This window comes from Stomoxys calcitrans, chromosome 2, assembly GCF_963082655.1.
Source record: "Stomoxys calcitrans chromosome 2, idStoCalc2.1, whole genome shotgun sequence".
NCBI classification, from domain to species: Eukaryota; Metazoa; Arthropoda; class Insecta; order Diptera; family Muscidae; genus Stomoxys; species Stomoxys calcitrans.
In genome coordinates this window covers 49,822,605-50,976,037 of record NC_081553.1, presented here as the reverse complement: position 1 = coordinate 50,976,037, position 1,153,433 = coordinate 49,822,605, and the positions used below count along the sequence as shown (strand labels likewise).

The window sequence follows — 1,153,433 nt, the reverse complement described above, 5'->3', positions numbered from 1 at the left end:
ATATAAACCGATTTGGGATCTTGACTTCTTGAGCCTCTAGAGGGCGCAATTCTTTTCCGATTGGAATGAAATGATTGCAGGACGCGTTTTGCTATGATATCCAACAACTGTGCCAAGTATGGTTCAAATCGGTTCATAACCTGATATAGCTGTCATATAAACAGATCTGGGGACTTGACTTCTTGAGCTTCTAGAGGGCGCAATTCCTATCCGATTTGGTAGAAATTTTGCATGACGTATTTTATTCTTACTTTCAACAAACAAATGTGTCAAATAAAGTTCAAATCGGTTCATAACCTCATATAGCTGCCATATGAACCGATCTGGGATCTTGACTTCTTGAGCCTCTAAAGGGCGCAATTCTCATCCGGTATGGAAGAAATTTTGTACAACGGCTTCTCTCATGACCATCAACATACGCGTTTATTATGGTCTGAATCGGTCTATAGCCTGATACAGCTCCCAATAGAGCGCGCAATTCTCTTCCGATTTGGCTGAAATTTTGCATGAGGTGTTTTTTCATGATTTCCAATTACTGTGCTAGGTATGGCGCAAATCGGTACATAACCTGATATAGCTGCCATATAAACCGATCTGGGATCTTGACTTCTTGAGCCTCTAGAGGGCGCAATTCTCATCAGATTTGGAAGAAATTTTGTACAACGGCTTCTCTCATGACCTTCAACATACGTGTCTAAAATGGTCGGAATCGATCTATAGCTTGATACAGCTCCCATATAAACCGATCTCCCAATTTTGCTTCTTTAGCCCCTACAAGGCGCAATTCTTATCAGAATGAACTGAAATTTTACACAATGACTTCTACAATGTTCAGCATTCATTTATGGTCTGAATCGGACTATAACTTGAAATAGCTCCAATAGCATAACAGTTCTATTTCAATATTCTTAGTTAACCTAAAAAAAAATACCGCGCATAGAACTCGACAAATGCGATCCATGGTTGTGGGTATATAAGATTCGGCCCGGCCGAACTTAGAACGCTTTTACTTGTCTTTTATCCTTTGTTTATCGAAAAAGAGATACTGTGAAAGAACTCGACAACTGCGATCCATGGTGGTGGGTATATAAGATTCGGCCCAGCCGAACTTAGAACGCTTTTACTTCTTTAGTTTTCCAACTTTGAAAATAGACTCTCTCATTGTAAACCAGAATTACCTCCTCATCAGGTTGTAGCTCACAAAATTCATAAATTAACTCAAATATGAATGAATAAAACACCGGTAATAAGACCAAAAAACAAAAACAACAAAATTATCTATAAAGGTTGTGAAAGCATGAGTTTTTGTTTGCCAAAGGCGAAGAGCATAAAAACTCGAATAAGCAAAACATTTTTGTATGGAAATTTACATCGTGTAATTGACTTTTGAAATTAAGTCACTGTAATGATAACTTCTAAAGAGCTGCTTGGAAAAGGAAACATAGGCAACACACTCACTGAAAAGAAAAACGAAACAACAAAACAACCAAGAAGGAAAGAAACACAAGGAAGTATGAATAAGCCCCCTACTTAAAGAGAGCACAAAACGAAGACGAAGCAGGCAGGAAGGATTTCAGGCAGGTATTAGTACTTGTACTTGTTGTACCACTGCTACTAACCATTCAGTAGTCTCAGAGACAGATTGCTGCAGCTACTCATCTTCATCATTCTAAAGGGTGGTGGGGGGGAGGGGACAGAGAAACCCAAGAACTCGCTTAAGAGATGCTATCTGCAGATATTCCAAGACCAAAGACAACAACAACTACTACACCCACATCTACATAACTCAAGTACTTCATTAAGGTCTTTTAATGGTTCTATAAATAAACAAACGCCCAAGATGATGGAAGCAACAGAAATCCAACAAAAAAAAAAAACGAAAGAAGAAAACAGAAGAAAAAAATATTTAAATAAAAAATCTATTCAAAAGGGCTTGAAATACATCAAGGGTCCGCCGGGTAAAGTAAAAAGGAAGCCATGTATTGATGGACTGACAAATAGAAGGGAATGTTGGGTGAAGAGGAAGTCAGCAAGGGATAGACAGATGGACTTTCAAAAATAAAATCTAAAATATATGAATATACGAATGCCTGAATGAATGCCTTATAAATAAATGTTCATATTTGATTTTTCTGTTGTGTCTTCCTTATGTTTTCCAAGTCCCTACTTTTTTGTTCTCACTTCATCTCAACTAAGGCATTCATGCAGGCAAAATAAAAAGACACCTTTCTTTTGTCTTCTTGTAAAGAATGGAAAATTCTAAAGAACTCATGTCTACGATGGGGTTGCTCCCTTTACCAAAACAAATACACAAACAAAAGGCCAAACATTGCCCCAAAGACAAAATTTTTCTTTGTAGTCATTTCTGTTTACCACTCCCTCAAAATAACCCTGAAATTGAAAATATGTTAACACTTTCCCTTTCAAAAACAAAAAATATTAATTAGCAGAATATGGCTTACACATCATTATCGCTTTACCAAAATCAACATGAATGTCATTAGGAGAAAAAATTTGTTTGCATTATCATCAGCATTTTTATGAGGGTTATAAACTGTATGAAGATTTGAAGCTATCCCAAAATGAATACACTGAAAAAAAATACTTATCAGAATAACAAGTAAAAGCAAGCTAAGTTCGGTCGGGCCGAATCTTATATACTCTCCACCATGGATCGCATTTGCTGAGTTCTTTTTCCGGCATCTCTTCTAAGGCAATAAAAGATAAAAGAAAATATTTGCTCTGCTATTAGAGCGATATCAAGATATGGTCCGGTTCGGACCTGTGTAAAATGTCAGCCAATTGGAATAAGAATTGCGTACTTTGGGGACTCAAGAAGTAAAATAGAGAGATCGATTTATATGGGCGCTGTATCAGGCTATAGACCGATTCAGACCATAATAAACACGTATGTTGATGGTCATGAGAGGATCCGTCTTACAAAATTTCGGGCAAATCGGATGAGAATTGCGACCTCTAGAAGCTCAAGAAGTCATGTCCCCAGATCGGTTTACATGACAGCTATATCAGGTTATGGACCGATTTGACCCATACTTAGCACAGTTGTTAGATATCATAACAAAATACTTGGTGCAAAATTTCATTCAAATCGGATGAGAATTGAGCCCTCTAGAAGCCCAAGAAGTCAAGATCCCAGATCGGTTTATATGACAGCTATATCAGGTTTTGAACCGATTTTAACTTTATTTGGTACAGTGTTAGAAAGTCATAATAAAACACGTCATGCTAAATTTCAGCTAAATCGGATGAGAATTGCGCACTCTAGATGCTCAAGAAGTCAAGTCCCCAGATCGGTTTATATGGTAGCTATATCATGTTATGTACCTATTTGAACCATACTTGGCACAGTTCTTGTATATCATAACAAAACGCGTTGTGCTAAATTTCATTCCAATCGGATAAGAATTGCGCCCTCTAGAAGCTCAAGAAGTCAAGTCCCCAGATCGGTTTATATGACAGCTATATCAGGTTATGGACCGATTTGAACCATACTTGGCACAGTTCTTGAATATCATAACAAAACACATTGTGCAAAATTTCATTCCAATCGGATAAGAATTGTGCCCTCTAGAAGCTCAAGAAGTCAAGACCCATGATCGGTTTATATGGCAGCTTTATCAAAGTATGGACCGACATGGCCCATTTACAATCCCAACCGACCTACACTAATAAAAAGGAATTTCGGAAGATTAGGGCGTAGCTTAAAAAACTCAAGGCACGATACAAAATCAAAGGACCTATTTGTAAATCTGAGCCAATATGGGTCATTTGCACTCCCTTACGACCTACATCAATAAAAAGTATCTGAGGAAAATGTTAGGTGAATTATGTACAGACAGAGGCGATTAGACCGGCATAGAATGGCAAGAAGATTTGGAATATGTCACTTTATAAGTTGGTAGATAAATTTTTTGCTTTGGTTAACAAATTATAACTTAAAGAAAAAATGTGCAGCATTTTTCATCAAAACCAATTGCAAAGAAATGGGAAAATCAACATTTTTCTTCAAAAAGTGTTTTAAAACCAGAATTCAGAATATTTAAGAACTTTTCTATAACGATTTTCATCTATAGGCAACCTTTGTATGTTAACGAACGACTTGTATTGAATAAAAACTTTTGTCCGCAGAAGTTTTTTTATAGATTGGAGACTTTTGTATAGTGGAGAGTTTTATCCATTGGAGAGTTTCTTTCATTGGAGACTTTTGTCGTTCGGTGAAGGTTTGTCTCATGTTAACAATCGACTTGTGTCAAATAAAAACTTTTGTCCGCAGAAGTTCTTTTTTATAGATTGGAGACTTTTGATTGTTGGGAGAATTTCATCCATTGGAGAGTTTATTCCATTGGGTTTATTCTATTGGAGACATTTGTATTTGGGTAACTACTTTATCTCAGGTCTATTCCATTGGAGACTTTTGTCTTTGGGTAAAAGCTTTTTTTCAATTTAGACTTTTTCCACTGTAGGTTTATATCACTTTTTAGGTCTTGAATACTGTTGTTGATTGAGGATTTTAGCTTATTGGAGAGTTTTGTTCATTGGAGAGTTATGTCCATTGAAGACTTTTATCTCTTTAAGATTTTTGTCGATTAGAGACTATTATCTATAAGAGACTGTTTCTATTTGAGTCTTTTGTTCAATGGAGACTTTTTCTATTGGAGAGTTTTCTCTATTGTAGACCTATATCCCTTGGAGACTTCTGGTTTTTAGAAACTTATCAGCATTAGAGACATTTTTTTGAATGAAGATGTCTAATATTGTGAAAGAGCAATTTTGTCTACAAAAACTTCTGTCATTTGGTCACTTGTTAATTGGAGACTTTGGTCGATTAAAAGCTATGATTAATTTTATACTTTTTCGATTTAAAACATTCATTAATTGCACATGTCTGAGGTTTTGTGCCTTTTGTAAGTAGAAATTTTTCGTCGATTGAATTTTTTACCCTATAGAGGCATGGTTAATTGGAGACTTTTATCTATTGGAGAGTTTCCACCACTGAAGACTTTTGCAAATGGGAGAATGTTGTTGATTAAAAGTTTATACTTATTTTGATATTTGTCGACTTATATATATAAAGTTTTTCGCGTCTAAAGATATTTCCATTGAATTCCTTCTTTTATGGGGACTATATCAGTTGGAGAATATTGGTAACTGAAGGGTTTTGGGCATTGAGGCTTTTGGTTCCTTGTTTCCTAACCTATTTAAGACTTTTGTCGATTAGAGACTTTTATCTATACTGAGACTGTTTCTATTTAACTCTTTTTATCAATGGAGACTGTTTCTATTGGAGAGTTTTCTCTATTGTAGACCTACATCACTTGGAGATTTATGTTCTATAGAAATTTTTGTACATTAGAGTCATTTGACCATAGAAAATGTCTACGTTGAGCAATTGAGCATAAATGATTTCTGTCAATTCGCCATTAATAGAGTGGAGACCTTAGTCAAATAAAGACTGTGATTAATTCTACACTTTATCGATTGAAGTCCTTCATCGATTGCAGATTTCTAAAGTTTGGTTTTTTTCTGTAAGTTTTATTGTTGAGTGGATGCTGTTATAAAAAAAAACTTTTACCCATTGGAGACTTCGTATTATTGTCTCTGGTTAGCTGATATTTTTTCCAATGGAGAAATTTTTCTATTGAAGACTATTGTCAATTGGAGAGTTTTGGTTGTTGAAGACTTTTATGCACTTGCAATAGCACAACTTTGTCAACAAACCAGTTCTGTCCTTGGCCGATTAACTCTGGGATATTGGGGACTTTTTCGATGAAACGCTTTTGTTCTTTGCGAATTTTGTTTATTGGACACTTCTTACCCGTTGGAGACTTTTTTACCCATTGGAGACTTTTTTCATTTGGACATATGAGACATTTCTACAATACATTTGAACTTTTTTATTTTGAAAGTGCTTGTAAATTTTTTTCTTTTATAGATGTTTTTCTTGAAGACTTTTACCCATTGGAGACTTTTAATTCATTGAGTTTGACTTCTACCCATTACAGGCATTAAGCAACTGAACAAAGATTTTTTTAAGCTTTCAAATAATTGCTGATCGTCTGGAAATTTTTCCATTGGAGACCATTAAAGTCTGTTGAAGAATTGCTTCCGAAGAAGACTTTTCGACTACGATGAATTTTGTCGTCAAATCTGTCAACGAGTTGATTCAACAATTAACCATTTATTATGTTGAAGGCATTTGCCAACTATCAACTTTGGTCGTTTCGAATTATTTGGACCATTTGTCGATAGAAGACTTTGGTTGGCGAGGTTTTTGTCGAAACGAAGTTTTTGTTGGGGTTTTTTGTAGATGGAAGACTTTGACAACGGGAGACTTTTGCTAATAGGAGAAGTTATTCAGTGGAAACTTCTGTTATTTGGAGAATTTTGTCCATGGGAGACTTATGGTCATGGAAGACTTGTCGAAGACTGTCCAATGGAAAAACCTGTCCATGGGAAAACCTGTTCATGGAGAATTTATGGCTGTGAGACTTGGCGAGATATGGCAGACATATATAATTATGGGAGCTTTGTCGAAAAGGATTTTTTTTTTTGTCATTGGAGGCTTTCGTCAATTGGAAACTATGGTCAAGGGATGATCTTGACTATGGAAAACTTTTGTCAATGCGAGACTTTTGTGGTTTTGAGTCTTTTGTTCACGGAAGAATTTTGATTATGGTAGACTTTGACAATCGGAGACTTTTAGGTATATAAGGATTTGGTTGATTGGAGCGAAACTTTTTTTGGCCATAGAGGACTTTTGCCAATTAGAAACTTTTGTTAATAGGTAACTTTTCGATAGGATACTTGTAGATAGCAGATTTTTTTCTCTGACTTTTGTTCATGGGAGAATTTTGATTAAGGTAGACTTTAACAATCGGAGACTTTTAGGTATAGAAGGATCGTGTGGATTGGAGGGAGACTTTTTGGGATGGGATGTGGGAAAGATTTTTGATGGGAGACTTTTTTCTATAGAGGGCTTTTCCCAATGGGAACTTGTCGATAGCAGACTTTTTTCGACTGAAAACTTTTGCCTCTAGCATAGTCTTAAGTCGAAGGAAAACATATCTCGGTGGACATTATTTGTCGATTGGAGACTTGTGCTTGCCAATGTTTTGGTTACGCATAGTGGGTTTTTTATCACTGAATAGTTTGAAATTGAAATTTAAATAGGATAGAAGAAATGCTATTCCTTTAGGAAGAACATCATAAAGAACCCTCTAAAGCATTTTAAACTCCATAATGGCATACGAAACATTTAATCATGTATTTTTTTAGTTAAAAGACAAACGCCAAACAAAATTGTATTGCTATTGCAAGTCAATGTGACAGTTATTGGCCCCTGCATATCTTGAAACTATAGGGGATACAAACAGTGACCTCTTGTACAGAAGAAAAATTGTCGCCGTGCCGTGCGAGCATCGCTACCATCATTATCTTCTCAAAAATAAATGGGATAACAAAAACTTTGTAGTTGATGGAGAAAAAATGCTCTTGGTCAACAGGATTTCATTTAAATTTTTGAACATTTCAAAAAAGTTAAATATTCTTAAATAATAAGAATTTTAAAAAACCTTAAATTTTACAACTTTTTCCTTAATGGTACAATATGTAAATGCCGGCTAAAACCATGTCAAGCTGTAGCATTTCCCTACCCTCATCACCTCTCTTTCTCTGCGTCTTTCTATATTTGCTCTACATGAAATGTAACATTTTCATTGCCTTTAACTTTCCCCAAAAGTAATTCGATTACCTTGGGAAACTGTAAAGTTTACCAACATCCTGTTTCATTTATGTTGTACATATTTCCAGCCTTCCCCCTAAGTAATTTCTTCTTCGAACGAAGAACGGCACCCTAGCATATTACAGTCACCTAACTGCCTACTTACGACATTTGCATCTCTTATTAGTTTTCTGTGATTGTTGTCGCTCATACTTTTCGTCCTTGTGGTACAGGTTCCCTTTGCCATCTCCATAGCCCCCCCTCCAAAGTCACTGGGGAAATGCAAACGAAATCTTCTTAAAAAGTACCTTCCCAAAAGTAACCACCAAAACAAACCCAACCCAACTAGGATGTTTTTGTTGTTGGTGTGAGTGATACTCCTGCCTCAAGTCATAAGTGTTGTACTTAGTTACCTTCCATTGCTGTTAGTCTGTTTTTCCTTTCCCCCTTTCGGTTTACCTTAGGCATAAAATTTAAGGCCTCCACTGGCTTAGTTGGCATTCCATTGCCTTTTGTATGTTATTGTGTCATAAGAAACGACGCCGACAACGACCGAACGAGCGGAGTAGTACTCGTATCTGTGCAAATCATTAAAAATGCTTATAAAGCATCAACAATTTCCATAAACAGATTTTCTTCTTTAGAACAATTTCAGGATGTTACGCAAAAGTGAACGACAATAAAGCCATCATCAGTCGAGTTGAAATTCATGTCAAATGAATATGCACGGTGAAGAGTATAGAACAACATGGGAGCGTGTTGTTGCTGCCGTCAATGCGCTGGCCTGTGGGCCGTGGCTGAAGAGTGGGTGATGCAGCGCAGGCTTTAAAGTTGAATACAAAAAACCGAAGCAAATAACAAAAAAACAAACAACAAAAAAAGGACGATTGTGAATGGCACACTTGTGTTCCCATGAAAAGCAAAAGTGTTTCTTGACAATGTAATGGTGTAATTTTGAGTATTTTAGACACGGATACGTGTCATCATCAACACAATCACAGTGGCGGAGATGCAAGGTGGGTTTTTGTTCAAACCTTACATCAAAACATAGGAAACTAGGGAGAGGGACTAAAACGCTTGATAAGCCTCAGAGCAAGAATAATTTCGATTATTAAGCAGAACAATGACATTGAGCTTAAACTTTGATCTGTAAATTTTTATTATAGGCAGGCTTAAAATTAAAATAGTGGACATTTTTTTAGAGTCGTTTGTCGATGGGAGACTTTTGTCGATGGGAGACTTTTGTCGATGGGAGACTTTTGTCGATGAGAGATTTTTTGCAATGGGAGACTTTTGGCGACGGAAGACTTTTGTCGATGGGAGACTTTTGTCGATGAGAGATTTTTTGCAATGGGAGACTTTTGGCGACGGGAGGCTTTTGGCGATGGGAGACTTTTGTCGATGGGAGACTTTTGTCGATGGGAGACTATGTCGATGACAGACTTTGGCAAAAGGAGACGTTTGTCAATGGAAAACTTTTGTCTATGATAGACTTTTTACAATGGGAGGCTTTTGACAATGGGAAACTTTTGCAATAGGTGAATTTTGTCAATGGAAGACATTTGTCGATAGAAGACTTGACAATGGGAGACTTATGTAGAAAGGATTAGGACTTTTGTCAATGGGATTGAAATTTTTACTTGATAATTTTTTACCATATGCAGTTTAAAATTAGTAACAGTGGAGACTTTTGTGGATAGGATTCTTTAATGCATGGGATATTATTTTCGATGGGAGCCTTTTTACGATGGAGTCTCTTGTTGATGGCAGATATTAGACGACTCTAATCTATTGTCTATGGGAGACATTCTTCGATGGAAGCCCTATGCTAATGGAAGACTGATGTCGAAGGAAGACTTCTGTCGATGGGAGACTTTTGTCGATGAGAGTCTTTTGTTGCTGGGAGACATTTGTCGATGGGAGACTTTTTTCTTTGGGAGACTTTTGTCGATGGGAGACTTTTGTCGATGGGAGACTTTTGTCGATGGGGGACTTTTGTCGATGGGAGACTTTTGTCGATGGGAGACTTTTGTCGATGGGAGACTTTTGTCGATGGGAGACTTTTGTCGATGGGAGACTTTTGTCGATGGGAGACTTTTGTCGATGGGACACTTATGCCGATGGAAAACTTATGTCCATGAGAGACTTATGTCGATGGGAGAATTTTGTCGACGCATTTATTCTCTGATTTCCACAAAATTTGGAATATTGAATTGTACTAAAATCTTGGCATCCGTGCCGAGTATGGTGCATACCAGACCATATTTCGATAAAGATGCAATTTAAAAACCTAAGGCCATTCGCGATTTCGCTATAGTTTGAAACAGTGAGCTGTGTTAAAGCCCTCGATATACTTGTCGACAAAGATCCAAATTTGGTTGTATATGGACCGATCCCCCTTTTTAAGGTTTTTGACCCCTAAAAGACGCATTATTGATCAAATTTACTTTTTTGTGTTATTTCATTCCACTTCCTTTTTTTATTTTACTTTAATTTATTTATTTTAATTTAATTTATTTTTTTTTACTTCATGTTATGATTTTTTTCTTATTATAACTAAGATAATTAGTTGTTACTCCAAATATTCGTACAAAATTTTCCCAAATCCCCCATTATGGCTGTGACCAACATTTCTCCCATAACCCAGCACATTTGACATGACAATCCTGGCTGAAATAAATGAATGAATGTAATAAATGACAACAAAGACAATCTGTGTCAAAAAAGGTTCTTTTTTTACCAGTGATTTTTATTGCATGTGGTGTCTACGTTTTTTTTTATTCGGGAAATGGAGTATAGAAACATTTCTGCCAATGCAATTTCAACTGCATTACCAACTGTTTTCCGCCAAACGAATAGAAACAGTCAGCATAGCGAGTGGAGACAAAGAGTTGAGGAAAGATAGCATTGTGCCATTAAAACGAGGAAAGCCTTAACGAAATTCTTAAACAATCTGACAATTATTATTACGCTCACAGCAATGTTGAATGTTGAATCTATTCATTTTATAAAGTTTCCACCAGCCAGGCTGTTAACGCCTGCCGACGTCACCGCCTGGGACGTTTTTGGTATGACTCGACTGTTATATAGGATTTCTTGTTTGGTAAGTGTTCTACAGAGGACAATTAAATCACAGCTGGAGTTAGATGGAGAAATGTAGACAAATGCCAACGACGATGAAATGAAATGAAAATACATACATACACATATATGTAGGTATAACCCTGCACACCCATGCAAGCATTTATAGTGTAGCGTGTGCAGGAACGAAGGCAGAAAGATGGCCAGAGTTACCATGAAAACCAAATAAAATAAAAAATAAATTTAAATTAGTTAAAATAAAATATATATAAAAATAAAATAAATTAAAATATAATAAAAATAAAATAAAATAAAATAAAATAAAATAAAATAAAATAAAATAAAATAAAATAAAATAAAATAAAATAAAATAAAATAAAATAAAATAAATTAAAATAAAATAAAATAAAATAAAATAAAATAAAATAAAATAAAATAAAATAAATTAAAATAAAATAAAATACAATAAAATAAAATAAAAAAATAAAATAAAATAAATTAAAATGAAATAAAACAAAATAAAATAAAATAAAATAAAATAAAATAAAATAAAATAAAATAAAATAAAATAAAATAAAATAAAATAAAATAAAATAAAATAAATTAAATTAAATTAAATTAAAATAAAATGAAATGAAATGAAATAAAATAATATAATATAATATAAAATAAAATAATATGAAATAAAATAAAGTAAAATAAAATTAAACAAAATAAAATAAAATAAAATAAAATAAAATAAAATAAATTAAAATAAAATAAAATAAATTAAAATAAAATAAAATAAAATAAAATAAAATAAAATAAAATAAAATAAAATAAAATAAAATAAAATAAAATAAAATAAAAAATAAAATAAAATAAAATAAAATAAAATAAAATAAAATAAAATAAAATAAAATAAAATAAAATAAAATAAAATAAAATAAAATAAAATAAAATAAAATAAAATAAAATAAAATAAAATGAAATGAAATGAAATAGAATGAAATGAAATAGAATGAAATGAAATGATATGAAATAAAATATAATAAAATAAAAAAAAAAATAGAATGAAATGAAATGATATGAAATAAAATATAATAAAATAAAAAAAATAAAATAAAATATAATAAAATAAAATAATATAAAATAAAATAGTCTTCGAACTTACCCTGCCCATGGACAAAAAAAATCTGTGCTAAGTATCAGCTCAAAATCACTATTTTTAAGAAAATGTAGCGTGATTTGAACGGACAGACGTGATTTGAACGGACAGACGATCAAGAATATCTAACTTTACAGACGGAAATGGATATTTCGATGTTTCAAACGGAATGACGAAATGAATATACCTCCGTTCTAAAAATACAACAAAGTTTTAAATTTTAAGGACCAATGTCATTTATTTTTAAAACTTGGTTATATACCTCTGGCAACTCTCTGCCCTACTACTACTAGCATACCAAACCAACAACGACACCAAACCAAAGCAAAGTGGGAGCAACTGCTGCAAAATGAAAGCAATTAAATGCGAACAATTGCTAAATGCGCTAAAATCAAGATAAAACTTAAGCTTTTTGAGGGTAGTAGTGTTGCTTTCAAGGGATATCCTTAAACTGGCACACTAAACCAAGTAATTCAAGGAAGTGATTTTCAGCTAGGAGTAAAATTCGGTTAAAGCCATGAAAAAAAATGCACTAAAATCCAGTGTGAAATGACTTTGGTTTATCAACAAGAATTAAACAACAATAAAGAAGGTAAGAGAGAGCTACCTTTATGCCATAAGGTGTGTGGCAGGTGCCATTGCACTTCAGCGCCAATGGCTAATGCCAAGAAAACCCTTTTCAGTTTTCATTTCTATCTTAACCATAGGTCTAATACCTGCTGCGTGGCCCATAGGCTAATCCTTATTTCGTTCTAAAATAATGAGACCATAAACCACAAAAGGTATTTACACAATTTCAACAATGCTATTCATATTGGCTTTGGATTACAATTTCATACCTGAGGCACGAATTGAGGCTAGTCGTTTCATGTGCATACTGCTACGTAGTGATATGAAAATATTTTTGGACACTGGGCATTTTTCAATGTTGGCACATGGTATTTGCAAACGTATGCCATAGGCAGAGTAGGGCTAAACTAATTTTGCAAATATTTGAAGCATACATAATACAACGGACAAAATAGATGTTTGTTGACCATGACATTTGGTTTGTCAGCCATAATTGTTGTATTCCAAGAAACAGATAAATAAATGGGTACACTTATCAGTAAAAGTTAATCAATGATATTGCTATTAGAATCAGCCTAAGTTGTTGACAGCGTACATGCTGGTGTTAATATATTCACAACGATTTTTAGCACCATTTAGTATTAAATCATTACTAGACGATGAAGACCTTTAAGAATTGACGGTGTCATGTAAAATGGCATTTTCAATAAGAGGTGTTATTTTGGTATTCAAAGAAAAATTCCATTTTTGAGATAAATGATGGGATCGGATAATATAGAGGTAGGTATAAACCAAATGATCACCACGACAACGCTTTAAGGACCATACCGGCTGATTCAAAATAACACCTTATGTTGGAATACCCTATATATTACGAGGGCTGCTATTATAAGATTCTGGGCTAGGCAAAACTATTGTAAGTGTAAGGTGCGATCTGACATTTCCATTCGAAAGTTTGAAAATTTTCATCATTTTTGTTGTATACAATGACTTGAAAATATGAATTTTATAAAAAAAAAAAAAACAAGTAAAAAAGGCATAAAGTTCGGCCGGGCACAACTTTGGATATCCCCTCGCTGTTCCAGATTTTAGCGAAGTCGGTCGATGAATGCGACTTTTATGGTCCCAAAACCTTAAATTGAGAGCTCGGTCTATATGGTAGTTATATCGAAATATAGACCGATCTTAACCATACTCGGTACGAATGTCGAGGGGTCCAAGACAAATCGTTGTGCCTATTTTGTAAAACAAAATATTGGTCTTTCTGGTAGCCATAGCCAAATATAGACGGATCTGAAGCATATTCGACACGGATGTCGAAAAGCCTAAAATATGTCGCCGGGTCCAATTTCAGCGAAATCGGATTATAAATGCTTTTTTTATGCGGCCAAGACTTTAAATCGAGAGATCGGTCTATATGGCAGCTATATCCAAATCTGGACCGATCTGGGCCAAATTGCAGAAAGTTTTCGAAAAGCCAAACGCTACTGACTTTCTCAAATTTTGGCGAATTCAAATAAATGCTCTTTTTATTGGCCCAAAACCTTAAATCGATAGATCGGTCTATAAGGCAGCTATATAGACACCTAAACCGAATTGAGCCAAATTAAAGAGGAATGTTGAAGGGCCTAACACAACTCACTGTCCCAATTTTCGGCGAAATCGGACAATAAATGAGCCATTTATGGGCCCAAAAACCCTTTTATGGGTCCAAAACCTAAAATAGAGTGATCGGTCTATATGGCAGCTATATCCAAATCTGGACCGATCTAGGCCAAATTGAAAAAAGATGTCGAAGTGCCTAACACAGCTCATTGTCGAAAATTTTGGCAAAATCGGTCAATAAATGCGCCTTTTATGGGCCCAAGACCTAAAATCGAGAGATCGGTCTATATGGCAGCTATATCCAAATCTGGATCGATCTGGACTAAATTGAAAAAAATATGTCGAAGTGCCTAACACAACTCACTGTACCCAATTTCTGCAAAATGGGATAATAAATGTAACTTTTATGGACCAGTGTTTCGCGCTTGACTTCAGCTTCATCTCAGGTATCCGATCGGAAACCTCTTCCCTTTCTTCCAGGTTTCCTATCGACGCCTCAATTATACCGCGATGGTATGAGCTGCTCCCATCCTCAATCCATTATCCAATCGCCTTAAGTCTCATAGCCGCAGTGGCTGCCTCATACTTAATCTGTATGTCAATGGGTCGGATATCTGGAATAGTATCCATTGCCCTAGTGGGCGTGGTTCTCATTGATCCGCCTCCGATCCGCACCAAGACAACATGTTCCCTGAACCTGTTGTATGGTCCTTATGTTGCGCTTTTTCTCCATAGCAGTCCACCAAACTACTGAGGCGAAGTAAGTATTGGTCTTATCACGCTCCTGTAGAGCCAGTGGACTATCCTCGGCTGCCTTACACTTAATGTGTATATCAATGGGTCTATTATCTAGAATAGTCTCCAGTGCCCTAGTGGGCGTGGTCCTCATCGCTCCGCCTATGCCAAGATAACATGTTATCTGAATCTGTTGTATGTTGTACTTTTTCTCCAAAGCAGACCACCCAACTACTAAGTAAGTATTGATCTAATCACGCTCCTGTAGAGCCAATGGACTATCCTCGGATTCGGGTCCCATTCCGAGCCGTCTACATAGTGCCCAACACCTGTGAGCCTTCTCAGTACGCTCCTGAATGTGACACTTCCAATTCAGTTTCCTATCCAAGATCACACTTAACTATTTGACCTTGTCAGTTATCGAAATCGTCTTATTGAGGAAACGTGGTGCGTTAAATTGGTCCACCTTCATCTTACTCATGAACAGGCATATTTCAGTCTTCTCTGGGTTAACATTGAGACTTCTGGACCTAGCCCCGTCATATGCCATATGCAAGAAACTTTCGGCTCTTCTGCATAGCTGGTTCGGATTTTTACCCCTTAGAAGTATTACCACATCGGGCTCGAATCGCTCCTCAGTCAGCATCCATAATAGGTCTTTAATGATGGTCACCCACTCCTATGGCCATAAAATGCCCCCTTGTGGCGTGCTCTGTGCCACTTTCTCCCTTATACAATTTATCCACCTGTGTCTTAGCATATGGTTTACCCAGTCTCTAAGGACCGGATCCATTTGGTCTAAGGATTCGATCAGTGTGTCGGTCTGCACATTGTTAAAAGTCCCCTCGATGTCAATGCATACCGCCAGGTGGTACGTTTTGGCTGGCGGTATGCATTGACATAGAGAGGGCAGTACTGGTCTGAGGATTGGATTAGTGTGTCGGTCAATGTCAATGCATACCGCCAAGGTGTACTTTTTGGCTGGCAACGAAGAATTTTTCTATTTTATGCACAACCTCGTGCAGGGCAGTGTCTACCGACCTTCTCTTGACAAAGGCTGCCGTTTGTATTCAAGCAGTTCGCTGGATGTCCTACTCATTTTTATGGTGTCCAAAATACGTTCCATGGTTTTGAGTAGAAGGGACAAAGGCTTATGGGTCTGTAGGCCTTTGGTGTCGCATAACTTGCCTTGCCGGGCTTGGGTATAAAAACCACACTTGCCTCCTGCCAGGCTTTGAGAGTCCCAGGCACGCTCCCAAACAAATTTAGCCAAATTTTACGCCAGATAATCTGCGTCTTCCTGTAGTAACATCGGAAATATTCCATGAGGTCCAGGAGACTTAAATGATGTGAGTCCCCTCAAGGATTCCTTCACCATAAATTTCGTAATTATAAACCTTCGATCTACTTAATTATTCCAAGATTCCGTGTCTCCGTGAGTCCCGTCGTATCCTATGGAAAATGGGTTTTCGTCAAAAGCCTCAATATGTCCTTCATTTCTATCCTTGCTCTCACTCCCATATCGTCTACTTAAGTTTCAGTTTGGATATGGGTTTTTGAGAGAAACTTTTTTATCTTAGCGGAGTCATTAACGCATCGACCTGTTCGCAGAAAAGCTTCCAGGAGGCACGTTTTGCCGCTCTGGTAACCTTTTTGTATTCCTTGAGACGTGTGTAATACACATCCCAATAAACGTCCGCTTCTAATATTTAGTCCTAGAAGAGTTTAGAACGTTCGGGAAATGTCACTAAGTATTCTTTAAACCGAAAAACAATACACCTATCTCTTCACACAATTTCGCCATAATTTCCCAATCACTTTCATTTTTACTCATCATGAGCAAAACAAAAGCATATTTCCTCTTATCACTTTAAAACTTGCAAAAATCCTGCACTAGAGATAACGCTTTGATAGATAGCATTCATTATTTTGCATCCCAGCATTCTAAGATCATATCAGCCGGAGCAAACTTTTCGATGGAAAAGACAAAAGCATCAGCAGCAGCCGCACAAGAATGGCGGAGAGAGGGGAAAAAAGTTGAAAATAAAAACATGTAAAAGTTCTTAATCATTCTGGCTTTTGCGTGTCAAGAATTTAAAGGACTTTTTTCCGACATTCAGCCGTGGCCAAGGAGATGTTCATTCAATTGTTTTACAACCCAACAAAAAAAAACAACAAAGCATTTATTTGACAACAAACACAACTTTTGTTTTTTGGAGGGGACTTTAGGTGTTTTTTTTTTTTTTTTGTTATTTTTACTCTCTCCTCTTTTGCTAGTGCTCTCACTTTGGATGGTTTTTAAAAACCATAGCAAGGAATTGCGGTATTTTCTTGCAAAAATACTTCCTAGTCCTCATTGTTGTTGTTGTTGTATTTTTTTGCCCAATACTTTTCTCATACGAGTTTGATTTGGGTTTGGTTTTTATCATTGTTGTTGCGGCATGGCAGGGCCCGGTGTTGATGTTTGTAATCCACCCTACATGTTTTTGGTTTGTTTTACTGGTATAGATGTTGGTTTGTTTTGTTGTTCCATTACACACATACAACGCACTCTTATTCTGCATTATGAGGACTTTAAACAGGCAGAGGGGTGAGAGGGAGAGAGTGAGAGAAAGAGCGACAAAGGTTAGCTGCCTAGCAAAAAAACAAACTCTAAACATTGACCAAAAAACAACAACATTTATTCTTTGGCCTTTTTTCAAGTTATTGTGTTTGTTGTTGCTGTCGCTGTTGCTGCTGCTGCTGCTGCCTTCATTATTACACAATTCAAACTCGCAAAACATCTCTGGGTAACAAACAAGAAAAAAAAAACAACAACAAAAGGAAGGGAAACAAAAACCATGGCAGCGCCAGCACTCCAACACACACAATTTAAATTCATCTTCTCTGCGCCTTTGCTTTGTTTTGTTTTTGTTATACTCTCAGGTTTAAAATTCCTAAATAACAAGAGGTGTTTACAACTCCTGCCCCTTGGCGGGAGCGCAAGAGGGAAATTCAATTGCCAAGATAAGGCGAGGAAATTGGCTCACATATTTCAAATTCCTGTTTGCATTCATTTTCAATCTTTAATTACCTTTTTTGCAACTTGAAGGGAAATTCAATTAATTATCCATAAATAACTTTGTTTTCGTTTTCCCTCACTTTGGAGTGGTTGGTTGTTTAGCGGAGGGGAGGCTTATTAACTTTGTTTGGAAAATGAATGGATAGGTAAATTCTTTAATTTCCTTTTTCACTCACGAAATTCACTAAAATTCACATTTTTTCAAAACACTTTTTTCTTTGCAGTAGCTTTTTTCACAAAATTAGCACAATAGCAATTTTTGACATTTTTCTTGTTAGGCTTTTAGATTTCACTTGTAAACACTCCTTTATTTTCTATTTCGATTATCAAATCAATTTTGCTTTGCAATAAAATTTCTTTGAGGTTTTATAACTCTTGCCGTTTTATAACATTCACACGCGAAAAATCTCTTTTTAGAAGATAATTTTTTAATTTTCTTATTTGTTGGTTTTTAATTGCATTAAATTTTCCTTCACTTTAGCTTTATATTCTTTTGTGGAAGCCTTTGCTTTTATTTCAATGGTTACCGTTATTTAGCTTTTTTTGTGTTGTTGTTTGCTAATCGAACGTTCGTGGCGTTTTCGTTTGAGAGAAAAAAAAATTCCGCAGATAAGACTAACACACCCGTTGTTTGTGCAAGTCACCATGCAACTGAAACGGAAACTCTAGAACCCGTCCGTCATCTATCCCACACACGCAATTGTGACTTGTTTCACACACTCAGTGGTGAATTTCAAATTCTTCTTCACCGTTGTCACACTTGTTTCCTTGAGCTGCTGTGTTAAGCCCCAACACTTGCTGCTGCTGCTGCTTCTGGCTGCTATGCTTTTTATTGTGGGTGGGGTATTGGGTTGTTTGTTCGACACACACCAAGAGCAAGAGTGCACGTAGCGGAATGAAACTAAATGTTGTGCGTAAATGTTTACATACAACAAAATCGACTATGGTTCGTTTGTTCTGCACTTTCGTACGTTCTTATTGTTGTTTTGTTTTGTTTTAAAATAACCGAGCGCGCCCAAAGGTTTGATTCCTTCAACGTTCACGTAAAGACTGATTGGCCTTCCATTTTCATCATTCCTCTGGAGTTGAGCACACACAGCAGCAGCAGCGGCGGTGTGTGTGCTTGGGTGTGAGCATTGGGCAGAGAGGTGAATTTTCCAGCCAGCCTGCTAAGAGCAGCTGTGTTGTGTCGTGTGTGGCAGCAACTTGTGGTCTTCATTTGCAACGAGTAGTGTTGTGCGTTATCTGCAGGGTTGCCATCCAGTTTTTTTACACTCAAACAAAATGTGTTAACTCAAACTTAAAGATTTTGTGCTTAATTTTAGAATTTGTGGTAAAGATTTCAAAAACGGCTAAACTGATTTTTTTGAAATTTGCACAGATTGTGGGGAGTGGTCCGGAAGGAGCATTAGGCTATATAATTTTTTGATATCGCAAGGGGGGCGGACCCTTCCACTTACCACAAAAGTACCATCCAAAAATAAAAGTGGACCGATCGAGACATTATGGAACTTAAATGAAAGGTATTTAAGAGTAGGGTAAATAGGTTTATTAGACGATAATGACAATATGGGGCTCGAATGAAAAGTATTCGGGAGTAGATTACCAATATGGTCAAGAATAAGGTATAGGCTATAAAATTTATGGATATTGGAAGGGGCGGACCCTCGCCCTTTACCCCAAAAATGCCAACAACAATCAAAAGTGGACCGATAGGGACAATATGGGTATCAAATGAAGGATATTGGAGAGTAGAATATTAAAACTTGGGTTCAAGTATCCAAGGGTTTGTCCAAACCCAAATACTGCTCCAAACAGACATATTGGACGTACATATCAAATGAAAGGTATTTAGGAGTAGACAACGAATATGACATAAAAAATGAGGTCCAATTAATTGTTGGTCGCTCCATCCCCGATAAGCCCCCAAAAGAGGAATATTACTCGATTATAGCTTGAAACTCAAATGAAAGGCATTTGAGAGCAGATTACGAATATGACATTAAACTTTGTGTCCAAAAATCTAGGTGGTGCTTTACCTTCTAAAATCGCTTTCAATAGGTAATTTGAACCATTAAAACAATGTGTAGAGTGCGTCATTCAAATTTGTGCTCAAGCGGCAGATGCGGTATGGCATACAAGCCCCATATAGACGCCCTCCACCAAGCGGCGGTATACACCAATCATGACAATATGGGGTTCAAATGAAAGGTATACCGTTGTAGACTGCGAATCTGATATCTTTATTCTGCTCATATATCTAGCGGACCACCAACCCCAAAACAGTCGATCAATCATAATGAACTAACTGGACACTGTGTGATTTAATTAATGTGTGGAAACACAAATAAATGTAGGCCGCCATACCCCCAAAATTATGACTTTCAGCGTGATAGGAGAAGTTGCAAACCTTACCGTTAGCGTTGCAACCATTTTTAGCTCATCGATAGGCAAGACCAAACGAAGTGCTTTTGGGCAACAATTCTTTCTTCAAAAGCTTTTCATGGATCAATAGTAAGAACTATCGCCACATCATTAAATATATAGACTGGAAAATTAGTTATTTACCACAGAAAATAGTTTAATATGGCAATTTGATTTGGTTTAAAAAAAGACTAAATGATGACTATTTAATAGGTAGTCATAAAGTTATTTATAGACATCCACCACATGATGATCCACTCCAAGCGAGTAAAATTTAAACTAGCGCTATCTACTGGCTGGCTGTAATGTTTAATTTAGTTAATCCAATTGAAAACAGCCAGTAAATTACGCTAATTTTGAGAAGCCAACATGAACGGAGAGAGGGCAGGGAGGTCAAAATTAATCATCTTTGTTATGACAACCTATCGGCCCTTGGAATAGAGAAAAATAAAAGAAAGGAATTTCGTTGCGGTTGTTTGCGGTATTATTTTTCAACATTCCCACCCATAACGGCGTTTCAGGTAGTTTAAGTGCCACTCTTTGTCACAGAAAAAAATAGACATAAATACAAACAATTTCTATAGAAAAAATAATTTTGGAGAAAAATCTTATTAGTTAGAATGTTTTAAAAATTTTAAACTTAGAATAAGAAACGTATTTTTCGCGTGATGGAAAGAAGGCGCTGCGATGCGGGCCGGGTTCAGCTATTTATATATGTAAAAATGAATTTTTGTTTGTTTGTGTGTTCCATATGGGCTCAAAACGGCTTAAACGATTTTCTTTAAATTTTCACAGATGGTGCATTATCGACCCGCTGTACAAAAAGGGTACGTAATTTTTTTGATATGTAAAGGGGGAAACCCTCTCCTTACCCTTATTTTCAAAAACACCTGATCTTGGAGATTGGTAGGGCGATTTAAGCGAATTTTTGCTTGTACACTAACAGTAACCTTAAAATAAAAATTTGCTATTAAATTCTGGTGTGGGATGCCTAGGAGGGCCGTCCACCCCCAAAACCCCTCAAGCGGATTTACAGACCAATCACTACAAATTGAGGGTAGAAAACAAATTTGATATCCAAGTGTGGTACTAAGTGTATCGTGGGTCACCCCACACCCAAAAAAACCCGAAAATCTGACGTATTTACTGATCTTAAATGACAAGTCTTTGGGAGTAGGGCACGAAATTGACTTTAACTATTGGGACCAAGTCTTTGGGGGTCCACCACACCCCAAGAAGAACTTTTACTGGCCATTGTAATGTGGGTTTTAAAAAAGAGGTACTTGAGTGTAGAAAAATCCATAGGTGAAATGAAATACATTTTCAACTACAATTACGCAGAAATGTTCAAATTTAGAGTACTCCTCTTCAACATAGCATTCGCAAACAATTTATAATATAATGGACGTATGGAAATCAAATGTAAATGTAATTTTTTATATCCAACACCGTAAGATAAGGGGTATATTAATTTCTTTTGTAAGTTTCTCTTTCGAGACAAGCTCAATGTTCGAAGATTTTTCTTTCCAATGGATAAGGAAAGCCATATGTATGTCGCTACACACACCAAGCAGTATGGGACGCGTTTCGTAATTTGGTTTAGAATTACACATCAACCATATTTAAGTGTGAAGCTTGAAGGACCGTATATATATTGTATTTATACAAAATTTATTGCGAAAACGATATAAATACCACATTAACCACGCTCGACAACCCTGTCTTTTAGCTGTACTTTTCCCAATGCATATGTTTTTGTGTAATGGCAGAGTTTTTGTCTTCAACAAGTACACTACTCCTATGGTATGCATATGATTCTGTGCATCTATTGGAAGTTGTATTGATGGCTTCGAACGCTAGAGACAACGGCAATAGCTCTCGCTGCTGCTACGTTTTCTCAGATTCGAATATCGGCCGGCCTCTGCCGAAATTTTTTTTCATTTTCAAATTTGCCTGTTAGAATGAAGATCATTAAATTTTACTACTTTTGTTTGTTTTTCTTTGCAAATGGAAAAGGAAAGCTACGAATCGCGTTCCATAATTGTTGGGTTTAGAATTACTCATCAGTCATATTAGGTATGGGGGTTTCAAGGCTTTAAGTTTGATAACCACATCTAGTGTTTGGAACAAAAAATTCAATTTGTTTGATCGACTTTTCTTGACCTTTGACCAATTGTCAATAAAAGCCAACTTCGAACACGTATAATTCCCATTTTTCGATTAGATGCATATATCAGGAGTTATAAGCATTTTAAGTTAAAACAAATAATCTAAATTTTGTTGCATTTTTACTGAACTTATTGAGTTTTGATCCATTCGAAATGATTTTTTTTTAAATTTTTGGGAGATTGCTGATTCTTTTCTTTCTCCCCTAAAAAAGATATGTTTGGAGCTATAAGAATTTCAAATTTGCAATAACCCGTTACTTGATTATACACTCTCTATTAGGGTTGGTATTCTATTCTGCTTTCGGAATGAAATTTTTAATTAATTACTTAATTAATTAACTTTAGGCGTTACAAACATTTTTAAATTAATAAACCTGGAATTATTGAGTTTGAAACAATAAGAAGTAATCATAGTTCTTCTCGGTTAATATAAGTTTAATAAACTTATATTAACCGAGTTGCAAGCATAAATTGTTAAGAAAATCTTTGGAAGTAAAATTTTTCTCTTCAGAGTTAATGCAAGGGTAACCCTAGAGCTCCGCATCACTCGTTACTTTGCCTAAAAATTGTAGCCGTTACTCCTCTCAACTCTCATTTGCTTCGTAGAGCTCTCCCATATATGATTAACTTGGCTCTCTTCAAATTTTCAAACTGTTCCCATTACAAATTGTTGCTTTTCCTATGCAGCAGCGGGGAGCACAGCATAAACAAAACACACAAAAACTGTTCCCACTTAAGTTTGTTGTTTCTTTGGTTGTTTTTTTTTTTTTTCATTTGGTTACTCGTGCTGCACTCATGCACACCCTTCTCGCCATGGCTGCTGTGGCATGCGTTTTGTTTTGGTTTTGTCAATCACATTTTCCTTTCATTTTTCCTCTTTGAGTATCTCTTGAATGATTTTTCATGGGCTTTTTGTTAGACATGGCTATGCGTCTATGTGTATTGGTGTGTGTGTGTGTGGTTGTTATGCTCCTTTATGTTTCTCTTCGTTTGTCGTTTTGCCCACTTTTCAAATGGCAACCAATTTTGATTTCTGTGCTCTGATATGTTTGTAAAAGCATCCGTTCCCATATCCGGTTTCCGCAATTTCCTTATGATGGCAGCATAACAAAGTTGCAGCTTTGTGTTTATGGTATGTAAGTATGTATGAAATATGATTGTTGTCATGTATGATTTATGTGAATGTTAACAATTATTTGTTGCTATGTATGTATTATGTAGAGTTATTTGTTCCAGTGGCTTGCTGCCATTGTGCAAATGATTTTTATAACCCTTTTTGTGTGGGCTATTTGTCGGCCAATTTGAATAAAAGGGCAGAAATGGCAAGTGAATGAGGCAAAAGTATTGCTTTGAAAACAAAGTTTAAATAGAGTCATGCTAAGCGGAATAATAGGAATATCTCTGAACTGTTAATCATAAATCGGGATTTTTATAAAGATTACAGTTATCTTAGGTATTCATTTTATGCTGGAAAAGATTTTACCTAGGCACATGATACCGGTTTATGATGAAACAATCGACTTGGTAGTTCAAAAACGAGAGCAATTAATGCAATAATGCTCTGGAACTACTTCTGGATACTCATTCCCCGACCCTATGGACAATGAATGGTGCATTGGCTGCACCTTATCCAAAGGATAAGGTTGGTTCAAGACGAGATGACCGTGTTCAGTGGCGCTGTTGTTTATAACCGAAATGAGGCTAGGTCCCACCCATATGAGTCTTACTACCACTGAGTATGCTGATATGCGTTTAGATGATGTTGACAGCGCCATCTATTAAGTTGCCCAAAAAGTAATTGCGGATTTTTTAAAAGAAAGTAAATGCATTTTTAATAAAACTTAGAATGAACTTTTATCAAATATACTTTTTTTTCACTTTTTTTCTAAAGCAAGCTAAAAGTAACAGCTGATAACTGACAGAAGAAAGAATGCAATTACAGAGTCACAAGCTGTGAAAAAATTTGTCAACGCCGACTATATGAAAAATCCGCAATTGCTTTTTGGGCAAAACAGGTACAAAACACCGATTTCCCACATTATATAGTATGTCAATTTTATCGATATTTGATCTTTATCATAAAAATTTTCGAAATTTTGTGTTTGCTGCAAAATTTATCAATTTTTGTTTGATTGTTTTATCCTATTTTATCTTCAGAGAAAATTTTATCGTAATTTGGTTTTTAGAGATTAATTTATCAAAATTTTCTACGTGGATAAAAATGTATCGATATTTTGTCTTTGGAGAAAATTTCATCGAAGTTTGTAATAAGAGATAAATTTTGTCTTTGGAGAAAATTTCATTAAAATTTTGTTTTCAGAAAAAATGTCATTCAAATTTAGTTTTTAGAAAAAAATTCATCGGTTTAATCGAAATTTTGTGCTTGGAGAAAAGTGTATCAATATTTTGTATCTTGGGAAAATTTCGTCAAAATTTACTCTTGCTCTAATAAAATTATTGTTTATTTAAAGAAAATTGTCATCATATTAATTATAATAGGAAAAAATTGCTTCGACATTTGCCTTTGTATTTTGAAAAAAATTATCGATATTTTGGTTTTGTAGTACATTTTCGCGGAATTGTGCAGTTAAAATTTTGTGTTTTAAAAAGTTAAAAGTTATTCGAGAAAATATAATCGAAATTTTGTGTTTGCAGACATATTCATCGATATTGCCTTTGAAGAAAATTTCATTGAAATTTTTTCTTAAGAAAATTCGATCAAATTTTGTTTTAAGAGAAAATTTAATCGAAATTTTCGCTTTTGAGAAAAAATTATCGAAATTTTGTTAATTGTTTAGTTGTTAGGACGAAGATAATTTGCCTAATATGTGTTAACTTCTCTTTCGCGATGTGTTCAAAGATCGAAAAATTTTATGTAATGGAATAATCAAAGCCATATGATTTACACGTCGCCCACCAATATTTGAATTTTAAGAAATATGTATCGATATTTTGTCTTTGGACAAAATTTCATCGATGTTTTGTCTTTGGACCATATTTCATCGATTTTAAATTAAAAAAAAAAATTCATCGAAATTTGGGGAGAATTCATAAAAATTTGGTTCCTGGAGAAATTTTTGTCTAAGAGAAAATTTTATCGATTTTTATCATTAGAGAAAATTTCAGCGAATTTTGAAGAGAAATTAATCAATACACTTGGACAAATATATATCTATTTTTTCGTTTGTTCCTCTTTCGAGACGAGTTCAATGATCGGAGATTATTCTTTGCAAATGTAAAAGGAAAGCCAGAGAAGCAACACAAACCAACCACTATGGGACGCGTTTCGTCTATGGTTAGAAGACTTTTCAACCATATTAGGTGTGATAGCTCTTGAAGTATTTAATGCGAAAACGCCTCTATGATGCAAATATCGCAATAAACACGCTCGAAAACCCTGTCTATTAGCTGTACTTTTCCCAGTGCATGTGTTTTTGTGTAATGACAGATTTTTCGTCTACGACAATTAAACTACTTCCATGGTGCACATGATTCTGTACATCTGTTGGAAGTTGTATTGATGGCTTCGAACGGCTCTCGCTGTTGCTCCGTGTTCGAATCCCGGCCGGGCTCTGTCGATTTTTTTACCTGGTAGTGCCAATATTATTAAATTTTACAATTTTTGTTTGTTTCTCTTTCGAGCGAGCTCAATGGTCGGAGATTTTTCTTTGAAGATAATTTTCTTTACGGAGAAATTTTCATCAAAACTGTGTCTTTAGAGAAAATTATATAATTTATTTCTTTAAAGAATATTTATCGAAATTTATGTTTGGAGAAAAGTTCGTCCATATATTGTTAAAAAAAATGTTATCGATTTTTTTCTTTGAAGAAAGTGTAACAAAATTTGGTCTTCAGAGAAATTATATCCAATTTTGTATTTAGGAATAATTTTATAGAATTTTGTCTCTTGACCCAAATTTATCGAAACTTTGTATTGAAGAAAAATATATCGATAATTTGTGTTTGAAGAAAATTGCACCATATTCAAGAAAAGTGTTTTTGTAGAAAAATATTCATCGAAAATTTGTCTTTTGAGAAAAATATTCTAAATTTTGTTTTTGGAGTAATAGGCATATTTTCTTCTTTGTCTTTAGAGAAAATTTTGTGTTTTGTCTTAAGAAGAAATTTGATCGAATTTTGTTTTAAAAAAATTTCATAGAATTTGAGAAAATTTTATAAAAAAATGTATTTAAAAATGTTTTCTTTGGGGAAATATTAATCGTCTTTGAAGAAAATGTAACGAAAGTGAATCCTTAGAGAGCATTGTAACTAATTTTGTCTTTACAAAAAGTTAAGTAGAAATTTTCTCTCTTGGTACTTAATCATCGAAACTTTGTATTGAAGAAAAATGTATTGATAATTTGTCTTTGAAGAAAATGTCATCAAATTGTATATATAAAGAAAATTATTTAAAACTTTGTCTTTATAAAAAATTTTATTGAAATTTTGTTTTTGAGAAAAAATTATCGAAATTTTGGTTTTTTTCTAAAAAATTTTATTGAAATTTTGTTTTTGAGAAAAAATTATCGAAATTTTGGTTTTGGATTAATATATTACAATATTAAGTTTTTGGTGAAATTGTATCGTGTTTTGTCTTTAGAATAAATTTGATCGAATTTAAATTTGATTAAATTCGTTTGAGAAAAAACTATCGAAATTTTTTGTTCGGAGAAATATTAATCGATTATTTGTCTTTGGAAAAAATTGTATCTAAATTTGTCTTTAGCGAAAATTTGATCGAAATTTGGTCTTTGAAGAGAAATATATACAAATTTTGTAAAATAAATCTTATAGAATTTTGCCTTTACATGCTCTTATAAAAAATAAAGCAATATTTTCCTCTTTAAGAGAATGTCATCTTAATTTTTTCTTTAGAAAAATTATATCGAATTGTGTCTTCGAAAAACTTTCATCGATATATTGTCTTTTGCTAAGAATTTATCCATAATTAGTTCTTGGGGAAAATTTTTATCGAAATTTTGTGTTGGAAGAAAATTTTTTCGAAATTTTGTGTTGGTAGAAAAATTCATCGAAATTTTGTGTTGAAAGAAAAATCGAAATTTTATTCTTGAACTAAATGTCATCGAAATTTCGTTTTTGGAGAAAATTTTATACAATTTTGCTCTTTTCAAAAATTGAATAGAATTTTTTTCTTTTGATAAACATTAATCAAAACGACAATTTGCCTTTGAAGAAAATTTTATCAAATTGAACATTTCCAAAAAACTGTTTAGAATTTTGTTTTTAAAAACATTTCATCGAAATTTTATTTTTATAAAAAAAAAAATTATCGATTTTATGTTTGGAAAAATATTTAACGATATTTGGTCTCAGAGAAAGTTTTATTGAAATTTGTCTTTATAAAAAATTTTATCAAATCTTAAAAATACTTATCGATATATTATTTTTCGACCGAAATGGTGTCGGTCAAGATTTTGTCTTTTGAGAAAAATTTATTGAAATATTTCAAAATATCGCAACTTTCAATATTTCTAATAATAAATATCGATGGTATCGATACTATCGAACCTATATTTCAAATGAAAATGAGAATTAAAAATCGATATTTTGCCAGCTCTACTTTGGAGAGAAATTTTATATTAAGAGAAAAACTTTTTTTTGTGTTCAGAGACAAATTTATCGAAATTTTGTCCTTGGAAAAAATCTCATCGAAACTGTGCCATTAGAGAAACTTGTATCAAGTTTTATCTTTAGAAAAATCTTTTATAGAAATTTATCGATACTTTGTATTTAAAGAAAAATTTACAGAAAATTTCATCAAATTGTATATTAAATGAAAACTGTTGAGAATTTTGTCTTAAAAAAAAATCATCGAAATTTTGTGTTTAAAAAATATTTATCGGTATTTTGTCTTTGGAGAAAATTTCACAAAAATTTTGTCTTTGGAGAAAATTTCTTTGAAAATTTGTTTGTTATCAAATTTTGCCTTTAGAGAAAATTTTAGCGAAATTTGGTCTTTAGTGTCAAATTTATCGAAAATTTGTGCTTAGAGAAAATCTTGTAGATATTTTGTGTAGGGGGAAAATTTATCGATATTTAGTCTTTAGAAAAAATGACATCAAAATTTATTTTTTCGATGACATTTTTATAGCAATTTTTCTTTTAACAAAAAATTTTAACGAAAATTTGAGTTCTTCGAAAAATTTACCGACATTTTGTTTTTGAAGAAAATTTCTTTGAAATATTGCCTTAAGAGAAAACTTGATCGAATTTTGTATCTGCAAAAAATTTACCTAAATTTTGCTTTTGGAGAAAACTTATCGTAATTTTCTGATCTTAGAATATTTTATTTATATTTTGTTTATCGTCTTTATCGATAAATGGTCTATACAGGACCCTGTCCAATCCTTACACCAGCACCGGGTGGGGCCTTAGAGACTGGATAAACCATATGCTAAGGAACAGGTGAATAAATTGCGGGTCCCAAGACATAAATATAAAGGAGAAAATGGCACATGGCATGAGGTCATGCGGAGAAGATGATGAGACGTTGGAGCATTTCCTATGTCATTACATGGCTTTCGCGTCTACCAGATACCGGCTCTTAGGTGGGGACACAATATCAGATATGAACCATCTTAGGGGCGTGGCATGGAAAACATTTAAGGATTTTGTAAGTAGCTTGGAATTCCTAACTTAAAATTTCTTGTTCGAGGTTACATTTTTAGTATTTAGAGCGCACAACAAGCCGATTACTGTGATGTCCATAGTGGCAAGGGGCACATTAATATCCGCATCCTCTTTTCAACCCAACCTAACCTAACCTAGACTCTGGAAAAAATGTCATCGAAAAATTTTGTATTGGGGATTTTTGTGTTAGCTATTGTCTTTATAGCAAATTTCATTGAAATTTTGAGTATTCCTAAAAATTTTCCCAAATTCGATAAAAAATTTTTATCGAATTTTGTCTTGGGAAAAAATTTACTTAAATTTTGCTTTTGGAGAAATATTTATCGAAATTTTGTGGTCTGAGAAAATTTTATTTATATTTTCTTTGTCTTTATCTATTTTCTGCTTTTGCAGAAAATTTCTTGGAAATTTTGACTTGTGGAAAAAAATTATCGAAATTTTTTGCTTTAAGAAATATTTATCGATATTTTGTTTTTGGAAAAATGTCTTCGACATTTTGACTCAGAAAACAGTTTAACAAATTTCGTCTTTAGAATTTTGTGGAAAATATTTAATATGTAATCGCAAGTTTTTGTTTGAGAAAGAAGTGTTGGGAAATCTCTTTATGAAACATTTCAAGGAAATTTTGAGTTGTCAGTAAAATTTACCGATATTTTGTTTGTCAATACAATTTCTTTAAAATATTATCATAAGAGAAAATTGTATCTTTAAAGAACATTTTGTAGAAATTTGTTTCTGTAAATTGGAGAAAAATATATCGCTATTTTGTCTTTTCAGAAAATTTCATCCAATTTTTTTGGAGAAAATGTAATCGAATTTCTTTTTGAGAAAAATTTATCGAAATTTTGTGGTCAGAGATAATTTTAGTTATATTTTGTTTGGGGTTATAGATATTCTGTCGTTGCAGAAAATTTTATCGAAATTTTGTCTTTAGAAAAATTTTTAGCGAAATTTTGTTTTTGAAGAAAAATGTCGTTGCAATGTGAGCTTAGAGAAAATTTATCGAAATTCCATGTTTGATTTGTAAAAGCTTCCATGGTTTCTCAATCATGTTACTGCTGTGGTTTATTCAAATATGTTACTGCCATGGCCAATTCCTTGTACATCCTTAATGATAGAAACATATGCTATCACCGGAATTTAAGCCATCATCAATTGGCATCAATCAATTGGAATTTGTTCAAAACTTACACGTGCATATCTTTCACAACATTTCTCTTTAACTATTAATCGATGATACTCTTCCCTCCCTCCCCCCCCCCCTTCTTTCACTTTCCAGCAACATTATACCCTTATACCCTCATAGGCGATCATATCGCTTTATCCTGTTTCAGAATTGACACATATGCGTGTCCATGCTAGAGTGACTTTCCATAACTATGGTCATTATGGATTTGGATACAATTTGTCCTTAAATCGCAATTATTCAAAAGCTAAAGTTGTTCTTCGCCCTTATCCCTCTGAGAAGAGTGGCAAGGAAAAATGAAAATTGCGTTTTAATCTGAGAACAAGACAAAGAATGACATCATTGTGTATGCTTCAATTGCCCATCACTGCCATTTGAATGTTCCTTCATTTCCTTGACGTTATGGCTGTTGTTGTTGTAATGATAAGCCTGTTGTTCCTGTTGTAGTTTCCTTATTGCCATTGGAGTAAAGAAGGCGTTTCTTTATTCATAAAAATCATCAAAATTGTTTCATCCTGAAACTTTGTCTCCCTTTTGAAGTTCTAAAAGAGACTTTTTCAGGGAACAGACTGGTAAGGTAATACACGTGTGTGTGTGTGTGTGCTTTGTGGCAAAAAGTCATTTAATATCTGACAATCTGTTTAATGGTGGCATTTTTTGGTCTCACTTTGTTTATCCTTGATATTTAGATATCCTGCATTGAAAGTGCGCTACAGGGTATTGTAAGTCCCGGAATTTGTTTGTTGCACTTTGAAGGACAGTAGGAAATACAAAGTATTTTTGAATACAACTATCGACTGGCTTAGAATTTTGGCGAGAAACTGAACACCTACATATATTAGCGGTGATGGTTTTAACATGGTACTAGTTTAGGTAATCCTGTTCCTTTTTTTGAAAATATCCTCAGAATTTTTTTAGTCCTTATGCTACCACAGTTGGGCCTAACCTTTGCTTTGTATACTCTGCATCATCATTTTCCTTAAACTACTTGCAAAAATCATGATCCTTATATAATAGGGTGCTTAAATAAGCGCCTTTGCCCTCTCTCAGGTATTTACTGGCTTATTTTGCAATACCTCCATCCATGGCACTGACATCACTACCTTGATTTTGCGTAAATGTTATTTGACGATTTGTTTGTTGTTGCTGTTGTTGTTTTTATCGCTGTTTCACTTGCCAATGTTGTCGTTGCCGACAAACAAATCAAATCAGATTTCTATCAATCATCTGAACTTCCTTTAAGCCGGCTAATCAGCCGACTCACGATTTCATCACCGCCTTGCCTGTTGGGGTGGCACAAAAAGGCGGCGAGGAAGGCTGCGGCAGCAGCATGAACATCATTTGTCATTTCCGTGTTAATCGTTAATTTTCGAAAATTTGTTTTTCTTCAATTCGATTTAGCCATGCTTTTTTTTTGGGGGGCGTAGATTAAAGGAAGAAGTTTAAGTGGATTTTGTTTGTATGGCGGTAGATGTATGCAAACTGTTAAGGATTTTAAAGGGAAACTAATATTTAAATGAGTGTGAAGGCTCATAAGTAAACGTTTTATGGGATTTTTTGTTAAAGTTGATGGCTGGAAAAAATTGATTATGCCTACCACTATAGGATTGACATTGGGGATACTTAACATGTTTTTTTCTTTCCATAAGCATATATGGACCATGATCAAGGCTTTCTAAATAAATTTAGCTTAGCTCATCCAGTCGTTTTTGAAAATCACGCTAGCCTTCTGTAAGAAATTTTGCAAATGACTCACAGAACAGGCATTTGGCATGTGACTCTTCTTAAATGGCAAAATGGTAGAACAAGTAACAAGTGGCATCCAATCAATCCTATCTTTCCTTAGGATTTGCTTTTAAAACTTAAAATGCCTCTACCTCCTTAATAGGAAGCTGTATCGTTTATCTCATTTATAACTTAAAATGCCTGTATCTCCAATAGAATAAAAATTTAGAAAGGCGGGGAAAACTGTGATGACCTACACGAGGAATGAGACTTCTGATCTAAACAACGATGGCCTTGAAGTATTCACAGCCCCAAATATCTAAACATACGTCATTTGTTGCTCTTTGGGTGATATCTCGAACATTTAGCTTAGGTGTTGCTAGATGCACATCCTGGGACTGCATTATCTCTGAAATTTGTGGAGTTGTTTTTAGTTTTGCCTGCTTGTCAGTTTTTTTACCTGCGGCCCTCCAAAATCAACCGGTTAATTGTTAAACCATTGAGTGATCTGGTATACTCGAGATTGACACAATATTCCTTCGCCGGAGCTGCAGCATTGCGTTCAGATGTGCTCTGGCCATTCTTTAGCTCGTCCTAATATGGAATATAAACCCAGGCTATTAGATGCCCCAGTCTTGTGTTACCTTTGTGGCTTTCATCCTGTTGAAAAGTTTTTTGCAACTCTGGCGGGCGGTTTTTGCCCCTTGTTTTGGCTCCAGGACTTAAGCGAGTCATCCAGTTTCCACTTCCTCTCAGGTCTGGAGGGGATAACCGTGCAGAATGTGTGCCGAAACTTATTTCAATCCACCTTTCCATTGTTAAGGCGAGGGATAAATCCTGCAGAATTTTCTTCAAAGCTGAAACTAATGTAACAAAGATCTAAGATGCTGTAGTCATCCAACACTTCCTAGTCACATATTCTTCGGCTGTTATTCTCCGATACATAGGCAATATGTAGTACCTCCTGCCAGTTCCTTGTAATAAAGGAAGGATTATTTCCTTTATTATGTTAACTTCCCAATTTCAGGTTGTTGTTGTAGACACATTGCATATGGAGGTAGCAATCCTCGTCAAACTCCTAAAGATGAGTAAGCTCATTCAGACCCATAGGACCGATCGTTGCCGGAACGTGATGGCCATTCATTATTTAAAGGCGCCCAAAATACTCCTCTTGTCATATCGAGAATCATAGGTATTCATTATTAAAGCAATAGCCGGTGCCGCCCGGCCTCTTTCTTAGGCTCTCCACTCGATACCGTTGATTGTCCGCGACTGCAGTTGCAGATACTCCGTATCATCTCACTATCTGCAACCTGTGGACGCGCCCGGTATCTTTCAGCTGAGTTTCTCGTGATAAATACATATGACCACCACACAGGTCAGAGCTCAAAGTTCCAGCCTGTGTGTCGGGTCCAATTCTGGTGATGTGCATTAGCACCACTTCCCACAACAAGGCTATTTTTCCCTGCAGAAGCGGCTTCCACCAGCAAATTAAGGTTTGAAGGCGGCACCTCTTAATCGTGTGCCATATATAAAGGGAAACCAGCATGTCTCAATACTAAGCGAGATCCTTCCGGAGAAGGAGGAGATTTGGCAAGTTCAGGGGATCAGACCTTGATGTCGTGGAGCTGCCGCTTTCTGCGGAGACTAAATATCTGGGCCTTATTTTTGACCAGAAATTAAACTGGACACTGTTGAAAGAACGTGAAAGATAGAGAAAAACAGATGCTGAATGCGCTCTACTCATATTGCAACTCGGTTGGCAGGAGTTCGGGACTTAGACCGAGTATGGTCCACTGGAGTTCATGAGAAACGAAGTTGCCCTAGGCAAGTCCTTGTGGTGTTTTATGCAGGCACCTCTTTATCCTGCAGGGCTTTTTACCCCGGGTGAATATAATGCGTCTTACAACGCCCTCATACATGACCGAAGCCAGCTGGGTACCAATTCTATCCCAATCTATTTGGACGTGATCTCCCCCTTGGTAAGAAGTGGAACACCATCTAAAACTCCTTCCGATCTATAGATCGCGGCACCCGACTAATTACATGCAACACCACACCGAGCATCGAAATGACCTTACTGCGTTTTTAGGTCTAAACCAAAGCCATCACATTACTCTCAACTTGGACCTCATCATAGTCAGGCTGGAACGGAAGTTTCAGTGGCTTCTGAAAACCGTGGCACCAAATTAAGGTCCAACTACTTTCAATTGAACTCAAACAGTTCCTGACTGGTCACCCTGTGGGATGATGTAAGCAAGAGTGAATATAATGCGTCTTCCAACGCCCCCATAAAAGACCGAAGCCAGCATGAGTACCAATTCAATCCCACGTTGTTTGGAAGTGATCCCCCCTTGGTTAGGAGCGGAGCACTATCTAAAGCTCCTTCCGATCTATGTGTCACGGCACCCGGTTGATTATATTCAATACCACACTGAACATCAAAATGCCCTTCCTGTGGTTTTGGATATAAACCACAGCCACCACGTTGCTCCCAACTGGGGCCTCACCACAGTCAGGCTGAACCCATGATCCAAGGGCTCCTGACCACCGTGGTACCAGATTACAGACTCTAATCCAACTTCTTCTAGTTGAACTCCAAACAGTTTCGACTGGTCAACAAGTGGGATGATGCACCATCAAGTAGCAAAATGTCATTCAGAACCACAACAAATCAGGTACAATAACCCCAAAATGACTCAGAGCAAGGCTAAGCCAAAATAAGAATACCACCGAAACATCCACACAATACGTATACTTTCTAAAATTCGCAAAGAATAGCAGCGACACCGTGTGGAAAACATTAAAACCATCAGAACTTCTACACTCACAAACACAACACCTGCTCCGAAGACTACAACGTTACAGCAAACTTCAACTCACCGACCTTATCGATGCAGTCTACTAACTACTCATCCATCCTACTCCCCATCGCTTCAACCATCCATCACCACCTACCAGTCCATCACCTTCCAACCATCAATACACTTCCCTATCGTCTGCCAATATTCTCCGACTAATAAGCAGAAATTTCCTTATTATCATCATTTATACAGCACTGCCGTATCCAGGAGATCAATTGTTGAGGAAAATTCCAAAACAACACGATACCTGAATAGCATTAATCTTCCACATCAGACCGCGGTGAAGATCTGTTATATACTTTTCACCTAATGGTGATTTATGCAGACACTTGTCATGTTGACTTAATCCTGCAGGAATCTTAGCCACGGGTGAATATAATGCGTCTTCCTACGCCCCCCCATACAAGACCAAAGCCAGCATGAGTACCAATTCGATCCCACGTTGTTTGAAAGTGATCTCCCCCTTGGTTAGGAGCGGAGCACTATCTAAAACTTCTTCCGATCTATGGGTCGCGGCACCCGGTTGATTACATGCAACACCACACCAAGCATCGAAATGCCTTTCCTGCGAATTTAGGTCTAAACCATACCCACCACATTTCTTCCAACTGGGCCCTCACCATAGTCAGGCTGGAAGGGAATTTCCAGGGGCTCCTGACACCCATGGTATCAGGTTAATGACTCTTGGCCGACTAAGTAGTCCAACTACTTCTAGTTGAACTCCAAACAGTTCCGGAATGGTTAATCAGTGGTATGATGCAAGCACCATCCAGTAGCAAAACGTCATTCAGAATTATCAGAAATCAGGTGAAATAACTCAAAATGACTCAGCGCAAGACTGAGCCAAAACAGGTATACCACCGAAACATACACACAATACGGTATAGACTCTGCATTTCGCAAAGAATAGAAGCAACAACGTGTGGAAAACATTCAAACCATCAGAACTTCTGCAATCACACTCACACGAGCTCCGAAGACTTCAACACGGTATAGCAGCCTTCAACTCACAGGCCATTTCGATACAGTCTTCTAACTTCTCATCAGTTCATCATCTCCTCACTGTCCTTTACTTCCATACCGTCATCCATTCCATTCCAACCCGATTCACTTACACATCACTTAAAAAGAACTATGGTATCCAGGAGATCAATCTTTAAGGAAAATCCGCGATACCTTGGCAGCATTAATCTTCCATTCAGACCGTGGAGAAGAGCTTATATATACTTTTCACCGAACGGACCGCATGGGGGAGTTCCCCTAGGCAGATGATCGCAGCACTCTGCAGCAATCATGACGCCACAACATTCTAGACTGACATAAAGTAGTGAGATCAACACGTCCCCAGTAGAATATTAACAGCTCCTTCGGGTTCAAAGAGTTCTTAATATACATCTATAGATTCGTGCTTCTATTTCTATGAAACTGTAATATAATGACAATAAAATTCACAGAATAGGACAATAAAAATAAAGCAAATTCATTGTTCAAAGGGAACAAACCCAATATTAAGAACTCCTGCAGTTGAGGCCATAAAACACTATTATCAACGAACTCAATTTCATCTGGTAGCTACAAAATAAAAAAAAAAGAAATAAAAGAATAAAAAGGATTAAAAAAATTCAATAGTTTCCACAAGAAATTGCAACTAACATTCATATGTAAAATACCTTCAAAAAGTATTGATCTTCTCTAATCAGCACCAGATCTCGCACCTTTTGCTGACTACGGCGACACAAGTAAGACATCAAAATTATAGAATACAACTCCAGCACAACACTAGCTATGGCCACCAGGAACTCCGGGTACATCTTCTGATTGGTCGCATAGTAATCAAGCAGAGTGTAGATGTTGCACAGAATGGTAGTAAATTTCATTAAAATATAGCAAAATATGGCAAACTGCATGGTTTTAACAAAACTGCTCATAAGATGATGTATAGCATCCTGCATTCTAATTAGCTGTATAATTTTCTCATCATTCCATATATTCTGATGATGTGATAATTGCCGCTCCAATTGTTGTGATAATGCCAGTAACACCAAGATCAAAGTGAATATGCCCAGTGCAAATATAGAGGTAAAGATATTCATAAACATCAAAGCCGCATAGGCACAAAAGCCATTCGCATTGAGCCTTGAGGTGGCTGAAGTGATAAATGGTATACTCAGCCATACATTGTAGACGGTCATACCAAACTCCAACATCAAAGTGAAGAATATTTTGAAAGTGACAAAATTCTTTTCAAAATATTGCATTATTTCAATAATCCTGGCATATAAATTTAACAATTCGACCACCCTTTTGCGATTTATGATCTGAGATATCATTATTAGTGTGGTGCATCCTGCATCGACAGCTGTACAAAATTGAGCTATAAGCTGAAAAATCCCCATCTCCTTTTGCCGCGATATATTGTACAGGTCTGGTATGATCAGCACCAGATATGGTATAGCGGCCATAAGAGTTAGAGAAATTACCAAGTTGATGACAGTTACCAAACGATTTGTGCGAAACTCCAATTTGGTCGATATCATTTCCTCCGAGTATTCCGGCGATATCTTCTTCCTTTTTGTGGTGCATATAAATGGAGCCATTAAGGCAAGTTGATTGAGCCAAATCATTATTCGTAACGTTATAAAAAATATTATATTCCAACAACGGCGCATTGTTTTCATGATACGTGATAATGCCTGACATGCTCCCAGACAGTCACATAAATGACGCGACATGGTGTTGATGGTAATGCTTGAAGATGGATTATTTGATGGTGATGGATGTAAAGAATAGTTGTTTGGTGCCTGATGTTAAGTAAGCTTTTAGCAGTGGTTATTGGGGTCTAAGAAGCTGGAATAAAATTAAAATATTAGAATATACAATAAAAAAATGTTATTATACACAGGCAACCTTGTTTTACAAAACTACCACAATAAAACTATTATTTTTCCGGAAGCTTTCTAGTTGCAAGTCTATCTCCTACTTATGATGTAAGTGTAACTCGTCTATTGTCGGTTGATATTTTAGTTAAGGAGCTACAAGCATTTTAAGTTATTTGATTATAAAACGGATAAAGAGATACAGGAAGAGGGCCGGTGGCCTAGTTCCTAGGGCACTCGGATTGTCGGTACGATGGTCATGGGTTCAATTTCTTCGACATTGTAATAACTATGCCATCACAAAACTCTCTGCACGATAATGCTCTCTGAATGAGCCTGTTCAACAGCATATCACTCTTATCTCACATTTGGAGATACAGAAATATTACCCTGTTTATACATTCTCAAGTTTTTCAATCAAGTAAAAAGGCCGGGTCGAACTTTGGTTACCCACTACCTCGGTTATGTATAAAAACCACATTTCGTCATAATCTCAATGCACCGAATTTCAGCGAAATCGGTTGATAAATACGCCTTTAATGGGCCCAAGAACTTTAATCGGTAGATCGGTATATATTTCAGCAATATTCACGGTTGTCAAGGGTCCTATCACGGTGGGGCGATTGGAACAACTTAAGGGGCACTTCGCGTTTCTGTTTCTTGGGATTATACTGAGCAAGTCCACTATACCATGCGTCTACGGTGAAAATCGGGCCAACAAATTTTGACTTGCATTTTTTTTCTCAGACTTTTGTCACGCAAAAGCATTTGAACGCTTCTTCAAGCAGTTTTGGTCTTGTGAAAGTGCACATTTTTCGTGAAAATATTTATAAACAAGTGAAATTGTGATTTATCAATATTTTAACGAAATTTGCACTTTCACAAAGCCAAAACTGACTGAAAAGCGTTTTTCGTGAAAATATTGATAATTTACTATGAACAACTAAAAATTGTTATTTATCAATATTTTCGCGAAAGTTGCACTTTCACAAAGCCAAAACCGCCTGAAAAGCGTTCCAATGATTTTGAGATGTACTGAAGAGTTCTTAACTGTTGTCTTGACTAAAATTTTTTCTTAGTATTGAATCGAGCATCTCATTGATTTGGCTGTTATAAACCAAAATATTTAAAAAAAAAACGTGACAAAAGTCTGAGAAAAAACTCCAAGTCAGAATTTGGAGGCTCGGTTTTTAGCGTATACGTATGGTCTAGTGGACTTTTTTGCTCAGTACAATCACAATAATCAGAAAAGCGAAGGTAACATTAACATTTTTTTCCTTCCATAATAATCGCTCTACTTTAATATACATAAATGCAGTTGAACCTCGACTATCCGGTTCGTTCGGAAATGAGCTTAGCACGGAAAATCTAAAACACGGTGAATAGAGATTTTTTAAAATTTTATTGTTTATGTATTTTTATGTATGTATGTACCTGGGCTGCATATGGCTCTGAAATTTCTAGACTACTTTTATTTTAAAAAATTCAAATAGAACACTATTCTATTCTATTGTATTGCTTGAGCTTCTGATTGTCATTGTCTGATTCTTCGAAATATCCAAATATGGCATTAGATTCTATAGCACAAGAGGTGACATCATCATTGCACTCCTTCAAATTTGAGAGGTCGTTAATTGAACATCCAGGCGTATTTCAATATTGCAGCGGCATAATTCGCCTTTCCGTTATATTGGGAGAGTAGGTTGTTCCAAAATTTACTTTTAACTTGTTGTGTTACAGTGTCGCAAGATACACCAGCTATCTACAACACTTTCTTGATATTCAGAGACTTGATGAAATTATGCCTGCTTTCTAAAGCCAGAAGTATTTAGATGATTAACTTAATTTGTTTGAAGCTGCGGATTGGTCCTTGATTCAAAGGCTGAATTAAGCATGTGGAATTCGGTGGAAGAAATATTACTGTATCCTTTCAGATATCAAAATATTTACACCTGGTTGTGATCGTCTCTAGAAGCAAAAGCACTTATCGTTTCCTATCGAAGTCAATGTTTTGTAGAATTTGGCTTTTTTCAAACCATCCATCACTCGAGGCACATTTTAATATAGTTTTCTTCTATTTTACTAAATTGCGTGAAGTTTGTTGGTCCTACATCATATTTTTTACAAACCAACCGAGTTATGTATTTATTTACTGTGATCTTTAATCAGTTCTTTTTGTTCCTGACTTGAAAGAACTTCACATTCTCTTCTTTCTCTTTTGTTGTTGAAGCCGTTTCTAAACAAACACCTTAACCTGCCATATTTCAATTACAGACTGTCAGGTAGAATTTTAACTTTTAAATAAAATGGGTAGTCCCAGAATTATACATCAATCATGTGTGTGGTGCACGGATAATAGAGGTAAGCGCGGTTAATAGAGATCCAAAATTAAAAGCACAACAAGCCGGTTAACTGGGGTAACCGGTTATTAGAGGCCCGGATAATCGAGGTTCAACTGTACTTTATGGTCGGAAATGGATATTTCGATGTGTTGCAAATGGAATAACATAACGAATATACGCCCATTCTTGGTGGTGGGTATTACAAACATCGTTTTGTTAAGGGCATACAAGCATTTTAAGTTATACGGACTTATACAATCGAGATTTACAGTGATCTTTTATCAGTTCTATTTGTTCCTAAATCGAAAGAACTTCACGTTTTCTTCTTTTCTCTTTTATTGTTGGAGTAATTTTCAAACAAACACCTTGACCTTTAATATTTCAATTACAGATTGTCAGGTAGAATTTTAAATAAAAAGGGTAGTCCCAGTGTTATACATCGAACATGTGTGTGGTGCACGGATAATAGAGGTATGCACGATTAATAGAGGTCCAAAAGTACAGCATGCCGGTCAACTGGGGTAACCTGTTAATAAAGACCCCGAGAATCGAGATTCAACTGTACTTTATACGTCGGAAATGGATATTTTGATGTGTTGCAAACATGAATATAACAAATATCGCTTTGTTATGGGTATACAAGCATTTTAAGTTATAGTTTTTAACAGCAGAATAAGGTGACATTTGTGAAAATCGAGCTGCTGATTATTATTGGTTGGGCGGTTTTTGAAAGGATAAATATAACGGTATGCTGTTAAGGACTTTTTATTTTAAGTAACGCTTTTAAATGGCTATATCTTGCGAAACTCATCTTTGTTTCTCCAGAAGTCCCTGCATCCATTGGACGTGTTTTAATAATCCGCCAGTCCTGCTTCCTCAACCTTAGGATAAGCGAGAACCTGTTTCGCGGAATACTCGACAATAGGGTCTTTGTCACACTGCAATCCAAGTCACCTTCAAACCTCGCGAGATACGTAGCCTCACCTTAATAAACAAATCATGTACTCTCACCCTATAACACATGATAATGCTAGCAACAACGATGTCAGCATAATAATGTGGAAATACTTAAATAAAGGTTACAAGAACGATGCCCGACAAACAGCAACGTAAGTAAATGGCAAAAGAACGATGACCGACAAACTGCAGCGTAAGATTCGATGTTACTTTGGTTACTCTTGAAGGGTCATCAAAATCAGCTACCGATTTGGTGGCAGTTATGAATATCACCAACCAATTAAAGCTTAGTCGTAAGATCAATTTTAAATAACAAAATACATACTACCAATCTAAGTTCGGTGGTTTTACACCCTACCAAGAAACTCGTACAATGAAGGGCTCACTGATTCCATAGCACGATATGCAGAAAAAAGAGATCGACTTCTGACAAGTTCGTCGGCCGCTTCGTTCCCCGCCACAACTTGGTGATCCGAGACCCTGCAGAGCCTGACAACATTATCCATGGTCGAAAAAGCTCATTGTATCTTCCAAACCGTTTCGACCTTACTTAGCAGGACGCTAAAACCTTCATCGCCACATCGTTTCCAGTACCTTCAGGACCACAAAGATCACTGTCTGAAATATGCTCCACCCGCTCAGAAGACAAAAAGAATCTCTGATTCCAAGGAATTCAATGAGGATCTTTGCTTCGATCTCCCATCCAATGTAGACCCATCCTTGTATACAGAGGGTCTAGGGAAGGGCTGAGATCTCTTTTCGGGAAAATTACGCCTAACCTGTCAACAAGGAAGGGCTTTATTGGTATATATTGTAATTAGTCGCTCCACATACAGTTGGCGCCACTTCGCATCTCCCTCCCTCAGTGCAGCAGAGGAATGCCCAAAGTTTGAGGATCATCATGATTCATGAGGTTCACTCTCTTAGTCTTATGACGACCTTTGTTGCCACACACCCAACATACAGGTGCAAAGGTCTAAGATCAAGAATGGAATTCACCATGACGTTCTCTTGGAGCACTCGTTCTTCCCCCGGAGATTAGTACTATCGCGGTAGCATATACCATCTCGATCATCTTGAGGCGAACATAGTTGGTAAGAGCCTTCTTCCACACCAGACATACATAGGTGAGAATTTGCCGAATAACCGTCGTAAACATCCTGTGCACCGTTACCGGGCTAAGCCCCCAACTCCTTCTATCGGTTTGCGACGGGATTAGAGCGTATTCATTCCCCTTGTTTCGATGTCCATCTCTCACTTAGTTTCTGGTCAAAAATCCCGCCAAAAGTACATTGCTTCCGGAGAGAGCTCCACCTCATCCACTACAGGACCCCTGAAAACACCCATTTTTTCCTCCAGGTGAAAAGTGCCAGCTCAATTTTTCTGAGGTTTATGCAATCCAGACAGCCTTCGCCGATCCAGACAGCTTCCTCAGCGCCTCCTGAACTAGAGGAAACGTTCACTCACCATGATAACGATGTCATCCGCGCAGGCAACGATCTTCACCATCCTCCTTACAAAAAACCTGAGAATCAAAAGCCACAATAGAGGGGATAAAATCCGTCCTTACGGAGTTCTTCTGATAACAATTCTTATCGGTCCCTCTGCCAGTGATTAGTTGATAACCGGCCATTTAGCATAGTTTGAATCCAATTTACTAAAAGAGGGTGACCCTCATGTCGACCAGAGTCCAACATGTGTGGACTCCAATTTCACGTTGTTACTTCACATCATTACCACGTTGTATGTCCAAGAAGACCGCCAAGACCAAACCCACCCAAATTTCCATCGATGAACACAGTCAGATCATGAAGGGCACTGTCAATCGACCGAGCCTTGGCATACGCTTAGTGATGTCAGTAAAATGGCGACATGTCATGTAGGTAAAATGGCAAAACGGTTCCTAATATTGAGATTATCTCTGTTTCCCCGCTTGCGGTATAAAAATCAACCTAACCCCCGCCATTAAATCGTTACGAAGTCCAGCAAAACGCAGCTTCTAAAAATCGTCTGAAAGAGTCGTATGGCAAACAGTCCTGCCATTTTCAACATAACAGGCAGTACGCCATTCGGTTCCGTAGACTTGTATGAATCAAACGAATGCATCTCCCACATTATCTTCTCCTCCGTTATAATGTCATCAACCAAGGACAGTCACTGTGGTGTATCAGAGGATATCGATACCATCCGAGTACATCGGCTTTTTTGAAGGAGTGAAACTAGCCGCTTGAAATTTTTGCACAAATACTTCTTATTGGTATAGATCGGTTGGGATTGTAAATGGGCCAAATCGGTTTATGTTTTGATATAGCTGCTATATAAACCGATCTTGGGTCTTGACTTCTTGAGCTTCTAGAGGGCGCAATTCTCGTCCGATTTGACTGCACGTAGTGTTCTGATATCACTTCCAACATTTGTGCGAAGTATGGTCCAAATCGATTCATAACCTGGTATTGGTGCCATATAAACCGATCTTGGATCTTGACTTCTGGAGCTTTTAGAAGACGCAATTCTTATCCGATTTGGCTAAAATTTTGCATGCGGTGTTTTGATATGATTTCCAAAAACGGAGATAAGTATGGCGCAAATCGGTATATAACCTCATATAGCTGCCATATAAACTGATCTGGGATCTTGTCTTGTCTTTAGTCTCTAGGGAGCGCAATTCTCATCCAATTTGGCACAAATTTTGTACAACGGCCTCTCCCATTGCCTTCAACATACGTGTGCAATCGATCGATCTATAGCTTGATACAGCTCCCATATAAACCGATCTCCCGATTTTGCTTCTTGGGCCCCGAATCGGACTATAATCGGTCCTTATTCATAATTTTTTGTTTGCTTTAAAACAGATACTGCAAAAAGAACTCGACAGATGTGAACCTTGTTTTTTAATGCAATGTTCATGGACAAATTTGCATATGCATAGGCTTATGTGTCAGTCTGCTGTCAGACTCATTTAGACTCTTTCATCCATTGTGAGACCAGAGGGACAGAAGAAGGAAGATGTCTTCTAGTCCCTACCATTGAACCATCTAAATCGATGGAAAAGCTCATCAACTTGCGAATATTCACATCCGCCAATTCGGATTAGTTCTCGAAAAAATGAGAACCTAAAGTCGAAATCCTTCAGTCTGCCAGTGCAGCACAGCCAAACATCAGATGTTCTAAAGCCTCCTCTTCTTTGGAATCCTTAAAGTTGCTGGAAGAGTCGTTACCTTCTTTATGCAGTCTATCGGCATGTTTTCCGATTGAACAGTAACATGTCATGACGGACACATTAACTGAGACATTTGTTCTAACTAACGACAGCAAAGCAGTAAACCTCTTCAAGTCTAGATTGGGCCATATATTGGGTTGCCCAAAAAGTAATTGCGGATTTTTCATATAGTCGGCGTTGACAAATTTTTTCACAGCTTGTGACTCTGTAATTGCATTCTTTCTTCTGTCAGTTATCAGCTGTTACTTTTAGCTTGCTTTAGAAAAAAAGTGTAAAAAAAAGTATATTTGATTAAAGTTCATTCTAAGTTTTATTAAAAATGCATTTACTTTCTTTTAAAAAATCCGCAATTACTTTTTGGGCAACCCAATTATTTGGTAGTGTTCACAACACACACTTTGTGACCATCTGCGATGCATTGTCCTTCGTGCCTCTGGCTGATAATTATTATATAGCAGACAATTTTTACGAGTTCTGGAAATCCGCACCCGTATTTCGACACTAAAGTGTTTTTCAGGTGATACAAGCATTTTAAGTTATTCTATTTCTTATTTTCTCGAAAAAAAAAAATAAATATTTTCGCTCTTTAAACCAAAGAAATCACTGTTGCCCACATGACTAACGATGTATTCCTTTGCCTGCTTATGAAGTTTCTGGATGCAGTAATGTGCTCATTTACGATACCATATGGTGGCATTGACCAAAAATGTCACTTCATTCGCAGTTCCTTCCTTTAGCGACAAATTCAAGGATTTGTCATCGCTTCCTTTCGTTTCGCGTGCTGTGCTTCGATTTTACTTAGCCGACACTTGCATGTTCACGCGTCTACTCGTGGCGCATTCCTGCCTTCTTTTTTTATTATTTTAATGGCAAACGGATTTCTGGTTTGGGTTGGTCGTTTGGTATGGTATGGTGTGGCTTGCAACGTACATGTGTATGTCTGCAACTGCCCTGAGATCCGGTGAAAGTGTGACTCTCCACTTATGTCCTGGCACTTTCACACTGTGGTCAGGACAACGGAACTCTACACAATAAAAAAAAACACACACACAGGCTATTATGGCGCTTGAGAATTTTTTGTGATTGAACGAGGCGGGAGTTCGTTTGTATAGCAACTAAAACTTGTCTCGTCTATGTATACGACACTATGCCCGCCGCTGTCATGTGTGATTAATAATTGAAAGTATTTAAATGGATGCAATGTTTCGAATTGAGTTATTATTTATGAGCTATGGGATTTGAGCTGGTCCTTGCAGACACTTTCAGTCAAGGGCTTCAACTCTTTGTTGTTTGGTTTTTTTATATTATTTTGTACGCTACAGCTTTGTATTATTGTGGCAGACGGAAAGTTTAGCAGCTTTGTTTACACTGATTGAGGTTACATGAAAGGCAGACATATTTACACAGCTATTCTGATCCTTTTGGCCGTAAATATTCGCTGGCAAAACATGTCTGTCATTGTACAAACGGATTAGCGAAGTTTTTGTGCTAGTTCATCTCATTTGCTGCTTAGTGTGATTTATTGCACACAGGATCTAAACTTGCTGCAATACGAGAACAAACGAATTTTAGAAACGGAACATAGACGAGGTTATCCTTAGTGACGCCAAATCCAGATGCAATGTTTTAAATGTCATCAGCCCTTCAGGAGCTCAAATAAGCTATTCTTCAACATATATCATACTCTCCAGATCTCGCCCCAAAGAATTACAGTGTTTTCGGCTTGCTGTCCAACCAAATGTGTGGCGTAAGCTTCGACAATGAAAGGACTTCCACAATCTCTTTCAGTCGGTCATCAAGAAACTGCTCGAACTGTGGGAAGTTATATAGACCTCAGACTGCCCATTTTGGGTTCAAGATCTTTAATCGAGAGATCCGTCTATGCTAAGCTACTACTGGCATCTTTAATGCGACAGAAGGTTTCATTTTACACAAAATAATTTCAAAATAAATTCGCGATCACTGCATAGGGAGTTAATGGAAGTCTCTGCGAAAGCCAACTGAGTTGGAAATTCTTCCTAAGATATTTACATTGGTATGTAAATGGGTCTGATTTGGATCATCAGCAAAGAGCTGTTAATGGCATCTGTTGTTCTTTTGCAGTAAATATTTTATGTTTCCATATAGTGGAAAAATCCATGACCAATTGTGTCAGTTTGCAAAGGAATCTACAGCAGTATTGCTGTGAAGGGTATTGTAGAACCAACCAATTAAAAACGTGGGAAGTTCGGCCGGGCCACAGTAGCGCAGAGGTTAGCATGTCCGCCCATGACGCTGAATAACTGGGTTCGAATCCTGGCGAGACCATCAGAACAAATTTTTAGTGGTGGTTTTCTCCTCCTAATGCTGACAAGATTTGTGAGGTATTATGCCATGTAAAAACTTCTCTCCAAAGAGGTGTCGCACTGCGGCACGCCGTTCGGACTCATATCATAGCAGAAATCTTTGTGCCAAATTTGATGAAAATTGAAGTATCTAAGGGCTCAACAATCAAATCCCGGAATACCAGTTAATAGACCGATTCGGATCATACTCGGCACTGATGTTGGAAATAAGAACAGACAGTCATTGCACCAAGTTTCAGCGAAATCGGATGAAAACTGAGGCTTTTATAAGCTCAAGAAATCAAATCCGTGGATCGGTTTGTATGGGAGATATATGGGTTAAAAGAGTTATTCAGATCATACCCAGTACTGATGTTGGAATATACAACGGAATTATTAGTGCCAAGTTTCAGCCAAATCAGATGAAAACTGAGGCTTCTAGGGGCGTAAGAAGTCAAATCCGGCGATCGGTTTGTATGGGGCTACATCAGTTTATAGAGCGATTCGGATCATACCCGGCACTGATATTGAAAACCAGAGCCTAAGCATTTGTGCTAAATTTCAGCCAAATCGGATGAAAATGGAGGTCAATAAGTTAAAATAATATATCGGTTTATATGGGGGATATATCCAAATCCCAACCAATATGACCCATTTGCAATCCTCCACGACCTGAATCGATAAGAAGTATTTGTGCTAAATTACAATCGGATATCTCTATTCGTTTCAACACTATCGTTATTTCGACAGACAGAAGGACTGACATGGCTCTACTTTACAGGCTCTCAGATCAATTCTTCGAGGTGACTAGATTAGTACACCGCCCATCCTATGGTGGCGGGAGACGGAAAATATGTTGAATGTATGTTGTTGTTGTTGTAGCAGTTTGTTGTGTTCTATTTTTCGTCTTCTTGACTCTGTTGAGTGTCAAGATCCAGGAACTCTGCGACTAAGATGGGGTGCGTCCAGAAGGATCTGGGTCTGAGTCGAGTGAGTCTGGCTGGACAGTTAAACTGGTGACGTGTGGTCCCTGGTCACAATTGGGACATACATCTTGCACGTCGGCATCAATCTTTGCTGCATCTGCCGGAACGTAATTGATCCAGAACTACTGTGGTTTGCCAGGGAAGGTTAATTCTTCGGGTGCAATGGGAGGCGGTCGATGGGCCCGAGTTTGGGTGAGTCGTACAGACCGATCTCCCTTCTCTCATGTAGGTACGTGCTGCATATGACCATGGTTGACGCAAATGTCATAAAGGAGGTGACAGTAACAAACTTACTATTGTCATGCCCAATATGCAAAAAGTGTCAGAACAACAACGTCGGTAATTTGAAGGATTACGTCACCATTGTACGCTAGAATAAAGTGTATTGTGTATGCTAAAATTGCATTTAACAAAAGGAGGAAAACTTTGAACAAAATTCATCAATTTAGGATGAGGAAGATATAGAGAAGCAAATACAGTATGGTTTTTCAAACAACTTGGAATAGACCATCATGAATACGAGAACTCAGACGATGGAAACACGCCTAGCATTTTTTTATACCCTCCACCATAGGTATACTAATTTCGACATTCCGTTTGTAACACCTCGCAATATTCGTCTAAGACCCCATAAAGTATATGTCGTCATGACATTTTAAGTCGAGCTAGCCCAAATAGGTCATATCGGTCCATGTTTTGATATATCATCCATATAAATCGATCACTGATTTTGACTTCTTGAGCCTCTGTAGGGCGCAATTCTCATCCGATTTGGCTGAAATTTTGCACGACTTTTCCTTTGACTTTCAACATACGTGCCAAATATGGCCTGATTCGTCCATAAGCTGATACAGCTTCCATATAAACCGATCTCCCGAGTTTAATTTTTTTGAGACCTTATACTGAGCAATCTGTAAAGCTTGAATAGCAGAGATAATCCGTATGAGAAGTTTTTGGACTTTCGACTGTCAAAAAGTTGAAAACGTCAAAATCGTCATATCTTATATATAACCAGTAAGGAAAGGCTAAAGTCAGGCGGTGCCGACTTTATAATGCCCTTCACCTACCCTATAAGCACAAAGTGGGAACTAAATATATCTAGTTTTTAACCAATTTTGATGGACCTCGGCGGATGTTTTCAGATGGGTTATTAAAAATCCGTATCAAATTTGCTCGAAACATGTTCAAACTGTAATAAATACGGTGGACAAATGACAACATCACTCGCATTGCAAATTACCCAAAATCTGACGAACATACATTTGGGAGCTATACCTAAACCTGAACCGATTTCGAGCAAACCGCTCAGTAATAGTGGAAGTCGACGAGGAAAGCATTGTAAAACATTTTGGCAAGTTTGGTCAATAAAAGCGCTTGCAGTGGCCGATCTTGGGTCTTGACTTCTTGAGCCACTAGGGCCGCAATTCTCATTCGATTTGGCTGAAATTTGGCACGAAGTTGTTTGTTATGACTTCCAACAATTGTGCCAAATATGGTTCAAATCGGTCTATAACCAGATATAGCTGCCATATAAATCGATCTTGGGTCTTGACTTCTTGAGCCACCAGGGGGCGCAATTCTCACCTGATTTGGCGAAAACTTCGCAGGAAGTTGTTTGTTATGACTTCCAACAGTTGTGCCAAATATGGTTCAAATCGGTCTATAACCTGATATAGCTGCCATATAAACCGATCTGGAGTCTTGACTTCTTGAGCCACTAGGGGGCGGAATTCTCATCCGATTTGGCTGAAATTTTGCATGAAGTTGTTTGTTATGACTTCCAATAACCGTGCTAGTATGGTTGAAATCGGTTCATAACCTGATATAGCTGCCATAGAAACCGATCTTGGGTCTTGACTTCTTGAGCCACTAGGGGGCGCAAATCTCATCCGATTAGGCTGAAATTTCGCACGAAGTTATTTGTTATGACTTCCAACAACCGTGCTAAATATGGTTAAAATCAATATATAACCTGATATAGCTGCCATATAAACCGATCTTGGGTCTTGACTTCTTGAGCCGCTAGGGGGCGCAAATCTCATGCCATATAAACCGATCTTGGGTCTTGACTTCTTGAGCCACTAGGGGGCGCAATTGTCATGCCATATAAACCGATCTTGGGTCTTGACTTCTTGAGCCACTAGGGGGCGCAATTCTCATGCCATATAAACCGATCTTGGGTCTTGACTTCTTGAGCCGCTAGGGGGCGCAAATCTCATCAGATTAGGCTGAAATTTCGCACAAAGTTATTTGTTATGACTTCCAACAACCGTGCTAAATATGGTTAAAATCGGTATATAACCTGATATAGCTGTCATATAAACCGATATTGGGTCTTGATTCTAGAGCCTTTAGGGGGCGCAATTCTTATCCGATTTGGCTGAAATTATGCATAATGCTGTTTGTTATGACTTTCAACAACTGTGCCAAATATGGTTCCAATCGGTCTATAACCTGATATAGCTGCCATATAAACCGCTTTTGGATCTTGAATTCTTCAGCTGTAAGAGGGCGCAATTCTTATCCGATTTGACTGTAAATTTGCATGAGGTGTTTTGTTATGACTTCCAACAACCGTGCTAAGTATGGTTGAAATTGGTTCATAACCTGATATAGCTGCCATATAAACCGATCTTGGGTCTTGACTTCATGAGCCACTAGGGGGCGCAATTTTCATCCGATTTGGCTGAAATTTAGCACAAAGTTGTTTGTTATGACTTCCAACAATTGTGCCAAATATGGTTCAAATCGGTCTATAACCAGATATAGCTGCCATATAAACCGATCTTGTTTCTTGACTTCTTGAGTCACTAGGGGGCGCAAATCTTATTCGATTTGGCTGAAATTTAGCATGAAGTTGTTTGTTATGACTTCCAACAATTGTGTCAAATATGGTTCAAATCGGTTTATAGCCTGATATAGCTGCAATATAAACCGATTTTTGATCTTGACTTCTGGAGCCACTAGGGGGCGCAATTCTCATCCGATTTGGATGAAATTTGGCATGAAGTATTTTGTTATGACTTCCAACAACTGCGATAAATATGGCTCAAATCGATACATAACCTGATGCAGCTGACATATAAGCCGATCTGGAATCTTGACTACTTAAGCCTTTAGTGGGAGCAATTCTTTTCCGATTTTGCTGAAAGTTTGTACAACGGCTTCTCCCATGACCTTCAACAAACATGTCCAATATGATCTTAATCGATCTATAGCCTGATACAGCTCCATTATAAACCGATCTCCCGAATAAGCTTCTTGAGCCCCTACATAGCGCAATTCTTAATCGGCTGAAATAAAGGGTGATTTTTTTGAGGTTAGGATTTTCATGCATTAGTATTTGACAGATCACGTGGGATTTCAGACATGGTGTCAAAGAGAAAGATGCTCAGTATGCTTTGACATTTCATCATGAATAGACTTACTGACGAGCAACGCTTGCAAATCATTGAATTTTATTACCAAAATCAGTGTTCGGTTCGAAATGTGTTCAAATTTTGACAAATTTTGTTCAGCGATGAGGCTTATTTCTGGTTGAATGGCTACGTAAATAAGCAAAATTGCCGCATTTGGAGTGAAGAGCAACCAGAAGCCGTTCAAGAACTGCCCATGCATCCCGAAAAATGCACTGTTTGGTTTGGTTTGTACGCTGGTGGAATCATTGGACCGTATTTTTTCAAAGATGCTGTTGGACGCAACGTTACGGTGAATGAACACATTTCGAACCGAACACTGATTTTGGTAATAAAATTCAATGATTTGCAAGCGTTGCTCGTTAGTAAGTCTATTCATGATGAAATGTCAAAGCATACTGAGCATCTTTCTCTTTGACACCATGTCTGAAATCCCACGTGATATGTCAAATACTAATGCATGAAAATCCTAACCTCAAAAAAATCACCCTTTATTACCCAATGACATCTACTGTGGACTTGAACATTCAATTTACTTATGATCCGAATCGGACTATAACTTGATATATCTCCAATAGCATAACAATTCTTTTACATTGTTTTTTGTTTGCCTAAAAAGAGATACCGTGCAAAGAACTCGACAAATGCGATCCATGGTAGAGGGTATATAAGATTCGGCCTGGCCGAACTTAGTACTCTGTTACTTATTTTGGCTAGGATTACGATGATGTATATCATATACTTATGCCATATACGTAGACCACCGTATCGCAGGGGTTAGCATGTCCGCCTATGACCCTGATCGCCCGGGTTCGAATCCTGGAGAGACCATCACAAAAAATTTTCAGCGGTGGTTTTCCCCTCCTAGTGCGGGCAACATTTGTGAGGTACTATGCCATGTAAAACTTCTCTCCAAAGAGGTGTCGCACTGCGGCTCGCCGTTCGGACTCGGCTATAAAAAGGAGGCCCCTTATCATTGAGTTTAAGCTTGAATCGGACTGCACTCATTGATACGTGAGAAGTTTCTTAGTGGAATGTTCTTGCCCATGAACATTTGCATTTGTATATTACACACGTCATAGTTTTCTACAGGCCATCTCTGGTCAATAGCATAGCCATTCTTATCCTTTGTTTGCTTATAAAGAGATACTGGGCAAAGGACTTGGCAAATGCGATCCATGGTGGAGTGTATAGAGCCCGGCAAAACTTAAAACGCTTTTGGTTGTCACATATTTTCGATATATCCAAATCAGTACTGGGCATTTGGGCGGAATATGTCCTATATTTGATTACACAGCCCCCCAACTAGACCGATCGATCGGTCGATTTTGATTCTCTACTCATCCAAGAGCACGGAATTTTTTGTCTTGCTAAAATCTCTCGTACGATTTTTTTTAATGGCTTACACTATGTGTAACGCATAAACACATGAGTGAGTTCTGCGAAAGCCCCATAAATCTGTTGATAAACAGATTAATTGAAATTAATTGAATTTCCTTCATTGCCAGTTATCAATGTCTATAAAAGAAAAAACCATCGTAAGGCCCACTGCCAGTGCTCTATAAAGATTCCAGCAATAAAGTTGTGCGTTATTCAACAAAAATTTACCGCGAATCACAATCAAAAGATGAAACTCATCACCGTGCTCATTTTGATAATGGCATTCACTTTGACCACCTTTGTGGCTGAAAGTCAAGCAGATGGAATATTTGATAAAATTAGCGATAGCTTTGTAAGTAAAAACAAGTTTAACTGGTGCAAATGGAAATTTGTAAATTATAAGAGGACATTTTTTTTTTTTAAATGTTCATATTTTGCAGCAACAAATAAAAAATTCTATTGGAAAATTGTTCGATAATTCGGTGGACACTGTTGAGGATGCAGTTAAATCGGCAAAGAATAAACTATCGTAAATAATTCCATTAAGATTATAATTTTTTATACACCATTATCAAAAAAAAAAAACATTGTTATCCTTCATGTCATATATAAAATTTTGAGTGTTTGTTTTAAATAAAAGTTATAGAAATCATTCCGTTTAATTGAAATCAACTATATTTTACATTTCCCAATACCGAATGTTTTCTTTTGAAAGCCTTCCTAATAGCTTTGCCATGAATGATCGAATAGTGATCTGACTGAATTGAAGGACAGAGCTGGCTGTTATAGCTGGTGTCCAGGATATTCTTAAAGGGAGCCCACGTAAACCTGACTCTAGTTAGGTGATAATAATAAAATACCTGTATACACAAATGTTGAAGAAGAGTTGGTTTTTTTTACTTCTGTTCACTTTTGATATTGGGTGCTGTTTTTGGTCTATGTTTCCTTCCAGACCAACCTACACAATCTGTAAAAATTTCAAGGTAATCGGTTCTGCCAAAGAATCAAACAAGTACAAATTGATGTTTATACCCTACTAGCTGACCCGGGCCCGCTCCGCTTTTACTTTACATGGAACAAAAGTTTCCTGGGAATATTTATTTTCGACAATTAAAGATCTTTTAGTGAAATACCATGCTAACTTGACTAACAGTTTACCAATATAAGTGCCTTTATCTGAATCCCATATGATCTTTGTTGGTCTACGAACTTAAGTTTGGATGTAAGGTGTACCCCATTCTTAAAATACTTCACTTCAGCCCGATATTCTCATGATGTCTGATTTAGTGGTGTTTTCGGGGGAGAGGCGGTCCCCCAGGTGGCCCTGAAAAAATATCAGCATTGTGCTTTTCTTTCAAATACCATTTATTTAAACCTCATATTGCCATTGGCCCAAGAGGAGTTTACAGGATGAACCGTCCTCCAAACACATGGCTCCAAAATAGGTTATCAAATTCGTTTTCTAATCTTAAATACCACATATTGGCATGGTCGAAAAATTTTTTCCCTTTAGGGGTGTTTTGGGAAAGGGGTGATGCCCTAAATACATGGTCCTACATTTGGATATCAAATTCGTATTCTACTTCCAAATACCTTTATTTGAGCCCCATATTGCGATGGGGCTCAAATAAAATTGCTGTTTGTGGGGTATTTTGCAAAAGGGCTAGACCCCCAGAAAATTGGCCCCGAAAATGGGTATCAATTCTTGCTCTACCCCCCAATACCTTTTATTTAAGCCCCACATTGTTATGGTCGGTAAATATGCCCTATTTAGGAGTGTTTTGGGGATTGGGGTGGTCCCCCAAACACTAAGCCCGGAAAATATATCAGCAACGTGTCATTTATTTGAACCCCATAATGCCATTGGACTCAAAATTGGATATCAAATTAGTTTTCTAATCTCATTTAAACTCCTTATTGCAAAAGTCAGCAAATATGTCCGGTTTGGGGTATTGGCCCTAAAAACTATAGATATTTAGTTCCAACTCTTTAAGACCTATTGGGGGTTGTTATGGTGGTGGAACAGTTGGCCCCTAATACTGATATCAGATACATGGTCTACTCCCAAATAGCTTTGAATTGAGCTCCATATTTCCAAAGTCGGCGAACATGACCGGCTTGGGGGGTGTTTTGGGGGATGGGCGGCCACTCAGTGAGTTGGCCTTGAAAATATATATCGGAATCGTGTTCTACTCTAAAAACCCTCTTATTTGAGCCTCATATTACAATAGCCAGAAAATACCTACTATTTGGCTGGTGAAATGGGGAGTGGGGTGACCCCATAGACATTTTTCCCGAATATTGATATCAGATTCGTGCTTTACTCCCAAAGACCTTTCATTTGAGCCCCATATTGCTATGGTCGTAAATTTGTCCCCTTTGGGGGATGTTTTTGGTGAGAGGCGTCCCCCCAAACACTTGGTCCCATATTTGGATATCAGATTCGTATTCTACACTCAAATACCTTTTATTTAACCCCCAGGATTCCCATGGTCAGTAAATAAGTCCTGTTTGGGGGGTGTTTTGGGGAAGGGGTGGACCCCCAGAAACTTGGTCCCACATTTGGATATCAGATTCGTAGTCTACTCGCAAATACCTTTCATTTGAGTTCCATATTGCCATGGTCGTTAAATATGTCCGATTTAGGGGTGTTTTGGAGGTTGGGTGGTGTTGTAGGAGTTGGATGTCCTCATAGACATTTTTCCCGAATATTGATATCAGATTCGTGCTTTACTCCCAAAGACCTTTCATTTGAGCCCCATAGGGCTATGGTCATAAATTTGTCCCCTTTGGGGGATGTTTTTGGGGAAAGGCGGCCCCAAACACTTGGTCCCACATTTGGATATCAGATTCGTATTCTACACTCAAATACCTTTTATTTAACCCCCAGGATTCCCATGGTCAGTAAATAAGTCCTGTTTGGGGGATGTTTTGGGGAAGGGGTGGACCCCCAGAAACGTGGTCCCACATTTGGATATCACATTCGTAGTCTACTCGCAAATACCTTTCATTTGAGTTCCATATTGCCATGGTCGGTAAATATGTCCGATTTAAGGGTGTTTTGGGGGTTGGGGTGGTCCCCCTAACACTTGGTCCGACAATTGGATATCAGATACGTTTTCTTATCCTAAATACCTTTTAATTGAGTCCCATATTGTGGTGATTGGTCTAAATATATCTTTGGTAGGTTTAAGGGTGGGGCGGCCCCCCTAGGTACCCCATCCGAAATTTGGATACGAAATTTTTATTTTTAGGGTACTATATGAGAGCACACAAAATTTCGCTTAAATCGCACCATCCATCTCCGGGATCTGGCGTTTCTGGAAATTAGGGTAAGGGGGAGGGTCCGCCCCCCCTTCGGATATCAAAAAATGTACTACCCTTTTTTTCACCACGTGATCATTTTGCACCATTTGTGAAAAATTCAGGAAATTCGTTTCAGCCGTTTCTGAGTCTATAAGGAACACACAAACATATTGGTTGCCCAAAAAGTAATTGCGGATTTTTCATATAGTCGGCGTTGAAAAATTTTTTCACAGCTTGTGACTCTGTAATTGCATTCTTTCTTCTGTCAGTTATCAGCTGTTACTTTTAGCTTGCTTTAGAAAAAAAGTGTAAAAAAAGTATATTTGATTAAAGTTCATTCTAAGTTTTATTAAAAATGCATTTTAAAAAATCCGCAATTACTTTTTGGGCAACCCAATACAAACAAACAAACCTAAAACAAATACAATTTGATTTTTATATATAAGACTAGCTGGACAGGGCCCTTCGCTGCGCCTTCTTTCACTTTTTTATTTTATTTAAACCCTATACTGACACTGGCAGGAAATGATTTATGTTTTGGGGTGCTGGTACGGCTGTCCAGATATTTCGCCCCAATGTGAATATCATTTTCGTGCTCTACTCCCAAATACACTTCATTTGAGTCTTATATTGCTGTGGTCGGTAACTATATCCGGTATGGGGGTATTTTTGGGGGTAAAGTGGACGCCCATATATCGGATTCGTGATCTAGTCTTAAATACCTTTCATTTGAGCCACATGTCATTACTGGTTAATATTTTGATTTGGAGGGTTTTGGTGGTGGCGCGACCCCTAAATAAGGATACCAAATTTCTGTCTCTGAGTTGTCATAAACCAACCAAAATTTCGCTTAAATAGCCCCATTTATCTCAGAGATCTAAAATCGGGTAAAGGGAGGGCGCCTATTAAAGTTTGGATGTTAGATCGATCTCATTCTCTTGGTTCTGGTGGTGGATTAGAGTTGGCAAACCATTTGCCCGCAAAGTGGACATCATCTCCTACAGATCCATGTACTCTACTACCAAAGGCCTTGTATTACTGTTCTATTCTCTCTTGATCGGCTTCATATATTATTTTTAGTTCCCTTTTTATACCCACAACCGTGGGATAGGGGGTATATTCATTTAGTCAATCCGTTTGCAACACATCGAAATATCAATTACCGACCCTACAAAGTATATATATATATCGGATCGTCGTAAAATTCTGAGACGATTTAACGATGTTCGTGTGTCTGTCAGTCTGACCGTCCGTCTGTTGTAATCACTCTTGAGCCTTCAAAAATTGAGATATTGAGCTGAAATTTGGCACAGAGACGTCTTTTTAATGCATGCTGGTTAGGTTCTTGAACAGGCCAAATCCGACCATATTTGGATATAGCTGCTACATAGGCCTATCTGCCGATAAAGGGTCTAAGGCCCATAAATATACCTGCTATATAGACCGATCTCCCGATAAAGGGTCTGATGCACATTAAAGCTTTATTTATAACCCGATTTCGCTGAAATTAAAAACAGTTTTTAGCCTCCCAACATCCGACCCATGGTACAGATCGGACTATATTTAGATATAGCTGTCATTTAGACCGATCTGTCGATAACGGGTCTGAAGCCCATAAAAGCTTTATTTTTTATCCGATTTGGCAGGAATTTGAAAACGTGAGTTGTTTTAAGCCTCCTAATATAGGACCCAAATATGGTTCAGATCGGACTATATTTAGATATAGCTGTCATTTAGACCGATCTGTCGATAAAGGGTCTGAAGCCCATAAAAGCTTTATTTATTGCTTTCGCTGAAATTTGAAACGGTGAGTTATTTTAAGCCTCCCAACATCTGACCTAAATATTCAACAAATCGGACGATATTTAGATATAGATGACATATAGACCAATCTCCAGATGAAGGGTCTTATGCCCATCAAAGCTTTATTTTTTAACCGATTTCGCTGAAATTTGAAACAGTGAGTAGCCTTCTAACATAGGACTCAAATATGGGTCAGATCGGACTATATTTAGTTAAATCAGCCATATAGACCTATCTGCCGATAAAGGGGCGAAACCCATAAAAACTCTATTTACAACCCGATTTCGTTGAAATTTTAAACGGTGGGTAGTTTTAGGTCTCCCACATCTGCCCCAAATATGGTTTGGAGCGGACTATATTTAGATATAGCTGCCATGGTATTGCTATTAACAAAAAGAGAAGTAAGGTTTGAACCAAATTTCTAATACCCTCCACTATAACATGGGGGTTTACTTACTTCGTCATTTCGTTTGTAACACATCGAAATATTAGTATAAGAGTCGAAAACATTTTAAGTCGATCTAGCCATGTCCTTCCGTCTGTCTGTGGAAAGCATGCTGACTTTCGAAGAACATACATACTTTCTGTCAGTGTAGGTCAATTGGCATTTTAAATGGGCCATATCGTTCCATATAATCCGATTTTGGATCTTGACTTCTTAAGCCTCTAGGCGGCGCAATTCTTATCAGCTTCGGCTAAAATTTTGTATGAGGTGTTTTGTCATAACTTCCTATAACTGCGCTGAGTGTGGTTCAAGTCGGTTCATAAGCTGATATAGCTGCCATATAAACCGATCTTGGGTCTTGACTTCTTGAGCCTCTAGAGGGCGCCATTCTCGTCCGATTTGACTGAAATTTTGCAAGTAGTATGATTCAAATCGGTTCATAATCTGGTATAGCTGTCATATAAACCCATCTTGGATCTTGACTTCTTGAGCCTCTAGAGGGCGCAATACATTGCCGATTTCGCTGAAATGTTGCACAATGACTTCTGCTATGGTCAACATCCAAACCAAATATGGTTCGAATCGTTTCATAACCTGAAATGGCTCCCATAGCATGGCAATTTTTATCCATTATCTTTTGTTTGCCTATAAAGAGATACTGGGCAAATAACTTAACAAATGCGATACATGGTAAAGGGTATATAAGATTCGGTCCGACCGAACTAAGCACGCTCGTACTTGTTTAATACAATTTCGCTTTATGTTGGGAACATTCGAATGGGTGTTGAATGTCCCAACCAGTCACTGTGTAGATGTTTAATGTAAAATCGGGAGATCGGTTTATATGGAAGCTATATCCTAACATGACCTGATTTAGTCAATTTTTTAACTCAACCACCTGAATCTATTAAAAGCGTTTGTACAACATTTTTAGGTGGCTAGCTTTTCTCGTTCGAAAGTTACCGCTCTTTGGACAGGTGGACACGGCTAGGCCAATGTGAAAGTCATGCGATTAGGAATATATACACTTTATAGGGTCTTAGACCAATATTTCCTGGTGATACATGCGAAATGTCTATGTTATTATGTGTTCACACTATGGTGGTGGGTAGAAACGAGCAATTATTTCAGAATCAGCTTGCTTTTTCTTTTTGCCCTATTTATTCTGAGCATATTTAGTTTTGTTGAATGGTGTGCCCTCTGGCGGTCTGTAGTATCATCTTGGTAATCTCATTGTTGTAATTTCGTCATTACGTGGATGATGTCGCACATGTATATTTTCATTAGGAATAAGATTAGTGGAATATGGTTTGTGTCTATGCTTACAAACAATGTCGCCATCTGTGTCTCAACTTATGGTAAGAGTTTAAATGAAAGATGTCGCACAGAGATGGGAGATATGTGCAGGACGCATGATTTACCAATTAAACTTGGTCTCCTAAAAATCGTAGTTTTGGATACGTTTTCGTTGATTTTTGAAGAGTGAGTTATAATATCCGTACAGAGTAAAGTTGACATCCGTACAGAGTAAAGTTCACATTATAGTTGGATATAACTGCCATATATTTGATTTCGCTGAAATTTTTAACAATGTGTTGTGTTAAGCAGAGCTGGCAAACTATCGATAATAGCCACATTCGATAATATATATCAATAATAATATATATCAATAATACTGATACTATCGTTGATTTAACATAACCTATTTATGTAGAAGCCAATACCAATCCACATACTGAATAAAACCCAATTTAATCCGTTGCCAGTCATGAGAGAAATCGTTGTACAAAATGTTAATCCAATCAGATGAAAACGCCCTCTTTAGTGGCAATGTGTCTTATTAGATACCTTCAGTGTCGGATTGCTTTTTATACCCTCCACCATAGCATGGGGGTATAATAATTATACCCACCACCGAAGGATGGGGGTATATTCATTTTGTCATTCCGTTTGCAACATATCGAAATATCCATTTCCGACCCTATAAAGTATATATATTCTTGATCAGCGTAAAAATCTAAGACGATCTAGACATGTCCGTCCGTCTGTCCGTCTGTCTGTTGAAATCACGCTATAGTCTTCAAAAATTGAGATATTGAGCTGAAACTTTGCACAGATTCTTTTTTTTGTCCATAATCAGGTTAAGTTTGAAGATGGGCTATATGGGACTATATCTTGATATAGCCCCCATATAGACCGATCCGCCGATTTAGGGTCTAAGGCCCATAAAAGCCACATTTATTATCCGATTTTGCTGAAATTTGGCACAGTGAGATGTGTTAAGCCCTTCGATATCCTTCGTCATTTTGGCCCAGAGCGGTTCAGATTTCAGATATAGCTGCCATATAAACCGATCCTCCGATTTAGGGTCTCAGGCCCATAAAAGGCGCATTTATTGTCCCATGTCGCCGAAATTTGGGACAGTGAGTTAAGTTAAACCCCTTGACATACTTCTGCATTATGGCCCAAATCGGTCCAGATTTGGATATAGCTGCCATATAGACCGACATATCGAATTAAAGTCTTGGCCCCATAAAAGGCGCATTTATAATTCGATGTCACTGAAATCTGTCACAGTGGCTTATATTCGGCTCTTCGACATCCGTGTTGTATATGGTTTAGATAGGTTTATTTTTAGATATAGGTACTAAAAAGATCAAAATTTTGTTATATACAATTGAACAATGACTCGTACTCATTAGTATATGGTCCAAAGGGGAGCATATTTCGATATAACTGCTATGAGACATAAGGTATGCAATTTTCACAGGATTTGGATGAAATGTGGTTTACATATATACCCGGGGTGGTGGGTATCCAAAGTTCGGCCCGGCCAAACTTAACGCCTTTTTACTTGGTTTGTCATTCTGTTTCTAACTCCTCGAAATATTCGTATAAGATCCCATGAAGTATATATATTCTTGATCGTCATGACATTTAAGTCGATCAAACCATGTCCATTCGTCTGTCGGTGCTTCCGTCCGCCCGTCAGTCCGTCCGTCTGTCTGTCGAAAGTACGCTAACTTTCGAAGGAGTAAAGCTGGCCGCTTGAAATTTTGCACAAATACTTTTTATTAGAGTAGGTCGTTCGGGATTGTAAATGGACCAAATAGGTCCATGTTTTGATAAAGCTGCCATATAAACCGATCTTGGATCTTGACTTCTTGAGTCATAGAGGACACAATGCTTATCCGATTTGCAGAAAATTTGGAAGAGGTGTTTTATGACTTTCAACTACTGTGATGAGTATGGTTTAAAAAGTCCATATCCTGATATAGGTGTCATATAAACCGATCTGGGGTCTTGATTTCTTGACCGTCTAGAGGACGCAATTTCTATCCGATTGGGCTGAAATTTTGGACGATGTGTTTTGTTATGACTTCCAACAACTTTGCTAAGTATGGTCTAAATCGGTTAATAACCTGATATAGCTGCCATATAAACCGATCTTGAATCTTGACTTCTTGAGTTACTAGAGGACGCTAATCTTAACCGATTTGGCTGAAATTTCGCATGACGTGTTTTGTTATAACTTTTAATATCTGTGCCAAAAATGGTTCAAATCGATCCATAACCTGATATAGCTGCCATATAAACCGATTTTGGTTCTTGACTTCATGAGCCACTAGAGGGCGCAATTCATATCCGATGTAATTTTCATTTTGATTCCATCCGTGTCCCAAGGGATAATATGTAAATATGGCTGCCATATAGATCGATCATCCGATATAAGGTTTTGGGGCTCATAAAGGGTGAATTTTTTACTAGATACCAACAAACTTTGCAACAGTTAGTTGTTTATGGCCCCTTTATAACCTTGCCCCATAAGGTCCAAATTCTTAACTCAACGACTTTTTAAAATGCCTTTAATTTGGGGGTTCCCCTGGTTCTTTTTCTTTGTGTTATGAGACGTGTGCAGATTTGCATAGAAAATGAAAGACAGAAGCAATGTAAAATAAAGCCCTTCCAGTCGCGGATACTCCAATTTAGACCTTAAAAACAATTTCTCTTTATTTTTCGATCCATTTGCTTACCATAATCAAAGTTTACCCCATTCGCAATGAAAATGACCTGTTTTCCCACATATAACAACTAATTTTCTTTACGAAATAGGCAAACAGACATGATGATGAGTAAGAAAGTGGGTTGGGTCTGTTGTGCCAGAAAATCATCAGCGAGTATTGCTATTAAATTTAGATCATACGTGTTCCAGGTAAACCTCAAAATGAGCAACATGCCCCTTGTTTTACTTTCCACAGTAGTAAAAGCATTCAACAAAATCAACTATTCACAACTAGATTCAAGTGCAGATGGAGGGGATAGAGCTCTGCTAAATGCTGACCTCGCGGTCATTGCTAAACGTTTAAATGGGTCATTGACTGAGTTCAGGCGACCAACCGCCGACCACCGCAACGTGCGATAGCAAAATGTAAAGAATTGCCAGGCCAAGTTAAGCCAAGGAAATAAAACACCTTAAACAGAGTAAATAACAACTAAACGCATATAACAAATCTACATACACTACAAATTAAAAATTTAATTTCTGTGTTTATATTTCATTTTTTTTTTTTATTTTGTTTGGGAGAAATTTGAAAAAAAATTTTGTGTGGTGCTTAGGTCGTAAACGAAAGTTAGTGAGTTTTTTCGTGAATGAATGAAATGGCTGCCACATGTTTTCATTGCCACTTTGGTGTTGGTGTATGCCTCTACTTCATGGGAGTTCATGGTCTCCCCCAAACTCCTTTTCCTCCTACCTCAGGCAAGGCAATCATCACCTTTGCATCTGCATCTGGTAGCTGTATAGAAAAGCGTTGCCTAAAATGCTTGCGGGCTGGAATATGTAAAATTGCCAACAACCAGATTGAACAGTTTCATTGCCAGTTTCATACGGATGATAGGCGGACATATTTATTTTTAACTCCTAGACAAACCTGATGGTTGACTTTGATCTTGACATTCGATAGAAATGATGCGATGCGAAATGTGAAAATGGCTAGCAGAGTAATTATGACTTTCAGACACTCTTTTCTGTATGCAGCAGATGAAGTACTTCCGGATAGTTATTTGAGGTAATTGGCAGAGAAATATGGTTATATGTCACCTTATTATACCCACCACCATAGGGTGGGGGGTATAATAGTCATTCCATTGGTAAAACCTCGAAATATTGATGTGGGACCCAACAGAGTACACATCGATTTAGGCATCTTCCGTCCGTCTGTCTGTCCGTCTGGCGAAATCACGATAGCGTTCAAAGGAATAAAGATATCCGCTTGAAATTCTGCACGTATAATCCTTATTGATGTAGGTCGTTGTGGATTGCAAATGGGCCATATCGGTTCAGACTTGGATATAGTCCCCATAAAAACTGATCTCCGGATTTGACTTTCTGAGCCCCTAGAAGCCTCAATTTTCATACAATGTGGCTGAAATTTATAACAAAGGCTTGTGTTATAACTTCCAACATCCATGCCAAGAATGATCCGAATCGGTCTATAAACAGATATAGCCTCCATATAAACCGATCCCTGGATTTGACTTCTTGAGCCCCCAAAGGTCTCAAATTTCATCCGATTTGGTTCAAATTTGGAACAAAGTCTTAAGTTATGACTTCCAATCATCAATGCCGAGTATGATCAAAATCAGTTTGACTTCATTAGTCTCTAGAAACCTTAGTTTCCACTGAATTTGGTTTAAATTTCGTACTATGACATTCAACAGATGTGCCAAGTATGGTTCGAATCGGTTCAAAGCCTGATATAGCTCCCATACAAACCGATCTCGGATCTTGACTTTTTGAGCCTCTAATGGGCGCAATTCTTAACCGATTTGGCGGAACAGTGCACTGTGACTTCTCCTAAGACCCCCAACATACATGCCATGTATGGCCTGAATAGGTCTTAAACCTGATATAGCTCCCATATAAAACGAACTCCCGATTGCACTTCTTGAGCCCCTTGAAGTCGCAGTTCCTGTCTGATTTGGCTGAAATTTTGAACAAAGACTTTTTCTAAAACATATCTTCAAAATACGGTCTGAATCGATCCATAACTTTATTTAGCTCCCATAAAAACCAATCTCCCGATTTTAATTCTTGAGCTCCTATAGGGCGCAATTCTTATATAAAAATATAAAAAATCCATGGGGATTTCTTATTATCATCCTTTTTTATACCCACCACCATTGGATAGGGGAATACTAATCCAGTCATTCCGTTTCTAACACCTCGCAATATTCGTCTGGGACCCCATAAAGTATATAAATTCTTGATCGTCTCGATGTTCTGAGTTGACCGACCCATATAAACGGATCTCCCGATTTGACTTCTTGATCCCCTGGAAATACCAACTTTTGTCCGATTTGGCTAAAATTTTGCAGATAGTGTTCCGACGACTTCCAACAACTGTGCCAAGCACGGTTCAAATCGGTCTATAACCTGATATAGTTCTCGTATAAACCGATCTCGGATCTTGACGTCTTGAGCCTCTCTAGCGGCTCAAGACGTCAAGATTATCTGATCTGGCTGAAATTTTGCAGTGTGTTTTGTTACAATTAACAGCAACTGTGCCAAGTATGACCGAAATCGGGTCATAACCTGATATAGCTCTTATATAAACCGATCTCGAATCTAGACTTCTTGAGCCGCTATGGGGAGCAATTATTATCCAATTTGGCTGAAATTTTGCATGAAGTGTTTTGGTTTGACCATCAACAACTATGCCAAGTATGGTCCATATCGGTTCCAAACCTGATGTAGCTTTCATAAAAACCGTTATGTATTGTTCAAATCGGTTCTTTGCCTGATATAGTTCCCATATAAACCGATTTCGGATCTTGACTTCTTGAGCCACTAGAGTGCGCAATTATCATCCGAAATTTTGCATGAAGAGTTTTGGTATGATTTCCAACTACTTTGATGAGTATGCCCAAAATCGGTTCATAACCGGATATAGCGCCCAAATAAACCGCTCTCGGATCTTGACTTCTTGACCCTCTAGAGGGCCGAATTCTTTTCCGATTTGGCTCAAAATTTTGCAAGAGGACACTTGTTGTGGTTTGCAACAATTATGGACTTATGGACTTAGTATGGACTTAATCGACTCATAACCTGATATACCTCCCATATAAACCTTTTTCTAGATTATACTTCTTGAGCCACTAGACAGCGGAGTTTTTATCCCATTTGGCTGACATTTTGCTCAATAATTTTTCCTATGACCTTCAACATACGTGCCAATTATGGTTTGAATCGGTCCATTCCCTGATCCCTGATATTCAGATTTTAGTTCATAAGCCCTTGTAGGGCGAAATTTCTATCCGATTTGGTTCAAATTTTGCACCATGACTTCTACTATGGTTTCCAATATCTAAGTCATGTATGGTCTGTTCCGTTCATAGGCTAATATAGCTCCAATAGCAAAACAATCTTCTTTCGCATTTGTCAAATGCAATCCATGGTGGAGGGTATATAACATTCGGCCCGACCAAGCACGCTTTTACATGTTTTATTTATAAATGTACGAACTTACAAAAAATCTTCTAGTCGCCCAATATATACTGCCAAGGAGTATCCGTATCCTAATGTTGAGCGCTTTAGCTCAATCCGTAAAGAGAGTACCTCATTGAACGTTACACTACTAAAATATACGAATTTTAAAAGAATCTTCTAGTTGGCCAATATATGTTATCAATGTGTACTTGTATTCCGAATTTTTTGAGTTTCAGCTCAATCTGTAAAGAAAGTACCAAATAGTATCAATTACACCACTACAAGTACGCTTTTTTTCCAATTCTGGTACGATTATCATATTTCGTATTAGGTACAACGTTTAGCAAGTTTACGATCATATTTATTAAATTGCTTAATTCCAGCTGTTTGCTTTAGACGAACTAGGCTATTTCGTACTATTTAGAACTTTTTGGTACCAAAATATACGAATTTTGAAATAAAAAACATTCAATCATCCCAAGTTTATTTCCTAGTTATGCCAAATTTCAGAGCTCTAGCTTAATCCGTAAAGAATGTACCAAATGGTACTAATTTTAGTACTAAATGTATGTTTTCCCTTGGTTCGGAATTTAGTGTACCTAAGTACCAAAATTCAAAGCTCTAGCCCAATTAACAAAAAAGGTACCGAAAAGTACCAATGCGGTACTAAACGTACTATTTCTCTAGTTATGCCAAATTTCAGTGCTCTTGCTCAATCCGTAAAGAATGTACCAAATGGTACTAATTTTAGTACTAAATGTATGTTTTCTCTCGGTTCGGGAACCATTTTTCAAAATTTTTCCTTTTACTCCCATTTTTACGAAACAGCATCCTCTAGGCTAAATTTGGAAGTTCTAGCTCTATCCGCTCGCCCTGTACAAAGTTCAGCTATTTTATACATTTTTAGCACCTAAATGTCCAAAGTCAAAAACTCATTTACCCTTTCAATTTAGGTTGCTATCGTGTACCTAAGTACCAAAATTCAAAGCTCTAGCTCAATTAACAAATAAGGTACCAAAATGTACCAATGTCGTACTAAACGTACTATTTCTACCACTTCCGGTACGATTATGGGAATTTTTTGTCACCAAATCTTATTTTTTCGAGACGCTTTTTAATTTGTGCGCAAAATCATAATACTAGCGCAATCCGTTCGCACTGGGTAAAAAGCCACCATTTCGTACTATTTGGTACTTTTTAGTACCTAAACATACGTATATCCCAAAATCGTCTTATCACGCTTCCATGACCCGATACCAACATTTGTACCAGTTTCATGGATGTCAAGTTGTTTAGGCCACTTGACATCCTTCTTCAATTTGGTCCCGATCGGTCCCGATTTGGATATAGCTGCCATATAGACCGATCTCTCGATTTAAGGTTTTGCGTCCATAAAAGGCGCATTTATTGTCCAATTTAGCCGAAATTTGGGGCAGTGGGTTAAGTTAAGCTCCTCGGTATACTTCTTTAATTTGGCCTAGATCGGTCCAGATTTGGATATAGCTGCCATATAGACCGATCTCCCGATGTAAGGCCTTGCGCCCATAAAAGACGCATTTATTGTCCAATTTTGCCGAAATTTGGGACAGTGAGTTGTGTTAGGCCACTTGATATCCTTCTTGAATTTTTTCTCGATCAGTCCTGATTTGGATATATCTGTCATATAGACCGATCTCTCTATTTAAGGGTTTGGGTCCATAAAAGGCTCATTTATTGTCCGATTTTGGCGAAATTTGGGACAGTGAATTGTGTTGCGCCCCTCGACATACTTCTGCAATATGGAACACATCGGTCCAGATTTGGATATAGTTGCCATATAGACCGATCTTTCGACTTAAGGTTTTGGGGCCATAAAAGGCGCATTTATTGTCCGATTTTGCCGACATTTGGGACAGTGAATTGTGTTGCGCCCATCAACATACATCTGCAATATGGAACAGATCGGTATAGATTTGGATATAGTTGCCATATAGACCGATCTCTTGATTTAAGGTTTTGAGGCCATAAAAGGCGCATTTATTGTCCGATTTTGCAGAAATTTGGGACAGTGAGTTGTGTTAGGCCATTCGATATCCTTCTTCAATTTGGCCTAGATCGGTCTAGATTTGGATATAGCTGCCATATAGACCGATCTCTCGATTTAGGGGTTTGGGCCCATAAAAGGCGCATTTATTGTCCGATTTTGCCGAAATTTGGGACAGTGAGTTGTGTTAGGCTCTTTGACATTATTCCTAAACGTGTCCCAAATCGGTCCAGATTTGGATATAGCTGCCATATCGACCGATATCTCGGTTTACAGTTTTGACCCCATAAAAGGCTAATTTTTGCCGATTTCACTGAAATTTGACACAGTGATTTGTGTTAGGCTTTTTCGACATCCGTGTCGTATATGGGTCAGATCGGTTTATTTTTAGATATAGCTACTTAAAAGACCAATATTTCTTATACACAACTGAACAATGATTTGGACCAAGTACTTATAAGTATTTGGTCCAAATCGGAACATATTTCGCTATAGATGCTACGGGGAATAAGGTTTGCATCGCCGGATTTTGACGAAATTTGTTTACGAAGTGGTGGGTAGCCAAAGTTCGGTCCGGCCGAACTTAATGCCATTTTACTTGTTTTTTATTTAACTTGTAATTTTTTCAGCTCGCGTTTCTAACTTCCCTATTTGATGGCTTGATTGCCCAATTAAATTGTGGCTAAAATATTTTGCTTATACTACAATAGATTAGCAAACATATTGACAGCTTAATTAGGTGTCAAAAATTTCAACTAAATTAAAAACAATTTTTTTAAAAATTTTAAACTTCCTTCTTTTCTACAAAGCAAAAACAAACCTTAAACTTCCTTTCTTTAAAGTAGGGTACCACTTAAAAAAAAAACGTGTAATTAATGCCACCTGATATATTAATATTGAAGCTTTCTTTGCAATCAACAGAAAATTATTAGTTTGTATGCAAATATTTAAGATGATGTTAATGAAAACCATTTTCCTTTCCAGCAAATTAAGTTTTGCGTTTACTTTGGACCGTAGACCACAAAATGTGTCCATTTCATTGATTACGTCTGAGGAAAAACTTTACTCATACTCAGACACATTGATGGCATTATTTAATCTTAAATAGAAAACCAAAGAAACCAGCTATAGACATTAAAACGTCAAGCTTTGGGTTTTGCTTCACGTTCCTCTAATTGCTCCTCTAATGTCCGTCCATTATTGAATTTGGTGTTTGGGGATTGCGGTGGATAACATGGAATTACTTTGTTATATGTTTCCTTGTAATTCATAAATAATTGCAGCTCAAGCAATTATTGAAAATCAGTCTAATTTTTTTTTGGAATGGAAAATCATTTGAAATGGATTATGTCATGGTGATTATGTTTTAAAAGATTTTTTTTACTATTTTTAATAAAATGGAAAATAGTGAAAGGACAACAATTGGCATTTTAATGTTAATAAATATGAATTAATTTCCTAAGACAATGATACAACATATCAGAACCAATTCATATATTTTTATACCCACCACCATAGGATGGGGGTATACTAATCTTTTCATTCCGTTTGTAACACCTCGAAATATTGACTAAAGATGCTATAAAGTTTATATATTCTTGATCGTCTTGACATTTAAGTCGATCTAGCCATGTCTGTCCGTCTGTCTGTCGCAATCACGATAGCGGTAGGTCGAACGCGAGAAACTAGCCGCTTGAAATTTTGCACAGATACCTCTTATTGATGTAGGTCATTGGGGATTGCAAATGGGATATATCGGTTCAGATTTGGATATGGCTCCCATACAAACTGATCTTACGATTTGATTCCTTGAGCCCCTGGAAGCCGAAATTTTTGTCCGATTTGGCTGAAATTTTGCATGCAGTGTTACGTTACGACTTCCAACTGTGTCATTAACGGTGCAAAACAGTCCATAATCTGGTATAGCACCCACATAAACCGATCTCCAGATTTGGTTTCTTGAGCCCTTACATGCCGCAATTTTATCTTATTTGGCAGAAATTTTGCACATAGTGCTTTTTTATAACTTCCAACCACTATGTTAGGTACGGTTCAGGTTATATACCACCTGATACTCCCATATAAACCTATATCCCGATTTGATTCTTGAGCCCCTGAAAGCCGCAATTTTTGTCCGATTTGGCTGAAATTTTGCGTGTTGTGATTTGTTGTGACTTCCAACCACTGTGCCAAGTACGGTCCAAATCGGTCTATAACCTGATATAGCTCCCATATAAACGGGTCTCTCGATTAGACTTGTTGGGTCCTAGAAGCTTTAATTTTTGCTGGTTTGGCAGAAATTTGATATGTAGAATAAAATTATGCCCTTCTGCTAAATTTATTTTGTACTAGCTGAACCGGGCCCGCTCCACTGCGCCTTTTTATACCCTCCACCATAGGATGGTGGTGCAGCTACTCGAAATATTCGTCTGAGACCCCATAAAGTATATATATTCTTGATCGTCGTGACATATTATGTCGATCTAGCCATGTCCGTCCGTCCGTCCGTCTGTCTGTCGAAAGCACGCAAACTTTCGAAGGAGTAAAGTTAGCCGCTTGAAATTTTGCACCAATACTTCTTATTAGTGTGGGTCGGCTGGTATTGTAAATGGGCCATATTCGTCCATGTTTTGATATAGCTGCTATATAAACCGATCTTGGGTTTTGACTTCTTGAGCCTCTAGAGAGCGCAATTCTTATCCGATTTGAATGAATTTTTGCACGAAGTATTTTGTTATGATATCCAACAACTGTGCCGAGTATGGTTCAAATCGGTTCATAACCATATATAGCTGTCATATAAACAAATCTGGGGACTTGACTTCTTGATCTTCTAGAGGGCGCTATTCCTATCCGATTTGGCTGAAATTTTGCACGAATTATTTTATTCTTACTTTCAACAACTGTGTCAAATAAGGTTCAAATCGGTGCATAACTTGATATAGCTGCCATATAAACCGTTCTGGAATATTGACTTCTTGAGCCTCTAGAGGCCGCAATTATTATTCGATTTGCCTGAAATTTTGTACGACGGATCCTCTCATGACCTTCAACATACGTGTTTATTATGGTCTGAATCGGTCTATTGCCCGATACACCTCCCATATAAATTGATCTCTCTATTTTACCTCTTTACCTACCCCCAAAGGGCGCAATTCTTATTCGAATTTGCTGACATTTTACACAGGTCTCCAACATATAATTTAATTGTGGTTCGAACCGGACCATATCTTGATATCGCTTAAATAGCAGAGCAAATCTTTTCTTATATCCTTTTTTGCCTAAGAAGAGATGTCGGGAAAAAACTCGACAAATGCGATCCATGGTGGAGGGTATATAAGATTCGGCCCGGAATACTTCCTATTGGGTGGTGTTATGGGGGTTGGGGTGGCGCCATAGAAACTTTTTCCCGAATATTGATATCAGATTCGTGCTTAACTCCCAAAGACCTTTCATTTGAGCCCCGTATTGATATGGTCATAAATTTGTCCTCTTTGGGTCATGTTTTTGAGAAGGGGCGGCCCCCTAAACACTTGGTCCAATATTTGAATATCAGATTCCTATTCCAAATAGCTTTTATTTAAGCCCCATATTACCATGGTCAGTAAATAAGTCCTGTTTGGGGGGTGTTTTGGGGAAGGGATGGACCCCCAGAAACTTTGTCTCACATTTGGATATCAGATTTGTATTCTACTTGTATTTGATTCCCATATTGCCATGGTCGGTAAATATGCCCGCTTGAGGGATGTTTAGGGGTTTGGGGTGGGCCCCCAAACACTCGGTCCGACAATTGGATATCAGATACATTTTCTAATTTTTAATACCTTTCATTTGAGTCCCATATTGTCGAGATTGGTCTATATATAAATTTGGTAGACTTGGGGGTGGGGCCGTCCCCCTAGGTACCCTATTCGAAATTTTTGTTTGTTTTTAGGTTACTATTTCGCTTAAATCGCACAACCCATCACCGAGATCTGGCATTTATGAAAATGAGGGTAAGGGGGCGGGTCCGCCCCCTCCACTACACAAAAAATTTGTTACCCTATTTTCAACACGGGATCATTATGCACCATCTGTGAAAATTTCAAGAAAATCGGTTCAGCCGTTTTTGAGTCCATAAGGAGCACACAAACAAAGAAACCGACAAACAAACACAAATTGATTTTTATATATAAGAAAAATTTTTTGCTGAATCCATGGTGGTGGTTTCCCAAGATTCAGCCCGGCCGAATTTAATACGCTTTTACTTGATTTTCTTTTACAGTGAATTATTTCTTGATTATTAAACCTTTCAAATCAATAAAAACAATATCCGATAACTTGATATAGTGTGAATTATCGATTTTAATAAAACTTGACTTTGATTTTGACAAAATTTTACTGAAATATTTTCGACATCTCGAAAAAATATTTAAAAACTTAATTTTTCATATCGCAATTATCATTTGTCTTAATAAATTAATTTTTCCCACCAATCAATGACAACTACAAGTTTTATTGTGATTCTGTGGAATTCATTTTTCATTCATGAAATATGTCTCTTGTTTCCTTTTTCCCCCTCGATAACCTGTCAATGTACGCAATGGAAAATTTTACGCAATATCCAAAATTAGCAATTGAAACATAATACACATCAAAGTTGTTTACAAAAAGGCAAATAAATGTTTATGTGACTGTCATTGCAACGGTGATGTTCACATCCCGTCATAGGCATAATAATGTCGCATGGTCGGTCTTGCTTTAAAATGCATGTTTTATGGTCATTTAACCATAAATATTTGAGAGATTTTAAACCGCTCTGATATGCACATTTAGCTGTTCACATTCATTCGTCCATATGTGTGTTAGTGGAATGCTGTGTATGAATGAATGGTCATTGCACAGTGCAACTATTTTAAACAGGGTGGAACATGTGAAAATATTATCGGAACGTTTTTACACCCACCACCGAAGGATTTTGTCATTCCGTTTGCAACACATCAAAATATCCATTTCCGACCCTATAAAGTATATTCTTGATCAGCGTAAAAATCTAAGACGATCTAGACATGTCCGTCCGTCTGTCTGTTGAAATCACGCTACAGTCCTTAAAAATAGAGATATTGAGCTGAAACTTTGCACATATTCTTTTTTTGTCCATAAGCAGGTTAAGTTCGAAGATGGGCTATATCGGACTATATCTTGATATAGCCCCCATATAGACTGATCCGCCGATTTAGGGTCTTAGGCCCATTAAAGCCACATTTATTGTCCGATTTTGCTGAAATTTAGGACAGTGAGTTGCGTTAGGGCTTTAGACATCCTTCGTCAAATTGGACCAGACCGGTTTAGATGTAGATATAGCTGCCATATAGACCGATCCGCCGATTTAGGGTCTTAGGCCCACAAAAGCCACATGTATTATCCGTTTTTGCTGCAATTTAGGAAAGTGAGTTGCGTTAGGCCTTTCGACATCCTTCGTCAATTTGGCTCAGATCGGATCAGATTTGGATATAGCTGCCATATAGACCGATCCGCCCATTTTGAGTCTTAGGCCCATAAAAGCCACATTTATTATCCGGTTTTGATGAAATTTGGTACAGTGAGTTGTGTTAGGCCCTTCGACATCCTTCGTCAATTTGGCCCAGATCGGTTCAGATTTGGATATAGCTGCCATATAGACCGATCCTCCGATTTAGGGTCTTAGGCCCATAAAAGCCACATATATTTTCCGATTTTGCTGGAATTTGAGATAGTGAGTTGTCTTAAGCCCTTCGACATCCTTCTTCGATTTGGCCCTGCTTGGATCAGATCTGGATACAGCTGCCATATAAACCGATTTCTCGATTTAAGGTTTTGGGCCCATAAAAGGCGCATTTATTGTCCGATTTCGCCGAAATTTGGAACAGTGGGTTAAGTTAAGCCCCTTAACATAATTCAGAAATATCGCACAGATCGGTCCAGACTTGGATATAGGCGCCATATAGACCCATTTCTCGGTTTTAGGTTTAAGGGCCATAAAAGGCGCATTTATTGTCCGATGTCGCCGAAATTAAATTTTCACCGAATTTTGATGAAAGGTGGTTTACATATATACCCGAGGTGGTGGGTATCCAAAGTTCGGTCCGGCCGAACTTAACGCCTTTTGACTTGTTATACCCTCCACCGTAGGTTTCTCATCGAAATAGAAAGAAAGAACTTAAAACTTTTCCAAAGTACTTCTTATTAGTGCAGGTCGTTTTAAATTGCAAATGGGTCAAATCGGTTCATGTTTTGTTGTAACTCCCATACAAACCGATCTCCCAATTTGACTTCTTAAGCTTCTGGATTCAGAATTTTCCACGTAATGTTCTGTTTCGGTTTCCATGTTGATTTGGCCCAGATTATGGATGTAGTTCGTTGGTATCTACAAATTGGGAGGATTGCCAAAGTTGTCACTATCATACACGGGCGTTGTTGGAAATATTGTAAACAGGGGTGAATGATTTTGTGAACACGCGTCATCTCTTCGAAATGTGTATGTATTCCAACCTTAAGTATAAGTGACTCTTAAACCTTGTATGTGTATAGCCGGCCGTGGTGCAATGTGGTAAGGCTTTTGTGAACACAAAGTAGGATTGATGGAACACAGGTTCGATACTCAGCGGTACACAAAATCTATTTGTAATCTTTAAATAAACTGTGCACTAGAGGTTGTCAGAATGTGAACGGCTGTGGACGTTTCGATCAACATAATTGTTGTTGGTTTATAAATATTTGTTGTTGATCTAATAACATCTGTGTGGTGATTCACTTTTATGTACGAATGTGGTCACTTTGTCAACGTCGAGCTTGATTGTTTCTATGAGTGTATGTTTGTGAATATTTGTCGGTCCAGTAGAGGATTACCTTGGGAATATTGTAAGAAAGGAAGACTTAATTTTACCCTACTGTGGTTCAGAGCAGGGATCCGTGGCGGGTAACTTTTTTACTCTCCGCTCCGGCAGAAAATTTTCGGCTCCGCTCCGTCAATTTTTATACCCTCCACCATAGGATTGGGGTAAACTAATTTCGTCATTCTGTTTGTAACACCTTGAAATATGCGTCTAAGACCCCATAAAGTATATATATATTCCTGATCCTCATGACATTTTAGGTCGATCTAGCCATGTCAGTCCGTCCGTCCGTCTGTCGAAAGCACGCTAACTTTCGAAGGAGTAAAGCTAGGCCCTTGAAATTTTGCCCAAATACTTTTTATTAGTGTAGGTCGGTTGGGATTGTAAATAGGTCAAATCGGTCCATGTTTTGATATAGCTGCCATATAAACCGATATAAGATTCGGCCCGGCCGAACTTAGCACGCTTTTACTTGTTGTAATCTTTAAATAAACGGTGCACAGAGGTTGTCAGAATGTAAACGGCTTTGGACGCTTCAACATAACTGTTGTTGGTTTATAAACATTTGTTGTTGATCTAATAACATCTGTGTGTTGAATCACTTTTATGATCGAATGTGGCCACTTTGTCAACGCCGAGTTTGATTTTTTCTATGAGTGCATGTTTGTCCATACTCACTTCGTCACTCTGTTTGTAACACCTCGAAATATGCGTCTAAGACCCAATATTCTTGATCCTCATGACATTTTAAGTCGATCTTGGGTCTTGACTGCTTGAGCCTCTAGGGGCCCAATTTTAATCCGATTTAACTGAATTTGCACGTCGTGTTTTGGCATCACTTCCAACAACTTTGCTAAGTAAGGTTCAAATCGGTACATAATTTGATATAGCTGCCATATAAACCGAACTTGGGTTTTGACTTCTTAAGCTTCTAGAGGGCGCAATTCTTATCCGATAAGGCTGTAATTTTGCATGAGGTGTTTTGCTGTGACCTCAAACAATTGTGCTAAGCATGGTTTAAAACAGTGTATAACCTGGTATAGCTGCCATATAAAGCGATCTTGGATCTTGACTTCTTGAGCCGCTAGAGGACGCAAGTCTCATCCAATTTGGCTGGAATTTTGTTTAGGTGTTTTCAACTGTAATAGTTATGGTTCAACTGGGTTCATAACCTGGTATAGCTGCCATATAAACCTATCTTGGATCTTGATTTCTTGAGTCGCTAGAGGGCGCAAGTTTCATCCAATTTGGCTGAAATTTTGCATGAGGTGTTTTCTATGGCTTCCAACAACTGTGCTAAGTATGGTTCAAATCGTTTCATAACCTCGTGTATCTGCCATATAAACCGATCTGGATTCTTGAGCCGCTAGAAGGCGCAAGTCTCATCCTATTTGGCTGAAATTTTGATTAAGGTAGTTTTGTTACGACTTACAACAACTGTGCTAGGTATGACGCAGATCGTTGTATAACCTGATATAGCTGCCAAATAAAATCGATCTCCCGATTTTGCTTTTTGAGCCCCTACAAGGCGCAATTCTTATCCGAATGGATTGAAATATTACACAATGGCTTCCAATACCCTAACAGTTCTTATTCATTACTCTTTGTTTGCCTGAGATAACGCGCAAAGAACTCGATAAATGGGATCCATGGTGGATGGTATATTAGATTCGGCTCGGCCGAACTTAGCACACTCTTATTTGTTTTTAACTCTGCTCCGCTCCTTAACTTTTAAATTGACCATTTCTTTTTACACATTTGTAAGACAAATGATATACACATTTATGTTGTTATAACGTTTACAACATCAAGCAATATTCTTTTATGACCTGATCTGGGATCTTGACTTCTTGAGCCTCTAGAGGGCGCTATTCTCATCTGATTTGGCAGAAATTTCGTACAACGGCTTCACCCATGACCTTCAATATACGTGTCCAATATAGTCTGAATCGATAGCTTGATACAGCTCCCATATAAACCGATTTCCCGATTATGCGTCTTAAGTCCCTACAAGGCGCGATTCTTATCCGAATGGGCTGAAATATTACCCAATGACTTTTACTACAGTTTTTAACATTCAATTCATTAATGGTCTGAATCGGACTATGACTTGTTTCTTTTTTTATTTAATTTAGTTAGTCCAAGTATACCCACAATTTTTTATTTTTTCAAACTTAACTAAAATTTGTAGTGTGAGTCATAAAGTCCCACTGTGTGTAGTCGGCACATTATATTGACGAATTCATTGGTATGTATTATGTTATTGTTGAAATTGTTGAACGTTGTTTTTATTATCCCCTCTCTCTTAAGCATGTTATAACATATCGAGTGTAGTGTATATGTGTTGTCTTTTGTTTTGATTCCATATTTTATTAAAAGCTTCTTTTTCATCTTTTGTTCGTTGTTTTGTTATTATTCTTAAAAACGGTTTTCTTAGAGCTTATCATTCATATGTTTCTCATATGCATGGCTGAATGACCGGTGAGCTCTTGGCCCATTGCTTTTGGCCATGTAAATCTAGCGAATGAAGATCAATATCATAATTGCTCATAAAAAGGCCAAGAGTGGTCGCTCGCTTGGTTGCCGGTCGTTGTTGGGTTATGTATGGATGAATGGCGGTCAAGCGCAGCTAGAAATGAAAACAAAAATGCATTTTTTCTTTGTTTTGAGGTTTTTCTTTCTAGCCAGGGTTAGTGTTGCAGAACCGTTATTCATAAGAAAACAACAGCATGAAGAATGATGTTACCTTTAGTGAGTTTGTATGCTGGTGGTGGTCGGATGCATTGAAAATGAAAAAGTTCTTTTTCTTTTCATTTTATTGACTTGAGGATTTGTTCAAATTATTTAACACCTTATTCTTGAAGTTGAGGCTATAATAAAAAAAAACAAAACCTAAACGATGGGGGCTCATAGAACCTGTGGAGGAATATTAGATTTTGTGTGGGTAGCATAAAATAGATCATGATAGTTTTTGAAAAAATTATGAAAAATTTTAGAGGAAGGTGGTCTTTTATTCATTCTGCTCTAGAAGTTTTACTTATTCATTCTTTTTTCATTCATGATATGGATATGGAGAAAATGAGAAGAAGTTATTCTAAGCTCCCAATAGAGACAGATTGGCTCATAATAATATTGGCTTTTAGAAAAAACAGATAGATTTTTCGGATTAGATTATTTCGGCAGAAAAGAAAAAAGTTTTATGTATTTAAAAAAAATAATTTCTAAAAAAAAATTGTGTTAAATTTAAAATTTATGAATTGTTATGCCCATTCACCATAAGATGGGGGTGTATTAATCTAGTTATTCTGTTTGTAGCACTTCGAAATATAGATCTACCACCCTGTAAGGTATATGTATTCTTGATCTTTACATTCTGATTTAGTCATGTCCGTCCGTCCATCCACCAACAGCGGTCGAACCTACTTGACCTACTACCTACTTGAAATGTTGCACACTAACTTCTTATTGATGTAGGTTTTTGGAGGATTGCAAATGGGCCATATCGGTTGCGATTTGAATATAAAACGATTCACCGATATGACTTCTTTAGCCCGCAATTATTTTCCGACTTTACACAATGACTTCTACGGTGACCTCCAACATTCGTGCAAATATGGTCTGAATGGTAACCTGATAAAGCTCTCATATAAATCGATCTCCCAAATGTACTTCTTAAGCCCCTAGAAAGCGAAATTCTTAAACGATTTGGCTGAAATTTTGGACAACGACTTCTGCTGTAACCTCCAACATTCGTGGCAAGTATGGTCTAAATTAGTCCATAACCGGATATAGCTCGGATTATATACCGATTTCCTAAATTTACTTCTTAAGCCACTAGAGAAAGCAATTTTAAACCAATATGACTGAAATTTCTCAAAATGATTTCTATTATGACCTCCAACATTCGTACCATGTATAGTCATATAAGATGAAATAGCACTCATTTAAAACGATCTCCCGAATATACTTCTTAAGCCCCTACAGAGCGCAATTCTAAACCGATTTGGCTGAAATTCCCCGCATGGTTCGACCAAGAGTGTCGAGATGCTACTGAAGCCATGAATGCGGCATACAGAGCAACCCTGCAATCATTAGCAACGCGCCACATGAAGGAGAGTTATCGGGAGAAAACGAGAGAGGACAAACGTCTATTTCACAGGAAGAAGAAGGAAATGGAAAGACGTGAGTGTGAGCGAATTGAGATGATCAGGAGTCAGAATGAAGTCCGGAAATTCTACCAAAGAATCAAACTTCACACTGATGGCTTTGGTACAGGCACATCCTCCTGCAGAGACAAAGGAGGAAATCTGGTAACAAAGGAGGAAATCTGGTAACTGACACAGATATCATGCTGAGGATATGTAGAGAACATTTTACCCAACTTCTGGTGTCCGACGATGGCAGCGAAGTGGATACCGCAAAACCAATCTCTGATGATGGTATAGCCTGTTTACCTCCTAGTCAGAATGAGGTCCATGTAGCAATGAACCGACTGAGGAACAACAAGGCAGCAGGTACCGACGGGTTAGCCGCTGAACTATTTAAGATCGGAGGCGACACGTTGATAAGGCGTATGCATTAGCTTGTCTGCGCAATCTGGCTAGAAGAACGCATACCCGATGATTGACACCTCAGCATACTGTGTCCCATACACAAGAAAGGAGACCAGACGGAATTTGCCGACTACAGAGGAATAAGTTTCCTCCTCATCGCATACAAGATACTCTCGCGCGTACTATGTAAAATATTAAAACCTAAAGTCAATGAGATAATTGGTCCCTATCAATGCTTTAGACTTGGTAAATCCACCATAGACCAGATATTCACACTGCGCCAAATCCTGGAAAGGTCCCAAGAAGGACAAATCAACACCTACCCTCTCTTTGTTGACTACAAAGCCGCTTTCGATAGCTCAATACATTCAAAGCTATTTCAAGCCATGTCTGAGTTTGGTATCCCTGCAAAATTAATTATTAATAAGACAAGATGACACCTGCTGATATACGTTCCTCAGTCAGAATAGGAAAGAATCTCTCGGAACCATTTAATACCAAACGAGATTTCAGACAAAGAGACAGCCTATCGTGGGATATCTTTAATATTCTGCTGGAGAAGATTATACGAGATGCAGATGTGAATAGATATGACACACTAATCACAAGAGAACTCATGCTATTTGCCTATGCCGACGACATTGATATCATAGGTCGGTCATCGGAAGTAGTAACTGCAACCTTTGAAAGAATCCAAAGAGGGTCAGTGAAAATAGGTCTGGGAGTACATGGAGATAAAACGAAATAGATGGTATCAACTCCCAAAACGCCTTGTACAACCGATCAGATAAAGAAAATGGAAAAAAGTTGGAAACCACAACTTTGAGATAGTCAGCAACTTTATCTACCTCGACACCGCCGTAACCGAAATGAATGACACCAGTTTTGAAATAAAGTGAAGAATAGTACTGGCAAACAGCTGCCACTTTGGATAAAGTAAGTAAGCAGTTTAGAAACAAGGCCACTTCTCGACAGACGAAGATAACACTATACAGGACATTGATACCACCAGTGTTGTTATATGGTTCCGAGGAATGATCAAACACTCCAAGCACTGCTTTGCGAAAGCAGACTATGCAGTGCTTGGAGTGTTTGAGAGAAAGATTCTTTGTAAAAGATATGGACCAGTTTGCGTTGATGGAGAATATAGGCGTCGTATGACGACGATTGCATAATTATACGTATCGAAATACAACGACTGCGTTGCCTAGGTCATGTTGTCGGAATGGATGAAGAAGTTCAAGCAAAGAAGTCTTTTGAAGGCAAACACGGTGGTACACGCAAACCTGGACCGACGAAAAACTCAATGGAAAGATCAAGTGGTGGGAGACACCTCGAAACTTGGTGTTAGAGATTTTAAAATGAGCACAGAAGATCGAGGCGCTTGGAACGCTATTCAACGTTCGGCTAGTGGAACAAATGTTCTGTCATAGCCAATGAAAGAAAAGTACAATAATAAAACGTCGTTAGCCTCTGGAAGCCCCTATTGTTATTCAATAAGGCTGAAATTTTGCTCGCAGTGATATATTATGACTTCGAATATGCTTGGTAAGTATTGTCCTGATTGGTCTATAACCTAATATAGCTCCCATTAAAAACAGTCTTTCGATTTGTCGTCTACAGCCCTAAGAGACTTAAATTTTTCACTAATTTGGCAGAAATTTGGAACTAAAAATAGACGTATCGCATCAGTTAAGTTAATTAAGGTAAATGTTTTTCATGCTTGGTAAGTATTGTTCAAATTGGTCTATAACCTGATATAGCTCCCATTAAAACCAGTCTTCCGATTAGTCGTCTACAGCTCTAAGAGACTTAAATTTTTCACTAATTTGGCAGAAATTTGGAACTTAAAGTAGACGTATCGCATCAGTTAAGTTAATTAGAGTAGATTTTTTTTTTCAGAATCCGTGATGATGATGATGGGTTCCCAAGATTCTTACCACATTTTTATACCCACCACCATATACTAATACAGTCGCTCCGGTTTTAACACCTCGAAATATTCGCCTAAGACCTTGATCGTCTCGACGCTCTGAGTTGATCTAGCCATGTCCGTCCGTCCGTTCCTCTGTCGAAATCACGATAGAGATCGAAAGCGTAAAGCTAGCCGCTTGAAATTTTGCACAGATGCTTAATATCGATGTAGGTCATTGGGGACTGCAAATGGGCCATATCGATTAAGATTCAGATATAGTTCCCATATAAACCGATCTCCCGATTTGACTTCCTGAGCCCCTGGAAGCCACAATTTTCATCCGATTTGGCTGAAATTTTGCATGTAGTGTTTTGTTATGACTTCCAACAACTGTGTTAAGTACGGTCAGAATCGTCCCACAACCTGATATAGCTCTAATATAAACCGATCTACTGATTTGACTTCTTGAGCCTATGGAAGCCGCAATTTTTGTCCGATTTGGCTGAAATCGGTTGCATGTGGTTTTTCGTTAAAAATTCCAACAACTGTGCTAAGTACGGCCCAAATTGGTCAATAATCTGATGTAGCTCTCATATAAACCGATCTCCCGATTTGACTTCTTGAGCCCTTACAAGCCGCAATTTTTTGTCCGATTTGGCTGAAATTGAGCATGTAGTGTTTTGTTATGACTTTCAACAAATCTGCCAAGTGTGGTCCGAATCGGTCAATAATCTGATATAGCTCCCATATAAACCGATCTCCCGATTTGAATTCTTGAGCCCTTACAAGTCGCAATTTTTGTCTGATTTGGCTTAAATTGAGCATGCAGTGTTTTGCTTTGACTTCCAACAACTGTAACAAGTACGGTCCAAATCAGTCTATAACCTGATATAGCTCCCATGTAAACCGGTCTCTTGATCATCCTTGTGCGGTTCCTAGAATGTTGAATTTTTGCTTGTTTGACAAAAGTTTGGTATTAAGTTATTCTATATTCTAGTTGTGCCCCTCAACTAAATTTATTTTGTATAAATTTTTAGCAGAATCTAAGGTGGCGGATTCCCAAGATTCGGTCCGGCTGAACTTAGCACGCTTTTTCTTGTTACTTGTTAGTATTACACCAAAACGATTATTCTTAGGCTTCTAAGCACGTGAGGCATTTTGCTTGTTATCAGTAAAGCATGATGTTAATGATAATTTTTTCTAGTTTTTTATATATCAACCCTCTTTCCTTGTCTTATAAAAATGAAAGCAACATTTAACTAAATGGGTATGAACTTTTTTGTGAATGATTTTCCAATGAATAGCTAATGTTAAACCTCACAACATAATTCAAAGAAAATTTTAACAAATTCATTTAGTAATGCGTTTGCATTAGTAAAAAGTCATCATTGCGTGCGTAATGCATCCAAATCTCATGCATTGACTTACGCTTGTCAGTAGCCCGTGCTGGAAGGTGAATGCAACCAGTTACATGAGCGGGGTTGGTTTTTTTGATTTGCCTTTCCTTCTCTGAAGTCAACGGAAAACCCATGCTAAAGTGGTTAAAAATTGTTTGCATTTTTAATTTTTGTTGCGTTGTTGGCTGCATTTACTTTGACGCTACAATCTAACAAATTAAACGAAAAAAAAGTTAGTTGCAGACTACTCCAAAATCCGTATTTCAAGTGAAAATATTTTAAATATATGAGGTAGTTTACAGAAAACTTTATGTATGTCTGCTAGGTAGTTTTCTTTTTTGTACATGCATATCTTGTTAAAATGCAAAGTCTAAAAAACATCTCTTTTTTATACGCATGTTGTAAAAATTGCAGTAGTTGAATGACAAGCAGAATGAGTGAAAGTTCTAAACAAAAAGTTGTAACAGAAATCTATATCCAGATATTCATGTTTTTTTGTGATGGTTGCCACCTTTAAATTTCACAAAACTCTTCAGAATCTAACTAAGATACCTTTTTTGTCAAAGAATTCAAAAATCACTAAAATTTTTTTTCCTATACCACTACTGCGGTACGGGGTACAGATTATATACATATATGCCATGTATTGGGTTGCCCAAAAAGTAATTGCGGATTTTTTAAAAGAAAGTAAATGCATTTTTAATAAAACTTAGAATGAACTTTAATCAAATATACTTTTTTACACTTTTTTTCTAAAGCAAGCTAAAAGTAACAGCTGATAACTGACAGAAGAAAGAATGCAATTACAGAGTCACAAGCTGTGAAAAAATTTGTCAACGCCGACTATATGAAAAATCCGCGATTACTTTTTGGGCACCCAATATATGAATCACCCAAATTTTATATCCTCCTCTATAGGATGGGTGTATACTAATCTAGTCATTCCGTTTGTAACACCTCGAAGTATGGATCTGTGACCCTATGGAGTATATATATTCTTGATCGTCTTTACTTCTTGAGTCGATCTAGCCATGTACGTATGACCGTCTGTGAAAATCACAATAGGGGTCGAACGGATGAGGTTAGCTATTTAAAATTTTGCACATTAACTTTTGATTCATGAAGGTAGTTGGGAATGGACCATATCGTTTCCGATTTGGATGTAGCGCCCAAATGTAATTCTTGAGCCACTAGAGAGGGAAATTCTCTCTTCTGAAATATTGAACAATGATTTTTACAAAGACCTCCAACATTCGTGGCAGATATGGTCAGAATAGGTCCTGATATAGCTCCCATATAAACCAATCTACCAAATGTACTTGTTTAGCCCCTAGAGAGCGCAATTCTTTACCGATATGGCACAATGATTTCTTCTATGACCTTCAATATTCGTGTTAGGTATTGTAAGAATCGGTCAATAACCTTATATAGCTCCCATGAAAACTAATCTACCAAATGTACTTCTGGAGCCCCTAAAAAGAACAATTCTTTACCGATTTGGCTGAAATTTTGCTCAATGACTTCCACTATGACCTCCAACATTGGTGTCAATTTCCCAATTTTAATTTGGTTCTTAACTTGACATAGGTCCCATATAAATTGTTGCTCGATTTGACTTCTTGAGCAACTACAGAAAGGAATTCTTATCTATTTATGGCCCACCAGCCTGTTTAAATAAATCGGGTTTACAGGGCTTTGTGGCAGTTGATATCATCCACTTTGTCTTATCTCCATTTCCTGCCAAACCCACTTTCTTTGATTCTCTTTCGATACTTTCAAAGGCTGCAATTGCTTCTTCCAGCGACCAAACTATGATATCGATGTCATCGGTATAGGCGTGTAGCATGTGTTGTCTTGTGATTAGTGTGCCATATATATACACATCTGTATCTCGTATAATCTTCTCCAGCAGAATATTAAAGAGATCACACGATGAGCTGTCTCCTCGTCTGCAACCACGTTTGGTATCAAATGGTTCGAAGAGATTCTTTCCTATTCTTACTGAGGAATGCGTATCAGCAAGTGTCATCCTGCAGAGTCTTATTAATTTTGCAGGGATACCAAACTCAGACATGACTTGAAATACCTTTGAACATAAAGGGGTATAGATAGCGGCTTTGTAGTCAACAAAGAGATGGAAGGTGTTGATTTGTCCTTCTAGAGTCTTTTCCAGGATTTGGCGCAGTGTTAATATCTGGTCTAGAGTGAAATCCACTCCACAGGTCCAAAGCCGCATTGATATGGCCCAATTATCTCATTGACTTTAGGTTTTAATCATTTACACAGTACGCTCGAGAGTATCTTGTATGCGACGGGGAGGGAGACTTATTTCTCTCTAGTTAGCACTTTACGTCTTGTCTCCCTTTTTGTGTACGGCACATAGTAAGCTGAGGTTCCAATCATCGGGTATGCGTTCTTCTAGCCAGATTGCGTAGATAAGCTGATGCATACGCCTTAGCAGAGTGTTGCCTCCGATCTTAAATAGTTCAGCGGGTAACCCGTCGTCTCCTGCTGCCTTGTTGTTCTTTAGTCGGGTCACTGCTACTTGGACCTCATTCTGACCTGGGAGGTAAACATTCTATACCATCATCAGGGATTGGTTCTGCGGTATCCTCTTCGCCGCCAACATCGGCCACTAGCAGTTGGGTAAAATGTTCTTTCCATATCCTCAGCATGTTATTTGTGTCAGTTACCAGATTTCCTTCTTTGGCTCTGCAGGAGGATGTCCCTCCACCAAAGCCATCGGTTTGATGTTTAATTCTTTGGTAGAATTTTTGGACTTCATTCTGACTCGTGTACATCTCAATTCGTTCACACTCACGTCTTTCCATTTCTTTTTTTTTCTACGGAATAGACGTTTCTCTTCTCTCCTTTTCTCGCGATACCTCTCCTTCATCTGGCTCCACGGATCAATCGTACATGCTACGTGCTATCTGTGTCAGTAATCAGATTTCCTTATTTGTCTCCGCAGGGGGATTCTTTGGTAAAATATCCGGACTTCATTCTGACTCCTGTACATCTCAATTCGCTCACACTCATGTCTTTCCATTTCCTTTTTCTTTCTGCGATGTAGACCTTTCTCCTCTCCCCTTTTCTACCGATACCTCTCCTTCATCTGGCGCGTTGCTACTGATTGCAGGGTTGCTCTATATGCCGCATTCTTGACTTCAGTAGCATCTCGACACTCTTGGTCGTACCATGGGTTTCTTGGAGGAGGCTTCCGGTACCCAAGTACGGATTTTTCCATAGAGTGGGCAATAGTTTGCCACTGGAACAAGGAGTGCTTTCATCAAGCAGTTGGGTAAGTCGAATGGAGTATGCCGTTGCCATCTGTTGTGCTTGCAGCTTTTTAATGTCCAGCTTCCGGGAAGTGTCAGATCGTACTTTTCTCGCCATGCTCACACGGGTACAAGCCTTTGTTGCAACAAGGTAATGATCCGAATCTATATTCGCTTCATGGATCGATCGTACATCTAACACGCTGAATGAATGCCTTCCATCCACCATATAGTGATAAATTTGGTTTCTCCTGTTTTGATCGGGCGACAGTCATGTGGGTTTGTGAGTTTTTTATGTTGAAATCTGGTGCTGCTAACTACCATGCTTTCTGATGCGACGAAATCTATTAGCCTCAGCCCATTATTGGACGTTACCTCATGTTGAAAAATTTGGCTTTTATGCGGATTGTGGCTAGCCTATCATTTGCCGTAGTAAGGCTGCCTCCGACTTACCACAAATCCACGATCCACGGCCAAATTCATACCTCGTACCATGGCAACTATAGTATAGTTCGCCACCGTGGGTCGTCAATGTTGGGGGAGTCCGTTCTTACTATTTTTTTGTTACTCATAGTAATTCTAATGATTTTCCGGGGGCGAACTACTGGTTCAGCTGGTATATCTCGATGTCGCAACAGCCGCTGATGTTGACCATTGGTTATTTAAAGGGACCAATCGCTCGCCATGTCATCTCGAGTATCATTGGCACCCAGTATTTAAACAAGAGCCAGTACCTCTTGACCCCTCACTGTGACCCGCCTCTCGAAATCGCTAACTGCCCCGGGGCCGCATTTGCAACTACTTCGCAAAAAAAACGAAGCTTTTCGCTATCCGCAACCTGTAGACGCGCTCGGTAGCTTTCAGCTAAGCTTTCTGTGATAAGGATGAAGACCACACAAGTCGGAGCTCCAGCCTGTGTGGTGCTCATAGTTATCCCGTGTTGATAAAAGGTCCATAAAAAGAACAAATATATTATTATTCGATTTTTGGCCTCTTGATATTATTGCTGAGTATAAACGAATCTCCGGATTAGTATTCTACGGCTCTAGAAGGTTAAATTTAAGCCTGATATTATAGTATCTTGAAGATTCGGCCTAGCTGAACTTAGACCTTTTTTACTAGTTCTTGTTCGCAATGTTCTGCTCTTCTCATCTCTCATTCTCTTTCCAGCTTCCATAAAAGTGCTTGAAATGTCAGTTGTGTCCCTACGAACATCCTGGACTTTCACCCAATTGCCTGGCCGGCACATAGTCCTTAGATTCATTCATCGTGCTCTGGAGGGCATACTCGTATGTGTGCTTTACGTGCCAAATTTCAGCCAAGTTATTGGGTTGCCCAAAAAGTAATTGCGGATTTTTCATATAGTCGGCGTTGACAAATTTTTTCACAGCTTGTGACTCTGTAATTGCATTCTTTCTTCTGTCAGTTATCAGCTGTTACTTTTAGCTTGGTTTAGAAAAAAAGTGTAAAAAAAGTATATTTGATTAAAGTTCATTCTAAGCTTTATTAAAAACGCATTTACTTTCTTTTAAAAAATCCGCAATTACTTTTTGGGCAACCCTAGATTTACCTTACCCAAGTTATATCCAATTTGACTTTGAGGCCGTCGAAAATCAATTTGGAGGTGTAATATTTTAAAAGAAACGCATCTCTTCGGATCAGTCACGGTTATGTCGCCAAAAGGGACAGAGGTCCTGTCATCCCGTCTACCGGGGTTTGAGAGTGGTTTAACAGTAGACCACAGCTTGCCTAAACCGGTGCCTAAGTTACATTGCTCCAAGTGTTCCAGCCACAAATTCCGCCTATGTTTGTTGACTTCAGCTTGCTGATTCTGGGATTAGTCCGTTCAACTAATCCCATCACGCTTGTCTGCGAGGGTATTTGACCGGCTGGTATAAAGCGAGTGGGTGCTGCGTTAATGAGTTAAAGTTGGCTCCCGGCAACTAGCACATTCGACGGGGATGTCAGTTAATTGAAACGGCGATTGGTGTACTCTCTGAAGCCAGCCCAATCGGCCTTCTTCTGATTGATAAACGTCCGGCGTTCAGAGGTTATGAAGTCGATGGGGAGGTGGTCTGATCCCAAAGAAATTACTACTTGACAGGATACGTCACTCAAGAGATCAGGGGATGCAATGGAAACGTCTGGCGAGCTGCTCCTCTTCGTAACCCTAGTGGAGCATCCTCATTCGTCGTGCAAAACGTGGAGCTTTCAATCTGCTCTGCCAAAGCTATGCCCCGCTGGTCGTTACTTAGGGTACCAGTCAGACCTGACTGTTATCCCCATGCACTTCAGGCGCAGGCGAGATGGGTCTATACTGCACGGATTGGTGTATGACGAAGGCCTATCCTCCACCTCCATTCCTTGAGCGATCCTTACGTAGCACATTGTATCCCTGTCAACTGTGCAAGCAGCAGGTGTTGGTTAGCTTTGTCTCTTGGATCGGTCGTTGTATGACGTAGGACGCTTATGCAAACCTATGCCCCAATGTGACCACCAACTTGCAATGGAATAAGACTTTCAAATATTACCAAAGTTGGGTATTTTTCACTGACATTGGCAATCAAGCATATTTGTGAACGTTCGCCAAACAGAAGACTTAAGACACGAACTTTAATTTTTTTTGGGTAATGAACTTGGAACTTTTACAAAGTTCATTTTGAAAGTAATTTACATAAACTATGTTAAAAAAGAGTTGTATTTAAGGAAAGGATGCTTAATAGACTTTCATAAAAGATGGCATGTATTCAAATGCGGCATAAACTATTAACAAGGATGTAAAGACCTAAGACACGAACCAAAGACTAAAGAGATGAACCAAAGACTTAAGACACGAACTTCCATTTGTACATTAGTTTCATAACTTTGCTCAAAATAAAATATTTGATGAAAAGTTCCTTTCCAAGACTTAGTTCGTTTATGTAACCCATATGGTCATTGCCATTTTATTGAATGCAATCTCCTTTAATACAAAAATTAAAATATTGTCATTATGAGCTCTTCTTCCAAAGATCATGTGCACATATGACATTCACTGCTCCCATGCATATCCTTGTGAAAACTCTCACTTTCTTTTAGTCATGCCTTTAATATTGACCAGGCATTTATAAAATGGAAAAGACATCTAGTGAAAGTTTTTATGGTTTTGGAAACAGGCAGCAATTGGATAGGAGATTCACAAAATTTTTTTTGTTGTCATCATAAGGCGCCAAACTAAAATAAGACCATTTTGTGTGTAATTCTTCTGTTGCTAATATATTAACTTTGAGTATATACAGCGTTCTCTTGTCGTTAAATACAATGCGACATGGGTTGTACATTTCCACACTGTCATGACAATTTTCACTTGTCACTGCTGTCAGAGCAGAGATGAATGTTGTCTGATGCTACTATTCCGCAAACAGTATAGGCTATGCCAAAATCTAAAGAGGCATGTCTTATATTGCCATCATCATATTCCTATGCTACAATGGCTGGCTGATCATCACAATCTAATTTTATGTGAGATCTGGTGACGGGGTTTTTCATACAAACACTTCAAATGCAGCATCAAAATGCTAAAGATGCCACATTTTTTTTTTGTTTGCCATGGCTATCAAACTCTTTGGCGTTTTTACTTCTAGGCCTCAATTGAAATAAGAAAATTAATGCAATTTCCCAGCAGAAGTTTGATTGAAAAAAATTCAAACTGCAATAACAATGATAACAATAAGAGCACTAAAAAAAGCCTAGAAACAAGACATCTTTCTAGAGTTTTTCTTACTGCTTTTTTCTGTTTATATTGCATTTCCACATACAACTCTCTGAGTAGTTTGAATGGAAACGAGGGTTGGCTAAAAAGTTTGGTAAAAACCCGTGGGCTGAGTTTGTAGAGAGCTTGGATTAGATTTAATCCAAAGACATTAGTCTAAGTCTACTGTGGTATTGTCCATAAGAAGGTTCAGTTAGAAGATGGGCTATATCGGACTATATCTTGATATAGCCCCCATATAGTGTCAGGCCCTTCGATATCCTTCCTCAATTTGGCCCAGATAGGTTCAGATTTGGATATAGCTGCCATAGTCCGATGTCTCGATTTGAGGTCTTGGGCCCATAAGAGGCGCATTTATTGTCCGATTTTGCCAAAATTTGGAAAAGTGAGTTGTGTTAGACCCCTTGACATCTTCTTGCAAGTCTTGCAAGATCGGTCCAGATTTGGATGTAGCTGCCATATAGACCGATCTCTCGATTTAAGGCTTTGGGCCCATAAAAGGCGCATTTATTGTCCGATGCCGCCGAAATTTGGGACAGTGAGTTATGTTAGGCCCTTCGACATCCTTCGTCAATTTGGTCCAGATAGTTTTAGATTTGGATATAGCTGCCATATAGACTGATCCGCCGATTTAGCGTCTTAGGCCTATGAAAGCCACATCTATTATCCGATTTTGCTGAAATTTGGAACAGTGAGTTGTGTTAGGCCTTTGGACATCTTTTTGCAGTTTGGCCCAGATCGGTTCAGATTTCGATATAGCTGTCAAATAGACTGATCCCTCGATTACAGGCTTTGGGCCTTTGAAAGGCGCATTTATTGCCCAATGTCGCCGAAATTTGGGACAGTGAGTTATGTTAAGTCCCTCGACAATCATCTGCAATATGGCACAGACCGGTCCAGATTTGGATATAGCTGCCATATAGACCGATCTCTCGATTTAAGGTTTTGGGGCTATAAAAGGCGCCAAAATTTCGGACAGTGAGTTTAGTTAAGCAACTCGACATATTTCTGCAATTTGGCCCAGATCGGTTCGGATTTGGATAGAGCTGCCATATGGACCGATATCTCGATTTAAAGTCTTGGTCCCATGAAAGGCGCATTTATAACAAACTAGCTGACCCGGGCCCGCTTTGCTGCGCCTTCTTTTACTTTATATGAAACAAGATTCCTTGGAATATTTATTTTCGACAATTAAAGATCTTTTAATGAAATACCATGCAAACTTGACTAACAGTTTAACAATATAAAAGTGCCTTTATCTGTATCCCACATTATCTTTATTGGTCTACGAATTTAAGTTTGGATGTAAGGTGTACTCCATTCTTAAAATACTTCATTTCAGCCCGATATTCCCATGATGTCTGATTTAGTGGTGTTTCGGGGAAGAGGAGGTCCCCCAGATACTTGGCCCTGAAAAAATATCAGCATCGTGCTCTTCTCTCAAATACCATTTATTTAAACCCCATATTGCCATTGGCTTAAGAGTAGTTTACAGGATGAGGCGTCCCCCAAATACATGGTCCCAAAATAGGCTATTAAATTCGTTTTCTGATCTCAAATACCTTTCTTTTGAGCCACATATTGGCAGGGTCGACAATTTTTTTTTTCTTTGGGGGTGTTTTGGGAAAGGGGTGATGCCCTAAATACATGGTCCTAAATTTGGATATAATATACGTATTCTACTCCCAAATAGCTTTATTTGAACTGTTTGTAGGGTATTTTGGGAAAGGGGTAGACCCCCAGAAAATTGGTCCCGAAAATGGGTATCAATTTTTGCTTTACCCCCCCAATTCCTTTCATTAAAGCTCCACATTGATATGGTCGGTAAGTATGCCCGATTTAGGGGTGTTTTGGAGATTGGGGTCGTCCCCCAAACACTAAGCCCGGAAAATATATCAGCAACGTGCTCTATTCTCATATATCTATATATCATTTATTTGAACCCCATATTGCCATTGCCCTCATAATTGGATATTCAAATATGTTTTCTAATCTCATTTAACCTCCTTATTGCAAAAAGTCAGCAAATATGTCCGGTTTGGGGTATTCGCCCTAAAAATATATATATTTAGACCCACTCTCTTTAAGACCCAAATGGCCTTGGTGAGCAAATATGTCCTATTTGGGGGTTGTTATGGTGGTGGGACGTCCGCTAAACAGTTGGCCCCTAATGTTGATATCAGATACGTGCTCTACTCCTACATACCTTTAATTTGAGCCCCATATTTCCATAGTCGGCAAACATGACCGGCTTGGGGGGTGTTTTGTAAGATGGGCGGCCACTCAGTGAGTTGGCCTTGAAATATATATCGGATAGGTGTTCCACTTTAAAAATCCTCTTATTTGAGCCTCATATTTCAATAGTCAGCAAATACTTACTATTTGGGTGGTGTTCTGGGGGTGGGGTGGCCCCGTAGACACTTTTAGCGAATATTGATATCAAATTCGTGCTTTACTCCCGAAGACCTTTCATTTGAGCCCCATATTGCTATGGTCGTAAGTTTTTCCCCTTTTGGGGAATGTGTTTGATATCAGATTCGTATTCTACATTCAAATATCTTTTATTTAAGCCCCATATTCCCATGGTCACTAAATAAGTCCTATTTGGGATGTGTTTTGGGAAAGGGGCGGACCCCCAGAAACGTGGTCCCACATTTGGATTTCAGATACGTATTCTACTCGCAAATACCTTTCATTTGAGTCGCATATTGCCATGGTCGGTAAATATGTCCGATTTAGGGGTGTTTTGGGGCTTGGGATGGTCCCCCTAGCACTTGGTCCGACAATTGGATACCAGATACGTTTTCTTATCCTAAATACCTTTCATTTGAGTCCCATATTGTCGTGATTGGTCTAAATATATGTTTGGTAGGTTTTAGGGTGAGGCAGTCCCCCTAGGTACCCCATCCGAAATTTGGATACCAAATTTTTACTTTTAGGATACTATGTGAGAGCAGACAAGATTTCGCTTAAATCGCACCACCCATCTCCAAGATCTGGCGTTTCTGAAAATTAGGGTAAGGGGGAAAGGTCCGGTTTTCACCGTGGGGTCAATATTTAACATCTGTGAAAATTTCAAGAAAATCGGTTCAGCCGTTTCTGAGTCTATAAGGAACACACAAACATACAAACAAACAAACAAACACAAATTGATTTTTATATATAAGATATACAAATTTGACACAGTGACTTAAGTTAGGCTTTTCGACATCCGTGTCGTATAAGATTCAGATCGGTTTATTTTTAGATAAAGCTACTAAAAAGACCAATATTTTGTTATACACAATTGAACAATGACTTGTACTTATTAGTATTTGATCCAAATAAGAAAGTATTTCGATGTAGATTTCGGATTTTGATCAAAGGTGGTTTACATATATACCCAAGGTGGTGGGTATCCAAAGTTCGGCCCGGGCGAACGACTTTTTACTTGTTTTTTTTTATACTCACCACCATAGGATAGGGCCTATATTCCTTTATTCCGACCCTACATATATTTCCGATCGTCGTAAAATTCTAATGCGATTTAAAGATGTCCGTGTGTCTCTCCGTCCGTCCGTGTGTCCGTCTGTAGTAATCAAGATACCGTCTTTACAAATTGAGGTACTGAGCTGAAATTTTGCATAGACTTGTATTTATTCCATACGCAGGTTAAGTTCTTGATTGAGTCAAATCGGGTTATACATAGATATATAGCTGTCATGTAGACCGAACTGCCGATTAAGGGTCTTAAGCTCATAGAAGCCGCAATTATTACCCGATTTCGCTGAAATTTGAAATCGTGAGTTGTTCTAAGCCTCCCTACATCCGACCCAAATATGGTTAAGAGTATATTTAGATACAGCTGCCATATAGACCGATCTGCCGATTAGGGGCCTTAAGCCCCTAAAGGCTTCTTATTTCCCGATTTTGCTGAAATTTGAAACTTTGAGTTATGTTATGTTTTTCGTTATCCGACCCAAATATGGTTCAGATCGGACTATATTTAGATTTCACTACCATATAGACCGATCTCTCAATTTAGCGTCTTAAGCCCATAAAAGCCGCAATTATTATCCGATTTCGCTGAAATTTTAAAAGGTGAGTTATTCTAAGCCTACCGAAATCCGATCTAAATATGGGACTATATTTATTGGGTTGCCCAAAAAGTAATTGCGGATTTTTCATATAGTCGGCGTTGACAAATTTTTTCACAGGTTGTGACTCTGTAATTGCATTCTTTCTTCTGTCAGTTATCAGCTGTTAGCTTGCTTTAGAAAAAAAGTGTAAAAAAAGTATATTTGATTAAAGTTCATTCTAAGTTTTATTAAAAATGCATTTACTTTTTTTTTTTTTTGAAAAATCCGCAATTACTTTTTGGGCAACCCAAAGATATAGCTGGCATATAGACCGATCTGCCGATTAAGGGTCTTAAGCCCATAAACGCTTAATTTTTTGCCCGATTTCACTGGAGATTGACACAGTTTCTTGTATTAAGCCTCCCGTCATCCGATTAGAACAAGGTTCACATCAGACTATATTAAGGTATAGCTGCCATATAGACCGATAGGGTCTTAATCCCATAATTTATCCATGGTGGGTACCCACCAAGGCACGGCTGAACGTTTTTACCTGTTTTTATATGGAGTTTGACAGTTGTTCACATGAAAAGACAAAGCCAGGTTCAGAATAATAATTCTAACTTACAAAAAAATCTAAAATTCGAATAGCAAATTTAAAAACTTTATAATGTCGGCATTTGTTAGAGTTAAATTTTTCTTAACTTTTTTGATTGCCCATCGCATTCACACACATGTTGTCTATAGTGTGGTAAACATGCACATCAACAGCGTTAACAATAACTATGCGGACGACAATACTCTATGGCTGGGGCTAAAGCCAGCTACGCTGCTTATGGTCTCATCAGGTTCTTTTTGAGCTCGAGTTTTGGCTTTTGGTCATGATGGTAAGCTGCGAACATCTTTGCCACTGAAACCAGGCGGCAGTTGATGTTTGAGTGCGGTTCGTGTTGCAAGTGTTAAGCGGCAGCTGAAATACAAGCTAAGCGGAAAAACGGATTAAAAGAAAAGAAAAATGCAATTGTGAAAATTTATGGTGCAAAATGGAAAAACAAGAAAACATAACAAAAATTTTTATTTAAAAAGAAATATATAAAAATCCGAAAAAAGATAAAGTTAAAAAAAATTCCAAAATTAAAAAAAATCCAGAATATATAAAAATCTTTAAAGAAGAAAATTTTGAAACACACACAAATTTCAAGTGCATCCGCTTTTCATTGACTAAAAGTCGCTGGTGCCATTATGTCTTTCCAAATGCCTTGACGCTATGGGTCAAGTTTGTTAACCCACTTTACCTTTAAAGGATTACTCCACCTGCAAACCAAGCAACTTTTATTTTATGCTGTCTTTGCTGCATGTTTCCGCGAGTGGCGAGTAGGCTCAACGACCTTAAACAACCATAAACGTGTGCGGGTGTCTATAAAGACTACCATTAGTAGCCGTATAAGGGCAGCAGCAGTGCATGGTTGCAATTATCAAAAAGCCATCATCAACATCATCATCACCATCTTCATTGAGCTGTACAAGTTAACAAAACGGAAAATGCATTTTCACCTTTTCATTGTGGATTTAAAACCTCAAAATTATATTTGCTTTATAAGCATTTCTCTAATTTTGCTGTCACCATTCGCCAAAGGCAAGTCTTTAGATTGTGGATAATTTGTTTTTTTATATTGTCATAAGACTTTGAGTGTTTGTGGTAATTGGATTGGGGTAATTAAAGTCCCAGCAAACTTAATTGGCAATAATAAATTTGAATACTTAAAATGGTTATAGGGAAAAAATTGATAACAATAAAAAAATCAGAGTCGAATATATTTTGAAATCAAAACACAAAATCTTTATAAAAAAAAATACAAATATTTAAAAGTTAAAAAAAAAACATTAAAGGAAGTAAAACAAATCAGCAATTAAAAAGGCGTTAAGTTCGGCCGAGCCGCACTTTGGATACCCATCACCTCGGGTTTATATATAAACCACCATTCGTCAAAATCCAGTGAAAATGCATACCTTAGCCCCATAGCAGCTATATTGAAATATTTTCCGATTTGGACCAAATAAGTACAAGTCATTGTTTAATTGTGTATGACAAAATATTGATCTTTTTAGTAGCTATATCTAAAAATAAACCTATCTCAACGATAAAAGACACTAAAGTGAAACAGTCATTGTGTCAAATTTCAGTTAAATCAGATTATATCGGATTGCCCAAAAAGTAATTGCGGATTTTTCATATAGTCGGCGTTGACAAATTTTTTCACAGCTTGTGACTCTGTAAATGCATTCTTTCTTCTGTCAGTTATCAGCTGTTACTTTTAGCTTGCTTTAGAAAAAAAGTGTTTCAGACCCGCAGGATAATATGGAATATATATTTATTTCAGTCGGAAGAGACAATAAAACGCTTTTGATCGGTAATGTCTATAGGCCGAATAAATTGGTTCGCACGGATGAACTGATGGAGAAAATACATGAGGTTTCTATGTCGTTCAATGAAATTATCATCACAGGTGATTTCAACTCGAATTTGCTTTTAGATAATAACTTGATTAGTGACTTTAATACATATGGCTTACATTCTGTTAATTCGGATACTCCAACTCATTATACAAATACATCTGAGACTCTATTGGATCTTTTTCTTGTTGGGTCAGTGGATAAGGTGCTGCTTTATGACCAACTTTCTGCTAGTTGTTTCTCCAGGCATGACATTATTTTCTTAAATTATAATTTTACTATGGAATACGAGGATAAAACTATTTGGTATAGAGACTTTAGACATGTAGACAACGAGAACTTACTGACGGATCTGCTCTCAGTGGAATGGAGTGCGATATACCACTACGTGGATGTGAACGAGAAAGTAAGATTTCTTGAAGAGAATGTGATCCGCCTCTACGAGAGATACGTGCCTTTGAAACGTAGGGTTGTCAAATCAAGGCAGCAGCCCTGGATAACCGGACGAGTGACTGAATTGATTTCTAAAAGAAATCGGGCTTACAGTAGGTGGAAGAGGTTCAGGACTGAAAGACTCCATGACGAATATAGAACACTCAGGAATCAGGTTGTAAAGGAGATCCGGGAGAACAAGATGTCGTTCTATGGTGAAAGGTACAACTCTGCTGTCACTTGCAGGCAAAAATGGGGCGTGATCAGAGACATTGGTATCGGAATTGGAAAGAAGACTGGCGAAGATGCGAATCTTTCCAAACCCGAACTTGATGATATGAACCGGCAATTTTTGGCCATTAATGTACCGTTTGCGCAAGGTAATGTTTACTTGGGCGGATTGCAGACTGACGTGAATGGCATTGACGAGCAATTCAGATTTCGACTTGTTGATCAATGTGACGTTCTGGAGTCAATTTTGAGGATAAAATCCAATGCCACAGGTGTCGATGGTATTGACCCTAACTTTCTGAAACCAATATTACCGAATCTTTTACCATTTATTACACATATATTTAACTATATACTTCTGTCATCGATCTTTCCCAGTGGCTGGAAGAGGGCAAAGGTTATTCCGGTACCTAAGTCCAATAATGATTTTAGACCAATTGCGATCTTGCCATTCTTGTCTAAGGCATTTGAGAATATTGTGTATGATCAGATAAATACATTTTTAAACAGGAATTTCCTTTTATCAGATAGGCAATCTGGGTTTCGTAAACGCCGTAGTTGTACGACTGCACTTATTGATGTAGTCGAAAATATTAGACGCAATATTAATGATAACCACGTAAGCTTTCTTGTCCTATTAGACCACTCTAAGGCATTCGATTCCGTGGATCACACGATATTGGCATCTAAACTTACAACCTTGTTTAATTTTGACGACACAGCAGTTCGGTTTATTGCATCATATCTGGACAGGCGCACACAGGCTGTTTACTCTAACGGTATGATGTCTGATTTCTTGGAGCTTACTCGTGGTATTCCTCAGGGTTCTGTGCTGGGACCACTATTATTTTCATTATATGTCAATGATATTGCAAGCATACCTGATGGATATGACATGCACATATACGCTGATGATGTGCAATTGTGTTTCTCTTGCAGGACGAGTGATACAAGGTCATATGTGGCGTGGATTAATTTGCAGTTAATTGCCATCAGTGATTGGGCAACCAAGAATGGCTTGAAGTTGAATCCTGACAAGACGAAGTGCATTGTTATCTCGAGAAAGTCTATAGATACATTGTCTTTGCCTAGGCTTGCCTTAGGTGACAAGACCATAGAGTATGTGCAGACTGCAAGGAATTTAGGGGTATTATTTGACAATACTCTGTCCTGGAATAGGCATATTGAGTTGGCTATAGGACAGATTTATGGTATGTTACGGACTCTTTGGTCTATTCACCAATATATTCCATTCAGTGTGCGTCACGCAATTGCTCATGCCTATTTACTACCTAAACTTTTGTATTGTTGTGAGATATACGCAGAATGTGACTACGTCCATAAGCGTAAATTAAAAGTAGTTTCGAATGACATTACACGATTTGTTTATAGTATCAGACGTGCGGATAGTATATCATCGGCTTCTAGACAGTTTTATGGGATGGAATTTGAAAATTTTTTGAAATTTCGTGCACTGACTTTCATGCATCGCTTAATTTATACACATGAACCCAAATATCTTTACGACCGGTTGGAAATCTCACGATCTTCTCGAACCAATTGCATGGTTCCACTGCAAAGTAACTACTTGGTATGTGACAGACAATTTTTTGTTTACACCATTCGTCTCTGGAACGCCCTCCCAATCAATTTAAGAAATAGTCCTAATGAAAAGAACTTTAAACTTAAGCTAAAACATCATCTCACTTAGGAAGTAATTTAATTTTGACCCTTTAAATATTAGCTCACATTTATTAATATATACATCAAATTACACTAATAATTATTTATCTTCTGTATAATTCTTTAATCATTAATTTCTTTGTTTATACTTAAATACCTATGTAATAGTATTATTTTTGTGAAACTATTAGTTATTGACATATATCGGATAGTACTGTAATTTATAAGTAATGCTTGTTGTACTATCATTACATTTTTATCAAATAAATAAAAAAAAAAAATAAAAAAAAGTATATTTGATTAAAGTTCATTCTAAGTTTTATTAAAAATGCATTTACTTTCTTTTAAAAAATCCGCAATTACTTTTTGGGCAACCCAATACACGCGCCTTTTATTGGGCAGAGACTTTAAATCGAGATATCGGTCTATATGGCAGCCATATCCAAATTTGGACCGATTTGGACCAAGTTGCAGAAAAATGTCGAGGAGCCTAACAAAACTCACTGCCCCAAATTTCGGCTACATCGGTCAATAAATGTGCTTTTTTTGGCCCCAACACTTTGAATCGAGAGATCGGTCTATATGGCAGCTACATCCAAATCTTGATCGATCTTTGCCAAATTGCAGAAATGGGTCGAGGGGCTTAACACAACTCACTGTCCCAAATTTCGGCGACAACGGGCCCTTTATTGGGCCCAAAACCTTAAATCGAGAGATCGGTCTATATGGCAGCTATATCCAAATCTGAACCGATCTGGGCCAAATTGAAGAAAGATTTCGAAGGGTTTAAGACAACTCACTGTCCCAAATAAATGTGGCTTTTATGGGCCTAAGACCCAAAATCGGAGGATCGGTCTATATCGCAGCTATATCCAAAACCGGTCCGATCTGGGCCAAATTGAGAAAGGATGTCGAAGGGCCTAACACTACTCACTGTCCCAAATTTTTGCAAAATCGGACAAGTGCGCCTTTAATGAGCCTAAGACCCTCAATTGGCAGATCGGTCTATATGGCAGCTATATCCAAATCTGGACCGATCACTGTCCCAAATAAATGTGGCCTTTATGGGCCTAAAACCTTAAATCGAGAGATCGAGAGCTATATCCAAATTTAGAACGATCTGAGCCAAATTGACAAAAGATGTCGAAGGCTCTAACATAACTCACTATCCCAAATTTTGGCAAAATCGGACGATAAATGCGCCATTTATGGGCCAAGACCTAAAATTGAGAGGACGGTCTATATGGCAGCTATATCCAAATATGGACCAATCTTGGCCAAATTGAAGAAGGAATTCGAGAGCCTAACACAACTCACTCTCCCAAATTTCAGTAAAATTGGATAACAAATATGGCTTTCATGGACCTAAGAACCCGAATCTATGGATCGGTCTATATGAGGGATATATTAAGATATAGGCCGCTATAGTCCGTCTTTGAACTTGACCCGTTTATGGACAAAAAAAGAATCTGTGCATAGTTTCAGCTCAATATCTCTATTTTTATACACACAACCGTAGGATAGGTGATATATTCATTTAGTCATTCCGTTTGCAACACATCGAAATATCAATTTCCGACCCTATAAAGTATATATATTCTTGATCAGCGTAAAAATCTAAGAAAATTTAATGATATCCGTGTGTCTGTCCGTCCGTCTTTTCTTATCGCTCTATAGCCTTAAAAAATCGAGATATTGAGCTGAAATTTGGCACACATACGTCTTTTTGATGCACGCTTGTTAAGTTCCTAATCGGACCATATTTGGATATAGCTGCTATATAGACCGATTTTCCGATAAGCGGTCTAATGCCCATAAATGCGTAATTTTTCATCCGATTTCAATGAAATTTTAAACAGTGGAAGTTTTAAGACTCCCAACATCGGACCTAAATATGGATCAAATCGGACTATCATATAGACCGATCTCCCGATATAGGGTCTGAAGCACATAAAAGCTCCATTTTACAACCGATTGCGCTGAAATTTATAACAGTGAGTAGTTTTAGGCCTCCCGACATCTGACCCAAATACGGTCCATATCGGACTATATTCATATATAGCTGCCGTATATACCGATCTGCCGGAAAAGTGCCTGAAGCCCATAAAAGCTTTATTTATTACCCGATTTCGCTGAAATTTGAAGCAGAGCGTTATCTTCAGCCAACTGATATCAGACCTAAATGTGGACCAAATCGGACTATATTTAGATATAGCTGCCATATAGACCGATCCCCAGATAAAGGGTCTAAAGCCCATAAAAATTTTATTTTTTTACCGATTTCGAACTTTGAGTAGTTTTACCCAAATATGGTTCAGATCGGACTATAGTTAGGTACAGGTGCCATATAGACCGATCTCCCGATTAAGGGTTTGAAGCCCATAAAAGGTTCATTTCACTGAAATTTGAATGAGTAAGTAATGTCTCCTTATATAGGACCTAAATATGCTTCAGATCGGACTATATTTAGATATAGCTGCCATATATAGACCGATCTGCCGATAAAGTGTCTGAAGCCCTTATAAGCTTTATTTATTGTCCGATTTCGCTGAAATTTGAAACAGAGGGTTATCTTAAGCCTCCTGATATCTGACTCAAATTTGGATCTAATCGGACTATATTTAGGTGTAGCTGCCATATAGACCGATCTCCAGATAAAAAGTCTAAGACCCATAAAAGCTCTAATTTTTATCAATTTCGCTGAAATTTGAAACATTGGGTAGTTTTACGCTTCCTAACATGGGACCCAAATGTGGTTCAGATCGGACTATATTTAGATATAGCTGCCGTATAGTTTTAGGCCACCTGCCATTCGACCTAAATATGGTAAAACTGTATTTAGATATAGCTGTCATATAGACCGATAAGTCGGTTAAGGGTCTGAAGCTTATAAAAGCTTTTTTTATAACCCGATTTTGTTGAAATTTGAAATACAAATATATATATTTATAAGACCACTCAGTGCCGTGCCGAATTTAGGTGCATAAGTTATCCAATTTTCTTCGGATTGTAACGAATTCCCAAGGTGGTGGGTATCCAAACTTAATGCCTTTTTACTTGTTTAACCTTTTATGGACCTACGTATGGCAGATACATCCAAATCTAGAGCGATCTTGGCTTTATTGATCTACCATATCGAAGGACCTAATACAACTAACTATCCCAATTTTCACCGAAATCGAACAAAAAATACGCCTATTATATGCCCAGGACCGTAAATTGATGGTATTGGTCTATATGGCAGTTATATCCAAATAAATACCGATCGTGACCATATTGAACAGGGATGTCGAAGGGCCCAACACAACGCCAAATTTCAGCGAAATTGGACAATAAATACGCCTTTTTTGAGCCAAAGACTTTAAATCATGAGAGCGGTCTCTATTTGGCAGCTATATCCAAATTTGGACCGATCTAGTCCAAATTGAACAAATCGAGTGTCCTAACACAATTCACTGTCCCAAATTTTAGAGAAAGCGGATAATAAATGTTCCTTTAATGGGCCCAAGTCCTTAAATCGGCAGATCGGTTCATATGGGGGCTATATCAAGATATCGTCCATATAGTCCATCTTCGAACTTAACCTGTCTATGGAGAAAAAAAAAAAATATGTGCAAAGTTTCATCTCAATATCTCTACTTTTCAAGACTGTATTGTGATTGCAACAGACAAAAAGATGGATGGACAGACGGACGGACATGGCTAAATCTTCTTAGATTTTTAAGACGATAAAGAATATTGGGTTGCAAATAAATATTTCGATGTGTTGAATGACAAAATAAATATACCCCCATCCTTCGGTGGTGTGTATAAAAAAAGTACGCTTGAGGCATACAACTTCTCCATTGGTTCCGGGAATGTTCGACTTTTAATTTGACACACATGCACGGCAATTTTTAATTTTTTTTTTTTTGAAATGTTGGGCAAGATTGGCTTCGAATTTTGAGATCAAATCACGGCCTCCCTAAATCTGAAAATACGAAGCAAATTTCGACCAAAATTAAAAAAAAAAATATATATTCCGGAAACCAGTGACTAGCAGCAGCGTTATCCAGCAAAAAATTAATTTTGGATGAAGATGTGCCCGATTTTAATGCCCTGGCAAGAAGCACTCTGTCCAATTAAAACCTTAAACTTTTGCACATGATCCCGATAACACCTCAGCTTTAATCATATCAATTATCTCTATCCGTTCTCAAATGGCATATTTTTTACTAGTTTTTTTTTTGATACTATTTTATTGTGCGACATACAAAGTTGGAAGTAGTACTTTCTAAAGAATCCAGTTGGGAATAAGTAAACAAAGAAGACATTTATTTTGTATTTGTTATTTAAATATGAACTGTAACCTATACCCTACAGTGTGGAAATGTATGTTGCAACTCAAAAACTTATCCTAATTCAGGTAAGTATTGTCCGACTTTCCGCGTTTTCTTTCCGTATGGCTTGTTCGTCTGCCCTGTATTTGAAATCAAAGAGAATATTGCATTTGTTATTCAACTCTCACCAAATTTTCCACATAAAACTTTTCGTTCAAAGACGAACCCTTTGAATTTTGATAAGAATCGGTTCAGATTTAAATGTAGCTCCCATACATATTTTTTGGTCAATTTCCTTACCACCGTCCTCAGGTAGTGCTTAACGTATTATATACACCATTTGCAACAATGTATATATGTAAAAAAAAAATTAAATAAAACAAAAATATAACACTTTCCTTAGGAATATTGGTGCCATTTGCATTGCAATAATTTTTGTGTGTTTTAAATGCTTTTCGTTTATATAAAAATAACTATACGCCTAAGTCGGCCTTATAAAGTAAACAACTTAAGTATGATATAAAAACAAAATTTGAGAACAAAGGTAGGGCACACCCAAAGCTTAACGAGAAAGTAACTGGATTAGGGCTAACAAATTCTTAAATGTTAAACACATGCTTTGGAAAGATGAAAGCTATAGAAAACAAAGCAAATTTCGGTAAACAAACTACACAGCAAAAAAAAACCAACATTTTTCTGTTAGTCTCAACAAAATAATAAATTAATCATATTTTCGACGCCACTTTTATAGCATATCAAAATCTTTTATCAGATCAAAATTTCTTTCAAGAATCAACAATATTTGAAGATTGAAAATATAAATTTAATTAAAAAAAAAAAAAACAAATAAAAAGTGTAAAAACATGTTAAAAAGCGTTGGATACCCACCACCTCGGGTATATATGTAACCACCTTTCAGCAAAATCCGGTGAAAATTGCATACATTATGTCCTAAGCCTAACATAATTCACTGTGTCAAATTTCAGTGAAATCGGATTATAAATGCGCCTTTTTTGGGGCGCATTGATAATCGGTCTACATGCCAGCTATATCCAAATCTAGAATGATTTGGCCAAGTTGCAGAAAAATGTCGAAGAGCCTTACACAAAGCACGGTCCGAAATTTCGGCAAAACTGACAATAAATGCGCCTTTTATGGGCCCAAAACCTTAAAGCTAGAGATCTGTTTATGTGGCAGCTATATTCAAATCTGGACCGATCTAGGCCAAAATTAAGAAGGACTTCAAAGACCCTAACTAAACTCACTGTCGCAAATTTCAGCGACATTCGCAAATAAATGCGCCTTTTATGGCCCCAAAACCTAAAACCGAGAGATCTGTCTATATGGCAGCTATATCCAAATCTGGACCGATCTGTGCCATATTGCAGAAGTATGTCAAGGGGCTTACCTTAACTCACTGTCCCAAATTTTGGTGACATCGGACAATAAATGCGCCTTTTATGGGCCCAAAACCTTAAATCAAGAAATCGGTCTATATGGCAGCTATATCCAAATCTGAACCGACCTGGGCCAAATTGACGAAGGATATCGATAACACAACTTACTGTCCCAAATTTTATCAAAATCGGATAGTAAGCGTGGCTTTTATGGGGCTAAGACCCTAAATAGGCGGATCGGTCTATATGGGGTCTATATCCAGATATAGTCCAATATAGCCCATCTTCGAACTTAACCTGCTTATGGACAAACAAGTAAGAGTGTGCTAAGTTCGGCCGGGCCGAATCTTATATACCCTCCACCATGGATCGCATCTGTCGAATTCTTTGCGCAGTATCTCTTTTTAGGTAAACAAAGAATAATGAATGTGGACGGAGGAGGAGGTGGAGCTATATTAAGTTATAGTTCGATTCGGGGCTTAAGCAGCAAAATCGGGAGATCGGTTTATATGGGAGCTGCGTCAATCTATAGATCGATTCAGATAATTTTGCACACGTATGTTGAAGGCCATGGGAAAAGCCGTTGTACAAAATCTGTGCCAAATCGGATAAGAATTGCGCTCTCTAGATGCTTAGGAACTCAAGATCCCAGATCGGTTTATATGGGAGCTAAATCAGGGTATAGACCGATCGGGACCATACTTCGCATAAATGTTGGAAGTGATACCAAAACACAACGTGCAAAAAAACAGCCAAATCGGATAGCAATTGCGCCTTATAAAAGCTCAAGAAGTCAAGACCCAAGATCGGTTTATATAGCAGCTATATCAGGTTATGGACCGGTTTGAACCATACTTCGCACAGTTGTTGGAAGTGATATCAAACACAATGTGCGAAATCTCAGTCAAATTGGATGAGAATTGTGTCCTCTTGAGGCTCAAGAAGTCAAGACCCAAGATCGGTTTACATGGCAGCTATATCAAAACATGGACCGATTTGGACCATACTTCGCACAGTTGTTGGAAGTGATATCAAAACACTATGTGCAAATCGGATGAAAATTCCGCCTTCTAAAAGCTCGAGAAGTCAAAACCCAAGATTGGTTTATATGGCAGCTATACCAGGTTATGGATCGATTTGAATCATACTTAAAACAGTTGTTAAAAGCGATATCAAAACACTATGTGCAAAATTTCAGTCAAATCGAAGTCAAAGGCCCAAGATCGGTTTATATGGCAGCATGGACCGATTTGGCCCATTTACAATCCCAACCAACCTACACCAATAAGAAGTATTTGTGCAAAATTTCAAGCGGCTAGCTCTACTCCTTCAAAAGTAGCCTGCTTTCGACAGACAGACGGACAGACGGACATGGCTAGTTGGACTTAAAATGTCACGACGATCAAGAAAATATATACTTTATTTATGGGGTCTTAGACGCATATTTCGAGGTGTTACAAACAGAATGACGAAATTAGTGTACCCTGTGTTAGTATAATCTGTGCAAAGTTTCAGCTCAATATCTCTATTTTTAAAGACAGTAGCGTGATTTCAAGACAGACTAGTCTTAGATCGTCTTCGATTTTTATGCTGATCAAGAATATATATACCTTATGGGGTCGGAGATGGATATTTCGATGTGTAGCAAATGGAATGACAAAATGAATATACCCGCATTCTTCGATGGTGGGTATAAAAAAAAATTTTAAATATTAATTTTTTTTAATAAAAAAGTTGGGCCAGCATTGGTTTGGTAGTTATTCCTGCAGTAACTGCCAACCAAAACAAATGATCTTGAATGCATATAAACGTCGAGCTATGACAAAGTAGATCAACAAAACTAAAAAATTTTTTAAAAATTATTATTAACCAGTAAGGAAGGGCAAAAGTCGGGCGGTGCCGACCTACACCTACACTATAAATACAAAGGGGGGCTATATTTTATTCTGAACCAATTCTGATGGACGTTAGCGGATGTATTCAGATGGGTTACTTAAATTACTGTATCAAATTTCGAGCACAGCAAATATGTTCCAAATGTAATAACAACGGTTGACATATAACAACAAATTACCCAAAATCTGACGAACATATATATGGGAGCTACATAAAAATCTAAATCGATATTGACCAAGCTTCCTCTATATATTGTGGTAGTCATTGAGGAAAGCGTTGTGCACAATTTTGGTAAGATTGGTCAATAAATGCGTCTGCAGTGGCTTTAGAAGTGAAAATAGGGCGATATACGTAAATGATAGTTATATCTAAACCTGATACAATTTCTATGAAATTCACCTGTAATATTAAGAAGAATGAAGCCATATCCAAATCTGAGCCTAGTTCTATGAAATGCACCAATAATATCCAGAATCATAAGAAAATCTATCGTGGCAAATTTTGATAGAATCGTTTAACAAATAACCATTTTATTGCTGTATTACTTATTATTAATGCAAATCGGACGAACATATATATGGGAGCTATATCTAAATCTGAACCAATTTTTTCCAATTTCAAAGGGCTTCGTCTCTAGGCCAAAAAACATGCCGATACCAAATTTCAAGATGATCGGATGAAAATTGCGAGCTGTAGTTTGTACACAGAAATCGCTCTGCGGGCGACCTCATGGCACTTCCGTCGGAACGTTCGAGTCGGCATTTGATAGAGTCCGGCACGGTGCACTACTATCAAAGCTTGTCGCATTTGGTGTCGCTAATGGCTTCGTTCGATTTATTTCGAGCTTTCTCAGAGATCGCACTATTCGAGTCGTTATAGATGGGTTCTCATCCAATGAGCGCATATTGACCGCAGGTGTACCCCAGGACTCTGTTCTATCTTCTTCTCTTTTTCTTTTTTTCGTCAACGATCTGTGGGGCAGAAATTGAATCCGATCTACTCGTTTGCGGATGACAGTAATCTCTGTCATTCGTAATTATTTGACCATAGGCCGAGTCTTCGAGAGTTTGAGTACAAGAGGCGGGTTATGGACGATACACTCAGCCAGGATTCGCTGGCCATTTCTGAGTGGGGTCAAATGAATCGAGTAGATTTTAATGCACGCAAGACGCATTGCCGCTTGTTGTCACACAAACGATTTGCTGACCCATTACGACCATCTTTGTATATCAACGGTGTAGATGTTGAGCAATCAGAAGTTCTTGATGTTCGAGGGGCATGAAAATACAAAGTGATGTCCGTTGGGCTAAACATGTATTCGAAGTGTCGAAAGAAGCATTCAAGGGTTTAGGCTTCCTTAAACGGTGCAAGAATTACTTCCTCCGTCTGATCTTCTTAACATCTTCACCACTTTCATAAGGTCGAAAATGGAGTACAACTCCCATGTATGGGCTGGAGATTCAAAATCATACCTTGAGCTACTGGACCGTGAACAGAGAAGAGCGATGGCATTGATTGGGTAAAGTAGGGTATCCAACTTAATTGCCTCCCTTGAATATCGTCGCAATGTGGTTTGTTTGGCGCTGTTCTATCGGTACTTTCATGGTGTGTGTTCGTCTGATATTCGTCTTCTTATTCCTGATGTAAGGATGTATGTCAGGGATACGAGACATTCCAGAAACTTACACCCGTTTGTAATTGATTGACCAGCGGACCGCACAATGCATTATAGAGAGAATTCTTATTTCGCCCAAACCGTTCGTATGTGCAATCGACTTGCGGCTAATGTTTTTCCCACCCACTTCAACATTCAAACATTTAAGACAAATGGCACTGCATTCATAGGGGACATCCCCTGCGTGTTGGCTGACAAAAAAAAAAACATGGACAGACGGACAGACAGACGGACATAGCTAAATCAAATCAGAAAGTGATTCTGAGCTGATCGGTATACTTATCAATGGGTCTATCTCTCTTCCTTTTGGGTGTTACAAACAAATGCACTCAGTTATAATACCCAGTACCACAGTAGTGGTGTAGGGTACAAAAATCAAAATCTTATGGAAACCCAATTTTTATACCCACCACCATAGGATGGGGGTATACTAATTTCGCCATTCTGTTTGTAACTCTTCGAAATGTTCATCAAAGACCCCATAAAGTATGTATGTTCTTGATCGTTATTTTAAGTCGATCTAGCAATGTCCGTCCGTCCGTCTGTCGAAAGCACGAAGGAGTAAAGCTAGGCGCTTGAAATTTTGCACTAATACTTCTATTAGTGTAGGTCAGTTGGGAAAACATGGAAAACATATCGGTCAATGTTTTGATATAGCTGTCATATAAACCGATCATGAATCTTGACTTCTTGGGCCACTAGAGGGCGCAATTCTTATCCGAGTTGGCTGAAATTTTGTATGAGGTGTTTCGTTATGGTTTTCAACCAATGTGCTGAGAGCGCAAGTATTATCCGATTTGGCTGAAATTTGTTATGACTTCCAATTACTGTGCTAAGTATGGTTTAAATACTGATATAGCTGCCATATAAACCGATCTGGGATCTTGATTTATTGAGCCTCTAGAGGGCGCAATTGTTATCCGATTTGTACAACGGTTTCTCCCATGACCTTCAATATACGTGCCAAATGTGGTCGGAATCGGTCTATAGCCTGGTATAGCTCCCATATATACCGATCTCACTATTTAACTGCTTGAGCCCCTAAAGGGCGCAATTCTTATTCGAATTGGCTGAAATTTTGACTTCTACTATGGTCTCCAATATTCAACTCAATTATGGTTCGAATTAAAACATAACTTGATATAGCTGTAATAGCATAGCATTTCTATTCTTTTATCCTTTGTTTCCCAAAAAAGAGAAATTCCGGGAAAACAACTCGACAAATGCGACCCATGGTGGAGGGTATGTAAGATTCGGCCTGGCCGAACTTAGCACGCTTTTACTTGTTTCTGTTAGTGTCTCTCGGGTATGACAAGTCAATTTGGTTGTTTACGTAAAATTTTTTAAGGGCAGTAAAGTCCGCTATATTAATTCGTATCCAAAAACTGATATGTTGTGTACTTTGGTGGCTTAGGAAATCAAACACAAATTTTGTCCTCAGAGGAAGCTGCTTCATACAATAGACATTATTAACCTTTATTGAAATTCAAAAAGAATTGTATTTATCCTTTAAAATGCTTTGCTGGGTATAATTTCTGCAAAAAAAAAATCAAACTTTTTTTTAATATTTGCAAAATAATCAAAATAAATCGAAGTGAACACATTTTAACAAATCCATTTTACTCATCTTGATCAATAGATAAAATAGACAGACTCCGCAAACTCTACTTTGCAACTCTCTGTTGGCGGGCCAATACCCCTTGCCAAAGGCGCTGAAGCTTTTCAACAAATCCCTGGTTAGTATAAAACAAGTTTGTCGCTTAAGTCTTTTGATTGGGATGCTTAGTAAAACAGCTCAGCACATGTTGGCTCGTCTCTTTGGTTTGGTATGGTTGTGAGCTGGTTTCCAGTGATCCGTTAAGTAACCCCATTTTTATGCGAATCGCATGTACATGCACTCTCTTTTTACAAGCTGGACACAGCTAGACAGGCAGAGTAGTAGTAGCTGCTGCCGGATCTGGTCTAGCTGCCGTTGCTCTTTGCTGTCCACCACCATTCATGTGTCCATCTATGAGCATCTAGGATGATAGATGTAATAAAATGCTTGATTTTCCAGTATTAAATCATAATCAGCAAAGCAGAGGAAAATCAAAGCAGGCAACAGGGGAAAACAAAGAGTGGGCTACAAATTATGGGCGGCCGCTTTCCAAAAACAGATATATGTCTTTATTTTGTAAGGCTAACTAGTAATTTGTGTAGAGGAAGAGGTGGATGATTGGTGGCCCAATCATAGAATTTTCTTCCTGGAAACTCCTGCAAAGTGTTGCCGCAGATGAAGCGCTTTAACACCCCTAGCTAAGACAGATCAATAAACAGTTGGTTTTTAATGTTTGATAAAACTTGTATTTGGTAAAAGGTGTTATACAATAAAATGTTCAGTTTTTTTTTTTTGTTTCTTGAGCCATGTTTACCCAGTGGCAAGTGGAATTTTTAACTGTAACTCAGCTCAGGCTCAACTAGACTTTCATCCATTTACGATGTACTTAACTTAGAACCAACAAAGTATGACATTAAAATGGTTTTTATTGGACTGGTTTTTGGTCAGCTTTATAACTGTGTCCACATAAATTGACGATGCACAGTGGGCCAAATGGCAAAAAAATTGGAAATAAGTCTACAACTTTTTATCTGTTGATTTTAGCCATACAAAATGTTCTAGACATTTGTAGAGGAGGACATAGGCTTTCAGAAAAGTGCTGTTGTTGGTCCATATCTTTAATACAGGGTGAGCTACAGGGTGTCAAAGTTGACCACTTTTGACTTCTCCAAGCTTCTGGGGGCCATAACTTTTGATCTACTCAACCGATTTACATGATTTAGGACTCTAGAGAAAGAGCTTGACAAGATCTAAAAAACTTATGCATAAAGTACCATGCCATCGTGTACTGTTAAGGAGTTATGAATTGTTTAATTTTAAAATATGAAAATTTGGCCTTGGTTTTTTTCAGTGTTTTTTAAATAACTCCGTCAATTTTAAAGCTATAAACTTCATACTTCACACAAATTATGCCAGCATATGTGTGCATAAAATACAAAAGGAATCACGTGAATATCTTTGGCGGTTTAAAAATGGCATCGTTTTCAATATGAAAAATATTTTTTTTGTCAAAAAATTGCAAAATTTTTCAAAAAAGATACTCCCATTTCCTTTAAGTTTTCGCAAACTTTGGCCGTCAAAGCATTATCATTTCTTTCCATTTTCACAAAGTCGAGGTATTAAGAAAAGTTTTAAGTGCTAATTTGGCTAATTTCGATATCAAACAACACCGTTATCTTAAGACCAAAATGGCCAATTTTTTTACTAAACTTCAAAAGTTTCTCACTGGAAAAAAAGTTCCACGGGGATTTTTTCGCTTTTTTTGAACTTAAATGAAAGCTTAAAATGTTCCCAACATTTTAAGGTATGTCTCGCCATATCCTAGCCATAAATGAGATCGTAGCGATCAAAATACTGAAAAAAGTCAATTTTCAAGTAGTGCTATATTCATTGCTAAAAAACAAGTATTACGTCACATTTTATTGCAAAGATGTTAAATAAACTTTTATTTGGTAACACTTCTTCTACAAAACACAAAAAGAATCATGGAAATATCTCTATTCTATTCCATTTTATGGAACCGGCAATAAAAAAGTCAATTTTTCAAAAAAGTCGAATTTCCCAAATTTTGTTTTTGTTGTCCTAATTGCACATGACACACTATAGCCATATTTACGCAACATACCTTATCGTAAAGGAAATTTTCATACCTTTCCAACAATGTATAAAACATTTCTCAACTCGGATTCTATCTACTCTAAAATTCATTTACACTTCATTAAACTCTATATAAAAATGTCTATTTGTGAAATGGAACCTTATATGGGGCCTACACTAAAACATTGATAGATTTGCCCAGGGTTTACAATACAAATGTGTTAGAATAAAAAAAGGTCTCCTGCCAAAGTTTAAAAAAATTGGAATAAAAATATGTGTTTTAGAGCGAAAACACTTCGCATCGGCGTGCGTTTGTATAGTACCTACATCTATTTTTAATGTAAGCTGATGATTTTTGAATAAAAAGTAACCTAGAAATATACCTGCATATATATATATATTTGTGTTAAGATTTGATGCAGACAAATGTTACCTGTTTCGCTATGTCGAATTCCCAGGAAATCCACCGTATCAATGAATGTGAAAAAACCTACCCATAAAAAATTCATTGTCATTTTTTTTAACCAAATTCGAGTCCAGGTAAATAATTATAGAAGAGTAAGTAAAAAGAGGCACTTTGGACCCCTTTTTACGATTGCGTCTGATACCTGAAATGGGTCATTAATTGTGAATATATTGCATAAATATTTGAACAAAATCCAAATTTTCTTCATTATATTTTGTAGAGGCGTAAAGGACATTTATAAGTTATGGAAGTCATACTGAAGTATTCCACTCTTTCGAAAATTGTATGGGACATCAAAAATGATTCCAAATCATACACGGAGTCATTTAAGGAACTTGTTTACACTTTGGACCACATATATGGAATAAGGCTAAATAAAGACGCTTTAGACAAACTTGAAAAATTCTACAAATCATTTGAGAGAAGGTTGCCAGAATGTTCATTCGCAAAAATCAAGTTTTTCAAAATGTATGAGAAGTGGCTGAAATCGGATCTACTTATTGAAATTAAACCGCTGATTCCCGGCCGGCCTAGCAAAGCATACGACGAAGTTACGGAGAAAACCAAAAAGAAAAAACAAGAGGAACTATTGGCGGCACATCCGCCAAATTTAATAAAAGATACGTTCAAAACAGCATTGTTAAAAACACAACCAAAAAATGTTGGACGAATTGTCGATGTTTTACCATTAGCATCTCCGAAAAGGGTAAAGAGAATGGTAGAAAGTATTCCAACTCCAAAATCGACTACAGAATTCACGGAGGAAGATGCACTGGCCCTGATTTTGAACCTAGGCCTCTCAAGAAACAAATACTCAACAATGAGGAAGGCTCTTCGTGAAAAAGGATGGGGTTGTTTACCCTCAAAACATAAATTGTACAACACCAGGACGAAAATGGTGCCATCAAATATATACGTGGACGAATTAAAAGCAAGAGTGAAACTTGCTGATCTTGTTGAAAATACAGCTGTTAGAATTATTTCTAATTTTACTGAAGAACAGTTGAACACATGTAATAATTCCGAAGTGGTTTTGATCAGCAAATGGGGTTGTGATGGATCATCTGGATTTTCCGAATATAAGCAACAAACAGAAATAGATACCAACTTCGCATCAATTTTCATGGCATCATTAGTACCATTGAGAATGAGATTGTACAAGGACCAATCTTCATCATCGAAAGAAAATGCATTTCAAGATATATGGATAAATAGAACACCTGGGTCAAAATATTTATGTCGCCCAATTCGGTTTGAGTATACAAAGGAAGACCGGAACACAACACGATCTTTGGTGAACGAAATAAAGGAAGAAATTGCTGCATTACCCATGATTGTTATAAACCAATTGGGAAGAAATATAAAAGTTTCGTTTCAACTACAACTCACTATGATCGATGGAAAGGTGGCAAACGCATTAACTGGCGTTATGTCCAATTGGAGATGCAATATTTGTGGCAAGAAGAATGGGCAATTCGAGGACAAGTCTGATGAAAATTTTGTAAACGAAAATGCGCTCAATTTCGGTATTTCGCCCCTGCACTGTAGAATTCGATTCATGGAGTATTGTTTGCATTTATCGTATGACCTTAAATATCGGACTAGCCCTGGAAACCGCGATGTCTCTGCTAGAAACAACCAAGATCTTCACAAAATGAGGCAGGAAGAGAAGAATCGAATCCAGTTGGAGTTTAAACAAAAGGGACTTATAATAGATAAACCTCTTTACGGATACGGAAGCACAAATGATGGCAACTCGGCAAGGCGGTTTTTTGAGGACCCCGTATCGACATCTAAAATAACCGGTCTTGATGAACACTTGCTAAGACGATTCAAAGTGATTTTGGCTGTAATCAATAGCAAAAAGATGATAAATTCAACCAAATTTGAAGCTTATAGTAATGACACAAAAAACATTTTATCTGATTTATATTCGTGGAAAGCTTTAACACCGACAGTACATAAAGTCTTACATCATGGCAAGGAAATTGTGGAATACAACATACTTCCGTTAGGAGAACTTACAGAAGAAGCTCAGGAATCCCGTAATAGAGATGTTAAACAGTTCCGGCTTTTCAATACCCGAAAGAGCACCAAATTTAACCAAAATTATGATTTACTTCAATATTTATTGTTATCGTCTGATCCGGTACTATACAGCATCAGAACTAAATGGCTACCAAAAATATGTGACGATATAGATAAGGACGATCCCGATGCCATTCAAATTAAAGAGCTTTTAAATTTTGATACCTTAGATTATTTGGTAGAGAATAAAATCAAATAATACAAAACTAAAATGCTTTTTTATTTTGGGAGTAGCTAATATACATATAAACGCACGCCGATGCGAAGTGTTTTCGCTCTAAAACACATATTTTTATTCCAATTTTTTTAAACTTTGGCAGGAGACCTTTTTTTATTCTAACACATTTGTATTGTAAACCCTGGGCAAATCTATCAATGTTTTAGTGTAGGCCCCATATAAGGTTCCATTTCACAAATAGACATTTTTATATTGAGTTTAATGAAGTGTAAATGAATTTTAGAGTAGATAGAATCCGAGTTGAGAAATGTTTTATACATCGTTGGAAAGGTATGAAAATTTCCTTTACGATAAGGTATGTTGCGTAAATATGGCTATAGTGTGTCATGTGCAATTAGGACAACAAAAACAAAATTTGGGAAATTCGACTTTTTTGAAAAATTGACTTTTTTATTGCCGGTTCCATAAAATGGAATAGAATAGAGATATTTCCATGATTCTTTTTGTGTTTTGTAGAAGAAGTGTTACCAAATAAAAGTTTATTTAACATCTTTGCAATAAAATGTGACGTAATACTTGTTTTTTAGCAATGAATATAGCACTACTTGAAAATTGACTTTTTTCAGTATTTTGATCGCTACGATCTCATTTATGGCTAGGATATGGCGAGACATACCTTAAAATGTTGGGAACATTTTAAGCTTTCATTTAAGTTCAAAAAAAGCGAAAAAATCCCCGTGGAACTTTTTTTCCAGTGAGAAACTTTTGAAGTTTAGTAAAAAAATTGGCCATTTTGGTCTTAAGATAACGGTGTTGTTTGATATCGAAATTAGCCAAATTAGCACTTAAAACTTTTCTTAATACCTCGACTTTGTGAAAATGGAAAGAAATGATAATGCTTTGACGGCCAAAGTTTGCGAAAACTTAAAGGAAATGGGAGTATCTTTTTTGAAAAATTTTGCAATTTTTTGACAAAAAAAATATTTTTCATATTGAAAACGATGCCATTTTTAAACCGCCAAAGATATTCACGTGATTCCTTTTGTATTTTATGCACACATATGCTGGCATAATTTGTGTGAAGTATGAAGTTTATAGCTTTAAAATTGACGGAGTTATTAAAAAAACACTGAAAAAAACCAAGGCCAAATTTTCATATTTTAAAATTAAACAATTCATAACTCCTTAACAGTACACGATGGCATGGTACTTTATGCATAAGTTTTTTAGATCTTGTCAAGCTCTTTCTCTAGAGTCCTAAATCATGTAAATCGGTTGAGTAGATCAAAAGTTATGGCCCCCAGAAGCTTGGAGAAGTCAAAAGTGGTCAACTTTGACACCCTGTAGCTCACCCTGTATTAAAGATATGGACCAACAACAGCACTTTTCTGAAAGCCTATGTCCTCCTCTACAAATGTCTAGAACATTTTGTATGGCTAAAATCAACAGATAAAAAGTTGTAGACTTATTTCCAATTTTTTTGCCATTTGGCCCACTGTGCGATGGCTTTGTGATACTCTCAAAGCATTTGGGCTTCCATACAAAACACAGTAATGTCGGTCATTCTTGATTGCGAAAAGAAACCAGATTTTAAATATTTTATTCCCTGGAATGCTTGTTTCCCCATATTGTGTCACTTGCCATCATGTTGGTATGGTGATATGCTTGCTTACATGCTCTATTGGTTAAGTGTGTCTCTATCAAACCTGCCACTAATGACCATGGCGGTTAATTAAAATTTATGTTTCCTTCGATAATGGGTATTTTGATTTATGATACTCCTTTGTAGGCGTTTTGTAACAGGCATAGTAACGTTTGATTCGATCGATATGGCAGATAAAATGTTGTAAATGTTAAAAATTATGCTGCTTACAGGTGTTGATATGAAGAATGCCAAAGAGTGATTTCAAGTATGGCGACAAAATTAATTTAAGATGTGCTGGATTTATAGAAGATGTTGACATATATGTGATTAAGTGTAAGTGCATATAATTACAGCAGGAATTTTCTCCTGTATGTCTTTATGACGTTGGAATATTTTTCTAATGACGATGGAGCATTTCCTATGTCAATTTGCCCGGCTTTTACTTAGGGATTCTGTAAGTATACCAACCACCATAGGATGGGGGTAAACTAATCAAGTCATTCCGTTTGTAACACCTTGAGATATTGATCTAGGGTCCATAAAGTATACATATTCTTGATCGCCTCGAATTTCTGATTCGAACTAGCCATGTCCGTCCGTCCGTCTTTCGAAATTACGATAGCGGTCGAACGCGTAGAGCCAGCCGCTTGTTAAAAGATACTTAATATTGAAGTAGGTCATTGGATACTTGCAAATGGGCCATATCGCTTCAGATTTGGATATAGTTCCCATATTAATATGAGAACTATTGGGTTGCCCAAAAAGTAATTGCGGATTTTTAAAATAAAGTAAATGCGATTTTTAATAAAACTTAGAATGAACTTTTTTACACTTTTTTTCTAAAGCAAGCTAAAAGGTAAACAGCTGATAACTGACAGAAGAAAGAATGCAGTTACAGAGTTACAAGCTGTGAAAAAAATTTGTCAACGCCGACTATATGAAAAATCCGTAATTACTTTTTGGGCAACCCAATATATTCATATCTTGAGCTGAGCTCATGGAAGCCACAATTTTTTGTCCCATTTGGTTGCAATTTTGCAAAAAGTGTTCTGTTATGACTTCCAACAACTGTGCCAAGTACGGTTCAAATCGGTCAAGAACCTGATATATATAGAATAGCTCCCATATAACCAAAGTCACGATTTAACTTCTTGAGCCCCTGGAATCCTCAATTTTCATCCGATTTGGCTGAAATTTTTGCACATAGTATTCCGTTATGTCTTCCAACAACCGCGATAAGTACGGTTAAAATCGTTCTATAACCTGATATTGCTCCCATATAAACCGATCTCCTGATTTGACTTTCTGAGCCCCTGGAAGCCGTAATTTTTGTCCAATGTGGCTGAAATTTTCCTCATAGGGTTCTATTTAAGTACGGGTTAAAGCTGTGTATAACTTGATATTGATCCCATTTAAACCGAACTCCCGATTTGACATCTTGAGCCCTTACAAGCAGCGATTTTTATCCGATTTGACTGAAATTTTGCATATAGTGTTCGGTTATGACTCTCAATAACTGCGCCAAGTACGGTCCCATTCGGTCCATAGCTAGATATAGCTCCCATATTTTACCAGAATCCATGGTGGTAGGTTCCAAATATTCGCCCTGGCCGAACTTAGCACGCTTTTGCTTGTTTTAGATTAGAGCGCACAACAAGCCGGTACCCTACACCGCACCCTAACCTAATTTATGAACCTTTACGAGAAGTGCTTCATTCTAAGCTGCTACTTTAAGTATGAATGACTTTTTCTACAGAAAAGTTGAAAGAACCATTAAAAAGTTGGAAGGTCGGTCGAGCCGAATCACTTGTATCCCACACCATGGATTACGCTAAAAATTTAGACCAATTATGCTTTTGATGTCTTCAGATCCCATATCGGTTTGTATGTAGGCATTACTGGATGAGATTTGGTATGGTTGTAAGAAGGAAAATGTGTACATTACGTATTTAATTTAAGCCAAATCCGATAGATATTGAGGTGTCTGGAGGGTCAGGTAGTCAAATCTGGTGATTAGTGTCTATGTGGGCTAGATCGAAGTAGGAAACTAGTAAGGTGCCTTTTCAAATGCGTCTGGATGCGTAAGTATACTCATCTAGAAACGATAAAACTAATCCTTTGAGGATATAGTTCTTTCGAAGACATGAGGATTGGGGTGGATCAATTTTTTTATACACAAAGCGGTTATCAAAATCGGAATATACGTCGAATTTTTTCTCAAGAAACCTAAAATTTACAAGTAAAAACCTGCTATGTTCAGCCGGGAGGAATCTTATATACCCTCCACCATGGATAGTAATTTTCAACTTTTATGGCAGATATCTCTTTATAGGCAAACAAAGGATAATGGATAAGAATTGCTCAAATAGCAATATTTGAGTTATACCAAGCTATGAACCGATTGGTGGAATTCATTGTGCAAAATTTCGGCCAAATCGGATAAGAATTACCCTCTAGCAATAAAATCGGGAAATCGGTTTCCTGGGAGCTATATCACGTTGCTAACCGATTTAGACCACACTTGTCAATGTTGTTGACGGTCACACCAAAGCACAAAGCAAATTTCAGCCAAATCGCCTAATAATTGCGACCTCTAGCAGCTCAAGAAGTAAATATCCGAGATCAGTTTATATGGGAGCTATATCGGGTTATCTACCGATTTAGACAAAACTTGGCACAGTTGAAGTCAAAACAAACCACTTTGTGCAAAATTTCAATCAAATCGGATAATTTTTGCGCCCTCTAGCGGCTCAAGAAGTCAAAATCCGATATCGTTTTATTGGGTTTCCCAAAAAGTAATTGCGGATTTTTCATATAGTCGGCGTTGACAAATTTTTTCACAGCTTGTGACTCTGTAATTGCATTCTTTCTTCTGTCAATATATCAGTTTTTGAAGCCATTAAAGCCATACTTGGCACAGTTGGTGATGATCAAACCAAAACAGTTCGTACAAAATTTCAACTAAAACGGAAAATATTTGCGCCCTCTAGCGGCTCAAGAAGTCAAAATCCGATATCGTTTTATATGAGAGCTATATCAGATTGTGAACCCATAAAAGCCATACTTGGCACAGTTGTTGATTGTCAAACCAAAACACTTCATGCAAAATTTCGGCTAAAACGGATAATATTTGCGCCCTCCAGAAGTCAAGATCTGAGATAGTTTTATATGGGAGATATATCAGCTTATGAACCGCTTTAAAACATACAGTTGATGATGGTCAAACCAAAATACTTCATGCAAAATTTCAGCTAAATCGGTTAATAATTGCGACCTCTAGCGCCTTCTATCGGCTCAAGAAGTAAATATCTGAGGTTGGTTTATAAAAGAGCTATATCAGGTAATGAACCGATTTAGACCGTCAACACAGTTGTTGATGGTCAAACCAAAACACTTCGTGCTAAATTTCAGCCAAATAGGTTTATAATTGCCTCTAACGGCTCGAAAAATCTAAATCCGAAATCGCTTTATATGGTAGCTGTTCATTTGTTGGAAGACAAAAAAAAAGAAACCTGATGCAAAATTTCAGCCAAATTCGATGAGAATTGCGCCCTCTAGCGACTCAAGAAGTCAAGATCCAGGATCGGTTTTTTGATGTAGCTGCCAACATCAAAACATGGACCGATGTGGCCCATTTACAATACCAACTGATTCACACTATAATAGGAAGTAGTCGTGCAAAATTTCAAGCACTAACTTTCCTTCGAAAGTTAGCGTGCTTTTGACTGACGCACGGACGGACAGACGGTCGGGCAGAGCTATACCAACATAGAATGTCAAAGCCAAAGAATCTCACAGGACTGACATGGAGGATTGGCTTTTATATTTTGGGATTGGACAACTCTTGTGTAGCAATCTGCCAACTGACAGCTCTATCGTAAAGTCTGAAATTTTTGAGGTTATTCGTACTCAGAACGTTTTGATATACGAGCGCTATTTGTGTTGTTTACAGTAATTTAAAAGATTCATCTCGCCCAAAAAATTTAATTAAATCATGAACATTTTAGTTCGATTTTTTTTTTTATAACTTTCGACGAGGATTAACTCACCAACAGTGCATCGATTAACTTAATTAAATTTATGGCGATGAAGCTCCATCAAGGACCAGTGTTTATCGAGGGTATGGTGACTTCAACCGATGTCGAAGTTCACTCCAAGACGAATTTCGTAAAGGTCGTCCAGAATCAGTTGATGTTCCAAAAACCATTGATGCGGTGCGCCAACTGATATTGCAAGATCGTCATGTGACCTATCGTGAAATTGAGACAAACTTAAGCATTAGTGGCACCAGCTTACATTCAGTATTGCATGAACATTTGACCGTCAAAAAAAATTTGTTCGCTTGGGATCGCACACAATTTGTCAATCGCTCGAAAAAAAGCTCGTGTCGAATGGTCGAAAGAAATGCTCCAAAAATACGAAACAACTGGATTTTTGAGCACTCAAAACATCGATTTGATGAGTCATCCGCCGTATAGTTCTGACTTGGCTCCGAATGAGTTCTTTTTTTGCCCCTACATTAAAAATTAAAAATGAGACTTCAATGTTTTTCGACAACTAAAACTGTGTTTTTCGACAACTGAAACTGTTAGGCCACTCGACATTATTCTTCAATTTGGCCCCGATCGGTTCAGATGTAGATATAGCTGCCATATAGAGCGATTTCTCGATTTAAGGTCTTGAGCACATAAAAGGCGCATTTATTGTCCAATTTCGCCGAAATTTGGGACAGTGAGTTGTGTTAGGCCCCTCGACAACCCTTTTTAATTTGTCCCAGATTTGCAAGTAGCTGCCATTTAGACCGATCTCTCGATTTAAAATCTTGTCCCCATAAAAGGCTCTTTTATAACTCGATTTCGCTGAAATTTGACACAGTGACTTATGCAAGGCAATTTACACAATGACTTGTACTTATTAGACCACTCAATGTCCATGCCGAATTTGTTCCAAATCGGACCATATTTTGCTATAGCTGCTATAGGGGCATAATTTAAGCATGTTTCACCGGACAATGACGAAAGGCGTTTTACATATATACCCGAGGTGGTGGGACATGCCGTTTACCTTGTTTTTTTTTTTTTTTTCAAAAGTGCTGATTTTCTTCCAAATAAATCTGGCAGCCCTGCATTTGCATAAGAATTACTTTCCTTAGATTCTCAAGAATTCAAACTGAGACTAAGGTTTTAAAGCGAGCTATAACAGGTTATAGACCGGTCTAGGCTATACTTGGTTTAGATGTTGGAGGTCGTAGCAGAAATTATCATGGAGTTATGATCGCTAAAGGTTAAGAATTTAATTTTGAAGATTGATTTATATGGCAGATATATTAGGATATGTATATAATATGGTGTTATTACGAGGTGGACTGCACTTCAAAAGCCCACCTACTGTTTAATACTTTGTCGAATCTAAAGAATGATTTATGATCGCTAGAGGTTAAGAATTTAATTTTGAAAAGCGATTTATATGGCATATATATTAGGATATGTATATAATATGGTGTTATTGTGAGGTGGACTGCGCTTCAAAAGTCCACCTAGTGTTTATTACTTTGTCGAATCTAAAGAATGTGTTGTTTCTGCATCATTGCCGCTCTGAGGACGATATTGATGCACTGCATTGGTTGCTATACCTATTACCTCTGGACATTGTGGCATAACAAATTTCTACGACCACTGATATAGGTAAGAGAGTTTAGGAAATTTCTTACACATTGCATGCAACTGTGGGTGTGCCTCTAGGGACATGTAGGTTATCTTCAAAATTGGGCCAGAAGAGCAGCGAGTTAGTTTTTCCCATTATAAGACTTATTTCGTCAATTTCGAGCAAATCTTAAATATTTAGGCAACTTTTCTTCTGTGTAGTTTATCATACTACTCTAGTTTATGTTACCTGTTGAGGCAGAGGATCCCATTCGTATTTAGGCCTTATTTCGAGTCTATGGCCCTTCTACATAGTGCCTTAAGGAAATTCTTAAATTTTCAGGCAACTTTTCTTCTGTGTAGTTTATTATACTACTCTGGCTTATGTTACCTGTTGAGGCAGAGGACTCCATTTGTATTTAGGCCTTATTTCGAGCCTATAGCTCTTCTACATAGTGAATTGTTTGCAAAAGTTCACAGTTGCGTTATCACTGCTATGGATCCAATTATGGTTACCCACGAAATTTCAACCACTCCCCCACTATCCACGCAATATTCATAAGACAAAAAATATTTTCCGAAAATTTTTTCAAAAAAAAAAGAAAATGAATTGGGAGAAATCCGCATTTTTCACAGAAATTAATATGCGTTTTATCACAACTATGCTCACATCAAAACATTACATTCCCCATCAATTGAAATATTTTCTGTATGCGATTTTATGTTTCTCGGAAAGGGAAAGAGTTTCACAAGGTTTTCAGTCGAATTTTTTCCCTTTTCGATTGTGAAAATGGTTAAGTGAAAACAATGAAACGGCAACTGCAACTGCATAGGCGCTATTCACAGTAAGGTTGACATTAGCAGCAGATATCGTGCGAAAATCTTGCGCAAAATAATCGCATTCGTTGCAGAAATTTAACACGAAATTATTTTGTAGTGCATAGAAATTCATAATGAAACCTAAGGCAGAAAAAAAAACAATGGCAAACGCGCCAACTGCATCAACGGCATAGCTAGAGAAGAGGAAAATGACATTAAAATATGAAAACTTTCTTTTAAAGGCTAGATGCAAAAAAGATAAGATAGTGCAACAGCTGCTCAAAAGATGAAGCTGTGTTGATATTTTGTTGTGACTTTTCGACTATGTTGGCTAGTGGTGGAAAAGCATAGCTCTAAACTTGAGGTATTTTTTTTTTATGACAATTGCAACACCCCCAACAAATATCTGGGCCTGCATTTGTTTGACTGTTTTGCGAAACACTACCAACCACCAGCCATATATGTATCTCTTCCTTCCACCCATTACCCATTCATCTTCTTCGCTAAAATATGTGCATATACAACAATTGGGCTTGCATATATCTTTGTTTTGTTGTTGCTTTTTTTAAGATTTTGTTATTTCGTCTGCTTGCATGACATGTCTGAAAAAATTCCCACCCTCATGACATAATTAGCTCTTCAGACACTTAGTTTTCCCCAGCCATCGGCCACATCCGTTTGTAATATTCAATTGCTGCTACCGATTGTTTCTTTCGCACCATGTTTGCATGTTGGTCTGAAGTTTTGGTTTTTTGCTTTAAATACAGGGAGAATTTATGCAACGCCTTTTCATGATATCCCAACGCACTAATTGTCTTAAGGCAATTAATGTTTATAGTTAAAAGAAGATTTTTTTGGTTCTGGGTATATGAAATTATAATGCATTACTTTTTAGCTAACGGTATAGTATTGGGTTGCCCAAAAAGTAATTGCGGATTTTTTAAAAGAAAGTAAATGCATTTTTAATAAAACTTAGAATGAACTTTAATCAAATATACTTTATTTACACTTTTTTTCTAAAGCAAGCTAAAAGTAACAGCTGATAACTGACAGAAGAAAGAAAGCAATTACAGAGTCACAAGCTGTGAAAAAATTTTTCAACGCCGACTATATGAAAAATCCGCAATTACTTTTTGGGCAACCCAATATATTACCAACTGTTCAATAATAAAGATCGAGGCAGAAGTTTAAAATGGATTTGCTAATATTCCCACTGTTCCCACCTACCATCAGGCATGGAAGCTAGAATATATACTAAATACTGTAGACTACTTGGTCTAAAAAGGCTTTTGCAAAATTGTTTTTTTTTTTTCAGTATTTAAGTTTTAAAAGGTGGGATGAGTTTCAAAAGTAAGGGCGGCCCCTAAAGCACATGATCCCAGATTTGACTGTCGTACTCTACTACAGTGGGTCACAACACGCATACATTAAGGGTAGGTCGATGGAGACGGACCTCCACTAGGTGGTACGGGAAGTCGAGACGTCTCTCTAAATGAAAGAGTACTCCATGGCGGTCTTCCTGGATATCAACAAAGTGGAGTTAGAGTTGGTAATCGCCGCCCTAGATCTAAAAGGAGTTCACTTGAATTCTTAATGTTCTTAATGGACGAATAAAATGCTTGCGACAGAGTTATCAATGATTACTTACGAGAGAGTATGGTCACAAGCCGAAAACAACCCCGTCGAAATGGGGGTATTTTTCAACGATTTTCTGGAACCTCTTATTTACACAGTCATTGTGAGATCAAAGCTGGCATAAAAAGGTCTCGTATGGGGAAGGGCTTTAGATTCCAGTCAGAGAGTACGATTTAAATCTGTGTATAACCTGATATGATTTGACTTCTTGAGGCCCTGAAATCCTTGGTTTGACTGAAATTTTGCGTATATTGTTCTGCTATGACTCTCAATAACTGCGCCAAGTACGGTTTAATTCGGTCTATAACTAGTTATTTTAAAAGATCAGCAAATCCTGCTGTGTCCATCCCAATTTGAGGGTAAAATATGTACTCTACTGCCAAAGACCTTTTGTTGCTGTCCTATTCTAGCCTTTATATTTTTTTTCAATTCCTTTTTTTGGTTAGGATAGGGGGAGAAGGATTACCCACGGTCACATACATGCATTTGAGTACAGTATTTTCTCGGTCGTCCTACTTGACAATGTTGTTTGTATTGGGAGATAACTTATTTGAGTCCTTTGTTGTCGCAAGCTATTTATCCTGCTAAACGGCAGTAAGTGATCCACTTACTTCAATCTTTATATCAACATTAGATTCGATCTCTACTATCATAGACCTTTCTTTTAATATCCATATTATCCTGATAGAACTACACGTCCTATGCAGGGTATTTAGTGGGTGGGGCGGTCCCAGACTTTGTCCCAAATGTGTATACCAGATTTGTAGTCAACTCACAATGATCTTTCATTTGATATCCATTTTGTGACGTTGAACATTCACGCCCGTTCTGGCGATTTTGGAGGTTGAGGAGGCCTCGACTTCCAAACATCTTATATTTGACACACACATTGTCGCAATCGGTAAATATGTTTTGCTGGAGGGTTTTGGGAGGTGGGGATGCCCCTCAGACACTTATGTTTAATTTTTTTTTCACATTTGTACTCTGCTTTGAAATACCTTTCATTTGATACCCATATTGCTCAAAGTGGTAAAAGTGTTCGTTTGGGTGGTGTTTTTGGGGGTGGGGGACCCCCCGACAATTAGGGTGACGTTTTAATGCCAAATTCGTACTTTACTCCTAAATACCTTTCATTAGATACCCATATTGTCCCAATCGGCAAACATGACCGTTCGGGTGGGTTTTGGGATGGGGCGTCCCCCCAGGTAATTTGACCTCAAAATTTTATATCAATTTCGTGTTTTTGGGATACCGTAAGGTGGCATGCAAAATTTCGCTTAAATCGGTGCACCCATCTCCGCGTCCTGGCAAAATGCAACAGGGGCAAACTTCTCACATATCAATGAGTGCAGTCCGATTCAAGTTTAAGCTCAATGATAAGGGGCCTCCTTTTTATAGCCAAATCCGAACGGGGAGCCGCAGTGCGACACCTCTCTGGAGAGAAGTTTTACATGGCATAGTACCTCGCAAATGTCGCCAGCATTAGAAGGGGAAAACAACTGCTGAAAATTTATTCTGATGGTTTCGCCAGGATTCGAACCCAGGCATTCAGCGTCATAGGCGGACATGCTAACCTCTGCGTTACGGTGGCCTCCGCGATCTGGGGTTCTTGAAAATACGGGTATGGGGGAGGTACTTTTAATACCCTTTCAAAAGGGAAATATTACTTTTGAAACCCTTTTCAGAGGGAAAGGGTCTTTATATACCATTTCTAAATGGAAAGGGTAATGTTAATACCATTTCCAAAGGAAATGGGAGTGAATTTCAAAGGAAATGGGAGTGAAAAAGGTACTCTTAATAAACTTTCCAATGGTAAAGGGTACTTTTAGAAAGGGAAAGGGTATTTCCAGAGGGAAAGTGCACTATTAATATCCCTTCCAAAGGGAGAGCGTATTTTCGCCCTTTTTAAAGGGAAAGGGTAGTTTTGAAACGCCTTTCTCTAAGAACGAAGTTGGAATGGGTAGTTTTTAAGTACTTTCCCCAAGTTATGTATAGTTCTAACACATTTTCCCCAAGAAATGGATAGTTTTAAAATCTTTTCCCACAGGAAAAGGTAATTTTAAAACCCCAAGAAAAGGGTCTTTTAAAACCCCTTTTCGCTGTGCCCTAACCTCAGGGAAGGAAAATTTTCAGTAGCCTTTCCTCCAGGATGGAACAGGTACAGTACCTTTTCCACAGAGAAGGGTTAGTTACAGTACTTTTCTCCAACGAGAGATTTACATAGTTTTATTACCCTGTTCCCACGAAGCGGATGGTCACAGTACCCTATCCCCAGGAATAGTTACAGCAGTGTTTTCCCACAGAAGGGATAGTTACATTAGTCTTTCCCCAGGAAAAATATCATTACATTACCGTTTCCATAAAAAAGAAGTTGTTTTCATTTTTATACACTCCACCATAGGATGGGGGTATACTAATTTCGTCATTCTGCTTGTAACTCCTCGAAATATTCGTCTAAGACCCCATAAAGTGTATATATTCTTGATCGTCATGACATTTTAAGTCGAACTAGCCATGTCCGTCTGTCCGTCCGTCCGTCCGTCCGTCCGTCTGTCCGTCCGTCCGTCCGTCCGTCCGTCCGTCCGTCCGTCCGCCCGTCTGTCCGTCCGTCTGTCCATCCGTCTGTCCGTCCGTCTGTCCGTCCGTCTGTCTGTCGAAAGCTTTCGAAGGAGTTAAGCTAGCAGCTTGAAATTTTGCACAAATACTTCTTATAAGTGTAGGTTGGTTGGGATTGTAAATGAGCTATATCGGTCCACGTTTTGATATAGCTGCCATATAAACCGATCTCGGGTCTTGACTTCTTAAGCCACTGGAGAGCACAATTCTTATCCGATTTGGCTGAAATTTTGAATGTGGTATTTTGTTATGACTTCCAAAAGTGTGCTCAGTATGGTTTAAATCGGTCCATAACCTGATGTAGCTGCCATATAAACCGATCTCGGGTCTTTATTTCTTAAGCCACCAGAGGGCACAATTCTTATACGATTTAGCTGAAATTTTGCACGAGGTGTTTTATTATGACTTCCAATAACTGTGCCAAATATGCTTCAAATCGGTTGATAACCTGATATAGCTGCCATATAAACCGATCTGGGATCTTGACTTCTTGAGCCTCTAGAGGACGCAATTCTCATCCGATTTGGCAGAAATTTTGTACAACGGCTTCTCTCATGACCTTCAACATACGTGTCTAATATGGTATGAATCGATCAATAGCTTGATACAGCTCCCATACAAACCTATTTCCCGATTTTGCTTCTTGATATTCAATATTCTTTGTTCGCCTAAAAAGAGATATCGCTCGGACTTAGCACGCTCTTACTTGTTTTCTCTCAAACACCTTTCGTTGGAGATCTATGTTGTCGTGATTGGTCTATATACCCATTTGGCGGGATTTGGACCGCCCCCGAGGCACCCAAACCCAACAATAGAAACCATGTATTGTTTTGACTGTGAGAGTGCAAAAAAAATTCGAACGAATCGCATTACCAATCTCTGAGATCTGGTGATTTTGAAAATTAGGGTAATGAGAAGTGCTTTTTAGGTGAGGGATGGCACTCATACATTTCGGCTCAAATATGGATATAAAATTCGTGCTGCACTCCCAAATCCATTTAATATGAGCCCCATATTGTCATGGTCAGTAAATATGAAATGTTTTGAAGGTGTTTTGTGGCTGGAGCGGCCACCGGCCCTTTGCCCTGAAAATAGATATCAAATTCGTTCTTAACTCCCAAATGCCATTGGGTAGTTGTCGTACCTTTTCTCCCTGGAAATGGTAGTTGTCGTACCCTTTTACTTTTCCCAGGATAGTTTTAGTACCCTTTCCCAAGGAAAAGGTTAGTGTTATTACCTTTGTCGTACCCTTTCTCCCTGGAAATGGTAGTTGTCGTACCCTTTTACTTTTCCCAGGATAGTTTTAGTACCCTTTCCCAAGGAAAAGGGTAGTTTTATTACCTTTGTCGTACCCTTTCTCCCTGGAAATGGTAGTTGTCGTACCCTTTTACTTTTCCCAGGATAGTTTTAGTACCCTTTCCCAAGGAAAAGGGTAGTTTTATTACCTTTTCCCAAGGTAAAGGGTTGTTGTAGTACCCTTTCCCAAGGAAAAGGCTTGTTGCAGTATCCTTTCACCACGGAAAGGGTTGTTGTAGTAGCCTTTCCCCAATCAAAGGGTTGATGTAGTACCGTTTACCCAGGGAAAGGGAAGTTTTAGTACTTTTTTTTTGGTAACCCTTTAAGTTCCCTTTCCCCAGGGAAATAATGGTTTTAGTGCTGTTTTCACCAGGGAAAGGGTAGTTTAAGTGCCCTTTCCCCAGGGAAGGGGTAGTTATTGCATCCTTTCCCAAGGAAAATGAAGTTTTAGTACCGTTTCCCAAGGAAAAGGGTGGTTTAAGTACCCCTTCCTCTGCAAAAGGGTAGATGTAGTATCTTTTTCTCTGGAAAGTTTAGTTGTAGAATCCTTTCCCTGTTGAAAGTTAAGTTCTAGTACATTTTCGCCACGGAAAGGGTAGTTTAAGTGCCCTTTCCACAGGGAAGGGGTAGTTGTTGCATACTTTCCAGGGGAAAATTAAGTTTTTATACCCTTTCCCAAGGATAATGGTAGTTTTAGTACCCTTTCCCAAGGAAAATGGTAGTTTTAGTACCTTTTCCCAAGGAAAATGGTAGTTTTAGTATCCTTTCTTCAGGGAAGGGGTAGTTGTCGTACCCTTTCTCCAGGAAAAGGGAAGTTTCAGTACTTTTTCCCTAAGGAAAGGGTAAGTTTTAGGTGAGGAAAGGGTAGTTGTAGTACCCTTTACCTTTTGGATGGGTAATTATAGTACCCTTTCCCTTGGGGAAGGGTAGTTATGGTACCCTTTCCCTTGGAGAAGGGTAGTTATGGTACCCTTCCACATGGGGAAGGGTAGTTATGGTACCCTTCCACATGGGGAAGGGCAGTTGTGGTACCCTTTCACATAGGGAAGGGTAGTTATGGTACCCTTTCCCAAGGATAAGGGTAATTATGGTACCCTTTCCCAAGGATAAGGGTAATTATGGTACCCTTTCCCCAGGGAAGGATACTTGTTACATCCTTTCTCAAGGGAAAGGGAAATTTTTATTATTTTTTCCCCAAGGAGAGGGTAGTTTTAGTACCCTTTCCCAAGGAAAAGGGTAATTGTAGTAGCCTTTCCCCAGGGAGAGGGTTGTTGTAGTGGCCTTTCCCCAGGGAAAGGTGTGTTGTAGTACCCTTTCCCATGGAAAAGGTTTGTTGTAGTTTCCTTTCCCCAGGGAAAGGTTTGTTGTAGTACCCCTTCCCTACGGAAAGTTAAGCTTCAGTACTTTTTCGCCTGGGAAAGGAAAGTTTTAGAACTTTTCCCCAGGGAAGGGGTAGTTTAAGTACCTTTTCCTCAGGGAAAGGATAGTTTTAGTAGTGTTTCCCCACGGACGGGATAGTTACGCTAGTCATTCCCCAGGGAAGGAGTAGCTTTAATTTTTTTGTCATAATGTTTATTGGGTGCATGAAAATTTTGTTTTGCTATAAATTACACATCGAGTTGTATTGCATTGGCGTTATTTATTGCCTAGAATAAATACCAGATAAAAATTAAAAATTGTATGACGGATTAGCGGAAACACAAGTTTGGTATTGGTTTTTGTTTGGATTTCAGTTGTGTCTAATGCAGTTTTTCCATTTATTTATGGTGTGGCAGATTTTTTCCACTTTTTTGAGAAAATTTGCTATACTTGTAATGCAACAAGACTTTGTCATTTTCCATTGCATTTGTTTTTCGTTTTTATTTTAACATGGGGCTTTATTGCGGCTTATAAAAACAATGGCCAATGGCAGCGGCACAAGATCTGAGGGAGGCACAGAGATCAGCTTGTGCCACAAGTCTGTGTTTTGGTAAATTTTTATGTTAAGTAGGTGAAATTTGTTTTGGACGACCATTTATAGCAGAAGGCTGAAAAGAGGAGAAACTTTACCACAAATCGTTGCCATGGATAATGGACTCTTGTCACTTGGCAAAAAAGAAAAACTTTGAAAAAGGAAAATTAAGAGAAAAATAGTTCAACAGTTTCACTTTCTGTTATAATTTAGAGTTAAATATCAAAAAAGTTAATGATCTGATGGAACGTGAATTTGAAAAATGGTTGGTTATAGGTAGTACTTTACTTTTAAAAAGATTTTTAAAGCAATAGCAAAAATTGAGAACAGCCTTTCTAGGATTTCATGTTGTAGCGTTTCTATATCTGGTCCAAAGGGGATTTTCCAGTATTTTTCTGTTTTCAAATATTTGTTCGTAATTAACAACAACTTCCTCTTTTTTCTTTTCCAGCTCATCAAGGATGTGCCTTTCACGATGGTGGTTCTACAGAAAGTGAGGGTGTACGCTTTATACGCCTCCGTGAAGATGCCAATATAGGCAAGGACATACTCACCATAAAAGCCTATCCCCGTTCAAAGATCTCTCTGCAATCGCCTGAGAATACAGGAGATCACAAATATTTTGCCATACATGAGTATAATTTAACCTCAGTGGTTGTGACTCTGACACGATCACTGGAAGATCTCGTGGATCGAGATGTGCCAAGAAATTTACTAAAATTTCGCATAGTTTGTGCTGCAAAAAATGAGAAACTCGAAGAGGGCAGCTATCTGTCTGTGACAGTGTATATTGAAGATGTCAATGATAATAAGCCAGAGTTTCTGAACACTCCCTATATAGTGGATATAAAAGAGAATACCCCACCGGGTACCATAGTCTTTGAGGGTATTCAGGCCTTTGATCGCGATAAACCTAATACACCCAATTCGGAGGTTCATTTTAGTATGTCTACCGTGCCGGAACAATTGTCGGCTGATGGCAGTCCTTATTTTTCCCTTAAATCTCCACATCGTCCTTTGTTGATATTGAAAAAGGAATTGGATTTTGATAATGGCATACGGTTATTTAAATTGCCTTTATTTGCCTGGGATAGGGGAACTCCGGCGAATCAGGTCAACACCACCATAACCATTAATGTGCGAGATGTGGATGATTTGCCGCCAAAATTTACCGAAGGTGTATATCGTTCGAAGATAGATGAATTCTATCCAATGACGGTAAGATTTAGGGAGAATTTTTTTTATCACCAGAATATTTTTATGAACAATTTTCTTTTCTAATTTCAGGGCATGCCCATTAGAATACCTTTGTATTTTAGTCCACCCATTATGGCTTTTGACCAGGATTCTTTGAATGCTTCCTTGGTTTATGACATCATCTCTGGCAATGAGCGTAAGCTATTTCGCGTCAATCCCAACAATGGCATAGTGTATTTGCAAAAGGAAATCGATTTGGAGGAAGAGAGTCTGCCGGGCAATACTTTCGTTTTGCAGATTGAGGCAAGGCAGAAGGATAATCCATTGAAGAAGGCTTTAGCAAGGTAAGCTTGGATTTTGATAATGTTTGGTTATAAGTGTAAAGAACTGATCTCTTTCTAGAAAAGTTGTTAAAACATGTCCAACCCTAACTTGGGAATCTTACACTATGTGGTTATATTGTCTCTTTTGTGGCTTCTGGTTATCAATGAGATTTTGAGATTTTTCGAGAGAGGGAGAGAGAGAGTGGTTTAAGGATGACGTCGTCAGCATCAGTGGTCTGGCATTAACCTAAGATAGTCTGAAGCTGGGTTCTTTCAAGTGAACTCTCCTGGATGGGATGGAGCTGCAGCTCTCTCCGGACGCAAATTTCATGGACGTGATTCTTGACCGGAGACATAGCTGAAGACGAAACGTAGAACAAGGGGTTATAAGGACACTCAATTGGTAGGAGTTGGGGTCATAGGCTGGCATAAACCTAAGATAGTCTGAAGCTGGGTTTTTTCAAGTGAACTGTCCTGGATGGGATGGAGCTGCAGCTCTCTCCGGACGCAAATTTCATGGACGTGATTCTTGACCAGAGACTTAGCTGAAGACGAAACGTAGAATAATGGGTCATAAGGAAACTCATTCCCACATATGAATGTCTGTGGCATTGGGCTCTGGACAACGCACAGTGGGATACGACCAAAAAAAACTTGCAAAGAATATGCCGCTTGAGAATGGGTACAGATATCTCTTTGTAATTTGGAATGGTGTTAGCAAGATCGTGGTTGTCCAGGGCCTGCCCTAGGTTGCGCCTCTGGACAGACCCCTAGAGTTGGGCACCTCGGTATTTCGAAAATATGTTGGGACTGCCAAATCTCCGTTTGTGGTCCGATTTCTATTTGAACACAAACTCGCTATCACCTCAGCTCAAACCATTCCGAATTTCAAAGTGATATCTCTACCCATTCTCATACTGCATATTTTTTACTACTTTTTTTTATGATTTTCTAGTACTACTGTGCGACGTCCAATCCGACAATAATTTAGGAATCCCCTAGTATACAATCAATCGCAAGTCGCTCTATCTCTTTCCCCAGAAGAACGGAAAATTTTCCACAGTTTAAAGTGCACCCGATATCTAGCACCCTAAGTCTGTCAAGGATCTTTGAGAATATCCTAAGATTGAGAATGGTACACAGCACATCTCTCGGAGCAGTCCTTATTGTTCTAGAAATCAGCATCACCGCGTACCCTGAGTCCAGAGCCTGATACCACACCAGACATCCACAGGCAAGAAACTGCCGAATAACCACTGTAAAGATGCAGTGTGCCATCCCCGTCCCATTCGTACATAATCTGTATATGTGTGAGTCGTTAATCTAGAATTTTGTCGGGTGCCCTAGTTGATGGAGTCATCATCGCTCCACCTATGCCAAGACATCACGTATTCTGAACCTGCTGCCATATCCTTATATTGTTCTTCGTCTTCATGGCCGTTCACCATACTACCGCGGCGTAAGTTACGATTGGCCCAATCAAGCTCATATTAAGGCAGTGGTTGAGTTTTCTCTTGATTAGCGTTAAGACTCCTAGGTCTGACGAATCTTGCATAGCCAGTGGACTATTTTCGGCTCCATATCCAGGTTACGACAGCCTATTCTGTAAGCCTACATCAGAAAGCTTTGTCAGTAAGTCTTGGATGGGACAGTACCAGTTCAGTTTCCTATTGAAGATCACTTCCAAATAGTTTGCCTTGTTGGATATCTTCTTCTTCCTCGTAAAAGGCAGATTTCAGTCATCTCTGGACTAAACTTCAGACATAGCCAAGCCGAATGCTATCTCCAAGACTTTTTTTGGCATACCTAATTTCGAATCCTATCACTAAGAGTATTATAACGTGATTCTATACTGCCAGGATTCGTAGTAGGCCACTCATGGTGGCCCAGAGGAGTGGCGATGGCCTGTGTTACACTTCCCCTGATCGTTATGCCATGGGACATGCGACTTATCCACATGTTCTTATACGGTCTTATGGCTTATACTGTCTCTAAGGACTGAGTCGACCTGGGACTGCTTTAAGAATTGGATCCATTTGTTGGTCCTCAGATTATTTAGAGTAAGCTCAAGGATTTTTTGCACAAAATTCGTTGAAGACCGCTCTGCACTAGGTCTGCAACGAATGTCCTATGATTTAGGCATGCCACCTGTATCTGAATAATTCCCCAGATTTCCTACTGCTGCATGGTTTCCTCTATACTCTCCAAGGTTCTAATTAGAAAGGAGATAAGGCTTATAGGTCTATAGGATTTAAGACTTATAGGCCTATAGGACTTTGATGCCGCATAACTTGTCTTGCCGGGATTGGGTATAAAAACCACCCTTCCCTCATGTCAGGCATTAGGAGCATAGACGGGACTTAGGCACACTGTGAACATAGCAGCTAAATGGGGCTCCAGGAGTTTGCATCCTTCTGCAGAAAATATTCAATTATTCAAAATTCAAAATATAATACACGTCCCTGTAAACTGCCATTCTTTTATGACATGTCCTGTTATAAGGTCTGCGGACTTTATTCCCAAGGTTGCGAATTTACCAGGTCTAGGGATGATATCCTAGGTCTAGAGATGATTTGCTTCCTCCAAGCGGACAACTTTCTTCGGTAGACCCCTATATCGCCTTCGCAATCCTGTTGACATTAATTTGGTTTTCCTCATCAGTTATCAGTGGTGCCGAAGAGTCGAACAAAAAATAAAACAAGTAAGAGCGTGCTAAGTTCGGCCGGGCCGAATCTTGTATACCCTCCACCAAGGTTCGCATCTGTCAAGTTCTTTGCGCAGTATCTCTTTTTAGGCAAACAAAAAATAATGTATAAGGTCGGAGGAGGTGCTATATCAAGTTATAGTCCGATGCGGGGCACAAGTAGCAAAATCGGGAGATCGGATTATATGGGAGCTGTATCAAGCTATAGATCGATTCAGACCATATTGCACATGTATATTGAAAACCATGGGAGAAGCCGTTGCACAAAATTTGTGCCAAATCAGATGAGAATTGCGCTCTCTGGAGGCTCAAGAAGTCAAGATCAGTTTATAGACAGCTATATCAGGTTCTATACCGATGTGCGCCATACTTATCACAGTTTTTGAAAGTCATATCAAAACACCTCATGCAAAATTTTAGCCAAATGAGATAAGAATTACGACTTCTAAAAGCTCAAGAAGTCAAGACCCATGATCGGTTTATATGGCACCTATAGCAGGTTATTAACCGATTTGGACCATACTTCGCACAAATATTGGAAGTAATACCAAAACACCACGTGCAAAATTACAGCCAAATCGAATAAGAATTGCGCCTTCTGAAAGCTCAAGAAGTCAACACCCAAGATCGGTTTATATGGCGCCTATACCAGGTTATGAACCGATTTGGACCATACTTCGAACAAATGTTGGAAGCAATATTAGAACACAACGTGAAAAATTTCAGTCAAATCGAACGAGAATTGCGCCATCTAGGGGCTCAAGAAGTCAACACTCAAGTTCGGTTTGTATGGCAGCTATATCGAAACATGGACCGATTTGGCCCATTTGCAATCCCAACCGACCTACACTAATAAGAAGTATTTGTGCAAAATTTTCAAGCGGCTAGCTTTACTCCTTCGAAAATTAGCGTGCTGGGGACAGACAGACGGACGGACATGGCTAGTTCGACTTAAAATGTCACAACGATCAAGAATATATATACATTATGGGGTCTTAGACGCATATTTCGAGGTGTTACAAACAGAATGACGAAATTAGTATACCCTCCATCCTATGGTGGAGGGTATAATGATGCCAGATAAGCGTCACCTTTTTATACCCACCACCATAGGATGGTGGTATACTAATCTAGTCATTCCGTTTGTAATACCTCTAAATATTGATGTAGGACCCTATAAATTATATATATTCTTGATCGTCCGATATTCTGCGTCGAACTAGCCATGTCCGTGGGTCCGTACGTCCGTCTGTCGAAATCACGATAGTGGTCGAACGCGCAGAGCTTACCGCTTGAAATTTTGCACAGATACTTAATATTGATGTAGGTCGGTGGGGACTGCAAATGGGTCATATCGGTTCAGATTTGGAAATAGCTCCCATATTAACCGATCTCCAAATTTGATTTCTTGGGCCCATAGAAGCCGCAATTTTTGTTCGATTTGGCTGAAATTTCGCACATAGCGTTCTGCAACAACTGTGTCAAGTACGGTCCGAATCGGCCTATAACCTGATAAAGCTCCCATATAAACCGATCTCCCGATTTGACTTCTTGGGCACCTGGAAACCGCAATTTTTGTCCGACTTTGCTGAAGTTTTGCACATAGTGTTCTGTTATGACTCCCAACAATTTTTGCAGAATCCATGGTAGTGGGTTCCCAAGATTCGGCCGGCCGAACTTAGTACGCTTTTACTTGTTTCCGCGGCAGCACTGTTGCGTCCGAGGCCCCTTTATTAAGGCAATATGAAACATACGTTTGTTGACCATATCCATCGAAGCGGCGGTTGGCGTCACTTTTCTAATGAAGGTTTATCGGGGTACCTGATTCTGACAATATTTGTGAGATTTCCAGCCGTAAACACATAATTAGGACAATTTCTTTAAAATTTCTCGCTATTTTCTTCCTTTTTTCAGAATCGAAGTAGAAATTCTCGATCTCAATGACAATGTTCCGGAATTCGAAGCTGATTTCTACAATATATCCATTGTGGAAAATCTACCGACTGGCTTTAGTGTCCTGCAAGTGAATGCCGTGGATCGTGATCAAGGCGAAAATGCCGAATTCCTTTACAATCTCAAGGAACATGCCGATGCCAAAGGGGCATTTTGCATAGATTCTCGCTCGGGTTGGATCACAGTGCGTGATGATCGTTTTTTGGATCGTGAAAAACGCAAGGCCATACATTTGGAAGTAGAGGCTTTGGAAAGAATGCCCTCATACATGGATGATGTCAATCTCAAAAAACCTTCACCAAATTCTGTTAAAGTCGAAATTACACTACTCGATCAAAATGATAATACGCCAAAATTTGAACATGGAAATCTCTATGAGTTTAAAGTTCCCCTCACAGCACCTGTGGGCTATATGGTGGGACAAGTGTTGGCTCTGGATCCCGATGAGGGGCCCAATGGTATGCTGATCTACGATATGCAGAGGCCAAAGAAAAGTGGTTACATACCTTTTCGTTTGGATAATAAAAATGGAACGATTTATGTTTCGGGACCTTTGAGGAGAGGAAGAATAGCAGTGTTTGTGGAGGCCAGTGATCAGGTAAGGAGCTCCTTCTAAAATTTTTTATTTGATTATACCTATTTTGTTTTTAGCCCCTTAATCCCTCGGAACGCCGCTTTTCCTTGGCCGTCATAACCATAGAGGTCTTTGCAACTTTGGATGATCAGTCCATAGATTTCATAGGAGCTCCCTATGAATTTTGGATTGGCTCAAATGCTCCCTTGGGCACCTCAGTGGGTCAAGTTAGAACCACCCTTATCTACGAGAGTGATGATGAGATTATGTATGATCTACTGCACACCTATTCTGAGGGTGTACCCTTTGCCATTGAAGAAAGATCCGGTATAATTACCGTCATAAGGGAGTTGCAAGAGTTCAAGAGAAAGGTCTATCATTTTGAGGCGGTGGCAAATTATGTAAGTTTTGTTTTTAAAAAACCTAAAAAAAGAATGTTTTATTAATTTCTTTTAATATTTTCAGCTTTTTGCCAATGCCACTCAACCTTTGGTGATGGCTCGCAGTAATCAGCCCTTGACTACGGTACCAGCTCCGGATTTAACCGACGAAGGTGTTCTTATAACGAATGTCACAATACATGTTATTTCAAAGCCAGAAAATCAAGTGCCATTAAGACCGGTTATAGAGTGAGTATTAATTGCCGAAAACAAGTAACAAGTTAAAAACCAGTAAGGAAGGGCAAAAGTCGGGCGGTGCCGACTGTATTATACCATACACCTACCCTCTATGTATATGTGTGGGACCTATATCCAATTCTGAACCAATTTTGATGAACCTCGGGGAGCAAATATGTTCAAACTGTAAAAACTACGGACAACATTACCCAAAATCTGACGAACGTATATATGGGAGCTATATCTAATTCTGAACCGATTCCCAGCAAACTTCTCAGATAATGTGGTAGTCGTCGAGGAAAGCTTTGTGCAAAATTTTGGCAAAATTGGTCAATAAATACGCTTGCAGTGGCTCTTAAATCGGGCGATATACATCTATGGCATCTAAATCTGAGCCGATTTCTATGAAATTCACCAGTAATTTTGAGAGTCATAAGAAAATCCTTCCTGCAAGATTTCGACAGAATCGGATAACAAATGATCACTTTTTTGCAATATTTCTCAAAATCAGACGAACATGTTTATGATAGCTATGTCTAAATCTGAACCGATTTCGCGGAAACTCTTCAGATACTGTGGCAGTCGTCGAGGAAAGTGTTTTGAAAAATTTTGGCAAGATGGATCAATAAATGCGCTTGCTGTGACTCTAAAAGTTTAAATCGGTCGATATATGAGAGCTATATCTAAATCTGAACCGATTTCCATGAAATTCACCAGTAATATTGAGAGTCAAGAAAAATTCCCTCCTGCCGAATTTCGGGGAGCTATATCTAAATTTGAACCGATTTTGACCAAACTCTATGCATATTGTGGTATTCATCGAGAAAAGCGTTGTGCAATATTTTGGCAAGATTGGTCAATAAATGTGCTTGCAGTGGAGTGAAAATCGGGCGTGGTGTATTGGTGTAGGGTATAAAAACCTAAGTTAGGCCGGGCCGACCACAGCTTCTCCGATCATCGGTTTGGGCCTTGGCGAAAATACTACAGAATAATGGCGGATTGGGATAGATTTCGACACACACATCTTCACGACTATCCTTCTAAATCAGAAAAGGAAGTGGAAACGGCGGAAGATACAGACATAATGATCAAACGAAGGTCCTGAATGACTTGCTTGCATCAGCATGTCCTGGTGGCAAGCTAAGGGGCAAACAGCGACCGCCATTGTGGACCCCAGAACTGGTTGGTCTAGGGAAGGACTGCAGACAACTTTTCAACAGAGAGAAAGCCACAAGGGCACCACACGGTTCGGACGTCTCTAAGGCTAAGATTAGAAGATACAAGAGCGAGCTGAGGAAGGCCCAGATAAATCCTGGGTAGAATTCTGCGGCTCCGTGAAGGATACACCCGGGGCCTCTAGGCTAAGGAAGATTTTATCCTCGAGACCTATTACGATGGGATATATTCAGAAGTCAGAGAATGCATGAACAATGTCTAGTATGGAAACGCTACAACTACTCATTGGCATACATTTCTCGGGAAACTCTATAACGAACAACAAGGTGGCTCTAGAAAAGCTTGTCATCGGAATGCATTCATCGAAGTTTATTTGGGAAATAGTGTCTGGGGCGAAAATCCTTTGGGCGAAAAAATTTTCGACCCCTTAAGTCGCCAGGTGCTGATGATGTATCTCCGATTGAATTACAAACAGTGTGTGACCGACTGGCTTCTTGGCTTATGGAGATATACTCTGCCTGTATTCTTTGGGATGGGGGGACAAAAAGGTCATTTTCATTTAAAAAGCAGGAAATCCGCCCTATTAGTCTGTCATATTTCATGCTGAAGACTCCTGAGAGGTTGATAGAAACATATCTTAGGGCAAAGATCCCTAGAGATCGCCCGTCTCGGCAGCAGCATGCATGTACAATAGTAAAGGCAAATAGCTAAATAGCCCTTCACGACCTAGTCGGCTACATAGAGGGTTCTCTCGCTGTCAAGGAATATACAATGGTAGAATTTCTTGACATTGATAATAATGTAAAACCGACATCAATCATGAAGACCCTGGTTCTGCAGTTCTCAGACCTATAATGCTATATGGTGTTGTGGTCTGGTGGATGGCGCTTCAAAAGTCCACCTACTGTTGAATACTCAATCGGATCCAAAGGATGCACTTGTTTGTGCATCACAAAACGACACAATCTGATGTACTCAATTTATTGCTACACCAAATGCCTCTGGACATTATGGAGAGACAAATTGCTGTGACCACTGCTGTGAGGCTAAGGGGAGATTTGTGTGTTTTCCTTGATACAATCTTCCATGTTCCAGGCAGTGTAGATTACACTCTGCGCCGTTTTTTGATAAAAGTACTGTACCACTATTTCTGATAGAACAGATGGGAACTACAATAGCCCTGGTAATAGAAGGTTCCAAACTAGACACCAGGGCTTTGGTCATATGGAGAAAGTTACCCGACTGCGGTGTGTATCAAGCGGAGATCTTAGCAATTAAAGTAGTGGTGGATTGGCATAAACATCTCAGACAACCAAGCAGCTATTAAATAGCCGAAGAACGTATTTCTGAACACAAAAACCGCCCTCGACTTTCGCAGATATCTCAACGACATAACTGAACTGTTCTGGGTGCCGGGCCATACACATATCTGAGGGAATTGTATAGCAGACGAGCTTGCCAAACTAGAAACATGTATTCTAGGGGAACTGCAATCTATGGATATGCTTCTAGCGATATGTCAGCTAAGTCTTCAGTATCAGGCCCGAAGGACAACGAATGATAGATGGTCACAAAGAGGGAGCTGTAACCATTCCAAAATTATGTGGTCTAATATTGAATTGAAGAGGTCTACCCCTTTACTATCGCTGGCTAGAACAGACATCTCATTCATTGTGTAGTACATGACATGACATGTCACTATCTGATCGGAAAACATGCTGACAGGCTGAAGGTTGCCATTAACGACTTTTGCAGAAGCTGTGAGGACATCGAAGAAGAAAAGTCTATGGAACACCTACCGTGTGTATCCTGCACTAGCAGTCAGAAGGTACTCAACTTTAGGTTCTCATTTCTTTGAGAACTTGTCTGACTTAGCGGGTATGAACATTTGCAAGTTTTTGGGCTTTTTAAAGGGATCTGGATAGGTATTTTCCTTTCCGTGTTCCTGTGGTATCACAATGAACGAAAAAATCTAAGTGAGTCTGATGACAAACTGCCACTTTAACCTAACATAAACCTAATGTTCAGAACTATTATCGCAGCAATCATCCAAATCACCACCTTGGTGGTGGCCCAGACACATCATGTTCGCTCTTCATAGTCTGGAGCGAAAGGGTCAGCTCTACAAGGTTAACCTGCAGGTGTATGTGGCGGACTTAAACAGCATTCAACAGCATACGGCAGCGAAAGTGGTGATAAGCTACAGAGTGAATGCCATTCTTTAAGACCATCTGACGCCCATATCAACTAAAAAAGTAAACCTCCTTCGGCAAACCAAAATTGTTCCGACTCAACTAATACGCAGCTGCCAAATCCCCATTTGAAACGTAACACAGTGGGACCAAATCGGAAAAAAACTAGTAAAAAGTATGCTATGTGAGAACTGTTAGGTAGGAGCTGAGGTTTAAGCGAGATTGTGTGCAAAATTTCAAGGCTCTAGATTGTCCAGGCGCCTTTTGGCAGGAACCTAGATTTGGTCTCCACGGTATTTCGAAAATTTATTGGGGCTGCCAAATCTTCGTTTGTGGTCCGTTTTCAATTTGCTGGATAGTGCTCAAAAATACCAACAAGAAAAGGCCGCTTGAGGTCTACAATATCTCGCCTTGCTTTGGGGATATTCGAGTTTTAATTTTTTTTTTTGCAAGTTTGAGCGAGGCTTGCTTTGTATTTTGCAATTTACGAACGCATTTGTAGTTCGATTTCCATTTGTATGCATGATTTCGATTTCTAACCAAATTTACAACATTTTTGGAGCAAAATGTGGAAACATCTGATAACTCAGTTTAAAGTTATACAGTTTGGAAGTAAAAAAATGTGAAGAAAGTGTATTTTTTGCTTATTTTGGTCAAAAAAAGTAATTTCATAGATAAGTCTTTATTAAAAAAAACTTGCTGAAATACCTTGATTTTTATACCCACCACCATAGGATGGGGATATATTACTAATCTAATCATTCCGTTTGTAACACCTCGAAATATTGATCTGGGACCCCATAATGTATATATATATTCCCGATCGTCTCGACATTCTGATTCGATCTATCCATGTCCGCCCGTCCGTCTGTCGAAATCACGATAGCGGTTGAACGCGTATAGTTAGCCGCACAGAAACTTAATATTGATGAAGGTCGTTGGGGATTACAAATGGGCCATATCGGTTCAGATATAGATCCTCTATAAACCAATCTCCGATTTAACTTCTTTAGCCCCTGGAAGCCGCATTGGCTAATGCCTGAAACATCCATAAAAATTGCTTGGCATGAGCGGAACGATATGCCAATATCATCTGCAATCTCTCTGATATTGATTTGACTATTATTGAAAATCATTTTCTTCATTGCTTCAATGTTTTCATCGGTTGTTGGCGTGTTCGGGCGACCAGGACGAGCATCGTCATTGACATCTTCTCAGCTTTCCTTAAATCGTTTATACCAAAATTGAAATTTTGTTGTGCTCATAGTAGACTCGCAAACGCCGCAGTCAACGCTTCAAACGCCCTTGCGCATTTAATTTTACTTTTTTACACACTCATAGAAACTATATCTAAATATGGTCCGATCTCCACCATAGTCAGGAAGGCTTTGTAAGGTCCTACACAACTAATTGTACCAAATTCATCTGTTAAAATATGCAGCTTTTATGGGCCTAACCTAAACCGGGAGATCGGTATGTGAATATGACAGCTATAACCAAATATAGACCGATCTGAACTATATTGAACAAGAATGTTGGAGAGCCTACCACTGTCCACTGTCTCAAATTTCTGCGAAATTCGAGTAATAAACGTGCTTTTATTGACCCAAGAACGGAAATCGGGAGATCGGTATATATGTCAGCTATACCCAAATATAGTCTGCTCTTGACCATACTCGGGACGAATGTAGAAGGGCCCAACAGAGCTCATGGTGGTAAATCTCAACGAAATCGGTTAATAAATTCACCTTTTATGGGTCTAAAACCTTAAATCGGGAGATCAGTATATATGACAGCTACATCCAAATCTAGACCGATCTGAGACGTGTAAATCAGGAATGTCGGAGAGCCTAACGCAACTAGTTATTTTAAACTTCGGCAACAATTTTCGGACACTATTCTAAATTTCTGCTAAATCGGACAATTATTGCTCCCAAGACCCAAGATCGAGAGATCGGTCTATATGGCAGCTATATACAAATCTGAACCGATCTGGGCCGTATTGAACAAAGATGTCGTGAGGCCTAACACAACTCCATATCCCAAATTTCACCGAAATCGGATAATAAATGAGGCTATATAAAAACACTCATTTGGGCTTTCTGACATTTGGAAAAATGGTTTTTGGGTATTGTTGCATCGTTTGGGTGATATGACATTTGTCGTTTGGAGCGAAAATGTTTTGGGCTATATAACGCTAGGCCCCATATCCGTTCTTAATATGGTTCAGTTCGGTCGATATGTGGAAGTAGCTGTCATATATACCGCTTTTCGATTTAGGGTCTTGGGGCCATAAAAGAAGCATTTATTACCCGATTTTGCTAAAATTTAGTCCAATGAGTTGTGACGGGCCCCTCGACTATCGTATCGAGTATAGTCTAGATCTGACTTTATTTGGATATATGTAGCTACCAATAAGCATTTATTATTCGATTTTCCTGAAATTTAGTACAGGGAGTTGTGTGATTAATATATATATCCGAGGTGATGGGTGTTTGGCCGGTCCGAATTTGATGAAACAATGTGGACCAAAGCTGGGCTATATTCTATTGAAATCATAAAAAAACTTTCATATAATTTTTTATGCATTCTTTGCAGGGAGATCAATATGAACATCATCAAGTTCCACATCGAGGAGAATATCGTAGGAGGCATAATAGGACAACTACTCTACAAGAATGGCATCAACATTGTCAACAACGATTTGGAGTCTTTTAGAAGTTTACCCGCCGCACCCGAAGCAAATGTAACCCTAAACTCCCGATTTCGCAGTAAAACTTCGGCAAGACGGCAAACAAGGAAGCGTTTGCCCCGACGCCTGGCCCAAGAGAATAACATCAAGCTGCGCTATATCATAGCCAATCAGCAAGAGGTGATCAATAAGATCACCATAACTGAAGATGGTACTCTGTTAACTCTTACGGGCTTGGATCGTGAACAAAAGGACACGTACGATCTGACGGTGATAGTGGAATACACCACTGGTTTGGTGAGTGGCGCTGGCATATATCAGGTTGAGATAAAAGTGGATGATGTCAATGATAATGCCCCAGAGTTTAATGATCTAAACTACATGGGCCTTATAAAGGAGAATAGTGTGAAGGGTGTGGAGGTGGCCTTGCACAAGCCCATAGTGATTACGGATAAGGATTTGGGCAAGAATGCCGAATTTAAGGTGATATTACAAGGAGACTATAGTGAATTATTCGATATCACCTGGGTGGAGCAGGAGAATGCATCTATCCTCAATAATTTACCTCGCAAGCCGGAACTGTTCAATGTCTTCAATCTCTCAGATCAATGGAATGATGATTTGAAGTTTCTGGAAATGCAAGCAGATCTGAAACCTTTCAATTTAAGAATGCATAATCAGCCCTTTTTTAAGGTCTCCTATTCGGGATCCAGACCTTTGGATCGTGAAAAAGATCAGATATATAATTTAAAGATATTTGCCATAGACTCGGGCGGCCTGAGTTCCTATGCCAATTTGAATATTCTCATAGCTGATGTCAATGATAATGCCCCCATTTTTGAAAGAATTTCAGTGTTCAAGGATTCACGTGTGGAGATAAGGGAATATACCACCGATATGGAGATATATTTTGTGGAGTCTTCAATGAATGTAATGCCCAATATGGCCTCGCTGAACAGCAACATAGTGCTGCCTCCCTATTTTATACCAGGTTCACCTCGTCTTAGTCCTGCAGAGGGAGGCTTTAATGAGACTAAAACGGCAGCAAGACCACGATCTCTGGCCAGAAGTAGGGGACGTCCCAGAATAGCCAGGGCCATGGGGGGTTTAAGTAAATGCCCCCTATTTGCTGTGTATGAAGATACTCCAGTGCAAAAGAAAATCCTACAAATCACCGCCACTGATGAGGATTATGGTCGGAATGCCCAGGTTCAATATGACATAGTAATGGAGAATGTGGAGAAACTGTATGGAGCTGGCACTCAATTACCCGGCAAACTTAACCAGCACAAATATTTTACTGTAGATAAACTGACAGGAGAGATTATGGTCAATTATCCCCTGGCGGCCAATATTGAGGTGATACTAAACATCACCGCCTCGGATATAGACAATCTGCAAGACTCCACCTGCCTAAGGTTTACCATCATCGATGTGAATAATCATGCTCCAGTGTTTAAGAAGAGCTGGTATAGTTTTGACACTGCCGAGGGAGAATACAAAGATTCAGTTTTGGGTCAAGTTTTGGCGGTGGATTTGGATTTTGGAGAGAATTCCAATGTCTCATATGCCCTAAGTGACTCGGAGTTGCCTTTCAAGATAAAGCCCTTGTCCGGCGTCATAAAGATCACTGGTTCCCTGGACCGGGAGGTAAGGGACACCTATAACTTCCATGTCATAGCCTATGATAATGCTGAGCCCTTGTATCGTCTCTCCTCCTCGGTTGAGGTGGAGGTTAATGTCTTGGATTTGAACGACAATAAACCTGAATTCATAGGCTATGATGATTTGGTCAAGGCAGAGTTGTATATTCCCGACATACCGGACCGCACTATGAAAGTGCCTCTCTATAAATCGTTTTTGGATCGCAATACCAAAATCGGGTCCTTTGTCAAGCAGGTGAATGCCTTGGACAAGGACTATCTGGGTAATGGAAATGGCCTGGTATTGTATTCATTACAGCATCATGATAATCAATTGCTCTTCAACATTGACTCCAGGGAAGGTATCATAACCACCATATCGAATTTCCGGGGCTACAATAACTATGGCCACTTGAATGTCACTGTTATTGCATCCGACTTGGGTAGTCCCTCTCTGTCATCAACAGCCATAGTCTTGATAAACCTGCAGGGTCAGGTTATAGTGGAGACCACTACCACAACCACCACTCCCAAACCTCTGGATATTATGGCCTTGACCAATACTTCCATATTCCAACACCAATACTATGAAATACAAATACTGGAAAATAATGAAGCACCCACCGAGCTGATGAAAGTAAATTTCACCAAAGATTTTCAGCCTGAATCACTGAAATGGTCTCTTTGGCTGGAGGAAGGTCAAGATCCACTGGAAGATGCCTATCCACCCTTTGAGTTTGATCCCAAATTATCCATCCTCTACGCTCTGAAGTCCTTTGATCGTGAACAAATGGAACGCTATCAAGTGCGTTTAAAAGGTGAAAAACCTAATCGTGAGGGTCGAACTTATACCCGCTTAGCCTACCCCGTGGTGGATGAACGTCTCGAGGGCTTGGAGCACAATGAATGTCGTATTTTAATAAAAATTCTGGATGAGAATGATAATGCTCCCGTTTTTAAGACCTCAGGGCAGCCAATTATAGCTGTGGTGCCACGATCGGCAAATTTTGGTTATCCCATAACTCGTGTGGAGGCCAGTGATCCGGATTTTGGCCTTAATGCTGAAATACGCTATCGTTTGCTCAACGATCACTCCCGTCTATTTGCCATTGATGAGATAAGTGGCAAGATTAGACTTATCAGTACTATTGAGTCCACTACTGATCGAGTGTATGGATTTGATGTAAAGGCCATGGATAGGGCGGGGGCAGATGATGGCAAAAGCAATATCATCAATGTCTTTGTCTATGTCATTGATGAAAAGAAACAGGTGCGTGTGGTGGTGGCTGGCAAGCCAGTGGATGTGGAGAAGAAAATCGATGCCTTGATGTTGGCCTTGAGCGATGCCATTGGTATGGAGGTGCGAGTGCGTTTGCTGGAGCCCCATATAGGAGGAAAGGAACCAGCGTAAGTAGAACTTTTTAAGGTTATAAAATTTATATGAAATCTGTAAATTAAAGGGAGGAACAATTTAAGCGAATTTATGTTTTCAAAAACCTGACAAAGTTAAGACCAAATAATCTAGGGCAAGCCCGAAACCCAAAATCTTGTAAACTGAAATATTGCTTATGGTATGATTGACTTTGCTTGAAAAGTATACCCTTGAAGGGCCTGTTAAACATTAGTGACATTGACGTTGCAACTGCAAATTGGCCGACATATACTCCTTACCAATTTAGGCCCCGCTCACGGGATAGCTTTGAGCACTACACAGGTTGGAACTTTGAGGTCCGATCTGTGTGGTGCTCAAAGCTGTCACGAGAAGCTTAGTTACGAGCTACTGGGCGCGTACACAGGTTGCGGATAGTTGAATGCTACATATGGAGTAACTGCAATGACAGTCGTGGACAATCAGCGGTACCAAGCGGAGAGTCTCAGTGAGAGGCCGGGCTGCACCGGCTCTTGCCAAAATACTGAGTGCCTATGATGCTCCATATGACAAGGTGAGTTATTGGCGCCTTTAAACTTCTGCGCTACCAATAACCACCGTAGCGCAGAGGTTAGCATGTCCGCCTATGACGCTGAACGCATGAGTTCGAATCCTGGCGAGAGCATCCCAAAATTTTCGGCGGTGGTTATCCCCTCCTAACTCTGGCCACATTTGTGAGGTATTATGCCATGTAAAAACTTCTCCTCACTCAAAATTCTTCTCCTTGAGCTTAAACTTGAATCGGACTGGACTCATTGATATGTGAGATGTTTACCCCTGCTCCTTAATGGAATGTTCATGGGCAAATATGCATTTTGTATATAACCAATGGCCAACTTTTTCCCGCGGCGATCGGTCCTTTGGATCGGAACGAGCTTTTTTACATACAGAAGCTTGACGAGTATCGCCGCCTTCACATGCAAATGTGGCTGCAACAACAACCAATTTAGATGAAGGGCGTATGAGGAATGGTATTGAGGTACAATCCTATTGAAATTATGGTCATTGCCGGAGAAAGACGAACGAGCGTTACGACAGAACGATCTGGGCGCTGGACGGTTGGAGACGTTAACTGAGACAATAATTCGGAAAGTTGTAAAAAGACTGCATCAGATTTTTTTAAGAAACCTTTGGGGCACTGACGAAAGATTGCCTGGTTGCTATAATAGACTAGTGGATAGGTGTGGTAAGCGACGTTTTTCTTGGTAGAAGTTGAAAGAACAAACCAACTTAGAATAAGTAGTGGACCCATGAGCTGAAAACTACCCGGAGCCAGAAATTCTTATGCGAAGGACCTTGACACACGCCGAAACGACTATTTTTCCAATCTATGAACGTCAAGCGACTGTTGATTAGGAGTAAGGAATAACAGGGATATGTATGAATCGATAAGTTAAGTGGGACGTTTTTCGGAAATTCTCTGGGAGACTGCATCAATATCGTATTTGAAAGCAGATAATCCGATCTCTGAGTAAGGTGAGTGATTGCATGCGGTGAGCTATGTGATCCTTTGTAGACCTCGAAAGATCAAACGAAGTAAGGTCAAGTGGTGAACCCTTTAGATGAAAATAACGCGGCTGAATGTATGTCGTTTATGGAAACGGTTCTAAAGATTCATTCAATAGGGAGGATGGTTGATTGGGAGTAAGGAAGAACTGGGATATGTGTGGATCAAGAAGTTAACTGTAACCTTTATGCAGAAAGTTTTATGGCGACTGCATCGGTATTGTGTTTAGAAGGCTTTAGGATACTGACGATAGATAACCATTTTTCTAAGATAGACTAAGAGTGGAAGAGTGCTGCGAATAATGTGCTTTTCGTTAGCAGCCGAAAGACCAATCCAACTTAGGTTAAGTAGTGGACCCATGAGCTGAAAACGACGTGGCGAAAGGGCAGGCGACTGTGAAAATGATGCCAAAGAGTAAGAAATTCTAATGCGAAGGTTTTTGTCTCACGCCGAAACGACTCTCTTGCCAAACTGCGAGCGTACAAGCGACTGTTGATTAGCAATAAGGAAGATCGATACGTTAAGTGACAACTTTTTCGGAAAGTTTCAGGAAGACTGTAAAAGCTTCATATTTATAAGATTTTAGGTACTGACGATAGATGATCAGGTCACTGAGTTAAGCGGGTGATTGCGTGCGGGAGGACGGTTGATTGGGAATAAGGAAGAACTGAGGTATGAGTGGCTCAAGAGGATAACTGGTAAATTTCAACACAAGTTTAAGAGCGACTGCATCGGTATTCTCTTTAGAAGGCTTTAAGATACTGACTGATTATCAGACAACTACAATAAAATAGACTAAGAGTGGAAGAGTGCTGTGAGCGATGTCCTCCTTAGCAGACGTCGAAAGTCCAAACCAATTTACGTTAAGTAGTGGATCCATAAGCTGAAAACGACGTGGCGAAAGGGCAGGAAGTGATTCCAAACAGCCAGAAATTATAATGCAAACGATTTTGTCTCACCCCACAATGAATATATTGCGCCACAGGCGGATAATCTAACCTCTACGTTACGGTGGCCTCCGACTTTGGAGCCCTGAGGATGTATGTGAGGCTTTCTCAAACAAAGCAGAAATTTCAATGCAGTGTATTTTACAATGAAACGTCTACCAGAACACAAAAGACTAATGATTAGAAGTATGGAGGATCGCTTTAGGAGATTTGTACAATACAATAGTAAAGGTCTATGGGAAAAGGTATACCACTTTTCCGGCTTGGTAGGCAACAGAGTAGTAGCCACGGCAACTTGAGTTGATTTTTGATGATGAGGATTTTCTCTGATACCGTTGAACAGATGATTGGGCCTACTCAAAGTTTGAACAAGTAAAAGCGTGCTAAGCTCGGCCGGGCGGAATCTTGGGTACCCACCACCATGGATTCTGCTATAAATTTTTACAAACCAAATTTAGTTGAAGGGCATAATTTTGAGTTGTTCAAAAAATCACCCGATTGATCGAAGAGCTTGCAAAAGTACTGGAGAAAATAATGGTACCAAGGAGGGTTGCGATGAGTATGCATGCCTGTTCTATTTCGGCTTCCGAGAGGAAAAAGTCATGCGGATGCCTGGAGCAATGTGCACGACTGTGTGAGCGAGACGTGCACGAAATATTGTATGTTCTTGGAATATATGGAAATTTTAATAAAACGTTCTTTTAAGTGTGAAATGAGTTATCGGGAGGTTTTTATCTGGTTATTTCTGCGATGGAAGAGCATGTGTGGTTCGCGGTAGCGTAACTGTTTTGAGAGTTTTTGAACGATGTCGCCAGGGGGTTCTTCTAAGATGCATGTATATGTAACCTTATGGTGGATGCATTGCTGAGCCCCTTAAAATCAGTGCGTACATAAATAACTTTCTCATCTTAGTTAAAGAAGTCTCCAGACTTGAACGAGCTTTCTATGATCTTATGGGCATATGATGACCACGAAAGAGCGCTCTTAGTGTGATTATGATTGTACTATGCTCACCCATTATGTCATTTCCGTAGGTGGAAATGTCTCCGACTAAAGGTTCCTCCAAAAGCGCCAGATCAATTGTGGAGCAATCCAAGATTTAATCGGAGAATCTACCTCCTTCTCGGTGAGAATATATCGGGAGGGCTACGAGGAGGGTACATTTTATCTCAGAGAGTTTTATTAGGTTTCTAGACTTGAGTATGATTCAGCTAGGACCATATTTGGTTATAGAGCCCACATAGGCCAATCTGCAACCCAAAAAGCTCTCATTTATTAGCGTTTACTTTACTTTAATGGGCTATTACAGAAAATTTATTTCTCTAGCCGAACATAGAATAGATTTCCAACCGCCTCGATCTTCTGTGCTTCTTTTTATACCCACCACCGAAGGATGGGGGTATATTAATTTTGTCATTCCGTTTGCAACACATCGAAATATCCATTTCCGACCCTATAATGTATATATATATTATTGATCAGCAGACAAATCGAAGACTATCAGGCCATGTCCGTCTGACTGTTGAAATCGCGCTACAGTCTTTAAATATAGAGATATTGAGCTGAAACTTTGCACAGATTCCTTTTTTTGTCTATAAGCAGGTTAAGTTGGAAGATAAGCTATACCAGACAATATCTTGATATAGCCACCATATAGACCGATCCTCCGTTTTAGGGTCTTAGGCCCAAAAAAGCCACATTTATTATCCGATTTTGCTGAAATTTGGGACAGTGAGTTGTGTTAGACCAATCGATATCCCTCTTTAATTTGGCCCAGATGGGTCCAGATTTAGATATAGCTTTCATATAGACCGATCTCTAGATTTAAGGTCTTGGGCCTATAAAAGGGCGCATTTATTGCCCGATTTTGCCAAAATTTGGGACAGTGAGTTGTATTAGGCCCCACGACATCTGTCTGCACTATGGCACAGATCGGTTCAGATTTGGATATAGCTGCCATATAGACCGATCTCTTGATTTAAGGTTTTAGACCCGTTAAAAGCACATTTATTGTCCGATTTCGTCGAAGTTTAGGACAGTGAGTTGTGTTAGGCTCTTCAACAACTTTCTGCAATTTGGTCAAGATCGGTTCAAATTTGGATATAGCTGCCACATAGACCGATCTGTCGGTTTAAGTTCTTGCGCCCGTTAAAGGCGCATTTATTGTCCGATTTCACCAAAATTTGTGATAGTGAGTTGTGTTAGGCTCCTCAACAACTTTCGGCAATTTGGTCAAGATCGGTCCAGATTTCAATATAGCTGCCATATAGACCGATCTCTCGATTTAAGGTTTTGGGCCCATAAAAGGCGCATTTTTTGTCCGATGTCGCCAAATTTGGGACAGTGAATTGTGTTAGGCCCTTTGAAATTCTTCTTCAATTTGGCTCGGATCGGTCCAGATTTGGATATAGCTGCCATATAGACCGATCTCTCGATTTAAGGTTTTGGGCCCATAAAAGGCGCATTTATTGTCCGATTTCTCCGAAATTTGCGACAGCGAGTTGTGTTAGGCTTTCGACATTCTTCTGCCCAGATCGGTGCAGATTTGGATATAGCTGCCTTATAGACCGATATCTAGATTTAAAGTCTTGGCCCCATAAAGGCGCATTTATAATATGATTTTACTGAAATTTGACACAGTGACTTATGTAAGGCTTTTCGACATCCGTATGGTTCAGATCGGTTTATTTTTAGATATAGCTACTACAATATTGGGTTGCCCAAAAAGTAATTGCGGATTTTTCATATAGTCGGCGTTGACAAATTTTTTCACAGCTTGTGACTCTGTAAATGCATTCTTTCTTTTGTCAGTTATCAGCTGTTACTTTTAGCTTGCTTTAGAAAAAAAGTGTAAAAAAAGTATATTTGATTAAAGTTCATTCTAAGTTTTATTAAAAATGCATTTACTTTCTTTTAAAAAATCCGCAATTACTTCTTGGGCAACCCTATATTTTGTTATACACAATTGAACAATGACTTGTACCTGTTGGTATTTGGTCCAAATCGGAACATATTTCGATATAGTTGCTATGGGGCATAAGGTATGCATATTTCACCGGATTTTGACGAAAGGTTGTTTATATATATACCCGAGGTGGTGGGTGTCTAAAGTTCGGCCCGGCTGAACTTAACACCTTTGTACTTGTTTCTATGTCTGATACGGAGTTTCGAGATGTCGATCTCCCCTTGTTCACTCCATCGGAGTTTTGGTCTTATCCTTTTGCGTATTCTATTATGGCCCCCTTCATAAGCTTCCTTGCTGGAGATTCTTCATCCATTCTGACAACATTATTAGCTAATCTCGCTGAAATGAAACACCGCGAGTTTGGTTAAGCTTCTCGACATCACTTCTAAGTATATCCCAGATCAGACCAAATTTGGGCAAAACTGAAATTTAGACCAATTTACCGCTTTAATTTCTTGTTTTCATAAAACGGACATTTTCTACCTGATTTTCCTGAAATTCGACGAAGTGAGTTGTGTTAAGCACCTCAATATTCATGCTGAGTGTGAGTGAGAACAGACCATATTTGGATATAGATCCCATATAGACCAATTTCCCGATCTAAGGTCCTTGTCCGAAAAAACGCACATTTATTTCACGATTTCGGTGAAAATTGGTGTAGTGAGTTAGGTGTATCGACATCCGTGTTGAGTATGATTCAGATTGGACCTTATTTTGATACAGCCCCCCATTAAGATCGATTTCGTAATTTAAGCTCATTAACCAAACTTTTAGAAGGCACAATTATTATTCGATTTGGCTGAAATTTTACTCGTCTTGTTATACCCTCCACCATAAGATGGGGGGTATACTAATTTCGTCATTCTGTTTGTAACTACTCGAAATATTCGTCTTAGACCCCATAAAGTATATATATTCTTGATCGTCGTGAAATTTTATGTCGATCTAGCCATGTCCGTCCGTCTGTCCGTCCGTCCGTCTGTCTGTCGAAAGCACGCTAACTTCCGAAGGAGTAAAGCTAGCCGCTTGCAATTTTGCACAAATACTTCTTATTAGTGTAGGTCGGTTGGTATTGTAAATGGGCCATATCGGTCCATGTTTTGATATAGCTGCCATATAAACCGATCTTGGGTCTTGATTTCTTGAGCCTCTAGAGTGCGCAATTCTTATCCGATTGGAATGAAATTTTGCACGACGTGTTTTGTTATGATATCCAACCACTGTGCCAAGTATGGTTCAAATCGGTATATAACCTGATATAGCTGCCATATAAACCGATCTTGGGTCTTGACTTCTTGAGCCTCTAGAGAGCGCAATTCTTATCCGATTGGAATGAAATTTTGCACCACGTGTTTTGTTATGATATCCAATAACTGCGCCAAGTATGGTTCAAATCGGTCTATAACCTGATATAGCTGTCATATAAACCGATCTTGGGTCTTGACTTCTTGAGCCTCTAGAGGGCGCAATTCTTATCCGATTGGAATGAAATTTTGCACGACGTGTTTTGTTATGATACCCAACAACTGTGCTACGTATGGTTCAAATCGGTCCATGTTTTGATATAGCTGCCATATAAACCGATCTTGGGTCTTGAATTCTTGAGCCTCTAGAGTGCGCAATTCTTATCCGATTGGAATGAAATTTTTCACGACGTGTTTTGTTATGATATCCAACAATTTTAGCAAGTATGGTTCATATCGGTCCATGTTTTGATATAGCTGCCATATAAACCGATCTTGGGTCTTGAATTCTTGAGCCTCTAGAGTGCGCAATTCTTATCCGATTTGAATGAATTTTGGCACGTAGTATTTTGTTATGACATCCAACAACTGTGCCAAGTATGGTTCAAATCGGTCCATAACCTGATATAGCTGTCATATGAACAGATCTGGGGATTTTACTTCTTGAGCTTCTAGAGGGCCCAATTCCTATCCGATTTGGCTGAAATTTTGCATGACGTATTTTATTCGTACTTTCAACAACTGTGTCAAATAAAGTACAAGTCGGTTCATAACCTGATATAGCTCCCATATAAACCGATCTGGGATCTTGACTTCTTGAGCCTCTAGAGGTCGCAATTATTATCCGATTAGCCTGAAATTTTGTACGACGGATTCTTTCATGACCATCAACATACGTGTTTATTTTGGTCTGAATCGGTCCATAGCCCGATACAGCTCCCATATAAATCGATCTCCATATTTTACTTTTTGAGCTCACAAAGAGCGCATTTCTTATTCTAATTGGCTGACATTTTACACAGGTCTCCAGGTCTCGCTCTAATAGCAGAGCAAATCTTTTCTTATATCCTTTTTTTTGTAAAAGAAGAGATGCCGGGAAAAGAACTCGACAAATGCGACCCATGGTGGAGGGTATAGAAGATTCGGCCCGGCCGAACTTAGCACGCTTTTACTTGTTTTATTTTGTCTTTCAACATCTATGCCAGGTATGACTCATATCGGTTCATAACTTGATATAACTTACCTATCATCAAGCTTAACCTAAAAACGGACAGCACTCATATGATATGAGAGAAGTTTGCCCATGTTCCTTTAACGGAATATTCATGGGCAAATATGAATTTGCATAAACCGATTCCGCGATTTTACTTCTTAAGCCTCTATAGGGTCCTACTATTATTCAGTTTGGCTCAAATTGTTTCGTATATGAGCTCTCAGATAATCTTGTCTCATTACTTGAAAAAGTCATTGAAAAAACCCTTGGATCGGCCGAACTTAAATCGATGTTATTTGTAGTCATGTTTAATTCCTCAAATCTCTGTAATAATATTTGTCTTAAATCCCTAAAAATTTTGTTTTTTTCTTTTGTTAGCACCGATGCCTACATCTATGCCGTGGATCACCGAACAAATGCCATAGTGGAAATGGAGCAACTTCAAGAGTAAGTTATAACCTCTGCATAGAATCGTTACAAGATCAGATTATCATTGTCCATTCCATCACAGATCTTTGTCCACCATTCAATTGGATACATTGCAGTTGCATCAACAACAACAGCTGCAACAAAATGCCCAAAACGGCTATTGGGATATAACCAAGACAATGCCTCGCATCATTGAATTGGCCGAATTGGGTCAAGTGCCACACAAATCAACGCATAGTGCCAACTTTTGGAGCAGTTTGGAAATAGTGGCCATAGTCCTAGTGGCATTTTGTGGCGTGGGATCAGTGCTGACTGCCTTGTGTTTCATGTGCATGCGACAGAAACGGTAATTGGAAGGAGAGAAAATAATTAAGAATTTTATTAGCTTATAAATAAATATTTTTTGCTTTTTTGCACACCTACCATGACCATAAGAGACTGAAAGATAACAAAATATTTTCTTGAGAAAAGAAAAAGAGATAATTTTTTTTTTATTTATATATTTTCTTTGATATACCATAACCATTAGTTAAGCTTTAGTTATTAGTTTTGCCATTGTTTTAAGCTTGAAAAAAAAAAACAGTCAATAAAAACGTTTTAAGAGCATTTTGCCAAGAGTCCATATAGCAACAAAACAAATGTGTGCCAACAACAAAACCAAGAGATTTTTCATTTTGTATCAAATCGATTTGATTGATGGTTAGCTAGCCGGCTTAGCATAGTTGTATGACGGCAATGTTGGGATCCTTTCACTTCGGCTCTACTCTCTAGGCCACTTAGTGGGTCAGACAATTGGATTCTTTGCACTACCACTTAAACTAACGGTACTCTCCCATGTCCCATGTTTATGGCCATTTGACCCATTTCTCTTTCATAATTGTGCGTTTGTGCTCCTAATCGAACAATTCATTGTTTCCCATGTTTATGGATCTCTTGTCATAGGAAAAGCTCTTAGATCATAGAAAATATTTCAATAATTCAAACAATGCCTACACATTTCGCGCGTTGTTAATTAAAACTAGAAACTTGTTCTCTAAGCTCCATCAGAATGCTCTCTTTTGCCATATAAGTATGCCATGAAACAAAATCTAGAATAAGAACTAACATGAGATTGATGTCCCCACACCCTTGTTTAGTTTCCTACTCACCTTCCATTTGCGCATGCGCGCCTTTTCTTGTTATTTATTTTTGCAGTGGTTTATGGTCTCAACAAGAATTTCCTTCATCCGAAACTGGTTTAACGTATACCATAGCACGTGCTGGCTTAGATTCATGCCGCCGCAGACGACATCAAACACAGAAGACAACAGCAGCCAAAGATCAGCATCACCATCATCATCAGCAACAGTTACAGAGGCAAAGTCAGCGTAAGTACATTAGCAAATTATCTAAAGAAAAACCTTAACATTATTAAAGAAAATTTCCTGAAAATTATTTCTTTGTGTGGGAATTTTATTTTAGTTTTTTTTGAGATTTTTTTTTTTTTTTTTGATTTGATAATGAAATTTTTTTTAATGAAAAAAGAATCCAAGAAATTTTTAATGACATTTTTTTAAGAAATAATTAAAAATGTGCTTAAGGCAAGGCTTTTCGTGAAATTTTCTCTCAAGAATAAATTAGCATGTAATTTTCGCTTAAAAAAAAACTTCCAAAAAAATTTTATTTTTACGAAATTTTTTCTGAATCTATTTCTGTGAAATTTTCTCTCAGGAAAATATGTCCATGAAATTCTCTTCAAAAACATTTCCACTAAAGAATTTTCTTAAGGAAACAAATTCTACGAAATTTTGTCCGAATTCTATAAAATTTCTATAAAATTTTCTCTAAAAAACATTTCTGTGAAATTTTGCCCAAAATCTATGAAAGTTTCTCCAAAGAAAATAATTTTTTTTCCATGAAATTTTCCCTAAAGGAAAAATTTCCATGAAATTTTCTCTAAAGGAAAAATTTCCATGAAATTTTCTCACAAAAAAAAAATTTCCATGAAATTGTTTATCAAGAAAAAATTTCCATGACATTTTTCTAAAGGAAACATTTTCATGAAATTTTCTCTAATGAAAAAGTTTCCATGAAATGTTTTTAAAGAAAAAATTTCCTCTAAAGAAAAAATTTCCATGAAGTTTTCCATGAAAAATTTCCATGAAATTTTCTCCAAAAAAAAAAATTTCCATGAAACTTTTCTCCAAAGAAAAAATTTCCATTCAATTTTCTATAAAGACAAAATTTCCATGACATTTTCTCTAATGAAAAAATTTCCATAAAATTTTCTATAAAGAATCATTTTCATTGAAATTTCTCTAAAGAAAAATAGACCAATAAAACTTTCTCTAAAGAAAAATTTTCCATAAAACTTTCTCTAAAGAAAAATTTTCCATAAAATTTTCTCTAAAGAAAATATTTGTATGAAATTTTTTTTAAGAATAATTTCCATGAAATTGTTTATCAAGAAAAAATTTCCACCAAATTTTCTCTAAAGGAAAAATTTTCATTTTTTCTAAACGAAAATTTTTCATGAAATTTTCTTTAATGACAAAAATTTTAAAAAAATTTCTCTAATGAAAAAATTTTCATAAAATTTTCTAAAGAAAAAATTTCCTCTTAAGAAAAAATTTCCATGAAGTTTTCTCCAAAGGAAAAATTTTCATGAAATTTTCTCCAAAGGAAAAATTTTCATGAAATTTTCTCCAAAGTAAAAATTTTCATGAAATTTTCTCCAAAGAAAAAAATTTCATTAAAATTTCTCTAAAGAAAACATTTCATGAAATTTTCTATAAAGACAAAATTTCCATGAAATTTTCTATAAAGAAACATTTTCCATGAAATTCCTCTAAAGAAAAATTTACCATACAATTTTCTCTAAAGAAAATATTTGTATGAAATTTTCTCTAAAGATTTCCATACAATTTTCTCTAAAAAAAATATTTGTATGAAATTGTCTCTAAAGATTTCCATACAATTTTCTCTAAAGAAAATATTTGTATGAAATTTTCTCTAAAAAATTTTAATGAAATTTTCTCTAAAAAAATTTTAATGAAATTTTCTCTAAAAAAAAATTTTAATGAAATTTTCTCTAAAGAAAAAATATTAATGAAATTTTCGGTAAAAAAATTTTGATGAAAATTTCTCGAAAAAAATTCTATGAATTTTTCTCAAAAAAAAAAAATGGATGAAATTTTTATCGGAAGAAAAATTTTCTGTGAAATTTTCCCTTAAAAAAAGATTTCTGTAAAAGTTTCTGTAAAGAAAAAAAATTTTGTAAAAGTGTCTCTTAAGGAAAAAAAAAAGTAAAAATTTCCATTAAAATTGCTCAAAACAAGTAAAAAGGCGTTAAGTTCAGCCGGGCCGAACTTTGGATACCCACCACCTCGGGTATATATGTAAACCACCTTTCTTCATAATCCGGTGAAAAATGCATAATTTATGCCCCCTTAGTAGCTTTATCGAAATATGGTCCGACTTGGACCAAATTCGACACGGATATTGAGTGGTCCAATAAGCACAAGTCACTGTTCAATTTTGTTGAACAAAATATTTGTGCTTTTGGTTGCCATATCCAAATACAGAACGATTTGAACCATATACGACACGGATGTCGAAAAGCTTAACATAAGTCACTGTGTCGAATTTCAGCGAAATAGGATTATAAATGTGCGTAGACTTTAAATGGAGAGATGGCAGCTATATTCAAATCTAGACCAATCTGGGCCAAATTGAAGAGGGCTATCGAAGGGCCTAACTCAACTCACTGTTTCAAATTTCGGCGAAATCGGACAGTAAATGCGCGTTTTATGGGCCCAACACCTTATATCGAGAGATCGGTCTATATGGCAGCTATATCCAAATCTAACCCAACACAACCCACTGTCCAAAATTTCGGCGAAATCGGACAGTAAATGCGCGTTTTATTGGCCCAAAACCTTAAATCCAGCGATGGGTCTATATGTCAGTTATACCTAAATCTGGACCGATCTAGGCCAAATTGCAGAAAGTTGTGGAAGAGCCTAACGCAGCTCACTGACCCAAATTTCGGCGAAATCGGACAATTATTGGCGTTTTATGGGTCCAAAAGCTTATATCGAGAGATCGGTCTATATGGCAGCTATATCCAATCTGGATCTGAATGGAGCTATCAGGATCTAACACAACTCACTATCCCAAATTTCGGCGAAATCGGACAATGAAATCTCCCTTTATGTGCCAAAGACCTTAAATCGAGAGATCGGTCTACATGGCAGCTATTTTAAAATCTGAACCGATCTGTGCCATATTGCAAAAATATATCGAGGGGCCTAACTTAATTCATTGTCCCGAATTTCGGCAACATCGGACTATAAATGCACCGTTTATGGGCCCAAAACCTTAAATCGAGAGATCCGTCTATATGACAGCTATATCCAAATTTGAACCGATCTGGGCCAAATTGAAGAATTAAGTCGACTGGCCTAACACAACTCACAGTCCCAAATTGCAAAATCGGATAATAAATGTCGATTTTATGGGCCTAAGACCCTAAATCGGCAGATCGGTCTATATGGGGCCTATATCAAGATGTATCCCATCTTCGAACTTAACCTGCTTATGGACAAAAAATGAATCTGTGCAAAGTTTCAGCTCAATATCTCTTCCCTTCCTTCCACGTTTTCTATCGTTGTCTCGATTATACCGCGATGGTTTGAGCAGCCCCCATACTCAATCCATTCTCCCATCGCCTTAAGTCTCATAGCCGCAGTAGCTGCCTCATACTAATCTGTATGTCTAAGGATGGAATGACTAGAATGGTCTCCATTGCCGTAGTAGGAGTGGTCCTCATCGCTACGCCCATGCCAAGACAACATGTTCTCTGAACCTGTTGCATGGCCCTTTTTCACCATAGTAGTCCACCAAACTACTGAGGTGTAAGAAGTATTGGTCTAATCACGCTTCGGTAGTGCCAGTTATCTATCCTAGGATTTTTGGCCCCATTTTGTGAAACGTGGTGCGACAAATTGGCCCACCTCCGTCTTCCTCGTCAACAGGCATATTTCTGTCTTCTCTGGGTAAACATTGAGATCCCTGAGTCTAGCCCAGTCATATGCCATATTCAACACCCTTTCGGCCATCAGCAAAGCTGGTTCGGATCTTTACCCCTCTAAGGAGTATGATAACATTGTCTGCATAGCAGTCGGATTTAAATCCCTCCTCAGTCAGCATCCGTAAAAGGTCATTTATGGTGGTCACTCATAGGAGTGGCTATAAAATTCCCCCATGCCTTGGGCCACATTCTCCCTTATATTTATGTCATGGGTCCCGCAATTTATCCATATGTTACTTAGCATATGGTTTATCTAGTCTCTTAGGACTTGATCCACCCGGTACTGGTCTAAGGATTGGATCAATGTGTCGGTCCGCTCATTATTAAATGCTCCTCGATGTCAATGCAAACCGCCAATGTGAACGTGTAGGCATCGAAGGATTCTTCTATTTTATGCACAACCTCGTGCAGGGCAGTCTCCACCGACCTTCCCTTGACAAAGGCATGCTGTTTGTATTTGAGCAGTTCGCTGGATGTCCTACTCTTTATCCAAAACGCGTTCCATGGGTTTGAGCAGAAAGGACGTACGGCTTATAGATCTGAGGCCTTTGGTGCCAGGCTTTCCTAGGCACGTTGTGAAAGTAGTGGCCAGATGAGGGGCCTGATAGTCGGTCTTCTTTTGTAGTAACGCCGGAAATATGCCATCAGTTCCGGTTGACTTAACTGTTTGAAGCTTCTCCAGGCTTTCTCCGTCTGTCCGTCTGTTGTAATCACTCTACAGTCTTAAAAAATTTAGATATTAAGCTGAATTTTGGCACAGATACGTTCTTGAACGGGCCAAATCGGACTATATTTGGATATAGCTGCTATTTAGACCGATCTGCTGATAAAGGGTCTAATGCCCATAAATGCTTTATTTTTTAACCGATTTCGCAGAAATTGGAAACAGTGAGTAGTTTTAGCTTCCCGACATCTGACCAAAATACGGTTCAGATCGGACTATATTTAGATATAGATGCCATATAGACCGATCGTCCGAATAGGGATCTGAAGCCCATAAAAGCTTTATTTATTACACGATTTCACATTTCTCTAAAAATTTCATAAAATTTTTTCTAAAAAAAAAAAAATCTTTTAAATTTTCTCTTAAAAAAATCTATTAAGTTTTCTCTAAAGAAAATAATATGTCCCTTTAATTTTCTCTAAATCTCTAAAGCAAAAAATGTCCATAAAAGAAAAATGTTTATAAAATGTTCTCTTTAGAAAAAAAAATATTTATGAAATTTTCTCTAAAGAAAAAATTCCATAGAAAATTGTCTCAGCCAGTTTCCATGAAATTTACTTTTATTAAAAAAATATTCTAAAATTTCTACAAAATTTTTTCTTAAGAAAAAATTTTCATAGAATGATCTCCAATAAATAAATTTTCATCAGATTTTGTCTAAACATAAAATATCCCTGAGATTTTCTCTTTAAAGAAAAAATTTCTACGAAACTTTCAGTTTAAAGAAAAAATTTCTGTAAAACTATCTCTAATAACACTGTTCTTTGAATACTGAAAGGAATTTGCCTTTGAATCACCCACTTTAATTTTTCTAACAACAATACCTGTTTTATGTAATTGGCAAAACAGAGATTCATTGTCATGTTCTTATCTGTGCCAATCATGAGATTTTTTCTCTTTAATCAAAACTTCTTCTTGTCTAACTTTGCCGCTGTCTCTAGAATCTTTGTGTTCCTCGAAAACTCAATCGACAGCAGTTGCCACACAAAAACTGCAACAACAGCAGCAGCAGCAACAACAACAACAACCGGAATGGCCACCGCAAAAGAGTCAAAGTCTACAGCAAAATCTTGCCCAGTTGGCAGCTAGTAACCCAAATCCACATCAACATTTTCATCATTCGCATTCACATTCTCACATCCATCAGCACCAGCATCAACATCAGCATTTGGCGACACAACAGCAACAGCAGCAGCCACATCAATTTTTACCACAAGTGCAACATCTGCATCAGCACTTAAATAATGAGTAAGTAGAATTTTATGTTGTTGATTTCAATTAATGTTTTGGGGTAAGCTAATGACGATTTTTATGATTATCAAATGTTGGATATGATTAGAACTACAGTTGTTGGAATCCAATGTGGGTAAAGGCCAGAAAACAATTATGATATTTGGGTTCCAGACCGGATCATTTCGTCATTCCGTTTCAAACCCATCGAAATATTTGTGGGAGACCCAACAAACGAACGATCAAGAATATACATGTATACGTATATTCTTGATCGTCATGAAATTCTTTGTGGGTTTAGCCATGTCCGTCCACATGTCTGTCAGTGGAAAGCACTCTAACTTTGGAAGGAGTAAAGCTAGGCACTAGAAATTTTGCACAAATGATTCCTATTAGTGTAGTTTGGTTGGGATTGTAAATGAAACAAATCGCTCTATGTTCCGATATAGATGCCATATAAACCAATCATGGATCTTGATTTCTTGAGCCGCTAGAGGGCGCAAGTCTCATCCGATTTGGCTGAAATTAAGAATGAGGTGTTTTGTTATGACTTAAATAACTCCCATTAGTATGGCGCAAATCGGTACATAAGCTGATATAACCGATTTGGGATCTTGAATTCTTGAGCCTCTAGAGGGCGCAATTCCTATCCGACCTATCAGAAATTTTGTACCAAGTCTTCTCCCATGACCTTCAATATACGTGTCCAATATGCGCTGAATCAACCTGTAGCTTGATACAGCTCCCATATAAACCGATCTTCCGATTTTGCTTCTTGAGCCTCTACAAGGTGCAATTCTTATCCTAATGGAATGAAATATTATACAATGACTTCTATAATGTTCAGAATTCAATTCATTTATGGTCCGAATCGGACTACAACTTGATATAGCTCCAAAAGCATAACAGCTCTTATTTGTTATTCTTTGTTTGCCTAAAAAGAGATACCGCTTAAAGAACTCGACAAATGCTATCCATGGTGGAGGATACATAAGATTATTCTTAACTTAGCACACTCTCATTTGTTTTAATTAAAAATGGCAAAAATTAAACAGAATGTAGAATTATTTCTGAGATTTTTCGATTTTGCAACACTGTGCGTCATTGGCATTTATTCCCATAAGTTTGTGTTCGTCCGTGGCTACTTCTGGGCAGCACGCAGCTCAAGTCCCCTAACTCTTTGGGAGACGCTTTCATCGTCGGTTGCAGAGTCATTCCCTCATGATTTAAGCCGAACTTAATATCTCCTGTTGAGGACTTCAAGAGCGACAAGGATTCTGAACCGACCCTTTTCCGTAGACCCGTGCTCATCCACTCAGGTTTGTTCTTTGCCACCATCTATTAAAGTATGGTTTCGTCTTCTAGTACTGGATTTTTAATCCACACTAGCAACGTTGTCCACCGGCGAATTTTGTCGTTCAGGAGCAACTCTATAAACATGTCAATCCAAAGAAGATAAAGGCTACGAATGCAGCGCGGAAGAATGTTTAATGGCTTCTCATTACAACATCCAATAACTAACCACTTTAAACCTTCGCAAACCGTGAAGGAGTGGTCCTCAGCTTTTCCAATGTCTCCTAATCACTCTTTAATCATCAATTTTATTTCCGTGGATAATCGGCCTTGAGGATTTCTCCAATCTAGAATGGCCAATTGTGACGTTGATGATAAACTTTTCAAGGTCTTAAACTGTTTGCCACCCAGGCGTTTGGGCTACACGAGTTTTACTACTTTGCAATAAGATCAAATCTCCGGAGCCAGGCCATAGGTTAGAAGGCATTGTACTTTCGTTTAAGTTTCGATCCGAGCAGTACAGCGTAGTCATAATTGAACCTTTTTAATACCACTAAGTGGCGAACTTTAAATCACAAAATCATCACCGCACGTTGTCAATATTTTCAACAACGCATGTTTATAGTAATCACACGATTTGAGCATGGTTTTCCAACATCGTTTTTTTATCGTAAGGCCCTAAGGCGACTTATATATCCCAAATATATTTTTTTTTCTTTTAGACAACGTTCTCCCAGAGAGTACATTGATGTTCCTTTACCGAAATCGGTAGTCAAATCAATTGCCTTAAGAAATGTTGAAGATGAAGTCACTCCACCTTCCTCATCATCACCATTCATGCTGAAATACAATGCATGTCAGCCAGTGAACAATATCAATATGTAAGTTTTAGAATTCTTAGTTAGTATTGCATGAAAGTTGTTACTACGAGCATTTGTTCTTTTGTTACAGATCTCCACATTCCTTTGAGACATCCATGTTTTCCCTACACTCGAGTGGTCAAGATTCTGGGGTGGATTTTGTTAGTAGTCGAGAGTTGTATGAAACCTCCCCGGATTCCTTTGATTCGCAGACGCGAAAGACAACACATAAATCCTTATGTCCCCGACATGCCAAAGAACATATGGACTTGAAGCATAACAAGACGGGAGTAAATGGAAATAAATTGGATACAGATTCAAGGTGAGTATCGTAGGTATGTACATTGTAGAGGAAGGCAAAGAAACTGGAATGTTTGTATATATAGAGCAACTGAATTTTAATCTAATTTCTAAAAGGAACATTAATTGATATTAAAAAACCCAAAATAATTCTTTAACGAAAAGTAACAAAGAAAATAATAACATTAATAATTATTGGATAACTAAGCTCCACTAAAAAGCGAAAAGAACATAATATGAAGAAATGAAGAAATGATATTAGCCTAATAAGCAAAAACTTAAAACATTCTTGCATTGAAAAAAGAGAAAATCTGATACAGATCAAATTTTATCTATTGGGTTGCCCAAAAAGTAATTGCGGATTTTTCATATAGTCGGCGTTGACAAATTTTTTCACAGCTTGTGACTCTGTAATTGCGTTCTTTCTTCTGTCAGTTATCAGCTGTTACTTTTAGCTTGCTTTAGAAAAAAGTGTAAAAAAAGTATATTTGATTAAAGTTCATTCTAAGTTTTATTAAAAATGCATTTACTTTCTTTTAAAAAATCCGCAATTACTTTTTGGGCAACCCAATATTTACTAGCTGAACCGGGCCCGCTCCACGTGCGGCTTCTTTTACTTTATATGGAACAAAATTATTTATATTCCACAATTAAAAAGCTTTAAGTGAAATTCCATGGTACTAAAATAGTATTTGTATGCCTTTATCTGAATCTCATATGATCTTTACTGATTTATGAACTCGCTCAAAGGGTTTAAGGTCATTTGAGCTTGGATGTTAGATGTACTCCATTCTTAAGAGGCTTTATTTGAGCCCGATATTCTCATGGGGAGTAGGAAGGCTTCCCTGGTCGCGGCTGGTGTGTGGACCCCAGAAACGTGGTGTCGAAAGTGGGTATGAGTTTCGTGATCTACTCCCAAATACCTTTCATATGAGTCCCATATTGCCTTGACCCGTAAATATGTATGTCCGATTTATGGGGGGTTTTCGGGGAGAGTTGGTCCCCAGACACTTGGCACTAAAAAAAATATCCGTATCGTGCTCTTCTCTCAAATACCATTTATTTTAACCCCATATTGCCATTGGTTCTTCCCTCTAACCAATGGCAATTTATGGGATGAGACATACCCTGGCCCCTAAATGGGTTATCATATTCGTTTTCTAGTCTCAAATACCTTTCATTTGGTCGGTAAATTTCTACTCTTGGAGAAGGGGCGGTCCACAATTGGATATCAGATTCGAATTTTACTCCCAAATTCATTTAATTGAGCCCCATATTAGGGTGGTCAATAAATAATTGCTGTTTGTGGGGTGTTTTTGGGAAGGGTTAGACCCCCAGAAAATTGGTATCGAAAATGGGTATCAATTTCGTGCTCTATTCCCTAATACTTTTCATTTGAGCCCCACATTGACCTTTACTTTAATTGGCTATGACAGAATATTTGTTCCACTAGCCGAACGTACAATGGCGTTCCTAGCGCCTCGCCAAGTTTCGAGGTATCTCCCACCACTCGATCTTTCCATTCCGATCTTGATCGTTTTTAATATTCCTTTGTTTCTCATAGTAGTTCTCATAGTTTTCCGGGGGCGGGTTAATGGCCCAGCGCCCCAACCGCATGGGTTTTGTGGGATTGCACATGTATCCCTCGTTGTGGCGAGCCGCTTGCTACAAGATCCGATGCTCGCCTCCAGCCGCCTCTAACCTGGGAACAGACGCTAATGTTTGCCGTTGGTTATTTGAAGGCGCCAGTATTTTATTAAGAGTCAGTGCCACCTGACTCCTCACTGAGACTCTCCTCTCTCTCGAAAATTGACCTGGTTGGTAAATATTTCCGATTTATATGAGTTTTGGGGAGTAGGGGACACCCAAACATTTAGCCCTGAAAATAAATCAGCATCGTGCTCTACTCCCAAATATCATTTATTTGAACCCCATATTGTCATTGGACTCAAAGTTGGATATCAAATTCGTTTTCTAATCTCAAATAACTTTCCTTTGCAAAATTCAGCATAGAGGTCCGCTTTGTTGAGAGCTTCACTCCCTTTAAGACCCAAATTGCCATAGTGAGCAAATACCTCCTATTTGAGGGTTGTTATGGGTGTGGGACGTTCCCTAGACAGTTGGTCCCGAATGTTGATGTCAGATTCGTGGTCTACTCCAAAATACCTTTCATTTGCGGCCCATATTTGCAAAGTCGGCAAACAGGTTCGGTTTGGGGGGGTCTTTTCGGGGATGGGGCGGCCATTCAGTGACTTTTTCTACTCTAAAGTACCTCTCATTAGAGCCCAATATTGCAATGGTCAGCAAATACTTGGTATTTGGATAGTGTTATGGGGTGGGTTGGCCCGATAAAAACTTTTTCCCGAATATTGATATCAGATTCGTTGAGTACTTCTAAAGGCCTTTCATTTGAACCCCATATTGCTATGCTCGTAAATTTGTGTCCTTTGGGGGTGTTTTTGGGGTGGAGCGGCTCCAAAAACACTTTTTTTCGCGTAACCAATACGCAGGGGGTTGGAGGGGGAAAGAGGGAGTAGTGTTTATTGATATTAGTCTTAAATTTCTGAACGTCAATGTCGGTGGGAAAGACATTACCCAGAAGTCGATTCCACATACGAATGGTTCGGTCGAAAAATGAATTTTCTCAGTAATGCATGATTCGGTCGACTGGCCACAAACGGGTGTGAGTTCCTGGCAAGTACATCCTGGTGAACATCCTAACGTCAGGGATAAGGAGACGAATAGCTCTAGAACACACGCCATGAAAATAACGATAGAGCTATACAACGATACCCACATACCGACGATGTTCAAGAGAAGCAATAGAATTGGATACCCTAATGTCCCCAATCAACACCATCGCTCTCCGTTGAACCCAGTCAAGTAGCTCTAAGGATGATTTTGGAGCTCCTGCCCATATATGAGAGTTATACTCCATCCTCGGCCTAATGTAGGTAGTATAGATATTAAGAAGATCAGAAGAGGTAAAATATTTCTTGCACCGTTTAAGAAAGCCCAAACACTTGAGTGCTTCTTTCGACAGTTCGAATACTTGTTTTGACTAACGGACATTAGATTGTATCTTCATGCCCAGAACATCAAGACCATCTGACTGGTCAATATCTATACCGTCGATAGATATCGACGATTGAAGTGGGTCAGTGAATCGCTTGTGAGACAAAAAACAGCACTGCGTCTTCTGTGGGTTAAAGTCTACTCTGTTCATTCTACCCCACTCGGAAATGGCCAACAGATCCTGGGAGAGCGTCTCATCCATAATGCGCCTCCTGTCCACAATTTCTTGAGGACCGGGCCTATGGTCGAATGAATATGAATGACACAGACTACTGTCATCAGCAAATGAGTAGACTGGATTCGAAGTCTGATCCAATAGATCGTCAATGAAAATAAGAAAAAGTGAAGGGGAAAGGACAGAGCCTGTGGCACACCTGAGGTCAATGTATACTCATCTGATGGGAACCCATCTACAACAACTCGTATAGGGCGATCTCTGAGAAAGCTCGATATAAATCGAACGAAGTTATTGCCGGCACCAAAAGCGACAAGCTTTGATAAAAGTGCACCGTGCCAGACCCTATCAAATGCCTTGGAGATATCCACAGCCACGACCTTACTCTCACCAAACTGGAGGATAGAGCGACTCCATTGTTCCGACAAAAATGCCATTAGGTCTCCTGTAGAGCGATTTCTGCGAAACCCATACTGTCTATCGCTAAGAAGGCCATTGGACTCTAAGTATCTGACAAGATGATGGTTAACCATACTCCCAATAACCTTGGAGAGCGCGGAGCATATCCCAATCGGGCAGTAATTCGCAGAGTTGTGCGCCCCACCCTTCTTGGAGATGGGCCAGCAAGGTTGAAAAGGTTGCGTAGTGGACGAGCAAGCGTCGAAGAACACGTACAGAGAACAAGTGTCCCGGACCCGGAGATTTATTAACGTCGAGATCCGCAAGTCTTGTTTGGGGGTGTTTTTAGGGAGGGGCGGCCCTCCAACTCTTGGTCTCACATTTTGATATCAGATTCGTATTCTACTTGTATACACATTTCAGTTGAGTCCCATAATGCCGTGGTCGGTAAATATGTCAGATTTAGGGGTGTTTCGGGGGTTGGGGTGGTCCCTCAAACACTTGGTCCCATATTTGAGTATCAGATTCGTATTTTACTCTTAAATACGTTTCATTTGAGTTCCATATTATCGTGATTGGTCTTTATATATATTTGGTAGGTTTTTGGGGCGGCCCCTCTAGGTACCCGATCTGAAATTTAGATACCAATTTTTTTGTTTTTAGGTTGCAATAAAAGGCACACAAAATTTCGCTTAAATCGCATCACCCATCTCCGAGATCTGGCGTTTCGGAAGATTATGGTAAGGGGGAGGGTCCGCTCCCCCTTCAGATATCAAAAATTTTGAGTACCCTATTTTCACCACGGGATCATTGTGCACCATCTTTGAAAATTTAAAGAAAATCGATTCCGCCGTATTTGAATCTATACGGAACAAACAAACAAACAAACACAAATTCATTTTTATACCCTCCACCATTGGATGGGGGTATACTAATTTCGTCATTCTGAAAGCACGCTAACTTTCGAAGAAGTTAAGCTAGCCGCTTGAAATTTTGAAATTTTGGTCTTGACTTCTTGAGCCATTAGAGGACGCAATTCCTATCCGATTTGGATGAAATATTGCATGACGTGTTTTGTTTTGACTTCCAACAACTGCATTTAGAATGGTTTAAATCGGTCCATAACCTGATATAGCTGCCTTATAAATCGATCTGGGGTGTTGACTTCTTGAGCCACTAGAGGGCGCAGTTTTTATCCAATTTAGCTGAAATTTTGCATGAAGTGTTTTGTTACAATTTTCAACGACTGTGCTAAGAATAGTTCAAATCGGTCCATACAACTTAAAAAGTTATAATTTACAGAACCTGCCGCAATTAAGTATTAGTTTCAATACCACAAATCATTCATTTTCAATAAATTGAACTTAATCAATAACTTATTAACCATAACACATTCATCATCATCCATTCTTCCATTTTTTTCTCTTTTTTTCTGCGTTCATTTTCTTTTTCCAGTGATAATTATGAAGATTCTTTACAGAATGATGATGCTTTAGTGGTAACCAATTGTCGCTCCCTATGCGATCATCACCTACAACAGCAGCAGCAACAGCAACAACAACAACTTCATCTGGAGCTTTATCAAAATGCGAACTTTGAAAAACGCTCCTGTGTACGCCATTCTTTTTCGGGTGTCAAAGATGATCTGATGCAAAACTCGCCGGGTATATCATTGAGAGCTCGTGGCCATATTTTACGCAATTCCATGAACGATTTGGAACAACGTTTACACAAATTGGAGCAGTCATTTAAGAGGCCGCCCCTGGACTATAAGACGAAAGATAATTCGTTGCAATTTTAAATGGAAAAATCTGAGATTTTTTTTAAAAAAAAAAATTAATAAATAAAGGTAAATAATTTAAATTTAAATTAATTTTAATTTTATTTTTTTAAATGTTGTAATAAAATAATTTGAAAGTTTAGAAATGTTAACTAGTAAATAAAAATTTAATCTAAAGGCACATAAAAATAATTCTAATTTTTAAATTTAAAAATTTGTAAATATATTTTAATTATATATAATATATAAAAACGTGAATTTAGAATTTTATACATTTTTGTTAAATACATAAATTTTTTATAATGGCTTCAAAATTCAATATTTAAAATGTACAAAAAAAAAAAATATAAAAGTAAAATAAATTTTAAACCTTAGAAAAATTCTTAGAATACAGGAATATTAAAATTTTAAAAATCATTTTTTTTAAATTGTTATTTTTGATTATTTTTCATTATTATTTTTTTTAACTTAAAACTTTTAAATTAAAACAAGTAACAAGTAAGTGAATACCAACCACCCCAGGTGTATATATAAACCACCTTTCGTCATAATCCGGCAAAAAATTATAACTTATGGCCCCATATTGGTCTTTTTGGTAGCAACATCCAATAAAAGACCGATCACAGCCATATACAACACGGATGTCTAAAAGACTAACACAACTAACTTTCCCAAATTTCGGCGAAATCACACAATGAATACGCCTTTTATGGGCCCAGGGCCTTAAATCGAGAGATCGGTCTATATAGCAGCTTTATTTAAATCTGGACCGATGTGGGCCAAATTGAAGAAGGATGTTGATGGCCTTAAGGCAACTCACTGTTCCAAATTTTGACGACATTGTACAATAATGGTGCCTTTTATGGGTTCAAAACCTTAAATCCAGAGATCGGTCTTTATGACAGCTATATACAAATCTAGACCGATCTGTGTCACATTGCAGAGAGAAGTCATGGGGCCTATCGCAACTCACTGTCTCAAATTTCCGCGAAATCAGATGATAAATGCGATTTTTATGGGCCCAAGATCTTAAATGTAAGATCGGTTTATATGGCAGCTATATCCAAATCTGAACCGATCTGAGCCAAATTGCAGAAAGATGTCATTGAAAGATGTCCCAAATTTCAGCAAAATCGGATAATAAATGTGGCTTTTATGGTCCCAAAACCTTCAATCGAGAGATCGGTCTATATGACAGCTATATTCAATTCTGAACCGTTCTGGGCCAAATTGCAGAGAGATGTCAAAAAGCCTTACACACCTCACTGTCCCAAATTTCAGCAAAATCGGATAATAAATGTGGTTTTTAGGGGCCAATACCTTAAATAGAGAGATCGGTCTATATGGCAGCTATATCCAAATCTGGACCGATCTGAGCCAAATTGAAGGAGGATGACGAACAGCCCAACACAACTCACTGTCCTAAATCTCGGCGAAATCGGACTATAAATGCGCCTTTTATGGGCCCAAAACCTAAAATCGAGAGATCGGTCTATATGACAGCTATATCCAAATCTGGTCCGATCTGAGCCAAATTGCACAAAAATTTCAAGGGGCCTATCACAACTCACTTTCCCAAATTTTGGCGAAATCGGATAATAAATGCGCCTTTTATGGGCCAAGACCTTAAATCGAGAGATCGGTTTATATAGCAGCTATATCCAAATCTGGACCGATCTAGGCCAAATGGAAGAAGGACGACGAATGGCCTAACACAACTCACTGTCCCAAATTTCAGCAAAATCCGATAATAAATGTTGCTTTTATGGGCCTAAGATCTTACATTGGCGGATCAGCCTATATGGGGGCTATATCAAGATATAGTCCGATATAGCGCATTTTCGAACTAAACCTGCAGATTTAGATATAGCTATAGACCGATCTCTCGATTAAAGGTTTTGGGCCCTTAAAAGGCGCATTTATTGTCCGATATCGTCGAAATTTGGGACAGTGAGTTAAGTTAGGCACCTCGACATTTTTCTGCAATATGGCGCACATCGGTCCAGATTTGGATATAGCTGCCATATAGACCGATCTCTCGAATTAAGTTCTTGGGCCATAAAAGTCGCATTTATTATTCGATTTGGTCAAAATTTGGGACAGTGAGTTGTGATAGGCCCTTCAACATTATGCTTCAATTTGGCTCAGATCTGCCCAGATTTGGATATAGCTGCCATATAGACCAATCTCCCGATTTAAGGTTTTGGGCCCATAAAAGGCACATTTATTGTCCGATTTCGCCGAAATTTGGGACAGTGAATAAAGTTAAGCCTTTCAGCATACTTCTGCAATATGGTACAGATTGGTCCATATTTGGATATAGCTGCCATATAGACCGATCTCTCGATTTAAGGCTTTGGACCCATAAAAGGCACATTTATTGTCCGATTTTGCCAAAATTTGAGGTAGTGAGTTAAGTAAAGCCCCTCGACATACTTCTGCAATATGGGACATATCAATTCAGATTTGGATATAGCTGCCATATAGTACGATCTCTAGATTTAATGTTTTGAGTCCGTAAAAGGCTCATTTATTGTCCGATGTCGCCAAAATTTGAGACAGTGAGTTGTTCTGGGCCCTTCGGCATTCTTCATCAATTTGGCTCAGATCGGTCCAGATTTGGATGTAGCTGCCATATAGACATATCTCTCAATTTAAGGTCTTGGGCTCATAAAAGTCGCATTTATTATCCAATTTTGATGAAATTTGGGAGAGTGAGTTGTGCTTTGCCCTGCGACATTCTTCTTCAATTTGGCTCAGATCGTTTCAGATGTGGATATAGCTGCCATATAGACCGATCTCTCGATTTAGTCTTGGCCCCATAAAAGGCACATTTATAATCCGATTTTTTCGGATTAGGCTTTTCGGCATCCTTGCCGTATATGGTTCAGATCGGTCTATATTTTGATATGGCTTCCAAAAAAGGCCAGTATTTTGTTCTGCAAAATCGAACAATGACTTGTACTTATTAGACCACTCAATATCCATGCCGAATTTGGTGAAATAGGACCATATTTCGATAAAGCTTCTATGGGGGCATAAATTATGCATTTTCACCGGACTAATGGTGGTTCATATATATAGCCGAGGTGGTGGGTATCCAAAATTCGGCCCATACGAACTTAACGCCTATTTACTGTTTTTTTTTTATTATTACAAGTTTTGGGTAAATTTTTTACATATTTCTCAAAACATTTAATTTTTTTAATAATAAAATGGAAAAAATGATTTTTATATGATACATAATGTAATTTTTTTTTTAGTCGGAAAATACTTATCAAATTTTTTAAAATTTTAATATTGAAATTAAAAAAAAAATAATATATATTTAATTGAAATTTATTTACAAATAAATTTTTATCTGATGTTTTTTTTTTAATTTCAAACTTAATTTTCCATAATTTTCAATAACATGATTTTTTACGAATCTTATTTGTTTGCGCCTTAATTTTTCAGTTGGAAATTCTTAACTTATAATATTTTTTTAAGACTAAGGTTATCTAAAGTAGCAAATTAAAATAAAAATATATTTGTTTTTTATTTATTTATTTTAAATATTATTGAAATGGAAATTTTTGGAAGTTTCAAATGAGAATTTTTAATTAAAAATGTTTATATTTTGTTAAGTTATGCCTAAAACATAAAACATTCAAACCACAAAAACAAATTTTTTGTTATATTTTAGTAATTTTTCGAATTTTGTTTGTTGATCCAAAGTATTACAAAAGAGAAAACATGTTGTGCAATATTTATAAATATTTTTATAATATTATTTGATTATACATTGTATGTAGTATAAAAAATATATATGTTTTACTTAGTTTAGTACTGTGTATTTATATAGATTGTTGTCTTTATATATGTATATACGTTTTTAGTGAAGTACCTGTGAATAAAAGTAAAAAAACATGAAACGAAAAACAATTATTTCAAATTTTCATTCAAATGCAGTAATTAAATTGTCTGTCTTTAGATATACAAGTCAGATATTTTAACGCCTTAACATATGCTTCAATTTCTCAAATTTAACACCCATAGCTATAAACACCCTGTGTATGGCTTAGGCTAAGCATATGTTTAGGGTCACACTAACAAAGCGTTAAACACAGTGGAGGAAATTTTATAAATAGAATTATGCAAATGCAAATTTGCCCATAAACACTCCCATTAGGAACAGGCGCAAACTTCTCACATATTGCTGCCCCATATAAGTTTTTAAGCACTATGATAAGGGTTCGCCTTTATAAAGCCGAGTACGAACTGCGTGCCCCTGACAATATTTTCTTTGGTATTTCACTTTTAACACAACTACTTTTTATACCAGAATATTATAAGAACTATTAAATAATATGATTTTAAAAACAAAGGAGGATGTATGACTAAAGCAACAAACCACAAACATTAATAGAATATTCGATAAACAAAATGGCAGCATAATGGCAAATGAGGTTTTAAAATCTTTCCAAAGATAACAAGTTTCATGAGGAACTTGGCGTACGACATTGAAATCGACAATGACATCAAAATGAAATTTTCTCTAAAAGCTAATTTCCAAGATATTTTTTCTAAAGACTAATTATCCATGAAATTTTCTCTAAGACAAAATTTTCATGAAATTTTCTCTTAAGACAAAAATTATGTGAAATTTTCTCAAAAGACGAAATTTCCGAAATTTGTTTTTAGATTTCCATAAAATTTTCTATTAAGACAAAATTTCCATAAAATTTTCTCTTAAGACAAAATTTCCATAAAATTTTCTCTTAAGACAAAATTTCCATAAAATTTTCTCTTAAGACAAAATTTCCATAAAATTTTCTCAAATTTCCATGAAATTATCTCATTCAACATCTTTCTTCAATTTGGCTCAGATCGATCCAGATGTGGATATAGCTGTCATATAGACCGATCCGCCGATTTAACATTCTAGGCCCTTAAAAGCTATATTTATTGTCTGATTTTGCTGAAATTTGGGACAGTGAGTTCGGTTAAGCCCTTCGACATTCCTCTCCAATTTGGCCCAGATCGGTCCAGATTTGGATGTAGCTGCCATATAGACCGATCTCTCGATTTAAGGCTTTGGGCCCATAAAAGGCACATTTATTGTCCAATGTCGCCGAAATTCGGGACAGTGAGTTAAGTTAAGCCCCTCGACATAATTCTGCAATATGGCACAGATAGGTTGAAATTTGGATATAGCTGCCATAGAAACCGATCTCTCGGTTTAAGTTTTTGAGTCCATAAAGGCACATTTATTGTCCGATGTCGCCGAAATTTGGGACAGTGAGTTGTGTTAGACCCTTCAACATTTTTCTTCAATTTGACTCAGATTGGTCCAGGTTTGAATATAGCTGCCAACTAGACCGATCTCTCGATTTAAGGTTTTGAGCACATAAAAAGCGCATTTATTGTCCGATTTCGCCGAAATTTGGGACAGTGAGTTGCGTTAGGCTCTTCGAAATTGTTCTCCAATTTGGCCCAAATCGTTCCGGATTTGCATATAAATGCCATAAAGACCGATATCTCGATTTAAAATATTGGCCCCATAAAAGTTGCATATATAATCCGATTTCACTGAAATTTGGCACAGTGACTTATTTTAGGCTTTTTGACATCCGTGTAGTATATGGTTCAGATCGGTTTATTTTTACTACCAAAAAGATCAATAATTTGTTATACACAATTGAACAATGATTTGTACTTAATAGGATTTGGTCCAAGTCGAAACATATTTCGATAAAGCTGCTATGGGGTATGCATTTTTCAATGGATTTTGGAGAAAGGTGGTTTATATATATATACCCGAGTTGGGGGGTATCCAAAGTTCGGCCCAGCCGAACTTAACGTCTTTTTACTTGTTTCTTTCTGAAACAACAATACAATGTTATTGACATTATTCCAAAGAAGAGAAGAGAGTACTACTTCTTGTGGTGTCCCACTGCCAACCCATCATTGTAGATCTACAGAACTGAAACCTGCCGTAATGCATCTTTAAGTTAGCAAGTTACTTATTAAAATTCTAACGGTAGGATTGATGCCTAGAAACTCGCTCCCCTATGATTGACTTTCGTTGTACATTATTGAAAGCACCCTAAATTGCTAGAAATGCTACCGTGTGTATTCCGTGACGGCGGGGGAACCCTCTATGTAGCCCATTAGGCCGTTAAGCCCTTATATGCATGCAGTTTCCAAGAAGAGTGATCTCCAAGGAACTTTGCTTTTTTTATGTTTTTATCAACCTCTCTAGAGTCTTCAGCATAATGAATGACAGACTAATAGGATGAAAATATTTCCCATTCGTGTGGCAAGGTTTTCCTGCTTTTAAAATGACCTTTGTGTTCCTCCATACCAAAGGAGGACATGCTGATACAAGCAGGTTTATCTTCCTAAGTCAAGGACCCACTCTATCGAACACAGCTTATAATCCAACCGTTGACACATCATCACGGTCTGGACACGAAACTTTTAATCGCCCAAAGGATTTTCGACTCAAGAAACAATTTCCCCATAAAATTTTCCTTAAGCACAAAATGTCCATAAAATGTTCTCTAAAACGAAGCTTTTATGAAATTTCTTTACAGGGAATCTGAAAAAATAACCCTTGAAAAAACATTTCCAAGAGATATTTTTCAACGAAAATTTCCGTTATATTTGGTCTTTAGAGAAAATTTCTCTTAAAATAAAAATATATGGAAAATTTGCATAGAGAAAATTTCGGTTCTCAAACTTTAACACCGCCTTAGCCCATTAGCCCGACCTCTCACTGAGACTCTCCACTCGATACCTGTGATAGTTCGCAACTGCAGTTACAGCTACTCCGTATTCTGCATTCCACAATCCGCAACCTGTAGACGCGCCCGGTAGCTCAAAGCTTAGCTTCTCATGATAGCAATGAACACCACTTGTATTTAAACTCAATGTTCCAGCTTGCGTGGTGCTTACAGCTATCCCGTACCGGTCTCCATTCTATCTTCCCATATTGTTCATAAGTAAAAACTAAAAGTTGTCTTTTATTTGAATTTATTTTCTTTATTTATTTCTAACAATAGAAATTTTCTTCAGCAAGCTGTGTTTGTGCTTTAATTTTAGTTGTTTGCTCAGATCAGAACTTTAGGGGCAAAGTAATACAAAAATTAACTTTTTCACACAATCTAAAGTTACATAAAATTTTTTTTTGTTACATTAACAATGAATAAAATTAATAAAAAATAAATATATAATACAACAGACATTTATGTTAAACTTAAGCGAAGAATTTCTTGAACTCCATGCAACCGGCCCAGTTCTCATCCCAACCGGGGGCAACAGTCTTGGCATTAGCGTACCACTTGGCCACATTGGCATATTTGCTGAAATCGAAACCGGCTACCTCGAAAGTGCTCACCGAAGCCAACAAGGCCAAATCGGCAACAGTCAAGGTATCACCAGCAGCATATTGATGGCCCTCCAAGAAGGTGTTCAAAAAGTCGAAAGCGGTTTCCATTTTCTTGAACATTTCGGGATCGGCGGGAGCCTTGGCAAACACCTGGGGGTAGTAGTAGTCGGCAAAACTCTTGTACAACGTGCCCATGTCGAAGTACAAGCGCTGGTTGATAACGGCACGTTTCTTGGGGCATTTGGGGAAGAGAGAATCGGTTTTGCCATATTTCTCAACCAAATAGACCATAATGGCACGAGACTCCCACAGGGCAAAATCACCATCGACCAATGTGGGAATGGTGTGTTGTGGGTTGATTTTCAAGAATTCCGGTTTCATGTGTTCACCTGCTTGCAAGTTAAGCAATTTCTTGTTGAGCTCAATGCCCAAGGCCTTGGCGGTCATCATGACCGAGCGGCATGGAGCGGAACCGGGCAAGTAGTAGAAATCCATTATGAAGCTAAAAAAAAAACAACAAAAGAACAACAAGAAAATAACAATGAGAAACGTTCATATTAATAAATTCCAAAGTTATTAAGAAACAACAACAAAAATACGAATATTTGTGGCTTGGCATATGGAATAAATTGCTGTGGCTACATCGTTTTCGATTTTGCAACGGATGTTGGTTCAAGCCAAGTGTCAGCAAAGCCAACTGGCAAAATGTTGTGAACAGAGTTGCCATGTTGGCGTTTTTGGGAAATACAATTGTTAGCACAATTAATTGGATTAATGAGAGTTGTAACATAAAAAAACATAAATATTTAGAATATTTAGTGAAAAAAGTTATCAAAATACAAAACAGAATAAATTAAAATAAAATATAACAAAAAAAGGATTTAGTTGAAATTAATATAAAATAAAATAAAAAAATATGAATTTAATAAAATAATAAAAATGAAGTTATACAAAAACTAAAATGAAAATAAAAATTAAAAAAAAATTATATGAAAAAATTTAAGTAAAATAAAAAATATTTTCGCTTTTTGCTAATTATTTTGATGTTTAAAATAGAAATGTAAAAAATCACAAAAATTAAAAAAAATTATATGCATAACAAAGAAAGTAAAAGCGTACGAAGTTCGGCCGGGCAACGCCATGGCCATGAATTCTGCTAAAATATGGGAGCTATATCTGGTTATAAAGGGTGATTTTTTTGAGGTTAGGATTTTCATGCATTAGTATTTGACAGATCACGTGGGATTTCAGACATGGTGTCAAAGAGAAAGATGCTCAGTATGCTTTGACATTTCATCATGAATAGACTTACTAACGAGCAACGCTTGCAAATCATTGAATTTTATTACCAAAATCAGTGTTCGGTTCGAAATTTTGACAAATTTTGTTCAGCATGTCTGAAATCCCTCGTGATCTGTCAAATACTAATGCATGAAAATCCTAACCTCAAAAAAATCACCCTTTAGATCGATTCGGATCGTTCTTATCACAGTTGTGGAGAGCCGTAACAGAAACTTTGTGCAAAATATCAACCAAATCGGACAAAAATGGCGGCTTCCAGGGGCTCAAGAATTCAAATCGGGAGATCGGTTTATAGGAGTGCTATATCAAGTTCTTGACCATTTGAACGGTACGTGGCACAGTTGTTGGAAGAACATAACAGAACACTACGTGCAAAATTTCAGCTAAATCGGACAAAAATAGCGGCTTACAGGGGCTCAGGAAGTAAAATCGGGAGATCGGTTTATATGGGAGCTATACCCATTTGCAACCCCCAACGATCCACAACAATATAAAGTATCTGTGCAAAATTTCAAGCGGTAAGCTTTACACGTTCGATCGCTATCGCGATTTATATATATACTAGCCGAATCGGGCCCGCTCCACTGAGTCTTCTTTACTCTCTTGTCTTTTTAAAGTGAGGACACTTCGGCCGGAATGTGGATATCGCCTATGACGCTGAAAGCCTGAAAAATTTAACTTTCTTATGTCTTTTTAGAGTGGGTAAACTTCGGCCTGAATGTGGATATCGCCTATGACGCTGAACGCCTGAAAAAATTTAAAACAGTTATTATCCCCTCTTAATGCCGGCGAAATTTGTGAAGTACCAAGCCATGCATGGTCATGTAAATTCTTCCCAATAAGGTATCGCACTGCGACACACCATTCGCAATTGACTATAAAAAAGGTCCCTTATCATTGAGTTTAAACTTTAATCGCATAGAACTCATTGATGTGTGCAAAGTTTGCCCCTGCTCGGTTCCTGGGCAAAATTTTACTACACTCCCAAATGCCTTTCTTTTGAGTCCTATATTACCACTTTTGAAATATTTCCTGTTTGCGGGATATTTATTTAGGGGGTGGGATGGTCACTTAAAGTAAATATAAGCTTGGTGCTCCACCTTCAGATACAATTTATATGAGCCGCATATTGGCATGATCAGTAATCAAACCTGTTTGAGCGTTTGAGCTCTCTCTAATGCCTTTCATTTGATACCCATATTGCCTTTTTCGCTCAACTTTTATTTTGGGTGGTGTTTTTGGGGTATGGGGGAGGATCCGCCCCTATCGATATCAAAAAATTATAAAAATGAAGTCTCATTTCAGACCAACCTACACCATCCGTTTGTGAGTCTACGACACACACAAACAAACCGAGTCCCATATAGTCATAATTGGTTAATATGCCCATTTGAGGCGTTTTGGGGGGTTGGTGTGACCCCCTATACTTCAATTTGATTTTGTATGCCAGATTTGTAATATACTCCCGAATACGTTTCATTTGAGCCCCATTAATATGAACGTTCAACTTTTCTGCTTGGAAAAGTTTTGGGGTTAGGGTGACCTCAAGGGAAATTGGACCCAATTTTTAATACCATATACGCATTATATTCTTCAATACCTTGCATTTAATACCCATATTGTCATTATAGGTCCACTTTTGATTTTGGATGGTGTTTTTGGGGTAGTACTTTTGGGATAAAGGGGAAGGTCCGCCCCCCTTCCGATATCAAAAAATTATATCATCTATACCATCTGTGAAAATTTCAAGGTTATCGGTTCAGTCGTTTTTGAGTCTATACGGAACAAAGCAAACAAACCGATAAACAAATATTACAATGAAATATTACACAATGACTTCTATAATGTTCAGCATCCATTTATGGTCCGAATCGGACTATAAGTTGATGTAGCTGCAATAGCATAACTGTTCTTATTCAATATTCTTTGTTTGCCTAAAAAGATATACCGCGCATAGAACTCGACAAATGCTATCCATGGTGGAGGGTTTATAAAATTCGGTCCGGCCGAACTAAGCACGCATTAGACATTCTATTGGAATTTTTATCAAAATTTTTCCCAAAATACGCCTCTAATTATTGAAATGCCCTCATGGCAAACACAGGGTGTAGACTTTGAGGTCTTATTCGAATTCTAGACAAAATTCCTTTTGATTTGAGTACCATCTTCCCTATATTCGGTGCCATTTCTCTTGGGTGGGGCAAGGACCCCCAGGTCCGAGACCCAAAAATGGACTTCATATTCTGGTTCCTTGCGATTTTCCCCATAAATTGCACTTAAGCCTTATGAGCATGAACAGAATAGATACTTCCACAACAACCAATCCCATGGCAACCATGGTTGTACGTACCGGATTGACCCGATAAAGTCCTTCATCGCCAAGGGCTGCTGTCTCAGTGTACAATACACTGCAACAACAATAACACAACAACAGCTGAATACAAATTTTTGATAATTGATTTGACCCCAAGCGGTAAACCTCAGAGTCAGAGATGCTAATCTCGGTGTCACGGCGGTACAAAATCAAAATTTTTTTAAAACAGTTGGTGAAAATTATACCATGAAAGGGTCCGTACCCGGTATTTACATCCATATTTTGTCTTAATGTTTTATGGAATACACAAAAAAACATAATTTCAATTTTATTTGGAAGAAAAATTGTGCCCACAAACCGCCTGGACGATCTACATTTGATGGAGAATATCACAAGAAGGGGTAACCTTCTTATACTTTATGCTCTATAATTTTAAATAAGGGCGTTGCCTTTAAATCACCCGAATTTTGCTCGAATATTTGCTTTTGCCACGTAAAACTTTCAAGAATTTTTCAGCATTTTTTCATGAACATTTTTTCCTTACAACTTTTTGTTCGCGGCAACCCTAGTTGTAAGGTATTTGGGTCGCAAAGGGACATGTTATGGACAATAGCATTGCATGTCAATTGACATTTTAATTTCGGGCTACGATTCTTATCAAATATGTTTTTATGTTTATACAAAGTTTTAATTTTTATGAGTTGGCAAAAATACACAACTGAGATGTATTAAATATTTTTGTTCTAGAAATTGTCATGGAAAATATTTGTAGTCAGTTTCATTTCGACTATGAGTATCAGAGACATTCACCCACTCACACACTTGTTGAGTACTAATCTAAGTACATACAACGTTAATGGCTATTATAAAATTCACTTTAAAATATTTTTCCCTTCAATCACATTTTCTCTTTTTTTTCAATGTTCAAGCGTCTATCTACTGATGTCATTTAATTTTTTGCACTATTTGTAGCTGCATTCCATTAAGGACCGCACTGTACTTTTCCATGTTGCTTTGGACCACAGTTTATTTTCTTTTTTTTCATCAGGTTTTTCTTATGTTAGTAGCTTTAGAGAACTTACTTTGCCTTGATTTTTTACTGCTTTGCGTTGTGCACGTTACAAAATTTACCGAACGACTGCAAATGCGATGCCAAGTTTATGGCTATTTAAACCGTTTGAATATCATGCCGTCTGTATTTTGTTGTTGTTTCCCCACCATCATGCCCAGTATGTGTGTGAGGTACTTATCTTTGAATTGTACAAACAACACCACAACTGTAATTATGTGTTCTCACTCTCTCTCCGTTCTCCATTTTTCTATTGGGGATTTGTTGGGGGTCTGCAAACTAAAAAGAGCGAATGTGAGATAGAGAGACGCAAAAAAGAGATAAACACGAAAAACAAGCCGGCATGTGTTTCGTGTCGTTGGGGATCATACATATACCCATACTTTTGGTCATTTATGAGACGCTTGTATGCTATGTATGTAGAAATGTTTGACACTTATTTATTGTAAGAGTCCGGATTTTTATGCAAATTCAAAATATGGCGATCTAATATTTGGGAAAATGCGTTTGTATTTTGCAACAAAAATTTATTGCGACTTGGGAACTTCGAAATGCTTAGTTTTCATCAAGATTTAACAACAATTGCCGAATAATAGATGGCAAATGGTTGATTCTGCATAAAAATCCGAACTCTATTGTATATACATTTTCTCATATATGTTTGTATGTAGGTATGTAGATATGTATATATTTTATTTTGCCAAATCACTCTATTCTCTGTATGTTCCATCGTGTTCCATTGTGGGGACGGCAAATTTCGTTGGCTGACGCATAGGTAACATTGGGCAACTGATTTGAGACTTTTTGATGGATTGGAATTGTTTTGAAGACAGGAAAATAATCTTTAAGATATAACTCAACTTGAACTTTAAGTGAAAAATGTTTTAAATCTGTCAGTATATGATATGTGTCACATTGTGTCTCTTGCACTTTTAAACCATTGGGGTACATGTTCATTTGATGGTAGATTTTTCAGGTCCAAAGCAGATTTGATAAGGAGCATTTTTTCTTCAATTTATTTGTTTTTTTGAATTTCAAGGCCATGTTTGCACAATAGTATCCAACGCCAACTTAATGCAGCTAGACTGCATGCATTTTTCTTATCTGCGTATCACCTTTGCATAGATCGGAGCTATGATGTCAAACGTCACAGGTCAATCTTTTTAGTTGATGATGATAAAATTTTGCATTTTTTATGAAACATCATTGCTTGCAATATAATAATGGATTTGTATACCCACCGCCTAAGGTTGATAGTCTATTCATTTTATCATTCCGCCTGCAACACATCCCAATATCCATTTCCGGTCCTATAAAGTATAATCTTGATCGTCGTAAACATCTAAGATGATCTATGTCCGTCTGTCCGTATGACAGTCTCTCAGTCTGTCTGTTGAAATCACTCTACAGTCTTTAAACATAAAGATATAGATCTGAAACTTTGCACAGATTCTATTTTATACCCACCACCATAAGATGGAGGTATTCTAATCTAGTCATTCCGTTTGTTATACATCGAAATATTCAATTAAGATCCCATAAATTATATATATACTTAATCGTCTCGACGTTCCGAGTCGATCTAGCCATTTTCGTCCGTTCGTCCATCTGTCGAAACACAATAGCAGTCGAACGCGTAACGCACAGATACCACAGAATATTGAAGTAGGCCGTCGGGGATTTCAAATTGTACTGAAATTTTGCATGCGATATTACGTTATGACTTCCAACAGCTGTGCCAGGTACGGTCCAAATCAGTCTATAACCTGATTTGGCTCCCATATAAACCGATTTCGCGATTTGACTTCTTGAGTCCTTACAAACCGTAATTTTTGTCCGATTTGGTTAAAACTTAGCATGACTTCTTGAGTTTTTGTAAGCCGCAAATTTTTGTACGAAATTTTGCATGTAGTGTTTTGTTATGACTTAACAACTGTACTTAATACGATCCAAATTGGTCTATAGCCCTGTATATGTCTCCCATATAAACCGATCTCCCGATTTGACTTCCTAAGCCCTTACAAGCCGCAATTTATGTCCGATTTGGTTGAAATTTTGCATGTAATGTCCTAATATGACTTCCATATAACCTGACATAGCTCCCATATAAACCGATCTCCCGATTTGTCTTCTTGAGCCCGTGGAAGGCGCAGTTTTCGTCTGATCTGGCTGAAAATTTGCAAAAAGTGTTTTGTTATGACTTCCAGCATCTATACTAAGTACGTCCCAAATCTGTCTATTACCTGATATAGCTCCCATCAAACCGATCTCCGATTTGATTTCTGGAGCATCTGGAAGCCACAATTTTTGTCTGATTTGGAAATTTTGCATGGAGTATTCTGTTATGACTTCCAACAACTGTGCCAAGTACGGTTCAAATCGGTGTATAACCTGATATAGCTCCCGTATAAACCGGTGTCTCGATTGTCCTTGTTCGGTTCCTAGAAGCTTTATATATTTATATATTTCCCCCATATAGGCTACCGATCTCTCGATCGTATCAATTTGGACCAGATTGGTCTAAATTTGTACATGGCTGCCTATAGCCGGATCTCTCGATTGAAGGTCTTGGGTCCGTTAGAGGCGCATTTATTGTCCAATTTTGCTGAAATTCGACTTGAGTTAGGCCATTCAACATCCCTGTTCACTATGGCTCAGATCGGTCCAGATTTGTATATAGCTGCCATACATATCCTTCTCGCCATTTAAGGTTTAAGGCCCATAAATACGCTTCTCGCCCATAAATACCCTTCTCGCAATTTAAGGTTTTGGGCCCATAAAATGTGAATTTGTTAACTGATTCTGATTAAATTAAGCACAATGAGTTATGTTAAGCCCCTTGATGAAATTGCACCGAGTATGGTCAAGATCGATCTTTATTTGGATATACCTGCCATATATACCGAACTCTCAATTTAAGGTCTTGGGCCCAATTATGGCGCATTTATTATCCAAATTAGCTGAAATTTGGGATAGCGAGTTGTGTCAGGCCCTACAATATCTCTGTTCAATATAATCCCGTTTGGATAATATTTAGATTTAGCTGTCATACATACAGCTCCCTAAATTTAAGGTCCTACGCCCCTAAAAACTTGTTATCCGATTTCGCTGAAATTCGGTACAAGTGAGTTGTGTTAGGCCCCTCAACGTTTCTACAGAATATGGTCCAGATTGGGCTATATTTGGTCCCTGTTTGGATATATCTGCTATTTAGATCGATCTAATTATTTAAGGTCTAAGGTCCATAAAAGCCTCATTGATTGCCCGATTTTGCTAAAATTGGGCACAGTGAGTTGCGTCAGGGCCCTCGACATCCGTGTCGAATATGGTTTGTTTTTTTCTATATTTGGATATATGTATGTGGCGTTCCATATTTGGATATATGTATATATAGCTCTATTTTGGGTATTTTTCACCGTTAATGGGTTAACTAAGTACACTTTTGTAAATTTGTAGTAGAATCCATAGTGGTTGGTTTCCGAGATTCGGCTCGGCCAAATCTTATTTTTCCAACTATACAAAACACATAAAAATATATATATTACCAAATTTTAATTCACCATAAATTTAAATTTTATAACTACAAAGATGATTTTAAACTATCATACGATTTCTTCAACTCCATACAGCCAGCCCAATTTTCCGCAGCACCAGGAACCATATCCTTAAGTGTCGTATACCACTTGGCAACATTGGGGAACTTACTAAAATCAAAGTCGATCATGGCATCAAAAGAACTCACTGTCGAAAATAGTGATAAATCGGCCAACGTTAATGAATCACCACCAGCCGCATATTGCTTTCCCTCCAGCATGCTGTTGAAAAATCTCATGGCCACCTCAATGTTTTTGTATAAAACAGGATCAGCTGATTGCTTATCCCTCATGGCATAATAGTAATCGCCCAAAGTTTTGTACATATGTCCCATATCAAAATAAAGTCTTTGATTTATGACGGCTCTCATGCGAGGGCAGGCGGGATATAAGGCATCATTCACTTTGCCATATTTTTCTACCAAATATGTCATTATAGCCCGCGATTCCCATATCACAAAATCACCATCCACTAAGGTGGGCACAGTATGTTGTGGATTAATTTTGATGAACTCTGGCTTTAGATGATCTCCGGCCTGAAGATTCATATGTATTTTGTTGATTTTTAATCCAAGCGCGTCGGCAGTCATGGCAACAGCACGGCATGGAGCTGATGCTGGTAGGTAATATAAATCCATAGTGGTATATCTGTAAAGATAATGACGATGAAAGAAAAATTGAAGTGGATGATATTCGGAAGAAAGTTAGAAGGGTAAACTGTTGATGGTTTTATATATGATTTTTTAGGTTGCTACAAGGCTGAACTGAATATGAAGTAACTATTTAGTGCATATTTATTCCAAAATCCCTGAGATTCCAGCTCAGGAAAAGTTATATTTTTTCAAGGCTAAAAATATTGAATTTAAAAATTGTGACACACTATCACGCTTTTTATAGAATTTTATTATAATCGCATTATTTAGCGTAGCCACTTACTTTTGGAATCAGATTAAAAGTGCTGCTTTGGGCGTGTGTACTGTTTGAGTTGTTTTGTGTCACTAACTTATCTAGACTTCCCTACATTGTAGAGAGTAGTTATATTGAAGAAGCAAACATTTTAGTTTTGTGAACATTTTGATTAAAACTAATTGTACCCTCCACCATAGGATGGTGGCTATACTATTTTCGTCATTCCGTTTGTGACACATCGAAATATTCACGATGGTAAATTAGAGCTGGCAAATTTATGATGGCGCTATCAATACTAGCGATATTTAATTTTTTGATTGAATATCGAGTGATATTTTCCAATGGATACTATCGCAAAAGTTAAAATTTTCACAAAATTAAACAAAGATAAACAATCCGCAATGTATCCTTTAAGATACATTGCGCCTATAGAGGGCGCAGTTTTCATCCGATTAGGCTAATATTTTATACAAAGATTTCTGTCATGACTTCCAACTGAGTCGATTAATCTTGGTTTTATTTGTTTTGTGAATTGCTATTACTTCTATTGTATATAAATCGATCTTCAGATTTTTACTTCCCATTTTCGTTTGAAATATAGGTGATGAATTTAGCGATAGTATCCAATGTTGCGATTATCGATTGTTTGCCAGCTCTATTGGAAATGGGTCATATCGGTCCATGCTTTGATATAGCTACCATATAAACCGATCTTGGATCTTGACTTCTTAATCCTCTAGAGGGCGCAATTCCTATCCGATGTGGTTGAAATTTTGTATGAGGTGTTTTGTTATAACTTATGACTTACAACAACCTTGCTAAGTATGGTCAATTGGTTCATATCGGATCTTGACTTCTTGAGCCTCTAGATATCTCAATAATTTTCCGATTTGGCCAAAATTTGACACGAAGTCTTTTAGCAGATATATCTCCCATATAATATAATCTCCCGATTATACTTCTTGAGCCACTAGAGGGCGCAGTTCTGATCCGAGTTGGCTGAAGTACAACGACTTCTCCAATGACTTTCAACAGGTGTGCCAAACATGGTCTGAATCATTGTATTGTATAACTTGATATAGCTCCCATGTAAACCCATATCCCAGTTTACTTCTTGAGCCCCTCTGAGACGCAATTTTTATCCGACTCAAATCTTACACCACATCCGGCTTAAATCTTACACCATGACACATATTATGATTTTCACCATATGTGCCAATTATTGTCTAAATCGGTCAATAACATATATAGCTGCCATATAAACGGATCTTGAATCCTGTCTTCTTGAGCCACTAAATGTTGTAATTCTTATCTGATTTGGCTGATGTTGTGCATAAAGTGTTGTGTTATGACTTCCAACAAATGTGCTTTGTATGGTTCAAATCGGTAGATAACCTGATATACCTGTCATATAAACCGATCTGGGATCTTGATTCCTTAATTCCTTACCCGATTTTGCTGAATTTTTACAAAATGGCTTCTCCAATGACCTTCAATATACGTGACCAATATGGTCTTAATCGATCTATAGCCTGAAACAGCTCCCATATAAACCGATCTCCCGATTAAGCTTGCTGAGCCCCTACATGGCTCAATTCTTATTGGAATGGACTGTGCTCTTCAACATTCAATTCATGTATGGTCCGAATCGGATTATAACATGATATATCTCCAACAGCACTACAAATCTTATCCAATGTTCTTTGTTTGCCTATAAAGAGATACTGGCCAAAGAACTTGACAAATGCGATCCATGGTGGAGGGTATATAAGATTCGGCCTGGCCGAACTTAGCACACTTGTACTTTTTTTTTTTCAATCTACTCTCAATGCAAGTACCTAGCATAATACATATCGCTGTTATAAATTGTATCAATTTTTTTTGGACATATCTTGTGCAGCTTAAAGGGCCAGTTTCACAAAACATGGTTAAAAGGATGAGAATTAGGTACAGTGACTACCAGGTACAGTGGCTAGCAGGTAGAGTAAATAACTGAAATAAGCACATAGTGTACAAGAAAAAACCTTTTCCACCATGTCTTTCCTTAGATCCTTCATTGCAAAATGATTTGATATAAGAAACAACTCTTTAAAGAAACAAATAAAAGCGTGCTTAGTTTGGCCGGGTCGAATCTTTGCAATCCACGACCATGGAATCTCCTAAAAATTTATACCGGCTAAGTTTAGTTGAAGGAGATAATTTTGTTCAACATACCAAACTTCTGTCAAACCAGCAAAAAATTAAGCTTCTAGGAACCGAACAAGTATAATCGAGAAACCGGTTTATATGACAGCTATATGAGGTTATAGACTGATTTGGACGGTATTCGGCACAGTCACCTCAAGCAAAATTTCAGCCAAATTGAACAAAAACTGCAGCTTGTGAGGACTCAAGAAGTGAAATCGGGAGATTATATGATTTATATGAGAGCTATACCAGGTTATAAACTGATTTGGACATTCCTTAGCACAGTTGTTGAAAGCCATCACAGAGCACTATGTCCAAAATTTCAGCTAAATCGGATTGCGGCTTGTAAGGACTCATAAAGTCAAATCGGGAGATCGGTTTATATGGGAGCTATATCATGTTATTTATCGATTTGGACCGTACTTTGTACAGTTATTGGAAGTTATTATAAAACTAAACATGCAAAATTTTAGCCAAATCGTACAAAAATGAGGCTTGTAAGAGCTCAAGAAGTCAAATCGGGAGATCGGTTTATATGGGAGCTATACCAGGTTATAGACCGCTTTGAACCGTACTTCGCACAGTTGCTGAAAATCATAAAAGAACACTACGTGCAAAAATTGCCGTTTCCAGGGGCTCAAGAAGTCAAATCGGGAGATCGGTTTATATGCGAGCTATATTAGGCTATGGACCGATTTAGACCGTACTTAACACAGTTGTTGGTCATAACAGAAAACTCTGCAAAATTTAAGCCAAAACGGAAAAAATTGCGGCTTCCAGGGGCTCGAGAAGTCAAATCGGGAACTGAGAACTCCACTTCGAAAATTTATTTTACGAAGGTTGCCTTATATATTTCGGGATTGGACAACCCTTGTGTTACAATCTGCCAACTGACTGCTTTATTGTAAAGCTTGACATTTTTGAGGTTATACGTACTCAGAACGTTTTGACATACGAGCGCTATTTGTGTTGTTTACAGTAACTTAAAAGAAATAATAAAATGAGAGATCAACGTTTTGCGATACCTGAAGAAGCGGTTGATGCGTTCAGAATGCATGTTTTGGAGATACCCCCATCAGAGTGGCAAAAGTGCTTCCACAATTGGTTCAAACGCATGCAAAAGTGTTTAGATCTTAATGGGGAATGAAATGAAAACAACAAAGCGATTTTTGATGATTAATATTTGTTTTTGTATTCTCTAAGCCCGAAATATTAAATGCAACCCTCCTATAAGAACATTTTAAATATGCGAAAATGGAATGAATGCGTTTGGCCATATGATTTGACAACAGCTCCATGGAGAAACAACAACAAAACACGTATGCAGACCAAAAGTTAGTTGTCATGTGGATATTCGTAGAGCAGTGATGGGTCTCTCAAATACCTGCATATAACTTCGAAACCTGCGGGCTTATGTTGTATATGCAGAAATATGAACACTATTCATATAAATAATAAAAAATCTTATATCTGTATAAGAAAATAGTTTCTTATACACAATAATGCTGTATAGGAAAAAACGTATACAGAAAACAAGTAAAAATGAGTAAAGTTCGGCCGTGCCGAACTTTGAATACCCACCACCAAGGATATAATAATCATCCTATTTTATTATAACTCCACAAATATATTCAAAGTTATATCTTAATAGAGGCTGGTCTTGATCACATTTAATTTAGGTCCCAAATTAAGGCCGCATATCGGGAGGCTTAAAGCAACTCACTTTTTCAAATTTCAGCGAAATCGGGTAATAAATAAAGCTTTTATGGGCTTCAGACCCTTTATCGGCTATATCTAAATATATATGACAGCTATATCTAAATAAAGTCCAAACTGAAACAAATGTAGGTCGGATGACGGAAGGCTTAAGACAACTCACTGTTTTAAATTTCAGAGAAATCGGGAAATAAATAAAGCTTTCATGGGCTTCAGATCCTTTTATAGGCTTCAGATCCTTTATCGGCAGATCGGTCTATATAGCAGCTATATCCAAATATGGTCCGATTTTACGCGTTCAAGAACTTACCAAGGGTGCATCAAAAAGACGTATCGGGGCCAAATTTCAGCTCAATATCTTAATTTTTGAAGGCTGTAGAGTGATTACAATAGAAAGACACTATGACATTGAATCGTCTTAGAATTGTACGACGATCCGAAATATATATACTTTGTTGGGTCGAAAATTGATATTTCGATATGTTGCAAACGGACTGTCTAAATGAAAATACCCCCGATCCTATGGTGGTGGGTATAAAAAATGGAGTTTTTTGGAATATAACTACACTACAAATTTTAACTAAAGATAGTCAGGTTGGAAGGTTCTTCAAAATATTTAAGCATATAATGGGTGAATTTTTAGCTATTGTCTTTTTGGCAACACTTAAAACAGCTCACGCACGTTTCGTGTTCTGTTTCACTGACGAACATCTGCAGTTTGGTCTATTGGGTTGCCCAAAAAGTAATTGCGGATTTTTTAAAAGAAAGTAAATGCATTTTTAACAAAACTTAGAATGAACTTTAATCAAATATACTTTTTTAAACTTTTTTTCTAAAGCAAGCTAAAAGTAACAGCTGATAACTGACAGAAGAAAGAATGCAATTACAGAGTCACAAGCTGTGAAAAAATTTGTCAACGCCGACTATATACAAAATCCGCAATTTCTTTTTGGGCAACCCAATATAATTTAACCATGAATCGTCTTACAAATGAACGACGCTTTGCAAATTATTGAATTTTATTATCAAAATGTGTGCTCTGTTGAGAAAGTTCATAGCGCGCTTCTTCTACAGTATGTACGAAGCTCATTTTTTGCTCAATGGGTACGTAAATAAGCAGAATTGAAAAATAGTCACAGTTTGGTGCGGTTTATGAGCTGGTGGCATCATTGGAGCGCACTTCTTCAAAGATGATGCGAATCGTAACGTAATTGTGAATGGTGAGCGCTACCGCTTACCATGATGATGTGCCACATGCCACACAGCACGCGTAACAATCGACTTATTGAGAGGCGAATTCTCCATTTTTATTTCGCGTTCGGGACCGGTCAATTGGCCGCCTAAATCGGGCAATTTATAGCCTTTAGACTATTTTTTCTGTGGCTATGTTAAAGTTCATGTCTATACAGACAATCTTTCTTCAATTGACGCATTTAACCATTTATTCGTGAGATACCGGCCGAAATGTTGGAAAGTGGATGCCAAAATTGGACTAAGCGGATGAAGCGGCACAACACCGTTCATTGGTGACTGTTTTTGCTGAACTCGTGAACGCTGAACCCACATGATGTTGGATTTCAAGTCACCCAACAACGGGACACTGAGGACAGAGTAAAATGCACAAGTTGCTGTTGAGTAGTTAATTTTGAAGAACAAACACCATTCAGTGCTGAGCAGTATTTTTATCTCGAATTCATCGCCGCTACAGTGAGAGATAACTTGCTGCACACTGAGTCATATGAAAGCGTCTCGCTGTCATTTTCAAAAGATGAAGTGAGCACACCAATCGATATTCTGTCTGTGTCATATACAAGGTTGCCGGTATTTCTCCATACCTTGTGGCCAAATTTTAAATTCTTTGTTACCAAAAATCTTTAATTTCAAGAGAATATTCCCAATAAAAATCCCAAACAATTTTTAAAAGTTTTTTATTAAGTAAAACTAGAATTAATTTCTTGGAAAAAAAAAAATTTTACTGACGGTCAAGCCGCCTAAGCATGTGACACACATGCTTAGACACGGACATTAAATTTTTGAAGTTCTGTATGTTTCGCATTATACATTCAATGCAAGTCAGGTGTACTGGAAAGATAACCATCGTCAAGTTGGAATGGTTAAATTGTTATCGTTATCATGCAATGACAGTCGATAACACGTGTTTTACACTGTATTGTAACAGGCACATAATATTCCATTGGCACCAGAGATGGCCTGTCGAAAACTCTGACGTATATGACATATGTACATTTCTGACGTAAAATACATGCGTCTTAAACCTAGCCAAAACAAGTAAGAGCGTGATAAGTTCGGCCGGGCCGAATCTTGTATACCCTTCACCATGGATCGCATTTGTCGAGATCTTTGCGCGGTATCTCTTTTTAAGCATACAAAGAATAATGGATACAAATTTATATGCTCTTGGAGATATGTCAAGTTATAGTCCGATTCAGGCCATAAGTGAACCTAATGTTGAAGACCATAGTAGAAGTAATTGGGTAATATTTCAGTCCATTCGGATAATAATTGCGCCTTGTAGGGGCTCAAGAAGCATAATCGGTAGATCGCTTTATATGTGAGTTGTGTCAGGCTATATATCGGATTATGGGGGAACCTGTTGTACAAAATGTCAGCAAAATCGGATAAGAATTGCGCCCTCAAGAGGCTTAAAAGTCAAAATTCTAGATCGGTTTTAATGGCAGCTATATCAGGTTATCTACCGATTTAAACCGTACTAAGCTCATTTGTTGGAAGTCATAACAAAACACCTCATGCAAATTTTCAGCCAAATCGGATAAGAATTGCAACCTCTAGAGGCCTAAGTCAAGATCCCAGATCGGCTTATATGGCGGCTATATCAAGTTATGTACCGACTTTAACCATATTTGGTACAGTTTTTGAAAGTCATAACGAAACAGGTCGTGCAAAATATCAGCCAAACCGAATAGGAATTGCGCCCTTTAGGGGCTCAAGAAGTCAAGACCCCTGATCGGTTTATATGACAGATATGTCGGGCTGTTAACCGATTTCAACCATACTAAGCACAGTTGTTGGGAACCATAACAAAACACCTCATGCAAATTTTCAGCCAAATCGAATAAGAATTGCGTCCTCTAGCGGCTCAAGAAGTCAAGAGCCAAGGTCGTTAGCGTGCTTTCGATAGACAGACGGACGGACGGACAGACGGACGAACATGGCTGGATCGAAGAATATATATACTTTATGGGATCATATACGCATATTTCGAGGAGTTACAAACATAATGACGAAATAAGTATACCCGCATCCTATGGTGGAGGCTAAAAAAAGTATAACTTGATGTAAATTGTACTGATTTATGTTATCTTAAAGTTTATCAAAAATGACAATACACAAGTAAAAAGGCGTTAGGCTTGGCCAGGCCGAACTTTGGAGACCCACCACCTCGGGTATATATGCAATCCACCTTTCGTCATAATCCGGTGAAAATGCATCGAATCCGGTGAAAAAATCTAATAAATACAAATCATTGTTCAATTTTGTAGAACAAAATATTGGTATTTTTGGTAGCTATATTCAAATCATATACGACACAGATGTCGAAAAGCCTAACATAAGGCGATGAATCAAGTTTCAGCGAAATCACATTATAAATGCGCCTTTTATGGGCCCAAGACCTTAAATCGAGAGATCGGTCTATATGGTAGCTACATTCAAATCTAAACGGATCTGGGCCACATTGAAGAAGGTTGTCAAAGGCTTTTACATAACTCACTCTCCCGGTTTATATGGCAGCTATATCGAAGTCTGGACCGATCTGAACGAAATTGCAGAAAAATGACGAAGAGCCTAACACAACCCACTGTCCCAAATTTCGCCGAAATCGTACAATAAATGCGCCTTTTATATATGGTAGCTATATTCAAATCTAAACGGATCTGGGCCACATTGAAGAAGGTTGTCAAAGGCTTTTACATAACTCACTCTCCCAAGTTTCGACGACATCGGAGAATAAATACGACTTATATAAATTCGATCGAGAGATCGGTTTATATGGCAGCTATATCGAAGTCTGGACCGATCTGAACGAAATTGCAGAAAAATGACGAAGAGCCTAACACAACCCACTGTCCCAAATTTCGCCGAAATCGTACAATAAATGCGCCTTTTATGGCCCCAAAACCGTAAATCGAGAGATCGGTCTATATGGTAGCTTTATAAATACATCTTGATCGATATAGACAAAATTTCATATATATATATATCGAGGGGCCTAACAAAACTCACTGCCCAAATTTCGTTGACATCGGACAATAAATGCGCCTTTTATGGACCCAAAACCTTAAATTGAGAGATCGGTCTGTATGGCGGATATATTCAAATCTTGACCGATCTATGTCATATTGCAGAAGTATGTCGAGGGGCCTAACACAACTCACTGTCCCAAATTTTGGCAAAAATGGCAAATTGAAAGAGTATGTCGAAAGGGCTTACACAACTCACTATCCCAAATTTCGGCGACATCGAACAATAAATGCACCTTTTATGGGCCAAAAACCTTTAATCGAGAGATCGGTCTATATGGCAGCTATATCCAAATCTGGACCGATCTGTGCCATATTGCAGAAGTATGTCGAGGGGTCTAACATAACTCACTCACCCCATCCTTCGGTGGCGGGTAAAAAAATAGTAAAAACAAAATTTTGAACAGAAAATTTCTTCCCAAAAAAGTCCTAAATTTTTCTCCGAATCCCCATCAATTATCCAAGTCAAAAATGTAGTCCCCATTTTCGAAAATAAATCCCCAATTCGGGGAGAAATACCCAATACTGGTAACACTGCTTATATAAAAAAACATACATGCGTGTGTTGTATTTAACCACGCTTTTGTCAAATCAATCAAGCAGACGACCAGAAAAATACCTTGTCTGAAGCAAAAAGTACTCGAATACATGCATTGTACAACGTGCACTCACTGAAATCTGAATTAATCTCTCTTTCTACATTCACTCATCTCGTTGTCTTTGTGACTTGCTATCTGTTTAACTCAGTTCTCAATTGTCTCATACAATGTTCTATTTTTAAACGAAGAGTTCAGTTCTTGAAATACTCTATGGTTGTTAGTGTGTCTTGAAAGGAGAATTGAATGGTCTTGTGTAGGCCTTTAAACCCCGTTTACACGAGGGATGGAAAATGAAAAATTTTAAATAGTACTAAAAAGGTACTTTTTGGGCCGAAAGTGTACTCATTTGTTTAGCATTAGAGTTTTAAAAATATTTGAGTGCTGAAATCAAAAATTTCTCTCTGGAAATACACTGCCCTACCGATTAGTGATTACACTGTACAAAAACCCCTTATATATAATCTTAACCGAAAACGAAAGGTCCCCATCTTATACGAAATATACATGAGCTAAGGGTGAACAGATTTATTCGAATTTTTGATTGTACATTGATAGTAATCCAAAAACGGAAAGCAGATATTCAAATTTAGATTCGAGTACCTAGGGGAACGCCCCAACCCAAAACCCCTCAAACCGACATTTAGACCCATAGCTACAATAAGAGACCTAAATGAAAGGTCAAGTCATTAATAGACTAAAGTCATTATAAACTAAAAATTTCAGCCAAATCGGAAAAAATTGTGCCCTCTAGAGGCTCAAGAAGTCAAGATCCCAGATCGGTTTATATGGCAGCTATATCAAAACGTGGACTGATATAGCCCATTTACAATCCCAACCGACCTACACTAATAAGAAGTATTTATGCAAAATTTCAAGCGGCTAGCCTTACTCCTTCGAAAGTTAGCGTGCTTTCGACACACAGAAGGACGGACGGACAGACGGACGGAAATGGCTAGTTCGACTTAAAATGTCATGACGATCAAGAATATATATACTTTATGGGGTCTTAGACGAATATTTCGAGTAGTTACAAACAGAATGAAGAAATTAGTAAACCCCCATCCTATGGTGGAGGGTATAAAAATAAAATCTCGAAAATATCCGTATCTTTAAAAAAACAAACTTCTTAGTGCATCAAAAGGTACTAAAACGGTCGTGGCGGTAGTACGGTACTCTTCGTCAGCACTTAATTACTGAAAAAAGTACTTAAGTACTGTCTTTTCCATCCCTGGTTTACACTGCGCTTTAAATCCGGATTTAATGGCTTGATATTCTGTTTTCCCTTTACGAAATCAGCTGACGAGAGGCTTAGATCCAGATTTAATGAGCAGCGTAAACGGGGTTTTAGTTCAAATAAATTTGTAAATCTTTTCGATAACTTTACCTGTAATCGTTTTTGTCACAAATCACACAAACAAACAAAGAGTTGTATAAAATACCATTTATAAACAAATTAAATCATTTTTTAAGTGTATCCAACATCTCCTTCAATCTCAAACTATTTGCCCAATTCTCATCAGCACCTGGTGCTGAGAATTTAATCATTGAATACCATCTCTGAATATTGGGATATTTGGCGAAATCAAAACCAGCCACCTCATAAGTGGTCATTGTGGCCAGTAAAGACAAATCAGCCACAGTTAATTCATCACCTGCTGCATATTTGTAGCCCTCTAACATGGCATTGAATTTCTCTAAAGCTGCTTCCATTTGCTTGTAATCTTCTGGATTTGGTGGGGTCTTATCCTTTAGCTGATAATGGAAGTAATCGTAGAGATAGCGATATAAGGTTCCCATATCGAAGTGTAGACGTTGATTAATAAGAGCTCTTTTCTTAGGGCAACTTGGATACAGGGGATCATTTTCTTTACCATACTGTTCCACCAGGTAAACCATTATGGCTCGCGACTCCCATATGGAAAAGTCACCATCAACCAGGGTGGGTATGGTATGTTGGGGATTATATTTTAAATATTCAGGGGTCATATGTTCTCCAGCGTATAGATCCAATACTTTTATGTTCAATTCGATACCAAGGGCCTTGGCAGTCATAACAGCGGCATGACATGGGGGTGAGGTCAGATTTACATAAAGATCCATAGCTGTAAGTGAAAGACAATAAAGGAATGTATTAAACATTTATTACAGGGTAGATGTCACGAAGCGGTACCAAGTTCAGATTGGTATATCAGACAAACTACTATTGAGAGCTCGTTATATTGTTTACAACCCAACAAAATCATTACCTTCTGAGTTTATATAAAATGATAGCTATTCGTGATTGAGTGCGGGACACTACTGCCAACACTGCTCAGCCACAGTCATAGATTGATGGAACCCTAGTATTGCCATCTGTAAGTTCGTGCAACACGAATGAATCAGAATGAGCCTGGGGACTATATTCAGGAGCTAGGGACTGAGTTCTGTTTCCGACTGTCTCATCACAAATGTGTAAGAGTAAATATTTTGACCAACGGACAACACATTGTATTGTATCTTTATGCCCAGAACATCGAGAGCATCTGACTGCTCAATATCTATACCGTCGATAGAAATCGACGATGGTAGTGGGTCAGTAAATCGCTTGTGAGACAAGAAACAGCACTGCGTCTTCTGTCTACTCTGTTCATTCATAATGCGCCTCCTGTCCACAATTGATTATAAGGCCAAGGTGGTCTTATAAGGCCAAGGTGGTCTTATAAGGCCAAGGTGGTCTTAGAAGGCCAATGTGGTCTTATAAGGCCAAGGTGGTCTTATAAGGCCAAGGTGGTCTTATAAGGCCAAGGTGGTCTTATAAGGCCAAGGTGGTCTTATAAGGCCAAGGTGGTCTTATAAGGCCAAGGTGGTCTTATAAGGCCAAGGTGGTCTTATAAGGCCAAGGTGGTCTTATAAGGCCAAGGTGGTCTTATAAGGCCAAGGTGGTCTTATAAGGCCAAGGTGGTCTTATAAAGCCAAGGTGGTCTTATAAAGCCAAGGTGGTCTTATAAGGCCAAGGTGGTCTTATAAGGCCAAGGTGGTCTTATAAGGCCAAGGTGGTCTTATAAGGCCAAGGTGGTCTTATAAGGCCAAGGTGGTCTTATAAGGCCAAGGTAGTCTTATAAGGCCAAGGTGGTCTTATAAGGCCAAGGTGGTCTTATAAGGCCAAGGTGGTCTTATAAGGCCAAAGTGGTCTAATAAGGCCAAGGTGGTCTTATAAGGCCAAGGTAGTCTTATAAGGCCAAGGTGGTCTTATAAGGCCAAGGTGGTCTTATAAGGCCAAGGTGGTCTTATAAGGCCAAGGTGGTCTTATAAGGCCAAGGTGGTCTTATAAGGCCACGGTGGTCTTATAAGGCCAATGTGGTCTTATAAGGCCAAGGTGGTCTTATAAGGCCAAGGTGGTCTTATAAGGCCAAGGTGGTCTTATAAAGCCAAGGTGGTCTTATAAGGCCAATGTGGTCTTATAAGGCCAATGTGGTCTTATAAGGCCAAGGTGGTCTTATAAGGCCAAAGTGGTCTAATAAGGCCAAGGTGGTCTTATAAGGCCAAGGTAGTCTTATAAGGCCAAGGTGGTCTTATAAGGCCAAGGTGGCCTTATAAGGCCAAGGTGGTCTTATAAGGCCACGGTGGTCTTTTAAGGCCAAGGTGGGCCTATAAAAGGTGCAGTTATTATCCGATGTCGCCGAAATTTGGGACAGTGAGTTGGGCCTATGGTCGAATGAATATGAATGGCAAACACTACTGTCATCGGCAAATGAGAAGACTGGATTCGAAGTCTGATCCAATAGATCGTCAATGAAAATAAGAAAAAGTGAAGGGGAAAGGACAGAACCTTGTGGCACACCTGCGGTCAATGTATACTTATCGGATGAGAACCCATCTACAACAACTCGTAGTTATTACCGACTCCAAAAGCGACAAGCTTTGATAAAAGTGCACCGTGCCAGACCCTATTAAATGCCTTGGAGATACCCAGAGCCACGACCCTACTCTCACCAAACTGGTGAATAGGGCGACTCCATCGTTCCGACAAAAATGCCATTAAGTCTCTCATAGAGCGATTTCTGCGAGACCCATACTGTCTATTGCTAAGAGGACCATTGGACTCTAAGTATCTCACAAGATTTCGAATAAGTAAGATTCTCTGGCGCAACCTGTAATAATTCGATGGTTAACCATACTCTTAACCCTTGGAGAGAGCGGAGGAAATAGTCCCACCTTTATTGAGGATGGGTTGAACGTTCGCAACCTTTCAACGCGCCGGGAAAACTCCCGCACGGTGAGCAAGGTTGAAAAGGTTGCGTAGTGGACGAGCAAGCGTCGAACAACACTACAAAAAGACAAGCGTTGATATACCGTCTGTGCCCGGAGTTTTGTTAACATCGAGATCCGTATATTTCCATATTCCTCAATTATTACAGGGTGCGCCAGAGAATCTTACTTATTCGAAAGGTCATTCAAAACTAAAGTACTTCAGTTATTGTTTTATTATACCCATCACCGAAGGATGGGGGTATATTCATTTTGTCATTTCGTTTGCAATACATCGAAATATCCATTTCCAACCCTATAAAGTATATATGTTCTTGATTAGCGTAAAAATCTAAGACGATCTAGCCATGTTCGTCCGTCTGTTTGTTGAAATCACGCTACAGTCTTTAAAAATAGAGATATTGAGCTGAAACTTTCGAGATAGGCTATATCGAACTATATCTTCATATAGTCCCCATATAGACCGAACCGACGATTTAGGGTCTAAGGTCCATAAAAGCCACATTTATTATCCGATTTTGCTGAAATTTGGGACAGTGAGTTGTGTTATGCCCTTCTACATCCTTCTTCAATTCGGCCCACATCTGTCCAGATTGGGATATAGCTGCCATATACACCGACCTGCCGATTTAAGGTCTTAGGCCCATAAAAGCCACATTTATTGTCCGATGTCGCCGAAATTTGGGACAGTGATTTGTGCTAGGCTCTTCGACATTCCTCTCCAATTTGGCCCAGATCGGTCCAGATTGGGATATAGCTGTCTTATAGACCAATCTATCGATTTAAGGCTTTGGGCCCATAAATGGTGCATTTATTGTCCGATTTCGTCGAAATTTGAGACAGTGAGATGTGCTAGGCCTTTCGACATCCCTAATCAATTTTGCTCAGATCGGTTCAGATTTGAATATAGCTGCCATCCAGACCGATCTCTCGATGAAAGGTTTTGGGCCCATAAAGGCGCATTTATTTTCCGATGTCACCGAAATTTGGGACAGTGAGTTGTGTTAAATCCCTCGACATACTTCTGCAATATGGCACAGATCGGTCCAGATTTGGATATACCTGCCATATAGATCGGTATCTCGATTTAATAAGGCCAAGGTGGCCTTATTAAATCCTATATATATAAGGCCAAGGTGGTCTTATAAGGCCAAGGTGGTCTTATAGGGCCAAGGTGGTCTTATAAGGCCAAGGTGGTCGTATAAGGCCAAGGTGGTCGTATAAGGCCAAGGTGGTCGTATAAGGCCAAGGTGGTCGTATAAGGCCACGGTGGTCGTATAAGGCCAAGGTGGTCGTATAAGGCCAAGGTGGTCGTATAAGGCCAAGGTGGTCGTATAAGGCCAAGGTGGTCGTATAAGGCCAAGGTGGTCGTATAGTGCCAAAGTGGTCGTATAAGGCCAAAGTGGTCTTATAAGGCCAAGGTGGTCTTATAAGGCCAAGGTGGTCCTATAAGGCCAAGGTGGTCTTATAAGGCCAAGGTGGTCGTAGAAGGCCAAGGTGGTCGTAGAAGGCCAAGGTGGTCGTATAAGGCCAAGGTGGTCGTATAAGGCCAAGGTGGTCGTATAAGGCCAAAGTGGTCGTATAAGGCCAAGGTGGTCGTATAATGCCAAGGTGGTCGTATAAGGCCAAGGTGGTCGTATAAAGCCAAGGTGGTCGTATAAGGCCAAGGTGGTCTTTTAAGGCCAAGGTGGGCCTATAAAAGTGCAGTTATTATCCGATGTCGCCGAAATTTGGGACAGTGAGTTGTGTTAGGCCCTTCGACATTCTTCTTCAATTTGGCCCAGATCTATCTAGATTTAGATATAACTGCCATATAGACCGATCTCTCAATTTAAGATTATGGGGCTGCATTTATTGTCCGATTTTGCCGAAATTTGGGACAGTGAGTTGTGTTAGGCTTTTCGAAATTCATGTGAAACTTGGCCCAAATCGGTCAAAATTTGGATATGGCTGCCATATAGACCGATGTGTTGTGACTCCAACTTTCTGAAACCACATGTTTCTAACGGTTCTTTTCTTCGAGGCTTAGAAGAAAAAATTCCTCGATCATGATCCTGTAACGAACTGCATTCAGGGTAACTGCGCGTTCGTTTTCTTCAAAAACATAATGACCAATTATTTCCATCACCGACTAGGCACACCAGATAGCAACTCGTTCACAATGAAGTGGCTTCTGGTGAAGTTTATGCGTATGTACACCACTTCAATAACCCATGCCAGAATCGAATAACGGCCAGAAACGAGTCTTTGAGAAGGAATTTCAAAAGAAAGATCTCGATGGCGAAGGCCCGCTGCTCCCTAGTCCAGAGCATGATGGCAACTAACTGAAGAGAGAAACAAACTTGGGGACTTCACCCTTCAGATGCGGCCATTCTCGAACCCCTCCTTACCGCTAGGGAGTTTTTTCATATAGGTAAGTTTCTCTCACGCAACCTGTATTAAATCAAATGCGACTAATTTTTTTTATGAAAAAAGCTTTATTATGTGTGCAACATGCTCTATTAACTTATTCGTGAAAACATTAACAAGATGTACATCTTATAAAATAAAACAATTAAATTGCAATGATTCGGCCTTTAACTGCAATTTATGAGAGCCAGACAAACTTTCCACCTATTTCTTTGGGGCATTTAGTTCAATGTACTTCTTCAATAATAGGCATCCTTCCCAATTCTCCTTGGCTCCAGGAGCATGGACTGTAAGATATTCGTACCACTTGCTAACATTTGCAAACTTGCTCACATCAAAATCTACGGCAACCATGGTGCTAACATTGGCAAAAATAGCCAAATCCGCCACAGTCAATTCATCACCTGCCACAAATTTGTGACCCTCCAAAAATGTGTTCAAAAACTCAACGGCTGCCTCCAATTTTTTGTACATTTCGGGATTTGGCGCTTCCTGTTTCAAAAGTTGTGGATAATAGTAGTCGGAAAAAGCTTTATACAAAGTTCCCATATCGAAATACAGTCTTTGATTGATAATGGCCCTCTTCTTGGGACATTTGGGATAAAGGATATCATCATTTTTGCCATATTTCTCTATTAAATAAGTCATAATGGCTCTCGACTCCCATATGGAAAAATCCCCATCGACCAAAGTGGGTATGGTGTGTTGGGGATTTAGTTTGAGGAATTCAGGGGTTCTATTTTCACCGCCACGCACATCTAAGAGTTTCTTGTTGAGTTCAATGCCAAGAGCTGCAGCGGTCATTAAAACACTGCGGCATGGTGCCGAACCGGGTTGATAGTAAAAATCCATCTGTGGAAATTAAAGAAGAGAGTTGCTTCAATGAAAACTATAAGACGATCAATAATTTTTAATAAGAGTTTCAGATCATTACTTCGAAATCTGAAATCTAAACGACAAAAGCAGTACCTCCTTTTCTTTGATGGAGTTTATACTAATCCCAAAAAATCGACCTCTCCCAATTATATTCAAATTCAATTACATTTCTTTTAAGGAATCTTTATTGACAGATGAATCTGTATAAGGAACTTGCATTTCAAATCATTGGTAGGCCATAAGTTTGTTAAATTAAATAAAATAATTTTTAAAACATTTAACTAAGTCTAATACAACAAATACGAGTATATGTCTTTGGTAAATTATGTACGCATTTTTTTATTGTTTTGGCATTCGCTCTTCCACAAACTTCTTTGTAATCAAACAACCTTCCCAATTCTCCTTGGCTCCTGGCGCATTGACGCTTAGATAGTCGTACCACTTGCTAACATTTGCATATTTGCTCACATCGAAACCGATGGCAACCAAAGAACTAACCATGGCAAACATGGCCAAATCGGCCAAAGTTAAATCATTGCCTGCCACAAATTTCTCACCCTCCAAAAATGTGTTCAAAAGCTCAAAGGCTGTTTCAAGTTTCTTGTAGGCTTCGGCATTTGGCGCTTCCTTTTTCATCATTTGCGGAAGATAATACTCGGCAATACTTTTGTACAACGTTCCCATATCGAAGTACAATCTTTGATTGATAATTGCTCGCTTTTTAGGACATTTGGGATAAAGGCTATCATCGTCTTTGCCATATTGCTCTACCAAATAGGTCATAATGGCCCGCGACTCCCATATCGAGAAATCTCCATCAACCAAAGTGGGTATGGTATGTTGGGGATTAAGTTTGAGGAATTCTGGAGTCTTATTTTCACCACCCTGCACATCTAATAGTTTCTTGTTGAGTTCAATGCCTAGAGCCGCTGCTGTCATTAAAACGGCACGGCATGGAGTCGAACCGGGTTGGTAATAGAAATCCATCTGTGGAAATCAAAGAAGAGAATAATTGGCTCAATGAATGGCAATGGGACAAATTTTAAACATTTGTCTGGATTCTATGGCCCCTGAGAATCGGGCTTTACTATTGTAGTATAATGCCGAGAAAACATACATTTAAAATTTAGTTGTATGAGGTTCGTTATGCTGTATTATCATGAACTTAAATCAGCTATGAATCATGAACTCTAACACGCAATGTTAGAAATGTAAGTTCTTATGTAGTTATGAACTCTATGAATCAAAATAGCTATAATTTGAATGTAAGAACTGAATAAACATTCAGTAGCACAGATATGTCCACATACCTCTTCAGAAAAAGCAGTTACATAAACAGACAGTAACATAGTTAAGATAAGATTTTACCTAAAAATTTTAATACTGAGAATCATGGTAAACAATTTTCGGAACAATAAACCTTAATCAAACAAGTTTTTCGCACAGAAAACCCGTTACAGGCTTTTCTGTGCCTCTGTATGTAGTACACATGTGGTTCAAAAAGCCAAAAATAAGTAAAACCGTGTTAAGTTCGTCCGTGCCGAACTTTGGATACCCACCACCAAGGATGTACTAATCATCCTATTTTACTATAACTCCACTTTTATATCCGTAGTTGTATCTAAATAGAGGGGATGGTGTCGATCATATTTTATTCAGGTCCTGCGAACTCATATACAAGTAATAGTTTCAGCGAAATCAGCCAAGAAATCCGCTTTTTATGGGATTTAGTCGGGTAATTAGTCGGATGTCAGGAGGCTTAAAACAACTCAATATTTCAAATTTCAGCGACATCGGGTAATAAGTGCAACTTTTATGGGTTCCAGATCCTTTATCGGCATATCGGTCCGTATGGCAGCTATAACTAAATATAGTCTGATCTGAACAATACTCAGGTCGGATGTCGGTGGGCTTACGACAACTCATTGTTTCAATTTTCAGCGAAATCGGGTAATAAGTGCAATTTTTATGGGTTCCAGACCCTTTATCGGCAGATCGGTCTGTATGGCAGCTATATCTAAATGTAGTCCGATTAGAACCATGTTTAAATCGGATATCGCAAGGCTTAAACCTACTCACTATTTAAAATTTCAGCGAAATCTTGTAATAAATACAGCTTTAATGGCCTTCAGAACCTTTATCGGCAAATCGGTCTATATGACAGCTATATCTAAATCTAGTCGGATATGAACCATATTTGGGTCGGACGTCGGGAGGCTTAAACTAACTCACTGTTTCAAATTGCAGCGAAATCGGGTCACAAATAAAGCTTTTATGGTCTTCAGAACCTTTATAGGCAATTCGGTCTATATGGAAGCTATACCTAAATATAGTCCGATCTGAACCATATTTAAGTCGGATATCGCGAGGCTTAAACTAACTCACTGTTTCGAATTTCAGGGAAATCGGGTCATTAATAAAGCTTTTATGGGCTTCGGTCGGTCTATATGACAGCTGTATCAAAATCTGGCCCGATTTGGCTCGTTCAAGAACTTAACCAGCGTGCAGCAAAAACACATATCTGAGTCAAATTTCAGCGTAATATCTCAATTTTTGAAAGCTGTAGAGTGATTACAACAGACGAACGGACAGACACACGGACATGGTTATATAGTCTTAGAATTTTACGATGATCCGAAATATATAAACTTTGTAGGGACGGAAACCCCCCTATTCTATTGGAAAAACTTTTTAACTGTGGATATAGCGGTAAAAATTTTTCAAGATATTTGTAGAGGAGGACACAGGCTTTCAGACACATGGCGTTGTTTATCTATATCTTTAATACAGGGAGATATACATGGTGTCATAGTTGACTATTTTTGACTACTTCAACTTTCCAGGGGCTTTAACTTTTGATCTACTGAGTCGAACCATTTCCCTGAAAGCCTATGTCCTCCTTTACAGAACTCAAGGACCACTGTCGCTAGTCTTAAAGAAAAAACAAGTAAAAGCGTGCTAAGTTCGGCCGGGCCGAATCTTAGGAACCCACCACCGTGGATTCTGCTAAAACATGGGAGCTATATCTGGTTATAGACCGATTTGGATCGTACGTGGTAAAGTTATTGTCAGTATATTGCACATAACTCCTTTGAGACCTCAATAAGTCAAATCGGGCCTCAATAAGTCAAATCGTGATATCGGTTTATATGGGAGCTATATCAGGTTATACTCAGATTTAAACCGTACTTGGCACAGTTATAAAAAGTCATATCCGAACACTATGTGCGAAATTTCAGCCAAATCGGACAAAAATTGCGGCTTCCAGGGGCTCACGAAGTCAAATCGGGAGATCGGTTTATATGGGAGCTATATCAGCTTATGGATCAATTTGAACCGTACCTGACACAGCTGTTGGAAGTCATAACCGAACACTATGTGCATAATTTCAGCCAAATCGGACAAAAATTGCGGCATCCAGGGGCTCACGAAGTCAAATCGGGAGATCGGTTTATATGGCGGCTATATCAGGATATGGACTGATTTAGCCAATACTTAACACAGTTGTTGGAAGTCAAAATAAAACACTTTATGTAAAATTTCGTCCAAATCGGATAAGAATTGAGCCCTCTAGAAGCTCAAGAAATCAGGATCCAAGATCGGTTTATATGGTAGCTATATCAACACATGGGCCAATTTGGCTTCTAGAGGGCGCAATTCTTATCCTATACGGTTGAAATTGTGCATATGTCGCTTTGGTATGACATCCAACACCAGTTTTTAGTATGGTGTAAATTGGTATATAACCTGATATAGCTGCCATGTAAACCAATCTCCCAGTCTGTCTTTTTGAGCCTCTAGAGGGCGCATTTATTACTCGACTTGCCTGAAATTTTGGAGGTGACGTTTTTCTATGGCTGGTGTTTTTCTAGTCGAAAAAGTCATTCAAAGAACTTGACAAATGCGATCTATTGTGGAGGGTGTATACGATTCGGCCCGGCCGAACTTAGCATGCTTTTACTTGTTTTTACTAGAATTTTTTACCGAAGACGTAAGGTCTAGTTGACTTTCTAGCTCAGTGCAATCCCAAGAATCAGAAACGCGAATTGTTCATTAAGTTTTTTTAGTCCATACTAATCGCCCCACCCTATTATGCATGTATTGCTGTAGCAATTTGAATTTTCTTCTTTGTAAGTCTTCTATGAATTCCGTTTTAGTACCCATTTGAATAAAATAAAATAAAATAAAATAAAATAAAATAAAATAAAATAAAATAAAATAAAATAAAATAAAATAAAATAAAATAAAATAAAATAAAATAAAATAAAATAAAATAAAATAAAATAAAATAAAATAAAATAAAATAAAATAAAATAAAATAAAATAAAATAAAATAAAATAAAATAAAATAAAATAAAATAAAATAAAATAAAATAAAATAAAATAAAATAAAATAAAATAAAATAAAATAAAATAAAACAAAATAAAATATAATAAAATACTATAAAATAAAATAAAAAAATAAATAAAATAAAATGAAATAAAATAAAATAAAATAAAGTAAAGTAAAATAAAATAAAATAAAATAAAATAAAATAAAATAAAATAAAATAAAATAAAATAAAATGAAATGAAATAAAATAAAATAAAATAAAATAAAATAAAATAAAATAAAATAAAATGAAATGAAATGAAATGAAATGAAATGAAACGAAACGAAATGAAATGAAATGGAATAAAATGAAATGAAATAAAATAAATAAAATTAAAATAAAATAAAAAACCCAAAAAAAAGTGATATAATGGAATATTGTACAGATGCAGAGCGAACCCTAAGCTCTATTACAAAATGAAAAACAAAAGCTCTATTTTTTACAGTAAGGCAGAAAACCAGTTTTGTCTTGTAATAGCATTTGACCCCTTTCTTAGATCGCGATTTCGTTTGGCACCACATTAAATTCATCGACACTTTCTTTTATACATTAACACTACACATTATCGATTTGAAGTGATTAGTTTTTAATTTTCGTTTTCGCCAGAATTCAGCCAAGGACATGATGCAACCACATACAAACAAGGCTTCCATTTTAACTTCTTAAGCATCGAAGGGCTTAATTTTCTTCACATTTGGCTGATGTTTTGCACAAGCTGTTCAGTTTTAAATTTGCACCAATTTTAGTTTGGACAAGTTCACAATCTGCTATAGCTCCCATATTATTATTATCAACCTACAATATTTGACTTCTTTAGTTCAGTTCTTAACTGAATACTAACAACAAATTTGATGATCACTAATAAGGGTCAAAGCCGCATAATGGTAATAGGCTTAAGTGCAAAATTCCGCTTAAGTGAAACTTGATGAAAATAACATTTATTTTTCCGTTGTATTTATTGTAATTGAATTTGCAGTAAATTTTGGATTAATTCGAACATTTTTTACACTCCAATATTCGTGTTTATATAAAACTAAAATCGCAACAACCCAAAATCTTTTTTCTTGAAATTATATATTATCGCTTAACTGAAAACGAATTTCACTTATCCGAACTACGCTTAACTGAAAATTCTAACCACAAAATATAACTGATGTTTTATATAATTAAACCACCGTAGCGCTGAGGTTAGCATGTCCGCCAATGACGCTAAACGCTTGGGTTCGAATCCTGGCGAGACCATCAGAAAAAATTTTCAACGGTGGTTTTCGCCTCCTTATGCTGGCGACATTTGTGAGGTACTATTGCATGTACAACTTCTCTCCAAAGAGGCGTCGCATTGCGGCACGCCGTTCGGTCCCGGCTATAAAAAGGAGGCCCCTTTTCATTGAGCTTAAACTTGAATCGGACTGATATGTGAGAAGTTTGCCTCTGTTCCTTAGTGGAATGTTCATGGGCAAAATTTGCATTTGCAAACTCTCTTCACAACGCAAAATGACTAGGCAAATAGAAGAATTTGAAAACTTTAGATGTTTAAATAATTAATAAATAATATTGGGTTGCCAAAAAAGTAATTGCGGATTTTTCACATAGTTGGCGTTGACAAATTTTTTCACAGCTTCTGACTCTGTAATTGCATTCTTTCTTCTGTCAGTTATCAGCTGTTACTTTTAGCTTGCTTTAGAAAAAAAGTGTAAAAAAAGTATATTTGATTAAAGTTCATTCTTAGTTTTATTAAAAATGCATTTACTTTCTTTTAAAAAATCCGCAATTACTTTTTGGGCAACCCAATAAAACACTTAACCGGCTGAATCTATTGAACACTGTCAACATTGTAGTTACTTTTTCAGAACTTCTTCAAATTCAAATCAAAATACTTGAATTTTTAATTTCAATGAAGTCATCCGACAGTCAGAAAACTACTCCAGCTATCTTCCTGACCTTCAAAATTATGGGTTTCTGTGTTTTTAATTGTTCTATTTTGTTTTATGGTGAAATTGCTCTTAAACTTACTTTTCTGAATATGCGAAGCGACAAAAAACTGAGACTGTTCTTTACTGGACAATGGTCTTAATGATACTGAGTGTTTTCCCAAAATATATTTGGGGTTTATTTGCTCAAAAATTGCCGAAAAAAGAGAACATAAGCATGAATAAGCAGCTTTTCGAGTTCTTTTGGCAAAATACTTATTAGAAACCTGTTTGATAGCCAAGCATTGTTGTGTTGTGTTGTATTGCGGCGGACGCCGGTAGATATTGTTGATGATTATTTATTAAAAATACAAATAAATTCTGTTTTATTTTTGCTATTTTCAAATTTGGAGAAATGTTCGTTGATGTGGTGAAATTGATTATCTGTGAGTTGCTTAATTTCCCTAAAAAAGAATTAAATGTAGACAAAATCTTTGGAGTGGGCCTAATTGAAGCTATAATGATAATATGAGGTAGTGGAAGTATCCCCTGTTCCTAAATTGAATGTTCATGGGAAATTTAGCATTAGTATGAGGTAGTGCCATATTATAACTGACATAAATAGGAAGCATAGAAACTGCTATCATAATTGTCATCTATTGATAAGTTAACAAATAAAAAGGCGTTAAGTTCGGCCGGGTCGAACTTTGGATACCCACCATCACAAGTATATATGTAAACCACCTTTCATCAAAATCCGGTGAAAAATGCATACCTTATGCCCTATAGCATCTATATCGAACTATGTTCCGATTTGTACTAAATACTAATAAGTACAAGTCATTGTTCAGTTGTGTATAACAAAATATTGGTCTTTTTAGTGGCTTTATCTAAAAATAAACCGATGTGAACCATATACGACACGGATGTCGAGAAGCCTAACATTAGCCACAGTGTCAAATTTCAGTAAATCGGATTATAAATGCGCCTTTTTATAGGGCCAAGACTTTAAATCGAGATATCGGTCTCCATGGCAGCTATATCCAAATCTGGACCCATTTCTGCCAAGTTTCAGAAAAAAGTTGAAGAGCCTAACACAAGAAATGCGCATTTTATGGGTCCAAAATCTAAATCAAGAGATCGGTCTAGATGGCAGCTATATCCAAATCTGAACCGATCTGAGCCAAATTGAAGCAACATGTCAAAGGGGCCCAAAACTTTAAGTCGAGAGATCAGTCTATATGACAAAATGAAAATTTTGCCCATGAACATTCCCCTAAGGAACAGGGGCAAACTTCTCACATATCAATGAGTGCAGTCCGATTCAAGTTTAAACTCAATACCTTTTTATAGCCGAGTCCGAACGGCGTGCCGCAGTGCGACACCTCTTTGGAGAGAAGTTTTACATGGCATAGTACCTCACAAATGTTGCCAGCATTAGTGGGAGAAAACCATCGGTGACAATCCTGGTCTCGCCAGGATTCGAACCCGGGCGTTCAGCGCCATAAGCGGACATGCCAACCTCTGCGCTACGGTGGCCTCCGGTCTATATGACAACTATATTCAAATCTGAATCGATTTGGGCATCGATTTGTGAAATCTGATCTGTTGCTTTTTATTTCAACAGTTCTCTTTTTCATATCTTACAATTTGGGAGCTTCAATAAAACCTACAGTCCACTTACAGCTACTTGCTAACCAAATTGTACACTCACTGTCCCAAAATTTTTCAAAATCGGACAATAAATGCGGGTTTTATGGGCCCGAAACCATAAATCATGAGATCGGTTTATATGGCAGTCCAAATCTGTACCGATCTGGGCCAAATTGAAGAAAGATGTTGAAGGGCCTAACACGACTCACTGTCTCAAATGTCAGCGAAATCGGCTAATATATGTGGCTTTTATGGGCTTAAGACCCTAAATCGACGGATCGGTCCTTATGGGGCCTATATCAAGATATAGTCCGATATAGCCCATCTTCGAACTTAACCTGCTTATGGACAAAAAAATAATCTGTGCAAAGTTTCAGCTCAATATCTCTATTTTTAAAGACTCTCTCTATTTTAACAGACAGACGGACGGGCATAGTTAGATCGTCTAAGATTTTTACGGGAGCTATATTAGGTTCTGGAACGATTTAAACCATACTTAACACAGTTGTTAAAAGTCATAGCGGAATACTATGTGCAAAAAGTCAGCTATAACGGACAAAAAATGCGGCGTGTAAGGGCTCAAGAAGTCAAATCGGGAGTTCGGTTCATATGGGAGCTATATCAGATTATAGACCGATTCGGACCGTACTAGACACAGTTATTGAAAATTATAACATAACACTATGGGCTAAATTTCAGCCTAATCGTACAAAAATTATGACTTCCAGGGGCTCAAGAAGTCAAATCTAAAGATCGGTTTATATAGGAACAATATACGGTTCTTGATCGGTGTGAACGGTACTTGCCACAATTGTTGGAAGTCATAACAGAAAATGCATGCAAAACTTCAGCCAAATCGGATGAAATTTGAGGCTTGTAAAGGCTCAGGAAGTCAAATAGGGAAATTGGTTTATATGGGAGCTATATCAGGTTATAGATTTAAACCGCACTTAACAAAAGTTGTTGAAAGTCACAAGAGAGTACTGTGTGCAAAATTTCAGCCAAATCGGATGACAATTGAGGCTTCCAGGTGTTCAAGATGTCAAATCGGAAGATCGGTTTATATGGGAGCTATGTCATGTTATAGACTGATTTAGACCGTATTCGACATAGTTGTTGGAAGACATAGCACAACAGTACGTGCAAAATTTCAGCCAAATCGGATGGAAATTGTGACTTCCAGGGGCTCAAAAAATCAAATCGGGAGATCGGTATATATAGGAGCTATATCACGTAATAGACCGATTCGGACCGTACTAGGCGCATTTATTGCAAGTCAGAACTGGACAATACATGCAATATTTCAGCCAAATCTGATGAAATTTGAGGCTTGTAAAGAAGAAGTTAATCATGTTATAGTCCGATTCGGACCGTACTAGGCGCAGTTGTTGGAAGTCATAGCACAACGCTATGGGTAAAATTTCAGCCAAATCGGATGAAAGTTGTGACTTCCAAGGGCTCAAGGAATCAAATCAGGAGATCGGTTTATATAGGAGCTATATCATGTTCTTGCCCGATTTGAATGGTACTTAGCACAGTTGTTGGAAGTTATAAGATAACAATTCATGCAAAATTTCATCCAAATCGGATGAAATTTGAGGCTTCCAGGGGTTCAAGAAATCAAATCGGGAAATCGGTTTATATGGAAGCTATATCAGTTTATAGACCGATTTAGACTATACTGGACACAGTTATTGGAAGTCATAATAGAGTTCTATTTGCAAAATTTCACCCAAATCGCACAACAATGGCGGCTTCCAGGAGCTCAAGAAGTCAAATCGGAAGATCGGTTTATATGGGAGCTATATCTGGTTATAGACCGATTCGGACCGTACCTAGCACAGAGAGATAAAACAGAACTCTGTGCAAAATTTCAGCCAAATCAGACAAAATGGCGGATTCAGGGGCTCAAGAAGTCAAATCGGGAGATCGGTTTATGTGGGAGCTTAATCAGATTCTTGACCGAGTATGACCGTACTTGGCACAGTTGTTGAAAGTCATAATAGAACACCATGTGGAAAACTTCATAAAAATCGGACACAAATTGGGGCTTCCAGAGGTTCACTAAGTCAAATCGGGAGATCGGTTTATATGGGAGCTATATCCAAATCTTAACCGATAAAGCCCATTTGCAATTCCCAACGACTTACATCAATATTATGTATCTATGATTTCAACAGCCGTCGGACATGGCTAGATCGACTCAGGATGTCGAGACGATCAAGATTATTTATACTTTATGGGGTCCTAGATATTTCGAGGTGTTACAAACGGAATGACTAGAAAAGTATACTCCCATCCTGTGATGGTGGGTATAAAAATTCAGCGAATGAGGCCCTAGGGCTCCAAAAATTCAAATAAGGTATAAGCTATATTTTCCTGGATGATGGAAGTCATATGTATGTGTGTTTTACATTCGAATTTAAGCCAAATTGAGGCTTCTAAAGTCAAAAGAAAACAAATTGTTAAATCGGTTTTTACAGTACCTTTGAAATGGGTTTATCTGCAATGAAGTTGGTGGGCATATTGTTAAGAGTCGAACGGACGAGCAGATGTAAGACATGTATAAACATTTTATCAATTTTTCTTCTTATTTCAAAAACAATTTAATAATGCTCTTAATAATTGATTTAGTCTCTTTTTCATGTTAACCGCAATCTAATTAACTGTATTAAATGGGCATGCATTTAAACAATAATTCTTTTATGAATATTTTTTTTTTTGGGGACACCACCCAAATGGGAGTTTTGGCAATATAAAATTGCTATAGAATTGAAACTATTACATCACTTTTAAAGTGCCATATATTTTTTTAAAGTATGAATTTGTAAATATTAATTGTGATATTCATCTTTTTGTATGGCCTTAAACTTGCTCAGCTTTGGTATCACTTTCTTTGGCTCAAGATGATATATTAGTGATTTTGGCAAACATAGCTTAAAATTTTAATATAGCTCTATGTATGCAACATCATGAAAATTTAACAGAAGATTGATTGTTTACTTATCTTAACATCTCTGTAAAATTTCATCGAAGTCGGCTAGGACTTGGTTTTATCGTTCATATAACATATGTATATTAGACTGTTCCACGCTGTAGAGGAAACCAAACAAATAGAGAAATCGAAATATGGCCATTGCTTACCGATAATCCGTGCCGACACAATGTAGGATACGAGAGTAGGATGTAGTACTATCAACGGTATCCAGTAGGATGTAGTACTTTCAACGTAGACATGGTATTCATTTATATACCATTTATGGTTATAATATGAACAGTATCCTATGATGTTCGTCTGTCGTTTCTTTAAAATAAAGGAGATCGCATTTGTTATCCAATCATTACGAAATTTTGGTAGCTCCAAGTCAATGTTATGATTTTTGGTCAAAGTCAATACATGCGAAACCATCCTGTCTTACCCAAATTTCTGAGGAGACTTCTCAGAGACACATCTGCAATATTGGAGAAAAACCGCTTTTCCAACATGGATTTTTTCCCTAATTTTAAAGATTTGAGCCAAAGATTAGCAAACCCAATTTTAAGATGATACATTTTCCAACTTTTCAAGGGAACACTGCCTTTGGTGAAAGAAATTTTCCTTGATTTTAAGGATTTTTTATTTTATATGGTAGGTGAATAAGTCCTTAACTTTTAACTTTTTGTCTTTTTATTAAAGACAAAAACTTCAAGTGAATCGTTGAAGGCTAGGAAATTGACTTTGGGAAAAGACAACAGTGCACCTTAGGTAAAAGCGCAAAATAGCATTTTAAATAGGAGCGTATTTAGGTTAGGTTAGGTTGAAAAGAGGGTGCAGATATTAATCCGCCCCATGCAACTATGGACATATACCTAAGCCAGTAATTGGCTTGTTGTGCGCTCTAATATCTATAAAGTAACCTCTAAAAAGAAAATGTTAAGTTAGGAATTCCGTGCTACTTACAAAATCCTTAATTGTTTTCAATACCACTCCCCTAAGTTGGTTCATGTCTGGTATTGTGTCTCCACCTAAGCGCCGGTATCTGTTAGACGCGAAAGCCGGGCAATGACAAAGGAAATGCGCCAGCGTCTCATCATCTTCCCCGTATGCCCTACACATGCTATCACTTGCCGCACCGATTTTACATAAATGAGCCCGTAGTGCTATGTGTCCCGTTATGATACCAATAGCTATACTGACCTCCTTCTTACTTCCTTTCATTAATAGCCTCGTCTTCTCACGATCTGGATCCCCCCATAGGATTTTCGTATAGATTTATAGCAGAATCCATGGTGGTGGGTTCCCAAAATTCGGCCCGACCGAACGGTTTTACTTGTGTAAGGTTAACGCTTTTACTTGTGTAATGTTAAGATGTTAAGTTTAAACAAGTAAGAGCGTGTTAAGTTCGGCAGGGCCGAATCTTATATACGCTCCACCATGAATCGCATTTGTCGAGTTCTTTGCTCGGTATCTCTTTTTAGGGAAACATAAAATAATGTATAAGAATTATTATGCTATTGGAGATATATCAAGTTATAGTCCGATTCCTTACGCCTTGTAGGAGCTAAAGAAGCATAATCGGGAGATTGGTTTATCAGGCTATAGATCGATGAAGACCATATTGAACACGTATGTTGAAGGTCGTAGAAGAAGCCTTTGTACAAAATTTCAGCAAAATCGGATAGGAATTGCGCCTTCTTGTGGCTCAAGAAGTCAAGATCCAAGATCGGTTTATATGGCAACTATTTCAGGTCATGAACCGATTTAAACCATGCTTAGCACAGTTGGTTGTTATGACAACCAATTTCATGCAAATTTTCAGCCAAATCGGATGAAAATTTCGACCTCTTTTGGCTCCAGGAGCCAATATCCAAGATCGGTATATATGACAGCTTTATCGGGTTATGGACCGATTAAGACCATATTTAGCACAGGTGTTAAAGAAGTCACAACAAAATACTTCATGCAAATTTCAGCCAAATCGAATCAGAATTGCGCCCTCTAGTGGCTCAAGAGGTCAAGACCCAAGATCGGCTTATATGGCAGATATTCTAGACTATGAGCTGATTTGAACCATACTTAGTATAGTTATTGGAAGTGATACTAAAACGCTGCGTGCAAAATTTCAGCCAAATTGGGTAAGAATTGCGCCCTCTGGATGCTCAAGAAGTCAAGATCGAAGATCGGTTTATATTGCAGCTATATCCAAACACGGTCCGATTTTATCATTTACAATCTCAACCGACCTACACTAATAAAAAGTATTTGTGCAAAATTTCAAGCGTCTAGCTTTATTCCATCGAAAGCAAGCTTCCTTTCGACAGACAGTCGGACATGGCTCGATCGACTTAAAATATGACGATCAAGAATACATATACTTTATGGGGTCTCAGACGCATATTTCCTATGGTGGAGGGTATAAAGAAAATTTTTCAATAAATAATAATTTCACAATTGTCAATAAAATAAAACAAGAATCAATCAGCGATTAAAATTTGAAACGTATCGTCATGTCCGTAAGAGAACAGGAAATTTAATATAAATATAGCATTTTTATTTTAAAGTTTTGGTTTTTTGGCTCGTTTTCATTATGTAAATCCTTCAATAAGGAAAATCTTAAATTTCAGCCAACTTTTTTTTGCAGTGCGCGCATGTAAACCCGGACATGTGCAAAGCAATCTCTACTTCATCCTTATAAAGACAGCTACCGCAGAAATCATTATGCGGGAGACCTATGCAAAGGTGGGTAATAAGTTCGTTCACCAGTGGACTATGTGAAGTGTCCTCAAATTTTTGTTTTTGACCTCAAAAAAGCGCTATTTACCCGATCATATCACTGCAGGTAGTTTGGAATAAATTCACTCCTAATAACATAGCATAAATTACCGGAGGCCACCGTAGCGTAGAGGTTAGCATGTCCGCCTAAGACGCTGAACGTCCAGGTTCGATTAGTGGCGAAACCATCAGAAAAAAACATTTTTCAGCGGTGGATTTTCCCTCCTAATGCTGGCAACATTTGTAAGGTACTGTGCCATGTAAGAACTTCTCTCCAAAGAGGTGTCGCACTGCGGCACGCTGCTCGGACTCGGCTATACAAAGAAGGCCCCTTATCATTGAGCTTAAACTTGAATCGGACTGCACTCATTGATATGTGAGAAGTTAGCCTCTATTTCTTAGTGGAATGTTCATGGGAAAAATTTGCATTTTGCAACATAAATTACCAGTCATATCACCAGTAATTTTAGTCCATTGCGCGGCTGTTTTGGCGTATTTTTTTGCAGAATAAACCGGTGAAAACACCGGCATAAACGGACTGTTTTTGTAGTTTTTTCATAAATACGCATTCGTTTTTTTTATGCTTTTAATTTTTTTTACATGCATCGTATTATTAAAAAAGTAAAAACTAAGTTCGGCCGGGTTGAATTTTGTGAACCCACCATTATGGCTTTTCGTAAAAATGTATGCAATTAAATTTTGTTGTAGGGCATAATTTTATTCACCAAATCAGCAAAAATTGAAGCTTCTAGGAACCAAACAAGAATGATCGAGAGACCGGTTTACGTGGGAGCTACAACAGGGAGCTGATTTGGCACAGTTGTTGGAAGTCATAAGAAAACACTACCTGAAAAATATAAGCCAAGTCGGCCAAAAAGTGCAGCTTGCGGTTTATATGGAAGCTATATCAGGTTATAGACCAATTTGGACAGTATTAGGGAGTCATTTGTTGGGAGTCATTACAGAATACCACATGCAAATTTTCCGCCAAATCGGACAAAAAATTGGTGTAGGAACTCAAGAAGTCAAATCGAGAGATCGATTTATATGGGAGCTGTATAGCATGATTGGGACCGTAATTAGCACAGTTGTTGGAAGTCATAAAAGAACACTATGTGCAAAATTTCAGCCAAACCGGGCGCTTCCAGGGGCTCAAAGATTCAATTCTGGAGATCGGTTTATATCGTGATTTCGACAGGTGGACATGGCTAGATCGACCCAGAACGTCGAGACGATCAAGAATATATGTAGTTTGTAGGGTCTATGGCTAATATTTCGTGGTGTTACAAACGGAATGACTAGATAAGTATACCCCCTTCCTATGGTGGTGGGTATGAAAAAATAAAAACAAGTAAGAAGGTGTTAAGTTCGGCCGGGGCAAACTTTGGATACCCACCACCTCGGGTATATATATAAACCACCTTTCGTCAAAATCCGGTGAAAAAAGCATACCTTATGTCTCATAGCAGCTACATCGAAATATGTTCCGATTTGGACCAAATACTAATAAGTTCAAGTTATTGTTCAATTGTGTATAACAAAATATTGGACTTTTTAGTAGCTATATCTAAAAATAAACCGATCTGAACCATATACGACACGGATGTCGAAAAGCCTAACATAAGTCAGTGTGTCAAACTTTAATGAAATCGAATCGAGATAACGGTCTATATGGCAGCTGTATCCAAATGTGGACCGATTTAGGCCAGGTTGTAGAAAAGTGTCCAAGTGCCTAACACAATTCACTGACCCAAATTTCGGTGAAATCGGATAATAAATGAGCCTTTTGTGGGCCCAAAACCTTAAATCGAGAGATCGGTCTATATGACAGATATATCCAAATCTGGACTGAACTCACTGTCCCAAATATCGCCGACATCGGACAATAAATGCGCCTTTTATGGGCCCAAAACCTTAAATCGAAAGATCGGTCTATATGGCAGATATATCCAAATCTGTACCGATCTGGGTCAAATTGATGTCAAAATGACAAACACAACTCACTGTCCTAAATTTGGGCAAAATCGGACAATAAATGCGCCTTTTATGGGCCTAAGACCTTAAATCGAGATATCGGTCTATATGGCAGTTGTATCCAAATCTAGACCGATCTGGGCCAAATCGAAGGAGGATGTCGACTGGCCTCACACAACTCACTGTCTCAAACTTCAGCAAAATCGGATAATAAATGTGGCTTTTATGGGCCTAAGACCCTAAATCGGCGGATCGGTCTATCGGTCTAGACTGTAGCGTGATTTCAACAGACAAACGGACGGACAGACGGACGGACATGGCTAGATCGTCTTTGATGTTTACGCTGATAAGGAATATATATACTTTAGAGGGTCGTTAATGAATATTGCGAAGTGTTGCAAACAAATTGACAAAATGAGTATATCCCCATCCTTCGGTGGTGGGTATAAAAACTGAAAAAACCCAAATCCGACACCCAGTTCAGGACAATACGAAGCTAATAGAAACGCCCCAAACGAGCTGTGATTTGTTTTCAGCGATTTTTTGTTTGGATGCCTATTGTAAGACAAAAACACAAATCTTTCAACCAATTTGGAGTCAGTTATATGGGTCTACCCGCCAAGTCCCATGCATTTTGCTATTAAATATTCTCTCTGGCGAGTTAAACCAGCAAACTCAAGTTCTGAACAAAAAATGGTACATTAATTAACTTCACAAACATTATCTTTATTCATCACACTTTCATTTCAAATACTTTTTCAATTCCAAGCACATCTCCCAATCCTCTGCTGCCCCCGGGGCTTCTTCCTTGATATTTTCATACCACTTGTAGACATTCTCATAACGTTTGATATCAAAATCCACAACTTCCATAGAGCTAACACTAACCAGGAAAGCCAGATCAGCCAAGGTCATGGTATCACCAGCAGCATAATCAGAGTTGGATAAAAATATATCTAAAAATTCCATGGCCTTCTCTAACTTAGGAAGCAGTTCGGGATTTCCAGGTTTCTTTTCCAGCATTTGAGGATAATAGTAATCGATGTAACTACCGAATAAGGTTCCCATATCAAAATAAAGTCGTTGATTAATCAAAGCTCGTTTCTCTGGACATTTGGGATACAAGGGATCATCTTCTTGGCCATACTTTTCGACCAAGTAGATCATTATGGCACGAGATTCCCACAAAATGAAGTCGCCATCAACCAAAGTGGGTACGGTATGCTGGGGATTGATTTGTACAAATTCCGGTTTCAAATGTTCTTCGGCTTCAAAATCCAAAGGTATTTTGTTTAATTCAATGCCAAGGGCTTTGGCTGTTAACAAAACTGCACGACAGGGAGGCGAATCAGAGAGATAGTACAAATCCATAGCTAGCAAAAGAAGAGATAGGAAAAAAATATAACAACTTTTGGAGAAAAACTAATCACTTTCTACTTTTCAAAATTTTGCCAACTCATTTTTTTAAGATTAAATTTATTATCTAAGCTCAAATATCTCATTAACTTTTTTTTGGCGAACTTTTACTTATTTTATTGCGCTTCCTTCCTAATCACCACGAACTGAATGATGTCTAATCATAGACTGACCAAACAAGTTTTTCGTTTTTGATATGACGCCTCTCAATTACAGCCCGGACGCACTGCAAACGAAATCAAGGGGAGCAAAGCGCATCTTTCCATCTGAAAACAAACACATATTGTTTGCCATAGAACCCACCAAATTCATATGACGCAGCGCAATTTCTTTCGGCACTTAACACAATATTGTGTTTTTTTTTCTTTGGGCTTAAAGCTTATGAGCATACAACAGGGATAACAGTCATTAAGTATTCAGGGTGTTTCATTTTTGCTCGCGATACAGAAACCAAAAATTTTGCCAATAAAACTGTGGAACAATTTCAGGGTCATGGTCTTGGGGTTGGCTGATGGTATGGGGTGAGTAGAGTAAAGATAGGCTGATGGTATAAGATCAGCAGAGTGAAACCCCAAAAGCGTTTAGGGTTCCCAGGCCAAGAAATTTTTAGGACTCTTTATATACACCCCATACCGAACACTTTGTTGTATAGCCACAATGTACCAGAGATGGGTGAAACCCAAAAACGCAAGCCAGATATTTAAATATGGGTTCAAGTAAATAGGGGATTAGGTACCTCTCCTTCGAAAACCACTTAAACGGGCATATGAGTCGTTTGGTACAATACTCGATTTTGATGAAATTTTGCACACGGATTGGGATGTCAATTAAACCATGTCATGCGAAATTTTGTAAAGATCGGACCAAAATTGTGGCTTCTACAGCCTTAGAAGGCCATATCGGATGAAAAATATATATGGGAGCTATATCTTAATTTGGACCGATTTTTATAAAACTTTGCACGCATATGAGGACGTTAAAAAAATCGATCCATGCCAAATTTTGTAAAGATCGGACCAAAATTGTGGCTTCTGCAGCCTTAAAAGGCCATATCGGATGGAAAATATATATGGGAGCTATATCTAAATCTGAACCGATTTAGATGAAATTTCGCACACATATTGGGACGACACAAAAAGCACTTCGTGCCAAATTTTGTAAAGATCGGATCAAAATTGTGCCTTCTACAGTCTTAATAGGTCAAATCGGACGAAAGTTATATATGGGAGCTATATCTAAATCTGAACCGATTTAGATGAAATTTTGCACACGTATTGGGACGTCACAAAAAGCACTTTGTGCTTTGGTAGAGATCACACCAAATTGTGGGTCCTACAGCTTTAATAGGTCAAATCGGACGAAAGTTATATATGGGAGCTATATCTAAATCTGATCCGATTTAGATGAAATTTTGCACACGTCACAAAAAGCACTTTGTGCCAAATTTGGTAGAGATCGCACCAAAATTGTGGCGCCTACAGCTTTAAAAGGGCATATCGGATGAAAGATATATGTGGGAGCTATATCTAAATCTGCACCGATTTCAATAAAATTTTGCAAGCTTTTTGGGTCGTTAAAAAAAACACTTCGTGCCAAATTTTGTAACGATCAGAACAAAATTGTGGCTTCTACAGCTTTAAAAGGGCACATCGGATGAAAGATATATATGGGAGCTATATCTAAATCTGGACCGATTTTTTTTCAAAATCAATAGCATTCGTCCTTTGACGAAAAAAGACACTTATGCAAAATTTTGTAAAAATCGGACAACAAATGCGACCAGTACCTTGATTACAAGAATACATGGACAGACTGACAGACGGACATGGCTACCTCGAATCAGGAATTGATTCTAAGCCGATCCGTATACTTATTGATGGGTCTAGCTCTTCTCCTTTTTAGTGTTGCAAACAAATGCACAAATCTATTATACCCTGTACCACAGTAGTGGTGTAGGGTATAATTAAGGGCCAAGCTTCAGGGGCCCACCCTACTCCAAACCCCACAGAAATGTGGATATCAAGGCTAAGTGAAAGGTATTTGTCAGAAGAGTTCGGATCGGTTATTATATTGGGGGCCCAATCGTCCGGGCCCGCCTCATCCCTTAAAATTCCTCCGAAACGGGCATATAGAGGGGAGTATCCCCCATAACCCCATTTTCAAAAACGCTATCGGAGATAGGTGCACCCATTTAAGCGAAATTTCGTATGGCACATAAAAGTATCCCAAAAACACGAAATTGGTATAAAATTTTGGGGTCAAGTAGCTTGGGTGACGCCTCATCCCAAAATCTAACTGAACTGGCATGTTTACCGATTAGGACAATATGGGTATCAAATAAAAGGTATTTAAGAGTAGAGTACGAACATGTCATAAAAATTTCACCATAAGTGTCGGGGAGGCTCCCCACTCCCAAACACATCACCCAACAAGAAAATTTCACCGCTTTGGGCAATATGGGTATCTAATGTAAGGTATTTAAAAGAAAAGTACAAATCTGACATAAAAATTTATTCCTTGGTGTCTGAGGGGCCTTCCCACCTCCCAAAACCCCCAGCAGGACATATTTCCGATTGGGACAGTATGGGCTTAAAATGAAAACTATTTGAGAGTTAAATACGAATATGGTATTAAAAATTGGGTCCAAGTACTAAGAGGCCGCCTCAGGCCCAAAAAGTAGCGCCCAAAATCAAAAGTGGACCGATTGGGATAATATGGAACTCCAATGAAAGGTATTTGGGAGTAGAATATGAATATGATATTTGAAATTGGGTCCAAGTACTTAGAGAGCCGCCCCAAGCCCAAAATCACATCAAATGTACCGGGCAAAATAAAAAGTGGACCGATCGGGATAATATGGGACTACAATGAAATTTTTTCGAGAATAGAATACGAATATGGTGTCAAAAATTGGATTCAAATACCTAGGGCGTAGGACCGATAGTACCGCCCAAAATAGAAAGTGGACCGATCGGGACAACATAGGACTCCAATAAAATGTATTTGGGAGTAGAGTATGAATATGATATTAAAAATTGAATCCAAGTATCTAGAGAGCCGTACAAAGCCAAAAAATGCCCCAAAAGTACCGCCCTAAATCAAAGTGGTCCGATCGGGACAATATTGAACTCAATATGGGACTCAAATGAAAAGTAGAATGCGGAAGTAGAATGCGAATATAATGTCAAAAATATTATCCAAGTACCTAAGGCGGCAACCCAAGTCCAAAATCGCAGCAAAAGTGCTGCCCAAAATAAAAAGTGGAACGATCGGGACAATATGGAACTGCATGACAGATATTCGAGGGTAGTGTATGAAAATAATTATCGAATATTAAAAATTGTGTATAATTAGCAAGGGGGCTGCCCCAAAATCAAACCCGTCGCAAGTGGGCATATTAGACGATCATGACAATATGGGACTCAAATGAAAGGTTTTCGGGAGTAGATTACGAATATGGTATTAAAAATAAGGTTCAAGTAATAGGTTTTCTACCCCTCAAATTACCTCCCAAAATGTGACTATTTGTCAAGCATGGCTATATGTGATTCATTAAAAAATATTTGGTAGTAGATAAACAAATTGTACTGGATGGTAAATCATATGGTACATATGGTGATAAGTCAAAAACTTATTTTTCGAGTGGTGTTAATGCAGGCGCTAGTCTTACATAAAACGAAAATGTTGTACTTTGATTTTTTGTTCCATATAGACTCAAAAACGGCTGAACCGATTTTCATGAAATTTTGACAGATTATAGAGCTGGTCCCCCAGTGAAAATAGGGTACTTCATTTTTTGATATTCGAAGAAATGCGGACCCTCCCCCTTATCTCAATTTGTAAACACGCCAGATCTCGAAGACGGTTGCACCGATATAACCGAAGTTTTTATGCCCTCTTGTGGTAACTCTGAAACACAAAATTGGTAGCGGTCAAATGACCTGGGGAAGCGCCCCTCCCGCAAAACCCACCGAAGTAACAAGCACCACGAAGAGGATAATATGGTTGTTGAATGAAATATACCAAATTTCTTCTCTACTCGATCTATGTCGTCTCGACATTCTGAGTCGATCTTGCCATGTCCGTACGTCCGTCCGTCTGTTGAAATCACGATAGTGATTGAACGCGTAAAGCTGGACGCTTGAAATTTTGCACAGATACTTAATATTGATGTAGGTCGTTGGGGATTGCAAATGCTCCATACCGGTTCAGATTTAGATATAGCTCCCGTATAAGCCGATCTCCCTATTTGAATTCTTGAGCCCCGGGGAGCCGCAATTTTGGTCCGATTTGACTGATATTTTGCACATGGTGTTCTGTTATGACTTTCAACAACTGTGCCTAGTACGGTCCAAATCGGTGAAGAACCTGATATAGTTCCCATATAAACCGATCTCCCGATTTGACTTCATAAGCACCTGGGAGCCGTAATTTTGGTACGATTTGGCTGAAACTTAGCACACTTTAACTTGTTTCTTTTTCACCTGAAATATTTGGGCCAATAGTCATCAAGTCAACTTTGTATTCATTTTATCATTCCGTTTGCAACACATCGAAATATCCATTTCCGACCCTATAAAGAATATATATATTCTTGATCAGCCAAAAATTTAAGACAATCCAGCTATGTCCATCCGTCTGTCCGTTGAAATCACCCTACATGTTTTAAAAGTAGAGATATTAAGTTGAAGCTTTGCACAGATTTTTTTTTTTTTTGTCCATAATCAGGTTAAGTTCGAAGATGGGCTATATTGGACTATATCTTGATATAGTCCCCATATAGACCGATCCACCGATTTAGGGTCTTAGGCCCATAAAAGCCACATTTATTATCCGATTTTGCTGAAATTTGGGACAGTGAGTTATGTTAGGCCCTTCGACATCCTTCTTTAATTTGGCTCATTTCGGTCCAGAGTTGTGTATAGCTGCCATATAGACCGATACGCCGATTTAGGGTCTTAGGCCCATAAAAGCCACATTTATTATCTGATTTTGCTAAAATTTATGACAGTGAGTTAGACTTCGACATATTTCTTCAATTTGGCCCAGATCGCTCCAGATAGGTCCAGATTTGGATATAGCTGTCATATAGACCGATTTCTCGATTTGAGGTTTTAGGCCCATAAAAGGGCGCATTTATTGTCCGATGTCGCCGAAATTTGGGACAGAGAGTTAAGTTAAGCCCCTCGACATACTTCTGCAATATGACACAGATCGGTCCAGATTTGGATATAGCTGCAATATAGACCGATCTCTCTATTTAAGGTTTTGGGCCCATAAAAGGCGCATTTGGGACAGTGACAGTGACATCCGTGTCGTATATGGTCTATTTTTAGATATAGCTACTAAAAAGGCCAGTATTTTGTTATACCCAATTGAACAATGACTTGTACTTATTAGTAGTTGGTCCAAATCGGATCATATATCGATATAGCTGCTATGGGGTGTCCATTTTTCACAGGATTTTGACGAAAGGTGGTTTACATATATGTCCGAGGTGGTGGGTATCCAAAGTTGGGCTCGGCCGATCTTAACGCCTTTTTACTTGTTCAAAGAACAATCACATTGTTGCAATATCACTTGTGGGGATATTTTTTTTTGCTTGTAGAGCAAAACTATAACGCACTCACATTGATGGTTTATTTATGTCGAAGAGAACACTCAAGTGCAAAATAAATAAGCAAGGAATACTCAAATGACCTTCATGTTATTTGACAATGTTTTGCTCTCAAACATTGATTGCGTAGTTTTGGATAAACGAGGTAAGTTCGAAAGGAAGGGAATGCACGTATACAAATCTTATACATGGCAATACTGGCAAAGCAATCAGCCATTTTCTTGAACTCTTGACAATACTCGTCGTTGTGAATGCCAATTTTTCCTTTGTTTCCATTCGTTTTAATTTTTTCATTTTCGGGTAGAATAACTTTCATACCAAACTTTCATTGACATAACTAGCCCAATAAAGAAGCAACGATTTTTTTAACACCAAAATAAAATCCTTGCATATTTATTGATTTGATTAAACATATAACACCCGTATAACATGTACATAGAAATTGTTTTTTTTTTTTAAGGATAAAATTTAAATTTTACATTCAAATACAATCTCAATCATCAACAGCATTTATGAATTGTCCACAAATTTTCTGCACTCCAAGCAGCCAGCCCAATTCTCATCGGCACCAGGGGCTGTATCCTTAATGCCAGCATACCATTTAGACAAATGTTCATATTTGCTAAAATCAATTTGGGCAATCTCAATGGTACTGACAGTGGCCAAAATGGAGAGATCAGCCAAAGTCATGTTATCACCTGCCACATATTTGGAGGTGGATAAGAATAAATCCAAAAACTCCATGGCGGCTTCGAATTTTTTAAACTTTTCGGGATCTGCCGGTTTCTTCTCTTTCACCTGGGGATAGAAGTACTCGGCAAAGCTACTGTACAAACTTCCCATATCAAAATAGAGTCGTTGATTAATCACCGCCCGTTGCTGAGGGCAGCTGGGATACAAGGGGTCATCTTCTTTGCCATATTTCTCCACCAAATAGATCATAATAGGTCGTGACTCCCATATGGCAAAGCCATCATCAACCAAGGTGGGTATGGTGTGTTGAGGATTGATTTTGAGAAATTCTGGCTTTAAATGTTCACCACCATAAAGATCCAAAGTTTTCTTGTTAAGTTCAACGCCCAAAGCTTTGGCGGTCATTATAACCGCCCGGCAAGGTGCCGAAACTGCCAGGTAATAAAAGTCCAATGTCATGTTTAAGGGGAGTTAGGCTACGGAAAAGAGAAGGAGAATAATAGGCAAAAACAACAACAATTAATTGATGGTAATTAGTGGGAAGAAAGAAGTAGAGAATGAGGCATAATTCTAAGACGCACATTGAAATACAGTGTTTCCCGGAAAAGAGAGTGTGAGTAAGAGTCAACTTCAAATGTATACAATGACCGAATATTAACAAAAAACCCCAAATAACCATTTTAAGTTTGTGCCTGAAGGGCAATGGCAGTTTCGTTGAAGGTCAAAGCTAAAGTTCATTTATATGTACTAAGATGAAGGCCACCTCATCACTTACTCTTACCCACTGTATTTGCTCATACCTATTTTTTTTTTTGAGTGCATTAAAGTCTCAATTATGTTTGCCTGTTTTCAATGCTTTGGACTTAATTACCCCCCCTCCCCCCCCCAAAAAAAAAAAAAAAAAAAAAAAAAAGCAATAAAAAAAAATTATTATATTTAATGGTATTTCGAACGATAAAATATACTTCTTCTTTTTTTAAACTCAAAAAAATGTGTGAGCAATAAAGTTCAAAGCAGCATTAAAATAAAAAAAAAAATAATAAAATAAAATAATATAAAATTAAATAAAATAAAAAAAATAAAATAATATAAAATAAAATAAAATAAAATAAAATAAAATAAAATAAAATAAAATAAAATAAAATAAAATAAAATAAAATAAAATAAAATAAAATAAAATAAAGTAAAATAAAATATAATAAAATAAAATAAAATAAAATAAAATAAAATAAAATAAAATAAAATAAAATAAAATAAAATAAAATAAAAAAAAATAAAATAAAATAAAATAAAATAAAATAAAATAAAATAAAATAAAATAAAATAAAATAAAATAAAATAAAATAAAATAAAATAAAATAAAATAAAATAAAATAAAATAAAATAAAATAAAATAAAATAAAACAAAATAAAACAAAATAGAAAAATAAAATAAAACAATATATCACCTCGGGTATATATGTATACCACCTTTTGTCATAGTCAAGTGAAAAGTGCATAATTTATGCCCCCATAGCAGCTTTATCGAAATATGGTCCGATTTGGACCAAATTCGACACGAATGTTGAGAGGTCTAATAAGTACAAGTCATTGTTCAATTTTGTAAATCAAAATAGTGATCTTTTTGGTAGCCATATCCAAACATAGACCGATCTGAACCATATACGACATGAATGTCTAAAACCCTAACATAAGTCACTGTCAAATTTCAGCGATATCGGATTATAAATGTGCCTTTTATGGGGTCAAGACTTTAAATCGAGAGATCGGTCTATCTGGCAGATATATCCAAATCGAAACCGATCTGGGCCAAATTGAAGACGGATGTCGATGGGTCTAACACTACTCACTGTCTCAAATTTCGGCGAAATCGAACAATAAATGCGCCTTTTATGGGCCAAAAACCTTAAATCGAAAGATCGATCTATTGTATATGGCAGCTATATCCAAATCTGGACCAATCTTGGCCAAATTGAAGACGAATGTCGAAGGGTCTAATACAACTCACTGTCTCAAATTTCGGCGAAATCGAACAAGAAATGTGCCTTTTGTGGACAGAAGACCTTAAATAGTGGGATCGATCTATATGGCAGCTATATCCAAATCTGGTACGATTTGCGCCATATTCCAGAAAGATGTCGGTCAGTGTCCCAAATTTCGTCGACATCGGACAATAAATGCGCCTTTTATGGGCCCAAAACCTTAAATCGAGAGATCGGTCTATATGGCAGCTATATCCAAATCTGAACCGATCTAGGCCAAATTGAAGAAGGATATCGACTAGGCTTACACAACTCACTGCCCCAAATTTTGGCAAAATCAGACAATAAATGCGCCTTTTATGGGCCCAAAACCTTAAATCGAGAGATCTGTCTATAAGGTAGCTACATCCAAGTCTGCACCAATCTGGGCCAAATTACAGAAAGTTGCCGAAGAGCCTAACGCAACTCACTATCTCAAATTTCGGCGAAATCGAACAATAAATGCGCCTTTTATGGGCCCAAAACCTTAAATCGAGAGATCGGTCTATATGGCAGCTATATCCAAATCTGAACCGATCTAGGCCAAATTGAACAAGGATATCGACTGGCCTAACAAAATTCTCTGTCCCAAATTTTGGCAAAATCGGACAATGTGGCAGCCAAATCGGGATTGATCTGAGCCAAATTGAACAAGGATGTCGAAGGGCCTAACTGAACTCACTGTCCCATAGTTTAGAAAAATCGGATAATAAATGTGGCTTTTATGGGCCTAAGTCTCTAAAACGTCGGATCGGCCTATATGGGGGTATATCAAGATATAGTCCGATATAGCCCATCTTCGAACTTAACCTGCTTATGGACAAAAAAGAATCTGTGCAAAGTTTCAGCTCAATATCTCTATTTTTAAAGACTGTAGCGTGATTTCAACAGACAGACGGTCAGACGTGCGGACATGACTAGATCGTTTTAGATTTTTATAATATAATTTATCGATAGTCTATGAACTGGACCACACGGCGATTCAACCCATAATCTCCCAAATGGATCAATTATATGCTTTATGACAGGATTATTAATGCGAACCTGGGAGATAGTGTGGCGGGGGGGAGGGGCGTTCTCGGCAATTCTATGGAACCTTGTGATTAATGAAATCCTGATGGATCTAGCTGGGACGGTACGAGGACTATCGCTTATAGGGACGACGTCGTGCTGCTCATCCGAGACAGCTTTCTGTCGGCGATCAGCGAGATCATAGAAGGGTCAGTGAAGGAAGACGGAGCTGGGATGTCGAAGGGGATGAAGTACCCAAGCATAGTGCTCGATTCGAAACTGTTCTGGAAGAGGAACACCGAGGAAAAAAAGCCCTGAAGCACTGTGCACTTTTTACTCCTGCGGGAGAATGTTCCGTAGGAAGTGGGGGGTAACCCCCAAGATGATTTATTGGATGTATACGGCCATCGCGAGACCAATACTGACCTATGGAGCACTGGTATGGTGGAATGCCGTAGAGATGAGAACGCGTGCGAGGGAGTTCGAGAAGATCCAGCGACTGGCCTGAGTCGGGGTCACAGGAGCACTGAGATCAGCACCGCAGGCAGGTCTGTAGGCGATGCTGGATATGCAGCCCATTGAGACCTGCATTCGGAACTGTGCCGCCAAGGTCGCGCTTGGACTGAGGGAGTTCGGCATACTGAAGGAGGATGGTTGCGGCCAAAGTTCGATCTAGGAGGATCTCTGACTACCTGACACCAGTGCCGACTGGAGTGAGGACATTCGCGATTTCTTTTCCTGGGAGGGATGAATGAAGGGCGAATTCTGTCCTTGAAGAGGATGAGACCTCGATCTACACCGACGGCTCCAAGATGAAGTTAGGGACTGGGTTGGGGGTCTATTCTTATGCACTCTATATCAGTATGTCTCTGAGACTAACGGACGGGTGTACGGTCTTTCTGGCGGAGGACTATGTCATTTCAGTGACCGCAAGGGATATTCTGGTAAGGGATTTACCGCCCTCAAAACTTAGAATTTATATGGACAATATGGCGGCGCTCAAGGCCTAGGTCGATTGTCGATAGTCCCTGGATAGGCTCCGGTCCACGATGTGCACTGACATGGGTTCCTGGGCATGAAGGGATTCCAGAGAATTATAGCGCGGGCGAGTGCACCAGGAGGGCTTCGTCTGCACCGGGCGGACCAGTCATCGATCTTGCCTATGTGCCATTTGTCGAATTACTGAACACTGCAGAGGGGTTGGCCAGGGCGGCCTCGGTGGGTAGATGGGACTCGGTGGATGCTTGCCGGACTGCACAGGCGCTTTGGCCTGTGATCGATCGGAGGAGGACGTGGGAGCTGGAGTTCGTTAAGAAGTTGGTGAGCACTATAACAGGGGTCATAACCAGGCACTGTGCTATAGGCCGCATGGCGGCTCGAATTTTTTTTTTTGAAAAATGTTTTATGGCTCTTAGAAAATTCCCTCTTATATCACGTTATAGACCGATTTAGATTTACCACGGTTGTCATTTACTAAAGACAAAATTTCCCATGAACATAGTTTTAACCTAGAAGACATGCCTTTTTGACAAATCCTACCGACGAGTTCGGGTGTATAAAATGTTATCATTACTGTAACGCATAAAGTTTCCATAACATTTTACCCATATATGATTTACTTTTATAATTAAGACTTAATTTGCACTTTACTTACAATTTTTTTAGAAAAATTAATTTTAATTGCTTTGACAAAAGTTATAAAATTTGATATTTATTAAAATATTTTTCATAATTCAAATTCTGGTTTAATTTATTTGTTAAAAAATTATATTGCTTTCTAAGATATACTTGATTTTAATTGCACTGGTTTGTTTAGAAAGTTTCCAACTAACGTTTTTCCTTGAGTGTATTCATTAACGACTCCAAATTGGTTCTGCTTTAATTCTACATGTTTAGTTTTAATTCCATATGATATTCTTGTTATGATTAATTTTTTTATGTGTTATCTATACTTCTATATGCATGTATGTGAATATGTATATTTACCATGTAGTTCCGAAAGAGAATTCTTGCGCTTGCCGTTGTGCACTTTGTGATGTTTAATCACCGACTGAGTGTTAAAGTGAATGCTTTTGTTGGACAAATTTTTTTGTGAAATATCTACGGTGAACTAAACATGTTTTGTATGTCAATTCATGGGGGCAATCCTTATAATATAAATAATTTATATTTTTTACATTCCTACAATTCAAAGATGAGGGAGAAAGAGATACACATATGAGTATTTAGATGATAATAGCTGTCATTAGAAGAGAAAAATAGATTTTATTGATTTTATTTGGTTAATGAATCTTAAAGAAGTCTGCCTAATTATATATATGTTTTAATATTATATAAATAAACCAGTAAAATACGCACAAGTTCGGCCGGGTCGAACTTTGGGTACCCACCACCTCGGATACCCATAATAAACTCTCTACGTCATGTCAGCTATATCGAAATAAGGTCCCATCTGGACAAAACATGATTAGCACGACGAGCGGGCTAATATAATCCTAAACCATAAACAGAAAGATTGGTCTATATCCAAATATAGTTCGTTCTAAACCATATTCAGGATATGTAGGGGTCTACTACAACTCATTGCATCAAAATTCAACGAAATCGGATAACAAATGCATCTTTTATATATGATAATAAATGGGCTTTTTATGGGCCCAAGTCCTCACATCGGCAGATCGATATAAATGGCAGCTATAATCATATATAGGCCGATCTTAACCATATATGATAGGGATGATGTAGAGCCCTAATATCTCACTGTGCTAAATTTCAGCGAAATCGGATAACAAATGTGCCTTTTATGGGCACAAGAACTTAGATCAGTATATATGGCAGCTATATCCAAATTACAGCCAAATCTAGACCATACCACATAAGAACGTCGAAAATTCTAACACAACTCAATATGCCAAATTTCACCAAAATCGCTTCATAAATGCGCATTTGGCTTACGTCGGAATCTCGGTATATGTCCTTAAGTCGGGATCTCGGTATATATGACAGCTATATCCACATAAAAGCCCATTTTAACCATATTTGAATACATACAACTTCTGTCAAACCAACAAAAATTAGAGCTCTAGGAACCGAACAAGGATGACCAAGAGACCGGTAAACATGTGAGCTATATCAGGTTCTTGACCGGTTTGGACCATAATTTGCACAGTTACACAGAATATTATGTGCAAAATTTCAAATCGGCCACATCGGACAAAAACTTCGGCTTCCGGGGGCTCAAAAAGTAAAATCGGGAGATCAGTTTATATGGGAGCTATATCCGGTTACAAACCGATTTGAACCCTACTTGGCACAGTTGTTGGAAGTCATAACAGAATAATACATGCAAAATTTCATCCAAATCGGATAAATTTGAAGCTTCCAGGAGCTCAAGAAGGCAAATCGTGAGATCGGTTTATATGGGAGCTATATCACGTTATAGACCTATTTGAACCGTACTCGGCACAGTTGTTGGATAAATTTGAAGCTTCCAGGGGCACAAGAAGTCAAATCGGTTTATATGGGAGCTATATCAGGTTATACCAATTTTAACCGTACTCGGTATAAATGTTGAAAGTCGTAACGAAATTCGACGTACAAAATTTCAGCCAAATAGGACAAAAATTGCAACTTCCAGGGTATCAAGAAGTCAAATCGGGAGATCCGTTTATATAGGAGCTATATCAGGTTATAGACCGATTTGAACCGTCCTCGGCACAGATGTTGAAAGTCATAACAGAATACTACATACAAAATTTCAGCCAAATCGGACAAAAATTGCGCCTTCCAAAGGCTCAAGAAGTGAAATCGGTTTATATGGAAGCTGTATCTAAATCTGAACCGATATGGTCCATTTGCAATCCCCAATGACCTACATCGATGTTAAGTGTCTGTGCAAAATTTCAAGCAGCTAGCTTTACGCGTTCGACCGCTGTCGTGATTTTGACAGACGGACGGACATGTCTAGATCGACTCAGAATGTCGAGAGATTAAGAATATATATACTTTATGGGGTCCTAGATCAATTTTTCGAGGTGTTACAAACATAATGACTAGATTAGTATACCCCCATAATATGGTGGTGGGTATAAAAAGGCCGCATCTAGACCATACTCAATAAGAACGTCGAGGGGCCTAACAAAACTCAGGGGCCGAAAACATTCTACCAAATTTTTAGCGAAGTCTGATGGACCCAAAACCTTAAATCGGGAGATCGATCTATATGGGCTCTACATCAAGATATAGTCCGATAGATACCATATCTCAATTTTTAAAGAGTGTAGAGCAGTGTCAGGCAAGTACACACACACTATTGCACAAATTTGAGTACGTGCACAAGAAATTAAGCCCATGGCCTTGGAAATATTACGCCGCATACTACCACATGTGCCCAACACTGCTGTATAATGATTTCAACAGAAAGACGGATGGACATGGTTAGATCGTCTTTTAGGGAAGTTTAAGAAGGCGTAGCGTCATTTCGCCCAAAACGACAAATGTCATATCCCCAAACGATTTCACAAAGCCCAAAAATTATTTTTAGGAATGATAGAAATCCCAAATGAATGTCATAAGATCCAATCTTTGGATTTGGATGTAACATTTTAAAATTCCAACATTTCAAAATATCGCGACGTCCTCGGTAAGTTTAACAAGGAGACGAGGAAGGCGAAGAGAAGTTTCTGGGCGAATTGAAAAGCACTAGTGAGGCATTTAGGTTGCTCAAAGTGCTCTCGAAGGATCCCATTACGCCTACCTGAGGAGGGTACACGGGACTTACACCGCGAGTGGGCAGGAGACGGTGGAACTTTGATGGAGGCTCATTTCCCAGGTGGCCAGGAAGAGGTTGGCGATCAGGATATAGCAATATCTGCATATGTGGCCTTAACGTATGACCTTATCAGGGGCATAGTTGACATGCAGAAGATAGTGTGGGCAGTCCGCACTTTTCAGACTGATCTGACGGAATTATGCTGGCACTGCAGCAGGAGTCCCTTGGAGTCAACCTGCCCTGGTTGGAGCGTACTTTTCGAGCGAGCCTGGCATGGTTCTACATATCAAGGGCATGGAGGGAGGTCAAGGTGGTCTTTATCCCCAAGGCGGGAAGAATAAACCGCAGTACGACGAGGATTATAGTTTTTGCTGAAAACGCTGGAAAGACTGATTGACCTGAAGGTGAGAGGGGGATTGAGCGGAGGCTCAAGAAGTCAAGATTCAAGATCAGTTTATATGGGGGTTATATTAGATTATGGATCGATCTAAATCATGCTTAGCCCAGTTATTGGAAGTTACAAGTAAACACGTTGTGCAAAATTCCAGCCAAATTGCGCCCTCTAGACGCTCAAGAAGTCAAGACCCCAGATAGGTTTATATGACGGCTATATCAGGTCATTGACCGATTTGAACCATACTCAACACAGTTGTTGCAAGTCATATTAAAAAACCTCATGCAAAATTTCAGCTAAAACGGATAAGAACTGCGTCCTCTAGTGGCTCAAGAAATGAAGACCCAAGATCGGTTTATATGGCAGCTATATTAAAACATGGACCGATATGACCCATTTACGATCCCAACCGACCTACACTAATAACGCTTTACACCTTCAAAAGTTAGCGTGCTTTCGACAGACAGGCGGACGGACATGGGTAGATCGACTTAAAATGACGATCAAGAATATATATACTTTATGGGGGCTAAGACGAATAATTCGAGGAGTTACAAAGAGAATAACGAAATTAGCATACCCCCATCCTATGGTGGAGGGTGAAAAAAAAAATAAAAAATTCTTAATAGGAAAAAATTATGATATTTTTGGATTTTTCTTTAGAAGAAAAATGCGCCAAATTATATTGGGTTTAATGCCATTTATTCATTTGGGTTTTATGGCATTGGGTTTTATGACATTAATAATTTTTGTTTGGTTGTGTAATATGTCATGTATTTTCATTAAAGGTCCAAAATCATTTTCAAAATTATCTTTGTGCCCAAAAGACGGTCATATCATCCAAAGGTGTAGAAAAACAACTAACATTGGCATCGTTTAGGCGATATGACATTTGACGTTTTGGAAGAAATGGCGATACGCCAATGAAGAATATACAAACGGAATGATAAAATGAATATACCCACATCCTTCAGTGGTGGGTATAAAAAGAGGTAGACCATAAAATTTTGAGAGTTGGAAATTGATATAATAAAAGTTCAGCCGGGTCAAACATTGGATACCAACAGCTATGATACGTACATTTGGCCCAAATTCGTCGAAATACCCCCAACTATTTGGCCTCGAGTATAAAATGAAAATTGTATGCCACTATACTGCAATTTCTTACACATTTTTGAGCACTGAAGCTTCCTATTGATAGGTTCTCTATCACAAAGTTTTATTTTCACGCCAAATGACTTGCAGTTTTTTCCCCACCCTATGAAACAATTAATTACATTGCTGCCCTTATCACTATTTCTCCTGCAATCCAAAATTCTTTTATTAACCATTCCTTATCTTTTTTTAATTATCTATACATTTATTGCCAAATCATTATTAATTTTAATAATTACATAAATTTCTTATACCCCAAACTACCAGCTACATTTTCTTCAGCTGCTGGTGCAGTATCTCTTAGCTCCTTATACCACCTATTGACATGTTCAAATTTACTCAAGTCAATACTAGCAACTTCCATGGTTACAGCAGTGGCCAGAATGGACAAATCAGCCAAGGTCATGGTATCACCAGCAACATATTTCGATTCCGCCAAGAAAATATTTAAAAATTCCAAAGCATTTTCAACTTTTTTCAGCAATTCTGCATCGGCAGGTTTCTTGCCATAGATTTGTGAATAGAAATATGCACCAAATGCCGTATACAAGGTGCCCATATCAAAATAGAGACGTTGATTGACTAAAGCCCTCTTCTTAGGACATTTGGGATATAAAGGATCGTCATCTTTGCCATATTTCTCCACCAAATATACCATAATGGCACGAGATTCCCACAATTTCAAATCGCCATCAACCAAAGTGGGTACGCAGTGTTGGGGATTGATTTGCAAAAATTGGGGCTTAAGGTGCTCCCCAGCATTAAGAAGATCTAGAAATTTTTTATTCAATTCAATGTTTAAAGCTTTAGCGGTCATTATAACTGCACGGCAGGGAGCAGATAGGGGATGGTAATAGAAGTCCATGTTGATGTTCTAAAGAAATGGAAACAAAATTCAAATTGAAATTTTTGATGAAAATGATCAAATTTGAAATTAGTTAAACTTTTATGGTTTATTGAGATAGGTCATGTTCCTAATGTTTATCTTTAACTATTTTTTTTTTTATTTTATCATTTGTGGTGATATTTTATACTTTTTTGATGTATTTTGTTTTTAGGGGAACCCCTAGTGATGCCTGTTTTTATGAGAGCGAGCAAACTTACCGTTCGACGATATTTACTCTAAGCTATCTAATCAACTACTGAGTAGGTAAATAATTTTTTGTAGCTTTTTTTAATGGGATTTGGTGGTTCTGTTTTTTGGGATTCTTTAAAATTGAATTTAATAAACACATACATACATACAGAGACAATTAGAATTTTGTGTATGGTGCATTCCATGACAAATCTAAAAGTTGAAAACAAGTAAAAATTTGCTAAGTTTGGCCGAACTAAATCTTGGGTATCCTCACAGAAAAAAAAATAACTCTTAGAAAAATCATTTACCAAATTTGTATTTGAAGCAGTTAAATCTCAACAAATTTCAGCATTGAATGAAGATATTAGATGTTGAAGTAGGTTTGCAGAGACATCACAAAAATTTTGTAGATTTTAAACAAATTATTTTGTTCAGTTTGTTGTTAAAAAGACACACATGACAATCAATATTTCCAAACCCTGATTCGAATACCCACCACCGAAGGATGGGGGCACATTCATTTTGTCATTCCGTTTACAACACATCGAAATATCCATTTCCGACCCTATAAAGTATATATATTCTTCATCCGAGGATATCCGATCCGAGTTTGCTGAAAATTGGGTCAGTGAGTTGTGTAAAGTCAGTCAGTCAGTCAGCCGAAATTTGGGACAGTGAGTTGTGTTAGGTCCTTCAACATTCTTCTTCAAATTTGCTCAGATCGGACGTAGATGCCATATAGACCTCTCGCTCGATATAATGTTTTGAACCCATAAAAGGCGCATTTATTGTCCGATTTCGACGAAATATGGGACAGTGAGTGGTGTTAGGCCTTTTGACATCCCTCTTCAATTTGGATCGGATCGGTCCAGATTTGGATATAGCAGCCGTATAGACCCATCTCTCGATATAAGGTTTGAGGCCTATAAAAGGCGCATTTATTGTCCGATGTCGCCGAAATTTGGGACAGTGAGTTAAGTTAAGCCCCTCAACATACTTCTGCAATATGACACATATCGGTCAAGATTTGGATATAGCTGCTATAGACCGACCCCTCGATCTAAAGTCTTTGGCCCATAAAAGGTGGATTTATTGTGCGATTTCACCGAAAGTTGGGACAGTGAGTTGTCTTAGGCCTTTTGACATCCCTCTTCAATTTGGCTCAGATTGGTCCAGATTTGGATATAGCTGCCATATAGACCGATCTCTCAATTTAAAGACTTTGCCCCTTAAAAGGCGCATTTATACTACGATTTCGCTGAAATTTGACACAGTGACTTTTGTAAGGCTTTTCGACATCCGTGTCGCATATGGTTTAGTTCCGTCTATATTTGGATATAGCTACCAAAAAGACCAATATTTTGTTCTACGAAATTGAACAATGACGTGTACTTATTAGACCACTCAATGTCCATGCCGAAATTGGTCCAAATCAGACCATATTTCGATATAGCTGCTATGGGGGCATAAATTATGCATTTTCACCGGATTATGACGAAAGGTGGTTTACATATGAAGTTTGTTTGGCATTACAAATGGGCCAAATCGGTCCGGGTTTAGATATGTGTAGCTCCCATATAAACCGATCTGCAGATTGTGCTTCTTGAGCCTTTAAAGTGCCCAGTTCTCATCCGATTTCGTTGAAATTTTGCATCATGACTTTTACTTTGGCATTCAATAGATGTATAAACTATGGTTTGAATCGGTACAAACCCTGATAAAGTTCCCATATAAACAATCTCGCGAATATGCGTCTTAGACCTATGGGGGGCTGAAATTTTGCCCCATGACTTTTCCTATTACCTCCAACAGATAAAATAGGTGAGGTAAGGTTGAAAAGAGGGATAGTAATAATAAAAATTAGCCTCGTAAATGAAAATTTAAATCATGAATTACGAGCCGAAAGGCCTCGGTTTAACCAAGTTTAATGATGGAAATCCTCTGGCCTTCACTGCCATATCGTTTGCCCTTTCATACCCCTTATTTCTTCCTCTAAACTATGCGGTTACCACCATCCTCAGAAAAGGCGTTAATCTCCTTTTTACACTCTAAGACTGCTCGTGACCTTGCCTTTCTATTGTGTTAATCTTTTTCTTTTACTCCAAGACTGTTCGTGACCTTACCGTCCTGCTAATGGGGTACTCAAAGGACACCCCACCTACAAGTGGCGCATCCTGCCGATAGCAAACGGGGCTTTATCAACCGATTCTGGGCGGAAAACCCCTAAACCTTCTGTACACTGAAAAAACGTTTGTCCTCATTTTAAAGATTGGAGCCAAAGAGTGTCAAACTTAAATTAGAGATGATCAATTTTACAACCCAAAAGGTATTTACCTGGTAAATTGGGTAAATACCAGGGTATTTTAAGCCATTTATACCCAAAAGCTGGGTATTTATAATTTTGTAAAAATCTTGGGTATAAAAACATTTTCCAAACCACTTTTAATGATTTCGTCTTCTTTGTATATAAACCTGACCTTCTGATCTCACAAAATCGGATTTTAGTTATATATATCCGCTATATATTGAAGGCCACAGTAGCGCAGAGGTTAGGTTGGTCTCCTGGCGAGACCATCAGAAAAAATATTTCAGCGGTGGTTTTTCCCTCCTAATGCTGGCAACATTTGTGAGATACTATGCCATGTAGAACTTCTCTCCCAAGAGGTGTCGCACTGTGGCACGCCGTTCGGACTCGGCTATAATAAAGAGGCCCCATACCATTGAGAGTAAACTGTAATGGGACTGCTCTCATTGATATGTGAGAAGTTTGCCCCTGTTCCTTAGTGGAATGTTCATTGGCAAAATTTGCAATTTGCATATTAAAGTCTTGAGGCAATAAATTTGTCATTTTTTATCCGATTTCGATGAAATTCGGCACAGTGGTTTCTGGTGGACCTCTTTCCATTTCTGTAAAGTGCTGTTCAGATCGGACTATATTTGGATATAGATGCCCTATACAGCGATCTCCCGATGAAATTTGGCACAGTGTGTTTTAGGACCCCTACCCATTCCTGTCAAATGGGGCCCAGTTCGGGCCATATTTCGATATAGCTGCCATATAGACCGATCTCCCGATATAGTGTAATGAGCCAATAAAAGGAGCATATTTCGTCGTATTTCGATGAAATTTGGCACAGCGAGATTTGGTACCCCTCTAAATCTTTTTGTTGAATATCGTTCAGATATTTGAATAAAGCTGTCATATAGACCGACCTCCCGTTTTTAAGTTTTAAGCTCAATGATAAGGATCCTCCTTTCTATAGCCGAGTCCGAATGGCGTGCCACAGTGCGACACCTCTTTGGAGAGAAATTTTACATGGCATAGTACCTCACATATGTTGCCAGCTGATGGTCTCGTCAGGTTTGGTAACCTCTGCGCTACCGTGGCCTCCTGTGCTAACGGATTCACTCATACAATATGCTCTCAAGGCATTAGAACAAAATGGATAACGATTCATAGAACTATGTCAAACATCTGACATGGTAATTGGTGGTTCAATCTTTCCTCACAAGAACATTCACAAATATCCCCAAACGGTCACACGAGTAACCAAATATACAAAATTTGCATTCGCCGAAAATGAAGGAGGGGCCTAGAAGACGTACGCTCTAAAGCCTAGTACTGACATCGACTTTTCGGTCGAACAACTGTCAAAACGAATTATAAAAAAAAGTGGTGACGAAGAACATGCTAACACATTCCGTAGAAGTTGTACTGAGTCCTATAAGCAAAAAAGTAGCGACATGTTGCTGCGCCAATGTAATTTAATACTCATGAAATGGGTAGCACCAATCAACTCTGTTTCAATGATGTTTTCTTTGTTGTGTGTTGTTGTTTGACTTTTGTTTGTGTTCTGGCAAAGAATAGAGTTCATCCGATTCCACAATAATTTAATAGGCATTTTCGCTGCGAATGAAGTCAGTACAAGGCTTAAAAGAGGAGCCGACATCGACAGTGATCACGGGCTAGTGATTGGCACGACAATAATCATACTTAGAAAAATTTACACAACCAAGGCGAATCAAGCCCAGACACGAATAGATGTATCAAAATTAGGAGATATAAACACGCGCGAAAAAGTAGGGGAATTAATACGGCGAACAAGTCAACCAGCGTTGAGAGTTATTGCAAAAGATGAAGTGCGATTATACAATCTGGCAAAGAAAATATGGATATTGGATCTTATCTGCGACCTAATACAGGAAAGAAATGCTCTAAAATATGATATTAAGGATAATACATATCCCTGGGTAAAGCCGTCATATAAGCAGCAAGAAAGGAAAAACGGAGCTACTTTCAAAATATCGCAAAGGAAGCGGAAACCGCAGTTGAAATGAATAACATGAGGGAACTACACCAACTAATTAATCGCTTAGCAAACTCAAACATGACCCGTAATCAAGAACTCCAATGGTACGCTTATCACAGACCTGGAACAACAGACCGATCGATGGAAACAACAATTTAGGAAATTAGCAATGTCGTCGAAGAAGAACTATGTGGAAGCCAAACTTCCTCCCAACGAACAGCAGCAGAAAATTGTATAAACGTTGAAGCACCCTTTAAAATAAAGATTGCAATACTAAAATTAAATAAGTAAAAGCGTGCTAAGTTCGGCCGGGCCAAATCTTGGGAACACACCACCATGGATTCCGCTAAAATATAGGAACTATATCTAGATATACACCAAGTTGGACCGTACTTGGCGCAGTTGTTGAGATTCATAATAGAACACTATACGCAAAATTTTAGCCAAATGGGATAGAAATCGCGGCTTGTAAGTGCTCAAGAAGTCAATTCGGAAGATCGGTTTATATGGAGGATATATCATGTTCTTGACCGATTTGAACCGTACTTGGCACAGTTGTTGGAAGTCATTACAAAACACCCTGTGCAAAATTTTAGCCAAATCAGATGAAAATTGCGGCTTCCAGTGGCTCAAGAAGTCAAATCGGGAGATCGATTTATATGAGATCTATATCAGGTTATACACAAATGAAAATTGAGGCTTCCAGGGGCTCACGAAGTCAAATTAGGAGTTCGATTTGCATGGGAGCTACATCAGGTTGGAGACCGATTTGAACCGTACTTAGCTCCTTTGTTGGGAGTCATAACAGAATACTATGTGCAAAATTTCAGCCAAATCGGATGAAAATTGAGGCTTCCAGGGGCTAAAGAAGTCAAGTCAGGAGATCGGTTTGTGTATCAAGTTCTTGACCGATTTAGACTGTACTTGGCACAGTTGTTGAAAGTCAAAGTAGAACACTGCGTGCAATATTTCAGCCAAATCGTGGCTTTCATGGGCTCAAGAAGTCAAATTGGGAGATCGGAACCTATGTGGTCCATTTGAAGTCCCCAACGATCTATATTGATATTAAATATCTGTGCAAAATTTCATGTAGCAGAATTTCGGCCGAATCGGATGAGAATTGCACCATCTAGAGGCTCTAGAAGTCAAGACCCAATAACGGTTTATATGGCAGCTATATCAAAGCATGGACTATACTTAGCGCAGTTGTTGGAAGTGATACCAAAGCACTACGCGCCAAATTTCTGTTAAATCGGACGAGAACTGCGCCCTCTAGAGACTCAAAAAGTCAAGACCCAAGATCGGTTTATATGGCAGCTATATCAAAACATGGAACGATTTGGCTCATTTACAATCCCAACCGACCTATTTTTGCAAAATTTCAAGAGGCTGGCTTTACTCCTTCGAAAGTTGCGTGCTTTCGACAGACAGACGGACGGACGGACGGACATGGCTGGATCGACTTAAAATGACATCACGATCAAGAATATATATACTTTATGGGGTCTCAGACGCATATTTCGAGGTGTTACAAACAGAATGACGAAATTAGTATACCCCCATCCTATGGTGGAGGGTATAAAAGTTACTTATGAAGCCACTAGCCTAACCAAACCAAACTGCCGTTTTTTCGGGCTGTTCTTCAACCCATATGCGATAGTTTTGCTTGTTGATGTTACCATTTAACCAGAAATGAGGTCCATCGCTGAACCCTAAAACTGTGGATTTGTATTGACTCTTTTCAGTTTCACAGTGCTGCCGCCCCAAATAACTTCGCTCATGAAAAAGTAGTCTTTTTTTGATTATTTCTTACTTAAATTTATTATAAACCAAAACTCACATATTGTTAACAAACCAATTTCAATATCAAAATTCACATTATTTTCTTGTAATCTAAACAACCAGCCCAATTCTCTGCAGCAGCTGGTGCCGTATCCTTAAGACCCTTATACCATCTGGTCACATGTTCATATTTGCTGAAATCCAGATTGGCCACATCCATCGTACTGACACTAGCCAACACAGCTAAATCAGCTAAGGTCATGTTGTCACCAGCAACATATCTTGTTTCACTTAAAAATGTATTCAAGAAATCCAATGCCATTTCTATTTTCTTATACAACTCAGGATCAGCCGGCTTTTTGTAGTAAACCTGTCCATAGAACCAATCAGCAAAGGGTTTAAACAAGGTGCCCATATCAAAATAGAGCCGTTGATTGATTACGGCTCTCTTCTTAGGGCATTTAGGGTATAACGGATGATCTTCTTTGCCATATTTCTCCACTAAATACACCATAATGGCACGAGATTCCCATAACTTGAGATCGCCATCAACCAATGTGGGTACACAGTGTTGGGGATTGATTTTTAGAAATTCCGGCTTTAAATGTTCTGCAGCATAAAGGTCGAGGAATTTTTTATTGAGCTTAATACCCAAAGCTTCAGCGGTCATGATAACCGCACGACAGGGGGCAGAGAGAGGCATATAATAGAAATCCATAATGGTGTACTGTAAGATAATGCAAAGTTTTATATTAAAACTAAAAATAATTGTTGTAAATTTCTATACTTTACAAAGAAGAATTTAGATGTGAACTGATTTCTAATTCTATTGAACTAAAACTGTTTAAGGTATGTATTTTTGTTTTCGATCGCTCTTTGATTTTTTTTTCACTACCTGTTTTGTTCTATAGACTAGCGCTGATTGTTGTTCACCCGGCAATGTCTTATCAACGACTAAATGTCAAATGAGATGCCTGAGTTTGTTGTGTGTTATTATTATCGAAATTCTCTAAAGTAATTACTCTGTGTTGTTTTTATGCATGAAGAGAGATAGTTTGTGCATGCAACCCTGTTTTGTTGGGGGAACACAAGCCAGAAACCAATTTAGAAAATGTCTATGACGCTCATAGTTTTCACTTATAGTGCACAGAAAAAAATAGCTCTTTGAAAAAACCAACTTCCAAATTTGTATGTGAGACTTTAAATTCTCAAAGAATTACTACCGTGTAGAGCACCAAACTCCCATGCAATTTATAACTTGGAAACCCAGGTTCAAGTCCTCCGGTCAGCCAACAAAAAAAAAAAAATAATTTTTATACCCTCCACCATTTTGCCATTCTGATCGTGACATTTTAGGTCGATCTAGCCATGTCCGCCCGTCTGCCCGTCCGTCCGTCTGTTTGTCGAAAGCACGCTAACTTTCGTAGGAGTAAAGCTAGCCGCTTGAAATTTTCCACAAATACTTCTTATTAGAGTAGGTCGGTTGGGATTGTAAATGGGCCATATCGGTTCATGTTTTGATATAGCTGCCATATAAACCGACCTTGGGTCTTGACTTCTTGAGCTTCTAGAGGGCGCAATTCCTATCCTATTGGGCTGAAATTTAGCATGACGTATTTTGTTATGATTTTCAACAACTGTGCCAAATAAGTATCAAATCGGTTCATAACCTGATATAGCTGTCATTTAAACCCGAGTCTTGAGTTCTTCAGCTGTTAGAGGGCACAATTTTTATCCGATTTGGCTGTAATTTTGCATGAGGTGTTTCGGTATTACTTCCAAGAACTGTGCTAAGTATGGCGCAAATCGGTACATAACCTAATATAGATGTCATATAAGCCGATCTGGGATATTGATTTCTTGAGCCTCTAGAGGGCGCAATTCTCATCCGATTTGGCAGAAATGTTGTACAACGGCTTCTCTCATGATCTTCAACATATGTGTACAATATCGTCTGACTCGATCTATAGCTTGATACAGTTCCCTTATAAACCTATCTCCCGATTTTGCTTCTTAAGCCCCTACAGGGCGCAATTCTGATCCGAATGGAATGAAATATTTCACAATGACTTCTAATACAATGTTCACCATTCAATTTATTTGGAGTCTGAATCGGACTATAACATGATATAGCTCCAATAGCATATCAGTCTTATTCATCATTCTTTATTTGCCTAAAAAGAGATACCGCGCAAAAAACTCGACAAACGCGATCTATGGTGGAGGGTATATAAGATTCTGACCGGCCGAATTCAGCACGCTCTTACATGTTTTTATTTATTAAATCGAGACACTTATTACTGTGCAGCAGTACTAATTGATTTAATTCATCATAACGAATATGATGTCGGTAGGCTAGAGGATGCGTGCAAGACTACCAAACATGAGATCATGAGTTCTCAATCACTCTGCAGCACCAAAATTATTAAAATTTGTTTTTTAGGGTAATGGTAGAGAGTTACAGAGGAAAACCCGATAGCAGCAGTAAAACGAATGAGACAAAGCCGCGCGAGCCGAACAAAGAAAACAAAAACACCATCACCGAAGGAAAGCACATGCATTGGATGTTAAGATAATATTTTGCCTTGGTTATGGGTATATTGTTGTTGTTCTTATAAAGGGTGATTTTTTTGAGGTTAGGATTTTCATGCATTAGTATTTGACAGATCACGTGGGATTTCAGACATGGTGTCAAAGAGAAAGATGCTCAGTATGCTTTGACATTTCATCATGAATAGACTTACTAACGAGCAACGCTTGCAAATCATTGAATTTTATTACCAAAATCAGTGTTCGGTTCGAAATGTGTTCATTCACCGTAACGTTGCGTCCAACAGCATCTTTGAAAAAATACGGTCCAATGATTCCACCAGCGTACAAACCACACCAAACAGTGCATTTTTCGGGATGCATGGGCAGTTCTTGAACGGCTTCTGGTTGCTCTTCATTCCAAATGCGGCAATTTTGCTTATTTACGTAGCCATTCAACCAGAAATGAGCCTCATCGCTGAACAAAATTTGTCAAAATTTGAACACATTTCGAACCGAACACTGATTTTGGTAATAAAATTCAATGATTTGCCAGCGTTGCTCGTTAGTAAGTCTATTCATGATGAAATGTCAAAGCATACTGAGCATCTTTCTCTTTGACACCATGTCTGAAATCCCACGTGATCTGTCAAATACTAATGCATGAAAATCCTAACCTCAAAAAAATCACCCTTTATAAGAACAACAACAATATACCCATAACCAAGGCAAAATATTATCTTAACATCCAATGCATGTGCTTTCCTTCGGTGATGGTGTTTTTGTTTTCTTTGTTCGGCTCGCGCGGCTTTGTCTCATTCGTTTTACTGCTGCTATCGGGTTTTCCTCTGTAACTCTCTACCATTACCCTAAAAAACAAATTTTAATAATTTTGGTGCTGCAGAGTGATTGAGAACTCATGATCTCATGTTTGGTAGTCTTGCACGCATCCTCTGCATGAAAATCCTAACCTCAAAAAAATCACCCTTTATGTTGGCTTGCAAAGAGTACCTTTCAACAACAAATTTGTGCCATGGGTGGTTGAGATTCAAAATAAATTGTTGCAGGAAAATTAACAACTTTCGTAGTTGTGTTTTCGACCAGAGTTGTTGTTTTTAAAATTTAGTGTGTGCCTTGACTTATTACGTGTTGCCTTGACTTATTACGAATCGGGTGAAATTTCTATAACAAATTTCGTATAGCAAACGTTACATTATATGATGAAGATCTAAAAAACCTTACTTCCTTAGAGGAACGGAGCAGCAACGTTAACTAGGGAAAATGCAGAAGTGATTTATACACCCAAAGAAATAGGTTACTATCTGTAATCTGTTGGCAAACACTGTCTGCTGATTTTATAGCAAAACTAGCATAATTTTGGGCGGCTTAGATTATTTAATAAAAAATGTACGGTTTTGAACGTTTTAGATCTTTATTACTGATTCCGTACATTCTGCTGATAATAGCGAACGTTGCCTGCTGTCTGTTAGTAGCTTATTTTGCTGCATTTAGAACATCAGTTTTGTTGTTAAAGCAAAATATTGGCAATTTAAGACCAGCAGGCTTCCGTGAAAAAATCAGCTGTTTGCTGAAAATTTCTGCTGCTCAATTATAAAAAATATAATAAAATAAACAAGTAAAAAGACGTTCGGCCGGGCCGAACATTGGATACCCAACACCTCTGGTATATATGTAAACCATCTTTCGTCATAATCCGCTGAAAAATTTAATGATAATTTATGCCCACATGGCAGCTTTATCGAAATATAGTCCGATTTGGGCCAAATTTGACACGGATATTGACTAATCTAATGAGTACAAGTCACATTGTTCAATTTTGTAGAACAAAATATAGGTCTTTTTGGTAGCCATATCCAAATAAAGACCGATCGGAACCATATAGAGCACGGATGTCGAAAAGCTTAACGTAAGTCACTGTGTCAAATTTGAGCGAAATCGGATTATAAATGTGACTTTTATGAAGCCATGACTTTAAATCGAGAGATCGGTCTATATGGCAGCTATATCCAAATCTGAACCGAATTGGGCCAAATTGAAGAGGACTGATGAGGGGCCTAACACAACTCACTGTCTCAAATTTCGGCGAAATTGGATATTAAATGCGCCTTTTATGGGCCCAAAACCTTAAATCGAGATATCAGTCAATATGGCAACTATATGTAAATCTGAACCGATCTGGTTCAAATTGAAGAAGGATATCGGAGGGCCTATTCTCAACTCATTGTCCCAAATTTCATCAAAATCGGATAATAAATGTGGCTTTTACGGGCCTAAGACCCTAAATCGGCGGATCGGTCTATATGGGGGCTATATCAAGATATAGTCCGATATAGCCCATCTTCGAACTTAAGCTGCTTATAGACAAAGAAAGATTCTGTGCGAAGGTTCAGCTCAATATCTCTATTTTTAAGGACTGTAGCATGATTTCGACAGAAAGAGGGACGGACACGTTTAAATCTTTTTAGATTTTTGATAACGGATTGTTGCGAACGGAATGACAAAATGAGTATACCCCCATCCTTCGGGGGTGGGTATAGAAACTCCCACCTTTGGGAGAAATAACGTGACTTTAATTCATTGACCAGCCATGACTGGCAAACATAGTAAATAGAAAGCCTGCCCAGAGCCCGAATGCATTAGAGCCAGTAACAAAAGAGAAAAATAGAAGCGATATTGATGCATAAAGAGATATTGATCCAACGGCTGTAGGAATAAGCTTGTCAAAACCTAAAATCCAATAAGCCTTTTCCATATAAATTAAAATGCTATGAACTGAATAGTCAATAGACGGGAGGTTATAAAGCAACTTTACATGTTTGGAACTTTTTTACGACAAACAAAATACTTTTATCACAGACTTTTTCTTTAATTATCACAGAGCAACTTTTCACATTAACATATCAAACGTAAGCGGTGCATTAATGAACGTAACTAACTTTGATTATTGTAATCAGTTTAGCAGATTCGCGTATAATAAAAGGACCTTATTTTGTTGTAAAACCAAATACTTTTTAATTGCGAAAGTGTATCGATACGATTATTCATGTACCGGACCAGTAGTTACTCTCTTGTGTCTCTCTCGCTAGAGAGAAGGAGTGAATATTTTGCATATAGACCAGTGGTTGTCAAAAATACTCACACTGTTGTACATTACCTTGTACGTATACAAGAAATCCCAAGCAGGCCCATGGGCTTGCAAATAAGTGCAATTGTGTACTCGTCACTGATAGAGTCACATTTTCACAAACAATTTTTTTTCTACTTTGATTGAGCTAAGAGCAGTCAATATATTGAGCACCTCAGTCAAGTGCGGATGGTAAACTCGGAAAATGGCAGGTTTTAAAGTATCGCCTTAAGTCCAAAAATTCTGGTATATCCAATGACAAAATCATTAGAGCAACACACAAATGGCTGTCAGGTACAAATAAAAAGCACTATAAGAACTTCTAAGGCACATACATTATTTGGAACAACAACTCCAATAAGTATTTTTATACCCACCATCATAGGAAGGGGGTATATTAATCTAGACGTTCCGTTTGTAACACAACAACTCGACATTTTGAGTCGATCTAGCCATGTCCGTCCGTCTGTCAAATTAACGATAGCGGTCGAACGCGTAAAGCTAAGCGCTTGAAATTTTGCACAGATACTTAATATTGATGTAGGTCGTTGAGGTTTGCAAATGAGCCATATCGGTTCGGATTTGGATATAGCCCCCGTATATCCCGATTTGACTTCTCGAGCACATGGAAGCCCCAATTTTTGTCCGATTTGGCTGAAACTTAGTATGTAGTGTTCTGTCTTTCAACAACTGTGCCAATTGCGTTTCAAATCGGTCTATAAACTGATAAAGTTCCCATCTAAATCGATCACCGGATTTGACTTATGAGCCCTTACAAGCTGCAATTTTTGTCTGATTTGGCTGAAATTTTGCACAAAATGTTCTGTTATGGTTTCAAACAACTGTCTTAAGGACGGTCCATATCGGCCTATAACCTGATGTAGCTCCCACATAAATCGATCTCCCTATTTGACTTCTTGATCCCCTGGAAGCCGTAATTTTTCTCCGATTTGGCTGAAACTTTGTACATGGTGTTTTGTTATGATTTCCAATCCAATGCTAAGAACGGCCCCAATCGGTCCATAACCTTATATAGCTCCCATGTAAACCGATCTCTCGAACGTCTTTATTCGGTTCCTTGAAGCTTTAATTTTTGCAGGTTTGGCAGAAGTTTCGAATGTATTGGATTGCCCGAAAAGTAATTGTGGATTTTTCATATAGTCGGCGTTGACAAATTTTTTCAACGGCTTGTGACTCTGTAATTGCATTCTTTCTTCTGTCAGTTATCAGCTGTTACTTTTAGCTTGCTTTAGAAAAAAAGTATAAAAAAAGTATATTTGATTAAAATTCATTCTAAGTTTTATTAAAAATGCATTTACTTTCTTTTAAAAAATCAATTACTTTTTGGGCAACCCAATATAATAAAATTATGCCTTTCAACTACATTTATTTTGTATAAATTTTTAGCAGAATCCAAACCCTAACATTTGGCCTGGCCGAACTTAGCACGCTTTCACTTGTTCCAAATACCATTTTTCAATATTCTTTTTGAACTAAAACAATTAAAATTTAAAATCAAATTTACATTTTCTACTATAATTTTTATTAAATTTAAGCAACATATTTAATGACAACAAGGAATTACATTTTGAAGCGTACACTCACACTCACACACATTTTGTTTACTTATTTACAAATTTCTTAAACTCCTCAATGCCCTCCCAGTTTTCATCAGCTGCTGGCACTGTATCCTTAAGACAATTGTACCATTTGGCCACCTTTTCATATTTGCTGATATCAACATTGGCCACCTCCACCATGGTGCTCAAGGAGGCCATGATAGCAAAATCGGCCAGTGTCATTGAGTCACCAGCCACATACTTGGATCCACTCAAAAACGTATTCAAAAATTCGAAGGCACTTTCCAATTTCTTAAAGGCTTCCTCATCAAGGGGTTTGCCGTAGAACGATTTGGGATAGTAGTATTCAGCAAAGCTTTTGTACAAAGTTCCCATATCGAAATAAAGGCGTTGATTGATAACAGCACGTTTCTTGGGGCAGCATGGATATAGAGAATCGTCTTTTTTGCCATATTTCTCAACCAAATAGATCATAATCGGGCGAGATTCCCACAGAGCGAAATCACCATCAACCAGGGTTGGGACGCAGTGTTGTGGATTTATTTTAAGAAATTCCGGTTTCATGTGTTCACCAGCCATAAGGTTAAGATATTTCTTGTTCAATTCGACACCTACAGCTTTGGCGGTCATCAAGACCGATCGGCAGGGGGGAGACAGAGGCATATAGTAGAAATCCATGATGCTGTTTTGGAGAAGAAAGGAGGAAATTATTATTATTGTACTATGGCAAAAGGGATATAAAAACAAGTAAGTACAGACTAGGTCGCCCGGGCAGCCAAGTTGATAGCGTGACCGGATTAATAGTCTGGGAACCGTAGGTTCGATTCCCTATTAGAGACCTGGTCTGTCGCTACTGTGGCAGCGACTTAAATAGTCTAAGGATGCGAACAGAGTGCGCGCTGTTTTTTTTACTTTTCTACAGAAAGTTGAAAAACATAAAATTCCACTATAAAGGAGTGAATTTCATTATTAATATTATGTCGGAAAATTTTTCACAAATTATTTGATCGATGTAATTTTTTTTTTTTTGATTTTTGAAACATTAAGAAACACAACTGTACTAAACATCAACAATGCAAACAAGAGCGAAAAACGCTTTGGAACTCTTTTCTTGCACTCAATTAGGTTTGTTCTCTGCTATTCTCGGCGCTCACTATGTCAGCTTATTTGCATTGATTTGTATGTACAATAACTAGTTTTATCGCACTGACAATCCTTATCGCACTGTCAATCTTTGTCGTATTGACAATCTCGGCTCGGCTTTCAGCACGCACTCTGTTCTGTTAAAACAAAAATTAACTGCCACTCTTACCTAACCTAAGAACGGACTAAAAGCGAGCTTAAGTTTTTCGGGGTGGCTGCACTGGGTGGTAATTGTGCCTCAACCTCATATAGGAACATGAAAAGTGTTCAGTATACTCTGCCATTTTATCATGGAGAAACTTTTAGCTAGCAAGTCTGCAAGTCGTTGAAATTTATAACAAAAAGTAAAACCACTTTAAGTTCGTCTGGGTCGAATCTTATATTCCCCCTACAAGAGATTGCATTTGACATGTTCTTTGAAAGACTTTTTAAAATATGCAAATTTTGCCCATGAACATTCCACAGGGGCGAACTTCTCACATATCTATGAGTGAGAATGATAAGGGGCCTCCTTTTGATAGCCGAGTCCGAACAGCGGGAGAAGTTAGGAGAGAAGTTTGTACATGGCATAGCACCTCACGAATGTTGCCAGCATAGGGAGGGGAAAGACACGGTCGAACAATTTTTCTAATGGTCTCGCCAGGATTTGAATCCTGGCGTTCAGCTTCATAGTAATAGCCTCGTCTTCTCATGAATAGGATCTCCCCATAGGGTTTTCGTCGTCCGACGCCCAATCTTTAGCTTGTACTACGTCGACCATAAAGGCTCCTGGTTAACCAAGTCTATTGACGACAGTCCCCTGGCCTGCCAAATCGTATGCTTTTTCATTACCCCCGATAGTGCTATCCTCAGCGTTGGCGCTAATCTCTTTCTTAAACTCCAAGACTGTTCGTGACCTTACCGTCCTGATTGTTATTGGCCTGCGGGCCAGTTTATTGTCCGAGAAGATATTCACACTCGAAGACCTTGCGTTAACACAACACGACCTCACACATTCCGTGACTGCCTGAATCTACGCCTGTAGAACCGTTCTATGATCAGGCAGACGAAAACAGATCTCAGTTCCTGGTTTCCCAATATAGACCCCCAAGGCCACTCTGTCCTCTAGCTTTGATCCATCTGTGTAGCATGATCTTCCATATGACAATACCAGAGTTGCGTCAATCCAAGAATGTGGCGCTGGCAGCAGTGTCTCGCATTCGCCGTCAAGTATCCGATCGGAGACCTCTCCCATTGCTTTCAGGTTTCCTATTCTACATAACAAACTTCTGTCAAACCAGCAAAAAAGCTACTAGAAACTGAACAAGGATGATCGAGATACCGGTTTACATGGGAGCTATATCAGGTTATAGACTGATTTAGACCGCTATTGGAAGTCCTAACTGAACACTACATGCAAAATTTCAGGAGGCTATATTTAAATCTGAACCGATATGGCTCAAGAAATTAAATCGGAAGTTCGGTTTATATCAGGTTATTGACCGATTCGGACCGTACTTGGAGGTTGGAAGTCATAAAAAAATACTATACATAACATTTTAGCCAAATCGGACAAAAATAGCGGCTTGTAAAAGCTCAAAATGTAAAATCAGGAGATTTATATGGGAGCTATATCAGGTTTTAGGCCAATTTGGAATGTACTTCGCACAGTTGTTGGAACTCTTAGTAGAACCCTACATTTCAGCCAAATCAGACAAAAATTGCGGATTCCAGGGTCTCAAGACGTCAAATCGAGAAATCGGTTTATATGGGAGCTATATCAGGTTATGGACCGATTCGGACTGTACTTAACGCAGTCGTTGGAAGTCATAACAGAACACTATGTGCAAAATTTCATCCAAATCGGACAAAAATTGCGGCTTCCAGGGTCTCAAAAAGTCAAATCGCAAGATCGGTTTATATGGGAGCTATATCTGGTTATAGACCGATTCGGACCGTACTTGGAACAGTTGTTGGAAACTATAACTGAATACCACATGCAAAATTTCATCCAAATCAGACAAATATTGCAGTTTGTAAAGGCTCAAAAAGTCAAATCGGAAGATCGGTTTATATGGGAGCTATATCTGGTTATAGACCGATTTAGACCGTACTTGGCACAGTTATTAAAAGTCATAGCAGAACACTACATGCAAAATCGGGTGAAAACTGAGGCTTACAGGGGCCAAAAAGTCAAAACGGGAGATCGCTTTATATAGGAGCTATATCAGGTTCTTGACCGATTTAGACCGTACTTGGCATAGTTGTTGAAAGTCATAACAGAAGACTATGTGTAAACTTTCAGCACAATCGGACAAAAATTGCATCTCGTAAGGGCTCAAGAAATCAAATCGGAAGATCGGTTTATATGGGAGCTATATCCAAATCTGAACCGATATGGTTAATTTGTAGACCCCTACGACCTACATCAATTATTTTTGTGCAAAATTTTAAGCGTCTGATCGCTATCGTAGTTTAGACAGTCGGGCGGTCGGACGGACGGACATGACTAGATCGACTCAGGATGTCGAGACGATGAAGAATATATTGGGTTGCCCAAAAAGTAATTGCGGATTTTTTATATAGTCAGCGTTGACAAATTTTTTCACAGCTTGTGACTCTGTAGTTGCATTCTTTCTTCTGTCAGTTATCAGTTGTTACTTTTAGCTTGCTTTAGAAAAAAAGTTAAAAATTCATTTACTTTCTTTAAAAAAAAATCGGCAATTACTTTTTGGGCAACCCAATATATACTTTATGGGATCCTAGATCAATATTTCGAGGCGTTACAAATGGAATTACTGGATTAGTATACCTTCATCTTATGGTGGTGGGTATAAAAATATATTCTTTCAAAATTTTCTTACAATAGGACATAAATTGGGGCTGCTGGAATCTTAAAAGCGTATATCGACTAAGAGATATATATGGGAGCTATATGTAAATCTACACCGATATTGATGAAATTGTGCACACATAATGGGAAGTCAAATGAAACACCACACGATAAATATTGTAAAGATGGGATCAATATTGTGGCTACTACACCTTAAAAATTCCATACTGGATGAAAATTATATATGAGAACTTACATAAATCTTTGCCGATTTTTATGAAATTTCGTGTAAATATTGGAACGTAAAATGAAACACCTCGTGCTTAGTTTTATCAAGATCGAACCAAAATTGTGGTACTGCAGCCTAGAAATTCCATATCGGATAAAAGATATATGCAAATTTTGACCATGAACATTCTACTAAGGAACTGGGGCAAACTTCTCACATATCAATGAGTGCAGTCCGATTCAAGTTTAAGGTCAATGATAAGGGGCCTCCCTTTTTTATAGCCGAGTCCGAACGGCGTGCCGCAGTGCGACACCTCTTTGAAGAGAAGTTTGACATGTAATAGTACCTCACAAATGTTGCCAGCTATGAGGGGGAAACCACCGCTGAAAATTTTTTTTCTGATGGTCTCGCCAGGCGTTCAGCATCATAGGCGGACATGAAAACCTCTGCGCTACGGAGGCCTCCGTAGCGCAGCTATATCTTAATCTGAACCGAATCTTACGAAATTATGCACACATGTACGTTCTAACAAAATAGAACAAAAACTTTGCTAAGATCGGACCATAATCGTGGAAACTAAAGCCTAAAAAGGCAATATCGAATGAAAGATACAATGGTATAGTTCTCAACTTATGTGAATACAAGAATACATGGACAGACTGATGGATAAAGCTTAATTGCATCAGGAAGTGATTCTGAGCTGATCGGTATACTTGCCAATGGGTCTAGCACTTCTCCTTCTTAGTGCTGCAAACAAATGCACAAAGTTATCATACCCTGTATCACATTTTTATGTGGTTGTTTGAATTGGTAACACTTTATGTCTGCTACTCTTTCATAAGGTATGCATATTTGTGGCTATGGAAATCACAGTTATGGTTCGACCTTAACAATGTCATAAAAAGGAATGTTGAGGCATTCACTAAAGATATATAAACATATTTAAAGATATTTTAAACTTATTTATCCGTATTTTCTAACAATTTTAAACATTAACTGTATATACATTTGAACATTTTAATGAACTAGAAATTGATTTTTTTGAAGAACATTTCACATTAAACATTTTGAATATAATTTTGTATATCATTTTGAATATTTGGACATTCTTATACCAATAATTTTACGAATTTATTAATTATGACTTCTTGTTTCGAATAATATGGGATTATTGAAATAAGGCATAAAGCAAAAGATGGATTTTATTGAATATTTTAATTTTTTGTAAACTAAACTTATGCACATACTCATGTTTTAAGGTCTTCAATTCACTGAATAGACGTCGAAACATCAATAACAATTTATACTTAAATTCAGTTCTCTTCACTAAAAACAATTTACTAGCAAACTAATTGTAAGAACACTAAAAGTTTCTTGAATGAATTTCAAAACAAAAAAATATCAAATCTAATAACAAACTAAACATCATTATCTTAGAAACTAAGTAGGCCACCCGGCATAGTTTAGGAATTAAGGTGTAGATTGTCGTGGGCAATATTCTTATTATCAATTGACAATATTTTTGGAATCATGCCATGACTTTGATAAGATTTGTTCTTTTATTCGAGATTGTGCTTTGATATCTTAGAACGTTTTATTTTATTATAATATATTAACCATAATATAAAATATTTATCATAATTTTTCTTCTATCATTCTCTTTCCTTTCAGAAAAATATTTCTATTATTTTTTTCTTTTGGTCACTTAGAGTCTCATATTGGTTTTTTTTTCTATTCAAATACTACATCACCTTTTTGTTTGTATGTAAGATTCGCGTTGTACGTTGTGAACTCTCTGATATCCCACCGTTGACTAAATGAATTTTCGGTGAATGTTGTGTGTTTATTCTCTCCCAAAAAAGAATATCAGGGAATATGTCGATTGTTTAGAATTATTACACAAAAAAAGATAAAGAAACTTATTTTGCATATATAAGCATTCGAATAGCCGGTTGGACCAGAGTACGTGTCACTGTATATAGTCAAAACGAAAAAAATTATGTTTATTCATACTAAGTAATTAGTTTCTTATATGGACATAAGTATATTTATATGTACGAGGGAACATTGATAAGTATTTATTTTTAGTAATAGTTTATAATGACGTGAGATGTGTTTAAATGTAGTTTCTGTTAACAAATTATTTTAGCCATATCATCCTGATCATCATTTTCTTGATCTTCTAAATCATTTTGGATTTCAAATACAACTAGACATTATCAGTGGTTTCACTTACCACTGCTCTGAAAAAGTGTACTATCGTATACATAAACCAATGTGCCAAAATTAATGGCGTCATACTAATCTAATGATAAACTCTGTGGTTTCAAGAAGTCAAATAAGGTAGAAATACCAATATATAGTCTGACGTAGCCTATCTTCTAACATTAATTAAGGGAATATGAGATTAAGCCCAGGTGAATTCAATCCTCTTTTACATGTTTTATTCAAAGTATTTTCAAAAATGAATGTCTGGTCCCTTCTTGAAAATCTCATATCTGGAAAAACAACCTTTATATAAAACCTGTAAGGAAAGGCAAAAGTCGGGAAGAGCCGACTATATAATACTCTACATCCACCCAGTCAATGTACTAATTTTAATACATAAAACCTACGTGGAAATCTAGTCAGACTTTAATTTTGCATACCTATTCAAATATCGAATTGAACCTTATAAGATTTTCATACGATAGGATCTTAATTGTGGCTACTACAGCTTTAAATGATGATATTTTGAGTACATACTGGGACGTCAAATAAAACACATAGGTTAGATTAGGTAAGGTGTATGCCCATGCCACTATGGACATACACCTAAGCCAGTAATTGGCTTATTGTGCGCTCTAAAAACTATAAAGTAACCTCTAATTAGAAAATATTAAGTTAGGAATTTCGTGCTACTTACAAAATCCTTAATTGTTTTCAATGCCGCTCCCCTAAGTTGGATCATGTCTGATATCGTGTCTCGCCCAAGTGTCGGTATCCGTTAGACGCGAAAGCCGGCAAAGAAAATGCTCCAACTACTCATCATCTTCCCCGCATGCCCTACACAAGCCATCACTTGCCGCACCAATTTTAAATAATTGAGCTCGTAGTCCAGTGTGTCCCGTTATGATACCAATAGCTATACCGCCCTCCTTCTTACTTCCTTTCAATAAAAGACTCATCGATCACGATTTGGATCCCCATAAGATTTTCGCCGTTTCACCGTTTGTTTTTAATACCACTCCCCTAAGTGGGTTCATGTCTGGTATTGTGTCTCCACCTAAGTGTCGGTATCTGTTAGACGCGAAAGCCGGGCAATGACAAAGGAAATGCTCCAACGTCTCATCATCTTCCCCGCATGCCCTACACATGCTATCATTTGCCGCACCGAAGCTCATAGTCCTATGTGTCCCGTTATGATATCAATAGCTATACTGACCTGCTTCTAGCTTCCTTTCAGTAACAGCCTCGTCTTCTCACGATCTGGATCCCCCCATAGGATTTTCGCCGTCCTACCGACTGTTTCACTGTTCCACAATGTTGCGCATTAGTCGCCCACTCCCTTACCTCGGACTGCGTGGACCCGAAAGGCTTCGGGTTAACCAAGTTTATTGACGGCAGTCATCTGGCCTTCACCGCCAAATCGTTCGCTCTTTCATTTCTCCTTACTCCGTTATGGCTCGACACCCAAACGATGCGGATTTTCCCATTCTCAGAGAAGGCGTTAATCTCCTTCTTACACTGCAAGACTGTTCGTGACATTACCGTTCTGGTTGTTATCGCCCTTATGGCAATTTGACTGTCGGTAAAGATATTCACAATCGACGTCCCCGCGTTAGCACCACACCACTTCACGCATTCCGTGATCGGCCGGATCTCCGCCTGCAGGACCTTATTATGGTCAGGCAGTCTTAAACAGATCTCAGTCCCTGGGTTCTCAATGTAGACCCCCAGGCCCACTCTGTCCTCTAGCTTTGATCCATTTAACATGATTTTCCAGATGGCAATACTAGGGTTCCGTCAATCCAAGACTGTGCCGATGGCAGCTGTGGCTCGCACTCGACTTCAAGGTTCATCTCAGTTATCCGATCGGAAACCTCTTCCCTTCCTTCCAAGCTTCCTATCGTCCCTCGATTATGGTATGAGCTGCTCCCATCCTCAATCCATTCTCGCATCGCCTTTAGTCTCATAGCCGCAGTGACTGCCTCACACTTAATTTGTATGTCAATGGGTCGGATATCTAGAATAGTCTACAGTGCCCTAGTGGGCGTGGTGCTCATCGCTCCGCCTAGGCCAAGACAACATGTTCTCTAAACCTGTTGTACGGTCCTTATAATGCACTTTTTCTTCAACGCAGTCCACCAAACTACTGAGGCGTAAGTAAGTATTGATCTAATCACGCTCCTGAAGAGCCAGTGGACTATCCTCCTGTACAAAACCAGTAAGGAAAGGTAAAATTCGAGCGTAACCGACTATATACTATCCTACACCACTCAGTCCATGTACAACTTTTAATACATAGAACCTACGTCTAAATCTAGTCAGACTTTAACTAACAAACCTCTTGAAATATCGAATTGAACCTTGTAAGATTTTCTTTTCTTTTGTTCTTCTTTTGTTAAGATAGAATTAAAATTGAAAGATGAAAGACAAATATGAAAGTTATATCTGGACCGGTTCCTTTTTTGAAAATCAATAGCGATTTTCCTTGAACCAAAGAAGTTAGGTTAGGTTAGGTTTAAGTGGCAGTCTGCCACCAGATTCACTTAGACGTTTGCGTCCATTGTGGTACCACAGGAACAGAAGAAGGAAGATGCCTTCTAGTACCTACCGCTGAACCATCCAGATCACTTAAAAAAGCCCAATAACTTGCGAATCCAATCACATCCGCTAAATCAGACAGGTTCTCAAAGAAGTGAGAACCTAAGGTGGAACTTTTAACTGCTAGTGCACACACAGAAGGTTTTCTATAGTCTTTTCTTCCTCGATGTCCTTACAGCTTCTGCCAAAATCGTTGCTGGCAACCTTCAGTCTGGCAGCATGTTTCCGATAAGACAGTGACCTGTTATGACGGACACAATGACTGAGACGTCTGTTTTAGCCAATGACAGCAAAGCAGTAAACCTCTTAAAGTCTAGATTAGGCCACATAGTTTTGGAATGCTCACAGCCCCCTCTTTGTGACCATCTGTCATTCGATGTCCTTCGGGCCTGGTCCTGAAAACTTAGCTTAGCTCGCTAGAGGCATACCCACTGCTTCCAATGTCCTTGGAGTGTGTAAGGTAGTTCTTAATCTCACAATCTCATCCGCTTTACAATACCCTGGTTTATCTATCTCTGTGGCCTAGCACCCAGAAAAGGTGAATTTTGAACTATTAAGGGATCTCGTTGAGAGATCTGCGACAGTCGAGGACGGTTTTTGTGTTCAGAAATACGTTCTCCAGGGATTTAATGGCTGTCTGAGAATATATTTATGTCAATTGTCGTAAGGACATTATATCTAAGCCATTCCACCACTTCCTTAATTGCAAGCATCTCTGCTTGATACACACTGCAGTGGTCGGGTAACCTTTTCGATATGACCAGTTCTAGATCTTTAGAAGTCTATGTAACTTCTGTTACCAGGGATATCGTAGTTCCAATCGTAGTTCAGGAATAGTGGTACAGTACTTTTTATCAAAAAGCGCCTCATGTAGGGTGTAATCCACACTGCCTGGAACAATGGATATTGTATCAAGAATAACACAGTTCCGCAGCCGCCACATGACCAATGAGAAAGCTCTTTTAACCTCCCGGCAGTGGTCGCTGCAATTTGTCTAGCCACAATGTCCAGAGGCATTAGATGTAGCATTAAATTCAGTGCATCAGATGGTGTCGCTCTCAATGCGGCTGTGATGCACAAACAAGCCATCATTTGGATCCGGTTAAGTATTGAGCAGTAGCTGGACTTTTGAAGATCCGTTCACCAGACCACAATATCACATAGCATAATAGGTCTGACAACTGCAGTATAGACCCAAGGAGACAGGTTCCACCATTTTCGGTAGCCCACTTTGCTATTGCATGTAGAGCTTTCTGAAGTACATCTCTTAGAGTGCTGGGAAACTTTCCCCTAACCTCAATTGCCACGTTTTGCCTTTACTATATGTATGCTGCTGCAGCGACAGGCTATCTCCAGGGATTTTTGCCCTAATAATCAAAGAAGTTACTTGTGGAAAATTTGATGACATTCGGACAACAATTGCGACCTGTAGCTTGATTACAAAAATACATGGACAGATAGACAGGAAGTGATTCTAAGCCGATCGTTAGACTTATCGATGGATTTACCTCTTCTCCTTCTTATTGTTGCAAATAATTAGCCGATTTTGATGAAATTTTGCACCTACAACATTAAGAGGTAACATTGGATGAAAGATATAAAGGGTGATTTTTAGCTAGTATTTCTTTGGCATCACTGATTTAAACAGCTCACTCACGTTAGCGTTTTGTCCCACTGTTAAACTTTGAATCAGTGAGTAGTTTCAGGCCTTTCAACTTCGAACCTAAGTATGGTTCAGATCGGACTATATTTGGATATAGCTGCCATATAGATCGATCTGCCGATAAAGGGTCTGAAGCCCATAAAAGCTTTATTTTTCAACTGTTTTCGTTAAAATTTTAAACAGTGAGTAGTTTAAGGCCTACAAACATCTGACTCAAATATGGTTCAGGTCGTACTATATTCAGATATAGGGGCTATATGGACCCACCTTCCGATAAGAGTTCTGAAGCCAATAAAAGCCCTATTTATAACCCGATTTCGCTGAATTTTGAAACAGTGGGTAGTTTCAGGTTTCTCGACATATTTATCGACTATATTTAGATATAGCTGCCATATTGACCGATCGCAAGATCCCTTTATCTTATCTGAAGCCCAAAAAAACATAATTTTTTTTATTCAGTTTTACTAAAATTTGAAACAGTGAGTAGTTTTAGGCCACCCGTCATCCTACTCAAATATGGTAAAAATAGGACTGTATTTCATTTTCTAAGAGTAATGTTAAAACTACCTTAAAACACATTCGAATTTCACAACAATACACGCAGCTAATGCCTTTGCAGTTTGGTTACTTTTTTATCCAATTTAATGAACAAGAACCGGCATTTGGTTCCATTTGAATTTATTGTTGTTTATGAATACGTCATCTTTTGTTGCGAATTTTTAAAAATTTCTTGCGCTCTTCTCTGCCTTATACTTTCGACGACCTTCAAATATCGACTAATGTTATGTAAGTTTTGTTTGTTTGGGTTATACTAGAGTTGGCAAATACTTAAAAGTACGTCATATTTCAAAAGCTAAGTGGACTATCCCACATTTTTGTCAAAGAAAAGCAGCTAAGGCTAAAGTAATTGTTTACCCAAAAGTAAGTCAAACGTGTTTTCTCAAATTTTTAGGGGTTTAAGATTGACTAATTAAGTTCGCTATTTAAAAGTGGTTACTTTAAAGAAAGTTTCTTAGCAGCTGTTATTAAAGGGAGTCTACAATTTCCTAGCTAATATTCAATGGACAAGGAATATGTCTATTATTGTTTCAATATTTCGATGACTTATTGCCGCACTTGTCAGCTGAAACTAAACTGAACTCTAAATATTCGAAAATCAGTATAACATTTTCATTTGGGATTGGTTTAATCTACTATTTAATTAACCTAATTTAAAATAACAACAAAAACAAAATTTATTACTTAATACATTTTGCGGTCTATATGGCAATTAGGAGAGAATGATTCAATGGTATCTGGCCAAAATACAAAAAATTGGGTAAGGTTAGGTTGTATTGACAAAGCCTCAGATGGTAAAAATTAAACCCATCAACTGGCAACACACTGGTAATCTAGTGGCATAATGAACAGGTGCCACACATTTCGAATTAATTTCGCTTGAATCGAACTTTTCATACCATCCACCGCCAGGAATCCTTTAGAAACCTCACTCGTATGATTGTAGACAACATACTTCGTATTTTGCTGGATTTCATATGAGTAATTAATAGATGTGTTTGGTAGGCGCAATTTACTAACGATTGTAAAGATCAACACATTAAAACAAACACCAAGGGAAATTATTTATGGAGGATAATTAACTGCATTTGTTTTTGAGTCTTTTATTTATTTATTAGATTTGTATACCAATTAACAACTGTATCAAACATAAAACCTATACGATAACAAAACATGTAAGGTAGGGCAAAAGTAAGCCGGTGTAGACAATATAAAACTCTACATCTACCCCATAAGTGTAAATTGAACGATATCAATAAATGGATACTATACCTAATTCTGGGAAGGCCACCCTAAGGCAGAGGTTTGCATGTCCGTTCATGACGCTGAACGCCTAGACTCGATCCTAACTTTGGATACTCACCACCTCGGGTATATATGTGAACCACCTTTCGTCGAAATCCGGTGACAAATGCAACTATATCGAAATATATTCCGATTTGAACCAAATACTTATAAGTATAGGTCATTGTTCAATTGTGTATAACAAAATATTGGTCTTTTTGGTAGCTATATCTAAAAAAAAACCGATCTGAATCATATACGACCCGGATGTAGAAAAGCCTAACATAAGTCACTGTGTCAAATTTCAGTGAAATCGGATTATAAATGCACCTCTTATGGTGCCAAGACTTTAAATTAAGATACCCATTTGGGCCAAGTTGCAGGAAAATATCGAAGAGCCCAACACAACTCACTGTCCCAATTTTCGGCGACATCGTTAAATAAATGCGCCTTTTATGGGTTCAAAACTTTAAATCGAGAGATCGGTCTATATGGTAGCTATATCCAAATCCGGCAAAAAGGGGCTCATATCTATGTCTGCTTCATGGCCAAGTGTTTTAGGGACGCCTCGCCTCAGAAACTCCCCCTAAACCGCACATATATACCGACTATAGAAATATGTAGCTCCAATGTGGTTCTTGGGAGTGGAGTATGAATCTGATATCCACTTTCGGGGCAAAGAGTGTGGCTACTCAAATGAAAGGTATTTGAGACCAGAGCACGAATCTGATATATGGGGTGCGCCTCACCCATAAAAACACCCCCATACCGCACATATTTACCGACCATAGCAATATAGGGCTCCAATAAAAGGTATTTGCGAGAAGAGAACCAATATAATATCCACTTTGGTGCGAAATATTTGAAAGGCCGTCCCAGCACCCCAAAACAGGACTTATTTCCTGACGTGACAGCATAGGACTCAGAAAAACAAGTAAAATGGCGTTAAGTTCGGCCGGACTAAACTCTGGATACCCACCACCACGGGTGTATATGTAAACCACCTTTAATCAAAATCCGGTGAAAGTTGCATACATTATGTCCCATAGCAGTTATATCGAAATATGTTCCGGTTTGGACCAAATACTAATAAGTACAAGTCATTGTTCTATTGTGTATAACAAAATATTGGGCTTTTTAGTGGCTTTATCTAACAAGTAAAAGCGTGCTAAGTTCGGCCGGGCCGAATCTTATACACCCTCCACCATGGATCGCATTTGTCGAGTTCTATGTGCAGTATCTCTTTTTAGGCAAACAAAGAATATAGAATAAGAACTCTTATGCTATTGGAGCTGTATCAAATTATAGTCCGATTCGGACCATAAATGAATGCTGAACATTGTAGAAGTCGTTGTGTAATATTTCAGTTCATTCAGTTAAGAATTGCGTCTTGTAGGGGCTCAAGAAGCAATATCGGGAGATAGGTTTATATGGGAGCTGTATCAAACTATTGATCGATTCAGACAATATTAGACACGTGTGTTGAAGATCATGAGAGAAGCCGATTTGAAGCAGCTATATCAGGTTATTTATCAATTTACGCCATACTCGCACATCGCACAGTTATTGTAACTCATAACTCATGCAAAATTTCAGCCAAATCGGATGGGAATTGCGCGCTCTATTGGCTCAAGAAGTCAAGATCTAAGATCGGTTTATATGACAGCTATACCAGATTATGAACTGATTTGAATCGTAAATGGCACAGTTGTTGGAAGTGATACCAAAACACCACGTGCAAAATTTCATTCAAATCGGACGAGAATTGCGCCCTCTAGAGGCTCAAGAAATCAAGACCCAAGATCGGTTTATATGGCAACTATATCAAAACATGGACCGATTTGGCCCATTTACAATCCCAACCGACCTACTTTATTAAAAAGTATTTGTGCAAAATTTCAAGCGGCTAGCTTTACTCCTTCGAAAGATAGCGTGCTTTCGACAGACAGGCGGACGAACGGACGGACATGGCTAGATCGACTTAAAATGACATGACGATCAAGAATATATAAACTTTTTGGGGTCTCAGACGCATATTTCGAGGTGTCACAAACAGAATGACAAAATTAGTATACCCCCATCCTATGGTGGAGGGTATACAAATAAACCGATCTGAACCATATACGACACGGATGCCGAAAAGCCTAACACAACTCACTGTCAAATTTCGGCGAAATCGGACAATAAATGCGCCTTTTATGGCTCCAAAACCTTAAATCGAGAGATCGGTCTATATGGCAGCTATGTCCAAATCCCGACCGATCTGGGCCAAATTAAAGAAGGATGTCGAGAGGCCCAACACAACTCACTGTCCCAAATTTCAGCAAAATCGGATAATAAATGTGGCTTTTATGGCCCCAAAACCTAAAACCGAAAGATTGGTCTATATGGCAGCTATATCCAAATCTGAACAGATCTATGCCATATTGCAGAAGTATGTCGAGGGGCTTAACTTAACCGACTGTCCTAAATTTTGGCGACATCGGACACTAATTGCGCCTTTTATAGGCCCAAAACCTTAAATCGAGAGATCGGTCTATATCCAAATCTGAACCGATTTGGTCCAAGTTTCAGAAAAATGTCGGTGAGCCTAACACAACTCACTGTCCTCAGTTTCAGCAAATTCGGATAATACATAGGGTTTTATGGGCCTAAGTCCCTAAATCGGAGGATCGGTCTATATGGCAGCTATATCCAAATCTGAACCGATCCAGGCCAAATTGACGAATGATGTCGAGGGGCTTAACCTAACTGACTGTCCTAAATTTTGGCGACATTGGACAATAATTGCGCCTTTTATAGGCCCAAAACCTTTAATCGAGAGATCGGTCTATATGTCAACTATATCCAAATTTGAACCGACCAGTGCCAAATTGAAGGAAGATGTTGATGGGCCTAAGACAATTCACTGTCCTAAATTTCAGCAAAATCGGATAATACATGTGGATTTTATGGGCCTAAGAACCTAAATTGGAGGATCGGTCTATATGGCAGATGTATCCAAATCTGAACCGATCAGGGCCAAATTGAAGAAAGATGTTGATGGGCCTAAGACAATTCACTGTCCTAAATTTCAACAAAATCGGATAATAAATGTGGCTTTTATAGGCCTAAGACCCTTAATCGGAGGATCGGTCTATATGGCAGCTATATCCAAATTTGGAGCAATCTGAGCCAAATTGACGAAGGATGTCGAAGGGCCTGATACCACTTACTGTCCCAAAATTCAGCAAAATCGGATAATGAATGTGGCTTTTATGGGCCTAAGACCCTAGATCGGCGGATCGGTCTATATGGGGACTATACCAAGATATAGTCCGATATAGCCCATCTTCGAACTTAACCTTCTTATGGACAACAAGGCTCAATATCTCAATTTTTAAAGACTGTAGCGTGATTTCAACATACAGACGGACAGACGGACATGGGGCTTGAAAGTTGGTCACCTCTATCATGTCAAATTTTGAGTGCTTACCAATCATTCATTTATAATGCTCGATGTGACCAACTTTTAAGCCCCATGAATCAGCCTTAAATATTTCAAACTTATTGAAAACCACATCTTCATGAACAATATTAAATTTCGTGTATATATTTCTGCCCATTCTAAAGTTCAGAAATTATTTCCAACATTTTTCGATTTGACAACACTGTGTGGCGCCCACTGTGACTGTCACAATATATATGCATAGACAGTCAGGCGTCGCCCTAATCCACTGAAGTGACTTTTTGAACCCCTAGAATTCAGATTGCATATGCCTTCACTCATAGATTCAACGTTTCAAAACCAATTTATTTCATTAATTATATTTATTTATCCCCACAAATTATTAATTTTAAATATATTTCTTATATTCTAAAACACCTGCACGATTCTCATCAGCACCAGGCGCAGTTTCTCCAATTTCATTATACCATCTGCTTATATTCGGGTATTTGCTTAGATCCACACTTGCCATTTCGATGGTGCTGACTGTAGCCAAAATGGCAAAATCAGCCAATGTCATGGTATCACCAGCAACATACTTGGATTCCGATAAGAATATATCCAAAAATTCCAAGGCTGCTTCTAATTTTTTATAAACCTCCGGTCCGATTGGTTTCTTGGTGAAGAATTTCGGATAAAAGTAATTGGCAAAACTTGTATGCAGTGTACCCAAATCGAAATGAAGACGCTGATTGATGAGTGCACGCTTTTTGGGGCAACTGGGGTACAAGGGATCATCTTGTTTGCCATATTTCTCCACCAAATAGACCATAATGGCACGTGATTCCCACAAAGTCAAATCACCATCAACCAATGTGGGAATACAATGCTGAGGATTAATTTTAAGGAATTCCGGTTTTAAGTTTTCGCGTTTTGAAATTTGTAGCAATTTTTTGTTTAGTTCAACGCCCAGAGCTTTGGCTGTCATTATAACCGATCGACAGGGGGCCGAGACAGGCAAATAGTAGAAATCCATGGTTGGGTTTAGTATCTGGGAAGGATAGAGGTAAAATTCGGAATTTTATGAGTGGAAAATAATATATGTTAAGGGCGCCATTGAATGTGAGCCACTTTTAAAGGTCAAGCTTTTTCTTCATTTCATTTAACATTTCTCGATCTGAAACCAACTCAGTTGGAACCATGGAGCGATACACAGACCCTATTACTAAAATCAACGTCGGCACTTAAAATTTAACCACCCCTTATATTACACAGTCCTTGGTTTACAGATTGTCGTATCCGTATGGGGATGAAGGCTATAAACTTGCGTTGCAAGAGCGTTTAGAATAAGAATTGCACAACATCACGTAAGTCATTTTTTCTAAACTCTGTGGCTTTTTAAGTTACAACCAACATTCTGAAACACCACAATTTATTCCTATAATTTTTATTTATACCTCTATGTATGAAATATTTAAAATTTCTTGATCTCAATGTCGTCTATTCAGTGACTTCTAAACAGCAACTAAATTGGATTTCACAAAAATTTTCATAATCTTAATACACTCTATACCCTATACCACTGTTGAGGTTCAGGCATTTGTTTGCAACACTAAAAAGTAGAAGAGCTACACCCATTGTTAAGTACATTTACCGATCAACTTAAATAGAAACAATTCTTTTTTTTTGTATTAGTCATGGCGATCGGATTGTCTGTCTATCGACCCATGTATTCTTATGAACAAGGTAACAGGTCTTCAAATTCTGCATTAGTAATTTTTTAGGCCCATGGATTAACGCTATCAAGTTATGTAAGTTCATCGTGAGACAACACTAGCGACAGACCAAGGCATCTTGTGCAAAGCGAAGCCAAGACCCATACACTGACAATCTGACCAAAGTACAAACTCGGGTACCGAGGTGCCTAATATGCTCTAATATTCCTAAAAATTTGCCTATGAACGTTCCTTTAAGGAATAGCAGCAAACCAAGGCATCTGGTGCAAAGCGAAGCCAAGACCCACACACTGACAATCTGACCAAGCTACAAACTCGGGTACCGAGATGCCTAATATGCTCTAATATTCCTGAAAATTTCCCTATGAACATTCCTTTAAGGAATAGCAGCAATAAGTTTTGTGTGATTCAAGTTTAAGCTCAATTATAAGGGACCACCTTTTATAGCCGAGTCCGAATGGCGGGCCGCAGTGCGATATCACTTTAGGGAGAACTTTTAACATGGCATAGTACCTCTCGAACGTTTCCAGCGAGATTCGAATCCCGGCTTTCAGCGTCATATGCAGACATGGTCAATTCGTATCTTAAATTTTCAAGTTGTAAATATTTTCGGCGGTGTAGGGAACTTTGTGGTATACTTGGACCAACTTTTGTCTTTCTTTAACTGTATCATATAATCAGAATGGCCAAATATGACCGATAATGGAATAAGTGCTTGGGAAAAAAGAAAATAAAAACGCTTTTTTCTGTTGAAGTAAACAACAATATTTTATGGTGACTGAAAGATAAAAATGAAATGTTTTCCCTTCACACAAGTTCAAATACCAAAAGTGGTAAATATTTTTTTTTTTTATAATAGAAACTATAATTTTTTTTTACTTTCCGAGATATGGCCTTTTCTATTAAAATTAAGTTATAGTTTTAATAAAACAAAATATTTTTAAAATTTTTCCAAATTAGGCTATTTTGCATTTTTTGTAACTACCAACAAAGAAAAATTTAGCACAGACTTACACCACAATAATTTATGAAGAAGCATTGGTGGGGAAGATTTTTAATATTATTTCAACATTGTACAGTTCATCTGGGTTAGGTAAACTTAATATTCCAGTCTTCAAATAAAATCACACAGTAGTGACAGGCAAAGCATCTGCTGGGAGTTGAACCCATGACCCCCGTACTGGTAATACGAGCACGCTACCAATTCGGTTACAAGGCGGCCTACAATGGTCTAACAAAATTGCAAACTGCAAATTTTGCCCATGAACATTCCACTAAGGAACAGGGGCAAACTTCTCACATATCAATGAGTGCAGTCCGATTCAATTTTAAGCTCAATGATAAAGGACCTCCTTCTTATAGCCGAGTGCGAACGGTTAGCTGCAATGCGACACCTCTTTGGAGAGAACAGCTACAAAAAATTAAAATAAAACCGGTATGGGAGGGCAAAAGTGGGGCGCTGCTGACTATATAATACCCCACACCTAAACTATAAGTACAATGTGGAAGCTATATCCAATTCTGAACCAATTTTTAGGGACCTCGACGGATATTTTCAAATTGGTTATAAGACAATCCCTATCAAATTTCGAGCAAATATGTTCAAACTATAATAACTACGTTTGACAAATGACAACATTATTGCAAATTACCCAAAATTTGATGAATAAATATATGAGAGCTATATGTAAATCTCAACCTATTTCAAGCAAACTTCTCCGATATTGTGGTAGTCATAGAGGAAAGAGTTGTATAAAACCTTGGTGAGTTTGGTCAATAAATGCGCTTGCAGTGGCCCTTGGAGTGAAAATCGGGCGATATACAAATATGACAGCTATATTTAAATCTGGACCGATTTCAATGAAACTCGCCAGTAATGTCGAGAGTCAGGAGAAACTCCTTCCTGCCATATTTCGAGAGAATCGGTTAACAAATAAGCATTTTATTGCAATATTTCTCAAAATCGGGCGAACATATATATGGGAGCTAATCTAAATCTGAACCGATTTTCATGAACTCACCAGTAAAGTCGAGAGTCAAGAGAAAATCCTTCCTGCCAAATTTCAAGGGAATCGGTCAACAAATGACCATTTTATTGCAGTAGAACTGCTAATTGGACGAACATATATATGGAAGCTATAACCAAAACTGAACCTATTTTTTCCAATTTCAATAGGCACAGTGAGTTGAATATGGTGTAGATCGAACTATATTTTGATATAGCTACCAGCTAGGCCAATCACCCGTTTTATGACCGAGAGCAGTGAATTGTTTTGAATTGTTTTGCGTCATTGGCGAGTTCGGTCTAGATCGGATCATATTTCGATATAGCTGATAAGGTTTATAAATGGTGTATTTTTCACCGGACGTTATGAGTTGAATATGTGTCCAAAGCGGGTGGGTTTATGAGTTTAATATGTGTCCAAAGTGGGTGGGTAAGCGTTTTTATACCCACCACTATAGGATGTTATACCCACCACCATAAAATGGGTGTATACTAATTTAGACATTCCGTTTGTAGAATAAGTATATATATTCTTGATCGTCTCGACATTTTGAATCGATATAGCCATGTCCGTCCGTCCGTCTGTCGAAATCACGATAGCGGCCGAATGCTTAAAAGTAGCCGCTTGAAATTTCGCACAGATACTTCTTGTTGATGTAGGTCGTTGGGGATTGCAAATGGGCCATATCGGTTCAGATTTAGATGTAGCTCCTATATAAACCGATCTAACGATTTGACTTCTTGAGCCCCTGGAAGCCGTAATGTTTGTCTGATTTGGCTGAAATTTTGCATGTATTGTTCTGTAATGATTTCCAGCAAGTGTTCCTAGTACGGTCGAAATTGGTGTATAACCTGATATAGCTTCCATATAAACCGATCTCCCGATTTTACTTCATGAGCTCCTGGAAGCCGCATTTTTTGTCCTATTTGGCTGAATTTTTTTTTACATCACGAGGTCGAACGCGAGAAACTAGCCGCGTGAAAGTTTGCACTGATACTTCTTGGGATTGGAAACGGTCGATCTCCCGATTTGATTTCTTGAGCCCATGGAAGCAACACTTTTTGTCCGATTTGGCTGAAATTTTGCGAACAGAACCAACTGGGGTCCAAATCGGTCTTTAACCCGATAAAGCTCCCACATAAACCGGTCTCCCGATTTGATTTCTTGAGCCACTGGAAGGAACAATTTTTATCCGATTTGGCTTAAAATTTCCAGATAGTGTTGTGTTTTGAATTCCAGTAACTATGCCAACTACGATCCAAATCGGGGAATAACCTGATATAGCTTCCATATAAACCGATCTCCCGATTTGATTACTTGCGCCCTTGCAATCCGAAAATTTTGTCCGATTTGGTTGAAATTTTGCACGTAGTGTTTTGTTATGACTTTTAACAACTGTGCCAAGTGCGGTCGAAATTGGTCTATAACCTGATATAGCTCCCATATAAACCGATCTCTTGACCATCCTTGTTCGGTTCCAAGGAGTTTTAATTAATGTAGAATAAAATTGTGCCCTACAAATTAATTCATTTTGTATAAATTTTAATCAGAATCCATGGTGGTGGGTTCCCAAGATTCAGCCCGACCGAACTTAGCACACTTTTACTTGTTTCATATAGAGGATCATACAACCGAATCAAAACCACCAATGTAAGCCATTGTAAAGGCTTGTTATTTTTCCTTTTTCTGTAGCTTGGTTCTTAAATTCGTTAAAAATCCTGTCTTAGGTTACATTTTTCAAGAAGTATATCAATCATTACATAAACCTTCTCGAATCTTTAATGATCACAATTACCTATCCCTCCTCCCATTAAAATACTGCATCTTCATCCAGTTACATTTAATTGCATTTATTTTTTACTATTTTTTTCTATGAATGTTCTATAAGCCAAAACACCAGCATGATTCTCATCAGCACCAGGAGCTGTTTCTTTCATTACATTATACCATCTGTTAATGTGTTCATATTTGCTTACATCCACATTGCCAACTTCCATGGTGCTGACCGTGGCCAATATGGCCAAATCTGCCAAGGTCATGGTATCACCGGCAACATATTTCGATTCGGATAGGAACACATTCAAAAACTCCAAAGCTGTTTCCAATTTTTGATATACCTCTGGTTCAACTGGTTGCTTAAAGAAGAACTTGGGATAAAAGTACTCGGCGAAGCTTTTATACAATGTACCCAAATCGAAATAAAGACGTTGATTGATGACAGCACGCTTCTTGGGACAATTGGGATATAGAGGATCATCCTTCTTGCCATATTTTTCTACTAAATAGACAATAATGGCACGAGACTCCCATAAGTTGAAATCGCCATCCACTAACGTGGGAATGCAATGTTGTGGATTTATTTTGAGAAATTCTGGCTTAAGATGTTCGCCTTTAGACAAATCCAATATTTTTTTGTTCAAATTAATGTTTAAAGCTTTCGCTGTCATTAAAATTGAACGGCAGGGAGCTGACTCGGCCATATAGTAGAAATCCATGGTGAGTGGTGGTTTATTGTCTATCTAAGGAAGAAACGTATTTAGAGAAATGATTATTAAATTGTATTTGGTGAGCAAAGGGTGGAAGTAAAGTGGAATGAAACCTCTAGGTTCTTTTGCTTGGCCCTCTTTGTGTAGAATGTATGAGCATCTTGCAATGGTGCACAGTGATCCTTAATCTAAACACATAGACCCTAAGGCAATAACTTTCTAGCCGGTAGGATATTTATTGGTATAGTATAATATATAGATTTTTGACATATTAAGCTCATAAAGTTTCATGTCCTTTGCGTCCATCTGGTGAATTTGAAGATTTTCCTTTTAGGAACAGAGAAACTATTTATGATAGAAATATACCAAAGTTTTAAAAAAATTTTAATTTTAAATTCCAAGTAGAAACCTTTCATTTCAAGGAATGGCTTTCTATGTGCACATTGATCCGGGACCTATATACATGGACCCAAAGGCAATAACTTTAAAATAAACTTTTTCACATGGCTCTGTGTTCTTCCAGGAACAGGGAAAATATTCATAGCCGAGACTTAATTTTTAACAAAATTTGGTATTAAATACTTTTAGCTACTCATGGATTTGTTTGGATCCATCTACGAATTCTTCAACCGGTTATGAGCTGATCATAATTATAAACTATAATATTCCAATATTATTTTGTTTTAATCAGTTTTAATTTAAAACCAACATTCTATGCCACCATAATTAACGGTTCTTACTCCTGTGAACAAGTACGTACCTTTTACTAAAAAAAAAAACTTAAAATTTCTTGCGCTTAATGTTGTTCTCTACGTGACTTTCCAAATTCGACTGAATGTTCCCACAGTTTTGTTGAATTTGGTCGTTGATATTGTTATAAAATATAATCAAAATAAAAACAAAATCGATAGCGGCATAGCGGCTTGTAGAATAGAGTACCAAAACTGCTTTCATGTTGAACTCATCAAGAAAATGTTATTTTGTGCATATTTTTCAGATAAGTACCCTCTTTCTGCTTTTTCTTTTTTTCTGCTTTCATATTAAACTCATCGACAACATGTTATTTGCGCATATTTTTTTTCAGATAAATACTCGTATGCACATCATATCAGCTAACTGAACGAAATTAGTAAAAAGGCGTTAAGTTTGGATACCTATCACCTCGGGTATATATCCAAACCATACATACAAATCTGGACCGGTCTGAGGCAAGTTTCAGAAAAATGTCGAAGAGCCTAACACAACTCACTGTCCCAAATTTCGGCGAAATCGGACAATAAATGCGCCTTTTATGGCCCAAAACCTTAAATCGAGAGATCGGTCTATATGGCAGATATATTCAAATGTGGACCGATTTGAGCCAAGTTGCAGAAAAATGTCGAGGAGCCTTACACAACTCACTGTCCCAAATCTCGGCGATATCGGAAAATAAATGCGCTTTTTATGGACCCAAAACCTTAAATCGAGAGATCGGTCTATATGGCAGCTATATGCAAACCTTGATTGATCTAGGCTAAATCGCAGATATATGTCGAGGGCCTTAAACTTACTCACTGTCCCGAATTTCGGCAAAATCGGATAATAAATGTGGCTTTTAAGGGCCTAAGACCCTAAATCGAGAGATTGGTCTATATGGCAGCTATATCTAAATCTGGACCGATCTGAACCAAATTGATGAAGAATGTCGAAGGGCCTAACACAACTCTCTGTCCCAAATTTTAGCAAAATCTGACAATAAATGCGCCTTTTATAGGCCTAAGACCCTAAATCGGCGCTTCGGTTCATATGACAGTTATATATCCAAATCTGAAACGATTTGGTCCAAGTTTCAGAAAAATGTCGGTGAGCCTAACACAACTCACTGTCCAAAATTTCGGCGAAATAGGACAATCAATTCGCCTCTTATGGGCCCAAAACCTTAAATCAGCGGGTCGGCTTATATGGCAGCTATATCCAAATCTGAACCGATTTGGACCAAGTTTCAGACAAATGTCGGAGAGCCTAACACAACTTACTGTGCCAAATTTCGGCGAAATCGGACACTAAATACGTCTTTTATGAGCCCAAAACCTTAAATCGAGCGATCAGTCTTTATGGCAGCTATAATCAAATTTGAACCGATTTGGGCCAAATTTCAGATATATGTCTAAGGGCTTAGTTTAACTTACCGCCCCACATTTCGGTGACATCGGACAATAAATGCGCATTTCTTGGGCCCATACCCTTAAATCGAGAGATCGGCCTATATGGAAGCTATATCCAAATCTGAACCGATCGGGGCCAAATTGCAGATGGATGTCGAAGGGCCTAACACAACTCACTGTCCCAAATTTTGGCAAAATCGGATAATAAATGCACTTTTTATGGGCGCAAAACCTTAAATCGAGAGATCGGTCTATATGGCAGCTATATCCAAATCTGAATCTGTGCCATATTGGAGAGATATGTCGAGGGGCTTAACTGAACTCACTGTCCCAAATTTCAGCAAAATCGGATAATAAATGTGGCTTTTATGGGCCTAAGACCCTAAATCGGCGGATCGGTCTATATGGGGACTATATCAAGATATAGTCCGATATAGCCCATCTTCGAATTTAATCTGCTTCTGTGCAAAATTTCAGCTCAATATCTCTATTTTTAATGACTGAAGCATGATTTCAACAGACAGATGGACGGACATGGCTGAACACAAAAACCGCCCACGACTGTCGCAGATGTCTCAACGAGGTGGTTGAACAGTTCAAAATTCACTTGTTCTGAGTGCCGGACCACAGAGATATCCCAGGGAATTCTAACGCGGACGAGCTTGTGAGACTCGGAACTAGGACTAGAGGGTCTGCTGCTTTGCTGTCATTAGCCAGAACGAACATCTCAATCATTGTATCCGTCATGACAGGTCACTGTCTAATCGGAAAACATGCTGACAGACTGAAGGTTGCCAGTAACGACTTTTGCAGAAGCTGTGAGGACATCGAGCAAGAAGAGACTATAGAACACCTTCTGTGTATGTGTCCCGCACTAGCAGCAAGAAGCAGTTCCACTTTAGGTTCTCATTTCTTTGTGAACCTGTCTGATTTAGCGGATATGAACGTTCGCAAGTTCCATTTGCCAAAATTTTTGCATGAAGTTTTGTGTTATGACTTCCAACTACTGCTATATAAACAGATCTGGGTTATTGACTTCATAAACCTCTAGAGGGCGCAATTCTTATCTGATTTTGCTGAAATTTTGTAAAACTGCTTCTCCCATGACCTTCAACATACATGTCCAATAAGGTCTTAAACAATCTATAGCCTGATGCAGCTCCTATATATACCGATCTCCCTATTATGCTTCTTGAGCCCTTTCAAGCGCAATTCTTATTCGAATGGGCTCAAATATTACCCAAATGACTTCTACTATGGTCTTCAACATTCAATTCACTTATTGTCCGAATCAGACTATAACTTGATATATCTCTAATAGCATAACTATTCTTATCCATTATTCTTTGCATGTCCGCCAATGATGCTGAACGCCTGGGTTCGAGTCCTGGCGAGACCATCAGAAAAAGAATTTCAGCGGTGATTTACCCTCCTAATGCTGGCAACATTTGTGAGGTACTATGCCACGTAAAACTTCTCTCCAAAGAGTTGTCGCACTGCGGCACGCCGTTCGGACTCGGCTATATAAAGGAGGCCCCTTATCATTGAGCTTAAAACTTAAATCGGACTGCACTCATTGATACGTGAGAAGTTTGCCCCTGTTCCTTAGTGGAATGTCCATGGGCAAAATTTGCAAATTTAAAATTTTTGCCTAAAAAGAGATACCATGCAAAGAACTCGACAAATGCGATCCATGGTAGAGGGTATATGAGATTCGGCCCGGCCTAACTTTGCACGCTCTGACTTGTTTTTGCTCTGTAAGTCCCAAAAATGCGCGTACAAATATTTTTGCACCAAACAATACCTGCTGCCTCCACAGCAAATTTACAAAAAAAATCCGATTTTGAAATTGTCTTTGCCCGAAAGGGACATTTTGGGGATTTTTTGTGAATATTGGGAATTCGAAAATCGGAACAGGCCTGATAATGCAAAACTGTAGCCAAAACGTATAAGAATTGCGATTTGTAGAAGTGTAATCGGAAGATCGGTTTATATGGAAGCTTTATATAAACATGGATAGATCTGGCCTTTTTATAATTCCAACCGACATACGTTAATAAGAAATATTTGCGAAAAATTTCATGTGCCCAGCTTTACTTACTTTAACGTAAGTTATATTGACGGACGGACATGGCAAGATTGTCTTAAAGTGTTAAGACAATCAAGAATATGTACACTCTTTTGGGTCCTCAGATCAGTATTTCAATGTGTTGCAAACGAAACGACGAAATTAATATACCCCCATTCTATGGTGAAGGGTATAAACATGTTGTGTGTGTGAATGTGTCTCTAACAGTGACGAGCACATAATTGGAATTTTTTCCAAGCCCATGGACTTGATTGGGATTTTTTTTCTTGTGTACTCTATGTTGTGTGTGTGAATGTGTCTCTAACAGTGACGAGCACACAATTGCAATTTTTTCCAAGCCCATGGACTTGATTGGGATTATTTTCTTGTGTACTCACACAGTAATATGCAATAGTGTGAGCATTTTTGCCTCAAAAATGTCCTTAAGAGTTTACAATAAACAAAGTTAGTTAATTTTCGTGATTTTTCGTACGTTTTCCAGCTCGAGATCATATTCAATGCATTCAATTCAAAGAATAGCATAGCAAAGAACTTATAACAGTTGAAGGAGTGTGTGTTATTGTTCAAAGCACTTAACAGGTTAGTGGATCATGATTTCTAATGCACCATGTGTCCTCATCAGCACCTTTGTCAAATTGATTAAGGTGCCCTACATACCCAATGTCTATTGACTACGGTGTAGGACACGCTTTCGTTTTGAAACAGGACTCAATAAATCTTCTAACTCTCCTTAGCGCAGCAAGAGTGAAGAAAACCTTACATTCGACTATTCCGTTACAAACTAATTATCAATGCTAAGAACAACAAACACATCCACATTGCCAAAGTCTTTTTATTGTGCACTTGAAAATCTTTGAATGTCACTGCAAGTGCTTTTTTGTGCCTAGGCTGGATTGACCCATAGCACAGCGACGAGCCCGTTGGCTTCTTTAAAATATTTTTGTGATTTTTTCCACCTCGAGATCTTATTCAATGCCTTCTATTCAATAATGCTATGTTTATGGCTAACGTTTGATATGTTGAAGAGAAACGTTATACAGTTACATTGAAAGGAGGGAATCCTTATACCATTGCTTTGTTTGTCGTAAAAATATCTGAAAGCTTTTTGTGTGTATCTAGGCTAGTCTCAGTTTATATTAACAGAAGAAAATTAAGGAAGAATGAGTTTTCATCAATCTTATTGTTGTTTTTTTTTTTTTTTCATCCAAATAATTTGTTTTGGTTTTAATTAAAATATCCACTGCTGTTCGGACCACATTGGGTGATTTGCATTTGTTTAATTTTGATAACAAATATAATCAACCTATTCATGATGACAGTGCATACGGCTATGAATCACTAAAGCATGATTGCAGAGTTCATTGTTATCACATTTGGCAATGACGAAACAGTTTCTAAAAGACTGGTTGCAAGATCGCACTATTTTCAATCATGGTGAATCGGCATACTCCATGGTATATGGGGCTCTTAGTATGTTATTGATTATAACATTAATAATTTTCTTTTGTGGGCTACATCACCACCTTGGCTATCATCTCATTTTTGCTAAGGTTCTGACGTTTTTGTTGATCCATCAACTTTCCTTTAATTTTTGGCAAATTTGGATGATTTTCTAAATCCCATTCTCAACAGGAAATTTTATTATGTTTTTATACCCACCACCGTAGGATAGGGGGTATATTTAGTCATTCCGTTTGCAAAATATCGAAATATCAATATCCGACCCTACAAAGAATATATATTTCGGATCGCCGTAAAATTCTAAGACGATTTAACGATGTCCGTGTGTCTGTCCGTCTGTTGTTATCTCTCTACAGTCTTCAAAAATTGAGATATTAAGCTGAAACTTAGCACAGATCCGTCTTTTTGATGCATGCTGGTTAAGTTCTTTGAACGGGCTAAATCGGACCATATTTGGATATAGCTGCTATATAGACCGATCTGCCGATAAAGGCTCTAATGCCCAAAAATGCTTTATTTTTTATCCGATTATGCTGAAATTTGAAAAAGTGAGTTGTTTAAGGCTTCCCGACATCAGACCGAAATATGGTTCAGATCGGACTATATTTATATATAGCTGTCATATATACCGATCTGCCGATAAAGGGTCTGAAACCCATAAAAGCTCTATTTACTTCCCGATTTCGCTTAAATTTAAAGCGGTGGGTTATTTTAAGCCTCCCGACATCTAACCTAAACATGGTTCAGATAGGAGTATATTTAGATATAGCTGCCATATAGACCGATCTCCCGATTGAGGGTCTGAAGCCCATAAAACCTTTATTTATTACCCGATTTCGCTGAAATATGATACAGCGAGTAGTTTTGGGCCTCCTAACTTAGGACTAAAATATGGTTTAGATCGGAATATATTTAGATATAGCTCTCATATAGACCGATGTGCCCAAAAAGGATCTGAAGCACATTAAAGCTTTATTTATTACCCGATTTCGCTGAAATTTAAAACAGTGATCAGTTTTAGGCCTCCCAACATAGGACCCAAATATGGTTCAGATCGGACTATATTTGGATAAAGCTCCCATATAAACCAATAACCCGATTTGACTTCTTGAACCCCTGGAAGCCCCAATTTTTGTCCAATTTGCAATTTAGTGTTCTGTAATGACTTCCAATAACTGTACCGAGTACGGTCCAAATCGGACTATAACCCGGTATAGCTCCTATATAAACCGATCTCCCGATTTGACTTCTTGAGCCCTTACAAGCCGCAAATTCTTTCCAATTTAGCTGAAATTTCGCATATAGTATTTTGTTATGACTTCCAGCAACTGTGCTAAGTACGGTTCAAATCGGTCAAGAAACTGATATAGCTCCTATATAAACCGATCTCCCGATTTGACTTTCTGAGCCCCTGGAAACCACATTTTTGTCGGATTTGTCTGAAATTTTGCATGTAGTGTTTTGTTGTGATTTCTCATAACTGTGCCAAGTACGGTACAAATCGGTATATAACCCGATATAGCTCCCATATGAACCGATCTCCCGATTTTACTTCTTGAGCCCCTGAAAGCCGCAATTTTTATACGATTTGGCTGAAATTTTGTATGTAGTGTTTTGCTATGATTTCTAATAACTTTATTGAGTACGCTCCAAATCAGACCATAACCCGGTATAGCTCCCATATATACCGATCTCCCGATTGGACTTCTTGAGCCCTTACAAGCCGCATTTTTGTCCCATGTGGATAAAATTTTGAATATGGTGTTCTGTTAGGACTTCCAACAACTTTGCCAAGTACGGTTCAAATCGGTCTATAACATAATATAGCTCCCACATAAACCGATGTCCCGATTTGACTCCTTGAGCCCTTACAAGCCGCAATTTTTGTCCGATTTGGCTGAAATTTTTTGTTACGACTTCCAGCAACAAATCAGTGTATAACCTGATATAACTCCCATGTTAACCGGTCTCTCGATCACCCTTGTTAGGTTCGTAGAAGATTAAATTGTTGCTGGATTGATAGAAGTTTGGTACATAGAATAAAATTGTGCCCTTCAGCTTAATTTATGTCGTATAAATTTTTAGCAGAATCCATGGTGGTGGGTTTTCAAGAATCGACCCGGCTGAACTTAGCACGCTATTACTTCTTTTTATATAATTTTATAGCTTTTTGATCGCCATGACATTTTAAGTCCATCTAGTAATGTCCGGCCGTATGTCGAGTGCACGCTAATCTTCGATGGAGTAAACCTAGGCTCTTGAAATTTTCAAATACTTCTTATGAGTGTTGGTCGGTTGAGATTTTAAATGGGCCAAATCCGTCCATGTTTTGATATAGCTGCAATGTAAACGCCCTCTAGAGGGCGCAATTGTTACCCGATTTGGCTGAAATGTCGCACGTGGTTTTGGTACCACTTTCAATAACTGTGCTGGGTATAGTTCAAATCGGTTAATAACCTGATATCTCTGATATATAATCAAATCTTGGGTCTTGACTTCTTTAGCTTCTATTAGATGGCGCGATTCGTATCCGATTTGACTGATATTTTGCACATATCGTTGGGAAATATCTTCTAACAAGTGTGCCAAGTATGGTCTAAATCAGTCTATAACCTAATCGATCTTGGTTGTTGACTTCTTGAGCCTCTTGAGGCCGCAATTATTATCCGATTTGGCTGAAATTTTGCACATGGTATTTTACTTTCAACAACTGTACTAAGTATGGTGCAAATCTTTTTATTACCTGATTAGTTCTCATATAAACTGATCTTCCGATTAGACTTTTTGAGCCGATATTTTGTACATATAGTTGGAAAATGACTGAACTGTACATGTGTGGTCTAAATCACTCCATAACCTGAGATAGCTGCCATATAAACCGATCTTCCGGTTAGACTTCTTGGTCTTCTCGAGGGCGCAATTATTATCTGATTTGGCTGAAATTTTGCATAGGTCGTTTTGGTATGGCTTCTAACAAGTATGGTCTAAATCGGTTGATAACCTTATATAGCCTGAATTTGATTGAAATTTTGGAGGTGGAATTTTTCTATGACTTCTAACAGCCATGACAAGTACGGTCAATGTCGGTCAATAACTTGATGCTGCTCATATATATATTGAAAAAGTCATTCAAAGAACTCGACAAATGCAATCCATGGTGGAGGGTATATAAGGTTCGGCACGGCGGAATTTAGCGCGGTTTTACTTGTTTATTATAAAGTTTGGTAAGGATCTTAAAGATGTCTGTAATCTAGATACCGGAAAGAATCTAATAAAGATTGCCATTGAAATATGCGATGAGGTCGCTCATTGTTAAAATGCTTTTACATTTCGCGCAGTTTGGTTGAGATTGAGAGAATTTAAGAAGGTGTTATTCTAGTGATGTCTACAGGAAAATACTGGAAGGCGAATGCTGTGTTTAATAGATGGCTGTACGGATTGCAGACAAGATGGTGCAGAAACAACCGATATACTTATATCGGCATATTATTAAGACTGCTAGATGAGTGTTCGGCTTTCCTGGGATAGATCTGTGGCAGTATGATGGCGGCTATGATCAAAATCCTTGGAAGATAACAACAGACCTCAAATATTTGTGAGCAGAATGGCAGCATTAAAAGACGTAAAGTTTTATAAAAAATTTTTTTGCTCTTTATTAACTATAATGACATTTTCTAATTTTCTGGAACACAAAACATTTTTGGCAATGAGTTCACATTAAAAAAAAAAATTGAGTAAATATTTATGTTTATTTATCAAGAATGTGCAAATGCATTACTTCAATTATTAAACACATTATAGTTGGTGGTATTATCAATGAATTTCTTATAACCCAAAACTCCAGCCCAGTTTTCGGCAGCCCCTGGCGCTGTATGCCTTATGCTCTGGTACCATCTGTTGATATTTGCATATTTTACCAAATCAATTTGACCCATATCAATGGTTGTAACTGTAGCCAATATAGACAAATCGGCCAAAGTCAAGTTATCTCCAGCCACATATTCCGAATGTGATAGGAAAATATTCAAAAACTCCAATGAGCTTTGCAATTTCTGGTATAACTCTGCATTTGCTGGCTTCTTATAGAATATCTGAGAATAAAAGTATTCGGCAAAATTTTTGTACAAGGAATCCGCATCAAAGTATAAACGCTGATTTATGAGGCCACGTTTCTTGGGACAGCTGGGGTATAAAGGATCATCCTTACGGCCGTACTGCTCTACCAAATAAATCATTATGGCACGAGACTCCCACAATCTCAAATCACCATCGACCAAAGTTGGAACGCAGTGTTGAGGATTAATCTTTAAGAACTCTGGCTGGAATTGGGCTCCACTTTGAAGATCCACAAATATTTCGTTGAGTTGTAGGCCCAAAGCTTTGGCCGTCATTGTTACAGCTCGACAGGGTGCAGAAAGGGGAGTATGATAAAAATGCATGGTTCTGTTTTGGGAAAATGGGAATAAGAGAATGGAATAGGTAAATTATATATAGATTAAGTGACATTTTTAAATAGAACAAAGAAAACCCACTGAGGTCGCCAGGGCGGAAGTTTTAGTATCCATTCCAACGGATTTAGCTAAAAATTTACTAAAATTATAGATGTCTAATTATCTTTTAAGAACTGAAAACTTCAAATCAGGGTACTTTCAATTGAGGGGACTAGTTTATATGAGGGCTATCTATATCTGGGTCGCACCTTGTGCCCTTGCGTTGAAGGGCCCAAGTACTCTTTACTTACCAACTTTGAAGCAAATCAAATGAAAATTGAGGCTTCTAGGGGCGAAAAAATCAAACCGTCTTATTTAAAGCCTATCGGGGCGGCAGTTGATGTGGGTGTTGAAGGACATGAAGGGTAACTAGCAAAAGCGTGCTTAGTTCGGCAGGGACGAATCTTATATACCCTCCACCATGGATCGTATTTTTCGAATTTTCTTTGGCCGATTTCTCTTTGTAGGCAAACAAAACATAATCGATAAGAATTGCAATGCTATTTGAGCTATACCGAGTCAGGAACCGATTGGGACCATGCTTGGTTTGGCTGACCAAAGTGGAATTCATTGTGCAAGTGTAATTATTGCGCCCTCCAGCAGCTACAAATTTCAAGATCCAAAAATGGTTTATATGAGAGGTCTACCAGATTATCACGAGATTTTAACCATACTAGATACTTTTGTTGACGGTCAAACCATAGTACTTCATGCAAAATTTCAGCCAAATCGGATATTTATTGCGCCCTCTATCGGTTCAAGAAGTAAGGACCCAAAATTAGTTTATATGGGAGCTATATCAGGTTATAAACAGATTTGAACAAAACATGGCACACTTATTAAAAGTTAGAAAAAACATTTTATGCACATTTTCAACCAAATCGAATAATATTTGCGCCCTCTAGCGGCTCAAGAAGCCAAGATATGATATCGGTTTATATGGTTTATCTACCGATTTAGACCATACTTAACACAGTTGTTGACAAAACACTTCATGCCAAATTTCATCCGAGATAGGTTTATATGGGAGCTATATCAGATTATGAGCCGATTTGAACCATACTTGGCGCAGTTGTTAGAAGTTACAATACATAATAATTGCGCCCTCTAGCGGCTCAAGAATTCAAGATCCGACATCAGTTTATATGGGAGCTATATCAGGTTATGAACCGATTTGGACCATACTTGGCACAGTTGTTGAAAGTCAAAATAAAACACCTAAACCGAATCGGATAAGAATAGCGTCCTGAATAGACTCAAGAAATAAAGATCCGAAATCGGTTAATGTAGGAGCTATACCAAAACATGGACCCATATAGCCCATATACAATCCCAAAGGACTCAAACTAATAGGAAGTATTTGTGCAAAATTTCTAGCTCCTGGCTTTATGTCTTCGAAAGTTGGCGTGCTTTCGACATACGGACAGTCTAAATTAAGGTAGAATGTCAAGGCGAGATTTTCTTATCCGCCATTCTACGAGATTTGGTAAAAAAAAAACTGTGCGTTTTGTTATGGCTTATCGGCACAAACAAAACTTGTAGACGTTATAAATCACATATGCATTTACCTTGGCAACGAGATAGGGGAAATATAGGTACACTTTTGTCTTCTGTTAAATTTTCATATATGTTTCTTATGTGTTTACTTAATATTCCACTCACCGAAGTCGAAAATATTCCTTTGGAGTTATAAATACCTTTTGCAAGGAAAAAATCACGTAAATTATTTTTAGCGTTACATGTGACTACCCCGATTAAACAATATGGATTACTGCAGCAAAACTATCGACAATACTAAAAGCACATTTCTTAGACCTAATAATCGATAATTTCAAATCGCTATGAGTATTAACAGCTTTATATAAAGCTTTGCGAAGAAATGTGAAGTATAGACGTTAATAATTGTTATTATATGAAGTGAAACCTTCTTTTTAATAAACGAGGAAGTTTTAATGATTTGAAATTCAACATAAACTCGAACTATATAAAAATGCAAATTTTGCCCATGAACATTCCACTAAGGAACAGGGGCAAACTCACAAATATTGCCGGCATTAGGAGGGGAAAACCACCGCTGAAAATTTTTTCTGATGTTCTAGCCAGGATTCGAACCCAGGCGTTCAGCGTCATAGGCGGACATGCTAACCTCTGCTACGGTGGTCTTCACCAATATATAGTCCATAATAACACTACAGTTAGCCACAGACTAGAGCCTCTGTTGGAAATCGAACCCCCATTTGGCCATTGGTAAACCAAATTAGCTTCCAACTCATCAAACATAAAGCTGATATTACTTTACTTCAATTGGTCATTGCGGAAAATTTATTCCTCTAGCCAAACTTAGAATATAATTCCAAGCTTCTCAATCTTTTGCGCTTCTTCTCCAATCTCTGACACCCAGTTTCTTGATATCGCTCTGTACTTGGTCATCTACAAAATTTACAAATATTTTCTCCGACAGACCAAAAGTAACTTTTATAATGTAGTATCTTTTGCTATTAAAACTATTAGATTTCGAACAAATATCTGGAAATTAAAATCTTCCCGAAGTACTCGTACCAATCATTCAACATTCTTTTAAGTTTGTTCATTCATTTCTTTTTTGTTTGATTTTGCATGGTCGAACAACTGGATATCCCATTTAAGGTTAAATAAATGAGTGAGCACCAAACCCAATTTAGTCTTGTCTTTGCTAACAACTAGAAATTGCAGTACATTCCTTAAAATGCCGGCATTGTGTAGGTTGGAAATGAAAACTTGTTTGAAAGAAACCTTTTCTTGCCGCAAACACTCAGAGAAAAATGTTAGACCTGGCAATAGTTAGGGAGGTCAAATACTCGTGAGTGCAGATGCATGCATGTGCAAATGCGTGTTCGGTAGATACAGCCTGAAAAGACTTTTAGAAATCTTTACTATGACAATGTCACTATTGAGTTCTGAATGATTAGCTCATATAAAGTCTTTAGCAAAGAGCTTGGGCTTGGGTACAATTAGCCGGTAGTTCTGTTGACAAAGTCAACAGTAAGTCAGTATAGATTTGCTATTGGCTTTTCATACAGGGTAATTATAGCCCTCACCGCTACTGTGGCAAAGGCCATTACTACATGGTACGTTTGTTTGCACAGTTGGAAATTAAGGGAGATCGGTCTATATGATAGCTTTACCCAAGTATAGTCTGATCTGAACCATATTAACGTCAGATGTTGGGAGGCTTTAAATAACCTACTGTTTTAAATTTCAGCGAAATCGGGTAATAAATAAAGCTTTTATGGTCTTCAGACCCTTTATCGGGAGATCGGTCTATATGGCAGCTATATCTTAATATGGACCGATCTAATCTATATTCAGGTCAGATGTCAGGAGGCTTAAATAACCCACTGTTGAAACCACTGTTTCAAATTTCAGCGAAATTGGGCAATAAATAAAGTTTTTTTTAGGCTTCAGACCCTTCATCGGCAGATCCGTCTATATGGCAGCTATATCAAAATAAAGTCCGATCTGAACCATATTTGGGTCAGATGTCGAGAGGCCTAAAACTACTCACTGCTTAAAATTTCAGTAAAATAGGATGAAAAATTAAGTTTTTATGTACATTGGACCCTTTATCGGAAAATCGGTGTATATAGCAGCTGTATACAAATGTGATCCAATTTGGCCTGTTCAAGAACTTAACCAGCGCGCATCAAAAAGACGAATCTGTGACAAATTTCAGCTCAATATATAGATTTTTGAAGCCTGTAGAGTGATTACAACAGACAAACGCACGGATGGACAGACGGATAAACGGAAAGACGAACAGACACACGGATATCGTTAAATCGTCTTAGAATTTTACGACGATCCGATTTATATATACTTTGTATATATACAAATTTCCCCCCAACAGACATATTGGACTTTCATGTCAATATGGTCCTCAAATTATAGGTATTCGGGAGTATATTACGAATCTGGCATACAAAATCAGATCGAAAAAAAACGCCTTAAATAGCCATATGACCCATCATGACTATATGTGACTCGGGTTTTTTGTTGTTTTCGTAGAATCAAAAACGGCTGAACCGAATTTCTTAAAATTTTCACAGATTGTGTAAGTTTGTCTGAAAAGAAACATAGGCTATATAATTTTTAGATATCGGATGGGGGCGGTCCCTCCCCCTTACCCCAACAACGCCATCCAAAACCAAAAGTGGACCGATAGGCACAATATGGGTATCAAATGAAAGGTATTAGAGATCAGAAAACGAAATATCGTATTAAAATTTGGGTCCAAGTACCCAGCGGCCCTCCCGAACCCAGGTTATGTATCAGCTTATGAACCGATTTCAATCATACTTGGCAAGGTTTTTGATGGTCAAACCAAAACAATTTATAAAATGTCTGCCAAATCGGATAATAATTGCGCCCTCTAGCGGCTCAAGAAGTCAAGATCCGAGATCGGTTTATTTGGAAGCTATATCAGGTCAAACCAAAACACTTCATGCAAAATCTCAGCCAAATCGTATAATAATTGCGCCCCCTAGAGGCTCAAGAAGCCAAGATCCGAGATCGGTTTTTATGGGAGCTATATCAGGTTATGAACCGACTCGAACCATACTTGGCAAGGTTTTTGATGGTAAAACCAAAACAATTTATAAAATTCCAGACAAATCGGATAATAATTGCGCCCTCTAGCGGCTCAAGAAGTCAAGATCCGAGATCGGTTTATTTAAGAGTTACATCAGGTCAAACCAAAAGTCAAGTTCCGAGATCGGTTTTTATGAGAACTATATCAGGTTATGAACCTATTTGGACTGTACTAAGCACAGTTTTTGATGGTCAAAACGAAACACTTCATGCAAAATTTCAGCCAAATCGGATAATAATTGCGTCCTTTAGCGGCACAAAAATTCAAGATTCGAGATCGGTGTAAATGTGAGCTATATCAGGTTATGAACCGATTTGGACTGTACTAAGCACAGTTTTTGATGGTCAAACCGAAACACTTCATGCTAAATTTCAGCCAAATCGGATAAGAATTGCGACCTATAGTGGCTCAAGAAATAAAATTGGGAGATCTGTTTATATGGGAGCTATATCATGTTATAGACCGATTCAGGCTATTTTAACACGTACATACGTGAAAAGTCATTCAAGACATCGTTGTTAAAAATTTCAACCAATATGGGTAACAATTGCTCCCTCTAGAGGCTCAAGACGTATAATCGGGAGACCGGTTTATATTGGAGCTATATCACGTTTTAAACCGATTTGAGCCATACTTGGCACAGTTATTGATGGTCAAACCGAAACAAATTATGCAAAATTTCAGCCAAATTGGATAATACTTGCGCCCTCTAGAGCCTCAAGAAGACAATCTCCGAGATCGGTTTATAAGAGAGCTATATCGGGTTATAAACCAATTTGGACCATACCAAAACCAAAACACTTCATGCAAAATTTCAGCCAAATTCGATAATACTTGCGCCCTCTAGCGGCTCAAGAAATAAAGATCCCAGATCGGTTTATATGGGAGCTTTATCAGGTTATGAACCGATTTGGGCCATACTTAATTGTATTGTTCATGATTAAACCAAAACACTTCATGCAAAATTTCCGCCAAATCGGAAAAAATTGCTCCCCCTAGAGGCTCAAGCTCCGCGATCGATTTTTATGCGAGATATAACAGGTTATAAACCGTTTTGAACTATATTTAGTACAGTTATTAGAAGTGATAACAAAATACGTCATGCAAATTTCAACCAAATTCGATAATAATTGCGCCCTCTAGCGGCTCAAGAAGTCAAGATCCGCGATCGGTTTATATGGCAGCTATACCAAAACATGGACCGATTTGGCCCTTTTACAATTCCAACTGACCTACACTAAGAAGAAGTATTTATGCAAAATTTCAAGCACCTAGCTTTACTTCTTCGAAAGTTACCCTGCTTTTGACATATAGACAGACGGACGGACATGGCTAAATCGACTAAGAATGCCAGCACCATCTGGAATATAGATAATTTATTGGGTCTCAGATCAATATTTCGATGTGTTACAATCAGAATGACGAAATTAATATACCCCCATTTTACGGTGGAGGGTATAGAAGTAAATCAATTTAATTGTAATGGGGCGGGAGAGGAGCGGAGGGAAAAAATGCTTGAACGGAGCGTGAAGTGGAAAATATTTTGCAGGAGCGGAAGGGGAAAAAAAGGTACCCGCTCCGGATGCCTGGTTTAAACGTCGTATAACTTCGACTAAATACGAGATGAATCTTCATTTGATACGAAAGCGTATCCGACCACGTAAATATGAGGTAATTCCCCAAGGCTGTCACTCCAGGGATATAGTAAGGGACTAAAAATAGTCTAAGTGACTTTGTTTAGAAAATTGACTGTCATTCTTTTCTAAGACTATTTTAGCGTTGTGATAGCCCAGATCTCTAGTGGGAATCGAACCACATTCAGTTGGAATTTCCCACATGCAAGTTATGACCCTATAATTTTCACATTGTAATTAAGCCGATTACTGGCTTAGGTGTATGTCCATAGTGGCATGGGGTGGATTAATATCCGCACCCTCTTTCCAAGCTACCATAACCTAACCTAGTCATAAAAAGTCGTTTACACAGAAAATTTTAAAACACTTCTTCCACACTTTTTTTCTCGAGTGTATTTCATTTTATTTCGCCAAAGCCAAAACTAAAGTCTAACATTTTTCTTTGCATTTTTTTTTTGTCTTTCTCTTCCAGTTCTTAATATAAGAAATACAAACTAGAGCACCTTTTAAACTTAACATTCTCTCGCCATGGTAACTTTAGCAATTTAAATAGTTTCTATTCGCCTTGTGTTGGCTGTTTAGTAAGTTGAAAGTAGCTCAAATCTTTGCTAGACACCACATTTTCCTCATAGCCAGGAATAACCCGTTTGCAGTTTTCATACCATTTAGCTACATTGGCATATTTGCTGTAATCAAAGCCGGCCATCTCATAGTTAGTCATGCTGGCAACCAAGGCAATGTCGGCAATGGTGTAGGTGTCCGTATCGGCCGCATACGGTTTGGCCGTTAGAAAAGTATCTAAAAGTTCAAAAGCTGCCTCTACATCTTTGAATTTTTCGGGATCTGCTGGCTGATTTCTTAGCATGATGGGAACATAATATTCCAGGAAACTCTTGTAGAATACACCCATATCAAAGTACAGTCTTTGATTGATGATGGCCTTAGTTTTGGGTACTTTGGGGTAGAGTTCACCAGTTTTGTCATAGCCTTCAGCCAAATAGATAAGTATCGGACGTGACTCCCATAGGACAAAACCATTATCCACTATTGTGGGTATTGTGTGTTGGGGATTGATTTTTACGAAGTCGGGGTTTAATTGTTCCTTTGCCGCAACGTTGACAATTTTCTTGTTCAGGGTGACACCCACTGCTTTGGCGGCCATTTCCACAGCGCGACAAGGTGGTGATGGAGGTAAATAGTAGAAATCCATTTTACCTATAATTTGAGGTAATTAATTAGAGTGAAGCTATTTGAAATATGTCACGAGTTATGAAGTCACTCACTACTTTCTTTCTTTTCTTTTTTCTAGGTGGGGCTACGTGTCCCTTGCGCTTTCGCCTCTTTCTGACTATTGACTAAAAATGTGAATTTGTCTGTTCCAATCGATATCATTGGGCTCCGATTAACAACTTTAAGTACAAATACTTTATCAGTTATCATATGCTGCCTGTCTGCCTCTGATAACATGAGTGGTGATTGAGTGACGTAGCCTTTTGTTATCGTCTTTAACAGGTTCTCAAAAGCAAGCATAACTGCATAATCGCTTTTTGGTTTCTAGGTTAGGAATTCGAAAACTTGTTTACAATCAATTTCATATCGAATTTCATATCAAATTAACTAAAAAAAAAAGGCCGAGAATTATTTATTTGCTTACTTATAGGGTTGTAGGCAGCATTTTATCTCTTTTGATTTATGTATGATGACTAACTCATACTTTGACCTCATTTTATGGGCGGACTTTGATTTCGAAAACATGATTAAGTTTGTACATACATATCTTATAGAAACACTAGCCGAACAGGGCCCGTTGAGTTGGTACTATTCACGAGAAGGAAAAACATGTCTGCCTTACAGCTGTCAGGGTCGGCAATGTTCCTTGAGGTTATTCTAGACAGTAAGTTGAACTGGGGACTCTAGGGAAAAAGGGCTTCGCGGATCTCTATTCGTGACAGGGGTTTGTTGGTAGTAGATGGGGTCTGCGGCCTGAACTGATATACTAGCTGAGTAATAGGCGGTGATGCGAACGGTGCTTATCTATGGTTGCCATGTCTGGTGGCCTGTGACAGAATTGGTGGATAAGGTGTGATTTATAAGTGGGGCTATGGGTAGTACTGCGACCAGATTCTTAGAGGTAGTCCTGTGAATTCAGCCGTTTGATTTATATGTGAGGAAATCCGCCGAGAGAACGTTGATCAGGTTGTTGCAACTGGATCAGATCATACTCAACGGGACTATGGCCTACTTGCAGACTGACTACCTGATGAGGGCAAAAGGGACGTGTTTGGTTTGGGGACTTTGATATCTTTACAGATGGATCGAAGATGGATTGTGGTACTGGATGAGGAATCCACTGCGCAAAACTTCAGATCCACGTCTCTTATCGCAGGGGGGACAATTGCTGTATCATCCAGGAGGAGGTCTAGAAGATACTGCAGGATTGTCACAGCTGCGGAGTTAGTGCTGTAAAGAAGTATTTACCGGTCAGATGGCCGCATATTTAGAGATTGTCAGGCGGTACTTAAGGCAATAGCATAGGCCTAACACTGAAGTGCAAAGTTTGAAAAGTGTTGCTTATAATAGACGATATTGGACCGAAAAAAAAATAAATTTATGTGAGTCCTGCGCACGGTGAGCGCTGTGTCCCAGGAACACCAGTTCCTTAATGGAATGCCAATGGACAAGTTAGAAGTTCAATATTTCGAGGTATTAACAAGTAAGAGCGTGCTAAGTTCGGCAGGGCCGAATCTTATATGCCCTCCACCATGGATTGCATTTGTCGAGTTCTTGTGCGGTATCTCCTTTAAGGCAAACAAAGAATAATAAATAAGAACTGTTATGCTATTCAAGCTTTATAAATTAGAATACCCTTAGTCCTATGCGGACTATAAATGAATTGAATTGTAGAATGAACATTGTAGAAGTCATTGTGTAATATTTCTATCCATTCGGATAAGACTTGCGCCTTTTAGGGGCTCAAGTAGCAAAATCGGGAGATCGGTTTATATGGGAGCTGTATCAAGCTATAGATCGATTAAGATCATATTGGACACGTATATTGAAGGTCATGGAAGAAGTTATGGTACAGAATGTCTGCCAAATCGGATGAAAATTGTGCCCTCTTGGAGCTCAAGTATTCAAGACACAAGATCGGTTTATATGGCAGCTATATCAGGTTAAAGACCGACTTCGACCATACTTCGCAGATTTGTTGGAAGTGATACTAAAATACCACGAGCAAAATTTCAGTCAAATCGGACGATAATTGCGCCCCCTAGAGGCTCAAGAAATCAAGACCCAAGATCGGTTTATATGCAAGCTATATCAGGCTATATACCGATTTACGACATAATTAGCACAGTTGTTGGAAGTGATATCAAAACACCACATGCAAAATTTCTGTCAAATCGGACGAGAATTGCGCCCTCTAGAGGCTCAAGTAATCAATACCCAAGATCCGTTTATATGGCAGCTATATCAAAACATGGACAGATTTGAACCATACTTAACAAAGCTACTAGAAATAATACCAAAACACTAAGTGCAAAATTTCAGTCAAATCGAACGGGAATTGCGCCCTCTAGAGGCTTAAGAAGTCAAGACCCAAGATCGCTTTATATAGCAGCTATATCAAAACATGGACCGATTTAAACCATACTGAGTGCCGTTGTTGGCAGTGATACCAAAATACTACGTGCAAAATTTCATTTAAATCGGATGAGAATCACGCTCTCTAGGGTCTCAAGAAGTTAAGACCCAAGACCGATTTATATGGCAGCTATATCAAAACATGGGTGGATTTGGCCCATTTAAAACCCCAACCGACCTACACTAATAAAAAGTATTTGTGCAAAATTTCAAGCGTCTAGCTTAACTCCTGCGAATGTTAGCGTGCTTTCGACAGACGGACGGACATGGCTAGATCGTCTTTAAAAGACATGACGATCAAGAATATATATACTCTATGTGGTCTCAGATGCATATCTCGAGGTGTTACAAACAGAATGACGAAATTAGTACACCCCATCCTATTGTGGAGGGTATACAAAAATTAAATCATATTTCCCAGAAACAAGACTAGATATTGTAGAACTCAAAAAAAATTTGGAAATCGGACCACAAATGAAGATTTTACAGCCCCAACAAATATTCATTAATTTTTAATAATTTTTGGACCTGCCGTATAACCTAGGACCTTGAAATTTTGCACGCAACGCTTCAGCTCTAACACTTCCTAATTTCAACGAGATATCACAACGACATTTTCTCCCACTGTGCGTCGGTTTCACTACTTGGATATTGGATTAGAGAGAAAAGCTATTGAGGAATCACAATGGGCTACTATATGGCCCCGGCGAATACCTCAGCATCTATGTCTGGTATCATTCTCATCCAACCTAATTTAACCTTACCTACCCCCACTTGTCCCAATCGGGTCCCAATAGCGAAGGCCTAACAATGAATTGCAAAGTTTGAGAACTTTTTAGTAAACGATATTAGACCGATATAAATAATTTTCTGTAAGTCCTGCTCACGGTGAGCTGCGTCCCATTAACCGCAGTTCCTTAATGGAATGTCAATGGCCAAGTTTGAAGTTCAATATTTCGAGGTATTAAACACAAGTTTTAGGGGGAAGGCGTAAAAACTAACTCGAAAGTATTTCAGAATCATGGTATACTATAAAATAGCAATAAGAGGACCATCGGTAACAACTTCAGATATTGATAAATGTATTATTTTGATTCCTTTCCGAACTATCAGTAATATACCCGATCTATAGATTTGTTCAAAACTGTTGACTAAGCCGTTTTTTCTGACCCATAAATACACACCAGCTCGTCTTCTCCCACCATGATCTGATTCGATCTGTTATCTATATTTAATTCATCACCAAAATAAACGAAGCGGTCAACAATTAAAGTGAGTTTCCCATTGTTAAATGTACACACAAAATTATCTCTCCATTTAGATTTATTTACCCATGTATACCGGCAGCCGGCTATGCATTGTTTAATCTACGTGTGGTTTGTGCCCAATAACAATGACTTGCTTTTTCACTATGAACCTGCAACAGTTATGGAAGATGTGGATTGGGAAGCAACATAGAATTATTGATATAAAATACAACGAACTTTTCGGCAAGAAGTCATTCCGTTTGGTAACATTCTAAGGTTAATACTCAACAGAAAGTAAGAACGCCAAGGAATAGATATTCGATATTAAAAGGCTTAAAATAAATAAACTTCAAGAGTTCTCAGCCATGGATTTCTATTATATGCCCCCCTCCGCCCCTTGCCGTTCCGTCGAGATGACCGCTCTGGCTGTGGGTGTTAAGCTCAACAAACATGTCTTGGACTTAACCAAAGGCGAACAATTAAAACCGGAATTTGTTAAAATCAATCCTCAACACACCATACCCACTTTGGTGGATAATGGCTTCGCTCTATGGGAATCGCGTGCCATTTTGGTCTATTTGTGTGAGAAATATGATAGCAGCAAAAAATGGTATCCCAACTGCGTGAAAACTCGTGCTATAGTCAATCAACGTCTTTACTTTGACATGGGCACCCTGTACAAGAGCTTTGCCGATTATTATTATCCTCAAATTATGAAAAAGGCTCCTGCCGATCCGGAAATGTTGAAGAAAATCGAGACAGCTTTTGAATTTTTCAATACATTCTTGGATGGCAAGAAATTCGCTGCCGGTGATTCGCCTACTGTGGCCGATATTGCCCTCTTGTCCACCGTCACCAATTTCGATGCAGCCAATTTTGATTTTAGCAAATATGCAAATGTGGCCCAATGGTATGAGGCTTGTAAGACTGTCATACCAGGATATGCTGATAATAAGGAAGCTTGTGTTAGCTTCCAAAAGTATTTCAATAACAAGTAAGCTGCAAATATATGTGTGTGAGGGAAATTTCAAATAATTGATGTATTTTTAATCTATTTTAAAATGTTATGTATAATTTAAATTATTTAAATAAATATGTGTGTAATTCATGAAGGAAAATTAATTTTATTTTAAATACAAATAACAGTGCGTTAAGTTCGGCTGGGCCGAATCTTGGGGACCCACCACCATGAATTCTGCTAAAAATGTATGTAAACTAAATTTAATTAATAAACTTGGCACAGTAATTGGAAGTCTTAACAGAACACCGCATGTACGATTTCAGCCCAATCGGGCAAAAATTGCGACATCTAAGGACTCAAGAAGTCAAATCGGGAGAAAGGTTTATATGGGAGCTATACTAGATTATGGACCTATACAGACTTTACTTGGTACAGTTATTAAAAGTCATAACAGAACACAGCATGCAAAATTTTAGCCAAATCGGACAAATATAGTGGCTTCCAGGGGCTCAAGAATTCAAATCGGGAGATCGGTATATATGGGAGCTATATCAGGTTATAGACCGTTTTGAACCGTATAAAACACAGGTGCTGAAAGTCATAACAAAACACTATATGCAAAATGTCAGCCAAATCGGACAATAATTCCGGCTTCTAAGAGCTCAAGAAGTCAAATAGGGAGATCGGTTTAAATGAGAGCTATATCAGGTTAAATACCGATTTGAACCGTTGCTTCATAACAGAACAATATGAGCAAAATTGTAGCTAAACTGGACAAAAATTGCGGCTTGTAAGGGCTCAAGTAGCCAAATAGGGAGATCGGTTTATACGTAAGCTATATCAGGTTATAAACCGATTTGAAGCATAGTTGACACAGTTGTTGGATGTCATAACGGAACTCTACATACAAAATGTCAGCCAAATCGGACAAAAATTGCGGCTTCCAGGGGCTCAAGAAGTGAAATCGGGAGATCGGTTTATATGGGAGCTATATGCAAATCTGAACTGGTGTGGCCCATTTGCAATCCCAATAGACCTACATTAATATTAAGCAGCTAGCTTTACGCGTTCGACAGCTAGCCTGATTTCGAAATACAGATGGACGGACATGTCTAAATCGACTAAGAACGTCGATGCAAGCAAGAATATTTAGTATGGGGTCTTAGATGAATATAATAATTTTTCCCCTGACTCACATTGTCTTCGGCTGTTTGACTTAATTGCTATACCCACCACAGAAGGATGGAGGTATATTAATTTTTTTATTCTGTTTGCAATACATCGAAATATTCATTTCCGATCCTATAAAAATTTGCAAAATTTGACCATGAATATTCCACTAAGGAACAGGGGCAAACTTCTCACATATCAATGAGTGGAGTCCCATTCAAGTTTTTAGCTTAATCATAAGGGGCTTCTTTTTCATAGCCGAGTCTGAACGGTGTGCCGCAGTGCGACACCTCTTTGGAGAGAAGTTTTACATGGCATAGTACCTCACAAATGTGGCCAGCATTAGGAGGGGAAAACCACCGCTGAAAATTTTTTGCTGATGGTGTCGCCAGGATTCGAACCCAGGCGTTTAGCGTCATATGCATACATACTTACCTCTGCGCTACGGTGGCCTCCGAACCTATAAGGAATATATATTCTTGGTCCTCATAAAAATCTTAGATAGTTTAGCTATCTCCGTCCGCCTGTCTATTGAAAACACTCTACAGTTTTAAAAAACGAAATATTGAGTTCAAACTTTGCACACATAATTTTTTGTCCATTGGCAGGTTACGTTCGAAGATGGGCTATATCGGCTTCTATGTTTATAAAGCCCCCATATAGACCAGATATAGAATCTTAGGCTAATAAAATCTGTATGTATTATCCGATTTCCATGTATTTGGCACAATGATTTGTGTTAAGATTATCGACATTTGAGCCGAATATGGACTGGATCGGTCTGTACCTTAATATAGCCGTTATAAAAACCGATCTCCCGATTTAAGGTCCTAGGCTGATAAAAGCCACATTTATTGGTTTTTTCGATTTGGCTGAAATTGGAGACAATGACTTGTGTTAAGATTCCCGACATCCGTGCTGAATATGGTTGAAGTCGGTCTGTATATAAATATAGACCAATCTACGGATTTAGGAGCTTTGGCTTATAAATGCTGCATTTACTACCCGATTTGGCTGAAATTAGGCACAATGGATTGTGTTATGACCCTCGGCATCAGTGGTCAATATGGTTTAATCGGACTAGCCCATCCAAGCACGCTCCGCTGTGCCTTCTACAATACACACAGTATAAACATTTACTTAAATTTATAATCTTAACTTCTACGTCTCATGGGTGTATCAGGACTTCAAAAATACTCCACATTGTTGGCATACACAACTTGCCAATATGATTCAAAATGTGTTTTTTTATTTTCATTTATTATTTGTAGGATTCGTACAGCTCTTCTTTAATTAAGCCCCATATTGTTAATATCTGGTTATATGTCCGATTGGTGGGAACAATTTTTACTCTACTGTCATGTACCCTTCATTTGAATATCATATTGCCATTATTCATATTGAATTTTTACCTTAAAACATAAAGGACCCATAACATAATGTAAGCAAAAATACTGCACCCTTTTTACCTTACTTGTTTCTCCGCCAACAATTTCATTCATTAAGTGCATAGTGTGGCCACACAATTAGTAACTCTGGCTCCTCTAAATGTTTACTTCAATGTTTAAATTAGTGCGTTGCCAATGTTATATTTAATCGTTGCCAACACGTCAAACTGCAAACATCATCCATCACCGCAGCTTAAGCTACTGACTGACTCTATGCCAAAAATCCATTCTGCCGTTTGGCCGTAATATGTACCACAAAATCGCCCTTTTAAAACCCCTTGACCGTTAATTAATATATATAACTAGCCGAACCGGCCCGCTCCGCTGCGCCTTCTTCAACTCTCTAATATCTTTTTAGGGTGGGTAACACTTAGCACTGAATGTGGATATCGAATTCGTGCCATTGTAGTCTATGTTCTCAATAGGGGAGGAATGGCATCTCAGACATTTCGACTCAAATATGGATATCAAATTTGTGCTGCACTTTCAAATCCCCCTTTAATTTGAGCCCCATATTACCAAAGCCGGTAAATATGAACCGTTTGGAGGGTGTTTTGGGGTTGGGGCGGCCACCGACATTTTGCACTGAAATTATACATCAAATTCCTTATTTATTTCCAACGGAAATGAAGTTCAGTTTAGGCGGTGTTTTAAGGCGTACCCCAAAACACTTGGGTCCAAAATTGCATATCAAATTCGTTTTCTAATCTCAAATACCTTTCACTTGAGTCCCATATTGTTATAATGGGTCAAATAACCCATTTGACGTATCTTCAGCAGTAAAAGCGTCACCTAGACTTGAGCGGAAATTTTAATGTCATATTCGTAATCTACTCCCTAATACCGTTCATTTGAGTTCCATGGGCTAATAAGCCCATTTGGGGGTGGGTGACCTCCCAATACTTGGACCTAATGTTTTATGCCATATTTGTAATCTACTGCCTAATACTTTTCATGTCCCATATTGACATGAACTTCGAATTGTGTCAATCGGACCACTTTCGTATCGGAAATAGATACCCATGATTTTGGGGTAAGGGGCAGGGTCCACCTCCACTCGATATCTAAAAATTATTTAGCATATGTTTTCTTTCAGACAAACGTACATAATCTATGAAAATTTTATGAAAATCAGTTCAGCCAAGTATCATATAGTCATAATGGGTCTAATGATGTTTTTGAGGGATAGCGTGATCCCTATATTTCGATCTGATTTTGTATGCCAAATTCGAAATCTGTTATCAACAAATTATTACGCCTATTCCTACTTCGTGACCATATTCGCAATCTACTCACGAATACCTTTCATTTGAGTCCCATATTGTCATGATCGTAAAATAAACCTATTTTAAGGGGTTTTGTGGATGGGGCGGCCCCCAGGTACTTGGATATAACTTTTATTATGAAATTCGTACTCTACTTGAAGACTTTTCATTTGACTCCCGTATTGTCCCGATCGGTCCACTTTTATTTTTGGAAAGTACTTTTGGGGTAAGGGGGGAGGATCCACCCCCCTCCTGAATTCAAAAAATTATATAGCCTATGTTGCCTTCCAGACCAACTTACACAATCTGTGAACATTTCAAGGTAATCGGTTCAGCCTCTTTTGAGTCTATACGGAACAAACAAATAAATAAACACAAATTGATTTTTTTTATAATAGATATCTTTTTATAGCCCTATATAGACCGATCTCCGGATTGAAGGTCTCAGGCCTATAAAAACCTCATTTATTGCCCGATTTCACCGAAATATAACATAGTGAGCTGTGATCAGCTCTTCGACGTCCGTGTCGAGTATGGTTTAGAACGGACCATTTTTGGTTATAGCCCCCATATAGAACAATCTCCTGGTTGAAGGTATATCACTCATAAATAGAGTATTTATTTAACGATTTGGCTGAAATTAAGTAGAGTAAGTTATGTTAAACCCCTACACTTTCTCCCCGAATATAATGCAGATCGGATCATATTTGGATATATGGTCTTGTAACAATTAAGATCTTTTATTTCCAGATCTTTCTCAAATTTTGAACAGTGAACTGAGACGAGATTTATCAAGAACGGATCATATTTCGATATAGCTCTTGCATTTTTCGCCGGTTTTTAAGGAAATGTTGTTTTTATATTCCCGAGGCGGTGGGTAACCAAAATTCGGCCCGGACGAACTAAATGACTTTTTACTTGTTTTGTCTCAAAAAGATAAAATAAAATAAAATATTTGAATGTACTCATATCGATTTGTGCAAACCATTGTTATCTAATCTATTTTAAATATTCAACCTACTTCGCAGTGAGCACATTACCGATAAGGTAGATTTTTTAATCGTTGCGCGGAACATTAAAAACGTCGAGAAGCAAGCGACAGATCAATTTGATATCTTGTGACTTAATACGATTTGGGCTGCAACTTATGATAATCTGAAGGAATGAGTTGTAGTCATGGCAATAAATCAAAAATTTTAGGGAGTAAAGAAGTATATATTCAGTTGGACCCCATCAAGGACCTCATTAATAATTCTTTGCAAGATGTCATACAAGCAATACTTATCTTAATCTTGGAACTTACCACCATGGATCGCATAAGTCGAGTTCTTTGCGCGGTATCTCTTTTTTAGGCAAACGAAGAATATTGAATAAGAAATGTTATGCTATTGGAGCTATATCAATTTATAGTCTGATTCGGACCATAAATGAATGCTAATTATTGTAGAAGTCAATGTGTAATATTTCAGTTCATTCGGAGAAGAATTGCGCATTGTAGGAGCTCAAGAAGCAAAATCGAGAGATAGGTTTATATAGGAGCTGTATCAAGCTATTGATTGATTCAGACCATATTAGACACGTATGTTGGAGGTCATGAGAGAAGCCGTTGTATAAAATTTCAGACAAATCAGATGAGTATTGCGCCCTCAAGAGGTTCAAGAAGTCAAGATCCCAGATCGTTTTATATGGCAGCTATATCAGGTTATGTACCGATTTGGTATTGTAAATGGACCGATTTGGCCCATTTACAATACCAACCGACCTACACTAATAAAAAGTATATGTGCAAAATTTCAAGCGGCTAGCTTTACTCCTTCGAAAGTTTGCGTGCTTTCGACAGACAGACGGACGGACATGACTAGATCGACTTAAAATGGCATGACGATAAAGAATATATATACTTTATGGGGTTTCAGATGCATATTTCCAGGTGTTACAAACAGAATGACAAAATTAGAACATTAGTCACTGCGTCCAATTTCAACGAAATCGGATAATAAAAGCGCTTTTTATAGGGCCATGATTTAAATCGAGAGATCGTTCTACAATATATGGCTCCTATAAATCTGGACCGAACTGGACCAAATTAAACAAGGATATAATAATCATCCTATTTTATTAGAACTCTACTACTATATCCCTAGTTATATCTAAATAGGGGCTGATCTCGATCATATTTTATTCAGGTCCCGACAATTCATATACAAGTACAATTTTCAGACAAAAAATCTCCTTTTTATGGGATTAAGACCTAAATTGGAAGATCGGTTTATATGGTAGCTATATTAAAATATAGCTCGATCAGAAATTTTTAGGGCGGCTGTCTGGAGGCTTAAAACAAATTAAAATTTCAGCGAAATCGGATAAAAAATAAAACTTTTATATGGTTCAGACCCTTTATCGGCAGATCGGTCTATATGGCAGCAATATCTTAAAATAGTCCGATCTGAAACATATTTGGGCCAGATATCGGGAGGCCTAAAGCTACTCACGGTTTCAAATTTCAGTGAAATCGGATAATAAATAAAGCTTTTGTGGGCTTCAGACCCTCTATCGGCAGATCGATCTATATGGCAGCTATATCTAAATATAGTCCGATCTGAAACATATTTTAGTCAGATGTAGGGAAGAATAGAACAACCATTTTTTTCAAATTTCAGCGAAATCGGGTAATAAATAAAGCATTTATGGGCATTCAGACGTCGGGAGGCATTAAATAACCCACTGTTTCAAATTTCAGTGAAATCGGGAAATAAATAAAGCTTTGGTGGGCTTCAGACCCTTTATCGGCAGATCGGTCTATTTGGCAGCTATATTTAAATATACTCCGATCTGATCCATATTTGGGCCAGATGTAGGGAGGACTAAAACTACTCGATGTTTAAAATAGTCCGATCTGAACCATATTTTAGACAAATATAGGGAAGAATAGAATTACCCATTGTTTCAAATTTCAGTGAAATCGGGTAATAAATAAAGCTTTTGTGGGCTTCAGACCCTTTATCGGCAGATCGGTCTATATGGCAGCTATATCTAAATATAGTCAAATCTGAACGATATTCGGGTCAGACGTCGGGAGGCTTTAAATAACCCACTGTTTCAAATTTCAGTGAAATCGGGTAATAAAGCTTTTGTGGACTTCAGACCCTCTATCGGCAGATCGGTCTATATGGCAGCTAAATAGTCCGATCTGATCCATATTTAGTCAGATGTAGGGAAGAATAGAATAACCCATTGTTTCAAATTTCAGAGAAATCAGCTAATAAATAAAGCATTTATGGGCATTATAGATATAGTCCGATCTGAACGATATCTGGGTCAGACGTCGGGAGGCTTTAAATAACCCAGCGAAATCGGTTAATAAATAAAGCTTTTTTGGGAATTAGACCCTTTTTAGGCAGATCGGTCTATATAGCAGCTATATCCAAATATGATCCAATTTAGCCCCTTCAAAAACCAGCGTGCATCAAAAATATGTATCTGTGTCAAATTTCACCTCAATATCTCAATTTTTAAAGGCTGTAGAGTGATTACAACAGACGGATAGACGGACAGACACACGGACATCGTTAACTCGTCTTAGAATCTTACGACGATCCGAAATATATATACTTTGTAGGGTCGGAAATTTATATTTCGATGTGTTGCAAACAGAATTAATATACCCCCCCTACGGTAGTGGGTATAAAAAAATTAGCGTGCTTTTGTCATATTGAAAGGCGGAACGCAGTGTGGACATACATTATTTTATTATATCTTTTTGTTTAAACAACATTTATTTTACTTTTTGGCGATAAGGAGTACAAGATAATAGTAGCAAAGAATGTCATAAAGAACATTGAAATTTCGGTATGAATTTCCTTCAATAAAATTTATTACACAAAACACACGCATACCAAGGTTTATAAAACTCCTTTCCAACTTTTACAAAAAAAAACAAAACCCCCACAAAGTTTTAGTACATAACAACTTTAAGCGTGTTAACTTCGGCCGGGCCGAATTTTTTATACCCTCTCTCCACCATGGATCGCACTTGTCGAGCTCTTGTCACGGTATCTCTTTTTAGGCAAACGAAGGATATAAGAAAAGAATTGCTATGTTATTATTATTGGAACAATATCAAGTTATGGTTCATTTCGCACCATAATTGAACTGAATATTGGAAACCATAGTAGAAGTCATTGTGTAAAATTTCAGCCAAATCTAGTAAGAATTGCTCACTTTAGGGGCTGAAGAAGTAAAATAGGGAGATCGGTTTATAGGGGATCTGTATTAGGCTATAAACCGATTCATGCTATATTCGACACGTTACATACGTGTTATAAGAGGTTATAAGAGAAGCCGTTGTACAAAATTTCAGCCAAATCGGATAATACTTGCGCCCTTTAGAGGCTCAAGAAGTCAGGATCCCATATCGGTTTATATGACAGCTATATCAGATTATCTACCGATTTGAACCATTCTTAATATAGTTGCTGAAAGTCATAACAAAACACCTCATGCAAAATCGGCCAAGGTGCCAAATCGGATAAGAATTGTGACCTCTAGAGGCTCAAGAAGTCAAGATCCCAGATTGGTTTATATGGCAGCTATATCAAAACGTGGACCGATATAGCCCATTTAGAATGAGAGAAGCCGTTGTACAAAATTTCAACCCAATCGGATAATACTTCCGCCCTTTAGAGGCTCAAGAAGTCAAGATCCCATATTGGTTTATATGGCAGCTATATCAGATTATGGACCGATTTGAACCATTCTTAATATAGTTGTTGAAAGCCATAACAAAACACCTCATGCAAAATTTCAACCAAATCGGATAAGAATTGTGCCCTCTAGCGGCTCAAGAAGTCACGATCCCAGATTGGTTTATATGGCAGCTATATCAAAACGTGGACCGATATAGCCCATTTAAAATCCCAACCGACCTACACTAATAAGAAGTATTTGTGCAAAATTTCAAGTGGCTAGCTTTACTCCTTCGAAAGTTAGCGTGTTTTTGACTGACAGACGGACGGACGGACACGGCTAGTTCGACCTAAAATGTCATGACGATCAAGAATATATGTACTTTATGGGGTCTTATACGCATATTTCTAGGAGTTACAAACAGAATGACAAAATGAATATACCCCCATCCTTCGGTGTTGGGTATAAAAATGTATTTAAAAGCGATATAAACAACACAATTCCGATAGTTTGACGTCTATAGACTTTAGCAACAATTCCTACAACGCAAATCGAAAATTAAAAGACATACCAATTAAATTGACGAATTCAACTTCGTAACCATTCCAGAGTCTTTGACTCCAAAATTATAGTTATTTGTATATGGTTAACCACATATACTATTTGTATATTTCGAGTCCAACCGAACGTATTATAATTGTTTTGTTTTATTTCAAATAGGTATTAGTCACTATTGCTGGTCCCCTTGTACAATGACTGACCGCAGGCAATTCTGTGGTCAATAAAAAAAAAACACCCATGAATTTATTTTTATAAGCCAAACACGCGACACTCGTTTTTATACGCACCACCATAGGATGGGGGTATATTAATCTAGGCATACCGTTTGTAACACCTCGAAATATTGATCTAAGATCCCATAAAGTAGATATATTCTTGATCGTCTCGACGTTCTGAGACGATCTAGCCATATCCGTCCTTCCGACCGTCCGTCAGTCTGTCGGAATTACGATACAGATCAAACGCGTAAGCTAACTGCTTGCAATTTTGCACAGATACTAAATATTGATGTAGGTCGTTGGGGATTTCAAGTGGGCCATATCGGTTCAGATTTGGATATAGCTCCTATATAAACCGATCTCCCGAATTGACTCCTGGTATAGCTCCCATATAAACCAATCTCTGGATATGATTTTTTTAGTCCCTGGAAGCCGCAATTTTTAACCGATTTGATTAAAAATGTGCACACAGTGTTCTGTTAAGAATTCCAACAACTGTGTCTAGTACGGTCCACATCTGTCGATAACCTGATATAGCTCCCATATAAAGCGATCTCCCGATTTGTCTTCTTGAGCCTCTGGAAGCCTACATTTTTGCCCGATTTGGCTGAAATTTTGCACGTCCTGTTCTGTTATGACTTCCAACAACTATGCAAAGTACGGTCTAGTTCGGTCAAGAACCTTATATAGCTCCCATATAAACCGATCTCCCGATTTAACTTCTTAATCCATTACATGCCGCGATTTTTATCCGTTTTGGCTAAAATTTTGCATATAGTGATCTGCTATGACTCTCAACAACTGTGCCAAGTGCGGTTCAAATCGGTTTATAACCAGATATAGGTCCCATATTATAGTAGAATCTATGGTGGTGGGTACCCAAGACTCGGCCCGGCCGAACTTGGCACGGTTTTACTTGTTGAGTATTTATTTGGGTATTTATAATTTTACAAATATCTTGGGCTGAACTTAGCGCGGTTTTACTTGTTCTTTAATATCCACCACCGTTCGTTCGCAATATATTGAAATATCCAATTCGGACCCTATGAAAAATGTTTTATCGATATAAAATTGGAAGACAATTTAGACTTGTACGCCGCCTGTCCTTTGAAATCACAATAAAGTATTTACAAACTTAAATATCTGGCTCTAACTTTGTTTAGCTAATATCTTTTTCCAAAGGCAGGCTAAGTTCTTAAATAAGCAATGTCTGACTTTACCTTAGATTAGACTGATATCTTTGTTAGCGATCTTGGGTTTCGAAAAGCCCTTTATTACATCTTATTTGGTGGGTATCCAAAATTCGGTCCAACCCAGCTGATTGCATTTTCCATATTTCCTCTCTCTCTCTCTCTCTCTCTCTTCCTTCAAAATTCTATATGCTAATGTTGTCCCATTATAAATGTGTGTTAAACACAAATGTTCTCTTTCTCATTTTGCCTTTCAAACTGTCTGTTAATCTCCATCATCATGACTAAGCAAAAATGCTTATCGAACACACTTATTTAAATCCCACACTCTACCTCTCATTCGATGCGATAAAAAAAGACACGTAAATCATAACGACACGTCAGTCTAATATTGTAGTTACCCCCATGTTACACCTGTTTGATGGATAACATTTAACACCATTTCCCCATTCCTCCCCAGAGAGCATTATGTCAACGGATGAAGGGGGATTGCGGTAAAGAATTTCATAACATTATCTCACACAAAACAAATTTATTGTTTGAAATAAAATGAGAAACAAAACAAAACAGAGGGACATGGAGTAAAAATGTGTTAAGTTCGGCCGTGCCGAACTTTGGATACCCACCACCACGGATATAATAACCATCATATTTTATTATAACTCCTCTACCGTGTCCATAGTTATGCATAAATAGGGGCTAGTCTGGACAATAGGAAATGGGCGATATCGGTCCATGTTTTGGTATAGCTGCCATATAAACCGATCTCGGATCTTGACTTCTTGAGCCACTAGAGGTCACAATTCTTTTCGATTTGGCTGAAATTTTGCACGAGGTGTTTTATTATGACTTTCAACAACTGTGCTGAGTATGGTTGAAATCGGTTCATAACCTGATATAGTTGTCATATAAATCCATCTCGGGTCTTGATTTCTGGAGTCACTAGAGGGCACAATTCTTATCCGATTTGGATGAAATTTAGTATGATGTGTTTTATTATGATCTCCAACAACTGTGCAAGGTATGGTTGAAGTCAGTCCATAACCTGATGTAGCTGCCACATAAACCGATCTCGGGTCTTGACTTTTGAGCCACTAGAGGGCAAAATTTTTATGCGATTCGGCTGAAATTTGGCACGAGGTGTTTTATTATGACTTCCAATGACTGTGCCAAATATGTTTTAAATCGGTCCATAACCTGATATAGCTGCCATATAAATTGATCTGAGATCTTGACTTTTTGAGCCTCCAGAGGACGTAATTATTATCCGATTTGGCCGAAATTTAGTACAACGGCTTTTTTCATGACCTTAAACAGACGTGTCAAATATGGTCCGAGTCGGTCCAAAGCCTGATATAGCTCCCATATAAACCGATCTCTCTATATTACTTCTAGAGACCCTAAAGGGCACAATTCTTACTCGAATTGGCTGAAATTTTACACAATGAAGTCTACTATGGTCTCCAGCATTCAGTTCAGACCGGACCTTAGCTTGACATAGCTCCAATATTATTGCAATTCTTTTCTTTTATCCTTTGTTTTGCTAAAAAGAGATATCGGGAAAAGAGCTCGACAAATGCGATCTATGGTGGAGGGTATATAAGATTCGGCCCGGCCGAACTTAGCACGCTTTTACTTGTTCGATCAGATGTCGAGAGTTTTAGTACAACTCACTGTTTCAAAATTTAAGCGAAATCGGGAAATTTTATAAGGCTTCAGACCCTTGATCGGCTGATCGGTCTATAAGGCAGCTATATATAAATATAGTCCGATCTCGATCATATTTGGGTCGGATGCCGGGGGATTTAATACAACTCACTGTTTTAAATTTCAGTGATATCGGGTAATAAGTGCTGCTTTTTTGAGCTTCATATCCTTAACTGGCAAATCGGTCTATATTACAGCTATATCTAAATATAGTCCGATCTGAACCATATTTGGGCCGGTTGTCGGATGTCTTAATACAACTCACTATTAAAAATTTTCTGCAAAAACGGGTAATAAAAAAAACTTTAAAAAGGCAGCTATATCTAAATATATTCCGATCTGGATCATATTTGGGTCGGATGTCGGGAGTTTTAATACAAGTCACTGCTTCAAATTTCAGCGTAATCGGTTAATAAATAAAGCTTAAATGGGATTCAGACCCTTGATCGGCAGACGGTCTAAATGACAGCTACATCTAAACTTGGTCCGATTTGAACCGTTCAAGATTTTAACCTGCGTGCAACAAAAAGACATATATGTGCCAAATTTTAGCTTAATACCTCAATTTTTGATTTTTTGTAGTGTAGTGTGATTACAACAGACGAACGGACATCTCACAGTGGACCAAACGGAAAAAAAATTTGATGTAAATCTACAACTTTTTATCTATCGACCATAGCGGTACAAAATGTTCTAGACATGTATTGAGGTTTACATTGGCTTTCAGGAAATTGCTGTTGTACAGGGCCATATCTTTTATACAGGGTGGGATACTGGTTGTCAAAATTGACCACTTTTGACTTCTCCAACTTTCTGGGTGCCATATTTTTATACCCTCCACCATAGGATGCGGGTATACTAATTTCGTCATTCTGTTTGTAACACCTCGAAATATGCGTCTAATAAGCGTCTTGATCGTCGTGGCATTTTAAGTTTGATATAGCTGCAATATAAACCGATCTTTGGTCTTGATTTCTTCAGCCTCTAGAGGGCGCAATTCTCGTCCGATTTGACTGAAATTTAGTGTATCGTAGTGTTTTGATATCACTTCCAACATTTGTGCGAAGTATGGTCCAAATCAGTACATAACCTGATATAGCTGCCATATAAACCGATCTTGGGTCTTGACTGCTTGAGCTTTTAGAAGGTGCAATTCTTATCCGATTTCGCTGTAATTTTGCACGTGGTGTTTTGGTATCACTTCCAACATTTGTGCGAAGTATGGTCCAAATCAGTACATAACCTGATATAGCTGCCATATAAACCTATCTGGGATCTCGAATTCTTGAGCCTATAGAAAGCGCAATTCTCATCCGATTTGGCAGAAATTTTGTACAACGGCTTCTCCCATGGCCTTACGCTCTTACTTGAGGTCTAAGAAAATAGGCCTTATGTACTATGCCATAATTTACCGTTAATGAGGTATGAATTGTTTGATTTCAAAATATCAAAATTATTACCTGGGTTTTTTTTTGCCATGAAAGTATTATCATTTCTTTCCATATCCACAAAGTAGAGGTATTGAGAAAATATTTAAATGCTAATTTGACTTCTTTTGATAACAAATCACCCCATTACCATAAGACCAATATGGCCAATTTTTTACTAAGTTTCGAAAATTTCTTACAAGCAAAAAAGAAATTGGAGTAAAAATTTGGGTTCCAGAGTAACAATACCAGAAATCGGGGATACGTTTGCATGGACTCTACACCTTAAGTTGGAACGATGTGGACCATATTCAGCACAGTTGTAGATATCTAAAAAAACGCCTTTTCCCAAGTTCATATACAAACCAGTAAGGAAAGGCCGACTTTTTAATACCTTACAACTACAAAGTGGGAGCTATATCCGAATTCCGAACCAACTTTTATGGACCTCTGCGGATGTTTTCAGATGAGTTATTAAACAATCCATATCAAATTTCGGTTGACAAATGACAATATTGCATCTAAATCTGAACCGATTTTGACCAAACTTCTTAGATAATGTGATAGGCATCGAAGAAAACGTTATGCCCAATTTTGGCAATATTGATCAATAAATGCACTTGCAGTGGCTCTAGAAGTGAAAATCGAGTGATATACATATATGGCAACTATATCTAAATCTGAACCGATTTCTATGAAATTCATCAGTAATGTCGAGATTCAAGCCAAAATCCTTCCTGCTAAATTTCGAGAGAATCGGTTAGCAAATGAGCACTTTATAGCAATATTTCTCAAAATCGAGCGAACATATAAATGACAGCTATATCTAAATCTGAGCCGATTTCAGCCAACCTTTATGGGTATTGTGGAAGTCGTCGTAAAAAGCATTGTACAAAATTTTGGGAAGATTGATGAATAATTGCGCTTGCAGTGGCTTTAGGAGTAAAAATCGGCCGATATATGTATATGAGAGCTATATTTAAATCCGAACCGATTTTTATAGATTAGCCAGTAATGTTGAGAGTCAAGTGAAAATTCTTCATGCCAAATTTCGAGGGAATCGGTTAACAAATGACCATTTAATTGCAGTATTACTGCAAATCGGACGAACATATATAAGGGAGCTATATCTAAATCTGAACAGAATTTTTCCAATTTCAATAGGCTTTGTCTCTAGACCAAAAAACAAGCCTGAACCAAATTTGAAGAAGATCGGATGAAAATTGCGTCCAGTAGTTTGTACACAAATTAACATGGTCAGACGGACAGACAAACGGACATAGCTAAATCAAATCAGAAAGTGATTCTGAGTCGATGGATATACTCATCAATGGGTCTATCTCTCTTCCTTCTGGGCGTTACAAACAAATTCACTAACTTGTAATACCTTGTACCACAGCAGTGGTGTAGGGTATAAATACGCATTAAACATTTCCCTACATGGCAACTATACCAATACATAAAAAAACATCTTAAGGTTATAAAATGCATATTTTTATCCGATTTGGCTGAAATGTGGAATATCTATCTTTAGAGTCCTAAATCATGCAAAGCGCTTCAATAGATCAAATGTTATAGACCCCAGAAGGTTGGAGAAGTCAAAAGTGGTCATCTTTGATACCCTATATCTCACGCTGTATTAAAGATATGGACTTTCCTGAAGCCTTATGTCCTCCTCTACAAATGTCTAGAACATTTTGCACCGCTAAGATCAACAGATAAAAAGTTGTAGACTTATTTCCAAGTTTTTTGACGTTTGGCCCACTGTGCATCGTTTAATCGCCTTATAATTTTAACACGATCCAAAATATATATGCTTTGTGAGGTCGAAAATGGATATTTCGATGTGTTGCTAACGGAATGACCAAATGAACATACCCTCTATTCTATGGTGGTGGCTAGAAATACGAATAATCACATAGCAATTAAAAATAATTAACGCTGCAAGCAAGACTAGGCGAAATGAGCATTCTGAATCGATTGAACTTATTCTCGCAATGCGGTTGAGAGGGGTCAACGTGTGGTGGACAGTACGTAGCATTTATTATTAGTCATAGTTGGCTTAGTTGGAGACCAAAATTGATGATAAGAAAATATGCATATAAAAGTAATTACAAATGTGCGTTTATAAGGCACTCGAAGTTGCTTTTATTAATCTCTCCACCATATACAGTGAAGCCGTCAAATAATTGGCATTCAGTTCATTGAATTGTAACCACGACAGGATGATGAGTGCATAGATAGCAAGTCATTCCGTTGGTAATTTTCCAACCCAAGATGGTTAACTAAGATAACGGTCTATATGAGGTCTAATCTAAGATATAGTCAGACAAAGGCCATTTTAGAACTTAACCTGCCTATCATATAAAAGTTACAGCATTAAACAGCTGTTTTATGAAAACCAGATGTATAAATCAAATAAATAGCAAGAGAGGGTGTAACAGCTGCTCCAAAGTACGCGAATAGACCTAATGTTCAGTGCATAGTTTTTTATAATCTACATCACAATTGAAGCCACCGTAGCGCAGAGGTAAGCAGGACTGCCTGCGATGCTGAACGCCTGGGTTTGAATCCTGGCGGGAACATTAGAATCAAGTAAAAGCGCTCTAAGTTCGGCCGGGCCGAATCCTGGGAACCCACCACCATTAATTCTGCTAAAATATGGAGCTATGCCTGTTTATAGACCGATTTGGACCGTACTTACAACAGTTCTTGAGAGTCATAACAGAACAAAATTTCAGCCAAATCAGACAAAAATTGTGGATTCCAGGGGCTCAAGAAGATAAATCGGGAGATCGGTTTCTATGGGAGCTACATCAGGTCGTTGACCGATTTTAGCTGTACTTAGCACAATAGTTGGAAGTCATAACAGAACACTATGTGCATAATTCCACCCAAATCTGATAAAAATTGTGGCTTGCAGCTGCTCAAAAAGTCAAATCGGGAATATGGGAGCTATATCGAAATCCGAACCGATATGGCCCGTTTGCAATCCCCAACGACCTATTGGGTTGCCCAAAAAGTAATTGCGGATTTTTGAAAAGAAAGTAAATGCATTTTTAATAAAACTTAGAATGAACTTTAATCAAATATACTTTTATTACACTTTTTTTCTAAAGCAAGCTAAAAGTAACAGCTGATAACTGACAGAAGAAAGAATGCAATCACAGAGTCACAAGCTGTGAAAAAATTTGTCAACGCCGACTATATGAAAAATCCGCAATTACTTTTTGGGCAACCCAATACATCAATATTAAGTATATGCGCAAAAATTTCAAGCCGCTAGATTTAAGCGTTCGATGTCGTGACGATCGGACATGGCTAGATCGACTCAGGATGTCGAGACGATGAATAATGTATATACTTTATGGGGTCCTTCATCAATATTTCGAAGTGTTACAAACGGAATGATTAGATTACTATTCCCCCATTCTATGGTGGTGGGTATAACAAGTAAAAGCGTGCTAAAATCGGCCGGGCTGAATCTTGGGTACCCACCACTATGGATTCCGCTAAAAATTAGCCCTTATTAATTGAGTTTGTATTTGAATTATTTTGGTCTCAAGAAGTCATATCCGGACATTGGTACTTAGTGGGGGTGGGGTTCTATATCACCATATCTTATTTATAAAATTGAATTTCTATTTGTTTGTTTGTTTGTTCCGTATAGACTCAAAAACGGCTGAACCGATTACCTTGAAATTTACACAGTTTGTGCAGGTTGGTCTAGAAGGAAATATAGGCTATATCATTTTTTGATATTGGGAGAGGGGCGGATCCTCCCCCTAACCCCAAAAGTACTACCCAAAAATAAAAGAGGACCGATCAGAACAATATGGGATTCAAATGAAATGCATTCATGAGTAGAGTATGAAGTTCATAATAAAAGATGGGTCCAAGTACCTGAGGAGCCGCCCCAGCCCCAAAACCCCTTAAATTATTTTTATTTGACAATCATAACAATATGGGACTCAAATGAAAGGTATTCGGGAGTAGATTACGAATATGGACAGTAAGTAGATATAGGTTTATAATTTAGTGATAAAGGAAGGGGGCGGACCCACCACCATTACCCCAAAAATACTACCCAAATCAAAAGTGGACCGATAAGGACAAAATGTGTATCAAATGAAAAGTATGCGGAAGTAGATAACGCATCTGGCATACATATGCATGTCGAAGTATAGGGGGTCACCCCACCCCCACAAAAACCCCCAAAATGGGCACATTAGCCAATCACGGATATATGAGACTCGGTTTGTTTGTTCCATATAGACTGAAAAACGGTAGAACCAATTTTCTCGAAAAGTTCGCATATTGTGTAGGTTGGTCTGGAAGGAAACATAGGCTATATAATTTTTCGGTATTGGACGGGGGGCGGACCCTCCCCCTTATGCCAAAAACACAACCCAAAATTAAAAGTGGACCGATCGCGACAATATAGGTATCAAATGAAAGGTATTGGAGAGTAAAATACGAATATGGTATTAAAATTTGAGTCTAAGAACCCGTCGGGGCGCTCCAACCCCAAAACTCCCCCAAATAGATATATTAGACGTTCATTTCTATATGGGGCTCAAATGAAAGGTATTCGGAAGAAGATTTCGAATCTGGCATACAAAATCAGATCGAAATATAGGGGGTCACGCCAACCCTCAAAAACGCCACTAGACCCATTATGACTATATGATATTTGGCTGAACCGATTTTCCTTAAATTTTCATAGATTGTGTAGGTTGACCTAAAAGGAAACATAAGCTATATAGTTTTTCTGTATGGGAAGGGGGACGGACCCTTCCAAAATCAAAAATGGACTGATCGGGACAATATAGGTGACAATTGAAAGGTATTAGAGAGTATAAAACGAATTGAGTCTATGTACCCATCGGGCCGTCCCAACACCAAAACTTTCCCAAACACACATGTTGGACGTTCATTTCAATATGGGGCTCAAATGAAAGGTATTCGGGAGTTGATTTCGAATCTGGCATACAAAATCAGACCGAAGTATAGGGGGTCACGCCACTCCTTAAAAAACGTCAGTAGACCCATTATGACTACATGATACTTGGCTGAACCGATTTTCTTAAAATTTTCATAGATGACAATATGAGACTCAAATAAAAGGTATTCGGGAGTAGATTACGTTTGTGTGGAAGGAAACATAGGCTATATAATTTGTAGATATCGGGTGTAGGCGGACCTTCCCCCTTATCCCGAAAACGCCACCCATATCCGAAAGTTGTCCGATGGACGCAATAATGGTATCAAATGGAAGGTATTGGAGACCAGAAAACGAATATGGTATTACAATTAGGGTCCAAGTCCATGGCTATATGGGACTCAAATTAAAGGTATTTGGGAGTAGATTACGAATATAACATTAAAATTTGCGTTCAAGTCTAGGTGGCGCTTTTCCTCCTAAAGAGACGTCAAATGGGTTATTTGACCCATTATAACAATACGCGACTCAAATGAAAGGTATTTGAGAGTAGAAAACTAATTTGATATCCAATTTTGGAGCCAGAGTTTTTTGGAGTACGCCCTTAAGGACCCCCTAAACTGAACTTCATTTCCGTTGGGAATAAAAAACGAATTTGATATCTATTTTCAGTGCAAAGTGTCGGTGGCCGCCCCAGCCCCAAAACACCCTCCAAACGGTTCATATTTACCGGCCATGGCAATATGGGGCTCAAATAAATGAGATTTGGAAGTGCAGCACAAATTTGATATCCATAGTTGAGTCGAGGTGCCATCTCTCCCCTTAAAAGCACTTCTCATTACCCTAATTTTTAAAAACAGCAGGAACCAAGCAGTGGCAAACTTCTCACACACCAATGAGTGCTTTCCGATTCAAGTTTAAACTCAATGAAAAGGGACCTTTTTTTATAGCCGAGTCCAAACGGCGTCCGGCAGGACTACACCTCTTTGGGGAAATTTTTTTAAATGACCATGCATGGCATTGTACCAATGGGACGAATTCAATTTCCACATTCAGGGCGGAGTGTCCCCACCCTAAAGAGAAATTAAAGAGATAAAACAGTCTCAGTGGAGCGGGCCCGTTTCGGCTAGTCACACTATAATATTGAAACGTCTTTTTTCTATCATTGTAGAAGTCTTAAGCAAATAACCCACTGTTCCCGACATGTATAGTATGTGAAAAACATTTATGATTTCCAATACCCATATCAAATACGGTCCACATAACCATTCTCCCTATATAATTTTGTTGAGCCCCTAAAAGCTTCATTCATTTCACATTAATCTGCTGAGCCGTTTAGACGGCATGTGTATGTAAACGAGAATATATCATTTGTATATAGGTCAGTGTATAAGTACGAGTAAATTGATAGAACATAAATTATGGCAAAACTTCACTAGTAACCCTGAAATTTAAAAATTTCATTTCAAATCGAATATTATGAAAATTTTGTATGTATTTCGTCGCTTAGCGAATTCAAGAGTTCATTGCCCCATTATGATTTTATGCTTAAAAGAGAGCGGCAAACTAAACAGCTTGGGCATGATGACAAACTAAATTTTACGTTCTTGGGAATACCCCAGTACTATCAGAAACTAGTTTAAGCGTTTGTAATAAAAACGTCATAAAAACAACACACTGAAGTTTATTAAACTGAACTGAGATTGGAACTTGTTCTGGAAATTCACTAAATTGAATCACACATTTTGAGATTTGAATCACATCTTATGCCTATTGTTGCATGGGACAACATTTTGGCTGACAGAATGAGCGTTTGCAGATCAGGCCCAGTGGCGATATGAATGCATTGGTGTTCCACGTGTATCATTTTCAAAGAAAAACTTTAAAATTAAATTTTTTCGTTGGATCCTCAAAATAAAATTTTAGTCAGCCCGAAAGTTCTCTTCTACTCTTTACTTCGACTGCTGTTACACCCTAATGTCATCCTAGCACTTTGTAAAGAAAAACATTTGTTTAGAAAAAAAACAAATGATTTCATTGACTGTCGATTGAATGGTAGTGACAAGACAATGATTTATTTATCGTTGACTGATATGCCTTTGCTATGACAATGTGTTGTGACTATGTTGCAAATGTGGGGATATACTAATCTAGTCATTCCGTTTGAAACACCTCGAAATATTCGTTTAAGATCCCACACTATATATTTATTTTTGATCTTCTCGACGTTCTGAGTCGATTTAGCCATGTCCGTCCGTCCGTCTGTCGAAATCGCGATAGAGGTCGAACGCGTAAAGGTACCCGCTTGAAATTTTGCACTGATACTTAGTATCGATTTATGTCGTAGAGGATTGCAAATGGGCCACATCGGTTCAGAGTTAGGTATAGCCCCCATATAAACTGATCTTCCGATTTGATTTCTTGAGTCCTTATAAGCCGCAATTTTTGTCCGATTTGGCTGAAATTTTGTATGTATTGTTCATTTACGACTTTCAACAGCGGTTTCAAGTACGGTCCAAATCGGTCTATACCCTGATATAGCTCCCATATAAACCGATCTCCCGATTTGATTTCTTGAGTCCTTACAAGCCGCAATTTTCATCCGATTTGGATGAAATTTTGCATGTATGGTTCAGTTATGACTTTCAACAACTGTGTCAAGTACATTCCAAATCGGTCAAGAAGCTGATATATCTTCCATATAAACCGATTTCCTGATTTCACATCTAGAGCCTCTGAAAGGCGCAATTTTCGTCCGATTTGGCTGAAATTTTGCATGCGATGTTTTATTACGACTTTCAACAACTGTGCCAAATGTGGCCAAAATCAGTCTATAACCTGATATAACTTCCATATAAACCGGTATCTCGATCATCCTTGTTTGGTTCCTAGAAGCTGTTTGCTGGTTTGGCAGAAAAATGATGCCCTACAACTTAATTTATTTTGTATACATTTTTAGCAGAATCCATGGTGGTGGGTTCCCAACATTCGGCCCGGCTGAACTTAGCACGCTTTTATTTGTTGCCTTTTGTATTGTTCAATCAAATTACGTATGCAAATATATTCGCATAGAAATAATTGTATAACAAGCTTTAAAATATTATATAACCTGTTTTTTGCTATTATTAGAATACTTTTGTATTTTTGTTTTGCAAATTGTTGTTGATACGCAGCTAATTTTTAATAATTGTAATCCATTCATTTAAGAAAATAAAGAAATGTTATTCATTTAAAACTAATGAGGATCACGCGTTCCCTCAAATCACAACTTCTTCTAATTCAAATTGGGTGATCACTTCAGATTTGAAAATGGGTTTTCGGTTTTTATACCCACCACCATAGGATGGGGTATACTAGACAAGTCATTTCGTTTGTAACACCTCGAAATATTGACCTAAGACCCTATAAAGTATATATATATACTTGATCGTCTCGACATTTTAAGTCGATCTAGTCATGTCCGTCCATCTGTCGGAATCACGATAGCGGTCCAACGCCTAAAGCTAGCCGCTAAAAATTTTGCACAGATATTTCTTATTGATGTAGGTCGTTGGTCAATTGCCAACTCAAGTCATTGTTGAGTATAACAAAATATTGGTCTTTTTAATAGCTATATCTAAAACAAAACTGATCTAAACCATATACGACACGGATGTCGAAAAGCCTAACATAAGTCACTGTGTCAAATTTCAGTAAAATCGAATTATAAATGCGCCTTTTATGGGGCCATGACCTCAAATCGAGATATCGGTCTATATGGCAGCTATATCCAAATCTCGACTGATTTGAGCCAAGTTTCAGAAAAATGTCGAAGAGCCTAACACAACTGAATGTCCCAAATTCCAACAAAATCGGATGATAAATGTGGCTAAGACCCCTAAATCGGCGGATCGGTCTATATTGCAGAATCGGATAATAAATGTGGCTTTTATGGGCCTAAGACCCTAAATCGACGGATCGGTCTATATGAGGTCTTTATGAAGATGTAGTCCGATATAGCCCATCTTCGAACTTAAGTAGCTTATGGACAAAAAAAAAAAGAATCTGTGCAAAGTTTCAACTCAATATCTCTACTTTTAAAGACTGTAGCGTGATTTTACCAGACCGATAGACAGACGGACGGACATGGCTAGATCGTCTTAGATTTTTACGCTGATCAAGAATATATATACTTTATAGGTCCGGAAATGGATATTTCGATGTGTTGCAAACGGAATGACAAAATCAATGTACCCCCATCCTTCGTTGGTGGGTATAAAACAATTAAAATAGCATTAAGATCGGCGGGCCGAATTTTGGTAAACCACCACCTCGGATATATACATCTTAGAAACCCTTTCGTCATAATACAGTGAAAAAATCATCATTTATGAACCCATAGCAGGTATATCCAAATATAGTCCGATCTCCATCATGTCCAAGAAGACCATGTCAGGGTCTAACACAACTCATTGTACCACATTCATAGGATAAAAAATTCGCCTTTTATGGGTCTTAGAACTAAAATCGGAAGATCCGTACATGTGTATACTAGGGTGGTTCTAATTTTTTTTTTTGGCGGCACCCACCTCAAATGTTTCATTTTGTTTGATTTTAAGATTCCCAAAGTATAACCACAATTGAAAAATGTTAGAACGTTCTGAAAATCTCAGTTTTTTGGTTATTTTGCGACTTCAGGGACTTCGGCGACCCATATCTCAGAAACAGCTAAAGCCTTTAAATTAAAAGCCATTCTCTTCTCTCAAATACCTTTCATTTGAGCCACATATTGGCATGGTCGAAAAATGTTTTCCCTTTGGGGGTGTTTTGGGAAAGGGATGATGCCCTAAATGCATGGTCCTAAATTTGGATATCAAATTCGTATTCTACTCCCAAATAGCTTTATTTGAGCCCCATATTGCGATGGTCACTAAAAAATTGCTGTTTGTGGGGTATTTTGGGAAAGGGGTAGACCCCCCAGAAAATTGGTTCCGAAAATGGGTATAAATTCTTGCTCTACCCCCAAATATATTTCATTTAAGTCCCACATTGTCATGGTCGGTAAATATCCCCGATTTAGGGGTGTTTTGCGGAGTAGGGTGGTCCCCCAAATTCTAAGCCCTGAAAATATATCAGCAACGTGCTCTATTCTCATATTTCTATATATTATTTATTTATTGCCATTGCCCTCAAAATTGGATATCAAATTCGTTTTCTAATCTCATTTAAACTCCTTATTGCAGCAGTCAGCAAATATGTCCGGTTTGGGGTATTGGCGCTAAAAACTATAAATATTTTGTTCCACTCACTTTAAGGCCCAAATTGTCTTGGTGAGCATATACGTCCTATTTTGGGGTTGTTATGGTGGTGGGACGTCCGCTAGACAGTTGGCCCCTTATGTCGATATCAGATACGTGGTCTACCCCCACATACCTTTACTTTGAGCCCGATCTTTCCATAGTCGGCAAACATGACCGGCTTGGGGGGTGTTTTGGGGGATGGGCAGCCACTCAGTGAGTTGGCCTTGAAAATATATATCGGATTCGTGTTCCACCATAAAAACCCTCTTATTTGATCCTCATGTTGCAATAGTCAGCAAATACTTCCTATTTGGGTGGTGTTATGGGGGTGGTGCTTTACTCGCAAAGATCTTTCATTTGAGCCCCATATTGCTATGGTCATAAATTTGTCCCCTTTGGGGGATGTTTTTGTGGGAGAGGCGGCCCCCAAATACTTGGTCCCATATTTGGATATCAGTATTTTACATTCAAATACCTTCTATTTAAGGCCCATATTCCCATGGTCAGTAAATAAGTCCTGTTTGGGGGGTATTTTGGAAAAGGGGTGGACCCCCGGAAACGTGGTCCCACATTTGGATATAAGATTTGTATTCTACTCGCAAATACCTTTCATTTGAGTCCCATATTGCCATGGTCGGTAAATATGTCCGATTTAGGGGTGTTTGGGGCTTGGGCTGGTCCCCCTAGCACTTGGTCCGACAATTGGATATCAGATACGTTTTCTTATCCTATTGTAAATACCTTTCTTTTGAGTCCCATATTGTCGTGATTGGTCTAAATATATGTTTGGTAGGTTTTAGGGTGGGGCAGCCCCCCTAGGTACACCATCCGAAATTTGGATACCAAATTTTTATTTCTAGGGTACTATATAAGAGCACACAAAATTTCGCTTAAATCGCACCATCCATCTCCGAGATCTGGCGTTTTGAAAATTAGGGTAAGGGGAGGGTCCGCCCCCCCTTCATGAATAAATTTATGGAAATTTTATATTTGGAGAGAGTTTGTTCTAAAACAGAGAATATTCGCCTAAATTTTAAGTTATGACAATTTGTTTTATTCCCTTCAACCCGATCGAAACCAAAATCAATAAGCAGATTAATGTTTGTCTGTACATAATTTTACATCCTTTTATTCAACTAAAAAGAGTGTCATAGAAATTACAAAAATTACTGCGAGTGCCTTATAAGTTACAATTATAATATAATTAAATTCTCCTTAAAATTACTTCCCCATTGTAGAAACTCAATCCGATCCCTGTTCTTCTGCTTTCATCATCACTTGCATTTGTTTATACTTTCGTATGGCATTTCGCACAAATTCAGCGGCACGTCTCACCCGTTCTGGGGTCATTTCCTCGGCTATCATGCGTCCCACATCTGCAGCACCATTGCCACGCAAATAGGTGACTGCCTTTAAGGAGAAACTGCAGAGGGGAGTGAAATTACAAATGCCCGTTGTAATGGCTCCTCCAAAAACAATCATGGCTACAACTCCCAAGACGGTCATAATTATTTGGAAGAAGGGTGAACTCATTAGTAGTGTGGATAAGCTTTGAAGCGCAGTGACAACGTGGCTGATAACCGAGGTGGATACTGCAGTATTACTGTTGGGTAAATTGGGTTGAACAGCTGGTACCAGGAAGCCGTCATAACCCGTTTGTACAGCAAAGGGACCAGGATATACAGGGGTAGGCCCTGTGGCATAGCCAGGATAAGCATAAGGAGCAAAAGCCCCAGCAAATTGTGACAAATATTGCTGAAAGGCCTCTGGAGTTAGATAACCAGCATAGATGGAAGGATCAAAATTGTTATGGGAGCCAGAACCTTGATTGTCAGGCAGCTGGTTGAAAGGGAAACAAAATTATGAAATGAAAATAAATTTTAAATGAAGCTTACCACATAGGTGGCCTGTGGATTTGAATTGGAAGTTTCTGAATCTTCTGGTTTGGAAGCTGTAGTTGTTGGTTGGTTACTTTCCTCCTCTACACCCTCTGGCTGGGGTGATTTATCGGCTTCAGCTGGCACCTCATTATCTGTCGGCTCTATGGGTATGGCTGCAATTTGTGATCCTAAAACAACTATGGCTGTTACATATAATAAACGAAATGCTTTCATTTTATTCTTCTTAAAGCTTCTCTAGGATTCAGCAGCAACTACACTCTTGAAAATTGTTGACAGACTAATGTCTGTTTAAAACATCCTCTAGTATTTATAGCAATGGATTTCCTTGTCCTCGAAGTTATCTTTAATAGTCAATGTCCACTTTGTGTTTATAATCTCTAGTCCTTTTTATGGAACCTCTTTAAATGTCCTTTCCTAAAATTTTCCGCTTTAATTAGCAAATCTAAATGTCCTTTAAATTGTCATCTTACCTGTTGTCTGTAAACAATTTTCAGCGCTGCTACTAATCCTTGGCCAAGGCAGGTAAATTTTCCTTTGGGTTTTCCCGGCACTTGTGAGCTGTGTGAATTTTTCTTATAAAGTCTTCTCTTTTATTGCGGATGTGAATAATTTTCTCCAGGTATGCGCTTTGCCAAATGTAAAAGGCCACTCAAATGTAATCGATAGTGAAATGGTGAAATGCATCAGCCCTAGGGGATGCAAATGCATTTGACAAAATCCCTTGGAGGACTGCAAGGCACAGTGATGGCGATATTAATGAAAACATTAGAGGAGGTTTTAGAAACATGCCTTAGAAAACAAGGAGAATGGTTTTTTAGAATGAACAGATAGATTAATTTTTTTTATACCCACCACCATAGGATAGGGGGTATATTCATTTAGTCATTCTGTTTGTATCACCTCGAAATATTGAACTAGGACCCAATAAAGAATATATAAATATTTTTGATCGTCTCGACATTCTGAGTCGAACTAGCCATGTCCGGCCGCCCGTCTGTCGACATCATGATAGCGGTCTAACTCGTAAAGCTAGCCGCTTGAAAATAGCTAATGGGCCACATCGGTTCAGATTTGGATATAGCCCCCATATAAACCGACCTCCCAATTTGTTTTCTCGAGCCCCTAAAAGCCGCAATTTTCATCCGATTTGGCTGATATTTTGCACATAGTGTTCTGTTATGACTTTCATCAACTGAGTGAAGTACGGTCCAAATCGGTATATAACCTGATATAACTCCCATATAAACCGATCTCCCGATTTGATTTCTTGAGCCCCTGGAAGCCTTATTTTCATTCGGTTTGGTTGAAATTTTGCACATAGTGTTCTGCTATGACTTCCAACAACTGTGGCAAGTACGGTCCGAATCGGTCCATAACTTGATATAGCTCCCATATAAACCGATCTCCCGATTTTACTTCTTGGGCCCCTGGAAGCCTCAATTTTCATCCGATTTGGTTGAAATTTTGCATTTAGTGTTCTGATATAATGTCCATCAACTATGCCTAGTACGATCGAAATCGGTAGTTAATCTGATATAGTTCTCATATAAGCCGATCTCTCGATTTGACTTCTTGAGACCTTATATGCCGCAACTTTTTGTCCGATTGGGCTGAAATTTAGCATGTAGTGTTCTGTTATAACTTTTAACAACTGTTTCAAATACGGTCCGAATCGGTCCATAATCTGATATAGCTCCCATATAAACCAATCTCCCGATTTGACTTCTTGAGCCACTGGAAGCCTCAATTTTCATCCGATTTGGTTGAAATTTTGCATTTAGTGTTCTGTTATAACTTCCGACAACTGTGCCAAGTACGATCGAAATCGGTAGAAAATCTGATATAGTTCTCATATAAGCCGATCTCTCAATTTGACTTCTTGAGCCCTTACATGCCGCAATTTTTGTCCGATTTGGCTGAAATTTTGCACGTAGTGTTCTGTTATAACTTTTAACCACTGTTTCAAATACGGTCCGAATCGGTCCATAATCTGATAAAGCTCCCATATAAACCAATCTCCCGATTTGACTTCTTGAGCCCCCGGAAGCCGCAATTTTTATGCGATTTGGTTGAAATTTTGAATGTAGTGTACTTAGTGATCTCTGTTATGACTTCCAACAACTATGCCAAGTAAGCTCTGAATCAGTCTATAACGTGTTATAGCTCCCATGTAAACCGGTCTCTCATCATCCTTGTTCGGTTCCTAGAAACTTTAATTTTTGCTGGGTTGACTGAAGTTTAGTACGTAGAATTATGCCCTTCAACTAAATTTATTTTGTTGGTTCTCATAATTCGGCCCGGCCGAACTCAGCACGCTTTTACTTGTTTTTGACAAAGGCAGGCATAAACATTTTTAACTCGAGATACATAGATACATGATTTCTTCGGAGCAGTTATGTAGTTTACGTTTTTGCTATACGATTTAAAAAAAATCTACCTTATTGCATATCCTGCATTGCAACCAAATCTGTTTGCGTTGTGGATCTTAATACACCCTGTTGCGAGTCCTCTTTTCCACAGGCTTTAATTATACCTGGATCCTATAGCAATGGTCCCTCAATAGCCTTGTACATTCAGCAAATTATCTAAGGGGTGACCGCCTTACCTGTCGAAGATACTCTTGCACTTTTTGGAACTCCCTGTTAGGAGTCCTCTTCCCCAAAGCTTTCCACCTCACCAGTAAATCTGCATAGTAGAGGGAGCACAGCGCTTTTCGTCCATCTTTCCTCCGTATTCCCCTTCTAAGGCAGTATGGAATCGACAATATGGCCCAAAGATGGCCCAGAGACGGGAGTCTAATATCCGGTACCTAATGTCTGCGAATGAGGAGGACCAGCTCCGCCTTCCCTGGGTTCTTTTTCCCATTTCTCGTAACCCATTTCGACAGTCTCTCCAATGAGCTTCCCATGATCTCACTGACCGTAGACAGAAATTAGCACAAGTTGGTCAGCATAGGCTATAATATTAACATTAATCATGTTTAGATCGGAGGCCACCGTACCACAGAGATTAGCATGTCCGCCTATAACGCTGAATGCTTGGGTTCGAATCCTGGCAAGACCATCAGAAAAAAGTTTCAGCGGTGGTTTTCTCCTCCTAATGCTGGCAACATTTCTGAAGTACTATGCCATGTAAAACTTCTCTCCAAATAGGTTTCCTTCACAACTAGGATCAAAAGAATCGGCGAAAACACACCCCTGGAGGCGTTCCTTTTATCTCAAACCTTGTGATCACACTATCTTCCAATTGCGGAATAATAATCCATCTACCGTAGGATAAGCGGATGAAACACCGTGCAGACCAGGGCGGCGACTATCGATCCTTTCTCCAGTGACCCTCAATACTCAGGAAGGCCGCCTTCACTTACTCTTTAAGTTGCAGAGACATCTCCACTAATCGTATAACTTCGTGGAGTACCATCCCCTCCGACCTAACCTTAAGGCATGCCTGTTGTGCCCCACTGAAGTTCTACGAGGTCACACCCTACCTCAGCTTCGAATCTATCAGTCTTTCTAGCATTTTGTGCCAAAAACTTGTCAAAATTTGGTTTTTCTAGAAAAATAGACAAAAACTTAATATTCCTCGAAAATACAGTCTAATTTAAATGTTCATACAAAATTTCTTGGAACTTATAAATTTATAAAAATGTTTTTTAAACTTTTTTCATTTTGTATGGGCCCCAGTGTGCCAAAAGCGAAACGGTTACAAAACATAACAAGTAAAAGCGTGCTAAGTTCGCCCGGGCCGAATCTTATATACCCTCCACCATGTATCGCATTTGTCGAGTTCTTTTCCCGGCATCTCTTCTTAGGCAAAAAAGGATATAAGAAAAGATTTGCTCTGCTGTTAGAGCGATATCAAGATATGGTCCGGTTCGAACCACAATTAAACTATATGTTGGATACCTGTGTAAAATGTCAGCCAATTCGAATAAGAATTGCGGCCTCTAGAGGTTTACGAAGTAAAATAGAGAGATTGCTTTATATGGGAGCTGTATCGGGCTACAGACCGATTCAGACCATAATAAACACGTATATTGATGGCCATGAGTGGATCCGTCTTACACAATTTCAGGCAAATCGGATAATAATTGCGACCTCTAGAGGCTCAAGAAGTCAAGATCCCAGATCTGTTTATATGGCAGCTATATCAGGTTATGAACAGATTTGAACCTTATTTGACACAGTTGTTGAAAGTAAGAATAAAATACGTCATGCAAAATTTCAGCCAAATCGGATAGAAATTCCGCCCTCTAGAAGCTCAAGAAGTCAAGTCCCCAGATCTGTTTATATGACAGCTATATTAGGTTATGAACCGATTTGAACCATACTTGGCACAGTTGTTGGATATCATTACAAAATACTTCGTGCAAAAATCGGATAAGAATTGCGCCCTCTAGAGGTTCATGAAGTCAAGACCCAAGATCGGTTTATATGACAGCTATATTAGGTTATGAACCGATTTGAACCATACTTGGAAGTCAAGTCCCCAGATCGGTTTATATGGCAGCTATATCAGGTTATGAACCGATTTGAACAATACTTGGCACAGTTGTTGGATATCATTACAAAATACTTCGTGTGAAAATTCATTCCAATCGAATATGAATTGCGCACTCTAGAGGCTCAAGAAGTCAAGACCCAAGATCGGTTTATATGGCAGCTATATCAGGTTATGGGCCGATTTGAAACATACCTGTCACAGTTGTTGGATATCATAACAAAACTCGTCGTGCAAAAGTTCATTCCAATCGGATAAGAATTGCGCACTCTAGAGGCTCAAGAAATCAAGACCCAATATCGGTTTATATGGCAGCTATATCAAAACATGGACATCCAACCGACCTACGCTAATAAGAAGTATTTGTGCAAAATTTCAGGCGGCTAGCTTTACTCCTTCGGAAGTTAGCGTGCTTTCCACAGACAGACGGAGTGACGGACATGGCTTGATCGACATAAAATGTCGCGACGAACAAGAATATATATACTTTATGGGGTCTTAAACGAATATTTCGAGTAGTTACAAACAGAATCATATACAAACATGCAAACAGAATGACGACATTAGTATACCCCCCATCCTATGGTGGAGGGTATAAAAAAAAGCATTTTCAATTACAAAAAAATTTGAGCTGCAATAAATCAAATTTAAATGCTTTTCTGGTTTTTAAATGTTTTTCCTTTTGACCTTTTGTAAAAAGCCTTTAAACCTAAAAGGCAACAACTAATACCGACCTAGAAAGCAATTTATTGTAAATAATTAAAAATAGTCATGTGAACTAATGCCATTGCAAATGAAGCGCAGTAGAGCACGTGTGAACATAAAATTATATTCAATTTGCGCTACCAACCAACTTTCACTCCTTCCATCTACCACCACCTGTCAAAGCTCCACTCCACTTTGACACACATAGGAAAAAAAAACTCCTTCGTTGAAGTAACAGCACACCCACTAAACTAAACCAACAAACAAAAGTGGGTTAATAAAACGTAAATTCAGTCATGCGTATGGTCAACTACATACACTACCTGTATTGTTTGGGTCTATTGACCCGATCCACATAGGAACCACATTGAATGGAACGGAAATAAAAATAGCGCACATGTGTGTGTGTGTGTGTCTATGTGAGTGGCAGAGTGTTACAAAGGCCGTTAGTTGGATGAATGGTAAGCAGGGGCGTGGAAAGGGAGATGTTTTGGGGGTTATAGTACTTAAAAAAAGTTTTTCTATAAAACTAAATAAATTTTGACAGAATTTCTAAAAAAAAAAACAGATTTTAGCAAAAATTTCTAAGAAAATCAAGTTTGATGGAAATTTTTAATGAAAACCAATTTCAAGCAATTTTTGTGAAAATCGCTATAGAAATCCGGTTATTTGAAACCATTATAGAAAAAATTAAGTTGAAAAATTTTTAAAAAAGTTTTTCTACAAAAATAAATAAATTTTGACAAAATTTCTAAATAAAACAGATTTTAGGAAAAAATTCTATGAAAATCAAATTTGATGGAAATTTTTCATGAAAATCCAATTTCAACAAATTTTTGTGAAAATCGCTATAGAAATCCGGTTATTTGAAACTATTATAGAAAAAATGAGGTTGACAAAATTTTAAAAAATTTTTTTAACAAAATTCCTATTCTACAACAATTTTTTTAAATTCTCTTAAAAAATTAAATTTCAGGAAAACTTTCTAAGAACATCAAAGGAAAATTTGCTAAAAATTCAAATTTCGACCAAATTTTTCAACAGTTTTCTACAAAAAAACCAATTCATATGACATTTTTAATGAAAATCGAATTTAAAAAATTATTAAAAAAAAACTTTTTACAAAATAGAATTTTTATGGAATTATTTTTTTTTTTTAAATAATCCCTCAATTGAAATGAAACTCTCTTAGTTCCCCTATATAGACTTTTCCTTCCTACGCCACTGTGAACAGATCGATTGCGTTAATGACGCCGCCAAGATAAAAAAGTTTCTCTCAAAAAGCCATGCCCAAACTGAAACTTTTGTAGACGACATGGGAGTGAGAGCAGAGACAAAGGCTTTTGATGAGGCTTTTGATGAAAACCCATTTTCCAAAGGATACGAAGGGACTCACGGAGACACCGAAATCTTAGAATAATGACGTTGATCGAAGGTTTGTAATAGCGGAATTTATAACCCGGATCTGATGGAATATTTCCGGCGTTACTACAGAAAGAGGCAGACTACCTGGCGCCTCACCAGGCCAACATTTTCACAGGGTGCCTAGGACTTGCATGCCAAGGACTTACATATACGAAAGTCTCGCAGGAGGCAAGGGTGGTGTTTATACCCGAGCCAGGCAAGGCAAGTTATGCGACACCAAAAGCCTACAGACCCATAAGCCCTACGTCCATTCTATTCAAAACCATGGAACATATTGTGGACACCATGATAAAGAGTATGACATCCAGCGAACTGCTCAAATACAAACAGCATACCTATGTCAAGCGAAGGTCGGTGGAGACTGCCCTGCACGAGGTTGTGCATAAAATAGAAGAATCCTTCGATGCCACGTACGTACACGTACGTGCACTGGCGGTAAGCATTGATATCGAGGGGGCTTTTAACAATATGCGGACCGACACACTGATCCAATCCTTATACCAGTACCGGGTGAACCCGGTCCTTAGAGACTGGATAAACCATATGCTAAGTAACAGGTGGATAAATTGTGTGTCCCATGGCATAAATATAAGGGAGAAAGTGGCACAGGATACGTCACAGGGGAGCATTTTATCGACACTCCTATGGGTGACCACCATAAATGACCTATTACCGATGCTGACTGAGAAGGGATTTGCACCCGTCTGCTACGCAGACATTGTTACAATACTTCTAAGGGGTAAAGATCCGAACGAGCTATGCAGAAGGGCCGAAAGGGTTTTGCATATGGCATATGACTATGCTAGACTAAGAGGTCTCAATGTTAACCCAGAGAAGACTGAAATATGCCTGTTGACGAGGAAGATGAAGGTGGGCCAATTAAACGCACCACGTTTCCTCAATAAGACGATTTCGATATCTGACAAGGTCAACTAGTGAGGAGTGATCTTAGACAGGAAACTGAATTGGAAGTGTCACATTCAGGAGCGTACTGAGAAGGCTCACAGATGTTGGACCCCATGTAGATGGGCCGTTGGCTCGAAATGGGGCCTGAATCCGAGGATAGTCCACTGGCTTTACAGGAGCGTCATTAGACCAATACTTACTTACGCCTCAGTAAAAGTGCAACTTAAGAACCATACAATGGGTTCAGAGAACATGTTGTCTTGGCATAGGCGAAGCGATGAGGACCACGCCCACTAGCGCACTGGAGACTATTCTAGGTATTCGACCCATTGACATACAGGTCAAGTGTGAGGCAGCCACTGCTGCCATCGGCACAGTCTTGGATTGACGGAACCCTAGTATTGCCATCTGGAAGATCATGTTACACGGATGGATCAAAACTAGAGGACAGAGGGTTCTCAACGTAAACCCAGGAATGGGTCTGAGATCTGTTTTAGACTGCCTGACCATAATACGGTCCTGCAGGCGGAGATCCGGGCCATCATGGAATGCGTTAAATGGTGTTGTGCTAACGCGAGGACGTCGACTGTGAACATCTTTACCGACAGTAAAATTGCCATAAGGGCAATAATAACCAGGACAGTAAGGCCACAAAGAGTCTTGCAGTGTAAGAAGAAGATTAACGCCTTCTCGGGGGATGGCAAAATCGGCCTCGTTTGGGTGCCGGGCCACAACGGAGAAAGAGAAAATGAAAGGGCAGATGGTTTGGCGGTGAAGGCCAGAGGACTGCCGTCAATAAACTTGGTTAACCCGAAGCCTTTCGGGTCGACGCAATCCGAGTTAAGGCAGTGGACGACGAATTCCCATGCAACATTGTGGAACAGCGAAACGGTCGGTAGAACAGCGAAAATCCTATGGGGGGGAAGCAGATCCTGAGAAGACAAGTCTATTACTAAAAGGAAGCAAGAAGGAGGTCAGTATAGCTATTGGTATCATAACGGGACACATAGGACTACCAGCTCACTCATGTAAAATCGGTGCGGCAAGTGATAGCATGTGTAGGGCATGCGGGAAAGATGATGAGACGTTGGAGCATTTCCTTTGTCATTGCCCGGCTTTCACGTCCAACAGATACCGGCATTTAGGTGGAGACACAATACCAGACATGAACCAACTTAGGGGAGTGATATTGGAAACAATTAAGGATTTCGTAAGCAGCACGGAATTCCTAACTTAAAAAATTTCTTTTTAGGGGTTACTTTATAGTTTTTAGAGCGCACAACAAGCCGATTACTGACTTAGGTGTATGTCCATAGTGGCATGGGACGGATTAATATCTGCACCCTATTTTCAACCTAACCTAATCTAACCTACGCCACTGCCATTGACCAGTAAAAATAATGCTGCAGCCTTTCGCGGTTATAGTCAGCAAAAACATTGATATTCGTTGCCGTTTGAGGCAAGGCTATTGAAAAATATGAGCAGTGGGTAAAAGGGAGCTAAATTTATTCATTTCAGTAGCTGGTCAAGTAAGTAACTGGAATACCGGCACAAACTTTAGCTACCGTTAAAGCCGGTATAATAGACCAAAAGCATGTTGTTGTTGTTTTTTTTTTGCTCCATGGACAATGGTAAACAGACAACGGTAGCAGAACAATTGGAACACGTCAATAATTTTATTTTGTTGTGGTGGAAAAACCAAGCCCCCTCCGCCCCTACTAGCCTAAAGCAGAGACTATGGATATGTAGAACAGAAACCACGTCAACAAAGGAAATAAGGCGATGATACAAAAATGTTTGCTTTTGTTGGTCCCTTTTTTCATATCGTTGCTGCCTTTGCCTAAAACGTCGTTGTCCTTTGATGAGTTGTTCGGAAAAAAAGAAGGCGGAATATGGGGAATTCCCAAAATTTTTAAGAGAGGGAGTTGGAAAAGTCAACTGTGTGTAATCAAAAGGCAATTTGTTTACGAGGTGATTACTTTTGGTGTTGTAGTCATGTAATGTTAACAAAAATGTCTTTTAGTATAAAAATCAATTAACAGGCACTTTGTCTTAATAATTTCACTTTGGGTGCCATTTATAACAATTTCGTTGTTTCTATTAACTAAGTATGAATATTAAGAATTTATACATGAATTTGTTGAAAAATCCTTTCTTATGATTTTTAAGGACATTAGGTTAGGTTGAAAAGAGGGAAAAAATTGCAAATTTTGTCCACTAAGAAACAGGGGCAAACTTCTCACATATCGATGAGTGCAGTCCGATTCAAGTTTAAGTTCAATGATAAGGGGCCTCCTTTTTATAGCCGTATCCAAACGGCGTGCCGCAGTGCGACACCTCTTTGAGGAGAAGTTTTTACATGGCATAGTACCTCACAAATGTCGCCAGCATTGGGAGGGGAAAACCACCGCTGAAAATTTTTTATGATGGTCTCGCCGGGATTCGAACCCAGGCGTTCAGCGTCATAGGCGGACATGCTAACCTCTGCGCTACGGTGGAAAAGAGGGTGCTGATATTAATTCTCCCCTTACCACTACAGAAATACACCTAAGCCAGTAGTCGGCTTATTTCACGCTCTAAAATTAAAAAGTAACCTAGAAAAAGTGCTACTTACAAAATCCTTAATTGTTTTCCATACCACTTCCCTAAGTCCGTTCATGTCTGGTATCGTGTCCCCACCTAAGCACCTGTGTCCGTTAGCCGCCAAATAGGATATGCTCCAACATCTCATCATCTTCCACACATGCCCTCACATGCCGCACCGATTTTGCTTAAGTGAGCTCGTGGTCCTATGTGTCCCGTTATGACACTTAAAGCTATACTGACCTCCTTTCTACTTCCTTTCGGTAATAGCGTCGTCATTTCACGATCCGGATCACTGAATAGAATTTTCGGCGTTCTACCGACTGTTTCATTGTTCCACAGTGTTACGTGCGAGTTTGTCCCCCCAGCCCTTAAATCGGACAGCGTCGACCCGAAAGCCTTCGGTTTAGCCATGTTTATCGACGGCAGTTCTCTGGCCTTCACTACCAAATCGTCTGCCCTTTCATTCCCCCTTACACCGTTATGGCCTGCACCCAAACAATGCCGATTGTGCTATCCTCAGAGAAGGCGTTAATCCCTTCTGACACTGCAAGACTCTTCGTGACCTTACCCTCCTGGTTGTTATTGCCCTTTTTGCAATTTTACTGTCCGTTAAGATGTTCACATTCGATGTCCTCGCGTTGGTACTACACCACCTCACGAATTACGTGACCCGGATCTCCGCCTGCAGGACTGTAGTATGGTCAGGCAGTCTAAAACATATCTCAGTCCCTGGGTTCTCAATGTAGGTCCCCCTACTTCCAGGTTTCCTATCGTCTACTCGATTATACCGCGATGGTATGAGCACATCGCCTTAAGTCTCATAGCCTCAGTGGCTGCCTCACATTTAATCTGTATGTCAATGGGTCGGATATCTAGAATAGTATCCAATGCCCTAGTGGGATTTGACTTCTTGAGCCCATGGGAGCCACAATTGTACGTAGTGTTCAGTTACTGTCCCAATCATTCAAGAACCTGATATAGCTCCCATATAAACCGATTTCCCGATTTGACTTCTTGAGTCCATGGAAACCAAAATTTTTGCCCGATTTGGGTGATATATGATATAGATCCCATATAAACCGATCTCCCGATTTGACTTTTTGAGCCCATGGAAGCCAACATTTTTGCCCGATTTGGGTGAAATTTTGCACATAGTGTTCTGTTATGATTTTCAACAAGTGTGCCAAGTACGATTCAAATCTCTGAAGAACTTGATATAGCTCCCATATAAAGCGATCTCCCGATTTGACTTCTTCAGCTCTTACAAGCCACAATGTTTATTCGATTTGGCTGAAATATGTCCGTTTTGGGGGATGGGTCCTAAAAGCTATCAACATCGTTCTTCACTCTTGTTCAGCCCCAAATTGTCATGGTGAGCAAATACGTCTCATTTGTTGTTGTTAAGGGGGTAGGACACTCCAAGGCAGTTGGTTCCGATATCAGATTCATGCTCTAATTCCAAATATCTTTCATTTGAGCCCCATATTTCCATAGTCGGCAAATATGTCCGCTTTGGGGGATGGGGCGGCCACTCAGTGAGTTGGCCCTGAAAATATATATCAGATTCGTACTGTACTCTAAAGTACCTCTTATTTGATCCCCATATTGCAATGGTCAGCAAATACATCCTGTTTGGGGGATGTTATGGGGGTGGGATGGCTCCATAGACACTTCTTCCCGATTATTGATATCAGATTCGTGCTTTACTGCCAAAGACCTTTCATTTGAGACCCATATTGCTATGGTCGTAAATTTGTTCTCTTTGGGGAGGAGCGGCCCCCCAAACACTTGGTCCCATATTCGAAAATCAGATTCGTATTCTACACTCAAATACCTTTTTTTTGAGTCCCATATTGCCATGGTCAGTAAATAAGTCTTGTTTGGTGGTGTTTTGAGGGAGGCATGGACTCCCAGATACTTGGTTCCACATTTTAATATCAGATTCGTATTTTACTCACAAATACCTTTCATTTGAGTACAAAATTGCCATGGTCCCGATTTCGGGGTGTTTTGGGATTTGGGGTGGTCCCCCAAACACTTGGTCCGACAATTGGATGTCATACACGTTATCTAATCTTAAATACCTTTCATTTGAGTTCCATATGACCGTGATTGGTCTATATATATATTCGGTGGTTTTGGGGGTGCTGCGGCCCCTCTGGGTACCCCATCCGAAGTTTGAATACCAAATTTTTATTTTTAGGTTACTATAAGAGAGCACCCAACATTTCGCTTAAATCGCACTAGCCATTTCCGAGATCTGGCGTTTCTGAAAATTAGGGTAAGGGGGACGGCCCCCCCCCCCCCCTCACGATATAAAAAAATTTAGTACCCTATTTTCACTACGGGATCGTTTTACACCATCATGAAAATCGGATCAACCAATTTGAGTCTATATGGACTACACAAACAAACCGACAAACAAACACAAATTGATTTTTATACCCTCCACCATAGGATGCGGGTATACTAATTTCGTCATTAGGTTTGTACCACCTCAAAATATGCGTCTAAGACCCCATAAAGTATATATATTCTTGATCGTCGTGAAATTTTAGGTCGAACTAGCTATGTCCGTCCGTTTGTCCGTCCGTCCGTCTGTCCGTCCGTCTGTCTGTCGAAAGCACTTTTGAAGGAGTAAGGCTAGCCGCTTGAAATTTTGCACAAATACTTCTTATTAGTGTAGGTCAGTTGGGATTGTAAATGGGTCATGTTTTGATATAGCTGCCAAATAAACCGATCTTGGGTCTTGACTTCTTGAGCTCCTAGAGGGCGAAATTCTCGTCAGATTTAACTGAAATTTTGCACGTAGTGTTTTAATATCACTTCCAACAACTGTGCTAGGTATGGTTTGAATCGGATCATAACCTGATATAGCTGCCATATAAACCGATCTTGGTCTTGACTTCTTGAGCTTTTAGAGGGCGCAATTCTTATCCGATTTGTCTGTTATTTTGCACGTGGTGCTTTTTATCACTTCCAACATTTGTGCGAAGTATGCTCCAAATCGGTTCATAACCTGATATAGCTGCCATATAAACCGATTTGGGATCTTGACTTCTTGAGCCTCTGGAAACCGCAATTCTCATTCGATTTGGCGCAAATTTTGTACAACGGCTTCTCCCATGGCATTCAACATACGTGTGTAATATGGTCTGAATCGATCTATAGCTTGTTACAGCTCCCATATAAACCGATCTCTCGAGTTTGCTTCTTGAGCCACGAATCGGACTATAACTTGATATAGCTCCTCCTCCTCCGTCCTTAGTAATTTTTCTTTGTTTGCCTAAAAAGAGATACTGCACAAAAAAAGAATTTTATTATGAAAAAAATTTTCATAATTTTTTTCGAGAAAAAGTCCATCAGAATAATATTTGCACAGAAACCTTCATCAAAATATACAAAATTTATAAAAATTATAAAATTTCGACTAAATCAATTAATAAAATATATAATTTCTTTGCCTTGAAAACTTTGCCATGGAATAACCCATATGTCAGAGTTCGATTTTTGTTTAAGTGGTTTAACATTTGGAATGGTCGCTTAGCAACTTGTTTTTGGTAAATGGAACTAACTACCCACACACAATAAGCAAAAGGAACAAAAAAAAAAACAGCCATGCCAAGAAATTCTTACTGCAGACTACAAATTATTTTTCCAGCAGTAAAAAAATTATAAAGTTCCTAAACACACGTTCAACTTAAATGATGTGTCCACGCCACCACCACCATCACCACCACACAACCAAGGTTCCTAACGCTTGACCACCGCAACGCAACGCCAAAACGATAGCGAAAACAAGTGTGTTATCCAAGGCCCACACAATACATTGTCAATCGAAATCACGGCGCTAACACATCGTCGCTGCCTTCCCTCGACAAACAATCAAGTCCAAGAACCATTCAAGGCAAGGACTGGCCGTCTGTGGTCTTCTGTTAATAAGGCTAATAACAGTATTGTAAGAAGCGCCTTTCCGCCGGGGCCATTCATAACTTCCTTTGAATAATTTAAGTCAAAAAGTATCGCCTCAGCAAATATTGTTGTGTTCCTTTCAAAGTTGCAGTAAAACTGGGGAATTGCATAGACTCAGTGCAAGTGGTGCAACACAAATTTGTGCATCAATTCAAGTAAGTAGTTCTGTCCATTCGAATAGACCACATCGCGGTCGCGTCTAACACTTGACCAATAAGGCGGTCAACAATGAAATAAAGGAAAAATCAGTTGTGAAAATATAAACCAATTCATCTATAATTAGCCAACATTCAAAAATAAAGGGAAAAACAAATAAAAAAAGTATTAACGGATTTTTATCTTTTTTCGATATACAGACCATGATTATTATCCAATTGAAGCAATAAAATATCCTTTGAAGCATACTTTTAGGCGCATGCAAAGGTAGTTACTAAACACAGCCAACAGTGGAACAGTGGAATGTTTTGTGAAAGTGGAATAATTTGGAATTGGTTGAATTTAAAAAAAAATCTAAATGGGGAAATGGCTGTAAAACTCTTCTTTTATAATAATGAGTGGCATGTATAAAGCCTTGCTTAAAATACTCGAAATTGTTGCACTTTGGGTTCATAACCTTCTCGGATATATTGTAATGCTCATATTGGGTAAAAACAAAGAAGATATCAACAAACGTGTCACGTCCTTTACAGTCTGATCTGATCTAGAATCTCGAAGACCTAGTATTTGAAAATGAAAAGTGCATTAATAAGAAGTAATTGTGACAATATTTTGAACGGTTGGCTTTACTCCTTTGGAATTTCGAGAGCTTTCGACAGACAGACGCCCGGGCAGACGGACGGACAGGGCTAGATCGATAAATAAATATCAAGGCGAACAAGAATATATACACTTTATAGGGTATTACACCAAAATTTCGAGACGTTACAAACGGAATGACAAAATCAGATTTTGACAAGATTTTTAATAAAAATAAAATTTATGAAACTTTTCTATCAACAAAATTTTCAGGGTTAGATTATTCAGTGACAACTTTGGCCCCTTGTAATACCTTAATGGAAGCCACCGTAGCGCAAAGGTAAGAATGTCCGCCTATCATGCTGAAGACCTGGGTTCGAGTCTTGGCGAGAACATGAGAAAAATATTTGGGAGGTGAATATACTCTCCTAATGCTGGCGATATTTGTGAGGTACTTTGCAAGATAAAAAGTTCTCACCAAAGGGGTAGCGCAAAGGTCAGCATGTACGCCTATGACGCTGAATGCTTGGGTTCGAATCCTGGCGATAACATCACAACAAATTTTCGGAGGTGGATTTACCCTCCTAATCCTAGCGACATTTGTGAGGTACTTTGCCAGATAAAAAGTTCTCACCAAACGGGTGTCACACTGCGGCACGCGGTTAGGACTCGGCTACAAAAAGGAGGCTCCTTATCACTGAGTTTAAACTTAAATCGGACAGAACTCTTTGATATGTTAGAAGTTTGCCCCTGTTCCTTGATGGAATGCTGATGGGCAAATTTGCGTAGTGTATCATAGAGAGGAACGCTGACCCACTGCCACATTAGGTTAACTCGTTAACACTGCTCATCCACCCGTCTTGCCCGTGTAGAGGATCCTATCGCCTCCTATGTCGTAGGAGACATTTTGGAGATACTTATATGAGAAGAATAGACTATTGCTGAAAGGAAGTAAGCAGGAAGTCAGTATAGCTTTCGATATTTAAATTTAAAAAAGGAAGAGCTCGATTATCTCATCCTCCTCACTACAGCTGGTGCAGTGGTCATTATTCGAAACCTGAATATTTGTGCCGTCGTATGATTTATTCCAAAGTACCATACGACTACTGTTATAGTGGTTAGCTCATTCGTCCGTTCCTTTTCGGTCGTTCGTTCGATCCTTTCCGATAGACGGAACGGCAAAGTGCCTAGATCATCAGCCATCCACTTATAAATGTCCGCCTTATCACTACGATTCCCATTGCGCAGTGCTCGATTACTGCTCCTGTTATAGTACTCAGGGACAATTTGCACGACAGGCCAAAGAATTTTGGAAAACTGAAATCTTTGAATAAATTCCCACCTTAACAACACCACGGCACTAGCCATACCTTCTATTGAGTGCAGTAGCCCGACAAATGTCACACATGTCTGCCCGGCTACCAGTTTGTTCGCCGAAGGCCTATTCATCCATCTTTCTATACAGTGGAATATCATTGTGTCCAATATATGTGTGTATCCAAGTCACCGCATAGTCATGACTCCTGAGTCCCTTATTTATTCTGGGATTCTAAACATTCGGCCACTCAATGCGACCTCACCTCGAATCCAAGGCTAAGGGCGTTGCCATTTAATCCAATATACTTCAAGGGTGGAAGATGCCTTCCCAGAATAGTGTTATAAGACAGATGTCACACTGAGAGTCCAACTCGGTTTGCAGTCTCAACGAAGTTATACTACTACTAAATTTCCCATGAACATTCCATTAAGGAACAGGGAATACTTCTTTCATGCTCAATGCAGAGGAGCCTCATTTTTTATACCGAGTCCGAACGGCTTGCCGCATAGCAACACCTCAGCAATACCACTTGGAAGAGAAGTTTTAACTTGGAAGGATACCTCACAAATTTAGCCATCATTAGTATGGGGATAATCACCGCTGAACATTTTTCTGATGTTCAAGCCGGGATTTGAACCCAGGCGTTTGGCGTCATAGGCGGACATGCTAACCACTGCGCCACGGTGGCCTCCAGTCTCGACGAAGTACCGATATCAAATAAGTACCCCAATATGTCACGAGATAACCATGAACACCACACGATCTAAATTTTTGAGCTCCGATCTGTGTGGTGTTCATCGTTACCACGAGTAGCTTAATTGGGAACTACCGGGCGTATCCACAGGTTGTGGATGGTGGAATCCTCCATACGAAGTAACAATAATTGCTGTCGCGGACAATCAGCGGTATCCAGTGGAGAGTCTCATAGAGAGGCCGGGCGGCACCGGCTCTTAATTAAATACTGAGTGTCTATGATGCTCGATATGGGAAGGCGAGTTATTAGCGCCAGTGGGGACCTACAGTTGTACAATAGATTGCTCCAATAAAACTCCTTGCTCCTAATTTCTAAATCATGTAAATCGGTTCAGTAGATCAAAAGTTATAGCCCCTTGAAGGTTGGAAAAGTGGAAAGTCGTCAACTTTGACACCCAGTACAAAATTTATAGACTAACATCATCATTTTCCTAAACGCCTATGTCGTCCTCTATAAATATCTAGAACATTTTTTAACACTCAGGTTAATAGGTAAAAATTTGTGGACTTATTTTAAATTTTTTCGCCGTTTGGCCCACTGTGCGTCGTAAACATAAACTCCCCGTTCTTAACCTCGACTCCAAAAAAGTAACGATAGATATAAAGGCATTGGGTTTCCTTCTGACGCTTTCATTTATGTTTCTTCTCTAGTTCAGTTTCCTGTCAAGTATCACGCTAAAATACTTGGCCTCCGAAGAGATTGGCAGTTCTGCCCAATCCAGTACAGGCCACCTGAAATCGCTCATCTTACGTTTCCTGGCGAAAAGTACCAGCGCAGTCTTTCTGAAATTTATACCAAACCTAGTGTCACTTAGCAGGAATGTGGGTCTTGGCTCATAGGCTCGAGATAAGCGGGATTTTGTGACATTCGTACGTTTAGGTACTCAAAAGTACCAAATAGAACATAGAACGGAGCGAATGGATTGAGCTAGAATTTTTTTCTGCTTAAATGTTCATGTTGCGTAAAATTGAGGTTGGGGAAAAATAGTGGAGAGTTGTTCCCGAAATGACAGAAAATGCACGTTCAGTACCATTTGGTACTTTCTTTGCGGATTGAGCTAGAGCTCTGAAATTTGTCTCTGCACTGGGTCGTGTCCTAGAGGCACGCACCAATACCGTGAGAGTAAAATGCAAATTTTTGCAAATTTTGCCCATGAATACTCCACTAAGGAACAGGGGCAAATTTCTCACATATCAATGAGTGCAGCCCGATTCAAATTTAAGTTCAATGATAAGGGACCTTCTATTTATAGCCGAGTCCAAACGGCGTGCCGCAGTGCGACACCTCTTTGGAGAGAAGTTTTATGGCACTATCTGGGCACCCAGGAAAATGTGTCTAAAACAGTAGCTTGAGATTTTTAGAACATGATGTTATCCACGTTCTGTCAACTCTCTTTCCGAAGACTTTGTGGAACCTTGGGTACTAGTTTACTTCCTCTTTCCATTCACACATACTCATGAGGCCCTCTAGTTCTAATTATCCTCGCTTTTGTATACGGATTCTGTAGTCTGCACGCAGTTCCAAAGTAAACTCTAAAGACAAGATTTTAATTTACTTTTAGAATAAAATTTTTATGAAATTTCTTCTAAAGACAAAACTTCGGTGAACATTTCACTGAGAACAAAATTAGAATAAAGTTTTTCCCAAACACAAAATTTAAATAAAATTTTCTCTAGAAACAAAATTGTAATAAAATTTTCTCTAAAGACAAAATGTTTGCGAAATTTTCTCAAAAAACTAAATTTAAATGAAAATTTTCTTTAATGGTGGGTATTAATTTCAGCTTTCACAGTGAAACTTCATATAAAAAAAATGATGAAAAAAGTCTTTGAAATTTCATTGGTGGTACTAACTTAGTTATTGAGCGAAAATTTTACATTCATTAAAAGCGTGGACAAAAAGTTTTCGAACTTGGGCCATCATGACAAAAAAAAAGGAATTTTCGTCGCATTCGCGTTGAATTTTCTTTCATTTTTATACCCACCACCGAAGGATGGGGGTATATTCCGTTTTTGTCATTCCGTTTACAACACATCGATATATCCATTTTCGACCCTATAAAGTGTATGTATTTTTGATCGTCGTAAAAATCTAAGACGATCTAGCCATGTCCGTCCATCCGTCTGTCTGTTGAAATCATGCTAAAGTCTTTAAAAATAGAGGTATTGAGCTGAAACTTTGAACAGATCCTCTGATTGTCCATAAGCAGGTTAACTTCGAAGATGGGCTATATCGGACTATATCTTCATATAGCCCCCATATAGACAGATCCGACGACTTATGGTCTTAGGCCTATAAAAGCCACATTTATTACCCGATTTTTCTGAAATGTGGGCCATTGAGTTGAATTAGGCCCTTCGACATAATTCTGCAATGTGGCCCAGATCGGTCCAGATTTGGGTATAGCTGTAATATAGACCGATATCTCGATTTAACGTATTGCGCCCATAAAAGGCGCATTTATTATCCGATTTTGCCAAAATTTGGGACAGTGAGTTGCGTTAGGATCTTCGACATCCTTCTTCAATTTGGCCAAGATCAGTCCAGATTTGGATATAGCTGCCATATAGACCGATTTCTCAATTTAAGGTTTTGCGTTAATCTCCTCGATATACTTCTGCAATATGGCTCAGATCGGTCCAGATATGGTTATAGCTGCCATATAGACCTATCTCTCGATTTAAGGTTTTGGGGCCGTAAAAGGCGCATTTATTGTCCGATATCGCCGAAATTTGGAACAGAGAGTTGTTTAAGGATCATCGATATTTTTCTGCAACTTGGCCCAGATTAATCCAGATTTGGATATAGCTGCCATATAGACCGATCTCTCGATTTAAGGTTTTGAGGCCATAAAAGGCGCATTTATTCTCCGATTTTGCCGAAATTTGGGACAGCGAGTTGTGTTAGGCCCTTCGACATTTTTCTGCAACTTGGCCCAAATCGGTCCAGATTTGGAAATAGCTGCCATATAGACCGATATACTTAAAGTCTTGGTCCCATAAAAGGAGCATTTATAATCCGATTTCACTGAAGTGACTTATGTTAGGCTTTACGACATCCGTGTCGTATATGGTTCAGATCGGTTTATTTTTAGATAAAGCTACTAAAACGACCCATATTTTGTTATACACAATTGAACAATGGCTTGTATTTATTAGTAAAGGGTGATTTTTTTGAGGTTAGGATTTTCATGCATTAGTATTTGACAGATCACGTGGGATTTCAGACATGGTGTCAAAGAGAAAGATGCTCAGTATGCTTTGACATTTCATCATGAATAGACTTAATAACGAGCAACGCTTGCAAATCATTGAATTTTATTACCAAAATCAGTGTTCGGTTCGAAATGTGTTCATTCACCGTAACGTTGCGTCCAACAGCATCTTTGAAAAAATACGGTCCAATGATTCCACCAGCGTACAAACCACACCAAACAGTGCATTTTTCGGGATGCATGGGCAGTTCTTGAACGGCTTCTGGTTGCTCTTCACTCCAAATGCGGCAATTTTGCTTATTTACGTAGCCATTCACCCAGAAATGAGCCTCATCGCTGAACACATGAATGAACACATTTCGAACCGAACACTGATTTTGGTAATAAAATTCAATGATTTGCAAGCGTTGCTCGTTAGTAAGTCTATTCATGATGAAATGTCAAAGCATACTGAGCATCTTTCTCTTTGACACCATGTCTGAAATCCCACGTGATCTGTCAAATACTAATGCATGAAAATCCTAACCTCAAAAAAATCACCCTTTATTTAGTCCCAATCGGAACATATTTCGTTATAGATGCTATGGGGCATAAGGTATGTATTTTTCTCCGGATTTTGCCGAAAGGTGGTATACATATATACCCGAGTTGGTGGGTATCCAAAGTTAGGCCTGGCCGAACTTTACGCCTTTTTACTTGTTTCGCCTTTTTGAGCATTTTTGCAAGAAGGAAACAAAGTTTAGTGAAAACTTTCCGCAGTAAACGATCTTAATACCTACCTTATGGCTGGTGCTGTTTGCTTTTCACCGGTGAAAACACATGTTTTTCACGGTTCCTATTTTGAAACAGTACAAAAATCTCAATGATAACATAATACTTTTATGAAAATTTGTTCATATGTAATGAGGGAATATCCTACTGAATAAGCCCAGCAAGATTTTTTGCTTCAAAATCTATTATCTTAAAAAAGTAATCATGAAAAAATTTCGCTAAAAGCGAATATAGTACCACCCTTTAGAACAAAATTTCAATGTAATTCTAAAAAAAAAATTCTCTAAAGTCAAAAATGTGTCCCGCAAACCATAGCTAATATTTCACTTTAATACCACTGTTCAACAAATATCCTCCCATGCTCCTTAGGCAACATTAATTGAGGTATTTACATTTGTTTACCTGCGTTTGGTAATTACTATTGGCCAATTTGGGAATTTTATTTTGGTTTTTCTTTTTTTCCTCTATTGACCACAGGCGAATTGAATGCTTCAACGGTCAGTGTGTGCGCTCACTGCGCCACTTGTCATTTAATCGATTTTCCTTAATTTCATTGCTACAACCACACTACACCTCGATTTCGTTTGCCGTCTTTTATTTCCCATTTTTTTTTTGGAGTTTGTTTTGAGTTGTCCCAAAGCCTTTTGGTCATTTCGATTTCAATTATGTTGGACGAGACAACACACATAGTTAAAGAATTTGTCTATTGCCTTTTGATTAGAGGCGGCACAATGACACCCACACTCTATTACCTGCCACCAAGTCCGCCTTGCCGCTGCATTTTGTTATTGGCCAAAATGCTTGATTTGCCTTTGGACCTGAAGGTCATTAATATCCTAGAGGGTGAACAAATGAAACCGGAATTCCTGGAAATGAATCCTCAACATTGTGTGCCAACTTTAAACGATGACGGTCTGGTGCTCTGGGAAAGGTGAGTACATATGTAGGTGTATGGAAACATACGATAGATAATATGAAAAAAAAATGGGTCGCTATGAAGAATGGCCATGAAAGTCATGCTTTCATGGTCCATTCCCATTGTCGTAACTTAACGTTTACGATGTCATTAAATTCAATAGCTCTGCGAGCGAAGACATTTTAAATTTAAGATGATGGCATTTTATTTTTGTTGCAGTCGTGCCATTTTATCCTACATGGTTTCAGCCTTTGGCAAAGATGATGCCCTCTATCCCAAGGATGTGCGTGTTAGAGCATTAGTCGATCAACGTTTGATGTTCGACTTGGGAACATTGTATCAGCGCATGGTGGAATATTATGTGAGTATGACTTTATGTTTCGTGGGGTAATCAAAATTATAAAACAGAATACGGGGTAAGCTTTTTATACCCACCACAATAGGATGGAGGTATACTAATCTAGTCATTCCTTTTGAGACATCTCGAAGTATTCGTCTAAGACCCCATAGAGTATATATATTCTTGATCGTCTCGACGTTCTGAGACGATCTAACAATGTCCGACAGTTCGTCCGTCTGTCGAAATCACGATAACGGTCGAACGTGCGTTAAGCTAGCCGAAATGTTGCACACATACTTAATATTGATGTAGGTCGTTGGGGATTGCAAATGGGCCATATCGGTTCAGATTTGGATATAGCTTCCATATAAACCGGTTTGATTTCTTGAGGCCCTGGAAGCCTCAATTTTCATCCGATTTGGCTTCAATTTCCTAGATAGTGTTCTGTTATGACTTCTTGCAACTGTGGCAAGTACGGTCCCTCCCATATAAACCGATCTCCCGATTTGATTTCTTGAGCCCCTGGAAGCCAAAATTTTCATCTGATGTGGCAGAAATGTTGCACAAAGTGTTTTCCTATTGCTTCCAAGTACGGTCGGAATCGGTCTTTAACCTGATATATTGTAGCCCCATATAAACCGATTTCACAATTTGGTTTCTTAAGCCCCTGAAAGTCTCAATTTTCATCTGATTCTGCTGAAATTTTCCAAATAGTGTTCTGTTACAACTGTGCTAAGTAAGGTCTAAATCGGTCAAGAACCTTATATAGCTCCAATATAAACCGATCCCCCGATTTGACTTCTTTAGCCCCTGGAAGTCGCAATTTTTGTCCGATGTGGCTGAAATTTTTCACATAGTGTTCTGTTATGACTTCCATCAACTCTGACAAGTACGGTTCAAATCGGTCGATAGCCTGATATAGCTCCCATATAAACCGATTTGATTTCTTGAGTCCTTACAAGCCGCAATATTTGTCCGATGTGATTGAAATTTTTGTAGTGTTCTGTTATGTCCTGCAGCAACTGTGTTAAGTACGGTTCAAATCGGTAAATAACCTGATATAGGTCTCAAATAAACCGATCTTGTGATTTGACTTCTTGAGCCCTTACAAGCCGCAATTTTTGTCCGATTTGGCTGGAATTGAGCATGTAGCGTTCTGTTATGATGTCCAAAAACTTTAACAAGTACAGTCTAAATAAGTCAAGTAGAGTTCTGTTATGAATTCCAACCGGTCCCGGTCGATAACTTGATATAGCTCCCATATAATATCCGATATCCATATATAATCCGATATCTCAATTTGAACTCTTAAGCCCCTTACAAACCGCAATTTTTGTCCGATTTGGCTGACATTTTGCACGTAGGGCTCTGTCATGATTTCAAAAACTGTCATAAGTACGGATCGAATCGGAAAAGAACCTGTAATAGCTCCCATATAAACCGATTTCCCGATTTGACTTCTTGAGCCCCTAAAAGCCTAAATTTTCTGTTATGACTTCCAACAACAGTGACAAGTACGATCAAAATCGGTCAAGAACCTGATATAGGTCCCATATAAACTTATTTTCCGATTTGACTTCTTGAGCCCCCGGAAGCCGCAATTTTTGTCCGATGTGGCTATATCGGGCTATAGCCGGATATAGGTCCCATATAAACAGATATAGGATAATATTGGATCAAGCATCCGATTTGACTTCTTGAGCCCCTGGAAGCCGCAATTTTTGTCCGATGTGGCTATATCGGGCTATAGCCTGATATAGGTCCCATATAAACAGGTATAGCTCCTATATTTTAGCAGAATTCATGGTGGTGGGTTCCCAATATTCGGCCCGGCCGAACTTACCACCATTTTGCTTGTTAAAATTATAATAGTGGCGATAGAGAAAATAACTACAAAAATCAAACTGAAAACAAAGCAATTAACAAGAAAGAGCGCGTTAAGTTCGGCGAATCTTATGTGAACTCCACAATGATTAAAGATTTGGTGGGAGGAGGAGGGAGTGTCGCAGAGGTAAGCATGTCCACATATAATGCCGAAATGCCGTCGTAAATATCAGAAAACATTACTAGCGGTGAATATCCGCTTAAAAATGCTGCCGACATTTGTAAGGTATGCTAAAACTTCTCTATCAGAGGTGTCGCTAAGTGGCACGTCTCTCGGACTCGCTATAAACAAGTAAAAAGGCATTAAGTTCGGCCTGGCCGAACACCACCTCGGGTATATATGCAAACCACCTTTCGTCATAAGCCGATGAACAATGCATAATTAATGCACCCATAGCAGCGGAGGCCATCGTAACGCAGAGGTTAGCATGTCCGCCTATGATGCTGAACGCCTGGATTCGAATCCTGGCGAGACCATCCGAAAAAGTTATCAACGGTGGTTTTCCCCTCCTAATGCTGGCATCATTTGTGAGGTACTGTGCCATGCAAAACTTCTCTCCAAAGAGGTGTCGCAATGCGGCACTCCGTACGGACTCGGCTATAAAAAGGAGGTCCCTTGTCATTGAGCTTAAACTTGAATTGGACTGCACTCATTGATACGTGAGAAGTTTGCCCCTGTTCCAATTTGCATAGCGGCAATATCGAAATATCATCCGATTTGAGCCAAATTCGAAACGGACTTTGAATGGTCTAAAAAATACAGGTCACTATTTAAATTGGCAGAACAAAATATTGGTGTTTTTGCCTGCTATATCCAAATATAGACCGATTTGAGCCATATATGACACGGATGCCGAAAAGCCTAACACAACTCACTATCCCAAGATTCAGCGAAATCAGGGATTAAATGCACCTTTTATGGGGACAAGACTTTAAATAGAGAGATCGGTCAATATGACAGCTATATCGATTCCAGGAACAAGGACCGGGTGCCATATCACGGTTATGGACTGATTTAGACCGGATTTGGCACAGTTATTGGAAGTCATAAAGGAACACCGCATGCAATTTTAGCCAACTGGGCCAAAAATTAACACTACATGCAAAATATTAGCCAAATCGGATAAAAATTGTGACTTCCAGGAGATCCAGACATGAAATCGAGATATGAGTTTAATGGGAGCTATACCAGTAATTTCAGCAGTAGTAAGCAAATTTGTTGGAAGTCGCAACAGAACACTACATACAAAATTTTAGCCAATTCGGACAAAAATTTTGAACTGCAGGTGCTCAAGATATCAAATCGGGAGATTGGGTTAAATGGGAGCTATGTCATGTCAGCTATGTATGAACGATTTCAACCGTACTTGGCAGGGTTGTTATATGTCGTAACAGAGCACGACATGCAAAGTTTCAGCCCCGTCGGATAACAATCTAGGGGCTAAATATGTCAAATCGGGAAATAGGTTTATATGGGAGCTATATCCAAATCTGAACCGATATGGCCCATTTGCAATCCCCAACGACCTAAATCAATTAGATGCATCTGTGCAAAATTCCAAACGGCTAGCTATATGTGCGTTAGACCGCTAACGTGATTTCGACAGACGGACGGACATGGCTAGATCGACTCAAAATGTCCAGACGATCAAGAATATATTTACTTTTTGGGGTCTTAGATCAATATGTCTAGGTCTTACAAACGGAATGACTAGGACAGTATACCCCCATCCTATGGGTATAAAAAAGAATTGAGCTTTTATGCGGACTGTTAATAGCCTCTCACTACCGAAGTAAATCTGAAAACAGGGTATTTTAGCATACGATTAGCAAAAAATTACCAACCACGCTCATGTTTCGATCATGGCAGCTTCAATAAAAAGCGTCACCTTATGACACGTCCCTCAATCCATCGCACTTACTGTAAGGCGGTTGTATCGGCCTTGCGCTATCCCATAACATCTGTCAGTCCGTATGCTGCATCCTTCTTGTTTGAAGTTTGTTAACGTAATGGTAGTCCGTTATTCCATTCCTTCGTTTCTCCAAGTATATAATAGTGAGGATTACCAGCCCAGCACTTTACCCATGGAAGCATGCGGGGTCAGCGGTATTGCTTATGCATCCCTTAATATAGCGAGCAGCTTGCTGAAAGATTCATTACCCGCTTCCAGCCGCCCCCAACCTAGAAACATACTCTGATGATGGCATTTCGAATATCAGGGGAAATCGGTATTTAAGGACGTGCCGGTGCTGCCCGGCTATCACTGAAAATCTTGGCTCAAAACCGCTTAAAGTCCACTGTTGCAGTTGCAGCACATCGCTGTGCATTGAGCAGTTTGAACCGTACATGGCATTTTTAGAAGTCGAAACAGTACATTACTTGCGAAATTTCAGCGCAATCGGATAAGAGGAATACTTATATGGGAGCTCCCCAACAAAATTGGGCTATCTTTACGCGTTCGAGCGCTATAGTGATTTCGGCTTACAGATGGACAGAGGGACGGACAGACCTTACTAGGTTAGGTTATGTGGATTGTCCCCCATAGCTCACTTCACTCGGATGCCAGTTTGGCCCATGGAGGTACCCTAGAAAGAAAGGGAAGAGAAATAAGATGTGAGACCTAGGACTAGAGGTTATACACGAATAAAAAGAAAAAAAGGAGGAATAGAGAACCCAAGCGGTGGTGAAGAATGCCCATCCCCACGCAAGCACGGATGTTCCTAGGCCGGAGCTTATGGCACCTCCCGTGGGAATCATCCCGTTCCCTCAACAAATCTCAGGAGACTTACCAGAGGTACTTTCGCAAGTTCACTCAGTTCGCAGAAGTAACGGCTCCCCAGAAAGGAATGCCTACCTCCGTGCAGTCCGATTCGGACCATAAATGAATTGAATGCTGAACTTTGTAGAAGTCATTGTGTAATATTTCAGTTCATTTGTATAAGAATGGCGCCTTGTAGGGACTAAAGAAGCAAAATCGAGAGATCAATTTATATGGGAGCTGTATCAAGTCACAGATCGATTCAGATCATATTGGACATGTATGTTGGAGGTCACGGGAGAAGCCGTTGTACACAATTTCTGCGCCCTCTAGGGGTTCAAGAAATTAAGATCCCAGATCGGTTTATATGGCAGCTATATCGGGTTATGTACATATTTGCGCCACACTTAGCACAGTTATTGGAAGTCATAACAAAAAACTTCATGCATTATTTCAGCCAAATCGGATGAGAATTGCGCCCCCTAACGGCTCATGAAATCAAGATCCAAGATCGGATTATATGGCAGCTATACCAGGTTATTAACCGATTTGAATCTTACTTAGCACAGTTGTCGAAAGTGATACCAAAACACTACTTGCAAAATAACGGCCAAATGGGATAAGAATTGAGCCCTCGAGTGGCTCAAGAAGTCAAGACCCCAGATTGGTTTATATGGCAGCTATATCAGGTTATGAACCGATTTTGACAATACTTAACACAAATGTTGAAAGTGATAACAGAACACCACGTGCCGAATTTCAGTCAAATCGGACGAGAATTGCGCACTCTAGAGGCTAAAGAAGTCAAGACCCAAGTTCGGTTTATGTGGCAGCTATATCAAAACATGGAACGATTTGGCCCATTTACAATCCCAATCGACCTACACTAATAAGAAGTATTTGCGCAAAATTTCAAGCTGCTAGCTTTACTCCTTCGATAATAAGCGTGCTTTCGTTAGACAAACGGACGGACAAACGGAAGAACGGACGGACAGACAGACGGACGGACAAGGCTAGATCGACTTAAAATGTCATGACGATCAAGAATATATACACCTTATGGGATCTTAGACGCATATTTCGAAGTGTTACAAACAGAATTTAGTATAGTATACCCCCATCCTATGGTGGAGGGTTTAAAAACGGTAAACATACCTTCCCCATGTGCGCGCCCTCTACACAAAAAGAAGGTGGAGGATTGTCATGAACTTTGCTAAGTTAAGGCCGTTTCTTGTTATCCAACCTGCCCTACCTCGCTCTTAACCAATCTAGTTTGAATCATATTGACGAAATCTGAAACCTTTTTCCGATTGGATATTTTCAGTTTCCCACAATGTTTATGGGTGCTCCGCTCGATGAAACAAAAAAGGCCAAATTAAATGAAGCTTTGGGTTGGTTTGATGATATACTCAAGGGAAGACAATTTTCGGCAGCTGAACAATTCACCATAGCAGATCTAACCTTAATGGTGACTATATCACAAATTGAGGCATTCGGATTTGACTTGGTTTCGTTCAACAGAGTCAGGCAATGGTACAAAAGATGCAAGGAATTTATGCAACCCTATGATTATGAGGTAAGTTAAGTGATGTGAGAGTGTTTGATTTTCTAAAATTTTCCATATATTCTTGTTCTACAGGAATTAAATGGCAATCAAGCCTTGGTATTGGCCGAAATGTTCAAGGAGAAGCTGCAGAAATGAATGAAACATCTATGGTAAAAACACAGGGCGATTAGACGAATTTAAAAAATACATTATTACAAACATCAAAAAACTATAGCATAGTTTTAGGTGCAACTATTTAGTACTAGTTAATAGTTTAATATTTTTAAGAACGCAATTTAATCTAAGGAATGTATTTTAATTGTTACTCAATGGGCTAACATGTTGAATTTAAAAATTAATAAAATACCAAGAAGTTAACGCAAACTTATTTACTTTAGGTCAAAGTAAGTTAAAAGCCTTTTGTGTTGATTCTTTTGGGATTTTTGTGGTTTGTGGAAGATTTGTTATTTTATGCTTTGATTAATATTGGGTCAATTTAATTGTCTTCTATTTCATCAAAATCGATGATAACGCCTTATAAGGGCATTGTCTGACAGCCATCATCATTTTTTATCGAAATAATAACATACTTAAAAACACTTTAGGCGAATAAACGTTATATGGGCATTTTGTTTTGATATAAAATATTGGGGCACAGTGGGTTGAAAATATGGTTTTGATAGAAAAATTATTAAAAAATACAAAACTTTGATAAATAACCCATTTAATTTGACTCCACTTGACGACTGAGGAGGGATATATACCCGTCTGCTACGCGGACGATGTTATAGTACTTCTAAGGGGTAAGAATCCGAACGAGCTATGCAGAAGGGCTGAAAGGGTCTTGAATATGGCATATGACTGGGCTAGACCCAGAGGTCTCAATGTTAACCCAGAGATGACTGAAATATGCTTGCTCACGAGGAAGACGAAGCTGAGCCAATTTAACGCATAACGTTTCCTCAATAAGGCTCTCAGATGTTGTCACTATGTAGACTCGCCTGAATCGGAGGTTAGTCCACTGGCTCTACAGGAGCTTGACTAGACCAATACTTACTTACGCCTCAGTAGTTCGGTGGACTGCTACGGAGAAACAGTGCAACATAAGGACCATACAACAGGTTAAGGGAACATGTTGTCATGGCATAGGCGGGGCGATGAGGACCACGTCCACTAGGGCTCTGGAGACTATTCTAGATATCCGACCCATTGACATACAGATTAAGTGTGTGGCAGCCACTACGGCTATGAGACTTAAGGCGATGAGAGAATGGATAGAGGTTGGGAGCAGCTCATACCGTCGCGATATAATCGAGGCAACGATAGGAAACCTGGAAGGAAGGGAAGAGGTTTCCGATCGGATACCTGAGATGAACCTTGAAGTTGAGTGCGAGGCACTGCCGTTATCAGCACGGTCTTGGATTGACGGTACCCTATTACTGCAATCTGGAAGATCATGTCACACGAATGGATCAAAGCTAGAGGACAGAGTGGGCCTGGGGATCTACATTGAGAACCCAGGGACTGAGATCTGTTTTAGATTGCCTGACCATAATACGGTTCTGCAGGCGGAAATCCAAGCGATCACGGAATACGTGAAGTGGTGTGATGCTAACGCGAGGATATCGAACGTGAACATCTTCACCGACAGTACAATTGCCATAAGGGCAATAACAACCAGGAGGGTAAGGTCATAAACAGTCTTGCAGTGTAAGAAGGAGATTAACGCCTTCTCTGAGGATGGCAAAATCCGCATCGTTTGGGTGCCGGGACATAACGGAGTAAGGGAAAATTAAAGGGCAGACGATTTGGCCGGAGGACTTGTGTAACCTGAAGCCTTTCGGGTCGACGCAGTCCGAGTTAAGGGAGTGGACGACGAATGCGCATGCAACATTGATGAGTAGCGAAACGTTTGGTAAGACGGCAAAAATCCTATGGAGGGATCCAGATCGTGAGAAGACGAGGCTATTACTGAAAGGAAGTAAGAAGGAGGTCAGTATAGCTATTGGTATCATAACGGGATACATAGGACTATGAGCTCACTTATGTAAAATCGGTGCGGCAAGTGATAGCATGTGTAGGGCATGCGGGAAAGATGATAAGACGTTGAAGCATTTCCTTTGTCATTGCCCGGCTTTCGCGTTTAACAGTTACTGGCACTAGATCGACTCAGAACGTCGAGACAATCAATAACAGATATACTTCATGGGGTCTTAGTATATTTCGAGGTGTTACAAACGGAATGACTAGATTAGTATGCCCTTATCCTATGTGGTGGTGGATATAAAAATCAGTTTTCGTCATGCCATTTTATATCGATCTAGCCATGTCCGTCCGTCTGTCGAAAGCACGCTAACTTTCAAAGCATTAAAGCCAGGCGCTTGAAGGTCGATTGGGATTGTAAATGGACCATATCGGTCTATGTTTTGATATAGCTGCCATCTTGGATCTTGGCTTCTTAAGTCACTAGAGGTCGCAGTTTATATCCGATTTGACTGAAATTTTGCTTGATATGTTCTGTTATTTTGCTTGATATGTTCTTCCTACAACTGTGTTGTGTATAGTTTAGGTCGGTTTATAACCTAATATAGCTGCCATATATACCGGTCTTGGATCTTGATTTTTTGAGCCACTAGAGGGCTCAATTCACATCCGATTTGGCTGAAATTTTGCATCAGGTGTTTTGTTATGACTTCCATCAACTGTGCTAAATATGGTTGAAATCGGTGCGTAACCTGATATATTGGGTTGCCCAAAAAGTAATTGCGGATTTTTTAAAAGAAAGTAAATGCATTTTTAATAAAACTAGAATGAACTTTAATCAAATATACTTTTTTTACACTTTTTTTCTAAAGCAAGCTAAAAGTAACAGCTGATAACTGACAGAAGAAAGAATGCAATTACAGAGTCACAAGCTGTGAAAAAATTTGTCAACGCCGACTTTATGAAAAATCCGCAATTACTTTTTGGGCAACCCAATAGCTGCCATATAAACCGACCTTGAATATTGACTTCTTGAGTCACAAGAGAGCACAATTCTTATTCGATTTGGCTGAAATTTCGTGCCGATTTGGCTGAAAGTCTTGTGTTATGACTTCGAAAAACTGTGCTAAGTATGGTTCAAATCGGTACATAACCTGATATAGCTGCCATATAAACTGATCTAGGATTTTAATTTCTTAAGACTCCAGAGAGCTTAATTCTTATCCGATTTTGCTGAAATTTTGTACAACGGCTTCTCCCATGACCTTCAACACACATGTCCAATTTGGTAGTAATCGATCTATAGCCTGATACATCTTCCATTTAAATCGATTTCCAGATTATGCTTCTTGAGGCCTTTCAAGGCGCAATTCTTATCGGAATGGACTTAAAATTTTGACCAATGACTTTTTCTATGGCCTTCAACACTTAATTCACTTATCGTCCGAATGGGACTTTAACTTCATATATCTCCAATAGCAGAATAATTCTTATCCATTATTCTTTTTTTGCCTAAAAAGAGATACAGCTTAAAGAACTCGACATATGCGATCTATGTTGGAGGGTATAAAAGATTCAGCCCGGCCGAACTTAGCACTCTCTTACTTGTTTTTATATCTTCCAAGCGTTTAATCAACAAAAATCATTGTTTTTTAAATAAAAACAGAAAAACGATGCGTATGCCGCTACGCATATTCGTTCGTTGCTGTCTCAACAACGACTGAAACAAAGAGAATAAGAATACGTGTGACTTTCCATCCACGCTACCGTAAAGGGCTGGACATCGCTGATTTAAAGCAAATTTCCATTTCTTGATCCCTTTTCATTATATTGGACCAAATAGAGACTTGAAGTAATTTTCTGTGTTTGCGTACAAACAATTTTTTTTGGCGGCCACACAAATTACAAACTGTTTTCAACTTTTCCCTTGATAGCTCACCATCAATAAATCATCAGCAACAATATCTTCAAATCAAACAAAAAATTCCATTGCACCACACCACTGTTCAACTTGTTAACAATATTAACTTATTTTAGATTGTCTTATACAAGTTTGTATCTATATTGTCTCCTCCTGTTTCCCTTAGGGTATGTGTGAGTGTGTGTGCGTGTGTTGGTGCTTCCCTGTTTGTGGGCCATCGTATTCAACTGAGATTTTATAATGTGTGCCCACATATGAGGCAGCATCTTTTAATCTCATAAGTGTGATAATAATAACTGACGGGCTTGTGGCCGGCTTATCCATGAGGCTCTAGCCTCATATGACCAATGTGGTGGGGGTGTGGGTCCTGCCTTCTAGCCAATGTTTATGTTTTTTCTATTGGATTTGCCTTTAGCCTGTGGCGTTTGGAGTAAGGTAGGCAGCGCCAATGATTATTATGACGGCGACCATAACGATGATGGTAATGGTGAATCTATAAAAGATGATATGGGACGAAAAAGTTCTATGTGTTACTGTCAAAGTTGCAATAATACAAAACAAACTAACTTTGGTAGACACTATTTTTAAATATAACACATGCTCAAGCATAGATGACAATAATACACTAGAAATTACATATTGGAGTGTGCCGAAAATATGCTATGCTTAAAAGTTAAACAAGTAAAAGCGTGCAATGTTTGGCCGGGCTGAATTTTATGTACCCTCCACAATGGATCGCATTTGTCAAGTTCTTTGGCCGGTATCTCTTTATGGGCAAACAAATCATAATGGTTAAGATTACTGTGCTATATCAGGTTATCAACCGATTCGGGTCGTATTTGATTTGGATTTTGAAAACCATAGTAGAAGTAATTTCAGCCAAATCTGATAAGAATTGCGCCCCTAGAAGTTAAAGAATCGCAAACGGAAGATTGGTTTATATGGAAGCACCTGATGTGCTTATACTTGGCGTGAATGTTGGGACTCGAGGAAAGTCATTCTGGAAAACTGAAGCAAAATCGTATAATAACTGCGGTATTTAGAGGCACAATAAGTCAACTTATCCTATCGGTTTATATGGAAGCTATATCAGGTTATGGACCGATATGAACCATACTTGACACGACTGCTGACTGACGTCATAGCAAAACCTTATGTGCAAAATTTCAGCTAAATCGAATGGTAATTGCGCTTTCCGGAGGCGGAGATCGGTCAATATGAGAGCTATATCTGGTCATGAACCGATTTGAACCATACTGAGCACAGTTGTTGGAAGTCAAAACAAAACAATTCATGCAGAATTCCAGTCAAACGGGATAACAAATGTACCATTTAGAGACTCAAGACGTCAAAATCCGCGATAGGTTTATATGGGAGCTATATCATAAACCGATTTGGAACATATTTAGCATAATTGTTACGAGATAAAACAAAACAAATTGCTTAAAATTTCAGCCAAATCGGATAAGAATTACTCCCTGTAGAGTCTCAAGAAGTCAAGATCTGAGATTGGTTTACATGACAGCTTTATCAGGTTATGAACCATTCTTGATACAGTTTTTAAAGGACAAAGCAGAAACCCCATGCAAAATTTCAGACAAATCGGATAAGAATTGAGCCTTCTAGAGGCGCAAATGTCAAGATCCGAGATCGGTTTATATGGCAGCCATAAGCTTAGAAAGGCTGTAAAATTTTTCTGATGTTCTCGCCAGGACTCGAACACAGGCTTAGACTTAAAATTGTTTGAGCTCCCCGTATGAAAGTCGCGATACGAATAAATTTGTAACTTATTCGACCATTGTCGGAGGCCACCGTAGAGCAGTGGTTAGCATGTCTGCCTATGACGCTGAAGGCCTGGGTTCGAATCCTGGCGAGACCATCCGAAAAAATTTTCGACGGTGGTTTTCCCCTCCTAATGTTGGCAACATTTGTGAGGTACTATGCCATGTAAAACTTCTCTCCAAAGAGGTGTCGCACTGCGGCACGGCGTTCGGACTCGGCTATAAAAACGGAGGCCCCTTATCATTGAGCTTAAACTTGAATCGGACTGCACTCATTGATAAGTGGGAAGTTTGCCCCCGTTCCTTAGTGGAATGTTCATGGGTAAAATTTGCGTTTATTAGACCATTGTCACTGTCCGTTCATCTTGTTTCCACGTCTCATCAAAAAGTTCCAAAAGAAGTGCATAGAGCTGGCCAACATTCCCTATTCACGATCGCAGTAGTAATGAGCCAATTCTCATGCACTAACGAAATTTCTTTCTTCATTCATGGGTTAAACAAGCGGAGGCAAGCTAAGTAAATACCGTAGTTCAACTGTTGATACAGAATAGAAGGCTACCGTATCGCAGAGGATAGCATGTACGTCTATGACTCTGAACGCCTGTGTACGAGTCCTGGCGAGAACATCAGAAAAAATTTTCAAAATTTCAACTGTGGTTATCTCCTCCTAATGCTAGCAAAATTTGTGTGGTACTCCGCTATGTAAAAATATTTCACCAAAGAGATATCGCAATGCTGCACCCAGTTCGGACTCGGCTATAAAAAGGAAGTGCGTTATCATTGAGCTTAAAATTAAATCGCACAGCACTGATAAGTGAGAAGTGTGCTACTGTCCTCTGTGAACATTATCATGGGCAAATTTGCATTTGCAAGCAATCCAGCATAGTCCCCTCTCTAACCTGTGGTGGTGGGTATAAAAACTAATTTTTGGTTTTTTATATCCAACACTATAGGAGTCGTCCGTCCTGGTGTCCGTCCTGGTGTCAGTCCTCGTGTCCGTCCGTCCGTCCTCGTGTCCGTCCGTCCGTCCTCGTGTCCGTCCGTCCGTCCTCGTGTCCGTCCGTCCTCGTGTCCGTCCGTCCTCGTGTCCGTCCGTCCTCGTGTCCATCCGACTTCGTGTTTGTCCGTCGGTGGAAATCGCTATAGCAGTCGAACTCGCAGAGCCAGCAATGCGGTATCAGTCTAGAAAGGACTGTCACTCTTACCTAGCCTAAGACCACAAACAAAAAACCTTGCACCAAACGTTGCCAGGCTGGAAACAACAAAAAAAAAACAAGAAATAAAATAGAGAGATCGATTTATATGGGAGCTGTATCGGGCTATAAACAGACTTAGACCATAATAAACACGTATGTTGATGGTCAAGAGAGGACCCATCGTACAAAATTTCAGGCAAATCGGATAATAATTGCGACTTCTAGAGGCTCAAGAAGTCAAGTCCCCAGATCTGTTTATATGACAGCTATATCAGTTTATGAGCCGATTTGAACCATTTTTGGCACACTTGTTGGATATCATAAAAAAAAACATGTCGTGCAAAATTTCATTCCAATCTGTAAATCTGTAAGAATTGCACACTTTAGAGGCTTAAGAAGTCAAGACCCAAGATCGGTTTATATGGCAGCTATATCAGGTTATGGACCGATTAGGACCATACTTGGCACAGTTATTGAATATCATAACAAAACACGTCGTGCAAAATTTCATTATAATCTGATAAGAATTGCGCACTCTAGAGGCTTAAGAAGTCAAGACCCAAGATCGGTTTACATGACAGCTATATCAGGTTATGGACCGATTAGGACCATACTTGGCACAGTTGTTGAATATCATAACAAAACACATCGTGCAAAATTTCATGCCAATCGGATAAGAATTGCGCACTCTAGAGGCTCAAGAATTCAAGACCCAAGATCGGTTTATATGGCAGCTATATCAGATTATGGACCGATTTGAACCATATTTAGCACAGTTGTTGGATATCATAACAGAACACGTCGTGCCAAAATTCATTCAAATCGGATAAGAATTGGGCACTCTAGAGGCTCAAGAAGTCAAGACCCAAGATCGGTTTATATGGCAGCTATATCAGATTATGAACCGATTTGAACCATACTTGGCACAGTTGTTGGACATCATAACAAAACACGTCGTGCAAAATTTCATCCCAATCGGATAAGAAATGCGCACTCTAGAGGCTCAAGAAGTCAAGACCCAAGATCGGTTTATATGGCAGCTATATCAAAACATGGGCCGATATGGCCCATTTACAATACCAACCGACCTACACTAATAAGAAGTATTTGTGCAAAATTTCAAGGGGCTAGCTTTACTCCTTCGGAAGTTAGCGTGCTTTCGACAGACAGACGGACGGACGGACGGACGGACGGACAGACGGACATGGCTAGATCGACATAAAATGTGACAACGATCAAGAATATATATACTTTATGGGGTCTCAGACGAATATTTCGAGTAGTTACAAACAGAATGACGAAATTAGTATACCCCCATCTTATGGTGGAGGGTATAAAAATTCTACATTGTGTAGGTTGTTTGGCAATATTTTGCTCCATAAAAAAATATCCATCCTTTGTATTCGTCATAAATTTTTGCAATTTTATTGTATACAAAGTCCCAAAGTTGTTCATAAAAGAAATCCACAAATTCATATTCATATCATTATCCGCTTTCAATTCAAATCGTGATCAAGGAGTCTTTAGGTACTACATGCCTCAAATACTTTGATCTGCAGTTCGGTGAACAATATGTGAAACAGTGTACTGAGGCTTTTTGTCCTTGTCTCCCCTAAGCAGATCTCTGTATATTGAGTAATGAACTGTGATTGGTGGGTTAGGTTAGGTTGAAAAGAGGGTGCAGATATTCATCCGCCGCATGGCAATATGGACTTAGACCTAAGCCAGTAATCGGCTTGTTGTGCGTCTGGTATCGTGTACCCACCCAAGTACCGATTTATGTTAGCGGCGAAAGACGGCAATGACAAAGTAAATGCTCCAACCCCACATGTCCTACACATGCTATCACGCCCGGATTTTTGCCTGTAGGACCGTATTATCAGGCAGTATAAAAAAGATCTCAGTCCCTGGGTTCTCAATATAGACATCCAGGTCCCACCCCTGTCCTCCAGCTTTGATCCATCCGTGTAACATGATCTTCCATATGGCCATACTAGGGTTCCGTCAAACCAAAAGTGGGCCGCTGGCAGCAGTGCTTCACACTCGACATCAAGTGTTGTCTCAGCTATTCGATCGGAAACGTCCTCCCTTCCTTCCAGGTTTCCTATCGCCTCGATTATACCGCTATGGTGTGAGCTGCTCCCATCCTCAACCTTCCATGAATTTTGTCACATAAAACACCATATTCTCATTTCATCAGACTTTCTGTATATATTGACCTTCAACTTCTGCTAGTACTTCCTAAGTTTTGTTGTTCATTTATCATTTTTTATATTACAAACTCAAAAGAAGCCAGTCATATCTATTTTTTAATGAGATTATTTATTATTTTTCATCTACCTTAAAATTCAGAGAATTAATTTAAAACTTCAAATTGTGTTGCAAGATAATCAAAATCGTTGCCAGGCTATCCCAAGGTTATATACAAATACAAACTCATGTGTTTAGGTTAGTAGCACTGAAGTGATATGACCACATAATGCTATTTCCGTTTCCTCTCGAGCAGGAATAACTCACACACACACACACATGCAGCAACCATCAGACACACACAGCCACCCATATAGCACTGTCTGCCATTCATGTTTGTCGGGGCTTAGATAAAAAGTGAAAAAAGGAGACTGACCGATTCATAATTTCTCAGTGCCTCTACTGCGGTTGTTGTTGTTGTTTTTTCTGGTGTCTTCTTAAAAGTCCTCGAGTTGGAGGCACATTAACTGTAACAATTTGCCGGTGAACAGACACGGTTTAGTTACGATTAGAACGTGCCATATTTTAGACGTGAATGAGTTCGGCTTCGAAGAAGGGATTATTAATAAACAAAAAACCAAACAGATAAAAAAACGTGACCAATTTATTGAGAAGTGAAAGTGGAAATTAGAAGAGATCAATTAAAAAAAAAAATCCCCAAACAAAATTGCATTATGTTAAGCCTTATAATTAAAATATCCTTTGTGTTGACCACCTTTAGATTGGCGCTAGTGAATTCAGCACCAACAGTGACAAATGCAAATCTCTTTCTGGGTAAAGACAACCTAAAACCTGATGTCGTAATTTGTGAATTTTATATATTTTCGTTTTTTTTTTTATTTTCCTCATTTGAATTTTGTTTAGAATGCTCTTGTTTACATGCCCAAGATCATAATGGCACATCGAAAATGCCAACATTTGTCGCAGTGAATGCTTCAATGGCCCGTCACGCCAAAAACGATTGCTTAGTGATTTTCATTACCGGCTCGAATGAGGAAATCATTTCGTTGCGTTTTAAGCATTTACAACTACGACCCAAGTAAGTTTTTTTTTTTTTTATTTTATTAAAATGAAAAGCCTCATTGGTTTTATGAAATATGCCAATTGGATAAGATCTTCATTTCTTCTTTCGATGGACCAGTTACACCAGCTGTTGTTTTAAGACAATGTAGTTGCAATGTAATTTTAAAAATTATCATGAAAAAGTGTTTGATTAAGAAAAGATGTAACAACATAGAAGGACCAATTTCCTTGCTTTTGAAATATCTTGTAAACAATCGGTGGAAATTAATTTCGAATTTTTGAAGTTTAGAGGAGCGGAGTATCCCTTGTCCCTTAATGGAATGTTAATGGGAAATTTAATTTAGTTTAGTTAGAAGTTTAGACGTGATGCGTTGAAGAATATTTAAACATTTAAGCGAGGAGACCTTTTGGTAATTTTTTAAGTATATGTTTATAACTCCTTAATGAAGGCGCCCCGTTAGCCGAGTTGGTAGGGTGCTTGGATTACCAGTGCAGGGGTAGTGGGTTCGATTCCCGCCAGAAGCCTCTGTCTTGGTCGCTGCTGTGGTATCACAATGGACTTAAAATTGTCTAAGTGCGTCTGTGAAGGACTGCCACTCTTACCTAACCTACCTAACTCCTTCATGATTGTAGAAGTTCGAAATATTCGCCATAATACTTTACCCAATCTCGATAGTTCTATAATTCTGAATTCATATCGGAAGATTTGATTTATATTGGAGCTTTATCAAATGAGAGCTAAAATCACATTATTGCAGAGAGCAGAATAGCTTTCTTCTCCCTACCAATGAGTTGCTTAATACCAGCAGACTTCTATAGGGAATTACAAACTACCAGCTTATTAACCAAGATCAGCTGCTTTGGAAGAGTAAACATACAGCTGGATAATAAAACAAACAGGGAACGAGAAAGAACGGTATGGGTCTGTGCGTTTAATGTGGCAAGAGTGAGCATAAGATAATGAAGTGCGGGAACCCTCCAAAGTGTTGTGCTCGTGCGATATAAATACTCTGGCGGACCATCAAGTAATTGTATAAATCAGAAACGAATTCCTTGAACAACATAAAGGAACAAACTAGTGGTTGGTCTTAGAAAGTAATGCAGAACACTCTTCAATAAGCAAAAGCCTAGAGGGCACCACAGTTCCAATCCTGTGATGTCTATTAGGCTGAGTTAAGAAAATGCAAGCCAACATTTTTAATCTCGGCCGGCCGAATATTTTGCCACAAGAGTCGAAATTGGGCGAACATATATATGGGTGTTATAACCAAATCTGAACCGATTTCCAACCGGCGAAAAAAAAAATATGGCCACAAAATTTTGTACACAAATTAACATGGACAGAAAGACAAACAGACGGACAAACAGACATACGGACTTAGCTATGTCCGTCTGTCTGCCTGTCTTTCTGTCCATGCTAATTTTGGTACAAAATTATTGTAGGCATATTTTTTGGTCGGTTCGGAAATAGGTTCAGATTTGGTTATAACTCCCATATACATGTTCGCCCGATTTCGACTCTTGTTGCAAAAGATTCGGCCGGCCGAGCTTAAAAAATGTTTGCTTGAATTTTTTTAACTCAACTTAATAGACATCACAGGATTGGAACTGTGGTGCCCTCTAGGCTTTCGTCCTATTGAAGAGTGTTCTGCATCATTTTCTAAGATCAACCACTAGTTTGTTCCTTGATGTTGTTCTAGGATTCTAACTCCCATATATATGTTCGTCCGATTTCGACTAATACTTCAATAATATCGTCATTTGTTAACCGATCCTCGCGAAACTGTGCATAAAAGTTTCTCTAATGACTCTTCTTACCATTAGTGAAATTCATAGTAATCGGCTCAGATTTAGATAGGGCGATTAGATTGGGAGATAGGTTTATGTGGGAGATATATCGGGCTATAAATCGATTACGACTATATTGGACATGTATGTTAAAGATCATGGGAGAAGCCGGTACAAAATTCAGCAAAATCGGATAAGAATTGCGACCTCTAGAGGCTTAAGAAGTCAAGTTCCAAGATCGGTTTATATGGCAGCTATATCAGGTTATATACCGATTTGAACCATACATACCACAGTTGTTGGAAATCATAACAAAACACTTTGTGCTAAATTTCACCCAAATCGGAAGATACTTGCGCCCTCTAGTGGCTCAAGAAGTCAAAATCCAAGATCGGTTTATATGACAGCTATATCAGGTTATGCACTAATTTGAACAAAACAGCACAGTTGTTGAAAGTGATACCAAAACACCATGTGCAAAATTACAGCCTAATCGGATAAGAATTGCGCCCTCTACAAACTGAATAAGTCAAGACCCAAGATTGGTGAATATGGCATCTATATAAGGTTATGAACCAATTTTAACCATATTTAGCACAGTTTTTGGAAGTCATACTTAAACATCACCTGCAAAATATCAGCCAAATCGGATTAGAATTGGGCCATCTAGATGCTCAAGAAGTCAAGACTCAAGATTATATAGCAGCTATATCAAAACATGGACCGATTATGGCCATTTATTATCCCAACTAACCTACATTACTAAAAAGTATTTGTGCTAAATTTTTCCTTCGAAAGTTAGCGTGCTTTCAACAGACAGACGGACGGACATAGCTAGATCGACTTAAAAGTCATGACGATGAAGAATATATGTACTTTATGGGATCTTAGACGCATATTTCGAGGTGTTACAAACGGAATGATGAAATTAGTATACCCCCATCCTATGGTGGAGTGTATAAAAATAAATGAATGGCTATAAGTCACCCCACCATAGGATGGTGACTAATCTAGTCATTTCGTTTGTAACACCTTGAAATATAGATCTAGGACCCCATAAAGTTTATATATTCTCGATCGTCTCGACATTCTGAGTCGAATTAGCCATGTCCATCCGTCTGTCAAAATCACGATAGCGGTCGAACGCGTAGAACTAGCTGCTTGAAATTTTGTACAGATACTTGATATTGCTGTAGTTCGTTGGGGTTTGCAAATGGTCCACATCGGTTACGATATGGATATAGCTTCCATATAATTTGTATTGCGGTGTCAATTTACTGCAGCTGCAATTTCCACTATTATTTTATTGTAAAGGGTGATTTTTTTGAGGTTAGGATTTTCATGCATTAGTATTTGACAGATCACGTGGGATTTCAGACATGGTGTCAAAGAGAAAGATGCTCAGTATGCTTTGACATTTCATCATGAATAGACTTACTAACGAGCAACGCTTGCAAATCATTGAATTTTATTACCAAAATCAGTGTTCGGTTCGAAATGTGTTCAAATTTTGACAAATTTTGTTCAGCGATGAGGCTCATTTCTGGTTGAATGGCTACGTAAATAAGCAAAATTGCCGCATTTGGAGTGAAGAGCAACCAGAAGCCGTTCAAGAACTGCCCATGCATCCTGAAAAATGCACTGTTTGGTGTGGTTTGTACGCTGGTGGAATCATTGGACCGTATTTTTTCAAAGATGCTGTTGGTCGCAACGTTACGGTGAATGAACACATTTCGAACCGAACACTGATTTTGGTAATAAAATTCAATGATTTGCAAGCGTTGCTCGTTAGTAAGTCTATTCATGATGAAATGTCAAAGCATACTGAGCATCTTTCTCTTTGACACCATGTCTGAAATCCCACGTGATCTGTCAAATACTAATGCATGAAAATCCTAACCTCAAAAAAATCACCCTTTAGTAACTGATCTCATTTCAATAATCTTTCTGCTCCCCATACCCATAATATATTTGGATGTTATATTTGGACTTTACTTAGTATAGTAATCAGTTATAGCAGAACATCATATGCAAAATTTCAGCCAAATCGAAGCTATATCAGATTATGGATCGATTTGGACTGTTCTTGCCATAGTTATTGGAAGTCCTAATAGAGCTCCATGTGCAAAATTAACGCTAAGTCGGACGAAAAATGTGGCTACCAGGAGATCAAGAAATCGAATCGGGAGATCGGTTTATATGGGAGCTATATCGAATTCCGAACCAATATCCCCAATTGGCAATCCTCAATGACCTACATCAAAAGTAAGTATCTGTGCAAAATAAAGTACATATATTCTTGATCGTCTCTACGTCCTAACTCGATCTAGCCATGTCCGTCCGTCCGTCTATCGAAATCACTATAGCGCTCGGACGCTTACAGCAATTTGATTTCTTGAGTCGCTACAAGCCGCAATTTTTGTCCGATTTGGCTGAAGTTTAGCATGTAATGTTCTGTAAAGACTTCCAATAACTGTGCGATGTATAGTCCGAATCGGTCTGTAACCATATGAAACGATCTCCCCATTTGACCCTTACAAGCTCCAATTTTTGTCGATTTGGCTGAACTTTTGCACGTGGTGTTACTATGCGACTCTCAACAACTGTGCGTAGTCCAAATCGGTCAATAACTTGATACAGCTCTTATATCAACCCATCTCCCGATTTTACTTCTTGAGCCCTTACAAGCCGCAATTTTTGTTATGACATTCAATAACTGTGTCAAGTATAGTCCGAATCGGTCTATAACCTGATATAGCTACCATATGAACCGATCTCCCTATTTGACTTCTTGTGCTCTTACAAGCCGCAATTTTTGTCCAATTTGGCTGAAGTTTTGCATGTAGTGTTCTGTTATGACTTTCATACAGTCAGTCTATACCCTGATATAGCTCCCATGTAAACCTGTCTCTTGATCATCCTTGATCGGTTCCTAGAAACTTTAATTTTTGCTGGTTTGGCAGAAATTTGGTATATCGAATAAAATTATGCCCTTAAACTAAATTTATTTTTTAGAAATTTTTAGCAGAATCCATGGTGATGGGTTCCCAAGATTCGTCCCGGCCGAACTTAGCAAACTTTTACTTGTTACACCCTCCGTACGTCCGCCCGTCCGTCCGTCTGTCTCTCGAAAACGCGCTAACTTTCGAAGGAGTAAAGCTTGGCGCTTGAAATTTTGCGCAAATACTTCTTACTAGTGCAGATCGGTTGGGATTGTAAATAGGCCTCATCGGTCCATGTTTTGATATAGTTGTCATATAAACCGATAATGGGTCTTCACTTCTTGAGCTTCAAGAGGCCGCAATTCTTATTCGAGTTGGTTGTAATTTTGCACATATCGTTTTAGAATTACTTCCGACAACTGTGCTAAGTATGGTTCAAAAAAGTTCGTAACCATATAAACCGATCTCTCGATTAGACATCTTGAGCTTTTAGAGGGCGCAATTCTTATCCAATTTTGTGGAAATTTTTAATATGTCGTTTTGTTGTGACTTCCAACAACTGTTCCAAGTATAGTCTAAATCGGTTGATAACCTGATATAGCTGCCATATAAACCGAACTCCCAATTTGACTTTCTGATCATCTGGAGGTCGTAATTATTACTCGATTTGCCTGTAGTTTGGGAGTTGGAGTTCAATGATTTTTTACAGCCAGTACAAGTAAGGTCCATATTGGTAAATAACTTGATATAGCTCATATATATATGAAAAGTCATTCAAACAATTTGACAAATGCGATCCATGGTGGAGGGTATATAAGATACGGCCCGGCCGAAATTTAATTACCCTTTTCTTATATCACAAACGTTTTGAAATCTTTTAAATCGCCAAAAAAGTGTTTTATAGGATTTTTTTAACAAAATAAAAATGTTTCGCTCCATTAGATTGTAATTATGAGGGCATAAAAGCTATTTAAATCACAGCCATTACATATATCATCCAAATGTCCAAACTTTGCGATAAAATATTTTCCAAACAACACACATTTCACTGCCTCCCCCTCTCACTCTTCCCGTGGCTTATTTATTGCATTCGTCATCGTCAATAGTTTATGCTAAAAATTATCTAAATTTTGGTGCACTTCATCTCGGTATACATCAATCTTGGCAATTTAGGCATTTCAATTTGTAATTCCATTGCTTGACATCCGTTCTCCTGAGATTTATCTGATCATGTGTATGCGATGGTTGATCATCAAAGCAGCTGTGGGAGCATATCAAACGCTGAAATTAAAGAAATAATAAGATGGAATATTAAAGTGGGAGGATTTTAAAGGGCCAACATCGAAAAGGAAGCACATGTGATGATTCCTTGTAGACCTCAACTCTGGGGCAAAAAAAAATGTCTGTGCCAAATTGAATGATGGTCGAATGAAAATTGCTGCCTGACCTTATACACAAATTGACATGGACACACAGACAGATATACGAATAAACCAGTAAGGAAGGGCAAAAGTCGGGCGGTGCAGACTGTACTATACCCTACACCTAACCTATAGATACAATGTGTTAGCTATATCCAATTCTGAACCAATTTTGATGGACCTCGGCGACCAAATGTGTTCAAACTGTAATAACAACGTTTGAAAAATGACAACATTATTGCAAATTGCCCAAAATCTGAAGAACATATTTATAGGAGCTACATCTAATTCTGAACCGATTTCGAGCAAACTTCACAGATAATGTGGTAGTCGTCGAGCAAGGCGTTGTACAAATTTTGGGAAGATTGATCAATAAATGCTCTTGCAATGGTTCCAGGAATGAAAATCGGGCGATATATATATGAGAGCTATATCCAAATCTGAACCGATTTCTATGAAATTCACCAATAATGTCGAGAGTCATAAGAAAATCCTTCCTACCCAATTTCGAGAGAATTGGTTAACAAGTGACATATTTATTGCATTATTACTGCAAATCGGATGAACACATTTTTGGGAGCTATATCCAAATCTGATTCGATTTCAAGAAATCTTCTTAGATATTGTGACAGTCGTCGAAGAAGGTGTTGTACAAAATTTTGGGAAAATTGATCAATAAATGCTCTTGCAATGGTTCTAGGAGTTAAAATCGGGCGATATATATATGAGAGCTATATCCAAATCTGAACCGAATTCTATGAAATTCACCAATAATGTCGGCAGTCATAAGAAAATCCTTTTTGCCAAATTTCGAGAGAATCGGTTAACAAGTGACATATTTATTGCATTATTACTGCAAATCGGACGAATATATATATGGGAGCTATATCCAAATCTGATTCAATTTCAAGAAATCTTCTTAGATATTGTGGTAGTCGTCGAAGAAGGTGTTGTACAAAATTTTGGGAAGATTGATCAATAAATGCTCTTGCAATGGTTCTAGGAGTGAATATCGGGCGATATATATATGAAAGCTATATCCAAATCTGAACCGATTTCTATGAAATTCACCAATAATGTCGACAGTCATAAGAAAATCCTTCCTGCCAAATTTCGAGAGAATCGGTTAATGACCTTTTTATTGCATTATTACTGCAATTCGGATGAACACATGTTTGGGAGCTACATCCAAATCTGAACCGATTCCTTCTAAATTCAATAGGCTTCGTCTCTACTCCGAAGAATATGCCTGTACCAAATTTGAAGACGATCGGATGAAAATTGCGACCTGTAGTTTGTACACAAATTAACATGGACAGACGGACAGACAGACGATCATAGCTAAATCCAATCAAAAAGTGATTCTCTGTCTATCGGTATGCTTATAAATGGATCTATCCCTCTTCCTTTTGGGTGTTTCAAACAAATGCACTAAGTTATAATACCCTGTACCACAGTAGTGGTGTAGGGTATAAAAAGTGATTGTGGATCTTTAGGACTACTTATCAATGGATCCATCGTTCTTCCTTCAAGATGTTGTAAACCAATCCACTGAGTTAAAATATCCTTTACCACAGCTGTGGTGCAACATTTGTTTATTTATGTTACCCACCTCACATCACAAACTTAATAAATTATATTGAAACAAATGCATCGTAAGAACTGAACACACAATTCCATCGTACAACAAGTTGTCAGTCGCCTTTGGGGGCAGCCAAAGACTCACCAGGAGTGTGCATAATTCATTCATACATCTCAAGCAGTAAATGTGGCGTTCCAAGAGTTGAATAAACCCCTACGCGCACACACCAAAGAAGAAATTGAAAAATCAATAGCCACATCTACCTTTATAATATTTTCATATAAAAATACTCTGATGTATGTTAAATATATGAGAATTTGTGTCAATTTCGGAAAACATTCTTAAGCAAAAAAAAAAAAAAAAAATACATCGAACCATATATAAATTTTATAACTCGCATAATCGATCAAATGAATTTGTCAAAATTGGCTAAAATCAAAATTCAGTTTAATTTCGGAACTTGACGGGAAGTGAACTCAAGTGGTATTTGCGCTAAAAAAACGCGACAGTTTTTTAAATATCCTGAAGGATAAAGGATTTGAAAAAAAATTTAAAACAAAAAATATTGTATAGTGAAAATGACCAGTGAACATGCAATTTCATATGAAGATTTGGAAAAGGTATTATCAGAAAAAAAGAAACAAAAAAGAATTAAGAAAAATTTTTTATTTTAAAAATAATATCCTTATAATAGCGACGCCAAAAAGTCGCCGCTTCCCGTAAACCCTCCACCATCCAGCCACAATTGGAGTCGGAATCGGAAGCTATGCAAGCCATTCACGAAATTTTCAATCCTAGTTTGAAAATACCCGTTAGGGAAGGTCCTTTCCGTGCCCCAGATATCATTGTGCCTGAAGATTTTAATGTGGAACGTGATGTGGATATTAAAAAACTGGCAGAGCTTAAGGAAGTAAATCATTGAATTGGAAAAAATATTATCCTGAAGGATACATCTAAGGACTTTACTTGCCTTTGCAGGTATTTTTACTATTTGACACCGATTGCGATGGTTTGATATCGAAGGCCGATTTAAGGTTTACTTTTGCCGCCTTGGGCTGTGAGACCAGCGAAGAACAGTTGGAGGAAATGCTTAAGGAGGTAAGTTGAAAGGGATTCAATTAAACAATATAATTAAACAAGTGAAAGCATTCAAATTTCGGCTGGGCCAAATCTGATATACCCACCACCATGGGGAGATCATAACAAGAAATATTTATGAAGAGTCCATTATTGGATATGAATTACTTGGAGTAGGTGCACAAGATCTCAAATCGAGAGATCAGTTTATATGGGAGCTATGGTTGCCCAAAAAGTAATTGCGGATTTTTCACATAGTCGGCGTTGACAAATTTTTTCACAGCTTGTGACTCTGTAATTGCATTCTTTCTTCTGTCAGTTATCAGCTGTTACTTTTAGCTTGCTTTAGAAAAAAAGTGTAAAAAAAGTATATTTGATTAAAGTTCATTCTAAGTTTTATTAAAAATGCATTTACTTTCTTTTAAAAAATCCGCAATTACTTTTTGGACAACCCAATATATTGTGTTATACACCGATTGGGATCATAGTTTACAGAGTTGTTGAAAGTCATAACAAAAGTCAAAATTTTTCAAAATTTCCGCCAAATAGGATCAGAATTGGTCCTTCTAGAGGATCAAGAATCAAAATGGGAGATCAGTTTATACGGGATTACAGACTATGCTCTATAGAGGTAAATAGGTTCTTTGCGACCAACAGTATGGGTTCCAAAGAAATCGCTCTACGGGTTTGGTGAGAGTAAGGCTGTGGCTCTGGATATCTCCAAGGCATTTGATAGGGTCTGGCAGGGTGTACTACTATCAAAGCTTGTCGCATTTGGTGTAGGTAATGACTTCATTCGATTTATTTCGAGCTTTCTCAGAGATCGCACTATTCGAGTTGTTATAGATGGGTTCTCATCCAATGATCATAAATTGACCGCAGGTGTACCCCAGGGCTATGTTCTCTCTACTTCTCTTCTTCTAATTTTCATCAACGATCTGGTGGGTCAGACATCGAATCCATTCTAATCATTTGCTGATGACAGTAATCTTTGTCATTCGCACTCATTCGATCATAGGCCAAGAGATTGAGGACAAGAGGCCGGTAATGGACGATACACTCTGCCAAGATTTGCTGGCCATTTCTGAGTGGGGTCGAATGAATCGAGTAGATTTTAATGCACAGAAGACTCAGTGCTGCTTGTTGTCACACAAACGATTCGCTGACCCATTACGATCATCTCTATCTATCAACGGTCTAGATGTTGAGCAATCAGAAGCTCTTGATGTTCTGGGCATGAAAATACAAAGTGCTAAACATGTATTCGAAGTGTCGAAAAAAGCATTCAAGTGTTTCAAGGCTTCCTTAAACGGTGTAGAAATTACTTCACTCCGTCTGATCTTCTTAACATCTACACCACATTCATAAGGCCGAAAATGGAGAACAACTGACATGTGTGGGCTGGAGCTTCAAAATCATCTCCAGAGCTACTGGACCGTGTACAGAGGAGAGCGATGGCGTCGATTGGGGACAGTGGGGTATCCAACTCGATTGCCTCCCTTAATCATCGTCGCAATGTGGGTTGTTTAGCGCTGCTCTATGGGTACTTTTATGGTGGGTGTTCGTCTGATATTCGTCTTCTTATTCCTGATGTAAGAATATATGTCAGGGATACTAGACATTCCAGGAACTTAGACCCGTTTGTAATTGATTGGCCAGCGGACCGCACAATGCATTATAGAGAGAATTCTTATTTCGCCCGAACCATTCGTATGTGGAATCGACTTCCGGCTGATGTTTTTCCCACCCACTTTGACATCCAAAGTTTTAGACAAATGTCAATAAGCACTACATCCTTTCCCCACCCCCAATTCTTAATTCCTTTCGCCAACGCAATGCACTGCATTCATATGGGACATCCCCTGATAGAAAACAAAGAAAATCAAATGACTGCTATGGTGAAAAAGTGCAACATAAGGACCATACAACAGGTGCAGGGAACATGATAAGGACCACGCCCACTAGGGCACTGGAGACTATTCTAGACATTGAAATACAGGCTAAGTGTTAGGCAGCCACTGCGGCTATGAGATTTAAGACGATGCGAGAATGATTTGAGGATGGGAGCAGCTCATACCATCCCGGTATAATCGAGACGACGATAGGAAACCTGGAAGGTAGGGAAAAGGTTTCCAATCGGATATCTGAGATGAACCTGGAAGTCGAGTGCGAGGCACTGCTGCCAACGGCACAGTCTTGTTTTGACGGAACCCTACTATTGCCATCTGGAAGGTAATGTTACACGGATGGATCAAAGCTAGAGGATAGAGTGGGCCTGGGGGTCTACATTGAAAACTCAGGGACTGAGATCTGTTTTAGACTGCATGACCATAATACGGTCCTACGGTCTTAACCAACAGTACAATTGCCATAAGGGTAATAACAACCAGGACGTTAAGGTCACGAACGGTCTTGCAGTGTAAGAAGGAGATAAACGCCTTCTCTGAGGACGTCAAAATCCGCATCGTTTGGGTGCCGGGCCATAATGGAGTAAGGAGGAATGAAAAGGCAGACGATTTGGCGATGGAGGCCAGAGGACTGCCGTCAATTAGCTTGGTTAACCCGAAGCCTTTCGGGTCGACGCAGTTCGAGGAAAGGGAGTGGGCGACGAATGCGCCTGCAACATTGTGGAACAACGAATCGGTTGGTAGGACAACAAAAATCCTATGGAGGATCCAGATCGTGAGAAAACGAGGCTATTACAAGAAGGAGGTCAGTATAACGGTATCATAACGGGACATATAGGACTACGAGCTCACTTCTGTAAAATCGGTGAGGTAAGTGATAGCATGTGTAGGGCATGCGGTGAAGATGATGAGACGTTGGAGCATTTCCTTTGTCATCATCATTATCATCATCATCTGCCCTTTCTTTCCCCCTTACTCCGTTATGGCCCCGCACCCAAACGAATCATATTTTTCCATCCTCCGAGAAGGCATTAATTTCCTTTTTACACTGCAAGACTGTTCGTGACCTTACCATCCTGGTTATCGTCAAGTTATTGCCCTTACGGCCTTTTAAATGTCCGTAAAGATGTTCATTCTCGACGTTCTCAATGTATACCCCCAAACCCACTTTGTCCTCTAGCTTTGATCCATCCCTGTAACATGACCTTCCAGATGGCAGTACTAGGGTTCCGTCAATCCAAGACTGTGCCGATGGCAGCAGTGCGTCGCACTCGACTTCAAAGTTCATCTCATGGAATCCGATCGGAAACTTCTTCCCTTCCTTCCAGGTTTCCTATCGTCGCCTCGATTATACAGCGATGGTATGATCTGCACCCATCCTCAATCCATTCTCCCATCATCTTAAGTCTCATAGCTGCAATGGCGGCCTCACACTTAATCTGTATGTCAATGGGCCGGATATTTAGAATAGTCTGCAGTGCCCTAGTGGGCGTGGTCCCCATCGCTCCGCCTATGCCAAGGCAACATGTTCTCTGAACCTGTTGTATGGTCCTTATGTTGCACTTTTTCATTATAGCAGTCCCCAAAGCTACTGAGGCGTTAGTAAGTATTGGTCTAATCATCCTCCTGTAGAGCCATCGGAGGTGTGTGTCATGGGACACACAACTTATTCACCTGTTCCTTACCATATGGTTTATCCAGTCTCTATGAACCGGTTCCACCCGCTACCGGCCTAAGGATTGAATCAATGTGCCGGTCCGCACATTGTTAAAAGGCCCCTCGATGTCAATGCATTCCGCCGGGTGTACGTTTTGGCATCGATGGATTCTTCTTTTTTATGCTCAACATCGTCGAGGGCAGTCTCCACCGACCTTCGCTTGACAAAGGCATGCTGTTTGTATTTAAGCAGTTCGCTGGATATCCTACAATTTATCATGGTGTCCACAATACGTTCCATGGTTTTGAGTAGAAAGGACGTAGGGCTTATTGGTCTGTAGGTCTATAGTATCGCATGACTTACGACGTGCTCTGTAAGCTATAAGTAGCTATGTCTAAATCTGAACCGATTTATAAGAAAATCACCAGTAATTTTGAGACACATCTTTTCTTCTTATTTGAGAGAGAGTCGGTTAACAAATAACCGCACTAATGTTAGTACAAATCGAACGAATATATATATGGGAGCTTTATCCAAATCTTAACCGCCATAATGGGATGGGGGTATACTAATCTAGTCATTCCTTTTGTAACAGCTCGAAATATATATATTCTGGATCTTCTCGACATTCTAATTTGATCTTGTCATGTCCGTCCATCCGTCCGTTTGTCGAAATCACGACAGCAGTCGAACGCCTAAAGCCCATATACTTCTAATTGATGTAGGTTGTTGGGAATTGCAAATGGGTCATATCGGTTCAGATTTGGCTATAGCTCCCATATAAACCGATCTCCCGATTTGACTTCTTGAGCCCCTGGAAGCCGCAATTTTTGTCAGATTTGGCTGAAATTTTGCATGTGATTCTTTGTTATGACTCCTAACAACTGTGTCAAGTACAGTCCAAATCGGTCAAGAACCTGATATAGCTCCCACATAAACCAATCTCCCGATTTGAATTCTTTAACCCTTACAAGCCGCAATTTTTGTCCGATTTGGCTGAACTTTTGCTCATAGTGTTCTATTATAACTTCCATGTGGTGTTCCGTTATGACTGTCCGATTTGGTTGAAATTTTGCATGTGTTGTTCTGTAGTGACTTCTAACAACTGTGCCAAGTACGGTCGAAATCGGTCTATAACCTGATATAGCTCCCATATAGAACGATCTCCCAATTTTATTTCTTGAGCCCCTGGAAGCCACAATTTTTGTCCGATTTGGATGAAATTTTACACGCTGTGGTCTTTAATAACTTTCAATAACTGTGCAAAGTACGGATAAAATCGGTCTGTAGTTTGCTATAGCTCCCATATAAACCGATATCCCGATTTGACTTCTTGAACCCTTACAAGCCGCAATTTGTGTCCGATTTGGCTGAAATTTTGCACAAAGTGTTCTATAATGACTTCCATGTGGTGTTCCGTTATGATTTCCAACAACTGTGCCAACTACGGTCCAAATCGGTCTATAACCTAGTATAGCTCCCATATAAACCGATCTCTTGATTATCTTTGTTCGGTTCCTAGAAGCTTTTTTTTGCTGGTTCGGCAAAGTTTGGTGTGTAGAATAAAATTATGAACTTTAACTAAATGTATTATACCCTCCACCATAGGATGGGGGTATACTAATTTCGTCATTCTGTTTGTAACTATTCGAAATATTCGTCTGAGACCCCATAAAGTATATATATTCTTGATCGTGATGACTTTTAATGTCGATCTAGCTATGTCCGTCCGTCTGTCCATCCGTCTGTCCGTCCGTCCGTCTGTCTGTCGAAGGAGTAAAGCTAGCCGCTTGAAATTTTGCACAAACACTTCTTATTTGTGTAGGTTTGTTAGGATTGTAAATGGGCCATATCGGTCCATGTTTTGATGCAGCTGCCACATAAACCCATCTTGGGTCTTGACTTATTGAGCCTCTAGAGGGCACAATTCTTATCCGATTGAATGAAATTTTGCACGACGTGTTTTGTCATGATATCCAACAACTGTGCCTAGTATGGTTCAAATCGGCTCATAACCTGATATAGCTGCCATATAAACCGATCTTGAATCTTGACTTCTTGAGCCTCTAGAGGGCGCAATTCTTATCCGATCTGAACGAATTTTTGCACAAAGTATTTCATTATGATATCTAACAAGTGTGCCAAGTATGGTTCAAATCGGTCCATAACCTGATATAGCTGTCATACAACCCGATCTGGGGACTTGACTTCTTGAGCTTCTACAGAGCGCAATTCCTATCCGATTTGGCCGAAATTTTGCACAACGTATTTTATTATGACTTTCAACAGCTGTGCCGAAAAAGGTTCAAATCGGTTCATAACCTGCTATAGCTGCCAAAATAAACCGATCTGGGATCTTGACTTCTTGAGCCTCTAGAGGTCGCAATTATTATCCGATTTGGCTGAAATTTTGTACAACGGATCCTCTCTTGACCATCAACATGTGTTTTTAATATGGTCTGAATCGGTATATAGCCTGATACAGCTCCCATATAAATCGATCTCTCTATTTTACTTCTTGAGCCCCTAAAGGGCGTAATTCTTATTCGAATTGGCTGACATTGTACACATGTCTCCAACATATAATTTAATTGTCGTCCGAACTGGACCATATCTTGATATCGCCCTAATAGCAGAGCAAATCTTTTTTTATCCTTTAAGATGAGATGCCGGAAAAAGTACTCAAATACGATCCATGGTGGAGGGTATATATATTTGCCAATAATGCGAATAAAATAATTCCAGACGGTATTGGCAAAGTACTGTTCTTTTCCTATCAGGGTAGCTATCACTTCTAATTTGACAGATATACCAGTGTGGGCTTGGTCGAGTGTACTTGGTCGTGTGGGCTACCCTGTATAGCCAATTATTATTCCTTTCAGACCATTCTCCGCAATGGTAAGAAGTTCACGAAGATAGAATCTGCTGTTTTTATCCTATTCAAAACTACAAACATATACATGAACAAACAAATACAATTTTACGCTTCAATCTAAGAACAAGACTTTTTACTAAAACTTTGTATGGATTGCCCAAAAAGTAATTGCGGATTTTTCATATAGTCGGCGTTGACAAATTTTTTTCACAGCTTGTGACTCTGTAATTGCATTCTTTCTTCTGTCAGTTATCAGCTGTTACTTTTAGCTTGCTTTAGAAAAAAAGTGTGAGAAAAGTATATTTGATTAAAGTTCATTCTAAGTTTTATTAAAAATGCATTTACTTTCTTTTAAAAAATCCGCAATTACTTTTTGGGCAACCCAATACATTTCGTTTTTTCTACCTTTACTACAGGCCAAGGATCCGCTTGATTTAGACGCATTCGTGGAACTGATGAGTTTCCGAACCGTGGAATTGGATCCGGAAGACGTTTTATTAGAAGCTTGGAGTAAATGGGACTTATATGGAACTGGCAAAATAGATGAAAATATGTAGGTTTACCAAGATATCTTTACAAACAATCCCAAATTTAATAAATGAAATTCAAAATAAATAAATAAATAAATTGTGAATATTTTTAGATCATAATATTTGCTATATAATTATAATTAAATAATGAAAATGTGTTGTTTTCATTATAGGATGTATGAGGAATTGACAAGTTTCGGCGATAAACTCTCATTATCGGAGGCTACAGAAGCGTTAAGACATGCTCCCTTGGTGAAACCCAAATGTTTGGACGATCCTCCCATGATTGATTACCCAGCATTCTGTCATTTATTGTGTGGCGTTAGAAAGCCTCCATCAAATTAAAATACAGAGGATGCAATAAAAAATTTATTTTTAAAAATTATTTTTTTATAGAACAATAAAACAACAACAAAAATTCCAAATTCAAATTTATTTTTCTTATTACCTCAGAATTCGATCATTTTAGTTTTTTCTTAATGTCCACTTCCGTTTGATCTAAATTGCATAAGACTTTCCACTTCTTCTTCTTCTTCTCTTCTTCCGTTCCCAATCTGTGCAGCTGTTTGGATTACATAGAAATTTTTCCATATCTACGTGAAGCGGTTGTCGAGAATACCACTATGCCCGAGTACGTATTCTGCAATTACAGCATACCCCAAACCTCAGTGGCCAACCAACAACCATCTCCGGCCATAACAAGCGCCAGTAGTAACAACAGCACTGGGACAAATGAAAGCATTGCGGTAGCCAATGTGTCCAGCCCACATGGCATATCGAATATTGGCTCACTTCCCAATGTGACATCGATTGCCAACGCTTCCACCACGACGACCCTCATGAACGTTAATGATTTATCACCTCACGAATTTATTTATAGTTCAGGCAAAATATTCGCTTTGCGTTTACGCTTTAATAGCAAACCTCCCAAGCCAGCAGTAAGTGTGGCAGAAGCAGCAGCAGCAGCTGAGGAAAGTGCTCCACAAAAAATCAATGAAGACTGGAATTTGAATGTCACTGCAGAATATCGATTTTTGAAAAAGGGTAAGTAAGAGGTTAACACAGGGCAAGCTAAAAGTGAAAAGAAGAGGACGATATTTTATAAATGATCAGTTGAAAGTGTACGGAGAGTAAAAGAAGGTTAATAAAGCGTAAACGACTTACAAATTAATGTTAGGTGTTCCACTTTGTGAAACATTCCAAGAGGACATGTTGACCAATCTAAAAATAAGGAATCATTTCTCTAAGCAGCTCAACCACCTACCAAAAACCTTTGACCGGACAATAGGTATCGGTTAATGATCAGTTTAGGTAAAATTGGCAGTCCATTAAAAACTCACTTGGACACTTTTAGTCCATTGTGATCCGCACTGGCAATCCGAGCACGCTACCAACTCGGCTACCGGTGTGCCTTTATGCGGATAATATGAGGGTTAAAATCAAAGATATTATAAACAAGTAAAAGCGTGCTAAGTTCGGCCGGGCCGAATCTTATATACCCTCCACCATGGAGCGCATTTGTTGAGTTCTTTTCCCGGCATCTTTTCCCGGCATCTCTTCTTAGGCAAAAAATGGATATAAGAAAAGATTTGCTCTGCTATTGAAGCGATATCAAGATATGGTCCAGTTTGGACCACAATTAAATTCTATGTTAGAGACCTGTGTAAAATGTCAGCCAATTCGAATAAGAATTGCGCCCTTTGTGGGCTCAAGAAGTAAAATAGAGAGATCGATTTATATGGGAGCTGTATCGGGCTATAGACCGATTCAGACCATAATAAACAGGTATGTTAATGGTCATGAGAGAATCCGTCGTACAAAATTTCAGGCAAATCGGATAATAATTGCGACCTCTAGAGGCTCAAGAAGTCAAGATCCCAGATCGGTTTATATGGCAGCTATATCAGGTTATGAACCGACTTGCACTTTATTTGACATAGTTGTTGAAAGTAACAATAAAAAATGTCTTGCGAAATTTCAGCCAAATCGGAGAGAAATTGCGCCCTCTAGAAGCTCAAGAAGTCAAGACCCAAGATCGGTTTATATGACAGCTGTATAAGGTTATGGACCGATTTGAACCATACTTGGCACAGTTGTTGGATATCGTAACAAAACACGTCGTTCAAAATTTCATTCAAATCGGATAAGAATTGCGCCCTCTAAAGGATCAAGAAGTCAAGACCCCAGATCGGTTTATATGGCAGCTATATCAGGTTATGAAAAGATTTGAACCATAGTTGGCACAGTTGTTGGATATCATTACAAAACACGTAGTGCAAAATTTCATTCCAATCGGATAAGAATTGCGCACTCTAGAGGCTCAAGAAGTCAAGACCCAAGATCGGTTTATATGGCAGCTATATCAAAACATGGACCGATATGGCCCATTTACAATACCAACTGACCTACACTAATAAGAAGTATTTGTGCAAAATTTCAAGCGGCTAGCTTTACTCCTTCGGAAGTTAGCGTGCTTTCGACAGACAGACGGACGGACCGACAGACGGACGGACATGGCTAGATCGACATAAAATTTCACGACGATCAAGAATATATATACTTTATGGGGTCTCAGACGAATATTTCGAGTAGTTACAATCAGAATGACGAAATTAGTATACCCCCCATCTTATGGTGGAGGGTATAAAAATCTTACATTTGCTTTAAAGACATACAGGGCACACGTAGCAACAGCGAGTGCCGCAGCCTCTGTCTAGCGTTCGAAGCAATGAATACAACTTCCAACAAATGCACACAATCTTGTATACACCATCAGAGTAGTGTAATTGTGTAGGCAAAAGATCTGCCATTACACAAAAACACATGCATTGGGAAAAATACAGCTTTAAGACAGGGTTGATCTGAAACCTAAGCAAGATTGGAGGGTCTCCCTGGACCTTTTGGGAGCATTGCTATATTAGGTTTAGAATTGCACGACCAGCGCCAAATCCTATAAGCTTCTGTAATAAGTTGGACACCAACTGGACAAAATTCGAAAGACTTCTCAGAGAAAGATTTGGGTAAGATACCTTAGATTGTCCAAGTTCAGAAGACTCTGACTACAATGTCAACAGGATTATAACTGCAATAGTCATTCGAGGCTAGTTTTCCTCTCCGAGAAAGAAAATCAATCCAAGAAAAACCCTGGATGACCGGGGCGATTCGCATCATTGCGTAAGAAGTTCGCAAGAGCACGTTGTTAAAACGTGGTAGTTAATTGGAGTTTGTTGGGAAAGCTTTTCTGCGAACAGGTCGATAGCATCAATAACGCCGCTCAGATGAAAAAAGTTTTTCTCAAAAACCCATTTCCAAACTGAAACGTTAGTAGAGGACATGGGAGTGCGAGCAAAGACAATGGAGAACAAGTTGGGGCTTTTGATGAAAATGCATTTTCCACAGAATACCACGGGACTCACGGAGACAACGAAATCTTGGAAGAATTAGGTTGATCGAAGAATTTATGGTAAAGAAAGCTTTAAGGACCTTCCAATCTTTTAATTCACCCGGACCTGATTATCTCGCGACCTATCTGGCCGCTATTTTCACACAGTGCCTAGGTCTTGCATATACTCCAAAAATTCGGCGGAAGGCAAGGATGGTATTTATACCCAAGCCAAGGCAAGGCAAGTTATGTGACATAGCAGCCCTACAGACCTATAAGCCTTACGGCCTTTCTGCTCTAAACTCTGCTCTGAACCTATTATGGGTACTATGATATAAAGTAGGACATCCAGCGAACGGCTCAAATAGAAACAGCAAGCCTATACCAAGGGAGCGTCGCACAGTGGGAGAAAATAAAAAAAAAAAAAAACTAGTAAAACATATGCAGTGTGAGAACGGGTAGAGACATCTTTTTGACATTTGAAATTGTTTGAGCTGAGGTCTTGAGATCGTGAACATCGAGACCATCAGACTCACTCGGACGTTTTTGTCCATTGTGATGTCACAGGAATAGGAGAGAAAGATAATTTCTAGTTCTTATCGTTGAACCATCCAGATCGCTTTAAAAAGCCCAATAACTTGTGAATGTTCACATCCGCTAAATCAGACAAGTTCTCAAAGAAATGAAATCTCAACTTAAGTGGAACTCCATCTCACTGCCAGTGCGGGACATACACACAGCAGATGTTCTATAGTATCTTCTTCCTCGACGTCCTCACAGCTTTGGCAAAAGTATTCACCCAATGCATGACACGTGGTTTAAACCTCCAACTTTTGCCAATAGCTTTCTTTCAAGTGTATAGGGCAAGAGTTGCCTTTCTTGCCATTTCCAAGATGTTGGATTTGAAGTTAAACTTCCTGTTTAGCAAAACGCTAGGAGACAGGTGCCACTAAAGGTATCATGTGTATCCTGCTGGAAATAACTGTTTCTGCCTTGCACAGGCATCTTTGCCCTAAAATATGTTTCTATCAACCTCTCAAGAGACCTCAATATAAAGGATGTCAGACTTAAAGGACGAAAATCTTTCGACTTCGTGTGGTAAGGTTTTCCTGCTTTCGGAATGAAAATGACCTTCGCATCTCACCATCCCACAGGTATATATGACATGCTGATGCCAGCAGAGTATATCTCCCTGAGCCAAGAAACCAGTCTGTCAGACACAGCTTGTAATTCAAACGGTGATACATTATCGTGGCCTGGGGACTTAAAGAAGTAGGAACTTCTTATCGACCAAAGGATTTTCGGCTCAGACACAATTTTTTCAGTAACCTCCGACAAATGCATACCAGTGACAACCTCTTCTAGAGCAACGTTGTTCGTTGTAGATTTTCCCGGAAAGTGTGTGTCAACGAATAGTTCTAGTGTTGCCTCACTAGACATTGTCTATGCATTCCCTGACTTCTGAATATATCCCACCGTAATAGGTCTCAAGGATAGGATCTTCTTTAGCCTAGAGACTTTAAACGTGTCCTCCACGGAGCTGCAGAATTCCAACCAGGATTTGTTCTGAGCCATTAACAGCTACCCCTTGTAATTTCATAGCTCAGCCTTATAGACGTCCCAATAGTGTAGAGCCCTTGTCATTTTCGCCCTGTTGAAGAGATTTCTGCAGCCCTTCCTTAGACCAACCAGCTTTGGGGTCCACCATGGTGGATGTTTGATGTTTGCCCTTTGGCCTGCCATTGGAACATGCTGACACAAGTGAGTCATTCAGGGTCTTCGTGATCTGCTTGACCATTATGTGTATATCCTCTACACTTTTCACTTCCTTTTCTTGTCTAGAAGGGATAGTCGTGCAGAATTTATGCCGAAATCTATCCCAATCCACCTTTCTTCTGTTTAGCCGAGGGACCAATTCTGCAGTATTTTCTCCAAGGCTGAAACTAATATGACCATGATCAGAGAAGCTGTGAACATCCAACACTTCCTAGTCGCATATCATTTCGCTAATTTTCTCTGGTGATAGGTGATGTTGATTAAAATATTGCAACCATAACAAAAAAACTCCTTAGTCGAGGTGGCGACTACTTTCTTACTTTTACGAATTTTCGATTTTCATACACACCACCGAAGGATGGGGGTTTATTCATTTTGTCATTCCGTTTCATTCATTCAACTCATCGAATTATCCATTTCCGACCCCATAAAGTATATATATTCTTGATCGACATAAATATCTAAGACAATCTAGCCTTGTCCGTCCGTATGTCCGTCTGTCTATTGAAATCACGCTACCGTCTTCAAAAATAGAGATATTGAGCTGAAAATTTGTACATACTCCTTTTTTTTCAAAAGCAAGTTAAGTTCGAAGATGGGCCTTATCGGACTATATCTTGATATAGGCCCCATATAGACCGATTCGCCGATTTAAAGTCTTAGCCTATAAAAGCCACAGTTATTATCCGATTTTGATGAAATTTGAGACAGTGAGTTGCGTTCTTCAATATAGCCCCGATCGGTCCAGATTTGGATATAGCTATCATATAGACCGATCTCTCGATTTAAGGTCATGGGCCCATAAGTGACTCATTTATTATCCGATTTCGTCGAAAATTGGGACAGAAAGTTGGATAAGGTCCTTCAACATTATTCGTCAGATCGGTCCAGATTTGGATATAGCTGCCATATAGACCGACCTCTCGATATAAGGTTTTGGGCCCATAAAAGGCGCATTTATTGCCCGATTTTGCAAAAATTTAGGACAGCGAGTTGTGTTAGGTCCTTCGACATCCTTCTTTAATTTGGTCCTGATCGATTTTAAGTTGGATATATCTGCCATATAGACCGATCTCTCGTAAGGTTTTTGGGCTCATAAAACGTGCATTTATCCGTGCCGAATTTGGTCCAAATCGGATCATGTTTCGACATAGCTGCTGTGGCGGCATAAGTTATGCATTATTCACCGAATTATGATGAAATGTGGTTTACATATATACCCGAGGTGGTGGGCACTCAAAGTTCGGCCTTGCCGAACTTAACGCCCTTTTACTAGTTTTCGACTTTTTTGGAAAAAATTCGCCTTTTTCAGACTTTATTCGAATTTTTGATTTTTTTCGACTTTTTTACACAAAAATTCGACTAATCGAAATTGATTTTTAGATCCCTACATTGGTCTGTTAAACTATGAAAAATATTTGACATCACAGTTTTATCGCTTTCTTTCTCAGATAATTTTAAAAATGATGGCCGTCTCATACCAGGCACCTATTGTGATTACTACTTCTTTGCCAATCCAGATGTATCGACAAAATCATTGGAAATTTGGAAATATTTTCACTCACCTCGTTTTCCGGCTAAATATCCGGCTCATATTAAATGTTCGTTTAAGTTTATAGGAAGGTAAGAATTCCATTAAAACAAACAAAGATACGAATACACAAAAGTTTCTTATTATTTTAGAAATATTTAAAACACTAATTAAAAAACTTTTTTTTCTATATTTATTTTGTTGCCTCACCAGACCAGAAACAAGAGTTGAGCTAATTTTCGAAGAACTTCAAATACCTATGGATGGAGAGAGGTAAAGCGAAACTATTTGCTTATCACAAATGCATTTCAAATTTAAATCATTCGCATTACCCCCTTACAGATGCAATTTGGACAAGCTAACCATCTTCGATGCTGAATCGGCCAATATGAATGCAGTCATTGATGTCTTGTGTGGCAATTCTTCCAGTGGCATTCGTCACATCCTGAGCACGGGACCGGATTTATTGATTGAATTCAATGGCAGTTCGAATGTAACGGCCAAAGGATTTCGTGGGAAATTCAAATTTATACCAAATAATGAAATTATGGAAATGAAAAGGACAAACAAAGCCACAGGTAGGTAGACCAAAGGAAATTAAGCTTTAAATCATTTTGTAGAATTTTTATCATTACAAAGTGGACTACTAATGCTCTTCCCCCTTTCTGCTATGTCTTAGATATACCTTTTGTGGCTGATATGTACAGTGGTGTTGGTGATAGTGGTAATGTTGTAGTAGTTCTGGATCCTTCCAATATGATTTCAGCTAGTAGCAACAATAAAGATAGCGTCCTTGGTGCTGTTGGCCCTATTGTTGCCCGCAAGCACAACTTGATGGCTTTCAATGCCATGGACACTGCAAAAGTCCACCCAATTCCTGCAAAGGATGGTAAGTTGAGTGCATGTTTTCAATCATTGAATTTTTGATTACCAAACTTTTGTTGGTGGGTGGTAAGTCATTGTACACAAAGTGTTTCTAAAATAGATTTGTTACCTTTTTGAAAGCAGGTATTGGCTGAATGGTTCAAATGCAATTTACCTTAGTTCAAATTGTTTGAAAAAAAGTTTTGTGAGGCCACTATTTAGTGAACCTTTAAAGGTTATATTGTCTAATGGAATGAAGGTCACTTTGTGACGCAAAATTGAATAAAGAAATAAGGTGGTAATACTTGAAAAGCAATAAGGAAGTGTATGAATTTGAAATATTAAAACGTATACAACAAAAGTCATGTAAATATCGGCGAAAGTTGTACAAGTAGTAACTTTATTTTTGATTTTAGTATTATCTTTTATTGTTCTTGTTATACTTTTTTAAAATAATGTTTAAACTTCTAATTCTAATGTTTAAACTTCTCAGAACAGGTTGAACTGTTCAGCCATCTTGTTGAGAAATCTGTGCAAGTCGAGTCATCACGAGCCACGTCATCAGCTTACGCGACCACTTTTAAGCCTTTTTTCCAGAGACAATAAAATATTGTTAATGGCTATATTCCAAAGTAGAGGAAACAGTACACCTCCTTGAGGTATTCCTCTGCTTACCCATCTTTTTAGATCCACAGATCCCAAGTCTTCCGTAAATTATTAATAAACTTTCTTACGGTAGAGTTGATGCCTAGAAACACCAACTCCTTCATGATTGACGTCGGTTTTATATTACTGAAAGCACCTTCAATGTCAAGAAATGCTACCATTGTATATTGGTAGCGAGAGAATCCTCTATGTAGCCGACTAGTTCGTGAAGGGCTGTTTCAGTGGATTTGCTTTTACTATATGCATGCTGCTGCCGCGACAGGCGATCTCCATGGAACTTTGCCCTAAGATATGTTTCTATCAAACTCTCAAGAGTCTTCAGCATAAAGGATGACAGACTAATACTCAGAGGTGGAAAATCTTTCGCCTTCGTGTGGTAGGGTTTTCTTGCTTTCGGAATCAAAATTACCTTCGTGTCCCTCCATGCCACAAGTAGAGTATATCTCCCTGAGCCAGGGAATCCCAAATGATTTTCGGCTGCTGCCGCGACAGGCGATCTCCATGGATCTTTGCCCTGAAATGTTTCTATCAAACTCTCAAGAGTCTTCAGCATAAAGGATGACAGACTAATACTCAGAGGTCGAAAATCTTTCGCCTTCGATTGGTAGGGTTTTCCTGTTTTCGGAATCAAAATGACCTTCGTTTCCCTCCATCCCACAAGTAGAGTATATCTCCCTGAGCCAGGGAATCCCAAATGATTTTCGGCTCCTGCCGCGACAGGCGATCTCCATGGATCTTTGCCCTAAGATATGTTTCTATCAAACTCTCAAGAGTCTTCAGCATAAAGCATGACAGACTAATACTCAGCGATCGAAAATCTTTCGCCTTCGTGTGGTAGGGTTTTCCTGCTTTCGGAATCAAAATGACCTTCGTGTCCCTCCATCCCATAGGTATTGATGACATTCTGATACAAGCAGAGTATATCTCCCTGAGCCAGGGAATCTCAAATGATTTTCGGCTCCGACACAATTACCCTAATAGCCTGCGATGAATGCATATCAGTGACAACCTCTTCTGACGCCACGTTGTCCATTGGAGAATTTCCTGGAAAATATGTATCAACGAGTAGTTCTATTGTTTCCTCACTAGACATTGTCCATACATTCTCTGATTTCTGAATATACCCCACCGTAATAGGTCTCGAGGACAGAATCTTCCTTAGCCTAGAGGCTTCAGATGTATCCTCCACAGAGCTGCAGAATTCTACCCAGGATTTGTTCTGAATCTTTCTCAGCTCGCCCTTATATTTTCTTAGCTCAGCCTTATAGATGTCCCAATCGTGTGGTGCTCTTGGCTTTTGGCTTTTGCTCTGTTTTCTGCACTCCTTCCTTAGACCAACCAACTCTGGGGTCCACCATGGCGGTCGCTGTTTGCCCCTTGGCTTCGCACTAAGGCATGCTGGCACAAGCGAATCATTCAGGGCCTTCGTGATCCGCTTGACCACTATGTCTATATTCTCCGTAGTTTCCATTTCCTTTTCTGATTTAGAAGGGATAGTTGTGCGGAATTTGTGCCGAAATTTATTCCAATCCGCCATTCTTCTGTTTAGCCAAGAACCACTGCTTCAGTATATTCTCCAAGGCTGAAACTAATATAACGATGATCATAGAAGCTGTGGTCATAACGATGATCAGAGAAGCTGTGGTCATCCAGCCCTTCCCAATCGCATATTCTTCCACTTATATATTCCAATACAAAGGTAATATCTAGAAAAGTTTAAATCCCGGAATTCTTAATCCACAAAATATTCCTCCACACATCCATGGTTCCTGGATAAGAACCACGTCAAATCCCCCTGCCATCAGGAAGACCATAGTCAGAATTCAGAACTTCAACCACTATTGCGTTATCCTCGTCTTCTGATTCCGCCAGGAGTTAATTTTCACAAGATTCATTAAATCTTGTTATGATGAGCTTCCGTACGTATTCAGGGGCAGGTGCGAGTGCAATGGAACCACTCTTCCTCAGGACACTAGACACTTGCAGTGTGGATGATTCCTCCTTAGATGCTTCACTAGCTGATGCTGACGAAGTACTTTTTGAGTTCCGTCCTTTCCCGATGGCGCACACCTTGAGCAACCGGATGACTCACCTCGGGTCCCGTTTTGATGCCTTCCCCTTCTGTTCGATTGTGGCAGGTCGATTTTCAGTCTCCTGCAATCCGCCAGACCTTAGAGATGTGGTCGATAGTTCCTCAGGCAAGTGTTCAGCAACAAGTGCTGAGTCGTCTTCTGATTCCCCAACCCCACTGTTTCTTTAGACTGTCAGGATAGGATACAACTCCTTCAGAATTGTTGGGGTCGGCGAGACAGCCGGAGTTAAATACGAATACTGCATGTCTCCGGTCACCATCAGCCTCATCCAATCTATCAATCTTCCAGTCGGTGGTTGAAAGAATGGGAATACATTCCCTTTCTCTTCCAAGTATGGATTCAGGATCTGAGAAAATGCTTGGTATTTAAGCATACCCCATTGGTCGAAACGGAATATCTTCCTTCCTAGTGCTTTATCTTACCAGATCTCACCAATCGTTTTTAGCGCACAACGAAACATTTCAATTGAGCTTTGATCCCCGAATGTAATTAGTCTGTATAGTCCCAAACTGGGAGAGACTCAGGAAATTCCGCAAGAACATCGTAGTATATCGATTTCAGTCCATTGACTATCCCACTCCAATTGTTCCTAGGTATTCTTCTCCCTTGTCGACAACTGCAATCACCAAACTGTCCCTAGCGACATTAGCAAAAGGTTCACACTCGACGTCCTCACGTTAACACCATACAACCTCACGCATTCCGTTATCCACCCGATCTCAGCCTGCAGGATCGTATAATCGTCACGTCTCAATGTGGACGCCCAGGTCCCACTGTCCTCCAGCTTTGAATCATCCGTGTAGCATGTACTTCCAGATGGAAATACAATAGTTCCGTCAATCCAAGACTGTGCCACTGGTAGCAGTGCCTCGCAGTCGACCTCAAGTGTCGTCCATGGTTTCCGATCTTACCTCTTCCATGCCTTCTAATTTTCCTATCGTCGTCACGATTATATCGAGATGCTATGATCTTCTACCATCCTCTATCAATTCTCCCTTCGCCTAAAGTCTCATAGCCGCAGTGGCTGCGTCGCACTTTATCGGTATGTCTAAAATAGTTTCAGTGCCCTAGAGGGCTTGGTTATCACCGTCCGCCTATGCCAAGAAAACATGTTCTCTGTACCTGTTGTATTCTCCTTATGTTGCACTTTTTTCCGGAGGCCACCATAGCGCAGAGGTTAGCATGTTCGCCTATGACGCGGAACGCCTAGGATCGAATCCTGGCTAGAACATCAAGAAAAATTTCGACCGCTGGTTTTCCCCTCCTAAAGCTGACGACATTTGTGAGGTCCTATGCCATGTAAAAATTTCTCCCAGAAGAGTTATCGCACTGCGGCACGCCGATCGGACTCGGATTTAAAAATGAGGTTTCTTATCATATGTGACAAGTTTGTCCCTGTTCCTTAATGGAATGTTCATAGGCAAATTTGAACATTACAAACGGAATGAGGACATTAGTATGCACCATCCTTTAGTGGAGGGTATAAAAATGCAGTGCCCGTAGCGCTGCTAGAGTAAGGAGATGCCTCCCATATCCTCACGGCAGTGATCTTAGCAATTTGTCCCATAACAAATTCGAAGGGGATTAAATTCAGCGGAGCAAATGGTGTCTATTGCAGCTGTGTACATAAACAAGCCATCTTTTGGATACGGCCGAGATTGAACAATAGGTGGACCACAGATATTTTACTAGATCATCAGCGGGCGATGTCAAAGGGATCATGGTGCTTTACAACCATCCAAACTAGAGTAGATTCTTTAATAAAAAATTTATTAAATATTTGTCTTAGGAGAAATTTATATTTAATGTTTTCTTGAAAAATTTAAAGAATGCTTACCTTAATATCTCATTTCTTGAAAAAATTTAATTTTAATCTTATCCTTAGAGACACTTTTATGACAATAAGCTGTTTTTAAGTTTCTCAATATTTAGAAACTAGGTTTTGGGATATATTCGATTTATTGAATCTCCTCATTTAAGCTAAGGAGACATTTACGCGCTTAATTAAAGCTATTTAAATTGAAAGCTGCATCTAAATACACTCTCTTAATAATATCATCGTTAGCACTCCCAATTCCCTGCCATGTATGCCGCATTTATCTTAGCACAGTCATAGTAAACATTAAATTGAAATGCTAAAGCATCCAAACCAAACCACACTACAAATTACAATACTACGAATTACGATATCGCCACTTAAGTTCATTCGACCAAAAAAACATTACACAGCCACATGCAGTTATGGCAGTGACTATTTCTACTGTCTGAATGTCAGTGTTTTGGCCTCAAGTAATTTGTATACCAACAAACAAATTGGTAACATATCGAACACGTCATCCTATAAATCAAATTTTTGTCATCTAAAATCAAACAATGTCCGTCCGGCAGTGGAAATGTCTTCGGAAAATTAGAGGGTATAATTCTTGTTGAAATGTATTACTTTAATTGGCTATGACGGAACATTTGTCCCATTAGCCGAATTTTGAATATATTTCCAAGTGCCTCGAACTTCTGCTCTTCTTCTCCAACCTCTGACACATAGTGTCGAGATGTCTTTCGCCACTTGATCTTTACATCAGTTTTGGTCGTCCCTGTTGGCGTACACCACAGTGCTTGCCTTCAAACAACTTCTTCACTTGAACTTCTTAATACATTCTGACAATATTAACTTGCCTTTTGATACGTTTAACTTGTATTGTTAAAATAGTCTTTTTGAATTGAATTTCTATATTGACTACCGGAGGCGGTGTTAATAGCTATTACTAGGCTCTTTTCCAAAAATTGGGGCAATGCAATCCATCAGAAGCAGCTGCATTATTGCAGAGCATACTGGTGACTACTTATTTGTAGGTCAGACTTAACTAGGTATAACCACAACCAGGGATCAGCTAAAAGTTTGATGCCCAATAGACTTTAGAATGTCTGGAACCAAAATTCGCAAGACTTCTTGCGTTATCGATATATTTCTGGAGATACAAAACAACCCAACCACTGATACTCCTGCCTATCTTTACCTCATACCATTCTTCATTTAAATTGTTTCTGGTATAATTGCAATATTTTGGTTATCTGTTGATTATTCAGTCGCTACTTTTGCTGGTCAATCATTCCGCCAATGTTCCCATTCAGCCGTAACATCAGTTGAGTGTGAGCACTGATGTTTGGCCTTAATTTTAAACGGATGCGGAAATGAACCACAGTTACGGATGTGGTTGTGTTTGTATTTCTTTTTTTCCTTTTATGTTCCTCTTCTTAAACGTCATAGAGAGGAGCATTGTATGTGTGAATGTTAGAGATGGGCCATTACTGTAAGGTGAATAAAGGAAGGCAATGAACATTTTCCTTCAAAGAAAATTATTCAATTGCAAATAACTACAACGACTATGTCTTTTGCATGAAGCTATTTCGCAGATTTTTTCAACACTGGTGTTCTGAGAGGGTAGGGTGCAATAAACTAGGGATTTCTCTGGAGATCTTTTACTAGAAATTATTTACTTTAAGGGAAAGTATTAAACCATGACCTTGAATCAGAAGTTCGGTTAAGCTATATTATATATGAAGCCATTGGTGTAAGGAACAAGGCTTTCATGACCATGGATGCCTGTCAGGCCCACATTAATCGATTTGTTTATCGTTTTTATACCCACCACTATAGGATGTATACTTACCTAGTCATTCCGTTTGTAAACATTGGACCCCATAAAGAATATATATATTCTTGATCATATTAACATTATTGGTCGATTTCGAACGAGTACATATTTCCTCTCGAATGAATTTTTCGCGGATAATTCATATTGATAAATGTCGATTTGAATTCGTGAAATCCTAGAAGCCGCACTTATTATCCGGATCGTTTTAAATCTTGTAGTACTATTTTCATGACTTCCAACATCGTTGTAAATATGACCTAATCTGAAACTTGATATATTGTAGTTTCCCTATAAACCCATCCAGCCGTTGTGCGTAAGCTCCAAATCAGCCTTTAACTTGATATAGCTCTTATATAGGCCGATATCCCGATAAGTCTTCTACGGTCCCAAGAAGCTTAACTTTTTAGCCGCACTTATTATCCGGATCGTTTTAAATCTTGCAGTACTATTTCATGACTTCCAACATCGTTGTAAATATGACCTAGTCTGAAAATTGATATAGTTTCCCTATAACCCCATCCTGCCGTAGTGCGTAAGCTCCAAATCAGCCTATAACTCGATATAGCTCTTAAATAGGCCGATAACCCGATAAGTCTTCTACGGTCCCGAGAAGCTTAACTTGTTGGCTGATTTGTGCCCTTCAACTAATCTCATTCGTGTACGTTGTAAGCGGAATCCATGGTGGTGGATTCAAGAGATCCGGCCCTGCTGAACTTTGGATACCCACCACCAAAGATTGGTATATTAACCCTATTTTGACAAAATCCGTTGAAAATGCACTATTTATGAACCCGTAGCAATTTTATCGAAATATGGTCTGATTCCAAGTATGTTTAGTTCCTTTGGTGGGGTTGGCGACTCTCAGCCACTTGTTCGAAATTTGGTTATCTGAGTCGTATTGTGCTTCCACAGACCTTTTATTTGGGCACCAAAAAGTCTCATTGGGCTGACATGTCTATTTATGGGGTGGAGTTGCCACTCAGATTCTAAGTCCCAAGTTATATTATCGGATTCGCACTTCATCCATCATGTTTGGTTCTTTTGAGTTTTTGGAATAGACGGCGGACTAGTACTCTAGACCCGAAAGACCTTTAATTTAAGTCTTTTATTGGTTCGATCATCCCACATGTCCTTTTTGGAAATTTTTTTAGAAAAAAGGCAGGGCATTCTTTCGGATTCTTTGTCCCTAATATTGATATCAGGTTCGTACTCTACTGTCAAAGATCTTCCATTTAAAACTGATTTTGGAGAATCTGCCATCCCAAGCCCTTGATTCCTTGTAGTAATATCAGATTCGTTCTCTACTCTCAAAGACTTTTCTTATATGTCCCGTATTGTCCCGATAGGGCTTAATATTAGTGTAGTTAGCTTTATTGAGGTGAGGCGGCCCCAAGATACTTGGTCTGTAATAATAATAATTTCAGACTCAAACTCTTCTGTTAAAAACATAGCACATATTGTCCCAATCTGTCAATACATCTGTTTGGAGGTATTTTTGGATGAGAAGTTCCCTTAGGATGCTCGACATCCCCTTTAAATGCTGGCGATATTTTCAAGGTTCTTTGCAATGTAAAGGCTTTTCCTCAAAGATGTGTCGCACAGCGGCACGGCGTTCGGACACTGCTGCTGCCCTTGTCTGCACAAAAAAAAAATCGAAAAAAATTTTCAACTAAATATCTAATGGAAAATAAAATCGTTTTGAATTAAAAAATTAATTGATTAAATTATTGATTAACAATCGCGATTTAAAACTGTGTGATGTTCAGTTATAAAATTATTTGATTCAATCATTTTTTAATCGAATCTTAAATATTTTAATTTTTTTAAATTTCTATCAATTTTTAATTGGATCAATTTAAAACTTAATTGAAATTTTCAAATATTTCAATCATTTTTTTACTTAGATCAATTGATAATTTCAAAATATTCAATAATTTTTTTTATTGAATATGCATTTTGTTGTGAAAAAATTTTCAATTACTTTTTTCAAGAACGATGGTGTTATCATTTTCGTTATTGAAGCAGTTTCAATAAAAAAAAATTAATTGAATCAATTTATTTCGTGATTGTTATCGATTTTTTTTTGTATTAGACAAGAAAGCCTTGCAAAGTAATGCACAAGATCGTCCCCACATGCCCTTCATATGCTATCTCTAGGCTCACCTTTTCCGCATAAATGCGTCCATAACCCTTTGGGCCCAGTAATGATACCGAAATCTATACAGATCTCCTTTTCACCTTCTTTCAGTAATAATCTCATTTTCTCGACTCGGATCATTACAATAAGAATTTGTTAGTCCTACCTATCGTTTACTACTCCACGGAACTACGAGTGCGTTCATCGCTCAAGCCTTAACATCATACTGTATCCTTCCGAAAGTCTTCTGTATAACCAAGTTTACTGATGGCAGTCCTCTGGCCCTCACCGCCAAATCATCTGCTCTTTCATTTCACCTTATTCCGCTATAGCTTGGCACCCAAAAATCACACGCGATGGCTATGATTACCAAGTTGGAACTCGGTAATCAAGTTGGAACTGTGAGTTCGGATTTGTGTGGAGTTCATCATCATAACGAGAAGCTCAGCTGGAGCTACCGGGCGCGTCCACAGGTTGTGGAGAGTGTTAGGCTTCGCATACGAAGTAGCTGCAATTACAGTCGCGGACAATCATCGATATCGAGTGGAGAGTCTCAGTGCGAAGTCGGGCGGCGCCGGCACTAGCCTAAATACTGAGTGCCTACGATACTCGATACGGCAAGGCGAGTTATTGACGCCTTTAAAAAAACAAAGGTCATGACGATCCCGCGGTGATCGGTCCCATGGACCTAAACGAGCCTATTCGCCTTGGAGCTTGACGAGGATCGGTATTTCTATATACGGAAATAAGGCTACAACAACGCACACGATGTGGATTGTGCCATCCTCAGTGCAAGAGTAATCTTCATTTTACACTCAAAGGCCATCCATGACAGCGCCGACCTGGTTTTCATAGCCATGATGTAGGTCAGTTGACCTGCCCGTAAACAACATACCACCTCCCGCATTCCGCGATCGCCCGGATCTCCGATCTCCGGACCATGTTATGGTGGGAAACAGATCTGCGTCACTGGGATCTCAATGTAGACCCACCTAAACAACATACCACCTCCCGCATTCCGCGATCGCCCGGATCTCCGGACCATATTATGGTGGGAAACAGATTTGCGTCACTGGGATCTCAATGTAGACCCACAGACCCAATCTGTCCTCAAGCTTTGATCCATCCGTGTATCATTAATTACAGATGGCAATACCAGAATTGCGTCCATACAAGTATATGCGTCACCTAATTGGTGAGGTGCAGTTCAGTTTCCTGTCCAAGATCACTCCTATTTTAGTATTTTACCTAGTCATACAGGGTGGCTGATGAAAGCCGCTACCAAAAAAAAATGTAATAACTTTTTTTCTATTTAATAATAATAATTTAATAATTAATTTAATTAATTAATTAATTAATTTAATTAATAATAATTTAATAATTAATTTAATAATTTAATTTAACATGAATAAAAGAAAAATGTATTCCATACACCGAAAAAAAAATGTAGCAATATTCATCATTGTAGCAATATTCATCAGCCACCCTGTATATCAGAATCGCTTTGATAGTGAATAGTGGCGCGTCAAATTCGCCCAAATTCATGTATCTCGCGAACAGGCAGATTTCGGTCTTCTCTGGGTTAACATTTAGGCTTCAAGATTTCGCCGAGTTTTATGCCATCTCCAAGACCCGTGCGGATTTTCTACATAGCTGATTCAGATTCCTTACCCTTAGAAGTATCATAACATCGCCTGCGTAGAGGAAGGGTTCAAGTCCCTCCTCATTCACTATCCGTTATAAATTATTTATGATGGTCACCCTCTTGAATCCAAGTTGTGTGACCTCTCATTCCACCACCCCAAGACCATTCGTGACCTTACGTCCTAGGTGCTTTTTATAAAATGATCCTTCGATATGATTTATTGAATCCCCAGAGACCTCAAACATTTATTTTCAAAGTAATCCATATATAAACCCAGCTAGTGGGTAAAATTTAGCAGAATCAACGATGCTGAGTTTCGAAGGTTGGGAATTAAACTTTTTTTAATTTTTTTCTCAACAATATGCCTTGGCATTTATTATTCCTTTTGGGTTCTTCGATAATCTCCCCTTGATGTAACCTGCATCCTTTTGGGGTTTTAATTTCTCAACTTGAAATTGAAATCGAGTGCCAGTCAGTGAGGCAAGTGTAAAGTTTAGTGGTTTTGTTTTGTTCTTATCCTCGACACTTTATTTCATGAATGAGTTCTGGCTCAGTGCTGCCACTGCTGCTGCAGCCGACACATTTGGATTGGCTGCCTGCACTCTTGTCTTCTCGGGTACATTTGGCCTTTCTACACACGCACACACACACACACCTATACACTCCCCATCGTGTTCATTGAAAACATCCTGTCGTGTAGTAATCGTTGCAGCCACTATGCAAGCTGTATAGTTTTTGCTTTTTTGCACGATATTCCCAAATAAAAAGAAGTTAGGAAGATAAAATGGCAGACGAGAACGAAGATGAGGGAGAGGACTCGAATGAAGAACTTCATATAAAAGAGTTTTAATGCACGCTTGCAGCATTCAGTTCCAATTGAAATCTTATGTGCAACGAATGTTTCACTTTAATGTTGGACATTGACGCCGCTAAGTGAATATTTCAAATACGAGAAAAGGAATTTTAGCGGGAAAATTTTAGAAAATTATCAAAATTAAAAAAGAAAATGTTTAAAAAGAAAAGCAATAAATAAAATAAATAACAGAAATTTCAATAGAGCTATTTGTGGGAAAAAAAATTATAGAAAGATTTCTAATAAAAACCTGTTTACAAAAATGTTATTGTTAAAAATTGTGTTTTTGTGTGCATATGTTTTAAGTTTACCAACAAAGTCTTTGGTACAAAGTTCAATTGTATCAGAAACTTTTGAATCCATTTCCGTATCAGCAACATTGTCACCGCCCACTAACTTTGGAACTTCATTAGATGCTATTTTTTTGGATACTACTACACAAAATCCTTTGTGTTTATTTGGCAGTACCCAAAGGGTGGACAATAATTCTATTGGAGTTCAAATTGTTAATGCTACAAATCGTAAGTTGAGTAACAAAATGACGAATTTTAAAATATTTCTTTTGTTTATAAAATTTGATTTTTTTATACCCACCACCGTAGGAATGAACGGAATGACTAAATGAATATACCCCCTATATTCATTTAGTCATTCCGTTTGCAACACATAGAAATATCAATTTCCGACCCTATAAAGCATATATATTTCGGATCGTCATAAAATTCTGAGACGATTTAACGATGTCAGTGTGTCTGTCCTACGTCCGTCTGTTGTAATCACTCTAGAGCCTTCAAAAATTGAGATATTGAACTGCAATTTGGCACAGATACGTCTTTTTGATGCACGCTGGTTAAGTTCTTGAACAGGCCAACAAACCGGACCATATTTGGATATAGCTGCTTTATAGATCGATTTTCCGATAATAGGTCTAATGCCCATAAAAACTTTATTTTTTAATCCGATTTTGCTGAAATTTGAAACGGTAAATAGTTTAGGGTAACAGACCCAAATATGGTTCCGATCGGACTATATTTAGATATAGCTACCATATAGACCGATTTCCCGATAAAGGGTCTGAAGTACATAAAAGCTTTATTTATTACCCGATTTTACTGAAATTTGAAACAGGGGTTAGAGGCTTAAAATCCTCCTGACATCTGACCTAAAGATAGATTAGATCGGTCCGTATTTAGATATAGCTGCCATATAGACCGATCTATCGATAAAGGTTCTGAAGCCCATAAATGCTTTATTTTTTAACCGCTTTCGCTAAAATTTGAAGCAGTGGGTTATTTTAAGCCTCCCTACATCGGACCCAAATATGGTACAGATCGGACTATATTTAGATATAGCTGTCATATAGACCGATCTGTCGATAAAGGTTCTGAAGACCATAAAAGCCTTACTTTTTTATTCGATTTCGCTAAAATTTGAAACAGTGCGTTATTTTTAGCCTCCTAACACCCGATCCAAATATGGTTCAGATCGGACTATGTTTAGATATAGTTGCCGTATAGACCGAACTGCCGCTAAGGGGTCTGAAGCCAATAAAAGCTTTGTTTATTACCCGATTTCGTTGAAACTTGAAACAGTGAGTAGGTTGAGACCTCCCAACATCCGACCTAAATATGGTTCTGATCGGACGATATTTAGATATAGCTGCCATATAGACCGATCTCCCGATAAGGGGACTGAAGCCCATCAAATTTTATTTATTACCCGATTTCGCTAAAATTTGAAACAGTGAGTTTTTCTGAGTCTCATGATATCCGACCTTAATATGGTTCAGATCGGTTTATAATTGGATATAACTGCCAATATTTTGTTCTACAAAATTGAATAGTGACATATATGTTAGACTACTCAATGTCCGTGCCGAATTTGGGTGCTTAAGTTATCCACTTTTCACCGAATTGTGACGAAATGGGGTTTACATATATACCAGAGGTGGTGGGTATCTAAGGTTCCGCCCAGCCAAACTTAACGCCTTTTTACTTGTTTAACTTGAAAGTAATTCAGTAGCTTAAGCAAGTTGTGTATGCCAACAATGTGGAACATATTTTAATTCAAGACACACCCATGAGACCTACAAGTAAATTCTTATTCTGCGTATTGTAGAAGGCACAGCGGAATTTTGTATTAAAAACACTTTAATTCGTTATAAACCGAGACACACATATAAATGCAACAAAGGCAAGGCCATGAAGAATGTAGTTCAAAATAACAAATCTGTAAAGGGGCAAAAAAAAAAAAATAATGGTTGAATATTTGATCAATTAAATTTGTTTCAAATACAACTCATACGTTTTTAATTTTCTTTTATCATCTGTCCCGTTATTATTTTTATCCTTCGTAATTTGCAGATCCTTACAATCAACGAGAAGTTTTTTGAGGTATCCACTCCAATTCAATGAGCCCATATCGAAATGAAAGATTTTGCGATCTTCGTATGTCATATCTCTCCATAGAGTTTTGGAGTTTGCAGTGTTAAATGTAAAATCAAAATCCAAAATATAACGGAAATTTTCAAATTGATTCCATAAATCCAAATAATACGAGCTCATTCTATTATTCAAAAGAAACAAACAATAATTACATTATAATATTATTATTTTATGATCCTTACCTAGGTGACTTTCCGCTTAGCATAAAAATAAAATCGCTTATAAGTCCTGGAATAATGTGATACATGCATACGAGAATCATGTAACCCAATCTAGTTTCAGCTAAAATTAAAAAAGGAGCCCAAGTAATATTTGGCAAAGGCATTTTGTAACAATGTTCCAAAAAGAATTTCCTAAAAGTCTCCCAACTCAATTCATTTGCATGATCGGGCACCAGAGTATAAATTGGTGGTTCCTTGGGTATGCTGTATAAATCCGAAGTTGTGTTATTATTGTTTGATGTATATCATATGTATTACTTACTTTTGTTTAGATATTTTGTTGGTGTACCAAGCACTAGCCAAAATAATGTTGGCACAATAGTCCACAGGCACAAAACAGGTATTCCGATCGGGTCTGGTATTTACAACTCTCAAGACACCATTGGCGCATCCGTATACAAAATCCATGAGGCCATTAGAGTTATTGGCCCAACTTGATGAAGGTTCTTCACTGGAACCTAAAACTTTTGAAAAACAGATATGTACAATTTACAAACCTTTTAAATGAATATAATACAAGAATTCTTCAATAAATTTATACAGAATGATATCATTTGAAATCAAACACGGCGACATATCTTTGGATTTGACATACTTCCATTTGGATGTTACTAAAGTGATTGAAGCAACAAGCTTGGAAAAACAAGTACTCCGCTTTATTGTATCAATCCTCAAGAAAATTACTGCACATTTCAACGGCATAAATGCCGTAAAAGATTTCTAAATTTTTAATCATTATCCACAAATTTTCTTTGTCCATCATAACATTGGGAATACCGTACTTAAATACCTTATATCCGATTCAATTTATCATCGTCTTATTATCAAAAAAAAAAAAAACCCCTTTTTATTCTCCCTATATACCTATTCCAGATCGAATAACACAAATTGGTAACACTCCACTGCCGTTTTTCAGCACTGCTTCTTCTGCCATTGCCTTGGTGTAACAATAGGTGTTGGGGAATTTTCCCAATAGTTGTTTGTGTAAAGCATCAAATTTCTCAAATCCCAAGTCTTGCTTGAGCTGCAACAATTCTTCGCTGGTTGTGCCTAAGTACTCGGTATAAAAACGTTCTTCAGAATTTTTTGCCCTATGATTAGCAAAAGCTGAAGAGATGTGGACAAAGGCCTAAAAAAGTATTGTAATTATACATAAAAATATTATCTTAATTGTAACAATATATTTGATGTATAAAGAGTAAAACATTGCCCTACGGGGTTTATTTATATTTTAATGTTTCCTTACTCACTTTTAAATGTTTCATTTCCTCTGCCATTTGAAGCAGAGATATGGTTGCTCCCACGTTTATTTGTGTGGCTCTGCCCAACTTTTCATCCAGACACTTTGTGGCTGCACAGTGTATAATTACATTGACATTTACGAGTAATTCATTGCGATCGATTATCGATAAACCCCATTGAGGCACTGTACAATCACCTCTAATGGCTTTGATATATTGCCAAGGATTCTTTCTTCTTTGAAGAACTTTGTTGAATAACTGAAATTGTGTTATCATAAGATTTTTATACAAGTTATTCGATGTTATTCTTACTGGATCTTCAAATATTTCATAGCAACGTTGTATGACATTCTTGTCGTTCTTTGATCTAGCTAATATGTAAATCAATTTCACTTCAATGCAACGCAGGATTTTTTCAATAAGAACTGTAAAAGGAAATAAAAATTACTTCATCTATCATCAATTGTATTAAGAAGTTTGTTTTAAGAATGACATTCCCTAAAGTTGTACTTCGCCAATCTGAAATCCTTTTTTATAGTGTTGTATATATTAGTGTAGGATATACCTTTTCCTAAGAATCCAGTGCCTCCCGTTATTAAAATCACTTTGTTGCGGTAGAAGTTCTTAATGTTTAAATCCATCTGCCTTAGTTGTTGTAAGAGATATTTCAAAGAGTTCAATTTGAATACAAATTTGAAAATACCTTCTTAACTTATAAGATTTTTACTTTAAGCACCACAGAATAAAACACGCACAATCTTAGGTCAAATTGATTATTGAATTCATCTTAAACACAAATAAATACGTCTTGTGGTTCACCTGCAAATGTCAAGTTAATATCAAAAACTTCCCTTTTATAAGCTAATTTACAAAATATGAATGCCAGCAAATATGAACTTTACTTGAATTTAAGTTATCAGACAAATGACCGGCATTGACATCGTCTGTTTAATTAATTGTCATTACCAGCTTTCAATTATCTGTACTGTTGACGAATGTTTGTGTTAGAAATTGGAGAGAAATTTCATTCGAACACAATGAAGATGTATACACCATTAGTTTAAAATAACTAGCAGTATGAATATGAAATTCGTTACTAATAAAGTCATTAATACACTTGAAATAAACCACAGTTAATAGCAACTAATTGGAGTTTAAATGTTATCTGATTTCCTAGTTTAAATATTTTGAATAATTTCATATAAAAATTTTCTTAATAAAACCCATTTTTAAGGTAATAAAACTAATAAAAATTAAGAGACAAGTAAAAAGCTAATCAAGTCAAAAGCGCCTTTAGCTTAATTAAAAAAAATTTTAGCGAAAAAAACTAAACTTTAGACGAATCTTATGTTGACGATAGATTATGTATGTCGTAAGCCATATTTAAGTGTGAATCGTTTTCCACTTGTATTTGTGACGGTGCTTATTTCTTTGGTCTCAAACAAATGAGCTCTAAACGAGCTAAAATAGTCAAATCGGTAAATTGACCATATCAAAAAATGAACTTTGTTGAAGAAAATGTTAGTTAAACTCACCATTCGAAATATCTACGATATCACATAAACAAGTAAAAAGGCGTTAAGTTCGGCCGGGCCGAATGTGGGCCAACACGTTAAATCGAGAGTTCGGTCTATATGGCAGCTATGTCCAAATCTGGACCGATTTGGGTCAAGATGCGGAAAAATGTCGAAGAGCCTAACACAACTCACTGTCCCAATTAACGTCGAAATCAGATTATAAACGCGCCTCTTATGACCCAAAAACCTTAAATCGAGAGATCGGTCTTTATAGCAATTATAGCCTTATACAACTCACTGTCCCAAATTTCAGCTACATCTGATAATAAATGTGGCTTTTATGGGCCTAAGACCTTAAATCGGCCGATCGGTCTATATAGGTGCTATATCAAGATATAGTCCGATATAGCCCATCTTCGAACTTATCCTGCTTATGGACAAAATAAGAATCTGTGCAAAATTTCAGCTCAATATCTCTTTTTAAAGACTGTAGCGTGATTTCAACAAACAGACGGACATGGCTAGATCGTCTTAGATTTTTACGCTGATCAAGAATATATATACTTTATAGGGTCGCAAGTGGATATTTCGATGTGTTGCAAAAGGAATGACAAAATGAATATACCCCCATTCTTAGGTGGTGGGTATAAAAACACATTTGCCTTCAAGAAATAAAATCAGCTTCAGGAGATGCAATGAATCGTGGACCTATGTACATCATATTTAAAATAGATGTCCAGATAGCTCATAGAATTAACTATATCAGATCAGGAACTGTAAATCTGAAAAGATGGGTCAGCAGAAGAACACCTCAAGGAGGTATACTGTCTCCTCTACTATGGAATATGGCCGTTAACAATATATTATTGTCTATGTAATAGAAACGTGTAAAAGTGGTCGCGTATGCTGATGACCTGGCTATTGCGGTAAGGGGAAATTTTCCCAGCACTCTTAGAGACATACTTCAGGAAGCTCTAAGTGAGCCACCGAAAGTGGTCTAGGTGGCAAACCGTGTAAGGTAGAAGTAGTTATTTTCAGCATCAGATTCAAGTTACCACAGTGGCATCTGCGTCCTTGGGCCCCTTACGTGGGACCATTAGGTGAAAAGTATATTATAGTTCTCCACCTCGATTTGAAGTGGAATGTTAATGCTAGACATGTATTGTGCTGTTTTGGGATTTTCCTTAACAATTGATCTTCTGGGTACGACAGTGCTGTTTTAATGATGTATAAAATATAGTGCTGGTTAGCAGTCGGTGTAGAAGGGTAGACAGTATGATGGATGGTACATGATATATATATATATATATATATATATATATATATATATATATATATATATATATATATATATATATATATATTGTTCTTCATTTGTATAATGTTCTTCATTCGTTCTGGAATTGTTAATTAACAATCTTTGTTAAACTTTGGAGCTTGTCGAGTGGGTCTGAGAAAAGAAGTTCTGATGATTTAAATGTTTTCCACACGGTGTCGCTGTTAGTCCTTGCTAATAGCAGAATGTATACCGCGCTGTGTGAAAGTTTCGATGGAATTCTTGTTTTAGCTCAGTATTGTGTTGGGTCATATTGGGTTTTGCCACCTGATTTCTAATGGTTTCTGAGTGACAAGCTGCTACACCACTAGGTGACCAGTCCGGAACAGTTTGGAGTTCAACTGGAAGTAGTTGTCGGATCAGAGTCCTGAATCTCGTACCACGGGAGTCTAGAGCCCCTGGAACTACAGTTCCAGCCTTACTATGGTAAGGCCCCAGTTGGGAGCAACGTGATGGCTGTGGTTTTGACCTAAAATCGCAGGAAGGGGATTTCGATGCTCGGTCTGGTGTTGCATGTTATCACGCGGGTGCCGTGACACATAGATTGGAAGGATCTGTGTGTCCCCAAGGGGGAGATCACGTCCCCAAGGGGGCAATTACGTCCAAACAACGTGGGATCGAATTGGTACTCATGCTGGTTTCGGTCAGTCGAGGGTGTTGGCAGTCGCATTATATGCGCCTGGGCTTAAGAGTTGTCAGACCTATAATGCTGTATGGTGTTGCTGTCTGGTGAACGGCGCTTCAAAATTTTACCTTTTGTTCAATACCTAACCGGTTTCAAAGGATTGTTTGTTTGGACATCACAGCCGCACCTAATGCCTCTGGATATTGTGGCTAGACAAATTGCTGCGACCACTGCTGTGAGCCTAAGGGAACTTTCTCTTTGGTCATGTAACGGGTGCGGACACTATGTTATTCTTAATACAATGCCCGATATTCCAGGCAGTGTGGATTACACGTTGCCTGAGAGGATTTTTGACCAAAAGTACTGTACAACTATTCCGGATAGATCAGATTGGAACTACGATATCCCTGGCAATAGAAATTACGTAGACTTCTATACGGATTGATCCAAACAAGACGATTAGGCGGGCTTTGGTGTGTGCTCTGAACCCGACAGTGTTTATCAAACGGAGATTCTTGCTGTTAAATAATGGCTAAGATATAAGTCAGGAGGAAGGTCGCACATGATCTCCTATTGCAAATAGTCGCAGAACTGCGTGCTGAAATCATAGCTGTAAGCGAACAATAAGGAAGAAGGAATCAAGGGCCTTGGCTTGAAGATTCCACGAATGCATCTACTTTCTGGATACCATACAGCAATGGCATCTCACCAGTAAGCAGCGGACATGGAAACGAATACACCAGGATGAAGCGAGATCACTTCATGTTGTTTAGCTGCTATATCACCTCTAGTGAGGGTTCCGACCTCTTCGAGGACAAACTTGATGAAATCGAGGACACAATGCGAAGATTAGACGGGCATTTCATAGTAGCTGGCGACTTAAACACTTGAGAGGTAGCATGGGACATGCCAGCGACGAACTCAAACAGAAGACGAGTTATAGACATGGTCGCAAGAACTGATTTACTCAGGAAATCATCGGAAAGATAACACAGTGGGTTATACTTGAAACTTACACAGCAAGCTACCACCAGTATATTAAATGTTCCTTTAATACTGAAAGAAATACGGCTAACGAGGGAATGAGGCAAAATACATGAAAGTGGAACGCGAACAAGCTCAACATCTCGAAACTACTAGCGGAAATTGATCAAAGAGAGTGGATGCAAGAAATCCATGCCAAAACTCAAAAGGGCGAGGGGAACCGCACTCCACTGGTGGAATAACGCTATAGCTGATCAACAAAGCAACAGCATTAGACTAAGCAACAGATATACGAGAGCTCGCCGCAGAACCACGGTTGAGACAAAGCACGCTCTATACAAAGAGGCAAAAAAGTTTCTCGCTGTCGTTATAGACAGAAACAAGCAAGCAAAGTGGTAGGAGTTAGGAGATGTAAAATACCGAAATACTTGTGGTCTCAAATACAAAATTAAGATGGAAAAATTCGGCACATAGAGCCCAACTGCGGTGATGGGTGGAAGAACAATGGAAATTTTAGTCCACACACTCTTCCCGACACGACTGTAGATAAGACGAAATGTTAGGGAGAGCCCACTGACAACATAAGCCCGTTTACAAAAGCGGAGCTAAGGATTGCAGCCCCCAGCCTTTAGGGCAGAAAAGTCCCCGGGCCCGATGGCTCACCGGCCCAGGTTATGAAGCAGATTGCTGAAAACAGACCGGAATTTTTTCTAGGAATGTTCAACCGGTGCCTTTTTTAAGGTTTTTTCCGGAGGGAGGTATGGAAAAGACAAAAGCTGGTGCTAACGAGCAAGGGAATTCTCATGCAAGCCATTCAGTATGCTGGATACGGTGGTAAGCTTTTGGAGCAACTTCGCTCTCTAATAGAAAATAGTCTGCTGAATAAAGCAAGTACTGTTTGTATTTTTGCTGCTTTAACAACAGTAATGCTGTTGCTATAGCAAAAAATGTGATGCCGTTCGGACAATAATCTTATGTATAAAATTGAATTTGTGTTTGTTTGTCGGTTTGTTTATTTCCTCCGTATAGACTCAAAAGCGGCAGAACGGATTACTTTGAAATTTTCACAGATTGTGTAGGTTGGTCTGGAAGGAAACATAGGCTACATATTTTTTTGATATCGGAAGGGGGCGGACCCTCCCCCTTATCCCAATAGTATATATAATCGGGAAGAAAGAATAGACTTTATAATTTATTGATATTGGAAGAGGGCGGATCCTCCCCCCTCCTCCGATTACAAATACGGTATAAAAATTAGGTCCAAGTAATGGAAGGTCGCCCCACCCCCAAATGGGCATATTAGCCGACCAATTGATATCCAATTTTGGAGCCAAGTGTTTGGGGGTACGCCCTAAATCAGCCCCTTAACTGAACTTTATTTCCGACTATAGCAATATGGAGCTGTAATCAACGGTATTTGGGAGTAAAAAACGAATTCGATATCTATTTTCGGGGCAAAGTGCCGGTGGCCGCCCCAGCCCCAAAACACACTCAAAACGGTTCATACTTACCGACATTGACAATATTGGGCTCAAAGTAACGTCGAAATGTTTCCTCTAAAGGCACATATTATTACTCTAATTTCGAAAATACCAGATCTCGGAGATTGGTAGTGTGATTCATTCGAAATTTTTTGCAATCTAACAGTCACCAAAAAAAAAATGGTTTCTATTGTTGGGGACGGGTGCCGCGGGGGTTGCCCCAAAACCGGCAAAATGGATATATAGACCAATCACGACAATATGGAGCCATGTGTTGGGGGAACCACTCCAACCCAAAATACCTGCCTATTGTATAAAAGCTATTTGGGGTGAACATTTATTGATTTTCGGGAAATGTATATTAATTTTCCGGAATAAGACTCTGAGGTCCACCCCATCGTCAAACACAACTTATTTACCGATCATGGTCTGAAAGTGCCGCAGTGCGACACCTCAGGAGGAAAATTTTTTTCATTACCATGCATGACATGACACCTCTCAATGTCGCCAGCATTAAGAGGGGATAACAACCTCTTTATATTTTGTCCGAAGATATTGCAAGGATTCGATAGCAGGCGTTCAGCGTCATATCCGGTCATAAGCTACAGTAGCACGAATTCGATATCCACATTCAGGGCGAAGTGTCCCCACCCTAAAAAGATATTAGAGAGATAAAGAAGGCGCAGCGGAGCGGGCCCTGTCCAGTAAGTGCAAAATAAAACAACATTTTCAGACCATTATTTTGAGATACAGGAGTGCTAAATAAATTTCGACAATTTGCTTCGAAGTGCTTCTTCGACGAACAACTTTAGCTGGATCTGGCTCGACCACAAAGACCCGTATGGTCGATTATTCTCTTGTTTCGGGTTCATATTGGAATATCAAATCGAAAGTCGTCAATGTTTCGAATTTTTTCGTCTTAAACAACCTTAGAGATGGTTTGCTGCAGTAGCAAATGTTGTTTGTCGGTTCTGCAGTAATTATCTCCAATATTTTTGCAGATTTTGTATGTAGGGGAAAACCACAGCTGAAAATGTTTCTGATGTTCTCGCCAGAATTCGAGCCCAGGCGTTTAGCGTTATAGGCGGATATACCTAACCTAGCCTCTGCGCTACGGTGGCCTTCTAGTCGAAATAGTAGATCGAAATGTTTGCCAAAAGAAACACATTCAGATGTTTGCTAAAACAGCAAGCTAAGTTCCCGTTTTCAGCTGACTGTTGTTTAAGCAAAGTTCCTTGCTATTTTGATTAACAAATTAAGTTAAGTTTGGCAAGACTTTATTAGACAAGCTAACTTTGCAGAGACGAGCATCTCTATTTCCCCCAAATAAGTGGTGAAACTAAACAAGTTTCGTTTACAATAAGGAGCAATAACACTGTTGAGATCATTATACCTGTGAGGTCCCTCGTAGCCCCATTATAGCACTTACAATTCGCACTGCTTTTATAGTTATAACCACAAACCAAAACCTCCACAGACATCTTTAACTTACCTAAAATTAGACATGTACTAATTCAACCTTTAACATTTCTTATAAATAAGTCAATAATGTCATAACAATTAGTATAATATAATTTATTTCAATAAAAAACAAAATTCAATATATTAGATTGCATTTGGAGTATTGTTGTGCAGTGAAACAGTTTTCTAATATTTGCAAAATAAAAAAAAATCCCCTAAGGTAATAACAAAACAACTATAAACTAGATTTATTAAATTACATTCTACTATTTAATACAGTCAATAGGAGATAGAACTATGAGAGTGTGATGAATTTCAATAAAGACCATAACAGCCAGAATAAACCAACAAATACTAAGGCATGAAGAACACAATGAAGGACGTGTAATCTGAAATGTAAAATGAAAAGCAATATTAGAAAAAATTTTAAATATTACAATATACAAAAAATCAATAATACATTGTTAATAATTCGCTGTACTTCGTAGTAGAAAGGTGTAAACTTAATTTTTCAAATTTTATTATGTTAATTGACTATGACAGAACATTTGTTCCACTAGCCGAACGTAGAATAACGTTGCAACCGCCTCGATCTTCTGCGCTCATTCTAAAATCTCTGACACCAAGTTTCGAGGTGTCGACTACCACTTGATCTTTTTTCGGGCTTTTGGTCTTCCCAGTTTGCATGTACCACCGTATTTGCCTTCAAAAGAAACTTCTTTGCTGGAACTTCTTCGTCCATTCTGAGAACATGACCTAGCCAACGCAGCCGTTGTAATTTGATGCGTGTAACGATGCTATCGTAATCATACAGCTATTGGTTCGTACGTCCCATATATTCTCTAAACTGGTCCATATATTTTACGAACAATCTTTCGAATACTCCAAGCACTGCCTCATCTGCTTTCACAAGTACCCATGCCTCAGAACCGTATAACAACATGGGTAGTATCAGTGTCTTGTATAGTGTAATCTTCGTCTGTCGAGAGGTGGCCTTGTTTCTAAACTGCTTACTTAGTCCAAAGTAGCATCTGTTTGCCAATATTATTTTTTGCTTTATTTCAAAACCGGTGTCATTCATTTTGGCGGTGCCGAGGGAGATAAAGTTACTGACTATCTCAAAGTTGTGGTTCCCAACTTTCTTCATTTTCTTTATCTGCTCGGTTGTGCAATGCTTTTTGGGAGTTGAAACCAAAGGCTGCATATCGATGTCGTCGGCATAGGCGAGTAGCATGTGTTCTCTTGTGATTAGTGTGCCATATCTATTCACATCTGCATCTCGTATAATAATCTCCAGCAGGATATTAAAGAGATCACACGATAGGCTGTCTCCTTATCTTAAACCTCGTTTGGTATTGAACGGTTCGGAGATATTATTTCCTGATCTTACTGAGGAACGCGTATCAGCAAGTGTCATCCTGCAGAGTCTTATTAATTTTGCAGGGATACCAAATTCAGACATGGCTTGAAATACCTTTGAACGTGAAGGAGTGTCGAAGGCGGCTTTGTAGTCAACAAAGAGATGGTAGGTGTTGATTTGTCCTTCTCGGGTCTTTTCCAGGATTTGGCGAAGTGTGAATATCTGGTGGATTTACCAGGTCTAAAGCCGCATTCATAGGGCACAATAATCTCATTAACTTTAGGTTTTAATCTTTCACTCAGTACGCTCGAGAGTATCCATGGGGAGGAGACTTATTCCTCTGTAGTTTACACATTCCGCCTTGTCTTCTTTCTTGTATTCGGGACATAGTATGCTGAGGTTCCAATCATCGGGTATGCATTTTTCTAGCCAGATTGTGTAGATAAGCTGATGCATATGCTTTATCAGCGTGTCGCCTCCGGTCTTAAATAGTTCAGCGGGTAATCCGTCGCCTCCTGCTGCCTTGTTGTTCTATAGTCGCGTCATTGCTACTTGGACCTCATTCTGACTAGGAGGTAAACATTCTATACCATAATCAGGGATTGGTTCTGCGATGCAATCTTCGCCGCCAACGTCGGACACTAGCAGCTAGGTTAAATGTTCTTTCCAATCCTTAGCATGTTATATGTGTCAGTTACCAGATTTCGTTATTTGTCTCTGCAAGAGGATGTGCCTGCACCCAAGCCATCGGTTTGATGTTTAATTCTTTGGTAGAATTCCCGGACTTCATTCTGACTCCTGTACATCTCAATTCGCTCACACTTACGTCTTTCCATTTCATTTTTCTTTCTGCGGAAAGGCGTTTATTCTCTCTCCTTTTCTCCCGATACCTCTCCTTCATCTGGCGTGTTGCTACTGACTGCATGGTTGCTCTATATGCCGCATTTTAGACTTCAGTAGCATCTCGACACTTTTGGTCGTACCATCGGTTTCTTTGAGGAGGCTTCCGGTACCCAATTATGAATTTCGCGACATTTTCCATGGCGTGGAATAGTTTGCCATTGCGCCATTATATCATCGGAACAAGGAGTGCTTTCATCAAGCAGTTGGGTCAGTCGAGTGGAGTATGCAGCTGCCATCTGTCGTGTTTGCAGCTTCTCAATGTCCAGCTTCCTTGCAGTGTCAGATCGTACTATCCTCGCCGTGTTCAAACGGCTGCGAACCTTTACTGCAACAAAGTAATGATCCGGATCTATATTCGCTCGATCGCGGATCGATCGTACTTCTAACACGCTGAATGAATGCCTTCCATCTATCACAAGTGATCTATTTGGTTCCTCGTGTTTTGATTGGGTGACAGCCATGTGGGTTTGTGAGTGTTTTATGTTGCGGATTGTGGCTAGCTTCTCATTCCACCAGAGTAAAGCTGGACACAAGGTGCTTCAGTCTCCGACTAACCAGAAATCCACAGCCAAATTCATGCCTCGTGTTATGGCAGCTATAGTATAGTTCGTCACCGTTCGGTGTTGTAGTGACACCATTTCCAGTCCATCGTACTTCCTGTAAGGAGGTAATATCTGCCTTGTACTTCTCTAATACATCCGCCAGCGCGTATACTGCACCTTCTCTATGAAGAGTGCAGACATTCCAGGTGCAGATCCGCATAACATGATCCTTTTTTCGTTTGCGTGGGTTGTCAACGTTGGGTGTCGGTTTTTATATATTGATGAATTATCTTGTAATGCATTTGGATCGAAAATTGTGAATTTACAGAGTGGATATGTTAGTAGCAACATACAATTCATCTTCTTCTACATATAATACAATCCATGGAATTTATTATTTTAGTCTCCTGTTCTCTATTTTTATTTTTCTGCTAATACTGAAAAACCGTGCAAAGAACTTGATAAGTGACATCTATGGTGGAGGGGATATAAATTCGGCTCTTGCTAAGTTATTTACTTACCTTCTTAACAGCTTCTTGGCTTGTGGTATAGTCGAAGGATCTTCCTTGGCCAAAAATCTCCTCAAACCAAACAAACTATTGTAGAAATAATTACTCCAATTCAGTGAAACCATATCGAAGTTGAACAAACGTCGATCATCTGGAGTCATGGCTTTCCACACCATCTTCGAATTGGTGGTATCAAAAGTAAATTTATGATTCAAAAAGTAACGCAACAAATTACATTGTTTATGTATCTTTTTGTAGGCTCTTGTCATTCTGCAAAGAAAGTTCATGGTTTATTTTTTACAATTTTAAACTTTAAACAACAAACCCACCTTGCTGGTTTTCCCATGAGCAGCAGTAAAAAATCTATAAAATAGCCTGGCAGTGTATGATAGACCAATGTTAAGAAGCGATAAAAGTAGACATTTTTGGCAAATATCAAAAACGGATACCAAATCATGCTGGCCAACGGTATCTGAACACCATGTTCTTCTACATATTTCTTGTAGGCACCCCATTCCAAGGTGTTTTTCTCATCGGGTACCAAATTATATATGGGAGGATCTTTGGAGGGACTGCAATTAGAAAAGTGAATAAAATAAAGAATTTAATAAGGAAATTAAAAAAAGTGTTTCTGATTATAACGGAATATTAATAGACTTCGAAAATGAAGGTTTAGCCTAAACATGACCGACGCAGTCATCATGGGACCAGTGGCGGCTGTTTAGCTTTCAATGGGAAGACTTATTCTTGAAAGTTCGGGAAAATGCAAAGTCTGACATCCGTAGTGATCACAGGATCGCATATGTCCATATCACAGGCTCGATTGAAAGCAATGCTGGGTAAACAGCTTTATGAGATCTTTATTCGATTGCCTTTCTTAAGGGTAAAACGGTTTATAATGCTCTTCATGATGAGTTGGATAAATCACCTTTGTGTTTCAGATGATACCGAGTTCAATGCTGAAGTATTGGGTTTGATCACCACCAGAGGCATTATTCTGATGATACTGTGGTATCACAATGGACAATTTACGAATTGTCTAAGGGAGTTTGATAGTGAAATACGGCGAACCCTATTAGTACAGAAGTCAAACAACACAAACAAGTAAAAATGCAATAAGTTCGTCCGGGCCGAACTTTGGATACCCACCACCTCTGGTGTATATGTAAACCCCCTTTCGTAACAATCTGGTGAAAATGGGATAACTCATGCTCCCAAATTCTGCACGGACATTGAGTGGTCTAATAAATATAAGTCACTGTTCAATTTTATAAAACAAAATATTAGTGTTTTTGGCAGCTATATCCAAATATAAACCGATCTGAACCATATGGGACACGGATGTTGAAAAGTCTAACATAAGTCACTGCGTCAAATTTCAACGAAATCGGATAATAAATGCGCTTTTATAGGGCTAGGTCTTTAAATCGAGAGATCTTCTATATGGCACCTATAATCAAATCTAGACCCATATGGACCAAATTAAACAAGGATATAATAATCATCCTATTTTATTATAACTCCACTACTATATCCGTAGTTATATCTTAATAGGGGCTGATCTTCATCATATTTTATTCAGGTCCCGAAAACTCACATACAAGTAACATTTTCAGACAACAAATCTGCTTTTTGTGGGATTAATACCCTAAATTGGAAGATCGGTCTATATGGCAGCTATATCAAAATATGGTTCTATCTGAAACATATTAAAGCGGGTGTTCGGAGGCTTAAAATAACTCACTGTTTCAAATTTTAGCGAAATCGGATGAAAAATAAAGCTTTTATGGGATTCTGACCCTTTATCGGCAGATCGGTCTATTCAATATTCTTTGTTTGCCTAAATAGATATACCGCGCATAGAACCGACAAATGAGATCCATGGTGGAGGGTATTTAAAATTCGGCCTGGCCGAACTTAGCACGCTCTTACTTGTTAAACATGATCTTACATTTGTTTAACTGCAGTTGCCGTGTACCAGGCACAGGCTAGCATCATATTGGCACAGAAATCCACAGGAACCAAACCAGCGGGTTGCTTGGGATTGCCATACATAACTCTTAAAACACCATAGGCACTGCCATACAACACACTCATGGGTCCATAGAGATTATCAATCCAACCTGGCACAGGTTCCTCGCAAGTGGGTAAAACTAAAAATAAATGAATATATCAGATTTTCAACCATATTTCTATTATCATTTACTTACTTATTCCTGGCCTGAATATACAAATTGGCAATGTGTCGCTATGTTTTAATACCGCCTCCTCGGCTACTGATTTTGTGAAACAATAGGTATTGGGAAATTTGCCTGCCAACTCCAATTCCATGCGATCGAATTTCTCATTACCCAAAATACCTTTGACGGATAACAGCTCATCGCTGGTAATACCCAAATGTTCGGTGTAGAAACGTTCCTCGCCATGTAAGACCAGACAATTCGCAAACGCTGAGGAGACATGTACAAATGCCTGCAAATTGAGAATGGGGGATTGTCATAAAATCAAAATGGAGAAGAAAAGAGATGGATTAATTGCTTCATACATTGTTGCTAAGTTATGGATCACAAATTATCATGAACTTTATTTTGTTCTGAGCTTTTGCCCATTTTCCTCTGTTATTAAAACGTGTCTGCAATTAGAGGGTGGTGATGTACTATTCCATAGGAATTAATTATAGCAATTGGAATTTCTAGGTGCCGGCACTTGGGTATTATTTAAAAATTTTATTGACGTCCGCAGTGAACGGTGATTTTTTTTTTTAATTGCAGCCGTTCAATATTAGGGGATATATTATGAAATTTTATAACATCAACGTATTAAACTCAAAAAACCCCTTCAAAGAACAAAGTATGCACTTATACCTGTATTCACAAATCTTAATGTAGATTTGAAATAGGTTTATTCGACAGATTTCCTGTATAGAACTGTCAAATAACTGTCATTGATTATGACAGAAATATAGTGGAATATATAGTCCCAGTTATTCCCAAGAATATTAAAAAGCATGAATACGACTTTGGTTGCGGATTCATTGTTAATCAGAGCCAGAGATGGTCCGTGGGGGGATGGGGACAAATTTACGACCATACCAATATGGGGCTCAAATGTCTTTGGGAGTAAAGGACGAATTTTATATCAATATTCGGGAAAAGTGTCTATGGGGCCACCCCACACCCACAACACCACCCAAATAGGAAGTATTTTCTGACTATTGAGGCTCAAATAAGATGGCTTTTAAAGTGGAACACGAATCCGATATATATTTTCAAGGCCAAATCACTGAGTGGCGGCCAATCCCCAAAAACACCCCCAAGCCGGTCATGTTTGCCGACTATGGATATATGGGGCTCAAATTAAAGATATGTGGGAGTAGACCACGTATCTGATATCAACATTGGGAGCCAACTGTCTCGCGGACGTCCCACCACCATAACAACCCGCAAATAGGACGTATTTGCACACCAAGACAATTTGGGTCTTAAAGAGAGTGGAACTAAATAAATATTAAATAAATAGATAAATAAATAAATATTCTTAGTTTTTAGGGCCAATACCTCAAACCGGACATATTTGCTGATTTTGCAATAAGGAGTTTAAATGAGATTAGAAAACGAATTTGATATCCAATTTTGAGGGCAATGGCAATAAATAAATAATATATAGAAATATGAGAATAGAGCACGTTGCTGATATATTTTCAGGGCTTAGTGATTGGGGGACCACCCCACTTCCCAAAACACCCCTAAATCAGGCATATTTACCGACCATGACAATGTGGGGCTTAAATGAAAGGTATTGGGGGGTAGACCAAGAATTGATACCCATTTTCGGGACCAATTTTCTGGGGGTCTACCCCTTTCCCAAAATACCCAACAAACAGCAATTTTTTAGTGACCATCGCAATATGGGGCTCAAATAAAGGTATTTGGGAGTAGAATACGAATTTGATATCCAAATGTAGGACCATGTATTTAGGGCATCATCCCTTTCCCAAAACACCCCCAAAGGGAAAAAATTTTTCGACCATGCCAATATGTGGCTCAAATGAAAGGTATTTGAGATTAGAAAACGAATTTGATAACCTATTTTGGGGTCATGTGTTTGGGAGACGCCTCATCCTGTAAACTCCCCCTAAAACCAATGGCAATATGGGGTTTAAATACATGGTATTTGAGAGAAGAAGAGCACGATGATGATATTTTTTCAGGGCCAAGTGTCTGGGGGACCACCTCACCGCCGAAAACACCATTAATTCGGACATCATGAGAATATGGGGTTGAAATGAAGTATTTTAAGAATGGAGTACACCTTACATCCAAACTTAAATTCGTAGACCAATAAAGATCATATGGGATTCAGATAAAGGCACTTATATCATTAAACTCTTAGTCAAGCGATATACTATTTTCGTATGGTATTTCATGGTATTTCACTAAAAGATCTTTAATTGTCGAAAATAAATATTCCAAGGAAACTTTTGTTCCATATAAAGTAAAAGAAGGCGCAGCGGAGCGGGCCCGGGTCAGCTAGTAATCGATAAAAGTACCAAAATATACAACTGTTTTCAAAAATTTTGTATGGAAGTGTGTGTTATGCATATTCATGTATACGCTTGTGTTTGTCACTTAAATTCCCAAAAAAAACAGTGCAAATGAACAGATTTTATTTTTAAATTTAATAAGATCCAGATCATAAAAATTTCCCAAATGGGCCAAATCGGACTATATTTGTATACAGCTGCCATATAGACCTATCTGGCGATTTAGGGTTTTAAGCCCGTAAAAGCCGCATTTTTTGTCTGATTTCGCTAAAATTTGAAACAGGAAGTCGGTAACAGACTCAAAGTGAGTTTAGATAGAACATCCGATATCCGAATCGAATATGGTCAATATCGCGCTATATTTCCACATAGCTAACTTATAGACCAATCTGACGATTCAGACTTTTAATCTCATAATATGCGCACTTATTACACTCTTCGCTGAAACTCTTTTATAAGGCCCTTAAGCATTCGAATCGCAAATGTTCCAGATCGAACCATATTTGGATATAGTTGACAAATCGACCGATGGGGCTATTTATGATCTTAAGCCCTAAGAGGCGCATTTATTGCTCGTTTTCGCTGAAATTTGCATCAGTGAGTTGCACTTGGCATCTCGTTGTCTGCATCATATATCGGACCATATATTGCTATATCTGTCATATAGGTCGTTCTGCCGAGTAAGGCTATTATGCTAATCAAATTTTCATCTATAACTCGATACCGCTGAAATTCAGAATAGTGAGTTGGAATGGGCCTCCCATTGTTTAAACCGAAGTTGGACGAGATCAGACCCTATTTCGAAGTAGCTTCCGAATAGACTGTTCAACCGATATAGGTTCTTAGGCTTAAAACAGGCGCATTTATTACCCGACTTCGCTGAAATTTGGAACAGTGAGTTGTATTAAGACTCCCAACCTCTGTCCCAAAAATAGTCCAGACCGGAATATATTTAGATATAGCTGCCATAGAGACCAATAAAGACCATAAACGACGAATTTATTCCCCGATTTTGCTGAAATTTCAAGACCAGAGCTGGCAAAATATCGACGGCACTATCGATATTTAATTTTTTGACTAAATATCGATTGATATTTTTCCGATGGATACTATCGGAAAATTTAATTTTTGCAAAATTAAACAAAACGATGTGACACTAAATATATCTTTTAAGATGCATTGCACATATAGAGGACGCAATTTTCATCAGATTAGGTTATCATTTTATTTTATTAATCTTGGTTTTATTTGGTCTGTGAATTGGTATTGCTTCTATATAACTCGATCTCCTGATTCTTACTTCTCATTTTTGGCTTGAAATATAGGCGATGGGAAAGTAACGATAGTATCGATACTATCGATATTAATTATTAAAACTATCGAAAATATCGAATGTTGCGATTATCGATAGTTTGCCAGCTCTATGTAAGACTCCCGACGTCTAAACCAAATATGGTCCAGATTGGGCCATATTTAGATATAGCTATCATATAGATCGATCATCCGAATTAGGACTTAATCACATGAACGGCTCACTTCGGTGAAATTTCGAAGTGTTACTTGTATAAAGCTTATCGGCACCTGATTCAAATATGATTAAGATCAGACTATATTTGGGTATTAATATGGATATATCAGTGTTATAATAAATTTTGACAATAAATTTTTCTATGGTGGTGGGTATCGGAAGTTCGGAATAAGCGAGTTAAATGCGTTTTTACTTGTTGTTAAATTTTTCTAAAAATTAAACTTAGCTGATATTATCGATATCGAAATTATCAATCGATATTCAGACAAAAAATAAAATAGCGATAGTGTCATGAATATTTTAGCAGCTCTATTTGGGAAAAAAATCTCATTTAAAGCTTGAGACTGCCATAAGTATACATATATGTTTATGGGAACAACATACATATATACAAAATTTTTGACCCATTGTTTCTTGGGTAAATTTTCTTAAAATTCGGAGTAGATTCCGACTTTGAAAACCACTAGGCCGATTAAAAAATTTGTACACACCAGGCCAAAAAACCCAAAACGATCTTCATTTTTTGTATTTATGGGGTACAATTTTTGTATTATGCAGTCCGAATGCATGCATTTGGGTTTCCAGTTTACCCAAAGATACGGCTCACTATCTACTAACATGCTTAATATAAATAAATACTATGGCTAACTACCATGATTGAAGACAAAACTACCAAAGTCACAAGTCCCACCATGGAAAACCCACAACAAGGAGGAAGCACCAATGCGTAATAACATCATGTAATATAACAAAAACAACCAAGAAGAAAAACTTTGGTGGTTTTGGCATTTTGGTCAGTGGGCCGATTAGTTGCATCTTGGCTCTTCTGGCTTTGATGTTGCACCACAGGAGCAAAGAAAGACAGTAAGTCAAGCCTTAAACCGCAAAGTGTCTGATAGTGATTTCTGTGTGCACTGACTGCCTATGTGGAGTGTGCTGCACTTTAAGGCTGACTCTGTGTGCTGTGACGGTTGGTGGGCCAGTTTTACAAGTGCCACAATATTTGCCACAAACCAACCAACTAACTTACAGATCGGCCAACATTTGGCCAAAAGCTGGAGTTTTCAATTGTTTAAACAAAAAAAAAAAAAACTGTGTGTGTGCGTATTAAACCACATATTGGTCTAACAATAGCAATAGCTGCTGGCGGACAGACGAAACCAACACTTGGATGTACTGGCAAAACCACATTTTCCTACCATCCCCTTCTCAGGCGGATAAAGAAAAACTTATATAAACCAAAGCAAAGACTTTCAATGAAAAGATGCAATAACAAAATATTGGCCATTGCATAATTTTCGCTAAAAGTCTGGCGTATTCAAGTTTTCCTGCAACTTTTCACTGGTCAATGCGAATCTAAATGGCTAATATCACATGTATCGTAAATTTCCATGAAGCCGTCGTTGGCGTCTTCGCCTTCTTTTTCGTTGTCTATACTCATGAAGCGTAAATTACATGATATGAATGAGCTGTACACATGACGTTGAAATGTTTGGGGAAGTGATTATCTGCCTACCACTTGTTTGTTAAAATTGCCACCATATGGCACATTGACATAATACTTTGCATACGCTGTGGGTAAGAGATTAGGTAAACAGGTCCTTAGCAAATTGATATGAACTTAAAAAACTGCAGACAATTTTTATAAAGGCTGGCGCCATCTAGGGGTTGGCTTTTTAACTATGGGGGTTTTAATCTTTGACATCTTCGGGGACATTATCAATGTGTCAAATATTCATTAACGAAAATGTGCCAAATTTTTCTTTGCACGGTTTCTATTATAGGCAGAAATGGGAGCTATACCAGGTTATGTACCAATTCGGACCATACTTGGTTTAGTACTTGGAGGTCATAACACAAATCATCATTCAAAATTTGAGCCAAATCGAATAAGAACATGTCCTCTAGAGTCTCAAGAAGTAAAATCGGGAGATCAGGTCCATATTTAGTGTTGGAGGTTACAGGAAAAGTCACCAAAATTTGGGCCAATCTACATAAGAATTCCAATGTCTAGGATCTCAAGACGTACAATCAGGAAACCGGTTTATTTGGGAACGATATCAAAACCCATTCTAGCTATACACAATTTAGATGTTTGAGGTCATAGAAGAAGTCATTGCTTTCTATAGAGGCTCAAGAAGAAAAATCTAGAGATCCCCTTTTATATGGGACCTATTGTATATCAGGTTATGAACGGATTCGGATCATAATTGGCATGGATATTGTCATAACAGAAATAGTTGTGCTAAATTTTCCATAAATCGAATAAAAATGGGTATGTATGGGAGCTATACCTTAACATGGAGTAATATGACCTTTGATGGACCCGAGTTGTCAGATTATATAAACCACCTATTTACAAAAATTGGTCACATTCGGCACGAAAGTCGTGGAGTCTAATACAACTCGCTTCTCCAACACTGACGCGAAATTAGATAAGAAACGAACTTATTATGGGCCTAAGATCGTTTATCAAAAGATATAATGATATAATGTCTTTCTACCCATAAATCACCCCAAATAGGTTTACTGACCGACCATAACAATGTGGGTATCATGTGATAGGTATTTTTATGTAGAATGCGAACCAAACATTCAAACTTGTACATAAATGCCAGGAAGGGGTGGCGCACAATTCCGTCCTAGCGAATGGTACTGGTGAATTATACATGGTTCATAGTTATAAAGAGACATATTTTTCGCGTGGTGTTAATGAAAGCGCAGCGAAGCGGACCGAGCTTAGCTAGTCACTTATATATCTTGAATAGGGTCCAAAAAAGGTTGGTCTCATGTTCGCTACTCACCTTTAAATGCTTCATCTGTTTGGCTATCTTCATGAGATCTATTGTTGCCTCGATATTGATCTGTGTTGCATTGCTTAGCGGTTCATTAAAACGCACTGTGGCTGCACTGTGTATGACAACGTCGATGTTCTCAATCAACTCTTGACAATCATCTTGGGAAATGCCCAGATTCGGGAGTGTACAATCGCCACTGATGGTTTTTATAGATTTTAATGGATTTGGGCGTACAGTGAGTAATTTTTCGAAAAGCTAGATGAAATAGAAAATGAAAAAATACATTTGTTTAATGAGAGGGAGAGGAACAGATTTTCTTTAAATAAGACTCATATTCACATAAACTTACAGGTTCTTTAAATATTTGACTGAAACGTTCGTTGACATCTTTGCCAGCCTTGGGTCGTGTGAGAACATAAATGTGTTGAACTTCGGTGCATCGTAAAAGCTTCTCTATGAACACTGCGAAAGAGAAGATCAAAGCAAAAAAATGAAGTAGGTAGTTGGAAGAAAAGTACTGAGTAAGAAAGTAGATGAGGTCAATTTATAACGGCATAATGAGTTCAAAGTTCTACTCATCTCATGAGTTCAAAGTTCTACTCATCTCTAATCTAGATGATGTTGCTTGAAACTGATTAGTACAACCCTAAAGAATTCCACGAGATTATTGAATATTAAATTTTCGCTATGGATGTAATGCAAATGTTTGATTTTCGCATCGTGCGAAAGACTTAAAATATTAATGGATAAAACAATGTTTACGAGGTATATTTCAAGATAAGACGACCTTGAAACGAAAACAACGGATTTGGTGTCAATTTTGTTCTGCATATAATTTCTCGTTTCAATATTTCTATCGATTTTCAATAGCTTCCGAAGTGTGCCCTCTTCTCTAACTCTAACATTCTCTAAAAATTTCATCAAAACCTGTTCAGGATTTTTTTTTGTTTTTAAGGAACGGTAAAAATATAAACAAGCCTCTGGAGGGCGACAGTTTTATAATAAAAAATTATAATAAAAATTGCGTGTTTACTTCTGTTAAAATCACCAAAAATTATTTCGAGGAATTTACAGATCCGATCCACAATGAAGCGTATATAAGATTCCCAAAAGTATATATATTCTTGGCCGTCATGACATTTAAGTCAATCTAGCTATGTCCGTCCGTCCGTCTGTCTGTCGAAAGCATGCCAACTTTCGTAGGAGTAAAGCTAGCCGATTGCAATTTTGCACAAATACTAGGATTGTTAATGGGCCAAATCGGTCCATGTTTTGATACAGCTGCCATATGAACCTATTTTGGGTCTAAGCTTCTTGAGCCTCTAGAGGTCGCAATTCTCGTCCGATTTGACTGAACGTGGTGTTTTGGTATCACTTCCAACAACTGTGCTAAGTATGGTTCAAAACCTGACATAGCTGCCATATAAATCGATCTTGGGTCTTGACTTCGTCAGCTTTTAGAGATCGCAATTCTTATCCAATGCGGGTGAAATTTTGAACGTGGTGTTTTGTTATAACTTCCAACAACTGTGCTTAGTATGACGCAAATCGGTACATAATCTGATATTGCAAATTGCAAATTTTGTTCATGAACATTCCACTAAGGAACTTCTCGCCTATCAATGAGTGCAATTCGATTCAAGTTTAAGCTCAATGATAAGGGGGCTCCTTTTTAAAGCCGAGTCCGAAGGGGGTGCCGCAGTACGACACCTCCTCGGAGAGAAGTTTTACATGGCATATTACCTCACAAATGTTGCCAGCATTAGGAGGGGAAAGCCACTGCTGAGGGGAAAGCCACTGCCAATATGGTCAGAATCGATTTATAGCTTGATACAGCTCCTACATAAACCGATCTCCCGATTTTGCTTCTTGAGCCCCTACAAGGCACAATTCCTATCTGAATGGACTGAAATATTAGACAATGACTTCAACAATGTTGAGCATTCAATTTATGTATGGTCGGAATCGGACTTGATATAGCTCCAATAGCATAATAGTTCTTATTCATTATTCTTTGTTTGCCTAAAAAGAGATACCGCGTAAAGAACTCGACAAATGCTATCCATGGTGGAGGGTATATAAGAATTTGCCCGGCCGAACTTAGCACGCTCTTACTTGTTTTAATATCAAATGTTTAATCCTGGAATTTATTGTGGGTTCAGAAAAAACTTTGGGTATTGTTCGCGAGGAGTTTTCGGTTCAAGATTTAAGTTTTTCACCTTTAAGATTTTTTAGTAGATTTTAAATAATATATATATAATACAAAACGGTACAATTAACACCCAGTTATACCTCGGTTCAGACCATGAGCATTACATTAAGGAACAGGGACAAACATATTAATGATTTAAGCTCAATGATAAAGAGCCTTCCTCTTATACTCGAGTCCGAACGGCGTGCCGCAGCATGACACCTCTTCACAAGGCAAAGTACCTCATAAATGTCACCAACATTAGACGGAACATTTTTCTGATATCCGCTCCAGGATTCTAACCAGATTTTCAGCGTCACAGACGGATATCCCAATTTGTTTAGTAATATTGGGTTGCCCAAAAACTAATTGCGGATTTTTTAAAAGAAAGTAAATGCATTTTTAATAAAACTTAGAATGAACTTTAATCAAATATACTTTTTCTACACTTTTTTTCTAAAGCAAGCTAAAAGTAACAGCGGATAACTGACAGAAGAAAGAATGCAATTACAGTGTCACAAGCTGTGAAAAAATTTGTCAATGCCAACCATATGAAAAATCCGCAATTACTTTTTGGGCAACCCAATATATAGTGCAAATCACGATTAATCGATTTTTATTATCCGTTATTGCATGATATCGATAATTACCCAGAACATCTGACTTGCATGGAATAGAACTAAAACAAGTAAAAGCGTGCTAAGTTCGACCGGGCCGAATCTTATATACCCACCACCATGGATCGCATTTGTCGAGTTCTTTTCTCGGCATCTCTTCTTAGGCAAAAAAAGGATAAAAGAAAAGATTTGGTCTGCTATTAGAGCGATATCAAGATATGGTCCGGTTCGCACCACAATTAAATTATATGATGGAGACCTGTCTAAAATGTCAGCCAATTCGATTAATAATTGCGCCCTTTGGGAGCTCAAGAAGTAAAAATAGAGAGATCGATTTATATGGGAGTTGAATCAGGCTATAAACCGAGCTATAAACCGATTCAGACCATAATAAACACATATGTTGATGGTCATGAGAGGATCCGTCGTGCAAAGTTTCAGGGAAATCGGATAATAATTGCGACCTTTATCAGGTTATTGACCGATTTGAATCTAATTTAGCACAGTTGTTGGAAGTCATAGCGAAACACGTCGTGCAAAGTTTCGTTCCAATCGGATAAGAATTGCGTCCTCTAGAGGCTTAAGAAGTCAAGACTCAGGATCGGTTTATATGGCAGCTATATCAAAACATGTTCCGATATGGCCCATTTACAATCCCAACTGACCTACACTAATAACAAGTATTTGTGCAAAATTTCAAGCGGCTAGCTTTACTCCTTCAAAAGTTAGCGTGCTTTCTACAGACAGACGGACGGACATGGCTAGATCGACATAAAATGTCACGAAGATCAAGAATATACAATATATACTTTATGGGGTCTCAGACGAATAGTTCGAGTAGTTACAAACAGAATGACGAAATTAATATACCCTCTTCCTATGGTGGGGGGTATAAAAACAGACCCAAAATCACTATCCATTATTTACAACTTCAAAATTTTTATATCCATTCCTACACGTGACACACATTTTTAGTAAAATAAATATATTACAAACTTTTGTTTAAAAAATTAATCCTAATATCCAAATAAAACTAAAGTCGGGCAAAGCCGACCTATTGATACCCTACACCACATTGGATATACAGACTAAGTTGTCGAATTTAAAATTTGCTTCTATGTAGAATTTCGATCAAAATTCTGAGTATTATTAAAAATCAGACGAAAATATATATCGGAGCTATATCTAAATCTGAACCGATTTATATTAAACTAAATAGCAATACAGGAAGTCATAAGGAAATCCATTGTGCCAATTTTTGCGCAAATCTGTTGACAAATGACTAAATTATTACAATGCTAGTCCAATTCGGACGAACATATCTATGGGAGGTATATCTAAAGCTGAACCGATTTCTATAAAATTAATCAATAATGTCGAGACTTATAAGAGAATCACTCGGGCAAAAATTCCTGAGAATCGCGTTTCATATGGAAATATAATTGCAATTTTAGTCAGAATCGGACAAACATATATATGGGGGCTATGTCCAAATCTGAACCGATTATTTCCAATTTCAATAAGCTTTGTCTCTAGGCCCAAGAAAATGCTTGTGACAAATTTGAAGACGATCGGATCAAAATTGCGACCTGTAGTTTGTACACAAATTAATATGTATAGACGGACATAGCTAAATCGAATCAGAAAGTGATTCTGAGTCGATCGGTATACTTATCAATGTGTCTATCTCTCTTCCTTCTTGTCTTACTAACAAATTTACTAAGTTATAACACCCTGTACCACAGGGTACTTAGCTGTACTTTTGCAAAAAACAATCAAAATTGTTTGGGGGACTTTTTTTTAGGATATTTAATTATTAATGGGGAGTTTTGAATTTTGTTAATGTTTTAAAATTTGGGGACAGAGACTAAAAAATAATGGCAACACTAGTCCAATCTACGTCAATCGAGTAGAGACAGTTAACTGGTTCTCTTCTGATGATCTGTTATACTGTTAATGATATAAATATTGCTTGGAGTTGTTGAGTAAAGGGAGACAGAGAGAGGGAGAGTGAAAAAAATATAAAACTTTTGTAATATAGGGCTAGTAAGAATTAACATAAACAGTTCGTGCTGAGTATTCAAGTAGCGTGGATGAAAAAAAAAAATTAAAGCAGCCTAAAAAACAATGGAAAACATTGAAGATATTTCTGATATTGATCTCAGCTTTGAGGCTTTTTTTCTACAGCAAATGTTGCAACTCGAAGCTGAAAATGTATTTGCCTATACTCCAGGGAGTCAAATCAAAATGACACCGAACTCAACTGATGACTTAAAAATGCCTTTAATCAGTTGTGAGAATGTTTCACCACAAAAATCTCAGCAACAATGGAGACCTCATTCTCATTACAGATCACCCACATGTGACAATACCAAATTACAGGCAAAAGGGAGAGCGGAAAACAATGAGGACTTGGGGATGCCCTCACCTTGTACTCCCAAAGGTTATGTATATATTTATGAGCCGATGCCCAGTTACCGTTTGAAAACATTGAGACATCATTTACATGCCCATAGACCCCCGCAATATGGCGATTGAGCTACGTACGTAGCCAATACAATTGTTTAGAATTGTTAAAGAATTTATGACCTAATGGCGTACAATGTTATCTTCTTTAAATGTTTGTTGTTTTGTTTTTTTTTCAACTTGTTTTTTATATAAGAAACTAAAAATTATTCTAATAAATATTGTATATATGATATTTTTCTGTGTCGTATTTTTGTCTTTGATGGTACACCAACAACAAATAAAAGCGTGGTAAAGATGCTATTACACGATAAGACTTGTTATATGAGCTGTCACTTTCTGTATTCAAATTTGTTGTCTAATGTACCTCAAATGCGAATAGAACGCGCTCTAATCAGCATGTATTCTCATATGTTTTGTGATTGTTTTTAATAGACATATGTCTACATGTTTGTTCAATGAAATAAAAGGTCGATTTACTCGAATATTTATTCCAAAATTCATTTGTCATGTTCATTTTTTCATGCGTATTACACGATGAATACAACTTTCAGAGTTGCTATTTTTAAAATATATGTCTTATCGGATAGTATAATAGCAACATAAGTTCGGCCGGCCAAAGTCAAAATTTATTCATTTCCTGATCGTTCTGTATATATGTTAGGAGTGCAGAATAAACCAATTTTTTTTAAACCAAAGTAGCACTTCGACCACGATCGTAAATTTTCAATCAAAATCATCTGAAATAATCACTTTTAGTCTTTTATGAACCCAAGAGGTTAGTCCGTGAGACAGACCTAGACAGACAGACTATATTTCTCACGCATGACGGGGATTAAATTTATCTCTCTGCTAAGCTAAAATCGGATAAAATATGGCCGTTTTTGAACCCAAAATATTACATGGAGTGATGATGGCGGAAAAATACAAATGTGTTCCAACCCGAAACGTACTCGGTATGGATGTCGTTGGGTCTAATACTGTTTAAAGGGTCTATATGGAAACTACATACAAATATGGTCAGATCTGGTCCATACTCAAATGTTGAGGAGATGTAACTCCGAGTTGGACGAACATTTGTAGCAAATGAACATTTATGGGTTTAAGACTTTAAATCGAAAGAATACTGTATCCAAACCCTGTTCTTCATCGAAATCAGGTTAAAATAAAAAAAAGAACTTCTATGAACTCAAGAATTGTAATCAAGACATCGATATACATTGGCGCTATATCATTATTTGTATAGGTTGTAAAGTGGTTTCAATAGTTCGTTCATGAATAATACTACGATCTATTTGTATTCTTTATAGGGGTGCAAATGTATAATTCGGTATTGCAATTAGAATTACAAAATGGCCAACTCTTCGATGGAGGATATAATAATTAAAAGCGTGAAAAGTTACGCCAGACCGAATCTTCTACAAAGGATAATGTATAAGAATTGCTATGATATTGAAGCTTTATCAGATTATGAACCGACTCAGTTCATACTTGGCTTGGATGTTGGAGACCATAATAGATGTCATTATGTATTTCAGCAAAATTGGATAAGAATTATGCCCTCTACAGTTTTTGGAGGTCATAGAAAAACTCACTGTGCAACATTTCAGGCCAAATCGGATAAGAATTACGCCCTATAGAGGCTCAAGAAGTAAAATTGGGAGATCGGTTTTTATTAGAGCTATATCAGGTTATGGACCAATTCAGACCATATGTGACAGGAATATTGGTAGTCATGGAGAAAGTCACTGCGCGGCTATATGTAAATATGGGCCGATAAGGCCTATTTACAATCCCAACGACCTTCACTAAAAAGAAGTATTTGTGCAAAATTTCAAGCGACTAGTTTTAATCCTTCGAAATTTAACGTGCTTTCCGCAGACAGACGGACGGACATGGCTAGATCGACTTAAAATGCCACGACGATCAACAATATATATACTTTTTGAGTTTTCAGACAAATATTTCGAGCTGTTACAAACAGAATGACGAAATTAGTATATTCCCATCCTATGATGGAGGGTATAAAATGTACACTTTTGGCCAAAAAAATGAATTTCTCAATAAATATTTTGTATTTTTCCATCTCTGGTATACGAACATAAGGTCTGTTCCCATACTTTTCCAGTTAAAATTTGCCAGTATAAATTTGAAGGAGAGTAAGAATATTCTTTTCTCTCTTTTGCTATTTACTTGTATTATACGGCTGGTTTTAATAAAACAGTTGTTCAATGCTGCAAATTTCTGCTAAAAAAATACATCCAGTAGAAATTTGCAAGCTCCCAATTACCAAACCGTCAACATTTAGCTTGCCCTCAAGCAATCTCCCGCTCTCGTCTGCTGGCAATTAAAGAACACGAAAGACTTCCAGAAAAAATGTTGGAAAATTTTCACAACCTTTGAGAACACGTACAAACTTATAGACTATTTTTTTATACCCTCCTTCATAGGATGGGGGTGTACTAATTTCGTCATTCTGTTTGTAACTCCTCGAAATATTCGTCTAAGACCCCATAAAAATTCTTCTTATTTGTGTAGGTCAGTTGGGATTGTAAACGGGTCATATCGGTCCATGTTTTGGCTGAACTTTTGCATGAGGTGTTTTGTTATGACTTTCAACAATAGCACTAAGTATGGTTAGTTAATCGGTCCATAACCTGTTATAGCTGCCATATAAACCGATCTTGGATCTTGACTTCTTAAGCCACTGCACGGCTCAATTCTCATTGATTGGGCTGAAATTTTGTGTGACGCGTTCTATTATGACTTCCAATAATAGCGCCAAATACGGTTGAAATCGGTTCATAACCTAATATAGCTGTCATATAAACCGATCTGGGGTCTTGATTTCTTGAGCCCCTAAAGGGCCAATTACTATTCGATTTGGCTGAAATTTCGTACAACGGCTTCTTCAATGACCTTCAACATCCGTGTCAAATATGCAGCTTCCCTTTAAGCCGATCTTCCAATTTTACTTCTGGACCCACTTAAGGGAGCAATTATTATCCTATTTCTGTGGTATTTTGCATGCCGTGTTTTGCTATGACTTCCAACAACTGTGTCAAATATGGTTTAAATTGGTTCATAACCTAATACAAAAATGCAAATTTTGCCTATGAACATTCCACTAAGGAACAGCAGCAACCATAACCTGATGTAGCTGCCCTATAAACCGATCTGGGATCTTGACTTCTTGAGCCCCTAGAGGGCACAGTTACTATAAGATTTGGCTAAGATTTTGTTAAATGGCTTCTCTCATGACCTTCCACATACGTGTCAAATATGGTCTGAATCGGTCTATAGCCGGACATAGCTCCCCTATAAACCGATATCCCTATTTTACTTCTTTATCCACTAAGTGGCGCAGTTTTTGTCCTATTTTTCCGAAAGTTAGCATGACATGTTTTGCTATGACTTCCAACAACTGTGCAAAATGTGGTTTAAATCGGTCAATAATCTGATATAGCTGCCGTATAAACCGATCTGGGATCTTGACTTCTTGAGCCTCTAGAGGGCGCAATTCTTACCCGATTGGGCTGAAATTTTGTTAAACGGCTTCTCCCATGGTCTTCAACATACTTGTCGAATATAGTCTGAATCGGTCTATAGCTTGATACAGCTCCTTTATAAACCGAACTCCCCAATTTACTTCTTGAGCCCCTAAAGAGCGTATTTATCATTCGATTTGATTGAAATTTTACACAATGAGTTATACTATGGTCTCCAACATTCAATTCAGTTAGCTTAGCAATTCACTTATTTTATCATTTATTTGCCTAAAAAGAGATACAGGGAAAAGAACTCGGCAAATGCGATCCATGGTATAGAGTGTATAAAGTTCGGCCCGGCTAAACTAAGCACGCTTTTACTGTTGTGCTTGAGAAGGTACTAAATCTTTCACACGTGTATTACGGTACTTTTGGGCGTAAAAAGTACTAAAGTACTGAATTTTCCATCCCTGGTATGTAGAAATTATCAACCAAGAAATAAAACTTCCTCACAAAAAAATAAATAAAAGTTAAAAACAATAGGTAAGTGGCATTAAGTAGGACATTTATTTAAATTTCTTAACAATCAAATTTTCTATATTTCCGCAAATTTTTGCATAGATCAAAATAATGGACAACCTACGGCGCTATAGTTTGGATATTGAGCAGAGTTTTGACAACTTTATTCGACAAAAAATGCAGCAACTCAAAGCTCAAAAAGCCCTTACCAGTACTCCTGTGCGTACAATGGCAATGACACCAACAATAAACGATGGCTTTAAAGTACCCACAATTACCTGTGATAATGTTTCGCCGCATACTCCTTATCTGGGTAATGCCCAGCGCAAAGGCAGATCTCAATTCGATTGTCGATCAAAGCTCATTAATAATTTTGACAGATCGCCTATATGTAATGACAACAAATTACAACCCAAAGGCACTGTGGAGAACGATGATGACTCAAAGACTCCATCACCTCATACTCCCAGAGGTTATGTTTACATATATGAGCCAATGCCTAGCTATCGCTTGAAAAGATTGCGGCATCATCTGCATGCTCATAAACCACCGCAATATGGTGATTGACGACATAATTTGACCATTGTTTTAAAGAATTTATATAGTTTTATGTGTTTTGTCATGTTTTATTTGCCACTTCTGTGAACATCAATTTTTTTTTATTTGTTCAAAGATTCTTCAAAATAAAAATAAATTATGACTATTTTTATCTTATCTTATATTTCTATCTTTATCTTTACATACTAACAACAACATTAACAGAACTGGATTCATTGTAATAAAGAGGTCTTTGGGGGAGCTTAAGACTCTCAATTGGAAGGCTTTATCATAATATATTTGGTTTGTTCACGACTTTGCCTACGTATAGAAAGAAATACAGACTTGGGCAAAATATGCAGCTCGATACCTCATCTCCTCATCGTTCAAACAGAAATGTGTAATCATCACTAGGCAGCTGTTGAAAAATAAGATGTGTCCAAAATAAAGTTTAACAAGTAAAAGCGTACTAAGTTCATCCGGGCCGAATCCTATATACCCTACACCATGGATCACATTTGTAAAATTTTTTACCTGGTATCTCTTTATAGTCAAACAATGATATTGTAGCTATATCATTTCAATGATATTGTAGCTATATCAGATTGTGAAACGACTTAGGCCAAACTTGACTTGGATGTTGGAGACCATAGTACATCAGGGTTTTGACCGATTCAAGCAGACAGACAGACTGACGAACATGGCTTTATTGACTTAATGTCAGACGACTAAGAATATATATACTTTACCCTCCGCCCTATGGCGGATTAGAGAAGAAAAGTATAAAAAAGAGAAGAAAAGTATGTAAAATTACATGAAATCAAAGAACAAAAAAAAAAAAAACAATGTAAAGTTTTTGGCAAAAGTTGTAATCAACACGTACACTCGATGAGTACGATCATGATGTGCCGTATGAACTGACTATTAGAGTTTAACGACGATCAAGAAAATACTTATGTATAATGGGTGATATTTTAAGAGCTATAGGAAAATTTTCAAAAAAATCAAGTAAAAGCGTGGTAAGTTCGGCCGGGCCGAATCTTTTATACCCTCCACCATGGATCGCATTTATCGAGTTCTTTTCCCGGCATCACTTCTTAGGCAACAAAAAAAAAATGATAAAAGAAAAGATTTGCTCTGCTATCAGAGCGATATCAATATATGGTCCGGTTCGGTCCACAATTACATTATATGTTGGAGATCTGTGTAAAATGTCAGCCATTTCGAATAAATATTGCCTATGGAGGCTCAAGAAATAAAATAGAAAAATCGATTTATATGGGAGCTGTATCAGGCTATAGATCGATTCAGACCCTAATAAACACGAATGTTGATGGTCATGAGAGGATCTGTCGTACAAAATTTCAGCCAAATCGCATAGGAATTGCGACCTCTAGAGGCTCAAGAAGTCAAGATCCAAGATCGGTTTATATGGCAGCTATATCAGGTTATGAACCGATCGGTTATGGATCTATTTTAACCTAACATAGCACAGTTATTGGAAGTCATAGCGAAACACGTCGTACAAAATTTCAGGCTAATCGGATAATTGTGACTCAAGAAGTCAAGAGCCAAGATTGGTTTATATGGCAGCTATATCAGGCTATGGACCGATTTGAACCGTACTTGGCACAGTTGTTGGATATCATAACAAAACACGTCGTGCAAAAGATCAGTTTATATGGCAGCTATATCAAAACATGGACCGATATGGCCCATTTACAATCCCAACCGACCTACACTAATAAGAAGTATTTGTGTAAAATTTCAAGCGGCTAGCTTTACTCCTTCGAAAGACAGATGGACGGACGGACGGACATGGTTATATCGACATAAGATGTCACGATGCTCAAGAATATATATACGAATATTTCGAGTAGTTACAAATAGAATGACGAAATTAGTATACCCCCATTCTACGGGGAGCGTATAAAAAAACACATAAAATTCCGAAAAATGCATGAAATCCTCATTTGAATTGAAAGTATGGGCCACATAATTTAAGGTTTCAACATTATTTCATGCAAATGTTGACCGTGACTTTGCCTCAAAAGGTCCATTAGTCCAATTTTGGCGTACTCTTTCGATCATTTCGGCCGGTGTCTCACGAATAAATGCTTCAATCTTGTATTCGAATGCCTCAATTGAAGCTGGCATGTCTGTGTAGACATGACCTTTAACATAGCCTCACAAAAAATAGCCTAAAGGCGTTAAATCGAACGATCTAGGCGGCCAATTGACCGGTCCCGAACGTGAAATAAAATGTTCACCGAACTCGCCTCTCAATAAGTCCATTGCGTGCTGTGTAGCAACGTCTTGTTGAAATCACATATCATGCAAGTCAAGCTCTTGCATTTTGGGTAACAAAAAAGTTGGTATTATCTCACGATAGCGCTCATTATACACAGTTATGTTACGATTCGCATCATCTTTGAAGAAGTACGGTCCAATGATGACACCAACCCATAAGCCGCACCAAACTATTTCTTTTTTGTGAAAGTTCCAACAATTTTTCATATTTTTAAATTTATTTCCATACCCACATCATGAAGTGTAAATATTATTGATCGTCTTGATATCCCAAGTCGATCTAGCCATGTACTTCCGTTTGTCCGTCTGTATGTCTTGCCACTTGAAAGATATGTACAACTGATGTACATCATTGGATATTGAAAATGAGCTATATCAGTTCATATTTGGATATAGTCTCCATATAAGCCGATCTATCTATTTGACTTCTTGGGCCTCTAGTGAGCCAAATTATTATTCGATAAGGCTGAAATTTTCCACACAATGACTTCTCGTATGACGTCCAATCTTAGTGCCAAGTATGGTCTTAATCGGTTCTGAAACTGATATAGTTCTCTTACAAACCTTACTCTCAATTTGGCTTGCACCATAGTATATTAACTTTTATACTGAGCACCGACGTTGTTCCCAAAAACTGCATTACGGCGGCTGGACACAGATGATTCACACATTAAAACAACCACAAGACAACATAGATATTAATTTATGAAGAAAAACCAGCTCGAATCCCGCAAGTTTCAGTTCATGGAAGTAATAATTTGTTTTTGGTTTTGCATTTTCGGTATAAGCTACTTTGACCTCAATTTTTTCTTAAACATTCGAGTAGAGGCCACAAACAAAGGTTTTTTTGGTTGATACATACCACTATCTATAAATAACACAAACATTTTTGGACTAAATTTTTATATGCAAATTTATAGACTATTTGACGATGAACGAAAAACGCATGTTAATGCTACATATGTGTGCACCGGCTCAAACACGTGTTGTGTTTGGCAGCTTATAGCTGCTCTACTGGACCAAATCAATCAATGTAGAATTGATATTTAAGGTCAGTGGAATGCTTGAAGTTGAAGAATGAGTTTTGAGGCGCTAGATCGATCATTTAGCCCACCCACAGTGAAAGGTGGTCTATCGACACGGGGATTTCTTCAGATAACAAGCTCATCAAACTCACTATTCAATAAATTGATAGCAACGTATGCTGTGTGACTTGTGGAATAGTCCTGTTGAAAACACATGTCGTTCAGGTTCATGTCTTCCAATTCCAAAAATTTTCAGTTGTCACTTCACGGTAACGTGAAGATTGCCACGTTAACGTTCGAAAGAGTAATGCTAGGTCTTTGACATTTCTACAAATACTTCCTTTTAGTGTAGGTCGTTTGGGTTTGGAAATGAGCTAAATCGGTCCATGTTTTGTTATAGCTGCCATGTAAACCGATCTCCCGATTTGAAATTTTGAGTCTCTAGAGGATGCAATTCTTATCCGATTTAGATGAAATTTTGCATGTGGTGTTTTGTTATGTCTTTCAATAACTGTGGCAAGAATGGCCAAATATTATATAACTGCCATATAAACCGATCTTCAGATTTGACTTCTGGAGCCTCTAAAAGGCGCAATTAACGCCCGATTTGACTGAGATTTTGCACGTAATGTTTCATTATGACAAATATGACCCAAATCGGTCTACAAACAGTTGCTGCCCCCTTATAAACCAATCTCACTATTTGACTTCTCGATCCTCTAAAGACCGATATTATTACCCGATTTGCCTGAAATTATAAAGGTGGTATTTCTTAGGACTTCTAACAGCCATGACAAATATAGCCCATATCGGTCCATGACTTGATTTCTATCTATATATATATACACAGTAGGGCAGAGGTTAGCATGTCCGCCTACGACGCTGAACGCCATGGTTCGAATGCTGGCATGACCATCAGAAAAAAAAATTTATAGCGCTGGTTTTCCCCTAATGCTGGCAACATTTGTAAGGTATTATGCCATGTAAGAACTCCTCTCCAAAGAGGTGACGTACTGCGGCACGCCGTTCGGACTCGGCTTCAAAAAGGAAGCCCCTTATCATTGAACTTAAACTTGAATAGGATATGTGATATGATATGTGAGATACTTGCCCCTGTTCCTTAATGGAAAGTTCATGGGCAATATTTGTCTGTATAGATACATTAAAATTAAATTTTGCGTTTGTTAGAGGGTTTGTTCTGTATATACTCCAAAACGGCTATACCAATTTATTTGACATTTTCACAGATTGTGAAAATTGTCCAGCAAGCAGCAATTGACTACATCATTTGTATGCATCGGAAGGGGGCAGACCCTCTCCCTTCCCCAAATGCTTTACACAAAAATAAAGGAAGACCGATCGGGACAATATGGGATTCACATAAAATGGTAATCGGGAGTAGAATACGAATTTGATATTAATAATTGAATCCATGTACCTAGGGGGCGGCCCGGTCTCAAAACCGTTCCAAACGCACCGCCCAAAATGGAAAGTGCACCGATCGGGAAACAATGGGACTTAAAAGGAAGATATTTGGGAGTAGATAACGAATATGGCCTGGAAGGAACAATGGGTTATACAATTTTTGTGATATCTAAAGGGGGCGTACCCTCCCCCCTTACCACGAAAATACCATCCAAAGTCAAAAGTGGACCGATAGGAACAATATGTATATCAACTGAAAGGTATTGGAGAGTAGAATACGAATATGGTATTAAAAATAGGGTCAAAATAACCAGGGAGCCGCCCCAAATCGGAAATATTAACAAGTAGTAACTATATGGGGCTCAAATGAAAGATATTTGGGAGTGAGCAGGAAATTTATATTTACTTTCGGGACCAAGTGTCTGGGGCGGCCCCACATCCATAACACGCACTGCGAACAACCCCCCAAAATAGACATATTGACTTATCTCGACAATATGGGACTCAAATAAAATGTAATTTTTTTTTTGTGAGTAGAATACGAATGTGATAATAAATTTGAGTTCAAGTATCTGTGGGGCCGCCCAAATATCAAGACCCCCCGTAACAGACATTTTGACCTATCACAACGATATGATATTTGACAAATATAAATTAACTATGACAGGGAGGAGGTTCTGTTTATAAAATCACCGAAAACAGCTACTTGAGGAACATAGCAGTGTGGGAATCAGGCGAGATAAATTTGTTTAGTAGAGTACGAACTTCCAAGTTTGCCCTTAACAGTTAGAAGGGAAGGCCCAAAAAGGAACACATACTCAAAGCTATTGAAGAGTAGGTTACATTACATAAGTGAAATTTTTTCTGATATATATGCCAAAATTCGAAACCAGGAATTCAATGTCATCGCCCAATATGTCACTAACCCGAACAAAGCATAGAGAAAGAGAGAGAGAGCACTCATTTATTATGAGAAGTTTGTCACTGTTCCTTAATGGAATGTTTATTGTCAAATTTGCATTTGAATGCAAAGAAGTGTAATTGATTAGAAAGTTTAATTTTATATGGTGTAAAAGATGGCGGAACGGAGCGCGCCGGATTTAGCTAGATTTTTATATAACAAGTAAACGCGTGGTAAGATCGGCTTAGGCGAATCTTGGGAAACCATCATGGATTCTGATAAAACATGGGAGCTATATCAGGTTATAGACCGATTTTGGATCGTACTGGGCACAGGTGTTAAAAGTCATAACAGCATTCTACTTGCAAAATTTCAGCCAAATCGGACAAAAATTGCTGCTTATAAGGGCTTAAGAAGTCAAATCGGAAAATCGGTTTAAATGGGAGCTATATAAAGTTATAGTCAACATCCGGTGAAAAATGCATACCTTATGCCGATTTGGACCAAATACTAATAAGTACAAGTCATTGTTCAATTGTGTATAACAAAATATTTATCTTTTTAGTAGATTTATCTTAAAATAAACCGATCTGAACCATATACGACACTCATGTCATAAAGCCTAACATAAGTCAGTGTGTCAAATTTTAGTGAAATCGGATAATAAATTCGCCTTTTATGGGGCCAAGACTGTGAATCGAGATATAGGTCTAAATGGCAGCTATATTCAAATCTGGACAGATCTGGACCTAATTTAAGTAGGGTGTCGAAGGGTCTAACACAACTCACTGTCCCTAACTTCGGCGACAACGGACAATAAATGCGCCTTTTATGGGCTCAAAATCTTAAATCGAGAGATCGGTCCATATGGCAGCTATTTCCAAATCTGAACCTATCTGTGCCATATTGGAGAATTATGTCGAGGGGCTTAACTTAACTCACTGTCCCAAATTTCGGGACATCGGCCCATAAATGCGCCTTTTATGGGCCCAAGACCTTAAAACAAGGAGATGGGTCTACATGAGAGCTATATCCAAATCTGGACCGATCTGGGCCAAATTGAATAAAGATGTCGAGTGGCCTAACACAATTCACTGTCTCAAATTCCAGCAATAATAAATGTGACTTTTATGGGCCAAAATCTGCGGATGGGTCTATATGACAGCTATATCCAAATATGAACCGATCTGGGCCAAATTGAAGAAGGATGTTAAAGGGCCTAACACAACTCACTGTTCAACAAAATCGGATAAAAAATGTGGCTTTTATTGGCCTAAGACCTCAAATCGGCGGATCGGTCTATACGGGGGCTTTATCAAGATATAGTCCGATATAGCCCATCTTCGAACTTAACCTGCTTATGGACAAAAAAAATAATATATGCAAAGCTTCAGCACAATATCTTTATTAGAAAGACTGTAGCGTCATTTCAACGGACAGCCGGACGGACATGGCTAGATCGTCTTAGATTTTTACGCTGATCAAGAATATATATACTATATAAGTTCGAAAATGAATATTTCGATGTGTTGCGAACGGAAGGACAAAATTAATATACTTCCATCTTTCGGTGCTGGGTATAAAAAGTCATTCAAAGAACTTGTCATTATCTGAACCATGGAATCGGCCCGGCCGAACTTAACACGCTTTTATTTGTATATCATTTTTATACCCACCACCGCAGGATAGGGGGTATATTAATTTAGTCATTCCGTTTGCAACACATCTAAATATCAATTTCCGACCCTATAAAGTATATATATTTCGGATTGTCGTAAAATTCTAAAACGATTTAACGATGTCCGTATGTCTGTTCTTCTATCCGTCTGTCTGTCCGTCCGACAGTTGTAATCACTATAGAGCCTTAAAAAATTATGATATTGAGCTAATACGTCATGCACCGATACGTCTTTTTGGTTAAGTTATTGAATGGGCCAAATCGGACCATATTTGGATATAGCTGCTATATACACCGATTTTCCGGTAAAGGGTCCAATGCCCATAAATGCTTTATTTTTCATCCGATTTCGCTCAAATTTGAAACAGTGAGTAGTTTTAAACCGACATCTTAGCCAAATATGGTCCATATCGGACTATATTTATATATAGCTGCCATATATACCGATCTGTTTACAAAGGGTCTGAAGCCCATAAAAGCTTTATTTAATACCCGATCGCTGAAATTTGAAACAGAGGGTTATCTTAAGCCTCCTGATATATGACCTAAATATGGATCAAATCGGACTATATTAAGGTATAGCTGCCTTATAGACCGATTTCCTGATAAAGGGTCTGAAGCCTATAAAAGCTTTATGTTTTAACCTATTTCGCTGAAATTTTAAACATTGAGTAGTACTACGCCTCCTAACATAGGGCCCAAATGTGGTTCAGATAGGCCTATGTTTAGATATAGCTGCCATATAGACCGATCTGCCGATAAAGGGTCTGAAGCCCATAAAAGCTCTATTTATTACCCGATTTCGCTGAAATTTAAAACAGTGGGTAGTCTTAGTTCTCCCTTCATCCGTCCCAAATATGGTTCGAATCGGACTATATTTAGATATAGCTGCCATACAGACCGATATCCCAATAAAGGATCTGAAGCGAATAAAAGCTTTATTATACCCTCCACCATAGGATGGGGGTTATACTAATTTCGTTATTCTGTTTGTAACTACTCGAAATATTCGTCTGAGACCCCATAAAGTATATATATTCTTGACCGAAAGCACGCTAAATTTCGATGGAGTAAACGTAGCCGCTTGAAATTTTGCACAAATACTTTTAATTAGTGTAGATCAGTTGGTATTGTAAATGGGCCATATCTGTCCATGTTTTGATATAGCTGCCATATAAACCGATCTTGGGTCTTGACTTCTTGAGCCTCTAGAGGGCGCAATTCTCATCCGATTTGACTGAAATTTTGCACATAGTGTTGTAGTATCACTTCTAACTACTGTGCTAAGTATGGTTCAAATCGGTCAATAACCTGATATAGCTGCCATATAAACCGATCTTGGGTCTTGACTTCTTAAGACTCTAGAGAGCGCAATTCTTATCCGACTGGAATGAAATTTTGCACGACGTTATGATATCCAACAACTGTGCCATGTATGATTCAAATCGGTCCATAACCTGATATAGTTGCCATATAAACCGATCTGGGATCTTGACTTCTTGAGCCTCTAGAGGTCGCAATTATTGTCCGATTTGCCTGAAATTTTGTACGACGGATCCTCTCATGTAGATCAACATACGTGTTTATTATGGTCTGAATCGGTCTATAGCCCGATACAGCTCCCATATAAATCGATCTCTCTATTTTACTTCTTGAGCCCCCAAAGGGCGCAATTCTTATTCAAATTGGCTGACATTTTACACGGTTTTCAATATATAATTTAATTGTGGTCTAAACCGGATCATATCTTGATATCGCTCCGATATCTAAGAAGAGATGCCGGGAAAAGAACTCGACGAATGCGCTCAATGGTGGAGGGTATATAAGATTCGGCCTGGCCGAACTTTGCACGCTTTCACTTGTTTTTTATCTAATTTCGCTGAAATTTGAAACATTAAGAAGTTTTACACCATCCGACCCAAATATGGTAATGATCGCACTGTATTTAAATATAGCTGTCATATAGACCGATGTGCCGATTAAGGGTCTGAAGCTCATAAAAGCTCTATTTACTACCAGATTTCGGTGAAATTTTTAATGAAAAATTTAACAGTAACTTATTAGACCACTCAATATCCGTGTCGAGTTTGGTTGCATAAGTTATCCAATTTTCACCAGATTGTGACGAAAGTGGGTTTTCATATATACTCGAGGTGGTGGGTATCCAAAGTTCGGCCCGGCCGAACTTAATGCCTTTTTACTTGTTTTAGATTCCTTTTCTGTCAATTTGAGAAAATGTGCCCAAATTGTTAATTTTGTGCTAAAATAAATACATTAATAGTGAAATTATTCCCCAGAGTCAAATGAAAATATGAGGAAAACTAAATTGGCTCCGAAAGCTGCTATAAAAGAGGCCAACATTTAAAATAGGTTGTTCTCCATATACACACCGCGTTCGAACATATTTTCGTTGTGAATTTGGGGTGTTGTTTCGTGGAGACAAACTGCATACCGTCCACATACAGATATAAATATACAATCCACAATATTGGGAACAAAGGCTCCAAATTAAGCGCAATTTTACCTGTTACTTAACTTGTATATTAACTTATGCTGTCTTTTTCTCTATTCCTTGCTATCATTGGGCAAACAGGTAAGTTTTTGACGTCATGTGGATATTATTTATTAGTAAATTTATATACAAACGTACAATTATTGAATTTTAATTGAACGCGAGCATTGAATTTCCCGGAAAATTGCTTTGACTTGAACTTGATTTGATACTGTTCTGTAATGACAGTTCTATCTATTAAAAACAAGCTTTTTAAATTTTGTAGTTAGCAATAGAAGATTATTAAATGATTATTTATCTCAAACTAAGGGGCTTATTGTATTATTAAATTTACTTTTTGGTATTGATGATTTCATTAATTGTCTAAGGAACTGTGGCACAATAGTCTATTTTAAATTTCACTTTAAGTCTCAAAACAGGCAATACATGTAGATATAGTCTACATAAAATTTTAGATAAAATTATGGAAATTATTAAGACATCCCAAAGTGTCATTTAAGCATGTATTCGAGCTTAACCAAATTCCCTTATAAGATTCCATTTTTGGAGCATAGATAGAAATATTCTTCATTGAAGACATCCACTGAAAATATTGTACAAATACTTCTTATTAATGTTAATAGATTCTGGAATGTATGAGAAGTGCATATAATATTCGGTCCAGATGAACTCGACAAGCTTTTACTTGTTAAATCTAATTGCGTACATTGGCAAATATTTCATTTGTAAAGTACCAACAATAGAAAAACACTTATCTATTTGCATTACTTATCACCTGGAACAATCAACGATCTATGAGTACGCAATGTCAGTTGTCAAACTGGAAATTTATTGATTTGTCAACTATCATGCCATATGTAAGTGTCTAATGTAATGCCTAGAATTTCAAATATCGGCTTTCGTATATACAAATGAATCACATCATTGTTACGTGCAAGTGGTGCTATATGTATGATTATGTGTTATAGTTATTATGATTATGTAAATTATTTACTTCTTATTTAAATTAGCAAATTAAATTTTTGTTTATCCAACAACTAGTATTGCAGTGGGGAAATACACTTCTACAAATGTCACACACTGGTGGCAGATATGGTAATTGCATTGGGAAATGCAATCATTTCTGGTATTTGTATAATAACCAGATCATGATATGGTGTAGCCGCCATAAGATTTGTGAGTTTTTTTTTTTTTGTTAAAATAAAATTTAAATTAATCGGAAATCTCTATATTCGTATATGAATGAGTTGAGTGACTGACAGACTAACTGATTGACTAAAAGCCTGTTCAAATGTGGTGGTAACGATAGGTTTGTTCGTGCACTTTTGCAGTTAAAATGCTGGCAGTAAAAATTTTCAGGAGAGTAAGAACAGCCTTTCTGCAATTTTGCTATTTATTTGAATTGCTAACCTGCTCTCGGTCAATTTTTCCATATTTTATTGAAGGTTTTTGAGTTAAATAATTTTCCTTCGCCATACGTATCAATTTTTTTATGTTACAAGAAATAATTAATGTAAACCACTCATAATGTATAGATGTAAGGTGATTATACCATCTATTTATGGCAATATTTTTAAATGAACACTAAACATTTATTTTAAATAAAAATAAAAAAAAAATTATTTGAATTAAGCAGCTGGTTTTCATAAAACAGCTGTTCAATGTTGCAAATTTCTGCTGGGAAAAAACCTCCAGTAGAAATTTGCAGACTCTCAATTACCAAACTCTCAAAATTTTGCTCACTCTCACGCAAACTTGCGCTCTCTTCCGTCCAAAAATAAAGTACGCGAACGACTTCCAGTAACAATTTGAGCAAGTTTGCACACTTTTTTGAGTATACCAACAAAGATATTACCGGACGGGCACAAAATAGTTTAAAAATATTTTTTAAACAAAAAAAGTTTTTAGCTTGGTGCATAAGAGATTAGAGGAAATCCCAAGGTATTGCTTTTAGAAAAGCCTAGATCGACGTAAACATTGACTGCGCAGACTAAGTAAAGTCTTCTTTGCCATTTAACATTGCTAATCGTTTATGAAGAGACCACATGTTTAAAATTAGTGCCTATAGTAGCAACTATGGGATGAGTGAATCCCTAAATGCGATGTCTCTGATTATTTTATACAAATCTAAATCGATCAGATTATCACATAGAATGGAACATTTTCAAGTGAATGTTTAAAACTTTGTTTGATAACGATATTACATATCATCACACCTAAATATGGTGAAGATCGGACAATATTTAGATATAGCTATTTAGATATAGACCGATCTGTCATTTGGGGGTCTTAAGCCCATAAGAACCGCAATTATTATCCGATTTTGCTAAATTAAAAAAAAAAAATAATTTATTAAGTCTCCCCACATCCGATTTAAATATGGTTCAGATCGGACTTTATTCAGATGTAGCTGCCATAGCGACTGATCTGCCGGTCATGGGTCTTAAGCCCATAAAACCCGCAATTATTATCCGATTTCGCTGAAATTTATACAGTATGCTGTCTTAGGCCCTTCAACATCCGTGTTAAGTATGGCTCCCATCGGGCAATATTTTGACATAGCTGCAATATAGACCAATCTCACGATCTAAGGTCTTGAGCATATGAAACGCTCATTTATTATACAATTTCGCTACAGTTATTATTTTCCGATTTTGCTGAAATTTAAAATAGTGAGTGAAAAAAGCGGTCTTCAAAATAAGCAGATTTGTTAGGTCCCCTTAAAATGCGGATTCGTTGTCCGATTTCACTGAAACTGTGACTTGTATAAGAGTTCTCGGAACCTGAATCAACTATGATCCAGACCAGCCTCTATTTGCATATTCCTATGGATATAGAAGTGGAGTTGTTATAAAAGAGAATGATAAATTTATCCATGGTAGTGTGTATGCAGACATCGGAACGGCCGAACTTTACACATTTTTTTAAATAAGTAACAATTAGACAGCCATCTATGAAGTAAACTAAAAATCAATCAAATGCAAATTTTGCCCATGAACATTTTATTAGGGACCTGAGGCAAACTTCTCAAAAATTAATGAGTGCTGTCCGATTCAGTTTTAAGCTAAATGATAAGGGTCCTCCTTTTTATAGGAATCAATCAGCGATCAAAATTTGAAACGGATGGTTGTGTATATTAGTAAATAAGAAAAATCCTACAAATAAGAAAAGATCTAAAGTTTGTAGGCCATTTTTTTTTTTGTCAGTAAAGTTTTTAATACCTTCAAGTATTGGTATAGGCAAACTTCTCAAATATCAATGAGTGCTGTGCGATTCAAGTTTAAGCTCAATGATAAGGTACCTCCTTTTTAGCCGTGTCCGAACGGTGCGCCGCAGTGCGACACCTCTTTGGAAAGAAGTTTTTAAATCGCATATATGTCGCTAGCAGGATAACCACCGCTGAAAATTTGTTTTTAATGTTCTCTGAGCTACGTTGGCCACCATGTTAACACATAGCTCCCATATAAATCGATCACCCGGATTTTGCAGAAAATTTGGACTATGATTTGCCTGCTGGTTTCTAGCATCTATATTATGTATAATCGGTGTTAGTTCTTAACCTGATATAGATTCCATTTCAACAAATCTCACTATTTTACCTCTTGAACCTCTAGAGGGCTCAATTATCGGATTTAACTCAAGGTTTGCACAAAATTTACTTCAAATATGTATTAAATCGTTTAATACCTTGGTATATCTCCGATAACAACGTATCTCCCAATTTTACAACTTAGGCTTTAGAGGGCAAAATTATTACGACTTGAATGACATTTTGCACGATAACTTCCGCTATTTCTTCCAACATCTACGTCAAATATGGTGTGAATCCGTTCATAACTTAATATAGCTTCCATATACAGCGGTCAAAAAAAGTATTCATCATTAGCAAAATTGATAATAAATTCACTTATTTTGGGTAATTGAAGAAAATTTAAAGTAAACAAATAATGCAGTTTTATGCAATAGTTTATTTTTCGTAATATGTTTTAAAATAAATTCAAAAAATAAATTTAATAAGCGCAAAAAATGCAATTTTATATAATAACACCAAAAACAGAACAAAAAAAGTATTCATCATTGATGTGCTATCATCAAAGTCAAATTCAAATATTATTTGGGAATCCCCCTTTTCTGTTTTATTTAGTAAAGGAGGCTTTGCCCTTGACAGCAAATATTTAATTTCATTGAAAATATAGTTTTCGTCAAAATGGGTCGTAAGCAAAACGAGGTTTCTGATGAGGTAAAAGTTTTGATAATAAAACACCACAGGAATGGTTTAACTCAAAAAACTATCAGTGAAATATTAAATAGACCACGATCTACTATACAATCCATCATCAGAAAGTGGACAGAAACGAAAACTGTTGACAATAAACCAAGATCTGGTCGACCAAAAGCACTTTCAGTTGGAGATGTGCGTTGGCTAGTGCGGCAAGTTCAGAAAACTCCGAAGACAAATGCGACCATTCTTCGTAAAAACACTATGGAATATTTAGGGAAGGAAGTTACTACACAAACAATTCGAAATACACTCAAAAGGCATAGTTACAGAGGAAGAACTGCACGTAAGAAGCCCTTTATAAATAAAATAAACCGAGTGAAAAGGCTAAACTTCGCAAAAATGTATGTAAAACAGCCCGAATCATTTTGGAAAACAGTCATTTTTGCAGACGAGAGCAAGTTTAATCTTTTTGGGTGCGATGGAAAGGTCATAGTGTACAGAAAACCAAATACAGAGCTTGAAGAACGAAACACAGTTGCTACTGTAAAACATGGTGGAGGTGGTTTAATGGTTTGGGGGTGTATGGCGGCTTCAGGAGCGGGAAATCTTGAAATTATTAATGGAGTAATGGATCATAAGTATTACATTGACATTTTAAAGAGGAATTTAAAAGATAGTGCTGTAAAACTTGGGCTTGGTAATAACTTTCACTATTATCAAGATAATGACCCCAAACATTCTGCTTTAAATACCAAGATGTGGATGCTGTATAACTGCCCCAAAGTCATTAAAACTCCTCCTCAAAGTCCCGACTTGAACCCAATTGAACATCTTTGGGAACATCTCGAACGCAAATTGAGAACGCGCAATTTTTCGAGCAAGAGTCAAATGCAACAGGTGATAATGGAGGAATGGACTAATATAGACCAAAATATAACCGCTAAATTAGTCCAATCGATGTCAAACCGTTTAAAAGAAGTTATAAGACGCGGTAGTCGAATAACAAAGTATTAATTTTTTTAAATTATGTTAATTATTTTTTTGTTTTTTTGCAATGATGAATACTTTTTTTGTTTAATTTTTTGTGTTCAGCTGTAAAATGGCCCTTTTTGTTCCAATAAATACTATTTTTTTCTTTAAAAACAATGAAATTGTGTACATATATATCACACAAGCACTACTGCATCATTAGTTTAATATGTTTTTATTCCAATTGTCTTTTGTAGACTTATTAAAAAAAAAACATTGAATGATGAATACTTTTTTTGACCGCTGTAAATCGATTTTGATTTTACTTCTTGAGCATCTTGGGGGCACAATTTTTATTCGATCTAGCCAAAAATTTGCATAACGAGTTTTGCTATAACCTGCAAATATAACGAATATACGATGTATTGCCGAATCAGCCCATTACCTGATCAAATGCATTAAAACTGTTCTCACATTTCGACTTCTAGAGCATGTATACAATTATTATCCAATATTATCCAAAAATATAAAGAATCCATGATTTGACCTTTTATTATATTATCTTATGGTAAAGGGTAACCTCGGAATGAACTTGAAAAATGCAAGCCATAATATTCGATCCAGCCGAGCCTTATCCGCCTTTATCTTTATACCCACCACCATAAGATAGGGGGTATATTCATTCAGTCAATCAGTTTGCAACACATCGAAATATCAATTTCCGACCCTACAAAGTACATATATTTCGGATTGTTGTAAAATTCTAAGACTATTTAACTATATCTACAGCCTTCAAAAATTGAGAAATTAATCTAAACTTTGGCACAGATACGTCTTTTTGACGCACGCTGGTTAAGTTCTTGAACGAGCCAAATTAGACCATATTTGGATATAAAAAGCTGCTATATAGATCTATCTACCAGTAAATGGTCTAATGCCCATAAATGCTTTATTATACCCTACACCACTACTGTGGTACAGGGTATTATAACTTAGTGCATTTCTTTGGGTGATGTTTAACGCCCACAATGAAGAGAGATAGACCCATTGATAAGTATACCGATCGACTCAGAATCACTTTCTGATTTGATTTAGCTATGTCCGTCTGTCTGTCTGTCCGTCCGTCCGTCTGTCTGTCCGTCTGTCCATGTTAATTTGTGTACAAAGTATAGGTCGCAGTTTTCATCCGATCGTCTTCAAATTTGATATGGGCATGTTTTTCGGCCTAGAGACTAAGCCTATTGAAATTGGAAAAAATCAATTCAGATTTAGATATAGCTCTCAAATATATGTTCGTCCGATTTACAGTAATACTGCAATAAAATGGTCATTTGGCAGGAAGGATTTTCTTATGACTCCCGACATTACTGGTGAATTTCATGGAAATCGGTTCAAATTTGGATATAGCTCCCATATATATGTTCTTCCGATATGCAGTAATATTGCAATAAAATGGTCATTTGTTAAACGATTCTCTTGAAATTTGGAAGGATTTTCTCTTGACTCTCCACATTACTGGTGAATTTCATGGAAATCGGTTCAAATTTAGATATAGCTCTCATATATGTATATCGCCCGATTTTTATTCCTAGAGCCACTGCAAGCGCATTTATTGACCAATCTTCCCAAAACTTCGTACAACGCTTTCTTTATTGACCAATCTTCCCAAAACTTCGTACAACGCTTTCTTCGACGATCGGTTCAGATTTACATATAGCTCCCATTTATATGTTCTTCCGATTTGCAGTAATATTGCAATCAAATGGTCTTTAGTTTACCAATTCTCTCAAAATTCGGCAGGAAGGATTTTCTTATGACTCTCGATATTACTGGCGAATTTCATAGAAATCGGCGCAGATTTAGATATAGCTGTCATATATGTATATCGCCAGATTTTCACCGCAAGAGCCGCTGCAAGCGCATTGTTTGAACAATCTTGCCAAAATTTTGCACCATGCTTTCCTCGACGACTTCCACTTTATCTGAGAAGTTTGCTATATGTTCGTCAGATTTTGGGTAATTTGAACATATGTTGTAATTTTTCAACCGTAGTTATTACAGTACTTATAGGGTAGGTGTAGGGTATTATATAGTCGGCACCACCGCCCGACTTTTGCCTTCCTTAGTGGTTTTTATCCGATTTCGCTGAAATTTAAAACTAGTAGTTATAGGCCTCCAGAAATCTGGCCCAAATATGGTTTAGATCGGACTATATTTGGATATAGATGCAATAAAAACCAATCTGCCGGTTAAGGGTCTAAGGCCCACAAAAGCTGCATTTATTGCCCGATTTCGCTGAAATTTGAAACAGTGAATTATTTTAGGTCTTCCGACATCCGATAAAGATGGTTTAAATCGGACTATAATTGGATATAGCTGCCATATGGACCGATCTGCCGATAAAGGGTCTGAAGCCCATAAATGCTTTATTTATTACCCGATTTCGCTAAAATTTCAAACAGTGAGTTATTCTAAGTCTGCCGACATGTGACCTTAATATGGTTCAGATCGGACTATATTTGGATACAGCTGCCGTATAGACCGATCTCCCGATAAAGGGTCTGAAGCCCATAAAAGCTTTACTTATTACCCGATTTCTCTGAATTTCTCTGGAACCCATAAAAGCTGAATTTATTGACGAATTTCTCTGAAATTTGAATCAGTGAGTTATTTTAAGCCACCCACCATCTAACCCAAATATGGTAAAGATCGGACTGTATTTAGATATAGCTGTCATATAGACCGATCTCCCGAATAAGGGTCTGAAGTTCAATAAAGCTTTATTTATTACCCGATTTCATTGAAATTTGAAATAATGAGTTTTAAGCCTCTCAACATCCGACCCAAATATGAGCCAGATAAGACTATATAATTGTTTAATTTGGTCCAGATCGGTCCAGATTTGAAATCTTGGCCCTATAAAAAGCGCATTTACTATCTGATTTCGTTGAAATTTAACCCTGTGACTTCTGTTAGGGTTTTCGACATGGTTCAGTGTCCTATATGGTTCAGATCGGTTTATATTTGAATATAGCTGCCAAATAGACCAAAATTTTGTTCTACAAAAATTAACAGTGACTTATTGTTATTAGACCATTCAATATCCGTGTCAAATTTGAGTGCATAACTTATCCACTTTTCACCGGATTGTGACGGAAGGGGGTTTTCATATATACCCTAGGTGGTGGGTAGCCAAAGTTCGGCCCGGCCGAACTTAATGCGTTTTTCTTGTTATTTGGTCAACTTTTAGTTGATACCATTGAATTAAAACACTTTCACACAAGTCTTTAATTTGTCAAACCTCTTTACAGGTACATGATTGATTTGTTTCGATTTGGTCGAAGGGGAAATAACTTTTTAAAGATCTCTGTCAATTGTCAGTTGTAGTTGTAAACGTCTTAATAATTAATCACTTTTGATATTTTGTATCAATTCGATAATCTGATTTTTTCTTTTGTTGTTCCAACTTTGATGTGAGGTATCAGGAATTGTTTTTTTAGTAGCATTATACACGAAGAGTTAACATTAATTTTCTCATCATTAATTATTACTTAATGGATAGGTAGTATTGTAGCCATCATGGCTGGGCGTTATTATTTAATTTTTTCCACAATAAAAATGCTAAATTGTTTTCAAGCTTGCTTGTGATTATCTAAATCTTAAATTGTTGATTTCTGGATTTTACGTCATTCAGTTAAAGTGTAATTATAAAATCTAAAATTTTTTACATTTCTTAAAGCATTTCCTGTTTTTGATAAATCTTTGTTTATATTTAACCCACTTTAGTGAACTGTCAATTTAAAAATTCTTAAACACACACCTTTCCCCAGAAATCCAGTGCCGCCAGTCAGGAACACATTTTTATTTCGGAAAAAATTTTGAATATTTGAATCCATTTCCATGGTCACAACTGTATTAATAACTTGAAACAATCAAACAATTGCAATTTTCTTCTTCTTTTGTGTTAACACTCTGGCTTTAAAAAAAATTCCCGGAACCGAGTAGTTGGAATATTTTATTTTCTTTTTATTTTTCCACTTTTAATCACTTGCGCATGCGTTTCGCTTACAATGATCCCCGTCTACGATATAAGCCGTTTCGCGTTGTGCGATCAAATAAAAACTAATTTTCAAACGCTAACGTCTTTTATATGTCCTACTCAAAACCAACTGAGTTTGTAATTGAAACTGAGTTTGATATGGCGATGGTGTGTAACAAGAAAACTATACGTTGGACGCTCAAGTTCGGTTACAGCCAACAGACTGGCTCTACTGCCTCTGTTTACGTCAAAACGTAACCAACCATCCATTCAGTGATTTGTCCAATTTTTGGTACACCACGAATGTGAAACGTCCCAAATGAAAGTAAAGACGGGATCGTTTAAAATTTTACAGCATTACATTACTCTCAGCCAATATTGGGATGACGTAGAAAATGAGTTAATTTGGGATGCCAGCCAACTAAAAGTTAAGGTGACAGCAATAGCACAGTGTTTACAAAACTACAACAAAGGGTATTAAAAATAAAGTTAAAGCTATGAAATGAAATAAAATAGAAAAACGCGTTACTACCGGAGTCTAATCTTGTATATGGATAGCATTTGCCAAAGTTTCTTTTTCTAAGAAGAAACCAAAAAAAGGATAATAGAAGGTCATAATAAGAAATTCCCATGAAGTGAAATTTAGAGATCGGTTTATATGGGAGCCCATAAGTCATCTTCCAAAATTCCTTCCAAATCTAAGAAAAAGTGCGCCCTCTAGAGACTCAAAAATTAAAACCAAGAGATCGGCTTATATGGGAGCAATATTCAGTTAATAACCGATTCGAAAAAAAAAACAAAATTACTTTATATCATGACATAATTACCAGGTAGTGTACCGTAAACAGCTGAGTAAATTTTTTTCACGCGTAGTGCACTATCTGTCAAGAAGTTTTGGTTGTGTATGTGTGTGTGTATTATAGTTAAGAACCATAACACACGCAAACAACGAAAAATGGCGTGAACTAGTTACGTACACAAAATCTGAGTTGCACTAATCACTGATTTTGACAGATAGTGCACTCAATATTTTGTTGTTGCTTTATATGCTGGCAGTCGTTGGAAAAATCTTTGTGCGCAATCAGAGAATGGTCGGAAGCAGAAGTAAAATCGGGAGCTTTATTTGGCTATGGACCGATTTGGACCATAGATGTTGGAGATCATAAGAAGACTCATCAAGGGATATTCCTGCTACATCAGATTAAAATTTCCCTCTATAGAGGCTCAAGATTTTAAATTGGAAAATCAGTTTATATGAAAGCTATATTATGTTATGGATAGATTTGTGCATACCTAATATAGATTTTTGAAGTCATAGGAGTGTCGTCGTGCATAATTTCAGAAAAATAGGATAAGAATTCCGCTTTCTACAGGGTCAAGGTGTAAAATCAGATGATCTCTCCTGTATCAGATTATGGACCTATTTGGACCATTATTTGTATATACAGTTTAAACCAGATATAAGCACATTGTGTATAAAAAACAAAAGTTTTTAAGAATATTTTTCAAAACACCATGTCTTTTCTTAGATCCTTCATTACAGAATAATACCGTAGCGTAGAGGTTAGCATTTCCGCCTATGACGCTGAACGCCTGGGATCGAATCCTGGCGAGACCATCAGAAGAAATTTTCAGCGGTGGTTTTCCCCTCCTAATGCTGACAACATTTGTGAGATACTATGCCATGTTAACCCTCTCTCCAAAGAGGTGTCGCACTGCGGCACGCCGTTCGGTCTCGGCTATAAAAAGGAGGCCCCCTATCATTGAGTTTAAACTTGAATCGGACTGCACTCATTGATATGTGAGAAGTTTGCCCCTGTTCCTTAGTGGAATGTTCATGGGCAAAATTTGCAATTTTACATTATAAGAAACAACAACAAACGTATACAAGAAATATTTTTAAAGCACCGAAGCTGAAAACTTCACAGCGAAAAATTTTCTATAAGAAATCGGTGTGAATGTGTCTGGACATACAAAAACAAGAAAAAAGGCGTTATAATATCGAAAATATCAATACACTATGGTTAATATCCCATCACCTTTATCTTCTTATAAAGGGGATCACGCCAAGCCTCAAAAACGCCATTAGACCCATTATGACTATATAATACTTGGTTGAATTGATTTTCTTAAATTAGGCAGTAGATTACAAATACGGCATAAAACATTAGGTCCAAGTAATGGGAACTAGCCCACCCCCAAATAAACCCAAATGGGCATAATAGCCGACCATGGCTATATGAGACTCAAATAAAAGGTATTAGGAAGTAGATTACGAATATGACATTAAAATTTGCGTTCAAGTCTAGGTGGTGCTTTTCCTTCCAAAAGATACGCCAAATGGGTTACTTGACCCATTATGACAATATGGGACTAAAATGAAAGGTATTTGAGAGTAGAAAACGAATTTGATTTAAAATTTTGGAGCCATGTGTTTTGAGGCACGCCCTAAAGCACCCCCTAAACTGAACTGAAAAACAAATTTGATATCTATTTTCAGTGCAAAGTGCCTAAGGCCGCCCCAGCCACAAAACATCCTCCAAACGGTTCATATTTACCAGCCATGGCAATTTGGGGCTCAAATTAAAGTGATTTGGAAATGAAGCACGTTTTGATATCCATATTTGAGTCGAAATGTCTGAGGTGCCATCCCTCCCCCAATGAGAACATTACTCTAAGGAAGAACATTACCACCAGGAAGTGAGAAGCGGCAAATTCTCACACATCAATGAGTGCTTTCCGATTCAAGTTTAAACTCAATGATAAGGGACCTTTTTTATAGCCGAGTCCGAACGGTGTCCCGCAGTGCGACACATCTTTGGGGAACATTTTTTAAATGACCATGCATGGCATTGTACCTCACAAATGTCGTCAACATTAAGAGGGGATAAACACCGCTTTGTCCGATGTTCTCGCCAGGATTCGAACTCGTTCAATGACATAGGCTACAATGGCACGAATTCGATATCCGTATTCAGGGCGAAAAGTCCCCACCCTCAAAAGATATTAGAGAATTAAAGAAGGCGCAGCTGAGCGGGCCCGGTTCGGCTAGTTTCAAATGAAAACAAGTAAAAGCGTGCTAATTTCGGCCGGGACGAATATTGGGAACCCACCACCATGAATTCTGTTAAAAATTTATACAAAATAAATTAACTTTATTCTACATGCCAAACTTCTGTCAAACCAGCAAAAATTAAAGCTTCTAGGAACCGAACAAGGATGATCGAGAGATCGCTTTACATGAAAGCTATATCAGGTTATAGACCGATTTTGGCCGTACTTGGAATAGTTGTTGGAAGTTATTGGGTTGCCCAAAAAGTAATTGCGGATTTTTTAAAAGGAAGTAAATGCATTTTTAATAAAACTTAGAATGAACTTTAATCAAATATACTTTTTTACACATTTTTTCTAAAGCAAGCTAAAAGTAACAGCTGTTAACTGACAGAAGAAAGAATGCAATTACAGAGTCACAAGCTGTGAAAAAATTTGTCAACGCCGACTATATGAAAAATCCGCAATTACTTTTTGAGCAACCAATATTACAGAACACTACATACGAAATTTCAGCCAAATCGTTTTATCAGTTGTTTGAAGTCATAGCAAAATACTATGTGCAAAATTTCAGCCCAATCGGACAAAAATTGCGGCTTGTAAGGGATTAAGGAGTCAAATCGGAAGATGGGTTTATATGGGAGCTATATCTATATCTGAACCGATATGACCCATTTGCAATCCCCATCGACCTACATCAATATTAAGTATCTGAGCAAAATTTCAAGCGGCTAGCTTTTCGCGTTCGACCTCTGTCGTGATTTCGACAGACGGACCATCATGTGGTGGTGGGTATAATAAGACGTTAAATTCGGGAGATCGATTTATATAGAAGCTACGTATATGCACAAACCGAATAAAACTAAATTCAGTAAGTCAGTTGAAAGACATGAGAGAAATCATTGTACAGAATTTTATGACAATCGTATGAAAATTGCGCCACCCTCTATGAGGTCAATGTGTCTTATAGGATACATTCAGTGTCGGATCGCTTATTTTTGCAAAAATTTTAACTTTGTCGATAATATCAATCGATATTCACACAAAAAATAAAATATCGATACCATCGATAGTGCCATCGATATTTCGCCAGCTCTGCTATGTACTGCAACAAAATCATAACTGGAGGTCATATTATGTTGGTATACCCCATCCTATAATGGAGGTTACTGACTTTATTCATTTTTGAAAACACTGTTGCTATGATTATGCCAAAAAAACAAATAGAAGACAAAATAAAACAAAAGCAAAGTCAAAAAAAAAGCAATAACACAATCAATCCATTAGTCTGCGAGGGCGGTTAAGTAGGTTTTGGCAAAACCATCAACCAAAACACTAGAGTTCATTGTATCATCATGTTATTGTGATGTAGCATGGCAAATAAGGCACAACTAAGAAAAATCACTTTGTATATGTCCAAGATTATGTTCAGGCATTACCTTTTATAACTTCTAATAAAGTATGCCAAAAACGGCAAAAGAAAGCGAAAGCGAATCTCAGGTTACATCATTTAAACAATCAATACATAACTTGACATAGTCAATACTATGTTGCCACTTCTTAATACAATTAAGGTATGTGTTTTCTATTTAATATTCTTCAAGTATTCCCGCAATATGTAAAAACAATAACATTAAAACTAGTTTACTTTGTTTTCGCTGTAAAGTTTCCATTGAATTGTTGTCTTTTCTTAACATTATTTTTTTCTATAAATTCTGGAGAATTTCCATTGACCTGTTTAGATTGTAGACATTATTACGACATTTATTCCGTACAATTCCCGAGCTAATCTAACTGGTCATTTTGCTAACAAAATCTCCCAGCTGTAATATTTGATTTTGTTTAAGGGCATCACAGTGGCATGAGTTTTATTTAATCTAGATTTCGTCATTCTGTTTGTAACTCCTCGAAATATCCCTCTGAGACCCCATAAAGTATATATGTTCTTGATCGTGACATTTCAAGTCGATCTAGCCATGTCCGTCGGTCCGTCCGTCTGTCTGTCGAAAGCACACTAACTTTCGAAGGAGTAAAGCTAGCCGCTTGCGAGAATACTTTTTATTAGTGTAGGTCGGTTGGGATTGTAAATGTGCCTTATTGGGTCCATGTTTTTATGTAGCTGCCATATAAACCGATCTTTGATCTTGACTTCTAGAGTCACTAGATGGCGCAGTTTTTATAAAATTTGACTGAACTTTTGCATGAGTTGTTTTGTTATGATTTGTTATGATAAGTGTGGTTCAAATCGGTATATAACCTTATATAGCTGTCATAGAAACCGATATGGGGTCTTGTATTCTTGAGCCTCTAGAGGGCACAATTCCTATTCGATTTGGATGAAATTTCGCATGATGTTTTTTGTTATGACTTCCAACATATATGCTAAGTATGGTTGAAATCGGTCCGTAACGTGAAATACTGCCATATAAACCGAACTTGGATCTTGACTTCTTGAGTCACTAGAGGAAGCAATTTTTATCCGATTTGGCTGAAATTTTGTATGAGGTATTTTGTTATGATTTCCAACGACTGTGTTAACCGTGGTTCAAATCGGTCAATAACCTGATATAGCTGCCATATAAACCGATCTTGAATCTTAACTTCTTGAGCCACTAGAGGGCGCAATTCTTATCCGACTTGGCTGAAACATTGAAAGAAGTGTTTTGTTATGAATTCTAACAATTGTGCCAAATATTGCTTTAATTGGTCCATAACCTGATATATTGGTTGCCCAAAAAGTAATTGCGGATTTTTTTAAAAAAGTAAATGCATTTTTAATAAAACTTAGAATGAACTTTAATCAAATATATTTTTTTTACACTTTTTTTCTAAAAGTAATAGCTGATAACTGACAGAAGAAAGAATGCAATTACAGAGTCACAAACTGTGAAAAAATTTGTCAACGCCGACTATATGAAAAATCCGCAATTACTTTTTGGGCAACCCAATAGCTACCATATAAACCGATCTGGGATCTTGACCTCTTAAGACTCTTGAGGTCGCAATTATCATCCGATTTGGCTGAGATTTTGTGCAACGACTTCCCTCATGACCTTCAATATAAGTGTCAATTATGTTCTGAATCGGTCTATAGCCTGATGCAGCTCCCCTATAAACCGATCTCCCTATTTTATTTCTTGAGTGATCCATGGTGGAGGGTATATAAGATTCGGCCCGGGCGAACTTAGCACGCTTTTGCTTGTTTTAAATCTAGATTTTGGCTCAACTTCCGAATTAATATCGTCAGTTTGGCGGTGAAGGCCAGAGGACTGTCATCAATAAACGTCAATAAACGAAGCCTTTCGGGTCGACGCAGTCCTAGTTAAGGGAGAATGCGCATGCAACATTGTGGAACAGCGAAACGGTCGGTAGGACGGTGAAGATTCTATGGGGCGATCCAAATCGTGAGAAGACTAGGCTATTACTGAAAGGAAGCAAGAAGGAGGTCAGTATAGCTATTGGTATCGTAACGGCACACATAGGACTATGAGCTCACTTATGAAAAATCGGTGCAGCACGTGATAGCATGAGACGTTGGAGCATTTCTTTTGTCATTGCCCGGCTTTCGCGTCCTACAGATTCTGGTACTTAGGTGAAGACGTGGATGTGGTATTGAAAACAATTAAGGATAATGTAAGTAGCACGAAATTCCCAACTTAAATTTTCTTTGTAGAGGTTACTTTATAGTTTTTAGAGCGCACAACAAGCCGATTGCTGGCTTAGGTGTTTGTCCATAGTGGCATGGGGCGGATTAATATCTGCACCCTCTTTTCAATCTAACCTAACCTAACTTAACTCACTGTCCCAAATTTCGACGACATAGGACAATAAATGAGCATTTTATGGGCCCAAAACCTTAAGGCTTGAGATCGGTCTATGTGGCAGCCATGGGACAATAAATGCGCCTTTTATGGGCCCAAGACCAAGATCCAAATCTGAACCGATCTGGGCCAAATTGAAGAAAGATGTCGAAGGGCCTAACACAACTCACTGTCCTAAATTTCAGCAAAATCGGATGGTAAATGTGGCTTTTATAGGGCTAAGACCTTAAATCGATAAATCGGTCTATGGCAGCTATATCCAAATCTGGACCGATCTGAGTCAAATTGAAGAAGTATGTCGACTGGCCTAACACAACTCATTGTCCCAAATTTCAGCAAAATTGGATAATGAATGTGGCCTGTTTGGACCTAAGACTCTTAATCGGCGGATCGGTCTATATAGGGGCTATATCAAGATATAGTCCGATACATCCCATCTTCTAACTCAACCTGCTTATGGACAAAAGATGGATCTGTGCAGAGTTTCAGCTCAATGTCTCTATTATTAAAGACTGTAGCGCGATTTCTATAGACAGATGGACGGACATGGCTAGATCGTCTTAGATTTTTACGCTGATCTAGAATATATATATACTGTATAGGGTCGGAAATGGATATTTCGATGTGTTGCAAACGGAATGACAAAATGAATATATCCCCATCCTTCGGAGCTGGGTATAAAAAAAATGGAAAATTGATCATCTTCAAATCCAATTTGCCAATCTTTGGCTCGAATCTTTAAAATAAGGAAAATATTTTTTTCGGTGTAGGTAGTCGGGGTTTACTTGTTTATTTTAGTCTGTTTAGTGTCACTCCATTGTGCATTGGCCTATCGTAGTCTGTTCACAATAGAAGTTACCAGGGTTGTATGAAAATATAATAAAAAGTGTTATTATTATTTTTTTTTTTGATGATTGTTTTGCAAAAACAATAAACGTTTGAAATGAGTAGATAAAACTCTTGAAGCCACTTGAATTAATTTATCATATTTTATTCATTATTACGCTAATACTGTTTAAAATATGCATACACTGAGATACGGGTTTTATTATGGTATCAATGGAGATGCCTTCGGCGTTTAACTTATTTCAATGTGACGGGCCTCTGCATTTAAATGTTTTTGTTTTCGTTTGTTTTTGTTTTTAATTAAATTACACTAGTCTGCAAGAAAAAATATCTTAGAAATATGGAGGTCAGTTCAGTTTTTGTAGAAAAAAGTCGAAATAATCGAAAAGTCGAAAAATCGATTTTTGCCGCCGACTGATTTGATTATTTTAAAACTATAGGTTGGTACTATATTCGGGTTTCGCTATATTTTTCGGCGATTACTTTTTATAGATAATAGATTTGAAAGCAAAACAACCTGCTGATTTCATTTAGTTGAATATTCCCTCATTACTTGTTGTAACATTTTAATAAAAATGATATTTTATCATTGATATTTATGTAGTGTTCCAAAAAAGTTATCCCGAAAAACATGGACATTCAGCGGTAAAAAACGAACATGAAGCCAGCCATATGGTTGCAGTAGTTACAGAAGTGATCTTTAATGAAATTGAGCATTTTAATAAAATCGGGTATATATGTAAACCACCTTTCGTTATAATCCGGGGAAAAATGCATAATTTATGCCCCCATAGCAGCTTCCTCGAAATATGGTCCGATTTGGACTATCGATGTGGATATTGAGTGGCCTATTAAGTACAAGTCATTGTTCAATTTTGTAAAACCAAATATTGGTCGTTTTGGTAGCCATATCCAAATAAAGACCGATCTGAACCATAAACAACACGGATGTCGAAAAGCCTAACATAAGTCACTGTTTAAAGTTTCAGCAAAATCGGATTACAAATGTGCTTTTTAGGGGGCCAAGGCTTTAATTCATGAGATCGGTTTATATACAATATATCAAAATCTGAATCGATCTGGGCCAAATAAAAGAGGGCTGACGAAGGGCCTAAAACAACTCACTGTCCCAAATGTCGGGTAAACGGATAATTTGTGGGCCCAAAACCTTAAATGGAGAGATCGGTCTATATGGCAGCTACATCCAAATCTGAACCGATCTTAGCCAAATTGCGGAATATTGTTGAAGAACCTAACGCAACTAACTGTTCCAAATTTCGGCGAAATCGGAAAATAAATGCGCTTTTTATGGGCCCAAAACCTTAAATCGAGAGATCAGTCTATATGGCATCTATATCCAAATCTGGACCGATCTAGGCCATATTGCGGAAGATGTCGGGATGCCTAACACAACTCACTATCCCAAATTTCGGCGACAACGGACAATAAATGCGCCTTTAATGGCCCCAAAACCCTGTATCGATAGATCGGACTAAATGGCAGCTATATCCAAATCTGGACCGATCTAGGCCATATTGCAGGAAGATGTCGAGGGGCCTAACCTAACTCAATGTCCCAAATTTTGGCTACATCGGATAACAAATGCTCCTTTTATGGGCCCAAAACCTTAAATCGAGAGATCAGTCTATATGGCATCTATATCCAAATCTGGACCGATCTAGGCCATATTGCGGAAGATGTCGGGATGCCTAACACAACTCACTATCCCAAATTTCGGCGACAACGGACAATAAATGCGCCTTTTATGGGCCCAAAACCCTATATCGATAGATCGGTCTATATGGCAGCAATATCCAAATCTGAACCGATCTGGAAGGATGTCGAAGGGCCTAAGACAACTCACTGTCCCAAATTTCGGCGAAATCGGACAATAAATGCGCCTTTTATGGGCCCAAGACCTTAAATCGAGAGATCGGTCTCTATGGCAGTTATTGGTTGCCCAAAAAGTAATTCCGGATTTTTAATATAGTCGGCGTTGACAAATTTTTTTCACAGCTTGTGACTCTGTAATTGCATTCTTTCTTCTGTCAGTTATCAGCTGCTACTTTTAGCTTGCTTTAGAAAAAAAGTGTAAAAAATTATACTTGATTAAAGTTCATTGTAAGTTTTATTAAAAATGCATTTACTTTCTTTTAAAAAATCCACAATTACTTTTTGGGCAATCCATATATCCAAATCTGGAGCGATCTGGTCCAAATTGAAGAAGAATATTGAAGGGCCTAACACAACTCACCGTCCTAAATTTCGGTGACATCGTACATAAATGCGCCTTTTATGGCCCCAAAACCCTGTATCGGTCTATATGGCAGCTATATCCAAATCTGAACCGATTTGGGTCAAATTGAAGAAGGATGCCGAAGGGCCTTAGACAACTCACTGTCCCAAATATCAGCAAAATCGGATAATAAATCTGGCTTTCATGGGCCTAAGACCCTAAATCGGAGGATCGGTCTATATGGGGGCTATATTAAGATAGGCCACCGTAGCGCAGAGGTAGCATGTGCCTATTACGCTAAACGCCTGGCTTCGAATCCTGGCGAGACCATCAGAAGTAATTTTCAGCGGTGGTTTTCCCCTCCTAATGCTGGCAACATTTGTGATGTACTATGCCATGTAAAACTTCTCTCCAAAGAGGTGTCGCACTGCGACACGCCGTTCGGACTTGGCTATAAAAAGGAAGCCCCTTATCATTGAGCCTAAAATTGAATCGGACTGCACTCATTGATATGTGAGAAATTTGCCCCTGTTCCTTAGTGGAATATTCATGGGTAAAATTTGCATTTTTTACGCTCCACCATAGGATGGGGGTATACTAATTTCGTCATTGTGTTTGTAACTCCTCGAAATATTCGTCTAAAACCCCATAAAGTATATATATTCTTGATCGTCATGATATTTTAAGTCGAACTAGTCATGTCCGTCCGTCTGTCCGTCCGTCCATCCGTCCGTCTGTCTTTCGAAAGCACGCTTACTTTCGAAGGAGTAAAGCTTGAAATTTTACACAAATACTTTCTATTAGTGTAGGTCGGTTGGTATATCGGTCCACCTTTTGATATAGCTAGATCTGTGATCTTGACTTCTTGAGGCACTAGAGGACGCAATTATTATCAGATTTGGCTGAAATTTTGCATGAAGTGTTTTGTTATAACTTTCAACAACTGTGCTAAGAACAGTTCAAATCGGTCCATATATGATATAGCTGCCATATAAAGCGATATGGAATCTTGGCTTCTTGAGCCACTAGAGAGCTCAAGTTTTATCCGATTTGGATGAAATTTTGTGCAACGGCTTCTCTCATGACATTTAACATACGTGTCGAATATGGCATGAATCGGTTTATAGCCTAATACAGCTCCCCTATAAACTGATCTCCCTATTTTACTTCTTCAGCCCCCTAAAATGCGCAATTCCTACTAGATTTGGTTGACATTTTACACAATGACTTCTACTATGGTCTCCAATATTCAGTTCAATTATGGTCCGAAATGAACCATAACTTGATATTGTTCCAATAACATAGCAATTATTTTCTTTTATCCTTTGTTTGCCTAAAAAGAGATACCGTGGCAAGAGCTCGACAAATGCGATTCATGATGGAGAGTATAAAAGATTCGTCCTGGCTGAACTTAGCACGCTTTTACTTGTTTGACATCTACCATAATCTCGAACATTCAATTCGATTGTGGTCTGGATCGGACCATAACTTGATAAAACACCAATTGCATAACAATTATTTTCTTTAATTCTTTGTTGACCTAAAAAGAGATACCGGGAAAAGAACTAGACAAATGGTGGAGGGTATATAAGATTCGACCCGGCCGAACTTAGCACGCCTTTACTTGTTCTTATTGCTGTGGGTCGTTGCGGATTGCAAATTGGCCAAATCAATTCAGTTTTGAATATATAGCTCCCATATAAAGTGGTCCTTCGACTTAACTTGTTGAACTCCCAGAAGGTCCAATTATTATCCGATGGATGAAATTTTGCACTTGGAGTTCCATTACGTGCCAAGTATGGTCCAAAACGGTGCATAAGCTGATATAACTGCCTTCATACTTAAGCAACAGCAATTTTCAGCAAACAACAGACAGATAAGCCTGCTACTCGGAAATTGCAATACTTCTGCTGTATTAGCAGAACTATTGCTACAATAGCAGCAAAATTAACTAATAATATTCAGCATACTGTCTGCTGACTATTTTACTATTTTTAGCAAACTTTTTTCTACGAGTGTGTGATTTTATTTCAACATACAGACGGGCATGATTAAATTGCCAAAAATCAATATACATATTTCCTACCATATAGTTCTAACATAGGAGGCCACCGAAGCACAGAGATTAGCATGTCAGCCTATGACGTTGAATGTCTGGGTTCGAATCCTGGCAGGAACATCAGAAAATTTTTCAGCGGGGGTATCCCCTACTAATGCTGGCGACATTTGTAAGGTACTTTGCCATATAAAAACATCTCCCTAAAGAGGTGTCGCTCTGAGGCATGCCGTTCGGACTCGGCTAATAAAAGGAGGTCTCTTATCATTGAGCTTAAAATTGAATCGGACAGCATTCATTGGTTTGTGAGAAGTTTGCCCCAGTTCCTTAATGGAATGTTCGTGGGCAAATTTCCATTTGCATATTTCGAACATGTTTATCTTTTGAATTTTTTAGTTATAAAAATACCTTAAAACTAAACAATTAAAAAAAATTTCATTGCTTAGCAATGTAAATTTCTTAGCGTAATGTGAATTACACAGTTTGCAATTTCCTGCCATATAATTAAGTCATATTTCATATGGTTATGGTATACAAATACTACCGTGATAAAGCTATTTCAATGTTTTGCTTATTTTATATTTGCTGTAAAATCAGCACAATTAACACTCATATGCTAAAAATTCTTAAATACAAAAAATAATTGCTGATGTGAATTTCCATATTTAATAGAGAATTAAATAAACCACAAAACTCATATTTTAAGGAAGAAAATAAAACACGATAATAAGATAAAATTTCATGGAAATTTTGTGTGAAAATAATATTAAATAAAAATTTTCTTAATACATAAAAGTGTTAAGTTCGGCCGTTCCGAACTTTGGTTACCCACCACCATGGATCCATCCATCCATCCTATTTTCTTATAACTCCACTACCATATCAATAGTTTTTTCCTAATAGGGACTAAATCGGCAGATCGGTCTATATGGCATCTATAGCCAAATATTGTCCGATCTGAACCCTATTTGTCAAAGTTCATCGAAATCGGATAATAAATGCTCCTTTCATAGGCTCAACACTACTTATTGGGAGATCGTTCTATATGGCGGCTTTATCCAAATATGCTCCGATTTGTACCACATTTGACAGGAATGGGTAGAGATCTTCCATATCTCACTGAGACAAAATGTCTTCGAAATCGCGTAATAAATAGATATACTGTGGCCTTAATGCCCTATATCAGGTGATCGAGCGGTCGGTCGATAGTAGCTATATCTAAATATAGTCCGATCTCTACCATATTTGGGTCATATGTCGAGAAGCTTAAAATATTTACTGTTTCAAATTTCAGCGAAATCGGGTAATAAATGCACCCTTTATGGGCCTTAGACCCTTTTTCGGCAGATCGGGCTATATGGCGGCTATATCAAAAATACCCAATATAGTCCGATCTGTACCATATTTGAAACGAATGTTGGGAGGCTTAAAACAATGCACAGTTTCAAATTTCAGCGATAAATGCAACTTTTTTGGGCTTCAGACCCATCATACCAATCGATCATATGGCAGCTATAAATATAGTTCGATCTCAACCATATTTAGGTCGGATGTCGAGGGGCTTAAAGTAACTCACTGTTTCAAATTTCAGAGAAATCGGGAAAAATATGCCGGTTTTATAGGCTTTAGACCTTTTATCCTCAGATCGGTCTATATGTCAGCTATATCCATTTATGATCCGATTTGGCCCGTTCATGAAATTATGCTGTGTGCAGCAAAAAAACATATCTGTACCAAATTTCAGCTCAATATCTCAATTTTGGAGGCTGTAGAGTGATTCCAACAGAAGGACGGACAGACATACGGACATTGTAAAATCGCCTAAGAATTTTACGACGATCCTTAATATTTTATAGGGTCGGAAATGAATACGTCGATGTATTGCAAACGGAATGATTCAATGAATATACTCCCTATCCTATGTTGGTGGGTATAATTATTGTAGCGACTACGAGTTTGCGAATTTGGCATTGATTGCACCGTACACTTGAAACACATGTTTTATACCCGGCACAGGATAGCTGTGAGCACCACACAAGCTGGAACATTCAGGCCCAATCTAGATATGTGGTGTTCATTGCAGTCACGAGAAGCTTAGCTGCGAGCTACCGAGCGTGTCCCATGATTGCGGATATTGGAATGCCCCATCCGGAATAGCTGTAACTGCAATCGCGGACAATCAGCGGTATCGAGCTGAGAGCCTCAGTGAGAGCTCGGGCGGCACCAGCTCTTGCACAAATACTGAGTGCCTATGGTGCTCGATAGGGCAAGGCGAGTTTTTGGCGCCTTTAAATAACCAATGGCCAACTTGTGCGCGCGCCGATTGGTCCTTTGGACGGGAACGAGCTTGCTCACCTACAGGAGCTTGACTAGGATCGCCAACTGCCCATGAAAATGTGGTTACAACACCAACAAGAATAACATATTCGAATATCTTTCCCCCTTCCATTAAACCGTTTCAGTAGGCTTGACAAGAGAAAATCAAACAAACACAATTATGACTCTCTGAGCACGAGAGATGTTTTGGAGATGTTTGGGGAATGTCTCCACAAAAAGCAACAACACCAATTACAGCAGCAATCGGTGTTGTATAGAGATGGGCAAAACCTGGGTATTTACCCATATATATACCCAAAAAGTTGGGTATTTATATTTTGCAGATATCTTGGCCATATAAAATACTTTGCAAACAGTTTTTGAGAATTTTGTATTTTTATAGCCACCATTGAAAAAGGGGTATATTCATTTTGTCATTCCGTTTGCAACACATCGAAATATCCATTTCCGACCCAATGAAGTATATATATTTTTGATCAGCGTAAGAATTTAAGACGATCTAGCCATGCCAGTCCGTCTGTCTGGTGAAATCACGCTACATATAGAAAACAGATCCACTTTTTGTCCATAAGCAGGTTAAGTTCGAAGACGGGCTATATCGGATTATATCTTGATATAGCCCCCTATTTAGACCGATCCGCCAATTTAGATAAGGCCCATAAAATCCACATTTATTATTCGATTAGGCTGAAATTTGGGACAGTAATGTTATGTTAGGCCCTTCGACATGCTTCTTCAATTTGGCTCACATCGTTCCAGATTCGGATATAGCTACCAGATAGACCTTAGGCCCATAAAAGCCACATTTATTATCCGATTTTGCTGAAATTTGGGTCAGTGAGTTGTGTTAGGCCCTTCGACAATTCAATTTGGACCAGATCGGTCCAGATTGGGATATAGCTGCAATATAGACCGATCTCTTAATTTAAGGTTTTGGGCCCATAAAAGGCGCATTTATTGTCCGATATCGCCGAAATTTGTGACTGTGAGTTAAGTTAAGACCCTCGACATATTACTGCAATTTGGCCTAGATCGATCAAGATCGATCGATCGGATTTTGACGAAAGGTGGTTTACATATATACCCGAGGTGGTGGGTATCCAAAGTTCGGCCCGGCCGATTAACACATTTTTAATTGTTTGTATATAAAAATCGGACCATATATATAGCCGCTATATAGTCCGATCTCCCGACTTAAAGTCTTGAGGCAATAAATTGCTAATTTTTCCACCGATTTCGATGAAATTTGTCATAAAGAGTTCTGGTACACACCTATTTACAGGAGTAAATTGGTGTGTACCAGAACTCTTTATGACAAATTTCATCGAAATCGGTCCACATCGCACCATATTTGGATATAGCTGAAATATAGACCAACCGCTCGATCACCCCATATAGGTTATTGAGACCAGATCTATTTATTACCCGTATTCGATGAAATTTTGGCACAGTGCTAGCACAGCACTAGAAGTCCTCTACTCATTCCTGTCAAATGTGGTCCATATCGGACCATATTTGGATATAGGTGCCATATAGACCGATCTCCCGATAAAGAGTGTTGAGCCCGTAAGAGGATAATTTTTCATCCGATTTCAATGAAATTTGACACAGTAAGTTTTGGTAGACTCCTACCCATTCCAGTGAGATGTGATTCAGATCGGACCAAATTTGTCTAGAGGTGTCATATAGACCGATCTTCCAATATAAAGTGTATAGCCCGTAAGAGGAGCATTTTTCATCCGATTTCGATGATATTTGGCACAGTTAGTTTTGGTAGACCCCTACCCATTCGTGTGAGATGTGGTACAGATCGGACCACATTTGGGAATTTATCCGATAGAACCCCATCTCTAATCATGTGGAATTGAAAGGCGTTGTGAAAACTGAAGAATTTGTAATGTTATTTAACGACATTCCTTCATAATAGATTGGTTTGCCCATTGGCTCTGCCAAAACGTGACAAATACAACATTCGACATTGAAGATTTATGAACATAAAAGAGAGTTAGTCATTTTCGAGATCGATTTCAGTTTCTTCAAGTTTTTCTTGGCTTAAATGCTGTTGGCGTAACATGAAAATTCCTTTAGCTGAAATGAATTTTTTATATCCACTACCATTGACTGGCGGTATACTAACCTAGTCATAAAGTTTGTAACACCTCGAAATATTGATCTAGGACCCCATAAAGTACATATATTCCTCATCGTTTCAACATCGTCGATCTAGCCGTGTCCGTCCTACATTGATGTAGGTCGTTGGAGATTGCAAATAGGGCATATCGGTTCAGATTTGCATAAAGCTCTCATATAAACCGATCCCTCGATTTGACTTCTTGAGCCTCTGGAAAACGCAATTTTCATCCAATTTGGCTGAAATTTTGCATGTAGTGTTCTGTTTTTGAATTCCAAAAACTGTGCCAAGTACCGTCCAAATCGGTCAAGAACTTGATACAGCTCCCATATAAACTGTTTTCCCGATTTGCCAAGTACCAATTTTCCATGTGGTGTTCTGTTCTAGTTGATGATTTTATAAAGGTTGATTTTATAAAGGGAAAACAGGTAGTCGATCCATTAACCCGTGTAAACGGGGTTTTAGATATTGTGGCAGTCGTCGTTGAGCAAAATTTTGGGAAGATTGGTGAATAAATGTGCTTGCAGTGGCTCCGGAAGTGATAATTGGGCGAAATATATATATGGGAGCTAAATTTCGAGTGAATCGGAAGACAAGTGACGATGTTATTGCCATATTAGTTTAAATCGGACGAACATATTTAGCGGAGTTATATCCAAATCTAAACCGATTTTTTCCAATTTTGCTTCGTCTTCGTCTCAAGGCGAAAAAAACAGGCCTGTATCAAATTTGAAAACGATCGGACGAAAATTGTCACCTATACTTTGTACACAAATTAACATGGACAGACAGACGGATGAGAAAGTGATTCTGGCCAATCGGTATATTTATTAATGGGTCTATCTCTCCACCTTCTGGGTGTTACAAACAAATGCACTAAGTTATAATACTCTGTAACACAGTAGTGGTGTAGTGGGATATAATATATATAAGAAATTGTTTATATTACACTGGCGACATCTAGCGCCAATTAAATTATTATACATGATTGGCAACGCGATTGGTTAAATTAAATTTGTATGGCTCCTAAAAGCATGCTTCCAAAATTTCTTAGCTTGGATTATTTAAACCAACGAGAGATGTCGCCCCAATTTTCAAGTGCTGCGTTTATTTTCTAAGGATTAACCCCGTTTCTTGAAGAAAACAACTATCCCATGCTTTGAATTAAGCGGAGTTGAAATTAAAATGTGATTTTTTCAACAAAGGTTATATATCAAATAATTGATTTTTTCCATTAAGCCGATTCGACTGTTATCGGAGAAAAAGGAACATTTGGTCAAGTTTACCCACCTCTTTCATGTTGAGATCAAACTTTATTTAGATATAACTGTCATATAGAACGATATGCCGATTAAGGGTCTGAAGCTCATAAAAGCTTTATTTATTGTCCGATTTTGTTGATATTTGAAATACAAAATTCAACAGTGACGTATCAATATTCGTGGCGAATTTGGTTGCATAAGTTATCCAATTTTCACCGGATTGGGACAAAAGGGGGTTTTCACATATACCCGAGGTGGTGGGTATCTAAAGTTCGGCCCGGCCGAACTTAATGCCTTTTTACTTGATTTTTTTTTTATAATTTTCGGCCGGGCCGAATCTTGGAAACTTCAGCCAACTCGGACAAAAATTGCGGTTTGTTAGGGCTCAAGAAGTCAAATCGGAAGATCGCTTTATATAAGAGCTATATCTAAATCTGAACCGATGTGGCCCATTTAGAATTTTCAATGACGTACATTAATATTAAGTATCTGTGCAAAATTTGAAGTGGTTAACTTAACGGGTTCGTTCGCTATCGTGATTTCGACGAACGGACGGACGGACATGGCAAGATCAAATCAGAATGTCAAGACGATCGAGAATGTATGTAAATAGGTATTTTATGGGGTCTTAGATCATTATCTTGATGTGTTAGAAACGGAGTGACTTAATTTGACTATTGGAGGCGATTTTAGGAGGAAAAGCACCACCTACATTCTTGGACACAAAGTTTTATGTCATATTCGTAATCTGCCCTCAAATGCCTTTCATTTGAGTCTCATATAGCTATGATCGAGTAAAGTTCCCATTTTGCGGCTTTTTGGAGGTGGGACGGCCCTCAATTACTTGAACCTCATTTTTATGTCATATTCATAGACTAATCCCGAATACCTGTCATTTGAGTCCTATGTTGATATCTACGCCCAATATGTCTGTTTGGGGGAGTTTTGGGGTAGGAGTGACCCATGGGTCACCCAACCTTTCAGTTGACCCCAATGAATATTCATTTGATATCCATATTGTCTCGATCGGTCAACCTTGATTTTTGGAGGGAGAGAGTCCGCCTCTTCCACTATCAACAAGTTACACAACCTATTCCCCCTTCCTGACCATATTCGTAATCTACTCCCGAATACCTTTCATTCGAGTCCCGTATTGTCATTATCATCCAATAGGCCTACTTGAAGGGATTTTGGGGTCGGGCAGCACCCTATGTACTTGGACCCAAATTTGAATATCAAATTTCTATTCTACTCCCGAATACCTTTAATTTTTGTACGATTTACCTGAAATTTAGCACGTAGTGTCCCTTAATAACTGTCAACAACTGTGCCAAGTACGATCCGAATCGGTACATAACCTGATATAGCTCCCATATAAACCGATCACCTACTTTCACTTCATGATCCGCTAGAGCCCTCAATTTTCGTTCGATTTGGCTGAAATTTCGCATATGGTGATCTGCTGTGACTTCCAAAAACTGTGCAAAGTACGGTCCAAATCGGCCTATAACCTGATATGCAAATTGCAAATTTTGCCCATGAACATTCTACTAAGGAACAGGGATAAACTTCTCACATACCAATAAGTGCAGTCCTATTTAAGATTAAGCTCAATGATAAGGGGCCTCCTTTTGATAGCCGAGTTCGAACGGCGTGCCGCAGTCTTCTTTAGAGAGAAGTTTTACATGGCATAGTACCTGACAAATGTTGCCAGAATTAGGATGGGAAAACCACCGCTAAAAATTTTTCCTAATGGTCTCACCAAGACTGGAACCCAGGCGTTCAGCGTCATAGGCGGACATGCTTACCTCTGCGCTACGGTGTCCTCCCTGATATATGACGGTGATAAACTGATATGGCTCCCATATAAACCGATCTCCCGATTTGACTTGTTGAGCCTCTAGAAACCTCAATTTCTGTTCGATTTGGCAGAAATTTAACATGCGGTGTTATGTTATGACTTCCAATAACTATGCCAAGTACGGTCCAAATTGGCATATAACCCGATATGACTCCCATATAAACCGGTCTCCCGATTTGACTTATTGAGCCCCTGGAAGCCGCAATTTTTCTCCGATTTGGCTGAAATTTTGCATGTAGTGTTCTGTGACGACTTCCAAAAACTGTGCCAATATCAGTCTATAACCTGATATAGCTCCCATATAAACCGATCTCCCGATTTGACTTCTTGAGCCTCTGAGAGACCATGGTGGTGGGTTCCCAAGAATCGGCTCGGACGAACTAAGCACTCTTTTATTTGTTGAGTATATACGGAACAATCAAATTTACAAATCCACAAACAAACAAAGATTAACTTTTGTATATATAGATTTATTCCATAGTTAAATAAATAAAGCAGTTTTGCATATAATCCACAGTAATCCGACAACCAAAAATCCATTAAGGGCCACGTTAAAGATGTAGAACCTGTGGAATGTGAAAGCAAAAAGTATAGTTAATAACAGAAAGGCAAGTGTAAATGTCTAAAAATTTTCAAATATTTTTGTACCCTACACCATGGGATGTGAGTATACTAATTTGGTCATTCAGTTTGTAACACATCATACTCTTGGTCATCTTGACATTCACAGCCAATTACAGGCAAACTTATGTGCAATGTCCGCACATAAGTTTGCCTGTCGAAAGCACGCTAACTGTCGAAGGATTAACGCTAGGCGCTTCAAATTTTTTACACATAAAGGGTTTTCCTATAGGGACTTGAATTTGAATTTAATTTCTGAACTAACTCTTATACTTAACATCGAACTATCACTGTCAATTGATTCAGTAAAGTACGCGAACGAACAACGTTGCAAATCATAAGCATTTACTATGGAATTTCGGAGTCGGTGACCGCTACTTTAAGAGCGTTAACTCGGTGACTAAGTTTAATATTGTCCTAATGGGTTAGTCAATGAGCAAAATATGCGTTATTGGTCAGGTGAAAATCCTCATGTGCTTCACGAATTAACATTTCATCTACAAAAAATAACTGCTTAGTGCGGTTTGCATGCCGACCTCGTCATTGGGCCATACTTCTTCGTCGACGATGCCAATCGACATGTTACTGTGAATGAACAACGCAACCGCACCATGCTCACTGATTATGATTGACCTAAATTGGAAGATATGTACCTGAATGACATGTGGTTTCAACAGGACGGTGTCACAAGCCACACAGCACATCTAATTATCGATTTATTGAAGAGTGTTATCTCAAGAAATGGGTCAGCCGATTGGCCGCAGTTTCGGCTAAATTGTGTGGCCAAGTCATTAAAAATTGGTTCCAACGTATTGACAGATGCAAGCATGCCCGCGGTGGACATATAAACGAAATCGAGTTCTATCCATAAATGTTTTGAATGCACTTCAAGCCGATACAAAATTTTTTTGAAATATCTCAAAAGGCGTTTTATTAAAAAACAAGTAAGAGCGTGCTAATTTCGGCCAGGCCGAATCTTATATACCCTCCACCATGGATCGCATTTGTCGAGTTCCATGTGCGGTATCTCTTTTTAGACAAACAAATAATATTGAATAAGAACTGTTATGCTATTGGAGCTATATCAAGTTATAGTCCGAATCGGACTATAAATGAATGCTGAACACTGTAGAAGTCATTGTGTAATATTTTTAGTTCATTCGGATAAGAATTGCGCCTCGTAGGGGATCAAGAAACAAAATCGGGAGATAGGATTATATGGGAGCTGTATCAAGCTATTGATCGATTCAGACCATATTAGACACGTATGTTGAAGGTCATGGAGAGAAGCCGTTGTACAAACTTTCTGTCAAATCGAATGAGAATTGCGCCCTCTATAAGCTCAAGAAGTCAAGATCCCAGATCGGTTTATATGGCAGCTATATCAGTTAATGTACCGATTTGAGCCCTACTCAGCACATTTATTGGAAGACATAACAAAACACCTCATTTAAAATTTTAGCCAAATCGGATGAGAATTGCGCAATCTATTGGCTCAAGAAGTCAAGATCCAAGATAGGTTAAATGACAGCTAAAGCAGATTATTAACCGATTTAAATCTTACTTAACACAGTTGTTGGAAGTGATACCAAAATACTACGTGCAAAATTTCAGTTCAATCGGACGAGAATTGCGCCTGCTAGAGGCTCAAGAAGTCAAGACCCAGGATCGGTTTATATGGCAGCTATATCAAGACATGAACCGATTTAAACCATACTTAGCGCAGTTTTTGGAAGTTATACCAAATTACCACATGCAAAATTTCAGTCAAATCGGACAAGAATTGCGCCCTCTAGACGCTCAAGAAGTCAAGACCCAAGATCGGTTTATATGGCAGCTATATCAAAACATGGACCGATATGGCCCATTTACAATTACAATCGACCTACACTAATAAAAAGTATTTGTGCAAAATTTCCAGCAGCTAGCTTTACTCCTTCGAAAGTTAGCGTGCTTTCGACAGACAGATGGACGGACGGACATGGCTAGATCGATTTAAAATATCATGACGACCAAGTATATATGTACTTTATGGGGTCTTAGACGAATATTTCGAGTAGTTACAAACAGAATGACGAAATTAGTATACCCCCATTCTATGGTGGAGGGTATAATAAAGTTCTCAAACCCTTTTCGGAAACCCCTTTATTATAAGTGTGCTAGGTATTTTAATATAGCTGTCCTATAAACCAATCTGGGATCTTGACTTCTTAAGCTTCTAAAGAGCAAAATTTTTGCAGGAAATATTCTGTTTTGACTTCTAGCAACTGTGCCAAAAATAGTTAAAATCGATTCGTAGCCTTATATGATATGAACATTCGATTAAAGAGCAGAGCTAACTTCTCTCATATCACTGAGTGCCATCCGATTCAAATTTAAGCTCCAGGGACGTCCTGGATATAGCCGATTCCAAACGGTGTGCCGCAAAGCGACACTTCTTTGGGAAGAAGTTTATACATGGCAAAGTATCCCACATATGGCTCCAGCATTACCTCACATATGGCTCCGCTGATATTTTTATACCCACCACCGAAGGATGGGGGTATATTCATTTTGTCATTCCGTTTACAACACATCAAAATATCCATTTCCGACCCTATAAAGTATATATATTCTTGATCAGCGTAAAAATCTAAGACGATCTAGACATGTTTCTCCCATGATCTGTCAAATATGGTCTGAATCAGTCTATGGCCTGAAACAGCACCCATATAAATCAATCTTCCTATTTTACTTCTTGAGCCTCTAAAGGGCGAAATTCTTATTGGAATTGGCTGAAATTTTACACAATGACTTTTACTATGGTCTCCAACATTCAATTCAAATATGGTCCCAATCGGATAGCATAGCAATTCTTAAATTTTATCCTTTATTTATCTAAAAAGAGATACCTGGAAAAGATCTCGACAAATGCAATCCATGGTGGAGGGTATATAAGATTCGGCCCAGCCGAACTTAACACGCTTTTATTTGTTATTTATAAATCCAGATCTTTGAATTACAAAGACTTTGACTTACTGAAGTTCTGATAGTGGAAAACATTCAAAATTTTACAAACTTCGGTTAATTGAAACGTATTTCAAATATCCCGACTTCGCATAATTGAAAACATCGGATAATTAAAACAAATTTTTTGTATTTTGCTGTTTTCAATCAAGCGGAATGTATATAGACCGCCATATGGACCGATCTGCCCATCTTGAGCCCATAAAAAGGGGATTTATTTCCCAATTTGTCTTAAATTTGCAACATAGAGTTGTATTAAGCCCGTCGACATCCGAAGCGAATATAGCTCAGATATATTTGTCATAACGTTCAATCTGCCTATTAAGGGTCTAAAGCCCCAAACGCCCAAATTCCCTAAATTTTAGAACAATGAGTTGGACAAGACCCCCTGATATCCGAATTAACCATATCGAATCAGATCGGATGCCGAAGTGCCGATTTTGGGTATTATTCAAATAAAAGTGATTTTTATTAACCGACTTCGCAAAAATTTGAGACATTGACTTATATTGGGTTGCCCAAAAAGTTATTGCGGATTTTTTAAAAGAAAGTAAATGCCTTTTTAATAAAACTTAGAATGAACTTTAATCAAATATACTTTTTTTACATTTTTCTTCTAAAGCAAGCTAATAATAGCTGATAACTGACAGAAGAAAGGATGCAATTACAGAGTCACAAGCTGTGAAAAAATTTATCAACGCCGACTATATGAAAAATCCGCAATTACTTTTTGGGCAACCCAATATAAAGCTTATCGTCACCACAGCCAAATATCATTCAGTTCGGTCCTATTTGAATCTTAATATGGGTTAAGCAAAGTTATGATAATAGGGAATAATAAATGTATCCACAATGCTAAGTGTTCTAAATTCATCCAGGCCGAACTTTACTCACTTTTACTTGTTTTCTTATATATGTATTACCTGTTCCACTTTGCTCTAGCTTGTGGTATAGTCTTTAGATCTTCTTTAGCAATATATTTTCTCAAGCCTGCGGCCAGATTAGAGAAAAATGTATCCCAGTCCAGCGGTATCATATCAAAGTTATACAACTTCTGGTCATCTATTGACATTTTTTGCCAAAGGATCTTAGTATTCGTAGTACCAAAGATAAATTCATTAACAATAAAGTGTCTCAATACACTGGCTAATGTATACATTTTTTTGCTGATTTTTACCAGTCTGAAAAAAAAAAACAGAGAAATTATAATAAATAAACCATATGCTTCTTTGGAGTAAGACATCTTACTTGGCTTCTTTTCCCATCAGTCTTGAAAAACCATCCAAGGTGTAAGCAGGCAAAGTGTGAAAGATAAAAGTCAACAACTCATACCAACATTTATTTGGTACAAAAAATAAGAATGGCTGCCACATCATTTTTGAAAAAGGCGAGTGACTGATGTGTTTATACATCATTTCCCAATAGGAGATCCACTTTACACGGTTAGTTTCATCCGGAACCAAATTGTAGATCATGACATCCTTGGGAGACCTAAAAAAAATGATATGAACACTTTGAAGTGTTTGTCGAGACACTAAACTACTTACTTTGAATCATAAGTGGAGGCAGTATACCAAGCGGCCGCCAGTATTGCATTGGTACAATAATCAACTGGTACTAAACCTGCATGATTATGACCATTGCCGTGTAAAACTCTTAACATTCCATTGCCAGCCCAAAATACTGCACTCACTGCACCTTGCAAATGACTAACCCATCCCGGCAGGGGTTCTTCAGCCATTGAAACAACTACAAGGATTATAGAAATCAGTTTCAAGTTGAGTTGCTCACACATCTCAATGCCTATACTTACCTCCACCAGGTCTACATATGCACAGTGGCAAAGTATTGCCTTGCTTCCGCACAATATCCTCAGCTATGCATTTGGAAAAGGTATAGGTGTTGGGAAATTGACCCACCAGCTGTTTAGTCATTGCATCTAAAGGCTCTTTTTCCGAGCCATTCAAGAGGTTAAGCAACTTCTCCCCGTCTATGGTTAACTTATCGCTGTAAAAGCGTTCATCACAGTGTATGGCCGTACAGTTCACAAAGGCTGTGGAGATATGCACGAAGGACTAAAGGGAGAAAATGCTTTAAAACTTAAACAAATCTCACTTTAATAGGCAAGTCAATGTATTTTTTCTACCCAACACCAAGAATAATCTCGTCATGCTCTTGGTTACACCTCGAAATATAGTCCTGCGACCTTCGGTCATATTAGATTTTATCCAAGTCGATCATGCAAACGGGCCCTATCGGTTTTTCTATGAATGTAGCACCCATGTAAATCGCTTGATTTTTCGATTGAAAGGATTCCAGAGAAACGATTTAAAAACATGCTAAGTTCGTTCGGGCTTTGAGGTGGATACTTTAGTTCCTTTTAGTGATCGCTCCTTTTAGTTCAGTTCAGTTCCACATAAGGAACTAGTTCCTTTTCTTAGTTCCTTTTTCATTTGCGATCCCCCTTTTTGTTTCATTATACAAAACAATAAAAAGCTTTCAATTTTGTTTTGAACCTTTAAATAAGGGGTTTTATTTGTATATAGGGTTTTATTTGTAATTTGATTTCGATGCTGAAAAAATACAAATTGAAGCGCACCAAACAAATGTAGTTTTCAATAAAAAATAGTATTTATTTGTGCCACCACATTAATTTTATGTGGTGACCAGAAATAATTTATTTTCCAATCACCTAAACCAGAAAAAGAAAAACGTACATGCAATAAAAATGAACTAAGATGGAACTAGTTCCAGCAGTTCCTTACTTGGAGAAGTTCCAATGAACTAGTTCCATCCGTTACTATCCAACTCAAACGGTTTCTTTTTATGGGCAGAAACTTCAAATACCCTGTCGGAGGTCAATCAATAAATGAATAAGAACTGATTCGTGGAGATGCTGCATAATGCAAGTTTGTCCCTGTAAAGGGTGATTTTTTTGAGGTTAGGATTTTCATGCATTAGTATTTGACAGATCACGTGGGATTTCAGACATGGTGTCAAAGAGAAAGATGCTCAGTATGCTTTGACATTTCATCATGAATAGACTTACTAACGAGCAACGCTTGCAAATCATTGAATTTTATTACCAAAATCAGTGTTCGGTTCGAAATGTGTTCATTCACCGTAACGTTGCGTCCAACAGCATCTTTGAAAAAATACGGTCCAATGATTCCACCAGCGTACAAACCACACCAAACAGTGCATTTTTCGGGATGCATGGGCAGTTCTTGAACGGCTTCTGGTTGCTCTTCACTCCAAATGCGGCAATTTTGCTTATTTACGTAGCCATTCAACCAGAAATGAGCCTCATCGCTGAACGGTGAATGAACACATTTCGAACCGAACACTGATTTTGGTAATAAAATTCAATGATTTGCAAGCGTTGCTCGTTAGTAAGTCTATTCATGATGAAATGTCAAAGCATACTGAGCATCTTTCTCTTTGACACCATGTCTGAAATCCCACGTGATCTGTCAAATACTAATGCATGAAAATCCTAACCTCAAAAAAATCACCCTTTACATTCCATTGAGGAACAGGAAAAAACCTCTCTCATATTAAAGAGTGCTGCCCGATTCAAGTGTTAGCTCAATACCCTTTTTATTGCCAACTCACAAATGTTGCCAGCAATAGGAGGGGAAAACCACTGCTGAAAATTTTTTTCTGATGGTCCCGCCTGGATTCGAACTAAGGCTTTCAGCGTCATAGGTGGACATGCTAACCTCTGAGCTTCGATGGCCTCCAAATACCGATTCCCTAATATTATTACTTGGGACACTAGCAGCTGCTACCAATTCTCGATTTGATTGCTGTTAAATAATAACGACAAATTTTTAGCGGAATCCATGTTGGTGGGTACCCAAGGTTCGCCCCCTTTTTACTTGTTATTGGTTATATAGTTATTGGGTTGCCCAAGAAGTAATTGCGGATTTTTTAAAAGAAAGTAAATGCATTTTTAATAAAACTCAGAATGAACTTTAATCAAATATGCTTTTTTTACACTTTTTTTCTAAAGCAAGCTAAGAGTAACAGCTGATAACTGACAGAAGAAAGAATGCAATTACAGAGTCACAAGCTGTGAAAAAATTTGTTAACCCCGACTATATGAAAAATCCGCAATTACTTTTTGGGCAACCCAATATTATAAATCTATTTAAGTTATCCTAATACAAATCTTGAGAACCCACCACCATGGATTTTGTTAAAATATGGGATCTATATCTGGTTATAGACCGATTTGGACGGTACTTGGCACTGTTGTTGAGACGCATAACATAAAATTTCACCCAAATCGGATAAAAATCGTGGCTTCCAGCGGCTCAAGAAATCAGGCGATCGGTATGGGAGCTATATCAGGTTATACCGTACTTGGCACATTTGTTGGAACTCATAACAGAACACTATAAGCAAAATATCAGCCAAATCGGATGAAAATTCAGGCTTCCAGGGGCTCAAGAAGTCAAATCGGGAGATTGGTTCATATGGGAGCTATATCAGGTTATAGACCTATTCGGACCGTACTTGGCAAAGTTGTTGACAGTCATAACAGAACACTATGTGGAAAATTTCAGCCAAATCGGATGAAACTTGTGGCTTCCAGGGGCTCAAGAAGTCAAATCAGGCGATCGGTTTATATGGGAGCTATATCAGATTATAGACCGTACTTGGCACAGTTGTTGGAAATCATAACAGAATACTATATGCAAAATATCAGCCACATCGGATGAAAATTCAGGCTTCCGGGGCTCAACAAGTTTAATCAGGCGATCGGTTTATATGGAAGCTATATCAGGTTACAGACCGATTTGGACCGTACTTGTCAAAATTGTTTGAAGTCATAACTGAACACTATGTGGAAAATTCCAGCCAAATCGGATAAAAATTGAGGCTTTCAGGGGCTCAAGAAGTCAATTCGGGAGATCGGCTTATATGGGAGCTATATCCAAATCTGAACCGATATGGCCCATTTGCAATCCCCAACGACCTACATCAATACTAAGTATCTGTGAAAAATTTCAAGCGACTAGCTTTAAGAGTTCGATCGCTATGGTGATTTCGACAGAAGGACGCACGGACGGACATGGTTAGTTCGTCTCAGAATGTCGAGACGATCAAGAATATGTACTAGATCAATATTTTGAGGTGTTACAAACAGAATGATTAGATTAGTATACCCCTATCCTATGGTGGATATAATAACACTAAAAGTTTAATATGCTTACCTTTAAAGCCTTCATCTCTTTGGCTAGGTTTAGGAGATCATGAGTTGCTCGCACATTAATCTTTGTCGCTATACTTAGAGCTTCATTAAATCGCACTGTGGCTGCACTATGAATAATCACTTCAACATTCTGTGTCAATTCCTGACGATCATCAGTGCATATGCCCAAATTGGGTTCCATACAATCGCCAGCAATTAATTTAATACTATCTCTGAATAGTGGTTTGGTTTGATACAGTTTTTCAAAAAGCTTAAAAGAAAGTATAAGTAATATAGAAAATTATGTATTATTATTGGAGGCCACCGTGGCAGACGAACGTCTGGGTTCAAACGGTATGAACATCAGAAAAATTTTCATCGGCGGTTATTCCCTTACTAATGCTGGCAACATTTGTGAGGTATCCTGCCATGTTAAAACTTCTCTAGCAAGTGATGACGTTATGCGGCTCGCCGTTCAGACTAGGCATAAACAAAGGAGGCCCCTTAAACTTTAATCGCACCCAATGATATGAGAGAAGTATCCCCTGTTATTTAGTGGAATGTTCATGGGAAATTTAGTATTTAATAGAATATTATGTATATATGTAATATTTTACATTAAATTCTTGTGATAAAGGCCGTGAACGTTAACTGTAAAATTTTCCTTTAATGAGCAAGAGATACATCTCTCCTATTAATGAGTGCAGTCCGATTAAAGTTTAAGTTCAAAGATGAGGCGCATCCTTTTTTATGCCGAGTCCAAACGGCGTGCCGCTTAGTGACACCACTTGGTAGAAAAGTAGTATAAATCGAAATATTTATTATGAATATTCCCCTTTCGTTGCCAATACTTACTTGGTCATTAAAAATGTCATCAAGTCGTTCCGCTACCTCTTTCCCAGCCTTTGGTCTTACCAGCATATAAATAGTCTTCACTGCCGTTGTGCGAATAAGTTTCTCCAATAAAACTGTAGAAAAACAACAACAGAAAACCTCTCGTGACTTTCATATGCATAAGAATGTGACTCGATTGACCTAGAATGTCAAGACGATCAAAAACTTGCTGCGTCGCAAATCAGTATTTTGAGATGTTTGTGGTGTAACAAATAAAAAGGCGTTAAATTAGGCCGGGCCGAACTTTGGATACCCTGCACATCGGGTATCAAAATTTGGTGCAAAATGCATACCTTATGCACCATAGCAGCTATATCGAAATATGTTCCGACTTCGAACAAATACTAATAAGTAAAAGTCATTGTTCAATTGTGAATAATAAAATATTGTTATTTTAAGTAGCAATATCTAAAAATAAACCGATCTGAACCATATACGACACGGATGTCCAAAAGCCAAACATAAGTCACTGTGTCAAATTTTCAGTGAAATCGGATTATCAATGCGCCTTTTATCGGGCCAACACTTTAAATCCAGACAATGGTATATACGGCAGCTATATCCAAATCTGGACCAATTTGGCCCAAGTTGCAGACAAATGTCGAAGAGCCTAACATAACTCACTGTCCCAAATTTCGGCAAAATCGGACAATAAATGCGCCTTTTATGGCCCCAAAACCTTAATTCGCGAGATCGGTCTATATAGCAACTATATGCAAATCTTGATCGATCTTGGCCAAATTGCAGAAATATGTCGGCGGGCTTAACTTAACTCACTGTCCCAAATTTCGGCGACATCGGAGAATAAATCCGCCTTTAATGGACCCAAAACCTTAAATCAAGAAATCGGTCCATATGGCAGATATATTCAAATCTGAACCGATCTGGGCCGATATTAAAGAAAGATGTGGAAGGACCTAGCACAACTCACTGACCCAAATTTCAGAAAAATCGGATAATAAATGTGGCTTTTGCGGGCCTAAGTCCATAAATCGGCGGATTGGTCTATATGGCAGTTATATCCAAAGCTGTACCGATCTGGGCCAATTTGAAGAAGTATGTCGAAGGGCCTAACACAACTTACAGTCCCAAATTGCAGCAAATTCGAATAATAAATGTGGCTTTGGGGGCTCTATGAAGATATAGTCCCATATAGCCCATCTTCGATCTTAACCTGCTTATGGACAAAAAAAAATCTATGCAAAGTTTCATCTCAATATCTCTATTTTTAAAGACTGTAGCGTGATTTCAACAGACAGACGGACGGACATGGCTAGATGGTCTAAGATTTTTAAGTTGATCAAGAATATATATCCTTAAAGGGTCGAAAATGGATATTTCGATGTGTTGCAAATGGAATGACAAAATGTATATACCCCCATTTAAATTTCTCTTTCATGTTTTCTTTCTCTTCAAAAAAATTGCACTAGTTTTCTTTCAATTTAGTAGAATTATCGGATCTCGATTCTTGAATAATGAATTTAGATTGCATTGCCAAAAAGCGGGTGTAATCGATTTCTTTAATATCCAGTGTGAAAAGATTCGGTTAGGTTAGGTTTAAGTGACAGTCTGCCATCAGACTCACTTAGACTTTTTCGTCCTTTGCGATACCACACGAACAGAAGAAGGAAGATGCCTTCTAGTTCCTACCGTTGAACCATCCAGATCGCTTTAGAAATCCCAAAAACTTGCGAAATCACCTAGGTTCTCAAATCACTCACAAATCCGCTAAATCACCTAAGTTCTCAAGTACATGAGAACCTAAAGTGTAACTCCTTCTGACTGCCAGTGCGGGACACAAACACAGAAGATATTCTATAGTCTATTCTTCCTCGATGTCCTCACAGCTTCTGCAAAAGTCGTTACAGGCAACCTACAGTCTGTCAGCATGTTTTCCGATTAGGCAGCGAACTACCGTGAAGGACACCATGACTAAGACTTCTGTTCTAGCCAGTGACTGCAAAGGCGTAGGCCTATTCAAGTCAAGATTAGGCCACGTAGTTTTGGAATGCTCACAGCCCCTCTTTGTGACCATCTATCATTCGTTGTTCTTCGGGCCTAGTCCTGAAAACTTATCTTACATGTCGCTAGGGTCATACCCACAGATTCCAGTTCCCCAGGAATGTGTTAGGTATTTCCTAGTCTCGCAAGCTAGTCGACGTAGTAATTCCCTGGAATATCTCTGTGGCCCGGCACCCAGAACAGGTGAATTTTGAACTGTTCAGCCATCTCGTTGAGAGATCTGCGACAGTCGAGGGCGGCTTTTTTGTTCAGATATACATTCTCCAGGGATGTAATGAGAAGATATTTATCCCAATCATCTGAGAATATATTTATGCCATTCGTCGTTATGACACTTAATCTTAGCCATTCCACCACTTCCTTAATTGCAAGGATCTCCGCTTGACACACACTGCAGTGGTCGGGTAACCTTTTCGATACGACCGGTCCTAGATTTTGGAGAACATACCCAAATCCCACCTGGACGTCTAGTTTGGATGTATTCGTATACTTTACTTACTATAATGTGGGCTATGACAGAATATTTGTTCCACTAGCCGAATGTAGAATAGCGTTCCAAGCGCCCCGATCTTCTGCGCTCATTCTAAAATATCTGACAACAAGTTTCGAGGTGTCTCCCACAACTTTTGGTCTTCCCGGTTTGCGTGTACCACCATGTTTGCCTTCAAAAGACTTATTTGCTGCAGCTTCTTCATCCATCCTGACAACATGACCTAGCCAACGCAGCCGTTGTATTTTGATGAGTATAACTATGCTATCGTCGTTATACAGCTCGTGATTCATACTTCGCCTATATTCTCCATTATCGCAAACTGGTCCATATATTTTAGGAAAAATCTTTCTCTCAAATACTCCAAACACTTCCTCATCTTCACAAGTACCCATGCTACAGAACCATATAACAACACGGGAAGTATCAGTGTCTCGTATAGAGTAATCTTCGTCTGTCGAGAGGTGGCCTTGTTTCTAAACTGCTTACTTAGTCCAAAGTAGCATCTGTTTGCCAACATTATTTTTCGCTTAATTTCAAAAATTCATTCGTAAAGAAGTCCTTAATCTATTAAGATTCGGTTCAATCTTAATTTCAAAGTATGCTTTCCTCTTCTGTATTTTGTGTGGATATTCCACATCATTGATTGCACCAGCACTAATCATTTTCTATATATCCTGTGAGAATTCGTTTATAATAAAAAATTTTCTCTCTCATTCAATCGTCTCTCTATGGCGATATTTGGAGTCTTTTGTGTATATTCCACGTTTTTTTAAGGGATTTCCACCTCATAAACGTAAACAGTCTCGACTTTGTTGACTATATAATTTAAATCGATCATTGAGATTTTTATTTTAATTCTTTGTTCTTCGGAGAATTTTTTTTTTGGTCAAAACAGTTGTAAGTTGATGATTTATATTTATTTTAAATAAATCCGCATGTTTTTAGTTTTATATTTTTGTTAAATCACAATTTTAAATATTATTTTATTTTTCTTAAATTTTTGTTGCATAAATACTAGATGCAATTTTTGTTAAACATTTAGATGCACACCTTTTCCTAGAAATCCAGTGCCTCCGGTTATGAATACCACTTTATCGCGGAAGAAATGCTGAATATTTGAATCCATTTTAGAGACTTTCTAGGTGTACTGTCTCCGAAATAAATACTTTAAACTCAAAAATCCTTGTTTTTCTTATTCTTGAAATGCACTTTTTTGTACAACTATCTTTTACAACAAAGTTTGTTTTTTGCGACGTTAAAATATTTACGCGCTTTCAGCTCCAACGACAAGCCAAATACAACAGTTCGTTAAGAAATTAAAATCAATAGTTGGCAAGCGCACCGTTTTATATCGCAACTGCTGCAACTTCGCAACTGATTGCGGTAAGAGAAAATCCAGTGTCAGCTTGTAGAATAATTGGGTTGGATTATACGTTCACGATCTAAGATTAACACTTTGTTGTGCCCTAAGTATTCATAAATTACAAGTTTTATGCATAATTTAATAAACATACATCAATGATTGCCAATGTAAACTTTTCTTTAAAAAAGTATAGTAACAAAAAAACAAGTTTGTTACTATATCGATTTAATCATTGCAACTTCTCTGATAGAACAAATATTTCCTTCAATACACCTAATAATAATTAAAAATGCTTGTATCTCCATTTAATGCTCTTAATATTACATTAGAGTACTTAATCATATAAATTCTTGATAATAGCATAATTCTAAACCAATTTAGCCAACTCCTTTCATATGTGTATCTATTGCAATCACTTTATTGTCAATAAATAATTCCTAGACAGATGTTTTATATTTATTTATTGACTTTACTAGTAAATCGAGATGAATTATCTTATAATAGAATGTGACAGAATTAAAAGTGAACACCCAGTAAATGTATACACTACTAAGTATTAAACAATAATAGTAGTAATAGTTAAAAGTTTATAGGTAACATATTACAAACATATAATTTATAAATCCAAGTTTAAAAGGTGCAGGCATTGCTTAACAGTTTAATATTACCGTGAAGCGAGTTCTTTGTGTCTATCATGACAGGTCACTGACTGAGACCATTTAAAAACTAGATTATGCAGCATAGTTTTGGAATGCTTGCACCCCTTCTTTGTGACAATCTATCTCTTTTGCCCTTCGGGCCTGGTCCTGAGAACTTAGCTTACATGTCGATAGAGAAATGCCCACAGATTACAGTTTCCCTGGAATGTGTAAGGTAGTTCCTAGTCTCGCAAGCTCGTCCGCTATACAATTCTGTGGGATATCTCTGTGGCCCCGCACCCAGAACAGGTGAATTTTAAACTGTTCAGCCATCTCGTTGAGAGATCAGAAATACATTCTCCAGCTGTCTGAGAGGATATTTCTGCCAATCGTCGTTATGACATTATTTCTTAGCCATTCCGCCACTTCCTTAATTGCAAGAATCTCCGCTTGATACACACTGCAAAGGTCGGGAAAACTTTCCGATATAACAAGTTCTAGTTTAGAGTAGACCCCAAAGCCCACCTGGTCGTCTAGTTTTGAGCCATCCCTATAGAAGAAGTATCTTCTGTTACCAGAGATATCGTAGTTCCAATCGGTTCTGTAAGCAATAGTAGTATAGTACTTTTTATAAAAAATCTGCTCAGATAGTGTGTAATCAACAATGTCCGTAGTCGCCACATGACCAAAGCCTCACGGCAGTGGTTGCAGCAATTTATCTAGCCACAATGTCCAGAGGCATAAGGATGAAGCATTAAACTCAGTGCATTAGATGGAAATTTTAGAACGTGATATCAATAACATCTTAGCTTTAAGCATTTAAAATTTCAAAGAGTTATCTCTATCCGTCATATTTTTGACAAGTTTTTTCGATTTTTTCCCACTGTACGACGGACGGACGGACATGGACAAATCGGATCATTATTTTCATGCATTACAAGCGGAACAAAGTTTTTGTGGGGAATTAGAAAGCACCAGTGAGGCATATAGGTTGTGCAAAGTGCTCTCGAAGGATCTCATCACGCCTGGCTCCCTGAGGAGGGAGGACGGGACTTACACTGAGAGGGGGCAGGAGACGGTGGAACTCCTGATGGATGGTCATTTCCCAGGTAGCCAGGAAGAGGTCTGCTATCAGGACATCGTAATACCTACACATGTGGCCTTAACGGAAGACCTCATCAGGGACATCATGGACGTGGGGAGATAGCGTGGGGGGACCGCCCTTTCCGGCCATTTAAATCGGCCTGCGGGTGTCAAAGGAGGCGAAGTACCTAGACATAGTCCTTGATTCGAAAGTGTTCTGGAAGAGGAACACCGAGGAAAGAAGCCGTAAGGCACTGTGTGCTTTTTACTCCTGCAGGAGGATGTTCGGTAGGATGTGGGTGATGACTCCCAGGCTGATTTATTGGATGTATTCGGAGACCAGTACTGGCCTATGGACCACTGGTATGTTGAGACGCCGTAGGGAAGAGGACTGGCCTGCGTCGGGATCACAGGGGCGCATAGATTCGCACCGAAGACAGGCCAGGAGGCGATGCTGGATATGCAGCCCATTGCGGCCTATATTTGGAACTGCGCTGTCAGGGTCGCGTTTAGGCTGAGAGAGCTAGGCATGCTGAAGGAGTATGGTTGCTGCCACAGTTCGATTATGGATGTTATGCATACGGAGGGTAGACTAAGGTGGATCTCCGACTACCGGGCAACAATGCCGACTGGGGTGAGGGCATTCGCGATTCGTTTTCCTGAGAGGGACGAATGGAGGGCGTATGGTGTACTTGGGGAGAATTAGAACTCGAACTATACAGATGGCTCCATGATGGAGTCAGGGACTGGATTGGAGGTCTACTCTGATGCACTCAATATCAGTATGTGTCTGAGACTGCCGGAGGAGTGTACAGTCTTTCAGGCAGAGGCCTGTGCCATTGCAGTGGCCGCAAGATAAATTCTGGTAAGGGGTTAACAGCCCTCGAAACTCAGAATTTATGTGGACAGTATGGCGGCGCTAAAGGCCTTGGGGTCGAGGATGGTGAGGTCGAGATGCGTGGCGGATTATTTGGAATCACTGCATAGGCTCCGGGCCCACGTTGTGACACTGACATGGGTTCCCGAGCATAAGAGGATTCCAGGAAATGATAGGGCGGACGAGTGCGCCAGGAAGGGTTCGTCTGCGCCGGTTGGACCAGTCATCGGTCTTGCCTTCGTGCCATTTGTCGAGCTACTGAATACATTAGAGGGGATGGCCAGGGCGGCGTTGGTAGTTTGATGGGACACGGTAGATAGTTGCTGGACTGCGAAAGCGCTATGGTCGGTCATCGACCGGAGGTGGACGAGGGAGTTGCTGGCGTTCGATAAGTGGTCGATGAATACTTTGACAGGGGTTATAACCGGACTCTGTGCCATAGGCCGCATGACGGCGCGCATGGGGATACCACACAATGGCTTCTGTAGGAGTTGCCTCGATGAGGATGAGGAGGAGACTTTTAAGCACTTGCTGTTTTCCTGTCCGGGTTTGCAGAGACGTAGGCTCTCATTTCTGGGGAGCCGTTTCTTCTGTTATATGGATGAACATGCAAACGTAGCTCTAGTATCTCTCCTGAGGTTTGTTGAGGGAACAGGATGGTTCCGACGGGGAGGTGCCACAAACTCCGGCGTAGTTTGATTCGTGCTTACGTAGGGACGGGCGGTTCTTCATCCCCGGCTCGGGTTTCTCCACTCCTCTTGTCTTTTTCTTTTATTCCAGTATAACCTCTAGTACGAGGTCTCACATTTTCTTTTTCTTCCTGAACTTCCAGCACAAAGTTGCAGAAAATTCAACAAGATTTTTGCTGAGAAGAATCCATAGCAGCGGTGAAATGACGCTATCCATTGGTGGCGCTAAATCTTATCTACGTTTGACCAATACTAGCAATTATCGCCCAATGCGAAAGCATACTCATTATTCAGGCTATCACACTACTACCCAATAACGCAACACATAACGCATTCCCTCCAGAAGATACATGCACCTTGTTAAGGTCGCCTTCATTATCCAGAACTGTCACCAACATGAATTTCTTCAAATATATTTACCTCTTTAGGTGATGAACCACTTTGTGTGGAGCCGAGTCCACTGATCTGGCCTTTATATACGCATACTGGCCTCTAAATAAGTATTACATCCCATATTTACTCCTAAGTTTCAAATCCTAAATTCTCCCCAATGTCTTAATAATGACGGACAAGAGCCTGATAGGCCTTAAATCCTTGGCCGCACTATAATGCAGCTTCCCGGCCTTTGGTGTAAAACCACCTTAGCCCTTAAGAACACAATCATTCTCTCCGATAGGCACACGTAGGCCCATCGTATAGTGGTGTGTATAAAAATATGATTTATTAATGAAACGTTTGATTGCTATTGTGTTCAACGCCACGAGCGAAAATGCAAATCTTTTAACTACTGCCACCGCCCATCAATATTTAGTATGAAAATACAGTCCAAATACCGTGTGACTTGTTCGACTTTTGACTAAAATATTATACCCTCCAGTCTATAATTATAAAAGTTCCTTTATTGCAACAATCAAAATAATGTAATATAATAACACTGTATTAGGCGCAAGACTAATCGTAGGTAAAGCGTTCAGGAAAAAACTACAAAAAATGATATGTTATGAAATATACTCAAAACTGAGGAATAATTATTTGTACCGTTACAATATTTCGAAATAATTATCTAAAGTTTCATATATTATACGTTGGTGATTGGTTTCGATTTCTGTCCTTCCCTCAGACAATAATGCTTACTTTACTTTAATTGGCTATGACAGAAAATTTGTTCCACTAGCCGAACGTAGAATAGCGTTCCAAGCGCCTCGATCTTCTGCGCTCATTCTAAAATCTATGACACCAGGTTTCGATGTGTCTCACATCACTTGATCTTTCTAGGGCTTTTGGTCTTCCCGGTTTCCGTGTACCACCGTGTTTGCCTTCGAAAGACTTCTTTGCTGAAGCTTCTTCATCCATTTTGTATTTTGATGCGAGTAACAATGCTATCGTCGTCATAAAGCTCATACAGCTCGTGGTTCACACGTCGCCTATATTCTCCATTAACGCAAACTGTTCCATATATATTACGAATAATCATTCTCTCAAACACTCCAAGCAATGCCTCATCTGCTTTCACAAGCACTCATGCCTCAGAACCATATAACAACACGACTAGTATCAGTGTCTTATATAGTGTAATCTTCGTCCGTCGAAAGTTGGCCTTTTATTCTAAACTGCTTACTTAGTCCAAAGTAGCATCTGATTGCCAGTATTATTCTTCGCTTTATCTCAAAGCTGGAATCATTGGTTTCGGTTACGGCGGTGCTTCGGTAGATACAATTGCTTACTATCTAAAAGTTGTGGTGCCCAACTTTCTCTATTTGCTTAATCTAATCGGTTGTAGAAGGCGTTTCGGGAGTTGAAACCATCCTTTTCGTCTTATCTCCATTTTCAAGGACTCTCTTTCGATTCTTTCAAAGGCTGCAATTATTACTTCCGGTGACCGACTTATGATGTCGATGTCATTGGCATAGGCGAGTAGCATGTGTTCTCGTGTGATTAGTGTGCCATATCTATTCACACGTGCATCTCGTATAATCTTCTCCAGCAGGATATTAAAGAGATCACACGATAGACTGTCTCCTTGTCTAAAACCTCGTTTGCTTTTAAATGGTTCGGAGAGATTCTATCCTATTTTTACTGAGGGACGCGTATCAGCAAGTGTCATTGCAGGGATACCAAACTCAGATATGTCTTGAAATACCTTGGAACACAATGGGGTATCGAAAGCGGCTTTGTAGTCAACAAAGAGATGGTAGGCGTTGATTTATCCTTCTCGGGTCTTTACCAGGATTTGGCGCAGTGTGAATATCTGGTCAAGGGTGGATTTACCAGGTCTAAAGCCGCATTGGTAGGGCCCAACTATCGCATTGACTTTAGGTTTCATTTTTTTACACAATATGCGATGGGGAGGAGACTTATTCCTCTGTAGTTGGCACATTCCTTCTAGTCTCCTTTCATGTGTACAGGACATAGTATGCTGAGGTTCCAATCATGGGGTATGCGTTCTTCTAGCCAGATTGAGCAAATAAGCTGACACATATTTCTTATCAGCGTGTCGCCTCAGGTTTAAATAGTTCAGCGGGTAACCCATCGGCTCCTGCTGCCTTGTTGTTCTACAGTCGGTTGGACTACTTGGACCTCATTCTGACTAGGAGGTAAACATTCTATACCATCACCAGGGATTGGTTTTGCGGTATTCTCTTCGCCGTCAACGTCGTACACTAGCAGTTAGATAAAATTTTCTTTCCATATCCTCAGCATGATATCTGTGTCAGTTAAGATTTCCTTCTTTATCTCTGCAAAAGGATGTGCTATCACAAAAGCCATCGGTTTAGTTCTTTGGTAGAATTTCCGGACTTCATTTTGACTCTTGTACATCTCAATTCGTTCACACTCACGTCTTTCCATTTCCTGTTCTTTCTGCGGAATAGACATTTATCCTCCCTTCTTTTCTCCCGATACCTCTCCTTCATCTGGCGCGTTGCTACTGATTGTAGGGTTGCTCTGTAGGCCGTATTCTTGGCTTTAGTATCATCTTAGCACTCTTGGTCGTACCATGGGTTTCTTGGGGGAGCTTCCGGTACCCAAGTACGGATTTCGCGGCATTTTCCATGGAGTAGGCAATGGTTTGCCACTGCGTCGTTATATCATCGGATCAAGGAGTGCTTTCATCAAGCAGATGGGTGAGTCGAGTGGGATATGCCGTCCCAATCTGTTGTGTTTGCAGATTTTCAATGTCCAGCTTCCACGCCATGTTTCCTCGTGTTTTGATCGGGTGACAGCCATGTGGCTTTGTGAATATTTTTATCTTGACATCTGGTGCTACTAACTGCAATGTTTTTTGCCGCGGCGAAATCTATCAGCTTCAACGCATTACTGGACGTTGTCTTGTGGACGCTAAACTTTCCCACTGTTGGGCCAAAGATGTCTTCCTTCACTATCTTCGTATTAAAATCTCCCAGAACGATTTTAATATCATGGGCGTTGCAGAGGTCATTTTCTCTCTCTAGGCGCTCGTGGAGAATATCCTTGGTCTGCTCGATCTTCTCTTCCGCCGAGGCATGGACACAAATAAGGCTGATGTTGAAAAATTTGGCTTCTATGCGGATTGTGGCTAGCCTCTCATCCACCGAAGTAAAGCTCGTAGAAAATATCCTTGGTCTGCTCGTCCTTGTCTTCCGTCGGGGCATGGACACAAGTATGGCTGAAGTTGACAAATTTGGCTTTTATGCGGATTGTGGCTAGCCCCTCAGCCACCGGGGTAGAGCTGGAGTCAAGGTCTTGCCGACTTACCACAAATCCACAGCCAAATTAATGCCTCGTGTTATGGTAGCTATAGTATAGTTCGTCACAGTTTGGTGTTGCTGTGACGCCATTGCCAGTCCATGGGCATTTCCTGTAAGGCGGTAATATCTGCCTTGTAAAGGGTGATTTTTTTGAGGTTAGGATTTTCATGCATTAGTATTTGACAGATCACGTGGGATTTCAGACATGGTGTCAAAGAGAAAGATGCCCAGTATGCTTTGACATTTCATCATGAATAGACTTACAAACGAGCAACGCTTGCAAATCATTGAATTTTATTACCAAAATCAGTGTTCGGTTCGAAATGTGTTCAAATTTTGTTCAGCGATGAGGCTCATTTCTGGTTGAATGGCTACGTAAATAAGCAAAATTGCCGCATTTGGAGTGAAGAGCAACCAGAAGCCGTTCAAGAACTGCCCATGCATCCCGAAAAATGCACTGTTTGGTGTGGTTTGTACGCTGGTGGAATCATTGGCCCGTATTTTTTCAAAGATGCTGTTGGACGCAACGTTACGGTGAATGAACACATTTCGAACCGAACACTGATTTTGGTAATAAAATTCAATGATTTGCAAGCGTTGCTCGTTAGTAAGTCTATTCATGATGAAATGTCAAAGCATACTGAGCATCTTTCTCTTTGACACCATGTCTGAAATCCCACGTGATCTGTCAAATACTAATGCATGAAAATCCTAACCTCAAAAAAATCACCCTTTACTTCTCCAATACATCCGCCAGCGCGTATACTGCATCTTCTCTATAGAGAGTGCAGACATTCCAGGTGCAGATCTGCAAATCATGGTCCTTTTTATACCCACCACCGAAGAATGGGGGTATATTCATTTTGTCATTCCGTTTGAAACACATCGAAATATCCATTTCCGACCCCATAAAGTATATATATTCTTGATCAGCGTAAAAATCTAAGACGATCTAGACATGTCCGTCCGTCTGTCTGTTGAAATCACGCTACAGTCTTCAAAAATAGAGAGATTGAGATGAAACTTTGCACAGATTCTTTTTTTGTCCATAAGCAGGTAAAGTTCCGACTATATCTTTATATAGCCCCATATAGACCGATCCGCCGATTTAGGGTCTTAGGCCAAAAAAAGCCACATTCATTATCCGATTTTGCTAAAATTTGGGACAGTTAGTTAACTTAGGCCCTTCGACATCCTTCGTAAATTTGGCTCAGATCGGTCCAGATTTGGATATAGCTGTCATATAGACCGATCCTCCGATTTAGGGTCTCAGGCCCATAAAAGCCACAGTTATTATCTGATTTTGCTGAAATTTAATACAGTGAGTTGTCTTAGGCCCTTCAATACCCTTCGTCAATTTGGCTTAGATCGGTCCAGATTTGGATATAGCTGCCATATAGACCGATCTCTCGGTTTTAGGTTTTGGGGCCATAAAAAGCGCATTTATTGTCCGATGTCGCTGAAATTTGGGACAGTGAGTTATGTTAAGCCCCTTGACATACTTCTGCATTATGGCACAGATCGGTCAGGATTTGGATATAGCTGTCATATAGACCGATCTCTCGGTTTTAAGTTTTGGGGTCATAAAAAGCGCATTTATTGTCCGATGTCGCCGCAAGTTGGGACAGTGAGTCGTGTTCGGCCCTCCCACATCCTTCTGCAATTTCACTCAGATCGGTCCAGATTTGGATATAGCTGCCATATAGACCGAACTCTCGGTTTTTAGTTTTGGGCCCATAAAATGCGAATTTTAGGTCCGATGTTGCCGAAATTTGGGACAGAAAGTTAAGTTAAGCCCCTCCACATATTTCTGCAATTTGGTCTAGGCCGATCAAGATTTGCATATACCTTCCATATAGACCGATATCGCAATCTAAATTTTTGGCCCCAAAAAAGGCGCATATATAATCCGATTTAACTGAAATTTGACACATTGACTTATGTTAGGCTTTTCTACATCCATGTAATATATATTTCAGATCGGTTTATTTTTAGATATAGCTACTAAAATGACCAATATTTTGTTATACACAATTGACCGATGGCTTGTACTTATTAGTATTTGGTCCAAATCGGATCATATTTCGATATAACTGCTATGAGACATAAGGTATGCAATTTTCACCGGATTTCGGCCGGGCCGAACTTAACGCCTTTTTACTTGTTTCGCTTGCGTGCGTCGTCAACGTTTGGGGGGTCCATTTTTACTATTCCTTTGTTTGTCATAGTTTTCCGGAGGCGGGTTACTGGCCCAGCGCCCCAACCGCATGGGTTTTGTGGGATTGCACATGCATCCCTCGTTGTGGCGAGCCGCTTGCTCTAAGATCTGACGCTCGCCTTCAGTCGCCCCTATCCTTGAAACAGACGCTGATGTTGGCCATTGGTTATTTGAAGGCGTCAATAACTCGCCTTGTCATCTCAAGTATCATTGGCACTCAGTATTAAACTAAGAGCCAGTGCTACCTGACTCCTCACTGAGACTCTCCTCTCGAAAATCGCTGACTGCACGTGGCCTCATTTGCAGCTACTCTGCCTGTATGGTGCTCATAGTTATCCCGTGTCGGCCAATCTAATGCTATTCTAATAAATTCATAAGTACTTACTCTCCAACCACTTCTCTATGGGCCAAAATATCATCTACAAACTCGAAACCTACTTCAATTAGTTTACAATCTCACATAATTTGATATTGCTCCCACTTTAAGCCAGATTCGACATTGATAGCCTTAGTTTTCCTAACTAAAATGTAGCTTTTGTTTCACTTTTAAACCAACAATTTATGTGAAATTCAAAATTTGACGATTTCTTCTATAAAATGTAATACTGAACGTTAGTGAGGCAATGATGCAAACAACTACTAATTGTGAATAATTTCATACAGTTATTAAAAAAAATCTCGATAATGCATTATACATTTTCAATATACACATAGCCCATAAAGTCTGAGTTCACCCGACAAACTTTTATGATTGGTTAAAGAACAAAAAATAAAATTATAAATCAAATCAACTCTTTTACATATATTTTTTCTTCATATTCCTAACATTAAAAAACAAAATTCTAAGTTTGGTTAAGCACTTTCACTCTAGAGCGATTTAAATATGATAACAATTAAATATAAGCACCACAAAGTGTGCGTTCAGTAATTAAAAAAAAAAAATAAAAGAGTTATTTAAACACAAAATAAAAACACATTCCTAATATTTGGTAGATACTCACGTTGTTTTAAGACTGCACTTAGTCTATTTGCCATGGAGTTTACCAACTTCTCTGTTTCCTCAGATGTTATTTTCACCCATTATGCCTGCATGACACTTCGTAACATCTCCTTGCTGGTTATAACGTGCTGACGAATTTTTTTCTCCAATAGATCCCAAAGATGCTCAATGGGGTTGAGATCTGGTGATTGGGCTGGTATTTTAAGCTGCTTTGGAGTGTTATATAGAAGCCAAAGCCTAACGACCTCCGATGTATGCTTTGGATCGTTATCTTGTTGGAGCCAAAATGTCGTTGCTAACCCTAGTTTAGCAGCACTTGGTTTAAAATTTTTTTTCAAAATATTGAGATAACCCCATTTATCGAACTCAATAAATTCCAATTCACCCACTCCACTAGCAGCCATACACCCCCACACCATAACTCCACCACCACCTTGCTTCACCGTTACAACTAAATTTTGTTTTTCCAGCTCAGTCCCGAACTTGCGCCACACTATTTGCCGACCTTTTATGCCAAAAATACAGAATTTATCCTCAGAAAAAATAATTTGTTTCCGGAATTCAGGAGGCTTATTGATGAAAGTATTAGTGAATGCAATCCGCTTTTGTCTGTTTATGACTGAAATATACGGCTTTCTTCAAGCAACTCTTCCATGAAATCCAGCTCTATGCAATATTTTTCTGGCAGTTTCGGCATAGATGCTTTTTTTAAACATTGTTTTAATATTTTCAACAATTTTGGTTGATGTTATACGAGGGTTGTTGCTTGCCATATTAATCACTTTGCACTCTTCTCTAACGGATAATTTTTTTGGACGCCCAGGTCGAGGCTTTGAAGTTATAATGCCGGTTTCTTTGTAATTATTAATTACGCGCTGGACAGAAGAATACGTTCTTCCAACTGTTCCACCAATATTTCTAAAGCTTTGTCTTTCTTTCCAAAATTTAATAATTATTTTTCTTTCAGACATGCATATTTCCTTTCCTTTAGTTTCCATGTTTCCAAATTTATTAATTTTTTAAAAAAGCACGTGTAACTATCACTTGTTACGATAATGAACTGAAACTGATAAAAAATAAGAACAAGCATCATAAAAAGTATCGGTACTTTCGAAGAAAACAAAGCGAACGCAGACTTTTTGGTTGTCATAATTTCTTCTTATGAGACAAAAGTACCGTTAGAACAAAAAAGCAAAAGCAAACTTGTATTTTTGTTTTCTAATTTAAGAAATATAAAGAAACAATATATACAACAAAACTTTATTTTTTATGTTGTTTTTTTAATCATTAAAAAAGAAATTGTCACATGAACGCAGACTTTATGGACTATGTGTATTTAAAAATCTATAAATCTTTGAATTAAATTACCACTAATTGTATTAAACCAAGTTCAAGTTGATGTGATATTAAAATATATCAGTTTTATATGTGTAAATAGTATATGCATGCAATACAAACTGAGTTAGAATACATCTCATATGCTTGTACATATACATTCACATTATATATCATTTGCTCGCGCTGTTGATTTATTTACAATGGTGATAAATATTGAACTTGAACTCGTTGATTATTATTGAACAAGTAGCAGTACATATCCGAAAGTAATTTATGTCGATTTTAATTAAAAGTTTAGTATAAGGCTCAGACATTTTTAGGCACGAGAATAAGCACTCTTAATGGAAAGACTTCGATGAATTTAGCCGAATATTTGTGTAAAACTTCGAACGACCGGCTATGCTCGATTGAAAGTTGGCGTATTTGCGATAGCCGGAAGGACAGACAGATAGATGAACGAACATTTTTAGATAGACTTAAAATGTCAAGGTCATCATAACATTTTGAATTAATAATTTGATGTATTATAAATGTTATGAATTTATATGCATACTAGCTGAACCCGGCCAGCTCCGCTGCGCCTTCTTTTACTTTATATGGAATAAAATTTTTCTTGGAATATTTATTTTCGAGCTTCTGGAGAAATATGCTATGAAAATAGTATATAGCTTGAAAAAAAAGTTTAACAACATAAGTGCCTTTATCTGAATCCCATATGATCTTTATTAGTCTACGAATTTAAGTTTGGATGTCAGGTGTACTCCATTCTTAAAATACTTTATTTCAGCCCGATATTCTCATGATGTCTCATTTAGGGGTGTTTTCGGGGGTGAGGTGGTCCCCCAGATACTCGTGCTCTTCTCTCAAATAACATTTATTTAGACCCCAGATTGCCATTGGTTTTGAGGGGAGTTTACAGGATGAAGCGTCCCCCAAACACATGGTCCCAAAATTGGTTATCAAATTCGTTTTCTAATCTCCAATACCTGTCATTTGTGCCACATATTGGCATGGTTGAAAAATTTGTACCCTTTGGGTGGTGTTTTAGGGAAAGGATGATGCCCTAAATATTGTACATGGTCCTACATTTGGATATCAAATTCGTATTCTACTCTCAAATACCTTTATTTGAGACCCTTATTGCGATGGCCAGAAACAATTGCTGTTTGTGGGGTATTTTGGAAAAGGGGTAGACCCCCAAAAAAATGCTCCCGAAAGTGAGTATCAATTCTTGCTCTACCCCCCAATTCCTTTCATTTAAGTCCCACATTGACATGGTCTGTAAATATGCCTGATTTAGGGGTGTTTTGCGGAGTGGGATGGTCCCCCAATCTCTAAGCCCTGAGAATATATCAGCAACGTGCTCTATTCTCATATATTTGAACCCCATATTGCCATTGGCCTCAAAATTGGATATCAAATTCGCTTTCTAATCTCAAATACCATTCACTTAAACTCCTTATTGAAAAAGCCAGCAAATATGTCTGGTTTGGGGTATGGGCTATGAATATTGAGCTCCACTGTCTTGAAGACCCAAATTGTCTTGGTGTGCAAATACTTCCTACTTGGGGGTTGTTATGGTGGTGGGACGTCCCCTAATATTGAATGTCAGATTCATGGTCTACTCCCAAATACCCCTTCATTTGAGCTCCATTTTTCCATAGTCGGCCAACATGACCGGTTTGGGGGGTGTTTTGGGGAATGGGGTGGTCATTTAGTGACTTGGCTTTGAAAATATATATCCGATTCGTGTTCTACTCTAAAATAACTCTTATTTGAGCCTCATATTGCAATGGTATTTGGGTGGTGTTATGGGGGTGGGGTGGCCCCATAGACACAATGATATCAGGTTCGTGCTTTACTTCCAAAGACCTTTCATTTGAGCTCCATATTGTCATGGTCGTAAATTTTTCTTCTTTGGGGGATGGGCGTCGCCTCAAACACTTGGTCCCATATCTGGATATCAGAATCGTATTCTACATTAAAATACCTTTCATTTAAGCCCCATATTGCCATGGTCAGTCCTGTTTGGGGAGTGTTTTGGGGAAGAGGTGGACCCCCAGAAACATTGTCCCAAATTTTAATATCATGTTCGTATTTTACTCGCAAATACCTTTCATTTGAGTCCCATATTGCCATGGTCAGTAAATATGTCCGATTTAGGAGTGTTGGGGTGGTCCCCCAAACACTTGGTCCGACAATTGGATATCAGATACGTTTTCTAATCTTAAATACCTTTAATTTGAGTCCCATATTGTCGTGATTGTTGTATATATATATTTGGGAGGTTTTTGGGTGAGGCGCGCCCCTCCCCCCAGGGTACCCCATCCAAATCGCACCACCCATCTCCGAGATCTGGCGTTTCTGAAAATTAAGGTAAGGGGGAGGGTCAGCTCCCCCTTCAGATATCAAAAAATGTAGTACCCTATTCTCACCACGGGATCATTATGCACTACCAGTGAAAATTTCAAGAAAATCGGTTCAGCCGTTTCTGAGTCTATAAGGAACACACAAACAAACACAAAATTTTATGTCGATCTAGCCATGTCCATCCGTCTGTCTGTCGAAAGCACGCTAACTTTCGAAGGAGTAAGGCTAGCCGCTTGAAATTTTGCACAAATACTTCTTATTAGTGTTGGTCGATTTGGTCCATGTTTTTATATAGCTGCCATATAAACCGATTTTGGGTCTTGACTTTTTGAGCCTCTAGAGGGCGCAATTCTTATCCGATTGAAATGAAATTTTGCAAGATGTGTTTCGCTATGACTGTACTAAGTACTGTACTAAGTGTGGTTCAAATCGGTCAATAACCTGATATAGCTGCCATATAAACTGATCTTGACTTCTTGAGCCACTGGGAGCTGTATCAGGTTAAAGACCGATTCAGACCATAATAAACAAGTATGTTGATGGTCATGAGAAGATCTGTTGTACAAAATTTTAGGCAAATCGGGTAATAACTGGGACCTCTAGAGGCTGAAGAAATCAAGATCCCAGATCGGTTTATATGGCAGCCATATCAGGTTATGAACCGATTTGAACCGTTGTTGAAAGTCATAATAAAATACGTCTTGCAAAATTTCAGCAAAATCAGAAAATAAATATGGCTTTTTTGGGTCTACAACCTTAATTCGAGAGATCGGTCTTTATGGCAGCTTTATTCAAATCTGGACTGATCTGGGCCAAATTGAAGAAATATGTCGAGTGGGCTAACACAACTCACTGTCTCAACTTTCAGCAAAATCGGATAATAAATGTAGCTTTTATGAGCCTAAACCCCTAAATCGGCGGATCGGTCTAAATGGGGGCTTTATCAAGATATATTCCTATATAGCTTCGAACTTAGCCTGGTTATGGACAAAAAAAAGAATCTGTGCAAAGTTTCAGCTTAATATCTCTCTATTTAAAGACTGTAGCGTGATTTCAACAGACAGACGAACGGTCATGGCTAGATGGTCTTAGATTTTTATCCTGATTAAGAATATATATATTTTATAGGGTCAGAAATGGATATTTCGATGTGTTGCAAACGGAATGACAAAATAAATATACCCCCATCCTTCGATGGTGGCTAAAGAGGATATAAATAAATATTCGTTGCCACCAAATAAAATTTTTAAAGTTAGGTATTTTTATTTAAAAGTGAGCGAAATTTTTAAATTTCTAGTTTTGTTTAAAAATGGTAATGTTAATTAAGTAATTTCATAATATATTCAAGAGCTTAAGAAAAATCCATAGAAGGCCTCCAATAATCAAACAGTGCACCATCAAATTAAGGTAGAAGTATCTGAAACAAAATAAACGCAATTTTAAATTACATTTTCCAAATAGATCTTAAAACTTAACAAGTAAAAGAAAGATGAGGGACGATACTTATATTGCCTCAATCAATAATAAATGGATCGCACTAGAAATAGTGGATCCCATTTGCAAAGTTTATTGAATAATTTTTGCGATTTGTACAGCAGTTATATCAAGTTATGGACCGATATGGATTACACTCATCATGGCCGTTTTATGTGCCGGTTAATAAGTGTTGTAGAACCGCATTCAATTGGGACATTTCTCAATACACTCATCGGTGAATTTCTAAATATGGCTACCGCTGTATGTGCTTATCAAACATGCTGCATTTTCGACAATTTTTCTGCTTGTTTATATTGTTTACAAGTCACCAAAAGCATTTGCATCTAATTTCACTTTAAAAAAAAAGTTATTCGTGATGAAGTTGAAGCGTATAAAGGTGAATGCGCTATATATGGCTGGAAAATCACAACCGTATATGGTTGGCGATTTTAAACACCTCAAAGTGAACAAAATGTTCGTGTATAAAGTATATTTATTACTGATCGTAGTAAAAATCTATCCCGATCAAGCCATGTCCGTCTGTTGAAATCACGCACAGCTTTAAAAAATAGAGATATTGAGCTGAAACTTTGTACAGATTTTTTTGCTGTTCATTGAATAGAATTTTGTTTAGTTCGAAAATGGGCTTTATCGGACTATATCTTGATATAGCCCCCATGAAGACCAATCTACCGATTTAAAGTCTTAGGCCCTTTATGGCCCACATTTAATATCCGATATTGCTGAAATTTGGGACAGTGAGTTGCGTTAGGCCACTCGATATCTTTCTTGAAGTTGGCCCAGTTCGGTCCAGATTTGGACAGAGCCACCATATAGACCGGTCTCTCGACCCATAAAAAGTGCATTTATTATCCGATATTGCTGAAATTCTTGATATAGCTGCCATACCCTGCCAATACCGCTTGGTAATATTTTGTTTGGGTCATAGGCAAAGATTCTTAATACCATTTGATATCAATCCAATACCGCACAAAGGAGTCTATTAAAAATTTACGGCGTCACATTTCTATTCTTGTCACTGCGCCAGAAGTGTTATTGAGCTTTGTACTTAAAATATTGTAAAATATTTGTTAAACATATAATAAAAAATTGTTTTAATACAATTTAAAGGCGTAAAAATCTGTTCAAATACTCGAAAGCGGTGAAAATAAAAATAGTAAAAATTCTAAGAACATTCTACATCAGAAATATGAGAGTCTTTTGTGTGAAAAATGACGCTGTGTTGGTGTATTCATATGAAAATCACTTGTGGGAATCAATGGATATAGAATCAATTGATATATACAAATAATTGATGTTGGTCACGGTGTAACATTAGTTTTTGTAATCATTAACATATATAACCGAAATAAATTTAGATTAAAATTATTTTCAATGTTTTTTTTTTTTTGGTTCATTAGGGGGAGGAATACTCAATAACGTTTTGGTACTAAAACCAATAACGGTGTGATGCTAAAACCAATAACAAATTGGTATAAAAACCAATACCAGTTCGGTAATAAGGCCAGCATCAAACGGTAATAATCATTTTATATTTCTTCCATATCATCCGGTATTATTTTTGTACCATAAGGTGTTGCTTTATTATCAATAGCTTACGGTACTGACTTTTCGGTGTTAACTTTTCTCTGGGTGTATAACCTGATTTTTCGATTTAAGGTCTTGGATCCATAAAAGGCGCATTTATTACCCGACTTTGCTGAAATTTGGGAAAGTGAGGTGTGTTAGGCCCTTCCACATCTTTTTTATAGCATGTGTAGGGAATGCGGGGAAGATAATGAGAAGTTGGAGCATTTCCCGTCTAACAGATACCGGCACTTAGGTGGGGACACAATACCAGGCATGAACCAACTTGGGGCTGTGGCATGGAAAACAATTAAGGATTCTCTTTCGAGGTTACTTTTTTAGTATTTGCAGCGCACAAGAAGCCGATTACTGGCTTAGGTGTATGTCCATAGTGGCATGGGGCCGATTAGCATGCACCCTCATTTCAACCTAACCTAACAATAAAACATTCGTTTGATTTAAAAACTGGGGTCTTTTATTTCGTTCACGGCGGTGCTAAATTACATAAAGTTGCTGTCTATCTCAAAGTTGTTGCTCCCAACTTTCTCAATTTTCTTGTACTGCTTGAGTGTACTGGACTTTGTGGGAGTTGACACCATCCACTTTGTCTTATTAATTTACTGGCAGACCCACTTTTGTTGATTCTCATACTTTCAAAGGCTGCAATTGCTTCTTCTGGTGTTCGACCCATAATATCGATGTTGTCGGCATAGGCTAGAAGGGTGTGTTCTATTTTGAGTAGTATGCCATATCTATTCACACCCACATCTCGTACAATCTTCTCCAGCAGTGCTTTGTCTGAGATCTCATTTGCTATTGAAATGTTCAAAGTGATTCTTTCCTATTTTAACTAAGTGATAAATCCTTGAGGAGCTTCAAACCTGGCGGTATGCATTGACATCGAGGGGGCTTTCAACAATGTGCGGACCGACACACTAATCCAATCCTTAGACCAGTACCGGGTCCTTAGAGACTGGATAAACTATATGCAAGGAACAGGTGTACAAATTATGTGGCATAAATATAAGGGATAGAGTGGCACAAGGCACGCCACGGGGGTGCATTTTATCTCAACTCCTATGGGTGACCACCATAAATGACCTATAGAAGTATACACACTCGGACAGATTTTTTTGTAAGAATTATTGGAACACTATCCACCAAAAAAAAGTTTTTGAAAATCCGACTAAAAATAAAGCTGACCGGACTGAAATGAAGTCGGAAAATTTTTTTCGATATGCCGAAGAGAGAGGGGCCAGCGAAGAGGCTCCCGGACCACCTAGGGCCTTGAAATTTACACACGATCTTAGCTCTAACTATTTCAAATTTCAAAGAGATATGTTTACCCCTTCTTACACCGCCTTTAAGTTTCCTTCAATTTTTCCTACTGTGCGTTCTAGTTCTACGTTCACCCGTACATTTTAGCTCACAAACTTTAAAGGATGTTACAGACAGCTACCCAGGTGACACCCTGAGAAGGTTTGTATCAACATATGAGATGAATTAAAACCAAGATATGCCTGGATGCTCCCAAGTTAACACTAATTAGAACCATTGGTTTGCAATATAGCCAGATCATGATTATGATCTCCATAAGTTTATTTTAGGCATCGGTCATTATACATCGATGTATATATGTATAACAATGGTCCGAACAAGACCATGCGTTCTGTGAGGGGTCACAAAACTGAAAGTTAATTTACGTTTAAATAAAACTTACCTTCTCCACAGCTTTTTGGCCTGTGAAATAGTCTCTGGATTTTCCTTAGCCACATACAGCCTCAGTCCATTGGCAATTCGAGATATATATTCGTCCCATTTCAGTGTGCTCATATCAAAATTATACATTGTTTGATCATTGAGTGACATGGATTTCCAAAGAGCCCTTGTATTTGAGGTATCAAAAGTAAAATCATTCATTAAGAAGTGACGCAGAAGATAGACCAACTCGGTCACCTTTCGATTTACTTTAACCATTCTAGGAAAAAACGTAAATTAGATAATCACAAACTTTGAAAAAATATTGACCTACCTGGCTTTCTTGGCCCTCAACAGTAAACATGCATCCATAACATAAGCTGGTAGAGTTTGATAGAATAAGACAGCAAGATTGTAAAACAACTTGGTTTCTATAAATATCAACATGGGAAGCCAAATGGAATTGGTATAAGGAGCTTGACACACACAAGATTTTGCTGTATTCCAATAGGGACCCCATTGTATTGTATTTGATTCCTCGGGTACCATATTACAAATTAATAATTCTCTAGAGGGACTGTATGGAAGAGCGTTAGGTTAAGCTTGGGCTAGGTAATTATATTCATTTGACTTGCCCTTCTTTATCTAGTGTGGCGGTATACCAAGCAGCTGCCATCATAATATTGACGCAAAAATCAACCGGCACCAAAGCAGCATTTACCTCAGTATTGGCGTTAAGAATTCTCAAGGCCCCCATGGAGGCACAGTATTGTGCACCTACAGCTCCTTGTAGACCCTCAGTCCAACCAGGCATGGGTTCTTCATATATGGGAACAACTGAATTCAAAAAAATTTAAAGTAGGGTTTTTTTATAAATTTATAGTATGTACTCACTTATGCCTGGTCTTAAAATGCATATGGGCAATGTACTGCCGTAACTCTTTAAAGCTTCCTCACCAATTGCTTTTGTTAAGCAATAGCAATTGGGATATCTCCCCATTATTTGCTCCGTCAACTTATCCAAATTCTCCTTTCCCATATTATCCTTAAGCTCAAGAAGCTGTTGGCTGGTAGTACTTAAGTTTTTGTGGTAAAAGATTTCCTTAGAATGGGGTTCAATACAATTTACGAAAGCCGTAGAAACATGAACGAAAACCTGCAATTGTTGAAAGGGAAACCAAAAATGTTTTATTAGTAGTAGATTTTTATACCTCCACCGTAGGATGGGGGTATACTAATTATGTCATTCTGCTTGTAACACCTCGAAATATGCGTCTCAGACCCCATAAAGTACATATATTCTTGATCGTCATGTCATTTTAAGTCGATCTAGTCATGTCCGTCTGTCCGTCCGTCCGTCCATAATCCGTCTGTCTGTCGAAAGCACGTTAACTTTCGAAGTAGTAAAGCTAGCAACTTGAAATTTTGCACAAATACTTTTTATTAGTGTAGGCCGGTTGGGATTGTAAATGGGCCAAATTGGTCCATCTTATGATATAGCTGCCATATAAACCGATCTTGTGTCGTGACTTCATGAGCCTCTAGAGGGCGCAATTCTTATCCGATTTGACTGAAATTTTGCGCGTGGTGTTTTTTTTTTTTTTTTTTGAACAGATCGTTTGAGAATTGTTATTACTACGGTCATTTAAATGCAAATCGGGTGATACGTTATGTCCTAATCTAGCATCTGACAGACGGACATGGCTAAATCGAATCAGAAAGTGTTTCTGAGTCGAGCGGAATACTTATCAATGGGTGTAGCTCTTCTCCGCCTTAGCGTTGCAAACAAATGCACAAAGTTATAATATCATGTACCACAGTGGTAGTGTAGGGTATAAAAATGTTTTGTTCCATCAAGGCAATGCATCAACAAGTCTTCAATTTGTCATGTTTGTACAATCCAAGATATTCAACCTTTCTTAACTGCTGGATTTGTTGAAAACAAATAAAAAGGCGTTAAGTTCGGCCAGACCGAACTTTAAATACCCACGACCTCGGGTATATATGTAAACCACCTTTCGTCAAAATCCGGTGAAAAATGCATATCTTATGTCCCATAGCAGCTATATCGCAATATATAATCCGATTCAAACCAAATACTAATAAGTACAATTTTGTATAACAAAATATTGGTCATTGTAGCTATACCTAACAATTAACCGATCTGAACCATGTACGACACGGATGTCAAAAAGCCTTACATAAGAAAATATGTCAAATTTCAGTGAAATCGGACTATTGATGCGCCTTTTATGGGTCCAAGACTTTAAATCGATATATTGGTCTATATGGCAGCTATATCCAAATCTGGACCGATTTAGGCCAAGTTGTAGAAAAATTTCGAAGAGCCTAACACAACTCCCTACCCCAAATTTTGGCGAAATCGGACAATAAATGCGCCTTTATGGGCCTAAAACTTTTATCGAGGGAGACCGATCTCTCGATAAAATCGTATCTATATCTAAATCTGAAGCGATCTGTGCCATATTTACAGTAGATTTCGAAGGGGCCAACACAACTCACTGTTCCAAATTTCATCAAAATCGGATAATAAATGTGGCTTTTATGGCCCCAAAACTGTAAATCGAGAGATCGGTCTATACGACAGCTATTTCCAAATCTGAAACGATCTGGGCCAAAATGCAGAAAGTTGTCTAAGAGCCTAACAGAACTCACTGTCTCAAACTTCGGCGAAATAGGACAATAAATGCGCCTTTTATGGGCCTAAAACTTTTATCGAGATATCCAAATATCAACCGATCTGTGCCATATTGCAGAAGCATGTCGATGAGTCTAACTTAACTCACTGTCTCACATTTCAGCGGCATTGGACAATAAATGCGTCTTTTATGGGCCCAAACCCTTAAATCGGCGGATCGGTCTATATAGCTGCTATATCCAAATCTGGACCGATCTGGGCCAAATTGAAGAAGGATGTCAAAGGGCCTTACACAACTCACTTTGTCAAATATTGGCCAAATCGGATAATAAATGCGCCTTTTATGGGTCCAAAACTCTAAATCGGCGGATCGGTCTATATGGCAGCTATATCCAAATCTGGACTGATCTGGGCCAAATTGAAGAAGGATGTCGAGTGGCTTAACACAGCTTACTGTCCCAAATTTCCGTAAAATCAGATAATAAATGTAGGCCTAAGACCCTAAATCGGCGCATCGGTCTTTATGGGGGCTACATCAAGATATAGTCCGATATATCCCATCTTCGACCTTAACCTGCTTATGGGCAAAACAAGATTCTGTGCAAAGCTTTCAGCTCAATATCTCTATTTTTAAAGACTGTAACGTGATTTCAACATACAGACGAACAGACGGACATACGCTGATCAAGAATATATACACTTTACAAGGTCGGAAATGGATATTTCGATGTGTTGCACACGGAATGACAAAATGAATATACCCCCATCTTTCGGTGGTGGGTATAAAAATCGTATGAATCACACAAAAAATTAGTTACCTTTAGTTTTTCCATTTCCTTGGCAATATTGATGAGGTCCATAGTTGCTCCCACGTTGATTTCAGCAGCTCTACTCAGAGGTTCATTGAAACGTATTGTTGCCGCACAATGTACGATTACATTGACATTTTCGATTAACTCTTGACGATCGCTAGTCGATAAGCCCAAATCAGGTAAACAGCAATCGCCTTTAATAAGCTTAAAACTTTTGTTGAATTCAGGGCGTTGTAAGCGAAGTTGCTCGAAAAGCTTGGGGTAAAAACAAACAATTTCGATGAAAGGGGTCCTTAATGTTAGATTTTAAACGTAATAAGGAATTTTTGTGAAACTTGAAGCAATACAACTCGTGACAGGTTTGAATGTACATAAATCTTTTGGTTTGCCCAAAAAGTAATTGTCGGTAATATAGTAGTAATATAGTCGGCGTTGACAAATTTTTTCAACGGCTTGTGACTCTGTAATTGCATTCTTTCTTCTGTCAGTTATCAGCTGTTACTTTTAGCTTGCTTTAGAAAAAAAGTGCGCGAAATTTTGTTTACATTTGTTTGTTTGGCGTCAATTTTAATATGGAGCCCACATGTATTGAAAGAAATTCATTTAACAAACCGAATCAACGCTTTTGATATGCACCTTAAACGCAATGAATTCGATCCGTTTTTAAAACGAATCATAACTGGAGATGAAAAATGGATTGTTTACAACAACGTTAGTCGAAAACGATCATGGTCCAAGCATGGTGAACCAGCTCAAACCACTTCAAAGGCTGATATCCACCAAAAGAAGGTTATGCTGTCTGTTTGGTGGGATTGGAAGGGTGTGGTATATTTGGAGCTGCTTCCAAGGAAACAAACGATTAATTCGGATGTTTACTGTCAACAATTGGACAAATTGAATACAGCCATCAAGGAGAAGCGACCAGAATTGGTCAATCGTAAAGGTGTCATATTCCACCAGGACAACGCTAGACCGCACACATCTTTGGTCACTCGCCAAAAACTGAGTGAGCTTGGCTGGAAACTTTGGATGCATCCACCATATAGCCCTGACCTTGCACCATCAGACTACCATTTATTTCGATCTTTGCAGAACTCCTTAAATGGTAAAACTTTCGGCAATGATGATGCTATAAAATCGCACTTGGTTCAGTTTTTTGCAGATAAAGGCCAGAAGTTATATGAGCGTGGAATACTAAATTTGCCAGGAAGATGGCAAAAGGTTATCGAACAAAATGGCAATTATATATTTGATTAAATTTCATTGTAAGTTTTATTAAAAATGCATTTACTTTCTTTTAAAAAATCCGCAATTACTTTTTAGGCAACCCAATACATAAATCTATTTGATTGTAGACACATCTTTTATTTATACTTACACAGCATTTCAATATCGATTTTTCGAAACGTTCCTCTATATCCTGGTCAGCCTTGGGTCTTATCATGATGTAAATCAGCTTCACTTTTGTCGTACGCAATAGTTTCTCCAGAAATGCTGAACAAATATAAAACAAGTATGAAAAAGAAATAAGTAATGTATGTAAATGTGAACCGATTGCGACGAAATTTCATACACAGTGGAAGAGGAAGTTATAGCTCGGCGGGCCCGAATCTTGGAAACCCACCACCAATGGTTCTGCTAAAAATGTATACATACTAAATTTAGTTGAATGACATAATTTTATTGTACATATCAAACTTCTGTCAAACCAGCAAAATTAAAGCTTCTAGGAACCCAACAAGAATAATCGAGAGACCGCTTTATATGGAAACTATATCAGGTTATAGACCGATTTGGAGCTTACTTGGCACAGTTGTAAGAAGTCATAAGAGAACACTATGTGCACATTTTAAGCCAAATTGGATGAATATTAAGGCTGCCAGGGGCTCAAGAAATCAAATCGGGAGATCGGTTTATATGGGAGCTATACCGGGTTATAGACCGATTAAGACCGCATTTGGCACAGCTGTTGGAGGTCACAAGAGAACACATTGTGCAAAATTTTAGCAAAATCTGACAAAATTGCGGCTTCCAGGGGCTCAAGAAGTCAAATCGGGAGATCGATTTCTATGGGAGCTATATTAGGTTCTTGCCCGATTTGGACCGTAATTGACACAGTTATTGGAGGTTATAATAGAACACCACATTCAAAATTTCAACCAAATCGGACAAAAATTGCGGCATGCAGAGCCAAAAGAAGTCAAAACGGGAGATTGGGAGCTGTGTCCAATTCCAAACCGATATCGCCCATTTGCAATACCTAACTACCTACACCCATATAATGTACCTGTGCAAAATTTCAAGCTGCTAGCTCTTTGATTTCGGCCGCTATCGTGATTTCGACCGATGGACGGACGGACGGACATGGCTAGTTTGACTCAGAATGTTGCGACGATCAAGAATATACATACTTTATGGGACCCTAGATTAATATTTCGAGGTGTTACAAACGGAATGATTAGATTATTATACCCCCATCCTATGGTGGTGAGTATAAAAAATCGCAAAAAAGTCAACTAAATTCAAAAATTGGAAAAAAAATTTGAAAAGTCGAAAAATCAAAAAATCAAAAAAAAAAAAAAAAATAAAAAATCGAATTGGACTTAGTTTCAAGTCGATATTTGCCGACGACTGCTTCAACTATTTATTTAGCAGTGGTTGCAACAGTTACAAAAGTGATCTTTACAAACAAAATATCGAAAATACCTCGAAATGAAGCTTTTTTAAAAAAGAAAGTGATACAAGAAAAAAGGCGTTAAACTCGGCAGGGCCGATCTTTGGATATCCACCACCTTGGGTATATTTGTAAACCACCTTTCGTCATAATCCGATGAAAAATTCTTAAATTATCCCCCCATAGCATAGCTATATCGAAATATGGCCCTATTTGGACCAAATTCGGCACGGACTGTGAGTGGTCTAATAAGTACAAGTCATTGCTCAGTCACGGTCTATGTTTGGATATGGCTACAAAAAAAAAAAAAAAAAAAAAACAATATTTTGTTCTACAATTGAACAATGACGTGTACTTATTAGACCACTCAATGTCCATGTCGAATTTGGTCCAAATCGGACCATATTTCGATATAGCTGCTATGAGGCATATGGTATGCATTTTTCATCGTATTATGACGAAAGACGGTTTACATACCCGAGGTGGTGGGTATACAAAGTGCGGTCCGGCCAAAATTAACGCCTTATTACTTGTTATCCACTATCCTTTGTTTGCCTATTAAGAGATACTGGGCTAAGAACTTGACGAATGCCATCCATGGTGGAAGGTATGTAAGGTTCGGCCCGGCCGAACTTGTGTTTTTATATCCTCCACCATAGGATGGGGACATACTAATTTCGTCATTCTGTTTATAACTCCTCGAAATATTCGTCTCAGACCCCATAAAGTATATCCATTCTTGATCGTCATGAGATTTTATGTCGATCTAGCAATGCCAATCCGTTCGTCCGTCCGTCTGTCCATAACCTGATATAGCTGTGATATAAATCGATCTGGGGATCTGGGTCTTGACTTCTTGAGCCTCTAGAAGACGCAATTCTTGTCCGACTTGGCTGACATTTTGCACGAGATGTTTTGTCATGATTTTCAACAACTTTGCCAAGTATGGGTGAAATCGGTGCGAAACCTGATATAGCTGTCTTATCATCCGATCTAGGGTCTTGACTTCTTAAGCCTTTAGAGGCCGCAAATCCTGTCCGATTTCGCTGAAATTTTGCATGATGTGTTTCGTTATGACTTTCAACAACTATGCAATTTATGGTTCAAGTCGGTTCGTAAACTGATATAGCTGTCATATAAACCGATCTGGGATCTTGACTCCTTAAGCCTCTATAGGGGGCACTTATTATCTGATTTGGGTGAAATTTGTACAACATGACCTTCAACGTACGTGTCAAATATGGTCTGAATAGGTCTATAGCCTAATAGAGCTCCCCTATAAAACGATCTCCCAATTTTACTTTTTGAGCTACTAAAGGGCGCAATTCTTATTCGATTTGGCTGAAATTTTACACAATGACTTCTACTATGGTCTCCAACATTAATTTCATTATGGTCCCAATCTGACCATAACTTGATATAGCTCCAATAGCATAGCAATTATTTTCTTTTATCCCTCCCTTTACTTTGTTTGTCGAAAAAGAGACACCGGGAAAAGAACTCGATAAATGCTATCCATGGTGGAGGGTGTATAAGATTCGGCCGGCCGAATTTAGCACGCTTTTACTTGTTTTTTTTTTTTTTTTTTGTTACTTTCACAGCCACAGTAGTTGTGTAGACTACAGATTGTGCTTGTATAGTAAATGTCACATAAATATTTACTTTGTTTGACAGTTTTATGCTAGAATCGAAAATACTCAACTGGATGCCCTAAAAATCACCACATCCAACTTTGCGCGTCATGTCGTCCTGGGTTATCGTTAACCTATGGCCATAATATTTCGAATTGTCTTATTGAGAGTAAAAGGTAAACATATGAAGGTAACCTTTCCCTATTTCCTATAAAAACATATCTCCCTTATGGCGTGTGAAAGTCTAATATACATATTTTTGGTCGTCGTAAAAATCTAAAACGATTTAGCCGCGTATGTTTGTCGGCTGAAATTACGCCACACTTTAAAAATTAAGATATTGATTGGAAAATTTTCACATATTCTTTATTTCGTCCATACATAGGTCAAGTTTGAAGATGGCTCTATCGGACTATATCTTGATATGGGCCCGATTTAGAATATTAAAACATCCGCTCTGCCATTTACTATTTTTTTTTTTTTGTTTCTTGATTGACTCTTGGCCTATTTTTACCTTTTCCCAGAAATCCTGTGCCGCCAGTAATAAAAACCACTTTATCCGAAAAGAAATTCTGAATATTTGATTCCATATTGTTTTTGCAGATGTTTTTAAATTTGGATTAAAATTTCAATTATCCAAAGTTTTGTTTAAGTCCACATAATTTTTACAAAAGTACTAGGTATAAGACTCAACTTGAGTTATCACTTAGGCTATAAACACTGGTTTTAAATTGACAGATAACGAATTTGTCTGCTTAAAGAAGCGAACAAAATAACACTGATTTAAAAATCATAAAAGCCTACAGAAAACTAATATAAACCAGTTTAAGCCTATAAACAGTTTTGGCCATTCATTTCCGAGACAATGATATGATTTAAAAGTGATGACACCGTAGCACTGTGGGTGAAATGACTGATCTAGCTCCTCAGAACTTAATTTACTCAACATTCCACTGGCTTAACATACATATGTATTGATTCCAGAACAGCTGCAAGCTATTAAACACAATCTATTGTTAAAAATTTGCGTTTATTTATTTAATTTTGTTTTCATAAAACAAAATGCTCTTCAGTAAATAAACGGCAAAACTTTGGTTTCTATGCTACCCGAAAGGTAATTTGGAGTTCAAGGGTGAGGGGGTAGAATAATATGGGGTTCTCGATCCATTATTGGACCATCGATGTACAACTCGAAAAGAATGACAGGGCGACAGAACAGCAGCAGGTACGTGGCAACAACAAATTAAGAAGCCAGTATGGAATTGCAGTTAGGCAAATACTCTTTTTGGCTAAGAAGGCACGCGGGGCAGGAGGTAAGACTTCGACTGTGGCTTGCTCCAACAAAGTACAAACGCACGGGTGAGGCTGTGAGGGCACGGCGGTGTTGTTGACTACGCGAGGCAATAGGTAGTACTCAGACTGCAGTCAGCAGCGATGGTTTGAGGCCTTGTGGCCACGGCGGTGGTGTTGGTTACTCGTGGCAGGAGTTGGTACTTCGACTGCAAGCAGCTCAAACAGACCACAAAAACTTCGATCGCAGGTGGCGCAAACGCATCACAAACCCAGTTGCTCGGGTCAAGAAGAATCCTATTTCCTCCAATTTTTGATGCTTCGCCAGCAGTAAGTAAGTCTCCCTCGAAGAAAAATAAATCGATCGCCTTACCTTCTTCTATTATATAACAAGTAAAAGCATGCTATATCGGCCGGGCCGAACTTTGGTTACCCACCACCTCGGGTATATATGTAAACCACCTTTCATCAAAATCCGGTGAAAATTGCATACCTTATGTCCTATACCAGTCATATCGAAATATGTTCCGATTTGGGCAAATACTAATAAGTACAAGTCTTTGTTCAATTGTGTATAACAAAATATTGGTCTTTTTAGTGGCTATATCTAAAAATAATCTGATCTGAATCATATACGACACGGATGTCGAAAAGCCTAATATAAGTCGCTGTGTCAAATTTCAGTGAAATCGGATTATCAATGCTCCTTTTATGGTGCTAAGACTTTAAATCGACATATCGATCTATATGGCAGCTATATCAAAATCTGTCCCAAATTTCGACGAAATCGGACAATAAATGCGCCTTTTATGGGCCCAAAACCTTAAATCGAGAAATCGGTCTATATGACAGCTATATTCAAATCTGAACCGATCTGGGCCAAATTGAAGAAGGTCGTCGAAGAACCGAACAAAACTCCCTGTCTCAAATTTCAGCAAAATCGGACGAAAATAGCGCCTTTTATGGTCCCAAAACCTAAAACCGAGAGATGGGTCTATATCGCTGCTGTATCCAAATCTGGACCGATCTGTGCCATATCGCAGAAGTATGTCGAGGGGCTTAACTTAACTCACTGTCCCAAATTTCGGGGACGGTCTAAGTGGCAGTTATATCCAAATCTGAACCGATCAAGGCCAAATTGAAGATGAATGTCGAAGGGCCTAACACAACTCACTGTCCCAAGTTTCAGCAAAATCGGATAATAGATGTGGCTTTTATGGGCCCAAGACCCTAAATCGGCCGTTCGGTCTATATGGGGGCTATATCAAGATAAAGTCCGATATAGCCCATCTTCGAACTTAACTTAACTAGCTTATGGACAAAAATAGAATCTGTGCAAAGTTTCGACTCAATATCTGTATTTTTAAAGACTGTAACGTGATCTCAACAGGCAGACGGACAGACGGAAGGACATATCTAGATCGTCTTAGATTTTCACGCTGATCAAGAATATATATACTTTATAGTGTCGCAAATGGATATTTCGATGTGTTGCAAACGGAATGACAAAATGAATATAGTCTTGTTAGCCACTTCCAAAATGCTTGACATTGTAGGGCTCAAACAAAATCGTGCAATAGCACGATGCTGCCACCCTACATAACCCTCAAACGGGACATATTTGTGGATTCTGGCAAAAAGGAGCTCAAATCTGATATCTGTTTCATGTCCAAGTGCTTCAGGGACGACTCATCTCATAAACTCCCTCTGAACCACACATATACCGACTATAGCAATATGTAGCTCAAATGTGGTTTTTGGGAATAGAGTATGAATCTGATATCCACTTTCGGAGCAAAGGGTTTGGCTACCCCAATCCATCACTAAAACCAAGAGAATGAAGAAGATCTAACTAGAGCTGGCAAAATATCGATGGCACTTTCGATATTTAATTTTTTGACTGAATATCGATTGATATTTTTCCGATGGATACTATCGCAAAAGTTCGATTTTTTGCAAAATTAAACAAAAATAAGCAATCCGACTCATTGCGCCTATAGAGGGCGCAATTTTCATCCGATTAGGTAACATTTTGTACAATGATTTCTCTAATGACTTCCAACTGGCTTTATTAATCTTGGTTTTATTTGGTATGTGCACTGATATTGCATCTATATAAAACGATCTCCTGATTTTTACTTTACATTTTCGTTTGACATATAGGTGATGCGAAATTAACGATAGTATCTATACTATCGATATTTATTAATAAAACCATCGAAAATATCGAATATTGTGATGATCGAAAGTTTGCCAGTTTTAGACATCCAACATCCAAACATTGAAGGGCGGACCCTCCACCTACCCAAGTTTCAAAAGCGCCAGATCTCGGAGATGTGTGGGGCAATTTAAGAGAAATTTAGTTTGCTTATAATAACTGAAAAACAAAAATTTGGCATACTTATTTAAGGTGGCATGTTTAGGGCGGCCGCCCCACCTTCAAAGCCCGCCAAATGGAAATTTAAACCAATAATGATAATATAAGGCCCTAATGAAATGTATTTGAGACTAGGGCACGAATCTGAATATAAGGCTCAAATGAAAGAAATTTGGGAGTTGAGCACCAATACCAATGATATACACATTGTGGCGAAATATCTGAAAGGCCCTACCAATACTGCCAAACAGGAATTTTTTCCTGACCGTACCAGTACAGGGCTCGGATAAAATAAGAGAGTGATAGAGGCGCAGCGGAGCGGGCCCTGTCAAGCTAGTGATTCAATACAAAATAAGTAAAAACATGCTAAGTTCGGCCGGGCCGAACCTTGGGAACCCACCACTAGGAATCCTTCTAAAATATGTGATCTATATCTGCTTATAGACCAATTAGCTTATGATGATGTGCCATGTTAAGTCCCCGTAACATTCCAACTTTATCTTTCTCCACTTCGCCTTTCTAATCCACTAGAATGATTGCTGCTGTTATTGGTGTTGTTTTTCGTGGAAACATCCCCAATTCTCCAAAACATGTCTCTAGCTCAGAGAGTTATTACTTCTCGCTTTACCTTACCATTCTATTTTTGTGGAAGTACCAGAAAGATGATTAAAAAAATATATGCGTCTGAAGTATACGAGGCAATCAACACCTAATTTGTAAATACCTTTTCGTTACAATATACTTGGCATAAACATGTGAATTTTGTTCGTCATCAAATATTCTATTAATTTGCATTTGCGTCAATTTAGCGAAAAAAATTTATGTTTTATTTTAGATTGAGGTATGTATTAACCAAAACAGACTTTGTTTGTGACCTTTGCTCAAATGTTATAAAAAAAAATTGAGGTCAAAGAAGCTTATACTGAAAATGCAAACAAAAAACTTAATTAAAACTTCCATGGATTGGAACTTCCGGGATTCAAGCTGGAATATATTTATCTTGATTTCTGACTTAGGTGTATGACCATAGTGGGATGGAGCGGATTAATATACGCACCCTCTTTTCAACCTAACCCAACCTACAACGTTATTTATTCTTATCCGATTTTGTTGAAATTTTATATAAATCTACTATGGTCTTCAACATCCAAATCTGACCCGAATCGGTTCATAACCTGATATAGCTCCAACAGCATAGCATTTCTTATCCATTATCCTTTGTTTGCCTATAGAGAAGTACCGTGCAAAGTACTTGTTTCCCTATAAAGCGATACCGTGCAAAGAACTTGACAAATGCGATTCATGGTGGACGATGGTGGATGGTGGACGGCCCGTCCGAACTTAGATCTTGTGCATTTTGAAACTTGTAAGGTTCTATGGTTAGCTCGTTTTTCAATACATCAAGGGAATTTTCAGCTCTTTCGTTCAATTCGAGCCTTCACTAGCCGAACCATTTAAGGTGTTGTTGCAGTTTTTTTTTCAGCACCACAATGGCATTTGGGAACGCTATTAGAAACATATCGATTTTTGATGCGATACACAACCATTAAGTTCATTTTGAGGTGTTTGAGTTCGCCAACTATAGCTGGTTATGATTTTCCGCAATCACAGTTCGAGTGTAATAGCTTGAACTTCATCATGCATCACTTTTTATACCCACCACCATAGGATGGGGGTATACTAATCTAGTCATCCCGTTTTAACAGCTCGAATATTGATCTGAGACCCTGTAAGGTGTATATAATCTCGTTATTTTGACAGATCAATCTAGCCATGTCCGTCCGTCCGTCTGTCGAAATAACGAATTCAACCGCTAGAAATTTTGCACCAACACTTCTTATCGATGTAGGTCTTTGGGTATTGCAAATGAGCCATATCGGTTCAGATTTAGATATTGCGCCAATATCCCTGTATTTGAATTCTTGAGCCCCAAGAGGCCTCAAATTTTATCCGGCTTTCATATGGCTGAAATTTGGTACAAAGACTTCTGTTCCAACATCTGTGTCGAGTAAGATTTGAATAGTTCTATAAACTGATATATAAACCGATTCCAATTTTCATCTGATTTGGCTGAAATTTGGCACAAGGCGTTCTGTTCCGACTTCCAACAACTGTGTTGAGTATGATTCAAATCGTTCTAGAAACTGATAAAGTCCCCATATAAACCGATCCCAAGTTTAGACTTCTTGAAGCCTCAATTTTCTTCTGATTTGGCTGAAATTCGGCAAACAGACTTCTGTTCCGAACTCGAAAATCCGTTTCAAGCATATTTCGAATCGTTCTTGAAGCTGATAAACCCCCCATAAATACCGATTTCCAGTTTTGACTTCTTGAGCCCCGAGACACTAAAATTTTCATTCAATTTGGGTGAAATCCGGCACAAGAACTTCTGTTATGACTGCCAACATCCATTCTAAATATTATTCGAATCGGTCTTTATACTGATATAGACCCCCTGAAATACCCGTAGCCCGATATGAATTCTTGAGACCATAGAATCCGCAATCAATTTCCGGTTTGATTTTTATACAGTAACATGAATACACGCAGAGTAAATAGGGGTTACTTTTTAGCGGAATCTAAGGTAGCGGATACCCAAGATTCGGCCTGGCTGAACTTAGCACGTTTTTACTTGTTTTTAAAACAGCTTGAAGCAAATGCTTTTGGTAGCTTGTAAACCATATAATGAGCTGTCAATATAAAAAATGTCATGTAGTTGCTATTGCGAACTTGTTAACACTTTGTATCAGCTACCCTGTATTGTAGTAGTCGTTGTGTATTGCAAATTTCTAATAAAGGGTGATTTTTTTGAGGTTAGGATTTTCATGCATTAGTATTTGACAGATCACGTGGGATTTCAGACATGGTGTCAAAGAGAAAGATGCTCAGTATGCTTTGACATTTCATCATGAATAGACTTACTAACGAGCAACGCTTGCAAATCATTGAATTTTATTACCAAAATCAGTGTTCGGTTCGAAATGTGTTCATTCACCGTAACGTTGCGTCCAACAGCATCTTTGAAAAAATACGGTCCAATGATTCCACCAGCGTACAAACCACACCAAACAGTGCATTTTTCGGGATGCATGGGCAGTTCTTGAACGGCTTCTGGTTGCTCTTCACTCCAAATGCGGCAATTTTGCTTATTTACGTAGCCATTCAACCAGAAATGAGCCACATCGCTGAACAAAATTTGTCAAAATTTGAACACATTTCGAACCGAACACTGATTTTGGTAATAAAATTCAATGATTTGCAAGCGTTGCTCGTTAGTAAGTCTATTCATGATGAAATGTCAAAGCATACTGAGCATCTTTCTCTTTGACACCATGTCTGAAATCCCACGTGATCTGTCAAATACTAATGCATGAAAATCCTAACCTCAAAAAAATCACCCTTTATATACCATCTTCGGTGGTGGGTATAAAAACACAGCCTCTATTTGAATCTATTGCTACAAACAATTTTTTCTACGCCTACAAGTATGCATAAAACATTGTGATTTAGAAACAACGATGCAGTGTTGCCACGAACAGATATAAGCAGGGATGCCACTTTGTGCTTTTCGGACTCGATTTGGTGCTTTTTTGCCGCCGAAAACCCGAAAAAAGTAACTAAATGGGCGCTTTTTACATATCTAGTTAGTGCTTTTATCATTTTTTGAACGTTTGAATTTCTGCTTTTTGTCACGGGGAGCATAACACTACCCTATATCATTTAACATAAAATTTTCAAAAACCATTCCATTATGGAATTGAAGATACAGTGGCACAGCGCCGATTTTAGATAAGTGAGCTCGTAGTCATGTGTGTTCCGTTATAATACCAAAAGCTATACTGACCTCCTTCTTACTTCCTTGCAGTAAAAGCCTCGTCTTCTGATGATCTGGATCCCCACATAGGATTTTTGCCGTCCTACCGACCGTTTTGCTGCTTCACATGGTTGTATGTGCATTCGTCGCCCGTCGACCCTTCGAGTCGAGTCTTCGGGTTAACCAAGTTTATTGACGGCAGTCCTCTGGCCTTCAATGTCAATTTGTTCGCTCTTTCATTACCGATTACTCCGCTAAGATTGTTCGCGACCAGTTTGGCCAGCTTACAATCCGTATAGATGTTCACACTCAACGTCCTGGCGTGAACACCACACCACCTCACGCATTCTGTGAAAGCCCGGATTTGTGCCAACAGGATCGTAATATGAACAAGCAGTCTAAAACATATCTCAGTCCTTTGGTTCTCAATACAGAACCCCAGGCCAACTCTGACCACTAGCAGGCAATACCAGATTTCCATCAATTTAAGACTTTGCCTCCGGAAGCAGTGTTTCGCACTCGACCTTAAATGTCATCTCAGGTATTCTATCGGAAACCTCTTCTAATCCATCCGGGATTCCCATCGCCACCTCAATGGGTCGGATATCTAAAACACTCTCCAGTGCCCTACTGGGTGTGATCCTCATCGCTTCGCCTATGCCAAGAGAACATGTTCTCTGAACCTGTTGTATGGTCCTTATGTTGATCTTTTTCTCCATAGCAGTCCACCAAGCTACTACGGCGTAAATAAGTATTGGTTTTATCACCGTCCTCTAGCGCCTGTGGACTATCCTAGAATTCAGGCCCCATTTCGGGACTACGGCCCGTCTATATAGTGCCCAACATCTGTGGGCCTTCTCAGTACGCTCCTGAATGTGACACTTCCAATTCAGTTTCCTGCCTAAGAGCACACCTAAGTATTTGACCTTGTCAGATATCGAAATCATATTTCAGTCTTCTCTGGGTTAACATTGGGTCTAGCCCAGTCATATGCCATATGCAAGACCCTTTCATCTCTTCTGCATAGCTCGTTCGGATCCTTATCCCTTAGAAGTATTATAACATCGTCTGCGTAGCAAACGGGTTCATATCCCCCCTCAGTGACCAATTACGGATGCGTCCATTCGAATAGAAAGGACGTAAGGCTTATAGGTCTGTAGGCCATTAGTATGGCATAACTTGCCTAGTCGGGCTTGGGTTTTAATACCATCCTTGCCTCCTGCCAGCCTTTCGGAGTATATGCAAGTCCTAGGCACGCTGTGAAAACATTGGCCATATGAGACGCCTAATATTCGGCCTCCTTCTGTAGTAACGCCGGAAATAATGACCGGGTGACTTAAATGGTTTTAAGCTCCTCAAGACTTCCTTTCCCAAAAATTCCGTTATGATAAGCCTTCGATCAACCTGATTATTCCAAGATTATGGTGTCTCCGTAATTCTCGTCGTATCCTGTGAAAAATGCGTTTTCATCAAAGGCCTAAACATGTCTTCCGTTGTCTGTGACATATCTAGCATAGCGAGGACCATTGCATCTAGTAGTGATTCGAGCCCCATTTATAGGTTACAGGCTAAAGAGTTACTTGCGTCATACCTTCCCATTGTTCTGTATATAGGTGCCCTATTTTATGACAAGGGTTACTTTGTCAACTTCTCATTTCGTCATCGACTAAAAACATTTCTCAATAAATCTAGCCCAGGATTTCTCAAAACGGCAAACTGCATTTCCCGTTCTTTGTAGGTATTATCTGTCTTGACTGCATCAACTGACGAGCAATTTTCGTTTGTGGGGGTTCAGCTTAAAGCTTCATATGCCTTGCCTTGCATCGTTCCATCCAGACTGTCACATGTTTAACGAGTTGTTTCCAATAGGAATAAAAAGTGGATTCATTTTGACATAAAAAATAACTTGAGTATGTTTTTATACCCTCCACCATAGGATGGGGGTATACTAATTTCGTCATTCTGTTTCTAACTACTCGAAATGTTCGTCTGAGACCCCATAAAGTATATATATTCTTGATCGTCGCGACATTTTATGTCGATCTTGCCATGTCCGTCCGTTCGTCCGTCCGTCCGTCTGTCTGTCGAAAGCACGCTAACTTCCGAAGGAGTAAAGCTAACTGCTTGAAATTTTGCACAAATATTTCTTATTAGAGTAGGTCGGTTGGCATTGTAAATAGGCCATATCGGTCCATGTTTTGATATAGCTGCCACATAAACCGTTCTTGGGTCTTGACTTCTTGAGCCTCTAGAGTGCGCAATTCTTATCCGATTGGAATGAAATTTTGCACGACATGTGTTGTTATGATATCCAACAACTGTGCCAAGTATGGTTTAAATCGGTCTATAACCTGATATAGCTGTCATATAAACAGATCTGGGGACTTGTCTTCTTGAGCTTCTAGAGGGCGCAATTCCTATCCGCTTTGGCTGAAATTTTGCACGACGTGTTCCGTCAAGACTTCCAACAACTGTGCCTAGTATGGATCGAATAGGTTCATAACCTGATACAGCTGCAATATAAACCGGTCTTGAATCTTGACTTCTTGAGCCACTACAGTGCGCAATTTTTATCCGATTTTGCTTGAGGTGTTTTGTTATGATTTCCAACATTTGTGCCAAGTACGGGTGAAATCGATGCATAACCTAATACAGATGTCATATAAACCGATCTGGGATCTTGACTTCTTGAGCCTCTATAGGGCGCAATTATTATCTGATTTTGGTGAAATTTTGTACAACGGCTTCTCCCATGACCTTCAACATACGTGTCAAATATGGTCTGAATCGGTCTATAACCTAATACATCTCCCCTATAAAACGATCTCCTAGTTCCTATTCGATTTGGCTGAAATTTTACACAATGACTTCTACTGTGGTCTCCAACATTCATTCCATTATATAGCTCCAATAGCACAGCAATTCTTTTCGTTTATCCCTTCCTTTCCTTTGTTTGCCTAAAAAGGAATACCGGGAAAAGAACGCGTCAAATGTGATCTATGGTGGAGGGAATTTAGCACGCTTTTACTTGTTTTTTTTTTCTTTGGCCATAAGTGGGAAGAACTCGTGACATATCTAATTTAACGTGGATCATTGCATCTCGCCGTGACCCGAGCTCCATATATAGGTTACAGGCTAAAGACCTAATGCGCCATTCGTCCCCATTCAGGTACTCAAACCACCGCTACTTAGTCAATTTCTCATCTCTTCATCGATCCAAAATTTTTCTCGCCCAGGTTTTCTATATGTCTTTACTGCTGCTAATCTCTTATTTCTCAGAACGGCGAGGCTCGAGTTATCATCTGTGCATGGATATTCCTACATCATCTGCTAAGCTACTGTCGTTTGTGGGGGTTCAGCTTGAAGGTTCATATGCCTTGCCTTGCATTGTTCCATCTACAATAGACTATCATTTGTTTAGCGATTACCGTCTTACATCCTCCAAAGTTGTTTCCGTTTGGGAATAAAAAGTCGATTCCTTTTGGATTAAAAAATATAACTTAAACTTGTATTGAATAATAAGGTACATTTTCCACAAAAATTGTCTGAAATAACTTAGGACCATTGATTTAAAAGAAAATTAATTCCAAGGATGTCCTAGTACCCATAGTAAACCCACAATCATCAGGCAATGGATTGTGCAATGTAAAAGAAAGAATCTGAAAACAAGCATACAGGCAAGAATTTAGTATCTATCAGTTAAATCGGCAATAAGGGAACAAACTCGAGAAAAAGAGCTGATGAACTAAGATGGAGTTGCAAAACAAGCTGTTATAGACATGATTTAAAGGAGGTTCCTTATCTTTAGGTGCAATTTGGAAAGATTTTTAATGCTTAGACTGTACCTTATCCACAACTTCTTAGCCTTTGGTAATGTCTCCGATGTTTCCTTTGCCAGATACTTCCTAAGACCCATTACAACCATGCTCATATAGTCCTGCCAATTCAAAGTGGACATATCAAAATTATAGGTCTTACGATCCTCAGGCGACATGGCTTGCCACAGCTTTTTGGTGTTGGAGTTATCAAAGACAAAATCATGACTTATAAAGTAGTGCAAAACATCGGCTAGCAAAAGCATTTTCCGATTAATTTTAACCATTCTGAAAGAACGATATTTGGCATTATTTTGTCAGTTGAATTTAAAAATGTCTTCACCTGGTTTTTTTGCCCAGAAGCCATAGCAAACCATCTGTGAGATAAGCGGGTACTGTTTGATATATAAAAGCCAAAAAGTGATAGAAATAAATATTTTTTATATAAAGAAACATGGGATACCAAAGCATGGAAGAAAATGGGCAATGTCTTAAATTCATCTTTACGTATTTCCAAACAGTGCCCCACTGAATGGTGTTGGTCTCTTCGGGAACTAAATTGTAAATAGTGGGCAGTTTTGGGGATCTGAAAAAGATAAAAACAAAATAAAATTAATAAAAACATGTAAAAAGGCATTAAGTTCGGCCGGGCCGATCTTTGGATACCCACAACCTCAGGATTATATGTAAACCCCCTTTCGTCACAATCCGATGAAAATTAGATAACTTATGCACCCAAATTCGGCACGGACGTTGAGTGGGGTAATAAATATAAGTCACCGTTGAATTTTGTATTTTAAATTTCAACAAAATCGGGTAATAAATAAAGCATTTATTAGCTTCAGACCCTTTATCGGCAAATTGGTCTATATGGCAACTATATCTAAATATAGTCCGATCTGAAACATACTCAGGTCGTATGTCGCGAGGCTTAAAATAACCCATTGTTTCAAATTTCAGCGAAATTGAGCAATAAATATAGCTTTTATGGGCTTCAGGCCCTTTATCGGCAGATCGGTCTATATGGCAGCTATATCTAAATATAGTCCGATCTAAACTAAATTTGGGTCAGATATTGGTAGGCCTAAAACTAGTCACTGTTTCAAATTTCAATTTCAAATTTAAAATCGGTTAAAAAATAAAGCTTTTATGGGCTTCAGACCCATTATCGGCAGATTGGTTTATATGGCAGCTATATCTAAATATAGTCCGATCTGAACCATACTTAGGTAAGACGTCGGGAGGCTTAAAATATCCCACTGTTTCAAATTTTAGCGAAATCGGTAAAAAATAAAGCTTTTATGGGCTTCAGATCCTTTATCGGCAAATCGGTCTATATGGCAGCTATATCTGAATATAGTCCGATCTAAAGAATACTTGGGTCAGATGTCTGGAGGCTTAAAATAACCCACTTTTAAAGCTTTTATGGTCTGCAGAGACTTTATCGGGAGATCGGTCTGTATGGTAGCTATATTTAAATATAGTCCGATCTGAACCATATTTCGGTCAGATGTCGGAAGGCCTAAAACTACTCACTGTTTCAAATTTCAGCGAAATTGGATGAAAAACAAAGCATTTATGGGCATTAGACCCTTTGTCGGAAAATCGGTCTATATAGCAGCTATATCCAAATATGGTCCAATTTGGCCCGTTCAAGAACTTAACCAGCGTGCATCAAGAAGGCGTATCTGTGCCAAATTTCAGCATAATATCTCAATTTTTGAAGCCTGTAGAGTGTTTTCAACAGACGGACGGACAGACACACGGACATCGTTAAATCGTCTTAAAATTATACGACTATCCGAAATACATATGCTTTGTAGGGTTGGAAATTGATATTTCGATGTGTTGCAAACGGAATGACTAAATGAATATACCCCCTATCCTACGGTGGTGGGTATGACAAGTAAAAGCGTGCTAAGTTCGGCCGGGCCGAATCTTATATACCCTCCACCATGAATCGCATTTATCGAGTTCTTTTCCCGGCATCTCTTCTTAGGCAAAAAAAGGATAAGAGAAAAGATTTGCTCTGCTATTAGAGCGATATCAAGATATGGTCCGGTTCGGATCACAATTAAATTATATGTTGGAGACCTGTATAAAATGTCAGCCAAGTCGAATAAGAATTGCGACCTTTGGGGGCTCAAGAAGTAAAATAGAGAGATCGATTTAAATGGAAGCTGTATGAGGCTATAGACCGATTCAGACCATAATAAACACGTAAGTTGATGGTCATGAGAGGATCCGTCGTACAAAATTTCAGGCAAATTGGATAATAATTGCGACCTCTAGAGGCTAAAGAAGTCAAGATCCTAGATCGGTTTATATGGTAGCTATATCACGTTATGAACTGATTTGAACCTTATTTGGCACAGTTGTTGAAAGTCGAAATAAAATACGTCATGCAAAATTTCAGCCAAATCGGATAGGAATTGCGCCCTCTAGAAGTCAAGTCCTCAGATCGGTTTATATGACAGTTATATCAGGTTATGGACCTATTTGAACCATACTCACAGTTGTTGGGAATCCTAACGAAATACTTTGTGCAAAATTTCATTCCAATCGGATATGAATTGCGGTTTATATGGCAGCTATATCAGGTTATGGACCGATTTCAACCATACTCAGCACAGTTTTTGGAAGTCATAAAAAAACACATCATGCAATATTTCAGCCAAATCGGATATGAATTGCGCTCTCTAAAGGCTCAAGAAGTCAAGATCCAAGATCGGTTTATATGGCAGCTATATCAGGTTATGAACCGATTTGAACCTTATTTGACACAGTTGTTGAAAGTCATAATAAAATACGTCATGTTAGCCAAATCGGATATGAATTGCGCCCTCTAGAGGCTCAAGAAGTAAAGACCCATGATCTGTTTATGGCAGCTATATCAGGTTATGGACCGATTTGTACCACGCTTGTTGGATATCATAACAAAACACATCGTGCGAAATTTCATTCCAATCGGATAAGAATTGCGCCCTCTAGAGGCTCAAGAAGTCAAGACCCAAGATCGGTTTATATGGCAGCTATATCAGGTTATGAACCGATTTGAACCATACTTAGTACTGTTGTTGGATATGATAACAAAACACGCCGTGCAAAATTTCATTCCAATCGGATAAGAATTGCGCGCTCTAGAGGCTCAAGAATTCAAGACCCAAGATTGTTTTATATGGCAGCTATATCAAAACATGGATCGATGTAGCCCATTGTACAATCCCTGCCGACCTACACTAATAAGAAGTACTTGTGCAAAAATTGCAAGCGGCTAGCTTTACTTCTTCGAAAGTTAGCGCGCTTTCGACAGACAGACGGACGGACAAACGGACGGACATGGCTAGTTCGACTTAAAATGTCATGACGATCAAGAATATATATACTTTATGGGGTCTAAGACGAATATTTCGAGGAGTTAAAAACAGAATGACGAAATGAGTATACCCCCATCCTATGGTGGAGGGTATAAACATTTTATTATAAGGGGTTTTTAAAGACAGACAGCGCCATCTAAATATATATGCTGTTGGTTATAAAACTTGATATAAAACTATAATAACAAAAACTTACATCTCTCTATGCTTTACTGCCGTCTGCCATGCAGCTGCCATTATCATATTAATGCAGAAGTCTACTGGAACCAAAGGTGCTGGAGTCAATGATGAACCTTTCATCATTCTCAAAACACCCTTTGAACTACAAAACATTGCAGCTACACCACCCTGCATGTTGTCAATCCAGCCCGGAGTTGGCTCATCATAAATCGGATATACTATACCAGAAAAGAGAAAAAAACAATATTGGAACAATAACGCCACATCCACCCTCCTTGGGCTTACCTATCCCTGGTCTTAGAATAAATAGAGGCAATGAACTGCCATATCTATGCACAGCTTCCTCAGTTATGGCTTTGGTAAAACTGTAGGTATTGGGATATTTGCCAATCAGTTTTGTCGAAAAATCATCCAATATCACATTTCCTAGCGAAGCTTTTATATTCAGCAATTGGTCGCTTTTAATTGGCAATGTATCGTTGTAGAAACGTTCTTCAGCATAAAGCTCCACACAGTTTACGAAGGCTGTGGAGACATGCACAAAGGACTTTGGAAGTGTGGAGAAAAACAAAAAAAGAAGTTAGTTGGCTATAAAGTTTCGTTTCAAAATTGTTATGAAATAAAAAAAAATGTGCCTGTTCATACTTTAATTTTTTAACTGTTTTGCTGTTGAGCTTTATTTCTCACCTTTAAGTTTGCCATTTCTTTGGCTAAATTTAAAATTTCAATGGTCCCTTGAACATTGATTTGAAGAGCAGTGCTAAGTGGCTCATTAAATCGCACCGTAGCTGCACAATGAACAACCACGTTGACATTCTTAATCAGTTCCAGACGATCACCATATGATATACCCAATTGGGGTTTTATGCAATCGCCGTTGATATATTTCAAGGACTTCTCGAACATGGGCCGCAAGGAACGAAGTTTCTCAAAAAGCTGTCGAATATTTTTAATTATTATAACTAAAAATTTTTAATTTTATAGTTAATAATCCAAATGAAACTTACCACATCATTAAAAATTTTCTTGAATCGTTCCTCAACATTAAGTCCATCTTTAGGTCTAGCCAGAACGTAAATTACCTTAACTTCAGTTGAGCGCAAAATTGTCTCTATCAAAACTACCAGAAATAGAAAATACATGAAAAAAGAAAATGCGTGCTAAGTTCGGCCGGGCCGAATCTTAGGTACCCACCACCATGGATTCTGCTAAAATATGGGAGCTATATCTGGTAATAGACCGATTTAGACTGTACTTGGCACAGATGTTGGAAGTCATAACAAAATTTCAGCCAAATCGGACACAAATTGCGGCTTGTAAAGGTTCAAGAAGTCAAATCGGTAAATGGGTGCACATGGGTGCTATATCAGGTTATAGACCGATTTGGACGGTACTCAGCACAGTTGTTGGAAATCACAATGGAACACTATGTGCAAAATTTCAGCCAAATCGGCTTCCAGGGGCTCAAGAAGTCAAATCGTTAGATGGGTTTATATGGGAGCTACATCAAGTCATAACAGAACACTATATGCAAAATATCAGCTAAATCGGAAAAAAATTGCGGCTTCCAGGGGCTCAAGAAGTCAAATCGGGAGATCGGTTTATATGGGAGCTATATCTAAATCTGAACCGATATGGCCCATTTTCAATCCCCAATATCCTACAGCAATACTTAGTAAAAAATGCAAATTTTGCCCATGAACATTCCACTAAGGACGCCCCTGGCTAACTTCTTACATATCAATGAGGGCAGTCCGATTCAAGTTTAAGCTCAATGATAAGGGCCTCCTTAATATAGCCGAGTCCGAACGGCATGTCTATGTGCGACACCTCTTTGGAGAGAAGTTTAGGGGAAGGAAGGGGAAACCACCGATGAAACATGTTTTTTCTGATGGTCTCGCCAGGATTCGAACCCTGGCGTTTAGCGTCAGAGGCGTGCATGTGCAACATTTTAAGTGGGTAGCTTAACGCGTTCGACCGCTATCGTGATTTCGACCGAAAACGTGCTATGGTTGCGGCTGCTATGATCTTAAGTAGTCATATAAGGGAATCGGTATTAAAGGGGTCTAAAAACGTCCGAAACGGTGTTTATGCTAAGATTTAGTTGGCAGCCATGAAAATAAACAAGTCTCATTACTGGCTGGCTTTCCTATATATGGCACACGATTCAGAGATGCCGCCTTCAAACCTTAAGTCGCTGGTTGAAGCCGCTGTAAGGAACAATAGCCTCATTGTAGGAAGTGATGCTAATACACATCACCAGATATGGAGAAGTTGGGAAGGGTTGAGCTGCTTATCGAAAATATTATAAGTTGCAATCTGACGATTTGTGATAAAGGGGATAAACCGACCTTTATTAATCGGAAGATATTAGCGCAAAAATATGCGACTAGGAAGTGTTGGATGACCACAGCTTCTCTGATCATTGTTATATTAGATTCAGCCTTCGAGTAAATACTGCAGAAGTGGTCCCTCGGCTAAACAGAAGAAAGGCGGATTGGGATAAATTTCGGCACAAATTCTGCACATCTATCCCTTCTAGACCAGAAAAGGAAGTGAAAACTGCTGAGGATATATAACTAATGCTCAAGCGGATCACAAAGGCCCTGAATGACTCGCTTATGTCAGCATGTCCTCTGACAGATATTCTCTGTTTGTATCAACATGTCCTATATACCTGTGGGATGGAGGGGCACAAAGATCACTTCCACTCCAAAATCAGGAAAACCGTGCCATACGAAAGCGAAAGATTTTCGCCCCATTAGTACATCGTCCTTAATGCTGAAGACTCTTGAGAGGTTGATGGAAATTTAGGGCAAAGATCCCTAGAGATCGCCTGTTGGGACAGCAGCATGCATATAGCTAAGGCCTATCCACTAAAACAGCCCCACACGACCTAGTCGGCTACGTAGAGGGTTCTCTCTCTCTCTAAAGGAATATAGAGTGGTAGAATTTCTTGACATTGAAGGTGATTTCATTAATGTAAAACCGACTTCAATCATGAAGGGGCTAGGAACCAATACTACCGCCAGAAAGTTTATTAATAACTTACTAAAAGACGCATTTCGGCAGGCTTGGGATCTTTAGATCTAAGATGGGTCAGCAGAGGAACACCTCCAGGAAGTGTTCCGTCTACTCTACTTCGAACATAACCATAAACAATATATTATTGTCCCTGGAAGAAGAAAGTGTATGCTGATGACTTGGCTATTGCGGTTAGGAGAAAGTTTCCCAGCTCTCTTCCAGATATATTACAGAAAGTGATCTAGACGTAAATCCGTGCACGACAGAAGTAGTTATTTTCAGCAGGAGATACAAGCTACCTACAGTGGCACCAGTATCCTTAGGAGGAAGGAATGTTTCATTTACTGAAAGCGCAAAATACCTGGGTGTTTTGCTAGACAGGAAATTGAACTTCATTTTGGAAAGACCAAAAAAGGCAACTCTTGCCTATACACCTGCAAGAGAGCCATTGGTAAAAGTTGGAGATTTAAACTACGTGTCATGCACTTGGTATATACAGCAGTTGTCAGACCTATTATGCTATATGGTGCTGTGGTATGGTGGACTGTGCTTTAAAAGTCCAACTACGTTTTAATACTCAATAGGATCCAAAGGATGGCTTGTTTATGCATCACAGCCGCACTGAGAACGGCTCCATCTTATGCACAGAATTTAATACTACATGTAATGCCTCTGGACAATGTGGCGAGACAAATTGCAGCGACCACTGCTGTAAACCTAAGGTATCTTTCTCTTTGGTCGTGTGGCGGCTAGGGACACTGTGTTATCCTTGATACAATGTCCGATGTTCCAGGCAGTGCGGATTAAGCCCTGCCTGACCGGGTCAGGTCTATTACCGGACCCCTGGTAATATTGTAGAAGTTACATAGACTTCTATACGGTTGTACTCTGAGAAGGTTACCCGACCACTGCGGTGTGTATCAAGCGGAGATTCTGGCAATTAGGGAAGTGACAGAATGGCTAAGAAATAATGCCATAACGACGATTGACATAAATATTTTCTCAAACAGCCAGGCAGCCATTAAATCCCTGCAGAACGTATTTCTAAATTCAAAAACCGCCCTCTACTGTCGCAAATCTTACAACGAGATGCCTGAACAGTTCAATATTCACCTGGCTGGGTGCCGGGCCACAGAGATATCCCAAGGAATTGTAAGGCGGACGAGGTTGCCAGACAAGGTACTACCTTACACATTCTAGTGAAACTGGAATCTGTTGCTATGGCTCTAGCGATATGTAAGCTAAGTCTTCAGGATCAGGACCGAAGCACAACAAAAAGGGGGTTGAGCTTTCCAAAATTATGTAGCCTTTTATACACTTGAAGAGGTCTACTGCTTTGTTGTCATTGGCTACAACAGACGTCTGATTCATAGTGTCGGTCATGACAGGTCACTGTCTGATAACATGCTGACAGACTGAAGGTTGCCAGTAACGACTTTTGCCGAAGCTGTAAGGACGTCGAGGAAGAAGAGACTATACAAAATCTGCTGTGTATGTGTCTCGCACTGGCAGTCAGAAGAAGTTCTTTTTTCTTTGAGAACTTGTCTGATTAAGCGATGTTAACATTCGCAAATTGTTGGACTTTTTTAAGCGAACATGGATGGTTCAACGGTTGGAAATAGGAGGTATCTTCCTTCTCCTGCTCCAATGGTATCACCATGGATGAAAACTCCAAGTGAGTCTGATGGCAGACTGCCACTTGAACCTAACTTAATCCCTAACGACCGACTTTTATAAGAAAAATCTGTGCAAAATTTCAAGCCGATATATTTATTCGCTTGAACGTTATGTGATTTCGACAGATAGTCGTATATGATCAGGTCGACTCAGAATTTCAAGACCATCTAGAATATACAAACTTTGTAGAGTCTCAGGTTAATATTTCGAGGTGTTACAAACAGAAACATTCTATGGTGGTGGGTATAAAATCAAATAAAAATGCATTAAATTCACCGGGGACGAACTTTGGAATCCCACCTCGGATATACATATTAACCTCATTACCCATAGTCCGGTGAAAAATACACAATTTTACAACCTTAACAGCCATACCGATCTGGACCAAGCTTGCCATGGATGTAGAAGGATCTAACAGAACGTCAATGGCCTAAACCATAAAATAGGAGATTGGTGTATATGGTAGCTTTATCCGAACATAATTCGATCTACGCCTACTATTAAGTATGTGTAAGAATCAAACACAGGGTGATCGATTTGTGTGACAGCTATATCCTAACAAAGACCGATGTAAGTCAAATTAAACAGGGATGTTAAAGAGGGATGTTAGAACAACTTATTGTATGAAATTTCAGCGAAATTGGATAATAAATGCGTCTTTTGTGGGCCGAAGAAATAAAATCTAAATATAGCCCGATCTGAATCGAATAAGGCACGGATGTCGAAAAGTCTATCATAGCTCACTGTGCCAAATTTTAGCGATATCGGATAATAAATGCAAATAAACGCCAACCTAGGTATATATATAATGCTGCACCCAATGCCTCTGGACATTGCGGGTAGACAAATTTCTGCGACCACTGCTGTGAGTCTCTTTGGTCATGTGGCGGCTACTGACAATGTTCGATGTTCCAGGCAATGTGGATTATACTTTGCCTGTACTGTACCACTAATTTTATATAAATCCTTAGTAGTGGGTATCCAGAATGAAAACACTACCTTCGCATCATGTTGGTCCAAATTATATTCAGCAATATTAATGAGATTTTGTATAAATACTCACCTTTTCCAAGAAAGCCAGTACCTCCAGTTATCAAAACCACTTTGTTACGAAAGAAGTTTGGAATATTCTCATCTATTAATTCCATTCTTTATCACTCAACAATAATTTATACAATGTGCTGATTTTGAGATGTAGGCGACTATAAAACAGTTTTCTATTTTGGAACAAAAGTATCTAATTGACCTCAAACAAAAAAAAACAGAAAACATTAAATAAAACCCTTAATTAATCTATTAAAAACTTTTTATTTACTTTTTAAGGGGTAAAGCACTAAGCAAACACACGTTTTATGTTAATTTGGAGGCATATGGGTGTTTCAAATAAGGCAGTTAATGAGAGTTTACATCATACAATTGTAGGTTACGAAATATCGCTATTAAGTAATTGAATCTTAAAAGATGAACTGAGATTTTTATACCCTCCACCATAGGATGGGGGTATACTAATTTCGTCATTCTGTTTGTAACTCCTCGAAATATTCGTCTAAGACCCCATAAAGTACATATTGGGTTGCCCAAAAAGTAATTGCGGATTTTTCATATAGTCGGCGTTGACAAATTTTTTCACAGCTTGTGACTCTGTAATTGCATTCTTTCTTCTGTCAGTTATCAGCTGCTACTTTTAGCTTGCTTTAGAAAAAAAGTGTTAAAAAAGTATATATGATTATAGTTCATTCTAAGTTTTATTAAAAATACATTTACTCTCTTTTAAAAAATCCGCAATTACTTTTTGGGCAACACAATATATACTTGATTTTCATGACATTTTAAGTAGATCTAGCCTTATCCGTCTGTCCGTCCGTTCGTCTATCCGTCCGTCCATCCGTTTGTCTATCGAAAGCACGCTAACTTTCAAGGGAGTAAAGCTAGCCGTCCGTCCGTGAGCTAGCGAATTTTATCAAAAACACGCTAACTTTCGAAGGAGTAAAGCTGGCCGCTTAAAACTTTTTACAAATACTTCTTATTAGTGTAGGTCGGTTGGGATTGTGAATGGGCTATATCAGTTCATATTTTGATATAGCTGCCATATAAACCGATCTTAAATCTTGACTTCTTGAGCCACTAGAGGGAGCAATTCTTATCCGATTTGTCTGATATTTCGCATGACGTGTTTTGTTATGACTTCTAACAACTGTGCCAAATATGGTTCAAATCGATCCATTACTTGATACAGCTGGCATTTAAACCGATCTGGGATCTTGACTTCTTCAGCCTCCAGAGGCCGTATTTACTATACGATTTGGCTGAAATCGTATAGTAATTACGCTTCTCCCATGGCCTGGCCTTCAACATACGTGTCAAATACGGTCCAAATGGGTCTATAACCTGATATAGCTCACCTATAAACTGATCTATCGATTTTACTTCTTGAGCCTCTAGAGGACGTAATTCTTATCCGATTTGGTTGAATTTTTCTATGACGGTGACACAGTGACTTTATCTATGACCTACAGTATACGTACTAGATGTGGTCTGAATCGGTCTATAAACTGATATAGCTCCCATACAAGCCGGTCTCCCGATTTTACTTCTTGAGCCTCTAGAGGGCGTATTTCTTTTCCGATTTGGCTGATATTTTACGCAGTGATTTTTTCTATGACCTCCAATCGGATCAACCGATATAAGGTCAGAAGCCCATAAAAGCTTTAATTATTATCCGAAATATAGATATTGAACTGAAACTCTGCACAGATTCTTTATTTGTCCATAGACAGATTAAGTTCGAAGATGGGCTATACTTACTTTACTTTAATTGGCTATGACAGAATATTTGTTCCACTAGCCAAACGTATTGTAGAATTGCGTTCCAAGCGCCTCGATCTTCTGCGCTCATTCTAAAATCTCTGACACCAAGTTTCGAGGTGTCTCCCACCATTTGATCTATCCATTGGGCTTTTGGTCTTCCCGGTTTGCGTGTACCACCATGTTTGCCTTCAAAAGACTTCTTTGCTGGAGCTTCTTCATCCATTCTGACAACATGACCTAGCCAAAGCAGCCGCTGTATATTAATGCGTGTAACTATGCTATCGCCGTTCATATTAACACAAACTGGTTCATATATTTTACGAATAATCTTTCTCCCAAATACTCCAAGTACTGCCTCATCTGCTTTCACAAGTACGCATGCCTCAGAACCATATAACAACACGGGTAGTATCAGTGTCTTGTATAGTGTTATCTTCGTCTGTTGAGAGCATATGTTTGCTAGTATTATTTTTCGCTTTATCTCAAAACTGGTGTCATACCGTTACGACGGTGCCGAGGGAGATAAAGTTGCAGACTATCTCAAAGTTGTGGTTCCCAACTTTCTTCATTTTCTTTATCTGCTCGGTTGTACAAGGCGTTTTGGGAGTTGGTGGGGAGATACGGCCAGACCCATTTTCAATAACTCGCTTTCGATTCTTTCAAATGCTGCAGTTACTACTTCCGGTGACCGACCTCGACGTCGGCATAGGCGAGTAGCATGTGTTCTCTTGTGAATAGTGTGCCATATCTATCTCACATCTCACACGATAGGCTGTCTTCTTGTCTGAAACCTCGTTTGGTATTAAATGGTTCGGAGAGATTCTTCCCTATTCTTACTGAGGAACGCGTATCAGCAGGTGTCGTCCTGCAGAGTCTTATTAATTTTGCAGGGATACCAAACTCAGGCATGGCTTGAAATAACTTTGAACGTAAAGGAGTATCGAAGGCAGCTTTGTAGTCAACAAAGAGATGGTTGGTGTTGATTTGTCCTTCTCGGGTCTTTTCCAGGATTTGGCGCAGTGTGAATATCTGGTCTAGGGTGGATTTACCAGGTCTAAAACCGCATTGATAAGGCCCAATTATCTCATTGACTTTAGGTTTTAATTTTTCACACAGTACGCTCGAGAGTATCTTGTATGCGATGGGGAGGAGACTTATTCCTCTGTAGTTGGCACATTCCGTCTTGTCTCCTTTCTTGTGTACGGGACATAGTATGCTGAGGTTCCAATCATCGGGTATGCGTTCTTCTATTCAGATATCGCAGATAAGCTGATGCATACGCCTTATCAGCGTGTCGCCTCCGGTTTTAAATAGTTCAGCGGGTAACCCGTTGGCTCCTGCTGCTTTGTTGTTCTCTAGTCGGGTCACAGTTACATATACCTCATTCTGACTAGGAGGTAAACAGTTTATACCATCATCATTTATTAGTTCTGCGGTATTCTCTTCTCCGCCAACGTCGGCCACTAGCAGTTGTGTAAATTGTTCTTTCCATATCCTCAGCATTCTATCTGTGTCTGTTACCAGTTTTCCTTCTTTAACTCTGCAGGAGGATGTGCCGGCACCAAAGCCATCGGTTTGGTGTTTAATTCTTTGGTAGAATTTCCGGACTTCATTCTGACTCCTGTACATCTCAATTCGCTCGCACTCACGTCTTTCCATTTCCTTTTTCTTTCTGCGGATTAGACGTTTCTCCTCTCTCCTTTTCTCCCGATACCTCTCCTTCATCTGGCGCGTTGCTACTGATTGCAGGGTTGCTCTATACGCCGCATTCTTGGCTTCAGTAGCATCTCGATACTCTTGGTCATACCATGAGTTTCTTGGAGGAGGCTTCCGGTACTCAAGTATGGATTTCGCGGCATTTTCCATGGTGTTGGCAATAGTTTGCCACTGCGCCATTATATCACCGGAACAAGGAGTTCTTTCATGAAGCAGGTGGGTCAGTCGAGTGGAGTATGCCACTGGCATCTGTTGTGTTTGCAGCTTTTCAATCTTCAGCTTCCATGCAGTGTCAGATCGTACTTTCCTCGCCCTGTTCAAACGGGTACGGAACCTTTGCTGCAACAAGATAATGATCCGAATCTATATTCGCTCCTCGGATCGATCGTACATCTTACACGCTGGATGAATGCCTTCCATCTATCACAATGTGATCAATTTGGTTCCTTGTGTTTTGATCGGGTGACTGCCTTATGGTTTTGTGAATATTCCTATATTGAAATCTGGTGCTACTAACTACCATGTTTTTGCCGTAGCGAAATCCATCGGCCTCAACTCATTACTGGACGTTATCTCGTGGAGACCAACCCACCACCTAAAAACTCCCAACGTGACATATATACCGATTAGACAATATGGGTAATAAAGACAGGATAATATGGGTCTTGAGTAAAAGCCCTTGAAAGTAGAGTATGAACCTGGCATTATATTAAGGATCACGCCCTACCACAGGACATATATATCACATACCTCAAGAACCACAAATGGTGAATTTATCGCCCAATTTCGCTGAAATCTGGATCATAGAGTTGAATAGGAATCCTCGACAGCCATATAGGAATGGTTCAAATGGGCCAACATTTAGATAAAGCTGCCATATAGACCAATCACGAGATTTAAAGTCTTGGGCACATAATTGGCGAACTTATTGCCCGATTTTGATGAAATTCGGAATATGTGAATATGATCCAAATCGGACCATTTTTGGTAACAGACCGGTATCCCGACTTAGGGCAATGGGCCCTTAAAAGAAGTGTGTTGAAGTAATCACCTGTACCTTCACTCCAAGTGTGATCCGATCAATCGATTTAAGGCCATACCTCCTGAACTTTAAAAAGAATCTCTCTAAATATGGAACTATAATTTTTTTTTAATAAATCCAACCAATACACAAATAATTCTTTAAAAATATTATTGCTTTTACGATGCTGGGACTCTGCTGATAAAATTAACCCAAAAACCATCTTTGGGTGCTAACTGAAAACTGGCAGGATTTAGCTTCAGTGGTATGCAACTCTGCTTGGCCGGGGTAAACTTAAATTCACGCAGCAAATAATAGATCATCACTTTTGTCTCCAACAAAGCAAAACGAGAACCTGAAATTAACAAAGAGATATAAAAAAATACTTCATAAAACTCTTTAGACTACAGTTAAAAAATCGAACCCGAAAATTCATAATCATATTTTGTATCCATAAAAAAAATCCACATTTCTTACCAATGCAATTTCTGGGACCCACACCGAATGGCATATAAGCAAAGGGAGGTATTCTATCCTTATTCTCTTCACTAAATCTCTCCGGATCAAATTTCATGGGATTCTCATAATACTTGGGATCACGATGGAAACCAACAATGGGTATCCACACACATTCGCCTTTCTTGATGTCCAATTTAGTGCCATCATCCAAATTATAGGTGATATCCTTGGTGCACACACGATCTGTGGCTATGGCTCCTGGCCATTTTCTTAAACACTCTTGCACCACCATATCCAGGTAACGCATACCCATAATGGCATCATAGGTAAGCGTCTTACCCTCCAGCTGTTGCTCAACATCTTGGATTTCCTCTAAAAGTTTCTCCTGCACATCAGGATTTTCCATCAATTCATGGGTGGTGAGACAAGTCAGGGCAGCAGAGGTCTCAAAACCGGCAAAGAAGAAAAGGAAACATTGACCCACAATATCAACATCACTCCATTCGCGATTTGTGGTCTTGAGGTGTTCTTGATCCTTAAACATGCCGCGAGATTCCATCAGCATATGAATCATATCGGGTCTATGGACATTGTGTTGCTGGCGATATTTCATGGCATCCAAAACCAATCTCATGAAATATTCTGTAGATGCTTTGTCGAACAATTTAATGTCCAAGATCTATAGAAAAAGTCACAAAAAATCTATTAAAGTAACAAAATCTCAAATGTTTGCTTACCTTCATTATTTTCTTGAAATTGGCAAATAACATGAATTTTATATTTTGTTTAAACGAAAACTGTGTCACCTTCTTTCCCATGCGATAGAATTCATTGTCCATATTGTCATATGAATTCACCTGCAAGCCAAAGGCGGTAGATGCTATGATGTCATTGGTAAAACGTGTTATAAAGTCCTTGACTTGCAGCTCCAAGCCTTCTGGTGTGAAAACGGCCGGTTGTTTCTTTACATGAGCCAAAGTGTGTTGGGCCACTTCATTCATTAACTGAAACATGGAACGCATCTTGCTGCCTGTAAAGGCTGGACTTAAAGTGCTGCGCATGTCCTTCCATCGATTATCCTTCATCATAAACAATGAAGCGCCAAACAGATCTTTAGTATCAGTCTCATCGAACAATGAACGATGATTGACAAAATGATCAAAATCCTTGATGGCTATCTGCTTCACTAATTCGGGATCACGTATCAAGAGAAGGGGCTGACGTTGGTCAAATACACCGTAAACCCTGAAAAGAAAGAAAGTGAAATATTTTTAATTCAAATTCTTATTAAAATCAAATTTATCAAAAAATTTTTAATGAACCACAAGTTTTGAGAAAAAATAATTTTTTATTAGTTTTTTATACCCTCCACCATAGGATGGGGGTATACTAATATCGTCATTCTGTTTGTAACACCTCGAAATATGCGTCTAAGACCCCATAAAGCAAATATATTCTTGATCGTCATGACATTTCAAATCGAACTGGCCCTGTCCGTCCATCCGTCTGTCCGTCCGTCCGTCTGTCCGTCTGTCCGTCCGTCCGTCCGTCCGTCCGTCTGTCCGTCTGTCCAACCGTCCGTCCATCTGTCTGTCGAAAGCACGCTAACTTTCGAAGGAGTAAAGCTAGCCGCTTGAAATTTTGTACAAATACTTCTTATTAGTATAGGTCGGTTGGGATTGTAAATGGGCCAAATCGGTCCATATTTTGATATAGCTGCCATATAAACCGATCATGGATCCTGACTTCTTGAGCATCTAGAGGGCGCAATTCTTATCCGATTTAACTGAAATTTTGCATGTGATGTTTTGGTGTCACTTCCAACAACTGTGCTAAGTATGGCTCAAATCGGTCTATGTTTTGATATTGCTGCCATATAAACCGATCTTGGGTCTTGGCTTCTTGAGCATATAGAGGGCGCAATTCTTATCCGATTTGACTGAAATTTTGCACTTGGTGGTTTGATATCACTACCAACAACTGTGCTAAGTATGATTCAAATCGGTTCATAACCTGATATAGCTGCCATATAAGCCGATCTTGGGTCTTGACTTTTTGAGCCAATAGAGGGCGCAATTCTCAATTGATTTGACTGAAATTTTGCATGAGGTGTTTTGTTATGACTTCCAATAAATGTGGCGCAATTCTTATCCGAATGAACTGAAATATCGCACAATGACTTCTACAATGTTCAGCATTCATTTATGGTCCGAATCGAACTTAAACTTGATATAGCTCGAATAGCATAATAGTTATTATTAAATATTCTTTGTTTGCCTAAAAAGAGATACCGCGCAAAGAACTCGACAAAAGCGATCCATGGTGGAGGGTATATAAGAATCGGCTCGGACGAACTTAGCACGCTCTTACTTGTGTTTTTTTTTAACATACTACTGACTTTCTTATTCCACCATATTCCCACCAAAGTTTGTGTTTACTGTAATTAACCGGATTTGTATTATATTTTTCTAACCTTGCCTCTGGATAGCTTTTTAATATTTTAATAGAATATTAAGAATATTTTATATTTTAATTACATACTTCCATTCATACTTCCTTTGTACAACTTTGTTGTGACGGGGGTTAACCGCGGTTGAGCGAACCGACGTTTTCTTTTTATCACACAGTCGAGTGACTTGCAAAATCAACGCATTTAAAAGTATTATTAGGACGTCAGTCTACACCTATCTGATTTTAAATTATTTGCTGCATTCAAGAACAAACTGCGTTTTAAAAACTCTCATACAAGCAAAAGAGATGTTCAGCTGGGTCGTGTCGAACTTTGGATACCCATCACAACGAATATATGAATCATCTTATATTATTATTACTCCACTACCATATCCAGTTTTATATCCAAATATGATCTGGTCTGAATAAAAATTGATTCAGGTCCGGAGACAATAAATCCGATTTTTAATGGGCCTTAGACCCGAAATTAGCAGATTAGTCTAATTCCAGCAATATCTAAATATGGTCCGATCTGGACCATAAGCTGGTTGGATGACGCGTCATCGATCATATTTTATTCAGGTCTAGATAACTCATATACAAGTAACAGTTTCAACGAAATCAGACGAGAATTCCGCTTTTTTTGGGATTTAGACCTAAAATAAGAAGAACGGTCTATATGACAGCTATATCTGAATAATCTGATCTGATTCATATTTGGGTCGGATATCGGGAGGCTTAAAATAACGCACTGTTTAAAATATCAGCGAAATCGGGTCATAAATAAAGCTCTTATGGGCTTCAGACCCTTTATCGGCAGATCAGTCTATATGGCAGCTATATCTAGATATAGGTCGGGAGGCCTAAAACTACTCACTGTTTCAAATTTCAGCGAAATCGGATAAAAAATAAAGCTTTTATGGGCTTCAGACCCTTTATCGGCAGATCGGTCTATATAGCAGCTATATCGAAGTATGGTCCGATTTGGCCTGTGCGAGAACATAACCAGCGTGCATCAAAAAGACGTATCTGTGCCAAATTTCAGCTCAATATCTGTAGAGTGATTACAACAGACGGACGGACAGACTTTTTAGGAAATTGATATTTCGATGTGGTGCAAACGGAATGATTAAATGAATATACCCCCTATCCTATGGTGGTGTGTATAACAAGTAGAAAGGTAATAAGTTCGCCCGGGCCGAATTTTGGTTACTCATCACCTCCTCCGGCATCTCTTTTTTGGCACACAAAGAATAATGAAAAAGAACTGTTATTCTATTGGAGCTATATCAAGTTATAGCCCAATTCGGATAATAAATGAATGGTGAACATTGTAGAAGTCATTGCATAATATTTCAGTTCAATCGGATAAGAATTGCGCCTTGTAGGGGCTCAAGAAGCAAAATCGGGAGATCGGTTTATATGGGAGCTGTATCAAGCTATTGATCGATTAAGACCACATTAGACATGTGTGTTGAAGGTCACGATAGAACCCGTTGTACAAAATCTCTGCCAAATCGGATTACAATTGCGCCCTCTAGAGGCTCAAGAAGTCAAGATCCCAGATCGGTTTATATGGCAGCTATATCAGGTTTTGTACCGATTTGCGCCATTCTTAACGCAGTTATTGGAAGTCATAACAAAACACCTCATGTAAAATTTCAGCCAAATCGGATGAGAATTGCGCCCTCTAGAGGCTCAAGAAGTCAAGATTCAAGATCGGTTTAAATGACAGCTATACCAGATTATGAACCGATTTGAATTATACTAACCACAGTTGTTGAAAGTGATATCAAAAAACTACGTGCAAAATTTCAGTCCAATCAGACGAAAATTGCGCCCGCAAGAGGCTCAAGAAGTCAATACCCAAGATCGGTTTATGTGGCAGCTATATCAAAACATGGACCGATTTGGCCTATTTATAATCCCACTAATAAAAAGTATTTGTGCAAAGTTTCGAGCGGCTAGCTTAACTCCTTCGAAAGTTTGCGTGCTTTCAACAGACGGACGGACGGACTTGGCTAGATCGACTTAAAATGTCATGACGATCAAGAATATATATTCTTTATAGGGTCTCAGACGCATATTTCGAGGTGTTACAAACAGCATGACGAAATTAGTATAACCCTATCCTATGGTGGAGGGTAAAAAAATGAATCATTTATGAACCCATGGCAGCTTTTATGGTCCCAAGAACATAAATTGGGGGATAAGTAAACTATGATAGCTATATTTAAATATAGCCCGATCTTGACCATACTCAGTATGAATGTCGAGGAGACTAACACAACTCATTGTGCTAAATTTCAGCAAAATTGGTTGATTGATTCACTTTGTATGGGCATAAAACCTTAAATTGGGACATCGGTATATTTCGCAACTATATTCAAATTTTAACTAATAAAATAGGCCATATTGAACCGGAAAGCCGAAGGACCTAACACAACTCTCTATACCTAATTTCAGTAAAATCGGTCAATAAATGCGCCTTTAATGGCCCAAGACCTTAAAACGAGAGATCGGTTTATATGGCCGCTATATCCAAATTTAGATTAATCTGGCCCAAATTTTAACGAAATCGAACAATAATTACGCCTTATATGCGCCCAAGACCTTAAAATGAGAGATCAGTCTGAATGACAGTTATATACAAATAAAGACAGATCTTGACCATACCCCTCGAATGTCAAGGGGCCTAACGTAATTCATTGTGCTTAATTTCATCAAAATTGACTAATTTAATTATATTCTATGGCAGCTATATCCAAATCTGGGCTGGTCTGGGCCATATTGAACCGGGATGGCGAATAGCTTAACACAACTCGCTATCCCAAATTTCAGCGAAAACGGTCAGACGAACGGACTTATATGATCTAGACCGCCTTAGATTTTTACGACGATCAAGAACATATACATTATAAGAACGGAAATGGTTTTTCGATGTGATGCCATCGGAATGACAAAATGAATATATCCCCATCCTTCGGTTGTAGGCATTACAAATGAAAGCCTTCTTAGTTCGGCCGGAATCTTATGAGAGGGTTGCCTTTTATATTTCGTGATTGCCCAAAGCAGCGAAAGAGTCCTTTTTGGGGGTTTTTCGGGGCTGGGGGACCCCCCGGAACACTTTGGGCGAAATTTGTGTACCAAGTTCGTGCTCTACTCTTAAATACCTTTCATTTGAAACCCATATTGTCGTAATCGGTAAACATGTCCGTCCGGATGGATTTTGGAATGGGACGTCCCCCCAGGTTATTTGACCCAACATTTTGTAACAATTTCGTGCTTTTGGGGTACCATAAGGTGACATACAAAATTTCGCTTAAATCGGTGCAAGCATCTTCGAGATCTGGCGTTTTTGAAAATGGGGGTTTAGGGAATGGTCCGATATCGATACTATCGTTTATTTCCCATCACCTATATATCAAACGAAGACGAGAAGTACAAATCAAGAGATCGATTTATATAGAAGCAACATTAATGCATGGACTAAATAAAACCAAATGTAAAAAAAGTCCATTGGATGTCATGAGAGAAATCTTTGTAAAAAATTTAAGCCCAATCGGATGAAAATAGCGCCCTCTACAGGAGCAATGTGTCTTAAAGGATACATTCAGTATCGATAGGAAAAATATCAATCGATATTTAGACAAAAAATAAAATATCGATAGCGCCATCGATAATTTGCCAGCTCTACCCCAAACCGGACATATTTGCTGACTATTGCAATAAGGTGCTCAAATGAAACGTATAAGCGGTTAGGAAACGAATTTGATATCCCATTTTGGAGCCAATTGTTTGGGGGACGCCTCATGAGAGAAATCATTGTATAAAATTTAAGCCCAATCGGATGAAAATAGCGCACTCTACAGGAGCAATGTGTCTTAAAGGATACATTCAGTGTCGGATCGGTAATTTTTGTTAAATTTTGCAAAACAACTTAATTTTGCCGATGGTATCGATAGGAAAAATATCAATCGATATTTAGACAAAAAATAAAATATCGATAGTGCCATGGATAATTTGCCAGCTCTACCCCAAACTGGACATTTTGTCTGACTATTGCAATAAGGGGCTCAAATGCAACGTATTTGCGGTTAGAAACTAATTTGATATCGCATTTCGGAGCCAAGTGTTTGAGGGACGCCTCATGAGAGAAATCATTGTATAAAATTTAAGCCCAATCGGATGAAAATATGGCGCAATATGTCTTAAAGGATACATTCAGTGTCGGATCGCTTATTTTTGTTAAATTTTGCCAAACAAATTAACTTTGCCGATATTATCCATAGAAAAAATATCAAACTGGACATATTTGTTGACTATTGCAATGAAACGTATTTGCGATTACAAACTAATTTGATATGCCATTTTGAAGCCAAGTGTTTGGGGGACGCATCATCCCATAAACTCCCCTTAAACCAACGGCAATATGGGGTTAAAAAATGGCATTTGAGAGTAGACCACAATGCTAAGTATTTGTGGGACCACTCCACACCCCTTAAAACACCCCTAAATCGGAAATATTTGGAAGTAGAGCATGAAATTGATACCCACTTTCGGGACCAAATTTCTGAGAGTCCACACCACTCTTTTAATCTACTCACCACAAACCTGGGGGCCTAACCACACCCAAAATACCCATGAGAATATCGGGCTCAAGTCTTTAACATCCACACTTATATATAAACAAGTAAAAAGGCATAAAGTTCGACCTGCCCAAATTTTGATACGTCTTCTCGGGTATATATGTAGACCACCTTTCGGCATAGTCCAGTGAAAAATGCATTACTTATGCACCTAAAACAGCTATTGTATATCGAAATATGGTCCGATTTGGACCAAATTCGGCACGTACATTGAGTTGTCTTATTAATTCAAGTCACTGTTCAATTTTGGTTCAAAATTGGTCTTTTTGGCAGCTATGTCCAAATGAAAACCGATCTGAACCATATAGGACACTGATGTCGAATAACCTATCATAAGCCACTGTGTCTAATTTCAGCGAAATCGGATAATAAATGCTCTTTTCTTGGGGCCAAGATCTTAAATCGAGGGATCGGACTAAATGGCAGCTATATCCAAATCTGGAATGATCTTGGCCCATCTAAAGAAGGATGTCGAGTGGCCTAACACAACTCACTGCACCCAGTTTCGGCTCAATCGGACATTAAATACGCCTTTTATGGGCCCAAAATCTTAAATCAAGAGATCGGTCTATATGGCAGCTATATCCAAATATGGACCGATCTGAGCCAAATTGAAGAAGGATGTCAAAGGGCCCAACACAACCCACTGTCCAAAATTTCGGCAAAATCGGTCAATAAATGCGCCTTTTATGGGCCCAAAACCTTAACCGGGGAGATCGGTCAGAGCTATATCCAAATCAGAACCAACCTGGGCCCAATTGTAGAAAGATGTCGAAGCGCCTAACATAACTCACTGTCCCAAATTTCGGTGAATTCGGACAATAAATGCGCCCTTTATGGGCCCAGAACCTTAAATCGAGTGATCGGCCTATTTCGCAGCTACAGCAAATCTGAATCGATATGGGCCAAACTGAAGAAGGATGGCGAATGGCCTGACACAACTAACTATCACATATTTTGTCAAAATCGGACATTAAATTCGCCTCTTATGGGCCCAAGACTTTAAATCGAGTGTTCGGTCTATATGCCAGCTATATCCAAATCAGGACCGATCTTAGCCATACAGAAGAAGGATATCGAGTGGCCTAGCACAACTCACTATCTCTAATTTCAGCAAAATCGGATAATAAATTTAGCTTCTATGGACTTAAGACCTTAAATCGAATGCTGTCGAGAACATCAGAAAAATTTTTCATGGCATGTATCGCTAAAATATGAACTGTGCCCTGCACTCTGGAGAGTACGCGTTTATAAAAAAATACTATTTCTGTACGGAGGTCATTGTAGCACAGAGGTTAGCATGTCCGCCTATGACACTGAACGCCTGGGTTCGAATCCTGGCGAGACCATCAGAAAAAAATTGTCAGCGGTGGTTATCCCCTCCAAATGCTGGCAACATTTGTGGGGTACTATGCCATGTAAAACTTCTCTCCAAAGAGGTGTCGCACTGCGGCACGCCGTTCAGACTCGGCTACAAAAAGGAGGCCCCTTATCTTATTGAACTTAAACTTGAATCGAACTGCACTCATTGATATGTGAGAAGTTTGCACCTGTACCTTAGTGGAATGTTCATGGGCAAAATTTGTTTATTGTACAATTTCGGTACACTCTAATGTGGTTTTTAAGGGTTTGGTTGAAGTATAAAATTTTAATAAACAAAAAATTGAATAACAATACTCATAAAATATACGTATCACAAAAATGGAAACGACAATTTCGATTATCTCAATGACCATGACAATGATAATGATATGGTACCCCCTTAACGCAAATATTTTGTTTTTAGTTGTATTTTTGATAACAACTCAATTTATATTGTTTTTTTTTCGAGTTCACTTGGTGTTGCCCTAGAGCCAGATAAGCCTATTTATCATATTGCATTATGAGTCACTTTGATTTTTTTTTTGCATTTTTTGCATATGATCCCGAAAATTCATTTGCAATTGTTTATAACAGTCAAACACTGTTAAAAAATTATTAAAATACTCCCAAATAATTTAATCTTACCGATTAAAAATACATTAATAATTAATACCTTTACCACTGTAAATATGCTTTTTTATCCTATTTAATCCTATATTAAATACAATTGCAAATTTTGCAACGCAATAACCTATAAAGCCATCTCATCTTTTAGGCTACAACCATCCTTAATTGAGAAGATAACCGGACACAATCTATTATGAAAAATAATATATCCACTTTTCAAAATAATATGTATATATATCTAAGCTATATAATTAAATTGAATGAACATCTACCGGCTCCAACCGGTTTTTAAAATATCTGTTGTTTTAGTTAAACTGCGTTTTTTAATCAAATATGTTAAATATGGGTTTTTGATTCTGGCAAAACTAAAAAAAATTAAAAATTAAAAGCGCGCCAAGTTTGGCCGGGCCGAATCTTATATACCCTCCACCATGGATCGCATTTGTCGAGCTCTTGCCACGGAGAAAAGAAAATAATTGCAATGTTATTGGAACAATATCAAGTTATGGTTAATTTCGGCGATAATTGAACTGAATATTGGTAACCATAGTAGAAGTCATTGTGTAAAATTTCATACATATCTATTAAGAATTGCGCACTTTGGGGGCTGAAGGAACCAAATAGGGCGATCGGGTTGAGGGGAACTGCATTAGGGTATAAACCGATTCATGCCATTTTCGACACGTATGTTAAAGGTCATCAGAGAAGCCGTTGTACAAAATTTCAGCCAAATCGGATAATAATTGAGCCCTCTAGCGGCTCAAGAAGTCAAGACCCCAGATCGGTTTATATGGCAGCTATATCAGGTTATGGACCAATTTGAATTATTCCCAGCACAGTTGTTTGATATTATAACAAAATACTTCGTGCAAAAATTCATTCAAATCGGATAAGAATTGCGCCCTCTAGAGGCTCAAGAAGTCAAGGCCTCAGATCGGTTTATATGGCAGCTATATCAGGTTATGGACCGATTCTAACTATTCTTAGCACAGTTATTGAAAGTCATAATAAACCACCTCATGCAAAATTTCAGCCAAATCGGATAATAATTGCGTCCTCTAGTGACTCAAGAAGTCAAGACCCGAGATCGATTTATATGGCAGCTTTATCAGATTATGTACCGATTTGAAATATTCACAGCACAGTTGTTGAAAGTCATAACGAAAAACGTCATGCAAAATTTCAGCCAAATCGGATAATAATTGCGTCCTCTAGTGGCTCAAGAAGTCAAGACCACAGATCGGTTTATATGGCAGCTATATCAGGTTATGTACCGATTTGAACCATTCTTAATACAGTTGTTGGAAGTCATAAAAAATACGTCGCGCAATATATCAGCCAAATCGGATAGGAATTGCTCCCTGTAGAGGCTCACGATGTCAAGACCCTAGATCGGTTTATATGGCAGCTATATCAGGTTATGGACAGATTTGAACTATTCTTAGCACAGTTGTTAAAAGTTATAACAAAACACGTCATGCTAAATTTCAGCCAAATCGGATAATAATTGCGTCCTCTACTGGCTCAAGAAGTCGAGATCCAAGATCGGTTTATATGACAGCTATATCATGTTATGGACCGATTAGAACCATATTTGGCACCGTAATAGGAAGTCATACCAAAACACGGTTGGATGTTGTTGGATGTCATAAAAAAATACGTCTCGCAATATATCAGCCAAATCGGATAGGAATTGCTACCTGTAGAGGCTCACGATGTCAAGACCCTAGATCGGTTTATATGGCAGCTATATCAGGTTATGGACCGATTTTAACTATTCTTAGCACAGTTATTGAAAGCCATAATAAAACACCTCATGCAAAATGTCAGCCAAATCGGATAATAATTGCGTCCTCTAGTGGCTCAAGAAGTCAAGTTCCCAGATCGGTTATGAACCAATTTCAACCATACTTAGCACAGTTATTGAAAATCATAACAAAACACGTTATACAAAATTTCAGGCAAATTAGATAAGAATTGCGCCCTCTAGTGGCTCAAAAATCCAATATCCAATATCGGTTTATATGACAGCTATATTAAAACATGGACCGATATGGCTCATTTATAATCCCAACCGACCTACTCTAATAAGAAGTATTTGTGCAAAATTTTAAGAGGCTAGCTTTACTGTATAATTTATAGGGGGATGAATATTTCGAGGAGTTACAATCAGAATAACGAAATTAGTATACCCACATCCTATGGTGGTTTTGGCAAGTAAAACAAAGTTAATTTCTTGTTTTATGACCAAATGTCCCCGCCCCGATAAGTCTCTCCCTGGACCCATTAGTGACTAAAATTGTCCATAAAAAAATTTGCAATATTTTTATCCATTTCGCAATTACGGAAGGATTTTGAGAATTTTTCGATTTCGAACCATAGTGATCAGAGGGCTTTGGTAAAAAATTCAAGCCAAAGGTACTTGTGCATGAAAGATATTATTCATGTGTAAGAGATTTTTACATTCATTTAAGAGTTTCTCCAAGTAATTTTTTCCAATAAAAAAAAAAAAAATAAACCATTCAAATGCAAAATTTTTTAATTGATTTTTTCTACTAAATATAAAAATTTTATTTTATAATGCCATTAGAATTTGGCATTCTTTTGGAATGATTATTCTTATCGTGATTGTTCTTATCGCATCGCCTTGTATATTTTAATCGATTATTGAACTCTTCTGATAAAGAGCTTTGAATGCACCACCTACAGGTGGACATTGCATCATGTATGCGTGATATCTTATTTGCCTAACCCAAATGTTGTGTTTTAATTTGCGAAGAACAAAGAATATATCGGCGTGCCCATTTTAATCTATAAATGTCAAATACCTAATTAGTGGTTTTATTTATTATTCTTTTCAGTACATAAGTATAGAATAACAATAGAAAAAAAACAGTGGTTATGTATTCTTAAAACAAAAATAAAACGCTCTCCATAAAGTTAACATCATACTATGTAATAACATGATAGCATAAAATAGTCAGCTAGTAGTGAAACTGATAATAAAAACCTTATAACCGTTTATTGATAACAAAAAATCTGATATCATACTTGCTTGGTAGAGGATTTGATAACCTACAACATGGTACTATAAATTTGTCACTTTTTTCAAACGCTATGAACGATAAGAGCTTAACCCATTACTAAGTATACCATTCGGCTTAGAATTGCTTCCTAGTATGAATGCATCAAGTCCATCTGTCTGTCCATTTGGTATGGGGCAGGTCGAATTTGTTTCCCGATTACCATCAGAAGGCCTAAGGCAGAAGGCTATTGATTTTAAAAAAATTGTTCCAGTTTTAGATATAGCTCCCATATGGCTGTAGTAGTAAAAATTTTGCTCCTGGCACGCAAAATTACAATCTGACCAGATTTAAACATAGATGCATTATACAGTGGCAGACACCATTTAGAAGTAAAAATCCTTAATACAAAGGCAACATTTTTCATCAAAGGGAAAGTTCCCTTAAAAGTTTAAAACTTGATCAACTTTAAATTAATTTTGCTAATCTTTGGCTCTTTCAGTAATAGTCTCGTCCTCTCACGATCTGGTTCACCCCATAGGATTTTCGCCGTCCTACCGACTGTTTCGCTGTTCCACAGTGTTACATGCGCGTTCGTAGCCCACGGTTTAAAATCGGAATGCGTCGACCCGAAAAGCTTCGGTTTAACCAAGTATTGTATATTGACGGAAGTCCTCCGGTCTTCACTGCCAAATCGTTTGCCCTTTCATTCTCCCTTACTCTGCTATGGTCCTGCAACTAAACGATGCGAATTGTGCCAAGCTCAGAGAAGGAGTTAAACTTCTTCTTACACTCCAGGAATGTTGGTGAACTTACCGTCATGGTTGTTGTTGAGCTGATAGTCCGTAAAGATGTTTGCACTCGACGTACATGCGTTAACACCACACCAGTTCACTCATTCCGTTATCACCCACATCTCCGCCTGCGGCCGTTTTATGGTCAGGCAGTCTTAAACAAATCTCAGTACCTAGGTTCTCAATGTAGACCTCCAGGCTCACTTTGTTCGCTAGCTTTTATGCATCTGTGTAACATGATCTTCCAGATGGCAATACTAGGGTTCCGTCAATCTAAGACTGTGCCTCGGCAGCCATGCCTCGCACTCAACCACAAGTGTCGTCTAAGGTATCGCACGTGATCGCCCGCATCTCCGCCTACAGGACCGTATTATGGCCAGGCAATCTAAAATAGATCTCGGTCCCTGGGTTCTCAATGTAGTCCACCAGGCCCACTCTGTCTTCTAGCTTTGATCCATCCGTGTAACATGATCTTCCAGATGTCAATACTATGGTTCCGTCGATCCAAGACTGTGTCTCGCACTCAACAACAAGTGTAGTCTAAGATATCCGATCGGAATCTTCTTCCATTCTTTCCAGGTTTCAATTGTCGCCTCGATTCTACCGCGATGTTATGAGCTACTTCTATTCTCCCATCGCCTTAAGCCTCATAGCAGCAGTGGCTGCCTCGCACATAATCTGTATGTCATGGGTCGGATATCTGGAATAGTGTCTAGTGACCTAGTGGATGTGGTTCTCATCGCTCCGTCCATGCCAAGACAACATGTTATCTAAACCTGTTGAATTATCCTAACGTGGCACTTTCTCTCCATTGCAATCCACCAAACTACTGAGGTGTAAATTAGCATCGGTCTAATCACGCTCCTGTAGAGCCAGTGGACTATGCGCTCCTGAATGTGACACTTCCAATTCAGTTTCCTGTCCAAGATCTCTCCTAAACGTGGTGCGTCAAATTGGCCCACCTTCGTCTTCCTCTTGAATAGGTAGATTTCACTCCTCTCTGGGTCAATATTGAGACCCCAGGGTCTAGCCCAGTCGTGGACCATCTGCAAGACCCTTTAGGCCATTCTGCATAGCTGGTTCGGATCCTTACCGCTTAGAAGTATTATAACATCGTCTGTCAGCAGATGACTTCAAATCACTCCTTAGTCAGCATCCGTAATAGGTCATTTTATAGGAGTGGCGATTAAATGCCCTAGGAGTGGCGATTATATACCCCCCTGTGGTGGCCTTGTGCCACTATCTCCTTATATTTATGTCATGAGACGCACAATTTATCCACCTGTTCCTTAGCATATGGTTTATCCAGTCTCTAAGCATCGGGTCCACCCGATACTAGTCTATGGATAGGATCATGGACTAGTATCGGGTGCACATTAAACGTACATCCCCAGGGTGAATCGGGTGCACAATGAGCAGACCTGATTTCCACGAAAAGTGGTTTACATGTATACCCGCATGTAAACCACTTTTCGTGAAAATCAGGTGAAAAATGCATACCTTATGCCCTATAGCAGCTATATAGAAATATGTTCCGATTTGCACCAAATACAAATGAGTGACAGTCATTTTTCATTTGTGTATAACAAAATATTTTTTTTTTTTTGTAGCTTTATCTAAAAACAAACCGATCTGAACAATAAACGACACGGATGTCAAAAGGTCGCACATAAGTCACTGTGTCAAACTTCAGAGAAATCGGATTATAAATGCGCTTTTTTAAGGGCTAAGCGATCTCGGTCTATATGGCAGCGATATGCAAGTATTGATCGATCAAGGCCAAGTTGCAGAAATATGTCGAGGGGCTTACATAACGCACTATCCCAAATTTCGACGACATCGGACAATAATTGCGCCTTTTATGGCCCCAAAGCCTTAAATCAAGAGATCGGTTTACATGGCAGCTATATCCAAATCTGAACCGATCTGTGTCATGTTGCAGAAGTATGTTGAGGAGCTTAACTTCACTCGCTGTCACAAATTTCGACGAAATTGAAAAATAAATGCGCCTTTAATGGGACTCAATCTAGGCCGATCTGAGTCAAATTTAAAAATTATTTCGAAGCGCCTAACAATATTCACGGTCCGAAATTTCGGCGAAATCGGACAATAAATGCGGCTTTTATGGGCGCAAGACCTTAAATCGAGAGATCGGTCTATATGGCAGCTATATCCAAATCTGGACCGATCTGGTCCAAATTGAAGAAGGATGTCGAAGTGCCTAACACAACTTACTGTCCCAAATTTTAACCAAATCGGATTATAAATGTGGCTTTTAGGGGCCTAAGGCCCTAATTCGGCGGATCGGTCTATATGGCAGCTATATCCAAATCAGGACCGATCTCAGCCAAATTGAAGAACGATATCGAAGAGCCTAACACAACTCACTGTTCCAAAGTTCAGCATAATCGGTTATAACTGTGGCTCTTAGGGGCCTTAGACCCTAAATCGTCGGATCGGTCTACATGAGAGCTATATCAAGATATAGTCCGATATAGCCCATCTTCAAAAATAACCTGCTTATGAACAAAAAAAAATCTGTACAAAGTTTCAGCTCAATATTTCTTTTTTTTTTTTTAAAGACTGTAGCGTGATTTCTTGATACCCATATTGTCCTTATCGGTCCACCTTTGATTTTGGGTGGTGTTTTTGGGGTAACTGTGGAGATTCCGCCTCCTTCCGATGTCAATGAATTATAAAGCCTAGTCCTACTTCCTGACCATATTCGTAATCAACTCCCGAATACCTTTCATTTGAGTCCCATATTGTTATGATCGTCAAATAAACCTATTTTAAGGGATGGCCCCCCAGGTACTTGGACCCAACTTTTATTATGAAATTCGTACTCTACTCGTGAATATCTTTCATTTGAATCCCATATTGTCCCGATCGGTACACTTTTATTTTTGGGTAGTACTTATGGGGTAAGGGGGAGGGTCCGCCCCCCTCCCGAGATCAAAAAATTATATTGCCTATGTTTTCATCCAGACCAACCTACACAATCTGTGAAAATTTCAAGGTCATCGGTTCAGCCGTTTTTGAGTCTATACGGAACAAACAAACAGACAAACAAACACAAATTGAATTTTATATCTTGTTAGCGATTATAAAGTATATTATCACCTAAAATACAAGGGGACTTAACAATAAAAAAAATAAAGAGAAATGGAATGGAATGAAATAAATTGAAATGGAATGGAACGGAACGGAATGAAATGAAATGAAATGAAATGAAATAAAATGAAATGAAATGAAATAAAATAAAATGAAATGAGGTGAAATAAAATGAAGTTGAATAATTAATTTAGTTTGTTTATATTAAAAAAAATATTATTGTTATGTCATTTTGAATTGTAGCTTGTACCAGACGCACCTTGTTATCTTTCAGAATATTTTCAAACACTGCTTTTCAAAACCAAATACATACATACATATGTCAGCTTTTACTAAATTGTTTTTTATTAGAAGCTTAATCTATTATAATATTGAAAATAATTGCCTCCATGTACACCCCTATAGCATCAAATGCTAAATTGAGATAGGTCATTGTAATTAAATCGTTAACGGTCGACTAACATCATCCAATTTTAAAACTGAGTTTGCTTTTAACATACGATTACTGAAAACATAACTGACTACTGGAGCTGTTATTTTATATATATTTAAACCAGTTAGGAAAGGGGAAAGTCGGGCTGTGTCGACTGTATACTACCCTAGACCTACTCTTTATGTACAATGTGGGAGCTATATCCAATTCTGAATCAATTTTGATGGACGAAGGCTTTTTTGTAGATGGGTTATTAAACAACAAATGTCAAGTTTCGAACAAAGCAAATAAACAGCAAACTGTAATAACTACGGTTGACAAATGACAACGTTATTGCAATTTATCCAAAATCTGACGAACAAAAATATATATCTTAATCTGAACGGATTTCCAGCAAACTGCTCAGGTATTGTGGTAGTCGTCGAGGAAAGCGTTGTGCAAAATTTTGGCAAGATTGGTCAATAAATGCGCTTGCTATGACTCTAGAAATACATACATACATATCTGGCAGCTATATCTAAATCTGAACCGTTTGCCATGAAATTCACCCATAATTTCGAGTCAAGTGCCTGCACCAAATTTTAGGACGATCGGATGAAAACTGCGACCTGTACTTTGTACACAAATTAACATGGACAGACAGACAGACGGACATAGCTAAATCGAATCAGAAAGTAGTTCTGGGAAAGTGATCGGTACACTTATCAATGGATCTAACTCCCTTCCTTCTGAGTGTTACAAACAAATACACTTAGTTATAATACCCTGTACCAGAGTTGTCGTGTAGGGTATACAAACTGCGACGTATTTTAGAATTTTGTATGCAGCCAATGTTCATTTTTTTTTCAATTTATTAAACATATGTGTGAGAGAGAGAGTTCATGTTCAAGGTCCATGGCAATGAACAGTAAAGTGATTGATTGAAGAAAGCTAATTTGACAAATATTTAGATATATTTTTTAAAAAACATTTTCAAAAAGACTTATGTCGTCATATCTTGTTATGAATACAGGTTTGTTTTAAATTAAAGACGCACAATATTTTGCTTTAATTAATTCTTAATTCAAATATGTATTACAATTATTTATTGTTAAAAGAAAGGCATGAGATTTAAAAATTATCAAACATATAAAAATTTCTAAAATCAAAATAAATTCAGCAGAGCCGATCTTAGCCATCTTCAAGAAAGATATCGAGGGGTCTAACACAACACACTGTCCCAAATTTTAGCGAAATCGGACAATAAATGAGCTTTTTATGGGCCAAAGACCTTAAATCGAGATATCGGACTACATGTTAGCTATAACCAAATCAGGACCATCCTGAGCCAAATTGAACAAGTAAAACGGCGTTAAGTTCGGCCGGACCGAACTTTGGATACCCACCACCTCGGATATATATGTAAACCACCTTTCATCAAAATTGGGTGAAAATTTCATACCTTATGTCCCATAGCAGTTATATCGAAGTATGTTCCTATTTGGACCAAATACTTATAAGTACAGTAGATATATCTAAAAATAAACCGATCTGAACCATAAACGACACGGATGTCGAAAAGCCTTCGTCAAATTTCAGTGAAATCGGATTACAAATTGCACCTTCTATGGGGCCAAGACTTTAAATCGAGATATCGGTCTACATGGCAACTATATCCAAGTCGGGACCGATTTGGGCCAAGTTGCAGGAAAATGTCGAAGACCCTAACACAAAGAACTGTCCCAAATTTCGGCGAAATCAGACAATAAATGCGCCTTTAATGGGCCCAAAACCTTAAATCGAGAGATTGGTCTATATGGCAGCTATATTCAAATCTGAACCGATCTGGGCCAAATTGAAGTTGGACGTCGAAGAGCCTAACTAAACTCACTGTCTCAATAAATGGCAGCTATATCCAAATCTGGACCGGTCTGTACGATATTGCAGAAGTATGTCAAGGGGCTTAACACATTTCACTGTGCCAAATTTCGGCGACATCGGAAAATAAATGCTCCTTTTATGGGCCCAAAACCTTAAATCGAGAAAACGGTCTATATGGCAGCTATATCCAAATCTGAACCGATCTGGGCCAAATTGAAGAAGGATGTCGAAAGGCCTAGCACAACTCACTGTCCCGAATTTCATCAAAATCGGATAATAAATGTGGCTTTTATGGGCCTAAGACCCTAAATCGGTGGATCGGTCTATATGGCAGCTATATCCAAATCTGAACCGATCTGATCCAAATTGACGAAGGATGTCGAAGGGTCTAACATAACTTACTGTCTCAAATTTCAGCAAAATCGGACAATAAATGTGAGTTTTATGGGCCTAAGACCCTAAGTCTGAGGATCGGTCTATATGGCAGCTATATCCAAATCTGGAGCGATCTGAGCCAAATTGACGAAGGATGTCGAAGGGTCTAACATATCTCACTGCCTCAAATTTCAGCAAAATCTGACAATAAATGTGGGATTTATGGGCCTAAGACCTTAAATAGGCAGATCGGTCTATATGGGGGCTACATCAAGCTAAAGTCCGATGTAGCCAATCTTCGAACCTAACCTTCCAATGGACCAAAAAAGTATCTGTGCAATGTTTCAGCTCAATATATCTATTTTTAAAGATTGTAGCATGATTTCAACAGACAGACAGACGGATGGACATGGCTAGATCTCTTAGATTTTTACGACGATCAAGCATAAATACTTTATAGGGTCCGAAATAGATATTTCGATGTGTTGCAAACGGAATGACAAAATTAATATACCCCCATCCTACGGTGGTGGGAATAAAAAATATTTTTACACAAAGAAAAATGTGGTCGTAACTTTTCAGGTGTCCTGTATGTTCCAAATGTCGAAATCGCGTAAAAAGCCCAGATAGGTCTATTTTGCAAGATAGGTCTATTTTGGAAGATAGGTCTATTTTGCAGTTACATGTTTCTAAACGGATTTTATAGACAGAGGGATAGAAAAACAATTTTCAACATCACTAAGTTATATTTGAACAAGATTGAAGATAACAAATAAGAGCGTGCAAAGTTAGGCCGGGCCGAATCTTATATATCCTCCAGCATGGCTCACATTTGTCGAGTTCTTTGCGCGGTGTCTCTATTTTAGGCAAACAAAAAATAACGGATAAGAATTGTTATGCTATTTATCAAGTCATAGTCCGATTCGGGCCATTAATGAATTAAATTCAAAAAACTGTAGTAGAAGTCATTGGGTAATATCTCAGCCCATTCGGATAAGAATTGCGCCTAGTAGGGACTCAAGAAGCATAATCGGGAGATCGGTTTATATGGGAGCTGTATCAAGCTTTAAATCGATTCAGATCATACTGGACACGTATATTGAAGGTCATGCAAGATGCCATTGTACAAAATTTCTGCCAAATCAGACGAGAATTGCGCCCTCTAGAGGCTCAATAAGTCAAGATCCCAGATCGGTTTATATGGCAGTTATATCAGGTTATGTACCGATTTGCATCATACTAAGCACAGTTATTGGAAGTCATTATAAAACACATCATGCAAAATTGCAGCCAAATCGGATGAGAATTGCGCCCTCTAGAGGCTCAAGAAGTCAAGACCTAAGATCAGTTTATATGATACCTATATCAAAACATGGACCGATTTGGCCCATTTGCAATCCCAACCGACCTACACAAATAAAAAGTATTTGTGCAAAATTTCAAGCGGCTAGCTTTACTCCTTCGAAAGTTAGCGTGATTTCGACAGACAGACGGATGGACTAACTAACCGACGGACATGGCTAGATCGACTTCAAATGTCACGCCGATCAAGAATATATATACTTTATGGGGTCTCAGGCGAATATTTCGAGGTGTTACAAACAGAATGACGAAATTAGTGTACCCCCATCCTATGGTGGAGGGTATAAAAAGTACTTCAAAAGCGATTAACAACCCTTTTATATCTCCCATTCCGTGGTGGTTCTTGTTGTCATTTCGATTTAAAATTGCATCATTTATTTTGAAATACCAAAACATTTTAAAATATTTGTTTGTTTCATGCATCAGTTCACTAATTTCACAGCACAATAGAAAACAAAAAAAAATCACAACTATGAATAAAATCGAATATCGTATGCCCTACCTACCAAAAATTCACTATTTTTGACTTAGGTTAGATCGAAAAGAGGGTGCGGAAGTTAATCCGCCAAAGCCAGCAATCGGCTTGTTGTACACTCTATTCTTTTTTTGACTTACTTGCTATCACTTTTATTGTATAAATCAATCACAATGTCGAACATAGATTTGCGACGCAAAATCATTTCCCAAAAATTGCCAACCATTGGCACAGGTTTGCAATACGGTAGGCCACGATCCCTAAAGAAATCCTTGTAGGCAGTGGCCCAACGATAGAACAAATACAAGGCCACCGATACCAGTATTAGAAATTCTGTCCACATTTTGTTTTTGCTTTAGTATTCTTAATGAAATTTATAAAATTTTTTATTCGCAATGTCGTTTTTTTTTAGTTTATTTGTTATGATCACTTGTGCGTTTCTTTTGAGACTGAATGTAAATCTGGAGAAATTTACTTTTTTATTCTCATCAAAAAAATAAAAATAAATAAAATAAAAAGCAAGCAAACACAAGAGCTGAGAGCTCTCGCAAACTGGTATTCACAATAAGTCTCTCTGTTGAGTCATATATTTGTGCCTAAGGGCATTATTAAAAAAAGCTTTAAGCTTTTTGACAATAAATAAATAAAAATTTGAATTTAAATTTAAGTTTAGGTTTATGTTTTTTGATTTTAGTTGATAATTTACAAATGTTAAAACACATTGCAACAGCCAATCGGGAGGTGAAAAAGTTTGGGTGGAAGTACTAAAAGACAGTAAAGCAAAATCGGAAAATGGTATTCTATGTCCCTCTGTATTTATAACCTCTAGCATAGATGAGCGGTCGGCATAATTCTACGCTAAATTTCTCTATATTAAACATATAGAGTTGCCCAAAAAGTAATTGCGGATTTTTCATATAGTCGGCGTTGACAAATTGTTTCACAGCTTGTGACTCTGTAATTGCATTCTTTCTTCTGTCAGTTATCAGCTGTAACTTTTAGTTTGCTTTAGAAAAAAAGCGTAAAAAAAGTATATTTGATTAAAGTTCTTTCTAAGTTTTATTAAAAATGCATTTACTTTCTTTTAAAAAATCCGCAATTACTTTTTGGGCAACCCAATAGTTTAACAAGTAAAAAGACGTTAAGTTTAGCCACCATATCAGCTTTATCGAAATATGGTCCGATTTGGACCAAATTCGACACGGATATTGAGTGGCCTTATAAGTACAAGTTATTGTTCAATTTTGCAGAACAAAATGTTGGTCTTTTTGGTAGCCATATCCAAACATAGACCGATCTGAACCATAAACGACGCAAATGTCGAAAAGCCTAACATAACTCATTGTGTCAAATTTCAGCGAAATCGGATTATAAATGTACTTTTTATGGGGCCAAGATCTTAAATCGAGACATCGGTCTATATGGCAGCAATATCCAAATCTGAACCGATCTGGGCCAAATTGTAGAGCGATGTCGAAGGCCTTTACACAACTTACTGTCCCAAATTTCGGCGCAATCGAACAATAAATGCACCTTTTATGAGCCCAAAACCTATGACACCTATATCCAAATCTGGACCCATCTGAGTCAAATTGAAGAATAATGTTTAAGGGCCTCACACAAGTCACTGTCTCAAATTTCGGCGAAATCGGACAATAAATGCGACTTTTATGGGCCCGAAACCTATGGCACCTATATCCAAATCTAGACCGATCTCGCACATAATGCAGAAAGTTGTCGGAGAGCCTAACACAACCCACCATTCCAAATTTCGTCGATATCGGACAATAAATGCGCCTTTCATGGGCCCAAAATCTTAAATCGAGGGATCGGTCTATATGGCAGCTATGTCCAAATCTTAACCGATCTAGGCCAAATTGATAGAACGAGATGGAAGGCCCTTACACAACTCACTGTAACAAATTTCTGAGCAATCGGACAGTAAATGCACATTTTATGAGCCCAAAACCTATGGCAGCTATATCCAAATTTGGACCGATCTAGGCCAAAATGCAGAAAATTGTCGAAGGGCCTACCACAACTCACTATCCCAAATTTCGATATCGGACAATAAATGCGCCTTTCATGGCCTCAAAATCTTATATCGAGGGATCGGCCTATATGGCAGCTATATCCAAATCTGGACCGATCTGAGCCAAATTTAAGAATAATGTTTAAGGGCCTTATACAAGTCACTGTCTCAAATGTCGGCGAAATCGGACAATGAGTGCGCCTTTTATGGACCCAAAACCTTAAATCAAGATATTGGTCTATATGGCAGCTATATCCAAATCTGAACCGATCTAGGCCAAATTGAAGAAGGATGTCGAAGGACCTAACACAACTCACTGTTCTAAATTTTGGCAAAATCCGACAATAAATGCGCCATTTATGGGCCTAAGATCCTTATTCGGCGGATCGGTCTATATGGCAGCTATATCCAAATCTGGACCGATTTGGACCAAATTTAAGAAGGATGTCGACTGACCTGACATAGCTCACTGTCCCAAATTTCAGCAAAATTGGATAATAAATGTGGCTTTATGGGCCTAAGAAACTAAATAGGCGGATCGGTCTATATGGCAGCTATATCCAAATCTAGACCGATCTGAGCCAAATTGAAAAAGGATGTCGAATGGCCTAGCATAACTCGCTGTCTCAAATTTCAGCAAAATCGTATAATAAATGTGGCTTTTATGGGTCTAAGACCCTAAATCGGCGGATCGGTCTATTTGGGGGCTTTATCAAAATATAGTCCGATATAGCCCATTTCAAACTTAACCTGCTTATGGACAAAAAAAGAATCAGTGCAAAATTTCAGCTCAATATCTCTATTTTTAAAGGCTGTAGCGTGATTTCAACAGACAGACGGGCAAACGGACGGACATCGTCTTCGATTTTTACGCTGATCAAGAATATATATACGTTATAGGGTCGGATATCGATATTTCGATGTGTTGCCAACGGAATGACAAAGTGAATGTACTCCCATCCTTCGGTGATGGGTATAAAAAAGTAAGTAGGGCTCATCATTCACATTTACGTTAAGATTCGCGTAATCTTTGAAGAAGTACGGTCCAATGATGCCACCAGCTCATAAACCTTATCAAACTGTAACTTTTTCTGGATGTATTAGTAGCTTTTGCAATGCTTCTGGCTGATCTTCACTCCCGAATCGACAATTCTGCTTATTATCGTAACCATTGACCCAAAAATTAGCTTCGTTGTTCAGATGGAAAAGTGCGCGGGTCGAATTTTGGCAACCCACCACATTTGAGTTTACTTAAAATTAACACAAATAAACTTAGTTGAAGGGCTCAAGTGTAATTTACGTTCAAAGTCGTTACGAAATCCACCAAAAATTTAAGCTTCTTGGGGTCTTGAAACACTAATCGGGAGATTGGATTATGAGGGTGCTATATATTGTAATAAACCGATTTGAACCATACTTACCACAGATGTTGGAAACAATCGCAGAAGACTTCATGCAAAATGTCAGCCAAATTGGACAACAATTGCGGCTTCTGGTAGCTCAATATGTCAAATGGGGAAATTGGTTTAAGGGGAGATATTTCAGGTTATAGATTGATTTTGAACATATATACCGGGGATGTTGCAAGTCAAAGTTCTTGCAAAAATGTTTAAGGTCAACAGATTTTTATAGAAATGAAACGATAAAATTTACATTTTTAACTAAAAAATTACACCAATCGGATAGGAATTACCCCCTATAGGAGTTCAAGAAATCAGGATATCGGTTTATATGGGAGCTATATCGGGTTATGGACCTATTCAGACAATATTTGGCATGCATTTTGACGGTCATATCGGACAAGAAAAGCGAACTAAATGGGATTAAGAAGTGCAATCGGGAGATCAGTTTATATGGGAGCTATATCAAGTTTTATACAGATTCAGACTACACTTGACAGGTATGTCGATCGCTATAGCAGATGTTACTGTGCAAATTTTCAACCAAATGAGCCTCCAGAGGCCGCAATTCTCATCCGATTTGGAAGAAATTTGGTACAACGGCTTCTTGCATAACCTTCAACATACGTGTACAATATGGTATGGATCGATCAATAGCTTGATAAAGCTCCCATATAAACCGATCTCCCGTTTTTACTTCGTGAGCCCCTACAAGACGCAATTCTTATCGGAATGAACTGAAATATATCACAATAGCATATTCATATTCAACATTCTTTGTTTGCCTTACAAGATATACTGCACATAGAACTCCACACATGCGATCCATGGTGGAGGGTATATAAAATTCGGCCCGGCCGAACTTAGTACGCTCTTCCTTGTTTTTTATCCCACCTCCCTGCCTCCTGAAGTTGAAATTAAACCTCTCCAAATGCTGAATAATAATTTATTATAAAAAGCCAACAAATACTCCACTAATTCTTAAAAATACTGTTGAGTTTAGGATGCTGGAACTCTGCTGATAAATTTAACCCAAAAACCATCCTTGGGAACTAATTGAAAACTGGCAGGATTTAACTTCAATGGAATGCAACTCTTTTTGGCAGGGACCAACTTAAACTCACGCAACAAATAATAGATCATCACTTTTGTCTCCAACAAAGCAAAACGAGAACCTGAAATTAATAATAAATATAAAAAAACCTGAGTTTTTGAAACCACACTTTAGACTAAAACCAAAAAGCAGAGTCCAAAATTCGAGATAATTTTGTCTCCATTAAAAAAATTCATGCACATTTCTTACCAATGCAATTTCTAGGACCCACACCGAATGGCATAAAGGCAAAGGGAGGTATTTTATCCTTGTTCTCTTCACTAAATCTCTCTGGATCAAATTTCATGGGATTCTCATAGTACTTGGGATCACGATGGAAACCTACAATGGGTAGCCACACACAATCGCCTTTCTTGAATTCCACTTTAGTGCCATCATCCAAGTTATAGGTGATGTCCTTGGTGCACACACGATCTGTGGCTATGGCTCCTGGCCATTTTCTTAAACACTCTTGAACCACCATATCCAGGTAACGCATACCCATAATGGCATCATAGGTTAGCGTCTTACCCTCCAGCTGTTGCTCCACATCTTGGATTTCCTCTAAAAGTTTCTCCTGCACATCAGGATTTTCCATCAGTTCATGGGTGGTGAGACAAGTCAGGGCAGCAGAGGTCTCAAAACCGGCAAAGAAGAAAAGGAAACATTGACCCACAATGTCAACATCACTCCATTCGCGATTTGTGGTCTTGAGATGTTCTTGATCCTTAAACATGCCGCGAGATTCCATCAGCATATGAATCATATCGGGTCTATGGACATTATGTTGCTGGCGATATTTCATGGCATCCAAAACCAAGCTCATGAAATATTGAGTGCATTCTTTGTCAAACAATTGAATGTCCAAGATCTATAGGAAACATTACAAAAGGATTAAATTTAAAAATATAGTACTTCTCAAATGTTCACCTACCCTCATAAGTTTCTTGAAATTGGCAAAAAACATGAATTTCATATTTTGCTTAAACGAAAACTGTGTCACCTTCTTTCCCATGCGATAGAATTCGTTGTCCATATTGTCATACGAATTCACCTGCAAACCAAAGGCGGTAGATGCTATGATGTCATTGGTAAAACGTGTTATAAAGTCCTTGACTTGCAGCTCCAAACCCTGTTGCGTGAAAACGGCCGGTTGTTTTTTTACATGAGCCAAAGTGTGTTGAGCCACTTCATTCATTAACTGAAACATGGAACGCATCTTGCTGCCAGTGAATGCTGGACTTAAAGTGCTGCGCATATCTTTCCATCGATTATCCTTCATTAAAAACAATGAAGCAGCAAAGAGTTCTTTACTATCATTATCATCGAACAATGAACGATGATTGACAAAATGATCGAAATCCTTGATGGCTATCTGTTTGACCAACTCGGGATCACGTATGAGAAGTAGGGGCTGACGTTGATCAAACACACCATAAACTCTGAAAAAAAGAAAAGGGAAAATAAATTATTGAATGGAAAACAAGTAAGAGCGTGCTAAGTTCGGCCGGGCCGAATCTTATATACCCTCCACCATGGTCGCATCTGTCGAGTTCTTTGCGCAGTACCTGTTTTTAGGCAAACAAAGAATTATGAATAAGGACGGAGGAGGAGCTATATCAAGTTATAGTCCGATTCGGGGCTCAAGAAGCAAAATCGGGAGATCGGTTTATATGGGAGCTGTATCAAGCTATAGATCAATTCAGACCATATTGCACACGTATGTTGAAGGCCATGGGAGAAGCCGTTGTACAAAATTTGTGCCAAATCGGATGAGAATTGCGCTCTCTAGAGGCTCAAGAAGTCAAGATCGCAGATCGGTTTATATAGCAGCTATATCAGGTTGTGGACCGAATTGGACTATACTTAGCACAGTTGTTGGAAGTGATATCAAAACACTATGTGCAAAATTACAGTCAAATCGGATAGGAATTGCGCCCTCTAGAGGCTCAAGAAATCAAGACCCAAGATCGGTTTATATGGCAGCTATATCAAAACATGGACCGATTTGGCCCATTTACCATCCCCCCATCCTATCGTGGAGAGTATAAAAATACAAATTTTGCTAAGAATTTTATTAATTTTTGTTTATATGGGTGTATACTAATTTAGTCATTCCGTTTGTAGGTTAGGTCAGGTTTAAATGGCACTCTGCCATTAGACCAACTTACACATTTTCGTGATATTATGATACCACAGGAACAGAAGAAGGAAGATGTCTTCTAGTTCCTACCGTTAAACCATCCCGATCGCTTTAAAAAGCCCAACAACTTGCGAGCGTTCACATCCGCAGTTCTCAAAGAAATGAGAACCTAAAGTGGAACCCCATCTGACTGACTCAGCGGGACAGAAGGTGTTCTAGAGTCTCTTCTTCTTCGATGTCCTCACAGCTCCTCCAAAAGTTTGTAACACATTGGGTCGACGCAGTACGAGTGAAGGGCGTAGGCAACGAATGCGCATGTAACCCTCTGGAACAGCGAAAAGGTCGGTAGGTCGGTCGCCGGGAAGATGATGAGACGTTGGAGTATTTCTTATGTCATTGCCCGGCTTCCGCGTCCAGCACAGATATAGCACTAAGGTGCGGACACAATACCAGTTATGAACCAACTTAGGAGCGTGGAATTTAAAGCAATTAAGGATTTTGTAAGTAGCACGGAATTCCTAACTTTGATAACAGGCTTAGGTGCATATCCATGGTGTATATCCAAAGTGACATGGGGCGGATTAATATCCACATCCTCTTTTTAACCTAACCTAGCCCAACACATAATAATGATCTGAAACCCAACATCCTTCAACATCTTAATTAAGTAAGGTTCGAATCAGTCCATAACCTGATATAACTCCAATATCATAGCAATTCTATTATCCTTTGTTTGCCTACTAGGATATATCGGCCAATGAACTCGACAAATCCGATCCATGGTGGAGGGTATACAAGATACGGCCCCGCCGAACTTTGCATGCTTTTATCTGTTACACCCTCTACCATAGGATGGGGTTATACTAATTTCGTCATTCCGCTTGTAACACATCGAAATATTGAACTGAGATCCAACAAAGTACATGTATATTCTTAATCGACATTAACATTCTTAGTCGATTTAACCATGTCCGCCGACAGTCCTTCCTTCCGTCTGTCTGTTTATCGAAAACACTCCAACCTTCAAAGGAATAAAGCTAGGTGCTTGAAATTTTACATAAATACAGTGCAAGTCAGTTAGGATTGTAAATGGGGCAAATCTGTCAATGTTTGGGTATATCTGTCTTATAAACCCATACCGGATCTTGACTTCTTGATCGTCTAGAGGGCGTAATTCTTATCCGATTTGACTGAAATTTTGCACAAAGTGTACTGTTTTGACTTCCAAAAACTTTGCTAAGTTTGGTATAAATCATAACCGAATATAGCTCTCATGTAAAAGGATCTCGTGTCTTGAGTTCTTGAAAGAGCTGGCAAACTATCTAGTATGGTCTAAATCGGTTCATAACCTGATATAGCTCCCATAAAAACCGATATCGGATCTTGATTTATTGAGCCGATAGGGGGCGCAATTACTAACCGACTTGGCTGGAATTTTGCACCAAGTGTTTTGTTCTAACTCCCAATAATTGTCCCAAGTATGGTTCAAATAGGTTCAAAACTCTGATATAGCTCCCATATAATCCGATCTCGGATCATGACTTCGTGTGCCTCTACAGGGCGCAATTATTATCCTATTTTGCAGACATTTTGCATGATTTTGGTTCAAATCGGTCCATAACCTGATATAGCTCCAATAGCATAGAATTTCTTATCCATTATACATCGTAGCGCAGATGTTGATATGTCCACCTATGACTCTGAACGTCTGGGTTCGAATCATGGTGAGAACATCAGAAAGAAATATTTTAACCGATGGTTATCCCCTCCCAATGCTGGCGCCATTTGTGAGGTACTATGCCATGTAAAAACTACTCCCCAAAGAGGCGTCGCAATGCGGCAAGCCGTTAGGACTCGGCTATAAAAAGGAGGCCTCTTATCTTTGAGCTTAAACTTGAATCGGACAGGACTCATTGATATGTGAGAAGTTTGCCCCTGTTCCTAAATGGAATGTTAATGGGCAAATTTGCAATTTGCATTATCCTTTGTTTGCCTTTTTAAATATTTAAGAGATCCATGGTGGATCGCATTTGTCAAATTCTTTGGCCGATATCTCTTAAAGGGCAAACAGAGAATAATGGATAAGATTTTCTATGCTATTGAGCTATACCAAGTTATCTTTCGGCCCGGCCGAACTTAGCACGCATTTAATTGTTTCTCATAGTATTTGGTCTTTGGATTTTTTTGGGATGCAACAATATTGTATTATAGAGCCGTGAAGGGTCAATGGCCCTGGGCACCGGCTTCATTATTGATTATTTCTAAAAATACACTTTAGCGTGTAGCTTAGCACACACGTCCAGCATCTACTATAGGTCTCTAATAAGAAATTTCTTACAAGTTTTAAAAGTCGTCATATGTAACAAACAATTATACATTGCAAAGTTGTGTGAAACACATACATTTATTTAGATACATATGTATTTACTGTTATTAACTGGGCTTTTTATACATTTCTCTAACCTTGACTCTTGATAGCATTTTAAGTTGATTTATTGTCTTTAATACAATTAATATTTTAATTTCATATTTATATTTGCATGGCACACAATCAACTTTGTTATGGTGGCGGTTAACCGTGGTTGACTGAACCGTCGCACAGTGGGTTGGAAGTAAAAATGAGGGGAAATAAGTCTGTCATTTGTTATAGGATATGCATATCATCAAGAAATTTTATTTGGTTATGCTGACGTGTTATCTACATTAAGGGCAAAATTGCAAAAATGCAAACTGCAGGGGCAAACTTCTCACATATCAATGAGTGTTGTCCGATTCAAGTTTAAGCTCAATAATAAGGGGCCTCCTTTTTATAGCCGAGTCCGAACGGCGTGCCACAGTGCGACGTCTCTTTATAGCGAAGTTTTAGATGGCATAGTACCTCACATCTGTTGTCAGCATTAGGAGGGGAAAACCACCGCTGAAAATTTTTTCTGTTAGTTTCGCCAGGATTCGAACCCAGGCGTTCAGCGTCATAGGCGGATATGCTAACCTCTGTGCTACGATGGCCTCCGACATAAAGTGCAATATTTCATACTATTATAATTTTATAATATCCGACTCTTCAGTCAGAAGTTATGCGGGTTAGAATTCAATCAAGTAAAAGGGTGATAAGTTCGGCCGGGCCGAACCTTGGGTACCCTCCACCATCAATTCTGCTAAAATATGGGAACTAAATCTGGTTATAGGCCAATTCGATCAGTACTTGCCTCAGTTGTTCAAAATCATAACAGCACGCTTAATGCAAAATTTCAGTCAAATCGGATAAAAATCGCTGCTTGTTAGGGCTCAAGAAGTCAAATCGGGAAATCGGCTTATATGGGAGCTACATCATGTTCTTGATCGATTTGGACCGTGCTCGACACAGTTGTTGGTCATAACAGTCATAACAGAACATTATGTGCAAAATTTTAGACAAATCAGACAAAAATAGCGACATCCAGGGGCTCAAGAAGTCAAATCGGGAGACCGGTTTATATGGGAGCTGTATCAGGTTCTTAACCGATTTAAACCAAACATAACACAGTTATTGGAAGTCATAACAGAACACTATATGGAAAATTTAAGCCAAATCGGTCAAAAAATCCGGCTTCCAGGGGCTCAAGAAGTCAAATTGGAAGATCGGTTTATATGGGCGCTGTATCAGGTTCTAAACCGATTTGAACCGTACTTGGCACATTTGTTGGAAGTTATAAAAGAACACTATGTGCAAAATTTCAGCCAAATCGGAAAAGAAGTTAAATAGGGAGATCGATTTATATGGGAGCTATATCGATATCTGAACCAATATGGCCCATTTGCAATATCCAACGACATACATCAATACCCAGGGTTTGAGCAATATTTCAAGCGGCTAGCTTTACGCTTTCGACCGCTATCGTATTTTCGACAGACAGACGGACATGACTAGATCGACTCAGAATGTCTATACGATCAAGAAAAAATATACCTTATAGGGACCTTGATCAATATTTCGAGATGTTACAAATGGAACGACTAGATTAGTATACCCCCATAGGGTCCTTGATCAATATTTCGAGGTGTTACAAACGGAATGACTAGATTAGTATACTCCTATCCTATTGTGGTGGGTATAAAAATTATATAGAAACTATTTGCTTTTGGTGTTCAACGCAAATGCGAACAATCCTCAGAACGCCTTTGGCAGCCCGAACTAAATTTAGAAGGGTCGAGGTGATCAACTTTGAAGGCCCACCAATGGGACTTCGGGCATTCTAGAGCCCTGTAAGATAGCGCATAGTGTAGACAACACCACAGCTATAATTTTCGTAGACATCTTTATCCATTAACAAATGGCGAACTTATTTCTACAACAAAAATGTTTACATCCCATTGTGCATCGCATTTTTTTCTTCTATCATACAGACGAATGACTTGCAAAATCAATGCATAGACATTAAAGGGTTAATGGGATGTCTACACTTATATGATTTTAAATAATTTGCTTTACTCCACAATAAACTGTGTTATACCGCCTTTGTAAAAATTCTCAGAAATGCAAAAAGTTAAGTAAACAAAAGTGAGAGATGTGAAAAGAAAACAAACAAATAAAAGCGCATTATGTTCGGCCGGGCCGAATCTTACATACCCTTCACCTGGGATCACATGTGACAAGTTCTTTGAAGAATTCAAAATATTGTTCTGAAACCCCATAAAATATTTATATTCTTGATCGTTTCGATATTCTGAGTCTATCAAGCAATGTTTGTCGAAATCACGATAGCATTCGAAAAAAATCATGTTATTCGCTTGAAATATGGAACAGATACTTCTCATTGATGAAGGTCGTTGGGGATTGCAAATGGGCCATATCGCTTCAGATTTGAATATAGCTCGCCACAAAAGAGAAAGAACTAGTAAAACGTGATAAGTTCGACAGAACCGGGCACCACCACCTTGGATTCCGTTAAAAATGTACCCTTATAACTGAGTTAGTATTTGAATTATTTTCAATGGTCTCAAGAAGTCATAGCCGATTTGGTTAATACTTGGCACTGATGTTGCAAGTCATAAGATAGGGGTTTGGGAAAAATTTCAGCTAATTCAGGAGAAAATTAAGAGCTGAGGTCGTCAAATCCGGGGATCGGTTTATATGGGAGCTATACCTGTGTATAGACCGATTCGGATTATACTTTTCATGGATGTTGGAAGTTTTAACTCAAGTCTTTGTTCCAAAATTTCAGCCAAATCGGATGAATATTGAGGCTGCCAGAGGCGCAAGAAGTCAAATCCGGGTATCGGATTATATGAGGGCTATATCACTTTATAGACCGACTAGATTCGCATTTGGCATGGATGGCATGAAAGTTATAACACAAGTCTTTGTTTCAAATTTCAGCCAATTCGGATGAAAATTAAGGCTTTTAGGGGCTCAAGAAGTCAATAGCGGTGATCGTTTTATATGGCGGCTATATCACTTTGTAGACCGACTAGAATAATACTTAGCATTGGTGCTGGAAGTCATAACACAAATCTTTGTTTCAAAGTTCAGCCAAATTGGATGAAAATTGAGGCTTCTAGGGGCTCAAGAAGTCAAATCGAGGGATCGGTTTATATTAGGGCTATATCCAAATGTGAACCGATATGTGCCATTTGCAATCCACAACGACCAACATCAATAAGAAGTATCTGTGCATAATTTCAAACGGCTAGCTTTACACGTTCGACCGCTATCGTGATTTCAACAGACGGACGGACGAACCGACTTGGCTATATCGATTCAGAATGTTGAGACTATTAGTATACCCCCATCCTATGGAGGTTGAAAAATTAAATCAGAAGAGAGTGTTTGCTAATATCAAATTATTTTCAAGGCGCGATATGTTCTTCTGGATCAACAATCTTATACTTTTTTAATCGTCTTACCATTGAATTTAAACTCTTCCTTCATATACCTTCTTTTTGCGATCCATAATGTTTTTAGCAGGCTTCATATCCATTTGAAATTCTAGGATCTCTTATCGGCTTAGCTTCACATTTCAATGTCAGGTTCGTATGATACTCTCTAAATGACTTTAATTTGAGACTACTAATGTCATGATAATGTTTTATGTCCGTTTATTAGTATTTCAAGGAGAGGAGGGTGCTCAGATGCAAGACTTTTTATGACCAATGTCAATTCGTACTCTACTCATAAAACCCTTCTATTCGATAACCAGATTGAGCATCAACTTGTCATGAACGGGGGTTTGAGAGGCTGGATAAAACCCCAGACATGACATTTGACACTTCTCGCCATATATCTATGTCAGATTAGCTTTAGCTTCCATTTGAAACACCATATAGCGCCTTTCGTCTCATTACCCCTAACAACCCCAAAGTGGTCATGTGCTCTTTGGGGTTGCTAGAGTAAAGACGCCCTCTCGCATAGCCCGTTTTTTTATCACAGAAACACATTTCACTTCAAACATTTCAAAACGTGTAAGAGCGTGCTAAGTTCGGCCGGGCCGAATTTTATATACCCTCCCCGATGGATACCATTTGTCGAGTTCTATGCGCAGTATCGCCTTTTATGTAAACAAAGAATATTGAATAATAACTTTTAAGCTATTGGAGCTATATCAAGTTATATTCCGATTTGGATCATAAATGAATGCTGAACATTGTAGAAGTCATTGTGTAATATTTCAGTTCATTCGGAGAAGAATTGCGCCTTGTAAGGGCTCAAGAAGCAAAATCGGGAGATAATTTTATATGTGAGCTGTATCAAGCTGTTGATCGATTCAGTCTGTACTAGATACGTATGTTAAAGGTCATGAGAGAAGCCATTGTACAAAATTTCAGCCGAATCGGATAAGAATTGCGCGTTCCATGGGCTCAAGAAATCAAGATCCAAGATCGGTTTATATGACAGCTATACCAGATTATGAAGCGATTTAAATCATACATAACACAGTTGTTGAAAGTGATACCAAAACTCCAAGTGCAAAATTTCAGTCAAATCGGACGAGAATTGCGCCCTCTAGAGGCTCAAGAAGTCAAGACCCAAGATCGGTTTATATGGCAGCTATATCAAAACATGGACCGATTTGAGCCATACTTAGCGCAGAAGTTGAAAGTGATACCAAAACTCCAAGTGCAAAATTTCAGTCAAATCGGATGAGAATGCGGGGCTCAAGAAGTCAAGACCCAGGATCGGTTTATATGGCAGCTATATCACAACATGGACCGATTTGGCCCATTTATAATCCCAAGCGAATTATACTAATAAAAAGTATTTGTGCAAAATTAGAAGCGGCTTGCTTTACTCCTTCGAAAGTTAGTGTGCTTTACACAGACAGACGGACGGACATGGTTAGATCGACTTAAAATGAAATGACGATCAAGAATATATACACATTATGGTATCTTAGACGCATATTTCGAGGGTATAAAAATTGATTTTTATACCCTACCACCTACCATAAAATGGGGGTACACTAATCATTTGTGTCGATCTCGTCATGTCCGTCCGTCCGCCTGTCGAAATCACGATAGAGGTCGAATGGGTAATGCTAGCCGCTTGAAACTTTGCACAGATACTTGATATTGATGTAGGTCGATGGGGATTTCAAATGGGCCATATCGGTTCAGATTTCGATTTAGCTCCCATAATAACCAATCTCCCGATTTGATTTCTTGAGCCCTTATCAGCCTCAATTTTTGTTCGATTTGGTTAAATTTGCACAACTTGTTCTGTTATGACTTCCAACTTCTTGAGCCCTCACAAGCCGCAATTTTTGTCCGATTTGGCTGAAATTTTGCAAATGATGTTCTATTATGGATTTCAACAACTGTCTTAAGTACGTTCTGAATCGGTCTATAACTTGATACAGCTCCCATATAAACCGATCTCGCGATTTGACTTCATGAGCCCTCACAAGCCGCAATTTTCGTCCGGTAAGGCGTAAATTTTTTGATTCAATTAGTACATAACCTGATATAGCTGCTATGTAAACCGATCTTGGATCTTGATTTCTTGAGCCACTAGAGGGCGCAATTCTTATTCGATTTCGCTGAAATGTTGTACAACGCCTAATATAGCTCAGATCTTCCGATTATGCTTCTTGAGCCCCTACAAAGAGCAATTCTTTTCCGAATGGGCTGAAATATTAACCAATGACTTCCACTATGGTCTTCATCAATCAATTCATTTATGTTCCGAATCGAACTATATCTTTATATAGCTCCAATATCATAACAATTCTTATCCATTACTCTTTGTTTGCCTAAAAAGCTATACCGCTCAAAGAACTCGACAAATGCTATGAAATGTAAGAAAAGGTGGGTGGTTCGTATTTAAACATTCGGCCGGGCCAAATGGTGGAGGTTATATAAGATTCGGCCCTGCCGAATGTTTAAATACGAACCACCTACCTTTCCTTATATTTCAATACATTTTTTATACGTTCTGTACCGTAATTATTAGATTTTTTGTCTTGTGATGCAGGCTCGCAATAGTTATACAAACAACAACAAAACTGCAAATGTCAAAGTCGAGCCTTGGCAAAAGGCTTACCTACATGTCAAGTGAGGCCACGCTCATCACACCCCCACAACACCCTTACCTAAATAGTGATACTCTATCTCTCGCACATCTACCAGTTACACCTCTTACTCTCACTTAGCTCATGCTTCCACAATATGGTATTGCATTCACATAAATAACGGATGGGTAAGTGAAAAGCAACAACAATCTACAGTATTTCTTCCGCTTCTTCTTCTGTTATTGAAAACTAATTCTTTATTTTGATGGCTTTTCTTTTCGGAAATCTGATAATCCAAGCTTGAGGCACTAACGGTGAGGTCACAAGTGGTCAATATCTAGAAAAAACTAAGACATATGGTGTCAAATAATGTCACCAACCTCTTACTCAACCTCTTCAAAACAAGGTCTGAGGTATAAGAATATGTTTTATTAGAATACAGATAAAATTTTAAAACACCATAAATTGAACAGCATTTTCGATTATCTCCATGAGCATGACAACCAAAATGTTATCAATCCCCCAATTTCACCAATATTTTTTTAAGTATTTGATAAAAGCTCGATTTGTGTTCTTTCGAATGCATTTTTTCTGTCCTCAATACCAAATAAGCCTATTTATCATATTATATTGTTCGCATAAAATGAGTCACTTTGAAAGTATACCTTTTAAAGTATACCATCGCACAAAAAACAATTTGTCAATGCTAATAAGAATCAGAGCCTCTTAAGAAATTATTAAAAAAAAGCTTAATCTAAAGAGGTTAGGCGCACGTAAATCCGATTACTGATTAAAATTAAATTAATAGGGTGAACATCTGCATACTTTTATACTTTTTTCAATGGAAATGTATCACATTAAGATGTGACGACTTTTCATCACCTCTTATACGGGGGAAGCTAGTGGATACATTGTGGAAATCTTCTCTTAAAAAATTCAATTTGCGTTTGTTTGTCGGTTTGTTTGTTTGTTCCGTATAGACTCAAATACGGCTGAACCGATTACCTTGAAATTTTCACAGATTGTGTAGTTTGGTCTGGAAGGAAACATAGGCTATATAATTTTTTGACATCGGAAGGGGGCGGACCCTCCCCCTTACCCCAAAAGTAATACCCAAAAATAAAAGTGGACCGATCGGGACAATATGGACAAATGAAAGGTGTTCATGAGTAGAGTACGAATTTCATAATAAAAGTTGGGTCCAAGTACCTGGGAGGCCGCCCCAGCCCCAAAACCCCTTAAAATAGGTTTTTTTGACGATCATGAGAATATGGGACTCAAATGAAAGGTATTCAGGAGTAGATTACGAATATGGTCAATAAGTAGGAATAGGCTTTATAATTTATTGATAACGGAAGGGGGCGGACCCTCGACCGTTAACCCAAACACACCACCCAAAATCATAAGTGGACCGATAAGTATGCGAGAGTAGATACCGAATCTGTCATACAAATTCATGTCGAAGTAAAGGGGGTCACCCTACCCCCACAAAAACCCCCAAAATGGGCACATTAGCCAATCACGGATATATGGGACTCGGTTTGTTTGTTCCGTATAGACTGAAAAAGGCAGAACCGTTTTTCTCGAAATTTTCGCATATTGTGTAGATTGGTCTGGAAGGAAACATATTCTATATAATTTTTCGGTATCGGAAGGGGATGGACCCTCCCCCTTATGCCAAAAACACAACCCAAAATCAAAACTGGACCGATCGGGACAATACATTTATTTGACGATCATGACTATATGGGACTCAAATGAAAGGTATTCGAGAGTAGATTACGAATATGGTCAGTAAGTAGGAATAGGCTTTATAATTTATTGATAACGGAAGGGGGCGGACCCTCGACCGTTACCCCAAACACACCACCCAAAATCATACGTGGACCGATAAGTATGCGAGAGTAGATAACAAATCTGTCATAAAAATTCATGTCGAAGTATAGGGGGCCACCCCACCCCACAAAAACGTCCAAAATAGGCACATTAGCCAATCACGGATATATGGACTCGGTTTGTTTGTTCCGTATAGACCGAAAAAATGGAAGAACCGATTTCCTCGAAATTTGCGCATATTGTGTAGTTTGGACTGGAAGGAAACATAAGCTATATAATTTTTCGGTATCGGAAGGGGGACGGACCCTCCCCCTCATGCCAAAAACGCAACCCATAATCATAAGTGGACCGATCGGGACAATATAGGTATCAAATGAAAGGTATTGGAAAATAGAATACGTGTATGGTATTAAAATTTGGGTCTACATACCAATCGGGCTGCCCCAACCCCAAAATTCCCCCAAACGGGCATATTGGACGTTCATTTCAATATGGGGCTCAAATGAATGGTATTCGAGAGTAGATTTCGAATCTGGCATACAAAATTAGATCGAAGTATAGGGGGTCACGCCACCTCTCAAAAACGCCATTAGACCCACTATGACTATATGATCATTAGCTGAACTGATTTTCTTAAAATTTCCATTAATTGTGTACGTTTGTCTAGAAGGAAACATTGGCTATATAATTTTTAGATATCAGGTGGAGGCGGGCCGTCCCCTTTGGCGCAAAAACGGCTCAAGTTTAAACTCAATGATAAGGGACCTTTTCTTATAGCCGAGTCCGAACGGCGTCCCGTGTTGCGACACCTCTTTGGGAAAAACTTTTTAAATGACCATGCATGGCATTGTACCTCGCAAATGTCGCCAACATTAAGAGGGGATAAACACCGATGTTCTCGCCAGGATACAAACGCGTTCAGTGTCATAGGCGACAATGCCACTAATTCGATATCTACCTTCAGGGCGAAGTGTCCCCACCCTAAAAAGATATAAGAGAGTTTAAGAAGGCGCAGCGGAGCGGGCCCGGTTCGCTAGTATACATATAAAAAGACCTGCTCCAACCAGTGGTGTTCCCTAAGGGAGCGCAAAAGACAGCAAGTCCGCCTTTGACGAGGAACGTCTAAGTTCGAATCCTGGCTAGAACATTAGAAAACTTTTTGGGCGGTGTCTATCCCCTCCTAATGCTGGCAACATTTGTAAGGTACTATGTCATGTAAAAAGTTCTCCCCAAAGTGGTGTCGCACTGCGGTACGCTTTTCGGACTAGGCTATAAACAGGAGGAGCTTAAACTTGAATCAGACAACACTCATTGATATGTGACAAGTTTGCCCATGTTCCTAAATGGAATGTTCAAGAGCTAAATTGCATTTTGTGTGTCTTAGATATGTGTCCGACAGCCTGACCATAATACAATCCTGCAGGCGGAGATTCGGGCGATCACGGAATGCGTGAGGTGATGTGGTGTTAACGCGAGGACGTCGAATGTGAACGTCTTTACGGACAGTAAACTGACTGAGGGCAATAACAACCAAGACGGTAAGGTCACGAACAGTCTTGGAGTGTAAAGAGGAGATTAAAGCCTCTTCTGTCTGAGTAAGGCAAAATCCGCATTGTTTGGGTGCCGGGCAACAGCGGAGTAAGGGGGAATGAAAGAGCAGATGGTTTAATGAAACCCGTCAACAAACTTGGTTAATCCGAACCCCTTCGAGGCGATTCAGTCCTTGTGAGTGACGAAAGCCCATGTAACACTGTGGAACAGTGAAAAGGTCGTTAGGACGATGAAAATCCTATGGAAAAATCAAGATCGTGAGAAGATGAGGCTATTACTGAAAGGAAGTAAGAAATAGGTCGGTATAGATTTCGGTATCACAAAGATAACACCATCCTTGGAGAGGAAATCACCGCCCAAAGATAACAAGTTGGATTTTCATGATCTTGAATGAGAAGTTGAAAGCTACTTTAGAGAGCCTTTGGAGCCTCCATAGTCGATCTAGAAAAACCTACGTTAGTTGCATGTTTCCATAATCTAGGCACAAATTTTAATTTCTAAAAGCTCAAGTCTTTCTAAATCGTTTGGATGTGGAAAACAAACAAAGAATCAACAAGAAACATAACATTCTTCTAAACTACCTCACCCAAATATTTTAAAATTTATCACCCAAGCATTGATTTAATTTTTTCTATTCGTTGGAAAAAAATATGTATGCATTGAAAAATTTTGTTTGCATTCCTTTCAAAATTTTTAACTGTGAAGACCTTAAAAAAATCCTTTGTTTGATAAAAACAGAAAAAACTTAATAAAATTAAAAAAACAAAAACTTGAAAACACATTATAAGCGAATATTTTTCGTGGTTCTTTCTAATAAGCGAATACTTTAAGTGGTTTTCTTTCTTGTAAGTGTCCGTTAAAAACATTTAAAAGTTTTTGTTTAAAAAAATTGAATATTTTTTAGTGGAAAAAATCTATTGTCAAATTCTAAATATGTGTGATCCTTCATGCGCTCCCTGCGGACCATGCGGACCCTGCAGTCCATGTGATCCTTGTTGTGCTCCTTTTGAGGTAAGCAGGGAAAAGGGTTCCCAAAAAAATTGCTTTTATACTTTTCTTTTTGTTCCTTATTTTAGTTGGAATTTTTTTTCCGTCCGTCCGTCCGTCCATCTGTCCGTCTGTCTGTCGAAAGCACGCTAACTACCGAAGGATTAAGGCTAGACGCTTGAAAATTTGCACAAATACTTTTTATTAGTGTAGGTCGGTTGGGATTGTAAATAGGCCGAATTGGTCCATGTTTTGATATAGCTGCCATATAAACCGATCTTGGGTCTTGACTTCTTGAACCTCTGGAGGGCGCATTTTTCGTCCGACTGAAATTTTGCACGTGGTGTTTTGGTATCACTTCCAACAACTGTGCTAAATATGGTTCAAATCGGTTCATAACCTGATATAGCTGCCATATAAACCGATCTGAGGTCTTGACTTCTTCAGCTTTTAGAGGGCGCAATTCTTATTCGATTTGGCTATAATTTTGCATGAGGTGTTTTGGTATTACTTCCAACAACTGCTAAGCATGGTCTAAATCGGTTCAAAACCTGATATAGCTGCCATATAAACCGATCTTGGATCATGACTTCTTGAGCCGTGAAATTTTGCATGTATGGCTGCAATATAGCTGCCATATAAACCCATCTGTGATCTTGACTTCTTCAGCCTCTAGAGGACACAGTTATTATTCAATTGGCTGAAATTTTGAACATCAGACTTTCCCATGACCTGCAACATACATGTAAAATGTGGTCTGGATCGATTTATAGCTTGATACAGCTCCCATATAAATCGATCTTCCGATTTGGCTTCTTGAACCCCTACAAGTTGCAATTCTTATCCGAATGAACTGAAATATTACACAATGACTTCTTCAATGTTTAGCATTCAATTCATTTATGTTCCGCATCGGACTATTTTACTATTTTTTTTTTTATTTTTTTTGTTAATGTTCCCATAATTTTTTTTATAATTTATTTCAATGTTTATAATTTTTTTTTTAATTTTTTATATAATTTTTAATATTTTTTATTTAGTTTTTTGTTTCTAAAATTAATTTTTGTTTTAATTTTTTAAAATTTTAAAATTAGTTTCAAATTTATTAAAGTTGATTTTAAATTATTTCCTATATTCTCACTTTTTGCACAAATTTTTTGGATTTTTAAATTTTTTTTGTATATCTTTTTTTTAAGTATTTTTATACCCACCACCGAAGGATGGGGGTATATTCATTTTGTCATTCCGTTTGCAACACATCGAAATATCCATTTCCGAACCTATAAAGTATATATATTCTTGATCAGCGTAAAAATCTAAGACCATCTAGACATGTCCGTCCGTCTGTCCGTCTGTCTGTTGAAATCACGCTACAGTCTTCAAAAATAGAGATATTGAGCTGAAACTTTGCACAGATTCTTTTTTTGTCTATAAGCAGGTTAAGTTCGAAGATGGGCTATATCGGACTATATCTTGATATAGCCCCCATATAGACAGATCCTCCGATTTAGGGTCTTAGGCCCATAAAAGCCACATTTATTATCCGATTTTGCTGAAATTTGGGACAGTGAGTTATGTTAGGCCCCTCGACATCCTTCATCAATTTGGCCCAGATCGGTTCAGATTTCGATATAGCTGCCATATAGACCAATTCTACGATTTAGGGTCTTGGGCTCATAAAAGCCACATCTATTATCCGATTTTGCTGAAATTTGGGACAGTGAGTTGTGTTAGGCCCCTCGACATCCTTCGTCAATTTGGCCCAGATCGGTCCAGATTTGGATATAGCTGCCATATAGACCGATCCCCTGATTTAGGGTTTTAGGCCTATAAAAGCCACATTTATTACACGATTTTGTTGAAATTTGGGACAGTGAGTAGAGTTAGTCCCTTCGACATCCCTTGTCAGTTTGGCTCAGATCGGTCCAGATTTGGATATAGCTGCCATATAGACCGATCTCTCGATTAAAAGTTTTGGGCCCATAAAAGGCGCATTTATTGTCCGATGTGGCCGAAATCGGGGACAGTGGGTTAAATTAAGCCCCTCGACATACTTCTGCAATATGGCACAGATCGGTTCAGATTTGGATATAGGTGCCATATAGCCCGATCTCTCGATCTAAGGTTTTGGAGTCATAAAAGGCGCGTTTATTGTCCGATGACGCCGAAATTTGGGACGGTGAGTTGTGTTAGGCCCTTCGATATCCTTTTTAAATTTGATCCAGATCCGTCCAGATCTGCCATATAGACCGATATCCCGATTTATAGTCTTGGTCCCATAAAGTCGCATTTATAATCCGATTTCACTTAAATTTTACACAGTGACGTATGCTAAGCATTTCGACATCCGTTTAGTACATAGTTCAAATCGGTTTAATTTTAGATATATCTACTTAAAAGACCAATATTTTGTTATACGCAATTGAAAAATTACTTGTACTTATAAGTATTTGGTCCAAATCGGAACATATTTCGATTTAGCTGCTATGGGGCATGAGGTATGCATTTTTCACCGGGTTTTGACGAAAGGTGTTTTACATATATACACGAGGTGGTGGGTATCCAAAGTTCGGCCCGGCCGAACTTAACGCCTTTTTACTTGTTTTTTGTAAATCTTTTTTTTAATATTTTTTTAATTATATTTTTATTTTTTTTTTTTTCATTTTTTTATATATTTAAAAATTTTTTTTTTTTTGATTTTTTAAAATTTTTTTTTAATTTTTTAATTTTTTTTTTACTTCTCATCAAAAAATATTCTTAGTTTTATTTTATTTTTTTTATAATTTCTTTAATTATTTTATTTTAATTTTTTTATTAATTTCTTTTTATATTATATTTTTTGTTATTTTTTAATTAGTTTTTTATATATTTTTTTGTGATTTTTTATCGTGTTTTAAAACTTTTTATTATTTTTTATTAGTTTTACATATTTTTTTTATTAGTTTTACTTATATTTTTTTTTTATTAGTTTTACTTATTTTTTTTATTAGTTTTTTTTATAATTTTGTTATTGTTTTTTTTTTAATTTTGTTATTGTTTTTTTTTAATTTTGTTATTGTTTTTTTTTTTAATATTGGGTCGCCCAAAAAGTAATTGCGGATTTTTCATATAGTCGGCGTTGACAAATTTTTTCACAGCTTGTGACTCTGTAATTGCATTCTTTCTTCTGTCAGTTATCAGCTGTTACTTTTAGCTTGCTTTAGAAAAAAAGTGTAAAAAAGTATATTTGATTAAAGTTTATTCTAAGTTTTATTAAAAATGCAATTACTATTTGGGCAACCCAGTATTTTTATCTTTTTTTTTTAATCAGTCTTTCATAATTTTTTATTAATTTTTTTTTTTTTGTTTTGTTTTTGTTTTATTTTTGTTTTATTTTTGTTTTATTTTTGTTTTATTTTTGTTTTATTATTGTTTTATTTTTGTTTTATTTTTGTTTTATTTTTGGTTTATTGTTTTTATTTTTTTATTTTTGTTTTGTTTTATTTTTTTATTAATTTTTTTTTATTTTTTTATTATTTTCTATTATTTCCTATTTGTTTTATTTTTTCATTTATTTTTTTTATTATTGTTTAATTTATTTAATTTATTTCCCTTATTTATTTTCCAAACTTTTTTGTCTCATTTTTTTTTTCTTAGTTTTTTTCCAATTTTTGTTTATCTTATTTTGTTTACTTTTTTAATTTTTTTCCCTCAAATTGTGTTTTCCAATTATAGTTTTCGGTTATCTAATTTTTTTCCCCTGATTTTTGTACCCTCCACCAATGGGTCCGTGTATGCTGATTTCGTCATTCCGTTCGTAACAACTCGAAATATGCATCTAGGACCTCATAATTACAAACATATATTCTAAATGGGCATTAAAATCCTAAAGTCCATAGAAGCTTAAATTTTCGTCCGATTTGACTGTTCCAAAATAATTTAAATGCAAACTGAGTTAACAAGGGTTAAATTTTAGTAAAATCCAAGATTGGGCCCGGCCGAAATTAGCACACTTTACCTTGATTTTCCTATTTTTGTCCTAATTGTCCTTATGTTTTTCTTTCTTATTATTTTTTTTAAGTTTTTATCTATTTTTTTTCAAGTTTTTTTCTATTATTTTTCTTTTTATTTTTTCTATTATTTTTATTTTTATTTTTTCTATTTTCTGTAATTTTTTTCTATTATTTTTTGTTCCTAATTTGTTCCTTCTCCCTGTTTTTCTATCTGTTTTTTTTTCCTATGTTGTTTTTTCCAACAATTTTCCTTTTTATTTATTTTCTTTTTTTCTTTGTTTTCTCCTCATGTTAACCAAATTTTTTGTATTTATTTTTTTAATTATTTTCTAATTCTTAAGTAATTTTTTTTTTAATTGTATTTTTTCTATGTTTTTTATCCTATACCACCTTAGTGCTCCCCCAAATGTTATAGCGGTGCCCAATTGGATGCCATACCACAATGTGCTCCCCGCATTCCACCACCAGTGCCCAGATGCATAACCGTACAACAGCCACCACGTTTGATATGCAAAAAACGTGTAGTCTTCACCGAGAAAGTTGTGCCCGAACCCATGGTGGTCAATCGTTGCCGCCAGATAACCATACCCAAAGTTGTGGACACGACACGTGTCATAAAAGTTCCCAAATTGACATGGGTCTCGCAGATGGTGCGAGAGCCTAGAGTAATCTATTATCCCTCCATGATACCAGATCCCTATGTGGTTTGCTATCCCAAGAAGATATGTGAACCCCGGGAGGTATGTCAATCGATATTGTGTCAACCTAAGCCGCAAACTTTGGATGTACCACCGGCAAGAGAGTATTGTTGTTATCCCACAGGACCCATTAACTATAAGTCGAGTGCAGCTTGTCCACCTTGTCCCATGGGACCATGTTCGCCTAGTGGGCCATGTGGTCCTTTGCCGTGCTTTTCAACAAATCAATACCCATTGTGTCAGCCATGTGGACCATGTGGACCCTGTGGGCCATGTGGACCTTGCCCTATACCTCCGAATTGCGGCCCTTGCGGTATGACCATGCCATCTGGACCTTATGTTCCTGCTCCTTGTGGACCCTGTGGCCCTTGTGGGCCAGTTGGTATGCCTGGACCCTGTGGTCCATTAGGTCCTTGCCGGCCTTGTTTCCCCGGCTGTCCTTTCGAAGCTCCCGAGTGCGGACCCTGCTATTCCTGCACTCCCACACCATGGAATACACAATGTGGACCATGTGGACCCAATGGACCTCAAGTTCCATGTGAACCCTGCGGACCTTATATGTCACCTTTGAATCCGTGTGGGCCATCTTGAGTGATGCCTTATATTGAACTTTCCATCGTGGAAATATAAATGAAGGTGAGAGTTATGAGAAAAGAAAAGTAGATCCAATGATTTCCAGCCATTAAATTTCTTTTTAATTCTTTAAAAACTAATTATCTGCCTCTTATTACCGTCGTAAAGCTTGGTCCAGATAGTTTGAAACATCTTTCACCTGATATAGCTGAACTTGTAAGTGTCATATCCAACATTAATGTATTTTAAATATGTGTGAGTCTTGAAATATAGTCAATGTTTGCCTTGTGACTACGCGTGGACTCACTAGATGAGCAATAGGCCAAGAGGATGTGAATTATTTTTTTAATCAATAATAAAACAAATCTTTTACATTAATTTAATACATTAATATTTTGAATATAAATATATATACACAAATTATCTGTATAAAATATATATAAGTGACACAAAAATAATCATGGAGGTGTTTAGTTGAAAAAGCACTGGTGTAAGTGAATTATGATGGAATTTTCAGCCAATCCATCGGAAAAAACTGGGCAGCATTCGATTTTCCGTAGGAGGGGAGAAAGTGATCTAAAATATACCCATCTCCAGACAATTGAAAAAAATTTCAGCAAAAAAAAAAAAATCAGAAAAAACTTTCAGCAAACTCGGGAAATAATTTAAGATTCTAGGAACTAACGATTCGATTCTAATAAGAAATTAACCATTGCAGGAAATATTTGTCATCCAATCCACAAAATTCTGAATCAAGAAGATCTGGAGATCATCCTCGCCATTGGAGGCCACTTCTGAGAAAGAGGAGGAAATGTCGCAACAATTTTGTTCAACCTTTCTAACGGGAAACTCTTGCACAGGACATTTTCCCCAGACAATTAAAAAAAATTCAGAAAAAAATTTCAGCAAAATCGGGAAAAAATTTAAGATTCTAGGAACTAACGATTCGATTCTGATAAGAAATTAACCATTGCAGAAAATATTTGTCATCCAATCCACAAAATTCAAAATCAAGAAGATCTGGAGAACATCCCCGCCATTGGAGGCCACTTCTGAGAAAGATGAGGAGGTCGGAGAAATGTCGCAACAATTTTGTTCAACCTTTCAAACGGGAAACTCTTGCACAGGACATTTTCCCGGTGTCTCTTTTTAGGCAAAGAAAGGAAAGGATAAAAGAAATGAATTGCTATGCTATTGGAGCTATATCAAGTTATGATCCGATTCGGACCATAATGGAACGAACGTTGGAGAACATAGTAAAAGTCATTATGTAAAATTTCAGCCAAATCGAATACGGATTTCGCCCTTTAGGGGCTCAAAAAGTAAAATAGGGAGATCGTTTCATAGGGGAGCTATATAAGTTATAGACTGATTCAGACCATATTTGAAACGTATGTTAAAGGTCATGAGAGAAGCAGTTGTACAAAATTTCACCCAAATCAGAAAATAATTGCGCCCCATAGAGGTTGAAGAATTCGAGATCCCAGATCGGTTTGTATGGCAGCTATATCAGGTTATGAACCGATTTTCAGCCAAATCGAATAAAAATTGCGCCCTGTAGTGGCTCAAGAAATCAAGATCGGTTTATATGGCAGCTATATCAAAACATGGACCGATATGGTCCATTAACAATCCCAACCGACCTACAGCTATAAGAAGTATTTGTGCAAAATTTCAAGCGGCTAGCTTTAGGGTGCTTTCGAAAGCTAGCGTACTTTCGACAGACAGACGGACGGACATGGCTAGATCAACATAAAATGTCATGACGATCAAGAATATATATACTTTATGCGGTCTGAGACGAATATTTCGAGGAGTGACAAACAGAATGACGAAATTAGTATAACCCCAACCTATGGTGGGGGTATACTAATCTAATAGATTGGAATTGTTATGCTATTGGAGCTATATTAAGTTAAAGTCCGATTCGGAACATAAATGAATTGTTTGTTTAAGACCCTAGTAGAAGTTATTGGGTAATATTTCAGTCCTTTCGGATAAGAATTGCGCCTTGTAGGGGCTTAAGAAGCGTAAACGGGAGATCGGTTTATATGGGAGCTGAATCAGGCTACAGATCGATTCAGACCATATTGAACGCGTATGTAGAAGGTCATGGAAGAAGCCGTTGTACAAAATTTTAGCCAAATTGGATAAGAATTGCGCCCTCTAGAGGCGCAAGAAGTCAAGACCCCAGATCGGTTTATATGGCAGCTATATCAGGTTATGCATCGATTTCACCCGTACTTGGCGCAGTTGTTGGTAATCAAAACAAATCACCTCATGCGAAATTTCACCCAAATCGGATAAGAATTGCTCCCTCTAGTGGCTCAAGAAGTCAAGATCCAAGATCGGTTTATATGGCAGCTATATCAGGTTATGCATCGATTTCACCCGTACTTGGCGCAGTTGTTGGTAATCAAAACAAATCACCTCATGCGAAATTTCACCCAAATCGGATAAGAATTGCTCCCTCTAGTGGCTCAAGAAGTCTAGATCCAAGATCGGTTTATATGACAGCTATATCAAAGCATGGACCAAGATGGCCCATTTACAATCCCAACCGACCTACACTGATAGGAAGCATTTGTGCAAAATTTCAAGCGTCTAGCTTTACTCCTTCGAAAGTTTGCGTGATTTTGACAGACAGACGGACGAACGGACAGACGGACGGACATGGCTAGATCGTAATAAAATGTCATGACGATCAAGAATATATACATTTTATGGGGTATAGTACGATTATTTCAAGGTGTTACAAGTGGAATGACGAAATTAGTATACCCCCATTCTATGGTGAAGGGTATAAAAACAAATAAAAGTGTGTAAAGGTCGACTGGGCCAAATCTTGGAAACGCACCGCCACGGATTCTGCAAAAAAAAATCCACAAATGAACATAGTTGAAGACAAATGAGTATTTTACGTATCAAATTTCTTTTAAATCAGGCTTCTAGAGGCCGAAGAAGACTAATCGGACGGTTAATATATTGTAGGAGCTATATCGAACGATTTGGACCGTACCTGGCACGGTTATTTAAAGTCTTTACGAAAGTTTCAGCCAAATCTGCTGTCAATGGAGGCTTCCAGGGGCTTTAGATGTCAAATCGGCAGAGCGGCTATATCTATCGTCAGGTTATTGGACGAGTTGGAAAGAATTTTAGCACGGTTATGGAAAATCATAACAAAACATTCCGTGCACAATTTCAGCCAAATTGTATAATATTTCCGGCCATCCAGAGGCTCAAGAAGTCGAATCAGGAGATTGATTTATGTAGGAGCTATATTCGAATCTGAACCCATACGACCCATTTGCAATCCCCAACGACTTACTTCAATAACAAGTTCCTAGCAAAATTTGAACGGCTTACTTTACACATTAGACCAATGGGCAGACGAAAGGACGTATATGGCTAGATAGACTAAAGTGACAGATCACAAGACAAATACATGTGTAATAGCTCCTTAAGTAATCGAACTTTTAATTGCCCAATGAGTTCAATGTCGTGATCAAAAAAATGTAACTGACCAAGTTCAAACTAATCCATTATATACCAATGGAATGTGTATCGTGCCTTTAAAAATAAAAGAATAAATTTTACTTTCTATTATCTCTGCTTCTGTGAGACCACAACAAATACTAAAGTAATACCAAAAACGTAGATAATGAAATGAAAGTTTTTGTTTTTTGTTCTATTTTGTTAAAGATAAGACAACCTCTTAATGTGAACTAAATGGTTTTAATGGATTTTGAGTTTGAACATTGTATTTGATTTAGACAACACATAGAAACCTCATGTAGTCCCCCTGAAAATATGTTTGCGGTCGTTTGGAAGTTCAATGTTTTCTAAATGAAACCGATATTTTGTTCAATATCTTAGCTCAGTTGTCTCAAGTTCAAAATTAATTCATATATGAACGGCTTTTCTATTAAACTGAATGATGCTATACACAAGTAAAACAAGTGCTAAGCTCAGCCGAGCCGAATACTTAATACCCACCACCATTGATTTTACTCAAAATATAATATCTGATGGCACACTGCATCATTTGATTAGCATATTGTCACGCTCGTCCCGCATCTCCTTTTGTGGGTTTTTGAGACGTCCCCTCAGATGCTGGATCCCGTTTAGATACTCTATTCTTACTCTACAGGGTGGCTGATGAATATTGCTACAATGATGAATATTGCAACATTTTTTTTTCGGTGTATGGAATACATTTTTCTTTTATTCATGTTAAATTAAATTATTAAATTAATTATTAAATTATTATTAATTAAATTAATTAATTAATTAATTAAATTAATTATTAAATTATTATTATTAAATAGAAAAAAAGTTATTACATTTTTTTTTGGTAGCGGCTTTCATCAGCCACCCTGTATGTCTAACTAACTTTTAATGGACCCGTGATCGTGTTAAGTGCCAGTTTTATGTTTGGGGTTAGGGTGATTCCTCCGGACATTTGACCTTATCTTATACCCACCACTCTAGGGTGGGGTCATATTAATGTAGTCATCTTGAACATCTTGACATTCTAATTCGATCTAGCCATGTCCATTCATCAGTCAGACATCGGTCTGTGGAAATTACGATAGCTGAAGAACGAATAAAGATATCCACTTGAAATTTTGTACAAAGACTTCATATTGATGTAGTTTGTACGGGATTGGATTTGACTTCTTTGGCCCTAGAAGACTCAACTTTCATCCGATTTGCCTTAAATTGGACACAAAGACTTTTTTACGATTTCCAACATCCGGCCCGTGTATGATCGGAAATTACGATAGCGGCCGAACGAATAAAGGTATCCACTTGAAATCTTGTACAAATACTTCTTATTGACGTAGGTTAAAGGGGATTGCAAATGGGTCATAACGGTTTAGATTTGGATATAACCCCCATATAAATCGATCCCTGGATTTGACTTCATTGGCCTAAGAAACCTCAACTTTCATTCTATTTGGCTAAAATTAGGCACAAAGACTTTCTTTATGACTTCCAACATCCGGCACTAGTATGATCGGATTGGGGGCCCCGATAGCCGAGTTGGAATACCCGTGCAGGGGTAGTGGGTTCGATTCCTGCTAGAAGCCTTGGCCTGTCGCTACTGTGGTATTACAATGGACTTAAAATTGTTTAAGTGAGTCTGTAAAGAACTGCCACTCTTACTTTACTTAACCACGATCGGAATCAATCTATAAACTGATGTAGCCCCCATAAAAACCGATCCCTGGATTAGATTTCTTGGGCCCCTAGAAGCCTCAGTTTTCCGATTTCGCTGAATTTTGAAGCAAAGACTTGAGTTATGACTTTCAACATCCATGCCAAGTACGATCCGAGTCGGTCTATAAACAGACATAGCCCCCATATAAACCAATCCCCGGGTTTGTCTTCTTAAGCCCTTAGAAGCCTCAATTTTCCCCTGATTTGGCGAAATTTTACCCAAACCTCTATGTTATGATTAACAATATCAGTGCTGAATATGATCTGAATCGGTCTATAATCTGATATAGCCCCCATATAAACCGACCCGTAGTTTTGACTTCTTGAACCTCAATTTTCATCCGACTTAGTTTAAATTTGGCACAAAGACTTCGTTTACAATTTTCAACATTCGTGCTTGGTATGATCTGAATCGGTCTATAAACTGATATAGCCCCCATGAAAACCGATCCTTAGTTTTGACTTCTTGTACCCCTTAAGGCCTCCATTTTCATCCGATATGGCCGAAATTTGGCCAAAGAGCTTCCGTTCTAATTTCCAAATTTCTTTGTCGAGTATGATCTGAATCGCTCATTAAACCTCGGCTTTGATTTCTTAAAATAGGTCTATAAACTAATATAGCCCCAATATAAACCGATCCCTAATTTGACTTCTTGAGCCTTTAGAGGCCTTAATATGCATCCGATATTTAGCATTAATAGTAACAACTTTCAGCACTAGTGTGATCCCAATTGGCCTATAAATGATTTAGGTCCACTTATACACAGACATTCGAATATGAATTCTTAGAACCATAGAAGCCCCAATACATTCCAGGTTTGATTGTTACAAAATTATTCAAATACAAACTAAGTTAAGGTTAAATTTTAAGCGGAATAAATGGAGGTAGGTACACAAGATTCGAGCTGGTCGAATTTCACACATTTTTACTTCATTATACCCACCACCATAGGATGGGTGTATACTAATCTAGTTCTTGATAGTCTGGACGTTCTGAGTCGATCCAGCCATGTCCGTCCGTCCGTCTGTCGAAATCACGATAGCGATCAAACGCGTAAAGCTAGAAGCTTTAAATTCTGCACTGATTCTTGATATTGATGTAGGTCATTGTGGATTGCAAATGGGCTATATGGGCTCAGATTTAGATATAGCTCCCATATAAACCGATCTCCAGATTTGACTCCTGAGCCCCTGGAAGTCGATTTTTTTCTGATTTGGCTGCAATTTTGCATGTAGTGTTCCATTATGCCTTACATCAACTGTGCCAAGTACAGTGTAAATCGGTCTGTAACCTGATATAGCTCCCATATAAACCGATCGCCCGATTTGACTTCTTGAGCCTTTACAAGCCTTAATTTATGTCCGATTTGGCTGACATTTTGCATGTGGGGGTTTGTTATGATTTCCAACTGTTGTGCTATGTACGGTCGAAATCGGTCTATAACCTGGTATAGCTACCATATAAGCCGATTTCCCGATTTGACATTTTAAGCCCTTACAAGCTGCAATTTTTGTGCGAGTTGGCTGAAATTTTGCATGTAGTGTTCTGCTATGACTTTCAACAACTGTGCCAAGTTTGTAGAAGCTTTAATTTTTGCTGGTTTGGCAGAAGTTTGGTATGTAGAATAAAATTATGTCCTTCAACTACATTTATTTTGCATAAATTTTTAGCAGAATTCATGGTGGTGGGTTCCCAAGATTCGACCCGGCCGAATCTTTTTACATGCTAAGATTCGGCCCGGCCGATTAAGATTCGGCCAGGCGCTTAACCCGTTGTACCCATTTTGTGTGTTGAAAATTGGAGTTGGTGGGTCAATACCTCGAGGTGTTACAAATGAATTGACAAGATTAGTTACCTCATCCTATAGTAGTCCGAGTGCACTTAATCAATGAAATTTTCAATTTTGAACATGCAACATATGATGCAATAAGCATTGACATTCTCAGTCGATGTAGCCATGTCCGTCCCTCCGTCTGTCGAAATCGCGATATCGGTCAAACGCGTAAAGCTAGCAGCCCGAAACTAGCTGAGACACTTCTTGATGTAGGTCATTGGGGATTGCAAATGGGCCATATCGGTTAGGATTTGGATATAGCTCTCATCTATATGGGCCCATGATTTCCTAAGCCCTTAGAAGCTGTAATTGTTTTTCAATTGGGCTAAAATTTAGCACAGAATGTCCTGTTACGATTTTCAATACATGTGCTTGATATGGTTCACATCGGTCTTTAACCTGATATACAATAGCTCCCATATTAACCGACATCCCGATTTTACTGCTTGAGCTTCTTGGAGCTGCAAATGTTTTTACAATGGGTTGAAATTTTGCACGCAGTGTTCGTTTATGACTTCCAACATCCAAGAGAAGTATGGTCCAAACCAAAAGTATAGCCCAAACCGATCTAGAACCTGAAATAGTTCCTATATCAAGCCATCTCCCTATGAGTCTTTTACGGGCCACTGAAGCTTCCATTTTTTAATGAATTGTCAGATATTTTGTACGTTAAGTACACATGCCCCTTTTCAACTAAGTTCATTTCAATTCGACTAAGAATTGCGCCCTTTAGGGGCACGTTGGGCAAAATTTCAGCCAAATCGGATAGGAATTGCGCTCTCTAGAGGCACAAGAAGTCAAGACCCCAGATAGGTTTATATGACAGCTATATCAGGTAATGAACCGATTTCAACCGTACTCAGCACAGTTGATGAAAGTCATAATTCATGCAAAATTTCAGCCAAATCGGATAAGAATTTTGCCCTCTAGTGGCTCAAGAAGTCAAGATTCAAGATCGATTTATATGGCAGCTATATCAAAAGATGGACCGATATAGCCCATTTACAATCCCAACCAACCAACACTAATGAGAAGTATTTGTGCAAACTTTCAAGCGGCTAGCTTTACTCCTTCGAAAGTTAGCGTGCTTTCGACAGAGAGGCGGACGGACTGACGGATAGACGGGCGAACGGACGGATAGACGGACGAACGGACGGATAGACGGACGGACGGACGGACATGGCTAGATCGACTTAAAATGTCATGACGATCAAGAATAGTTATACTTTATTGGTTCATAGACGAATATTTCGAGGAGTTACAAACAGAATGACGATATTAGTATACCCCTATCCTATGGGGTATACCCCTATCCTCTTTCCCAAGAGTATCCCATAAAAATCATAAATAGTTACAATTCTACTTACTTGCCATCATGTTCGTTGTACTTGTCAACCATAATATCGAACATCGATTTGCGACGCAGTATCATTTCATAAAAATTTCCCAACATTGGTATGGGTTTGCTAAAGGGAAGACCTTTTTTCTCAAAGAAATCATAAGTGGAAATGGACCAACGATACAGAAGATATAGGGCCACCGAAAATAGTATAACAAATTCGATCCACATTTTTTGTTATTTTTTTGTTCACTTGTTATTGTTAACCAAAAAACTTTTAATTTTTTTGTTAAATCTTCCGTTCAACAAAATATTGTAACGATCACTCTCAAGTTACTTTTCAAACTAGATATAGGAGTTGCGAAAATCCCATTGTTTTTATGCTCCTCAAACTACAAGAGCTTTCGCTCTTATCTTTGAATTTATTCATTAGCAATACATCGCTTGCTATCAGCCTATCTCTCAGTCAGTCCACAGTGTGGACTCCACACACTTGTGTTCAACACTTGAATCAAGTGCATTGAGAGCTTTTTGTGTTTACAAATGACCATCTTTGGTGCGAAAAGAGAACAGCCCTCTTTGGCGTTTTATTTGAATATGTATTTTATTCGAATAATGGTGAAATACATATTGGAAATAATCGGTTTTTTTTTTTTGTTGGTCGCTGAAACTTCGCAAACTCTTCTGATAAAAATAGTCCATTCCAGCCAACCAATATCTGGTGGTTCACTTGAATGCTGCACAGTGGTTAAGAGTGCGAAAACGTTTTTATTGCCCCAAAGCCAATTTCCCAACATTCAATGTAATTTCGACTTTTATTGAAAAAAATTATCTTTAAAAAAAGACGCACGCGCTTAACTCAGACTGCGTCGACCCGATAGGCTTCGGGTCTATCAAGTTTATAGACGGCAGTCCTCTGGCTTCACTGCCTTTTCTTTACCTTTAATCTTTAATCTCCTTCTTACACTCCTTGGTGAATGTAAGAGTGCAAAAAAATTTCGAGCGAATCGCATGACCAATCTCCGAGATCTGGTGTTTTTAAAAATGAGGATAATGAGAAGTGCTTTTTGGGGGAGCGATGGCAGCTCAGACATTTCGACTCAAATATGGATATTAAACTCGTGGAACACGCCCAAATCCCTTTAATTTGAGCCCCATATGGCCATGGTCGGTAAATATGAACCGTTTGGAGGGTGTTTTGGGGCTGGGCGGCCACCGGTACTTTGCCCTGAAAGTAGATATCAAATTCGTTCTTTACCCTCAAATACCGTTGATTTGAGTTCCAATTTGCCATAGTGGAATATGAAGTTCATTTTAGGGGGTGACGCCATAAAGCACCCCCTAAACTGAACTTCATATGCCCCCAAACACTTGGCTCCAAAATTGGATATCAAATTCGTTTTCTACTCTCAAATACCTTTCATTTAAGTCCCATATTGCCATAATGGGTCAATTAACCTATTTGAGGTATTTTTAGGAGGAAAAGCGCCACCTGGACTTGATCGCAAAATTTTATATCATATTCGTAATCTAATTCCCAAATACCTTTAATTTGAGTCTCATCTAGCCATGGTCGTCTAATATGCCCATTTGGGGGTTGGACCTAATTTTTTATGCAATATTTGTTATCTAATGCCGAATACTTTTCATTTGAGTCCCATATTGATAGGAACGTCGAATATATATATTTAGAGGAGCTTTGGGGTTGAGGCGGCCCGCTGGGTACTTGGACCAAAATTTTGATACGATATTTTTTTTTTAATTTACAATATGTTTGATTTGATAACCATATTTTGCCGGTGCACTTTTGGTTTTGGGTGGCGTTTTTGGGGTAAGGGGGAGGGACCGTCCCCATCTAATATCTAAAAATTATATTTCCCTTTATTTCATTCCAGACAAACTTACACAACCTGTGAAAATTTTAAAAAAATCGGTTCAGCCGTTTTTTGATTCGATTCTACGAAACAAACAAAAAAAACCGATTGCCATATAGTTATGATGGGTCATATACCCATTTAAGACATTTTTGGGAGGTAGGGTGACCCCCTATACTTCGAACTGATTTTGTATGCCAGATTCGTAATCTACTCTCGAATACCATTCATTTGAGCCCCATATTGAAATGAACGTCCAATATGTCTGTTTGGGGGAATTTTGTGGTTGGGGCGGCTCAATGGGTACTTAGACCCAAATTTTAATACGGTATTCGTATTTTATTTTACAATACCTTTCATTTGATATCCATATTGTCCCAATCGGTCCACTTTTATTTTTGGGTGGTAATTTTGGGGTAAGGGGGAGGGTCCGTCCCCCTTCCGATATCAAAAACTTATGTGTGCTTCTAGACCAACCGACACAATCTGTGAAAATTTCCATATAATCGTTTCAGCCGTTTTTGAGTCTATACGGAACAAACAAACACCGACAAACAAACACAACAGTTCAAAAGGGTGATTTTTTAGCTATTATCGTTTTGGCAAAACTAGTTTAAACAGCTCACGCACGTTTCGTGTTTTGTTTCACTGTCAAGCATCTTCAGTTTGGTCTATAACGGACAACGCTCGCAAATAATTGAATTTTATTATCCAAATGCGTGTTCTTTTAAGAAAATTCATCGCAAGCCTCTTCCATTGAGCGACGAAACCCATTTTGACTCAATGAGAACGTAACTAAGCAGAATTTTCAATTTTGGAGTGAAGATAGCCAGAAGCATTGCAAGATCCGCCAATGCATTCAGAAATAGTCACAGTTTGGTGCGGTTTATAGGCTGGTGGCATCATTGGATCGTACTTCTTCAAAGATGATGCGAATTGTAACGTAACTATGAATGGTGAGCGCTACCGTGAGATGATATCCACCACCGAAGGATGGGGTGGGTATATTCATTTTGTCATTCCGTTTGCAACACATCGAAATATCCATTTCCGACCCTATAAAGTATATATTCTTGATCACCGTAAAAATCTAAGACGATCTAGCAATGTCCTTCGGTCAGTCCGTCTTTCTGTTGATATCAAGCTACAGACTTAAAAAATGGAGATATTGAGCTGAGACTTTGCACAGATTCTTTTTTTGTCCATAAGCAGGTTAAATTCGAAGATGGGCTACATCGGACTACATCTTGATATAGCCCCCATATATACCGATCCACCGATTTAGGGTCTTAGGCCCATAAAAGCCACATTTATTATCCGATTTTGCTGAAATTTGTGACAGTGAGTTGTGTTAGACCCTCCGATATCCTTCTTCAATTTGGGTATAGCTGTCATATATACCGATCCCCCGATTTAGGGTCTTAGCCCCATAAGAGCCACATTTATTATCCGATTTTGCTGAAAATTGCGACAGTGGTTTGTGTTAGGCTTTTCTACATCCATCTTCAATTTTGCCCTGATCGGTCCATATTTGGATATAGCTGCTATATAGGCCGATCTCTCGATTTAAGGCTTTGGGCCCATAAAAGGTGCATTTATTGTCCGATGTCGCCGAAATTTGTAACAGTGAGTTGTGTTATACCCTTCGGCATCCTTCGTCAATTTGGCCCAGATCGGTCCAGATTTGGATATAGCTGCCTTATAGCCCGATCCACCGATTTAGGGTCTTAGGTCCCATAAAAGCCACATTTATTGTCCGATTTCGCCGAAATTTGGGACAGTGACTTGTGTAGGGGCCTTCGAAATCCTTCTTAGATCGGTCCAAATTTGGATTTAGCTGCCATATAGACCGATCTCTCGATTTAAGTATTGGGCCCATAAAAGGCTCATTTATTATCCGATGTCGCCGAAATTTGGGACAGTGAGTTAGGTTAAGCCCCTCGACATATTTCTGCAATTTGGTCTAGATCGATAAAGATTTGAATATAGCTGCCATATAGACCGATCTCTCGATTTAAGTTTTTGGATCCATAAAAGGCGCATAGCTGCTATGTGGCATAAGGTATGCATTTTTCACCGGATTTTGACGAAAGGTGGTTTACATATATACCCGAGGTGGTGGGTATCCAAAGTACGACCCGGCCGAACTTAACGAATTTTTACTTGTTTTTGCCTAAAATGCAAGAGTTTGACTTACATGACATGTGGATTTAACAAGACGGTGCCACATGCCACAGAGCACCAGTAACATGGGACGAATTGAGAGGCGAGTTCGGTGAACATTTTATTTCACATTCGGAACTGGTCAATTGGCCGCCTAGATCGTGCGCTTTAACTCCTTTAAGCCATTTTTTGTTAGAGTATGTTAAAGTCAATGTCTATACAGAAAAGCCAATTAACGCATTGCAAGACAACATTGAAGCCTGTTTTCGTGAGGTACTGGCCGAAATTTTGGAAAGAGTATGCCGTATATGGACCGTACTATCGATTCAAATAAAGTTTTCATAAATTTTTCTGAGTTTTATGTTTTTTTTTTAATTTTCCTATAGCTCTTAAAAAATCATCTTTTAAAATGCCAACCAAATCGAATAAAAATTGCTCCCTCTAATGGCGCAACATGTATTAAGGAGACTACTTCGACAGTATAAACTCAGCAATAGCGATCCTAGCAGCCATTAAAAAAAGTGCTGCTCCATCGATAACTTGGATTTTGAGGCATTTTAGTTTATTTTGTTATAACAATTTTAAAGCTTAACTTTTGCTAGACCCACCCTAGCCACCGTAGTGCAGAGGTAAGCATGTCCGCCTATGACACTAAGCGCCTGGGTTCGAACCCTGGCGAGACTATTTGAAAAAAATTTTCAACGGTGTTTTTCCCTCCTAATGCTGGCAACATTTGTGAGGTACTATGCCATGGGAGCCCCGGTAGCCGAGTTGGTAGCGTGCTAATCCAAGCACGTGCAGTGGTCGTGGGTTCGATTCCCACCGAAAGCCTAGGTCTGTCGCTACTGTGGTATCACAATGAACTTAAAATTGTCTAAGTGAGACTGAAAACGACTGCCACTCTTACCTAACTTAACCTATTCTATGCCATGTAAAACTTCTCTCCAAAGAGATGTCGCACTGCGGCACGCCAGTCGGACTTGGCTATCAAAAAAACGGAGGCCCCTTATCATTGAGATTAAAACTTGAATCTGACTGCACTCATTGATATGTGAGAAGTTTGCCCCTGTTCCTTAGTGGAATGTTCATGGGCCAATTTTTTTTTTTTTGCAAATTTACCCTTTACAATGTTTCAACTCGTATGTTTTATTTTCACACAACACAATACATTTTAAGATTCATGATAATATGAGATCCTATGTTCTGAAATGTTTACACTCTGGGTACAAATTTAATCCAGAAACCATCTTTAGCAGCCAATTGGAATCCAGAAGCTTTTACTTCCAAAGGAATGCAGCTCTTTGAAGCCTTCTCAAACTTGAAATCACGCATTAGATAATAAACCAGGACCTTGGTCTCCAGCAAAGCAAAGCGAGAACCTTTAAACATTAAAAAAATTTAACTTTCGTAATTCAAAGAAAGATTCTCAGGATACCATACCAATGCAATTGCGTGGTCCCACACCAAATGGCAAGTAAACAAATTGATTTATCGCATCCTTATTTTCCTCACTAAATCGTTCGGGATCAAATTTTGTAGGATTCTCGAAATATTTGGCATCTCTATGTAGAGCTGCAATGGGCAGCCAAACACCATCACCTTTCTTCAACTCCAATTTCATGCCATCCTCCAAATCATAGGTGATATCCTCATTGCATTTGCGATCAACTACTGTAGCAGGGGGCCACTTTCTTAGAGATTCCTTTAAGACCATGTCCATGTATTTCATTTCCATAATGGCCTCATAGGTGGGAGGTTGACCATTTAACTGCTGATTAACTTCTTCAATTTCCTCAAAAAGTTTCTCTTGTATATCAGGATTTTCCATTAATTCATGTATGGTAAAACATGACAGCGATGAGGAGGTTTCGAAACCGGCAAAGAAGAACAGAAAACATTGACCCACAATATCAACATCGGTCCACTCGCGATTTGTGATCTTATCATGGCCTTTAAGCATGCCTCTAGCCTCCATCAGCATATTGATCATATCCGGTCTGAAGATATTGTGCTCTTGACGATATCTCATGGCATCCAAAACCAAACGCATGAAATAATTTGAGGACTTCTTATCGAATAGTTCTATCTTCAATAACTAAAAATTAAAAGAAAATAAGAAATGAAAGAAAGAAATGAAAGATTTTGGTTTTTTTCCTTTCATAATGACTTATCTTACACTCATTAGCTTTCCAAAATATCCAAATAGGAAAAATTTCAATCCTTGTTTGAAGGTAAATGTTGTCATGGTTTTACCCGATCTATAGAATTCATTATCCGCATCCCTATATGAATTCACCTGCAGACCAAAGGCAGTTGAGGCTATGATGTCATTAGTGTAACGTGTTATAAAATCCTTAATTTCCAGTTCCAAACCTTGAGGGCTATTAACTTCTGGCAGTGACTTTAGATGTGTTAGAGTATGCTGAGCCACTTCATTCATTAACTGAAACATGGAACGCATTTTACTACCCGTAAAGGCAGGACTCAATGTGCTACGCATATCCTTCCATTTGCCATCGTGCATCATGAACAATGAGGCTGCGAACAGATCCTTTGTATCATCGGCATTTCCGAATGTGCGATGATTTACAAAATGATCGAAATCCTTGACCGTAATTTGTTTAATTAATTCGGGATCTTTTATCATAAAAATCGGTTGGTTCTGATCGAAGATGCCATAGACTCTGTAAAGTGAGAAAGAATAATGAAATAATGAGAAGTAAATCCGTTATAAATTCGGCCGGGCCAAATCATGAGATCACCACCACCATGAATTCTGCTAAAAATCTACGCAAATAAACTAAACTGAAGGGCACATGTGTACTTTACAACCTTTCTGCCAAATCATTAAAAAAAAATAAACTTCCTGGGGCCTAGAAGACGATATACCCAAAGTTGGCTGGGAGATGTCCATATTTCTCATCAAGTCGAGCTTGACAACCTCCCATCAATACATTCTGCTGAAGCAAAACGCAGATTCCAAATGTCCCCTATATAGTCGTAGCTCATAATTTGAGAGTTTTCCGTATGTTTGAAAATCCACCTTTTAACCATATCCTTCAATTGGGACCTATGATCTGATGGAATCCTATCGAATGCACCCAAAATATCAATGACTGCATACGTCAGCTTATCTCTGTTGTGCCTTTTTTGGCGACCACCTTTCACTCCCGCGATGGCTGTGGCGTCCTTTTAGAAGACGCAGATGCCTTGCGCGCTTCTTATGTTTTTGTTCCGACTTTGTCTTCCTTCGCAGGACACTGTCTTGAATTTCCATTTCGGGAGGGCTGGCTTGGTCTTCCCAGAGTTCTTGAAAGCGATGAGCTTCTTTTGCTATTCAGCGTTTTAGCAGTGTACTGCTATTCGCGATAACTAACTCTTCAAGCGCTTTTAAGGAAGCTGGAACGAAAGAATAACAAAGCATCCTGCACTCTCCCCCTATTGGTCTGCTGGTGCAAACTCTTCAGTCCCCTTCGTCGTGCCCAGGATTGCTTTCTCGGTCTCGTGTGAGCTTCGAAAAACAATCGCTCACTACTGCGGTCATCCCGCTGTCCTTATCCCTCGGTTCGGCTCCTATGACAATTTCATTAACACTGTCGCTCTTTGAATCTGAATCGGAAACACAACTTTTACTCAAAGGCTGGGGACGAACTGTACATCTCCCAGATTTTTTCCTTCTCTTCCTTATTTGTTAGTCTGACATCTTGGTTGAGGGTTTGAAGCATTACTCTCGACTACAAGTGCCAAGGCCTATAGGAGGGGCGAACAACGCACAGTGGGATAGAAACGAAAAAAAAAAAAACAAATAAAAATATGCCATTTGAAAACGGATAGAGATAACTCTTTGACACGGTTAAAGCTGAGGTGTTATTAAGATCATGCGTCCAATTTCAAGGTCCTAGGTGGCCCGGGCGTTTCTTGGCAGGCCTGTAAAAATGGTACCTCGGCATTTCGGGGCATTTGTTAGGGCTATCAAATCCTGATGCCATCACCACAGCTGTTGGGCCTTTGGAGTCCATGTTGAGCCTGCTCCTGCTCGACTCTAAAAATTTATGCGAAATGGGTAATACCTATTCGAGTATAGAAATGAAAACTCATCCGTTCAACTCAACTATTACGTACACCGAAAGAAATAAAAGTCAGTTTCAATCACGAAATTAATTGATCCAACTAATTTTTTAATTGAAACTGGCCCAATCACCGATTTCGAAAAGTAATTGAAAACATTTTCAATTACAACAAGTAAGAGCGTGCTAAGTTCGGTCGGGCCGAATCTTATAAACCCTCCACCATGGATCGCATTTGTCGAGTTCTTTGCGCGGTATCTCTTTATAGGCAAACAAAGAATAATGGAAAAGAATTGTTGTGCTATTGGAGCCATATCAAGTTGTAGTCCGATTCGAACCATAAATAAATTGAATGTTGAAGACCATAATAGAAGTAATTGGGTAATATTTCAGTCCATTCGGATAAGAATTGCGCCTTGTAGGGGCTCAAGAAGCATAATCGGGAGATCGGTTTATATGGGAGCTGATCGATTCAGACCACATTGGACACGTATATTGAAGGTAATGAGAGAAGCCGTAGTACAAAATTTCATACAAATCGGATAAGAACTGCGCCCTCTAGAGGCTTAAGAAGTCAAGAACCCAGATCAGTTTATATATCAGCTATACCTGATTATTTACCGATTTGAACCATACTAAACACATTTGTTGTAAGTCATAACAAAATACCTGGAGCAAAATTTCAGCCAACACGGATGAGAATTGCGCCCTCTAATGGCACAAGAAGTCAAGATCCAAGATCGGTTTATGTGGCGGCTATATCAGGTTATAAACCGATTCAAACCATACTTAACACAGTTGTTGCAAGTCATAACAAAATATCGCAAGCAAAATTTCAGCCAACACGGATGAGAATTGCGCCCTCTAATGGCTCAAGAAGTCAAGATCCAAGATCGGTTTACGTGGCAGCTATATCAGGTTATGCACCGATTTGTGCCATACTAAGCACAGTTGTTGGAAGTGATACTAAAACACCACGTGCAAAATTTCAATCAAATCGGATGGGAATTGCGCCCTCTAGAGGCTCAAGAACTCATGATCCCAGATCGGTTTATATGACAGCTAAATTAGATTATGAACCGATTTGTACCATACTCAGCAAAGTTGTTGGAAGTCATAACAAAATCCCTCAAGCAAAATTTCAGAAAACACGGATGAGAGTTGCGCCCTCTAGTGGCTCAAGAAGTCAAAATCCCAGATCGGTTTTTATTGCAGCTATATCAGGTTATACATCGATTTGAACCCTATTAAGCACAGTTGTTGGAAATGATACCAAAACACTACGCGCAAAATTTCAGTCAAATCGGTTGAGAATTGCGCCCTCTAGAGGCTCGAGACGTCAAGACCCAAGATCGGTTTATATGGCAGTTATATCAAAACATGGACCGATTTGAACCATACTTATCACAGTTGTTGAAAATGATACCAAAACACCAAGTGCAAAATTACAGTTAAATCGGATGAGAATTGCGTCCTCTATATGCTCAAGAAGTCAAGACCCAAGATCGGCTTATATGGCAGCTATATCAAAACATGGACCGATTTGGCCCATTTAAAATCCCAACTGACCTACACTTATAAAAAGTATTTGTGCAAAATTTCAAGCGCCTAGCTTTTCTCCATCGAAAGTTAGCGAACTTTCGACAGACAGACGGACGGACATGGCTATATCAATTTAAAATGACATGACGATCAAGAATATATATACTTTATGTGGTCTCAGTCGCATATTTTGAGGTGTTACAAACAGAATGACGAAAATAGTATACCCCCTCCTATGGTGGAGGGTATAAAAATCAGGAGATCGATTTATATAGAATCAATTTTAATAAAGTTGGTTGTAAGACATGAGAGTAACCATTGTACAAAATTTCAGCCCAACCGGATGAAAGTTAGGCCCTCTATAGACAATGGATCTTATAGGATACGTTTAGTGTCAGATCCATTATTTTTTTTTTTTTTCAATTTTGCAACAAATTTAATTTTTCCGGTAGAATCGATAGAACAAATATTAACTTTATTCAGACAAAAAATAAAATATAGTGCTCTAGACGAAGAGTTCTCTTATAGCTTCTCAGATCGCTGAAGAATTTCACACAAATCAGTTCAGACTAAGATATATCTCCCAAATATTGTATATTGGGTTGCCCAAAAAGTAATTGCGGATTTTTCCTATAGTCGGCGTTGACTTTTAGCTTGCTTTAGAAAAAAAGTGTAAAAAAGTATATTTGATTAAAGTCCATTTTATTAAAAATGCATTTACTTTCATTTAAAAAATCCGCAATTACTTTTTGGGCAACCTACATATAACTTTTGAAGTCTTTAAAACGCAAATATCAACGGATGTTGATCGAAAACCTCATTTCAAACAAATTGTTATTGTTTCGTATACAAATGCACGTTGTCGTATTGGTGATAAAATAGAAATGTATAAAAAACTTATGCTTAGCTGTCAATCCTTCGGCTCTTGCTGCCTTATTAGTCCTTAGTCATGCAACTGAAATTTCTACTTTTGCTTTTTGACCTTTGGTTCCATCGATTGGATTCATCAGGTATGCGCTCTTCTAGCCACAATGTACAAAGATGTTGATCCAATGTTTTGAAAGTCGGTTGGGATTATAAATGGGCTAAATCTGTCCACGTTTAGGTACAACTCTCATAAAAAACCATCACAAGATTTGATTTCTTGAACCCCTACAGGGCGCATTTGCTAAATATGACCCAAATTGGTACATACACTCATATGCAAATGAACATTCCATTGAGGAAAAGGAACAGGGGCAAACTTCTCACATATCACTTATGCCATATGAACCAAATTCCAGGTCAACAATAAGGGACCGCCTTTTTATGACCCATTCCAAACGGTGTGTCGCAGAGCAACACTGCCTTTTGGGGAGAAGTTTTACATGGCATGGTCACCAGCAATAGGAAGGAATAGGCAACGTTGAAAATTTGTTTTCTTATACTCTCGCCATGATTCGAGTCCAGGCGTTCAGCGTCATAGGCTGACAAACTAGCCACTGGGCTATGGTCGCCGCCATAGCCATTGAAGTAAATCGATTTCACGATATTACTATGATAAAACCCGGTCTCAGAATTTAGTGTCTTAAGCCTATAGAGGGCGCAGTTATTATTAAATTTGTTTGCATGAATTCCAAAATTCGCGATAACTATGATCAAATCAGTCCATAATCGTATAAACCGGTCTCCTTATTTGAAAATCATTCCAATGACTTGTCGAGCGTCATCCATGGGGGACACTGCATATGATTCGACCGGCAAAACTTGATACGCTTCAACTGGTTTGTGTGTACAGACTTCAGAATTTTCCCATTTTCTACCAGTTCGGGTGGCTCTATACGTGTCCTGCGACAAGTGGGGGTAGATCAAAAGCTTATCGTGCCCTACGTAATCTCAGCTCTATTAGCCATGTCATCTACCAAAGTCTTGATTTGGATATAAGTTGTCGGGAGAATCTTTTTCATGCCAGCAGCGTCTTTAACTCAGTCAACCTGTTTACGAAACAACTTCCCGCCTCAGCCCAAAGGCAATCCAAGCAAAGGCAGCAAAGGCAATCCAATTTGATAAGTGGATAAGGGCCCGCTTAAATTCTGAAGACATTAAGAACTTGTAGACATTTTTCGCTAAGCCCCATCGAGTCTCTCTTAATTATTCCCCCCTCAAGCTCAAAAAACTTGTCCCAATGTTCATGAATAAATTTTTCAAAAACAATACTTACTTCCCATTATGTTCATTATAGATTTCGGAAAATACATGCAACGCCGATCTTCCGCCCATCAAAATTTCCCAAAAATTACCCACAAATGGTATGGGTTTTGCAAAGGGTATGCCGCGTTTCTTAAAGAAGTCATGATTGGCAGTGCTCGCGCGATACAGCAGATACAATAGCACCGATGACAAAATCAACAACTCTAACCACATTTGGGATTCTTAGTTCCAATTTTTTTTGGCGAATTTCTCAATTACAGCGCTTCTAAATATTTTGAAACGTTCACTTGTCCACTCGTTTATTAACTGGTTGCGGTATTTATTTTGCGATCACGTTTTAAGAACAAAAAAAAAAAAAAAAAAAACAATAAATAAATAAAAACAAAAGCTAAATTCTAGATATGTTTTTGCCATACCCAAGCTTTTGGACACCCAAACACAAAAGACAATCAAAAAATTTCGTTATCAATTGCTAGAGCTCATGTAATTTTTAACAGGTTTTATTTGGAGAGTTTTTTGATATTATGTCAGCATAGATAACAAACTCAGAGAGAGAGGGAGAGAGAGAGAGAGAGAGAGTGAGTGATAGAGCAATTCGAACATTGCATTTAGAAAGACATAAAGTTCGAACGTGCGGAACTTTGGATACCCTCCACCTGAATATCAGGTTATGGTTCAATTTGGCCTATACTTAGCATGGATGTTGCATCACGTTCAAAACTTTAACCACTAAATCGTATAGAAGAGCTATAATAGGTACAAACCATTTGGACCGTACTGGATTCGGATGTTGATAGTCATAAAAAACAACTATTGGTCTAATTTATTTACCAACTAGCTGACCCGGGCCCGCTCCGCTGCACCTTCATTTACTTTATATGGAACAAAATTTTAATTGGATTTTTTTTTTCGACTATTAAAAAGCTTTTACTGAAATACCATGCTACGAAAATAGTATATCGCTTGACTAACAGTTTAACAATATAAGTGCCTTTATCAGAATCCCATATGATCTTTATTGGTCTACGAATTTAAGTTTGGATGTAAGGTGTACTCCATTCTTAAAATACTTTATTTCAGCCCGATATTCTCATGATATCTGATTTAGGGGGTGAGGTGGTCCCCCAGATACTTGGTCCTGAAAAATATCAGCATAGTGCTATTCTCTCAAATACCATTTTTTTATACCCACCACCGAAGGATGGGGGTATATTCATTTTGTCATTCCGTTTGCAACACATCGAAATATCCATTTCCGACCCTATAAAGTATATATATTCTTGATCAGCGTGAAAATCTAAGACGATCTAGACATGTCCGTCCGTCTGTCCGTCTGTCCGTCTGTCCGTCTGTCTGTTGAAATCACGCTACAGCCTTTAAAAATAGAGATATTTAGCTGAAATTTTGCACAGATTCTTTTTTTGTCCATAAGCAGGTTAAGTTCGAAGATGGGCTATATCGGACTATATCTTGATATAGCCCCCATATAGACCGATCCGCCGATTTGGGGTCTTAGGCCCATAAAAGCCACATTTATTATCCGATTTTGCTGAAATTTGGGACGGTGAGTTGTGTTAGGCCCCTCGACATCTTTCGTCAATTTGGCTCAGATCGGTCCAGATTTGGATATAGCTGCCATATAGACCGATCCTCAGATTTAGGGTCTTAGGCCCATAAAAGCCACATTTTATAACCGATTTGAATGAAAATTGACACAGTGAGTTGTGTTAGGCCCTTCAACATTCTTCGTCAATTTGGCCCAGATCGGTCCAGATTTGGATATAGCTGCCATATAGACCGATCCTCCAATTTATGATCTTAGGCCCATAAAAGCCACATTTATAATCCGATTTCGCTGAAATTTGGGACAGTAAGTTGCGTTGAGCCCTTCAATATCCTTCGTCAATTTGGCTCAGATCGGTGCAAATTTGGATATAGCTGCCATATACACCGATCCTCCGATTTATGGTCTTAGGCCCATAAAAGCCACATTTATTATCCGATTTTGCTAAAATTGCGGAGAGTGAGTTGCGCTGAGTCCTTTGACATCCTTCGTCAATTTGGCCCAGATCGGTCCAAATTTGGATATAGCTGCCATATAGACCGATCCTCCGATTTATGGTCTTAGGCCCATAAAAGCCACATTTATTATCCGATTTTGCTGAAATTTGGGACAGTGAGTTGCGTTGAGCCCTTCAACATCCTTCGTCAATTTGGCACAGATCGGTCCAAATTTGGATATAGCTGCCATATTGACCGATCCTCCGATTTATCGTCTTAGGCCCATAAAAGCCACATTTATTATCCGATTTTGCTGAAATTTAGGACAGTGAGTTGCCTTAGGCCCTTCGACATCTTTCTTCTATTTGGCCCTGATCGGTTCAGATTTTTATATAGCTGCCATATAGACCGATCTCTCGATTTAAGGTTTTGGGCCCATAAAAAGCGCATTTATTGTCCGATGTCGCCGAAATTTGGGACAATGACTTTTGTTGGGCCCTTCGATATTTGTCTTCAATTTGGATCAGATCGGTCCAGATTTGGATATAGCTGCCATATAGACCGATCTCTCGGTTGAACAATGACTTGTACTTATAAGCATTTGGTCTAAATCGGATGATATCTATAGAGCTGCTATGTGGCATAAGGTATGCATTTTTCACTGGATTTTGACGAAATGTGGTTCACATATATACCCGAGGTGGTGTGTATCCAAAGTTCGGCCCGGCCGAACTTAACGCCTTCTTACTTGTTAAACCTCATATTGCCATTAGTTTAAGGGGAGTTTACACGATGAGGCGTCCCCCAAACACATGGCTCCGAAATTGATTATCAAATTTGTTTTCTAATTTCAAATACCTTTCATTTGAGCCACATATTGGCATGGTCGAAAAATTTTTACCCTTTGGGGGGTGTTTTGGGGAAGGGGTAGACCCCCAAAGAGTTGGTCCCGAAAATAGGTATCAATTCTTGCTCTACCCCCCAATACCTTGTATTTAAGCTGCACATTGACATGGTAGGTAAATATGTCCGATTAAGGGGTGTTTAGGTGATTGGGGGTTGTCCCCCCACATTGCAAATGCAAATTTTGCCCATGAACATTCCACTTAGGAACAGGGGCAAACTTCTCCCATATCAATGAGTGGAGTCCGATTCAAGTTTTTCAACTCAATGACAAGGGGCCTCCGTTTTATAGCCGAGTACAAACGGCGTGCCACAGTGCGACACCTCTTGGGAGAGAAGTTTTAAATGGCATAGTACCTCAAAAATTTTGCCAGCATAAGGTGGAGAAAACCACCGTTGAAAATTTTTTCTGATGGTCTCGCCAGGATTCGAACCCAGTCGTTCAGCGCCATAGGCGGACATGCTAACCTCTGCGCTACGGTGGCCTCCAACATTATCCAAGATGGTCCCCCAACATTAAGCACTGACAATTTATCAGTAACATGCACTATATATCATTTATTTGAACCCCATATTGCCATTGGCCTCAAAATTGGATATCAAATTCGTTTTCTAATCTAATTTAATCTCCTTATTGCAAAAGTCAGCAAATATGTCCGGTTTGGGGTATGGGCCTTAAAAACTATAAATATTTAGTTCCACTCTCTTTAAGACCCAAATTGTCTTGATGAGCAAATATGTCCATTTGGGCTTGTTATGGTGGTGGAACGTCCCCTAGACAATTGGTCCCTAATGTTGATATCAGATACGTGGTTTACTCACAAATACTTTAATTTGAGATCCATATTTCCATAGTAGGCAAACATGACTGGTTGGGGGGTATTTTGGGGGATGGTTGGCCACTCAGCGAGTTGGCCTTGAAAATATATATCGGATTCGAGTTCCACTTAAAAAAAAAACCCTCTTATTTGAGCCTCATATTGCAATGGTCAGCAAATACTTCCTATTTGGGCGGTGTGATGGGGATGGGGTGGCCCCATAGACACTTTTCCAGAATATTGATATCGGATTCGTGCTTTACTCCCAAAGACCATTCTTTTGAGCCCTATATTGATATGGTCGTAAATTTGTCCCCTTTGGGGGATGTTTTTGGGGAGAGGCGGCCCCCAAAGACTTGGTCCCATATTTGGATATCAGATTCAAATTCTACACTCAAATACCTTTTATTTAAGCCCCATAATCCAATGGTCAGTATATAAGTCCCACAGAACCGTGGTCCCACATTTGGATATTAAATTCGTATTCTACTCGCAAATACCTTTCATTTGAATCCCATATTGCCATGGTCGGAAAGGAATGGTCGGCCTAGGTACCCAACCGAAATTTGGATACCAAATTTTTGTTTGTAGGTTACCATAAGAGAGCGCACAAAATTTCGCACTATCCATCTTCGAGATCTGGCGTTTATGACAATTAGGTAAAGGGGGAGGGTCCAGATATCACAAAATGTAGTACCCTACGGGATCATTAGTCACCATCTGTGAAAATTTCAAGAAAATCGGTTCAGCGGTGTCTGAGTCTATAAGGAACACACAAACAACCAAACCTACAAACAAATACAAATTGATTTTTATATATAAGGCTCTAGCTGACCCGGGGCCGCTCCGCTTCGACTTGTTATACTTTATATGGAATAAAAGTTTCCTTGGAATACTTAATTTCGACAAAGAGCTTTTAGTGAAATACCATGCTACGCAAATATTGGGTTGCCCAAAGAGTAATTGCGGATTTTTTAAAAGAAAGTAAATGCATTTTTAATAAAACTTAGAATGAACTTTAATCAAATATACTTTTTTTACACATTTTTTCTAAAGCAAGCTAAAAGTAACAGCTGATAACTGACAGAAGAAAGAATGCAATTACAGAGTCACAGGCTGTGAAAAAATTTGTCAACGCCGACAATATGAAAAATCCGCAATTACTTTTTGGGCAACCCAATAGTATATCGCTTGAATAACAGTTTAACAATATGAGTGCCTTTATCTGAATCCCATATGATCTTTATTGGTCTACGAATTTTATTTTAGATCTAAGGTGTATATCCATTTCTGAAATACTTTATTTCAGCCCAATATTCTCATGATACCTGATTTAGGGCCAGACATTTGGCCCTGAAAAAATATCAGCATCGTGCTCTTCTTTCAAATACCATTTTTTTAAACCCCATATTGCCATTGGCTAAGGGGAGTTTACACGATGAGGCGTCCCCCAAACACATTATCCGAATGAACCGAAACATTACATAATGACTTCAACAATGTTCAGCATTCATTTATGGTCCGAATCGGACTATAACCTGATATAACTCAAATAGCGTCAAATAGCATTGTCTAATAAGAGATACTGCGCATAGAACTCGACAAATGCGATCCATGGTGGAGGGTATATAAGATTCGGCCCGGCCAATTCGTTTTATTTGATCAAATATATGATTCATTTACAATCTGGGTACAAATTTAATCCAAAATCCGTTTTTAGCAGCCAACTGCAATCCAGAAGCCTTTAGTTCTAAAGGAATGCAGGTCTTCGATGCCTTTTCAAACTTGAACTCCCGCAATAGATAATAAACCAAGACCTTGGTCTCCAACAAGGCAAAGCGAGAACCTTTAAACATTAGAAAAATTTAACTTTCGTAATTCAAAGAAAGATTTGCAGGATACCATACCAATGCAATTGCGTGGTCCCACACCAAATGGCATATAAGCAAATTGATTTATCGCATCCTTATTTTCCTCACTAAAACGTTCGGGATCAAATTTTGTAGGATTCTCAAAATATTTGGGATCTCTATGTAGAGCTGCAATGGGCAGCCAAACACCATCACCTTTCTTCAACTCTACTTTCATGCCATCGTCCAAATCATAGGTGATATCCTTATTGCATTTGCGATCAACTACTGTAGCAGGGGGCCACTTTCTTAGAGATTCCTTTAAGACCATGTCCATGTATTTCATTTCCATAATGGCCTCATAGGTGGGGGGTTGACCATTTAACTGCCGATTAACTTCTTCAACTTCCTCAAAAAGCTTCTCTTGTATATCAGGATTTTCCATCAATTCATGTATGGTAAAATATGACAGCGAGGAGGAGGTTTCGAAACCGGCAAAGAAGAACAGAAAACATTGACCCACAATATCAATATCGGTCCATTCGCGATTTGTGATCTTATCATGGCCTTTGAGCATGCCTCTAGCCTCCATTAAGATATTGATCATATCCGGTCTGAAGATATTGTGCTGCTGGCGATATTTCATGGTATCCAATACCAAACGCATGAAATAATTCGTGGACTTCCTATCGAATAGGTCAATGTTGAAAAACTTCAAATTTGAAAATAAAAAATAATTAAAAAAATAGATGTATCCCTTATGACTTGAATGCTCTTACATTCATTATCTTGGAAAAATATCCAAAGAGGAAAAATGTCAATCCTTGTTTGAGGGTAAATGTTGTCATGATTTTACCCGAACTATAGAATTCATTATCCGCATCCGTAAAAGAGTTAACCTGCAGGCCAAAGGCAGTTGAGGCTATGATGTCATTGGTGTAACGTGTTATAAAATCCTTAATTTCCAGTTCCAAACCTTGGGGACTTTTAAGTTCTGTCTGTGACTTTAGATGTGTTAGAGTATGCTGCGCCACTTCATTCATTAGCTGAAACATGGAACGCATTTTACTACCCGTAAAGGCAGGACTCAATGTACTACGCATATCCTTCCATTTGTTATCCTGCATCATGAACAACGAGGCTGCGAATAGATGCTTGGTATGATCGGCATTTGGAAATGTGCGATGATTTACAAAATGATCGAAATCTTTAACCGTAATTTGCTTAATTAATTCGGGGTCTTTTATCATTAAAACCGGATGGCTTTGATCGAAAACGCCATAGACTCTGAAAATAGGAAAAAATAAATAAATAATTTTTTTCAATCCTTTATGTATCTGCCAATAAATGGCTTTGCATCTTAACAACGATTTAAATTCAGCTGAGGCGAACTTTGTATCCTAATGTATGCATACGAGGGCTGCTATATAAATTTCCGGCCTAATAATCAAAATGCAAATAATTATCATTAATAATGGTTTTTATACCCTCCACCATAGGATTACGTCATTCTGTTTGTAACACCTCGAAATATGCGTCTGAGACCCCATAAAGTATATATATTCTTGATCGTCATGTCTTTTTAAGTCAATCTAGCCATGTCCGTCCGTCTGTCTGTCGAAGCACGCTAAAGCACGGTAAAGCTAGCCGCTTGAAATCTTGCACAAATACTTTTTATTAGTGTAGGTCAGTTGGTATTGTAAATGGGCCAAATCGGTCCATGTTTTGATATAGCTGCCATATAAATGGATCTTGGGTCTTGATTTCTTGAGCCTCTAGAGGGCGCAATTGTCGTTCGATGTTTTGATATAGCTGCCATATAAACGGATCTTGGGTCTTGATTTCTTGAGCCTCTAGAGGGCGCAATTGTCGTCCGATTTAATTGAAATTTTGCATGTAGTGTTTTGGGTTTGCTCTAAGGGACTATGAGGTTAGTATGCCCCCTATCGCCATCTTACGAAGGTGGGTGAACAAAAAAAAACGTATACTTACTTTCCGTTATGTTCATTATAGATGTCGTACAATACATTCAACATTGATCTGCCTCCCATCAACATTTCCCAAAAATTACCCAAAAATGGTATGGGTTTGGCAAAAGGTATGCCGCGCTTCTTGAAAAAGTCATGATTGGCAGTGCTGGCACGATACAGCAGATACAACAACACCGATGTAAAAATCAAAATTTCAAATCACATGTTTTAGTTGTAATTCAAATTTTTTTAATAAATTATTAAAAAAAAACACTTCTTTTATTTTGTACCGTTCACTTGTTCATTAGTTTGTTAACTGGTTGCTTAAATTTATAATTTCGCCATCACGTTTTTGAAAAAACAACAAATAAAACAAAACAAGATATTTTTTTTGTCATTTCAAAGCTTCTGGACAAATACAGCATGATTTGCCAAAAAATGCAATTCATTCGATAAGAGTTATCAATAGGCTTTTTTCGAAAATTTCCTTTTTTTATTTTTTTTTTTTCGATAAAGTGTGAGAGAGAACAACTAAAACCTTTCTAAATTCGACCGGGCCGAATACCGGGCACCCACCTCCATGGATTCGGCAAAGAAATTTACATATATAAGGGTTGTTTTTACCCCCAATTTTCTCGCTCATTTTGTATGGAGAAATATGCTTACTAAGCTGCTTATCTTATCTCCCTCTATTATCGTCATTTATTTATGACATTGTTGGTAGGCTTGTAAATGGAAACCATATAGTGTCATCATTCAATTTGAATGATAATTACTAAAATAAAGGAAGAACACAAAAAATTTAACATACAATATATTATTAAACGGCCAAGGGTTTTATAAAGGCGATTTTGTGGTGAACGGCCAAACGGCAGAATGGATTTTAATGAAATTGATATCAATTGAAAGCTATATTTCCAGAGAAGTGACGAATGTATATGAAAATTAATTTTCCTTAAAGAAAAGCCATGAAAATAAGGAATTAATTTTCAACAATAAAACAAGAAGAAGCATAAACACAGCAAATTGATGTTGGTTTTTATATCCTCCACCATAGGATGGGGGGTATACTAATTTCGTCAATCTGTTTGTAACTACTAGAAATATTCCTCTGAGACCCCATAAAGTATATATATTGTTGATCGTCGCGACATTTTATGTCGATCTAGCCATGTCCGTCCGTCTGTCCGTCCGTCCGTCTGTCTGTCGAAAGCACGCTAACTTCCGAAGGAGTAAGGCTAGGCGCTTGAAATTTTCCACAAATACTTTTTATTAGTGTAGGTCGGTTGGTATTGTAAATGAGCCATTTCGGTCCATGCTTTTATATAGCTGCCATATAAACCGATCTTGGGTCTTGACTTCTTGAGCCTCTAGAGTGCGCAATTCTTATCCGATTGGATTGAAATTTTGCACGACATGTTTTGTTATGATGTCCAACAACTTTGCCAAGTATGGTTCAAATCGGTCCATAACCTGATATAGCTGCCATATAAACCGATCTTGGGTCTTGACTTCTTGAGCCTCTAGAGTGCGCAATTCTTATCCGATTTGGCTGAAACTTTGCAAGACGTATTTCATTCTTACTTTTAACAACTGTGTCAAATAAGGTTCAAATCGGTTCATAACCTGATATAGCTGCCATATAAACCCATCTGGGATTTTGAGTTCTTGAGCCTCTAGTGGTCGCAATTATTATCCGATTTGCCTGAAATTTTGTACGACGGATTCTCTCATGACCATCAACATACGTGTTTGTTATGGTCTGAATCGGTCTATAGCCCAATACAGCTCCCATATAAATCGATCTCTCTATTTTACTTTTTGAGCCCCCAATGGGCACAATTCTTATTCGAATTGGCTGACATTTTACACAGGTCTCCAACATAAAATATAATTGTGGTCGAAACCGGACCATATCTTGATATCGCTCTAATAGCTGAGCAAATCTTTTCTTATATCCTTTTTTGCCTAAGAAGAGATGCCGGGAAAAGAACTCGACAAATGCGATCCATGGTGGAGGGTATATAAGATTCGGCCCGGCCGAACATAGCACGCTTTATGACAGCTATACCAGATTATAAACCGCCCTCTAGACGCTCAAGAAGTCAAGATCCAAGATCGGTTTATATGGCAGCTATATCAAAACATGGACCGATTAGATCCATTTACAATCCCAACTCACCTACACTAATAAAAGTTTTTGTGCAAATCTTCAAGCGCCTAGCTTTACTCCTTCGAAAGTTGCCGTGTTTTCGAAAGTTACCGTGCTTTCGACAGATGGACGGACATGGCTAAATAGACTTAAAATGACATGACGATCAAGAATATATATACTCTATGGGATCTCAGACGCATATTTCGAGGTGTTACAAACAGAATGACGATATTACTTTCCCTTATCCTATGGTGGAGGCTATAAAAATGGTGCGAGAGAAAGAGTATCACTACTTACGTGAGGGTATTTTGGGGTGGGGGCCACCGCAGCGCAGATGTTAGCGTGTCAGCCTATGACGCTGAACGCCTGGGTTCGAATCGTGGCGAGGACATCAGAAAAAAATTTTCAGCGATGGTTTTTCCCCTCCTAATGTTGGCAACATTTGTGAGGTACTATGCCATGTGAAACATCTCTCTTAAGAGGTGTCGCACTGCGGCACGCCGTTCGGACTCGGCTATAAAAAGGAGGCCCCTTATCATTGAGCTTAAACTTGAATTGGACTGCACTCATTGATATGTGAGTTTGCCCCTGTTCCTTAGTGGGCAAAATTTTTAATTTTGAATTTGTTGTTGTGGGGTTGTAAAGTACGTGGCCAGACTTGGCATGTATGTGGGTCAGTTAATTCCTTAAGGCTCAGCTTTGGCGAGGCATTTGCATTTTTTGTTGTTGTTGTTGTATGTAGCTTGCAAGGCTGCACAAAAAGGCAAACAATTTTTACAACTACAGGTCATATGCAGTAGGTGGCTTATATAAAAGCAATGGCAGTCGGGTGTACGCACCGGATGGACCCGATGGAATCCTTCATTGGCAAGGGCTGCCGGGAGTATAGTCACACTGAATATGTTGCAAGGTGATGTGCGAACATAGATAGCAGTGGGTCACAATAGTCGTCGTCGTCGCCTTCTGCGACCTCGTCGTCGTCGTGTGACCCCCGGCCTCTCCCTTGCACCAATATACGCAACAGCACCATTCCAATCCGAATATTGCCTGACCAATGCCGGGTCCCCGGAGACTCCGTGGCAACATTGACGAGATTGTGGATTTTATGAGTCGGAAGAACATATTGGTCGCAGCGATCCTCCACGTTTTGCACGGTGAATGAGGATGCCCCCATTAGGATTACGAGGAGGTGTACCAGTTTTCCAGACATTTCCATTACATCCCCTGATCTCCTGAGTAAACGTGAACTGGCACCCCCCTCGGATGTGCTAGTTGCCGAGAGGAAATTCCGAAACATCATTAACGCAGCGACCGCTCGCTTTATACCAAGAGGTCGAATACCCCAAGTGCAGCCCAATTTCCCGGCGCAGGCAGTGGTACTCGCAGACGAACGTGATGGGATTCGTTGCACGGACCCCACTAACCCCAGAATCAGCGAGCTGAATCTGGAAATAAACAGTGTAATCAACGAAAATAGGCGGAATTTGTGGCTAGAATACATGAAGCAATGTAACTTACGCACCGATTTAGGCAAGCTGTGGTCTACTGTTAGGTCATTCTCAAACCCCTATAGACGTGATGAAGACCTCTGTCACTTTTGTCGACGTACCCGTGACTGATCCGAAGAGATGCCCCAGGTTGTTCAACCTTCAATTTGTTGTGAATCCCGAGAGTGAAGAAGCTAGGAAGAGAGCCATTCGCCGTATCAGTGGTCATCAAGCCGATGGACAGCCATCACCATTTACCGTGGGCGAAGTTACGAATGTCATCCATGGCGCCAAATCATCTAAAGCGTTGGGCACCGCCGGAATCTTTACACTGATACTAAACAATCTGGATTTATCTTGAGTTGAGTACCTTACTACTGTCCTCAACCTGACTTTGAACACTCTTTTAGCTCCCGATGTGTGGAAGATGGGCAGAGTGATCCTACTACTGAAGCCTGGAAAGGACCCGAGTTTGGGGGAGTAGTACATACCAATCTCCTTTCTCTCACCAGTAGCAAAGACGCTTGAGGCATTACTCCTCCCGAGCCTTGTAGGAGAATTTCCATTCGCCGAGCATCAACATGGATTTCGAAGACTGCATAGCACAACAACTGCTTTGCATGCCATCACCGCATACAATTTCCGTGGCTTCAATCAGCCCAGGCCATGTGATAGGACGGTCCTCGTGGCACTGGACCTATCCAAGGTATTCGACACGGTCAGCCATGACAAACTACTTGATGACATCGCCAACATTTCCCTCCAGCCAGGCCTGAAACGATGGGTTGCGAATTATCTGTGTGGTCGCCAGTGATTTGTGGAATTTAGGGATAAGAAGTCGAAGCACCGTAGAGTGAAACAGGGAGTTTTTCAAGGTGGGGTGATATCTTCGGCACTGTCTAACCTCAACCTATTTTCCAAACCACTTTTGCAAGACGGCATAGAGATCGTACGATCCTGGTATCTGGGCCCCGAGCCATTGATGACATCTGCGATAGGCTTAACGTCTACCTCAACGAACTTGTATTTCGAACCTCATATTTCGCTGCAAGAGATCTGAAGATATCTGCCACCAAATCTTCAGCCACATAGTTCACTACATACACGCATGAGGTGCGTAAGGAGCTGAAAGTGATGGTCGATGGAGAAATGATTCCAACCATCAAGTGTCCCAAAATACTTGGCGACACATTTGACAGCTCTTACACATTCTCCCCACATGCCACAGCAATTTGCAATCAAGTCAAAGATAGAAACAAGGTCCTCACGTCGCTTGCCGGCAGCACGTGGGGTGCAGACAAAGAAACCTTGTTGATCTTGTTGGCCGGTCTGTGGTAAGTTATGCAGCGCCAGTGTGGTCTCGTCAACTTTGTGACACGCATTGGAATAATATTCAGAGCTGTCAGAATGCCGCCCTTCGAACAGCGACGGGCTGTCTCCTCAGTTCTAATGTGGACCACCTCCATCAGGAGACAAAAATCCAAAAAACAAGTAAAAAGGCGTTAAGTTCATCCGGGCCGAACTTTGGATACCCACCACCTCGGGTATATATGTAAAACACCTTTCGTCAAAATTCGGTGCAAAATGCATACCTTATGCCCCATAGCAGCTATATCGATATATGTTCCGATTTGAACCAAATACTAGGAAGTACAAATCGTTGTTCAATAAACCGATCTGAACCATATACGACACGGATGTCGAAAAGCCTAACATAAGTCACAGTGTCAAATTTCAGTGAAATCGGATTATAAATGCGCCTTTTATGTGGCCAAGACTATATGGCAGCTAAATCTAAATCTGCACCGCTTTGGGCCAAGTTGCAGAAAAAACTCGAAGAGCCTAACATAACTAAAATTTCGATGAAATCGGATTATAATGCGACTTTTTTTGTCCCCAAAACCTTAAATCGAGATATCGGTCTATATGACAGCTATATCCAATCTGGACCGATCTAAGCCAAATTGAAAAAGAACGTCGAAGGGCCCAACACAACTCACTGTCCGAAATTTTGGCGACATCGGACAATGAATGCGTCTTTTATTGAACCAAAACCTTAAATCTAGATATCGGCTATATGGCAGCTATATTCAAATCTGGACCGATCTGAGCCAAATTGAAGAAGGATGTCGAAGGTCCTAACACTACTCACAGTCCCTAATTTCGGAGACATCGGATAATAAATTCGCCTTTTATGGCTCCAAAATTTAAAATCGAGAGATCGGTCTATATGGCAGCTGTATCCAAATCTGGACCGATCTATGCCATATTGCAGAAGTATGTCAAGGGCCTTAATTTAACTCACTGTCCCAAATTTCGACGACATCGGACAATAAATGCGCCTTTTATGGGCGCAAGACCTTAAATCGAGAGATCGGTCTATATGGCAGCTATATCCAAATCTGAACCGATCTGAGCCAAATTGAGGAAGGATGTCGAGTGGCCTAACATAACTCTCTGTCCCAAATTTCAGCAAAATCGAATAAAAAATGTGGCTATTATGGGCCTTAGACCCTAAATTGGCGGATTGGTCTATATGTCATCTATATCGAAATCTGAACCGATCTGAGCCAAATTAAAGAAGGATGTCGAGTGGCCTAATATAACTCTCTGTCCCAAATTTCAGCAAAATCGGGTTATAAATGTGGCTTTTATGGTCCTTAGACCCTAAATCGGCGGATCGGTCTATATGGGGGCTATATGAAGATATAGTCCCATATAGCCCATCTTCGAATTTAACCTGCTTATGGACAAAAAAAGAATCTGTGCAAAATTTTAGCTCAATATCTCTATTTTTAAAGACTGTAGCGTGATTTCAACAGACAGACGGACAGACGGACGGACATGGCTAGAACGTCTTAGATTTTTACGCTGATCAAGAATATATATACTTTATAGGGTCGGAAATGGATATTTCGATGTGTTGCAAACGGAATGACAAAATCCTTCGGTGGTGGGTATAAAAAGCAATACCTTTTGGGCTGTTATCGCAGAGACCATTCAAATCATCATCTTGTGGATAGATCTACACCGCCCAGAAGCCTTAAGGTAGATCTACATGATCACAACAAACTGCTACAACAACATTCAATATTATACCCTCCACCATAGGACTGGGGTATACTAATTTCGTCATTCTGTTTGTAACAGCTCGAAATATGCGTCCCCATAAAGTATATATATTCTTGGTCGTCATGACATTTTAAGGCGATCTAGCCGCGTCCGTCTGTTTGTCCGTCCGTCGGTCCATTCATCCGTCTGTCCAAGCACCCTAACTTTCGGCGCTTGAAATTTTGAACAAATACTTTTCAGTAGTGTAGGTCGGATGGGATTGTAAATGGGCTAAATCGGTCCACGTTTTGAATAGCTGCCATATAAACCGATCTTGGGTCTTGACTTCTTGAGCCTGTAGAGGGCGCAATTCTCGTCCGATTTGACTGAAATTTTGCACGTGCTGTTTGGTATCACTTCCAACAACTATGGTCTAAATTGGTTCATAACGTGATATAGCTCCCATATAAACCGATCTTGGGTCTTGACTTCTTCAGCCCTTTAGTGGGCGTAATTCTTATTTAATTTGACAGAATTTTTGTACAATGACTTCTCCCATGAGAAGTCATTGTACAAAATTATCTGAATCGATCTATAGCCTGATACAGCCCCATATGAACCGATCTTCCTATTTTGCTTCTTGACCCTTGCAAGGCGCATTTCTTGTCCGAATGGACTGAAATATTACACAATGACTTCTACAATGTTTAGCATTCACTTCATTTGGATGTGATTTTGCTCGTGTTGTTTTAGTGTCACTTCCAACCACTGTGCTAAGCATGGTTTAAATCGGTTAACAACCTGGTATAGCTGCCATATAAACTGATCTTGGATCTTGATTTCTTGAGCCGCTAGAAGGAGCAATTCTCATCCGATTTGGCTGAAATTTTGAATGAGGTGTCTGCTAAACCAGATAAAAAGTTGCGGCTTCCATGGGCTCAAGAAGTCAAATCGGGAGATCGATTTATATGGGAGCCATATCTAAATCTGAACCGATATGGCCCATTTGCAAGCATAAGCCAACAAATTAGCCATAGTAGTAAATAAAACAGACCAATTGAATTAATCTATGTATGTATTAGTTTCAATTAAATAAATCAAAATAATATATTTTTTTGCCACTTCATAACCAGTGCACACTCAAGTTTAACAGATAAGGGGAAATTTTCGTTAATCAACTGCTACAAAATGCAATTCATGCCATTAGAATTATCAATGGGCTTCATTTTCAAAATTTTGTGTTATGTTTTTCGATAACTTTTAACAGAGAGGGAGAGAGAGAGAGAGAGAGACTTTCTCTTGCTAAGTTCGCCAGGCTGATACTTGGATACTCACCACCATGCACATGTAAATGGTGATTTTTTTTAAGAGCTATAGGAAAGTTAAAAAAAAAAACACATATAATTCACAAAAATGCATGAACTCTTTATTTGAATCGATAATACGGTCCATATAATATAAAGTTCACCGTGACTGAGCCTCAAATGGTCCATCCGCTTAGCCCAATTTTGGCATACTCTTGCCAACATTTCGGCCAGTGTCTCACGAATAAATTTGGGCAAAAAAATTGGATATTATCTCACGATAGCGCAGTTTTGTTATGATTCGTATCATCTTTGAAGAAGTATGGTCCAATGATGCCACCAGCCCATAAACCACTCTAAACTATGACATTCACTGAATGCATTGGTAGCTCTTGCAATGCTTCCGGCTGATCTTAACTCCAAAATCGACAGTTCTGCTTATTTTCGTACCCATTGGGCCAAAAATGAGCTTGGTTCCTGAAGAAGAAAAAGCGCGCGATGAACTTTCTTAACAGAGCACGCATTTAATTATTTGCAAGCATTGTTCGTTTGTAAGACGATTCATGGTTAAATTAAAGACCTTAAGATATTTGACAGTGAATCAAAACACGAAACGTGCGTGAGCTGTTTAAACCAGAGTTACCGAAAGATAATAGCTAAAAAATCACCCTTTATTAAAACCCTCGTCATTAGTGGCAAGAATGATCCAGATGGGACAATATTTGGTAATAACTGTCATATTGACCGATCTCCAAATATAATGTCTTGCGTCCATTAAAGGAGTTGAATTTACTACCCGATTTTCGGGAAATTCGGTGTCTGACCTTCATAAACCTTGAGCGGACCATAAAGTGATAAAGCTGTATATAGACCGATGTCCCGAATAAACTTCTTGAGTTCATAGATGACGTTTTTTTCATCGAATATCTATGGTGGTGGGCATTCAAAGTTCGACCCGGCCTAACTTATTTCGTTTTTATACCCAACACTGTAGGATTTGGATATTCTAATCTGGGATCCCATTCGACGAAAAAAAAACGAATAAAGATATCTTATTAATTCTTTTTGATTTTTGCATATTACCGTAAAAAGCTAAAAATAAATTCTGCCTAAATTTTTGTTTGGAAAAAGCCCCGAAACACACCTATCGGGCAAGGATGGTTTCAAAATCGCATTTTTTAATAAATTTGCTGTGGAGGCTACAACAATTGCAAATAGGTGCAATTACAATTACAATTACAAATAGGTGCAAACAATTCTTTGCATGGGTTTAGGGCACATATGGAGTTAAACAAGTAAAATGTCGTTAATTTCAGCCGGGCCGAACTTTTGATACCCACCACTTTGGGTATATATATAAACCACCTTTCGTCAGAGCCTAACACAACTCATTGTCCCGAATTTCGGCGAAATCGGTCAATAAATGCGCATTTTATGGGCCCAAAACCTTAAATCGAGATATCGGTCTATATGTCCGCTATATCACAAATGCAGAAAGTTGTCGAGGAGCCTAACACAACTCACTTCCCAAATTTCGACGATATCGGACAATAAAAGCGCCTTTTATGGGCCCAAAACCTTGAATAGAGAGATCGGGCTATATGGCAGCTATATCTAAACCTGGACCGATCTGAGACAAACTGAAGAAGGTTGTCGATGGGCCTAACACAACTTTATGCCCCAAATATCGGCGAAATCGGACAATAAATGCGCCTGTTATGGGCCCAAGAACTTAAATCGAGAAATTGGTTGTCCGATATGGCAGTTTTGTCCAAATCTGAACCGATCTGGGCCAAATTGAAGATGGATGTAGAGTGAACTAACGCAACTCAATGTCCCAAATTTCATCAAATTCGGAAAATAAATGTGGCTTTTATAAACCTAAGACCCTAAATCGGCGGATCGGTCTATATGGGGGCTATATCAAAATATAGTCCGATATAACCCATTTTCGAACTTAACCTGTTTATGGACAAAAAAAGAATTTGTGCAAAATTTCAGCTCAATATCTCTATTTTTAAAGACTGTAGCGTGATTTCAACAGAAAGACGGACGGACATGACTAGATCGTCCTAGATTTTTGCGCTGATCAAGAATATATACTTTATAGGGTCGGAAATGTATATTTCGATGTGTTGCAAATGGAATGACAAAATGAATATAACCCCATCCTTCGGTGGTGGGTATAATTAAGGTATTTAGGCAAGTTTTCAATAAAAAATCAACAAAAACCCTTTTACCAAAAAAAAATCAACTTTTTCATTTTTATACCCACCACTATAGGATTGGGGAATACTAATCTAGTCATTCCATTTGTAACATCTCGAAATATTGATCTATGACATCATAAAGGATATATATTGGTCATATTGGTCTTGATGGTCATGATGGTCATGACATTCTGAGTCGATCTAGCCATGTCCGTCCGTCTGTCGAAATCACGATAGTGGTCGAACGCGTAAAGCTACGCGCTTGAATTTTTACACAGATACTACTTATTGATGTAGGTCGTTGGGGATTGAAAATTGCCCATATCGGTTCAGATTTCGATATAGCTCCTATGTAAGCCAATCTACCGATTTGACTTCTTGAGCCCCTGGAAGCCGTAATATTTGTCCGATTTGTCTATGACTTCCAAAAATTATGCCAAGTACGACCCAAATCGGTCTATAACCTGATATAGCTTCCATAGGTCGTCGGGGAATGTAAATTGCCTATATCAGCTCAGATTTCGATAGAGCTCCCATATAAAGCTATCTACCGATTTGACTTCTTGCAGCCTCAATTTTTGTACGATTTGGCTAAAATTTTGCACATAGAGTTCCGTTATGACCTTAAACAACTGTAATCAATAAAGTCCAAATCCGTATATAACCTGATATTGTTTCCATATAAACCGATCTCCCGATTTGACTACCTGAGCCCCTGGAAGCCACAATTAATATCCAATTTGGCTTTAATATTGCACATAGTCATTCCGACTAAGAATATATCGGTTAAATCAAAGAATAAAATTTAGTTTAACCGAGCATGCAGAGATGCTGTCAGAGGATGCCATTTAGGTTTTGGCGTATGAACAAAAATGCCAATGCCGCAATGCTGCGCAAACAGGCAAGAATTTCGTGTGCCAGAGTACTTAGACACGAAAAGTTTCTCTACGAACAGGGTCTTCGTTCCACAATTATTGTTTCTCCTGGGGGAAACGTAAAAAGGGTAAAGGGCAACCCATCGGCAATCCCAACTCTTGTTAAGGATGATCAGGTATTGACTGATCCGGTTGATAAGGCAAATCTACTGGCTGAGATGTTTGCAGGAAATTCTTCCTTGCCGTTCAGCAATCGACCACTCCCCGTGATTGATAGTGTACCTAGTTTAATGCCTCAGATATTCTTTCGAACACGCGGAGTTAGAAGAGTCCTTGGGGATCTCGGCGTTAAAAAACCTCCGGGCCTGGACGGTATATCAACACATGTCCTTTGTAAGTGTTCTTCGACGCTTGCTCGTCAACTACGTAACCTTTTCAACCCTGTTTACCGTGAGGGAGTTTTCCCGGCGAGTTGGAAAGTTGCGAAAGTTCAGCCTATCCTCAAAAAAGGTGGGGCGTACAACGCTAATTGTGATATGCTCTGTGCTCTCTAAGGTAATGGAGAGTATGGTTAATCATCATCTTGTTAGATACTTAGAGTCCAATGGCCTTCTTAGCGATAGACAGTATGGTTTCCGCAGAAATCGTTCTACGGAAGACCTAATGACATTTTTATCGAAACGATGGAGTCTCTCTATCCACCAGTTTGGTGAGAGTAAGGTCGTGGCTCTGGATATCTCCCAGGCATTTGATAGGGTCTGGCATGGTGCACTTTTATCAAAGCTTGTCGTTTTTGGAGTCGGTAATAACTTCGTTCGATTTATGTCGAGCTTTCGCAGAGATCACCGTAGCGCAGAGGTAAGCATGTCCGGCTATGACGCTGAACGCCTGGGTTCGAATCCTGGCGAGACCATCAGAAACAATGTTCAGCGGTGATTTTCCCCTCCTAATGCTGGCAACATTTATGAGGTACTATGCCATGTAAAACTTCTCTCCAAAGAGTTGTCGCACTGCGGCATGCCGTCCGGATTCGGCTATAAAAAGGAGGCCCCTCATGATTGAGCTTAAACTTGAATCGGACAGCACTCATTGATATGCGAGAAGTTTGCTCCTGTTCCTTGGTGGTATGGGCAAAATTTGCATTTTTTTCTCAGTGATCGCACTATACGAGTAGTTGTAGATGGGTTCTCATCCGATGAGTATATATTGACCGCAGGTGTGCCACAATGCTCTGTCCTTTCCCTCTCCCTTTTTATACCCACCACCGAAGGATGCGGGTATATTCATTTTATCATTCCGTTTGCAACACATCGAAATATCCATTTCCGACCCTATAAAGTATATATATTCTTGATCAGCGTAAAAATCTAAGACGATCTAGACATGTCCGTCCGCATGTCCATCTGTCTGTTGAAATCACGCTACAGTCTTCAAAAATAGAGATATTATGCTGAAATTTTGCACAGAGTCTTTTTTTGTCTATAAGCAGGTTAAGTTCGAAGATGAGCTATATCGGACTATATCTTGATATAGCCCCCATAAAGACCGATTTAGAGTCTTTGGCCCATAAAAACCACATTTATTATCCGATTTTGCTGAAATTTGGGACAGTTAGTTGTGTTAGGCCCTTCGATGTCCTTCGTCAATTTGGCCCAGATCGGTTCACACTTGGATATAGCTGCCATATAGACCGATCCTCAGATTTAGGGTCTTAGGCCCATAAAAGCCACATTTATTATCCGATTTAGCTGAAATTTGGGACAGTAAGTTGTGTTAGGCCCTTCGACATCTTTTATGAATGTCGTCCAGATCGGTTCAGATTTGGATATAGCTGCCATATAGACCGATCCTCCGATTTAGGGTCTTAGGCCCATAAAAGCCACATTTATTATCCGATTTTACTGAAATTTAAGACAGTGAGTTGTGTTAGACCCCCCCGACATCCTTCGTCAATTTGGTCCAGATCGGTCCAGATTTGGATATAGATGCCATATAGACCGATCCTCCGATTTAGGGTCTTAGGCCCATAAAAGCCACATTTATTATCCGATTTTGCTAAAATTTGATACAGTGAGTTGTGTTAGGCCCTTCGACATCCTTCATCAATTTGGCTCAGATCGGTTCAGATTTGGATATAGCTGACATATAGACCGATTTCTTCATTTAAGGTTTTGGGCCCATAAAATGCTCATTTAATGTCCGATGTCGCCGAAATTTGGAACAGTGAGTTAAGTTAAGGCCCTCGATACACTTCTGCAATATCGCACAGATCGGTCCAGATTTGGATATAGCTGCCATATAGACCGATATCTAGGTTTTAGGTTTTGGGGCCATAAAAGACGCATTTATTGTCCGATGTCGCTGAAATTTGAGACAGTGAGTTTAGTTAGGCTCTTCGACGTCCTTCTTCAATTTTGCCCAGATCGGTCCAGATTTGGATATAGCTGCCATATAGACCGATCTCTCGATTTAAGGTTTTGGCCCATAAAAGAGGCATTTATTGTCCGATTTCGCCGAAATTTGGGGCAGTGCTTTGTCTTAGGCTCTTCGACATTTTTGTGCAACTTGGGCCAAATCGGTTTAGATTTGGATATAGCTGCCATGTAGACCGATATCTCGATTTAAAGTCTTGGCCCCATAATAGGCGCTTTTTTAATCCGATTGCACTGAAATTCGACACAGTGACTTATGTTATGCCTTTCGACATCCGGGTCGTGTATGGTTCAGATCGGTTTAGTTTTACATATAGGTACTGTACTTATTAGTATTTGGTCCAAATCGGAACATATTTTGATATAACTGATATGAGACATAAGGTATGAAATTTTCACCGAATTTTGATGCAAGGATGTTTACGTATTTACCCAAGGTGGTGGGTATCCAAAGTTCGGCCCGGCCGAACTTAACGCCTTTTTACTTGTTAGTATTTAAAGACCAACAATAAGGTTGTTAACAAATTTATTTAAATAAAAAAAAACTCATTATTATTACAAAATCAATTTTTTTTTGTCGTCTAATATTCATAATCTATGTCAGGTAATTTTTCGACAACGAATTTTCTTTGCACCAATCTAAACCAGAAACCACCTTCCGGTACCATTTCAAAGAGATTGGGGCTTAGCTTCGTGGGATTGTACATTTGGGGAGAGGACTCTATGCGATAATCTCGTACTAAATAGTAAATATAAGACTTGGCCTCCAGCAAGGCCAGGCGAGAACCTAAAACACAATAACAAAAAAGTGAAAAAAACTCCATATAGAGCAAAAACCTTCTGCACAACTTACCTATGCAATTGCGTGGTCCCACACCGAATGGCATATAAGTAAATGGCATTATCTTCTCCTTATTCTCCTCACTAAATCTCTCGGGCATGAATTTTTCCGGTTCAGGCCAATATTTGGCATCCATATGCAAAGCATTTATGGGAAACCATACGGCATCACCTGCATTGATAGTCAATTTCTGACCATTGTCCAAATCATAGGAGATCTCCTTAGAGCAGACACGGTCCACTGCCAAGGTACCGGGCCATTTGCGCAATACCTCCGATATAATCATATCCAGGTAGGTCATGTTCTGTATGACCTCATATGTTAATGGCTGATCACCTAGTTCTTGGGAAACTTTAGAAATTTCTTCGTACAGCTTCTCCTGTATCTTGGGATTAAACATCAGTTCGAGAGCAGTAAAGCACATCAGGGAGCTGACAGTTTCATAGCCCGCAATAAAGAAGAGCAGGCATTGAGCTACCATGTCGGTGTCGGTCCATTTATATTTGCCTTTGTTGGGTTTCTCTTTGCCCAGCAAGCCCTGGGCCTCCATAAGCATGTTAATCATATCGGGTCTTACCACATTGTGCTGCTTGCGATAGGCCATGGTATTCATTACCAGATTCATGTAATAGTTGGTGAATTTCTTATCAAAGAGATCGATGTTTAAGAGCTGCAAAATTAAAATTAGGAATATCTGCATTAAAGAGCAAATTTCGTTTTTTTCATAAAATACCTCATTGCCCTTACCTTACACAATTTTCCGAAATTTGATATCAAGACAAATTTAATATTTTGCCAAAATGTGAATGAAGTCATCTTCTTGCCCATGGTGTAGAATTCATTGTCTGCTTCGCTGAATGAATTCACTTGCACTCCAAATGCCGTAGTGGCTATCACATCGCTAGTAAAACGTTTTGCAAGATCCTTTAAATTCAAATCCATGCCACCCATGTGATCGCATTTCTTTGCTATCTCGCCATCGAGGTAAACACCAATCTGTTGGCCCACTTCATTCATTAGCAAAAAGGTGTTCCTCAACTTACTGCCTGTGAAAGCAGGCGACAAAGTATTTCGCATCTCCTTCCATTTGGCATTTTGCAAGAAAAACAACGAAGAGCCAAAGATGTGACTTTCATGGGCATCATCTTTCAAAAATGCATTGCGATGATTGGGGAAATGTTCAAAATCCCGTATGGCCATGAGTTTGATAAGCTCTGGATCTCGTATGAGTAGCAAGGGTTGTCTCTGATCAAATATGCCATAGACTCTGTAGGGGAGATACATGCAATAAGAGAATATTTGTAGTTTGTAAAGAGAGTGAGAGAGGAAGAGAAAAGAGAGAGAGAGAGAGAGAGAGGGAGAATGAGTGCGGTATTTAGTTTCACTTTTATTCTTATTTTATTCAAATGTTCAATGTCAATGTTGAGGCTGTTAATTAACAGTTGTGTGAGTTCAGCAGTTTTTTGCTTACTTGACCGTTTAGCTATTTCGTCACCTAATTTTGATGGCAGCAACTTTGCAAATCGTTTACTTTTTTTGAGCAATTAAAAAAAAAATAGAGTTGCCACATTTAATAAAACATGCAAATTTGCCTATGAACATTCCATTAAGGAATAGTGGCAAACTGCTCACTTATCAATGAGTGCTTTTCGATTCAAGTTTAAGATCAAGACCTCTTTTTAATTTCGGGTCGGCGTGCCGTAGTGCGCCAACTCTTTAGGGAGAAGTTTCTACATGGTATAGTACAAGAGCTGGGAAAATATCGATACATATCGATATTTGATTATTTATCTAAATATCGATTGATATTTTTTCGATTGATACTATCGGCAAAGTTAAATTGTTTGCAAAATTGAACAAAAGCATGTAAAACGTGCTAAGTTCGGCCGGGCCGAATATTATATACCCTCCACCATGGATCGCATTTGCCAAGTTCTTTGAATGACTTTTTCAAATAGAAAAAGACCAGTCATAGAAAAACACCACCTCCAAATTTCAGGCAAATCGAGTAAGAATTGCGCCCTCTTGAGGCGCAAGAAGTCTAATCGGGAGATCGGTTTATATGGGAGCTATATCAGGTTATATGTCTGTTATGAATATGAATGAATATAACCCCATCCTTCGGTGGTGGGTATAATTAAGGTATTTAGGCAAGTTTTCAATAAAAAATCAACAAAAACCCTTTTTACCAAAAAAATCAACTTTTTCATTTTTATACCCACCACCATAGGATTGGGGAATACTAATCTAGTCATTCCATTTGTAACATCTGGAAATATTGATATCATAAAGGATATATATTAGTCTTAATGGTCATGACATTCTGAGTCGATCAAGCTATGTCCGTCCGTCTGCCAAAATCACGATAATGGTCCAACGCGTTAAGCTACCCGGTTTATATGGGAGCTATATCAGGTTATATGCCGTTTTAGACCATACTTGGCACAGTTATTGGAACGACATATGCGCCCTCTAGAAGCCCAAGAAGTCTAATCGGAAGATCGGTTTATATGGCGGCTATATCAGGATATGGAATGATTTAAACTATACTTGGCACAGTTGTTGAAAGTCGAAAAAAACATTTCATGATAAATTTCGCCCAAATCGGATAAGAATTGCGCCCTCTAGAGGCCCAAGAAGTCTATTCGGGAGATTGGTTTATATGGCAGCACAGTTGTTGCAAGTCATACCACAACACTTTATGCAAAATTTTAGCAAATTCGGATAAAAATTGCCCCCTCTAGAATCTCTTGAAGTTAAGACCCAAGGTCGGTTTATATGGCAGCTATATCAGGTTACGGACCGATTTAAACCATGCAAGTCATACCAAATCAAAAATGCAAATTTTGCCAATGAACATTCCACTAAGGAACAGGGGCAAACTTCTCACATATCAATGAGTGCAGTCCGATTCAAGTTTTAAGCTCAATGATAAGGGGCCTCCTTTTTATAGCCGAGTCCGAACGGCGTACCGCAGTGCGACACCTCTTTAGAGAGAAGTTTTACATGGCATAGTACCTCACAAATGTTGCCAGCATTAGGAGGGGAACCACCGCTGAAAATTTTCTCTGATGGTCTCGCCAGGATACGAACCCAGGCTTTCAGCGTCATAGGCGGACATGCTAACCTCTGCGCTACGGTGGCCTGGGAGCTATATCAGGTTATATACCGTGTTAGACCATACTTCGAACAGTTATTGGAACGACATATGCAAAATTTCAACCATATTGGATAAGAATTGAGCTCCCTAGAAGCTCAAGAAGTATAATCGGAAGATCGGTTTATATGGCGGCTATATCAGAATATGAAACGATTTAGATCATACTAGACCCAGTTGTTGAAAGTCGAAAAAAACACTTCATGATAAATTTCGGATAAGAATTGCGCCCTCTAGAGGCCCAAGAAGTCTATTCGAGAGATCGGTTTGTATGGCGGCACAGTTGTTGTAAGTCATACCACAACACTTTATGCAAAATTTCAGCCAATTCGGATAAGAATTGCGCCCTCTCTCTAGAAGCTCTTGAAGTTTAGACCTAAGGTTAGTTTATATGGCAGCTATATCAGGTTATGGACCGATTTAAACCATGCAAGTCATACCAAATCAAAAATGCAAATTTGCAAATTTTGCCCCTGAGCATTCCCCTAAGGAACAGGGGCAAACTTCTCACATATCAATGAGTGCAGTCCGATTCAAGTTTAAGCTCAATGATAAGGGGCCTTCTTTTTATAGCCGAGTCCGAACGGCATGCCGCAGTGCGACACCTCTTTGGAGAGAAGTTTTACATGGCATAGTACCTTACAAATGTTGCCATAATTAGGAGGGGAAAACCACTGCTGAAAATTTTTTCTGATGGTCTCACCAGGATTCGAACCCAGGCGTTTAGCGTCATAGGCGAACACACTAACATCTGCGCTACGATGGCCTCCATAAGCATAGCAGTCATGTAAAAATTTCTCCCCAGTCAGGAGTTGCTCTGAACCGAAAAGCATTAATGTAAGAAGTTTGCCTTTCTCCGCTGAAAACTTCTTTTCTGAAGTTCCCGCCAGGATTCGAACCCAGGCGTTCAGCATACCAAATCAACATTTGCAAAATTTCAGCAAAATCGGAGAAGAATTGCGCCCTCTAGAAATTGAGCCTCAATCCCAAAACAACTTCCACATCGGACATTTTAAATGACCATATCAATATGGGGCTCAAAATAAAGAAATATAGGAGAAATCGTGAAACTTTCGGGACCTAGAGTATGGGGCTGCCCCACCTCGCGAATATATATTGACTGATCATAACATGACATGGGACTCAAATAAAAGGTTTTTCGGAGCAGGGTACAAACCAGATAGTATATATTTGGTCCAAGTTTTTGTGCGACCGGCCTAACATGGAAACATCCCACAACAGATATATAAACTGGTCATAACAGTATGACAGTCAAATGAAATGTATTTGGAAAAAGAATACGACTATGATAGTTAATTGTCGGTCCAAGGATCTGGGAGGAGGCCCTCTTTCTAAAACCACCGCAAATAGGCTAGTTGACCGTTCATGGAAGTATGGGAATTAAGTGAGATGAGTATGTGTTTGAGTACAAACATCCATGTTTGTACTTAACGGTCAGAAGGGGAGGCGGAACAAACTCGTACAGAATCTGAGTAATTTGAGAGTATGTTACAATCTACTTCATTGTACGCCATCTATTGGGGGATATTAATAATTACAATAAATGACAAATTTAAAAGCAAAGCGTAGTGGGGCTGGTTTGATTTAAATTTAAGCCCAACGATAAGTAGCCTTCTTTTTATAGCCGGGTCCATGAACTCTTATATGGCTTAATTATTCACGATTGTCGCAACTATTACTGAAGGTAAAACCGCTGTTGTTCATTTTTATATCCACCACCATACGATTCATTTTGTCACTCCTTTGGCAACACATTGAAATATTCATTTCTGAACCTATAAAGTATTTAAATTTCCGATCGTCATAAAATTCTGAAACGATGTCCGTGTGTCTGTCCGTCCGTGTAGCCGTCAGTTGTAAACACGCTACAGTCTTTAAAAATTGAGATATTGAGTTGAAATTTTGCACAGACTCGTATTTCTTCTATACTCAGGTTAAGGCCAAATCGGACTGTATTTGGATATAACTTTCATGTGGACCGATCTGCCGATAAAGGGTCTAAAACCCATAAAAGCCGCAAATATTATTCGATTTCGCTGAAATTTTAAATAGTGACTTGATATCCGACTCAAATATGATTCAGATTGAGCATATGGCAGCTGTACTATATAGAACGATCTGCCGATTATTAGTTTTAAGCCCATAAAAGCTGCATTTATTACCCGATTTCGCTGGAACTTTTCACAGTGATTGTATTAAGCCTCCCGTCATCAGCCGTCATCATATGGTCCAAATCTGACTATATTTAGATATAGCTGACATAAAGACCGGTCTTCCAATTTAGAGCCTTAATCTCATGAAAAGCGGATTTGTTGCCCGATTTCGCTGAAACTGGGACTTGTAGAAGAATTCTCGGGACCTGAGTCAAATATGATCCCGACCAGCCCTCATTTGCATATAACTATGGATATGGAGTTGTTATAATAGAGGATGATTAATTTATCCATGGTGGTGGGTATCCAAAGTTCGGCACGGCCGAACTTAACACGTTTTTACTTGTTTCTGATGTTTATGCCAAAATTCGAACCAAGGCCATCAGTGCCATTGGCGAATTCGATTGAACTCGAAAAAAATAGACAAAACGATGACAATGTAATGGGAATGAATAGCGCGCATCACTAAAAACATCTTCAGCGCCATCTATTGGCGGATATTAATCACTTGAATAGCAACGCCAATGCGAAAAAAGAAAAAGAGAGCAGAAAGTGTTTATAGTTGATAAATGATCATATGCTTTTTACCACTGCTTTGACAAGTTGTTTGTCATTTGAATAAATAAAATATAGGAACTAAACTTTGACTATTTTCGGTTTTATTTTTTCAGCCCTACTATCCTGAGGCACGTTTCCACAATGGGTTATCTTAGATAAAAACAAGTGCTAACTTCGGCAGGGCCGAACTCGACAAATGCGATCTTTAATCCTTTGCGTTAACTTTTTTAGGCAAACAAAGAATTGTTATGCTTTGGGAGCTATATCAAGTTATACGAGGGTTGCCTTTTATATTTCGGGATTGGGCAGCCCTTGTGTTTCAATCAGCTTACTAATAGCTTTATCTTAAAACTTGAAATTTTTGAGGTTATACGCACTCAGAACGTTTTGACATACGAGCGCTATTTGTGTTCTTTACAGTAACTTAAAAGATTAATCTCGCCCAAAAAATGGAACTAAATCGTGAACATTTTCGTGCGATTATTTTTTACAACATTCGACGTAGATTCACTCAACAACATCGATTGACTTAATTAAATTTTTGGAAATGAAACACCTTCAAGAACCAGTGTTTATCGATGGTATGGTAAATTCAACCGAGGTCGCAGTTCACTCCTGGATGAATTTCGTGGAGGTCACCAAAAATCAGTTGTTGTTTCAAAAACCATTGATGTTGTCCGCCAACTGACATTGCAAGATCATCATGTGACCTATCGTGAAATTGAGATAAGCTTTTTTTTAATATTTTTTTTCTTTTGAATGACAATTGCCGCTCTTATGGGCTCCTAAGCCTATATCGGACCAGAATTCGGCCTATATGGCAGCTGTATCCAAATATGATACGATTTAGCCCGTTCAAGAAATCAACTCTTTTCTCCCTCTGATCGTATTTTCTTGACATTTAGCAAATATCCAGTTTCAGATATAGCTTACATGTAATTATATCGCCCGATTTTCACTTATAAGGCAGTGTTTACTAGAATGGAAACCATCGTAGCGCAGAGGTTAGTATACCCGCCTATGACGCTGAACGCCTGGGTTCGAATCCAGGCGAAACCATCAGAAAAAAATTTTCAGGGGTGGTTTTCCCCTCCTAATGCTGGCAACATTTGTGAGGTACTATGCCATGCAAAACTTCTCTCCAAAGAGGTGTCGCACTGCGGCACGACGTTCGGACTCGGTTATAAAAAGGAGGCCCCTAATCATTGAGCTTAAAAACTTAAATCGGACTGCACTCATTGATATGTGAGAAGTTTGTCCCTGTTCCTTAGTGGAATGTTCATGAGCAAAATTTGAATTTTTTTTTTACTAGAATGTTCTAATAATTTGCAGGAAATTGTGACAAGAAATATTTAATAACCTATTTGAAAACCACTGCAAAAGTTCAACATAATCGGTTCAGATTTATGGTTGCCCAAAAAGTAATTGCGGATTTTTTAAAAGAAAGTAAATGCATTTTTGATAAAACTTAGAATGAACTTTAATCAAATATACTTTTTTACACTTTTTTTCTAAAGCAAGCTAAAAGTAACAGCTGATAACTGACAGAAGAAAGAATGCAATTACAGAGTCACAAGCTGTGAAAAAATTTGTCAACGCCGACTATATCAAAAATCCGCAATTACTTTTTGGGCAACCCAATATATAGCGTCCATACAGTGACATCGCCAAATTTTAATTTAAGTGTAGGCATAGAGTCTTAAATAGTTGGTACCGTGAGCAAACATTTATTTATTTATGACACTTTCATATTTTATTTCAAATTAAAACACTTTTACAATCCAGTTTATAGCACTTCACCTGCACATATGGCCACACTGTTAACCAAGCCCACATTACGTTTTTTTTTTGTTCATTCTTTTTAATTAATTTTTTGTTTACACCATCATTATTCATATATTCTTATTTTTGTGTGTTTTTTTTTTTTTTTGTTTCTTACTTGCCATCGTGTTTGTTATACAAATCTATTATGACGTCATACATCGGCTTTTGCCGGCGAAAAATTTCAACAAAACTGCCCATCAGAAATAAGGGCTTGTCATAGGGTATCCCCCGTTTAGCAAAGAAATCATTGTTGACAGTGACCCAGCGATAGAACGAAAATGCGAGCAACGTCACAAGACACAACACCTCGAGCCACATGGTCTAGGCTTTTTGTTCGGTTCTTCTTCTTCTTCCGCTATTATTTTCTTTTCATACAAACTGAGCGTGAATACGAAGGAATGTCTTTACCCGGCTACCGCTAAATAAACACTAAATACTTTTTTTGGAGAAGCTCCAGATTTTTGAAGAAGCTTCAATTTCAAAATGTCTTATACTTGCAAGAGTAATTGTCAACAAAAGTTTATCGTTCCCGGACAAATTTAATAAGCAAAGAGAATTAGTCAAGCAAGCCGTATCCAATATTTGAACCAATTATTAACATATTCATAATTCATGACTTGGCTGCAATGGATTGCCTAGATGCCAACCATGGGAAACATATTTGCAGTGCACCCTAAAACCCTGTTAAAAAGCTTAAGCTTGAGCTTTTTGTGAATTTCATCTGACTATGCAACTGTTTGCAGTGTCCCAAATATATACTAAAACCTGATAATCTGTGATCAATCTTACAATGAATGAAAAAGCTTAGTTTTTATACCTTGCATCATAGGATGGGGGTATACTAATTTCGTAATTGCGCTTGTAACCCTTCGAAATAATCGATGTCCGCCTGACTGACTCCATTTGTCCGTCCGTCCGTCTGGCTATCCGTCTGTTGTAATCACGCTACAGCCTTCAAAAATTGTGATACTAAGCCGCATTATTTCAAAGATCCGTATTTATTTGCATTTGGCTGTAACTGTCATATGCACCGATCTTCCGATTTACGGCCTTAAGCCTTTACTTAGATACAGCTTCATTTAGATCGATCGCCTTTTATAGTGTCTTTAGCCCATAACAAGTGGATTTATTAACCGATTTCATTGAAATTTAGACCAAAGACTTACTTGAGGCCCTTCGACATCCTTACCGAATTTATTATACGGTTTCGCTGAATTTCGGAACAAATAGTTGCCATAGGATGAGGAAACCGTTGTGCAGAAGTTAACATGTCCGCCTATGACGTCGACCGCCTGGGTTCGAATCCCAGCCTGAACATGAGAAAAGTGTCAGCGGCGGTTATCCCCTTAATTATGCCGGCTAATCTAGTGAGGTACCCTGCCATGTTAAAGCTCTTCTACCAAGTGGTGTCACGATGCGGCACGCCGTTCGGACCACCTTACTAATGTGCTTAAACCGTTAATTAATGCAACGCTGATAGGAAATTTAGTATTTGAAGGAGTTGTAAGAGGCCCCCCATTTCAGACCATAGTTTGATATTTCTGCCATACGGACCTATCTTTCCATTTTGGATCTAAAGCCTATAACAACCGCATTTATTGCTCGATTTCGCTATAATTCGAAACTGTGGGTTGTAATAGACCCTCCGATGATCAATATGGGCCATATTTAGATAAAGCTGCCATAAATACAGATCTGTTGAGTTGGGGTCTTAAGCACATAAAAGTCACACTTATTTCAACATTAAATTTCAAATATTTCAAACTTCATCGATAATCTATGAAAAATCGAAATTTCACTTGAAAAACTTTAAATGACTGTATCTCCTAAACTATGCGTCCTAGAGGGAAATGGGCCTTAATTCGTAACTCCATCAAAAAATTCAAAATTTCATCGAAAATTCATTAAAAATCGAAATTTTACTTGGAAAACTTAAAATGGCTGTATCTCCTTAACCATGCGTCCTAGAGGGAAATAGGCCTTAATTCATGACTCCATCAAAAAATTCAAAATTTCATCGAAAATCCTTAAAAAATTTAAATTTCACTTGGAAAACTTAAAATGGCTATATCTCCTAAAGTAAAGGGAATTGGGCCTTAATTCTTGACTCCATCAAAAAATTTAAAATTATAGAAAATCCATTAAAAATCGAAATTTTACTTGGAAAACTTAAAATGGCTGTATCTCCTAAACTATGCGTCCTAGAGGGAAATGGGCTTTAATTCGTGACTCCATCAAAAAATTCGAAATTTCATCGAAAATCCATTAGCAATCGAAATTTCACTTGGAAAACTTTAAATGGATGAATCTCCTTAACAATGCGTCATAGAGGGAAATGGGACTTAATTCGTGACTCCATCAAAAAATTAAAAATTTCATCAAAAATCCATTCAAAATAGAAATTTCACTTGCAAATCTTAAAATGGCTATATCTCCTAAAGTAGCGTCCTAGTAGAAAATGGGCCTTAAAATATCATCGAAAAACCATTAAAAATCAAAATTTCACTTGGAAATCTTAAAATGGCTGTATCTCCTAAATTATGCGTCCTAGAGTCCTAATTAAAAAATTAAAGATTTCATCCAAAATACATTAAAAATCGATATTTCACTTGGAAAACTTAAAATGGCTGTATCTCCTAAACTATGCGTTCTAGAGGGAAATGGGCCTTAATTCGTGACTCCATCAAAAAATTCAAAATTTCATCGAAAATCCATTAAAAATCTAAATTTCATTTGGAAAACTTAAAATGGCTGTATCTCCTAAACTATGCATCCTAGAGGGAAATGGGTCTTAATTCGTGACTCCATCAAAGAATTAAAAATTTCATCGAAAATCCATTAAAAATCTAAATTTCACTTGGAAAACTTTAAATGGCTGTATCTTCTAAACTATGCGTACTAGAGGAAAATGGACCTTAATTCGTGACTCCATCAAAAAACTAAAAATTTCATCGAAAATCCATTAAAAATTGAAATTTTGATTGGAAAACTTAAATTGCTGTATCTCCTAAACTATGCGTCCTATAGGGAAATTGGTCTTAATTCGTGACTCCATCAAAAATCCAAAATTTCATCGAAAATGCATCACTTGGAAAACTTAAAATGGCTGTATCTCCTTAACTATGCGTCTTAGAGGGAAATGGGCCTTAATTCGTGACTCCATCAAAAAATCCAAAATTTTATTGAAATTTCATTAGCAATCGAAATTTCACTTGGAAAACTTTAAATGGCTGTATCTCTTAAACTACCCGTCCTAGAGGGAAATGGACCTTAATTCGTGACTCCATCAAAAAATTCAAAATTGCATCAAATTTCCATTTAAAATCGAAATTTCACTTGGAAAACTTAAAATGGCTGCATTTTCTTAACTATGCATCCTAGAGGGAAATGGGCTTTAATTCGTGACTCCATCATAAAATTCAAAATTACCTCGAAATTTCATTTGGAAAACTTAAAATGGCTGTATCTCCTAAACTATGCATCCAAGAGGGAAATGGGCCTTAATGTGCACTTCCACTACAAAATTCAAAATTGTATCGAAAATCCATTAAAAATCGAAATTTCGCATGGGAAGCTTAAAATAGCTGTATCTCCTAAACTATGCGTGCTAGAGGGAAATGGGCCCTAATTCGTGACTCCATCAAAGAATTCAAAATTTTATCGAAAATCCATAAAAAATCAATATTTCACTTGGAAAACTTAAAATGGCTGTATCTCCTTAACTATGCGTCCTAGAGGGAAATGGGCCTTAATTTGTGACTCCATCAAAAAATTCAAAATTTCATTGAAAATCCATTAGCAGTCTAAATTTCACTTGGAAAACTGAATATGGCTGTATCTGTATCTTAACTATGCGTCCTAGAGGAAAATGGACCTTAATTCGTGACTCCATCAAGAAATTCAAAATTTCATCGAAAATCCATTAAAAATCGAAGTTTTATTTGGAAAATTTAAAAAGGCTGTACCACCTTAAATATGCGTCTTAGAGGGAAATGGGCCTTAATTCGTGACTCCATCAAAAAAATCAAAATTTCATCGAAAATCCATTAAAAATCGAAATTTCATTCGGAAAACTTAAAATGGCTGTATCTCCTCAACTATGCATCCTAGAGGGAAATGGGTCTTAATTCGTGACTCCATCAAATAATTAAAAATTTCATCGAAAATCCATTAGCAATCGAAATTTCACTTGGAAAACTTAAAACGGCTGTATCTTCCAAACTATGCGTCCTAGAGGAAAATGGACCTTAAGTCGTGACTCCATCAAAAAACTAAAAATTTCATCGAAAATCCATTAAAAATTTAAATTTTGCTTGAAAAACTTAAAATGGCTCTATCTCCTAAACTATGCATCCTAGAGGGAAATGGGCCTTAATTTGTGACTCCATCAAAAAATTCAAAATTTCATTGAAAATCCATTAGCAATCGAAATTTCACTTGGAAAACTTAAAATGGATGTATCTCCTAAACTATGCGTGCTAGAGGGATATGGGCCTTAATTCGTGACTCCATCAAAAAATTCAAAATTTCATCGAATTGCCATTAGCAGTCGAAATTTCTCCTAAACTATGCAATCAAAAAATTCCATATTTTAACGAAAATCCATAAAAAGTCGAAATTTCATTTGGAAAACTTAAAATATCTGTATCTCCTAAACTATGCGTCCTAGAGGGAAATGGGTCTTAGTTCGTGACTCCATCATAGAATTCAAAATTTCATCGAAATTTCATTTGGAAAACTTAAAATGGCTGTATTTCCTTAACTATGCGTGCTAGAGGGAAATGGGCCTTAATTCGTGACTCCATCAAAAAATTCAAAATTTCATCGAAAATCCATTAAAAATCGAATTACTGAATTACTTACCACTTGCTGGAGTATTTACCACGGTCTCATGGCTAACCTGTAGAATCTTAGCATATCCTAGCTGAAGTATTTATCACGGTCTTCTGGCTTTCCTGTGGAATCCTAACACATCCATGCTGGAAGACTTACCGCGGTCTTCTGACGAACTCTAGCTTATCCTTGCAGTAGAATTTCCGCGATCTCTGGCTATCTTGTAGAACTCTAGCATATTCTTGCTGCACTTACCGCGTTCTCCTGACTATCTTGTAGAACTCTAGCATATCTTTGCTGGAGTACTTACCACGGTCTCTTAGCTGTCCTGTCGAATCCTAGCATATCCTTGCTGGAGTATTTACCACGGTCTCATGGCTAACCTGTAGAATCTTAGCATATCCTAGCTGTAGTATTTATCACGGTCTTTTGACTTTCCTATGGAATCCTAGCATATACTTGCTGGAGTACTTTCCACGATCTGTGGCTATCCTGTGGAACTCTAGCATATCCATGCTGTAGAATTTTCTGCGATCTCTAGCTATCCTGTAGAACTCTAGCATATCCTTGCTGGAGTACTTACCACGGTCTCCGTGCTATCCTAAATCATTTTTTTGCTGGAGTACTTTTCACGGTCTCCTGGCTGTCCTGTAGAATTCTAGTATATCCTTGCTAAAGTACTTACCACGGTCTCCTGGCTATCCTGTAAAATCCTTACTGAAGTTTTTCTCTTCGTTTGTGCTTGAGTACTTACAAAGGTCTCTGCGTAGTCTTTCTCCTCATCCTTGCTTGAGTTCTTACTAAGGTCGCCTGCCGTAGAGTTCCTCCTCGTCCTCGCGTGAGTACTTATTAAGGTCTCGCGTTGTAGCATTCAACTCTAATTCCCACAAATCGATTCCACGTTCTCTTGGTTTCCGCTCCTTGCGTGCACCCTTTCCGAGTCCTTACTAGAGTTCTTAACAAGGTCTCTATCCCTCTATAACTGTGAATCCACCGAGGGAGGCCGCCTGAGGTTGAAGTACTTACTAAAGTCCCAACGACCAATCTCAGGCCATCCCAGGAAGACCATCTACCCATTCGTCTCGGAGGATTGGATCAACGCCTAACAGATTTGTGCTAGTTTTTCCTAAAGATATCTCATACTAATAAAGCTAAATTTAAAACCAGCACTCTCAAGGAGCTAGTTGTACTTGTTGGAGAGTAAGCGTGCTTTAGGCAGACAGACGGATGGACATGATTGAATCGGCTTAAGATATCATGAGAATCAACAGTATTTTATGGGGTCTTAAATTAAAAAGGCGAAGTAAGTATATCCACATCTTATGGTAGTGATTATGGAAATATTCGTTTTAACGTCCCCAAGAACTTGAACTTGGGTTCAAAAAAGTTAAATTTGTCTTTGACTAACTTTATTTAGCAAAAGGCCAACAAAAATAGGTTATAGTAACAAAAAATTTTTAATTTAAATTTAAATTTTTATGTGTTTAAACATTTATGCTCTAGATTTTAATAATGTCCAAAATCCTCCCACTGGTCTGAGTTGGAAAGTCTTCTTATCCATTACCGTAGGCAAAACCGTTTGAGATGATGGTTGCAAACTATAATTCAATACTAAATTATAAAGGAATGCCTTAAACACCAACAAAGCAAAACGATTTCCTAAAAAAAACCAACAAATTTTAAAATTATTCCTTAAAAAACTTTTAAGCATTAACTCACCTATACAATTTCTAGGGCCCAAACCAAAAGGCAAATAAAGGCCGGGGTCTATTTGCGATTTATTTTCCTCACTAAAACGTTCCGGATCCAAGACATCGGGATTTTCAAAGTTCTTTGCATCTCTATGAATGGCAATCATGCTGGCACGCACAAAATCTCCTTTACGGATTTCAATGCGTTCACCCGTCTCTGGGGATTCATATGAGAAATCTTGGGTGCAGGTTCGATCCACTACCAGACCCACAGGCCATTTTCGCAAAACCTCCGAAACAACCATTTCCATGTAAGGCATTTTTTGCAATAACTCATAGGTAACCTGTTTGCCTTGCAACTGTTCATTACAGCTTTTGATTTCTTCATAGAGTTTTTCTTGAACATCTGGATATTCCAGCAATTCACGAACTGCAAAGCTCATGGTGGTCGACAAGGGCTCTAGGGCTGCAAAGAAAAATATAAAACATTGGGCCACAATCTCCACATCAGACCAATTGTGTTGCTTAGTTTTAGGTATGTCACTAGGTATCATGCCCTTGGCCCCCATTAACAAATCAATCATATCGGCACGTCGTATTTTCTTTTCTTGGCGATATTTCATGGTGTCCATAACCAATTGCTTGAAATATTGGCTGAACTCCTTGTCAAAAATTTCCATTCTAAATATCTGGAACAAAGGAAAATTTTAGTTAATCAAAAAATGTTTTAAAAAGGATCAAAAACCATATTAGTCACCTTTGCTACCTTTGGCAACAAGGTTATAAATATGGCCTTTATCTGCTGGCCTGGTGTAAAGTTGACTGCCTTTTTGGCTTTCTCATAAAACTCATTGCCTTCATCCTTGAAGGAATTAGTTTCCAAGCCAAATGCTGTTGATGCTATAACGCCATTCATTAGACGTATTGTGAAATCCTTAACATCCAATTCAAAGCCTTCAGCAGTATTAGTCGCAGCCTTTGAATGCTCCTCCAAATGCTTCATAGCCTCATCTAGAATCTGCAAAACCAATTGAAACATTTGACGCATCTTACTGCCTGTGAAGGCAGGACTCAAAGTACTACGCATATCACGCCATTTTTCATTTTCCATCAAAAATATGGAACTTCCGAAGAGATTCTCCGTATCTTCAAAGAATGGACGACGATTCACAAAATGATCGAAATCTTTGATCATTATTTGTTTTATCAATTGGGGATCCTTAAGCATAAGGATAGGGTCACGATTGTCAAAAGCCCCATAGGCACTGAAAATAGAGATACAAATATTAAAAGTTATTATGATTCTGATCAATCCATCCAACCAGGATCAATCCAAAGTTTATAGAAAATTAGACAATATTAATAATCAAAAACATGTGAAAATTTTAAGGAACAGCAGGGATACTTCTCTCTTATCCATGCGCTGCTCAATTCAAGTTGTACCTTAAAGATATGGCAACTCCTTTTTTTGGTCGAGGCCAAACGGCCAGAAGGCCAGAGTGAGCGCGTTCAGCTTCGAAAAAATGCAGCACTGCAAACCAATTCCACAAAAGCAACGAGCAAAAGTTAAGGAATTTTCAAATTTAACCACTGAAATCGAGCGTCATAGATGTCTTGTCATAGATGAAGTTGCGTTTTAAGCCCAATGTACTGACTTCGATTGTGCGGAAAATGTTGCTACACATCAATTTAATTTTGTGAAATCTCACAATGTTTGCTCCAGTATTGTTAATTTGTTTATTGGGTTGCCCAAAAAGTAATTGCGGATTTTTCATATAGTCGGCGTTGACAAATTTTTTCACAGCTTGTGACTCTGTAATTGCATTCTTTCTTCTGTCAGTTATCAGCTGTTACTTTTAGCTTGCTTTAGAAAAAAAGTGTAAAAAAAGTATATTTGATTAAAGTTCATTCTAAGTTTTATTAAAAATGCATTTACTTTCTTTTAAAAAATCCGCAATTACTTTTTGGGCAACCAGTAGTTGTATTTAAACTTTTTTAGTTGGCGTTTAAAGCGTTGTTTTGGTAGTAACAGTTGTATGTTGACATCATTGTTATCTGACGAATGTCAATACAAAGAGGCGTATCAAGCAGGGCTAGACAACATTCATGGCGTCACGGTGGCAGTTGCGGTGGACAGCTACCGGCTGAATGTAGTCCTTGGAAAAATACCGCCGCCCATTGCACCTAGAGGAAAATAACCCGATCTCCCGATTATATGGCTGAATTTTTGTGCGTTGGTGCCAGATATGAATCGGTCTATTAGCTCACATAAAAACCGATCTCCCGATTTTATTTCTTGAGCCTCAATTTGGATCCGCTTTAGATGAAATTTTGCATAATGACTTCCAGTATTGTCTTCAATATCAAAACCATTGATGGTTCGAATAGGTTATTAACTTAGTATAGCTCCAACAGCATAGCAATTCATATCCATGATCCTCTGTTTGCTGTAAATATCAGGCAAGGAACTTGACACATGCGATCTATGGTCGAGGGTATATAAGATTCGGCTCCGCCCTTTCCATGTTTCAAAGAAGCCGTTTCCATTTTCTACTTTACATAGTTCGACGCCAGAGCCTTCAGCCTCGCTAATATGTAATCATTCGGGCCGCTTATAACATGCCGCCAAGCATCAACTTCATTCCCCAGGAGAAAATAAGGATGTCCAAAGTGTCCCCATGTTATTTAAACCTATCCGTGTATCATGAAAGGCACTGTCAATTCACCGACTGCTACCGCCGTTCCATGCATAAGTCACAAACTCCAAACTCAGGCGTGGTAGTTCAATACTATCATAGATCCCCTTCAGAGTACGGTGAGAAAACTGTATAGATGGGCAAGGACAAATGGGCTTGGCATAAAGCTCAGAAAGCCAGAGCGGTTGTAGTTCACCAGAAGAAGACGTATGAGGAGGGGACTGGTCCTTAATGGAATGGAGCTGCCTGGGTGTTATTCTTGACCATAAATAGAACGGAAGAATGAACGTTGAGGAGAGAGTTAAACGGAATCTGAGAGCGCTTTATGCATGACGTAACTCAATAGACAATAGTTGGGAACATAGACCAGGAGCCTATAAGCACTTGGTGTGGCACCGGGTCGTGCAGAGGGTGAGTCTACCCGGTATGATGGAGAAGGTACAGGGTAATACGGCAAAGATTATATCGCAGACGGGGAGGAGTGCTCCGAGAGCAGCACTAAATGCAATACTCGGAGGACTTTGCACTTGCACGCGGAGATATCGTTGAGGTCTACCTTCCGACTGATGTAGTCAGTGACATAACAATCTTCGGATTTCGGGCATTCGTTTCTTCAGCGGAAAGCCTATGGCGTGGCGACGCAACGGATTGTGTAACGGTGTAGCCCCCATATAGACCCATCCGCCGATTAAAGGTCTTAGATCCATAAAAGCCACATATATTATTCGATTGTGCTGAAATTTGGGGCAGTGAGATGTGTTAGACTACTCGACATCTTTCTTCAGTTCGGCTCTGATCAGTCCAGATTTGGATATAGCTGTCATATAGACCGATCTCTCGATTTCATGTTTTGGGCCCATTAAAGGTGCATTTATTGGCCGATTTCGTCAAAATTTGGGACAGTGAGTTGTGTCAGGCTCTTCAATATCTTTCTGCAATCTGGCCCATATCGGTCCAGATTTGGCTATAGCTGCCATATGGACCGATCTCTCAATTTAAGGTTTTGGACCCATAAAAGGCGCATTTATTTTCCGATGTCGTCGAAATTTGGGACAGTGAGTTATGTTAGGCCCCTCGATGTCTTTGCTGTCCAGATTTGGATATAGCTGCCATCTAGACCGATCTCTCGATTTAAGGCCTGGGGCCCATAAAATGCGCATTTATTGTCCAATTTCGGAGACTAAGGTGGTACCCTTTAAAGTGTGATATGTATTGCAGGGAGATCACTGGACGATGTGACTCGGAATTCCTTTCTAACAATTCCGATGTGAGGAACAAGGTCGACACTCCAAAATCCCAAATATTGGGTTGCCCAAAAAGTAATTGCGAATTTTTTAACAGAAAGTAAATGCGTTTTTAATAAAACTTAGAATGAACTTTAATCAAATATACTTTTTTACACTTTTTTTCTAAAGCAAGCTCAAAGTAACAGCTGATAACTGACAGAAGAAAGAATGCAATTACAGAGTCACAAGCTGTGAAAAAATTTGTCAACGCCGACTATATGAAAAATCCGCAAAAGCTTTCTGGAGCCCAAGAAGCGTTGTTTTGATGATCAATGCGAATCTGCCTGGAGGCGTATGCTCAAACATCTTAGAAGACGGTATATAGCAAGCAGATATTTTTGTACGAGACTCTGCAATAGGAAGAAGCTTGAATTGTACAACTCAGATATGGAACGCTTGAACAGCATCAAGAATTCGTCAGACTTGTGGGAACTGGCAAACAAATTGAAGGACAAACCCCTGAGGATTGATAGCAACCTAACTGCTAGTTCATTCCGCGAATATTTTGGAGGGTTATTGTCAAGTGCCTCACTTTCGATTGATATAAACTGGACTCTCCCACTACACACCGACCCTTTTGTTGATGGACCCTTCAATATGCATGAGTTATTTGTACATGGGAATACTAAAAGCAACAAGGAGCCGAAAATGGATAGAATCCCTTTCGAATATTGTAAATACGCTCCTGTACAATTTGTACGGAAAGTTTTATATCTACTGAACCGTATTTTCCTCTGCGCGACTATTCCATCCTCCTTCCGTATATCTATTATTGTTCCTTTGCACAAAACGGGCGATGTTAAGGAAGTGGAAAATTACAGAGGGTTGTCTTTAATGGATACGCTTTGTAAGATGTTTACTGATGTAGTGTTGAACCGCATTAATTGGTGGATAGAGCCGAATCAGATTTTAAATGAATACCAGGCATGGTTCAGAAGTTGTTGTTGTTGTTGTTGACGTTGTTGACGAACGACAACATATTCAATCTTACAAGTATTATCCATTTGAACTAAAGGAATAAAAAGAACAAATATGCTTTCTTTGTTGACTGCTCTGCCGCCTTTGACATGATACCCCGAAACTTATTGTTTTATAAACTAGCCAGTGTGGGACTTCCTACGAAGATCATAAATATATTGCGACTTATACATAGCGACACTACGAGCCGGTAATGGGACGGCTTATCATTATCTGATCCTTTTCAGAGGCTAGGCAAGGGTGTTTACTGAGTCCAGTTTTGTTCGCGCTGTATTTAAATGATCTACACTATGTTTTACTCAAGGGTGTTCAAATTAGGGATGTCGAAATTAGGCTGTTGATGTATGCGGATGATATAGTCCTTTTATCGGACTCCCCTGTGGAATTACAGTCGATGATTGATACGCTTTGGGAATATTGCTCTCTTTGGAGCCTCAGTCTAAACTTAACAAAATCTAAATTGTCATCTTCAGAAAAGGTAGTAGATTTGGCGGAAGTTTGGCATGGTATTATGGTATTGGTCCCATAGAAGTTGTCAATGAGTATAAATTTCCGGGTGTGAAACTCACTTATAACCTGTCTTTCAAGAAACATCTCTCGAACAAGCAACAGACAGCGAAAATTTCACTAAACTCCACGTGGCTCCACTACATTTACAACGGAAGTATCATGATTTCTAATGAAAATATTTAACGCAGCCGCTCAGGCAATCTTATTTTACGGGGCTCAAGTATGGGAGTATGAATGGTATAACCAGGTAAAGAAGCTTTTCAGGTTTTTTTTTATCAAGAACCTACTTTACCAATCTAGCAATACACCCAACTATATGTTACACTAGCTGACCAGGGCCAGATTCCTTGGAATATTTATTTTCGACAATTAAAGATCTTTTAGTGAAATACCATGCAAGTCTGACTAACAGTTTAACAATATAAGTGCATTTATCTGAATCGCATATGATCTTTATTGGTCTACGAATTTAATCTCATGATGTCTGATTTAGCGGTGTTTTCGGGGGAGAGGTGGTCCTCCAGATACTTGGCCCTGAAAAAATATCAGCATCGTGCTCTTCTCTCAAATACCATTCATTTAAATCCCATATTGCCATTGGCTTAAGAGGAGTTTACAGGATGAGACGTCCCCCAAACACATGGCCCTAAAATAGGTTATCAAATTCGTTTTCTAATCTCAAATACCCTTCATTTGAGCCACATATTGGCATGGTCGACAAATTTTTTTTCTTTGGGGGTGTTTTGGGAAAGGGATTTTTGGATATCAAATTCGTATTCTACTCGCAAATACCTTTCATTTGAGCCCCATATTGCGATGGTCACTAAAAAATTGTTGTTTCTGGGGTATTTTGGGAAAGGAGTAGACCTAGACCTAGAAAACTGGTCCCGAAAATGGGTATCAATTAATGCTCTACCGCCCAATACCTTTCATTTAAGCTCCACATTGACATGGTCGGTAAATATGTCCGATTTAGGGGTGTTTTGGAGATTGGGGTCGTCCCCCAAACACAAAACCCGGAAAATGTATTAGCAACGTGCTCTATTCTCATATATCTAAATATCATTTATTTGAACCCCATATTGCCATTGCCCTCAAAATTGGATATCAAATACGTTTTCTAATATCATTTAAACTCCTTATTGCAAAAGTTTGCAAATATGGCCGGTTTGGGGTATTGGCCCTAACAACTATGAATATTTAGTTCCACTCGCATTAAGACCAAATTGTCTTGGTGAGCAAATACGTCCAATTTGGGGGTTGTTATGGTGGTGGGACGTCCGCTAAACAGTTGGCCCCTAATGTTGATATCAGATACGTGGTCTACCCCCACATACCATTAATTTGAGCCCCATATTTCCATATTCGGCAAAACACCCCCCCGGCTGGGGGGTGTTTTGGGGGATGGGCGGTCACTCAGTGAGATGGCCTTAAAAATATATATCGGATTCCTGTTCCACTTTAAAAACCCTCTTATTTGAGCCTTATTACAATAGTCAGAAAATACTTACTATTTGGGTGGTGTTGCGGTGGTGGCGTGGCCCCATAGACACTTTTCCCGAATATTGATATCAAATTCATGCTTTACTCCCAAAGACCTTTCATTTGCGCCCCATATTGCTATGGTCGTAAATTTGTCCCCTTTGGGGGGTGTTTTTTGGAAGAGGCTGCCTCCCAAACACTTAGTCCCATATTTGGATATCAGATTCGTATTCTACTCGCAAATACCTTTCATTTAAGCCCCATATTCCCATGGTCAGTAAATAAGTCCAGTTTGGGGGGTGTTTTGGGGAAGGGGTGCACCCCCTAACACTTGCTCCGACAATTGGATATCAGATACGTTTTCTTATCCTAAATACCTTTCATTTGAGTCCCATATTGCCATGGTCGGTAAATATGTCCGATTTAGGGGTGTTTTGGGGGTTGGGGTGGTCCCCCTAACACTTGATCCGACAATTGGATATCAGATACGTTTTCTTTCATTTGAGTCCCATATTGTCGTGATTGGTGTATATATACATTTGGTAGGCTTTGGGGTGGGGCGCCCCCCTCCCCCCCCTAGATACCCCATCCGAAATTTGGATACCAAATTTTTATTTTTAGGATACTATATGAGAGCACACAAAATTTCGCTTAAATCGCACCACCCATCTCCGAGGTCTGGCGTTTCAGAAAATTAGGTGTAAGGGGAGGGTCCGCCCCCCTTCAGATATCAAAAAATGTAGCACCCTATTTTCACCACGGGGTCGTTATGCACCATCTGTGAAAATTTCAAGAAAATCGGTTCAGCCATTTCTAAATCTATAGGGAACACACAAACATACAAACAAACACAAATTGATTTTTATATATAAGAAGATATTGAAACTGGGCTTCCTAGTATGTATTCGGAGACGACGCTAAGACTGCACTTCGGCTATATTAAGAGGATTCTTTCCTTACCGAATAACAGATTGGAATAGAAATTGGATTGATTTAGGCACCGAACTATGTATTAGTACCAATTTTGACCTTAGGGGTATGGAATTAAGTAGGATGCACGATACTATACCATGTGATCTTATAAGACTGGAGAGAATTCAGACAAAAATAGAGCACTAGCGTCTCAATTCCTTGACCCCTAGCCTCTCCTTCCGTATAAAATTCCTCTATATTTCCTTGATATGGATTCCCAGAGACTAATAAGTATGGTTTTTCGCGCCAGAGGCGGTCTCCTCAACCTAAATACAGGAGCTTTCAAAATAAAAACGGGCATAAAAACGCAACGGGTTCTTTCTGTTCCGGCACGCACGCTTCCTAGTCATTGAAATTTGCACTTGCAATATCCTCAATACATTCCGAATACTTTTTGTCTTACTCATATTTTCTAGCAGTGTATCAATCATATTTAAACTACTCACATTCCATTATGTCGATTGTGTATTTCTTGCTGCACTTGAACCACTGACTTCTTTCGGAAAACTATCTCAGCTCCACCTCCAAAAATAAATGCGGGTTTCTCATAGGGTATGTTGCGTTTCTTGAAGAAGTCATGATTTTTTGTGCCCCAACGGTAAAACACCACCAAAACGAACACCGCTGGTAGAATGAGTATTTCAAACCACATGATTGAGGTCAGTTTTTAATTATTTTATGTTTGAGTGTTTTATGACATAAGAAGTCGTTCGTTTTATTATTTAATATTAAATAATTATTTTAAATAATTTATTTCTTGGTTGTTTATAAGACAATGTTTTTGGGAATACTAATAACTGCGAATTCAGTAGAATACCTAATATACTTTGTATGCTTCGACTTTGGTTTTCAATTGGTCAACCTTGAAGTGAGAGTGAGAAGAAGAGAGAGAGTGAGAAGTAGATAGAGAGTGAGAAAGAGAACAAACGAGAAGCTTAGTAATATAAATAATTAAGCACCAAACAAGTATCTCTAAGCAATAGGGGTTTAAGCTTAGCAAAAAATGTGCATTGTCATTCTAATCTCATACGCATATCTTTTTCTAATATATAACAAGTCAAAGCGTGCTAAGTTCGGCCGAATCTTATAAACCCTCCACCATGGATCGCATTTGCCAAGTTCGTCATCCTATATCTCTTTATAGACAAACAAAAGAATAATGCATTATAGCTATGCTAAAACTTTATCAAGTTATAAACCGATTGGGGCCATATTTGGTTTGCTTAGAGATTAAATTGGAATTTTTTATGCAAAATTTGAGCCAAATCGTATAAGAATTGCACCTTATAGTGGCTTAAGAAACAAAATCGGGAGATCTGTTTATGTGGGAGCTATATCAGGTTAAGGACCGATTCCAGACATTTAGAACAAGTATGTTGAAGGTCATACAAGAAGTAGCTGTGCAAAATTTCAGCCAAATCGGATAAGAAATTCTCCCTCTAGAGGCTCAAAAAGTATAATTAGGAGATCGGTTTATATTGGAGCAATATTTGGTTGTGAACCGATTTGGATCATACTTAGCGCAGTTGTTGATAGTAAAACCAAAACGCCTTAATGGCTCAAGAAATCAAGATCCGAGATCGGTTTATATGGGAGCTATATTAGGTTATGCACCGATTTAACCTATACGTGGCGCAGTTGATAGAAGTTAGAACAAAATACTTCATGCAAAATTTCAGCTAAATCGGATAATAATTGCGCCCTCTAGCGGTTCAAAATGTCTAGAGCCGAAATCGGTTTGGAGGCTTATCAGGTTATGAAACGATTTGAACCAGACTTGGTGCAGTTGTTAATAGTTAAAACAAAGCACTTCATGCAAATTTCAGCTCTCTAGCGGTTAAAAAAAGTCAAAAGCCGAAATCGGTTTCTATGGGAGCTATATCAGGTTATGAACCAGTTTGATCCGAACCTGGCACAGTTGTTGGTGATCAAACAAAAAACACTTCATGCTAAATTTCAACCAAATCGGTAATAATGCTTGTGCCCTCTAGCGGCAAGATTCAAGATCAGATTATATGGGAGCTATATCAGGTTATGAAACGATTTAAACCATACTTGGCGCAGTTGTTGGTGGTTAAACCAAAACACTTCACGCAAATCTGATAAAATTTGTGCCCTCTAGAGGCTCAAGAAGTCAAGCGTCGGTTTATATGGCAGCTATACCAAAACATGGACCAACTTGGCCCATTTTCAAGCACCTAGCTTTACTCCTTCGAAGGCTAGCGTGCTTTCGACAGACAGACTGACGGAAGGATGGACATGGCCAAATCGACTAAGAATGTCAAGACGATCAAGAAGTATCTTGGGTCTCGGATCAATATTTCGATATGTTACAAACGAAATGATGAAATTAGTATACCACCATCCTATGGTGGAGGGTATAAAAATCAAATTGTGTTTGTTTGTTTGTATGTATATTAGGGAAAGACGCAAAAACAGCTGAACCGATTTTTTAGAAATTTTAACAGATGGTGTTTAATGATCCTGTGGTGAAAATACGGTACTACATTTTTTTTAGTCGGAAGGTAGGGCGGACCCTCCCCCTTATCATAATTTTCAGAAACGGGTGGTTTGATTTAAACGCAATTTTGTGCGCCCTCTTATAGAAACCTAACTACAACAAAAAAATATGGTAAGTTCGGCCGGCCAAAACTTGGGAACCTACCACCATGGACTCTGCTAAAAATTTTTACAGAATAAATTTAGTTGAGGAGCATAATTTTATTCTACATTCCAAGCTTCTGTCAAACCACAAAAAAATTAAAGCTTCTAGGAACCGAAAAAGTGTAATCGATAAACCGGTTAATATGGGAGCTATATCTGGTTATAGACCAATTAGAACCGTACTTAGCACAGTTGTTAAAAGTCATAACGCAACACCACATGCAAAATTTCAGCCAAATGAGACAAAAATTATTGCTTGTAAGGACTCAAGAAATCAAATCGAGAGATCGGTTTATATGGGAGCTATGCCACGTTATAGACCGATTTGGACCGTACTAGGCACAATTGTTGAGAGTCATAGCAGAACACTATGTGCAACATTTCAGCCAAATTGGACAAAAGTTGCGGCTTCCAGGGGCTTAAGAAGTCAAATTGGGAGATCGGTTTATATGGGAGCTATGCCAGGTTATAGACCGATTTGGACCGTACTAGGCACAATTGTTGAAAGTCATAACAGAACACTACATGCAAAATTTCAGACATATCGGGCAAAAATGGGTCCAGTAATGACTCAAGAAGTCAAATCAGAAGATCAGCTTATATGGGAGCTATATCTATATCTGAACCGATATGGTCCATTTGCAATCCCCATCGACCTACATCAATAATAAGTATCTGTGCGAAAATGCTGATGCATAACTGCAAAATAAGTTGAAGAAAACGCTTAATAAACTTTATCAGGATCTGACCATTGTAACGACAGGTTTCCCTTAGCGCTGGGATAAGCTCGCCGGGGCCGAGGATTCGTCACAGAAATTTATTGATTGTGAGACAGAAAGAGAGAGACGAGAGAGGGCTGGTTTTAAACTTAATCTTTATTGGTATGAGATGACTTAAGGCTACTGTTTTTTAGGAGGAAAATATAGCACAAATCTGTAAGGCGTTGTTCCAGGCTGCCGAGACAAGTGGGTAGGCGGAGATGTCCTGAGATTAGTGATGGAGACCATGGTAAGTTCTCCATCTCGGAGGGCTCTTCTCGGTGGGTTCGCGATGGTACTCTCGGGGATGTCGGGAGTTGAGACCTTGGTAAGTATTCGGAAAGGGAGCGGGGTTCCCCGGCTAGGGGATTGTCAATTCAAGGAGCGGAAACCAAGGGAACGTGGGGTCAATCTGTAGGAATGAGGGTTGAATGCTACAACGCGAGACCTTAAAAAGTGCTCACGCAAGGTTAAGGAGAAAAACTAGGCAAGAGATCTTATTAAGTACTCAAGTCAGGACAACGAGGAAAACTACGGCAAGAGGCCTAAGGAAGTACTCAAGCAAGGACAATGAGGAAAACTACGGCAAGAGACATTAGAAAGTACTCAAGCAAAGACAATGCGAGGAACTACGGTAAGGATTCTACAGAATAGCCTGGAGACCGTGGCAAGTACTCTAGCCAAGATATGCTAGCATTCTACAGGATAGCCAGGGTACCGTGGTAAGTACTCCAGCCAGGATATGCTAGGATTCTACAGGATATCCAGAAGACCGTGGTAAGTACTCCACCTAGGATATGCTAGGATTCTACAGGATAGCCAGAAGACCGTGGTAAGTACTCCCGTAAGGATACGCAAGGATTCTACAAGATAGTCAGGAGACCGTGATAAGTATTCCCATAAGGATACGCAAGGATTCTACAGGATAGACAGGAGACCGTGGTAAATACTGTCCCCAGGATATGCAAGGATTCTATAGGACAGACAGGAGACCGTGGTAAGTACTCCAATCAGCATAAGGTAAGGATCAAAGGCTATGTGTTATGGACACCTGTGTAAGTACTTCAAGGATAATATCAGAATATTCTTACTTACCGCTGTTCGATGTTCACTGTTTCGTTGCTACGCACTGACTGTCCCCATTTCATGGGGTGTCTCCCTTTTATACTCATCGCCTGTCACATGTTGTGTGGGCGCAACGCAAGCGATTGATCTAGGACTCCACATTATAAGTCGATTTAGCCATGTCCGTTCGTCCATCTGTCGAAATCACGATAGTGGTCGAGCGCGTAACGCTAGCCGCTTGAAATTGTACACAGATACTTAATATTGATGGAGGTCATTGGGGATTGCAAATGGGCCATATCGGTTCAGATTTGGATATAGCTCCCATATAAACCAATCTCCCGATTTGACTTCTTGAGCCCCTGAAAGCCGTAGTTTTTGTTCGATTTGGCTAAAATTTTGCACGTAGTGTTTTTTTATGACCTCTAACAAATTTGCTATGTACGGTCTGAATCGGTGTATAACCTGATATAGCTCCCATATAAATCGATCTCCCGATTTGACTTCTTGAGCACTTACAAGCCGCAATTTTATTCCGATTTGCCTGAAATTTTGCACATAGTGTTCTGTAATGACTTTCATCAAATGTGGCAAGTCCGATTCAAATCGGTGTATAACCGGATATAGCTTCCATATAAACCGATCTTCCGATTTGACTTCTTGAGCCCCTACAAGCCGATTCTGATATCATTTCCAACAACTGTGCGAAGTATTGTCCAAATCGGTTCATAACCTGATATAGCTGCCATATAACCCCATCTTGGGTCTTGACTTCTTGAGCCTCTAGAGGGCGCAATTCTCACCCAGTTAGGAATGAAATTTTGCACATAGTGTTCTGATATCACTTCCAACAACTGTGCGAAGTATTGTCCAAATTGGTCGATAACCTGATATAGCTGCCATATAAACCGACCTTGGGTCTTGACTTCTTGAGCTTTTAGAAGGCGCAATTCCTATCCGATTTGGCTGTAATTTTGCACGTGGTATTTTGGTATCACTTCCAACATTTATGCTTAGTATGATCCATATCGGTCCAGACCCTGATATAGCTGCCATATAAACCGATCTGGGATATTGAGTTCTTGAGCCTCTAGAGAGCGCAATTCTTATCCGATTTGGCACAGATTTTGTACAACGGCTTCTCCTATGGCTTGACACAGGTCCCACATTAACCGATCTCCCAATTTTGCTTCTTGAGCTCCGAATCATACCATAACTTGTTTTTATCTAATAACGTCTAAAATTTAATTAACAAACACTTCGTTCTCAGAAGGTTTACAATACCCTTCAATGATAGACTCACGTTTTTGTGAAAAATTTCAAAACATATATCAATTTATAAAGATCTTCAATAAATGTTGTAGTGAAATATAATTAAGTATAAGTATTTATTGTTTGAAAATTTATGCCCTGGGTATAAATTGTGCCCAAAATCCTCCCACAGGTCTGAGCTGGAAAGTCTTCTTATCCACTACCGTAGGCAGACAAGTTTGTGAAGAAGGTTCCAAGCGATAATGCAAAACTAAATTATACAAAAATGCCTTCAGCACCAACAAGGCAAAACGATTTCCTAAAAAAGAACAACCAAAAAGGGTCATAATTTCTTTCCAAAAATTCAATACCTCTACAATTTCCATACCTATACAGTTTCTAGGGCCCAAACCAAAAGGCAAGTACAGGCCACTATCTATTTGCGATTTATTTTCCTCACTAAAACGTTCCGGATCCAAGACATCGGGATTTTCAAAAATTTTCCCATCTCTATGAATGGCAATCAAACTGGCACGCACGAAATCTCCTTTCAGAACCTCCACCCGTTCACCTGTCTCTGGGGATTCAAAGGTGAAATCCTTGGTGCAGGTGCGATCCACTACAAGGGTTACAGGCCATTTTCTTAAAACCTCTGCGATGACCATTTCCATATAGGGCATTTTTTGCAATAACTCATAGGTAACGTGTTTGCCCTCCAGTTGTTCATCGTAGTTTTTAATTTCTTCATAGAGTTTTTCCTGAACATTTGGGTATTCCAACAATTCGCGAACTGCAAAACTCATGGTCGTCGATACAGGTTCTAGGGCAGCAAAGAAGAATACAAAACATTGGGCTACAATCTCCACATCAGACCAATTGTGTTGCTTTGCTTTAGGCGTGTCACCAGGTATCATGCCCTTGGCCTCCATTAGCAAGTCTATCATATCGGCTCGTTGAATTTTATTTTCCTGACGATATTTCATGGTGTCCAAAACCAATTTCATGAAATATTTGCTGAATTCTTCATCGAAAACCTTGATGCCAAGAAACTAAAAGCAAAAATCAATCTTTGTTTAAGAAATTCATTTAACTTTAACCATATCACTAAACTCCTTTGCCCACCTTTGCCACTTTGGGTAGAATCATTGCAAATATGACCCTAATTTGCTGGGCTGGTGTAAAGGAAACTGCATTTTTGGCTCTCTTATAGAACTCATTGCCTTCATCCTTGAACGAATTGGCTTCCAAGCCAAATGCTGTAGATGCTATCACGCCATTCATTAGACGTGTTGTGAAATCCTTAACATCCAGCTCAAAGCCCTCTGCAGCATTAGCCACTTCTTTGGAACGCTCCTCCAAATACTTCATGGCCTCATCGAGAGTCTGCAAGACCAATTGAAACATTTGACGCATTTTACTGCCTGTAAAGGCAGGACTCAGAGTACTACGCATATCACGCCATTTTTCATTCTCCATCATGAGTATGGAACTGCTGAATAGATTTTCCGTATCAGAAAAGAATCTACGACGATTAACAAAATGATCGAAATCCTTGACCATTATTTGTTTGATCAATTGGGGATCCTTGAGCATAAGGGTGGGATCACGATTGTCAAAGGCTCCATAAGCTCTGAAAATAGAAATTGAAACAATAAATTCTCAGCGATTTTTAGCATTGAATTGAAGATTTTATTTGTTGAAGTAGGTTTGTAGAGACTTGACAGACAAAATAATTTAAATTTTTTTTAGGGTTATAGTAGAGATCATGCGAGAGAAAAAATCGGACAGCAAAGCTGTAACGAACGAGACAGAACGAGAAAGAAAATAAAAACACCACAAGTGATGGCTTATGCTTATGGATATCTTGTTGTTGTTGTTATGTGTTGTCTTACAATGTGTGCCTTTCAACAACAAATGTGTACTTTCGGACGAAATTCAACATAAATTGTTGCAGAAATATTAACAAATTTCGTCGTCGGTTTTCGTTAAAAGTTGTTGTTTTTCATAATTATTTTTATCTGTGTAATTCGAAATTGAACCATTATGACCCATATTCAATAAAATAAAAAAAAAGAATTATCTAAGCTAATCTTCAAGAGGAAAGCTGCAATCGTTTGAACAGTATAGACGGTTTGGCAGGATCATCTAAGAATGTGAAGATAAACAAGTAAAAGCATGTTAAGTTCGGTCGGGCCGAATCATGGGAACCCACCACCATGGATTCTGCTTAAATATGGGAACCATATCTGGTTATAGACCGATTTGTATCGTACTTGGCAGTTGTTGAGAGTCATAACAGAACTCTATATGAAAAATTCCAGCCAAATGGGATAAAAAATTGCGGCTTGTAAGGGCTCAAGAAGTCAAATCGGGAGAACGGTTTACACGGGAGATATATCAGGTTATAGACCGAATTAGACCGTACCTAGCACAGTTGTTGGGAGTCATAACAAAACACTACAAACAAAAAGGGTAAAAGGGTAAAATTTGAGGGGGTGCGACAACCCATATACTTCGATCCCAGATTCCAAATCAGATTCGAAATCATCTCCCGAATACCTTTCATTTGAGCCCCATATTGAAATGAACGGCCAAGATATCTGTTTGGGGGAGTTTTGGGGTTGGAGCGGTCCTATGGGTATTTTCTTACCATATTCGTATTTTAATACCATATTCGTATTCTACTCTCCAATACCTTTTATTTAATACCTATATTGTCCCAATCGATTGACTTTTGATTTTGGGTTGTGTTTTTGGCATGAGGGGGAGGTTCCGTCCCCCTTTTGATACTAAAAAATTGAAGAGCCTATGTTTCCTTTCAGACCAGCCTACACAATAAGCGAAAATTTCGAGAAAATCGGTTCTCCCGTTTTTGAGTCTATACGGAACAAACAAACCGAGTCCCATATATCCGTGATTGGCTAATGTGCCCATTTTAGGCGTTTTTGTATGCCAGATTCGTTATCTACTCCCGCATACTTTTCATTTGATACCCATATAATCCCGATCGGTCCACTTTTGATTTTGGGTGGTGTTTTTGGGGTAACTGTGGAGGGTCCGCCCCCTTCCGATATCAATAAATTATAAAGCCTATTCCTACTTCCTGACCATATTCGTAATCTACTCCCGAATACCACTCATTTGAGTCCTTTATTGTCATGATCGGCAAATAAACCTATTTTTAGGGATTTTGAGCTGGGGCGGCCTCCCAGGTACTTGGACCCAACTTTTATAATGAAATTCGTACTCTACTCTTGAATACCTTTCATTTGAATCCCATATTGTCCCGATCGGTCCACTTTTATTTTTGGGTAGTACTTTTGTGGTAAGGGGGAGGGTCCGCCCCCCTCCCGATATCAAAAAATTATATAGCCTATGTTTCCTTCCAGACCAACCAACACAATCTGTGAAAATTTCTAGGTAATCGGTTCAGCCGTTTTTGAGTCTATACGGAACAAACAAACAAACACAAATTGAATTTTATATATTGGGTTGCCCAAAAAGTAATTGCGGATTTTTCATATAGTCGGCGTTGACAAATTTTTTCACAGCCTGTGACTCTGTAATTGCATTCTTTCTTCTGTCAGTTATCAGCTGTTACTTTTAGCTTGCTTTAGAAAAAAAATTTAAAAAAAGTATATTTGATTAAAGTTCATTCTAAGTTTTATTAAAAATGCATTTACTTTCTTTTAAAAAATCCGCAATTACTTTTTGGGCAACCCAATATAAGAAGATTATAATAATTAAAACAATAAAATATTGCAGCAAAACTTATAACCAATATCACAGAACTGAACACTTTAAAGTACTGCAACTGAATATTATAGTTTGGTGTTGTCTTTCTCTTATTTTGTGTTAATTGAAGGTTTTATGCTCTCTTGAATGCGAAGGCTTTCTAAAGTATATCTTTTATTCGCTATTTTCTCTTTGTCCTATATCTTGACATTTCGTAAGTCAGCCTTGTGTCCATACTCTTTTACATGCTGTGTGTGCTAAGGCTGTGCTCTCTTTACCTTTGTTTATGCCGGCTTAGTATTCGCTCTGCTTGACTGAAAATATTCGGTGAGTGGTGCGTGCATACGTAGACTACCTATCGTAGTTCCCCCTCGTTTCCCTTACATGTAATTTCGTATACCATGTTTCTCTGCTTTAGTTTGTTTGTTGTTGTTCTTCTTCTCGCAAATATTGCTTGTGTGTGTTTCATTTGATTCCAGATGCCCTTTAGGCTTGTTAGTCATTTTTTTGTCCATTAATTGGTGTTAGTTGGTTGGTGTTTACATATTTTAAATATTTTTCATAATAAATTACATATGTGCCTACTACTTCTGTTTATTGATATGTTTATAAGAATAGATACAATTTATCAAAAACAAAAATATTATCTAAATGCTAGTTGCTTCTAAGATTGTGATGCAATACCAAATGGCTATATGCAATGCCAATAGAAGAATATTAATGAGTTTTTTTCGATTATGTTATGGAATTTGCCTATCCCATTGCTAATTTGTTACCCCCACCACTAAATGATAGATGGGGGGATAATCTCTTCATTCTATTTGGTACACTCCGAAATGTGATTCTTCAAAGTATACGTGTACATATGTATTCTCGACAGTCTTAGTCATGTTTACCCAGATGAAGAAATTTTAAATTTTGTACTGATACTTCTTTTCATGGTGGTCGTTGGTCATATTGTTATACGCTGGCCCTGCAATTTAACTCATTGAGCTCCTAGAAGCCAGAACTACTCGATTTAATTTGTTTCCTAGTAACCCACGTACATATATAGACCAAGTTTATTTGTGTATATTTTTAGCAGAATTCATATTCAAGACTATCGTAGCTTCTGTCTGACCGAATTTAGCCCGTGCATGCTTTTTCTTGAGGTTACTCATATGTGCCCTCATCTCACACTTGTAAACATTGTCACCACTAATACACAATGTGTGCAAAACCTTTTCATATCTTTTTATACCCTCCGCCATAGGATGGGGGTATATTAATTTCGTCATTCTGTTTGTAACACTCCGAAATATGCGTCTGAGACCCCATAAAGAATATATATTCTTGATCGCCATGTCATTTTGAGTCGATCTAGCCATGTCCGTCCGTCTGTCCATCCGTCAGTCCGTCCGTCTGTCTGTCGAAAGCACGCCAACTTTCGAAGGAGTAAAAATAGCTGCTTGAAATTTTGCACAAATACTTTTTTATTAGTGTAGGTCGGTTGGGATTGTACATGGGCCAAATCGGTCCATGTCTTGATATAGCTACCATATAAACCGATCTTGGGTCTTGACTTCTTGAGCCTCTAGAGGGCGCAATTCTCGTCGAATTTGGCGGAAATTTCGCACGTGGTGTTTTTTTGTTTGGCACGTGGAAGTGTTTGGTCACTTCCAATAACTATGGTAAGTACGGCGCAAATGAGTACATAACCTGATATAGCTGCCATATAAACCGATCTTGGGTGTTTGACTTCTTGAGCCTCTAGAGGGCGCAATTCTTATCCGATTTGACTGAAATTTTGCATGTAGTGTTTTGATATCACTTCCAACAACTGTGTTAAGTATGATTTAAATCGGTTAGTAATCTGGCATAGCTGTCATATAAACGGATCTTGGATCTCGACTTCTTGAGCCTCTAGAGCGCGCAATTTTCATCCGATTTGGCTGAAATTTTGTACGTAATGTTTTGTTATCACTTGCTATTACTGGGCTAAGTATGGCGCAAATCGGTACATAACCTGTTATAGCTGCTACATAAACCAATCTGGGATCTCGACTTCTTGAGCCTCTAGTGGACGCAATTCTCATCCGATTTGGCTGAAATTTTGCACGTAATGTTCTGTTATCATTTCCCATTACTGTACTAAGTATGGCGCAAATCGGTATAAATCCAGATATAGCTGCCATATAAACCGATCTGGGATCTTGACTTCTTGAGCCTCTGGATGGCGCAATTCTCATCCGATTTGGCTGAAATTTTGTTCAACGGCTTCTCTCATGACCTTCAACATACGTGTCTAATATGGTCTGAATCGATCAATAGTTTGATACAGCTCTCATATAAACCTATCTGCCGATTTTGCTTCTTGAGCCCCTACAAGGCGCAATTCTTATCCGAATGAACTGAAATATTACACAATGACTTCTACAATGTTCAGCATTCTTTTATGGTCCGAATCGGACTATAACTTGATATAGCTCCAAAAGCATAACAGTTCTTATTCAATATTCTTTATTTGCCTTAAAAGAGATACCGCACATAGAACTAGACACATGCGATCCATGGTGGAGGGTATATAAGTTTCGGCCCTGCCGAACTTAGCACTTAGCATACCTATTCGATCTACTCACATTCCATTATGTCGATTGTGTATTTCTTGCTGCACTTGAACCACCGACTTCCTGCGGAAAATCATCTCAGCTCCACCTCCAAAAATAAATGCGGGTTTCTCATAGGGTATATTGCGTTTCTTGAAGAAGTCATGATTTTTGGTGCCCCAACGGTAAAATACCACCAAAAAGTACACTGCTGGAAGTATTAGAATTTCTAACCACATAGTTAAATTAAATTTTTAATGAATTAATGTTTGTTTTTGGGACTAAGAACTCCTTCGTTTGGTTTTTAAATATTAAAAATTTATTCTTATTGATTATTTTTTTCTTTTATTTTTTTAAGTTGTTTATGTGACTGAGTTTTAGAAAATACTAATGGTGCTGAGTCTTCTGTTGAATATCTAATATGCTTCATTTGCTTAGGGTTCCGTATTCTATTGGCCAACTGTGCAGTGAGAGTAACCCCTATAGAGAGAGAGAGAGAGAGTGAGAAAGAATATTCAAATGAAATGTTAGATGAGAATTGCGCCCTCTAGAGTTAATTACTAACCAAGACAAATATCTACGCTCACCTGAGTTTAGCGTGCAGCAAAAACCGATGCTTGTTTGGTAAATCAATGAAATGATGGAGAAGGTAATTTTGACTGGAATGAAGTTTATGATGAAATATTATGAAGTTTATAACAACTAAAACGATTTCAGCAAAGACCATCGGCAAGAAACGATTAAACCAGGCATACATTGATGCTGTCAGATCAAAAAGGGAAGCTTTCAAAAAATTGGAGTTCGAACCAGAATTCTAATACTGAACATTTGCGCAGCCGCTCAAGGCAACAAATTCGTATGACAAAGTACGAAAAGTTTCTTCAGGAACCACGTCTATGTGTCAAACATGGCTCATTTAAGAAGATGTAGTCACTTGTCCAGCTGATGGAATTTTCCAATTCCAGAACTGTATCCAAATCCCACTAGAACGTCAAACGCTTTTTTGGGATTTAATTGTTTATTCCATTTTGTTTCTTTTTATACCCACCACCGATAGATGGGGGTATATTCATTTTGTCATATATTCGTTTTGATCGTCTTAAAAATCTATGACGATCTAGCCATGTTCGTCCGTCCGTCTGTCTGTTGAAATCACGCTACAGTCTTTAACAAGTAAGGGCGAGCAAAGTTCGGCCTGGCCATACCATACATACGTGTCCTGTATGTTGAAGGTCATGGGAGAAGTCGTTGTAGAAAATTTCTGCCAAATCGGATGAGTATTGCGCCCTCTAGAGGCTCCATAATTCAAGATCCAAGATCGATTTATATGACAGCTATATCAGGTTCTATACCGATTTCCGTCATACTTATCACATTTATTGGCAGTCGTAACAAAACACCCCACGTTAAATTTCAGCCAAATCGGATAAGAATTGCGCCCTCTAGAGGCTCAAGAAGTCAAGACCCAAGATCGGTTTATATGGCATCTAAATCAGGTTGTGAACCGATTTGAACGAATCTTAGCACAGTTGTTAAAAGTCATAACAAAACACCTCATGCAAAATTTCAGCTTAATCGGATAATAGTTGCGCCCTCTAGCGGCTCAAGAACTCAAGATTCAAGATCGGTTTATATGGCAGCTATACCAGGCTATGGACCGATTTTAATCATACTTAGCACAGTTGTTGGAAGTGATACCAAAACACCACGTGCAAATTACTGCAGAATCGGATAAGAATTGTGTGCTCTAAGACCTGTGTGCTATAGCAGCTATATCAAAACATGAACCGATTTGGCCCATTTACAATCCCAACTGACCTTCACTAATAAAAAGTATTTGTGCAAAATCTCAAGCGCCTAGCATTACTTCTTCGAAAAATAGCGTGCTTTCGACAGACGGATGGGTGGACAGACAGATTGGCATGGCTTTTTGGGGTCTTAGATGCATATTTCGAGGTCTTACAAAGAGAATGACGAAATTAGTACCATTTCATTTGCATATAAAAAGGTTTAACATTACTAATTGTAAAAAATTCATTGAAATCGGGCGATCGGTATAAGTAATGAAAGCTATCTCCAAATATAGACCGATCTGAACCATATAAGGTACGGATATCAAAGAGCTGAACAGGGCTCACTGTGCCAAATTTCAGCAAAATCGTTTAATAAATGCATCTTTTACCTTCAATCGGGAGGTCGGTCTATATGACAGCTATATCCAAATCTGGACCGATCTGGGCCAAATTGAAGAAGGATGTCAAAGGCCCTCACTCTCTCAAATTTTTGCAAAATCGTACAATAAATGCGCTTTTTGTGGGCCTAAGACCTTTAATCTAAAGATCGGTCTATATGGCAGCTATATCCAAATCTGGACCGATCTGGGCCATATTGCAGAAAGATGTCGAGGGGCCTAACTTCACTCACTGTCCCAAATTTTGGCAATCGGACAATAAATGCTCATTTTATGGGCATAAGACCTTAAATCTAAAGATCGGTCTATATGGCAGTTATATCCAAATCTGGACCAATCTGGGCCAAATTGAAGAAGGATGTCGAAGAGCCTAACACAACTCACTGCCTCAAATTTCAGCGACATCGAATAATAAATGCTCCTTTTATGGGCCCAAAACCTTAAATCGAGTGATCGGTCTATATGGCAGCTATATCCAAATCTGGGCCGATCTGGGCCAAATTGAAGAAGGATGTCGAAGACCCTCGCTCTCCCAAATTTTTGCAAAATCGTACAATAAATGCTCATTTTATGGGCCTAAGACCCTAAATCGGTGGATCGGTCGATATGGCAGCTATATACAAATCTGCACCGATCTGGGCCATATTGTAGAAAGATGTCGAGGAGCCTAACTTAACTCACTGTCCCAAATTTCGGGGACATCGCAAGGTAAATGCGCCTTTTACGGGCCCAAAACCTTAAATCGAGTGATCGGTAGATATATTTTGGCAAAATCGGACAATAAATGCTTCCTATCCCAGATCACTCCTATGTTTGACCTTTGATCTTGTCAGATATCGAAATCGTTTTATTGAGGAAACGAGGTGGGTGAAATTGACCCACCTTCGCATTCCTCGTGAATAGCCATATTTCTGTCTTTTCTGGGTTAACATTGAGACCCCTGGGAGTAGCCCAGTCATATGCTATAAGCAGGACCCTTTCGGCCCTTCTGCATAGCTGGTTTGGATCCTTACCTCTAAGAAGTATTATAACGTCGTCTACATCGCAGCCGGGTTCAAATCCCTTCTCAGTCAGCATCCGTAATAGGTCGTTTATGGTGGTCGCCCCAAGATAACCTATTACGGATGCTGACTCAGGAGGGATTTGAACCCGTCTGCTATGCCAACGAGGCCACCGTAGCGCAGAGGTTAGCATGTCTGTCTATGACGCTGAACGCCTGGGTTCGAATCCTGGCGAAACCTTAAGAAAAAAAAATTCAGCGGCGGTTTTCCCCTCCTAATGCTGGCAATATTTGTGAGGTACTATGCCATGTAAAACTTCTCTTCAAAGAGGTGTCGCACTGCGGCACGCCGTTCGGACTCGGCTACTAAGAAGGAGGCCCCTTATCATTGAGCTTAAAACTTGAATCTGACTGCATCCATTGATATGTGAAAAGTTTGACCCTGTTCCTTAGTGGTATGTTCATGGGCAAAATTTGCATTTGCTATGCCTACGATGTTCCTTCTTGGGGGTAAGGATCCAGCTATGCAGAAGGGCCAAAAGGGTGTTGCATATGATATATGACTGGGCTAGACCCAGGGGTCTGAATGTTAACCCAGAGAAGACAGAAATATGGATGTTTACGAGGAATTCGAAGTTGGGCCAATTTGACTCACCAGACCCAGACTGGGCTCACCTAGTTGGGGAAAAAATTTCAAAAAACATACGAATTTATACAGATCTTGAAAAAATTTATATTGTATATTTATATTGTATATGTATCGTTTGAAAATTTATGCCCTCGGTATAAATTGTGCCCAAAATCCACCCACAGGTTTGAGCTGGAAAGTCTTTTTATCCATTATCGTGGGCAGACAAGTTTTAGCTGAAGGTTCCAGACGATAATGCAAAATTAAATTATACAAAAATGCCTTAAGCACCAACAAAGCAAAACGATTTCCTAAAAAAACAACAAAACTATTAATTCCACTTCCAACTTTAAAACCCTTAAACTTACCTATACAATTTCTAGGGCCCAAACCAAAAGGCAAGTACAGGCCACTATCAATTTGCGATTTATTTTCCTCACTAAAACGTTCTGGATCCAAGTTATCGGGATTTTCAAAATTCTTTGCATCTCTGTGAATGGCAATCATGCTGGCACGCACTAAATCGCCTTTGAAAATTTCAATGCGTTCCCCCGTTTCGGGGGATTCATATGAGAAATCTTGGGTGCAGGTGCGATCAACTGCTAGGGTAACAGGCCATTTTCTTAAAATCTCTGAGATGACCATTTCCAAGTAGGGCATCTTCTGCAAAGACTCATAGGTAACCTCTTTACCCTCCAACTGCACATTGTAGCTTCTAATTTCCTCGTGGAGTTTCTCCTGAACATTTGGATATTCAAACAATTCACGAACTGCAAAACTCATGGCGGTCGACAGGGGTTCTAGGGCAGCAAAGAAAAATAGAAAACATTGGGCCACAATCTCCAGGTCAGACCAATTGTGTTGCTTCGTTTTAGGTGTATCACTAGGTATCATGCCCTTGGCCTCCATTAACAAATCAATCATATCGGCTCTACGAATTTTATTCTCCTGACGGTATTTCATGGTGTCCAAAACCAAATGCATGAAATATTTGCTAAACTCTTTGTCAAAAACTTTGATGCCAAGTAACTAAAAAAATGTTCAAATTCATTAAAAGTTTCATAACAAACAAACTCCCCTGCCCACCTTTGCCACTTTTGGTAAAAACATTGCAAATATGGCCTTAATTTGCTGGGCTGGTGTAAAGGAAACTGCCTTTTTGGCTCTCTTATAGAACTCATTGCCTTCATCCTTGAACGAATTGGCTTCCAAGCCAAACGCTGTTGATGCTATTACGCCATTCATTAGACGTGTTGTGAACTCCTTCACATCCAACTCAAAGCCCTCTGCAGTATTGGCCGCTTCCTTTGAACGCTCCTCCAAATACTTCATGGCCTCATCGAGAGTCTGCAAGACCAATTGAAACATTTGACGCATTTTACTGCCTGTAAAGGCAGGACTCAGAGTACTACGCATATCACGCCATTTTTCATTCTCCATCATGAGTATGGAACTGCTGAATAGATTTTCCATATCATTAAAGAATCTACGACGATTAACAAAATGATCAAAATCCTTGATCATTATTTGTTTTATCAATTGGGGATCCTTAAGCATAAGGATAGGCTCACGATTGTCAAAGGCCCCATACGCCCTGAAAATAGAAATTGGAGTAGAAATTAATGCCTGTGAGTTTATTTTTTTGCCCAAGTTTATAGGGCAATGTCTTTAAATGCAATGGAAATTTGCCCATGAACATTCCACTAAGGAACTGGGGCAAACTTCTCACATATCACTGAGTGCTGTCCGATTCAAATTTTCAGCTCAATCGTTAAGGGCCTCTTTTCTATAGTCGAATCTGAATGGCGTGCGGCAGTGCAACATTCTCGCCAGGATTAGAACCCAGACGTTCATCGTCATAGGCAGACATGGTTACCCTTACGCTACGATGGGATCAATGTCTCTAACTATAAATGGAGGTGCGTATATAAGCAGATCGCCGAGGCTGCAAGGGACAGCATTGGAGCTGTCAAGGTCGCTAAAGTTCCTTAGTGATTTTCTGGTGAGTAAGTTGAACTGGAGCTAGAATCTGGAGTCTAAGGTGAGAAAGGCCTTTGCGGCTCTCTATTCATGCCTGAGGCTTGTTGGTAGTAGATGGGGTATTTGGGATAGGTTGATGCACTGGTTGTACTCGGCGGTGGTACGACCGGTTTTGACCTATGGTTGCCATGTCTGATGGCCTGTGACGGAATTCGCTTCGCATGTTAGGGTTCTGGATAAGGTGAACAGGGTGACTTCGAGATATATAAGTGGGGCTATGGTTGGTACTGCAACCAAATCTTTGGAGATGCTGCTGGGTGTTCAGTCGATTGAACTATGTGTCCCCAGACAGAGCGCCGCTTAGGTTGTTACAAATGGATCATCTTTGGGAGGCTCCGGTCAGACATACCGGTCTACTCAACGGGATTATGACCGTCTTGCAGACTAACTTCCTGACAAGGGTGAAGTTTGTGGATGGATGGATGAGTGGCAGAAACGATGTATTATGTGTGGGGACTTTAAAATCTTTACAGATACCCCTTCTTTTTGGAAAGGGTCCTGAACCTACCCTTTCCGTTGGGAAAGTGTACTAATACTACCCAATGCTTTGGAAAAGGGTACTAAAACTACCCTTTCCTTTGGGAAAGGGTGCTAAAACTACACTTTTCTATAGGAAAGGGTACTAAAACTACCCTTTCCTTTGGGAAAGGATACTAAAACTTCCCTTCCTTTGGGAAAGGGTACTAAAACTACCATTTCCTTTCGGAAAGAGTACAAAAACAACTATTTCCTTTGAGGAAGGGTACTAGAACTACCTTTTCTTTGGAAAAGGGTACTAGAACCACCATTTCCTTTGAGAAAGGGTACTAAAATTACACTTTCTTTGGGAAAGGGTACAAAAACAACCATTTCCTTTGGGAAAGAATACTAAAACAGCTATTTCCTTTGGGAAAGGGTAATAGAACTACCTTTTCTTTGGAAAAGGGTACTTAAACTACCATCTCCTTTGGGACTGGGAACTAAAACAAGCCTTTCCTTTGGTAGAGGGTACTTAAACTACCCTTTTCTTGGAAAAGGGTGCCAGAACTACTATTTCTTTTGGGAAAGGGTACTAAAACTACAATTTCCTTTAGGAAAGGGTACTAAAACTACCATCTCCTTTGGACAGGGTACTGAAACAAAAACTACCTTTTCTTTGGGAAAGGGTACTTAAACTACCATCTCCTTTGGGACTGGGAACTAAAACAAGCCTTTCCTTTGGTAGAGGGTACTTAAACTACCCTTTTCTTTGGGAAAGAGTACTAAAACTACCCCTTTCTATGGGAAAGTGTACTAAAACCACCCAATCCTTTGGAAAAGGGTACTAACCTTTCCTTCCCTTCGGAAGAGAGTACAAAGCCACCTTTTCTTTGAGAAAGGTTACTAAAACTACCATTTCCTTTGGAAAAGGGTACAAAAACTACCTTTTCTTTGGGAGAGGGTACTAAGACTGCCCTTTCCCTTGGGAAAGTATACTAAAACTAGCATTTCCTCTGGGAAAGGGTACTAAAACTACCCTTTGCTTTGGGAAAGGGTACTTAAACTACTCATTCCTTTAGAAAAGGGTACTAGAACTACCATCTCCTTTGGGACAGGGTACTAAAATAAGCCTTTCCTTTGGTAAAGGGTGCTAAAACTAAAAAACTACCCTTTCCTATGGAAAAGTATACTAAAACTACCATTTCCTTTGGGAAAGGGTAATTAAACTACCCTTTGCTTTAGGAAGGGGTACTAAAACTACCCTTTCTTTGAGAAAGGGTACTAAAACTACCCTTTTATTTGGGGAAGGGTACTAAAACTACCATTTTCTTTGGGAAAGGGTACTAAAACTACCCTTTTCTTTGGGAAAGGGTACTTAAACTACCCTTTCCTTTGGGAAAGGATACTCAAACTACCCTTTTCTTTGGAAAATGATACTAAAGGATAAAAACTACCTTTTCCTTTACGAAAGGGTACTAAAACTACCCTTCCCTTTGGGAAATGATACTAAAACTACCCTTCCCTTTGGGAAATGGTACTAAAACTACCCTTCCCTTTGGGAAATGATACTAAAAATACCCTTCCCTTTGTGAAAGGGTACCATAACTACTCTTTCCTTAGGGAAAGAAGAATTAAAGTACCCTTTCCTTTGGGAAGCTACATATCCCCTTGGGAAAGGGTACTAAAACTTCCCTTTCCTTTGGAAAAATATGCTAAATTATGCGTTGGGAAAGGGTTCTAAAACTACTACCCTTTATATATACGAAAAATAAATGAACATCTACTGCGTGTGTGTCACGCACTGGCAGTCAGAAGGCGTTCGGTTTTAGGTTCCCATTTCTTTGAAAACTTGTCTGATTTATCGGATCTGAACATTTGCAAGTGTTTCGGCTTTTTAAAGCGATCTGAATGGCTCAGCGGTAGGAATTAGAAGGCATCTTCCTTCACCAGGTTCCGATTGTATCACAATAGGCTAAAACGTCTAAGAGAGTCTGATAGCACACTGCCTAACCTAACCTAACCTAACGCCACTGGTAGCCAATTGGTAGCGTTATCAGAAACCCAGTATAAGAATCGTGTGTTAGATTTCCACCAAAGGCTTTAATCGATCACCATTTTGGCATTACGATGGACTGCAAATTGTCTAAGTGCGTCTAAATCTAACCTAACCTAAACTAACCCAACATTTCGGGGTCTTTAAAAATTAACCACTTCCAGCCGCGTCACTGTCACACTATTAGTTACCAAATTAACAACAATTTACACACCAGCTATTTCCACGTTGGCACCAAAAACTGGCACCATTTGCTTCCTAACCATATAAAGCGACCCAAACTAGAGCCACTTCTCATTCTCAACGCTGCCACTTGAGGTGACCCAAAATTGAGCCACTTCCCATCCTCAACGCTGCCACTTGAGGACAATACCTTCGACTCCAACTACCCTGACCTCCTGCCAGTACCGATCACGAAAAATCTTAAGTCATCGCACCGTCCGACATCTCTCTCCCTTTCAGAGACTCTTCACCATCATACTAAAACTCCTTGTTCTTCCCAGTACTACGAAATCTCCGTCCATCTAAGGTTGCTTGCCTGGTTAAAACAAATGCTCCAAGAAATACCCAAAAAATTTGCTTTATCCTACCTGAGGATAAAGCAAGAGGATGACCCAAGAAATAACAAAAAATATTGCCAATCCTTATTATATCCAGAACTACTGAACCTTCGTCTGCCTAAGGTTTTATGTAGTCTCCAAGACATACCCAAAAAGTTCCCTAGAATTTACGGGTTTCTTCCAAATTCTTCTGATTTAGCTTTGAGATTTGCTTCACTTCATAATTATTTCCATTTTGTTAAACAGTGTAGTTCGTTGTTTACATACTTGAAAATGATTTTGATAATCTTTTACCTGCCTATCACTTCTGATTAAATTTTAAATATATAAAAATAGATACAATTTACCAAAAACAAATCTGTTATCTTGATGCTTCTAAAAGTCTGATGCAATACCAAATCACTAGACGCAATCGCAGTAGTAGAATATTATTGAACATAATAATGACATTCCTATATAGGATTTTATGACACTGGTATTAGTTTGCAGTGGCTTATTTTTACCACCCATGGGGATAAGAACTCGCCATTCTGTTTTTACACGTCAAATAACTGCAAGTTCTGTAGACCTAGCCCTACATTCATCTGTCAAACTCACAAGAATGATCGAACACATGAAAATATTTGCTCGACCTAATCTGGATTGTTCTTTCGACCTCTACGCCCTCACCTACACGTCTATCTTAGCAATTTGGTACTCTATCACCAGTGTCCTAAAGTCCTCTTAAAACAATGCTAAAGCAGTCACCCTAAAATTTTCCGCATAAAGGTCTCTATCCTCCCAGTACCCAGATGCCTCAGTAATAAGGTCAATTCATCTATCCCCGGTAGTGACCATAAGGCAATTGGATTAACAAGAAGATTTTCCCGTACTCGCTGTCTTCTGCACAGGTAAAGACCCCCACTGGCTATAGTTAACCACTGTACAGTCGTTGTCACTGTCTTCAACGATTATAGCGGAGTCATCCTCTCTATCAGTAAAGACTTGATTTCTTCATTATAACCCATATAGGAATTACTAACAGAATTCATTTCGAAAAATTTTTACCAGAATCCATTTTGGTAGGTATCTAAAGTTCGTTTTGGCAGAACCTCTTACTGTCTGATAAACTTTTTCCCATTAGATTGTCTTTAACTTTCTCTTAACTTACATTCCATTATGTCGATTGTGTATTTCGTGTTGCACTTGAACCACTGATTTCTTTCGGAAAATCATCTCAGCGCCACCTCCAAAAATAAACGACGGTTTCTCATAGGGTATATTGCGTTTTTTGAAAAAATCATGGTTTTTTGTGCCCCAACGGTAAAACACCACTAAAAAATATACCGCTGGAAGTATTAGAATTTCAAACCACATTCTCAAGGTCAATGTTAAATTGTTTTACAATCTTTAAGGTTTTACTATCTTTTGTATTGTTATTAAATAACAAAATTTTTCTATATATATTTATTTAATATATATTTTTTGGTTGTTTTTATCGTGGAGTTTTTGGTAATACTAAAAGTTAAGCCTTTTGTTGAATGTCTAATAAACTTTGTTTGCTAAGGGGTTCTGTGGTCAACTGTGAGGAGTAGAGGAGGAGAGTGAGAGAGAGAGAGAGCGAAAGAGTATAACTAATTACCCACACAAAACAATTATCTAAGCTCAATAATGTTTGGCGGGCAGCAAAAACCGTTTTTTTTTGTTTGGTTTATCAATGAGCCTAAAAATGTGTGGTGTCATTCTTCTTACACATACATGCACACATACATATATAGAAATGCCAATAATACTCCAAGCAGAAAATAATGTTTTGGGTTGTATTGGGTTGTAATTGTATTGTATTTACTGGGTTATTTAAAAAGCTTTCGCTCCTACACACGATTACAAAGATGTAGAAGGAGAATATAAGAATGTGCGTTTGGTTTGATAATACATGGGGTGCTAATGTGACGTCACACAAGTGATTTTCTACATATGTTGATTAATTTACTGTAGTATTGGGTGACTATTTGATGACTACTTCAAAAAAACGTTTTTTTATACCCACCCACCGAAGGATGGGGGTATATACATTTTGTCATTCCGTTTGCAACACATTGAAATATCCATTTCCGACCCTATTCTTGATCAGCGTAAAAATCTAAGACGATCTAACCATGTCCGTCCGTCTGTCTGTTGAAATCACGCTACAGTCTTTAAAAATAGAGATATTGAACTGAAACTTTGCGCGGTTTCTTATTTTGTCCATAAGCAGGTTAAGTTCGAAGATTGGCTATATCGGACTATATCTTGATATAGCTATGGGGCTGGGGACCGATCCGCCGATTTAGGGTTTTAGGCCCATAAAATACACATTTATTATCCGATTTTGCTTAAATTTGGGACAGTGAGTTGTGTTAGGCCCGTCGACATCCTTATTCAATTTGGCCCAGATTGGTTCAGATGTGGATGTGGCTGCCTTATGGACGGATCCCTCGATTTAAGGTTTTGGGCCCCTAAAAGACGTATTTATTGTCCGATGTCGCCGAATTTGAGACAGTAAGTTGTGTTAGGCCCATAAATATTCTTCTTCAATTTGGCTCAAATCGGTCCAGATTTGGATATCGCTGCCATATAGACCGATCTCTCGATATAAGGTTTTGGGCCTATAAAAGGCGCATTTATTGGCTATTTCGCCAAAATTTGGGACAGTGAGTTATGTTAGGCTATTCAATTTTCTTCTTCAATTTGACTCAGATCGGTCAAGATTTGGATATAGCTGCCATATAGACCGATCTCTCAATATAAGGTTTTGGGCCCATAAAAGGGACATTTTTTCCGATTTTGCTGAAATTTGGGACGGTGAGTTGTGTTAGGCTCTTCGACAAAAAGTTCTTAAAAAGTTCAGCCGGCAAATCATAGGCTCCTGCTGCCTTATTGTTTTTCAGCCGGGTTACTGCTACGTGGTACACATTCTACACCATCATCAGGGATTGGTTCTGTGACAACATCATCGGATGCCAGCTGCTGAGAAAAATGTAATTTCTATATCCTCAGCACACTATCTGTATCTGTTACCAGATTTCCTTCTTTGTCTCTGCAGGAGGATGGGCTGTGCACAAGCCATCGCTTTAATGTTTAATTTTTTGGAAGATTTTTCAGACTATACACTGGCTTCAGAACATCTCGATTCGCTCACACTCGCGTCTTTTCATTTCCTTCTAATTCTTTCGAAGAGAAGACGTTTCTCCTCCCTACTTTTCACCCGAAACCTCTCCTTCGCCTGATGCATTCAGTAGCTTTTTGGCATTCTTCTTAGTCGTACGATGGGTTACTTGGAGAAATCGTTTGGTACCCAAGTACGGATGTTGCGGCTCTTTCCATGGATTGGGCAATAGTATGCCATAGCGCTACTATACTTTCGGGACCGGGAGTGCTTTCTGCAAGCAATTGGGTCAGTCGAGTGGAGTATGCCGTTTCCACCTGTTGTGTTTGCAGCTTTCCGAAGTCCAGCTTCCGTAATGTTATTCCAATTAAAAACATGATTGAAATTTTCAACAAAGATTTTAATTGATAACTTTACAGATCTTCTTCTTCCCATAGGATTTTTGTGGTCCTACCGACTGTTATACTGTTTCACAGTGCTACTTGCGGGTTGGGCGCCCACACCTAACTCGGACTGCGTCGCCCCGAAAGGCTTTAGATTAACACATTTTAAAGACAGCAGTCCTCTGATCTGCAAGGCAAAATCATCTGCTCTTTCGTTCGTTAATCTCTTCCTTACATTCCAGGACTGTTCAACTGTCCCGGTTGATACAGCCCCAATGGCCAGAGTACTGTCCGTAAACACGTTTACACTTAACGTAGTCGTGTTTAAACCTTTTCACCTCGCTCATTGCTGCTCGCCAGGATATCTGCTTGCAGGACCGTATTATGGTCAGGCAATCAGTCGCTGGCAGCAGTGCCTCACACTCGACCTCAGGTGTCGTCTCAGCTATCTGGTCAGAAACCTCTTTCATTCCTTCCAGGTTTCCTATCGTTGCCTAATACAGCTATGGTATGAACTATCCTGCTATCCACTATTCATTCTTCTATCGCCTTAAGTCTCATAGCCGCGGTGGCTGGATTAGAATTAACCTCCTTCTTTCCAGGATTCCTATCGTTGCCTCGATCATACCGCCATGGAATGACCTGCTCCTATACTTTATCCATTCATCCACCGCTTGAAGTCTCATAGCCGCAGTAGCTGCTTTAATGGCTATGGGCCGGATATCTAGAATAGTCTCCTGTGCCCCAGTAGTCTTCTCATTGCCCCTGAACTTGTTTTTTCTTTGCTTATGTTGCACTTCGTCTTCATCGCAGTGCAACAAACAACTGGTCTAATCACGCTCCTTCAGAGCCAGTGGACAGTTCTCGGGTTCAGACCAAATTTCAAGCTTACGGCCCGTCTACATAGTGTCCAACAACTGGGGACCCTCTTGGTACGTTCCCAAATATGACACTTCCAGTCCAGTTTCCCGTCCAAAATCACGCCTTAAAATCCAACAATGTCAGATATCGAAATCGTTATGTTAAGGAAACGTGGTGCTTTAAATTGGTCCACCTTTCTCTTATTCATGAAGAAGCAGCTTTTAGTGTTCTCTGGGTTGACATTGAGACACCTAGGTCTAGCCCAGTCGCATGCCATCTCCAAAATCCTTTCGCTCCTTCCACATAGCTGATTCGGATCCTTACCTCTTAGAAGGATTATAACATCGTCTGCGTAGCACACGGGTACAAATCTCACAAAGTCAGCATCCGTAAGAGGATATTTATAGTGGGCACCCATAGAAGTGGCGGGTCACTAAGGGCCCGCTCCACCTGGTACTGGTCTAAGGATTGGATCAGTGTGTGGGTCCTCACATTTTTAAAAGCCCTCTCGAACTCAAAGCATGCCACCGAAGGATTCTCATCCCGAAGTTGATGATTGCCGTGATCAGGGCTGTGAAGTTCACCGGAATTGAGGTTTTGGACCCGGAGTCCAAGTCGGCGACCTGTTGGGGGTTGAACAAGCTATCCTCGACTCCAACCCGCATTCTGACTCCTTCTAAGACAGAAACATAAACTCTTTTAGACAACCAATACAGATATATCAAATCAATTTAAGGAATCGAAGGCGAACGGCTGGGTCCAGCTTTTTCCTTGTAAACATTTCAAAAAAAAGCACCAAGTTATAATGTCCTGTATCACAGAAATGGTGTGGAGTATAAAAAGATCCCCCTCTTAATTATTAGTTCCTTACTTTATTTTTTATTAAATATCTTTTTAAGTACACTGAAAAAAATGTTTCAATTTCTTGGTTTAAACTTAAGCCAGAAACCTCCTTTAGGCTGGAAATGAAGATTAGCTGTTGATATCTCCATGGGAAGGGTGGTCTTGGGTGAAGCTTCAAGCTGATAGTCTCTAACCAAATAGTAAAGAAACGTTTTAACTTCCAATAAAGCAAAACGCATGCCTGCAAAAAATATTTAATAAAAATTCTTAAATCTCAGAACAAAAATTTTTCGGAAACTTACCAATACAGCTGCGAGGACCCAAACCGAAGGGCAAATATATCCCCGCATCAATTTTGGATTTATTTTCCTCACTAAAACGTTCGGGATCAAAAACATCGGGATTTTCATAATAACTGGGATCACGTTGCAGGCCAGACATTATGATGCGCAACATATCACCTTGGCGTATTTCAATGCGTTCTCCCGTCTCTGGCAACTGGTAGACATAATCTTTGGTACATTTGCGATCGGTGAAAAATTAACCGGCCATTTGCGTAAAACCTCCGACAAGACCATATCTAAATAGGACATTTTTTGTATAATTTCCGGTGTAACTAATTGCCCCTCCTCAAGTGCGTCTTCAGTTTTGTGTATTTCCTCCCAGAGTTTCTGTTGCACCTGGGGGTATTCCATTAGCTCATGAGCTGCAAAACTCATAACAAGCGATGATGTTTCCAAAGCAGCAAAAAAGAAGGCAAAACATTGGGCCACCAAATCCAAATCAGACCATTCACGATTGTGTGGTTTGGCATTGTCACTGGCTATCATGCCATTAGTAGGTGTATCAAATCGGGACGTTGTATGTTATGCTGCTGGCGGTATTTCATGGCATCGAATACCAAATTGGTGAAATAGTCGGTATACTCCTTGCCAAAGATGTTGACATTGAGATACTAAAAAAATATTTTTGTGAAAAAAAATTAAAAATAATACAATACAATCTATTATATTGGGTTGCCCAAAAAGTAATTACGGATTTTTTAAAAGAAAGTAAATGCATTTTTAATAAAACTTAGAATGAACTTTAATCAAATATACTTTTTTACACTTTTTTTTCTAAAGCAAGCTAAAAGTAACAGCTAATAGCTGACAGAAAGAATGCAATTACAGAGTCACAAGCCGTTACAAAAATTTGTCAACGCCGACTATATGAAAAATCCGCAATTACTTTTTGGGCAAACCAATATAACAAGTAAAAGTGTGCTAAGTTCGGCCGAGCCGAATCTTATATACCCTCCACCATGGATCGACTTTGTCGAGTTCTTTATATGGCAGCTGTATCAGGCTATAGACCGATTTAGACTATATTTGACACGTGTGTTAAAGGTCATGGTAAAAGTCGTTGTACAAAACTTCAGTCAAATCAGATAATAATTGCGACCTCTAGAGGCTCAAGAGGCCATATAAACCGATCTCCCGTATATATTGCTTGAGCCTTAGAGGGCGCAATTCTTATCCAATTTCGCTAAAAAATTAGCTGAACCATATCTGGGCCAGTTAAAAACAAGAAAAAAGGCGTTAAGTTCGACCGGGCTGAATTTTGGATACCCACCACCTCGGGTATATATGTTAACCACCTTTCGTCAAAATTAGGTGAAAAATGCATACCTTATTGAAGAAGGATGTTGAAGGGCCCCTAACACAACTCACTGTCCCAAGTTTCGGTGACATCGGACAATAAATGCACTTTTTATGGGGTCAAAACTTTCAGTCGAGAGATCGGTCTATAAGGCAGATATATCCAAATCTGGACCGATCTGTGCCATATTGCAGAAGTATATCGAGGAGCTTAACTTAACTCACTGTCCCAAATTTCGGCAAATAATGCGTCTTCTTTGCGCCCAAAACCTTAAATCGAGAGATCGGTCTATATGGCAACTATATCCAAATCTGGACCGATCTAGGCCAAACTGAAGAAGAATGTCGAAGGACCTCGCACAACTCACAGTCCCAAATTTCGGCGACATCGGACAATAAATGCGCTTTTTATGGGCTCAAAACCTTAAATTGAGAGATCGGTCTATATGGCAGCTATAACCAAATCTGGACCGATCTGTGCCTTATTGAAGAAGGATATTGAAGGGTCTAACACAACTCACTGTCCCAAATTTTGGCGAAATCGGACAATAAATGCGCATTTTATGGGCTTAAGACCCTAAATCAGCGGATCGTTCTATATGGCAGCTATATCCATGTCTGGACCGATCTGTGTCAAACTGAAGAAGGATGTCGAAGGTCCTAACACAACTAACTCTTCCAAATTTCAGCAAATGCGCCTTTTATGGCCCTAAGACCCTAAATCGGCGGATCGGTCTATATGGCAGCTATATCCAAATCTGGACCGATCTAGACCTTACCGATGAAGGATGTCGAAGGACCTCGCACAACTCACAGTCCCAAGTTTCGGCGACATCGGACAATAAATGCGCTTTTTATGGGCTCAAAACCTTAAATTGAGAGATCGGTCTATATGGCAGCTATAACCAAATCTGGACCGATCTGTGCCTTATTGAAGAAGGATATTGAAGGGTCTAACACAACTCACTGTCCCAAATTTTGGCGAAATCGGACAATAAATGCGCATTTTATGGGCTTAAGACCCTAAATCAGCGGATCGGTCTATATGGCAGCTATATCCATGTCTAGACCGATCTGTGTCAAACTGAAGAAGGATGTCGAAGGGCCTAACACAACTAACTCTTCCAAATTTCAGCAAAATCGGACAGTAAATGCGCCTTTTATGAGCCTAAGACCCTAAATCGGCGGATCGCTCTATATGGCAGCTATATCCAAATCTGGACCGATCTAGACCTAACCGATGAAGGATGTCGAAGGACCTCGCACAACTCACAGTCCCAAGTTTCGGCGACATCGGACAATAAATGCGCTTTTTATGGGCTCAAAACCTTAAATTGAGAGATCGGTCTATATGGCAGCTATAACCAAATCTGGACCGATCTGTGCCTTATTGAAGAAGGATATTGAAGGGTCTAACACAACTCACTGTACCAAATTTCAGCAAAATCGGACAATAAATGCGCATTTTATGGGCTTAAGACCCTAAATCAGCGGATCGGTCTATATGGCAGCTATATCCATGTCTAGACCGATCTGTGTCAAACTGAAGAAGGATGTCGAAGGGCCTAACACAACTAACTCTTCCAAATTTCAGCAAAATCGGACAGTAAATGCGCCTTTTATGAGCCTAAGACCCTAAATCGGCGGATCGCTCTATATGGCAGCTATATCCAAATCTGGACCGATCTAGACCTAACCGATGAAGGATGTCGAAGGACCTCGCACAACTCACAGTCCCAAGTTTCGGCGACATCGGACAATAAATGCGCTTTTTATGGGCTCAAAACCTTAAATTGAGAGATCGGTCTATATGGCAGCTATAACCAAATCTGGACCGATCTGTGCCTTATTGAAGAAGGATATTGAAGGGTCTAACACAACTCACTGTACCAAATTTCAGCAAAATCGTATAATAAATGTGGCTTTTATGGGCTTAAGACCCTAAATCGGCGGATCGGTCTATATGGGGGGCTATTTCAAAATATAGTCCGATATAGCCCATCTTCAAACTTTACCTGCTTATGGAAAAAAAAAGAATCTGTGCAAAGTTTTAGCTCAATATCTCTATTTTTATAGACAGTGGCGTGATTTCGGAGGCCACCATAGCTCAGAGGTTAGCATGTCCGCCTATGACACTGAACGCCTGGGTTCGAATCCTGGCGAAAAAAAAAAATTTTCAGCGGTGGTTTTCCCCTCCTAATGCTGGCAAGATTTGTGAGATACTATGCCATGTAAAATTTCTCTACAAAGAGGTATCGCACTGCGGCACGCCATTCGGACTCGGCTATAAAAAGGAGGCCCCTTATCATTGAGCTTAAGCTTGAATTGGACTGCACTCATTGATATGTGAGAAGTTTGCCCCTGTTCCTAAGTGGAATGTTCATGGGCAAATTTGTATTTGTTGCATGATTTCAACAGACAGACGGACGGACATGGCTATATAGTCTTAGTTTTGTGGTGGTGCATATAATAACATGTAAAAGTGTGCTATGTTCGGTCGGGCCAAATCTTGCGAACCCACCACCATGGATCCGAATTTAGCACGATTTTGCTAGTTTTAAATCAAAACTTACCTTTGACAAAGTGGGAAAGATCATGGTAAACATTAGTTTGATTTGTATCCATGGCGGAAAGCTCATAATATACATTGCTTTCTTATAGAATTCATTATCCTTATCGCGAAATGAGTTCACCTCCAGGCCAAATGCAGTTGAGGCTATGATATCATTGGTAAGTCGAGTGGTAAAATCTTTCACATCCATTTCGAAGCCTTCCACAGAATTTTCCTCATCCATTTGATACTCCTTCAAATAAGTCATGGCTTCGTGTATCGATTGCAAGATCAATTGAAACATTTGACGCATTTTACTACCAGTGAAAGCAGGACTCAATGTATTTCTCATATCACGCCATCTATCGTCCTCCATTAGAAACAAGGAATTACCAAACATATTGTCCGAACCCTCGGCAAAGGCTCCACGTCGATTAACGAAATGATCGAAATCTTTTATCAATATGCGTTTTATCAACTGAGGATCGCGTATCACAAGGAGCGGATCACGATGGTCAAAACTACCATAAATTCTGGAAGAAAAAACAAAAAAAAAAGATAATTAAAGAAACCGCCCCTATGATTAAAATTTTTTGCCTTTTTAGATGCCAAATTGGCTGGTTTTTATACCCACCACCGAAGGATGGGGGTATATTCATTTTGTCATTCCGATGGGCTACATCGGACTATAACCTCATATAGCCTCCATATAGACCGATCCGCCGATTTAGGGTCTTAGGCCCACAAAAGCCACATTTATTATCCGATTTTGCTGAAATCTTGGACAGTGAGTTGTGTTAGGCCCTTCGACAGCCTTCCTCAATTTGGCCCAGATCGGTTCAGATTTGGATATAGCTGCCATTTAGACCGATCCGCCGATTTAGGGTCTTAGGCCTATAAAAGCCACATTTATTATCCGATTTTGCTGAAATTTGGGACAGTTAGTTGCGTTAGGTTCCACGACATCTTTCTGCAATTTAGCCCAGATCGGTCCAGATTTGCATATAGCCCCCATATAGACCCAACTCTCGATTTAAGGTCTTAGGCCCATATAAGGCTCATTTATTGTCCGATTTCGCCGAAATTTGGGACAGTGGGTTGTGTTAGGACCTTCTACATCCTTCTTCAATTTGACTCAGATCGGTTCAGATTTGGATATAGCTGCCATATAGACCGATCTCTCGATTGAAGGTTTTGGGGCCATAAACAGCGCATTTATTGTCCGATTTAGCTGAAATTTGGGACAGTGAGTTGTGTTATCCCTTCAACATTCTTCTTTAATTTAGCTCAGATCGGTTCAGATTTGGATATAGCTGCCGTGTAGACCGATCTCTGGATTTAAGGCCTTCGGGCCATAAAAAGCGCATTTACTGTCCGATTTTGCCGAAATTTGGGACAGTGAGTTAACTTAAGCTCCTCGACGTACTTCTGCAATATGGCACAGATCGGTCCAGATTTGGATAAAGCTGCCATATAGACCGATGTCTTGATTTAAGGTTTTGGGACCAAAAAAGACGCATTTATTGTCCGATGTCGCCGAAATTTGGGACAGTGAGTTGTGTTAGGTCCTTCGACATCCTCCTTCTATTTGGCTCAGATCGGTTTACATTTGGATATAGCTGCTATATAGACCGGTCTCTCGATTTAAGGGGTTTTGCCCATAAAAAGCGCCTTTATTTTCCGTTTTCGCCGAAATTTGGGACAGTGAGTTGTGTTAGGCTCTTCGATAGCCTTCCTCAATTTGGCCGAGATCGGTTCAGATTTGAATATAGCTGCCATATAGACCGATCTCTCGATTTAAGGTTTTGGGCCCATTAAAAGCGCATTTATTGTCCGATTTCGCCGAAATTTGAGACATTGAGTTGCGTTCGACAACTTTTTTCAATTTGGCCCAGATCGGTCCATATTTGGATATAGCTGCCATATAGAGCGATCTCTCGATTTAAAGTCTTTGCCCCATAAAAGGCACATTTATAATCCGTTTTCGCTGAAATTTGACACAGTATCTTATGTTAGGCTTTTCGACATCCGTGTCGTATATGGTTCAGATCGATCTATATTTGGATATGGCTACCAAAATTACCAAAATATTGGTTCTACAAAATTGAACAATGGTTTGTACTTATTAGGCCACTCAATATCCATGTCACATGTGGTCCAAATCACACCATATTTCGATAATGCGGCTATGGGGGCATAAATTATGCATTTTTCACTGGCTTATGACGAAAGGTGGTTTACATATATACCCGAGGTGGTGGGTATCCAAAGTTCGGCCCGGCCGAACTTAACGCCTTTTTACTTGTTTTGGTAATATTGGGTTGCCCAAAAAGTAATTGCGGATTTTTTAAAAGAATGAACTTTAATCAAATATACTTTTTTTCGCACTTTTTTTCTAAAGCAAGCTAAAAGTAACAGATGATAACTGACAGAAGAAAAAATGCAATTACAGAGTCACAAGCTGTGAAAAAATTTGTCAACGCCGACTATATGAAAAATCCGCAATTACTTTTTGGGCAACCCAATACAAAGCAAATTTATATTTTTCATTTATATTCATATGACGAAAGTGCTAGACTTGCTTACTAAAAAATCTTGTATTTTTACTGCAATCGAAAAAGAAAAAAAATTAAATAAAAAACAGTTTGCATTCAAAATTTCCTAATGTCTTCTAGATACACAATTTGGGGCTTTTTCTTATGGCATAAAACTTGCTAAGTCATCTAGAGCCAGATGAAATGATGTTAACGGATTGTTTATTTGTAACCGGTTTTATTCTCTTGTTGAACAAGTGTTTGCCAAGAGTCACCAAAATAAATAGGTAAACAAACTCAATCTTGGCTTTCGCTTAAACGAAAGATATCCCGACAAAGTGTTAACATTCATGGAATCTTTGCAATAGTATACAAAACTTGATGACTCAAAGGAAATTTTATATTTCCCAAGCAGGTACCCATGAATTCACATTAGACTAGTTGAGTTAGATGCAAACTAATAGTACCCTTCCATATTAAAAACTTTAAAACTTAAATGTTATTTCCCTCCAACGTGGTCTCCACAGGCAGACGGACATGGCTACATCGACTTAGAATGTGAAAGCACCCATGAATATGCATACTTTATGAAGTCGCAGATCAATTTTTGGCAGTGTTACAAACGAAAAGATATGAATACACTCCCCCTGCTACGATGGTGGGCATAAAAATGTATTGGACATGTGGGCGTATGATTCGATTCTTATGCCCACATATGCAATACGTCATACGCCACCTTGTTCACTCATGTCCCATATATATGTTCTTCCGATTGGGACTAATATGCAAATAATGTGGTAATTTGTTAACCGATTCTATTGAAATTTGGCAGGAAGATTTTTCTCTTGACTCTCAACATTACTGGTGAATTTCATAGCAATCGGTTTAGATTTAAATTTAGCTCCCTTATATATATACGTCGGGCTTTGGGAAATTTGCTATAATGTTGTCATTTGTCAACCGAAGTTATTATAGTTTGAACATATTTGCTAGAAATTTGATACGGGTTGTTTAGTAACCCATCTGAAGTCATCCGCCGAGTTCCATCAAAATTGTTCCAGAATCAAATATAGCTTTCACTTTCTACATAAGCAGGTGTAGGGTATTATGCAGTCGGCACCGCCGGAATTTTGACTTCCATTACTGGTTTCCAATTGAGAAAGTTTAAGGAAATCTTGACAAAAATGTTTTAAAAACAAGTAAAAGCGTGCTAAGTTCGACCGGGCCGTATCTTATATACCCTCCACCATGGATTGCATTTGTGGAGTTCTTTTCCGGGCATCTCTTCTTAGGCAAGAAAAGGATAAAAGAAAAGTTATGCTCTGCTATTAGAGCGATATCAAAATATGGTTTGGACCACAATTAAATTATATGTTGGAGACCTGGGTAAAATGTCAGCCAATTCGAATAAGAATTGCGCCCTTTGGGGGGTCAAAAAGTAAAGTAGAGTGATCGATTCATATGGGATCTATATCAAGCTATAGATCGATTTATACCATAATAAACATGTATATTGATGATCATGAGAGGATCCGTCACACAAAATTTCAGGCAAATCAGATAATAATTGCGACCTCTAGAGGCTCAAGAAGTCAAAATCCCATATCGGTTTATATGGCAGCTATATCATTTTAAGGACCGATTTTAACTATTCTGAACACAGTTGTTAGAAGTTATAACAAAACACGTCGTGCAAAATTACAGCCAAATCGGATAATAATAGCGCCCTCTAGTGCCTAAAGTAGTCCAGTCAAGTCGGTTTATATGACAGCTATATTAAGTTTCAAACCGATTTGAACAATACTTGGCACAGTTGTTGGATATCATAACAAAATACTTCGTGCAAAATTTCATTCAAATCGGATAAGAATTGCGCACTCTAGAGGCTCAAGAAGTCAAGACCCAAGATCGGTTTATATGACAACTATATCAGGATATGAACCGATTTGAACCATCCTTGGCACAGTTGTTGGATATCACAACGAAATACTTTGTGCAAAATGTCATTATAATCGGACAAGAATTGCGCCCTCTAGAGACACAAGAAGTCAAGACCCAGGATCGGTTTATATGGCAGCTATATATAAAAACATGGACCGATATGGCCCATTTACAATAGAGGGCGCAATTCTCACCCGATTTGACGGAAATTTTGCACGTAGTATTTTTTTATCACTTCCAACAACTGTGTTATATATGATTCAAATCGGTTCATAATCTGGTATAGCTGCCATATAATCCGATCTTGGATCTTGACTTCTTGAGAAATTTTGCATGAGGTGTTTTGTTATGACTTCCAATAACTGTGCTAAGTATGGCGCACATCGGTAAATAACCTGATGTAGCTTCCATATAAACCGATCTGAGATCTTAACTTCTTGAGCCTCTAGGGGACGCATCCGATTTGGCAGAAATTTTTTACAACGATTTCTCTCATGATCTTCAACACACGTGTCTAATATGGTCTGAATCGATCATTAGCTTGATACAGTTCCCATATAAACCTATCTCCCGATTTTGCTTCTTGAGCCCCTACAAGGCTGAATTCTTATACGAATGAACTGAAACATTACACAATGAATTCTACAGTGTTCAGCATTCATTTATGGTCCGAATCGGACTACAACTTGATATCTATGGTTGCCCAAAAAGTAATTGCGGATTTTTCATATAGTCGGCGTTGACAAATTTTTTCACAGCTTGTGACTCTGTAATTGCATTCTTTCTTCTGTCAGTTATCAGCTGTTACTTTAAGCTTGCTTTAGAAAAAAAGTGTAAAAAAACTATATTTGATTAAAGTTCATTCTAAGTTTAAATAAAAATGCATTTACTTTCTTTTAAAAAATCCGCAATTACTTTTTGGGCAATCCAATAGCTCAAATAGCATAACAGTTCTTATTCAATATTCTATGATTGTCTAAAAAGAGATACCGCGCATAGAACTCGACAAATGCCATCCATGGTGGAGGGTATATAAGATTCGGCCCGGTCGAACTTAGCACGCGCTTACTTGTGTCTTTTTACTTACGGTCCATTGTGTTGGTTATAAAATTCAATCATTGCATCGAAACGACTCTTCTTATTCAAAGTTATCTCCTTCACAGTGCCAAACAAGAATGCCGGTTTGCCATAGGGTACATTGCGTTGTTTGAAAAAATCATTGTTTTTTGTTGCCCAGCGATAAAAGAGCACAGCGCTGGCAGCGGCAAACAAGAGAAGTTCCAGCCACATAGCCAAAAACAAATATTGTTTTTATTTTATTATTTTCTTGTTTATTTATTCTTTGTTTACACCAGTGTATTTTCTCTCTAATTCCAAATTTCCTAATGTTTAATGTTCAAAGTGATTGAAAAGACTAGCCATCAACAAAATTTCAATGAATATAAGATAAGAGAAACCATTAGTGTGTCTGCATTGTGTACAGTATACAATAACAACAAGTGTGAGCTGTGTGTAGGTTTTGTGAAGCAGATAGAGTCCATGTGGGGGTAGCAGCTACTCTCAATGTCATTGAGAATAGCAGACCACCACTAGAAGTGTGGCTGTATAAGGCTCATTTTTGCAAATATAATGAAAAAAACAATTTCAGTGAGAAAGAGTGACAGAGAGAGAGAGAGAGAGAGAACAATTATTATAATTCTTCTGAGAGAGAGAGAAAGTTATTAAGCTGGATTATTCGATGAGATCCGATTACATTGCATGTACACATGCATATGTGTTTGTGTGTGTAAAAAATTACTGCCGGCAATAATTTGTTTTGATTGAAAACAGAACAAAGCTTGGTTACTCTTGTTGAGGTAGATCAAAAATGTATTCCGACGTCCATATGTTTGTGTTTGCTATAAACAAATGATGATGATATAATAGAACAGTTTAGAAATCAAATAAAACATATGTTTCCATTACTGTATTCTGACGAGAACGAGAAATTTAAATTAGTTTTGTTAGTTTAATAAAGGGTGATTTTTTTGAGGTTAGGATTTTCATGCATTAGTATTTGACAGATCACGTGGGATTTCAGACATGGTGTCAAAGAGAAAGATGCTCAGTATGCTTTGACATTTCATCATGAATAGACTTACTAACGAGCAACGCTTGCAAATCATTGAATTTTATTACCAAAATCAGTGTTCGGTTCGAAATGTGTTCATTCACCGTAGCGTTGCGTCCAACAGCATCTTTGAAAAAATACGGTCCAATGATTCCACCAGCGTACAAACCACACCAAACAGTGCATTTTTCGGGATGCATGGGCAGTTCTTGAACGGCTTCTGGTTGCTCTTCACTCCAAATGCGGCAATTTTGCTTATTTACGTAGCCATTCAACCAGAAATGAGCCTCATCGCTGAACGGTGAATGAACACATTTCGAACCGAACACTGATTTTGGTAATAAAATTCAATGATTTGCAAGCGTTGCTCGTTAGTAAGTCTATTCATGATGAAATGTCAAAGCATACTGAGCATCTTTCTCTTTGACACCATGTCTGAAATCCCACGTGATCTGTCAAATACTAATGCATGAAAATCCTAACCTCAAAAAAATCACCCTTTATTATGGATGTTAATATGTGAGAAGTGGTCCCCTGTTTCTTAATGGAATGTTCAAGGGCAAAACTGCAATTTCCAATATTTAAGATTAATAATGAGTAAGGACGGCCTAAAGTTGGGCGAAGCCGACCTTTTGATACCCTACACTACATTGGGTAGGCAGATTAAGTCATCGAAATTTTAAATGTAGAATTTCGATCAAAATGTGGACACATTGTGGGAGTTATAGAAAAAATCGTAGTGCAAAATTTCGATAAGATAAGTTGATAAAAGCGTTAGCAAAGGCCTTAAAAGTGAAAAATCGGGAAAAACCTATATAAGGGAGCTATGTCTAAATCTGAAAAGTCATAACAGAAACCTTTGTTGCCAAATTTTGTCAGGATCAATTAACAAATGACCAAATTATTGCAATATTAGTCATAATCGGACTAAAACATATATATGAGAACTATATCTAAATCTTAACAGATTTCAATCAAAGTCGGTATTGCAAATTTTCCCCATGAACATTCCACTAAGGAAGAGGGGCAAACTTTTCACATAACAATGAGTGCAGTCCGATTCAAGTTTAAGCTCAATGATAAGGGGCATTCTTTTTATAGCCGAGTCCGAACGGCGTGTCGCAGTGCAACACCAAAGTTGGTATACACAGTGAAAATCATAGAAAAGGACATTGTGCAAAATTTTGAGAAAATCTGTCAAGGAATACCGTAAAAAAGGCTCTAAAAGTGAAAATCGGGTAATACATATAATTGGGACTGTGTCTCAATATGAACCGATTTCTTAGAAATTCAACAGCAATGTCGGGAGTCATAAGGGAATCTTTTGTGTCAAATTTTATGTGAATCGGTATTATTGCAGTATTAGTCCAAATCAGGCGAACATATATATGAGAGTTATATCCAAATCTAAACCCATATGGATCAAAATCCGCATATTTTGTGGTAGTCGTAGACAAAAAAGCGTAGTGACAAAGTTTTGAGAAGTCTGGATGATACATGCGCTTGCAAATGCTCTGTGAGTTGAAATCCGGCGGTAGATATATATGGGAGCTATATCTGTATCTGAACCGATTTCTATCAAAATCTCCAGTAACATTACTGGTGTCGATGTCGAGACTTATGAGAGACTCTTTTGTGATAAATTTAGTGAATTATCGGTTGACGAATGACGATACTATTACAGTATTAGTCCAAATCGGACGAACCTATATATGGGAGCTATATCCAAATCTGAACCGTTTTCTTCCAATTTCAATAGGCTTCGTCTCTAAGCTAAAAATAGATGCCTGTGCTAAATTTTAAAACAATCGGATAAAAATTGCGTCCTGTACTTTGTTCACAGATTAACATGGAAAGATAAACGATCCGATCTTGGGTCTTGACTTCTTGAGCCTTAAGAGGGCGCAATTCTCATCTGATTTGACTGAAATTTTACACGTGGTATTTCGGTATCACTTTCAAACCGATCTTGGAATTCTTAAACCAATAGAGTGCGCAATTCTCATCCAATTTGGCTGAAATTTTGCATGAGGTGTTTTGTTAAGGTTTCCAACAACTGTATGGTGCAAATCAGTGCATAACCTTATATAGCTGCCATATAAACCGATCTTGGATTTTGACTTCTTGAGCCAATAGTACGCACGATTCTTATCCGATTTGTCTGAAATTTTGCACGAGGTGTTTTGTTAAGGTTTCCAACAACTGTGCTAAGTATGGTGCAAATCAGTACATAACCTTATATAGCTGTCATATAAACCGATCTGGGATCTTGACTTCTTGAGCCTCTAGAGGGCGCAATTCTCATCCGAAATTTTGTACAACGGCTTCTCTCATGACCTTCAACATACTTGTCCAATATGGTCGGAATCGATCAATAGCTTCATACAGCTCCCATATAAACCGATCTCCCGATTTTGCTTCTTGAGCCCCTACAAGGAGCAATTCTTATCCGAATGAACTGAAATTTTGCACAATGACTTCTTCAATGTTCAGCATTCATTTATGGTCCGAATCGGACTATAACTTGATATAGCTCCAATAGCATATGAACTGTTATATTCAATATTCTTTGTTTGCCTAAAAAGAGATACCGCGCATATAACTCGACAAATGCGAACGTTGGTGGAGGGTATATATGATTCGGCCCGGCTGAATTTAGCACACTCTTACTTGTTTTATCTGATTTAACAAAGATTTGGTCAAATTTGTATTCTGCTTAAAAAATAGTATAAGCAGTTCTTTAGAAATAGAATGACGTCATCAGAAGAAGCTATGATATGTCAGAAATGTGTGTTCTGTTTATGTTCCAGTGGAAAAGGCCATACCAAGAAAGGGTGCTAGCATAAATGAATTGGCGATTTTATTTTCTAATAATTGTTCTGCCAGGTATTTTTTAATGGAAAATGGTTGACCAAGGTGACGAATGATATATGGTGTGCATTGGTATAATCATCAAATAAAAATCATACGCACCCACATCCAATACATTTAACAAAGAAATTATGAAACATGATTAGTACTGTTTCGGCAAATTATTGGTGTTATGAAGTTTATGGCATTTTTTATCTACCGGATGATAGCCTTTTACAACAACATATATCTGACATAAAATATGAGCGACTCATACTATACTGATGATGTATATTTTTATACACACCACCATACAATGCAGGGTATACTAATTTAGTCAATCCATGAGTAACGCCTCCAAATATTGATCTGCGTCCCCATAAAGTTTATATATTCTTAATAGTCTTGACATTCTGAGTCGATCTTGTCCTGTCTGTCCGTCCGTTCGTCTGTCCATTTATCTATCCGTCCGTCTCTCTGCCCGTCTTTCCATCCGTACGTCTGTTCGTCTTTTCATCTTTGGAAATGATGGTAACGGTCGAATGCGTAAAGCCGCTTAAAGTTTTAATACTTTTTATTGATGAAGGTCCTTGAGGATTGCATACTAATCATATTGGTTAAAATTTGGATATAGCTCCCATATAAACCGATCTCATGATTTGACTTCATTAGACCCTGGAAGACGCAGTTGTTATCCGATTTGGCTGAAATTTTGAATATGGTGTTCTGTTACAACTCCCGACAATCGAACCAAGTACTGTTCAAATCGGTCTATAACCTGATATTGCTCCCACATAAACCGATCTCCCGATATGATATGTTGAGCCCCTAGAAGCCTCAATTGTAGTCCGTTTGAGCAGAAATTTTACAAATAGTGTTCTGTTACCACTTTCAACAATTGTGTTAAGTGTGATCCGAATCGATCTATCAACTGATATAGCCCCCATATAGACCGATCTCCCGATTTAACTTTTGCCGAATGAGCTGAAATTTTGCAGATAGTATATGCTACGACTTTCAATAATCATGCCAAATATCGTTCGAAGTCTATACCTTGAAATATGTACGAGGGTTGCCTTTTATAAATTTCTCCATTAAGATCTATACACATTTGCATGCGTTTAAACCAATTGTCGAAGCACTATTGCGACTCTCACTAAGGTATCTCCAAAATATGCATTCTGAACGCATCAACCGCTTTTTTATGTGTCGAAAAACATTGATCTCTCATTTTATTTTTTACATGCGACAATAAAAAGAAGTCATTCGGTGCCAAATCAGGACTATACCGAGGATGGCTCATCAAATCGATGTTTTGAGTGCTCAACAAGTAAAATGGCGGTAATTTCGGTCAGGCCGAACTTTGGATACCCATAACCTCGGGTATATATGTAAATCACCTTTCGTCAAAATCCGGTGAAAAATGCATACCTTATGCCCCATAGCAGTTATATCGAAATATGTTCCGATTTGGACCAAATACTAATAAGTACAAGTCACTGTTCAATTGTGAAAAGCCTAAAATAAGTCACTGAGTCAAATTTCGGCGAAATCGGACAATAAACGCGCCTTTTATGGGACCAAGACTTTAAATCGAGATATCGGTCTATATGGCAGCTATATCCAAATCTGGACCGATTTGGGCCATGTTGCAGAAAAATGCCGAAGAGCCAAACACAACTCACTATCCCCAATTTCGGCGAAATCGGACAATATATGCGCTTTTTATGGGCCCAAAACCTTCAATCGAGATATCAGTTCATATGGCAGCTATAACCAAATCTGAACCGATCTGGGCTACATTGAAGAGGGATATTGAAGTTCCCAACACAACTCACTGTCCCAAATTTCGGCGACATCGGACAATAAATGCGCCTTATATGGGACAAGGACCTTCAATCGAGAAATCAGTTCATATGGCAGCTATAACCAAATCTTAACCGATCTGAGCTAAATTGAAGAGGGATATTGAAGTTCCCAACACAACTCATTATCCCAAATTTCAGCGATATCGGAAAATAAATGCGCCTTTTATGGCCCTAAAACCTTAAATCAAGAGATCTGTCTATATGGCAGATATATCCAAATCTGGACCGATTTGAGCCAAATTGAAGAAGAATGTCGAAAGGCCTAACACAACTCATTGTCCCTAATTTCGGCGACATCAGACAATAAATGCGCCTTTTATGGGCTTAAAATCTTAAACCGAGAGATCGGTCTTTATGGCAGCTATATCCAAATCTGGATCGATCTGGACCAAATTGCAGAAAGATATCTAAGAGTCTAACGCAACTCATTATCCCAAATTTCGGCGACATCGGATATTAAAAGCGCTTTTTATGGTCCCAAAACCTTATATCGAGAGATCGGTCTATATGGCAGCTATATCCAAGTCTGGACCAATCTGGGACAAATTGAAGTAAGATGTCGAAGGGCCTAACACAACTCACTGTCCCAAATTTCAGCAAAATCCGATAAAAAAATGTGGCTTTTATGGGCCCAAGACCCAAAATGGGCGGATCGGTGTGTATGGCAGTTCTATCAAAATCTGGACCGATCTGAGCCAACTTGAAGAATGCTATCGAAGGGCCCAAGACAACTCCCAGTCCCAAATTTCAGCAAAATCGGATAATAAATGTGGCTTTTATAGCCCCAAGACCCTAAATCGGCGGATCGGTCTATATGGGGGCTATATCAAGATATAGTCCGATATAACCCATCGTAAACAAATCTGAACATATATTTTGCAATCCCCATCGATCTACATCCATAAGAAATATCTGAGCAAAATTTCAAGCGGATATCTTGAAATTTTGCACAGATATTTCTTATGGATGTAGGTCGATGGGGATTGCAAAATACATGTTCAGATTTGTATACGAGGGTTGCCCTTTATATTTCGGAATTGGACAACCCTAGTGTTGCAATCTGCCAACTCACAGCTCTATCATAAAGCTTAACATTTTTGAGGTTCTACGTATTCAGAACGCTTTGACATACGAGCGCTATTTGTGTTGCTCAGAGTAACTTTAAGGAGACCACCGTAGCGCAGAGGTTAGCATCTGCGCGTATGACGCTTTTTTAAAAGAAAGTAAATGCATTTTTAATAAAACTTAGAATGAACTTTAATCAAATATACTTTTTTACACTTTTTTTCTAAAGCAAGCTAAAAGTAACAGCTGATAACTGACAGAAGAAAGAATGCAATTACAGAGTCACAAGCTGTGAAAAAATTTGTCAACGCCGACTATATGAAAAATCCGCAATTACTTTTTGGGCAAACCAATATTTTCAGTGCTTAACCCATTAGTTAACGCCTGACCCTCGATGGCCTTGGACGATTTCCATGAAATTTCATATATTCATTATTTAGAGTATAAACAGGTAGCTGACTCAAAGTGTTACCAAATTTTTATACCCTACACCACTACCTTTTCTAAGACTTTAAAAAGTTTTGTGAACAAGGCCTTTAGTTTTTATTATTTTTTTTATATATAAAATAAACACACATTGAATGATATACGAGTACAACCATATCTACATCCATATTCATAACTTTCTGGGCTTCAATTTAAGCCAAAAGCCATTTTTGGGCAGCAATTGTACACTAGTGGGATCCAGTACCAGGGGTAAACAAGTTTTGGGAGACGCCTCCAAACGATAATCACGCAAGAGATAATACAGGAATGCCTTGACCTCCAACAAAGCAAAACGGTTTCCTGGAAAAGCAAGAAAACACAATTTTTCTATACCAGTTTCTCTCCCCACCCTTAAGTTCAACTTACCTATACAATTTCTAGGACCCAAGCCGAAGGGCAAATATGTACCACTATCTATATGGGATTTATTCTCGTCACTAAATCTTTCGGGATCTAAGACTTCAGGATTTTCATAGTACTTGGGATCACGTTGCACCGCACACATGGCTATGCGCACCAATTCGCCTTTTTTAATGGCAATACGTTCCCCAGTGGCAGGTGACACATATTCATAATCCTTGTTGCAGGTACGATCCGTGACCAAAGTCACTGGCCATTTACGCAAAACCTCCAACACCACCATATCCATGTAGGTCATTTTCTGTAGAATCTCATAAGTTACGGGCTTACCCTGCAGTTGCTCATCCACTTCTTGGATTTCGGCAAACAATTTTTCCTGAACTTCAGGATATTCCATGAGCTCATGGGCAGCAAAACTCATTACACCCGAAGAGGGCTCAAAACCGGCAAAGAAAAATAGAAAGCATTGAGCCACCACCTCCACATCAGTCCATTGACGAAAATGGGTTTTTTGTACATCGCTGGGTATCATGCCACGTGCCTCCATAAGCAGATTGATCATGTCCGGACGATGTATGTTCTTCTCCTGGCGATATTTCATAGCATCCAAGACCAAATGCATAAAATAATCGATAAAGGCTTTATCGAAAATTCTAATTTTTAAGAACTGGGAAAAGAACAAATGATGGTTACAGCAAATAAATTCTCGTAAATTAAAGTTTAATCGTTATCCCAACTAAATAGTTGTTTATAATAAACAAAGTTTATATTAAAACTGTCGGACCAGCTTTTCTTGGTTTCTTTAACCATGCCCATTTTTGATAAAAGTAATAAAATTTTTACTTTTCTTAGCAAAAAAATTTTACCTAAAATATGTTTTTTTACAGTAAAATTACAGTAAAATAAACCAAATAATAGTTGTGGTAAACAAATTTATTAAGAATTTTTCGTTCACCAAAACATGCCTCATGACAACTTCATGAAATGATTTTTAATTTTCTTAGCAAAAATTTTTTTTTCTAAAATATGTTTTTTACCGTAAAATAATCTTTTATGGTTATAACAACCAAATAATAGTTGTGGTAAACAAATTTAGTAAGAATTTTTCGTTCACAAAACTATGCCTCATAACAACTTCATGAGTCAATGTAATTAAATTTTTGTTACCCTAAGAATTTTTAATCTAGTCATTCCGTTTGTAACACCGCGAAATATTAACCTCAGACCCCATAAAGTATATATATTCTGGATCGTCTCGACGTCCTGAGTCGATCTAGCCATGTCCGTCCATCTGTCGAAATCACGGTAGCGGTCGAACGCGCAGACAAGACGCTTGAAATTTTGCATGGATACTTCTATTGATATAGGTCGTTGGGGATTGCAAATAAACCGATCTCCCAATTTGACTTCTTGAGCCCTTACAAGCCGCAATTTGTGTCCGATTTGGCTGAAATTTTGCACATAGTGTTCTGTTATGACTTCCAATAACTGTACGAAATACGGTCCGAATCGGTCTATAACCCGATATAGCTCTCATATAAACCGATTTCAGGATTTCACTTCTTGAGCCCCTGGAAGCCGCAATTTTTATCCGATCTGGCTGAAATTTTGCACATAGTGTTCTGTTATGAATTCCAACAACTGTACGAAATACGGTCAGAATCGGTCTATAACCTGATATAGCTCCTATATAAACCGATTTCCCGTTTTCACTTCTTGAGCCCCTGGAAGCCGCAATTTTTATCAGATTTGGCTGAAATTTTGCACATAGTGTTCTGTTATGACTTCCAACATCCGTACCAAGTACGGTCTTAATCGGTCTATAACCCGATACAGCACCCATATAAACCGATCTCCCGATTTCACTTCTTAAGCTCCTGGAAGCCGCAATTTCTATCCGATTTGGCTGATGACCGGTATGACTTCCAACATCTGTTCCAAGTACGGTCTAATTCGGTCTATAACCCGATATAGCTCCCATATAAACCGATCCTCCGATTTGACTTCTTGAGCCCTTACAAGCCGCAACTTTCGTCCGATTAGGCTGAAATATCGCACATAGTGTTCTGTAATGACTTCCAACAATTGTCCATAGTATGGTTCAAAAAGGTCTATAACCTGATATAGCTCCCATGTAAACCGATCCTACGATTTGACTTCTTGAGCCCTTACAAGCCGCAATTTTTGTCCGATTTGGCTGAAATTTTGCATGTGGTGTTCCGTTATGACTTTCAACATCTGTACAAAGTACGGTCAAATTCGGTCTATAATCTAATATAGCTCCCATATAAACCGATTTCACTTTTTGAGCCCCTGGAACCCCCAATTTTTATCCGATTTGACTGAAAGTTTGCTCGTAATGTTGTATTACGACTTCCAACATCTGTACCAAGTACGGTCCAATTCGGTCTATAACCTGATATAGCTCCCTTTCGTCCGATTTGGCGGAAATATCGCACATAGCTGAAATATCGCACATAGTGTTCTGTAATGACTTCCAACAATTGTCCCTAGTACGGTCCAAATAGGTCTATAACCTGATATAGTTCCCATGAAAACCGATCTCCCGATTTGACTTCTTGAGCCCTTACAAGCCGCAACGTTCGTCCGATTTGGCTGCAATTTTGCATGTGGTGTTTTAGTGTCACTTCTAATAACTGTGTTGAGTATGATTCAAATCGGTTCATAACCTGATATAGCTGCCATATAAACCGATCTTGGGTCTTGACTCCTTCAGCTTTTAGAGGGCGCAATTCCTTTCCGATTTGGGTGTAATTTTGCACGTGGTGTTTTAGTGTCACTTCCAACCACTGTGCTAAATATGGTTTAAATCGGTTAACAACCTGGTATAGCTGCCATATAAACCAATCTTGGATCTGGACTTCTTGAGCCGCTAGAGGGCGCAATTCTCATCCAATTTGGTTGAAATTTTTCGTGAGGTGTTTTGTTATGACTTCCAGCAACTGTACTTAGTATGGCGCAAATCGGTACATAACCTGATATAGCTGTCATATAAACCGACCTGGGATCATGACTTCTTGAGCCTCTAGAGGGCTCAGTTATTATTCAAGTTGGTTGAAATTTTGTACAACGGCTTCTTCCATGACTTTCAGCATACTTGTGAAATGCAATCTGAATCGATCTATAGCTTGATACAACTTAACAGCAAAACTCAAGGTTGCTGTTAAGTTATACATACGTGCTTACATACCGCTCATACAAATTTCTAAGTAATTGTTGGATTTCACGCCGTTATAGTATCAGCTTGCATTTGTATTGATGGATCGTTGATTGCTGAGGCTCTGAAGGTGAAGGGAGCAGCCTTGGTAACAAATTCAACCACTTTTTTCAAAAATATCCAATTGAAATCTTAATAATACCACAAAAAACATTGGAAATTATTGGAAATATGTTAACCGGTTGCTGCTAAGAAAAGTCTACCAGGTCAGAATCAAAACAACTACAGCTGATCTAGCCGCCACGTGAAACATCTGTCAGTAAAAGGTGGAGGCCGAGACTACACAACATTAACCAATATAGAGCGTTCACACATCAAAACATTTCTAAAACCAGGCTCACACGTTAAGACGGCCTTCTTAAACTAAAGTACCAATTTTTTTTTTTTTGTAACATTCGAAAAAAATACGTTATAAAACAAAACAAAATGAATACCCCGAAGAGAACACTACGGGAAACATCGCCAGAGGAAGCAACTGCTTTTAAAAGGACTGCCCTTGTAGGAAATATTGAGGTAAATGAATTAATGATTATGATGCAAAAATCTATGGAAGCAGTTATGGATGAAAAGATCAAAACTCTTTGTACAAAAACTGATGTTGAAGATCTTAAACAACACATAACAGATATTGACATTAAAGTTGAGAGTCTAAAAAACGAAAATCTGAAATTGAAGGAGGAAATAAATCAGCTTAAATTAGAAAGAGAAAAAGATCAACAACAAATAAGAAGATTAGTTGACCATGGAAGACGCAAAAATGTTATATTTAGGGGTCTAGTTAAAGAAGGTACCCCCATTAATTCTGTTCAGAATATATGCAAGAATGTACTAAAATTACCCAATGTACTAGTGACCACTGCTAGGGTAATACACACGGCTTCTAACAGCAAAATATCAGTTGTAGCCGAGATGCAAAATCAAGAAATGGCTGAATTAATACTCAAAAACACTGTGAAACTGGCAGGATCAACTGTAAAAATTGAAAGGGATCTAAATGAAAATCAACAGGTCGATCGAAAAGTTATGATGCAATTGAAAACTGACATTTTATTGAAAAGCAAAACTCACAGAGTGATGGTAAAAAATTCGTCTATTAAGATTGGTACGCAATGGATGTCGTGGAATAGCAACAAAATACTTGTCAGTGGAGATAAGAAAGCAGCAGATATACTGAAAGAACTATATGGAGAAATCATCGAAGACGTGAGTTTAAACTATCACCAATTGCTTCAAAAATCGAATCAAAAAAACTAATAAGAAACAATGTGTGTACCTTTAAAGACTTAGATATAAGTTATCCTATAAACATAAAAATATTGTCTTATAACATACATGGCCTAGCAAACAAGGTTCTATTTGCAGATTTCTTTGCCTATATAAAAACTATGGATATCGTTGCTTTACAAGAAACCCATGTCTGCGCTGATAGCTTTGAACGCTTTAAAATTTACTTCGGAGAGTTTGAGCAGAAATGGATACCAGCTACGAGACAAAGTAATTACGGAAGAGGTATAGGAGGATATTTTCTGGGAATCAAAAAGGATTTGCGGATAAAGGGTTTCAATAGTACATTCCAAACTATAGAGAATATGTGTGTTATTTGCATAAAAACTCAAAACACGGCATTCACTATTATACCTATCTATATGAGATCAGCAATGTGGGAAGAAACATACGAAATCGTAAAAAATGTAACCCGGCACAGTGAAGTTGTAAATCCAATAGTCATTGGAGATCTTAACGTCAGAATTGGGAACATGCAGATACTCCTAGATGAGGTATATAAAGAAGAATTTTCGGCAGGTTTTGAGAAAAGAAAGTCCAAGGATATTATTATAAATAACAGAGGAAGACAGTTTTTGGACCTGTGCTATGACTCTGGATTGTTTGTTATCAACGGTATGACGGCGGGTGATGAAAATGGAGAGTTTACGTTTGTTAGTGGCGTTGGCGAATCAGTTAACGATATATGTGCCGTCAGTCAAGATCTTTTGAAATTTGTAGAAAAATTTAATGTAGATGATAAAATGTGGTCAGACCACTTTCCAATAATTCTGACTCTGAAAATGCTTACAAAAGAGAACAAATCAAAACTTTTACCTAAATTGCATTGGAACCCCAAAGGTTTAGCAAAATACCAATCCAAAGTATCATCAGTTTTACAAGATAGAAAACAAACAACAATATCGTTTACCTGCGGAGACATAGTAAAGATAATAAAAGAGGCTCACTATGATGTAAGTGTAAAAAGCCAAGAATTCACTCCAAAACAAAAATGGTTTAATATAACGTGCCATAAAACAAGAATACTTGTTCAGGCCACACTCAAGAAATACAGGGCCAACAGTAGCGAGGAAAATAGACTGGAGTATCGGGATCAAAGGCAAAAATATAAGGAAATCTGTCAAAAAGCTAAAGACTCTTACTATAAAATCATAGAAAGCAACCTAGAAAGAGTGCAAAATAGCAAAGAGTGGTGGAAAATTGCCAAAGAAATAAGAAACACGAACTACTATCAAGAAATTAAATCTTCTGCAGAAGATCTACAAACGCACTTCAAAAATCTATTAAATCCTCACCAAGAGCAATCAGACATCCAATATGCACACAATTTGCAATTTTATCACGAGCTGGACACGCCAATAACACTGTCGGAAGTCAAAAAAGTTTTGAGTAAAACAAAAGACCATAAGGCTCCTGGCGAGGATAGAGTGCCATACGAATTTTTTAAAAATGCACCAAATGATCTATTGGCAGAAATTGTGAATACGTTCAATACCTTGTACGACTCCGGTTGTGTTGATGAATCATTACTCAGGACTATCATTTATCCAATTTTCAAAAAGGGGGATAGAACCTTGTCGTGCAACTATAGAGGTATTGCATTTATGAATTGTATTGCAAAAATAATGATGGGCATACTTAATGAAAGACTGTCACTATGGTCGGAGAAACATAAGATACTAAATGAGTATCAAGCAGGTTTTCGTAAAAATTATAGCACGTCTGACAATATTTATAACCTATCCTCAATCGTACATTTGAATTTCAGCCAAAAAAAGAAAACGTATGCTTTTTTCGTTGACTTTAAGGCGGCGTTCGATAACATTTCAAGGAAAGCGCTCATATTCAAACTGCAATCGATAGGCATGTCAACGAAAGCTGTAAGATTTATCGAAAACGTTTATAAAGACACAACATCAGCAGTGTGGACCGGAAATGAATTGTCGGAATACTTCAATACTTCGTCAGGTGTCAAACAAGGATGCCTACTCTCACCGCTATTATTTGCTCTGTACCTAAATGACCTGCATGACACTCTAGAAGGCGGAGTTAACCTAAATGGATTAAATGTAAGATTACTTCTATATGCCGATGACATCGTAATACTAGCCGATGAACCAAATGTGCTACAACAAATGATCTACAACTTGGAAGAGTATTGTAAACTATGGACAGTCGAAGTAAATTTAAATAAATCAAAAATTATGGTATTTAGAAAAGGTGGGAGAATAGCCAGAAATGAAAACTGGACATTTAAATCGAATCCTGTGACGATAACATCGGAATATTGTTATCTAGGAGTAACATTAACACCATCCATGAGCTTTAGCAAGCATGTTGAAAAAAGGAATCAAGCAGCAAAAACTAGTATAAATAGCACATGGAACGACTTTCTAAAAAAACAGGATGTACCACTTCAATCTAAGTGGAAACTCTTTCTAGCCGTTAGCAGATCAATACAATCATACGCTGCGCAAGTATGGGGTTACAAACACTTTGAGGAAGTTGACAAGCTGCAGACATATTTCATCAAGAGAATGCTTAATCTCCCAGATTGCATACCAACATACGCCATAATGCTAGAAACTTCCATCGAAAATGGACATATATTTACACTAGATTTAAACATAAGATATGTGTTTAAAACTCTATTTGAGTACGACGAATCTCGTCTACCATTTCTTCTTTCAAAGAAAATACTGCAGAACAAATTATCCTGGGTAAAACGCCTAAATGAAATGGGAGCGGAACATGATATTGAGTGGTCAATAAACAATCTGAACAAAACAACTTGGAAAGAAAACGGAACTAAACTGCTACAAGCACTAAGAGTAAAGAATTATAATATATATATGTCGAGAAAGCAGAGCACAAGTAGGATATACAGAAATTTAGATCCTATGAAAGGAGCAAACTATTTAAAAACATCATATAAGATCGAAGACATAAGATGCATACTACAGATCAGAACAGAAACAACGATTCTAAATGGTAATATATACAGGAACAATGGATCCGAAATATGTTCGCTCTGCAACACAATGGAGATAGAAAACGTGGAACACTTCATAGGCCGGTGCCCGGTGTTAAAAGAAATTAGGAAAATATATTTTAACAAGGAAATATTAACAGAAAACGAAGTAATAAGTCTTCTTGATGGCGCAGTTGTAGAATGGACACGGCTTGCAAAATACACCAAAATGGCTATGAGATACAGGCTAAATCTGATAAATGAATTCAACTATTAAACTGAATATTATCTGTATATATATGTATAACAATAGCAAAACCCCATATGCAGACTAACGACAATATGTCATGTCTTAGAGATTAATATTAAGTATTTATTTATATATTGTACAAAATCTTACCACACATTGTATACATAAAGAATTATGAAAATAAATACTACTACTACTACTACAGCTCCCATATAAACCGATCTTCCGATTTTGCTTCTTGACACCCTGCAAGGCGCAATTCTTATCCGAATGGACTGAAATATTACACAATGACTTCTACAATGTTTAGCATTCACTTTATTTATGGTCCTAATCGGACTATAACTTGGTATAGCTCCAATTACATAACAGTTCTTATTCATTATTTTTTGTTTGCCTAAAAAGAGATACCGAGCAAAGAACTCGACAAATGCGATCCATGGTGGAGGGTATATAAGATTCGGCCCGGCCGAAATTAGCACGCTCTTACTTGTTTAGAGTACAACGATACACGCGTTGATCCCCGAAGACAATTAATCTGTATCGGCCGCGATACCAGCCTGCATCGTCACAAACTTAGGTAGACCCAGGAAATTCCCCAAGAACATCGGAATATGCTGATGACAGTCCATTGACTGTCCCACTCCAATTATTCTTAGATATGCAGCCCTGTTCTTGTCCCTTGTCGACAACTGTCATCACTTAACTGTCCCTAGCGACATTAGCAAAGGTTCTTGGACCCATCTTACTATTGTTCGCCCTTGTTCTTTTAGGCATGGGATGCCCTCCAGGTGACCACAGCCTTTTGGCTAACTGTGGTGCAGTTTCCGAATATAGACGTGTAGTCTTTGGAGTAGCCTGTGCAGCGAATTCCCGAGCCCAGTCTACGAAGTCTCTCTCTCCCTATTAGTGAAAGTCTTAGGATCATTCGCACCAAGCCTCTCAATAAATCGCTTAAAGAGCTTGGGGAAGACCGATGGCCTAGGCAAATTATAGGCATGAGAAGAATAGGTTCGACCTTGTCCTTAAGACTCGAACCAGGTATCTTCGTCAAAAGCCTCTTCCGACCAGTCGATTAATGGAGTCTGAAGCAACCGCTCCACCAGTAGAGGTTTCAGTAGCAGACATTGTGCTACAGCCTGATATCACCACCGCAACTGTTGGGTCATTGGAGTCCATACTAAGCCTACACCCGAGCTCGAGATCTGCCACTCTACTGGAAACACACGCAGATCATCAACCGCTTAATGAATACCTCTATCGCAGCTATCCTTAAGTGACTTAAAATTTGTTTTTCAAAAATAATGACGGAAAATTCTTGCGGAGCGAACTAACAAAATGTCCGCTCCACTCAACGGTTAAAACAAAAATCCAATGGTTGTTACAACTAATTTATAGTTGTGGCAAACAAATTTGGTATGCTAAGTAGTTGTTAAGAATTTTTCGTTCACAAAAACCTGCCTCATAACAACCTCATGAGTCAATGTGAAATAAATTTTTGCTCCCCTAAGAAAAAAAAAAATGTTTGCCAAACGTTTTGTTAAAGTATTCTCATTCTACAACCTACAATATTTTTATGATGACATGAAGCAGAAGGCTAGCAACTTTTTTTTTCCAAATAAATACCTAAAATTTACTTCGATTAGTTCATACAATTAAATTTTTGTTTCTTTTAACCATAGACTGCAAATTGCAAATTTTGCCCATGAACATTCTACTAGGAACAGGGGCAAACTTCTCACATATCAATGAGTGCAGTCCGATTCTAACTTAAGCTCAATGATAAGGGGCCTCCTTTTTATAGCCGAGTCTGAACGGCGAGCCGCAGTGCGACACCTCTTTGGAGAGAAGTTTTACATGGCATAGAACCTCACAAATGTCGCCAGCATTAGGAGGCGAAAACCAATGCTAAAAATTTTTTCTGATGATCTCGTCAGGATTCGAACCCAGGCGTTCAGCGTCATAGTCGGACATGCTAACCTCTGCGCTACGGTGGCCTCCAACCATACCATAAACTACCTTTCGATTTTCAAATTAACTTCTATTAGTTACAACAATAAAATGTTTGTTTCCTTTAACCATAGATTCGTTTGCCATAACTAAATTCATGCTTGTGACCAGTATTTTCTGTTCAACAATAGTAACATTTTACTCACCCCAGCTACATTTGGCAAAAGCATCATAAAAACCATTTTTAACATTTGTAAGCCTTTAAAACTTGTGGTATCTCTGGCTTTAATGTAAAACTCATTTTCCTTATCTCGAAAAGAATTCACTTGTAAACCAAAGGCGGTAGAGGCTATGATGTCATTGGTTAAGCGTGTACTTAAATCCTTGACATCCACTTCGAAACCCTGCTCCATGACGTCGAGCACTTTCGTTTGTTCTTCTCTCAAATATGTCATGGCCTCATGCACAGTCTGCAACATAAGCTGGAACATTTGACGCATTTTGCTGCCGGTAAAAGCAGGACTCAGTGTGCTACGCATATCACGCCATTTTTCATTTTCCATCATAAATATGGAATTGGTTAGAAGGTCACCATTGTCTGTTTTAAAAAACTGTCGCCGATTGACAAAATGATCGAAATCCTTGATCATAATGTGTTTGATCATATCGGGATCTCGTATCATCAGTATGGGATCTCGATTTTCATAACACCCATAGACGCTGGACAAAAAGAAAAGGTTTTTCGTCAACTCAAACATTCTGAACAGATCTTTTTGTCAACCGACTTACATTCCATCATGCCTTTGATATATTTCACACAACACTTCAAAGCCCGTCTTTCGTTTCAAAGTCACATCTATGTTACTGCCCAATAGAAAAATGGGTTTATCATGCGGTATATTGCGCTCTTTGAAAAAATTGTAATTCTTAGTAGCCCAACGATAGAAGAAAAAACCAGCGACCCCCAGTATCAATAATAGTTCCCATAACATTTTTGCGCCTTAGTATTACGGCAATATTTTGTGTCGCTGTGCTATTCGGACGAGCACCTATATGAAACTAATAGCATATATCTTTTATCGAATACTACTTTGAGCATTTTTTTCTGAATGAGCTCAAAGATAGTTAATTCGTTATTCTCTGTTTTGATTTGATTGAGAGAGAAGACAACACTACAGAGTCTGTTGTTGAGAGTGTGTGATTTTCTGCTACAGTTGGCCTAAGGTTAAGTGAAGAAATATAATAGCAGTAAGTAAACAACCCGGCCGGGACTAAATGTACAGTGCCGCACAAAAGTATTGACACAGTGCAATGTAGCAAAACCAAAAACAAAACAAGTAAAAAGACGTTAAGTTCGCCCGGGCCGAACCTTGGATACCCACCACCTCGGGTATATATGTAAACCACCTTCCATCAAAATCCGGTTAAATTTGCATACCATATGTCCCATAGCAGTTATATCGAAATATGTTCCGATTTGGACCAAATACTAATCGGTACAAGTCATTGTTCAATTGTGTATAATAAAATATTGGTCTTTTTAGTTGCTATATCTAAAAATAAACCGATCTGAACCATATACGACACAGATGTCGAAAATCCCAGCATAAGTAACTGTGCCAAATTTCAGTGCAATCGGATTATAAATGCGCCTTTTATGGGGCCAAGACTTTAAATCGAGATATCGATCTACATGGCAGCTATATCCAAATCTGCACCGATTTGGGCCAAGTTGCCGAAAAATGTCGAAGAGTCTAACACAAAGCACCTTTTATGGCCCCAAAACCTAAAATCGAGAGATCGGTCCATATGGCAGCTATATCCAAATTTGGACCGATCTGTACCATATTGCAGAAGTATCTCAAGGGGCATAACTTAATTCACTGTCCCAAATTTCGGAGACATCGGACAAGTAATGCGCCTTTTATGAGCCCAAAACCTTAAATCGAAAGATCGGTCCATAAGGCAGCTATATCAAAATCTGGACCGATCTGTGCCATATTGCAGAGAGATGTCATGGGGCCTAACGTAACTCACTTTCCCAAATTTTGGCGAAATCGGACAATAAATGCGTCTTTTATGGGCGAAATACTTTAAATTAAGAGATTGGTCTATATGGCAGCTATATCCAAATCCGGACCGATCTGTGCCATATTGAAGAGGTATGTCGAGGGGCTTAACTTAACTCATTACCCCAAATTTCGGCGACATCGGACAAGTAATGCGCCTTTTATGGGCCCAAAACCTTAAATCGAAAGATCTGTCTATATGGCAGCTATATCTAAATCTGGACCGATCTGGGCCAAATTGAAGAAGGATGTCGAAGGCTCTAACACAACTTACTATCCCAAATTTCGGCGAGATCGGATAATAAATGTGCCTTTTATGGGCCCAAAACCTTAAATCGAAAGATCGGTCCATATGGCAGCTATATCCAAATCTGTACTGACTTGGGCCAAATTGAAGAAGGATGTCGAAGGCCCTAACATAACTTACTGTCCCAAAATTCGGCGAGATCGCATAATAAATGCGCCTTTTTTGGGCTCAAGGCCTTAAATCGAGAGATCGGTTTGTATGGCAGCTATATCCAAATCTGGACCGATTTGGGCCAAATTGAAGAAGGATGTCGAGGGTCTTAACATAACTCACCGTCCCAAATTTTGGCAAAATCGGACAATAAATGATCCTTTTATGGGTCCAAGACCTTAAATCGAGAGATCGATTTATATGGCAGCTATATCCAAATCTGGACCGATTTGAGCCAAATTCAAGAAGGATGTCGAAGGCCCTGACATAACTTTCTGTCCTAAAATTCGGCAAGGTCGGATAATAAATGCGCCTTTAAGGGCCCAAAACCTTAAATCGAAAGATCGGTCATATGGCAGCTATATCCAAATCTGGACCGATTTGGGCCAAATTGAAGAAGGATGTCGAAGGCCCTTACATAACTCACTGTCCTAAAATTCGGCAAGATCGGATAATAAATGCGCCTTTTATGGGCCCAAAACCTTCAATCGAAAGATCGGTTTATATGGCAGCTATATCTAAATCTGGACCAATCTGGGACAAATTGATGAAAGATGTCGAAGGGTCCAACACAACTCATTGTCCCAAATTTCAGCAAAATCGGATAATAATTGCGCCTTTTATGGGCCCAAGACCTTAAATCGAGAGATCGATCTATATGGCAGCTATATCCAAATCTGGACCGATCTGGGCCAAATTGAAGATGGATGTCGAGTGGTCTAACACAACTCACTGTCCCGAATTTCAGCAAAATCGTATAATAAATGTGGCATTTATGGGCCTAAGACCCTAAATCGGCGGATCGGTCTATATGAAGATATAGTCCGATATAGCCCATCTTCGAACTTAACCTGTTTATGAACAAAAAAAGAATCTTTGCATAATATCAGCTCAATATCTCTATTTTTAAAGACTGTAGCGCGATTTCAACAGACAGGCAGACAGACGGCCGGACATGGTTAGATCGTCTTAGATTTTAACGCTGATCAAGAATATACATATATACTTTATAGGGTCGGAAATGGATATAAGGATGTGTTGCAAATGACAAATGACAAATGAATATACCCCCATCCTTCGGTGGTGGGTATAAAGCATATATTGTTTTCCGTATTTCGGAATAGGTACTACCTATTACGGAATAGCTACTACCTATTACGGAATAGCTACTACCTATTACGATCAAATTTTAAAGCCTTTTGGAGTAGGTTAGAGATGCACTCCAAAGACTTAACATCCGCGTTGGTGGCCTCAGACCATAGCGTGTTGTCCTCCAGTAGACGAGAGTAATGCTTCAAGCCCACAACTAGCCGTCAGACTAATTAATGAGGAAGAGACGGATAAACTAGGGGGATGCACAGTTCGTTCCAGTTAAGGTGGTGTTTCTGACTCGGATTTAGACAGCGACGATGTCGTGAGATGAGGGCATCGGGATGACGGCAGAAGTGAGCGATGGCTTTGCTAAGCTCACTAGCAGATCGAGAAAGCGATCCGGTGCACGACGACGGAAACAGAGGAGTATGTACCGGCAGCGCAATAAGACGAAAGTGCAGGATGCTGCAAGGGATAGAACTGACATTCCAGGCAGTTCTACGGAAGCTGGTAAAAGAATTAGATTATCAGAAGAGCATAACAATGCTAAAATGCTGAAGAAGGAAAAGAGCTCCCCGTTTTCAAGTAATCTGGGGAAAACCCAGGCAGCCATCCCGCAATGGAGAGTCCAGACAATGTCCTGCGGAGGTAGTCAAAGACGGAACAGGAAGGAAGGAAGCGCGTACCGCACCTGAGTCTTCATGGAGGACTGTGATTTCCAAACTGAGGCCACAAGCATCATAGAAGGGGAAGATGCTCGTTGGGATCGGTAAGGAGCCGCCCTCTTACGCCAGAGTGGAAGGAAGCACAACATATGTAGATGGGCTGACTTAAGCTGTCATCAATATCGGCTGTGCATCCGGTAGTATTCCACCAAATGATCGGTCCCAAGTGGAGGATCTGATTAACGATGGGATTTTCGAACTTTGTAGAGGATCCCCCATACAAATGATGAGTATAGAGGGGACATCTTACACTGCGTTTTGCGTCGGTGGAATGTATTGATACCGTCAAATAGCTCGTCAGAGGTATCCACGCTTCCTGATTGGGCGCAAAGCTTGACTTGGTGAGAAAGAAGGATATCCCCAGCTCACAAAGGCGATGGTCTTTATCAAGGGATGGGGCAGTAAATTTGCGACGGAACGCATGTTGGGACTCTTGGGCAAGCAAAACCAAGGTTTGGTCGCATAGAAGTGGGAGGTCTTCCACAGGGGGGAGAAAGGGAAAGGAACTCTCCTTGTGGTTGGCACTGATCCGTGACGAGGGGCATGGCGCACTATGGAAACAAAGCTGTCTTTTTCCAGATAGAGAGGACATCAGGCCGTGCAGTGGCAGGTGACTCAATACCGCCCAGCGAACAGGGGGCTGACAACGAGACAATCACGGCCTATCTCAATATTCGAAAGACTTAGATAAGCAAAGATACTAATACTTAAATATCAGGTAGTGCAGTGGCGAGAAACCCAATACAGCCTAACAAACAGGAACCCGACGACGGACCACCTGGGATAGGTAAAGATCCTAATAATGAAACATTAGGCAGCGCAGCGCTACAAGAGACTCAATGCAGCCAAACGAACAGGGAGCCGAGCCATCACCTACTCCCAAGAAGCCCATTTACTTAAGATTTGGAAGACTAAGTTAGGCAAAGAATGAAAACTCAATACAACCTAACGAACAGGGACCCGACGATGGAACCATTAACGACTTTATAAAGAGTCGGAAGACTAGGCTAGGCAAAGAACCTAATACGATGACGTGAGGCAGTGTAGCGACAGGGAAGTCAATGCAGTCTAAAGAACAGGGAAAGACGTTTAGATAATCACCTACTCTCAAGATGCCCATTTACTGGAGGGCCAATGATTGAGGTAATCCATATAAACCTCCACCGGAGCGGGTCTGTACACACGATCTGATGGAGAAAATCAGCAAAGGCAAGATTCATATTGCCTTAATTCAGGAACCATGGACGATCCGGAACAAAGTTTCTGGACTGAACCATATCAACTACCAATAATTCTATGCTAACACTGGTACTCGGCCAAGGACCTGCGTTGTTTGTCATAAAAATTTTAATTATATATTTTTCCCAGAGCTGTCAACGTCGGATGCAACATTGGTGAGACAGGGCGACCATACCTGGCATCACTTTATCTGCCTTTTGACTCTCCGACAACGCCACCCACTTCGGAGCTGCAACCGCTGGTGAGAAAAGCAAAAGAGGTACTAATAGGGTGCGATGCGAACTATCACCACATTTCGTGGGGTAATACCAACACTAATAAGCGAGGCCAAGTCCTGGCAGAAAACCTAATCGATGAGGTTCAGGATTGGAGGTTCTCCATGGACCATTCCTTCTCAGACCATCGGTACATTAGGTTTAGAGTACCAAGGTCAGCGCCGAATCCCACATAATACCAAATAACAGAAAACCAAAAGAAAAAGTTCAGACAAATCGGACACAAATTATGGCTTGTAAAGGCTCAAGAAGTCAAATCGGGAGATCGGTTTATGTGGGAACTATACCAGGTTATAGACCGATACGTACCGAACTTAGCATAGTTGTTTGAAGCTGTAGCAGAACACTATGTGCAAAATTTCAATCACATCGGATGAAAATTGAGCCTTCCAGGGGCTCAAGAAGTCAAATCGGGAAATATATCAGGTTATAGACCGATTTGAACCGTACTTGGTACAGTTATTGGAAGTCATAACAGAACACTACGTGTTGTCCGTCTGTCAAATCACAATAGCGATCGAACGAGTATAGCTAGTCGCTTGAAATTTTGAACAGATACTTAATATTGATGTAGGTCATTGAGAATGGCAAATGGGTCATATCGGTTCAGATTTGGATATAGCTTCCATATAAACCGATCTCCTGATTTGACTTCTTGTGCCCCTGGAAGCCGCCATTTTTGTCCTAGTTGGCTGAAATTTTGCACATAGTATTCTGTTTTCACTTCCAACCGTTGGGTCAAGTGCGGTCCAAATCGGTCAAGAACCTGATATAGCTCCCATATAAACCGATCTCCTGATTTGATTTCTTGAGCCTCTGGAAGCTGCATTTTTCATTCGATTTGTCTGAAATTTTGCACAAAATGTTCTGTTATGACTTCCAATAACTGTACGAAGTATGCTTCAAATCGGTCGATAACCTGATATAGCTCCTATATAAACCGATCTCCCGATTTGACTTCTTGAGCCCTTACAAGCCGCAATTTTTGTCCAATTTGGCTGAAATTTTGCATATAGTCTTCTGTTGCGACTTCCAACAACTGCGCTAAATACGTCCAAAATCAGTCTATAGCCTGACATAGCTTCCATGTAAACCGGTCTCTGGATCATCCTTGTTCGGTTCCTTGAAGCTTTAATTTTTGCTAATTTGACAAAAGTTTGTATTTTGTATAAATTTTTAGCAGAATCCTAGGTGGTGGGTTCCCAAGATTCGGCCTGACCGAACTTAGCACGCTTTTACTTGATTTTTTTGGGAGCGTGCGTGAGCGAATAATATAACGAAAACTCACGAAGTGCGTACAGCTCACTCATGAACCTGAATAGTAAATCGGAACCCCACAGTTGTCTACTTTTTTCTTCTGCGGCAACCCCACGGTTGAACATGAATGATTGGTAATGGCAAATTCTCCTCGAGAAAAAATATAATGAAGTACACACCCTTTATGCTGACCGGTATAGGGTAGCAGCGACATTCCAGTGTGCCCTCAATAGTGTGGTGGGACCAGTTGGTAGGACCAGAGTTCGAAGCCTTCGTGAACGCACGCCTTGACTACTTCATTGTAATTGACAAGACTTTGGACGAGCAACAGCTACAGCTACAGGAGGTGTTCCGATGGCTATGCGCAGCCAATTTTTAAAACAATCCCGACTTTTCAAAATAAATGGCAAATATCAATTTAAAAATATTCAATATATGAAACAAATTTCAGTGTTTTATTAGTACTTGAAAAAAAGCTACCCTTAAAATATCACCCTATATATATTTTCTTGAGTAATTTTTTAGTGAGTCTCTTCCATAACACTCCAATTTAATCCCTTGTATGATTTCTAGGTCTCAATTGTAGCCAAAATCCAGTTTTTGGTTTCATAGTCATACTCTTAGTATCCAATTCCATGGGAAGACAAGTTTTGGGAGAAGCTTCCAAACTATAATCACGAACCAAGTAGTAAAGAAACGCCTTCACCTCCAAAGTGGCAAAACGGTTTCCTAAGAATTGAAAAAAAAAAAGAAACAAACACAAAAACTCTGACCATTTTCACTCAAACTACCCACCAATGCAGTTGCGTGGACCCAAACCAAATGGCAAATAAGTGCCGGCTACTATTTTCAATTTATTTTCTGCACTAAAACGTTCGGGATCAAAGACCTCGGGGTTTTCAAAGTTCTTGGCATCTCTGTGTAGGGCACAAGAGGGTATGCGCACCAATTCACCCTTCTTTATGGAAATCTTTTCTCCACTTGTAGGCGAAACATATTCATAATCTTTGGTGCAGGTTCTATCGGAGACCAAACCCACTGGCCATTTTCTTAAGACCTCAGAGAATACCATGTCGAGGTAGGTCATTTTATTTAGTGCTTCATAGGTGACAGCTTTACCCTGTAGCTGTTGGTGGATTTCTTGGATTTCTTCAAACAGTTTCTCTTGTACTTCAGGATACTCCATTAGCTCATGGGCTGCAAAACTCATAATACTGGATGATGTTTCAAATCCGCCAAAGAGAAAGAGTACACATTGGGCCACAACGTCAATATCGGACCATTGACGAAAATGAGATTTCTGCACATCGGTGGCTATCATGCCACGGGCCTCCATTAACAGATTAATCATATCGGGACGATGTATTTTATTCTCTTGGCGATACTTCATGGCATCGAGGACCAAATGTTTGGCATAATCACTGAATTCTTTACCAAGAAAAGTTATGTTAAAGTACTGAGAGAGAAAAGAAAAGAATACCAAATTAAAACAAATAAAAAAGGCGTTAAGTTCGGCAGGGCCGAACTTTGAATACCCACCACAGATGCGCCTTTTACGGGGCCAAGACTTTAAATCGAGATATCGGTCTATATGGCAGCTATATCCAAATCTGGACCGATTTAGGCCAAATTGCAGAAAGATGTCATGGGGCCTAACGCAACTCACTGTCCCAAATGTTGGCAAAATCGGACAATAAATGTGCCTTCTATGGGAGCAATACCTTAAATCAAGAGATCGGTCTATATGGCAGCTATGTCCAAATCTGGACCGATATGGGCCAAATTAAAGAAGGATGTCGAGGGGCGTATTTTAACTCATTGTCCCAAATTACGGCGACATCGGACAAGTAATGCGCCTTTTATGGGCCCAAAACCTTAAATCGAGAGATCGGTCTATATGAAAACTATATCCAAATCTGGACCGATCTGAGCCAAATTGAAGAAGGATGTCGAAGGGTCTAACACAACTTTACTGTCTCAAATTTTGGCAAAATCGGACAATAAATGCGCCTTTTATTGCTCCAAAACCTTAAATCGAGAGATCGGTCTATATGGCAGCTATATCCAAATCTGGACCGATCTGTGCCATATTGAAGAAGTACGTCGAGGGGCTTAACCTAGTTCACTGCCCCAAACTTCGGCAACATCGGACAAGTAATGCGCCTTTTATGGGCGTAATAACTTAAATCAAGAGATCGGTCTATATGGTAGCTATATCCAAATCTGTACCGATCTGACCCAAATAAAATAAAGATATCCAAGGGCCTAACACAACTCACTATCCTAAATTTCAGCAAAATCGGATAATAAATGTGGCTTTTATGAGCCTAAAACCCTAAATCGGCGGATCGGTCTATATGGCAGCTATATGCAAAACTGGACCGATCTAGGCCAAATTGATGAAAGACGTCGGAGGGCCCATCAAAACTCACTGTCCCAAATTTCAGCAAAATCGGATAATAAATGTGGGTTTTATGGGTCTAAGACCCTAAATCGACTGATCGGTCTATATCAAGATATAGTCCGATATAGCCCATCTTCGAACTTTACCTGCTTATGGAAAGAAAAAAAAAAGAATCTGTGCAAAGTTTCAGCTCAATATCTCTATTTTTAAAGACTGTAGCGTGATTTCAACAGACGAATGGACAGACGAACGGACAGACGGACGGACCGACGGACGGACAGACAAACGGACAGACAAACGGACAGACGAACGGACAGACGAACGGACCGACGGACGGACAGACGGACATAGGGACGGACAGACGGACGGACGGACGGACGGACAGACGGACGGACAGACGGGCGGACGGACCGAAATACGGACGGACGGACCGAAAGACGGACGGACAGACAGAAAGATGGACAGACAGACAGACGGAAGGACAGACAGAAGGACAGACGGACGGACAGACGGACGGACAGACGGACGGACAGACGGACGGACAGACGGACGGACAGACGGACAGACGGACGGACAGACGGACGGACGGACAGACGGACGGATGGACGGATGGACAGACGGACAGACATACAGACGGACGGACAGACAGACAGACAGACAGACGGACAGACATACAGACGGACGGACGGACAGACGGACGGGCATGGCTACATCGTCTTAGATTTTTACGCTGATCAAGAGCTTTATAGGGTCGAAAATGGATATTTCGATGTTTTGGAAGACAGAATGGGGAAAATGAATATACCCCCATCCTTCGGTGGTGGGTATAAAAAATCTATAACAATAGAACTTAGGAAAAAAATAGAAATCAAAATTTTAAAAAATTTTCCTTAAGGAACAATTTCCAGATTTTATACTCACCACCACAGGATGGGGGTATACTAACCTAGTCTTTCCGTTTGTAACACTTCAAAATATTGATCATAGGACCCCATATTATTGATAGTCTCGTAATTATGATTCGAACTAGCCATGTCCGTCCGTCCGTCCTTCTGTCGAAATCACGATAACGGTCGAACACGTTAAGCTCACGATAGCGGTCGAACACGTTAAGCTAGCCGCTTGAAATTTTAGCATAGATACTTAATATTGATGTAGGTCATTGAGAATTGCAAATTGGCCATATCGGTTCAGATTTAGATATAGCTCCCATATAAATCGATCTTCCGATTTGACTTCTTGAGTCTTTATGATCCGCAATTTTCATCCGATTTGGCTTAAATTTTGCACATAGTGTTATTTTATGAATTCAAACAACTGTGATAAGTACGGTCCAAATCGGTATATAACCTGATATAGCTCCCATATAAACCGATCGCCCGATTTTACTTCTTAAGCCCTTACAAGCCGCGATTTTTATCTGATTTGGCTGAAATTTTATGTTATGCGTCTCAACAACTGTGCCAAGTACGGTCCAAATCGTTCTATAACCAGGTATAGCTCCCATATTTTAGAAGAATCCATGGTGGTGGGTTCCCAAGATTCCGAACTTAGCACACTTTTGCTTGTTTTGTTTGTTTTTTAGACCAACAAAAATCTCGATTTACTTTTCCAAATCTTACCTCTACCACCTCGGGAAAAAGCATCATAAAGAACAATTTCAGTTGTTGAGAACTTGAAAGTGATGTAGCATCCTTCGATTTCATGTAAAACTCATTTTCCTTATCCCGAAATGAGTTCACCTGCAGGCCAAAAGCTGTCGAGGCAATTATGTCATTGGTCAAGCGAGTGGTCAGATCCTTAACATCCACCTCGAAACCATTCGCAACATCCTCCTGCTTGTATTCATCTCTCAGATAGGTCATGGCCTCATCCACAGTCTGCAACATCAAATCGAACATTTGACGCATTTTGCTGCCAGTAAAAGCAGGACTCAAAGTATTTCTCATGTCACGCCATTCATCATTTTCCATCATAATTAGAGAGTTGGCAAACAAATCATTGCGATTGGGGGGTAGAAAATTGTTGCGATTTACAAAATGATCAAAATCCTTGATTAAAATGTGTTTGACCATTTCTGGTTCGCGTACCACAAAAACTGGTTGACGGCTGTCAAAGGCTCCATAGACGCTGAAGTAAAAATAGAACATATAGAAACCTCTAGTAGGTAAATGGAGTAAACACTTACATTCCATCAAACTTTTGATGATATTCGCACAGAACTTGGAATGCCGTCTTTTTCCGCATCAAAACCTCTTGCCCACTGCCCATAAGAAATACAGGCTTTTCATAGGCTATGTTGCGATTCTTGAAAAAATCATTATTTTTGGTACCCCAACGATAGAACCAAATGCCAAAAATCACCAAAGCTATCAAACATTCCAGCAGCATTTTTGTTTAATCTATTGGTCTTTAATTGCTAAATAAACAAAAAATGCTAGGGAAATTTGAAAATTTAGCACTGCACAACTGCTCTGTATGAAATCTTATGACGCACTAACACCAAAGCTATCAAAATGAGTTAAACACACACAACTTATGGAGCATTGAGAGAACTTGCAAGGGTAATTTGCAAACTAAAGAAATATGGAGAGCGAGAGAGAGATAGAGAAAAAGTGTGTGAGTGGGAGTGAGTGAGTTAGTGGGAGTGGGTGAAAATAACTGATCATTACTATTAGGCAGAGAGGGCACCAGAAAATGTTTGCAACGCAAAGATTTTAATAAGAAGAATGTTCCAAAACCATGGATTCCGCTAAAAATTTATGCTTATTAACTGAGTTTGTATTTAAATTATTTTGATCTCAAGATATCGGTCCTTAGGGGGGCCTATATCACCATATTGACCGATTCGGATAAAACTTGACACTGATGTTTAAGTCATTAGAAAGGGTTTTGAGCCAAATTTCAGCCAAAACGGGTGAATATTGGGATCGGTTTATATGGGGGCTATATCTGTTTATGGTCCTATTCGGATCAAATTCACAGATCAATATTTCTAGGTGTTATAAACAGAATTACAGGATTAGTATCCTATGATGGTGGGTTTAGCAAATAAAATCGTCCTAAGTTCGGTCGGTTCGAATTTTAAATATACCTTCCACAATGAATCGCACTTGTCAAGTTCTTTGCACGATATCTCCTAATAGGCAAACAAAGGATAATGGATAAGAATTGCTTTGCTATTGGAGCTGTATCAGGTTATAAACCGATTCGCACCGATTGGATATTGAAGACAATATTAGATATCCTCGTGCAAAATTTCAGCCAAATCGATTAAGAATTTTGCCCTATAGGGGCTTGAGAACTATTAGTTTGCCCAAAAAGTAATTGCGGATTTTTTAAAAGAAAGTAAATGCATTTTTAATAAAACTTAGAATAAACTTTAATCAAATATACTTTTTTTACACTTTTTTTCTAAAGCAAGCTAAAAGTAACAGCTGATAATAGATAGAATAGAAAGAATGCTATTACAGAATCACAAGCTGTGAAAAAATTTGTCAACGCCGACTATATGAAAAATCCGCAATTACTTTTTGGGCAACCCAATAAAATCGGGAGATCGATTTATATGGGAGCTATATCAGGTTAAGCACTGATTCAGACGATATTTGACCCGTATGTTGAAGGTCATAGGAAAAGTCGTTGTACACAATTTCACCCATATTCGTTAAGAATTGCGCCCTCTAGAATCGCAATAAATCAATACCCGAGATCGGTTTATATGGGAGCTACATCAGGTTATGAACCGATTTAGACTATACTTCGCATAGTTGTTGAAAGTCAAAACAAAACACTTCCTAACAAATATCAGACCAATCGGATAAGAAATGAACCCTATGGGGGTTCAAGAAATAAAATTTGGAAGATCGTTTTATATCGGAGCTATATCTGGGTAAGAACCGATTCAGACGATATTTGCCACTTATATCTCCTAATAAATGCGCCTTTTATAGGACCAAGACCTTTAAACGGGCGATCGTTACACATGGCAGCTTTATACAAATATAGCCCGCTCTACACCATATGTGGTAAAAACGTTAAAAGGCCTAACACAACTTTCAGTGAAATCTTTTAATAAATGCCTCTTTTATAGGTCCAAGAACTTTAATCGGGAAATGGGCATATATGACAGCTATATCCCAAAATATGTCGATATAGGGCACATTTAACAGGATATTGATGAGCCTGACACAGCTCACTGGGAGATGGGTACAGCTATATCCAAATATTTTTCGATGTAGACCACCATATATTTGGAGGCCACCGTGGCACAGAGGTTATCATGTCCGCCGATTGCCTGGGTTCAAATCCAGGCGCGAACATCAGAAAAATTTTCAGCGGTGGTTCTATATAAATCTCTGCCAAAATCATCCCGTCTTGTTCACGTATCTGATGAAAACTGAGAGATACGTCTGCAATTCCACCAGATCGAAAAAAAAACCAACTCCACAAGATGGAAAACCCGTGCACCAACCTTAACCTCATCTCATTCTCTCCAAGTTGTGAATTACAATGTGTATCGCCACATGGTCTATCGCACAGCGCTTGGTTATAAACCCTGTAATGATGACCAGTAACATCATACCGCCAGCTCCTTCGTTCTTCTTCTGTGACCGGCCATCCAGGTACTGATTTCCATCAAGTCCCCGAGTCACTCTACTATGTTTCCACGAATGGCCTGTATGCGAAACCGGTGACAGCCCGCCATCTTGTTCGGGAACCCAAGTCAAAGCCATATCAAGAGCCCAGAGCTCATTTATGGATTCCAAACTTAACGTCGTGATCCCACCATCCTCGCATCCACGCCCTTATGGGCCGCCTTACTGTTTATATCAATCCTTAGTTTCAAAGGCTGTAAATCACTTGCCAGCATCACATTTGCGGCTATTGTAATGTCACAGACCTCTTTATCTGTTGCACCGTAGACACCCACCTACATACCGATGTCGAGTGGTTTGGAATAGACCTCCAATCCCTTCTCTGACTTCATCTTGCAGCCATCTGTGAAGATCGAGGTACTCACTCTCTTTAAATACAGCTTCCCCCCTTCTCGAGAGAGAAAATCCCAAAGATCCTATCTCGCATCTGTCTGTGTGCCAGATAGTCAGAGATATTTCAAAGTCTACTCTCCGCATCCACAATAATCTGAATAAAACTGTAGCCGCACCAGTCCTCCATCTGCATGTCGAGCTTTGAGCCTAAGCACAGCCATGGCGACAACTGAAAATTTTCCCGCAAACATTCCATAGGGAGCAAAGCTCTCAATGAGTGCTATCCGATTAAAGCTTAAGCTTAATGGCGACACCTCTTTAGAGAGTAGTTTTTAAATGGCTGTCATACCAAATGACACGAACTTACTTAAATTGGCTGTGACAGAACATTTGTCCCATTAGCCGAATAGCGTTCGAAGCGCCTCGATATTCTGCGCTTCTTCTAAAATCTCTGACACCAAGTTTCGAGGTATACCAAATGGCATAAAACCTAACAAATGTCGCCAGCATTAGGAGGGGTTAAACACTGTAGAAAAATTTTCCGATGTTCTCAAATCCAGGCTTACGCCGTTATAGGCGGAAATGTTAAGCTCTGCGTCACGGTGGCCACCGCAATCTAGGCGGCACAATTCCGAATATAGACCTAAATGGGTTGCATATCCAGTTTCGTCTCCAATTACGCCTTTGATGTGAACCTCAATGTTCACGACTGTTTGATGCCCAAAAGACTTGCTTCGGAAGCAGGCCAGTTTTTGCATCTTATCGAACTCCTTGCTTCAAGTCTGCGTATATAAAGCATTCTATCAAACCAACGCTCCATAAGTTAGCACTGGTCCTATAATGGCAGTGTACATTAGGGTGGGTTAATTTGTAATCTTCTTATATGTAAAAATCAATTTGTGTTTGTTTGTAGATTTGTTTGTTTGTATGTTTGTGTGTTCCTTATAGACTCAGAAACAGCCGAACCGATTTTCTTGAAATTTTCACAGATGGTGCATAATGACCCCGTGGTGAAAACTGAGTACTACTTTTTTTGATATCTGAGGGGGGGCGGACCCTCCCCCTTACCCTAATTTTCAGAAACGCCAGATCTCGGAGATGGGTGATGCGATTTAAGCGAAATTGTGTGTGCGCTCTTATAGTAACCTATAAACAAAAATTTGGTATCCAAATTTTGGATAGGGTACCTATGGGGGCTGCCCCACCCTAAAACCTACCAAACATATATTTAGACCAATCACGACAATATGGGACTCAAATGAAAGGTATTCAGGATAAGAAAACGTATCTGATATCCAATTGTCGGACCAAGTGCTAGGGGGACCACCCCAAGCCTCAAAACACCCCTAAATCGGACATATTTCCCGACCATGGCAATATGCGACTCAAATGAAAGGTATTTGTGAGTTTGCGTGTACCACCGAGTTTGACTTCAAAAGACTTCTTTTTCGGAGTTTTTTCATCCATTCTGACAACATGACCTAGCCAACGCAGCCGTTGTATTTTGATGCGTGTAACTATGCTATCGTCGTCATACAGCTCGTACAGCTCGTGGTCCATACGTCGCCTGTATTCTCCGTTAACGCAAACTGGTCCATATATTTTACGAAGAATCTTTCTCTCAAATACTCCAAGCACTGCCTCATCTGCTTTCACAAGTACGCATGCCTCAGAACCATATAACAGCACGGGTAGTATTAGTGTCTAGTAAAGTGTAGTCTTCGTCTGTCGAGAGGTGGCCTAGTTTCTAAACTGCTTACTTAGTCCAAAGTAGCATCTGTTTGCTAGTATTATTCTTCGCTTTATCTCAAAACTGGTGTCATTCGTTTCGGTTACGGCGGCGCCGAGGTAGATAAAGTTACAGACTATCTCAAAGTTGTGGTTTCCAACTTTCTCCATGTTCTTTATCTGCTCGGTTGTACAAGGCTTTTTGGGAGTGGAAACCATCCATTTCGTCTTATCTCCATTTACTGCCAGACCCATTTTCACTGACTCTCTTTCGATTCTTTCCAAGGCTGCAGTTACTACTTCCGGTGACCGACCTATGATATCGATATCGTCGGCATAGGCAAGTAGCATGTGCTCTCTTGTGATTAGTGTGCCATATCTATTCACTTCTGCATCTCGTATAATCTTCTCCAGCAGGATATTAAAGAGATCACACGAGAGGCTGTCTCCTTGTCTGAAACCTCGTTTGCTATTAAATGGTTCGGAGAGATTCTTTCCTATTCTTACTGAGGAATGCGTATCAGCAAGTGTCATCCTGCAGAGTCTTATTAATTTTGCAGGGATACCAAACTCAGACATGGCTTGAAATACCTTTGAACGTAAAGGAGTATCGAAGGCGGCTTTGTAGTCAACAAAGAGATGGTAGGTGTTAATTTGTCCTTCTCGGGTCTTTTCTAGGATTTGACGTAGTGTGAATATCTGGTCTAGGGTGGATTTACCTGGTCTAAAGCCGCATTGATAGGGCCCAATTATCTCATTGACTTTAGGTTTTAATCTTTCACACAGTACGCTCGAGAGTATCTTGTATGCGATGGGGAGGAGACTTATTCCTCTGTAGTTGGCACATTCCATCTTGTCTCCTTTCTTGTATAGTATGTTCTTCTAGCCAGATTGTGCAGATAAGCTGATGCATACGCCTTATCAGCGTGTCGCCTCCGGTCTTAAATAGTTCAGCGGGTAACCCGTCGGCTCCTGCTGCCTTGTTGTTCTTTAGTCGGGTTACTGCTACTTGGACCTCATTCCGACTAGGAGGTAAACATTCTATACCATCATCAGGGATTGGTTCTGCGGTATCCTCTTCGCCGCCAACATCGGACACTAGCAGTTGGGTAAAATGTTCTTTCCATATCCTCAGCATTTTGTCTGTGTCAGTTACCAGATTTCCTTCTTTGTCTCTGCAGGAGGATGTGCCTGCACCAAAGCCATCGGTTTGGTGTTTAATTCTTTGGTACACTCTGAACTTAACCCTCCCAAATTGAAAACTTTCTAAATCTGGATATTTTTCAGAACCTAGGCAATAAATAATGTCCCACACTTACAAGCAAAGGGAGTTCTACTTCAGTTTTAGCAAAGAAAAAAAAATTATTAAATTTTTCTTTATTTTTCCTCGGCCCACTAATGAATAGCCTTATTTTAAACTTAATAATGCTTAAAAAACTCAAATTAATGTTTTCTTGGTTTAAATTGTAACCAGAATCCGGTTTTTGGTTGCAAATGCATGCTGGTCATATCCAATTCCATGGGAAGGCAAGTTTTTGAAGAAGCTTCCAAGCGATAATCACGCAGCACATAAAAAAGGAAGGCCTTTATTTCAAGTAGGGCAAAGCGTTTTCCTGAAAGAAGAACCATTTTGAAGAAACAAAATTCTTACCCACTTTGTCACCAACTTACCAATACAATTACGTGCTCCCAATCCAAATGGCAAATAGGTGCCCGTTTCAATTTTCGACTTATTTTCCGCACTAAAACGTTCCGGTTTTAACTTCTCAGGACTTTCAAAATACTTGGCATCTCTTTGTAGGGCACACGTAGGTATGCGCACCAATTCATCCTTTTTAATGGAAATTCTATCTCCACTTATGGGCGATACATAATCATAGTCACTGGTACAGGTACGATCTGAAACCATGGCCACGGGCCATTTTCTTAAGACCTCCGAAACCACCATATCCATGTAGGTCATTTTTTGTAGTATTTCATGGGTGAGAGGTTTACCTTGCAATTGTTTATCCACTTCCTGAATTTCTTCGAATAATTTCTGTTGAACTTCTGGATATTCCATTAGCTCATGACCAGCAAAGCCCATTGCCCCGGATGTTGTTTCAAAACCGGCAAAGAGAAAAATTAGGCACTGGGCGGCAATTTCAATGTCCGACCATCTACCGCGGCCTTCCATTAACAGATCAATCATATCTGGGCGTTGAATGTTCTCTTCTTCCCGGTGTTTCATAGCATCCATGACTAAATGGAAGAAGTAATCGGAGGATTTCCTACCGAGGAAATCCATTTTGAAAAACTGGAATGGAAAAATATTGGCTTTTACAAAAAAAATATAGAGACATGGAAATGAAACTTCGACAGATAAAAGACTTCATTATGTTTAACATAAAACTTTCGACTGGATTTGGAGGTTCTTTTAACAAAGTTGCTATAGGGTCAATAATCGCCCTGTACCGCAAAGAAGTCGATCTTAATATCTCCCAATGCACGAATGAGATGGTATGTGGGAAGTCTATCAACGCTCCTTCTAACCTTATGTGGTGAAAAGAAGGTTGACTAGACAATGCTTCCAAAGGGGAGTCTTTTCTTGACAACTCTCTGGAACCTATTGATAAATGAAGTCCTATTGGATCTTAACAAGGGTGACATGACATTCATTACGGAAAATATTGTGCCACCCATCCAAAGTGTCCGTCGTCGATGAGAGAGTTTATGGATAGGTCACTAAGAAGACTGACGAGAAAGGCTGCGAGAAATGGGTTACCCAAGCAACACACAATTATTGCTCTCCAATCGGAGATTTAAGACTCCCGTCTTTGGGCGGAATCACTCTGCAATTGTCCATGGTGGAGAAATGCCTGGGCCTTTTCCTCTATTCGTAGTATTTCATAGGTCAGAGAATCAGAGAAAACAAGCTGGAAGGCAATATGCGCCTTCTGCTCGTGAAGGAGGATGTTGTTTAACACAAAGATGATTTACAAGATTTCACAGATGCAAATATTGTGATACCACTTGTGACGTATGGTTGCGCTATGAAGGTGCTGGCCCGCCTCGGAATCACCAAAGCATTGAGATCCAGATCATAGGTGGGCTTTGAGGCCAAGGTGGTCTTATAAGGCCAAGGTGGTCTTATAAGGCCAAGGTGGTCATTATAAGGCCAAGGTGGCCTTATAAAACCACCTTAGCCTTATAAGACCACCATGGCCTTATAAGACCACCGTAGTCTTATAAGACCACCGTGGCCTTATAAGACCATCTTGGCCTTATAAGACCACCTTGGCCTTATAAGACCACCATGGCCTTATAAGACCACCATGGCCTTATAAGACCACCGTGGCCTTATAAGACCACCTTGGCCATATAAGACCACCGTGGCCTTATAAGACCACCTTGGCCTTATAAGACCACCTTGGCCTTATAAGACCACCTTGGCCTTATAAAACCACCTTGGCCTTATAAGACCACCATGGCCTTATAAGACCACCGTGGCCTTATAAGACCACCTTGGCCTTATAAGACCACCGTGGCCTTATAAGACCACCTTGGCCTTATAAGACCACCGTGGCCTTATAAGACCACCGTGGCCTTATAAGACCACCTTGGCCTTATAAGACCACCTTGGCCTTATAAGACCACCGTGGCCTTATAAGACCACCTTGGCCTTATAAGACCACCGTGGCCTTATAAGACCACCTTGGCCTTATAAGACCACCATGGCCTTATAAGACCACCATGGCCTTATAAGACCACCATGGCCTTATAAGACCACCGTGGCCTTATAAGACCACCTTGGCCTTATAAGACCACCGTGGCCTTATAAGACCACCTTGGCCTTATAAGACCACCGTGGCCTTATAAGACCACCGTGGCCTTATAAGACCACCTTGGCCTTATAAGACCACCTTGGCCTTATAAGACCACCGTGGCCTTATAAGACCACCTTGGCCTTATAAGACCACCATGGCCTTATAAGACCACCATGGCCTTATAAGACCACCATGGCCTTATAAGACCACCGTGGCCTTATAAGACCACCTTGGCCTTATAAGACCACCGTGGCCTTATAAGACCACCGTGGCCTTATAAGACCACCTTGGCCTTATAAGACCACCGTGGCCTTATAAGACCACCGTGGCCTTATAAGACCACCGTGGCCTTATAAGACCACCGTGGCCTTATAAGACTACCTTGGCCTTATAAAACCACCATGGCCTTATAAAACCACCATGGCCTTATAAGACCACCGTGGCCTTATAAGACCACCGTGGCCTTATAAGACCACCGTGGCCTTATAAGACCACCTTGGCCTTATAAGACCACCATGGCCTTATAAGACCACCATGGCCTTATAAGACCACCGTTGCCTTATAAGACCACCTTGGCCTTATAAGACCACCGTGGCCTTATAAGACCACCGTGGCCTTATAAGACCACCTTGGCCTTATAAGACCACCTTGGCCTTATAAGACCACCGTGGCCTTATAAGACCACCGTGGCCTTATAAGACCACCGTGGCCTTATAAGACCACCGTGGCCTTATAAGACCACCGTGGCCTTATAAGACCACCGTGGCCTTATAAGACTACCTTGGCCTTATAAAACCACCATGGCCTTATAAGACCACCGTGGCCTTATAAGACCACATTGGCCTTATAAGACCACCGTGGCCTTATAAGACCACCGTGGCCTTATAAGACCACCTTGGCCTTATAAGACCACCTTGGCCTTATAAAACCACCTTGGCCTTATAAGACCACCATGGCCTTATAAGACCACCATGGCCTTATAAGACCACCGTGGCCTTATAAGACCACCTTGGCCTTATAAGACCACCGTGGCCTTATAAGACCACCTTGGCCTTATAAGACCACCTTGGCCTTATAAGACCACCGTGGCCTTATAAGACCACCTTGGCCTTGTAAGACTACCTGGGCCTTATAAGACCACCTTGGTCTTATAAGGCCAAGGTGGTCTTACGAGACCAAGGTGGTCTTACAAGACCAAGGTGGTCTTACAAGACCAAGGTGGTCTTATAAGGAAAAGTGGTCTAATCAGACCACATTGGTCTTAATATTCTGAAAGCTTCCTGAGTCTATCTTCCGCAACAACCATATCAAAATAGTACTGCGGTTGTACCTCTCCTAAACGGAACTTCTTCAGTTTTGAATATAGACCTTATAAGCCACGGTGGTCTTATAAGGCCACGGTGGTCTTATAAAGCAAAGGTGGTCTTATAAAGCCAAGATGGTCTTATAGGGCCAAGGAGGTCAAGGTGGTCTTACAAGGCCACGGTGGTCTTATAAGGCCACGGTGGTCTTATAAGGCCACGGTGGTCTTATAAGGCCACGGTGGTCTTATAAGGCCACGGTGGTCTTATAAGGCCACGGTGGTCTTATAAGGCCACGGTGTTCTTATAAGGCCACAGTGGTCTTATAAGGCCACGGTGGTCTTATAAGGCCACAGTGGTCTTATAAGGCCACGGTGGTCTTATAAGGCCACGGTGGTCTTATAAGGGCAAGTTGATCTTATAAGGCCAAGGTGGTCTTATAAAGGCAAGGTGGTCTTATAAGAGCTAAGTTGATTTTATAAGGCCAAGGTGGTCTTATAAGGCCAAGGTTGTCTTATAAGACCAAGGTAGTTTTGTCAGGCCAAGGTGGTCGTATAAGGCCAAGGTGGTCTTATAGGGCCAAGATGGTCTTATAAGGCCAAGGTGGTCTTATAAGGCCAAGGTGGTCTTATAAGGCCACGGTGGTCTTATAAGGCCACGGTGGTCTTATAAGGCCACGGTGGTCTTATAAGGCCACGGTGGTCTTATAAGGCCACGGTGGTCTTATAAGGCCACGGTGGTCTTATAAGGCCACGGTGGTCTTATAAGGCCACGGTGGTCTTATAAGGCCACGGTGGTCTTATAAGGCCACGGTGGTCTTATAAGGCCACGGTGGTCTTATAAGGCCACGGTGGTCTTATAAGGCCACGGTGGTCTTATAAGGCCACGGTGGTCTTATAAGGCCAGGGTGGTCTTATAAGGCCACGGTGGTCTTATAAGGCCACGGTGGTCTTATAAGGCCACGGTGGTCTTATAAGGCCACTGTGGTCTTATAAGGCCAAGGTGGTCTTATAAGGCCACGGTGGTCTTATAAGGCCACGGTGGTCTTATATGGCCAGGGTGGTCTTATAAGGCCAAGGTGGTCTTATAAGGCCGAGGTGGTCTTATAAGGCCAAGGTAGTTTTGTGAGGCCAAGATAGTCTTATTAGGCCACGGTGGTCTTATAAAGCCAAGGTGGTCTTATAAAGCCAAGGTGGTCTTATAGGGCCAAGGAGGTCAAGGTGGTCTTATAAGGCCAAGGTGGTCTTATACGGCCAAGGTGGTATTATAAGGCCAAGGTGGTCTTATAAGGCCAAGGTGGTCTTATAAGGCCAAGGTGGTCTTATAAGGCCAAGGTGGTCTTATAAGGCCAAGGTGGTCTTATAAGGCCAAGGTGGTCTTATAAGGCCAAGGTGGTCTTATAAGGCCAAGGTGGTCTTATAAGGCCAAGGTGGTCTTATAAGGCCAAGGTGGTCTTATAAGGCCAAGGTGGTCTTATAAGGCCAGGGTGGTCTTATAAGGCCAGGGTGGTCTCATAAGGCCAGGGTGGTCTTATAAGGCCAGGGTGGTCTTATAAGGCCAGGGTGGTCTTATAAGGCCAGGGTTGTCTTATAAGGCCAGGGTTGTCTTATAAGGCCATGGTGGTCTTATAAGGCCAAGGTGGTCTTATAAGGCCAAGGTGGTCTTATAATGCCAGGGTGGTCTTATAAGGCCAGGGTGGTCTTATAAGGCCAGGGTGGTCTTATAAGGCCAAGGTGGTCTTATAAGGCCAAGGTGGACTTATAAGTCCAATCAATAGAATCTACATAAAAATTTTCGGGAAGCCGATATTACAAATTTGTTCAAAATGTGGATGTATATTGATTCTGTCTCATCCATCTTAGCAAACTGTAAGTTCTTTCTCATTTTTATTGTACTACACAATATTGTCAATTCAAATTCCACTTACCTCTGCTATCTTGGGGAATAACATCATGAAAAATATTTTCATATGTTGAAAGGGAGTAAAACATATAGCCCTCTTCGATTGCATATAAAACTCATTCTCCTTGTCCCGTAGAGAGTTCACTTCCACCCCAAAAGCTACAGAGGCTATGATATCATTGGTTAGACGCATTGTTAAATCCTTAACATCCACCTCAAAACCACCAGCATTTGCATTCTTATGTTGATCTCTAAAATCGGACATATTCTCATGTACTGTTTTCAACATTAAGCCAAGCATTTGTTCTATTTTATTGCCGCGAAAAACAGGATTTAAAGTTTTTCTCATTTCATTCCATTTTAAATTTTCCATCATAAATATGGAGTTGGTAAAGAGGCTGGCCTCATTGACCGGTATGCAATTATTGCGATTGACAAAGTGATTGAAAGCATCGATGAGAATGTGTTTGACCATTTTCGGTTCACGTATCATCAAAACCGGTTTGCGATTATCAAAGGCTCCATAGGCACTGAGACAGAAAAAAGGAATGTGGACTGAACTTCGTAAAATCAAAAAGTTATTTTTACCTGCCGCTGAATTTCTGATGAAATTCACACATGACTTGTAAAGCCGATTTGCGTCCCATCATAACATCTCTGGCACTACCTAAAAGGAACACCGGTTTGTCATGGGGTATGTTGCGCTTTTTGAAGTGGTCATCGTATTCAGTGCCCCAACGATAGAACAATATGCCACCAATAACAAACACTAACAACAATTCAAGCCACATGTTGGCAAAGTTGCGGAATTTGTTTCTTATGAAGTTGACAAGACTTCTTTGGCTTTAATGTTTACTGGTCAAATTCTAATGACGCACTAACAACATTTCACAACAAACTCTTTCAATGGAGCAGCTGTGAGAACCAAAGAGGGTAAGATAATACAAGAGAGGGTTTCTGCTTTGTCTTCCCCGTACCGTAAAATAACATGCGTTAAAGACACAACATTTTCCATGTATTCCAATTGGAATCACATTGAGGGTTGCAACATTTTCGGGTTATTCTGTTTTGATTCGGGCATTCGTTCGAACATTTTTCGTATTTTGCTTTGTTTCTTTGCAACCGAAAGTTGGAATAAAAGGAAAAACGAATTATCGTAAGCAACTCAATCATGTTGTGTCTTTAACTTTTGTCACTGGCCATGCTGTATTTCGCTCTAATGCCAACTCTTTTCTTTTCTCACCCTCTTTGGTGAGAACAATCGAATTTAAACAAAGCTAAGCATTTTATTTCATGACACTCTTTTGTTCATGTACCCTACACAAAGATGGTTGGTTGGTTGTGTTGACATGATGTTTGCTATTGGACATGAATAAAATACAATTTCATATTAACGCCTTAAAGAGCCTTAAGGGGCAAAATATCGATGGCCCTATCGATATTTTAATGTTTGTCCGAATATCGATTAATTTTTTTGGTATCGATACTATGGCAATGTTAAATTTTTTGCAAAGTTTAACAAATAATAAGGGCCCCCTGTTGCCGAGTAGGTAGCGTGCTTGAATAGCAGTGCAGGGATTGTGTGTTCGATTACCGCCAGAAGCCTTGGTTTGTCGCTACTGTGAGATAACAATGGGCAAAAAATTGTCTAAGTGAGTGAAGGAATGTTACTCTTACCTAACCTAACAAATAATAAGCGATCCGACACTGAATGTGTCTTTTAAAATTCACAACGCCTATAGAGGGCGCTATTTTCATCCTATTCGACTGAAATTTTATATGATTTCTTTTATGACTTCCAAGTGGCTTTATTTAATTTGTTTTTATTGATCTCCTGATTTTTATTTCTCATTTTCATTTGAAATATTGGTAGTGGGAAATTAACGATAGTATCGATACTATCAATATTTATCGTTAGAAATATCGAAAATATCGAATATTGAGATTATCGATAGTTTGTCAGCTCTACTCAAGGTTGGGGCTTTATCGAAATATTCATTCAGATCCTATAAAATATTAGTATTCTTGGTAGTCGAAAAAATTTAGGACAATCTAGACCTTCCTCTAACCCGTTCTGTCCTTCCATCTTTCCATGTATCTATCTGATGTAATAACTCTACAATAGAGACATTGGATTGAAACTTTTCTTGTCCTTAAGCAAGTTAAGTTAGAAGATGGGCTATATATAGGACTATATCTTGATATGGCCGCCATATAGACCAATCTTGCGATTGAAGATGTTTCGTCCACAAATGGCGTATTTACTAACCGATTTACTAGAAATTTGGAACAACGAGTTGATCCAGGTTCCTCGGTATCCGTATCCGTTATGGTTCAGACCCGTATGAATCAAATCCATAAATGCCGTATTCATTAACCAATTTCGCTATAATTTGGCACAGTGAATTTGGTAGATTAGAGGCCACCGTGGCGCAGAGGTTAGCATGTCCGCCGAACGCTTGGGTTCAAATCTCGGCGTGAGCATCAGAAAAATTTTCAGCGCTGGTTATCCCCTTACTAATGCTGGCTACATTTGAGAGGTATGCTGTCATGTTAGAACTTCTCCCAAAAAAAGGAGTCACACTGCAGCATGCCGTTCGGACTCGGCATAAAAAGGAGGCCCCTTATCATGGAGCTTAAACTTTATTCGGACTGCACTCATTGATATGAGAGAAGTATCTCCTGTTCCTTGGTGGAATGTTCATGGGAAATTTAGTTAGAGTTTCATTTAGATCCTCCGGATTTCCGTACCGAGTATAGTCTAGGTCGAACTATATTTGCCTATAGCTGCCATAAGGACCGATCTGAGGATTTTAATTCTTATCCCCATAAAAGCTCCATTTAATACCCGAATTCGCTGAAATTTTACACATTAAGTTGTGTTAAGACTATTGATGTAATTGCCTAAACTGGTTTGGGTTGGACTATATTTTGATAGAGCTGCCATACATAGTAATCTCCCGATTTAAATTGTTGGACCCATAAGAGGCGCATTTTTATTCGACTCGATTGAAATTTGGCAAAGTGAGCTGTGTGTAAGACTTTTATACATCCGAACTGAGTATGGTTCAGATCGGACCATATTTTAATATAGTCCCCATGTAGACCCATTTCTCTTCTCTGGGTTAACATTGAGACCCCTGGGTCTAGCAGACGGCTTCAAATCCTTCCTCAGTCAGCATCCGCAATAGGTCATTATTGGTGGTCACCCAAAGGAGTGGCGATAAAATGCCACCTCCCCTGTGGCGTGCCTTTTGCCACTTTTTATACCCTCCACCAGGGGTATGAGGGGTATACTAATTTCGTCATTCTGTTTGTAACTACTCGAAATATTCGTCTGAGACCCCATAAAGTGTATATATTTTTTTCGACATTTTATATCGATCTAGCCATGTCCGTCCGTCTGTCCGTCCGTCCGTCCGTTCGTCTGTCTGTCGAAAGCACGCTAACTTCCGAAGGAGTAAAGCTAGCCGCTTGAAATTTTGCACAAATACTTTTTATTAGTGTAGGTCGGTTGGTATTGTAAATGGGCCATATCGGTCCATGTTTTGATATAGCTGTCATATAAACCGGTCTTGGGTCTTGACTTTTTGAGCCTCCAGACTGCGCAATTCCTATCCGATTGGAATGAAATTTTGCACGACGTCTTTTATTATGATATCCAATAACTGTGCCAAGTATGGTTCAAATCGGTCCATAACCTGATATAGCTGTCATATAAACCGATCTTGGTCTTGACTTCTTGAGCCTCTAGAGTGCGCAATTCTTATCCTATTGGAATGCAATTTTGCACGACGTACTCCGTTATGATATCCAACAACTGTGCCAAGTATGGTTCAAATCGGTTCATAACCTGATATAGCTGTCATATAAACAGATCTGGGGACTTGACTTCTTGAGCTTCTAGAGGGCGCAATTCCTATCCGATTTGGCTGAAATTTTGGATGACGTATTTTATTCTTACTTTCAACAACTATGTCAAATAAGCTTAAAATCGGTTCATAACCTGATATAGCTGCCATATAAACCGATCTGGGATCTTGACTTCTTGAGCCTCTAGAGGTCGCAATTATTATCCGATTTGCCTGAAATTTTGTACGACGGTTTCTCTCATGACCATCAACATTCGTGTTTTTTATGGTCTGAATATAGCCCGATATAGCTCCCATATAAATCGATCTCTCTATTTTACTTCTTGAGCCCCCAAAGGGAGCAATTCTTTTTCGAATCTTGATATCGCTCTAATAGCAGAGCAAACCTTTTCTTTTATCCTTTTTTGCCTAAGAAGAGATGCCAGGAAAAGAACTCAACAAATGCGATCCATGGTGGACGGTATATAAGATTCGGCCCGGCTGAACTTAGCACGCTATTATTTGTTGCATTTATTTTATGTCATGGGACCCGCAATTCATCCACCTGTTCCTTAGCATATGATTTATACAGTCTCTAAGGACCCGGTGCAACCGGCACTGCTCTAAGGATTAGATCAGTGTGTCGGGCCGCACAATGTTAAAACGCCCCTTTGATGTCAATGCATACCGACATTGTGTACGTTTTGGCATCGAAGGATTCTTCTATTTTATGCACAACATCGTGCAGGGCTGTTTCACCGACATTCCCTTGACATAGACATGCTCTTTGTATTTGAGCTACTCTTTATCTACTCTACTCTCTCTTTATCATGGTATCCTCTCCTCTTTATCATGGTGTGGATACGTTCTATGGTCTTGAGTAGAAAGGACGTAAGGATTATAGGTCTGTAGGCCTTTGGTGTCGCATTACTTGCCTTGCCGGGCTTGGGCATAAATACCACTTTGCCTCCTGCCAGGCATTCGGAGTATATGGAAATCTTAGGCACGCTGTGAAAATACAGCCCAAATGAGGCGTCAAATAGTCGGTCTCATTCTGTTGTAATGCCGGAAATATTCCATCAGGTTAAATGGTGCGAAACTCCTCAAGGCTTTCTTGAACATAAATTCCGTTATGATCAACCTCATTATTCCAAGATTCCGTTGTCTCCATGAGTCCCGTCACTTTTGGTACAATTGTTGGTAGTCGTATCAGAAAATTGTGTATCAAATTTGAGCCAAATCGGACAACGACTGCGGTTTCTAGGAGCTCATGAATTCAATTCGAAGGACCACTTCAAACGGTCCAAACCTGAATCGATGAGGCCAATTAGCAATCCCCAATCAAAAAGAGGTAGCCCCGGTTGCCAAGTCGAAATGCCAGCGCGCGTATCTAGGGTTCGATTCGGGGATCGTGGATTCGATTCCCACTAGAGGCCTGATCTTTCACTACTGTGATATCACTTTGAATTAAACAGTCTAACTGATTCAGTTATGAAAATAGAATGCCTCTCTAACCTTACATAACCTACATCAATCTATCTTGAACTGAAGGCGGGCGGACAGCTCTATCAAAACATGAACCGATATGGCAAAACACGCTATGCTATGTAGATGGTAATATGACAAACACTCTACACAATCCCAACCGACCTACACTAATGGAAAGTGTTTGTACAAAATTTCAAGTACCTAGACAGACGGACATGGCTAAACCGAGTAAGAATGTCAACGCGATCCAGGATATAGATTCTTTATAGGGTCACAGATTAATATTTCGAGGAGTTACAAACCGAACGACTAGCTTAATATACCCTCCTATAGTTTGAGATATTACAAACGGAATGACTAGATAGTATACCTCCATTCGATGGTTGTGGATATAAAAACTAAAGTTTTCTAAAATACTCCCGTTTTTGTTTCAATACAATTAATACCACAGCTGGCTACTGTTTGTTTATTCAAATTCAAGAAAACATTTTCTCATGGCTTATCAAAATCCAAAAAAAAAAATAAACATTTTAATTCGATTTTAATGCTCAAATACCGGCTTATTAGTATTAGATAATAATCCAGCGATGACAAAGCCAAACATTTTTTATTGCATGGCTAAAACAAAAACAAATCTAATGTATGTGTGTGTAACCAAGTCGTCATTAAAAGCCGAAGCAAGGTCATTATTGTTTATATACAAACTGAGAAAGAGACCGGCATATAGAAACAGATAAATAAAGAGAGAGAGAGAGATAGAGAGAGAGCGAGAAATAGAGCAAACGAACAACAAAGAGCTTTAAGTTCAGTATTATCTCATCGTACGCAAATGTCATATAGCACCCCCGCTATTAAATGTTTTGTTGGTGTGTTTTATTCAATACAACAGCACAAATGTAAACAACCGAGTTCATTTTTTTACAAACATTCATTTTGTGGGATTAAAATAGAAATACAAAAACAAAAACCATAACAGTAGTATCTGATGAAAGCATAACCGTGATTCGGTTAGGGAAATAATTGATAAGAAGTAAAAGCAAGATAACTTCGATCATGTCGAACTTAGAGTACCCACCGACATATCTTATCAATCAAACTAGAAGTGGCAGCTGCACAGAAAAAAATAAAAATCTGTTTCAATCACAAAACTCAATGATCCAATTAATTTTTTAATTGAATCTGCTTCAATCACAAAAATGATAATATCACTCACAGTTTTTGAAAAAAAATAATTAAAAAATTTTTATTGTGTATATAATTAAAAAAATTATTGGAATTTGCAATTATTTTTTTAACTGATACAAATAAAAAAATTATTGAAATTTTTAATAAATTTTTAATTGATCCAGTTAATAATGACTGAAATTTTTTGAAAATTCCAATTTATTTCCATACATTATTTCTATGCGATAGCTCAATCCGCCATCCATCTAAAAATCACGATTACAGAAACATCAACAAAAAATAATGAAGCTGACAACCAAAGAGGGTGAAAAGAAGAAGAGTTGGCATTAGAGCTAAATTCGGGATGACCAGTGACAAAAGTTAAAGACGCAACATGTTTGAATTGCTTACGATATTTCGTTTTTCCTTTTATACCAACTTTCGGTTGCGAAGAATCAAAGCAAAATAAGAAAAAATGTTCGAACAAATGCCAGAATCAAAAGAAAAACCCGAAAATGTTGCAACCCTCAATGTGAATCCAATTGGAATACATCGAACAGGTTGTGTCTTTAACGCGAGTTTTTTAAGGTATGGGGAAGACTAAGCAGAAACCCACTCTCTTCTCTTACCCTCTTTGCTGACAACCCCCCGATGACGACCTATGGATTCAGAACACGGTTTATGATTGGAACATGGAACGTCATAACTCTCTCAGAAGCATTGAGACTTTGCCAAGTCCAGAACGAGACGTCAAACTACAACCTAGACATCCTCGGTTTAAGTGAAGTACCATGGCCGTCGAAATCCAGAACTATGGATCTTCAAGGTAGCTACCACTTCATTTTTCATATGTGGGGTCGGTCTTTTACTTTAATTCACACCTATACCTTTTATTCATCGACTTCGAGCGCGATTTTGACACAGTTTCGAGAACTCCAATGTGGAGCAAAATGCCAATTGGCCCATGAACATTCCACTAAAGAACTGGGGCAAACTTCTCAAAAATCCATTAATGCTGTCCGATTCAATTTTAAGCTCAATGATAAGGGACCTCCTTTTTTTAGCCGAGCCCGAACGGCGTGCCGCAGAGCGACACCTCATCTGGCAGAAGTTTTTACATGGCAAAGAACCTCACAAATGTCGCTAGCTTTAGGAGGGGATAACCACCGCTGAAAAATTTTCTGATTTACTTGCCAAAAATTCGAACTCAGGCATTCGGCCTCATAGGCGGACATGCAAAACTCTGCTCTACGGTGGCCTCCTTCAATGTGGAGCACACTGTTAAATAAGGGCATCCCTGAAAAGATAGTGACACTAATTAGGGAGCTGTATAGGAATGCTGAAGTTTCAGTCCGTTTTAATGGAAAAGAGAGTCGACCTTTCGGGATCGATAAAGGATTTAAGTAGGGTTGCAACCTATTTTTATGCAAACCACCATAGGATGAGGGTATAGTAATCTAGTCATTCCATTTGTAATACCTCGAAATATTCGTCTAAGACCCCATATACTATACATGATCGTCTCGACGCTCTGAGTCGATCTAGCTATGGCCGTCCTGCTGTCTGTTGAAATCACGATAGTGATCGAACGCGTAAAGCTAGCCGCTTGAAATTTTGCATAGATTCTTAATATCAATGTAGGCCGTTGAGGATGGCAAATGGGCTTTATCGATTCAGATTTAGATATAGCTCCCATATAAACCCATCTCCAGAATTTGACTTCTTGAGCCCCTGGAAGTTGCAATTTTCGTTATATTTGGCTGAAATTTTGCAGGTGCTGTTCTCCTTATTACAACAACCGTTCTCTTAATACTTAAAACAACTGAGCTTAGTACGGTCCTAATCGGTCTATAGCCTAATGTGGCTCCCATATAAAGCAATCTTCCGATTTAACTTCTTGAGCCCCTGGAAGCCGCAATTTTTTTTCGATTCGGCTGAAATTTTGTATGACTTCCAACAACTGTGTCAAGTACGGTTCAAATCGGCTCATAATCTGATATAGCACCCATATAAAGCAACCTCTCAACTTCCTGAGCCTTTATAAGCCGCAATTTTTGTTCGATTCGGCATTGGCACGTAGGCTTTGTTATGACTTCCAACAACTGTGCTTAGTACCGTCCAAATCAGTCTATAGCCTGATATAGCTCCCATATAAACCACATTGCCGATTTGACTTTTTTCGATTCGGCTGAAATTTTCCATGTAGTGTTCCTTTATGACTTCCAACAACTGTGTCAAGTACAATTCGAATCGGTCTATAACCTGATATAGCTCCCTTACAAACCCATCTCCGATTTAACTTCTTGAGCCCTTACAAGCCGCAATTTTGGCCAATTTGGCTGACATTTTGCATGTGGTGTTCCTTTATGACTTCCAACAACTCCGCTAAGTACAGTCCAAATCGGTCTATAACCTGATATTGCTCCCATATAAACCGCTCTGCCGATTTGACTACTCGAGACCTTACAACCGCAATTTTTGTCCGATTTGGCTGAATTTTTGCAGTTGATGTTCTGTTACGACTTCCAACAACTATGCCAAGTACGGTGCGAATCGGTCTATAACTTAATATAGCTCCCTAATAAACCGATCTCTGATTTGACTTCTTGAGCCCTTACAAGTTGCAATTTTTGTCCGATTTGGCTGAAATTTTGCATGTGGTGTTCCTTTTTGACTTTTTGACCAACAATTGTGTCAAGTACGATCCAAATCGGTCTATAACCTGGTACAGCTCCCATATAAACCGTTCTCCCATTTGTTTCTGAGTTTATTAAAAAAGAAAAATATTCATGATGGAGTTTGAGCGTAATAGTGCGATTGCTTTGCATTTGGCTAGAAAATCACAATCAGCTATTGTTGGCGAACGCAAACACCTCAAAGTGTACAAAATGTTGTTATATGCAAACATTATCTTATCTCAATTCCATGACAGCCGGTTGTAAATACCGGATTGACCTGATGGAGTTCTTCACCGGCAAGGGCTGCCGCCTTAGAGTATAACACACTGCTACAACAACAACATTATCTTATCTGTTCTGACTTTTTGATTATGCTGGAAGTTCGATTGTTCACAAAATTTGGAAGGCTTAAGATGGTCCCTATTAAAAATCTTTGCTAGACATGGTACACATATCACACTTTTAGAACAGGTTTTCAACGTTAATAAGTAGAAGCGATTTTAAACATTTAATAGCATTAGTAGCTTGAGTAGCTTTGTAATATGAATTTCTTGATAGATTTCTGCAAACTAAAACAAAATAGTTAGACAAATCTGGGTTTAAGTTGCAACCAGAAACCATTCTTAGGACGCAGCTGTATTGTGGTCTTATCCAGTTCCAAGGGTGTGCAGGTTTTTGGAGAAGCATCTAAGCGATAATCGCGCAATAGATAATAAAGATATGCCTTAATCTCCAGCAGGGCAAAACGATTTCCTAAAATACAAATAATCAAAAAAAATCTTTTAACATAGTTCACCACCCACCTATACAATTTCTGGGACCCAGTCCAAATGGCATATAAATGCCAGCATCAATTTGTGATTTGTTCTCAGCGCTAAAGCGTTCTGGATTGAACTCTTCAGGATTTTCATAATATTTGGCATCTCTTTGTATGCCAGCCATGGCAACACGTATCATATCGCCTTTTTTGATTTCAATGCGTTCTCCTGTTGCCTGAGACTCATATTCATAGTCCTTGTTACACACACGATCTACGGCCAAGGCAACAGGCCATTTTCTCAATACTTCGGAGACCACCATGTCCAGGTAAGGCATTCTCTGCAATGCTTCATAGCTTATGGATTTCCCCTCCAACTCTTCATCTTCCTTAGAGATTTCTTCATAGAGTCTTTGTTGTATATGGGGATTTTCCATTAATTCATGGGCAGCAAAATTCATGACCGACGAAGAGGTATCAAAACCTGCAGCAAAAAATATGAAGCACTGGGCGACCACCTCAATATCAGACCACTGGCGAAAATGTGTTTTAGGCGCTTCGGAAGGTATCATGCCTCTGGCCTCCATTAAAAGATTTATCATATCGGGACGATGTATGTTGTGCTCCTGGCGATATTTCATGGCATCCAAAACCAAACGCATAAAATAGTCGGTGTAGGAACGCTCGAAAAACTCGATTTTAAAGAACTAAAAGACAATTTTTCAAATAAAAAGTTTTTTAAGGCAAAAATTAAGAATTTTCATTTAAAAAAAAAAATTCTCTTATATCTTACCTCTGCCACCTTCGGCATCAGCATAATGAACATTATTTTCATCTGTTGCAGTGTCGAAAAATTGATAGCCTTACGAGCCTTGTCATAGAACTCATTATCCCTATCACGATACGAATTGATTTGTAAACCGAAAGCCGTCGAGGCTATGATGTCATTGGTCAGACGTGTAGTAAAATCTCTCATATCCAACTCAAAGCCTTCTGCTCCAGCATTGATATGTTGCTCCCTTAGATAGGACATTGCCTCTTGTACACACTGCAGTATAAGTTGAAACATTTGTCTCATTTTGCTGCCGGTAAAGGCGGGACTTAGGGTACTCCTCATATCACGCCATCTATCGTTTTCCATCATAAATATGGTGTTGGCTATCATATTTTCAGGAGAGCCCACCAGAAAACTGCGACGATTGAAAAAATGCTCATGGTCTTTGATGAGCACGCGTTTGATGAGCTCCGGTTCGCGTATCAATATAACCGGATCACGGTTATCGAATACACCATAGACGCTGGAAAAGCACCAAATAAAAAATTTTATGATGTCATTTTCCAATTGAAAATCATCACCATCCCATAAACGCTGTCATACATGCCATTATGCCTCTGATAGACTTCACAAATCATTTCAAGCACATTTGTCCTTCTCAATATCACATCTTTGCCACTGCCCAATAGGAAACATGGTTTGTCATGGGCCATATTGCGCTTTTCAAAGAAATCGTCATTTTTGGTGGCCCAACGATAGAAGAACACCGCTCCAATTGCCAGCAATACTAGGAACTCCACGAGCATTTTTTTTTAAATTTTAATAACTAAACAATTTTCACTATTAGTCCGCTTTTTTGTGATTGCTGTGTGTTTGCGTGCCAAAGTTCTTCAATAGACTGTGGATTTTAAATTTACGAAATAAGAGAACGCAAGAGATCAGAACATTTTTAAATTAAATTTTAATTAGTGGCTAAAATTTCTTCTCTTTTCTATGAATTAAACTAGAGCGCCGAAATTAAGAACTAAACCGAAACACACAGCACTCAACATTAAAAATTTTGATAGTTATCCCGACGCGGGATAACTATGAGGACCACACAGACTGGAACTTTGAGCTCCTACTTGTGTGGTGTCCATAGTTATCACGGGAAGCTTAGCTGAAAATTGGTCCAACAGTCAGAAAGTTTAGCCTCCAGGAGATAACGTCCGATAATGGGTTGAGGCTATTAGAGTTCGCCGCGGCAAAAAACCTGAGCACACGGAGCTGCAGCAAGAGCCGTTGTCTAGCGTTCGAAGTCATCGATATAACTTCCAATAGATGCACATAGATTTCGTCGCGGCAAATCTGAGCACACGGAGCTGCGGCGAACGCTAGACAACGGCAACGGTTGTCTAGCGTTCGCAGCCATCGATACAACTTCCAATAGATGCACAGAATCATGTGCACCATGGAAGTAGTGTAATTGTCGCAGAAAAAAGTCTATCATTACACGAAAACACATGCATTGGGCAAAAGTACAGCTAATAGACAGAGTTGTCGAGCGTGGTTAATGTGGTAATTGTAACATAGAGGTGTTTTCAAATACAACATACCAACGCAGGGTTCTTGAAGCCATCACACCTACAATGGTTGGAAAGTCTTCTAACCAAAGACGAAACGCTTCCCATAATGGTTGGTGTGTGTTGCTATCTCTGGCTTTTCTTTTCCACTTGCAAAGAAAATCTTCGATCATTGAGCTCGTCTCGAAAGAGAAACAAAACAAAAATTGTGAAATTTAATGTTCTACGCTCTAACAGGCAAAACACTTGAAAATGAAACAGGTAAAAGCGTGATAAGTTCGGCCGGGCTGAATCTTGGAAACCCACAACCATGGATTCTGCTAAAAACTTCTTTCAAACCAGCAAATATTAAAGCTTCTAGGAACCGAACAAGAATGATCGAGAGACTGGTTTACATGGGAACTATATCAGGTTATAGACTGATTTGGACCGCACTTGGCTCATGCTCAAATTCAGCCAAATCGGACAAAAACTGTGGCTTCCAGGTGTTCAAGAAGCCAGGTTTATATGGGAGCTATATCAGGTTATAGACCGATTTAGACCGTACTAGGCACAGTTGTTGAAAGTCAAAAAGGAACACTATTTACCAAAATTTTAACCAAATCGGTGGAAAATAATGGCTTCTAGAGGCTCAATAAGTCAAATCGGGAGATCGGTTTATATGGGACCTATATCAGATTATAGACCGATTTAGACCGTACTTGGCACAGTTGTTTAAAGTCGATAGGGAACACTATGTGCAAAATTTCAGACAAATTGGTGAAAAATAGTGTGTTCCAGGGGCTCGGGAGATCGTTTTATATGAGAGCTATATCAGGTTATATACCGATTTGGACCGTACGTTTTACAGCTGTTGAAAATCATGACAGAATACTATGTGCAAAATGTAAGCCAAATCCGATGAAAATTGGGCCTTTAATGAGCTCAAGAAGTCAAATCGGGAGATCGGTTTATATGCGAAATATATCTAAATCTCGGTATAATCGAGGCGACGATAGGAAACCTAAAAGGAAGGGGAAAGGTTTCCGATAGGATACCTAAGATGAACCTTGAAGTCGAGTCGAGTGGATTGACGGAACCCTAGTATTGCCATCTGGAAGATTATGTTACACGGATGGATCAAAGCTGGAGGACAGAATGGGCCTGGGGGTTTAGATTGAAAACCCAGGAACTGACATCTGCTTTAGACTGCATGACCATAATACGGTCCTGCAGGCGGAGATCCATGCGATCACGGAATGCGTGAAGTTGTGTAGATATAAAGAAAACATTTTCCCAACATTTGCTTGAAATTCAACGAGCTCTGGTTGAGAATGTGGTTCAAGAATGTCCGCGAGGACGTAGAGTGTGAACATCTTTAACGACAGTAAAATTGCCATAAGGGCAATAACAACCAGGACGGTATGGTCACGAACAGTCTTGCAGTGTAAAAAGGAGATTAACGCCTTCTCTGAGGATGGTAAAATCCGCATCGTTTGCGTGCCGGGTCATAAAGGAGTAAGGGGAAATGAAAGGGCAGACGATTTGGCGGTGAAGGCCAGAGGACTGCCGTCAATAAACTTGGTTAACCCGAAGCCTTTCGGGTCGACGCAGTCCGAGTTAAGGGAGTGGGCGACGTATTCACATGCAACATTGTGGAAAAGCGAAACAGTCGGTAGGACGGCGAAAATCCTATGGGGTATCCAGATCGTTAGAAGACGAGGTTATTACTAAAAGGAAGTAAGAAGGAGTTCAGTATAGCTATTGGTATCATAACGGGACACATAGGACTATGAGCTGACTTATGTAAAATCGGTGCGGCAAGTGATAGAATGTGTAGGGTATGTGGGGAAGATGATGAGACGTTGGAGCATTTCCTATGTCATTGCCCGGCTTTCGCGGCCAACAGGCACCGGTACTTAAGAGGAGAAACGATACCATGAACCAACTTAAGGAAATGGTATGGAAAACAATTAAGGATTTTGTAAGTAGCACGGAATTCCTAACTTAATTTTTTCTTTTTCGAGGTTACTTTTTAGTTTTTTTAGTTTTTAGAGCGCACAACAAGCCGATTACTGCCTAAGGGGTATGGCCATAGTGACATGGGGCGGATAAATGTCTGCACCCTCTTTTCAACCTAACCCAATTCCTTAGTCCTCCTCCTGTCGATAACAGGACGAAGTGCCTTAGCGGTTCGGCAACCATCCGTTCTCGCACTTGACCCCGCTCTGGCCATCTCCTCTTCTAAGTTCAGTAGTTAGACAAATATCACGTAGGCAAGACTGGTTCGCCCGCTGTAGATGCACCCCTGCTGGCGCAAGGAATCCCTTCATGTCCGGAAACCCCCATCAGCGTTACACCGATAGAGAAACCAAAAAAAAAAATATTTTAACACATTTCCTTAAAAATAGTTCTTCAAAATTTGTAACATCTCTTAATTTTATTTATTTTAGAATATGAGTCCCTTTATTGATTATTCACAATACAATTCTAAGCAAATCTGGGTTTTAGTTGCAACCAAAAACCATTCTTAGGTCGAAGTTGGAGAGTGCTCTTATCCAGTTCCAAGGGTGTGCAGGTTTTTGCAGAAGCCTCTAAGCGATAATCGCGCAGCACATAATAAAGAAATGCCTTAATCTCCAGCAGGGCAAAACGATTTCCTGTTACCAACAAACATTTCGCAAAAATTAATCACAACTTTCATCCATTACTCACCAATGCAATTTCTGGGACCCAGACCAAATGGCATATAAATCCCAGCATGAATATGTGATTTGTTCTCAGCGCTAAAGCGTTCGGGATTAAACATTTCTGGATTTTCATAATATTTTGCATCTCTTTGTATGCCAGCCATGGCAACACGTATCATATCGCCTTTTTTGATTTCAATGCGTTCTCCTGTTGCCTGAGACTCATATTCATAGTCCTTGTTACACACACGATCCACGGCCAAGGCAACAGGCCATTTTCTCAATACTTCGGAGACCACCATATCCAGGTAAGGCATTCTCTGCAATGCCTCATAGGTTATGGATTTCCCCTCCAACTCTTCATCTTCCCTAGAGATTTCTTCGTAGAGTCTTTGTTGTATTTGGGGATTTTCCATTAATTCATGGGCAGCAAAATTCATCACCGACGAAGAGGTATCAAAACCGGCTAGAAAAAATATGAAACATTGAGCCACCACCTCCATATCAGACCATTGGCGAAAATGTGTTTTCGCTGCCTCGGAAGGTATCATGCCTCTGGCCTCCATCAAGAGATTGATCATATCGGGACGATGTATGTTGTGCTCCTGGCGATATTTCATGGCATCCAAAACCAAACGCATAAAATAGTCAGTGTAGGATCGATCGAAAAATTCAAATTTAAAAAACTGGAAAAATTTTAAAATCGATATCATTAACAAAAAGCGGTTGTAAATATTAAAATTTTTTTTTTTAATTTATAAAAAAAAAAGATTTTTCAATTTTTTTTAATTTTTTAAGCCATTACCAAAAAAAATTATAAAAATTTTAAATATTTTTAAAACTTAAAAAAAAAATATTTTTTTTTTAATTTATAAAATTAAAAGTTTGAATAAATGAATTTTTTATCAATTTTCCCCCTTCTACCATACCTCTGCCACCTTCGGCATTAACATCATGAAAAGAATTTTCATATATTGCAGTGTAGAAAAGTTGACAGCCTTTAGCGCTTTGCTATAAAACTCATTATCCCTATCACGATATGAATTGATTTGCAAACCAAATGCCGTCGAGGCTATAATGTCATTGGTCAGACGTGTAGTGAAATCTTTCACATCCAACTCAAAGCCTTCTGCACCAGCATTGACATGTTGCTCCCTCAAATAGGACATGGCCTCATCTACACATTGCAGTGTTAGCTGAAACATTTGTCTCATTTTGCTGCCGGTAAAGGCGGGACTTAGGGTACTCCTCATGTCACGCCATCTATCATTTTCCATCATAATTATAGTGTTGGCTATGATATTCTCCTGACCTCCCACCAGAAATCTGCGACGGTTAAAGAAATGCTCATGATCTTTGATCAAAATGCGTTTGATGAGTTCTGGTTCGCGTATCAATAGAACCGGATCACGATTATCGAATATACCATAGACACTGGAAAAGAAAAGACCAACCAATGTTATGATGTCATTTACCAATTGAAAATCATCATCATCCGCTATACTCTGCCTTACATGCCATTATGCCTTTGATGAATGTCACAAACCATTTCGAGAATGTTTCTCCTTCTCAACATCATGTCTTTGAAACTACCCAAAAGGAAGAATGGTTTGTCATGGGCTATATTACGTTTTAGAAAAAATTCGTAATTTTTTGTAGCCCAACGATAGAAGAGCAATGTTCCAATTGTCAGTAATACTAAGAACTCCAAGAGCATTTTGCCTCAATTAAATTTACGAGAAATTTTCCGCTTTCTTATTGCCGTGTGTTTACTGAACAAAGTTCTTCCATACACTGTGGATTGTAAATTGGAAATATAAGAGAACGCAAGTGACCGAAATAGTTTCTTTTTATATTTAACTTTAACTAATTTCTAACCTCTCTTCTCTTTTTAATTATTACAAATTATACAATTTAAACAAGTAAATAGGCGTTAAGTTCGGCCGGGCCGAACTTTGGATACCCACCACCTCGGGTATATATGTAAACCACCTTTCATCAAAATCCGGTGAAAATTGCATACCTCATGTTCCATAGCAATTATATCGAAATATGTTCCCATTCGGACCAAATGTTAATAAGTACAAGTCATTGTTCAATTGTGTATAATAAAATATTGTTCTCTTTAGTAGTTATATCTTAAAATAAACTGATCTGAACCATATACGACACGGATGTCGAAAAGTCTAACATAAGTCAATGTGTCAAATTTCAATGAAATCGGATTATAAATGGGCCTTTTATGGGGCCAAGATTTTAAATCGACATATCGGTCTATATGACAGCTATATCCAAATTTCGACCGATTTGGGCCAAGTTGCAAAAAAAATGTCGAAGAGCCTAACACAACGCACTGTCCCAAATTTCAGCGAAATCGGACAATAAAAACTACTTTTAAGGACCCAAAACCTTAAACCGAGAGATCGGTATATATGGCAGCTATATTCAAATTATCTGGGCCAAATTGAAGAAGGACGTTGAAAAGCCTAACACAACTCACTGTCCCAAATTTCGGCGACATCGAACAATAAATGCACCTTTTATGGGCCCAAAACCTTAAATCGAGAGATCGGTCTACATGGCAGCTATATCCAAATCTGAACCGATTAGGGCCAAATTGCAGAAAGATGTCGAGGGGCCTAAGACAACTCACTGTCCCAAATTTCAGCAAAATCGGATAATAAATGTGGCTTTTATGGGCCTAAGACCCTAAATCGGAGGATCAGTCTATATGGCAGCTATATCCAAATCTAGACCGATCTGGGCCAAATTGGAGAAGGATGTCGAAAGGCCTACCATAACTCACTGTCCCAAATTTCAGCAAAATCGGATAATAAATGTGATTTTTATGGGCCTAAGACCCTAAATCGGAGGATCGGTCTATATGGCAGCTATATCCAAATCTGAACCGATCAGGGCCAAATTGAAGAAGGATGTCGAAGAGCCTAACACAACTCACAGTCCCAAATTTCATCAAAATCGGATAATAAATGTGGCTTTTTTGGGCCTAAGACCCTAAATCGGAGGATCGGTCTATATGGCAGCTATATCCAAATCTGGACGGATCTGGGCCAAATTGGAGAAAAGTATCTAAAAGCCTAACATATCTCACTGTTCCAAATTTCAACGAAATCGGATAATAAATGTTGCTTTTATGGGCCTACGACCCTAAATCGGAGGATCGGTGTATATGCCAGCTATATCCAAATCTGGAGCGATCTAAACCAAATTGAAGATATATTCCGAATGGCCCAACAGAACTCACTGTCCCAAATTTCAGCAAAATCAGATAAGAAATGTAGCTTTTATGGGCCTAAGGCCCTAAATCGGAGGATCGGTGTATATGGCAGCTATATCCAAATCTAGTCCGATCTGGGCCAAATTGACGAAGGATGTCGAAGGGCCTAACACAACTCACTGTCTCAAATATCAGCGACATCGGACATTAAATACGCCTTTTATGGTTCCAAAACCTAAAACCGAGAGATCGGTCTATATTCAAATGTGGACCGATTTGTGCCTTAACTCACTGTCCCAAATTTCGGAGAAATCGGACAATAAATGCGCCTTTTATAGGACCAAAACCATAAATCGGAGGATCGGTATATATGGCAGCTATATCCAAATCTGGACCGATCGGGGCCAAATTGAAGAAAAGTGTCGAAAGGCCTAACATAACTCACTGTCCCAAATTTCAGCAAAATCGGATAATAAATGTGATTTTTATGGGCCTAAGACCCTAAATCGGAGGATCGGTCTATATGGAGGCTATATCAAGATATAGTCCGATACAGCCCATCTTCGAACTTAACCTGCTTATGGACAAAATAAGTATTTGTGCAAAATTTCAGCTCAATATCTCAATTTTTAAAGACTGTCGCGTGATTTCAACAGACAGACGAACGGTCAGACGGAGGGTCAGACGGACGGACCGACGTCTTAGATTTTTACGCTGATCAAGAATATATATACTTTATAGGGTCGGAAATGGATATTTCGATGTGTTGCAAACAGAATGACGAAATTAGTATACCCCCATCCTATGGTGCAGGGTATAAAAAGCACTATAAAAGTTAAGAATGCTGGGGGTTCATAGAGAGGGTATCGGGGGTTTGATAGTTGAAATCAACTTCGGCAACAAAAGGGGCTTCAATGACAACAAAGGGATTGAAGGATGAAAGTCTTTGCCAAACATAAAATCTCATAGAAAGAGAGGTTATTTAAAATGATAGGTAAGAAAAAATGTGGAAATTAGAGATCAAATGTTTATTAAGCAGATTTCAAATGCTGCTCACCGTTATAATGACTTGCCACGAAATATCTTAGCCCTAGTTTGTTACAAAATAGTGCACAATGGCCTTAAAACTGTAGTAAGGTTTAGTTATTCAAGGCAGTATCGCATAAATTTAAATACGAAAAGTACTATCGTTAAGTCTAAACTTATTTATTTAGACAAAGACAAAGTAAGGGCGGGCTAAATTCGGCCGGGCCGAATTTTGGGAACCCACCGCCATGGATTCTGCTAAAATATGGGAACTATATCTGGTTATGAACCAATTTGGACCGTACATGGCACAGTTTTTGGAAGTCATAAAAAAACACAATGTGCAAAATTTCAGCCAAATCGGATGAAAATTTCGCTTTCCAGGGGCTCAAGAAATCATGGGGAAATGGGAGATCGGTTTATATGGGAGTTATATTGAAATTAGAGCCGATATAGGAAATTTATATTCCCCGACGACCTATGGAAGCTATATCAGGAAACTATATCAAGTTATAGACCGATTTGGGCCGTACTTGCCAAAATTGTTGGAAGGCAAAGCCAATTCGGACAAAAATTGCGGCTTATAAGGGATAAAGAAGTCAAATCGGGAGATCGGTTTACATGGAAGCTATATCAGGTTATAGATCGATTTGGACCGTACTTGCCCCAGTTGCCAGTTACCGAAAGTGGTCTAGGTATAAATTCGTGCATGACAGAAATAGTTCTTTGCAGCAGGAGATACAAGTTGCTTACAGTGTAACCTGGCTCCTTGGTGTCATGCATTGGGTATATACTGCCGTTGTCAGACCTATAATGCTATATGGTGTTGTGGTCTGGTGGACGGCGCTCTAAAAGTCCACCTATTGTAGAAAAGGTTACCCGCGGAAGTGTGTATCAAGCGGAGATCCTTGCAATTAAGAAAGTGGTGGAATGGCTGCGATAAAATGACTATTACGACGATTGGCATAAATATCTCAGACAGCTAGGTAGATATTAAATCAATGGAGAACGTATTTCTGAACAGAAACAAGTAAAAAGGCATTAAGTTCGGTCGGGCCGAACACCTCTGGTATATATGTAAACCCCCTTTCGTCACAATGCCATGAAAATTGGATAACTTATGCACCCAAATTCGGCACGGACATTGAGTGGTCTTATAAATATAAGTCACTGTTGAATTTTGTATTTCAAATTTCAACAAAATCGGGTAATAAATAAAGCTTTTATGAGCTTCAGACCCTTAACCGGCATATCGGTCTATATGACAGCCATACCTAAGTACAGTCCTATTTTAACATATTTGGATCGGATGGCGAGTGGCCTAAACTACTCACTGTTTCAAATTTCAGTGAAATTGGATAAAAAAAAAAATGCTTTTATGGGCTTCAGACCCTTTATTGGGAGATCGGTCTATATGGCAGCTATATCTAAATATAGTCCGATCCGAACCATATTTGGGTCGGATGGGGGAGACCTAAAACTAATCGCTGTTTTAAATTTCAGCGAAACCGGATAAAATATAAAGCTTTTATGGGCTTCAGACCCTTTATCGGCAGATCGGTCTATATGGCAGCTATATCTAAATATAGTCCGATCTTTACCATACTTGGGTCTTATGTTACCAAACCTAAAACTACTCACTGCTTCAAATTTTAGCAAAATCGGTTAAAAAATAAAGCTTTTATGGGCTTCAGAACCTTTATCGGCAGATCGGTCTATATGGCAGCTATATCTAAATATAGTCCGATATTTACCATATTTGGGTCCCATGTTAGGACACCTTAAACTACTCACTGTTTCAAATTTTAGCCAAATCGGTTAAAAAATTAAGCTTTTATAAGCTTCAGACCCTTTATCCGGACATCGGTCTATATGCGGCTATATCTAAATAGTCCGATCTGAACCATACTTAGGTCAGATGTCGGGAGGCTTAAAATAACCCACTGTTTCAAATTTCACCGAAATTGGGAAATAAATAAAACTTTTATGAGCTTCAGACCCTCTATCGGAAGATCGGTCTATATGGCAGCTATATATAAATATAGTCCGACTTCAACCATATTTAAGTCAGATGGCAGAAGGCCTAAAACTACTCACTTTTTTAAGTTTCAGCAAAATCGTATCAAAAATTAAGTTTTTATGGGCATTAGACCCTTTATCGAAAAATCGGTCTATATAGCAGGTACATCCAAATATGATCCGATTTGGACCGTTCAAGAACTTAACCAGCGTGCATCAAAACAAAATTTCAGCTCAATATCTCAATTTTTGAAGCCTGTAGAGTGTTTACAACAGACACGGACATCGTCAAATCCTCTTAGAATTTTACAACGATCCGAAATATTTATAGTTTTTAGGGTCGGAAATTGATATTTCGATGTGTTGCAAACGGAATGACTAAATGAATATACCCCCTAACCTACGGTGGTGGGTATAAAAACGCCCTCGACTGTCGCAAACTCTTAACGAGATGGCTGAACAATTCAAAATTCACCTGTCCTGGGTGTCGGGCCACTGAGATATCTCAGAGAATTGTAAAGCGGATGAGCTGCCGTGACTGGAACTATGTAAGCAGAGTTTTCAGGGCCAGGCTCGAAGGACAATGAATGATAGATGGTCACAAAGACTGTGACTGTGCGCCTTCCAAAACCATGTGGCCTAATCTAGACTTGAAGAGGTCTACCGCTTTGCTGTCATTGGCCAGAACAGACGTCTCAGTCATTGTGTCCGTCATGACAAATCACTGTCTAATCTGAAAACATGCTGACAGACTGAAGGATGCTAGCAATGACTTCCGTAGAAGCTGTGAGGACACCGAAGAAGAAGAGACTATAGGCCAAACCTAACCTAGCCAAGTTTTTGGAAGTCATAACAGAATACTACATGCAAAAATTCAGCCAAATCATACAAAAATTACGGCTTGTAAGGGCGCAAGAAGTCAAATCGGGAGATCGATTTATATGGGAGCTATATCAGGTTATAGACCGATTCGGAACACCATATGCAAAGTTTCAGCCTATTCGGACAAAAATTGCGGCTTCCAGGAGCTCAAGAAGTCGAATCGGGAGATCAGTTTATATGCAATCCCCAGCGACCTACGTCAACATTAAGTATCTGTGCAAAATTTCAAGTGGCTAGCTTTACGTGTTCGACCGTTATTGTGATCGACACACGGACGGACAGACATGGCTAGAACGACTCCGAACATTGAGACGATCAAGAATATATATACTTTATGGGGTCTTAGACGAATATTTCGAGGTGTTACAAGCGGAATGACTAGATAAGTGTACCTTCATTCTATGATGGTGGGTATAAAAATGTCCAAGGAAATTTGATGTTCAAAGGAAACAAATTTCTTCAAAATTTTTTTTTTTAATTTGCCCAACTTGTTAGATTTCAAATATTATAAATATTTAAACTTTCAATCCATTGTATTATCAATAGCACCTCAATTTACTTATCTTATTTATATTTTAATATTATGATACCCATCAATCATGCTTCTACACATTGGCCTCTCACACTTTAAAAAAATTCGGAAATTTCATCAGACTCTTATGTGTCATTCCTACTGTGGTATTTCAACAGTTATTGAAGAATATTTCATCAGCTAGTGAGTGATTGGAATGGAGCTAAACACCATTAAAAAATATAATTAGCCAATTTGTTTCGAACCAGTTTGTTTTTCGATTTGTTTAGCCTTAAAGTCCCACATTAGCATACTACTTACTTTCTTAGCTGGAATTCTAATTATTACTAATTTATTTCCAAACGGCTTTGAATCCAGTTTTGTCTCTACTCTAATTGAAAGGATAGGTTTAAGTGACAGTCTGCCATCAAACTAACTTAGACCATTTTGTCCATTGTGATACCACAGGAAGAGAAGAAGGAAGATACCTTCTATTGTAGTTCCTAGCGTTGAACCATCCAGATCGCTTCAAAAAGCCCAACAACTTGCGAATGTTTGCATCCGCTAAATCACCCAGGTTCTCAAAAAAATGAGAACCTAAAATGCAACTCCTTCTGACTGATAGTGAGGGACACACACACAGAATGTGTTTTAAAGACTCTTCATCTTCGATGTCCTTACAGCTTCTGCAAAAGTCGTCGCTGGCAACCTTCAGTCTGTAAGCATATTTTCCGATTAGTCATGACGGACACAATGACTGAGACGTCTGTTCTAGCCAGTGACAGCAAAGCGGTAGACCTCTTCAAGTCTAGATTAGGCCACGTAGTTTTGTAATGCTGACGGGGAATGCTCACAGCCCCCTCTTTGTGACCATCTATCATTCGTTGTCCTTCGGGCCTGGTCCTGAAAACTTAGCTTACATGTCACTAGAGGCATACCCATAGATTCCAGTTTCCCTGGAATGTGTATCTCTGTGGTCCGGCACCAAGAACAGGTGAATTTTGAACAGTTCAGCCATCTTGTTGAGAGATCTGCAACTCGATATTTCCATCCTGTTTGTGAAAACCATTAATGGGGGCCAATTAAATGATTCTTTTCACAGGAGTTATTCCTTCTATTGTCACAATCTGAAGAACCTGACATTGAACTTAACGATAGGAAAGAATTCTTTATTACATGAATAGGATCGGTGAAGGATATACTACCATACAATTTGTTATACACATCACACATACAGCGAAACAGATTGTTTGATTCGTAATTATATCTCACAAAAGACAATCTAAGAGGTATGAAATCCCGAGTATTTTCGTGAGGAATATTATTGGGTTGCCTAAAAAGTACTTGCGGATTTTTTAAAAGAAAGTAAATGCATTTTTAATAAAACTTAGAATGAACTTTAATCAAATATATAATTGCCATTTTGTTCGATAACCTTTTGCCATCTTCCTGGCAAATTTTGTATTCCACGCTCATAGAACTTCTGGCCTTTATCTGCAAAAAACTGAACTAAGTGCGATTTTATAGCCTCATCATTGCCGAAAGTTTTACCATTTAAGGAGTTCTGCAAAGATCGAAATAAATGGTAGTCTGATGGTGCAAGGTCAGGGCTATATGATGGATGCATCAAAAGTTCCCAGCCAAGCTCACTCAGTTTTTGGCGAGTGACCAAAGATGTGTGCGGTCTAGCGTTGTCCTGGTGGAATATGACACCTTTACGATTGACCAATTCTGGTCGCTTCTCCTTGATGGCTGTATTCAATTTGTCCAATTGTTGACAGTAAACATCCGAATTAATCGTTTGGTTCCTTGGAAGCAGCTCAAAACATACCACACCCTTCCAATCCCACCAAACAGACAGCATAACCTTCTTTTGGTGGATATCAGCCTTTGAAGTGGTTTGAGCTGGTTCACCATGCTTGGACCATGACCGTTTTCGACTAACGTTGTTGTAAACAATCCATTTTTTATCTCCAGTTATGATTCGTTTTAAAATCGGATCGAATTCATTGCGTTTAAGGTGCATATCACAAGCGTTGATTCGGTTTGTTAAATGAATTTCTTTCAATACATGTGGTACCCATATTAAAATTGATGCCAAACAAACAAATGTAAACAAAATTTCGCGCACTTTTTTTCTAAAGCAAGCTAAAAGTAACAGCTGATAACTGACAGAAGAAAGAATGCAATTACAGAGTCACAAGCCGTTGAAAAAATTTGTCAACGCCGACTATATTACTGCTACATTACCGACAATTACTTTTTGGGCAACCCAATAAAATTTAATTCGCCAGTTAAGAATTGGGAATCAATCTGACCACGCAATAATTTCACAGTATATACGGCCCTAAGCCTCAAGCTCCTTCTTTCAAACGTTGGTAAGTCAATAAGTTTCAAGGGGTTCTCGTAGGCGAATTCCATGGTAACCGCTTCGACCGCTAACGTGATTTCGACAGATGGACCGACATGGCTAGATCGAATCAGAATGTCGAGACGATGCAGAATATATATACTTTATGGGGTCCCAGATCAATATTTCGAGGTGCTAGAAACGGAATGACTAGATTAGTATACCCCCATCCTATGGTGATGGGTATAAAAATATGCCGTTTGAGAACGGGTAGAGATATTTCTTTGAGCTGAGGTGCTTTTTTGCAGGAATTTCTGAGCACTATCCTGCAATTTTATGCAAATCGAAACAACAAACGAAGATTTGGCAACTCCAACAAATTTTCGAAGTACCGAGGTGATCAACTTTAGGACCCTGCCAAAAAGCACCCAGACAATCTAAGGCCTTGAAATATTGCACATGATCTCTCTAGTATCTCGGCTCTAACCATTCCAAATTTCAAAGTGATATCTCTAGCCATTCTCAGATGGCATGTTTTTATACCCTTCACCATAGGATGGGGGTATACTAATTTCGTCATTCCAATAATGACCTTAGACTCTGACATTCTGAGTTGATCTAGCCATGTCCATTGGTCCGTCTGTCGAAAACACGCTAACTCTCGAAGTAGTATAGCTAGCCACTTAAAATTTTGTAGTTCGATTGGGATTATAAATGGGTCCATGCTTTAATGTAGCTGCCTTAAAAACCAATCTTGGACCTTGACTTCCTGATCCATTAGAGGGCACAATCTTCTTATCCTTCTTATCCGATTTGGCTAAATTTTTACACCAAGTGTTTTGTTTTCACTTTCAGCAATTGTGCTATGTATAGTCCAAATCGGTGCATAACCTGATATAGCTGCCATGTAAACCGATCTTGGATCTTGACTTCTTGCGTCATTAGAGGGAGCAATTCTTCTATGATTTGGCTGAAATTTTGCATGAGGTGTTTTGCTATGACTTTCAGCAACTGCGTTAAGTATGGTTCAAATCGGTACATAATCTGATATAGCTACCAAATAAATCGATCTTGGATCTTGATTTCTTGAGCCAATAGAAAGAATTGCGCCCTCTAGTGGCTCAAGAAATCAAGATCCAAGATCGGTTTATATGGTACATGGTGGCTCAAGAAGTCAAGAACCACTTGGCTGAAATTTTGCATGAAGTGTTTTGTTACGTCTTTCAACAATTGTGCATAGTATGGTTCAAATCGGTTCATGATATAGCTACCATATATGCCGATCTGGGAGCTTGACTTCTTAGGCCTCTAGAGGGCGCAATTCTCATCCCATTTGGCTGAAATTTTGCACGAAGTGTTTTGTTATGACTTTCAACAATTGTGGTAAGTACGGTTCATAACCTGATATAGCCGCCATATAAACCGATCTTGGATCTTGACATCGTAAGCCACTAGAGGGCGCAATTTTCATCCAATTTGGCTGAAATTTTACATACGATGTTTTGTTATGTTTTTCAACAACTGTGCTAAATATGGTTCAAAACGGTTTGTAACCTAATATAGCTGTCATTTAAACCGATCTTGGATATTGATTTCTTGAGTCACTAAAGGGCGCAATTCTCATCCGATTTGGCTGAAATTGTGCATGAAGTGTTTTGTTATGAATTCCAAAATTTGTGCTAAGTATGGTTCAAATCGGTGTATAACCTAATATGGCTACCATATAAACCGATCTTTCATCTTGACCACTAGAGGGCGCAATTCTCTTCCGATTCTATTTAAACCGATCTGCGATCTTGACTTCTTAAGCCTCCGGAGGGCGCAATTCTTATTCTATTGGGTTGCCCAAAAAGTAATTGCGGATTTTTTAAAAGAAAATAAATGCATTTTTAACAAAACTTAGAATGAACTTTAATCAAATATACTTTTTTTACACTTTTTTTCTAAAGCAAGCTAAAAGTAACAGCTGATAACTGACAGAAGAAAGAATGCAATTACAGAGTCACAAGCTGTAAAAAAATTTGTCAACGCCGACTATATGAAAAATCCGCAATTACTTTTTGGGCAACCCAATATTTGCCAGCAATTTTGTACAACGGCTTCTCCCATGACCTTCAACATACGTGTTCACAATGGTCTGAATCGATCTTTAGCCTAATACAGCCCCATAAAACCGATCTCCCGATTATGCTACATGAGCCCCTACAAGGCGCAATTCTTATCTGAATGGACAGAAATTTTACCGAATGACTTATACTATGGTCTTCAACATTAATTCATTTGTGGTCCGAATCGGACTATAACTTAATATAGCTCCATTAGCATAACAATTCTTATCCATTATTCTTTGTTTGCCTAAAAAGAGATACCGCGCAAAAAACTCGACAAATGCGATCCATGGTGCACGGTATATAAGATTCGGCCCGGCCGAACTTAGCTTATCTTACTTTTTTTTTAATTTTCGCCCACTGTGCAACGGCTTGTTCTGTGCAACGGCTTGTTGTACACTAAATGAATACATCTTTGCTTTAGCTTGTCTTCGGTAGGTTCTACCACCGATCTCAAATTGTCGGTTCTGTTCTGAAAGTTTTTCCATTCGATCCCTCTTATTGTAGGGCAGTAATTACTTACCTAGCAGTTCCAAGTGACAATGACCTTTAGTCCACTATGTTATGACATGGCATGTTGAAACCCATTACAGCCATTACCATACGTCAACCATTTGGTGAGTCATGTTCTCGATAACACAACTGTTTACTCCAGCGATGTCTGAAATTGCAGACAGGCATGACCAATAAAGCCATTACTCATAAAATAATGGAAAATAATTGAAAATACCATTCTAGATAATGTTTGCACAACAAAAGAAAAAACAATAATGAGCGAAATACTTTTTTTTAATTATTGTTAAAATTTTATTATTAAGGCTTGTGATAAAAAAAAATTTGGTACAGTTTATTGAAATGGGAAAATAAAAATCAACTTTCAACGAATGATAAAAAATTTAAGATTTTCTTGGTATGAATTTAATCCAAAAACCATTTTTCGCCATCAAATTAACACTTTTAGGATCCAAAACCAAGGGAATACAAGACTTGGGCGATGGTTCCAGGCGATAATCCCGTAAAAGGTAATAAAGAAAAGTCTTGGCCTCCAACAATGCAAAACGATTGCCTAAACCAAGAAAAAATAAAAATTAATTGTTAGTGCTACAATTCTTTAAAATTCTCCACTTACCAATACAACTGCGAGGACCCATACCGAAAGGCAAATAAGTGCCATATTGTATTTTCGATTTATTCTCCTCATTGAAACGCTCCGGATCTATCACATTGGGGTTTTCATAATACTTGGGATCCAAATGTATGCCACATATGGGTATGCGTATAACATCGCCCTTTTTGATGACCACACGTTCCCCTGTGCTGGGTGAGACATACTCAAAGTCCTTATTACACATACGATCCGTAGACAAGGGTATGGGCCATTTTCTAAGCACCTCAGATACCACCATCTCCATGTAGGTCATTTTCTGTAAAGCCTCATAAGTCAATTGTTGGCCCTCTAGCTCTTCATCGGTTTGTTGGATTTCCTCGTAAAGTCTATTCTGAACGTCAGGATTTTCCATTAACTCGTGACTAGCTAGACTCATAAGACCAGCAGTGGTCTCAAAACCGGCCAAATAAAATAGAAAACATTGAGCCACCATCGCCATATCGGACCATTGGTGGTTTTGAGATTTCGAGACATGGGCCGATGGTATCATACCACGAGCCTCCATTAGCAAGTTAATCATATCGGGACGATGTATGTTATTCTCTTGGCGATACTTCATGGCATCCAAGACCAAATGCATAAAATAGCTCGAATGCTTTTTATCAATGGCATCGACCTTCAAATACTGCATGAAGAAAATAGAAAGTTCAAAAATTGAAATCTGGCCAAAATTAAGTTTTAAAAAAAAAAAATTAAAAAAAACAAGTAAAAGCGTGCTAAGTTCGGCCGGGCCGAATCTTATATACCCTCCACCATGGATCGCATTTGTCGAGTTCTTTTCCCGGCATCTCTCCTTAGGCAAAAAAAGGATATAAGAAAAGATTTGCTCTGCTATTAGAGCGATATCAAGATATGGTCCGGTTTGGACCACAATTAAATTATATGTTGGAGACGTGTGTAAAATGTCAGCCAATTCGAATAAGAATTGCACCCTTTGTGGGCTCAAGAAGTAAAATAGAGAGATCGATTTATATGGGAGCTGTATCGGGCTATATACCGATTCAGACCATAATAAACACGTTTGTTGATGGTCATAAGACGATCCATCGTACAAAATTTCAGGCATATCGGATAATAATTGCGACCTCTAGGGGTCAAGAAGTCAAGATCCCAGATGAGTTTATATGGCAGCTATATCTGGTTATGAACCGATTTGAACCTTATTTGACACAGTTGTTGAAAGTAAAAATAAAATACGTCATGCAAAATTTCAGCCAAATCGGATAGGAATTGCGCCCTCTAGAAGCTCAAGAAGTCAAATCCCCAGATCCGTTTATATGACAGCTATATCAGGTTATGGACCGATTTCAACCATACTTGGCACAGTAGTTGGATATCATAAAGAAATACTTCGTGCAAAAATCCATTCAAATCGAATAAGAATTATGCCCTCTAGAGGCTCAAGAAGTCAAGACCCAAGATCGGTTTATATGACAGCTATATCAGGTTATGGACCGATTTAAACAATATTTAACACAGTTGTTGGATATCATAACAAAACACGTCGTGCGAAACTCCATTCCAATCGGATAAGAATTGCGCCCTCTAGAGGCTCAAGAAGTCAAGACCCAAGATCGGTTTATATGGCAGCTATATCCGGTTATGGACCGATATGAACCATACTTGGCACAGTTGTTGGATATAATAACAAAACATGTCGTGCAAAATTTCATTTCAATCGGATAAGAATTGCGCACTCTAGACGCTCAAGAAGTCAAGACCCAAGATCGGTTTATATGGCAGCTATATCAGGTTATGGACGGATTTGAACTATACTTGGCACAGTTGTTGGATATCATAACAAAACACGTCGTGCAAAATTTCATTCTGATCGGATAAGAATTGCGCACGCTAGAGGCTCAAGAAGTCAAGACCCAAGATCGGTTTATATGGCAGCTATATCAGGTTATGGACCGATTTGAACTATACTTGGCACAGTTGTTGGATATCGTAGCAAAATATGTCTTGCAAAATTTCATTCCAATCGGAGAAGAATTGCGCACTCTAGAGGCTCAAGAAGTCAAGACCCAAGATCGGTTTATATGGCAGCTATATCAAAACATGGACCGATATGGTCCATTTACAATACCAACCGACCTACACTAATAAGAAGTAGTTGTGCAAAATTTCAAGCGGCTAGCTTTACTCCTTCGGAAGTTAGCGTGCTTTCGACAGACAGACGGACGGACGGACGGACGGACAGACGGACGGACATGGCTAGATCGACATAAAATGTCGCGACGATCAAGAATATATATACTTTATGGGGTCTCAGACGAATATTTCGAGTAGTTACAAACAGAATGACGAAATTAGTATACCCCCCATCTTATGGTGGAGGGTATAAAAATTGGATTTAGGTTGCCCAAAAAGTAATTGCGGATTTTTCATATAGTCGGCGTTGACAAATTTTTTCACAGCTTGTGACTCTGTAATTGCATTCTTTCTTCTGTCAGTTATCAGCTGTTACTTTTAGTTTGCTTTAGAAAAAAGAGTAAAAAAAGTATATTTGATTAAAGTTCATTCGAAGTTTTATTAAGAATGCATTTACTTTCATTTAAAAAATCCGCAATTACTTTTTGGGCAACCCAATACAATATAGACACCCATCTCCGTACTCTGCCCCAGCAACAGCTACAATTAATGTTGCTGCTGTTATAGCAGTAGCTTCGCTATTACAGCAGTAGTACTGCAATTTCAGAGCAGCAGGCTTACTGCTGTAAAGTCTGTTGTTTGCTGAAAATGACTGCTGCTTAATTATGAAGGGTATGTTAGATGACACAAGTAAAGGGGCGCCAAGTTCGGCCGGGCCGAACTTTGGATGCCCACCACCTCGGGTATATATGTAAACCACCTTTCTTCCTAATCCGGTGAAAAACGCATAATTTATGCCCACATAGCAGCTATATCGAAATATAATCCGATTTGGCCCAAATTCGACACGGACATTGAGTGGTCCAATAAGTACAAGTCATTGTTCAATTTTGTAGACCTGAAGCATATACGACACGGATGTCGAAAAACTTAGCATTAGTCACTGTATCAAATTTCAGTGAAAACGGTCAATAAATGCGCCTTTAATGGCAAATGCAAATTTTTTTTTTTTTTGCCCATGAACATTCCACTTAGGAATATTGGCAAACTTCTCACATATCAATGAGCGCAGTCCGATCCAAGTTTAAGCTCAATGATAAGGGGCGTCCTCGGGGCCGAGTCCGAACGGCGTGCCGCAGTGCGACACCTCTTTGGAGAGAAATTTTACATGACATAATACCTCACAAATGTTGCCAGCAATAGGTGGGGAAAACCACCGCTGAAAATTTTTTCTGATGGTCTCGCCAGGATTCGAACTCAGGCGTTCAGCGTCATAAGCGGACATGCAAATCTCTGCGCTATGGTGGCCTCCTTTTATGGCGCCCAGACTTTAAATCGACAGATCGGTCTATATGGCAGCTATATCCAAATCTGGACCGATCTATACCCAAATTGCAGAAAGATGTCGAAAAGCCTAACACAACTCACTGTCCCAAATTTCGGTGACATCGGACAATAAATGCGCCTTTTATGGACCCAAAACCTAAAATTGGGAGATCGGTCTATATGGCAGCTATATCCAAATCCGGACCGATCTGGGCCAAACTGAAGAGGGCTAACGAAGGGCCTAACACAACTCACTGCCCAAAATTTCGGAGAAATCGGACAATAAATGCACCTTTTACGGGCCCAAAACCTTAAATCGAGAGATCGGTCTATATGGCAACTATATTCAAATCTGCACCGATCGAGGCCAAATTGCGTAAAGATGTCGAGGGATCTAACAGAACTCACTATTCCAAATTATGGGGAAATTGGACAATAAATGCACCTTTTATGGGCCCAAGACCTTAAATCGAGAGATCGGTCTATATAGCAATATCAAAATCTGGAACGATCGAGGCCAAATTGAAGAAGGACATCGAGGGGCCTAACACAAATCAATGTCCAAAATTTCGGCGAAATCGAACAATAAATGCGACTTTTATGGGCCCAAAACCATAAATCGAGTGATCGGTCTATATGGCACCTATATCCAAATCTGGACCGATCTGTACTCAAATTGCAGAAAGATGTCGAAAAGCCTAACACAACTCACTGTCCCAAATTTCGGCGAAATCGAACAATAAATGCACCTTTTATGGGCCCAAAACCCTCAATCGAGAGATCGGTCTATATGGCAGCTATATCCAAATTTAGACCGATCTGGGCCAATTTGAAGAAAGATGTCGAAAAGCCTAACACAACTCACTGTCCCGAATTTCGGCAAAATCGGACAATAAATGCACCTTTTATGGGACCAAAACTTTAAATCGGGAAATCGGTCTATATGACAGCTATATCCAAATTTAGACCGATCTGGGCCAAATTGAAGAAAAATGTCGGAGGGCCTAACACAACTCACTGTCCTAAATTTCGACGAAATCGGGCAACAAATGTGCATTTTATGGGCCCAAGACCTTAAATCGAGATCGGACCTTATGGCAGCTATATCAAAATCTGGACCGACCGGATCCAAATTGAAGAAGGCTATCGAGCGGCCTAACACAACTCACTGTCTCAAATTTCAGAAAAATCAGATAATAAATGTGGCTTTTATGGGCCTAAGACCTTAAATCGGCGCATTGGTCTATATTTGGGCTATATCAAGATATAGTTCGATATAGCCCATCTCCGAGCTTACCCTGCCTAGGGATAAAAAAAGAATCTGTGCAAATTTTGTGCAAACGAGATTTCAACAGACAGACGTTTTTTAGGAGTTTTAGGGTGAAGACATTTAGCCCTGAATGTGGCAAATTCTTAACACCGAAGTGCAGGGGTTTGCGCGTCCATCTATGGCACGGAACGCATGGGTCCGAATCCCCTTGAAAGCCGTAATTTTTGACCTATCAAGCTAAAATTTTACATATAATCTTCTGTTACGTCTTCCAATAACCGTGCCGTTCCATGGGTCTATGACCTGACAAGGTCTTTGGCGCCCCTGGTAAACGCAACTTTTGTCCGATTTGGTTAAAATTTTGCACGTAGTGCACTGTTACGACTTCCAACAACTGCGCTAAGTACGGTTCAAGTCGATATATAACTTGATATAGCTCTCATATAAACCAATCTTTCGATTATCCTTTTTAAGCTCCTAGAAGCTTAAATTTTTCCCTGGTTTGGCAGACATTTGGTACGTAGAGTAAAATTAGGCCCTTCAACTAAATTTATTTGGTGTACACTTTTAGCAGAACCCCAAGATTTGGCCTGGCCAAACTTACCTCGTTTTTACTTGTTTTTATCTATCATAAAATGATTACTTACCTCTGCAATCTTCGGAAATATCATAATAAACATAACCTTCAAAATTTGTTTGGCCGAAAATTTGATAACATTCTTCGATGTCACATAGAACTCGTTATCTTTGTCGCGATACGAATTAACCTGCAAACCAAATGCCGTTGAAGCAATGATATCAGTGGTTAGACGTGATGTAAAATCTTTAAGCTCCAATTCGAAACCCTCCGCAGGGTTGACAGAATTCTTACGCTGTTCCTCCCTTAAATAGCCCAAGGCCTCATCAATCGATTGTACGATCAGTTGGAACATTTGACGCAATTTGCTGCCAGTAAAAACAGGCGTCAAAGTACTTCTCATGTCACGCCATCTATCGTCTTCCATCTTCACCAATGAGTTGGACAACAAGGTATCGCGATTACCACGTTGCAAATTGCGATGATTAATGAAATGATCGAAATCTTTAATGGTTATATGTTTGATCATATCGGGATCTCGTATATAGAAAACTGGTTGACGATTTTCAAAAACGCCATAGACCCTGCAAAGAAAGTAAATGGAGAATGGATGAGAGGAAGTTAGAGAGAAGTTTTATTCAAAAACTGGTATCATAACTAACTGTCAATGCTGCAATGATTTTTGCCAAATCAGCTGTTTTCCCCTCTATATAGAACCAGCTGATTTCGATGTATTGACAAATGAGTAACAAAATTTTAAAATTAATTCAGCTCATCTCGAAAGAGAAACAAACAAAAATTTGTGAAATTTAATAATCTTAGCCCTTACAAAAAAATTTTAAATGTTTCGGTAGTAAATTCGCATTCCTCTTACCTTTCTCTCTACCTTAAATCAATTTTAAGTGCGGGAGTTCTCAGTTTGTTTAAGAAAGTGAGATGGGAAATAGTTTGTATTGCTTTCCCCTTATAAATTGCCTGGTGTGAATCAGTACTATTCAATTCACTGCCAAAACCACAAAATGTTGTCACATTTGCAGTTTAGTTGGCCAATTCATCGAAATCAGCTGTTTTTCCTCTAGAAAACCAGCTGATGTCTATTAATTGAGAAATGAAACAAATGACAAAATATGTGTTCGTGTAGTCAAAAATCCTGGTGGCGAGAAACACCTTAAAGCAGTTTGAGAAGTAAGAGAGAAGTGAGAAGTAAGTTTCCCTCAGCTTCGCTCCATGTTTTGATATAGCTACCATATACTACGATCTTGGATCTTGTCTTCTTGAGCCACTAGAGGGCGCAATTCTTATCCGACTTGGCTGAAATTTTGCATTAGGCGTTAAGTTATGGTTTCCAACAACTGTGCCAAATATGGTTAAAATCGGTTTATAACCTGATATAGCTGCCATATAAGCTGATCTGGGATCTTGACTTCTTGCGCCTCTAGTGGGCTTATTTGGTTGAAATTTTGTACAACGGCTTTTCTCATTACCTTCATATGCGTGTCAAATATGATCTGAATAGGTCTATAGCCTGATACAGCTCCTATATAAACCGATCCCCCTATTTTACTTCTTGGGCCCCGCGCAATTCTTATTCGAAATGTTTGAACATTTACAAAATGACTTCTACTATGGTCTCTAACATTTAATTCGATTATGGTCCGAAACGGATCATAACTTGATAAAGCTCCAATAGCATAGCAGTTATTATAGGGGTAGGGGTATATTCATTTTGTCATTCCGTTTGCAACACATCGAAATATCAATTTCCGACCCTAAAAAGTTTATATATTCTCAATCAGCGTAAAAATCTACGACGATCTAGCCATGTCCGTCCGTCTGTCTGTTGAAATCACGCTACAGTCTTTAAACCTTGAGATATTGAGCTGAAACTTTGCACAAATACTTTTTTGTTTATAAACAGGTTTAATTCTAAGATGGACCTTATCGGACTATATCTTGATATAGCCCCCATATAGACCGATCCGCCGATTTATGGTCTTAGGCCCATAAAAGCCACATTTATTATCCGATTTTGCTGAAATTTGGAACAGTGAGTTGCGTTAGGCCACTCGACATCCATCTTCAACTTGGCACAGATTTGGATATAGCTACCATATAGACCGATTCGCCGATTTAAGGTTTTCGGCCCATAAAAAGCGCATTAATTATCCGATTTTGCCAAAATTTGGAACAGTGAGTTGTGTTTGGCCCCTGAACATCTTTTTTTTTAATTTGGTTTAGATCGGTTCAGATTTAGATATGGCTGCTACAATATATAGACCAATTTCTTGATTTAAGGTCTTAGACCTGTAAAATTCGCATTTATTGTCCGATTTTGCCGAAACTTGAGACAGTAACTTTCTGCAATATGGCACAGATCGGTCAAAATTTGGCTATAGCTGCCACATGGACCAATCTATCGATTTAAGGTTATGGGCCCATAAATGTCGCATTTATTGTCGCCGAAATTTGGGACAGTGTTTTGTGTTAGGCCCTTCAACATTATTCTTCTATTTGGCTCAGATCGGTCCAGATTTGAATATAGCTACCATATAAACCGATCTCTCGATATAAGGTTTTAGGCCCATAAAAGGCGCATTTATTTTCCGATTTCGCCGAAATTTGAGACAGTGAGTTGTGTTAGGGTCTTTGACATCTTTCTGCAATTTGGTTCAGATCGGTTCAGATTTGGGCATAGCTGCCATATAGACAAATCTCTCGATTTAAAGTCTTGGCACCATAACAGGCGCATTTATAATCCGATTTCACTGAAATTTGACACAGTGACTTATGTTAGGCTTTTCGACGTCCGTGGCGTATATGGTTCAGATCGGTCTATATTTGGATAAAGCTACCAAATTTTATTCTGCAAAATTGAACAATAACTTGTTCTTATTAGATCACTCGATATCCATGTCGAATTTTGTCCAAATCGGACCATAATTCGATAAAGCTGCTATGTGGGCATAAATTATGTATTTTTCACCGGATTCTGACGAAAGGTGGTTTATATATATACCCGAGGTTTGGATACCCAAAGTTCGGTCCAGCCGAACTTAACGCCTTTTTAATTGTTAGTGTAATTGGATGTTTTTCCAATTTCTTTGGTGTTAATAATTGCATTAATCACACTAGAAGAAGCAAAATCCTTTTCATCAGATGAATCTATTGCCGTGTACAGCAATTTTATAAACACATATGAACAAAGTAAAACAAATGGAACAAACAGTATTACAGCGCTGATTCTCACATTCAATGTGTTCTAGACAAATTTTCTTCTCGCCTGAAAATTAGCCCCAGTAAGGACGATTCCGCTCCGCTCAGCATGAGCGCTCACTGTGTGCGCACACCTATTCTCCTTTGAGATTTTACAGTATTAAGATGTTAGATTTTTGTTTGCATTCTCTTTGTTGTTATCTTCTTTCTCGCATATACAAGAGCGCTCTGCTCATATACACACACACACACAAATATTTCTTTGTATGTGTTGGCAAAACGTTGATCAACTTGATGGCGATTTAACCATATGGTTTTTATGTTGTTGTACAAATGAGACAACCTTTAAATAATTCGTTAGGCCATGATGTGCAGTCATATTCACTAAAACTCTCTCACTCGAAGGAACAGCTTTTATTCGTTTTCCCTATACAAAATCAGCTGCTTTTACCATACAAAACGAAGAAACTCTAATAGTTCAAATGTCACAGTCTTTGAGAGTTTTCTAGAGCCTTATTCCTTATTTTCTCCAATTTTTGAATTTCATTTTGATATTCTTCCACGGAGCTTTTTCTGTACCACAATTTCTTTATGATCATCGAACTTATACTCACATGCCTTCATGTTTTCGATAAATTTCACACAAAAGTTGAAAGGTGGTTTTCTTCTTCAGGTTCACATCTTTCAGTGCGCCAAACAAGAAGGTGGCCTTATCGTGCGGTATATTACGTTTAACGAAGAAGTCATTATTTTTAGTGGCCCAATGATAAAATAATGCTCCACCAATTACCAACACTATCAGTAATTCGCACAACATGTCCAAAGTCAAAAAAAAACTTTGATTTTGAAGTTCTTACACGCGTAGTCGCCCAAGTCTGCAGGGCTGAGTGTTCCAATGTACTGATGGCTACTGAATATTTGGGGGAAGAATTTTATACCTATGTACATACAATAGCGCATGTTGCTCATCTATCATTTTTTTTTGGTATACCTATCTACATTTAAAGAAATACATGGAGTGTTAATAAATTTGTTTAGAATATAATTGAAACAAAATCAAGTAAGGAAAAGTGGGACGCAGCAGTCTATGCAATATCCTACAAAGAGGTTCATACTTTATGAAGATCATGGAAGTCCTAACTTATATTAAGAAATTGTATATTTCGATTTTTCAAGGGGCTTTCGTAATCATGGGTTTTGATGGGCAATTATAATAGGAATAACTGAAAACTCTAAAGATGGTCCACTTACGTTTTCCCTGATATATGTGGGTCACTGTGTTTCTCATCATCTCCAACATACAAACTATACGGAATTGTGAAAAAAAACACATCAATAGAATAAACAAAACATGCAGAAAACCAAAAAGTTCGGTCACAATGATTCTTATATACCCTCCACCATGAATAGAGTTCGCCACATTGTCATATTAAATGAGAATCATACCAGTTTTTGTACTGATTCGGATCATATTGTCCAAAAAGTAATTGCGGATTTTTTTAAAAGAAAGTAAATGCATTTTTAATAAATCTTAGAATGAACTTTAATCAAATATACTTTTTTTACACTTTTTTTCTAAAGCAAGCTAAAAGTAACAGCTGATAACTGACAGAAGAAAGAATGCAATTACAGAGTCACAAGCTGTGAAAAAATTTGTCAACGCCGTCTATATGAAATATCCGCAATTACTTTTTGGGCAACCCAATATTAAGCTCATATGTTGGAAATCATAACTGGGCGACTTGAGGGCACATCCTAAAATGTTTAAGGCAGTAAGGTACTCCTTAACCCATTAAAGCCAAATGGGTAGAAAAATACGCAAGAAAAGAGCTGTCTTAGAAAAATCTAACTCGATTTAATAACAAGTAAAAAGAGACTAAGTTCGGCCGAACCGATACCCACCACCTTGGGTATCCCACCTTTCGTCAGAATCCGATGAAAAATGCGTAATTTATGCCCCCATAGCAGCTTTATCGAAATATGGTCCGATTTGGACCAAATTCGACTCGGATATTGAGTGGTCTAGTAAATACAAGTCATTGTTCATTTTTGCAGAACAAAATATTGGTCTTCTTAGTAATAAAGACTGATCTGAACCATATACGACACGGTATCGAAAGGCCTAACATAAGTCACTGCGTCAAATTTGAGCGAAGTCGGATTATAAATGTGCCTTTTATTTTATGGAGCCAAGACTTTAAATTGAGAGATTGATCTATATGATCGGTTGAGATTTGGATATAAATCTGGAGCGATCTGGGGCAAATTGAAGAAGGATATTGAAGGCGCTAAAATAACCCATTGTCCCAAATTTCGGACAATAAATTCGCCTTTTATGGGCCCAAAACCTCAAATCGAGAGATCGTTCTATATGCCAGCTATATCCAAATCTGGACCGATTTGGGCCAAATTGAAGAAGGATGTCGAAGGTCCTAACACAACTCACTGTCGCAAATTTCGGCTACATCCGACAATAAATGCTTCTTTTATGGGCCCACAACCTTGAATCGAGAGATTGATCTATATGGAAGCTATATTCAAATCTGGACCGATTTAGGCCAAATTGAAGAAGGTCCCAAATTTCGGCGAAATCGGACAATAAATGCGACTTTTATAGGCGCAAGACCTTAAATCGAAAGATCGGTTTATATGGCAGCTATATCCAAATCTGGACTGATCTTGGCCATATTGAAGAATAATGTTGAAGGGCCTAACACAACTCACTGTCCCAAATTTTGGCGAAACCGAACAATAAATGCGACTTTTATGGGCCCAAGACTTCAAATCGAGAGAACGGTCTATATGCAAATCTGCTATATCCAAATCTGGACTGATCTGTGCCATATTGCAGAAAGATATCGAAGAACCTAACTTAAGTCACTGTGCCAAATTTCGACGACATCGGACAATAAATGCGCCTTTAATGGGCCCAATACCTTAAATCGAGAGATCGGTCTATATGGCAGCTATATCCAAATCTGGACCGAACCGGCCCAAATACAAGAAGGATGTCGTAGGCCCTAATACAACTCACTGTCCCGAATTTTGCCAAAATTGCAGAATAAATGCGCCTTTTATGGGCCCAAAACCTTAAATCGAGAGATCGGTTTATATGGCAGCTATATCCAAATCTGACCCCATCGGAGCCAAATTGAAGATACATGTCGAGTGGCCTAACGCAACTCACAGTCCCAAATTTTACCAAAATCGGATAATAAATGTGGCTTTTATGGGTCTAAGACCCTAAATCGGCGGATCAGTCTATATGGGGGCTATATTCAGATATAGTCCTATGTAGCTCATCTTCGAACTTAACCTGTTTATGCACAAAAAAAGAACCTATGCAAGTTTCAGCTCAATTTTTATACCCTCCACCATTGAGCCACTAGGGGGCGCAATTCTTATCCGATTTGGGTGAAATTTTGCATAAGGTATTTTGTAATGACTACTAACAACTGTGTGAAATATAATTCAAATCGATCCATAACCTAATAAAGCTGTCATATAAACTGATCTGGGATCTTGACTTCTTGAGCCTCCAGAGGCCGTAATTATAATCCGATTTGGCTGAAATTTTGTACAACGGCTTCTCCCATGACCATCAACAAACTTGTAAAACATGGTCCCAATCGGTCTATAGCCTATTACAGCTCCCATATAAACCGATCTCTCTATTTTACTTTTTGAGCCCCTAAAGGGCACAATTCTTACTTGAACTGGCTGAAATTTTACACAATGACTTTTACTACCAACATTCAATTCAATGATGGTCCGAATCGGACTATAACTTGATATAGCTCCAAAATTAAATAAATTATTTTCTTTTAGCCTTTGTTTGCCTAAAAGGAGATATCTATGGGCTCAAGAAGTCAAATCCTAGGATCGGTTAATAAGTGGGCTATATCTGTTTATAGACCGATTCATATCAAACTTGCCGTGGATGTTGGAAATCCTAACTCAAAACTTTGTTCCAAATTTCAGCCAAATCGGATGAAGATTGAAGTTTCTAGATGCTCAAGAAGTCAAATCCTGGGATTGGTTTATATGGGGGCTATACCTGTTTCTAGACATGGATGTTGAAAATCATAACACAAGCCTTTGTTCCAAATTTCAGCCAAATCAGATTAAAATTGAGACTTCTTGCGGCTCGAGAAGTCAAATCCGGGGATCGGTTTATATGTGAGTTATATATGAATCTGAACCGATATGGCCCATTCGCAATCCCCAATAACCTACATAAATAGGATGTATCCGTGCAATATTTTAAGCGGCTAGCTTTACGCGTTCGACCGCCATCGTGAATTCGACAGACGGACGGACGGACATGGCTAGTTATACTCAGAATGTCGATACGATCCAGAATTCTTTATGGATATTTCAATATTTCAAGGTATTACAAATGGTATGAATAAGTTAGTATACCCCTATCCGAATGTGGTGGGTATAAAACAAAAAATTTTATGTTAGGAATTCGGTGCTACTTACGAAATCCTTAATTGTTTTCCATACCACTCCCCTAAGTTGCTTCCTGTCTGGTATTATGTCCCCACCTAAGTACCGAAAGCCGCGTAATGACAAAGAAAATGCTCGAACGTCTCATCATTTGCCTCACATGCCTAACACATGCTATCACTTGCCGCACGGATTTTGCATAAGTGAGCTTGTAGTCCTATGGGTCCCGTTATGATACCAAAAGCTATACTGAGTTCCTTTTTACTTCCTTTCAGTACTAGCCTTGTCCTTGCACGATACGAATCACCCCATAGGATTTTCGTCGTCCTACCAACTGTTTCGTTCTACGCCCACGTCCCTAACACGGACTGCGTCGACCCGAAAGTCTTCGGGTTAACCAAGTTTATTGACGTCAGTCCTCTGGGCTTCACTGCCAAATCGTCTGCCCTTTCATTCCCCCCTACTCCGTTATGGCCCGGCATCCAAACGATGGGGATTGTGCCATCCTCAGAGAAGGTGTTAATCTCCTTCTTACACTGCAAGACTGTTCGTGACCTTACCCTGCTGGTTGTTTTTGCCCTTATGGCCCGTTTACTGTCCGTAAAAATGTTCAAACTCGATGTCCTTCATCACTTCCACCTCACGCATTCCGTGATTGCCCGGATTTCCGCCTGCAGGACCGTATTATGATCAAGCAGTCTAAAACAGATCTCAGCCCCCAGGTTCTAAATGTAGCCCCCAGGCCCACTCCGTTCTCTAATATTGATCCATTCATGTAACATGATCTTCCAGGTGGCAATTCCTGTGACTGTGTCGCTGGCAGCAGTGCCTCGCCCTCGACCTCAAGTGTCGTCTCAGGTATCCGATCGGATATTTAGAATAGTCTCCAGGCTTGATCCTCATCGCTCCGCCTATGCCAAGACCACTTGTTTCCTGAACCAGTTGTATGGTCCTTATGTGTTGGTCTAATACTTAGACCTAAGGCATAAGTAAGTATTGGTCTAATACTGGCTCCTGTAGAGGCAGTGGACTATCCTCGGATTCAGGCCCCATTTCGAGGCTACGGCCCGTCTACATAGTGCCCAACATCTGTGAGCCTTCTCAGCGCGCTCCTGAATGGTGGAGGGTAAAAAAATGACGTTTCATGGCTCAATATCGTTAAAGGTTGACGGTAACGTTACATCCACTGTCGGCTTTGAAGAAAAATGGACAAACTGTTTTTTTTTTTAAATGAATGAGTAGCAGGTTAAGGTTAGGTTAAGACCTATCCATTACATAGCGGCCAACAAAATTTTTCAATAAAATAGTGGATTTACATGGAGCTGTTGACGAAGAGCACTAATTTTGATAAACAAATTCAATGATTTTCGGTCCTTGCCCTTTTGTGAGTTTCTCCATAATGAAATGGCAGAGTGTACTGAACACTCTTCACATTCACAGATGACGTGTGGGAACGTTTTATAACTATTAGAGTACTAAGAAATCAGACATTCAGACATACAAGCCATTGGGGTGCGTGACCAGCTTAACAGCTCTCATTTATAGAGTCAATGAAACAATGTTTTGTTGAAATAAAAGTAGTTATTTTAATACATATATATTAAATAAAATTGTTTCATGACATTATTGCAAGATTACACTCAAGTTTTGTCTAAATATTAACACTTTCTCGGTTCGATTTGTAGCCAGAAGCCCGCTTTTGGTTGCAGCTTTATAGTTCCGATATCCAATTCCAAGGGCACACATGACCTTGGAGATGGTTCTAGGCGATAATCACGCAACAGATAGTAAAAGAAGGCCTTAATTTCCAACAATGCAAAACGATTTCCTAAGGAGTAAATTAAAAAATTACTTTTTGGTTGTCAAAGTTGTCTTCTACACACTTACCAATACAACTTCGTGGACCCAAACCAAAGGGCAAATAGGTACCCAATTCTATATTCGATTTATTCTGCTCACTAAAACGCTCAGGATCTAAAACCTGGGGATTTTCAAAGTACTTGGCATCTCTATGTAGGGCACAAATGGGTATGCGAACCACATCGCCTTCCTTGATGACCACACGTTCTCCAGTGCTGGGCGATACATATTCATAGTCTTTATTGCATTGGCGATCTGTAATCAAGGAGATTGGCCATTTTCTTAAGATCTCTGAGACCACCATATCCATGTAGGTCATTTTCTGTAGAGCTTCATAAGTTAAAGATTTTCCTTGTAGATTCTCCTCAGTTTCTTGGATTTCCTCAATGAGTTTATTTTGAATTTCGGGATTTTCCATTAACTCATGGGCACCAAAACTCATAACCCCCGATGAAGGTTCAAATCCGGCCAAAAAGAATAGGAAACATTGAGCCACCATCTCAACATCGGTCCATTCACGGAAATGTGTCTTGGGCGCCTCAGAGGGTATCATGCCTTTGGCCTCCATTAGTAGGTTAATCATATCCGGACGATGGATATTCTTTTCCTCGCGATATTTCATGGCATCCAGAACTAATTTCATAAAATAATTCGTATAGGCCTTGTCAACCACATCAACTTTGAAATACTGCAATGGAGCGAAACGTTTATCTCATTGTATTTGTTATCCAACAACATGTATGACTCATTGTTTTATTTACCTTTGCAACCTGCGGCATCAGCAGAGCGAAGAGCATTTTCATTTGTTGGGTCGTAGTAAAGTTTGTGGCTTTTTTTGCTTTCACGTAGAATTCGTTGTCTTTGTCACGATACGAATTCACTTCCAGGCCAAATGCTGTGGAGGCAATCACATCATTGGTCAGACGTGTTGTGAAGTCCTTAACATCAATTTCCAAACCCTCTGACTTATAGTTGGCGACCTTCTTTTGTTCTTCCCGCAAATAGGCCATAGCCTCGTCCACCTTCTTCAGGATCAATTGGAACATGTTACGCATTTTACTGCCAGTGAAAGCCGGCGTAAGGGTACTTCTCATATCACGCCATTTATTATTCTCCATTGCAAACAATGTTGAAGTCCATAGACTTTCACCCATTTCAGCGGGTAGTTTTTTATGATTCTCAAAATGGTGAAAGTCTTTGATCATAATGTGTTTGATTAGATCCGGGTCGCGTATCATGAAAACGGGATCACGGTTGTCAAAGGTACCCTGGAAAAAAGGATAAAAATTAAAAAAAAAAAAACAAGTTAAAGCGTGCTAAGTTCGGCCGGGCCGAATCTTGGGAACCCTCCACCATGGATTCTGCTTAAATATGGGAGCTATATCATGTTATAGGCCTATTTGGGCCGTACTTGGCACAGTTGTTGAGAGTCATAACAGAACACTATGTGCAAAGTTTTAGCCAAATCGGAATCAATTTGCGGTTTGTAAAGACTCAAGAAGTAAAATCGGGAAATCGGTTTATATGGGAGCCATATCAGGTTATAGGCCGATTTGGACGGTACTTGGCTCAGTTACTGAAAGTCATAACAGAACACTATGTTTAAAATTTCAGCCAAATCGGATGAAAATTGCGGCTTCCAGGGGCTCAAGAAGTCAAATCGGGAAATCGGTTTATATGGGAGCTATACCAGGTTATAGACCGATTCAGACGGTACTTGACACAGTTTTTAGAAATCATAACAGAACACTACATGCACTACAGTTGTTGAGAGTCATAACAGAACACTATGTGCAAAGTTTTAGCCAAATCGGAATCAATTTGCGGTTTGTAAAGACTCAAGAAGTAAAATCGGGAAATCGGTTTATATGGGAGCCATATCAGATTATAGGCCGATTTGGACGGTACTTGGCTCAGTTACTGGAAGTCATAACAGAACACTATGTTTAAAATTTCAGCCAAATCGGATGAAAACTGCGGCTTCCAGGGGCTCAAGAAGTCAAATCGGGAGATCGGTTTATATGGGAGCTATATCTAAATCTGAACCGATATGGCCCATTTGAAATCTCCAACGACCTACATCAATAGTAAGTATGTGTGCAAAATTTCAAGCGGCTAGCTTTACGCCTTCGACAGCTATCGTGATTTCAACAGTCGGACTGACGGACATGGCTATGCAGAGTTTAGCCACCCGCTGAAAATAGGATACTGGAAGAAGGAATTTCCCCCTTCAAAAACTCAAAATCTGGGTGCATCGATTTAAGCGTATTTTTTTGCAATCTTATGGTAAGTCGGTACTGAACTGGTAAACACGAATTTGTTTGCTAAATTTGGGGTTAAGCTACCTGGTAGAGTACAAATCTGACGCCTTAATTTGGTCCCTATTGCCTAGGGCCCAACCCCAAAAGCCTTCCAAAAGATCATATAGATATACCAATGCAATATTCACTCTCTAATGCCCTTTTTTGAGCTCTATATTGGCATTGTAGGTAGGTTAGATTTGATAAGGTTTCAGTGGCAATCTGTCATCAGAGCCTCTTAGACGTTTTCATCCATTGTGATACCAAAGGAACAGGAGAAGGTAGATTCGTTCTAGTTCCTACCGCTGTACCATTCAGATCGCTTTAAAAAGCCCAAAAACTTGCGAATGTTCACATTCGCTAAATCAGACAAGTTCTTAAAGAAATGAGAAATTAAGGGAGAACTCCTTCTGACTGTCAGAGCGTGACACACACACACGATGCGACGCTGAATGTATCCTATAAGACACATCACTCCTATAGAGGGCGCAATTTTCATTGGGTTCAAAATTTGTACAATGATTTCTCTCATGACTTCCAACAGACTTTATTAATCGATCTCCTGATTTTTACTTCTGATTTTCGTTTGAAAACAAGCTGATGGGAAATTAACGATAGTATCGATACTCATTATCGATATTTATTATTATGGGCCTTTTATACGGCACATCATGATCGTACTCATCGTGTAAACGTTTTTATTTATTATCCAATTTTTCTGAAATTTGGGACAGTGAGTAATGTTAGGCCACACGACCTATTTCTGCAATTTGGCTCAAATCGGTTCAGATTTGGATATAGCTGCCATGTAGAACGATCTGTCGACTTAAGGTTTTGGGCCATAAAAGGCTCATTTATTGTCCGCTGTCATCGAAATTTGGGACAGTGAGTTGTGCTAGGCCCTTCGACATCATTCTTCAATTTGACCCAGATCGGTCCAGATGTCGATATAGCTGTCATATAGACCAATCTCTCGATTTAAGGTGTTGGGTCCCTAAAAGGCGCCACTGTCGCCGAAATTTCGGACAGTGAGTTGTATTAGGCCCTTCGGCATCCTTCTTTAATTTGGTCCAGATCGGTCCAGATTTGGATATAGCTGCCATATAAGCGCATTATTTGTCCGCTGTCGCCGAAATTTCAGAGAGTGTGTTGTATTAGGCCCCTCGGCATGTTTCTGCAATTTGGCTCAGGTCGGTTCAGATTTGGATATAGCTGCCATATGGGCCGATCTCTCGATTTAAGGTTTTGGGCCCATAAAAGGCGCATTTATTGTCCGCTGTCGCCGAAAAATTGGAACAGTGAGTTGTATTAGTCCTCTCCACATGTTTCTGTAATTCGGCCCAGATCGGTCCAGATTTGGTTATAGCTGCCATTTAAATTCTTGAGCCCATTAAAGGCGCATTTATTGCCCAATTTCACTGAAATTTGGGACAGTGAGTTGTATTAGGCCCCTCGACATCTTTTTGCAATTTGGTCCAGATCGGCTCAGATTTGGTTATAGCTGTCATATAGACCGATCTTCCGATTTAAGGTTTTGGGCCCATAAAAGGAGCATTTATAATCCGATACCGCCCAAATTGGGGACAATGGGTTGTGTTAGGCCCTCAGACATCCATCTTCAATATGACACAGATCGGTTCAGATTTTGATATAGCTGTCATTCGAGAGAATCGGTTAACAAATAAGCACTGTATTGCAATATTTCTCAAAATCGGACGAACGTATATATGGTTGCTATTGGGTTGCCCAAAAAGTAATTGCGGATTTTTCATATAGTCGGCGTTGACAAATTTTTTCACAGCTTGTGACTCTGTAATTGCATTCTTTCTTCTGTAAGTTATCAGCTGTTACTTTTAGCTTGCTTTAGAAAAAAAGTGTAAAAAAGTATATTTGATTGAAGTTCATTCTAAGTTTTATTAAAAATGCATTTAATTTCTTTTAAAAAATCCGCAATTACTTTTTGGGCAACCCAATATATCTAAACCTGAACCGATTTCGACCAAACTATATAGACGTTGTGGTAGTTGTCGAGGAAAGCGCTGTACAACATTTTGGGAAAATTGGTCCATAAATGCGCTTGTAGTGGCCATAGAAGTGAAAATCGGACGATATACATATATGGCAGCTATACCTAAATCTAAACCGATTTCTATGAAATTAATCAGTAATGTCAAGAGTCATAGGAAAATTCTTCCTGCCAAATTTCGAGAGAATCGATTAAAAATTGAGCACTTTATTGCAATATTTCTCAAAATCGGACGAACATATATATGGGAGCTATATCTAAATCTAAACCGATTTCAAGCAAACTTCTTAGATATTGTAGTAGTCGTCGGGGAAAGCATTTTACACAATTTTTGAAAGATTGGTCAATAAATCCGCTTGCTGTGACTCTAAAAGTTAAAATCGGGCGATATATATATATGAGAGCTATATCTAAATCTGAACCAATTTCCATAAAATTCACCTGTAATGTCAAAAGTTAAAGGAAAATCCTTCCTGCCAAATTTCGAAAGAATCGATTAAAAATTGAGCACTTTATTGCAATATTTCTCAAAATCGGACGAACATACATATATATGAGAGCTATATCCTAATCAGAACCGATTTTTTCCAATTTCAATAGGTTTTGTCACTAAGCCAAAAAACATGCCTGTATCAAATTTTAAGACGATCGGATGACAATTGCGACCTGCACTTTGTACACAAATTAACATGGACAAAAAAACGGACAGACAGACGGGCATTGCTAAATCGATTTAGAAAGTGATTCCGAGTCCATCGCTATACTTATCAATGGATCTCTCTTCCTTCCGGGTGTTACAAACAAATGCAGTTAGTTATAATACCCTGTACCACAGTAGTGGCGTAGGATATATGGTTGCCCAAAAAGTAATTGCGGATTTTTTAAAAGAAAGTAAATGCATTTTTAATAAAACTTAGGATGAACTTTAATCAAATATACTTTTTTTACACTTTTTTTCTAAAGCAAGCTAAAAGTAACAGCTGATAACTGACAGAAGAAAGAATGCAATTACAGAGACATAAGCTGTGAAAAAATTTGTCAACGCCGACTATATGAAAAATCCGCAATTACTTTTTGGGCAACCCAATAAATAGATTTGGTTTAATCTAAATTGTCAAATCTTTTAAACATGATTCACTTAAAGGTGGCCAAACTTTATGAATCACTTTCACAGAGTTAGTTTGTATAACTGATTTTGCACACACATTCACACATAAATGGATATGCTATGCTCATAACAATCCTTAGGAAACAGAATATTTTTCTTTTTGTTAGATTTTCAATACTTGTAACGTCTGTTTGTATTTTGCCAAAAAAAAAAAAAACTTCACAATTATATGTTAAACTTACATGCCATCATGACGACCATAGACTTCACAGAATACTTGGAGCACGGATTTTTTTTTTAGGTATATATCTTTGCCGCTGCCAAAGAAGAACACCGGCTTATCGTAGGCTATTTGACGCTTCTTGAAAAAGTCATTGTTCTTAGTGGTCCAGCGGCAAAACAGCACTATACCTATTATTAGAAATATCAATATTTCCCACAACATGCTATCGGGTTATTTGTAAGCGTTTGTCAATGGCGTGCTAAAGGCGCCTACTGTTGTTTATGTTTGAAGATACAAACAGCACTGAATCATGCATAGCCAAATGCTGACTAAGTCAAAAATTAGCAATCGGTGTTGTCTGCAGCAAAAGTCGCATAGTGACATTTCTATTTTCGATAAAGAAAAGCTTATAGGGAGAAATATTCATTCACAAGTAAATTTATTACTTGCTATAAACAAATACCATGTTTCTAGCTTTTGGTTAGCCGAATTTTGTCTACCCCTAAGCAAAGGCTAAAAAAGCAAAACAATAGTTACGAATAACCAGTAAGAACGGGACAAAAGCCGGGCGGTGCCGACTGTATACTACCCTACACCTACCCTATAAGTACAATGTGGGAGCTATATCCAATTCTGAAATATGAAAAATATGTTCAAACTGTAATAACTACGGTTGACAAATGACAACATTATTGCAAATTACCCAAAATCTGACGAACATATTTATGGGAGCTATAACTAACACTGAACCGATTTCCATAAAATTAACCAGAAATGTCGAGAGTCATTAGAAAAACCTTCCTGCAAAATTTCGAGAGAATCGGGTAACAAATGACCATGTTAATGTTTTATTACTGCAAATCGGAAGAACATATATATGGGAGCTATATCCAAATCCGAACCGATTTTTATGCAATTCGCCTGTAATGTCGAGGCTCATAAGAAAATCGTTCCTGCCAAATTTCGAGAAAATCGGTTTACAAATGACCGTATTATTGCAGTATTACTGCAAATCGGACGAACATATGTATGGGAGCTACATCCAAATCTGATCCCATTTTTTTCCAATATCAATAGGCTTTGTCTCTAGGCTAAAAATCATGCCCATACCAAATTTCGAGAAAATCGGTTAACAAATGAGCATTTTATTGCAGTATTACTGCAAATCGGGCGAGCATACATATTTGGGAGCTATATCCAAATCTGAAGCGATATTTTCCAATTTCAATACGCTTCGTCTCTAGGACGAAAGACACCCCCATACCTAATTTCAAGACGATCAGATGAAAATTGCGATCTGTAGTTTGTACACAAATAAACATGAACAGACGGACAGACAGACAGACGGATATAGTTAAATCGAATCAGAAAGTGATTCTGAGTCGATCGGTATACTTATCAATGTGTCTATCTCTCTTCCTTTTGGGTGTTACAAACTAATTCAGTAAGTTATAATACCCTGTACCACAGTAGAGGTGTAGGGTATAATAAAAACAAGTAAAAGCGTGCTAAGTTCAGCCGGGCCGCATTTGTCAAGTTCGATATGGACCTTACTTTTCATGGATGTCATGGAAAAACACCATCTTAAAAATTTCAGGCGCCCTCCAGAGGCTCAAAAAGTCAAACTGGGAAGTCGGTTTATATGGCAGCTATATCAGATTATATACCGATTTAGACCATACTTGGAACAGTCGTTGGAAGTCATACCAAAAAGACATTTACAAAATTTCAACCGCATTGGATAAGAATTGCGCCCTCTAGGAGCCCAAGAAGTCTAATCGGGAGATCGGTTTATATGGCGGCTATATCAGTATATGGACTGGTTTAGAACATACTTGGCGCAGTTACTGGAAATCAAAATAAAACACTTCATGCAAAATCCCAGCCAAATCGGATCAGAATTACGCCCCCTAGAAGTTCAAGAAATCAAGACCCCAGATCGGTTTATATGGCAGCTACATCAGGTTATCAATCGATCTCAACCATACTTAGCACAGTTATTGGAAGTCATAATGATACACGTCATGCAAAATTCCAACCAAATCCGATAGGAATTACGCCCTCCAGAGGCTCAAAAAGTCTAATCGGGAGATCTGTTTATATGGTGGCTACATCAGGATCTGTACCGATTTACGCCATACTTAGCACAGTTATTGAAAGTCACAACAAAACACCTCGTGGAATTGATACCAAAATACTACGTGCAAATTTTCAGTTAAATTGGACGAGAATTACACCCTCTAGAAAATTGCGGCTTCCAAGGGCTCAAGAAGTCAAATCGGGATATCGTTTTATATGGGAGCTATATCAGGTTTTTTATCGATTTGGACCGTATTAGGAACATTTGTTGAAAGTCATATCAAAACACCACATGCAAAATTTAAGTCAAATCGGACGAGAATTGCGCCCTCTAGAGGCTGAAAAATCCAAAACCCAAGATCGGTTTATATGACAGCTATATCAAAACATGGACCGATATGGCCCATTTACAATACCAACCGATCTACACTAATAAGAAGTATTTGTGCAAAATTTCAAGCGGCTAGTTTACTCCTTCGGAAGTTAGCGTGCTTTCGACAGACAGACGGACGGACAGATGGACGGTCATGGCTAGATCGACATAAAATGTCGCGACGATCAAGTAGTTACAAACAGAATGACGAAATTAGTATACCCCCCATCCTATGGTGGAGGGTATAAAAATTAAAATCGAATGTCCCCGAAACCATGAGAGATATTATAGACCTTAAGCTGAGGGGATAACCACCGCTGACAACTTTTTCTGATGTTCTCGCCAGGATTTTGCGTCATAGGCGGCATATGCGCTGCGCTGGCCACCAACCCAGACCACCTAGGGCGTGAAAATGTTGCCCATGATTACCAGAGAACTGCATGACACCCAAAATTTGGCACTCAATAGCCACTTTGACCAAATCAATTGTCTGTTACGCATGCCATCCAAAAACAAAGTTAGCTAGAAAAACACGCACATGTACAATGGAGTGAGAGATGCCCGAACGTTTTAGTAATGTCTGGATGTGGATGTGTTTTTTAATTTGGTCGTCGGACATCACGTGTTGTTTGCAAATAAGCACCACTCAGATGTGTGTCATTTCAAGCCAAAGCAAGCAGGGTAATGAGATACAAGGGTTGATGAGCAGCATTGATATACTCCGTTGTTTTTTATAGCCACCACTATAGGATGGCGGTATACTAATCTAGTCATTCCGTTTGTAACACCTCGAAATATTGATCTGCTACCCCATAAAGTATATATATTCTGGATAGTCTCGACATTCAGAGTCTAACCAGCCATGTCCGTCCGCCCGTCTGTCGAAATCACGATAGCGGTCGAACGCGTAAAGCTAGTCGCTTGAAATTTTGCACATATTCTTGTTATTGATGTAGGTCGTTGAAGTTTCCAAATGGGCCATACCGGTACAGATTTGGATATAGTTCCCATATAAACCGATCCCCTGATTTGACTTCTTGAGCCCCTAGAGCCTCAATTTTCATCCGATTTCACTGATATTTGGAACAAAGGCTTTAAATATGACCTTCAACATTCATACCAAGTACGATCCGAGTCGGCTAATAAACACGTATAGCCCCCATATAAACCGATCCCAGGATTTGACTTCCTGAGCCCTTAGAACCCTTAATTTTCATCCGATTTCGCTGAAATTTGGAACAATGTCTTGTGTTTTGACTTTCAACTTCCATGCCAAGTATAATCTGAATCGGTCTATAAATAAATATAGCGCCCTGATGTCCGGATGTGACTTCTCAATTTTCATTCGATTTGGCTGAAATTTGGAACAAATACTTAAGTTATGATTTCCAACATCCGCGCCAAGTATGATCCGAATTGGTCTATAAGCAGATATACAATACAAACCGATCACCGGATTTGATTTCTTCAGCCCTTAGAAGCCTAAATTTTATCCTGATTTGGCTGAAATTTGGCCCAAATCCCTATCTTGTGACTTACAACATCAGTGCCAAGTTTTATTCGAATCGGTCAATATGGTGATATAGCCATCGAAATATATTTTTCCGACCCTATAAAGTATATATATTCTTGATCGTCGTAAAAAGCTTAGACGATCTAGACATGTTCGTCCGTCTGTCTGTTAAAATCATACTACAGTCTTTAAAAATAGAGATATTCAGCTAAAACCATGCACAGATTCTGGTTTTGTCGGACTATATCTAGATATAGCACCCATATAGACAGATCTGCTGCTTTAATGTCTCAATTTGGCCCAGATTGGTCCAGATTTGGTTATAGCTGCCATGTGGCCCATAAAAGGCGCATTTATTGTCCGATTTCGCCGAAATTTGGGACAGTGAGTTGTATTAGACCCTTCGATATCCCTCTTCAATTTGACCCAGATCGGTCCAGATTTGAATATAACTTTTATATAGACCGATCTCTTCTTTTAAAGTCTTTGGCTCATAAAAGCGCATTTATTATCCGATTTCGCCGAAATTTGGGACAGTGTGTTGTGCTAGGCCCTGAGACATCCTTTTTCAATTTGGTTCAGATCGGTTCAGATTTGGATAAAACTGCGATATATACCGATCTGCCAATTTAAGATCTTGGGCCCATAATGGTGTCCGATTTCACTGAAATTTGGAACAGTGAGTTGTGTGAAGCCCTTCGACATCTTTTTGAATTCGGCCCGAATTGGTCCAGATTTGGTTATAGCTGCCATGTGGCCCATAAAAAGCCACGATTTCGCCGAAATTTAGGACAGTGAGTTGTGTTAGGCCCTTCGACATCCCTCTTCAATTTGACCCAGATCGTTACAGATTTGGATATAGCTGCCATTTAGACCGATCTCCCGATTTCGCTGAAATTTGACACAGTGAATTGTGTTAGGCTTTTCGACATCCGTGTCCTAAGTGGTTCAGATCGGTCTATATTTGGCTGCCAAAGCTGCCAAAAAGACTAATATTGAAGCAAAATGTAACAGTGACTTGTATGTATTAGACCACTCAATGTCCGTGCAGAATCGGACCATATTTCGATATAGCTGCTATGGGTGCATAAATGCAAAAATTATGCATATTTCACCGGATTATAACGAAAGGTAATTTAAATACAATAAAAGGCATTTCCCTTCTTCTGTTCCTGTGGTATCACAATGGACGAAAACTTTTAAGTGAGTCTGATGGCAGACTGCCACTTAAACCTAACCTAAACTTCCCTCCACCAGAGGATCATTCCGTTTGTAACACATCGCCTTGATATTCTAAGTCGATTTAGTCATGCCTGTACTGCTGTCCGTCCGTCTGTCTGTCCATCTATCTGTCCGCCGTCTGTCTGTTCATCCGTCCGTCCGTCTGTCTGTCGAAAGCACGCTAACTTCCGAAGCAGTTAAGCTAAGCACTTGAAATTTTTCCACAAAACGGTTCATGTTTTGATGTTCATGTTTGTTCGATTTCACTTCTTGAGACCCTATAGGCTGCACTTCTTATCCAATTTGGCTGAAATTTTCCACAATAATTATGGTCTCCAATATACAAACCAAAGTATGATCCTATAGGTCCATAACCTGATATAGCTCCAATAGCATAGCAATACTTATCCATTATCCTTTGTTTACTCATATAGAGATACCGGGCAAAGAACTTGACAAATGCGAACCATGGTGGAGGGAGGGTATATAAGATTCGAACCTGCTGAACTTAGCACCTTTTTACTTGGTTTTATTCGATTACATCCCACTGTGTATGGATTAATGGACGCTATTCCATACCATTCATATGCGTGACCACATTTACGTCTCTTTTGCAGAGACAATAAAATGCTGTTGGTAGATTTAAAAGTTTTTTTTTTCAGAAAATAAAATTTCTCAAAATATTAACACTTTCTCGGTTTGAATTGTATCCAGAATCCATTTTTTGGTTGTAGCTTCACGTTTGCAGTATCCAATTCCAGTGGCACGCATGATTTTGGAGACGGTTCTAGGCGAAAATCGCGCAACAGGTAGTAAAAGAAGGCCTTAATTTCCAGCAAAGCAAAGCGATTTCCTATGAAGTAAATTAAAAAATTACTTTTTGGTTGCCAAAATTGTCCTGTACACACTTACCAATACAACTTCGTGGACCCAAACCAAAGGGCAAATAGGTACCCAATTCTATATTCGATTTATTCTGCTCACTAAAACGCTCGGGATCTAGAACCTCAGGATTTTCAAAGTATTTGGCATCCCTCTGTATGGCACACATGGGTATGCGAACCACATCGCCTTCCTTGATGACCAGACGTTCTCCAGTGCTGGGCGATACATATTCATAGTCTTTATTGCATTGGCGATCTGTAACCAAGGAGACTGGCCATTTTCTTAGGATCTCTGAAACCACCATATCCATGTAGGTCATTTTCTGTAGAGCTTCATAAGTTAAAGATTTTCCTTGTAGATTCTCCTCAGTTTCTTGGATTTCCTCAAAGAGTTTATTTTGAACTTCGGGATTTTCCATTAACTCATGGGCACCAAAACTCATAACCCCCGATGAAGGTTCAAATCCGGCCAAAAAGAATAGAAAACATTGAGCCACCATCTCAACATCGGTCCATTCACGGAAATGTGTCTTGGGCGCCTCTGAGGGTATCATGCCTCTGGCCTCCATTAGCAGATTAATCATATCCGGACGATGGATATTATTTTCCTGGCGATATTTCATGGCATCCAACACTAAATTCATAAAATAATCCGTATAGGCCTTATCGAACACATCGATTTTGAAATACTGCAATAGAACGAAACGTTTATCTTATATCTAATCCAACAACATTTATGGCCCATTTGTTTTTTTTTTACCTTTATAACCTGTGGCACCAGCATGAGGAAGAGCAATTTCATTTGTTGAGCTATAGAAAAGTTGGTGGCTTTTTTTGCTTTCACATAGAATTCGTTGTCTTTGTCGCGATACGAATTCACTTCCAAGCCAAAAGCTGTGGAGGCAATCACATCATTGGTCAGACGTGTTGTGAAGTCCTTAACATCGATTTCCAAACCCTGAGCCTTGTTGCCGGTAACTTTATCTTGTTCTTCCCGCAAGTAGGTCATAGCCTCGTCCACCTTCTTTAGGATCAATTGGAACATGTTACGCATTTTACTGCCAGTGAAAGCTGGTGTCAGAGTACTTCTCATGTCACGCCACTTATCATTTTCCATTACAATCAACGATGTTGTCCATAGATTATCACCCATTTCAACGGGAAGTTTTTTATGATTTACAAAATGTTGAAAATCTTTGATCATAATGTGTTTGATTAGATCCGGATCGCGTATCATGAGAACGGGATCACGATTGTCAAAAGTGCCATAGATACTGGAAAAAGGCAATAAAATTAAAAAAATCTAATTTTTTTTTATACGATAAGTGCCCAGATCTGACCTAGGCAGAAGTTAGGGTGATTAAAATGAGTCTCCAAAACAAAGCCCAGAGACGAGATAGGACAATTAATAGACAAAAAAATTAGGGAGAAAGCGCCTAACCGACCCACCTACATTTATATGCTTACCTGGCTGACGCAAAAACAAATAAAAACAAGTAAAAAGGCGTAAAGTTCGACCGGGCCGAACTTTGAATACCCACCACCTCGGGTATATGTGTGAACCACCTTTAATCAAAATTCGGTGAAAATTTCATACCTAATGTCCCATATCAGTTATATCAAAATATGTTCCGATTTGGACCAAATACTAATAAGTACAGTAGCTATATCTAAAAATAAACCGATCTGAACCATATACGACACGGATGCCGAAAAGCCTAACATAAGTCACTGTGTCAAATTTCAGTGAAATCGGATTATAAATGCGCCTTTTATGGGGCCAAGACTTTAAATCGAGATATCGGTCTACATGGCAGCTACATATATCCAAATCTGGACCGATTTCGGCCAAGTTGCATAAATATGTCAAAGAGCCTAACACAAAGCACTGTCCAAATTTCGGCGAAATCGGACAATAAGTGCCTCTTTTATGGGCCCAAAACCTTAAATAGAGAGATCGGTCTATATGGCAGCTATATCTAAATCTGAACCGATTTGGGCCAAATTAACGAAGAATTTCGAAGGGCCTAACACAATTCACTGTTCCAAATTTCATCAAAATCATATAATAAATGTGGCTTTTGTCGACCTAAGACCCTAAATCGGAGGATTGATCTATATGGCAGCTATATCCAAATCTGAACCGATCTGGGCCAAATTGACGAAGGATATCGAAGGGCCTAACACAACTCACTGTCGTAAATTTCATCAAATTCTGATAATAAATGTGGCTTTTGTGGGCCTAAGACCCTAAATCGGCTGATCGGTCTATATGGGGGCTATATCAAGATATAGTCCGATATAGCCCATCTTCAAACTTAACCTGCTTATGGACAAAAAAAAGAATCTGTGCAAAATTTCAGCTTAATATCTCTATTTTTAAAGACTGTAGCGTGATTTCAACAGACAGACGGACGGACATGTCTAGATCGTCTTAGATTCTTACGCTGATCAAGAATATATGTACTTTATAGGGTCGGAAATGGATATATCGATGTGTTGCAAACGGAATGACAAAATGAATATACCCCCATCCTTCGGTGGTGGGTATAAAACTTATATTACCTATGTTTCCTTTTTTTGATTCTACGGAACAAACAAACAAACCGAGTCTCATATTGTCATGATAGGTCATATGCCCATTTGGAGGGTGGGGTGACCTCCTACACTTCGATCTGATTTTGTATGTCAGATTCGTAATCTACTCCCGAATGGCTTTCATTTAAGCCCCATATTGATATAGACGACCAATTTGTTTGCTTTTAGACATTTTGGGGTTAGGGCGACTTCCTGGGTACTTGGACCCAATTTTTAATACCCTATTCTTGTTCTACTCTTCAATACCTTTCATTTGATATCCATATTGCCTTTATCGGTCCACTTGTGATTTTGGTTCGTATTTTTGGGGTAAAGGGGAGGGTACGCCCCCTTCCGATATCAACAAATTATAAAGCATATTTCTTTTTCCTGACCATATTGGTAATCTACTCCTGAATACCTTTCATTTGAGTCCCTTATTGTCATGCTTGTCCAATGAACCCATGTTAGGGGGTTTTGGAGTTGGGGCGGCCCCCCGACGCGCTATTGTCATTGTAAACAAACCTAAGGATGAGCTTTCAACTTTTTAACTTGATTCACGTCGAGAGTGACAAAAATTTAATGCATCACTTCCAGAGGGGGAGTTTGTATAATTAATTAATTCTATTTTATTTGTTTGCACACATTCACACAACACCGTATGTGCTCATTATAACCCGCGATAGAAAGAGCTAGAGACTTTAAATACGCGTTTTGCTTGTTTGTTTTTTAGCCAAAATTTAACTAATTTCACCATTAATTGTTAAACTTACATGCCATCATGACGACCATAGACTTCACAGAATACTTGGACCACCGATTTTTTCCTTAGGTATATATCTTTACCGCTGCCAAAGAAAAACACCGGCTTATCGTAGGCTATTTGGCGATTCTTGAAAAAATCATTGTTCTTGGTGATCCAATGGCATAGCAGTGCTATGCCTATTATTAGAAGTATCAATACTTCCCACAACATTTTACGGGGGTTATCTGTTTTTCAATTGCGTGTTAAAGGCACTTTCTGTTGTTTATGTTTGAAGCTACAAACAGCACTGAATCATGGATAGCCAAATGCTGATTATTTCAAGTTTAATAATCGGCATTGTTGCTGCAACCACAGCAAAGTGAGTACCATTTCTCTTGCGAAAAGAGAATATCTCTACGGGAGAAATATAGTAATTTATGACGAAATCAAGTTGTTAACTTGTTATACACCATATTTGTACCCTGAGGGAGGTCGACTTTGTTTTACCCTCAGTTGTATATGTATGTGGGAAATAGATATTTCAAAAATATGTAGAAAAAAAACTATGTCAGCCAAAATTGTGTATCAACAATACTTTGAAATAGATTAACGTCATAAATATTACCCCTGGGTTCCTCATATGGTATGTCAGAAATGTGTCTATGTCTACGGTAATGGTCCATTGGAGAAAGAGATGTCATATAACTCATAACACCTATGAACTGGCGATTTGATTTGCAAATTATCATTTACCACATATTTTGATATGTGACAAGAGCGGCTAAGGTGGCGTATGACGCATGGCGAATGTGAGTATAATTATCGAATAGAAATCATACGCACCCATGCTCAATAATCTTCTTATAATATAAAAAATCAATTTGTATTTGTTTGTATGTTTGTGTGTGTGTTCCTTATAGACTCGGAAACGGCTGAACCGATTTTCTTGAAATTTTCACAGATGGTGAATAATGATCCAGTGGTGAAAATAGGGTACTACATTTTTTGATATCTGAAGGGGGGCGGACCCTCCCCCTTACCCTAATTTTCAGAAACGCCAGATCTCGAAGATGGGTGGTGTGATTTAAGCGAAATTTTATATGCTCTCATATAGCACCCTAAAAGTAAAAATTTAGTATGCAAATTTCGGATGGGGTACCTAGGGGGGCTGCCCCTCCAATAACCTATCAAACATATAAACGTGATCGGTCTATCACGACAATATGGAACTCAAATGAAAGGGATTTAGGATAAGAAAACGTATCTGATATCCAATTGTCGAACCAAGTGCTAGGGGGATCACCCCAAGCCCCAAAACACCCCTAAATGGGACGTATTTACCGACCATGGCAATATGGGACTCAAATGAAAGGTATTTGCTAGTAGAATACGAATCTGATATCCAAATGTGGGACCACGTACCTGGGGGTCCACCCCTTCCCCAAAACACCCCCCAAACAGGACTTATTTACTGACCATGGGAATATGGGACATAAATAAAAGGTATTTGAGTGGAGAATTAGAATCTGATATCCAAATATGGTATCAAGTGTTTGGGAGGGCCGCCTCTCACCAAAAACATCCCCCAAAGGGGACAAATTTTCGACCATAGCAATATGGGGCTAAAATGAAAGGTCTTTGGGAGTAAAGCACAAATCTGATATCAATATTCGGGAAAAGTGTCCAACCCCCAAAACACCCCTAAATCGGACTTATTTACCGACCATTGCAATATGGGACTCAAATGAAAAGTATTTGCGAGTGGAATACGAATCTGATATCCAAATGTGGGACCACGTTTCTTGGGGTCCACCCCTTCCCCATAACACCCCCCAAACAGGACTTATTTACTGACCATGGGAATATGGGGCTTAAATAAAAGGTATTTGAGTGGAGAATTAGAATCTGATATCCAAATATGGGACCAAGTGTTTGGGGAGCCGCCTCTCTCCAAAAACATCCCCCAAAGGGGACAAATTTACGACCATAGCCATATGGAGCTCAAATGAAACGTCTTTGGGAGTAAAGCACGAATCTGATATCAATATTTGGGAAAACTGTCTATGGGGCCACGACACCCCCATAACACCACCCAAATAGTAAGTATTTTCTGACTATTGCAATATGTAGCTCAAATAAGAGGGTTTTCAAAGTGGAACACGAATCCTCACCAAGATAATTTTGGTCTTAAAGGTAGTGGAACTAAATATTTATAGTTTTTAGGGCCAAGGGTAGGTGTTGATTTGTCATTCTCGAGTCTTTTCCAGGATTTGGCGCAGTGTGAATATCTGGTCCAGGGTAGATTTACCAGGTCTAAAGCCGCATTGATAGGGCCCAATTATCTCATTGACTTTAGGTTTTAATCTTTTATACACTACGCTCGAGAGTATCTTGTATGCGATGGGGAGGAGACTTATTCCTCTGTAGTTGGCACATTCCGTCTTGTCTCCTTTCTTGTGTACGGGACATAGTATGCTGAGGTTCCAATCATCGGGTATGCGTTCTTCTAGCCAGATTGCGGAGATAATGCATACGCCGTATCAGCGTTTCGCCAACGGTCTCAAATAGTTCAGCGGGTAACCCGTCGGCTCCTACTGCCTTGTTGTTCTTTAGTTGGGTCACTGCTACCTGGACCTCATTCTGACTAGAAGGTAAACATTATATACCATCATCATTGATTGGTTCTGCGGTGTCCTCTTCGCCGCCAACGTCGGACACTTGCAGTTGTGTAAAATTTTCTTTCCATATCCTCAGCATGTTATATGTGTCAGTTACCAGATTTACTTCTTTGTCTCTGCAGGAGAATGTGCCTGCACCAAAGCCATCAGTTTGATGTTTAATTCTGACTCTTGTACATCTCAATTCGCTCACACTCAAGTCTTTCGATTTCCTTTTTCTTTCTAGGAAATAGACGTTTCTCCTCTATCCTTTTCTCCCGATACCTCTCCTTCATCTGGCACATTGCTACTGATTGCAGGGTTGCTCTATATGCCGCATTTTTGGCTTCAGTAGCATCTCTCTTGGTCGTACCATGGGTTTCTTGGAGGAGGCGGCATTTTCCATGGTGTGGGCGGTATTTTGCCACTGCAGTTGGGTCAGTCGAGTGGAGTGCATCAAGCAGTTGGGTCAGTCGAGTGGAGTATGCCGCTGCCATCTGTTGTGTTTGCAGCTTTTCAATGTCCAGCTTCTGTGCAGTGTCAGATCGTACTTTCCTCGCCATGTTCAAATGGGTGCGAACCTTTGCTGCAACAAGGTATTGATCCGAATCTATATTCGCTCCACGGATCGATCGTACATCTAACACGCTGGATGAATGCCTTCCATCTATCACAACGTGATCAATTTGATCGGGTGACAGCCATGTGGCTTTGTGAATATTTTTATGTTGAAATCTGGTGCTACTAACTACCATGTTTTTTGCCGCTGCGAATTCTATCAGCCTCAACCCATTACTTGACGTTATCTCGTGATGGCTTAACTTTCCGACTGTTGGACCAAAAATGTCTTCCTTTCCTATCTTCGCATTAAAATCTCCAAGAACGATTTTATATCATGGACGGGGCAGCGGTCATATTCTCTCTCTACGCGCTCGTAGAACATATCCTTGGTCTGCTAGTCTTTGTCTTCCGTCGGGGCATGGGCACAAATAAGGCTGATTTTGAAGAATTTGGCTTTTATGCTGATTTTGGCTAACTTCTCATCCGCCGTAGTAAAGCTGGAGACAAGGTGTTTCAGTCTCCGACTAACCACAAATCCACAGCCAAATTCATGCCTCGTGTTATGGCAGCTGTAGTATAGGTCGTCACCTTTTGGTGTTGTAGTGACGCCATTCCCAGTCCATCGCACTCCCTGTAAGGCGGTAATATATGGCTTGTACTTCTCTAATACATCCGCCAGCGGGTATACTCAACCTTCTCCATAAAGAATGCGGACATTCCAAGTGCAGATCCGCAAATTATGGTCTTTTTTTCGTTTGCGTGGGTCGTCAACGTAAACTTAAGGGGGTATGAAAAAAAATTGGATTTTATAGAGATTTTCCTCATAAACTGGACTTCCGCGCGAGTTGGTAGCCTGAAGAAACTTTTGAAATGCCGAGATGACCAATTTTTTGGGCCTGCCAAAAAGTGCCAGAACCATAGAGGGACATAATTTGGCATCCCATGGCAGCCGGTTGTACGTACCGGATTGACCCGATGAATTCCTTCATCGGCAAGGGCTACCGCCTCAGTGTACCGCACACTGCTACTACAACAACAACAACATAATTTGGCACACATCAGGTCTGGCCATTAAAATTTCAAAGAGTCATTGCTATCTGTTCTCAAACGCAGATTTTTCGCAAGCTTTCTTCGATTCTATCTTATTGCGTAACGTTCGAATTCCCCAAAAAAAAATTGAAGTCCCTTATCATTGCGCTTAAAGTTGAATCAGACTTACCTCACTGAAGTGAGGAAAATATCCTCCTGTTGATTAAGGGAATCTTCATGGAATCTTTTTGTTAGTTTTTGATATACGTCTTCGCATAATAACTTTTTTTTATTTCGCCTTAAGTACTACTGCATGTAAACCATAATCTAATAATTTTTTCTCTTTCAAACAATCCAAAATCCATTGTTTGCTTAAATGATGACAAGATGCACGATATTTCGAACGACAATCACTTAAATTTATATCAACATCACATGTTTCGTGTACAACCAAATTAGCCGACTTGGTATTTGTGGTAAGAGTGCCACCATTAGCTTCCATCAAATTTTTTAGTTCTGAAAAATTCGAAACTTTTTCAAAATATACTTTCAAATCCTTGAATAATTCACTTTTCTTTCTGGCATTTTCCAGAGCAGCTTTGCTATTCGTCGAGGTGGAAGGCATGGGTTCATCTTCAGGTTCTTTCTTTATTTCCTTCTTTATAGCAAAATCTAGGAGTGTGCGTTTTTTCGTTGCATTGCTACTGTAAGGTTTCTCTTCTTTCTCTACCTTTTCTATTTTGATTTTTTTAATATCTACAAAATCTAGATCATCTTCTGCTGCTGCTTCGGAGGATTTTCTTTTCTTGCTGCTACTGGTTGGCGTCAAGACTTTCTTTTCTTTTTTGATGCTGGTCCCAGGACTTTCATCTTCGTCCAATTCCTTTTTAATACCCTTTTTGGGTGTACCCAAACCTTGTAGATTTATTTTACTGCTTATGGTTAACTTATCTTCATCCTCATCATCACAGCCTTTGATCAATAGATCCACATTAACATTATTTTTGGAAGCCTCATACATATTTTCCAAATGCTCCAAATCATTAGCTTGCTCTGCAGATTTATCCTCTCGCAAACGCGTTATGCGAGGAAAACGTATGGAAATACCCGATGCTGTATGTTCGCCAGATTTGGTGTATTCAGCACCGGTAATCTCCCAAACCGGCATGACCTTAGGATCTTTTGCTATAAAATCTGGTACTAAAGGTTTATTGCACAAAAACCAACTGGGAAGATGTCTAGCATCCGAACGCTCCATGAGTTTCATTAGATGATCGTGCATTTCCAAACGAGTATTATCGTCCAGACCAGTGTGAACCTTGGTAACAGTTTTCCACAAATGATCTCTGTGATCATAGCAGCCCATTAGAAATATGCTAAGCACTCCTCCCTTTTTGCCTGAACCGTAAGAGGCACCCAGCACTACCAAATCTGCAGTGTCAGCCATGCGCCCACCAAAAAGATAATCCTTTTTGACTTTCAGCCAACCTCTTTTGCCCGGCTGATAAGTGCCATTGGGATCCTTTAGCACAACTCCCTCCAAGTGGGCCTTTAATACTTTGGCAGTCATCAGAGATAATTCTGCCTTGGTTTTAAGAAAATGAGATTCCGATAACTGTACATAGTTTTTAATGGGCGTTATGTTTTCCTCCAAAATTTCACGTCTTTGTTTGCAGGGTCTGCAAGGGAGAGAAGGTAATGGGAAAATTTGGAAAACATTTTTTCCAATTGCATACCTTGCCATTGGATACCTACATATTTGTTAAATCCTCTCCCTTATATAAAATGCAATCGAAAACGAACAGGCACACTTCAGCATTTGGAAATTCTTTCTTCTTGTGGGCTCCCAGAGAACCGAAAGGTAAAAGTTCTCCGGTCACAGTATCCACCATTATTATCTCAGAATCCAATATCATATCTCCGGAGCCAGGGAAAGCCTAAAAATTAAGAAAGCTAATAAACTGCCATGAAAGAATATTTTAACTTCAAATATACCTTTGGTATAAACTCTTTGAAACGTCGTATTTTGTGCTCTACTACTGGCTTTAAGTTGCGACTAAAAAATCTGTTAAAAAATCATGATTAAGAGACACGAATTACTCAAAAATTTTAAGCGATTCACAAGAACTTCCTTCATTATGGTTGTTTTTTTAATAAAAAAATAATAATTTCATTAATTTTCAATTCCAAGGTCCTTGTGACTCTCCTGCCTAGCTTTCAAACTTACTTGAATTCATTTCCCTGCTTATGTATCTGAACTCTTTCGCCATCATATTTAATTTCGCTAAATAAACCCATGGGACATTTTCTAAAGGCATCCTCTACGGCATTGCAAGGGCTAGCCAACATAGGAGAGATGGGGGTCATAACTTGAACATTGCCCACAGCAGCAGCCTAAAAAGGATAAAATTCAATAAAAAATTTTAAATTCGAAAATCTTTCAATTTTCTACCTTCTTTCCTTTTCCCTTAGCGGTGGCTGGTAGGGTGGGTGCTGTTGTTGAGGCGGCAGTTCCCTTTTTAAAAGCAAACTGTTTCACAACTGCCGCTAAGTCACGCGTTGCTTGATATGAAGAATAGGCCATTGGACCAAAGGCAGCCAAGACATGACTGGCCTTTGCATTCATACGCAAGTCCTGTTTGATGATACGAATGATCTGCAAATAAATATTCAACAGAAGTATGAATTTAAAACAAAAGTCATTTAAAAAAGAAGATTTAGATGGCAAAACTCTTGAAAGTACCAAAGATTGATGAACGTGCTAAGTTCGGCCGGGCCGAATCTTATATTGAATAAGAATATGCTATTGTGAATAAGAATATGCTATTGTGAATTAGCTATATGCTATTGTGTAATATTTCAGTTCATTCGGATAAGAATTGCGCCTTGTAGGGGTTCAAGAAGCAAATCGGGAGATCGGTTTATATGGGAGCTGTATCAAGCTATTAATCGATTCAGACCATATTAAACATGTATGTTGAAGTTCATTAGAGAATCCGTTGTACAAAATTTCTTCCAAATTGGATGAGAATTGCGCCCTCTACAGGCCCAACAAGTCAAGAACCCATATCGGTTCATATGGCAGCTATATAAGGTTATGTACCGATTTGCATCATACTTAGCACAGTTATTGCAAGTCATATCAAAACAACTCATGCAAAATTTCAGCCAAATCGGATGAGAATTGCGCCCTCTATGGGCTCGGGAAGTCAAGATCCCAAATCGGTTAATATGACAGCTATACCAGATTATGAACCGATTTGAATCATACTTAACACAGTTATAGAAAGTGATACCAAAATACTGCTTGCAAAATTTCAGTCAAATCGGATGAGAATTGCGCCCTCTAGAGACTGAAGAAGTCAAGACCCAAGATCGGTTTATATGACAGCTATTTCAAAACATGGACCGATTAGAACCATACTTAGCGCATTTGTTGGAAGTGATACCAAAACAACACGTGCAAACTTTCAGTCAAATCAGACGAGAATTGCGCCCTCTAGAGGCTCAAGAAGACAAGACCCAAGATCGGTTTATATGGCAGCTATATCAAAACATGGACCGATTTGGCCCATTTACAATCCCAAACGACCTACACTAATAAAAAGTATTTGTACAAAATTTCAAGCGGCTAGCTTAACTCCCTCGAAAGTTAGCGTGATTTCGACAGACAGACTGACGGACGGATGGACATGGCTGGATCGAATTAAAATGTCATGACGATCAAGAATATATATACTTTATGGGATCTCGGACGCATATTTCGAGGTGTTACAAACAGAATGACGAAATTAGTATACCCCCATCTTATGGTGGAGGGTATAAAAAAGAGAACTGAAACTTTGATGTAGACGATACCTCGAAAATTGGTTGAGAAATTGAAACAGAATGAGGCAAATAACATCCTGTTTCCTTTTGCAAATGTTGCCCATGAACATTCCACTAACTTCTCAGGTATCAATAAGTGCAGTCCGATTCAAGTTTAAGCTCAATGATAAGGTGTCTCCTTTTTATGTCCGAACGGCGTGCCGCAGAGCGACACCTCTTTAGAGAGAAGTTTTCCATGGTATGGTACCTCAAAAATTTTGCCAGCATTAGGAGGGGAAAACCACAGCTGAAAATTTTTTCTGATGGTCTCGCCAGTATTCGAACCCAGGCGATCAGAGTCCTAGGCGGACATGCTAACCTCTGCGCTACAGTGGCCTCCAAAAGATGGAATCATTCATCATTGCCGCCTCAGTATACGACACACAGCTACAAAAACAACTAAAAATAGAATCGCTCCACCCAGCAATCCGGTCTATGCATCCAAACGACCATGCTTACCAAAAGAAGCTTGCCAAGTACCCTCCCCATTCATATATGTGGCTACAACAACAAAAAATAGTCCTCATTCCCTTACCGTTTTCAGATCATTGGCTGTGGTTTGTTTGCATAGTTGTTGCAGCAGCTCACTTTGATCATCCTCCTTGGTACGCTGTTCCAGTTTCTTCAAGAACTCATCAACATCTTGTAAATATAGCGAACTATCCTTCTGGGGTTTTAACTTTTTGGAAGCCTCAAAGAATTTACGCAACGTCTCCGATACATCACCCTCTGGAAAGATGACAAGAATTTCAAAAAACACTCTTAAAGGACAATAGCTGTATCATATTTACCCTGCTCCAAATCTCTATGCATTTCCTGTACATCGCTGTTGAAAAGGCGTGAGAACAACTTCAACATTTGCTTATTTTGCAAATTGTACACAGCCTGTGAATCGGATGGTATCAGCATACGCACCCATAACAATACATCACCCTTGAATTCTTTGTTGTTAGTTCCTTTCCTCAGGAAATCCTTTAAAATTTGCGCCTTGTTGTTGTAACTACGTTCGGTGGCAATTTCATCACAAACGCGGGTGAAGGTAAATAACCGATTATCTTCTATACAATGAGACATTTTACGATTGACTATATACAAATTACTAAGGGCTATACGACAAATAACTTTGCATTCACTAAATATTAACATAAATTAAATATAAACAATATTTCACAAACTTTACAAAATGAATGATCTCGGACTATTGAAAGGTGTTTCATTTTGAATGACCCTGTTGCACTCAGCAACTTAAGCACACAGCTGATGCAAATGGTATTAGTGTATTTGAGTAACGTAACGTAACGCAACACAAGAGCACAAAGGGTTCTTTACACAATCAGCACCGCAATTCTGTAAAGGCCTGGTTATGCTCTCGTAAACATATCGCAAATGTAGGAAAACGTGTCAGCTGTTTTGTTTTGCTTTATGAAAACACATGCAAATGATTACCGAACATCTGTCAACCGTAACGGGAAAGTGGAATTCAATATAAACAAAATTTTACTTTCCGTTTTCGTGTCAGCTGATAAAATTTGAAGTTTGAAGACATTTCAAAATCTAAAATATATGTTTAAAAAACTGGCATTTCTCTATTCTACGATTTCTATGTGGAATTTATTGTTAATAATTAAGTTTGAACGGGTAGCCCACCATGGCCAGTGGTGGCCAGTTTGACCTGTTATGAAAAGTAAATGAAAAAGTGAGACATATGCGATAACAAGAAATCACAAGAAGAGAGTAGGAGAAAAGCGCCAATACGGCGCTGTCGTATCCGCTAATCCATGTTAGCACTATGTCATGAAACTGGGGTCTATTCAAGGATTCCACTCTGTACTAGAGGATTGACCTCACTGTACTAGAGCCCACGGCCTTGAGGGTCGTCATATAAACACATATTGATTTCGACCCGGCACGAAATGATTATAAGCACCACATCAGTTGGCGTCTTTTAATAACCAATGATCATAACTTTCGGTCCTATGGATCGGAATGAGCTGGACGAGAATCGCATACAAATGTGGCTACAACATCAGCAACAACAACTGATTTCGAAATGTGTAAATCCCATCCCAGAATTTCTTTTGCGTCTATCGTTATGGCACATAGCTTCCTGAAATGTTGTGTGTTTCGTAGTATAGCCCTAATCCAGTCCCTGTCTCCTGAAACCTTCCTCAGTCTGCCGACATGCCTCATTGTGTTCCCTCATTTCCTTCTTCTCACTTCTTTGAAGAAAGAAGCAAACGACCTTTTATGTCACTGCCCCGAAATTTCAAGGAGAAGACGCAAACAAAGGTTGAATATCTGTTTCATGGAATTTAGAAACTGTCAAGCATGTATTACTGCCCCGCATTTGCACAAAAAAACGAGTGAATACCTTTTTCGCGTTGGATTGAAATTTTAGGAATCCAAGTTGATGTTCATTTTTTGGAGGTTCTCCAACCAGGATCTGAAGATGTAGTACCTCGCTACTATCGAGAGTAGGAAGAACGCACATTACAATTTTTTTTTTTAACCGAATTCTTTCCTGTCATCAGTTGTGAGATTATCCTGCCCAAAATTCAGATACGGATTAACTACTCGACTCCCGTTGCATCCAAAGTTTTCAGCAACAGTCAAAAAATGTTACGGGACCCATCTGTTGGACGATTTGTAGCTACGCCTACAGAAAATTTTAAGGATTGGCTTCTTTCACCCTCGGAATTCTTCATAAATTGACAGTTGAATCTTCGGATCAGTCATTGTTCAGATGCTGGATGTATTTTTCAGATACTTAAGCAGATAGTCGTCCCCCAGTAAATCCAATTTTTACAACATGAAGAAGGAAATTTCTCTGTTGTCCCCGCTTAGACGAAAATGTTTGAAACGATGCATTAAGCGACTAAAGTTTAATCATCCCTTTTATCGAGGTTCGAGGCTGAAGACAACACCTTTTCTAGACATAAATTTGGTATATGTTCGTTGAACACACTATTGATCTCTATAATCAGTCTCCTGATTCTTTGATCTGCTAGTGACGAGAAATAAGAATCCCCTAAAACATCGTTTTTATATATTTGTCTACGGTCATTTGTGAGGGGTTTTTCCGGCTCGGAGGCCAGATATGGAAGGAAAGCTGCACTCCACGAACCATAACTCTCGGATTTGCTAAATAAATACAGTCAAATACCTGGTATATCTCTTCAGATCAGTCACCAAAAGTGAATAAGGAAGAATCCCATCACACTCATTTGCGAGTCTCGCTACCTACGCCAGCAAATTTGGTCCAACTTAAGGTATTCGACCAGCTGTTACAAAGTCATTAACATTTCATTTGACTCTCTAATATATGCGTTCTGTCATGGGGTTCATTCCCTATAAATATCATATTTTTTATATACGTACATCATTAAAAAATAATGACAAATTTCAAACTGTTTTTACTTGCAGGTATCTTTCGGGAAACTTTCGATTCGCGCAAGAATAAATCTGGAAAATTTGACACAAATCAGCTGTTTGCTACTAATATTCGTTTGACTAACGCAAATAATTTGGTATCGTTACCCAACACAGGGCGTGTCGAGTGTTTATATGAATTTTATGCTGCCAATAGCGATGAACGAGTTCAAATAAAATTTCTTGATTTTAATATACCGGCCGACAAAAATGCTTCGGAATGTAAACCAAACGAATCGCTGCAATTATTGACACAGGTTAAAGGCAAGTACGAAGTTATGGACTTGTATTGTGGGCCATTTTTGCCAAAGCCGATTATGTCAACTGGTCCCAAGTTGGTATTGCAGTTTGCTGGTAAATACCCAAACCCTCAGCAAAAAGTCGGTTATTATGGATTCAAGGCCGAGTATACTTTTCTGACAAGTAAGTGATATTCCCATTAGGATTTGTCATTTAAATGAACTGCTTTAGGTCGCTGTATCATCAGCTTTTTCCTGATATAAAGTCATTCATTCCTTCAAATCAGCTGATTTTCCTATAAGAACCGAACAAAAGCCATTCGTTCGAGTGACAAATATTTAGTGGGCCTGACTTTTGATGTTATTTTACAATCGCAAATAATGTTGTTTTTATTTTTCCAGATTATGGCATTACCACTGGAACTCAATTGGATCATAACTGCAGTTTTACCTTTAACAGTACTATTAAGAAAATGGGCTATTTTATATCACCAAACTTTCCTGGTCTATATCCTCAAAATATTAACTGTCACTATTTCTTTTATGGTGAATTGGACGAAAAGGTAATCGTACGCTTTACCTACTTCGATGTGGAGGGTGTAGGAAGGTGAGTTTCCTATGCAAATTTCAAATGTCGAATTCAAAATTAATTCGCTTTCATTCTTCTCGTTTTAAAGCAGTTGCGAACACATGACAGCCAGTGATTACGTGGAGTTTTCCAACTTCCTAAGCACCGATCGTAAATTTCCCAAATATTGTGGTAAACGTGATAAATTTGAAATTCGTTCGGACGATCGTTTCTTTCGAGTTTCATTTTACTCCAACGATCGTTTCGATCGCAGTGGTTTTCGTGCCTACTATGAGTTTGAGGGGAAATCTACGCCTTCTGAGAATACATCAATGCAAAGTTATGTCTTTGCCGCCCAAGCTTCAAATAACAAGCAATCAATTAACAGCTACGCTGCTCTCTTCATATTATTTCGAATAGTTTTTGTGTAAATAATAGTTTTCAGTTTTTAATAGAAGTTGTTGTAGAAAATAAATGTAAAAGGAGATAAAAAGTGGATTGTTTTTCCTAAAAAATACTGTTGAGGTCAGGATAGTAATAACCCGACCTAATAACAAAGCAACAGGAGCCAATGGATTGCCAGCTAAACTAGGGGCGACATGCTGATGAGAAGATTACATCATCTTACCCACGCAATGATTGAATGATGTACCGTACCCAAGAATATGTGGAAACAGAGAAAAAGTCAAGTCAAAAGTCAAAACGGAAGGAGATAAATATAAGAAAATAGTAAGAAGTAAGCGCATATCCGACAAGTCATCGCATGTGTGTCTCCGGAACACCGAACCACACATTTCTGATTATCTACTCGGCGTATGTCAACCAGTAGTATAGTGTGTCTTTGTATATATGACCGCGTGTACTAAAACCTTCTGCAAAGTAGCACAGATCGGAGAAAAGTCGCCTCCGCAAGTTGGAAAAAACCTGTGCCTCCGAGGACCCGGAAATAAGCAAAGCTTGTCGGCTTCTCCCCATCAAGACAGCTTCTGCAATAATTTTTGTGGGAGATTCCCATGTGCGCAGCCATTAGCATATCGTGTCCGGCTATGACTCCCGTAACAGTGCTCAGTGACCTCTTCTAAAAGACCAGCACTTCGTTTGTCCTCTTTCGGTCGACGATAGGCCGGAGTACACCTTCTCATTTCAAAGAATACCAAGGTTTTCCGAAACCCAAGTAAGCCCTATATCTTTAGCCCGCAGTTTAATCAGGAATTCTAAACACTCCTCCACGCGGTTTGACTTCACTGTCGTTGAATCCAAGGTCGTGCTGTGCACCCAAACTGTCTACATAAATTCTGAGTTTCGAGGGCGGTATATCCCTTCAAAGAATTTCATTTGCGGATATTGTAATGGCATATAAAGGGTGATTTTTTTGAGGTTAGGATTTTCATGCATTAGTATTTGACAGATCACGTGGGATTTCAGACATGGTGTCAAAGAGAAAGATGCTCAGTATGCTTTGACATTTCATCATGAATAGACTTACTAACGAGCAACGCTTGCAAATCATTGAATTTTATTACCAAAATCAGTGTTCGGTTCGAAATGTGTTCATTCACCGTAACGTTGCGTCCAACAGCATCTTTGAAAAAATACGGTCCAATGATTCCACCAGCGTACAAACCACACCAAACAGTGCATTTTTCGGGATCCATGGGCAGTTCTTGAACGGCTTCTGGTTGCTCTTCACTCCAAATGCGGCAATTTTGCTTATTTACGTAGCCATTCAACCAGAAATGAGCCTCATCGCTGAACAAAATTTGTCAAAATTTGAACACATTTCGAACCGAACACTGATTTTGGTAATAAAATTCAATAGTTTGCAAGCGTTGCTCGTTAGTAAGTCTATTCATGATGAAATGTCAAAGCATACTGAGCATCTTTCTCTTTGACACCATGTCTGAAATCCCACGTGATCTGTCAAATACTAATGCATGAAAATCCTAACCTCAAAAAAATCACCCTTTACCTCAGGCTGAAAGACCGTGCACTCGTCCGGCACTCTCACTGACATACCGATATCGAGTGTCTCGGAGTAAACCCCCAAACTAGTCTCTGACTACAGCCTGGAGCCATCTGTAAAGGCCACGATATCATTCTCCTCAAACATGACATCCGTCTATCTCTCATCTCTTCCGGGAAAGCGAATCCTGAAGACCCCTTCTTTATTTGATGTTAGTGCCAGATAATCTGAGACTTCCCTCAGTCTATCCGCCGCATCTATAATATCCAGAATGGAATTTTGGCCGTACACTTTCTATTTCAAGATGCCAAGTTCCTATGACCTCCAAAGTTCTTCTTAGTATGGTCAGAATACGCTCATAACCTGATATAGCTCCCATAAAACCGATCTACCGATTATACATCTCGAGCCCCTAGAGGCCGCAATTCTCATCCGATGTGGATGTAATTTTGCATACTGTTTTCTGACATAGCTCCCATATAGATCTATACCTTGATTTGACTTCTGGAGCATTTACAATTTGGAGCTTAAGCCATGTTTGCAGCAAAACTAGATTAGCGTCGAGAAATTTCGTGTTTAGCAACGAGGTGTGAGCTAATCTCCTTGCAAAGTCACATGCAACACTGCTATTGTATTGAATGCCGATTATTATCGGTTTTTTCTACAGCACTTTTTATCAACATCTGCAATTTCTAATAGAAACTCTAAAATTTGGTCCCAAAATATATGCTAAACACAATAAAAACGTTCTTAAACTCACCCTGTTGACCAGAATTCACTAATAGAAGGTCACTTGCGAAAACATAAAGTGGAAAGGCCCCATGAACATCATTGAGGATGTCAAATCCAAGATATATTCATTTACAGGTAGAGGCAGTTGCCCAGCAACGAAATATTGAGTGCACTATTTGAAAATCAGTGACTAGAGAGTCTCAGTGAGAGGCCGGACTGCATCGACTCTTGCACAAATACTGAGTGCCTATGATGCTTTATATGACAAGGCGGGTTATTGGCGCCTTTTAATAACCAATGACTACCCTGTTCCCGCGACGATCGGTCCATTGGACCGGAACGAAAAAAAAACAACAACAACCCACAAAACCACCAAGATTGCAAATTTTGCCCATGAACATTTCACTAAGGAAGAGAGGCTAACTTCTCACATATCAATGAGTGCAGTCCGATTCATTTCTAAGCTGAATGATAAGGGGCCTCCTTTTTATAGCCTAGTCCGAACGGCTTGCCGTAGTGCGACCCCTCTTTGGAGAGAAGTTTAAATAGTTTTCATAAGGTTATTGTAGCCATAGATAGCTACCAAGTGAATTCTAACAAATGGCTCAAATAGGAAGATTGTGATTAGAGCACAATCACCACAAGCAGGGGTAGTGTACACCTTTTTGACTCTTGGATACCTGTCGGATTTTCAGGTCATTTGAAAAGGCCAATTGAAGTTTGTTGGCTACGAGGATGACGTTGTCATTATGGTGTGTGGCCGTTCAGTGTGCATATAGTATGCTGCGAAAATTCTAGGTAACTTGGTATGTTCAGGCGACTTCTCCTAGATGTGATAAAGCTGCCGCTCTCACTACTGAATGTCCTGAAAAGCAATTGCAATGTAAGGCCTTGACCTTGCGCTGCCCACATGGCTGACTTAAGTTTGATTTGTGGGGATGAGGAGGAGTCATAGACAGTTGAGCGCCCATTGTGAGACTGCACTGAAATTGCGAGAGTAGGTGCAGGATTATGGCTACACAAAAACCTTAATTATCTTCACGCAATAGTCTTTTCGCCATTCTTGACTACTATAGCTTTAAATTGCATCTCCAGACCGTCTGGCCGTTTTGTCTTGCATGTTGACTCCTAATCTTCTTCCTTTTAATGTCTGGCATTGTACCGCTTTTTGAATCTTTCGGGGGCTACACAATAGACATATGTTCCCTGCAATAGTCCTTTCGCCATTCTTGACTAATATAGCTTTAAATTGAATATTGGAGGGAGCTTCTCCAGACCGCCTGGCCGCTTTTCATGTATGTTGGCTCCTAATCTTCTTCAATGTCTGGCATAGTACTGATGTAAATTTTATCAGTGCGCTTTTTGAATCTTACAAGGGACTACCCAATAGACCTAAGTTCCCTGAGTGAAACTGATGGTGAATGAAGTTGCTATACGCGTGCCATTATATACCCTAAGTTTTAAAACCATAAATTCCCGTTTACACTGCTCTTTAAATCCGGATTTAATGGCACGATCATTTGTTTTACTGCTGACGAGAGCATAAAATCCGGATTTAATGAGCAGTGTAAACGGAGTTTAACAACAGCAAACGCAATTTATAAATAATTTATTTTGAAGTTTATATTTTTGTACGGCGAACTCAAAAATTAGTTGACATATCAAATTCTCTCAGCTGAGATGATGCGGCTACCTGATAAATACGCCTTGGTGCTGCCTGGTGTGTTGACGTCGAGTTTTTTTATGGCAAAATGGCGGATTCTATTGATTTCTGCCCTGCACGAAAACCTTTCGATAGATATTACGGCTGCTGAGTTTTTAAAGTTTACAAACATTTATAGCAAAAGCATGTTATTCGAGTTTGATTAATAGCAGAAAAATATACAATGTTTTGGTTTTAATTTTAACTTGTAAACGTCCTATTACAATTTTGGTCTGCATTGTGATTTATCGTTTTCTTTGTTGGTCATTCACAATAGCATCCTCAGATTTTCACCATGATATACCGTTACTCTTCTTCTGTTTACCCTGCTATATCTTTTGTATACTCTATTTTAATTAATAACTTTCATTCCTTCCTAGCATTCCATGGCAATCTACGTTTGCCATTAATAGAGTCCAAAATTTTAAACGAAGTGCAGCAACTGCGCCGTTTTTAAATGTATAGCAGTGACTTTAATTATTTTTACAGATTTATCGTACAGTATGTTGCCGACACTGACAAAACGTCAAACCCCAATAGGCTGTTCACATGAATAGATTTTGTTATCCAAAGTTTATCATATGGGACCATTTATATGTGCTTTGCAAAAATTCTCGTATTGCGCTGATTGAGGTTGTACGGTTCGGTTGTACTTGTACTTGCTCGTCGTTAATTTTCTTCCTGGTACGTTGGTTGGTTGGTTGTGAGAAAACGAATAAAACCACAAGTGTTGCAAAATAAAATATTAAAAAAATTATATATATACCTACATGACGTATATATCTGATTTCTATAGATATATACATTAATAATGTTGTGAATTAATAAAAAAAAATGAGAAATCTATAAGTGCCATCACACAAAATTATAAGAAAATACAAATACCATAAAATTCATTTCAAATTCTCTCTCTCTCCCTCCAAAAGAAAAGAATTGTTAACAAAATAAGCTTTTCGTTTTAGCAGCAACAAACAGCAAAGCAGGCAACAAAATGTTCTCACGTCCACAGTAAGTATTAAATGGTTATTTTACTTTTATTTCCTTTTTTTTTGCCATAGTCAGAGAATTTAATAATTATTTACTTAGAAGATAAACCTAAGCACTGAAGCCCAATATAGACAAGGATAAAAGAAAAAACGAAAAGCTTAAGGCTTATGCAACACATCTGTTCAGGGGCTTTTTCTCAAGCATTGATATCATCTGCTCGTTTGTGCTGGGTTTGTTGTTTTTGTAAGGAGCAGCGCGGACGCAATGTGTTGGGGTAGTAAGATGAAGCTCCCTCGCACCTCTAGTTGTAGACCTCATAGCACATACCTACATACACACATTAAAAATATGTATGTAGAGAAAATCAATGTCAAAAATGAATGTTGTTAACACAGTGATGAAATTTAAAATAGCATCACATTATTTGACTGCTTTTATCCTGAATTAGGCTATAGCTGGTGGTGTGGTATGATGTCAGCAGCATTCTCTATATCTTTTAAAGGATGGGACAACACATAATTTATTAAAATTTTGTGCTGGAGTGTTATGTTTTCTTTTCAATGGACTTAAAATTCATCCCCCTATTTCGCTATGAGCACATGTGGATTTTGGAATAAACAAAAATTTGTTTGCTTTGTGTGTGCACACACAGAAGCGTCTGCTTTTTGCAAAAACAACTACACTAACAAATAGAGTGGTTGCCACAAACATGCCTACTAGGGGTGATTAGCGCTGATGTTTAAAATTTTTAAACACCGTACTGTCTACTCATATCTCAAGGTAATAGTGAAGGAATGCCAAGAAGAAATTTTAGATAAATGTTCTCTAAAGACAAAATACAAAAGAAATGTCTTCTAAAGACAAAATTTCATTAAAGACAAAATTTCTAAGAAATTTTCTCTAAAGACAAAATTTCTAAGAAATTTTCTCTAAAGACAAAATTTCTAAGAAATTTTCTCTAAAGACAAAATTTCTAAGAAATTTTCTCTAAAGACAAAATTTCTAAGAAATTTTCTCTAAAGACAAAATTTCTAAGAAATTTTCTCTAAAGACAAAATTTCTAAGAAATTTTCTCTAAAGACAAAATTTCTAAGAAATTTTCTCTAAAGACAAAATTTCTAAGAAATTTTCTCTAAAGACAAAATTTCTAAGAAATTTTCTCTAAAGACAAAATTTCTAAGAAATTTTCTCTAAAGACAAAATTTCTAAGAAATTTTCTCTAAAGACAAAATTTCTAAGAAATTTTCTCTAAAGACAAAATTTCTAAGAAATTTTCTCTAAAGACAAAATTTCTAATTTCTAATTTCTAAGAAATTTTCTCTAAAGACAAAATTTCTAAGAAATTTTCTCTAAAGACAAAATTTCTAAGAAATTTTCTCTAAAGACAAAATTTCTAAGAAATTTTCTCTAAAGACAAAATTTCTAAGAAATTTTCTCTAAAGACAAAATTTCTAAGAAATTTTCTCTAAAGACAAAATTTCTAAGAAATTTTCTCTAAAGACAAAATTTCTAAGAAATTTTCTCTAAAGACAAAATTTCTAAGAAATTTTCTCTAATGACAAAATTTCTAAGAAATTTTCTCTAAAGACAAAATTTCTAAGAAATTTTCTCTAAAGACAAAATTTCTAAGAAATTTTCTCTAAAGACAAAATTTCTAAGAAATTTTCTCTAAAGACAAAATTTCTAAGAAATTTTCTCTAAAGACAAAATTTCTAAGAAATTTTCTCTAAAGACAAAATTTCTAAGAAATTTTCTCTAAAGACAAAATTTCTAAGAAATTTTCTCTAAAGAAAAAATTTCTAAGATTTTCTCTAAAGACAAAATTTCTAAGAAATTTTCTCTAAAGACAAAATTTCTAAGAAATTTTTCTCTAAAGACAAAATTTCTAAGAAATTTTTGTCTAAAGACAAAATTTCTAAGAAATTTTTGTCTAAAGACAAAATTTCTAAGAAATTTTCTCTAAAGACAAAATTTCTAAGAAATTTTTGTCTAAAGACAAAATTTCTAAGAAATTTTCTCTAAATACAAAATTTCTAAGAAATTTTCTCTAAAGACAAAATTTCTAAGAATTTTTCTCTAAAGACAAAATTTCTAAGAAATTTTCTCTAAAGACAAAATTTCTAAGAAATTTTCTCTAAAGACAAAATTTCTAAGAAATTTTCTCTAAAGACAAAATTTCTAAGAAATTTTCTCTAAAGACAAAATTTCTAAGAAATTTTCTCTAAAGACAAAATTTCTAAGAAATTTTCTCTAAAGACCAAATTTCTAAGAAATTTTCTCTAAAGACAAAATTTCTAAGAAATTTTCTCTAAGAAACAAAATTTCTAAGAAATTTTCTCTAAAGACACAATTTCTAAGAAATTTTCTCTAAAGACACAATTTCTAAGAAATTTTCTCTAAAGACAAAATTTCTAAGAAATTTTCTCTAAAGACAAAATTTCTAAAAAATTTTCTCTAAAGACAAAATTTCTAAGAAATTTTCTCTAAAGACAAAATTTCTAAGAAATTTTCTCTAAAGACAAAATTTCTAAGAAATTTTCTCTAAAGACAAAATTCTAAGAAATTTTCTCTAAAGACAAAATTTCTAAGAAATTTTCTCTAAAGACAAAATTTCTAAGAAATTTTCTCTAAAGACAAAATTTCTAAGAAATTTTCTCTAAAGACAAAATTCTAAGAAATTTTCTCTAAAGACAAAATTTCTAAAAAATTTTCTCTAAAGACAAAATTTCTAAGAAATTTTCTCTAAAGACAAAATTTCTAAGAAATTTTCTCTAAAGACAAAATTTCTAAGAAATTTTCTCTAAAGACAAAATTTCTAAGAAATTTTCTCTAAAGACAAAATTTCTAAGAAATTTTCTCTAAAGACAAAATTTCTAAGAAATTTTCTCTAAAGACAAAATTTCTAAGAAATTTTCTCTAAAGACAAAATTTCTAAGAAATTTTCTCTAAAGACAAAATTTCTAAGAAATTTTCTCTAAAGACAAAATTTCTAAGAAATTTTCTCTAAAGACAAAATTTCTAAGAAATTTTCTCTAAAGACAAAATTTCTAAGAAATTTTCTCTAAAGACAAAATTTCTAAGAAATTTTCTCTAAAGACAAAATTTCTAAGAAATTTTCTCTAAAGACAAAATTTCTAAGAAATTTTCTCTAAAGACAAAATTTCTAAGAAATTTTCTCTAAAGACAAAATTTCTAAGAAATTTTCTCTAAAGACAAAATTTCTAAGAAATTTTCTCTAAAGACAAAATTTCTAAGAAATTTTCTCTAAGAAACAAAATTTCTAAGAAATTTTCTCTAAAGACACAATTTCTAAGAAATTTTCTCTAAAGACACAATTTCTAAGAAATTTTCTCTAAAGACAAAATTTCTAAGAAATTTTCTCTAAAGACAAAATTTCTAAAAAATTTTCTCTAAAGACAAAATTTCTAAGAAATTTTCTCTAAAGACAAAATTTCTAAGAAATTTTCTCTAAAGACAAAATTCTAAGAAATTTTCTCTAAAGACAAAATTTCTAAGAAATTTTCTCTAAAGACAAAATTTCTAAGAAATTTTCTCTAAAGACAAAATTTCTAAGAAATTTTCTCTAAAGACAAAATTTCTAAGAAATTTTCTCTAAAGACAAAATTTCTAAGAAATTTTCTCTAAAGACAAAATTTCTAAGAAATTTTCTCTAAAGACAAAATTTCTAAGAAATTTTCTCTAAAGACAAAATTTCTAAGAAATTTTCTCTAAAGACAAAATTTCTAAGAAATTTTCTCTAAAGACAAAATTTCTAAGAAATTTTCTCTAAAGACCAAATTTCTAAGAAATTTTCTCTAAAGACCAAATTTCTAAGAAATTTTCTCTAAAGACCAAATTTCTAAGAAATTTTCTCTAAAGACAAAATTTCTAAGAAATTTTCTCTAAGAAACAAAATTTCTAAGAAATTTTCTCTAAAGACACAATTTCTAAGAAATTTTCTCTAAAGACAAAATTTCTAAGAAATTTTCTCTAAAGACAAAATTTCTAAAAAATTTTCTCTAAAGACAAAATTTCTAAGAAATTTTCTCTAAAGACAAAATTTCTAAGAAATTTTCTCTAAAGACAAAATTTCTAAGAAATTTTCTCTAAAGACAAAATTTCTAAGAAATTTTCTCTAAAGACAAAATTTCTAAGAAATTTTCTCTAAAGACAAAATTTCTAAGAAATTTTCTCTAAAGACAAAATTTCTAAGAAATTTTCTCTAAAGACAAAATTTCTAAGAAATTTTCTCTAAAGACAAAATTTCTAAGAAATTTTCTCTAAAGACAAAATTTCTAAGAAATTTTCTCTAAGAAACAAAATTTCTAAGAAATTTTCTCTAAAGACAAAATTTCTAAGAAATTTTCTCTAAAGACAAAATTTCTAAGAAATTTTCTCTAAAGACAAAATTTCTAAGAAATTTTCTCTAAAGACAAAATTTCTAAGAAATTTTCTCTAAAGACAAAATTCTAAGAAATTTTCTCTAAAGACAAAATTTCTAAGAAATTTTCTCTAAAGACAAAATTTCTAAGAAATTTTCTCTAAAGACAAAATTTCTAAGAAATTTTCTCTAAAGACAAAATTTCTAAGAAATTTTCTCTAAAGACAAAATTTCTAAAGACAAAATTTCTAAGAAATTTTCTCTAAAGACCAAATTTCTAAGAAATTTTCTCTAAAGACAAAATTTCTAAGAAATTTTCTCTAAGAAACAAAATTTCTAAGAAATTTTCTCTAAAGACACAATTTCTAAGAAATTTTCTCTAAAGACAAAATTTCTAAGAAATTTTCTCTAAAGACAAAATTTCTAAAAAATTTTCTCTAAAGACAAAATTTCTAAGAAATTTTCTCTAAAGACAAAATTTCTAAGAAATTTTCTCTAAAGACAAAATTCTAAGAAATTTTCTCTAAAGACAAAATTTCTAAGAAATTTTCTCTAAAGACAAAATTTCTAAGAAATTTTCTCTAAAGACAAAATTTCTAAGAAATTTTCTCTAAAGACAAAATTTCTAAGAAATTTTCTCTAAAGACAAAATTTCTAAGAAATTTTCTCTAAAGACAAAATTTCTAAGAAATTTTCTCTAAAGACAAAATTTCTAAGAAATTTTCTCTAAAGACAAAATTTCTAAGAAATTTTCTCTAAAGACCAAATTTCTAAGAAATTTTCTCTAAAGACCAAATTTCTAAGAAATTTTCTCTAAAGACCAAATTTCTAAGAAATTTTCTCTAAAGACCAAATTTCTAAGAAATTTTCTCTAAAGACAAAATTTCTAAGAAATTTTCTCTAAGAAACAAAATTTCTAAGAAATTTTCTCTAAAGACACAATTTCTAAGAAATTTTCTCTAAAGACAAAATTTCTAAGAAATTTTCTCTAAAGACAAAATTTCTAAAAAATTTTCTCTAAAGACAAAATTTCTAAGAAATTTTCTCTAAAGACAAAATTTCTAAGAAATTTTCTCTAAAGACAAAATTTCTAAGAAATTTTCTCTAAAGACAAAATTTCTAAGAAATTTTCTCTAAAGACAAAATTTCTAAGAAATTTTCTCTAAAGACAAAATTTCTAAGAAATTTTCTCTAAAGACAAAATTTCTAAGAAATTTTCTCTAAAGACAAAATTTCTAAGAAATTTTCTCTAAAGACAAAATTTCTAAGAAATTTTCTCTAAAGACAAAATTTCTAAGAAATTTTCTCTAAGAAACAAAATTTCTAAGAAATTTTCTCTAAAGACACAATTTCTAAGAAATTTTCTCTAAAGACACAATTTCTAAGAAATTTTCTCTAAAGACAAAATTTCTAAGAAATTTTCTCTAAAGACAAAATTTCTAAGAAATTTTCTCTAAAGACAAAATTTCTAAAAAATTTTCTCTAAAGACAAAATTTCTAAGAAATTTTCTCTAAAGACAAAATTTCTAAGAAATTTTCTCTAAAGACAAAATTCTAAGAAATTTTCTCTAAAGACAAAATTTCTAAGAAATTTTCTCTAAAGACAAAATTTCTAAGAAATTTTCTCTAAAGACAAAATTTCTGAGAAATTTTCTCTAAAGACAAAATTTCTAAGAAATTTTCTCTAAAGACAAAATTTCTAATAAATTTTCTCTAAAGACAAAATTTCTAAGAAATTTTCTCTAAAGACAAAATTTCTAAGAAATTTTCTCTAAAGACAAAATTTCTAAGAAATTTTCTCTAAAGACAAAATTTCTAAGAAATTTTCTCCAAAGACAAAATTTCACAAAAATTTACTATTTTTAAAAAATTTTCTCTAAAGGCAAAATTTCTCATAAGAAAAAATTTCCAAAAAATTTTCTCTAAAGACAAAATTTCTTATCATGGGTCGAAAATCAATATCGAGCTTCCAGGTTTTAAACACAAACTTTTGTTTTTTGGGCAAATAATAAGCCAGCTTTCGATTTTGCTGTTAAAATTCCGAGCAATATTTCTTAGAATTTCTCATAGATTACGATTGTAACAAGCCCCATAATTTACCCACCCTAATGTTCAACGATCGGGACAATATAGGTCATAAATGAAAGGTATTTGAGAATACATAACTTATATCAAACGAACATGACGGCGAATCGATACAGAATGGTACTAAAACAAGTAAAAGCGTGCTAAGTTCGGCCGGGCCGAATCTTATATACCCTCCACCATGGATCGAATTTGTCGAGTTCTTTTCCCTGTATCTCTTTTTTTTAGAAAGCAAAGGACAAAAGATAATAATTGCTATGCTTTTGAAGCTATATCAAGTTATGGTCCGATTCGGAACATAATTGAACTGAATGTTGGAGACCATAGTAGAAGTCATTCAATTCGAATAAGAATTGCGCCCTCTAGAGGGTCAAGAAGTAAAATAGGGAGATCGGTTTATATGGGTGATGTTTCAGGCTTTAGACCGATTCAGACCATATTTGACACGTGTATTAAAGGATCTGGGAGAGGTCGTTGTTCAAAATTTCAGCTGAATTTGATAATAATTACGCCCTCTGGAGGCTCAAGAAGTCAAGATCCCAGATCGGTTTATATGACAGCTACATCAGGTTATGGACCGATTTGAACCATAATTTACACAGATGTTGAAAGTCATAATAAAACACATCACGCCAAATTTCATCCAAATCGGATAGGAATTGTGCCCTCTAGAGGCTCAAGAATAAAATAGGGAGATCGGTTTATATGGAAGCTGTATCAGGCTATAGACCGATTCAGACCATATTTGACACGTATGTTAAAGGTTATGGGAGAGGCCGTTATTCAAAATTTCAGCTGAATTGGATAATAATTACGACCTCTAGAGGCTCAAGAAATCAAGATCCCAGATAGGTTTATATGACAGCTATATCAGGTTATGGACCGATTTGAATTATACTTTGCACAGATGTTGGTAGTCATTCCAAAACATGTCATGCCAAATTGCAGCCAAATCGGATAAGAATTTCCCCCTCTAGAGGCTCAAGAAGTCAAGATCTAAGATCTGTTTATATGACAGCTATATCAAAACATGGACCGATATAATTTCCCCCTCTAGAGGGTCAAGAAGTCAAGATCCAAGATCTGCTTAAATGGCAGCTATATCAAAAAATGGACCGATATGACCCATTTACAATCCCACCCAATCTATGCTCCCAAGAAGTATTTGTGCAAAATTTCAAGCGACAAGCTTTACTGCTTCGAAAGCTAGGGCGTTTTCGACAGACGGACAGACAGCCGGACGGACATGGCTAAATCGACTTAAAATCTCATGTCAATCAAGAATATATAAACTTTGTGGGGTCCTAGACAAATATTTCGAGGAGTTACAAACAGAATGACGAAATTAGTATTCCCCCATCCTATAGTAGAGGTTATAATAAAAGATCATTGGGAGCAGAGTAATATTAAAAGGCCACAAACCAAAACCGACTTGCAGGTCAACCGAGAAAATAAATACTAATCATCAACAAGTGATATCGTGATCGGCCAAACAAGGGACCACCCATGAGTGCCCATTCTTGGCCAGTTCAACGGCCACAGAGCAAAGCGTATCAGCCTTCCCCATGGTTCGAAGAAGTTTCTTGCAACTTTTAACCATACGTGGCCACACGCAAGAGCCTTCTCCCGTTACCGCATCCACATCGTCTTCTGAAGGCAATTTCAGGACAGTGGATACCTCCACATATATGATTCCTGATTACCGGGAACTCGTTGAAGACGCCAGCCCGGTGGTCAACCAATTTCGACCCATCATTGTACACAGAATCGGGGGAAGGGCGAGTTCGCCAAACCAGGGATTCCGGGACAACTACGTCCAAATCCTTAACAAAAAAAGATTCCCCTGATGAAAAATCACTTGTTCGGCATATATTATGCTGCTATGCCCCATTTACATCCTTCCAGGGCCTTCTTTTGAGGAGCGCCAGATCCGTTAGTCTAAAGGCAATTTCCAGCTCATTCACCCAACATTTGGAAGCAAATGCCTGAGATAGGTCATGGCATTTAGCGCCTCTCTCGGGGCACTTCTCCTTGACCAAGAGATCTACACCGCCTTGACCAATCTGATCTGCACAGATATACAGACTGACAGAGAGACAGATAGATAGACAGACATGGTTAAAATGAATCAAAAAGCGATTGCTTACCAAAAGGCATTTTCGAGTTGAGCAGAGAACCCACATTTAATTTTAAAATTAACAACAAAAAATGATGTAACCTTTTTTTTAGTGTATATATACATTAAATGTATGTATATTTTTTTCTTGATAAATTTATTGTAGTTTTAATTTATTATAATAGTTCATGCAGAGTATGTGATTATAATTACAGTTTGGCACAAAAGTATGTGGACATTGAATTTTTTTTTGTAAAAAATACAAATGGAAGTGTAGCTATCGCATGAAAGCTAGATCCAATTTATACCCTCCACCATAGGATGAGGGCACATTATTTCCGTCATTCCGTTTATAACACATTGAAATATTTGTCTTAGTCCCGAAAATCTCGAAAGCACACTTATTTTCGAAGTAGTGAAGCTAGGCGCTTGAAATTTTGCACAAATACTTCTTATCAAAAATTTTGCACATAAACATTCTATTAAGGAACAGGGGCAAACTTCTCATATATCAATGAATGCAGTCCGATTCAAGTTTAACGCTCAATGATAAGGGGCCTTCTTTTTATGGCCGAGTCCGAACGACGTGCCGCAGTGCGACACCTCTTTGGAGAGAAGTTTTACATGTCATAGTACCTCAAAAGTGTTGCCAGGATTCGCAGGGGAAAACCACAGCTGAAAATTTTCTCTGATGGTCTCGCCAGTATTCGAACCCGGGCGTTCAGCGTCATAAGACTGATAACCTCTACGCTACGGTGGCCTGTAATACTTCTTATTAGTGTAGCTGCCAAAAAAAACCGATCTCCCTATTTGACTTCTCCAACCTCTAGATAGGCGTGTTTTGGTTTAGTTTTGCATTGCAAGATCCGCATTAAATATGATCGGAATCGGCCCATTTCTTGATATATATAAGCTACCAGGCGTCCATGAATGTAATCTGTATGTATTTGGTTCCATTCCCGTACAATTGCTTTTTGGAGCAAAAATGTCCCAAATAGAAAAGTCCAACGGATTGGAATCTGACGAATAGGGCAGCCATTGAATGTGTGAACGAAATGTAGTGTGGAACATGAATTTTATACCCACCACCATAGGATGGGGGTATACTAATCTAGTCATCTCTTTTGTAACACCTCGTAATATTGATCTAGGACCCCATAAAGTATATATATATTGGGTTGCCCAAAAACTAATTGCGGATTTTTCATATAGTCGGCGTTGACAAATTTTTTCACAGCTTGTGACTCTATAATTGCATTCTTTCTTCTGTCAGTTATCAGCCTTTACTTTTAGCTTGCTTTAGAAAAAAAGTGTAAAAAAAGTATATTTGATTAAAGTTCATTCTAAGTTTTATTAAAAATGCATTTACTTTCTTTTAAAAATCCGCAATTACCTTTTGGGCAAAATATATATATTCTTCATCGTCTCGACGAACTAGCCATGTCCGTCGGTCCGTCTGTCGAAATTGCGATAACGGTCGAACGCGTTAAGCTAGCCGCTTGAAATTTTGCACAAATATCTAGTATTGATCTAGGTCATTGGGAATAGCAAATCTCTATCGGTTCAGATTTGGATATAGATCCCACATAAACCGATCTCCCGATTTAATTTTTTTCAACGCCTGAAAGCAATTTTTGTCCGATTTGGCCTAAATTTTGCACATAGAGTTCTGTTATGAGTTATAACAACTGCCCCAAGAACGGCCTTAATCGGTCTATAATCTGATATAGCTCCCATACAAACCGATCTCCAGAATTGACTCCTTGAGCCCCTGGAAGCCTCAAGCCTTTTAGCCGATTTGGCTGAAAAATTTCACAAAGTGTTCTGTTACGACTTCCAACAACTATACCAAGTACGGTCTATATCGGACCATAACCTGTTATAGCTGCCATATAAACCGATCTCCCGATTTGATTTCTTGAGCCCCTGGAAGCCGCAATTTTTGTCCGGTGTGGCTGAAATTTTGCACATAGAGTTCTGTTATGAGTTCCAACAACTGCGCCACGTACGGTCTAAATCGGTTTATAACCTGATATAGCTCCCATATAAAACGATCTCCTGATTTGACTCCTTCAGCCCCTGGAAGCCTTAATTTTACCGATTGAGTCCCTGGAAGCCCCAATTTTTATCAGATTTGGCTGAAATTTTGCATGCGGTGTTCTGTTACGGCATCCAACAACTGTACCTAGTACGGTCTAAATCGGTCTATAACCTAATATAGTTCCCATATAAACCGCTCTCCCGATTTGACTTCTTGAGCCCTTACATGCCGCGTTTTTTATCCGATTAGGGTGAAATTTTGCATATAGTGTTCTGTTATGATTCTCAACAACTCTGCCAAGTACGGTCCAAATCGATCTATAACACCAACCATGGTGGCGGTTTCCCAAGATTCGGGACGGCAGAACTTAGCACGCTTTTACTTGTTTTTGCTATTGTTTGTTAAGAGGTGCTTTATGCTAGTGCGGGATCTTATGAGCACGTCCATGGTCTAGTCACTGTGTAAAATGTTAGTGAAATCGGATTATAAATGCGCGTTTTATGGGGCCCAGACTTTAAATCGCGATATTGGTCTACATGGCAGCTATATCCAAATCTGGACCGATTTGGGCCAAATTGAAGAAGGACTTCAAAGAGCTTAACACAACTCACTGTATCCAAATCTGGTCCGATCTCTGGCATATTGCAGAAGTATGTGAAGGGGCTTAACTTAACTCACTGTCCTAAATTTTGGCGATTTCGGACAATAAATGCGCCTTGGGCCAAATAAGGCCCAAAACCTAAAATCGAGGGATCGGTCTATATGGCAGCTATATCCAAATCATATCCGATCAGGGCCATATTGAAGAAGGATGTCGAAGGGCCTAAGACAATTCACTGTCCCAAATTTCAGCAAAATCGGATAATAAATGTGGCTTTAATGGGCCTAAGACCCTTAATCAGAGGATCGGTCTAATGGCAGCCATATCCAAATCTGGACCGATCTGGCCCAAATTGACGAAGGATGTCGAAGGGCCTAACACAACTCACTCTTCCAAATTTCAGCAATCGGATAATAAATGTGGCTTTTATTGGCCTAAGACCCCTAATCGGCGGATCGGTCTATATGGCGGCTATATCAAGCTATAGTCCGATATAGCCCATCTTCGTGGACAAAAAAAAATCTGTGCAAAGTTTCAGCTCAATATCTCTATTTTTAAAGACTGTAGCGTAATTTCAATAGACAGACAGACGGACGGACATGGCTAGATCGTCTTAGATTTTTACGCTGATCAAGAATTATAAACTTTACTAGCTGACCCGATGCGCCTTCTTTTACTTCATATGGAACAAAAGTTTCCTTGGAATATTTATTTTCGACAATTAAAGATCTTTTAATGAAATTTCATGCTAACTTGACTAACAGTTTAACAATATAAGTGCCTTTATCTGAATCCCATATGATCTTTATTGGTTTACGAATTAAAGTTTGGATGTAAGGTGTACTCCATTCTTTAAATACTTCATTTCAGTCCGATATTCTCATGATGTCTGATTTAATGGTGTTTTCGGGGGAGGTGGCCCTCCAGATACTTGGCCCTGAAAAAATATCAGCATCGTGCTCTTCTCTCAAATACCATTTATTTAAACTCCATATTGCCATTGCCTTAAGAGGAGTTTACAGGATGAGGCGTCTCCCAAACACATGGCCCCAAAATAGGTTATCAAATTCGTTTTCTAATCTCAAATACCTTTCATTTGAGACACATATTGGCAAGGTCGAAAAAATTTTTCCCTTTGGGGGTGTTTTGGGAAAAGGGTAGACCTCCAGAAAATTGGTCCCAAAAATGAGTATCAATTCTTGATACCCAATACCTTTCATTTAAGCTCCACATTGACATGGTCGGTAAATATGCCCGATTTGGGGGTATTTTGGGGATTGGGGTGGTCCCCCAAACACTAAGCCCGGAACATATATCAGCAACGTGCTCTATTCTCATATATCTATATATCATTTATTTGAACCCCGTATTGCCATTGCCCTCAAAATTGGATATCAAATTCGTTTTCTAATCTCATTTAAACTCCTTACTGCAAAAGTCAGCAAATATGTCCGGTTTGGGATATAGTCCCTAAAAACTATGAATATTTAGTTCCACTCTCTTTAAGACCCAAATTGTCTTGGTGAGCAAATACGTCCTATTTGGAGTTGTTATGGTGGTGGGACGTCCCCTAGACAGTTGGCCCCTAATGTGGATATCAGATACGTGGTCTACTCCCACATACCTTTAATTTGAGCCCCATATTTCCTAGTCGGCAAACCTAACCGGCTTCGGGGGTGTTGGGGGATGGGCGGCCACTCAGTGAGTTGGCCTTGAAAATATATATCGGATTCGTGTTCCACTTTAAAAACCCTCTTATTCGAGCCTCATATTGCAATATTCAGAAAATACTTACTATTTGGGTGGTGTTGTGGGGGTGGGGTGGGCCCGTAGACACTTTCCGGAATATTGATATCAAATTCGTGCTCCCAAAGACCTTTCATTTGAGCCCCATATTGGTATGGTCGTAAATTTGTCCCCTTTGGGGGATGTTTTTGGTGAAAGGCGGCCCCCCAAACACTTCGTCCCATATTTGGATATCAGATTCTAATTCTACACTCAAATAGTCAGTAATATAGTCCTGTTGGTCAGTAAATAAGTCCTGTTTGGGGATGTTTTAGGGAAGGGGTGGACCCCCAGAAACGTGGTCCCACATTTGGATATCAGATTCGTATTCTACTCGCAAATACCTTTCATTTGAGTTCCATATTGGCATGATAGGTAAATATGTCCGATTTAGGGGTGTTTTGGGGGTGGGTGGTGTTTTGGGCGTGGGGTGGCCCCATAGACACTTTTCCCGAATTTTGATATTAGATTTGTGCTTTACTCCCAAAGACCTTTCATTTGAGCCCCATGTGGCTATGGTCGTAAATGTGTCCCCTTTGGGGGAGGTTTTTGGGGAGAGGCGCCCCCCCAAACACTTGATCTCATATTTAGATATCAGATTCTAATTCTACTCTCAAATACCTTTTATTTAAGCCCCATATTCCCATGGTCAGTAAATAAGTCTTGTTTGGGGGGTGTTTTGGGGAAGGGGTGGACCCCCAGAAACGTGGTCCCACATTTGGATATCAGATTCGTATTCTACTCGGAAATACCTTTCATTTGAGACCCATATTGCCATGGTCGGTAAAAATGTCCGATTTAGGGGTGTTTTGGGGCTCGGGGTGTTCCCCCTAGCACTTGGTCCGACAATTGGATATCAGATACGTTTTCTTATCCCAAATACCTTTCATTTTAGTCCCATATTGTCGTGATTTATCATAATATATGTTTGATAGGTTTTAGGGAGGGGCGGCCCCCCTAGGTACCCCATCCGAAATTTGGATACCAAATTTTTATTTTTAGGGTACTATATGAGAGCACACAAAATTTCGCTTAAATCGCACCACCCATCTCCGAGATCTGGTGTTTCTAAAAATTGGGGTAAGGGGGAGGGTCCGCACCCCCTTCAGATATCAAAAAATTTAGTACCCTATTTTCACCACGGGATCATTATGCACCATCTGTGAAAATTCAAGTAAATTTCAAATCTACAAACAAACACAAATTGTTTTTTATATATAAGATATAAAATTTTCTCAGTCGCCTGCTTTCGTGTAGTATCAAGCTATTGGTACCAAACAGACTGTTAACATCAACAAACTTTCTTTGCATACTGTAGGTGTTATAATCTCTCTATAGGTATACATATACCGACAAACATTTATAAACATATATTATATCGCAAAATATTTATATGCACAGCACAAATAAGTGACATAAGCATAAGTATATTCGTACCGCTTTTATGTCATAAGTTAATGATGGCATATTTCTGTTGAGAATCAAAAACTACCTCATTTGTATTTGAGAGAGAAAAATTATTGTTTTTCATTAGAAGCAAGCACTGTTGGAATTACTTCTGTATTGTAGTTGAGTCACTTCATGAGAAATGTCGATATTGCAAATTAGCTAACGTTTCAATAGAATAATTTATATATATATAAAATTTTTCTGTAATACTTCTACCAATACCTGGGATTTTCTAAATTTTTCGTATAACAACTGCTTTGGGGGTTTTTATCCCAATGTTACATGGCTAATACATGCAGATTATATACAATTTCTAAATTTAAATAGTTTTTGATTATTGTTTTTGGCACCTCTACTTGTACGTTGGCTAAATAGCATGGGACATTGGCATGACACCCACACAATATTTTTAATTGTGCTAAATTCTGGTATGTTAGATGAAAATTCCCTTACAAGTTTGTCACTTTTGCGTATCAAAAGATAAAATTTTTTTATTATTGAGTTGAGGTCAGTGACTGGACATTTTATACTTTAGGATGGGAGGTATACTAATCCAGTCATTGGTTATGTAACACCTCTAAATATCGATCTGCGACCCTATAGAGTGTATATATTCTTGCTGGTTTTTATTGGGTTGCCCAAAAAGTAATTGCGGATTTTTCATATAGTCGGCGTTGACAAATTTGTTCACAGCTTGTGACTCTGTAATTGCATTCTTTCTTCTGTCAGTTATCAGCTGTTACTTTTAGCTTGCTTTAGAAAAAAGTGTAAAAAAAGTATATTTGATTAAAGTTCATTCTAAGTTTTATTAAAAATGCATTTACTTTCTTTTAAAAAATCCGCAATTACTTTTTGGGCAACCATACAATATGGGTCGTTCTATCGATTGATTGAAGATGTCTGCTTGATTTTTTTCACAAAAACTTCATTTTATACCCAGATTTGACTTCTTGAGATCCTACAGAGAAAAAAAAACTCTTAGAAACAACTAACTGCCAAATTTTTATGTGTTACCTTAAATTCTCAATTCATTTCAGCATTGAATTGAAGACATTATTTGTTGAAGTACTTAAGTAAGTCTCTACAAGAGACTTGACAAACAAAATCATTGAAATTTTGTTGACTTTCAACAAATTCTTTAGTTGAGGTTAATGTCAAAATAGGGGTACTATCATATAGAGGACAAAACTGCCATGCCATTCATGACTTGCAAACTCAGGTTCGAGTCCCCAGGACGGCCAAAAAAATTTTTATTTTTTTTCCATTAAACTTATTTTAGAAAATTCTATCCACCGTAGGATTGGGGGTATATTCATTTAGTCATTCCGTTTGCAACACATCGAAATATCAATTTCCGACCCTACAAAGTATATATATTTCGGATCGTCGTAAAATTCTAAGACGATTTAACGATGTCCGTGTGTCTGTCCGTCCGTCCGTCCGTCTGTTGTAATCACTTTAGAGCCTTCAAAAATTGAGATATTGAGCAGAAATTTGGCACAGATACATCTTTTTGATGCACGCTGGCCAAATCGGACCATATTTGGATATAGCTGCTATATAGACTGATTTTCCGATAAAGGGTCTAACGCCCATAAATTTTTTTTTCATCCGATTTTGCTGAAATTTGAAACAGTGAGTAGTTTAAGGTTTCCCGACAACTGACCCAAATATGGCTCAGATCGGACTATATTTAGATATAGCTACCATATAGACCGATCTCCCGAAGAAGGGTCTGAAGCCCATAAAAGCTTAATTTATTACCCGATTTCGCTGAAATTTAAGCCTCCCTACATCTAAACTAATTATGGTTCATATCGGACTATATTTAGATATGGCTGTCATATAGACCGATCTCCCGATAAAGGGTCTGAAGGCCATAAAAGCTTTATTTATTACCCGATTTCACTGAAATTTGAAACAGTGAGTAAGTTAAGACCTCCCAACATCCGACTTAAATATGGTTCAGATCGGACTATATTTCGATATAGGTGCCATATAGACCGATCTGCCGATGAGGAGACTGAAGCCCATAAAAGCTTTATATATTACCCGTTAGTTAGTTTTTTTGATCCTCACGATATCCGACCTTAATATGGTTCAAATCGGTTTATAATTGCATATATCTGCCAAAAAGACCAATATTTTGTTCTACAAAATTGAATATTGACATATATATTAGACCACTCAATATCCGTGCCGAATTTGGTTGCTTAAGTTACCCAATTTTCACCGGATTGTGACGAAATGGGATATACATATATTGGGTTGCCCAAAAAGTAATTGCGGATTTTTAAAAGAAAGTAAATGCATTTTTAATAAAACTTAGAATGAACTTTAATCAAATATACTTTTTTTACACTTTTTTTCTAAAGCAAGCTAAAAGTTACAGCTGATAACTGACAGAAGAAAGAATGCAATTACAGAGTCACAAGCTGTGAAAAAATTTGTCAACGCCGACTATATGAAAAATCCGCAATTACTTTTTGGGCAACCCAATATATCCGAGGTGGTAGGTATCCAAAGTTCGTCCCGGCCGAACTTAATGCATTTTTACTTGTTTTTTTTTTTAATTTCATTAGTTGAGATATTTATTACTGTGCAGAAGTACTTATTGATTTATTTCATCATAAAGAAGATGATGTCGGTAGGCTAGAGGATGCGTGCAAGGCTACCAAACATGAGATCATGAGTTCTCTATACTCTGCGGCACCAAAATTATTAAAATATGTTAATTAAGGGTAATAGAAGAGAGTGACAGAGAAAAACTCGAGAGCAGGAGTAAAACGAAGGAGACTAAGCAGCCGCGAGCCGAACAAAGAAAACAAAAACACCACCACCCGAAGCAAAGCACCTGCGTTGGCTCGTTAGATGGTGTTTTGCCTTGTTTATGGATATATTGTTGTTGTTGTTATAGTTTGGTTTGCAAAGAGTACCTTTCAACAACAAATTTGTACTTTGGGTCGCTGAGATTCAAAATAAATTGTTGCAGAAAAATGAAAAATTTTTGTAGTTGTGTTTTCGATCAAATTTTTGTTATTTTCAAAATTATTTTTATCTGTGTAGAAGCCTCAATTTTCTTTTGAATTGGCTAAAATTTGATGATCTTCCGAATTGGCTAAAATTTAAAGTACACTGTCTTGTCTTCTTTCTTTTACAATTTACATTTGGGTCAATTGTTTAATCGACAAAGCGGTTATCAAAATCGAAATCTATTGTAAAAGTTGCAAATTGTTGAATGCTTGGTTTTTCTGAAGTGCCTCGTCAAGTTAAGTTTACATCTAATTCGTCACTAATAACCGTTTTGATGGCCATTTTTATGAAACAAGTTACGTCCTTTCCTCCGACACGTTGTAATAAACGTTTCTGTAGTAAACTGTTAATTAAGGAATGAAAATAGTGTTTATTAAACTTGTTGACTTTCCAAATGACCCCGCTTTTCATCATCAAATAACAGCTTGTCATGAAAATCTTTAAAATCTCCAATGGAAACGAACGGCAAATTTGGAAAATCGGGCAAATTCTCGTCTACTTCATTAAATGATTTTAGTTGTCTGACTTTGTTTGCGAAGAGAAATAACTTCTTCTATTAGGGTTTTAATTAGTTTTTGACTTGCTTCCTCCCGTTGTTGAGATTCTATTTTTAAGGATTGTAGCTCTATGTAGATATCTTTCAGTGTAATAGGAGAATCTATTTCAAAATACTGAACTTTAAATTAAGATCTTTTAATAAAAAAGAATTAGTTACATGCCTCTGGTTCCATATGAACCAATACCTATTTAATAGTGTAATGGATGTGTACACTCAGAGAAATTTTTTAGTAAAAAATTGAAAAAATTATTGCTGTAAAACAGAAAGTCTGTTAAAAATGGGACTATAGAAACTAAGATAATTTATACCTAATGATTATATTATTAGGAATGATTATTAAAGTTAGGAATTCCAAGCTACTTACAAAATCCTTAATTGTTTTCCATATCACGCCCCTAAGTTGGTTCATGTCGAGAAATCCGGATAATGATGTTGCAGAATTACTAACATAGATTTCTTTTTTAGAGGTTTTTAGTATTTAGAGCGCGCAACAAGCATATTACTGGCTTAGGTGTATGTCCATAGTAGCATGGGGCGGATATATATCCGCAACCTCTTTTCAACCTAACCTAATTATTGTTAAAGCGTTAACCATATTTTAATATCTGCACTCACTATTTGCTGATATCAGCAAACTTTTTTCTTTGGGTGTAGTTTTTGGTTCAATCTATTATCCAAAAGGCAAGTAACTACGTTAAAAAAATTGCATACCTTGGGTCATTATAGGCAAATGAATATAGTTTGACGGTTCCGATTCATCAATAAAGTAAGTAATAGGTTCCATATAAAAAAATAGGTGATTGTTAACCGCAGGCTATTGTAATGAGGTAATTTTCTTACGTGTGTCGTTATCCATTATGCAATTAATGGAATTATTGCAAAATAATTTTCTCGTTGGTTTTTTTTAAGATAATTGCCTTGCTAGAAATATTATTAACCGAAAAAGTTAGTTCTTCCTCCGTTTCTAGTTGAGAAACTTCATAAATATTAACTGTTTCTGAGTTTAAAGGTTGATAAAAGAGAGGCTTCACATTTTTTATCCTTTAAAATAAGGAATTTGTCCTTTAAAATAAGGAATATTGCCTATTTTGATAATTTTCGAAATTTTCACAACATTTTTACCCACGTAACAAAAGTTATTGGGCTCTACTGTGGAATATTTGAATTGTTGAACTTTTACATATTTGAAGCACTCATAAAAAATTCGTCTGAGCCCGGCCGGATTCCGAACCTGGGCAAACGCAGCAATAGCGAGAACAGTTGCGGTTATCTAGCCATCAATACAACTTCCAAAAGACGCACATAAACATGTGTATGCCATGAAGGCAGTGTAATTGTGTAGACAAGAAATATGCCAATATACATACACATGCAATGAGAAAAGAAGAGTTAACAGGCAGGGTTGTCGAGCGTGGTTAATGTGATATTTATATTGGGTTGCCTAAAAAGTAATTGCGGATGTTTTTAAAAGAAATAAATGCATTTTTAATAAAGCTTAGAATGAACTTTAATCAAATATATAATTGCCATTTTGTTCGATAACCTTTTGCCATCTTCCTGGCAAATTTCGTATTCCACGCTCATAGAACTTCTGGCCTTTATCTGCAAAAAACTGAACCAAGTGCGATTTTATAGCCTCATCGTTGCCGAAAGTTTTACCATTTAAGGAGTTCTGCAAAGATCGAAATAAATGGTAGTCTGATGGTGCAAGGTCAGGGCTATATGGTGGATGCATCAAAAGTTCCCAGCCAAGCTCACTCAGTTTTTGGCGAGTGACCAAAGATGTGTGCGGTCTAGCGTTGTCCTGGTGGAATATGACACCTTTACGATTGACCAATTCTGGTCGCTTCTCCTTGATGCCTGTATTCAATTTGCCCAATTGTTGACAGTAAACATCCGAATTAATCGTTTGGTTCCTTGGAAGCAGCTCAAAATATACCACACCCTTCCAATCCCACCAAACAGACAGCATAACCTTCTTTTGGTGGATATCAGCCTTTGAAGTGGTTTGAGCTGGTTCACCATGCTTGGACCATGATCGTTTTCGACTAACGTTGTTGTAAATAATCAATTTTTCATCTCCAGTTATGATTCGTTTTAAAAACGGATCGAATTTATTGCGTTTAAGGTGCATATCACAAGCGTTGATTCGGTTTGTTAAATGAATTTCTTTCAATACATGTGGTACCCATATTAAAATTGACGCCAAACAAACAAATGTAAACAAAATTTTGCGCACTTTTTTTCTAAAGCAAGCTAAAAGTAACAGCTGATAACTGACAGAAGAAAGAATGCAATTACAGAGTCACAAGCCGTTGAAAAAATTTGTCAACGCCGACTATATTACTACTATATTACCGACAATTACTTTTTGGGCAAACCAATATTATAGAGGCGTTTGTGCAATAAATTCGATATAAGTACAACACCAACGTAGAGCCCTTGAAGCCTTCACACCTAATATGGCCGATGAATTATTCTAACCAAATGATGAAACGTGTCCCATAGATATTGGTGTGTATTGTGATTTCTGGCAATGGAAAACATTGCAAAAAAATACCGATCCTTAAGCTCGCATCGAAAGAGAAACAAGCAAAAATTGCAACTTCGTCCTAACAGGCAAAAAGTACTTGAAAAACACATAAAGTTTGGGCGGGCCGAACTGTGGATACTCACCACCTCGGTTATACATACATACATATATTAACCATAATCCGTTAAAAAACATGCATCATTGTAGACCCATATGACTGCTATAGACAGTTCTAAACCATATAAGGCACGGACTGTGCCAAATATGGTCCAAATCAGTCTATAACCTGATGTAGCTCCCATATAAACCGATCTGTCGATGATCCATGTTGGGTTCCTAGAAGCTTTAATTTTTGCTGGTTTGAAAGAAGTTTGGTATGTAGAATAAAATTACGCCCTTCAACTAAATTTTTAACAGAATCCATGGACCCCAACGTACTTTTTTTGTAGGGATTTTTGAGCACTATTCATGAAAATTTTGGCAATCGGACCACAAATAGTGATTTGGCGGATAGAACAAATTTAGGAGGCGCACGGGTCCTTCTAAGCCCTTGAAATTTTGCACATGATCTCGTTGACACCTCAGCTTCAACCAATCAGGTAGTTATCTCTACCCGTTCTCAAACGACCAATTTTTTTTCCAAGTTTTTTTTCGGTTCTCCCATTAAGTGTTCTGTTTGGCCCACTAAGTGTTATACAGCTTTTATAGAAGGATGCGAAACTTTGCTGCAGTGATTAAAATCTATATTTGTCCCTATGATCCATTTCTGGTTGATGCCTTCAATGTATCACAGCATGATCAATTTGGTTTTTTACTTCTTGATCGGTGACAGATAGTCAGTGGCCTTGTGAAAAGCACGAACCAAAAATTTTTTTGGGTCTTTCATACACATGAGAAAGTCTTTAATATTGAGGCATTATTAAAATTCGTCACAAAATCTCTCCAGCTTTCTTTGATATATACACTTTCACATCCTAAAAAAACCTTGGCAAAATTTTTCTTTGAACTCGCCTTTGTTCTCTCACTTATGTAATTACACAACAATATTAAGGTTAAATTTTTTTGCATTTCTTTTCATTTCGAGAAATCATTGCCAAGTGTATTTCTTTTTTTCTGTTTTTTTTTTTATTTGCTATTTTTATGCTCCCCACTGTGCGCGAGTGTGTGAGCAACATCACGTGTGAGTACAAGTTTTCGTGGTGACCTACTGCCGCGCATTGCATCTTTGGGGCGAGTTGCATTGTGGTGGCACTATTATCTCATTAAATTTGCCATACAGTTGCATTGCTATAGTTGCAGTCGCGCAACGTTAGCAGTCTCCTCGTCTTGCAGTAAAGACAAAAAATAAAATAAAAGCAAAAAACAGAAGGCACAGGTGTCGTCACTAGGGTTGCCGCTTTTTGTTGAGAAGAAGAAAAAAAAACATTATTTTTAGAGAAACCTAACGTTATAGTGCATTTCATAGGATAAAGGTGCAGCGACATGTCGCTGCTATTCTGCTCAAAGAACCATTTTCTATAATGCGTGCTGACAGCTTTTCGGGCGAAACGACGAACATAGTACTTGGCCTCAAACGGTGACAAACATTTAAAAAAAACTATTTTGGGCACTAAAAGGTATCCGATGAGAATTTTGCGAAGGGATGTGTGACTTCATATGGTTTTCCTCTTCCATTGCAAAAAATTGTTAATCATTAGCTCTATTAAACTCAAATTTAAGTTATTCTCAAAAGTTTTATTGAAAACCAATATCCACATATGTATTAGCATTTTTATTAATGATGGCAACACTACTCTCATCCTACAACATAAACGCACTTGTTCGCCTGTCTTTTTGGTCAGTTTGTCTGTAGTGCAGATTTTTTTCATTGTCGCTGAAAGTTGTTTTCGTTTTTGGGAATGTAGGAGAGAGAGAGAGAGAAAGTGGGTGAGTGACAAAAAGGCGAAAAAGAGAATGAATTTGCTCTCTGTTTTCAATTTGCCATTCAATTCGGTGTTTTTTTTTTTGCAAATCAATCAATGCGGTTAAACATTCTACCACATTGTTTTTTTTTATTTTCGGGATATGCTGAAAAAAATATTGTGTTAGTCGGTCGGCTCGCTGGTGTGGTTTGCTTGAATACAGGTTTTTTTTTGTGTTGTCATCCCATTTTGCCGAAACAGTGGTATTACATAAGAGAGCTTTATTTTTTTTTATTATTTTTTAAATTAGATTTTATTTGATAATCTTGTATGTAGGTGATTTCTAAGTGTGTTTGTTTATTGTTTTTGCATATCTTAAAGAATGCTTGCTTGAATGTATGGACAGATATTAGCATATGTATGTTTGATTATAACATCACAAAAAAAACAAACAAACAAAAAAATGAGACATGAAATTTTCTTTAAGGGAAAATCAATAGCCATGGTTTGTGTGTGCCGGGGGATACGGAAGCGAGGCTAATTTCACACATTTTCGGTAGACGAGTAGTGTAAATGGTGCCAAATTTACTCATGCTAGATCTTTTTTGGGGTTTGTATATGGTGACCTTTATTGAGATTGTTTGTTGTATATTTAAATATGCCAAAGAATTTTTTGTTTCTATTTTGATTGAAATATTTAGGTATTGTATTTCTTCAATGATTTTTTCCAAAATAATTCCAGACAACATTTCTTATATTTCCGGTAGTGTAAAAAAATATCCGTTTCTGCGATACGTTCTACGATCTTGCGATATATATAAAACAACTTCTTCACCATTCTCGCATTACTCCGTGGTGGATTAAAGCTTCCAAGTCACAGAGATGATAAATGAGGTTGATGAAATGGTATTAAAAACATATTTTGTTGCCAAAAGGTGTTATTTTTTTACTCCATACGGCCATGACTTCCCAAATTTCAGCAAATTTGGATAATAAATGTGGCTTTTATGGGCCTAAGTCCCTAAATCGGCGGGTCGGTCTATATGGCAGCTATATCCAAATCCGAACCAATCCAGGCCAAATTGAAGAAAGATGTTGAAGAGCCTAACACAACTCACTGTTCCAAATTTCAGCTAAATCGGTTAATAAATTCGTGTTTTATGGGCCAGAGACCCTAAAGCGGAGGATGGGTCTATATAGGAGCTATATCCAAATCGGGACCGATCTGGGCCAAATTGAAAAAGGATATCGAAGGGCCAAACACAGCTCCCTGTCCCAAATTTCAGCAAAATCGGATCATAAATGAGGTTTTTATGGGCTTAAGACTCTAAATCGGCGAATCGGTCTATATGGGGGCTATATCAAGATATAGTCCGATAAAGCCCATCTTCGAACTTAACCTGCTTATGAAAAAAAAGAATCTGGGCAAAATTTTAGCTCAATATCTCTATTTTTAAAGACTGTAGCGTGATTTCAACAGACAGACGGACGGACATGGCTAGATCGTCTTAGATTTTTACGCTGGTCAAGAATATAGTGTCGGAAATGGATATTTTGATAAGTTGCAAACGGAACGGTGGTGGGTATACAAATTTCCAATAAACGTAAAAAATATTCTCGGCTTATGAACAAAAATATTTGTTCTAAGATTACAGATTACGTCAGAATTTCGGTTTTGGTGAGAATGTGTCTATCAACAAGTGCGATAGTGTCTGTTCTTAAGAAAAAAATTAGTCCAAGTATCGGTTTTGAAAGTAAATAAACCGTTGACAAATTTTAAATTTGTAAATCCCAACTAATTTTTTATGAAAAAAGACGATCAAAAGAAAATTTTAGTCATATAAATTATTTTAAAAAGATTTTTTGCATTTTTTTTATTTGATGCCGCCTTTAGGGGCCATAAAAAAGTGTTTATCCAGTAGTCGGCATTTCAGTGCCGGATGGAAAATAGTTCTTCTGCGTCCTTCAAAAATCGAACTGGCCAATTGGTTTATATGGAAGATATGTTAATATATTGTCCGATGTAGCTTATCTCGAAATTAACCTGTTTTGTGATGACTTCCAACAACTGTGCTTTGGTATGGTCTAAATCAGTTCATAACCTGGATCTTGACTTCTTGAGCCAATAGAGCGCGCAATTCTCATCCAATTTGGCTGAAATTTTGCACGAGGTGTTTTGTTATGACTTCCAATAACTGTGCTAAGTATAGCGCAAATCGGTGCTTTACCTGATATAGCTGCCATATAAACCGATCTTGGGTCTTGACTTCTTGAGCCTCTAGAGGGCGCAAATCTTATCCGATTTGTTGTTATGATATCCAACAACTGTGCCAAGTATGGTTCAAATCATGGTTCATAACCTGATATAGCTGTCATATAAACAGATCTGAGGACTTGTCTTCTTGAGCTTCTAGAGGGCGCACTTCCTATCCGATTTGGCTAAAATTTTGCATGACGTATTTTATTCTTACTTTCAACAACTGTGTCAAATAAGGTTCAAATCGGTCCATTACCTGATATAGCTGTCATATAAACTGATGTGGGATCTTGACTTCTTGAGTCTGTAGAGGTCGCAATTATTATACGATTTGCCTGAAATTGTGTACGACGAATTCTCTCATGACCATCAACATACATACGTGTTTGTTATGGTCTGAATCGGTCTATAGCCCGATACAGCTCCCATATAAAAAGACCTCTCTATTTTACTTCTTGAGCCCCCAAAGGGCGCAATTCTTATTCGAATTGGCTGACATTTTACACAGGTATCCAACATATAATTTAATTGAGGTCCAAACCGGACCATATCTTGATATCGCTCTAACAGCAGAGCAAATCTTTTCTTATATCCTGTTTTACCTAAAAAGAGATGCCGGGAAAAGAACTCGACAAATGCGATCAACGGTGGAGGGTATATAAGATTCGGCCCGGCCGAACTTAGCACGCTTTTACTTGTTTTAAATTTAAATGTAATTTTTTTTGAAAAACCAATTCTTCTTTTTCTTTTGATGGCGGAATATTTTATTTTGAATTCCTTATTTTTTTTTGTTTCTAATGAAAGCATCACCAATTTGGATGTCCTTGTTTTCACTTTTTTTTATCGCAAGCTGTAAAAAGTTTTGTCTCGTTTGGTTTGGTTTTTCTTTTTGGTTGCTGGTTTTATTTTGTGTACACTTTTCAAGTTTAAATATTTTTGCCATGGTTTCATAATATGTACCCTGTTAATATAATATATATGGCATTAAAAGCAGCAATGCACTTTTGTGTGTCAAAATACTGATGTATATATGTTATAATACCAGACTCTTATCTAATTTGTGTAAAAATATAACAATTTGTTGTGTTTTTTTTTTTTGTTCTTCTTTATTCAAATGACGATGATTTCTCTTTTTATTTTCATTGTTAGAAATTAAATTCTGCAAATTAAAAATAACAAAGCTGTGGCAAATATTTACCGTATTGTAATATTGCACTAATTAAAAGTGCAACTGGCATATTTTAGGTTGATGTTACATATTTTTCTATTTAATTTTCACCTTTTTGTTTATCGTGTGCGTGTGTGTGTTTTTTTAAACATATGTACATTTAAATATAATGTATTTTATTTTTTATTAGCAACTCGATAATGGTTACTGTGTTTGTGGTATTTATTTAAAGAGTTAACAATTTTAGTGTATTAAGGCAGATCGGAAGGGAAAATGAATCCATCTGTTGCATATTTTGTTGAAATTTTTATAGCCGTATTAGAATAGGAGGCGTATACATCTTTTTATTTGGTTTGATGGACATTGAAGTACAGTTCAACCTAGATTATCCGGGCCTCTATTAAGCGGTACCCCTGTTAACTGGCATGCTGTGCTTTTGATTTTGAACCTATATTAACCGTGCTTTACCTCTATAATCCGTGCGTCAATAATGCTCCCACTATTAACCGTGCACCACACACATGATTGTTTGATGTAAAATTCTGGGATTCCCCTTTTTATTTTTAGTTTACGGTGAATATTAAATCACATTCAGTGGCTAATTAAAAATTGACCAGTCAAAGTGTTTGTTCGAAAATGGCTCCAACAACAAAAGAGAAAACAAGCAAAAGCGTGCTAAGTTCGGCCGGGCCGAATCTATTAGATTCCACTACCCTCCACCATGGATTGTCGAGCTCTTGCCACGGTTTCTCTTTTTAGGCAAACAAAGGAGAAAAGAAAATAATTGCTATGTTATTGGAACAATATCAAGTAATGGTTAATTTCGGAACATAATTCAACTGAATACTGGAGATATTAGAAGTCATTGCGTAAAATTTCAACCAAATCTACTAAGAAATGCGCACTTTAGGGGCAGAAGAAGTAAAATATGGAGATCGGTTTATTGGGGAGCTGTATTAGGCTATAAACTGATTCATGCCATATTCGACACATATGTAAAAGGTCATGAGAGAAGCCGTTGTACAAAATTTATGCCAAATCGGATAATACTTGCGCCCTTTAGAGTCTCAAGAAGTCAAGATCCCATATCTGTTTATATGGCAGCTATATCAGATTATAAACCGATTTGAACCATTCTTAATACAGTTATTGGAAGTCATAACAAAACATGTCATGCAATATATCAGCCAAATGAGATAGGAATTGCTCCCTGTAGAATCTCACGAAGTCAAGACCCCAGATCGGTTTATATGGCAGCTATATCAGGTTATGGACCGATTTCAACTATTCTAAGCACAGTTGTTGAGCCAAATCGGATAATAATTGCACTCTAGACGCTCAAGAAGTCAAGATCCCAGATAGGTTCATATGACAGCTATAACAGGTTATAGACCGATTTCAACCATGCTCAGCAAAGTTGTTGGAAGTCATAATAAAACACTTCATAAAAAATTTCAGCCAAATCGTATAAGAATTGTGCCCTCTAGCGGCTCAAGAAGTCAAGATCCCAAATCGGTTTATATGGTAGCTATATCAAAACGTGGACCAATATAGCCCATTTACAATCCCAACCGACCTATACTAATAAGAAGTATTTGTGCAAAATTTCAAACGGCTAGCACGAAAGTTAGCGTGCTTTCGACGGACGGACGGACATGGCTAGTTCGACTTAAAATGTGATGACGATCAAGAATATATATATATATATATATATATATATATATATATATATATATATATATATATATATATATATATATATATATATATATATATATATATATATATATATATATATATATATTCTTGATCGTCATCACATTTTAAGTCGAACTAGCCATGTATATATATATATATATATATATATATATATATATATATATATATATATATATATATATATATATATATATATATATATATATATATATATATATATATATATATATATATTCTTGATCGTCATCACATTTTAAGTCGAACTAGCCATGTCCGTCCGTCCGTCGAAAGCACGCTAACTTTCGTGCTAGCCGTTTGAAATTTTGCACAAATACTTCTTATTAGTATAGGTCGGTTGGGATTGTAAATGGGCTATATTGGTCCACGTTTTGATATAGCTACCATATAAACCGATTTGGGATCTTGACTTCTTGAGCCGCTAGAGGGCACAATTCTTATACGATTTGGCTGAAATTTTTTATGAAGTGTTTTATTATGACTTCCAACAACTTTGCTGAGCATGGTTGAAATCGGTCTATAACCTGTTATAGCTGTCATATGAACCTATCTGGGATCTTGACTTCTTGAGCGTCTAGAGTGCAATTATTATCCGATTTGGCTCAACAACTGTGCTTAGAATAGTTGAAATCGGTCCATAACCTGATATAGCTGCCATATAAACCGATCTGGGGTCTTGACTTCGTGAGATTCTACAGGGAGCAATTCCTATCTCATTTGGCTGATATATTGCATGACATGTTTTGTTATGACTTCCAATAACTGTATTAAGAATGGTTCAAATCGGTTTATAATCTGATATAGCTGCCATATAAACAGATATGGGATCTTGACTTTTTGAGATTCTAAAGGGCGCAAGTATTATCCGATTTGGCATAAATTTTGTACAACGGCTTCTCTCATGACCTTTTACATATGTGTCGAATATGGCATGAATCAGTTTATAGCCTAATACAGCTCCCCAATAAACCGATCTCCATATTTTACTTCTTCTGCCCCTAAAGTGCGCATTTCTTAGTAGATTTGGCTGAAATTTTACGCAATGACTTCTAATATCTCCAGTATTCAGTTGAATTATGTTCCGAAATTAACCATTACTTGATATTGTTCCAATAACATAGCAATTATTTTCTTTTCTCCTTTGTTTGCCTAAAAAGAGAAACCGTGGCAAGAGCTCGACAATCCATGGTGGAGGGTAGTGGAATCTAATAGATTCGGCCCGGCCGAACTTAGCACGCTTTTGCTTGTTTTCTCTTTTGTTGTTGGAGCCATTTTCGAACAAACACTTTGACTGGTCAATTTTTAATTAGCCACTGAATGTGATTTAATATTCACCGTAAACTAAAAATAAAAAGGGGAATCCCAGAATTTTACATCAAACAATCATGTGTGTGGTGCACGGTTAATAGTGGGAGCATTATTGACGCACGGATTATAGAGGTAAAGCACGGTTAATATAGGTTCAAAATCAAAAGCACAGCATGCCAGTTAACAGGGGTACCGCTTAATAGAGGCCCGGATAATCTAGGTTGAACTGTACTTCAATGTCCATCAAACCAAATAAAAAGATGTATACGCCTCCTATTCTAATACGGCTATAAAAATTTCAACAAAATATGCAACAGATGGATTCATTTTCCCTTCCGATCTGCCTTAATACACTAAAATTGTTAACTCTTTAAATAAATACCACAAACACAGTAACCATTATCGAGTTGCTAATAAAAAATAAAATACATTATATTTAAATGTACATATGTTTAAAAAAACACACACACGCACACGATAAACAAAAAGGTGAAAATTAAATAGAAAAATATGTAACATCAACCTAAAATATGCCAGTTGCACTTTTAATTAGTGCAATATTACAATACGGTAAATATTTGCCACAGCTTTGTTATTTTTAATTTGCAGAATTTAATTTCTAACAATGAAAATAAAAAGAGAAATCATCGTCATTTGAATAAAGAAGAACAAAAAAAAAAAACACAACAAATTGTTATATTTTTACACAAATTAGATAAGAGTCTGGTATTATAACATATATACATCAGTATTTTGACACACAAAAGTGCATTGCTGCTTTTAATGCCATATATATTATATTAACAGGGTACATATTATGAAACCATGGCAAAAATATTTAAACTTGAAAAGTGTACACAAAATAAAACCAGCAACCAAAAAGAAAAACCAAACCAAACGAGACAAAACTTTTTACAGCTTGCGATAAAAAAAAGTGAAAACAAGGACATCCAAATTGGTGATGCTTTCATTAGAAACAAAAAAAAAATAAGGAATTCAAAATAAAATATTCCGCCATCAAAAGAAAAAGAAGAATTGGTTTTTCAAAAAAAATTACATTTAAATTTAAAACAAGTAAAAGCGTGCTAAGTTCGGCCGGGCCGAATCTTATATACCCTCCACCGTTGATCGCATTTGTCGAGTTCTTTTCCCGGCATCTCTTTTTAGGTAAAACAGGATATATATATATATATATATATATATATATATATATATATATATATATATATATATATATATATATATATATATATATATATATATATATATATATATATATATATATATATATATATATATATATATATATATATATAGAGGTTAGGTTAGATTGAAAAGAGTGTGCAGATGTTAATCCGCCCCATGCCACTATGGACATACACGTAAGCCAGTAATCGGCTTGTTGTGCGCTCTAAAAACTATAAGGTAACCTCTAAAAAGAAATTTTATGTTAGGAAATCCGAATATATATACTTTATGAGGTCTTACACGAATATTTCGAGGAGTTACAAACAGAATGACGAAATTAGTATACCCCCATCCTATGGTGGAGGGTATAAAAAGGATAAATTAGAACTGATTAAAGATCACAGTGTAAATGTGTCCACTGGTTTGTTATCAGAAAAATACGGTGCTGACAAGCAAACTGTACCCGATTTAATAAACAAGTAAAAGCCTGCTAAGACCGGCCGGGCCAAATCTTGGGAACCCACCACCATGGATTCTGATAAAAATGTATACAAACTAAATTTAGTTGATGGGCATAATTTTATTGTACATACCAAACTTCTGTCAAACCAGCAAGAATAATCGAGAGACCGGCTTATATGGGAACTATATAAGGTTATAGACCGATTTAGACCGTGGGACACTAGGAGTTGGGTAAAATGTTTTTTCCATATCCTCAGCATGTTATCTGTGTCAGTTACCAGATTTCCTTCTTTGTCTCTGCAGGAGGATGTGCCTCCACCAAAGCCATCGGTTTGATGTTTAATTCTTTGTTAGAATTTCCGGACTTCATGCTGACTCCTGTACATCTCTATTCCGCTCACACTCGGCCCCGCGCGAGCCGGATAATCGAGGTTCTACTGTATTCATATTCAACTCTATGCAGGATACAGAATTTTTGTATCCTCCACCGAGGGAAGGGGATATTCATTTTGTCGTTCCATGATATGATATAGATCGGATTATGTAATGTGTATCCGTGTTGGTGGGTGTCCATTGCGGTTTTATCTGTATTTTTTATGTCAATCATAAAGCTATCGTCTGGGCAACAAAAGTCTCTTCATATTACGGACAGTTGTTATAATATATATAGATTTGTTATTTACTTTCTCAATAAAATTTGACAAGGTATAAGAAACATCTATACTTTATTTCGCTATTTGTTTAAACATACTAAAGCGTGCTAAGTTCGGCCGGGCCGATTTTTGGAAACCCACAACCATGGGTTCCGCTAAAATATGGGAGCTATATCTAGTTATAGACCGAATTGGACCATACTCGGCGCAGTTGTTGAGAATCATAGCAGAACACTATTTGCAAAATTTCATCCAGATCGGATAAAAATAGCAGCTTGTAGGGGCTCAAGAAGTCAACTCGGGAGATCGATTTATATGGGATCGATTTATCAGGTTATAGACCGATTTCGACCGTACTTGGCACAGTTGTTGGGAGTCATAACAGAACACCATGTACCATGTTCAGCCAAATCGGATAAAATTGTAGCTTCCATGGACTCAAGAAGTTAAATCTGGAGATCGGTTTATATGGAAGCTATATCAGGTTATAGCACGATTTTGACCGTACTTGCCAAAGCTGTTGGAAGTCATGACAGAACACTTTATGCAAAGTTTCAACCAAATCGGGCAAAAATTGTGGCTTGTAAAGCCTCAAGGACTCAAATAAGACGATCGGTTTATATGGGAGCTATACCAGGTTATTGACTAATAGGAGCTATATCTAAATCTAAACCGATATGTCCCATTTGTAATCCTCAACGTCCTACATCGGTAAAAAGTATATGTGCAAATTTTGAAGCGGCTAGCTTTACGCATTCCAACTCTATCGTGACTTTGACAGACGGACAGACATGGCTAGATCGCTTCAAAACGTCAAGACGATCAAGAATATATATACCTTACTAGCTGGACAGGGCCAGCTCCGCTGCGCCTTCTTTCACTTCCACTGAGCCCTAACTGGCATTCTTTTTACAGAGCATCTACAATTAATTGCAATTAGTCAAAATATGAGCAACTTCATGATGATGATCGAAAAAGTATTTATCGATGATTTTCTTTAATTTTCGAATACTGCTATCTGTATTTTCCACACTATTAGAGTGTCAGTTTGTAATGTTGTTCACATACAGATGTTATGCAAAGCACTCATTTTTGATTTATTGGAATCTAATTGTTTTTTTAAAGAAGTATAATTTGGTCTAAGCTAAAGCATGTGGTTAGTTTTCATGGAATTTCCCATGAATAATTCACAAATGTAATGTGTACAGTGGGTGACAAAAGTCTCTTCATATTGCGGACAGTTATTATGATATATATAGATTCGTTATTTACTTTCTCAATAAAATTTGGCAAGGATTAAAAAACATTTATACTTTCTTTCGCTATTTATTTAAGCAAACAAAAAACATGCAAAATTTTAAACAGTGAGTAGCTTAAGGCTTCCCAACATCTGACCCAAATATGGTTCAGATCGGACTATATTTAGATATAGCTGCTATATATTCTGATCTGCCGGTCCATGTCCATCCGGTCGGATGTCCATAAAAGCTTTATTTATTACCCGATTTCGCTGAAGTGTGTTTAGTTAAACCTCCTGACATCTGACTTAAATATGGTTCAGATCGGACTATATTTAGATATAGCTGCCATACTGACCGATCTCCCGATTAAGAGTCTGAAGCCCATGAAAGCTTTAGTTATACTTTAGTTTTGTATTGTATTGTATTTGTATTTTGCTGTTATATGGACCGATAAGCCGATAAGTCTGAAGCTCATAAAAGCTTTATCTATTACCCGATTTTGTTATAATTTGAAATATAAAATTCAACAGTGACTTATATTTGTTAGACCACTTAAAGTCCGTGCCGAATTTGGGTGCATAAATTATCCAATTCTCACCGGATTGTGACGAAAGAGGGTTTACATATACGAAATGGTACCAATTTTGGGTACCAAAATGTACGAATTTTGAGTAGATCATTTAGTCACCCACCATATATTTTCTAGTTGTACCTATGTGGAGGTCACCGTAGCGCAGAGGATAACATGTCCGCCTATGACGCTGAATTCCCGGGTTCGAATCCTGGCAAGACCATCAAAAAAAATTTTTCAACGGTGGCTTTCCCCTGTGAGTGCCATTTTTGAAGTACTACACCATGTAAAACTTCTCTCCAAAAAGAGGGTCACACTGCGGCACACCGTTCGGACACGTCTATAAAAAGAAGGCCCCTTATCATTGAGCTTAAACTTGAATCGAACTGCACTCATTGATATGTGAGAAGTTAGCACCTGTTCCTTAGTGGAATGTTCATGAACAAAATTTGCATTACGTATGTGACAAATTTCAGACCTCTAGCTCCATCTGTAAAGAAAGTTCCAAATGGTACCAATTGCGGTACTAAACGCACATTTTCTTATCAGTACTCCATATTTCTTTTCACCCTCATCTTTTTGCACCAGATGTCTTTAAAGTGAAATTTCAAAATTCTACCTCTATTCACCCGCCCTACTCAAAGTTATCTCATTTCGTACCTGTTTGGTACTTTTTTGGTATCCAAATGTACAAATTTCCAAAAACTCTTATATTCACCCAATTAAAAAAAATATCTAGTACTTATACAATAAGTACTTTCGTACTTATTAGTACTTAATTATACCGTTCCTATGAGCCAATACCACCTGTCGTGCAAAATTTCATGATTCTAGTTTTAGCCATTTGGGCTGGGCGATAATCAGTCAGTCAGTCACGCAAATAGATCAACAAAACCATACTATTATTTTCCTTATAATAGAAGAATAAATATTTAGCAAAATAGAAAATCGTACGTAAACTTTTGTCACCCACTGTACATTAAGTTAATCGGGCAAATGAAGAGAATTGTGTTTCATAGTAACAAATTGTGTTTTTTTTTCTAAATATATGGGGCAAATATATATATATATAAAAAACTGATAAAATATTAATTTACCCCGTTTTTTGTGAAGAGCAAAAAATTCAAGAAATAACATCAAATCGAATCATATTTACAGTAATTTATGTAGCACTTCAATTGAATCAGTAGCAATATTTAATTGCGATTGGATTATCTCCTCGATAACAAGTATCATATATTAAGTACGGTATCATAATACCAGCATTTATAGCCTCTTATCGATATATTATTAACAACTAAGCAACATACATTGTCGCTCAATGTTTCTGGGCATTTCTAAGCAATGCTAAAACTCTCTTAAATAGTGAAAAAAATAAAAAAAAAAAAAACTTTTTAAAGCATTTGTCGAAACACAATTTTCACAAAAAGTTTCATTTAAACATGGTTATCATAAAAAGTTGTCAAAAGTGAATTGTCTGTTAGGGGCAGCAAACCCAATTGGTTCAACATAGGACGCCTCACAGTGGTCCGAGATGGAAAATTTGTGCAAAAAAATCCGCCGAATAACAAAACAAAGTGGTTATAGCTGGGGTGATCAATAAACTATCTAACTATTCGTACATTTTTTAAAACCCGTTTAAACCGGCTATTTCTTTATAATAATAAACATCTTACAAATTTATGAATAAACATTTAAATAAAGCCAAAAATAGGCGATGCCTTATATTTTGAGAAAAAATATTCTGTCAGGGCGATATTATTTTGTCAAAAATTTATTTCTCTAGAAAACATTTTCATCTATAAAATTGTGTAGAAAATCTTGACTCTTATTTTTGAAAAAAAAAATTTTATCAAAAGGCTGCAGTTACTACATCCGGTGACCGACCTATGATTTCGATGTCGTCGGCATAAGCGAGTAGCATGTGTTCTCTTGTGAGTATATTGCCATATCTATTCACATCTGTATCTCGTATAATCTTCTCCAGCAGGATATTAAAGAATCACACGATAGGTCTCCTTGTCTGAAATCTCATTTGGTATTAAATGGTTCGTAGAGATTCTTTCCTGTTCTTACTGAGGAACGCATATCAGCAAGTGTCACCCTTCAGAGTTTTATTAATTTTGTAGAGATACCAAACTCAGACATGGCTTGAAATACCTTTGAACTTAAAGGGGTATCGAAAGCGGCTTTGTAGTCAACAAAGAGGTGGTAGGTGTTGATTTGTCCCTCTCGGGTCTTTTCAAGGATTTGGCGCAGTATGAATATCTGATCCAGGGTGGATTAAGCAGGTCTAAAGCCAATTATCTCATCGACTTTAGGTTTTAATCTTTCACACAGTACGCTCGAGAGTATCTTGTATGCGATGGGTAGGAGACTTATTCCTCTGTAGCTGGCACATTGCGTCTTGTCTCCTTTCTTATGTACGGGACATAGTATGCTGAGGTTCCAATCATCGGCTATGCGTTCTTCTAGCCAGATTGCGCAGATAAGCTGATGCATAAGCTTTATCAGCGTGTCGCCTTCGATCGTAAATAGTTCAGCAGATAACCCGTCGGCACCTGCTGCCTTGTTGTTCTTTAGTCGGGTCACTGCTACTTGGACCTCATTCGGACTAGGAGGTAAACATTCTATACCATCATCATTGATTGGATCCGCGGTATCCTCTTCGCCGCCAACGATGGCCGTATACATCTAATAAATCATCACCCCCCACTTCCTACCGAACAACCTCCTGCAGGAGTAAAAAGCGCACAGTGCCTTTCGGCTTCTTTCCTCGATGTTCCTATTCCAGAACAGTTTCGAATGAAGGACTATGCTTAAGTATTTCGCCTCCTTCGACAGCCGCAGGGTGACCCCGTCCAAGGACAGGAGTCTGAACTCCTGTATATTATATCTACGCGTGAAGAGCACCAGCTCCGTCTTCCCTGGGTTGTCGCTCAACCCATTTCTGGTAGCCCATCGCGACAACCTCCTTAGTGACCCTTCCATGATCTCGCTGATCGTCGACAGAAACCTGCCTCGGTCAAGCTTTGTGAATATTTTTATGTTGAAATCTGGTGCTACTAACTACCATGTTTTTTGCCGCGCCGAAATCTATCAGCCTCAACCCATTACTGGACGTTATCTCGTAGAGGCTAATCTTTCCGACTGTTGGACCAAAAATTTCTTCCTTCCCTATCTTCACATTAAAATCTCCCGATTTCAATATCATGGGCGGGGCAGCGGTCATATTTTCTCTCTAGGCGCTCGTAGAAAATATCCTTGGTCTGCTCGTCTTTGTCTTCCGTCGGAGCATGGGCGCAAATAAGGCTGATGTTGAAGAATTTGGCTTTTATGCGGATTGTTGCTAGCCCCTCATCAACCGGAGTAAAGCTGGAGACAAGGTTGTTCAGTCTCCCACTAACCACAAATCCACTGCCAAATTCATGCCTCGCGTTATGGCAGCTATAGTATAGTTCGTCACCGATACATATATATGAGAGCTATATCTAAATCTGATTTTTACCAAATCGATAGCCTTCTTCTTTGAGACAAAAAAGTAACATATGCAAAATCTCGTGACGATCGGACAACAAATACGTCCGCATAACCGATAATCCTCGTGCCGTCCCCACCGAGCTCCATCAGGATTTCATTAATCACGAGGTTCTACAGAATCGGCGAGAACACCCCACCTTAGAAATATTTACATTTAATTGATGAGTTACACTAAAAAGTGGTGGTCTTCGCTTTCTGCTGCCACCTGTTGGTACATTTCTATATTTATTGACGTTATGGCGGTATACTTTAGCACAATTCTCTATGTCTCTTTGTAGTTAATTCTCTCGTCCGGAGGAATATCAATAATGTGCAGTATCTCGAGCGTAAACCTGCATCTGTAGTGATTTTCTTGTGTGTGAAACTGCACGTTGTTAAAGTTAGGCTTATGCCCAGTCAATGCACAGTGGGCAGCAAGTGCCGCTGTTATCAGCTGACGAGACCTCTTAATCCGGATTTAATGAGCAGTGTAAACGGGGTTTTAGTTTATTAATTTCGTACGACGGAAAATCTTTGTTTTGTAAAATGTTTTTGATTCTGGCTTCATTGTGCGCGTGGAAATATGGGTCACTAACATTTAAGACTCTTTTGAGTTTTGAAAAAAAATTTGATTAAGCGTCCCGAGACAGTAGATTTTACAGTTCTGTCCACTTCCATTTTTTATGATCGCGATGATATTATCTACTAGGCCTAGAATAATAACGAAATACTGCTAAGGAGAGTTAGAAGACTTACTGATCCCTGTTTCAAGACAAAATTGTGCTCGTACCGGGCCGTAGGTCCTCGGGCACCTTAATCATTTTGACAAAGGTGAAAGGTGAACATTAATTGTGTACGACGGAAAATCGTTGTTTTGTAAAATGTTTTTGATTCTGGCTTCATTGTGCGCGTGATCTTGGTGACTAACATTTAAGACTCTTTTGATAAAGTTTGTCGCGGTATTTACTATAATCCGTTTTTGGCGTTTTGAAAAAAAAAGTTGATAAAGCGTCCCGAGGCAGTAGATTTTTGGTACCAATCCGTTTTCAGTACATTATCACACCTGTGAATCGTACAGTCAAGATATGGCAATTTTCCTCCTTCTTCTTCCTTATAAACTGTATCTGGGGAATGTAGAAATTTAAAGCTTCTACAGTTCTGTCCACTTCCGTTTTTTTTTTATGATCGCGATGATATTATCCACTAAGCCTAGAATAATAACGAAATACTGCTAAGGAGAGTTAGAGGACTTACTGATCCCTGTTTCAAGACAAAATTGTGCTCGTACCGGGCCGTAGGTCCTCGGGCGCCTTTATCATTTTGACAAAGGTGTTGATAAAAATACATGATGTATCAGAAATCATGATCCACCAAGTCCGTCAAAGTGTTTTGAATAATAACACACACTTGCTCATCTTGTATAAGTTCTTTGCTATGTTATTCTTTGAATAGAGAGCATTGAATATGATCTCAAGCTAGAAGATGTTCGAAAAAATATCAGAAATCATGATCCAACAAGCCCGTCAATGTGTTTTAAATAATAACACACACTTGCTCATTTTTTATAAGAACTTTGCTATGTAATTCTTTGAATACAAAGCATTGAAAGCTAGAAGACGTTCGAAAAAATCCATTTTCTACAGAAATTTTCGCCAAAATTTCTATTTGAACAAAATTTTATTCTATAGAAAATTTTGTTCAATTTTTTTCTTTTGTCAAAATTGTATTCTATGGAAAATTTTGTCAAAAATTTGTAATTTCTGTAAAAACATTTCTTAAAATGTTATTTACATAAGTACTTTGCTATGTAATTCTTTGAATATGAGCATTGAAGAAGATCTCCAGCTAGAAGACGTTCGAAAAAATTCATTTTCTACAGAAATTTTCGCCAAAAATTTCTTTTTGAACAAAATTTTATTCTATAGAAAATTTTGTTCAATTTTTTTCTATTGTCAAAATGTTATTCTACGGAAAATTTTGTCTAAAATTTTTAATTTCTGTAAAAACATTTCTTAAAATATTATTTCTATAGAAAATTTCTGAAATTCGTCTAAAAGTTCAAGTACGAACTTTCCACTCTATTGCCATTGAACTTGAAAAGCATGCCCCACAAAACCCTATCTAATCTGACATGTTTAAATCTTCAAAACAAGTGAAGTGCGATTATTTTATATGAAATGTTAAAACAATTGTAGATTTTTTTTTATTATCTAATTTCGATAACGTCACAAGCTGTAGCTATTGTTGGGACGATTTTGCGCTGGCTGTCATTTTTGTCTTTATTGCTGTGGCCGATGATGATGAGTCGCCGCGTCAATGATATCATGTCAAGTGGAGCTTTTTGTATTTATGTGTGTAGTGTAGTGTGTGCTTGTAATCACGTTGAAAGAAGACTGTGTGTAGTGCCGGCAACATTTCTACATGAGCAAACATTCATGTCTTAATGATGATTAGCATTGAAGGAAATAATATGAAATTAAGCTCAGTGTAGGTGAGAGTAGGAGATAACAATTAACAAATGACTCTCATTAGAAGAAGTCTCATTCACCTCAGTAGAGGTTAAAGAAGCAGAGGGAAGTTTCACAATCAATACAATTGCAACAAAAACAATAATTACTTGGTTGGCAAAATCATCTGACCAAATATTGAACACTCATCGGTTATGTTTTTGTTTCCATCCTCTTTTCGCTCCCTACGAGATATGTTATCGTTAAGGTATAACAACATGTTCAAACATTTTTAAGATATGCCTAAACTTAAAGGTGAGAAAAAACAATAACAACAACTATCAAGATGATAAGAGAAATAGCCCCCCGATGGAGTCAGCTGACAATGCGGGAAATAAACAACAACAGTTTTCTGATGCAAAGTCTATGTTATGCTGTGTTGCTATAAGAATTTTTGGCAGCTTTACTAACATAGCTATCGCTAATTTTAAGGCAGTAGAGAAAATTTATTTACACATTTACAATAATAAAGATAAGATAAGTTATTACATAAAAAACAACATAAGAATTTATTATATCTGTGTGGGGAGTAAGCAGAAAACAATGACGATTTGGTTTTAGTTTTTTTTTTCAAAATTTTTTTTTTTTATGAAAAACTAGCTAACCCAGGCCCGCTCCGCTGCGCCTTCTTTTACTTTATATGGAACAAAAGTTTCCTTGGAATATTTATTTTCGACAATTAAAGAGCTTTTAGTGAAATACCATGCTACGAAATTAGTATATCGCTTGACAAACAGTTTAACAATAGAAGTGTCTTTATCTGAATCCCATATGATCTTTATTAGCCGATATAAGTTTGGATATAAGGTGTACTCCATTCTTAAAATACTTTATTTCAGCCCAATATTCTCATGATATCTGATTTAGGGGTGTTTTTGGGGGTGAGGTGGTTACCCTTTGGGAGGTGTTTTGGAGAAGGGGTGATGCCTTAAATACATGGTCCTACATTTGGATATCAAATTCGTATTCTATTCCCAAATACCTCTAAATTGAGCTCCATATTGCGATGGTCAGTAAAAAATTGCTGTTTGTGGGGTATTTTAGGAAAGAGGTAGACCCCCAGAAAATTGGTCCTAAAAGTGGGTATCAGTTCTGGCTCTACCCCCAATTCCTTTCACTTAAGCCCCACATAGACATGGTCGGTAAATACGCCCGGTTTAGGAGTGTTTTGGGGAGTGGGATGGTCCGCCAAACACTAAGCCCAGAAAATATATCAGCAACGTGCTCTATCATCATATATCTATATATCATTTATTTGAACCCCATATTGCCATTGGCCTCAAAATTGGACATCAAATTCGTTTTCTAATCTCACTTAAACTGCTTATTGCAAAAGTCAGCAAATATGTCCGGTTTGGGGTATTGGCCCTACAAAATATAAACATTTAGTTCCACTCTCTTTAATGCCCAAATTGCCTTGGTGAGCAAATATGTCCTATTTGGAGGTTGTTATGGTGGTGGGACGTCCGCTAGGCAGTTGGCGCCTAATGTTGATATCGGATACGTGGTTTACTCCCACATACATTTAATTTGAGCCCATATTTCCATAGTCGGCAAACATGACCGGCTTGGGGGATGTTTTGAGGGATGGGCGGCCACTCAGTGAGTTGGCCTGGAAAATTTATATCGGATTCGTGTTCTACTCTAAATACCCTCTTATTTGAGCCTCATATTGCAATAGTCACCAAATACTTTCTAGTTGGGTGGTGTTGTGGGGGTGGGGTGGCCCCATAGACAATTTTCCCGAATATTGATTTCAGATTCATGCTTTACTCCCAAAGACCTTTCATTTGAGCCCCATATGGCTATGGTCGTAAATTTGTTCCCTTTGGGGGATGTTTTTGGGGAAAGGCGGCCCCCAAACATTTGGTCCCATATTTGGATTTTAATTCTACACTCAAATACCTTTTATTTAAGCCCCATATTCCCATGGTTGGGGAAGGGGTGGACCCCCAGAAACGTGGTCCCACATTTGGATATCAGATACGTATTCTACTCGCAAATACCTTTCATTTGAGTCCCATATTGCCATGGTCGGTAAATATGTCGGATTTAGGGGTGTTTTGGAGGTTGGGTGGTCCCCCTAACACTTGCTTCGACAATTGGATATCAGATACGTTATCTTATCCTTAATACCTTTCATTTGAGTCTCATATTGTCGTGATTGGTCTAAACTTATGTTTGGTAGGTTTTAGGGTGGGGCGGCCCCCCTAGGTACCCCATCCGAAATTTGGATTTGTAATATGATAACTTGTTATACTCGTATTTATAAGAAACTTTTGATGAAACTAAGTAGACTAGCTTGTTCCTTTAATGTTGTTTGTTTGAAAAATATAATAAAAAGAGTCAGTTTGTTGACAGAAGCTTTACAGATTCCAAATTTTTATTTTTATGGTACTATATGAGAGCACACAAAGTTTCGCTTAAATCGCACCACCCATCTCTGAGATCTGGCGTTTCTGAAAATGAGGGAGGGGGTGGGTCCGCCCCCCCCTTCAGATATCAAAAAATGTAGTACCCTATTTTCACCACGGGGTCAATATGTACCATCTGTGAAAATTTTAAGAAAATCGGTTCAGCCGTTTCCGAGTCTATTAGGAACACACAAACAAACAAACACAAATTGATTTTTATATATAAGATTGAGCCACTAGAGGGCGCAATTCTTATCTGATTTGGCTGAAATTTTCCATGAGGTGTTTTGTTATGACTCCCAACAACTGTGATAAGTATGGTTGAAATCGGTTCATAACCTGATAAAGCTATCATATTAACCAATCTAGGGTCTTGAATTTTTGAGCCTGACTCAAAAATGACTTCGTAAGCCTCTAGAAGGCGCAATTATTATCCGGTTTGGATGAAATTTTGACCTTCATCATGCGAGTCAAATATGGTCTTTATCGCTCTATAGTCTCATACAGCTCCCATATAAACCGATCTTCCTATTTGAGTTCTTGAGCCCGTAAAGGGCGCCATTCTTATTCGAATTAGCTGAAATTTTACACAATGACTCCAACCTTCAATTCAATGATGATCCGAATCGGACCCTAGATTGATATAGGTCCAATAGCATAGCAATTCTTTTCTTTTTTGACAAATGAGATCCATGATGGAGTGTATATAAAATTCGGCCCGGCCAAACTTAGCACGCTTTTACTTGTTGTTGACGACATTCAATCGGAACACAGGGCTATGTGGCAGCTGCATATAAATATGGTTGATCTGGTCCATACTCAGATGTTTAGGGGTCCAGGCAACTCACTGTAACAGTGAAAATTTCTCGCATTTCTTGCCTCAACAACTAAATCGGGAGATCGCTTTAACCAATCCCTGCCGGCTGTTCATTGAAATCGATGCAAAAATACGACTTTATATAATCAAGATTTCTTATCGGGAGATCGGTATTAAATTGAAGTTATAGGCCGTCTTTGAACTTTAGGCAGAAGAGTGATTTCAAAAAAACAGACCGACGGTCATGCCTAGATCGTCTGTGAATATAACGTCGATATATTGGGTTGCCCAAAAAGTAATTGCGGATTTTTCATATAGTCGGCGTTGACAAATTTTTTCACAGCTTGTGACTCTGTAATTGCATTCTTTCTTCTGTCAGTTATCAGCTGTTACTTTTAGCTTGCTTTAGAAAAAAAGTGTAAAAAATGTATATTTGATTAAAGTTCATTCTAAGTTTTATTAGAAATGCATTTACTTTCTTTTAAAAAATCCGCAATTAATTTTTGGGCAACCCAATAGTACTTTGTAGCTTTGAAAATTTTTTCTATGATGTGTTGCAACCGGAATGGCAAAATGACCAACTCTTCGGTGATGGGTATAAAAAGATATAAAGCATTTTTGGATAGTAGAACATTTGGTAGGATTTTTCTTAAATTTTGATAGGAAATAGTTTTCTTGAATGGCAACACTGGTCATGGTACCATTGTCAAAAAAAATCTTTGTTTCATTTTTGCTCGACGTTTCGCTGGCTTTTTTCCAAGATTATCAAGAGCGTCTTTACTAGAAATTTTAAACTATTTTTGCATAATTATTTATTGTGTTTCATTTAATTTTCTAAAGTGTTATGGAATTAAACATAATTAACTTATTATTTCAATTTGTTTTCTCCATTCCAGTCTGTATGGTAATCTCACCAAAATATGTGCCTCCGCCGCTGCACGTCAACCAGTCACAAATCCCACAACATCAGCGGCAGCTGTGGCGAACAACACACAAGTACGTGAATACCATGAAGTGGTCGGTGATATTCTGTGCCCCTCACAAGTCATGGGTATCGATCACATCAGAGATCCCCGTCTAAATAAAGTGAGTAAATGGACTCTTAAATACTATTAGCATTATGTGATGTGGTTGTGCTGTGGCATCCATGACAAATGTATCACATTTACCGGCACTTGATTAGTCTCTGTAAGAGTAGATGCTTTTTTTTTGGGAAATTGCCGCCGGCTGTGTGTGTCATTTGAGAATATGCCATGGAAGCTCATCATCATATGGCCATCAAATGTTTTTTTTTGTTGTTTAATACTTTCATGCTTGAACCCTGCATTTGTTTTTTACTCACGCGCGCCACCCCATGTAGGGTTTAGCTTTCACTTTGGAAGAACGTCAAGTGTTGGGTATTCATGGCTTGCAACCTGCCCGTTTCAAAACCCAAGAGGAGCAATTGGAATTGTGCAAAATTGCTGTGGATCGTTACAGCGAAGCATTGAATAAGTACCTGTACTTGAGTGACTTGCAAGATCGTAACGAACGCTTGTTTTTCCGTTTTCTCTCCGAGAACATTGAGGAAATGATGCCCATCATCTATACACCAACTGTGGGTTTGGCCTGTCAACGTTTCGGCTTGATCTATCGCAGACCTCGTGGCTTGTTTGTCACCATTAATGATCGTGGCCATGTGTTTGATGTTATTAAGAATTGGTAAGTTGAGATGGAATTGCAATTACAAATTTGATCAAATTGAAAATGTCAAAGTGTTGAATTGAGGATATAAAGGGTGATTTTTTTGAGGTTAGGATTTTCATGCATTAGTATTTGACAGATCACGTGGGATTTCAGACATGGTGTCAAAGAGAAAGATGCTCAGTATGCTTTGACATTTCATCATGAATAGACTTACTAACGAGCAACGCTTGCAAATCATTGAATTTTATTACCAAAATCAGTGTTCGGTTCGAAATTTAAATGAGGAAAATATTGAAGCATTATTAAATTTTACTTCTTTGAAAAAAAAAAATGAAAAGAAATTTGATAAAATATTGAAAAAAATTTTTAGAAATAAAATTTTGGCAAAACTTTCTATAGAAATAATACACAAACAAAATTTTTTTGAGAAATAAAATTTTTACTAAAAAAATTCTATCGAAATAATTTTGACAAAATCATATATATTTCAAATTTTGCCCATGAACATTCCACTAAGGAACAGGGGCTAACTTCTCACATATCAATGAGTGCAGTCCGATTCAAGCTTAAGCTCAATGATAAAGGGCCTCCTTTTTATAGCTGGGTCCGAACGGCGTAGTAGAGAGGGTCTCCTTTTTATAGCCGAGTCTGAATGCCGTGCCGCAGTGCGGCACCTCTTTATAGAGAGGTTTTTACATGGCATAGTACCTCACAAATGTTGTCAGCATTATGAGGGGAAAACCACTGCTGAAAAATGTGTGTTTCTGATGGTTTTACCAGGATTCAAACCCGGGCCTTCAGCATCATTGGCGGACATGCTTAACTCTGCGCTACGGTAACCTTAATCAATTTGTGTTTGTTTGTCGGTTTCTTTGTTTGTGTGTTCCCTATAGACTCAAAAACGGCTGAACCAATTTTAATGAAATTTTCACAGATGATGCATAATGATTCCGTGGTGAAAATAGTGTACAACATTTTATTTTTTGATATGTGAAGTGGGGCGGACCCTCCCCCTTACCCTAATTTCAGAAACGCCAGATCTCGGAGATGGGTGGTGCGATTTAAGCGAAATTTTGTGTGCTCTCTTAAAGTAACCTCACAACAAAAATTCGGTGTCCAAATTTAGGGTGGGATACCTAGGGGGGCCGCCCTACCCCCAAAACCTACCAAATATATGTATAGACCAATCACGACAATATGGGACTCAAAGGAATGGTATTTAAGAGAAAAAAACGTATCTGATATCCAATTGTCGGACCAAGTATTTGGGGGACCACCCCAACCCCCAAAACACCACTAAATCGAACATATTTACCGACCATGGCAATATGGGACTCAAATGAAAGGTATTTGTGAGTAGAATATGAATTTGATATCCAAGTGTAGGACTAAGTTTCTGCGGTTCCATCCCTCCCCCAAAACACCCCCCTATATATTTGAGCCCCATATGCTATATGGGGCTCAAATAAGAGATATTTTAAAATCTGATATACATTTTCAGGGCCAAGTGATTGAGTGGCCTCCCCATCATGTTTGCCGACTATGGACATATGGGGCTCAAATGAAAGGTATTTGGGAGTAGACAACGAGTGTAACATAAACATTCGGGACCATTTTTTTGGGTATTTACCCCTTTCCCAAAACACCACACAAACAGCAATTATTTACTGGCCATCGCAATATGGGGCTAAAATCCAATTCTTCCTTCCAACCCCTATAACAACCCCCAAATAGGACGTATTTGTTCACAATGATAATTTGGTTCTTAAAGAGAGTGAAGCCCGATATTGATAGTTTTTAGGGCCCATACCCCAAACCGGACATATTTGCTGACTTTTGCAAAAGGGTATTTCAGATTAGCAAACGTATTTCATCACCAATTTTGAGGCCAATTGCAATATGGGGTTCGAATAAATGATATTTGAGAGTAGAGCTAGATGTTGATATATTTTCAGTGCATGATTGGACGAAAATTTTTGAACATTTTCTATTTTCTACATAAAAATAAATTATTGACATTTTAACACCTTATTATACCCACCACCATGGCTGAAATTTTGCATGCCGTGCTCTGTTACGACATCCAACAACTGTGCCGAGTAAGGTTCAAATCGGTTTACAACCTGATATAGCTCCCATGTAAACCGATCTCCCGACTTGACTTCTTGAGCCCTTGAAAGCCGCAATTTTTGTCCGATTTAGCTACAATTTTGCTCATAGTGTTTTGTTAGGTTTTCCAGCAACTGTGTACGGTTCAAATCGGTCTATAACCTGATATAGCTCCCACATAAACCGATCTCCCGATTTGACTCCTTGAGTCCTTACAAGCCGCAATTTTTGTCCGATTTGGCTGAAATTTTGCATTTAATGTTTTGTTATGACTTCCAACAACTGTGCCAAATACGGTCCCATTTAAACCGGGACCGTATCATTGTTCGGTTCCTAGAAGCTTTAATTTTTGCTGGTTTGTCAGAAGTTTGGTATGTAGAATGAAATTATGCCCTTGAACTAAATTTATTTTGTATAATTTTTTGGGAGAATTCATGGTGGTGGGTTCCCGAGATTCGGCCCGGCCGAACATAGCAAGCTTTTACTTGTTTTAACCACTTTAAACTGGCAACATTTGTGAGGTACTATGCCATGTAAAACTTCTCTTCAAAGAGGTGTCGCACTGCGGCACGCCGTTCGGACTATAAAAAGGAGGCCCCTTATCATTGAGCTTAAACTTGAATCGGAATTGCACTCATTGATATGTGAGAAGTTTGCCCCTGTTCCTTAGTGGAATGTTCATGGGCAAAATTTGCAATTTGCAACCACTTTAAACAAAAAATTTAAATGAAATTTCAGCTAAGTTTTCCATAAAAAAATTTTTTTGACAAAATTTTTCTTTAGATAAATAATTATGCCATAATTTTAGTTGAAATTAACTTTTCTTTAAATTTTTTGTTAATAATTTTCCATTTTCTTTCTCCAGGCCTGAACCTGATGTCCGCGCTATTGTCGTTACCGATGGTGAACGTATTCTTGGCTTGGGTGATTTAGGCGCATCCGGTATGGGTATTCCTGTAGGCAAATTGGCCCTTTACACTGCCTTGGCTAGCATTAAACCCCACCAATGTTTGCCCATTCTCATTGATGTCGGCACCAATAACATCGATCTCCTGGAGGATCCTCTCTATGTGGGTCTTCGTCAAAAACGTGTTGTTGGCCGAGAATACGATGATTTCATTGATGAATTTATGCGAGCTGTTGTCAAGCGTTATGGTCAGAATGTCTTAATTCAATTTGAAGATTTTGGCAATCACAATGCATTTAGGTTCCTCGATAAATATCGCAATACTTACTGTACCTTTAACGATGATATTCAGGGCACTGCCTCAGTGGCAGTGGCTGGTCTGTATGCCAGCAAACGTATCACAGGCAAGAATTTCACCGATTATACGTTCCTGTTTGCTGGTGCCGGTGAAGCTGCCATTGGTATTGCCGATTTGGTGACGAAAGCTATGGTCGCCGAAGGTGTACCAATTGAGGTGAGTTTTCTTAAGTTTAGCCCCAAACAGTTATATGAAGAAACTTTTTTTTGTATGTATTACAGGAAGCTCGCAGCAAAATCTGGATGGTGGATATTGATGGTCTCTTGACCACCACACGTAAAGAAGGCCACCTTGAAGGCCATAAAAAGAACTATGCCAAAGATGTTGAACCCATGAAGAATTTGGAGGAGATCTGTACAAAAGTCAAACCAAATGTAAGAATTTTTAGAAATTTTCTGTCTGCCTTTTATTTGTGGATTTTATGTGGTTTTTATTTGTCTTCCTTAGGTGTTGATTGGTGCTTCTGCTGCTGCTGGTATCTTCACACCCAAAATCCTACAAACCATGGCTGCTAATAACGAACGTCCCGTTGTATTCGCTTTGTCAAATCCCACCAGCAAAGCTGAATGTACTGCCGAACAAGCCTACCAAAACACAGAGGTATGAATCAAAACATAGGGTTATGTAAGATAAACAAGCTTAACTGTGGGAAAACTGCTCTGCGTGTCTTGCCGGCGATATATATATAGGTTAGCCATATTGCCTTAGGACAGTATAACCCTCTGGCCCACGAGAGTACCGGAACTCTCATAAAGTTCCACCGCACCAAATCTTATATACACTTCAGTATGAAACTAAGTTCTCCAGGCGATTCCTTCCAATAGACAGAAAGTAAAAGTGCTAAGAATTTCGCCCTGTAGGTGTACAAAAATTCAAATCGTATGGTTGGTTTATATTAAAGCTACGTCAGGATGTGGGCCTGATGGGTGTCTCTGCCATTGGTAGTAGAATTCATAACAGAACTCAGCCAAATCCCAAATCGCATTGCATTAAGTAAGGGCTCTAGAAGTCAAACCGGACGATCAATACAAATCAGACAAAAATTAAAAATTATGAGGCCACCGTAGCGCATAGGTTAGCAAGTTCACCTATGACGCTGAACGCCCGTCGTTCAAATCCTGGCGAGAATATTAGAAATATGTTAAACGGTTGTTATTCCCTCCTAATGCTAGCGACATTTGTGAGGTACTATGCCTTGTAAAAAAATCTGCCCAAGGGTGTCGCACTGCGGAACGCCGTTCGGACTCGGCTTTACAAACCTTGTCCCCTTTCATTGCCTCAAACTTAAAAAGGACAGCGCTCATCGATATGTGAGAAGTGTAGCCTTGTTCGTTAAAGGAATGTTCATGGGAAAATTTGCATTTGTATAAGAATTTTGATCTTCACGGTAAAGCCCCCTGGAGAAGGCAAATCTTAAAATATTATCAGGTGAACATTTCCTCAAATATCTGTATAAGAACAACTACGATTGCTATCCACTTGGCGACCTTGGTTCATTGTGTTAATCCTAGGAAGAAAAAACTAAAGTAAACAGATTGTGTGTGCCACAGTGTGGTGCAAAAAAGTGGGTATAAAAATGAGAAAGAACAAGTAAAAGCGTGCTTAGTTCGGCCGGGCCGAATCTTATATACCCTCTGCCATGGACCGCATTTGTCGAGTTCTATGCGCGGTATATCTTTTTAGGCAAACAAAGAATATTGAATAAGAACTGCTATGCTATTGAAGCTATATCCGATTCGGACCATAAATGAATGCTGAACGTTGTAGTCATGTAGAAGTGTAATATTTCTGTTCATTCGGATAAGAATTGCGCCTTGTAGGAGCTCAAGAAGCAAAATCTGGAGATCAGTTTGTATGGGACCTGTATCAAGCTATTGATCGATTCAGACCATATTAGACACGTATGTTGAAGGTCAAGAGAGAAGCCATTGTACAAATCGAGATCGATCGGATGAGAATTGCGCCCTGCAGAGGCTCAAGAAGTCAAGATACCAGATCGGTTTATAGGGCATGTTATTATATCAAGACCCAAGATCGGTTTATATGGCAGCTATATCAAAACATGCACCGATTTGAAACATACTTACCGCAGTTGTTGGAAGTGATACCAAACCACCACGTGCAATTCGTCCGATTTCAGTCAAATCGGACGAAAACTGCGCCCTCTAGAGGCCCAAGAAATCAAGACCCAAGATCGGTTTATATGGCAGCTATATCAAAACATGGACCAATTTGGATAGTTGCCTTCATTCAACCACTATATGTCCTTACTGTGAATGTGTGCCTGAAAATAACCCAAAACAGAAAAAAGATGTTTTTCCCAATGTGAGTCGTCGTGTCACGCCTGAGTCACGTGATACAAACACCATAACATGAGCAAGCCCCTGGTAGCCGGTTGTACTTACCGGGTTGACCAGTCCTTCATCGGCAAGGGCTGCCTCCTCAGTGTTCAACAAACTGCTACAACAACAACCATAATGTAAGCGTGCGTGCCGGTGATTGAATAAAAAATCTTTGTGATAATACGATACGAGAAACTTACCACTCACAAAACATGTTTTTCCACCTTGAGTCATGATTTTCTCGTACGCCGCAATTTTTCTGGTGGGTTGTGCTGGAATATAATATTTGTCTCGTGAGCGTACGTGAAAATCCACGCACGTGCACATCTATTATTCATACCAATCCCATGGCAGCCGGTTGTACATACCGGATTGACCCGATGGAGTTCTTCATCGGCAAGGACTGCCGGTTTAGTGTATAACACACTGCTACAACAACAACAACAACATTATTCATCCGTAACCTATGCCTCCTCCTCGGAAAGTGACGCAATATATGCCATTCCGTCTCTAAATTCTATTCGTCTAGCGCGACGTCAATGACCTTACATTAGTATTGTGAGTTCTTACTTCCTCACTCTGAAGGTGATTGTGTTTTTCTCCTTCCTCCTCCACAATGCAAGTAATAACATCAATCCAATCCCTATTCATCCATCCTAGTCGTTGTATTAAAAACGTCTATCATTCCAAAGAACTCGCAGAGGAAGAACTTTGATAATGTGTGCAGTGCAGATCGACCTCTAGTCAAGAATTACATTTATTTCGAGAGAGAAGTTACTCTACTTCTTCCAAGACAGGTCCCTTGAAATCTCCAAGCTTCCAAATTTTTAGTGAGAAATTTAATATAAGAATTTTGTCCCCCAGGTGGCTTAAGAAGTCAAATCGGAAGATCGATTTCTACATCGATTCGTTAGAAAGTGGCGTTCTTTCTATTTGAGCACAAACGATGCTTTTTCCTACGGAACCTAACCATTTATTTTCTTTGTGCAGGGTCGCGTCATCTTCTCATCAGGTTCACCATTCCCACCTGTAACAATTAACGGCAAAACTTTCTATCCTGGTCAAGGTAACAATGCCTACATCTTCCCTGGTGTAGCATTGGGTGTGATTGCCACCGGTACACATCACATACCCGATGATATGTTCCTCATTGCCTCCCAAGAACTTGCCAATTATGTGGAAGATTCCGATTTGGAACGTGGTTCCCTATATCCACCACTATCGTCGATTAGAGAAATCTCTATGCGTATTGCTATCGGTGTAACCAAGTGTGCTTATGACAAAGGTAAGTGATTAAGCTGCGCCAATGAATGAGAGGGATAATTCAACACTGTTTGTTTTTTGGTTTTTGTAAAAGGTCTTGCCTCAACTTACCCAGAACCTCAGGATAAACGCAAATGGTTGGAGGAACAATTGTACAACTTTAACTATGAGAGCTCATTGCCAGTGACTTGGGTTTGGCCCAGGATGCCCTACATTAAGACCCGTGACTTAAACCCATCTAAATTGTTTGGAGATTCAAGTGATTAACTTTTCTTTACTTTCTTTTTTCTCTCTTTCTCTATGTACATTCCAGGCTCTGAAAGTCCTCTCTTAGCAGCCATTAAATAAATGTTTGGCTAACACAACACCACTGCATATTTGTTGAAACTAATAACCTCCACAAATCTCGAAATTCGAAATTCAAATTTAGTTTGCCATCATACTTCACGCGTTGATTTTGTGTTGAGCTTCTAGTCTAGTTATGTTATTGTGTATTACCGTTACTTCAGCAGAGATTATGTTATACACTAAACCAACAACAACACAACAACTACTACTACTATAATACTTGCCAACACTACCACCACCCCTACTCTATTCACAAGCAACACAAGAAAACAACAACAGCAAACTGCTCTGCATTACACTCTCCTCTTCTTTGTTCAACATATTAACCCTACTGAGACGAACTTTTTTTAATGTTTCTCTCGTAGTTTTAGTTATTTAACACCAACAACAAAACCAAATTAACACAATCCAACAATTTAAAAATTTGTACCAAAGAGAAAAGCAAAACAAAAAAAAAGCAAGCAAATTGTAATGCAGCAATAACTAAAAAAAATGAATGCCACCTATTTACAGAATTTATTGTAATTTATTAGTTTAACAAAACAATGTATTATTTTGTTCTATTTGCTTAATTCAGATGGAATTTTTTGTAAAGTATTTACATGTCAAATTCTTGAGTGGCATGCTTGTTATGTTATTATTATATTTTTAATTTTAGATTTGTAGAATTTTAAAATGTTTATTGTTATCATAGATCTGCTTATGATTGAAAGCGATGCAATCTAGTCAAGATCTGCCATTTAAGTATTTGTTTTGTTTTGTAGACTAGTGAATGGTGACATAGGTTTTAAATCGATTAACGCTCTAACGATTAACAATTGATGAGTTGCGGCTCATAATCGCATATTTCCGATTGAAAGTTTCACTTTTCTTTGATTTAAAGTTCTTTGAAAGTAAAGCTGGGTATTCTGTTCAGATTTCGAGCGAAATGCTGTCAAACTCCATATAAAAAAATTCGGCAAAACGTTGGCTGAAAATCGGCAGAAAAGTATTACTCTGTTAATGGTGAGGAAAATAGCAAAAAACTAATACAGTGGCAACACTTGAAGCCATTGCCGGCATCATTTTATTTTGTTTCAATAGTTCGTATTTCTTTATATATTTGAGAAAAAATATATAAAATAAAGAAAACAATAAGTGCAGATAAAGAAACGTGTTTTGGTAAGGAAACAAAAACGTTTGATTGCTGTCAAATTTCGCTCGCGAAACAATTACAAATTTCAGTGGCTATTCCGAAAGGCTATTCATTAAGGCCCTTTATCGAGAATCCTTCCCAAAAACGTCTATTTTCGTTAATCGATTAAAAACCTTACTTTTACCATTTCTAGAGGAATCCTGTATAGATTATAATTTCCCTTCTTTGCTTTAAAACATATTCCCTTCCACCATCTACACAATAGCATAGCGTTAGAAAAATAAATTCAGAATTGAAAGTTCAGTCTCAGTGTTAAAAAAAATTGTCTTTGTGGATTTCAGAATTTTCCCTTATTATCCATAAAGTCATTGTTTTAACAAAACCTCAAAGTGATTATATTTTCAAATGCATGAATATATTTTTCTTAACCCCCTCTCTTCCTTTTCCGTATCTCTAGATTTTCCAAAGTTTCTCTTTGCTTGTATCCGTTGCATGGCTTTTGGTAACTCTATCTATCCTCTATCTCCTGGTCAAACATAATGCTGTAGTCAAAATTATAGACGATTTATAATTTGGTTTCGTGTTTTTTCCTTCCAAATTGAATACTGATTTTGGTTTTTTTCTTTTCTTCTTATTTTCTTTTCTTCTTTGTCAAATTTTATACATTTGAAAATTTCTTTTTATAGAAGGACAAAAGAAAGATGAGGAATAAATCCTAGGTATATTTGAATTGTACAAGAAAAAAAGACCCAAGAACACGAAACGAAGCAAAAAGAGTGTACCAGCATCGTTTACAAAATGCTACTCTTAAACAATTGTGAGAATCTGCCGCTTAATGGTTTTATCCTTTTTGCTAATACCCACTACCACCACCACCTGAACCTCAACCTTAAACACCCATCCACTTAAAAGTACGAAACCATTATAGAGTTATGTATTTTTTTTTTTGATTTTCATTTTAGTTAGCCTTATTATAAATTTTTATTTATATATTGTATGTATGTATTTATATACATATACTATATAAACAACCAATTAATTTATTTGTATATTTATTTTTAAAAACAACAAATTATTAGTTCAATTCTCGAAATGGTCAACATAAAGTAAAAAAAGAGAGAAAGCAACCTCACAAAAAAAAAAAAAAAACATACAATTAATATTATAAGTTATCTTTAAAACGCATATGTATGCCGGACATAGTTGATTGACGTCGTTGAAACTAATAACAAATAAATGAGAAAAAAATCAAATAAAAATACTTTGTGTTTTATTACAATATACAAGTCAAAACGGTGTGATAAATGTTGCCGGCATCATGAGGGGAAAACCACCGCTGAAAACAGTTTCTGATGGTCTCGCCAGGATTCGAACACAGGCGTTTATGCTAACCTCTGCGCTACGGTGGCCGCCGACCATATTAACTCCTTCCTTGCATGTCCCCCTATGACGCCAAACGCGTGGGTTCAAATTCCAGCGGGAGCATCAGAAAAATTATCAACGGTTATCCCCTTACTAATGCTGGGTATATTTGTGAAATACCCTGCCATGTTAAAACTTCTTTACCAAGTGGTGTCGCTATACGGCACGCCGTTCGAACTCGGCTTAAAAAAGGAGGCCCTTATCCCAGAGAAAAAATACAGACCTGAAATTAAACCTATTGAATTTGGTATTGAAGTACAAAAAATTTTTTTCAAACAAGGTGTTAATTACTGTAATAATTTTTGAGTTCGAAATTCGATTTTCTTTTGTATCACGGTAAGTGACAAGGCGGATTTAAAAAGGTGGTCTCACGCGAACAGCTGTTAACAGCCGGCCAGGTTTGACGGCAGTAAGATGTCAGCTTTTTGTTTTCATTCTCTTTGTTTTTATCTTCTTTCTCGCATATTCATTCTCTGCTCATGTACACACACGCACACAAATTTCTTTGTGTGTGTTGGCAAAACGTCGATCAGCTTTATCAGATGGCGGATTGCTCCATATGATTTGTGGTTGTTGTACAACTGAGACCAATACATATTCATTTACAGGTAGTGGCAGTTACACAACACCAACACATTGAGTGCACTATCTGTCAAAATCTGTGATTAGTCCAACTGTGATTTTGTGTATGTTACTAGTTTGCGCCATTTTTCGTTGTTTGTGTGCGTAATGGTTCTTAACTATAATACACACACACAACCAAAACTCGTTGACAGATATTGCACTTCGCGTGGAAAAATTTTACTCAGCTGTTGAGGGTACAGTACCTGGTACTTATGTCACGATTGAGACCACCTTTAATTAGGTCTGTTCGCGTACTTTTCCAGTAAAAACTTGCAGGAGAGCAAGAGCCATTTTAATCTCTTTAAAAAATTTGCAAGCAAAAGTTCGCAAACGACTTCCAGTGAAAATTTGCAGTAAAACAGCTGATTTTTAATTTGCTTTATTTTTTTATAAAAAATGCTGGCGATATTTGTGAGATATTTTCTTTAGATAAACGTCAATGAAAAGGCTAGAAGGGGGCCATTTGTATATCCGTGATTTCCGTGTCGCTGGACAGCCATCACAAATTACCGTGCAATCCCATGGCATCCCATCCCGATGGAGTCTTTCAGTGCACAACACACTGCTACATAAACAACAACAACCATGCACGAATCTACGAATGTCATCCGTGGCGCCAAGTCGCTCTAAGCGCTGGTTCCAGACAGAATCTCAACACTGATGCTGAAGAATCTGGATCTGCCTGGAGTCGATTACCTTACAACTGTCCTCATCCTATCTGAACACTATTATATTACCCGATATTTGGAAGATGGGCAGTCTGATCCCACTACTGAAACCTAAAAGGGACACAAGCAAGGGGGAGTCCTACAGACCGATTTCCCTTCTCTCATCAGAAGCCAAGACGCATGGGGGACTACTTCACCCGCTCCTCTCGTTGGACAATTTCCATTCGCCGAGCATCAGCATGCATTTCGAAGGCTGCATAGGACTACAACTGCTTTACATGCCATCACGGTATACAAAAGTACACTTGCGCTAACAAAGATACCTTGGACTAACCATCTAATGCTTTTGGATATTGTGGCTAGATAAATTGCCACGACCACTGATGTGAGGCTAAGGGAGCTTTCTATTTGCTCGTGTGGCGGCTACGAACACTTTGTTATCATTGAAGATATCTGTATCCGTTCACAATTGGCAGACTAATTTGCACTATTTTTTTTTAATCCCACTGTGCGTCATTTGATGAACTTCCCAGCTAGATCCACTCAATCCCATGGCAGCATCTTCCCTTTATTTGTCGAGTTTTTTGTACTGTAAAAGTAAATAAAAATTAAACAAATTTAATCATTACCAGTAAACAATATTTATAATTTTTATTTACCTCTCCTTTTTTTTTTCATTATGCTGTTAGCTTTTGTATTTTCATGTAACGGCTGCTTTTCATAAAACAGCTGATCTTTACAAAATATCTGTTCAAGGTTGCAAATTTCTGCTGGCAAAAAAGTCCCAGTAGAAATTTGCAGGTTCTCTATTTTCTAACTGTCAAAATTTGCTCTCTCGCGCTGTCTTCTGATGGCAAATAAAGTACGCAAACAACTTCCAGTAAAAATTTGTGCAAAGTTGCTAAATTTTGCTCGCGAAACAATAACAAATTTTAGCGGCTATCTAAAAGCAGAATAGAATACCAACCCTTAAAATACATTTCGTGGAGTTTGTTGAAGAAGGGGCACCGCAATTTTGAGTAAGAGATTTTAATACAACACCAACATTGCTTTTATTTGAATCACTTAAGACCAAACACTCGTTTTAATTAAAAAAAAGTTTTTTAATACAATAGGGACATTTAAAAAAACCAATTTCCGTTATAAAGCCGGTTTTATTTACGTACTTGACAATATGCCAGAAGTAAACAAATGATATTGAGATGTGAAAGTAGTCGGTAATGAAAAAGTAGTCGTGGAACAAAGTTAATTGTGCAGTAACAGTTTTATGTACGATCAACTAATTCTTGCCATCATTTTAATCAAGTACTGGCAACCCTTTTATAACGCGAAATAGTTTCAAGTACTGCTGAATATGTTTCTTAAGTTACAGTTTTAGCAGAGTATTGAGCTCAAAAGGTAGGAGTAGTAAACATTTATACCCATATTCTCAAGTAGGTTTATTTGACAAATTTCCTTTATAGAACTGTAAAATAAAAATACTTCAAAGCTGTATTCAGTTTTGTGAATACAGGTGTTATTGTGTGAAATCTATACCCATATTCTCAAGTAGGTTTATTTGACAAATTTCCTTTATAAAACTCAAATAAACATACTTTGAAGCTGCATTCAATTTTGTGAATACTGGTGTTATTGTGTGAAATCTATGGTGTAGATGGACATGGCTAGATCAAGACGATTAAGAATATAAACAACATGGTAGTGCAGAATGTAAACAACATGGTAGTGGTAGTGCATCGTAAAAAGTAATAATCAATGCAATGACATAAGAAATATCCATTTTGGCTTTAACCCTACTAACCTAAATGTTTCATTTTCAGAGTCCTACTCTAAGCATTATACGATGGTCATCTGTACCTAATATGGCACCCTATCGCTCTTTCGTACAAAACTACTTCTGAAATGCCATCAATGGCCGGTGTTTTTCCCTTTCATACAAACATGAAACGAGTTTATCACACTTCAACATTATTATCTATCGTTGGCCGCCGTCTTCTGCGAGCGCAACAACAACAGGCACCGCATAACAGAGGTAATTAATTTCTCAAATAAATAATTGATAATAAAAAAAGCACCAGACTATAGTTAAAATACAATTTCTGGACCCTTCCATATTTGCAGTTACAAAAAGCATTTCTTACGCATTACGTTCGTTAGCAAAGATGGCCACCTACGAAGAAATCAAGGACGTTCCCAATCATCCTGAGGTCTATTTGATTGATGTTAGAAATAAAGATGAGCTAGCCTCAACGGGCGCTATACCAGCCAGCATTAATATACCTTGTGTGTAATCGAATGACTCATTGCCAAAAATAGGTGCATGCTTATAACTTGTATTTTCTATTTTCCTCTCACCAGTACCTGAACTGGAGGCTGCCTTTAAAATGCCCGACAATGATTTTAAGACTAACTTCAATCGTCCGAAACCCACCGAGGAAACTGTACTCATTTTTAGCTGCCTAAAAGGAGGAAGAGCTCAGAAAGCAGCCGATATGGCTGTGGAAAAAGGCTTCAAAAAGTAAGTGTAGAGGGACAAAGCAATCATTTATTTAACAACAAATTGTTAAAACATAAATATTTTACAATTTCAGTGCTAAACCATATCCAGGCTCTTGGACCGAATGGGCCCAAAAGGAAGGCTTGTAAACAGTTGTTGTTCACATTAGTTTTTTTAAATGTATAACTAACCATTCCCTTTGTATGAGAAAACAATTTTATAATAAATGACCTTTGGAGTTGTTTATAGCCTTACTTCTTTTAAATCACCCCAACTTTTGCCGATTTTTAATTTGACTTTCAGTGGCACATTGAGTTTAACACAATTCTCCATAGTTATGCTGAGTACTTTGGCTATCTTTTTTGCCTTATCTTCGGGTACTTCGAATATCAGTTCATCGTGTAAATGTAAAACTAAACGTACCGCCTCGGGTTCTATACCCAATTTGGTACGATATTTGGTAATATTTTTCTCCATGCGTAAGATGGCACTCTTGGCTATATCTGCTGCCGATCCTTGTATAGTGGAGTTGACTGCTTGCCTTTCCGCTTGACCTGCAATAGCAAAAATAACAAAATTATGGGGGAATAGCAGTATAAATGTGTAAGTATAAAATGGGAGGCCACCGTGGCGCATAGGTTGGCATGTCTGCCTATGACGCCGAATGCCTGGGTTCAAACCCCGACGTAAACATCAAACAAATTTTTAGCTGTGGTTATCCCCTTTCTAATGTTGGCTATATTTGTGTGGTATCCTGCCATGTTAAAACTTCTCACCAAGTGGTATCGCTATGTGGCAAGACATCCGGACTCAGCGTAAAAAAGAAGGCCCCTTAACAGTGAGCTTAAACTTTAATCGAACTGCATTCATTGATATGAGAGAAGTACCCCCGGTTCCTTAATGGAATGTTTATGGAAAATTTTGTACTAGAAGTATAAATAGAAAAGTGTTCGACACTATTCGCCTATGTTTGATATCATCTTATGATAGCGTTCATCATTTACAGTTAAGTTACGATTCGCATCATCTTTGAAGAAGTACGGTCCAATGATGCCACCAGCCAATAAACCAACCGCAACAAACTGTGACTTTTTCTGGATGAATTGGTAGCTCTTACAATGCTTCTGGCTGATATTCACTCCAAAATTGCCGATTCTGCTTATTTACGTACCCATTGACCCAAGAATGAAATTCGCGCGATGAATTTTCTTAACAGAGCACACATTTTGCTCTCATTTGTTAACCAATTTTCACTTCTAGGATCAATGCAAGCGCATTTATTGACTAATATTGCCAAAACTTTGTACAACTCTTTCCTCTTCACCTGCCACGTTATCTGAGAAGTTTGTTCGAAATCGGTTAAGAAATAGATATAGTTCCTATATATATGTTCTTCAGATTTTGGGTAATTTTCAATTCACACACTCGACTTCCTCTCTTCACTGCCAAATCACCACACGGATTTTGGATCGCAGAGATTTCCGCCAGCACGTCCGTGTTATGGTCAGGAAGTCAGATACAGATATCAGTTCCTAAGTCCTCAATGTAGACTCCCAGACCCACTCTGTCCTTGACCCTTGATCCATCCATGTAGGATGAACTAACAGATGTCAACACCAGAGTTCCGTCAATCCAAGACCGTGCTGATGGCAACAGTGTCTCGCATGGCCTGCTTCAATCTTCTATCAACTCTCCGATAGCCTTAAGTCACAAAGCTGCAGTGGCTTTCTCCTACTTAATCTGTAGGTCTATGGGTCGGACATCTAGAATAGTCTCCAGTGCCCCAATAGGCGTGGTTCTAATCGCCTCGCCCTTGGCAGGACAACATATTCTCTTAACCTATTGTATTGTATTTGCACTTTTTCTCAATCGCAGTCAACCAAATTACTGGAGTGTAAATTAGAATTGGTCTAATCAAGCTTCTGTAGGGCCTATCTCTCCTCGTCCACCCCATTATGGGTCTACGGCCCATCTACATGGTGCCTGAATGTGACACTTCCAGTTCAATTTTCTGTCCCAAGTATTTGACTTGTCGGATATCGAAATCGTGCAGTTAGAAAACGTGGCGGGTCAAATAGGCTCACCATCGCCTTCCTACCCTTTAGAAGTATTATAACATCATCGTAGCAGCGTAGCAGACGGGTTCAAATCCCTCATCAGTCAGGATCTGTAATAGGTAATTTATGGTGGTCATCCATAGGAATGGCGATGAAATGCCTGCCGGTGGGGTGGCTGTGCCACTTTCTACCTTATCTTTATTTATTTCCCTTTAGAAGTATTATAACATCATCGTAGCAACGAAGCAGGCGGGTTCAAATCCCTCATAAGTCAGGATCCGTAATAGGTAATTTATGGTAGTCATCCATAGGATTTATTTATTTCCCTAGCATATGGTTTATTCAGTCTCTAACAACCCGATCCACCTGGTACGGATCTAAGGATTGGATATGTCTCTGTCCTCAAATTGTTAAAAGCCCTTCGATGTCAACGTAGTATACATTGACATCAAAAATTCTCTGAGCGATTCGCTGGATGTCCTACTCTTCATCATGGTGTCCACTATACGCTCAATGATTTTGAGTAGAAAGGACAGCTTATAGGTCTATAGGCTTTTGGTGCCGCATAATTTTCCTTGTCAGGCTTGGGTATAAACACCACCATCCTTGTCTCCTGACAGGCCCTCGGAGTATACGCAAGTCCCAGGCACCCTGGAGGCCAGATGGGGCGCCAGGTAATCTGCTTTTATCTGCAGTAACGTATCCGTTTTCATCGAAAGACCCAACAGTTCCTCCGTTGTCCCTGCACTTACTTTCATATTGTCTGCTAAAGTTTTTGTTTGGTCCTGGGTTTTTGAGAGAAACTTTTTCTTCTTGGCGGCGTTATTAACGCTATCGACCTGTTCGCAGAAAAGCTTTGAGGGGGCGCGTTTTGGAGCTTTTTTATATCCACCACCATAGGATGGGTGGTCATTCCGTTTGTAACACGTCGAAAAATTGATCTAGGACCCCATAAGGTATATATATTCCTGATCGTCTAGAAATTTTGATTCGAACTAGCCATGTCCGTCCGTCCGTCTGTCGAAATCACGATAGCGGCCGAACGCGTAGAACTAACCGCTTGAAATTTTGCACAAATACTTTATGTTGATGTAGGTCGTTGGGGATTGCAAATGGATCAGATTTAGATATAGCTCCCATGTAAACCGATCTCCCGATTTGACTTCTTGAGCCCAATTTGGCTGAAATTTTGCACATAGTGTTCTGTTGTGACTTCCAATCAAGTACCAAATGCTAAGTACAGTCCTAATCGTTTAAGAACCTGTTATAGCTCCCATATAAACCGATCTCCCGATTTGATTTCTTGAGCCCATGGAAGCCACAATTTTTATCCGATTTGGCTGATATTTTGGACAAAGTGTTCTGTTATGGCTTCCAACAACTGTGCCAAGTACGGTCTAAATCGGCACAAGAACCTGATATAGCTCCCATATGAACCGATTTCCTGATTTGATTTTTTGAACCCAGGGAAGCCACAATTTTCATCTGCTTTGGCTGAAATTTTGCATACAGTGATCTGTTATGACTCTCAACAACTGCGCCAAGTACGGTCCAATTCGGTCTATGACTTATTATAAACCAATCTCTCGATTTGATTTCTTGAGCCCATGGAAGCCACAATTTTTGTCCGATTTGGCTGAAATTTTGCATATAGTGCTCTGTTATGACTCTCAACAACTGCGCCAAGTACGGTCCAATTTGGTCTATGACTAGATATAGCTCCCATATAAACCAATCTCTCGATTTGATTTCTTGAACCCATTGAAGCCACAATTTTCATTCGCTTTGGCTGAAATTTTGCACAAAGTGTTCTGTTATGACTTTTAACAACTGTGCGAAGTACGGTCCAAATCGGTTAAGAACCTGACCGATTTGCTCCCATATGAACCGATCTCCCGATTTGATTTCTTGAGCCCATGGAAGCCACAATTTTCATTCGCTTTGGTTACAATTTTACACAGAGTGTGCTGTTATGACTTTCAACAACTGTACCAAGTACGGTCCAAATCGGTCAAGAACCTGATATAGCTCCCATATAAACCGATCGCCCGATTTGATTTCTTGAACCCATTGAAGCCACAATTTTCATTCGCTTTGGCTGAAATTTTGCACAAAGTGTTCTGTTATGACTTCCAACAACTGCGCCAAGTTCGGTCCAATTCAGTCTATGACTAGATATAGCTCCCATATAAACCAATCTCCCGATTTGATTTCTTGAGCCCATGGAAGCCACAATTTTTATCCGATTTGGCTGAAATTTTGCATAGTGTTCTGTTATAACTCTCTACAACTATGGCAAGTACGGCCCAATTCCCATATTTTAGCAGAATCCATGGTGGTGGGTTCCCAAGATTCGGCCCGGCCGAACTTAGCACACTTTTACTTGTTTCCTATACCTTGAATCGTGTGTCATACAAATCCCAATAAAATTGCGCTCTTACGACGTGTTCTCTCATTAAGTCTGCGGCTATCTTTCTCAATGATGCGAATAAGTCGCTAAACTTTTAAAATGTTTCACAAACATGCACAGCGATGAGCACCATGTGGTGCTCCAAAATTACCATTTTATTGGTCATTTTGTCGAAAAAATGTATACCTAAATCGCATGGATTAAAAAGAATCATACACCGAATATTTACTCAAAACTTTGGAAGGGAGGAAGGTGTTGTATTTGGCATATAAATAAACAGCTCAAGTGGTATACAACTTTTTATGTGTATGTATTCGGCTTGAATAAGGGTTTGGGCGAGTAGATTGACTTGTTACCAAGGTTATCAATAATCGATAAAAGTAATGTTCATTATCCCCAATTATTTCCGTTCCCCTTCCAAAAAGGGATAAACAAAAAGTATTTTTAGTTTGCTTTCCTTGAATTGTGTATACTTAGGTAGAAAATTTGGATGCTAAGTTAAGGTGGTAGGGCATAGATTTGTACAACGGTTAGTAACAACGACAACAGGTTTTTATTAAGTAGTCACTTTAAAAAAAAAATGTCATTATATGTCATCAACATATACTGCTAATTGCTTATTTGGATTTCTTTTTATGTATTTTTGTTTGCTCTGTATTAAATAGTCTTGGCTTTGTCAGTAAAATTAGCATTAAGTTTAAATTAAAATTGTATTCAGTTTTCTCCTCCAAATAGTGGAGTATTTGAGTGTTTGCTTAGTGAGGCTTTATTTAAAAATATGCTAATCATACAAATTTACCTACAAATATTCCATAAGGGAACAGCGGGGAGAAAGATTTGACTATTCTGCAGGTTAGGTTTTGAGTGGCAGTCTTCTTTTAACAGATTTACTTGTACAATTTTTGTTCATTATTACACCATAGTGACTTACTTTTTATTTTAATTCGCTATGACAGAACATTTGTTCCACTAGCCGAACGTATTGGGTTGCCCAAAAAGTAATTGCGGATTTTTTAAAAGAAAGTAAATGCATTTTTAATAAAACTTAGAATGAACTTTAATCAAATATACTTTTTTTACACTTTTTTTCTAAAGCAAGCTAAAAGTAACAGCTGATAACTGACAGAAGAAAGAATGCAATTACAGAGTCACAAGCTGTGAAAAAATTTGTCAACGCCGACTATATGAAAAATCCGCAATTACTTTTTGGGCAACCCAATAGTTACACGCATCAATATACAACGGCTGCGTTGGCTAGGTCATGTTGTCAGTATGGATGAAGAAGCTCCAGCATAGAAGTCTTCTGAAGGCAAACATGGTGGTACACGCAAACCGGGAAGACCACAAGCCCGATGGAAAGATCAAGTGGTGGGAGACACCTCAAAAATTGGTGTTAGAGATTTTAGAATGAGCGCAGAAGATCGAGGCGCTTGGAACGCTATTCTATTGGGTTGCCCAAAAAGTAATTGCGGATTTTTCATATAGTCGGCGTTGACAAATTTTTTCACAGCTTGTGACTCTGTAATTGCATTCTTTCTTCTGTCAGTTATCAGCTGTTACTTTTAGCTTGCTTTAGAAAAAAAGTGTAAAAAAAGTATATTTGATTAAAGTTCATTCTAAGTTTTATTAAAAATGCATTTAATTTCTTTTAAAAAATCCGCAATTACTTTTTGGGCAACCCAATATGCTATCGTCGTCATACAGCTCATACGGCTCGTAGTTCATACGTCGCCTATATTCTCCATTAACGCAAACTGGTCCATAAATTTTACGAAGAATCTTTCTCTCAAATACTCCAAGCACTGCCTCATCTGCTTTCACAAGTACTCATGCCTCAGAGCCATATAACAGCACGGGTAGTATCAGTGTCTTGTATAATGTAATCTTCATCTGTCGAGAGGTGGCCCTGTTTCTAAACTGCTTACTTAATCCAAAGTAGCATCTGTTTGCCAGTATTATTCTTCGCTTTATCTCAAAACTGGTGTCATTCGTTTCGGTTACGGCGGTGTCGAGGTAGATAAAGTTACTGACTATCTCAAAGTTGTGGTTCCCAACTTTCTCCATTTTCTTTATTTCCTCAGTTGTACAAGGCGTTTTGGGAGTTGAAACCATCCATTTTGTCTTATCATCATTTACTGCTAGACACATTTTCACTCTCTTTCGATTCTTTCAAAAACAGCAGTTACTACTTCCGGTGACCGACCTACGATGTCGTCGGCATAGGCAGATGTGAATAGATATGTGTGCCATATCTATTCACATCTGCATCTCGTATAATTTCCTCCAGCAGGATATGAAAGAGATTACACGATAGGCTGTCTCCTTGTCTGAAACCTCGTTTGGTATTAAATGGTTCGGAGAGATTCTTTCCTATTCTTATTAATTTTATAGGGATACCAAACTCAGACATGGCTTGAAATACCTTTGAACGTAAAGGAGTATCGAAAGCAACTTTGTAGTCAACAAAGAGATGTGTTGATTTGTCCTTCTCGGGACAAATCAATACCTACCAAGGTATTGATTTGTCCCAAACTCAGACATGGCTTGAACTACCTTTGAACGTAAAGGAGTATCGAAAGCGGCTTTGTAGTCAACAAAGAGATGGATGGTAGGTGTTGATTTGTCCTTCTCGGGTCTTTTCCAGGATTTGGCGCAGTGTGAATATCTGATCCAGGGTAGATTTACCAGGTCTAAAGCTGCATTGATAAGGCCCAATAATCTCATTGACTTTAGGTTTTAATCTTTCACACAGTACGCTCGAGAGTATCTTGTATGCGACGGGGAGGAGCCTTATTCCTTTGTAGTTGCCACATTCCGTCTTGTCTCCTTTCTTGTGTACAGGACATAGTATGCTGAGATTCCAATCATCGGGTATGCATTCTTCTAGCCAGATATACTGATGCATACGCCTTGTCGCCTCTGGTCTTAAATTGTTCAGCGGGTAAACCGTCGGCTCCTGCTGCCTTGTTTTTCTTTAGTCGGGTCACTGCTACCTGGACCTCATTCCAACTAGAAGGTAAACATTCTATAGCCAGATTGCGCAGATATGCTGATGCATACGCCTTGTCGCCTCTGGTCTTAAATAGTTCAGCGGGTAAACCGTCGGCTCCTGCTGCCTTGTTTTTCTTTAGTCGGGTCCCTGCTACCTGGGCCTCATTCTGACTAGAAGGTAAACATTCTATACCATCATCATTGATGGGTTCTGCCGTATCCTCTTCGCCGCCAACGTCGAACACTAGCAGTTGGGTAAAATGTTCTTTCCATATCCTCAGCATGTTATCTGTGTAAGTTACCAGATTTCCTTTGGGTATAAATCACCACCGAAGGATGGGGGTATATTCATTTTGTCATTCCGTTTGCAACACATCGAAATATCCATTTCTCACCCTATAAAGTATATAGATTCTTGATCAGTGCAAAAATCTAAGACGATCTAGCCATGTCCGTCCGTCTGTCTGTTGAAATCTTGCGACAGTCTTTAAAAATAAAGATATTGAGTTGAACCTTGCACAGATTCTTTTTTTGTCCATAAGCAGGTTAAGTTCGAAGATGGGCTATATCGGACTCTATCTTGTTATAGCCCCCTTATAGACCGATCCGCCGATTGAAGGTCTTAGGCCCATAAAAGCCACATTTATTATCGGATTTTGCTGAAATTTAAGACAGTGAGTTGTGTTAGGCCCTTCAACATCCTTCTTCAATTTGGCCCAGATCGGTTCAGATTTGGATATAGCTGCCATATAGACCGATCTCTCGATTTAAAGTTTTGGGCCCATAAAAGGCGCATTTATTGTCCGATGTCGCCGAAATTTTGGACAGTGAGTGAGTGTTAGACACTTTGACATGCTTCTTCAATGCGGCCTAGATCGGTTCAGATTTGAATATTGCTGCCATATAGACCGATATCTCGATTTAAGGTTTTGGGGCCATAAAAGTCGCATTTATTGTCCGATGTCGCCGAAATTTGGGACAGTCAGTTAAGTTAAGCCCCTCGAAATACTTCTTCAATATGGCACAGATCAGTCTAGATTTGGATATAGACCGATCTCTACATTTAAGGTTTTGGGCCCATAAAAGGTGCATTTATTGTCCGATGTCGCCGAAATTTGGGACAGTCAGTTAAGTTAAGCCCCTCGACATACTTCTTCAATATGACACAGATTGGTCCAGATTTGAATATAGCCGTTATATAAAACGATCTCTCAATTTAAGGTTTCGGGGCCATAAAAGGCGCATTTATAATCCGATTTCACTGAAATTTGGCACAGTGACTTATGTTAGGCTTTTCGACATCCCTGCCGTATATGGTTCAGATCGGTTTGTTTTTAGATATAGCTACTAAAAAGACCAATATTTTGTTATACACAATTGAACAATGACTTGTACTTATTAGTATTTCGTCCAAATCGGAACATATTTCGATATAGCTGCTATTGGACATAAGGTATGCATTTTTCACCGGATTTTGACGAAAGGTGGTTTACATATATACCCGAGGTGGTATAGTCCAAAGTTCGGCCCGGCCGAACTTAACGCCTTTTTATTTGTTGCCTTTACAGGAGAATGTGCCTGCACCAAAGTCATCGGTTTGAAGCTTAATTCTTTGGTAGAATTTTCGGACTTCATTCTGACTCCTGTGCATCTCAATTCGCTCACACTAATGTCTTTTCATTTTCTTTTTGCGGAATATACGTTTCTCCTCTCTCCCTTTCTCCCGATACTTTTCCTTCATCTGGCGCATATGCCGTATTCTTGGCTTCCGTAGCATCTCGACACTCTTGGTCGTACCATGGGTTTCTTGGAGGAGGCTTCCGGTACCCAAGTACGGATTTCGCGGAATTTTCCATGGAATGGGTAATAGTTTGCCACCGCGCCAATATATCATCGAAACAAGGAGTGCTTTCATAAAGCAGTTGGCTCAGTCGAGTAGAGTATGCCGCTGCCATCTGTTGTGTTTGCAACATTTCAATGTCCAGCTTCCGTGCAGTGTCAGATCGTACTTTCCTCGCCATGTTCAAACGGTGAGTATGTTGACCAAAAACTCAGGTGAGAATAGAACTAACGACTGCCGCAACGATAGTTTGAGCACCAACGCAGCAACAAATAGAACTCTATTCTACTGTAGATTTAGATTCAATTGATAAGCGATTAATTCCTCCCATTCATATGACCCTTTTTACTAGAGCCTCTTGTTTATGCAAATTGCAAATTTTGCCCATGAACATGCCGCTAAGGAACAGGGGCAAACTTCTCACATATGAATGAGTGCAGTTCGATTCAAGTTTAGGTTCAAAGATAAGGGACCTCCTTTTTAAAGCCAAGTCCGAACAGCGTGCCGCAGTGCGACACCTCTTTGGAGAGAAGTTTGACATGGCATAGTACCTCGCAAATGTTGCCAGCAGAGGGGAAAACCACCTCAAAAATTTTTTTTTGATTATCTCGTCAGGATTCGAACCCAGGCGTTTAGCGTCATAGGCGGACATGCTAACCTCTGCTTTACGGTGGCCCCCCCTTGTTTATTTGTGTTAATCATTAAAACACATACTCACTTTTCATTGATGCTTCACTGCTATTTATGTGCTCCAAGTATCTTCTTCTTCCGGTTATTGTCTCAATGTAACCATTGTTTTTGGCAAATTTTACCACTTTATCAATGTAGGTTCTATTTTCAATAAAAAGAAATATTTTTCCATTAAATATCTACATACCACATAAATAAATAAATTTAGAAGACTTACCTTATACCCGGATAGGCGGCATGAAATTGTTCCGAAACAAATTTTGCCTCTTGTTCTGTACATTTAAGACCTTCGGCCAATGATCTCAAACCCATGCCATAAACAATGCCATAACAAATTTGTTTCGTTCCATTGCGTATCTGTTCGGTTACACTATGCTCGGGTATTTTATTCCAATTCGCGGCAATAGCAACAAATACATCTTTTTCCGATTTCATAACCTTCAATAGAGCAGCATCTTGGGATAGGTGAGCCAAAATTCTCATTTCCAATTGACAAAAGTCAGATGATATTAAACCCCGCTTCGAGTCAATGGGGTAGAAAGCACTGCGACAAGAGATGGTGTATTTTTCCGAACCAATTTCTATATCAAAATCCTTGGCGACGTTTTGTAAATTGGGTTCTGTCATGGATATTCGGCCGGTGGAGGTGAAGGTTATACTTTGGCCATGTATTCTGGAAAGAGTATTCAATTTTTATAAAATTAATCATAATAGGGTATAAACCTTTCTCTCACCTTTCATTTTGCACACACTTCAAGAGTGGCTGTATATTTTTACTTAGAGTTACACTCAATTTGCGATAGGTGATTATCATTTGAGATATGGGTGTATCGATTTTCTCCAAAATCTGCTTAGAAGTGCTTACACGGCCATTACTTTTGCGATGAAGTCCCAAAACCTATTTTAGAGTTATTAGTCGTTATGCTGTTAACATCTTGTTTTTCTTTTCATACCCTAGCCACTGCTTGTGATGATCCCAAATTAAATCTGGATCCATGCAGTTCATAGATTTTTGTCTCCAGCTTTTTCATGGAATCAACCATTTGTTGAAATAATTTATGCAAAGCATCTGAGCTTGCGGGAAATCCAATAACTTCCATGTTACAAAGAGATATTTGTAGGGGCATTTCTAGTTCTGTAAAGTTTTTTTTTCAATTAAAAATTTTTATTAATAGCATCTAACGCAAGACATCTGGAGAAGGTATGAAAAAAAAAATCCCACAAACATCAGAATTAGACGGCACTCATTGATATGGACCTAAACTTGAATCAGAATGCAACGGATCGACCCGATGTTGTCATTCATTGGCAAAGGGCTGGTGTCTCAGTGTTAAGTAAGGTGTCAGTTTTGTCGTTGTTTTTTGCGACGAGAGGCAAATCCGGATGCTTTTGGTTCCACTCTCTCATCAAGAGGTATTCCAATTGATTCCTAATTCACATCGAATTACCGAAGCAAAAACTCTTATTTTACATCGCTGCAGATCTCACTGAGGGGTTAACCAATGCTATTCTTGGATCTCTAGCGTTCACTATCAAGACAATAGTGGACAATAGTGCAATCTCATGGCAGCCGGTTATACGCACCGGATTGACCAGATGAAATCCTCATCGGCAAGGGCTGCCGCCTCAGTGTACGTATTCGTCTTTTTTCGTCATAGGAGAGGCACATCCCGGAGTGCCTTCTCCGCACGCTTCTGGTCCGTGCCGGGATTGAAAAGAACGCCCTGGTTCTGTTCGGTTTGCCAGAACCGCCTTCATCATCGGTCGGTGTCGGTGAGGTATAACCGGTGCATGGAGTGGGTACATTTCCGATCTTGCTCTGGTCTCACTTCACTACGGGAGTATAGTCATACTGGCTATGTCGCAAGGTGCTGTGCGAACATAGCCAGCAGTGGGTCCAAAGCGTCCTCGTCGTCGGACTATGTGACCCCCCGATCTCTCCCGTACGGCAATTTACGCAACGCCAGCATTCTAGCCCTAATATTGCCAGGCCAGTGCCGGGAAGTGTATCGTTCTTGCAGTGAAACTGCAACGGACTTCGTGGCAAGATCGATGAGATCGTAGACTTTATGAGTCGGAAGAGCATATTGGTCGCAGCGATCCAGGAGACAAAGCTGACCAACACCTGCAGCTTGCACAGTTGTCACGGTTACAATGTGCTACGTAAGGATCGCTCAAGGAATGGAGGTGGGGAATTGGCCTTCGTAATACACCATTCCGTGCAGTATAGACCTATCTCGCCTGCGCTTGATGCTAGTGACCCATACATGGAATGCATGGGGAAAGCAGTCAGGTCTGGTAATGCCGAGATAGAGCTATACAACGTGTATATACCGCCGGTTGGTAGCTGTGTCCCGATTAATGGCCAGGCGTACAACCCCGCCATAAGTGCGTTGCTATCTGGCCATAATCGTCTGGTTCTAGGGAACTTTAATGCGCATCACACGTCATGGCATTCTCTCCTAGGTAACGACCAGCGTGGCATAGCTTTGGCAGAGCAGATTGATAGCTCCACGTTTTGCATGGTGAATGAGGATGCCCCCACTAGGATTACGAGGAGGTGCAGCAGCTCGCCAGACATCTCAATTGCATCCCCTGATCTCCTGAGTGACGTATCCTGGCAAGCCGTCATCTCTTTGGGGTCAGACCACCTCCCCATAATTCTCACCATCGACCGACCACCCGACTTCATAACCTCTGAGCGCCGGACGTTTATTAATTATAAGAAGGCCGATTGGACTGGCTTCAGAGAGTATACCAGTCGCCGCTTCGGTGAACTGCCACCTCCCTCTGATGTGCTTGTGGCCGAGAGGAAATTCCGAGACATTATTAACGCAGCAGCCGCTCGCTTAATACCAGCCGGTCGAATACCCCAAGTGCGGCCCAGTTTCCCGGCGCAAGCAGTGGTACTCGCAGACGAATGTGATGGGATTCGTGCTATGGACCCCGCTAACCCCAGAATCAGCGAGCTGAATCTGGAAATAAACAAGGTAGTGAACGAACATAAGCGGAATTTGTGGCTGGAGCAATGTAACTTAGGCACCGGTGTAGGCAAACTGTGGGCCACTGTTAAGTCACTCTCGAACCCCGGTAGACGGGATGACAGGATCTCTGTCACTTTTGGCGAGATAACTGCGACTGATCCGAAGAGATGCGCCAGGTTGTTCAACCGTCAATTTATTGTGCATCCTGAGAGAGACAGGGCAAGGAGGAGAGCCATTCGCCGTATTCGTGGTCTCCGAGCCGATGAACAGCCATCACAATTTACCGTGGGCGAAGTTACGAATATCATCCGTGGCGCCAAATCTTCTAAGGCGTTGGGCCCCAGCGGAATCTCTAGATTGATGTTGAAGAATCTGGATTAACCTGGAGTTGAGTATCTTACCACTGTCCTTAACCTGTCATTGAACACTCTTATAGTTCCCGATGTCTGGAAAATGGGCAGAGTGATCCCGCTACTGAAGCCTGGAAAAGACCCGAGTTTGGGGGAGTCATACAGACCGATCTCCCTTCTCTCACCAGTGGCAAAGACGCTTGACGCATTACTCCCCCCGAGCCTCGTAGGAGAATTTCCATTCGCCGAGCATCAACATGGATTTCGGAGACTGCACAGCACAACAACAGCTTTGCATGCCACCACCGCACACATTTGCCGTGGCTTCAATCAGCCCAGGCCATGTGACAGGACGGTCCTCGTGGCACTGAACCTATCGAAGGCATTCGACACGGTCAGCCATGCCAAATTATTTGAGAACATCGCCAACACGTCACTGCAGCCAGGTCTGAAACGATGGGTCGCGAATTATCTGTGTGTTCGCCAGCCATTTGTGGAATTTAGGGATAAGAAGTCGAAACACCGTAGAGTGAAACAGGGAGTTCCCCAAGGTGGGGTGATATCTCCGGCACTGTTTAACCTCTACCTATCCTCCATTCCACCGGTACAGTCTTGGATCGACGGAACCCTAGTATTGCCATCTGAAAGATCATGTTACACGGAAGGATCAAAGCCAGAGGAGAGAGTGGGCCTGGGGGTTTACAATGAGAACCCAGGGACTGATATCTGTTTTAGACTGCCTGACTATAATATGGTCCTGCAGGGGCAATTACAACCAGGACACGAACAGTCTTGCAGTGTAAGAAGGAGATTAACGCCTTTTCTGAGGATATAATAACTTATAATAACTTTGGATATAATAACTTAGAGCATTTGTTTGTAACACCCAATAATGTAAGACATAGACCGTTTGATACGTTTATTGTCTATAGTCTGTCTTTCCATTTTTATATGTGTGTAAGAATCTGGGGATTGAATGCCGTCTTGGTGACAGTCTTCTGCCCACATGAGGATCATCTTCACCATGAGGTTCAGTATCATAAAAGTGAGCATATCAGATAGGTTTCAGAATCATTCATGAAGATTTGGTATCGAATTAATGCCAACTTGAGACACCGGAATTTTGAAAAAATGAAATTACTCCATAACGGAGTAAGGAGAAATGAAAGGGCAGACGATTTGGCGGTGAAGGCCAGAGGACTGCCGTCAATAAACTTGGTTAACCCGAAGCCTTTCGGGTCGACACAGTCCGAGTTAAGGGAGTGGGCGACGAATGCGCATGCAACATTGTGGAAAAGAGAAACGGTCGGTAGGACGGAGAAAATCCTATGGGGGGATCTAAATCGTGAGAAAACGAGGCTATTACTGAAAGGAAGTAAGAAGGAGGTCAGGGACATATAGGATTACCAGCTCACCTATGTAAAATCGGTGAGGCAAGTGATAACATGTGTATGGTATGCGGGGAAGATGAGACGTTGGAGCATTTCCTTTGTCATTGCCTGGCTTTCGAGTCTAACAGATACCGGCACTTAGGTGGAGACACAATACCAGACATGAACCAACTTAGGGGAGTGGTATTGAAAACAATTAAGGATTTTGTAAGTAGCACGGAATTCCTAACTTATAATTTTCTTTTTAGAGATTATAGTTTTTAGAGCGTACGACAAGCCGATAACTGGCTTAGGTGTATGTCCATAGTGGCATGGGGCGGATTAATATCTGCAGCCTCTTTTCAACCTAACCTAATCTTACCTATCTTGTCGCGATTTCGCTATAAAGGGTGCTATATCATGATAAAGGCCATCTTTGAGTTTTAAACTATAAATTTGTTGTTGTTGTTGTAGCAGTGTGTTATACACTGAAGCCGATGAAGGATTTCATCGGGCCAATCCGGTACATATAACCAGCTGCCTTGGGATTGAAGCTATAAAGTTATTTCAATAAACAGATGGACGGACATGTCTAGATCATATATGAATTACTTTCTTTGGTGTATAATTTGTGTTGTTGCAAATGGAATAGCAAAATGGCCACCTCTTCAGTGGTGGGTATAAAAATATCTCCCGCATTCTTGGCTTGTAGAACATTTCGTAGGTTTTGGTTGGATTTTTCTTAAATTTTGGTAGGAAATAATTTTCTTGAGTGGCAACATTGAACCTGATCCATACATGTAGCATGCTTACCCTCGCGATGTTCGAAAGAGACGGACAATAGGTAAAGAAAAGTATAGAAGGACGACACTGGCATACCTTCATAAAATTTGTGCGTTGCCTTTTCAAAAAAACTCTCTCTTAATACCCTTATTTAACTTACCCTTGAAGAATTTATACAACTGTCCCGTACCAATACGCTCTAAATTTTCAATTTGTCCCTTAAGGATATGAATTGTCACACATGACTCAATGGAACACCTGCAAAAGAAAATAATCACTTAAAGTGATTTCTTTGTTAAATACATGAATACCACATTACCTAACCTTGGCTAATATAGCGCTGTCAGAATCTAGGCCATAACTATGATAACCTCTGGCACTGCTGCCGCATAAATTGACCAAAGCTGAGCATTCGGGAGCAAATAATTGAGCCTGTGGCAGATAAATGTTTCAACTTACTTTCAATGTACTATTAGGTTGCCCAAAAAGTAATTGCGGATTTTTTAAAAGAAAGTAAATGCATTTTTAATAAAACTTAGAATGAACTTTAATCAAATATACTTTTTTTACACTTTTTTCTAAAGCAAGCTAAAAGTAACAGCTGATAACTGACAGAAGAAAGAATGCAATTACAGAGTCACAAGCTGTGAAAAAATTTGTCAACGCCGACTATGTGAAAAATCCGCAATTACTTTTTGGGCAACCCAATATTTCAAAAAAAAAACTTACCAAACTATGCAAATTGTGTAATTTATCAGGCTGCAATAACCAGTTGGCTACTTTGGGATCCTCTATGGACATTTCCAATTCTTCCAAATCTTTTAACAATTTTCGCAAAATCTTCATTTGCTCTTTGCCATCGTAAACAATAAGGCAATGTTCTGAGGAGCGCAATAGCATTCTTAAATATTTACATTTGATGTCTGCAGTTAAACCTTTACATGATCCTGCGGCTTGCATGTTCATATAGTACACCAGGTTGTCGGATATGCAAAATCCGATGCCAGCCAAATAGGTGGTATCATCTATATGGAATTCATAACTTTCCGTAGCTTCTTTTTCTCGGTCCGATGCAGCGACTTGATTTAACAACAAATTTGCTCCTATTATGGGTTTACGCTTGCCCGCCATTTGCTGTAGACCCAGACAAAAGCCCAAGCGTTTATTGGCCATAAATTCTTTGAAGGCTCCTTTGAAGAGTTGTTGATCTCCACAAATGTCTATGATGTCGATAGATTTGAATGATGAAGACTCGGTATCCACTTTGGAGGCACTCAGTATGTGAGAAGCATTGAGATGCATGGGATTTTTGATTAAAGAATTTTCCATGGAAAAATCGGATAACTCAATGCTGGAAGATGAGGTAGGCTGGGGAGGTGAAGTGGGTTTGTGGCTTGAGGAAGTAGCAATTTCCTTGGCTCGTGTGGGGGAGGTTGCTTTTAGAGCTTCTGCTTTCTTTTTACTTTGAGGACTTGGTGGCTTTTGTTGTTCAGGCGTGGCAGCTCTTTTTACTTTACGCACCCTGGGAGTTTGAAATCTTTGTGTGGCTCTCAGGGAACGCAGAAATCTAGAGGCATGTGGTGAATTTGTTCTATTTGTAGGCTCATCTTCTATCAGCTGTTGTGAGCTGGGTATTTCATCCTCTTGGGAATGATTTAATGCATCTTTCACTGCTGGTTCCTTAAATTGCTCTGCCTGTTTGATAGCCTCATTGACGCCAGTATTGAAAACAAAAGACTCTTCATTTTCATTGTCAAATAAGGAATCGGGACTTTTTACATTGGTTTTGATTTTTGTCACCTTCTTAGGGGGAGTCGACGTCGTCTCATTGTCTATTCTTGTGGAGCTAATCAAATGGTTGCGAGGACTTCTTCGAGGTAATTTAGCTGGCACCAGGGTGGGTGTTGGTGTATAAGGTGAGCCTTTTTTGGATGCAACTTCGTGTTTTTGAAGGGGTGTTGATTTTCTATGGGCTTCACAAGGTTTCTCTGAAGTCGAAATTTCCTTTGGGGATTTTAAAAATTTTTCGTTTGTTGCGTTTTCCGCTTTAGAAGATAAAGGTGTGTCTTCTGCTATTTCCATTTGCTTTTCCAAATTTCTTGAATTTGCCTTAGTGCCAGTTTTAGGGGTAATTTCTTTTTCACATTCGTCCTGTTTTCTGGCCCACTCCATTTTTTTCATTTCGGATAACTGTTTGGCCTTAAGCAACCTTTGAGCTTTTTTACTGGTGCTGGGTTTTTCCTCCTCATCTACGGGATTTGCATCCTTTTTGAGTTTCGGTGGACTATCATCCAAAGGATTTTCTAAGGACTTGCGCTTCATATTTGGTTTTTTATCCCCATCTCTGTGCTTCGAATTCAAAGTAGATTGGCCATCATCCATTTTTCGTGGGCTGTTTTTATGAAAATTGCTTTCCGCGTTTATTTGACCATTTTTGTTGCTTGCTTTCTTTTCTTTAGCATTCTGCTCATCTTTACATCTTAATTTTGGAGGAGAATCCTTGTAGTTTGCATTTGGTTGTTTGGAAGTTTTTGTTTCCTCCTTAGAAGTTTTGATCGCAGTGTCTGATTTTGTAGAGGCTATCATCTGGCTTATTCCAATTTCCTTTATAGCATCTAAGATCTTGGAGTCATCTTCAAATGTTATATGATCTTTAAGGTTGGATTTTTCGTTAGCAAAAGCTTTGGGTTTACCTTGTCCCAAGGGAACATCCTCCTTAGGGTTATTTTCTTTAACGTTCGTAGGATTATTTCCCTCCCTCGTGGCTGTCGCCTCCTTGGGGCTAGTATGTACGATAGTAGCTTTTGTGTGACATTTTTCCAAAGGAACTTTTTTAGTTTCTTCAAACTTTGTAGGACTATATCCCTTGTTTTTTGATAAAATTTCCTTGGGGTTTGATTTCGAGACTGTTCTTGAGTTTATGACTTTTGGCGACGAACATCGTTTTTCCTTGAGTAAACCTTCATTTTTTGCCTTATTCGGCACATCTTCAGCAAATTCTTTAGATTTTAATGTCTCCCTTGATGATGTTTTTCCATTTCGAAGTACGCCGTTGTAGTTTGCAGTGTTGGTACCTTCTGAACTTTTTTTGGATTTTAAATTATCTTTAGATGAGTTATAGACATTAGGAACCTCTTTCTTTTCAGGAGCTGAATTGGCATCTTCAGCAGATTGCTTAGTTTTCAAATCCTTATTTGATGATATACCAATCCCATTTTGTGTTGCTTCTCTTTCGGCCCTTCTGCTAGATTCCTTGCTTTCTTTAGCCACTTCATGCTCAATTCCTCTATGAGGCTTTACAGCTTCTTGAACAAATTTATCTTCTTCATAGGACATATGAAGTTCTTCCTGCTCATCTTTTCCAATACTATCATCATTAGCACTTCCATTCTGTTGCGTCCAATTAATATTACCCGCACCAATTTCATATTGTACAAATTGTCTAGCCTCATGGACCAACAACTTTGCTGCTTCAGCCACTGTTATGCCCGCCTTACCAGTTATATAGAAATTCCTAGCCTCATTTCTTTGCGCTGCTTCGGTAGCATTTTCATTGTCATGCTGTTTGACCGAATCAAAACTTAGGGAATTATGAAGAATTTTTTCTATGCTCAAAACATCAGCATTGGCCAAGTCCACCAATGAGGTAATACCCGCATCAAATAAAGCTCTAGCTCTCTTATGATTTAGATCTGGTATGCGCATTAGATCTATAAGATCGCGATGAACTCCAAAATACAACCGTTCTTTGAACTGTGAGACAATTAGACTGAGCGTATCCCATTGCAAGGAGTTACAGAAAGATGTAACAATTCCAGCAAAGGTTGAGGCCATTTGTTGTAAACTTTGCAACATTCCACGGGAGCATTTGTATTTTATGGCCACTGTATTAATGGGAGTCTCATTTACCAATTCCTGTAAAGCCAAAGCGGTGTAAAATCTATAGGAAAGAGATTTTATAAGAATATACAGAAAAAGGAATATAAACACAGCATTAAGTTCCCTTAGGAGCCACTAGCGAGCTAAAAACTTAAGGGCTAAAATGAAAACAAGTAAAAAGGCATTAAGATCGGTCGGGCCGAACTTTGGATACCCACCACCTCGGGTATATATGTAAACCACCTTTCATCAAAATCCGGTGAAAAATGCATAGCTTATGCCCCATAGCAGCTATATCGAAATATGTTCCAATTTAGACCAATTACTAATAAGTATTGGGTTGCCCAAAAAGTAATTGCGGATTTTTTAAAAGAAAGTAAATGCATTTTTAATAAAACTTAGAATGAACTTTAATCAAATATACTTTTTATACACTTTTTTCCTAAAGCAAGCTAAAAGTAACAGCTGATAACTGACAGAAGAAAGAATGCAATTACAGAGTCACAAGCTGTGAAAAAATTTGTCAACGCCGACTATATGAAAAATCCGCAATTACTTTTTGGGCAACCTAATACAAGTCATTGTTCAATTGTGCATAACAAAATATTGGTCTTTTTAGTAGTTATATCTAAAAATAAACCATATACGACACGGATGTCTAGAAGCCTAACATAAGTCACCGTGTCAAATTTCAGTGAAATCGGATTATAAATACGCCTGTTATGGGGTCAAGACTTTAAATCGAGATATCGGTCTATATGGCAGCTATATCCAAATCTGAACCGATTTGGCCCAAGTTCCAGAAAAATGTTGAAGGGCCTAACTCAACTCACTCTCCCAAATTTCGGCGACATCGGACAATAAATGCACCTTTTATGGGCCCAAAACCTTAAATAGAAAGATCGGTCTATATGGCAGCTATATCCAAATCTTAACCGATCTGTGGCATATTACAGGATTATGTCGAGGGGCTTAACCTAACTCACTGTCTCTCAACTCAAATTTCGGCGATATCGGTCTATATGGCAGCTATATCCAAATCTAGACCGATCTGAGCCATATTGACGAAGGATGTCGAAGAGCCTAACACAACTCACTGTCCCAAATTTCAGCAAAATCGGATATTAAATGTGGCTTTTATGGGCCTAAGACCCTAAATCGGAGGATCGGTCTATATGGCAGCTAAATCCAAATCTGAACCGATCTGAGCCAAATTGACGGAGGATATCTAAGGGCCTAACACAACTCACTGTCCCAAATTTTAGCAAAATCGGATAATAAATGTGGCTTTTATGGGCCTAAGACCCTAAATCGGAGGATCGGTCTATATGGCAGCTAAATCCAAATCTTGCCCATCTTCGAACTTAACCTGCTTATGGACAAAAAAAGAACCTGGGCAAAATTTCAGCTCAATATCTCTATTTTTAAAGACTGTCGCATGATTTCAACAGACAGACGGACAGACGCACGGACATGTCTAGATGGTCTTAGATTTCTACGCTGATCAAGAATATATATACTTTATAGGGTCGGAAATGGATATTTCGATGTGTTGCAAACGGAATGACAAAATGAATATAGCCCCATCCTTCGGTGGTGGTATAAAAAGAATATAAACACAGCATAAAGTTCTTTAAAAGTTTCCAAGCACGTATACCCGCCAACATGGAATCACTTGTGAGCTAAGAACTTAAGGGGTAAAATGAAGAAATTAAACTAAGCGCCATACCACGACGCGGGCGCCCCCGTAGCCGAGTTGGTAGCGAGCTTGGATTACCAGTCTGGTCTGTCGCTACTGTGATATCACAACGAACATAAAATCTAAAATCTAAGTCTGTCTGTAAAGGACTGCCACTCTTACCTAACCTAACCATACCACTACGCTACATTATGTATAATAATTTAGGACGCCCAAAACAGTATAATTGAAACCTGCGAAAAACTACCAGGCACCTTTTTGCTAAAAAAACCTTTTGATGGTCAGGTTTTCTGGTCTGAGAGAATTACAAACACACATCTCCGCAAACTCACTACTCAAATTACCGGCACATTAAACTGGAAACGCTCCATATCAGTCGCCTTATATTTTTCTAAGGTTCCAGCATGGACCGTAGCTCTATGCTATTTACCAGCGTCTACATAAAGCCCCTGCCCTATGACTATGGACCACTACTATGCCACTACTGGCATGCTTACACTAATGTTCAGTTGGATACAGTGCCCATCATGATATGATTGGCTACATTAAAGGAAGTTTGGAGATAGACGACTTCACTCCTTTTTTTCACGTAACCAACACGCAGGGTATGTCCCCTATATATGCAGTGCATTGCGTTGGCAATTAGGAAAGTTAAGGGTTGGAGGGGGGAAAGAGGGAGTAGTGTTTATTGATATTCGTCTTCTTTCTGAACGTTAATGTCGGTGGGAAAGACATTAGCCGGAAGTCGACTCCGCATACAAATGGTTCGGGCGAAAAACGAATTTTCTGGGTAATGCATAGTTCGGTAGACTGGACAATCAATTACAGACGGGTGTGAGTTCCTGGCAAGTCTTGTACTCCTGGTGAACACCCTAACGTATCCCTGAGAAGAGGAATATCCTTGGAAAATAACGATAGAGCAATACAATGCTACCCACATTCCGACGATGTTCAAGAAAAGTAATAGAGTTGGATACCCTACTGTCCCCAATCAACCACATCGCTCTCCGTTGAACACGGTCAAGTAGCTCCAATGATGGTTTTGGAGCTCCTGCCCATATATGAGAGTTATATTCCATCCTCGGCCTGATGTAGGTAGTATAGATATTGAGAAGATCAGAAGAGGTGAAATATTTCTTGCACCTGTTAAGGAAGTCCAAACACTTGAATGCTTCTTTTGGACACTTCGACACGACAAGCATTCACGACGTTAGTTGAAACACGACACTACGTGTTTCAACCAAAGGACATCACGGAACATCAAGAGCATCTGATTGTTCAATATCTATACCGTCGATAGATGTCGACGATTAAAGTGGGTCAGTGAATCGGATGTGAGACAAAAAACAGCATTGCGTGTTCTGTGCATTAAAGTCTAATCTGTTCATTCTACCCCACTCGGAAATGCCCAACAAATCCTGGGAGAGCGTTTCATCCATAATGCTCCTCTTGAGGACTGCACATAAAAGGTCGAATGAATATGAATGACACAGACTACTGTCATCGGCAAATGAGTAAACTGGATTCGAAGTCTGACCCAATAGATCGTCAATGAAAATAAGAAAAAGGGAAGGGGAAAGGACAGAGCCTTGTGGCACACCTGCGGTCAATGTATACTCATCGGATGAAAAACCATCTACAACAACTCGTATAGTGCGATCTCTGGCGGCATAAAAGGAGCCCTTTCTATGTGCAACATGCTTTCAAATCTCTGGAAAAGAGAATCCCTTTCTCCCTGTGAATTGGGTTGATACAGTGCTGAAAGGCATGGTTATCGACGCATAACTATCGGAAGGTTCGATACGGAAGATTGTGTTCCTTCTGCGTCTTTTGATCTTTTGATTATCAATGGAATTTACATGTACTTCGAGGAGTATAGGTTGTTGTTGTAGCCACATTTGCATGTTATGTTCTATCTTTCGTCTGCTTGAGTGTCAAGACCCAGGAACTCTGGGACTAAGATGGGGTGCGTCCACAGGGATCTGGGCCTGAGTCGAGTGGGTCTGGCTGGGCAGTTACGACGACATCAATCCTTGCTCTGTAGGAGTTGAGGCGGCTGCATCCTCCTTCTCCTCCTACATATGAGGAATATAGGCAGAAGGTTATTGCAATGGCAGGCGACATCTTCGTAAAACTCTTATAGGTTTTATACGACCGATCCCCGCGGGAAGATGATGGCCAATGGTTATTAAAAGGCGCCAATATCTCGCCTTGTCGAATGGAGCATCATAGGCACTCAGAAGCCGATGCCACCCGGCCTCTTACTCGACACCGCTGATTGTCCGCGACTACAGTTACAGCTACTACGTAAGGAGCATTCTCCTATCCGTAACCTGTAGATGTGGTAGCTCCCAGCCAAACTTCTCGCTATAATGAAGAACACCACACAGATTGGAGTTTAAAGTTCCAGCATTTATGATGCTCATAGTCATTTCGTGCCCGGAGGAGGATAGGTTGTTGTTGTAGCAGTTTGTTATGTTCTATCTTTCGTCTGCTTGAGTGTCAAGACCCAGGAACTCTGGGACTAAGATGGGGTGCGTCCACAGGGATCTGGGCCTGAGTCGAGTGGGTCTGGCTGGGCAGTTACGTTGTTGTTGTAGCAGTGTGTTGTACACTGAGGCGGCAGCCCTTGCCGATGGAGAACTCCATCGGGTCAATCCGGTACGTACAACCGGCTGCCATGGGATTGGGGCAGTTACGTCGGCATCAACCCTTGCTCTGTAAGAGTTGAGGCGGCTGCATCCTCCTTCTCCTCCTACATGTGAGGAAGATAGGCAGAAGGCTATTGCAATGGCAGGCGACATCGTCTTCATGCTGGTTTGCCTTCTTTCTCTCTACCATCACGAACCTCGTTCAGGGCCTTGGCATAAACCCCAGAGAGACTAAGACAATATTTTTCACATAGTAAAAGAGGCTGAGAGTTTTCTATTCTGAATGGGATAGAGTCGCCATTCTCTCCGGGGGCCAAGTAGCTGGGCGTGATTCTTGACCTCAAACTGAACTGGAAAAGGAATACACAGGAAAGGGCCAGAAGGGGACTGAATGCGATATATTCCTGTCGAAACTCCTTAAAAAGGTGTGGGGCTTAAGTGGGGACAGTACATCCGATGTTTATGTCTGGTACGGCATCAGGCTCTGGACAGCTATGCCCTGCGCAGGAAGATCGAGAAAGTACAGGGCTGTGTTCATCTCTAGAGCAACGAGGAGTGTCACGAAAGAGACGCTGTATTCCATGACTTTGGACATTTATGTTAGGTATGCAGAAATGAGGATCGCCCTAAGACTGAGGGAGACGGAAACCTGACGTTTCTCAAACTACGGACATTCTTCTATTCCGATTAAGGCTGGTTGTTGTTGTAGGGCGTGGCGGCAGGAAATTTGAGGCAATATGGATTATGTAAATGCTATTAACCTACTTTTTTTTCTATCAGCCAATAAGCAGGGGATGTCCCCGATGAATGCAGTGCGTTGCCTTGGCAAGACGAAATTAGGTATTGGAGGGGGGAAAAGGGTGTAGTGCTTATTGACATTTGTCTTAAATCCTTGGATGTCAAAGTGGGTGGTAAAAAAACATTAGCCGGAAGTCGATTCCACATACGAACGGTTCGGGCGAAATTAGAATTCTCCCTACAATGCATTGCGCGATCCGCTGGCCAATCAATTACAAACGGGTCTGAGTTCCTGGAATGTCTAGTATCCCTGAAATACATCCATACATCAGGAATGAGAAGGCTAATATCAGACGAACACACACCATGAAAGTACCGATAGAACAGCGCCAAACAACCCACAACCCTTGTTTACGGGTTGGGCTTCATATGAACCATCTTTTCCAGGAGCTTTTGCATACACTGATAGGTCAATCCCATGGATTCCTTCATCGACGAGTACTGCCGCCTCAATGTACAACACACTGCTACAAGAACAACACGGACAGGTCTAAATTAGTGCAGCGCCGAGGTAGGAATTTACATTGAGTTCCTTAGAATTAGGGAGGGATAATTAGGCTTTTGGACGGGAAGTAGCGTCTTTCAGGCGCAGTTGTTCTGAAGGCACTGGAGAACATCTTTTTCGCAGCAGTGACTGCCAGTTTGGACTTTTAGGATATAAATGGAGAGTCAGGCGGCGCTGAAGGCTATGGCGCCTGCCTATGAAAGGTCGAGACGAAATTTAAATTCCGTTATTGTTGTTGTTGTAGCAGTTTATTGTGTTCTATCTTTCGTCTGCTTGATTTTGAGTGTCAAGACCCAGCAATTCTGCGACTAAGATGGGGTGCGTCCACATGGATCTGGGTCTGAGTCGAGTGGGTCTGGACGGGCAGTTAAACAGGTGACATATTTCAAATTCCGTATACGAATCATTTCACTATCCGCAACTTGTGAACACGCTCGATAGTTCTCAGCTGAGCTTCTCGTGATAACGATTAACACTACACAAATTGGTGCTCAGAGTTCCAACCTGTGAGGTACTCATAGTCATCCCGTGTCGGCCTTCCCTTCTTGTTTATTCAATTATTCTTCTTCTCCTTTTAGGACAAACACAATAGATCGAAGGTCTCAACCTGATTGAACCTAACAGAAACCTAACCTAATCCTCAGAATTTGAAGCCGATGAAGTTTATTTGGCTCTTTCGGGCGGAATACAAAATTGTGTGTTTTGCCGACAGGTTAATAAAATAAAGATTCGTTTTAATTCACGGTGATAAAGGAAGAAATACCCTCAAATGTGTCTCACCTCTTGTGTATCTGCATCAACTTATAGTCCAGCTTAGTTTGACCTCTCATAGCTCTGACTAAAAACGATTCCTTGACACCAACTAACTCGCCGACCTTTTTCATTGCCGGCGTAAGCTTTTCCCATAAATCCAGAAAAAACAACCAATCTAAATCCTGCAACTGATAGCATACCGAATAGGGGGTAACCAAATACACAGCATGTAATTCCGATTCCAAGACGAAACAACGACGAGATTTTTGTAATTCAGCAAATAATATTAAGCCATCAGTTGGTGGCATGGAGGAAGCTGTAAAACAGAAATTAGTTTTCAAAAACTGAAGATAAACCTCTACGACTTACCCAAGCAAGCCATTCCTAGTCTGGTGGCCACATAGTATTGCTCATTAGTCTCTTCACTATTTTGTAAACGCACAAATTCATATTCCACCAGAAAATCCAAGGCTCCTCCTATATATTCGTCTTCCATATCCTCTTGATTACTCTCGTTTTGATTATTGGACATTTGTTTCTGAGCGCTAAGAAGTGTACACTTTACAAAGTTATCTATATCGGCTTTCGTGGTTGCCACTCCGGAGGATATGACCTCGAGCAGAGCACGTTTCAGGTGGGTCTTGAATTATAAACAATGAATGAAAAGGCAAAATTACTAATAGCCATACAAAACCACTTTCCCGTTAGGGAATGTCACAGTGATTTGTAAAACTTACACTGCTGTCCATTTCAAGACAAGAAGTTATTGGCCTCAAATCAGCCGTTACCAATTCCTTGCCTATTCGTGCATTATTCTCAGTGCAAATTAGAATGGATTCACCCAAAGTATCCTAAACAAACAAGCAATTATATAAAAGAATGAATGTTTTTTCTTACATTTTACTTACCTTTCCTGTTCTTCCAGCCCTACCAATCATCTGACGATAGGTTAATGAACTCATTTGTTTGCCCCCAAACAAAGGAGATCGTATTAATACTCGACGTGCGGGTAAATTTACTCCTACAAGGTAAAAATTCAATAAAATCCAATGTTGCTCATACTAAATATCCTCCACCTCCTAGTATTTACGATTTCAGCCCCAAAGTATTTCAAGCTAGACTGTAACATGTCAAATAATGCCAATGTCTGATGAGCTGAGTTTTTAAGACAGTTTTCCGATAATGTTTTGCTAAGATCCACTATATCGGCTATGTGGTGACTGAGAAATTTGTCAATGCATCTCAAGAGGATATAAAATACAAAAACGTCCCAGCGGCGGAAAGAGTTATACAGCAGGCTTTTTATAATGCCTGCAAAGAAATCTACAGGCATTCCAGAGACATATGCTTTCAAATTTACACGGCATGTCATTGGCGAACAGGGCATCACCTTTCACTTCCACTATTAGCACTTATATAAGCGCTGTTGAAAGAGTGTGTTAATAATGCCTTCTAAAATACCGCTGAAAACAGGCATCTTTTTCAGCATTTTTAGAATGTCTTAAATTAAAAAAAAAAGAAAAATATTGCTGGGGTTTTTGGTTCTGGTTTCTTAATTTTTACCATTTTACCGTGGGCGAATTATGAATGTCATCCGTGGCGCCAAATCATCTAAGACGTTGGGCTCCGACGGAATCTCCACATTGATGTTAAAGAATCTGTATTCACCTGGAGTTGAGTACCTTACTACCGTCCTCAGCCTGTCTTTAAACACTCTTACAGTTCCCGATATCTGGAAAATGGTCAGAGTGATTCCGCTTCTGAAGCCTGGGAAGGGCCCGAGTTTGAGGGAGTCGTACAGACCGATCTGCCTTCTCCCACCAGTGGCGAAGACACTTGAGGCATTACTCGACACTCTTCGACGACTCCAGTCAGTCTTGAAACGCTGGGTCGCGAATTATCTGTGTGGTTGCCAGTCCTTTGTGGAATTTAGGGAAAAGAAGTCGAAGCACCGTAGAGTGAAACAGGGTGGGGTGATATCTCCGGCACTGTTCAACCTCTATATATCCTCCATTCCACCCCCTTCAGATGGAATAGAGATCGTATCATATGCGGACGATTGTACGATACGACACCCCACCCATTGTTGACATCTTCGATAGGTTGAACGTCTAACTCAACGAACTTGCCTCATATTGTATGTTACGATATGGAGGACATTGGGGTCGGATGACGGAAAACTTAAAAAAATTTCACCGAAATCGGATAATAAATACGACATTTGTGGCCTTAAGACCATAAATCGGCAGATCGGTCTATATGGCAGCTATATCTAACTATAGTCCGATCTTAACCATATTTGAGTCAGATTTTGGGAAGCTTAAAAAACTCACAGTTTCAAATTTCAGCGAAATCGGATAATAAATGGGGCATTTATGGCCTCAAGACCCTAAATCTACAGATCGGTCTATATGGCAGTTATATCTAACTGTAGTCCGATCTTAACCATATTTGAGTCAGATTTTGGGAAGCTTAAAAAACTCACAGTTTCAAATTTCAGCGAAATCGGATAATAAAAGCGGCATTTATGACCTTAAGATCCTAAATCGGTCTATATGGCAGCTATATCTAACTATAGTCCGATCTAAAACATATTTGAGTCAGATTTTGGCAAGCTAAAAAACACTCACAGTTTCAAATTTCAGGGAAATCGGATAATAAGAGCGGCATTTATGGCCTTAAGATCCTAAATCGGTAGATCGGTCTATATGGCAGCTATATCTAACTGTGGTCCGATCTTAACCATATTTGAGTCAGATTTTGGGAAGCTTAAAAAAAAACACTGCTTCAAATTTCAGCGAAATCGGATAAGAAATGCGGCATTAATAGCCTTAAAACCCTAAATCGGCAGATCAGTCTATATGGCAGCTATATCTCACTATAGTCCGATCTCACCCATATTTGTGTCAGATTTGGGGAAGCTTAAAAACTCACAGTTTCAAATTTCAGCGAAATCGGATAATAAATGGGGCATTTATGGCCTCAAGACCCTAAATCTACAGATCGGTCTATATGGCAGTTATATCTAACTGTAGTCCGATCTTAACCATATTTGAGTCAGATTTTGGGAAGCTTAAAAAACTCACAGTTTCAAATTTCAGCGAAATCGGATAATAAAAGCGGCATTTATGACCTTAAGATCCTAAATCGGTCTATATGGCAGCTATATCTAACTATAGTCCGATCTAAAACATATTTGAGTCAGATTTTGGCAAGCTAAAAAACACTCACAGTTTAAAATTTCAGGGAAATCGGATAAGAGCGGCATTTATGGCCTTAAGATCCTAAATCGGTAGATCGGTCTATATAGCAGCTATATCTAACTGTAGTCCGATCTTAACCATATTTGAGTCAGATTTTGGGAAGCTTAAAAAAAATCACAGTTTCAAATTTCAGCGAAATCGGATAAGAAATGCGGCATTAATAGCCTTAAAACCCTAAATCGGCAGATCAGTCTATATGGCAGCTATATCTCACTATAGTCCGATCTCACCCATATTTGTGTCAGATTTTGGGAAGCTTAAAAACTCACAGTTTCAAATTTCAACGAAATCGAATAAAAAATGCGGCATTTATGGTCTCAAGACCCTAAATAGTCTGGCAGCTATATCAGGTTATGGACCGATTCGAACCATACACAGCACAGTTGTTGGAAATCTTAACAAAACACATCATGCAAAATTTTAGCATAACCAGTTGAGAATTGCGCCCTCTAGTAGTTCGAGAAGTCAAGATCCAAGATCGGTTTATATGGAAGCTATATTAAAACATGGCTCATTTACAATCCCAAATGACCTACAATAATAAGAAGTATTTGTGCAAAATTTCAAGTGGCTAGCTTTACTCCTTCGAAAGTTAGCTTGCTTTTGAGAGGCAGACAGACGGACATGGCTAGATCGACTTAGAATTTCATGACGATCAAGAATATATATATACATAATAGGGTCGAGGAGAATGACGAAATTAGTATACCCCCATCCTACGGTGGAGGGCATAAAAATGAAATTGAATTACTGTCTTTTAGGACTTCTATAATGTAAGTTGCTAGAAGTTGAGAGTTTATGTGTTTCGGCTGTCTTGTAAGGTCAACTTTCAGTAGTTTTTATGAGAAGGGCAACTGTTTTCCGCCGCTGGAGTGTTTGCCCATCTTACGCTGGCTACAAAAAAAAAACACTAACCTGAACTCAATGTGCTTGTTGCCACAATTATTTTCAATGCACCTGATTTAAAACTGGCTTCGACAATATCTCTTTCTTCTGTGGTCAAGCCAGCATGATGGAATGCACAACCATAGGTAACAGTTTTTTCCAAGACAGTGTCCAAACCTTAGCAAAGAAAATTATTACAAAATAATTAAAATATTTTCGAATTTTAATTTGCTCACTTATTTAAATAACATTGTCTCTACATACCAGTTGGAATATCTTTCAATTGTTTTTTCATCTCATCAATGGCTTCTCTATTCAGCTGAGCTCTCAACTTTATACCCCATTCACCGCCTTGTTTGCCAAGTGTGTGTATGGCACCAGCCAATTGTATGGATAAATTTTCACACCAATCCTTGGAGGGACAAAACACAATCACCGAACAACCTTCAATTAAAGTTTCCACACACAATTGGGCAATATGATCCGCATCATTTGGTATGGCAGGAAATGGTTCGCGTATATCCACCGATGGTTCAGTTATTGATCTTATAACTTTTAAATTATTATCATAGATTTTGTTGCCGACTTTTATCATTTCATTGAGAGCAACTGGTCGAAAATTTGTTATAAACAATTCGGCATCTAACCAACGCTGCAACAACTCCACATTGGCCAATGTGGCAGACATTGTGATAACTTGTATTTGCAAAGCATATTTCCTTGACATATACAAAACTTTGGCCAATAGCAATTCTAAGATATAACCTCTACCAGGGTCTGAAATCAAATGGACTTCGTCAACTACCACAGTGCCGATTTCATCCAGTTTTCCTTGTTCCAGTAGTTTGTTGACAATCGAGTTGGCCTTTTCGATGGTGCAAATGGCAACATTTATGCTGTCAAATCCTCCTGGAGGTGTATAGCCACCAAAAAATCCTTCAACACGATATCCAGCGGCTGTTAATAGATCTTGTAGATAGAACATTTTCTCTCGCACCACAGATATAAAGGGCAAAATCAGAAGAACTTTTTTACCCCTTTCCAAAACAGTCTTTAGCAGTAGAATTTCACTGACCAGAGTTTTGCCAGCGGAAGTAGGAGCAGAGTATACCAAATTACAATGTTCGAAGAGAACCTAAAAATTGGAATATGTAGTTTATTATACAAAAGGAAAAACAATCTTCAATTGATATTTAATATAGTATTATATAACAAGTAAAAGCGTCATAAATTTGGTCGGGCCGAATCTTATATACCCTCCACCATGGATCGCATTTGTCGAGTTCTTTTCCCGGTATCTCTTTTTAGGCAAACAAAGGATAAAAGAAAAGAATTGCTATGCTATTGGAGCTACATCAAGTAATGGTCCGATTCGGACCATAATTGAACTGAATGTTGGAGAGCAAAATTTCCGACAATTCGGATAAGAATTACGCCCTTTAGAAGCTTAAGAAGTAAATTACTGAGATCGGTTTATATGGGAGCTGTATCAGGCTATAGACCGATTCAGACGATATTTGACATTTATATTGAAGGTCATAGTAGAAGCCATTTGTACAAAATTTCAGCCAAATCGGATAAAAATTGCGCCCTCTAGAGGGCAAAATGCAAAATTTCAGCTAAATCGGATAAGAATTACGCCCTCTGTGGCTCAAAAAGTCAAGATTCAAGATCGGTTTTTGTGACAGCTATATCAGGTTATGGGCCGATTTGAACCATACATAGCACAGTTGTTGGAAGTCATAACAAAACACGTCATGCCAAATTTCAGCCAAATCGGATGGGAATTGCGCCCTCTAGAGGTTAAAAAAGTCAAGTCGGTTTATATGACAGCTGTATCAGGTTGTAAACCGACTTTAACCACACATAGCACAGTTATTGGAAATCTTAATAAAACATCTCATGCAAAATGTCAACCAAACCAGAGAATTGCACTGTCTAGTGGCTGAAGGAGTCATGATCCAAGATTGGTTTATATGGAAGCTATATCAAAACATGGACCGATATGGCTCATTTACTATTCCAACCGACCTACACTACTTAGAAATATTTGTGCAAAATTTCAAGTGGCTAGCTTTAATCGTTCGAAAGTTAGCGTGCTTTCGACAGTCAGACGGACGGACATGGCTAGATCGACTCAAAATATCATGACTATCAAGGATATATATATATATGTATATATACTTTATAGGATCGAGGAGAATGACGAAATTAGTATACCTCATCCTATGGTGGAGGATATACAAATTAAATTGTTGCGCTTTGTTTATTTGTTAGTTTGCTGTTTTGTTCTGTATAGACTCTAAAACGGCCGAACCGATTTTCATGAAATTTTCACAGATGGTAGAGTTTGAGCCCCCGGTGAAAATAGGGTACTACATTTTTTTATATCCGAAGGGAGGGCGGGCCCTCCCCATTACCCCCATTTTCAAAAACGCCAGATCTCGGAGGGTGCATCGGAATTTTGTAGTAAATTTCATACCACCTTATGGTACCCCATAAGGTGGTATGAAATTTTGGGGTCAAATAACCTGGGGGGACGCCTCATCCTAAAACCCACCCGAACGGACATGTTTATCGATTGGGACAATATGGGTATCAAATGAAAGGTATTTAAGAATAGAGTACGAATATGGTTTACAAATATCACTCTAAGTGTTCGGGGGGAACCCCACCCACAAAAACACCAACCAATTTATCGCTTTGGGAAATATGGATTTCAAATGAAAGATATTTAAAAGTAGAGTACAAATCTGACATAAAAATGTATTCCTTGGTGTCTGAGAGGCCTCCCCACTCCCCAAAACCCCCAGGAGGAAATATTTACCGATTGGGACAATGTGAGACTCAAATGAAAGATATTTGGGAGTTAGATACGAATATGGTTTAAAAAATTGGGTGCAAGTATTTAGGCCCAAAACCGCCCCAAAGGTATATTCCCTAATGACTTACTATTGACAATTTCAATATAGACTTCTGAATAACAAGCTCATATAAAATGTCTATAACAAAAATACATAGGCTGGTGTACAATTTGTCAGAAGTCCTGGTGACAAAGTCAATAGTAAGTCAGTATAGATTTACTATTTATATTTCCCACAGGAAACTATTCAAATTAAACCTACCCCTGACTGATAATTTGTTATCATTTGTAATAAAAACTGTTGTTTCTGTGTTTTCTATTTGAATAAACCAAAAACATGTCAAATCTCCATTTTTACTTTTGACCAAAAAAAATAAAAATGGGTCATTGGAACCATAGTGCGACATGTATCATAGCGACACCACTTGTGTCCCATGGGAGCCGATGAAGTTCTTCGTCGGTAAGGACTGCCTTCTCGGTGTGTAGCGACTGCTACAACCACTTGTTTGAGAAGTTTTAAAATGGCGGGATTTCTCAAATGTATACATCACATCATTAATAAGGGGATAACCATCATTAAAAATTCTTCTGATGCCGGGATTTGAACCCAGATGTTCAGCGTCATAGACGGCCATGTTAACCTCTGCGCCACGGTGGCCTTCCTAAACCATTAATTCTGTAATTACGAGCCCTCGATCAATCTCAATGTTCCTAAATTCTGGGTGCCTCCTTGCGTCCTGTCGTATGATATGAAAAATGCGTTTTCCTCAGAAGCCTCAACATCCCCTTTGTTGTTTCTGCTCTTATTTCCATTTTATCTACTAACGTTTAAGATAGAAAACTTTTTCATTTCATATTGGCGGCCTCGTTATCCCCATCGAACTATTTTCAGAAAACGTAACCAGAAGTTACGTTTTTCCGCTCAGATCATTTTTTTGTATTCCTTGAGCAGTATGTGATGCGCATCCCAATAAACTACTACTACTCTACTCTAAACTACTACTCTACTCTAAACTACTCTTTCACCTTTAATCCGCCTTTGGTAGCCATAAGAATAGGCACAGCTATTCGCGCACGGAAAAGCTGTGAGCACCGTACAGGCTGAAACATTAAGGTCCGATCTGTGAGGTGTTCATTGCTGTCACGAGAAGATTAGCTGCAAGCTATCGGGCGCGTCCACAGGTCGCGGATAGTGAAATGCAACGGCAGTCGCGGACAATCAGCGGTATAGAGCGAAGAGTCGTATTGAAAGGCTGAGTCGCACCGGCTCTTGCACAAATACTGAGTGCCTATGATGCTCGATATGACAAGGCGAGATATTGGCGCCTTTAAATAACCAATGGCCACTTTGTTCCCGCGGCGATCGGTCCTTTGGACCGGAACGAGCCACATCACATACAAGAGCTTGACGAGGATCGCCACCTCCACATGAAAATGCGGTTACAACAACAACATAAGAATAGGTACGACCATAAGGACTTCGTCCGTAGAAGCGATGCTACGAGTATTTCTTGTTTTTAAATCTAGAAAAATTCTAATGTACTAAAACCTTACTCTTATTCAAAATGTATGACCAAATTAAAAATATATAAAGCTTTTTATATGAAATGGCATTCATATAAACAATTATATGAGAAATTTGAAGTTCCCAAGGCCAAAAATCTCTTACGGAACAATTTTTAATGCTAAGAAAATATTCAATTTAGTTTTCTATTTATTATAGGTATATAAATTATCTACGCTTTCATACACCTACCTTAGGATTGCTCAAACACTGAATTTGCCAGTCGAACATTTTTATAACACCTTTACGTTCATATTCCTTGAGAACACTCAATGGCAAATTCCAGGCTGATATGGACTTGAGTGTTTCAATATTTTGAGATAAAACCATGTCTTTCTTTTTCTCCAGTGCAGCTTTGCTGACTGATTTATTTTCTAAATTTGATTTTTCCATTGATTGCTTTTTGTACACATCAACACTTTGGGATACTTTGTTCTTAATATCTGGTGAATCTTGGGTAAATTTGAGTTGATCTGGAGACATGTGACTTAAACTTATATTTTCTGATGTTGCATTCATTTCTGGCCTCTCGCTCTCTTTGAATATCATGTGGCTTGTTTCTAGTTCCTTGTGTATGGCTTGGGTTCTTTCAAGATTAGAAGGATTATCTTTTGGATGATACAAGAAGCTGCTAATTTCATGCAAGACCTCCTTGGGTTCTTCATAATGTGCTTCCTTTCTCTCAACAAGCGACAGAGGCAAAGAATTTTGTAACAAATCTTCTTTGTCATTAGGTTCTTCTGTTTCTATGAAATCTCTTATATCTTCAGAGAAAATTGGCTTATCCAAAGAGCCATCCTCATCATCGTCGCCATTTTCGCCAATTTCATTATCGGTAATATTAAAATCATCATTATTTACTTTAAAGGAGTTCTCGTTGCCAGTCAACAGGTTGTAAGCAGCATCTATCTCTGATTCTCTTAATGATGTTGCCTTTGGCTCTTCTTCTGGAATCTTATCTATGCCACTAAATGCCGCTTCTATTTGTGACACCCTAAGATAAGATTCTTCTTTAGCTGCAACATGAGCATCTTCTTTGGGTTCATTGTTTGGAAATGAAAAGTCACTTTTAAAAAATTCCGAATAATTGTCACAACTAAGTTCCTTCACTGCTTTGGGTAATGTAGAATCTGATTTACTGCGCCTGAATTTCCTATGATGGGTAGTATCTGCAGTCTTCACATTATTGCGTTGGGTAGTGTGTAAAACACGAGAACGTGATTTTGTTGCTGAGAATACAGACGTCCTATTATTCGATTTTGGAGACTCCAATATAACATCCAGAGCCTTTTCATTGAGATCGCAATTTTCTTGGTCATCTTGTAAAGCCCGATTAGCTTGACTTTCTAATTTCATCAAAGTGCTATTGCCAAATTCGAATGATTGTGAGAACGCCATTTGTAGATTCCAAGGAGATGTAAATCAACAATACAAGGGACAATAAAATTACAATTTGAAATAAATGTAAACAAAATTCTAGGCGCTTAGGCACTAGGGATCCCAAAGTAGACTTTCGACCAATCGATTAATCGACTTCTTACGTAAATAAGTCGAAGTCGACTTTTACTGATTTAAAAGTTCGATAATCGACTTTAGCTGTGTGTCGAATGGTAGCAAAGTTGTGGGGATAGTATTGGGTTGCCCAAAAAGTAATTGCGGATTTTTTAAAAGAAAGTAAATGCATATTTAATAAAAGTTAGAATGAACTTTAATCAAATATACTTTTTTACACTTTTTTCTAAAGCAAGCTAAAAGTAACAGCTGATAACTGACAGAAGAAATAATGCAATTACAGAGTCACAAGCTGTGAAAAAATTTGTCAACGCCGACTATATGAAAAATCCGTAATTACTTTTTGGGCAACCCAATAAAAATATGACGTTAAATGTAGTCAATAATTTTTGAGTGGTCCAGGGGCTAGTAAGATTTTTGACAGCACAGAAATTTTTGAAGTTTCATTCAAGATATATTCATTTACAGGTAGTGGCTGTTGCTCTACTGATTTTCGGTATGTTACTAGTTCGATCCATTTCCACTGTTTGTGTGTTATATGGTTCTTAACTATAATACACACACACAACGAAAACTCGTTGACAGATAGAGCACTTCGCGACAAAAAATTGTACTCAGCTGTTTACGGTACACTTCCTGGTAATTGATTTCATGGTTTAATTCATGATATAATTAAGAGGTAGCGTCATTAGCACAGCAACAAAAATCTATCCCTAGCGAAACTACCTTGTGTGGTAAATGTCGTAAATGTCAAAGGGTAATGGTTAGAAATAAAATTTTTTTAAACAACTTATCTTCTTCAAATGTGCTTCATATTTGTATTTTCATCATTATAACACTGTTTTGTTGCTTAATTGTGTAATAACGGATCAAATAGAATTTCTTTTTAAGATTTTAGAAAAAAATTACAGCTGTGTTATCATACCTTTGACATTAAGATTTACTGCAAAATCAAAACATACATAAAAAATTATACTCAGCTATTCGCATGACCTGACCTTATAAGTGCATTCTGAGTTTCATTGAGCAAAGTCCCATGTAAATTCATTTACGTTTTGGTAACCAACTTGCGTGCGGCATAACTTAGCCGCCTACATTGTGGGCAGACGTGACTAAATTAAACGGCTTATTTAGCATAAAAAAAGTAAAATTATTGTTTATTGTTATTGGCAACGGGATTCTAAAAGGTTGTTATTTAACAATAATGGACAATAGTACAGTTTTGTGTTTGTAGTTTATTAAAATGGAGTAAAGAAATCAAAAATTCAAAACCTTGTAAAACAGCTGTAACTCTATACGAACTGATAACACAAGCATTAGGTAGAAAAAATCGTGTCTTTAAAAACGGCATTATCACAATTTCCTATGTCAATTTGAAGAAGGAAGAGGATAAACGCGTACTAACTTCTAAGCAATGCTATACTTTTTACATCTCTTGCTTTGCGAAGATAAAATTAATGAACGTACGCGAAAAAAATTATTTGAAAATCAAATTTATTTAGAAAAATCAAATCAAAAATCTTAAAAAATGCATTCTAAAGAATTTTGAACAAGGTTGCTTTTCTTTCCCGACACATCTTCAAATGTGAACAGTCACTACCTGCAGCCGATAACCATCAACTGCTTTATCGACATCAACAATACTATCGCCTTCTACAAGTAAACAAACCCCATATGGTAACTTGGATTCTTTACTCCGGAATATTAACATTTTAGAAAAGCATACACATTTGCCGGGCGCATCATGGAAGAATTTAAGAAGCCTTTAATGCCGATGCCGACCAAAGCCGATGAACCGGCAAGTGAAACAGAAGCAATAAAAGAGTCCACCGGGGATTCAAAGGAGGAAAACCGAGACAGCGGAAAGGTACAAGCACAACAAAATTGTCCATACAAAGTTCCATTGTGGTCAGGCACCCCTCACTCCAATCGGAATTATTCATTTGAGGTACTCAAATCTGGGCAAATAATAGATGAAGTGAAAAATTTACAAAACAAACCTTACTGGACATTCGGTAGACTGCCGGAGAACGACATAGAAATGGCTCATCCGACTATATCCCGATTTCATGCCATTCTGCAGTATAAGCCAATGAGAAATGATACAGCAAATGCCGAGGACAACAGCGAAACAGAAAATGTGGAAGATGACAACAACAAAGGGCCGCCGGAAGGCTGGTACATATACGATTTGGATAGTACACATGGAACGTTTCTAAACAAACAACGTATACCACCTAAGGTTTATATACGTATTAAGGTAGGTTTTATTTTGCGTTTGGGTGCCAGCACCAGATCGTATATTTTACAAGGACCCTCAGAAGATGAGGAGCCAGAATCCGAATTGACTGTAACGGAGCTCAAAGCTAAACGCCAACGAGATTTGGAAGAAGCTGCTTTGCAAAAACAACGCATGGCTGAAGAAGCGGAAGAACGTGAACGCAATGAAGGTTGCAGCTGGGGCATGGGTGATGATGCCGACGAAGAGACAGATCTCACTCACAATCCCTATGCATCGACCAATAATGAGGAATTATTTTTGGATGATCCCAAAAAGACGTTAAGGGGTTACTTTGAACGGGAGGGTTTGCAATTGGAATATAAATGCGATGAAATGTCGGCGGGTTCATTTGTATGTCGGGTTGAATTACCCTTGGATGATGACAACGGACGTCCCATAATTGCCGAGGTGGTGCATAAAGGCAAGAAAAAAGAGTGTGTGGTGCAATGTGCATTAGAGGCCTGCCGAATTCTGGATCGCCATGGAGTTCTAAGGCAAGCCAACCAAGAGCCGTTGAAAAGAAAGCAGAAATCAAAAGATTCCGATTCAGATGATGATGAATTTTGGGATCGCACTGGCGATGTGGCCAGAAAGAAACAGAGAAAAGCTAATGCCTCGACAAGCGTGACACTGACTTATGAGGATTTGGTAGGTCTTGGGATTTTTTGTTATTATAACAATGAACAAATTATTTTTCTACTAACAGCTCAAACAAGAAGCCGAATTAAATCGCGAACTGGATCAAATTCGAAATAATATTCTGGCATATCAAGAGCAGCAAAGAAGTTTAAAAATGCAAAAGGAAAAAGAACTGGGTGATGATTTGGATAGTTATATGGAAAATCTACAAAATAAGGAGACACCCATGGACAAGACCGAGATAAAGAAGTTAAGGGTAAGATATTTCACGACATAAAAAATCACGCTATAAACTAAAAATGTTAAATTGGCTTTTTTTTTTTAGCTGGAAGAGTTACGTATCAAAACAGAAATCCAGCGTAACCAAAGGCTTCTGAAAATTGCCAAACCTGCAGATCTGCCATTCATTAAAAATCCCTTAGAAATGAATCCCCAAGATCTTGAGAACAAAAACGAGGCAAAGAAAAAGCCAATGCCTATGATAGGAAAACGTAATCAGTTTAGTAAATTTAAATTAGTCAAACCTTTGGCAGCTCCATCTGAAAAACAAATCAAGCCCCACCACAGTTTAGCATCCGATGAGGAAGAGATAGAAGAGGAAGATAATGACAATGTACCAGAGAGCGCAAGACCTACATCAGCTAAAAGTGGTACAAAATTAAACATAAATGAAGTATTTGAAAGTGCTACAGATGCAGCTGCGCAAGACAATAAGGAGACAACAAATGAGGATAAGAAAGTATTGGATGACTCATCACTGTCGCCAGGTATCACGGCCAAGTTATCTGAGGAAAATGAAACTTCGTTTGACATGGAAAAACCAAATGATGATACTGTAAACAAAACTTCAAAGGAGTCTTCTATGGAACACATATCGCGTTATAGCTTAAACGAAACATCAGAGTCTATAACTGCCAGAGATACTGCAAAGAAGCGCCGCCAACGCAATCGACAACGAGGCAAACGGGAGGTGGACATCGATGAAGACATTGAACATGAGTCCACAGAGAAATATGCCAAATGGGTACCACCAGAAAATCAATCGGGTGATGGCATTACAGAATTAAATGAAAAATATGGATACTAGATGTAAACAAATAATATTAGGGTTAAAAAAAATAAAGACAAGTCAGGATACAATTTGCTATTCTGAATGTGTTACAATTCTGTTACGAAAATTCTTTCTATTCTTTCCCATTAACTTGATATTTATTGGCATTATCTAATTATTTCTTACGCTCATACTTAAATTCATAAACGGGGGCTGCATCTTTTGTGCCAGACTTCTTTTTCTTTGGCTTCAGCAGGCGAGGCTGCTGCAAGGCACGCTTTATTTCCAGTTTTTGTTGTACTATCGCTAATTCCTTTTCCCTTTCGATGCGCTTGGAAAGTTCCTGGTATGATTGTTGCTTCAACAGGTTGGCCTTTTTAATTTCCTAAAAATAAAGTAAAAAACCAAGCAAAATAAAAAAGATTTTTTCGTTCCGTTGGAAGTTGTCTTTCGAATACACTTACCTCCGGACTCAATTCTGGTATCTGCATTTTTTCTAAATCCTTTAACCTGGGTCTATTTGTCTTTCTACTCAACATACTTGGATGTGTCTCCAGGCGTTCTGCCAATGCCATATCACTCAATTGTTTACCCTCTACATATTCCTTATTACCAGGCTCATCGTCAAAGAACAAATGTTTGTTGCTCACCGTATTGGCAAAGTCAATCATATGAAGCTGTGATTGCAAACGCTTTATTTTCTTTGCCTCCATGGTTCGCTTCATTGTGATATATTTTAGATCTTGTGTTTCCATCAAAGCCAATTGTTCCTTGCTGTGTTCATCCTTTTCCACTTCTTCTTCATGATGTTGACCATCGTGCAGTTTGGATTTAATCATGTGGTGATAGAATTCATCGGGATTTTTATTAAGTGCCCGTTTGTGCAACAATTGTAATGTTTTGCTTTTTCGTTCAGCATCGCGAGCTCGTTTGCGATAATCTTTTTTCTTTTCCAATAAGCCCAGGTGAGCACGTGACTCGGGCTGATGTCTTTCTCTGTGGACTTTTTGATTACTTTTGGATGCTTTTTTCCAGGAGGACATTTTGCATGCAGGAGTTTTTCCGACTTCAGGTCAGCACTTAACAAATAACAGAAAAACAATAGCACATGTGGATGACAGATAGTAAACAATAGAGTTGCCATCTCATCTGGTTTCGAAGTGATGTCAATAGAAAAGTTTTATTTGATGAGGATAAGAAAAAAATACAATGAACAGTGTAATAGGTGAAAATGCAATATCGTGAATGTTAAAAGAAATCAATATTTGAACAACAATATACATGGTATTTGAATGATAAATATAATTTTAGAAATAGGCGTTAAAGCACACCCTTATTTCTATGAATTGGAATGTAAATGCGTATTTCGGGGAAATTACGCATAGCTTCTTTAAGACCAAATTCTTTAATTTTTCCCACCCACACATGTGATTCAAGAGACACAAATGTAAAGTTTGTTTTAAAGGCAAAAGTTCACGGACGTACCGAAAATAAGTTCAGACGCATATATGTGCATTAATGATGATGGTTTAGCAGAACATTTGAAAACTTGGAAATGGAATTTTTGGATTAATGATGTCATTAGTACATACCAAACTCCATATAAACAATGCCGGCGAAACGTTTGCGGAAAATAGCAAAGAAGTAGCATTCGGTTTATAGTGAGGAAAATTGCAAAAAGAAATTTATTGTGCAACGCTTGAAACTATTGTCGGCATAATTTTTGTTTGTCTTATTGGCTTCAATGGTTCTTTTTTTCTTTTTCTTATTTTACTTATTTGCGAAAAAATATAAAAAGAGCAGATGTACGGCCAGGATTCACTAATTCCTGACCATACATCTGCTATTATAGTTTTATATTTTTTCGCAAATAAGGTTAGGAGGAAGGTTAGGTCAAGTGGATAGTCCCAATGAACATCATTAAAGATGTCAAATCTGCCAATAGAAAATGTCATCCAATAGGAGAAAACGTAAACAAAGAAAGAATGTAAAAAGAGAACAAGTTGACATCCTCAATGCCTAAAATTACAAAAATTGTATGTCGGCTGATCGCTTGGCTTAACCTTATTCAGTGAATTCTGATATATGTTATACCCATATACATAAAACTTATTGCAGCCTTAAAGCAGGTTTATTTCACAGGTTTATAGATTATAGAACTATCATTTAAAGCTGTAATACGTTTTGGGAATCTAAGCATAAGCATAAGCATAATTATTGTGAATGGAAACAAAGTCATTTTGTTGTTAATATGAAATCTTATGGTTGTCATCACTGATTTAAATAAGAGCTATGGCAACCCTAGCTTCGCTCAAAGAAAACCAAAACAAACTCGTACACGTGCATTAAATTCCTTTTGAAGTTTCGTTTGATACGGGTTGTTGCATACGAATTTTATATATTTTTAATTTGGAATTTTATTAATATTTCATAAATAATAAAATGGTTAAAAAGAAAATTGACAATCGTATACGTGTGATGATTGAAAATGGCGTTAAATTGGGCCACCGCACAATGTTCATTATTATCGGCGATAAGGGAAGAGATCAAGTGCCCATACTTTATGATATTCTGACCAAGTCCACAGTAAAAGCCAGACCCAGTGTATTGTGGTGTTACAAGAATAAAGACGAGGCCATATCCAAGTTTGTTACATTTTTTTTTTATTTTATATAAAAAAAGGAAGTAACAAATTTCTCTTTTTCTTTTAAAGCCATGGCAAGAAACGTGCCAAGAAAATAGCAGCTGGAAAGATTGATATCAACGATGCTGATTTATTTGATACCTTCCGAGTGTCCACAACCATACATGGCCGTTACTATTCAGAAACCCATGCCATATTGGGCAGAACTTATGGGGTGTGCGTTTTACAAGATTTCGAAGCCTTAACACCTAACTTGTTGGCTCGGACTGTGGAAACCGTGGAAGGTGGTGGTCTTATCATATTGCTATTGAAAACTTTGACTTCACTGAAACAACTTTTCACCATGAGCATGGATGTGCACAAACGCTTTCGTACCGAGGCTCATCAGACGGTGACATGTCGCTTCAATGAGCGTCTCATACTCTCGCTGGCCGATTGCAAGCGTTGCCTGGTGGTTAATGATGATCTAACTGTGCTGCCTTTGAGCTCCAAGACGGCCAATGTTAATCCGGTTAATGTAATTAAAATCTATGTCATTGATTTTCATTTTTTAAGATTTTTGTTTGTTTTTATTTCAGCCTGCAGATATTAACAAGTCGGAAAATAATGAACTTTTGGTGGAATTAAAGGAAAGTTTGCGTGATACCCCACCGGCGGGGCCTTTGGTAAATTTATGCAAAACCTACGACCAAGCCAAGGCGGTGGCACAGTTCATTGAAGCTTTGGCAGAGAAACAACTGAAGTAAGACGGGCTTTAGGACTCTTTTTTATTTATTTATTTCAACTCTTGTTACAGACCACCCACCTCCTTGACTGCAGCTCGTGGTCGTGGTAAATCTGCTGCCATGGGTCTTTCAATTGCCGCTGCAGTAGCTTTTGGCTATGTTAACATTTATGTAACTTCACCCCATCCAGAAAATTTGATAACCTTATTTGAATTTGTTCTCAAAGGTTTCGATGCCTTGGAATATCAGGAACATACAGATTATACCATAATAAGATCCACAAATCCCGATTATAAAAAAGCCATCATACGCATTAATATAACACGCTCTAGTCGTCAGACTATTCAATATATAGCACCCAATGACACCCATCTCTTGAATGCTGCTGATCTTTTATTGATTGACGAAGCAGCTGCCATACCTTTGCCGTTGGTAAAGAAAATGATGGGTCCCTATTTGATATTTATGGCTTCAACCATCAATGGTTATGAAGGCACTGGCAGGTCGTTGAGCTTGAAGTTGATATCACAATTGCAAAAGGAAAATGCGGCACCACCACCGGTAAGACTTTAAAATGGTCTTAGATTTTTCCCCTTTAAGGATTAATTTATTTTTTCTTTAGATCAAGCTTGATGAATCCATACGTTACTCTGAGGGAGATGACATTGAGAGTTGGTTGATAAACTTGCTGTGCTTGGATGCCACCAATACTGTACCAAATATAAGCTCTGGCTGTCCCACACCCGATGCTTGTGAACTGTATTACATAGATCGTGATGCCTTGTTTTCATATCACAAAGCAGCCGAATCATTTTTACATCGTCTTGTTTCAATTTATGTTTCCTCACATTATAAGAATAGCCCCAACGATTTGCAAATGATGAGTGATGCTCCTGCTCATCATTTGTTTTGTCTATTGGGTCCCATACAGCGTAAAGATCATTTGCCAGAAATTCTGGTGGTTGTGCAAGTAGCCTTAGAAGGTGAAATATCATCACAAACCATAACAGATTCTCTAGGGCGAGGTAAAAAGGCTAGTGGTGATTTGATACCATGGAATGTATCCGAGCAGTATGGTGATAGGGAATTCCCCAAATTGTCTGGTGTGAGAGTGGTGCGCATTGCCACACATCCAAACTATCAAAGGGTTAGATTTTTTTAAGGCAAACATAGCAATCATTCAGAGGAAAGCAAGTCCAATTTGAACTTTCAATTGTAGTGATTGCTCTGAAGTTTTACTTGGGAAAAACATGATATTAATATTTCTTGCATAACATTTTCCAGATGGGCTATGGCAAGCGTGCTTTGAAGTTATTGAAGGACTATTATGCAGGAAAGTTTACCGATTTGGATGAAAACAATGCCAATAATGAGGATAATAATGGTAGGTGTTTAACGTCTAAGTTAACAATTCTCAAAATTATGTAATTTCTTATTCCATAGGCATCGAAGAGGTTGAAGATGAAGATGTGGGCCTTCTTAAGGAACAAATTCGTCCCAAGCGCAAAATTCCCACTTTGCTGAAGCGTTTGAGTGAACGAGTACCCGAAAACATTGATTATATGGGCACTTCATATGGGTTAACGCAAGAGCTATTGAAATTCTGGAAAAATCTGGGCTATGTTCCCGTTTATCTGAGTCAAAAAGCCAATGATTTGACTGGTGAACATTCATGCATTATGCTACATACATTGGATAAGTCAGGAGCTCCTCATCAAAAAGTCAATGCCGAATGGCTAAGTCTTTATTTCAATGATTTTCGTAGAAGAGCCATAAAACTTATGGGCAAAGCCTTTAGAGAGTTCCCTACAAGTTTGGCTCTTTCGCTGCTAGACAACAAATGGGTTAAAATACCCCATGATGAATTGAACAAACAAGTATTGGACATATACTTTCTGCCTCACGATTTACAGCGTTTGGAGTCCTACGCACGCAATCAAATTGAATATCGTTTGATATTAGATCTTACCAATGACATTAGTTATTTATATTTCCAAGGCAAAATGACTGATCTACCCATAGATACACTGCAGAAAGCTATACTCTTGGCCATAGGTGTTCAAGGCAAGACAGTGGATGGCATAGCTGGTGAGCTGAATATGCCAGGTCAACAAATTCTAGCCAAATTCTATGACTTAATTAAAAAGGCTTCGAAATATTTCTCCAATGTTGTGGAAGGTCATATAGAAAGCACCATGGTGAGTGAAACACAACTTAAACGAGGTGAGGACTTCGAGCCCATAGCTTTATCTCTAAACGATGAATTGGAAGAGACTGCAAAACAAATAAGCAAGAAGCAAAAAGACGATTTGAAACGTTTAAAAATGGAAAGTCTTAAGGAGTTTGCCATCAAAGGCAGTGATGAGGATTGGTCCAAGGCTTTATCCGGCAAAGAGGGTAAATCGAAATTGATATCTGTTAAAAGGTTAGTTTCTTAATAATTTTTACGCATTTTATAGGCTGTTAAAGAATTTTCTAACATTTGTTTTGTTTTTTTTAATTTTAGCGGTGTCAAACGTTTGGATGAACCTTTGGATACCTCAAAAACAGACAATGGCTCAGAGCCCAAAAAGAAAAAAATGAAATTTGGTAAAAAATCAAAAAATAAATCTATGATATAGTTTATAGTTATATTTTGTATAAGTGTATGTATAAATGGTATTTTGTAATACTACAAATAAAAACGCCCACAAAAAAAAATCTTAAATATTTGAAACAAATTTTTGTTCGAATTTGGACATGTTTGAATTTGGACAATAAAAATTTAAGTAAATTTGTAGAAGAAAAAATCGTGGGATCAAAATCTGGCAAATTCGATTTTAATAACAATTTTTACGAATGTTAGGTTTTTTTAGAAAATTTTGATAAAATTTGTTTTTGAAGAAAATTAAAACGAATTTGGAAAAAATGTCAAAATTTGATTTTCGAAGAAAATTTCCTTAGAATTTGATTTTCCCAATAAAATTTTGGTTGAAACATGGTTTTTATAGAAATTTCCACAAAACAGAATTTTGAAAATTTCGACGGAATCTGTGTTAACAGAAAATTTCACCGAAATTCGATTTTTAAAAACAAAATTTTGTAGATATTTGAATTTTTTAAAGATGTCAGAAAATTATTCAAAGATTTTTTGTCGGAATTCGATTATCTCCAAAAATTGGTAGGAATAAAACTTCATGGAAGTTCCAGGAAAAAAATGTTATAAAACAAGTAAAAGGGAGCTAATCGACCGGCCCGAATCTTAGAAACCCACCACCATGGATTCTGCTATAAATTTATACAAAATAAATTAAGTTGTAGGGCACAGTTTTATTTTACATACCAAACTTCTGTCAAACCAGCAAAAATTAAAGCTTCTAGGAATCGAACAAGAATTATCGAGAGACCGGTTTATATGGGAGCTACATCAGGTTATAGACCGATTTGAACGGTACTTAGCACAGTTGTTGGAATTCATAATAGAACACCACATGCAAAATTTCAGCCAAATCGGTTGAAAATTGCGGCTTCCAGGGGTTCAAGAAGTCAAATCGGGAGATCGGTTTATATGGGAGCTATATCAAGTTATCGACCGATTTAGACCGTACTCAGCACAGTTGTTGAAAGTCATAACAAAACACTACATGCAAAATTTCAGCCAAATCGGATGAAAATTGCGGCTTCCAGGGGTTCAAGAAGTCTAATCGGGAGATCGGTTCATATGGGAGCTATATTAGGTTATAGACCGATTTGGACCGTACTTGACACACTTGTTGAAAGTCATAACAAAACACTACGTGCAAAATTGCAGTCAAATCGGATAAAAATTGCGGCTTCCAGGGGCTCAAGAAATCAAATCGGGAGATCGGTTTATATGGGAGCTATATCAGGCTATGGACCGATTTAGACCGTACTTGACACACTTGTTGAAAGTCATAACAAAACACTACGTGCAAAATTGCAGTCAAATCGGATAAAAATTGCGGCTTCCAGGAGCTCAAGAAATCAAATCGGGAGATCGGTTTATATGGGAGCTATATCAGGCTATGGACCGATTTAGACCGTACTTAGCACAGTTGTTGGAAGTAATAAAAGAACTCCACTTGCAAAATTTCAGCCATATCGGATTAAAATTGAGGCTTCCAGGAGCTCAAGAAATCAAATCGGGAGATCGGTTTATATGGGAGCTATATTAGGTTATAGACCGATTTGGACCGTACTTGACACACTTGTCGATAGTACTATGAGAACGCCTCGTGCAAAATTGCAGTCAAATCGGATACAAATTGCGGCTTCCAGGGGCTCAAGAAATCAAATCGGGAGATCGGTTTATATGGGAGCTATATCAGGCTATGAACCGATTTAGACCGTACTTGGCACACTTATTGATACTAATAAAAGAACTCCACTTGCAAAATTTCAGCCATATCGGATAAAAATTGAGGCTTCCAGGAGCTCAAGAAATCAAATCGGAAGATCGGTTTATATGAGAGATATATCTAAATCTGAACCGATATGGCCCATTAGCAATACCTACCGACCTACTCGATATTAATTATATGTACAAAATTTCAAGCATATAGCTTTACGCGTTCGACCTCTATCGTGATTTCGACAGACGGACGGACGGGCAGACATGGCTAGTTCGACTCAGAATGTCGAGAGGATCAAGCATATATTGGGTTGCCCAAAAAGTAATTGCGGATTTTTTAAAAGAAAGTAAATGCATTTTTAATAAAACTTAGAATGAACTTTAATAAAATATAAATTCTATTTCGAAGAAAATTTTCTCAAAAAAACACTTGCAGTGATATTCAAAGAATGTTCAAGTGAACAACAAGTAAAAGCGTGCTAAGTTCGGCCAGTTCGACGATATAATTGCAATTTTATTCCAAATCGGACGAACATATATATGGGAGCTATATCCAAATCTGAGCCCATTTTTTCCAATTTCAATAGGCTTCGTCTCTAGACTCAAGAAAATGCTTGTGCCAAATTTGAAGACGGTCGGACGAAAATTGCGACCTGTACTTTGTACGCAAATTAACATAGACAGACGGACTTATAGACAGACAGTAGTGGTGTAGGGTTTAAAAAGTCATTCAAAGAATTTGACAAATGCGATCCATAGTGAAGGGTATATAAGACTCAGCCCTGCCGAACTTAGCACGCTTTTACTTGTTTAGTTTGAACAGCGCGCAGCACAGCGACACCACATGGTAGAGAAGTGTTAACATGACAGGATACCTCACAAATGTAGTCAGCATTAGTAAAGGGAAAACCACCGCTGACATTTTTTTTTTGTGTTGACGCCGGGATTTGAACTCAGGCGTTTGGCGTCATAACCTCTGTGTTTTATTAAAATTACATTGAAATTTTGTCTTTAGAGAAAATTTCATTGAAATTTTGTCTTTAGAGAAAATGTCATTGAAATTTTGTCTTTAGAGAAAATTTCATTGAAATTTTGTCTTTTTTTGTCTTTAGAGAAAATTTCATTGAAATTTTGTCTTTAGAGAAAATTTCATTGAAATTTTGTCTTTAGAGAAAATTTCATTGAAATTTTGTCTTTAGAGAAAATTTCATTGAAATTTTGTCTTTAGAGAAAATTTCATTAAAATTTTTTCTTTAGAGAAAATTTCATTAAAATTTTGTCTTTAGAGAAAATTTCATTGAAATTTTGTCTTTAGAGAAAATTTCATTGAAATTTTGTCTTGAGAGAAAATTTCATTGAAATTTTGTCTTTAGAGAAAATTTCATTGAAATTTTGTCTTGAGAGAAAATTTCATTGAAATTTTGTCTTGAGAGAAAATTTTATTGAAATTTTGTCTTTAGAGAAAATTTCATTGAAATTTTGTCTATAGAGAAAATTTCATTGAAATTTTGTCTTTAGAGAAAATTTCATTAAATTTTGTCTTTAGGGAAAATTTCATTAAATTTTGTCTTTAGGGAAAATTTCATTGACATTTCGCCTTTAGGGAAAATTTCATTGGCATTTCGCCTTTAGGGAAAATTTCATTGAAATTTTGTCTTTAGAGAAAATTTCATTGACATTTCGCCTTAAGAGAAAATTTCATTGACATTTCGCCTTAAGAGAAAATATCATTGAAATTTTGTCTTTAGAGAAAATTTCATTGAAATTTTGTCTTTAGAGAAAATTTCATTGAAATTTTGTCTCTAGAGAAAATTTCATTGAAATTTTGTCTCTAGAGAAAATTTCATTGAAATTTTGTCTTTAGAGAAAATTTCATTGAAATTTTGTATGTAGAGAAAATTTCATTGAAGTTTTGTCTCTAGAGAAAATTTCATTGAAATTTTGTCTTTAGAGAAAATTTCATTGGAATTTTGTCTTTAGAGAAAATTTCATTGGAATTTTGTCTGTAGAGAAATTTTACCTTTAGAGAAAATTTCATTGAAATTTCGCTTTTAGAGAAAATTTCACTGAAATTTCGCCTTTAGAGAAAATTTCATTTTATTGACTTTTGGCCTCTCGAAAACCAAACTGGAAAAATCTTCCTGCACTTACTCTTTGCGTGTTAACATTTTAACACTCTAAGTTCACAACCTTTGGTCATAAACTATTTCATTGTGTACAAATAATTCAAATATTTATCTTGTAATTAAAGAGAAATATAACAAATAAACTCAAAAATAAATTTGTGAGCTTTCACCACACTTTCTCCTACAAGAAGACCAATGGCCATAAAGAGAACGTTTTAAAATGAATCGTTTATTGTGCAGGGGAAATTTAAGGGAAGAATAACTTTTTCTCTTCTTGGAAAATTTCAAGAGAAATTCATTAAAATGTGATTTTTTTGAGAGAAATGAACCGCGTATGAGAAGTTCATTTTGGAACACTGACAACACTGCCACCTGAACCATAAGTAAACACTGGAATTTAAATATTCCTGACAACCTGAAAAAATACCTATACACAAGGAATGGCATATTCCAAAATCGACCAATGAAGTTCAGTAAGCCATTTACCATAGAACCCCTAACAACATAAAAGCGCATGAAGGAATTGCCAAAGAAACGAAACAAAAAAATCTAAAAACTTTTTTTGGAAAACGAAATTACAAAAAAAAAATTAAAGTGTTTTTATTTATTTAATAAAAAAACGACCAATCAGACATATAGAAAATTCAAAAAAATAGAAAATAGTTCTGGCAAAATTTGAATTTTTTTTTGAAAAAATCCACCAACACTTCAAAATTTCATTAACATGACAAGTGTTTGAGTGACCGAGAAAAAAAAAGAAAAAATTTATGCAGCCACCTGATTTTGGGGGAAACAAGCAGTACAGATGATTTATATCCGCTGTGACGTTTACTTTGTTTCGTAAAAATAAAAAGAAGTCTGTTTTTAGGCGCGCGCGCTTTTGGCGAAAAGTGTTGAGTGACTTAAAGCGAGAGAGAGAGAGAGCTATAAACTTTTTATTTCAGAGAGAGAGACGCTCTCTAACATTCTCTAAGAGAATTGTAAATAAAGCATTTAGAAAGTGTGGCATATTTTAAGGTGAAAGTTGAACGTCACCAATCAGTGTTAAACAGTTCTTAAAAACGCGATCGTCCAAGATTGTTTACTACCCCAAAAGATATTTTTTTGTTGTTGGCTGGTTTTGTGAAAGAAAAAATACATAGCACTTAACCACTCGGCCATTATATAATCAATATAAGTGGGTCTGTGAGTAATAAAACAAACAAATCCATTTTGATAAGCATCAGTGTCCTCGGCAACTAAATGTTTGTGTTTATGTGTGAATTTAACGAAATCAGAAGAAGAGCCCATGTTTCGATATAAAACACGAAATAGTCCGTCTCAAAAGACGTCCCTGCGTTGGGGCGATAGTTGTGGAAATTAAAGCAGAAACACCCACACACACACAAACTCTCATACCTAACTCACCTCTACTCACAGAGTAAAGTATAAGCTTAAGGCATCAGCTATAAATCACCGAAATAGTGTAGCCTACATTTAGGCATACCACAACTAAAAATAACAAATTCCTATTTATTTGTAAAATAAAAAAATAAAATTAAATTGAATACAAACAACTTGCAACTATTTTGTGTAATCGTTTAGTCCACACTCCGAAAGTAAAGGAAAAAACCCAAAAAATTAAATTACCCATAAGTTACCTGTAAAGTGCTGTGTTTTTGGTTATTGTCATTAACTACAAACTACTACTACAACGTATTCTATAAAAATCTAAAGTTGCATAATTTTAAGTCAAATCCTATTTTGCTTTGAAAACGGCGAGAAAACTCACAACAACAAACCAAATTAACATTTTCAACTTCTAATTTGGTGCGTGACTGCTAGCTGAGCTCTCTGGCATTCAGCAGTCATAGAAAAATTTGACTTTTATCTTTGGCGCAGAGACACAGAGTTAGAGGATAGGGCAGGTAAGTAATTACTTGGATGATTTATAAGCAAATAGAATTTGGTGTGTTTCCCAAGAAAGAGAGTAAACAAAATTCCCTCTCCCCCTCCAAAAAAAAAAAAGAACAAAATGTGCTGCCACATGATAAAGCGAGTTATAAAACATTTGTGAATGAATTTTTTATGGCCTAACCAAAAAGATACCCCATTTCCCCCCTCCCCCCAAAAGAAACCCAAGAGCTAATTTTGATTTTCCTCTCTTTCGGTTTTTGGTGACACACGTGCTTTCTCTTACAGCTGTAACGCCATGTTGTTTGAATTCTAACAACCTTACTAATGGTATACTTTTAGGCTGAGACAAGTAAATAAAGAGAAGCATATACCAATAACCATTTACTTGCTTACATGCGTGTGTATACAAATGTATATGCATGGTCGAAGGTAACCTCCACATTTATAGATTTTTGGAAACAATTAATTGATGTGTACAAGAATTTAAGTAAATCGTGTTCAAGAAATATGGACAACTGCGTTTTATTTTCGCGGCAATTTTAATTTATTAAAGAATTGTATGATGAATTGCCCCCCATAACTGGCAAGGAAATTATTGATAACAGAAAAATTAAAGTGAAACGTATGAGACGCAACGTGATATAAAAATAATGTGGGAAATATTGAATTGTTCAATATTTTCGTGTAGTAAAGATAATGAAGAAAATTTAGAAGATTTGTACCAAGTAGTTATGAAAAGTAAATCTTAAGTAGAGTTTATAATGTTCCAAAGATATATAAAAAATTAAAAATGCTGCTTCTTCGTAGCTTCTATTATTAACCATGAATATTATGTGACTTCGTGCCATGGTTATGTTAATTGGGTCACTTAACTTCAAGACAAAATTTAAAACCGCACTATGAGGGAGTGACATTCAAGGTTAATGTGACTCTTAAGCCGCCGACACTACATTTAAATTTTGGAGAAAAGCCTAAATTAAGTTCAACTAGGCCGAGTTTTATATGCGACAGACCATTGTTAGCGATTATACCCACCACCATAGGATGAGGGTATACTAATCTAGTCATTCCGTTTTTAACACCTCCATATATTGATCTAGGACCCCATAAAGTATATATATTCTTGACCCTCTCGATATTATGAGTAGACCTACCCATGTCCGTCCGTCCGTGCGTCCGTCTGTTGAAATCACGATAGCGGTCGAACGCATGAAGCTAGCCGCTTGAAATTTTTCACAGATACTAAATGTTGATGTAAGTCATTGGGGATTGCAAATGGTCACATCGGTTTAGATTTGGTTATAGCTCCCATATAAACCGATCTTCCGATTTGATTCCTAGAGCCCCTGGAAGACGCAATTTTTTTCCGATTTGTCTGAAGTTTTGCACGTAGTGTTCTGTTATGGCTTTCAACAACTATGCCAAGTGCGGTTCAAATCGGTCTTTGACCTGATATAGCTCCCATATAAACCGATCGCCCTATTTGACTTCTTGAGCCCAAGCACGATTTATAACCGATTTGGCTGAAATTTTATGTTATGCGTCTCAACAACTGTGCCAAGAACGGTTCAAATCGGTCTATAACCTGATATAGCAGATTTGACATCTTGAGACGCTGGAAGCGGCATTTTTTCCGATTTGGCTGAAATTTTGCAGATAGTGTTCTGTTAAGACTTACAATAAGTGTATTAAGTATAGTCCAAATCGGTTTATAACCTGATATAGCTCCTATATAAACTGATCTCTCTTGAGCCGCAGGAAGCAGCAATTTTTGTCCGATTTAGCTAAAATTTTGCCCATAGAGTTCTGTTACGACCGGTCTAATAATTATTCTCTTGTGTCTCTTCTACTAGAGAGAAAGAGTGAGTATTTGAGCGTATAGACCAGTGGCTGACAAAAATACTCACTTATTGCATATTACTTTGTACGTGTACATGAAATTTCAAGCAGGCCCATGGGCTTGCAAATAATTGCAATTGTGTGCTCCTCGCACACATATACTCACACTATCATTCTCACACTCACACTCTATAACCTGATATAGCTTCCATATAAACCGATCGACCGACTTGACTTCTTGAGCCTTTACAAACCACAATTTATGTCCAAGTGCGGTCCAAATCGGTCTATAACCTGATATAGCTCCCATATAAACCGATCTTCCATTTTGACTTCTTGAGTCCTTACAAGCCGCAATTTTTGTCCGATCAGGCTGACATTTTGCATGCGATGTATTGTCTAAATCTAAATTTGTCCAAAATCCGTCTATAACCTGATATAGCTCCCATGTAAACCGGTCTCTCGATCATACATCGATGGGTTCTCAAGATTCGGCAAGGCCGAACTTACCACGCTTTTACTTCTTACTTGATTTTTATTTATATTTGATGACAATCGGATAATAAATGCGACATATACCTCAATTACAACAATCCAGGGACAGACAGATAGGCTATATTGAATCGGGAAGTACTGATGCACAAAGTTATAATACCCTTTACCAAAGTAGTGGTATAGGGTATAGAGATTACAAGTGATCGTATGCCGAATAATCAGAAAATCATCCAGAGTGTTGAAATTCTTCTTTTTTGTAAGGTTATTTCCCGATGTAAATGTTCAAAACGTAGATGTACGTGTCATTAGGTTTTGGCTCTTCTTTCACAATTCCTTACCTTTACCTTTGAAATGTTGAAAAAAGTTGTTTCATAGGGGGAATAAGAGGTATCCTCAAAGAAATCTTTGACGGGAATTCTCTGCTACATAATCACTAATCATTTTTCATTTTATGCTTTTAAGTTGGTTCAAGTCTGATTTCGCATCATACCTTAGTGTGATTTTGCATCCATACCTTAGTGTCGAAATCTGTAAGCCGTAAAAACCGGGTGATGGTATGTAAAGCAAGTGCTGTAACTTCTTGTCACCTTCTTAACTGGCCTACACGCGGTCTGCACCTATTCTGCAGAAATAATCCAGTAGTCCGCAGTGGTATGCAAACCATACTGACATCTTTCTAAGCCACATATTTGCATGTGAGTCGTTGTTGGTTCCGGTCCATTGGACCGATCTCCTCGAAATGTTATGGCCATTGGTTATTTAAATGGGCTAAGAAATAGCCTTGTGATATCGAGTATCATAGGCACTCAGTATTTGGGCAACCCCATGCTGTGAACTCGCCCCATAGTTCCCAGCTAAAAACGTTATCTCATGATAATGATGAACATAAAAGTTCCAATCTATGTGGTGCTCATAGTTTTCCCGTACCGGGATAGAATATTCGTCTTCCCTTCGAGCTTGCACAGTTCCATAGAGTACAAGTGCATACCGGATCATAATGGTGGCAGAGGCCAACATAATTTAGTCATTAAATTATTTCAATGTGCTTTCAATTTTTATACCCACCACCGAAGGATGGGGGTATTTTCATTTTGCCATTCCGTTTGCAACACATCGAAATATCCATTTTCGACCCTATAAAGTATATACATTCTTGATCGCCGTAAAAATCTAAGACGATCTAGCCATGCCCGTCTGTCTGTCCGTCCGTCCGTCTGTCCATCCGACTGTCAGTCCGTCTGTCCGTCCGTCTGTCCGTCCGTCTGTCCGTCCGTCTGTCCGTCCGTCTGTCCGTCCGTCTGTCCGTCCGTCTGTCCGTCCGTCTGTCCGTCCGTCTGTCCGTCCGTCTGTCCGTCCGTCTGTCCGTCCGTCTGTCCGTCCGTCTGTCCGTCCGTCTGTCCGTCCGTCTGTCCGTCCGTCTGTCCGTGCGTCTGTCCGTCCGTCTGTCCGTCTGTCCGTCCGTCTGTCCGTCCGTCCGTCTGACCGTCCGTCTGTCCGTCCGTCTGTCCGTCCGCCTGTCCGTCCGTCTGTCCGTCTGTCCGTCCGTCTGTCCGTCCGTCTGTCCGTCCGTCTGTCCGTCCGTCTGTCCGTCCGTCTGTCCGTCCGTCTGTCCGTCCGTCTGTCCGTCCGTCTGTCCGTCCGTCTGTCCGTCCGTCTGTCCGTCCGTCTGTCCGTCCGTCTGTCCGTCCGTCTGTCCGTCCGTCTGTCCGTCCGTCTGTCCGTCCGTCTGTCCGTCCGTCTGTCCGTCCGTCTGACCGTCTGTGCGTCGGTCTGTCCGTCAGTCTGCCCGTGCGTCTGTCCGTGCGTCTGTTCGTGCGTCTGTCCGTCCGTCCGTCTGTCTTTCCACCCGTCTGTCTGTCCGTCTGTTGAAATTACGGAACTTTGCACAGATTCTTTTTTTTGTCCATAAGCAGGTTAAGTTCGAAGATGGGCTATATCAGACTATATCTTGATATAGCCCCCATATAGACCGATCCACCGATTTAGGGTCTTAGGCCCATAAAAGTCAAATTTATTATCTGATTTTGCTGAAATTTGGGACAGTGAGTTGTGTCAGGCTAGTCGATATCCTTCTTCAATTTGATCCCGATCGGTCCAGATTTGGATATAGCTGCCATATAGACCAATTTCTCGATTTAAGGTTTTGGAACCATAAAAGGCGCATTTATTATCCGATTTTGCTAAAATTTGAGACAGTGAGTTGTGTTAGGCCCTTCGACATCCTTCTTCAATTTGGCCCAGATCGGTCCAGATTTGGATACAGCTGCCATATAGACCGATCTCTCGATTTAAGGTTTTGGGTCCATCAAAGGCGCATTTGTTATCCGATATCGTCGAAATTTGGGAAAGTGAGTTAAGTTGAGTCCCTCGATTTACTTCTGCAATATGGCATACATCGGTCCAGATTTGGATATAGCTGCCATATAGACCGATCTCTCGATTTAAAGTCTTGGCCCCATAAAGGGCGCATTTATAATCCGATTTCGACGGAATTTGGGACAGTGAGTTGTGTTAGGATTTTTCAACATTCTTCTTCAATTTGGCCCAGATCGGTCCAGATTTGGATATAGCTGCCATGTAGACCAATCTTTTGATTTAAGGTTTTGGGCCCATAAAAGACTCATTTATTGTCCAATGTCGGCAAAATTTAGGACAGTGAGTTGTGTAAGACTACTCGACATTTTTCTGCAATTTGGACCAGAACGGTCCAGATTTGGATATAACTGCCACATAGACCGATCTTTCAATTTAAGGACTTGGGCCCATGAAAAGCGCATTTATTTTCCTATTTCGTCGGAATTTGGGACAGTAAGTTGTGTTAGGCTCTTGCAACATTCTTCTTCATTTTGGCTCAGATTGGTCCAAAATTTGATATAGCTGCCATATAGACTGATCTTTCGATTTAAGGTTTTAGGCCCATAAAAGGCACATTTATTGTCCGATTTTGCCAAGAATTTGGGATAGTGAGTTGTGTTAGGCCCTTCGACATCCCTCTCTAATTTGGCCTAGATCGATCCCGATTTGGATATAGCTGCCATATAGACCCATCTCCGTCTACGACGCTGAACGCCTGAGTTCGAATCCTGGCGAGACCACCAGAAAAAATTTTCAGCGGTAGTTTTCCCCTCCTAATGCTGGCAACATTTGTGAGGTACTATGCCATGTAAAACTTCTTTCCAAAGAGGTGTCGCACTGCGATACGCCGCTCGGACTCGGCTTTAAAAAGGAGGCCCCTTATCATTGAGCTTAAACTTGAATCGGACTGCACTCATTAATATGTGAGAAGTTTGCCCCTGTTCCTTGGTAGAATGTTCATAGGCAAAATTTGTATTTTTGCATTTTTTGTCGCCGAAATTAGGGACAGTGACTTTCTGTAACTCGGCCTAAATCGGTCCAGATTTCAATACAGCTGCTATTTAGACCAATCTCTCTATTTAAGGTCTTAGGCTCATAAAAGACGCATTTATTGTCCGATTTCGTCGAAATTTTACACAGTGTCATATATGGTCTGTAGTTGGATATAGTTACCCAAAAAGACACATATTTTGTTCTACAAAATTAAACAATGACTTGTACTTATTAGAACAATCAATGTCCGTGCCGAATTTGGTCCAAATCGTACCATATTTCCATATAGCTACTTATGCACTAAATTATGCACTTTTCACCGGATTATAACGAAAGGTGGTTTACATATATACCGGAGGTGATGCGCATCCAAAGTTCGACCCGGCCGAACTTAACACCTTTTTAATTGTTTACTTAATTTTCCAAATCTCAGCCTTTTAAAAAGAAATCCCACTTTTTCTGTTGCTAATAATCGTTATGGGAACAGTGAGTGACCATGTTCTTTTCACCACAACTAAATATGGATGTACTTGTAATTATGCTCATTAACTTAAGTAGGGAATGTCCTTTTTCAAAAATTACACACTCACTCGCACACAACTCTTTCAGACCTAATACACGCACTTAGTTGGTATTTATGCTGCCAAAGGACTTGACATTTAAAAGAACGATCTAAAACCATACATACTAACAATGGTAAAAGGGGGAGTTTTTTTTTATTGTTTAGCTTATATGGCGAGGCATAAAAGGTTGTAGTTTACTTATTTGACTTTATATATTAAAGCTATGTTAATAATAACTACCATGCTGGAAAGCTTACTTTGATGGCCTTTGTCTGCCTTTCAAGGCAAAGCATACAAAAATACTTAATAATAGTTGGGTTTTTTTTTCTGGATACAGAAAAGTCACGAGGTTTGTTAAATCATAAAATCGTGACTTTTTAAACGAGAAAAAGAACGAAGGATTTGTATACCATACACCACTGCTGCAGTACAGGGTATTACAGCTTAGTGCATTTGTTTGTAACACCAAGTACAGATCTAAATTCATTACGAAGGATTCTCTTATGACTCTTCAGATTATGTAATGGCGAATTTGATAGAAATCTGTTCACATTTAGATACAGCTCCCATGCACATGTATCAGATTTTTAGCGTTACTAAGATTTAAAGTTCATAATTTTTTGAGTTTGATTTTGCAAATGCAAAATTTGCTCATTAGCATTCCACTAAGAAACATGGGCAAACTTCTCACATATCAAAGAGTGCAGTCTGAGTCAAGTTTGAGCTCAATGGCAAGTGGCCTCCTTTTTATAGCCGAGTTCGAACGGCGTGCCGCACTGCGACACCTCTTTTGTGAGAAGTTTTTACATGGTATAGACCTCACAAATGTTGTCAGCATTAGGAGGGGAAAACCACCGCTGAAAATTTTTTCTGATGGTCTCACCAGGATTCGAACCCAGTCCTTCAGCATCATAGGCGGGCATGCTTCCTCTGCGCTACGGTGGCCTGATATTAAAATTGTGATGAATTTGATATAAAAAATGTGATTTTCATTGTTTTGATTAGCAAGTTAAATTTAGGCATAGACATGCGAGGGTTGCTATATAAATATCTGCCCTAATAGTATAAATGCAAATCTTTATCATCGAGAATGAATCGATCGTTTTTCAAAGTATTCTTCCGAATGATTTATCTACTTTTGCATGAGCTCCAACCAATTGTCGAAGCTCTTTTTCCATTCCAATTGAGACACTTCCAAAACATGGTATTGAACTCTACAGCAGCATTTTCCAGTGACGAAACTCATTAACCACTCATTTTTAATTGAATGTGAGGAAACAAAAACAAGTCATTGGGTGCCAAGTCAGGACTGTACGGCGGACGACCCATCAATTCGACGTTTTGGTCGTTCAAAAAGAGGCTGGTTTGAGTCGATGTGTGAGAGCTCGCATTGTCATGGTGAACAATGATTCGTCTTCTCATAATCGTTTTTCTAATTTTTTTAAAACTTCAGGAAATCAATTTGTGATGTACCACTCCTGCCAGTTTTGCGGAAAAACCAGGCGACCATTTGCTTCGAAGTGCTTCATCCACGGACAACTTTCGTTGGATTTGGCTCCACTTCGAAGAAATTGTAATCACGCTACAGTCTGTAACAAGTGAAAGGGTGCTAAGTTCGGTCGGGCCGAATCTTATATACCCTCCACCATGGATCGCATTTATCGAGTTCTTTTCCCGGTATCTCTTTTTAGGCAAACATATGATAAAAGGAAAGAATTGCTATGATATTGGAGCTATAATATTAAGTTATCGTCCGATTCGGACCATGATTGAACTGAATGCTGGATACCATAGTAGAAGTCGTTGTGTAAAATTTCAGCCAATTCTAATAAAAACAAGTAAAAGCGTGCTAAGTTCGGCCGGGCCGAATCTTATATACCCTCCACCATGGATCGCATTTGTCGAGTTCTTTTCTCGGCATCTCTTCTTAGGCAAAAAAGGATATAAGAAAAGAGTTGCTCTGCTATTAAAACGAAATCAAGATATGGTCCGGTTCGGACCACAATTAAATTATATGTTGGAGACCTGTGTAAAATTTCAGCCAATTCGTATAAGAATTGCGCCCATTGGGGCTCACGAAGTAAAATAGAGAGAACGATTTATATGGGATCTGTATCGGGCTATAGACCGATTCAGACCATAATAAACACGTTTGTTGATGGTCATGAGAGGATCCGTCGTATAAAATTTCAGGCATATCGGATAATAATTGCGACCTCTAGGGGTCTATATCAGGTTATGAACCGATTTGAACCTTATTTGACACAGTTGTTGAAAGTAAAAATAAAATACGTCATGCAAAATTTCAGCCAAATCGGATAGGAATTGCACCCTCTAAAAGCTCAAGAAGTCAAATCCCCAGATCTGTTTATATGACAGCTATATCAGGTTATGAACCGATTTGAACCATACTTGGTACAGTTGTTGGATATCATAACGAAATACTTCGTGCAAAAATTCATTCAAATCGGATGGAAATTGTGCCCTCTAGAGGCTCAAGAAGTCAAGACCCAAGATCGGTTTATATGGCAGCTATATCAGGTTATAAACTGATTTAAACCATACTTGGCACAGTTGTTGGGTATCATAACAAAACACGTCGTGCAAAATTCCATTCCATTCGGATAAGAATTGCCCCCTCTAGAGGCTCAAGAAGTCAAGACCCAAGATCGGTTTATATGGCAGCTATATCAGGTTATGGACCGATTTGAACCATACTTGGCACAGTTGTTGGATATAATAATAAAACACGTCGTGCAAAATTTAATTTCAATCCGACAAGAATTGCGCACTCTAGAGGCTCAAGAAGTCAAGACCCAAGATCGGTTTATATGGCAGCTATTTCAGGTTATGGACCGATTTGAACCATACTTGGCACAGTTATTGGATATAATAACAAAACACGTCGTGCAAAATTTCATTCTGATCGGATAAGAATTGCGCACACTAGAGGCTCAAGAAGTCAAGACCCAAGATCGGTTTATATGGCAGCTATATCAGGTTATGGACCGATTTGAACTATACATGGCGCAGTTGTTGGATATCATAACAAAACACGTCGTGCAAAATTTCATTCCAATCGGATAAGAATTGCGCACTCTAGAGGCTCAAGAAGTCAAGACCCAAGATCGGTTTATATGGCAGCTATATCAAAACATGGACCGATATGTCCCACTTACAATACCAAGCGACCTACACTAATAAGAAGTATTTGTGCAAAATTTCAAGCGGCTAGCTTTACTCCTTCGAAAGTTAGCGTGCTTTCGACAGACAGACGGACGGACGGACGGACGGACATGGCTAGATCGACATAAAATGTCACGACGATCAAGAATATATATACTTTATGGGGTCTCAGACGAATATTTCGAGTAGTTACAAACAGAATGACGAAATTAGTATACCCCCCATCTTATGGTGGAGGGTATAAAAATCGTTTTTTAGGGGCTCAAGTAGCAAATAGGGAGATCGGTTTATATGGGAGCTGTATCAGGCTATAGACCGATTTAGGCCATAATTGACACGCATATTGAAGGTCATCAGATAAGTCGTTGTACAACATTTCAGCCAAATCGGATAATAATTTTGGATAATAAAATCGGATCAATTACAAACGAGTGTGAGTTCCTGGAATGTCTAGTATCCCTGACAGAATGTCTAGTTTCCCTGACAGAAGACGAATATCAGACGAATACACACCATGAAAGTACCGATGGAACAGCGCCAAACAACACACATTGCGACGATGATCAAGGGAGGCAATAGAGTTGGGTACCCTACTGTCCCCAATCAACGCCATCGCCCTCCTCTGTACACGGTCCAGTAGCTCCAGGGATGATTTTCAAGCTCCAGCCCATACATGTGAGTTGTACTCCATTTTCGGCCTTATGAAAGTGGTGTAGATGTTAAGAAGATCATACGGAGTGAAGTCATTCTTACGCCGTTTAAGGAAGCCTAAACACTTGAATGCTTCTTTCGACACTTCAAATATATGTTTAGCCCAACAGACGTAACTTTGCATTTTCATGCCCAGAACAACAAGAGCTTCTGATTGCTCAAATTGATACCGTTAATAGACAAAGATGCCCGTAATGGGTCAGCGAATCGTTTGTATGACAACAGCACGTGCATTAAAACCTACTCGATTCATTCGACCCCACTCAGAAATGGCCAGCAAATCCTGGCAGAGTGTATCACCCATAACCCGCCTATTGTCCTCAATCTCTCGCAGACTGTCATCTGCAAATGAGCAGATCGGATTCGATGTCTGACCCAACAGATTGTTGATGAAAATAAGAAAAGCAGAAGGAGAAAGAAGAGAGCCCTTTATGCTCATTGGATGAGAACCCTATCTATAACAACTCGAATAGTGCGATCTCTGAGAAAGCTCGAAATAAATCGTACGAAGCCATTACTGACACCAAATGCGACAAGCTTTGATAGTAGTGCACCGTGCCAGACCCAATCAAATGCCTTGGAGATATCCCGAGCCACAACCTTACTCTCACCAAACTGGTGGATTGAGCGACTCCAACGTTTCGACAGAAGTGCCATGAGGTCGCTCGTAGAGCGATTTCTGCGGAACCCATACTGTTGGTCGCTAAGAAGGCCATTAGACTCTAAATAGCTCACGAGATGGCGACTAACCATTCTCTCCTTGACCTTAGAAAGAGCGGAGCATATTGAAATTGGCCGATAATTCGCAGGGTTGTTTGCTTCACCCTTCTTGGGTATTGGCTGTACGTGCGCAACCTTCCAACGCGCCGGAAAGACTCCCGCACGGTAAGCAAGGTTGAAAAGGTTGCGTAATGGACGAGCGAGCGTCGAAGAACACCTGCGTAAGACAAGTGTTGATATGCCATTCGGGCCCGGGGATTTATTTAAGTCTAGATTCTCAAGAACCCTTTCAACTCCAGGAATTCGAAAAAATATTTCGGGCATAACGTCAGATACATTTTTGATTGAGGGGAGTGGTTCATTGATATCCGGCAGGGAAGAGTTCCCTGCAAATATATCAGCCACAACCTTTTGGCAACCGGGTCAGTGAACGTTTGTTCATTCTTAACAAGAGTTGGAATAGATGAAGAACTACCCTTTACACTTTTCACGAACGACCAAAAGCTCTTACTTCCTAGTGTGGAAGTAAGAACCTTAGTATGTAGACGCTTTTCGTAAAGAAATTTTTCGCGCCTAAGGACATTGGCACACGAAGATCTTGCGTGCTCTCGCAGCAGTTCAGTGTTGGCATTATTATCCAAGCGCCAGTTCCTGAAAGCTATCTCTTTCGATCTGAAAGCATCTCTGCATGTCTGGTTAAACCAACTTTTGTCGTCTGATTTGGCCGTTATAGTCTTAACTGGAATAAATGTCCTCATTCCATTTAAAATTATCTTTTCAATAATTTCAGCAGTAGCATTTATATGGTCATCTAGAAAACATAGTTTCCAATTAAAATGCTGAAAGAATCCATTGAGCTCAGCCCAACGTGCTTTTTCGTATAAAAATATTGACCGCTTCGGGAATGGGGAGAAAGCAGTTCGAAGAGCAGAATACGACAAAATATGCTGAAACAATGCAGTGATCAGAGTTACCAAGAGGTGCAAGAGTATTAACTTCATACTTTATGCTTCAGTATTATTTTTGTGCCCTTGGATACATGCGATATGTGTCGGTTCATTCACTAGTTGCGCCAAACCATTATGAGCAGCGAAAGCTCAACATATTGGCCTTCAGGAGTCATATGACTTGAATGGAGTTGTGGACATTGAAATCCCCAGCAACAACAGATCCTCCAAAATATTTGTAATGGAATCAGAAAGGGCGTCAAAACCGTTCATGGAAGCCTCCCTTTCTGAGTTTGGCCATCTATATAGAAATCCAAAGTGCTGTATATGTGATCCAATCCCGAATTTAACCCAAATGGATTAAATTCAGGATCCTGTGAGTCCAGGTGTTAACGTCTTTGACGTACATCATTACGTACATATACCACGAGGCCTCTGTGCGAAATAAAAAGAGACAGAGTGTAGTACTCAGGGATGTGAAAATCCTCTGGATCTGAATCCTCAGGCACCTGGGTCTCACAAAGTGCTAGAATTTTAGGACGGTGAAAATGAATATGTGCATGCCCCGCAAAGAAATTCGTCCTCAACCCTCGTATATTGGCCGAATCTATTTTAAAATCTCCCATCATTTGGACAACTAGAAAAAAAGAGAACAAAAGCAAACACTAAGCTATGACTTGTAGCAAAATGGTCTATAACCTGATATTGCTGTCATACAAATCGATCTTCAAATTGGACTACTTGAGCTTTTAGAAGACACAATTTCAAACCAATTTACCTGAAATTTCGCAAATAGAGTTTTGTTATGACTTCCAACAGCTTTGCTATTACTTCCAATAATTTACCTGAAATTTCGCATGTAAAGTTTTGCTTCGACCAACAGCTGGGCTAAGAATCACCAAAATCTGTTCATAACCTGATATAGCTTCCATATAAACCGATCGCCCGTTTTGACTTCTTGAGCCTCTCGATGGCGCTATTTTCATCCGATTTGGATGAAATTTTAAATTTTGGTTTTGTATATGACTTCATAAAGTCATAAGTACGGTCCATAATTTGATGTATCTCCTATATATTTTTAAAGGTCATTCAAAGAACAAATCTAGCGGAGAGGCTAACATGTCCGCCTATAATGCTGAAGTTCGAATCCCGGCGAAACAGCAGAAAAAATTTTCAGCTGTAGTTTTCCCCTCCAAATACTGGCGACATTTGTGAAGTACTATGCCCAGCATAGAAGCCATGTAAAAACTTCTCTCCAAGCAATTCGTACTCGGCTATAAAAGAGACCTCCTTATCATTGAGCTTAAACTTGAATCGGACAGCACTCATTGATATGTGAGAAGTTTTCCCCAGTTTCTAAATGGAAATGAGCAATTTTTGCAAAAGAAAGAACGTTTCCATCGCGATTCATGGTGGAGGGTATATAGGATCCGGCCCGCCGAAAGCGCTTTGACCTGCAAAAACTTCGGTTCAAATTTAAATGTAGCATATTGGAGGCAACCGTAGCGCGGAGGTTGGCATGTCCGCCTATGATGCTGAACGCCTGGGTTCGAATCTTAGCGAGACCATTAGAAAAAATATTTTTCAGTGGTGGTTTTCCCCATGCCATGTAAAAACTTCTCTCCAAACAGGAGTCGCGATGCAGCACGCCGTTCGCACTCGGCTATAAAAAGGAGGCGCTAATTATTGAGCTTAAACCTGAATCGGACTGCACTCATTGACATTGAGCCCCTGTTCCTTCATGGAATGTTCATGGGCAAAATTTGCATATATAATGTAACCGCCCAATTTAGGGTTATAATATAGTCAAAACCGCCCAACATTTCCCTACCCCTGCTTGTTTTAATTACTTCAAAGCTTTGTCTTGTTGATCTTACATTGTTTTTGTTCTCTCCTTTTCAGATAACTCACCTTTGGAATTACTGGCTGACTTCTTTATAAAAATTTGAGTTCATGCAAAGGCAAAGATCCGGAAAAATATTCACAAACTGTTTGGCTTAAAATCTAAAACAAACGAAATAATCAAACAAGGCCTAAACTAAAACAAGGCGTTATAAAAAGTATTAAAAATTTACACTAACAACTAAGTTACCAAAAAACACCGACTACAACAACTAACTAAATATTAATAAATTAATTTCGATTACTTGTCTGAGTACAACAACAAGGAGAACTAAATGCATATCAAACGAATTGAAGAGTTCATAGTTTATTGATGGGAAAAGCCCATTTAAAGAGCCCCCCTTTCACACTCCAACCAAGAAATGAACGGACAACTCAATCACTTTTGTCGTCATCATCATCATTGGCAACAACAACAGCAGCAGCAGCAGCATCAGAAATAGGAAAGAGGTGCTTAAAGTAATTGCCAGCATTAGTATCAATAGGCACTACAACAACAAAAACAACAATTACAATATTAGAAACAGCATCCAGCTTCCATCATCTTCCCCTGGTTCACACATTCAACATCCAACGTCCGGAACAATAATTACTTGAGTGATTTTGACCTCGTCGTGTGTCATTGGGACACTAGGAAATATCGACTGTTGTTGCCGTCATTGCGTGTGATTTCTGGTAATCTGATATCTTCTGCAGCACAGAAAAAGACATTTGACAAAGGCCCATTCAGGGGCAGATAGATAGATATTCAGATATTTAGATACTGAGCCAGCGACAGGGCAAATACCAAAACAAAACAAAACAAAAGACAACAAAATGATTAATATCGCTGGCGTTGTGAGCATTGTGCTCTTCTATTTGCTCATCTTAGTTGTGGGAATTTGGGCCGGACGGAAAAAGGAGTCCGGCAATGATTCCGAAGAGGAGGTCATGTTGGCAGGTCGTTCGATCGGTCTATTCGTTGGCATATTCACCATGACAGGTAAGTGATTTTCTTTTTCTAACATGTAACGAATTAGATTTAATTAAATGATTTTGATGGGGTGCCTATTAATGGAGAGGTGCACAGTGTTTTGAGTATGGACAATTTAGCATGGTGCGATTTTGTTTTAAGAATATTACGCTGAAAATTGATACACACTTACTTAGATGGCAATGAAATTGAGGGGTCTCGAACTGTGGGGGAATGGTAATGCAAATTTGCCCCTGAACATTCCATTAAGGTGCAGGGGCAAACTTCTCAATGATAAGGGGGTCTCCTTTTTATATCCGAGTCCGAACGGCGTGCCGCAGCTCTTTGTGTAGAAGTTTTTACATGGCTGCCATACCAAATGGTACAGCGCTTCTTCTTAAATCTCTGACATCAAATTTCGAGATGTCTTTCACCACTTGGTCTTTCCATCGGGCTTTCGGTCGTCCCGGTTTGCGTGTACCACCATGATCGCCTTCAAAAGACTTCTTCGCGAGCCCTTCTTCATTCATTCTGACATCATGTCCTAGCCAACGTAACCGTTGCATTTTGATACGTTCGTGGTTCATACGACGCCGATACTCTCTATCAATGCAAACTGATCCATAAATTTTACGAATAATCTTTCTCTCAAACACTCGAAGTACCGCCTCGTCTGTTTTCACAAGTACCCATGATTCGGAGCCATATATAGTGTAATCTTCGTCTGTCGCGAGGTGGCCTTGTTTTTAAACTGCCTGCTTAATCAAAAGTATCATCTGTTTGTCAGTATTATTTTTGGCTTTATTTCAAAACTGGTGTTATTCGGTATTCGGTTACGACGGTGCCGTAGTAGATAAAGTTGTTGACTATCTTAAAGTTGTGGTTCCCAACTTTTTCTATTTTCTTTATCTGCTTGGATGTACAAAGCGTTTTGGGAGTTGAAACCAGCCATTTCGTCTTAACTCCATTTACTGCCAGATCCATTTTCACTGATTTTCTTTCGATTCTTTCAAAGGCTGCAGTTTCTACTTCCGGTGACCGACCCATGAGTTCGATGTCGTTGACTTAGGCCAGCAGCATGTGTTTTCTTGTGTGTTAGGTTAGGTTAGGTAAGAGTGGCAGTCCTTTGGTACTCACTTACACAATTTTAAGTCCAAATTGAACCCACGACCCCTTTATTGGTAATCTAAGCACGCTACCAACTCGGCTACATCTACTCACATCTGCACCTTGCATAATCTTCTACAGCAGGATATTAAAGGGATCATACGATAAGTTTCCCTCTGATTTGTTCCGAAATGGGACTTCATTCTACTCCTGTACATCTCAATTCTCTCACACTTACGACTTCCTATTTCCTTTTTTCTGCGGAAGAGACGTTCCTCCTTTTCTCGCGATACCTCTCCTTCATCTGGAGCGCTGCTACTGATTGCAGGGTTGCTCTGTATGCCGCATCATTGGCTTCAACAGCATTTCGACACTTTTGGTCATACCATGGGTTTCTTGGGGGAGGCTTCCAGTACCCATGTACGGATTTCGCGGCATTTTCCATAGAGTGGGCAATGGATTGCTGTTGCGTCCTTATAGCATCGGAACAAGGAGTGCTTTCATCAAGCAGTTGGGTCAGTTGAATGAAGTATGCCGTTGCCTTCTGTTGTGTTTGAAGCTTTTCAATGTCCAGCTTCCGTGCAGTGTCAGAACGTACTTTCTCGCCACACTCAAACGTGTGCGAAACTTTGCTGCAACAAGACAATGATCCGAATCTATATACTCGGATCATCTATCACAATGTGATTATTTTTGTTCCGAACTTCTTAATCTGGGGACAGCCATGTGGCTGCTGCTGCTAACTATCATGTTTTTTTTTCCCGCTGCGAAATCTGTTAGCCTTAGCCCATTATCGTCGTGGAGGCTAAATTTTCCGACTCTCTATCTTCCCATTAAAATCTCCCAGAACGATTCTAATATCATGGGCGGGAAAGCGATCGTGTTCTCCCTCTCGTAGAAAATATCTTTGGTCTGCTCGTTCTCGTTTTCGTAGTGGCATTGACACAAATAAGGCGATGTTGAGAAATTTGGATTTGATGCTGATTTTGGCTAGCCATTCATCCACCAGAGTAAAGCTGGAGACAAGGTGACTCTGTCTCCGACTTATCACAAATACACAGCCAAATTCATGTCTCGTATCATGGCAGGCACTTTCGGTCGATATCACTTCCTGTAAGGCGGTAATATCTACCTTGTACTTCTCCAATACATCCACCAGTGCACCTTCTCTGTTATGAGTCTGGACATCCTAGATGCTGATCCGTAGATCATGATCCTTTTATGTTTGCGGGGGTAGTCAACGTTGGGGAAGTCCGTATTTTCTATGCTTTTGCTTCTCAGAGTGATCTTTTTAATTTTCCGGGGGCGGGTTACTGGCGCAGCGCCCCAACCGCATGGGTTATGTGAGATCGCTATATATCCCTCGATGTCGTGAGCCGCTTGCTCCAACATTCGAAGCTCGATTCCAGCCGCCTCTACCCTCGGAGCAGTCGCTGATGTTGGTCATTGGTTATTTTGTAACGCCAATAACTCGCCATGCCATATCGAGTATCATTGGCGTTCAGTATTTGGGTGAGAGTCAGTGCCACCTAACGCCTCACTGAGACTCTCCTCTCGAAATCGCTGAATGCACGTGGCTGCATTTGCAACTACTAAAGTTTTTCACTATCGGCAACCTGTTGATGCGCCCGGTAGCTTTCAGTTAATCATCCCGTGATAACGATGAATATCACACAAGTCGAAGCTCAAAGTTCTAGCCCGTGTGGTGCTCACCGTTATCCCGTTTCGGCTGGGCATCCTCCATACTAACGAGCCATTGTTAAGTTTTGATCTAATTATGCTGATGTAGAGCCAGTGGGCTATCTTCGGAGTCAGGCTTATTTCGAGGTGATTATAGAGCTTAACACCCGAGAGTCTTCTCTTTCCGCTACAGGATGTGAAACTATCAGTTCAGTTTCCTGTTCAAGACTAAAATCCCTGCAGTGGGGTTTCCACTGTTCGCCCTTTGACATAGTCAAGCTGCTTGTAGCTGAGCAATTCGCCGGATGTGCTTTCCTTATAATGGTATCTACTATACGCTTCATGTTTTTGAGAAGGACGGACGTAAGTCTATGGGCCTTGGCTGCCACATAACTTGCCTTGCAGGTTTTTGGTATAAGCACTACCTATGTCTCCTGCCAAGTTTTCGGTGTATATGCGAGTTCTCGGCATGCTGTAAATATAGCGGCTAGATGAGGTCACCAGTAGTCCGACTGCTTTTGTAGTAATAGAGCAAATATTTCATCAGGTACTGTTGAAGTAATCGGTTGAAAGACTGTTTGTACTCTAATGTCCATGACGATGAGCTGGCGACCAAGCTCTGATACTAAATTTCCCACGAACATTCCATTAAGGAACTGGAGATATTCTCTCATGTCAAAGAGAGCAGTCTGATTAAAGTTTAATCTCAATGACAAGGGGCCTCCTTTTTTGGGTCCAGTCCGAATGGCGTGCCGCATAGCGACACCACTTGGTAGAGAAGTTTTAACATTGCAGGATACCTTAAAAATTTAGCCAGCATTAGTAAGGGGAAAACCACAGCTGATTTTTTTTGATGTTCACACCGGGATTTTAACCCAGGAGTTTGGTGTCATAGGTGGAGATGCTAACCTCTGTGCCAAGGTGGTTTCCGACCAAACTCATCGTTTCAAATCTGTTGTGTTTGAGTGTCACCTTGTATAATGTGAAAATGCGTTTTCATCAAAGTTGTCTCTGCTTTTATTCCATCTGGGATCGAAATCAACATAGCGGTCGAACGCGTGCAAATTTTGTACACACACACTTCTTATTGATATAGGTCGTTGGGGATTGAAAATGGGCCATATCGGTTCAGATTTGGAAATATCCACCATATAAACTGATCCATCAATATGTTGTCTTTAGCCCTAGAGGTGCTTGTCTGAAATTTCGATCAATGATTTTTATTATGAGCTCCAACACTCGTGCCAAGTATGGTCTAATTCGGTCCTTCACCTGATATAGCTCCCATATAACCTGATCTCCCCACTGTACTTTTTGCGCCCAATATTTTTGCCCAATATTTTTGCGATTTTGCCTGAAATTTTGCGCAGTGACTTCTACTATGACCTTCAACATTTGTGCTAAGTATGGTCCGAATCGGTCCCTTAGAATACGTAATTCTTACCCGATTTGGGTGAAATTTGGCGTAATGACTTCTACTATGACGTCTTATGAGCCAAGTATGGTCTGAATAGGTTTATAAACAGATAAAGCTATCATATAAACCGAACTCCCGAAGGTATAGAATGCATAACTTTTACCCGATTTGTTTGAAATGTTGCACATTGACTTCAACTATGACCTCTAACATTCGTGTCAAGTAAAGGCACAACCGGTCCGTAATCTGGCATAACTCCCATATAACCCATTTCTCGATTTGACTTCTTGAGCAAGTACGGAAAACAATTCTTTTCAATTTATTCCCTATCCTATATAAAATTCAGTCGGCGGAACTTAGCACGGTTTTTCTTGTTTTGGGTATAAGCTGGGAAAGTACATTGGGAATCTAACGATTGCCGTATTTAAAAATAGATATTTTTATGCGATATGGAAACCAAATCGGGACCGCTCTCGCATAATTTCTAGGTCGATCCCTACTTGGTTGTTGTTGGTTTTGTGGGTCCAGGACCGAACGCCTTGTTATATCGAGTATCATATGCACGCAGTATTTAAACCCTAAGTCCGACCGCTTATTGAGGCTCTCTACTCGATACCGTTGATTTTCCGCGACTGCGGTTGCAGCTACTCCGTTAGTCGGAACTGAGTGTTTCAAGCCTTGTGGTGCTCATAGTTATCCCGTGTCGGGATTCCTACTTGCTACTAGCTCCTTGCGTTGTAATATCTATGCCTCCAAATGACCTTCCAATATACTCGTCGTATATATCAAGGTCTCTTTTCTTTGAACTGCATAAGAACCGCAAAAAAATCTTACCACGGCTTTCCAGCTATTCTTGCTACTGCTTGTCTTCGTTGTTATGTTCTGTGCTGGGGGTTATTTCTCCGTTCTCCTTCTCTCATAGAGTCCGGCATCATCTACCACCATTCTTTGTTGGTACAGTTCGCTCAGCTTCATTTTTCTGCACTGTATAGGTTCTTGTGAAAGTAGCTGTGTCCATACATTGGCTGCTTCATTCAGAAGTTGACGTCGCCTTTGTTTCTTACGACGTATATAAGTCGGCGATAAGTCTTAATGTCATCTGACTCGCCATTTTCATTACATCTTGACTTTCAAATTCTTAGCGTGTCCTGTCGAATATCCTTCAAAGTGGACTCTGGTTGGGAGTTTAGTCTAGCTTTATATATATTCTTATCCACCTCAAGGCCAGTAGGTCCATAGACCCCAATTTTGCAGACATAATCCTATTGACATTGCAGTCAATGTCTTCGAAGTCCAAAGCATCTTACCCAAGTCTTGCTCCGAGTAGTCTTCCGAACTTTGTTCAGTTCATCTTTACTTTATTTCAAAAGCTTGTCGAATTCGACCTTGGTCATGCTATTCTAAATTCAATGTAGTTATGGTCGATCGTTTAGGCTCCAGCTTTGAATATCAGATTTGCTTTTCGTCCTGATGCAGGTTTTAAAAAATCTGTTGTACTTTTCTGGAAAATTTTTTAAAAATAAAAATTTTACATATATAAACTTTTTTACATTTCAGCTACATGGGTTGGTGGAGGCTACATCAACGGAACAGCCGAGGCTATTTATACATCGGGTTTGGTTTGGTGTCAGGCTCCCTTTGGATATGCCCTAAGTTTAGTGTTCGGTAAGTATAGAACAGTTCTTAATTATTTTACAATTCTGGTAGCAAAAATTAATTTCCAATTTAAATTTCCCAGGTGGCATCTTCTTTGCGAATCCCATGCGAAAACAGGGCTACATCACCATGTTGGACCCTTTGCAGGACTCTTTTGGAGAACGTATGGGTGGTTTGTTGTTTTTGCCAGCTCTGTGTGGTGAAGTGTTTTGGGCAGCGGGTATTTTGGCTGCTTTGGGTGCTACACTGTCCGTCATTATTGATATGGATCACAGGACATCGGTTATCTTATCTTCATGTATTGCCATTTTCTATACATTATTCGGGGGTCTCTATTCAGTGGCCTATACAGATGTGATACAATTGTTTTGTATTTTCATTGGTTTGTGGATGTGCATACCCTTCGCTTGGGCCAATGATCATGTGAAGAGTCTATCATCCATGGATGTGGATTGGATAGGACATGTGGAGCCGGAACAAAGATGGTTTTACATAGACTATGGTTTGCTGCTGATATTCGGTGGTATACCATGGCAGGTGAGAGTGAAAAGAAAACATAACAAAGGAAAACTTGTGTTAATATTGTATTTTGTTAAACATTTTCATTTCAGGTCTATTTCCAACGTGTATTGTCCAGCAAGACGGCTGGTCGAGCTCAGTTATTATCCTATGTGGCAGCGGCAGGTTGTATCCTAATGGCCATCCCACCGGTACTCATTGGCGCTATTGCCAAAGCAACTCGTAAGTTAAATACTTTGCCTCCATCTCAACAAATGATTTGAAGTTTTTGTTTCATCTTTAGCTTGGAATGAAACTGCCTATACGGGTCCTTATCCACTGACTGTGCAGGAAACTAGCATGATTTTACCTATGGTCCTACAGTATTTAACACCAGATTTTGTATCGTTCTTCGGTTTGGGTGCTGTCTCAGCGGCCGTTATGTCTTCAGCAGATTCTTCGGTGTTGTCAGCAGCTTCTATGTTTGCTCGCAATGTCTACAAATTGATATTCCGTCAAAAGGCTTCCGAAATGGAAATTATATGGGTCATGAGAGGTGGCATCATTGTGGTGGGCATTATGGCTACCATAATGGCCCTTACAATACCCTCCATCTATGGCCTATGGTAAGTAGAGAGAAAGTCAAAAATGGGATTCAATAAATTTCAAGCTCCTTTCTTCTAGGTCCATGTGTTCCGATTTGGTTTATGTGATTCTCTTCCCCCAGCTACTGATGGTCGTCCATTTTAAGAAACATTGCAACACTTATGGCAGCTTAGCTGCTTATATTATTGCCCTATTCATACGTCTGTCAGGCGGTGAGGCACTATTGGGTCTTCCCGCTCTTATCCATTATCCTGGCTATGATGCAGAAAATCAAACACAATTGTTCCCCTTCCGCACAATGGCTATGTTGGTTAGTTTAGTCACATTGGTCCTGGTTTCATGGTGGACGAAGTAAGTGCTGCTGGTTAGAGCAATCAGAGTGAAAATGTTAATTTTTATTGTATTTTTTATAATAGAATGATGTTTGAGTCTGGTAAATTACCGCCGAGTTATGATATTTTCCGATGTGTGGTTAATATTCCTGAAGATGTACAAAGAGTGGGTGATCCTGCCGAATGTGGAGAACAGGTAAAATGAAACAAGTTTTTAGACGCAGACTCGACAGGGTCGTATCGTACCTTATTGCGTTTGTAAATTTCTACCAAAAACAGCATAAACATTGAAATCATAACAGAAAATCTCTTGGAACAGTAGGCCTAATCGAATAAGAAAAGAAATCAAATAGAGACATTGGTTTATATAAAAAAAATGTGCGCACTATTTCCAAGCCCACCCTACAAACTTTAATCATAATTTTGGAAGAGCGTTCGTCAACGCGTTATATAAAACAATCTTCTGGAAGGTTTAAACAATCTTCTGGAAGATTTTTTCGCAATTGTTCGTCCATTTAGGTCGCGAAACACTCCTCTACGATATCATTGGGCAGTCCATTGCGTGTGCGGATGTTTTAGCAATATATCGCGACGATTCTCTTACAACCTATTGCCTTATAATCGTCTGTATGAGTCGTCAAACACTCTTCTAGGTTATCATTGGACAATCCATTGCGTGTGCGGAATTTTTAGCAACTCTTCGCAATGATTATTGCGCAACCCATTGCGTTATAATCGTCCGGAAGATTTGTTTATACATCGCCTGAGTTAACTTTTCGCAATTGTTTTTATTTTCATACCTGGTGCGTTTGAAGTTTGTATTTAATTATGTTGTTCGATGTTTTGTTTTGAGAGCACAACTTCCACAAAACAAAATAGAATTTTCACTTGGCTTATATGAAGATTGGTACGTGAAATAAATAAAAAAATTTTCTTTTTAATTTTTTTTTGTAGTTGTTACGTTTTTGACGAACAAATAATTTTGATATGTATTTTTAGATCTTCCAAGCGAATAAATCGCAACTCTTTAACAACAATATTTAATAAAGAATATATATAGAATATATGAACGAATATCAAATAAGTGTTTTGCAATCACTTATTTGATATTCGTCCAGGCGATGAATGTGCAACTCTTCTAGTAAAGTATTTTCTAAATCTTCCAAAAGACTCATTTGTTACTCGTCCGCATGATTCTTGCGCAATTCTAAGATTTTTAAAGAGTTTTCTAACCTACTCTTTAGCAAATCATACGGAAGATTCGCGAAACACTCTTCCAAAAGATCCAAAGGCCACAACTCCTAAGGACACAACTACTCACGATGGGGGAATCGTCTACGACTCTTAGACGAGCTAGCCCGCGATCATAACTTTCATCTAGAAGATTTGCGAAAGATTGTTTGGCGATCGAAAAAGTTTGCAGGGCATCGACTTATACACATTTATGGTAATGTGTAATAGTGTGAGTGGAATTTGCCCATATGAAAGCTTTAACAGATTTGGGCCGATTAAAAAATCCAGTTGGTTAGGATCTCGATTTATATGGGAGCCATAGAAGTTTAAGTTTAAAGTAGGCCACAACTTGGCAATGGCGATAAATAAGTTAAAAAGTTTGCCCTAAATTTCGCAGAGGCTCATTGACGGTTCCATTAATTTGATTCTGCGATTTTGAGGAATGGAACGAAACATCTTATACATGAGGTACTTGCCCAATAGGACAAAAAGCTGCAGCATTAATGATGTCTCGAAAAAGGCATATTGCCAAAAAAACGTCTTTAATAGACTTTAATAGGTATTCGACGCATTTTATTAGGCTCAACTACTAACTGGCGCACAGTGGGGGGAACAAATTATGGAACAGATAAAGATATCTTCACGAAATTACATGTATAATATGGTTATAGCTACAATAAGTTATAATAAGGTACAAAAATAAACCTTTTACAAAGGAAAGGGTAGTAAAACTGCCCTTTTCCAAAGGAAAAGGTACCAAAATTTCACTTTTGGGGCACTAAAATTAACCTTTTCCAAAGGAAAGCGTACTAAAACTACCCTTTTCTAAAGGAAAGGGTACTAAAAATACCCTACCCATTTTCTTTCTAAAGGAAATAATATTAAAACCATCTTTTTCCAAAGGAAAAGGTACTAAATCTACCCTTTTCCGAAGTAAATGTACTGAATCCACCCTTTTCCCAAAAGAAATGGTACCAAAACTACCCTTTTCCAAAGGAAAGGGTACTTTAACTATCCTTTTCCAAAGGAAAAGGTACCAAAGATACCATTTTCCAAAGGAAAGGGTACAAAAACTATTCTTTTCCATAGGAAAGAGTATTAAAACTACCCTACGATACTAAAACTACCTTCTCCAAAGAAAAGGGTACTAAACCTACCCATTTCCATAGTAAAGGGTATTAAAACTACTCACTACGACCTCGGTTGAATTGACCATACCATCGATAATCCTTGATGGAGCTTCATCGCCAAAAATTGAATCGATGCACTGTTGTTGAATTAATCCATGTCAAAAATTGTAAAAAATAATCGCACGAAAATTTTCACGATTTAATTCCATTTTTTGGGCGAGATGAATTTTTTAAGTTTCTGCAAACAACACAAAAAGCGCTCGTATGTCAAAACGTTGTGGGTACTTATAACCTCCTCCCAAAAGAAGTGTTGCATTTCGGCACGCCGTTAGGACTCGCCTTAAACTTGAATCGGACTGCACTCAGTGATATGTGAGAAGTTTGCCTCTGTTCCTTAATGGAATGTTCATGTCCAAATTTGCCTTTGCATTTTTATTAGTGTAGGTCGGTTGGGTTTATAAATGGGGCATATCGATTAATGGATTTTGACCAGGGATTTCTATGTCCTCTATTTGGATGAAGAGAAAACCAGAAATTCCTTGAACCAAGTTAAACCTAATTTGAATAGTTGGTTGTTTTGCAACATTCCCTATATTACCCCATTTAACTTTTGGCGCACATAAAAGGTGTTTCTTATTTATATAGACAACATTTGGAATGATACTCGTATTCCAACCTTGTCAATCCGTTTACAATACCACGTTATTTTGATGTTTACCCCTATAACAAGCATATATTTTCTTGATTATATTGACATTCTAAATCGATCTAGTCATGTCTCTACATGTGCCATCTTATAAACCGATATCCTGATTAAATTTCTGAGGCTCTAGACGTAAACTTAATCAATACTTGAGCTCATTTGTGAGTTTTTGGAGAAATCTTTTGCGGTGGAAACTGAAGATTTGGATATAACGATAAGCCCTGTCCGTCCGTCCATCTGTCTGTCCGTCCGTCTGCCCGTCCGTCCGCCTATCTGTAGAAAGCACGCAAACTTTCGAAGGAGTAAAGCTAGTTGATTGAAATTTTGCATAAATACTTCTTATTACTGCAGGTCGGTTGGGATTGTAAATGGGCCAAATTGGGCCATGTTTTGGTATAGGTGCCATATAAACCAATTTCCGATTTTGACTTCTTGAGCCGATAAAGGGCGCAATTTGTTTGTTTGAAAATTTGCATGAACTGTATCATCAACAAATGCGTCAAGTATGGCCTAAATCGGCTCACAACCTGATACAGCTCCAATATAAACCGATCTCCCGATTGTACTTCTTGAGCCTCTAGAGGGAGCAATTCTTCTTCGATTTGGCTGAAATTTTACACAACGACTTTTGTATGGCATTTAACATATGTATTAAATATGGCCTGAATCGGTCCATAACCTGATATAGCTTCCATATAAACAGCTCTCCCAATTTTATGTATAGAGCCACTATAGGGCGCAATACTTATTTGTCTGAAATTTTGCACAATGAAACCAAGTATGGCCCCAATCGGCTCATAACTTCGTATAGCTGAAATATCATAGCTATTTTTATCCATAATCCTTTGTTTGTCTTTAATGAGATATCGGCCAAAGAACTCGACAAATGCGATCCACGGTGGACGGTTTACAAGATTCGGCTCGGCCGAACTTAGCACGCTCTTGTTAAAATTTGATTCATTCCTCTCTATCATTCAATTTTACGTTCTTTTCATTCACAGCTCTCAGTTATGGCTGGCCCCTTGGGTCGCTCATATGGTGCAGCCACAATGGCGGGTAAAGATGAACGCAATGGTCGCATTAATCCTGCGCTTGAAACAGACGATGATCTGCCAGTGGCCGAGGCAAGGCGACTAAATCAACAGACCGCTCAAGAGCAGGTGCAAAAAATGTTGAGTTCGGCAACGGGACAAAATCGCCGAGACTCTAGTGGTAGTGGGGGAGGCGGTGGAGGTGGGGGATTTGGAGGAGGTATGGCAATGCCAACTGCTGATCAAGACAATACTGCCTTTTAAGAAAAACCAAAAACAAAGAAAACAAAAATTCACGAAAATCTAGAAAACCAAGAAAAGCAAAAATCTAAGCAGGATAACCAAATTTAGAATTCCGAACTAAATTCGAACAACTAAACCTACACACACACACACGTAGCACCTTAAAGGATAATGTAGAGGATGCTAAAGGTGTCGAAACGAATTAGAAAACTTAGAAAAACGATTAGAGAAACGCTCACCATGAAAAAAATTAAGAAAATAAAAAACAAGTATAGTTATCCTTTTGAAAAGGGAGTTGAATGTATACAAAAAGTAGATTACACACACACAAACACATTCCAAAAAGTCAAATGTAGGCAAGTAAAGCATATAGTAGGTCCCCTGAAAATCAACACTAACAAAATTGGCAATTAAAGTTGCCATTATCACAAAACTGATAACAAAGACTAGATATTCTAAAACAAATCAACCCCTCCCTTGATGAAAAAAAGAGATTTAGGACAATTGTATATAAATGTGAGAAACTACACAATGAATGCAAAAAGCAATTTTGATGGCCCTCCTATATAACAAAAAAAAAAATGACACATACTTCGCCCCATGATCTTTCCTTATCCCACTCCTGATATGATATCTATTTGGTACCACCAATACACACACACATATATACACAACAAACTATGTTTGTTAAATTAAGGCTTTTTTGTATTGATTTTTTTTGTGTTTTTTTGTAATATTAATTTCGAACGAAACCAAACTAGGCAAATGAAATATTGTTGTAAACTAGTTTCAGATGGCTATAAAAACAGAATTGTTAAGCTTAAGCAAGAAAAAAATGCAAGTGCTCAGGTATTCCATGTTAATGTTTGTTAAATATTTAATTAACTATCTGTTATCTAACGATTAATTATTTTTAAGTTGCTAATGTTCAAAACAAAATTAAGTATTTACTTCACTAACTAACTATTGTTGTGTTATTTATAGACTTTAAAAAAACAATGATTGGTTACATACATACATATGTGTTATGCTTAGTTAATTTTAGTCTAAATTTAGAAACAAAACCAATGCGTATAATAAAAAGAAACTAAAATTTACTTACAATAAATAAAATAAAATAATATAAAATAATATAAAATAAAATAATATAAAATAAAAAAAAAAAAATAAAATTATATTAAATAAAATAAAATAAAATTAAATAAAACAAAAAAATAAAATTAAATAAAATAAAATAAAACATAATAAAATAAAATAAAATATATAAAAATAAAATAAAATTAATTAAATAAAACAAAATAAAATAAAATAAAATAAAATGAAGTAAAATAAAAAAAATTAACTAAAATGAAATAAAATAAAATAATATAAAATAAAATTAAATTATATTAAATCAAATAAAATTAAATTAAATAAAACAAAATAAAATAAAATAAAATAAAATAAAATAAAATAAAATAAAATAAAATAAAATAAAATAAAATAAAATAAAATAAAATAAAATAAAATAAAATAAAATAAAATAAAATAAAATAAAATAAAATAAAATAAAATAAAATAAAATTAAATAAAATAAAATAAAATAAAATAAAATAAAATAAAATAAAATAAAAAAAAAAATAAAATAAAATAAAATAAAATAAAATAAAATAAAATAAAATAAAATAAAAGAAAATAAAATAAAATAAAATAAAATAAAATAAAATAAAATAAAATAAAATAAAATAAAATAAAATAAAATAAAATAAAATAAATTAATAAAATAAAATTAAATAAAATTGAATAAAATAAAATAAAATAAAATAAAATAAAATAAAATAAAATAAAATAAAATAAAATAAAATAAAATAAAATTAAATAAAATAAAATAAAATATAATGAAATAAAATAAAATTAAATAAAATAAAATAAAATAAAATAAAATAAAATGAAATAAAATAAAATAAAATAAAATAAAATAAAATAAAATAAAATAAAATAAAATAAAATAAAATAAAATAAAATAAAATAAAATAAAATAAAATAAAATAAAATAAAATAAAATAAAATAAAATAAAATAAAATAAAATAAAATAAAATAAAATAAAATAAAATAAAATAAAATAAAATAAAATAAAATAAAATAAAATAAAATAAAATAAAATAAAATAAAATAAAATAAAATAAAATAAAATAAAATAAAATAAAATAAAATAAAATAAAATAAAAAATAAAAAAATAAAAAAAAACAAATTAAAATAAAATAAAATAAAATAAAATAAAATAAAATAAAATAAAACAAAATCAGATAAATATAAAGATAAAGGTAAAATAAAATAAAATAAAAAATATAAATTAAATAAAATAAAAAAATATAAATTAAATAATATATAAAAAAGTATAAATTAATTAAAATTGTTGCGAAAAGTTACACATAAGTTGTAGTAATAAATATTTTCAGCTCTGAATCTTTCTTAAAGATCTATTTTTTACGAATTTCGCAAACAAAATGTTCCGTTTTGTAAGTTAATTTTAGTCTCTTTTCTATTTCTTCTGTTTTAATTGTTTGATGTTAAATAAACAAATTATTTATAGAAATCCATAAAAACTATCAAACACAAGCAAAGATAATAGTTATAGATTTATATATAAAAATGTAGTTAATATGTTGAAAGAAAAATAACCAAAATTGAAAAAGAAATCGACGTAAACCAAATCTATACATATCAAATGCATTTGTGTATTCACAAATTAAAAAAATACAAAAAAACAACAAACATATCATAATACTTAATGTGTATAAATACAATTTAAATTAACTTTATCTGTTATTTTAAAGAAAAAAATATATATATTTAAATTACAAAATTTTTCAAGAGAGATATACTTTAAAAATGTTCAGATGAAAATGAAATTTAGAAATATTTTAATATAAATCCAAAACTTTTAAAAATTTTTAAACCACAGAAATGCCATCGAATGTATGTTAAATGTTCCATACGCATTTCTTAAAAAAAAAAATGCCCGTCCTTTTCTTGGTAATGTTAGTCAAAAAAATTCTAGTTACTGTTAAAAATATTGTCAATTTCCTATACTATCTTGCCAAGCTTTGTAGTTCTAAAATATTATCATTTTCTCATATTTTCATGTGGAGATGGCGATCCTCATCAAGCTCCCGTAGGTGAGCAAGCTAGTTCCTGTCCAAAGGACCGATCGCTGCTGGAACAGGGTGGCCATTAGTTATTTAAAGTCAACAATAACTCGCTTTGTCATATCGAGCATCTTAGGCACTCAGTATTTGTGCAGAAGCCGGTGCCACTCGACCGCTCACTGAGACTCTCTGCTCAATGCCGCAGATTTTCCGCGAATGCCGTTGTAGCTACTTTTTATGAAGCATTCCACTATCCGCAACCTGTGGACGCGCCCGGTAGCTCGCAGCTAAGCTTCTTGTGACAGCAGTAGACACTACACAGATCGGACCTCTATGTTCCAGCCTGTGTGGTTCTCATAGCTGTTCCGTGCACGGATTTGCCCATTAACATTCCATTGAGTACCATCGCAGATACTTCTCTTGTATTCAAGTGAATACAAGACATCACTATGTTAGCTTGGAGGTCTCGCAACTTGTAATAGATAGGGAAGGGAACCGGGCGGACCAGAAAGAAACTGGTCCGCCCGGTACTTCGCCTTCCACTTCAGGTTTTTACAGTAGACCAGAATGACAAGAGAGCTAAGTAACTGGAGGGAATCCAGCCACTGAAAGAGGTCTACGCATGAGTTCACAATTATTGGGCAATCGTACTAAAAATGTGCAGACTTATTCTTGTTAACACGGACCCTGCAGCAGCCCTCCTTAAAGACCTGAACATTTCAATGATATGTCAGCATTTCTATTAACTCTCAATGGTCTTCATTAGCTCCTGGCTGGGATACTCAATCGATTGACCTCGTTCTGGCATAAATTTGACCAGCTTTGTGTAAGCTTCTGAACTGCCCCTTATGGCCATCCTCTCCGCCTGTTAGCCAACTGTCCGCCTAAGCGATGGATTTGGTCGTGACTTTTCTGTCACTGAAGGTTGAGTCTCCTCGGTTGATATGTTCCTTGTTGCAAAGTAGTTCTCCCAAGAAAAGAATTCTGCTGCGAAGTAGACGGCTCCTTGAAGACCGGCAGGGAACACCTTCAGATTGAGCCAGAAATTCCGGCGCCCTGACTGCTGCTACTGGTCTTGAAACACCAAATACAGCTGTTATCTTCTGTGTGCCTCACCCTTTTTCATTTGAGGGTTTCGTTCAGATACAGAGCCGATTTTCACTTTTACGACCTCTGCTAATGCATTAATCAATCGATTTTCTCTAAAATTTACACAACGATTTACTCTATGGCTTTTACAATATGTAAGGATTTTGATCGAAATTCTACATATCAAATTTAAGTAAATTTTATATTCGACGCCTTAGTCTGCATATCATCTCTGGTGTAGGGTAACAAAATGTTGGCTTTGCCCAACTTTAGCTCGCACTTACTTATTTTGATATGAAACGATGAATATGGCTGTTTGCTAAAGAAAAGAGCTAAAACAGGTCAATGAAATAGGTAATTTATTGAATGAACTACTTAGTTCACAGAGCTAAAACGAAACACTTGTAATATGCAAATGTAAGGTAAAAATATTGCAGGATGTAATTTAATTGGCGACTTTGACAAAATACACAAATTCGGTAGAAGTTTACCACGAAGGCATTGATGAAAAGCTTAACCAATTCAAATAAATAAGATCGATAATTTCTACAAACAAAAAAAAATGTAATTGAAGAAAATATTTACGGCAGTATTCAAAAAACTTTGTGAAGCCTTAAAATACGTTTATTTTACTGTTCTATAAAGCTACGTTAAGTTTTGTGAATACCAGTGTTAGAATTTCAACAATGTATCCAAATTGAAATCGATCTACTAAATGGTATTTTGTATATTAAGGAGCTGAACAAATTGCTTGATCATTTTTCCTTATTGTATAATTAAAATATTTAAATTCTTTTAAGATTTTCTTATATTTTCCATTGAAACTTAATAATTAAAATGTTTTTCATTATCTTACAATTAAAACACAATTGAAAAAATTGAATATGTAAATGGAAAAAAATCCTTCCATAAGAAATAAAATGATTATAAGGATATTTTAAATAGTCTTATACACAATTAGAACACGAAAAGGAAAACTTAATACATAATATACATATACAAAAAACTATTCATATAGTAAAGAAAAAAATAAAAACAAATGAACTTAACGCATATCAAGTGAAAAGATTTAAATGTAACCTTTACAAAAAAGGCTATACATATCAACAACCAATATCATAAACATATCATTTTCAATAATCATATTGAGAAATACCAAAAAAACAAAGATATTCTAAGATACATATATATTAATAGGGTGTATTGGCATATGAATTATTAGGTGTATTTACAAAACTGATATAAAAAATTAAATAAATTTAAAAAGCATGTATTATAATATATTTTGCAAACCAAAGAACAGGCCCATCCCCATGTATTGTACTAATGTTAAATATAATAACAAAATATATAATAACTAAACCATAGAAGCAAAACGAATATGAAGAGATCTATCTATATTATAGAAAAATTTACTACAAATTATATATATATATAAATGAACTCTCAAAGAGTAATGTCACAAAGTAATAGCTGAATTGAAAAGATAATTCGAAATATATACAACAAACCAATTTATTTGAGTAACCTTAAACACATCAAGTTAATGTAAAAAAACATCAGAGCCGATAAACAATTTTTGAATTTGAAATTATTGAATGGTTTGCACACATACGAATAATCCATAGTTTTATTGAAATGTTACTTATCAAAAGCCTTTTTTGATTTTCTTTTTGGATTTAATGAAGAGGAAACAAAGATTAGATTAATGTTATTATTATGAACAACTTTAGATGAAATTATTGTTTTGAATTTACCTTAATATAAGGGCTATGTGCAAACTAAGACATCTATTCTACAACAAATCAAACCAAATTCATAATAGTACCTTAAAAAGAAAGAAAATTATAAAAACATAAAATATCTGATGCAGCAGGTGGGTAACAACAAGTCATGGGACATTTTATGAATCTAAGATTATATTCAAAATATTGAAGCTGATGCATGGTACTTTGGATGTTCATTGTTGGACTAAACAAATAGGGAATCATGAATAAAAATGATAATTTTCCGAAACTATTACATTAAGTTGTTTTCTGTAAGGTATTGAGTCTGAAAATAAAAAAAAAAAACATCTGAAATCTAAAAGTTTGTGAATTTAACAACAATACCCTGTGGGAAACTAGTAAGGCCTGCTTAAATCTGACCTAATAACACTATTGCAAGGCCTTCTAATAGCAAGACCGTATTGCTTCTAACATGAGCTTCCAAGAGGACTACCTTGCATCTTCTAAAAAATTTACAAGTGATGCCTCTACTGTCTTTATGTATTCCCTTTGAAGTATTCAATTAAATATATGGGACACATGTAAGTGTCTATTGAACTTTCCAACAGAAAATTGGCTCGAAATTGGAAGCAGTACATTTTTATACCCACCACCGTAGGATGGTGGATTGAAATATCCATTTCGGATCCCATAATGTATATATATTCTTGATCCTCGTAAAAATCTAAGATGATCTAGCCATGTCCGTCTATGTGTTGAAATAGATATATTGAGCAGAAACTTTGCTCAGATTCTTTTTTGGTCCATAGGCAGATTAAGTTCGAAGATAGGCTATATCGGACTATATCTGGATATAGCCTCCATATAGACCGATTCGCCGATTTAAGGTCTTGGGTCCATAAATGGCGCATTTATTATCCGATTTCAATATTTGACACAGTGAGTTATGTTATGGCCTTCGACATCTTTTTTCAATTTGTCCCAGATTCATCCAGATTTCGATATAGCTGCCGTATGGACCGATGTCTCGATTTAAGGTTTTGGGTCCATAAAAGGCGCATTTATTGCCCGATTTCGCCGAAATTTGGGACAGTGAACTAAGTTAAGCCCTTCGACATTCTTCTGCAATATGGCCCAGATCGGTTCAGATTTGGACATAGCTGTCATATAGACCGAATTTTCGATTTAAGGTCTTGCGCCCATGAAAGGAATATTTATAATCCGATTTCGCTGAAATTTGACACAGTGACCTATGTTAGGTTTTTCGACATCCGCGTCATATACGGTCTGTATTTGGATTTAGTTACCAAAAATACCAATATTTTGTTCTACAAAACTGAACAATGGTTTGTACTTATTAGACAACTCAATGTCCGTGCGGAATGTTGTTCAAATCGGACCATATTTCGATATAACTGCTATGGGGGCATACATTTTCATTCCGTAAGCATTACTTTGAAGCCGTTATCCCTTCAACGATGAACACATAACATTTTGGGAAAGAAAGTGGTAATAATTAATAAAAAAATACCGCTCGTAATGTTTTTCTTGGTACTCTATTAGAGCAAACTTGGATGCAGCACTGTAAGCGCGTGCTTCCAATCTCGTTTACAGAGTTGCAAGAGAGTATGCAATAAAAATTTAGATTTTTATTCAACATTTAAAAATAATTAAGTGAGAGCGGGTTAGAGAGTGATTTTAAATATTAAAAATGGGTTTTTACCCATTTTACTGTTTGTAACAATGTTCACACTCGACGTTCTCACGTTTGTACCACACCACCTTACGCATTCCGTTATCGCCCCGATCTCCACCTGCAGGACCGTATTATAGTCAGGCAGTCTAAAACAGATCTTAGACCCTGGGATCTCAATGTAGACCCCCAGGCCCACTCTGTCCCCTTGCTTTGATCCATCCGTGTAACATGATCTTCCAAATGGCAATACCAGAGTTCCGTCAATCCAAGACTGTGCCGATGGCAGCAGTTCCTCGCACTCGACCTCAAGTGTCGTCTGAGGTATCCGATCGGAAACCTCTTTCCTTCCTTCGAGCCTATGTAGTGCCCTACATCTGTGAGCCTTCTGAGTACGCTTCTGAATGTGACACTTGCAATTAAGTTTCCTATCCAAGATCACCCCTAAGTATTTGACCTTTCAAATATTGAAATCGTTTTATTGAGAAAACGCGGTACGTCAAATTGGGCCACCAACTTAAGGGAGTGGTATGGAAAAAAATTAAGGATTTTGTATGTAGCACAGAATTCCTAACCTAGATTTTCTTTTTCGAGGTTAAATTTTTGTTTGTTTTATTATAACCTCCACCATAGGATGGTATACTAATACTAATTTGTAACTAATACTAATACTAATTGTAACGCGTCTGAGACGATACGATATTCAATATTCGACAAATGCGGTTCATGGTGGAGGGTGTATAAGATTCAGCACGGCCGAACTTAGCACGGTCTTACTTGTTAGTATTTAGAGCGCACAACAAGCCGATTACAGGCTTAGGTGTATGTCCATAGCGGCATGGGGCGGGTTAACATCCGCATCCTCTTTTCAACCTAATCTAACCTAACAATATTAAGTGTTATTAGCTTGTTAGTATTCAAGAATTTAGCCAAAGCTTGGCCCCGCTTACTATTGTTGGTAATACCCTGCATCCTATTAGTTCCTTATTTCCTGTCTGTGTTGCTTTGTTTACCAACCTTTGCAGCTTCGACGCAGGTGGCAGTTTCGAAGGGTTGAAAGGCAGATTAAGTGTGGTATGCTCCACCGTTTCCCCGTCTCATCACTTGTTGTATCCGAGGGTGGCAACTCGGGGGAAAATACATTATTTAAATTTCTATGACAAATAATGCAGGTCCTCTGCCGAGTATCAGTGCTAGCATAGAATAATTGGTAGTTGATATGGTTCAGTCTAGAAACTTTGTTGAATATTTTTTGAATAGTTTAAAAACTTTTTACAATTTAGATTTTTTTCATATTTTCTATGGTCAATATTGACTGTTCACAATCTTTTTTATTTTAAAAATGGTATTCCTGAATAATTTAATAATTTTAATGAAAGTTGTATGAAAATTTAATTCACCTGCTGTTTCTCTAATATTTTAAATCGGTTTTATATTTAAAAATAAAACTCAAATTACTCAAACATAACAACAATACAAAAACATATCCATATACCATATGACAATGATTGAACAAATGTGAACAACAAAACCAAGGAAAAAACAAATGAATTCCACTAAAGTAACCGAATCGCTTGTGTTGTCTAACCAAAAACCAAAATTGAATTGAATGTGTTAAAATGAATGTGAGAAATCCTAATTAGAGCTGCCTCAAATAATCAAGTAACAATTACTACAAACATACATATCATAAACAAACCTAAAAAGAAATAAATCCATGAAAACTAAGAACTAAGAATATTATTACATCTATAAAAAATACATATATTTTAAATGTTCAACATAATCACAGAAATACAAGGTATATCTCTGAATAATAAAAAAGATTTTGTTTTTAATTTTTCCAAGTTCGTGTTTGTTAATTTGTTTCTCATGAATTTTTCTAACGTTGTTACAAGTTTAAATGAATTTTATTCTAAATGAAACAAAACTATAAAAATCATTAAAAGTATAGAATAATGTTAAAAATTCCATTATAAACATGTTTACATTAAATGTTAAGAGAAAATGACTGCTTTTTAAGAATTTAGAAAAAAAAATAACATCCATTTAAGTATTTACTTACAAGTAATCATTTAAACATAGACGAGTTATTGCATTTCTTCAAGTATTGGGTGTTTTAATAACTGAGTATGTATACAAATTGATAATAGTTAAACATTTTGTAAAACATAATCGGCCTTATTGACCAAACTTTATGAAGCCTTAAAATAGGTTTATTTGACAGTTCTATAAAGGAAATATGTCAAATAAAACTATTTCAAATCTACATTAAGTTTTGCGAATAAGGCCGAATATGATTTCATTCTGCTATAATGGTAATGTAATGTGTTGAAAATGAGAAGAAATATTACAGTATCAGTTTTTTTCCTCCAGAGAACTTAAAACATACAAGAAAAACTCATATAAAAGTATCAATTTGAGAGATAGAGGCTTTGATCAAAAATAGAGTCAAAAGGTAAATTTGTCCATATACTCCCTCTTGCAACCAATTAGCGTCTGTATTCTTTGCTTTGCACACTACATTGCAGGATAACTCACCGAAGCAATCTTACGTCCTTGATCAGTGTTGCCGTTTTTGGTAGATTCCTACCAAAATTGGTAGGATTATATTCTCTTGGTAGGTTGGTAGGCTGATCTCAATTTTTGGTAGGTGTTTCAAACATAGATATACAAAGTTAAATAAAATCGACGGGGATAACTTAAAATTAAATCACTTTTGTCGTTTCTGTGTATTTCTTAAGAGTGCAGAACAAAACCGTGGATGTCGAGGGACCTAATGCTAGGGTTCTCACTGAAAAAGCAGCGTAAGTTCTGATATTGATTGTAATTGCGGCTTGTATGCGTTCAATGTCTAAAATCAGTATACAGGTCTAGGTGGCAGCTGCATACAAATATGGTCAGATCTGGTCCATATTCAGATAGTGGGGGTCCATGGAACTCACCGATACGGCAAATATGGGTAGTAAAAGCGCATTTCTGGGCTCGAACACTTAAATCGGGAGAACGCTTTATCCAAAGCCGACACGGTTGTTCATGGAAATCGGGGCAAAAACCCGACTTTGTGAACTCCGGTTTCGTTAACAGGAGATAGGTAAAAAGGGTGCTATATCAAGATATAAGCCATGATTGAAAGTGAGGCTGTTGAGTGACGGATATGTCTGGACCATATATGAATAACAACGACATAGTACTTTGCAGCTTTAATGTGTTCCAAATGGAATGGAGAAATGGCCAACTCTTCGATGGTGGTTATAAAAATATAGCGCAGTTTTGGCTTGTAGAACATTTGGGAGGTTTTGGTCGGGTTTGGTAGGATTTTTCCAAATTTTTATACTGGCCTTGATTTGACTTACTAACATTATATATCTTACTAACATTATATATAGCCCCCATAAGATTACCGACGTTATTCTGCTTCCGCAACTTGGAAAAGATTTAATTGAAGACAGGCATACATCTATTTACACAGAAAAATATCACGAAGATTTTAATTCATTTTGTAATTGAATAAGGATTTTTTTTTTCAATTACGATCGTGATTGATATTTTTGTCATTTTCAATTAAAAATTATTTGATTCAATCATTTTGTAATTGAATCATGATTTTTTTTTTTCAATTAGGATCGTGATTGAAGTTTTTGAAATTTTTAATTAAAAAATTAATTGATTCAATCATTTTTTTAAATTGAATCTGAAAAAAATTTTATATATAAAATGTGATTGAAAAAGTTTATGAAAAAAGATATATTAATAACTTTTAGCATATGCCGGTAGCTAGACCTGAACCCGCTTCACTACTCTTTCTTTTATAATAAGGGAAACAATATTTTCAAGTCCAGATTAGGCCACATCATTTTGGAATGTGGCCGGACATGGACGATTTGTGAATACAGAAATATGTTCCTCAGAAATATAAGGGCTGTGTGAGAAGATGTTTATGCCAGTCGTCCTTATTACTTTATATGCCACTTCACCACTTCCTTAAATTGCATGGATCTCCGCTTGATACAATCTTCAAAGGTTGGGTCATCTTCTTGAGTTCTTCAGAGTACACCCCAAAGCCCTCCTGGTCTTTCAGTTTGAATCCATCCGTATAGAAGTCTATTGTTTTTCCAATGGGTCCTATCAGAAATATTAGTAGAGAATTTTTTATCAAAAAGCGGCTCCGGTAGTGTATAATCTACACTGTCTTGAAAATCACATATTGTACCGAGGATAAGACAGTATCCATAGCCACCGCATGACCAAAGAGAAAGCTACCTTCACCTCACAGTAAACTGTCTAGCAACAATGTCCAGAGGCATTAGATGTAGTAGTACATTCAGTTGATTAGATGGCGCCGTCCTCAGTGCTCCTTTGATTCACAAACTGCCGTCCTTTGGATCCGGCTGAGTATTAAAAAGTAGGTGGACTTTTGAAGCGCCGCCCACCAGACCACAACACCATAGAGCATTATATGTCTCACAACTGTAGTATATATATACCCACCCGATAAGTCGTTTTTTTGATTCTTATTGGGACGTAAATCGAAATTTGTCCGATATCGTGTGTGTGAATGGAAGCAAAAAAACTTAATGGGACAGGCTGTAAAAGTTGGATCGCAACACACGCCAACCACTATGGGTTGCTTTTCATCTTTACAAATATTGTCTGGTGCAAAAAATGTTTTGGCTCTGTTTAGGAGGCATTTGAGTAAAAAAGAAACATAAACCTGAAAAAATCAAAAATCATTTGTTGACTTCCAAACTGTATAACTTTTAACTGAATTTTCAGATGTTGAAGCATACTGCAGCAAAGTCCTTGTAAATTTTGTCGCTAATCCAAAACATGCATCAAAATGAAAATCGAATCACAATTGCCTTTAAAATGGCAAAATACAAAGTCAATCTCGATAAAAATTAAAAAAAATTTAAAGGTCAAATATCCTCTTAACCAGTGGAGATATTGTATACCCTGAGTAAATTTTTTTACAGCCTTTTTTTAACACTATTCCGCAAAATAAAGTGCAAATCGGACTACAAGTGAAGGTTTGGCAGTTCGACAAATTTTTCGATATGCAGAGGTGACCGATTTAAGGGCCCTGCCAAGGGTCGCCCGCACCACCTAGGGCTTTGAAATTTTACACATGCTCTCGATTATACCTTAGCTCTAACCATTTCACACTACAGTGGTCGGGTAATCTTCTCGATATGGCCAGTCCTAGTACTTCAGAGTACACCACCAAGCCCACCTGGTCTTCCAGTTTGGATCCATCCTTCTAGAAGTCTACGTAACTTCTATTAACAGGGATATTGTAGTTGCTATCGGTCCTATCGGGAATAGTAGTGCAGTGCTTTTTACATATGCGCTCGATCATACCATAGCTCTAACCATTTGAAAGGGTTACCTCTATCCGTTCTCAAAAATCATATTTTTGATTAGTTTTTTTTCGATTCTATACCAATGTGCAACATCAGTGTCTCTCTGACAAAGTTTGTAGCAGGTTAGCCAACATTGTTAATTTGACATTGACATTTTGTTTGCAAAATTTCACCGTTTAGTTGTCTTCCAAAACAGGGGATTTACGTGTTTAAAACTTTATTGAAACTGACTTTACAGATTGAAATATACACAAACAACAATATTCACACCGGTATTCACAAGGCTTAATATAGCTTTGAAATAGGTTTATCGGACAGATTTGCTTTATAGAACTGTCAAATAAACTCAAGTTAAGGCTTCATAAAGTTTTGTGAATATGACCGTTAATATTGATGTTTATGTAACGCTGAACGTTTGGGTTCGAATCCTGGTGAGACCATCAGAAAAAATTTTATCGCTGGTTTTTTTCTCCTAATGCTGGCAATATTTGTCAAGTAAAACTTCTCTCCAAAGAGGTGTCGCACTGCGGCACGCCATTCGGACTCGGCTTTAAAAAGAGGACCCCTTATAATTGAGCTTAATAACTTGAATCGAACTGCACTCATTGATTTGTGAGAAGTTTACCCCTGTTCCTTGCACGTTACAAGTTATTGTATGTTCTACAAATACATTGTGATTAAATATGAGAAACATACAATTTCTCACCAATAAACTTAAAATTTCTACACATACATACCTTTAACGACATGACTTGTGTTTAAAATACAGCGACTAAAATTAAAAACTATTGCAACTTTTTAACTATAAAAAAAGCATTTATTTTGAAATAAAACTTTTACATCTTTCTACTAATAATATACAATTTCAAAATTGATATCTGCGATGTATGTTGAGAAAATAGATTTTTTACTCAGAACTATTACCAAAACTATCAATTAATAAAACACCTGGTCATAGAGATAACATTTGAAGTAAAGAAAGAAGAAAACAACTGATTTTTGAAATTTTTGAAAAAAAATGTGTTTTTAATATAATGAGTTTCCTTTTAAGAAGTTGTATTTGAAATAAAGTTTTGGTATTTCTTTTTTTTCTCTCGCCGAAAATAAAAAAAAACCAAAAAAAAAAATGTTCCTTAAGTTATCAATAAACAAACAAGAAAAGTAAAAAAAAAAAAAAAAAATTCAAAAGCAAACATAGAAACTATTTATGTAAATAAACTAAAACATATAGAAAAGAATATGAAAACCAAAAGCAAATAACCATATATGGAAGATAATATATATACAAATAAAAAAAATCCCTCAAGAAGCCTAATCAAGCATAATTTACGAAAATTAAAAAAAAAACCTGTTAGTATTTGTTGATCCCAAAAGAATTATTGTTGTTATATAAATCAGTTTCCTTTCACACCTAAAAACAATGCAAATAAAAATAAAAAATATAATGAAATATACATATATAAAAGAAATACATGTATCAATTAAAATGTAATAACCACCTATACATATATAATTCAACTAAAAATAATAATTTTAATACAACAATAAAATGTATACAATTAGTTGTTTAGTTATAAATATTTTGGTGAATTTTATTGTTGCAATTGCTGTTATTTATCTAACATTGTTTGAGATTCTAATTTTTATATTTTTTTATTTCAATCGAAAAATTAAATATATGTTCAAAATATGTATGTAACTATGTTCCCTTCATTTGTATTATTATTATGTAATCTTATACATATCAATGTTTTAATAAATTATAGACATGAAATTATATGAAGAAAAAACAAAAAAAGCAAAAACATATATATATATATAATGAAAGACAAAATGAAGTATTTAATAAACCAAAAAACATATTATATATTGATATGGTTTCTTTGTTGATGAAATCAAAGAATAAATAACTAGTGTGTTTTAATTTAAACAAGTAAAAAGGCGTTAAGTTCGGCCGGGCCGAACTTTGGATACCCACCACCTCAGGTATATATATAAACCCGCTTTCATCAAAATCCGGTGAAAATTTCATAACTTATGTCCCATAGCAGTTATATCGAAATATGTTCCGATTTGGACCAAATACTAATAAGTACAGTAGCTATATCTAAAAATAAAAATGAACCGATCTGAACCATATACGACACGGATGTCGAAAAGCATAACATAAGTCACTGTGTCAAATTTAAGTGAAATCGGATTATAAATGCGCCTTTTATTGGGCCAAGACTTGAAATCGAGATATCGGTCTACATGGCAGCTATATCCAAATCAGGGGCGATTTGGGCCAAGTTGCAGACAAAAGTCGAAGAGCCTAACACAAAGCACTATCCCAAACTTTGGCGAAATCGGACAATAAATGCGTCTTTTATGGGCCCAAAACCTTAAATCGAGAAATCGGTCTATATGGCAGCTATATTAAAATCTGGACCGATCTGAACCAAATTGAAAACGGACATCTAAGGCCATAATACAGCTCACTGTCCCAAGTTTCGGCGACATCGGACAATAAATGCGATTTTTATGGCCCAAAACCTTAAATCGAGAGATCGGTCTATATGGCAGCTATGTCCAAATCTGGACCGATATTGGCCATATTGCAGAAGTATGTCAAGGGGCTTAACTTAACTCACTATCCAAAATTTCGGCGACATCGGACAATAAATGCGCCTTTTATGGGCCTAAGACCCTAAATCGGCGGATTGGTCTATATGGCAGCTATATCCAAATCTGGACCGATTTGAGCCAAATTGACGGAGGATGTCGGGGGTCCTAACGCAACTCACGGTCCCAAATTTCAGCAAAATCGGATAATAAATGTGGCTTTAATTGGCCTAAGACCCTAAATCGGAGGATCGGTCTATATGGCAGCTATATCCAAATCTTGACCGATCTGAGCCAAATTGACGGAGGATGTCGGGGGTCCTAACGCAATCGGATCAAATCGGATAATAAATGTGGTTTTTATTGGCCTAATACCCTAAATCGGTGGATCGGTCTATATGGGGGCTATATCAAGATATAGTCCGATATAGCCCATCTTCGAACTTAACCTGCTTATGGACAAAAAAAGAATCTGTGCAAAGTTTCAGCTTAATATCTCAATTTTTGAAGACTGTAGCGTGATTTCAACAGACAGACGGACAGACGGGCAGACGGACGGACATGTCTAGATCGTCTTAGATTTTTACGCTGATCAAGAATATATATACTTTAAAGTTCGAAATAATGGTGGTTTAAACTAAATACAAGTCTTGTGTGAACGCGCTTGGAGCTCGAGTACAGCTTGCACATCAAAGTCCATCCAAATTGCACTTTGGAAGGCCATCTAAATAACTGCTGACTGACTTTGAAGGGGAAATATACCTTACCATTGAGTTTAAACTTAAATTGGAAAGCACTCATTGCTTGAGAAGTTTTCCCCTAGTGTTTTTAAAAATTAGGATTACGAGAAGTGTTCTTTAGGGGAGGGATGGCACTTCGATCTTTTCAACTCAAAAATGGATATCAAATTCGTGCTGCACTTCCAAATCCCTTTAATTTGAGTCCCATATTGCCATGGCCGGCAAACATGAACCGTTTGGAGGATGTTTTGGGGCTGAGCGGCAGTTTGCACTGAAAATAGATATCAAATACATTCTTTATTCCCAAGGGAAATGAAGTTCAGTTTTGGGGGGTGCTTTAGGGAGTACCCCAAAAAACTTGTCTCCAAAATTGGATATCAAATTCGTTTTCTACTCTCAAATACCTTTCATTTGAGTCCCATAATGTCGTAATGGGCCATTTGACGTATCTTTAAGAGGAAAAGCGCCACCTAGACTTGAAGGCAAATTTTAATGTCATATTTGTAATCTACTCCCAAATTCCTTTCATTTGAGCCCAATATAGCCATGGTCGGCTAATATGCCCATTTGGGGGTATTTTGGGGTGGGCGCCTCGCGTTACTTGTATCTAATGGTTTATACCATATTAATAATCTACCGGCTTATACTCTCCATTTGAGTCCCATATTGACATGAACATCGAAAATATCTGTTTAGAAGAGTGTTGGGGTTGGGGAAGGCCGCTGGGTACTTAGACCCAAATTTTAATACCATATTCTTTTTCTGGTCTCCAATACCTTTCATTTGATACCCTTGTTTTACCATCCACCCGATATCTAAAAATTATATAGCCTATGTGTCCTTCGAGACAAACGTACACAATCTATGAAAATCGGTTCAGCCAAGTATCATATAGTCATAATGGGTCTAATGGCGTTTTTGAGGGGTGGCGTGACCCCCTATACTTCGATCTGATTTTGTGTGGCAAATTCGAAATCTATTCCCGAATACGTTTCATTTGAGCCCCATATTAAAATTCACGTCCAATATGTCTGTTTGGGGGAGTTTTGGGGTTGGGGCGTCCCAATGGGTACTGAGACTCAAATTTTAATACCATATTTGTATTTTACTCTACAATACCTTTCATTTAATACCTATATTGTCCCGATCGGTCCATTTTTGATTTTGGGTTGTGTTTTTGGCATATGGGGGAGGATTAGTCCCCCTTCCGATACCGAAAAATTATGTATGCGAAAATTTCGAGAAAATCGGTTCTGCCGTTTTTCAGTCTATACGGAACAAACAAACCGAGTCCCATATATCCGTGATTGGCTAATGTGCCCATATTGGGCGTTTTTGTGGGGGTGGGGTGACCCTCTATACTTCGACATTAATTTGTATGCCCGATTCGTTATCTACTCCCGCATACTTTTCATTTGATACCCATATTGTCCTTATCGGTCCACTTTTGATTTTGGGTGGTGTTTTTGGGGTAACGGTGGAGGATCCGCCGCCTTCCGTTATCAATAAATTATAAAGCCTATTCCTATTTCCTGACCATATTCGTATTGTCAGGTTCGTCAAATAATATTGTCAGGTTCGTCAAATAAACCTATATTAAGGGGTTTTGGGGCTAGGGCGGCCCCCAGGTACTTGGACCTTGGACTATTATTATGAAATTCGTACTTTACTCTTGAATACCTTTCATTTAAATCCCATATTGTCTCGATCGGTTCACTTTTATTTTTGGGTAGTACTTTTGGGGTAAGGGGAGGGTCCGCCCCCTCTCGATATCAAAAAATTATATAGCCTATGTTTCATTCCAGACCAACCTACACAATCTGTGAAAATTTCAAGGTAATCGGTACAGCCGTTTTTGAGTCTATACGGAACAAACAAACAAACACAAATTGAATTTTATATATAAGAATAAGATTAGGTTTGGTTGAAATGAGGGTGCGAATACAAATCCGCCTTAGACTCAAGTAATCGGCTTGTTGGGCGCTCTAAATACTAACAAGTGAAAGGGTGCTGAATTCGGCCGGGCCGAATATTGAGAACCCACCACCATGGATTATGATAAAAATTTATAAAAAATAAATTTAGTTGTAGGGTATAATATTATTCTATATGACAAGCTTCTTTCAAACCAGCAAAATTAGAAACTTCTAGGAACCGAACAAGGATGATCGAGAGTTTAATGTTTAATGGAACAACACCGTATGCAAAATTTCAGCCAAATCGGACTAAAATTGCGGCTTGTAAGGATTCAAGAATACAGTGATCGAAAAACCGGTAATTTTGAAAAGCGTTTTTTTTTATTAAAATTAAATATGGGGCTAAGTTTAGCTAGAAAAAAGTTTCAATTAAGTACCATATCGGTTTATATAGCAGCTAAATCAGGCTATGTACTGATTTAAACCATACTTAGCACAGTTGTTGGAAGTCATAACAAAACACTGCATGCAAAATTTCAGCCAAATCGGATGAGAATCGAGACCTTTAGAGTCCTAAGATGTCAAGATCCAAGATCGGTTTATATGGCAACTATATCAGGCTATGTTCCGATATAAGCCATACATAACACAGTTGTTGGAAGTCATAACAAAACACTGCATGGAAAATTTCAGCCAAATCGGATGAGAATCGAGCCCTTTAGAGTCCTAAGATGTCAAGATCCAAGATCGGTTTATATGGCAACTATATCAGGTTATATTCCGATATAAGCCATACATAGCACAGTTGTAGGAAGTTATAACAAAACACCATGTGCAAAATTTCTGTCACGTGCAAAATTTCTGCTCAAGAATCCATGATACAAGAGCGGTTTATATGGCAGCTATGTCAAAACATGGACCGATATAGCCAATTTACAATGCCTATGACGCTGAATGCCTGGGTTCGAATACTAGCGAGACCATCAGAAATAATTTTTTTTTTCAGCGGTGATTTTCCCCTCCTAATGCTGGCAACATTTGTGAGGTACTATGCCATGTAAAACTTCTCTTCAAAGATGTGTCGCAATGCGACACGCTTTTCGAACTCGTCTATAAAAAGGGGACCCCACTCATTGATATGTGAGAAGTTTGCCCCTGTTTCCTAGTGGAATGTTCATGGAATGACGAATATAGTATACGCCCATCCAATGATGTAGTGTACAATATGTTTACCATGTTTACTTTTTAAGTACTCCCCTCTGCCATTAGAATCCATATAAAAAAGTTTTTGACATTTAACTTTCAACTCTGCTGGTTAACGATTGTTTAAATTTTGTAAATATTATCAGCTGTTTTCTAATTATCAGGGTTGCCAAACGTTTATAATTACTTGTGATTTTTGCTCTCCAAGGTCTTCTAAAGCAACTTCAATTAGAGCATTAAAAAAATTTTTCATTTTTAAAATTTGACTTTTGCCGCTTTTTTACGATTCGGTCCATAGTGCATTGTAAAAGAGCACTTCTAATTGATGGAAATAATTTTACATAAAAAACTCTATATATTGTATCAATTTATTTATATGTTCAGTTGCATATTTATCTTTTGCCAGACGTGCTAGTCATGTCAAGAAAAATCACTACTAGATTCAATTCACATCAACTTGGTTAAGAAATCCATGTTTTAGCAACTCATGGAGAAGGAAATGGAGTACAAATAAAACCGAACAAAACTCTAAAATAAAAGCAGAATTAAATATATTTGTGGGAATATTTCCGCTCGTATGAAGCTGCATAAAAATGTCACATAAAAGTTGACTATTGTTTAATTTGATGTCTTCATTTATGCTCAGGGCTAGAAGAGGCCACCATTGCAACTTTGTACTTTGCCACATTGCTATGGCACCCATTCCATTCACTTGTTGCCAGATTCATTTATCTGAATTAGTGCTAGTTGGGTTGTACGCATATGGATGTATGTCTGTGTCTTATCTGTTTTCATATTGGCTTAAATAAATATGTGAATACTTCCCAAGCCACACCACACTTAACCATTCACTCACACACAACTGGGTAATTTATATAGAAATATTACACAATTTTAATTGTAACAATAAAAATATATTGTATATGGTAAGGAAATAACTTTATTTATGTTATACGTGAGCATCTGCAACATATCAACCGATGAGAGATTATCACAGAGGAACAAATTAAGTCAAAATAACCAAAGAAATCTTAGGGTTTATGGAGAAAATGTTTATTTAAGGAAAGATTGAATGTATTAAAAATTTTAACCACTTTTGGAATGGATTGGTACTCATATATATATAATTTCAGCAGTGCCGGTCTTCAAGTTCTAAGGATATTAATTGTTATTTGGGACCTATAAAAGTTTTAAAACCTATTTAGAATATACTTACCACTAATGTTCATAATGACCATAAAAGAATTCAGCAAGCGAAAGTTTCCCAGGTTCTCAACAGGTCGTAGAATCTTCAATCCTATTCGAAATACAATCTTCTTATGTATAAAATTGAATTTGTGTTTGTTTGTTTGTTTGTTTCGTATAGACTCAACAAGTAAGAGCGTGCGGGCCGAATCTTATATACCCTCCACCATTGATCGCATTTGTCGAGTTCTATACGCGGTATCTCATTTTAGACAAACAAAGAATATTGAATAAGAACTGTTATGCTATTGGAGCTATATCAAATGAATGCTGAACATTGTAGAAGTCATTGTGTAATATTTCAGTTCATTCGGATAAGTATTGCGTCTTGTAGGGGCTCAAAAAGCAAAATCGGGAGATAGGTTTATATGGGAGCTGTATCAAGCTATGGATCGATTCAGACCATTTTAGACACGTTTATTGAAGGTCATGAGAGAAGCCGGTGTACAAAATTTTAACCAATTCGGATGAGAATTGCGCCCTCTAGAGAATCAAGAAGTTAAGATCCCAGATCGGTTTATATGGCAGCTATATCAAGTTCTATACCGATTTACGCCACACTTAGCACAGTTGTTGGAAGTCATAACAAAACATCTCATGCTAAATTTCAGCCTAATCGGATGAGAATTGCGCCCTCTAGAGGCTCAAGAAGTCAAGACCCAAGATCGGTTTATATGGTAACTATATCAAACCATGAACCGATCAAAACCATACTTAGCGTAGTTTTTGAAAGTGATACCAAAACACTACGTGTAAAATTTCAATAAAATTGGATAACAATTGCGCCATCTAGAGGCTCCAGAAATCAAGACCCAAGATCGGTTTATATGGCAGCTATATCAAAACATGGGCCGATTTAGCCCATTTACAATACCAACCGACCTACGCTAATAAAAAGTATTTGTGAAAAATTTCAAGCTTTATTCCTTCGAAAGTTAGCGTGCTTTCGACAGACAGACGGACGGGCGGATAGACAGACGGACATGGGAGGATCGACTTAAAATGACATGACGATCAAGAATATACCATATATACTTTATGGGGTCTTAGACGCATATTTCGAGGTGTTACAAACAGAATGACGAAATTAGTATACCCCCATCCTATGGTGGAGGGTATAAAAAAGGTTGAACCGATTACCTTGAAATTTTTACAGATTGTTTAGGTTGGTCTGGAAGGAAATATAGGCTATATAACTTTTTGATATCGGAAGGGTGGGCGGACCCTCCGCCTCACCCCAAAAGAACTACCCAAAAATAAAACTGAACTCATCGGGACAATGTGGGACTTAAATGAAAGGTATTCAGGAGTAGAGTACGAATTTCACATTAAAACTTGGGTCCAAGTAACTGGAGGCCATCGTAGCGCAGAATTGCACTCATAGATATGTGAGAAGTTTGCTCCTGTTCCTTAGTGGAATGGCCAAATTTGCAATTTGCAACTGAGGGGCCGTCCCAACCCCAAAACCCCTAAAATAGTTTTTTTGGACAATGATGACAATATAGGACTCAAATGAAAGGTATTTGGGAGTAGATTGCGAATATGGTCCGGAAGGAGAAATGGGCTTTATAATTTGTTGATTTGGAAGGGGGCGGACCCTCCCCCATTACCCAAAAACACCACCCAAAATCAAAAGTGGACCGATCGGGACAATATGGGTATCAAATGAAAAATATTGGAAATTAGAATACGTATATGGTATTAAAATGTGGGTCTATTTTCTTAAAATTTTCACAAATTGTGTAAGTTTATCTGGAAGGAATCATAGGCTATATAATTTTTAGATATCGGATGGGGCGGTCCCTCCCCTTACCCCAACAACGCCATACAAAACCAAAAGTGGACCGATAGGCACAATATGGGTTTCAAATGAAAGATATTAGAGAGTAAATAACGAATATGACATTAAAATTTGCGTTCAAGTCTAGGTGGCGTTTTTCCTCCTAAAGATACGTCAAATGGGTTATTTGATCCATTATGACCATATGGAAGTCAAATGAAAGGTATTTGAGAGTATAAAACGAATTTGATATCCAATTTAGGAGCCAAGTGTTTTGGGGTACGTCCTAAAGCACTAACATAAAGAGGGTATAAACACCGCTTTGTCCGTGGTTCTTGCCAATATTCGAACGCGTTCAGCGTCATAGGCTACAATGGCACCAATTCGATATCCGCATTCAGGGCGAAGTGTCCCAATCCTAAAAAGATATTAGAGAGTTAAAGATGGCGCAGCGGGGCGTGCCCGGTTCGGCTAGTATAATAATAATATTCATGAAGTGACTATTTTTCATATTATAGTCAAAAAATTTCAATATTCAAATTCAATACCGTTTTTATACCGTACACTACTATTGTGGTACAGGGTATTATAACTTAGTGAATTAGTTTGTAACACCCAAAAGGTAGAGAGATAGACCCATTGTATACCGATCGACTCAGAATCACTTTCTGATTCGATTTAGCTATGTCCGTCTGTCTGTCTGTCCGTCTGTCCATGTTAATTTGTGTACAAAGTACAGGTCGCAGTTTTCATCCTTCAAATTTGGTACAGGCATGTTTTTCGGCCTAAAGACGAAGCCTATTGAAATTGGAAAAAATCGGTTCAGATTTGGATATAGCTCCCATATATATGTTCGTCCGATTTGCAGTAATAATGCAATAAAATGATCATTTGTTACCCGATTCTCTCTAAATTTAGCAGGAAATTATTTTTCTAATGACTCTCAACATTACTGGTGATTTTCATGGAAATCGGTTCAGTATTAGTTATGGGTCCCATATATATGTTCGTCAGATTTTGGGTAATTTGCAATAATGTTGTCATTTGTCAACCGTAGTTATTACAGTTTGAACATATTTTTGCTCGCCGAGGTCCATCAAAAATGGTTCAGAAGTGGATATAGCTCCCACATTGTTCTTATAGGGTAGGTGTAGGATATTATACAGTCGGCACCGACTTTTGCCCTTCCTTATTGGTTTATTGCTGTAAAAGCTGCACCAGTTTTTTTCGCTTTTAATGAAGGCTCCGCCTATTTATATCTCTTCATATTTTCAAGCACATGTGGTTAATCTTCATCTTTCCGCACAATTTTTAGGTCATTGTCAAGTGTTTTTCTCCCATTTAGAGTTACAATAGCCAATGTCATGTATCTTCATCTGAGACGCCATTTAAGAGACTGCACTAGGTTCTGCCATTTGAAGTGCTTAATGTCTTTATTAAGTCTAATAGTCTAATGGTACTTTTAATTATCCATAATTACAGCAGTTTTTATTTTCGTGTGCCTTTTTCCCTTATTTTTTTCATAAAATTAATTAATATGATACTCTGCCATAGATTCATTTAACTTTTAACTTGAAACTGTGGGATGTGGATCTGTATTTTCATTTTATGCAAAACTCTTAAGATAGCGATACGTAAAGTACCTGTGTATTAAAATAAGTTACTAATTTAAAAGGCTTTTAGCTTTGTATATTAGATTACTTGAATCACGCTGTAGTTTTCTTATACAAGTACATATGAAGGTAAATGTGCTGTAGAAAAGCATTCTTCCTTTTTATACCCAACACCATAGTCATTCCGTTTGTAACACATCGAAATATCCATTTCCGAAATGGGTCTATATTTGGGTATTGCTGCCACAAAGAACGATCTGCCGACAGCCCATAAAATTTGGAACAGTGAGCTGTGCTATGGCTCCCGATATCCTAGCCGAATATGGTCTAGATCGGGCCATATTTAGATATAGCTGCCATTTAGACAAATGTAGTTAAGAGCTTAAAACCCTAAATCGGCAGTTAGGGTTTTAAGCCCACAACTGTTTCAGTTATAAACTGAATTCTCTCAAATTGGAAATTGTGGGTTGTTTCAAGCCTCCCTGCATCCTAACTGGATATAGTCAAGATTGGACTATATTTTGATGTATTGGGTTGCCCAAAAAGTAATTGCGGATTTTTCATATAGTCGGCGTTGACAAATTTTTTCACAGCTTGTGACTCTGTAATTGCATTCTTTCTTCTGTCAGTTATCAGCTGTAACTTTTAGCTTGCTTTAGAAAAAATGTGTAAAAAAGTATATTTGATTAAAGTTCATTCTAAGTTTTATTAAAAATGCATTTACTTTCTTTTAAAAAATCCGCAACTACTTTTTGGGCAACCAATAGTTGTCATAAAGACCGATCTCCCGATTTAAGTTTTTAATCGAACATGTTCATATGTCACCATAAGTCAATAATCGGCTTGTTGTGCGCTCTAAATACTAAAAAGTAACCTCGAAAAAAATCCTAGTTAGGAACTCCGTGCTACTAACATAGTTCCTAATTGTTTTTCTTATCACGCCACTAATTCGGTTCATGCCTGGCACTGTTTCCCCACCTATGTGTCTGTGTCTAATAGCTGCGAAAGCTGAGCAATAACAGTTGAATTGCTCAACTTGCCATACCTATTCTGTATAAGTGAACTCGTTGTCCTATGTGTCCCGTTGTGATACCGAATGCTATAATATCCTCCTTCTTATGTCCTTTCAGTCATAGCCTTGTCTTCTCACGATCCGAATCAATCCAATAGAATTGTTGTATTCGACATTGACAACTCTGGACCAAAGAGATAACTTAAATTTTTCATGATGAATAACGCAGGTCCTCGGCAGCATACCATGTAATTGGTAGTTGACGTGGGTCAGTCCAGAATCTTTGTTCCGGGTCGTCCATGGCTGCTGAATTAAGGCAATATGAATCTTGCCCATGCTATCAGAGCGTGTGTGGCCGTATCACTCCATTGAAGGTTTATCTATATGACCTCAATCATTGTTCCTCCAGTAAAATGGCTTCTTGGTAGTCGGTGACGATCTCAACCTCGGTCTCTATTCGTTAGGCGTTATTGAGTCTTCTACCACTGCACCGCCTGGTTTTTTAATATTAGGATCTTGCCGATGGCTATGACAGAACATTTGTTCTACTAGCCGAACGGAGAATATCGTTTCATGCGTCCCTGTCCCTGTCCTAGTCCCTGCACTTCATGAGGTTTCTAACGGCTTTAATATTAGGATCTTTGCTGGTCTCATCGTTGGCCCCCTGTTCGTAAGACAGTATTGAGTCCCCTTTCACTGCTCTGCCTGATGTGTCAATAGGAGGATCTGTACCTATCCTAGTCTTTCCAATCTAGAAAAATATAACCTTAGTCGCTTAGAAGCAATTTCTATAGTTTTAGCCAAACTTATCATGGAAACTTGGTCAAGACCCACCACAAGGAGATTTTCTTCCTTCTCCTACTCCCTAAGGAAGTCCACTCATTTCACCGCTACCAAACCTTGGGGAGCTAAATGCTTTCTACTCATATCGCAATTCGGTGGGCAGGATGAACACTACTGTGGTGCGATCGATCCGTGCTCTCGAGAAGGTGTGTCTTCGCGGTGTGATAGAGAAAATACAGGGTAGATGAGTCAGTCCTCAGACTAAGGTAGTTAGGGACATAGGGCTCTTTGGATTTCGGGCATTCGTTTGTTTTGCGGAAGTCCGTTGGCGTGGGATGACTATATGACATTGGCGACACAACGAACTATGTGCCGGGCGGATTTTTTTTGGATGGGAACCAGAAGGTTGCCTTTACTGGAAGGAAGCTTTGGTCTGGGGATGCCTTGCCATTCTTGGATCCCTCTGTCGGATGGGTCCAATCTTGATGGAAGCACAGGGGCTGAGGTTTTTTGTTGAATTCCTAGGAATGGATGCAGAAGTTTTCAGGCTGAAGTTTTCCCTATCTTTCGGGCCTCGGATGTGATCCTGTGTCGTAAGCGGCGGCGCTCTCAGACTGGTACGATGTATGTGGACAGTCAGGTGGCTGCTGGTACAAACTGGATAGAAGCACCGGATCAGGGGTATTTTTTTAAATTCCTAGAAATAGACTTCTGAATGGGTTCTACGATACTGAGTCAGGGTCGGGGCCCCTCTTAGACTATCACGATTTATGTGGATAGTCGGGCGGCGTTGAGGTACTGGCTAAGGATTACCTTAGGTCGAAGCTTGTCGGGAGATGCAATTAGCGTCTCGGACGTCGGGGGCTGCTGTCAGCTTGTGCTGGGAACAAAGCATCTGGCGAGCTGGCCAGGTTTGGACACGGATGGACTCTGTAGTGCGGCACAGATTGTGAACCCCTGTGTTGGATCTGGCACAGGATAGCTGTGAGCACCACACAGACTGGGACTTTAAGGTCCGGTCTGTGTAGTGCTCATATATGTAACTAGAAGCTTAGCTGCGAGCTACCGAGCGCGTCTACAGTTTGCGGATAGTGGAATGCTCCATACGGGGTAGCTGCAACGGCAGTCGCGGACAATCAGCGGTATCAACCGGAGAGTTTCAGGTGTCGCGGACGGCACCAGCTCTTGCATAAATACTGAGTGCCTATAATCCTCGATTTGTACAGGCGAGTTATTGGCGACTTTGAATAACCAATGTCCCCCATGTTCTCGAGGCTATCGGTCCTTTGTACCGGTACTAGCTTTCTCACCTAAAGGAGCTTGACGAGGATCGTCACCTCCACATGCAAATGTGTCTACAACAACAACAACTCTGTGTTTACTTTTGGGATGATGGATTCCTACTGCGACGAATATGCTGACTCGGCGTGGGCTGCATGGTTGCCAAGGCCCTCTGCCTGATGTTCTCTGGAACGAGGACCTTGATTGTTTTCGAGTTGGAGAAGCATGACCATGAACTGATGGCGGGAGTCATGACCGGTCACTGCAATGTCAGGTTGCTGACATTGCGATATATTCAGGAAGATGAGGATTTCTGTAGATTCTGTGAGGATGACTAGGAGTTGTAGACGGTTTAGTATCGGCTGTTCTTATGCCCCGCTATGACGGGGAGAAGGCGTAGGATTATGGGTTAACAGCTCTTATCTTCACTGAGCCCTCTACAGTGTTTCGACCCGAGTCATTCTCGACTTTTTCAAGGGTCTGGGATTGGTGACGGGGTGCTCCTCTAGTGGGTGAGAATTCTTGTGGTATCTATGCTGACTTTTTTCTTATGGCTGTCGTCTCTCCTCTCTATTTTAATATCTTTCTATTTCAAACACAATGGACAAGATTTCTCCGAGTGAGGTGGTTGGTAGAAAGGTAGATAGGACGGCGAAAATCCTATGGGGAGATCCGGATCGTGAGAAGACGATGCTGAAAGGAAGTAAGAAGGAGGTTATAGGAGGTATAGCTTTCGGTATCATAACAGGACACAATGGACTGCGAGACAGTCAGGCGCTGAGGCCCTGGCTGCTGGTCCAAACTGGATGGAAGCACCGGGGCAGGGATTTTTGTGGAATTCCTAGAAATAAGGGAGTCACAGAGACTTCTAAATGGGTCTGATGCCTATCAGGCAGAGGTTTTTGCTTGGAGCTGATCCTAAGTCAGGAGTGGGCCCCTTCTAGACTGTCACGATTAATGTATACAGTCAGGCGGCGTTTAGGCCCTGGCTGTGGGTCATGTGAGGTTAAGGCTTGTCGGGAGATGCAAGTAGCGTCTCGGACGTTTGGGGGTTGCTGTCAGCTTGTGCTGGGTTCCGGTCCATCACGGAGGTGATGCAAAACGAAGCGTCTAACGAGATGGCAAAGTTTGGGTGGCGCATGGATTCTGGTAGTGCGACATCGATGATGAACCCCTGTGTTGGCGTGGCACGGGATAGCTGTGAGCACCGCACAGACTAGGACTTTAAGGTGAGATCTGTGTGATGCTCATATATGTTATTAGAAGCTTAGGTGCGAGCTACCGGGCGTGTCCACAGGTTGCGGATAGTGGAATGCTCCATACGGAGTAGCTGACACGGCAAGTCGCGGACAGAGGCCTCAGAGTGAGGTGGTTGGTAGAAAGGTAGATAGGACGGCGAAAGTCCTATGGAAAGATCCAGATCGTGAGAAGACGGGCTATACTGAAAGGAAGTAAGAAGGAGGTCATAGGATGTATAGCCTTCGGTATCATAACAGGACACAATGGACTGCGAGCTCACTTATGCAAAATCGGTGCGGCAATTAATAGCACGTGTAGGGCATGTGGGGAAGATGATAAGACGTTGGAGGATTTCATATGCCATTGTCAACAGACACCTTTTTGATGGTATCGATACATTCTGCTGACGCAAAACGCAGCACCTAGATGTCCCCTCTATACTCACAGCTCATAATTTGTATCGCTGGACCCTTTTCGGAGTTCAACAGATGTTCCAAAATCCGCTCGTTAATCAGATCCTTGAGACTGATGATCTGGTGGAATCGATGAGTGCTTACGTCAGTTCATCTCTGTTGTGCTTCCTGCCAACTTTGGCAAAAGATAGCGGCTCTTTACCTTTTTCAACAACCATCTTCTCCTTCCGAAATGGCTGTGGCGTTCTTTTGGAAGTCATAGTCCATCTTGAAGACTCAGGGGCCGTGCGCGCTGCCATCGAATATCCAAACAATGACATAATTCTAAAAATTCCGAAAAACCATAAATCAGTCCCTTGTTTCCAAATGAAAAACAAATTTTCCTTGTAAAAATACTTTTGTAATTTTATTATAACATACATATATAACATAAAAAAAGAATACTAAAAAACTTAATTTAAAATTCCAAATATAAAAATATTCGTATAAGAAAATAATTTAGTTCAATGAAATAAACCTTGTAGTTCGTTGGGTGGAAGAGAGATGTTTAGCCTGCAATCTGAAGCTGACGCTGCTTCAAATTGCTTGAATTTTGTGATTCAATTTGGCCTAATGGTGGAAGGAAGGAAACGAATGCTCTCGCCTAAACAAAAACATAAAATTAAGGCACGTTTTGTGTGAAATCAAGTACTGCCCCGATTTCGTTTGATCTAAAATCTAATAAGAGTAACCGCCATCCGAGGAATAACTCTGGGGAATGGTATCGGGTACTTTGCTAGAGGGTGCAGGATAGGAATAGCCCCCATCATTGGAGCCACCTCCGCCATTGTCATTGCCTGTGGGGGGAGCACCATATGAGGAAGATGGCGCACTTGGGGCATTGTACGAAGAAGATGGTCCCGAGGGTGCACCATAACCTGAAGAGGGAGTTTGTGCAGGAGCATCATAGCTGGAAGAAGCAGGAGCAGAATAGCTATAGCCTGAGCCAGTACCGCCTTGTTGTGAGGGAGCACCATAGGAAGAGCTGGGCGCCGAAGGAGCATTGTAGCTGGAAGAGGGCCCCGAAGGATAGCCAGATGATGGCCCAGTGGGGGCGCCATAGCTAGACGATGGTGTCTTTGCTGGGGTGCCATAGCTAGTTGAAGGCGGTTGTATGGGTTGGAATGATGAGGATGAACCTTGAGATGGGGCGCCATAGCTAGATGAAGGGGCCTGGGCGGGAGCACCATAACTGCCGGAAGGTGTCTGGGCTGGAGCACCATAGCTGGATGAGGGAGTTTGAGCTGGGGCACCATAGCTTGAGGAGGGCGCTTGGGCAGGAGCACCATAACCGGAGGAGGGAGTTTGAGCTGGGGCACCATAGCTTGAGGAGGGAGCCTGGGCAGGAGCACCATAACTGGAGGAGGGAGTTTGAGCTGGAGCATCATAACTTGAGGAAGGTCCTTGAGCTGGGGCACCATAACTGGAGGAAGGTGTTTGAGCTGGAGCACCGTAGCTGGATGAAGGAGCTTGAGCTGGAGCACCGTAGCTGGATGAGGGAGCTTGAGCTGGAGCACCGTAACTGGAGGAAGGTGTTTGAGCTGGAGCACCGTAGCTGGATGAAGGAGCTTGAGCTGGAGCACCGTAGCTGGATGAGGGAGCTTGAGCTGGAGCACCGTAACTGGAGGAGGGAGCCTGAGCTGGAGCTCCATAGCTGGAGGAAGGAGCCTGAGCTGGTGCACCGTAACTGGAGGAAGGAGCCTGAGCTGGAGCACCGTAACTGGATGAGGGAGCCTGGGCTGGTGCACCATAACTAGAAGAAGGCGTCTGAGCTGGAGCTCCATAACTGGATGAGGGAGTTTGGGCAGGAGCACCATAACTTGAAGACGGGGCTTTAGCTGGAGCACCATAACTAGAAGAGGGGGCTTGAGCAGGGGCACCATAACTGGAAGAGGGGGCTTTAGCTGGAGCACCATAACTGGAAGAGGGAGCCTGAGCAGGAGCTCCATAACTTGAGGAGGGAGCTTGAGCAGGAGCACCATAACTTGAGGAGGGAGCTTGAGCAGGAGCACCATAGCTAGATGAAGGAGCTTTAGCTGGGGCACCATAACTAGAAGAGGGAGCCTTAGCAGGAGCACCATAACTGGATGAAGGAGCTTGTGCAGGAGCACCATAACTGGATGAGGGAGCTTGTGCAGGAGCACCATAACTTGATGAGGGAGTTTGAGCTGGAGCACCATAGCTGGAGGAAGGTGTTTTTGCGGGAGCACCATAGCTGGACGATGGAGCTTGAGCTGGGGCACCATAGCTGGACGATGGAGCTTGGGCTGGGGCTCCATAACTGGATGAAGGAGTTTGAGCAGGAGCACCGTAGCTAGAAGAGGGAGCAGAAGGAGCACCGTAACTAGTAGAGGGAGCCTTTGCTGGGGCACCATAACTGGAGGAGGGAGCTGATGGTGCACCATAGCTGGAAGATGGTGCCTTAGCTGGGGCACCATAACTAGAAGAAGGAGCTGCAGGGGCACCATAACTGGAAGATGGAGCCTTAGCTGGTGCGCCATAACTAGAGGAGGGAGCTGCTGGGCCCGAAGGAGCACCATAACTGGAGGATGGGGCCTTGGCTGGTGCACCATAACTAGAGGAGGGAGCTGCTGGACCCGAAGGAGCACCATAACTGGAGGAAGGAGCCTTAGCTGGGGCACCATAACTAGAGGAAGGAGCTGAAGGCGCACCATAGCTGGAGGAAGGAGCCTTAGCAGGAGCTCCATAACTAGAAGATGGTGTTTTAGCCGGTGCACCATAGCTGCTCGATGGTGGTGATGATTTAGGTGGACCATAGCTAGAGGAAGGAGCCCTTGCAGGAGCACCATAACTGGATGAGGGAGTTTTAGCGGGAGCTCCATATGACGAAGAGGGAGGCGATGACTTAGGTGGTCCATAACTAGATGAGGGTGCCCTTGCAGGAGGTCCATAACTGGAAGAAGGTTGCTTGGGTGGTCCATAGTTGGATGAGGGACGACGCGAAGAACTCTTCTTTGGGGGGCCATAGCTTGAGCTAGGACGACTTGAATAGCCAGACGCTGGTCCTGATGGCGGTGGTGGTGGACCATAGCTAGACGAAGGACTTCTGGGTGGAGCTCCATATGAAGATGAAGGCTTTGATGCAGGACCACTGGGGGCATAACTATTCGAAGCTGGTCCCGAAGCAGGAGGCAAATAGGAGTTTGATGGTGAACTGTAAGAGGACGAGCCGCGATTGTTTGTGGAAGGTGGCAAATAGCTGTTGCTTACAGGAGCCTCACGTTTCTTCGCTTCAGACGTCATGGCAAATAATGTAACGCATAGCAGCTGATTGGAAAAGAAAATGAGAAGCAAAATAAATATGACCAAGTTAATGATGTGAAGAAATTATGTGGCTATACTCGTTAGTGAGGTAAAACTTACCGCGGCGGAGGTGCTGAGAAGTTTCATGGTGCCAATGTTGGGTAAAAAAAAGTTATGCACTACAATTCAAGCTCCCCAAACTCTACAAAAGAAGCACAGAAGAAAAAAATCATAAATATATATTTTTTTTTTAAATTAATTAATAAGTAAAAGCATGCTAAGTTCAGCCTGGCCAAATCTTATATACCCTTCATCATGGATAGCATTTGTCAAATCCTTTACTGACACCTCTTAATAGGCAAACAAAGGGTAATCGGTAAGAATTGATATGCTATTAGAGTTATATCAGGTTATGGACTGATTTGCACCATACTTGGTTTGGATGTTCAAGATCTTAGTAGAAGTCATTTTGCAAAATTTCAGCCAAAGCGGATAAGTATTGCTCCCACTAGAGGCTCAAGAAGTAAAATCGATAGATCGGTTTATATGGGAGCTATTTCAGGTTATGGACCAATTCATTAATTAAGCACCATATATTTATATATACGTAGAAGTTTTTGTATTGGTTGCCCAAAAAGTAATTGCGGATTTTTCATATAGTCGGCGTTGACAAATTTTTTCACAGGTTGTGACTCTGTAATTGCATTCTTTCTTCTGTCAGTTATCAGCTTTTACCTTTAGCTTGCTTTAGAAAAAAAGTGTAAAAAAGTATATTTGATTAAAGTATTCTAATTTTTATCATAAATACATTTACTTTCTTTCAAAAAACCCGCAATTACTTTTTGGACAACCCAATACAAAATTTTAGCCAGATTCGATCCGATTTGAGCCTTCCAGTGGCTCCAAAAGTCAAGAACCGAGTTTGGTTTATATGGAAGCCATGTCTGATTATAGTTCGATATTGACCGTACTTAGCTCAGGTGTTGGAAGTCAAACCAAACACTACGCCCTCTAGAGGCTGAAGAACTTTAATCGAAGGATCGGTTTATATGGGAGCTATATCTAGTTATAAACCGATTTAGACCATGCATGGCATTGTTGATGAAAGTCGTAACAAAACACCTCCCGCAAAACTTTAGCAAAATCAGTTAAGAAGTGCGCTCTCTAGAGGCTCAAGAAATGTAATCGGGGGATCAGTTTATATGGGAGCTATAGCAGGTTAGGAACTGAATCAGACCGTACTTAGTACAGTTGCTGAAAGTCAAAATAAAATATTTCATTAAAAAATTTAAGCCAAAACTGGATAAGAATTGCGCCCTCTAGAGGCTCATGAAGCAACATGGGAAGATAGGTTTATATGAGAGCTATATCAGGTTATGGACCGATTCACGCGATATTAAGCACGTATATTTAAGGTCAGAAGAAAGGAGGAAGTCCTTGTGCTAAATTTTAGCCATATCGGATAAGATTTGCGCCCTCTAGAGGCTCAAGGAATCAAGATCTGAGATTGGTTTTTATGGAAGCTATATCACATTATGAACAGACTTAGACCTCACTTGGCATAAATATTGGAAGTCAAGGCAAAACACTTTGTTCAAAGTATCAGCCAAATCGGATAATAATTGCGCCCTCTATAGGCTTAAGAAATCAAAATCCGAGATTGCTTTATAGGACAGCTATTTCAGGTTATAAATCGATTTTGACCATACTTTGCACAGTTGTTGGAAATTATAACAAAATAACTCATGCTGAATTTGAGACAAATTTGAGATTGGTTTATATAGGAGCTATGCCACGTTATTAATCGATTTTAACCATACTTAGCACAATCGTTGGAATTCAAAACAAAACACTTCATACCGAAGCTAAATCCGATAATAATTTCGCCCTCAAGAGGCTTACGATGTCATATGGTTTTTATTGGAGCTATGCCATGTTATGCATCGATTTTGACCATATTTGGCACAATCGTTGGAATCCAAAACAAAACACTTTGTACCAAATTTCAGCTAAATCAGATAATAATTGCGCCCTCTAGAGGCTCAAGAGCTATGTTAGGTTGGTTTATATGGGAGCTATATCAGGTTATGAATAGAGCACAGTTGTTGGAATTCATTACAAACCACTTCAAACCAAATTTCATCCAAATTGGATAATAATTGCGCCCTCTAGAGGCTCAAGAAGTCAAGATCCGATATTGGTTTGTATGGGGGCTATATCAGGTTTTTAATAGATTTTTATCATACGTAGCATAGTTGTTGGAATTACTACCAAAACACCTCATGCTAAATTTGAGAAAAAAATCGTATAATAATTGCGCCCTATAGAGGCTCAAGAAATAAAGATCCAAGTTCAGTTTATATGGCAGCTTTATAAAAACATGGACCGATATATACAATCCCAACCGACCTACAGGAAGTTAAAATGCAAATTTGCTAATGAACATTCCATTAAGGAACAGGGGCACCTTCTCACATATCAATGAGTGCTGTTCGATTGAAGATAAGCTCAATGACAAGGAGCCTCCTTTCTGTTGCCGATTCCGAACGGCGTGCCGCAGTGCGGCACCTCTTTGTGGAGAAGTTTTTACATGGCTCCTATACCAAATGGTACAGTACCTCCCAAATGTCTCCAGCATTAGGAGGGGATAACCACCGCTGAAAATTTTAATGATGTTCTCGCCAGGAATCGAATCCTGTCGTTTAGCTTCAAAGCGGGCATGCTATCCTCTGGGATACGGTGGCCTTCACACCTACAGGAAGTGTTCGTGCAAAATTTCAAGTGGCTAGCTTTTTTTCTTTGAAAGATAGCGTGCTGTCTACAGACGGACGGACAGACGGGGTACAGACCAATATACAGATGGACGGACAGACAGATGGATGGACAGACAGATGGACGGATAGACAGAAAACACAGACAGATGGACGGACGATCATGGCTAAATTGACTTATAATGCCAAAACGATCAAGAATATACATACTTTATTAGGTCTCAGACCAATATTTTGATGTGCTACAAACGGAATGACGAAAATGGTTTATCCCCATCCTATGGTGGAGGGTATTATAAGAAATGAATATTTGTTTTGTTATGACTTCCAACAAAATGACCTATAACCTTTTATAACTCCCTTTAAATGGGATCTCCCAATTTGACTTTTTGAGTCCCTAGAGGGCGCTAGTACTAACTCATGTATCAGATATTTTGCACAATGGCATACGTAATGACCTCTAGTGTCTATGCAAAGTATTTTTCAAATTGGTCTACAATCAGATGTAGCTGCCATATAAGACAATCTCCCAAATTGTCTTAATGAGCCTACAGAGGGCGCAATATTCATTTGATTTGGCTTAAATTTTGAACCACTGATGACCACAGTTAAGACTTTAAACATCTACGTCAAGTATGATCATAAAATGATTTCACTCCCATATATAAAGGCTGGTATGCACCTCGAACAAAATTTTCGTTTTCGGTTTCGATACCATTACCGAAAATTTCGCTTGCAGTTACGCAGCTTAAGCCAATATCGAGATTTGATATCTGAAGCCTATAGAGGGCGAAATTTTTCATTCTTTTTAATATTATTTTTTAAGTTTTCTGTATGTCAGTGTTATAAAAACCTTTTTATTGTTATGAAGTTTTAGTTTTCTTTTGGGTTATACAAAAAGTGTTCATTAAAATTTGGCACAATGCGTGAAATGGAGTGTCACACTGAACCAAAAGTCAAAATAGTAGCGTTTAAGCTAAGCTTAAATAATGAATGCTTGTATACACTTGATGCCGGCTAGGTAACAACACCTCAGTTGCAAGCGTGTTTTTTTTTGTTTTGGTGGAAACTAAACCACAATGAAAACGAAGATGGGCAATGAGAAGTAATGAAACGACGAAAGACCTATTAACTCCAATTGGCGACTACCGCAACATGCAATTGGTAAACCTAACGCAATGTTATCTTCAACATAAGGAAAACCAATGATGATGATGATGATGATGAAGTGTAGTGTGTACAGGGGAAGCCAGTCATTGAGGAGTTTGGAGTTGCTTGATCGATGTGTGTAGCTGCAGCAGCAGTGACTTGTAATAGGGAAGTTTTAAATCATTAAACGTCAATTAAAATCAACATTTTCTGTTCATCACAAAATTTTTATCATTTGCCAGCTGGTGTTGTTTTTGCATTTTGAAGCCACGGCCCGGTGTCATTCATAAAATGTTGATAATAATGATGGTGGCGCTGAAGCTGACTCTGTTCGAGTTCCATCTTCAGTTACATTAACATGACCTCGCTTAGGCTTTGAAAATGACGCACTCGTGTAACGTTTATCAGAGATCTCTACAATATTTATCAGTTAGTCAGACCAGCAGCGAGTTGGTGATGGTGTCCATGCCACTTGAGTAGTCACAGTAAGCACTTTGTTTTCAGATGACTTGATGGAACTGTTTGTTGTGCTCCGGCTACTGTAGTTAGTTGGAACTGTTTGGAAAACTCAAACCTATGCCTATGCTGGTTTGGAAAATCGTTATACTGCTCTTATGATTTGCTAAGATCGTTCATAAAAGTAGCATAAAATCCATTTGAATACTAAAACAAAGTTTCATCCGTCATTGGTTTTTTGCTGTTTCATGTTTGAAAACTTTTGCTTTTGTTTTAGTTTTGCTTTTTGCAATATCTGCGGATAATTAAGAAATCCACTCTACTCATCATCTCATTTTTCAAATGTAATTTAGATGAAACGCCAATTAAAAAATGTTTATAATTATTTTGAGAATATGTTATTGAAACTGCTAGTATCAGATCAATTGAAATTCAAGGTTTTTATATGAAGTTCAAAATGCTGAGTTATGTCGTTGAATGACATTGTTTTTATGGGAAAACTTCTTTTTACTGACCTTTCTAGGCATAAACAGAATGTTAGTGCATTTAATTCATGGTTTTAAAAATTTTATCTTTATTATATAAGACCCAGGGCATCCGAATCCAACTGCGCCTACTCAACCATATTTTAAACTACACATTTTGAACCACATCAAAAAGCCAACAATATTTAAAATTGACGATAGAGTGAGTTGTTACCAAACTCCGCAAAATTAAGTAAACATTTCTTCTTTGAAGAGCTCATGAAGCCTATCGATCCATACAGTGGCATTTGTTCAGATATAGCAGCGAAGTCAACATCCAAGATCGGTTTATATGACAGCTATATCAGATTATGTACCGATTTGAACCATACTTAGCACAGTTATTGGAAGTCATGACAAAATTCGTCATGCACAATTTCAGCCAAATCGGATAAGAATTGCGCCCTCTAGAGGCCTAAGAAGTCAAGATTCTAGTTTGGTTCATATGACATCTGTACCAGATTAAGTACTGATTTAAATCATACTTAGCACAGGTAATTGGAAGTTATAACAAAACACTTCATGCAAAAATTTCAGCCAAATCGGATAAGAATTGCGCCATCTAGTGGCTCCGTCCGTCTGTCGAAAGCACGCTATCTTTCGAAGGGGTAAAGCTAGGCGCTTGAAATTTTGCACAAATATTGGGTTGCCCAAAAAGTAATTGCGGAATTTTCATATAGTCGGCGTTGACAAATTTTTTCACAGCTTGTGACTCTGTAATTGCCTTCTTTCTTCTGTCAGTTATCAGCTGTTACTTTTAGCTTGCTTTAGAAAAAAAGTGTAAAAAAGGTATATTTGATTAAAGTTCATACTAAGTTTTATTAAAAATGCATTTACTTTCTTTTGGGCAACCCAATACTTCTTATCAGTGTAGGTCGGTTTGGATTGTAAATGGGCCATATCGATCTATGTTTAAATATAGCTGCCATACAAACCGATCTTTGATCTTGACTTCATGAGTCACTAGAGGGTGCAATTGTCATCCGATTTGGCTAAAATTTTGCATAAGGTGTTTTGTTATGACTTTCAAGAACTGTGCTAAGTACGGTTTAAATCGACTAATAACCTGATATCGCTGTCATATTAACCGATCTTGAATCTTGACTTATTGAGCCTCTAGAGGGCGCAATTCTCATCCGATTTGGCTGAAATTTTGCAAGATGTGTTTTGTTATGACTTCCAACTACCTGTGCTAAGTATGGTTCAAATCGGTACATAATCTGATATAGCTGTCATATAAACCCATATGGCAGAAATTTGATATTAGGTGTTTTGTTATAACTTCCAACAACTGCGCTAAATATGGTTCAAATCGATTCATAACCTGATATCGCTGTCATATAAAACGATCTTGGATCTTGATTTCTTGAGGCACTAGTGGGCGCGATTTGGCTGAAATTGTATATGAAGTGTTTTGTTATGACTTCCAAAAACTGTGCTTGACTTCTTAAGCCTCTAGAGGGCGCAAATCTTCATACCTTCAACATACGTGTCCAATATGGTCTGAATCAATCTATAGTCTGATACAGCTCTCATATAAACCGATCTCCCTATTATGCTTTTTGAGCCCCTACAAGGGGAAATTCTTAACCCAAGGGACTGAAATATTACCCAATGACTTCTACTATGGTCGTCAACATTTAATTCATTTATGGTCCGAATCGGACTATAACTTGATATAGCTCCAATAGCACAGCAATTTTTGTCCATATTTCTTTGGGATACCATGTAGAGAACGGCATTTTCAAACGAGGTGTCTGAAGTTAGAGAAGAGGAGCACAAGATCTATACACATCGAAATGTCTTCCAAGGTTAGATTGAAATGGTCTGTGATGAGCAATTAAGTCACAAATAAATGTCACAAATCACTGATGATTGTTTACACTATTCATTAAATTTATTGTACATGAATACTAGTTGACAAAATTTAATGTTTGTAAACACAATTTTTACGAATGCCTTTTTATTTGTGGGAAATTTGTTTTCTATTTTTCTATTTCTAAAGAAATCAAAATCATTACCAAATTTTAGGTTTATTACACAATTATTAGAGTTGTAAATTTCATCTACCAAGAATGACGCCGCATAAAATCGAAATCAACTCAATTACATCAGTTTTTTCTTTTGGTAGTAAAACAACAAACAACAAATGATTTGTTATGATTGTTTCCATTTGTATCCATCATCACCAAGACTAATGTGATTAACGCATCCACAATACGAATAGAAAATGGGTTTCAATTCATATACATTAGAGGGGGTCAATTGTATTATGAAGAAAAAGAAATTGGTTTGAATGAAATACACATTAAAACAAAACAAAGTTGGAGGTCACCGTAGCGCAGAAGTTACGTCATGTCCGCCCATGAGCCTGGGTTCGAATCCTGGCAGGAACATCAGAAAGTTGTTCAGCGGTGGCTATCACTTTCTAATGCTGGCGGCTTTTGTGATATACTTTGCCATGTAAAAACTTCTTCCCAATGAGGTATCGCTCTGCCGTTCGGATTCGGTTATAAAAAGAAGGTCCCTTATCATTGAGCTTAAAATTTAATCGGACAGCACTCATTGATTTATGAGAAGTTTGCCCCAGTTCCTTAATGGAATGTTCATGGGCAAATTTGCGTTTGCAATTGCACCTTCCATGTTGTCTAGAAATCAAATCGGACAATTCGATTATACTGGAGTTATTCTCCACATGGACCCATTTTGTCCATTTATCATACAAACTGACCTAGTATATCCATAAAAATCGAGCAAATATGTTCAAACTGTAATAACTTTGGTTGACAAATGACATCATTGTTGCAAATTGCCTAAAATCTGACGAACATATAAATACAAGCTATATCTAATTCTGAACCGATTTCGAGCAAACTTCTCAGATAATGTGGTAGTCGTCGAGGAAAGCGTTTTGCAAAATTTTGGCAAGATTGGTCTAACAATGCGCTTGCAATAGCTCATGGAGTTAAAATCTGTCGATATACATATATGACAGCTTTACCTAAATCTGGGCCGATTTCTATGAAATTCACCAATAATATCGAGAGTCATAAGAAAATCCTTACTTGCAAAATTTCGAAAGAATCCATTTAAAACTGAGCACGTTCTTGCAATATTTCTAAAAATCGGACGAACATATATATGTGGGAGCTATACCTAAATCTGAACCGATTTCGGAAAAACTTATAAGATACTGTGACAGTCGTCGACGATAGCGCTGTGCAAAATTTTGGCAAGATGGGTCAATAAATGCGCTTGCAGTAGCTCTTGGAGTTAAAATCTGTCACCAGTAATATCGAGAGTCATAAGAAAATCCTTACTGCAAAATTTTGAAAGAATCCATTTAAAACTGAGCACTTTCTTGCAATATTTCTCAAAATCGGATGAAAATATATATGGGAATATATACCAAAATCTGAGCCGATTTCGAACAAACTTCTCAAATACTCTGGCATTCGTCGTGGAAGTTTTGGGAAGATTGATCAATAAATGCGCTTGCACTGGCTCTAGGAGTGAAAATCGGGCGAAATATATATATATATATATATATATATGAGTTCCATATATAAATCGAAACCTATTTCCATAAAATTCACAAGCAATGTCGAGAGTCAAAAGAAAATCCTTCCTGCCAAATTTCGAGAGAATCGGTTAACAAATGACCATTTTATTGCATTATTACTGAAAATCGGAGGAACATATATATGGGAGCTATACCTAAATCTGAACCGATTTCGAGAAAACTTCTCACATACGGTGACAGTCGTCGAGGAAAGCGTTGTAAGAGGTTTTGGGAAGATTGGTCAATAAATGCGCTTGCACTGGTTCTAGGAGTAAAAATCGGGCGAAATATATATAAAGGGTGATTTTTTTGAGGTTAGGATTTTCATGCATTAGTATTTGACAGATCACGTGGGATTTCAGACATGGTGTCAAAGAGAAAGATGCTCAGTATACTTTGACATTTCATCATGAATAGACTTACTAACGAGCAACGCTTGCAAATCATTGAATTTTATTACCAAAATCAGTGTTCGGTTCGAAATGTGTTCATTCACCGTAACGTTGCGTCCAACAGCATCTTTGAAAAAATACGGTCCAATGATTCCACCAGCGTACAAACCACACCAAACAGTGCATTTTTCGGGATGCATGGGCAGTTCTTGAACGGCTTCTGGTTGCTCTTCACTCCAAATGCGGCAATTTTGCTTATTTACGTAGCCATTCAACCAGAAATGAGCCTCATCGCTGAACAAAATTTGTCAAAATTTGAACACATTTCGAACCGAACACTGATTTTGGTAATAAAATTCAATGATTTGCAAGCGTTGCTCGTTAGTAAGTCTATTCATGATGAGTGGATATGAGTTCCATATATAAATCAAAACCGATTTCCATGAAATTCCACAATAATGTCGAGAGTCAAAGGAAAATACTTCCTGCCAAATTTCGAGAGAATCGGTTAACAAATGACCATTTTATTGCATTATTACTGAAAATCGGACGAACATATATATGGGAGCTATATCTAAATCTGAACTGATTTCGAGCAAACTTCTCACATACTGTGACAGTCATGGAGGAAAGCGTTTTCCGAAGTTTTGGGAAGATTGGTCAATAAATGCGCTTGCACTGGCTCTAGGAGTGAAAATCGGGCGAAATATATGTATGAGAGCTTTATCTAAATCGGAACCGATTTCAATGAAATTCACCAGCAATGTCGAGAGTCATAAAAAAATCCTTCCTGTCAAATTTTGAGAGAATCGGTTAACAAATTTTATTGCATTATTACTGAAAATCGGACGAACATATATATGGGAGCTGTATCCAAATCTGAACCGATTCAATTCAATAGGCTTCGTCTCTAGGCCGAAAAACATGCCTGTACCAAATTTTAAGAGGGTCGGATGAAAACTGCGACCTGTACTTTGTACACAAATTAACATGGACAGACGGACATAGCTAAATCAAATCAGAAAGTAATTCTGAGTCGATCGGCATACTTATCAATGGATTTATCTCTCTTCTTTTTGGTTGTTACAAACAAATTCACTATGTTATAATACCCTGTACCACAGTAGTGGTGTAGAGTATACAATTTGGGCAAAATGATGAGCAGCTACCTATACGCTTTCGAAAGTTAGAGTTAAGGTCAGATCGACTTAATGCCTCTTCTTATGATGTTCTTAATCAATATAACAGTCACTATTATATTCAATAGTAAATGAAACCTTTCACCCACCTTATCACACACAAAGTATATATCATAACAAATCGTGTGGTCGATTTGTATTTTATCAAATCAATTCAACTCGCATTGTCTGCAGACAGGCAGTCAGCAACATTAGGAATCAGGCAAAACATACATAGGTTATGACCATGTTAAAACTAACATTGAAAAGATTTATACCCAAAGATATAGACAAATGTGCATTCACTATACCCGTATGTAGTGCAATTCAAAAGGAGGGAAAATTAAAAAATAACAAAGCCACTAGAAAATATAATTAAATTCCGCAAAAAATATATACACTCATGCAATTGCATTTGTTCAGTGTGAATTTAAAGAAAGACACAAAAAGCTGACATAAAAAAGCATGAAGAAAATTAAAACAAACAAACAAAAAAAAAAAAAAAAACCAACATCATTGAATAACCGACAAAATCCAATTTTATATAAGGAAACTGTACACGAGACCGAAAAAGATGATAGGAGGTTTGTGTTTTCTTTATTTTTTTTTTGTTCATGATGATGTTTGTTTTGCATATATAATAGAAAGAAATAAGGCTAAGTTGGTTTTTCATGGGAGGAATATTTTTAAAAATTTAATAAAAAAAAATTTTGTAAATATTTTTGATGGATTTATGATTCAAGACAATCAGAGCCGGGGATCGGTTTATATGGGAGTTATATTTGTTCATTGACCTATTCGGATCATACTTAGCATGGATTTTGAAAGTTATAACACAAGTCTTTGTTCTAAATTTCAACCAAATCGGATGAAAATTGAGGCTTCTAAGGGCTCAAGAAGTCAAATCCGGTGATCGGTTTATATGGGGGCTATATCTGTGTATGGACCTATTCGGATCATACCTCACATGGATGTTGAAAGTCATAACACAAGTCTTTGTTCCAAATTTCAGTCAAATCGGATGAAAATTGAGGCTTCTAGGGGCTCAAGAAGTCAAATCTGCGGATCGATTTATATGGGGCCTATATCTGTTTATGGACCTATTCGGATCATACTTCACATGGATGTTGGATGTCATAACACAAGTCCTTGATCTAAATTTCAGCCAAATCGGATGAAAATTGAGTCTTCTAGGGGCTCAAGAAGTCAAATCCGTGGATAGGTTTATATGGGGCTTTATCTGTTTACTGACCGATTCAGATAATACTTGGCTTGGATACTGGAAGACATAACACAAGTCTTTGTTCCAAATTGTAGCCCAATCGAATGAAAATTGAGGCCTATAGAAACTCAAGAAGTCAAATCGGGGGATCGGTTTATATGAGAGCTATATCTGTTTATAGACCGATTCCAATCATACTTGAAATTTTCCAAATTTCCGTCAAATCGAATGTCAATTTAGGCTTCTACGGATTGAAGAAGTCAAATTCGTCAATCGGTTTATATAGTGTTATACCTGTTTATGTACTGATTTGGAGCATACTACCCATGGATGTTGAAAGTCATAACACAAGTCTTTGTTCCAAATTTCAGCCTAATCGGATGAAAATTGAGGCTTCTACGGATTGAAGAAGTCAAATTCGTCAATCGGTTTATATAGTGTTATACCTGTTTATGTACTGATTTGGAGCATACTACCCATGGATGTTGGAAGTCATAACACAAGTCTTTGTTCCAAATTTCAGCCTAATCGGATGATAATTGAGGCTTCTAGGGCCTCAAGAAGTCAAATCCTGGAATCGGTTTATATGGGGCTTTATCTGTTCACTGACCGATTCAGATCATGCTTGGCTTGGATACTGGAAGACATAACACAAGTCTTTGTTCCAAATTTTAGCCCAATCGGATGAAAATTGAGGCCTATAGAAACTCAAGAAGTCAAAGCCGGGGATCGGTTTATATGAGGGCGATATCTGTTTATTGACCGATTCCAATCATACTTGGCATGGGAGTTGGAAGTCATAACTTAAGCCCTTGCTCTAAATTTCAGCCAAATCGGCTGGAAATTGATGCTTCTAAGGGCTCAAGAAGTCAAATCCGGGGATCGGTTTATATGGGGGTTATATCTGTTTATTGACCGATTCGGCTCATATATGACATGGAAAGAAATAACGCAAGTCTTTTGCTTAAATTTCAGCCAAATCGGATAAAAATTGGGGCTTCTAACTCAAGAAGTCAAATCCGGGGATCGGTTTATATGGGGGCTATATCAAAATCTGAACCGACATAGCCCATTTGAAATCCCAATTGACCTACATCAATAAGAAGTGTCTATGCAAAATTTCAAGTGTTTAGCTTTACGCGTTCGATCGCTATCGTGATTTCGACAGATAGACGGACGGACATGGCATGGGGGCGCAGATCATTATTTCGAGATGCGGTATGTCCACCATAAGATGAGGGTATACTAATCTAACCACCATCCTATGGTGGTGGGTATAAAAACACATAATGGTCAATTAAGAAAGTGAGGTATAATGGTTAGGCTGCAATGAAAATTCATCTCATCAGGAGAAGAAAATTTTCGGTAGAAAGAAGAACATGTTAAAAGGCATTTAGTTCGGCGGTGCTGAACTTTGCATACCCACCACCTCGGAAAGTATATTAAACACCTTTCGTTATAATACGGTGAAAAATTCATCATTTATGTACCCATAGCAGCTATATGGAAATATGATGCCATTTGGATCAAATTCGCAACGAACGCCGAGGGGCCTAATACAATTTACTGCTCAAGACAGTAAAACAGAATGTTGGTCTATATGGCAGCTATATCAAATATAGTCCGATTTCCCCTATATTCGGAAAGGATATGTAGGTGTCTAATAAAACTCATTGTACCAAATTTCAGCGAAATAGGTAGGAAATGCGATTGTTATGGGCCCAAGAACTTAAATCGCGAGATCGGTATATATGACAGCTCCAAGTACCGAACTGACAGTACACGGTTTTAAAAAACCATGTGCCAAAATTCAATAGGATCCAAGACCTAAAATCGGGAGATCGGAATGACAATTATATCCAAATGTAGCCCGAGGTTGACCATACTCGGTACCAATTTCGAGGGGTCTAACACAACTCATTGTGCTAAATTTTAGCGGCAGATCAGACCATATGAACGTTTTTGATATATTTATTATCAAAATTTATTATTACACTACTATATCTATATTAATATTCAAATATAGTCCGATCTTAATCATATTTGGTACAGGTGCCGAGAAGCTCTATACAAGTAACAGTTCAAAATTTCAGCGAAATCGGATAATAAGTGCGCCGTTCATATGATTAAGCCCTAATTCGGATGATCGATCTATGTGAGAGGTATATCTAAATATGGTTCAACGTCGAACATATTTGGTTTGGACGTCGGGAGTCTTAAAGCAGCTCACTGTTCCTTTTTTGGTCTTTAGAACATAAAGCTGAAAATCGGTCTCTATGGCAGCTTTATCTAAATATAGCCCGATCTGGACCATATTCGGGACAGATATTGGGAGTCCTGAAACAACTCACTGTTCCAAATTTCAGCAAAGTCGGGTAATAAATGTGCCTGTTATAGTCTTAAGTCCCTAAACCGCCAGATCGCTCTATATGGCATCTATATCCAGATATCTTCCGATCTGGACCATTTTTGGTTCGGATATCGATGGGTCTAACAAAACTCACTATGCTAAATTTCAGTGAAAACCGCTAATAAATGCTCCTGTTATGGGCTAAGGACCCCAAAATCGCCAGATCGGTCTATATAGCAGCTATAACCAAATATAGTCCGATGTGGTGCATTTGCAATCCCAACCAACCTACACTAATTAGAAGAATTTGTGCAAAATTTCAAGCGGCTAGCTCTACTCCTTCGAAAGTTAGCGTGCATTCGACAGACAGACAGACGGACGGACATGGCTAGCATCGACTTAAAATGTCATGACGATCAAGAATATATATACATTTTGGGGTCTTAGAGGAATATTTCGAGGAATTACAAACAGAATGACGAAATTATTGTAGTATACCCCCATACTATGTTGGAGGGTATAATAAGGACAAATACTTTTTCAGTAAAGGTTTGATAAGGTAGCAGTAGATGTCTGAATACAAAATCACATAGACAATTTTAACCCATTAACTCCTTTACTTCGATTCCCTTCATATTTTCACTATTTAGACCCAATAAATAATTTTTTTTGACAGAATTTTTTTGTGATTGAAATCTTCAAACGCAACAATACACTAAAATAGTTTCCAGAAATCTCACTCCCAAGATATTACAGAATATTTTTTATGCCCTACATCACTATTGTGGTTCCGGGTATTATAACTTAGTGCACATGTTTGTAACACCCAGAAGAAAGAGATCCATTGATAAGTATACCGATCGACTCAGAAGCACTTTCGGATTCGATTTAGCTACGTCCGTCTGTCAATGTTAATTTGTATACAAATTGCAGGTCGCAGTTTTCATCATATCATGTTAAAATTTGGTGCAGGCATGTTTTTCGGCCTAGAGATGAAGCCTATTGAAATTGCAAGAAATTGGTTCATATTTGGATATAGCTCCAACATATATTCGACCGATTTGCAGTAATAATGCAATGAAATAGTCAATTGTTTACTGATTCTCTCGAAATTCGGCAGAAAAGTTTTTATGATGACTCTCGATCGACTCAGAATCACTTCCTGGTTCGATTTAGCTATGTTCGTGTGTCTATCCATGTTAATGTGTGTACAAACTGCAGGTCGCAGTTTTCATCCGATCGTCTTCAAATTTGGTACTGGCATGTTTTTCGGCCTAGAGACGAAGCCTATTGAAATTGGAAGAAATCGGTTCAGATTTGGATATAGCTCCCACTTATATTTTCGACCGATTTGTATTAATAATGCAATAAAAAAATCATTTGTTATCCGATTCTCTCGAAATTTGGCGGGAGGGTTTTTATCTTGACTCTCAATATTACTGGTGAATTTCATAGAAATCGGTTCAGATTTAGATATAGCTGCCATATATTTTCACACCTGGAGCCACTGCAAGCGCATTTATTCACCAATCTTGCCGAAATTTTGTACAACGCCTTTCTCGACGACTACCACAATATATGAGAAGTTTGCTGGAAATCGGTTCAGATTTAGATATAGCTGTTCGTCCGATTTGTAGTAATAATGGAATGAAATGGTCACTTGTCAACCGATTCTCTCGAAATTTGGCGGGACGGATTTTCTTATGACTCTCGAAATTACTGGTGAATTTCATAGAAATCGGTTCAGATTTAGATATAGCTCTTATATATATATATATATATATATATATATATATCGCCCAATTTTCACTTCTACAGCCATTGCAAGCGCATTTATTGACAAATCTTCCAAAAATTTTGTGCAACACCTTCCTCTACGACTACCATAATATATATGAGAAGTTTGGTGAAAATCGGTTCAGATTTAGATATAGCTCCCATATATATGTTCGTCTGATTTGCAGTAATAATGAAATAAAATGGTCACTTGTCAACCGATTCTCTCGAAATTTGGCGGGACGCATGTTCTTATGACTCTCGAAATTACTGGTGAATTTCATAGAAATCGGTTCAGATTTAGATATGGCTCTCATATATATACAATATATTCTCACAAAGAAATTAAAGTACCTCCCTCCAACGCTTCCCAAATCAATTTAAAAGTTTTTATTTTACTTTGCGAATGTTTTCTTTCATTCCAAAGTATAATAATTTTCAATAATTTATTCCATATCCTTGCTGTTGATTTTGTTGTTTGAGACCGCTTTTTTCAAACTGTAGTAATAAATATTGCTTATATGATTTGAAAATTTTTTTAAAAATATTTTTGTGTTATATTAGTCATCCTTATTTTCTCATAAGAAAATTTTAATTCAACGTTTTGCACCAAAAAATCGTACACATATTTTTCATGACTAATAGTTAAATGACCATTTTTGGTTATTTTTCAGGTTCACTTTATGGTTGTAATACATTTTTTTTTTTATTTTTTCATAATTTAAGTTTCACTTTTTTGCATAATTTGCATAATTTTTTCTCATCACCATTTATGTTGTTTTGTTATTTGTTTAACACTAACCCAATTTTAATCGCTGTTATCGTTTGACAGCGAACGAATCCTTAGAATTGTTCACACGAACTATGCGTATAAGTTTGCGTTGAATCGAACGAATCTCCTCACCAGAGTTCGTATGTAAAGTTGATATGGTTAGATACGTTTATGCCGATAGTTGAATGTAAACTATGGTTCCCATTGAGCCCAAGATTTGGCTTTTATACCACAAATGTTCACTTTGAAATTCAACAAAAGCGAAACACAGAGGCATAGATAGATGCAATTGAAATAAGCCCAAGCAACATTGAAAACAATAACAGAAACTGGGTAAACTTACCGTGATTTACTTTACATTTGAAGATGAGGTTGTTGTTGGACACATCTTCACATTTTTCACCACTAAGCTGAGCTAGAGATCATAATGATCATCATTGCTCATCGACTGCTCTTCGTATGTATGAGAGTGAGTGAAGCCCAAGCTCCCCATCTCATTTAATCTATTACAATTTTAGCCTGGGCTTTGTTTTATGTAATGCAACTCCCTTGCTCTCGCATGGCTCTGTAGTAGGTGAGCATATCTTTGCCAATTAGGGTGCTTATGAGGTAGAGTAGTTGGCCTCATGGGGAGTTTGTTTACTCACCCCATTTTTATAGTGTTTTTCTTTAGTTGGTGTTCAACGCACATGCATGCAAGCTCTCCTGCGTTGTATTACTCCGTATTGCTGTTGTGGGTTGCGAGTGCCTAACAAGTGCACTAGCTTTTGAAAAGGAAAAAATCGCTTACAGATATTGCGGTTTGCTACATGTACTTTTGGTGGTCAATGAATTGGGAAGCATTATGTTTAAAAGATTTTTTAAGAAAAAAAAAAATTGCAACAAATAAGGGTCTACTAGTTTCTCTTGGTAGGGAAAAAATCATTAAAATTATTCATTATTCCAATTTATGTTAAATAAAACACAAATACCCTCCCCTAACCCTGGAGATGGGTAGGGTGATTCAGTTTACACTCATATAGTGACCTAAAAACAAAAATTTGTTACCCAAAGGAGTGACTGAGGGGACCCCACCAGCATCCCAAAACCCGCAAAATGGATATATAGGTTAATCATGACAATATGGGATTCAAAGTAAAGGTAGCAAGGTAGTAAAAAACGAATTGAGATGCAATTTTGAGCCAAGTGATTGGAGCCAGGTGTTTCTCAACCTGAAACCCTACTAAACTAAACATATTTACCGACCATGGCAATATGGGATTCAAATGAAACATATTTGGGAGTAAAGCACTTAGCTGATATCTAATTTTATAGCCAAGCGTTTGGTGGTGCGCCCTTTAGTGGTACAATGAGTAAAATCAAGAAATCAGTTTATTTGAGAGCTATTTCAGGTTAAGTGCCGATTTTGTCCATAGGTTTAGGTGCAATGGGTAGCCATCCCTAGAAGCTGAGTTCACTCGGAGGCCAGTCCGGCCCATTGTGACACCCTAGTAAGAACAAGTAAAAAGTTAATACCTTTAAAGGCCGGGCCGAACTTTGGATACCCACCACTTCGGGTATATATGCAAACCACCTTCGTCATAATCCATAATTTATGCCCCCATAGGAGCTATATCGAAATATTGTCCGATCTGGTCCAAATTGCTTAGGGATGTCGAAGGCCCCAACACAACTCACTGTTCCAAATTTCGGCGACATCGGACAATAAATGCGCCTTTTATGGGTACAAAATCTTAAATCGAGAGATCAGCCTGTATGGCAACTATATCCAAATCTGAACCGATCTGAGCCAAATTCAATAAGGATGTCGCAGGGCCAAACACAACTTACTGTCCCAAATGTTTGCAAAATTGGCCAATAAATGCTCCTTTTATGGGTCCAAAATTTGAAGTCGAGAGATCAGTCTGTATGGCAACTATATCCAAATCTGGACCGATCTGCGCCAAATTGAAGAATGATATCGAAGGGTCTAACACAACTAACTGTCCCAAATTTCAGCAAAATCGGATGATAAATATGGCTTTTATGAGCCTAAGACCTTAAATCGGCGGATCGGTCTATATGGGGGCTATAACAAGATATAGTCCAATATAGCCCATCTTCGAACATCAGAAAAAAATTTTCAGCGGTGGTTTTCCCCTCCTAATGCTGGCAACATTTGTGAGGTACTATGCCATGTAAAACTTCTCTCCAAAGAGATGTCGCACTGTGACACGCCGTTCGGACTCGGAAAGGAAAAAAGGAAAACTTGGTGAGAAATTATGATTACGATGATAATGATGATGATGACACTGCACCCGCTGCGTCCTGAAGGGGAGACAGGAAGATGATGACACATGAAAAATGCAGGAAAACAGGGATAGGCAAGCGCCAATCCAAGCCTACACTCATTCAAATATTCATCCGCCAAGTTCTCGTCGGCACTTGACGCAGAGATACATGTGCAAGTTCGCCTAGATCGTAGAAAACCCGCCTCCCTAGGAAGGAAAGCCTATTTCCCTGTGCAGGTGCTGGATTCTCTAATGGCCTAACGCACAGTGTCCGGTTACGACTCCTGTAATCGTACTCAGTGATCCCTTCTGAAGGATCATAAACTCATTCGTCCTTTTCCGGTCAACAACTGGTCAGAGTCCTCCTTCTCATTTTCCAGAACACCGGTGTGTCCCTGAAGCCAGGTCAAAACATGGTCATGAGCCAGGAGTCTGTTCAGGGCCCCCACTACGAACTTATCGTTCTAGAGCTCAAGGCATTGAGGGTTGCCATATTGTTTATATATATCCTGGGTTTCGAAAGTGGCGGGTCAATCCTTATAATCTTTTTTGCGGCCAACGTATTGGCACAAAATACTGCCTAAAAAACCATGCATTCGTCTGGCAGTCTAACTGATACACAGTGGGATAGCACCGAAAAGAAAACTATTAAAAAACAAGTAAAAGTGTGCTATGTTCGGCCGGGCTGAATCTTATATACCCTCCACCATGGATCGTATTTATCGAGTTCTTTTCCCTGCATCTCTTTTTAGGCAAACATATGTTAAAAGGAAAAAATTTCTTTTATATGATATATGATATCAAGTTATCGTCCGATTCAGACCATTATTAATTTTTCACCGGATTTTTACGAAAGGCGGTTTACATATATAGCCGAGGTGGTGGGTATTCAAAGTTCGGCACGGCCGATCTTAACGCCTTTTTACATGTTTTTTTTTTTTTTTTTTTTCAAATCCTATGGTGATAAAAGAAGAGATGAAATTAAAATTTTGACATACCATCATACACTTCAGCATAAGCTACGGTAACACACAAGACGAACGAAATATGTGAAATATTTGTATGTTATCCCCGTCTTTCAATGGACGAAATATTGGATTACAAAGGGTGATTTTTTAAGAGCTACAGGAAAGATTTTCAAAAAAATGCATGAAATCTTTTTTAAAATCCAAAGTACGGTCCATATAATTAAACGTTTGAAGATTATTTCATGCAAATGTTGACCGTGACTGCGCCTCAAATGTTCTATCCGCTTTGTCCAATTTTGGCACACTCTTTCCAACATTTTGGCCGGTGTCTCACGAATAAATTCTTTAATATTGTCTTTCAATGGGTCAATTGAAGCGGGATTGTCTGCATAGACATGACCTTTAACATAGCCGCACAAAAAATAGTCTCCAAAACATGCATTCTGAACACATCAACCTCTTCTTCAGGTGTTGAAAAAAGTTAACCTCTTATTTTTTTTACGTACGGGAGTCAAAGGAAGTCATTCGGTGCCAAGTCAGGACTATACGGCGGATGACTCATCAAATCGATGTTTTGAATGCTCAAAAATGCAGTTCATTGCGCCCGCAGATGTTAACATGTCCGCCTATGATGCTGAACGCCTGGGATCGAATCCTGGCAAGACCATCAGAAAATTTTCAGCGGTGGTGTTCCCCTCCTAATGTTGGAGGGGTGAGGTACTATGCCATTTAAAATTTCTCTTCAAAAAAGGTGTCACACATCGGCACGCCGTTTGGACTTGGCTATTAAAAGGAGGCCCCTTATCATTGAGCTTAAACTTGACTCGTACTTAAACTTGAATCGTACTGATATGTGAGAAGTTTGCCCTTGTTCCTTAGTGGAATGTTCATGGAAAAAATTTGCACGAGATCAAAGTCAATTCAATACCTAATATTGGTGGCCATATGGAGGCCATCGTAGCGCAGAGGTTAGAATGTACGCCTATGTCGCTGAACGCCAAGGTTCGAATCCTGGCAGGAAAATCAGAAAATTTTTCAGCGATGGCTATCCCCTCCTAATGCTGGCGACATTTGAAAGGTACTTTGCCATGTAAAATGTTCTCCCCAAAGAGGTGTCGCTCTACGGCATGCCGTTTGGACTCGGCTATAAAAAGGAGGTCCCTTATCATTGAGATTAAACTTGAATCGGACAACATTTATTGATTTGTTTGCCCCAGTTCCTTAATGGAATGTTTGTGGGCAAATTTGCATTTGCGATATTGCTGCCATATAAACCGATCTTCATATTTGACGTCATAAGTGCCTGTGCTACGCAATTTTTCCGAAGCATTTTTGCACAACTAGTTGAAACATCATAACAATGATGCGGCAATAAGAAGGCTGTTCGCTGTAGGTCCACCTACCGTTTTGACTGATTTGCGTAAAACCAAAGGTACTCTGACTAAAGAAGATCAGCGTTGCTATTACATCGATCACATCATTAAACATTTGTTCAGTTGTTTAGTTGAAACTCAATACCATCATAAGTAGCATCTATTGCTTATGTGTTTCTTTTTGATGGAAAAACACCAACGTTTTCTCAAAACTTCCTCCACAAGATGCTCAATGCGTTGTGAGTTTCGATGTGTAAAGTATTGAAACTTATGGCGGTCCATAAATCACTTTTAAATTACCTGCTGATGAAGTTGCACGTTTCAAAATAAATGTTCGAAATTATGGGTTCGCTGTCATATCGAAAATAAAAATTAATATTTGTAATAACTTTTTTGATCTCAATGACCTTTGCGCTCCAATACAACCAAGGTATTGAAGTTAAGAACCATTTAAGGCAAAAAGAATCAATTGTTCGAAATATTATTATGTCATAATATTTAGTTTATGACAAATATGCTTTGTTGTGCGGTGAAGTTTAGTTGTCCAAGAAGATAAGTAACCGATGGCAATGGTTTGTGAAGTAACGTAATATAAACATTTGTTCTTATGAAGGTCTTGAAACTAAAATCTTTGAAGTTTTTGAACTTTAGAATTAGGTTTTTTTTTGCAATATTTGTGGTATATTCTTTGTTGATGCCACGTACACGGAAGATTGGTGTGGGAATTCTATGGAAAAATGTGAATGAAGTTTGTTATGTGTTGAGGTTCTTTTGATGAATTTAAGCCGATTTTGTTTGGGAACTGTAAAACAAAATTTTTATTGCCGCCGAAGGACGGGGGTCATTGTGTTGCATCATCGAAATTCTATTTCAGATCCTATAAAGTATATATATTCCTGAGCTTCGTAAAATTTTAAGACCGTCTAGTCATATCTGTCCGTCCGTCTGTTGAAATCTCGCTTCAAACTTTCAAAATGAAGATATTGAGCTGAAACTTTGCACACATAAATATTTTTACCATAGGCGGGCTAAGTTCGAAGATGGACTATATCGGAATATATTATGATATAGCCCCTATATAGATTGAGTTGCTGATTTAAAATCATGAACCCAAAAGGGACTCATTTTTTATCTGATTACACTGAAAACTGGTATGGAAAGTTGCATTTGATTCTTTGACATAGCTACCAAGTATGGTCAAGATCGGATCATACTTGTATATAACCTCCAACTTAGACCGATCTTCTAATATAAGGCCTTGGAATCATAAAACGCTTGTTTATTACCTGAGCACACCTCCGGTCCGGTTCGCTATTCCTATTTAGTTGTACTGTGTATTGTGCTTTTTAGTATCTAACTGGTCGAAGTATAGAGAAACAAGTAAAAAGGCGATAAGTTCGGCTGGCCCGAACTTTGTATACCCACTACCCCGGGTATACATGTAAACCACCTTTCGTCATAATCCGGTGAAAAATGCAAAACGTATGTCCCCGTAGTAGCTATGTCGAAATATGGTCTGATTTGGACCAAATTCGACACGGATATTGAATGGTCTTATAAGTACAAGTCATTGCTCAATTTTGTGGAACAAAATATTGGTATTTTTGGTAACCATATCCAAATTTAGACCAATTTGAAAGACACGGGTGTCGAAAAGCCTAACATAAATCAAATTTCAGCGAAATCGGATTATAAATGTGCCTTTTATGGGGCCAAGACTTTAAATCAAGATATCGGTCTATATCCAAATGTGGTCCGATTTGAGCCAAGTTGCAGAAAAATGCCGAAGAGCCTAACACAACTCAATGTCCCAAATTTAGGCGAAATCGGACAATAAATCCGCCATTTATAGCCCCAAAACCGTAATCGAGAGATCGGTCTATATGGCAGCTATATCCAAATCTGGACCAAGCTGAGCCAAGTTGAAAAAAAAATCCGAAGAGCCTAACACAACTCACTGTCCCAAATTTGCCTTTTATGGGCCCAAAGCTTTAAGTCGAAAAATCGGTTTATATGGCAGCTAAATCCAAATCTGGACAGATCTCAGCCAAATTGAAGATGAATAACGAAGGGCCTAACTTAACTCACTGTCCCAAATTTCAGAAAAATCACATAATAAATGTGGCTTTTATGGGCCTAAGATCCTAAATCGGCGGATCGCTCTATATGGCAGCTATATCCAAATCTGAACCGATCTGAACCAAATTATAGAAGTATGTCGAAAGACCTAACATAACACACTGTCCCAAATTTCAGCAAAATCGGATAATAAATGTGGCTTTTATGGGCCTAAGACCCTAAATCGGCGGATCGGTCTACATGGGGGCTATATCAAGATATAGTCCGATATAGCCCATCTTCGAACTTAAACTGTTTATGGACAAAAAAAGGATCCGTGCAAAGTTTCAGCTCAATATCTCTATTTTTAAAGACTGTTGCGTGATTTCAATAGACATTAAGACAGACGGACGGAAATCGCAAGGCCCCATGATATATACTTTATGGGATCCTTGCGATTTCCGTCCGTCTGTCTGTCTGTCTATTGAAATCATTCTTGATCGTATCAACATCCTGAGTCGGTCTAGCCATGTTCGTCCGTCCGATCGTTCGTCTGTCGAAATCACGACAGCAGTAGAATGCGTAAAGCTAGCCTCTTGAAATTTTACACAGATACCTAATATTGATGTAGGTCGTTGAGAATTGGGGCATATCGGTTGAGATATGGATGTAGCTCCGATATAAACCGATTTCCCGATTTGACTTCTTGAGCCCCTGGAAGCCGGAATTTTTGTCCGATTTGGACAATCGCTTAAGAACCTGATATAGTTCCCGTATAAACCATCTCTCGGTTTGACTTCTTGATCCTCTGCTGTTCCATCATAACTCTCAACGGTCCGAATTGGCCAATAACTAGACATAGCTCCCATATTTTAGCAGAAACCATGGTGGTGGGTTCCCAAGATTCGGTCCGGCCGAACTTAGCACGCTTTTGCTTGTTAAAGAATGTAGCGTGATTTCAACAGACAGACGGATGGACGGCCATGGCTCGATCGTCTTAGATTTTTACGACGATCAAGATCAATTTATAGGGTCGGAAATGGATATTTCGATGTGTTGCAAACAGAATGACAAAGATGGGTATAAAAATGTAGTATCTAATGTGTAACTGTAACCAAATTTTGAGAACTCTAGCTCTCTCCGAAAAAAGTACCATGTCGTACTATTGTGAACTTTTTATACCCACCACCATAGGATGGGGGTATACTAATGTAGTCATTGTAACACCTCGAAATATTGATCTTAGACTCCATAAAGTATGTATATTCTTGATCGCCATGTCATTTTAAGTCGATCCATGTCCGTCCGCGTATCCGTCCGTCGGTCTGTCCGTCCATTCGTCCGTCTGTCTATCGAAGGCACGCTAACTTTCAAAAGAGTAAAGCTAGCCGCTTTTGAACAAATTCCTTTAATTAGTGTAGGTCAGTTGGGATTTTAAATGGGCCAAATCGGTCCATGTTTTCATATAGCTGCCATATAAACCGATCTTGGGTCTTGACTTCTTGAGCCTCTAGAGTGCGCAATTCTTATCCGATAGGAATGAAATTTTGCACGACATGTTTTGTTATGATAGTCAACAACTGCAACAACTGTGCCAAGTATGGTTCAAATCGGTTCATAACCTGATATAGCTGCCATATAAACCGATCTGGGGTCTTGACTTCTTGAGCCTCTAGAGTGCGCAATTCTTATCCGAATGGAATGAAATTTTGCACGACATGTTCTGTTATGATAGCCAACAACTGTGCCAATTATGGTTCAAATCGGTTCATAATCTGGTATAGCTGTCATATAAACCGAACTTGGATCTTGACTTCTTGAGCCTCTAGAGGGCGCAATCTTATCCGATTTTATTGAAATTTTGCACGTAGCGTTTTGGTATCACTTCCAACAACTACGTCAAGTATGGTTTAAATCGGTCCATATTTTGATATAGCTAACCGATCTGGGGTCTAGATTTCTTGAGTCTCTAGAGGGCGCAATTCTCGTCCGATTTAACTGAAATTTTGCACGTAGTGTTTTGGTATTACTTTCAACAACTGTGCTTAGTATGATTCAAATCGGTTCATAATCTGGTATAGCTGTCATATAAACCGATCTTGGATCTTGACTTCTTGAGCCCTTGGAAGCCACATCCGATTTGGCTGAAGTTTTGTACATAGTGTTCTGTTATGGCTTCCAACAATTGTGCTAAGTACGGTTCAAATCAGTCAAGAATATGATATAGCTCCCACATAAACCGAACTCCCGATTTGACTTCTTGAGCCCATACAAGCCTCGATTTTTTCCGATTTAGTTGAAATTTTGCATATACTGTTCTGTTATGACTCCCAACAAATGTGCCAAGTACGGTCCAATTGGGTTTATAGCCTGTTATAGCTCCCATATAAACCAATCTTCCGGTTTGACTTCTTGAGCCCTTAGTGTAGGCCGGTTGGGATTTTAAATGGGCCATATCGGTCCATGTTTTGATTCGATCGTGGATTTGGAGCCACTGGAGGGCGCAATTCTCATCCATTTTGGCTGAAATTTTGCATGCGGTTTCGTTGTGACCAACAACTGTGCTAAGTATGATTGAATTCGGTCCATAACTTGATATAGCGGCCATATAAACCGATATGGGATCTTGAGATTCTGGGGGCGTAATTATCATTAGATTTTTCTGAAATTTGGAATGTTTGTTTATGACTTCCAACAACTGTGCTAGGTATGGTTGAAATCGGTTCATAGCCTGATATATCTCTCATATAAACCGTTCTGAGGTCTTGACTTTTTAATCCTCTAGAGGGCGCAATTCCTATTCCATTTGGCCAAAATTTGGTACGATGTGTTTGGTTATGACTTCCAACAACTGTGCTCAGTATGGTTCAAATCGGTCGGTATCGGGTATGGCTGTCATATAAAGCGATCTGGGATCTTTACTTCTTGAGCCTCTAGAGGACGTAATTATTATCCGATTTAGCTGAACTTTAGTACAACGGCTTCTCTCATGACCTTCAACATACGTGTCGAATATGGTTTGGATCAGTCGAAAGCCTGATACAGCTACCAGATAAATCGATCTCCCTATTTTACTTCTTGAGCCCCTAAAGGGCGCAATTTTTATTCGATTTGGCTGAATTTTTACACAATGACTTCTACTATGGTCTCCAATATTCAATTGAATTTTCCGCATCGAACCATAACTTGATAAAGCTCCAATAGCATAGCTATTCTTATCTTTTGTTGGCCTTAAAAGTGATACCGCGAAAAGATCTCGACAAATGCGATCCATGATGGAGGGTATAAAGGATTGGATCCAGCCGAACTTAGCACGCTTTTACTTGTTTTATGATATTTGGGATTTTTCTTCGAAAATTGGAACTCAATACCTCAATATGACATATCGTTGTAAATTTTGTGAGTTGACTCCTTTTAAATTTTTCATTGTGCAGAACCCACAAATGATATTCAATTCCTTTGATGGAATTTTTATCTTCTTCAAGTTAGCCATTATTTCAAGTTACCCATTGTAAAATTATACTGAATTTTAACATTCATTGGTATTACTATAAAAAAATGTTCCGTCAACATGGCTCCACTTTAAAAACTTCACTATGAAAGTGTTTTGCAGCATCATCTAGTCATCATCATCATCATGGACACTATCATCACTTCATTTCATCAGTAGCTGACCCGCTGTCACTCCATGGGATTGTTCGCCATTAGTCATTGTTGTAAGTATTGATGATTTTAATTTTTTTTACTTAATTCCAAATAGTTATGCTACTAGTTGTGTTGTTATTGCCGTTAATGTTGTTGCTTTGATTGTTACGCGCTTGTGTCTGTTATTCAATTAAAACAAATAGATGGTCTAATTACAACAACCATGGACCATGATAGGGTTACGTTTTAAACAAATTGACGGTTATTATCATTTAAAAACAAATATTTATTTAAAAATCAGTTAAATGTCCATAATTGTATTACACCCAGAAGATACACTGCATAACTCACACCATCAACAATGTGGCCAATTACTTGCACTAACAAAACTGGCAACTAATTCATAGCAATGACATAACTTGGACAAAATTAGTCGATGCATCGAATTGAATATTTATTGTTCACATACATATTTCGTTCATATTGTGTTATTTCCAGGAACTGATGTGATACAATTTCATGACAAATTTCCAGAAAGTTCATAAAGCCAATTTACACTTTTGAATTATTGTGCCCAGCGCCATAGGGAGGGGGGACAATCATGGGTGACATAGGGGTTGAGAATATTCCAAGTAACAGTTAGGAGTTATGTTAAATTTGCAAAGTTAAGACACAAATCATCAGATTTGTGAGCACAGACCTACTTCTGCAGTATCCTGGGGTAACTACCTTAAATATCCATCAAGGTAGTGTGCCATAAAACTAAAATTATTTATACCCTCCACAATAGGATTGGGGTATACTAATTTCGTCATTCAATTTCTAACTTATCTAAGTATTGATCTGAGACCCAACAAGGTATGTACATATGTTCTTGATTGTCTTGACATTCTCAGTCGATTTAGCAGTGTCCGTCGAAGAAGTAAAGCTATAATCAATTTAAACATGTTTTTAAATGACTTTTTCCAATAGAAAAAGACCGCCTCCAAAATTTCAGGCAAATGGAGTAATAATCCAGAGGCTCAAAATATCAAACTGGGAGATAGGTTTATATGGCAGCTATATCAGGTTATATGGCGATTTAGACCATACTTAGAACAGTTGTTGGAAGTCATACTAAAACGGCATAAACAAAATTTCATCCATATTGGATAAGAATTTCGCCCTCTAGAAGCCTAAGAAGTCTAATCGAAAGATCGGTTAATATGGCGGCTATATCAGGAAATAGACTGATGTGGACCATACTTAACACAGATGTTGGAAGTTGAAATGAAACATTTCATGCAAAATTTCGGCCAAATCGGATAAAAATTGCGCCCTCTTTAAGCTTAAGAAGTCTATTCAGGAGATTGGTTTATATGGCGGCCACATCAGGTTATGGACTGATATAGACTTTACTTGCCACAGTTGTTGGAAGTCACACCAGAACAATCATGCAAAATTTCAGACAAATCGGATAAGAAATGCGAGCTCTGGAGGCTCAAGAAGTCAAATTGGAAGTCATAATGAAAGACGTCATGCAAAATTTCAGCCAAATCGGATAGGAATTGCGCCCACTAGAGGCTCAAGAAGTCTACTCGGGAGATCGGCTATATCAACTTAAGGACTGATATAGACTATACTTGGCACAGTTATTGGAAGTCATACCAGAATACTTCATGCAAAATTTCAGCCAAACCGGATAAGAATTGCGCCCTCTAGAAGTCAAGACCCAAGGTCGGTTCATACGGCAGCTATATAAAAAACATGGACCGATTTTGCCCATTTACAATCCCAACCGACCTACACTAATAAGTAGTATTTGTGCAATATTTCAAGCGCCTAGCTTTACTCCTACGAAAATTAGAGTGCTTTTGACAGACGGACGGACGGACATGCCTTGATCGGTTTCTGGGGTCTTAGGCGCATATTTCGAGGTGTTACAAACGGAATGCTCTCCACCATCCTATGGTGGAGGGTATTGAAAATATGCACAAAAACTTTCTATTAGTGTAGTTCAGTTGGGATTATAAATGGGCCAAATCGTTTATGTTTATAAGACGATCTCCCGATTTGACTTCTTGAGCCTCTAGAGCTCGCATTTCTTATCCGATTTGGCTAAAAGTTTGTTAGTAGTTTGTTTTTATGACTACCCTGAATCGTGCCAAGTATGGTCTAACTCCGTTCATAACTTGATATAGCTCTCAAATAAACTATCGCCCGATTTTGACTTGTTGAGACTCTAGTTGGCTCATTTGTTATCCTGATCTTGTAAATGACTTCTGACAGCCAGGGCGGTCGGTTGATACGAGCCATAACTTGATATAGCTCATATATATTTAAAAAGGGTATATACAATTTAAAGAAAGGTATAAAAATTCGACCGGGGCGAATTTGACGCACTTTTACTTGTTTAAAGCTCTCGAACTATAATAACAATGTCATTGATGAGCGGCTTTACCGCTCACACTTCGAAATCGGGTAATAAATAAACTTATTACGGGCTTAAGATCCAAAATAGGGAGATAGGTCTATGAAGCAGCTATATCCAAATATGATCTGAAATAGGGCATATTCTTCGGCATTGTCGAGGGGTCCACAACCACTCTGTATATTACATTTCGTTTCAAATGTTTGAAAATGTGCTTTTTATGGGTTCAATACCTTTAATGGGTAGATCGGTCAACATGGAAGCTGTATCAAAAATTCGACCAATCTAGACCATATTTGGCAGCAATGTAGGTCGAGGTCCAAAACAACTCCTTGTTCCAAATTTCGCAGAAATCGGATGAAAAGGTACACTTTTTATGGTCCCAAAAGCCTTAATCGTTGTAACGTTGTAATGTGACTTTTATGGGCTTAAAAGTCGGCGGATCGGTCTATAAGATATAGTCCGATATAGCCCATCTTCGAACGTAACCTGCTTATGGACAAAAAAAATCTGTGCAAAGTTTCAGCTCATTATCTATTTTTTTAAAGACTGTAGCGTGTTTTCAAAAGACAGACGGACCAACGTCTGCCTGTCATAGATTTTTACTCTGATCAAGAATATATATTCTTTATAGCGTCGGAAACGGATATTTCGAAGTGTTGCAAACGGAATAACAAAATAAATATACCCCCATCCTTCGGTGGTGGGTATAATAAAGGGTGATTTTTTAAAGCTACAAGAAAGTTTTTCAAAAAACACATACAATTCAGAAAAATTCATGAAATCTTTATTTGAATCGATAGTACCGTCCATGTATTGTAATTAAATGTTTGAAGATTATTTTATGCAAATGTTGACCGCGACTGCACCTCAAATGCCCCTCCGCTTAGTTAAATTTTGTCATATTCTTCCCAACATATCAGCAGGTATCTCACGATTAAATGCTTCAATGTTGTCTTCAAATGCGTCAATTAAAGCGGGCTTGTCGGTATAGACATGAGCTTTAGCATAGCCCTACAAAAAATAGTCTAAAGGCTTTAAATCTAGGCTGCCAATTGGTCGGTCCCGATCGTGAAATAAAATGTTCACCAAGCTCGCCTTTCAATAATTCTATTGTTACGCGTGCTGTGTGGCAAGTGGCACCATCTTGTTGAAAGCACATGTCATGCAAGTCAAGCTCTTGCATTTTGGGCAAAAAAAAAAGCTGAATATCATTTCACGGTTGCGCTCACCATTCACAGTTACGTTACGATCCCGATTTCGCTGAAATTTGAAACAGTGAGTTGTTTTATGACTCCCGACATCCGACCTAAATATGGTTCAGTCGATCTATATTTAGATATACTTGCCTATATAGACCGATCTGCCGATAAAGGGTCTGAAGCCCATAAAAGCTTAATTTATTACCCGATTTCGCTGCAATATGAAACATTCGGTTGTTTTAAGCCTCCAAACATTCGACCTAAATATGGCTCAGATCGGACTATATCTAGATATAGATAAAGGATCTGAAGCACATAAAATCTTTATTTTTCATTCGATTTTGCTGAAATTTGACACAGTGATTTGTATCAAGCCTCCCAACATCCGACTTAAATAAGGTTCAGAACAGACTATATTTAGATAAAGCTGCCTTATAGACCGATCTCCCGATAAAAGGTCTAAGACCAACAAAAGCTTTATTTATCACCCGATTTCGCTGGAATTTGAAACAGCGAGTTGCTTTAAGCTTGCCATATCTTGACCTTAATATGGTGCAGATTGGGCTTTATATATATTAAGTTGCCATATAGACCAATCTCCCGATAAAAGGTCTAATACCAACAAAAGCTTTATTTATCACCCGATTTCGCTGGAATTTGAAACAGTGAGTCTACCGAAATCCGACCCAAATATGGTCTAGATCGGACTATATTTAGATATGGCTGCCATATAGACCGATCTGCCGATAAAGAGTCTGAAGGCCATAAAAGCTTTAGTTTTTATCCGAATTCGCTGGAATTTGAAACAGTGAGTTGTTTTATGCCTGCCGAAATCTGACCTGAATATGGTTTATATCGGACTACATTTAGATATAGCTGCCATATAGACCGATCTGCTGATAGAGGGTCTGAAGCCCGTAAAGACTTTATTTATTACCCGATTTTGCTGAAATTTGAAACAGTGAGACATCCCCTTCAAATGTGGTTCAGATCGGACTATATTAAGATATAACTGCCATATAGACCGATCTGCCGTTTAAGGGTCTAGATCCCATAAAATCCCATATCCTTGGTGGTGGGTATCCAAAGTTCGGCACGTACGAATTTAACACGTTTTTATACAAATGGGGGGATTGCAAATGGGCCATATCGATTCAGATTTGGATAAAGCTCCCATATAAACCGATCTTCCGATTTGACTTCTTGAGCCCCTGGAAGCCACAATTTTCATTCGATTTGGCTGACATTTTGGACGGGGTGTTCCATTGTGACTTGCAACAACTGTGCCATGTACGGCCTAAATCGGTCAAGAACGTGATATAGCTCCCATATAAACCGATCTCCCGATTTGACGTCATAAGCCTCTGGAAGCCTCAATTTTCATCCGATTTAACTGAAATTTTACACAGTATTCTGGTATGACTCTCAACAACGGAGCCAAGTACGGTCCAAATCGGTTTATAACCTGATATAGCTCCCATATAAACCGATATCCCGATTTGACTTCTTGAGCCTATGGAAGCCGCAATTTTTGTCGGATTTGGCTGAAGTTTTGACTTCCAACAACGGTGCCATGTACGGCCCAAGTCGGTCAAGAACCCGATATAGCTCCCATATAAACCGATCCCCCGATTTGACTTCTTAAGCCTCTGGAAGCCTCAATTTTCATCCGATTTAGCTGAAATTTTCTACATGGAGTTCTGTTATGACTCCCAACGACTGTGTCATGTACAGTTCAAATCGGTTTATAACCTGATATAGCTCCCATATAAATCGATCTCCCGATTTGACTTCTTGAGCCCCCAGAAGTCGCAATTTTCATTCGATTTAGGTGAAATTTTGCACATTGTGTTCTGTTATGACTTCCAACAACTATGCCAAGTACGGTCCAATTCGGCCTACAACTAGATATAGCTCCCATATTTTAGCCATGGTGGTGGGTTCCCAAGATTCGGCCGGCCGAACATAGCACGCTTTTACATATTACTTGTCAGTTTTCATATTTTAAAACTGTATGTTTAAATTTTAACTTTCGATTTTGTCCCGTTTTTGCTTGTGTTCTATATATTGGGTTTGCCCAAAAAGTAATTGCGGATTTTTTAAAAGAAAGTAAATGCATTTTTAACAAAACTTAGAATGAACTTTAATCAAATATACTTTTTTTACACTTTTTCTCTAAAGCAAGCTAAAAGTAACAGCTGATAACTGACAGAAGAAAGAATGCAATTACAGAGTCACAAGCTGTGAAAAAATTTCTCAACGCCAACTATATGAAAAATCCGCAATTACTTTTTGGGCAACCCAATATTTCTCTCCACACTAGTCTTTAAAGTTTGCGTAAAATGCCTTGGGGTATTTTTAAAAAATCCGCAGGACAAATGTATAATTAAATTTAGGTAAGCAACAAAATCAAATATTGATTCAGTTTTAAAAACAAATCAATAACATTCAGTTCATTGCTATTATGGCTACGGATATTTTTATAGCTTTGCTGTTGGTGCAACAAGAACAAAGTTTTAGCTTAAACTTGAATTTATCTGAAATTGGTGTTGCTTGGAATGCAGATGCCCTTTATATTCTACACAACAATAAGGATAACAAGGAGAATTTGGTTATAGAAGCTATATGGGAAAGTGGTAGAGAGTATTTCATTGAAAAACCCTTCATTATAGCCATTTAGAATTCCTCTAAAAGGCATCTAAAGCAGCAGAATGTCAAGGATTCCATTTGGACGAAGGCTCAAGAGATAATGCATCGGACAAGAGCTGTACCCACAATTTTCGTACTCTGCGATGGCTTTGAGACTACAAATGAATTGAATACGTTTTTTGTTCAACTAAGAAATAATCAATTTACAAGGGTGTTAGTATCGAATGGAGGACGAGAACTCTACACCATGAAAGTGTTTCCCCAGTTGGAGATATTAAATGTTACGGGAAAATCTACAAGAGTTTTTTTTCCTCCCTTGATTGAATCGAATTTGAAAGGATTTTCCATGAAAGTTCCTGTCCAAATGGATTTGCCCAGTACATTTTGGTATTATGATCAAAACACCCACCTGGGAGGGCGGGTTTTTGAAGAGTTCATGCAGGCCATGAATGTCAATGTGGAGTTTTACCCTTTAATGGTTAATGGCAGAAACTCCTTGAATATGAGCTCTATAGAGCAGATGCTAATGAGTGGGGAACTGGATATTAGCCCCCATTGGGTGATCACTTTGGAAGCCAAGTAATTGGAATACAGTTATCCCTATATCTCAACTGACAGATGTCTCATGATACCGTATGATAACAAGTGTATGCTGCACATCATGCCTTTGCATTGGATTGTATGGTCTGTGGTCTTAACTGCTGTGGTCTTCGCGGAGATTTTATGCCAATTGTTGATTAAGTTCAACATTAAATGCAAGAATCAGGCAAGACATTACCGCATATTTTCCACACCTGGAGCAGTGGCAACCGTCTGCATTTCCACTTTAGTTGGCGATGCCTGGCCATTGGGTGGAGCGCTATTCAAATTTCGAAACCACTCCTTTATCCACTTTTTGGGAATGTTTTTTTGTGTGCAGCTTTCTATTTCGGAGGTTTTGGTTTTTCTCAAATCAACTCCACTTCCCTGACATCCCATTTAGCCGTTGCTGTAACTCGGGCTCCACAAACCACGCCCAAGGATATTTTGAAAATGAACATTAAAATTATGGCAACACGACGAGACGTTGAACTCATGAAGGACATAGAAAGCCTAAAGGATGGCATAGAGGGACGACTTCACTTTGTTCGATCCTACGAAGAGTTTCACAACAATCGCTTACAACTCAACACATCCTTTATGTATCCCATTGGCAAGGAGCGTTGGGAAGTTTTGAATGAATTGCAGCGCTACTTAAAAATGAAACGTTTTTGGCTCTCCAATGTCTGCTTTGATGGATATCCCATACAATACCAAATGCGTTATGAATCGTATTTTGTACCCTATATCAATTGATTCATTTTGTATGCAAGAGAATCGGGACTGACCAACTACTGGTCTAAATGCGTCATAGGAGATGCCATAAAATAGGGTCATTTGAAATATTTGGAAGATGGTTCGCAGTTGGTTTATGACAATACCAGAGAGGAGTTTAGTTTTTCTATGGGTCGTTTGATGTTTTATGTCTATTGTGTTGGCATTTGTACGCGTGGCTTAGCATTTTCAATGGAGTTGGTGTGCCACAAATTGTGAAATTAATCGCTTAAGAAGAAAAAATTTGAAATTTTTGTTTGCAGATGTAAATGGATAGGAAAATGAATAAAATGAGCTATTTTAAAGTTTGAAACACTTTTTTATAACCACCAGCATAGGATGTAGAAGTATACTTATTGATTCACTGTTATTGTAATACCTACACAAATTGACCTCATCTTATATATAACAATTAAAAGCGTGCTAAGTTCGGCCGAGCCGAATCTTATATACCCTCCACCATGGATCACATTTGTCGAGCTCTTTCCACGGTATCTCTTTTTAGGCAAACAAAAAATAAAAGAAAAGAATTGCTATGTTATTGGAACAATATCAAGTTACGGTTCATTTCGGACCATAATTGAATTGAATATTGGAGACCATGGTAGAAATCATAGTTTCAAATTCAATTTCAGCTAAATCGAATAATACTTGCGCCCTTTAGAGGGTCAAGAAGTCAATATCCCATAACGGTTTATATGGCAGCTATTTCAGGTTATGAATCGATTTGAACTATTCTTAGCACAGCTGTTGAAATTCATAACAAAACACCTTATGCAAAATTTCAACCAAACCGGATAACAGTTGCGCCCTCTAGTGGCTGAAGAAATCAAGACCCCAGATCGGTTTATATGGCAGCTATATCAGTTTATGGACCAATTTGAACTTTTTTTAACACAGTTGTTGGAAGTCATAACAAAACACGTTGTGCAAAATTTCAACCAAATCAGATAGGAATTGCGCCCTCTAGACGCTTAAGAAGTCAAGACCCCCGATAGGTTTATATGACAGCTATATCCGGTTATGAACCGATTTCAACCATACTTAACACAGGTGTCGGAAGTCATAATAAAACACCTCATGCAAAATTTCAGCCAAAGAATTGTGCCCTCTAGCGGCTCAAGAAGTCAAGATCCCAGATCGGTTTATATGGCAGCTTTATCAAAACGTGGACCGATATAGCCCATTTACAATCCCAACCGACCTACACTGATAGGTAGGTACTCCTTCGACAGTAAGCATGCTTTCGACAGACGGACGGACTTGGCTAGATCGACGTAAAATATCATGGCGACCAGAAATATGTGTACAGTATGGGGTCTTAGATGTATATTTCAAGGTGTTACAAACAGAATGACGAAATTTGTATACCTCCCATCCTATGGTGGAGGGCGTACAAATCAATTTGTGTTTTTTTGTTGGCTTGTTTGTTTGACTGTTCCGCATAGACTCAAAAACGGCTTAACCCATTTTCTTGAAATTTTCACAGAAGGTGCATAGTGAACCCGTGGCGAAAATAGGGCACTACATTTTTTTATATTTGAAGGCGGGGCGGACCTTGCCCCTTACCCTAATTTTCAGAAACGCCGGAGATGGGTGGTGCGATTTAAGCGAAATTGTGTGTGCTCTCTTTTATTAACCTAAAACCAAAAATTTGGTATCCAAGATTCGGATGGGGTAGCTAAGGGGGGCCGCCCCACCCTAAAACCCACCAAATATATTTATGGACCAATCACTACAATATGGGACTCAAAAGAAAGGTATTTGAGAGTGGAAAACGAATCAGATATTCAAATATGGATTCAAGTGTTTGAGGGGCTGCTCCACGTACAAAAACACCCTTAAATCTGACATATTTACCGACCATGGCGATATGGGGCTCAAATAAAAGATATTTGGGAGTAGAGAGAAATTGATATCCACTTTCGGGACAAAGTTTCTCGGGGTCCTTACCTCCCCAAAAAAGAGGTAACTGACCATGACAATAAGGGGCTTAAATTAAATGGTATTTGAGAGTAGAATACGAATCTGATAACCAAATGTGAAATCAATAGCTGGGTGGGGGGGGGGGGGGGGGGGTAGGTTTCTCTCAAAACAAAGAGGACAAATTTACCAATCATACCAATTTGTGCAAAAATGATAGGTCTTTGGGAGTAGACCACGAATTGGATATTGACATCCAATAAAAAATGTCTATAGGGTCGCCCTTCCCCAAAGCACCCCTCAATGAGGACAAATTTACCGACCATAGCAATATGGGGCTCAAATAAAAGGTGTTTTATTTTAGCCCCATGACATATATTTTCGTGGCCAAGTCAGGCTGTGGAATCCCCAACCCCCAAACCGGACATGTTTGCCAACTACGGAAATATGGGGCCCAAAAGTATTTGGGAGTACAGTACGAATATGATATCACCATTCGGGGCTGACTGTCTAAGAGACGACCTACCCGCATAACAACCCCCAAATAGGAGGTATTTGCTCACTATGACAATTTGGGGTTCAAAAAGAGTGGTGCACGATGTTAATAGTTTTTAGAGCCCACCTCGCAATCATGTCATTTTTGGGACTGAAACGAATGGTATTTGAAATTCGAAAACGAATTTGATTTCATTGTTTGGGGCCAAGTGTTAGGCGGACGCCTCATCCCTATACTCCCCTTAAACTAATAGCAAATACTCCCCTTAAACTAATAGCAAAAAAAATTTTTTCAAGGCTTTGGGTTTGGGTGACAACCTCACTCCCCACAACACCCCTAAATCGTACATATTTACCGATCTTGACAATATGGGGCTCAAATGAAACATATTAGGGAGTAGAGCACGAAATTGATACCAACTCTCAGGAACAAGTTTTTTGGAGTCCACCACTTCCCAAACAGGGCTTATTTACTGCCCATGGCAATATAGGGCTCAAATAAAAGAAATTTGGAAATAGAATACGAATCTGGTATCCAAATGCAATATGGGGTTTAAATAAGTGGTATTTAAGATTAGACCATGATGCTGATAGTTTTTCAGTGCTAAGTGTCTATGGGCCAACTTGGGAGCCTTTTCACTGCCAAAATGAAAGTTTCGGGATCAATTTTTTTTAAGTTGAGTACATCCAACATCCCAACTAAGATGACCCTTAACCCTCCGAGCGAATTCATAGACAAATAAAGATCATATGGGATGACATGTTATACTGTTAGTCAAGCGACATACACATACCATTTTCAAAGCATAGTATTTCACAAAGCTCTTTAATTGTCGAAAATAAATATTCAGAGAATACTTTTGTTCCATATAATGTAAAAGAAGGCGCAGCGTAGCGGGCCCGGTTCGGCTAGTAAAGTATATAATGGAAGCTACATTTCCTTCTTTTACTATACGGGGCTTATTTAAGGAGATATGGCTATTTTAAGTTTTCCTATGGAAAAATTAATTTTTTGGCCGACTTCCATCAATCTTTCGAATTTTTGGAAGTGATCACGTATTAACCTTACTTTTGCTCTACGAAGCTTAGTTAAGGAGATATGGCCATTTCAAGTTTTCCAAGGGAAAAAATCAATTTTTTGGCCGACTTCCATCAATTTTTCGAATTTTTGGAAGTGATCACGAATTAACCTTGCTTTTGCTCTACGGGCTTAGTTAAGGAGATATGGCCATTTTAAGATTTCCTAGGGAAAAATTAATTTTTTGGCCGACTTCTATTAATTTTTTGAATTTTTGGAAGTGATCACGAATTAACCTTACTTTTGCTCTACGAGGCTTAGTTAAAGAGATATGGTCATTTTAAGTTTTTCTTGGGAATAATTTATTTTTTGACCGACTTCCATCAATTTTTCGAATTTTTGGAAGTGATCACGAATTAACGTCACTTTTGCTCTACGAGGCTTAGTTAAGGAGATAGAGCCATTATAAATTTTCCAAGGGAAAAATTAATTTTTTGGCCGACTTCCATTAATTTTCCGAATTTTGGGAAGTGATCACGAATTAACCTTAGTTTTGCTCTACGAGCCTTAGTTAAGGAGATATGGACATTTTAAGGTTTCATAGGAAAAATAAATGTTTTGGCCGACTTCCATCAATTTTTCGAATTTTTGGAAGTGATCACGAATTAATCTTACTTTTGCTCTACGAGGCTTAGTTAAGGAGATATGACTATTTTAAGTTTTCCTAGGCAAAAATTAATTTTTTGGACGACTTTCATCAATTTTTCAATTTTTTGGAAGTAATCACGAATTAACCTTACTTTTGCTCTACGAGGCATAGTTAAGAAGATATGGTCATTTTAAGTTTTTCTTGGGAAAAATAAATTTTTTGACCGACTTCCATCAATTTTTAGAATTTTTGGAAGTGATCACGAATTAACCTTACTTTTGCTCTACGAGGCTTAGTAAGGGGATATGGCCATTTTAAGTTTTCCTAGGGAAAATTTAATTTTTCGGCCGACTTCTATAAATTTTTTGAATTTTTGGAAGTGATCACGAATTAACCTTACTTTTGCTCTACGAGGCTTAGTTAAAGAGATATGGTCATTTTAAGTTTTTCTTGGGAAAAATTAATTTTTTGACCGACTTCCATCAATTTTTCGAATTTTTGGAAGTGATCACGAATTAACCTTACTTTTGCTCTACGAGGCTTAGTTAAGGAGATATGGCCATTTTAAGTTTTCCTAGGGAAATATTAATTTTTTGGCCGACTTCCATCAATTTTTCGAATTTTTGGAAGTGATCACGAATTAACCTTACTTTTGCTTTACAAGGCTTAGTTAAGGAGATATGGCCATTTTAAGTTTTCCTATGGAAATATTTATTTTTTGGCCGACTTCTATCAATTTTTCGAATGTTTGGAAGTGGTCACGAATTAACCTTACTTTTGCTCTACGAGGCTTAGTTAAGGAGATATGGCCATTTTAAGTTTTGGAAGGCAAAAATCAATTTTTTGGCCGACTTCCATCAGTTTTTTAAATTTTTGGAAGTGATCACGAATTAACCTAGCTTTTGCTCTACGAGGCTTAGGTAAGGAGATATTGCCATTTTAAGTTTTCCTATGGAAAAATTAATTTTTTGGTCGACTTCCATCAATTTTTCGAATTTTTGGAAGTAATCACGAATTAACCTTACTTTTGCTCTACGAGGCTTAGTTAAGGAGATATGGCCATTTTAAGTTTTCCTATGGAAAAATTTAATTTTTTGGCCGACTTCCATCAATTTTTCCAATTTTTGGAAGTGATCACGAATTAACCTTACTTTTGCTCTACGAGGCTTAGTTAAGGAGATATGGCCATTTTAAGTTTTCCTAGGGAAAAATTAATTTTTTGGCCGACTTCCATCAATTTTTGAATTTTTCGAAGTGATCACGAATTAACCTAGCTTTTGCTCTCCGGGGCTTAGGTAAGGAGATATTGCCATTTTAAGTTTTCCTATGGAAAAATTAATTTTTTTGCCGACTTCCATCAATCTTTCGAATTTTTGGAAGTGATCACGAATTAACCTTACTTTTGCTCTACGAAGCTTAGTTAAGGAGATATGGCCATTTCAAGTTTTCCAAGGGAAAAATCAATTTTTTGGCCGACTTCCATCAATTTTTTGAATTTTTGGAAGTGATCACGAATTAACCTTGCTTTTGCTCTACGGGCTTAGTTAAGGAGATATGGTCATTTTAAGTTTTTTCTTGGGAATAATTTATTTTTTGACCGACTTCCATCAATTTTTCGAATTTTTGGAAGTGATCACGAATAAACCTTACTTTTGCTCTACGAGGCTTAGTTAAGGAGATATGGCTATTTTAAGTTTTCCTAGGGAAATATTAATTTTTTGGCCGACTTCCATCAATTTTTCGAATTTTTGGAAGTGATCACGAATTAACCTTACTTTTGCTTTACAAGGCTTAGTTAAGGAGATATGGCCATTTTAAGTTTTCCTATGGAAAAATTAGTTTTTTGGCCGACTTCTATCAATTTTTCGAAGATTTGGAAGTGGTCACGAATCAACCTTACTTTTGCTCTACGAGGCTTAGTTAAGGAGATATGGCCATTTTAAGTTTTGGAAGGCAGAAATATTAGTTTTTTTGGCCGACTTCCATCAATTTTTCCAATTTTTGGAAGTGATCACGAATTAACCTTGCTTTTGCTCTACGGGGCTTAGTTTAGGAGATATGGCCATTTTAAGTTTTCCTATAGAAAAATCAATTTTTTGGCCGACTTCCATCAATTTTTCGACTTTTTGGAAGTGATAACGAATTAACCTTACTTTTGCTCTACGAAGCTTAGTTAAGGAGATATGGCCATTTTAAGTTTTCCAAGGGAAAAATTAATTCTTTGGCTGACTTCCATCAATTTTTGAATTTTTCGAAGTGATCACGAATTAACCTAGCTTTTGCTCTACGGGGCTTAGTTAAGGAGGTATTGCCATTTTAAGTTTTCCTAGGGAAAAATTAATTTTTTGGCCGAATTTCATCAATTTTTTGAATTTTTGGAAGTGATCACGAATTAACTTTGCTTTTGCTCTACGAGGCTTAGTTAAGGTGATATGGCCATTTAAAATTTTTCTATGGAAAAATTCATATTTTGGGCGAATTTTATCAATTTTTCGACTTTTTGGAGGTGATCACGAATTAACCTTACTTTTGCTCTACGAGGCTTAGTTAAAGAGATATGGTCATTTTAAGTTTTTCTTGGGAAAAATTAATTTTTTGACCGACTTCCATCAATTTTTAGAATTTTTGGAAGTGATCACGAATTAACCTTACTTTTGCTCTACGAGGCTTAGTTTAGGAGATAAGGCCATTTTAGGTTTTCCTAACGAAATGTTAATTTTTTGATTGAAGGTTGAAGCCTCTTCTGCAGGGAGAAGTGATGCTAATGCACATCACCAGAAGTGAAGTGTAAGAAGTGATGCTAATGCACATCACCAGATATGGGAAAGTTCAGATATCAAGGAAAGGGATGAGCTGTTTTTCGAATATATTATAAATTCCAATATCTGGGGATAAACCGACCTTTATTACCAGGAACAAGCAGGAGGTTCTAGATATTACCTTTGTATCAGAAGATATAAGCTCCAGGGTATGCGACTGGGATGTGTTGGATGGCCACATCTTCTTTGATCATCATTATATTAGTTTCAGCATTGGAGAAAATACTGCAGAAGTGGTTCCTCGGCTAAACAGAAGAAAGGCGGATTGGGATAAATTTCGTCACAAATTATGCACGTCTCTTCCTTCCAGACTAGAAAAGGAAGTGGAAACTACGGAGTATATAGACATAATGGCCAAACGGATCACGAAGGCCATGAATGACTCGCTTGTGTCAGCATGTGCCTAGTGCCAAGCCAAGAGGCAAACAGTGATGACCATGGTGGACCAGCGCTGGTTGGTCTAAGGAGGGACTGCAGCAAACTCTTCAACATGGCGAAAGTCACAAGAACACCACTCGTTGGAGCAATTTATAGGCTGGAGCTATGAAATATAGATTGGATATAACTGCCATATAGACCGATCTTTAGATTTAAGGTCTTGGGCCCATAAATAACACATTTATTGTCTGATTTCTCCAAAATTTGGGACAGTGCGTTGTGTGAGGGCTTTCGATATCTCTCTTCAATTTGGCTCAGTTTGGTCCAGATTTTTATATAGCTGCCATACAGACCGATCTATCGATTTAAGGTCTTGAGCCCATAAAAGGCGCATTTATAATCCAATTGCGCTGAAATTTGGAACAGTGCGATGTGTTAGACCTTCGATATCCCTCTTCAATTTGGCCCAGATTGGTCCAGATTTGGATATAGCTGTCATATAGACCAATCTTTCGATTTAAGGTCTTGAGCCCATAAAAGGCGCATTTATAATCCGATTTTGCTGAAATTTGGGACAGTGAGTTGTGTTATGGCCTTCAACATCTCTCTTCAATTTGGCCCTGATCAGTCCAGATTTGGATATAGCTGCCATATAGACCGATCTCTCGATTTAAGGTCTTAGCCCCATAAAAGGCGGATTTATAATCCGATTTCGCTGAAAATTGACACAGTGACTTATGTTAGGCTATTCAACATCCGTGTCGAAAATGGTTCAGATCGATCTATATTTGAATATAGCTACCAAAAACACCACTATATTGTTCTACAAAATTGAACAATGACTTTTACTTATTGGACCACTCAATTTGGTCTAAGTCGGAGCATGTTTCTATGCTGCTATGGGCACATAAATTATGCGTTTACCTATATACCCGAGGTGGATTCGGCCCTGCTGAACTTAACGCCTTTTCACTTGTTTTTATACCCTACACCACTACTGTGGTGCAGGGTATTATAACTAAGTGAATTAGTTTGTTACATCCAAAAGGAAGAGAGATAGACCCATTGATAAGTATACCGATCCACTCAGAATCACTTTCTGATTCGATTTAGCTATGTCCGTCTGTCTGTCCGTCTGTCCATGTTAATTTGTGTACAAAGTACAGGTCGCAGTTTTCATCCGATCGTCTTGAAATTCGGTATGGCCTAGAGACGAAGCCTATTGAAATTGGAAAAAATCGGTTCAGATTTGGATATAGCTCCCATATATATCTTCGTGCGATTTCCAGTAATATTGCAATAAAATTGGCTTTTGTTAATCGATTCTCTCGAAATTTGACAGGAAGGATTTCTTTACGACTGTCGACATTACTGGCGAATTTCATGGAAATCGGTTCAGATTTAGTTATAGCTCTCATATGTATATATCGCCCGATTTTCACTCCTAGAGCCACTGCAAGCACATTTATTGACCAATCTTGCCAAAATATTGCACAACGCTTTCCTCGATGACTATCACAATATACATAGAGTTTGGTCAAAATCGGTTAAGATTTAGATATAGCTCTCATATATATGTTTGTTCGATTTCCAGTAATATTGCATAAAATTGTCTTTTGTTAACCGATTTTCTCGAAATTCAGCAGGAGGAATTTTCTCTTGACTCTCAATATTACAGGTGAATTTCATGGAGATCGGTTCAGATTTAGATATAGCTCATATATATATATATATCGCCCGATTTTAACTTAAAGTGTTACAGCAAGCGCATTTATTGATCCATCTTGCCAAAATTTTGCAAAACGCTTTCCTCAACGACTGCCACAGTATCTGAGGAGTTTGCTAGAAATTGGTTCAGATTTAGATATAGCTCTCATATATATGTTTGTCTAATTTTGAGAAATATTGCAAAAAAAGTTATCATTTGTTATACGATTCTGTCGATGATTTTGTAGGAAGGATTTTCTTATGACTCTCAATATTACTGGTGAATTTCATAGAAATCGGTCCAGATTTAGATATAGCTGTCATATATGTATACCGCCCGATTTTCACTTTAAGAGCCACTGCAAGCGCATTTATTGACCAATCTTGCAAAACGCTTTCCTTGACGACTACCTCATTATCTAAGAAGTTTGCTCGCAATCGGTTCAGAATTAGATATAGCTGTCATATATATGTTCGTCAGATTTTGGGTAATTTGCCATAATGTTGTCATTTGTTAACCGTAGTTTTTACAATTTGAACATATGGGTTGCCCTAAAAGTAATTGCGGATTTTTTAAAAGAAAGTAAATGCATTTTAATAACGCTTAGAATGAACTTTAATCAAATATACTTTTTTACACTTTTTTTCTAAAGCAAGCTAAAAGTAACAGCTGATAACTGACAGAAGAAAGAATGCAATTACCGAGTCACAAGCTGTGAAAAAATTTGTCAACGCCGACTATATGAAAAATTCGGAATTACTTTTTGGGCAACCCAATATTTGCTCGCCGAGGTCCATCAAAATTGGTTCAGAATTGGATATAGGTCGAAAAATTGTACTTACAGGGTAGGTGTACGGTATTATACAGTCGGCACCGCCCGGCTTTTGCCTTCCTTACTGTTTTTTTTTTTTTAATTTTGGCCTAGACGAATTTTTAGCGATTTTCGAAGGCTTTTGTGGTCCATATAGGGCAATTAAATTTGCATATGATTTCATTAGCGCCTCAGGTAAACCATTTTATTCGTTTTCAAACGCCAGATTTCACTTTCGACACGGAAGGAAAAAACAGACAAAACTTGCCCATGTTTAGATAAAGCTCCCATTTAAACCGCTCTTCCGATTTGACTTCTTGGGGCTTTAGATGGCGCAGTTATTATGCGATTCGTCTGAAATTTTGCATAATGCCATATCTCTAATTAGACTGTCTAAACTCATTACCCATGGCATTTTGCGTTTCAAATAATCAATATAGCCCCCATATCAACTAACAGCTACTACCTTGTATAAAATAAATTTTGCAGAAACTTTTAGCTGCCGACCCTGCCGAAGTTAGCAAATTTGTTGTTGTTTGTAATGATAGTAAGTTGGCAGCCTAATATACTCGTACATTGTACAGAGTAAGAAACAATTATTAACATACTGTAAGATACTCCAGATGACTACCTAAGAATGTTACACATTTTCTAGTATGTTTCTAGTTGTTAAACACTAGTCAAGTGTGTTATGTAAAAGGTAGTCCTATTTTAGAAAAAAAATCTATTGCAAACCATTAGCACGTGTTAGTCATGGCATTATTGTAAGTGGTAGATCGTTATTTCTTTGTATCACCTTTGGAATCTAAATGTAGAGGTATCTAGATTCTAGATAATGGTTTGATTTTTATCGAGAACACATTTGCCGCAATCGATGCGAAATTGTTATCTAAGGTAATTGAAATTTTAAATATTAAATCAATTAAATGAAAACATTAAGAAAACAAAAATTTTTAAACAACACCAAGCAAAGGTGTGACGTTTTCTTTTTAATGATTGCTGGTTGGGTTCTTCTATAAAAGCAAAGAGCATTTGCAGATCGAATGTAGATCTTCATTACGAAAGCTTTATTGCAGTTTACCTAAGAAAATCGAAAAGCAGAAATATGAAATTCTGTAAGAAAAGAAAAATAAAACAATACAAAATATTAAATTATAAAAAAATAAATAATGAAAAATTACAAAAAAAAAATATTTTGATTTCTGTAACTTTGTTCTATAATTAGTTAAAATATGTTTTTATTATAAATTTTATTTCTTCTTCTTCTAGTGGTTTGCTTGGCCCTCTTTGCCTGTTTGGCTGTTGTCTCTGTGAACGGTCTTGCCGGTCAATCGGCTTGCCGTGACCCCACTGAGGTTCATCAGAAATTCCCCCATCACTGGGATCCATCCAAGTACTGGTATTGTGAAAAATTGAATGAAAATGCCGTTGAAAGAGATTGCCCCAAGGATACCGCCTACATGCATTTGTTGAAGGAATGCATTCCCTGGCCCAACTGGGTCTGGAAGAAACCTGAAAATCCCCCAACTGTAGCCTAAGAAGGGCATTATCATATAAATGCGAATTCGAATGCGATGAATAAAATGATTTGAAAATAAAAATTAAATGTTATATAATTATTTATTTCCCTTGACAATATTGAAGAAAATAAGACCATCAGAAAATTGAAAAATATGGTCCCATCAGCACTGTATTGGGTCGGGATGCCAAAGGGCATATTAAATTTAACATTGACAATTTTTTTGAAATCTTTGTTGAAAGACATCATATCAAAAATAATCACGCAATACTTAGGTCAAATTGGATAACAACTCAAAATCTTCAGGGTTTAGAAACTCAGATCGGGAGATCGGTTTATATGCAGGCTATGTTTAAACATGGTTCATATTGTCGAATTTGCAATCCAAACCGATCTACATTTGTAGCAAACAGAGAAACACATACTCTAATTTGTTTATCCTTTTGATACCAATATGCAATTCGAGATACCATGACGAACAATTAATCACAACTCGTGCCGACACGACATCCAAAGTTGGATGTTAAAATTTGTATACTCACCACCGAAGGATGGGAGACAATATCTTGATATAGCCCCCACATATACCGATTTCCCGTTTTGAGGGCTAGAGCCCAATGTAACCGCATTTATTGTCCGATTTCGCTGAAACTTGGCATAGCGAATGGTCTTAGACCCCTCGAAATCCGTATTGAATATGGATATAGCCTCCATATAGACCGTTCTCCCAATATAAGGTCTAGGGTTCATAATTTGTGTATTTATTATCCCATCAACTGAAATTTGACACAGTGATTTATTTTAGAATTCTTAACGCCCCTATCGAATATGGTTCATATTGCACAAAATCTTGATATGGCCCCCGTATAGACTGATCTCCGATTCAAGATCTAAAGCACATAGGGGGTTATATCTTTGTATTGGTCGATTCGGATCATATTTGGCATGAATTTTGAAAGTCATAACTCAAGTCCTTGTTCCAAATATAAGGCAAATCGGATAAAAATTGAGGCTCCTAAGGGCTCAAAAAAGTCGTTGAAATTTGAGACAGTGATTTGGTTTAGTTCTCTCGTTGTCCGAACTGAACATGGTCCAGATTAGACTATATTTAGAAATAGCTAGAATATAGACCGGTATGCCGATTTAGGGTTTTTAACTCATAAAAAGCCGTATTTCGCTGAAATAGGGACTAAATTTCCCATTTGGCCAAACCAAATTTGTGCCAGATCAGACCATATCTCCTTAATATAAAAATCAATTAATGTTTGTTTGTTTGTTCCGTTTAGACTATAGGCTGAACCCATTACCTTGAAATTTATCCCAAGAACACCACCCAAAAACAAAAGTGGACCGATCGAGATAATATGGGTATCAAATGAAAGGTATTGAAGAGTACAATACGAATATGGTATTTAAAATTGTGTCAAGTACCCAGGAAGTCGCCCTAACCCCAAAACTCCTCCAAGCTGAAAAATTGAACGTTCATATCAATATGGAGCTCAAATGAAAGGTAGTAAGGAGTATATTACGAATTTGGTGTACAAAATCAGGTATAAGTATAGGGGGTCATTCCAAAAAATGCCCTAAATGGGCATATTCGCCAATCATGACTGTATGGGACTCGATTTGTTCATTTGTTTAGGTTAGTCTGAAAGGAAACAAAGGCTATATAATTTTTCGATATCGGAAGGGGGCGCACCCCTCCCCTTATCACAAAAACACCACGCAAAATTAAAAGAGGATAATATGGATATTACATGAAAGGTATTGGAGAGAAGTATATGAATATTGTATTAAAATTTAAGTCTAAGTACCCAGCGTTCCGCCCCAACCCCAAAACTCCCCCAGGCAGACATATTGGACGTTCATTTCAATATGGGACTTATAAGAAAGGTATTCGGGAGTAGATTACAAAGAGGTCCATGTAGTGGGCGGTATCCCCTCCGCCCTAAAAACCCTTCAAATGGGCATATTAGCCGACCATTACTATATGGGACCCAAATGAAATCAATTTGTGAGTTGATTACGAAAATTACATTAAAAATTGTGTTAAAGTATCTAGGTGGCACTTAACCTCCATAAAACACCTAAAATAGGCTCAAATAGCTCAAACTGATATTTCCCGAAAATATCAATATGGGGCTCAGATGAAAGTTTTTTGCGAGTAAAGAACAAATTTGATACCAATTTTAGGGGCAAAGTGGCGGGGTGCCAGCCCCAGCCCCAGCCCCAAAAATTAAAGGAATTTGGGAGTAGAGCACGAATTTGACATCCATATTTGGGCGAAATGTTTGAGATACCTTTTGCACTCCCTGTCAAATGGATATATAGACCAATCACGGCAATATAGGACTCTGATGAAACAGGACTTTATTACCGACTGTGGTAATATGGGCCGCATATGAAAAGTATTTCAGAGTATGGCACGCCGATTATATTTACATTAAGGACCAAATGTCTGGGTGGCCACCTCACTCCAGAAATACACCCCAAACTGGACATATTTACCCACTGCAATATAGCAGTCCAAAGAAAGGTATAAGGGAGTAAAGCAAAAATTTTCCGATGAACATTTTGTTAAAGCACAGGATTCAAGTTTAAGCTCAATTATAAAGTACCGGTACCGGGATCGGTTCGGCTAGTTTTGGTATAAATTTGGAACATGGAGTTGAACTAGGCCATCCGTCATCCGAACCGCGTATGATCCATATCAGATCATATTTGCATATATCTGCCTATTGGACTGATCTCTGATCATAAGCCATAAAGTCTTCATTTATAACTTGATTTCCCTTTAGAGTCTTACAACATTAAACCGGGAGGTCGGATTATATGGGAGTTTTATCAGGTTATAGAACGGTTGGGACCATACATGGCAAGGATGTTGGAGAAATCATGCAAAATTTCGAACAAATCCGATAGGAATTTCGCCCTCTAGGGGTTAAAAGAGTACAATCGGGAGATCGGTTTATATAGGAGCTATATACGTTAATGGGCCAATTTAGACTATACTAAACAAGAATGTTGTAGGTCTTAAAAGAAACCGGTTTATGAAATTTCAGCCAAATCGGATAACAATTGCGCCCTCTAGCGGTTCAAGAAATCAATGCTGTAGATTGGTGTATATAGGCGTTATATAAAGATATAGTCCGATATAGACGGCGATCACAAATATCGTGACAACTGTGCAAGCAGCTGTTGTCGGTCCTAGATCGAAACGACCATTGTCACGATTCGACAGCGAGTCTGCCCATGTTACCTCGACGTTGAATCTTAGAATTCAATGTATACAACAGCAGTAAATCATTCTTGTTTTCTCCCACCCGATTACTTTCATGATATTCCCATCCTGCGACTTCGGGTGGCATTGAGAGTGGCCTCCAAAACATCATGGTTAATATAATGCATGAGTGTCACCACCAATGAGTTGCTGTTGAAAAATTTATCTTCAGAGAAACGCTGCACAATATGGCCATCATCCACAATAAGGTGAGGTAGTTCTTTAAAGTAACTGCCTTTTTGATGCAATTCTTCTAGAATATCGCGAATATATTCCGTGTTTGTCGCTTTGGAGTTGCAAACAATGTAGAGTGATGACATATTCCAATATTGACCTAATTCGATTAGGACATTTGCTAGGACATTAGGCCTTTACCATCCCACCGTTGCGTAACTTACGTAACCCTTGGAGCAAGTTTAACTTTCTAAGATAAAATCTAACATGAACCTCGGGGCCTACTGGTGGGGTATATATACCATACCCCATTACTGTGGTATAGGATAGAATTTAAAATGTTTATTTGTATTTAATAAAGCAACAATGATTTGGCGATAGCATGTGGGTACAATGAAATTTAAGTGCAAGAACTAATATTCCTTAACTTCAAGGCAATATTTTTTAAGAATATATTCTGAAAAGATTAACCAGCTCTCCTGATCTTCCTCACTATCCTTTCACCATACAACTCGCACATAAAAGCAATAATGCTGCAGGTATAGCCAACAGACAAGACCAACAACATTGGCCTCAAAGGATTTAATTGAAAACTGCTATCAAGTTCGTTGGCTTCAGGACGCTTCCTGTTGCCGTCCCTTATATAATCCATTTTTCCAAAGATCTTGGCTCTATGGAACAGATACTTCTTTAAGTAATTATAGAGGCCAGTTTCGCGAACATGAAGTATGTGCATATGCAGCAATTCGGTTAAATGACTGTCAGCCCGTAGCTGCATCTGAAATGGATAGGAGCCATGGCAAATGTCAAGGAGAACAAAACGTTGGCGCTCCTGCAGGTAGTGTTGTTGCTCATCGATTATATCGAATTCCTCAGTGGACACCAAATACATGAAGGCAGGGTTAAGATTGCGACGATTCGAATGGATTTCCTCAGAGGAGGCATTGACAAAACCATTCTATTGGGGATGTAGCTTATGAAACAGTTCCAATACAGCTTGCGATTCGGAATTATGCAGCATGAGCGGAACATTGCTTGCTAACATGTCCTCCAGTTGGGGCGATGACGTTTTGAAATACGCACTGGTTACTCGTGAAGTCAATTCAGTGGAGAATATATTGGAAATGTATAGGCCACCCATATTGATGAGAAAAAAGATACAAATTAGACGCACAAAAACGTAAAGTGATACCTGCCTCCATGAGGGCAAACGCAAGGGAGGCATGGGAATAGCCAAGATAGTGGATAGCAGCATGAGTAAACGTTGTTGATGATTCAGTAAAACAATAGAGTTCTCCTTCTTTTGCTGGCGAGACAAGCGTACTAACATTAACACAATGATTTCCTGCAGTACAACAACAATGGCCAGGAGAATCCAAAAGGACCAATGGATAACGACAAATTTGTCGGAGTGCTTTTGCGGCATGGGCATCATGACACAGCGCGAAGTCATTATATAGGGATAACTATAATCCAAATCTTTTTGTTTGAATATCGATACGAGGTGTGGACTTAATTCTATCTGGCCACTCAGCAAGAGTTCATTTATCTTTTCCAAATTCAAAAAATTGGATTCTTCTGCATAGTAGGGAAACACATTCATTGTTATATTCAATCGTTTCAAGAGTAGGTGGATTGAATAGCCACTTAAGCCATCCACTCGATATTCATGGGATTTTTCAAACCAATACCAAAATGTATAGGGCAAATTGGTTTGAACTGGAATATCAATGGTGTAACCTTTGAAATTTCTTATGCCTTGCGCTTGGGGATACATTTGTGAGACATGCTCTCCACTGACATTGACAACTTGCAAATTGGGATAGGGGTCCATGGTCAGCAGTTGTCCTCCATTTACTATTAGCAAAGGTCTGCGCATTTGATATTTCCATAAGGTTTCAAAAAATCGTTGATACTCTACTTCGTGCGTGAAGAGTCTAACAAGGAATATGCTAAAGCACATTCTGCGTCTTCGGGTGGCATTGACAGTGGCCTCCAAAACATCATCGTTAATATGGTGCATGAGTGTCAACACCAATGAATTGCTGTTGAAATATTTATCTTCAGAGAAACGCTGCACAATATGACCATCATCCACAATAAGCTGAGGTAGTTCTTGAAAGTAACTGCCATTTTGATGTAAATCTTCTAGAATATCGCGAATAAATTCCGTGTTTGTCGCTTTGGAGTTGTAAACAATGTAGAGTGATGACATATTCCAATATTGACCTAATTCATTGATAAGAAGATTCAATTCTCTTGGATTGAAGGAATTTGAGGGGATTGTTGAGCAACTCGGTATAAGTGTTAGCCAGAGTGTGAGTATATTCCACCACCAAAATTTGAAGGATCTCCCGTTCATTGTCACAAAACGTTGCTCTTAATAGGGGATTGACAAACAAACTAAAAGAAGAGTCCTTGCTGGTGTCTAACTGAGGTAGCAATTTCCACCATATATAGCCATGTGTGTATGTCACACTAATTTCATTTAATTGTATAAAATTTTATTTTTTGTTTATTTTGCAATGGATAGAATCAGGGTTGCGGGGTCGAGTCATTTTTGCTCCGACTTTAAAGGCAACATTTTATTCGACTCCGACTCTGCAGTCGACTCTAAAAAATATGTTTGCTGAGTTCAAAACCATTAAAGTGTATATTAGAGTGTCTCAAAAAACATAAAGTATTGTTTTTTAATGCATACCCTCCATTTTTTTCCTTTCCATCCCAATAAGCAACATACGAAACCACCACAAGGCACAGTAAAGTAAACGGGTGCTTAGGTTATGGACGAATTTAAACCAGACTATTTTGTATTTGAATCGTATTAATAGCGAAAACGCATCTATGATACAATTAGCACACTAACAAAGCTCGACAATACTTTCTATTAGCTGTACTTTTCCCAATGCATGTAGTTTTGTGTAATGACAGACATTCTTTCAGTGATAAATTCTTCTTCCGTACTACACATGATTTTGTGCCTCTGTTGGAAGTTGTATTGATGGCTTCGAACGCCCGGCCGGGATTCGAACTTAGGCACACGGAGCAGCGGCGGGAGCCATTGCCGTTGTCTTAGTGTTCGAAGCCATCAATACAACTTCCAACAGATGTACAAAATCAAAATCAGAAACATCATAGATGACATGGGTGTTGGAAGTCAAAGTCATTTTAGAAAACTTCAGCCAAATCGCAGAAGAATTGCACATTTAAGGGTTTCTAGAAGTCAAATCGGAATATCAGAAACATCATAGATGAGATGGGTGTTGGAAGTCAGAGTAAAAGTAATTTTAGAAACCTTCAGCCAAATCGCATAAGAATTACTCCCTAAAGGGTTTCTAGAAACCAAATCAGATGATTGGTTTATATGGGAGCTTTGACTTAACACGGATCGATTTGGCACAATAAGAAGTATCTGTGCAAAATTTCAAACGAATTGCTGGATTCGTTTAGACGCATTTGCGATTTGTAGAGACGGACGGACGGTTGAACTTGATTTGATCAACTTTTAGAATCAAAATGTTCAAGAATTTATAAATATATACTAATCATAGTTCAAGTACAGAAGTACTCCCTTTTGAGTATTGATTTTTCTCCATAATCACATTACTCTAACAATTGTATCAATACCTTCTGCAGGTAAAATATTTAACATTTTCTTTTTAAATTTTTATAATAATTTTTTATTTCCATTAAATCATAGTTCCAAGATTTCCATCTATATTCTGTACTTATTTTGTGTAAGGCTCAACCCATTTCCATTGTTCCCAGGCAACGCATCTTTGTGGAGCCTCCATGAAGGCCTCATTGGGAGGGCATTGAATGTAGCTGGCTTTCTCTTGACCCTCGGGGCAAATCCAATAGTGGGTAGGATCGGAAATGTCACGGAACATGCGATTGTGATCGGAGACAATGGCACAATTGGGTTCGGCATAAATGTCCTGAGGTTCATAGCCCAGGGCAACGGAGGCCAAGGCCATAAGGGCAACAAAGACGGTAACTAAAATTAAGGAAATCAATAAACATGTCATTTACCAAGAAATTTGTTTTAGTTACCTTTGAACATAGTTGTTTATTTCTGATAATTGCAGAGATGCTATTGTCAACTGATACCTGATTGAGGTACTTTCTGCTATTTATATTAAAATTAATAGGAGTAGATTCTTATCTTCAATTTAAAAAACATGTCTGGGCAAATTTAATTTTGATAAAATTATATGTTTCAAATATAATATTTCAATTAATGTTAACATTAAAGTTTAATTAAGAACCGACGTTGAAGAATTTAAGGTGTGGTCCATTAGAGTTGAGGTATAAAAGCCAAGTTTCAGTTGAAGCCATACTCTTTCGGTTAGCAAGTTTTAGTGCATTTTGTTGAAATTCAAAGAAAATAAAATGAAATTCTGTAAGATTTGTTAACTATTTAAAAATTCAGCTTTGCACTACAATATCCAATATCTCTAATATTCTATGTTCAATCTAAATTAGACTTGGAAGGGAGAATTTTCCGTGTGCCATGTTTTTCTAATTATTACCTTTTTGAATTCTTTATTTTCTTTTAGTGGTTTGCTTGGCTCTCTTCGCCTCCTTGGCTGTGGTCTCTGTGACCGCTCTTGCTGGTCAATCGGCTTGCCGTGATCCCTCTGAAGTTCATCAGAAATTCCCCCATCACTGGGATCCATCCAAGTATTGGTATTGTGAAAAATTGAATGAGAACGCCGTTGAGAGGGATTGCCCCAAGGATACCGCCTACATGCATTTGTTGAAGGAATGCATTCCATGGCCCAACTACATTTGGAAGAAACCCGAAAATCCCCCAACTGTTGCCTAGGATAACCTGATTCTAAATTGATATTTCAAAAATAAAATATTTTAGGTAAATGTAAACCTGTGGTTTTCAATCTTGTCACAATTTTTTCAGAGTTGGTGTTTTTGACAGCTGTCACTTGATTTATGCTCACTACAAGACTTATTTACAAACGCCTCCAAATGCTGGAAAATTTGGACGAATGTTTTGTCTTTCGCCGGGGACTTATTTTGGCTAGTTCCGGGCCAGTTGACGAATATGGACCTTATTCGTCTCGGTGTCGTGGGTCCAGTATTGCTCGGTGTTCAAAAATTGGAGATAATAGGCATGCAAATTTTAGTAAAATCGAGTAATAAGTGCGTGTTTTTGTACCCTCCACCTTAGTATGGGGAGGTCAAATACCTATAACTACAAGAGAGTCATTCCATCCGTGAACGAAACGAATGACACCAGTTTTGATATAAAACGAATATAAAATTGGTATTAGCCGGGTTGGTTGCGTGCTCGAAATGCAAGAATGGTGGTGGTACGTAAAGTTATCCGGTTGAAATTTTGCACAGATACTTAATATAAATGTAGGGCGGGGGATTGCAAATGTTTCATATCGGTTCAGATTTGGATATTGCTCCCATATAAACCGATCTCCCGATTTGACTTCTTGAGCCCCTGGAAGCCGCGAAATTTTTGTCCGACTTGGCACACAGTGTTCTGTCATGACTTCCAACTACTGTGTCTAGTACGGTCTAAATAGGTATATAACCAGATAAAGCTCCCATATTTTAGCAGAGTCCATGGTGGTAGGTTCCCAAGATTCGGCCCGGCCAAACTTAGCACGCTTTTACTTGTTTTTTATATTTTCAACATATTCTTATGTATAAAAACCATTTTGTGTTTGTTTTTCGGTTTGTTTCTTTGTTTGTGTGTTCTTCAGTATATATACATATATATATATATATATATACATATATCCACTGATGGTGCGTAATGATCCCGTGGGGTGAAAATAGGGTACTAATTTTTTGATATCTGAAGGGAGGGTGGAAACGCAGATCTCGGTGATGGGTGCGAAATTTTGTGTATTGTAACATAAGCGTAAAAATTTGGTATCCGAATTTCGGATGGGGTACCTAGGGGGGCCGCCCCACCCCTAAAACCTATCAAATATATATTTAGACCAATCACGACAAAATGGGTTTCAAATGAAAGGTATTTATGAGTAGAAAACGAATCTGATATCCAATTGTCCAAGTGTTAACCACACCTTCCCCAAACACTCCTCCAAACAGTTCTTGTATACTGACCATAGCAATATGGGGCTCAAATGAAAGGTCTTTGGGAGTAGACCACGAATCTTATATCAATATTCGGGAAAAAGTGTCTATAGGGTCAACCATTTCAATATGGGGCTGTAATAAGAGGTATTTTAGAGTAGAACACGAATCTGATATATATTTTCAGGGCCAAGTCACTAAACGGCCGCCTTATCCCTCAAAACACCCCCTAAACCGGCCATGGGAGTAGACCACGAATCTGATATCAATATTTGGGACCAACTGGCTAGGGAATGTCCCACACCCATAACAACTCCCAAATAGGACCTATTTGCTCGCCATGACAATTAAGGTCTTAAAGGGCCTTGTGCATTAAGGGGTTTAAATGAAAGATATTCGAGATTAGATAACGAATTTGATAGCCAATTTTGAGGCCAATGGAAATATAGGGTTCAAATAAATTATATTTGAGATTAGACCACGATGCTGATATATTTTCAGAACTGAGTGTTGGGGTGGTCCCCCAACCCCACTCCCCAAAACACCGCTAAATTGGGCATATATATCGACCACATCAATGTGGGGCTCAAATGTAAGGGAGAAGAGTACGAAATTGATACCCATTTTTGGGACCAATTTTCTGTGGGACTATCCCTTCCCCAAAACACACCACAAGCAGCAATTATTTACTGACCATCGCAAAAATAAAACTAATTGGGAGTAGAATACGAATCTGTCCGAATGTAGGAACATGTATTTAGGGCACCGCCCCTTTCCCAAAACACCCCCCAAAGAGCACAAATATTTGAGGACGCCTCATCCTATAAACTGCCCTTAAACCAATGGCAATATGGGGTTTAAAACAAGTAAGAAGGCGTTATGTTCGGCCGAGCCGAACTTTGGATACCCACCACCTCGGGGATATACATGTAAACCACCTTTCATCAAAATCCGGTGAAAATTGCATACCTAATGTCCCATAGCAGTTATATCGAAATATGTTCCAATTTGGACCAAATACTAATATGTACAGTAGCTATATCTAAAACCAAAACGATCTGAACCTAACATAAGTCACTGTGTCGAATTTCAGGGAAATCGGATAATCAATGCGCCTTTTATGGGGCCAAGACTTTAAATATCGGTCTACATGGCAGCTATATCCAAATCTAAACCGATTTGGGCCAAGTTGCAGAAAAATGTCGAAGAGCCTAACACAAAGCTCTGTCCCAAATTTCGGCGAAATCGGACAATAAATTCACCTTTTATGGGCTCAAAACCTTAAATCGAGAGATCGGTCTATATGACAGCTATATTCAAATCTGCACCGGTCGGAGCCAAATTAGAGAAGGACGTCGAAGAGCCTAACTAAACTCACTGTCTCAAATTTCAGCAACATCGGTCAATAAATGAGCCTTTTATGGCCCCAAAACCTAAAACCGAAAGACCGGTCTATATGACTGCTGTATCCAAATCTGAACCGATCTGTGGCATATTGCAGAAGTATGTCAAGGGGCTTAACTTAACTCACTGTCCAAATTTTGGTGACATCGGACAATAAATGCGCCTTTTATGGGTCCAAAACCGATCAGGGCCAAATTGAAGAAAGATGTCGAATGGTCTAAGACAACTCACTGTCCCAAATTTCAGCAAAATCGGATAATAAATGTGGATTTTAAGGGCCTAAGACACTAAATCGGAGGATCGGTCTATCACACAACTCACTATCCCAAATTTCATCAAAATCGGTTAATCAATGTGGCTTTTTTGGTCCTAAGACCCTAAATCGGAGGATCGGAGGATATGGCAGCTATATCCAAATCTGGATCGATCTGAGCCATATTAACGAAGGATGTCGAAGGGCCATAGGCAACTCACTGTCCCAAATTTCAGCAAAATCAGATAATAAATGTGGCTTTTATGGGCCTAAGACCCTAAATCGGCGGATCGGTCTATATGGGGGCTATATCAAGATATAGTCCGATATAGCCCATCTTCGAACTAAACCTGCTTATGGACAAAAAAGAGAATCTGTGCAAAGTTTCAGCTCAATATCTCTATTTTTAAAGACTGTAGCGTGATTTCAACAGACAGACGGACAGACGGACGGACATGTCTAGATCGTCTTAGATTTTTACGCTGATCAAGAATATATATACTTTATAGGGTTGGAAATGGATATTTCGATGTGTTGCAAACGGAATGACAAAATGAATATACCCCCTCCTTCAGTGGTGGTGGGTATAAAAAAGGTATTTGAGAGAAGAGCACGATGCTGATATATTTTCAGGGCCAAATATCTAGGGGAACACCTCACCCCCGAAAGCAAACCTAAACACAATATTGGGCTGAAATAAAGACTTTAAAAGAATGGAGTATATCTTACACCCAAATGTTAATGACCCTAAACCCTCCGAGCGAATTCATAGACCAATGAAGATCATATGGGATTCAGATTTTCTTAGCATGGTATTTCAGCAAAAGCTCTTTAATAGTCCAAAATAAATATTCAGGCATAATTTTGTTCCATATAAAGAAAAAGAAGGCGCAGCGGAGCGGGTCCGGTTCAGCTAGTTATTAATAAATAAAGAAAATTTCCAAAGTAATTTTTTTCTCATATCCATTTATTCATCGCAATCGAATTCATATTTTTTTTTGACAGTGCCCTTCTTAAGCTACAGTTGGGGGATTTTCAGGTTTCTTCCAGACCCAGTTGGGCCAGGGAATGCATTCCTTCAACAAATGCATGTAGGCGGTATCCTTGGGGCAATCTCTCTCAACGGCATTTTCATTCAATTGTTCACAATACCAGTACTTGGATGGATCCCAGTGATGAGGGAATTTCTGATGAACCTCAGTGGGGTCACGGCAAGCCGATTGACCAGCAAGAGCGTTCACAGAGACCACAGCCAAAGTGGCGAAGAGAGCAAAGCAAGCCACTGGAAGGAAAAAAAATTAAATTTTTAAATATTTCATAGCACTTATATTGAAAATAATGACAGGGCAAGTGTCAATAAGGACATGTAAATTATATACCAAAAAAAGAACTCAAACTAACAAAAAAAATTTTTGTAACCCAAAAATTTTTCGATATAAAAAATATATGCCTTCAAATAAATATACATACATATGTAGTTTTAATAGTATTTTTATATTGAAAAATTTCTGGGTTTTTTATACCATAACAATAAGTTATATATATTTCTATCTGACCCGGGCCCGCTCCGCTGCGCCTTCTTTTACTTTATATGGAGCAAAAGTTTCCTTGGAATATTTGTTTTCGACAATTAAAGAGCTTTTAGTGAAATACCATGCTACGAAAATAGTATATCGCTTGACTAACAGTTTAACAAAATAAATCCGTTTATCTGAATCCCATATGGTCTTTATTGGTCTACGAATTAAAGTTTGGATGTAAATTGTACTCCATTCTTAAAATGCTTTATTTCAGCCCGATATTCTCATGATATCTAATTTAGGGGTGTTTTTGGGGGTGAGGTGGTCCCTCAGACACTTGGGCCTGAAAAATTATCAGCATCGTGCTCTTCTTTCAAATACCATTTATTTAAACCCCATATTGCCATTGGCTTAAGAGGAGTTTACAGGATGAGGCGTCCCCCAAAAACATGGTCTCAAAATTGGTTATCAAATTCGTTTTCTAATCTCAAATACCTTTCATTTGAGCCCCATATTGCCATGGTCGAAAAATTTTTACCCTTTGGGGGTTGTTTTGGGGAAGGGGTGATGCCCTAAATAAATGGTCCTACATTTGGATATCAATTTCGTATTCTACTCCCAAATACCTTTATTTGAGCCCCATATTGAGATGGTCAGTAAAAAAATTGCTGTTTGTGGGTATTTTGGGAAAGGGGTAGACCCCCAGATAATTGGTCTCGAAAGTGGGTATTAACTCTACCACCCAATACCGTTCATTTAAGCTCCACATTGACATGGTCGGTAAATATGCCCGATTTAGGGGTGTTTTGGGGATTGGGTTGGTCCCCCAAACACTAAGCCCTGAAAATATATCAGCAACGTGCTCTATTCTCCTATATCTATATATCATTTATTTGAACCCCATATTGCCATTGGCCTCAAAATTGGATATCAAATTCGTTTTCTAATATCATTTAAACTCCTTTTTGCAAAAGTCAGCAAATATGTCCGGTTTGGGTTATTCGCCCTAAAAACTATGAGTATTTAGTTCCACTCTCTTTAAGACCCAAATTGTCTTTGTGAGCAAATATGTCCTATTTGGGGATTGTTATGGTGGTGGGATGTCCCCTAGACAGTTGGTCCCTAATGTTGATATCAGAAACGTGGTCTCCTCGCAAATATCTTTAATTTGAGCCCCACATTTCCATAGTCGGCAAACATGACCAGCTTGGGGGGTATTTTGGTGGATGGGCGGCCACTCAGTGAGTTGGCCTTGAAAATATATATCGGATTCGTGTTCTACTCTAAAAACCCTCTTATTTGAGCCTTATATTGCAATAGTCAGAAAATATTTACTATTTGGGTAGTGTTGTGGAGGTGGGGTGGCCCCATAGATACTTTTCACGAATATTGATATCAGATTCGTGCTTTACTCCCAAAGACCTTTCATTTCAGCCCCATATTGCTATTGTCCGATTTTGGGGTGTTTTGGGGGTTGAAGTGGCCCCCCAAACACTTGGTCCCATATTTGGATATCAGATTCGAATTCTACACTCAAATACCTTGTATTTAAGCCCCATATTCCCATGGTCAGTAAATAATTCCCGTTTGGGGAAGGGGTGGACCCTCAGAAACGTGTTCCCACATTTGGATATGAGATTCGTATTCTACTCGCAAATACTTTTCATTTGAGTCCTATATTGCCATGGTCGGTAAATATGTCCGATTTAGGGGTGTTTTGGGGGTTGGGGTGGTCCCCCTAGCACTTGGTTCGACAAATGGATATTAGATACGTTTACTTATCCTAAATACCTTTCATTTGAGTCCCATATTGTCGTCATTGGTCTAAATGTATGTTTGGTAGGTTTTAGGGTGGGGCGGCCCCCCCTAGGTACCCCATTCGAAATTTGGATACCAAAAATTTTTATTTTTAGGGTATTATATGAGAGCAAACAAAATTTCGCTTAAATCACACCACCCATCTCCGAGATCTGGCGTTTCTGAAAGATATGGTAAGGGGGAGGGTCCGCCTCCCTTCAGGTATCAAAAAATTTAGTACCCCATTTTCACCACGGGGTCATTATGCATCATCTGTGAAAATTTCAAGAAAATCGGTTCAGCCGTTTCTGAGTCTATAAGGAACACACAAACATACAAACAAACAAACGAACACAAATAGATTTTTATATCCTCCACCATAAGATGGGAGGTATACTACTTTAATCATTCTGTTTGTAACTATTCGAAATATTCGTCTGAGACCCCATAAAGTATATATATTCTTGATCGTCGCGACATTTTATGTCGATCTAGCCATGCCCGTCTGTCTGTCGAAAGCACGCCAACTTCCGAAGGTGTAAGGCTAGCCGCTTGAAATTTTCCACAAATAGTTCTTATTAGTGTAGGTCGGTTGGTATTGTAAATGGGCCATATCGGTCCATGTTTTGATATAGTTGCCAGATAAACCGATCTTGGGTCTTGACTTCTTGAGCCTCTAGAGTGCGCAATTCTTATCCGATTGTAATGAAATTTAGCACGACGTGTTTTGTTATGATATACAACAACTGTGCCAAGTATAGTTCAAGTCGGTCCTAAACCTGATATAGCTGCCATATCAACCGATCTTGGGTCTTGACTTCTTGAGCCTTTAGAGTGCGCAATTCTTATCCGATTGGAATGAAATTTTGCACGGCGTGTTTTGTAATGATATCCAATAAATGTGCCAAGTATAGTTCAAATCGGTCCATAACCTGATATAGCTGCCATATAAACCGATCTTGGGTCTTGACTTCTTGAGCCTCTAGAGTGCGCAATTCTTATCCGATTGGAATGAAATTTAGCACGACGTGTATTGTTATGATATCCAACAAGTGTGCCAAGTATGGTTCAAATCGGTCCATAACCTGATATAGCTGCCATATAAACCGATCTTGGGTCTTGACTTCTTGTCGCAATTATTATCCGATTTGCCTGAAATTATGTACTACGGATCCTCTCATGACCATCAACATACGTGTTTATTATTAACTGAATCGGTCTATAGCCCGATACAGCTCCCATATAAATCGATCTCTCTATTTTACTTCTTGAGCCCCCAAAGGGCGCAATTCTTATACGAATTGGCTGACATTTTACACAGGTCGCCAACATGTAATTTAATTGTGGTCCAAACCGGCTCATATCTTGATATCGCTCTAATAGCAGAGCAAATCTTTTCTTTTATCCTTTTTTGCCTAAGAAGAGATGCCGGGAGAAGAACTCGGCAAATGCGATCCATGGTGGAGGGTATGTAAGATTCGGCCCGGCCGAACTTAGCACGCTTTTACTTGTTATATATAAGAAGAAGATAATAATAAAAATTAAAAAAAAAAATTATTATTATTTTTGTTATTATTGTATATACTATTTTTATACTATTTTCTTACGGAATTTCATATTGATGATTTTCTTAAGTAAACTGCAATATAACTTTGAGATATACTTTCGAAAGTCTAATGCTCTCGGCTTTTATAGAAAGAACCCAGCTACCATTCCGGAAAAAGAGGAAACAGTGACCTTGCTTGACACATCATTATGCTACTTGCAATTATGGTTTTCATTTTTTTGTTCATGTTAAAATTTAATTGATTTTGTATTTAAAATTGCATTTAACATAGATAACAACTTCGTTTTTGCCGCGACACGTGCAGTTTCGATAAAAATCACAATAGGATAAAAAAATAACACTACACCAATTAAAATGTCGCCACTACACACGTTTGCTAATGGTTTTAACAAGCACTAACTTATACATAACAAATTTGCACAACTTCGCCGAATCTAGGATTCTGGAAACAACTATACATATAAACTTATTTTAAACCTGAATTAGTTTGAAAAAATCAAATTGGGTAATGACTGATTCTCCTAGAGCCTCAAGAATTTACATCGTGTGATCGGTTCTTATGGGGTCAATATTTTCGTTGTGTGAGAGTTCAAAATTCCATATGAACCATGTAGACCTATCTGTGAGGAATACAAAATTTCGGCCAAATCGGACATAAATTGAGTCTTGTAGTTGATCAAAAATTAAAGTCGAAGGACTAGTTTATATGGGAGCGATAATCTGAACCGGCAATACCCAAGGACTTACATCAATAAGAAGTATCTGACCAAAACTTTAAGTGGATATCTTTATTCGATTGACCGCTATCTCGAGTTCAACAGACATGGCTATTCTTGACCGATTCGAATGTCAAAACGGTCCAGAATATAAATAAATTAGAGTGTCCTAGGTAGCAGAGGCGCCCCAGTAGCCGAATAAGAGACGTGCTCGGATTGACAGTGGCTTTAGCCTGTCGCATCACAAGCGACTTAAAATTGTCTAAGTGAGTCTGCAAAGGACTGCCATTTTTACCTAACCTGTTGGACTAAAAAGGGGATATATACAAATTTTCGTGATAATTGGATAGGTTAGATTTGGTAAGGTGGAAAAGAGGGTGTGGATATTAATCCGCCCCATGCAACTATGGACATACACCAAAGCCAGCAATCGGCTTGTTATGCGCTATTAAAATTAACAAGTAAGAGCGTGCTAAGTTCAGCCGGGCCGAATCTTATATGCCCGCCACCATGGATCGCATTTGTCGAGTTCTATGCGCAGCATCTATTTCTAGGCAAACAAAGAATATTGAATAAGAATATGCTAAAGAATTGCGCCTTGTAGGGGTTCAAGAAGCAAAATCGGGAGATCGGTTTATATGGGAGCTTTATCGAGCTATTGATCGATTCAGACCATATTAGACATGTATGATGATGGTCATGAGAGAACCCGTTGTACAAAATTTTTCCAAATCGCATGAGAATTGCGCCTTCTAGAGGCTCAAGAAGTCAAGATCCCAGATCGGTTTATATGGCAGCTATATCAGATTATGCTCCGATTTGCGCCATACTTATTGGTAGTCATAACAAAACACCTCATGCAAAATTTCAGCCAAATCGGATAAGAATTGCGCGCTCTATTGGCTCAAGAAGTCAAGATCCAAGATCGGTTTATATAACAGCTATATCAGGTTATGAACCGATTTGAATCGTACCTACCACAGTTGTTGCAAGTGACACCAAAACACTTCGTGCAAAATTTCAGTCAAATCGGAGTAGGATTACGCCCTCTAGAGGCTCAAGAAGTCAATACCCAAGATCGGTTTATATGGCAGCTATATTAAAACGTGGACCGATTTAAACCATACTTAGCGCAGTTATTGGAAGTGATACCAAAATACGACGTGCAAAATTTCAGTCAAATCGGACAAGAATTGCGCCCCCTAGAGGCTCAAGAAGTCAAGACCCAAGATCGGTTTATATGGCAGCTATATCAAAACATGGACCGATTTGGCCCATTTAAAATCCCAACCGACCTACACTAATTAAAGGTATTTGTGCAAAATTTCAAGCGCCTAGCTTTACTCTTTCGAAAGTTAGCGTGCCTTCCATAGACAGGCGGACGGACAGACGGACGGACGGATAGACGGACGGATGGACGGACAGACAGACGGACATGGCTAGATCGACTTAAAATGACATGGCCATTAAGAATATACATTCTTCATAGGGTCTCAGACGCATAGCTATATCAGGTTTGTGTGTGCCCAATTTCAGCCAAATCGGATAAAAATTACGGGCTCCAGGGTCTCAACATATCGAATTGGGAGATCTTGTTATATGGGAGCTATGTCAGGTTATAGACCGATTTCAAACGTATTTGACACAGTTGTTAGAAGTCGTAACAGAACACTGTTAGCTAAATTTCATTCTAATCGGACAAAAATTTCAGCTTCCAGGGGCTCAAGAAGTTAAATCGGGAGATCGGTTTATATGGGAGCTATTTGGACCGATTTGGTCCGTAGTTGATACAGTTTTTGGAGGTCTTAACACAACACTACATTCAAAATTTCAACCAAATCGGACAAAAATTTTGGCTTCCATGAGCTCAAGAAGTCAAATCGGGAGATTGGTTTGTATGGGAGCTTTATCCAAATCTGAACCCATACAACCCATTTGCAATCCTTTACGCGTTCGATCTCTATAGTGAAGGACGAAGTCCTGTGTGTTCCGTTGTGATACCAAAAGCTATACTGACCTCCTTTTTACTTACTTTCAGTAATGGCCTCGTTTTCTCACGATCTGGATCTCCCCATAAGATTTTCGCTGTCCTACCTACTGTTTCACTGTTCCACAGTGTTACATGCGCGTTCGTCGCCAACCCCCTTACTTGGACTGCGTCGACCCGAAAAGCTTCGAGTAAACCAAGTTTATTGGCGGCAGTCTTCTGGCCTTCACTGGCAAATCGTCAGCTTTCTCATTCCCAGTTGCTCTGCTGTGGCCCGGCACCCACACGATGCATACCGTGCCATCGCCAGTGAAGGCTTTTATCTCCTTCTTACACTCCTAGACTGTTCGTGACCTTACCGTTCTGGTTTTTATTGCCCTGATGGATAGTTTACTCTTCATAAAGATGTTCACACTCGACGTCGACGACACCATGATCGCCCGGAGCTCTGCTTGTAGGATCGTATTATGGTCATTCAGTCCCACTCTGTCCTCTAGATTTGATCCATCCGTATAACATGATCTTCCAGATAGCAATACTAGGGTTCCGTCAATCCAAGACTGTGCCGCTAGCAGCAGTGCCTCGCATTCGACCTCAGGGTTTATATCAGGTATCCGATCGGAAACCTTTTTCCTTCCTTTCAGGATTCCTATCGTCGCCTCGATTATACCGCAATGGTATGAGCTGCTCCCATCCTTAATCGATTCTTCCATCGCCGCAGTGGCTGACTCACACTTAATCTGTATGTCAATGGGTCGGATATCTAGAATAGTCTCCAGTGCCCTAGTGGGCGTGGTTCTCATCGCTCCGCCTATGCCAAGACAACATGTTCTCTGAACATGTTGTATGGTCCTTATGTTGTACTTTTTCTCCATAGCAGACCACAAAATTACTGAGACCTAAGTAAGTATAGGTCTAATCACGCTCCTGTAGAGCAAGTGGACTATTCTCGGATTCAGGCCCCATTTCCAGCCTACTGCCCATCTACATAGAGCCCAGCAACTGTGAGCCTTTTCATTACCCTCCTGAATGTGGCACTTCTAATTCAGTTTCCTGTCCAAGATCGCACCTAAGTATTTGACCTTGTCAGATATCGAAATCGTCTTATTGGGGAAACTTTAAATTGGACCACCTTCGTCTTCCTCGTGAACGGGTATATTTTACTCTTCTCTGGGTTAAAATTGAGACCCCTGGGTCTAACCTAGTCATATGCCATATCCAAGACAATTTCGGTCCATCTGCATCTGGTCCGGATCCTTAACACTTAGAAGTATTATAATATCGTCTGCGTAGCAGACGGGTCCATATCCCTCCTCAGTCAGCATCCGCAATAAGTCATTTATGGTGGTCACCCATAGGAGTGGTCATAAAATGCCCCCCTGTGGCGTGCCCTGTGCTACTTTCTCCCTTATATTCATGCCATGAGACTCACAATTTATCCACCTGTTCCTGAGCATATGGTTTATCTAGTCTCTAAGTACCTGGTCCACTTGATACTGGTCTAAGGATTGGATCAGTGTGTCGGTTTTAGCATTGTTAAAAGCCTCCTCGATGTCAATTCATATCGCCAATGTGTATATCTTAGCATCGAAGGATTCTTCTATTTTATGGACAACCTCGTGCAGGGCGGTCTTCACCGACCTTCTCTTGACATAGGCATGCTGTTAGTATTTGAGCAATTCACTGGTTGTCCGACTCTTTATCATAGTATCCACAATACGTTCCATGGTTTTGAGTAGAAAGGACGTAGGGCTTATAGCTCTGCAGGAAATATTCCATATGGTCTGGGTGACTTAAATGGTTTGAAGCTTCTCAAGGCTTCCTTTACCATAGATTCAGTAATGATAAGCTTTCCATAAATTCAGTAATGATAAGCCTTCGATCAATATCATTATTCCAAGAAGCCGGTACCTCCGTGAGTCCCGTCGTATCCTGGCGAAATTGGTTTTCAGCAAAAGCCTCCGCTGTCTCTGTTCTCACTTCCATGTCGTCTACTAACGCTTCAGATTGGACATGGGTTTTTGAGAGAAACTTTTTCATCTTGGCGGCGTCATAAACGCTATCGACCTGTTCGCAGAAATGCTTCCAGGAGGCACTGTTGTAGCTCTGGTAAATTTATTGTAATCCTTGAGCCGTGTGTAGTACACATCCCAGTAATCCTCAGGTTTTTACGACTTGCCACTGTAGCGCAGAGATTATATCCGTCTATGACGCTGAACGCCAAAGTTCGAATACTGGCGAGACCATGGAAAAAAATTTTCAGCGTTGGTTTTCTCCTCCTATAATGTAATGTAATGTAAAAACTTCTCTGTATCTATAAAAGGAGGTCCCTTATCATTGAACTTAAAATTGAATTAGACAGCACTTATTGATATGATTCCCCTGTTCCTTAGTGGATTGTTCATGGGCAAAATTTGCTAGTTTTATACCCTCCACCATCGGATGGGGGTATACTAATTTCGTCTTTCTGTTTGTAACACCTTGAAATATGCGTCTGAGATCCCATAAAGTATAAATATTCTTGATCGTCATGTCATTTTAAGTCGATCTAGCCATGTCCGTCCGTCCGGCTGTCCGTCCGTCCGCCTGTCTGTCGAAAGCACGCTAACTTTCGACGGAGTAAAGCTACCCGCTTGAAATTTTTTACGAAAATTTTTTATTAGTGTAGGTCGGTTGGGATTGTTAATGGGCCAAATCGGTTCATGTTTTGATGTAGCTGCCATATAAACCGATCTTGGGTCTTGACTTCTTGAGCCTCTAGAGGGCGCAATTTTTATGCGATTTGACTGAAATTTTGCACGTGGTGTTTTGGTATCACTTCCAATAACTGCGTTCAAACGGTTCATGTTTTGATATAGCTGCCATATAAACCGATATGGGATCTTGACTTCTTGAGCCTGTAGAGGGCGCAATTCTCATTCGATTTGACTGATACTTTGCACGTAGTGTTTTGGTATCACTTCCAACAACTGTTTTAAGTATGATTCAAATCGGTTCATAATCTGGTATAGCTGTCATATGAACCGATCTGGGATCTTGACTTCTTGAGCCAATAGAGCGCGCAATTCTCATCCTATTTGGCTGAAATTTTGCATGAGGTGTTTTGTTATGTCTTCCATGCAAAGTATGGCGCAAATCGAAACATATCCTGATATAGCTGCCATATAAACCGATCTGGGATTTTGACTTCCTGAGCCTCTAGAGAGCGCAACTCTCATCCGATTTGCCAGAAGTTTTGTACAGAGTATTCTCTCATGACCCTCAACCTACGTGTCTAATATGGTCTGAATCGATTAATAGGTTGATACAGGCGCAATTCTTATCCGAGTGAACTGATATATTACACAATGACTTCTACAATGTTCAGCATTCATTTACCGTCCGAATCGGACTTTAACTTGATATAGCTCCAATAGCATAACAGTTCTTATTCAATATAATTTGTTTGCCTAAAAAGAGATACTGCGCATAGAATTAGACAAATGCGATCTATGGTGGAGGGTATATAAGATTCGGCCCGAGCAGTTGTGGTCTAGTGGACGGCGCTTCAAAAGTCCGCCTACTGCTCAATACTTAACAGGGAGCTTTCTCATAGGTCATTTGGCGGCTACGGTCACTGTGTTGTCCTTGATACAATATCCGATATTCCAGGCTGTGTGGATTACAACCTACCTGAGTCGCCGTTTGATAAAAATTCTGTACCACTATTCCTGATAGTACCGATTTGAACTACTATATCCCTGGTAACAGAAGTTACATAGTCTTCCATACAGATTGTTCCAAACTAAACGACCAAGTGGGCTTTGAAGTGTACTCTATAGATGTAGAACTAGTCATATCGAAAAGGTTACCCGAACTCTGCAGTAGTATCAAGCCGAGATCCTTGCAATTAAGGAAGTGTTGGAATGGCTAAGATATAATGTCATAATGATGGTTGGCATAAATATCTTCTCAGATAGCCAGGCAGCCATTAAATTCCTGGAGAACGTACTTCTGAAGACAAAAACTACCCTGGACTGTCACAGATCTTTCAACGCGATGGCTGAACAGTTCAAAATTCACCTGTTCTGGGTGGCGGAGCACAAATATATTCCAGAGAATTATAAAGCGTATGGGCTTGCGAGATTAGGTACTACACTACACATTTTAGGGATACTGGAATCTGTGGGTATGCCTCTAGCGACAGGTAAGCTAAGTTTTCAGGATCAGGCCCGACGGACAACGAATGATAGATGGTCACAAAGAGGGGGCTGTGAGCATTCCAAAACTATGTGGCTTAGTCTGGACTTGAAGAGGTCTACCGCTTTGCTGTCATTGGCTAGAACAGACGTCTCAGTTATTGTGTCCGTCAAAACAAGTCACTGTCTAATCGGAAAATATGATGACATACTGAGGGATGCCAGCAACAACTTTTGCAGAGGCTGTGAGGACATCGAAGAAGAAGAGACTATAGAACACCTTCTCTGTATGTGTCCTGCACTAGCAGTCAGAAGGAGTTACACTTTACGTTCTCATTTCTTTGAGAACCTGTCTGGTTTAGCGGATGTGAACATTCGCAAGTTACTAGGATGGTTCAACGGTAGGAACTAGAAGTCATCTTCCTTCTTCAGTTCCTGTGGTATCACAATGAACGAAAATGTCTAAGTGAGTCTGATAGCAGACTGACACTTAAACCTCACCTAACCTAAGCCCCATGGATCAGCCTCTGGACCCACTAGGGTCCATACTTATTGGAAAGCACTTCAAGATTAACTATGTGAAGTTTTGTATACTTATCTTTATCCGTTCAGAAGTTCCAGAATTATCTCCAAAACTTTTCGATTTTGCCAAATTGCGCGTCGCCTCGATTTTATCATGATGGGATAACCTGCTCCTATGAACTGCTATATCCATTTTCCCATCGCCTTAAATCTCATAGCCGCAGTGCCTGCCTCATACATAATGTATTATATATTTTGAAACATTTGTTGTTGTTATTTTTATTGTAGCAGTGTGTTGTGCAATGAGGCGGGAGCCCATCGGGTCAATCTGGTACGTGCAATCGGCTGCCAAGGGATTGAAACTTTAGGCCGAGTGCAATGGAGAAGGAGTGCAACGCAAGATAAATGCATTGCACTCCTTCTCCATTGCAGTCGGCCTTATCGGCATGCTCCCGAATGTGACACTTCCAGTTCAGTTTCTTGTACCAGATCACTCCAAAGTATTTGACCTTGTCAGATATCAAAATCGTTGTATTGAGGAAACGTGGTGCATCATATTGGCCCAACTTCGTTTTTCTCGTAAACTGGCAGGTTTCAGTCTTCTCTGGGTTGACATTGAGACCCCTGGGTCTAGTCCAGTCGTATGCCATCTGCAAAAAACATTTCGACGCTTCTGCATAGCTGATTCGTATCCTTACCTTTTAGAAGTATTATAACATCGTCTGGGTAGCAGACTGGTTCAAATCCTTTCTCAGTCAACATCCTTAACAGGTCATTTATGGCGGTCACCCATTAGAGTGGCGATAGAATGCCCACCTGTGGCGTGCCTTGAGCTACTTTCTCCCTCATATTTATCTCATGAAACCCACAATGTATCCACCTGTTCCTAAGCATATGTTTTATACTGTCTCTAAGAATCAGTTCATTCCACTGGGTACTGGTCTAAGGATTGGCTCAGTTTGTCGGTCCGCACATTGTTAGAAATTGGAAAAGGTTCACAAAAGATCGAGGTATTTGTAGATCTTTTCGTGTTCTTCAAATGGATGAAAAGGCCTGCAACAGCCCACTATTTAATTACTCTCTTGAGTATTAATACCACTTGAAACTTATTCCTAATGATTAAAATTCTTTGGCATCATCGAAAAAGGCACCCAAATAATTTGTATAATTATTTTGTTTTCTTTATTTCCATTAAATCATATTTCAAGATATTCTTTTACGCTTATTTTGTGTAAGGTTCAACCCATTTCCATTCTTCCCAGACAACGCATTTTTGGGGAGCCTCCATGAAGGCCTCATTGGGAGGGCATTGAATGTAGCTGGCTTTCTCTTGACCCTCGGGGCAAATCCAATAGTGGGTAGGATCGGAAATATCACGGAACATGCGATTGTGATCTGTGACAACGGCACAATTGGGTTCGGCATAAATTTCCTGAGGTTCATAGGCAAAGGCAACGGAGGCCAAGGCCATAAGGGCAACAAAGACGGAAACTAGAAGTAAAGAATAAATATTTTATTAATTTAACGATTGGTGACTTCAAGCTACAACTTTAAAAAAACGTCACTCGATTCGTAAGGCAATCCATAGAAGTCAGCTGATTTGGTTTATGGAGAACAGCTGATTTCGATACAATCGCAATCGGCGGTACATTCTAGCGGCTTTTTGCAGTAAATGATTTACCTTTGAACATTGTTTTTAATTTCTGTTGATTGCAGTGCTTCAATTGTCAACTGATGTTTGATTGACCCACCTTCCGCTATTTATATTGAAATCTAAGGGGCTTGTTTCTTATCTTTAGTTTCTAGAATTTTATCAATCAAAGTAGTTTTCGATTTTCATTTTGATAAAATTGTATCTTTCAAATGTGATATCTCAATCAATGTTAACATTAAAGATAAATTTGCAACCAACGCTGAAGACTAGAAGATGTGGCCCTCTAGCAAGTGAGTTTTGGTATAAAAGCCAAGTTCTTATTGATATTCTGACATACACTCGTAGTTTGGCTATTTGTAGTGGAGTTTACTTGAGGAAAAGTGATAGAAACAATATGAAATTCTGTAAGAATTTTTACAATTATATTTATTTAACAAGAAGCTGAAACTACCAAATTCTTTGTTACATTCATCAGTGGCTTGGAGCAAGGAATTGCTAAGTATACCAATCTATTTTAAATTCCTTTCTTTTGTCTTACAGTGGTTTGCTTGGCTCTCTTCGCCTCCTTGGCTCTGGTCTCTGTGAACGCTCTTGCTGGTCAATCGGCTTGCCGTGACCCCACTGAGGTTCATCAGAAATTCCCCCATCACTGGGATCCATCCAAGTACTGGTATTGTGAACAATTGAATGAAAATGCCGTTGAGAGAGATTGCCCCAAGGATACCGCCTACATGCATTTGTTGAAGGAATGCATTCCCTGGCCCAACTGGGTCTGGAAGAAACCAGAAAATCCCCCAACAGTTGCTTAGAATGATAATACGACTCTGAAATTTGTTATATGAAATTCCAAATAAAATGCCTTGAAAGTATTTTTTTAATTTTTTATTTGACACTATGCGGTTTTGGAACCCTATAAACAAAATTTACTGATCATCCTGACTTAATTCCATCATATCTATACATTGCAATTACGTAAGCATTCGAATGAATAACTATGGCTAGAATATGGGACTCAAATGAAAGATATTTCGAAGTTAAATACAAATATGTTATTAAACATTAGGTCTGAGTACCTGGACAAAAGTAGTGCCCAAAATCAAAAGTGAACCGATTGGGGCAATATGGGACTCAAATGAAAGGTTTGCGGGAGTAGAATACGAATATGGTACCCAATAATGGACCCAAGTACCTAAGGCGTCGCCCCTAGAGTACCGCCCAACATACAAATGGACCGATTAGGATAATATAGGACTCTAATAAAAGGTATTCGGTAGTAGAGTTTGAATGTGACATTTAAAATTGGATGCAAGTATCTAGGGAGCCGCCACAGGCACAAATCCTCCCCAAAAGTAGTGCCCAAAATCAAATAGGGACAATACAGGACTTCAGTAAAAGGTATGTGGGAGAAGAGTATGAATATGATTTTAATAGCCTCCACCATAGGATGGGGGTATACTAATTTCGTCACTCTGTTTGAAACTCCTCGAAATATTCCTCTGAGACCCCATAAAGTATATATATTCTTGATCGTCATGTCATTTTAAGTCGATCTAGCCATGTCCATCCGTCTGTCTATCGAAGCACGGTAAGTTTGGAAGGAGTAAAGCTAGCCGCTTGAAATTTTGCACGAAAATTTGCTTGGAATTTTGCACGAAAACTTTTTATTAGTGTAGGTCGGTTGGGATTGTAAATGGGTCATATCGGTCCATATTTTGATATAGCTGCCCTATAATATATATATGAGCCTCTAGAGGGCGCAATTCTTATCCAAGTTGGCTGAAATTTGGCATGACGTGTTTTGCTATGATTTCCAACAACTGTTTTAAGTGTGGTTCAAATTGGTCCATAACCTGGTATAGCTTTCATATAAACCGATCTGGGGTCTTGATTTCTTCAGCCTCTATAGGGCGCAATTCAAATCCGATTTGGGGGACATTTTGCATGAGGTGTTTTGTTATGGCTTTCAACAACTGTACTAAGAATAGTTCAAATCGGTTCATAAACTGATATAGCTGCCATATATACCGATCTGGGGTGTTGACTTCTTGAGCCTCTACAGGGACCAATTACTATCCGATTTGGCTGAAATATTGCATGACGTGTTTTGTTATGACTTCCAACAACTGTGTTAAGAATGGTTCAAATCGGTTCATAACCTGATATAGCTGCCATCTTTGGTCTTGACTTCTTGAGCCACTAGAGGGGCATTGTTAAAATCGGTCCATAACATGATATAGCTGCTATATAAAGCGATATGGGATCTTGACTTCTTGAGCTAAAAAGGTAGCAAGTATTATCCGATTGCGCTGAAATTTTGTTCAACGTCTTCTCTCATGACCTTGAATATGGCATGAATCGGTTTATAGCCTAATAGAGCTCCCCTATAAACCGATCTCCCTATTTACTTCTTCAGCCACTAAAGTCCGCACTTCTTACTAGATTTGGATGAAATTTTACACAATGACTTTTACTATGGTCTCCAATATTCAGTTCAATTATGGTCCGAAATGAACCATATCTTGATATTGTTCCAATAACATAGCATCTCTTTTCTTTTATCCTTTGTTTGCCTAAAAAGAGGTACCGTGGCAAGAGCTCGACAAATGTGATCCATGGTGGAGGGTATATAAGATTCGGCCAGGCCGAACTTAGCACGCTTTTACTTGTTTAAATTGGATTCAAGTACCTAGGGAGCAGTCCTAAGCCCACAACCAAGCATCCAAGTATCTAGGGAACATTTCCAAGCCCAAGACATTCCCAAAAGTACCGCCCAAAATTAAAAGTGGACCGATCGGTACACCATGGGACTCTAATGAAAGGCATTCCTAGGGAGCCGTCCCAAGCCCAAAACAGCCCTAAAAGTACTACCAACAACTAAAAAGGCGTTAAGTTCTGCCGGGCCCAACTTTGGATACCCACCACCTCCGGTATATATGTAAACCACCTTTCGTCAAAATCCGGTGAAAAATGCATACCTTATACCCCATTGCAGCTATATCGAAATATGTTGCGATTTCGACCAAATATTAATAAGTACAAGTCATAAATCAATTGTGTATAACAAAATATTGGTCTTTTTAGTAGCTGTATTTAAAAAATAAACCGATCAGAACCACATACGACACGGATGTCGGAAAGCCTAACATTAGTCACTGTGTCAAATTTCAATGAAATCGGATTTTAAATGGGTCTTTTATGGGCCCAAGACCTTAAATCAAAATATCGGTCTATATGGCAGTTATATCCAAACCTGGTCCGATTTGGGCCAAGTTTCGGAAAAATGTCGAAGAGCCTAATACAACTTACTGTCCCAAATTTCGGCGAAATCGGACAATAAATGCGCTTTTTATGGGCACAAGACCTCAAATCGAGAGATCGGTCTATATGCCAGCTATATCCAAATCGGAACTGATCTGACACCAATTGAAGAAAGATGTTGAAGGGCCTAACATAACTCAATGTCCCAAATTTCAGCAAAATCGGATAATAATAAAGGTGGCTTTTATGGGCCTAAGACCCTAAATTGGCGGATAGGTCTATATGGCAGCTATGTCCAAATCTGAACCGATCTGAGCCAAATTGAAGAAAGATATCGAAGGGTCTAACACAACTCACTGTTCCAAATTTTAGCAAAATCGGATAATAAATGTGGCTTTTATGGGCCTAAAACCCTATATCGTAAGATAGGTCTATATGGCAGATATATCCAAATCTGGACCGATCTATGCCAAATTGAAGAAGGATATTGAAGGGCCTAACACAACTCACTGTCCCAAATTTCAGACTTATCGAATAATAAATGTGGCTTTGTGGGCCTAAGACCCTAAATCGGCGGATCGTTCTATATGGGGCCATATATCAAGATATGGTCCGATATAGACCATCTTCAAACTTAACCTGCTTATGGACAAAAAAAGAATCTGTTCAAAGTATCAGCTCAATAAATCTATCTTTAAAGACTGTCGCGTGATTTCAGCAGAGAGATGGACAGACCGTCTTAGATTTTTACGCTGATCAAGAATATATATACTTTATAGCGTCGGAAATGGATATTTCGATGTGTTCAAAAGGAATGACAAAATAAGTATACCCCCATCCTTCGGTGGTTGGTATAAAAATCAAAGTGAACCGATCGGGGCAATATGAGACTCAAATGAAAGGTTTTCAGGTGTAGAATACGATTATATTGTCCAAATTGGATCGAATATCGAGGTCGTCCACGCAAGAGGACCGCCCAAAATCAAAAGTGGAGCGATCGGGACAATATGGGACTCCAATGAAATGGTTTCAGGAGTAGAGTATGAATATGAACTTTAAATTGGATCCAAGTATCTAGGGCGCCGTTCCAGGGTTCGAGGCATATAACCGCCCCAAAAGTAGTGCCTAAAATCAAAAGTGGACCAATCGTTACAATATGGGACTCAAATGAAAGGTATTCGGGAGATGAGTATGAATATGAGTATGAGTATCAAATTGGATCATGTATCTAGGGAGCCGTCCTAAGCCCAAAACCGCCCCAAAAGTACCGTTCAAAATCAAAGTTCACCGACCGGGACAATATGGGACTCAAATGAAAGGTATTCGGGAGTAGAATACGAATATGGTGTGAACACTTGTATCTAAGTATCGAGGTCGTCGCCCCAAGAGGACCGCCTAAAATCAAAAGTGGACCGATCGGGTCAGTATAGGACTCCAATGAAAGGCTTTTTGGAGCAGAGTATGAATATGATATTTTAAATTGGATCCAAGTATCTAGGGAGCCGTTCCAGGCCCAAAACCATACCGAAAGTAGTGCCCAAAATTAAAAAATGGACTGATCGGTACAATATGGGACTCAAATGAAGAGTATTTGGGAGTAGAGTATGAATATGATATTTTAAATTCGGTTCAAGTAACTAGGGAGTCGTCCCAAGCCCAAAAAACCCCCAAAAGTACTGCCAAAAATCAAAGTGGACCGGTCGGGACAACATGGGACTTAAATGAAAGGTTTTCGGAAGTAAAATACGAATATGGCTTCAAAAATTGGATCGAAGTACCGGGAGCGTTGCCTCAAGCCCCTTTTGTTAATTGGATTAGGTATGAGGTATTAGATGTTACAATATGTTCGGAAAATCTAATCGATGAGGTTCAGGATTGGAGGGTCTCCATGGAACACTCTTTCTCTCACCATCGCTACATTAGGTTTAGCATAGCACGGCCTGCGCCGAATCCGATAAGCTTCTGGAACAAGTTGAAAACCAACTGGACAAAATTCGGAAGGCTACTCGGAAAAAGACTTGGGCAAGATAATTAAGATTGTCCAAGCATAGAAGACATTGACGAAAATGTCAACAGGATTACGACTGCACTGGTGGGATCCTTCGAAGATAGTTGTCCTCTTCGGGAAATAACCTGAATGACCGGGGAGATTCGCAATATTGGGAAAGAGGTCCGCAGACTTTAAAACAGAGCACGTTTTAAAAAATTGGATGTTTATTGAGATGTGTATTACACACGGTTCAAGGACCACAATGAGATTACCAGAGCGGCAAAACGTGCCTCCTGAAAATTTTCTGCGAACAGGTCGATAGCGTTAATGACGCCGCCAATATAAGAAAGTTTCTCTCAAAAACCCATGTCCAAACTGAAAATTTAGTAGACGACACGGGAGTGAAAGCAGAACCAACGGAGGACATGTTGAGGTTTTTAATGAAAACTCATTTTCCACGGGATACGAAGGGGTTCACGGAGACACCGGAATCTTGGAATGCTGATATTGATCGAAGGTTTATAATTACATAATTTATTGCGAAGGAATCCTTGAGGAGTTTCAAAGCATTTAAGTCACTCGGACCTGATGGAATATATCCCGCGTTACTACAGAGAAAAGCAGACTAACTGGCGCATCGTCTGGCCAAAACTTTCATAGCATGCCTTGCATATACTCCGAAAGCCTGGCAGGAGGCAAGGGTGGTGTTTATACCCAAGCCCGGCAAGGCAAGTTATGCGACACAATAGCCCAACAAGCCTATAAGCCTTACGTCCTTTCTACTCAAAACCATGGAACGTATTGTGGACACCATGATAAAGAGTAGGACATCTAGCGAACTGCTCAAATACAAACAGCATGCCTATGTCAAGGGAAGGTCGATGGAGACTGCCCTGCACGAGGTTGTGCATAAAATAGAAGAATCCTTCGATACCCAAAACGTACACACTGCCGATATGCATTGACATCGAGGGGGCTTTTAACAATGTGCGGACCCACACTCTGATCCATTCCTTAGACCAATTCTGGGTGGACCCGTTCCTTAGAGACCGGATAAACCATATGCTAAGGAACAGGTGGACAGGTGTGTCCTATGGCGTAAATATAAGGGAGAAAGTGGAACAGGGCACGCCACAGGGGGCATTTTACCGCCACTCCTATGGGTGACCACCTTAAATGACCTATTACGGATGCTGACTGAGGAGGGATTTGAACCCGTCTCCTCACAGACGATGTTATAATACTTTTAAGGGGTAAGGATCCGAAAGAGCCATGCAAAAGGGCTGAAAGGTCTTGCATATGGCATATGTCTGGGCTAGACCCAGAGGTCTCAATATTAACCCAGAGATGACTGAAATATCCCTGTTCACGAGGAAGACGAAGGAGGGCCAATTTAACGCACCACGTTTCCTCAATAAGGCGATTTCGATATCTGACAAGGTTAAATACTTAGGTGTGATCTTGGACAGGAAACTGAATTGGAAGTGTCAAATTCAGGAACGTACTGAGAAGTCTTACTAATGTTGGACACTATGTAGACGGGCCGTAGGCTCGAAATGAGGCCTGATCCCGAGGATAGTCCACTGGCTCTACAGGAGCGTGATTAGACCAATACTTACTTACGCCTCAGTAGTTTGGTGAACTGCTATGGAGAAAAAGTGTAACATAGACCATACAACAGGTTCAGAGAACATGTTGTCTTGGCATAGGCGGAGTGATGAGGACCACGTCTGCTAGGGCACTGGAGACTATTCTAGATATACGACCCATTGACATTCAAATTAAGTGTGAGGCAGCCACTGCGGCTATGTGACTTAAAGCGATGGGAGAATGGATTGAGGATGGGAGCAGCTCATACCATCGCGGTATAATCGAGGCGACGATAGGAAACCTGAAAGGAATGGAAGAGGTTTCCCATCGGATACCTAAGATGAACCTTAAAGTCGATTGCAAGGCACTGCTTCCATCGGCACAGTCTTGGATTGACGGAACCCTAGTATTGACATGTGGAAGATCATGTTACACGGATGAATTAAAGCTAGAGGACAGAGCGGGCCTGGGGGTTAACATTGAGAAACCAGGGACTGAGATCTGTTTTAGGCTGCTTGATCATAATACGGTCCTGCAGGCGGAGATCCGGGCGATCGCGAAATGCGTGAAGTGGTGTGGTGCTAACGCGATGACGTCGAGTGTGAACATCTTTACCGACAGTAAAATTGCCCTAAGGGCAATAACAACCAGGACGGTAAGGCCACAAACAGTCTTGCAGTGTAAGAAGGAGATTAACGCCTTCTCTGAGGATGGCAAAATCCGCATCGTTTGGGTGTTGGGCCATAACGGAGTAAGGGGAAATGAAAGGCCAGACGATTTAGTGGTGAAGGCCAGAGGACTGCCGTCAATAAACTTGGTTAACCCGAAGCCTTTCGGGTCGACGAAGTCCGAGGTAAGGGAGTGGGCGACAAATGCGCATGCAACATTGTGGAACAGCGAAACGGTCGGTAGGACGGCGAAAATCGTATTGGGGGGATCCAGATCGTGAGAAGACGAGGCTATTACTGAAAGGAAGAAAGAAGGAGGTCAGTATAACTATTGGTATCATAACGGGACACATAGGACTATGAGCTCACTTATGTAAAATAGGTGCGGCAAGTGATAGGTAGGGCATGCGGGGAAGATGATGAGACGTTGAAGCATTTTCTTTGTCATTGCCCGGCTTTCGCGTATAACAGATACCGGCTCTTAGGTGGAGACACAAAACCCGACATGAACCAACTTAGGGTAGTGGTAATGAAAACAATTAAGGATTTTGTAAGTGGCACAGAATTGTAATTCTAGGTTACTTTTTAGTTCTTAGAGCGAACAACAAGCCGTTTAATGGCTTAGGTGTATGTCCATAGTGACATGGTGCGGATTAATATCTGCACCCTCTTTTCAACCTTACCTGACCTAAGTAAGAAACCTGTTTTTTCGCGTGGTCCTAATGAAGCCGCAGCAGATGATTTTTTTATAAAATCATTTGTAACATTTTTTTCTGATAAGTAAGACTAATTTCTAAAGTTCAGAGAAGCTGGTTTGATTGTAAATTATTTTTGCCGCCAATTTTCAAATTTCCACTGGCAGTATACTCTTAGAAGTTGGAAAAGCTCACAAAAGATCGAGGTATTTGTAGATCTTTTCGTGTTCTTCAAATGGATGAAACGGCCTGCAACAGCCCACTATTTAATTACTCTCTTGAGTATTTATACCACTTGAAACTTATTCCTAATGATTTAAATTCTTTGGCATCATCGAAAAAGGCACCCAAATAATTTGTATAATTATTTTGTTTTCTATATTTCCATTAAATCATATTTCAAGATATTCATTTGAATTTATTTTGTGTAAGGTTCAACCCATTTCCATTCTTCCCAGACAACGCATTTTTGGGGAGCCTCCATGAAGGCCTCATTGGGAGGGCATTGAATGTAGCTGGCTTTCTCTTGACCCTCGGGGCAAATCCAATAGTGGGTAGGATCGGAAATATCACGGAACATGCGATTGTGATCTGTGACAACGGCACAATTGGGTTCGGCATAAATTTCCTGAGGTTCATAGGCAAAGGCAACGGAGGCCAAGGCCATAAGGGCAACAAAGACGGAAACTAGAATTAAAGAATAAACATTTTATTAATATAACTATTGATGACTTCAAGCCACAACTTTAAAAAAAAAACGTCACTCGATTCGTAAGGCAATTCATAGAAATCAGCTGATTTGGTTTATGGAGAACAGCTGATTTCAATGAAATCGCAGTCGGTGGTACAATTTAGTGATTTTTGCAGTAAATGATTTACCTTTGAACATTGTTTTTAATTTCTGTTGATTGCAGTGCTTCAATTGTCAACTGATGTTTGATTGACCCACCTTCCGCTATTTATATTGAAATCTAAGGGGCTTGTTTCTTATCTTTAGTTTCTAGAATTTTATCAATTAAAGTAGTTTTCGATTTTCATTTTGATAATATTGTATCTTTCAAATGTGATATCTCAATCAATGTTAACATTAAAGATAAATTTGCAACCAACGCTGAAGACTAGAAGATGTGGCCCACTAGCAAGTGAGCTTTAGTATAAAAGCCAAGTTCTTATTGATATTCTGACATACACTCGTAGTTTGGCTATTTGCAGTGGAGTTTACTTGAGGAAAAGTGATAGAAACAATATGAAATTCTGTAAGAATTTTTACAATTATATTTATTCAACAAGACGCTGAAACTACCTCTTTACTCTAAAAAAATAAATCTTCACTACTGTGGGATACTGTATTAACACCACTGTTAGAACAGTACCCCTTATCTCCAAATTCTTTGTTACATTCATCAGTGGCTTGGAGCAAGGAATTGCTAAGTATACATATCTATTTTAATCTCCTTTATTTTGTCTTACAGTGGTTTGCTTGGCTCTCTTCGCCTCCTTGGCTCTGGTCTCTGTGAACGCTCTTGCTGGTCAATCGGCTTGCCGTGACCCCACTGAGGTTCATCAGAAATTCCCCCATCACTGGGATCCATCCAAGTACTGGTATTGTGAACAATTGAATGAAAATGCCGTTGAGAGAGATTGCCCCAAGGATACCGCCTACATGCATTTGTTGAAGGAATGCATTCCCTGGCCCAACTGGGTCTGGAAGAAACCAGAAAATCCCCCAACAGTTGCTTAGAATGATAATACGACTCTGAAATTTGTTATATGAAATTCCAAATAAAATGCCTTGAAAGTATTTTTTTAATTTTTTATTTGACACTATGCGGTTTTGGAACCCTATAAACAAAATTTACTGATCATCCTGACTTATTTCCATCATATCTATACATTGCAATTACGTAAGCATTCGAATGAATAACTATGGCTAGAATATGGGACTCAAATGAAAGATATTTCGAAGTTAAATACAAATATGTTATTAAACATTAGGTCTGAGTACCTGGACAAAAGTAGTGCCCAAAATCAAAAGTGAACCGATTGGGGCAATATGGGACTCAAATGAAAGGTTTGCGGGAGTAGAATACGAATATGGTACCCAATAATGGACCCAAGTACCTAAGGCGTCGCCCCTAGAGTACCGCCCAACATACAAATGGACCGATTAGGATAATATAGGACTCTAATAAAAGGTATTCGGTAGTAGAGTTTGAATGTGACATTTAAAATTGGATGCAAGTATCTAGGGAGCCGCCACAGGCACAAATCCTCCCCAAAAGTAGTGCTCAAAATCAAATAGGGACAATACAGGACTCCAGTAAAAGGTATGTGGGAGAAGAGTATGAATATGATTTTAATACCCTCCACCATAGGATGGGGGTATACTAATTTCGTCACTCTGTTTGAAACTCCTCGAAATATTCCTCTGAGACCCCATAAAGTATATATATTCTTGATCGTAATGTCATTTTAAGTCGATCTAGGCATGTCCGTCCGTCTGTCTGTCTGTCGAAAGCACGCTAAGTTTCGAAGGAGTAAAGCTAGGCGCTTGAAATTTTGCACGAATACTTGTTATTAGTGTAGGTAGGTTGGGATTGTAAATGGGCCATATCGGTCCATGTTTTGATTTAGCTGCCCTATAAACAGATCTCGGATATTGACTTCTTGAGTCGCTAGTGGGCGCAATTCTTATCCGATTTGGCTCAAATTTTGCAGGAGGTGTTTTGTTATGGCTTTCAACAACTGTGCTAAGAATGGTTCAAATCGGTTCATAACCTGATAAAGCTGCTATATAAACCGATCTTGAATCTTGGTTTCTTGATCCACAAGAGAGCGCCATTCTTATCCGATTTGGCTGAAATTTTGCATGAGATGTTTTGTTGTGGCTTCCAATAACTGTATAAGAACGGTTCAAATCGGTTCATAACCTGATATAGCTGCCATATATTGTAAACCGATCTGGGATCTTAACTTCTTGAGACTCTAGAGGGCGCAATTCTTATACGATTTGGCTGAAATTTTGCATGAGGTGTTTTGTTATGATTTCTAACAACTGTGTTAAGTGTGGTTCAAATCGGTCCATTACCTAATATAGCTTTCATATAAACCGATCATGGGTCTTGATTTCTTCAGCCTCTATAGGGCGCAATTCTTATCCGATTTGAAATTTTGCATGAGGTGTTTTGTTATGACTTCCAACAAATATGGTTTTAATTGGTCCATAACTTGATATAGCTGTCATATAAACCGATCTGGTATCATGACTTCTTGAGCATTTAGAAGTTGCAATTATTATCCGATTTGCTGAAATTTAGTACAACGTGAACTTCAACATGCGTGTCAATTACGGTTTGAATCCGTCTTTAGACTGATACAGCTCCCATATAAACCGATCTCCCCATTTTACTTCTTGAGCCCCTTAAGGGCGCAATTTTTAATCGACTTGGCACAACGACTTCTACTATGGTCTCCAACATTCAGTTCAATTATGGTCCGAATAGGACGAAAACTTGATATTATAGCAAAGAAATGAGATCCATGGTGGAGGGTATATAAGATTTGGCCCGGCCGAACTTAGCACGCTTTTACTTGTTTAAATTGCATTCAAGTATCTAGGGAGCCGTCCCAAGCCCAAAACTAAGGGTCCAAGTATATAAGGTACCATTCCAGGCCCAAAACCGACACAAAAGTACCGCCCAAAATTAAAAGTGGACCGATCGGTACACTATAAAACTCCAATGAAAGACATTCGGGAGAGGAGTATGAATATGATATTTTAAATTGGGTTCAGGTACCTAGGGAGCCGTCCCAAGCCCAAAACAGCCCTAAAAGTACTACCAACAAGTAAAAAGGTGTTAAGTTCGGCCAGGCCGAAAAAATTCGATGAAAAGTGCATACCTTATGCCCCATAGCAGCTATATCGAAATATGTTCCGATTTGGACCAAATATTAATAAGTACAAGTCATTGTTAAATTGGGTATAACATAATATTGGTCATTTTATAAGCTATATCTAAAAATAAACCGATCTGAACCATATACGACACGGATGTCTAAAAGCCTAACATAAGTCACTGTGTCAAATTTCTGTGAAATCGAATTACAAATGCGCCTTTTATGGGACCAAGTCTTTAAATCGAGATATCGGTCTATATGGCAATTATATCCAAATCTCGACCGATTTGGGCCAAGTTTCAGAAAAATATCGAAGAGCCTAACACAATTATAAATGTGCTTTTTATGGACCGTAACCCTTAAATCGTGGGATTGGTCTTTATCACAGCTATATCCAAATCTTGATCGATCGAGGCCAAATTGTAGAAATATGTCGAGGTACTTAGTTTAATTCACTGTCCCAAATTTCGGCGAAATCGGACAATAAGTGCGCTTTTTATGCGTCCAAAACCTTAAATCGAGAGATCGATCTATATGGCAGCTATATCCAAATATGAACCGATCTAGGCCAAATTGAAGACGGATATCGAAGAGCCTAACACAACTCACTGTCCCAAATTTCAGCAAAATCGGATTATAAATGCGCTTTTATGGCGCCAAGACCCTAAATCGGCGGATCGGTCTATATGACAGCTATATTCAAATCTGGAACGATCTAGGCCAAATTGAAGAAGGATATCGAAGAGCCTAACACAACTCACTGTCCCAAATTTCAGCAAAATCGGATTATAGATGCGTCTTTTATGGGCCTAAGACCCTAAATTGGCGGATAGGTCTATATGGCAGCTATGTCCAAATCTGAACCGATCTGAGCCAAATTGAAGAAAGATATCGAAGGGTCTAACACAACTCACTGTCCCGAATTTTAGCAAAATCGGATAATAAATGTGGCTTTTATGGGCCTAAAACCCTATATCGTAAGATAGGTCTATATGGCACATATATCCAAATCTGGACCGATCTATGCCAAATTGAAGAAGGATATTGAAGGGCCTAACACAACTCACTGTCCCAAATTTCAGACTTATCGAATAATAAATGTGGCTTTGTGGGCCTAAGACCCTAAATCGGCGGATCGTTCTATATGGGGCCATATATCAAGATATGGTCCGATATAGACCATCTTCAAACATAACCTGCTTATGGACAAAAAAAGAATCTGTTTAAAGTATCAGCTCAATAAATCTATCTTTAAAGACTCTCGCGTGATTTCAGCAGAGAGATGGACAGACCGTCTTAGATTTTTACGCTGATCAAGAATATATATACTTTATGGCGTCGGAAATGGATATTTCGATGTGTTCAAAAGGAATGACAAAATAAGTATACCCCCATCCTTCGGTGGTTGGTATAAAAATCAAAGTGAACCGATCGGGGCAATATGAGACTCAAATGAAAGGTTTTCAGGTGTAGAATACGATTATATTGTCCAAAATTGGATCGAATATTGAGGTCGTCGCCGCAAGAGGACCGCCCAAAATCAAAAGTGGACCGATCGGGACAATATGGGACTCCAATGAAATGGTTTCAGGAGTAGAGTATGAATATGAACTTTAAATTGGATCCAAGTATCTAGGGCGCCGTTCCAGGGTTCGAGGCATATAACCGCCCCAAAAGTAGTGCCTAAAATCAAAAGTGGACCAATCGTTACAATATGGGACTCAAATGAAAGGTATTCGGGAGATGAGTATGAATATGAGTATGAGTATCAAATTGGATCATGTATCTAGGGAGCCGTCCTAAGCCCAAAACCGCCCCAAAAGTACCGTTCAATATCAAAGTTCACCGACCGGGACAATATGGGACTCAAATGAAAGGTATTCGGGAGTAGAATACGAATATGGTGTGAACACTTGTATCTAAGTATCGAGGTCGTCGCCCCAAGAGGACCGCCTAAAATCAAAAGTGGACCGATCGGGTCAGTATAGGTCTCCAATGAAAGGCTTTTTGGAGCAGAGTATGAATATGATATTTTAAATTGGATCCAAGTATCTAGGGAGCCGTTCCAGGCCCAAAACCATACCGAAAGTAGTGCCCAAAATTAAAAAATGGACTGATCGGTACAATATGGGACTCAAATGAAGAGTATTTGGGAGTAGAGTATGAATATGATATTTTAAATTCGGTTCAAGTAACTAGGGAGTCGTCCCAAGCCCAAAAAACCCCCAAAAGTACTGCCAAAAATCAAAGTGGACCGGTCGGGACAACATGGGACTTAAATGAAAGGTTTTCGGAAGTAAAATACGAATATGGCTTCAAAAATTGGATCGAAGTACCGGGAGCGTTGCCTCAAGCCCCTTTTGTTAATTGGATTAGGTATGAGGTATTAGATGTTAAAATATGTTTGGAAAATCTAATCGATGAGGTTCAGGATTGGAGGGTCTCCATGGAACACTCTTTCTCTGACCATCGCTATATTAGGTGTAGCATAGCACGGCCTGCGCCGAATCCGATAAGCTTCTGGAACAAGTTGAAAACCAACTGGACAAAATTCGGAAGGCTACTCAGAAAAAGACTTGGGCAAGATAATTAAGATTGTCCAAGCATAGAAGACATTGACGAAAATGTCAACAGGATTACGACTGCACTGGTGGGATCCTTCGAAGATAGTTGTCCTCTTCGGGAAATAACCTGAATGACCGGGGAGATTCGCAATATTGGGAAAGAGGTCCGCAGACTTTAAAACAGAGCACGTTTTAAAAAATTGGATGTTTATTGAGATGTGTATTACACACGGTTCAAGGACCACAATAAGATTACCAGAGCGGCAAAACGTGCCTCCTGAAATTTTTCTGCGAACAGGTCGATAGCGTTAATGACGCCGCCAATATAAGAAAGTTTCTCTCAAAAACCCATGTCCAAACTGAAAATTTAGTAGACGACACGGGAGTGAAAGCAGAACCAACGGAGGACATGTTGAGGCTTTTAATGAAAACTCATTTTCCACAGAATACGAAGGGGCTCAACGGAATCTTGGAATAATGATATTGATCGAAGGTTTATACAATACACAAACACATGTCTATGTCAAGGGAAGGTCGATGGAGACTGCCCTGCACGAGGTTGTGCATAAAATAGAAGAATCCTTAGATCCCAAAATGTATAACTGGCGATATGCATTGACATCGAGGGGGCTTTTAGCAATGTGCGGACTGAACTCTGATCCAATCCTTATACCAGTACTGGGTGGAACCATTCCTTAGAGACTGGATAAACCATATGCTAAAGAACAGGTGGATAAATGCGATTTGAGCACGTCTGCTATGCAGACGATGTTATAATACGTCTAAGGGGTTAGGATCCGAACGAGCTATGCAGAAGTGCTGAAAGTTCTTGCATATGGCATATGACTGGGCTAGACCCAGAGGTCTCAATGTTAACCCAGAGAAGACTGAAACATGCCTGTTCCCGAGGAAGACGAAGATGGGCCAATTTAACGCACCACGTTTTCTCAATAAGACGATTTTGATTTCTGACAAGATCAAATACTTAGGTGTGATCATGGACAGGAAACTGAATTGGAAGTGTAACGGAAGTGTCAGGAGAAGGCTCACTGATGTTGGGCACTTTGTAGATGAACCGTAGGCTCGAAATGGGGCCTGAATCCTAGGATAGTCCACTGACTCTACAGGAGCGTGATTAGACCCATACTTACTTACTCCTCAATAGTTTGCTATGAAGAAAAAGTGTAACATAAGGACCTTACAACAGGTTCAGAGAACATGTTCAGAGAACATGTTGTCTAGGCATAGGCGGAGCGATGAAGACAACGCCCACTAGTGCACTGGAGACTAAAATAGATATCCGAACCATTTACATACAGATTATGTGTGAGGCAGCCATTACGGCTATGAGACTTAAGGCGATGGGAGAATGGATTGAGGATGGGAGCAGCTCATACCATCGCGGTATAATCGAGGCGACGATAGGAAACCTGGAAGGAATGGAAGAGGTTTCCGATCGAATACCTGAGATGAACCTTGAAGTCGAGTGCGAGACACTGCTGCCATCGGCACAGTCTTGGATTGACGGAACCATAGTATTGTCATCTGGACGATCATGTTACATGGATGAATCAAAGCTAGAGGACAGAGCGGGCCTGGGGGTTAACATTGAGAAACCAGGGACTAAGATATGTTTTAGACTGCTTGACCATAACACGGTCCTGCAGGCGGAGATCCGGGCGATCACGAAATGCGTGAAGTGGTGTGGTGCTAACGCGATGACGTCGAGTGTGAACATCTTTACCGACAGTAAAATTGCCCTAAGGGCAATAACAACCAGGACGGTAAGGCCACAAACAGTCTTGCAGTGTAAGAAGAAGATTAACGCCTTCTCTGAGGATGGCAAAATCCGCATCGTTTGGGTGTTGGGCCATAACGGAGTAAGGGGAAATGAAAGGCCAGACGATTTAGTGGTGAAGGCCAGAGGACTGCCGTCAATAAACTTGGTTAACCCGAAGCCTTTCGGGTCGACGCAGTCCGAGTAAGGGGAGTGGGCGACAAATGCGCATGCAACATTGTGAAACAGCGAAAGGGTCGGTAGGACGGCAGATTCCGGCACTTAGGTGGAGACACAAAACCCGACATGAACCGACTTAGGGGAGTGGTATTGAAAACAATTAAGGATTTTGTAAGTAGCACGGAATTGTAATTCTAGGTTACTTTTAAGTTCTTAGAGCGCACAAAAAGCCGATTACTGGCTTAGGTGTATGTCCATAGTGGCATGGGACGGATTAATATCTGCACCCTCTTTTCAACCTAACCTAACCTAAGTAAGAAACCTATTTTTTCGAGTGGTGCTAATGCAGCCGCAGCAGATAATTTTTTATAAAATCATTTGTTACATTTTTTTCTGATAAGTAATACTAATAAAGTTCGGAGTAAATTGTATTTGATTGTAAATTGTTTTTGCCGCAAATTTTCAAATTTCCACTCGCAGTGTATTGTTAGAAGTTGGAATAGGTTCACAAAAGATCGAAATATTTGTAGATCTTTTCGTGTTCTTCAAATGGATGAAACGGCCTGCAACAGCCCACTATTTAATTACTCTCTTGAGTATTAATACCACTTGAAACTTATTCCTAATGATTTAAATTCTTTGGCATCATCGAAAAGGGCATCCAAATAATTTGTTAACACCATTTGTATAATTATTTTGTTTTCTATATTTCCATTAAATCTTATTTCAGTATATTCATTTACGCTTATTTTGTGTAAGGTTCAACCCATTTCCATTCTTCCCAGACAACGCATTTTTGGGGAGCCTCCATGAAGGCCTCATTGGGAGGACATTGAATGTAGCTGGCTTTCTCTTGACCCTCGGGGCAAATCCAATAGTGGGTAGGATCGGAAATATCACGGAACATGCGATTGTGATCTGTGACAACGGCACAATTGGGTTCGGCATAAATTTCCTGAGGTTCATAGGCAAAGGCAACGGAGGCCAAGGCCATAAGGGCAACAAAGACGGAAACTAGAATTAAAGAATAAACATTTTATTAATTTAATAACTATTGATGACTTTAAGCCACAACTTAAAAAAAAACGTCACTCGATTCGTAAGGCAATTCGTAGAAATCAGCTGATTTGGTTTATGGAGAACAGCTGATTTCGATCGAAAATCGCAATAGGTAATGCAATTTAGTGATTTTTGCAGTAAATGATTTACCTTTGAACATTGTTTTTAATTTCTGTTGATTGCAGTGCTTCAATTGTCAACTGATGTTTGATTGACCCACCTTCCGCTATTTATATTGAAATCTAAGGGGCTTGTTTCTTATCTTTAGTTTCTAGAATTTTATCAATTAAAGTAGTTTTCGATTTTCATTTTGATAATATTGTATCTTTCAAATGTGATATCTCAATCAATGTTAACATTAAAGATAAATTTGCAACCAACGCTGAAGACTAGAAGATGTGGCCCACTAGCAAGTGAGCTTTAGTATAAAAGCCAAGTTCTTATTGATATTCTGACATACACTCGTAGTTTGGCTATTTGCAGTGGAGTTTACTTGAGGAAAAGTGATAGAAACAATATGAAATTCTGTAAGAATTTTTACAATTATATTTATTCAACAAGACGCTGAAACTACCTCTTTACTCTAAAAAAATAAATCTTCACTACTGTGGGATACTGTATTAACACCACTTTTGGAACAGTACCCCATACCTCCAAATTCTTTGTTACATTCATCAGTGGCTTGGAGCAAGGAATTGCTAAGTATACATATCTATTTTAATCTCCTTTATTTTGTCTTACAGTGGTTTGCTTGGCTCTCTTCGCCTCCTTGGCTCTGGTCTCTGTGAACGCTCTTGCTGGTCAATCGGCTTGCCGTGACCCCACTGAAGTTCATCAGAAATTCCCCCATCACTGGGATCCATCCAAGTATTGGTATTGTGAAAAATTGAATGAAAATGCCGTTGAGAGAGATTGCCCCAAGGATACCGCCTACATGCATTTGTTGAAGGAATGCATTCCCTGGCCCAACTGGGTCTGGAAGAAACCAGAAAATCCCCCAACAGTTGCTTAGGATGATAATACGACTCTGACATTTGTTATATGAAATTCCAAATAAAATGCCTTGAAAGTATTTTTTTAATTTTTTTATTTAACTCTATGTGGTTTTGCAACCCTATAAACAAAATTTACTGACCATCCTGACTTAATTCCATTATATCTTTACGTTGCAATTACATTGCTTAGAACCTACACTCGAAGAACATTACCAAAGCTTTCAGTATAAATTGGGATTTCAGAAATGGAGAATAGATTGACTAGTGTTCTTTTCAATAAACTGAGTGAGAAGGTTATACAAGACGTACGTTGGTAAAAAAGCAAGTAAAAACGTGTTTCTCGACTCATACGGAAAATGAATTGAGTAAAATCTTCCAGAAGACTGTTATACTCATTGCTGGGTCGAACATTTTTCCAAAATCTCGTGCATTGTAAGATATGCCTAGAAAGCGAATAAAGTGCCAATCATAAAATTTTTTTTTTTGATAACATCACACATTTACCTAACTTATTGAATATGATCTCAAGAATAATTTTTAATAAATATTACAAAATACATAAAGGGTGATTTTTTTGAGGTTAGGATTTTCATGCATTAGTATTTGACAGATCACGTGGGATTTCAGACATGGTGTCAAAGAGAAAGATGCTCAGTATGCTTTGACATTTCATCATGAATAGACTTACTAACGAGCAACGCTTGCAAATCATTGAATTTTATTACCAAAATCAGTGTTCGGTTCGAAATGTGTTCATTCACCGTAACGTTGCGTCCAACAGCATCTTTGAAAAAATACGGTCCAATGATTCCACCAGCGTACAAACCACACCAAACAGTGCATTTTTCGGGATGCATGGGCAGTTCTTGAACGGCTTCTGGTTGCTCTTCACTCCAAATGCGGCAATTTTGCTTATTTACGTAGCCATTCAACCAGAAATGAGCCTCATCGCTGAACAAAATTTGTCAAAATTTGAACACATTTCGAACCGAACACTGATTTTGGTAATAAAATTCAATGATTTGCAAGCGTTGCTCGTTAGTAAGTCTATTCATGATGAAATGTCAAAGCATACTGAGCATCTTTCTCTTTGTCTTTGACACCATGTCTGAAATCCCACGTGATCTGTCAAATACTAATGCATGAAAATCCTAACCTCAAAAAAAATCACGCTTTATTTGTTACTCATCCACCTGAGTAATGTGCAACTCTTATAGAAGAGTATTTTATACTCCTAACTCCAAGGGTATTACTCGTCCACACTATTGTTTGACAATTCTAACTAAGGATAGGTTAAGAAGAAGAAAAGGGGGCGGATTAATCCGCCTCATCTAGTAATCTAATAATCGGCTTGTTGTGTCTTCTAAATACAAAAAAAAAAGTAAACTCGAAAAGAAGATCTAAGGTAGGAATTCGGTGCAACTTACAAAAAATGCAAATTTTGCCTATGAACATTCCACTAAGGAACCGGGGTAAACTTCTCACACATCAAAAAGTGCAGTCCGATGTAAGTTTAAGCTCAATGACAAGGGGCCTCCTTTTTATAGCCGAGTTCGAAAGGGTTCGAGTTCCCCACATGCCCTGCACATGCTATCTCTTGCCGAACCGATTTTGCGTAAGTGAGCTCGTAGTCCTATCTGTCCCGTTATGGTACCAACAGCTATACTGACCTCCTTCTTACTTCCTTCCACAAATAGCCTCGTCCTCTCACAATCCGGATAATCCCTTAGGATTTTCGCCGTCCTAACAACTGTTTCGCTGTTCCACAGTGTAACATGGATGTTCGTCGCCCACGCCCTTAAATAAAAGGCGCATTTATAATCCGATTTCACTGAAATTTGACACAGTGACTTATGTTAGGATTTTCGACATCCAAGTAACAAGTAAGAGCGTGCTAAGTTCGGCCGGGCCGAATCTTATATACCCTCCACCATGGATCGCATTTGTCGAGTTCTATGCGCGGTATCGCTTTTTGGGCAAACAAAAAATATTGAATAAGAACTGTTATGCTATTGGAGCTATATCAAGTTATAGTCCGATTCGGACCACAAATGAATGCTGAACATCGTAGAAGTCATTGTGTAATATTTCAATTCATTCGGATTAGAATTACGCCTTGTAGGGGTTCAAGAAGCAAAATCGGGAGATCGGTTTATATGGGAGCTGAATCAAGCTATTGATCGATTCAGACCACATTGTACACGTATGCTGAAAGTCATGAGAGAAAACGTTATACAAAATTTCTGCCAAATCGGATAAGAATTGCGCCCTCTATTGGCTCAAGAAGTCAAGATCCCAGATAGGTTTTTACCTACTTACTTACTTTAATTGGCTATGACAGAATATTTCTTCCACTAGCCGAACGTAGAATAGCGTTCCAAGCGCCTCGATCTTCTGCGCTCATTCTAAAATCTCTGACACAAGTTTCGAGGTGTCTCCCACCACTTGATCTTTCCATCGGGCTTTTGGTCTTTCCGGTTTGCGTGTACCACCGTGTGTGCCTTCAATAGACTTCTTTGCTGGAGCTTCTTCATCCATTTTGACAACATGACCTAGCCAACGCAGCTGTTGTATTTTGATGCGTGTAACTATGCTATCGTCGCCATACAGCTCGTGGTTCATACGTCGCCTATATTCTCCGTTAACGCAAACTGGTCCATTTATTTTACGAAGAATCTTTCTCTCAAATACTCCAAGCACTGTCTCATCTGCTTTCACAAGTACCCATGCTTCAGAACCATATAAGAGCACGTGTAGTATTAGTGTCTTGTAAAGTATAGTCTTCGTCCGTCGAGAGATGGCCTTGTTTCTAAACTGCTTACTTAGTCCAAAGTAGCATCTGTTTGCCAGTATTATTCTTCGCTTTATCTCAAAACTGGTGTCATTCGTTTCGGTTACGGCGGTGCCGAGGTAGATAAAGTTACTGACTATCTCAAAGTTGTGGTTCCCAACTTTCTCCATGTTCTTTATCCGCTCGGTTGTACAAGGCTTTTTGGGAGTGGAAACCATACATTTCGTCTTACCTCCATAGGTTTTTATGGCAGCTATATCAGGGTATGTATCGATTTGTGCCATACTTAACACAGTTATTGGAGGTCATAACAAAACACCTCATGCAAAATTTCAGCCAAATCGGATTAGAATTGCGCGCTCTATTGGCTCAAGAATTCAAGATCCAAGATCGGTTTATATGACAGCTATACCAGATTATAAACCGATTTGATACTTAACACAGTTGTTGAAAGTGATACCAAAACACTATGTGCAAAATGTCAGTCAAATCAGACGAGAATTGCTCCCTCTAGAGGCTCAAGAAGTCAAGACCCAAGATCGGTTTATATGGCAGCTATATCAAAACATGGACCGATTTGGCCCATTTACAATCCCAACTGACCTACGCTAATAAAGAGTATTTGTGCAAAATTTCAAGCGGCTAGCTTTACTCCTTCAAAAGTTAGCGTGCTTTCAACAGACAGACGGACGGACATGGCTAGAAATGAGATGAAGATCAAGAATATATATACTGTATGTGGTCTCAGACAAATATTTCGAGGTGTTGCAAACAGAATGACGAAATTAGTATACCCCCATCCCATGGTGGAGGGTATAAAAACATCAAAATTTTGTTATACACAATTGATCAATGACTTGTACTTATTAGTATTTGGTCCAAATCGGAACATATTTCAATATAGCTGCTATGGGGCATAGGGTATGCATTCTTCACCGGATTTTGACGAAAGGTGGTTTACATATATACCCGAGGTGGTGGGTATCCAAAGTTCGGCCCGGCCGAACTTAACACCTTTTACTTGTTTTTATATGAATCAATAGAAAAATTTTGCACAAAAAAAGCGTTTGTTTCAATTGGTAGCACTTTGTGTCAGCTACCCTATAAAACTCACGATCTTTAAGGATAACTTGGATTACATCCACACGTTTTTGTTATTTGAATCAATTAAAAAGTAATTTCACAAAAAAAGTGTTCGTAACACTTTGAGTCAGCTACCCTATAAAACTTAAGCTTCCTATGATTAATTGTAGCCTTCTTTATTAGTTCAAAACATCAATGTATGTAGTTTCACATATGTATGTGTAGGTGTGACAAGTGTTAAGTAATATTCTGTGTATATATTATTGAGCGTTATACATAAATGTGTAAACTCGTCTGTGATGACATAAAGATTATTTTTGTTCCAAAGTTTTAATATTTCTAACCAACTAACCACTTTGCTTCAACTTCCTCATAATCCTTTTGCCATATAGTTCACATATGAAAACCACAATGCTGCACGAATAGCCCACCGACAACACGAGAAGCATAGCATTCAGGCTATTCACATTGTATCCCTCTTCTAGCTCAACATCTCTTGGCTTTTTCTCTTCGCGTATATAGTCCATTTTGCCAAAACGTTTAGCCCTACGAAAGAGATGCTCCTTGTGATGATAATACATGCCACTCTCGCGTATGCGTAGCATAAACATTTTCAACAACTCCGTAAAATGGCTATCGGCACGCAATTGCATCTGAAAGGGATAGGAGCCATGGCAAATGTCCAAGAGGATAAAACGCTTGGGGTTCAAATATTTCTGCTGCTCAATGATGACATCGAACTCCTCGACGGAGACAAAAAATATAAAGGCAGGGTTGAGAACACCTCGATTGAGATTGATTTCCTCCTGCGTTGCATTCACCATGCGCTTCTGGTCGAAATTGTTGTTGTGGAATTGTTCCATAAATAAAGTCTTTTCGAAATTATTTACCATCAGGGAGGCGCTGCTTGACAGAAAATCATCCATTTGCATGGTGGGAGTTTTCAAATAACTACTCGTCACCATGGAGGTCAAATTCGTGGAGAGCATCTGGGCCAGATAGAAACCTCCAAATCTCAAGACAAAATAAATGCAAAGCAAACGCAGAAACATCAAGGCCGAAGTCTGTTTCCACGTAGGCAAACGCATGGATGGCATGGGCAGGGCCAAAATGATGGTTAACAGCAATAGGAAATGATTTTGCATATTTGGTAAAAGCACAGAGTTGTTGCTATCCCGGCGTCCTGGCCTACGAGCCAAATACACATAGAGAAACATAATGACTTCCAGCAGGCCAAAGCATATGCATACTGCCAACCACAAGGGCCATTGAATCAGAATAAAATTACTTGGCTCCCTGGGAGGCAGGGGCATCATGACACAGCGCGATGTAGTTATAAATGGGTAACTATAGTCCAGATCCATTTGCACAAACATAGACACCAAGTGAGGACTTAGTTCTATTTGACCGCTCAACAGTAGATCACTCAACATTGTCATATCCAAATAATTGGATTTTTCCGAATCGGAATACAAAGGATACACCTTAAACGAGACATTTAGGCGTTGCATAAACTCTGACACTATCCAGCCACTCATGTCATCCATTTTATATTTTTGAGTATTCTCATCCACATACCAGAAGGTGTAGGGCAAATGGGTTTGTATGGGCATGTTGACGGCATAACCATTGAAATTTTGTATGCCCTTATAGCGAGGGAACATTTTGGAGTATAGCTCGCCACTGACATTGATGATACTCAATGTGGGATATGGATACATGGTCAGCAAATCTCCTCCATTGACTATGACCAAAGGCCTACGCATTTGATATTTCCACAATTGCCCAAAGAATCTTTGCAGCTCCGTTGAATGTATCAAAATTTCCACATAGAAGATGCTAAAGCAAGTTCTACGATGGCGTGTGGCATTAACCGTGGCCTGCAACACATCATCATATATGCTGTGCATCAGCGTCAAGACCAAAGAGTTGGAGCTAAAATATTTATCCTCATAGAAACGCATTACAATGTGTTGATCACTCACTGCAAGGTGGGGCCTTTGGCCAAAGTAGGTCTCATTTCGATGCAATTCCTCCAGAATATTTCTTATGAAACGTTTGTGGGCTATTTCAGCATTGTACAGAATGTAAATTGAGGACATATTCCAATATGCTCCTAAATTATTGATTAAATGTTTAAGGGATTTAGGAGATAAATATTTTCTCGAATGCTTTTTGGTCGAGCCTATTTGAAGTAGTAGGAACGCCATAAAAGCGAATAACTTCCAATTCATTTTGAAATCACAGCGATGAAGGCGTTGTACTGGCTTAGCTATAAACTCACTTTTAAATTATTGGATGGGTCATTCCAAATCCCTGGCCTTGGTTTTCTTTTTAAACGCATGCATCTTGTTTGTGCTTTGAAAATAGCCCTAAATTATCTCTGAGGCTCTTGGGATTTATTGTGGTAGTATGGAAGTGGCCTGATGTTTTAGATTGAAGATTACAATGTATTTAAGGTTACGACCACGTCGGTGATACCTCTCGACCTGTATATGTGCACATGCATGTATGAGTCATACTCCAAATAAGTTCGAGAAAACAAGTAAAAGTGTGCTAAGTTCTGCTGGGCCGAATCTTATAAACCCTCCACCATTGATCGTATTTGTCGAGTTCTTTGCGCGGTCTTTATAGGCAAACAGAATGTATAAGAATTTTTATGCTATTGGAGATATATCGAGTTATAGTCCGATTCGGACCATAAGTGAATTAAATGTTGAAGACCACAGTTAGATAAGAATTGCGCCTTGTAGGAGCTTAAGAAGCATAATCGGGCGATCGGTTTCTATGGGAGGCATATCAGGCTGTAGATCGATTAACACCATATTGGACATGCATGTTGAAGGTCATGATAGAAACCTTTGTTCAAAATGTCGACCAAATCGGATGAGAGTTACACCCTCTAGTGGGTCAAGAAGTCAAGATCCAAAATCGGTTTATATGGCAGCAATATCAGGTTATGTCCCATTTCAACCATACTTAACGCAGTTGTTGAAAGTCATAACGAAAAATGTCATTGAAAATTCCAGAAAAATCGTATAAGAATTGCGCCCTCTTGAGACCTTAGAAGTCAAGATCCAAGATCGGTTTACATGGGAGCTATATCAGTTTATGTACCTATTTGAACCATGCTAAGCACAGTTGTTGAAAACCATAACAGAGCACGTCATGCAAAATTTCAGCCAAATGAGATGAGTATGCAAAATTTCAAGCAAATAGGATGAGAATTGCGCCCTCTAGAGGCTCAAGAAGTCAAGATCCCAGATCGGTTTATATGGCAGTTATATCAGGTTATTGACCGATTTGAATCAAACTTAGCACAGTTGTTGAAAACCATAACAGAGCACGTCATGCAAAATTTAAGCCAAATGGGATGAGTATGCAAAATTTCGGCCAAATGGGATGAGACTGGCGCCTTCTAGAGGCTCAAGAAGTCAAGATCCCAGATCGGTTTATATGGGAGCTAAATCAGGTTATAGAACGATTTGAACATTACTAAGCACAGTTGTTGAAAACCATAACAGAGCACGTCATGCAAAATTTAAGCCAAATGGGATGAGTATGCAAAATTTCAGCCAAATGGGATAAGACTGGCGCCTTCTAGAGGCTCAAGAAGTCAAGATCCCAGATCGGTTTATGTGGGAGCTAAATCAGGTTATAGAACGATTTGAACATTACTAAGCACAGATGTTGAAAGTCATAACAGAACACGTCATGCAAAATTTCAGCCAAATGGGAAGAGAATTGTGCCCTCTATTGGTTCAAGAAGTCAAGATACAAGATCGGTTTATATGACAGCTATATCAGGTTATAGACCGATTTAAACCGTACCTAGCATGGACCAAATCGGTCCATGTTTTGATATGCTTCCACATAAACCGATCTTGGGTCTTGACTTTTCTAGAGGTCGCAATTCTTATATCATTTGTCTGAAATTTGGCATAAAATGTTTGTTATGACTTCCAACAACTGTGCTAGGTATGGTTCGAATCGGTCTATAACCTAATAAAGCTGTCATATAAACCGATCTAGAATCTTGACTTCTTGAGCCACAAGAGGACGCAATTCCTATCCGATTTCGCTGAAATTTTGCTTGAGGTGTTTTGTTATGACTTTCAACAACTGTGCTAAAATTGGTTTAAATCAATTCATAATCTGATATAGCTGCCACATAAACCGATCTTAAATCTTGACTTCTTGAGCCTCTAGGAGGCGCAATTCCTATTCGATTTCACTGAAATTTTGCTTGAGGTGTTTCGTTATGACTTCTAACAACTGTGCTGGGTATGGTTTAAATCGGTCTATAAGCTGAGATAGCTGTCATATAAACCGATCTGGGGTTTTGACTTCTTGAATATGTAGAGGGCGCAATTCCTATTCAATCCGGCTGAAATTTAGCATGACGTGTTTCGTTATGACTTTCAACAATTGCGCTAAGTATGAATCAAATCGGTTCATGTTTTAATATAGCTGACATATAAACCGATCTTGAATCTTTACTTTTTATACCCACCACCGTAGGATAGGGTGTATATTCATTTATTCATTCTGTTTGCAAGAGATCGAAATATAAATTTCTGACCCTACATATTTCGGATCGTCGTAAAATTCTAAGACAATTTAACGATATCCGTATGTCTATCCATCCGTATGTTGTAATCACTCTAGAGCCTTCAAAATCTGAGATATTGAGCTTAAATTTGGCACAGATACGTCTTTTTGATGCACGCTGTTTAAGTTCTTGAATGGGCCAAATCGGACCATATTTGGATATAGCTGCTATATACACCGATTTTTCGATAAAGGTTCTAATGCCTATAAAAACTTTATTTTTCATCTGATTTCGCTGCAATTTAACACTGTGTTATTTTAAGCCTTCCGACATCTGACCCCAAAAAACTTTATTTTTTAGTCGATTTCGTTAAAATTTGAAACAGTGAGTTATTTTTAGGCTCCTGACTCCCGACCTAAATATCTAAATATCTCCCGATAAAGGGTCTGAAGGCCATAAAAGCTTTATTTATTACCAGATTTCCCTGAATCCAAAAACTATGGGTTATTTTAATCCTCCCGTCATTTGGCCCAAATATCGTTCAGATCGGACTATATTTAGATATAGTTGTCATATAGACCGATCTCCCGATAAAGGGTCTGAAGGCCATAAAAATTTTATTTTTTATCCGCTGAAATTTGGAATAGTTCGTAGTTTTAAGCCTCCCAACATCTGACCTAAATATGGCACAGATCGGACTATATTTGGATATAGCTGTCATATAGACCGATCTGCCAATAAGGGGTCTGAAGCCAATAAAAGCTTTATGTATAACCCGATTTCGCTGAAATGTGAAACAGTGAGTAGATTAAGACCTCCCAACATCCGACCTAAATATGGTTCTGATCGGACTATATTTAGATATAGCTGCCATATAAACCAATCTGCCGATAAGTGGACTGATTCATCCGATTTTGCTGAAATTTAAAACAGTTGGTTATTTTAAACCTCCCGAAAACTGACCTATATATGGTTCAAATCGGACTATATTTAGATATAGCTGCCACATAGACCCATCTGCCGATAAGGGATCTGAAGCCAATTATAGCTTTATGTATTACCCGATTTCGCTGAAATTTTAAACAGTTAGTAATTTAGGACTTTACAACATCCGACCTAAATATGATGCAGATCGGACTATATTTTGATATAGCTGCCATATAGACCGATCTGCCGATAAGGGAACTGAAGCCCATAAAAGCTTTATTTATTACCCGATTTCACTGAAATTTTAATCAGTGAGTTTTTCTGAGCCTCCCGATATCCGACCTTAATATGGTTCAGATCGGTTTATAATTGGATATATAAGACCAATATTTGGTTCTACAAAATTGAATAGTGACTTAGATATAAAGGGGATTTTTTTGAGGTTTGGATTTTCATGCATTAGTATTTGACAGATCACGTGGGATTTCAGACATGGTGTCAAAGAGAAAGATGCTCAGTATGCCTTGACATTTCATCATGAATAGACTTACTAACGAGCAACGCTTGCAAATCATTGAATTTTATTACCAAAATCAGTGTTCGGTTCGAAATGTGTTCATTCACCGTGACGTTGCGTCCAACGGCATCTTTGAAAAAATACGGTCCAATGATTCCACCAGCGTACAAACCACACCAAACAGTGCATTTTTTGGGATGCATGGGCAGTTCTTGAACGGCTTCTGGTTGCTCTTCACTCCAAATGCGGCAATTTTGCTTATTTACGTAGCCATTCAACCAGAAATGAGCCTCATCGCTGAACAAAATTTGTCAAAATTTGAACACATTTCGAACCGAACACTGATTTTGGTAATAAAATTCAATGATTTGCAAGCGTTGCTCGTTAGTAAGTCTATTCATGATGAAATGTCAAAGCATACTGAGCATCTTTCTCTTTGACACCATGTCTGAAATCCCACGTGATCTGTCAAATACTAATGCATGAAAATCCTAACCTCAAAAAAATCACCCTTTATTAGACAATGGACATTGAGCCGTGCCGAATTTGAGTGCATCAGTTATCCAATTTTCACCGGATTGTGACGAAAGGGGATTTACATATATACCCGAGGTGGGGTGTATCCTCCTCGGTTTTATACCCACCGGCCGAAACCGAGGTTGTTATTACTTTCATCAACTGTGCTAGATATGGTTTAAATCGGTATCAAGACCTGGGATCTTGACTTCTTGAGCCTCTAGAGGGTGTTATTATTTTCCGATTTGGCTGAAATTTTGTGCAACGGCTTCTCCCATGACCTTCCACATACTTTTTAAATATTTTCTGAAGCTGTCTATAGCCTGATACAGCTAATATATAAGCCGATCTCCCTACATTACTTCTTGAGTCCCCAAAGGGCGCAATTTTTATTTGAATTGACTGAAATTCAGATCTGTTTCGGACTGTATTCTCATTCTTACGTACCACCTCCATTAGGAGACAAATATGCTACCCGTGTGTAGACAAATCTTAATGTTGTATATGCAATACCTTTTGGACTGTTATCGCAGGGACCATCCATCATCATCGTCTTCTGGATAAATATTCACCGCCCAGAGTGGATCTTCATGATTCAGAGCAAGAGGTTCAGCGCTTGAAGAGAGAAGCGGGTCTAGACAACATTCATACAGACGAGGTAGCAGATGCGCTCAATATATACCGGGTGTAATGTAATACTTGGAGAACGACTGCCACTCATCGCACCTGAAAAAACTGACCTCACCCGGAAAACCAAAGTAGTTCTGGCTCAGTTACGATTCTCAATTACATCTCCTAGAGATAAAGGATTGATGGCAACTTGCAGGATGTGTGTTCGATGGTGACCTGGAACACACATCACCTGTTTAACTGTCCAGCCGGATCCACTCATCTCAGACCCAGATCCTTCTGGTCTCACCCCACCTGAGTTGCAGAGTTCCTGGATTTGGATATTCAACAGAACCAAGTAGACAAAAGATATAACACAACACATTGCTACAACAACAACAACAATATATGCCAGAGGTGGTGTGAATTCAATATTCGACCAGGTTGAACTTATTGTCTTATTTAAAAGTAAGTAAGGATCATGGTCCATCGTAACGAAGAGGTTAGCCTGACAGGAGCATCAGAAACATTTTCAGCGGTGGTATCCCCTCCTAATGCTGGCGACATTTGTGAGGTTCTATGCCATGTAAAAGCTTCTCCCCAAAGAGGTGTGGCTCTGCGGCACGCCGTTCGGACTCGGCTGTAAAAAGGAGGCCCCTTATCATAGAGCTTAAAATTGAATCATTGATTTGTGAGAAGTTTGCCCCAGTTCCTTAATGGAATGTTCATGGGCAAAATGGCAAAGGATGGTTTTATGTAAATAACACAAGAAAGATCAGGTGGTGGGAGACATCTCGAAACATGTTGTCACAGATTTTAGAATGAGCACAGAAGATCGAGGAGCTTGGAACTCTATTCTACGTTCGGTTAATGGGACAAAAGTTCTGTCATAGCCAATTCATGTAAGAGCAAAGTGAAATAATTCCTAATTACGATAAGCATTTTTCAAAGTGCGGGGAATGGACCGAGAAGCCAATCGATAAGCATTTAATTTGTTGGAGACCACACTAAGTAACAAAGTTGGTTTGACTTTATCCTCTGTTTGAAGTCTATAATAGTTATATTGGTATACCCATAACCCTTGCATGATACAGAAAATTCGACCTGGCCGAAAGTAGTTCCTCCAATAATTTATTTGCTGTGATTTCACATGGGATACTCATATGCCATGTTTTGTTGCATCGTACAATATGTGCAATAATTTAGCTTATTGTAATGTAAACCAAGAGTATACCTTCCTTAAAGCGAAAGGTGGCGCACAATGGGAGTATATGAATAAAAAGCCATGAATATATCGGAAGATTTTATGGAGAATGGTTATAAAGGAAGACTTCCCAGGGTATTGGAAAATGATAGCATCCAGAAAGTTGCAATAATTTCATAAGCAAATACATGAAGAGGGCAATTATTTGTGGCTACAGCAATATGTAGTAATGTCGTGCGTCCTTGAATTCCTTTTGAGTATTTTTCCATAAAACACTAAATTAGATTAACATAAAAGGTTTAGAGGGTGACAACGTTTTTCTTGGAAAAAAAATATTTAAAAAAGTTGACCATAAAAATTCTATTAAGGAACAGGAATAAAATATGGATATTAAGAAACTTATGCTAATTTCCTTTATCCTCACCATGAGCGAATATAGAGGCCTTAGTAGAAATATTCCGAGTGCTTTGGAAAATATCCTAACGAACATCAATGATGTGGGGAGTAAAGAATCTACTGAGGTGAATGATGAAGCTGCAACCCCAACTCTATTTCATCGTTCGCCTTACCTGCCAAAACTTTTGAATACCATAGCCGAATATTGGAATATAACATCACTGTATATCATCTACAATAACAGACTAATCACCCATCATCCATATCAAGATTTTCTGGAAGAACTTTGTGCGAATGCTAGCTACCTGGGACAACTACCAAGAATGGCAATAAGTAGTCAACACATCAAAAGTCGGTTGATTATGGATAATGGTTTTCGCGAATCTTCTTTGGTCTTAACCCTAATGCATAGTACCCATGACAGAGTGTTGGAGACGACTGCCTATGCAACACGCTTTAAAAGATCCTGTTTTACCATCTATCTCATGCACCTATTTGCCATATCTACGGAGGATATGAATTCTCTGTTTGAAAAGTTATGGCGTTATCAATTGCGTCGTCCTTTGGTAATATCAAATGGAGGCGATTTCTTCACCATGGACCCATACCCCAAATTGAGAATTGTGAATGTCACCAATGAAAATGTAACGCAGTATTTCCCCAAGGTGGCTAATATACGAGATTTTAAAGGTTACACTTTAAATATTCCAGTGCAAGCTGATGTACCCTATACTTTGCTCTATAAGAATCCAACAACTTCAGAGTATGAAATGGATGGCATTGGAGGATGGATAGTTAAGGAACTTATGAGGCGACTAAATGTTACCTTGAATGTGTATCCCTTAAATTGGAGTAACTCCAACTATTTGTATATCACTCACATTCACAAAATGCTATTGAGTGGAGAGATTGAGTTAAGTCCCCACATGTTCACCACCGTAGTTTCAAGGGATCTGGACTATTCTTATCCCTATGTGGCCAGCTCTCTATGTGTTATGGCCCCAGTGCCTAAGAGGGAGAGTATAAATCTATTGGGATTTTTCGATTATACTTTGTGCTTGTTTTTGCTGTTGATGGTGGTTGCCAATGAGATTATTTGGAAATTATATTGGCATTATCTTCCCAGGATGCATCTTTCCAGACCCTTTCTGCCTTATTGTTCTTTGTATGTGATTTTGGTATTTCTGGGAATTCCATTGCCAACGTGGCGTATACGCCCCATAAGGAGCTTACGTTTGTGCGGCTTTCTTAGAATTTTGCTGTTTTTTTTTATCCTAACATACTGTGGCATGTATATATCCCAAATATTCTCCTCCAACCTTAGCTCATATCTGACAGCGAGTTATTTGAGGGGTCCTTCGTTTCAGTTGAACAATATATTCGAAAGCGAAGTGCCTTTGATGCTGAGTTCCTACATGGCAAATACTTTGAGGGAACTTTACAATCTCACCGAAGCTGATATGTACAAATATTTTGTTGTAGCCTCGTGGGATGTCATTGAATACCATCGAGTTGCCCTCAATGCATCCTACATGTATTTGGTGCCTTCTCCAATATTCGAATTAATCGCCGAGCAGCAACGTTACTTGGATCCCAAACGCTTTGTCACTACACAGATATGCTATGGCACGTTTCCTTATCAAATGCAGCTGCGTGCCGATAGTCACTTTACAGATTTGTTGTATGAATTTATACTTCATCTGCGTGAGAGTGACCTTCACATCTATTTGAAGACAGATTTGCTACAGCGTGCCCGTAAATTTGGAAATTTCAATTACATACGAGATGAGAAGTCCTCGGAGTCCTCTTACGGAATGACTTTCACCTTTAATACATTAACGGTGATGATTTTTGTTCTGGCTGTGGGCTATTCATGCAGTTTGGTCGCTTTCGTGTGGGAATGGTATGGTCAACGGATTTGTCAGATTTGGGACAAGAAAAGGTGTAAACTTATGCTACGAAAGTAAAGTATTGGATGAGAGAAATATTTGTTTTGAGATTCTATATAAATAGAATTTATGAATGTTTGTATTTGAAAATAATTCACCGCACAGATTCAAGATATTTGTATGCACCTTCACATTTTTTTCTTCATTGTAAGTTTAAATGTTATAAAATAAAATATCAACTAAATTTTTAATTTCGTGTTAAATTTGTCTATTCAGAATTTTTAAACCCCCCACCATAGGATGGGGGTATACTATTTTCGTCATTCCGTTTGTAACACTACGAAATATGTGTCTAAGACCCCATAAATTACCCATATTCAGTAGGTCAGTTGAGATTGTAATAGGCCACATCGGTCCATGTTTTGATATAACTGCCATTTAAACCGATCTTGGATCTTGACCATATAGACCGATTCGCCGATTTAGGGTCTTAGGCCCATAAAAGCCACATTTATTATCCGATATTACTGAAATTTGGGATAGTGAGTTGTGTTAGGCCAGCCGACATGCTTCTTCAATTTGGCCCAGATCGGTTCAGATTTGGATATAGCTGCCATATAGACTGATCTCCCGATTTAAGGTGTTGGGCCCATAAAAGGCGAATTTATTACTCGATTTCGCTAAAATTAGCCACAGTAAGCTGTGTTAGACCCTTCAACATCCGTGTTTAATATGGTTCCCATCGGTTTATATTTCGACATATTACTTATTTGGGTATTTATAATTTTGTAGATATCTTGGGTATTAAAACATTTTGCAAACCAGTTTTGACGATTTCGTATTCTTTGTATACAAAAATTACCTTCTGATCTCATAAAATCGGATTTTAGTTATATATAGACAGGAAATCGGTCTATATAGATATAGACCGATTTCCTGACTTAAAGCCATTAAGTAATAGATTGGTAATATTCATCCGATTTCGATCAAAATTGGCACAGTTAGTTCTGGTAGACCCCTTTCCATTTTTATTAAGTGTGGTTCAGATCGGACTACATTTGGATATAGCTGCCCTATAGACCGACCACCCGATCTCCCGATATAGGGTATTGAGGCCATAAAAGATTCATTTATTACCCGAAATCGATTAAATTTTGCACAGTGTGTTCTGGTAAACCCCTACCCATTCCTGTCAATTGTGTTTCAGATCGGACCATATTTGGATATAGCTGCCAAATAAACCGATCTCCGGAAGTAAAATTTTGAGTCTATAAAAGGAGCATTTTTCATCCTATTACGATAAAATTTGTCAGAGCGGTACCCCTCTAAATCTTTTTGTTGAATATCGTTCAGATCGGACCATATTTGGATATAGCTGCCATATAGACCGATCTCCCCATATAGAATACTGAGCCCATAAAAGGAGCATTTTTCATCCGATTTGGATGAAATTTAAAACAATGCGTTTTGATGGACCTCTACACCTGTTTGTTGAATATTGTCCAGATACTCTACGAAATACTCTATATCGGGTGGGGGTAGGGGTCTACCAGAACACACTGTGCCAAATTTCATCGAATTAGGGTAATAAATGGATCTTTAATGTCCTCAATACCCAAAATCGGGAGATCGGGCCGTCGGTCTATAGGGCAGCTTTATCCAAATATAGTCCGATCTAAACCACATTTCATAGAAATGGGTAGGGGTCTACTAGTACTCACTGCGCCAAATTTCATTCAAATCGGATGAAAAAATTACCAATTTATTGTCTCTAGACTTTAAGTCTGGAGATCGGTCTATATAGCGTCTATATATAACTAAAATACGATTTTATGAGATCAGAAGATCAGGTTTATCTACAAAGAATACGAAATCATCACAACTTGTTTGCAAAATGGCTTTTTACCCAAGACATCCGCAAAATTATACAATAAATACCCAGCTTTTGGGTACTAATGGGTAAATACCCGAGTATTTACAGGGTAAATACCTTTTGGGTATTTACCCATCGCCCATCTCTAACAATGACTTCCACATTGGTCTCCAACAGCCAAAACAAGTATGACCCCAATCCGTTCATAACTTGGTATAGTTCCAAAATTCTTATCCATTGTTCTTTGTTAGCCTATAAAGGATATCGGATAAAGAACTTGACAAATGCGATCCATGGTGGAGGGTACATAAGATTAGGCCAGGCCGAACTTAGCACGCTTTTACTTGTTGCAAACCAAACCTGCCTATTGTGAATTGTTCTATGATTTGGTGTTTATTACGAAGGGTGTTGCGAAATGGGAAGAACAAATAAACCCCTGAAACATTGCAAATTGGCAAATGGAGCTTCCATAGGACGTTGAAAAATTATAGCTTCTAGAAAATTGCTTCAATTTACTGAGCAAATACATAATACAGGCAATTATTTACAACTAAAAGCAATGTGGCGCCGATGTGACTAATGAAATTCCTTATGAACAACTTTAAACTAAGAACAAAACTAAAAGTGTAAAGGACAACAACGTGCATTTTTGAAAAATATGGATGTTAAAAAACTTTTCATATGCATTTTTCTCATTTTGGAAGAACATAAAGGCCAGAGTATAATCAGTTCAAGTTATTTGGAAAATCTTCTAACATACATCAATGAAGTTGGGAATATGGAATTAATTGAAAATAACGAAGCTATAGCCACAACAATTTCTGTGCACTCTCATCATCTGTCGAAACTTCTGAATACCATAGCCGAATATTGGAATATAACATCGCTGTATATCATCTACAATACCAGACTAATTTCCCATTATCCATATCAAGATTTTCTGGAAGAACTTTGTGCGAATGCTAGCTACCTGGGACAACTACCAAGAATGGCTATAAGTAGTCAACACATCAAAAGCCGTTTGATTATGGATAATGGTTTTCGCGAATCTTCTTTGGTATTGACTCTGATGCATAGTCCCCATGACAGAGTGTTGGAGACGACTGCTTATGCAACACGCTATAAAAGATACTGTTTTACCATCTATCTCCTGCATCTATTTCCCTTATCTAAAGAGGATATGAGTTTTCTGTTTGAAAAGTTATGGCGTTATCAATTGCGTCGTCCTTTGGTAATATCAAATGGAGGCGATCTCCTCACCATGGACCCATACCCCAAATTGAGAATTGTGAATGTCACCAATGAAAATGTAACGCAGTATTTCCCCAAGATTGCTAATACACGAGATTTTAAAGGTTACATCCTAAATGTGCCAGTGCAAGCTGATGTACCCTTTACTTTGGTCTATAGGAATCCAAAAACCTCAGAGTATGAAATGGATGGCATTGGAGGATGGGTGGTAACGGGACTCATGAAGCGATTAAATGTTACCTTGAATGTGTATCCCTTGAATTGGAATAACTCCGACTATTTGTATCTTACTCACATTTATGATCTGCTATTGAGTGGAGAGATTGAGTTAAGTCCACACATGTTCACCACCATAGTTCAAAGGGATCTGGACTATTCTTATCCCTATGTGAGCAGTTCTGTATGTGTTATGGCCCCAGTGCCTAAGAAGAAAACCATCAATCTATTGGGATTTTTGGATTGGACTTTGTGTTTGTTCTTGCTGCTGATGGTGGCTGTCAATGAGATTATTTGGAAAATTTATTGGCATTATCGCTCAAGAATGCATCTTTCCAGACCATTTCTGCCTTATCGTTCTTTATATGTGATTTTTTTATTTCTTGGTATACCATTGCCATCCTGGAGTGTACCCACCATAAGGCGCTTACGTTTTTGCTCCTTTATTAGAATTTTGCTTATTTATTTTCTCCTAACGTACTGTGGTATGTACATATCCCAAATTTTCTCCTCCAACCTTAGCTCATTTCTGACAGCGAGTTTTTTGAAGAGTCCCTCATTTCATTTGGACAATATATTCGAAAGTGAAGTGCCTTTGATGCTGGGTTACAACATGGCAAATACTTTAAAGCAGCGTTAAAATCTCACCGAAGCTGATATGAGCAAATATTTTGTTATAGCCTCGCCGGAAGTCATAGAAGAACATCGAGTTGCCCTCAATGCATCCTATATGTATTTGGTGCCTTCTCAAGTATTCGAATTAATCGCGGAGCAGCAGCGATACATGGATCCCAAACGCTTTGTCACCACACAGATTTGCTTTGGCACGTTTCCTTATCAAATGCAGTTGCGTGCCGATAGTCACTTTACAGATTTGTTGCAAGAGTTTATACTCCATCTGAGTGAGAGTGGCCTTCACACCTATTGGAAAGCCAATTTTATACAGCGTGCCCGAAAATATAGCAATTTGAATTATATAAGAGATGAAAAGTTCTCGAAGTCCTCTTCCGAAATGGCTTTCACCTTTAATACATTAACGGTGATGATTTTTGTTCTGGCTGTGGGCTATTCATGCAGTTTGGTCGTTTTCCTGTGGGAATTGTATGGTCAACGAATTCGTCGGATTTGGGGCTAGAAAAGGTGTAAACGTATGCTAGGAAAGTAAAGTAACGGAAGGGAGAAACATTTGTTTTGATATTCTATGCCATTGAATGGAATATAAGCATGCTCATATTCGAAAATAGGTTACATCATATTATAATTGCACAAATTGTTTAAGAAATTTGTATTCACCTGCACAAATTCATCTTCATTGGAAATTTAAATGTAATAAAATAAAATTCAAACTACATTTTTCGTTTCATGTAATATTTGGTCGGTCCGAATCTTTTATGCACCACCAAGGCCTTATTCAATCTTGACATGAATGCTGGTAAGAGTATTTTCTTAAAGCCCCAGCAGGCCAAATTTTTGAGGAAATTGTATGGGTCTTTTACCATGGATAACCAAAGGAGAGTGAAACTTCTGATGGCGACGACCTCTTCAGTGCACTAGTACTTTTTGTACCCTCCACCATAGTCATAATTTCGTCATTCTATTTGTAACACCTCGAAATATTCATCTGAGACCCCATGAAGTATATATAATACTGTATCGTCTTAACTAGCTACACTGACCTCCTTCTTTCTTCCTTTCCGTAATAGCCTCGTTCTCTCACGATCCGGATCACCCCATAGGATTTCGCCGTACTACCGACGGTTTCGCTGTTCCACAGTGTTACATGCGCATTCGTTGCCCACGCCCTTAAAACGCACTGCGTCGACCCGAAAGGCTTGGGGGTAACCAAATTTATTGACGGCAGTTCTATGGCCTTCACGGCCAATTCATCTCCCCTTTCATTACCCCATATTCCGTTATGGGCAACCCAATCGATGCGCATCGTGCCATCCTCAGAGAAGGCGTTAATCTCCTTCTTACATTCCAAGACAGTTCGAAATCTGACCGTCCTGGTTATTATTTCCCTTATGGCAAATTTACTGTCCGTAAAGATGTTCACCCGGCCGATACGGGATAACTATGAGCACCACACAGGCTGGAACTTTGAGCTCCGACTTGTGTGGTGTCCATCATTATCACGGGAAGCTTAGCTGAAAGCTACCGGACGCGTCCACAGGTTGTGGATGGTGGAAAGCTCCGTTTTTATGCGGAGTAGCTGCAAATGCGGCCGCTGGCAGTCAGCGATTTTCGAGAGGAGAGTCGCAATGAGGAGTCAGGTGGCACTGGCTCTTAATTATGTACTGAGTGGTAATGACTCTCAAGATGACAAGGCGAGTTATTGGCGCCTTCAAATAACCAATGGCCAACATCAGCGTCTGTTCCAAGGTTAGGGGAGGCGAACGTCGGATCTTGGAGCAAGCGGCTCGCCACAACGAGGGATACATGTGCAATCCCACAAAACCCATGCAGTTGAGGCGCTGGGCCAGTAACCCGCCAAATTGATCACGGTGTGATAGATGGAAGGCATTAATCCAGCGTGTTAGATGTATGATCGATCCGTGGAGCAAATATAGATTCGGATTATTACCTTGTTGCAGCAAAGGTTCGCACCCGTTTGAACATGACGAGGAAAGTACGATCTAACACTACACGGAAGCTGGACATTGAAATGATGCAAACACAACAAATGGCAGAGGCATACTCCACTCGACTGACCCAACTGCTTGATGAACCGATGATATAATGGAGCAGTGGCAAACTATTGCCCACTCCATTAAAAATGCCGCGAAATCCGTATCTGGGTACCGGAAGCCTCCTCCAAGAAACCCATGGTACGACCAAGATTATCGAGATGTTACTGAAGCCAAAAATGCGACATATAGAGCAATCCTGCAATCAGTAGAAACGCGCCAGATAAAGGAGAGGTATCGGGAGCAAAGGAGAGAGGAGAAACGTCTATCCTGCAGAAAGAAAAAGGAGCTAATTGAGATGTACATAAGTAAGAATGAAGTCCGGATATTCTACCAAAGAATTAAACATCAAACCGATGGCTTTGGTGCAGGAACATCCACCTGCAGAGACAAGGAAAGGAAATCTGGTAAGTAACACTAAGGGTATGGAAAGCATATTTTACCCAACTGCTAGTGCCCGAAGATGGCAGCGAAGAGGATACCAATCCCTGATGAGGGTAAATAAAATACAAATATTGTCCATGAACATTCCACTAAGGAACAGGGGCAAACTTTTCACATATCAATGAGTGCAGTCCGATTCAAGTTTTAAGCTCAATGATAGGGGGCCTCCTTTGTATAGCCGAGTCCGAATGGCGTGGCGCATTGCGACACCTCTTTGGAGAGAAGTTTTACATGGCATAGTACCTCACAAATGTTGCCAGCATTAGAAGGCGAAAACCACTGGTGAAAATTTTTTCAGATGGTCTTGCCAGATTCGAACCCAGGGGTTCAGCATCATAGGTGGGCATGCTAACCTCTGCGCTACGGTGGCCTCTGATTCTTCTAATAGATGTAGGTAGTTGGAGATTGCAAACTGGCCATATCGGTTCGGAATATTACTGATATAGACCGTTCTATCGGAAAGTCTTCTACGACCCCTAGAAGCTTAAATTTTTGCCTGATTTGGCAGAAATCTTTGTTGCGTTAAGTACACTTATGGCCTTCAACAAAGTTCATTTGTGTAAATTTGTAGCAGAATCTATGGTGGTGGCTTCCCTGTCGAACTTAGCCCTTTTTTATACCACCACCATAGGATGGGGAAATACTTATCTAGTCATTCCGTTTGTAACACCTCGAAATATTGATTTAGGACCCCATAAAGTGTATATATTCTTGATCGTCTCGAAATTCTGATTCGCACTATGACTTTCAATAACTATGTCAAGTACGGTCTAAATAGGTCAAGAATCTGATATAGCTCCTATATAAACCGATCTCCTGATTTGACTTATTGAGCCCCTGGATGCCACAATTTTTATCCGATTTGGATGAAATTTTGCTCGTGGAGTTTTGTTGTGACTTTCAACAACTGTGTCAAGTACGGTCCAAATCAGAATATAGCCTGATATAGCTCCCTTATAAATCGATCTCCCGATTTGACTTCTTGAGCCCTTGGAAGCCGAAATTTTTATCCGATTTAACTGAAATTTTGTACATAGTATTCTGTTATGACTTCCAACAACTGTGCCAAGTACGGTCCAAATAGATCAAGAACCTGATATAGCTCCCATATAAACCGATCTCCCGATTTGACTTCTTGAGCCCATGGAAACCACAATTTTTTTCCGATTTGGCTGAAATTTTGCACATAGTGTTCTATCATGACTTCTAACAACGGAGCCAAGTACGGTCCAAATCGGTCTACAAACCGATCTCCCGATTAGACTTCTTGAGCCCTTGGAAGCCGCAATTTTTATCCGATTTAACTGAAATTTTGTACATAGTATTCTGTTATGACTTTCAACAAGGGAGCCAAGTACGGTTCAAATCGGTATATAGCCTGATATAGCTCCCATATTAACCGATCTCCCGATTTGACTTCTTGAGCCCCTGGAAGCCTCAATTTTCATTCGATTTGGCTGACATTTTGCACATAGTGTTCTGTCATGACTTCTAACAACTGTGCCAAGTACGGTCGAAATCGGTTAGGAACCTGATATGGCTCCCATATAAACCGGTCTCCCGATTTGAAATTTTGAGCCCATGGAAGCCACAAGTTCTGTCCGATTTGGCTGAAATTTTGTAGTACGGACCAAATAGGTCAAGAACCTGATATAGCTCCCATATAAACCGATCGGACCGCAATTTTTGTCCGAATTGGCTGACATTTTGCACATAGTATTCTGTTATGACTCCCAACAACGGAGCTAAGTACGGTCAAAATCGGTTTATAACCCGATATAGCTCCCATAGAAACCGATCTCCTGATTTGGCTCTTTGAGCCCCTGGAAGCCGCAATTTTCATCCAATTTGGCTGAAATTTTGCATATGGTGTTCTGTTATGACTGACTCAACAACTGCGCCTAGTACGATCCAATTCGGTTTATAACTAGATATAGCTCCCATATTTTACCAGAATCCATGTTGGGGGGTCCCAAGACTCGACCCGGCCGATCTTAGCACGCTTTTACTTGTTATTTGTTACTTGTTAAATTTCATACAATCACTCTTTTCTTTTAACTTGAATTTATTAAAGAAATGCTATAACTATTTGCCATATGCATACATAAATAAAAAAAAAAACATTCTTCGTCTTTGTCAGCAGCCATTAATTTGGACGATTTACTTATTTAGTGTAAGGCTCAACCCATTTCCATTCTTCCCAGACAACGCATTTTTGTGGAGCCTCCATAAAGGCCTCATTGGGTGGACATTGAATGTAGCTGGCTTTCTCTTGACCCTCGGGGCAAATCCAATAGTGGGTAGGATCGGAAATGTCACGGAACATGCGGGTGTGATCGGAGACAATGGCACAATTGGGTTCGGCATAAATGTCTTGGGGTTCATAGCCCAAGGCAAGGGAGGCAAAGGCCATAACGACACAGACAACTAAGAGGGAAACTGAAAATGAAAGTTTAACCAATTAGGAGCTTTTGGGAATAAGAGCAGTAATAAATTTATTATACCTCGTTGCATTTTGATTGCTTTGAAGATGTCAGATAAAATTGAGATTCTATTGCAGACTACATTTTCAAAGCAAAGTCATATGCTTTTTATATTGCAGAAACCAACATTTCAGACTTGAAAGTTCTTTTCTTATCACTATTTGCAACAATTCATCATAGATAACGATCTTTTGCAACTTCAGCTTCTAGGGAAGAGTTTGTTTGAAGAATATATTCTGTCAGTTAACTAATTGATGGCGCGTGTAGGTTCGCATTTCACATTTTGCCTTCTTGTGTTATTTTGCAATGCAATTAAGGTGTTGTGTCCTTTCTATGCTATCAGCAAGGTCATTTGGTATTGGCAACAATAAAATAGGTGTGCAGGTCGTTGTCTTATAATAAGAAAATTAAAAAAAAGACAAATTATTTGATTTGTATGGAAGTTTCCAGATGCATTACTCCATGTATTTTTTATTTTTGATTTTTCCCTCCAACGTCAACAATTCTCAGATGACGGTTCAAAAAAACGTTCACCTTCTTTTAGTATTCTAACACCATGATGTAGTCGAAGTTGTATATAAATTTACAAAACTATGCCTTAATACAAGCAAAATGGGACATAGATTTAAGGAAAGCCTCCCATTGAATACAGCTGGTATTATTTACCTTTCTGTCTGATTTTCTGTGGTTTCTCTTTACAACCACGTACCCTATAGGATCCAATGTAGTCATTTCGTTTGTAACACCTGGAAATATTTTTCTCTGTACATATATTCTTGATCGTCTTAATATTCCAGGTTGATCCAGCTATGCCCGTTCGTCAGTGGAAGTTACAATAACAGTCGAACGCGCAAGGCCTTACTTTACTTAGGTGAGGTTGAAAGGAGGGTGCAGATAATATACCGCCCCATGCTACTATGAACATACACCTAAGCCAGTAATCGGCTTGTTGTGCGCTCAAAGAACTAAAAAGTAACCTAAAATTACAATACCGTGCTAAAATCTTTAACTGTTTTTAATACTACTCCCCTAAGATGGTTCATGTCTGATATTGTGTCCCCACCTAAGTGCCGGTATCTGTTGGACGCGAAACCCGGCAATGACAAAGGAAATGCTCCAACGTCTGTCTCATCATCTTCCCCGCATGCCCTACACATGCTATCACTTGCCGCACCGATTTTACACAAGTGAGCTCGTAGTCCTATGTGTCCCGTAATGATACCAATAGCTATACTGATCTCCTTCTTGCTTCTATTCAGTAATTGCCTCCTCTTTTCACGATCTGGAGCCCCCCATAGGATTTTCGCCGTCCTACCGACCGTTTCGCTAATCCACAATGTTGCATGCGCATTCTTCGCCTTAACTCGGACTGCGTCGACCCGAAAGGCTTCGGGTTAACTAAGTTTATTGACGGCAGTCCTCTGGCCTTCACCGCCAAATCGTCTGCCCTTTCATTTCCCCTTACTCTGTGATGGCCCGGCAACCAAACGATGCGGATTCCGCCATCCTCAGAGAAGGCGTTAATCTCCCTTTTACACTGCAAGACTGTTCGGGACCTTACCGTCCTGGTTGTAAATACCAATATGGAAATTTTCATACTTTCATACTCGATGTCCTCTCGTTAGCACCACACCACTTCACGCATTCCATGATCGCCCGGATCCCCGCCTGCAGGACCCTATTATGGCCAGGGCAGTCTAAAATTGATCTCAGTCCCTGGGTTCTCAATGTAAACCCCCAGGCCCACTCTGTCCTCTAGCTTTGATCCATCCACGTAACATGATCTTCCAGATGCCAATACTAGGGTTCCGTTAATCCAAGACTTTGTCGATGGTAGCAGTGCCTTGCACTCGACTTCAAGGTTCATCTCAGGTATACGATCGGAAACCTCTTCCATTCCTTTCAGGTTTCCGATCGATGCCTCGATTATACCGCTATGGTATGAGCTGCTGCCATCCTCAATCCATTCACCTATCGCCTTAAGTCTCATAGCCGCAGTGGCAACCTCAAGCTTAATCTGTATGTCAATGGTTCGGATATCTAGAATAGTCTCCAGTGCCCTAGTGGACGTGGTCCTCATCGCTACGCCTATGCCAATTCAGTTTCCTGACCAAGATCACACCTAAGTATTTAACCTTGTCAGATATCGAAATCGTCTTATTGAGGAAACGTGGTGCGTTAAATTGGCCCACCTTCGTCTTCCTCGTGAACAGGCATATTTCAGTCTTCCCTGGGTTAAAATTGAGACCTCTGGGTCTAGCCCAATCATACGCCATATGCGAGACCCTTTCGGATGTTCTGCATAGCTCGTTCGGATCCTTACCCCTTAGACGAATTATAACATCGTCTGCGTAGCAGACGGGTTCAAATCCCTCCTCAGTCAGCATCCGTAATAGGTCATTTAAGGTGGTCACCCATAGAAGTGGCGATAAAATGCCCCCCTTGGCGTGCCCTGTGCCACTTTCTCCCTTATATTTATGCCAGGCCACACACAATTTATAGATCTGTTCCTTGGCATATGGTTTATACTTTATTACTTTACTTACTTTAATTGACTATGCCAGAACATTTAATCCACTAGCCGAACGTAGAATGGCGTTCCAAGCGTCTCGATCTTATGCGCTCATTCTAAAATCTTTGACACCAAGTTTCGAGGTGTCTCCCACCACTTGATCTTTCCATTGGGCTTTTGGTCTTTATGTGTACAATCGTGTTTGCCTTCAAAAACTTCTTTGTTGGAGCTTCTTCATCCATTCTGACAACATTACCTTGCTAACGCAGCTGTTGTATTTTGACGCGTTTAGCTATGCTATCGTCGTCATACAGGTCATACAGCTCGTGGTTCATACGTCGCCTATATTCTCCTTTCACCAAGTTTGGGTGGGTCCATATATTTTACGAAGAATCTTTCTCTCAAATACTCCAAGCACTGACTCATCCGATTTCACAAGTACCCATGCTTCAGAACCATATAACAGCACAGGTAGTATCAGTGTCTTGTATAGTGTAATCTTCATCTGCGAGAGGTGGGCTTGTTTCTAAACTGCTTACTTAATCCAAAGTAGCATCTGTTTGCCAGTATTATTCTTCGCTTTATCCCAAAACTGGTGTCATTCGTTTCGGTTACGGCGGTGCCGGAGAAGATAAAGTTACTGACTATCTCAAAGTTGTGGCTCCCAACATTCTCTATTTTCTTTATCTGCTCTGTTGTACAAGGCGTTTCGAGAGTTGATACTATCCATATCGTCTTATCTCCATTTACTGCCAGATCCATTTACACTGACTCTCTTTCGATTCTTTCAAAGGCAGCAGTTACTATTGTACTTCCGGTGACCGACCTATAATGTCAATGTCGTCGGCATAGGCGAGTAGCATGTGTATTCTTGTAATTAGTGTGCCATATCTATTCCCATCTCGTATAATATTCTCCAAGAGGATATTAAAGAGATCACACGAGAGGAGACAGCCTATCTCCTTGTCTGAAACCTTGTTTGGTATTAAATGGTTCGGAGAGATTCTTTCCTATTCTTACTGAGGAACGCGTATCAGCAAGTGTCATCCTGCAGAGTCTTATTAATTTTGCAGGGATACCAAACTCAGACATGGCTTAAAATACCTTTGAACGTAAAGGAGTATCGAAGGCGGCTTTGTAGTCAACAAAGAGATGGTAGGTGTTAATTTGTCCTTCTCGGGTCTTTTCTAGGATTTGACGTAGTGTGAATATCTGGTCTAGGGTGGAATTACCAGGTATAAAGCCGCATTGATAGGGCCCAATTATATCATTGACTTTAGGTTTTCATCTTTCACACAGTACGCTCGAGAGTATCCTGTGTGCGATGGGGAGGAGACTTATTCCTCTGTAGTTGGCACATTCCGTCTTGTGTTCTTTCTTGTGTACGGGACTTAGTACGAAGAGGTTCATATCATCGGGTATGCACAAACAAGCTGATGCATACGCCTTATCAGCGTGCCGCCTCCAATCTTAAATAGTTCAGCGGGCAACCCGTCGGCTCCTGCTACCTTGTTGTTCGTTAGTCAGGTCACTGCTTCTTGGACCTCATTCTGACTTGGAGGTTAACATTCTATACCGTCATCAGGAGTTGGTTCTGCGGTATCCTCTTCGCCGCCAACGTTGGACACTAGCAGTTGGGTAAAATGTTCTTTCCATATCCTCAGCATGCTATCTGTGTCAGTCACCAGATTTCCATCTTTGTCTCTGCAGGAGGATGTGCCTGCACCAAAGCCATCGGTTTGATGTTTAATTCTTTGATAGAATTTCCGGACTTCATTGTAACTCCTGTAAATCTCAATTCGCTCACACTCACGTCCTTCCATTTCCTTTTTCTTTCTGCGGAATAGACGTTTCTCCTCTTTCCTTTTCTCCCGATACCTTTCCTTCATCTTGCGTTGCTACTGATTGCAGGGTTGCTTTATATGCCGCATTCTTGGCTTCAGTAGCATCTCGACACTCTTGGTCGTACCATAGGTTTCTTGAGGGAGACTTTCGGTACCCAAGTACGGACTTAGAGGCATTTTTCATGGAGTGGGTAATAGTTTGCCACTGCGCCATTATACAATATCATCGGAACAAGGAGTGCTTCCATCAAGCTGTTGGGTCAGTCGAGTGGAGCATGCTGCTGCCATTTGTTGTTTTTGCAGCTATTCAATGTCCAGTTTCTTTGATTTTGAAAAAATCGGATCAGATTTAGATATAGCTTCCATATATATCTTTCATCCGATATGGTCTATGAAGAACGTAGTCGCCAGAATTTCGATCCGATCGTGAAAAAATTTTGCACGACATGGCGTTCAGCGTCATAGGCGAACATGCGAACCTCTGCGCTACGGTGGCCTCCTTGACGTCATAATATGTGTGCAAAATTTCATCAAAGTCGGTTCAGATTTAGATATAGCTCCAATATATATCTTTCATCCGATATGGCCTTTTAAGGTTGTAGTAGCCACAATGTAGGTCCAATCGTAAGAAAATCTTACAAGGTTCTATTTAATATTTCAATAGGTATGCAAAATTAAAGTCGGACCCGATTTCAACATAGGGCCCATGTATTAAAAGTAGTACATAGTTTAGGCGGTGGTTCGTTATTCTATTTGTAACACCCCGAAATATGCGTCTAAGCCCTCATAAAATATATATTCTTGATCGTCGTGACATTTTAAGTGGAACTAGCCATGTCCGTCCGTCCGTCCGTCTGTCCGTCCGTCTGTCTGTCTGTCTGTCTGTCGAAAGCACGCACTTCTGAAGGAGTAGAGCTTGGCGCTTGAAATTTTGCACAAATATTTCTTATCAGTGTAGGTCGGTTGGGATTGTAAATGGGCCAAATCGGTCCATGTTTTGATATAGCTGTCATACAAACCCATCTTGGGTCTTGACTTCTTGAGCCTCTATAAGGCGCAATTCTCGTCCGATTTGACTGAAATTTTGCACATAGTGTTTTGATATCACTTCCAACAACTGTGCGAAGTATGGTCTTAATCGGTCCAAAACCTGATATAGCTGCCATATAAACCGATCTTGCGTCTTGACTTCTTGAGCCTCTAGAGGGCGCAATTCTCATCCGATTTGGCACAAATTTTGTACAACGGCTCCTCCCATGGCCTTTAACATACGTGTGCAATATGGTCACAATCGATCTATAGCTTGATACAGCTCCCATATAAACCGATCTCCCGATTTCGCTTCTTGAGCCCCGAATCGGACTATAACTTTATATAGCTGCTCCTCCGTCCTTATTCAACTCGACAGATGCGACCATGGTGGAGGGTATATAAGATTCGGCCCGGCCGAACTAAGCACGCTCTTACTTGTTTCTGATGGTCTCGCCAGGATTCGAGCCCAGGTGTTCAGCGTCATAGGCGGACATGCTAAGCTCTGCTCTACGGTGTCCTCCGAGGCGACAACCCTTGTCTATAAACAATTTGATCAGGTCAATCCAGAACGTACAACGCCTGCCATGAGATTGATTGATCTAATTGTGGCTATATGTGGAAGGCCCAATACAACGAAATCGGATACTGAAAGCGCCCTTTATGTGCTTTTCGGTAGATTGTTCTTGAAGCTGGTGGTGTTATTGTTGTACCGCAGTTTCTCAATTCATGCGGGAACTTTCCATGATGTCTAAGAGCACTTCTCTCTCTCTGACACACCATTTGGATATCACGCATTTGTCGATGGTTGAATGTTTCATATTAACTCTAGTTTCGGAGAGTATGTGCTGTTCTCGAAGGCTTCTGGTTTATTTTCTGCTGGGGTAAAGTCTAGCGCCAATACTATTCACATACTTTCTTTCACGACAATAGGCCTGCAGGCTAGTGGTGAATCTACTGTTGATCGGGGTTCCTCGATCTCCTTTTGACGACCCATTCCATCTTGATTTGATTAGGTGCCAAAATAGAGACATTATGTGTGCCAGAAAATGCAGTCGCCCTTTATTGTGAGCTTTGTATGCTGTGAGGTCCTCTCGATTTTTGACCTTATGAATCCATTTGTTCAGAGCCAGGTTAGGCATTAGTCTGAATATCGGATCAACAGAACCTAAGTTACCAATGTAATAGAAATGAGAAATGGAACGCTCTGCTGTTCCATTAGGCCTGCCAGGAGTTTTGCGGGAGCTATAAAGCTGTGGCATTAGTTTAAAAGCCATTTGGAAAGGATGTCACTCCCAATTAAGGCGGTCACAAAACAGCCTTACAATATCTGTAAGGCATCACTGTTGGTAAATGCTTAAGCCACTGGCGGCAATCATTCGTCACTTCGCAGAATCGTCGTCAGGTATAAATGATTTTTTTGCTGTACGCTCTCATTCTGCACCTCTCACTTGGGAACGGCTTATTAATTTCAGCTGACCTATATCTCTACAGGTCATACCGCTATCCACCACCCGCTGACCCTGGTGGGAGTAGCAACTCTCATAAAATTGTTTTAATTGGTTGTCTAAGAGTGTAGGAGGTTGTGCTAGTTTTTTGTATCTTAAAGTTGAACATAATTTATCGCTTAAAACTTTAAAGACCATTAAGTGCAGCAGATATTCGATTTGTTTTTTTGGGAGCCACGGCAGTTTTGTTCAATAATTATGCAGCTGCAATTGACATTCGATATTTAATACAAATATTTGAAGAGCCCTAAGGGGGTTAATTTTCAAATTACTGCTCAACAAAGCGAGGCTTAACAACTCTTCAGAGATGCTTTACAAAGAAGTGATTGTTTTTTTTAATATTGGATTTTTATTTTGTGGTAAAAATAACATCACAAAGCTTGGAAAGGGGATTTCTTTACTACACCAACCTAAACTGAAGCAATGAAATTTCAAAATTTCACTTTCAAAACCAAAAATGTATCATCATCAGTGGCGTATCGCCAACGTCGATACGATGTAGCCGTTTCCAATGTTGTGCCAATTTGAGTTCAATACTTTTTTCCTTAACTCTGTTATGGTGTTTTTCATTGTTGTTGCTATCATCGATCGACTTGTAGTGATCATCATTTGGCAGCAAACAAAAAAATCAACACCAACATCATCTTCAACTTCATGTAAAATTCAAAAATCGGTCAATAAGGTGTATGGATAGATGGCTGGCAGTCTGCCAAACAGTTTGATACTTGATGGAAATGAGGCACCTTTAATGGCCATTAACTGAATGAGTTCAAGTGCAGCGTAATGAGTGATTGATGCTGCCATGGGACTATTATGTTTTTGTTTTTTTTTGTGGAGGCAAACTGACACTCGAACTGTTATTGTGTTCCAAATGGGAGTTTTGGGAGAAGATTACATCAGCCTTTGATAGGCGTTACACAATCTTGCCCAATCATGACACATTTTCATTATGGGGGCATTAGGAACTTGAAATGCGTTATACACGCGTCTCGATTACAAATCGTTTGTAACCTATAAGATGGTATTAATTTGAAATTTACACCACCGCATTAAGATATGATGATGCGTGAGTTTTTATTGGGAACATTGTAAAATGTTGAACAAACAATTCAAGGTTCAATTTGTTTACTTTGGATGAAAGATTTTTGCCAAAAGCTCTTGGTGATAGGATATTGAAAGGTAACAACAATGAATATTAAAGAAAAAACAATTAAGAGCGTGCTAAGTTCGGCCGGGCCGAATCTTATATACCCTACACCATGAATCGCAATTGTCGAGCTCTTTGCGCGGTATCTCTTTTTAGGCAAACAAAGAATATTGAATATGAACTGTTATGCTATTGGAGTTATATCAGGTTATAGTCCGATTTGGACCATAAATTAATTGAATGCTGAACATTGTAGAAGTCATTGTGTTTTGTGTATTTCAGTCCATTCGGATAAGAATTGCGCCTTGTAGGGGCTCAAAAAGCAAAATCGGGAAATCGGTTTATATGGGAGCTGTTTGAAGCTATTGATCGATTCAGGCAATATTAGACACGTATATTGAGGGTCATAAGAGAAGCAGTTGTTCAAAATTTCAGTCAAATCGTATTAGGATTGCGCCCTCTAGAGGCTCAAGAAGTCAAGATCCCAGATCGGTTTATATGGCAGCTATATCAAAACATGAAAAGATTTGAGCCATACTGAGCGCAGATGTTGGAAGTAATACCAAAATACCACGTACAAAATTTCAGTCCAATCGTATGAGGATTGCGCCCTCTAGAGGCTCAAAAAGTCAAGATTCAGATCGGTTTATATGGCAGCTGTATCAAAACATGGACCGATTTGAAGCATACTTAGCGCAGTTGTTGGAAGTGATACCAAAATACCAGGTACAAAATTTCAGTCAAATCGTATGAGGATTGCGCCCTCTAGAGGCTCAAGAAGTCAAGATCCCAGATCGGTTTATATGGCAGCTGTATCAAAACATGGACCGATTTGAAGCATACTTAGCGCAGTTGCTGGAAGTGATACCAAAACACCACGTGCAAAATTTGAGTCGAATCAGATGAGAATTGCGCCCTCTAGAGGTTCAAGAAGTCAAGACCCAAGATCGGTTTATATGATAGCTATACCAGATTATTATCCTATTTGAATTATACTTAGCGTAGTTGTTGGAAGTGATACCAAAACACCACGTGCAAATTTCAGTCAAATCGGACGAGAAAATGCGCCCTCTAGAGGCTCAAGGAATCAAGACCCAAGATCGGTTAGTATGACAGCTATATCGAAACATGGACCAATTTGGCCCATATACAATCTCAACCGACCTACACTAATAAAAAGTATTTGTGCAAAATTTCAAGTGACTAGCTTATCTCCTTCGAAAGTTAGCGTGCTTTAGACAAACAGATAGATGGAAGGACGGACGAACATGGCTAGATCGACTTAAAATGTCTTGAGGATCAAGAATATATATACTTTATGGGGTCTTAGATGCATATTTCGAGGTGTTAGAAACAGAATGACGAAATTAGTATACCCCAATTTTATGGTGGAGGGTATAATAAATAAAGGGTGTAAATCAAAATTGTCTATGAACCATTATATTGGGTTGCCTAAAAGTAATTGCGGATTTTTTAAAAGAAAGTAAATGCATTTTTAATAGAACTTAGAATGAACTTTAATCAAATATATAATTGCCATTTTGTTCGATAACCTTTTGCCATCTTCCTGGCAAATTTAGTATTCCACGCTCATAGAACTTCTGGCCTTTATCTGCAAAAAACTGAACCAAGTGCGATTTTATAGCCTCATCATTGCCGACAGTTTTACCATTTAAGGAGTTCTGCAAAGATCGAAATAAATGGTACTTTGGTGGTGCAAGGTCAGGGCTATATGGTGGATGCATCAAAGTTCTCAGCCAAGCTCACTCAGTTTTTGGCGAGTGACCAAAGATGTGTGCGGTCTAGCGTTGTCCTGGTGGAATATTGACCAATTCTGGTCGCTTCTCCTTGATGGCTGTATTCAATTTGTCCAATTGTTGACAGTAAACATCCGAATTAATCGTTTGGTTCCTTGGAAGCAGCTCCAAATATACGACACCCTTCCAATCCCACCAAACAGACAGCATAACCTTCTTTTGGTGGATATCAGCCTTTGAAGTGGTTTGAGCTGGTTCACCATGCTTGGACCATGATCGTTTTCGACTAACTTTGTTGTAAACAATCCATTTTTCATCTCCAGTTATGATTCGTTTTAAAAACGGATCGAATTCATTGCGTTTAAGGTGCATATCACAAGCGTTGATTCTTCGGTTTGTTAAATGAATTTCTTTCAATACATGTGGTACCCATATTAAAATTGACGCCAAACAAACAAATGTAAACAAAATTTCGCGCACTTTTTTTCTAAAGCAAGCTAAAAGTAACAGCTGATAACTGACAGAAGAAAGAATGCAATTACAGAGTAACAAGCCGTTGAAAAAATTTGTCAACGCCGACTATATTACTACTATATTACCGACAATTACTTTTTGAGCAACCCAATATTTGAGAGAAATTTTTTATGATAATCAAGACAGAATAAATAATTTTAAAGCCAAAAAATCTTTCCGATTCCACTTTCCTTTCTACACTTCGTCTCTGAGTTATCCATGAAGAAGCTCCCATTGATTTTTATCGAGAAGGTATGGCTTAATGTTGCGTATTATAATAATTATCTTTTATTATATCCACCACCGAAGGCTGGGGGTATATTCGTTTTGTCATTCCGTTTGCAACACATCGAAATATCCATTTCCGACCCTATAAGGTATATATGTATTCTTGATCAGCGTAAAAATCTAAGACGATTTAGCCATGTCAGTCTTCAAAAATAGAGATATTGAGCTGAAACTTTGCACAGATTCTTTTTTTTTCCATAAGCAGGTTAAGTTCGAAGATGGGCTCTATTGGATTATATCTTGATATAGCCCCCATATAGACCGATCCGCCGATTTTGGGTCTTAGGCCTACAAAAGTCACATTTATTATCCGATCCGTCCTTAGACATTCTTCTTCAATTTGGCCCAGATCGGTCCAGATTTGGATATGGCTGTCATATAGACCGATCCCGGTGGATCGGTCTATATGGTGGAACGGCCTTATCCTATCCAATTTTGCTGAGATTTGCGACCGTGAGTTGTGTAAGGCCACTCGACATCTTTCTTCAATTTGGCTCAGATCTGGATATAGCTGCCATATAGACCGATGTCTCGATTTAAGGTTTTGAGCCCTTAAAAGGCGCATTTATTGACCGATGTCGCCGAAATTTGGGACGGTGAGTTAAAATAAGCCCTCGGCATCCTTCTGCAATATGGCACAGATCGATTCATATTTGAATATAGCTGCCATATAGACCGATCTCTCGATTTAAAGTTTTGGGCCCATAAAAGCCACATTTATTATCCGATTTTGCTGAAATTTGGGAGAGTAAGACGATTCTTGGTTAAATTATAAACCAAACATAAGATGTTTGACATCGAAACAAAACATGAAACGTGCGTGATTGGTTTAAGCGAGTGTTGCCAAAAAGGTAAAAGATAATAAATCACCTTTGCAATGAAATATTGGGTTGCCCAAAAAGTAATTGCAGATCTTTCGGTCGGCCAAATGAAGTTGATGACCAAATCAAAGCATTAATCGAATTGGATCGTCATGTAACTGAGCGTGAGATAGGAGAGAAGTTAAATATACCAAAATCAACCGTTCATTATCACATAAAAAGTCTTGGACTGGTGACAAAGCTTGATATTTGGGTACCACATGTATTGAAAGAAAATCATTTAACAAACCGAATCAACGCTTGTGATATGCACCTTAAACCCAATGAATTCGACCCGTTTTTAAAACGAATCATAACTGGAGATGAAAAATGGATTGTTTACAACAACGTTAGTCGAAAACGATCATGGTCCAAGCATGGTGAACCAGCTCAAACCACTTCAAAGTTATGCTGTCTGTTTGGTGGGATTGGAAGGGTGTGGTATATTTTGAGCTGCTTCCAAGGAACCAAACGATTAATTCGGATGTTTACTGTCAACAATTAGACAAATTGAATACAGCCATCAAGGAGAAGCGACCAGAATTGGTCAATCGTAAAGGTGTCATATTCCACCAGGACAACGCTAGACCGCACACAACTTTGGTCACTCGCCAAAAACTGAGTGAGCTTGGCTGGGAACTTTTGATGCATCCACCATATAGCCCTGACCTTGCACCATCAGACTACCATTTATTTCGATCTTTGCAGAACTCCTTAAATGGTATAAAATCGCACTTGGTTCAGTTTTTTGCAGATAAAGGCCAGAAGTTCTATGAGCGTGGAATGGAAATTTGCCAGGAAGATGGCAAAAGGTTATCGAACAAAATGGCAACTATATATATTTGATTAAAGTTCATTCTAAGCTTTATTAAAAATGCATTTACTTTCTTTTAAAAAATCCGCAATTACTTTTTGAGCAACCCAATATATATGTATTGAAGCAATTACTGTCAATTTTTCTCATATTGATTCATGGAACGAACTGCAAATAATTGCAATATGCGACAATTTTCATACCAATAATTGCAATGAGTTTGACATTGATGGTCGAAATAATCAACAAACTAAATTATTAGCAATTGAAAATATTGCAAATTTATGAACAATGGAAGATGCATCAAACTAAAGTAACTGATTTTTTTTTTTGAATGAGGCCAAAATCATACAACATTCACTTTAACATGAAAACCGATAACATCAAAGCAAAACACATTTATGGAATAGCATTTTCGTTTTTAATGATGACACTTTTTTCTACATCAAAAGCATAATTGAATGTTCACATGCACGATATGTGAATTGATTCCACTTCAATTTCCTGCATAGAATAATTACTACACATAAATGCAGCATTTGCTCTTAATGACTGATTCTGATTAATGATTAACTTAAACACACTTGCCTGTAGTCTAGGTAATCTACATGAAGGCAATTTATGTTGTTTGATGTTGTTGTATTTCGTAATGGATGCTGTCTATATGCATTTAATGATAAGTTTTCTGAAGCAGCTCTGTGTTTTAATTTGCTTTTAATATTAAAAGCATTGATGCTAAGTAAATAAAACAAATGTATCCAAATCGATATTTACTTCAATGTCAAAAGTACTTAAATTTGATGTGTTTGTTCACGCTTTTAGTTTCAATGGCAGGGTTAGCGAGTTTTTTACGTGTCGAGAAGATATCAAACGATTTTGATTTAAATTTCATTAGTTGTTAACCAAAAGCAAAGGAAACAAGTAAAAAGGGGTTAAGTTTGGCCGGTTCGAACTTTGGATACCAACTCGGGTATATATGTAAACTACCTTTCGTCAAAATCCGGTGAAAAATGCATACCTTATGCCCCGTAGCAGCTATATCGAAATATATTCCGATTTGGACCAAATACTGCTAAGTACAAGTTATTAACCAATTTTGTATAACAAAATATTGATCTCTTTAGTAGATATATCTAAAAATAAAACCATTTGAACCATATACGATACGGATGTCCAAAAGCCTAACATAAGTCACTTTGTCATATCTCAGTGAAATTGGATTATAAATGCGCCTTTTATGGGGCCAAGACTATAAGTCGAGATATCGGTCTATATGGCAGCTATATTCAAATCTGGACCGTTCCGAGCTTAAATGAAGAAGAATGTCGAAGGGCCGAACACAACTTACTGTCCCAAAATTCGGCGACATCTGACAATAAATGCGCATTTTATAGGCCCAAAGCCTGAAATCGAGAGATCGGTCTATATGGCAGCTATATCGAAATCTTGGCCGATCTGTGCCATATTGCAGAAGGATATCGCGGGGCTTAACATAACTCACTGTTCCAAATTTCGGCGACGTCGGACAATAAATGCGCGTTTGATGCGCCTAAAGCCTTAAATCGAAAGATCGGTCTATATGAGAGCTATAGCCAAATCTGGATCGATCTGGGCCAAATTAAAGAAAAATGTCTTAGGGCCATAAAACACACATTTATCATCCGATTTTTCGGAAATTTGGGACAGTGAGTTGTGTTAGGCCACTCGACATCCTTCTACTATTTGGCCCAGAACGGTCCAGATTTGGACGTAGCTGCCATATAGACCGATTTCTCAATTTAAAGTATAAGGTCCATGAAAGCCACATTTATTGTCCGATTTTGCTAAAATTTGGGACAGTGACTTGTGGAAGGCCTCTCGACATCTTTCTCCAATTTGGCCCAGATTAAGATATAGCTGCCATATAGACCGATCTATTTATTTTAAGGTCTTGCGCCCACGAAAGGCGCATTTATTGTCCAATGACGCTGAAATTTGAGACAGTGAGTTGTGTTAGGCCTCTCGTTTGAAAGCCTTGGCCCCATAAAAGGCGCATTTATAATCCAATTTCGCTGAAATTTGGCTTTTCTACATCCGTGTCGTTTATGGTTCAGATCGGTCTATATTTGGATATAAAGATGAAAAAGACCAATATTTTGTTCTACAAAATGGAATAATTGCTTGTACTTATAAGACCACTTCCATATAGCTGCTATGGGGGCATTATGAATTTTTTAACCGGATAGTGACGAACGGTGGTTTACATATATATCCGAGATGGTGGAAATCCAAAGTTCGGCCCGCCTTTTTACTTGTTTTTAATAACGAATTTGGTTAATGTATTGGGTTGCCCAAAAAGTAATTGCAGATTTTTTATATAGTCGGCGTTGACAAATTTTTTCACAGCTTGTGACTCTGTAATTGCATTCTTTCTTCTGTCAGTTATCAGCTGTTACTTTTAGCTTGCTTTAGAAAAAAACGTGTAAAAAAGTATATTTGATTAAAGTTCATTCAAAGTTTTATTAAAAATGCATTTACTTTCTTTTAAAAAATCCGCAATTACTTTTTGGGCAACCCAATAATTGCTACTCCTTACGAGAAAATAGCAGTAGTAGGAAGTTGATACTGGTGAAGGCTAAGATATCGGTCAAATATCTAGGGATCCGACAGCTTACAAAGCTGACCTATGCAGAGCAAATCCGGCATTCGACAACAAAGGCCGCGAGGATAACGGAGAAATTCAGTGGACTGATAGCAAACCTAGATGGGTTTCTTCCTTGCAGGCGCAGTCTCTTAATGGAGAATGCAATAGCATCCTCCTCTATGGGAGCGAAGTATGACAAGCCAGACATTGTTTAGAGGATAGCGGTTTTGAGGGTCATGCAATCCAACCGGACAGTGGAGGAGCCCGAAGCCGTTGTAATAGCCCGAATAGTTCCGATAGACCTTCAGACCATGGAGCGCGTCAGGCTCTACACCGCGAGGTGCAACACCCAGGGAGGATAGGATGAGAATCGAATGGATCATACACGGTCCATACGAGAGGACTCTATCGAGAGATGGCAAGAAAGGTGGACGAATGAGAATCGGTCAGGTTGACGCAACAACTTAAACCCGATATACGGATGTGGAGGGATATGATGTCATAGATTCTATCACACAGATGTTGCCCATGGATAGGCAAAATCTTTTCTAGCAGTGCATTTATGTGTATCTAGAGGTTGCAAATGATAGGGAACAAAGATTCTTTCACTGCGAGGGTTGTGTCGAAAGACGCTGGGAGCTGGAAACAGCGATTGGGGACGTTTCGCCTGGGACAATAGTGCAGAGAATGCTGGAAGATAAGAAGAACTGGGAAGCGGTGATGAGATATGCCGAACAAAACGACCTGTGTGCAGCAGCGTAGAGTATGAATGTGGCAGTCTGGACGAAAACACAACGAAGATGATATGGATAATCATCAGATATTCGGCACCACCTTGAAGTAATGCGTAAGGAGTTCGGAGGTGGAATTAATCCCCAAGTGTGACGCAGGGTGGATTTTTAGCCAGTACCGTTGGACACAATGGAGTTCGCACTTGTATTAAAAATCTTAGCAAAACATTTTGTGCAAAATTTTAGTACAATCGGGTGGTAATTGCGTCTGATGTTTATATGAGACCTATGTCAGATTATATGACGCTTTGGACCATAATGAGCATTGTTATCGGAAGTAGTAACAAGGCGGAGACCACCATAGCGCAGAGGTTAGCATGCCCGCCTATGACGCTGAACGCCTGGGTTCGAATCCTGGTACTTTGTTGGATCTCAGATCAATTTTTCAATGAGTAACAAACGGAATTACAAATTTAGTATATCCTCATTCTATCTATGGGGGAGGGTATAAGAAGAGACTGTGTTATTACGATAATTCATTCTTAATAAATCCTTCACATTTCCATTGGTCAAGATTGATTGCAATTCTATTCAATCAAAATTCACATATCAATGTCTACGTTTCTTTTTATACCCTCCACCATAAGATGGGGGTATACTAATTTCGTCATTCTGATTGTAACTACTCGAAATATTCGTCTGAGACCCCATAAAGTATATATATTCTTGATCGTCGTGAAATTTTATGTCGATCTAGCCATGTCCGTCCGTCCGTCTGTCTGTCGAAAGCACGCTAACTTCCGAAGGAGTAAAGCCGCTTGAAATTTTGCACAAATAGTTCTTATTAGTGTAGGTCGGTTGGTATTGTAAATGGGCCATATCGGTCCATGTTTTGATATAGCTGCCATTAAAACCGATCTTGGGTCTTGACTTCTCGAGCCTCTAGAGTGCGCAATTCTTATCCGATTGGGATGAAATTTTGCATGACGTGTTTTGTTACGATATCCAACAACTGTGCCAAGTATGGTTCAAAACCTGATATAGCTGTCATATAAACAGATCTGGGGACTTGACTTCTTGAGCTTCAAGAGGGCGCAATTCCTATCCGATTTGGCTGCAATTTCGCAAGACGTTTTTTATTGTTACTTTCAACAACTATGTCATATAAAGTACAAGTCGGTTCATAACCTGATATAGCTGCCATATTAACCGATCTGGGATCTTAACTTCTTGAGCCTCTAGAGGTCGCAATTATTATCCGATTTGCCTGAAATTTTGTACGACGGATTCTCTCATGACAATTAACATACGTGTTTATTATGGTCTGAATCGGTCTATAGCCCGATACAGCTCCCGTATCAATCGATCTCTCTATTTTACTTCTTGAACCCACAAAGGGCGCAATTCTTATTCGAATTGGCTGACATTTTACACAGGTCTCCAACATATAATTTAATTGTGGTCCAAATCGCACAATATCATGATATCGCTCTAATAGCAGAGCAAATCTTTTCTTATATCCTTTATTTTGCCTAAGAAGAGATACCGGGAAAAGAACTCGACAAATCCGATCCATGGTGGAGGGTATATAAGATTCGGCCCGGCCGAACTTAGCACGCTTTTACTTGTTAAACATCAGTATGTCCAAGAATGTTACTATGTCTCAAAGTTAATGAAAAATGACATTTTGAATGTTTGTCTGTAATCATGGAAAAGTAGATTAGAAAAGTTTTTGTATTTATAAAAGTTACAATAATCCAAAAAAGTTTTATGACACTCTTCAAATACAATTTAATATGAAACTATATTAATTGAGTTTGAGTATTTGCTTAGACACATATTTATGTATAAACAAAACTTTCAAAGGAACTTTAATACTTAGGAGTCAACAATAAATATGTTTTTGATTTGACAAGCTATCAGCTTTACTGGGAATCAAACACCTATGTAAAAACAAATCCTCATAGATATTCTTTTTAAATATTAAATATCGATGGAATTTTCATTAAAGAAAAATTTTTCTCTAAAGTCAAAAGTGCTATAAAATGTCTTAAAATACACTTAATAAATGAATCTTATATATAAAACTAGCTGGACAGGGCCCGCTCAGCTGCGCCTTCTTTAACTCTCTAATAGCTATTTAGGGTGGATATCCACCCTGAATGTGGATATCGTGCTACTGTAGGCTATGTCCGCACTGCGTTCGAATTCTGGCGGAGCTTCGGACAAAATTCAAAGCGCTGGTTATCTCCTCTTAATGCTGGCGACATTTGCGAGGTACCATACTTTGCATGGTCATGTAAAAAATTCTCCCCCCAAAGAGGTGTTGCACTAAGGAACACTGTACGGACTGGGCTATAAAAAAGGTCCCTTATCGTTGATAAACTTAACTTGAATCGGAAAGCACTCATTGATGTATAAAAAGTTTGCCCCTGCTCGGTTCCTGGGCAAATTTGTACTCTACTCTCAAATGTCTTTCTTTTGACCCCCATATTAGTGAATTGGTAAATATTTCGGGTTTAAGGGTAATTTCGGGGGTGGTCACTTGGCCATCAAAGAAAATATAAGATTTTTGTTCTACTTTCAGAAAATTTTCGTATGAGTTTCATAATGGCATGATTGGTAAATAAGTTGTGTTTGAAGAAGGGGTGGACCTCAGGGTCTTTATCCTGAAAATGATAAATAAATTTCCGCCCCATATAGCTTTTATGTAATAGGGAGGTACTTTGGGGTGGGGCGGCTTCCCAAACACATGACTCTATATATTCGTGATTGGTCTACATATCCATTTGGCGAGTTTTGGGCTGCTCCCGCGGCACCCATCCCCAACAATAGAAACCATATTTTTTTTTGGTAATTGTTAGATTGCAAAAAATTTCGAACTAATCGCATTACCAATTTCCGAGATCTGGTATTTTTGAAATTAGGCTAATGAGAAGTGTTTTTTAGGGGAGACAGGTCGACTCAAATATGAATATCAAATTCGTGTCCACTCCCAAATACCTTTACTTTCAACCCCATTTTGTCAGGGTCGGTAAGTATGAACTATTGGGAGGGTGTTTTGGGGCTGGGGAAGCCACCGGCACTTTGCCCTGAAAATAGACATGAAATTCGTTCTTTACACCCTCATGCCATATTTTTAATCTACTCCCAAATATCTTTTACTTGAATCCTATATAGCCATGGTCGACTGATATGCCCATTTGGGGGAATTTGGGAGGAGGAGATTAAATCCTTCTCTGAGGATGGCACAATCCGCATCGTTTGGGTGCCGGGCCATAACGGAGTAAGGGCGAATGAAATGGCAGACCATTTGGCAGTGAAGACCATAGGACTGCCGTCGATAAACTTGGTTAACCCAAAGCCTTTCGGGTCAACGTAGTCCCATTTAAGCGCTTAGGCGACAAACGCCCGTGTAACACTGTGGAACAGCGAAACAGTCGGTAGGACGGCGAAAATTTTATGGGGTGATCCGAATCGTGAGAGAATGAGGCTTTTACTGAAAGGATGTAAGAAGGAGGTCAGTATAGCTTTTGGTGTCATAACGGGACACATAAGACTACGAGCTCACTAATGCAAAATCGGTGCGGCAAGTGATAGCATGTGTAGGGCATGCGGGGAAGATGATAAGATGATGATTTTCTTCTCCGAGGTACCTTTCTAGAGCACACAACAAGCCGATTACTGACTTAGGTATATGTCTATAGTGGCATGGGTCAGATTAGTATGGGGGTATACTAATTTCGTCATTCTGTTTGTAACACCACATATATATTCTTGATCGTCATGTCATATTAAGTGGATCTAGCCATGTCCGTCCGTCTGTCCGTCTGTCGAGAGCACGCTAACTTTCGAAGGAGTTAAGCTAGCCGCTTGAAATTTTGCACAAATACTTTTTTTTAGTGTAGGTCGGTTGGGATTGTAAATGGGCCATTTCGGTCCATGTTTTGATACAGCTGCCATATAAACTGATCTTAGGTCTTGACTTCTTGAGCCTCTAGAGGGCGCAATTCTCATCCGATTTGAATGAAAGTTTGCACGTAGTGTTTTGGTATCACTTTCAACAACTGTATTGGGTATGATTCAAATCGGTTCATAATCTGGTATAGCTGGCATATAAACCGATTTTGGGTCTTGACTTCTTGAGCCTCTAGAGGGCGCAATTCTTATCCGATTTGAATGAATTTTTGCACGAAGTATTTCGTTATGATATCCAACAACTGTGCCAAGTATGGTTCAAATCCGTCCATAACCTGATATATCTGCCATATAAACCGATCTTGGGTCTTGACTTCTTGAGCCTCTAGAGGGCGCAATTCTTATCCGATTTGAATGAATTTTTGCACGAAGTATTTCGTTATGATATCCAACAACTGTGCCAAGTATGGTTCAAATCGGTTTATAACCTGATATAGCTGCCATATAAACCTATCTGGGATCTTGACTTCTTGAGCCTCTAGAGGTCACCATTATTATCCGATTTGCCTGAAATTTTCTACGATGGATCCTCTCATGATCCATGGTCTGAATCGGTCTATAGCCCGATACAGCTCCCATATAAATCGATTTCTCTATTTTACTTATTGAGCCCCCAAAGGGCGCAATTCTTATTCGAATTGGCTGACATTTTACACAGGTCTCCAACATATGATTTGATTGCTGTCCAAACTGGACCATATCTTGATATCGCTCTAATGGCAGAGCAAATCTTTTCTTATATCCTTTTTTGCCTATGAAGAGATGCCGGGAAAAGAACTTGACAAATGCGATCCATGGTGGAGGGTATATAAGTTTCGGCCCGGCCGAACTTAACACGCTTTTATTTGTTTTTATGGAAAAGTTTCCCCAAAGACCAAGTTTTAATGAATTTAAATCAGAATTTTTTAAAATCAATTTTCCCATGTTTTAATTTTTGTGTAGTTTCATCTCTTCGCAACCGTTATCTTAATTCCAATACATTTCCCGCTAAAGTAAGATGGTGAAAAGCTTTAACATTTTATGTATGCTTTGTACACCTTTTTAAACAAATGTAAGGAAATACTTAAATGTCGAGCAACTCTACCCCTCATCAAAGCACATTTTCGTTCAAAACTCATGACACTTTCCAACTCAGCGTATTTCGAACTCGTGTAACCTTGGGCAGGTATTTGATGCCACATAAATAAATGAGTTAAGTGAATCTTACAAAGGTCAAGGGAGAACATTCATCAAAACTGACTGCTTTGTCACCGGGATTTACTGGGGGTTTGTATTCAAATTTCACAACAATCCTCGTGAAATATGTTGCACAGCAAAGGTCTCAAAGTGTGACATATACTAAATGAAATATTTAACAAGGGATAATCCTTCTTAGTTTCTATTTTTACAAAGGAATCTACACAGAATTTTCACAGAACTAACTTAGAAAAAACAAAATCTTATCCAAATTGCCTTCAATTTATTGCTGTAGAGAATCCTTCCGTTAATGTAGGTGGTGAATACATGAATGTTGGTTGAAACCTATACAGAAGAGATCATGGATGTTAATAAAAACTGTCAAAGTTAAAACATACCCATTAAGGAAAGACCGAAGGGAGGGCAAGGCCGACTAATCAACACGCTTTATTGCTTCTGGGAAAAATAAAATTTTTAAAATCTTTTAAAATCCAAGATAGCATTTGAACTTTCCAGATTTTTTCTTTTCTATGCTATGAAGAGAAAGAGCCTGAAGAGCCAATGTTTCAGCTCAAAAGATTTTGCACTTATCAGTTGGTTGAGGTAAATAAAAATTTTCCCACGAACATTCCTCTAAGAAACAGAGGCAAACTTCTCACACATCAATGGGTGCAGTCCTATACAAGTTTAAGCTCAATGATGATGGACCTCATTTTCATAGCCGAGTTTAGGCGGCAAGTCGCAGTGCGACACCTCTTTAGGGAGAAGTTTTTACATAATACTTCACGAATGTCGCCAGCACAAGGAGATGATTCATTTATCAGGATTTGAACCCTGGCTTTCAGCGCCATAGGCGGCTACTTACAAAAAAATTACAATCCCATAGCAGCCGGTTGTACGCACCGGATTTCACCCAATGGAACTCCTCATCGGCAAGGGCTGCCGCCTCAGTGTATGTGTTCGCCTTTTTTCGTCATGGGAGAGGCACATCCCGGAATGGCTTCCCCGCACGCTTCTGGTCAGTGCCGGGATTGAAAAGAAGCCCGGACCATGGTTCTGTTCGGTTTGCCAGAACCACCTCCATCATCGGTCGGTGTAGGTGAGGTGTAACCGGTGCAAGGAATGGGTGCAATTCCGCTCTAGCTCTGGCCTCACATCACTACGGGATAATAGTCATACTGGATATGTTGCAAGGTGCTGTACGAACATAGCCAGCAGTGGGTCACAAGCGTCGTCGTCGTCAAACTGCGTCCTCGCCGTCGGGCTATGTAACCGCCCCGATCTCTCCCGTGCGGCGATATATGCGACGGCAGCATCCCAGCCCCAATATTGCCAGGTCAGTGCCGGGAAGTGTAGCATTTTTGCAACTAAACTGCAACGGTCTCCGTGACAAGATCGATGAGATTGTGGATTTTATGAGTCGGAAGAGCATATTGGTCACAGCGATCCAGGAGACAAAGCTGACCAACACCTACAGCTTGCACAGTTGCCACGGACACAATGTGCTACGTAAGGATCGTTCAAGGAATGGAGGTGAGGGATTGGCCTTCGTGAAACACCATTCCGTGCAATATAGATCCATTTCCCTTGCGCCCGGCGCTAGTGACCCCTACATGGGGTGCATGGGGATAGCAGTCAGGTCCGGTACTGCCGAAATAGATCTATACAACATGTACATACCGCCGGTTGGTAGCTCTGTCCCAATTAATGGCCAAGCTTACGACCCCGACATAAGTGGGATACTATCTGGCCATAATCGTCTGGTTCTAGGGGACTTAAATGCGCATCATACTTCATGGCATTCTCCCCTAGGTAAGGATCAGTGGCATCGCTTTGGCAAAACAGATTGAAAGGTCCACGTTTTGCACGGTGAATGAGGATGTCCCCACTATAATTACAAGGAGGTGCAGCAGCTAGCCAGACATCTCCATTGCATCCCCGGCAAGCCTTAATCTCGTTGCGGTCAGACCACCTCCCCATAATTCTCACCATCGACCGACCACCCTACTTCATAACCTCTGAGCTCCGGACGTTTATCAATCAGAAGAAGGCAGATCGGGCTGGCTTCAGAGAGTATACCAATCGCCGCTTCTGTGAACTGCCACCCCGCTCGGATATGCTAGTTGCCGAGAGGAAATTACAAGACATCATTGACGCAACAGCCGCTCGCTTTATACCAGCTGGTCGAATACCCCAAGTGCGGCTCAATTTCCCTGAGCAGGTAGTTTTACTCGCAGACGAGCGTAATGGGGTTCGTTGCATGGACCCCACTCATGCCAGAATCCCAGAATCCCATCCCATCGATCTAAATCTGGAAATTAACAGGGTACACAACGGAATTTGTGGCAGGAACACTTGTAGCAATGTAACCCAGGTAGCGCTTTGGGCAAGCTGTGGTCAACTGTTAAGTCCCGGTAGACGGGACGACAGGACCTCAGTCACTTTTGTCGACGTAATCATGGCTGATCCGAAGTGATGCCCCAGGTTGTTCAACCGTCAATATATTGTGCATCCCGAGAGCGACAGGGCAAAGAGGAGAGCCATTTGCCGTATCCGTGGTCTCCGAGCCGATGGACAGCCATCACAATTTACCGTGGGGAAGTTACGAATGTCATCCGTGGCACCAAATCATCCAAGGCATTGGGCCGCGACGGAATCTCTACATTGATGTTGAAGAATATGGATTCACCTGGAGTTGAGTACCTTGCTACTGTCCTCAAACTGTCTTTGAACACTGTTATAGTTCCCAATGTCTGGAAAATGGGCAGAGGGATCCCGCTACTGAAGCCAGGGATCAACCCGAGTTTGGGGAGTCGTGTAGACCAATCTCCCTACTCTCACCAGTGGCAAAGACGCTTGAGGCATTACTCCTCCCGAGCCTCGTAGTAGAATTTCCATTCGCCGAGCATCAACATGGATTTCGAAGACTGCATAGCACAACAACTGCTTTGCATGCCATCACCGCACACATTTGCCGTGGCTTCAAGTAGCCCAGGCCATGTGATAGGACGGTCCTCGTGGCACTGGACCTATCGAAGGCCTTCAACATGGTCAGCCATGCCAAACTATTTAAGGACATAGCCCACACGTCCCTACAGGCAGACCTGAAACGCTGGGTCGCGAATTATCTGTGTGGTCGCCAGTCATTTCTGGAATTTAGGAATAAGAAGTCGAAGCACCGTAGAGTGAAACAGGGAGCTCCCCAAGGTGGAGTGATATCTCCGGCATTGTTTAACCTCTACCTATCCTCCATTCCACCACCTCCAGGCGGCATATAGATCGTATCATATGTGCACGATTGTACGATCATGGCATCAGGCCCCCCACCCATTGATGACATCTGCGATAGGTTGAACGTCTAGCTCAAGGAACTTGCCTCATATTTCGCTGCAAGAAATCTGAGGATATCTGCCACCAAATCTTCAATCACATTATTCACTACAAATACTCGTGAGGTGAATACTGAGTTGACTGTGATGGTTGATGGAGAAAGGATTCCGACCATTAAGTGTCCCAAAATATTGGGTTGCCCAAAAAGTAATTGCGGATTTTTCATATAGTCGGCGTTGACAAATTTTTTCACAGCTTGTGACTCTGTAATTGATTCTTTCTTCTGTCAGTTATCAGCTGTTACTTTTAGCTTGCTTTAGAAAAAAAGTGTAAAAAAAGTATTTTGGATTAAAGTTCATTCTAAGTTTTATTAAAAATGCATTTACTTTCTTTTAAAAAATCCGCAATTACTTTTTGGGCAACCAATATTTGGCGTCAAATTTGACAGCTCTTACACATTCTTCCCATGTGCCACAGCAACTTGCGTTAGAGTTAAAAGTAGAAACAAGGTCCTCAAGTCACTTGCTGACAGCACTTGGGGTGCAGACAAAGAAACCTTATCTGTGGTAAGTTATGCAGTGCCAGTGTGGTTTCGTCAACTTTGTGACACGCAGTGGAATAATATTCAGATGTGTCAGAATGCCGCCCTCCGAACTGCGACATGCTTTTTCCTCAGTTCTCATGTATAACTACATGCTATCTAAGCAATACCTTTTGGGCTGTTATCGCAGAGACTATCCAAATCATCATCTTGTGGATAGGTATCCACCGCCAGAAGCCTTAAGGTAGATCTACGTGATCTAGGGCGTAAGGTTCAGCGCTACAGAGAGAACCTATAATTTAAGCGGCATATCAAGCGGGTCTAGGCAACATCCATGCAGACTCGGTAGCAGATGCGGTAAATTGCTACCGGGTGAATGTAGTCCCTAGAGAATGACCTCCTCGCGTTGCACCTAAAGAAATTGACCTCCCCCGGCAAACCAGAGTAGTTCTGGCTCAATTACGTTCCGGCAGATGCAGCTGCCTCAATTCCCACAGAGCAAGGATTGATGCCGACGTGCAAGATGTATGTCCCGATTGTGACCAGGCACCACACGATACACGTCACCTGTTTAACTGCCCAGCCAGATCGACTCGACTCAGACCCAAATCCCTCTGGTCACACCCCATACACCCTGCGAGACCGGTATATATGGGAGCCATATGAGGTTATAGACTGGCCAGGACCGTTCTTGGCACAGTTGTTGTAAGTCGTAACAGAAGCATACAACATTTTAGCCAAATCGAAAATTGCGGCTTGCAAGGACTCAAGAAGTCAAATCGGGAGATCGGTTTATATGGGATATATATCAGGTTATAGATGGGCAGACCCAGATCTCTCTTGTCGCCCTCCACACACCCCGCCACATCCCAACAGACCGTTTTATATGGAAACTATATGAGGTTATAGACTGACCTGGACCGTTTTAGCCAAATCGAAAATTGCGGCTTGCAAGGACTCAAGAAGTCAAATCGGGAGATCGGTTTATATGGGATATATATCAGGTTATAGATGGGCAGACGCAAATCCCTATGGTCCTACCCACCACACCCCGCCACACCTCAACAGACCGGTTTATATGGAAACTATATGAGGTTATAGACTGACCTGGACCGTATTTGGCACATTTGTTGGAAGTCATAACAGAAGCATGCAAAATTTTAGCCAAATCGAAAATTGCGACTTGTAGGGACTCAAGAAGTCAAATCGGGAGATTGGTTTATATGGGAGCTATATCAGTTTATAGAGCGACTTAAACCGTACTTGGCACAGTTGTTGGAAGTCTTAACAGAACACTTCATGCAAATTTTCAGCCAAATCGGACTAAAATTGCGGCTTGTAAGGGATCATGCAGTCAAATCGGGAGATCGGTTTATATGGGAGCTATATCAGGCTATATACCGTTGTTGTAACACAGTTGTTGTAACACAGTTGTTGTAACACAGGTGTTGTAACACAGTTGTTGTAACACAGTTGTTGGAAATCATGACAAAACATATCTGAGCAAATTGCGGCTCCTAAGGGCTGAAGATGTCATATTAGGAATTCCGGGAGCTATACCAGTTTATACACCGACTAGTACTATAGTTGGCATGTGCGTTGAAAGCCATAACAAAACATTGCATGCTAAATTTCAGCCAAATAGGATAATAATAACATCTGGGGGCCCAAGAAGTCAAATCAAGAGAGCGATTTATATGGCAGCTATGTATATCCAAATGTGAACCGATATGGCCCATTTGCAATTCTCAATCAATAGAAGTACTATGAGAAATATCTGAGCAAAATTTCAAGCAGATATCTTCATTCGTTCCATCGCTATCATGATTTCGATATGCTGATGGACACACGGACATGGCCACACCAACCAAGAATGTCGAGATTTTCAAGAATTTACATACTTTATAGGGTGCGAGATCGATATCGAGGCGTTGCAAACGGAATGACTAGATTAGTACACCCTCTACCCTATGGTGTGGATATAAAAATGAAAGACAAAATCAGATAAAAAATGTGAAAAACACATTAAAACACATTTGTCACATTTGTCCGTATACGTTGGAAATAAATTGAGATGGGTTCAGTATCTAGCAACAGCGACAACAACAACAACGATAAAAAACAAAACCTATAACAGCAACTGCTTCAATCATCAAAGTTAAAAGCAATGGTATTTATAATCCTTTGTGCTGACGTCATAGAGAAGAGACATAACGACAGGAAATCAAGACACACACTCACACCCACTCGCAGATGGACTACTAACACTGGTATACCTTACTTCCTCATAAGTTAAGAACATGTAGGTATGTATGTATGCATGTCGGTAAAGTGCTACAGTTTTCGAGAAATTGTGAAAGCAAAACTTCTGTCAATACTCCTACAAATGGAAAAGTTTGAAAAACAAATAGATTTCAATTTTCTTATATTTTCTCAAAGTAAAGACGGTTTGTCCATGGCAGCAGGAAGCAAAGGATATTAACAGATGAAAGGTTTATGGTGTACCACAACCAATTGGTTTTTCTTCTTCAAATCAACTTTGCAATGTGGAGAATTATCTTGTTACGATTTAAAGAGATTTGGTGTAAGACTAACCAAAAGTAACTGTAACTTTTAAAATTGGATTGAATTGCGATTTTTTGTGTAGACAGGTTTGGATTAGATGAGAAAATCGTTAAAACCTCTGACTGAAATTTTGGAATAATTTTATTATTGTATATCACTAACTAAAGTTATGTAAGTTGTACTTATAAGAAAATTGCGAAAGTCGCCAAAGATTCACGTTACAAGCATACTAGTAGCAACGAAAGAAAATTTATTAAAACGAAACAGCAGGATGGTCTATTCTATTCTATTTTCTTCTGAACCAAAATGAGATAAGGATTTTCATTTTACATATTTGATTTCTATTACAATATTAAGTTTTTTTCATAAAGAAATAACGGAAACCCTAGGTTTTAGCTCGATCTAATAATGGATTTTTTAGATTTTTAGCTCCATATGATAAAACAAGTTCTTTGAATGAATTTTTTGAATAGAAAAACACCAGTCATAGAATTGCACCCACCAGAGGCTCAAAAACTCAAACTGGGAGTTCGGTTTATATGACAGCCATAGCAGTTTATGGACCGGTTTAAACCATACTTAGAACAGTTGTTGTAAGTCATACCAAAACGACATATGCACAATGTCAACCATATTGGATAAGAATTTCGCACTCTAGAAGCCCAAGAAGTCTAATCGGGAGATTGGTTTATATGGCGGCTATATCAGGATATGGACTGATTTAAACCATACTTAGCACAGTTGTTGGAAGTCAAAATAAAACACTTCATGCAAAATTTCGGCCAAATCGGATAAGAATTGCGCCCTCTAAAAGCTCTAGAGGTCAAGACCCCAAGGTCGGTTTATATGGCAGCTATATCAGGTTATGAACCGATTTACCATAACCGGCACATTTGTCGGATGTGACACCAAAACGCCGCGAGCAGAATTTCAGCCAAATCGGATAAGAATTACGCCCTCTAGAAGATCAAGAAGTCAAGACCCAAGATCGGTTTATACGGGAGCTTTATTTAAACATGAGGGTATAATAAATATATATATAACAAGTAAAAAGGCATTAAGTTTGACCGGGCCAAACTTTGCATACCCACCACCTTGGGTATATACATAAACACATTTTGTCAAAATCAGGCGAAAAATGCATAATTTTTACCCGCATAGTAGCTTTATCGAAATCTGGTCTTATTTGGACCAAATTCGACATGAATATTGAGTGGTCTAATAAGTAAAAGTCATTGTTCAATAAACGACACGGATATCGAAAAGCCTAACATAAGTCACTGTGTCAAATTTCAGCGAAATCGGTTTATAAATGTGCCTTTTATGGGGCCAAGACTTAAAATCGAGAGATCAATCTATATTGCAGCTATACTCAAATCTGAACAGATCTGGGCTAAATTGCACAAAAATGTCGAAGAGCCTAACGCTCAAGGCGAAATCGTACAATATATGCGACTTTTAGGGGCCCAAAACCTTAAATCCGTCCATATGACAGCTATATCCAAATCTTGACCGATCTGGGCCAAATTGCAGAAAGATGTCGATGGGCCCAACACAACTCACTGTCCCAAATTTCAGCAAAATCGGATAATAAATGCTCCTTTAATGGGCCCAAGACCTTAAATCGAGAGATCGGTCTATATGGCAGCTACATCTTAAACTAGACCGATCTGGGACCAATTGAAGATGGATATCCAGTGGCCTAACCCAAAGCACTGTCCCAAATTTCGGCGACATCCGACAATAAATTCGCGTTTTATGGGCCTAAAACCTTAAATCGAGAGATCGGTCTATATGACAGCTATATTCAAATCTGAACCTCTCTTGGCTAAAATGCTGAAAGTTGTCGAAGAGCCTAACACAATTCACATCGGACAATAAATGCGCATTTTATGGGCCCAAAACCTTAAATCGAGAGATGAGTCTATATGGCAAATCTGAACTGACCCGTGTCATATTGCAGAGAGATGTCGAGGGTCCTAACTTAACTCACTGTCCTAAATTTTGATGACATCGGACATTAAATGAACCTCTAATAAGCCTTAAACCTTAAATCGATAAATCGGTCTATTGACAGCTAAATTCAATTCTGAATAGATTTTTGCCAAATTGAAGAAAGATGTCGAATGGCCCAACACAACTCACTGTCCCAAATTTCAGTGGCACTTGACAATAAATGCTCCTTTTATGGGCCCAAGACCTTATATCGAGGGATCGGTCTATATGGCAGCTATATCCTAATCTAGACCGATCTGGGCTAAATTACGGAAAGATGTCGAGGAGCCTGACTTAACTCACTTTCCCACATTTCGATGACATCGGAAAATAAATGCGCCTTTTATGGGCCTAAGACCTTAAAATGAGAGATCGGTCTATATTGCAGCTATACCCAAACCTGAACAGATCTGGGCCAAAATGCAGAAAGTTGTCGAAGAGCCTAACGCAACTCATTGTCCCTAATTTAGGCGAAATCGGACAATAAATGCGCCTTTTATTGGCCCAAAATATTTAATCGAGAGATCGGTCTATATGACAGCTATATCCAAATCTGAATACATCATTGCCAAATTGAAGAAAGACGTCGAGTGGCCCAACACAACTCAATGTCCCAAATTTCAGCAAAATCGTATAATAAATGCTCCTTTAATTGGTTCAAGACCTTAAATCGAGAGATCGGTCTATATGACAGCTACATCTTAATCTAGACCGATCTGGGCCAAATTGCAGAAATATTTCGAAGGGCCTGACTTAACTCACTGTTCCAAATTTATGCGAAATCGGACAATAAATGCCCCTTTTATTAGTCCAAAATATTTAATAGAGAGATTGGTGTATATGACAGCTATATTCAAATCTGGACCGATATGGGCCAAATTGCAGAAAGTTGTCGAAGGGCCTAACACAACTCACTATCCCAAATTTTGGCAAAATCGGATAATAAATGCGACTTTTATGGGCCCATAACCTTAAATCGAGAAATCGGTTTATATGGCAGCTATTTTCAAATCTGGACCGATCTAGACCAAATTGAAGAAGTATGTCGAAGGGCTTAGCCCAAAACCTTAAATCAAGTGATCGGTCTATATGACAGCTATATCCAAATCTGGACCGATTTGTGCCATATTACAGAAGTATGTCGAGAGGCTTAACATAACTCACTGTCCTACATTTCGACGACATCTGATAATAAATGCGCGTTTTATGGGTCCAAAGTCTTAAATCGAGAGATCGGTCTATATGGCAGCTATATCTAAATCTGGACCGATCTAGGCCAGATTGAAGAAGTATTTTGAAGGTCATAACACAACTCACAGTCCCAAATTTCAGCAAAATCGGACAATAAATGCGCCTTTTATGGGCCTAAGACCCTAAATCGGCGGATCGGTCTATATGGGGGCTATATCAAGGTATAGTTCGATATAGCCCATCTTCGAACTTAACCTGCTTATGGACAAAAAAAGAATCTGTGCATAGTTTCAGCTCAATATCTCTATTTTTAAAGAATGTAGCGTGATTTCAACAGACAGACGGACGGACATGTCTATTAGTCTAAGATTGTTACGCTGATCAAGAATATATATACTTTATAGGGGTGGAAATGGATATTTCGATGTGTTGCAAACGGAATGACAAAATGAATATACCCCCATCCTTCGGTGGGGGTATATCGTTCTAAGTAAAATGCAAATTTTGCCCATGAACATTCCACTAAGGAACAGTGGCAAACTTCTCACATATCAATGAGAGCAATCCGATACAAGATTAAGCTCAATGATAAGGGGCCTCCCTTTTATAGCCGAGTCCGAACGGCGTGCCGCAGTGCGACACCTCTTTGGAGAGAAATTTTAAAAGCATTTTTAATTTTAATGAAGGAATGCAAATAACTTAATTGACTACTCTTCAAGTCTTGAATTAAAAATGTTTTCTTTGTCTTCACTTTAAAATTGAATTTATGGGGTCATTGAAAGGAGGTCAAGCTGAAAAATTGCGGTTTGTTTTTATTGAGTTCCGTTTTTGTGTACACAGTAAAAGTTTGCATGCATAAGTGAGAGTGTGTGTGTGTGTGTTTGTATAAGTCTATGGGTCCTGCGAACATTGTACGAGTATATGGTGCATATAACTTTGTTGTTTGTGCATTCAAGTGTAAAATTGTTTTTTCCATGTGTCATAAAATCATTGGCTAGCCAATGGCACGTGATGAAAATTGACTTAAACGGCTATTTCTAAAGCGACTGCCAAAAAGTTAAGGAATTGTGAGCTTCTATAGTCACAATTTAAAGAAGAAATTTTTGGCGAGAACTCCGGTAAAATATTTAAGTAGTGGTGGCTATTAGACTGTTTTGCAGAGTAGCTGACAGGAAGTGTAAACAAGTTTACGCTGGTATATCTGTCAAACTAGAAAAGACAGCTACATGCATTTTTTGTTGACAGCTCATTATATTGTAAACAATTGATGACATTTGCTTTCGTTATGGAGTTCAAACGTAATAGTGTGATTACGTATCATTTGTCTGGACAACCTACCAAGTCCACGTCAAAGTGGAAACGAAATGGTGAAAGATCTAAAAATAAGTAAAAAGCGTTAAAAACCTGATCTCAAGGTAAAGGCGTACAAGTTCTAAAGAACACACGATCTTTCAACAAAGCAAAACAAGTGAATGCGTGCTAAGATCAGCCGGACCGAATCTTGGGAGCCCGCTTCCATGAATTCTGCTCAAAGTTTATCAAAATTGACTTAGTTGAAGCGGTAACGTGTACTTAATGTATCAAATCTTTGCCTAAAGCCTAGTACTGACTTCATACTCAGCGAAAATGTCTTTTAGTTATTGTAAAATCCGACGGACTATTTTCTTTGTCAGAACACAAACAAAAGTCGAACAACAACACAAAACAAAGACAACAGCATTGAAGCGGAGTTGATTCGGCCCAATTGTGTGAAATTTATCCTGATGCAGCGACATGTCGCTACTATTTTGCTCATAGAACTCAGTACCACTTGTGCGGAATGTGTTCGCATTATTTCGTCACAATTTTTATACCCACCACCGTAGGATAGGGAGTATATTCAGTTAGTCATTCCGTTTGCAACATATCGAAATGTCAAATTCCGATCCTACAAGGTATATACAGGGTGGCTGATGAATATTGCTACAATGATGAATATTGCTACATTTTTTTTTTCGGTGTATGGAATACATTTTTCTTTTATTCATGTTAAATTAAATTATTAAATTAATTATTAAATTATTATTAATTAAATTAATTAATTAATTAATTAAATTAATTATTAAATTATTATTATTAAATAGAAAAAAAGTTATTACATTTTTTTTTGGTAGCGGCTTTCATCAGCCACCCTGTATATTTCGGATCGTCATAAAATTCTAAGACGATCTAACCATGTCCGTGTGTCTGTCCGTCTATCCGTCTGTCCGTTCGTTGTAATCACTCTACAGCCTTCAAAAATTGAGATTTTGAGCTGAAATTTGGCATAGATACGTCTTTTTGATGCACGCTGGTTAAGTTCTTGAACGGACCAAATCGGACCATATTTTTATATAGCTGCTATATAGACCGATTTCCCGATAAGAGGTATAATGCCCATAAAAACTTTATTTTTCATCCGATTTTGCTGAAATTAGAAACAGTCTTTAAGGCTTCCCGACATCCCAAATATGGTTCAGAACGGACTATATTTAGATATAGCAACCATTTAGACCAATCTCCCGATAAAGGGTCTGAAGACCATGAAAGCTTTATTTATTACGCGATTTCGCTGAAATTTGCAACAGTGGGTTATTTTAAGCCTCCCGACATCTGACCTAAATATGGTTCAGATCGAACTATATTTCGATATAGCTACCATATAGACCGATCTCCCGATAAAGGGTCTGAAGACCATAAAGGCTTTATTTATTAACCGATTTCGCTGAAATTTAAAATGGTGGGCTATTTTAAGCCTCACGACATCTGACCTAAATATGGTTCAGATCGAACTACATAACTATACCGATCTCTCGATAAAGGGTCTGAAGCCCATAAAACCTTTATTTTTTATCCGATTTGTCCTAAATATGGTTCAGATCGAACTATATTTCGATATAGCTGCCATATATACCGATCTCTCGATAAAGGGTCTGAAGCCCATAAAACCTATATTTTTTATCCCATTTCGCTGAAATTTACAACAGTGAGTTATTTTAGGCCTCCCGACATCTGACCTAAATATGGTTGAGGTTGGACTATAGTTAAATATAGCTGCCCTATAGACCGATCTCCCGATAAAGGCTCTGAAGACCATAAAAGCTTTATTTATTACCCGATTTTGCTGAAATTTGCAACAGTGGGTTATTTTAAGCCTCCCGACATCTGACCTAAATACGGTTCAAATTGGGCTATAGTTAAATATAGCTGCCATATAAACCGATCTGCCGATAATGGACTGAAGCCCATAAAAGCTTTATTTTTTTCACGCAACCAAAACGCAGGGGATGTCCCCTATATGTGCAGTGCATTGCGTTTGCAATTAGGAAAGTTAAGGGTTGGAGGGGGGAAAGAGGTAGTAGTGTTTATTGGTATTAGTCTTAAATTTCTCAACGTCAATGTCGGTGGGAAAGACATTAGCAGGAAGTCGATTCCACATACTGTTGGTTCGGGCGAAAAACTAATTTTCTGGGTAATGCATGGTTCGCTCGACTGGCCCATCAATTACAAATGGGTGTGAGTTCCTGACAAGTCTTGTACTCCTGGTGAACATACTAACGTCAGGGATAACAAGACGAATATCCCTGGAACACACGCCATGAAAATAACGATAGAGCAATACAACGCTACCCACATTCCGACGATGTTCAAGGGAAGCAATAGAGTTGGTTGCCCTACTATCCCCAATCAACACCATCGCTCTTCGTTGAACCCGGTCAAGTTGCTCCAAGGATGATTTTGGAAATCATGCCCATATATGAGAGGTATATTCCATTCTCGCCCTGATGTAGGTAGTATAAATATTGAGAAGATCAGAGCAGGTGAAATATTTCTTGCACCGCTTAAGAAAGCCCAAACACTTGAATGCATCTTTCGACTCATCGAATACGTGTTTTGACCAACGGACATCACATTGTATCTTCATGCCCAGAACTTCAAGAGCATCTGACTGCTCAATATCTATACCGTCGATAGATATCGACGATTGTAGTCGGTCAGTGAATCACTTGTGAGACAAGAAACAGCAGTGCGTCTTCTGTGCGTTAAAGTCTACTCTGTTCATTCTACCCTCGGAAATGGCCAACAAATCCTGGGAGAGCGTATCATCCTTTTCCATCCATCTCTGAGAAAGCTCGATATAAATCGAACGAAGTTATTACCGACACCAAAAGCAACAAGCTTTGATAAAAGTGCACCGTGCCAGACCCTATCAAATGATTTGGAGATATCCAGAGCCACGACCTACTCTCACCAAACTGGTGGATAGAGCGACTCCATCGTTCTAACAAAAATGCCAATAGGTCTCTCGTAGAGCGATTTCTGCGGAACCCATACTGTCTGTCGCTAAGAAGGCCACAGGACTTTAAGTATCTAACAAGATTATGGTTAACCATACTCTCCATAACCTTGGAGAGCGCGGGGCATATCGTAATTGGACGGTAATTCGCAGGGTTGCTCGCCCCACCTTTTTTGGGGGATGGGCTGAACGTTCGCAGCCTTCTAACGCGCTGGAAAAACACCCGCACGGTAAGCAAGGTTGAAAAGGTTGCGTAGTGGACGAGCAAGCGTCGAAGAACACATACAAAGGACATGTGTTGATCGAGTGACAAAAATAAACAAGTAAGGGCGTGCTAAGTTCGGCCGGGCCGAATCTTGGGAACCCACCACCATGGATTCTGCTAAAAATTTGGACGAAATAAATTAAATTGTAGGGCATAATTTTTTTCTACATACCAAACTTCTATCAAACCAGCAACCAGGGATGATCGAGGGACGGGCTTACATGGGAGCTATATCAGGTTATAGACTCATATTGGCTGTACTTGGCACATTTGTTGGAAGTAATTACAAAACACTACACGACAAAAATTGCGGCTTCTAAGGGCTCAAAAATTCAAATCGGGAGATCGGTTTATATGGAAGCTATATCAGGTTCTTGCCCGATTTGGACAGTACTTAGCACAGTTGTTGGGAGTCCTAAAACAACATTTCGTGGAAATTTTCAGGCAAATCGGACAAAAATTGCGGCTTCCAGGGGCTTAAGAAGTCAAATCGGGAGATCGGTTTATATGGAAGCTATGTCAGGTTATATACAGATTTAAACCGTACTTGACACAGGTGTTGGAAGTCGTAGCAAAATACTGCATGCAAAGTTTCAGCCAAATCGGACAAAAATTGCGGCTTCCGGGGGCCCAAGAAGTTAAATCGAGAGATCGGTTTATATGGGAGCTATATCAGATTATATGCCGATTTGGATCGTACTTGACTCAGTTGTTGGAAATCACAACAGAACACTATATGCAAAATTTCAGCCAAATCGGATAAAAATTGAGAATTCGAGGGGCTCAAGATGTCAAATCGAGTGACCGGTTTATATGGGAGCTATATCCAAATCTGAACCGATATGGACGGTTTGCAATCCCCAATGACCTACATCAATATTAAGTATCTGTGCAAAATTTCAAGCGGCTAGCTTTACGCGTTCGACCGCTATCGTGATTTCGACAGACGGACGGACGGACATGATTAGTTTGACTCAGAATGTCGAGACGATCATTCATTGAGAATTCTTCTCTCTTTTATAATCTGTAAACAATTTGGCTAGGATATGTGGTCCTTGTTGTTAGAAAAAGACAAGTAAGAGCGTGCTAGGTTCTTATATACCCTCCACCATGGTCGAATCTGTCGACTTCTTTACGCAGAATCTGTTTTTGGGCAAACAAAGTATAATGATTAATGACGAAGGAGCAGCTATATCAAGTTATAGTCCGATTCGGGGCTCAAGAAGCGAAATCGGGAGATAGGTTTATATGGGAGCTGTATCAAGCTATATATCGATTCTGACCATATTGCACACGTATGTTGAAGGCCATGGGAGGAGCCGTTGTACAAAATTTGTGCCAAATCGGATGAGAATTGCGCCCTCTAGAGGCTCAAGAAGTCATTAGCCAAGATTGGTTTATATGGCAGCTATATCAGGTTATGGACCGATTAGGACCATGCTTCGCACAGGTTTTCGAAGTAATATCAAAACACTATGTGCAAATTTTCAGTCAAATCGGACAAGAATTGCGCCCTCTAGAGGCTCAAGAAGTCAATACCCAAAACCCAAGATCGGTTTGTATGGCAGCTATATCAAAACATGGACCGATTTGGCCCATTTACAATCCCAACTGATCTACACTAATAAGAAGTATTTGTGCAAAATTTCAATCGGCTAGCTCTACTCCTTCAAAAGTTAGCGTGCTTTCGACAGACAGAGGGACGGACGGATAGACGGACGGACAGACGGACGGGAGTGGCAAGTTCGACTTAAAATATACTTTATGGGGTTTTAGATGCACATTTCGAGGTGTTACAAACAGAATGACCAAATTAGTATACCCCCATCCTATGGTGGAGGGTATAAAAAAATAATTTCTATGTCCAATGAGAAAATTGTTTACAAATGAATTTTCTTATATTCAAAACAAATTCTGGCAATTGCTGTTACTAAATGTATTCCTCAAAACGCTTTTCACCTCAATCAAGGAGAAATAAGATGGCCTTCAAATGCCAACATTTACTGAGAGAAGAGGGGAGAACTCAACACATGGCCAAAGAGATTTGTAAGAGAAAGATTTCATAGATTTCAACATTCCAATAAACAGGAGAAATATCGAAATGAATATTTCCAATTAGCAAATGGCAGTAAATGAATTTCTCTTCAGAAACCCCCCAACCATAACCATAGACACAGTAATGGAAGGATACACAATGAAGAGAGAAAGCACTAGAGAAATTATGAGAACTATAATTGAGACATAGCGTAACAAACTCCGCCTACTGTAAAAGTGAAATTGACTTTAAGTAAAAATCTTCTATGTCTCTGAGCATGTGGGAGAGTGTGCTAATGTGTGACTTGTATTGGTGTGTAGGTTGTGGTGGGAGAAAGCCACTCCTTCGCAGCCATGTTGTGAGTGAAAAAAGCAAATGGTTGATAACCATGATGATGATGATGTTGGTTGTTGACAGCGTTTTTCTTTTTTTTCCCCAGTTACTTTTGAATGTTGGTAGATTTTCTCCATTATGGCTGAATGCATAGCCAAAATGTCGGAACGTTGGAAATGAAATGTGTGGAGAGCATAGCATAGAGTCTTGGCGCTCAATTCAGCGTAATTGAAATTTAGGTTAAGTTTGCTGAATTTTCTTTGGAGAGGCAAAAAGTCAGATAAAATTAAATTCTTTGCGAGTTTTTCTTTTGTTTTTTTCCATTTTATCAGTTTTTTTTGCTTAGCCATGTTCTTTGCTGGCTCTGTGGTTTGTTAATAAAGCGTTAACATACCGAGTATGTGTATTAGTGTGTGTATGTTACTGTGTCGTGTTCACTGTTTTTTTTCGGCACACCACTTTGTTGAGAGGGAGGTAATGGTTGTGTATTAGTATGGACTTTACATGCATGGTTCTCTATGTGTGAGAGTGTGTGTGTGTGTGTGTGTGTTGGTTTAAACTTGGTGAGTGCGTGTTAAGTGCTTGCGTTTCGTACACAGTTTAAGTAAGGTCATCGAAATGTCAAAAGTTGCAAGTTTCATTTTAATTCTAGCACACTTTGTTGTCAGTGTCATTGTTGTCGTTGTCGTTGCCGTTGCCGATACCGCTGACGTTCTTGTAGCCGTCCTTTACCGTCGTACTGAAGCTTTAGTTGGTCCTAGTACTACTGTTGGTGTTGGCTTTATGTTTCAAACATCCTTTCAGGGCCCCATAGACGTATGAGCAATATTTATGTGTCAGGGGTATTGCCATGTGATGATGCTTCGCATGTTATTTTGCAACAGCAAACTATGCAATTCTCAATGGGAATCGATTGTTTAGAGATAGAGGGCAAGCATTGAACGAAGGACACAAAATGATGATGGCAGTTTTAAAATAGAGATATTATGTTGTAGGATTAAGTGTTTGGTTTAGGCAGGTCATAAATTTAAAAATGGATTTTCACAGCCAACTTTTTTTGTTCGTTTTTTTACCACCACCATCAAAAAAAGGGGAATTTATTCCTTTTGTAAGATCTCGAAATGTCGATATGCTTCTCAATATAGTATTCTAAATCGTCTTGACATTCTAAGTCGTTATGTTCGTCCATCGAAATCACTATAGAAAATGCAAATTTTTGCCCATGAAAATTCTTCTCAGGGGCAAACTTCTCACATGGCAATGAGTGCAGTCCGATTCAAGTTTAAGCTCAATGATAAGGGGCCTCTTTTTTTATAGCCGAGTCCAAATGGCGTGTGACAACTCTGTGGGAAGAAGTTTTTACAGGGCTTTTATGCATGGTACAGTAGCTCATAAATGTTGCCAGCATTAGGAGGGCAAAAAAAGACAGGTCTGGATTCGAACCTAGGCGTTCAGCATCACATAGGTGGACAAGCTAATCTCTGCACTACGGTATCCTCCATCAAAATCACTATAGCTTTCGAATGAATGCCTGCAATTTGGCTCAGATACTGTTTAGGTGATTGGGGATCTGAAATGGGCAACGTCTGTTCAGATTTTGTCATAGCTCCCTCATAAATCGATGCTCCGACTTGACTTCTTGAGCACTAATACACTAAGGGTCGGTCAGTTACCCGTGCCCTTTACGAAGCGATTGACTGTATCGAAAGGGAATGTGGGGAAAGGCGAATTCACCTTAGCTGCTTTCGTGAAAATCGAATGAGATTCTAATAGCGAGCAGTTGAGATTCATTCCTGATTTTCTTGGGAGCATGAGGGTCCGCCCTCTTCTGGTCAATTGGGTGAATACGATGTTTAAAGGCGGAATTATCAACGAATCACAAACGATGGACTCGATTAGAAAGACTGTTACCCTTCTTTTGTCGTTTTTGGGTATCAATGGTAATCTCAGGTCCTTGAGGAGTAGAGGATGAAAGTTGTTGCCAAAGATTTTGAAATCAAATCGCTGTTTTTTTCTACTACTGTGCACCTTGTGCAGGGGACATTAAGGAAGATCATGTGTATGTGAGGGCTATTCGGCGGGCCAGAAGCCCCTAAAAGATGCAGCTGGTACCATTCTTCAGAAAGCGAAATCTGGGTTATTTCAAGATTCGTGCCCTGGACATAATACAGCTGTCATTTTCTTCATAGGCTTAACTGGAGAAGGATTCGAGGAAAGGGTAAGAAGGAGCAACTCGCGGTTCGGACCAGCTATGAATTTCGCAGTATAATTAAGAGGATACAGGAAACCGCTGCTGTGCTATCGTTTGTTCCCACGCCACTTACTCCCGCCCCTGCTGACCGCGGGGGCCAATCCCCCATTTTGTAGGGATGCGCACACCCCATAGTCCAAGTTATGGTGGGTTAGGGTACTACCGGTCAGTAAAACACTGATATGAAGGGCAAGGGCATTTACGCCATTGCACCTGCATGTAGGGTGTGTAGCAACGATATTTGGCTTTAGAACTTGACGTGGAACCTGGCTTTTCCCAAACTTTAGACAAGTTTCTGTTCAACTATGGCCTACAGCCTGACGGCATGTTAAGTAAGGCACAACGCATTATGTACCAGAGATGGTTGTAGGGAGCCGGAAACATGGCACTCTTAAGCACTCTTCAGTTCTGATGGCTGTGTTGCAGAGTTGTAGTGTATCGTGTGGGGTGTATTGATAGTAGCAATATTCGATACTATCGTTAATTTCCCATCACCTATATTTCAAACGAAAATAAGAAGAAAAATCATCAGAATCCAAAAGGACATGCTATACGCGGACGGGTCTGGTATCGGGAAATTAATGCATTGTCGATGGGTTGGACGTCATTTTCACGAAAAGCAATCTATGGGCTTGAAGAACGCAAGGTTACTGGAGGCAGCAGTGGATCTTGTCACGGGATGCTTGAACGAAGTCTTTGTGAAGGCATGTCGCAAACGAGGTTCGCAACTTAAAAACAGCCGGTCAGACATTTCTGCCTTCGTGGCAGGATTACGAATGCGAACCAGGGAAAGGCGGGTGACATGAGAAACACCCCAAATAGCGGAATTCTCGCCGATTCTGTGTAACCTTGTGATGAATATCCAGTTGGATCTCGGCGGCACGAATATAATCGTTTTTTGTGGAAGACGTCATGTTGCAGCTCCCAGCCAGGTTTCTATCGACGATTAGCGAGAATATAGAGGGGTCACTGAGGGGATTGGTTTGAGGACAAACCCAAGGAAGGCAGAGCTGGTGTTTCTTTGATGCAAGATACTGGAGCTAAGACCCTGTAGATGTCGAAAGAGGCCAAGTACCTTGGCATACTCCTCGATTCGAAGCTGTCCTGGAAAAGAGTACGGAGGAAAGAAGCCGTTCACTATGCGCTTTTTGCTACCGCATAAGGATGTTCGTTAGGAAGTGTTATTGGAAGGTCAACGCTGTGTTTGAGGTAGATGAGGCCTTAATCTTCACTGATGGCTCCAAGATAGAGTCAGGGACTGGATTGGGGGTCTACTCCGACGGGCTCAAATCGGTATGTCTGTGAGACTGCCTAATGAGTGTTTTTCAGGGAGAGTGGCTTTGCAGTAGCCGCAAGAGAAATTCTGGTTTACCGTCCACAAAACTCAGTATTAAGGTGGACAGTATTGCGGCGGAAGAGGTTGAGTCAAATCCTGGATTGGGTTGAGTCAAATCCTGGATTGGGTTGAGTCAAATCCTGCGCCAACCGCGCGATTATATAGCTAGAAATGCCCCGGACTGGAACATGCAAGGGCAGCGAAAAAGGGGACGCCCGAGAAACATATGGATCCGCTAGACTAAAAGAGAGTTGGAGTCAAACCAAAAGCCTTGGCCAATAGCCAATAGAGTAAGAAGGAGAAAGCTTGTTGATGCCCAATGGCGGCTCAACGCCTGGGGTTCTACGAGGTGTGTGGTGGATTGTTTTGAGCCCCTGGATAGGCTCCATAGGAGTCCACGTTGTGACGCTAACATGAGTCACCGGACATGAAAGGAATCCTGAAAATAAGGTTGCGGTTAAATGCACTAGGAGCGGTTCGACTGCGCCGGGTGAACCAGTCAACGGTCTTGCCTACGTGCCATTTCTCGAGCTACTTAATATAGTAGGTAAGATGACCAGAGCGGCGTCGGTGGCAAAATGGGACTCGGCGAATCGTTGCCGGACTGCTAGGATGCTCTGGCCTGCCATCCACTGAAGAAGGACGAGGAAGATGTTACTGGCGTTCGATAAAGGTCGCTGAGTATCTTAACAGGGGTCATAACCGGACATTGTGCCATAGGCCCCATGGCGGAGCGCATGGGAATACCGCACAATGACTTCTGCAGGAGTTTTCTTGGTGAGGATGAGAGGGAGACTTTCGAGCACTTGCTCTGTGCATGTTCGGGTCTGCAGGGAAGTTCAGAATGATCTTGCGAACGTGCCTCTGGGAGGTCTCCTGAGATTTGTGGTCGGGATTGGGTGATTCCGATGGAGGATGGATGGATGCCATGGGATACGGCAAAGGCACATACGTGCTCGCACGAGAAATAGGCGTTTCACCCCCCGCACTGATTTTCGATTCCTCCTGTTTCATATGCGATATATTCACTTATGCGATAAATTCGTTTGTGTGATATGTTCGATATTCGCTTACGGTATATATTTGGGTTGTCAAAATATTGGCTTAAGCGATAAGTAAAGACTTTAATTCATTGCTTATTTGCGTTATTACTTTAAACTTTTCTCGAAATACAATACATTCGCTTATGGGATATATTGCCGTATGCGATATATTCGTTCATGCGATATATTCGCTTATGCGATATGCGCTTACGGTATATATTTGTTAAGGCAAAATATTAAATACACGCAATATGTTCACTTTCGTGATATATTCGTCTCTGCGATATTTTCGCTTAAGCGATATATCCGCTTATGTATTATATTTCCTAAGGGGGTGTTTTCGCATACGTGATATATCCGCTTACACGAAATAATTTGCCTATGCGATATATGAACTTCTTAAGCGATGTTCCACTAACAAGATATATTCGCTTGCGCGAGATAATCGCTTGTAAGGAACTTTAGCTAATGCGAAATATTCGGTCATGCGACTTACGCAATATGTTTGCTTACATGATATATTCGCTAAGGCGATGTGTTCGTTAATGCAATGTTTTCGCTTACGCGATATATTTTCGCGTGTTTATAGACGGTACGTCTTCAATTCGCGAAGAGTTTCTTGAAGGGTGCCCCTTCACAAAAATACACAAAATACCAAACATTTTTTTTGCTTAGCGAACAATTCGAATGCTAAACATTCAATTAAGGAAAAGGAAAGGCCAAACTTAATGCGTTTTTATTTTTCTGTTTTTTGTATAATTTTCCCTTAGTATTGATAGTCCTTGTCTGCTTAAATTGCATTTGTACCTTTAAAACGCGATAATTTTCTAGAAGATCTGACCTAATCCATTTCGTCGCTATATCAGAAATTATACGTCTCGCCTACATTGTAATGGACACAAAAATTACTTTGTAGTTAATAAAATTTTATATCAACACTAATATCGTCTAGAACATTTGAATGTATTCTGCCCAACTGGCTAAGAGTTTTCTCCGAAATTATATCCCTGAGAGTCATTTAGTGGGGAGGCATTTATTGGGCTCACGTTAATTAGAATTTAAATAAGAGGCAGCTTTTTTTGTGTTAAGCGATAATTTTCTCAAATTCACTGGCCCCATTTTGTTTTTACGTTGCTTGTATTGTTATTGTAGGTGTTTTTTTTGCTCATTTGTGGTGCTTTTTGAAAACAGGGTACATACACGGCTCCCTTCTATACCCACTTACATACAGACACACACACTTTCAAGTTTATACGTATATAAACACGCAAATTTGGCAGCCATTTTGCTTTTTTCGTCATCATCACCGTCATCGTCATACGCCCCCTACGTCTCTATCACCACATCATCTAAAGTCCTTAGCATTGTTGTTGGCCTTAGATGTCGTCGTTATTGTTCTGTGCTTCTCCTTCCTGTTGTTGTTGTTGGCATTGTCTTTGTCGCCGTCGTCGTCATTGTCACTATTTTAGCTCATGAGTACTGAGAATTGTGATTGTTATTTGTTGGTATCAAAAACAGTTTAGCTGTAATACCCACTCCCCTTCCTTCATTACAACAATGAATATATTTTAACATTTTGCTATTCCCTACGATTGAGTGTCATTACCATGCCCAAACACACACACACGCACACACCAATGTATATAAAATTCCACCACCTATTTATGCGCCACAGTGGTGGGTGGAGGTCTGTGGTGTGTCTGCGAGCGAAAACAATTTGATATGAGACTCACATGGATAGAGACAAATGTCATTACACAGCTACACTAACTCATTCTTGGTTAAACACACACACTCACATGAGGCAAACTCACTTGCCGACTTGCAGGCTAGCCTGGCAATGTATCGGCATTTACCCCTGCTCACTGGCTGCCATTCGTTCCAACACATTAAAGTATCGAGGCATCGGAGTGTATGATAGGAAAAACAAAAGCAAAAAAAACGTAACTCAGAGAAATTTTTCGGGTTAAATTCGTATTTCCTTCCTTTGGGCCAATTGGTTCTCTTTCTCTCGCTCACTGAACTGATTTAATGGCATAAAAGCTCACATATGAATCGAATACCAACTAATGTTGCCCCCATAGCGAATTCAATCATGTGTATACGAGTAAAGGGATATATACAGTAAGACCATGGCAGTTAGATTTTGGTGCATGATTTTAGGCGCATATTAGAAATTTTAAAAATTTGTCTTCTCGAGCACGTAGAGAGAGCAATTTTTATGTTATTTGGCTGCAAATTTGCATGACGAGTCATGTATTAACACCTAACACCCATGCCAGTTATGGTCCAAATCGGTCGTTAACCTAGCATAGCTGTTATCTCAATCCATCTTCGAGTTTGGCTTCTTGAGCACCTGGAAGCCGTTTTTCGTACGCGATTTGGTTGAAATTTTGCATGTTGAGTTCCGTAATGATTATTCGGTTCGAAAACTGAAGACACTTAGACGACACAGTTTTTATCCGACTTAGCTGAAACTTCTCGTGAGGATTTCTTAAATGGTTTCCATATATTCTCCAAGTCATTGTCCGGAAAACTTGACAATGTTGAAGTTATTTAAATTCAGTCTGGTCAAGTTTCACATCACTACCAACCTAATATCAAATGAACATTCCATTAAGAAACAGAGGTGTGTGCAGTCCGATTAAAGTTTAAGCTCAATGATAAGGGCTCGATGATATGCGGACTCGAAAGGCGCATAGCGACTCCACTTAGTAGAAACATTTAAATATGGCAGGATACCTCACAAATCAGCCAGGACTAAAAAGGGATAACCACCGCTAAAAATTTTTCGGTTTTTTTCGCCTAGATTTGAACCTAGGTGTTCGGCGTCAGAGGAGGATATGCTTATCTCTGCGCCACGGTGGCCTCCCTTCGCATTATAATACTTGTAAAAATATCAATTTTAACAGAAATTTCGGCATACATTCTGCATAACTGTCCTCTCTGGACCTGAACAGAAGGTGAATACTGCGGAGGATATAGACATAATGGTCAAGCGGATCACGAAGGCTTTAATGACTCGCTTATTTCAGAGTTAAACTAACCACCATGGTTGATGCCCAGAAATTTTTTATCCAAGGAAGGGTTACTGGAAACTCTTTAACATGCCAAAAGCCGCAATAGGATCACAAGTCTAGAACGTCTATAAAGTTGAGCTTAGAAAATACAAGGGCGAGTTGAAAAAAGCTCAGAACAAAAACTGGATGGAATTCTGCAGCTTTGTGGTGGATACAACTAAGGCCTGTAAACCTATCCTTCAGACTTTTGACGGTAGCATAAATTCAGAAGTCAAAGAATATATGGACAATGTCTACAGCGGAGGCTACCGTAGAGCAGAGGTTTGCAGGTTCGCCCATGACGCTGAACGCCTGGAATCGAGTCCTGGCAAGTACATCCGAAAGAATTTTCAGCTGTGGTTACGCTCTTGTTGCTGGCTACATTTGTGAGGTACTATGCCATATAAAAACTTCTCCCCTAAGGGCACACCGTTCGGACTCGGGTATATAAAGGAGGTCCCTTATCATAGAGTTTAATCTTGAATCGGACAGCACTCAATGATATGCAAAGGGTTTGCCCCTGTTCCTTTATGGAATGTTCATGGGCAAATTTGAATTTTTCTAATTAGGTAAAATAAGAGTTGCTCGTTGATACTCATTTCCCGGGAAACTTTCCAACGGTGAATATGCCGCCTGAAGAGGGTTTCTCCGATATACATTCTTCGAAGATTGTTGGGGAAATTGTGTCTAAGTCAAAAGTCATTTGGGTGGTAAAAAAATTTAACGCTTTTAAATCGTCAGACACTGACTTCTGGCTTTAGGGAGATATACTCTGTTTGTAGCAGCAATTCGTACATACCTGTGGCATGAAGAGGCACAAAGGTCATTTTTATTCCGAAATCAGGGAGACCGTTCCACACGAAGGCAAAATCTTCTTGTCCTATTAGTCTATCATCCTGCATTCTTTAGACTATATAGAAGTTGATAGACGCCTATCTTAGGGCAAAGATCCCTTGAGATGGCCTGTCTCGGCAGCAGCATGCATATTGTAAGGGCAAGTCCACCGAAGGAGCCCTTCACGACCTAATCGACTATAAAGAGGGTTCTTTCGCGACTTGCATTGTGTATTCTTGATACAATGTCCGATGTTCTAAGCAGTTATACATTGCCTGAGCTGCTTTTTATACCCTCCGCCATAGGATGGGGGTATACTAATTTCGTTATTCTGTTTGTAACTTCTCGAAATATTCGTCTAAGACCCAACAAAGTATTATTGATAGTCATGACATTTTAAGTCGATCTAGCCATGTCCGTCCGTCTATCCATCCGTCGGTCTGTCTGTGGAAAGCACACTAACTTTCGAAGGAGTAAAGCTAGCCGCTTAAAATTTTGCACAAACACTTCTTATTACTGAAGGTCGGTTGAAATTGTAAATGGGCCATATGGCCATGTCCATATTTTGATATAGTTGACATATAAAGCGATCTTGGATCTTGACTTCTTGAGCCACTGGAGGGCTCCTATCAGATTTGCATGACGTGTTTTGTCATGACTTCTAACAAATGTGCCAAATATGGTTTAAATGGGTCAACAACCTGATATAGCTGTCATATAAACCGATATGGGGTCTTGACTTCTTGAGTCACTAGAGGTCTCATGGTTTAAATCGATCCATAACGTGATATATTTGTCATATAAACCGATCTTTAATCTTGACTTCTTGAGCCTCTAGAGAGCGCAATTTTTATCCGATTTGGCTGAAATTTTGCATTGCGTATTTTGTTACGACTTCCTACAACTGTGGTTGAAATCGATCCATAATCTGATATAGCTGCCACATAAACCTATCTGGGATCTTGACTTCTTGAGCCGCTAGATGGCGCAATTCTTATCCGATTTGGCTGAAATTTTGCATGACGTGTTTTGTTATGACTTCCAACAACTGTGCCAAATATGATTGAAATCGATCTCTAACCTAATATAGCTGCCATATAAATCGATCTTGTACAACGGCTTCTACTATGACCTTCAACATACGTGTCAAATATGGTTTGAATCGGTCTATAATCTGATACAGCTTCCATATAAACCGATATCCCTCTTTTACTTCTTGAGATCCTAAAGGGCGCAATTCGTATTCGAATTGTCCGAAATTTTACACATTGAATTATACTATGGTCTCCAACATTGAATTCAATTATGGTCCGAATCGCACCATAACTTGATATAGCTCCAATAATAGAGCAATTCTTATTCAATATCCTCTGTTTGCCTAAAAAGAGATATCGGGAAAAAAACTATACAAATACCATCTATAGTGGAGGGTATATAAGATTCGGCCCGGCCGAACTTAGCACGCCGTTACTTGTTGATAATTGTATTGTACCATTATTTCTGATACAACGGATTGGAACTACCATCTCCCTTATAATAGAAGTTACATTGACTTCTATACGGAAGGTTCCAAACAGAACGACCGGGTGGACCTTTTGGGTGTACTCTGAGAAACTAGAACTGGTCCTATCGAGAAAGTTACCCGACTACTTTCGCGTGTATCAAACGGAGGTTCTTGCAATTTGATAAGTTGTAAAATGACTGCGATAGGATTTCATAACGTCGACTGGCATAGATTTCTTCTCAGACAGCCATTAAATCTCTGGGGAACATATTTCTGAACTCAAAAACCGCCCTCGACTGAGATCTCCCAACGAGATGGCTGAACTTTTCAAAATTCATCTGTTCTGGTTGCCGAGCCACAAAGATATCCTAGCAAAATGTAGAGCAGACGAATTGGAGACCCCCGTGACGCAAAGGTTAGCATGTCCGCCTATGGCGAACATCGAAAAATTTTTCTGCGGTGATTTTCCCTGCAACGGGCTCGGCATAAAGAAGGAAGCCCCTTATCGTTAAGCTTGAAACCTAACAGCTATCCTTGGTGTAGAGTGTTCCCACATATTTCCCCTATTTCCTTCACGTTTTATTTTCTTTTGTTTCATATCCATTTAAATAGGTTCCACTGTCCTTTGGATTATTAGCATGATTTGTTGATATATCTTTACATTCACGTTTTCGAACATGTATACTTTCATGGTTTATGTGTAGACTCATAATCCAGCACCAGCAGCATTGGTATTAAGAAAATAATTTATTCATATATATGAAAAAATAATAATAAAAGCACAACTCAAATACTCAAAAACAAAATATAGCAACTTCATTATGTTGTTTTCGTTCAAAGTGAAAGAAAACATGATCACGAACATGGTTCAATCGATGCGTGTTGACGACCTTTTAATGTATGGTCATATTTGAACATTCTCATCGAATATTTAGTGAATGTTGTCCTTGTGGCTCATATGAACTGTGAATTAGGAGAAAGAATTTTCTTTATTTAAAGTTAAATTTGAATCAGAGAAGATTTGATTAAAATAAAATAAAAGTGCGTTAAGTTCGACGGAACTGAAGCCTTGGATTGAGCTCCTGTTTCTGTCGACGATCAGCGAGATCATGGAAGGGCCACTGAGGAGGTTGTCGCGATGGGCTACCAGAAATGGGTTGAGTACCAACCCAGGGAAGACGGAGCTGGTGCTCTTTGCGTGTAGATATAAAATACCGCAGTTCGAATCCCGTCCTTGGACGGAGTCACCCTGTCGAAGGAGGCGTAGTACTTAGGCATATTCCTCGATTCGAAACTGTCCTGAAAGAGTAACGCCGAGAAAATAAGTCGTAAGGCAATGTCCTCCTGCACTCCTCCTCCTGCAGGAGGATGTTCGGTAGGAAGTGGGGAGTGACTCCCAGGTTGATTTATTGGATGTATGAGGCCGAATGCCGTAGGGTAGAGGACGGTGCGGGATCACAGGGGCACTGAGATCCGCATCGCAGGCAGTCATGAAGGCGATGCTGGATATGAAGCCCATTGGGGCCTATATTTGGAACTGCGCTGCCATCGTTCGACGGCCACAGTTCGATTCTGGGTGTTATGGATACGAAGTGTGAACTGAGGCGGATCTCCGACTACCTGGCACCAGTGCCGACTGGAGTGGGGGCATTCGCGATTCGATTTTCTGAGAATGACGATTGGAGGGCGAATGGTGTACTTGAGGAGGATGAGACCTCGATCTACACAGATGGCTCCAAGATGAAGTCAGGGGCTGAATTGGGGGTCCACTCTGATGCACTCAATATCAGTATGTCTCCAAGACTGAGTGTTTTAGGCAGAGGTCTGTCTCATTGCAGTAGCCGCAATAGAAAATCTGGCAAGGGTCCTACCGCCCTCGAAACTCAGAATTTATGTGGACAGTATGGTGGCGCTTAAGGCCTTGGGGTCGAGGATGGTGAGGTCGAGATTCGTGGCGGATTGTTTGGCATCCCTGGATAGGCTCCGAGCCTACGATGTGACGCTGACATGGGTTCCTGGGCATGAGGGGAATCCAGGAAATGAGAGAGAGGATGAGTGCGCTAGGAGGGGTTCGTCTGCACCGGGTGGACTAGTCATCGGTCTTGCCTACGTGCCATTTGTCGAGCTACTGTCGAGGTGGAACTCGGTGGGTTTTACGGACTGCGAAGGCCTTATGGCCAGAGGAGGACGAGGGAGTTGCTGGCGTTCGATAAGAGGTCGATGAGTACCTTGACAGGGGTCATAATCGGACACTGGGCTATAGGCCGCATGGGGATACCGCACAATGACTTCTATTCTTCTGTTTGGCATCCCTGGATAGGCTCCGACCCTACGATGTGACGCTGACATGGGTTCCTGGGCATGAGAGGATTCCAGGAAATGAGAGAGCGGATGAGTGCGCTAGGAGGGGTTCGTCTGCACCGGGTGGACTAGTCATCGGTCTTGCCTACGTGCCATTTGTCGAGCTACTGTCGAGGTGGAACTCGGTGGGTTTTACGGACTGCGAAGGCGTTATGGCAAGAGGAGGATGAGGGAGTTGTTGGCGTTCGATAAGAGGTCGATGAGTACCTTGACAGGGGTCATAACCGGACACTGTGATATAGGCTACATGGCGGCGCGCATGGGGATACCGCACAATGACTTCTGTAGGAGGAGGAGGAGACCATTGAGCACTTACTGTGTTCGTGTCCGGGTCTGCAGAGACGTAGGCTCTCCTTTCTGGGGGAGCCGTTTCTTCTGTGAAAAGGAAAGCCAAAGATAACAACACACTCTAGCCACTATGGAACGCGTTTTGTTTTTGGTTAAAAGACTTTTGAACCATATTAGGTGTGATGGCTTCAAGGGCCATGCGTTGGTATTTTGTATTTAAATCGTACTAATGGCGAAAACGCATCCATGATACAATTACCATATTATCCACGCTCGACAACCCTGTCTATTAGCTGTACTTATTCCCAATTCATGTATTTTTGTGTAATGACGGACATTCTTTCTTACTACTCATGATTTTGTGCTTCTGTTGGAAGTCGTATTTATGGCTTCAAACGCTAAGACAGTGGCAACGGCTCTCGCTGTTGCTCCTTATGCCCAGGTTCGAATCCCGGCCGGACTCTGCCGATTTTTTTTTTTCATTTTTCATGCTTTTTTTCTCCTGAGGTTTGTTGAGGGGACAGGATGGTTCCGACGGGGGTGCCACAAGCTCCGGCGTAAGTAGCTCCGTGCTTGCGTAGGGACGGGTGGTTCTTCACTCCCCGCTAGGTTTCTCCACTCCTCCTGTCATTTCTTTTATTCGTGTATAACCTCTAGTCCGAGGTCTCACACTTTCTTTCTCTTTCCTTTCTCTCTCTAGGGTACCTAAGTTCCTGTTGTAAAACCCTTTAAATGTCTTGTGTCATCTCAATTTTAGGATATATTTATAAGGAATTCGCTATCTACAAATTTGATATTCATCACTAGTCCCACTATTGAGGGATCGGCTGACTCATTTTTAGTTTTCATTTTTAGCTTGTATAAGTTCTACTTTGGAATGCGAAAGTGTAGCTTTCAACGCCAAATAATGGCCCAATAAGCATTTTCGAGAAAGCTTAAAGTGTTAACGCAAATAAGCTGTGAATTAAAGTCTTCACAAAAATATCCTTTCTGCAAACATTGTGCGTTGGTTGTTCAATGTGAGAGTTTGAGAAATACATATATTTACATATACATCAACGTAATGACAGATTGCAAACTTTTTGGCATTTTCGCATAAATATGTCAGGTAATATATTTTGCCATTGAATACCTTCCCCCCTAACGAGGCATTATTTGAGTTTCCCCTAACCTTTTTCCGCAGTTAAAGCAAAGTCCTTCTTTAATGTTATGAGAAATGCGTCAATGTTATATGAGCTTTTCGTTTCAGTGATGGACACACTCCACAATAATAAATGTTTACCTTTTGTCCTTTTAAAGGGTAGACACATCCACTGGAGGAGTGTGAAACATTGTTTGAAAAGTTATTGAGGTTACTGCTGATTGACAGTTAAGTAATACATTATTGTCTTAATTGGTTTGTTTTTTTTTCAGTTTTTCGAAGCACTTGTGGTGACATTTCTTGGAATACTTATATAATGATATACCACAGACACATATAAAACTACAAAATTGCGCAGAATTGTGGATATTGGGTCACGAATGTGCAGAATTTTCAATGTTTGTTTTCATGTTCTGGTTAAATATTTATTAGTGTAATTATTGTAATTAAAACATTTTTATTAATTCTAACGCCACAATATCGCAGGATTAATTATTAAAATAGTGTTCAAAATACTCACTTATTATTCTTAAATATCTCTTATACCATTATCATGGCTTAATATAAGAGAATTGTATTTAACATACTTTGTTTTTAATAACTTCAAGAGCAATTATGGGAATAGACGCAAATTGCCAGAAGGATTTTCATTATATGATAATTCGTAGGCATTCCTTATACTCTTTCACAATCATATGATATTTTTATATACCAGACATTTTCTTGGTTTTCAATTTATGAGCAAAATTAGCTTAACATAATAGAAGTGTATTTAACATTTTTTTCTTTTAATAACTCCAAGTGCAATTATGGAAATTTTCGTAATATTGCTCAAAGGATTTTAATGATATGATAATGCGTACTCTTTTACACTCATATGATACATTAATATCCCATACATTTTCTTGAGTTTCAATATATGAGCAAAATTAAAAATGCAAATGCCCAATATGTCATGCTAATACCAATTATAAAATCTGTGTAATAATTTCGTACAAGCGAAAATTGGAGTAATTGCTTTGAATAAACGTGGAAGGTTAGACGGTGCCGAATTGTATTGTATATACCCATCATCATGGATTTCTGCCAATGGTGCATACATTACATAACCAGTACAAAGGCGTTAAGTTCGGCCGGGCCGAACTTTGGATACCCACCACCTCGGGTATATATATAAACCACCTTTCATCAGAATCCGGTGAAAATGCATAATTTATGCCCCATTAGCAACTTTATCGAAATATTGTCCAATTTGGACCAAATTCGATATGGATATTGAGTGGTCTAATAGGTACAAGTCATTTTTCTTTTTTTGCAGAACAAAATATAGGTCTTTATGGTAGCCATATCCAAATAAAGACTTATTTGAACCATATACGACACGGCTAACGAAAAGCCTAACATAAGTCACTGTGTCAAATTTCAGTGAAATCGGACAATAAATGCGCCTTTTATGGGGCCAAGACTTTAAATCGAGATATCGGTTTATATGGCAGGGCCAAGTTGCAGAAAGATCGGTCTATATATGGCAGCTATATCCACAATTGGACATATCTGGGCCAAATTAAAAAAGCATGTCGACTGGACTAACGGAACTCACTGTTCCAAAATTCAGCAAAATCGGGTAATGAATGTAGTTTTTATGGGCCTAAGACCCTAAATCGGAGGATTGGTCTATATGGCAGGTATATCCAAATCATAACCGATCTGGGCCAAATTGAAGAAAGATGTCGACTGGCCTAACACAACTCACTGTTCCAAATTTCAGCAAAATCGGATAATAAATGTGGCTTTTATGGACCTAAGACCCTAAATCGGAGGATCGGTCTATATAGCAGCTATATCCAAAATCTGTGTCGATTTGGGCCAAGTTGCAAACAAATGTCGAAGAGCCTGACACAACGAAATGTCACAAATTTCGATGAAATCGGACAATAAATGCGCCTTTTATGGTCCCAAATCCTTAAATCGAGAGATCGGTCCAAATGGCAGCTATATCCAAACCTCAACCGATCAGGGCCAAATTGAAAAGAGATATCGAAGAGCCCAAGACAACTCATTGTCCCAAATTTCAGCAAATTGGATAATAAATGTGGTTTTAATGGGCCTAAGACCCTAAATCGGAGGATCGGTCTATATGGCAACTATATTCAAATCTGGACCGATCTGAGTCAAATTGAAGATAGACGTTGAAGTGCCTAACACAACTCACTGTTCCCAATTTCAGCGACATCGGACAATAAATGCGCCTTTTATGGTCCCAAAACCTAAAACCGAGAAATAGGTCTTTGTGGCAGCTATATCTAAATCTGGACCGATCTGGGCCAAATTAAATAAGGATGTCGACTGGAATAACGGAACTCACTGTTCCAACATTCAGCAAAATCGGATAATAAATGTGGCTTTTATGGGCCTAAGACCCTAAATCGGAGGATCGGTCTATATGGCAGATATATCCAAATCTGGACCGAATTGGGCCATATTAACGGAGCATGTCAAAGGGCCTAACACAACTTACTGTCCCAAATTTCATCAAAATTGGATAATAAATGTGGCTTCTATGGGCCTTTAACACTAAATCGGAGCATCGGTCTATATGGCAGCTATATCCAAATCTGGACCGATCTGAGCCAAATTGACGAAGGATGTCGACTGGCTTAACGCAACTCACTGTCCCAAATTTCAGCAAAATCGGATAATAAATGTGGCTTTTATGGGCCTAAGACCCAAAATCGGCAGATCGGTCTATATGGCAGCTGTATCCAAATCTGAACCGATCTGAGCCAAATTTGCGAAGGAATTCGTTTGGCCCAACACAACTCACTGTCCCAAATTTCAGCAAAATCGGTTAATAAATGTGGCTTTTATGGGCCTAAGACCCTAAATCGGCACATCGGTCTACATGGGAGCTATATCAAGACATAATCCGATATAGCCCATCTTCGAATTTAACCTGCTTATGGCCAAATAAGAATCTGTGCAAAGTTTCAGCTCAATGTCTCTATTTTTAAAGACTGTAGTGTGATTTCGACTGACAGATGGACAGACGGACGGACATGTCTAGATGGTCTTAGATATTTACGCTGATCAAGAATATATATATTTACTTCATAGAGTCGGAAATGGATATTTCGATGTGTTGCAAATGGAATGACAAAATGAATATACCCCAATCCTTCGGTGGAGGGTATAAAAACAAATAAAAGCGTGCTAAGTTCGGCCGGGCCTAATCTTATATATCCTCCACCATGGATCGTATTTGTCAAGTTCTTTTCCCGGTATCTCCTTTTAAGCAAACAAAAGATAAAAGAGAGGAATTGCTATGCTGTTGGAGCTATTTCTAGTTATGGTCTGTTTCGGATCATAATTGAAGTCACTGTGTAGAATTTCAGCCAAGTCGAAAAAAGTAAAATAGGGAGATCGGTTAATAGGGGAGCTGTATCAGACTATAGATCGATTCAGACCATATTTGACACTTATGTTGAAAATCATGGAAAAAGCCGTTGTACAAAACTTTCAGCCAAATCGGATAATAATTGCGCCCTCTAGAGGTTCAAAAAGTCAAGATCGCAGATCAGTTTATTTGGCAGCTATATCAGATTATGAACCGTTTTGAACCATATTTGGCACAGATGTTGGTAGTCATAACCAAACACAACATGCCAAATTTCAGCCAAATCGGATAAGAATTGCGCCCTCTAGTGGCTTAAGAACTCAAGATTCAAGATCAGTCCTAAATTTTTTCCGAAAATATACAATTTCGGCCAAATATTGGTTTCCAAATCGGCTTCCAAATCTGAAACAATTTTGTTGAAATTCAACAGAGCCTTTCAGATGGCTTATCAGACATTCCATATCAAATTTCATATACCCGGTTCAGCTAATGAATTTTTATTTTAAATAAAAGTTTCCCGTGTTTTGCGCTTATTCTACTGTTCTCCTCAAAGTTTGTGAAAAGCAACTTTTTGTTAAATTTTATTTTAATTTATATTTTCTTATCTTTTCATGATTTTTAAACCACTTTTTTACGCATATAATATGTTAAGTTGCAAATTTGTACATGCATCCATATACTCCTATTAGCAGGGCCATAAAAACTCGTATGTTCTTGGGTACTTAAAAAGTTGTTAACACCACGTCTGCTAATATTTGAGTGCACTCTTCATTTACTACACTCCAGGTGACATAAACAAAGCAAAATATGTATGTACTCACAACACATTTTAGTACAACGACCTTAATGTGAATAGTCACCTTAATTTTTAGCAATTTTTGAAGACAAGTATACCTCCATTATAATTACATGCCAGCACATGCTATCACACACAACGCCAACGCCATACGACGACACCAAACGAAAACAAAAAATCATGTTTCGACATTATCATTTCTACTTTGGATAAATTGCCGCCAGGGGAATACATTTTTCAAAAAATGACACGGGCCATACATCAACGTATAAATTGAGTTATCGAGCTTCTCATTCCTATGTATGTGTGTATGTATGCATGGCTGTGGGCGTAAGTGCATCATGTTTATGAAACATTGGCCGCAATGCTGTTCTCCTAGTGTCCTGTTTGGAGGTGTATGTGTATGTGTGGTGTTTTTTGGGGCTCTCAATGTATTCCCCATTGACTGCTATTTCTATGATGTGCTATGAACAAAAGCTGTCGGGTATAAAAAAAAAAAACAACAGCTTTCCTATATTCACGTCACGTTTATTCGAAAAATTTTTCTACTTCATCAATAATTAGCGGCCATTGCTTTGATGGATGTGCTTAAAAATAATATGCATTGTTTAAGATATTAAATGCCAGAAGAAAATTGTGTTAGGTTATAATTATGGACCCATTTTGATCATGATTATTAGAAGTCGTAACAAAACACAAGGTGCAATATTTCATCAAACTTCAGCAAAATTTCATTCGGTTAGTAATTGCGACTTCTTATAGCTAAAGAGCTCAGCTCAAAGGATTTTTTTATGTGGGAGCTGTAGCAGGTTATAGACCGATTTTGACCATATTGGGGAGAGAAGTTGGTGGTAACAGCAGAAGTCATCGAGCAATTGCTATAAATATAGATACAAGTAAAAGCCTGCTATGATCGGCCGGGTCGAATCTTATATACCCTTCACCATGGATCCCATTTGTCAAGTTCTTTGCCCGGTATCTCTTTATATGCAAACAAAGGATAATGGATAAGACTTATTTCGCTATTGGAGCATTATTAAGTTAAAGACCAATTCGGGTCATACTTGGTTTGGGTGTTAGAGGCTATAAAAGAAGCCATTGTGCAAAATGTTAGCCAAATCAGATAAGAATTGCGCGCTATAGGGGCTCAAGAAGTAAAACTGTTTATATTGGAACTGAATCTGATTGTGGTATATTTGTTAGAAATCAAAGCAAAACACTTCGTGCAAAATTTCAGCGTAATCGGATATTAATTGCACCCTCTAGAGGCGGAGTCAAGATCCGAGATCCGGGAGCTGTATCAGGTTATGAACCAATTTTAACCATACTAATCACAGTTTCAGCCAAATCGGATAAGAATTGCGCCGCCTAGAGGCTCAAAAAGTACAATCCTTGAGATAGGATTATATGACAGATATATGAAAACATGGACCAATATGCCCATTTACAATCCCAACTGACTTATATTAACAAGAAGTATCTGAACAAAACTTGGTCGGGAAGGGCTCTACAACAACACCAAGAGGTGACGACCTATATTACATTTGCCATAAAACGAGGCATGAATTTGGCTGTGGATTTGTGGAAAGTCGGAGACTGAAACACCCAATCTTCAGCTTTAATATTGTGAATGAGAGGCTAGCCATAATCCGCATAACGGACAAATTCTCCAACTTCCGTCTTATTTGCGCCCATGCCCCGATGGAAGACAAGGACGGACAGACCAAAGATTTGCAAAGAAAAATCTCCGATCATTATACTCGTCCTAAAAGAGAAATAACAAAACAAGTTAAAATGTGCTAAGTTCGCCCGGTCCAAATCTTGGGAACCCACCACCATGGATTCTATTAAAAATTATTACAAATGGGAGCTATATCAGTTTCCTAACCGATTTGGATCGAACTTGGCATAGTTGTTGGAAGTTATAGCAGAACACAATGTGGAAAATTTCAGCCAAACCGGACAAAAATTGCGTTTTCCAGGGGCTCTAGAAGACAATTGGGAAGATCGGGTTCTATGGGAGCTATATCAGGTTATAGACCGATTTAAACCTTACTTAGCACAATTGTTACAAGTCAAAACAAAACACTTTGTGTAGCCAAATCGGATGAAAACTGAGGCTTCCAGGGGCTCAAGAAGTCAAATTGTGAGATCGGTTTATATGCGAGCTATATCAGGTTCTTGACAGATTTCAACCATACTTGGCACAGCTGTTGGAAGTCATAACAGAACACTATCTGCAAAATCTTAGCTAAATCAGATAAAAATTGCGGCTTTCAGGGGCTCAAGAAATCAAATCGGGGGACTGGTTTATATATGATCTAAATCCAAATCTGAACCGATATGGCCCATTTGCAATCTCCAACGCTCTACATCAATATTAAGTTTCTGTGCAAAATTTCAAGCGGCTAGCTTTACGCGTTCGACCGCTATCGTGATTTCTACAGAAGGTCGGACGGACGGAAATGGCTAGAACGACTCAGAATGTCGTGAGGATCAAGAATATATATACCTTATGGGGTCTTTGACGAATATTTCAAGATGTTACAAATGGAATGATTAGATTAGTATTCCCCCATCCTATGGTGGTAGGTATAAAAAATCACACAACTCATTGTCCCAAATTTCGGCGAAATCGGACAATATGTGCACCTTTTATGGGTCGAAGAACTTAAATCGAGAGCTCGATCTATATGGCAGCTAAATCCAACCTGGATCGATCTGTGCCAAATTAAAGAAGGATGACGAAGGGCCTAACACAACTCGCTGACACAAATTTCAGCAAAATCGGATAATAAATGCTGCTTTTAGTGGCCTAAGACCCTAAATCGGCGGATCGGTCCATATGGAGGCTATATCAAGATATAGTCTGTTATAGCCCATCTTCGAGCTTAATTTGCTTATGAAGAAAAAAGGATCCTGTGCAAAGTTTCAGCTCAACATCTCTATTTTTAAAGACCATAGCGTGATTTCAACAGACAGACGGACGGACGGTCGGACGGACATGTCTAGACCTCTTAGATTTTTACGACGATCAATTATATATATACTTTCTAAGGTCTGAAATGGATATTTCGACGTGTTGTAAACGGAACGACAAAATGAATATACCCCCATCCTTCGGTGGTGGGTAAAGAAACCTAAAACATTGCAGACTCTTAATAGGCAGACCGTTCTATATGACAGCTAAATCCTTAGAAAGACTATGTGTACCATATTCGGATCGGATATTGAGTGGCAACACACTGTTCTCATTTCAGCTAAATCGAGTGATAAATATGCCTGTAAAGGGCTTAAGATCCAAAATCGGCAGATTGGTCAATATGCCACCTATATTTATATTGTATATGGTCTGATGTAAACCATACTGGTTCATTTAAACTTACTGTACCAAATTTTAAGGAAATGGGATGATAAATGTGCCTGTTATAGGCCCAAGACCCTATTCATGGGGATCTTTGTGTGTGGCAACTCTGTTAAAATAGGTTTCATTTTGGTTGCGAATGGCGAAAGGACTTATGGAAATCATTTTTGTAAATTTGGGCGAGATGTGATTATAAAAGAGCTTATTGTGGGTTTGACACCATACATACTAAAAGATCGGTCTATATCTAAATAAGTGCAGTGTGAAACCATATAAGGTTCAAATTTCGACGGGCTAAATACAACTAACCGTGCCAAATTTGGACGAAATCGGGTGATAAATGCGCTTAAGTTAATGTTAAGACCTTATTCCGAGAGAACGGATTATATTGCAGATATATTGAAATCGGGTCTCGGGTCAAGTCTTAAAATGGCCATATCTCCTGAACTAAGCCTCACAGAGCAAAACTAAGGTTAATTCATGTTCACTTCCAAAAATTAAAAATTTTGATGAAAATGCCCCAGAAAATAAATTTTTGATTTGCAAAACTTAAAATGGCTTAAGTAAGCCTCATCGAGCAAAGCTACGGTTAGTTCTTATTCACTTACAAAAACTCAAAATTTTAACAAAAATCAAGCAAAAAAACAAATTTTCACTTGAAAAACTTAAAATGACCATATCTCCTTAACTAAAATTCATAAAGTAAAACTAAGGTTAATTCATTGCCACTTGCAAAGATTCAAAATTTTGATGAAAACCCCTTAAAATATGAATTTTTCACTTGCAAAATTTAAAATGGCCATATCTTCTTAACTTAGCATCGTAGAGCAAAAGTTTGATTAATTCATGGCCACTTCCAAAAATTAAAAAAATTGATAAAAATTCCCCCAAATTATGAATTTTTCACTTGTAAAACTGAAAACGGCCATATCCTCTTCACTAAAACGCAAAAGTAAGATTAATTCATGATCACTTTCAAAAATTCAAAATTTTGATGAAACCCCCTTAAAATATGAATTTTTCACTTGCAAAACTTAAAATGGCCATATCTTCTTAACTTAGCCTCGCAGAGCAAAACCACGGTTAATTCATGACCACTTCCAAAAATGAAAAATTTTAATGAAAATGCCCAAAACAATGCATTTTTCACTTGCAAAACGTAATATGACCATTTCCCCTTAACTATGTTTCGTTAAGGGGAAATGGCCCATGATTTAAGATTTTTTCTTATTCGGATTTAAGCAATAAAAATGATGCTATCTTAAAATTAAATTTCCTATTTACTAATGGACATAATAATCCGTTTCAAATTTTGATCCCTGGTTGATTCGTATTCTTTTTTTAAACTTTTTTTAATCTTAGTATCATAACCTAAAAAATATCAACATTCAAAATCGCTCCTATTTGTAAAACTATTGGTTGCCCAAAAAGTAATTGCGGATTTTTCATATAGTCGGCGTTGACAAATTTATTCACAGCTTGTGACTCTGTAATTGCATTCTTTCTTCTGTCAGTTATCAGCTGTTACTTTTAGCTTGCTTTAGAAAAAAAGTATATTTGATTAAAGTTCATTCTAAGTTTTATTAAAAATGTATTTACTTTCTTTTAAAAAATCCGCAATTACTTTTTGGGCAACCCAATATTTTGCGTCCCTAACTACGGTACACTCTTATATTGTGCCAAGTTTATTTTCCTAAAATTCAATGATATTTTGACCTTCTTTTTAAACTTTTGTCTTTAGTAAGAAGACGCAAAATTAAGGATTTATAAACCTGCCATTTGAAATAAAAAATCCTTAATATGAAAAAAAATATTTTTCACCTAATGGAATGTTTTAAATTAAGTGTCCTTTTTTTGGGTCGAACCTTTAAAATTAGGACAAACATTTTTTCAGTATATATTTTGAAGTTTTTTTCTGTGTATTTTAGATTATCAAACCTTTGTAATCACTTTTTTCCATTTGTAAACACTTCTCCAACTATTTTATGCATCTATTTCGGACATTAGAATTGCAAAATTGTTTTCCATATATCCAAACCGAAAAAAAAAACAACCAAAATTTATACAAAAAATTAAAAATACTTTTCATTGCAACTATGTATTTTACATAACAATGACTTAACATGAAAATGCTGAATAAACACTGAACTTTTCTCAGAGTTTTGTAGAACAATGCCAGAATTGAACTAGAAAATCAATATTTTGTGGGCTTGTTACAGAAACAACGAAAAAACACCAAATGTTTAATCAGAGGAACGTGTAAACAATGTTTTAAGCAAAAACACCTCTCACTATGTAAACGGGGCCCTCTTTCATCTCAACTCTCCTCTACCAATACACCATACACAGTTATGGGTGGCAGTGTATGTAAAATAACCATTACAACATGAAAACGCTAAAAATTGCCCTCACCCACGAATCATTGAAATTGGAATTCATTCCTACGAGCCTACATACCACACACATACTCATAGATACTAGACGACCTAGAGTCTGCTAAGGAAATGGTTATGATAGATGGATGGATATGTATGGTGGTAAATTGTTACAGGCGTATAAATAATGACAATGAATTATGGGGTGAAATCGAAGGTAAGAGATATTTCTAAAGGAATTATCATTTTTTTGGACTTCAAGGAGGTGGGTCGATATTTATGACTATATTGCGGACAGTTTGGAAGAACCTTGAGGCAATATGCATTTCAAATATGTGAAGGAAAGCGAATTTGTTAGATATACCTTAATAGATAAAAACACTTATGAGGCCCAAATTTATCTCAAAAACACTACCAAAACATAAAAGTGTACCGATCGGTACAATATGGGACTCAGATGAAAGGTATTCAGGAGTAGAGTTCGAATTTCATATTAAAAATTGGGTCCAAGTAAATGGGGGGCCGCCCCAATCCCAAAACCCTCTAAAATAGGTTTTTTGGACGATCGTGACAATATGGGACACAAATGAATGGTATTCGGGAGTAGATTGCGAATATAGTTAGTAAGGAGAAATAGCCTTTATAAATTTTTGGTTTCGGAAGGGGGTGGACCCCTTCTGAAACCAAAAACACGACCCAAACTAAAAAGCGGACGGTTCGGGACAATATGGGTATCAAATGAAAATTATTGGAAAATATATTATGAATATGATATTAAAATTTGATTCCAAGTACCCATAGGTCCGCCCCAATTTTGAAGCCAAGTGTTTGGGGGGATATGAAGTTCAGTTTTGGGGGTGCTTTAGGGCGTCACCCCATAAATTGAACTTCACATCCGACCATGGCAAATTGGGGCTCAAATCAACGGTATTTGGGGGTAAAGAACGAATTTGATATCTATTTTCAGGGCAAAATACCGGTGGCCGCCCCAGCCCCAAAAACACACTCCAAACCGTTCATATATACCAACCAATATGGTTGGGGCTCAAATTAAAGGGATTTGGGAGTATCCATATTTGAGTCGAAATGTCTGAGCTTCCAGCGCTCCCCTAAAAAGCAATTCTCATTACCATAATTTTTAAAAACACCATATCTCGGAGATTGGTGATGTGATTCGTTCGAAATTTTTAGGCATTCGCACAGTCACCAAGGAGTGTAAGAAGGAGATTAAAGCCTTATCTGAGGATGGCACAAGCCGCATCGTTTGGCTGCCGGGCCATAACGGAGGAAGGGGGAATGAAAGGGCAGACGATTTGGCAGTGAATGCCAGAGGACTGCCGTCGACAAACGTCAGGTATAAGGTCAGTATAGCTTTTGGTGTCATAACGGGACACAAAAGACTACGAGCTCACTTATGCAAAATCGGTGCGGCAAGTGATAGCATGTGTAGGGCATGTGGGGAAGATGATAAGACGTTGGAGCATTTCCTAAAAATTAAAATTTTCTTCTTAGAGGTAACTTTTTAGTTTTTGGAGCACACAACAAGCCGATTACTGGCTTAGGTGTATGTCTATAGTGGCATGGGGCAGATTAATTTCATTTCAACCTAACCTAACGTAACCTACCGTCACCAACAAGAGAACATGGTTTCTATAGTTATAGTCTGGTGCCTCCCAAAACCCGGCGAAAGGATATATAGACCAATCACGACAATTCAGCGTCATAGGTGGTACAATAGCACGAATTCGATATTCACATTCAGGGCGAAGTGTTCCCACCCTTAAAAGATATTAGAGAGTTAAAGAAGGGGCAGCGGAGCGGGCCCGGATCAGCTAGTACTAAATAAAACTTGCCTGAAATCTTACCAATTACATCCACACATGCGTACATAACTGCCAGACCAATAGTTTTCGTTCTTAGGTACATGCACAATAAGATTACAATTAAGTGTGTGTTCATCATCCATTTGTCCATCGCTGGTCTAAAATATGAACTTCCGTGTATTGGCTATACATCCTATAACTTTGGTATTTCAAAATCAATATCCGCTTTAGTCCATTAGTTTCCACCATCAGTAGATCTTTATGGTCTGATCATGAAATTACCAAAAAAAAAATCAAGGTTACCCTGTGCCAAGTGTAAACTTCTTCTTCGTTTGCCATCCAAGAATGCGTGTTCAGCTGCCATATATCATGACCAAGTTAAAGTTCATTCGACGAAATGTTATAACGACATTCACATTAACTGCTGCATCAATGATTATGAATTTCCTACGTTTTGTTTCTTTTTGATTTTGGCTATTGCCAACATGACATCGAACAAAAGACATCAATAACTTGGAGTGGCCCCAAGCTTTGCCTTATAAGAAGGAATTTCATAGAGACGGAGTGTTGCCGAATTTATTGGAAATTTTTAAATAGGAAGCAAACAGGGAAGAAATTTTTAGTGAATATTAAATCTCTAAGAAATGTTCAAAATTTCGATCAAATTTGTTTATCAAAAACAAGTAGGAAAGGTCTAAAGTCGGTACACTACATCACATTGGGTATGCAGGATGAGTCATCAAAAGTAACATTAACAGACACCGGCACTTAGGTAGGGACACAATACCAGACTTGAACCGACTAAGGACCTTAAGTTGGTGTCCTTGGTCGGTTCAAGTCTGGTATTGTGTCCCCAACTAAATTATGTTATGTGTTTGCCGCGAACGCCGGGTAATGACATAGGAAATGATTCAACGTCTGACTATTTCCCCATCATGCCCTGCACATGCTATGACCTGCCGCACATAAGTGAGCTCGTAGTCCTATGTGTCCCGTTATGATACCGAATGCTATACTGACTTCCTGATTACTTCAGCAATAGCAATAGCCTCTCCTTCGTATTCGATTTGACTCACAGCGAGGTTGGCTCCCCTGAAATGAAAACCTGGCTACGATGGCGATGCGAGCTATATCTATATCCGAACCGATTTTTATGAAATCCAACAGCAACACCGGGAGTCATAAGGGTATCCTTCGTGCCAAATTTCATGTGAATCGGTTAACAAATGATCAGATGATTGCAATCGTGAAATCTGTATCGATTTCGATCAAACTCTGCACGTTTTGTGATAGTAGTAGAAGAAAGCATAGAGCAAATTTTTGAGAAGGTCGGGAGATAAAAGCCATTGCAATGGCTCTAGAAATGAAAATCGGGCTATTTATATATATGGACGCTATATTCAAAACTCAACCGATTTTTAGCAATTTCTGCAGTATTTTCGAGTCTCATAAGAGACTTTCCTGCGCCAAATATGGTGAGAATGGGTTGATGGTACCCCAAAAACATGAAATTTGTATACAATTTTGGGGGTCAAATAACCTGGGGGGGACGTCCCATCCTAAAACCCACCCGAACGGACATGTTTACCGAATGGGACAATATGGGTATCAAATAAAAGGTATTTAAAAGTAGAATGCAAATCCGACATAAAAATTCACCCTTGGTGAGGGGCTGAGGATCAATCCTTGCTCTGTAGGAGTTGAGGTGGCTGCATCTGCCGGAACGTAATTGAGCCAGAACTACTCTGGTTTGCCGGGGGAGGTCAATTTTTCAGGTGCAATGGGAGGCGATGGTTCTCCAAGAACTACATTAGACCACATTGGAGCTGCATAACTTACCACAGACCGGCCAATTGCTTTGTACGTGGTCAACAAGGTTTCTTTGTCTGCACACCAAGTGCTGCCAGCAAGTGACTTGAGGACCTTGGACTTCTACTTTTGACTTTATCGCAAATTGCTGTGGCATGTGGGTAGAATGTGTAAGAGCTGTCAAATGTGACGCCATGTATTTTGGGACACTTGATGGTCGGAATCCTTTCTTCATCAACCATCACAGGCAACTCAGTATTCACCTCATGCGTATTTGTAGTGAACAATGTGGCTAAAGATTTGGTGGCAAATATGAGACAAGTTCGTTGAGGTAGATGTTCAACCTATCGCTGATGACAACAATGGGTGTGGGGCCTGATGTCATGATCTTACACTCGTCCGCATATGATACGATCTCTATGCCGCCTGGAGTGTGTGGCATGTAGGATAGTTAGCGGTTAAACAGTGCCGGAGATATCACCCTACCATTGGGAAATCCCTGTTTCATTCTACTGAGCTTCGACTTCTTATCCCTAAATTCCACAAATGACTGGCGACCACACAGATAATTCGTGAACCAGAGTTTCAGGCCTGGCTGGAGGGACGTGTTGACGATGTCCTCAAATAGTTAGGCATGGCTGAGCGTGTCGAATGCTATCGATTGCCACGAGGACCGTCCTATCACATGGCCTTGGGCTGATTGAAAATGTGTGCGGTGCTGGCGTGCGAAGCAGTTGTTGTGCTATGCAGTCTTCGAAATCCATGTTGATGCTCGGCGAATGGAAATACTCCTTCGAGGCTCGGGAGGAGTAATACCTCAAGCGTCTTTGCTACTGGTGAGAGAAGGGAGATCGGTCTGTACAACTCCTCCAGACTGGCGTCCTTTCCCGGCTTCAGTAGCGGGATCACTCTGCTCTTTTCAAAGACTGATTGAGGACAGTAGTAAGGTACTCAACTCCAGGTAAATCAAGATTCTTCAGCATCATTGTAGAGATTCCGTTGGAGCCCAACGCCTTGGATGTTTCGGCGCCACAAATGACGTTCGTAACTTTGCACACGGTAAATTATGATGGCTGTCCATCGGCTCAGAGACCAGGGATACGGCGGCTCTCCTCCTTGCCCTGTCACTCTTGGGATGCACAACAAATGGACGGTTGAACAACCTGGCGCATCTCTTCTGATCAGTCATGGTTATTTCGCGTCGTCCCGTCTACCTGGGTTCGAGAGTGACTTAACAGTAGACCACAGCTTGCCGGTGCCAAAGTTACATTGTTCCAAGTGTTCCAGCCACAAATTCCGCTTATGTACCTTGAATACCCTGTTTATTTTCAGATTTCCAGCTCACTGATTCTGGGGTTAGTGGGGTGCAAACAACGAATCCCAACAAGCTCGTCTGCGATTACCACTGCCTGCGCCGGGAAATTGGGTCGCACTTGTGGCATTCGACCGGCAGGTATAAAGCGAGCAGCTGCTGCGTTAATGATGTGTCAGAATTTCCTCTCGGCAATCGGTTCGTAACCTGACATGACATATAACCTTATTATCGATTTGACTTCTTGAGCAACAATAGAAATCAAAACTTATTGCCTATCTACCGATGAAGATAAATCATTCAAAAAATTGACGAATACGATCCATGATGGAAGCTTTGTAAGATTCGGCTCGGTCGAACTACCACGCTTTTACTTTGTTGCTGATAGGCTCTTTTGAAAAATTATTTTCTACCACCTGTTCTATTAAAATCAAATTACGACAAAAATTTTCTACAAAAATTACATCATTTTTATTCGATATTTCCTTCACTGGCAACACTGCTTAGTAATGGCAAGATTCCTTGTAACTCCTCAGCAACGATGTATCGACACGGAAAACATGTTCTCGATATTGTCTTGTCTTGTGTTACAAATGTGAGCTCGTTATTCGGGTTTGGTTTTGTTTTTGTTGGTGATTCTTTGTTTTTTTTTCTTTTTGTTTCGTTACTAAGTTCAGTCTATCCCTGAGCTCTGCCTTAATTGCCACAAGGTTCACATTAAAATAAATGCTTTTGAGTGGGTGGCATAGCTCGATGGGTGGCGGCCGTTTATTCTTTACAATAAATTGAACGATGGTTGTTATTTTTCATCTACCGCGGCAGTTTGAAATGTTGGCCTACACTTTCTTGGTTGCGATGCAAGGGTCGCTTGTGAAATGGTGTTTTTTTTTTTCAAGCCCACTTAGAATAATGCCACCATACATCCTTTCACAATTGGTGGGCTTTTATTTCTAGCAATTCATGCTAGTTGCTTTGGGGGTTGGTTAGCTCGGTCTGGTGATTCATTTTGAGGGGCTGTGTACCTTGAATTTTCCATGAAATACCTGCGAATTTGAGAAATTTGCCAAATCATTGTGGGTTTTCTGTTTTTCTAGGAAATTTTTTTTTTGGAAAACAAGAGCCCAGCATAAATCCTTGCAGAGAACAAAAATAACATTTGTTAGCTTTTAGCAGCCAAGCATAGTCTGGCCATAAAGCGTTCGTAATTAAAGCCCTCAAGGTCCATTTTTGGCTTGGTTAATTGAAAACAAATATTAAGCAAGTCATAATTTAATTATCAAATTTCAAGCTCCATGGTTGTGTAAAATCCCAGCCCTGCCATTTCCTGCTCTATTTTTGAATACAGAATGCAGGAGTCTGTTTGTGATTCTCTTCTATTCCGTTCTGCTGCTGTTTGCAAAAATAAAGTCTTATCTTACTTGTTTTCATTACTTATCAAATGCAGAAGGGCACATTCTTAAGAGATTTTTCAATGGTTGCACGGCCAAAGAGCAAAGGTCATATTGCAAAAGTTAACTCTAAGCAAAATAGCGCTATACACCTTTAGAAAGGGGAATTGAATTTACTTTGGAATTTTTGTTGATAATTTGCAACAGAAGTTTTGATACTTGCTATGCTGTTAATACGGCAGCTAAGTTCATAAAAAATTAAGACCGTGAAATTGAAGATTTCGCGAACTCTGGCTTATTAGTGCCACAAACTTTGAGTTATAAATACTGCTAATCTTGATTGGGAGTTTAAACCAGAGTGCTTTAATCTGGGATAGGAGTTGGTTTAGTTAGGATATTGGACTTGGTCAGGAGCACAGCATAGTTATCAAATGACAAAAAGTGGATGTAAGTTCACAACTTTTGAAATTTGAACTGAACATTTATAAAGGAGAACATGGGCTTTCAGAAATACGTAACTGTTGGCCCATTCCTATGATACAAAGTGAGATACAAGAACTTTTAATCTACAGAACTTATAATTCCTATGCTCCTTTTTTCGTAAGAAAGTGTTTGTGAAGAACTATTATATTCTTACAAAATATTCGCTCTATAGCTAGAGATAATCCAAGCTAATTAGGTCTTGTGCCAAACATCTGAGTGAAAATATGGGCTTCAGAGCGGAAACTTCTAATATCGGGCGAACTTTTGTATGAGACCCATATCATAGGCAGACATAAAACAAGTAAAAACGTTATCTGCAAATTTAGGTACTCAAATCTAAACCGCTTTCCTGGAAATCCGTATTTATATGAGACATAAAAGAAACTTTCGAGCCCAATTTTGTGAGGATCGGTTAAAAAGTTACCAATATATTGCAGCATAAATCAAACGTCGGAGAAAAATATACATGGTAGCCAGGATGGGGAAGACCCTCTTACAAAATTCCAAGTGTTATTTCGTCGAACGCCATCGTGAATTCGACAGACGGCAGGACACAGGGGCATGGCTCGATCGACTTGGAATGTCAAGACTATCAGGAACATATATATTAGGGTAGGGGGATTATTCGTGTTTCTGAGTCTCTCTAGTACATAGCAAAAGCATTGAAACGCTGCTTCAGGTAGTTTTGGCTTTGTGAAGAGTAGAATTTATTCGTGGAAATATTGATAAGTTACCATTTTTAATTATTCATAGCAATTTATCAGTAGTTGCTAAACCTTCTAGGCTAAAACTGCCTGACGTAGCATTTAATGCTTTTGTATACTAAAGAGTTCTTAACTATTGTCTTGGCATCAATTTCTGTCTCAATATTGGATCGAAAATCTCAATGGATTAGCTGGCCAAAATATCAAAAAAAAAAAAAAAAACAAGTAAAAGCGTGCTAAGTTGGGCTGGGTCGAATCTTGGGAACCCACCACCATGGATTCTGATTCTACACACAAACTTCTGTCAAAATAGCAAAAATTAAAGCTTGTAGGAACCGAGAGACCGGTTCATATGGGAGCTATATCAGGTTATAGACTGATTTGAACCGTACTTGGCGCAGATGTTAGAAGTCATAATAGAACACCGCATGTAAAATTTCAGTCAAATCGGCTTCCAGGGGCTCAATAAGTCAAACCGTATGATCGGTTTATATGGGAGTTTTATCAGTTTTTAGATCGATTCGGACCGAAATTGGCATAACAGTACACCGCATGCAAAATATTAACTATATCGGACAAAAATTGATGCTTCCGGCCCAAATCCGTTTACAGCCTGATATAGCTCCCATATAAGCCTATCTATCGATTTGACTTCTTGAGCCCCTGGAAGCCGCAATTTTCATTCGATTTGGCTGAATTTTTGAACATTGCATTCACTTTAGACTTCCAAGTACGGTCTAAACCGTTCAAGAACCTGATATACTTGCCTTAAAAACCCATCTCCCGATTTGACTTCTTGAGCCCCTGGAACCCGCTTTTTCAGCCGACTTGGCTGAAATTTTGCATATGGTATTTTGTTATGACTCTCAACAACTGTGCTAAATATGGTTCAAATCGGTCTTTAATCCATGGTAATGGGTTTCCAAGAATCGACCCGGCCAACTTACCACGCTTTTACATGTTTTTACCCACCACCGAAGAATGGGAGTACATTCATTTTGTCATTCCGTTTGCAACATATTGAAATATACATTTCTGACCCTATATATTCTGAATCGTCGTACAAATCTAAGGCGAACTCGACATAACCGTCCGTACGTCTGTCCGTCCGTTTGTCCATCCGTTTGTCCGTCCGTCTCTCTGTTGATATCACTCTACAGTCCTTTAAAATAGAGAAATTGAGCTGTAACTTTACACAGATTCTTTTTTTGTCGATAGACAGGTTAAGTTCGAAGATGGGCTATATCGATCTATAGCATGATATAGCCCCTATATTGACCGTGTTGGCGATTTAAGGACTTAGGCCCATTAAAGTCACATTTAATGTCCAATTTTGCTAAAATTAGTTATAGCTGCCATATAGTCCTCAATCTCATAAAATGCGCATTCATGATTCGATTTTGCTGAAATTTGACACAGTTACTAATGTTAGGCTTTTCGACATCTTTGGTTCAGATCGGTCTATAATTAGGTATAGGTGTCTAAAAGACCAATATTTTGCTCTACAAGATTGAACAGTGACTTGTAGTTATTAGGCCACACAAGGTCCGTGCCGAATTTGGTCCAAATCGGACCATATTTCGATATAGCTGCTATGGGTGCATAAATTATGCATTTTTACCGGATTATGACGAAAGGTGGTTTACATATATACCAAAGATGGTAGGTATCCAAATTTCGGCTCGGCCGAACTTAATGGCTTTTTACTTGTTATACCCACCACCATAGGTTGGGTGTATACAAATCTAGTCATCCCACTTGTAACACCTCGAAATATTGATCTGCGACCCCATAAAGTGTATATATTCTGAATCGTCGAGACATTCTGAGTCGATATAACCATGTCCGTCCGTCCGCCTATCGATATCACGATAGTGGTCGCACGTGTATGGCTAGCGGCTCGAAATTTTGCACATATACTTACTATTGGTTTCGGTCGTTGGGGATAAACCGATCTCCCGATTTGACTTCTTAAACAGGGGTTCAGTAATTTTTGTCTGATTTTGCTAAATTTTGCACATAGTGATCAGTACGGCCTGAATCGGTCAATAAGCGTATATAGCTCCATATAAACCGATCTGCCGATTTGACGTATGAAGCCACAATTTTTGTCCGATTTGATTTTGTACGTGGTGTTCTGTTATGACTTTCAACAACTGTGCCTGGTACGGCCCGAATCGGTCTATAACCGGATATGCAAATTTTGCCCATGAACATGCCACTAAGGAACAGGTGCAAACTTCTCACATATCAATGAGTGCAGTCCGATTCAAGTTTAAGCTCAATGATAAGGGGCCTTCTTTTTAAAGGTGAGTCCGAACGGCGTACGGTAGTGCGACACCTCTTTGGAGAGAAGTTTTACATGGCATAGTACCTCACAATGTTGCCAGCATTTGGAGGGGGAAAACCACCGCTGAAATTTTTTCTGATGGTCTCGCATCCAAGCGTTTACCGTCATGGGCGGACTTGCTAACCTCTGCGCTATGGGGGCCTCCCTATAACCGAATATAGTTCCCATATAAAACGATCTGCCGATTTGACTTCCCCCTGGAAGCAGAAATTTTTGTCCGATTTGACGGAATTTTAGCATGTAGTGTTCTGTTATGACTTCTAACAACTTTGCCAAGTACAGTTCAAATCAGTCTATAACCTGATATAAATCCCATATAAACCGATCTGCCGATTTGACTTCTTGAGCCCCTGGAAGCAGAAATTTTTGTCCGATTTCTCGGACATTTTGCACATAGTGTATTTTTTCTATTTCGACTTCCAATAACTGTGCCAAGTACGGTTTTAATCTGTGAATAACCTAATATAGATCCCATACAAATCGATCTCCCTATTTGACTTCTTAAGCCCGTACAAGCCGCGATTTTTTTCCCCGATTTGGCTGAAATTTTGCATATAGTGTTCTATTATGACTCTCAACAACTGCACTAAGTACAGTCCAATTCGGTCTATAACTAGTTATAGCTCCCATATTTTTTCCAGAATTCATGGTGGTGGGTTCCCAAGATGCTTCCGGCCGAACTTAGCACTCTTTTACATGTTTTCTTCCAAACTTTTTATTGAACCTCCATAGCGTATATACAATATTATGAAAACTTTATATGATGTATCACCTTTCCTGGCCAGAGGACTCAAAAGCCCTTGCGTTAGGCAATAAATATATTTGATTTATGATGAAAGATAAATATTTTCCGTCAGTTTTCATTGTTTAAGATAATTAATTTTCTGAAATAAATTTTAGAAACATATCTTTCGATTCGAATAGAGATTTAAAAAACATTTTATGACAAACTTAAAAAGTTTGTGATTAATTATCTTAAAGAAGTCAAATAAAATGTTAACTAATTAAACTTTTGATGGCAAGTCAGTGTTATCTAAAAGTTTATGTGGTTTGCAGCGTGTGGTGAAAATAAAAGGTTTGCAAAAAACAGTTATACTTATTTTTACACCCTCCACCATAGGATGGGGGTATACTAATTTCGTCATTCTGTTTGTAACTCCTTGAAATATGCGTCTGAGACCCCATAAAGTATATATATTTTGGATCGTCATCTCATTTTAAGTCGATCTAGCCATGTCCGTCCGTCCAACCGTCTGTCCGTCCGTCTATCTGTCTGTCTGTCTGTTGAAAGAACGCTAACTTTCGCAGGAGGAAAGCTATCCGCTTGAAATTTTGTACTCATACTTCTTACTAGTTTAGGTCGGTTGGAATTGTAAATCGGCCATATCGGTCCATGTTTTTATATAGCTGCAACATAAACCTATCTGGGATCTTGACTTCTTAAGCCACTAGAGGATGTAATTCTCACCAGATTTGACAGAAATTTCGCACGTGATGTTTTGGTATCACTTCTAACAACTGAGCAAAGTATGGTTCAAATCGCTTCATAAGCTGATATAGCTGCCATATAAATAGATCTTGGGTCTTGACTTCTTAAGCCTCTACGGGGCGCAATTCTTATCCGATTTGGCTGTAATTTCGCACTTGGTCTTTTGGTATCCCTTCCAACAACTGTGCTTAGTATGGTTCAAATCGGTTCATAACCTGATATAGCTGCCATATAAACCGATCTGGGATCTTGACTTCTTGAGCCTCTAAGGGGGACAATTCTCATCCGACTTGGCAGCAATTTTGTATTACGGCTTCTCCCATGACCTTCAATATACGTGCCCAATATGGTCTGAAGCGATCAATTGCTTGATACGGCTCCCATATAAACCAATGGCATAACAGTTCTTATTCATTATTCTTTGTTTCCCTAAAAAGAGATACCGCGCAAAGAACTCGTTGATGCGATCCACGGTGGAGGGTATATAAGATTCGGCCCGGCCGAACTTAGCACGCTCTTACTTGTTATACCCCACACCACTACTGTGGTACAGGGTATTATAACTTAGTGCATTTGTTTGTAACACCCAAAAGGAAGAGAGATAGACCCATTGATAAGTATACCGATTGAGAATCACTTTCTGAGTCTGTCTGTCTGCCCGTCAGTCTGTCCATATAAATTTGTGTACAAACTACTAGTCGCAATTTTTATCCGATCGTCTTCAAATTTAGTATGGGAGAGTTTTTCGGCCTAGAGACGAAGCCCATTGAAATTTGAAAAAATCGGCTCAGATTTGGATATAGCTCCCATATATATGTTCGCCCGATTTGCAGTAATACTGCAATAAAATGGTCATTTATTAACCGATTTTCTCGAAATTTGGCAGGAAGGATTTCCTTATGACTCCAGACATTACAGGTGAATTCCATTAAAACCGGTTAAGATTTGGATATAGCTCCCTTATATATGTTCGTCCGATTTGGAATAAGAATGCAATAAAATGGTCATTTGTAACCAGATTCTCTCGAAATTTGGAAGGAAGGATTTTCTAATGATTCTCAACATTACTAGTGATTTTCATGATATTGGTTCAGATTTAGATATAGCTGTCATATATATATATCACCAGATTTTCACTCCAAGAGTCACAGCAAGCACATTTATTGATCCATCTTGCCAATAATTTTGCAAAACGCTTTTCCCCATGACTGCCACAGTATCTGAGAAGTTTCCTGAAATCGGTTCATATTTTGGTATAGCTCCCATATATATGTTTGTCCGATTTTGAGAAATATTGCAAGAAAGTGCTCATTTATTAACCGATTCTCTCGAAATTTTGCAGGACTCTCGATATTACTGGTGAATTTCTTACAAATTGGCCCAGATTTAGATATAGCTGTCATATATGTATGTAGCCAGATTTTCACCCCAAGAGTCAATGCAAGCGCATTATTTGACCAATCTTGCCAAAATTTTGCACAACGCTTTCCTCGACGACTACCACATTATCTGAGAAGTTTGCTCGAAATCGATTCAGAACTAGATATAGCTCCCATATATATGTTCTTCAGATTTTGGATAATTTGCCATAATTATGTCATTTGCCAACCGTAATTTTTACAGTTTGAACATATTTGCTCGCCGAGGTCCATCATAATTGGTTCAGAATTGGATATAGGTCCTACATTGTACTTATAGGGTAGGTGTAGGGTATTATACAGTCGGCACCGCCCGACTTTTGCCCTTCCTTACTAGTTTCACACATTCTAGTTTGATGTTAAAAAAGATTTTTCAAAATACACATCAATGGGCCTCCAAATCAAATTATTTTAAGTATTTACTTGCTTAAATGAGTCAATTAGTATATGCCACAACTTGCATCCCGGGCCATTTTCTATGGAAATTATATTTCTCACATTTAGCAATCATAAGCTGTGAGAGAAAATTGCACAACCAAAACCTTTTAATATCGCCATTATTATCGTCAATTAATTACTCCGCTGGACTGCATTTACTTTAACCAAAATATTCGTATACGCCTACACACCACATGCCACCATTTCCAACTTTTCCACTATAAAACCCCTTGCTGTAACGACACAATAAAATAACAGTTATTAAATTAGCATAATAAATTAATTTAATGATATTAATAACAACAACAACAGCAACAATTGCAACATTGTCCATGAAAGCTCCATTAAACAGAACAATGCTACAACAATGGCAGGGAAAGTGTTTGACAATAAGATAGAGATGCAGAAAGTGAGAGAGAGAGAGAGAGAGAAAGAGAGGCCAGACACAGGGCAAATGACAGCATAAATGCTGAGAAGATAGACAATAACACAGTTAGTTTTAGTCCTCAAACCCCTTCAATGCGAAGTAACTAAGGGCGTAAGAAAATGAAATATTAACTTAATGGACTTGAGGGGGGTTGGGTAAGATCAGTGCTGCTGGTAATTCGCCAAAGGTCGCTATTAATCCATCTCGCTGGATGAATGTTAATGTAATCCTAGAACATGCTAATGATTGCTTCAAAGGAAGCAAACTTTTGCTATATTTAGGGTCAAAGTAATATTTAAAACTTTAATTAAGTGAAAATGGAAAAAATTCTTGGAAGCGAGTAGATACATCAGACACAAGGATGTAAGGATGGACTAAAGTCATGCAAAGCTTAACTTTTGATTGGTATGCAGTAGGGTTGGTCAATTTTTTTTTCTTTTAAATTAGATTAAATTAGAAAAGATATTTTTATAATTCATTTACAAATATAATTCGATACAGTTTTTTTATGAAAATCTAATTTGACATAACATCTATGTCGGGTGCCAGACTGGCATACAAAAAAAAAATCCTAAAATGCAGAGTGATAAGTATTGGTTGCTCAAAAAGTAATTGCGGATTTTTCATATAGTCGGCGTTGACAAATTTTTTTCAACGGCTTGTGAGTCTGTAATTGCATTCTTTCTTCTGTCAGTTATCAGCTGTTACTTTTAGCTTGCTTTAGAAAAAAGTGCGCGAAATTTTGTTTACATTTGTTTGTTTGGCGTCAATTTTAATAGGGAGCCCACAAAGGAGCATTTTCGTCATATTTTACTTTATTATTTCCGTAAAGGAAAAAACGCGGAGCAGGTTGCTAAAAAGTTACGAGATGTGTATGGTGATAAAGCCTTAAAAGGAAGACAGTGTCAAAATTGGTTTCGCAAATTCCGTTCTGGAGATTTTTCACTTAAAGATGAGCCACGTTCAGGTCGGCCAAATGAAGTTGATGATGACCAAATCAAAGCATTAATCGAATTGGATCGTCATGTAACTGAGCGTGAGATAGGAGAGAAGTTAAATATACCAAAATCAACCGTTCATTATCACATAAAAAGTCTAGGACTGGTGACAAAGCTTGATATTTGGGTACCACATGTATTGAAAGAAATTCATTTAACAAACCGAAGAATCAACGCTTGTGATATGCACCTTAAACCCAATGAATTCGATCCGTTTTTAAAACGAATCATAACTGGAGATGAAAAATGGATTGTTTACAACAACGTTAGTCGAAAACGATCATAGTCCAAGCATGGTGAACCAGCTCAAACCACTTCAAAGTCTGATATCCACCAAAAGAAGGTTATGCTGTCTGTTTGGTGGGATTGGAAGGGTGTGGTATATTTTGAGCTGCTATCAAGGAACCAAACGATTAATTCGGATGTTTACTATCAACAATTGGACAAATTGAATATAGTCATCAAGGAGAAGCGACCAGAATTGGTCAATCGTAAAGGTGTCTTATTCCACCAGGACAACGCTAGACCGCACACATCTTTGGTCACTCGCCAAAAACTGAGTGAGCTTGGCTGGGAACTTTTGATGCATCCACCATATAGCCCTGACCTTGCACCATCAGACTACCATTTATTTCGATCTTTGCAGAACTCCTTAAATGGCAAAACTTTCGGCAATGAAGAGGCTATAAAATCGCACTTGGTTCAGTTTTTTGCAGATAAAGGCCAGAAGTTCTATGAAAGTGGAATACTAAATTTGCCAGGAAGATGGCAAAAGGTTATCGAACAAAATGGCAATTACATATTTGATTAAAGTTCATTCTAAGTTTTATTAAAAATGCATTTACTTTCTTTTAGAAAATCCGCAATTACCTTTTGGGCAACCCAATAATAATGTATGTATGTATGTATTCATTCTTTATTTTATTTTATTAAACGTTATAAAAATATATAATACTATATGTTTTATTTATTATCTATAAAGAATATTCAGCATGGTTTTTCTTAAACCGTCTGCTGGAAAATTGAGTTTAAAAATTTACGTTAAAATTAATAATTAAATTCATTTATCAATAAATCTCTGTATTTAAGGGCTTCTCTAAGGTAATTATATAAAGTAGACCAGGACATATCTTCACCTCCATCTAACTGAAAGATAACCTCATTTTCATCAAGAAAAGTTTTGTTAAAAAATTTTAGTCTGTAATTGGAAAATATTGGGCATCTGCCCACGAAGTGACATACTGATTCCTCTTCTCCCATATTACAAATAGAGCATATACGACTAATGTTATTTCGGTAGATAGATCCGTTTAAAGGCAAAATATCTCCTCTGGCTCGTATAATGCATGATATTTGACTTAGTTTAAAACTGTTGTTGCAGTATATTGGTCCTACTTCATAATTAAGGTATTTGTAGATTCTGTGAGCACTCTCACGGGCTTTGGTCATGTGATCCCTTAGGCTACGCATTTTTATTCCTTCAATAAGTTGATAGCATGCATTATTCCATGTTTCCTTGCTTTCGCCAATATCAGCACTTTGGATTTGGTATTTTGATAGCATTAATTTTAAATCATTGTACCAAGAAATATTTCTTTCTATAACTTTCAGAGAAAGTTTATTTGGCAATCGATGCCCTTGCATTTCAAATATCACTTTTTTCAAGTACTTTAAGTGCATTGAATAAGTGTACACATATCCTTCCTCGTAGCTTGTTTCCAAAGCCAATAAGTAATTGGGCGTATTTTCTGGTAGCTTCAGTATACGTTTAATAAAATATCTGTATAATTTTTCCACGTCCTCAAAATAAGCATTTCCCCATATTTGTGAACCATAACTCTGGATCGCTCTACAAACTGACAGAAACATTTTCCACTTAGCAGTTAGTGAAATATTCGGTTTTCCTGTGAAATCCTTCCATGTTACATTCAGACAAATTTTGGATGCATTATTTTTATTCTCAATATGTTTAGCGAAAGAAAGCTTTGGTGTCAAAGTTATGCCAAGGTACTGATATTCATTTACAACCCTCAGACTTTCTCCCTTATATTTCCATGTTTCAACGTCAGCAATTCTCCCTCCTTTTCTGAATACCATCACTTCTGACTTGTCTTTGTTTACTTCCATTCCCCAGAGATCACAATACTCTGCCAGATTGTTTATCATTTTTTGTAGTATATCTTTATCATCTGATATTAAAACAATATCATCTGCATACATCAAAAGACGGACATTCAAATTGTCTATGTATAGACCACCTCCTAAAGCATCGTGCAGATCATTTAAATAAAGGGCAAAGAGTAAGGGCGATAGCAGGCAACCTTGTTTCACTCCACATTTTGTTTCAAAATATCCAGACAACTCCTTACCGTTCCATATCGTTGATTTTGTATTCTTATATACTTTAGCAATAAAATCCACAATTTTTGATGAGAGCCCTATTGTGTGCATTTTGTATATAAGTTGCTGTCTTGGAACCCTGTCGAACGCTGCTTTGAAGTCGACAAAAAATGAGTAAACTTTTTTTCTTTCAGCAAGCTTTAGATTTATAATTGACACTAGGTTAAAAACATTGTCAATTGTCGAATATCCTTTTCTAAAACCAGCTTGAAACTCATTTAACACCTGCAGTCTATTCGTCCACTCAGTTATTCTGTTATTTATCATGCCCAACAAAAGCTTTGCTATGCAGTTCATAAAACTTATTCCTCTATAATTTCCGACTGCATTAATATCACCTTTTTTATGTATGGGGAATATAACGCTGGTGCGGAAAGTATCGAAGTCTTGGCTACCATTGAAAATTTTTGTATAAGTTTGACATAAAGCTGAGAGAAAGTCATCCGTAGCATTGATAAAAAACTCGTATGGAATACCGTCTTCACCTGGGGCCTTCCTTTCCTTTAACTTACTCAGCTGCTCCCTTATTTCTTCTAAAGTAAAGTCACTGTCTAGAAGAACTTCCTCCAAAAGTGGTGGGGCAAAGTAGATAGGTTTCGAGTTATCAGTAGGGTTGAGTAGAATTTCAAAATAATTCTTTAATGTTTCGGCAGTTATTTCGCATCCAATCGGATTTTCATGTTGTCTAATTTCCTTTGCTAATGCCCACCATGTTTTACTATCGCTAACCGTGTCCAATCTTCTGGTTAGATTTATATTGTACTCGCATTGTTTTCGCTTACAAATGAGATGATATTCCTTTCTTTGCACACTATAGGCTTTTCTGTCTTGTATCAGATCTGTAGATCTATATATATTTAGCAACCTCATAGATTTCTCTCTTGCCCGAAAACATTCAGTGTCGAACCATTTGTTTTTGTACTCTACTTTCCTGCTTATTGTACTTTTAGGGTAAGAGCTTGAAATGAGGCTTATAAAATCTGCTAAACATGCGTAGTCGGATAATACAGTGGTTACATTTGCATTTAGTTTTTGCTGATAAGTTGCTTTAATGGTATTTTTCCAGTATAATCTCGGCAATTGGTGCAATTTTTCAGTGTCTGACTTTAAATCGTTATTACATTCCAATTTTAATGTTATGGGCCAGTGATCCGACCACACTTGATTTTCAACATTAAAGTTACTAACATTCGCAACCATGTCATGTGAGACTGCACACAAATCAATAACCGAACTGCCGTTTTGGTTTGCGAAGGTGAAATTTCCTTCTGCATCCCCTGTGATTCTTCCATTAAGAATTATTAGCCCGTTATTGTTGCAAAACTCAACATACTTTCTTCCGCATGAGTTTACAGTTTTATCCTTCGATCTCCTTATTTTGCTGCATGCGATGAATTCTTCTACTGCCTCTTCCCAAATTTGCTGTTCTTCTCCAATTCTGGCATTGTGGTCGCCTATAACAATTTTTGGCAAATTTGACATTTCCACAGCCTCTTTTAAACTCCCGAAGTCTTGCATCCAGTTTGCTCCTCTTAGATACACAGGAACTATTTCAAAAGTCATCTGATTTAGCCGACATTGTATAATATCTATACCTCCAATTTGAATCAACTTATGTCTGAATCCGACAGATTGTAAATCTTTTCTTATGCCACAAACGTGCCCACCTATTGCTCTTCCCCTATTACTGATTCTAGTAGCGGCTTTCCAATACAACAAATAATTTTTAAATCTACTTTCATATTTACTTTTTTGACTCTCTTCGACATGTGTCTCTAGCAGGATAAATACATGAAAATCCTCTAAATATTTAAAAAAATCGTGGTGAAGATATTTTCCTCCCAGCCCATGTACATTATATGATACTAAATTCAAAATAAATTTCTTGTTTTCAATTGGCTTTCTATCTATGGTGCTATTCGTTTTACATTTATCATAGTCTATTAGTTTTTTGAATTATATTTACTCCATAAGTTATTATAATCTAAGAGTATATTTTGAGCTACAACACCATATTCCTCTGCAAGGACTTCCTTGCCTTTTCGTTGACCACACATCAGCTCATCATTTCCCGTCCAGAAGAAGATCTTTCCACCAACTACTAGTTGGTCTCCACGAATTCCAATTTTCTTGCTCTTGTCAACTTGCAGAATTTCCTTCTTCAGCTGCATCATAATCTTTTTCCTTTCTAGCCGAATTCCGCACAAATCTCTTTCCACAAATATTGTGGATCCAGCAAGGTGCTTCGTGTTTTTGAATATATCGGCTATCATTTTTCCAGATTTAAGCTCTATCAGAACCGTCATTTTGTCATTGGCCTGTTTCAATTTTTTGACATATTCTATCTCCACATCCATGTTAATTTTTAATTTATTCCTGAAAAAATCTTTTACCGCTCCGTATAGAGAACTTTTGAGTGGTAACCCTCTCACGATGATATTTTTCCTTCTTGATTGTACATCAAGTCTCTCTAATTTTCGTTCATTGGCATCATTGATTTCTTTCAAGAGTTTAATTTCCGCCTTCATTGTTTTATTTTCCTCCGATAAACGTGTGACCTCCTCCTTTACTCCCTCAATGTTATTTTTTATTTCCATAATGTCAGATTTGGTTGGTAAGTTAGCAATTTTTTTATCTAGTAACATTGACATCGTATCGTTCATTAATTTCATTAAGGCTGCTGTGGACATATTTCCTACCGTAGCAATGTATACACTCCACCATAGGATGGGGGGTATACTTATTTCGTCATTCTGTTTGTAACTACTCAAAATATTCGTCTGAGACCCCATAAAGTATATATATTCTTGATCGTCGCGACATTTTATGTCGATCCAGCCATGTCCGTCCGTCTGTCATTCGAAAGCACGCTAACTTCCGGAGTAAAGCTAGCCGCTTGAAATTTTGCACCAATACTTCTTATTAGTGTAGGTCGGTTGGTATTGTAAATGGGCCATATCAGTCCATGTTTTGATATAGCTGCCATATAAACCGATCTTGGGTCTTGACTTCTTAAGGTTCTAGAGGGCGCAATTCTTATCTGATTTGAATGAATTTTTGCACGAAGTATTTTATTCTTAC

General features: G+C 38.6%; 63 protein-coding genes and 1 long non-coding RNA gene across 79 annotated transcripts in view; 21 read left to right on the top strand and 43 right to left on the bottom strand.

The window, feature by feature from the left end:
• Nucleotides 1-18,921, bottom strand: part of LOC106082129 (collagen alpha chain CG42342) — a 685,565-nt gene extending 666,644 nt beyond the window's left edge. For both annotated transcript variants that reach the window (XM_059362423.1, XM_059362422.1), the window contains exon 1: nt 17,953-18,921. The gene's annotated coding sequence lies outside the window, so the exon portion shown is untranslated. The remainder of the gene's footprint in view (nt 1-17,952) is intronic.
• Nucleotides 18,922-52,642: 33,721 nt separating this feature from the next.
• LOC106086405 (uncharacterized) lies at nt 52,643-53,127 on the top strand. Its single transcript, XR_001221127.2, has 2 exons — nt 52,643-52,811; nt 52,900-53,127. It is a non-coding gene; the product is annotated as an uncharacterized LOC106086405 (long non-coding RNA).
• A 40,961-nt stretch (nt 53,128-94,088) lies between these two features.
• Nucleotides 94,089-169,199, top strand: LOC106086404 (cadherin-89D). The gene is made up of 18 exons (XM_059361442.1): nt 94,089-94,179; nt 94,635-94,967; nt 95,713-96,330; nt 97,090-97,659; nt 129,662-129,724; nt 129,900-130,666; nt 130,736-130,989; nt 135,587-136,223; nt 136,277-136,600; nt 136,665-136,828; nt 142,783-145,926; nt 154,203-154,271; nt 154,336-154,599; nt 155,448-155,620; nt 160,990-161,296; nt 163,294-163,448; nt 163,531-163,753; nt 168,836-169,199. Exons 1-18 carry the CDS (start codon nt 94,089-94,091, stop codon nt 169,179-169,181), a joined length of 8,502 nt encoding a protein of 2,833 aa, XP_059217425.1. The 3' UTR covers nt 169,182-169,199.
• A 6,961-nt stretch (nt 169,200-176,160) lies between these two features.
• On the bottom strand, nt 176,161-181,339 carry LOC106083138 (glutathione S-transferase 1-1). Its single transcript, XM_013245993.2, has 2 exons — nt 181,231-181,339; nt 176,161-177,034 (listed from the first exon to the last, which is right to left on the bottom strand). The coding sequence occupies exon 2, from the start codon at nt 177,025-177,027 to the stop codon at nt 176,401-176,403; it is 627 nt and encodes a 208-aa protein (XP_013101447.2). The 5' UTR covers nt 177,028-177,034; nt 181,231-181,339; the 3' UTR covers nt 176,161-176,400.
• Nucleotides 181,340-184,790: 3,451 nt separating this feature from the next.
• LOC106083137 (glutathione S-transferase 1-like) lies at nt 184,791-185,828 on the bottom strand. Its single transcript, XM_013245992.2, has 2 exons — nt 185,747-185,828; nt 184,791-185,458 (listed from the first exon to the last, which is right to left on the bottom strand). The coding sequence occupies exon 2, from the start codon at nt 185,446-185,448 to the stop codon at nt 184,798-184,800; it is 651 nt and encodes a 216-aa protein (XP_013101446.2). The 5' UTR covers nt 185,449-185,458; nt 185,747-185,828; the 3' UTR covers nt 184,791-184,797.
• Nucleotides 185,829-195,959: 10,131 nt separating this feature from the next.
• LOC106083098 (glutathione S-transferase 1-1) lies at nt 195,960-196,601 on the bottom strand. The gene has a single exon (XM_013245942.2). The coding sequence runs from the start codon at nt 196,599-196,601 to the stop codon at nt 195,960-195,962; it is 642 nt and encodes a 213-aa protein (XP_013101396.2).
• A 4,701-nt stretch (nt 196,602-201,302) lies between these two features.
• On the bottom strand, nt 201,303-208,488 carry LOC106083144 (glutathione S-transferase 1-1). Its single transcript, XM_013246001.2, has 2 exons — nt 208,421-208,488; nt 201,303-202,010 (listed from the first exon to the last, which is right to left on the bottom strand). Exon 2 carries the CDS (start codon nt 202,008-202,010, stop codon nt 201,363-201,365), a length of 648 nt encoding a protein of 215 aa, XP_013101455.1. The 5' UTR covers nt 208,421-208,488; the 3' UTR covers nt 201,303-201,362.
• LOC106083143 (glutathione S-transferase 1-1) lies at nt 202,099-208,488 on the bottom strand. The gene is made up of 2 exons (XM_013246000.2): nt 208,421-208,488; nt 202,099-203,021 (listed from the first exon to the last, which is right to left on the bottom strand). The coding sequence occupies exon 2, from the start codon at nt 203,019-203,021 to the stop codon at nt 202,374-202,376; it is 648 nt and encodes a 215-aa protein (XP_013101454.1). The 5' UTR covers nt 208,421-208,488; the 3' UTR covers nt 202,099-202,373.
• Nucleotides 208,489-218,401: 9,913 nt separating this feature from the next.
• On the bottom strand, nt 218,402-219,309 carry LOC106083105 (glutathione S-transferase 2). Of its 4 annotated transcripts, none has more exons than XM_013245952.2 (2): nt 219,224-219,309; nt 218,402-219,069 (listed from the first exon to the last, which is right to left on the bottom strand). In XM_013245952.2, exon 2 carries the CDS (start codon nt 219,065-219,067, stop codon nt 218,438-218,440), a length of 630 nt encoding a protein of 209 aa, XP_013101406.1. In that variant the 5' UTR covers nt 219,068-219,069; nt 219,224-219,309; the 3' UTR covers nt 218,402-218,437. The 4 variants fall into 4 exon arrangements, with proteins under 4 accessions (XP_013101406.1, XP_013101407.1, XP_013101409.1 ...); XM_013245953.2 differs by having other exon boundaries at nt 219,218-219,280; XM_013245955.2 differs by having other exon boundaries at nt 219,203-219,253.
• Nucleotides 219,310-225,095: 5,786 nt separating this feature from the next.
• Nucleotides 225,096-230,538, bottom strand: LOC106083100 (glutathione S-transferase 4). Of its 2 annotated transcripts, XM_059363521.1 has the most exons (3): nt 230,441-230,538; nt 225,855-225,898; nt 225,096-225,821 (listed from the first exon to the last, which is right to left on the bottom strand). In XM_059363521.1, the coding sequence occupies exons 2-3, from the start codon at nt 225,879-225,881 to the stop codon at nt 225,240-225,242; spliced, it is 609 nt and encodes a 202-aa protein (XP_059219504.1). In that variant the 5' UTR covers nt 225,882-225,898; nt 230,441-230,538; the 3' UTR covers nt 225,096-225,239. The 2 variants fall into 2 exon arrangements, with proteins under 2 accessions (XP_059219504.1, XP_013101398.2); XM_013245944.2 differs by having other exon boundaries at nt 225,096-225,898.
• Nucleotides 230,539-234,964: 4,426 nt separating this feature from the next.
• Nucleotides 234,965-235,954, bottom strand: LOC106083103 (glutathione S-transferase 2-like). Its single transcript, XM_013245949.2, has 2 exons — nt 235,879-235,954; nt 234,965-235,648 (listed from the first exon to the last, which is right to left on the bottom strand). The coding sequence occupies exon 2, from the start codon at nt 235,637-235,639 to the stop codon at nt 235,010-235,012; it is 630 nt and encodes a 209-aa protein (XP_013101403.2). The 5' UTR covers nt 235,640-235,648; nt 235,879-235,954; the 3' UTR covers nt 234,965-235,009.
• Nucleotides 235,955-241,961: 6,007 nt separating this feature from the next.
• On the bottom strand, nt 241,962-255,158 carry LOC106083142 (glutathione S-transferase 2). 3 transcript variants are annotated; one of them, XM_013245998.2, is made up of 2 exons: nt 255,134-255,158; nt 241,962-242,671 (listed from the first exon to the last, which is right to left on the bottom strand). In XM_013245998.2, exon 2 carries the CDS (start codon nt 242,660-242,662, stop codon nt 242,036-242,038), a length of 627 nt encoding a protein of 208 aa, XP_013101452.2. In that variant the 5' UTR covers nt 242,663-242,671; nt 255,134-255,158; the 3' UTR covers nt 241,962-242,035. The 3 variants fall into 3 exon arrangements, with proteins under 3 accessions (XP_013101452.2, XP_013101450.2, XP_013101451.2); XM_013245996.2 differs by lacking the exon at nt 255,134-255,158 and adding an exon at nt 242,840-242,924; XM_013245997.2 differs by lacking the exon at nt 255,134-255,158 and adding an exon at nt 242,732-242,830.
• LOC106083139 (glutathione S-transferase 1-1) lies at nt 249,139-255,208 on the bottom strand. The gene is made up of 2 exons (XM_013245994.2): nt 255,134-255,208; nt 249,139-249,880 (listed from the first exon to the last, which is right to left on the bottom strand). The coding sequence occupies exon 2, from the start codon at nt 249,874-249,876 to the stop codon at nt 249,241-249,243; it is 636 nt and encodes a 211-aa protein (XP_013101448.2). The 5' UTR covers nt 249,877-249,880; nt 255,134-255,208; the 3' UTR covers nt 249,139-249,240.
• Nucleotides 255,209-265,519: 10,311 nt separating this feature from the next.
• Nucleotides 265,520-266,222, bottom strand: LOC106083104 (glutathione S-transferase 4-like). Its single transcript, XM_013245950.2, has one exon. The coding sequence runs from the start codon at nt 266,154-266,156 to the stop codon at nt 265,530-265,532; it is 627 nt and encodes a 208-aa protein (XP_013101404.2). The 5' UTR covers nt 266,157-266,222; the 3' UTR covers nt 265,520-265,529.
• A 4,490-nt stretch (nt 266,223-270,712) lies between these two features.
• On the bottom strand, nt 270,713-271,357 carry LOC106083097 (glutathione S-transferase 4-like). Its single transcript, XM_013245941.2, has one exon. The coding sequence runs from the start codon at nt 271,355-271,357 to the stop codon at nt 270,713-270,715; it is 645 nt and encodes a 214-aa protein (XP_013101395.2).
• A 9,436-nt stretch (nt 271,358-280,793) lies between these two features.
• On the bottom strand, nt 280,794-302,935 carry LOC106083134 (glutathione S-transferase 2-like). 2 transcript variants are annotated; one of them, XM_013245989.2, is made up of 2 exons: nt 302,787-302,935; nt 280,794-281,485 (listed from the first exon to the last, which is right to left on the bottom strand). In XM_013245989.2, the coding sequence occupies exon 2, from the start codon at nt 281,479-281,481 to the stop codon at nt 280,822-280,824; it is 660 nt and encodes a 219-aa protein (XP_013101443.2). In that variant the 5' UTR covers nt 281,482-281,485; nt 302,787-302,935; the 3' UTR covers nt 280,794-280,821. The 2 variants fall into 2 exon arrangements, with proteins under 2 accessions (XP_013101443.2, XP_059218434.1); XM_059362451.1 differs by lacking the exon at nt 302,787-302,935 and adding an exon at nt 283,195-283,382.
• Nucleotides 288,216-289,337, bottom strand: LOC106083135 (glutathione S-transferase 1-1). The gene is made up of 2 exons (XM_013245990.2): nt 289,077-289,337; nt 288,216-289,008 (listed from the first exon to the last, which is right to left on the bottom strand). Exon 2 carries the CDS (start codon nt 289,001-289,003, stop codon nt 288,350-288,352), a length of 654 nt encoding a protein of 217 aa, XP_013101444.2. The 5' UTR covers nt 289,004-289,008; nt 289,077-289,337; the 3' UTR covers nt 288,216-288,349.
• On the top strand, nt 292,928-293,765 carry LOC106083136 (glutathione S-transferase 1-1). Its single transcript, XM_013245991.2, has one exon. The coding sequence runs from the start codon at nt 293,051-293,053 to the stop codon at nt 293,681-293,683; it is 633 nt and encodes a 210-aa protein (XP_013101445.2). The 5' UTR covers nt 292,928-293,050; the 3' UTR covers nt 293,684-293,765.
• A 15,846-nt stretch (nt 302,936-318,781) lies between the features above and the next one.
• LOC106083096 (uncharacterized) lies at nt 318,782-319,653 on the bottom strand. Its single transcript, XM_013245940.2, has 2 exons — nt 319,435-319,653; nt 318,782-319,378 (listed from the first exon to the last, which is right to left on the bottom strand). The coding sequence occupies exons 1-2, from the start codon at nt 319,651-319,653 to the stop codon at nt 318,782-318,784; spliced, it is 816 nt and encodes a 271-aa protein (XP_013101394.1).
• A 13,635-nt stretch (nt 319,654-333,288) lies between these two features.
• On the top strand, nt 333,289-348,149 carry LOC106083101 (glutathione S-transferase D7). 5 transcript variants are annotated; one of them, XM_013245947.2, is made up of 5 exons: nt 333,289-333,689; nt 341,048-341,257; nt 341,462-341,603; nt 347,550-347,801; nt 347,865-348,149. In XM_013245947.2, the coding sequence occupies exons 2-5, from the start codon at nt 341,058-341,060 to the stop codon at nt 347,925-347,927; spliced, it is 657 nt and encodes a 218-aa protein (XP_013101401.1). In that variant the 5' UTR covers nt 333,289-333,689; nt 341,048-341,057; the 3' UTR covers nt 347,928-348,149. The 5 variants fall into 5 exon arrangements, with proteins under 5 accessions (XP_013101401.1, XP_013101402.1, XP_059219683.1 ...); XM_013245948.2 differs by lacking the exon at nt 333,289-333,689 and adding an exon at nt 333,702-333,855; XM_059363700.1 differs by lacking the exon at nt 333,289-333,689 and adding an exon at nt 333,702-333,855 and having other exon boundaries at nt 340,804-341,257.
• A 9,257-nt stretch (nt 348,150-357,406) lies between these two features.
• On the top strand, nt 357,407-389,826 carry LOC106083112 (uncharacterized). Its single transcript, XM_059361441.1, has 8 exons — nt 357,407-357,676; nt 357,767-357,941; nt 374,267-374,748; nt 380,314-380,485; nt 380,607-380,666; nt 380,736-380,971; nt 381,073-381,282; nt 389,762-389,826. The coding sequence occupies exons 1-8, from the start codon at nt 357,577-357,579 to the stop codon at nt 389,824-389,826; spliced, it is 1,500 nt and encodes a 499-aa protein (XP_059217424.1). The 5' UTR covers nt 357,407-357,576.
• On the top strand, nt 366,043-374,135 carry LOC106083128 (squidulin). The gene is made up of 5 exons (XM_059362191.1): nt 366,043-366,278; nt 366,353-366,568; nt 366,637-366,756; nt 373,591-373,727; nt 373,878-374,135. The coding sequence occupies exons 1-5, from the start codon at nt 366,237-366,239 to the stop codon at nt 374,047-374,049; spliced, it is 687 nt and encodes a 228-aa protein (XP_059218174.1). The 5' UTR covers nt 366,043-366,236; the 3' UTR covers nt 374,050-374,135.
• Nucleotides 389,827-392,235: 2,409 nt separating the features above from the next.
• LOC131994658 (suppressor of lurcher protein 1) lies at nt 392,236-786,997 on the top strand. The gene is made up of 5 exons (XM_059361439.1): nt 392,236-392,294; nt 392,611-392,825; nt 785,705-786,133; nt 786,352-786,556; nt 786,630-786,997. The coding sequence occupies exons 1-5, from the start codon at nt 392,236-392,238 to the stop codon at nt 786,946-786,948; spliced, it is 1,227 nt and encodes a 408-aa protein (XP_059217422.1). The 3' UTR covers nt 786,949-786,997.
• Nucleotides 403,705-444,800, bottom strand: LOC106083125 (fatty acyl-CoA reductase wat). Its single transcript, XM_013245978.2, has 8 exons — nt 444,478-444,800; nt 416,147-416,259; nt 415,804-416,052; nt 409,139-409,400; nt 408,880-409,081; nt 407,258-407,500; nt 406,941-407,198; nt 403,705-404,003 (listed from the first exon to the last, which is right to left on the bottom strand). Exons 1-8 carry the CDS (start codon nt 444,557-444,559, stop codon nt 403,910-403,912), a joined length of 1,503 nt encoding a protein of 500 aa, XP_013101432.1. The 5' UTR covers nt 444,560-444,800; the 3' UTR covers nt 403,705-403,909.
• LOC106083130 (uncharacterized) lies at nt 425,076-425,783 on the top strand. Its single transcript, XM_013245983.2, has 2 exons — nt 425,076-425,102; nt 425,181-425,783. The coding sequence occupies exon 2, from the start codon at nt 425,190-425,192 to the stop codon at nt 425,643-425,645; it is 456 nt and encodes a 151-aa protein (XP_013101437.2). The 5' UTR covers nt 425,076-425,102; nt 425,181-425,189; the 3' UTR covers nt 425,646-425,783.
• Nucleotides 464,747-477,872, bottom strand: LOC106083126 (fatty acyl-CoA reductase wat). Of its 2 annotated transcripts, XM_013245979.2 has the most exons (8): nt 477,584-477,872; nt 473,980-474,092; nt 473,147-473,395; nt 469,738-469,999; nt 469,472-469,673; nt 469,173-469,415; nt 468,848-469,105; nt 464,747-464,863 (listed from the first exon to the last, which is right to left on the bottom strand). In XM_013245979.2, exons 1-8 carry the CDS (start codon nt 477,657-477,659, stop codon nt 464,779-464,781), a joined length of 1,488 nt encoding a protein of 495 aa, XP_013101433.2. In that variant the 5' UTR covers nt 477,660-477,872; the 3' UTR covers nt 464,747-464,778. The 2 variants fall into 2 exon arrangements, with proteins under 2 accessions (XP_013101433.2, XP_013101434.2); XM_013245980.2 differs by lacking the exon at nt 473,980-474,092.
• LOC131995147 (fatty acyl-CoA reductase wat-like) lies at nt 515,433-525,073 on the bottom strand. The gene is made up of 8 exons (XM_059363224.1): nt 524,989-525,073; nt 520,232-520,344; nt 519,912-520,160; nt 519,510-519,771; nt 519,241-519,442; nt 516,011-516,253; nt 515,698-515,955; nt 515,433-515,511 (listed from the first exon to the last, which is right to left on the bottom strand). Exons 1-8 carry the CDS (start codon nt 525,071-525,073, stop codon nt 515,433-515,435), a joined length of 1,491 nt encoding a protein of 496 aa, XP_059219207.1.
• Nucleotides 529,580-550,894, bottom strand: LOC106083115 (probable cytochrome P450 9f2). Its single transcript, XM_013245967.2, has 4 exons — nt 550,595-550,894; nt 530,667-531,174; nt 529,948-530,608; nt 529,580-529,825 (listed from the first exon to the last, which is right to left on the bottom strand). Exons 1-4 carry the CDS (start codon nt 550,795-550,797, stop codon nt 529,650-529,652), a joined length of 1,548 nt encoding a protein of 515 aa, XP_013101421.1. The 5' UTR covers nt 550,798-550,894; the 3' UTR covers nt 529,580-529,649.
• Nucleotides 554,819-583,966, bottom strand: LOC106083116 (probable cytochrome P450 9f2). The gene is made up of 4 exons (XM_013245968.2): nt 583,668-583,966; nt 555,914-556,421; nt 555,190-555,850; nt 554,819-555,061 (listed from the first exon to the last, which is right to left on the bottom strand). The coding sequence occupies exons 1-4, from the start codon at nt 583,868-583,870 to the stop codon at nt 554,886-554,888; spliced, it is 1,548 nt and encodes a 515-aa protein (XP_013101422.2). The 5' UTR covers nt 583,871-583,966; the 3' UTR covers nt 554,819-554,885.
• On the top strand, nt 569,682-575,700 carry LOC106083127 (DBF4-type zinc finger-containing protein 2 homolog). Its single transcript, XM_013245981.2, has 4 exons — nt 569,682-569,837; nt 569,897-570,003; nt 574,367-575,305; nt 575,411-575,700. Exons 2-3 carry the CDS (start codon nt 569,926-569,928, stop codon nt 575,258-575,260), a joined length of 972 nt encoding a protein of 323 aa, XP_013101435.1. The 5' UTR covers nt 569,682-569,837; nt 569,897-569,925; the 3' UTR covers nt 575,261-575,305; nt 575,411-575,700.
• On the bottom strand, nt 588,848-595,762 carry LOC106083123 (probable cytochrome P450 9f2). The gene is made up of 4 exons (XM_013245974.2): nt 595,486-595,762; nt 589,853-590,360; nt 589,117-589,771; nt 588,848-589,055 (listed from the first exon to the last, which is right to left on the bottom strand). Exons 1-4 carry the CDS (start codon nt 595,686-595,688, stop codon nt 588,889-588,891), a joined length of 1,533 nt encoding a protein of 510 aa, XP_013101428.2. The 5' UTR covers nt 595,689-595,762; the 3' UTR covers nt 588,848-588,888.
• On the bottom strand, nt 600,877-603,242 carry LOC106083090 (probable cytochrome P450 9f2). The gene is given in 4 exon segments (XM_059363221.1): nt 600,877-601,043; nt 601,105-601,759; nt 601,827-602,334; nt 603,040-603,242. Coding segments are annotated over 4 exon segments (1,533 nt in total).
• On the bottom strand, nt 617,105-625,507 carry LOC106083113 (probable cytochrome P450 9f2). The gene is made up of 4 exons (XM_013245965.2): nt 625,201-625,507; nt 618,120-618,639; nt 617,385-618,042; nt 617,105-617,318 (listed from the first exon to the last, which is right to left on the bottom strand). The coding sequence occupies exons 1-4, from the start codon at nt 625,401-625,403 to the stop codon at nt 617,113-617,115; spliced, it is 1,587 nt and encodes a 528-aa protein (XP_013101419.2). The 5' UTR covers nt 625,404-625,507; the 3' UTR covers nt 617,105-617,112.
• LOC106083119 (probable cytochrome P450 9f2) lies at nt 631,409-640,185 on the bottom strand. Its single transcript, XM_013245971.2, has 4 exons — nt 639,980-640,185; nt 632,367-632,874; nt 631,638-632,298; nt 631,409-631,577 (listed from the first exon to the last, which is right to left on the bottom strand). Exons 1-4 carry the CDS (start codon nt 640,183-640,185, stop codon nt 631,411-631,413), a joined length of 1,542 nt encoding a protein of 513 aa, XP_013101425.2. The 3' UTR covers nt 631,409-631,410.
• Nucleotides 645,373-651,830, bottom strand: LOC131995144 (probable cytochrome P450 9f2). The gene is made up of 4 exons (XM_059363206.1): nt 651,625-651,830; nt 646,394-646,901; nt 645,660-646,320; nt 645,373-645,590 (listed from the first exon to the last, which is right to left on the bottom strand). Exons 1-4 carry the CDS (start codon nt 651,828-651,830, stop codon nt 645,424-645,426), a joined length of 1,542 nt encoding a protein of 513 aa, XP_059219189.1. The 3' UTR covers nt 645,373-645,423.
• On the bottom strand, nt 655,543-662,013 carry LOC106083110 (probable cytochrome P450 9f2). The gene is made up of 4 exons (XM_013245960.2): nt 661,673-662,013; nt 656,497-657,004; nt 655,779-656,439; nt 655,543-655,721 (listed from the first exon to the last, which is right to left on the bottom strand). Exons 1-4 carry the CDS (start codon nt 661,876-661,878, stop codon nt 655,555-655,557), a joined length of 1,542 nt encoding a protein of 513 aa, XP_013101414.2. The 5' UTR covers nt 661,879-662,013; the 3' UTR covers nt 655,543-655,554.
• On the bottom strand, nt 665,746-675,779 carry LOC106083118 (probable cytochrome P450 9f2). The gene is given in 6 exon segments (XM_013245970.2): nt 665,746-665,977; nt 666,039-666,275; nt 666,278-666,571; nt 666,574-666,691; nt 669,950-670,460; nt 675,490-675,779. Coding segments are annotated over 6 exon segments (1,530 nt in total). The 5' UTR covers nt 675,693-675,779; the 3' UTR covers nt 665,746-665,810.
• Nucleotides 682,875-704,841, bottom strand: LOC106083117 (uncharacterized). Its single transcript, XM_013245969.2, has 8 exons — nt 704,541-704,841; nt 703,975-704,482; nt 700,744-701,404; nt 700,504-700,677; nt 693,624-693,834; nt 693,041-693,554; nt 683,148-683,808; nt 682,875-683,081 (listed from the first exon to the last, which is right to left on the bottom strand). Exons 1-8 carry the CDS (start codon nt 704,741-704,743, stop codon nt 682,912-682,914), a joined length of 3,102 nt encoding a protein of 1,033 aa, XP_013101423.2. The 5' UTR covers nt 704,744-704,841; the 3' UTR covers nt 682,875-682,911.
• Nucleotides 710,515-716,925, bottom strand: LOC106083124 (probable cytochrome P450 9f2). The gene is made up of 4 exons (XM_013245976.2): nt 716,669-716,925; nt 716,106-716,610; nt 710,743-711,367; nt 710,515-710,684 (listed from the first exon to the last, which is right to left on the bottom strand). The coding sequence occupies exons 1-4, from the start codon at nt 716,869-716,871 to the stop codon at nt 710,515-710,517; spliced, it is 1,503 nt and encodes a 500-aa protein (XP_013101430.2). The 5' UTR covers nt 716,872-716,925.
• Nucleotides 725,743-727,676, bottom strand: LOC106083121 (probable cytochrome P450 9f2). The gene is made up of 4 exons (XM_013245972.2): nt 727,397-727,676; nt 726,812-727,316; nt 726,065-726,725; nt 725,743-726,014 (listed from the first exon to the last, which is right to left on the bottom strand). The coding sequence occupies exons 1-4, from the start codon at nt 727,597-727,599 to the stop codon at nt 725,845-725,847; spliced, it is 1,539 nt and encodes a 512-aa protein (XP_013101426.2). The 5' UTR covers nt 727,600-727,676; the 3' UTR covers nt 725,743-725,844.
• LOC106083122 (probable cytochrome P450 9f2) lies at nt 730,731-732,803 on the bottom strand. The gene is made up of 4 exons (XM_013245973.2): nt 732,539-732,803; nt 731,954-732,458; nt 731,050-731,710; nt 730,731-730,994 (listed from the first exon to the last, which is right to left on the bottom strand). Exons 1-4 carry the CDS (start codon nt 732,739-732,741, stop codon nt 730,825-730,827), a joined length of 1,539 nt encoding a protein of 512 aa, XP_013101427.2. The 5' UTR covers nt 732,742-732,803; the 3' UTR covers nt 730,731-730,824.
• Nucleotides 743,967-753,623, bottom strand: LOC106095398 (probable cytochrome P450 9f2). The gene is made up of 4 exons (XM_059363203.1): nt 753,421-753,623; nt 749,664-750,177; nt 744,288-744,951; nt 743,967-744,224 (listed from the first exon to the last, which is right to left on the bottom strand). Exons 1-4 carry the CDS (start codon nt 753,621-753,623, stop codon nt 744,055-744,057), a joined length of 1,551 nt encoding a protein of 516 aa, XP_059219186.1. The 3' UTR covers nt 743,967-744,054.
• LOC106095516 (probable cytochrome P450 9f2) lies at nt 758,917-774,479 on the bottom strand. The gene is made up of 8 exons (XM_059363197.1): nt 774,196-774,479; nt 771,606-772,119; nt 770,874-771,534; nt 770,650-770,814; nt 764,830-764,963; nt 759,880-760,386; nt 759,146-759,806; nt 758,917-759,086 (listed from the first exon to the last, which is right to left on the bottom strand). The coding sequence occupies exons 1-8, from the start codon at nt 774,396-774,398 to the stop codon at nt 758,917-758,919; spliced, it is 3,015 nt and encodes a 1,004-aa protein (XP_059219180.1). The 5' UTR covers nt 774,399-774,479.
• On the bottom strand, nt 778,677-783,482 carry LOC106083111 (DNA ligase 3). The gene is made up of 7 exons (XM_013245961.2): nt 783,073-783,482; nt 782,817-783,010; nt 780,867-781,070; nt 780,642-780,808; nt 780,410-780,479; nt 780,170-780,351; nt 778,677-780,093 (listed from the first exon to the last, which is right to left on the bottom strand). Exons 1-7 carry the CDS (start codon nt 783,425-783,427, stop codon nt 778,704-778,706), a joined length of 2,562 nt encoding a protein of 853 aa, XP_013101415.2. The 5' UTR covers nt 783,428-783,482; the 3' UTR covers nt 778,677-778,703.
• Nucleotides 786,998-791,499: 4,502 nt separating the features above from the next.
• LOC106083133 (NADP-dependent malic enzyme) lies at nt 791,500-845,612 on the top strand. 3 transcript variants are annotated; one of them, XM_013245987.2, is made up of 10 exons: nt 791,500-791,598; nt 791,877-791,922; nt 835,124-835,313; nt 835,588-835,928; nt 838,888-839,443; nt 839,509-839,661; nt 839,735-839,887; nt 842,620-842,914; nt 842,987-843,151; nt 845,062-845,612. In XM_013245987.2, the coding sequence occupies exons 2-10, from the start codon at nt 791,906-791,908 to the stop codon at nt 845,085-845,087; spliced, it is 1,896 nt and encodes a 631-aa protein (XP_013101441.1). In that variant the 5' UTR covers nt 791,500-791,598; nt 791,877-791,905; the 3' UTR covers nt 845,088-845,612. The 3 variants fall into 3 exon arrangements, with proteins under 3 accessions (XP_013101441.1, XP_059218792.1, XP_013101442.1); XM_059362809.1 differs by lacking the exon at nt 845,062-845,612 and adding an exon at nt 843,206-843,259 and having other exon boundaries at nt 842,987-843,115; XM_013245988.2 differs by having other exon boundaries at nt 791,502-791,598; nt 791,880-791,922.
• A 3,413-nt stretch (nt 845,613-849,025) lies between these two features.
• On the top strand, nt 849,026-849,834 carry LOC106083149 (rhodanese domain-containing protein CG4456). The gene is made up of 4 exons (XM_013246006.2): nt 849,026-849,121; nt 849,211-849,372; nt 849,448-849,607; nt 849,681-849,834. The coding sequence occupies exons 1-4, from the start codon at nt 849,031-849,033 to the stop codon at nt 849,733-849,735; spliced, it is 468 nt and encodes a 155-aa protein (XP_013101460.2). The 5' UTR covers nt 849,026-849,030; the 3' UTR covers nt 849,736-849,834.
• LOC106083095 (DNA polymerase theta) lies at nt 849,609-885,410 on the bottom strand. The gene is made up of 15 exons (XM_059363035.1): nt 884,114-885,410; nt 879,759-880,629; nt 879,525-879,671; nt 876,255-876,367; nt 876,084-876,197; nt 875,716-875,986; nt 875,374-875,662; nt 865,791-869,001; nt 865,381-865,493; nt 865,222-865,319; nt 860,528-860,709; nt 860,309-860,472; nt 859,792-860,247; nt 859,603-859,715; nt 849,609-850,140 (listed from the first exon to the last, which is right to left on the bottom strand). Exons 1-15 carry the CDS (start codon nt 885,317-885,319, stop codon nt 849,830-849,832), a joined length of 7,659 nt encoding a protein of 2,552 aa, XP_059219018.1. The 5' UTR covers nt 885,320-885,410; the 3' UTR covers nt 849,609-849,829.
• A 1,693-nt stretch (nt 885,411-887,103) lies between these two features.
• LOC106083145 (kanadaptin) lies at nt 887,104-889,531 on the top strand. Its single transcript, XM_013246002.2, has 3 exons — nt 887,104-888,362; nt 888,421-888,609; nt 888,679-889,531. The coding sequence occupies exons 1-3, from the start codon at nt 887,178-887,180 to the stop codon at nt 889,438-889,440; spliced, it is 2,136 nt and encodes a 711-aa protein (XP_013101456.2). The 5' UTR covers nt 887,104-887,177; the 3' UTR covers nt 889,441-889,531.
• Nucleotides 889,517-890,525, bottom strand: LOC106083146 (probable U3 small nucleolar RNA-associated protein 11). The gene is made up of 2 exons (XM_013246003.2): nt 889,869-890,525; nt 889,517-889,789 (listed from the first exon to the last, which is right to left on the bottom strand). Exons 1-2 carry the CDS (start codon nt 890,445-890,447, stop codon nt 889,580-889,582), a joined length of 789 nt encoding a protein of 262 aa, XP_013101457.1. The 5' UTR covers nt 890,448-890,525; the 3' UTR covers nt 889,517-889,579.
• A 1,226-nt stretch (nt 890,526-891,751) lies between these two features.
• LOC106083147 (RNA cytidine acetyltransferase) lies at nt 891,752-895,480 on the top strand. Its single transcript, XM_013246004.2, has 8 exons — nt 891,752-892,049; nt 892,118-892,565; nt 892,627-892,790; nt 892,845-893,334; nt 893,396-893,920; nt 894,058-894,157; nt 894,217-895,198; nt 895,280-895,480. Exons 1-8 carry the CDS (start codon nt 891,847-891,849, stop codon nt 895,392-895,394), a joined length of 3,027 nt encoding a protein of 1,008 aa, XP_013101458.2. The 5' UTR covers nt 891,752-891,846; the 3' UTR covers nt 895,395-895,480.
• A 4,686-nt stretch (nt 895,481-900,166) lies between these two features.
• Nucleotides 900,167-928,513, top strand: LOC106083148 (high-affinity choline transporter 1). Its single transcript, XM_059361592.1, has 9 exons — nt 900,167-901,157; nt 914,858-915,839; nt 921,571-921,678; nt 921,752-922,206; nt 922,281-922,410; nt 922,472-922,793; nt 922,852-923,124; nt 923,190-923,301; nt 927,173-928,513. Exons 2-9 carry the CDS (start codon nt 915,674-915,676, stop codon nt 927,464-927,466), a joined length of 1,860 nt encoding a protein of 619 aa, XP_059217575.1. The 5' UTR covers nt 900,167-901,157; nt 914,858-915,673; the 3' UTR covers nt 927,467-928,513.
• Nucleotides 928,514-956,654: 28,141 nt separating this feature from the next.
• Nucleotides 956,655-975,825, bottom strand: LOC106083093 (pro-resilin). Its single transcript, XM_013245937.2, has 3 exons — nt 975,762-975,825; nt 959,700-959,781; nt 956,655-959,603 (listed from the first exon to the last, which is right to left on the bottom strand). The coding sequence occupies exons 2-3, from the start codon at nt 959,724-959,726 to the stop codon at nt 956,994-956,996; spliced, it is 2,637 nt and encodes an 878-aa protein (XP_013101391.2). The 5' UTR covers nt 959,727-959,781; nt 975,762-975,825; the 3' UTR covers nt 956,655-956,993.
• A 28,650-nt stretch (nt 975,826-1,004,475) lies between these two features.
• On the top strand, nt 1,004,476-1,005,076 carry LOC106083131 (uncharacterized). The gene is made up of 2 exons (XM_013245984.2): nt 1,004,476-1,004,575; nt 1,004,730-1,005,076. The coding sequence occupies exons 1-2, from the start codon at nt 1,004,566-1,004,568 to the stop codon at nt 1,004,996-1,004,998; spliced, it is 279 nt and encodes a 92-aa protein (XP_013101438.1). The 5' UTR covers nt 1,004,476-1,004,565; the 3' UTR covers nt 1,004,999-1,005,076.
• A 4,315-nt stretch (nt 1,005,077-1,009,391) lies between these two features.
• Nucleotides 1,009,392-1,010,648, bottom strand: LOC106083092 (uncharacterized). Its single transcript, XM_013245936.2, has one exon. It carries the CDS (start codon nt 1,010,646-1,010,648, stop codon nt 1,009,392-1,009,394), a length of 1,257 nt encoding a protein of 418 aa, XP_013101390.2.
• Nucleotides 1,010,649-1,012,771: 2,123 nt separating this feature from the next.
• On the top strand, nt 1,012,772-1,013,317 carry LOC106083107 (uncharacterized). The gene is made up of 2 exons (XM_013245957.2): nt 1,012,772-1,012,835; nt 1,012,993-1,013,317. Exons 1-2 carry the CDS (start codon nt 1,012,826-1,012,828, stop codon nt 1,013,259-1,013,261), a joined length of 279 nt encoding a protein of 92 aa, XP_013101411.1. The 5' UTR covers nt 1,012,772-1,012,825; the 3' UTR covers nt 1,013,262-1,013,317.
• Nucleotides 1,013,318-1,017,163: 3,846 nt separating this feature from the next.
• On the bottom strand, nt 1,017,164-1,021,161 carry LOC106083132 (uncharacterized). The gene is made up of 2 exons (XM_013245985.2): nt 1,021,090-1,021,161; nt 1,017,164-1,017,447 (listed from the first exon to the last, which is right to left on the bottom strand). The coding sequence occupies exons 1-2, from the start codon at nt 1,021,097-1,021,099 to the stop codon at nt 1,017,179-1,017,181; spliced, it is 279 nt and encodes a 92-aa protein (XP_013101439.1). The 5' UTR covers nt 1,021,100-1,021,161; the 3' UTR covers nt 1,017,164-1,017,178.
• A 9,269-nt stretch (nt 1,021,162-1,030,430) lies between these two features.
• On the top strand, nt 1,030,431-1,030,975 carry LOC131994733 (uncharacterized). Its single transcript, XM_059361599.1, has 2 exons — nt 1,030,431-1,030,510; nt 1,030,647-1,030,975. Exons 1-2 carry the CDS (start codon nt 1,030,501-1,030,503, stop codon nt 1,030,913-1,030,915), a joined length of 279 nt encoding a protein of 92 aa, XP_059217582.1. The 5' UTR covers nt 1,030,431-1,030,500; the 3' UTR covers nt 1,030,916-1,030,975.
• Nucleotides 1,030,976-1,039,496: 8,521 nt separating this feature from the next.
• On the top strand, nt 1,039,497-1,040,108 carry LOC131994732 (uncharacterized). Its single transcript, XM_059361598.1, has 2 exons — nt 1,039,497-1,039,563; nt 1,039,780-1,040,108. Exons 1-2 carry the CDS (start codon nt 1,039,554-1,039,556, stop codon nt 1,040,046-1,040,048), a joined length of 279 nt encoding a protein of 92 aa, XP_059217581.1. The 5' UTR covers nt 1,039,497-1,039,553; the 3' UTR covers nt 1,040,049-1,040,108.
• Nucleotides 1,040,109-1,047,469: 7,361 nt separating this feature from the next.
• LOC106095309 (uncharacterized) lies at nt 1,047,470-1,047,994 on the bottom strand. The gene is made up of 2 exons (XM_059361597.1): nt 1,047,935-1,047,994; nt 1,047,470-1,047,739 (listed from the first exon to the last, which is right to left on the bottom strand). Exons 1-2 carry the CDS (start codon nt 1,047,942-1,047,944, stop codon nt 1,047,471-1,047,473), a joined length of 279 nt encoding a protein of 92 aa, XP_059217580.1. The 5' UTR covers nt 1,047,945-1,047,994; the 3' UTR covers nt 1,047,470.
• A 250-nt stretch (nt 1,047,995-1,048,244) lies between these two features.
• Nucleotides 1,048,245-1,048,856, top strand: LOC106095310 (uncharacterized). The gene is made up of 2 exons (XM_013262549.2): nt 1,048,245-1,048,311; nt 1,048,528-1,048,856. The coding sequence occupies exons 1-2, from the start codon at nt 1,048,302-1,048,304 to the stop codon at nt 1,048,794-1,048,796; spliced, it is 279 nt and encodes a 92-aa protein (XP_013118003.1). The 5' UTR covers nt 1,048,245-1,048,301; the 3' UTR covers nt 1,048,797-1,048,856.
• Nucleotides 1,048,857-1,053,000: 4,144 nt separating this feature from the next.
• Nucleotides 1,053,001-1,054,887, bottom strand: LOC131994657 (uncharacterized). Its single transcript, XM_059361438.1, has one exon. It carries the CDS (start codon nt 1,054,885-1,054,887, stop codon nt 1,053,001-1,053,003), a length of 1,887 nt encoding a protein of 628 aa, XP_059217421.1.
• Nucleotides 1,054,888-1,061,361: 6,474 nt separating this feature from the next.
• On the top strand, nt 1,061,362-1,063,341 carry LOC131994656 (uncharacterized). Its single transcript, XM_059361437.1, has one exon. The coding sequence runs from the start codon at nt 1,061,362-1,061,364 to the stop codon at nt 1,063,339-1,063,341; it is 1,980 nt and encodes a 659-aa protein (XP_059217420.1).
• A 2,453-nt stretch (nt 1,063,342-1,065,794) lies between these two features.
• Nucleotides 1,065,795-1,067,243, top strand: LOC131994655 (uncharacterized). The gene has a single exon (XM_059361436.1). The coding sequence runs from the start codon at nt 1,065,795-1,065,797 to the stop codon at nt 1,067,241-1,067,243; it is 1,449 nt and encodes a 482-aa protein (XP_059217419.1).
• A 4,538-nt stretch (nt 1,067,244-1,071,781) lies between these two features.
• On the bottom strand, nt 1,071,782-1,072,327 carry LOC106083108 (uncharacterized). Its single transcript, XM_013245959.2, has 2 exons — nt 1,072,239-1,072,327; nt 1,071,782-1,072,173 (listed from the first exon to the last, which is right to left on the bottom strand). The coding sequence occupies exons 1-2, from the start codon at nt 1,072,246-1,072,248 to the stop codon at nt 1,071,899-1,071,901; spliced, it is 285 nt and encodes a 94-aa protein (XP_013101413.2). The 5' UTR covers nt 1,072,249-1,072,327; the 3' UTR covers nt 1,071,782-1,071,898.
• Nucleotides 1,072,328-1,153,433: the final 81,106 nt, after the last annotated feature.

Bases quoted from the DNA above. Each gene is read 5' to 3' on its own strand.
- LOC106083145 (XM_013246002.2), top strand. From the start codon at position 887,178: ATGGAAGAATTTAAGAAGCCTTTAATGCCGATGCCGACCAAAGCCGAT. The intron at 888,363-888,420 runs GTAGGTCTTGGG...TTCTACTAACAG, and splicing joins CACTGACTTATGAGGATTTG to CTCAAACAAGAAGCCGAATT. The intron at 888,610-888,678 runs GTAAGATATTTC...TTTTTTTTTTAG, and splicing joins CCGAGATAAAGAAGTTAAGG to CTGGAAGAGTTACGTATCAA.
- LOC106083119 (XM_013245971.2), bottom strand. From the start codon at position 640,185: ATGTGGTTTGAAATACTCATTCTACCAGCGGTGTTCGTTTTGGTGGTG. The intron at 632,875-639,979 runs GTGAGTAGTTTA...CTCTATTTTCAG, and splicing joins CACAATCGACATAATGGAAT to TGCCTATGGGGCTTTTGACA. The intron at 631,578-631,637 runs GTGAGTTAATGC...GGTTTTTTTTAG, and splicing joins GGGCCCTAGAAATTGTATAG to GAAATCGTTTTGCTTTGTTG.
- LOC106083148 (XM_059361592.1), top strand. From the start codon at position 915,674: ATGATTAATATCGCTGGCGTTGTGAGCATTGTGCTCTTCTATTTGCTC. The intron at 915,840-921,570 runs GTAAGTGATTTT...TTTACATTTCAG, and splicing joins TGGCATATTCACCATGACAG to CTACATGGGTTGGTGGAGGC. The intron at 923,302-927,172 runs GTAAAATGAAAC...TTTCATTCACAG, and splicing joins CTGCCGAATGTGGAGAACAG to CTCTCAGTTATGGCTGGCCC.
- LOC106083149 (XM_013246006.2), top strand. From the start codon at position 849,031: ATGAAACGAGTTTATCACACTTCAACATTATTATCTATCGTTGGCCGC. The intron at 849,122-849,210 runs GTAATTAATTTC...CCATATTTGCAG, and splicing joins ACAGGCACCGCATAACAGAG to TTACAAAAAGCATTTCTTAC. The intron at 849,608-849,680 runs GTAAGTGTAGAG...TTACAATTTCAG, and splicing joins GTGGAAAAAGGCTTCAAAAA to TGCTAAACCATATCCAGGCT.
- LOC131995144 (XM_059363206.1), bottom strand. From the start codon at position 651,830: ATGTGGTTAGAAATTCTAATACTTCCAGCAGTGTACTTTTTGGTGGTA. The intron at 646,902-651,624 runs GTGAGTAGATCG...TTCTATTTTCAG, and splicing joins CACAATCGACATAATGGAAT to AGCTTATGGAGCCTTTGACA. The intron at 646,321-646,393 runs GTGGGCAAAGGA...TTTTGCTTTTAG, and splicing joins TTCTACCCAAAGTGGCAAAG to TTTCTTGGCATCAAGGTTTT.
- LOC106086404 (XM_059361442.1), top strand. From the start codon at position 94,089: ATGCACATCAACAGCGTTAACAATAACTATGCGGACGACAATACTCTA. The intron at 96,331-97,089 runs GTAGGTGGAAGA...TTGTCCTATTAG, and splicing joins TAAAAGAAATCGGGCTTACA to ACCACTCTAAGGCATTCGAT. The intron at 130,667-130,735 runs GTAAGATTTAGG...TTCTAATTTCAG, and splicing joins ATGAATTCTATCCAATGACG to GGCATGCCCATTAGAATACC.
- LOC106083111 (XM_013245961.2), bottom strand. From the start codon at position 783,427: ATGTTAATATTTAGTGAATGCAAAGTTATTTGTCGTATAGCCCTTAGT. The intron at 781,071-782,816 runs GTAAGGGAATGA...ATTTATTTGCAG, and splicing joins CAGCCAATGATCTGAAAACG to ATCATTCGTATCATCAAACA. The intron at 780,809-780,866 runs GTAGAAAATTGA...TATCCTTTTTAG, and splicing joins CTAAGGGAAAAGGAAAGAAG to GCTGCTGCTGTGGGCAATGT.
- LOC131994655 (XM_059361436.1), top strand. From the start codon at position 1,065,795: ATGGATGTTAAAAAACTTTTCATATGCATTTTTCTCATTTTGGAAGAA.
- LOC106083098 (XM_013245942.2), bottom strand. From the start codon at position 196,601: ATGGATCTTTATGTAAATCTGACCTCACCCCCATGTCATGCCGCTGTT.
- LOC106083135 (XM_013245990.2), bottom strand. From the start codon at position 289,003: ATGGATTTCTACTATTTACCTCCATCACCACCTTGTCGCGCTGTGGAA.
- LOC106083113 (XM_013245965.2), bottom strand. From the start codon at position 625,403: ATGTGGCTCGAGGTGTTGTGTCTTGTGACGTTGCTCGCATTTTCGTTC. The intron at 618,640-625,200 runs GTAAGAAACAAA...TCTCCCCTACAG, and splicing joins TATAACAAACACGATGGCAA to AGTCTATGGCATATTTGATC. The intron at 618,043-618,119 runs GTAAGGGCAATG...TTAATTTTGCAG, and splicing joins ATTTCGGAAAATTGTGTAAG to CTCTTAAACATCGATCTCTT.
- LOC106083143 (XM_013246000.2), bottom strand. From the start codon at position 203,021: ATGGATTTCTATTACCAACCCGGTTCGACTCCATGCCGTGCCGTTTTA.
- LOC106083101 (XM_059363700.1), top strand. From the start codon at position 340,992: ATGTTGGACGAGACAACACACATAGTTAAAGAATTTGTCTATTGCCTT. The intron at 341,258-341,461 runs GTGAGTACATAT...TTTTTGTTGCAG, and splicing joins GGTCTGGTGCTCTGGGAAAG to TCGTGCCATTTTATCCTACA. The intron at 347,802-347,864 runs GTAAGTTAAGTG...CTTGTTCTACAG, and splicing joins TGCAACCCTATGATTATGAG to GAATTAAATGGCAATCAAGC.
- LOC106083139 (XM_013245994.2), bottom strand. From the start codon at position 249,876: ATGGATTTCTACTATATGCCTCTGTCTCCCCCCTGCCGATCGGTCTTG.
- LOC131994656 (XM_059361437.1), top strand. From the start codon at position 1,061,362: ATGGATATTAAGAAACTTATGCTAATTTCCTTTATCCTCACCATGAGC.
- LOC106083128 (XM_059362191.1), top strand. From the start codon at position 366,237: ATGACCAGTGAACATGCAATTTCATATGAAGATTTGGAAAAG. The intron at 366,279-366,352 runs GTATTATCAGAA...TCCTTATAATAG, and splicing joins CATATGAAGATTTGGAAAAG to CGACGCCAAAAAGTCGCCGC. The intron at 366,569-366,636 runs GTAAATCATTGA...TTGCCTTTGCAG, and splicing joins AACTGGCAGAGCTTAAGGAA to GTATTTTTACTATTTGACAC.
- LOC106083104 (XM_013245950.2), bottom strand. From the start codon at position 266,156: ATGGATTTCTACTATTTGCCTGTCTCGGCCCCCTGTCGATCGGTTATA.
- LOC106083110 (XM_013245960.2), bottom strand. From the start codon at position 661,878: ATGTGGTTTGAAATTCTAATACTTCCAGCGGTATATTTTTTAGTGGTG. The intron at 657,005-661,672 runs GTAAGTTAAGAG...TTCTATTTTCAG, and splicing joins CACAATCGACATAATGGAAT to GGCGTATGGGGCCTTTGACA. The intron at 655,722-655,778 runs GTAAGTTTAAGG...TTGTTTTTTTAG, and splicing joins GGGCCCTAGAAATTGTATAG to GAAATCGTTTTGCTTTGTTG.
- LOC106083144 (XM_013246001.2), bottom strand. From the start codon at position 202,010: ATGGATTTTTACTATCAACCCGGTTCGGCACCATGCCGCAGTGTTTTA.
- LOC106083105 (XM_013245952.2), bottom strand. From the start codon at position 219,067: ATGGATTTGTACTATCTCTCTGATTCGCCTCCCTGTCGTGCAGTTTTG.
- LOC106083127 (XM_013245981.2), top strand. From the start codon at position 569,926: ATGTGTGATCCTTCATGCGCTCCCTGCGGACCATGCGGACCCTGCAGT. The intron at 570,004-574,366 runs GTAAGCAGGGAA...ATACCACCTTAG, and splicing joins CTTGTTGTGCTCCTTTTGAG to TGCTCCCCCAAATGTTATAG.
- LOC106083103 (XM_013245949.2), bottom strand. From the start codon at position 235,639: ATGGACTTCTATTACCATCCCCTATCTGCTCCCTGCCGTGCAGTTATA.
- LOC106083126 (XM_013245979.2), bottom strand. From the start codon at position 477,659: ATGGATTCAAATATTCAGCATTTCTTCCGCGATAAAGTGGTATTCATA. The intron at 473,396-473,979 runs GTAAGTATTGGC...CTTTCTTTTAAG, and splicing joins ATGACATTTTTAATGACCAA to CTTTTTGAAAAACTGTATCA. The intron at 469,416-469,471 runs GTAAGTAGTTTA...CATTTTTTTTAG, and splicing joins GCCTCCACTTATGATTCAAA to GTCTCCCAAGGATGTCATGA.
- LOC106083130 (XM_013245983.2), top strand. From the start codon at position 425,190: ATGGACAACCTACGGCGCTATAGTTTGGATATTGAGCAGAGTTTTGAC.
- LOC106095398 (XM_059363203.1), bottom strand. From the start codon at position 753,623: ATGTTGTGCGAATTACTGATAGTGTTGGTAATTGGTGGAGCATTATTT. The intron at 750,178-753,420 runs GTGAGTATAAGT...CTTTCTTTGCAG, and splicing joins TATCGAAAACATGAAGGCAT to GGTCTATGGCGTTTTTGAAA. The intron at 744,952-749,663 runs GTAAGTAATCAT...TTCTTCATGCAG, and splicing joins TATTTCCGAAGATTGCAGAG to TATTTGAAGGTCGATGCCAT.
- LOC106083147 (XM_013246004.2), top strand. From the start codon at position 891,847: ATGGTTAAAAAGAAAATTGACAATCGTATACGTGTGATGATTGAAAAT. The intron at 892,566-892,626 runs GTAATTAAAATC...TTTTTATTTCAG, and splicing joins CCAATGTTAATCCGGTTAAT to CCTGCAGATATTAACAAGTC. The intron at 894,158-894,216 runs GTAGGTGTTTAA...CTTATTCCATAG, and splicing joins CAATAATGAGGATAATAATG to GCATCGAAGAGGTTGAAGAT.
- LOC131995147 (XM_059363224.1), bottom strand. From the start codon at position 525,073: ATGGAATTAATAGATGAGAATATTCCAAACTTCTTTCGTAACAAAGTG. The intron at 519,443-519,509 runs GTAAGCCCAAGG...TTTCTGGTATAG, and splicing joins TATTCTAAGACCAGGGATAG to TATATCCGATTTATGATGAG. The intron at 515,956-516,010 runs GTGAAGACATTT...TCGTTCTTTCAG, and splicing joins CTTCTGGGCAAAAAAACCAG to AATGGTTAAAATTAATCGGA.
- LOC106083136 (XM_013245991.2), top strand. From the start codon at position 293,051: ATGGATTTCTATTATATGCCCCCCTCCGCCCCTTGCCGTTCCGTCGAG.
- LOC106083112 (XM_059361441.1), top strand. From the start codon at position 357,577: ATGTTAAGCCTTATAATTAAAATATCCTTTGTGTTGACCACCTTTAGA. The intron at 357,942-374,266 runs GTAAGTTTTTTT...CAATCTGTGCAG, and splicing joins CATTTACAACTACGACCCAA to CTGTTTGGATTACATAGAAA. The intron at 380,972-381,072 runs GTAGGTAGACCA...GCTATGTCTTAG, and splicing joins AAGGACAAACAAAGCCACAG to ATATACCTTTTGTGGCTGAT.
- LOC106083095 (XM_059363035.1), bottom strand. From the start codon at position 885,319: ATGGCGTTCTCACAATCATTCGAATTTGGCAATAGCACTTTGATGAAA. The intron at 875,987-876,083 runs GTAAGTTTTACA...TTATAATTCAAG, and splicing joins GTCTTGAAATGGACAGCAGT to ACCCACCTGAAACGTGCTCT. The intron at 865,320-865,380 runs GTAATGTGGTAT...TTTCTTTTGCAG, and splicing joins GCTATATTAGCCAAGGTTAG to GTGTTCCATTGAGTCATGTG.
- LOC106083123 (XM_013245974.2), bottom strand. From the start codon at position 595,688: ATGTGGTTAGAGTTGTTGATTTTGTCATCGGTGCTATTGTATCTGCTG. The intron at 589,772-589,852 runs GTAAGATAAGTC...TTTAATTTTTAG, and splicing joins ATTTTGGAAAGCTAATGAGT to TTATTGAAGATAGAACTATT. The intron at 589,056-589,116 runs GTATGGTATCCT...TAATGTTTAAAG, and splicing joins GGGACCACGCAATTGCATTG to GTTCTCGCTTTGCTTTGCTG.
- LOC106083116 (XM_013245968.2), bottom strand. From the start codon at position 583,870: ATGTGGATCGAATTTGTTATACTATTTTCGGTGGCCCTATATCTTCTG. The intron at 556,422-583,667 runs GTAAGTAGAATT...TCTTTTTTTCAG, and splicing joins TACAACGAACATGATGGCAA to AGTTTATGGTGTGTTTGATC. The intron at 555,062-555,189 runs GTAAGAAATGTG...TATTAATTTCAG, and splicing joins GGGTCCTAGAAATTGCATTG to GTTCTCGTTTTGCTTTGTTG.
- LOC106083117 (XM_013245969.2), bottom strand. From the start codon at position 704,743: ATGCTGCTGGAATGTTTGATAGCTTTGGTGATTTTTGGCATTTGGTTC. The intron at 693,835-700,503 runs ATTAAATTGGAG...CGTAATACTAAG, and splicing joins ACCTAGAAATCATACAAGGG to GCGCAAAAATGTTATGGGAA. The intron at 683,809-693,040 runs GTGAGTAAAATG...TTCTTTTCCCAG, and splicing joins TTTTGCCAAATGTAGCTGGG to TTCTTAAAAATTAGAATTTT.
- LOC106095516 (XM_059363197.1), bottom strand. From the start codon at position 774,398: ATGTTGTGGGAAGTATTGATACTTCTAATAATAGGCATAGCACTGCTA. The intron at 771,535-771,605 runs GTAAAAAAAAAA...GTTCTATTGCAG, and splicing joins TGGTGCCACAGGTTATAAAG to TATTTCAAAATCGATGTGTT. The intron at 760,387-764,829 runs GTATTCTGTGAA...CCTTTTTTCCAG, and splicing joins AAAAAAAATCCGTGCTCCAA to GGTACCTTTGACAACCGTGA.
- LOC106083124 (XM_013245976.2), bottom strand. From the start codon at position 716,871: ATGTGGCTTGAATTGTTGTTAGTGTTTGTTATTGGTGGCATATTGTTC. The intron at 716,611-716,668 runs GTAAAAATAACT...TTTCTGTCTCAG, and splicing joins CATCAGAAATTCAGCGGCAG to TGCCTATGGAGCCTTTGATA. The intron at 710,685-710,742 runs GTAAGTTGGTGA...TTCTTCTTTCAG, and splicing joins GGGAGCACGTAATTGTATTG to GAAAACGCTTTGCCCTACTT.
- LOC131994657 (XM_059361438.1), bottom strand. From the start codon at position 1,054,887: ATGAATTGGAAGTTATTCGCTTTTATGGCGTTCCTACTACTTCAAATA.
- LOC106083134 (XM_013245989.2), bottom strand. From the start codon at position 281,481: ATGCATTTTTATCATACTCCCCTTTCTGCACCCTGTCGAGCTGTAACA.
- LOC106083138 (XM_013245993.2), bottom strand. From the start codon at position 177,027: ATGGATTTCTACTACTTGCCCGGTTCCGCTCCATGCCGCTCGGTCATG.
- LOC106083125 (XM_013245978.2), bottom strand. From the start codon at position 444,559: ATGGAAATGGATTCAAATATTCAAAATTTTTTCCGAAATAAAAATGTG. The intron at 416,260-444,477 runs GTGTGTGTTTAA...TCTCTTTCGCAG, and splicing joins CACTGGATTTCTGGGGAAAG to TGTTCATAGAGAAGCTTTTA. The intron at 409,401-415,803 runs GTGAGTAGCGAA...CTCAATTTGCAG, and splicing joins AACAGATGAAGCATTTAAAG to GCATTTGTACATGTCTCCTC.
- LOC106083137 (XM_013245992.2), bottom strand. From the start codon at position 185,448: ATGGATTTATATTACCTACCAGCATCAGCTCCATGCCGTGCTGTTGCC.
- LOC106083142 (XM_013245998.2), bottom strand. From the start codon at position 242,662: ATGGATTTCTATTATATGCCTCTCTCTGCCCCCTGTCGTGCGGTTATC.
- LOC106083146 (XM_013246003.2), bottom strand. From the start codon at position 890,447: ATGTCCTCCTGGAAAAAAGCATCCAAAAGTAATCAAAAAGTCCACAGA. The intron at 889,790-889,868 runs GTAAGTGTATTC...CTTTATTTTTAG, and splicing joins TACCAGAATTGAGTCCGGAG to GAAATTAAAAAGGCCAACCT.
- LOC131994658 (XM_059361439.1), top strand. From the start codon at position 392,236: ATGGCAGACGAGAACGAAGATGAGGGAGAGGACTCGAATGAAGAACTT. The intron at 392,826-785,704 runs GTAAGTTGAGTA...TTTTACTTGCAG, and splicing joins AATTGTTAATGCTACAAATC to GTATCTTTCGGGAAACTTTC. The intron at 786,134-786,351 runs GTAAGTGATATT...TTATTTTTCCAG, and splicing joins CGAGTATACTTTTCTGACAA to ATTATGGCATTACCACTGGA.
- LOC106083122 (XM_013245973.2), bottom strand. From the start codon at position 732,741: ATGCTCTTGGAGTTCTTAGTATTACTGACAATTGGAACATTGCTCTTC. The intron at 732,459-732,538 runs GTAAGGCAGAGT...TTTCTTTTCCAG, and splicing joins CATCAAAGGCATAATGGCAT to TGTCTATGGTATATTCGATA. The intron at 731,711-731,953 runs GTATGGTAGAAG...AAATTTTTCCAG, and splicing joins TAATGCCGAAGGTGGCAGAG to TTTTTTAAATTTGAATTTTT.
- LOC106083100 (XM_013245944.2), bottom strand. From the start codon at position 225,881: ATGACATTGGACTTTTATTACCTGGCAGTTTCGGCACCTTGCCGGGCG.
- LOC106083092 (XM_013245936.2), bottom strand. From the start codon at position 1,010,648: ATGTCATCACTCTACATTGTTTACAACTCCAAAGCGACAAACACGGAA.
- LOC106083121 (XM_013245972.2), bottom strand. From the start codon at position 727,599: ATGCTCGTGGAGTTCCTAGTATTGCTGGCAATTGGAGCGGTGTTCTTC. The intron at 727,317-727,396 runs GTATGACAGCGT...GTGCTTTTCCAG, and splicing joins TATCAGAGGCATAATGGCAT to CGTCTATGGTGTATTCGATA. The intron at 726,015-726,064 runs GTGGGTGGTGAA...TTTGTATTTTAG, and splicing joins GGGTCCCAGAAATTGTATAG to GAAATCGTTTTGCCCTGCTG.
- LOC106083093 (XM_013245937.2), bottom strand. From the start codon at position 959,726: ATGAAACTTCTCAGCACCTCCGCCGCG. The intron at 959,604-959,699 runs GTAAGTTTTACC...TTTTCCAATCAG, and splicing joins TTCTCAGCACCTCCGCCGCG to CTGCTATGCGTTACATTATT.
- LOC106083115 (XM_013245967.2), bottom strand. From the start codon at position 550,797: ATGTGGACAGAATTTCTAATACTGGTATCGGTGGCCTTGTATTTGTTC. The intron at 530,609-530,666 runs GTAAGCAAACAT...CTTTTTCTATAG, and splicing joins ATTTCAAGAAAATAATGAAG to ATCTTGGACATTAAATTGTT. The intron at 529,826-529,947 runs GTAAGAAATGTG...TGTTAATTTCAG, and splicing joins GGGTCCCAGAAATTGCATTG to GTTCTCGTTTTGCTTTGTTG.
- LOC106083133 (XM_013245987.2), top strand. The intron at 835,314-835,587 runs GTGAGTAAATGG...CACCCCATGTAG, and splicing joins GAGATCCCCGTCTAAATAAA to GGTTTAGCTTTCACTTTGGA. The intron at 835,929-838,887 runs GTAAGTTGAGAT...TTCTTTCTCCAG, and splicing joins TTTGATGTTATTAAGAATTG to GCCTGAACCTGATGTCCGCG.
- LOC106083096 (XM_013245940.2), bottom strand. From the start codon at position 319,653: ATGAAAGCATTTCGTTTATTATATGTAACAGCCATAGTTGTTTTAGGA. The intron at 319,379-319,434 runs GTAAGCTTCATT...CCTTTCAACCAG, and splicing joins ATCCACAGGCCACCTATGTG to CTGCCTGACAATCAAGGTTC.
- LOC106083097 (XM_013245941.2), bottom strand. From the start codon at position 271,357: ATGGATTTCTACTATATGGCCGAGTCAGCTCCCTGCCGTTCAATTTTA.